The 1,047,770-nt window shown below is 38.9% G+C and overlaps 12 protein-coding genes, 2 non-coding genes and 6 pseudogenes across 27 annotated transcripts; 14 read left to right on the top strand and 6 right to left on the bottom strand.

The window, feature by feature from the left end:
• Positions 1 to 29,431: 29,431 nt before the first annotated feature.
• DENND5A (DENN domain containing 5A) lies at positions 29,432 to 138,664 on the bottom strand. Of its 3 annotated transcripts, none has more exons than XM_041730086.1 (23): positions 138,539 to 138,664; positions 97,167 to 97,238; positions 95,597 to 95,706; positions 92,454 to 93,111; positions 81,560 to 81,747; positions 73,349 to 73,666; positions 71,921 to 72,136; positions 71,159 to 71,393; positions 61,881 to 62,031; positions 61,125 to 61,218; positions 58,564 to 58,695; positions 50,496 to 50,648; positions 44,028 to 44,112; positions 42,613 to 42,697; positions 41,995 to 42,123; positions 38,145 to 38,266; positions 36,831 to 36,976; positions 36,152 to 36,270; positions 35,573 to 35,754; positions 34,913 to 34,995; positions 34,305 to 34,428; positions 31,957 to 32,125; positions 29,432 to 30,472 (listed from the first exon to the last, which is right to left on the bottom strand). In XM_041730086.1, exons 1-23 carry the CDS (start codon positions 138,648 to 138,650, stop codon positions 30,289 to 30,291), a joined length of 3,867 nt encoding a protein of 1,288 aa, XP_041586020.1. In that variant the 5' UTR covers positions 138,651 to 138,664; the 3' UTR covers positions 29,432 to 30,288. The 3 variants fall into 3 exon arrangements, with proteins under 3 accessions (XP_041586020.1, XP_041586022.1, XP_041586021.1); XM_041730088.1 differs by having other exon boundaries at positions 31,991 to 32,125; XM_041730087.1 differs by lacking the exon at positions 97,167 to 97,238 and having other exon boundaries at positions 138,539 to 138,662.
• Positions 138,665 to 166,390: 27,726 nt separating this feature from the next.
• Positions 166,391 to 190,074, bottom strand: TMEM41B (transmembrane protein 41B). Of its 4 annotated transcripts, none has more exons than XM_041730284.1 (8): positions 189,917 to 190,074; positions 189,667 to 189,792; positions 179,673 to 179,790; positions 178,107 to 178,235; positions 172,462 to 172,555; positions 171,746 to 171,850; positions 170,839 to 170,977; positions 166,391 to 168,797 (listed from the first exon to the last, which is right to left on the bottom strand). In XM_041730284.1, exons 2-8 carry the CDS (start codon positions 189,785 to 189,787, stop codon positions 168,628 to 168,630), a joined length of 876 nt encoding a protein of 291 aa, XP_041586218.1. In that variant the 5' UTR covers positions 189,788 to 189,792; positions 189,917 to 190,074; the 3' UTR covers positions 166,391 to 168,627. The 4 variants fall into 4 exon arrangements, with proteins under 4 accessions (XP_041586218.1, XP_041586222.1, XP_041586223.1 ...); XM_041730288.1 differs by having other exon boundaries at positions 189,667 to 189,789; positions 189,917 to 190,018; XM_041730289.1 differs by lacking the exon at positions 189,917 to 190,074 and adding an exon at positions 187,177 to 187,238 and having other exon boundaries at positions 189,667 to 189,805.
• A 37,281-nt stretch (positions 190,075 to 227,355) lies between these two features.
• Positions 227,356 to 316,333, top strand: IPO7 (importin 7). 3 transcript variants are annotated; one of them, XM_041729775.1, is made up of 26 exons: positions 227,356 to 227,651; positions 231,108 to 231,187; positions 277,192 to 277,273; positions 280,928 to 281,081; positions 281,848 to 282,006; positions 286,602 to 286,758; positions 288,260 to 288,349; positions 292,835 to 292,929; positions 293,042 to 293,126; positions 295,532 to 295,666; positions 296,267 to 296,366; positions 297,250 to 297,326; positions 297,474 to 297,590; positions 300,224 to 300,313; positions 300,731 to 300,896; positions 301,076 to 301,236; positions 303,227 to 303,355; positions 305,079 to 305,145; positions 305,229 to 305,354; positions 305,768 to 305,865; positions 308,065 to 308,160; positions 308,865 to 309,085; positions 309,172 to 309,377; positions 310,777 to 310,983; positions 313,450 to 313,566; positions 314,195 to 316,333. In XM_041729775.1, exons 3-26 carry the CDS (start codon positions 277,237 to 277,239, stop codon positions 314,290 to 314,292), a joined length of 2,988 nt encoding a protein of 995 aa, XP_041585709.1. In that variant the 5' UTR covers positions 227,356 to 227,651; positions 231,108 to 231,187; positions 277,192 to 277,236; the 3' UTR covers positions 314,293 to 316,333. The 3 variants fall into 3 exon arrangements, with proteins under 3 accessions (XP_041585709.1, XP_041585710.1, XP_041585708.1); XM_041729776.1 differs by lacking the exon at positions 231,108 to 231,187; XM_041729774.1 differs by lacking the exons at positions 227,356 to 227,651; positions 231,108 to 231,187 and adding an exon at positions 260,039 to 260,330.
• Positions 300,463 to 300,647, top strand: LOC121476740. The gene has a single exon (XR_005984025.1). It is a non-coding gene; the product is annotated as a small nucleolar RNA SNORA23 (small nucleolar RNA).
• Positions 305,875 to 308,057, bottom strand: LOC121476051 (annotated as a pseudogene).
• Positions 316,334 to 325,498: 9,165 nt separating the features above from the next.
• Positions 325,499 to 382,160, top strand: ZNF143 (zinc finger protein 143). Of its 3 annotated transcripts, none has more exons than XM_041730685.1 (16): positions 325,499 to 325,600; positions 341,125 to 341,243; positions 341,454 to 341,546; positions 342,376 to 342,459; positions 343,028 to 343,108; positions 344,370 to 344,566; positions 345,325 to 345,396; positions 356,198 to 356,317; positions 357,098 to 357,173; positions 357,907 to 358,032; positions 361,440 to 361,619; positions 365,814 to 366,041; positions 369,492 to 369,640; positions 372,776 to 372,937; positions 380,056 to 380,202; positions 381,157 to 382,160. In XM_041730685.1, the coding sequence occupies exons 1-16, from the start codon at positions 325,509 to 325,511 to the stop codon at positions 381,238 to 381,240; spliced, it is 2,010 nt and encodes a 669-aa protein (XP_041586619.1). In that variant the 5' UTR covers positions 325,499 to 325,508; the 3' UTR covers positions 381,241 to 382,160. The 3 variants fall into 3 exon arrangements, with proteins under 3 accessions (XP_041586619.1, XP_041586618.1, XP_041586620.1); XM_041730684.1 differs by having other exon boundaries at positions 343,025 to 343,108; XM_041730686.1 differs by lacking the exon at positions 325,499 to 325,600 and adding an exon at positions 328,996 to 329,014 and having other exon boundaries at positions 343,025 to 343,108.
• A 15,912-nt stretch (positions 382,161 to 398,072) lies between these two features.
• LOC121476684 lies at positions 398,073 to 398,240 on the top strand. The gene has a single exon (XR_005983980.1). It is a non-coding gene; the product is annotated as a U1 spliceosomal RNA (small nuclear RNA).
• Positions 398,241 to 400,142: 1,902 nt separating this feature from the next.
• Positions 400,143 to 400,612, top strand: LOC121476000 (annotated as a pseudogene).
• Positions 400,613 to 406,181: 5,569 nt separating this feature from the next.
• WEE1 (WEE1 G2 checkpoint kinase) lies at positions 406,182 to 423,191 on the top strand. Of its 2 annotated transcripts, none has more exons than XM_041730416.1 (11): positions 406,182 to 408,041; positions 409,493 to 409,698; positions 410,199 to 410,262; positions 410,521 to 410,693; positions 411,175 to 411,296; positions 415,494 to 415,640; positions 418,804 to 418,899; positions 418,991 to 419,076; positions 420,137 to 420,307; positions 420,404 to 420,549; positions 421,856 to 423,191. In XM_041730416.1, exons 1-11 carry the CDS (start codon positions 407,463 to 407,465, stop codon positions 422,007 to 422,009), a joined length of 1,944 nt encoding a protein of 647 aa, XP_041586350.1. In that variant the 5' UTR covers positions 406,182 to 407,462; the 3' UTR covers positions 422,010 to 423,191. The 2 variants fall into 2 exon arrangements, with proteins under 2 accessions (XP_041586350.1, XP_041586351.1); XM_041730417.1 differs by lacking the exon at positions 406,182 to 408,041 and adding an exon at positions 409,159 to 409,311.
• A 50,380-nt stretch (positions 423,192 to 473,571) lies between these two features.
• On the top strand, positions 473,572 to 545,643 carry SWAP70 (switching B cell complex subunit SWAP70). The gene is made up of 12 exons (XM_041730565.1): positions 473,572 to 473,777; positions 497,902 to 498,042; positions 510,108 to 510,281; positions 521,832 to 522,059; positions 524,822 to 524,968; positions 526,120 to 526,228; positions 528,612 to 528,793; positions 539,112 to 539,219; positions 540,809 to 540,975; positions 542,891 to 543,089; positions 543,796 to 543,892; positions 544,418 to 545,643. The coding sequence occupies exons 1-12, from the start codon at positions 473,679 to 473,681 to the stop codon at positions 544,522 to 544,524; spliced, it is 1,758 nt and encodes a 585-aa protein (XP_041586499.1). The 5' UTR covers positions 473,572 to 473,678; the 3' UTR covers positions 544,525 to 545,643.
• Positions 545,644 to 565,555: 19,912 nt separating this feature from the next.
• On the bottom strand, positions 565,556 to 1,034,017 carry SBF2 (SET binding factor 2). 3 transcript variants are annotated; one of them, XM_041730425.1, is made up of 42 exons: positions 1,033,784 to 1,034,017; positions 938,878 to 938,963; positions 828,139 to 828,276; positions 807,346 to 807,468; positions 805,567 to 805,677; positions 803,807 to 803,912; positions 776,516 to 776,648; positions 775,076 to 775,184; positions 772,729 to 772,842; positions 769,589 to 769,666; positions 768,410 to 768,523; positions 767,359 to 767,487; positions 764,060 to 764,158; positions 752,158 to 752,362; positions 746,034 to 746,143; positions 744,039 to 744,188; positions 688,799 to 688,867; positions 648,928 to 649,098; positions 638,090 to 638,352; positions 635,500 to 635,672; positions 635,022 to 635,095; positions 633,086 to 633,281; positions 629,621 to 629,748; positions 628,234 to 628,409; positions 626,146 to 626,291; positions 623,362 to 623,560; positions 612,439 to 612,635; positions 609,592 to 609,732; positions 608,612 to 608,707; positions 600,967 to 601,041; positions 599,434 to 599,618; positions 595,817 to 595,993; positions 593,635 to 593,736; positions 592,757 to 592,942; positions 577,848 to 577,974; positions 575,524 to 575,651; positions 574,081 to 574,314; positions 572,933 to 573,037; positions 571,262 to 571,455; positions 570,304 to 570,391; positions 568,348 to 568,479; positions 565,556 to 567,298 (listed from the first exon to the last, which is right to left on the bottom strand). In XM_041730425.1, the coding sequence occupies exons 1-42, from the start codon at positions 1,033,836 to 1,033,838 to the stop codon at positions 567,200 to 567,202; spliced, it is 5,721 nt and encodes a 1,906-aa protein (XP_041586359.1). In that variant the 5' UTR covers positions 1,033,839 to 1,034,017; the 3' UTR covers positions 565,556 to 567,199. The 3 variants fall into 3 exon arrangements, with proteins under 3 accessions (XP_041586359.1, XP_041586357.1, XP_041586358.1); XM_041730423.1 differs by lacking the exon at positions 600,967 to 601,041 and having other exon boundaries at positions 1,033,784 to 1,034,015; XM_041730424.1 differs by lacking the exons at positions 600,967 to 601,041; positions 608,612 to 608,707 and having other exon boundaries at positions 1,033,784 to 1,034,013.
• LOC121476417 lies at positions 760,541 to 762,300 on the top strand (annotated as a pseudogene).
• On the top strand, positions 853,715 to 854,566 carry LOC121476416 (annotated as a pseudogene).
• Positions 891,828 to 892,278, bottom strand: LOC121476420 (short transmembrane mitochondrial protein 1). Its single transcript, XM_041730430.1, has one exon. It carries the CDS (start codon positions 892,239 to 892,241, stop codon positions 892,098 to 892,100), a length of 144 nt encoding a protein of 47 aa, XP_041586364.1. The 5' UTR covers positions 892,242 to 892,278; the 3' UTR covers positions 891,828 to 892,097.
• LOC121476421 (huntingtin-interacting protein K-like) lies at positions 911,391 to 911,852 on the top strand. The gene has a single exon (XM_041730432.1). It carries the CDS (start codon positions 911,428 to 911,430, stop codon positions 911,791 to 911,793), a length of 366 nt encoding a protein of 121 aa, XP_041586366.1. The 5' UTR covers positions 911,391 to 911,427; the 3' UTR covers positions 911,794 to 911,852.
• On the bottom strand, positions 913,063 to 915,115 carry LOC121476414 (keratin, type II cytoskeletal 8-like). The gene is given in 1 exon segment (XM_041730426.1): positions 913,063 to 915,115. A coding segment is annotated over 1 exon segment (1,476 nt). The 5' UTR covers positions 914,745 to 915,115; the 3' UTR covers positions 913,063 to 913,268.
• On the top strand, positions 925,355 to 926,354 carry LOC121476418 (glyceraldehyde-3-phosphate dehydrogenase-like). Of its 2 annotated transcripts, XM_041730429.1 has the most exons (2): positions 925,458 to 925,475; positions 925,530 to 926,354. In XM_041730429.1, exons 1-2 carry the CDS (start codon positions 925,473 to 925,475, stop codon positions 926,352 to 926,354), a joined length of 828 nt encoding a protein of 275 aa, XP_041586363.1. In that variant the 5' UTR covers positions 925,458 to 925,472. The 2 variants fall into 2 exon arrangements, with proteins under 2 accessions (XP_041586362.1, XP_041586363.1); XM_041730428.1 differs by having other exon boundaries at positions 925,355 to 926,354.
• Positions 992,839 to 995,085, top strand: LOC121476415 (annotated as a pseudogene).
• Positions 1,019,908 to 1,020,359, top strand: LOC121476419 (annotated as a pseudogene).
• Positions 1,034,018 to 1,045,005: 10,988 nt separating the features above from the next.
• Positions 1,045,006 to 1,047,297, top strand: ADM (adrenomedullin). Its single transcript, XM_041729624.1, has 4 exons — positions 1,045,006 to 1,045,152; positions 1,045,574 to 1,045,692; positions 1,045,845 to 1,045,994; positions 1,046,201 to 1,047,297. Exons 2-4 carry the CDS (start codon positions 1,045,595 to 1,045,597, stop codon positions 1,046,517 to 1,046,519), a joined length of 567 nt encoding a protein of 188 aa, XP_041585558.1. The 5' UTR covers positions 1,045,006 to 1,045,152; positions 1,045,574 to 1,045,594; the 3' UTR covers positions 1,046,520 to 1,047,297.
• The last annotated feature ends 473 nt before the right edge of the window (positions 1,047,298 to 1,047,770 follow it).

Below are 1,047,770 nucleotides of genomic sequence, written 5' to 3'. Positions count from 1 at the left end.
AGCCACCAGGGCTGCCCAAAAACAAAGTCTCTTAAAGTTCAACAACAAGAGACATCTCATGATCATTACACTGAGTAAAAGAAGCCAGATACAAAAGGTATAAATTGTATATGTCCACTTCTGTGAAGAACAGACAGAACTAATTAATAGCAATTGAGGCCAGAGCAGTAGTTCCCTCTAGGGAGGGGGACTGACTGGGAAAGGCATAAAGGAACCTTCTGGAATGCTAGAAATGTTTTAGATCTTGATCTGGGTGGTGATTATAAGGAGGTATATACACATTCACTGAGATGTTGGCTAAGCTTAATGCACTTTATTATCTGTGTTTTACCTCAATAGCTAAGCTGAAATAAGAACTGCCTAGCCAAGGATTTTTATCTCATCCCATTCTACTTTGCCAGCTTGTCTCCTATCACTCCCTCAAAGGCTATGCTCCAGAGACAAACTACTTATACCAGAACTTTATCATTTTTCCCTCATACATCTTTTCTTTTGCCCACACCCTTCCCCTGGCCTAAAAGACATGAAGTAGGTCTCAGTAAATATTTAAATGAATGAAATGATATATCTTGATTATAAATATTACTATACCTCAAAGAAAAGGGTGTTTGCTGAGATGTTCCCCCAAAAGGAATAAGGTATGGATGAAAGTCCTAGAGAATCAGGTTAGCAGGTCCTGAGAACTAATGCTGGAAGGAAAATTGATCTGTTCTTGCTCACACATTAATTTCTTCTCCAGGGATGGCTGTCACATCCCTTGAAAAACTTTTTCAATATGTCTGAGTTGGGGACACCTGGGTGGCTCAGTGGTTGAGCCTTTGGCTCAGGGCGTGATCCCAGAGTCCTGAGCCACATCAGGCTCCCTGTATGGAGCCTGCTTCTCCCTCTGCCTTTGTCTCTGCCTCTCTCTTTCTTCTCTGTGTCTCTCATGAATAAATAAATAAAATCTTTAAAAAATATATGTCTGAGTTGGATTTGAGGTAGTAAATTTTTCTAGTTGCTTTATTCAGCCCCATCTACTCCTTTTTTCTTCCTAAGATATATTTATCTCTTCCCAAGGCAGGCCATGTTCCTAGGAGGTTAAGCTACCCCAACTTCTACTTCAGGCTCTAAGAGCTGGCTTAAGACAATCAGTATCTTTCATGCTGGGGCACCTGACCAATTATTTTAAAATATAAACTTTATCATTATTTTACAGTTGTAGAATCTGAAGTAAAGAGAGGTTAAGTAACTTGCTAGGACTCAATGCCAAGATGTCTGGCATCAGATCACCTTCTTAACCACTGCTTTTTACAGCCCATGTGTGCCAAGCATTGTGTTAGGCATATGGAAGATACAAGATAAATTTAAAGGTAAATCCTGACCTCAAAGACCTAAAAGTCTATCTTCAAGATATCCTCCAAAATATAAATATTACAATTCCTGTCTAAAAGCCTTTGGTGGGGCATCTGGGTGGCTCAGTCAGTTAAGTGTCTGCCTTCAGCTCAGGTCAAGATCTCAGAGTCCTGGGGTTGAGTCCCATGTTGTGGGGGGAGGGTCCCTGCTCAGTGGGGAGTCTGTTTCTCCCTTTTCCTCTTCTCTCCCCCTACTTATGTGCCTGTGCATCCTCACTTTCTCTTTCTCTCTCTCCCTCAAATAAATAAATAAAATCCGTAAAAAAACAAAAACAAAAACAAAAAATCCTTTGGTGCTTTCCTGCCTGCATTTCCTGTGTCATATGAGCAGGACCAGCTACATAATTTGCAGGGCCTAATGCAAAATTAAAATGCAAGACCCCTTATTTAAAAAACAAAGGTTCCATTTAAAGTGCTAAAAATATTTTTTTTCGTTTAAAAATATGCTTTTTGGGGCAGCCCGAATGGCTTAGCGGTTTAGTGCTGCTTTGGACCAGGTTGTGATCCTGGAGACCCAGGATCGAGTCCCACATCGGGCTCCCTGCATGGAGCCTACTTCTCCTTCTGCCTGTGTCTCTGTCTCTGTCTCTGTCTCTGTCTCTCTCTCTCTCTCACTCTGTGTCTCTCATGAATAATTTTTTAAAAAAATAAAATCTTAAAAAAATAAAAATGTACTTTTTAAAGATTTTTAAAAAGATTTTATTTATTTATTCACGAGAGACAGAGAGACAGAGGCTGAGACACAGGCAGAGGGAGAAGCAGGCTCCATGCAGGGAGCCTGATGTGGGACTGGATCCTGGGACTCCAGGATCACGCCCTGGGCCAAAGGCAGGTGCTAAACTGCTGAGCCAACCAGGGATCCCCAAGATTTTATTTTTTAAAACAATCTCTGTACCCAGTGTAGGACTCAAACTCACAACCTGGAGATCAAGAGTGGCATGCTCCACCAACTGAGCCAGCCAGGTGTCCCCTTTTAAAAATAGTTTATTACTTGTGAAACATAGTAGGGGTAATAGCAATATATAAATAACAACATAAACTCACAGGGCACTGAAGGGAGCCTACTTCTCCCTCTGCCTATGTTTCTGCCTCTCTCTGTGTCTCTCATAAATAAATAAATATTTTTTAGAAAAAACCATAAACTCACAAACTGCAAAAAGAGAACGCTTTTTAGAGACATAATTTTATACAATGCAATAAATAATAACACTATTAATGTGCTACCTTGATTGATCATAAGATTTTTTCTGCCTTATTTTCCTGCAGATTCATGTATTAGGTCATCAAATTTATACTTTTAGGATCTTCATTTTCAATCAATATAATTAAAAGGACATCAGTCATTCTTGAGAAATCAAAAGTCACAAATTTCAATAATTTTTAATTTTGAGAAGGATCTTTCTGCTGATCCCACTGTTACTGGGTCTACTGAGAGTATTTTATAGGCTATTACATATTGGGATACACTTCTGACCAAACATTTTAAAATATAAACTTTAGTATATCTAGACCTTATGATTCTTGTGGAACAATTTTTCTAAAAAGATTTAACTCTTCATACAAACCACTTTGGGGTAAGTCTGACTTTAGTTATAGATATAAATTTATACAATGGTGTTTCAATATTTTCTTTGATATTTCCTATAATTTGTGAAGGTCATATGAGAAACCAAAAGAGGCTTCATGATTTGTATATAGTGCAAAACACCTGTTAATGTATTTGTCATATCTTTGATTAGAAGGGAAAAATTAATTTTAAGATTGTCCTCCTTGTTAATAATTGGTTAATCTGAAGCTTCATATGAAAATGGCATTCTTTTCCACCTAATGAAACAACCTTTGTATTTGGTTGCTATTTCTTTCTTTTTTTTTTTTTTTTTGGTTTCTATTTCTAAGCCTGTGGGTACTTGTTTCCCAATGTTGCAGGTGTTTAAAAAATCAAAGATTCTAAACTGTTCAAAAAAATTCTAATAACTCCCTGCTATACTTGATTATAGGGTGTATATGCTTGCTTTTATTTTGTAATAATTTACCAATAAAGTTTACTGCCTGAGGGTGGACAATTCCTGTCCCAGTGCTTGGGCCAGAGTTAATATTTGTGCAGACGCCACAGGAACAGGCTCTGGGGATGGACCAGTCACTGTGGGTCTTGACGTTGCCCCCATGTAGACAGCCCCCTTTCTTCTTGCTGCTGCCTTACCTAGCTGCCTGTCTGAGCTTTGTATAAGGATATGAGCTAGTTTCATTATTCTCATAGAAGGAAAGCCATAGATACTATCTAAAGAAATGCAGGAAAAAAAATAAAGAAATGCAGGGCGAAGGACATCATAGAAAATTATAATTATAAAGGCAACTGCAAGCAGAAAAATCCAGGATTTCTAAAGAGCAGAAGAGCCGTGTACATGAAACTGGCCTCAGAAGAGACATGATAGAAACCAATTTGTAATGGAAGAAATAGAGGTTGACAATGAGCTACTCTACCTCTTAAAAATGCAGCACCCACCGCCCAAATGCAGCAAGCCCAGATAATTTCACAGGAAAAATTCTAACAAACTTTTAAAAGAGTGGATTATCCCAATGTTTTTTTATTGTTCTAGAGTCATGAGGAAAAGTTCAAATTTTTTCTATGAAACAAGTATACCATTAATATCAAAACTTGCAGGGCGCCTACCTGGTTTAGTCAGTGGGGCATGCAACTCTTTATCTCAGGGCTGTAAGTTTGAGCCCCATATTGGGTTAGAGATTACTTAAAAATAAAATCTTTTAAAAAAGATCAGGGCAGCCCAGGTGGCTCAGCGGTTTAGTGCCATCTTCAGCCCAGGGCCTGATCCTAGAGACCTAGGATTGAGTTCCATGTCGGGCTCCCTGCATGGAGCCTGCTTCTCCCTCTGCCTGTGCCTGTGCCTGTGCCTCTCTCTCATTCTGTGTCTCTCATGAATAAATAAATAAATCTTTAAAAAAATAATAAAAGTAAAAAAAGATCAAACTTGATAATATTGTACACACACAAAAAAGCAAACTATAGATCACTATCACTTACGACCATCAATAAAAAATCCTAAACAAAAAATTAGCAATCAGAATTTAGCATCATAATTAAATAGTATACATTTCAGAAGGCAAAGATGGTTTAATATTATACCATTTATATAACTAATCATACATAATAAACAAATTTGAAGTAGAAAATCATATGATCATCTCTATAGATGCTAAAGGGCATTCTAAATATGCATTCATGAAATGCCTGGGTAGCTCAGTGGTTGAGGGTCTGCCTTTGGCTCAGGTTGTGATCCTGGGATCCCTCATTGAGCCCCCTGCAGGGAGCCTGCTTCTCCCTCTACCTATGTCTCTGCCTCTCTCTGTGTCTCTCATGAATAAATAAATAAAATCTTAAAAAAAAAAAAAACTTTGTGACATCTGTAAGATAGAATATTATGCAGCTGCAAAAAGGATTGAAGAAGCTCTAAATGTTTTAATACGGAAAGATCTCCAAGATACACTTTTTTTTTTTTTGAGAGAGAGAGAGAGCACACACAGTGGGGCAAGGGCAGGGGGTAGAGGGAGAGAGAGAGAGAGAGAATCTTCCATAGGCTCCATGCTCAATGTGAAGCCTAGTGCAAGGCTTGATCTCATGACCCTGAGATCATGACCTGAGCTGAAATCAAGAATTAGATGCTTAACTGAATGAGTCACCCAGGCACCCCTCCAAGATACTTTTAAATGAGAAAAACAAAGTAAACAAAGAAAAACCAAGTATAGAACAGGGGATATTCTGCTACCTTCTATGTAAAAAAAGAAGAAAAATAAGAATCTGTATTTGTATTTGTTTATATATAAAGAATCTAGGAAGAGGGGCACCTGGGTGGCTTAGTTGGTTAAGCATCTGCCTTTGGCTCAGGTCATGATCTCCAGGTCCTGGGATCAAGCCCTGTGTCAGGCTTTTCACTCCTCAGGCTTCCCGCTCAGCAGGAATCTGTGTTTTCTCTATCTCTCCCTCTGCCCCTCTCCACAGTTCATTTTATCTCTTACAAATAAATAAAATAAAATCTTAAAAAAAAAAAAGAATCCAGAAAGATATAAAAGAAACTAAGGAGGTGACTGGGTAGATTGAAGTGGAAAATGGGAGGGAGGTTTTCAGTGATTATCTCCTTATACATTTTAATTGTTGAGCCATGGGACTATATTACCATAGATGAAGAAGGAAGAGAACTAAAGTGGAAGTGGTTTTTGTTATCATGTTCACCAAAATAACTGAGAATTGAATGAAGTCTAGATCCCAATCATTTTTGAAAATCATGAGAATTTTCAGTGTTTTGTTCATGGTTCATTTTCAGCTGTAAAGTATAAGTGAATTGTCACATCCCTTGAAAAACTTTTTCAATATGTCTGAGTTGGGGACACCTGGGTGGCTCAGTGGTTGAGCCTTTGGCTCAGGGCGTGATCCAGAGTCCTGAGCCACATCAGGCTCCCTGTATGGAGCCTGCTTCTCCCTCTGCCTTTGTCCTCTGCCTCTCTCTTTCTTCTCTGTGTCTCTCATGAATAAATAAATAAAATCTTTAAAAAATATATGTCTGAGTTGGATTTGAGGTAGTAAATTTTTCTAGTTGCTTTATTCAGCCCCATCTACTCCTTTTTTCTTCCTAAGATATATTTATCTCTTCCCAAGGCAGGCCATGTTCCTAGGAGGTTAAGCTACCCCAACTTCTACTTCAGGCTCTAAGAGCTGGCTTAAGACAATCAGTATCTTTCATGCTGGGGCACCTGACCAATTATTTTAAAATATAAACTTTATCATTATTTTACAGTTGTAGAATCTGAAGTAAAGAGAGGTTAAGTAACTTGCTAGGACTCAATGCCAAGATGTCTGGCATCAGATCACCTTCTTAACCACTGCTTTTTACAGCCCATGTGTGCCAAGCATTGTGTTAGGCATATGGAAGATACAAGATAAATTTAAAGGTAAATCCTGACCTCAAAGACCTAAAAGTCTATCTTCAAGATATCCTCCAAAATATAAATATTACAATTCCTGTCTAAAAGCCTTTGGTGGGGCATCTGGGTGGCTCAGTCAGTTAAGTGTCTGCCTTCAGCTCAGGTCAAGATCTCAGAGTCCTGGGGTTGAGTCCCATGTTGTGGGGGGAGGGTCCCTGCTCAGTGGGGAGTCTGTTTCTCCCTTTTCCTCTTCTCTCCCCCTACTTATGTGCCTGTGCATCCTCACTTTCTCTTTCTCTCTCTCCCTCAAATAAATAAATAAAATCCGTAAAAAAACAAAAACAAAAACAAAAAATCCTTTGGTGCTTTCCTGCCTGCATTTCCTGTGTCATATGAGCAGGACCAGCTACATAATTTGCAGGGCCTAATGCAAAATTAAAATGCAAGACCCCTTATTTAAAAAACAAAGGTTCCATTTAAAGTGCTAAAAATATTTTTTTTCGTTTAAAAATATGCTTTTTGGGGCAGCCCGAATGGCTTAGCGGTTTAGTGCTGCTTTGGACCAGGTTGTGATCCTGGAGACCCAGGATCGAGTCCCACATCGGGCTCCCTGCATGGAGCCTACTTCTCCTTCTGCCTGTGTCTCTGTCTCTGTCTCTGTCTCTGTCTCTCTCTCTCTCTCACTCTGTGTCTCTCATGAATAATTTTTTAAAAAAATAAAATCTTAAAAAAATAAAAATGTACTTTTTAAAGATTTTTAAAAAGATTTTATTTATTTATTCACGAGAGACAGAGAGACAGAGGCTGAGACACAGGCAGAGGGAGAAGCAGGCTCCATGCAGGGAGCCTGATGTGGGACTGGATCCTGGGACTCCAGGATCACGCCCTGGGCCAAAGGCAGGTGCTAAACTGCTGAGCCAACCAGGGATCCCCAAGATTTTATTTTTTAAAACAATCTCTGTACCCAGTGTAGGACTCAAACTCACAACCTGGAGATCAAGAGTGGCATGCTCCACCAACTGAGCCAGCCAGGTGTCCCCTTTTAAAAATAGTTTATTACTTGTGAAACATAGTAGGGGTAATAGCAATATATAAATAACAACATAAACTCACAGGGCACTGAAGGGAGCCTACTTCTCCCTCTGCCTATGTTTCTGCCTCTCTCTGTGTCTCTCATAAATAAATAAATATTTTTTAGAAAAAACCATAAACTCACAAACTGCAAAAAGAGAACGCTTTTTAGAGACATAATTTTATACAATGCAATAAATAATAACACTATTAATGTGCTACCTTGATTGATCATAAGATTTTTTCTGCCTTATTTTCCTGCAGATTCATGTATTAGGTCATCAAATTTATACTTTTAGGATCTTCATTTTCAATCAATATAATTAAAAGGACATCAGTCATTCTTGAGAAATCAAAAGTCACAAATTTCAATAATTTTTAATTTTGAGAAGGATCTTTCTGCTGATCCCACTGTTACTGGGTCTACTGAGAGTATTTTATAGGCTATTACATATTGGGATACACTTCTGACCAAACATTTTAAAATATAAACTTTAGTATATCTAGACCTTATGATTCTTGTGGAACAATTTTTCTAAAAAGATTTAACTCTTCATACAAACCACTTTGGGGTAAGTCTGACTTTAGTTATAGATATAAATTTATACAATGGTGTTTCAATATTTTCTTTGATATTTCCTATAATTTGTGAAGGTCATATGAGAAACCAAAAGAGGCTTCATGATTTGTATATAGTGCAAAACACCTGTTAATGTATTTGTCATATCTTTGATTAGAAGGGAAAAATTAATTTTAAGATTGTCCTCCTTGTTAATAATTGGTTAATCTGAAGCTTCATATGAAAATGGCATTCTTTTCCACCTAATGAAACAACCTTTGTATTTGGTTGCTATTTCTTTCTTTTTTTTTTTTTTTTTTGGTTTCTATTTCTAAGCCTGTGGGTACTTGTTTCCCAATGTTGCAGGTGTTTAAAAAATCAAAGATTCTAAACTGTTCAAAAAAATTCTAATAACTCCCTGCTATACTTGATTATAGGGTGTATATGCTTGCTTTTATTTTGTAATAATTTACCAATAAAGTTTACTGCCTGAGGGTGGACAATTCCTGTCCCAGTGCTTGGGCCAGAGTTAATATTTGTGCAGACGCCACAGGAACAGGCTCTGGGGATGGACCAGTCACTGTGGGTCTTGACGTTGCCCCCATGTAGACAGCCCCCTTTCTTCTTGCTGCTGCCTTACCTAGCTGCCTGTCTGAGCTTTGTATAAGGATATGAGCTAGTTTCATTATTCTCATAGAAGGAAAGCCATAGATACTATCTAAAGAAATGCAGGAAAAAAAATAAAGAAATGCAGGGCGAAGGACATCATAGAAAATTATAATTATAAAGGCAACTGCAAGCAGAAAAATCCAGGATTTCTAAAGAGCAGAAGAGCCGTGTACATGAAACTGGCCTCAGAAGAGACATGATAGAAACCAATTTGTAATGGAAGAAATAGAGGTTGACAATGAGCTACTCTACCTCTTAAAAATGCAGCACCCACCGCCCAAATGCAGCAAGCCCAGATAATTTCACAGGAAAAATTCTAACAAACTTTTAAAAGAGTGGATTATCCCAATGTTTTTTTATTGTTCTAGAGTCATGAGGAAAAGTTCAAATTTTTTCTATGAAACAAGTATACCATTAATATCAAAACTTGCAGGGCGCCTACCTGGTTTAGTCAGTGGGGCATGCAACTCTTTATCTCAGGGCTGTAAGTTTGAGCCCCATATTGGGTTAGAGATTACTTAAAAATAAAATCTTTTAAAAAAGATCAGGGCAGCCCAGGTGGCTCAGCGGTTTAGTGCCATCTTCAGCCCAGGGCCTGATCCTAGAGACCTAGGATTGAGTTCCATGTCGGGCTCCCTGCATGGAGCCTGCTTCTCCCTCTGCCTGTGCCTGTGCCTGTGCCTCTCTCTCATTCTGTGTCTCTCATGAATAAATAAATAAATCTTTAAAAAAATAATAAAAGTAAAAAAAGATCAAACTTGATAATATTGTACACACACAAAAAAGCAAACTATAGATCACTATCACTTACGACCATCAATAAAAAATCCTAAACAAAAAATTAGCAATCAGAATTTAGCATCATAATTAAATAGTATACATTTCAGAAGGCAAAGATGGTTTAATATTATACCATTTATATAACTAATCATACATAATAAACAAATTTGAAGTAGAAAATCATATGATCATCTCTATAGATGCTAAAGGGCATTCTAAATATGCATTCATGAAATGCCTGGGTAGCTCAGTGGTTGAGGGTCTGCCTTTGGCTCAGGTTGTGATCCTGGGATCCCTCATTGAGCCCCCTGCAGGGAGCCTGCTTCTCCCTCTACCTATGTCTCTGCCTCTCTCTGTGTCTCTCATGAATAAATAAATAAAATCTTAAAAAAAAAAAAAACTTTGTGACATCTGTAAGATAGAATATTATGCAGCTGCAAAAAGGATTGAAGAAGCTCTAAATGTTTTAATACGGAAAGATCTCCAAGATACACTTTTTTTTTTTTTGAGAGAGAGAGAGAGCACACACAGTGGGGCAAGGGCAGGGGGTAGAGGGAGAGAGAGAGAGAGAGAATCTTCCATAGGCTCCATGCTCAATGTGAAGCCTAGTGCAAGGCTTGATCTCATGACCCTGAGATCATGACCTGAGCTGAAATCAAGAATTAGATGCTTAACTGAATGAGTCACCCAGGCACCCCTCCAAGATACTTTTAAATGAGAAAAACAAAGTAAACAAAGAAAAACCAAGTATAGAACAGGGGATATTCTGCTACCTTCTATGTAAAAAAAGAAGAAAAATAAGAATCTGTATTTGTATTTGTTTATATATAAAGAATCTAGGAAGAGGGGCACCTGGGTGGCTTAGTTGGTTAAGCATCTGCCTTTGGCTCAGGTCATGATCTCCAGGTCCTGGGATCAAGCCCTGTGTCAGGCTTTTCACTCCTCAGGCTTCCCGCTCAGCAGGAATCTGTGTTTTCTCTATCTCTCCCTCTGCCCCTCTCCACAGTTCATTTTATCTCTTACAAATAAATAAAATAAAATCTTAAAAAAAAAAAAGAATCCAGAAAGATATAAAAGAAACTAAGGAGGTGACTGGGTAGATTGAAGTGGAAAATGGGAGGGAGGTTTTCAGTGATTATCTCCTTATACATTTTAATTGTTGAGCCATGGGACTATATTACCATAGATGAAGAAGGAAGAGAACTAAAGTGGAAGTGGTTTTTGTTATCATGTTCACCAAAATAACTGAGAATTGAATGAAGTCTAGATCCCAATCATTTTTGAAAATCATGAGAATTTTCAGTGTTTTGTTCATGGTTCATTTTCAGCTGTAAAGTATAAGTGAATTTCTCCTGTTGCTGTAGAATTGTTGACACCTTGAGTAGCCTGGGTGGCTCAGCAGTTTAGCATCGCCTTTGGCCCAGGGTATGATCCTGGAGACCCAGGATCGAGCCCCACATCAGGCTCCCTGCATGGAACCTGCCTCTCCCTCTGCCTGTGTCTCTGCCCCCCTCTCTCTCTATTTCTCATGAATAAATAAGTAAAACCTTTAAAAGAAAAAAAAAAAAGAATTGTTGACACCTGATTATGGTGAATTACTGTCCTGCACCAATTTAGGCTAAAGAGGCAACAGATAATGTTTTTAAATTCTTGTGGCAAGGGATGCCTGGGTGGCTCAGTGGTTGAGCATCCGCCTTCAACTCAGGGTGTGATCCCGGGGTCCTGGGATCGAGTCCCACATTGTGCTCCCTGCAGTGAGCCTGCCTCCCCCTCTGCCTATGGCTCGCTCTCTCTCTTTCATGAATAAATAAATAAAATCTTTAAAAAATAAATAATAATTCTTGTGGCAACATTGCTAACTATTGTCTAAAGCCTATGGGAAGAAAATGGGCAATCAAAACACAAACACACAGGCAGTCTTTAAAATCACCATATAAGATTACTGATATTAGAGATGCCATTATCCTTTTAAATTAGCACAGAGCCTATTAATAAGATAACAAGTTAAGATGTGACCTGTGATTCCTTGCAAATATCTGTTTATCCATTCTGCAATTTTCTTGCAAATAACTAACACAAGCCAGTTTGTCAATTATTTATTTCTAAAATATAGCTCATGCCAATGTTCAAGAAAAAAGAAAAGAGAGCAAAGAAAAAATATAGCTCATTTACCTTATATCAAAAACTGCACAGCATATGTGATAGAAGAGGCAGGGACTTTAGAGTTATGTAAATACAGTTGTAGAAAAAGTAGCCCTTGCTTCCATCTCACTACCATGACACCAAAGGGATGATGACAAAGTTTCTACAATGAACATGTATTAGTTATATTTTTTTAAAAGATGTTATTTATTTACTTACTTACTTACTTACTTACTTATTTATTTATGGGGGGAGGGGGTAAAAGGAGAGAGAAAAATCTCAAGTAGACCCCTGCTGAGCATAGAGCTGCAGGCAGGGCTTGATCTCAAGACCCTGAGATCATGATCTGAGCGGAAACCAAGAGTTGGATGCTTAACCAACTGAGCCACCAGGCGCCCTGAACAGGTATTACTTTTATAATTAAGAAGAGATAAGATTTTTTAAAATGTGTATAAACTGAGTATGGAGATAGCCCTGAATGTTAATTCTGATCCTGTCATTTATTATCTGTGAGATCTTGGTCAGAGTCTCAGTTTTCCCTTATGTAAACTGAGGGCAATCATTCCTGCTTTGCAGAGTTAAAGTTAGCTATGGATGAGACTATACTTGTGAATGACTGCATACAGGCTCTGGCATAGAGTGGATCCATAGTGACAGAGATTCTCATCCTCCATTCACCTGGTAGAGGCAGGACCCTGGAAGCCAAAACTGGCTGGTGCCATATTTCCTAAATTCCTCTATTTGGGCTATTCTTTGGCTGTGCCAAAGCGCAGGTACTTGCCCCTGCCTGTTGGGAGAAACCTGGTTATTAATCCATACCCATAGCATGACTGTTATTAGGAAACCTGGAATTTCTGGAGATAAACTAGCTCTGTTCAGATTCCAGAAGGGTGTTTCCCTTTTTATGCTAATGAAGCTTCAATGTAGGAAATTGAAATGTCTCCCAAAGTATATAATATAGAGAACTGAGAACTTACAAAATGCTCAGAAGAGTAAGGGTAGGCTGTAGACTGGGCCTTCAGGAATTCCCAGAAAACACTAGCCCTAATCTGCCAGGGCAGCCACTACTTCTGCGTCACTGGGGCAAACCTCAAGAACTCTCCAAGCAGCTGTGAATTCAGACACCTGAGCTTGAACTCTGTCACTTGTTATCTATGTAACCTTGGGCAAGTTACTTAACCTCTCAAGAATCAAGATAAGGAAGTTGTCATCATAGTATCTGCTCAACACCTCTGGAATTACTTCTACAACTTTATGAGCAAAAACAAAGCGAAAAGCAAATGGAAAATAGCCTCCACCTCACTCCTACTTTTCAAATCTCACATGAGTACATTTCACTAGCAGGATGTGAGTCACATCCAGGACCCTAGCTGCAAGGGAGCCTAGAAGAGCTATTTATGCTTTTTTTTTTTTTTTTTTTTTAGCTTGTCAGACTATGCAGGGCTGAAAGGGATACCAAAAAGACTTGGAAGTTAGTGCTGACTACCAAATAAACAAATCTGTCATAGAGTTATTTAGTTTCTACTAAACTAAGGCAACTTTTGCCACACCTGTTTCTACTGCAGGGGCTCCAAATGTAGTCAAGGTTAAAGCTCATTGTGCTCACTGGAAAATGTAGTAAGACATTTTTTGGTTGCCTCTCAAGCATCCCTCACCCATTATCTGCTCCTAACAATGCACAGATTTTCATTCATTTAGATATCTATCCACCTCTCCACTAAGCAACCTATGTGCTTTGGAAAACTGACTCCAATTTCATCTCCAGGAGTAGACCCTAACTGGTTTATATAAATCAGCACATTCCGTCTTCTTGGCCATAGTCATTGGTATAAGGGCAAATCTCTCTCAAAAGAAATGACTTAAATTTCACACTTCCTCTCCACATAGGATCCGAATGGTGAGGGTAAAATTCATAATTCACCTTTTTCAGCTATAGGTTTCTTTGCTGCTTCTAGTTCCTTTTCATCCATTCCTAACTCAATTTCTCCATTTTCTTCTCTGTCTTCTCTTGTGTTTTCTGTATATAAATATAAAATGAAACATTACTCAGCCTTCAGAAACAAGGAGATCCTGCCATTTGTGATAACACTAATGAATCTGGAGGACATTGTGCTAAGTGAAATACGCCAGACACAGGAATAAAAATACTGTGTGATCTCACTTGTATGTAGAATCTAAAAAGTTGAATACAGAAAGAGTAAACTGGTGAGTTACCAGAGGCAGGGAGGTAGGAGAAATGGGAGGACGGTTAAAGAGTAAAAGGTTACAGTTAAGTAGGATGAATAATTCTAGAGGTCTAATGTACAGCATGATGGTTATAGTTAATAACACTGTATTTTATACTGGAAATTTGCTAAAACAGTAGAATTCAGTTATCCTCACCACACACATAAAACTCAAAAATTTCTACTTGTCAAAAATCACCATTAACAAAGGTAAACCACAGCAGAGAAGAAGATATTGCAGTATCTATTAACAACTAGTAGTTAGGGCAGCCCTGGTGGCCTAGCGGTTTAGCGTCGCCTTCAGCCCAAGGCGTGATCCTGGAGACACGGGATTGAGTCCCACATCAGGCTCCCTGCATGGAGCCTGCTTCTCCCTCTGCCTCTGTCTCTGCCTCTCTCTTTCTGTGTCTCTCATGAATAAGTAAATAAAAAATCTTAAAAAAAAAAACTAGTAGTTATATCCAGAATATATAAAGAATCATTAAAAGTCAGTAAGAAAAAGACAAATCAACTTTTAAAATGATCAAGGGGGTGGGATGCCTGGATGGCTCAGTAGTTGAGTGTCTCTCTGCCTTTGGCTCAGGTTGTAATTCCGGAGTCTTGGGATCAAGTGCCATATCAGTTCCTCGTAAGCCTGCTTCTCCCTCTGTCTGTGTCTCTGTATCTCTCATGAATAAAATAAAATCTTCAAAAATAAATTAATTAATTAATTAATTAACTAATTAATAAAACGATCAAGAAACTTGAATGAGCACTTCATCAGAAAGGATATCCAAGTAGCCAATATACATATGAAAATGTACTGAATTTCATCAGTCATCATAGGAATGCAAATTAAAACCACAATGAGATACCATTGCACTCCTACCAGAAAGGCTAAAAATAAAAAGACTTGACAACATCAAGTGTAGTGTAGGATGCAGAGAAAGGAGAATACTTGCATCCTGCTGGTGGGAGTGAAAACTGATACAACCACTTGGGAAAAGAGTTTGACACATGTAGTATAACAGCAATTCCCCATATATTTTTTTTTTCTGGAGATAGATATATAGATATATAGATATAACCAGAAGTACATGCACATTTTCACCAAAAGACTCTAAAGGAACTTTTTTAGCACTATTGTTCATAGTAACCAAATCCTGGGAACGGACCAAATGACCATCAGTAGCAGAATAGATAAATAACTTCATAGTACATGGTATATTCTTACTATCCAGCAGTTAAAATGAATGAACTTCAGCTAACATTTTTAAAAAATGGATGGCTCTCACAAAGTTAATGTCAAACAAAAGAAAACTTACACAAAAGAGGACACACTGTATGACTCCATTTACCATCAAGTAAAGAATAGGCCAGTAATTCTCAAAGAGCTGTTTCAGCCTAGCAGTGTCAGCATCTGGTAACTTGTTAGGAATGTAAATTCTCCACCTTAGACACACCGAATCAGAGATTCTGAGGGTGAGTCCCAGAAATCTGTTTTAATAAATCTTCCAGCTGATTCTCATGTGAACTGAAGTTTGAAAAAGCCACTGGAAAAAACAGAATTGATCTATGGTGTTAGAAGTTAGAAGTTAGAAGTTAAGGGCAGCCCCAGGGGCTCAGCGGTTTAGCGCTGCCTTCAGCCCAGGGCGTGATCCTGGAGTCCTGGGATCCAGTCCCACGTCAGGCTCCCTGCATGGAGCCTGCTTCTCCCTCTGCCTGTGCCTCTGCCTCTCTCTATCTCTTTTTCTGTGTCTTTCATGATTAAATAAATAAAATCTTAAAAAAAAAAAAGAAGAAGAAGAAGAAGTTAGGTAATGATTGTTTGAAGGTGTGGGGGTTGGGGCATGCAAGAGTTGTAGGGTGGTAGTTCTTATGTTCCATTCCTTGGCCTGGGTGGGAATCATGCAAGTGATTCCAGTTTCAGCAGTGATAATTTGCTGATCTGGATGCATGCTTGTGATTTCTGCATGCTGCTGTTTGTGTGTTAGATTTCATTTTAAAAACCTACTAGAAAAGAGCTACATGATAAAACTGAGGAAATCTTCCCAAAACAAAAAGATGGAAAAATGTGTGTGGTAAGATGAGGTACAGAACATACAGCATATCTCAACAACAGACATTCCAGAAAACAAAAAACAAAAAACAAAAACAAAAAAACAAACAGAAAAAGAAGGGAAGGAAAACATCCAAGAATAATTTAAGAAAATTCCCCAGAAATGAAGCCTATGAATTTCCAAATTAATTGAAAAGGCCTCCTAAGTGCCTAAAATGGATGAAAATAACACACACTAGGCAAATTTCATCATCGGAAACAACAAAAAGATCGCTCCACAAAAAAGCTTCCAGAAAGAAAACACAGGTCTCATACAAAGGGTCAGATATCAGAGTGGCTTTGGACTTCTCAGTAGTGACGCTGGAAACTAGAAGGCATGAGGCAATGCATTTAAAATTAAGAAAAATTATTTCTAAGTTAGAAATCTATATTTTCTTAAACTAGAACTCTATAAGAACAGAATAATTATATTTTCATATATGTAAGGTCTCAAAAAATGTACAGCCCATTGCTTCCTAAGGATGTTACTGAAAAATATTCCACTAAAATAAGAGAATAAAGAAAAAGGCATGGGATCCAGGAAAACAGAATATTCAATTCAGGAAAGTACAGTAACCACAGCCTCTACACAGTGGGATGTCCTGCAGCCAGGATGATGGTAAGGGGAGACCCCCGGATGACAGTGGGCCCCAGGCAGCCACCAGTCTAGCCAAAAGCAGGTCCAAGGATCCAGGAGAGACTTCCTTAAGAAGATAGGAATGCACCGAATGGTAAAAACTAATGCATGAAGAGGAGATGTTTTACAACCAGCCAAGGGTTCAAGGTTAAATTAGTGATAAACTCAAGGAAACTAAACAAAGAAATTCCAAGGGGACCATTCTGAAGGGCCACTCTAGCTCCAGAGCTCCCATGGCATCAGTCTAGGCTGTGCTTATGCCTATGTGGCAGCCTGGCTTCTCTCTTGTAAATCCCCAATCCTGCCTTCTTCACCTCTATGTATTCTAAGAGTACTCCCTAAAATATCCCATACACTAAGCTCTACCTCAGAGTTTGCTTTCTGGACATCCCAACCTGCAACACAAGACAACTCCAGAGAAGAGAAAATTTAGAGAGGGAAACACAATCCATCATATTTTACTACACCACCTAGCTATCAATAGCATTTACATTTACAAAGAACTCAAACTTTCACTCTTTGCAGACAACATGATACTCTATGTAGAACACCTGAAAGATTCCACCAAAAAACTGATACATGGATCAGAACTGATACATGGATTCAATAAAGTTGAAGAATATAAAACCAACATACACAAATCTGTTGCTTTTCTATACAGCAATAATGAAGCAACAGAAAGAAAAATCAAGGAATCAATCTCACAATTGCACCAAAAACCATAAGATACCTGGGAATAAACCTAACCAAAAAGGTAAAAGATCTGTATACTTAAAACTATAAAACGCTAACGAAAAAAATTGAAGACAAAAAGAAATGAAAAAACACCCTATGTTCATGGATTGGAAGAAAAAATATTGTTAAATGTCTATGCTACCCAAAGCAATCTAACATTCAAAGCAATCGCAATCAAAATATCACCACCATTTTTCACTGAACAAGAACAAACAATCCTAAAATTTGTATGGAACCAGAAAAGACCCTGAATAGCCAAAGTCATGCCGAAAAAGAAGAGCAAAGTGGGGAGGCATCATAATCCCAGACTTCAAGCTGTATTACAAAGCTGTAACCATCAAGATAGTATGGTACTGGCACGAAAAAAAAGATCAATAGAACAGAATACAAAACATAGAAATGGACCCATAGCTATATGGTCAACTCATCTTTGACAAAGCAGGAAAGAATATCCAATGGAAAAAGGACAGTCTCTTCAGCAAATAGTGTTGGGAAAACTGAACAGCAACATGCAGAAGAATGAAACTGGACCACTTTCTTACACCACAAAAAATAAACTCAAAATGATGAAAGACCTAAAAGTGAGACAGGAAACCATGAAAATCCTAGAGGAGAACACAGGCAGCAACCTCTTTGATCACAGCCACGGCAACTTCTTACCGAACATGTCAACACAGGCAAGGGAAATAAAAGCAAAAATGAAGTACTGGGACTTCATCAAGATAAAAAGCTCCTGCATAGCAAAGGAAACAATCAACAAAACTAAAAGGCAATGGATAGGAGATGATATTTGCAAATGACATATTAGATAAAGGGCTGGTATCCAAAATCTATAAAGAACGTTACACACACACACACACACACACACACACACAGAATATTACGTAGCCATCAAAAAGAATGAAATCTTGCCATTTGCAATGACATGGATGGAACTAGAGGGTATTATGCTAAGTGAAATAAGTCAGTCAGAGAAAGACAAATATATGATTTCACTCATGTGTGAAATTTAAGAAACAAAACAGATGAACATAAGGGAAGAGTAGGAAGAGTAAGATAAGATAAAAACAGAGTGAGGCAAACCATAAATGACCCTTGACTACAGAGAACAGAGTTGCTAGAAGTTAAGTGGAGGGATGGGCAAATGGGTGATGGGCATTAAAGAGGACACTTGTTATGATGAGCACTAGGTGTTATATGGAACACCCAGTTATATGTACTATATATGTTATATGTTATATATAACATGTGTTATATGTAAGTGATGAATCACTAAGTTCTATTCTTGAAACCAATAATACTACTAATACTATATATACTATGTTAACTTGAAATTTAAAAATAGCATTTACATAACCATAATAATGTAAATTCTATATACTGATCTAACCAATTGATCTAACCAAAACTACTATATCATTTTATCAAGAGGAAAAGAAAATAGAGAGATGTGTACGTCTTTCCTAGGAGGAAAGATAAATCCTCAATTTCTGTAGCAAGAAATCATAGCAACATATCAATAAATAATATCTAAGATGAGGGGTGCCTAGGTAGCTCAGTCGTTTAAATGTCCAACTCTTGATCTCAACTCAAGTCTTCATCTCAAGATCATGAGTTCAAGCCCATGCCCAACACAGAGCCCACTAAAAAAAAAAAAAAAAAAAACCTAAGATGTAAAATCAACAAGTAACAATTATAGGCAGTTATTTAGAGCCACAGGGATAAATACCAAAATAATTAGATAAAAGCGGTTACATTTGCTCTCAGGGAAAGAGGAAGAGTGGGTAAGGGATTGACTGCTATTTTTCATAGCAAATTTTATAGAATTAGTTGGCTCTTGGGGCACCGAAGTGGCTCAGTTGCTTAAGTGTCTGCCTGTGGCTCAGGTCAATTGATCAAGTTCCAAGTCGGGCCCTCTCTTCAGTGGGGAGTCTGCTTCTCCCTCTGCCTCTCCTTCTGTGGAACTTAAGAAAAAAAAGGGGAAAAACAAAAAAAACCCAGACTCTTAAATACAGAGCACTGGTGGATGCTAGAGGTAGGTGGGGGTGAAATAGGTGAAAGGGATTAATCATGCTTATCGTGATGGACACTGAGTAATGTACAGGAATGTTGAGTCATAATCTTGTACACCTGAAAATAATATAACACTGTATGTTAATTATTACTGCATTTAATTTTTTAAAATAAGATAAAATAGATGGAGAAAAAAACCCACATGTAGCTTAAATCAAAATATTAAGACTTGGCTGTGTGGTCAAGTGGATCAACTATGATTATCTCCACACAAGATACTACATAGCCCCTAGAAAATGATGCCAAGATGAATAGTTATTGAAATGGAAGGATGTTAAATGGTAAAAGCAGACTTCAAAATGACATCCATGGATATATGCCATCTTTGCATCCCTAACTCTTCTGGCCTCACAGAATCACCCTTTAACATTTAAATAAAAATGGCTAAAATCTTCACCCTATATACTGAGAAAAAGTATACAGCAAATATACTTATACGTAAGCAAATACATACAAGCAAATTCCAATGCCCTCCCCCAAGAATGGTGCAAATTTCCAGGTACCTAGTTCTCATATTTACTATGATTTCCTCTTCCTGCCACTCTAAGTTTCCTTGGCATCCCGCTTTCGGCAGCTGTTCCCTTCTTGTGTTCCTAGGAAACACAAAAAGGAACACTGTCCCTTTTCTTTTGATTTCCCCCAAAAACTCTCTTACATGAGGCACTGCTGAGGTGGCTACAGTTCTACATGGCACAGAAGACAACCTAAAATCAGCAAAAGGATCCCTGTTCCTGTATGTTCTAGCTGACCTTGCTTCTGAGGGATTCTCACTGACCGTTTTTCTCCCATCCCTGCCTTTCACTAAGTGGCTGGGCCTGTGTCTAGGTCCCCACCTACTACCAAACTACCACATCCTTCAAGTCCTTTGTTCTCTTATGCAGAGTATGATCTCTCCCTCAAGGAATCTGCTTTACCCAGCAGAAAAATCTTGACCTTTCATACCCAAAAGATGATCAAGAACCCTTTTAAGAGTCATTTCCTTCAAACTGAACAAGCAGCCATAGCCAGTTTTTACCTGTCTTCTCATTACATGTGTAATAGTGACTATGTATTGTTTTGTAATTAAGTTATGTTCAGTAAGAAAGACATCATGGAAGTCAGGAGTTTGGCCCATGAGTAAGTATAAACATCAAGTGCCATGACTGTAGCGACTACCCACAAGCTCCTGCTCCATGCCAGGCTGAGAAGATGCTCATTAGGGCAGTGTGAGCTGTAGAGGCCAAGGCAGGTCCAGAGTTCCACAAAACTACTGAGCCCAGTGTGGGCAGGCCAGCAACAGAACTCCAATGAGACATGTGGCCAGTGCAAACAAGCTGAGATCTTGCTCTAGCAGACCATAATGCCTTCCCCTTTCCTCTCGATTGGTATTGTCTGCCCAGGCCTGGCTCAGGTGTTGACTATCCCCTGGAAGCCTTCCCTGAAAGTCCTCTCACCAGCTCTGCTACTTATCAGCTATGTGGCAAGTTAGTTCACATCTCCCGTGACCCAGTTTCCTCATCTTTAAAATGGGGGATAACTATTTGTAAGAATCAAATGAATGACATTTATAAAGTAGTTAGAATGGTGCTTGTTCCAGAGTTAGTACTCTATAATGTTAGTGATCATCACATCATCATCATTACTATGTGCATAGATTCTATCCTTGACCAAGACATCATGTGATCATATAGGGAGTCTGCCCAGGGGTAGGCCTAGTATGATGTATCTCTGATTTCACCATAGACATCACCACAAGCATGAAACTTGTGCTCAATGCCTACTTGATTAAAACTTTGCGGAGGGGACACCTGGGTGACTCAGTCAGTTAAGCATCTGCCTTCAGCTCAGATCATGATCCCAGGGTCCTGGGATATAGCCTCACATTGAGCCCCACATCGGGCTCCCTGCTCAGCAAGGAGCCTGCTTCTCCCTCCCCCTTTACTCATGCTCTCTTGCTAAATCTCTCAAATAAATAACTAAAATCTTTAAGAATAAAAAATAAATTGAAAAATAAATTTTAAAAATTTACAGAGATGGGGCACCTGGGTGGTGCAGGTGGTTAAGTGTCCAACTCTTGAGTTTCTTCTCAGGTCACGATCTCAGGGTCCTGGGATCAAACCCCGTGTTGGGCTCCACACTCAGCATGGAGTCTGTTTGAAATTCTCTCTCCCTCTGCCCCTTGCACTTGTGTGCTCTCTTTAAAATAAAACTTTAAAAACTTGGCAGAGAAGAAACAGGCCAGCTAAGAAACTACACATTACCTGCCCTAAAACCCAATTTGAGTTTCGTATGTGATGCAACGTAGGCATCCAATTTTATTCCTTTGCATGTAAATACCAGTTGTTCCAACACCATTTGTTGAAAAAGATTATTCTTTCCCTGTTGATTTATCTTGGCTCACCAATCTTGTCAAGAATCGGTTGACTTGACTATAAATGTGAGGATTTATTTCTGGACTCAATTCTATTCTACTGATCTATGTCTGTCCTTATGCCAATACCACACTGTCTTGATTACTGCAGCTTTGAAGTCAGTTTTGAAATTAGGAAGTGTGAGTTCTCCAGCTTTGTTCTTTTTCAAACTCGTTTTGGCTATTCTGGATCCCTTGAATTTCCATATGAATTTTAGAATCCACTTATCATTTTCTGCAAAGTCAAATGGAATACTGATAGAAATTGCAGTGAACTATAGGTCAATTTAGGGGGTACTGCCATCTTACCAATATTGTCTTCTGACCCGTGAACATGGATGTCATTCTATTTATTTAGGTCTTCACTAATTTCCTTCAGTGATGTTTGGTATGTGTTTTACCCTTCTTTTTTTAAAGATTACTAAATATTTTATTCTTTTTGATATTACTATAAATAAAATTGTTTTAATTATCAGTTCATTGTTCCTTTATGAAAATAAAATTAGGGATCCCTGGGTGGTGCAGCGGTTCGGCGCCTGCCTTTGGCCCAGGGCGCGATCCTGGAGACCCGGAATCGAATCCCACATCAGGCTCTCGGCGCATGGAGCCTGCTTCTCCCTCTGCCTGTGTCTCTGCCTCTCTCTCTCTCTCTCTCTCTGTGACTATCATAAATAAGTAATAATAATAAAAAAAATAAACCAATGTGTTAAGCTGCTCTATATATATAAAAAAATATTCTGTGAAAAAAAAAAAGAATATGAGATTTAAAAAAAAAAAAAAAAAAAAAAAAAAAAAAGAAAATAAAATTAAATTTTATATATTAATCCTGTATACTGAAACCTTTCTAAGCTCATTTATTGGTTCTAATAGTTTTTAGTAGACTCCTTAGGATTTTCTAAATACAAGATCATGTCATCTGCAGTTGGTTTACTTTTTCCTTTTCGATTTGAATATATTTTAGTCTTCTTGCCTAATTGCTACTGACTTGTTTTTGAAAATCATTTATTTGCTAGGTCCTTTAATCTTCAGTATACACCAGTAACATGAAGCTAATGTGCTCAATTTGCATACGAGGAAACTGAGAAGAGGAAAGCACCCTACTTAAATTTGTGGGACCACAATATTCTAAGACTGAAACCTACCTAATTCAGCTTTCCAGACTGAAGCCTGCATTTGGGATTTAGCAACCTTATTCTAAATAAGTAACTACCCAAGAGAATCACCTTTGTGAATTCAATAAATTGAAATATGTTGCAAACAAAACCAAGCACCAATTTTAATTCAACTTTCCAATTGCTTTTCTCTACAAAGTTGTATAAATCCATGTTGTCTCATCATGCTAGAGTAAACTTAGAAAACTGCACAACCAGATGTGCTAGTGTGTGTGGTAGGCTGAGGTCACCCAATTCTAGCTCTCACCAGAGTTTCCTTCAATCCCCAAAACTGAAATAAAGAGGCACATACATAAGACCAAGAAGTTTTTTCAAAGGCCAACAGTATCTTGTTTAAAGGTTTATTAGAAGACCTGTCCCTAATGTATTCAATGTTTTTGGTTCTTAGTTGTAACACCAATGAAAACAACAACATTTTGTAAAGCGGAACATAAAGATTCAAAGAGTTGTCTGTCCATGACAGCCCACAGAGGTGGGGAGGTATTGTCTGCCTCCAGAGCCAGAACTTACTAAAGATGGAGTAAGAGATCAGGAACCAAGAGTTGAACCAAGATGAAAAAGTAACAACCAATTTGGTCCACGGTTGTTCTTGGCTCAGGTCTGGGGTCAGCAATCAAAACCAGGCTCTCAGCAATTAATCCTGCAGTTCCGAGGTGGCTGCAACTGTCCAGCCTGTACAGCTTGAGTTAAAGGTCAGACCCCTATAATAAGCCTCTTTCGGAAGTTGAGATCACTGCAACCCCAGCCTACGAGACAAAGCAGAAATGTTCAGGGCCTGCCTCACTCCACAGGAAACAGCAGGATGAGGAGGAGGAACCTCAAGTTTCAAGAAACCTCATGTGCTCAGGCAGCCTCGCCTCCCTCGGAATTAGTATGAGTAAAGGAAGTTCAAAAGAGCTTGAGGATGTCCCACAGGTAAGTGAGCCAGTAAGCATGGATATACACACCATCCCACACCTTTTAACTTGGCTACAAGCACAGGTCTGCAATATTGAACTTTAGTGTAGACTATGCACCCCTGAGGCCTAAGAGATATCCTTGACAACTCTGCTTCCTCACTCCATACCCAATCCATCACCACGTCCTATCAGTCTTGCCTCTAAAGCAACTCTAGAACCCCTTTCCCTTCAACTCCACCACCCCTAGTCCAAGCTGCTCGCATCTCCCATTTGGCCACTAACTGGGAGGTGCATATTCTTTCCTCAAAATGAAAATCTGAACCTGTCACCCACCTTCAGGAAACCTTTGCATGACTTCTCAGGGCTCTAACAGTAAACTCCCTCCAGTGGTCTCTATGGCCCTACACAGCTGGGCTCCACCTCTTGCTCAGCCTCATCCCCACCACACTCCCCACCATCTTCTGCTCCAGCTGTTCTCTACTCCTTTCCAGACACTTGGTATAAGGTTGCTCCCTCTACCTAGACAGTCTTCCCTTCCTCCTCATTTGCTAGTCAGTTTCAACCTTCAACCTCAGGAAGTCCTTCTGACTTCACTGACCAGGCCAAATCCCCCTTGGTTCTCATAGCCTTGGGTATCTTTATAGAACTTATCACAGTTGCAACTTAACATTTGAATGATTTTTTAAAAATATCTCTCTCTTCATTAGACTGCAAACTCCACAAAGCCAAGAACCATATATATTGCTAAATCTTTTTAGAAAATATTTTATTTGAGAGAGGGAGAAAGAGAGAGGGAGAGAGAGAGAGAGCACGCATGTGCTGGGATATATAGGGAGAGAGAAAATCTCAACCCAGATTCCACTGTGAGATCATGACCTGAGCCAAAATCAAGAGCTGGATGTTCAACTGACTGAGCCACCCAGGCGCCCCTAAATCTTTTTAGTATGAAAAATTAATGAACTTCCATATACTTCATCCAGCTCCAATAATTAGAAAGGATCACAAAGCGACACCTAGGATTCTGGAGGAAAACCATGCCATTTGCAACAGAGAATTCTATACCTTTTGAGAAACAGTTCCTGGCACATGACTGGGCCCAGGTTTATATGAAATGCTTGAGAGCATTTAAAAGTGACAATACATCAAGAACTTACTGTCATGAACTGGGCTCTGCTAAACCATAAGTCAGGCACAGGCATTAGTAGTTCACTGTAAAATGGAAATGGTGACCAAGCTTGGTTTGCTGAGGGGTCAGCTTGGTGTGTGGCTGGAAGACAGAAATGGACAGTGGTTGCATGACAGTCACATTCAAAGATTGCCTTGAAAGACAGTGGGAAGCAAGGGAAAATCTTCCCAATGAGCAGAGCTACAAATGGTTATGGAAGGAGACTATATATGAGAGACCACATATACATTCCTGAACAGTGGCCAATGGTCTAGCTGGCTAGTCAGGGGACTGGAAGAAAAAGGTCTGGGAAAAAAAAAAAAAGGAAGAAAGAAAGAAAAAGGTGTGGAATATTGGAGACAAGAAGGTCTGGGGTATAGCATGTGGCTGGACATTTGGAAGTAGGCACAAAGTATGAAGATTTTTCTATCACACATTAGTACACACCAGAGAGCACTCACCACTGAAAAGAACTGAACTAAGTAGATTAAATGACTCAGCCACTTTGTCATTCATTGGCCATCCTGGAACTAGCACAATAGGCATATGAATGGAGTGGGTCACAGAGGCAGAAGTGGAAGCTACACATAGGCCTAAGAGCACAGACTCCCACATACCAAAACTAATCTAGCTACTGCTGCCTCTGAATGGCCAATCTGCCAGCAAGAGACTAATGCTCAGCCCAGATACAACACTATTCCTTGAGGAACCTAACAAGCCACTCGCTCGCAAATCAACTACATCAGGCCTTTTCCATCCTGGCAGGGCCAGAAGTTCATCCTCACAGAGATAGAGATATATTCTGGAAATAGGTTTGCTTTCTTTTCCCATAGAACCTCAGCCAGCACCAATATCCAGAAGCTTAGAGACTACCTAATCCTTAGGTATAGGATTCCATCCAGCATAGCATCCAACCAGCACACTCATTTAACAATAAAGGAAATTAGGGAGTGGGTCCATAACATTAAGTCATATATGCTTATACTGGTCTTATATGTACTATACCATCCAGAAGTGACCAACCTCAAAGAGCACTGGATTGACCCTTTAAGGGCACTACTAAAGCACTAGCTTCAATAATCTGAGGCAGTAATCTGTAAGAATTGGGTGCCATCCTTCAGGATCTAGTATTTGCGTTACATCAGAGACTTTTATGTGGGGCTATGTCCCTAAGGAAGAATACATGGGTCTAGGAACTAAGAGGCAGAAGAAGGAGTGGCCATACTTACCATCACTTCCAAGGACCTACTAAGGGATACTGTGCCTTATATACCTGCAACTCTAAGTTCTGCAGAGTTGGAATACTGGCACCAGAGGAGTCACTTGCCAGAGCTACATTCTGCAGGAGCCAGTGCGCTGAACCACAAGCATCACCTGCCACCAGGGTACTTTGGACTTCTTATGTCTGAGGTCCAGCAGAGGAGAGTCACCATCTTGGCAGAGATAAATAAGCCTGAACAACAAGAGATGGCAGGAATGGGTAAAACCCAGAGCTTCTTAGACAAATAGCTGATTCCAAGCCTGAGACAGAAAATGTACAAGATGAGCCTAGGACATCCTGAAATTCCACAAAGCAGTCACCAGAGTCATGTGAAACAACTCAGCAGGCAATCTGAAAAGGCTCCCAACTACCAGGATGGGACAATTGGTAATAACTTCAATGGAACAAAATCCATTAAATACACGTTAAGTCCGTGAGTTCATAACAATGTTTTTTAAAAAACAGCCACCTTCTGAGGATAACCGAGAACCAGTCCAGTACATTATCTTAAAAGTTAATAAAAGGAAAGAATTTAAACACTTACCCTGCCTTTCCTATATACTCTACTGACAAATACATGAAGGGCAGAAATCTCCTTATAAAATTATTCCACCTAATAAATGAAACAAAATGATTAAAATATCTCCATGTTACCACCTCCTCCCAGTGAATTACTTATAGGATGATAGCTGCTAACATAAAAAAAAAGTGAATACCAGACATGATGTGCCTTCTGATAAATGAGTACACCACCACCTAGAGTCTCATCAAAGGGATCAAACCTCAGGCAAATCAGGTCTCTGGATCTAGCTGATTTATAGGGAAGGAGCACACTGAATTGCACCAACATAAAATTAGCAAAATCTAGGCTGTGGGAAACTATAGGATCCAGGCAAACTATAAGGAAAGGAAAGGAGTAGAGGGAATCCTTCAGATTAAAAAAAAAAGACTTAAAAGATACATCAAGTTAAAAAGAAAATCAATATGGTACTATAGTGTGTAGGGATGTACACTTGGGTGATCAAACAATAAAGAAACTCAAGGAAGTAGTTAATATAAAGGTCACAAAGTTGGAAGGAAGGAGGCAGCTGAGACTGGGCTGAGGAACAATGAGGACTCTGGGAAGGCTGACAGAACTCTATTCTAGACCTGGTGGTGGTTACAGGGTACTCACTCTGTAATAATTCACTGAGTTCATCTGCATGCTTGTTTGTCAGTCCCTGAAATCTCAGATTGGAGAAGCACTGAATTAGAGCAGGTGCAAAAGCCAAAGCAGGCAGCACTTGAACTGAATACATTTCATCTACCCAAGGCTACTGGAGAGGCAGTTGACTCAAGTGTCCCTGAAATACTGAACTACTAAACACATCTGTTCTCTTAAATCACACATCATTCCAAAAAAGATTTGCAGATTATAAAACAAAACATGGTAGAAAGTGAGACATTCACAGCAGAATCAGCTGTTAGAAGGAACAGAGATAGAGGGTCCCAGGAGAACCTTGATTTCTTTTTTTTTTTTTTTTTTTTTTGAGAACCTTGATTTCTAAAACATGATTCACACTCACCTTCTCAGCAAAGTCTGCTAAAAAGAGAGAGTGTTGCTCCTTCACTGTACAATAATTAGTACAATGATGGTGTTAGGAAGGAAGATAAGTAGAATAAGGGGATAAAAGTGACTGATGGGGGGATCCCTGGGTGGCGCAGCGGTTTGGCGCCTGCCTTTGGCCCAGGGCGCGATCCTGGAGACCCGGGATCGAATCCCACATCGGGCTCCCGGTGCATGGAGCCTGCTTCTTCCTCCGCCTGTGTCTCTGCCTCTCTCTCTCTCTCTCTCTGTGACTATCATAAATAAATAAATTAAAAAAAAAAAAAAGTGACTGATGGGACTTGGTATTTTAGAATGGTCAGGGTAAATCTCTCAGAGGACATCTGAGCAGAAACCTGAATCAAAGTAGTAGTTGTCAGTTGAAAAGCCACAAGTTTGGAGACAGTTCTGGTAACTGCAAACTACTTATCGGATGTGTGGCCTTGGGCAAGTGACTAAATTTCTCTGACATTCAATTTTCCCACCTCTAAACCAGTGATAATCTACACTTGCCTTGCAGAGGTATAAGGAAAAGGGAGAAGTATGTGTGTAAAGCACCTGGCTTAAGGTCATCTCTGGCATAGACCCACAATATACATGCAGTGGGTTCTATGCTGCCCTTCCTGCCCAGCCAGGAATCTCCCTTCCTGCTCCCAAATCACTGCCTACCTACTCAACTTCCAAAAAAATTAAGACTCCCACGTCCCACTCACATCCCCTGCTGGCAGGATATTGCACTGCAGCCATCCTCAAAGCTGCCAGTCCCTTTCCTCACCTCTTCAAAAAGCCTTACCTAGGCACTTACCACCAGCCAGTCACCAGAGATGGAAATGAATTAAGAGACCCTCTCTGGACTCTCCAGAGCTCATAACTTAGGGAGTGGGCCCAACACGAAAGCAGCAACAATCCAGAGAGGAGGTACCAGCATCTAAGTGACTACAGGAGCACAATGACAGAATGATTACCTGTGCTCAGGGAGGATGAGGGAAGGCTTCATAGTAGGTAACTCCTAAAGTAACCTTGAACAATAAACAGGAAGTAGGCACCAAGGGAAGCATTCCATCCAGGCAGACAGAACATAAAGGCAAAACCAGGAAATCATAAGAAACATTAATTGGTTTGAGGCCCTCTACCTGACCAAGCCACGAAGAATAAAACTGAAGGAAGCTGGTTTCCAGGACCCTCATAAAGCTCTACTACCTACCATCCTGGGAAAAACAAATCCTTCTCTCAAGAAAAAGCTTTTTTTCCTTGAGGGCAAACAGGGTCTCATGTGCCCTATGTTCCCATACCTGGTCTTCTTACCCTTCAAGAAACATCCATCTTGTCTCAGTCAAGTGACCTTTGCAACCCCAGCCAGGTCTCTTCCCCTCTGTGCTTCAGCCTCTTCTTCTGTGGATCGGGTAAATAACCCTTATCTACATCCTTCTCAAATAACCAGTTGAGTTAAGAACTATGAAAGCTCCTGATGCTGCAGCAGGGAGGACTCAGGAGACCCTGAGGGGGCACCCTGGGCAGCTGAGGGAGGAGCCAAGGCAATGCCAATGTTTAGCTAATCTAAACATTTAGATCAGCTCTCACACTGATCTTCTCACGTGGACCAAACCATACCTTCCGCCACCCACTGCTCACAAACCCCCATAAACGTCAGGGATCCATGCAGTTTTGTTTCAGGTGTTTTATTAAGTGGGCCATACTGTAGCTGGTTTCTAGGTTGCAAAACAACATAAATTTAACAATAATAACATAGCCAGTTAGACTGTGACAAGCTTTTTCCTTCCTTAAAAACAAAGAAAAAAGAAAAGAGAAAAAGATTTAAAACACACAATGGAGGGTTAAATAAATAATAGGAAAAAAAAAGAAACAGAAAACCTGTTAAAACATGCTTATGTTTACTTCTGTGCAGCTGTGTGCCAAGAGGAAATGTGATCTTCTGCACGACGGTGCATCCCGGCATGTCTCCGTTCCAAATAATACTGACAGAAAAAGCAAAGATGTGGGACTGACTCATCAGTGCTTGCAGAGGCACTACTAAAAATCCCTTTGATTGGAGCTTAGGGCTTCCTGCTCAGCACACCTGTGTGTGGCCCGTGAAAGCCAAATATCCATAACAATGTTAATATAGAAAACATTAGTTTAAAAACAACGTGGAATGGCCTCATGACCAGGCGCAGGTGAGGAAGCAGAACTGCCCCATCTGTGCACCGCAGGCTCAGTCCGAGGAGGCCGCAGCTCCCAGCAAGCGGCCACGGCGAGGGAGGGCACCAGCTTCAAAATAAGCGGCACCAACCTCGTCTCCCTCTCCCTATCACTCTTTCACATGAAAGTGTGTAAAAAGCAAATCAGCAAATAAACTCTAAAATAGATTATTTATTCCAAAAATCCTCTACTTTTCTTTTTTACAGTGAGTGTACATTTCCTCTCTGTCTCCTGCACAACTTGCTTAAATCCCCTTTGGAAGAAGGGTCAGAGCCGCAGGGTGAGTCTCTCTTGGTCCTGCTGCTAGCTGGTGCTGGGAGGTCAGATGTCGATGCCCTTGACAAGGGATGTCTCCAGTGTGATGTTGAACTCCTGCAATGTCTGCAGCACGCGGATCAAGGAATTGACAAGTGTATGGTCTTTGATTAGCGCCACATCCTCATACATGTGTGCGGTGATGGGGCAGTCGGCCAGCAAGGCAATCCAATGGTGTAGGAGGTGATCTCTGGCAGGGAAGGGTCAGTCCAGATGGATCAAAAGAGAAGGGGAAGGGAGACAGTTAGTACAAGGCCAAAGGGGAAACTTTCTCCATCACTCCTTGAACAAAGTCTGAAGCTGGAGAAGTAGACAGCTCCCCCAAACCCCTCTCCATCTCTTAAAAATGCTTGACAAAAGGCCTTACATGGCTTTAAAAGGCTCCTACTAGGGACTACTCAACCCCAGGGACACCAACACAAATTGACCCACTTACCTGCCACCAGGTCCATACGTCCTCCCCCGCCTTCTTCTGCTCCCCTAGACAAGCCCACCACCAGCCAGACACCAGGTCCAGTCAGCACCACCTCTTCCATCTCAAAAGCCAATCTGTCTCTGACCATTATTCCTTACCAGAGCTATCACCACCTGTAATAATCCTAAGAGCTCACATCCACATAGCACTTGGCATGTGCCAGACACTGTTTTAAGAGCTTTAACCTTCATAACAACTCTATGATATGAGGTAGGTGCTATCAGTGTTATTATTAGCCCTTCTTTATAGATGAAGAAATTGAGGTAGCCATAAGTTAGGGAGCTTATCCAAGTTCGTATGGCTAGTAAGGGGCTGATCTGAGAATATGAACCTAGTGTATCTGGTTCCAGAGTCTGTTTTTAACAACTATGCCAACTTCTTCCCTTCTTTGCCCCAAATGAAGTACTGCCTTAAGTTTATTTAGCATTCATGTTCTTACCTGACCCCCTGGAATAGCCCCTAACAAACTGTCCACTCAGACGCATACCATCCATGGTTATCACATTACTATCATTTCAGTCCCATGATGGAACAACTCTGTCCTCATATGGACGGATCCTCTGTCCCAACTTCCCAAAGCCCCCAGCCTCCTTTCAGCTGTCTCCTACAACTGCCCTTCCCATGTTTACCTGTTATTTCCTAACCCCAAATCCTCTGCTAGTTCTGTCTGCTTCAAACTCCTCCACTTCTACCCTTCCATTATGACTCACCTCAGATAGCACCTCCTCACTTCTCTGATCTTTCTCCTCTACAGCTTCAGAATAACTTATGAATGCATGTTTCCTTTTGGGTCTCTCACAACCTTCTGCCTTATACTGTATTTAATTAGGTCAAGCAACCTTCTAAATGGTAGGAACCACGCTTTCTTTATTCAGCTCATTCCCACTGTCTTCCATAAGGCCTAGTGCATTCGAATCTTTGTTGAAGGAATGACTAGACAGAACTCTGCTTCAAATTTCACCAGTGGGATGTTTTTATTTCTTTCCACCAAAATGTCCCCATCCAGTCACACACACTCTCATCCCCAGCCCTCCACATCTCTCTACACATAGACTTTGTACATGGAAATGAAGGACCCCCAAAGCCTCACTTGCCCAATGACCTCTGGTCATTAGCCACTCCCACCCCCTACACTATGCTAGGCTCCACCTCCAAGGCTGGGTGCTGTGCATTCTGGGCCACAAGGCTGCATGCAGTACCTGGCTCCCAAGCACACCAGCATCTGAAATTTGCCGTCCTTGCCTATGTTCCGGGGAGTATTATTGATTGCAGTGACAAATCGGCAGAAGTTCCGGGCCCTTGTATGCCAGTTTTCCTCAGGGACAAGTTCGTTCTGCTCCAAAGTCTCGTAATAGGTTTGTGCTTTTTCTGTGAATAGTAGAAAAGCTTGCCAATGACAAAGGCTTTCAAAACCAACCCATCCCTGAGTGTCCTGCAGGCCATTAGCCATGAGGCTCTCCATGTTGATGCAGGTTAACTCAATGTGAGTAACATGAATGTTCTGACATCACTGGTCCCATTTCAAAATAGAAGGTCCCTATTCTTCTGTTTTAAATTTCTTTATGTGGTCCTTGATTTAAAGATGGTCCTTTCCCGGGATCCCTGGGTGGCGCAGAGGTTTGGCGCCTGCCTTTGGCCCAGGGCGCGATCCTGGAGACCCGGGATCGAATCCCACATCAGGCTCCCGGTGCATGGAGCCTGCTTCTCCCTCTGCCTGTGTCTCTGCCCCTCTCTCTCTCTCTCTCTCTCTCTCTCTCTCTCTCTGTATGGCTATCATAAATAAAATAAAAATTTAAAAAAAAAAAAAAAAAGATGGTCCTTTCCCTAGTCTGAAGATTAAAAAAAGAAGAATTAGAAAGAAAGAAAAACACTCTTGAGGGAAAATATTCTTTTTTTTTTTTTTTAAGATTTTATTTATTCAGAGAGAGAGAGAGAGAGGCAGAGTCACAGGCAGAGGGAGAAGCAGGCTCCATGCAGAGAGCCCGACATGGGACTCGATCCCGGGTCTCCAAGATCACACCCCAGGCTGCAGGCGGCGCTAAACCGCTGCACAACCGGGGTTGCCCAAGGGAAAATATTCTTGCATGAAAATTTTCCAAGTGGGTGCACCCAGGGCTGGGGCTCCAAATACTATCAACTGGCCTTTTGGATCAACAAGGAGAAAGCGTGAGGACTCATGACTAAGCTTCCAAGAAAAGCCAGAGCAGGGCAGCCCGGGTGGCTCAGCAGTTTAGCACCGTCTTCAGCCCAAGGCCTGATTCTGGAAACCCGGGATCGAGTCCCATGTCAGTCTCCCTGCATGAAGCCTGTTTCTCCCTCTGCCTGTGTCTCTGCCTCTCTTTCTCTGTGTCTTAATGAATAAATATATAAAATCTTAAATGAAAAAAAAAAAAAAAAAAAGCCAGAGCAGGGCACCTGGGAGGCTTAGTCAGTTAAGTGTCTGCCTTTGGCTCAGGTCATGATCCTAGGACGGAGAACTTGCTTCTCCCTCTGCCTCTACCCACCCCCAGCTTGTGCTCTCGCTCTCAAATAAAAAAATGAATGGGGCCCTACGACCCAGCAATTGCACTTTTGGAGATTTACCCCAAAGATACAGATGCAATGAAACACCGGGACACCTGCACCCCGATGTTTCTAGCAGCAATGTCCACAATAGCCAAAATGTGGAAGGAGCCTCGGTGTCCACCGAAAGATGAATGGATAAAGAAGATGTGGTTTATGTATACAATGGAATATTACTCAGCCATTAGAAATGACAAATACCCACCATTTGCTTCGACGTGGATGGAACTGGAGGGTATTATGCTGAGTGAAATGAGTCAATCAGAGAAGGACAAACATTATATGTTCTCATTCATTTGGGGAATATAAATAATAGTAAAAGGGAATATAAGGGAAGGGAGAAGAAATGTGTGGGAAATATCAGAAAGGGAGACAGAACATAAAGACTCCTAACTCTGGGGAACGAACTAGGGGTGGTGGAAGGGGAGGAGGGCGGGGGGTGGGGGTGAATGGGTGATGGGCACTGAGAGGGGCACTTGACGGGATGAGCACTGGGTGTAATTCTGTATGTTGGCAAATTGAACACCAATAAAAAATAAATTTATTATAAAAAAAAAAATGAATGGGGCAGCCCAGGTGGCTCAGCGGTTTAGTACTGTCTTCAGCTGAGGGCCTGATCCTGGAGACCCAGGATCGAGTCCCACATCAGGCTCCCTGCATGGAGCCTGCTCCTCCTCCTTCTGCCTCTCTCTCTCTCTCTCTCTCTCTCTCTCTCTCTCTCTCTCTCTGTCTCTCATGAATAAATAAAATCTTTAAAAATAAAAATAAATTTAAAAATGAATGAATGAAAGAAAGAAAAAAGAAAAAAAGAAAGAAAGAAAGAAAAGAAAGGCAGGCAGGCCAGAGCAAACACAACAGATCTAATTTGAGAGTCACCTGGCTTGGCTTCTGCACCTCAGACTCCAGTGGTCAGCACTCACATTATCTTGGTAAGTCCCCATGTTTCTGCATGCTTTTCCCAACCTCACACCGTGGCTCAACTCACCCAGGAAATCCCAAATGAAGACATTTTTGAAGAGCCGGGGAGATTTAAATCCATGTTGGAAAGCCTGTTCCAGGGCCGAGACAAGGCCACATTCTCCACAAAGCAACAGCGTCAGACTGCCTCGCTATATAAGGAAACAGGAGAGAATGCCAGGCTTGCCTTAGCCAAGCTACCTTCCCACCACTGCTTCCCCAAACCCACAGTCCACACCTGGAGGGCAGCAAAACACTGGCTAGCACATCCTATCTCCCCTAGCACCTGGCACAGTGAGTGGCACAGAGCAGCTATCAGTGAATAGCTCCCAGACAATGGATCTTGGTCCCCACTAGAGGGACAAAGCCAGAGTGACCACTACTCAGGGAGGCCCAGGCAAATCCAGAAGAGGACAGAAATATACACTGTTCATTAGGGGCCCAGGGACTCACTGGGTCATTAGTGTGTAAGGAAAACAGGGTAACCCAAGGCAGCAGCCCCTAAGGAAAGGTGCTCCATGTCAAACTAAGGCACACACTCTAGAGCTCTGGGTTATCCACACTACATGGGCCTGGAAAAAGATAATTCTCTCTTATTCAATGTAAAGTCTTGGGTTGGAAGGCAGGAAGCCTTACCTCTTTCTCAGGCTTATGGAAGTGCTTCACAATGCCATTGACTGCCTCCCCGATGGACTCCTGGATCTGCCCAGTGTTCAGCTCTGATAAAAATCAAGCAGACATCCCTAATCAATCTCAGAGGCTAGTCATGCTTAGCTGACTGAGCATAATGACTGAGGACATAGAAGCGCTCAAAGGAGAGGCAGGAGAGCCTGGACCCTAGGAAGCTAATACCTTAAGAGATGCTGGTAAAGTTTATTTTCCATTTTACCCTGGAACTTCTGGCAACCAAAAGAAGGCCAAGACTTGATTGTAAGCCCCAGGAATAAGGAAGGAGAAGGCCAGAAGGTAGATCCCTTTCCTCTCTGGAACCATATATAAGTTAGTACAGAGGACCTAGGCCGGGATGCATGAGCTCTCCTCTCTCCTTCTAGGCCTCTAAGGAGTGTGACACCCCACCCCTGACACACATACACATACATACACACACACACACACACACACACACACACACACGGATTCATGAGAGGAGGGCGACAAATGCCTGAGGCTGCTTTGTAGGCAAAAGTAGTTTCTGAGGTAGATGCACAGGCTGGAGTCTGGACTCCCACATCAGGGTTCCCAGACACCTCACATTCCCCACCTGGGTGGCATGAGGGCCCAGCCCCTCCTACTTACTGGGCTTGTTGTTGGGTGAGATGGTAACGAGCCTCCGGATGACACTGGGAGACTGCTGCAAGGGTGGGGTCCGGCACGGCCTCTCATCCACCTCAGGCTGGGATGTGAGCAGCTCCCCAACCAGGACCCGCTCCAGGCTCCCATCATCTATGCCCTTCCCCAACCACCGACCACATGGGAACCTAAAGATCAAGCAATGGCTTGTCAGAGCTGCTAACTCCTCCAGTATCCTTCCCCTTGCTGCTCAGCAGAAGCCATCAAAATGCTAATCTTTGGAGACAGGCTCTGAAACCAGGCTGGGGATGCCTCAAGGCCCTGTTCATCCATTCCACTGTGCATCACTGAGAAAACCACCAGAATGATGGGTGGCCTGGAAACTGTGTATAGTAACATCATACATCTTAGCTTGGAAAACCCTCCTATTTCTTTTCAGATGCATGAGACAAAGCCAAATAGGAAGCACCTCAGTCCACCACAACTTAAAGGGTCTCCTTGAGAATTCCATATACCAGGCATAAAAACCAGCCCCTGTAGTATACCTTGCCCACTATCTTAGGGCACAGCTGAGGGAACACTTACTTGTACGTATGTCCTGTGATCTCATTCCTGACCATCACATACTCCACCAGCCACTTGGCATACAGCCCAGAGTTATCATGGCCTATCTGTACCGTAGTGAGCTTTCCCAGATTCTGGCACTGTGAAAGAACAACCAAATAAAGGCAGGTAGGTCAAGAAAATAAGAGAAAAGAGAGGCACTACTCAAAGGCACAGATCTGACTGACTGTTTGCAACCTGGCCCCATAATATTTATAGGGTCAGGCTGGTGGTAGAGCACTCTCATGACAGGGAAATGATTGAGAAAGAAGATGCTACTATCTGAAAGAAGAACAGGCCCTAGGAGCAGAAGGGTCTGAAGTGGGACAGTGGTCTGAGATTCAGAGGTCTCTGTGAACACTTGTGCTCAGCAACTGAAGGAACTCTTGGGAATTTCTCATCATGCCATAGGCAGGGAGTTACGCAAGTCCAGATGGATAAGTGCCTTCCAGCCAGATTGCTTAGACAGGGGAAGCTCCCTCATTCTTGGGTCAACCCTTGGCTCCAGTCTCTGATCATCTCAGAACAGGTCAACTGTGCTAATGCATTAACACTATAAGAGCAAGACCATCATAAAACCCTGCAGAAAACTCCCATAAGCAGCCTTTGCAAACTCAGATCCCCAAAGAGCCTAGGGTTGTGGTCCCTGGGCAACACATACCTCGAAGGTCATCTCTAACACGTTCCTGGGAATCTGCAGGATCTGTGTCTCACCCAGTTCTCCCGAAATGCAGATCCATGGGTTGGCGGTGAACATGGAGCCCCCCAGCTTCTTGCTCGGTACAATCAGGATATGGTACGGGATCACTGTTTTGAGGAAGCCACAAAGGCATTGAGGGGGATCAGAAATCCCTCCCATACCTGAAAGGGCCCTGACCTGCCTGCCCAGGTGTACTGGCCTCAGCAGAGGCAGGAACAGCAGGTCCCAGGACCTAGTCTCTGGCTGGCTTAGCCAATCCTACCCTCACTCTCACTCCTCTCAGGGTTATCACCCAACCATCAAAGATCCAAGCACATCTGCAGGCTCGGAGCTAAATGAATTTGTTCCTTAAATAATAGCACCAACTCCATATTGTACTAAATTGCTTTTTAGAGCACTTTTCAATCTGTCATCTCATGAACTCTAATAATCTCCAGAGAGGTCTTACAATGCCTTTCTGAAGCACTGAAACAGAAATAGTTTCCCCTGAGTCTCCTAAGTTCCAGTCCAGGGCTGCCTCTCCTGCAGCCTACAAAACTCATCTCTGAGAGGGAGGATGGGTGTCATACAGAATCAAGAGTCCATGCTGCTGAGGTTGCTGAGTCACCGGCCAAACAACTAGCCATGGGGCAAATTCAGATGCTAACTCTTATTGAAAAGAGCATCCTGGCACCAAAGAAAGATGAAGCTCCAAGGATCTTCCTTAGACCATACTGAACCCTCCTTCCTCACTTTGCAAATAGGGAGACAGGCCCACAGCAGGGGTCAACTCTGCTCACAGAAACCTAATGAGTTAGGGCAGAGTAGGGCCTGGACCCATATCTCCCACCACAACTTGGAGTTACTTCAGGAAGAATTATTTTTCCCTGGGGGTTGGTCTGAAACCTTCTAGGATGTTGAATGACTCTCTCAGCCCAAAACAAAAAGGAGATTTCTTTATAAGTGTGCAAAGAAGGCAGTGAACTTCACCATACCACCCGACTCCACTCCACTTTCATTGCCTAGGCCCCCAGAGCAGTGCTGAGGACAATAGTGACAACATCATGGCCAAAAAGACTGAGCTCCCCAGTTCAGAATAAGAAAAAGAAGCTTCAGAGAAAAAACAACCTCCACTGAGGGCAAGTGCACGTCTCTCCTACAGAAGAAAAAGGTAAATAGAAAGAACAAGTGACAATCTTTCTTTTAAAAAAAAAGGGAAGGGACAGTGAGTTAGCCTTAGGGAGGCTCATGAAGAGTGGCACTGAGAAGGCTAGTGGGGAGCACAGGGCTACTCACGGATAGTTGTGAAGACATTGGTGAAGCAAAAGTAATCGACGGCATTGAAAGAGAGGAGGTGATAGAGGAACTGCTCCTTCTCGTCGTCACAGCGCAGGAAGGCATAGCGCTTGTACAACTTTCTGTCGGAGAGGAGGCAATATATCAGTCCCCCAGCCAAAAGGAGGGGAAAGAGGCTAGAATTACTCAGTTCTGGAAGGAGACAGCTAAGGGAAGAATAAGATGCCAAGCTTCAAGTTCATTAGAACCATCTAAAAAAGGAACAAAGCCAGCTATTCCATCTAAATGAGGGCTAGAGGGAAAGTGGCTGAAACTATAGCACGAACAACAAAACCAAACTCTACCTGTGTCTAAGGATTCATGTTACTATAATGCAGTGTCAGAGGTCATGGGATCTCCTTTCCTAAACAGGGGGCTGGAATTGTCACCCCTCAAGGATGGCACAGGCCTTCTCACGCTTCTAACTAAGGGCATCACTCCAGTGTGTGGTATGAGAATAGCAATGGCAGGAGGTCTTTGATCATCATTCATTTGCAGGGCCAGTCTCAGACCCTCAGCAGACATAAGAATCATGAGTCAAAACACTACTGCGAATGTGAATGTAAGCCCAGGACAGCTTCAGAGTCAATAAAGGGAATTAGGTCACAGACTAGGAAGAGCTGCATACATGATGTTCTTCCTTCTTTTTAAACTTTCTCCAGTCCCCATTCCCATTCCCACTTACTCATCAAAGGCCAACTCCCTTTGCCTGACATTGTAGACCATCTACAACAACAATACCTTCCCCAAATAGAGGGGACATGAAGAGCCAAGTGCACAGGCCTTTGGCAGAGAGAAACACTTATGGCTTAAAGAGCCATAAGCTTCAATGGTCCCAGGTGACCACAGAGACCTAAAGGACAGCACGAATTTAGATGTTGCAGAAGAAAGAGAAGGACAGGGTGTGGAAACCAGTTTGGTTGGAACTGAGGGCTCAGAGAGATGATCATTTAGCAATGAGGCTGAAAGGTTGGGCTACGATCAAATGAAGGAAGGCCCTAAATAGTTAGGCTGAAGAATCTGCAACTTGCCCTACAAGTAATAGGTTTCTGCAATCTACCCTAGAAGTAAAGGGAAAGCCACAGCTGATTCCAGAAAATTTAAATTTAGTGCAGCTGAGGGGTGAACAGGGCCTAAAACTGAAAGTAAGGCAGCAGCACTAGATAAGAAGATAGGTGGAGGCAGAGGCAAAGGACCTGAAATGTGCATGTGGAAGGTAAAGCAAAGCAAGGAGTCAAACTGGACTCCAAATTTCAGACTAGGTAGGGAGGAACGAGGGTGTTCAGGGAGAAGAGTCGTGACATTAACAAAATATTTCAAAGAAAAGTAGTTATGGTAAAGACTCTATGAAGCTTGCTTCTGTTCTCTCTGAGATAAAGGTAAGATACCTGAATGGAAATAAATGTAGGGCTGGAGCTCAGAAGAAAAGTCAAAGCCACAGCGTCAGATGTGGAAGTCACACAATAAGTAGCAAAAGTCATGAGAATGGGTGAGATCACTAAGTGAGAGAGAAAGCGTGAAAAGAACATATGTACATGCAGAGAACTGAGGACTATGGTAGCCAACATCCTGGAAAAGGTAGGGGGAGAAAAAGAACAGGATGGTATGAGGTCACAGCGGCCATGCAAAGTGAGTTTCAAGGTAAGAGGGGCTACTACACTGTATTAGTCACTGCAGGCAGGTTAAGGAAAAACAATGTGAGCTCACTATATAGGAGCTAACTTTCTCCCCTATACCCTACAAGCCCCCTTACCCTGCCTTGACCTTACACCCTTCTCCATGCTACAGTTTTGGAGGCCACCTGGAAATCCCAAAGACTTAGGAACATTCTATCTAGATATCCTCTCTAAGGCTGTCCACCTCCTCCTGTCTATGTAGCTATGCACACATTTTGTGTGCCCAACTGAATATCTACAAGGTGCTGGGCAACATGTATATTCATGCCCTCAAAAGCATATTGTAGTAAGCAGCAAGCAACTAGATAATGACAATATAGCCCAACAGGGGTGAAGCAAGTTTGAATATATACTATGACAAATGCTATGGGAGCCTGGAGGAAGAATGGACCAAAGTCTCTGGGATGTCTAGACAAACACTAGCAAAGAAAACTTCTGACTAGGTCCTGAAAGGACTAAAGACATTCTGAGAAGGGTGAGTGGTATGATGTAGCTGGAGCTTCAAGCAGACTGAAGAGAAAGATAACAGAGAACAGAATGAAGGAGTAAAGGGCCCCTTTTTTCTCCCCTATGCCCCATTCAAAATGCAATCTGTGGCAGTAAAACTTATTTTCCACTCACTGGAGCCAGAATATAAGGTGGAAAGTTTCTATTACTGAGTAAATTCTGAGCTTATCTCCTTTTAACAGGGCTATAGCTTAAAGGAACCAAAATTAGCCTGACCAGTCTGTGCCCCGTTTGCACTTAACTGGGCCTTTATGCTCATACACACCCTAGACCTTTCCACTGTCCCAGACTTCACAAAGTTCTTGTGCTTGACCCCCTTTCAGATGCTTCTCTGTCCTCCTACTGGTGCCACCCACACTGGCCAGCAGGAAACACTCCTGCCCTATCCTGCTACAGGGGCAAATTTTTTTATTTTAAACCACACACAACCGCCCCTAAAATCTGGTGTGCAAACACCTCCCTTCCAAACTCCAGGCTTACATATTCACGTGTTCCCTCTTAGTTGTTCTCCTAATCTCCAAATTTTTATCCCTAAGCCTTTTTGTCCCTATAGGGAATCAAATTTAAGTGTTTTAAGAATTGCTGTTTCATAACCTCTCAAAGTGAGCTCTCTAACCTATCAAGGTTTTAAACCTAGTTCTTGCTGTGGTTTACATACACAATAAATCTAAACCATTATATTTTAACTTTGAATAAAATGAGATTCTGCAGTTTTAATCCACCTGCTACACAAAAGGCCCACTCCTCTGCTTTATCATCCTTGGGAAAGTCAAATAATAAAGGATACCATGAAAAGATGCCTAAGTAAATTAAATGCTAAACAAAAATGCCCAACAGGCTTGCCAAAGAAGAAAGAGCCAAACATAGATAGGAAAAGTAGATAAGTGGAGGCCTAAGTGGCACAGAAGGGGGACAGTCCTCCTTCCCACTCCTCCTCTGGTAGCTAAGGTACAAAAAGAATACAAAGAGTATCAAATCCAGAGAAGGGAACTATAGGTTTAATGGCCCCTGGGAGCATGAGAACCATGGAATCTCTCCTCTTACTCCTTCTAGGTAGAAAGTGTGGAGAAAAAAAAAAAAAGTGTGGAGAAAGGGGGTCTCGGAGGGCCATTGGAAAGCCCTTTTAAGCTCCAGGGAGACTCAGGCAGGGCCCAGAAAGGAAGAGCAAGAACTGGGTTATTTTGGGCTGGCCCTAGCCTCAAAAGAGATCAAAAGAGATTAGGGGATATTAGAAACTCCCTTTTCATTCCCTAATCCTTTCTTCCCCAGGACAGGAAAGAGGCCAAGAAACTGCCCTGTGCCTGAGAGGAATACAAGTTACCTGAGTGCAGTAAGGAGAGGAGAGCCCCAAAACTCTAAGGTTCCCAATAAGGACCCCATCTGTCTCACTACCTCTTTAAGAAAGCTATTTAGGGACATGCATTTGAGAAGGTAGGAAGAACAAACATAGCAGAATTTTTCTTCTATAGTTAAAGAGGGGAAAATCTTCCCTTTTCATATGCAATTTGAGGTTAGCTGAATGAATACAGCAGAAATGAGACAGTGAATACTCTCCCTCCTCATACAAGGGTTCCCAAACCCTCCCCACGTTCCTAGGAACTGGTCTACTCCAGGTAGAATCGCCTTACTTGGTGAGCTCATGGTCTGAGAGAAGCTGCTTCAGGTGTCTGGAAAGTAATTTTTTTTCCATGGACAGTCGCACCCATGCTCTGGCCTTTCCCACATCAGTCTTGATTTCTCCAATGTTCTGGATGTGCCTGAAGGGAGAACAGGAAAAAAGAGGTGGGGAGTGGGGCAGAAGAGGAACTCACTACCAATACGTCCCCCTGCAAAGCCAAGGAAGCCTGGTAAGACAATCCTATCCCATTCTGGTGAAAGTCTATCTCTCTCGTTCTCTAAATCCTGGACTTCCATGTGGCTTTGCAGATAGGCGCACCACAATCTGCAAGGGCAGGAGGCGGAGGGAGGAAGATGTGTGGGGGGTGGTGACAATACAGCTCTCAAAAAACCAGGCTAACCCTGGAGCCTTGGGATACTCTGCTATAATTCTCCAAAAATGTCAGGAAACCCAAATGCTCATACAGCTCTACAACTGCATCATGAAGGACAAGACCAATGATAAGGGCTTCCGGGTTAATGGAGATGGTGTAGAAGCCCAAGTCACTGAGACCCTATTTAAAGCAGACACCTAAGGAGCAACTGAAAACAGGCTTTTAGTGGCTTATTATATATGAACCTAGACAAACCTCATATCTTGAATGAGGGAGATTCTCAGGGGAGACATGACCGAGCTGGCATCAGATTTCCTCCGTTCTGAATCAAGAAGTATTCCTAGAACAAAAAAGTTGGTCATGTCCCAAGAGATCTGACTATCCAAAGAGCTGACTACCCAAATTTGTACAGGAAATAGTTGGTTACTTTGGTAGCACTTAGTGTTTCATGAATATTTATTAAGTACTTACTAGGTATCAGATGTTATAGTTTTATACATATGATCTCATTTAATCCTCTAACAGCTAGATATATCTTTACTTCCATTTGAACCAATCTTGACCATTAGGATAAGAACATCCAAGAAAAGTAAACAAACTTCCTGGCAGAGAGAGGAAAACGAAAGATGGTACAAAGAGGAGATGCTGCCAAGAAGTACAGGAAGGAGGGGAACTGTCCTTGAAGACAATAGCCTTGGCTCCTAATCTGGCCTATTCCATGAAGGTACTGTGTGATCTTGAGTAAATTCAATTTCTCTCTGGATCCTAGGTTCCTCTTCTTGTAAGGGGCTAGATTAGATAATCTCTGGGATCCCTTTCAACTTTGATATTTTTATTAAATTAGAAACGGAAAAGAAGTGCTAAGGGATCATTCATACCAGGGCTTGACTCTGAGGAGTTCCAAGGTAGGACATATTGACAAATAGGCTCTGTTAACTGATAGGTCATCTCAATGCCCATCTTGGAGATATGAAACAAACAATTTAAAAAAAAAAAAAAGAAAAGAAACCATTCTGAAGACAAACTGCTCCAAACATAGGATACCAGTACCACACAAATTCATTAAAAACCTAATGTCATTCTAAGACTGTCCTCTTGCTGATAAAAATCTTCTATATCACTGATCAAAGGGTATAGAAACAAGGACGTCTGGCTGGCTCAGTCAATGGAACATGTAATTCTCAATCTTGGGGTCATGAATTTGAGCCCCATGCTGGGCACAGAATTTACTTTAAAAAAGCGGAGTGGGTGGTATAGAAACACATAATGAAAGCAAACCCCATGGCTTTGGCACACTGTGGTTAGACAGCAGAGTAGCTTAGTATTTAAAAACGGAAACATTGGGATCCCTGGGTGGCGCAGCGGTTTGGCGCCTGCCTTTGGCCCAGGGCACGATCCTGGAGACCCGGGATCGAATCCCACGTCAGGCTCCCGGTGCATGGAGCCTGCTTCTCCCTCTGCCTGTGTCTCTGCCTCTCTCTCTCTCTCTCTCTCTCTCTCTCTGTATGACTATCATAAATAAATAATAAAATAAAAAAACAAAATTAAAAAAAAAAAAAAACGGAAACATTATACAGCAAAGGTTTCACTGACTTAGAAGAATCTACTCCAGTGGGGGATGGGAAAGTGGGTGGAGGGGGTTTTCCCCAGTGGTGCAGAGACCATCTTACCTGATGTACTGAGGCTTCCTGATGTGAGTTTTCTCTGACGGTTTTCCTGGTAATGTAACAGGTGGGACCACAAGGCTGATTTCCCCTAGAATCAACACAATGGAGAAACATCTATCAATTTAGATTTCAGAGGCCAAGGCATCCAGTGAACAGAGTCATGGATAATTTTAACATATAGACACAGGATTTTACTAAAAAGTATCTGTACTTATCTCAATGTACACCCAGATGCAATATATACAGATATATCCTCCTACTAAAATGCAGGAGAAATGTAAAGAAGAATGGAAAGGAACAGAAAAGAGAAATGGTCTACCACTTCAAACAGGAAAGACATGGCCAAAAAGAGTCTGTGAATGGACCAGTGGATAAGAAAGAAAAAAGTAAATAACCTATTAACTTCTAAGTTGGCTAAAGGCCAGTTTGAGTAGAGCATGATAGCTTCTGTACAGAGGAGCTAATATCCAATCTACAAGATTCTATGATAGCTCCTGAATTTCCTAAAATATTTAAAGACACTACTGTCCTTAGTGCAGGCTGAGAAGAATAAGCTGTCACCTTACTACTGAAGGTAAAACTGAAGAAGCCCGCAGGAAGGTAGACTGGTACTAACTGTAGTCAATATAACAGAACCTTATTAGCATTTGGAAATCTAAGAGTTGCAGTTTAAACTATTTGAGACATGTAGTAATTTGTCATTTTACCAAGGGACAAATCTGATAAGCATCTGCAAGCCTGAGGTAAGGGAGCAATTTGCTTCGGTGGTGAGTGAGCCCACCTGGCCACCCAGGCACTGCTTTGTCTCTTTCTAGTCATCCTGCAGTACACAGTATCCCTTGTTATATAATTAAAACTTTTAGATTCATGGTAAATGTTTCTATATAGCTGATATTATGTAAATGTGGTATTATGCTTGTTTTAGTAATAGGATTTATTATAATAATTTTATCAGTGACTTTAGTTCTGTGTTTTACAGAAGTGACAGTAGTAATAGAAGCTACCATGTCCCGAGACTTGTTACAAACTAACCACTATGTTAAATGTTCAAAATATAACATTTTATCTAATGCTCTCAACAATCCTACAAGATAGGTACTTCTATCCTCATTCTCTTTAGAAAAGAGCAAATTGAGCATCAGAAGATTAAGTAACTTGTAAAAGATTACTCAGATAGTAGTAAGCAGAGTGTTGAGATTCAAGCTTCAATCTAGTGTCAGAACAATTATTCTTTTTTTTCTTTTAGAACTATTATTCTTTATAATGATGTCATATAGACTGCCTGGAAGAGATCATTTAACTTGTGAAGTTATACATTCTGAAGAAAATTTTATGTTCTTAGATGAATGAGGATTTAAGGTCTCAAGATTTGTCCCCTAAGAATACTGAGGATCTATATTGTTTCTATTTGATAGATTTTAGGAGAAAAAAATCAAGCATTTGAATGAAAGAAAACCCTCATCTGTAGATCAGCAAGGTGTTAACATAAATTTGCCGTTTGGATATCCTGCAAGAATTAACCAACTTAAAAGAAAAAAAGATTTAACCAGCTTAAAACAAAGTCCAATAACCATAAGGGTAATTTTTTTAAAAAAACACACAAGTTAAAACTAGAAAAGGCTTTTTTATTTTTCATTAAAAAACGTTTGAAAAAAATCAATGTTCAACAACATCAATGAGACAACTTCTATACACTAACTGGTATATTGACACAATATATGTGAAAGACAAAAAAAAAAAAAAAAAGAAAAGAAAAGAAAGAAAGACAATACAAGAGCTTAAAATACTCACACTCTGACTTAGTAATTCAATCTCCAGAAATTCATCCACCTATCTACCAAAACCATTAGGTACACTCCTAAAAGGGCAGGGACTTCAGCTTATTCATCACTGTATCCCCAGAGTAGGCTCCTAAAAGGGCAGGGACTTTGGCTTATTCATCACTGTATCCTCAGAATCTAGGAAGACTAGGAAGGCAGCCTCTCTTAACAGACCTGTGCAGACATGACATACACTAAATACAGCCAGTCACCAGAGAGCCCTCACATGCAACGATGCCGAAGAGCCAAAGGCTAGAGCAACACCATCCTGCCACACCAGAAGAACACCCTGGCTCATGGTAATCCTACAGGAGGGAGAGCACAGGCAGGAGTAAGAGACTAGCAGCTGGGCTGAAGCTTAGTGACAGGGCACTAGGGTCTTTGTAGTTCAGGAGACATGGGTTATTCTTTTCTCCCTGTTTTGCACAGAGGTTAATTGAGACTGCAAGGTTCAGTTTAACCTAACTACCCATTTGGGGTAGTTTTATAAGGATAGCAAGATATAGATAGCACCAGATTCTCCAAGAATGTCATACACAGAAGGTGAGAAAAACCCCATTTTCATTTACCCAAAGGGCTGCAGTTACAAAACCAGTATGAAAAACCAAACCTCACCCCTTATTGTTAGAAAAATATACTAGAGAAGGATGCCCATCTCCTTGAAAAATGTCACTGAAAGCCAAAGAGAGTTGTGAAGATAACAGAACTTCTTATGAGGACCTGCTGAAGGCAGCCCTGGATGCAGGCAGTCATGGCTAATAACAAAATTTAAGAAGCTAGCAGCAAAAACTGCTGCTTGGGTTCTAATTGCTAGGTAGATAAAACAGGTAGGACATCAGTAGGGTATCCTCAGAAGGGGAAATAAGATCACTCTCTGAGAGTGAATTTGGTCACAATGTGGGTGATTGCAAGATCACGTATAATCTGCATGATAGAGACCAGGTAACCAGGTTATAACCCTTGGACTGGAATATAACCAAAGAATGTCTCAGCAGGAGACAGGAGCTCTATACAGATACTAGCAAAGTGAAAGCCTAGGAGAACATGTTGCAGAAACCCAACATACATAGTCACAGTCAATCCTCAGCTGAATATGTATGTGTCCCTGAGGGTATAAATGCCCTGCCAAAAAGCACATACACTTGCTCCCTCTGGTGACACCGTCAGTGTTTCACTTTTAGTGCTCCAAATGCAGTATTGAGACCTCAATTTAAAAGTCCTTGTTATTTTGTATTAGTATTTCACTACACAAGTAGCCTCTATCCTAAGAAAGGAATTAAATGGGCTCCAAAAAATATTCCTCACATATGGGAATTTGTGCAGAATATGGTTGCAAAGCCTCAGAGGACAGGTTTAGAACATGTTTATCATATGGTATTATTTCTTAAAATGCAGGAGAAGGCTCACTAATTCTCTAGAAATTTTTATGGCAAACATTTTAAAGTTTTGGGGGGCATATATTTTACCAAAAAGATGAAGAGCTCAACTATAAGTGCCAGGTCTGTTCAATTTAAAGGAAAAAGTTAAAATGATTATATATATTATACTCATTTGTTATACAGAAAAGGAAAGAAACAGGAATTCTTCATGTAGAGCATAGCATAATTAGCCATCATAGGTTATATATTTACAGCATGCTAGGTATTTGTTTTTATTACATCTAATTATCATAACTCTCAAAGATAGATTTGATTAATTCCACAGTATGGATTAAAAGTTACTGGAAGTCATCCAGTGGAGCTAGGATTCAAATCCCAGTCTGACTGATTAGACTCCAAAGCCCATAGTATTGCTATTTATACTACAGGATTCTCAAAATTTTAGGAACATGATACACAATTTTTAGCACTATAAAAAATTTATAACCACATTGTTGCTTACAATATTGAAAAATCAGAAACAACCTGACTAGTAATAAAGGACTGATTCAAAATATGGAACACTAAATAAATAAAAATTAAAAAAAAAATTAAAAAAAAAAAGGGATCCCTGGGTGGCGCAGCGGTTTGGCGCCTGCCTTTGGCCCAGGGCGCGATCCTGGAGACCCGGGATCGAATCCCACATCGGGCTCCCGGTGCATGGAGCCTGCTTCTCCCTCTGCCTGTGTCTCTCTGCCTCTCTCTCTCTCTGTGACTATCATAAATAAATAAAAATAAAAAAAAAATTTCAAAATATGGAACACATATACAATGGATACAGTAACTAAAACTGAAATCTGAGAAGAGTAATAACCTAATAACCACAAATATTTATATAGCACCTCCCAAATTCCAGGCTCTAAGTGTAGCACTTCACCTAAACTATTTTACCAAATCTTCGTAAGAATCCTACAGAGGTGGGTACTTTAAAGAGTCCATCATATATAGGTTGAAACAGAAGCTTAGAAAAAACTAGGTATCTTGATCAGTTTCATAAAGTTATTAAGTAGGAATCAAACCCACATCTAAAAAAAAAAACTAAAAAAAAAAACAAAAAAAACCCCACATCTATCTGATTCATAGTTTGAGCTCTTAAACACTATAGAATCACCTAGAAATTAGTTAAGGACATGGGGAAAAAATGAGGTTAAAAAAAAGCAAGTTACAAATCATTATGTATAGTATATTCCCATCTAAATTTTTAAAAACAGTTTTACTGAGATATAATTCACATTACCATAAAATTCACACTTACAAAGTATATAATTTTGTTACAAATAAAGCCCCGGTTTTTAGTATGTTCACAGAATTGTACAACAATCATCATCTTAATTTGAGAACACTGTCATCACCCAAAAAAGAAACCCCATGCCCATTATCAGTCACTACCTATTCCTCCTTCCCTTCAATCTCTGACATCTCCTAATCTATCTTCTGTCTATGGATTTGCCTATTCTGGACGTTTTCTATAAATGGGATCATACAATATGTGGTCTTTTGTGAACGGTTCCTTTCACGTAGTATGTTGAACATGTATCATCCTTCATTCTTTCTACCACTAAATTATATTCCATTGTATAGATATACCACACTTAGTGTATCTACTCATCAACTGATGGACTTTTGGGTTGTTCTACTTCTGGCCTATTTGGAATAATGCTGCTATGAACATCTGTGTAAATGTTTTTATACAGACATATGTTTCCATTTATCTTGAGTACATAGCTAAAAGTAGGCTCATTGTGTCATATAACACCATGTTTAACATTTTGAGGAACTGCCAGCTATGCTCCAAAGTGGCTACACCATTTTACATTCCCATCAGCAATATATAAAGGTTCTAATTTCTCCAGATCCTTACTAACCTTGTTATTGTCTGTCTTTTTTTATTTCAGTTATCCTTGCGGATGTGAAAAGGTATCTCATTGTGGTTGGATTTTTAAATATCCACAGTATATGGGTATATGTGCACAGAAAACTGTTTTGAAAGACAGATATGGTAGACTGTCTCTATACCCATGACAGTGGCACTCCAGAAGGACAGAGATCTTGGTCTGTTTTGTTCACTAAGGTATCTCAAGTGCCTTCAACAATAATGCCTGGCACAGTGTCAACCCTCAATAAACACTGGCTGGATACTTGTATGTATTTTCTAATTTATCCATATTAAAACTGCTTTTTTAAAAAAAAAAGAAGATTTTACTATAAAGAGAGAGAGAATGAGTGGGGAGAGGGACAGTGGGAGAGAATCTCAAGCAGACTCCCTGCTAAGCACAGAGCATGTTGCATGGCTCAATCTCTATGAGATCTCATGGGGCATAACCCATGAGATCATGACCTGAGCTGAAATCACAAGTCAGACACTTAAAAATCAACTGAGCTACCCAGGCGGCCCTAAGACTGCTTTTTTAAAAGATTTCAAGTTGTTTTCAAATTTAAACATACATAAAAGTTGTCCATCTTGACTAGCTATTCAAAGCAGAGTATTTTGAAATAAGGAAATTCTCTGGTATGCAGTAAAAATCAAACTTACTCCATCTCCTGCAATCCTTTCTCAAATCTTTAGACAGTTAAGCTATCTGTATATAAAAGAAATGTTAATGACAGACCTTTTTCCACTGGGAATGTACAACTAGCGAAGGACCCTTAGAGTACATTTGGTACTTAGGATCTCTAAGTTCTCTCTTACTTTTGTGTCCCATCTCTAGACCAGGGCCAGCTGCCAAAAAGGATCTATAAATTTGGCCTCCAGTTCTATTTACAATAAGGAAGATACCACTCTAAAAATGTCTAACAAACAGAAAGATTCAGGAACCATATTTTTTAAAGAAAATAGTTTGAATAAATAAATAAATAAAAATCTTTAAAAAGGGGTGGGGCCAAGCCTGGGTGGCTCAGTGGTTTGACGCTACCTTTGGCCCAGGGCGTGATCTTGGAGACCTGAGATTGAGTCCCACATTGGGCTCCCAGTGTGGAGCCTGCTTCTCTCTGCCTGTGTCTCTGCCTCTCTCTCTCTCATGAATAAACAAATTTTTAAAAATCTTAAAAAAAGAAAAAGAAAATAGTTTGAATCACATTTATTTACTTATTTGTTTGTTTAGCTATTTTAAGTCTTATCCCAGAAATGGTAAGTACCATTTTTCAAATCTAGTCAACTGGAAGAGTATGGGAAAGCTAGCAAGTGAAAAGAAAAAGACAATTTGCTCAGCAGGGAGAGTCTAGACATTCCTTACCTGCTTTACTTGTAGCCCATGACTCCAGATCCTCTCTAGAAGGTCACAAAGGCTGGCAATCAAGGTGTTCTCCTCCACCCCTGTGATGTTCACCTCCCCATGCCCTAGTTCCACAGCCTCTCGGCCCATCTTCTCCACCAGCATTCTCTTGGTCTACAAGGAATCAGTCAGTAGGATTAGATAACCACAGTGAGCAGGATCATATGCAACTGGAGAGGGCTATGGTGACCCACAGAGCACAACTGCTGGGCTGGGAAGGACAAGATGAGTAAGACCAAGAAACACAGAGTATATTTACTCTCCATCATACAGGTCAGGTTATGGTGGAGTGCATTCAGTTAGATAAGATGAGAACACAACAATCACCGTATGACCCTGGACAAGTGATGCCATCACTCTGGATTAATTTTTTGCATTTATGAGATGAAGAGTTGAATAAAACCCTTTGGTCAAAGTCACTTCGACATTCTTGTTTAACTGATCTTACCAAACAAACCTTCCAACATTTAAGGCTAGAAATACATCTGAAGTACCTGTCAAAGGATAAAACACTAAGGGCAAATAATTTACCTTTATTTTTTCTTTCAAAAAATTTTTTTAATTTTTTTTTAATTTATTTATGATAGGTACACAGTGAGAGAGAGAGGCAGAGACACAGGCAGAGGAGAAGCAGGCTCCATGCACCGGGAGCCCGACGTGGGATTCGATCCCGGGTCTCCAGGATCGCACCCTGGGCCAAAGGCAGGCGCTAAACCGCTGCGCCACCCAGGGATCCCCTTTCAAATTTTTATTTAAATTCAAGTTAGTTCACATATGGTGTAGTATTAGTTTCAGGGGCAGAATTTAGTGATTCATCAGTTGCATATAACACCCGGTACACATCACAAGTGCCCTCCTTAACACCCACCACCCACTTATACATCCTCCCACCCACTTCCCCTCTACCAACCCTCAATTTGTTTGTTCCCTATGGTTAAGACTCTCTTAAGGTTTGCCTCTCCCTCTGTCTTTATCTTATTTTTCCTTCCCTTCTCCTATGTTCATCTGTTTTGTTTCTTAAATTCCACACAGGAATAGGAAATCATATGGTATTTGTCTTTCTGACTTATTCCACTAGCATAATATACTCTAGTTCCATCTGTGTTGTTGCAAATGGCAAGATTTCATTCTTTTTGATGATTAATATCCCATTTGTGTGTATGTGTGTGTGTGTATACACACACACACACACACACACACACACACATATATATACACCACATCTTCTTTGGGATGATTAATATCCCATTTGTATGTGTGTGTGTGTGTGTGTATATATATATGTGTGTGTGTGTGTATGACATACATAGCATACACACACACACACACACACACACACACCACATCTTCTTTATCCATTCGTCTAGATGGACACTTGGGCTCTTTCCATAATTTGGTTACTGTTGATAGTGCTGTTATAAACAATGGGGTGGGCAGCCTGGGTGGCTCAGCAGTTTAAGCGCCTGCCTTATGCCCAGGGCGTGATCCTGGAGTCCCAGGATCGAGCCCCACGTCAGACTCCCTGCATGGAGCCTGCTCCTCCCTCTGCCTGTGTCTCTGCCTCTATCATGAATAAATAAATAAAATCTTTAAAAAATAAATAAAAATAAATAATGGGGTGCATGTACCCCTTCAAATCAGTATTTTGTATTCTTTGGATAAATATCCAGTAGTACTATTGCTGGGCCATAGGATAGTTCTATTTTTAACTTGTTGAGGAACCTCCATACTGTTTTCCAAAATGGCTGCACCAGTTTGCATTCCCACCAATTTCTAAGAGGGTTCTCCTTTCTCCACATCCTCACCACCATCTGTTATTTCCTGAGTTGTTCATTTTAGCCATTCTGACTGGTGGGAGGTGGCATCTCACTGTGGTTTTGATTTGTATTTCCCTGATGCTGAGTGATGTTGAGCATCTTTTCACATGTCTGTTAGCCATTTGTATATCTTCTTTGGAGAAATGTCTGTTCATGTCTTCTGCCCATTTCTTGATTGAATTATTTGTTTTGGGGCATTGAGTTTGAGATGTTCTTTATAGATTTTTGGATACCAGCCCTTTATCTGGCATTTGCAAATATCTTCTCTATTCTGTGGGTTGTCCTTTAGCTTTGTTGGTTGTTTCCTTTGCTGTGCATAAGGTTTTTATCTTGAAGTCCCAAGGAGTTTCCAGTTACCAGAACTGTCTCACTCCAAGCCTATGGCTTTTCCACTGAAAATACTACAACGCTTGACTCAGGTACTCTGTTCAGATGTCCTCAGACTGACTCACCCTGACCACTCTAAAATGTCTGTGTTCTTCTCTAGGATTTTGATAGTTTCCTATCCCAGTTAGGTCTTTCATCCATTTATTTTTGTGTATAAGAAAGTGGTCCAGTTTCATTCTTCAAATTGCATGTGGCTATCCAATTTCCCAACACCATTTGTTGAAGAAACTGTCTTTTTTTCATTGGATATTCTTTCTTGCTTTGTTGGAGATTACTTGGCCATAGAGTTGAGGGTCCATTTCTGGTTTCTCTATTCTGTTCCATTGATCTATGTGTCTGTTTTTGTACCACTACCATACTGTCTTGATGAGTACAACTTTGTAATATAGCTTGAGGCCTGGGATTACTATGCTTCCCGCTTTGCTCTCCTTTTGACATGACTTTGGCTATTCAGGGTCTTTTCTGGTCCCATACAAATTTTAGAATTGTTTGTCCTGGCTCTATGAAAAATGCTGCTGTTATTTTGATACGGATTACAATGAATGTGTAGATTGCTATGGGAATATAGAAAGTTTAACAATACTTGTTCTTCCAATCCATAAGCGTGGAAGATTTTTCCATTTCTTTGTGTCTTCTTTAATTTCTTTCATAAGTGTTCTATAGTTTCCAGAATAATTTCTTTTAAGTAAAAATGTTCAAATTCTTGTTATAAACCAAAAACACACACTGTATAATAATTGCAACTTTTATTACTATGTGCCAGGCACTGTATTAAACATTATAACTCTATAAGTATTATTATTGTTTCCAACTTACTAATAAGGAAAGAGGTCAGAGGATTTAAAGAACTTGCCAAAATTACTCAGCAAAAAAGTAGCAGATCTGGCCTCTGAATCTAACTCTGCTTGAGTTAGTTCCTTGAGTCCTTAACCAAGATTTACTTAGGTTATAAATTTCTGACACACAAAAATCTAAAGAGCAAGAAGAAAAATCACCCCTAATTCTGCCTTTCAGAAGCAACAATTCTTAATATTCTGGCACATTTTTTCCAGTGTTGTTATTTTTAATGCTTTTATTGTAAAATAGACCTCATATACATGTATTATGGTCTATGTATATATCATATCTATACATCTATATATTACACACACTATTACAACCATCACCCAAGCTAAGAAATAAATCATTGTCCATCCATACCTTTGAAGCACCCTATGTGTCCTCTCTAATAACCTTTCCACTCTGGAAGTGAGCGCTATCTTGACCTACACACAATAGAACTACAGAAAAGCAAAAAAATGCTTACCACCTAGATTTGCCTTGCTAATAAACAAGGTAGTTTACTTTTGCCTACATGTTTTCTTTTGTGATTTGCTTTTTCACTAAACTTTGTTTGTGAAATTCACACACATTGATAGGTATAACTGTTGTCCATGTCCATCACTGTACAGCATTCCATCATATAAATATAAAATTTATTTATTAACTCTCTTACTGATTGGTATTTGAGTTGTTTCCTGTTTGGGCATACTACAAAGAATGCTGCTATAAAACTACTTGTATGTATCTCTGGGATCACACTGCAAGGGGTTCTCTAGGGAATCTATCTAGAAAAAGCATTGCATCGATAATGCTACACTGGTTTCCAAAGTGGTCACACTAACTTATATGTCTGAGAGTTCTTGTTGCTCCACATGCTAACCAACATTTAGCAATGCTAGATTGATTATTGTTATTTCTTCAATTCTAATATGTACATTTCTCTGCATATTAACATCTCTGAAATTGGGATGTATTTCATAGTCTTTGTTGACCAGATAGTAGACACAAGAAGTTGTCCCTGCCAGGCATACATCTCAAGACTGAAGAATAAATGTCAGCAGCTTGGAAACCAAATCTCAGAAACAACAGAGAAGGTTTCTTTTAAGAAAGGCACAACCACAATGTTCTTGATGGCAGAAAAGAAAAACATTGTGTGGAAAATAACAGGGACACCTGGGTGGCTCAGCAGTTGAGCATCTGCCTTCGGCTCAGGGCGTGGCCAGGATCTGGATCGAGTCCCACATAGGGCTCTCCTTGCAGGGAGCCTACTTCTCCCTCTACCTACGTCTCTGCCTCTATCTGTCATAAATAAATAAATAAAATCTTAAAAAAATAATAAATACTAATGACTCAGAGTAAGCTGACAGAAGTTGTTTTTTAAACAACTGAATTCAAAATATCAGTACTGATATATCCATCTAATTTATAACTGTAATAATTTCTTCTGTAAAAGAAAGTATATTTGATTTCATCCTCTAAATGACAACTTACAAATTGAAAATGCAGGAGAATCTTTTTTTTTTTTTCCATTGGTGAATAAATAGGATGTAGTAGAAATCAAGTTAATTGAATTGTCCTAAAAGGTATGGTATACTAATTTGGTTGAAAGGCTATAATTTTTCTTAGAAATTACATTCATAACTAAAACATTAAAAATTAAGAATGGCTATATTTTGGAGGTATGTGGGTGGCTCAGTTGGTTAAGTGCCTAACTCTTGGTTTTGGCTCAGGTATGATCTCCCAGTTAAAGCCCAACATAGAGCTCCCCTCAACAGGGAGTCTGCTTCCCCCTGCTCTTCCCCCTGCTGGTGTGTGCAGGGCACACATGCGCGCGCGCGTGCGCGCGCGCACACACACACACACACACACTCTCTCTCTCTCACTCTCATAAATAAATAAATCTTTAAAAAAATATATAATGGCTATATTTTGATCCAACAATCGTACTTCTGAGTATATATCTAAAAGAACTGAAATCAACATGAACCAGCAAGAACATTATACTAAGTGAAATAAGCCAGTCACAAAAGGACAAATACTACACGATTCCACTTATATGAAGTATCTAAAATAGTCAAACTCACAGAAGCAAACAGAATGGTAACTGTCAGGGGAAGGGAAAAGTAGGAAAGGGAATTGTTGCTCTGTAGGTGTGAAGTTTCAGTACGTAAGATGAGTAGTTTTAGAGGACCGCTGATCAACATAGCACCTATTATTTTTATTTTAATTCCAATATAGTTAACATACAGTTATATTAGTATCAGGTGTACAATACAGTGATTCAACAATTGTATACATTACTCAGTGCTCATCACAATAAGTGTGTTCTTTTTAATTTTCCTTCAACTACTTCACCCATCCCTCTACTCTCTTCCCGTTAACCACCATTTTGTTCACTATAGTTAATACATAAATTTTATCTAATATGCTCACTATAACTAATATATATAATATATAATAATAATATATATAGTTAAGAGCCTATTTTTTGGTTTGTCTTTTTTTCTTTGTTCGTTTCTTTCTTAAGTTCAACATATGATTGAAATCACGGTATCTGGGGCGCCTGAGTGGCTCAGTGGTTTAGCACCACCTTCAGCTCAGGTTGTGATCCTGGAGTCCCGGGATCCAGTCCCACATCGGGCTCCCTCCAGGGAGCCTGCTTCTACCTCTGCCTGTGTCCCTGCCTCTCTCTCTCTGTGTCTCTCATGAATAAATAAATAAAATATATTAAAAAAAAAAAAAAAGAAATCATGGTATCTTTCTCTAACTTATTTCACTTAGCATTATACCCTCTAGATCTATTCATGTTGTCACAAATAATAAGATTTCATTCTTTCTTCTAATATTCCTATACATATACACCACTTCTTTATTCAACAATCAGTAGACACTTAGGCTGCTTCCATAATTTGGCTATCATAAATAATGCTACTATATAAACACAGGGGTGCATATATCTTTTGGAACTGTATTTTTGTATTCTTTGAGTAAATACCAAGTAGTACAATTGCTAGAACATAGGGTTGTTTTAGTTTTAATTTTTTGAGGAATCTGCATACAATTTTACACGATGGCTGTACCAGTTTGCATTCTCACCAACAGTGCACAAGGATTCCTTTTCTTCCTTGTTAACATCTGTTTCTTGTGTTTTTTATTTTAGCCATTCTGACAGGTTTGAGGTGATATATCATTATGATTTTGATTTGCATTTCACTGATGATGACTGGTATTGAGCATTTTTTTATGTATGTGTTGGCCAGCTCCATGTCTCCTTTGGAGAAATGTCTGTTCATGTCTTCCGCCCATTTTTAATTGGATTATTTGTTTTACTGGTTTTAAGTTGTATAAATTCTTCACATATTTTGGATACTAGCCCTCTATTAGATATGTCATTTGCAAATACCTTCTCCCATTCAGTAGGTTGCCTGTTAGTTTTGTTAATTATTTCCTTTGCTGTGCAGAAGTTTTCGTTTTGATGTAGTCCCAAAGTTTTTTTTGCTTTTGTTCACCTTGCTCAAGAGACATATCTAGAGAGATGTTGCTGTGGCTGAGGTCAGAGAAATTATGGCCTGTAATCTCTTATGGAATTTTTATGGATCTCAGGGGTGCCTGGGTGGCTCAGTCGGTTAAGCACTATCTTCAGCTCAGTTCATGATCCCAAGGTCCTGGGATGGAACCCCAAAAGAGGGTGGGGGAGTGGAGGGGGTCCCTGCTCAGCAGGGAATCTGCCTTTCCCTCAGCTCATGCTCATTCTCGCTCTAAGAAATAAATAAAATTTTTGTGAGAGAGAGAGAGAGAGAGAGAGAGAGAGAATAGGTCTCATGTTAAGTGTACTTACTATAAAAACAAACCAAGCCCACAGAGTAACACAGGGAAATTTTTGAAAATGATAGATATGTTTAGCACCTTGATTGTGGTGATAGTATCATGGGTGTATGCATATGTCCAAACTTGTCAAAATGTGTACATTAAAATATGTGCATAGGGGCACATGGGTAGCTCAGTTGCCTAAGCTACCGACTCTTGATCTCAGCTCAGATCTTGATCTCAAGGTCATGCGTTGGTATGGAACCTACTTAAAAAATATATATGTATGCATTTTTTGTATATCAAGTATACCTCAATAAAGCTTAAAAACAGGGACAACTGGGTAGCTCAGCAGTTGAGTGTCTGCCTTTGGCTCAGATCCGAGATCCTAGGATCTGGGATCGAGTCCCACATCGGGCTCCCCACAGGGAGCCTGCTTCTCCCTCTGCCTGTGTCTCTGTCTCGCTCTGTGTGTCTTGCATGAATAAATACATAACAATAAAAAAAAATAAAGCTTAAAAGCATTACTGTCTGTAGAATTGAGAAAAACATCCCAACAATAAGCTTAAACTATGGGGCAGCCCGGGTGGCTCAGTGGTTTAGTGCTGCCTTCAGCCCAGGGCCTGATCCTGAAGACCTGGGATCGAGTCCCACGTTGGGCTCCCTGCAAGGAGCCTGTTTCTCCCTCTGCCTATGTCTCTGCCTCTCTCTGTGTGTGTGTGTGTGTGTCTCATGAATAAATAAGTAAAATCTTAAAAAAAAAAAAAAAAAAAGCTTAAACTAAACAATACACTTTGGCCTGGGACATAGTAGGCACTCAGTAAATTCTGTGTCTAGATAATGAGATCACTGCTATCAGATTAAAATAGAAGCAAAAACATTTTCATGTGTGTAAGACTAATCTGTTGAAGACAAATGAACTATCAGGATTTCATATAAGTAATGTAAGATGTTTAAAGCTGAAAACCACATCCACCTCTCAGTTTTAAAGAATACATATTATGTTAATATCAAGCAAAGTATGCTTGCTCTCTGGCAATGGTATATTTATTCAAAACAACAAGATCTTAAAATCAATACTATCCCATTATATTAACAGTATTTTTAAAACCAAGAAAGAGTGGTCATAGCCTGGATATGGTCTCCCCGTGACTGCCAAGGGAAAGAACATACATACATAAGCAACCATGGCTCACCTTGTTGCGGCATTCCTTCAGCAGGCCCTCTACAAACTTCCAGTTGGTTTGAGCAATCACTGATGGGGAGAGGTTGGAGAGTTTGGGTTGGCGGATGGTACTGCCCATATTCCTGGCTTCCTGGATGTACTTCTACATCAGAGAAAAATCAAAGGTTTTTTGGGTCCATGCACACAAACTGCAGGTGTCCAGTACTAATGAGAGCCTGAAGAGGTCACTACTATCATCCCACATTTTCTTATGCCTCTTTCCTATGCTCACAGTTGGAGTGGGGAGGGTTTTAAATTCTTGCAGCAAAGACAAAAAACAAAGAAAATATGATGATTTTTCTCTGATGTAAGTAAGGCATACTATGAGTACTATGATTACCTTTGCTTTAATAATACAAGAGGTAAAGAACATATAGCTAACGCAAAGCTAATAACACATGGCTGCAGCATGTATACAGCTCAATGTATAAACCCACTCAAATTTCAGAATACTACTGAGAAACTAATTTTCTACCACAAGCTGCGAGGAGTTTAACTCCTCTGCCCATATCAAAGATAGATACCTACCCTTTCTATCATAAAGTATAGCCTTGCTAAATTAGGGTCTGGAAAATAATAGTGCACATTCAAAACAACTGCATTTTCTGTTTTTCTACAATGTGCTGTTAAATATACTATTTAACACAGAGCTCACATCAATTCAGTGAACTACACACTGACATCCTCTCAGAATCAGAAGTTCGCAACCAGTATTTTTACCCTAGACTTTATTCCAGTAATACAATTCTGTCCTTTATATCTTCTGGTCCCTCGATCTGCCCCCACTACCAACTCCCAAGTTTAGGCTTCAATTCCTTCACCTGGATTACTGCTACCTGACTCCTAGTTTGTTACCTACCTCCTATACCTCCTTACTACAAAGTATTCTGTCAGCAGCCTCCACTACACAACAACTACCAAGCATTTGATCCTTCATTTCTTCTACTTGAATGCTCTTCTTTGTCTCTCATCATCCCATCATCCTCCAAGGCTTAAAGAGATGATGGTTCCATCACCCTTGTTTAAATACTACTCCAGGTAGAACTGACTTCTGATTTCTCTAATCAGAGATCAAACACTGGCTTGCTTTTCATATGGCCCTTTCAAAACACTATCCTACTGAAATTATTTGTGTATCTGACTTTATTTCCTTAATAAACTGATATCCCTTGAGGACAAGCCTACCTCCTTGTCATCTTTATATTTCGAAGTATTTACTACAGTGATCTGACCAAGAAAACATGCTCAATAAACACTGTTGAAAGAAGTAATATGGAGGTGAGGTGGACGACCCAGGGGAGACTTATAAAATAATACCAAAATCCCAAATCCCTTTTGCTCACCTTCACAAAAACTCTAAGCCCAATCATATCCTATCCTATGAAGTTAAAAATTCATAACCAGGGCACCTGGGTGGCTCAGTGGTTGAGCGTCTGCCTTTGGATTAGGTTGTGATCCTGGGGTCCTAGGATTGAGTCCTGCATCAGGCTCCCTATAGGGAGCCTGCTTCTCCCTCTGCCTATGTCTCTGCCTCTCTGTCTTTCTCATGAATGAATAAAATCTTTAAAAAAAATTCATAACCATACCTTGCAACTCTAATTTATTTCTTTAAAAACAGCAAAGACAAAATGGCATTTATTTTCCCGTTCACTGAGATGTCAGATACATACGAAAATAATATGCTTTAACAGGTTTTTAAATGTACCAAATGTAAACTGCAGGTCTTTTCTCAAAGAGAAGTTCTTGAAATGGGTTTCTGAAGGTGAAGCTCCATTTTCACAACTTCTCTGGAATTAAATAAGGTAAGGTCTCCATCCAGAGGTTTAGAACTAGAAACTTTACTGGGAACAAGTTATAGTAGAGCTAAGAAACTCAGCTGGTAAACTCAGGGGGTCAATTCAGGAGTCCCTAACCCCTAGGCACCTGATTATAACATTCCTCTCTTTTGCTCTTCTAAGCAAAAAAGTCAAGATTATGTTTTAAATTAAAATACATAAAAAACAGAAGAAAAGTCCTCCACCATCTAGTTTCAGAGATTCACAGTATTAACCCAGGTTCATCTTTTCTTCCTTCTCCCTCTAACAGAATTAACTTCTTTATTACAATACTATACCAAAAATAAGCCTCACAAATTATAAAGTGATTCTCCCAAATTTCAGAATCTTATTTTCTGAGGTTCCTGTCATACTCCCCAGAAAGTATCGTGCAAGACTGAGTACTAAAAGGACAGTGAAAAGCTCTCCTTAAGCACAGAGATTATTCCTGAAGGGGCTGCAAACAGAGTGTGGCTCAGGGAGAGGACCTACCTGGTTAGTAGCCAGCTGTCACTTGCAGAACATCATACATCCTGGATTTGTCATAACCAAGGCCCAGGATCAGGTATGAGGAACTAATCCTAGTATTAACCCTTCTTTATGGGGAAAGGTTATTGCTAAGACATTTGAATTAGACCAGAGGCCAAGGGAATGGGAAAGAGAAAGACCGTGTAGAATAGTCATAGTGTCACTGTTTGTCACCCTTAAGGTTTCTTACCTCTCTCTGGTCATTATCTAAACGCAGGTGTTCTGTGTGCTGCTTCTGCCGATCTTTCCGCCTCCACTGGGCAGGAGCATTCCTTTTTGTCCACCTGGCAGAATCCAAGCAGGCAAATTATGAACATCATGCTAAGAAAGTAAGGTCAAGTTACTGACAGGAGAGAACTTGAAAATCTAGGGAACAACATTGGGCATGGGAAAATCACCAAAAAGTCACCAGAGATAGTTCAGAGACCTTGAGGAAAAGGAGCTTAAGAGCTCAGTGACCGGGCAAGAAAAACTCCCCAGGGAACATAGATCTATCTCTCTTAAGGCACGTACAAAAACCTCACATGCAGATCCAAAACTATACTCGTTCAACACCGTCTGGGCTTTGATATACTCATCTTCAAAATAACTACAAAAGAGCAACCCTGCTAAAGTATCTACTTTTAGTTCAGTCTCCAATTATTTCAATTACCACTTACTGAAGACACGATGCCAGGTATGGTATGGGATTTAGTCGAGAGATGATTGTAACCTATCTACAGTCTCGCTTTTCACAGTTTCTGGGCATGTGGAGCTATCCCAATTTGCAGAGTAGAGACAGGCACTAGTCATCTTTGTCACCTGTTTTCCTGTTCAAACAAGCGAACAACCTGGACATTCTGGGTCTTTTCCATATTTGCTTTACAAATCATCTATCAGCTCAGACCCAGATACTGGATAACTCTCATCACCTGGTTAAGGAGCTGGATCCTTGGGGTTGACTCACTTGTTGCTGGCTGGCCCAGTGGAAAGTACATCAGACTGCAACTTAGGGAAAAAGCCCGGCTCATACTTCCCTTGTCCAATCTTCATATCAAGTAAATGGGGATGAATCGCAGTATGGTCGATTTTTGCCAGACGCAGTTCAATTGCTTTCTCTGGATGAGAACAACAACAAAAATAAGTCAAGTATTTTTTTAAATTTTAAAAAATATACCATATTCTAAGCTGTAAAGTAAGTCTCAATACATTTAAGATCATGTGAATCATAAAAAGTACATCCTCTGACCACAATAATCAATAATAACATCTTAAAACTAAATAATACACTTCTATGTAAAACTCATGGCTAAAAAAAATAAATCAGAAAGTATTTTTAAACTGAATAAAGATGAAACACAAAATATCAGCATGTCATTAAAATATTACTCGAAAGGATATTTATAGCACTAAATGCCTATTTTTGACAAAGGTCTCAAACCAATGACCTCAGCTTCCACCTAAAGAAACCAGAAAAAGACAAAGAAATTAAATCCAGAGTAAATACAAGAAAGGAAATAATAAAGGCCAGAGTAAAATCAATGAAATCAGAGAAAATTAATAAATCCAAACACTGGTTCTTTCAGAAAATCAGTAACACTAATTTTAAAAAAGTCTGGTCAGGATAAAAAGGCAGACAAGTTAACAGTATCAGGGATGATAGAGGTGACATTGCTACAGATTCTTCAGATATTAATAATGGAATATTATAAATAATTTAATGCCAATAAATTTAAAAGTAGGTTAAGGGGCAGCCCGGATGGCTCAGCGGCTTAGCGCTGCCTTCAGCCCAGGCTGTGATCCTAGAGACCCAGGATCGAGTCCCACATCGGGCTCCCTGCATGGAGCCTGCTTCTCCCTCTGCCTGTATCTCTGCCTCTGTCTCTCTCTGTGTGTCTCATGAATAAATAAGTAAAATCTTTAAAAAAATAAAAATATGGGGATCCCTGGGTGGCTCTGGGGTTTAGCTGCTGACTTCGGACCAGGGTATGATTCTGGAGTCCTGGGATTGAGTCCCACATCGGGCTCCCAGCATGGAGCCTGCTTTTCCCTCTGCCTGTGTCTCTGCCTCTCTCCCTCTCTCTCTCTGTCTCCCATGAACAAATAAATAAAATCTTTTAAAAAAATAAATGAATAAAAATAAAAAATAAAATAAAAATAGGTTAAATGCAGAAACTCCTTGAAAAACACAAATTGTGAAAGCTCATTCAAGAAATAGATAATAGGGATCCCTGGGTGGCGCAGCGGTTTAGCGCCTGTCTTTGGCCCAGGGCGCGATCCTGGAGACCCGGGATCGAATCCCATGTCGGGCTCCCGGTGCATGGAGCCTGCTTCTCCCTCTGCCTGTGTCTCTGCCTCTTTCTCTCTCTCTCTCTCTCTGTGACTATCATAAATAATAAAAAAAAAAAGAAAAGAAATAGATAATATAAATAGATATTTTTAAAAATATCTATTTTTAAAATTGAATCTGTAGCTTATTTTTTAATTTTTTCAGGTAGGCTCCATATCCAATGTGGGGCTTGAATTCACAACCTTAAGAGTAAGAGTTGCTTGCTCTACCAACAGAGCCAGCCAGGTGCCCCTGAATCTGTAGTTTAAAACCTTCCCATAGGGCAGCCCGGGTGGCTCAACAGTTTAGCGTGGCCTTCAGCCCAGGGCCTGATCCTGGAGACCCGGGATCAAGTCCCATGTCCGGCTCCCTGCATGGAGCCTGCTTGTCCCTCTGCCTGTGTCTCTGCCTCTCTCTCTTTCTCTGTGTCTCTCATGAATAAATAAATAAAATCTTTAAAAAATAAAAAAATAAAAAATAAAAATAAAACCTTCCCATAAAAAACTCCAGGCCCAGTGATGCCTGGGTGGTTCAGTGGTTAGGTGTCTGCCTTGAGCTCAGGGAGTGATCACAGTCTGGGGATTGAGTCCTGCATCAGGCTGCCTGCAGGGAGCCTGTTTCTCCCTCTGCCTGTGTCTCTGCCTCCCTCTCTATGTCTCTGATGAAAAAATAAAATCTTAAAAAATAAACAAACAAAAAACTCTAGGCCCAGATGGCTTCACTGATGAATTTGCCAAACACGTAGAGGTCTCCCAGGAAACTGAAGAGGAGAGAATTTTTGCCAACTTATTGGCTTTATTTATTCTTATATATTCTAATATATTAATTAATTAATTATTTATTTATTCATTCATTCATTCATTCTTATCCTGATACCAAATTAGACCAACGGAAAAAAAAATGAGACCAAGATATTACCAAAAACAACTATGAACCAATATCCCTCATGAACATACATGTAAAAATTCTAAACAAAATTTTAGTAAACCCAACCCAACAATATGTAAAAAGGATAATACATCATGACCAAGTACAGTTTATTTCAGGAATGCAAGTTGATTTACACATTCAAAAATCAATGAATGTCATTCACCAAATTAAAAAACTATATTTAATAACCATATAATTACTTCAATAGATGCAGAAGAAGCATCTGACAAAACACAACATTCACTTCTGATAAAAACTCTCAGTAAACTAGTAACAGAAACAAACATTCATCTATTAAAAGATATCCACTGAGGGGCACCTGGGTGGCTCAGTCGGTTGAACATCCAACTGCTGATTTCAGTGCAGGTCATGATCTCAAGGTAGTGAGATTGAGCCCCATGTCAAGCTTTGAGCTCAGTGGGGAGTTGGCTTGAGATTCTCTCTCTCCCTGCTAAGTGCTTATGCACTCTCTAAATAAATAAATAAATAAATCTTTAAAAAAAAAATTATATCCAATGAAAAACCCATCATACTTAATGGTGAATGTTTTCCCCTAAAATCAGGACTAAGACAACAATGTCCACTATCACCATGTCTATTTGACACTATAGTAAAGATTCTAGCCAGTGCAACACGGCAAGATAAAGAAATAAAAGGCATCTGGATTAGAAAGGAAAAAGTAAAGCTATAATTATTTACAAGTAATATGATTACCTATGTAGAAAAATCTGCTAGAATGTACAAAAAACTACTAGAAATAATAATATGGTTGCAGGGCACATATCAATATACAGAACTCTACTGTATTTCTATATCTTAGCAAAGAACAATCAGAAATTAAAATTTCTGACAAATAAATAAATCTGACAAAAGACATGTAAAACTTGCACACTGAAAACTACATAACACTGAGAGAAATTAAAGAAGACCTAAATAAATGGAGAAATATGCCACCCCATGGAAGAGAGAACTCAGTAATGTTAAGGTGTCAAATCTCTCTAAATTGATCTATAGATTCAAGGCAATTTCAATCAAAATCTCTAAAGTTTATTTGTGAAAACTGATAAGCTGATCATATATATATAACAAAGAACCCAGAATAGTCAAAGCAACTTTGAAAAAGAATAAAGTTGGAGGACTAACATTACCTAACTTCAAGATTTCATACAAAACTACAGTAATCCAGACAGTGTGGTACTGATATAAATATAAACTAAAAGATTAATGAAACAGAACACAGAATCTAGAAATAGACTCACACGTATATAGAGCAATATTTTAACAAAGGTTAGAAGACAATTCACTGGAGAAAGGGCTAGTTATTACAACATATGACACTGGAACAAGTAGATATCCACATGGAAAAAACGAACTTAGATTCTTAGCTTATGCATCTATAAAAATTGAAATGGATCATAGACTTAAATATAAAGCCTGACAATATAAAACTTTTAGAAAGAATTATAGAGAAAAAAAAATCTATGACCTTGGATAGGGCAAAAATTTCTTACGTATAATACCAAAAGTATAACCTGTTTTTTTCCTAGAGATTTTATTTTTTAAGTAATCTCTACACCCAACATGGGGCTCAAACTCACAAACCTGAGACCAAGAGTCTCCTGCTCTACCAACAAAGCCAGGCAAACATCCCAATTTTTTAAAAATATTTTATTTATTTATTCATGAAAGACCAAGAGAGTGAGGCAGAGACACAGGCAGAGGGAGAAGCCAGTCCCCTGCAGGGAGCCCAATGCAGGACTGGATCCCAGCATCCCAGGATCATGACCTGAGCCAAAGGCAGACAGACGCTCAACCACTGAGCCACCCAGGCGTCCCGTCCCACCCCATTTTTTTTTTAAAGATTTGATCCATTTTTTGAAAACTGATAAATTAGGCCTCATCAAAAATTTTTTTAAGATTTTATTTATTTATTAATGAGAGACCCAGAGAGAGAGAGAGAGAGAGAGAGAAGCAGAGACACAGGCAGAGGGGGAAGCAGGCTCCATGCAGGGAGCCCAAAGTGGGACTCGATCCCGGGTCTCCAGGATCAGGCCCTGGGCTGAAGGTGGCGCTAATACGCTGAGCCACCCGGGCTGTCCTCATCAAAATTTAAATGTTTATTTTTTTTTTTTTTCTTATGATAGTCACAGAGAGAGAGAGAGAGAGAGAGGCGCAGAGACACAGGCAGAGGGAGAAGCAGGCTCCATGCACCGGGAGCCCGATGTGGGATTCGATCCCGGGTCTCCAGGATCGCGCCCTGGGCCAAAGGCAGGCGCCAAACCGCTGCGCCACCCAGGGATCCTGTCCTCATCAAAATTTAAAACATTGTTCTTTAAAAACCACTGTTAAGAAAACAAAAAGACAAGCCACAGAGTAAGGCAATATATGCAAATCATCTGTCTGATAAAGGACTTGTAACCAGAATATATAAACAACTTTTAAAACTCAATAAAAAGAAAACAAACAAGCCCAAAAGAGGGGAGAGGGAAGACACTTCACCAGAAAAGATGAAATGATGAATGGCAAATGAGCGATGGAAAAATGTTCAACACCATTAGTCATCAGGAACACCCAAATCAAAAATACAATGAGATATTACTACAAACCTATTAGAATAGCTAAAATTGAAGACTAACCATACCAAATGTTGGCAACAAGGTAGAGGAACTGTAACTCCCATACTCTGCTAATGGGAATATAAAATTACAACCAAACACTTTGAAAGACAATTTGTGAGTTTCTTTAAAAAAAGTCAACATACAAATATCACATGATCCAGTCCTTCCATTCCTAGGTATTTATACAAGGGAAAGGAAAACATGTAAACAAATGTTCATAGCCCAAATGCCCACCATCAGGTAAATAAAACAAACTGCAGCAATATCTATACAATGGAATACTACTCAGCAATAAAGGGAACATGAATGAACCTCAAAATAATGATGCGGAGTAAAAGAAGCCAGACTAAAAGAAAAAGAAAGAGAAAAAGAAAAAGAAAAAGAAAAAGAAAAAGAAAAAGAAAAGAAAAGAAAAGAAAAGAAAAGAAAAGAAAATACAGTGTGATTCCATTTATATAAAATTCTAGAAAATAACACATATCATAGCACTGGTTGCCTCAGCATTTGGGGGGAGGATGGGGACGGGACAGGATGGAGGTATTACAAAAGGCCATGAGGAAACTTCTGAAAATAATGAATGTATTTGCTTGTTCTTGATGTAAATGTATACATATACCAAAACTTTAAGTATGTGCAGTTTTCTTATATCAATTATACTTCAAAAAATATTTTTAAAGATTTTGAGAGAGACAGATGGACAGAGCACAAGCCAGAGGAGGGGCAAGCTGACTTCTCTGCTGAGCAGGGAGCCCAACATTGGGCTCAATCCCAAGACCACGAGATCACAACCTGAGCCAAAGTTTTCAAAAATTTTAAAGAATAAGGCAGGTCCCCACCTGTGACTACAGTGAGCCCTGAAGGGTTCTTATCTTAGACCAATCTGTGGGAGCCTGCCTGCAAGTTGAGAGGAGAAACAGGCTCACGTGCACTTTGCTTCTCAGAGCACCTCCTGCCCTCATGTTTGCAGTACCTCTAGGTTGGTGTGGATCATGAGTCAAGCCAGCCAATTAAAAAAAAAAAAAAAAAGGAGTAAGAACCAAAAAAGCTGGTAACTCTCCTGGTATTTCCTAGTCATATAAAAATATCTCAGCCTTTGGGACTTGATGTTATCCTAGGTCAAGTCACCTTCTCTCTTTGGGCCTCCCTCACTTCCTCCCAATCTTACTCTCATTCAGAGAATTTATTCAGTGTCTAAAATGTGCCAGAGGGCAGCCCCAGTGCCTCAGCAGTTTAGCACCGCCTTCAGCCCAGGGCATGATCCTGGAGCTCCGTCCCACGTTGGGCTCTCTGCATGGAGCCTGCTTCTCCCTCTGCCTGTGTCTCTGCCTCTCTCTCTGTGTGTGCCTCTCATGAATAAATAAATAAAATCTTTAAAAATATAAAAATAAAAAAATAAAATATGCCAGGTGCTATTCCAGGCCTTGCAGATAGAATGGTGAATCAAAAAAACACCTTTATCTATAAAATTAGTCAGTGAGAACTGATTGCCATCAAGATCCCCTTTAAATGCAGCATTTTAAAGGATCTCCAAAAAGATCCTTTTAGTTCTGTTTTTTTTTTTTTTAATTTATTCATGATAGTCACAGAGAGAGAGAGAGAGAGAGAGAGAGAGAGAGAGAGGCAGAGACACAAGCAGAGGGAGAAGCAGGCTCCATGCACCGGGAGCCCGATGCGGGATTCGATCCCGGGTCTCCAGGATCACGCCCTGGGCCAAAGGCAGGCGCTAAACCGCTGCGCCACCCAGGGATCCCCTTAGTTCTGTTTTTACCATTTTCCAAACAGGTTGCTTCAAGAAGCTGAGGTGTGAGATGGGATGAGGTGACTAAACTAGCCAGGGATCTGAGGCCAGTGGCAAAAACCCTACTCTAGCATATTTGGAGTACATCTCTCAGGAGCATACCTAAAATATTGCCATTATTCCTAGGAGCAAAGCACAGAGTTGCCAAGGGGTCTGTGACCCATTTTCCTAAAAATGAGTCGTACAAAGGAGGACCCATTAGAACACGTGCCCTGGCCACAATTGAGACCAGAGTAATTCAAATCAGCATGCTGCAGTGTTTGGCTTTCAACAAATGGATTATAGATGGGCTGCGAATTGATTGCCTAGACCCTTGTGGCTGATGCGCAAGGCCTCAAGTGACTAGAGCTTCTTGCTTTATAGCCTCTAGCTATAAGCAAATCCCTCCCTTTATTCCAGTGAATCATATACATCATTTTCAAATGCAGCACAACATGAAAAGATTGGGAAGTCCTGATTTAAACTGATGGCTTGGGAGATGTTTCTGTAAACTGACCCTCTTTAAAAAAAAAAATCTCTGTCAAACTTCCTAGAACCAAAATATTAGGCAGGGTTAAGCAATACGAAGCCTGATGTGTTCCAGGAGCCAATAATAACTATGTTAGAGTAATCCACTTACATAAGCAACATGTCCTAAAGCCTTAACCAAGAGGACTGTCATCTTAATAAAGGCCTGGAATAAGAGCTAAAAGGTAAAGACAGACAGCTAGAGAATATGATTTTGATGAAGACTGGACTTTGTCCAAATTGTCACCAATTTTGGGGTGCCTGGGTGGCTAAGTAAGGTAACTTCGACTCTTCATTTCGGCTCAGGTCATGATCTCAGGGTCATGAGACTGGGCTCCCCACTGGGCTCCATGCTCAGTGCAGAGTCAGCTTGCAATTCTTTTTCTCTCCCACTCCCTCTCCTTCTGCTCTTCCCCACGCTCTTGTGCACACACACACACACACACTCACCCTCTCTCTTTAAGATAAATAAAATCTTAAAAAAAAAAAATGTCACCAGTTTCATCTTCAAAACCTAGAAAAATACCTGGTACATTCATTCACCCAGTAAATATTTGTTGATACACTTACCAATTGAGCATATAACAGATATTATACTATTTAGTAAATGAATGAACAAAATATACAAACAGGCTAAAGGAGGACACTAAACAACCCACAAGGAAGTAATCACGCTACTTAATCTGACACCTTAAATGAGACTATTCTCTAGCTAAACTGACCTAGATAGGGCCTCTGCAAACAAAAAGGTGTTTTCAATCATGCATGTAGGAAACAACTTTTAACATCTATGCACTGGGCCAATGCTAGCAGACTGAGGGCAAGAAACTGAATAGTCTCTGCTCTTAAACTGTTCTCTAATAATGACAGTGCAAACAAATAGAGATTAGAGAGAAGACACAAGGACAAAGCACCACAGGAGCAGAGGGGGAATCCACTGACTCAGCCTGAGGTCATCAGAAAAGGCTCCAAAGAGGAAGAGACATTTCAGTTAAGTTTTTGCAGCAAACACTGTCAAGTGCCTAATCATAACTCATTTATCCTTTCTTTCTTGCTGGTAGAGCCTCAGTACTGTTCTGGGTAACATTACACCCAGTTCAATATTCACTTTCATAGCTTCCTTTGCACTTATGGATGGTCATATAACATGGTTGTGGCCTATGAGACAACGGAAATTGTTGGGAATTTCTGGGATAGCTTTTGTTTTCTGATACAAGAGGGAAAATATCACTGGCAACAATCTTCCCCTCTTCTTGCCTTGAATGTAAACATAAAAAGCCTCTTATAACCACGAGACAACAAGTATGAATATAAAAGTCAATATACTAAGGATAACCGAATGAAAAGATAGAGTCTCAGTTCTTGATTACACTGTTAAACAACTGAGCCAACACCAAAAACCACAATTCTGCACTTGTTAGTAATTTGAGAAAAATAACCCCATCTGTCTAACCAAAAGCTGATTAGATTTTCTATTACTTATAGCAGGACTCATTCCTAACGACACAGTGTTTTGTTTTGTTTTTTAAAGATTTATTTATTCATTCATGATAGACACTGGGGGGGTGGGGGGGGCAGAGACACAAGCAGAGGAAGAAGCAGGCTCCATGTCGGGAGCCTGATGCGGGACTCGATCCCGGGACTACAGCATTGCACCCTGGGCCAAAGGCAGGTGCTAATCTGCTGAGCCACCCAGGGATCCCCTCCTGTTATTTTTTTTTTTTAAGATTTTATTTATTTATTCATGAGAGACACAGAGAGAGAGCCAGAGACATAGGCAGAGGGAGAAGAAACAGGCTCCACGTAGGAAACTCAATGTAGGACTCGACCCCAGGACTCTAGGATCACATCCTGAGCCGAAGGCAGATATGAACAACCACTGAGCTACTCAGGCATCCCAGATACAGTGTTAAAGTAGAAGTAGTCTGCCAGGCAAAAAAGAGGAAGGCAATGGGAATAATTTATGCAGAAACAGAAAGAGGGAAAGAAGCTGGCATGTTTAGGAACAGGGACACTCTAGTGACATAATCCAAAAGGCAAGTACAGCACCAAAAAAGTCTCACCTGCTTCATCCACAGTGGTACACTTCTGGTACATGGATGTGCGGAGAGTAGGTGTCCGAACATTCAACAGCCTGATCTTATCTACTCGAGAATCAAATACCCGGAGCACTGGGTCTTTATCATCATCGTCATGACACATGATTTTGTTGTCAATGAAAGAAGCAAACATCTGGGTCTCTAGGAATCTTGAGAGGAAGGGCAGATATGGCTCAGGCTGGTCTGATAGAAAAGATGCCTGGTGAGACCGAAAGGGAACAAAGTCATGGAAAAGGAGAGAAAAGCAGGTAAATCAGCCTTGACCAGCAAAGGTAACACACCCAAGGGATCCAGTAGGTTAATTTTTTCCTAGGTTTCCTGAGGTTTCCTAGGTCTTTATGAAAAGCAAACAGCAAAATCTCTTCATTGTTTTTTTTACCACATATAATATCAGATACTCTGAAACTCTGACACACTAGCTCAAACTTACTCAGGTAACCTACTATGGCAACCAATCTTCCCAGAATCTTTTTTTCTTCTTCCCAGAATCTTGATGTTCAACCTGCATATGCACCTTAGCCCAAAGGAGCTCTCTGACTAAAGGTAAGTAACCTGTTAGTAACAACAAGCACTCTGTTCTAAAACAAGATTTCATATTTCATCAGAAGGACCATGAACTTGTTTCGGTACATAATACAATGAAAGAAAACGCATCTTCAGATAAATCCAACCCAGAAGCTCTGGCAGGTTCTCATTCCTCACCACCTACCGAACACGATTACTCACTTTATCAAAGTTTTGCATCTGCTCCCTGTTGGTAAACCAGGACTCCTTATCCTGGCTGGGCTGAATGACAAACACCTCATAGTCTGCAAACATCTGAGTGAAACGATTTGCAAAAACTTCACGGATCTGAATGTTTAGCTGGTAAATTCTGAGTTCTTCCTCATCACACTGAACCTTCAGATCCTTATTGCTGCTGGGGTCTTCACGTACTTCCAGCTACAAAAAAAGAAACAACAGCTGAAAACATAAGCTTTCTCTTTATCCCCCCAAAATGCAAGTCATCTGTCCCGCCCCCCCCAACACTCCCGGGGTAGCCCTGCAGTGATCACTTACTTCACAGCAAATGCAGAAAAGAAACAAAAGAGAAAAAAAGAGAAGAAGAGAAAAGGAAAGGAATTCTGATACAGGAAAACGAGGGTATTGGCATCTGTAGGTACCCAGGAACTCAATGATAGTAGAAAGATCATTATGGGCAAAAAAAGTGACTCAACAATAGAGGAAAAGCTGCTACTTATCTCAAGGGTCAGGGAAAGGAAGAAATATGGTAAGTCAATGAGAAAATGATAAGGCAAAGAAAGCAACAAAATCAAACTCTGGTTCTCCTTTCATTTCTTTGATTTTCTCCCCCACATCACTGTCCTTATCTTTCTCCCTAAGATTTTTTCCTTACTGTGTCTGTTTTAACCTCTCTAAATCTCTCTCTGTTCCCCTTTAGCCATGATTTTTTTAAAATATCTCCTTTACTAACTAAATAGAACAGGAAAATGAGATGTTTCATACTTAACTAAAAAAATAGCCCAACAACTGATTATATCAGCCCATTCTGCTTATAATTTATAAAAGTAACAGTGAGAATGGGGGAGGGTGAACAGATGGGTAAAAAAACTACACAAAGTTAACAGTCTCATCAAAGTCAGGAGATAGAAAGCTAATTTCATCCCAGAAAAAGCACAGGACTAGCATTCAGAAGGACTAGGATCCAGCCTCCACTCAGCCACTACCTAGGCATTTAATCTTGGGCTAAACACTCAAGCTCTCCAAGCCTTAGTTTCTTGAGTGATAAAACAGCGTTTAACAATACCTGCTCTGCATGCTGTAGGTTGCTGTGAAACTCAAAGGGCATTGGATGTGAAAGAGGTCTGAATACAAAGGTTACCACCGTCATCCCTTCAAGTCACTCTACTGTAGTGTTCACAAAGAATGACAGCAGGTCCTCCTGACGCCCTGGTAAGAAGCTATCCAAACTTAGATTTAAGTAACATTTACTAAGATAATGTTTGCCAGAATCTTCCATCCAAAAGCATTCTTCCACTGCTCACAAATAAGTCTTGCCCTGAACTAGGTGCTTTCTCATTTCACACTGTATTGCACCAGGATAGCCCCCTCATACAGACCAAATCTGTCACAAACTCATATATAACATCTTACCTTTTCCAGGCTCACCCCAGTCCTCTTGACCAAGGCCTGCAGCCGGGCAATAGTTTCATTCTCCTTCAGGAGCTCATAGGAATGCAAAGGGGAGCCTGCGATGTTCCCATTCCTCTTGTCAGAGACAAGCTCAGAGGCCCGGAGCCTCTTCAGCTTGGAGGCACTCTCGCTGCAATGAAGGTTCCCTTCAGGGGGAATGCCAAATGCCATGAGGATCTCAGAGACTTCCTGGACAAACTCCAACTTGTTGGGAAACTGAGGCAGGTCCTCTGGCAGCTCAATGAAGTGGTTGTCAATATCCACAAAGCAGAGGTTAGCCTGGCAGTCAAAACAAGATGAGGGTGAACAACTCCAGAGCATTAAGAGCATTAAAGCTTTAGAAAGGATAATGAACAAGAAAAAGAAGAGGAAATATCTGAAATTGGCATGTATGAGATACCGTATAAAGAAGGTGGGGCTCAGGAAGGAAATAGACCTGAGTTCTAATCTTCCCCTGCCACTTTCTAGGAAAACTTACTTAACCTTTCTGATTCTGTCTCCTCAGTTATAAAATGGAAACAAAGAGAGAAAAACAGGGGATCCCTAGGTGGCTCAGAGGTTTAGTGCCTGCCTTCAGCCCAGGGCATGATCCTGGAGTCCCTGGACCGAGGCCTGCATCAGGCTCCCTGCATGGAGCCTGCTTCTCCTTCTGCCTGTGTCTCTGCCTCTCTCTCTGTCTCTCATGAATAAATAAATAAAATCTAAAAAAAAAAAAAAGTGAGAGAGATAAAAACTTATCTTAGAGAGCAGTGGATTCTGTGATGACATAAATATTCAGCACCTATTTATTAAAATTAAAACTTTATTTGTAAATTTAATATAAATTTTTTTCAAAATTCCAGAAAGACTTTTTTTTTTTCTAACAGTGCCTGATGAATTAATTCTGAATCTTGCCTGAAAGAATAAAATAGCCAAGAAAATTTTGAGAAAACAACTGCCTTACTAGATTCTAATACAAACAAAATAATCTGCTGGAAAAGAAAAGTCTTGAACAGACTCATCATGGATGGATCATTCAATAAATGTTTTCAGGTCAGATGACTGTACATTTAGAAATATTAAAATAGAATACCATACTCAAAAATAAACTTGAGATAGACTAAAGATTTAAATATAAAAAATAAAACCACTTTATTTTCCTAAAAAGAGTATCTTTTAGAGGTAGATACTGAATATATTTGAAAAACATAATAATGCTGTGTGAGACTTATTTCAAAATAATCCAGTAGGGTGAGTGGGGAGAGGGAAGATGATACAGAAAGAAGAGCAGCCATGAGTTGATGATTATCATAGAATGATGAATGCTAGCTTCTATACTCTTACCTGTATTCATGTTCCCCATAACAAAAAGTTTAGTAAGTTAAATAAACCCACAAAAGCATTAACAAAACTATAAAAGATTACTGCTCTATCTTAAGGTAGAGTTGGGCTTTCTAAACTTTATACAAGACTAAAAGCCAAAAAAGGTAAATACTGCCATAAAAAAATTAAAAGATAAACAATATAGGAAACAGTAATTGTCATAAATAACTCAAGGCTAATAACCAAAGAAATAATCATTGAAACAAACATAATTCACCCAATTGAAAAGTGGGAACTCGTTATGGAAGGAAAACACAGAACTTTCAGTTAATTAATTTTTCCAATATATGAAAAGATGGGGGTGCCTAGGTGGCTCAGTCAGTTAAGCAACGGACTCTTGATTTTGGCTCAGGTCATGATCGCAGGGTCCTGGGATACAGCCCCGCATCAGGCTCCACATTCAGCAGGGAATCGGCTTGAGGATTCTTCCTCTCCCTCTGCCTCTCCCCCCTGCTTACACACTGTCTCTCTCAAATAAATAAAGGTTTAAATATATGTGTGTGTGTGTGTGTGTGTGTGTGTATGAAAAGATGTTCAATTTTGCTAATAATCCAAGAAATTCAGACAAAATATTTTTCAGCTACTGGGTTGGCAAAGATACAAGATCTCTAAAGTCCAATGCTGGCCAAATTACTATAAAACAAACATCTCATACACTGATATTAGGAATATAAACTGAAGACTTTCTGGGGACAATCTAAAAACCTTTTTGAAAAAAATAAAATAATAAAATAAAATAAAATAAAAACCTTTTTGCCCTGCGCAATCCAGAACTAGAACATTACCAATACTTTATCTACCTATATACTCTTCCCCAATCCCACCCTCCAACCTACATCTTCCCATCCCCAGGCAACTATGATTCAGAAAACTCTATTTATTATCTTTTTGCCTTTCATTTTATAATTTATCACATATATATGCCATTAAGTGTTTCCTTGTTTTTTAAATTTATGAAAGGATTGCCATTCCTTAAGCAGTTTTATACTACTTATCTTCACTCAACATTGGGTTACTAAGAGTCAGCCATTTTCTTATACGTAGTTATATGATATTCATTTTCATTCCTATATAATATTCCACTGTGTGGATGTAACACAGCTTATTTATCAATTTTCCCATTAAAGGGCATTTAAGTTCTTTCCTATTTATTGCTTTTACATTTTTACACGTTTCTTGGACATGCAAGATCTTCTATTGGGTGTATCCTAGGAGTGGAATTACTGTGTTGTAAGCTATGCAAATGTGCAACTTCATAAAGATAATGCCTAGCTGTGTCCAAAGTGGTTATAACAATTTACATTTTTACCAACAATCTAGTGATCCTACTGATCAAAATCCTACCAAAACTTGGTACTATCAGATTTCTTAATTTGCCACTGAAATTGGAGCATTTAATTTATACTCCTCTGGTTGCTAGTGAAAAATATGTGCATTTTTATGCAATCCTTATTCATGTCTTTAGCTCATTTTTCTACTGGGTTGCTTTCATCATCCTACTAGTCTGTACAAGTTCTTTACAATCTTCTGATGCTAATTCTTTGTAGGTTATATGTGTTACATATCTTCTAGTTTTTATCATATCTTTTCATTTAAGATGCCTTTCTCTTAATTTAAAAAATCAAATTTATACCCTAGTTTCTCTTTAGACCACATAAATCTTTTGCCTCTTACTAAAAATGTATCAATCTTTTATTTTATGGATAGTGCTTTCTGTATCTTGTTTACAAAGTCTTTACCCAAGGTCAGAAATGTACTTATTATCTTTAGAAGATTTAAACTTTTGCTCGTAATATTTATAACTTCTTAATCCATCTCAAGTTGATTTTGTTATGATACTTTTACTTTTATCCCTTTTGGACAAATAATTTTTCCAGCTCCATTATTTAACAGTCCCTCCTTTAGGATGGTACCTCTATTGTATATCAAAGGGCTGATCCACTGATCCTCCTAGTTTTCCCTGTACCAATGACATAAGTCTAGTTGAATATAACTATTCCACAAACTCTCAAAACTTCACGTATTTAACTTGTCCAAGCATGCATTCATTCAACAAACATTTGCCGGGTGCATAAACTATTCCATCTACCAATCTACAAGTAAAAAAAAGAGAAATTTTCTATATCTGAGATATAAAAATTAGAAGAATCCCTTTAAAATTCACTTTCTGGAGTTCCTCCACTGGGTAACAAGTTTAAGCCTTGACTAGAAAAAGAGCCAATAAATGTTTAACGCCTAAAAACAGGCTTGTTTGTTCCCCTAAGATTCTAAAATTATAAATTCTTTCATATCAAGCCATTTAAAAAGACAGCAAAGACAATTAACTTTAGTCATGAAGATCACCTGCCTCATAAGCCTTGTCCATACAGCTAACAGAACAAAGTTCTATGACCCACCAGAGGCACACAATGCAATCATTTACCCCACTGGTTCTCCTCTCTGTAGAAAAAAAAAGCAGTTTATCCAATTGGAAATACAGAGGCATCTAAAAATAACTGCATCCACTCAACAATCCTTAGTTGGCTTTTCTCCCACTGATGTGAGCCAAATACAGAATGTCTGTAAAGAATTTTATGAACTCCAAATGCTATGTCCACATATTGTAGATATACTCCTGGTAGGAGGTAGCTAGAAGAGAGTGTGCAACTTAGGCACCTAGGAGATGGGCTAGATTAAGACAGGAGCCTCCGAGTAGATACCACTAGCCATTCTTTGCAGAGTTGGGCTAAAGGAGGTAAGGATGAGAAGGCAAAGTGAAATACGAGGTCATTCAAATACTAACCTCATACAATAGCCTCACACTATTTTCTCCCACACACCAAAAGTTCTGGCAAACAGAAGCAACTTGCAAGCCCACCTCAAACTCCTCATACACCCCTTTCCTCAGGTAAGAAGCCAACTCCTGCAAAATAACTTGGGAGACAAAAAGTAACCTAGAAGAGACACTAAACCCACATGATCAGTGGGTTCCTGAGTCTGTGTAGACTCATTTAAATCCTACCTTGTTGGGAGAGGCAATGGGAAGACTTAGATGCTCTGAAGTAATAATAACCACATGGATCCCCAAAATACCAAAAAGTCTCCCAAATCTTTTCCTGCAGGAAGTCACAGTGCCCCTTCCCAGCCATGAGTGTTTCTAATACCAAATCATAATCAGTTTCATCTCTAGTCTATCTCTATGTTATTCACTGAAGGGAAGCTCCACATAAACATTACTGGGAAAAAGCTACTGAAGGAGTATCCTGAAGAAAAAAAAAAGAAAAAACAGTAGGAAAAAAAGAAGGACCCAAGATAGAAAGAAGTAACACCATCTTCTAATATCCTCTGCCTGCTTTCCCTGACATAGCTGTGGACAAAATGCCTCCTTCCTGGACTCACACAATGAAACCCAAAAGAGAAGCACAGGACAAAGAATGCCTCACAAAGGCAGCTCAGCACTTTCCCTTGCTCAGGGACAGCTGAGCTCATGCGTTGGTATAAAAAGGAACAAAGGGCTTTTTCACAGACTTCTGATACCCCAAGATGGGGCGGCAACTAATGAATTCTGATTTAGGGATCTAGGAAATGTACAATCTCCATCCCTCTGGAGAAAGTCCCTTTTATAAATCAAGCTTGCCACACTACCCTGATGATGCACCCTTGCAGGCCCAAGTAAATTTCCCCAGTTCTGCCTCAAATGGCCTCCGAGCAGTGTAAAGATACCACAGGATGTCTACCAAAATGTTAAAAGGAGTTATCTCTTGGTGGTAAAATCTAAAGTCATTTTTACTTTATTCTTTATACTTCCGTGCATTGTTAGAATTTTTTTTTAAGATTTTATTTATTTATTCATGAGAGACAGAGACAGAGACAGAGGAAGAGAGAGAGCGAGAGAGAGGCAGAGACATAGGCAAAGGGAGAAGCAGGCTCCATCCAGGGAGCCTGATGCAGGACTTGATCCCAGGTCTCCAGGATCACGCCCTGGGCCGAAGGCAGGCGCTAAACCGCTGAGCCACCCAGGGATCCCCGTTAGAACTTTTTTTACTAGAAACATATATCATCTATGGGGCTCCTGGCTGGCTCAGTCAGTAGAGCATGTGACTCTTGATCTCTGCATTATAAGTTTGAGTCCTACACTGGGTGTAGAGATTACTTACAAATCTTTAAAAAAAAATTATATACACATATATATAACTTGTGAGACATCCCAAAGTTGTCTTTCAGAGATATTATTAGTTTTCATTCATTATGCATATCTTTCATGGTGCTTTAGTCCTTGAGAAAGTTCTCCCCAGTCTAAAGTTCCTGATAGGGACTACACAGACTCAAATATTCTTTTTTTTTTTTTTAAAGATTTTATTTATTCATTCATGAGAGACACAGAGGCAGAGACATAGGTCGAGGGAGAAGTAGGCTCCCCACAAGGAGCCCAATGTGGGACTTGATCCTAGATCCTGGGATCATGCCCTAGGCCAAAGGCAGATGCCCAACTGCTGAGCCACCCAAGCATCCCAAGGCTCGGATATTCTATAGGTTATCTGCCAAAAATCAAGGTAAATATCCAGCAACAATCCACACAAATATGTGACCTTCAAAAGGACAGTCTGAATAAAGTAGGACTCTGAAACCCTAGAATTGTTTAAGTAAGCACAGGTATTCCACAGTTCCATTGTCACTGGTCTTCCCAAGCAGATCATAGGGAAAAGCAAAGGATATAGCAACAATGGGGAATACTGCAAAAGTGGAGGCCTCAATACCCAGAACAGAGTGAACTTTTGGGTTTCTCAAACAGTCCCATTGAGTCCCCTATTAAGAAAACTGCTGGTCTCCTATCAGCCTCTTCATACACCCACACACATGAGGCACACTAAGAATGATGTTGAAGGATCCTACATGGAACAGAACTTGCCCCAAATATACGAAAAGCTGATGCCAAAGATGAAAATAAAGCTGAGAAAACTGGCTTCTTGCCTAGTGACCTACTTTTTAGACTGGTATGTAGCATGCCTCTTAAGCTCTCTACCTTCAACCACTTTTTGTTGTTATTCTGACTTTACAAAATGATCATTAGGTTTATTATAAAGAGGTTTCAATTTAAATATGCATTTGTTTCCATTCTCCAAACTCTGATATGTATCTTTTATGAATATTTATCAGTAAAGCAAATATATATAAAACCTAATACCCCAACTCAATGATTTTCTCCATCAATTAGATCTTTTCTTCTTTAATTAATCTTGTCCCATTCCAAGCAACACAAAGCTCTATAGAAGCAAAGCAGCAAAGGGGGTAGAAAGGGAAAAAGCTACAAGAAAGACATTTTCCTCCTAAAACCAAAAGAGAAAAAGTAAAGAAGCATCTGACTATAATGTAAATATTAGAGGTGTGATCTAATTATCAGGATTTCACCAAGGATGCTGCCCAGATATGCCCAATGACATGAGTGAGGCTCAGATCCAATTCCATGAGACTGTGCTCTTCTTTGGAAGGAAGTCTCCTTACTAATATTACTCACTTAGGCAAAAATCTCCCTCCATAAACATTTTGATGGAGGGAGAAAACAACCATGTAGCACCAGTGTATGTATATTCCAAAATCTTGTTCCCAGGCCTTTCTAATAACTAAAAAATTCAGAATATAAAAACCCTTCTCCCAAGTAGTTTCATACCAGCCACAAAATGACATAAAAAGGTAGAACAGTTCTTTGGGTAATTCTAGAGAAGTAAAAAATAAAACAATCTTATTTTAATCATGCTTTAAATCTGTTTTAGAATAAAGTAGGAAATAAACAACTAAATACATGTTTTTAATCAATTCTTTTGGTATCTGAAACAACAGGAAAGAGGAGCAGGCCCTAATTACAGCAAGAGGAAAAGTACTTTCTCATGGCCTTCTTTATCTTGAACAAGGAAAATTTTCAAAGCTAGCTCAGCACCACAAGAACCACTATGATCAGGTCAACTTTCACAAATAAACTTGGCCTGCAAAAGAAATCCACTTACTTATTAATACTTGGTCTGGCTAATGAAGTAATTATGAAATTATATTATGGGGGGTTTCCTTAAAATAATAGGGGTAAGAGGTATGAAAGTAAAATACACTTTAATGTGTATGATAACTGTTGAAGCTGGGTGTTAAGAACACAGGAATTCATTATGCTACTCTTGTGTATATTTAAAGTTACAGAATGGAAAGATTTCTTTTTTCTTTCTTTTTTTTTTTTTTTTTTTTTAAGTAGACTCCATGCCTAGTGCAGAGCCCGAGTCAGGGGCTTGAATTCACACCCCTGAGTTTAAGACCTGAGCTAAGATCAAGAGTTGGAGGCCTAGGGCAGCCCAGGTGGCTCAGTGGTTTAGCACAGTCTTCAGCCCAGGGCATGATCTTGGAGACTGTGGATCGAATCCCACGTCGGGCTCCCTGCATGGAGTCTGCTTCTCCCTCTGCCTGTGTCTCTGCCTCTCTCTCTCTCTCTGTGTAACTATCATGAATAAATAAATAAAATCTTTAAAAAAAAAAAAAAGAAATGTCTTGAAAAGTACATAAAATACTGTGCTTGAAAAAGTACATATGGAAAAGGCAATTCGTGATAGTATAAACACAGAGCTTACAATGTATGTAATGTTATATAATAATAAAGATGACAAATATTTCTGCAATGACATAAACTAAGCTAAATGTTGGGTTTTTTTTTTCCCCTGAAAAGGTATTTATGTTCCTCAAAATTAAAGAAAATAAACTCAATACCACCCTGGGCTCATCCCAAAGCCATTCTCTCTCCAATCCTAGACTGGGGCCAGAGGCACCAGGATCCAAGTTCCACATTCCTCTCACCTCTTGAGGCAGCTCCAGCTTTGACCGGTCATCCAGGCCATTGGAATGCAAGCCCATCAGGTATGGAACAGGAGCATCTAAGAAATGTAGGAGAGAAGCCGGGAGAATAGGGACATAGACATGCTGCCACTGGAAAGGAAACATGAGAGCTGTAATTGTCTCCGCCACAGTCATCAGTCTCTGGTAATCTAGGTTAAAAAACAAAACACATAAAAACCAGTCAAAAACAAAGCACTTGCCTGCCAAATAGTAAGTTAAAATCTTCAATACAATTTCATATTTAGAAAGGATCAGGATAAAAAAAAAAAAAAAAAGAAAGAAAGGATCAGGATAAATTTCAGCAAGGGTATACTCAGAGTGTGATTCCCTTATGGGTATCAGAAAGATGACTGAGAGGGATCCCTGGGTGGCGCAGCGGTTTAGCGCCTGCCTTTGGCCCAGGGCGCGATCCTGGAGACCCGGGATCGAATCCCACATCGGGCTCCCAGTGCATGGAGCCTGCTTCTCCCTCTGCCTATGTCTCTGCCTCTCTCTCTCTCTCTCTGTGACTATCATAAATAAATAAAAGTTAACAAAAAAATTTTTAAAAAAAAGTTTAAAAAAAAAAAAATGACTGAGAGACCTCAATGGGCCATAAGCTGAAATATACCCACACATACAGTTTCCTGCTAATAATAAAATTTAATTAAATTTAAATTTAATAAAAGCAATTAAATTTCAATTTATTAATTTAATAAAATTTATATGGAAATAGAAGAGAAATCCTAAACGGCACCTTGCTCCAAACCAGTATGTTAAGTAGATTCTCTTAAGTTACAAAGGGGTTGGGGAACTGCAACAACAACAAAAGGAACAGTGGCCTGGGTCTTTATCCAGCATGGAAGCTAAAACAGGCTCTTGTACCACTCAGTTATGTCTGCATTCTATAAGGGACTAATATGAACTCTACCTTCAAGATCAAGACCAAAGAACCACAAAACATGCAGAAGCTGGTTTTCCACACTAGCCAAGTCTGTCCTCTACCTGGAACTTTTCCTGAGTGGGAATAGCACAAATGTATTATTTTAACACTTCAATAAAAGCTTCCTGAGAATTTGAAAGACTTAGAAGATTGACTTTCATGCCTCAAAACTCTTATTCTAGGTCAGAGATCTTGGTTTGTTTATTTATTTATTTATTTGACAGAGTGAGCACAAGCAGGAAGAGTGAACAGGCAAAGGGAGAGGGAGAAGCAGGCTCTGAACAGGGAGCCCAATGTAGGGCTCGATCTCAGGACCCCAGGATCATGACCTGAGCCAAAGGCAGACACTCAACCAACCAAGCCACCTAGATGCCCCAGAGATACTGGTTTGGAAGGGAAAGTTTGTGTTCAAAGTTTAGCTTTCCTTTAGAACACAATTTCTAGACCCATTTTATTAAAAAAATAAGTAATAAATACATTGGCAAAGCTGATAAAATGGACTGGCTAAAAGTAAAATTTTTAAAATTACTATTCACAAATTGTATAATGGTTTCGGGTATTTAAGGACAAAACAGGAACATAAATTTTAAAATCATATGAGTAATATCCTCTGGAATGGCTGATTTCAAAAGAGCTTTTATTAAGGGTTAAAGTGGTTTCATGTACTAAAAACTCACCCCATCACTTAAATCAATAATATCTTCACTCATAAAGGAGTTGTAAGTAACAAAAAGCTTCCCCAAAAAATGAGGAAGACTGAGTAAAAATTGAGCAGAAGCTGATATGTATCAACTAGGTAGAAGTTTAGCCAAGTATCCCATATTTGTTCACTAATAATACTTTGAAAATTGCCTTATCACCTTACTCCTGGCTAAGCAAAGAAGAACATAACTCGGAAATAGTTTACCTAGTAATACAAATATATAGAAATTAATGACTAAAGCTTCATCATCTCAAACATTTAAGAGCTGTACAGGAAAATGCCTCATATGCTTCTTTGGTCAAACTAAGGTACAGACAGATCAGTGCCTAAAAGTGAACTCAGAGATTTGATCAATTAAAACAAAACAAACAAAACTGGCTTAGCAGAAGGACAAAAGGACATAAGCTACTCATGTTCACTAAAGATCAAGACAAACTAAGACAAGTTCAAGGAGAGAGTCTATCTCATTTTTCATTGTGCCCACACATCATTCCTATATTAAAAGGATTAAAATGTGCATCATCATTCCTATATTAAAAGTATTTAATGGGAATGCCTGGGTGGCTCAGTGGTTGAGCGTCTGCCTTCAGCTCAGGGCATGATCCAGCTGTTCTAGGACAGGCTGCAAGGAGCCTGCTTCTCCCTCTGCCTGTGTCTCTGCCTCTCTCTCAGTGTCTCTCATAAATAAATAAAATAAAATCTTAAAAAAATAAAATAAAAACCATTTAGTGAAAATTCCCACCCATCATTCAAGGAACAAAAACATTTCCCAAATTACAAAAAAAGCAATCTTTGAAGAGTTAATCTCTGATTTCAGAAAAAGTATTTAGTCCCACATGACGGTAAAATAACAAAATTTAGACCACTGCAAACTCTGCCTTCAGCCTCTTCTGTGATACCTCAATTCCACAGGATGCCCATACAACTTGGCTTTTTAATCTTCTGCTCAATGACATTCCAACAATCATTAAGAAGAATCTAATGAGGAACGCTTGGGTGGCTGAGTTGGTTAAGTGGCTGGCTCTTGGTTTCAGCTAAGGTCGTGATCTCAGAGTCACGAGATCAAGCCCTCCATGGAGCCCTGCATCAGGGTCCGCTTAGCAGGCAATCTGCCTGAGATTCTCTCCCTCCCCATACTCACACACACATGCTCCAAAATAAATAAAACCTTTAAAAAAAACTTCTAATGATTCTCTAGATGAAACCCCAATTATATTTTTCTACATATGCCTGTAAATAATCTACTCAAGAGCAATAATCCTGAGAATCTCAGACACCTTAAGAATTTATTGTAAAGAAAAAAAAAAGAATTTATTGTAAAGTTCAAAATTAAGATGAATCAAAAGAATGCAAAAGCATGAGAGAAAACCGTCAAGTGATATTTAAAGCTTAGTCTTACTATGTCCTAAGACTGGCTCTTAAACATATTTTAAATAAATATTACACTGAAATATCCCACCCCCATCGTTAGTGTGTATACATACACATTCACACACTACTGCAGGATTTTAAGGGGAGAATGGGGAAAGGCAGGAGTACCAGAGGCCTTTTCAATCATAAGAAAACAAAAAAAAAAGTCCTTTACCCAAGGTCAATAAAGCAGGTGCTTTATAAGGCTGGCATTCCTGGCATGTCTGCTTAGGGACAGTAACATCTCACAAGGCCAACAGACAATCTGAGTAAATGGGTTCCCAAAATGCCTTTGTTATGAGACTTACTGGCACTGTACTACTACTAACAGTACTTAGCTGCAGTGTGTGGGAACATCTATTCTATAACCATAAAACAGGGCATGCTAGAGTCTGAAGGAAGAGGCTTTCTGTGCTCCATTAAAGCAGGTTTTCCAATAGCACAGAAATCTAGTTCCAGTTTTTCCCTACTCTTCAGGATAAATCTAACCTAGTATCTAAAACTCAGCCCACTTATTTCTTGAGTAGATAACTTTATTTGCCTCAGATTGAAATCTCTGAAGAATTCCTTGCGATACACTTGAAATTGTGGGATTCTTAGAAACAAAACACTTTTGCAGGTCACAGATAATCTCTCTCAAGGTTAACCCACTTTCCATTTAGTTTATGCCTGGTTTAGTTTCACAGGCACTACAAATTTGGGATTGTGTGGCCTTTCTGGTTTGAGTTGTCAGGAGTTTTTTTTCTCTACAGTTTTATATTTAAAAAAAAAAAAAAAAAATCCCACTTTGAAGGGTGGCCTAACAAACAATATTTCAAGGATCCAGTAATCTGTGGTACCCACGCTAGGATGCTGACCTCCAAGAGCTGTAAGCAACAGCACAAAAATCCCTTTCTGTACACCAGTACAAATGATAAAATCAGTACCTCTTTGCCATCGCCTGTGTCTGTGCTCACCATTCCAAGAAGGTGAAACCAGTAAATAGGAAATAGCTAAAGGTCATATACATCCAAAGCATTTCAAACAATCAAAATCAACTGGAGACACTATGGCTCTAGGCAACTATTCTCTTCAAGTTCCCATACTGATTAATGAGCAATTACTTTTAACAAAAGGAGATAATGCAAAACATAGTGGGATTACAACCACCACTACTGAGTGGGTGAAGGGGGCAGGGAGGAAACAGCATGTTTTTATGGCTTGTCTCTGTGCAGAGAAAGACAATAGCCTTGGGATCACTCTACACATAAGTCCAAACTACAGGACCAGTTCTACACATTGGAAACTGAATCACAAACTGTCCTTGCATACTCACACTTCTGTGAAAACTGGAAAAGAATGTTTATAATGCACTCTTTGTTCTTAGGAAAAAACTTAATCTCTATGTCCCAATTATCTCCAAGATACATTTTTTTTAAGATTTTATTTATTTATTCATGAGAGACACAGAGAGAGAGAGGCAGAGACACAGAGGGAGAAGCAGGATTCTCAAGGGGAGCCTCATGTGGGACTCAATCCCCAGACCCGGGATCATGCCCTGAGCCAAAGGCAAGACACCCAACCTCTAAGCCACCAAGGTGTCCCTCCAAGATACATTATTAAATGAAAGAAAGTGCAAAACAATTAGCATGCTTCCATTTGTATTGTTTCTAAACAGTATTTATGTTGTATGTACAGGATTATGTCTGGAAAGAAACATGAAATAGTGATAATCTGTCTGAAGGAAAACCAGGGGCCAGAGGTGGAAGTCTTATGCTTCACTATACACTCTTTTGTAATGTGCTAAAATTCCTACCATATGACTGTAAGGTTTTCCTAAGTTTTAATATGCCATATTTAAAACATATACGTACAGTATGTTAAATTTCAACATTAATTTTAACATACATGTATCATAATATACATGTATAAAGAATATTACAATACCTATTTATACAACACTTCACATAAAAACAGTTCAATGTTTAAAAATATTTGAAAGGGAGCACTAAAAAAAATTAAGAGATTACTCCTTAAGAGGAGGAGTTTAGGTGAAAAAGGGAAACTTTCAACCTTCTCTGCTTTGTTTGTCCACACATTATTTATGTTTTTTTAAAAAATATTATTTGGGGGGCACCTGGGTGGCTCAGTTGGTTAAGTGTCTGCTTTCTACTCAGGTCATGATCCCGGGGTTGTAGGACTGGGCCCTCATTGGGCTCCCCTCCCCTCACTCATATGCATGCTCTCTCCTCTCCTCTCCTCTCTCAAATAAATAAAATCTTTTTTTTTTTTTTAATTTTTTTTTAATTTTTTTTTTTATTTATTTATGATAGTCACAGAGAGAGAGAGAGAGGCAGAGACACAGGCGGAGGGAGAAGCAGGCTCCATGCACCGGGAGCCTGATGTGGGATTCGATCCCGGGTCTCCAGGATCGCGCCCTGGGCCAAAGGCAGGCGCCAAACCTCTGCGCCACCCAGGGATCCCAAATAAAATCTTTTTAAAAATAAATTATTATTAATTTTCATTAGGGACACACAAGAAACTTGATCTCTGGCTACTAAGGAGGCAGTAAGGGAAGATTTCATTGTATTCCATTTGGAATTGTGTGTGTGTGTGTGTGTGTGTGTGTGTTTTTAAGATTTTATTTCAGGGGGATCCCTGGGTGGCGCAGCGGTTTGGCGCCTGCCTTTGGCCCAGGGCGCGATCCTGGAAACCCGGGATCGAATCCCACGTCAGGCTCCCGGTGCATGGAGCCTGCTTCTCCCTCTGCCTGTGTCTCTGCCTCTCTCTCTCTCTCTGTGACTATCATAAATAAATAAAAATTAAAAAAAAAAAAAAAAAGATTTTATTTCAAAGGGAGAGTGAGCAAGAAAGAGAAAAAAAGAGAATGAGTAGGGGGAGGAGCAGAGGGAGAGGGAGCAGTCTCCCTGATGTTCAGGGAGCTTGATACAGGGCTCAATCCCAGGACTTGGGGATCCTGACCTGAACTGAGGGGAGATCCTCAACTAACTGAGCCCTAAGACACACCAGAATTGTTATGAGTGTACGCCTTAAGCATGCATTACTTTTGCAAAAAAATACTAATGTATGCTTAACAAGAATCAGGGGCATTTATTCCCAGACTTGTCTGTGCTAGCTGAATTTACTACTGGATTATATAATGTAACCAAATATTAAATAAATAAATGGTAAAATGAGGACAAAAAAAAAAAAGAATCGTTTCTTGGAAAACAAAGTTAGATGTTTTATTTTTTTTTTTTAAAGATTTTATTTATTTATTCTTGAGAGATAGAAGGAGAGACAGAGCCAGAGACACAGGCAGAGACAGAGCCAGAGACACAGGCAGAGGGAGAAGCAGGCCCCATGCACTGGGAGCCCGACGTGGGATTCGATCCTGGGTCTCCAGGATCGCGCCCCGGGCCAAAGGCAGGCGCCAAACTGCTGCGCCACCCAGGGATCCCAAGTTAGATGTTTTAAAAAGACTGAGGGATACCTGGGTAGCTCAGCCAGTTAAGCATCCAACTCATGATTTTGGCTCATGTCATGATATCAGGGTCCTGGCATTAAGCCCCAAGTTGGGCTCCATGCTTAGTGGGCAGTCTGCTTGAGGTTTCTCTCACTCTCCCTCTGGCCCTCTCCCTGACAAAAATAAATAAATAAATCTTAAAAAAAAAAAAAAAAAAAAAAAAGACAAGACAAGACTGAGTAAGGATGCCTGGGTGGCTCAGTTGGAATAGCCTCTGATTCTTGATTTTGGCTCACGTCATGTCAGGTTCCTGAGACTGAGCCCATGTCAGGCTCCCCGCTGGGCATGGAGGCTGTTTAGGATTTTCTCTCTCTTTCAACTTCTGCCTCTCCCCACCCAAGCATGTGTTCTTTCTCTCCCTCTCCCTCTCAAAATAATTGATTGATTAATAAAGAAAGAAAGAAGGAAAGAACTGAATAATGCACAGAGGCTAAAAAATACTCCAAATGAATTAGGCATATTATAATGCAGTTAAATGCAAAATAACAGGGAAAAATGTAAAAACCTATAATTCTGGTTCTTTTGCAAGGTTCATTATGTTCTCACTCTCCTTTAAAAAAAATGTAGCTGGAAACCCTGGTGAATGCATTATGGGTATGGCTTATACAAGACAAAGTAGACATCTGATTAGTGGACCCATAATCAAAGGAAATACCTAGACCTTTCATCAAAAGACTAATGTCTATACTGTCATGTTTCAAGCTAAAATACAATGTTTAATGGATATATAAATCATTTTTATGATTCTCAGACTTGAATAACTTTTTCAATTATCCAACCTACTACCCTACTAACTCATATCAGGTAAAGAACTTCTCTTTAGGTAAAAAATATCCTATTAAGAAATCTTTATATAGACAAAAGAACAAATACTATCCAGAAGGAGGTAAAATGATTTATACAGGTTAAAAAAAAAAATTCTTAAAACTGTCAGTTCAGTCACCCAATGGGTTATACTTTGAGAATCTTACAATTACCCCTGCATTCTTTTTCCCTAAATTACACTTCTTTTCCATTCATTAGTCACGATACATAGTAGGCAATACTGTGAATGCTCATAACATTCACATGTCTTTGGAAGGCAAGAAAGATTTTCATCTCCCTAAAGCCTTTGAATCATAAATAAAAACTATTTCAAGAAAAGCAAACTGAATTGTTTAAACTACTCTATTAATAGAGAGCATAACTACATCCAATAAAAGGCCACTCCATTTTACTGTCAGCCATGCTCAACAGTGTCCGGGAATTTTTTTGGAAAAAGCTTTTTCCTGTCCATCCTATAAACATGGGTTTAGGTCCTCAGTTCCACTTGATTCTATACACAAATCTTCTCAATCAAACCTCTTAAAATTCTTATTATTGTTACAATAACTCATATTCTGGGAAATTTAAGAAGGAGAAATGTATGGAAAAATGTCATCTATCATATTTCTGGTTTTAATCCTCCTTTTCCCACTTTTAAAACAACCCCACTGGATTACAGATACCTAATCTATTTAATAAAAGTCTATGAGTCCATTTAATAATAAATAAGGAAAAATGAATGTTATTCCTTATAGTACAATGACATATTATAAACATAGATGGAGGGACGCCTTGGTGGCTCAGTGGTTGAGGATCTGCCTTAGGCTTGGTTAGTGATCCCGTGGTCCTAGGATCGAGTTCCATATCAGGCTCCCTGCATGGAGTCTGCTTCTCCCTCTGCCTCTGCCTCTCTCTCTCTGTGTCTCTCATGAATGAATAAATAAAATCTTTTTTTTAAGATTTATTTATTTATTTATTCATGATAGACATGAGAGAGAGAGAGAGAGAGAGAGAGAGGCAGAGACACAGGAGGAGGGAGAAGCAGGCTCCATGCTGTGAGCCCGACGTAGGACTTGATCCCAGGACTCCAGGATCGCGCCCTGGGCCAAAGGCAGGCGCTAAACCGCTGAGTCACCCAGGGATCCCCAAATAAAATCTTTTTTAAAAATTAAAAAATAAATAAAGATGGAGGGGTGCCCCAGTCACACAGTCGTTTAAGCGTCTAACTCTTGGTTTTAGCTCAGGTCATAATCTCCGGGTCATGAGAGTGAGCCCCATGACAGGCTCTCACTCAGCATAAAGTTTGCTTCAGATTCTCTCTCCCTCTCCCTCTGCTCCTCCTGCTTGTATGTGCAACTCCCTCAAACAAATAAATGAATCTATTAAAAAATAAATAAAATATAAATAAATAAATATAGGTGGAGCTAGAAAATCACCATTTTGTAACCATCATGGTAATAACTAATTCAGACTAGAATCACTAATGGATGGTAAATCTATTGGCAAAACTTCAAAGAGGAATAGTATATCTACAGAGTTAACTCCTCACAAATTACTAATTACAAAGGGAAAAAGGATAACTTTCCAGTGAAGAAATTTTGCAGACATAATCTTAACTAAGTGATCAAATGAACATTACCAAAGATGGGCAAACTGACATCAAGTGCCTCCTGTCATGATAAAAATACACATTATGTGCTTCCTGATACAATGCACTGAAAGAATCACAAGATCACTTCTGTATATTATAGCCAAAGTTTACAACCTGAATCTAAATCATGAGGAAACATCAGACAAAATCAAACTGACGGACATTCTACAAAATGCCTTGCCTGCACTCTTCAAAAATGTTCATATCATGAAAGATCTGAAGAAGTAACAAGTAAAAGCAATGCATGTTATTAGACGAGATCCTGGGTCAGGAATTTTTTTTAAAAAAATTATTAAAGCCGACATTTTTTGAGACAATGGTGAAACCTGAATACAGTATTATAACAATGTTACATTTCCTAAAAATCTAATAATCATACTATGGTTATGTAAGAAATGTCCTAGCTCTTATGAAATAAAAGCTGACACATTTAGGGACATAGCTATGCGGGACACATATGTCAAGGGACATAGCTTCTGCAATGATTCTCAGTGGTTCAATTACATTTACATATAAACAGAGAGAGAGAGAGAGAATGGTAAGACAAATGTGGCCCAATGTTAATAACTGGTGAACTGTGGGAGAATATACAAAAGTTCTTTCAACATTTCTTGCAACTCCTCCATAAAACTGGAAGCTACTTCCAAATAAAAAGTCAACCAACTTAAATCCTACAATGACTAGGCATCTCAGAATAACAAAGTCCTTGCAATGGCCTACAGGATGGTAAAATCTAGGGTCCTGTTAAGTCTAACAACATCTGCTTCTATATTCCTGCTCTCTCACTCCATACCATCCACCTAGTTTTCTCAGTTCTTGAACATAACAAACACATTCTTGTCTCTAAATCTTTGTATGTGCGAGAGGGCTTAAATCAATCACTCTATTAAAAACTGGAGGGGTGCCTGGGTGGCTCAGTTGGTTAAGCATCTGCCTTTGCCTCAGGGCATGATCCCAGGGTCCTGGGATCCCATGCTGGGCTCCGCACTCAGCTGGGAGCCTGTTTCTCCCTCTCCCTCTAATAAATACATCTTTAAAAAAAAAAAGAAAAAACTGAACTTCGCTTCCTCAAATACCATCCACCCTCTTTCCTGTTTTATTTTTCTCCACAGATGTTATTACCACCTTACACACTATAAACTCTATTTATTTATTTAATCATCCCTCCTTCCCCACTAAAATATCAGTTCTATAATAGGAAGGATTTTTATCTGTTTTGTCTACCATCATATATCTAGCCTCTGAAACAATGCCTAGCACATGGCAGGCTCTCAATAAATATGTACTGAATGAATAAATTTTATGTTATTTTCCTGGTTCATTTAATAAACATCTGTTTCCTTCTGATCTACTTTACTATTTTGTCCAAATTGCTGCTCACATTCAGTTCACCTCTAATTTATAAAAACCAATTCAGTTATAACAACAGAAAGAAGCAATACATCTTCATTTTCTCAAATACATTCTTCCAAATATATGAAGGATCATCACTTGTGAATCCTCAGTTTTACTGTCAGCCTGCAGAAGGGGCAGAAATAACTGCAGAATGATGGAAAGTCAGCTTTCCAGAACCATCATTTCCTGCCCCTCTTTTCAGCATCAACTAGAGAGGATGTCAGGAAGCAAGGATTCCCTCCCAGGCTGAAGTGCCCAGCCCAAGGCCCTGATGATAACCAATAAGAAACTGTGGCCCACTAGTGTTGCATCAGTTTGCCATCTACAACCTACCTGCAAAAGAAAAGACCTGAGTTTTGCTCAAATTATAACAGCCCTTGACCTTTACAGTTAGTTCCACTGCATTTAATATGGAAAGATGGGAAGCCCTACACAGGGAGAAAGCTCTAGTAAACACTGACTTACGCTGTGAATAGAGCAGGATTTGAAATTCCAGAAGGGCACAAGTAAAAAGTTGAAACACATTTTCTACCCCGAGCAGTTCAAAGACCTCTTTGACAGGAAAATCAAATAAGGGAAGCTCGTTGGTACTTGGTCTCTGGCAGATTATTGGCCCATAGACCCCAGAAAACTTCAAGGACCGGCCAGGAGGTGGGAGTGGCACCTCATAGAGTACATTGTATATGTAGCTCTCAAGGGGCAGTGGAGGGGGCTGAGGTGAAGTGACTGCCTGGTGAAGCTGTTCCAGCACACTCCGACATGCTTTCATGAAGGACATGGGTGTGATGAGGCAGATGCATTTAGAGACGTAGAGCGTGTCCCGGCTAATGTCATAGGAGTTGAAGCGCTGAAGCTTGGTCCCAGGAGTGCCTTCACCATCCTCCATGCCACTGTGATCTCGGCCATCAGCAGAGGGAGAATGTAGGACATCATACTCAGCATTATGCATGTGGTAGAGGGTCTGCATCGCACTGCAGATCTGCTTGCTAGTCACCTCCTCATAAAATGTGAGGGCAAACCCAAATGTCCGAGAGCCATCCTCCCTTGTGATAATAAAAGCATGGAACTGGGGCTCCCTGGGATCAGCCTGGGTCTTGAATGCTAGCCCTTTGGGCATGCATAGCTGCAAAAGACAACAAGGAAACAAGTGGTGAGAACATCACTGCTGGTCCTATTTTCAGAATACCATCATTATTTATTTACTCACAGGGTACTACTCTGCTAGGTGTTTTGGATACCAAGATCAACACAGCAAAATACCTGCCCTAAAAATCTTCCATTCTAAGAGACAAACGAGTAAATAAAATTGTAATGCAGTAATCAGGACTACCCAAAAACAAAGCGTTAGGGCAACACAGAATAGACAATCCTGCCCAGGAATGTCAGAAAAGGCTTCATAGATAAGGTTACATTAGAATTAGAATTAGAATTAGAATTAGAATTAGAATTAGAATTAGAATCAGGTAGACAAGGGAAAGAGGGCATTTCAGGGACAGGAAGAAAATGCAAAAAGATAAGGAAGTAAGACAAAGCTGAGAGAATTTAGGTAGATGGTTAAACATGACAGCATTTAGTGGGAAATGATGCTAGAAATATACCTAAAAACTAGACAGATACAACTCTGTACCTAAACATAAACATAAAGTTTTAGACTCTATCTACTCACAAAATTCTGTCATCAAGAGAACCTTGCCATTTCATAGAAAAAAGGGAGCATTTCGTATAAAGCAAGGAAATGACATAATCAGGATACAGGTGTACTTTTTTTTCACTTTAACTCAGGTGGGTTATATAAAGAAACTTGGATAGCTAATCAAACTGACCTAAATCAATCAGTCCCTATTTTCCAGTTTTACATAAACCTGAGTATATAAATGATCTACTAGCAGCCTGAGTTAACAAATAAAAGGATCTACGCTATGTCATATCCATTACTTTTAGACTTGACTTCTCAAAATCTAGATGTTTCTAGAATACAGCACATTAAAATAAAATAAGCACTGGACTAGGCATCAAAAAAACTTGAGGCTAAGACTCAGTTCCCTCATCTGTGAAATGAAGATAATACAGTTTACTTTGCCTATTTCACAGGGTTATTATATGCATCAAACATCATCATCCTCTAAAAAGCATAAGAAGCCTTAAAAATTAATACAGGCAGTACAAATATGTGATTAAGAACATAGCACTGGGGGATGCCTGGGTGGCTCAGTGGTAGAGGTCTGCCTTTGGTTCAGGGCGTGATCCTGGAGCCCCTGGATCGAGTCCCACATCGGGGTCCCTGCATGGAGCCTGCTTCTCCCTCTGCCTATGTCTCTGCCTCTCTCTCTCTCTCTCTCTGTTTCTCATGAATAAATAAATAAAATCTTTAAAAAAACAAAACAAAACAAAACAAACATAGCACTGGGGACGCCTGGGTGGCTCAGTGGCTGAGTATCTGCCTTTGGCTCAGGGCACGATCCCAGGGTGCCAGGATGGAGTCCTGCATCAGGCTTCCTGCAGGGAGCCTGCTTTTCCCTCTGCCTATGTCTCTTCCTCTTTCTGTCTCTCATGAATGAATAAATAGATCTAAAGGGAAGGAAAAAAAAAAAAAAGAGCATAGCACTGGAACCAGACTATGGTATAGTGTTCAAATTGCAGCTCAATTGCTTCTTAGCTATATGACCTTGAACACATTACCTAACCTCTTTGGATCTTAGTTTCCTCATGTGTAAAATATATGTGTATCTATGTGTGTGTGTTTATTTAATATCATCTACATAAGGGATATTGTGAAGATTAAACGAATTCATGTTAAATACTTAATAAAGGTTATATCACTCATAGTAGTATTCTTCTACATAAGATTTAAAATGCTGGGCAGCCCGGTTTAGCGCCACCTTCGGTCCAGGGCCTGATCCTAGAGACCTGGGATCGAGTCCCACGTCGGGCTCCCTACATGGATGGAGCCTGCTTCTCCCTCTGCCTGTGTCTCTGCCATTCTCTCTCTCTCTCTCTCTCTGTGTCTCTCATAAATAAATAAAATATTTAAACAAACACAAAAAGATTTAAAATGCTGTCCTGGGGTACCTGCATGGCTCAGTCAGTTAAGTGTCTGACTCTGGCTCAGCTGATGATCTCAGGGACCAGGACTGAGCCCCAAGTTGGGCTCTGTGCTCAGTGGGGAGTCTGCTTCTCTCTTTCCCTCTATCCCTCCCCCCAGTTCATGCTCGCTGACTCTCAAATTTAAAAAAAAAAAAAATGTTGTTCTATCTAAAATTAGGGTAAAACAAAATACTCATTTCTGCCATATCACCCAGATTGAGAGAAAACTGATTTAAATTACACTCATCATGTAATCTCAATACTACAAATAACCAATAGCTGAGTACCACAAAGTTCAACAAGCCATTACTATGCATTTGTCTGACAAAACAGAAAAACATTGTGACTTCCAGTATATCTGATATGTTGATCAAAATGCAGAATCATGAATAATATGCACACAATCCCTTCTTCAAGTTATTGGTAGTTGGTGGAACTGCAGCTACCACACAGTCTCTGGACTCAAAAATCTACTATAAATTAGTTTGCAAATTATTTCATACTTGTAGCTAATAAATACTAACCATTCCCACTGCATCTTGGTCAAAGGGATTCCATTCTACGTTCTCAGGGTATCGGGCAAGGACCTTAGACTTGAATGTTCGTCTCAGTGGTGTCTGCTCAAAATTCTCTCCTGCAAGAAAAGAATGAAGTAAATCATCTCTACAAAGTCCCTTGCCATCAAGGATTATGACTGTCTGAGTTTGGTAGTCCAGCAAGGTACAGAAGTAAAGGCAAAGGGGTTAGTATGCCAACCATCTAAGAACAGGAAAAGTATTAAAGTTATTAGGTAAGAAAAGAAGCTGAAAAGGTTTAGCATGGTTAATATTGGACACCACTAGCTATCTTTTCTTATCTTGAAAAAGAAATGAATTGTTACTACAAATCCAATGGTTAATCTTCTTGGAAGAGTAGAGAAAGCACAAGGAACAGCAAAGGACTATATCCGTCTTTTTTTCCCCTGTAAACCACAATTAGTTCGCTTAAAGTCAACTGGTATTGGGCAGCCCGGGTGGCTCAGCGGTTTAGTGCCACCTTCGGCCTAGGATGTGATCCTGGAGACCTGGGATCAGGTCCCACGTCAGGTTCCCTGCATGGAGCCTGCTTCTCCCTCTGCCTGTGTCTCTGCCTCACTCTGTGTCTTTCATGAATAAATAAAAATAGGGATCCCTGGGTGGCGCAGCGGTTTAGCGCTTGCCTTTGGCCCAGGGCGCGATCCTAGAGACCCAGGATCGAATCCCACGTCGGGCTCCCGGTACATGGAGCCTGCTTCTCCCTCTGCCTATGTCTCTGCCTCTCTCTCTCTCTCTCTGTGTGACTATCATAAATAAATAATTTTTTTTTTAATTTTTTTTTAAATAAATAATTTTTAAAAAAAATTTAGATAGATAGATAGATAGATAGATAAATAAATAAATAAATAAATAAAAATAAAATCTTAAAAAAAGTCAACTGGTATCATAGCAGCATAAATGATTTTAAATTCAGAATAAAAAAATTCAGAATAAAACATTTTTAATAAAAATAAATAAAATAAATTCAGAATAAAGTATGCATTTCTATGATCTCTGAAAAAACACAAAGGGATTAAAAGATTTAAAAACATTAATAAAGTGGATTTTAGAGTATCATTTAAAATTTCTGAAACTCGGGACCCCTGGGTGGCACAGCGGTTTGGCGCCTGCCTTTGGCCCAGGGCACGATCCTGGAGACCCGGGATCGAATCCCATGTCGGGCTCCCAGTGCATGAAGCCTGCTTCTCCCTCTGCCTGTGTCTCTGCCTCTCTCTCTCTATCATGAATAAATAAATAAAATCTTTAAAAAAGAAAAAAATAAAATAAAATAAAATTTCTGAAACTCTACCTTTTCCCTCTTCCTCTAAAAACGTTAGAATATACTGGAATAAAGAACATTAAAGTGTAAAGAGGAAGAACCAAAGAACCCACCACCTAGAGGAACACAAATATGAAAAACCTACCGGTCAAAAAAAGTCACAAGAAAGTTAGAAGATCAAAGATACAAAATACCACTGTAGAGACACATGTAAAAGCCACCAGAAAGCTTTGGGTGTTCTCAATTTTGTTTTCTTTTTACCTTCAGTCGTACTGGAAATGAAAGGGCTGGCACCATCCCTGGCTTTAGAAGCCTGTATGTACTGGCATAATGCTATATGATAAATGAAATAACAGAGTATTACAATAAAGCAATATTATTCAAACTTTTTTGACCATGACTCCAGTATGAAACAAGTATTACATCATGAAGCAATAAATACACACATGATGTATACATATAAATTTGCCTAAAACAAATTTCACAAAATACTTACCCTTACTCTGTGTGATGCCCTTTTATAATTTCTACTCTATATCATTAAAACCTAATATGCTAATTGCAGACCTACTAACACATTTCATAGTTTGAAAAAACATTACAATACAGCATAATTAGATGAAGAGCTCAACAGAGATCAAATTACTATAAAGTCACTGGTACTTTATCCACAAGTATCCTGCTCCAAATTCTGCTTTTCCTAAGAGGTTAGGGACAAATTAAATGCACCTAAATATTTTGAACAAATAAATTTAGTAGGAGTCACGGAAAAATATGTGGGATCAAAAACAATTCGATTGAATTTGATACCTATTTATAGAGTAATCATATCATACAAGGACCTTAGGTATTAGGTACTGAGAGGATAGAGATGAACCCAAATGAAGCACCTATCCTCAGGACCTTACTCTCAAATGTAAAAAGAACATACACAAATAACCACTTGACAGGGAAGTTACTATCTGGGAGGCTCCAGATCTTTAATCTTTGCATCCAACCATTCAGAGCACGTTTACACAGGATCCTGTTCACATGTTCTAGCTGATAATATAAATTCTGTTCAAACTATAGTTTTTCTAAGTTGGTTTGGAACCCAAAGGAGCTGGTAATTAAGGAAGATGCATTCTTCCAACACAGGACTGAGATAAACCTAAAGTTGCATAGTTCTTCACTCTAAATTATCCCAGAGGTATCTTAGGTTCCTAAAGAGTTTATAGTAATTCTAAAGTACCTGTTCCAGAAATTAATGATTCCAATTAGAAAGTTATCATTTAAAAAAAAAAAAGAAAAAAAAATAAAATAAAAAATAAAAAAATTAAAAAAAAAGAAAGTTATCATTTTATAACTAAAACATTCACTTCCACTTTCTCTTTTGTCCATCATCATCAATCACCATCAGAAGTCCACTTATTCATAATTTTCAACTTCTGACAAGACTCACCTTTCCTTCTATTAGTAAAGCTAGGAACACAATTTCAATTCCTCTTATTCCCTGATCCTTAATCCAAACTGAGTTTTCTGAAACTCTTTTCCAGCAAATTTCATCTCTCAAAAATATATTTGGTAATCTTCACTAAAGAAGACTGGCAAAATCAGCAGGCAGCTGGTAACGGAGCAATAAAGCCCCTAAAGGCTATGTACAGCTAGTCTTAAGCTTTCAGTAACACCTGTAAAGAGACCACCCATGGCAAGTCTGCATTTACTATACAAAAAAAATTAAACAGCAAGCAGCTGACATAATGATCTTGCCTACAGTCTGAGATTCCCAGAATATATATTTAAACTGCATTCAGTTCTGAGAAGATAACTGTCTTCCTCAAAGCTTCTTCACTTTTAGTTGTCAGTTTGCTCATTTCTTCCTTACTAGGCCAGAAAATCCCCTCACTAAAAATCACAAAATATTTAACGGAAACAGGAATCAGGGCAGTTTCCACTGTCCTTAATGAAAGCCATTAGAGAAGGATATTTTTTTTTAATGGTTATGAGGTGCCCCCTAAGACATGATGAGCATTCAAAGGATGAAACACGAGACTATTTTAAACAACCAGTGAGATGAAGCGAGAGGTGAAAATGATGAGCTGACCTGGAGTATAGACAAAGAGGAGGTGGAGGCTATGAATCACAAGAAGTAGTCTTTAGATCCTCCATACCACCCCTCCAACTCCTGCCCCTTTTTCAAATAAGCTAAGTAATGGTTTCTTGTTAAAGAGTCAGGTTCTTGTTAAAGAGTCAGTAAAGGCACCAAAGAGAGTGCCAATCTTAGACATAAGTCCTTCTGTGTATTAGACCGAACCAGTATTAGAAACATGGTATTTTCACCACAAGGGGAAAGGGGTTGTACAAAGAGGTATGAGAGCCCTGAGATCAAATCATGTTCATTACAGCACCCTATAAAGAGGGTCAGAAAAGTCACAGAAGGGATTCACAAATCTAAGATATTTTTATTCAAACAATTCAGTCTTTCATCATTTACTGAGGCCTAAGTTTTGAGAAGAAGCAGTAGAGACTTAATGCCTCAGGAACACCTACATAGCTCCACTTCATGAAACCTGTACATATGTCACAGATTCCTTAAATCCCCAATTATTTAGACCTTTGGAAATTCAAATAATATTAGAATAAGACATTGCAACCACAACTGTCCTACTGTCCTAGAAACAAGAACTACTTATTTGCCTAACACATACAGAGTCTACAAATGTCAGAAGGTCTGGATACCAGAACTAAGGCCCATTTCTAACAGCAACTTAAAAATTAATCACCTAGGTGTCAGTCTATCTTTGTGAATCTGTCCCTGGGGAAGTACAATTCAGATAAATCATAATAGAATTTTTTTTTAAAGCTTGCACACGGGACATCTAGGTGGCTCAGTGGTTGAGCGTCTGTCTTCGGCTCAGGGTATGATCCTGGAATCCCAGGATCAAATCCCGCATCGGGCTCCTTGCATGGAGCCTGCTTCTCCTGTTGCTGCCTCTCTGCCTCTCTCTGTGTCTCTCATGAATAAATAAATAAAAATCTTTTAAAAATAAAAAATAAAAGCTTGCACGCCTTACAAGGACTTCTAATAGGTTCTTTGTTTACTTTTCTGCTTTGACCAAACCAGAAACAAACTGACATTTGTACTATTAGCCTGTTGGTACTAGCTTAATTTGAATAATCCTAAATAAGGGATGCTTACAACTGAGAAGCTTCAAAGGAGCCCTCTGAAATGATTTACAAAATTTTGTATGAAAATATGTACATTTTTCTTAAAAAACCCACAATTTTCATCATATTCTCAAAGGGTTCCATGACCCAAATAAATCAGAAACCACAGCTCCAAATGTTTCTCCTATTTGGGGCAGGAAACAACTGACCACTTACAGATTAACCTAAGTGGGTAGGTTTACACACAGTTAAAATATATGCACTATTAAATAACTGCTCTCTGGGTTGATGATGACATTATTTTCTCCTTTTTTATCATGAGAAGCCTATGGATGCAAACTTCTCTCTCTTTAAATACACATATATATGTGACTGAGTTAAAAAAAATCTTAGCCTCAAAACTATCTGAAGCCATCTGAAAGGTCATCAGAAAATGTTCACCAAGACTTGGGTGGCTCAGTTAGGCAACCAACTGCTGATTTTGGCTTGGGTCACAATCTAAGGGTTGTGAGATCAAGTCCCACACTGGGTGAGAGTCTGCTTAAGATTCTCCCTCCCTTGGGACACCTGGGTGGCTCAGCAGTTGAACGTCTGTCTTCAGCTCAGGGCATGATCCCAGGGTCCGGGATTGAGTCCCACATCAGGCTCCCTGCAAGGAGCCTGCTTCTCCCTCTACCTGTGTCTCTCATGAATAAATAAATTTAAACTCTTTAAAAAAAAAAAAAGAGAGAGAGAGAGAGAGAAAAGATTCTCCCTCCCTCTCCCTCTGCCCCTTCCCCACCTCACACTTGCTTTCTCTCTCTAAAATAAGTAAAATCTTTTTATAAAAAATTCACCAAAATCTCAGTTACACATTTATAATAAATGTATTACATCTGTGGGAAACAGTGATAGTTTTGAAATGGTAGAACAGATATGAAAAGGTATGTCACAATCAGCTATGTGAGAAAGACCCAATAAGGTCAAATTCCCACCTGGTTGATGTTAAATTACACAAAGCTTCTCCAGAACATGTTAGCTTAGATTCAAGCAAAATAAAATAAAAATAACCATCACTTCCCAGGAAAGTGTTTACAGGACACATCTGTTATACCTACATCTTGGATTAAGATATACCATATAAAAGTATTTCAATTTCTAAACCAATCAGTAATCAGAGTTGACATACACTTAAGAAGCTTTAAATAAAATTTGAAGTTTGAAAAAATAAAGAGAAAAAAGAGCAAGAACTAAGGGCATTTTTATATCTGGTTCCTTAGAAGAAATAGGAAGGATAATACAAATATCTATGAAACCACAAATGAAAAAGAACTGACTTTGTCAACAGAATAGGGCACTTGGGTGACCAGTTGGTTAAGCCTCTGCCTTCAGCTCAGGTCATGATCTCAGGGTCCTGGGATCATGCACAGTTGGAGTCTGCTTATTCCTCTCCCTCGGCCCCACCCCAGCTCATTCTCTCTCTAATAAATAAAAATCTTAAAAAAAAAAAAAAAAAAAGAAGAAGAAGAAGAAGAAAAAGAATTGATATCCAGCATGATAAAGGTTCTGCTTCCAGTCATGGAAGAATAGCTCCTACAAGATCAACTCTCTTACAGATTACTATGAACACTGGACAGAATATAAAAAACGACTACCTAAAGGCACTAGGTAACAAAATGCAAGTAGATTATGATGGAAGAGAGAGGGTCAAAACTTGGAAAAATGTAATGACATCAATTAAGGGTCTCTTGTTACAGCTTTTGCCCAAGAAGTCTCAGTCTGTGCCATGAAAGATGACTAAAATTCAGATAAAAACCCGTAGTCTTACTAGCTTCACAAACCAGAGGACAGATTTAAGGCAACCACAACAGAGAAGTGAGAGAGGGAAATTCCAAAGAGAACCAGAAAGAAGGTGCCTCAAACTGTATAAATCCTGCCAAAATCACTGGCTAATCCCTAAATCATGTGTGCATAGAACAGACGTCAAGCAACCAAATTAGGGCTAAAGGAACTGAACTGAGATTTAAATTGGCATTCACTGCAGCAGAGTATCAAGGACACAACCCAATAAAATTATTTAGCATATAAAGAAACAGGAAAACATGACCTATTCTCAAGAGAAGAGTCAATCAACAGAAACTGACCCTGATGTGATCCAAATATTGGGATTCGCAAAGATTTCAAAACAGCTATGACTGGGGTCCCTGGCTGGCTCATTTGTAGAGTATGTGACTCTTGTGCTCACTTCAGCAGCACATACACTAAAACTGTAGAGTATATGACTCTTGATCTTGGGGCTGTGAATTCAAGCCCCACATCGGGTGTGGAGATTACTAATAAAAAATAAATAAATAAATAAATAAATAAATCGAAAAAAGGGAAAAAATCAGCTGTGATCATAATGAATGAAAAAATAGTAGATCTCAACAGCAAAATAGACTCTATTATTCAGAAGTTGGACTTAACAGTAGATTGGAGATGCAGAAGAGTTAATGAACTTAAAAAGAGATCAACAGGGGTGCCTGGCTGGCTCAGCTGGCACAGCATGTGACTCTTCATCTCAGGGTGGTAAGTTCAAGCCTCACACTGGGTGTAGAGCCTACTTAAAAAAAAAAAATTCATAAAAATAAAGAGATCAACAAAATGTATCCGATCTGAAGAACAGAGAGAAAAAAGGATTAGGGAGAAAAACGAGAGTGTGGGAGAGGATCCCAGAGATCTGTGGGGCAACAAGTCTAATATACATGTAATTGAAGCCCCAGAAGAAAAGGACAGCAAATGATGCTGAAAATGTTTTTTTTTTTAATTGAAGAAATAATTATCAAAAATTTCCCGAATTTGCTAAAAGACATAAATTTACAGATTCAAAATTCAGTGGATTCTAAGAAGGATACATACCAAGAAAATAAATAATTATACATCACAGTCAAACTCTTAAAGAAAGGAAAAAAAGAGTATTAAAGAGAAAATCTTGAAAGGAGACAGAGAAACATGATACATTAAGGAAAAAAATTACTGAAATTACCATTGCTTTCTTACCAGAAACAAGAGATTAAAAGACATGGAACAACATATAAGTACTGAAAGAGACAAAACCCTGTCAACCCAGAATTGTATTAGCAGGAAAAAAAAAAAAAAATCCTTCAAAAATGAAGGCAAAAGGGATCCCTGAGTGGCTCAGCAGTTTGGTGCCTGCCTTCAGCCCAGGGTGTGATCCTGGAGACCCAGATCGAGTCCCACATCGGGCTTCCTGCATGGGGCCTGCTTCTCTCACTGCCTGTGTCTCTGCCTCTCTCTCTCTTTCTCTCTCTCTCTCTCTGTGTGTGTGTGTGTGTGTCTCCCATGAATAGATAAATAAAATCTTAAAAAAAAAGAAGGCAAAATAAAAGCATTTTCAAGCAAAACAAAACTAAGATAATTCATTACTTGCAGACCTGTACTTGTGTACAAGTGAGAAAAGCCTACCCCAGTAAGTTACACACTATATGATCCCGATTTATATAACATTCTTGAAATTACTAAATTTTAGAAACAAAGAACACATTGGTGGTTGCCAGAGGTCAGAGATGGGAAGGGGGAGGGTTCTATTAAAAGAGTAACACCCAAGAATCCTTGTGGTGATATAACTGTTCTGTTTCTTGAGTATATTAATGTCTATATCCTGGTTGTAAGAGCACCAATAGCTTTGTAAGATGTTACCACTGGGTAAAAGGTAGAGAGTCATTTTTGTATTATTTCCTACAACTGCATATGAATCTGAAATTACCTCAAATAAAAAGTTTAATTTTTAAAAGTATATTTTTAATTTAAAAAAATTTAATGTTTTTAACAAAATGACAAGGGCTTAAAGCAGAGGCTTCAAGCAATGCAATTCAAGCATCCAGAGCTATACCTTAGACCAAACTCTTCAAAGGCAGCTGAGCTATCCCTGGCTCCAGGGCCAAAACATTAGGGTCACACAGGCTGCCTCTCACCTCACCACATCTACACCAATCCTGTAAGGTCTAACTCACATTATCTATAGCAAAAATGTTAAAATTTTTTTTCCTCTGGGAATGGATATAATCAGATTATTATGCCATCATTTGTATACTGGCATTCTGGGATGTCCTAAAACTTATCCTGTTGGTGACACTGGTGACCAATTCAGGGCCACTCATGCCATGATCAGTTTTACTTCTTGCACTAAAAGATGTCACTGCATTTTTCCTGTTAATAGCATTCCGAAACAGGCTGCCCATCAAAATACTATTACTAACTCACACTTCTGTTTCTGGGGTCTATTGAAAAACCAGCTTGTGTTTCACCTTCAATTCACTTGCTACCTCAGCATTTCAATTCTCCTTGTCTTTCAGATCATTTTCTGAAGTCTTATATAAATCAGAGATCATTTCCTGCCATCTCTGATTAATGGAGCACAGTGCAATAAAAGAAAGGAATGCAAATTTCTAACTAAACAAAAATTAACCTTGCTACTCCTTTTAGATGACTATTTCATTACCATTGGCACTTAAAAAAAAAAAAGATATTATTTATTTATTTGACAGAAAGAGAGAGCGCGCACGCACACAAAGGCAGAGGGAGAGAAAGAAGAAGACTCCCCACTGAGCAGGGAGGCCAATGAGGGGCTCAATCCCAGGACCTTGGGATCATGACTTGAGCTGAAAGCAGATGCTTAACTGACTAAGCCAGAGAGGCTCCCCAACTATCAGCACTTTTTAAATGGGGCAGCCTAAAAAATACATTAAGACTAGCTGAGGGATCCCTGGGTGGCGCAGCAGTTTGGCGCCTGCCTTTGGCCCAGGGCGTGATCCTGGAGACCTCGGGATCGAATCCCACATCGGGCTCTCAGTGCATGGAGCCTGCTTCTCTCTCTGCCTGTGTCTCTGCCTCTCTCTATCTCTCTCTGACTATCATAAACAAATAAAAAAAAAAAAATTAAAAAAAAAAAAAAGACTAGCTGAGTCTGGTAGCTAAAGAAAACCATGCTGAGTTTTGGTAGCTAAAGAAAACCATCTAACACTATACTCATTGCTCTCCCTCATCTTTCTACATATGAAATTGAGGTTAATTTATAGCTGCTGCAGCACAGAGAGGGTACCTGCTCCTTGAAGAGACAGGCTGTACCTTGGCCCACATCATCAGCTGTGCTCAGGATTCAGACATTCATAAATACCAGAATGCAGGGAGTGAGCTGCCCCACACACACACACACTTTGGACACACCACAGGCCTCTTCTATCTAAGGCACTAACCCAGAAAAGCTGCTCACCAGGCTCTTCAATGAAAACAACAGAAACCATCTGTTACCTCTTTGTTTTTCCCCTTGAGGTAGATCTGTTCACTTTCTTTCTCAACATATTTTCTTTGTCAGATAACTTTAGCTTTAGGTATACCGCCATTACTTTTATTGATGCTTTGCCTCCTGCTTGATGTCTTCCAGGCTGCTTCATACCTAGTCCAACTCCTACAACTAGTATTTTTTAAATGGCTAAGCTTTTTATATACCCAGGTTTAATAAGAGTCTAGGGTTTGAGAACCTATCCAGACAGGACTGCTCCAACAACAGCTAGGACAAAACTTTGGTAGCTAAATATAAGTGTAGACGCTACTTCACTTTTAGCCCAGCCAAAAACCCTGACAGGACATACATCTGTTAAGCTGACTTCTTGAACTTAGATAATTTGCTTTGTTTAGTATGGGAAGCAACAAGCTGTCAAATTCATGGTGTTTCAGACCAGTCCAGTGAATGCTATCATGTGAGTTGGATATACATATACTGTACTGAATTACGTGTACTACATACATACTGCATTACTAATAGAGTAAGGACTCCCAGAGGCTATACATGTACATAGACACTGTTCTCTAAAAGCTAGCTCCTCCAGAAAAATGGCCTTAGGCAAACCCAGTCAACTGGGATCACTAAGTAAGAAACAGGACAAATATAAGAGACCCTCATGCTCTACTCAATATCAAATTTTAAAATAATCACCCTAAATTAACAGTATACAACGAACCTAGACGGCAGGAGACAGAGTTAAAGTCCTACCTTGGCTACTCACTAGTTGTGTGACCTAAACAATTTATGAGTTATAAATGAGTCTTGTGGGTCTCACTTTCCTCACATGAAAAATTAAGAAGTAGAGGTCTAGTTGCTAATTTATAAAGGTTTTCCCAGCTCGATCATTTCATGACTTAATAACTGCTGGGCCGCGAGTCTGACCCAGCATGGAAATTGTACCTTTTAGGGCAGCCCAGGTGACTCGGCGGTTTGGCGCTGCCTTCGGCCCAGGGTGTGATCCTGGAGACCCGGGATCGAGTCCCACGTTGGGCTCCCTGCATGGCGCCTGCTTCTCCCTCTGCCTGTGTCTCTCCCCCTCTCTCTATGTCTCTCATAAATAAATGAACAAAATCTTTAAAAAAAATTTTTTTTTTTAAAGAAATTGTACCTTTTACATTGTGAGCAAAAGGGGCACCTGGGTGACTCAGATGGTTAACAAATCTGCCTTTGGCTCAGGTCATGATCCCAGCATCCTGGGATTAAACCCTGCGTGAAGGTCCCTGCTTAATGGGGAGCCTGCTTCTCCCTCTCTCCTCTGCTGCTCCTTCTGCCTGTGCTCTCACTCTCTCTCATAAATAAATAAAATCTTAAAAAATAAACTGTGAGCAAAAGGCATGTATTAGTTCCCCCTCTGCTGCCTCTCTCCCCCAAGCCCCACAAAAACAGCAGTAGGGGATGGTGGTCAGGGGAGCACAGCCACAGAATAAAAGTGGAGGTGAAAGTAACAAAATTTTAGAAAATGGAAAGCAGATGGATGAGTGGTTCCTGACAGCAGACTAAAGAAACCTAAGCTATAATATAACCTCCAAAAAGCTCAGGAACTTATATAGTATCAAGCACTTAAGGAAATGGGGATAAACAGGGGACTAAAAACAGAAGGAATAATTAAAAGTCTACTGGAAGAACCAGTTGGCATCAGCTCATAAAGAGATAAACAAATTGTTGTAGAACTATACAATGGAACATTATTCAGCCATAAAAAGGAACAGAGTACTGTTACATGCTACAACACAAATGAACCTTGAAAACATTATGCTAAGTGAGAGAAGCCAGACACAAAAAGCTACATACTGTATTACCCCCATTCATATGTAATATCCAGAATAGGCATATTCACAGAAACAGAAAGTGGTTACCAGGGAACTAACTGCTAATAGGTATGCAGTTTCTGTTTGGGATGATGGAAATGTTCCAGAACTAGATCATGGAGATGGCTGCACAACATAGTAAATAAACTAAAAACCACTTAAGTGTACACTTTAAAATGGTTAATTTATAAAATCTTAAAAAAATAAATTTAAAAAATAAAATAGTGGGATCCCTGGGTGGCGCAGCGGTTTGGCGCCTGCCTTTGGCCCAGGGCGCGATCCTGAAGACCCGGGATCGAATCCCACATCGGGCTCCCGGTGCATGGAGCCTGCTTCTCCCTCTGCCTGTGTCTCTGCCCCTCTCTCTCTCTCTGTGTGACTGTCATAAATTTAAAAAAAAAAAAAAAAAAATTAAAATATAAAAAAAAAAAAATACTAGTTTAAAAAAAAAAAAAAAAAGGGGATCCCTGGGTGGCGCAGAGGTTTGGCGCCTGCCTTTGACCCAGGGCGCGATCCTGGAGACCCGGGATCGAATCCCACGTCGGGCTCCCGGCGCATGGAGCCTGCTTCTCCCTCTGCCTGTGTCTCTGCCTCTCTCTCTCTCTCTCTCTCTGTGTGTGACTATCATAAATAAATAAAAATTAAAAAAAATAAAAAAATAAAAAATAAAATAGTTATGTTACATGAATTATATCTCAATTTTTAAAAATAAAAGAACCAGGGATCCCTGGGTGGCACAGCGGTTTAGCGCCTGCCTTTGGCCCAGGGCGCGATCCTGGAGACCCGGGATCAAATCCCACGTCGGGCTTCCGGTGCATGGAGCCTGCTTCTCCCTCTGCCTATGTCTCTGCCCCACTCTCTCTCTGTGTGACTATCATAAATAAATAAAAATTTAAAAAATAAATAAATAAATAAATAAAAGAACCAGGGACACCTGGGTGGCTTGGCAGTTAAGCATCTGCCTTAAGCTTAGGACATGGTCCCAGATTCCTGGGTTCGAAACCCACATTGGGCTCCTTGCATGGAGCCTGCTTCTCCCCGCTCTGCCTGCGTCTCTGCCTCTCTCTCTCTCTCTCTCTCTCTCTGTGTGTCTCTCATGAATAAATCTTTTTTTTTAATAAAATCTTTTAAAAAAGAAAAAGAAAATAAAAAAGAACCAGCTACCCACCCCCTCCACCCCTATACTCTTCCCACTCTGTGCAGCCTCCAACATACCAGGAGAAAACTAATCCTTTACAAGGAATAAATAAAAGAATGAGTGAGATGGGTGAAATGTATGACAATGGTCAAAAAGTACCAACTTCCAGTTATAAAATAAGTCAGTCCTGGGGATGTCATATACAGCATGGTGACTACAGTTTAAGAATACTCAACTGTATATTTGAAAGTTGCTAAGACAGTAGATCTTAAAAGTTCTCATACAAGGGGAAAAAAATGTAACTGTGGTAACAGATGTTAACCAAACTTACTGTGATAATCATCTGCAATATATGTGTGTGTGTATAAAATCATTATGTTGTACACCTAAAACTAATAGAATATTATGTCATTATACCTCAATTGAAAACTTTTTAAAAAATTTTAAAAGAGAATGGGTATATCTATACTTGGGATTATTGTTGAGGTATCAAGCATCCACAGCTGAGAAACCACAGGCACAGCTGAGAGCAAGGGTATCATTCTAAAAACAGAAAAATAAGAAAAATTTTACATACTGAATGTTAGATTCCCCAAGGCTCTTCCATTACTTGGCTCTCACAAAGTTGGCAGTTAGGATTATGCCCTTGAAGCAGAGATTTAGAGGAACATTTTCTATGAATCTGACCAGACCAAGAAAAAAAAAACCTAGATACTCATACTACAGGGAAGAGACTATACAGCCAATGAAACTCTCAGAAACCACCCCCACCCACCCCCCATGAACATCAAGCTTCCAATCAGCTTCTTGATGCATTTATTCTTAAGTGTAAATGGACAGCCAGAGATCATGAGACACTTGGGAAAAGGCTCTATCAAAGATTAATGAAAGACATCTCTTGCCAATCAACGCAACTTTGAGGAAAGGAAAACTATGCAGAAAAAAGAAAGCTTCGAAAAGTACTATCCCAGGGCCTAGAAGCAACAACACCCCAGTGACAAGCATAGTTAGCACCCAGATCTTCGTTTCTAATACCATTCACCAAAAAAAATAATCAGGACTGCTTAGAGAAATAGTTGGTTCTCTAACTGGAACAGGACCCACACAGAAGAAGCCTGGAGCATTCTGCAGTGTCAAAAAGTAGAGGGTACTCAAAAACCCATGATGGGGCAGCCTGGGTGGCTCAGTGGTTTAGCGCTGCCTTCAGCCCAGGGCGTAATCCTGGAGACCCAGGACTTGGTCCCATGTCAGGCTCCCTGCATGGAGCCTGCTTCTCCCTCTGCCTGTGTCTCTGCCTCTCTCTCTCTCCTCTCTGTGTTTCTCATGAATAAATAAATAAAATCTTTAAAAAAAAGAAAAAGGGGGCAGCCCGGGTGGCTCAGCGGTTTGGCGCCGCCTGCAGCCCGAGGTGTGATCCTGGAGACCCGGGATAAAGTCCAAAGTCGGGCTCCCTGCATGCATGGAGCCTGCTTCTCCCTCTGCCTGTGTCTCTGCCTCTCTCTCTCTCTCTCTCTCTCTCTCTCTCTCTCTCTCCCCCTCTGTCTCTATGAATGGATAAATAAAATCTTTAAAAAAAAAATCATGATGACAAGGGCACATCAAAGAGGCAAACTAAAAGATCTCCCAATGGCCAAAGCTAGAATAATTTGAACAAAATAAATACATTGAATTATAATCCAAAGTATAAAATATATGAGTCCATACTAATATAAATAAATGATCAAATAAATAAGTAAATAGGAGAATAGACAAATCTCCTGTGCAGAAAAATGCCAAATAACTTATATAGATACTAGGCTCTCCCTCTATAAGTATGGGCTGCTCATAGGAAAAAAGAGTAACTTTATAATGGAGAAACCTGACACAAACACTAACAGGTGATCAAGATGAACATCAACAGTGATATCATGTTGATAATATGCATGTATTCTTAATATAATATGATGAGAATGGTACTTTACCTCTGTAGTCTTCCCTTCAAAAAACCATAACCTCAATCAAATCATGAGAAAAAACATCATATACAACCTAATTGAAATTCTAGAGGACAGCTAACCAATATTCTTCAAAATTGCCAAAATCATCAGAAGAACGAAAGTCTGAGAAACAGTGCTAAAGGAATAAAAGGAGACATAACAACTCACTGCAATGTGGTATCTTGAATAGAATCCTGGGACAGAAAGAGTATTAGGCAAAAACTAAGAAAATCTGAATAAAGTGTGGAGTCAGTCCAGGAAGTCTACTATCCAAATAGTAGTATTCCATAAAGAGAAAAGAGAGAAAATAAAAGGGAAGATATTAGCAATAATTCAAAAAATTTCCCAGAAATGAAGGGCATGAATTCCCAAAATGAAAATGGTCTCCAAAGATCTAGCACAGTGAATGAAAATAGACTCACACTTTAGTTTGTAATAATAATAATGTATAATAATAACGTATCAATATTGGTTCATTATTTGTGACAAATGTACCCTATATTGTAAGATGTTACTATTAGGGGAAACTGGGTCTGGGGGTATATGGGAACTCCCTAGACTATCTTCACAACTTTTCTGTAAAACTAAAACCATTCTATAATAAAAAGTGTACTAAAAAAAAAAGTGTACTGAGAAGGTTTTAAAAATTATATCCCATTTAAATAAAAAGTCCAGAATAAGCAAATCCATAGAGTCAGGAAGTACATTTTGAAGCTGCCTACAGTGAAGTGATATGGAGTAACTTTACAGTATGTAAACTGTATCTCAATAAAATTGTTTAAAATTAAACAAGGGGATCCCTGGGTGGCGCAGTGGTTTGGCGCCTGCCTTTGGCCCAGGGTGCGATCCTGGAGACCCGGGATCGAATCCCACGTCGGGCTCCCGGTGCATGGAGCCTGCTTCTCCCTCTGCCTATATCTCTGCCTCTCTCTCTCTCTCTCTCTCTCTCTGTGTGACTATCATAAATAATATAAATAAAAAATTTTTAAAAATTAAACAAGAAGCTTATGGAAATTAAAAAGGTGGGGGCAGCCCGGGTGCCCAGCGGTTTAGCACCTGCCTTCAGCCCAGGGCGCAATCCTGGAGTCCCAATACTGAGTCCCACATCAGACTCCCTGCATGAAGCCTGCTTCTCCCTCTGCCTGTGTCTCTGCCTCTCTCTCTCTCTCTCTGTGTCTCTCATGAATAAAGAAATAAAATCTTTAAAAATGAATAAATAAATAAATAGACACACACATGAATGCACACACACAAATCTTTTGGATGTTGTAAATCTCAAAGAGAAGAAATGTAGAGAGTAACGAAGCAGATTAATACAGTTTTCCTGATTGGATATCATCAGGTAGGAATTTAAAAAAAGAATGGAAATAGAGGCACAGAGCACTTTTTAAAAGCCTAGTGAATTTGACTCCAGATGCAACTTGATACCTTATTCTACAGAGCTTACAAAATACTGAAGAGAAGGTGTTTTTTTTTAACTTATAATTTATATACTACTTACCCTCAAAAAAATAAAATGACATTTAAAATATTGCACAAAAAATATTTAAATAAGAACATTAAAGGAAGCAAAGAAATAGATGTTCCTGGGGTGTCTGGCTGGCTCAGTTGGTAAAGCATGCGACTCCTGGTCTTGGGGTTGTGAGTTCAAGCCCCACATTGGGCATGGAGCCTACTTAAAAATAAAATAAAAAAAATTTTTTAAGAAAGAAAAAAGTAAATGTTCTTAAGCACCTGTGGCATAACTTTCTTATAAATTACAAAGAATAACAGCTAGCTTGAAATATATTTTTTAAATAATTTAACAGAAAAAATTATAGAAAAAAATACACAAAATATCAAATGTGGTTATACAGACTTCTGGAAAATGGAAGTATGGGTGATTGCTATTTTTTTCTTTATACTTTCTGTATCTTCTGCTTCCTATTATGACTGTATATAATCTCTATGACAAAGTAATTACACTAAAGAATATAAATAATTTAATACTCCATTTCTCCCTGCTGACAAAGACACTTTTTTTTTTTTTTTAAGATTTTATTTATTTATTCATGAGAGACACAGAGAGAGAGAGGCAGAGACACAGGCAGAGAGAGAAGCAGCCTCCATGCAGGGAACTCGATGTGGGAGTCGATCCTGGGGCCTCCAGGATCACGCCCTGGGTTGAAGGGAGGCGCTAAACCATTGAGCCACCCAGGCGTCCCAGAAGATACTTTTAAACTAAGATTTAGAATACTAACTTAATTTCTAATTTCTATACTGCAACTACTCCACACATTTCCACCTCTCTACATTAAATGGAATGAAAACCCTTTAATACAAAAAGAAAAATATCTGTAACACTTGGGATCTACTGAAACCACTTTCACATATGTTATTTCATTAAGCTTCATCACAACCCTAAGAGAGATTTTACAGATAAGGAAACTGGCTCACAGATAATAAATCATCCAACGAGTAGGGCACAAAATGGGATTAGAAATGCGTTCAGAGGGCAGCCCGGGGGGGGGGCTCAGCGGTTTAGCGCCGCCTTCGGCCCAGGGTGTGATCCTGGAGACCCTGGATCAAGACCCACGTCAGGCTCCCTGCATGGAGCCTGCTTCTCCCTCTGCTTCTGTCTCTCTCTCTCATAGATAAATAAATAAATAAAATGAAAGAAAAGGGGATCCCTGGGTGGCGCAGCGGTTTGGCGCCTGCCTTTGGCCCAGGGCGCGGTCCTGGAGACCCGGGATCGAATCCCACGTCAGGCTCTCGGTGCATGGAGCCTGCTTCTCCCTCTGCCTGTGTCTCTGGCTCTGTCTCTGGCTCTGTCTCTCCTTCTATCTCTCAAGAATAAATAAATAAAATCTTTAAATAAAATAAAATGAAAGAAAAGAAAAGAAAAAGAAAAGGAAAGAAAAGAAAGAAATGCGTTCAGATACCCCCATCTCATATTGTTTTCACCTACTATACTAGAGTGAATGTCTCTTAGAACATTAGAATTTAGAGCAGTCAAGTAATACAGTTTTGGTGTAAGGAAAGGAACATCATATGGGTAAGTAATCTTCATCAAAAAGCCTAAAAAGCCATAAAACCACAAATTCTCTACCGTAATACATAGTATCCTCAACCCACAGGTTATGACAGGGTTCTTCCCAATCTAAAGGCAACTCAAAATCTCCTGTATCTTTATACTGCACCAAGCAATACTGATCTCCAAGCTGCCCTACCCTCTAGCAGTCAGGACCCTCTAACAGATGGCCCCTCAGAGTCTCTTCTTGCAGCTGGAACGGAAGAGATACAGGAAGAGTAACAAATGAGGCTAAACTGGTGAGTGGTGAAAGATGGAGAAGTGGGGAGGAGACAACCTGTCAGTAACTGAGCTTAGTAAGGGTAGACATGAGCTTCTATCAGTCCTTAGAAGAAAACTAAGACTAAAAGCCACCAATGCTGCCAAAGCTTTTGGTGAAAACCCACAGCTTCTTAGAAAGAGTCTGAGAGGCAAAGGCTATGTCAATTCTTTCTCTCCACCTTCTCAATTCCAGAATCTTTTATCTTTCATGTCCCCTTGTCTGGACACATTCTGAAAATGAATCAGTTCCATTTAGATCAACAACCCTACAAACACTGATCCTCCTTTTCCTGACAAATCACTAGGTCTGCTAAACGTTCAACAGAAGACCCTAGCAGAATGACTAACAGGTATCAACTTTCCTGCAACTCAGTTATTTACGAGGCAATAGAGGCAGCTAACAGTCTTCAAGCTATTACAGTCAAATACCATCATTGCTCCATTCCCCTACTATTCTTTTGTCATACAATCTGACACAGCCTTGTTTTATTTGTTCCCCCAGCCTCCATTACTATCTTCTGAATGGTATATTAGCATATTTCTAGCCAAATAGGATGACTCAACAGTGCCTAAACATGCCCAACACTATTCCTTGTTGATCCATCTTTTACCCACCCTCATTCACCTCCTCTAGACCTAAGGCCTTCCTGTCCTTCAAGACTTTGTCAAAAGTCACCTTTATTATGCAGCTTTTCCTAATCACTGCCAACATATATGACTGTTCTCCCTATCTAGTATCATGTACTCTGACAGAACTAAATGGCAGTACTGTACTAAACTGGACTTCACTAAAAGCAAAAAAATTTTTTTTAAGATTTTATTTATTCATTCATGAGAGACACACACACAGAGATAGGCAGAGACACAGACAGAAGGAGAAACAGGCTCCACGCAGGGAGCCCGACATGGGACTCGATCCCGGGTCTCCAAGATCAGGCCCTGGGCTGAAGGCGGCGCTCAACCGCTGAGCCACCAGGGTTGCCCACTAAAGGCAAATTTTACACTTAATTGATTTCCATCCTTTCACCTGTTTCCAATAAAAGCTCAATACTTTTCAATAAAACAAAGTATTCTTTTTTTCCAGACTGTTAATATGCCTTCAAACTTTGGTATGGAAGACAGAGAATTAAACATTGAAAAGGTTCCAACCCATAAAGTGACACCTTTGACACAACCTCAACCAATCTAGCATGACATCATAAAAGCTGTAAAAAAACAAAACAAAACCCAAAAAGCACTAGGAAAAAAAAAGTAACCACTAAAATAGCACCTCAATAGCATTTATTTAAAAAAAAAAAGCAATTTTCATATAGAGCTATTCACAACTACAAGAAAATGAAAAGCAAATACATAACAAGATGATAGTTTGGTACATCACCACAATGGAATCTAACCATCAAAGCAACACATATTGGAAAAAAAGAAAATGAAAAACATTTATTAATTACAGTTGAATTAAGAAATCTAGATATGGGGGCACCTGTGTGGCTCAGTCAGTTAAGCTCCTGACTCCTAATTTCGGCCGGGGTCATGATCTCAGGGTCCTGGGATGGAGCCCAGGGGGGTCAGAGCTCCCCACTCAGCAGGGAGCCTGCATGAAGATTCTCTTTTCCCCGTCCCACCCCCTCCTTCATGCACACACAGTCTCTCTCTCTCTCTCTCTCTCTCTCTAATAAATTTTTTTAAGGTATTATTCATTTATTCATGACAGACACAGAGAACGAGAGAAAGAGACACAGGCAGAGGAGAGAAGCAAAGGCTCCATGCAGGGAGCCCAATGTGGGACTCGATCCTGGGACTCTGGGATCACGCCCTGAGCCCAAGGCAGAAGCTCAACCACTGAGCCACCCCAGGCACCACTGGCCAAGGCTTCCTAAGTAAATCTCTTCTCAGGTTGCAGCTTTGCTGTCAGCCAGAACTGCCTGTGTCTCTGCCTCTCTCTGTGTCTCTTATGAATAAATAAATAAAATAGTTAAAAAAGTATAATGAATACCATGTATCCATCACCCAGTTTCAATAATTATCAATGCATGTCCAATCTTACTTTATACCTGTACTCCCCCATACCAATTATTTGAAAGCAAATCTAGACATATCATTTTTTCAGCATGTATCTCTAAAAGACCTTTATTCCTTTTTAAAAATCCATAATAGGATGAATACATCTAGAAATTTTTTTAAGGAAGAGTGAGTGAGGGACACATGAGTGGCTCAGTCGGTTGGGCATCTGCCTTCAACTCAGGTCATGATGCCAGGCACCTGGGATTGAGCCCTGAGTCAGGTTCCCTGCTCAGCAGGGAGTCGGCCTCTCCCTCTGACACTCCCCCTGCTTGCACTCATGTGTGCTTTCTTTGTCTCTCTCTCAAATAAATAAATAAAAATCCTAAAAAAGAGAGAGAGAAAGTGAGTGCAAGTGGGAGGAGCGGTGCAGAGGGACAGAATCCTAGGCAGACTCCACGCTGTGTGCAGAGCCCTATAGGTGGCTCGCTCTCACAACCCTGAGATCACAACCTGTGCCAAAATCAGAAGTTTAACCAACTAAACCACCCAGGTGCCCACACCTAGAAAATTTTGACCAAAACTATCTTTTTAATGCCAAATACCTGGCCAATGTTCAAAATCCCTGGTTGTCTCATAGATGTTTGAAACCAGTTTGTTGTTGTTTTTTTTTAAGTAGGCTCCATGCTGTGCATGCAGCCCAACACAGAACTTAAAACTCACAACCCTATCATTTGAACTAGACAAAGAAAAAAAAATCCTCTTTTAAGCAAATAGCATGGTAAAGTGGGAAAAATTATTGATTCTAACATAACCTAGACTATAGCCTGCCTGTCTCTAAGTTACAACGATAATAGCTGGAATTGTTAATCCCCTTCAACCTACTGCTTGTAGGTAGGTCACAGATTTTCTGGTAAGTTTCTTTAGCTTGCTAAAGAATGTAAAACACAGTCCCCTGTGATTATTTAGAATCTCTGATCATTTTAAAGTAAACCTAAAGAACATACCTGAAGGAAGGGAATGAGAGAGCTCTTGAAGGGGAGAAAGCCTGGAATTCCTCCAGGTTCAATACAATCAAACCTTATGCAAATCACTCCTAACTTCCTGGGCTCCACTTCCTCCACCTTCAATAAGGCACCTGCCAACTTCCCAGTTTTATCTTCTTCCCAACTCCTCTCCCCTTCTTTAGACATTATCCACAGCAACTCACTCGTAGTTCCTAAAATATGGCATGCTTTATCATGCCTTCATCCTTTTGTAGATGCCTTCTCTGCCTAGAATGACCTTCATAGGCTTCTTTGCTTGATTAGCCAATCTACATTTATTCCAGTGATTGCTATCAAAATCTATGGTATTCCAACAATGTTGCCAATTCTGCAACTCCAAGTTCTTCTGAAACTAGTCTGTGGGAGCTATTGTCAGAGCCATTTACTGGTCATAAAACAAGTCTGCTCCTTTAAATGTAGTTCCTATGACATGGTTTTCAGTTCTCTCACCACCCTAGCTCCTAGAACTAGAACCAGTACTCTACCTAGGTATGGTTATCATTTATATCATTTAAAACTGGACTATGGGGATGCCTGGGTGGCTCAGCGGTTGAGCATTTGCCTTTGGCTCGGGGCATGATCCTGGAGTCCCAGGATGGAGTCCCACATCAGGCTCCCTGCATGGAGCCTGCTTCTCCCTCTGCCTGTGTCTCTGCCTCTCTGTTTCTCTCTGTGTCTCTCATGAATAAATAAAAATCTTTAAAAAATAAAAATAAATAAAACTGGACTATCCACTTTTCTGACAAAATCTATTAATTAATGCAAGCTAAAAATCACAACTTTTGCCGTAAGTCAAAGTTTTTTTTTTAATTTTTTAATTTTTATTTATGATAGTCACAGAGAGAGAGAGAGAGAGAGAGAGAGAGAGAGGCAGAGACACAGGCAGAGGGAGAAGCAGGCTCCATGCATCGGGAGCCTGATGTGGGATTCGATCCCAGGTCTCCAGGATCGCACCCTGGGCCAAAGGCAAGCGCCAAACCGCTGCGCCACCCAGGGATCCCCCGTAAGTCAAAGTTGCAGCCAACTAAAAGCCTTACATTTTAGTGTTGCTATCAAGTCACATTTTTTTTTTTTTTGGAACATCTCCTTTCTATACCGCTTTGCATCACCTGCTTCATCATACAGCTCAAATATGTCTCCTATCCCCATGCATATCCTAGTCATTCCCATCAATACATTCAGCAATCCAAAAATGGTGGTGACAGTTATTCCCCTCTTCTACCAGTCTACTCCCTTAATAAAGAAAATATGGTTAGTCTGACCAAACATGTTCCTAGTGAGCTTGTATTGGCTCTTAATAATCAGCTTCCTTTTCTAAATCCTCGTGTCATATTCTTAATAAACCATTCTAGAAAGGTCAAACTCTTACCTTCTCAGTCTTAAAAATAGGTCTTTTTGTGGCAATTCCATATTCTTTACATGTGACTGACAGCAACTAAAAGATCTCATCTCAAAACTCTTACAAAACTCTGGGGTATAATTTGTTTGGGTCAAGAGACCTGAATTCATTCATTGGAATTAAATGCTCCTATACAAAAGCTTAATGGCCTCAGGTTTAGGTCTTCCCCCCTCATTCAGTTCTACCCTTTCCAATCTATAGATAATTTACCATGACAATATGGGGAGGAGCTTCTGGAGCCATTTCAGTCTTGGGAGTTGCTTTTTTTTTTCCAAAGTAGTTATTTAGGATTTCACATTTAGAGCACTACCTAGCATAAAATGCCTTTCCTGAAGAAATATGTAGCACAATGAACATTTCTTTTAGTTTGTTTCTTTTTAGGTTCTTCAAAACAAATCCATAAAACTGTTAGAGGAAGCAGAGATGCTAATTATAACAGTTCTTTTTACCACAGCAGCAAAAACCGAACTAGCTAATCTATTACAAAATAAGACTAAAGAAGAATTCTAAAAATGAATACACCTCTGTTACCACAGAGAGAAAGAAAATTTAAGCAAGCCAAAAAATTTAAATTCTTCCTCGAGGTGAAAATATCCCCATAATTCATCAACATATCAACTCACAAATATTTACTGAATGTGCAAGACACTTAAAACAATTCACCCAAAACTTCATATCTTACTCCCACCAAATCCAAGTTATAAGCATAAGCACAATGTTTTTTCTCCACTCAGCCACCATAGAATAGAGAATGTGTCTGCCACACCTTCAGCCATTCTACATTACTACATTATTCCATGCTCAATGTATCAATCTTGACTAAGTTCCTACTATTTACACAGCTCTGTACTAAGTGGTATAGAGACATGAAAATTTACCATTAAAAACCAACCCACCCTAGAATTCATAACACATATGAATAAATCTCTATCTCCTTCTTTGGGCAGATGGGCCTCACAAATCTGCAGAGCCCTCTCTTCCAGATAAAGTTAGGAAGGTGCTGCAGTATATCCTGTGATATATACATTACTGTAGTAGAAGAAACTGAACTGTAAAGACAGGCAAATCTAGATTCAAATACTAGTTGCATGTCTTGCTAAATTTTAAGTAACCTGCCCAAGGTCTCCAATAAATCTCAGTTTCCTCATCTTTAACATAGGGATAATATGCTTATTTCACAGGCCTATTTAGGGACTGAGTTAATATATGTAAAGGAACATACTTGTTCAGAGCACAAGGTCTACTCGACAAATATTAGATCCTTTCCTCCCAAAAGGACAGTCATACATGCAAGAGTCATCTCTTAATCTTTAACCATGAAAATGGCACAGAAATGCCCTGGAAATTGCCAAATCCTTTCCAAGAAGGAAGCCTCCACTGCATTAAAGTGACAACATTTACCTGTCCAAAGCAGAGCCCAAGGCAGCAAACATGGCTGTACCAAGAACACTAACATATTCCCAGTTTATAATAAAGGGCCATTCTTCAACCTCCCCTAGAGTATACAAGGAGATTTAAGAATTTGGGAACCTCCTGTCAGGTTACTCTCAATAAAACAGATGAATTCTCTTTACCCTTACTACATCTCATAGTAGTATTTTTTTCCTTTTTTAGTTTCCTAACCACTAAAATTTTACCAGTTGGTACTAAATCAAAGCACAAAGGCAAACATTTGTTTTACTAAACGTCTATTAAAAGCACTGTATTTGGTCATATCAAAGCGTTGTTGTACTACAGGCCCAGCTGTGACAGCAATGGAAATGTTTCTCTTCCACCCTTAGAATGTTGAAAAGTGGCACCCATGCGCATGCCCACATGCACAGAAGAATTTTTTTCAGGCAGTACAGTTGTGTCATAGTAAAGTGATTAAGAGGGTTAGCTCTAAGATTGCAAATCTAAATGTGAAAGACAGAACAATAAAGTCTTTAGTAGGAAACAGAACATCTTTGTGACTCTGCAACAGCAAACATATCTTAAACACAACATAAAATGCATTAAACATAGAGAAAACTGATAAATTGGATTATATTGTAGCTAAAGAATTTGTTCTTCAAAAGTCACCATTAAGAGAATGAAAAGGAAACAAATTAGAAGGAGAGATTTTCAGTACATATAACTGACAAGACTCCTATCTAGAACAGATAAAGAATTCCATTAAATCAATAAGGAAAAAAAAAAAGACCACCTGAAAGAAAAATGGCAAAAGATTTGGATACTTCTAAAAAGAGGGTATACAAACATCTGATAAACTTCTGAGAAGTGCTCAACTCCATTTGTCATCCAGAAAATGAAAATTTATGTAATGCGATACCAGTACACAACCATTAGAATGGCTAAAATAAAAAGCAAGGAAAATGCCAAGTACTGAGGAGGCTAGGGAGCAACCAATGCTCTTACACACTATAGGTGAGGATATAGAGTGGTACAACCACAGTGGAAAGAAAACAGCATGGCAGTATTTACTAAATTTGAATATATACCTATGACCAAGTCATTCCAATTCCAGGTAAACCTCCACCCAACAGACCAAAGGGCATGTTCACAAAAAAGGCACATACAGTAATATTCATAATATACCACTACTTAATACTTAAAATCTAGGGAACCTTGGGTGGCACAGTGGTTTAGCAGCTGCCTTTGGCCCAGGGCGTGATCCTGGAGACCCAGGATCGAATCCCACATCGGGCTCCCGGTGCATGGAGCCTGCTTCTCCTTCTGCCTATGTCTCTGCTTCTCTCTCTCTGTGTGTGACTATCATAAATAAATAAAAATTTTTTAAAAAATAAAATAAAAATAAAAATACTTAAAATCTAGAAACTACCCAGTGTCATCAACAGTAGAACTGAGACATAAATTGTGGTATAAGTACACAATGGAAAACTATACAGCAGTGAGAATGAACAATCTAAAACTACCCATAACAATACGAATCTCTGAAACATGATGTTGTGCAAAAAAGTCCAGACAAAAAGAGCACTGCATTTTATTACATTTACTTAAATAGATAAAACTAATCAATGCTCTTAGAAGTCAGACCAGTGGTTACCTTTGGTAAACAAGAGAGCAAATATTCACTAGAAGGAGCACAAGGAAGAATTCTAGGGTGCTGGCAACATGGGTACGATTGGTTTGTGAAAATACATCACCGTGTGTGCTTTGATATGTGCACTTTACTGTATTATATATATATTGGTATCAATAATGTTTAATTCTTAAAAAACAGTAAACTCTAGATTCTGACAGATCTGAGTTTGAGGGATCCCTGGGTGGCGCAGCGGTTTAGCGCCTGCCTTTGGCCCAGGGCGCGATCCTGGAGACCCGGGATCGAATCCCACGTCAGGCTCCCGGTGCATGGAGCTTGCTTCTCCCTCTGCCTGTGTCTCTGCCTCTCTCTGTGTCTCTCATGAATAAATAAAATCTTAAAAAAAAAAAAATGAAGAAACAAACAGAGAAGTAAATTGGCCACCATCATACAAATAGTAAATGGAGGATCTGGGTTTCAAATACACCTAACAGGGCCCCTTGGGTGGCGCAGCGGTTTAGCGCCTGCCTTTGGCCCAGGGCGCGATCCTGGAGACCCGGGATCAAGTCCCACGTCCGGCTCCCGGTGCATGGAGCCTGCTTCTCCCTCTGCCTGTGTCTCTGCATCTCTCTCTGTGTGACTATAATAAATAAAAATTAATTTAAAAAAAAAATACACCTAACAGATACAGCCTTTAGGCTACACTATCTCCTTACTACTCCAGTCAGAAACTCCAGCTTTAAAGGAGAAAAATAATCACAAATCTTTCCTTCTTTATCAGTTTCCACTACTTGTATACTGTATGTATCATGGAAAAAACACTCAACCAAGAGTTAAGGAACCACAACTTCAAATCTCAGCTCTGAAACTAACCAGCTGTGAGAATTTAGACAAGTTACTCAAAACCCTTCCAAGCACACTTTCTTCCTCCATAAAATGAAAGGTTTGGAAATTCTAACCAGTTCTTCTTCTCTTCTAAGAGACTTATGTTGCCTAGTTTAAAAAAATACTGTTCCTCTATGTTTACTGCAGCATTATTTACAATAACCAAGATACAGAAGCAACCTAAGCAACCTGTCCACCAATAGACAAATGGTAAGGAAGATGTGGTGTGTTATGTATATGTGTGTACACACACAAGCTAAAATATTACACAACCATAAGAAAGGATGAGATTGTGCCATCTGAGACAACATGGATAGGCCTAGAGGACATCATGCTAAGTGAATTAAGTCAGACTAAGAAAGACAAATATCATTTTACTGATATGTGGATTCTTAAAAAAAAAAAAAAAAAGACTAAACAAACAAAAAGCAGAATCAGACCTATAAATACAGACAACTGATAGTAGCCAGAGGGGAGGAGGATGAGGGGATGGGCAAAATGGGTGAAAGGGAATGGGAGATACAGCCTTCCACAATGGAATATTATTCGGCCATAAAAAGGAATGAAATTACTAGATTTAATGAATGATTAAGTCATGTGAATAAAAGGCACAACACAAGGAATATAGTCAATGATATGGTAATAGTGATGTATGATAACAGATGGAAGATAACACTTGTGAGCACAGCATAATATATAACTTGTCAAATCAGTGTGTTGTACACCTGAAACAATACTAATGCAATACTGTATGTCAACTATACTCAAATTTTAAAAATACACATAATGCCAACTATACTTAAATCTTTAATAATAATAAAAAATAAATACAGCATAAATAAAAGGACTAGAGATGATAATGACAATGAATCTGACTGGTTCAGTAGATAGTGGTTACAGTATGACCATGCTAATAAAGAAATATTTTAATTATAGATAAGAATGTTCTACCACAGCAGAAGCTTGATTTTTGTGAGCTACATGGCTTCTGTCAAAAAATAAGACTTTTAGCCATTTTTATCCTAAAATCCTATGGTATCTCTGAATACCAAGTATAGTAACAGTACAGAGCACTGGTAATATCAGTCTCTTTTCCCCTTAACCATTCTTCTTGGGCTCTCCCTTCTACTCCTATCTGTTCCTTACTCACACCTGAGGAAATTCAAGACCTACTTACAGAACCTCTGTAGTAGGTTTACATCCTCATCCTCAGAATCTGTGAATGTTATCTTATTTGAAAAGGGTCTTTACAGGGATCCCTGGGTGGCGCAGCGGTTTGGCGCCTGCCTTTGGCCCGGGGCGCGATCCTGGAGACCCGGGATCGAATCCCACGTTGGGCTCCCGGTGCATGGAGCCTGCTTCTCCCTCTGCCTGTGTCTCTGCCTCTCTCTCTCTCTCTCTCTGTGACTATCATAAATAAATAAAAATTAAAAAAAAAAAAAAAAAAAAAAGAAAAGGGTCTTTACAGATCTTACTATGGGAAAATCATCCTGGATAAGCTGAGTGCTAAATACTAAGAAACCTTGTAAAGACAGACACATAAAGAAGAAACCAAGAAGGGACGTGGGAATGTGAAGATGTGAGGGATGTGGCCAAAAGCCAAGGAATGCCAACAGCCATCAGGAGCTGGAAGAGGCAATGTATTATTCTCTCCTAGGGCAGCCTGATAATACCTTGATTTTGGACCTCTGGCTTCCAGAACAGTGAGAAAATAAATTATTGTTATTTAAGCCACCCAGTCTGTGGTAATTTGTTGCAGCAGCCACAAGAAACAAATACATGCTGCAAATCACATTTCTTTAGCCACCCGATTTTTGTAACAAACTTACCGGCATTCCCTAAGCAAATGAGACCCATAATTACACTTCCAAAGCACTCCAACTTCAATCCTTCCCTCCCACCCCCCACAAAATAAAAGAAATGAGCAAGAAGAGAAATTATAAAGATAATTCACAATATAAATACAAAGTATTATCAAATAGCTCTTTTTCTAAATCTTAGTAGTAAAGAAATACAGACTAAAACATAACGACATCAAAAAATGAAAAATTACTAATATTAGCAGAGATAGGGAAAGCATAACCCTCATGTGTTGATCCTGAGAATGTAAAAAGGTGTAGCCATTGTGAAAAACAGTTTAGCAGTTCTTCAAAAGGTTAAACATAAAGTTACCAAAAGACCCAGCAATTCTACTCCTGGGTAGATACCCAAACAGGTATTCAAACTAAACCTTGTACATGAATGTTCATAGCAGTATTATTCACAGTAGCCAAAAAGTAGAAACAACCCAAATGCTTATCAATAGATGAATAGATAAGCAAAATGTAGTATATCCAAACAATGGAATATTATTCGGCCATAAAAAGGAATGAAATTACTAGATTTCATTGTATTATGAGTTTATGGTGACAGTAGCTACACTTGCACTTGTGAACATCACATACTGTATAGAGCTGTCACTGTTTTACACCCAAAACTAATGTAACAACGTAATCTGTACTATATACTTCAGTAAAGAATAAATCAAAGAATGAAGTATTAATATATCCAACAACTAGAATGAACCCTGAAAACATTAAGTGAAAGTGGGCAGCCCGGGTGTCTCAGTGGTTTAGCGCCGCCTTCAGCCCAAGGTGTGATCCTGGAGACCGGGGATCAAGTCCCACATCAGGCTCCCTGCATGGAGCTTGTTTCTCCCTCTGCCTGTGTCTCTGCCTCTCTCTCTCTCTCTGTCTCTCATGAATAAATGAAATCTTTAAAAAAAAAAAAAAGAAAACATTAAATGAAAGAATCCAGACATAAAAGGTCACATATTGCATGATCCCGTTTACATGAAATATCCAGCATAAGCAAATCCATAAAGACAGAAAGCAGATTAGTGGTTGCCTGGACTGGTGGAGGGAGGGAGGCAAAGGAACTGCAATAAGGGGTGACTGTTAATAGGTACGGGGCTTCCCCTCAGAGTGATGAAAATGTTATCAAACTACACAATGGTGATGGCTGCAAAACACTGAAAAGTACTAAATGCCACCGAACTATATACATTTTTAAATGGCCAAAGGGTAAATTTTATGTTATGTGTAATTTACCCTCCCCACCAAACAATACATATATATGTAAATAACTAAATGATGGCAAACTAGGGGTGAGCATAAATTGGCATAGGACTTTTGTTTTTTTGTTTTGTTTTGTTTTAAAGATTTTATTTATTTATTCATGAGAGACACAAAGAGAAAGGCAGAGACACAGGCAGAGGGAGAAACAGGCTCCATGCAGGGAGCCTGATGTGGGACTCGATCCCGGGAACCCAGGATCACACCCTGGGCCAAAGGCAGGTGCTAAACCACTGAGCCACCCAGGGATCCCCTGGCATAGGACTTTTGAGAAGAAATTTATCACTACATGTGAAATGTGTTTAAAGATTCATCTAATTTGGCTTAATAATGTCTTATTGGTATTTACATTAAAGCAACAATAAGATACTCAAGATTGTATAAAGTACCACAGTGTAAATTATAAAAAATATATAAACCACCCAAGTGCCAAAAAATCATTAAAAATTTTACAGTTCAGGGTGGCTCAGTTGGTTAAGCATCTGCCTTCAGCTGGGGTCATGATCCCAGGGTCCTGGGATGGAGTCTCATATCCAGCTTCCTGCCCTGTGGGGAGCCTGCCTCTCCCTCTGCCTCCTTCTCTCTCGGTCTCTCATGAATAAATAAATAAAATCTTAAAAAAAAAAAGAAAACTCTACCATTCAAAACAAAAATTCTTACAGTTCACTCATACTTTAGAATTAAATAGTTAAAATCAGGGTCCCTGGGTGGCTCAGTCGGTTAAGCATCTGCCTTCAGCTCAGGTCATGATCCCAGAGTCCTGGGATCAAGTCCTTCATTGGGCTCTCTGCTCTGCAGGGATCCTGCTTTTCCCTCTCCCTCTCCCTCTCCCTGCTTGTGTGCTCTTTCTGTCTCTCTCTCTCTCTCTCTGTAGAATATATAAATAAATAAATAATAATTAAAATCATATATATGAAGAATGTTTAATGGCATGAGACTATTCAAGACATTTTTAATGCCATGGGAAAATTACTGACATATAATAATATATTTAAAAGGCAGTATATACACAATATACTTATCTTATGATCCCTGTATACACTAGTGTGTATATATATTTTTCATTGCAAGTATTTTTGAAGTTTTGATATATTTCCTGACAACCAAAATATTCCTAATACACAGTTTCCATAAATCAATAAAGAAAAGATAATCTGGACACCCCGGGGGCTCAGCGGTTGCCTTCAGCCCAGGGCCTGATCCTGGAGACCTGGGATCGAGTCCCATGTCGGGCCCCCTGCATGGAGCCTGCTTCTCCCTCTGCCTGTGTCTCTGCCTCTCTCTCTGTCTGTCATGAATAAATAAATAGAATCTTTTAAAAAAAGTGAAAATTTTTTTAAAAAAAGATAATCAACCCAATGGAAATATGAAGAAAAGATGTAAACATGGGCAGCCTTGGGGGCGCAGCGGTTTAGTGCCGCCTGCAGCCTGGGTTGTGATCCTGGAGACCTGGGATCGAGTCCCACATCGGGCTTCCTGTATGAAGCCTGCTTCTCCCTCTGCCTGTGTCTCTGCCTCTCTCTCTCTCTCTCTCTCTCTCTATGTGTGTGTCTCTATGAATAAATAAATACAATCTTAAAAAAAAAAAAAGATGTGAACAGGTAAAATGTACATGAAATAGAAGAAAAGATGCTAAGCTTCACAAATAATTAAATTCAGATTAAAACAAGATATTTTCTTCCTACCAGATTGGAAATATTTTAGGAAAGCCCTAATATTTTATTACAGATGTAGAAAAAGGACCCCTGGGTGGCTCAGTGGTTGAGCATCTCTGCCTTTGGCTCAGGTCATGATCCCAGAGTCCTGGGTTTGAGTCCCACAGCACACTCCCCATAGGGAGCCTGCTTCTCCTCTGCCTATGTCTCTGCCTCTCTCACTGTGTCTCTCATGAATAAGTAAATAAAAATCTTTAAAAATAAAAAAATTTAAATAATTGAAAAAGGAAAATCTGAAATATTCCATAGACCTTTATATTTATGTTTGATATTCTTTTAATGGTATTTATAAATATGTTACAATTTGAAATAAATCCCTTTTATTTTAGCTTGTCTGAATGAGTTTCTGCTCCCTGTAATTAACTAACTCTTCATAAGATCAACAAAACTTCAGAATATTTCATAATATTGAGAAATATTCATAATAGAACATTAAGTGAAAAAAATCAAATCACAAAATTTTACATTTCATTTTATCACAATATGTAAAAGTATACACACATACACCCACACACAGTAAAAACTGGAAAGAATTGATCTGGATGATGGTTACACACATGCATACATATATAAAAATACATCAAGCTATATACTTAGGATCTGTGTTTAAGTTATACTGCAATAAAAATGTTTAAAAACTAGAAGGAACTATGTAAATACAGCTCAATTCTGGATAGAAGAATTATGAGTCACTTATTTCTGCACCTTTCTATAATTTCTAAATTCTCTATAAGAAATGTGTAGTTTATAACTCAAAGTTTTATTTCTAAAGAGAGAAAAAATATACCATGATCTTCAAACACTTTTTTTCTACCCCTCAGATTCTATCAATTACATACAGGTCCACAGGTGTTTTTGCACATATTAATGAGACTGAATTAATCAATGAATAAATCAGAGACTGTTTTTGTTCAGGGTCACACCCATAACTAAGCCCTCTGTAGTAATTTGCAAGACATAAACTACCGAGCTAGAGAACAAAACTCTTTCCCTCACCTGAACCCCAACAACACACCATAAGGAACTGACCTTTTCTGCAGTTAGTTGATTTATATGCATGCCTCCTCAGAAGACTATGAGCTCAAGGAGAGCAATTGCATCTCACACATCTGTGCAAACAAGTGTCTCATCACCAAGTTGGTCTTCCAGTAAGAGAAAAGTTTATGGTAGAGGACTTCGGAGACAGGGAAAACAGGCTTCCAATTCTCAATGTGATCTTGGGCACATTATTTTTCTTTAAGATTTTATTTATTTGACAGAGAAGAGAGAGAGAGGGTGCTTAAGCAGGGGAAGCAGCGGCAGGCAGAGGAAGAGAAAAAAGCGGGCTCCCTGCTCAGCGGAGGAGGGAGCCCAAGGTGGGGCTCCATCCCAGGACCCCAGGATCATGACCTGAGCTGAAGGCGGATGCTTTTTTTTTTTTTTTTAATTTTTTTTTTAATTTTTATTTATTTATGATAGTCACAGAGAGATAGAGAGAGAGGCAGAGACACAGGCAGAGGGAGAAGCAGGCTCCATGCACCGGGAGCCCGACGTGGGATTCGATCCCGGGTCTCCAGGATCGCGCCCTGGGCCAAAGGCAGGCGCCAAACCGCTGCGCCACCCAGGGATCCCAAGGCGGATGCTTAATCAACTGAGCGACTCAGGTGCCCCTTGGACACATTAAATTCTCTTCATTTTAGGTCCCTAATCTGTAAAATGAGGATGATGCCATCTCATACCTGGCATTAAAGTGTATTCAATAAATAATAAACACCTATTAATTATCATCTATTATAACAAGGATGAAATGCTACTCTAACCTCACTTTCTGGCCTGTCTTCCCTTTGACCTACAGTGTCCTTGTCAGCAAGATGGTAAGCTGAGACTACTACAAAAGTAGATAAAACAAACCCAACTGGTCCTTACAGAGACTGACTCAATGTTGGCTTCATTAAATGCACCACGCTCATAACCAACTGAGCTAAGCAGCCAACAAAGCAAGATCAGCAGACCAACAATCTTCCACAAAACACTAAACATTCTTCTAGAAGATAAAACCACAAATGCTTAAATACCACTTTCCACACAATGGAAATGCAAGGGAAAAAATGTGTTTCATACAGATGTTGTGAAAAAAAATGGGGCTAGGAGAATATTAAATAACTATTTAGCAAAGAAAGGGATTAAATTCTATTTGGACATACAGAACATCAGAGTTAACAAACTGAATGGATGTCAGTTCAGCAGGTGATACTTCTAGATATTTGTTTTAGTTTTTGCCAATAAGAGATCATGATCCTAAGTCAATAGAACTGGTTAAACAGGAACGCCTGGGTGGCTCAGGGGTTGAGCGCCTCCCTTCTCCCCAGAGTGTGATCCTGGGGTCCTGGGATGGAGTCCCATATCAGGCTCCCTGCATGGAGGCTGCTTCTCTCTCTGCCTGTGTCTCTGCCTCTCTCTCTCTCTGTGTCTCTCATGAATAAATAAATAAAATCTTAAAAAAAAAAAAAAAAAAAAAGAACTGGTTAAACAAATTAAACTATTATAAAATTTAGTTTTACAGAGGTGCCTAGGTGGTCCAGTGAGTTGAGTGCCCAACTCTTGGTTTCAGCTCAGGTCTTGGGGTCATGGGATAGAGCCCCACTTTGGGCTTTGTGCTCAACATGGAGTCTGCTAGAGGTTATCTCCCTCTCCCTCTGCTCCTCCCCTGTGCTCTCTCTCTAAAATAAATCTTTTAAAAAAAAATAAATAAATAAAATAAAATAAAATAAAATAAAATAAAATAAAATAAATCTTTTTTAAAAAATTTAGCTTCATAAATTAAAAATTACAAAACAATTGGAATGTGGTACAAAACACCTCTTTCATCCCCATCTTACCTTTAAATCTGACTTTGACTCAACTTTTTGAGTATAGGAAAACCATGCTATTCCTCTCTTCTACACACCTCCATATTTCATCACTTAGCACTTAGAACAGTTGTGGAAGTTTGGCTTAAATTCTAAAAGTTATATCCTATGCTTTATATCAGAAAAAAAAACATGATTACATACAATTCCTTGAAAATTTGAATAAGCAGCCCCTATCATTTCATAATTAACAGAACAAATCTTTATCAGCAACTACTATGTAAAGCACTGTCTTCAGGGCCCCTGGGTGACTCAGTTGGTTAAGGGTCTTCTTTCAGCTCGGGTCATGATCCTGGGGTCCTGAGACTGAGCCCCAAGTTGGGCTTGCTTCTCCTCCCTCAGCCCCTCCTGCTCAGGCTCTCTCTATCTCAAATGAATAAATAACATCTTAAAAAAAAAAAAAGTAAATAAAGAACTGTCTATGGTAAAGCTAAGAAATTTGTCTAGCTAACCCTGGGACAAAAGGAATTTATAACATAACTCTGTAATATTTTAATTTTTATAATGAACCTATGATTTTTATTACCAGTAAAAAAAATTAAGAAAACATTTAATGGTCATTGACAAATAAAGACTCTGGGAAAAACAAGAAAAGGAATACCTAACTTACCTAAGTAAAATCTCAAGTTTTCTTCGACAGTATAACAATAATCAATACCTATCTTCACAACTAGGCTAAGACAGTGTCCAAGGGCTATTATTCTAAAACTAGAAAAAAAGAAAAGGACATCAGCAATAACACAACTGAGAAAAGAACCAAGTCCTCTGACATTCTTGTGTAAAGTAATTCTAATGTATGTTAACAAAAATGCATGCAATTTGTTATAAATTGGTATTATCCACTTATAAATTGAGGCTTATGATTACCATTTCTAAATCATTTCCTCCTCTGTCTACCTGCCTTTAAAAATCTTGAAAGTTTCTTTGCTGCTTTTCTCATAATATTCTTTAGTTATACAGAGTATGTTAAACCAGAAGTCCCTGCCAGCCCCCAAACTAAGACCACAAAATATGCAAACTGCAGCCTAAGCTAAGGGATTTCTGAGGTTAACAGATGCAAACTTTTTTTTTTTTTCAAAGAAAACAAACCTCAGAAAAAAAAAAAAAAAAAGAAAACAAACCTCAGACAAAAAAGTATCAAACATCCTGAATTAGCCACACAAAAGGGAGCTTCCTAGAAACAAAGCCCCAGTAACTATTTGATCTAAGAAAAACATTTCCAGAACTGATAAGAGTGGGGTAGACAGGAAAATACATATATAAAACAACAACCGGCCTTAACTACCATTCAGACCATGAGTGACCCGGTTCCTCTCCTGACAGAGTTCCTCTACTACAATGTGGGTTGGGACGGAATTAAAGAGGCCACACCATAGCTCTGCTAATTCAACGATTAAGCCATTGCTTCAATTTTCCCACATCTATAATTAAAAACAATAATCTCATCAATGGTTTGACAGCAGACAGAAGATATGAATTCTAACGGTTCTTTCCAACTTGCCAGATGATAATGGATAAAAAATTACTTTTCAAGTGGAGTTGAAAAAAATTTTAAACTCTTTAAAAGTACACTGTAGGGATCCCTGGGTGGTGCAGTGGTTTGGCGCCTGCCTTTGGCCCAGGGCGCGATCGTGGAGACCCGGAATCGAGTCCCACATCGGGCTCCCGGTGCATGGAGCCTGCTTCTCCCTCTCTCTCTCTCTGTGTGTGTGACTATCATAAACAAATAAAAATTGAAAAAAAAAAAAAAAGTACACTGTAAAACTATAGTCACTTACAAATACTAATCATTATCATCTGTCAAAAGTGATAGACTATCTGATTTCTAGTCTGACTTTTTAAATTCTGTGACCAATACTAATGAATGCACACTCATGTTCTGCCAACTAGGAATAGTTTAGAAGTTAGGAATCCCACACTCAGAGGAATGAAGCTTAACAAGAGCAACCTCCATAAACCTTTTCTCTGCTTAGGCCTCTCAGCACTCCATGAAAAGTCCATTTAAGACTAACCTGGCTAGTTCTGCTTATACTAGTAGATCACAGATGGCCTAGCAAAATTCTAACTTGACTTACCCATCATACTAATGAACAAAAAAAAAAAAAAAATTACTAACCTGGCTACCTTCAACAGGAAACTATGACAGATCCCATGGATGATAATCAAGCATATATCCTTAAGTATGAGTATCTGAGAAATCTGATGGTCTAAGCTATACCTGTTCCCATCTTACTTCCTGGAGTCATATCTGATCATCTAGGAGCATAGTGGAAACAGCTTGAGAGCTGACACATGCTCTCATTTTCCACCATGATAGGACCCTGTCACTCATAAACCTAGTCCATATACTCTAAATTAAAATTAAAACCAGGGATTCCCTGGGTGGCGCAGCGGTTTGGCGCCTGCCTTTGGCCCAGGGCGCGATCCTGGAGACCCGGAATCGAATCCCACGTCAGGCTCCCGGTGCATGGAGCCTGCTTCTCCCTCTGCCTGTGTCTCTGCCTCTCTCTCTCTCTCTGTATGACTATCATAAATAAATAATAAAAAAAAAAAAATTTAAAACCAGCCACCACTGGACATCAGGAACACAGACATCTGTCCATTATCTGCCTCACTTAATAACTTTTGAGAACTAAATCTAAAAATCTGGCAATGATAGCCTATGTGAAATCACTGAATTCTAAGAAGTCATCAGCTTCTAAAAGGTCAAGTCTTTCTCTCTTTCACTGGATCCTATGCCATATCCAACAGGTTTCCTCACGTGTGCCTAAGTTCCTCAGAGACCTCTAAGACTCCTTAACAGCAATTCATACCTAGAGATGACAACAGAAACTGAGGAACCAAGGCAAGTCCAAAAACGCCGTCCACCAGAGTTAGCCAGAAAACAAGCTTATAAAAGGAAATAGAACTGGAAATGCGTGTTGCCAAAGGACGCCTTAGGCAAAGAAAACTGTTTCTAATCTAGGAGGGAAGGAAGGGCCGAGCAGAGTCTAAGAGCTTTTGATTTAAGCAACAAACACTGTGACTCAGGATTTCCTCCTAAAAAAAAGTGGAGCAAGGCTCCAGTGCCATTCAAGTAAAAACCCACTTACCTTCAATGTGATCCTCCCTACCTCAGGGAGTACAAAGTAGGGTTCTTTCATGTTTAAGAATATACAGTCTCTCCAACTAAATTTAGCATGTAATTTAATGTTTTTTTTTTTAATTTTTAAGTAAGCTCCACACCTACTTAGTGCTTGAACTCAGGATCCCAAGATGAAGAGCTGCATGCTCTATCACCAAGCCAGTCAGGTGCCCCAGCATGTACTTTTAAACTGCTTTGTACTGCTCTGTTTTTTGTATGTTGATCTCCTCTTGACTTCTCCTTTGCTCAACTTTAAAAAAAGAAATATGTGATCTAACTTAGGAAATCTCCCCCTGCTATACAGCAACCTTGACCTCTGGAAGTTATCACAGACACTTGAGGTAAGCTCTCAGGATTCTAGTTTTGCTTCAGCTAGGAGTCTGAGATTCAAAGCAGAAATGCCTTTATAGTATGATCCTGGAGTCCCGGGATCAAGTCCCACATCGGGCTTCCTGCATGGAGCCTGCTTCTCCCTCTGCCTGTGTCTCTGCCTCTCCCTCTCTCTCTGTCTCTCTCTCTGTCTCTCTCTCTCTCCCCCCTCTCTCTCATGAATAAATAAAATCTTTAAAAAATAAAATAAAAAGAAATGTCTTTATATAATAACCATGAGAAAAAAAAAAAAATAACCATGAGAAAATCTGCATAAAATTGAAAGACTAGCAGAGGAAAATAAAAATAAAATAAAAATTAGCTCATATTGACTCCCTGTTTTAAACTGGCTCATCAAGCTTTTTATAGCCACTTCATCTCAGGAAAGAGATAGCCTTTTTTTTTTTTCTTTTATATAAGATATCTGTCTTAGCCATGCAAATCAAAATCACAATGAGATATCTTAACACCCACTAGGATGTCTGTAATCAAAAATAAAGATAAAAAGTGTTGGTGGGGGGAGGCCTGGGTGGCTCAGCAGTTAAGCATCTGCTTTCGGATCAGGCGGTAATCCTGAAGTCCCGGAATCAGGTCCCATCTCAGGCTCCCTGCATTGGCCTGCCTATGTCTCTGCTTTTCTCTCTCTCTCTCTCTTTCTCTCATGAATAAATAAATAAAATCTTTAAAAAAAGTGTTGGTGAGGACATGGAGAAAGTGGAACCTTCATACACTGCTAGTGGGAATGTATACTGATGTAGTTGTACTGGAAAATAGTCTGGAAATTTCTCAAAAAGTTAAACAGAGTTGCCATATGATCCAGCAATTCCACTCCTATGTATATACCCAAGAGAAATACAAAGATATGTCCACACAAAAATGTACACAAATTCACAGCAACATTATTCATAGTAATCAAAAAGTATAAACAACCCAATGTCCATCAATTGATGGATAAATAAAATGTGGTTTATTCATACAACAGAATATTATTCAACTATAAAAAGAAGTAACATATTGATAAATGCTATAACATGGATGAACCCCGAAAACGTGCTAAACGAAAAAAGCCAGTCACAAAAGACCACACAGGACTCCACTTACGTGAAATGTCCAGAATAGGCAAATCTATAAAGATCAAAAGTAGATTAGTGGTTGCTTAGGGCTAAGGAGGAATACAGAGTTGGAAGGAAATAGGGAGTGACTGTTAATGGGTATGAAGGGGGACACGATGAATATATTCTAAAACTGACTATAGGGCAGCCCCGGGGGCTCAGCAGTTTAGCACCGCTTTCAGCCCAGGGCGTGATCCTGGAGACCCAGGATCCAGTCCCACTTGGGGCTTCCTGCATGGAGCCTGCCTCTCCCTCTCTCTGTCTCAAATGAATGAATGAATGAATGAATAAATAAAATCTTAGATAAATAAATAAATAGATAAATAGATAAAGCTGACTATACTGATTGCCCAACTCTGTGAATATACTAAAAACCACTAAACTGCACACTTTAAATATGTGAATTATATAGTATATGAATTATATCTCAGTGAAGTTGTTTATATATATGTATATATAGGAGAGAGAACATATACAAATCATAAAACAAATGGAGCAGAACGTTAATCAGTCAATCTGGAAAAAGGATGTACTGAAGTTCTCCGTACTATTCATGTCAATGTCCAGTGTGAAATTCTATGAAAAAGCTTAAAAAAAAAAAAGACATCCCTCATGAGAATCACACATACTATTCTTCCTTAACATGAAACTGAAACCTGTACTAGAAAAATTGCCGTAATTTCTGCTCCTGTCCCTGCCCAACAAATACTTTACTTGTCCCCTCTCCTCAACGGATTACTGCAAAGCATCACTCAAATAGTGGAAAAGAAGAATGAAAGGTGGCAAAGGAGAAAAATATTCTCCACCTTTCTCATGGCCTCAGTTTTTTCATCTGTAAAGTCATCAGAAAGTTATATAATCTCTTGAGGAGTGCTTCCACATTTGACATGCCATGATTTTTATGTTCTATATTCACTGCTCAATATGGTTAAGGAGGAAGATGATCTCACCGGTCCTCTGGCTTTCCTAGTCAGTAAGCATTTTTTCTCTCTTCTAACGGTGACATTAAAAGATGATTTCAGTGTATTCTCAGTGTTCTAAACAGGCTCATACAAAATACTGACCAGTCTCCTATCTATATCCCCAAGTCCTTCTCTTCAATTCTTGGCAGAGCCTGAGAAAACTGGAGTAGTGGATGCATGAACCAAGAATACTTACTTACATTTCAATGCTGGGTGCAGATCAGTTCAGAGGAACTTAAAAAGATTCCAGAGTTAGAAACAGGCCACATGTATTCTGGAACCTTAACTTTCAGACAGAGACAGGGGAAGTTAAACTCAGGAATCCCATCTCATGGTAGTAGGCCTTCTCCTGCAGTCACTGGTGGTGACTACAAGAAGAAAAAAGGGGGGAAAAAAGATGCCCAAGCCATCCATCCATCAAAGGGCTAAGAAAGGGACTGGACTCTACTACCATCTGTCTCCCCATTTTGATCCCATAAATCAAAGGCAATTCTTACATATTTGCTTTCTCTGACAAGCTCAAAAAGCTAGCAAGCAGACACTATTTCCTCAAGTTAGCTAGACTTATGATCCACTCATTGATTACCTTCCCCTCCTCCAACCCAAAATACTTCAACCTACCAGAAAACAATTATCATACCTTCCTCAGTTCCTTGCACAACAAATAAGTACATGACTTGCCTAAATACTTAAGTCTGCAAGAAAGGGGAAGTGACAGGGAGAGACTCCTATAAAATCTAGTGATTTGAGTTTACGTTCAACACAGCAAGCTCTATGCTGATTGTTGCAACAAGAATGAATTTTAATCCTTCTCCACAAAACTAGAGGAACAAGTAAGTGTCTTTGATTTGCCTGTTTTGGATTCACTTTGCAAGAGTATAGAAGCTACCTGAAGTATAGAACTTAATTTTCATAGGGAGAACATAGACTCCTCAGTACTTCCCTAAAGACCTGAGTGCAATTCACAATTTCCTATAGTTTCACTTACTATGACATCATCAGTTTGAGAGCTGTAAGAGAAAATCCACCCTGTAGAGTCTCAAGACTGACCTCCATAGAGCTATTTGTATTGTTTTTATTTTATTCAGATTCCCTCTGGGTAGTCCAGATTCCCCTACCAACTCACCAGAAATGAAATGAAGGAAAAAAAGAAATCCTTCAATCAGTGCCCATTCGAACAAAGGCCACCTACTGAATAAATGGTCTTGGCATTCCACTACTGCAACCACATTTAAAAAGACAGAAAAAAAATACCCTTTCTTCACACATTTTATACAACTGGTCCCCTTTCTTTATTCTCCCAATAAGCTGCCACAGGGATATAATTTTAGCTTGCTAAAAAAACATATAATTAGCAGATATTCACTAAAAGAAAAGTAACATTTCTGAGTGCCTACTTGATGAGATGCTTTTTACTTACATTTCTTTTTTTTTTTTTTTTTTTTTTAATAGATGAAGATCCCAGCAGAGTTATCTAATTTGCCCCACAGTCACAGAGATAGCCAATATACTGAAGAGGAGTAATATTTAACAGCAAAATCCATGCTCTCACTAACACATCACTTCCCAGCTTCATTCTTATGCTTTATCATTTGCAAGCCATCTTTATTTTCTAAAATCAAATTTCTAGAAAATTTAATAAACACGCAAAAGCACAGCATAAAGAAAACACTTGTATATTCCACCACTTTAAAGTTTCTATTACTGAGGAGAACTGTATTCTTTTTAGTCTTTCTCAATATGTTAGTGTTTTCTAAAGACCCAGCCAAGCAATGAGATGCAGTTTACTCTGAGAGGAACGCTGAACCAAAAGTCAAGCAATTAACTAACAGGATGTAGGTCCATACAGTCCTTCCTGGGACTCATTTTCCTCTCTAGGTCCCTCCCAGCTCCAACATCATGAACTGAATTCCAACAACTACATCAAAAAGTCACAAATTTAGTAACTATGAAACAGATGAAAAACTAACATCTGTATTATAAGAATTTGAAGTGAACTTGAAACAGTAAAATTGCTCCCAACAAAAGACCTAGTATCAATAGCATTGTTGCTTCATGATTTTTTTCTCCATGTGGTATTAATTTGAGAAAATAATGTATTTGTTCTGACCTTGTTAAAGGTCATCAATTGATCATGTTTTATAAAAGATGGTCTATTTTTATCATTTAAAGTATGCACCTAATTTTTTTCATAAGAAACACTGGGATTTTTCTGGTGACAAAAAAAGAAAAACAAAAAAACCCTGCCCTATTATCTCTGAAGCAAGGTAAAATTAGTCAATAGCATAATCGCTTCCAGGAAACTTGAGTGAACACATCATGACAGAACACTGGAAAGGAGTATCCCTCATCAAACCAGGATGACACAACAAACCTCCATTCGCATGAAACCTGCAAACTGGACACTCCAGACAAAACTTTTTCAAAACTGTTGCAATTCAAAGGCTCCAATGACAGTGCAGCGGTATTGGTGGGGATTTTACAGTTATGACATCCTTCTGCAATTCTTGTCAAATTTGATCTGGGCCCCATCTTCACTTTCCTATCGCTTCCTCTTTGAAAGATGACTTAGGAAGCATCAGTACCCAACCGAGACTCCCTCATTAGGTTGCTGCCCTTTTTTACTCACAAATGAGGCTGGTCTCCTAAACGGCCACTCGTTACTTTTCATAAACAGAGGAATGGCCCCGGGGTACTGGTCCTTTCTAGAACTAAGAGAGTTCTCATCCTTGGTGTGGCTCAAGTTCACGTTATTACTTCATGTCCTATCAAACCAGGGGGCCCGGCCCAGGGCTGAGTTAGAACGGTTTTGAGGAACTGCCTTCTTGGGAAGAGGCCAGAAAAACTCACAAGTTTGTTTTGCTCTCCTTGGTTTGTTTTTTTTCTCTTTTTTTTTTTTTTTTTTTTTAAGTCTGGGTGGAACTTACTTTCGCTGTGATTCTTCCCTCCCTAACGGGTGTTCGGCAACAAGCTTACCTTCATCTTGCACAAAGTCGTTTTACCTTCACGAGACAGAACACACAGCGCTTCCCCCCCCTCGTCGTCCCCTACTACAGGGGCACAGCGCAGGGGGCGCAGGGGCCGTTCACGCCCCTCCCGACCAGAGCCCCTCAGCCCGCTTGCCCACCTCTAGCCCGACACCCCCTTCCCCCGCGCCAGCCGTGGGTCCCGCGGACCGGCCCTCGCCCAGCTCGCGGGACAAAGCAGGGAGGTTTCCTCGAGGGTCCCCGGACGCAGCGGGCGCGGGGAAGCAGCCCGGGACTCCGCGCGCACTCACCCGACAGCTCGTCCGGCTCCAGCCCGGTCTCGGTGTCCAGCCCGCAGATGACAAAGTAGTCGGCGAAACGACTGGGCGCCGAGCCCCCTCCGCCGCCGCCGCCGCCGCTCATGGCGCCGGGGCCGAGCCGGGCCGGGCCGTGCGGAGCGCGGAGCCCCCGCACCAGGGCGCCCGCCCGCCCTCAGGCCGCCCCTCCCGCCGCCGCCGCCGCTACCGCGGCTCGGGCCGCCGCCCCCGGCCCTGGCCCGGTCCCCGCGGCCGCCGCGGCTGCCGTGACGGGGCAGGGGGGCACCGGGCCGCCCCGCGCCGCATCCTGGACGCCTTCCTCTCCCCGCCGCCGCCGCCGTCAGCCGAGAGCGCCGCGACCGGAGCGAGCCTGAAGAAGGGCGGAAAGCGCTGAGGAGAGCCCACACCGCGACCCCCTCCCGCCGCGCCTGCGCAGGCGCCGTCGGGGAGGGGGCGGGCGCCTGGCGGAAAGGATGACGTGATGCTCTTCGGGCCCCGCGGGCCGCAGCTTCCCAGGCGGCCGCCGCAGCGCCGCCGGCCACTGCCCGCTCGCCCGCAACCACCACCCCCTCGAGGCTGCGACTCCCTTTGAGAGGATGAGGAGGTGAGGGATGAGTGGGCGCACCCCGCAGAGCCGATTCCCTGGCCCGTGTTCTGTTCCCCCATCCAGAAGTCCCGACGTCTCCTCGTTAGCCGGGCCCTGTCACGGGGATGGGGTCGCAGGGCTGACCTGGGCAGCCCACTCCCCCCAGCTCCAGGCGACACCTAGACCCCAGAGGGCTCCTTCCCGCCGCGCCTGCCCCGTGGCTTCCGTGGGCAGGAGAGCTGAAGAGGACTTCTCTTTTGGAGGAGGTGGATCAGCCAGCCCCATATTTACCTTTGTTTTACAAATGGGGAAACTAAGGCTCAGAAAGAAACAAGACTGCCCCCAAGGTTATATAGAGTCTAAGAGACAAAACCCAGGCTAGACTCCTGGGCTTGTGGTCAGCTCCCAGCTCCCTAACCCACCACCCCAGGCAGGCCTTTTCCCAAGCATCAGACTGTCCTGTTCTCTCTCCTGGAGTTCCCAGAGGCCCAGGCCACTTAGGAGCTCCCCTTCTTCCACTTAGGAGAATTCTCAGGTCCATCTCTGAGCCAGTCCTTCTGAGAGCAAGTGGGGAATGAGGAGTAGAGAAATTTGCCTCCTGGTTCTTGTCTTGGGACCCTCTGATTTGGTTTCCCACAGAGGATAGACAGGAAGCTGGGGATCGGAAGCCAGAAAGGTAATACAGTATGGTGGTTACTGCGATGGGCTCTAGAAACAGAATGCTTAGATTTGAATCCTGACTTTGTCATTTACTGTGTGACCTTGGGCATTTTCCAGGGGCCGGCAGTCATGTTTTTGTGAAGATTACATAAGATAAATGTGCAAACTGGTAAAATGGTCATAACAGTGACACGGCATTCCATAATTATTATAAATTATCATTATTATTGGAACATACATGGCATTCCATAATTATTATAAATTATTATTATTATTCCAGCAAGAGGCTTGCTTTGGCAGGCTGCTACTAAGGACTCGGAAAGCAGCTGGTTTCCCCAAAGGCCAACCCTGGTTCTCTTCTGGGTTATCTCCTGGGTTCTCCCCTGGGTGCTTCTCTCAAACATTGGTACCCTTAGGGAGGGTGGCCTGGAGGTCACAGCCAACATCACAGGGAACCATAGTACCTGCCCCTCCCTGTATGTAACCTGCCTGAACTGATGGGACAAAAAGAGGAGGAGAAGGGAAGCCTGGATGGCTCAGTCAGTTAAGTGTCTGACTCTTGATCTCAGGGTTGTGAGTTTAAGCCCTGTGTTGGGCTCAAAAAATATAAACAAACAGGGATGCCTGGGTGGCTCAGCGGTTTGGTGCCTGCCTTTGGCCGAGGGTGTGATCCTGGAGACCCGGGATCGAGTCCCACATCAGGCTCCCTGCATGGAGCCTGCTTCTCCCTCTGCTTGTGTCTCTGCCTCTCTCTCTCTGTGTGTCTCTCATGAATATATATTTTATATATATATATATACATATATATATATTCAATATATATATATACACAAACAAAAATTAAAAAGTAGGAAGGAGAAGGTATCTTTACAAAGCCTATTCAGGGTGATGCCCCACCCTATCCTTCCTATATGTTGGGGACAGAGATAATAGAGGGGGCTCAGAGAACTAAATAATTACACAGCACCTGAGGCACCACCTCAGGTTGGCAGATGGTCAGGGAATGCTTCCAGAAGGCAGTATAATATGACCTGAGTTCCAGAGAATCAAAAGGAATTTCTCAGGTAAAAGGGGAGAGAAAAAGATGTTTCAGGATGCAAGGGCAATGACAGAGAGTGACATATTAAATTGGTACATTTAGGCAACAGCAAGTAATTCAATTCAATGTGAAATGGAAAATTAAAAGGGGATGAAACCAAGGAAAGAGAGGGACAGAGCAGGAAAAGCTTCAAATGCCAGGCCAGAGAATTTATCCTGTAGAGTGTGTATCAGGGGTGGTAAGTTAGAGGAATTTGAGCTGAGGAATAACAAGATCTGACCGACATCTTAAAAAGATCACTTGGGGGTGATATGGGAGAAGAGACTTGAAAAAGACTTAAATGTCCTCAGTCTGAAAGCCCAGAGACTTTTTATCTAATGCATCCAGGGCAATCAAATTCTGGGAGATCTCTCACACTAACTCAACTCATAAAACACAAGTTTGAAACAAAAGCCCAACTGTATTAATTTTCCCTGGGAAATGTAACTGCTCAGAGGCCCAGAATACTCAACTGTCAAGTGATCTCCTTCCCAGTAGAAAATGTGTTTGGCAGAGTGATTGCTTCTTTCGAGAGAGAGAAAAGAGAACTGGATGCTCCTTAGATTTAGTGTTTAAATCCCCAATCCTGGGGATCCCTGGGTGGCACAGCGGTTTGGCGCCTGCCTTTGGCCCAGGGCGCGATCCTGGAGACCTGGGATCGAGTCCCACGTCGGGCTCCCGGTGCATGGAGCCTGCTTCTCCCTCTGCCTGTGTCTCTGCCTCTCTCTCTCTCTCTGTGTGTGACTATCATAAAAAAAAAAAAAAAAAAAAAAAAAAAAAATCCCCAATCCTGCTTTTACTAGCTGTGTGAGCTGAGGCACATCAGTTAACCTCTCTGGAATAAGAATAATCATTCTTACCTTTCAGAAGATTGCTTTGAAGATTGTTAAATTAATTTTTTTTAATCAATGAAAAAAAGACTTTCTAATATCTGGGACATAATACACTCTTAATAAGTGGCATTCTGGGGCACCCATTTCACAATTAAGCACATGAGAATAAACAAATGGACATCTGAGGGAAGGTAAGTCCAGGGAAGAGCATGAGGCTGAAATGTGCCTAGAGTGTTCAAGGAGTTCTAAAAAGTCTGGGGTGGCTAGAAAGAGTTGGGGTGGGAAGAGTGGTAGAAGATTGTAGAAGGTGTGGTGGAATTGGCTAGTAGTTCACAAAAAAATCATGAAACCTTTACACAGTGTGTAGAGTTGTCCCTAGGAAGCAGCTGTCTAGTCATGGCAACATTTCCCAGTCCCACTTGCATCTAGATGTGGCCGTGTGACTAGTTCTCACCAGTGGAATGTTTGTAGGAATTTGTGTGTCACTGCTAATCAGGGTATTTAAGAAGCAAATGAGGCTTCTCTCTTTTATGCCTCCCACCAGCTAGAAGTAGAGATTCTAAGATTCTGAGATTTTAGATTCTAAGTAGAGATTCTAAGATTCTGAGAGTCTAAGGAATGGTAAAAAAGAAGACAGAGCCTGGATCTCTGAATCAAGCACATAGAGGAAAGGTTCCAACTGACCAAGAGCACCCACACTGGACAGTTTTGTGAACAAGAAATAAACTTCAGGGGCACCTGGGTGGCTTAGTTAAGCATCTGCCTTTGGCTCAGGCCATGATCCCAGGGTCCTGGGATGGAGCCCCACACCAGGCTCCCTGCTCAGTGGGGAGTCTGCTTCTCCCTCTGCCACTCCCATGCTCATGCGCTCTCTCTCTCTCAAGGAAGTAAAATCTTTAAAAAGAAAGAAAGGAAGGAAGAAAAAGAAACAAACAAGCAAATAAATTTCAATTATGTTAAGCCCCTGGTACTATAGGGTTTATTTGTTACAGCATCTAGCATTACCATCACCAAAGCAGATGTTGGAGGCGGGACAAAGCAAATTACAGAGAGCTTTGTAGGCACACTGTAAAGATTTTGCCTTTGTCTCTGAATAAATTGAAGAGTCACTGGAGAGTTTTGAAAAAGAGAGTCATGGTATGATTTAGTTTAAAAGGATATCCAAGGTACTATTTTAAGCACTTTACAAATATTAACTCTACCTAGAACTTGCCCCTGAACTCAAGATTTTTGAGTGATTTTTGAGTTTAACTGACTTATCATCTTAGTTTGGAGGTCTAAAAGGCATCTCCAAGTTAACATATTCCAAATTAGATTTCTGATTTTCCCCCATAATACTGTCCCTTCCACATTCTTTCCCCATCTTAGTAAATGGCAACCCTATTCTTTCAGCTCATGCAAAAACCTTATTCATTCTTGATTTCTCTCCACTCTGTCTGTCTGTCTCTCTTTATTCAAACACATACACACATTAGAAAATTCTATTAGTGTTGAAAAACAATGAATAAAGCATAGCACTATACTGTCCAACTTTTAATCCCTTTAAAATTATCTGGCCCAAAATTACAAGGAAACAAAAAAGAACAAGCTACTAAATGTTCATTTTAGTTGTATGAAATCCAGAAAAATCTCATCCTGAGATTTTTCAAGCATATTTTGAAAAATACTTTGGAACTTTATAAGTGAGTAACCTCTACTTTTAGTGAGTGTTGCTAGATAATGATATCAATAATGGAAAGGCTAGGAAATAAAAACAATTTCAGGGGCAGCCCCGGTGGCTCAGCGGTTTAGTGCTGCCTACAGCCCACGGCGTGATCCTGGAGACCCAGAATCAAGTCCCACATCAAGCTCTCTGCATGGAGCCTGCTTCTCCCTCTGCCTTTGTCTCTGCCTCTCTCTCTCTCTCTGTATTCTCATGAATAAATAAAATCTTTAAAAAAAAAACAATTTCATAGAGTATAAAACAGTAATATATACCATGCATGTAATAAATCTCATTTTTAGTATAAAAAGTATACATATTTTATTAATAAATCATTTCCTTTTGCTTGATACATATTCAATAAGTTGGGCTTTTTTTTAAAAAGTAAGCTCTACTCCTAGTGTAGGGCTTGAACCCACAACCCCAAGATCAAGAGTCACATGCTGTACCAAAGGAGCCAGCCAGGCACCCTCCAACAATTAATTTTTTTTTAAGATTTTATTTATTTATTCATGAGAGAGAGACAGAGACAGAGAATGACAGAAAGAGAAGCAGGCTCCATGCAGGGAGCCCGACATGGGGCTTGATCCCAGGTCCCCAGGATCACGCCCTGGGCTAAAGGCAGCGCTAAACCACTGAGCCACCCAAGATGCCCTCAACAAGCAATTTTTTTAAAAAAATTTAAAAAAAAAACTAAGTAATTTTAAAATACCAGTTTTTTTTTTATAACTCATTTTTATTTTTTCATTGGCTTAGTAGGATGACCAAAGGCAGATGAGTAGCTTATGGAAAATCTAGATAAATAGCCTGACACAGACATCTGTGCAAATCAGTGGGCATTCTTTCTTTTTTTTTTAATTTTTATTTATTTATGACAGTCACAGAGAGAGAGAGAGAGAGGCAGAGACACAGGCAGAGGGAGAAGCAGGCTCCATGCACCAGGAGCCCAACGTGGGATTCAATCCCGGGTCTCCAGGATCATGCCCTGGGCCAAAGACAGGCGCTAAACCACTGCACCACCCAGGGATTCCTAAAATACCAGTTTGAAGGGACACCGGATTATTTGCCCTTTTATTACTCCCATGAGTGTTGCCTCTGCCCTGGAGGAAATAGGAAGAGCAGGGATAGCTATACCTTGCAAGTCTGTACCCTAAAAAAGCAACACCAAAGAGGAGAGGGGCAGCTGGGTGGCTCAGGGGTTTAGTGCCACCTTCAGCCCAGGATGTGATCCTGGAGACCCGGGATCGAGTCCCATATCGGGCTCCCTGCATGGAGTGGAGCCTGCTTCTCCCTCTGCCTGTGTCTCTGCCTCTCTCTGTCTCTGATGAATAAATAAATAAAACCTTTAAATAAAAAGTTTAAATTTTTTATATAATTTTAAATAAAAATTTTAAAAAAAAAGTAAAGAGGAGGGAGGATATGATCAGCCCAAAAACAGAGTCAAACCCTGCCTTGAAAGATGGAATGAAATCGTTGGTGTATCTTGGATCAAAACTAACTGGAAAAGTATATATATATGTGTGTGTGTGCATTGTAGTATATAACAGCAAGACCAAACAGAAAAACTAAGTGGTAACAATCCAAATATCCAGCTATAGGGGACAAGTCAAATAAACTACAGTCTGTGCAAAACTTGAAATATTATGCATTTGTAAAACAAAACAAGCAAGAGAAAGAAGGAAAAACAAAAAGAAGACTCATTGTGAACTGCATGAAAAAATATCCAAGATATATTGTTAATGGAAAAAGCAACGTATGAAACAGTGTGTGTTAATAGCTAAAAGGTGGAAGCATGGGGATCCCTGGGTGGCTCAGCAGTTTAGCGCCTGCCTTTGGCCCGGGGCGCGATCCTGGAGTCCAGGGTTCGAGTCCCACATCGGGCTCCCGGCATGGAGCCTGCTTCTCCCTCCTCCTGTGTCTCTGCCTCCCCCCACCCCATGTCTATCATAAATAAATAAATAAATAAATAAATAAATAAATAAATCTTTTTTGAAAAAATAAATAAATAAAATGTGGAAGCAACCCGAGTGTCCATCCATGAATGACTGAATAAGCAAAATGCAGTGTATACCCATACACACACACACAGACGCAGTCAAATATTATTCAGCCTTTAAAAGGAAGGAAAATCAGACATATGCTACAATATGGATGAACCTTGAAGACATTTAATTACATTTAATTTAGGACAAATAATTACACTAAATGAAATAAGCCAGTCACAGAAAGACAAGTACAATACGATTCCACTTACATGAGTTACCTAGACTAGTCAAAATCCTAGAGACTAAAAGTAGAATGGTGGTTTCCAGGGGTTGGTGAGGAGAGAAGAATGAGGCCTCTTTATTTAGTGGGATATAGAGTATACAATTTGCAAGATAAAGAGTTCTAGAGATGGATGGTGATAGTTGTTCAGCATTATGGATGTACTTACTACCACTGAACTGTATGCTTAAACATGATTAATATGGTAAATTTTATGTTATGCACGTTTATTTTACCACAAATTTTTAAATTGAGAAAAAATCCACAGAAAAATAATGGAATTTCAAGGTAACTCATCATTCTTTAGTTGTTCTGAACTTTCTGGACACTAGCTTTTTCCTTTCTTATTCTACTTCTTCTTTTTCCTTTAATTAGAGAGAAAGAGGGAAGAGCAGAAGAAGAGGAAGAGAAAGAATCTTAAGCAGGTTCCAAGCCCAGCACACAGCCCCACTCAGTTCAGAGCCTCTGGCTCGGCACATTGCAAGTCTTGATCTCACAACCCTGAGATCATGACCTGAGCCAAAAATAAGAGTCAGACACTTAACAAACTGAGACACTTAGGTGCCTCTGCACACTAGCTTTTAAAAACGAAAGGGTAGGGGATCCCTGGGTGGCTCAGCGGTTTAGTGCCTGCCTTTGGCCCAGGGCCTGATCCTGGAGACCTGGGATCGAGTCCCACGTCGAGCTCCCTGCATGGAGCCTGCTTCTCCCTCTGCCTGTGTCTCTACCTCTCTCTCTCTCTCTCTCTCTCTCTCATGAATAAATAAATAAAATCTTTAAAAAAACAAAAAATGAAAGGGTAGATCTGAGCTAAGGATACAAATCAGAAGCAATTTTAAATAAGATTTTATTTATTTATCTGACAGAGAGCATAAGCAGGGAGAGTGGCAGAGAGAGAGAGGGAGAAGTAGGCTCCCTGCTCTGCAGTATGGGACTCCATCCCAGGACCCCAGGATCAGGACCTGAGCTAAAGGCAGACACTTAACAAACTGAGCCACCCAGGTACCCAGAAGCAATTTTTTTTAATGTAGAAAAAATGAACTCACGTATTGAAAGGCAGCTTTTTCTTTTTTCACAGCTGAGAAATATATGTTTATTCTGATACTTCTGATCAGTTGTACAACTAATCTAGGACAAATTGGCAAATATATTTTACCTTATTTCTTCAGGACTGGGGTTTTTCGATGGCTTCCAATTTGAAGTTAGGGTACATATTCACAACTGCCTTTTTTTTTAAGATTTTATTTATTTATTTATTTATTTATTTATTTATTTATTTATGACACAGAAAGAGAGACGCAGAGATATAGGCAGAGGGAGAAGCAGGCTCCCTGCAGGGAGTCCATGTGGGACTCGATCCCAGAACTCCAGGTTCACGCTCTGCCACCCAGGCGTCCCTCACATCTGCTTTACCGTACATTTGCTTAAGCTTAAAAACCTCCCTCTCCACTCTTGCTGGTACTCTGGGTCAGTATCAACAGGTCCTCCAGATGCCTGTCTCTAAGTTCTGTATTCTCTAATCTTGTCCATGAAGAGTTTCTGTACAGGATCAAGTTCCTTATTAAATGCCACTGCTGGCAGCCGGGTGGCCCAGCGGTTTATCGCCACCTTCAGCCCAGGGCGTGATCCTGGGGACCGGGGATGGAGTCCCACATCAGGCTCCATGCATGGAGCCTGATTCTCCCTCTCTCTCTCTCTCTCTCATATGAATAAATAAAAATCTTTAAAATAAATAAATAAAAAATAAAAAAAATAAATGCCACTGCTGTAATACCAATGGTCCTCCTCAAATGGGCTGAGACTTGCAGACCTGATGACAGAGGAGAACCTGAAAAGCCTCTGAAGAACCATGGTGATTCTGTTGTGGACAGGAAATATCTTGGACGCAGTAGGCAACTGGCTGCCTCTAGGTAGATAAAAGACAGCTCTTAATGGAACTGAGAACTCGATAAATCACTGAAAATTACCTTACAGAAATGTATGTCAACATAGCATTCTTAGTTAATGTGAAATGAACCAATTTCTCGATTTATAAATTTATAAATTTTACCATTGGGACTTTTAGTACAATAAATATTGGGGGATGCCTGGGTGGCTCAGTGGTTGAGCATCTGCCTTTGGTTCAGGGTGTGATCCTGGAGTTCCAGGATTGAGTCCCACATCCGGCTCCTGCAAGGAGTCTGCTTCTCCCTCTGCCTATGTCTCTGCCTTCTCTCTGTGTCTCTCATGAATAAATAAATAAAATCTTTAAAAACTATATTGATGTTATAACATATTCCTCAGAGACCCTTATATGGATCTCTGAGATCAGATTCCCTGGGTTCAAATCTCAACTTTACCATTTACAGAATCTATAGTTTTGGGTAAATTACTTCACTTCTCTATGCCTCCATTACCTCATCAGTAAGAGAGAGATAATATTACCTGTCTCACTACGTTTGCTGTATGAGTTAAATGAGATGATAACATATAAGAAAAACAAGGGTATGCAATATGCTATTATCTATGTAAAAAAAAAGAGAAAATAAAAGAACTATGTACTTTCTTGTATACACATATACTATTTTTGGGAAAATAAGACATTGTTAAAATTGATTGCTTCTAGGGAAGGAAACTGAATGGCTAGGATAAGAAATAGAAGGGAAATGTTTCACTGTATATGTTCTTTTGTATTTTTTGAGTTTTGAACCATAATGACGTATTATCTCTTCAAAAATAGATAATATTCAGACTTTTTAAATGTCATCTTCTTTCTCCAGTCTCCCCTACTCACACAAGATTAATCTGCCAGCCATCCAGCTCTGGTCATGCTAAACCCTTAGTAGGATACCAACTCTGGGACTGCCAAGATTCTCTATGATCCGGGCTCAACCTATCCATCCTATTATTCTTCCTTTCACACCATCTATATCTCCGGCCAAGCCTTACTGCTTACTGTCTTCCAAGCAGCCACCCTCTTGGACCAAAGTGTCCATTACCCATCCCCACCTCAGAATTTGGAAAGCCCAAAGTGAATCACATATGTATGGCTCTTGCTCTGCACCTCCTTTCCCACCTCGTTTTCTCTGGTTTGCGTCAGTAAACATATACAAAACCTCTTCCCTGACCCTACCTGAGCCTGATAACAGCTCTAGCAGTTCAGGCCTTAGAATGAGGGCTTGCTGCCCCAACTAAGTCTTGTAATTCCAAAAGGAAGAGCTATGTAGGTCAAAAACTCCCTGGGCCAATAGCCTTTGTCTACTAAAAAACTCAGAAAGCAGGAGGATCCCCGCCTTCCCCTTCCAAGCTGGGTCTGCCCTATGCCCAAAGGGAAAAGCAAATGGTGGGACACTGTGTTGGGCAGATGAGGACCCTCACTTGGCCTGACATACTATGTAGACAAGGAGGCTGGGACAACCCTCCCCCTAAACTCATCTGTATATTCTTACTTGGCTTCATATAGGGCCTCTGAAGTGAGGATAGGGCCAAGGCTGGATTTCAAGCTAATACCAGATTAATTTTCCTCCTTCACCTGTTGACCCCATTCAGGACTGAGCTCATGCCTCATCTCTTCTAAGGGTCCTCCACTGAGAACTCCTACAGCTCTCTTCATCTCATCACACAGGGCTTTGATGTCTACTACTCAGTTTCCTTCCCCCAAAGCAATCAATGTTAGCAATGCCTTGCATATCCTTCCAGAAATAGTCTACGCCTATACTAGCAGAGGCACTTCCTCCAGCAAGACCGGAATCAACTTTACTCCACCCAGGCAAAACCTGCCCCCTTCCAGCTCACAGCACAGCATTCAAGAAAGATCAGCTGATGAACCCACAGGTGCTTAAAACCCTTATTCTCCAATGCTCAGTGAAGAGTTCACCATGTGCAAAATAAAATGAATCTTGCTGATGATACAGAGAAATGGATGGTTTATAGTATGGGCTTAAAACTGGAAACACAAATTCAGCTAGATATAGACTGATACAACCACAGCTCTCTAGCAGCCAGCTCTTTTTGCACAGTGATCCATCTCTACAGAAGTCACACAGCCTTCACTTTCCATGCCCTATTCTCCCACCAGCCCCCAATACCTCATTCATAACAAGCATCAGGTCCTCATGGCTCTCCATGACACAAGCTCCCTGAATTGACTGAAAATTAGACATCACCCTTCAGCTACCATAACCCACAGTAACAAAGAAGCTTCAAAGAAGAGTCAGCAACAAGCAGCATCTGATGCCCCATGGCATGGGGAAATATGAAGTTGAGCAACAAGAGAAGCAAATTGCAGATAACGTCGACAAGTGATGCAATTTTCCCAGAAGTAGTTCATGAGCACATGCATTTGCATATCTATGTATATATCTGTTTGAGTTTATATGTGAGTGAGGATTTGTGTGTAGGGTTGATCATGTGTGTGTGTGTATATATATATATATATATACACATTTATGTATATTAGATGTATATTTGTTCATCTGCATGTGTAAATAATTGTGTGTTGTGTGCACGTGTGTTGTGTGTACTGGAGGAGGCTGAGACAGGGCAGAGTGGCAAGACCAGATAAGCAGAGGGGTACCTTTGCCTCTTGACAAACTCAAGAATGACTCACTGGTGGTCCACTCTTTCCCTCTATCCTTCTAGTTTGAGGAATCTTTTGAGAGTCTGGGCCGATGGCCTTATATGAGCTGCTGCCAACCCTCTCCCTTAGACTGTGAACATAGTGGCCTCGCTATTCCCATCAACTTGAGAGCCAAGAACTTCCTGGGAAAGGCCAGATGGTCTAGTGAGGGAAGTGAAAGGGCCTTGGACAAGATCCCAAAAGGAAGATATATTTATCTTCGTCCGTGGCCGAACGCTCAAAAATTTCTTTGGGGTGATGGAATTATAATGTATTTTGAGAGACGCCTCGGTGGCTCAGTGGTTGAGCATCTGCCTTTGGCTTAGGTCATGATCCCAGGGTCCCCCTGGATTGAATCCCGCATCGGGCTCACTGCAGAGAGCTGCTTCTCCCTCTGCCTAGGTCTCTGCCTCTCTCTGTGTCTCTCATGAATAAATAAATATAAGTAAAATATTAAAAATAATAATAATGTATTTTGATTGTGGCGGTGGTTAAATAATTGTTTGTATTTGTCATATCTCATAGAACCATATACTAAAAAGAGTGAATTTTATGGTAAATGATATCTTAATAAAAAATGGGAAAACATCTATAAAATTGATAATTGAATATTTTATCATTTTTTTCCAGTGGACTGTAAACAAAAACATACAGAGTCATTCTATCAATTTTCCAAGTTATATCAATCTGCCTTTAATGTGACAGACAGAAAAATCATACCAGAATTACATAGAGAAAACTAATGATATTTAATTATTGAGATGATTAAATTTATAATAATGATATTGACAGAATTCAAACAGCACATCAAGAATTAACTATAATCAAAATAAACTGAATTTCTAAAGTTCAGAGCATTATGTCCTAGAACATATTTGGAGAACAATTTGTCTATTTATGCATAAGGAGATGCTCCACTTTTAAGAGTACAGTTTAATGTATTCTGTGGACAAAGAAGAGATGTAACAGGGTCACTAGTAAGTGTGGCGCTTACAAAAGAATTATTAGTCATTGTTATTAAATGCAATGCATTGGCAATATCCAATAATCTTCTGGTAAATGTTAATAAAATGGTTTGGGCTCTTTCTGGGTCTGACTAAAGGTTCACAAAATTTCAGGAAAAAGAAGAGAAGAAGGATGAAGAAAGAAGCAGATGTTCATCCATGGGGACTGAGAAGGCACCTGGCTTGGGAGTCAGGGAACCCAAACTAGAATCCTAACTCTGCAATTTACTCAGATGATATGACCTCAGGAAGACCCCTTGCTCTCTTAAGTCTTTGGCTTACCCGCTTCTGTGAAGAAGGGTCCGGCCATGAGTAGGGTTTCCAATACCTGCATCTTTCAGAGTCCTTTTATTGTTTTCCCACCCCAGGGACCCTCTAATTAGAAAGATGTCTCTGAAACAAATTACATTTGTAGTCAGTTTTCCCATTTTTTACAAATAAACGTTACATTCATCTGATGTTAAGATTTTTTTTTTAAGATTTATTTATTTTTGAGAGAGAGAGAGAGAGAGGGCAAGTGAGGGTAGGAGTAGAGGGAGAGAATCTTCAAGCAGAATCCCTGCTGAGTGGGAGCTGGTTGCTAGGCTCAGTCCCACCACCCATGAGATCATGACCTGAGCCAAAACCAAGAGCTGGACCCTCTGGACCCTCGAATGACTGGGCCACCCAGGTGCCCCTGATGTTAAGATTTTTTTTAATTTTTTATTGGGACACCTGGGTGGCTCAGCAGTTGGCATCTGCCTTCAGCTCAGAGTGTGATCCCAGGATCCGGGATCAAGTCCCACATTAGGTTCCCTGCGAGGAGCTTGCTTCTCCCTCTCCCTATGTCTCTGCTTCTCTCTCTCTCTCTCTCTCTCATGAATAAATAAATAAATCTTTTTTAAAAAAGAATTTTTATTTATTCATTTGAGAGAGTGCAAGCAAGAGCACGAGCAAGGGGAGAGGATCAGAAGGAGAGGGAGAAGACTCCCCACTGAGCAGGGTGCCTGACTTGGGGCTCAATCCCAGGACCCCAGGATCATGACTCGAGCTGAAGACAGATGCCCAACTGACTGAGCCACCCAGGCTCCCCAAGATTTTCTTTTGTATATATATATATATATTTTTTTTTTAAGATTTTATTTATTTATCCATAGTGATGCAGAGAGAGAGAGAGAGAGGCAGAGACACAGGCAGAGGGAGAAGCAGGCTCCATGCAGGGAGCCCGAAGCGGGACTCAATCCCAGGTCTCCAGGATCATGCCCTGGGCTGCAGGCAGCGCTAAACCACTGCGCCACCGGGGCTGCACTTGTATATATATATTTTTTATTGGAGTTCGATATGCCAACATATGGCATAACACCCAATGCTCAACCAAGATTTTTTTTTAAGATTTTATTTCTTTATTCATGGGAGACACACACACACACACACACACACACAGAGAAGAGAGAGAGAGAGAGAGAGAGAGAGAGAGAGAGGAACAGACACAGGCAGAGGGAGACTCAGGCTCCATGTAGGGAGCCTGATGTGGGACTCAATCCTGGGTCTCCAGGATCATGCACATGGGCTGAAGGCGGCGCTAAACCACTGAGCCACCCGGGCTGCCCTCAACCAAGATTTTTTTAATTTGCACAAAATATGATTATCACAAAGAGCTAATGGAATTCCAGCCAAAAACAAGCGAACGGAAGGGGTGGATTTTGTATTTTATTTTTGCCTTTAGATGCTTCCTCTAGATAAAAATACTGTTTCCATCCACTAGGCTTTGTCAGATGTTGGAAGTGGCCAAAAATCCCCACCATGACAATCTTCATAGGCTGCCAAGAGGCAAGGCAATGCAAAAAGAGGAACAACCGGTTTCGATTCTCTCTCTCTCTCTCTCTCTCTTTTTTGCCTCCCTCCCCATCCTCCAGTTAGAACTCCTCTGAGGCTAGGATTCAGAGGTATGCCTGGGCCACCTGTAGGCCTGCCACTGCAACCCCTGCCACCTGCCCACCAAGTTTGTCAAACTTAGGTTGTAAGTTCTCAGCATGTGTGCCTCTGGTCCCCAGGGGCCCAGGAAGGGCTGCCACTCATGTTATACAGATTGAGGAGTACTGCCCAAGAGACACCATTCATTGTAGTCTCCATTAATTTATAAAGTTATTATGACAATTTTCCAACAGATGGCAGTAAAGTATCTTAAGAAAGGGGCATCTTTTTCTAGTTCACTCAAAATTACAGTATGAGCTAACAACAGGGCTGCATTTTCTCTACATTGACCAAAGTGATGCCAGTAAACAGCAAGACACAGGAAGTATTACTGGGTCTCCCAGAATTAAAGAGTAAATGACATTCAACACCCATTCCCACCTCCTCCTGTTATGGCCAGGGCCAGCTTCCTGGTATTTCACCTATACATGGGGCTCTGTATTGAGAAGGGCCATGGATTCAGTTTTATGCTCCAGCGTTGCTGTTTTAAAATTCCTCATAATTTTATCTCAGAAATTGTATTTTGTAAGTGAAGGCATATGGGACAAAGGAGCGTGCACAGGAGCAGATGCTGTATGAGCAATATGCACTTCGGTTATTCCTCACTGCCTCATTCCCATACAGCATTTGCAATACTCCATGAGCAGGCAATTCTGGTGAGCCCGTGATACCTGGGAGTTCAGTGAAATTAGCATGTTATGTCTACAACTGCATAAGCCAGGGTGCTGACTCTCCCTATAGGACATGCTTTCCATTTAAACCAAGCTTGCAAAAAATAAAAAATAAAAATAAAGATAAATTAAAAAATAAACCAAGCTTGCAGGGAATCCCTGGGTGGCTTAGTGGTTTAGCGCCTGCCTTCGGCCTGGGGCATCATCCTGGAGTCCGGGAATCGAGTCCCACATCGGGCTCCCTGCATGGAGCCTGCTTCTCCCTCTGCCTGTGTCTCTGCCTCTCTCTCTCTCTGTGTCTTTCATGAATAAATAAATGAAATCTTAAAATTAATTAATTAATTAATAGATAAATAAATAAATAGACCAGAGCTTGCTTCTATCACAGAAAGAAGGCAATGGCATTCTAAGAAACACAATCTTATCACATTCTTATGTATGTGACTTCCTCATAGCAATCACTTGCTAAAAATGATGACATTGAAGGAAAGGAGAAAATAGGCAACCCATAGTCCCTTCTCCTTTCAGTCCTTCCTTAATCATCAATAAATAGCAGGCAGACACTGCTGCTAGAATGTGCACACATCAAGAAGTGAAATAAAAACAGTTGAGTTCACCCAAAGAACAAATAATCCAATCAATAAATGGGCAGAAGACATGAACAGACATTTCTCTAAAGAAGACATACAAATGGCCAACAGACACGTAAAAAATATTCAGCATCACTCAGCATCAGGGAAATACATACCAAACCACAATGAGATACCATCTCACACCAGTCAGAATGAATAAAATTAACAAAACAGGAAATGACAGATATTGGTGAGGATGCAAAGAAAGGGGAACCCTCTTACTCTGTTGATGGGAATGCAAGCTGGTGAAGCCACTCTGAAAAACAGTATGGAGTTTCCTCAAAAAGTTGGAAATAGAGCTACCCTACAACCCAGCAATTGCATTACTGGGTATTTACCCCAAAGATACAAATGTAATGATCCAAAGGGGCACCTGCAGCCCAATGATTATTAATTTTTTATTTTTTAAAGATTTTATTTATTTAATTATGAGAGGGGCAGAGAAAGAAAGGCAGAGACAGAGGCAGAGGGAGAAGCAAGCTCCATGCAGGGAGCCTGATGTGGGACTCAATCCTGGGACCCCAGGATCATGCCCTGAGTCGAAGGCAAACACTCAACTGTTGAGCCACTCAGGTGTCCCCACCCCAATGTTTATAGCAACAATGTCCACAATAGCTAAACTATGGAAAAAGCCCAGATGTCCACTGACAGATGAATGCATAAAGAAGATGTGGTATATATATATATATATATATATATATATATATATATAATATATACATGTGTGTATCTATATATGTATACATATATACATGTATGCGGGGAACACATATATATAAATGTATATACATATACATGTATATATATATAATAGACTACTACTCAGCCGTTAAAAAATGAAATCTCACCATTTGCAATGACATGGATAGAACTAGAGGATATTATGTTAAGTGAATTAAATCAATCAGAGAAAGAATTAGCATATGATCTCATTCATAAATAGAATTTTTTTTTTTTTTTTTTTTTATGATAGTCACAGAGAGAGAGAGAGAGGCAGAGACACAGGCGGAGGGAGAAGCAGGCTCCATGCACCGGGAGCCTGATGTGGGATTCGATCCCGGGTCTCCAGGATCGCGCCCTGGGCCAAAGGCAGGCGCCAAACCGCTGCGCCACCCAGGGATCCCCCATAAATAGAATTTAAGAGACAAAACAGAGGAAGGGAGGGAAAAATAAAACAAGACAAAATCAGAGAGGGAGACAAACCATAAGAGACTCTTAAATCATAGGAAACAGGCTAAGGGTTGCTGGAGAGGAGAGGGTGAGGGGGCAGGGCAACTGGGTGATGAACGTTAAAGAGGACATGTGATGTAATGAGCACTGGGTGTTATATAAGACGGATGAATCACTGACCTCTACCTCTGCAACCAATAATACATTGTATGTTAATTAACTGAATTTAAATAAAATATAAATCTGTATTTATCTTTTTTTTTAAGATGTTATTTATTTATTCATAGAGACACACACAGAGAGAGAAGCAGAGACACAGGCAGAGGGAGAAGCAGGCTCCATGCAGAGAGCCTGACGTGGGACTCATCCATGGTCTCCAGGATCATGCCCCGGGCTGCAGGCGGCGCAAAACCGCTGCGCCACCGGGACTGCCCCTAAGCCTGTATTTAATTTAATCAAAAGTCACTTTCTGCAGCATTTCTACCATTCATGTAAGAATTGAATATATATGCACATATGAGTTTCACAGTAGAACCATATCATTTCAGATTGCACACGCAGTTAAATACTTTTATATTTGCCTTAAAACTGGCATAGCATGGGATGCCTGGGTGGCTCAGCAGTTAAGTGTCTGCTTTCAGTCCAGGATGTGATCCTGGAGACCTGGGATGGAGTCCCACATCGGGCTCCCTGCATGGAGCCTGCTTCTCCCTCTGCCTGTGTCTCTGTCTCTCCTGAATAAATAAACAAGATCTTTAAAACAACAAAAACTGGCACAGCACAACATAAAGACAAACATAAATTTAAAGCTAATAAATTACCATTTTAATTTTTTCTTTACTTAGAACAACATTAAATAGAAAATAAAAACACCATAATAAGTCAAGAAGGAGACCCTGGAAGAAAGGGAAAATCTTTTTATTTTACTACCTTTAACGGCACCTCTTTTTCCCCTGCCTTTTGAATACAGGGCTCTGCATTTTCATTTCACACTGAACCCTGCAGATTAGAGTTGGCCCTGATTATTCTTTTCTGTATTGCAGAGTCTGGAAAGCTACAAACTCTAAACACTAGAAACCTGCATACAAAATAGTTTCCACAAATTAGAAGCCCTGCAAGAAATTTGAATGGAAAAGAGAAACAGATGCTATTTTCCTGCTACTTTTGGCAGGGTTCCATGGGGAGGGAGGATTCTAGAGATGCCAGTGGTCTATCTCCAGCCTTGTGCATGGTGTGACAGAGTTTCAGTGGCAAAACTAGCAGGCTTTCTCTTCCAGGATCTAAGAAGCAGCAATGGTTATGTGGTAGCTTAGGCCCTGTCCTCCTAAATTCTGAATCAGAGCTATGGTGGTGGGGTCTTGAACAGGAGTCATGTTTTCTACAAGTCATTCTTGGATCTTCAGTCTACAACCTGCTCCTCCAAACTTTCCAATAATTTTGTAAAACCTACAATTCCATATATATATTTTTTTTAGATTTTATTTTTTTTAAAGATATTATTTATTTATCCATGAGAGACACAGAGAGATGCAGAGAAAGAGGCAGAGACACAAGCAGAGGGAGAAGCAGGCCCCATGCAGGGAGCCCGACATGGGACTCAATCCCAGGTCTCCAGGATCACCACCCGGGCCGAAGGCAGGTGCTAAGCCGCTGAGCCACCCAGGCTGCCCAGATTTTATTTATTTATCCATGAGAGGCACAGAGAGAGAGAGAGAGAGGCAGAGACACAGCCAGAGGGAAAAGCAGGCTCCATACAGGGAGCCCTACGTGGAACTCGATCCCGGGCCTCCAGGATCATCCCCTGAGCCAAAGGCAGGCACCAAACCATGGAACCACCCAGGGATCACCTACAATTCCCTATATTAAATCATTTTTTCTGTAAAATATCTAGAATACAATTGCTTGAAATCAACTCCCAAACATCACACATTCTAGTGGAATGTCCCACTACTATACCATCATTAGTAATGATGAAACTAAGCTAAAACATCTGGTCAATTTAAAAAATACAATGTGAGACCCCCGGATGGCTCAGCGGTTGAGCATCTGCCTTCAGCCCAGGGCATGATCCTGGAGACCCAGGATCGAGTGCCGCATCGGGCTCCCTGTGTGGAGCCTGCCTCTCCCTCTGCCTATGTCTCTGCCTCTCTGTGTGTGTGTCTCATGAATAAGTAAATAAAATATTTTTTTAAATAATAAATAAATAATACAATGCACAGCTTGTAAGTATGTATTTATTCATTAAATTCTTTCCTTTTTAAAAGATTGTTTATTTATTTGAGAGAGAGAGAGTGAGTAAGAGGGAGAAAAGGAGAGAATCTGAAGCAGACTTTGTATGAGCACCAAGTGTGATGCAGGCTCAGTCCTGTGATGCAGGGCTGAGTCCCACAACCGTGAGATCATAACCTGAGCCAAAATCAAGAGTCAGACACTTAACTGACTGAGCCACCAGGCGCCCCTCAACCCTTTCTTAAAACTAACAAACCTGGGGTAGTTTGACTACACTGATCCCTGTCATGATGGTCCCAACTCCCAAACTTCAGGTTCAGAACCTTTTCAACAGTACTTCTCTTTTTTCAAAGTAGGATTTGCAAAGTCCATTCTGCTCAAGACCTTCTTATGAAGCCTCAGATCCAGACTTTGACCATAAATAGAAAAGCTCCAGGCCCAACTTCTACTCCCTGAAGTTGCACAGCCCTGACCACCCACTTGTGCCTCTGACTGTACCTCATCCACACTTGCACTACTTGCCCTCCCACCTCCTGAGAACTTATAGTTCCTTTACCCCTCCATTTCTTCAACCAATACAAGTTGGTTGGAAACTCATCAATCTTCCCTCCCATCAGCAAAGGTCCTGTGTCCAAGGAGCTCCCTAGTTAAGAGAAGCCTGAGAGTAAATAAACCTAATGAGGAGGGTGAGCTTTGCAAAATGAGTCTCACCCAGCCAAGCCTGGGGGCCAGCCTGCAGAGGTTAGTCAGGTGGTAGCCACCTTCTTGATGAATTTTATCTCCTCTTCCAGGAAGTAACTCTTTGGGAAGTCAGCAATGGAGGTTTATGCAGAATCCAGGGCATGCAGATCAAAAAGGGCCTGCAACAGGTTTTTCTCCAGGGCCATGGTGACTTCCCTGTCTCCAGGGTTCTGCCCCACTCATCTTGGGAGAGCTTCTGCACATCCTGGGTTTGAATCTTCATAAGATGCTGGGAGCCCTTGCCCTTCTCTTGGGCCAACTGATGAAAGTGGCCCCTGCTCTCCAGAGCCACATCCTCAAGTTGGAAGTAGAAGCCCAGAGAGAAGCAGGTATAAGATCCCCCAGATACATGTTGAAAAGGTGGTTGATGGCCGTCTTCACCCCAGGGGAATAATTCTGATGAATCTGGGAGCTCATGGTTAATCAGCAATAGGGAACTCAACTCAAAATATGGTGTTGGCTGGTCCTGGAAGCAGAGAATAGATGAAAAGATGGTTCCAAAAGTTGCAACTGGAAGGTAGGTTGGAGGGTAGTAAGAGGCTGGAAAGAGAGACATGCCCAGGTCTGTTCTGTCCAACACTGTTGAAACAAAAGATAGATCTGCAGATCATCAGGTACCCTGCTCCAAAGATTACCTTTTAAAATGGTAGATCCTATTGACCAGTGTGCTATTTATGTCCAGCAACTTTGCTAAAGCCTCATTTTAGTTGTGCTTTTTAAAAAAGATTTTTATTTATTTGAGAGTGAGAGCGAGAGAGATTACAGAGAGAGAGGGAGAAGCAGAGAAGCCCCGATGTGGGGCTCAATCCCAGGACCCTGAGATCATGACCTGAGCTGAAGGCATATCCGACTGAGCCACTCAGGCACCCCATGCCTCATTTTAGTTTTAATTTTTTTCATTTGTTGTTTTTTTTTAAGTAGATGATTTTTTTAAAGATTTTTATTTATTTATCCATGAGAGGCACAGAGAGAGAGAGAGAGAGAGAGGCAGAGACACAGCCAGAGGGAGAAGCAGGCTCCATCCAGGGAACCCGATGTGGGACTTGATCCTGGAACTCTGGGATCACACTCTGACTTTGGGTCTGACAGAAGCTCAACTCCTGAGCCACCCAGGTATCCCTAAGTAGATGATTATTTGAATAAGTTTTTCCTTCCCTTCCTATCTTAAGACCTAATAACTCTTTTTCTTTTCTAATAGCATTTGGCCAAAATATTCAGTACTATGTCAAGTTGTGACAATGGTAGCAGGAATCCTTATTTAGTTCCCAATCCTAAAGAAAATGTGTCTAAAGTTTCCCATTAAGAAGAACATTTACAAAAAAAAAAAGAAGAAGAAGAAGAAGAAAAACATTTAATTTGGTAATATAAAAAATGTTTCATTGTGCATATACATCCATTTTTCCTTCTTCAGTGTGCATTTTATGTATTTGCACATTTTCTCTTTTGTCTTGTCAAATGTATATGACTTAGTCTTGTTTTTTAATATTTTATTTATTTATTCATGACAAACACAGAGAAACAGGCAGAGACATAGACAGAGGGAGAAGTAGGCTCCCCATGGGGAGCCTGATGAGGGACTTGATCCCAGGACCCCAAAATCACAACCTGAGCTAAAAGCAGACACTCAACTACTGAGCCACCCAGGTGTCCCTGACTTAGTCTTTTCAAAGTACCAACTTCTGTTTTGTTCATTCTTTCTATTGCCTTTTTGTTCATTTCATTAATTTCTACTGTTTTGTATTTTCTTTTTTTTGTTTGTTTTTGTTTTTGTTTTGGGGTTTGATCAGTTCTACTTCCAACATATTTATGTGATTTTTCATTTTGTTTTTTATTTATTTTTTTAAAAATTTTTAAAGATTTTATTTATTTATTCATGAGAGACACCGAGTGAGAGAGAGAGAGGCAGAGACACAGGCAGAGGGAGAAGCAGGCTCCATGCAGGGAGCCCGACATAGGATTCAATCCTGGGTCTCCAGGATTATGCCCTGGGCCAAAGGTAGGCACTAAATTGCTGAACCACCCAGACTGCCCCTCGTTTTGTCTTTTTTTTTTTTTTCTCGTTTTGTCTTTTAATTGAACTTTTTTACTTTGAGATAATTGTAGATTTTTGTGTAGTTATGAAATAATACAGAGAGATTTCATTTACCTTTTATCCAGTTTCCTCCAAAAGCAATATCTTGCAAAGCTATGGTAGAAGATCACAACCAGGCTATTGACATTGTCAAGAAACAGAGCACTTTCCATCCCCACAAGGATCCCTTATGTGGCCCTTTAGTCACACCCATTTTGTCCTATCCTCAACCCTTCCTCAGCCCCTGGGCAACCACTAATCTCTATCCTATGTCTATGATTGTCATATGGTGTGTAACATATTGTGATTTGCTTTTCTTTTTTTTTTTTAAGATTTTATTTATTCATTTGAGGGAGAGAGAGCATGAGCCGGGGCAAAGGGACGCGGGGGACAAGCAGACTCCCTGCTGTGTGTGGAGCCCAACATTGGACTTTGCCCAAGGTGGAGGTTTAACCAACTGAGTCACCCAGATGTGCCTTTTCACCTAGTTCTTTATGATTTCTTGTTCTTGTCTCATATTAATATCTTTATCATCTTGAATATATTATTTTTTATTTATTTAGTTTTATTTATTCATTCATGAGAGACAGAGAGAGAGAGAGAAGCAGAGACACAGGCAGAGGGAGAAGCAGGCTCCATGCAGGAAGCCCGACATGGGACTTGATCCTGGGTCTCCAGGATCACGCCCTGGGCTGAAGGCAGCGCTAAACCACTGAGCCACCCGGGCTGCCCTTGAATATATTATTTTTAAATCTATCTGATCCAATAATTCTGCTTTAAGTATTATATGCTGTTCAATTTATTGTCTTTCTTTCATAGCAATTGTTCTTCTTAGGTGTCTAGTTATCTTGGTTTATGACTTTATGTTCTTCAAGTACTAGTTGTTCCGTTTGTGCATGTTGAGGAGGGGCTGAAGGACAAGCCATAGTGCCTCTCATTTTTTTTTTTAAGATTTTATTCATTTATTCATGAGACACACACAGAGAGAGGCAGAGACACAGGCAGTGGGAGAAGCAGGCTGCCTGTGGGACTCGATCCCAGATCCCAGGATCATGCCCTGAACCAAAGGCAGACACTCAACCACTGAGCCACCCAGGCATCCCTCTCTCTGTGAATTTAAAGACAGAGGATGGAACAAGCTCCAGGGTGGAAAGCCTTAGACAAGGTTCCTTTCACTGCCACTCTATTAGGCCACTTCTTTGGCCAGGGATTTACCTACAAACTCTTGAAAAGAAACCCCTAGTGCAAGAGGTAGTCTCCCTAGTTTATAAGATTGCCCAGTGCTGGATGCAGGAGCAGGGAGAAGTGATATTCACCAATCCTTCACTCCCACAGGGCTTCTACACTATTCTGTTGTTATTTTGGTGACACAGTGAGTCTGGGCTATCATTTAATGTAGGAAGGGGAAAAAATATAACTTCAAGGCCCCATTGTCTTATTGCCCTTTAGTCCTCCCCCCATGACCATAGCTGCTAATACCAATGAACATGCACATGCACAAACGCGTACACACACACACACACACACACACACACACACACTTTCAGAGCTAACTAAAGCTTTCAACCTCCCCAGGGGTTTCTTGTTGACGTCTCTGATCTGTGCTTCTCTCTTGCTTCCATTGTTTCTCTAGGGTTGATTTTGGGGGAGGAAGCCAGCAGGCTATGCTGGTTCACCATTTTGATGTGAGTTTTTAAGAGATGTACTGGCTGCTACGTAGAAAATGGAATTTAGGAGGGCAATCTTGGGACAAGGCAGACAAATTAGGAGATTATTGAGGTACTTCTGGTCAAAGAACAAACTAGGATGCTAATGGTAAAGATGGAAGAAATTAGATTCAAGAGTTCTGGACGTAAAATTAATAAATCTTGCTGATGAACTAACTTTTCAGGCGAAGAAAGAATAATGGCTACCATTCAGCATAAAAAAACCTGGATGTATGGATGAAGCTATTTTTAGGATAGACTGACACAGAGGCAAAATTGGGGGACTTCCAACTTTAGAGTTCTGTATTGCATATTCTTATTGGCTAAAACAGCAAAACCCCTAAATTGGGGGAGTTCCCAGGCAGGGCCTTCTGCCATTCTCCCCATCCTCAAAACCACGTCTCTCTTTTGACTCTGTCCCATGCCAAGAAGGCGTATCATAGATGGGCTTCTTGACAGTCTCGGGGTCTCGTTTCAGAGTCTCTGTTACTGTTATGGGAAAGGACACAGTATGTATGACCTCCAAGTTTCTGCTCACTGGGATCAATTACTGCAGCTAGCTCTTCGTTTCCAATTTCCCATTTGTTGCTTTTTAGTTTCCTTGAATCCATGTCTCCTTTCCTGTCAGCATCCCTTTTTTTTCTTTTTCCTTTTTTTTTGCCTTAGTCTGGTGGAATTCCTATAATCAGGTGCTCTGCTCTCCCTGAGTGGGGGGCATGTGAACCCTGGAATGTGAATGCTGAGCAAGTGATGACAAAGTGATGACGACTGTACTTTTTTAAAAAATTTTTTATTTATTCATGAGAGACACAGGGAGGGAGAGAGAGGCAGAGACACAGGCAGAGGAAGAAGCAGGCTCCATGCAGGGAGCCTGTCGTGGGGCTCGATCCCGGGTCTCCACGATCAGGCCCTGGGCTGAAGGCGGCGCTAAACCTCTGAGCCACCCAGGCTGCCCCAAGATGACTGTACTTTATTCATTCCATTGGCAATAGCCTGACTTCAACCTGCTAGGGCCATTCCATTGTTTCTGGGTCCCAACCTCTAGAGGTGCTAATAAATATCCTTTTGCTCAAGCCAGTGTCAGTTCTTACTGCTTGCAATCAGAGTACCTTAATAATAACCACACTTTATGGAGTACCAGGACATGAGTGCAGCCTGCCCCCAAACGCCCAGCTTCATTGTGACAAATGGGTTAGTATTGATCCTAATCCACCCCCACCCTCCCACTCCCAAGCAGCCCTTTGTTTTTTCAGAATTGTCCCATATAATAAGGCCTGCGAGGCTTGTTTTGTTTGTAACCAAGACTTCGCACATTTACAGCTGAAGTAAATTGATGTCCAGGGTAGCATTCAGGGAGCATTTTAACCAAAAGGGAATTTATTTCCATTGCCCAGACTCTTACTCTTTGGGCCTCTGAACTCAGTTCCAGCTACTCTGAGCTGAGACCTCTCGTCCCAACAAGGCTGGTTAGAATTGTTCTCTGAAGATGACCAGTATCTCATCCTTCTCCTCCACCCAAGTTAGATCCCTAAGAAAGATGATTAGAGGGCCTCTCAGGTCTTTCGTGGTCTTAGTTTTTACACTTCACTAAAAATCACTCCTATAGGGTTTGAATCCAGCTAGGAACTGCTGTTCCAAAATACATCCTATAGCTCCCTATCACATAACTTGATGCAATTCTCTTAAGCCTTATATTTTTTCCTTCCTACTTTTGTGTAGCCAGTAGCTGTATATATAAATTCTGACAATTACCCATGTTACCAAATACATTTTGAGTCACACACACTGACATGAACATTTGCACATGTGAGACCACATGTAGTTCTTAATGACAAATTCTAGTGTTTTGTATCCATCACTATTTCTCCAACATTTCCAAAGCCTTTACTTCTGTAATATTTTGGCATGTTCTAACCAGAAGTTCCAATTTTCCTTTCAATATCTATAGTCATTTCCTGTCTCCAGCTAACAGTCGCCTATAACCTTGGAATTAGGGTTCTCCAGAGAAATGGAACCGAGATACATGTGCGTGTGCTTGAACGTCTGGAAAGAGATTTGTTAGAAGGTAGTGGTTTGGGACGCCTGGGTGGCTCAGTGGTTAAGCATCTGCCTTCGGCTCAGGGCATGATCCTGGAGTCCTGGGATCGAGTTCCGCCCGCATTGGGCTCCCTGCATGGAGCCTGCTTCTTTCTCTGCCTGTGTCTTTGCCTCTATCTCTCTGTCTCTCATAAATAAAATCTAAAAAAAAAAAAAGAAGGTAGTGGTTCATGATTATGGAGGCTGAGAGGGCCCATCTGCTGTCTCCTCGCTCAGTGAGGAGTCAGCCTTTCCCTCTCCCTCTTTACCCCTCCCCCCACTCATTCTCTCTCTCTCTCAAATAATCTTTAAAAGATTATTATTATTTTTTTTAAAGATTTACTTTTATTTTATGATAGACAGAGAGAGAGAGACAGACAGGCAGAGGGAGAAGCAGGCTCCATGCCAGGAGCCCGACGCGGGACTCGATCCCTGCTCTCCAGGATCGCGCCCTGGGCCAAAGGCAGGCACGAAACCGCTGAGCTACCCAGGGATCCCTCTTTAAAAGATTATTAAAAAAAGATTATTTATTCATGAGAGATCAGAGAGAGAGAGATAGGAAAGGCAGAGACACAGGCAGAGGGAGAAGCAGGCTCCATGCAGGGAGCTCGACATGGGACTCAATCCCGGGTCTCCAGGATCAGGCCCTGGGCTGAAGGCGGCACTAAGCCACTGAGCCACCCAGGCTGCCCTCAAATAATCTTAAAAAAAAAAGGTTTATTAATCTTTTTTTAAAAGGATTTTATTTATTAGAGAGAGAGAGAGAGAGAGAGAGAGAGAAAGTAGAAACACAGGCAGAGGGAGAAGCAGGCTCCATGAAGGGAGCCTGACATGGGACTCAATCCTGGGTCTCCAGGACCACACCCTGGGCTGAAGGCAGGCACTAAACCACTGAGCCACCGGGGCTGCCCTATTAATCTTTTTTTTATTAATTTCAGAGAATTCAATCATGTCTGAGCTATAAGGAACCCGGACCTTAGAACTCATTTGTTCCAGATGAGAAAAATGAGGCCTAGAGCTTCAACAGTATTCTTCCAGTTACTCAGCCTAGAAAGTTTTTCCCAGGTAATTAAGGAAAAAAAGAAAGAAAATGAACTTGTACTAAGATCCACTTTCTAAACATCTAAACTACAAATGGTGAATGATCATTTACACACCAGGAAAACTTCAGCCCTTTTGATTTATCCTACATTTTCAAAAAAACCAAAAAGGGGCGCCTGAGTGATTCAGTTGGTTAAGCATCTGCCTTAGGCTCAGGTCATGATCCCAGGGTCCTGGGAACGAGCCTGCATCCCAAGCCCTTGTCCCATGTTGTGCTTCCTGGTCAGCGGGGAGTCTGCTTCTCCCTTTCCCTCTGCCCCTACCCCCTGCTCTCTCAAATAAATAAAATCTTAAAAAACAGAACAAAACCCAAGGAGAATTTTTATAGAGAAATCAGCATATGAACTATAAATTTAAACATTTATCTGTATTTACTTACTACAATTTATTTTTTTAAAGATTTATTTATTTATTTATTTATTCATGAGAGAGAGAGAGAGAGAGAGAGAGAGAGGCAGAGACACAGGAGGAAGGAGAAGCAGGCTCCATGCCGGGAGCCCGATGTGGGACTTGATCCCAGGACTCCAGGATCACACCTTGGGCCAAAGGCAGGCGCCAAACCACTGAGCCACCCAGGGATCTCTACTTACTACAATTTAAAAATTGATTTAAGATTCTCAAAAGCCAAGTATAAAAATTAGGTATTTAGAAAATTTCTATTCTTAGAGGTGAAAATGTGCACCAGAATTTTAGGAGAATATAGTTTTATTCAATGAAAGGCTGTTTTATTTTAGCATAAATACTTCCATGAAATAAATCCCAAGTACTACATTTAAGTTTTTTCAGTACAATTTATTCTTATTACACTTTAATTTGCATTCATTAAGTATCTTAGAAATATTATACTCAAAGTAACAGAACTCCAGAGAAAGGTCATTAACTAAGAGGTGAATAGTCTCTGTGTGTCAGCTTCCTAGTTATAGTTAGCCTGCTTGCCTCTCCCTATAAGTACTTGCTCTCCGGTGAGGATTACTGTGTAATTGTCTTCAAGATGCAGCTGAAGCTTGAATTTACATCTGGTTATCAAGCCAAGTCTGTAAATCCATGAATACAGGCCACTGACTGCATTTGGGGTACATTCAATGATGATGAATCTGAAAAAAGACTGATTATTCTCTTAAGAGAAGAAACTATACCCCATCTAAGTGGCAGCTCAGTCTTTATAAGAAACTCAGAAAAAATAATCAGCAAAGGGAAACAATCAATGATAAGGATAGGGATAATACTCTGAGAATAGAGTAAATACAATATATACACACCGGAGTAAATAGGCTTCTCCTGAGTCCAAGCTCTTACTTTTATTTTTAAAAGTCTGATAAAAATGTACTCAATTACATTTTATACAGTAATATTTAGTGAACCTTATCCAAAAAGACTTATGTTTTAAGTTCATTTGTAAAAATAACAAAAACCTTTATCATTCAATCTCTGGTCAATAAGGAAGAAAAACCTTGCTAGAAATGACAATAAATAATTTCACACAAAAGGCCAGGTGACATAAGAATAGTATATTAATATCTTCTTTGTATTTACAATAAATCCATTTGTTAATACTGTGATAGAAAAAATAATTAGTCCACATTATGTAGTAGAAACAGGCTTTGAGGATGACCATTCCTCTCACAATAAAAACAGACAAGGATTTCTCCCACAGCTAAAGTATTTTAAACATGACAGTCTTGGGTGAAGGTAAAATTGACAGAGTACTTTACCTAATAAATCAGCTATGTCCTAGAATCAAGAAATCAAAGGTATTACCATTAAGCAAGCAGCAGAAAGCTGTTTAATGTTTCCAGGACCATTTAAAGAGTAGTTACCATGTGAGAATTTCTTTTTACTTTGAGTTATAAAAAGTAAAAACACTTAAATTGGATAACTGCATTAATCAAAAGCAGTCCCAAACAAAAAAGCCATCAATAAAAATGAAACAAGGCATTCTTCTAAGTATATCATGCATAAAAAGGATAATTACATAATACATACTTTAATGACCAGACCAATAAATAAATGAGGTAAATTTTACAGTTATTGAAACAAAAAAACTATATTTAGCCACTTAAGTGTTGCGCTGCCACTGCTTCAGTTTCAAAATATAAAGTAATATAATTAATCATCTAAAAATTGCATACTTGAATGTTTGCTTTTTCTGATCCCCTTTTGAGATAGTAAAGGGAACTGTGTAACAAAATATTATCTGAATATAAATTATCAACACCAATATAATACAATTATCATGTAATCGCCATTTTTATATGCACAGTGGAAATACTGTGAAAGCTAGAAAAAAGATGAAAATATACTGGCCAGAATTTTAAATTTCAGACTAACTCATGATAATCTAGAACAGAGAAAAACAAAAATAAAATTTACAAAATAGATATAGCTTGATATCCTTTCTAAATTCAATAACCCACCAACATGCAGCTTCTAAACAAATCCATTACATCAAAGTTAAAAAAAGAAAATGTAAATCTCTTTTTGAGCTTTAGTTTTCAAGTTTATGCTCTTAAGGAAGACTAACATTAGCAAGAACTGCAATACTATTTTTAAAAATCTAGAATCTTTGCTTTTGAATTTTGTATTTGCTTTCCCTATTTTAGTTATTATTAAGGGATAAGAAAAAAAAACATTAAATTATCAAGTCAAGGATAAGTATGTATAGCCCACTCATGAAATATATTAAATTGAATTACTTGGGTCAAGAATTTCCTACTACACTGCTGCTAATTATCTAAAGCTACCCTTGGAGTAGTAATTTAGAAGATGTCTATCATAACTACTGACAGTACTTTTCAAAGTATATCAATTTCCATTTTTACTTTCTTTTCTCCCTTGCCACTTACATGCATTATTTTAACTATGTGATAGGAAATTTTATTTTAGAAACTCGTTTCAAAAAAAAAAAAAGAAACTCGTTTCAACTACCGAAGAGGTGATTTTAACACATAAACCTGCCAATCCTGAGATGATGATGATGATGATAGGAAGACTAAAACCCAGATGATTTCTCACTCAAATTTCTGCTTTAGTTTCTTTTGGAAGATGGCTGGCAGGATAGAAAGAAAAGCCAAAACCATTAGAACAAATACTGAGTTCCAGGAAACAGCTTCCCCTGCTGTTGTAAGCTGGTACAGTGTTGTTCCTGCTTTAATTGCTACAAAAGAGGGAGGTGCAACACCTAAAACAAAAACATAAACAATCATTTTTTAAAATAAGATTTTGTAATATACTTTATATTCACAAAATTATTCAGAACTCATAACAGCACTGACATTATTCTAACACTTCATTATCTAATACTTTGACCTGATTCAAGTAAATTTGTATTTAAATTTTTTAAAAATTACAATTGTCGGGATCCCTGAGTGGCGCAGCGGTTTGGCGCCTGTCTTTGGCCCAGGGCGCGATCCTGGAGACCCGGGATCAAATCCCACGTCGGGCTCCTGGTGCATGGAGCCTGCTTCTCCCTCTGCCTGTGTCTCTGCCTCTCTCTCTCTCTCTGTGACTATCATAAATAAATAAAATTTAAAAAAAATAAAATTACAATTGTCTCTGTGCATAAAATTTCTTGTAAGAATAATATACTGGTCTCCATTTTGTGTTTTTTTTTTTTCTGGTCTCCATTTTGGAAAAATGTAATCTAGTTTAAAGTTCCTCACATTTATTTCCACATAAAGAAATCAATCTTTCATAACTACTTCTGAAGAATGAATCTGGAAACTCAAGAAAAATTTCCCGAAAATAATTTACATTTACCAATAGCTTTTAAAAAAAAGGAATGTGCTTTGATCCAGCAATTTCAATTTTTTTTTTAATTTTTTTTTTTATGATAGTCACAGAGAGAGAGAGAGAGAGGCAGAGACACAGGCAGAGGGAGAAGCAGGCTCCATGCACCAGGAGCCCGACGTGGGATTTGATCCCGGGTCTCCAGGATCGCGCCCTGGGCCAAAGACAGGCGCCAAACCGCTGCGCCACCCAGGGATCCCGATCCAGCAATTTCAACTCTAGGAAATGCTAATGTATATGAGCAAAGATCTAGTGTCAAGATTATTCATTAAACCATTATAAGTAACAAAAATCTGGAAACAATCTAAATGTTCAAAAATAAGACTGAGTAGATTGTTATTCATCCTGGAGACAGAATATACTTTTAAAAAAATGAAGTGGTAGGAGATACTCAGAAAAAAACTCAAAATATGAGTAAGAGCAGTTTATAAACAGCATAGGTAGAACAACTACATTTTCTTAAAAACTAGAACAAACTGAAAAATTACTTCAGCCCAAGTTGAAGTTAACTAAATCTCTAGGTTTCCACCTGTAAAATAAGGAGATAGGAACAAAAATTCTTCTGATTCCATGAATGCAATGTTATTTTACAAAATCCAAAATTATCCCTAAGATTTTTAAGTTGGTCAATGAGTTTTTTAAGGTAGCAACAAAAAAATTTATTTTGATTATTCTTTTCAAGTAGACCTATAAATACGAACTTAAACTTTAACACATACTCAGTACGAGAAGAATCTGTTCATTTTATTGGTATCTAAACAATTCAAATTAAATTTGAAAGAAATGCATAATACTAAAGAACTATAGTTCTAGAACTATATGCATAATTGCTAAAGAACTATCGGAATTCACAAAATGTATAAATGAATCTTTATGTCTACTAATTAATTTCAAAATTAAGTGCCAATTCCTTGAAAGCAAGAACATTTTATTAATCCTTGCTTCCCTCATACTTTTGGTAATGCCCATAGTAAATACTGATGTCAATAAAAAGAAAAACAAGATCAACTCTCTCCTGAAAATTAAAGTTCAATATTTCAATACATGATTAAAAAATAAGGGAGTAAATTACTCAAAAAGGGCACCTTGATTTTTTTTTTCTCCAACCAGGAAGAGAAACGAATTAATAAAAATCCTGCTTAAATCTGTATGATCAAAAAAATATCTTTTTTTTAATCAAAAAATATCTTTTTTTTAATCAAAAAAATACCTAATAGAAAGTGCTCATCTTTAAAAGAAGCAACACAAAAATAATTAAATCAACACAATCCAACAGATATTTCTGAGTATCTACTTATGTATGCCAGACCCTCTGCCCAAGAGTTATATATATGGTGCTAGAGTGTGTACAAAGAACACGAAATCTAGCCCATCTGGACACTGTTAGGTATGTATACAATGAGTTCTAACCCAGAGTGAATCAGAGGCCTTACCTAGAAAAGTGCCAATAAAAAAAACTTTCAATGGCACGTTTATCACAGGGGATGTAATATTAATAAACCAATTAGGCAGAAATGGTGTTATTCTCAAAAATATGATGTAGTTAATGAGATGTTCTCTATGACGCTCAACCTGTCATAAGAAAGAAACCAGTTAGGATCAAGATAAGGCCAACACTGAAAATAAATTGCTTAATATAAAAATACTTATTTCAAATTCCCATTCCTGGATAGTTCAGAATCTATCCAACAGAAATGATCATGGAGATATTCATCCAGTTAATTAAATAAAAGCACTGAATATAGTTTATATTTCTAGATCTTGCTTTACAAATAATGATGGTGATTTATAACAAAATGCTTAATTTCTCATGTACTAGTCTATAAAGCAAAAGGGTAAGGCAGAAGGATTTCTACAATTCCTCTGAGCTTTAACAGGCTGTTTCTTTTAATTCTTTATAAAACTAGATTTTCTTAGCAACACTGTATTAGACCTTTCTTTGTAGACCTTTCTCTGGTCTTTGTAGAGATCCTGAATGAAGAGAACAGCCATTTCTACTGATGAAATGTCTTTAAGGAGTTGGTTGATAGTTTTTCAGTGACCCACTACAGTGGGCTACATCAACACAAAACAGGTGTCCAAATATGTGAATGTCTTCACAGACATGTTTTCTGCTCTGATTGAATTTATTAGTAATGAAGAAGTAAAACTACTGTATAGTACAGAAACTTCATATTTGAAATGATTAACATTCATTATTTGCCCACTACTTTAATTTACTTAGGTCAAAAGACCATTTTTATTAAAACCCTGAGTCTGGGTTAATTCACATAGGGACTATACACTGACCTCCCAATTAGCCAAAGAATTACATTAAATAATTTAAAAATACATGTTTACCTGTTGTGACCATTTTACTGCTTTCTCTGTTAGGTATTTGTATACAACTGGCCTCCCAACTAAATAGGAGAGCATATAGCAGAATGAGGCACCAAGTCCAGAACACTAGGAAATAACAAGAAACCATAAGCATTGTATACTTTTCCACCTTAGTCACATGGATATACTACTCACTTAACGAAAAGCTCAACTAGTATACTTTTGGGGTTAGGAGAAGATATTCTGCATGACATCTTTTGTGCAGAGAGTAAGAACCCATTTGATCTAAATCTTTCTCAGATCAAATTATGATTGAAATGAGACCAGCTAAAACTAACTGGCACTTGTGATTAAACTCAGATAAGGATAGCACCTAACCTAAGAATAAAATTTAAAGAGTCAATTCTTTTTTCAATTGCTGTGTTTGAAAATACTACCCCCAGCCCTGGACTTAATGCGTGCCCATCAACACTCTCAGACTATCTGAATTACAAAATACAATAGGAAGGAAAGGCTAAAACAGAGTATATAAATGCAATTAAGTCTGCAATGCCCCTGCTCTAGGAAAAAACCCAAACTATAACATCTGCTTATGGGAGAACTTAAAAGATATTACTTTAACATTAATCACCTCTTAAAACTAATAAGTTTATGCTTACATAGACTGGTAGGACTAGATGCCATCCTTCTATCAAAAGCTTTTTCCCTAGTCTCCCAAATTTGTTTTATATACTTACCAAACAAACAAGAAATAAGGCTAGCGGAAAGGGATAAAGAAACCCTGAAAGTATACTGAGAAATATAGAGCCTGGAATAGCAAATGTTTGCAAGCTGTTAACTTCTAAGTTAAGGATTAAAACATAATAAAATGGAAATTCTAAAAGACAAATCAAACATTTCAGAAAAAAAAGTATCAACATAGAAGTTATATTACTAAGATTACATCCATTTCTCAGTATTAATAAAAGTAAAATATCTAAAAGTTTAAAAACCTACAACTCAGTTTAACTCTACACTGACCAGTTGCCAGCATTACCATAAATACAATGCTAGTAAGAATGTGTTACTAAAAGAAAAAACAAGACAAATACCCAACATGTACCAGATAAAGAACTGGGCACTTTGGCAAAAGAAATGAACAAAACAAAAACAAAAACGAAGATCTTCAGTAATCTTGTAAATATGCATCTCTAATGTATTGCATTTACTCCTTTTTTTTTTTTTTTTTTTTTTGCATTTACTCCTTAATGTGTTCAGGAAATGTGATTTCTGCAAATATTTAGGTACATATAGGATATGATAATTACTGGTTTCTAATTTAACATAAACATTTACCTCAATTCACTCAAAAACGGATAGGGGTTATAAAATACAGTGAAAATTTTGGGACACCTGGGTGGCTCAGCAGTTGAGCATCTGCCTTCAGCTCCTGGGATCAAGTCCCACATTGGGCTCCCTGCATGAAGCCTGCTTCTCCCTGTCTCTTATGAATAAATAAGTAAAATATTTTTAAAAAATAGTAAAAAATCTCAAACCTTATGATTTTTAAAAAGATTTTTAAAATTTATTTATTCATGAGAGACACAGAGAGAGGCAGAGACATAGGCAAGAGGGAGAAGCAGGTTCCACACAGGAAGCCTGATGCGGAACTCAATCAGGGGACTCTGGGATCACGCCCTGAGCCAAAGGCAGATGCTCAACCACTGAGCCACCCAGGTGTCTCTCAAACCTTATTTTTAAAACAGAATTATGCTTACTACTTGCCTCTTGTTCCCCATTTTGGTGTGGAGCCCTGACCCCGTTATAGAACCTCTAACATGATTTGCTTACAAGTTAGAGTGAGTGAAATTCCCCCTACATCTACCCTTCCTCTAAAATTTCTATCTTCACTCACTCATTCTCCCACTCTTTTTTTCCTCTAGTGCCCATTTTATTCATGTTTTCATCTCAGACTCCTTTCTTCTTCCTGGCTTGTTTTGTCTTCAGCTTCTTGCTCTGCCACAGGCTCCCTTCTGTAGAAAATTGCTCAGATGCCTACGAACTAAAGAAAATTTAGGCTTTTCTTGACCAAGGTATTCTATCCAGCTATTGTCTCATCTTCATTTCCTCACAGAAGATTCTCTCCTTGTCCCCCATACAACCTGACTTACCCACCTGCCACTCTACTGATGGCTCCTCCTGGCCAAAAGTAATGATTTTTTCCATTCTGACTTAATGGTTTTAAAATTATGTAAAATATTCACCCGGTTCTGAAGTCAAATCTACACGATAAAGTACATCTAGAGAAGATTCACCTCCATCCCTGTATCATCTCTCTCCCCATAGGTAAGCACTGTTACTGGCTTTTAAAGACATCCTTTCTTTTCAAGAAAAATGTAACAAAATATTGGCATGTGTATGTGTTTACTCATATCCTCCCCTTCTTAGATAAAACATGGCATACTGACTTACTATTCTGCACCTTGCTCTTTTAACAACATATCCTGGAGGGAACAATGCCTTAACAGCATAGAGAGACATTTTTCATTCTTCTAATAGCTACAGAATCCACTCCAGAGTTTAGATTTACCATGGATTATTCTTTTTATTCTTTTACAGATTTTATTTATTTATTCATGAGACACACACAGAGAGAGAGGCAGAGACATAGGCTGAGGGAGAAACAGGCTCCTCACAGGGAGCCTGATGCAGGACTTGAGCCCCAGACCTGGGATCACGCCCTGAGCCAAAGGCAGACGTTCAACCACTGAGCCACCCAGGTGTCCCTAAAAAACTTTTTAAGTTACCCAAAGATTTTAGCCTTAAGGAAACAAAAAAGAGATGATGGTGAGACTTTTAGTGACATCCACAGCTCAGAAGTTCTCAATGACTACTAAATACCAACTGAATATTCTAAATTCCTTAGCCTGGTACTCAAAATCCTCTACAGACTGAGCACAGGGACTAGCCTATCTTCCTAAACTTATTTCTCTATCCTCCTTCTTATATCCTAAACTCCAAGTAAACTGGATGCCTCATCACTTAACCATGCATGCCCTGTGCTTGCAAGGTCTGCTCTAGACATGCTCCGACTAGAATGAGACAGTGCCCCATCTCTATCCCTAATTCCCCATTGCTCTAGTAGTTGTTCCACTTCTGAATGCTCAAAATACTAGATTTGTACTTAACATATAATAATTATGTAATTATAAACATAAAATATATAATCATATAAAATACGTTCATTATATAAGAATATAATAAAAACTGGTTAAATAAATGAATAAAATAATTATGATGAGAAAGTCATTTATAGTCACAAGTTTGAAGTTAGATAATACCAAAGAATTAATACTAGTGCTGTACTGCTGAATATGGTGGCCACTATCTACATGTAGCTATAAAGACACTGAAATGTGCTTATTAGTCTGAATTAAGATGTGCTCGGGGTAGAAAATACATACATTTCAAAGACTTGGTATAAAAAAAAAGGATGTAAAATATCTCAATTTTTGTGTTGATTACATGTTGAAATGGTAATATTTTGATATATTGGTTCAAGTAAAATGTATTATTTAAATTGATTTCAGATGGAGTGCCTGGGTGACTTAGTCAGCTAAGTGTCCAACTCAGGTCATGATCTCAGGGCCCTGCATGGGCATGGAGCCTGCTTAAGATTCTTTCTCTCTCTCTCCATCTGTCCCTCCCATAAATAAATAAATTGATTCAGGTGTTTTTCTTACTTTTTCTAATGCACCAACTTGAAAATTTTTAAATTACATGTAACTCACATTATATTTCTATTAATTAGCTCTATATAGTTAAATGCCCTAAGATAATGTCCTTCTCTTTGGATCACCGAGTTTAAAAAAGTACCTTTTAAATATAGAGCTAAAGATTCAAAAGTGAAAAGAGAAAATTATAAGACAACATGGATTTGACAAAATATATTATGAAATCTAAAATGAAATGCAAAATCATTATAATTACTTACCAAGGTAACAGTAACAATATGCAATAAAACATGAATTAACAATATTAACCAATATTTAAAATTTAAAACCAAATGTATTTTATAATAATAAAGCCTTTTTAAAAAAGATTTTATTTATTTATTCATGTGAGAGAGAGAGAGAGAGGCAGAGACATAGGCAGAGGGAGAAGCAGGCTCCATGCAGGGAGCCCGATGCAGGACTCAATCCTGGGACTCCAGGATCACGCCCTGAGGTGAAGGCAGGAACCCAACCGCTGAGCCACCCAGGCATCCCTAATAAAGCCATTCTTATCCTTTCAATTTACTTTCTACAGGGTAGTTTATTCATTTCTACTAATTTTCATATGGATATTAAGATAACTAGGCTATAAGATTATTACCCCATAGATGGTCAAGATCCATTTATGCTGATTGGCCTTATGGGTAGGCATCCCCTGGAGTCTCACCCAGTATCCCTCCCAAAATTGAGAGGCAAAATAGGGCAAAACAAGATGACTTTCCAAAGTAACAGAAACTATATGTCTTGTTCACAAAAACCTTATAAAAGCCAAATGAAAAAAATGAACCAAGTTTTTATCTTCCTTAGGAAAAATATTTTAATTTGTGGTTACACTGCATAAAGGCAAAATAACCTGTAAGTCTAATACTATGGTTTTCCCTCATAGATTCTAAAATAGAATTAGTAGGAAAGATAACAATTATGAATTTCTTAAAGAAGTTGATATACTACTAAATTACTAGTTGTCAAATAACTTGTTGAAAAATAAGTGCATAATAATTCTCTAAATTTTCTCTAAATTTTAATTTTTCTCATAATAAATAATGACAAAGTGCCTATATACACCACACTACCTAAATAAAAATGTATTCCCAGTAGGTGGATAAAGGAGTAATGTTTGTATCATCAGCAAAAGTTTCTGTAAATGTACTTTTAACAAACTGCTTATGCAAGGAATAATTGGTCCAGGGTGCTTACTCAAAACATTTGTATAAGGAGACAAGTAGAGAAATATATACGTGTTAAGTATATAACATCTAATCTAATCTAAATCCAAGAAAAGAAAATGCTATGGAATTTTAGGAGAAAACGTAATTGAGAAGTCCAATAACCAAAAGCAATTCAAGAAACAAAAGAGGAAGCCAGAATAGAAATAGTTTGAGAGAAAAAAGAAAAAAAATTGTTTGAGAGAATTAACAAAGTAAATTAATTTTTAAATATAAATGCTGGCTGGCAGGGTGCCTGGGAGGATTAGTCAGTTAAGCCTCCAACTCTTGATTTCAGCTCAGGTCATGATCTCAGGGTCATGAGATCAAGCCCTGTGCCTGGCTTTGTGCTCAGCAGGGAATTGCTTAAGATTCTCTACCTCTGCCTCTCTGCTTGTGGTTCCCTTGCTCATGAGCCCACTCTCTCTCTCAAATAAATAAATAAATCTTTAATAAAAATGGTGGTTTAGAAAGGTTAACGATTACCTTTACAAAATCAAGAGATAATGTCTTTCATTAACTGAGAATATTTGAAAATAAGTTGAATTAAAAAAAAAAGTTACAAAAAAAATCAGATTAAAGTCAAAGTCCATAAATTCAAAGATTAATCACCAGTAGCTAAAGCCATTTGAAAATACATAGGAAAAATAAAGCTATTTTCCTGACTGGTTAACACAACATACATTTCTCTTTTTTTTTTTAAGATTTTATTTATTTATTCATTAGAGACACAAAGAAAGGCAGAGACACAAAGGGAGAAGTAAGCTCCTTGAGGGGACCTGGATATGGGACCAGATCCGGGGACTGAGGGACCACATCCTGAGCCAAAGGCAGACGCTCAACCACTGAACCACCCAGGTATCCCATTTCTATAAAATGAAGAAATACATACCAATAATTATTTCAAAAATTCATATCCTTTGAATTGACCAATTATCCTCTCAAGATCTTTTTACAAAGAAACCATTAAATGGAAGAAAAAGTCACGAACAAAAAGATTCATAACATGACATGTAGAAAAGCAAAAAAGTAAATAAAAATTATATCTTCAAACCTAAGGGAATATTTTTTTGAATTATACTGTGGTGACAATATTAACTCAAAATAAACTAAATCAAAATAATCAATTAACTAATACAATCATAAATAATTATCTTGAATAATACAGAGGAAAGGAAAATGTTTATGATAAGTGAAATAAGCAGAATACAAAAGAATTGGTAATAAATATTCAGAAATAATAACCAAGTTGAAGAGATAGATTTAAAGTGAGAATTTTTTCCATTTTAATTTTTTGATATTTTATTTAATATCACACTGCATAAACGATTTTTAAAAGAAAAAATAGCTATGCATAACTAAACAGAACTTTTAAAACTTCTTGAATAAAACTAGAAAATGTTTTCTTTTCAGTTAAAAGGATACAAAATATATGTAGCAAAATAAGCTACAAGTACTTGTACATAAAAGGTGTCCTTATATTTGGATAAAACTTTTCCTAGAGCCTTGGCATCATCCATATCTCTGGGAACCTTCATATTCACTCTTTCTTCTCTAAAGAAATAAAATTAAAGTGAAAAATTTTAAAGCAGAAATTTGCCAAGATAATTAATATCAAAATCAAAGTTCAAAACATGAAGTTTTATCCAAAATGATTTGATGCCTTGATCTGTAATATATTATTAACCATAAATTCTTAACTTTTAAGAGTCTATAAATTATTTCTTTAGAATGGTTTAATATAATTTCATAAGACTTGTAATCAATATATGAAAGTTCAGTATGATCCAAACTAAATTAGGTTAAAAGCATTTGCTCCACCCTGGTATAAATTTTGAATTAAGAAGTGTACTACTAATATTAGCATATTTAAAACATTTAACATCATTTTGGGTAATCCTCATGATAACCTAGAGTCAATAATTAATTACAACTAAAATTAAGTAAAATTTTTGGTGGATTTACAGTTCATATCTTTCTGTAATATCCCAGCTCAAAGCTCAGATATAAACTTAAAACATTTTTCTTTTTCTATTAATTTTACTTTATATTTGGTGCCTTATTTAGAACTGAATGATTTCTTGTTTATAAAAGCTTCAAATAATTACCTTTGTGTTTAATACACATCGTGCCCATTTGTTTACATGATAAAATTTAACTGATCTTGCAGAATGGCTGCTGCCTAAATTCTATAAAAACAGCAGGTAAACTAAAATGTGCTTTCTCATTTACAAACTAAAAACTATAGAGGTGTGCACACTTGTATGCATGCACACACACACACACACACAGAAATAAGCAGAAATAACAGGTCCATAAGAACATACTTATATGCAAGTCATATTGTTATTCTCAGAGCAAACCGGGAGCAAGGACAACCTTAACCTACATCTTCTGGCCCTATCTCAGCTCCTTATGTCCACCTCCTCGATCAAAACCAGAAAAGATCTAAAATTCAATCATACTAATATTAACCTATCAAGCAAGGGAAGGCAGAGAAGAAGAGCTCAGTGTTTTTCAAACCACAAGTCACTATCTTTCATGAATTTTAAAGTAAGTTTGCTTCATCACTACTGGCCTTAAAAAATACATAGAAAATATCAGAGACCACAATCTGTTTCATGAAGCTTTAACCTAATTTTATATGTAGAGATGTATGTAAGTGAGCAGAGGAAAGGCAACAGGCACGCACATGCTGGATTATGATATAAAAACTATTTCTTAGTGTGGTTATATATATTTTTAAATTTGGAAAGCCTTTAGAAAGATGAGGCTTTAACTAGAGGAGCAGTGCTAGGAAAATACTGCAAAGAAAATCAAGAGGCATATTTGGAAAGGAGTGTTTAAATAACAGCGTCAATATGGACTTGCTATAAACCATGAAACCTGATATACAATCACCATGACAGTTCCATTGCTTAAAATTAGTTTTACTTTTAATCCATTTTTATCTATAAATATCTAGGCATTTTTTACTTTCTGTATACTTACTCACTAAGTTGAGGAAAATTTTTATAGACCAAAAACATAACAAAAGCTGCAGATAAGAAAATGGACACCAATATAAGAAGTGACATTCTTGCTGACCCAGCTTCTGCACAGGCTTTTTCTGAAAGGGAGAAAAAAAAGGCTATTATTAAGATAAATATTTTAAAAAGACCGTATTCTGAGTCAGCAAGTAATTTACTTAAAGGCTTTCCTCCTCAAAAAATTGTTTATACTTTTGCCCAAAACACTGTTGTAACATAAAAATTTTAACTATTATAGTTGACATTTATTAACCAGGCATTTTACTTTTGGGGGATACATCTGTTTCAGAAGCATGAAAAAATAGAACAACAGAATTTGTAGCATTGCTTTGTTGTTAAGCCAAAGAGGAAAAGTAGCACTGCTCTATAAATACTATCACTAACTTTGCAATTTGTTTATCTATATTGGATGTTGACAGCATAGACAGAATGGCCTCTTAGGAAAAATGAGGTAACTTCGCAATTACTTCAACTGTCATAAAAACCCAAAGATCAACTAATAACTAAAGTATAACTAATGTTATGCTTTCTTTTTACACTGAGGGCTTCAGAATATAGTTGAGTCTTAAGTGTTTTGGGTGGCTCTCTGAGACTCCAAAAATGGCAGAATTTGTTTACATTCCCTCACAAAGTAATCTTAATGTTATCTAAAAAATTATATGCAAAATAAACGTAAGGAATGAGATCTAGGAGACAGCAAGCAGAATAATGAGCACGGGTATTTTCACCAGGAACAGGTCAAAAGTGGGGAGGTTAAGATATCTTAGTTGTGCTCACTGGGGGAAAGGTAGAAATGAGTGGCTCAACTTTTATTGCCTACATTTGCCATTATCCCCTGTATATACTGATAACACTCAGAGGATTAAAATATGTGTATGCTATAATAAGGACTATTTTTAGTTCTCTGAGAAATAAACTGATGGATCTAACTAAACTGATGGATCTACCACTATGCTTGTCCCCTAACTACTGTCTATGTAACTACTATACACACTTTTATGGAGTATCCTAATCAGATGCCCGTACTCCATTAATTTGGCAAATCCTTCTCCACAATCATTTATAAAGGTGTTATTAGACAGGTGTCATTGCCTATTCTACTAATACCTTCCTTCTCTGGGAAACTTTCCCATGGTCCCCCCTTCCCTGCAAGGGGCTAATCTCACTGGCCCTATTACAGTGTGACTCCAACACTCTACTCTCCCAAACATAGAAGACTAACTTGCTCAAGGTTGGGACACTTGAGTCAAGTAGAAACAATTCATCATTGGCTGACCAAATTTTCTCTTGAAAAGAAAATTTGAACTAGGAATCCCTGGGTGGCTCAGCGGTTTAGCACCTGCCTTTGGCCCACGGCGTGATCCTGGAGTCCTGGGATCGAGTCCCACATCAGGCTCCCTGCATGGAGCCTGCTTCTCCCTCTGCCTGTGTCTCTGTCTCTCTCCCTCTCTATGTGTGTGTCTCTCATGAATAAATAAATAAAAGCTTAAAAAAAAGGAAAGAAAGAAAATTTGAACTAAAACAAAGAGATGTTGTCAAGAGATGGTATGTCTTGAGGCTGAAAGGTCAAGCAGTGAAGGCCACAGATAACAACACGGCAAAGCCAAAGACATGCACCAGATACTGTAAGAGAGGAAGTTGAAACAAAAATCCAGAGAGCCAAAATGGGACGTATAGCTAACTTTACAAGTTGATTTCTAACTTTCGCACTTCACTTCCCTTGAAGCCTGACTATATTTCATTTCTTGCTCATAAATGCCAGTGAGATTGTCTCAGACTCTTTTTTCTATATTCTCTTTTTTTATTGGTGCTGGTTTAAACTTATTTCCGCTTTCAACCAAAATGCCTAAACTAATTAAAAGATAAATTTCATTTTATCCCTTGTCTCATTGTGGTAGTTTTATAGATTTTACAACTGAATTAGTAAGATTTTGCTTAATTCAATTTGAATATGAAGCAAGAGAAACCATCTAGCTCTGCGCTACTTAAGGTATATTTTATGAACTACACGAATCAGCATCACCAGGGAGCTTGTTAGAAGTGCAGATTCTGGGCAGCCCGAGTGGCTCAGCGGTTTAGCGTCTGCCTTCGGCCCAGGGCGTGATCCTGGAGACCCGGGATCGAGTCCCACATCAGGCTCCCTGTGTGGAGCCTGCTTCTCCCTCTACCTGTGTCTCTGCCTCTCTCTGTCTCTCATGAATAAAAAAAAAAAATTAAAAAAAAAAAAAGGGTGCCTTCAATGGAGTAACAAACTAGGCATGCCTACCACTGAATACTCTAGTTCATTAACCCACTGATGTATAATTTATATATATACACACTAATGTGTAATTTATATATATGCCTTTTTGCAGCACAGAAAGTTAAATAAAGACCTTAAACATCTGAGGTGGGTCAAATATGAAAAGGTCTCTGCAGAATCTCATGACAACAAATGCCTAATTGTCTATATCTTTGCCCTAGTTATGATATCTATTCACCCTAAAAAGTAATCAGCCAAAAGTTACAAAAATATCAGTGTGCACTAAAACTAAAGCTCTCAATAGAAAATCTACTGAAATAGGGAATCCCTGGTGTCTCAGCAGTTTAGCGCCTGCCTTCGGCCCAGGGCGTGATCCTGGAGTCCCAGGATCGAGTCCAACGTCGGGCTCCCTGCATGGACCCTGCTTCTCCCTCTGCCTGTGTCTTTGACTCACTCTCTCTCTATGTGTGTCTCTCATGAATAAATAAAATCTTAAAAAAAAAAAAAAGAAAATCTATTGAATACAAACTTCTCACAAAGCTAAAATGTCTCTTCCTACTTTATTAAGTAAAGAAGTTATCTACTAGAAAAGGAATAAGAGTAGAATATACACATTGAAGTTTTGGGCATAGTTTTCTATGGGCTGCCATTAAAGCAAAGACATGATAACACAACTATATAGTCTGTACTATTTCTCCAGAGGCTGTGACTTCTTAAAGGCATGCTCCTTTTAAATCTACCAGGAATTAACTTGCCCAGCTTTCACTTTTCCCTTACTTCCCTGCTTGAATCAAGTCCAGAGTACAAAAAGGACGGGTACAAATAATTTAATAATATGAGCATCTTTTAAACTCTTCAAAACCGCTGCTTTTTTTTCATTGGTACATGTTTGTGGACACAAGAATTACTGATAAGAACGTATTTTTTTTAAAGATTCCATTTATTGATGAGAGACACAGAGAGAGAGAGAAAGAGGCAGAGGGAGAAGCAGGCTCCCCGCAGGAAGCCCCATGTGGGACTTGATCCCAGGTCTCCAGGATCAAGCACTGGGCCGAAGGCAGGGGCTAAACCGCTGAGCCATTCAGGGATCCCCTACTGCTAAGAATAAATGGCTGATTTTCCCCCATCACCACTCTACCCCTTTCTTGGTACTTTTCTTTAGGATTTTTACTCTACAAAGTATGCATTCAAATAAAGAGTTGTTTAGGACTATCTGCTGTATATCATAAGGTACAAAATGTTTTGCTCAATCTCTGCTTTTAAAAAGCTGATACCATCATTAGCTAGATTCCCAAAGAATGGCACAAAGGGGTTTTGAGTATATAGAAAAACAAGATTATTGGACTAGAGTAATGGAGTCCCGATTCACTGAGCAGGTAGAAATTTGGTTGAATACTGAAAGACAAGAAGAGTTTACAGTCTTCTTAACTCAAACTGCAGCTAAATATATTTTTATTTTTACTTATTTACTTTTTTAAGATTTTATTTATTTATTCATGAGAGACACACAGAGAGAGAGAGGCAGAGACACAGACAGAGGGAGAAGCAGGCTCCATGCAGGGAGCCTGACGTGGGACTCGATCCCAAGACTCCAGGATCATGCCCTGGGCTGAAGGCGGCGCTAAACCACTGAGCCACCCAGGCTGCCCCTACATATATTTCAACAGGTTATATGTTCTCTTAAACTAGAAATTAGGGGCACCTGACTGGCTCAGTTGGTAGAACATGCAACTCTTGATTGGGTTGTATGAGCCCTTTCTAAATAAAAACTTTAAAAAAAATTAAATAAGACATTTAGCATGCTAGCTCTAAAATTAAACTATAATATTTTTCTTCCCATTATTAATTTACCAGCCCTAAGTGGTCACAGGGAAGAAAGGTGTTAGGCAACATTTAACTAGACTACAGAACACCACCCTGAGTGTTCCTTGAGTACACATTTCTGTGACTGCCACTTGCTGTCTTACAATTGGATGATGAAATATGTAGACATTTGAATAAAGTTAACCACCAGGTGTAATTTGCTACCTATTTTCTGTACTCTTTAAAATTAGGCAAACTTTGGGCAGCCCCAGTGGCTCAGCGGTTTAGCACCGCCTTCAGTCCAGGGCCTGATCCCGGGGACCTGGGGTCGAGTCCCATGTCAGGCTCCCTCCATGGAGCCTGCTTCTCCCTCTGCCTGCGTCTCTGCCTCTCTGTGTCTCTCATGAATAAATAAATAAAATCTTAAAAAAAAAAAAAATTAGGCAAACTTTTTCAAGCATTGTGTTCAAGAGTAATACAGAAAACAACTGATAAGAATGCAATAAACAAAGTGACATTAAATACTGAAGCTCTCCTTTCTTTCACACTTACTGGTAACTAGGGGTTGTTAGCTTCATGAGTCAACAATTTTTTAGTATAATTCTATTAAGGTAAGAGACCAGCATGTAATTGAATTAGAGTTCTAAACAGATGAAAGTTGAAAACCTTGTTTCAATGATAATTCTACATCTAAATGTATAGCATACATATTTCTAACGTGCCTCCTCCTGGTTGCATAGACATATGTCACTTAGCATTTAGAGCTACCCACTACAGTACTTTATACATTCATTAACCTTCACATCTTCCATCATAGTAATTCCCAACCTGAATTATCCCATTTCTGCTCTCCAACTCCTCCCAGGCCAAAGGTACTGTTAGAGAAAGTCAAGATTATGTTCTTAGCTTACAAGTTCACATGCTTTTCTATCTTCATTACAGTTATCACTGGCAAACAATAATCCTTTCATAGCACTCTCCCAAAGGGCTATTTCAAGTCTCTTCAAGCCTTTAACTCTGTCTTCAGCTATTCTCAAACAATGACACTGCCTCCTCACTTTAGTGAGCTCCCAAATCTCTATCAAGATCTATTCCCAGGGATCCCTGGGTGGCACAGCGGTTTAGCACCTGCCTTTGGCCCAGGGCGCGATCCTGGAGATCCGGGATCAAATCCCGCGTCGGGCTCCCAGTGCATGGAGCCTGCTTCTCCCTCTGCCTGTGTCTCTGCCTCTCTCTCTCTCTCTCTCTCTGTGTGACTATCATAAATAAAAAATAATAATAATAAAATAAATAAAATAATTAAAAAAAGATCTATTCCCCAAATTATCTTCTCTTGCCCTTTAACTTTACATTAAATGCCAACCCACTTCCTTTCAGATTTTGCTACAAGAATTGTCTCTTCTCCGTTTACCCTGTGTCTTCAATTCTTCCTCTAAAGACCACCTTTTCTCTAACTCCTAATAGGCACATATCCTTTCTAAAAAATCGTAACCTTAAAAAAAAAAAAAATAAATAAAAAAAAAATAAAAAAAAAAAATAAAAAAAAAAAAATAAAAAATCGTAACCTTAATGGCCCTAGAGCAGCTCTCTATTTCTCTTAATATTCTTATTATCAAAACCTTTTTTAAAATTAATTAATTTGGGGATCCCTGGGTGGCACAGTGGTTTGGCGCCTGCCTTTGGCCCAGGGCGCGATCCTGGAGACCCGGGATCGAATCCCACATCAGGCTCCCGGTGCATGGAGCCTGCTTCTCCCTCCGCCTGTATCTCTGCCTCTCTCTCTCTCTGTGACTATCATAAATAAATAAAAAAATTAAAAAAAAATTAAAAAAAAAAAATTAATTAATTTGGGGATCCCTGGGTGGCGCAGTGGTTTGGCGCCTGCCTTTGGCCCAGGGCGCGATCCTGGAGACCTGGTCCCACGTCGGGCTCCCAGTGCATGGAGCCTGCTTCTCCCTCTACCTGTGTCTCTGCCTCTCTCTCTGTGTGTGACTATCATAAATAAATAAAAAAAAAATTAAAATTAATTTATTTATTTATGATAGACATAGAGAGAGAGGCAGAGACACAGGAGGAGGGAGAAGCAGGTTCCATGCCAGGAGCCCGACGTGGGACTTGATCCTGGGACTCCAGGATTGCGCCCTGGACCAAAGGCAGGCGCCAAACCACTGAGCCAACCAGGGATCCCATCAAAACCTTTGGAAAAGCAAAATCTTCCTAAATCTGCAAGATCTTAGGAATGACTCTTACTGGTCATCAGGTCTACTAGTTCTCAACATTAAGTGTTTTCTTTTTTTTTCTTTTTCTTTTTTAGGGATTTTATTTATTTATTCATGAGAGACAACAGAGAGAGAGAGAGAGTCAGAGACACAGGCAGAGGGAGAAGCAGGCTCCATTCAGGGAGGCTGACATGGGCTTTAGAATTATTTTTTTATTATTAAAAATAAAGAATGGTAGCAGTATCAAGTATAAATTCAAACAGCTAAGATAACTATAAAAATACAACTAATTAACTATTAAGAACCCACACAGAGAAAGCATGTTTGTAGGTAGAAGAAACACCACCGCCAATTTTGTATAAAGGCTCATTCTTTAAGACTATGCCCTAGAACTGTGCTGCCATTCAATTAATACACCCTCACTCTCATCTAACCACTTTCACATGCTTCCCCCCTCCAACCACTGAAGACTCAAGCTTATAGTGAACGTCTTCATAATCCTAAAAGATTCATCATCCATTTAAATGATCCACCCAGCCTCAAAATTCTTACACCTTCATTCTTATTCAACTTTAGACACCTACTTTTAAAAAAATATTTTATTTAGGCATAGGCAGAGGCAGAAGCGGGCTCCCTGCAGGGAACCTGATATGAGACTTGATCCCAGAATCCCGAGATCATACCCTGAGCCAAAGGCAGACGCTCAACTGCTGAGCCACCCAGGTGTCCCAAGAGTTAACTAAATTTTTATCTCTCCTCCAAAACCTGTAATTTTTTTTGAATGCCAACTTAAATACCGCTTGCAATTAACAAAAATTGTTTATCATAATCTGGAAAATTGGTTGCTAAGTAGTCACTAATGACATCACATCACTACCTGATTACTGCAAGTAACCAAACCCTATCATGTAAGGGATCTACAAAATCTTTTGCCCAGAAAAAGAATCCTAATACTAATTAAAGAGAGACAGATAGGCAGTTTCTTTTTGTTAAAAGAAAACACTGGAATCACTAATTAACAGGATGGATAAAAAAAAGTTCTCTATATAGCACATAAATCCCTCTGTACCAACACCATTTTGATCATGGCCAAACCTCATCTACAGAAACAGAAATCCTCCTGACAAATTAACCTCTTTACTGACATAAAGATTCGCACTAAACTTTCAGCTTAATGTTTCACCCAGCCAAAATCCCCTTACCTTCTCTCTAGCAATCCAAATCCTACTGCTCCAGGAAGGCATGCCTTTACATCTCTATCTTGCTTTTTTTTTTTTAAAAAAAAAAAAAAGATTTTACTTATTTATTCATGAGAGACACACAGAGAGAGGCAGAGACACAGGCAGAGGGAGAAGCAGGCTCCATGCAGGGAGCCCGACATGGGACTCGATCTCAGGTCTCCAGGATCACGCCCTGGGCTGAAGGCGGCACTAAACCTCTGAACCACCCAGGCATCCCACAGATAATTTTCTTCAAAAAAAGGTCATTTGACAGCATCATAAAAATAATTGTGTTTAGGGATACTTGGGTGGCACAGTCAGCTGAGCATCAGACTCTTGGTTTTGGCTCAGGTTGTGATCTCAGGTCTTGAGATCGAGCCCCAGGTCAGGCTCTCCGTGGAGTCTGCTTGAGACTTTCTCCCTCTCCCTCTGCCCCTTCCAGCTACATTCTCTCAGATAAAAGCACTTTGGGGGTTTCATGGTTTTATTTTTATAGGTTAAAACAATAACAAAAATCAGTAATGAACAAGTGACTGCTACCAGAACCAAATGACAATCTTTAGGGAAATTGTTTGGAAAATAGTTTATCTGGAAACCCTTGGATTATTGTCACTCTCCATAGCAGCATCTTCAAACAATGTTCCTTTAATTTAGAGTGGATTTATACTTTGACAATTAATTTTTGGATTTTTGAAGTTACTTGGCCCTACTGTCTATAAGATGGAGAAATACTCAAATACATAAAGCTTAAAAAGACTGGAAGCATTCGAAATTATTTGAAAATAAAATACCATTTTCTACAGGATACTCTTTAAAAAATTTAATATACTTTAAGTTTCAGCTGAATGTTAAACATATCATCTTCATATATAATAGATATTTTTAAGTGTGTAGTACTTTGTTGACTATACAGAGGATCTTTTAAGATTGTCTAACAACATTAGACAATCTTAAAAGATCCTCTGCTTACCCATTACTGGTGGTAGAACACATTAGTATAAGCTGCAGACAACTTAATGGCCATTCGTTAGGATCTCTTCAAGTTTATGGGCTTTGTAAAAAGCATTTAAGGGCACCTAGGTGGCTCAGTGGTTACGCATCTACCTTTGGCTCAAGGCGTGGTCCCCCCCCCTCCGGGTCCTGGGATCGAGTCCTGCATCAGGCTCCCCCATGGGGAACCTGCTTCTCTCTCTGCCTATGTCTCTCTCATTAATAAATACACAAAATGTTTAAAAAGATTTAAAAAGTTCAATCAGTTTCAACAATCAATCAACAGTTTCAACTGTTGAAAAGCAACTAAAAACTCTATCACAAGATGGAATAAAAGTATTTAGTTTCTAGGTATGCTTTCTTTATTATTTTTTTAAAAGGTTTTATTTATTTATTCATGAGAGACACACACAGAGAGAGAGAGAGAGAGGCAGAGACACAGGCAGAGGGAAAAGCAGGCTCCAAGCTGGGAACCCGACGTGGGACTCGATCCTGGGACTCCAGGATCGCGCCCTGGGTGGAAGGCAGGCGCTCAACCGCTGAGCCACCCAGGGATCCCCTCTTCTTTTTTTTAATACATTTATTTTATCCCTTGCACACTTTTATTTCATTTTGAACTTTAAGTAGGCTTCACACCCAATGTGGGGCTTGAACTCACAACCCTGAGATTAAGAGTTGCATGCTCTACGGACTGAGCCAGCCAGGTGCCCCTAGGTATGCTTTCTTCTTAAAATAGTATTTTAAAGTCCTGAGAAATGGCAGAATGGTGTAACATAAAAAGCTTGAGAATGAGCGATCTCAGTTAAATAGTAATTGCTAATATTTATTTAGCCTCTTCACAAAAGCCATTACAATAAGTGCTTTACATCAATTATTTTATGTAATCTTATGGCAAACTAAGCAAATACTATTATTACTATCATCTCTGTCATCCCCCCTGTACAGTTTAGCCACTGTGTTTTGAAAGATAACAAGTCCAAAGTCATAAGTGGTAGAGCAGGAACTCACACACAAGTGTTCCTGCCACTTGTAAGTGGCACCTGTATATAGTTAAATCCCTGCTCTTAACTACTTGACTAATCAATCTGGCTTTGTGACTTTATGCAATTTCATAGCCACTCTGGGCCTCAGTTTCCTCATCGATAAAAAGAGAGCATAAGTGCTGAAGTTTCAGTTGTGTCCAGCTTCAATACTGTCAACCTTACATCCTCCTTGAACTTCAAAACAAGCCAGCGTCATTAGTTGTCTTATCGAATTCAACTACAACAGCATTTACGACGCACCTCCTCGGTGTCCGGCCTTGTGGTGGGCGGCAGCCCAAGCCCAGGTCCCCCACCCTCCCTGCTCCCGCGCCCCTGGGCGCCAGCAGGGCCCTTTTCCCTCGCAAATCCCCGGGACCAACTGAGGTCCTTTCCACCCCGAAGCCACGACGGCACACTCCTGCGTCTGGGCCAGCCCAGCTCTGGTTCCGGTTCTACTCACCCTTCAGGTGGCCTCCGTTGCCCGGCGTCGTGAGACCTGGCGTCGCCGCTGCCCTGTCCCCCACAGCGGTCGTGTGGAGTGCCCCGGTCTGCGATCGTTCAGCGACTCTGCCTTTCGCCATGGCTGCTGCAGGGAAGGTGGAGGAAGAGGAGTGATGCCGCCCCCCACCCCCTTCACAACTGCTCTGCCGCAGGATCCTTACAACACCCAAGGGCCACAGCCACAGCCACTTCCGGGGCGACCACCTCACCTGAGACGACCTCTGCCCCGCGAGCGCCGCGGCACTACTGAAAGCTACGGCGCCCACTCGGACTAAGCTCCGCCCCGCACCACCCCCGAGGCTCGCGCGCTCACGCTCGCCCAATAACCGCGAGACAAGTCAGGGTCCCGGCCCTCCCCATTCACCGCCCCGCCCCTCCTCGCGACTTCAGGGAGCAGGCGCAGTCGCGGCGCCGGAATCCCTTGGTGTGGCTCGAGGACGCAGGCATCTAATGCGCAGCTTTAATTACCCGGAAGTGCGGTCCCTGAGACTTCAAACCCTTTGTCCCGGCCGCCGGAAGTGCCCGCGAGTGATTAGTTGGCGTTTCGCAGCGAATGCTGATTCAGCCTTGCTGACTTCAACGATTCCCCGAGGTGCTGTCTTCACCCTGGAGAGTCTAGGTGATGTTTGGTGTGAAAACGTTAAAAATAAAGCCTGAGCCAAGCCTATCGAAATTGAGGAAAGTTACGGCTCAGAGAGGAGCTATAACCTGTGAAGGTCACAGGGTGGCAGAAATAGGTTTAGAAGCTTTCCCTCTTCCTTACCCTACCGCCCCTCACTTTAGTGAACCCGGGTCAGCTCATTTAGCTTTTCCTTCTGCTGAGCCCAGAAGTGCGTTTTGGACTATTAACTTTTCCACTCTTAAATCTCAGAGCAGTATTTAGCTTACTCATTGATGAGTGTATTGGAATTCCCTCTTGAAAGCATCTTGGCAGTCTGCATAAAAATACTCTGTTCCTATCCAGTAATCACATTTCTAGGAAACTATTCCATGGAAATAATACAGAGGAAGTTATTCTTAACACCATTATTTATTAGTATAACGGTAAATGTGGAAGAAATCTAAAGCCCAACACTAGAGAATGGTTGAGTAAATTATGGGAGATTATTCAAGGGAACTGTTTAACGTACACAACTTCTGCCTACTTATGTTAAGATCTTCAGTGACCTCTCCAAGAGGTAGCCCCCCACACCCCAATGTTTTTCCTTCATGGTCATTAAAAGTAGTTATTTGGATTCTTTGTTTACTTGTTCATTGCCTGCCACCTCTACAATGGGAGCTCTATTAAGGTAGGATCTTTTTGTTCACCACTGTGTATCCCCCTGGAGCTGACAGAGTGCCAGCACCTTCAGTGGGAGTTCAATAAATTTATTCACTAAATTTTCAACTATAGAAAATCATATTTATGAAGAGACTAATCATATGAGCAATGCTTATTCAAAAGTAAATTCAAAGAAGTATAAAAAACAAAAATATTAAATACATTAGCAAGTAAAGTTGTATTTTTAGGATAAAGTCTTTGTTTTGTTTTAAAATGTAATCTCTGTGCCCAACTTGGGGCTCAAACTCACTACCCCAAGATAAAAAGTCACATGCTCCCACCAACTGAGCCAGCCAGGCACCCCAGGATAGAGAGGCTTAAGTAATGAGAGAGTCTAGGTGATGACTTAAAAACAAAACAATTTTTGGGATCCCTGGGTGGCTCAGCGGTTTAGCGCCTGCCTTCAGCCCAGGGTGTGATCCCGGAGTCCCGGGATCGAGTCCCACGTCGGGCTCCTTGCATGGAGCCTGCTTCTCCCTCTGCCTCTCTGTGTCTCTCATGAATAAATAAATAAATTCTTTAAAAAATAAAAATAAAAAAATAAAAACAAAACAATTTTTAAGCATTTGATATATTTTATTACATACAAAAATTAAAAGTAAGTATAACAAAAACAAAAAAACCCACAAAAACCTCCAAAACCTAGGAATAGACAGATAAGATACTGCTGCATGAATAGAATTACTACAAATCGGGGCCAGCCTGCCTTCAAGACCTATGACTTGTCTTTTTTTTTTTTTTTTTTTTTTTGACATTTTAAGAATAGTTTAATTAACTTTTGCCTTATTCTTAAAGAGTGCTTTCGATGGGAACAAAGAAAGAATTATATATCAGAAGGAAAGAAAAACACTTATGAACATGTATAATGTCTTCTCAACCTGAAAAGCAGGAAAGGATAATAAATAGCAAAAAAACAGATAAAAATACTTCTATTACACCATATTGCAAGTGCATTTATAATTAGCAATGTATAACATTTATTTCCTTGACATTTCTCTTCCAAAGAGTTCACAGTGCTTCAGGGTCAGTTGAAACAGGGGAAGAATCTCAGGGAAGAATCCTTCACATAATAATAGGACCATTGGTGATAATGTCTCTCAGTTCTCTCCAAATCCATAAGGATGTATTTCCTGATGAGTGACTGAGCTTGGGGTCCAAGTCCCTGCTCCTCTGTGTCCGGTGTACTCGGACGCAAGCTTGAGCTTGTAAATCACCCTCATGCATTATGAGGTTGGTGGAGTATGTGACTCTTGATCTTGGGGTCATGAGTTTGAGTTCCATGTTGGGTACAGAGATTAATTTTAAAAAAATTTTTAAAGAATTACTACAAGTCAGTAAGAAAAGTACAATTCAACAGAAAAATGAACAAGGGATATGAATAATTCACAGAAGAAAAAATTAAATAGCCAACAAATTAGGAAAAGATGAACCTCATTAATACAGTGTGATAACACTGAGAGGTATAGAGGATGCAATAGCAATAGAGAGGGGTATCTAAATTGGAGTGGGTTGCAATGAAGATCTCCTAGATAGAATGATTCTTAAACTGATTTAAAGGATGAGTAGGAATTAACAAAAGAAAGGGGAAGGAAACCTTTGCAAAGTCTAGAAGCTACTGTTAACTTTGAAAAATAAATGCAGGGGATCCCTGGGTGGCGCAGCGGTTTAGCACCTGCCTTTGGCCCAGGGCGCGATCCTGGAGACCCGGGATCGAATCCCACGTCGGGCTCCCAGTGCATGGAGCCTGCTTCTCCCTCTGCCTATGTCTCTGCCTCTCTCTCTCTCTGTGACTATCATAAATAAATAGTTAAAAAATTAAAAAAAAAGAAAAATAAATGCAAGCAAAGAGTGGGAAAATGGAAAATGAGATGAGAGAGATAAGACGAAGGACTTGTCACAAAATGCTAGAAGTTTGAACTTAATCCTCAAAGATATCTGAAGTCATTGACTAGAGGGGGACATACAAGGATTTGTATATACAAAACTTATTGTGACTTCTCAGTGATAGAATTGAGGAGTGCCCACGTAGCAGAAAGAAGGTAAGAAATTATTATAAACCTGGCCTGACCCAGGGAAATGGACTAGAAACAAATATCTGACATCAAAGATGCTGTATGAGAAAAACTGCTTTTAAACTTTTAATTACATGAGTAAATACATAGTCATTCCAGAAAAATCGAAAAAGCAAACTATCAATCAGAAAAACAAAAATCATCCATATACTGTCATCCATAGATAATCGTGATATTTGGGATTTATCCTTCTGGAATACTAGAAATGTTAAGGAAGTAGAACATAGGGGACTAATGTCTAATTAGGCAAGGTTATTAAGTAAGAGGGAAGGGACTAGTGTTTAGAGAGTTTCTGATTTAGGAGGCCGAGGGGAATATTTGTGCCTAAGAAATTAGAGGAAGAGGAGTCAGACTGGAAGGAAAGCTGTTGAATTTTGTTTTGGATACCCTATCTAAACTTCCTCACTTTGTGATTTCTTCCACCTTTTCTCAGCTAAAACTGCTCTCATTAATGGTCACCAATGGGCTTCGTCTCATTGGATTCTATGGTCAGTTTTTAGTCATTTGCCACCTCTCTGCATTGTGTAATACAGTAACTGCTCCCTCCTTCATGGTTTCCATGACAACTCTCTGACCACTTAGTAGACTCTTGAAGGTAATTCTTCTTTTCTCTACCTTACATCTTAAATGCTGGTTATTTCCCCCAAGATAGTTCCTCTCTCCTTAGTCTACAAACTTTTTCTAGGCAATCTTAGCCATGACTTCAGCAGCCACTACTAATACATACATAGATGATAAATAAATGTTTATCTCAAACACCAGAATGATACACATAAAGCTTATTTGTACCTGGGGGTACCACACATAAACACTTCAAACTCAGAACATCCAAATCTTTTTTTTTTTTTTAAGATTTTATTTATTTAGGATAGAAAGGGGGGGGGGCAGAGACACAGGCAGAGAGAGAAGCAGGCTCCATGCAGGGAGCCTGACTCGGGACTCGATCCCAGGACTCCAGGATCCCAGAACTCCAGGATCATGCCCTGGGCCAAAGGCAGGCGCTAAACCATTGAGCCACCCAGGGATCCCCAGATCTGAAATCAGTATCTTACCTCTCAAACTTTATCCACTCTCTATGTTCACAGTCTTGGGAGATGGGTACCATCAGCTCCTCTTTTGCTCAAGCCAGAAACCCAAGAATTCTTATTTTACATTCATTAAGCTCAACTTGTTTTGTTTTGTGAGAGAGGAAGAGAGAGAATTTTTTTTTTTTTAAGATTTTATTTACTTATGAGAGACACAGAGAGAGGCAGAGACGCAGGAAGAAGGAGAAGCAGGTTCCTTCAAGGAGCCTGATGTGGGACTTGATTGTGGACCCCAGGATCACGCCCTGAACCAAAGGCAAATGCTCAATCACTGAGCCACCCAGGAGCGGTTGAGCCACCCAGGTGTCCTGAAGAGAAAGAATCTTAAGCAGCCTCCACACCCACAGGATGCAGTCTCATAACCCTGAGATCATGACCTGAATCAGGTGCTTAACAAGCCACCCAGGTGTCCCTCAATTTGTTGAATGTATGAAAGAACAATGAATGAATGAATGAATTCTTCATCATTCACGCTCCCATCCAAATTCTGGGTCTAATCAGATCATCTCCTTACCCACCTCATTCAGATCTCATGATCTCTCTTCTCTTTCACCCCCTTGCCATTTTCTGTATTACCATTAAAGTGGCCTCTGAGATAATCTTTTTTTTTAAAGATTTATTTATTCATGAGAGACACAGAGACACAGGCAGAGGGAGAAGCAGTCTCCATGCAGGAAGCCTGATGCAGGTCTTGATCCCCAGACTCCAGGATCACACCCTGGGCCGAAGGCAGGCACTCAACCTCTGAGCTACTCAGGGATCCCCTGGCCTCTGAGATCATCTTGAAGCCATTCATGATCTGAAACAAGCTCAAAAGATCTAGCTGACTCTGAATCCAATATGAACAATCAGTGAATAAAAGAAACCATTCTGAACCACCATGTAGTATCCTGAAACTATCACACTCATTTGTGCTACTGTGTCCTTGCAAAAGTTATTCCTCTACCTTAAATTACTGGGTATTTTTTAAGATCTCCTCTCCTGGATTTATTCTATTTTAGTAATTATTATTTTCTGATTGTTTACTTTTCTGCCACCATACTATGAGCACCCTTTGGTGATCCAGCACAGTGCTTTTTTCAATGTTTTTACACAATGAGTGCTTTTGAGATACATGAAAACTCTCCAAATACATATGATCACAAGATAATTACAAGTCTGTTGCTCAGCAGAAATTAAAACAAAGTTTGATGTTGAAAATATTGATACTTTTTTTTTAAAAGATTTTTATTTATTTATTGATGAGACACACACAGAGGCAGAGACAGGCAGAGAGAGAAGCAGGCTCCATGCAGGGAGACTGATGTGGGACTCGACCCCAGGTCTCCAGGATCATGCTCTGGGCCAAAGGCAGGCGCTCAACCGCTGAGCCACCCAGGCATCCCAAAATATTGATACTTTTTTAAAAAAAGATTTTATATATTTATTCATGAGACACACACACACACAGAGGCAGAGACACAGGCAGCCGGAGAAGCAGGCTTCCCACAAGGAGCCGGATGTGGGACTTGATCCTGGATCCTGGGATCATGAGCCAAAGGCAGACACTAAACCGCTGAGCCACCCAGGTGTCCCAAAATATTGATACTTTTTGAAAAAAGAAAGACTGAGGATGGTAGACCTGCACCAGCAGATATAAAAATATTATAAAGCTATGGTAATTAAAACATGGGTATACTGGAGCAGGAAAAAAGTAAGTAAATAAGATCAAATAAACCTATGTAATTATGAGGATTAATATATGATAAAGGAAGCATTTTAAATCAGAAAAAAACGATTAGTCAGTGGAGCATGAGACTCTTGATCTTGGGATTCTGAGTTTGAGCTCTGCATTGAGTATGGAGGTTATTTAAAAATAAAATCTTAGGGATCCCTGGGTGGCGCAGCGGTTTGGCGCCTGCCTTTGGCCCAGGGCACGATCCTGGAGACCCGGGATCGAATCCCACGTCGGGCTCCCGGTGCATGGAGCCTGCTTCTCCCTCTGCCTGTGTCTCTGCCTCTCTCTCTCTCTCTCTCTGTGTGACTATCATAAATAAATAAAAAAAATTAAAAAAAATAAATAAAATAAAATCTTAAAAAAAGATTATTCAATAAATGGTACTGTGATATTTAACCACTTTTTAAGAAGTCAGATACCTGCCATACTATATACAAAATTATCAAATGATTTTATTTTTCTAAAGATTTATTTATTTATTTTTATTATTTTTTATTATTTTTTATTATTATTATTTTATTATTATTTTTTTAGATTTATTTATTTTAGAGAGAGACTGCATGTGAATGAGTAGGGGGGAAGGACAGAAGGAGAGAATCCCAAATAGGGGCAGCCCAGGTGGCTCAGCGGTTTAGCGCCCACCTTCATCCCAGGGTGTGACCCTGGAAACCCAGGACCGAGTCGAGTCCCGAGTCAGGCTCCCTGCATGGAGCCTGCTTCTCCCTCTGCCTGTGCCTCTGCCTCTCTCTCTGTCTCCTCTCTGTGTATTCTCATGAACAAATAATAAAATCTTAAAAAAAAAAAAAAGAAGAAGAAGAATCCCAAATAGGCTCCCCACTGAGCAGAGAGCCTGATGCAAACTCAATCCTATGATCTGAACCAAAATCAAGAGTTGGACGCTCAACCGACTGAGCCACTGAGGCACCTCATCAAAAGATTTTAAAGCTTTTAATTTAATAAAACTATGAAAGTACTAGAAGACAAAATAGAAAAAGTGTTTTTGTTACTTTGAGCAAAAGACCTTGCTTAGTATAACCACTAGGGAAGCTTCTGGTTTTACCCTCATGCAACCCTTAAAACAGGATATAACACTTTGTCACACACCCAAAAGAAAATCTCCATAAAACAATAATAAACAAATATACTATTTTCTTTTTTTTTTCTTTAATAGGCTCCATACGCAATGTGGGGCTTGAACTCATGACCCTGAGGTCAAGGGTTGCATGCTCTACCAAGTGAGCCAGCCAAGTACCCCTAGAGTTTATAAAATTGTTTGAAGAAAGACAGAGAAACAGTCAATAAATTCCTTTAGACATTTATTTTATTCCCTCTTATTGTCAGCTCCTCTCTTTTTCTCTTCCCTCCTTTTATTTTAAAAAAGATTTTATTAATTTATTCATGAAAGGCACAGAGAGAGAGGCAGAGGAAGATGCAGGTTCCATGCAGCAGGCCAATGTGGGACTCGATCTTGGGTCCCCAGGAACACACGCTGGACCAAAGACAGGTGCCAAACCACTGAGCCACCCAGGGATCCCCTTTCTCCTCTCTCCTAATCTCTAGAATAAACAGTCCTTTTCAGATTAAAACAGTTTTTAATCTTGATTCACAGACCCTGGAAGCCAGCTTTGGGGCAAGCTTAGAAAAGTCTTTATCTGATAAAGTTGAAAAAGTTTTTTTTGTTTTGTTTTTTTTAATTTATTTTTATTTATTTATGATAGACATAGAGCGAGAGCAGAGACACAGGCAGAGGGAGAAGCAGGCTCCATGCCAGGAGCCCAACACGGAACTTGATCCCGGGACCCCAGGATCGCGCCCTGGGCCAAAGGCAGGCACAAAACCGCTGAGCCACCCAGGGATCCCCTGAGAATCTAAAATTAATATTAGAATAGGGAAAAAAATATTTTAAGTATATTATACATGAAGGAAAAATTGCGCTAACTTTAATTTGCAGCTTGCTGAATATTCACTAACTCAACATGGGTCCCCAAATCAATAAATAGAACGTTACCAATACCCAGAAGACCCCATACTTCCTTCCAAGTCACTATGGAGCCTCCCTATGAGAAAACATTGGAAAAGCCTCTTAAAATATAATGTAAAACCCAAAAGCCAATTTGAGATTTCCAGGTCTAACCATGACAAAGTAATTGGTACCAGACCAGTCTTCCCACTGCAAACAACTAGAAAACTGGACAAAAAATCTGAAACACTGCTTTTACTTTTTTTATATTTTTATATATTTTTTAAAGATTTTATTTATTTATTTATTCATGAGAGACAGAGAAAGGCAGAGACACAGGCAGAGGGAGAAGCAGGCTCCATGCATGGAGCCTGACATGGGACTCAATTGCGGGTCTCCAGGGATCAGGCCCTGGGCTGAAGGCAGCGCCAAGCCACTGAGCCACCTGGGCTGCCCAGAAACTCTGTTTTAGACATTGAACAATAGTCAGAGACTGTAATCCTTAAGAGAAGGGAAACAAATAAGACAAGTCTCATGATCACCATGGCTTTCTGCCTAGAGGCACTTTCTGGACTGTCACGTGGAGAGATAGTCCAAAGAGAACACAGTGGTGTTACTGGACCAACAAGAAAAGGATTGGAGCTTGAGGCTATCAATATGGCTGGAATTTGCAAGGCAGGATACCAGAGAGGAGCACAGAAGCTCAAGATAGCTGTCTGTTTGGGTCTTTTGTGAAAAATCTACATAAACCAGGGTAAGACTGTGTGAGGTAGAGCAAAACACAAATGCTATGCTGGGAAAATTACAAGTAATGGAAAGCTATGAGCTAAAATGGAGATTCCAAAGTTTACCTGGGGCTGGAGGACATTAAAGTTCCAATCAACCAAAGGAAAAGACACCAGAAAGGCAAAGTCTAGGCATTGGGGATATTCTAACCCTAGAGAAAAAGCTGTTTTGTTTTTTTTAAAGATTTCATTTATTAATTTGAGAGAAGGATTAAATGAAAGAGAATACAAGCCAAGCAGGGGACAGGGAGGAGAAGCAGACTTCCCACTGAGCAGGGAGCCTAAAGCAGGGCTCAATCCCAGGACTCTGGAATCATGACCTGACCTGAAGGCAAACACCCAATGAACAGAGACAGCCAGGTGCCCTGAGAAAAGGCTGTTTCAGACACACACTAATAAAGATTAAAAACAAGATTCAAAGGATTAATTTGATGCACAAATAAAATGCCTACCAGAACAAACCTCAACATTGCTCAAAGTACAATTTAAAAAAAAAAAAATAGGGGCACATGGCTGGCTTACTCCATTAAGCAACTGACCCTCAATTTTGGCTCAGGTCCTGGGATAGAGCCCCGAGTCTGGCTTGCACTGGGAAGGAAGTCTGCTTGAGGATTCTCTCTCCCTCTCCTTTTGCCCCTCCCCCCGAGTCTCTCCTTCTCTCTAAATAAATAAATCTTAAAATATACTAAATAAATTATAAATAAAAATAAAATCATATCCTATAGCATGGTATCTATCATGTTCAGCCTGTAACCTAAAATTGCTAGACATTTTAGGTGCCTGGGTGGCTCAGTTGGTTAAGCTTCTGACTGTTGATTTCAGCTCAGGTCATGATCTTATGGTCATGAGATGGAGCCCCAGATCAGGTTCTACACTCTGGAGCATCTGCTTGAGAATCTCTTCTATCTCTGCCTCTTTCCCTCCTCAAACATACTCTCTCTCTCTCTTTCAAATAAGTAAATAAATAAATCTTTTTAAAATTTTACATAAGTAAATAAAAGCAGAAAAAGCAGGAAAAGGTGATCCATAATCAGAATAAAAATCAATCAAAAGAAAAGACCCAGAAATGTCTTTTTTTAAAAGCTATTATGAATATGTTCAAGAACTTAAAGGAAACCATGAGAATAACAAAGGAACAAATGAGAAATATCAATTAATAAATGTAACCCATAAAACAGAAGAAAATAAAAATTTTGGAACTAAAAAATGAAATATCTGATATGAAAAATTCATCAGATGGGTTTATAATATCAGAGACCATACAAGAAAAAAATAGTGACCTTGAAGACAAGGCAAAAGAATCTTTTCAAACTGTAGCACAGGAAGGAAATGGCTGAGTCTAACATAAGCTTAATTAGAACTTTGGAAAGAAAGAAGGAAAAAAAATAAGCTATCTGAAGTATTTTCAGAAATAATGGCCAGGGACACCTGGGTGGCTCAGCGGTTTAGCGCCTGCGGTCGGCCCAGGGCGTGATCCTGGAGACCAGGGATTGAGTCCAACATCGGGATCCCTGCATGGATCCTGCTTCTCCCTCTGCCTGTGTCTCTGCCTCTCTCTCTCTCTCTCTGGGTCACTCATGAATAAATTAAATCTTTAAAAAATATGTTTAAAAAAATAATAGCCAAAGTTTATATAGATTTGTTTAAAAAAAAAAATAAGCCCAAAGATCAAAAAGTTCATTGAGCTCCAAACACAAAGAAAAACACAGGTACATCATTTGATACAACCAAAGAATAAACAGAAGATCTTTGGAACAGCCAGAGGGCGTTGGGGGGCGGGAGAGACATTTCATTCAGGGAAACAGCATAAAAATTAATGTGGACTTCTTATAAAACATAATGCAAATAAGAAGAAAATGGAACAATTTCTTTAATACTTAAAATCAAAACTGTGAACTGAGAATTTAATTTAATTTAACTTAATTTTTTTTTTGAACTGAGAATTTTAAATCCAGTAGAAATACCTTAAAACATAAAGGTAAAATAAATATTTCAGATAAATCAAAGCAGAAAGATTTGTCATCAGCAGACTTGGAACACAAGAAATGTTAAAGGAAAATGATGGCAGCAGGAAATGCAGATCTACAGAGCAATGAAGAGTGCCCCTAAGGGTAAACACAGATAACTCTACAAGAAGTTTTTCCTCATTATATAGTTTTAGAAGATAATTGGCAATCATACATTACTGGTGGGAGTGTTAAATGGTACAATCACTTTGGAAAAAGTTTAGGCAACTTCTTATAAAACTAAATAAACACCTACTTATAACCCCTCAGTGTCACTCTTAAGTATTCACCCATTAGGACTGAAAATAAATGTCCACAAGAAAACTCATACACAAATATTCATAGCAGCTATAATCACAATAGCTAAAATCACTGGAAACAAGTGATGTGAGGACAGTGTCCTTGAAGTGAGGTGGAATGGCATAGGGGTGTCAGTGTCCAGATAGAATGAGGAGGCTCATTTGGCACAGAAGTTTAAAACCCAGGCAAATGAAGAGAATGTCCTTATAGAAAGGCAGCCCATTGTAGGGTTTCAGAGCCCAAGCCAAGTGTGCCAGAGGTCCCCAACATCACCTGCAGATTCAATAGTTAACAAGCAGGACTCAGCAGAGTCATACTCACAGCTAGGATTTATTACAGCAAAATAATACAAACCAAAATCAGCAAAGGGAAAGGCACATGGGGCCAAGTCCAAAGGAAACTAGGCACAGGCTTCTGAGAGCTCTCTCTCCCAATGGAATCATACAGAACATACTTAATTCCTCCTGCAACAAATTGTGATGTCATGTATGAAAGGTCTACTATGGAAGCTTATTAGAGACTCAAAGTATTAGAGTGCCCAAAGTTTTTGTTGGAAGTTGGTCACATAGGCACTCTATGCCTAGTCAGAATTCCAGATAAGCACAAGGAAAGCAGTTGGTCGGAATAAACCACGTTATTTATACAAACAGTTTGAACATATTGAGCCCCCCTTGTCAGTATGGGAATGGTGAAACCCTCCTGAAATCCCATTTACCAGGCGCTAGCCAAGGGCCAACCTTGCAAGCAGACTCTTCTAAGATTAGCAGTCTCAAGCCTGCTATTTTAACTCTTCTCTCCTCACCAGGTGACAAGGGTATCCCCCAGAAGGGCCAGCTCAAAGCTTGTTTTCAAAGACAAAGGATGAGGAGAGTGTCCTCAAAGGACTCAATGCTGGCACTAGCCTGGTACCAGGAGTCAGAGCCAAAACTGGGTAAAAGTGCATCCATGTAGAACAACCTCGTGCAAGGTGTTGGTTGGAGTTCAAGTAAAATGAGGTGGGCGTTGCACAGGAGAGAGAAGGGATTGGTTACAAGCTAGTAGACTGATAAAAAAATAAGTGACAATATTAGGAATAATAGAAGCCTGGATTTTCTTACCACCGTTAGAAACATGGAAATGAAGAAAAGTGGAATGAAACACGTAATGTTGGATTGAAGTTGAAGTAATCAGTGTGAAATCATGGTTTTCAACACAAAGATAGATTATAGATAGATAGATGAATAGATGATAGATTGATATAGGAATGAATATAAATGTAAATGAGTGCGACCACTAAAAGGACATGGTGGTTAGGAGTGCCTGATTGGCTCAGTCGGTAGAGCATACGATTTTTGATCCTGGGTTGTGAGTTTGGGCCCCGTGTTGGGCATAGAATTTACTTTTAAAAAGATAATAATAGATCCCTGGGGGGGCTCAGCGGTTTAGCTCCTGCCTTAGGCCCAGGGCGTGATCCTGGAGTCCTGTGGAGTCCCCACATCAGGCTCCCTGCATGGAGCCTGCTTCTCCATCTGCCTGTGTCTCTGCGCCCCGCCCCCCATGTCTCTCATGAATAAATAAATAAAATCTTAAAAAAATAAAAAGATAAGGGATCCCTGGGCGGTGCAGCGGTTTGGCGCCTGCCTTTGGCCCAGGGCGCCATCCTGGAGACCCGGGATCGAGTCCCACGTCGGGCTCCCGGTGCATGGAGCCTGCTTCTCCCTCTGCCTGTGTCTCTGTCTCTGTCTCTCTCTCTGTGACTATCATAAATAAATAAAAATTAAAAAATAAATAAATAAATAAAAAATAAAAAGATAATAATGAAAAAAATACAAGAGTCTGGGGGCAATCATGCCCCCAAAACAATGAATAATACTTAGTGTCAAAATCTTGGTTCCAAATAATATTCTCCACTTCTAGGAGAAATGGTTGATTAGAAGGTTGGGGCATGGAAAAATACAAGATGAGACCAGAACATCTTGTGCAAGAAGCAAGGAAGTGATCAAAGAATGGCAGGGACATATTAGAAAGATTTAAGAACAAGCTTGAAGAGACTCCAATGATGCAATCAGGTGAACTGCAAAATAAATAATGATATTAACAGACATTAACAAATATTAACATAATATTAACAGATATTAATAGTCCATTGGATGAAATATAAAATTATACATTTATATCAATAAAAATCAATGAATAATTAAGATTTTGATGAAAATAAAGTAGTTTCAAAATATAATAAAATATGATTAACCACAAAAAAAAAGAAGCTTTACATATCATTATCAACAACTGCTGGTAACAATTCTTAAAGATAAATACACAAATCACAATTACAGTTGAAGATTTCACCCCTCATTTTTCAATAATTAACCAAACAAGTAGACCTTTTATATCCTGATTGTGATGTTGGATTTGTGAGTAAATCTATATATTTGCTAAAAGTCAGAACAGCATTGCAAAAACTCGTTATACTGTAGGATAATATTTTTTTAAAGATTTTATTCATTTATTCATGAGAGACAGAGAGAGAGAGGCAGAGACACAGGCAGAGGGAAAAGCAGGCTCCTGCATGGAGCCTGACGCAGGACTTGATCCCGAGTCTCCAGGATTAGGCCCTGGGCTTAAGGCGGCACTAAGCCACCGAGCCACCCAGCTGCCCAGATAGTTTTGTTTTTTTTTTTTAAGTAGGTTCCATGCCCAATGTGGGGTTCAAACTCACCACCCAGAGATCAAGAGTTGCATGTTCTACCGACTGAGCCAGCCAGGTGCCTGGCTGTAGGATAACTTTTTAAATACAATAAAAATAATATATACATATATATATATTAGAAAGAATGGCAGGGTAAGTTAATAACTAATTTTACACCTTTTGAACTAGAAAAAGAAGAGCAAACTGAACCCACAGCTACCAGTAGGAAGAGAATAATGGAGTGGGGAGAGAAATAATAACAGAAAAACAGTATAAAGAAAATCGGCAAAAACAAAAGCTGGTTCTTTAAGAAGAGCAACAAAATTGACAAACTTTACCTAGATCAACTAAAGTATAAAGTGAGAAAAGCCAAATTACTAAAATCAAGAAAGAAAGTAGAACATTTCTATAGATATTACAGAAATCACAAGGATTATGAAAGAATATTATGAATAGTTCCCTTCAGGGGGAAGAACCGGATAGCAGGGGAACAGAGAAATTTTACTATTTAAGGGACGCCTGGGTGGCTCAGCGGTTGAGCGTCTGCCTTCAACTCTGGGCATGATCCTGGAGTCCTGGGATTGAGTCCAAATCAGGCTCCCTGCATGGAGCCTGCTCCTCCCTCTGCCTATGTCTCTGCCTCTCTCTCTCTCTCTCTTTCTCTGTCTCTCATGAGTAAATGAAATCTTAAAAAAAAAAAAGAAATTTTACTATTTGAATTTTGTCCTGTGTGCATGAGTAATATATTTAACTAATAACAATAAACTTCTGAGCTCGAGAACAGATTAAAAAGAAAATAATATGCTAAAATACAAATTATTTGTACTGTATTTTTCAAAAGTTTTTGCAATAAGCTTATGTTACGTTCATAATTGGAATAAGAATGATTTTTAAATTTTTGTAATGTCAGTGTGCATATAACTTTGGCTGTGTTTCTTTAACTTACTATCATATCAAGTCTTACCTCTTCTTTGACAGAGGAATTTAGTGAAAACAGCATCTTCTCCGTGGCTGTGAATGGGAACTGGAACCCCTAAGCTTTGCATTCCTAGGTAAGGAGACCTCAGTCTGAACTGGGAATGGAAGCAGTTTAGAAACAGAAAAAGAAGAGTGGTTTCTCAGGGAGCCAAAGAAGGAGGATTTGTCCTAAAAATAGATTGGAATGTGGTGACTGGACTCAGGCATTTAGAACTAATTTTTAAGTCCCAGTGTTCAGGCAGCTGTCAGACAGGGCAGGCCAGAAGCCAGTGGGATCAGGTCCCTGGAAACCAGCTGGTGATGCTGGAAGGAAGAAGCAGGCAATGAATGTGGGGTAGGCAGGGTCAGCATCTTCAATTACTGGCACAGCAGTGAGTTCTGTCTCCAGAACGGGTGGGGAAAGGCCCGGGCTCTGGTCAAGAGCAACCAACCAGGTCAAACTCTTTGGATTGACATCACTCCTCTGCCCAAAAAACGTAGGCAGCTCACACTGCCTTTCATTTATGCTGGGTGGAGAGAGTGCGGAATAAGTCCAAATGGTTCAAAGCTTTGAGCTTTGGCCTTCTGGCCCATTTCTCTCAATGCCATTTGTCCAGGCCAGTAAAGAATCCAGGTCTCTAAAGAGTCAGGAGTATCTGAACAAATCAGAATAACTTTTTTTTTTTAAAAAAGTATTTTTTCCATAAGACATCAATCATCATTATAATGTATGGCATGCTTGTATGGATTTTGTTTTATTTTGTTTTGTGTTGCTTCCTTAAGGAATGGAAGTTTCATGAGGACAGGGGACTTTCCCTGCTTCATTCATTACTGTGTTCTCAAAGCTCAGAAGAGTGGCAACAGTTGCTCAGAAGATTTTTGTTGAGATACAAAAAAGTATGGCCAAATACTTATCACAAAAAGTTCAAATAATACAGTTCAAAAGGAAAAATTAAGGGTCCTTGTCCATATCTCAATCTAATTCTACCCCCAAAAGATAATCCTTATTTTTAAAAAATTTTTAAAGATTTTATTTATTTATTCATGAGAGACACGGAGAGAGAGTCAGAGACAGAGGCAGAGGCAGAAGCAGGCTCCCTGTTATGAGCCTGATGTGGGACCGGATCCCAGGACCCTGGGTTCATGCCCTGAGCCAAAGGCAGATGGCTCAACCGCTGAGCCACCCAGGCATCCCAGAAAATAACCTTTATAAAATTTTTGTGTGTACGATACTAATCCTAGAAAAACCTGTCTTGTTCATTTCTGCACATCTTAGGCAGACCACAGTGCCTGGCAGAGAAGTACTTGATAAAAACTAGTTGAAAATTAATTGAATGAGTTATAAGCAGTCTTAGAGTTGGGGTGGGAGACCAGAAAAGGATTGGCAGCTACAGGCTATTTCCCCAAACAAGTTAGGGTGAGTTCCTTGAATTAGGTATTCATCAATTTTGCAAGCATCAAAGAAAGTGCCTGAACACCCTCTACCAATTATTAATTGAGCACTCACTCAATGACCCATCCGTATACTAAGAGAGAAATTTGATTGTCTAGCCTGCAACACTACTTCAGGCTTCCTTGAATAAGACTCTTTGCCCTATTAAACTGGTCCAGTGCCTTTGTACCAGAGCATGTTGGCCCCAGGGCAGAACTCCCATCCCAAGGAGCTCTCCATGTCTCTTGATTGTTGGCAAGACAAAATGAGAAGCCCCTCCCAGAGGCCAGCAGACACAGACACCCACGCTCATGCCCAGCCTGTCTGGATGGAACGCTGCCCAGTTAGATCCTCTGAGACAGAGATCTGTCAGCCGCTCTTTGTGAGTATGTCTCAGGGGATTTGTCTGAGTGCCAGCTTCTCTGTGGAAAATGCAGTCAAAGCCAGAAAAAACCAGCAACTCAGCCACACTGAAAATACAATATTGAAGCATTATGCTGGAATGTGGCCATTTACAGCTGTCACACCACACTCACAGAGTGAAATCACATTTTTATGCCAGCTTTCCAAAGATATAATCACATGAAAACTATTTTTATTGCCTTGATGCCTGATTAAAAGTAGTTTACCACAAGTAAGAAAGTCTACTATAGGATCTCTGTTGAGGAGCATAAATACAGAGAGCAAAGTGGCTGTTTTCTACTTTAGGAAACATTTAGTTATAAATAAAGTGATGCACTAAGCACAGAAAAGTGGATTCTTTGCTAGTTAATAATGCCATTGAATCAGCAAAATGACATCAAATCCTAGAATTCACCTTCATCATAGAAAAGCTTCTCAGTAGGCTTGGGCTACAATTTGGGCTTCAGTTCACCTTTACTTTCTTCCTGGCTTCTGCTTCTTTCCCTACCAGGTCTTTTCACTTCCAGAAGTTAAACAAAATCTTTCCATCTTATGCTGTACTTGCTGATGGGTTCTCATCAGTAAGCTGGGTGGGAGGGGGATGGAATGGAGAGAGGACTCATATTCTCAGTATCCAAAACATAAAAATTGCCAAATAATTCTCAGACCCTGGCACCTACTAGTTCCTTGGTTTGAGAGGCTCTTTTCCCAAATCTTTGAGTGGCTGCCTCCTCATCTTAAGGTTCAGTCAAATGTCGGTCCTCTCTGCCTATTCTATTTAATATTGCCCTCTTCCCATCACTCTGTTTCATGGCACTTAGTCTTATTGTCCTCACACCACATCACCTGAAATTATATTATTGATCTGATTATTGTGTGTTTCCCTAGGTAAGACCTAAGCACCATGAAAGCAAACACCTTGTCTGCCTTGGTGACTGCAGTATTCCAGCATTACTTGATACACAGCAGGCTTTTTATACATATTTATTTGTAATTGAATACATGACGGCTGATAGATGGTAAGCAGGTGACTAAGTGCAAGAGATTTAAGGGTGATTTATTTAAGGATTTAAAAAGAAAAATTTTAATTTTCAGTGAATCATCTTGCCAAAAAGAAAAAGGAAAAGGAATTGTGATTATTGTGTCCTTTGTAAACTTCTAATTGTGCCCTTGGCCCCATTTTGTATACATGGTGTAAGTGTAGAAAACACACAATGCTGGGGCACTTGGGTGGCCCAGTCAGTTAAGCCTCTGCCTTTGGCTCAGGTCATGATCCCAGGGTCCTGGTGTGGGGCCCTGCATCCAGCTCCCTGCCGAGCAGGGAGCCTCCTTCTCCCTCTGCCTCTGCCCCTCACTCATGCTTGCTCTTAATCTCTCTCTCTCAAATAAATAAACAAAATCTTTTAAAAAACACACACACTGGGATCCCCAGGTGGCTCAGCAGTTTGGCATCTGCCTTCGGCCCACAGCGTGATCCTAGAGTCCCGGGATTGAGTCCCACGTCGGGCTCCTTGTGTGGAGCCTACTTCTCCCTCTGCCTGTGTGTGTTTCTCTCTCATTAATAAATAAATAAAATCTTAAAAAACATGCACACACACACACAATGTTAGTTTCATCACTTGGATCTGAGATCAAAGGACATAAAAAACCATTAGCAAATCTTAGAGAAACCTTTGACACATGCTTCCCTCAATAGCACTTGCAAGAGTTGCCCTAAAGCATACTGTTATTCAATGGAACATGCAAATTAGTAACAAAAGTTTGCTCAATTAATCTCAATTAATGCATGTCTATAGAGAAAACACATTTTAAAAGTATAGAAAAAGTGCCCACTGAACTTAGTATCAATAAGATCATTCTCTTTAGTTCTCTGTAGTGAAAAGACTATACAGATGGATTAGTAACAACATATGTTGGTGAGAATGTGGAGGAAAAGGAACCCTTGTGCCTTGTTGGTGGGAATGCAAACTGGTGCAGCCACTGTGGAAAACAATATGAAGACTCCTCAAAAAATTGAAAATAGAATTACCATATGATCCAGCAATTCCACTAATGAATATATGAAATATATTCCACCAAAGAATATGAAAACACTAATTCAAAAAGATATATGCACCTCTTTGTTTATAGCAGCATTATATAATAGTCAAGATATGGAAGTAACTCAAGCTTCCAACATAGATAAAAGGTAAGCAAGAAGCAATACATATGTATATAATAGAATATTAGCTGTTAAAAGGAATGAAATCGGGGCACCCAGGTGGCTCAGTGGTTGAGCATCTGCCTTTGGCTCAGGGCATGATCCTGGGGTCTGGGATCATGTCCCACATCTGGCTCCCTGCATGGAGCCTGCTTCTCCCTTTGCCTATGTCTCTGCCTCTCTCTGTGTGTCTCTCATGAAGAAATAAAAAGAAAATATTTAAAATACATACATACATACATAAAAGGAATAAAATCTTGCCATTTGCAACAACAGATGGATCTAGAGGGCATAATGCTAAGTGAAATAAGTCAGAGAAAGACAAATACCATTAGATTTCACTCATATGTGGAATTTAAGAAACAAAAGAAATGAACAAAGAAAAGAAGAGACAAGTGAAAAAAACAGGCTCTTAAATTTAGAGAAAAAACTGGTGCTTCCCAGAGAGGAGGTGGGAGAGGATGGGTAATGTAGGCAAAGGGGATTAAGAGTACACTTATTGTGATGAGTACTGAGTAATGTATAGAATTCTTGGATCACTATCTTGTACACCTGAAATTAATCATAAGCACTATATGTTTATTATACTGGAATTTCAAAAATAAATAAATAAATGCCGGGAAGGTAAAAATTTACCATATAAGGATGGTAAAAATTAAGATATTTTATTGCCTTGGGGCATTTGGTGGCTCAGTCAGTTGAGCATCTGACTTTTGGTTTCCACTCAGGTCCTGATCTCAGGGTCATGAGATTTAGCTCCATGTCGGGCTCTGCGCTCAGAGAGGAATCTGCTTGAGATTCTCTCCCCCCGCCCCCCAGTCATTTTTTCTCTGAAATAAATTTTAAAAAAGATATTTGGGACACCTGGGTAGTTCAGTGGTTGAGTGTCTGTCTTTGGCTCAGGTTGTGATCCTGGGGTCCTAGGATCGAGTTCTGTATCAGGCTCCCCACAGGGAACCTGCTTCTCCCTCTGCCTCTGTCTCTGCCTCTCTCTCTGTGTCTCTCATGAATAAATAAATAAAATCTTAAAATAAAAATAAAAATAAATTTAAAAAGACATTTTATGGCCTTCATATTTGTAATGGTTGATACCAAGTAAAGATGTATATTTGCATCATAAATAATTCATGTTATCAATCACAGCTTTATCCTAAATGTCTGAAATATAATTTTGGTAATATTGCTTGTATGAAATCTTAACTAGATTTCTGGGTCAGTGTGGGAATTTGTATGTAAGAAGCAGGGCCCTCAGAGAAAATGGCAATTGATTTCATTCCTTTCACCTTCATTTTCCTCATCTGTTAAATGGAACTAATAATCCTTATCATAAAGAATAGATAATGTATACCTAGCTTTAGATGTAAGTACCTTGCTAAAGCAAGATATTCTATAAATGTTATTTTGGGTTGTCTCTCTCTTTAAAGTACTTGAGATCCAGAAGTCCTTTGAGTAGCATCTGGCCTTCTGGTCTGTGATCTGCTTCAGCCGTACTGAGCTCTATTACTCATCCTCCCTGAAAGTTTATTATTCAGCAAGTGCTGTGGGAATAAAGAGTATTCTGATTGTAAGCTGCTTCTCAGAACAATAACAACAACAACAACAACAACAACAAAATCAAGTATCATTTCCAGTCTCCTCTCCAGCATCAGCTGTAGGAACCTAACACTAAAGAGGTATCTGGGATACAACTGAACAATGTGCATTAAGAGCCTGTGCACCCATCTGGTGGAGGTTACACTTCGTCAGAGCCCACAGAAGGAGCAGTACAAAGTTGAAACACAGCAGTGAATGTCAGGGATGCCTCCCTAACAAGTGGCGGCTAGCTATGTGAGTAGAGCTCTGTCTCATCCCTCTTCCTACCCCTTCCCAAGAACTGGGAAAGGGATGAGGTGCCCAAGCACATGATCCAGATCCATCTGCCCTTCTGGGCACTAGAGTGGGAACATGATTGAAAAAGTCAACCAGGGCAGCCCCAGTGGCGCAGCAGCTTAGCGCCGCCTGCAGCCCAGGGCATGATCCTGGAGACCCTGGATTGACTCCCACGTCCGGCTCTCTGCATGGAGCCTGCTTCTCCCTCTGCCTGTGTCTCTGCCTCTCTCTCTCTCTCCCTCTCTCTCTCTCCCTCTGTCTCTATGAATAAATAAATAAAATCTTAAAAAAAAAAAAAGAAAAAAAAAGAAAAAGTCAACCAAAAAAAAAAAAAAAGAAGAAGAAGAAGAAGAAGAAAGGAAAAGAAAGAAAAATTCAACCAGTCTTCTCCTGGGTAAGTCTAGCTTGTATTGGGTGAGGTAGAGAGTTTTGAACCAAACATGAGTTGATGTTTTATTTATTTTTTTTTTATTTTTTATTTTTTGAGTTGATGTTTTAAATGAGATTGAATTGCATTGTAGTATTCAAGTCATAGAATCTGCCAGGGGTGTAATTAAGGTACAGGAGAGGGGGATTTGCCAGCCCAGTTGAAAGTGGTGACTGAAAATAATAATAACACCTAATAATTACTGAATGCTTACCAGGTGCCTAGCCTGTTCAAGAAATTTACATATATTAATCCATTTAATCTTCATAATAACCTTATAAGGTAGGTCCACGATAATCTCCACTGGACATAAGAAGGAATTGAAGCTCAGAGAAGTTAATTTACCTAATCCAGGCCCCTGCAGTCCTGCTCCAGAGCCACATTTCCACCTAATATGCTCTACTGCTTCTTATGTCCTGATAGGTTTAGATTTCCTTGTAAGTCAATTACTCATATATGTGGGGCCCACCCCATATCAAAACCGTATGTGTGAGTTCGGAGTATTCTCTTCAGCTTCCTTAATGAATAAAATCTCTCAAGATAGGAATTTCAAGAAATCTCATCTTATTCGAAGCAGAAATTTTAAAGGTAAGGCCCTCCTGGTTTGCAAGATAAAGACCAAATGCAGTCCCTTATCAAGAAAAGTTAAGAGAGCATCTTCCCTGTCTGCTATTGTCTGTCTCTCACTCCATTTTTTTTCCCATTTTTTTAAAGTAAGCTCTACACCTAATGTGGGGCTTGAACTCATCGCCCCGAGATCAAGAGTTGCATGCTTGACCTACTGATTGAGCCAGCCATATGACCCTCTCAGTCCATTTTTTAATAGCGAAGAATTTATATGAGAACAGCCTCCCAAAGTATTCATGTCTTCCTTAAGCTACATTGCTCCTTGTCAAAGAGCTCTTCAGTTTTTTCAGTTAGTTTCTTCTATGAATCAATTTGACAAATGCTATTGAGCGTCTGAATTGTGTTCATCTGACTGTTTCATCCCAGGGTTATTATGAAGAGTCACTGTTGTTTTTTGTTTTTTAGAGAGGGAGAGAGAAAATCTCAAGCAGGTACTATGCCCCCATCATTGAGCCTGACACAGAGCTGATCTCACAACCCTGAGATCATGACCTGAGACAAAATCAAGAGTCTGGTGTTAAACCAACTGAGTACACCCAGGTGCCCCATGCAGTGCACTGTTATGATAGGTTCTTCCCTCAGGAAAGTAAAATCATATCTACCAGGAGAGAAAGGAAAATATGTAACTAGCGATAACTGCAATTGGATTATGGTACTTGTTCTGGTGGTTTTGTGGGAACCCAAAGAAGTGAATACTGGGTCCTGGTGTGTCAGGAAGCTCCATGGAAGAATTAGCATTTGAGTTGGATTTTTTTTTTTTTTTGAGTTGGATTTTGAAAGATGAGTGGGATTTATGTAGAAAAGGTGGGGAAACAGCATTCCAGAGAGAAGGAAACCATAAGCAAATCATAAAAATGCATGACATGTTCTGGGAAAGTAGTGCTCAACAAGGCAAAAGAAGGAGGATGAATGTTGGGACAAGGTGATATTTAGATAAGAACGTGAGAATGGAAATTGGGTACTAAGAAAGGGAGCCTAGGAGAGAGAGAAGAGGACTGGGCAGGGACCTGGAAGAGAGTGTGGCTTGCCAGAGAGGTTCCATATGAGAGGTAGTGGTAGCTATAAAAATAATTTGGGACTAGACTAGGGAAAGAAAAAATTCAGTTTGGGACATGTTTACAGTGTTTGCTTATTGTGTAGGTGAAGATACTCACCAGAAAAGTAAAATTTAGGACCTAAAGCTCAGCAAACTTTAAGGCGTTGAATAACAAATGAAATGATTCAGAGGAATTAGCCTATGAGTGAGACAGAAAATTGTGGGAGTGAATAAAATTATTCAGCAAAGAGGGTAGAGCAAGAGGATAAGATGTCTAGGAATGGAATCTCAGAGATCTCCTTAGGGCAAGTAGAGAAAAGAAAACAGTGAAGGTACAAAGAAAGAGCCGTTGGAAAAATAAAAGGAGAATCCATGCAAGGGGGAAATCACACACACCAAGGGAGAAGAGATTCAAGAAGTCAAGGGCAGTCAACATGGCAGAGAAAGGAAATTGAGGGACACCTATGACTCTTGATCTCAGAACATGTGATTCTTGATCTCAGAAACATTGGGTGTGGAGCCTACTAAAAAATAAATTAATTAAAAAATAAAATTTAAAAAGAAGAAGAAAGGAAATGGAGTGAGAGTCACTGGGTTTGGCAACTAGAGATTGATGACCTTAGAGAGGGAAGTTTCAGTATAAGAGAGATACTTTCTCAAAAAAAAAAAAAAGAGAGAGATACTTTCTCTACATCAGAGGGTATACAGCAAATGCTATCACTAATTTCCTTTAGTAGTTGCCTTTTTTTAATAAAGATTTTATTTTACTTATTCATGAGAGACACACACACAGAGAGAGAGGCAGAGACACAGGCAGAGGGAGAAGCAGGCTCCATACAAGGAGCCTGGTGTGGGACTCAATCCTGGGTCTCCAGGATCACACCCCGGGAATGAAGGTGGCACTAAACCGCTGAGCCACTGGGGCTGCCCTAGTAGTTGTCTTAATCATTGTCCTAGGCAGCTCAAGTTACCTTAAAGGAATACCATAGACTAGGCGGCTTAAACAACAGACATTTATTTCTCATAGTTTCGGAAGCTGGGAAGCCTAAGATCAAGGTGTCTCCTGAATTGGCACCTATTAAGGACTTTCTTCCTGGCTTGCAGATGTTGCTTCCTCCTGTGGCAGAGAAAGACAGCTCTAGTGTCTCTACAGCTGCTTGGAAAGGCACTATCCCATCATGGGGGCTCCAGCCTCGTCACCTCATTTAAATCTAATTACCTCTTGGGTCGCCTGGGTGGTTCAGTGGTTTGAGCATCCGCTTTTGGCTCAGGGCATGATCCTGGGGTCCCGGAGTCCCGGGATCAGGTCCTTCATCAGGCTCCCTTGCATGGAGCCTGTTTCTCCCTCTGCCTGTGTCTCTGCCTTTCTCTCTCTCTCTCTCTCTGTGTGTGTCTCAAGAGTAAATAAATAAAATCTTTAAAAAAAATCTAATTACTTCTCAAAGCTCCACTTCCAAATACCATCATATTGGGGGATAAATTCTCCAACATATGAAATTTGGGGAGACACGAAAGTTCAATCCACAGCAGTCACAATTCTTTGGGTCACAAGTAATAAGAGAAATTCACTTCAAACTAGGCAAGAAGGAGGTATTTCAGGAATGCTCCAAAGTAACCAGGATACAAACGCAAAGGAAACAACATCCAGAAAACTATCAGGAACCATGATCCTGATAGTCCTCTTCATCTCTATTTCTCTCTGCACAGCTGTTTTTAGGTATCCTTTGTCATGGAAAACTATCTCTCAATGTTTTTTACATGCATATGACCAAATATGACTATTCCATAACTTCTGAGAATGCACTTCCTCTCCTCAAGTATCATGCCGATACTGAAGTAGAATTTCTCAAAGCTATTATAATTATTGATGTGGGTTGTATACTTGAAGCCAACTCCACCTTTGGCATGCTTTAGAGGAACGAAACAATAACCTCCCTTTTTTCACAGGTTAGGGTTTGTTTTGTTTTGATTGGTTGGCTTTGTTGTTGTGTTTTCTTTTAAGTAGGCTCCCAATGCAGGGCTTGAACTCACCATCCTGAGGTCAAGACCTGAGCTGAGATCAAAAGTTGGACACTGGCTCAGCTCCTCCCAGCTCAGCTGCTGTCTGCACTGCCTGAGGCCCGCCGCTTTCTGAAATGGCTGAGCAGAAGAGATCCAGAAGCACAACCACAGCAAGAGCACCTGGTTGATCCTACACCACAAGGTGTACGATTTGACCAAGTTTTTGGAGGAGCATCCTAGTGGGGAAGAAGTATTAAGGGAACAAGCTGGAGGGGATGCTACTGAAAATTTTGAGGACGTGGGGCACTAGAGAATTGTCCAAAACATACATCATTGGGGAACTTCATCCGGATGACAGAGCAAAGATAAACAGCCTTCGGAAACTCTCATTACTACTGTTGATTCTAATTCCAGCTAGTGGACCAACTGGGTGATCCCAGCCATCTCAGCACTGGTGGTAGCCCTGATGTATCACTTCTACACAGCGGAAGATTAAACACGTTCTCAGAAGCCAATGAAAGAAAAGACTGCTTTGGACCAGGGAGAAAGAAGCCAATGTTAACTGCTTTAACTGATAGAAACTTTCACCTAAAAAATAATTTTAATGCACCAGTTTCCCTTTTCTACTACTTTGAATCAAACCAAAAGAGAACTCTTCTGTTCTTTCTACTCCTGAACTCTTAGAATGTGCCTTTTGTTCATCAACTTTTTTTGATGTTCCATCATTACATAATTTACTTATTATAGGCGTGATCTTTTAAAAATATATCTGGCTTAAAAAAAAAAAGTTGGACACTTAACCTACTGAGCCACCCAAGTGCCCCTCACCAAAGATTTTTTTTTTAAGATTTTATTTATTTATTCATAGACACACAGAGAGAGAGGCAGAGACGCAGGGAGAGGGAGTAGCAGGCTCCATGCAGGGAGCCCAACGTGGGACTCGATCCTGGGTCTCCATGATCACACCTCAGGCTGCAGGCAGCGCCAAACCACTGCGCCACCAGGGCTGCCCCACCAGGGCTGCCCCGAAGATTTTTTAAATTGGGTTTCTGTTATATGCAATTGAAAGAGTTCAGAATTTCTTTTCTTTTAAGATTGTATTTATTTATTTGAGAGAGAGAGCATGAGCAGAGGGGCAGGGCAGAGGGAGCGACCTGATTCCAGGACCCAGAGATCATGACCTGAGCCGAAGGCAGATGCTTCACTGACACCCGGGTGCTCCAAGTTCAGAATTTCTGATGGTAAAAGTTGTTGAACCCCAGGATGGTTTCCAAGAAAGGCTTTCTTTCTAAAGAAACTCTCCAAGAATTGCCTAAAATGAACAATTGTTTTCTTAAAAAGGCCTGAAATCCAAATTTCTTCCTATCATTTCAAAAGCAAGTGACCAAGAAGAAATCACTCAATTGCATCATCTCCCTGGGGAGGCAGGAGTATTAATATCCCAATCTGACGTATACAAATGGGTACAAAGATACTGAATTATTTGCTGTTGTTATCCATCATGTCAACAGACCTGCTAGAAATGGAAAAGTCTTTTTACCCTCAGGATTTTTTTTTTTTCAAAAGTAAACTGCAGCACATCAGCAGTTAATAAGAAGGAAGGTAAACTTCTAGAGCTCATTTACTCCATCCAAGTAAACACTAGCCACTGTCTTAGCCAAGTACACTAGGTAGCTTTAGGCAAATGAACCCTTGAGCAGAAGATATGATTGGGAATGAGCTCCTTTAGCATCTAATCTTTTTCACCCAGTTATTTCGGTACAGCTTGCCTCCTCTAAATAATCTTTCATCATTTATTCTTTAGGGAATCTGAGCATTGCATTGCCTTTTGAGATCTGGTTGTGAGGCATTTCAAGTCCTTTGGTAAGAGCGGGATTTCCCACTGTGAGAAAGGTATTTTAACTAGTTACTTTGAAGGGGGGGTGGGGATTGTGCAGGACTTTTACTTCCTAAATTAAATATTTCTGAATTGTTTGAAATGTTTACAATGAGTATGAATTGCTTTTATCATCAGAAAATAATGTGAACATATACTCCTTTAACATGTTCAATGCCAAAAAATATATATAATAACATTTCAATGCCAAATAAAAAAGCAACACACAGAAAAGATACTTTAGTGTGGAGCTCTCCGAGGGGAACAGTGTTTTCTCTAGCATCTTGCATATTTCGTGCTTTTTCTCTTCTAATGATGAAATCCTGTGCTTTTCTAGAAATGCTAATGTCTTAGCAGAATCACAATAACCTCAGGTCTCTGCCTCCAGCCTTGCCCTTTTCATTCCCCACACTGTTACCAGCGTGATCTTTTTAAAACAGATCTGAGTATGTCTCATCCCTACTTCAAGTTATCTGAGACTTCGCTTCCTCTGCAAGCCTCAGGGACTCCATAAACCAGTCCTTACCCACCTGCTTCTCCAGCCTCATTGCTCTTTACCTCTCACCTTGCTCTTTAAGTTTCCACAATACCAGACTAAGCTATAAGACACAGCATCTCAAGGTCCAAACTGAGTGATCTCCTTATCTGCATAGATAAGGAAGTACAAAGACTTCTCAAAAGACTTGACTTTGCTGGGGCTGGACTCAGGTGTGCTCCTGTGAGTAGAACCAAAGTCATAGGGACGGAGACACAAGAGTTGGCACTTAAGTGTGTGGAGTGTCATCACCTTGGTGATCATCTGCAGACATCTCCTCATTCCTACCCTAACTACAGCAGAATCACCAGCACATTTCTACATCCCCTTAATAATGTTTTTTTCTGTGATCTTAGGGGCTTGACCTAATTCTCTGGTGGCTGTTGCAATGTCTGCAAAATGGATCACCTGATATTTCTAACACAGAAACAACCTCAAAGTGAATGTCATGTAGATCACAGGCTGCTGTGGCTTAGTGTTACTGGGCCTCTAGAGTTCCTGTTGTTGCTAAAGGATCAGGAAGTGGGGGGTGGGGAAGGGCCTTAAGTAGGAAGAGAGCCCACACCAGAGTAGTCCTGTGCCCCAAAAGACTGTATTATCAAAGGCCAGCTTCTTCCTTGTCTGCTCTTAATTGTGCAACAATTGGAAGCACCCCAAGCTTTCCTCTTAGACATGCACAATTTATTATTGAACTGATGTGCTATAAGAACACAAAAAGTTATGTGCTAATGATTGCACCCAGGGCAAACACACTTATAAGTGGTTAAGATCTACAAAGGAATGTGCCAAGATATAATTAGTAATGTGTCAGGTTAGTGATACAATAGGTAGCTTTTTCTTTTAAAATGTTTTAAATAAGGGTCGCCTGGGTGGCTCAGCGGTTGAGCATCTGCCTTTGGCTCAGATAATGATCCCCCGGGTAGTGATCCCAGGATCCTGGGAATGGGGAGCCTACTTCTTCTGCCTATGTCTCTGTCTCTCTCTGTGTCTCTCATGAATAAATAAATAAAATCTTTTTAAAAATTGTTTTTAAATTAGTTCATCTTTTAACTACTTGCTAAGAGAAGAGGGGGTGGGAAGGGAATAATGCTGCCTCCTTGAGACCTGAATTTCTAGCATCTAGTGTAATGGAATGTATGTATACCATATAACCTGTTCTACTCCAGGAGTCACCACAGAGCTCAGCCAAATACAGCCATGGAATCAGAAAGTCATAGAAGTTACCTTAAAGACAGTCTAGCCCAGTTCTTCCTTTTATAGAAAAGAAAGCTGAGACCCAGAAAGAGCAAGTGGTTTTCCACACTAGCCCAGCTAATTAGTGGAAGAGATGAAAAGAAAAGTGAGACTTCTTACCTTGGATACAAAGAAAAGAACAATTTTATTTTTTCTTACTAGTGTCATAAATAAATAAATAAATAAATAAATAAATAAATAAATAAATAAAATTAACACAGCTCATAACCTTGACTGACAAGCCTGACTTTTTTCCTTCTGCTTTACCAAATTCACTCTGTTAACTCTCCCTTCTTATCTCCTTAACTTACCACGTCTGGTCCTCCAGCCTTTGCTTACCCCTCAAGTGGGATAAGACATCAGTCTTTACACCCCACAATGCTGCAGACTCAGATCAGATTGTCCCAAGTACTCTCTCCCCACACTCTGCTCTAGTCCCCAGCGACCTCAGGACATTTCTTCCCTTCAGCACATGTGGCCATTAGAAGTCGGTCAGTCTCCCCTCATGTCAGATCCATATTCTTTACCCCCCCACCCCTTGACTGGAGAGAGAAAAACACAGCACTCTGAGAGTTCTCTTCAAATAAATCCTCACGTTTGAAGCCTCTTCTCTTGGACTGTCTTTTCTCAGGCCCCAAGTGGGTGACAGGTGATAGGTTTCAGGACCCTGAATTAGGGGTCTACCCTCTGAGCAAGTCATGCATAAATGATCCAACTCATCTCCTTATAATATGGGGGCACTTGCCACCTATTATTCTAAGTTCTGAAACTAAGGAAATAGGGAAATCTCAGTTAACATCCTGTTACAAGCCCATCTGTTTCTTTCCCAGTTCTCTTTGTTTCTTAATACATTCCAGCTGAAATTTTTCAATTTAATTTTTTATTATGTAATGCATTCCAATGAGAGCATAACATGCCTCTTACATTTTGTAATTCGTTAAACCCTGTGGTGGGACCAACCTCTCCCTTCTTCCCCTTAGCTGAGGCCATCAATAGCACCTGCAGGCTCAGTCTTGCTCAGGCATGGGGTCCTACACTAAAGAAGGAGGAATTTATGGTACTTATTCTAGGGTTTCCTACTAAGGCTGTTGTTAGTCTGAACTTATTATGTACAAGTTCTATTAGATAGCTGAACTTTAGGGGATATGCCTGGGTGGCTCAGTGGTTGGGCATCTGCCTTCAAACCAGGGCATGATACTGGAGACTCAGGATCGAGTCCTGCATTGGGCTCCCTGCTTGGAGCCTGCTTCTCTCTCTGCCTATGTCTCTGCCTCTCTCAGTGTCTCTCATGAATAAACAAATAAAATCTTAAAAAAAAAAAAAAGCTGACCTTCAGTCTCATACTTAAGACTCAGCCCTCCCTGCCTTGGACTCCAGACCCAGTCTATGAATTCTAGCCTAGCACCTCACATCCTTTCATGATAGCCCTACAACTGGGCCATCTCCATTCAATGGTCTACTCCTTGGGATTGGAGTGTCCCTGAACTTTAGCTCAGTGACTGGGGTCCAACTACCTGCTGACCAGACTTATCTGTTTGTCTAAAATCCTGAGTATTATCTATTATCTCAGAATTCTCTCTCAGTAAGACAACATGTCATTTTCTTTCTGGCTTCATATAGCAACTGCTTGCCTATGATACTGTTTGCTATTTGTCAGTGTGCCCTCTCAGTGGCAGATTTGGCCTGCCTGGTGCATCTGCAGCTGACATTGTGTCCCCTCTCAGCTGGCCCTAGGCCACCACAGAACTCAAGCCAGGCATGAACCATTTCCCTTGAACAGAATGTTTTATTTCTGAAGAGCCATGCAATCCTTGGGACCAAACCAGGAAAAGCACAGCCCTGTGTAGTGAGCCCTTTGAGGACAGATCATAGAATTGCCTGTAGTCTCTATTCAGGCAGAGCCAACCATGATCAGAAACCATTGAGTCCTAGTCCTAGTGAATGTGTGTGTGATGGTTTTTCCTTCCCCATTCTCAATCCATAAAGTTCTGTCTGATAGGGTTGATCCAAAATCCAGCATTAGCCCTGGCCAACCAGAGCAACACAATATACCTTGGACATAATGATTGTTTTGGGGATGTGCATGTGACCCAAGCTGGGCCAATCAATGACAGTCTTACCTGAGGATGATAGAGATGCTGTCTGCTAGAGATAGTAAATTGGTAGAATGTAACCTGGAGCTGCTGGTGGCCATCACTGGGAATGACGTCAACTCAAAGAAAAGCAAAATTGAAAAAAAGAAGCAAATTTCTTACATGGATCCAATCCTAAGGCCAGCCATCCAACAATGGACCCCTTGGTTTATTAACCAACGTATTTACTTTTATTGTGTAAGACAGTAGAAGTTGTATTTCTCTTACTTTAAAATTAATACACCTGGGGCACCTGGCTGGCTCAGTTGGTAGAGCATGCAACTCTCAATCTCAGATCATGAGTTCAAGCCCCACGTTGGGTGTGGAGCCTATTTTAAATAAATAAATAAATACAATTAATATAACTCATAAGCCTGACTGAAAAGACTGACTTATTTCCTTATGCTTTACCAACTGGTTAAACCTCCAGGGTGGAAATACAGCAAAGAAAAGCAAGTTGAAGAAAAACATACTCAAAAATGTATTCTTTCATTCATTCAACTATTACATAAGAACAACAGCATAATGCAATGAAAACAACACAAGGTTCAGTGCCTATCAGAGCTCTGTTCAAATCTTAAATCTCCTATTTTCTAGCTGTATATAGTGGGCATGTTAATACCTCTGAGGCTTTGTTTCTTCTTTTGTAAAATGGGAATGGTATCACCTACATCCTAGGGTTATTAGGAGGAATAGATATAATGTGTATGGTGCCTGGCACTAAAAGGTTTTCAATAATGGTGCTTATTTTAATTATCAAACATCTTGAGCAGCAAGGTCTTGGGGCTAGGGGATTTTTTCTTTTTTTAGATTTTATTTATTTATTCATGACACAGAGAGAGGCAGAGACACAGGCAGAAGGAGAAGCAGGCTCCCTGCGGAGAGCCCGATGCAGGACTTGATTCCAGGATCCAGGGATCTCAACCCAAGCCAAAGGCAGCAGCTCAACCACTGAGCCACCCAGGTGCCCCATGGGGCTAAGGGATTTAAAAAATGAAAGCAAGGGGTACCTAGCTGGCATAGTCAGTAGAGCAAGCAACTCTTGATCTCAGGGTCAAGTAGGATCCACATCTAATGTGGAGCCTACTTTAAAAAAAAATTGTAAAAAAAAAACAACAAACCAACAAAAACAGCAATAAGACTTGGCCACCACCAGAGATTTAAAATCTAAGGAAGAAGCAATGTTAAATAGAGAGAGTCAATGTAAGCTGTCTTGTGACTGGCAGAAGCCTTGATAACTGGAAGGAAGGAAGATAATTCCCTCTGAAGTGATCAAAAAAGGCTTCATGGAAGAAGTCAAATCTGGACCCTAGAATAAACAGAATTTTTTAAAAGATTTTTATTTATTTATTTATTTATTTATTTTAGAGAGAGAGAGCAAGAGAGTGCAGGGGGAGTGGGAGGAGGAAGTGAGGGGAAAAGGAGGGAAAGAGCAGGGGGTTAAGCAGACTCCCTACTGAGCACAGAGCCAGACTAGGGGCTTGATCCTAGGACCCTTGTTGGACCCTGGCTCACGGGTGCCAACGCGTCCCGGTGGACGCCCCAGAGACTCAGACCCCAGACAGGCAGATGCAACAAGCAAGAGGGTTTATTGGACGTTTGCGCAAACGGGCTCTCCGAGGTGGCAGAGCCCCGATTAGCAATTACAGGCATCTTTTAAAGGCAAAAAACCGCGGGAGTAGCATAGCATTGATTTCTTTGAAGGTCAGCACGACCATGTTCAGGGACTTTCCCAGTCAGGGCGAGGGGAGATAGTTTCTTTTTTTTATCTCGCAAAAAACAGAATGTTTTTGTTACTTGAATTCATGGGAGGCGCCTGGATGAGCTGCCTCAGGGTTAGGCCTTGTCCCACTTGCGGGCTGGGGGGGGGGGGGGGGGGGGGGGGGAGGGGTGTTCTTCACGCTGAGATCATGACCTGAGCTAAAGTCAGACACTTAACTGACTGACCACCCAGGTGCCCCTAGAATGAACAGAATTTTTTTTTTTAAGATTTTTATCTATTTATTCATGAGAGACAGAGAGAGACAGAGAGAGGTAGAGACACAGGCAGAGGGAGAAGCAGGCTCCATACAGGGAGCCCGAAGCAGGACTCGATCCCGGGACTCCAGGATCACGCCCTGGGCCAAAGGCAGGCGCTAAACCGCTGAGCCACCCAGGGATCCCAAGCAGAATTTTTAGTAAGTGGAGATTGTGAAAAAGAGAAGTCCAGTTAAAAAAAAAAAAAAAAAAAGGCAGGAGTGAGAAAATTGCCCTATGTGTGGGATTACAGGACATAGCAACATGGTTGGAGTGCAGAATCCATATAGGAGAGGGAGCTAAAACCGGAGAAGTTAGCTGCTGCCAGTCCAGGGGGTGGGTGTGCTGAGGAATGCAGCTTCTGCCCTGTTCTCAGGGACTAGAATCTTTGAATAGAATCAGGTGATGGGAACCTTTGAACATTTTTGGATAGTGTTTGTACAGGATGAAAGTTCTGATTGATCAGAAAATCACTTAGATCCTCTTTCATACTGCACATTTCTACCAGTTGTCCCTAGAAACCCTGCCTCGTGAACCACTGTAACTAAGGACAGCATGTTATAACTCTCAGCCACATGTGCACGAAAAATGGTTGGGAAACATCCATTCAGAGGCAGACAAACTATTTCAGAGACTATTGTATGTGCTCAAAAAGCTTCAGTAAAGCTGTGGGAAAAAAGAGCAGGTGGATAGGAGAGGACCTGTATTTATCTTCCCTTGGACTCCTACAAGTATTTCCTCCTAGCTCCTCTTTCTGCCTTTGATCCTTCTCTATTTCTGACTATTTCATATTTCACAATCAGATTAATCTTCCTGTTCTGATCCTATCATTCCAACTCCAAAACTCTTAATGATAAGCCACAAGACACTATCTACAGAACAGACTGCAATTCTTTGGTTTCCCATGGAAGTGTCCTTTTGGATGAGGTGAAAACCACCTTTTAGACCTCACTTCCTACTATTTTTTTGTTTTAAAGATTTATTTATTTATCTGATGGAGAGAGAGCACAAACAGGGAGAGGGGCTGAGGGAGTAAGAGAGAAGCAGACTCTCTGCTGAATGCAGAGCCCACCCCAAGAGGCTCCATGAGGGGCTCCGTGTGGGGCTCCATCTCATGACCCTGAGACTATGACCTGAGCCTAAGTCAAGAGTGGATGCTTAACCGACTGAGTCAACCAGGCACCTCAAATTTCTGCTATTTGTTGTCAGGTATCTCTGGTCCAGCCAACCTGACTACTCAAGATTTACTTACTATCCTGTCTCCATGCCTCTTCATGCCACTCCTCCTGCCTAGAATACCACTCCACAGCCTCCTTCTCAACTACCTCCTTTTTTTTCCATTCCTGAAGGCTCAGTTCTCATGCCTTTTCTGACCTCTTCTCTCTGCCACCCTGCTTTGATAGTATTTCTCCATTTTAAACTCCCTTAAAACTTTACCCATCTCTCTGTTTATGTGTGACTCATTTGCTTTAAAACAAAACAAAACAAAACAAAAAACCCACTAGTAGTTATTTTTTAAAAAATCAAAATTTAAAATACAAAACAGTATAAGAAAATAAAAATTGTACATACTCTCACCACCCAAAATCTCACTCCAATTTTTAAAGTTTCATATTTGCTTCCATATTTCTTTTTTTTTAAGATTTTATTTTTTTTATTCATCAGAGACACAGAGACACAGAGAGAGAGGCAGAGACATAGGCAGAAGGAGAAACAGGTAGGAGAAACTCCCTGCAGGCCCAATGTGGGACTTGATCCCAGTACCCTGGGATCACAATCCGAGCCAAAAGCAGACACTCAACACAGTAACCCAGCCATCCCAGATTATGATATTGTATCCTCAAATTAATATTAACGGTATCATGATATATATATCGTTTTGTATATTGCTTTTATCACCCAAAGCTATTTTTTGAGACTAAATCAGGTTGATAAATGGATATACTTTTATTTACCCATTACTCTGATAATAATTTAGGCTGCTTCCATCTTTTTCCTTTTATAAACAATAGGGAAGAGAACATCCTCATACTCATTTCTTTGTACACATGGGTGAGAGTTTCTTTGGGATACATATCCAGAAGTATAATTGTTAGGTGATAGGGTATGTACATTAAAGAAAATTGTTAAGGGGTACCTGGGTGGCTCAGTCAGCTGAGCATCCAACTGTTGATTCCAGCTCAGGTTATGATCTCAGGGTTGTGGGATTAAGCCCTGAGTCCAGCTCAAGTGCTGGGCATGGAGCATGCTTGAGATTTTCTCTCTGCTAAAATAATAATAATAATAATAATAATAATAATAATAATAATAATTGTGGTTAAATAGACATAAAATTTACCATCTTAGCCATTTTTAGGTATACAGTTCAGCAGTGTTAAGTACATTCACATTGTCGTGCAACTAATCTCCAGAACTCTTTTCATCTTGCAAAACTGAAACTCTAAGGTCGTGTACATTGTTAACACATTAAGTCCATAATTTATTATCTACTAAACGGCAAGCTTGATAAATGTGTGATCAACATCTTATTAATTTAACATTTAAAAAAAAGAGCCTAATGCAGTAGTTTAACAGGTAGACACAACAAATATTTGTTAAATGAATGAAGAAACTAATCAATCAAGAGGAATGATATTATTTTCACAATTTTAGCGAGATAAAAATTCCTCATTACACAGATGAGATGCTGGAACTCACCTCTGGCAACCTTACCTACTTGGAGCATATCCTGTGAGCCAGAAAGGGACAGCAATGACCTCTGACAAAAAGAAAAACAAACAAACAAAAAAAACGAATGCTCTAAAAATATACGTATTTTACCATAGGAGATCCCTTTTGAACATTTATATTTTTTTGGAATCTACTTACTAATTTAACATTTCTATTATAAAAATATGGCATATTTGGTGCCAAAATTAGGAGACCACAAAAAAATGTATAAAAATGGGTTTTAAAAAAATCACACTTTGCGATGCCTGGGTGTCTTAGCAGTTTAGCACCTGCCTTTGGCCCAGGGCTGAAGGGGTGGTGGGATCAAGTCCCACATCAAGCTCCCTGCATGGACCCTGCTTTTCCCTTTGCCTATGTCTCTGCCTCTCCACCTCTGTGTCTCTTATGAATGAATATATATATATATATTTTAAACATGCTTTGATGCAGATAGGCAGACTGGTCAGAGTTCCCCTCAAGAAAGGACTTACTGCCCAGCTACAGGGAGTGACAACATTCAGCTGTTAAACCTCTTGGTCATCCTCAGCTGTCCAGCCACTCATTCTCTCAGAGTGGCCCCAGCCAATGACTGTGGAAGGTGGTGGTACAAAGGCCTGTTTATTTCCATCCTCCAATAGGCAATCTCTCCTCCAAAGTTCCGTGCTGTGTGCTGGGAAAGATTTTGTCTTGGGACAAATCTTGGGAATGTGATTTTGTCATCACATGTGCTCAATTCCACTTCTTTCTTTTCATTGGTTTAACTCCCTGACAAACTTTTTCACTAACTTCAACTCAGCATTTGCTTCCTATAGAACCCAACTGACACAATCTTAATTCTTTAATCCTAATTCCCAAAGATACACACCATATAAGCATTCTAAAGGACTTCTAAGTAATCTGTTTACTAAGAATATATGTGCTTTTGCATTCCTTTTTTCCCACTCATTGAAATTAGCATTTTAGTATGAAATTAAATAATTCTCAAAAATGTGATTTAAAAATCATCATATGAAGGCATCATGATTTTTTAGATTATTGCACTCTGTTAGATATTTACGTTGCTGCTTGTTTTTTTTTCTGGCTTCTAACTAAATTATCCTACAATGACTATTGTATACAAATCTTTGCCATTATCTGTAATTATCACCTTGGGATCCCTGGGTGGCTCAGCGGTTTAGCACCTGTCTTTGGCCCAGGGCGTGATCCTGGAGTCCTGGAATCGAGTCCCGCATGGGGCTCCCGGCATGGAGTCTGCTTCTCCCTCTGCCTGTGCCTCTGCCTCTTTCTCTCTCTCTGTCTATCATGAATAAATAAAATCTTAAAAAAAAAAAAAAAAGTGAACACCATCCAGCCTAAAAAAAAAAAAAAAGCTTTAAAAAAAAAAAGAAATGAAATTATGGGAGGGCACCTGGGTGTCCCTGTGGTTTGAGCGTCTGACTTGGTTTTCGGCTCAGGTCATAATCTTGGGCTGGTGGGCTCAAGCCCTTAGTTGGACTCTGTGCTCAGTGTGGAGCCTGCTTGAGGATCCTCTCTCTCCTTCTGCCCCTCCCCTGCTCTCTCTTTCTCCCTCTCTAAATAAATATATTTTTTAAAAAAAGAAATGAAATTATGCAAGGGTGAGCTTGTATGCTTTTATTTTTATCCATATAAAAATGAATTTAAATTTTTTCATTGAAAATGTTCATTGAAATATCGAAAAATATGTCAATGCTTTAATACCACTAAAAAATGTATAGCGAAAAACAGTTGTCTTCTGCCTTGATCCTCTTTATAGCTCAAGGACAACCGTTTTCCACCTTTGCTGTCGCTTTAAGTATTTACCTCCAGATTTAAAATAATGTGTTTTTGTTATTTCCTGACGTATCTGCGTTAAACATGCTTTATGGCCCTGCTGTTGTGGTAGATAAGGATGAAGCACCCTTCCAGATACAACAAATAGACAACCACACAACCTCACTTGTTTCCCATCCTCTCAAAGTAGTTAAATCATCATTTTGGCTTTTTTTTTTTTTAAGATTTATTTGAGAGAGCACGTGCGAGAAAGAGCATGCCTTTCCAACCTTTTTCCTTTCCCCTCTATTCACTTCTTTGCTCTCTGTCCTGCTCATACTCAGAGCACTTACTACACAGTATTGTAAGTACTGCTTTTGTGTTTATCTGCCCAACCCCCAGCTCCTGCAGAGGTGCCACAAAGTAAGATGAAGAGTAAGCAAAATTTATGGGAGGGGTGGGGGTGTGGGCGAGCCAGGCTTTGGTGCCTTAAATCCTAGGAGAAGGACTTTGTACTTAAACCGAAAGAAAACAGGAAAGTGTTCCATTATCTGGAGCAGGTCACTGTCTTGATGAACATAGTGTGCCTTAAGAATGTAGCAGGTCGTTGCCGACCGGATGGGAATGCGGCAGAACCAGTTAGGAAGTCCTCGCAGTGACCCTGCGCTGGAGGGAAGACGAGCGAGATGGTTGCGGCAGCATGGAGAGAGGAAGAACTACATCTACTAGCTATGGCAAAGGAAATGATAATGAGAACTGAGATTTGCCGAGTTTCCACGATTGGCTAGGCTGTGCCAACACCACCAAGGTGGGTACGGACGCACCCCCATGTTGCCCATGTGCCAAGTGACATCTGGCTAGATTAAGTAACTCTCTGGGGGTCCCACGCCTGCAAGGGGCTGGGCTGAGCTGCCAGTGCAGGTCGTCCGGCCCTTAAGACCCAGGGCTGCCCTAGACCAAAAACGCCCGGGTCAAGGGGTCAAGATTATCAGCTGTCGGGCGGCCCGGGTGGATCCGCGGTTTAGCGCCGGCTTCAGCCCAGGGCCGGATCCTGGAGACCCGGGATCGAGTCCCACATCGGGCTCCCTGCGTGGAGCCTGCTTCTCCCTCTGCCTGTGTCTCTGCCTCTCTCTGTGTGTGTGTCTCTCATGAATAAATAAATAAAATCTTTAAAGAAAAGGAAAAAAAATATTATCCGCTGTCTGCACTGCGGGCCCAGGAATATTTTCGCTGAGCCCTGCAGTCCTCCACCGCGAAGGGCCCTGCAGGCCCAAGCACGGCAGGGCCGGGACGCCTTAACGAGCGTCAGGCCCTTTCGGGACCCTCGAGGCCCGCGTCGCGGCGGCGGAAGCGGCTGAGTCACGGCGGGGCAGGACCGCGGCGCGCGAGGCGAGGGCCTGGCGCCCGGCGGCCCCTGCCGGGGGAGCGGTGACGCCCGGCGGCAGCGCACTCGGGGGGCGGCGGGCCGCTGACGGCGACCGGAAGAGCTGAGTCAGCGCCGGCGCGCGGGCGGGGGCCGCGCCAGCTCCCGGCCCGCCGGCTGCACCGCCCCGGGAGGACGCGGGTCTGCGCGGGCTGCGCGCGGGGGCGCCCGGGGGTGGCCGCGGAGCCTGAAATGTGAGATGTTGAGGGGCCGCGAAGCCCGCAGCGGGCACGCAGGTTCCAGTGGGAGCTACTGACCTTGGGGAAAGAGACCAGCTTTGTCGCAAAGACCGGATAGATCTTTGACGATCAGAGCGACTTGCTCAGGTCCGAAAATGACTCGTCCATCTCAGTTCCAAAATGCAATAAGTAATAATTAAAATAAAACACACAATTTTGTTCTTTTTTAAAGATTTTATTTATTTATTCATGAGAGACACAGAGAAGCAGAGACACAGGCAGAGGGAGAAGCAGGCTCCATGCAGGGAGCCCGACGCGGGACTCGATTCCGGGTCTCCAGGATCACACCCTGGGCCAAAGGCAGGCGCTAAACCGCTGAGCCACCAGGGATCCCCCTTTATTATTTTTTTTTAATGCAAGAGCAAAGCTTCCAGAATTCCGAAAGAAAATAAACCTTGGAATAAAGATGTACCTCAAATAAAGTTCTACCTGCACAGGGAGCTTTCTAGAGGTCGCTGGTTAACTTGATCCATAGATCTTTCTCCACTTTCTCCCCACTACTATACTGGGACCAGAAACCCATTTTTGTATATTTTACTGTTTTTACTCAAGCTGGGTTTTTTTAAGTCAAAACGATACTATAGAAATTTCTGGGGGAAAAATGATACCTAATTACAGTCCCTAAAACTGGAAACCACAATTACTTTTGCTTCTCCCCTTACATTTTTGTTCACAGTAAGAGGTTTTTACATAGCTGCATCAGAGCTCTCATTTTCTATTTTACTGTCTTCACGTAATGTTTTATAAACATTTGCCCATGTCTCACAGATCCTCAAGATCCTTACTTTAAATAACTGCAGTATGCTCATCACGTAAACTACTAAATTATCCTCCTGCAATGTGCTTGTAGATTATTGACTAGAATTACTGTTGTTTTTTATTGTCCAGGTTTGTCTTCCATCAGGAAACCTCACTGGGCAGAAGGGTGGAACCTGATGTGGAAAAGTGGCTGCCAACCATTGCACTTTAGGAAAGCTTATTTTCATTTTAAGAGCAGGCATAACTTCTCCAATTATTCTTTTGATATTTTATCCCACTTGGATAATCATAGCCTTTCTTTAATGCCATAAGGTATACATTTATCTATTTATTTTTAAATATTTTGTTTATGCCTGGATGGCTCAATCGGTTAAGCATCTGCCTTCTGTCCTCAGCTTGGGTCAGGATCTCCAGGGTCCTGGGGTGGAGCCCAGCAACAGGCTCCCAGTTCACCGGGGACCCTGCTTCTCCTCCTCCTTGCTCATTCTCTCTATGTCTCTCTTTCTCAATAAATAGAGACAGAGAGAGCAGGAGCACAGGCAAGGGCCGAGAGAGAGGGAGAAGCAGACTCCCTGCTGAGTATAGGGTGAGGGGTGTCAGTAGAAGTTGGATGCAGGTCCATTGCAAGGTGTGTCCCAGGACCCTGAGAATATGAACTGAGCCAAAGTGCAAGCTTAACCAATTAAACCACCCAGGTGCCCCATCAGGTATATATTTTTAAAAATTAGACCTTTCCAGGAGTCTGACAGAAGTGGGATTCAGAGTAGTGTCAGATATTTTTGGATTTTCATCAGGCAGTTTATGTTTAGGTGTTAGGTTTACAGCCTTCTGTGTGACTTGGAACAAATTATTTAACCCATGTCAGTCTCGGTTTCCTCATCCAAAAAATGGAGTTAATAATAGTACATTCCTCATGAACTGTTGTGAGAACTTGAGATCACAGTGCTTAGAATGATGAGTGCACATAATACTCCATAAATGTTTTCTTATAAATACTGTCTTTTTGCTACTAAAGACAACAGTAGCCTTGTATAGAGCAGTGACAGGCACATCTACCATGGTTACCAAGGCTGAAATTGTAGGAGTTCCTTGCAAACTTTCCCCACCATTTGAAAATCAACTCAATGTATAAGCCTTCTTGATCAGATCAGTAATTTCATAGAGAAAATGGAGAAAGCTAAAAAGAGATCTGTCACCAGATCTTTGGAACAAAGTTTATATTTAGGAACTTGTACCTATTTGGACCCAGTGGGACTGAAGGTGTGGGGGGGGGGAGAGAAGGAGATCAAGAAGCCGTTATTTTTCATCTTAAACTCTCTAGTACTACATTGTAACTATGCAAATATATTATTTATTTCTTGTCCTTTTTTTTGTTTTGTTTTTTATTTTTGTTTTTGTTTTTTTTTGTCCTTTTGTTTTGAACTTTTGGCCTGATTTCTTGCTTTTGAATCAGAAAGCTGGATAGTTCTTCAAATAAAACCAATCTGAGTCCTACATCTGGTTCTGGTGTAACACACACTAGAATTTTCCTTTTTCATTTTTCTATCTTAAGCACTTTTTGAACTGTTATCATTCATTCATTCATTCATTCACTCAACACAAACTTGTTCAGTGGCTATTATGGGCCAGGCACTATGCTATATGCTGAATATGTTTCTTTAAATAATCAACCAAAATTTGGAACATGTGTGTCAGCTACCTATAATAGATTTTTGTTCAAGACTTTTATTGCGGTTCCTTGGGTTTGTTGCTAGAAAATCTGGAGATGATCTAATAGAATGTAGCTTTTTCATTTTCTTTTCTTTTCCTTTCCTTTCCTTTTTTTTTTTTTTTCTCCCAACAGAGCTGGACCTAGAAATTCTGCTTCGGACTCCAGGGTCCTGCACATAAGAAATGTAGATACAACTGACTTTGGGTCCTGTGGTAAGGGAATCACTTCCACTAATGCTGCCTTTCTGGAGCTCTGCCCTAAGATATGTTATACCAAAGGGCCCTGAGGGTACTTTGCTGGAGATGTTATTTGATTCAAATCAATTCAATTCAAAATCATATACTGAGTGCCTACTACTTATCAGCACTGGGGTAGGAGTGGGAGATCAGCCAAAGATGAAAACAATCCAGACCTTGAAGCTGATTATCATTTAGGAGTCTTAAATCTTCCTGAAGTTTGTTCTGATCCAGACTCTTGTCTTTTTAAAATCTTTAATGGGTATCTTTTGCTTTCAGATTTTTTTTTTTCATCTCAAAAAATACTAAATTTAACTGGACACTATGCTAAGAATTGATGATACCATTTCAAAAAGTTACATTGCTGATTGCAGCGTTGTTGATAGCATCTGAGTCACCAACACAACAAGCTTGTATCAGTCCAAATTGCAACTGTAACATTTATAGTTTTGCTATGTATAGTTTCAAGCATCTGACTACTGCTTCATAACTTCTGGTATAGCTATGCATGAGCAATTACATACTGAAATACATATTATTTTATTATTAATAACTTTCCTTTGTGTTTTTGTGGGACTTTTTTTTGTAATACAGTTGAGCACTTTGTTGATTTTTTAAAAAAATACATGTCTGTGTCGTTAGACTATAGTATCTTTGTACCCCATTTAAGAATACTAGAGAGTTTGAAAAAAAAAAAACAAGAGAAAAAAAAGAATTATATAAAGAATATTACAAAAAGGGGTTGGATAGGGAACTCTGAGAACTCTGGCCTAGTCAATTAAATCTGTAGTCACAGATTTTAATTATCCTGGCACACTTATCACACTTATCCTGTCATCACTATCTTGTCCCAGGTTTATTCCTCTTTGTTACACCTAAGATCAGGCCAAGTTGCTTTACTTAATATGCCTAGTATGGGAGCAGTGCCTTCCACCCCCACAGCTGTGAGGTCACCTTGTTCTATACCACAGGACTCTGTTACCTTTGACACATCTAATTGACCATTCTATTCATAGCCTGTCCAATTGCCCAAGGGAGTTGCTCAATGGGGATGATAATAATTAACCAGATCAATCAAATTTTCTCTTGCAAAGATTGAATTTGAGGCCCAGACAATAAAGTGGTTAATAGCAGAGTCAGAAGATGAAAGACATACAAAGAAAAAAAAATGTAACTGGAAGTTATGACATAGCAGAAGCCAGGAGTAGACAGGATCTTGAGTGTGCAGAAGTAAAATAAGTTATAAATGGTAGTAGATGCAAGGAACAGCATCCCTATGTAGTGAGAGGCCATAGAGAGGGATCCAGACAAAATATCTGATCCCTTGAGCTGCCTTGGGTCTGGGATAACCTCCCAGTCCCCAAATGGAATTTAATCCCCATGAAGCCTCGGCCCTGAGTGATTGAGATTCCTGTCTTCTTTATTTTCCCACATAGCCTTGGAAGTAATTCTTTTTTAAAGATTTTATTTATTTATTCATGAGAGACAGAGAGAAGCAGGCTCCATGCAGGAAGCCCAATTGGGACTCGAACTCGGGACTCCAGGATCATGCCCTGAGCCAAAGGCAGATGCTCAACCACTGAGCCACCCACACGTCCCGGAAGTAATCTTTATCACTTAAAGTAATGTTGTCTTTGCAACCAAAGATCCTAACTACCATATTCTCACAAACCATGCTCTCCCTTTTCTGTGCCTTTGTCATCTCCACTTGCATTGTTCTGCCCTCAGTCTTGTTATTGCACAATTCAGTGCTATGTATCCAGAGTCCAGCTCAGATGCCACCCTCTCCAGCTACCCATCCCTACCTAATATCTCAGCTGTAATGACTCCTTCTCTCCTCAGAGCTCCCATTTCTAGGGCTTTTAAGAATATTTTTCACTCTCAACACTGTATTATATAAAACATCATCTCATGGGGCACCTGGGTGGCTCAGTGGTTGAGTGTCTGCCTTTGGCTCAGGTCCTGATCCCGGGTCCTGGGATGGAATCCTGCTCGGGCTCCCTGCAGGGAGCCTGCTTCTCCCTCTGCCTATGTCTCTGCCTCCCTCTCTGTGTCTCTCATGAATAAATAAAATCTTAAAACAAAACAAAACTCATCTCTATTAGATTATGAGCATCAAGGGACACCCGAGTGGCTCAGTCGGTTAAGCATCTGCCTTTGCCTCAGGTCATGTATCCAGGGTCCTGGGATGGAGCCCAGTACCATCTGGCTCCCTGCTCAGTGGGGAGCCTGCTTCTCCCTCTCCCTCTGCCCTACCCCCTGCTCCTACTCTCTCTCTCTCTCTCAAATAAATAAATAAATAAATAAATAAATCATTTTAAAAAATAGATTATGAGCACCTTGAAGTAAATAGAAAGACTATTATATTTTTCCCTCTTAGCAGAGCTAACCATGCCATAATGGTGGTTAATTATTTACTGCTCCTTCTACTGATATGTTGTCTTCTCCCCATTTCTCAGATCTTAATCCTTGCATGGTATCTACTATCCTTAAGAACATGGCTTTGAACCACTAGATTTTTCAATATGTGTTAGCTGAATGGAAGATCTTTTACTTGAGAGTAGGTCAGCATCATATCCCATGAACTAGGCATCAAAAGGATACACCCAATATTTCAAATTAATGTTTTCAGAAACAAACATGTTCCTCTTTTGCATTGCACGTTTATTCTAATAGTGTTACTACTCTGCAAGTCACTCAGGCTTAAAAACTTGCCACTACATCTAAAGTTCCATTGCCATAGTTTGGGTTTCCCCCAAAGTAGAACCAGGGATATAATGCCAGTAGTTTATTTGGAAGTACAATTGCAGAGGGCAGGAGTGAGGAGTAAAACTGGGAAGGAGAAAGAGCCAACATGAGCGAAGGTTCTAGGTGTCTGCTACCAAGGGATCCTGGCCTGTGACTCTGTGAGATTTATGAAATGTATCTTGGGACCATCTGACCAAGAGAAAAAAAGAGAATCATCAGTTCTTATTCCTAATTGGTCAAGGATTTGCCTCACAAATTGTTAACCTTCCTGCACTTCTAGGTTGCACATACATAAAAGCCAAACAGTTTCTGTGGGTATATTGTAAGATGGCATCCCAAAAGCCCTGGTGTAGGAAGTGAGAGGCCTGCGGTTCAGGCATGAGGTGAGGCCCAGTCACACAGACAGGGATGCTGAGAGAAGATATGAGATTCCTAGGTCAGAGGCAAAGGGCTTTATTACTTACTACACAGCAGGCAGCATAAATTTTACATTCATATTATTACTCTGTTTCTGGAGTAAGTGTCAGTCTCAGTAGGAACCAATTGTTGTCCCTCCAGGGAGGAAGGGATCTGATGTAATTAATCTGTTACCAAGTGTCCAACTGGTTTCCTCAAAAAATGGAGTAATAATGAGTACTCAGCATTTATCTCTTCTGCTGGCAAGTTGGACACACATTAGGTAACAACAATCAGATCATCTTTGATGAGAAAGAACCCATAATGTTGGACCCATGTATAGCTCCCATCCCTGCTATGATGGCCACTCCATTAATAGGGCCATTATTAAAAAAAAAAAATAAGGCCATTATTTAAGCATTGGAATTGCCAAGGAGAGAGTCTGACTGGCATCCATAAGACAAGTCATCCTCCCCGCTTGGTTTCTGAGTGCCTTTCTTGTGATGTTTAGTCTCTGGTGGACATCATAACGAGGCACAAAGAGCTACATACTTTGTGCCTATTTCTTTAAATCACCTGTTTACCTTCCCCAGTTCTCTTTGTCCTCATCTTCCAATTTTTCTTTTTCCAACACCCTGATTAACCAGATAAAACATTCACCATTGTATTCCATCTATATCCATATCTCAGGCCACTTATGCTGCCATATAAAGTGACGAGCAAATGTACTGTTATCATCTCTACCTGCTGGGAGAATTTTCCTTTACCACCAATGAGTTCTTTAGGGCCACCCTGAGTAGAGCTGTGGTTCATCCTAGTCCATTTTTTATTAGGATCAACATATTAGCTGATCTTTCTGTGAACCAGACCTACCTTTCCGGCCCCCATCATTGAAGTGAATTGAAAGGAGAAGCTTCAGTGCTACAGACACAGTGACACATAAGTTTGGGTCACTTGTTATTGTAATTTATTTATGCCTTCTCATCCTTAGATCCAATCCCAAATCTAGGATTTCTATCATACAATGGAATGCTTGACTTTTTTTTTTAAAGATTTTATTTTGAGTGATATCCATACCCAAACAGGGCTCAGACTCATTCCTGAGTTTAAGAGTTGCACATTCTACCAACTGAGTTAGCCAGGCACCCTGGAAATGCTTGACCTTATGGCACAGTAGATCTTGCAACACCAGCACATCATTGGGACCTCTGACTGCATTGTCACTAGTGTCCCATGGAAAAGCACTTGGGCTCCACAAGGTCCCAGCTACACACTAGAAACTGTTTCTCAAACAATTATTTAAAGGATCAGGTAGCAAATATTTTATACTTTGTAGACAATATATAATTTCTTTGCATATTCTTTTTTTATAATATCCCTTTAAAAAATGTAAAAACCACTTTTAGCTCGTGAGTGGTTCAAAAACAAAACCCAGGGATGCCTGGGTGGCTCAGCAGTTGAGCATCTGCCTTCGGCTGGCTCAGGGCATGATCCTGGAGTCCCAGGATCAGAGTCCCATATCGGGCTCCCAGCAGGGAGCTTGCTTCTCCTTCTGCCTATGTCTCTGCCCTCTCTTTATGTCTCTCATGAATAAATCAATAAAATCTTAAAACAAACAAAACCCAAACAAACCAAAATCGAAACCAACAACACAAGTTGATTTGATCCACAAGCCATAGTTTTCCAACCTCTGGTCTAAAACCTTAGAAACACATGGCAACTCTCTTTTAGAGCATGCAAGATTGGTTTTACCTACCATGGATATCTCTGACATATCACATCTACTGAGCCATATAACCTAGGTGACAGGACAGCTTTCTCTGTTGCTTGGACCTTCTGTGCAGCAGGTCTCTCGCTCTTGGTCTGACTCAAAATTGGGAGCTTTCCTACATATCTGATAAACGGTTAAAGTAATATGTGGGATGTGCTGTTTTCATAATTGAAAGAAGTCTATCAAGCATAAAAGAATACTGTCTTTCTTGGTGCAAAGTGAATCAACTTGTGCTTTAAATTTTAAGGCTGCCACAAACCATTGGATCCCTAAACACTTCACCAATGTGGTAGTCCCTTAAATCTTCATGAGTTTTTTTCTCTCACAGTCTGGTCTGCATATGTAATACTAGGATATTTAGGGGTATTTCTCACTTCTGCTCACCATGTCCAATTAGTATGATGTATATTGGACCAGTATGGTGTTCTGTAGAAATTCTTTTTTTTAATTTAAATTCAATTACTTAATATATAATGTACTATTGGTTACAGAGGTAGAGGTCAGTGATTCATCATTATATAACACCTAGTGCTCATTACATTGTGTGCCCTCCTTAATGCTAATCACCCAGTTAGTTACCTTATCCCTTCATCCACTCCCCTCCAGCAACCCTCAGTTTGTTTCATATGATTAAGAGTATCTTATGGTTTGTCTCCCATTCTGTAGAATATTCTTAAGAGCTCAAGGTCACTGTAGACTATACAGTGGCAGAGCAGGAGACTTAAATAAAACGGTCATGGGGCAAGGCAGCAAATGGGTATTAATGTCTTTTCCATTAAAGGCAAACTGTTTTTGGTCCTTACTTTCTAGAGCCACAACCACTTACTAATTACTAGAAGCTGTGTTCATGTGTTGATATACATTCCTTATGTTCAAGCTTCAAAAGAGCCATCCCTAGCAGGGTATTAGGACCAGCTCCAGGTGTTCTTGCCAGAACATTGAATTTGATTTTTGGGCGAGTGCCTCCATGCTAATAAATTCTCACCTACTTAGCTTTATATCTTGCTCTGCTGTTTTAATACGCTTGAGATATACTCTGTTGGTTTCTTTTGGGACATATTAGCTAATTTCTATCATTCTTTTGGTGCATAATTTATTTTCTCTTGGAGCAGGAATGGTATTTCCTTTCTGGGGCTGTACCGAGACCTAACCCTAGTTACTAGGATTAGCCTGGAGCAAAGAAGGGTGGCAGGGGTAGATCTTTAAAAAGACAAAAATCATCTTACACAACATCTGCCTCAGATTAGATCCTACAGGACCCTCAAGTGAAGGGAGGGACCTCTTCTAGCTGGACTTCTGCCTTCCAGCTTCTGCTAGCTTGGAGGATTTAAGAGAATCCAGGGATTCAAAATTCTCATGCTTATCCATCTAATTATCTTTATTCTAGCCCTCAGAGTTCCACTTTTTATCAGGGACTGACTTTGACATAGATCTGTTGAGGCTCTAAAGCAATATTATCCTTATGATTAGGACCTTGGCTTCATTTTCAACACAGGCTGCAATTTTTTACAGATGTTGGGGGCTGTCCTGAAATGCTGTTGTAGAGGCCCCTACTTTCATAGTTTAGAGTAGTTAATACACTTACGGGAGCTTGTCTTTTTCCTTTTTAATTCCCATCTTCCAACACTAACAAAAGTGAACTCCATCCATAATCTCATAGTTATCATTGCCCTATGCTGTTCAAGTGCCACAGCCACTGTATACATAGCTAATATTTCCCTTTCACCTACACCTCATCCCAATCAACCACAGGTGAGATTCTTAGTAAATGGAATTCCAGGGCAGGCCAGAGGTCATCTAACCCATCTAACTAAACCTGCTACCAACAGCGATGAAGTCCTTGTTAGGTGATACAATTCCTTCCTGAAGGCTTGCTTTCTAAGACCATTTTATGTATCATGCTCTTAGCCTGGATTGCCCTGATAGCAGGCCCTGAGACAAAGGCTTACATGTTTTTTTAGAGTGTGATTCCAGAGGCAGAAGTAAGGGCAACATGAATTATATAACAAGGAAAGAGGCAGAATCAAGACAGAGATAGACTATGGAGTTAGCTGCTGTACTGGACAACTGGATGCTAGATCCTGGGAGGCCATCTGAGGAATTATTTGAAATGTATCTCAGGACTGTCCACCAAAGGGAAGAGAGGGGGAAACGTTTGTCCAATCCTATTTTCATTGGTTAAGTGTTGCCCCACAAGGCTTAAACCTGCCTGGGCACTTCAGGGTTACACAGGTGCAAGTACCCAAGCAGGTGCCCTCAGATCCCAAGAAGGGATTTAGAGAAGTCCTAAGGCAGGAAGTGAGAGGTAAATTGCAGGCTTGAAGTGAAGTGCTAACAGGGAGCCTGGGTGGCTCCGTTGGTTAAGGGGCTGACTCTTGGTTTCAGCTCAGGTCATGATATCAGGGCCCTGGGATCAAGCCCCAAGTGAGGCTCTGCACTCAGCGAGGAGTCTGCTTAAGACTTTCCCTCACCATCCCTACTTGCTCTCTCTCTAAAATAAATAAATCTTACTGGAGGTGGGGGAAGAAGTGCTGTCAAGTTGCAGCTTGATGTGAAGGTGAATGAAAACTGCACAGAATTGGTCACTACTGCTGTGGCTGTGAGGATTTGAAGTGGTCCATAAGGGGTATATGAAAGACCCATAAACTTTATTTCCTGAAATATTGCTCTCTAGCAACACTTAGATCCTCTTACTCTTACCTAGGCTATTGTAGCTTGTTTTTATCTGTTATCTGCTCTTAGTCTCAGCTGTTCCAAGTCAGCCTTCATATTATCACCAGAGTGATCTTTCCAGAATACAGGTAATTCTCTGGTTCAAATAATAAGCATGATGATGGCAATGATGAGGAAAATGACAATAATAATAATAGTAATAACAATAATTCAAGTCCTGAATATTTACTGTGTGCTGGGTACACTGTTTGGAGATTTACTCATTTCTCATAACTTACCAAGATAAATATCATTATTACTTGGAACACCTGGGTGGCTCAGTGGTTGAGTATCTGCCTTTGGCTCAGGGCGAGATCCTAGGATCCAGGATCAAGTCCTGCATTGGGCTCCCTGCAGGAAGCCTGATTCTCCCTCTGCCTATGTCTCTGCCTCTCTCTCTGTATCTCTCATGAATAAATAAATAAATCTTAAAAAAAATCATTATTACTTAAGTGTTCATGAGAAACTGAGTCTTACTGAGATTAAATAACTTGCTCAAGGTCATATACCTGCTATGTAAGACAGTTCAAATTCAAACCCAAGTCTTTTTTTAATTCAAGTCTGAGATTTTATTTTATTTTATTTAAGTCTGAGCTTTTAAACCACTCCACAGTAGTGTCATAACAAATACTTTTACTATTAGCACAAAGTTTAACATAATACTTTGTTTTGGCACTAACTGACCTTTCTGGACTCATGTTTCATTATCATCCTCCTCTTTCCTCTCCAACAGGCTCTGTGCTCTCATTACTTAATGTCTGTACACCTATTATGCCTTCTTCCTGAAGTGCTCTTCATCGTCTTTTTAAACAATTTTATTTATTTGAAAGTGAGAGTGAGAGAGAGAGAGAGAGAGAGAGAGAGATCATGAGTGAGGAGAGGAGCAAAGGGAGAGGGAGAAGCAGAGAGAGAAGCAGAGGAAGAAGCCAAGGGAGAAGCAGTCTCCCTGCTGAGCAGCGGCTCAATCCCAGGACTCTGGGATCGTTACCTGCGCCAAAGGCAGATGCTTAACCAACTGAGCCACCCAGGCACCCCAATGTTCTTCATCTTAACTCCATCTGCAGAAGCATCTCTCATCCTCAAGTTAAAAAACCATGATATATAGTCATCTGAAAAGTCCCCCTGGATACCTTAAATATTCATAATTTTGAACTATAGTTTGTTCTTTCATATTTCTAGCCTTACATTTTTCCTTCTTCCTACCTCACTTTCTTTCTTTCTATCATTCTTTACTTTTTGGATGTCAGATGTGAAAAAGTTGAGTTGATTATATATAGTCTTCAGTTTTTAGCACATTATCATCATTAGCCTGTGTGAGACTCCTCTACTTTTCCTCCTTGTGTCTGTGACTCTCATTAGTATCTCCTTCCCTTCCAAGGGGAGCCACTTTAATATGTTTCATATGTATCCCTAAAGAAGTATAATCTTTGTAAAATTTATAATATTATCTTGTGTGAGGATGCATTTTTATTTTTTTTTATTTATTTACGATAGTCACACACACACACACACACACACACACACACACACAGAGAGGCAGAGACATAGGCAGAGGGAGAAGCAGGCTCCATGCACCGGTAGCCTGACGTGGGATTCGATTCCGGGTCTCCAGGATCGCGCCCTGAGCCAAAGGCAGGCGCTAAACCGCTGCGCCACCCAGGGATCCCCGAGGATGCATTTTTAAATGTTAAGTAAAATAGGCTTTAATGAAAAAACTTACTGAGATAAACAGAATTATTTCATAATGATAAAAGTTTCAGTTCACCAAGAAATAACAAAGCCCCCAATATGGAATGTAAAAAACTTATTGGCAGAATTTTAAGAATAAATTTAGAAATGTATAAGCATAGCTGATTTTTATTTTTAAAATTTTTTCAAGAAACAAACAGGACTTAGAAAAAGGAGGAGGACTAGGAATGTTACATTGTGTGCCCTCAATATTCCTATGTTGAAGTTCTATTGGTACCTCAGAATGTGACTATATTGGGAGATAGGACCTTAGAAGAGGCAAATTTAAAATGAAACCATTAGGGTGGGACCTCACCCAATCTGACTGATGTCCTTATAAGAGGAGATTAGGACTACAAAAAGAGACGTCAGAGAAAAACATACACAGAGGAAACACTATGTGGGGATACAGTGAGAAGGCAGCCGTCTGCAAGCCACGGAGAGAAGACTTGGGACAAACTAACCTGCTGACTTCTTTTTTGTTTTTATTTAAATAATCTCTACATTCAACCAGAGATCAAGAGTTGCATCCTCCTCCTGACTGAGCCAGCCAGGAGCCCCATCCTGCTGACATCTTGATCTTGGACTTCTAGTCTCCAAGACTACAAGAGAATAAATTTATATTATTAAAAAAAAAAAAAAAGTGACAGTGTGGTATATTTTTTCATTATTTTTTAAGTTTAAAATTTTTTTTTTTAAATTTTAAGTAGGCTCCACTGGTGTGGAATCCAATGTGAGGTTTGTGCCCATGACCAGAGATCAAGAACTGAACTGAGATCAGGAGTCAGATGTTCAATTGACAGCCACCCACGTGCCCCTCATTATTTTTTACTTTTTTTCTTAACTTTTAACTTTGGAAGAATTGCAAACTTTATGGGAAGAGTCCAAGAATTCTCATATATCCTTTACCCTGATTTTCCAAATGTTAACATTTTACTACATTTGCTTTACCATTCTCTTTGCATATATTTTTCAAAAAGTTTGAGATTAAGTTGCAGACATGATACCCCTTTACTGCTAATTTCTTTCATGTACATTTCCTTTTTTTTTTTTTAAGGTTTTATTAATTTATTCATGAAAGATACAGAGAGACAAAGGCAGAGACATAGGCAGAGGGAAAAGCACTCTCCATGCAGGGAGCCTGTTGTGGGACTCGATCCTGGGACTCCAGGATCACGCCCTGGGCTGAAGGCAGACACTCAACCACTGAGCCACCCAGGTATCCCCCATGTACATTTCCTAAAAGCACAGTGGACAACTTTGAGGGTTTGTTTTTAGATTTTAAGGTGAATCTACTGTTGGTTTTTCATTAAGACATGGTCCTTGGGCAGCCTGGGTGGCTCAGTGGTTTAGTGCCACCTTCAGCCCAGGGCGTTATCCTGGAGACCCAGGATTGAGTCCCATGTCAGGCTCCCTGCATGGAGCCTGCTTCTCCCTCTGTCTCTGCCTGTCTCTGTGTCTCTCATGAATAAATAAATAAAATCTTAAAAAAAAAAAAAAGACATGGTCCTTTTACCTAAGGCACAGCCTTTCTAGTGTTTCAGCTGAGGTCCAAAGGGTGTTAGTGAGATTCCTTAGCTTTGTCAAAGCTAAAGCTCCAGTAACCCCCAGACTGCTTGATCTCTAGTATCTCTATTCCATTCTTAAGCTCCTAGAAGTTTCCATCCAGCAAGACTTCAATGGTTTCATATAGTAAGACCAGTTTACTTATAATGGGAGATCACTATACAGACTTCCAGGGGTCATCTCTATGAAGCTCCCTCCTCCATGAAATTTTATCCCAAAGATTCTAGTAATTTCATCTGTCTTGAACTCTTGTTTCTGCCTCCTCATTTCAGCAGGACCCTGGGGTTCTGCCCGAACTTAGTTCTGTGAACTCTAGGTGAGAATTATTCTCAGACAGGTAAGTGACAAGCATGGGGCTCACTTTGTAAGGTCCCTTTCTCTTAGGGATCATAGTCTTACATTGTCTTTTTCTTTTCCTTTACCCTTTATATTCTGTCCAATTTTATAGTTGTTTACAGTGAGAGGTCTATTCCTGTCGTTACCATGTTATGGTCAGAAGTGGCATGTGTATGGGCTTGTCATTTAAAAAAATTTTTTTCAAGATTTTATTTATTCATGAGACACACACACACACACACACACACACACACAGAGGCAGAGATGTAGGCAGAGAGAGAAGCGGGCTCCATGCAGGGAGCCTGATGTGGGACCCCAGGACCCCAGGATCATGCCCGGAGCCGAAGGCAGACGCTCAACCACTGAGCCACCCAGGTGTCCCTGGGCGTGTTATTTACATCAATGTCATTATGCTATAAATTTCATTGAGTTGCTTCCTTTTTCACACAGCAGTGTGTTTTCAAAGATCTGTCCATATTGCTATGGATAGGTACATAGAGATTGTTGCTTTTAACTGCAGCTTGATGTTCCATGGTGTGAATTTACTACTTTTATCTTTTCTGGTGCTCTAGTGATAGATATCTGGGTTACCTCCTACTTCCCCCTACAACAACAAAAAGCCATGAAGAATAAACTCTGAAATATAAACCTTAGGACCAGGAGTATAGGCTTATAGTGTGTAGGTATTATTTAATTTTGTGAAATACTAACAGATTATTTTCCAGTTTATACTCTCACCAGTTTATACTCTCATGAGCCATGCACAAGAGTGCCAATTTTCTAGCATACTTGTAAATACTTGGTATTATACAGTTTTATCTATTTGGTCATTCTAATAGAATAAAAATAGTATTTCATTTTATGATTCACCAATTAATAGTGACCTTGATCATTTCTTTATGTCTCATTTTGTAACTCAATCTTCCTATGAATTGCCTTATAATAATAACATTTTCCCATTTTACTTTTGGGTCTTTTTTCTACAGATTTTTAGAAATTCCACACATAGGGATGCCTGGGTGGCTCAGCAGTTAAGCGTCTCTTTGGCTCAGGGTGTGATCCTGGAGTTCTGGGATCAAGTCTCACATCGGGTTTCTGCAAGAACCTACTTCTCCCTCTGCCTATGTCTCTGCCTGTCTCTCTCTGTCTTTCATGAATAAATAAATAAATCTTAAAAGAAAAAGAAATTCCACACATATAATCAATAATAATCCTCCGTGAGTTTTAGATGTGATAAATATCTTTACAGAGTCTGCTACTTATCGATTGACCTTGTTTATATTACTTTTTATTGGACATAAATCCTTACTTTCATCTAGACATATTTTTGGTTTTCAGTTTCAAAAACTTTTCCCTTTCTCTAAGTAAAAAAAAAAAATTCTCTTACATTTTTTCTATTAGTTAGAATTTTGCTTTTCAAGTTGATGTCTTTGATCTTTCTGGGAGCCACTTACATATATGGTGTGAGGTAGGGAGCCAGTTTTATTTCTTTCTTTATAAAGAGCCTGTTTTTCCAAAACTACCCACTACACAGCTTATACTCTCCCCATTACTTTGGGGTGTCCACTTTGTTATATATGAAATCCTCATTCATATAAGGATCCAGTTTATAGCTTTTGGTTCTGTTCCATTTTCCTATTTGCCTGTTTCTGAGCCAATGACATTGATGCATGTTTTTAATTATTATGATTTTATGGTGTTATAGTGAATCATATCTGATTTCCTGTTATATTTTCTAGTTGGTTATGTTTGAGGTTGGCAAATGCTATTGTTTTTTTTTTAAATTAAAAAAAATTTTTTTAAAGATTTATTTACTTATTCATGAGAGACACACAGAAAGAGATAAGAGACATAGGCAGAAGGATAAGCAGGCTCTCTGCAGGGAGCCCGATGTGGAACTCAATCCCGGAACTCTGGGATCATGCCCTGAGCTGAAAGCAGACACTCAACCACTGAGCCACCCAGGCATCCCTCTTTTAAAAATTTTTACTGAGGGATCCCTGTGTGGCGCAGCGGTTTGGCGCCTGCCTTTGGCCCAGGGCGCGATCCTGGAGACCTGGGATCGAATCACACGTCGGGCTCCCGGTGCATGGTGCCTGCTTCTCTCTCTGCCTATGTCTCTGCCTCTCTTTCTCTCTCTCTCTGTGACTATCATAAATAAATTTAAAAAAATAAACAAAAATTTTTATTGAGGTATTATAAAGATTTTATTTATTTATTTAAGGGAGAGAGAGAGAGGAGAGAAGCAGAGAACACAAGCAGGGGGAGAAGCAGGCTCCTGCTGAGCAGGGAGGCTGATGGAGACTTGATTCCAGAACCCTGGGATCATGACCTGGGCCAGAGGCAGAGGAGCAACAGACTGAGCCACCCAGGCACCCTGAAGTATAACATATATAATGGAATACACAAATCTTAAGTGAAGAAATTAGGTAATTTTTGCATGTGTGTTAATAATTGTTGTAACCACTATCTAGACAAATAGAAAACATTTCCATTATTCCAGAAGGTTCCTTGTGGCCTCTCTCTGTTAGTATCTCCTCCAGGGGTAGATGCTATTCTGACTTCTACAACCATTGATTAGCTTTGCATGCTTTTTAATTTAATATAAGTGGAGTCATATATATGGTTTTGTGTGTGATTTCTTTTATTCAGCATTATCAGGGAGATTTATCCATATTGTGTGCGTATCAATGGTCTGTCTTTTGTTGCAGTGTAGCATTCCATTGTATGAAATTTTTTTATTCTTTCTATTAATGGGTATTTGGATCATTTCCAGTTTTGAGCAATTAAAAAGAAAACTACATAAATATCATCATGCCTGTCTTTTGATGGACATAAGCATTAATTTCTTTATGGTATTTATCCAGGGTCATATGTATGCTTAGTTTTAGTAGGCACTGCCAAACATTTTTCCTAAATGATTGTACCAAATTACACCCTACCTGCAAAGCATGAGAGTTCTAGTTGTTCCACATCATAACCAACCCTTTGTGTTGTCAATCATTAAATTTTAGATGTTCCTTGGTGAGTAATGCTACCTAATGGTAGTTTTAATTTGCATTTCTTTGATGGCTAATGATGTTGAACATCTTTTTATAAGTTTATTGTCCATTTTGTTTTTCTCTTAAGTAAGATGTCTATTTAAGTCTTTTGCACGTATTTTAACATATTTTATTTTATTTATTTATTTTTAAATATTTTATTTATTTATTCATGAGATACACAGAGAGAGGGAGAGAGAGGCAGAGACACAGGCAGAGGGAAAAGCAGGCTCCACGCAGGGAGCCCGACGTGGGACTCGATCCTGGGACTCCAGGATCATGCCCTGAGCTGAAGGCAGGCACCAAACCGCTGGGCCACCTAGGGATCCCCTAACATATTTTATTTTTAAGCAATCTTTATACCGAGTGTGGGGCTTGAACTCGCAGGCTCGCGATTAAGAGTCAAACACTCCACCAACTGAGCCACCCAGGCACCTCAGTCTTAAAATTTTTAAATTGAAAAAATAAAAAATAAAAAAATAAAAATTTTAAATTTGAGTTGTCTGTCTTTAAAAAAAAAAACAAAAACAAACTGATTTATAGGAATTCTTTATATATTCTGGATATAAGTCCTTACTTAGATTTATGAAATTTATTAGCTTGCCACTATTTTTATTTATGTTTTTAAAAATATTTTTTATTTTATTATTACTATTTTTAAAATATTTTATTTATTTATTCATGAGAAAGAGAGAGAGAGGCAGAGACGCAGGAAGAGGGAGAAGCAGGCTCCATGCAGGGAGCCTGACGCGGAACTCGATCCCAGGACTCCAGGATCATGCCCTGGCCCAAGGGAGGCGTTAAACCACTGAGCCACCCAGGGATCCCTTATATTTTATTTTTAAGTAATCTTTACACCTAACATCAGGCTGCAACTCACAACTTGGATATTAAGAGTTGCATGTTCCACCAAATGAGCCAGCTTGGTGCCCCAATTTATCAGGTATTTTTTTTTTTGATTTATTTATTTTAAAGATTCTATTTATTTATTTGACAGAGAGAGAGCATAAGCAGGGGGAGCGGCAGGCAGCGAGAGAGAGGAGAAGCAAATACCAAATTCTTTGGTATTTACTTAAAGAATATGAGAACACTAATTTTAAAAGATATATGCACCCCATGTTTATTGCAGCATTATATACAATAACCATGATATGGAAGCAACCTAAGGGCCCACTTATAGATGAATGGATAAATATTTCTCTCTTTTTTTTTAAACTTTATTCATTTATTCCTGAGAGACACAGAAAGAGAGGCAGAGTTGTAGGCAGAGGGAGAAGCAAGCTCCATGCAGGGAGTCCAATGTGGGACTCCATCCCGGACCGTAGGATTACACCTTGAGCCAAAGGCAGACGCTCAGCTGCTGAGCTACTCAGGTGTCCCCCCAACTTTTTTTAAGATTTATTTAATTATTCATGAGAGACACACAGAGAGAGGCAGAGACATAGGCAGAGGGAGAAATAGGCTCCTTACAAGGAGCCCAATATGGGACTCGATCCTGGACTCCAGGATCACGCCCCAAACCAAAGGCACATGCTCAACCACTAAGCCACCCAGGCATCTCTCTCTCTCTCTCTCTCTCTCTCTCAAAGGAATAGTACTCAGCCATGAAAAAGAGGTAAAATCTTGCCATTTGCAACAACATGGGTGCATCTAGAAGACATAAGGCAAAGTGAAATAAGTCAGTCAGAGAAAGAGAAATAGCAGCATTTCACTCACGTGGAATTTAAGAAACAAAACAAATGAACAAAGGAAAAAAAGCGACAAAACAAACAGACTCTTAAATTGACAGAACAAGCTGGTGGTGGTTACCAGACAGGAAGTGGGCAGGGGGAATGGGTGGGTTAGGTGAAGGGGATTAAGAATACACTTATTGTGGGGTTTTTTGTATATATATTTTTACTGGTGTTCGATTTGCCAACATATAGCATAACACCCACTGCTCATCCCATCAAGTGCCCCCCTCAGTGCCCATCAGCCAGTCACCCCAACCCCCTGCCCACTCCCTTTCCACCATCCCTTGTTTGTTTCCCAGAGTTGGGTGTCTCTCATGTTCTGTCACCCTAGAATACGCTTATTATGTTGAGCACCTAATAATGTACAGAACTGTTGAATCACTGTATTATATACCTAAAGCTAATATAACCCTGTACCTTAATTTAAAAAAATAGTACAGAGAAATCCTGTGTACTCTTCACCCAGTTTCCCTATTACATCTTAAGCAGCACAATATTAAAACCAGGAAATTGACATTGGTGCAATGTTTGTGCATAGCTCTATGTAATATTATCATATGCATAGATTTGTGTAACTACCACTGCAATCAAGATATTTTATCAGCACATCCCCATTGTGCCACCCCCTTTATAGTCACACAGCTTCTTTTCCTCCTTCTTCGTTACCATCTCTAACCCTTGATAACCACCAATTTGTTCTCCACTTACATAATTTTACCACTATTTATTTTTGAATTCACTTTATTTTCTTTGGAGCAGTTTTAGAAAAAGTGAACAGAAAGTACAAAGTGTTCCACTTGTCTCTTCACCCCTCCCTATACAGTTTTCTCTATCATTAGTATCTTTCATTAATGTAGTATTTCTTTTGTAATTGATGAGCTGATATTGATATATTATCAACAAAAGTCTATGGTCTACATTAGGATTCACTTCTTGTGTTGTACATTCTATGGGTTTTGACAAATATATAAGGCCATGTACCTTATATTATTATATAAGTAGTATCATGTGGAGTAGTTTTACTACCTAAAAATCTCCCTATTCATCTCTCTCTCCATCCCTCGAGCCCTGCCAACCACTAATATTTTCACATTTTCCATGGTTTTGCCTTTTCCAGAATGTCATATAAATATAGTATATAATCTTTTCTTTTTTTTTTTTTTAATTTTTATTTATTTATGATAGTCACAGAGAGATAGAGAGAGAGGCAGAGACACAGGCAGAGGGAGAAGCAGGCTCCATGCACCGGAAGCCCGACGTGGGATTCGATCCCGGGTCTCCAGGATCGCGCCCTGGGCCAAAGGCAGGCGCCAAACCGCTGCGCCACCCAGGGATCCCGTATATAATCTTTTCATGTTGGATTCTTTTCTTTTTTTTTAAGATTTTATTTATTTATTCATAGAGATGCAGAGAGAGACAGAGGCAGAGACACAGGCAGAAGGAGAAGCAGGTTCCATGCAGAGTGCCCGACATGGGATTCGATCCCTAGGCTGCAGGCGGCGCTAAACCGCTGCGCCACCAGGGCTGCCCTCATGTTGGCTTCTTTAACTTAGCAACATATACTTGTTTCCTCTGTCTTTATGTGGTTTGATAACTCATTTCTTTTCACTGCTGAGTAATATACCATTGCACGAACATATGTGGCTTAATTATCCATTCACCTATTGAACAATATCTTGGTTGCTTCCTAGTTTGACAATTATATAATAAAGCTACCATAAACATTCATGTATAGATTTTTGTTTGGAAATATGTCTTCAACTCATTTGGGCAACTACCAAGGAATGCAATTGCTGGATTGTATGGATTGTATGGTAAGAATGTGTTTATTTTATTTTTTTTTCAAAGATTTTATTTATTTATTCATAGAGACACAGAGAGAGAGGCAGAGACACAGGCAGAGGGAGAAGCAGGCTCCATGCAAGGAGCCCAATTTGGGACTCGATCCCGGGACTTCAGGATCACGCCCTGGGCTGAAGCCAGGCGCTAAACCGCTAAGCCACCCAGGGATCCCAAAAACTCTCTTTCATTGCTGGTGGAAATGCAGAATGGTACAACCACATTGGAAGACAGTTTGGCAGTTACTTACACAACTAAACACATTCTTACCGGGCAGCCCCGGTGGCACAGTGGTTTAGCGCTGCCTGCAGCCCGGGGTCTGATCCTGGAGACCTGGGATCGAGTCCCGCGTCAGGCTCCCTGCATGGAGCCTGCTTCTCCCTCTGCCTGTGTCTCTGCCTCTCTCTCTCTCTCTCTCTGTGTGTGTCTCTCATGAATAAATAAATAAAGTTTAAAAAAAAGAAAGAATTTCTGTTGTTTCACAATCTCACCATTATTTGGTGTTGTCAGTGTTTTTTACCTTAGCCATTCTGATAGGTGTACAGTGGTATCTTATTGTTTTCATTTGCAATTCTCTAATGACCTGTGATGTTGAGAATCTTTTTATATACTTATTTGCCATCTGTATGTCTTCTTTGGTGAGGTGTCAGTTCAAATTACCACTTGTTGAGTTTCCCATACTCTGTGTGCATGGTTTGTGCCAACTGCTTGATATATATGATCTTACCACAATCTAATGATAAAATTACTATTGTTATATTTTACAGGATAGAAAATTGAGGACTTCAGTCATGTCAAAGCTAGGAATTGTAGAGTCTCTCTATTTCTGTTAGTATGTATAATGTAATATTACTCAGCCATGAAAAAGAATGAGCTCTTGCCATTTGTGATAACATGGATGGACCTAGGGGGTACTAGGCTAAGTAAAATAAGTCAGAAAGAAAAGACAAATACCACATGATTTCACCTATATATGGAATTTAAAAACAAAGCAAAGAGACAAACAAAACAGAAACAGTCTCATAAATACTGAGAACAAGCTAGTAGTTACCAGAGGGGTAGGGATGGGAGAATAAGTTAAATAGATGAAGAAGATTATGAGATACAAACTTTCAGTTGTAAAATAAGTAAGTCATGAGGATAAAAAGTACAGCATGGGGCAGCCCGGGTGGCTCAGAGGTTTAGCATCGCCTTCAGCCCAGGGCGTGATCCTGGAGACCTGGGATCAAGTCCCACATCAGGCTCCCTGGATGGAGCCTGCTTCTCCCTCTGCCTGTGTCTCTGCCTCTTTCCCTCTCTCTCTCTTTCTCATGAATAAATAAATAAAACCTTAAAAAAATAAAATAAAAAGTACAGCATGGGGAAATAGTTGATAATATTGTAATAACCTTTTTTTTTTTTAAAGATTTCATTTATCTATTCATGAAAGACACAGAGAAAGAAGCAGAGACACACGCAGAGCATGCAGGGAGCCCGATGTGGGACTTGATCCTAGGGCCCTGGGATCACACTCTGAGCCCAAGGCAGATGCTCAACCACTGAGCCACCCAGGCATCCCTGTAATAACTTTGATAACAGATGGTAGCCACACTTTATCATGGTAAGCATTTTGTAATGTAAATATTTATCAAATCATTGTGTTGTACAATTGAAACCAACACAATATCGCATGTCAAATGTACTTTAGTTTAAAAAAAATCTATCAGGGATCCCTGGGTGGCGCAGCGGTTTGGCGCCTGCCTTTGGCCCAGGGCGCAATCCTGGAGACCCGGGATCGAATCCCACGTCGGGCTCCCGGTACATGGGGCCTGCTTCTCTCTCTGCCTGTGTCTCTGCCTCTCTCTCTATCTCTCTGTGACTATCATAAATAAATAAAAATTTAAAAAAAATCTATCAAAAAAGCAAAAATTTGGTGTACTTCGCCCCCAAATCTACATAGTCCTATATCTACTAAAACTTACTTCATTATTTAAAATTTTTCCAGAAAGAAATCTTCAGGGCTCAGATAGTTTCACTGCTGATTTCTACCAAATATTTAAAGAAGAAATAATGCCAGTTCTACCCAAAATCTTTCAGAAAACAAAGGAGGAAGAAGTATATTTTATGAGACTAGCTTTACCCTATTATTAAAACTAGGTAAAGCCATTTAAGAAAACTACTGACCAATATCCCTCATGAAGATAGATGCAAATGTCCTCCAAAAAATTAGCTAATTGAATCCAGCAATATATAAAAATGTTTTTTTTAATGTTAATACATTAAGACTAACTGAGGTTTATTCTACGAAAACAACATGTGAAAATCAATTAATATAATTCACCACCTTAACAGAATAAAGAAGAAAATCCGTATGATGGTATCAATAGCTTTAGGAAAATATTTGACAGAATTCAACATCCTATTTATGTTAAAAACTCTATGAAAACTAGAAATGTTAGGGAACCTTTTCAATCTAATAGAGAGAATCTATGAAAACTCTATGGCTAAAGTATGGGAAGAAAGTAAAACCATTTTAATATGCAGAAGATCTGGTTATATGCACAGGAAATTCTAAGGAATTTAGAAAAGAAACTACTAAAATTAGTAAGTTTGCTTAGCAAGACTGTAGGATAGAAGGTCAAAACATAAAAATCAATTGTCTTTCTAGATATAAGCAAAAACAGTTGGAAATGATATATATATGTTATATATAACATGAAATACTTAGGGATACATTTAAGAAAATATGTGTGAAATATGTACACTGAAAACTAAAAATATTGTTAGAGAAATTCTTTAAATATCCAAAAAATTGAGAGATATACCATATTAAAAGATCAAAACACTCAATATTTTTAAGATGTTAATTTTACCCAGGTTTATGTGTAAATTTTTTAAAAGATTTTATTTTTAAGTAATCTACACACCCAACATGGGGCCTGAATCCACAACCCAAAGATCAAGAGTTGCATGCTGCACCGACTGAGCTAGCCACATCTTGTGATGTGCAAATTAAATGCATTATCTATCAAAATCTCGAAAGACTTTTTATTTTATTTTCAGACTTTATTTATTTATTCATGAGAGACACACAGAGAGAGGGCAGAGACAAAGGCAGAGGAAGAAGCAGCATCCTCGAGGAGAATCTGATGCAGGACTCTGCTGGGGCTAAGGATCACACCCTGAGCTGAAGGCAGATGCTCAACTGCTGAGCGACCCAGGTGCCCCTTCAAAAGCTATTTTATTGTTATTTTTATTTTTTATTTTTAAAATTTTATTTATTCATGAGAGACACAGAGAGAGGAAGAGACGAAGGCAGAGGGAGAAGCAGGCTCCATGCAGGGAGCCTGATGTGGGACTCAATCCTGGGTTTCCAGGATCACGCCCTGGGCTGAAGGTGGTGCTAAACCACTGAGCCACCCGGGCTGCCCCAAAAGCCTTTTTAAAAAAGATTTTATTTATTTATTTGAAAGAGATCATGTGTGTGCACACAAGGTGGGGGTAAGTCAGTGTATTTAAAAGCAAGCAGAGGGAGAGGGAGAAACAGACATCCTGCTAAGTAGAGAGCCGGATGGGGGCTCTGTCCCAGGACCCTGGGATCATGACCTGAACCAAAGGCAGACTAACTGAGCCACCTAGGTGCCCCTCAACGGGCTTTTTTAAAACTAGAAATTAACAAGCTGAATTTCCCAAATGTATTTTGAAATGCAAATAACCTAGAATAATCTAAACAAATTTGAAAAACAGTAACAAAGTTGAAAGATTTACACTATTTGACTTTAAGACTTACTAGAAAGGTACATTAATCAAGGTGTTGTGATACTGGCATAGACACAGATAAGATGACATCGGGCACGTTCAGGGTGGTATGGCCATAGTCCACACAGACACATAAATAGATCAATGGAACAGAGTAGAGAATTCAAACACAGATCTACACATATTTGGTCAATTGATTTTCAACAAAGAGGCCAAGGTAATTCAATGGTCAAGGATAAACTTAAAAAAAAAATTGTACTGTACTAATTAGCTGGATATCCATATGCAGAATGAAATGACTTTAGTCACTACCTCACATCACCTGCCCCCCAAAATTGGACCATAGATGAAAACATAAATGCTAAAACTACAAATTTCTAGGAAAAAACAGGAGAAAATCTTTACAATTTGAAGTGGGAAAGATTTTTTATATAGAACACAAGAGGTGAAAAAAAAAGAACACAAGAGGTGCAATCACCTCGTGAAACAATAGATAAATTGAACTTTATCAAAATAGGACACTGCTTTTTGAAAGATAAATTAAGAAAATGAAAAGATGCAGACTAAAAGAAAATATTCACATTACAGAAATCTGACCAAAAAAATTGTCCCCAGAATATCTTACAACCCAAGAGCAGTAAGGCAACAACCCAATTTTAAAAATGGATGAAAGAGACACTTTTCAAAAGATGATACAAATGGCTAATAGCACGTGAAAAGATGCTCAATATTATTCATCATTGGAGAAATGCATCAGTGCGTAATGACATACATAATCACATAACCACTACACATCCACTCTACACTTTAAAAGACAGAGAATTCAAACTGTTGGTGAAGATATGAACAGTGGAATGCCCATAAATAGCTCATGGGAATATAAAATTGTGCAACCAATTTGAGAAATGATTTGGCAGTTTCTTATAGAGTTACATATACATTTACAATATAAATCAACCATTCCATTCTTAGCTATTTATTTATTTATCTATTTATTTAAAGATATTTGGTTGCTTGTTTGTTTATTCATGAGAGACACACAGGAAAGAGACAGAGACATAGGCAGAGGGAGAAGCAGGCTCTATGCAGGAAGACCAATGCGGGACTCAATCCCCGGTCTCTGGGATCACACCCTGAGCCAAAGGCTCAACTGCTGAGCCACTCAGGCGTCCCCATTCTTGGCTACTTACCAGAGAAATGAAAACATACATTCACATTCAAACTTGTACAGGAATGTACGTATCAGTTTAATTCACAATAGCGAAAACTATAAATGACCCAAATGTTCACCAACAGATGAATGAATAATTTGTATATCAGGTAACAGACTGCCATTTAGCAACAAAGAGGGAACTACCTATACGCTCAGCATCATGGAAATAATCTCAGAAACACTACAGTGAGTGAAAAAAGCCAGACACAAAAAGTACTTACTGAATGATTCCATGTATATGAAACAGTAGGAAAGGCAAATCTAATTGATAACGATAGAGAGCACATCAGTGAGCATATGTGGCACAGAGCTGAACATGTAAAGATTACCTGGAAAGGGCTGATGGAGATAATCTATATGTTGATTGAGGTAGTGTGACATGACTGTATAACTTCGTGAACACTCATTGAATTTCCTGTAAATTAAACTTTGATGAAGTTGATCTTTAAAATTGTTTATATGGGGATCCCTGGGTGGCTCAGCGGTTTGGTGCCTGCCTTTGGCCCAGGGCACGATCCTGGAGTCCCCGGATAGAGTCCCGCGTCCGGCTCCTGGCATGGAGCCTGCTTCTCCCTCTGCCTGTGTCTCTGCCTCTCTCTCTCTGTGTCTATCATAAAATAAATAAATCTTTAAAAAAATAATAAAATTGTTTATATGGTTTAGAGCATGAACTCCAATTTTTGTAAGTCAGTGTATTTAAAAGAAATGTAATAGGGGTGCCTGGGTGGCTCAGTGGGTTAAGTGTCTGCCTTCAGTTCTGGTCATGATCCTAGGGTCCTGGGATAGAGCCCTGTTATCCAGCCCATATAGAGGTTCCTACTCAGCGGGGAGTCTGCTTTTCCCTCTCCCTCTGCTGCTCCTCCTGCTTGTGTTCTCTCTCACTCTCTCTCTGTCAAATGAATAAATAAAATCTTTAAAAATAAGAAAAAAATAAAAGAAATGCAATGAGGAATGGTCTTCATTTGACAATTTCAGTCCAAGACTGTCTTTTACCTTTTCTTGCATACTAAGCTTTAGATGCATACTTACAAAGATGCTGAACATGCAGAATTCTAGCTGCTAGGAAGGATGCTCTGCAAAAACTCATTTTGTCACTTTCTTTAACTCTCCTTCCTTGCCCTCTTACTTTCCTTTCTCCTCAGTTCTCCCCTTAAAATACCAATAACGACTTATTTTTGTTCTGATCTTTCTAATTACAAAGCACTTCCCAATCTCATTTGATTCTCAGAATAATTTTGGAAGCCCAGATAGGATTATTTACTCATTTCACAGGTAGAAACTAAAAAATGAGGGCCAGTGAGATAAAAGGTTTCCTGAGGCAGCACAGTTTGTACATGCCTCAGAACATAATCACTCTTTTCTTAGCTTCCATGTCTTTTATTTTTAAAACCCCCCCCCCCACTTTAAAATATTTTTCTGTTGTGGTCCTAGGAGTGAGCAGATACCTGGGAAAGGATAATGCTCAAGAAAACTTATTTATTTTTAAAGTAAACTCTACCCCCAATGTCGAGCTTGAACTCATGACTCCAAGATCAAGAGTCTCATACTGGGCAGCCCGGGTGGTTCAGCGGTTTAGTGCTGCCTTCAGCCCAGGGTGTGATCCTGGAGACCCGGGATTGAGTCCATCAGGCTCCCTGCATGGAGCCTGCTTCTCCTTCTGCCTGTGTCTTTGCCTCTCTCTGTGTGTGTCTCTCATGAATAAATAAATAAAATCTTTAAAACAAACCAAAAAAAAGAGTCTCATACTTTATTGACTGAGCCAGCCAGGCATCCTAACCCCCTATGTTTTGAATTGTTTAAAGATCTTACCAAAGTGTAAAAATGAATTTCACTTAGTTATGAGTAGTGATTATCATTATTTAAAAAACTAAATTTCATGAAAAATGTTGTCTAAAATGTTTTGGATATCTAAAATAGTCCTAGCATAGGATGTATAGGATGTGGGCTTTCAGTAATTATGGAATGTCTTGACAAAAATCCAGTCACCTCAGACAGATCAGTCTAGGTCTTTTTTTTTTTTTTAAACATTTTTTCTAATCTTTATTTATGATAGTCACAGAGAGAGAGAGAGAGAGGCAGAGACACAGGCAGAGGGAGAAGCAGGCTCCATGCACTGGGAGCCCGATGTGGGATTCTATCCTGGGTCTCCAGGATCGCGCCCTGGGCCAAAGGCAGGTGCCAAACCGCTGCGCCACCCAGGGATCCCAGTCTAGGTCTTAAGATACCTTTGGGTGCTAGATATTTGTCATCAAGGCCTTATCTCTGGTGTTTAGCCCACAAAAGCTTCCAATGGAGGTTTGTAAAGGGAAAATTGATTCTTTTTATTCCCTTTTCTTATAGTTGTATGGTCACTCCCTGGACCGTCCTTTCCTTTCATACCTGTAGGAAGACATGTTTTTTCTGTTTGAACAACAGAGCCATCATTTATAGGATCAGTTAACCAAGTGACCCTTGCATTGTTCCTTACTTCTATTTTTGTCCAATTCCATTCCAGCTCAAAATCAGCTCTGGGGATCCCTGGGTGGCTCAGTGTTTGGCGCCTGCCTTTGGCCCAGGGCACGGTCCTGGAGTCCCTGGATTGAGTCCCGTGTCAGGCTCCTGGCATGGAGCCTGCTTCTCCCTCTGCCTGTGTCTCTGCCTCTCTCTCTCTCTCTCTCTCTCTATCATGAATAAATAAGTAAAATCTTAAAAAAAAAAAAAAAGAAATCAGCTCTGAAACCTTGTAATTTATGCTTTTCTGAATTCCTCAGACTAATCTTACCCAAGAAGACATTATATATTGGTTATAGTGGTATTGGGACTTGAGACTGAGCATTGAGGTAAGTTTATCTATTTATGTTTATACTGGCATAATGTAGTACTCTTTTCTTTAATCCCTACACATTTATTGATTGAGCACATGCTCATTTCTGTGTTTACCACAAAGAGAGACATTGTTCCTGCCCTGGAGGAGCTCACATCTAAATATCCAGTCATATAAGTCACGTTCTCCGTGTCACTAGCTTGACAAAAAATAATAAACCTACGGATAAGTTGGGTGTGCTAATCACACAGCAGCTAAGTTTTTGAAGAGTCTTTTTTTTTTTTTTAAAGTTCAAGCTTTTTCTTTTTAATTTTTTTTTAATTTTTTTATGATAGGTACACAGTGAGAGAGAGAGGCAGAGACACAGGCAGAGGAGAAGCAGGCTCCATGCAGGGAGCGCGACGTGGGATTCAATCCTGGGTTTCCAGGATCGCGCCCTGGGCCAAAGGCAGGCGCTAAACCGCTGCGCCACCCAGGGATCCCTTTTGAAGAGTCTTGGAGCCAAACTCCTTGTATGGATAAAGGAACTCTGGTTGCCCAGACAGTTATCTAGCATCCTATGAGCTCTATTCTCTCTGAAGCACAATACACAGGCCCCACTGCAGCTTTAGATCTGAAAAACTTCCTGGGTCCCAGTTCCCAATACTACAGCTTAAACACACACACACACACACACACACACACACACACACACACACAGAGGCAGAAACACACAGGCAGAGGGAGAAGCAGACTCCATGCAGGGAGACGTGGGACTTGATCCCTGGTCTCCAGGATGGGGCCCTGGGCTGAAGGCGGCACTAAACCGCTGAGCCACCAGCGTTGTCCAAAACCATATTTTCCATTACCACCTCTCCCTTTCAGTTTCAGGGAAAGGGAATTAATATTTTTGGAGCACTTTTTATGCGTCAGGTCTTTTTTTTTTTTTTAAGATTTTATTTATTTAATCATGAAAGACACACAGAGAGAGAGAGAGGCAGAGACATAGGCAGAGGGAGAAGCAGGCTCCATGCAGGGACCCCGATGTGGGACTCAATCCTGGGTCTCTAGGACCATGTTCTGGGCTGAAGGCGGCGCTAAACTGCTGGGCTACTGGGGCTGCTCTGTGTGTCAGGTCTTTTACATACATTGTGCTATGCTGTAATTGTCACAATTTCATAATGTACAAGTCAATCCTGGAATCTAAAATTGATATGTAGTAGTGCAAAGAGGATTGGATTTGGAATCATTAAAATTGAAGTATCAATTCTGGCTCAGCCACCAACAACTCATTACTAGCTCATTCATTCCTTTCTTCTTCTATTCACTAAAACATTTATTGAACTCTTAGCAGATATTTAAGCTTCATGATATGTGATAGGGATACAAAAGTGAATAAAACATAAGCCTTATTTTTAAGGCTATCACAATTGAGGGATAGGTAGAGAGAGGAGATTTTTTTAAAGTTTATTTATTTTTAAGTAATCCCTAGGTATAGACTCAATATGAGATTCAAACTCAGAACTCCAAGATCAAGAGTTAATGACCCCAAGATCAGGAGTCACATGCTCTTCCTACTGAGCCATCCAGATACCCCAGGAAGAGGAAATTCTTTTTTTTTTTTTTTTAAGATTTTATTTATTCATTCATGACAGAGAGAGAGAGAGAATGAGAGGGAGGCAGAGACACAGGCAGAGGGAGAAGCAGGCTCCATGAAGGGAGCCGGATGTGGGACTCGATCCCGGGACTCCAAGATCACTCCCTGGGTGGAAGGCAGGCACTGAACCGCTGAGCCACCTAGGCATCCCAGGAAATTCTTAAATAGACTATCAGTACACTGATAGAGTTAACAATAGGTTATATTGGGATGCCTGGGTGGCTCGGTGGTTGAGTGTCTGCCTTTGGTTCAGGGCATGGTCCTGGAGTCCTGGGATTGAGTCCCACATCAGGCTCCCTGCATGGAGCCTGCTTCTACCCCTGCCTGTGTCTCTGCCTCTCTCTCTGTCTGTGTCTCTCATGAAAAGATAAATAAAATATATTTTTTAAAAAAGTTATATTAAGGAAATTTTATGATCTTTCACAATTTAAGTAGCTTGTGAACCTTGGATTCTTTATTTGTAAGTTAGGAATAATTATATAAACCTTCCTTCCAGGCACAGAAGTTGGCATGTAAGAGATATTAATATTGCAAAGTCCACTGTTTCAGGGAAAGATTTTTGTGCCCCCATTTCTCTTTTTTTGCAAACTAAAAACAATAAGTGATCTTTTAACAAGTTGCATTTGAAGGTTTATGATTCATTATAAGTAAATATGTTTATGTAATTTTATTATAGCGATGACAAATATGAAAGCAAATTTCTCAAAATCTCAACACCCTAGAAAATCAATTTATTTCATTTGCCAGCTTTGTTTTCCAGTCTTTGCCCATGTTTCAAAGCCATAGCCTCATATAACTGTTTTTGTGTTGTTACTATATGTAATATTTGTCATTTTAATGGGTGTGAAATATTTAATTGAATTATTTTAATTTGCTTAACAGTTCTCATATTGACATTTCTCTTAAAAAGCAGAGTGTTTTAGTGAAGAGAATGAAAACTTTCAAAGCAGAAATATCCTGTTTGAAATCCTAGGTGAACTTCTTACTAAGTGAACTTGGGCAAGTTATTTAACCTTTCTGAAACTGTTTAACTTTTTTAAAAGGTGAGTGTAAATAAATAAATAAATAAATAAATAAGAATCTAATAGAGATTATGTTCTTATTCTGTGTTTACAGGTGATTTATATAAAGTTCCTACCAAAATTTGGAGACTCAATAAAAATCCTATTTTTAGTAATTGGTAATCATAGATATGTAACGTATAATACCTTTCACACATAAAGTTTATTTAATCTTTTGTGTCATTTTCTTAGTATAAAGTCTCATGAATGGGAATTCTTGGGGTAAAGATTATGAACATTTTTATGGCATTTAGAAACACATCTGAAATTACATTTCAAAAAATTATTTTCAATTACTAGCAATGGATGGCACCACATCTCGCATCACATCCGCCTCACGGTCACACAGGTATATTATTATGGGAAATCTTTGCGTGTGGTTGTTTTAATTTTTTTTATGTGCTGTCTGAACATTTTTCCTTTTTGAAAAGCAAGACCTGCCTGTAGCAGCTACAGTTCAAGGCCACGTGGGCTGCGTAAAGCTCACGCGGACTACATCTCCCAAGGTGCCCCGCGCGCGCGCCGACAGGAAGTGGCTGGAGCATCTCCCGCCTCCACGCCGAGGCGAAGAGGTTCTATCCGGGGCCTTGGCGCTTCTCTTTCCTTTCGCGCCGGTTGCCGCTGCGGAGCGCGGCGGGTCCATGTGCGCTGTGAGCGGCGCTATTCCTGGCCCAGTAGCACCCGAACCCCGGGTTTGACCGAGTCCGCGCTGCGATGGACCCCAACACCATTATCGAGGCCCTGCGGGGCACCATGGACCCAGCGCTGCGTGAGGCCGCGGAGCGCCAGCTCAATGAAGTAAGGACGCCGGGCGGGCGGCTGACTGTGGCAGGCCGAACCCTCTGGGCCTGGCCAGAGGCGCGGACGGCGTCTCTGAGGGGCCCAACAGGAGAGGTGGGGCGGGGACCTGACTGCGAGTGCCACGCCAGGGCGCCACGGGCTGCTGCGGTGGTGGCGGCGGCCAAGGCAGCCTTTGCGTCGGATCCTGAGCTGGGCCTCTGGCTGCGGTCAAGGCATGAGGAGCCGGCTGAGGCGAGGCGGGCGTGACGGGCTGGACACATGGCAGGCTCGGGTGGCCAGCCGCCCTCTGGCTCATTTCCAGCTCGTTCCTCGCGCCCAGGAGGGGGCGAAACTCACTGGGAGGTTTTTCAGACGTTTCCGGGAGCCGTCTCGCTGGCGCCGGGTTCGGAGGGGCTCCAGGGAATGTAGAGCTGGTCCTTTGGGGGCTGCTGCGCCTGTCAGCTTGTCATTTCACGGGGCTGATCGGTGATCTGCACAACTTTCCTGCCTGCGACTGAGCGGCTAGGGAAAGCTTTCAGAGGCAAGCCCCCCGCCTCTCGGGAAGGGCGAGGGTAGTGCGGGCTACCTATATCTGTATTAGTCTGATTCACTGTTCTACACTGCTAATGCCACAGTGGGAGGCAGGGCTCTGTAGTAGAAAGTGTCGGGTGAAGTGCACCCTTCTAGGTAGAGCTGAACCACTGATTTTCTTGACTGACCTTGGGCAAGTCGCTTAACCTTTTGCTGCTGAGTTTCTCCCATTCATAAAATTAGGCTACAGGGTTGCTGTGACGGTCAAGTGAGAACAGTGTGAGGCAGGGTGCCTTGAAACGTGCCAAGCTTGTTATCAACTCGCTGAGGATTGGTTCCTTTTTTTCCCCCTTTATTTTCGGGGGAACCACACTTTGGTAAAACAGCCTTAATATGTGGGCAGCTTACTATCCTCAGTTTTATTATTTGTTTCTAAATTTCTGCAACTTTCTATATTTTAGTATTTTAAAGGCTTCTTAAAAGGACACCTGTAATTTCCTGTGCCAGTTAATAATTGGTCTTTTGGTATCCTACTGAGTCTGCAAGCTTTAGTCAAGTTCAGTGTACATTTATTTTTAAACGGAAAAAGAAGTCCCTCTTTAAAGTAGAAATTCAGTTATTTTATGCTCCTCTTAGCTGGTAGGAAACTCAAGTAAAAAACATTTATGTTGACTTTTCAGAAGCCACAGGAGTATTCCTAATTGGACATCTTCAGTGTATAAGGCTGTTTTTAGAGATCTCTGCCCTCAAGAAACTTATATTTTTATAAGAAGCCTACCCAGAAAGTTTACGCAAATTAAGTGTAAAATTATTTTAAAATAAAAAAGTTAGGGACGCCTGGGTGGCTCAGTCGTTAAGAATCTGCCTTTGGCTCAGGGCATGATCCTGGGGTCCCGGGATCCAGTTCTGCATCTGGCTCCCTGCATGGAGCTTGCTTCTCCCTCTGCCTGTGTCTCTGTCTCTCATGAATAAATAAATAAAATCTTTTAAAAATAAAATAAAATAAAATAAAAAAGTTAAATCTTACATATGTAAGTGCAACTGTCATTAGATCATACCAAGAGTGATGCTCAATTTTTTAAAAAAGATTTTGTGATTAATCCCTGCACCCAATCCACAACCTCAAGATCCAGAGTCCCCTACTTTACCCAATGAACCAGCCCCCCCCCCCCCCCCCAAATTGTTAGGCTCAAAGTCACCTTGGGAGGAGCTTAGATTTCTTTTGGGTATAAAATAATTCACTGAAATACATTCCCATTTTGAACCATTATGAAACTATGGAGGGAGTTATAGATCACTTTGTTTTGTTTTGTGAGAGATACATACAGGTTAAGATGAACGTTATTTTGTCTATGAAGTATTAATGCATAGGTAAGTTTAGGTGCCCCAAAAATTTAGTCAATGATTTCTACCATGATTTTATTATTCTGACTAAACATGCTGTATGTAATTGTTAATTTTAAAAATTATTTGAAAAAAAGAGTTGGTTCCCTTATAGAAAAATTTGAAATTCATTCATTCCTCAAGCAGATATTGAATGTCTAGTAATATACACTGACATCTTATACTTGAGACCTGGGATAAATATTTCATAGGCTGATTTTTAGAAGATGAATAATCAAAATAGTGTAGCATTTTTAACTTAACTGTTAAGCTTCTGTTAAGATTTTGGAGTACTCTGGAATATTGAACAGTGCTCTTCTGACAAAATTTGTAGTCTAGCCTTTATTTCTGTGATTCTTAGCTGTTTACATTTTGAAATTTCTTTCCATTATTTCATCTTGATTTTTTTAGTAATTTTTCCTAAGATAACTTTTCTTTTAATTAGAAAATTCTTATCTTTAGTCTTCATTCAATTTTAATCAAGTGCTTCCATTTGAATGCTTACTTGCTTTGACTTTTTTTTTTGTGTGGCAGAACCTTGATTTAGGAAACAGATCCCAGATAAGTCTTGAAGAAGGTTAACTGTAGTAAGAATGAGGAAGTAACAGTTTATTTCTGTCAGGCTCTTCTTGCTTTGGATAAGACAGGAAGCAATCATTCCATACTGCTTTTATTCAATTGGAATTATATTTTGGTTCATTTAGTTAAAAGAAAAAGATGATTGACATTTGAGTGAATCGCTTAAGCTAATTGAAGTGATCACTAAGTATAAAAATTGTAAATGTTATCAAGTATAAAAATATCAAATGTTATTATAATGCAGATAGTTAAAAACAAAGTTTTCTTGCCTTACAGTGATTGCACTTGACTGTTCCATCTTCTTGGAACTGTTTTATTTCAGTAATCTCCTAGACTTGATCTCTTCTATCATTGTTCAGCTGTCTCCGTTATCACCGAGGAATTACCCTGAATACAACATTCCAGACACTCTACATCTCCATTTATTTTTCTCCATAGCACTGGTTTATCATACATATTTTATTTAGTTTCACTAGTATAATTTTAAGTTTTACAAGGTGTGGATTTGTCTTTTGTTACAGCAGTTCTTTGATTTGTCAGTGTTAGGCTTTACTTCATTAGGGTAGATAATAATATGGGCTTTAGCTCTGTTAAACCACCCTCAAATTACACCCTCAAATTAAGGGTATTTAAACCATTTATATATTTTTATGTTACATATAGATAAAATTAAGAAAGTTCCGTTAAACTACTAGAGACCACAGTAAAGACTCCTTTCGGCAGAAATTTCAAGATATATTTAATACTCCTTACTGACTTAACTCTATGGCATGAATTTTGATTTTTTTTTTCCCTCCCAATTGCTGTTACAGTGTTGGACCACGTTGTCATGTCCCAATTTGAAATATCATCATGTAACAAGCTTTTGGCTCAAAAACCGATAAAAAGTACAAGAATTCTTGGAAATATGATTGAGAACCCACTTAGTTACTGGATTTTTTTTTTTTTTTTTTTAAACTATGAAGTGTTCTGTACTAGCTGAGGGATGTTAGGAAAGTTATTTAACTTCTAAGCACCATTTTCCTTATGCGTAAGATAAAAGTAGTAATAGTATGTATGTCATAATGTCATGTGGGTTGAGTGAGATGAGGCATGTAAAAACTTCAGGAAAGTATTTGGCACCTAATAAGTTCTTTCCAGGTTATTTGAACTACTGCATAAGTGCCAACTGATTAACCCATCTACTGTGCCATGCATTTTATTTCCTGTCTCAGTCTAACTGTAGTAGTTGTATATTTCAGTGGAAAATGATCAGCACTAATGGAGAAGGAACACAGGTGTCTGAATAGTAAGATCATTAGTAGCATTACTGTAACACAAAAATTAGCACAATTATAAACACAGTGCCTGGCACACTATGAACTCTCAGCAATTACTTGTATGCAAAGAGAAATAAGAACTTGAGTAATAGAAATGTCTTTCAGTCTTTAAAGTAGATTTGTGGGATGCCTGGGTGGCTCAATGGTTGAACGTCTGCCTTCAGCTCAGGGCATGATCCCTTAGTCTCAGAATGGAGTCCCCACATCAGGCTTCCTGTAGGAAGCCTGCTTCTCTCTCTGCCTATATCTCTGCCTCTCTCTCTGTGTCTCTCATGAATAACAAATAAAATCTTTAGAAAAGTAGGTTTGTGTACAGGAATCCGTCATTTATCATTTAAATTATATACCTTGAGATTGACTTCTGTATATCTATAGGTAGAGTTTAAAAAAATTTTTTTAAAATACACGCGACATTTGGTATTCATTCAACATTCATTGTATATTATGTTTCCAGAGACTGTTTGCTACTTCCTACTCTCCCTCTCATTCACTTACTCAGAAATACTTGTTTCTTCATTTATAAGATAAAGTTAAGATATCTCTGAAGGTTTTGGCAGATTATTATAGTAGACAATAGTCTTTCTGCATTCTTCCTGCTTTAGCTGTCAGTGTTCTTCAGTGGAAACCTTTATATACAAACCTTTGCTTGTGTGCCAACCCCTCCTGTTAAGCTCTTACCACCTAAAAATAAGTTTTCTTGTTCACAAATCTTATTAATCCCATCTTAAATGCCATCTTTTCCTACTCAGACCTTCTTTGGGACTTTGTAAATTGAAAACTCTCCTTTTTAACACCTAGTTATATATATTTGTCCTTAAATTTTAACTATTTTATTTTTATTTTTTAAATTTTTTTATTTTTTAAATTTTTTTTAATTTATTTATTCATGATAGTCACAGAGAGAGAGAGAGAGAGGCAGAGACATAGGCAGAGGGAGAAGCAGGCTCCATGCAGAGAGCCCGACGTGGGATTCGATCCCAGGTCTCCAGGATCGCGCCCCGGGCCAAAGGCAGGCGCCAAACCGCTGCACCACCCAGGGATCCCCTATTTTAATTTTATTTGAACTAGATGATTGTTGTCACTTCTCTCTCTCTCTTTTTTTTTTTTTTTTTAAATTTTATTTATTCATGACAAACAGAGAGAGAGAGAGGGAGGCAGAGACACAGGCAGAGGGAGAAGCAGGCTTCATGCAGGGAGCCCAATGTGGGACTCGATCCCCGGTCTCCAGGATCATGCCCTGGGCTGAAGGCAGCGCTAAACCACTGAGCCACCCGGGCTGCCCTGTCTCTTCTACTCTAAAAGTTCACTGACTTTGAACTTCTCTCCAGTGGCAATAAAATCTGTAGATGGTGTTTTTTTTAATCTTGGGAGATTAGCTGAGAATGGACTATTCAACAACTCATTATTTCTGATTGTTTTCAAATATTTTAAAAATACTTGAAAAATTATTTGAGTGCTTATCATGTGGCAAATTCTGTCTTCATGCTGGGGATACAATACTGTACACAAGACAGAGTCCTACACAAGTTCTCAAATGAAGCTTCAATTTGAACTGAAATTATAAGTGTAATGTCAGGAAAAATTTTTTTTTAATGTTTATTCCGAATAACAGTTCCCAATCTGGTTCTTTTTTTTTTTTTTTTTAAATTTGAGAGAGAGAGCAGGGGAGGGGCAGAGGGAGAGGGAGAGAGAATCTTAAGCCAACCGAGCTCAGTGCAGAGCCCTACACGGGTTTGATCTTAATGACCCTGAGATAACCTCAGCTGAAACCGAGTCAGGCACTTCACTGACTGCACTACCCAGACTCAGGCTCCTCTGGTTCATTTAATAGCAAATGTCTTTTGATAGGCCGTGAGCTAAGTGGTTGATAAAGAAATTCGTGATTCCTGCCTTTCTGGAGTTTCATAGTCAACACGGCCCTCACAATGCATGTGGTTGAGACTTATAATAGAGCTATGTGTAAGTTTTGGATAAGAAAACTATTAAATCTGACTTTGCTTAAGGCAGATATGATCTTAGCATGAGTATTCTTTCTCTCTTATACTTGCAGCAAGAAAAATGCCTTAAGTAGAATTAAAAGGCTTACCTAGGAGCCTTTTAAACTTTCAGTTCCTAAACTTAATGTGCTATAACATGTTTATGTAGATAGAAATGTGCTTTCTCACATACTTTATGTGAAAAAGTAAGTGAACATGGCTTTGATAAGTTTCTTGATACTTCTTTGTGTTTACCCTTTAAATTCATAGACCACCCGAGTCACTTCTAGGATTTTCACAAATGATTACAGTTACTACTATAAGTGATATATTTTATTCATAAGTGGTGAGTTTGATTTTGTTTTATTAAAGGACTTATGAAATGTTCAAGTAATGAAAATATTAGGTCTGGAAAAGTTCGAAATGATGGCATGTTTGTAGTACAATTTGGCATGTCTAGAAATTCAGCAAAATATTTATGGGAATATAATGTATATTTTTGGAAGACAGAATAGTCTGTAGTCTGAACAGGTAACATTCCTTTTTTTTTTTTTTTTAAGATTTTATTTATTTATCCACAAGAGACACAGAGAGAGAGAGGCAGAGATACAGGCAGAGGGAGAAGCAGGCTGCATGCAGGGAGCCCGACACGGGACCCCATCCCGGGTCTCCAGAATCATGCTCCGGGTTGAAGGCAGCCCTAAACCGCTGAGCCACCCGGGCTGCCCAGTAACATTCCTTAATTAGGAATATCTCTAAGTAGATGCTGTTTTGAATTTAGGAGAGGGAAAGTCCCTGTATACTTTGGCTGTTACACAGGAAATTATTCAGTGACAGCATGTTAAAGATCTGAAAGAAAGATATCACTGGCATTAATATTCATAAGTAAGTTTCTCTTTTAGATATAGATGCACATAGTATTTAATTTATTATTTGCTTCTATCAGTGGCACATTAATGATGAGTTTGATTTAAAGTGGGTTTTCTTTTGGTTAATTTGGTTAAGGTAATTTGTAATTAAGTTTTTTTTAAACTCCTTGGTTGAAAAGCATTTTTAAATTTTCATTTACTTATTTTTTTGAAAAGCATTTAAGTATTACCACTATTTAATGAAAAACTGAAAGACATAATGAAGAGTCTCAACTTGGTCCTAATTCTACCACTATGATGACTTAACCTCTCTCTGCCTAATATTTCGTGTAAATAGAGTATTTGTCTTTGTCAAATTCTTCTTTTAAGATTGATTGATTTGAGAGAGAGCGTGGGAGGTTGGGGGAGACAGGGAGGAGAGAGTCTTAAGCAGACTGTAGCAGCCCCATATCACGACCCTGAGATCATGACCTGAGCAGAAACCAAGAGTCAGATGCTTAATGGACTGTGCCACTGAGGCGCCCCGTCTGTCAAATTTTTTAGTAAAGCAGAAAAGTTAGAAATCCCTTTGCTCTTGGGACGCCTGGGTGGCTCAGTGGTTGAGCATCTGCCTTGACTCAGGGCCTGATCCCAGGGTCCAGGATCCTGGCTCCTGCAGAGAGAGCCTGCTTTTTCCTCTGCTTATGTCTCTGCCTCCCTCTCTCTGTCTCTCATGAATAAATAAATACAATCTTTTAAAAAAAAAAATCCCTTTGCTGAATAAATAAATACAATCTTTTTTTTAAAAAAAAAGAAAAATCCCTTTGCTCTTAAAATTATCTGGTTGTTTTCATGCATATATTTTGATGTCATAGTGCCCTCATGCTTGTCTTTTTCCTTAAAAATAGTGTAAAGTACAGTAGCTAATTGAAGCTCTCTTTGGTTGCATTCCAAAGAAGGGAAATAAAAAATTACCTCTTAAAGGGTTACTATAAAAGATACTGACATCAGGTAATTCTCTTGGAAAATGTAGGTCTAGAAGGGGCAATTGATACTGAAGAAAACAACTTAAGTTTTAAGTCACGTTTGAGGATGTGGTAAACATCAGATAGAAAATGTATAGCAGGGGGATCCTGGGTGGCTCAGAGGTTTAGTGCCTGCCTTCAGCCCAGGGCGTGATCCTGGAGTCCCGGGATTGAGTCCCATGTTGGGCTCCCTGCATGGAGCCTGCTTCTCCCTCTGCCTGTCTCTCTCTCTCTCTCTATCTCTCTCTCTCTCTTTCTCTCATAAATGAATAAATAAAATCTTTAAAAAAATGTATAGCAGGCAATCGGGAATGTGGAATTGAAGGTTATGAGAGAAAGCAACAGTAGAAAACTTATTTTTCTGGGTAAATTGTGAGGAAAGGAGTATGAACTAGAGGTGTGGGGTGAACTGGATGGCTTCATTGTTGGCCATGCCCGTTTTTTGGAACTTTAAGAAACAGGAAAAAGGAGACTGGAGAATTGTGCATAAAAGTAGGAGGAAGCCAGGAAAAGGAATTTTAAGTAAGAAAGGTTCGTTGTAGGAACTTAGTTTCCTTTTTACTTAAATGAATTTCATAGATTTTCTACCAGTGAACATGAATTACTTATGTAATAAGTAAAAAGCTATTAGGAAACAAAAGGTTGACATTTCTAAATGAGAGAAATTAAAGCAGAATGAAGACTTTGGAGGGAAAAGCTTTTAAAATATTGGTAACCTCGGAGAAAGCAATTTTCTGATACAGTTAGAATGCTAGTAAGGGGATGGGGAAAAGACTGTAGGTTAAAGGGTTAGTAGGGTCTGGGGAAATTTGTTTATGTGAGTATGTGTATTTTTTTTCTTTGGTAAAGTTTTACTTACTTTGGAGAATAGGGGAAGCTGCCCATGGAGTAGAAGTTTTTTAGGCCTATTAATACCTAGTAATAATAGCTTTCCACTTATGATGTTTTATAGTCATCTATTCTAGAATTACATCCTTGGTACTGCTTTAAGACTGTGTCATCCAGGACGCCTGGGTGACTTAGTAGTTGAACATCTGCCTTCCACTCGGCATGATTCTGGGGTCATGGAATTGAGTCCTGAATGGGGCTCCCTATAGGGAGCCTGCTTCTCTCTCTGCTTCTCTGTCTCTCATGAATAAATAAATAAAATCTTAAAAAAAAAAAAGACCCTATCTTTTTTTTTTTTTTTTTAATTTTTTTTATTTATTTAGGATAGTCACACAGAGAGAGAGAGAGACAGAGACATAGGCAGAGGGAGAAGCAGGCTCCATGCACCGGGAGCCCGACGTGGGATTCGATCCCGGGTCTCCAGGATCGCGCCCTGGGCCAAAGGCAGGCGCTAAACCGCTGCGCCACCCAGGGATCCCAAGACCCTATCTTTATCTGATTGTGTAAACATTTCAAAAAAAAAAAAGTTCACACTTAATATAGGTCTCGATTTGGTCACAATTTACCTATTCTTTTTTTTTTTTAAGATTTTATTTATTTATTCATGAGAGATACAGAGGGAGAAGCAGGCTCCCCATAGGGATCCCAATGTGGGACTTGATCCTGGGACTAGAATCACCCTGAGCTGGAGGCATACTCTCAACGGCAGAGCTACCCAGGCATCCCTTACCTATTCATTTTTGTCTTTCATTGTTGTTTTTCATTCTCTTAATATAAATCTCTTTTTTAAAAATTTTATTTATTCATGAGAGACAGCGAGAGAGAGAGGCAGAGACACAGGCAGAGGGAGAAGCAGGCTCCATGCAGGGAGCCTGATGTGGGACTCAATCCGTGGACCCCAGGATCCAGTCCTGAGCCAAAGGCAGACGCTTAACCACTGAGCCACCCAGGCATCCCTTAATATAAATCTCTTTAACCTTAAACTTTTCCTTTTAAAAATCTTGTCTCCCCATCTCTATGGGTTTAAATCCTTTTATTTATTTTTTTTTATTTTTTATTTTTTTTTTGGTTTAAATCCTTTTAATGCAAAATTTTACCAGGTTAGTCCAGGTAGAATTATTAATACCCCAACCTATCTTATAGTGATCTTTCATCTCTGTAGTGTCTGACACATTGGAAGTACCAATAGATAGAATGGAGGTAAAGGAAAAGGAGATGGAGTTGTGGCTGTTGAGGAATTTTGATGAAATGAATTAAAGGTGAATGTCAAATTATCTGGGTTAATGACAAATAATGAGAAGGTAAGAAGTTGTATAGAAAGGTAGCTTTGTGTTACCTTTTAAACTTGAGTATTGGCAGTTTTAGTTCTACCTAATGATGTATAAATGACCCATTTGTTGCTTCAGTTTTCCTGGTTCTCTGATTGCTGGAAACCAGGAGCTTGAAGAAGGGCCTTATTTTTTAATAGCCCCCCCCCCTTTTTTTTTTTAAAGATTTTATTTATTTATTCATGAGAGACCCAGAGAGAGAGAGGCAGAGACATAGGCAGAGGGAGAAGCAGATTCCATGCAGGGAGCTCTATGTGGAACTCAATCCTGGGACTCCAGGATCAGGCCCTGGGCTGAAGGCAGGTGCTCAACCACTGAGCCACCCAGGCGTCCCAAAGAATGGCCTCTATTAACTAATGCCAACAGTTTACATTTATACCCTAACTCGTACTCTAAAACATTTATTGTAGCATCTTGAGGCCTGTATCAATGTTTACTTGTTGAGAATACCATAATTACTCAGATTTTCTTGAGAATTTCATGTCTGATAGTATTACTTTATGTCTATTTGTTAACTTTCTTTGGGAGACTATAAGGCATTAGAGATTTCAGCTGGATGGAAATTTGTATGGGGCAGGTAGGTAGATATCCATCCAGGTTGAATTTGCTTGTTACTTCTTCTGCCAGAAACGTCTTTCTTACCCTTTGGTCTAGCTCAGCTGTCTGAAAGTAACACATTTCCTGTTGTACCTTTTAGACTTGTACTTGTGTGTTTTTGAAGGCAAAGTGACTTAAAAGAGTAATAAAATAAGTACTTATTTTAATAGTTCAGTTTTGTTGATTTTTTTATTATAACTTTATTGAAGTCAACTACTTAAAGTTTCCACTGTGTTGTTAAGATTTTATTTATTTATTAGAAAATGAGTGTATGAGATAGGGGCTGGGGGCAGGGGGGCAGGGGCAGACAGAGAGGTAGAAGCAGACTCCACCCTGAACAGGGAGCCTGATGCTTTTCTCCATCCTAGGACCCTGAGATCATTACCTGAGCCTAAGTGGGATGCTTAAAAGACTGAGCCACCCCGGTGCCCCCCCAGTTCAGTGGCTTTTAGTATATTCAGTTATGCAACCATCACCACAAACTTTCTTTTTTAAGATTTTATTTATTTATGCACGAAAGACACATACAAAGAGAGGCGGAGAAGCAGGCTCCATGCAGGGAGCCCGATGTGGGACTCCATCCCAGGACTCCAGGATCACGCCCTGACCCGGAGGCAGATGCTTAACTGCTCAGCCATCCAGGCGTCCCATCCACAAACTTTAGAACATTTTCATCACCCCAAAAAGAAACTCCAAACTGTTAGTGGTCCCCCTCTCTACCCCCTGCAAACCCCCCTTCCTAAGGTACTGGTGCCTTTTCACAAAATGTATTTTTAACCTTTGAAAAGGTTCACATATGTTGTAGTATATATCAGTGCTTCATTCTTTTCACTACGAAATAATATTTTATCACATGTATGGATATGCCTTATTTTGCTTATCCCTTCATCAGTTGGTGTACTTGTGGGTTGTTTCTACTTTTGGGCTATTATTAATAATGCTGCTGTAAATGTTCAGATAAAAGTCTAGTTAATTTTTTAAAATTGAGGCATAATTCACATGTAACATTAAGCTCAAATATGTATAGCCCATTCCATTTTTACCTAGGTACCACTATTCAGATCCAAATTTATATAACATCTCTGTTGGCTTAGAACTTTCCCTTGAGACTTTCCCAGTTGATACCTTTCCTCCTTCAGGTTACCATTATTCTGACTTCTGTTAGCTATAAATTAGACTTGCCTATCTTTGAACTTCATATAAATAAAATCACGTGGTATGTACCTAAGTAGTTTAGCTTCTTAACATGTTTTTTTGAGGTCCATATTATTGCTTGATTGCATAGTTAGGCTTTTTTTTTTAAAGTTACTGTGTAGTTTTTCTTTTTTTTTTTTTTTTTTTTAAAGATTTATTTATTTATGAGAGAGAGAGAGAGAGAGGCGCAGAGACACAGGCAGAGGGAGAAACAGGCTCCATGCAGGGAGCCCGACGTGGGACTCGATCCCGGGTCTTCAGGACCACAATCTGGGCCAAAGCCGGTGCTAAACCGCTGAGCCACCCGGGCTGCCCTACTGTGTAGTTTTTCATTGTATGAATTGTACCATAGTTTGTTTATACATTCACTTATCAGTGCACAGGTATTGTGGACATAAGCACTTATTTTCTTGGGTATATATTTATTTATTTATTTATTTTAAATTTTTATTTATTTATGATAGTCACAGAGAGAGAGAGAGAGAGAGAGAGAGAGAGAGAGAGAGGCAGAGACACAGGCAGAGGGAGAAGCAGGCTCCATGCACTGGGAGCCTGATGTGGGATTCGATCCCGGGTCTCCAGGATCGCGCCCTGGGCCAAAGGCAGGTGCCAAACCGCTACGCCACCCAGGGATCCCATTTTCTTGGGTATATAAAACTAAAATTGCTAGGTTGTAAAGTAGGTGCATGTGTGAAACTGCCAGTTTTCCAGTATGATTGTACCATTTTATGCACAATCTACCAGCATTGTGTATGAGTTCCATTTTTTTTTTCACATTCTCACTAGCACTTTGATGCTTTGCATACATTGTTTTCAGGTAGGAGTGTCCACTTGTACAGATTTTTTTGTAAATTGCCTGCATATATTTGCTAATTTTTGTTTTGGAGTGATTTTAACTCTTCCTCAGATGTTGCAGATATCTCCCCACCCCCTCCGCTTTTTTAAACACTGTTTATACTGATGAGAGAGTGGAACATATAAAAATCTTACTTTTTTATTTACTTGATATGAAAACTATTTTTATGGCTTTCAGTCTTTTGGTGTCATGATTAGCTTTTTTTCCACCAAGATGATAAAAATATTTACCTTGGGGTTTTATTTTATTTCTTAAAGATTTTATTTGAGAGAGAGAGATGAGAGACGAGAGAGAAGTAGACTCTCACTGAGCAGGGCTCACTCCCAGGATCTGGAAATCATGACCTGAACCAAAGGCAGATGTTTAACCAACTGGTTCAAAAGGTTCCCCTGGGATTTTATTTTTTATATTTAAACCTTAAGTTAGAAGTTGATAAAATTCTTTTGTTAGTGTAACATTTGTGGAGTACCTATTGTGCTTGTAGGAAGATATAGTTAGTGGCACATGGCTCACTTTTAACTCACAGGTGGATGTATATGTGGGGAGCCAACAAAAACAGTGGTAGTTGTGGTGGTTTTTGTTATTTTAACATGACCCCTGAACATAATCCAACAACTTTATTTGGGGTTCCAATCATAGAAAGCAGTCATTTTCAACTCACAAGGAAAAAATGTGGTATTGGGACCTCAAGAGAACTTATTTACAAAACCCCATATATTGTATTTTATAGGCGATTTATTTATTTACTCATTCATTTATTTATTTTTTAAAGATTTTATTTATTTATTCATAGAGACAGAGAGAGAGAGAGGCAGAGAGAGAAGCAGGCATAATACAGAGAGCCTGACGTGGGACTCGATCCAGGGTCTCCAGGATCACACCCTGGGCTGCAGGCGGTGCTAAACCGCTGCGCTACCGGGGCTGCCCTATAGGTGATTTAAAGAACTAGAGGACCATTTGGCAATTTTCAGTTTATGCCCTACTGACTTTAGAATATACTCTGAGGTAGATGAGATTCTATTGTCAATGGAGATAAAAACAACAGAAATTTGTTACATCTTGACATTTACTATAATACTTTCACATATTTTACTTATTCCTTATAATCATCTTGTGAAGCATCTTTTGTTACACTAATTTTGTAATTAAGTCTTAGATTTACTGAATCAACTTGCTCAAGAGTTAAAAATGTTGGAAGTAGCATCACCTGTATTTGTAATCAGACTGTCTGATTCTAGCTGTCCATTCCAGGAATTCATAATTTGATGCAGGAGATAAGATATATACTATAAGTAACCTAAAAAGTTCCCTACTAGTAGTGTGGATAGTAGTGTCCTTTGTGGGCCCATTTATCTCTTTAATATAAACACTTTTTTATACTGCACTGCCCCTAGGTGATCACAGCTGCTTCCAAGGCATTTTTATAGTTGTTTCATTTTAGTTCTTCATATAATAAATTTGTTAAATACCTTAAATGCCAAGAGTCATGAGGACCTGGGTTTACAAATAGTATAGTTCCTATCAGTGAAGCTTAAAATCTAATTAACAGCAGAGGCAGACATAAACCAGTCTATATATATAATAATTACAAATATGTAATAAATGGTATGGAGGGAAAAAACCCCCGAGATTATGAGACTAATAATAGGGAGCCCTACTTTAGCTTGAATGATCAATCAAAGCCTTCTCTAAATGTTTAGGAGGAGACTCAAAGAATGAAGCTGTGAACCAGTTAACCCTGCTGGAACACTGGAGAGAAGAGTGTTATAGGTAGAAAGCCATAGAATGTACAAGACTGGGATCCCTGGATGGCGCAGCGGTTTGGCGCCTGCCTTTGGCCCAGGGCGCGATCCTGGAGACCCGGGATCGAGTCCCACATCGGGCTCCCGGTGCGTGGAGCCTGCTTCTCCCTCCGCCTGTGTCTCTGCCTCTCTCTCTCTCTCTCTCTGTGACTATCATAAATAAATAAAAAATTAAAAAAAAAAAAAAAAAGAATGTACAAGACTCAGAAATGTAGTAATTATGTTTGTTAAAAGAACCTAAAGAAGGCTGCTAAAGTGGGAAGTAAGAAAGTTTCTCTAAATGAGACTGAAGAAATAGACAGGGGCAAGATAATGCAGGCCCTTAAATATTAAATAGGCTTTGGGAAGTCGAGTAGAAAGCTATTTTTAAAAAAAAAAATTTTTTTTAAGGGGATTAGTTTACAATTTTAAAGACCTTTGCTGACAAATGGAGAATGAGCAGGAGAGTGGGGAATAGTTAAGAAAGATGATAGTCATTTGGACTAGGTTGATATTAGTGGGAATGGAGAAAGTGGGTATATTATATGAGTATTTTGTATAAAGAATTGACGGGTCCTGATGCATTTAATTGGGGTAAAAAAGAGGGAAGTATTAAAGAGGTCATTCAGGTATTTGACCTAAGTGACTGAGGATAGTGATGAAAAAGATGGGGAGAAGTAGTACAAGAAAGTAGAAACACAGCTTTTAGGGGAGAAGATGCTTTGAACAGTATAAATTTGAGAGGCCTGTGCAGGTAGGGATATTAAATAGATCTCTTAAGAGTGACCTGGACTGGAAATCATGTATTTGACAAGTAGATAGTATTTAAAGACCGTGGTTGGATGAAATCAGCTGGGGAGTGTAAAAGATGGCCCATGACTTGAGCAGTTATAGTTTAAATAGCATAAGAAACCAAAGTAATTTGAGAAGGAAAAGACCAGGAAAAGTGGTCTATGAATTGCTTAGGTGGAAGGATGTTTCAAGGAAGTTATAGTGGTTAATGGTGGTTGGAGTACTGGAAAGGGCAGATAACTGCCCTTCATCCATTTAACTACTCCCATTCATGTCTTAAATTTAAGCGTTTTTTCTGAGGTTAGAAGATTCTCCTTTTGATTCTTTAATAGTGTCTCTACCCCTTCTACTGTACTTTATTATAATTACTTGTTTTTACTATCCTTCACATTAAACTCTTAAGTTTCAATGGGGTCACAGAGCCTTATTGTTTTGTTTCAACCCTTGTATACTTAGCTCCTGGCGTGGTGTCATACACCAGGAACGTCTGAAGAAACAATTTTTGGAGTGACAGAATTCCAGGTTCTAATGTAGAATAAATTTTTTATATCCAGAGGGAAATTTTTCTGTTTCTAAGAATGTTTTTGTGGAATATTGGGGGGAGGAGTCTATAAAGAAGAAACTAAAATAAAAGTTACAGTTGTTCATGTGTATATGTTAAGAAAACATGCTAAAACTTGGGCTGAAATGAAGAGATGACATAGGTGGTAGTTATATTTGGGGAGAAGGAATGCTACTCTGAAAACATTTAAGAAGGGATATAGCTTGAATGTTCAGTTCTTTTTCTAAAAACCAGAAGCAAATATGACAATTTAGGAATCATTAAGTAACTTTTTTATACTGTTAATGAACATTACCAGGGTCTGTAGTATAAACTGCAAAATAGAAAACATGTAAAGAATAGCTCCTTTATAATCCCACCACACGAGAGATAACTATATTAACATTCTGGGTATATTTCATTATTATCTGTATATGTTGTATTGGAATTTCATATAAATGTATTTATTATTATCATATAGTTTGTATCCTACTTTTATTGTATATTCAAAACTTTGATTTTAGAACGCCTGAGTGGCTCAGTTGGTTAAGCATCTGCCTTCTGCTCAGGTCATGATCTCAAGATCCTGGGATTGAGCCCCATGTTGGGCTCCCTCCTCTGTGGGGAACCTTCTTCTTTCTCTCCCGTTCCTCCTCCTTGTGCTTGTTCACTCTCACTCTGTGTCAAATAAATAAAATCTTAAAAAAATTTTTTTTGATTTTTAAATTTTCTGTTTAAATATAGCATACATACAGAATAGTCATTGTAAGGGTACAGTTGATTAATTTTCACAAACTGAACACACTGAGGTAAAATAGCCATATTCAAAAATAAAACATTATTAGCACCTTGGAAACCACTTCCCAGGCTATTAATTTTTACTGATTTAGTCTGGTCACTCAAAACATCTCTTTGGAGAAATTATTACTGAATTGGGGAAATAGGTATTGCAGAGGATATTGTTTTTGAGCTGTTGCTGTTCAGTGTAAGTTAAGAATGCTAGTTAGGATAAGTGGGAAGTGGAGCAGTATGCAGGCAAATGTAAACATCTAAAATATTTTAGGAGTTAGGTTATTAATTTTTTTTTTTATTCATTGTTGGTGAGTGATGGGGGAAGTAAAGCTGGGACCAACTTGCAGGTGGGTAGCCTTTTGTGTCAGTCAAACAGTGGAATAGAGTACTGAGAATATTTGCAGAAATTTAAAACTTTTTTATTATTTTTATTATTTTTTGTTTTGTAGGCACACAAGTCTCTGAATTTTGTTTCAACACTGCTTCAGATTACTATGTCGGAACAACTGGATTTACCTGTGAGACAGGCAGGCAAGTTGCTGAATTATTTTCTTGGTTTTATGTAAATCAGTTCTTTAAAAGGTTCATAATTGAATAGCAGAGGTGTGTTGGGTTGGCCCTTCAGTGATTTTCTTCCCTGAAAATCAGTTTTCCCTCATGTGTTTACTACAAACAGCTAGTGCCTTGGTATTGGTGGCAGAGTTAAAGGAATGTGTTATTTCGTTGAATTAAAAGAGAAGCTGAAAAGAGAAATTGATAGGGTTTATTAAAAGATTCTGTGTATTCTCTGTTTCCCTACCCAGTGGATGATTCTAAGATAACAAACCTCTTTGTTTATGCAGTTGCTCTTTACAGCTTTTGCATTTACTATTTTAATCATTTAAAAAGTACTAAAGTAGTCCCCCCACCCCAATCCATGACTGATTACATTTTAAAACCCTCAGTGGATGCCTGAAACTGCATGGTACCAATGCTATATATACTACATTCTTGCCTACACATACATACTTTTGGTAAAATTTAATTTGTTATTAGGCAAGAGATTAGCCACAACTAATAATAAATTATAACAATTATAACAATATACTATAATAAGAGGTATGTGAATGTGGTCTCTTAAAATATCTTATTTTACTGTTCTCACCCTTGTGATGATGTGAAAAGATCAAATGCCTGTGTAATGAAATAAGGGAAGGTAAATGATGTAGGCATTTTGACATGGTGCTAGGCTACTGTTGACCTTCTGATAATATGTCAGAAAAGATCATCTGCTTCTTGATTATGGGTGATGAAGGATAACTGAAACCACAGAAAGTGAAACTGTGCATAAGGGAAGATGACTATTTCTTAGTTCCAGTGTCAACAAGATATTGAGCAATTCTCTCAGTACCAAATCTGTGAAAATGTGATGTGCTACTTCTCATATTATCCATTGGTCTGCAAAATAATGGAATTCACATCTTTAGTATCCTGTTCTTTATTTGCTGGTGTATTAATTTTGTCGTAGGAAATACAAAGTACTAATAATTTCTCTATTCTAGAAAAACCAGTTATGTTCTAGTATTATTTTTTGGTGTTCTTTTTCCCTACATCAATGTTGTTAAAATTTTTTTTTGCTTCACTTAAGGTATAATAAGCACTTCCCTTTTCTTTACATAATATTAGTCTTAAAATTTATTTCAGTGACTAATTTACCATAATGTGCCATATGCAGTGAACCATTTCTCAGTTGTTAGCATTTAATCTTAGATTTATTAACAGTTGTATTCACAGTACCTAAAATATTGCCTGACACACCAAATGTACCCAGTAAATAAATAATGCATCTAAATTTATTTATTTTTTAAATATTGGTATATAAGTAGCAGCACAATAATGGAACATTTTGGGGGCCTGTAAAATAATTTCACTGGACCCTGGTGAGCAGTAAATCTTTTTTTTTTTTTAATTTCTAATTAAATAGAAAAACTTTGCTTTGATTATTTTAACTGTCATTTCTCTTTTACTAAAGAAGTTGGCATTTTACCCATTTGGTTATTTTGTAGGTAAGCATCTTTGCCTTAGAGAGACAAATACCATACGATTTCACTCGTATGTGGAATTTGAAAAATAAAACAGATGAACATTGGGGAAAGGAAGGAAAAATTCGATGAAAATTGAGAGGGAGGCAAACCATAAGAGATGGTCAACTCTAGAAACAAACGGGGTTGTTGGAGGTGGGTGGGGGGAAGGGATAATTGGGTGATGGGCATTAAGGAGGGCACTTGATGTAATGCACACTGGGTGTTATATGCAACTGATGAGTCACTAAATTCTGCCTCTGAAACTACTTTAAAAAAAAGAATCTTGCCTTTAAATCTCAAATTTTTACTAAGATGTTGAAAGTGGACCATTTAGGAGGGACCGTAACATTTTGAGATTTGATTATGTACATTGGCAAAATTAAATTGTACCAGAAAGTTGTATAGTTAGTATGTGTGCAACCAGAAGCAGCCAAATTGTGGAATTAGTCAAAAAAATTTAAATATAATCATTACTTTAAAAATTGCATTCTTGTAATAATGATATTGAATGATATTCTAGTGTAAATGGTGATTTCATCTGCTAGGCCTGAGAGATACACATTCATTCTGTCTTTGTAGCAGAGTCCAAGCATCCTGGATGAAATAGACTGAATCTTGGTATTCTTACAGTGCAATTCTCACTTGTTTATGTGTTTCGTAAACCAAACAACTTAAAATATGAAATCATAATTATACAAATAAACATATATGCCCCATTCTTTTTTGTATTATGAAAGAAGTACTCAGGGGCTCTATAGAAGACCTGGGGCTATATCAAGTCTTAATTTTAATCTTTGTTATGTTTTGTAGCTAAAGAATCAAAACTCTGGAAATATTACTAATCTAAAATATGTTACATATACTGAGTCAGTGTTCTTTACTATAAGTGTAGTTTGTCTTAAAACTTGTTGAAAGGTAATTTAATGTGTAACCAATCTTTTTGAAATACTGTATGTGGAGTATTATTTTAATTCCCAAGATAGAGCAAAGTAGAATATAAAAATCATAGGTATATCAGTTATTCTTACTCAGATAGGTGTAATACTCCAGGTAAGAGTTAATTACTAATCAGAGAAGAGCTGATGTAGAGTTTACTGATTGATTAATTTTGAATGATTTCTGTTTCCTGTACATTATGTACATTCGTGATTGAGGGTTCTCTCTCTCATTTGCAGGGAGAGGACTGGATAAAAAGCATGGTTAACAATTTAGCTCAAAAAAAAAATCTAGTTCATATTGTATTAACTAGTAGAGTTCAAGATAGCAGTGTGATAGCTAACGGAAAATAGTAATATGTACTTTTTGAACACAGCACATTCTCCCATAAAGTAACATGAATTTGAGGTGGTATATTAATGAAATGCTTAAATTTATAGACTAAAAATTTTTATGCTGTAATTTTTCTCTGATTAAAAATAACAGCCTTGTATGTCTTAGTCATTTTGGGCTCCTGTAACAATTACTATAGACTGAATGATAGAAGTGTATTCCTCAACAGTTCTGGAGGCTAAGTCCAGAATCAAGATGCCAAGCAGATTTGGTGTCTGATGAGGACCCACTTTCTGGCTCTTAGAACCCAACATGTTGGAAGGGGAGGAACCTCTCTAGGGTCACTACTATAAAGACATTAATCACTAAGAAAGGCCTCACCCCTAATACCATCAAACTGGGGTTTAGGATTTAAATACAAATTTGAAGGGGCCACAAATATTCGGTCTATAGTAGTGTTATTAATTGTGGAAACAGTATTGGTGTGTGTATGTGATTTTGTCTTTAGAGATATCACTTAGAAAATTTAAAATTAAGCCAAATAGCTTTCCTATAGAAAGGAGGATAAAAGTATAAATGTGATGTAAAAAGTCTTAATAGTTTTGTTTGTATAGTGCATTTGTAGAGTTTCTTAGGCTCTATGTTTAATAATAACTTCAGGGGTGATTGATTACTTAGGAATTAAACTTGTATTTTAATTATCAACTTAAATAGAATGCAGTATTTTATTTTTAAAAAGGGTATCTTCACTAACGATTGGTCTGAAAGAAATAAATGATAGTGTGAACACTTAAAAAGGGGCTATTCACAGTGCTTTCACAGTAAATACTCTTGTATTTTGACTACATTTTAGGTGTTATCTATTTGAAAAATATGATAACACAGTATTGGCCTGATCGGGAAACAGCACCAGGGGATATATCCCCTTACACAATTCCAGAAGAAGATCGACATTGTATTCGAGAAAATATAGTAGAAGCTATTATCCACTCTCCTGAGCTCATCAGGTATATGTATATTTTAAAACTTATCCATTGTAGCAGATACATAATTTGTAGTTTGTGAGGGAACAGTGAAGTGGGTCTTTTCAGAACACTTAAACCTGTCAGTAAATTTAACAAATACTGTTTACAAATTCCTTTTTGTTTTTTTACTGCAGTTTTCACATTTATAAAAATCAGAAACTTTTAAAATTATGTAAAATTTGTGAAACATAGTGTGATCAGGTGAAATGGGATAAAGAAAACTGTAGAATGCTGTCATAATACTTTATATTATATGGTCTTGCTATTTAAAAGCTCTTATTTTTATATGATTTTGCAGGATTTCTTTTGAGGAGATTGTATTTATTTTTAGATAAGAGAGCGGAGAGGCAGAGGGGGAAGAAGAGGGACAAGCAGACTCCTATCTACGCTCAATGTGAGCCTGCTGAACATGAGCCCTGATGCAGGACTCAGTATCACCACCCCAAGATCACAGCATGACCCAAAATTGAGTTGGATGTTCAACTGACTGAGCCACCTACACATCCCTGAATTTGCAGTATTTTTAATGAAAATAGCTATACTCTAAATGAAACTCATCAGTTGATGATAGGGATGAAAGATAAGAAAAAATAAAATCACTTGTAACATTTGTCGGTTTTCTTTTAAATCAGTAGGAACAGGTAGTTTTTTCTCAGTGACTTTTTGTGTAAGCAGCCATTTTCTTGTATGAGTAGAACTTTATCTAGGTAGCATTTCTTCCTCCTTATTGTTTATTTTTGACTTTCAGGGTACAGCTTACTACATGCATTCACCATATCATCAAACATGATTATCCAAGCCGCTGGACTGCCATTGTGGACAAAATTGGCTTTTATCTTCAGTCTGATAACAGTGCTTGTTGGCTAGGAATTCTTCTTTGCCTTTATCAGCTTGTGAAAAATTATGAGTAAGTGTCAATTCCTACAGAGATTGGAGAAGTAGGAAAAGTTTGGAAATTTTAAGGTGTTTTAACATTTGGCATATGGAAATAAGTGAATTATATGTTGATTTTAATTAAGTATTTTCTTTTTGAAATAGCATTCTTATTTTCTACAGTCGCTTCTGTTGATTCAACTAAGAAACTCCTTGTGCCCTTTCTTATTATTATGTTTCCCTATTATCCAATTCCTGACTATGGTCTTCTTAAATTTTGCTGATAAAGGCCTAAACATAAGCTTCTTTAAAATGTGAAGAGTATCAGAGTACTTTGAGCCTTAGAGCTCTTTATTTAACTTCTGACTTTCTGTGAATTTTTTATCTTAGTTTGGGGTCTTGATAAGTTTCAAGAACCTACTTGTAATTCTTTAAGAAGGGTATGTTGGAATTTCATATGATCATTTTTAATCAGTGTTTTGAGGTATTCACAGTCACCTGTTTCAGTGTTTGCATATTTGAGCAAATTATAGTTCATATAAGTAATTAGTATCAGTAAGAAAGATTTTAGGCCAAGGGATCATTTTAGATCTGGGTTAGGGATGAGAAAAAAAAAATCTAACCTTGGAAGTTGAGGTATAGCACTGAAAGTGGTAAGCCATATGTTGAAGGGATTATCTCAAGTGTGTAGTGAAAGTAATGAAATTTGTAGGCACTTGAAAGTTTTGATATCTGAAAATTATTAGGAAGGCATGAGGAACACACCATGATGGTGGCTTTGTTTCCAGTCCTGACAGCTGCACAGATGCCATTGTGAGCCCTCTAATTCTGGGGCTTGTAGTTAGCCTCCGATACCCTTTTTGGGTCCCAACTCAAAGTAGCTGATGAACTGCTGCTTTTCTTCTGAGCAGGAGAGAAATATACCATTTACAGCATTGGTACTGGTGTTTTCTTGTGTTCCCACCAGCTACCCATCTTCCTGCTAAGGAATGTTCCAGCTGTTGCTCCAACCTCTGTCAGAGTGCCAGTTGTTGTAGTTCTGGTAAGTGAGTGACTGAAATGAGAGAGAATAACAATAATAAGCTGTTACTGTTGTTGAGGAGGTTAAGTCTCTCCTGTCCTATAATCTTAGCAGGAGAGAGTGTGACAGAGATTTTTTTAAATGGGAGACATAGGAGGCTGCTACAATATTGGAATTACAGTTCATTTTCAGCCAGTGTTCGATTGTGGAGCACAAGGCATTCACAAGGGATCTGTGTGGACTGAAGCAGTTCTAAGAAAATTCATGGAGAAATTGGAAGTTATGGTGGTCTTCAGGAGCATAGATCCTCAGGAAATGCTTGTCAGTTGAAGGAGCACAGAAGGAGCATTTGAAGAGGAAGGAATGTCACATCATACGGAGTAGTATGAACAAAGAAGGAAAGGTACAGAGGTGGAAATGAGATACTGTCTTTAGTGGGTAGTGAGGAGACCACTAAATGGTATGGATAATTTCTGTTTAGAGGTGGGGGATAAATTTAGGCTGGTAAATTGGGACTATGGTAAAGAGGGTTTTGAATGCTGTGATGGAGAATTTGGATTTAACCGTTTAGACACTAATATATCATTGAAGATTTTTTTGGTTTTTTAACAGAAAAGTGATGGGCTAGTACTTAGGATTTCCTATGTGCATGGCTCACCAGATTGGCACATTGTAGCCTTGTGGTGGTCTGCTTTTATTAGTGTCACATTTTCATGCTTTCAGGAACTTTCAGGTCTTGTGGGGTAGTAATTTGTTTCCTACTATAATTACTTTTATTTACCAATTAGCTTAGATAAGCAGCTAGTACCACCTAATTTCTAGTCCTCTCCTCAATGTAGAGAAGGAGGTAGGAAAGAAGAGTGTATAAAATGGAATGGGTACTCAAACCCTCTTAATGTTGATGATCATCTGGGTTTGATAAATGGAGAGAAGCACATAAATAGTTCTTTATTGTTAAAGTGAAACATTGTCTATAATTACTATAGTTTGTATAATCAGATTGGAGGCTCAAAATGATTTTCTTTTGTAAATTGTTATTGTTTTTATTGACTCAGAACTGTACAGGTGTCCTAAAATATATGCTAGGTGTGATTTCTCAGCACATTAAAACAATTTAAAATAATGTCAGGTAATTGTTTGTCTTACTCATTATTAGTGAAAACATTTATCTTGGTGTTTTTTATTCTTGGCAATTTACTTTGGTTCTGATTTCATCTAGTAAGGAAAAAGAATCTAGCTTTTCTACCTTTACCCTTTAAAAAAAAGATTTTATTTATTTGAGAGAGAGAGAGAGAGTGTGTGTGTGTGTGTGTGTGTGTGTGAGAGAGAGAGAGAGAGAGAGAGAACAGGAGGGGCAGAGGGGGAGAGAGACAATCTCAGACTCCTTGCTGAATGTGGAGCCAGACTTGGGGCTCCATATATTAGGACCCTGATAACATGAGTGAGCTGAAATCAAGAGTCAGATGCTTAACCAATTAAGCCAGCCAGGCACCTCTTATCTTTACCTTTTATTTTTATTTATTTTTTTAAATAAATTTTTATTTATTTATGATAGTCACACAGAGAGAGAGAGAGAGGCAGAGACACAGGCAGAGGGAGAAGCAGGCTCCATGCAGGGAGCCCGACGTGGGACTCGATCCCGGGTCTTCATGATCGCACCCTGGGCCAAAGGCAGGCGCCAAACCGCTGCGCCACCCAGGGATCCCTATCTTTACCTTTTAAAAATGCGTTCAGATAATTTTTTTTTTTTTGTGGGCAGCAAAGCAGTTTATTGAGCAATAATAAAATGTATTGAATGATACAGAGTACAAAGCTCCTGAAGAAGGAGGGGACCCAGGAGGATTGTCCCAGATACTCCATTCTTAAACACATTTTCCTCCTTCAGGAAGGTTACCAGTAGATAAAACTGGAGTCTGGTAGGAAAAACCAATTAAAAAGCAGTTTAGATTAATATCTAAAAAGATAAATTGTGTTTTTTAGAATAATGTTTTAACCATTACTCTGTATTTTGCAAAGCTATTCTGCTTATTGACTCCTTAATAACGGAAGCTGTGGTATCTTTCCTATAGTTCTAATCTGTTAACTCAGTTGTTTAAAATTTTTTTGACTTAAGCATAGTTGAAGCAGTGTTTTTTATTTATTTATTTGTTTATTTGTTTGTTTGTTTTTTATTTATGATAGTCACACAGAGAGAGAGGGAGAGAGAGGCAGAGACATAGGCAGAGGGAGAAGCAGGCTCCATGCACCGGGAGCCCAACGTGGGATTCGATCCCAGGTCTCCAGGATTGCGCCCTGGGCCAAAGGCAGGCGCTAAACCGTTGCGCCACCCAGGGATCCCGTGTTTTTTATTTTTTAAAAATATTTTATTTTTTATTTGAGAGAGCATAAGCGGGGGTTGGGAGGGGGGTAGAGAAGCAGACTCCCCACTGAGCAGGGAGACCAAGACCCCAGCCAAAGGCAGATGCTCAACTGACTGAGCCACCCAGTCACCGGACACAGTGTTTTTTTAATTGAAGTACAGTTGTTGTTTTTTTTTAAGATTTTATTTATTTATTCATGAGAGACACAGGCAGAGGGAGAGGCAGGCTCCTCCCAGGGAGCCTGATATGGGACTCGATCCTTGGACTGGGATCATGCCCTGAGCCAAAGGTAGACACTCAACCGCTGAAGTATCCTTGAAATACAGTTTAATTTTAAAAATAAATAAATAAGCCAATAGACTGTTAAAATAAACAATACTGTTAAAATGCTAAGAAATCTATAAGCAGAAATTTCTTACTTAGGTCAGCAGTTCTTTACCAACATCCTTGAAGTAAATGTGATTTCAGAATTCAGGATTTTTTGTTTTTTGTTTTTTGTTTTTTTGTTTTTTTTTTTTGGATTTTTTGGATTTTAGACAACAAGGTTCATATAAGTGAACCAGCACCCAGTAGTCAGACACATATCTGCTACAAAATATGTGAATATCCATTCTATATGGTATAAATGAAGACCATAAATAGCTTGTTAAAGTCAGGTTTTGTTGCCATATAGGTTACAAAAGAGCTTCCTGTCTATAGTGCTTTTAGAAGTAGAATATTTTCTGCTTTATAGGTGCAACTTCTGCCTTAATGCTTTTGGTATGTAAATAACTTAAGGATGGTAATATATAATCGATTTTATATCCATCAACTACTAATATTTAAAAGCCAAGTCACTGTAGCTCCTCAGTTGTATCAGTATTTACAATTAGTGACTGTATAGTGAAGTGGTTAAAGAGAGCAGACCTTGGATCTAGACTGAGATTCATACCTAGATGAGTATGCTGGGAAAGATATTCCTCTGTGTTTCAGTTTCCTCAAACTGTGGAAGTAAGGATACTAATGGAGCCTTCAAGGTGCTCAGAAAATTTCAAGTATTTTACTATTAGTTGAGGTTTTTCTTAATTTGCTTTTGCTTGTGATTTGGTTTCATATAATTTTTTTCTTTTTCTGTTCTAAGACTCTAAAGTTGCTTAGGAAGTATTTGCTTATATTTGTGTGAACAAACAGTTTAATTTTGTATCTCACACATACAAATAAAATTGTGAAATAAATTCTCACAGAATTAGTTTGTATTCCTACCCAAAGGTACAAGAAACCAGAGGAACGGAGTCCATTGGTAGCAGCCATGCAGCATTTCCTGCCAGTTCTAAAGGACCGTTTTATCCAGCTTCTTTCTGATCAATCTGATCAGTCTGTCCTCATTCAGAAACAGATTTTCAAGATCTTCTATGCTCTTGTTCAGGTAATTTTTATAAAGTAGTTTTTAAATATAAGTCTATCACAAAGGAGTCCTGTGTCATAATAATAATTTCATTTGAAAATCTAGATTAAATGGATGATTTGCTAGTCAAATATAAATTGCCAAAATTATAAGTACATTAAAGGTCTAACCAAGCACACTTCCCTAAACACAAACAATTCCAGTAAATCTTAAATTATAATTGGCCAGTTCTCTTAAACCATCCGACACTATTTACAAAATTACTAAAAAATTTTTGTCTTTCACCTTAAGGATTCACAAGTTTGAAAACCAGTTACTGAAATTATAGTTTATATCTAGCATGAACCTGATGTGTTAAATATATATAGATTGTCCCGATAATTACAAAACCTGTTTCTAAGTTTAGCACAAAAATACTAATTCTATGGGCTTGATTGGCACATTTGACTGGGTTCTTCATTTTTACATATTGTAAATCTTTCTGGGATAAAAGATATCCACTAAGGAAATGGTTGTGTATATATTCTCAGTGGGATGTAATTACTTATATGAAACAGTTTTTGATCAGGTTTAAAATTCTAGTTCTTTTTGTGCCAGTAGCCACAGAAGGATTAATCTCATCTACTGGAACCTTTGGTTCAGTTCAAACCCTTTCTCATTTAAATAGACCTGTAGGCCCACCCCCCAAAATAATAATAAATAAATAAATAAACAAACAAACAACCTACCTGTGCCTTTACTTCTATTAAGATTGTAACTGACTCACTCTGTTGTTTGGTTGGATTTTGCATGTCTTTGCTGGATCAGGAAGGACAATTCTCTCCCAGTGTTAACCAAAGGGCATTTTAATGCCATTCCAATGGCTTCTTACAGAATTTTTAAGACTGATTTGGATATACAAGATCTATATTGTTCTCATTTGTTTTCGAATTGGTAAGATAACTTTTAGGTTAATAAGATATTTGACACTAGCGTTCCCTGATATCAAATACAGTCACTTGTAAAAATAGATATCCTGAAATCCTAAATAGAATATTGATTTTATGAGCCTATTAAGAGAGGATTTATCCAAAGAATGTAAGAGTGAATCAATGGTAAGAGATCAGGTCCTGTGATTTAACTCTTATATGAAAAAAAACCAAACCTGTAATCATTTTTAAGGATGCCAGATAAAGCATTTGATAAAATTTAGTAACCATTCCCATTTAAAAACAAAGAGTCTTGAACTAGAGATTTACTTCATTTGATAAGACATTCACTAGAAATCTACAATATCACTTGTAGGGTAAATATAAGACATATTCCTGATAATTCAGGAATAAGACAAGGAAGTCCACTGTCAGTGCTACAGTTCTCCATTGTAGATAACTGACAAATCAGCCAGATAAGAAATTTGCTTATGTACCAAAAATAGGAAATGTGGATTGAATGAAATACTTATTGTAGGTTTTCTGAAGAATTAAAGGAAATGGGATTTTCATTTGTAAGGATTTTAAAGTATCAATTTTTGATTTTCATTTAGTATACACTACCACTGGAGCTGATAAACCAACAGAACCTGACAGAATGGATAGAAATTTTAAAGACTGTTGTGAACAGAGATGTGCCTAATGTAAGTCTCTGTGTGTTCTTATATTACTAGAATATCTAATTATCTTTTGAGAATTTTAACTGATTAATGAGTTTCTGTAATTTATGATGCAAATTATTCTAGATAAAACATTTGTTTACATATATGCAATACTAAGTAAAAAATTGTGAAGGCTTATTTCATATACTATTGTTTAGGTACTTTTATCTATCTTTATCTTAATGCTTCTGTTTCTTAACTTCTCAATTAGTAATTTATAAAGATTTTATTTATTTGAGAGAGAGAGCACATGAGCAGGAGGGAGTGGGAGAAGCAGACTCCCCACTGAGCAGAGAGCCAGAAGCTGGTCCTGAGATCATGAATTGAGCGAAGGCAGTTGCTCAACTGACTGAGCCACACAGTATAATGAACATATATTATTTAAAATTTTCTTTTAGGGGATCCCTGGGTGGCTCAGCGGTTTGGCGCCTGCCTTTGGCCCAGGGCGCGATCCTAGAGTCCCAGGATCGAGTCCCACGTCGGGAGTCCCATGTCGGGCTTCCGGCATGGAGCCTGCTTCTCCCTCCTCCTGTGTCTCTGCCTCTCTCTCTCTCTCTCTCTCTCTGTGTCTATCATGAATAAATAAATAAATCTTTGAAAAGAAGGAAAAAATTTAATAAAAAAAATAAAAATTTCTTTTAAGTTTTATTTATTTAAGTAATCTCTACCCCCAACATGGGGCTCAAACTCATGACCCTAAGATCAGGAGTCGCATACTTTTCCACCTGAGCCAGCCAGGCACCACATCTTCTCAGTTTTTAATTTTTTGTTTTTAAACTTTTTACATTTATGTTTCAGTTTGTTAGGGTAGGAATTTGTTATTTTGTTGTTGTTGTTTTTTTTTTTAAGATTTTATTTATTTATTCATGAGAGACACACACAGAGAGAGAGAGAGGCACAGACACAGGCAGAGGGAGAAGCAGGCTCCATGCAGGGAGCCTGACGTGGGACTCGATCCCGGGTCTCCAGGATCACACCCTGGGCTAAAGGTGGCGCTAAACCGCTGAGCCACCCGGGCTGCCCCTCAGTTTTTTATTTATTTTTTTTATTTTATCATTATTTTTTATAAACTTATTATTTATTTTTATTATTTTTAAGGATTTTATTTATTTATTCATGAGAGAGACACAGAGAGAGGCAGAGACAGGCAGAGGGAGAAGCAGTCTCTCTGCTGGGAACCTGATACGGGACTCAATCCCAAGACCCCAGGATCACTACCTGAGCTAAGGGCAGATGCTCAACCCCTGAGCCACCCAGGCGTTCCTACCCCTCAGTTCTTAATTAAGAGTTGGTAACATATATCACCTCAAAATTCTTTTCTTCTTCTTATGAGGATTTTTTTTTTTAAGCTTTATTTAGTTTAGAGAAAGACTGTGGGTGTGTGAGCAGGGGAAGGGGTAGAGGGAGAGGAAGAGAGAATCTTCAAACAGACTGTCCACTCAGTGTTGATGCCCATGTGAGGCTCAATCCCAAGGACCCTGATGATCATGACCTGAGTCAAAATGAATAGTCGGAGGCTTAACGACCGAATCATCTAGGTGCTCCATGATGAGAATTTTTAAGATCTACTCTGTTAGCAGCCTTCAAGTATATGGTACAGTATTGTTAACTACAGTCACTATGCTGAACATTTTATCTCCAGAACTGATTTATAACTGAAGTTTTGACTGCCTTCTTAAATTTACTGTGGTAATTATTTCACATTGTATATGTATATCAAATCATTATGTTATACATCTGAAATGGATACAATGTTATATATTATTTATGTATTTTTTAAAAAGGACTCAAAGGGCATCCAGGGTGGCTTGGGTTTAGCGCTGCCTTCAGCCCAGGGTGTGATCTTGGAGACTGGGGATCGAGTCCTGGGTTGGGTTCCCTGCATGGAGCCTGCTTCTCCCTCTGCCAGTGTCTCTGCCTCTGTGTGTGTGTGTGTGTGTGTCTAAAAAGTAAATAATCTTAAAAATAAAAATAATAATAATAAAAAATAAAAAGCACTCGGAGCTAGATTTTAGCCTAATAATTTGTCAGAAGACTTTGTGGTTAGTTGCATTACTTGTTTTTTTAAATAACACTTAAAAAAAAAGATTTTATTTATTTATTCATGAGAGACAGAGAGAGAGAAGCAGAGACACAAGCAGAGGGAGAAGCAGGCTACATGCAGGGAGCCTGACGTGGGACTCAATCCTGGGTCTCCAGGATCATGCCCTGGGCTGAAGGTGGCACTAAACCGCTGAACCACCCGGGCTGCCTTTAAGTAACACTTTTATTAGAGAGATAACCCATATGCCCTAAAAATTCACCTTTTCAAAGTGGGTTTTAGTACATGCAGAATCTGTGTTTTTTTAGTCTCAATTTTTAAAGTAACTGCAATTTTTCTTGATAATCTAGTTTTCTAGAAGGCACTGAATTCATTTTTTAATTTTTTTCATTTTTCCCCCGTCCCCTCTGAATTTATTTTAAATACAGATATAGAAGGGTTATATAATTTATCCAAAATAATTTTGTTGCATAAGTGAGACCAACCTCCTGTTTTGCGATTTGCTGCCCATTTATTTATTTATTTATTTATTTATTTATTTATTTATTTATTTAATTAAAAAAATTTATTCATGAGAGACACGGAGAGCGAGAGGCAGAGACACAGGCAGAGGGAGAAACAGGCTCCATTCCATGCAGGGAGGCTGATGTGGGACTCCATCCCGGGACCCCGGGACCACACCCTGGGCTGAAGGCAGCACTAAACCGCTGAGCCACCCACCCTGCCCTTAAATTTTATTTAAAACGAAAAACAATGTATGGGCACCTGGGTGGCTCAGTTGGTTGATTGTGTCTGATCAAGTGAGACTCCTGATCATGGCTCTCAATTTTTATCTTGAGGTTGTGAATTCGGGCTCTGTACTGGTTGTGGAGCCTACTTTTAAAAAACAAAACAAAAACAGCGCAGAATAAATGAATAGAACATTTCCACTCCGTAGGAAATTAGCTTGGTGTATATTTTTCTGGACACATTTAATAGGTACAAAATAAAATTCACAAATTTTCATTCATATACTGTAGTTTTGGCATATAATTTATAAACATGCACGTGCTATAAATAGTCCAATGAATTTTCAATTATATGTATCCATGTAATCATCACCTAGAATATTTGCTGGTGGCTAGTTTTAGTCATTCCTACTTCACCATTCTCATTTCTAGCACCACAGATTAGTTTTGCCTGTTCTAGATCTTTTTTTTTTTTTTTTAATATATATATATTTTTTATTATTTATTTATGATAGTCACAGAGAGAGAGAGAGAGAGAGAGGCAGAGACACAGGCAGAGGGAGAAGCAGGCTCCATGCACTGGGAGCCCGATGTGGGATTCGATCCCGGGTCCCCAGGATCGCGCCCTGGGCCAAAGGCAGGCGCCAAACCGCTGCGCCACCCAGGGATCCCTGTTCTAGATCTTAATATAAAAGTAATTTTTTGTATTTACCTTCTTTTGCGTGATATATTTGTGAGATATATTATTCATGTTTTGATATACTAGTCTGTTCCTTATGTACCAGTGCTCTCCTCATGTTGTGTTGTAGTTTTTATTACCAAGTAGTATTATTACCAAGTAGTATTTTCTTATGCGGATATCCTACAATTTATTTATCCATTCATAAGCTGATGGAAATCTGGGTAGTTCCAGGCTTTTAGTAGTACAAATCAAGCTGCTATGAATGTTCTTTCACAAATCTTTTTGTGATCACATATTTTCATTTTTCTTGAGTAAACACCAAAGAGCAGGAGTGGGTCAAAGTATATGTATATGTTTAACTTTATAAATAACTTCTAAAGTGATTTCCAAAGTGGTTGTACCATTGCTCTCACATTTAGTTTTAGTCTGTGGTTGCTCCACAGTCTAAGTTTCTTGTTGTAAATTAAAAATATGTTGGGATATCATAGGTGAGTATGTAAGGGTCCAATCCATTCTTTTAGTGATCTGTAGTAGTCTTTTATAGATGTTGCATAATTAAGCATCTCCTTATTAGTGAACATTTAGGTTCTTGGTAGTTTTTTACTATGGTTTTTAAATAAATGTTCTCATCTGTCTATTATTGTGTGTTTATACTAATATTTCTAAAACTAGATTTCTGAAATGGTGTTTCTCATGCCCTTTTGATTTGAACTATGCTCATTTTGATTCATCTACTTTCCATGACCTTGACTTTTCATTATTTGGATTTTTGAATAAAATGTTTGAGCTTGCTCTATAAGAGCAAGCAATTTTAAAAGCATATCCTTTGTAACCAAGTAGTGAAGCAGGTGAAAGTGCCTCCTACGTTTAAATAAGAGTTAGTATTTTTCCAAATCTAGCCTTTAATTACAAAAGGCCAACATTGGGGGAACACTTTTTGTGAGACTTCTCACCTCCTGCTGTTCCTCTTAGATTATATAATCTCTTCCTATCATTAAATAAATATCTCTTTAAAGGAAACACTTCAGGTTGAAGAAGATGACAGACCAGAGTTACCATGGTGGAAATGTAAAAAGTGGGCTTTACATATCTTAGCAAGGCTTTTTGAAAGGTAAGCTTCTCCCAGTATAAGATGATTTAAATTTATTTTTTTCAAACTGTTTTGTAAGTGTCGATATATAAAGCATTATAAAGAAACAGTGGGCTTTTTAATGTTCTTTTAGATATGGAAGCCCTGGCAATGTTTCCAAGGAGTATAATGAATTTGCTGAAGTATTTCTGAAGGCATTTGCTGTTGGTGTCCAGCAAGTAAGTCTAAGAATTATTCTAAATTGAAAAATGGCATTATTAGGTTAATTTCTCTTTTTTTTTTTTCTGGTTCATTGGTACCCAACGATTGCATGTATCATTCTTTAACATTTTGAACCTTGTAGCATTTCCATTTTTGGTCTTACGTCTTCCTTATTCTCTTAAATTTTTGAGAACCTCAGCAAGCTTCCAACCTATTATATATTAACACAAAAACACATTTTTTAAAAATAACTGCTTCTCAAAATGAAAAGTTTTTAACAAAAGGGAGTGGCATTGTTAAAACTTTCTTATTAATATTTTGTATGGCTTAATAAAGGCAGTTATATTCATCTACTTATGTATTCAGTAGGTTTTAATTTATTTTGGTCAATATAAATCCACACCATGTAGCCTCAGAGAAGTTGGAAAATCAGAGGCTGTTTTTTTTTTTTTTTTCCAGAGGCTGTTTTAATATATTTTTCACATAATTGTGGAAATTCTTTGATATCATCTCAAATGTGATGATAGTTTCTTTTCTTTTCTTTTCTTTTTTCCTTTTTTTTTAAGTAAATTCTCTACCCAACCGTGGAGCTTGAACTCATGACCCCAAGAGTCAAATTGCATGTTGTACTATCTGAGCCATTCAGTAGTGGTAGTTTCTTAAAGGTTAATTGCAGTGTAGAGTTTGTAACAAGCATTTTTTTTATTGTTAAAACTGTTGATCTGTATTGCACTTTTTAAAAAAAAGGATTTTATTTATTTATGAGAGACAGAGACATTGGCAGAGGGAGAAGCAGGCTCCATGCAGGGAGCCCCATGCGGGACTTGATCCCAGATCCCTGGGATCATGCCCTGAGCCAGAGGCAGATGCTCAACCACTGAGCCACTCAGGTATCCCTGTATTGCACTTTGAATGGATCTTTTATCCATTGATGATTTTGTAATAGCTAGTCATTTGGAAATTAAGTTAATGAAGATTTTCCAAATGTTAATGCATTTAATTGTGCAATTTTATTTTATTTTTAAAAAGGTGTATTTGTTTATTTGAGAGAGAGAGAGAGAGAGCACAAGCAGAGGGAGAGGGAGGAGGGAAGCAGATTCCTTACTGGGTGTGGAACCCACCTTGGGGCTCATTCTCATAATCCTGAGATCATGACCTGAGCAGAAATCAAGAGTTGAAGGCTTTAACTGACTGAGCCACCCAGGTGTCCCTCATTATGCAATTTAAAAAGGAAATCACATTTACTAATATACCACTGATGTCATTAGAAATATATTTAAATATTGGAAAGTTAATTAAGTGGAACTAAGTCTTTACATCTAAGATTTTGAGCATTCTAATTTTTGTTTAAAATCTCAAATTTTGGGCAGCCCCAGTGGCACAGCGGTTTAGCGCCGCCTGCAGCCTGGGGTGTGATCCTGGAGACCCGGGATCGAGTCCCACATCGGGCTTCCTGTATGGAGCCTGCTTCTCCCTCTGCCTATGTCTCTGCTTCTCTCTCTCTCTCTCTCTCTCTCTCTCTCTCTCTGTCTTTCATGAATAAATAATAAAATCTTTAAAAAAAAATGAAATCTCAAATTTTAATACCAGTAACAAACTGTTGATTATTTTCCATGAAGTGATAGGCTCATTTTATTCAATTTTGAGGAAAAATATGTTATATACACAAGTCTATATAACCATAATTTGTCAGTTACTCTTTCCAAGTATATGGTAGCGTTTGATGGGAAAAGCTACTATTTCAGCTTTTCCTCCAACCATTGTACTTTGGTATGTAGCAGAAGTGCTACATGTATACTCCGCATTTAATAATACTTATATTTCTGATTTGTTAAGGGTGTTTCTTAAGGAAGGGTTGTTTTGCAGTTAATATGGCTGTAAAGAATATAACTGCGGGTATACTTTGGTGCCACTCCTTGATTCAGGTTAGGCACGAGAAGTTTCACCACCATTGATGCAGACGTCAAAATAGTAAAAAGGGCAAGTAACATCTTAGCCTTATGAAAATAGTTTTGACCTCACAGACCCTCCAGGAGGTCTGTGGGCCAGATCTTGACAACTGCTCTTCTGAAATACCATGTAGAATTAGATCTCTCGGCAGACATTAAATAGGTAAGTGGTTTGGGTAAAGTTTTTCTGGAAGGTAAATTTTGGTATGTTCAGTAAGTAACCTATGGTTTTCTTTTTTTATACTTAATCAGAAACTAGTCCTTTGACATATATATTAATTCAGCTTGTTTTTTTTTAATACCTGGGAATAAATATGGTTGTCTAATACATAATTTAAAAAATTACTTTCTTTTTAATAGAATATGGTTATTTTAGGATGATGATCTCGGTATTAATGTGTCAGGTGTTTTTGCTGGCTTATAAAGTTAAATTTCTGTTTAACTTGGTTTTTGATCAAGTATTTTTTTCAAAGGTTTTATTGAAGGTATTATATCAGTACAAGGAGAAACAATATATGGCTCCTCGAGTTTTACAACAGACGTTAAATTATATTAATCAAGGAGTTTCTCATGCCCTCACCTGGAAGAATCTGAAGCCTCATATACAAGTAATACTTTTCTATCTGAAATATTTTTTCTGGAAAATGAAATGGAAATAACATTAATGATCATAAAGGTTGAAAAATGCATATTTCGTTGACTTCTATTACTTAGTCTAATAGCTTTGAGAGTATAATAGGAAAATGAGAAAATACCTTGGCATAAACTTAAAAAAGCTATTTTGTGAATATTCAAATTACCTTTTAATCTAAAACTTAAAATTTGCTTTTAAATTCTTAGTGCTGGTTTATGATTGTAACATTTTATTCCATGTAATTTGGAAGAAACAGATTAGTTTTGAGGACAATTCATATATGTACTATTTCTATGATTAGTTTATTTGCTTTATTTAGAACTATAGGATTGATGGACTAAAATTTCATAATATATTTCTCAGAATACTTAATTGTTACCTACATACACTTATATCTTATTTTATAATTACTTGTTTCACCAAGAGTAATAGTATGTACCTTGATAGTTGATCTGAGAATCATTACTAAAGTTTGATATATTAAGCTTTAAAATACGTATTCTAGGGTTGCTTTTGTTTTAGCACTTAACCAAAATTGAAGGCTGACTTAAGGTTACTTTCTTCTAAATTGCAGGGCATTATCCAAGATGTTATTTTTCCACTGATGTGCTATACAGATGCTGATGAAGAACTTTGGCAAGAAGATCCTTATGAATATATACGCATGAAGTTTGGTAAATTTTCAGTTTCTTAGAAACAAAATGTATCAGTAGCTAAGTTTATATATAGTATACATAGGGAAGTATTAAGGCTTCACCTTTGGTACTGAAAAATCTTTGTTGTTTTAATGCAATTTATCCATTTTGTAGACTTCTTCGGTCTGTTCATTAGTTATGGCATTTGATAGTGATAATCATTTTTAGCAGCCACAAATAGTAGCTATTACTAAGTTATAATTATTGGATGTGCTTCTGGCACATGCCAAAATTGTTAGAAATTTAAGATTACACCTTACACTAAGTGTTGATAGTTTTGGATCCCATGTGAGTCATCAAATGTGTGGGAATTGAGAAGACACATATTAGAAGCTGGAGTCACAGGAGTCTTACATAAAACTAAAGAATTGTAATTTGGCTAACATTGAGTATTAGTCCTTCTTCCTACCACAATCTGTTGTATTTGTAGTAGATGTAACTTTTGTATCCATGTTGTGAAAATTCTCACATTATGAAAGAAAAGTAATTGTTATGAAAAATTAATGGTCTAAAATTTGTACTGAAAAGACATGAAATTAGGCTATTGCAAAATTATATAGGAACCTGGGTTGATTTTTTTTTTCATGTTTATTTTTATTTTTTTATTTTTTATTTTTTATTGGAGTTCAGTTTGCCAACATATAGCATAACACCCAGTGCTCATCCCATCAAGTGCCCTCCTCAGTCCCATCACCCAGTCACCCCCAACCCCCACCCACCTGGGTTGATTTTTATACCTTGCATTGAACGTTTAGCAAAATTTTAAGGTTTTGCTTTTTTACAGAGCACCATTTGTAAATTATGTGAAAATATTTGTTGAAGAAATTGAAATACTGGTTTTCATGTTAATTTTATTCTCTAGATGTGTTTGAAGATTTCATCTCTCCTACCACTGCTGCCCAGACACTTTTGTTTACAGCTTGTAGCAAAAGGAAAGAGGTAGGGAACTTTAGCTTTAGTATTTAAAATTTGTTCAGATACACACTCAGCTTTTAATGTTAGCCAAGTGAGTCATTTTGTCTTTTTGTTGTTAAGGATTATTGGTAAATCCAATAAAGTTTAACTTTTCTTTTTAAAAAAATCTAGGTACTGCAAAAGACAATGGGATTTTGCTACCAGATTCTTACAGAACCAAATGCTGATCCTCGGAAAAAAGATGGAGCCCTGCATATGATTGGTTCTTTAGCTGAAATACTTTTGAAGGTAATTCTTCTTTTGTATGCAAGTAGTTTAATAACAGTTTATTAAGATACCGTTCATATACCAGACTATTTGCCCTTCAAAGTGAGTAATTCGGTGGGTTTTTTTTGTTTTTGTTTTTGGGTTTTTTTTGGTGGTTTTTATTATAGTCAGAGTTGTTCAATCATCAATCCCAAAAGAAACTCTTATTTAGTGGTCACTTTGCATTTCCTTCCAAATTCTTGGGCCTAGGCTACCCCTAATATACTTCTTTGTCTTCTCTGTGGATATATCCATTTTGGACATTTCATGTAAAGGGAATGCTATATAACATAAAGCTTCTTGAAGATTCGCCTTTTTCACTTTGCACAATATTTTCAAAGTTCATCCATGTTGTGGCATGTGTCAGTACTTCATTCCTTTTTGTTGCCAAATAATGTTGTTGTATTCATATACTACTTTTTATGCATTCATCAATTGGTGTACATTTGCGTTGTTTCCATTTTTTGGCTATTAGGAACACTGATCATTTATGTACACATCTTTGTGTGGACATTTTCACTTCTCTTGGGTAATAAACATGTAGGAGTCAAGTTGCTGTTATGTTTTGAGCAACTGCCAGACTTTTCCAGAGTGACTGTACCATTTTATATTTTTACCGGCAATGTATGAGGGTTCTAGTTTCTATGGCCTCACCAACAATCATTACCTTTTTATTATAGCCATCTTAGTTGGTGTCAAACAATACTTTATTGTGGTTTTGACTTAACATTTCCCTGATGACTAATGATACAGAATCCTTTTTCATGTGTATGTTAGCTGTTGTAGATCTTTTGAGAAATGTATTATTCAAATCCTGTCTGTTGTTTAACTGGGTTATTTGTCCTTTCATTGTTGAATTGTTAAGAGTTCTTTGTATATTCTAAATATTAGACCTTTTTGATGTATATGATTTGCAAGTATTTTGTAAGATTATTGTTTTACTTTCTTGATGTTGTCCTTTGAAGTATGATTTTTGATACAATTCTGAAATTTTGTCCAGTTTATATTTTCTTTAGCTGCTTGTGCTGAAGGTACTTTTTGCATGTGTCATTTTTATTTTCATGTTGTAAGACAACTGTAAAATAGTGGGCTTTTTCCTGCAAAAAATTAATCTTTAAGGAAATTTATAAACATGACTGTATCCATTCACAGCCTAGGAACATCGTGCTTTTATGACAAATTTCTAATTAAGAATGACCCTGGATTAGATTAATTTTTAAGAACCTCAACTTAATTGTACACATTGTATCTGACTTCATAAATAAGATCTGAAATTTGCTTTTGCTTAAAAGTTAATAAATGGCAACCAAAGTGTTAATAAATGGCAACCAAAGTGTTAATAAATGGCAACCAAAGTGTAAGTGAGTATTTAATCATAGAATTATCTAACTTTCAGAAACCTTGTTCCATATCACTATTAACTTATAGGTATATTTTGTTATAGGTATATTTTTGTTAATACTTTAGGTTTTTTTTTTTTTTTATACTTGTCCACCCATCATCCTTCTGTTAGTTTATAAATTAAAGATAGTGGTTATTTATTGTATGGCAGGCTAGGAATCTTGAGTGAGTTGTCTTGACAGGTTCAGGTTTTTCTGTTTTAACTTTTTATTTTTAAGTAATTTTAGACTTACAGAAAAATGGCAAAAACAGTTCTCTTCACCCATCTTCCCTTCATGTTAGCAGCTTAGATAGTCATACTGCAATTCTCAAAACAAGGAAATTAATATAGATCGCAAAATCTTCAGTAATCCTACAGACCCTTTCACATTGTGTAAGATTTCCCACTGATGCCCTTTTTTCTGGTCTGTGATCCAGTTGAGAATCCCACACTGCATTTAGTTCCCATGTCTGCAGTTTTTCAAGCATTTATTAGTTTTTAAATGTTGATGTAATATGCAATTCCAGAAACTGCTTAAAAGCTTGTTAACACTTAGAAAAGACCCTATTTTAAGATTCATGAGAATATCTTTTTTTAAACCGTGGCATATACATTTTTTTAAAGATTTTATTTATTTATTAGAGATAAATAGCTCTCTCTAATAGTGGGGAGGAAGAACAGAGGGAAAGGAAGAAGCAGACTCCCTGCTGAGGAGGGAGCCCTTCATGGGTCCCCTCTAGGACCCAGAAATCATGACCTAAGCCAAAAGCAGATACTCAATTGACTGAGCCATCCAGGCACCCTGGGAATATCTTTTTAGATACCTAGATTATTACCTTATAAGCAGGGTCTTTTCTCAATCTGTGTTGTATGCATTTAAAACCTTTCCAGAGAGGCTTTTTTCATTATAATAGTTTTTTTTTTCTCATTAAAATAGTTTCATAAGGTAAGGAATATAATTAACCACACTTCCATTACTCAGTCATGATCACTGTTAAGATTTGGTATAAATGCTTTCTAAGAAAATGAGGTAAAATTAAAGAAAAGGTATTCAGTGTTTTTTGATAGTGAAATTTGAGAATGAGAAAGTTTCATATGGATCTTGAAGTACAAAGAATCAGAATAAATGTGTGTTTTGACATAAATAGTCATTTTTAACATTAGTGCATTTATTTGGCATTGAGGTGATTATATTTGGAAATCTTTCAAAAATAATTGTTCTTTATATTTACAGAAAAAGATCTACAAAGATCAGATGGAATACATGTTGCAGAATCATGTATTCCCTCTCTTCAGCAGTGAACTCGGCTATATGAGAGCGAGGGTATGTTTTAAATCTATTAATTTAAACGTTTATGTTTTGTAATGAATGACTGCTTATGTGGACTATTACGTGGAACCTTTTTAATGCTCACCTTAATATTTGCCTTAATTGATTTTAGACTTCTGTTTCATGTAAATATTTATATGGCTGCTGTAATGTGTGCATGGTTTTCGTCTGTGTCTGATAGCAGTGTCTGCCTGTGTTTTGCATTCAGATCTTGCTATCCACACAAATGTCATGCAGCCAAAGAGTAAGTTGGGATCATAGTACTGGTCTAGTGTTGTCTCTCTGGACATAACCTGCCACTGACCAGCCTCCAAATTCCCAAACACAGAACTTGTGAAATAGAGATACTGTAGCTTGCTGCAATTTAATTTAGGATACCTATAGTAACTCACTGCATTTTTTTTTAAAAAGGCTTGCTGGGTCCTTCACTATTTTTGTGAAGTAAAGTTCAAAAGTGACCAGAACCTGCAAACGGCCTTAGAACTGACACGACGATGTCTGATTGATGATAGGGAAATGCCTGTGAAAGTGGAAGCTGCCATTGCACTTCAAGTATTGATCAGCAATCAAGAAAAAGGTAAAGGATTTATATCTCAAAAATAGTGATTTTACACACAACTGTATGAGGCATTATCCTAGAAACTTGACACATTGTCTTCCCCTTTATGTGAAAGTATCTATTTTTTATTGTTTGATATATAACAAGTTTTAAAGAGTTTTAGTTGTTTTGGCCAGATTTTTTTTTTTCTCTTATAGCTAAAGAATATATTACACCATTCATCAGACCTGTAATGCAGGCTCTTCTTCATATTATAAGAGAAACAGAAAATGATGATCTTACCAATGTAATTCAGAAAATGATCTGCGAGTATAGTGAAGAAGTTACTCCTATTGCAGTAGAAATGACACAGCATTTGGTATGTTATTTGAACCAATCATTTATTCATTATCTTATAACAATTATTTTCACAGAGCTTACTGTATGTCAGGTACTGTTCAAAGCCTTTGATGGGTATTTAGTTCATATATTTAGCTCATGTAGTTCTCACACAATCCTATATGAAGAATAGTCATGTACTGAGAGAGAATGTGAACTATGGAGCTGGTATTCACACCTGAAGTATATGCCTCCACCACACACATTCTTAACTACTATCAGTGTTGATCATGACTGCTTTGTGTGGTTTCCATGAATACTTTGGACCAGATATAAAATAGAAAAGTAGAAAAATAAAAGATGAAGTAGAAATAATATTTGCGAATAGAGAGGTTTTTAAATTTAAAAAATTTTTATTTAAAAAAAATTTTTTTTAAGATTTCTTTTTTTAAAGGTTTTCTTTATTTATTCACAAGAGACACACAGAGAGAGAGAGGCAGAGACATAGAAAGAGAAGCAGGCTCCATGCGGGAAGCCCAGTGTGGAACTCAGTCCCGGAACTCTGGGATCATGTCCTGAACCAAAGGCAGATGCTAAACCACTGAGCCACCCAGGTGTCCAAGACTTTAAGTAATGTCTGTACCCAGCATGAGACTTGAACCTAGAACCCTGAGATCAAGAATCACATGCTCTGCTAACTGAGTCAGCCAGGTGCCCTAAATAGTTTTGACAGATTTGACATTTGTTTGTTTGTTTTTTTAAAGAGAGAGAGACCATAAGCAGGGCAGAGGGAGAGGGAGAGAGGATCTTAAGCAAGCTCCACACCCAGCATGCATGACCCTGAGCTCATGACCTGAGCTGAAATTAAGAGTTATTATGCTTAACTGAACCATTTCGGTGCCCCTAAATAATTGTGTGTGTGTGTGTTTTTTTTTTTTAAGATTTGTTTATTTATTTATTTATTTATGAGAGAGAGAGAGAGAGAGAGAGAGAGGCAGAGATACAGGAGGAGAGAGAAGCAGGCTCCATGCCAGGAGCCCGACGCGGAACTCGATCCTGGGGCTCTAGGATCGCACCCTGGATCAAAGGCAGGCGCCAAACCGCTGAGCCACCCAGGGATCCCCGTGGTTTTTTTTTGTTTGTTTGTTTTAAGTAATTTATTTATTCATAAGAGACACAGGTAGAAGGAGAAGCCTCCCTGTGGGGACCCCGATGCAGGACTTGATCCCAGGACCCAGGGATCATACCCTGAGCCACAGGCAGATGCTCATCCACTATCCCCCGAGCCACTCAGACATCCCTAGTTAATTTTTTTTCTTTTTTTAATGCAATTTGTAAATAGTAGTTACTCAGTAGTTGTCCTTTGTTTATGGTACATTGCCCCATGTCCCCAACAGTTACCTCTCATAGTCCCTATGTAGTGATTTGTGTGATGCAGTTTACATTCTTGCTGAATATTGAGGTTTCAAGAATCTAGCTCTTGGTATTTGTTGTGGATTTAAGCAAAAAGCAAAGAGTTTTGTGAAAAACTGATTTTGAAGTAGGTAAGGATATTTGAATAACTGTAACAGCATTCATTAAATATGTATATTGCATTTATAATAAGCTTATTATTATTCTATTCTCAGATATTTGAAAACAATGAATTTTATAACACAAATCCTTGATTAATATACCTGTATTTGGGCATTTTTAAATATTACTAAACATATTCATAATATTAAGCACTTTCTATGCCTTGCCTCATTTAATCCTCACAGCATCTCTGTGATAAAGTTCTCAAATGATATGTCAGGAAACAGGTCGAGTAATTTAAGGTCACCTAGTAAGTGGTAGTACCACTTGCTTATAGAGCCCAGATTCTTAATTACTATTAATCAGTTTGGTAACATTGATTGGTTTTGCTGTCCCTGTGAGAACATTTCAAAAATAAAGTTTTATTTATTTATTTATTTTTCCAAAAATAAAGTTTTAGACCAAAATGTGTTTTTACTGTTTTAACAGCAAGCCTTATATTCTCTTGAATCTAGGCTATGACATTTAATCAGGTAATCCAGACTGGACCAGATGAAGAAGGAAGTGATGACAAAGCAGTTACTGCTATGGGAATCCTGAATACCATTGACACACTACTAAGTGTAGTTGAAGATCATAAAGAGGTAAAGTGATCCAATGTTCTAAGGTTTTGATCCAGGTAATGATCCAGGTCTTAGGGAATTTAAAGCCATTCTTCAACAACTGTTCTAATGCTTTTTTTGGAAGGCTCTGGCTTATCTAATCCTTATTTTTAACATGTACCTTGATTTTGCTATCTTTTAACTAGTTCCCTTTTATAAGGAGACTGTTGGGATCTTATAAATATTTTAGGTTGTTTAATATTAGAAGGAAAAGGAAGGAAGGATTTGTATTACCATATCCTTACCTCAGGTCTCAGGATTTTGGCTCCTTAGATTATCTATCCAGATCCAGTAGTGTGGTGATTCCTAGGAAAACCTTCCTGGCTTTCCTTTTTTTGTTTTTAAATAGGGAGAGGGCAGAAGGAGAGAGAGAATCTTATGCAGATTCCACGCCTAGCACAGAGCCTGATGCAGGGTGCGATCTCTTAATTATGGTAAACTACACATAACAAAAAATTTACCGCCTTAACCATTTTCAAGTGTACGGTTCAGTAGTGTTGAGTATACGTTGTTATGCTTCCATTACTATTGTATTTCTAGTTTTCTTTTATAGTTGTCTTTCATAAACAAAATTGTAATTGTTAATTTTTAAAAATGAAATATAAGACATTCAGAAAAGGATAAATGATAAAGAACAGAAAACTATAACCAGTACCCTTTAACTACCACCTGAATTTATTGGATTTTAACATTTTATAGTATATCCTTTTGGCTTTATTTCCAGTAAGAAAACCAATTCAGATAGATGTAATTGAAGCCTTTGGGGTACCACTTCCTAATCCAATTTTCTTTATTTCTTTCCGTTAGAAGTAACTAGTGTCCTGAATTTGGTGTTAATAATTCCAGTGCAGATTTTTATGTTCATAAATCACGTTTTCAGATTATTTGCAAATTGCCTTTTGTTACTGGAGATTTTCAGTAAACTATATTCTGCAGTGTAATTGGAGATAGAAGCCATGAGGAATTCTCTAGCTGCCTATGGTTAATAAATTAGTTGTTGCTATATTTGAAGAGTTAAAAATGTTTTAAATATATGTAATTGAAATGGATGTCCTGGTTCTATATCCATTTAGTAAATTTTATCTCCTCTCCCCTCCCCACATTAAACATTCTAATGGCTTCCAGGGATTTGGGGTCTATTGAGGATCATACTGGCAATTCAAGAGGAATTTGTATTTTTGGTCTTGGGTGTTGTGGTTCACTATATCTTAACAGTTATATAAATAGAGGTGATTAAGAATTAGTGGGAGTGGTAAGAATAATGCCTTCTTTCAAATAATTTTTCTGTAAGCCACTGACAGTGACTTTTCAATTACACTTGAGTTGAATTGATTTATATTTAAATATTTAAACACAAAAAGGTCTGTAATCTCTGGAAAATGATGTGGCTCCTTTATTTTCATAATTATATTCTCTGGATGCTATTTCCTCTACTTTTCTTAGGTAAATTGTGCATGTGATTCCCTGTGTTTGTTTCATTGTAATGATATCTCATTAAGTTGTAATGGTATTACATTAAGTTTCAATTCCACATTAACCCACAATTTGGGTTACTTTCAAACAAAGACTTAAAAAACAACAAAGACTTAAAATGATTTATGATGCTGACTTTATATTTCAATAAGCAGTGAGTTGGATTATGCATTATTTATTAATTCATTCACTAGTGTGCAGCAGTTACATACAGTTTTCTCTTCTCTTTTAGATAACCCAGCAACTTGAAGGAATCTGCTTACAGGTCATTGGAACTGTTTTACAACAACATGTCTTAGGTATATACCCCTGATTGTGCTTAAAATTTCCTACTTTTCTGTATCAGCAAACATTGTCCTAACAACTCCATACTGTCTTTTAGAATTCTATGAAGAGATCTTCTCTTTAGCACATAGTTTGACATGTCAACAAGTGTCTCCGCAAATGTGGCAGTTGCTACCTCTGGTATTTGAGGTTTTTCAACAAGATGGATTTGATTACTTTACAGGTAAGTAAAGTCAGCATATTAATACTGAGAATTTCTCCCTGTTTTGATTCATTTTTAGTATATCACTTGAACATATACTTTAGAACATTGTAAATGCTTCTTAGATATTTTCATTTGCAGTTAATACTCCAGGATAACATTGATTTCCATTATATATTTTGATTTAGTTACGCTTTAACACATATTCTTACCCTTCTGTCCCTGTCAGTCTTTTTTGTACAATATAATAATACTCTTTGTATAATGTACATATATATACTGCTAGGGACCAAACAAATTCATATTTGCTTTCTTTTTCTAAGGAGGTATTTCAGAAACAGCATTTACATTAGTAAAAGTTTTAACTTTTAGTAATTTTTTGTTTTAATTAGTTTAATTCATTGTTAATATTTTTATGCTTTTCTTTAATGCAGATATGATGCCTCTGCTTCATAATTACGTAACAGTTGATACAGATACACTTCTGTCTGATACCAAGTATCTTGAAATGATATATAGTATGTGTAAGAAGGTAGGTCATTTTTAGTTAATATAATGATATGTCATGAGGCTGATGCTGTAAAAAGTAAGTTGTGATGAGTGAAGATACATGATACATTATGGTGAACATATTATATGGGTCTGACAGAACAAGGGCTTTTTTAAAGGATTTTATTTACTTTAGATAGCATAAACAGGGAAGGGGCAGAGGGAGAAGCAGACTCCCCATTGAGCAGGGAGCCCAACTCAGGGCTCGATCCCAGGACCCTGAGATCATGACTTGAGCTGAAGGTTAACCACTGAGCCATCCAGGCACCTCTGTGTGCCCTGACGTTAGCTGGAGTTATGTTTTTAATTTTTTTTAGAGTGCCTGGAGCTTACCTTACCATAGTTCTTTGCTAGGCTTTGAATCTAAAGAAGGAAGAATCGGGCAGCCTGGGTGGCTCAGCAGTTTAGCGCCACCTTCAGTCCGGGGCGTGATCCTGGAGACTCCCATGTCGGGCTCCCTGCATGGAGCCAGCTCCTCCCTCTGCCTGTGTCTCTGCCTTTCTCTCTCTCTGTGTGTCTCATGAGTGAATAAATAAAAATCTTAAAAAAAAAAAAAATCAACTTATTTGAGTGATATTGAAAGGATCAGGAACAAAGATTTTTATAAAGAAAATTCTTGGAGGATACAGATTATGGAGGCTCTACAGAAATTATGTAGTAAATAGCAAGATTGTAAAAACCAGGAGTTTATTTAAAATGAAAGTCAAAAGTACTGTGCCGTTTCTTGGAAAATCAGAAGTAAATGTATGCAGAATGTTACTTTTTTAAATAATGCTTTTCTTACACAAGAGATATGGGATATAATCATTGAATTCATTATTTATTGTCAATTATATAGTTTATGTTATTACTCTGGGAACAGTGATAATCTATACCATCTACTTTCCTTTTCCAGAAGTTACCCTTAACACTTAGAATTCTTTAGTCTAATTAGGTCAGTTCCATGTTTTTTATTTCTTGTTTAGGAATAGCATTTGCCATCAACAAGCTGCCTCTTCTAACTCCTCTCCCAATTCAGTGAGACTTTCTTAATTTATGAGACTTGTGTGGAGAAAGGTCTTTCCTAGAAATGTCAGCTTTTTTTTTTTTTTTTTTTTGGTACTTCTTTACATACGAGCTAGATACCTTCCTAAGAAAAGTAGAGTGCTTTAGCTACCATGGTTGTATGAGAAGACAGTGGTTTTCAACATGTTGTAGTCCTGAATGGCCCTACAGCAGAGGTGATTTGATTACGTAGACCAAGATGTGTGATTGCTGAGATATAACCAACCAGTAACTCCAAATTCTGACAGTTGCTTTGGATTATAGTCTGTACAATGAATATTGTAATCATTTATATTAATTAGAATATCTTCAAAACTCAAGGGACTATAGGCAGGGTACAGATATTCTGTGATTTAAAGGTTTGGTTGTTTTTGTTTTTGCTAACCAAAACTTTTATTGAGAGCAAAAATACCAGTAGACTGTCTACTGGAGGTTCTTGGGCCTCAGACCTTAGGAAGTAGGGCCCCTAAACCTGTGATCTGTTAGAAAAGGACTAGAACAAAGTTCCACAGCCAGGCCACTTTCTTTTTCTCAGATGCCATGCTGAGTTGCAGGTCCTGTGCCCAGGTTTCTAGGTTGAGGCCTGGCCTGTGGACTCACAGTCTCAAGGTTTGCAGGCCCCACAGCTTGGTCTTCAGAGGTGGCCCCACGGGGAAGTCTATATTTGAGGGGAGAGCCACGGGACAGATATGCTGGGTAGCACCAGCAGTTGAGGTCCATCTTGGAGAGCACCGTTTGGGGCGGGTCCACATGGCAGCGGGCTGCTAATGCTACCAGGTAGATGAGGACATCACTAAGCTTCTCTTGAAGGGCTGCCCGTTCCCTGGGGGACTGGGCTTGGCTAGGCTCCTCATCAGGCTTCCACTGAAAGAGCTCCGCCACTTCCCCCACCAAGGCCAGTAGGAGGTTCCAAGGCTAGTGCAATTGGCCCCAGTCATGTTCAGCAGCAAACTCAGCATGCAGACGGCGGATGTCCTCGAGTGTGGACTCTGGGCTGAAGCTGAAGTGGCTGGCAGCAGCAGTACTGTCTCCCCACGTGTCCCCACACGCGCCCCCATTCGCCCAAGACATGCCACCCACCATGCACCAGCCGGGATGCATAGGACCCTCACTGCAGTTTTATATTTGTGTTGATCAGGTTCTTACAGGAGTTGCAGGAGAAGATGCAGAGTGTCATGCAGCAAAACTGTTAGAAGTCATCATTCTACAATGCAAAGGGCGTGGCATTGACCAGGTCAGTGGGGTTAACTATTAATGATTCCTATTTGAGGCTTCGTAGAGAGAATCTTTACCTCCAGTTTACTTCTTTTGGGGCAGTTGCTGTGTATTTTGTGTTTTGTTGTTTATTATGACACTAGATAACATTTCTTAAATGTTTGTTTAAAATTTAACCAATATATAATGATCATATCTTTAATATGTATGAAAATATAACTGGCAAGTTTTATGGCTGTTTGTTATCATGCAAGGTAAGTTTTTTTATAGTAGGCTCTGAGAGTATTGTTTGCTACATTTATCACATTGCAGTAAGGTGGATTTGGTTCAATTTCCGTGGTTTCTCCCCCCCCCCCCCCCCCCCCGTGGTCAGTTTCAATAGGATTTTTTTCTTAGCTTTATTGACGTAAATAAAATAAAATGTCATATAAGCATAAGGTGTACAACAGATGAATTGATACAGATGTATGTGTGTTGTGAAGTGATTATTACAGTAAGATTAGCCAATAAGAATATTGTGAATCCAGTTGGCTATCCTGGTGAGGATCTGATAGCTTAGTGAATACTTGTTTTCTCTAACGTTAGGTTTTTCAGTGAGTGCCTAGGCCAACGCTAAAAACTATTGGTCATCTAATAGAAAAAGAGATTAGTTGAGGCAATAGGTTACTATGGTTAGACTGCTATTACTTAAGGTTTTGGAATATTTTGCTGTCTTCTTTATAGTGCATTCCCTTATTTGTGGAAGCAGCTTTAGAGAGACTGACAAGAGAGGTGAAGACAAGTGAACTTCGGACGATGTGCCTGCAAGTTGCCATTGCAGCTTTGTACTATAATCCACACCTACTTCTCAACACCTTAGAAAATCTTCGCTTCCCTAATAATGTTGAACCAGTTACAAATCATTTTATTACACAATGGCTTAATGATGTTGATTGTTTCTTGGGGTAAGTGACATATTGGATCTTTTTTTATTTAACTTTGTGAGATACTCTACTTATTAAAAATATATATACTTGATTTTATTTTTTAGACTTCACGACAGAAAGATGTGTGTTCTGGGCCTTTGTGCTCTTATTGATATGGAACAAATACCACAAGTTTTAAATCAAGTTTCTGGACAGATTTTGCCAGCTTTTATCCTTTTATTTAATGGATTAAAAAGAGCATATGCCTGCCATGCAGAACACGAGAATGACAGCGATGATGATGATGAAGCTGAAGATGATGATGAAACTGGTAAGGGATTTGTGGTGGAGGAAGCCACACTTATTACCTGGTTAGAAACATCAGTAGACTTATTTTTTTTTAACCCTTCTCCTGAAGAAATGAGGGATCATGGCCAAATGCATTCATTATTTATTCATAAAAAGACTGCCTTATTGGGCAACCCAGGTGGCTCAGCGGTTTACCGCTGCCTTTCGCCCAGGGTGTGATCCTGGAGACTCAGGATCGAGTCCCACATCAGGCTTCCTGCGTGGAGCCTGCTTCTCCCTCTGCCTGTGTCTCTGCCTCTTTCTCTCTGTGTCTCTCATGAATAAATAAAATCTTTTAAAAAAGAAAGGAAGGAAGACTACCTTATCTTCCTGTTGGAATGTAAGGTCTGCGAAGGCAAGAACTTTGGCTAGATCTCCTGACATGTAAAGCAATTCTAGGTATTTATGGTTTCTGCTGTTGGCAAACACCTATTATCTATTAGTGCTAAAACCAAGTATACCTGCACTATAAAATTTTGATTAGGTTGGGCAGCCCCTGTGGTGCAGTGGTTTAGCGCCGCCTGCAGCCCCAGGAGTGATCCTGGAGACCCTGGATCCAGTCCCACGTCGGGCTCTCTGCATGGTGCCTGCTTCTCCCTCTACCTGTGTCTCTGCCTCTCTCTGTGTGTTTCTCTATGAATAAATAAATAAATAATCTTTAAAAAAAATAAATTGGTTGTTTTATTAAAAAAAATAAAATTTGATTAGGTGGCTAATACAAATGGACACTACAGACTACAAGAGTATAAATTGATAGAAATTATTATAATAGTTTCAGAATAAGATAGTTATTGCTGTTTTTGTCTTTTATCATTCACTGACCTAGCTGGCCTTTAAAAAAATAACAACTCAGAAAGGTGTTCTAAGGACGTAACATAAACTATATTATTTTACTGTTGGTGTTTGGTTCGGTATATACCGTAAGGCCCAGAGCCCAAGTGCTGAATTTCATCTCATGTAATCCTTTTTCAAACCTCTGGTATTAAGAATTGTGGTTGAGTTTCTTGAATTTTTATGAGAATGTTTTATTCTGATTATTGCTAAATATTTATTTAAATTATTTATTTATTTGTTTGTTTGTTTGAGAGGAGAGAGAGAGAGAGAGAGAAGGGCAGAGGGAGAGGCAGAGAGAATTTCAAGCAGCCTGGGTGCTGAGCACAGAGCCTGACATGGCGTTTGATCTCATGACCCCAGAACAGGACTGGAGTCAGATGCTTAACCAGCTGTCCCAACCAGGTGCCCCATTGAATATTTAAACACCAATTCTTAGAATTTGAATTTATTCATTTGTGATTTGTAATTTACTAACTGTGATCATTGTCAGTTTGTTCAGTAACAGAATACCTCAGTGTTAACAAATGCACCTATTTATGACTTGGCAGAGGAACTGGGGAGTGATGAAGATGATATTGATGAAGATGGGCAAGAATATTTGGAGATTTTGGCTAAACAAGCAGGTGAGGATGGAGATGATGAAGATTGGGAAGAAGATGATGCTGAGGAGACTGCTCTAGAAGGCTATTCCACAATCATTGATGATGAAGATAACCCTGTTGATGAGTATCAGATATTTAAAGCTATATTTCAAAGTAAGTCAACTTGTTATATGTAATTCAGACAGCTCTATATGATCCATTTCCCTGAACCTATCTGTTCTTATTTGTGTCTGTCACTTAAGGGATTTTAGGTATATCAAACCCAAACTAGACTATGGTTTAAGGAGGACTAGTAGCTAGTATCTGAAGTTACTGCGATTGCCATAGGGTTTCAGAGTGTTTCCTCATTTTATTATTTTACTGTTATTTAGATGTGCATGTAATAGGAAGATACTATATTTCAAAATTTATGCAATGACAGTTCCTCTTTCCCACTTCTGATTTCTGCCCTTTCAGCTTTCTCTAGAAATACCCACTTTTATTATCTGTTACTTGTTTTTGTATCTTTTTTCCCTCTGGCCAAAACTGTAGTTAACTTTCTGAGAATTTGACCATTTTTAACATCAGTTATCTTGGAATCCCTTTTCTTTTTTCCTGTAACACGTTGTATGTGGCTATACCATCCATTGCTTGGACTTCACCAAATAAAACATCTGTGTTCTAGGGGCGCCTGTGTGGCTCAGTGGTTGGACATCTGCCTTTGGCTAGGGCATGCTCCCGGGATCTGGTATTGAATCCCACATTGGGCTCCTTGCATGGGGCTTGCTTCTCCTTCTGCCTGTGTCTCTACCTCTCTCTCTCTGTCATGAATAAATAAATAAAATCTATAAAAAATCTGTGTTCTATCCAGCTTAAGAAATTAAAATTGGCACTATATTTGAAATACCCTTTCCCCCACAAAGTGCTATCATTCCTGTATATCATAAGAACTTTGATGTTGAATGAGTTCTCTGATAACCAGGCATTAGTCTTCCAAACCTATGACAAAGCAGTTATGATGCAGGGTTACAGAAATACAACAGATTGGTTTCTGAGCTACATGTCGGGCAGCAAGAATTGAATGAGGTGCCAAGAATTATAGACTTGTTTTTGTCCATGATTTTGTATTTTATAGACTTAAATAGGGCAGCCCAGGTAGCTCAGTGGTTTAGCACCATCTTCAGCCCAGGGTGTGATCCTGGAGACCCGGGATCGAGTCCCACAACAGGCTCCCTGAATGAGCCTGCTGCTCTCTCTGCTTGTGTCTGCCTCTCTCTGTGTGTGTGTGTGTGTCTCTCATGAATAAATAAATAAAATCTTAAAAAAAGAATTATAGACTTAAATATATGTTAATCCCAAAGGATGGTTTATAGTAGAGGACTGGTGCATAGTAAATGCAATAAAGTAGAAATAGAAAATCATGTGATTAGTTGTCTGATTTTCCCCCACCCCCAAAATATCTGGCATCTGATACATGAAGAAATTGGTTTTCATTCTTGTAATTACTATGTTAAAAACTTCTTTTGTGGGAATCTTTTTTTTTTTTTAATTTTTTTTTTTTTTTTAATTTATGATAGTCACAGAGAGAGAGAGAGAGGCAGAGACACAGGCAGAGGGAGAAGCAGGCTCCATGCACCGGGAGCCCGATGTGGGATTCGATCCTGGGTCTCCAGGATCGCGCCCTGTGCCAAAGGCAGGCACCAAACCGCTGCGCCACCCAGGGATCCCTGTGGGAATCTTTATAGAGAATTTTTTTCTCCCTCTCAAACTCACTCTATACACCTACCCCTTTGAATAGCTACTTAATTAAAACAGCGAAATACGTAGTCAGACTTGGTACCCTTAACTGTCTTTTTATCTAGTGCATGTTTTTATAAAACATTAAGATTTTAATTTTTTTTTAAGATTTTACTTATTCATGACACACAGAGAGAGGCAGAGACATGAAAGGGAGAAGCAGGCTCCCCATAGGGAGCCCGATGCAGGGCTTGATCCTGATCCCAGGACTCTGGGATCACGCCCTGAGCGGAAGGCAGATGCTCAACCGCTGAGCCACCCAGGCATCCCAAAACACTGAAATAATACCTGGTCTTGTCACGTACTGGTAAAATTTGTTCTCCATTTATCACAGATTGGATTTGACCATTAATTTAGGCTATAACATAAAACATGAGCATTTTAAAGTTTTCCTACTTTATTACTTAAGTATATAAGAACTGTTTTCAGCTCTGATTTTTAAGTATTTATTTGTTTGAGAGAGAGTGATGGAGAGATATCATGAGTGGGAGGAGGGGCAGAGGGAGAAGCAGATTCCCCAGTGAGCAGGAAGCCAGATGCAGGGCTCCAGGATCATGACCTGAGGTGAAGGCAGACACTTAACCGAAAGAGCCATCTTGGCACCCCTCAGCTCTGATTTATTTGCTAGAGATATGAAGTATGAGAGTGATTAGAGTTTTTGCAGCATAAAGCTAATAAGCGAGAATTTTTTCTCCCTATATCTTTCACAAATAAGTTAATCTAAATTATTATTGGGAAAATATAAAATAGATCAGAATTTAAGTACTAGAGGTGAAGTAGAAGGAACACAATAGAAAGGCCTCTCGTATTATTACTCTTTTTTCCCTTGTTTTCTTTTGATAGCTATACAAAATCGTAATCCTGTGTGGTATCAGGCTTTGACTCATGGTCTTAATGAAGAACAAAGAAAACAGTTACAGGATATAGCAACTCTGGCTGATCAAAGAAGAGCAGCTCATGGTATGTCAGTGGACCACAACCTCTCTTGAATGCAATTTATGAGTTGATGCAGCTTTAAAATTTTATATTAATGTTTTAAAATTATATAAAAGCTACAGTTGTTACAGGTGATAGGAATTCAGAAGGAATGAAATGAAGAAATGAATTGTTTTTTGCCAAGTTGACTGATTTTAAGTGTAGTCCTAATAATTTTCTATAGGTCTTATTAGACTAATTTAATTTTCAAAGAAGTATCCTCCTTACAAAAAGCACAGCTCTCTAAGGTGTGGATTTGCCTGCACTAGATTTATTAGCTGTTACTCCCTTTGAAGACTGACTCCTGATTCAGTATTTGACTTAGGTGTATTTAAAGATTTTTTTTTTTTTTATTTAAAGATTTTTTATTTTAACATCAGAAAGTGAAAGTTGGCCAAAAGTCTCCAGCATACAACATGAGAGTTTATCTTCTCTCTGTAATGTACCTCTCCTCTCTTACTCCTATACAAGAGAAGGAAGGAGAGGACAACTTTGGAACTTTAGCTAATACCAGTGGGTTAAGCTTTTGTAAATGTCTGTCAATTCCTTCTCTTCTTCAAAGTAGTAAGATGATTAAATACCCTATTAAACTTTCACTTACTTGTTTTTTTAGAATCCAAAATGATTGAGAAGCATGGAGGATACAAATTCAGTGCTCCGGTTGTGCCAAGTTCTTTCAATTTTGGAGGCCCGGCACCAGGGATGAATTGAGTTATCACTTTCTTTCCTGCTGTGTGATTGTAGTGAAGAGCTTGTGTTCCTCCTAGTAGCGGTTCCAGAACTGGTTCATGTTATCTACTCTAAACTAATTGATCAATAGATGGACAGAAAAACCCAGGCGGTGGGACCTGATCATGCAACTTGGCACTGAAAAAGAAACCAGAGGGATTTCGGGGGGGAGGGCGGTAATTTGGGGGTGGTATTTTCTTTATTTTTTGAAGAAAGTAAGATTCTGACTGAAAGTTCAAGTGACACTGTGGAAATCTGAAACGAGGGGATGTCATGAAGGCAGCTTTTCTTTTTCTGAGGAAAAAATAGGCATGGGCTACAGGACTATTTAAAATGTCTCATTTACAGTATAAGCTCAAAGGTAGATGTAATTTTTACACCTATGAGTATTTGTCCGATTTCTGTCTCTTCTTCACCATTGGGTATCTATTCTTTATATGTAAATAAGATAAGGTAATCAATAGCCTTATTCAATCTTCATCATTTTCATTCATCAAAGATTGTTCCTATGTAGATTATTGGACATTTATTGTAGCACTACATAACTGATTAAAAAAAAATCTGTAAATGAATTAGCACTTTCATATTGAAACAAGCCTGCTAGCCTATGTATAAAATAGCAAAATGTTTGCTGTTTATAAAAAGAAGGGATGTAATGGGGTGGGGGGCAGGGGTAATTTCAAGTTATTAATTTAAAAATGAACTAGCAATTTTGTACCTGGTGACTTTGTGGTGCACTCACCTCTGATAGTGACTTGAATTCGGTATGTTAAAAGGGGTTAGTGATATTTCATTGCTGCTAAAAAATGACAACTCCCTCTGTGTCCTGTTTTCTTAAAGCTCTCAGTGTACAAGTGGAGACTTGGATACAAGACCTTACTGTATCAAATAAGAAAGGTGATATTTGAAGCATGTAAATTGGATATAAAGTTCTACTCTTAAAGAGTTGATCAAAGAGTATGGCTAAACAACTATATATGCAATCTATTAAAAGAACTTAATTCGGCTATTATGTCTTGATTTGATTGCAGTTTTTTCCTAATTATAAAACTTTTTCTTCATTGGCCTGTTTTTATCCTGTACCTAGAAAGAGTGCAGAATGCACACTTTTAAAATTTAACACCTGCCCATATCCCCGTCTTCCTATCCCCTCTTGTTGATTGTGGTATCTGATCTTAAATAGCTAGGCTGAAGGCACACGGTTCCCTCCAAAAACCACTATTGATACCACTGCAAAAACAAGCCAGCAACAAAGACAATGTGGAGAGGTTGGCTTGCTTCCTTCTCTCCTAACTGCATGTTGAAAAATAAGCCTTTATTGATCTTAAACATCTGTCAGATGAGTCATACATTGGGTTATTTTTTTATATACATGTATACACACAATATTTCAAATTGAAAGCAACATCTCAATGGATTCAAAGCTATTAAATGCTGTTGTCTATAACAGACTAGGAAATTTATAACTGTAAAAATGAAACAAATGCACATATTGATATTTAAAATGCATAATGAAGAAAACCCATTGGTGTTGTGTTTTTCTTGTATGCCAATAATTAAGCCACTACTGTTGGCACTGTTTGGTTTTCTATTTTAACACTGAAGGAGTGAAAGTATTTCCTATATTTATGAATTTACTATGAAAATCTTGGCAAAAAAACAAAAAACAAAAAAAAAATTGTCTGTCTAAAATGTGTGGGTGAAAACTGTTAATCAAGTGTGTTTCTACTTTTTTTCCCCCCAAGTTGGACACCATCTGTATACCCTAGGTTGCTTAAGGGGATTTCACTATTATATAAAATCAATAAAATTAAAACGGAGTAGTTGTATATATGCAACATTGTGTACAGAGGGGATATATTGAATAGTATTAAACATTTTTGTCTTCCTTTACCTTTTATCCCTTAATATCTAGTCTACTTTTTTAAATTTCAGACTTCAGTACTCTTTGAATTGATAATTCCAATTTTCACATTGTTATTGGAAAACCATATCTAATAAAGGTTTTAGTTATTCCCATGAACAGTATGAAAATTCTCATTTCCTGAGCTTTTATTCCAAGAAAATGTATTGGTATGTCTCAGAATAAGTTTTTTTGTCTCCTCTGTCATACAATCCAAACTAATCTCCATTTATAGATTTTAATTGAAAAAAAAAAAGATTTTAATTGAAATTAAAGACCTTAAAATTAAATTATATTTACTATTAAATAGTATTCATGTTAGTTTCTAAAGTATCAAATATATATCATTTATTTACAGTATTTCCTTAAATTTAACATCAAATTATAGTTTTTATAGATTATGCACCTTGATATTTGTCAGTGCTTCTGGATAAGGTTATAGGACTTTGGATAAGAGTGTTTACAGACTTGTAATTGGTTGTGTGTAGATATTATTTAACATAAAGTCTTTCCCACAGTTTCACTAACCTGTAACTTATTTTTTAATTTATAGAAGTTAATTCTGATTTTGTTTGGGTTTCAATTTTTGTTTTGTCTAATGGCTGACAGTGTAGAATCTTCACTTTTTGGTAAACTTAAGCCACCTATTTTTTTTTAATGTATTCATTTATCATTATTAAAGGAAGTTAATCTGTTTCTCTCCAGGTAATAAAATAATTACTAAGCTACATACCTTATCAAGATAGTGACTGCTGTGCTCACCCCTGGAAGAGACCAGAGTGTAGAGCAGGGGTGGCCAAACCACAGCCATGATTGTATGCTTCTTTTCAGCCCTAGATGTAGGCCCTGAAGCAAGCATGAAGAAAAAGTCATTAGGAACTGTGTTAATATGACTAAACCATGTCTTTGGGAAGATCTAACACAATGCCTTAATCATAGTAGGCATTCCATAAGTGTTTGTAAAATGAATGACCTAAAATTACATTAAAACATCCATTACAAAAATGTCAGTTCTGTTTTATATAATTTAAATTTTGGTGAAGATTATCTGTGACTTTTTTTTTTCTTTTTCTTTTTAGCATTCCAGAATTCTGTTTTACCCTTGATGAGACTGGCCACTCTTGCTATAGTACTTTAGTGAATGTGGTTCTTACAAAGGGAAACTAGATGGCCAGCTAGAAATCTAGGATTTTATTAATATGCAAGGAGAAAGTATCTTTTTTATAACTTTTTTTGTGAGGCAACACCCTCCCCTTCTAGGTTTTTAAGAGCATAAGTGATATGTCGTATGTGTCTGGATTCTGCTTTCATGTATAGGTTGAAGTTTGTCCGTTATACTCAATATTTGGATCCTATATTTAAATGCTTCCTGTCTGAGTCTTAAGATTTCTTTTAAAATCCTTTAATAAACTCAAAGTAGAAATACAAGGAACTAAAAAAAAAAAAAGAAAGAAAGAAATACAAGGAACTCCTCAACCTGAAAAAAGGCATGAACAAAAACCTAAAGCTAGTTAACGGACATAATGATGAGAAATTAAAATCTTACCCCTACAATCAAGAACCAGACAAGCAAGTTCCTTGTTGTCAGTTTTATTCAGCATTGTACATAAGGCTGTAGCCAGGGCAATTAGGCAGGAAGAAGAAATAAAAGGCTTCCAGATTAGAAAGGAAGAGGGGAAACTATTTGCAGATGACATGATCTTGTATAAAGCTTATAGGAATCCCTACACAAAAAGACCTACTGACTTCATTATGGTTGCAAAACAAAAGATTAATATAAAAAAAATCAGTTGTATTTCTATACAACAGCAGTGAAATTAAACCCCATTTATATCCCCATAAAAAAAATTAGCAAAACTGAAAAACCCACTGTTGAAAACTGGAAACATTGAGAGAAGACTTAAATAAATGGGAAGGTGTCCTACATTCGTGAATTAGAAGATAGTATCCTAAAGATGGCAGACCTCTCCAAATTGATCTATAGATTCTGTGTAATCCCTATAAAAACAACTTTTTTTTTTTTTTGAGGAAATGAGAAACAATTTGGATATGCAAGGGACTCAAACTAGCCAAAACAAGCTTGAAAGCAAACATGATTTTGTAATCATGACAGTGGTACTGTGTAAGGATAGACATTTTATGCTGACTGATGGAATAAAATTGAGAGTCCAGAAATCCATAAGTTTATGGTCAATTGATTTTTGACAATGATGTCAAGACCATTCAGTATTAGAATAATCTTTTCAACCAGTGGTTCGGAGACAGCTGGGTATCTATACTCAAACTACACAAAAAATTAACTCAAAGTGGTTCAAAGATTTAAATAGAAGATCTCAAACTCCAGGGCAGCAGCCTGGGTGGTTCAGCAGTTTAGTACCGCCTTCAGCCCAGGGCCTAATCCTGGAAACCTGGGATGGAGTCCCACGTCAGGCTCCCCATGTGGAGCCTGCTTCTCCCTCTGCCTGTGTCTCTACCTCTCTGTGTCTCTCATGAATTAAAAAAAATAAAAGTCTCAAACTCCAAAAAAAAATTTTTTTTAAGGATTTTATTCTTGAGAGGCAGAGACCTAGGCAGAGGGAGACGCAGGTTCCCTGCAATGAGCCCAATGTGGGACTTGATCCTGGACTTGAGAATCACACCCTGAGCCAAAGGCAAATGCTCAACCGCTGAGCCACCCAGGCGTCCCTTAAACTCCAGAACTCTTAAAAAATATTGACATAAAAAATTGGCATAAATCTTACACTATAAATTAGGCAACAGTTTGTTGGATCTAACGCCAAAACACAAGCAACAAAAGATTAAACAGGTGATTTGAACATCAAAATTTTAAATTGCTTCATTTTTCTTTTTTAAGAATTTTTTATTCATGAGAGACACAGAGGAGGCAGAGACATAGGCAGAGGTAGAAACAGGCTCCCCTCAGGAGCCTCAACCCCAGGATCACACCCTGAGCCAAAAAAGCTTAACCACTGAGCCATCCAGGTGTCCCTTTAAACTGCTTCAAAGGACACTTTACCAGCAAGTGAAAAGACAACCCAGAGATTATGAGAAAATATCTGCAAATCCTGAGTATATAGAGGACTCTTAGAACAAAGACACCAATTTAAAAAGGAATCGGGGTGCCTGGCTGGCTCAGTAGAGCAGGTGACAATTTGGGGGTCATGAGTTCAAGCCCCATGTTGGGTGTAGAGCCTACTGGAAAATTTCTCCAAAGATAGATGGCCAATATCAGGAAAAGATGTTGAACATCACTAGTCAGTAGGGAAATCACAAGGAAATATTTCACACCTACTAACATGTCTTAAGATGAACATTACAAGTTTGGTGAGGATGTTGGAAATTGAAACCCTCATAAACTGCTGATAAAATGAAAATGCTTGGGATCCCTGGGTGGCGCAGCGGTTTGGCGCCTGCCTTTGGCCCAGGGCACGATCCTGGAGACCCGGGATCGAATCCCACATCGGGCTCCCGGTGCATGGAGCCTGCTTCTCCCTCTGCCTATGTCTCTGCGCCTCTCTCTCTCTCTCTCTCTCTGTTACTATCATAAAAAAAAAAAAATTTAAAAAATGAAAATGCTTATAGAAAAGTTTGGCAGTTCCTAGAAGACTGAAAATAGTGTAATCCAGAAATTCTACTACTAGATACACATAACCAAAAGAAATGAAACGTCTGCACAGAAACATGCACAATTGTTCACAGTAGCATTATAGCCAAAAGGTAGAAGAAACAACCCAAATAACCATTAATTGGTGGGTGGATAAAATGTATAGCCATACAGTCTATTGGATATTAGGCAATAAAAAGTAATAAAGTACTGTTAAGTGTTACAATGTGGATGAGCCTTGTGGCACCTGGGTGGCTCAGTGGTTGAGCGTCTGCTTTTGCCTTTGGTCATGATCCTGGAGTCCTGGGATCAAGTCCTACATTGTGCTTCCCATGTGGAGCCTCCTTCTTCCTCTGCCTATGTCTTTGTCTCTCATGAACAAATAAAATCTTAAAAGTGAATGAGCCTTGAAATTGTGAAAGAAGTCAGACAAAACTTTCCATTCGTATGTAATGTCTAGAATTAAGTTCAGAGACAAAGTGGTGGTGGTGGGTGGAGAAGGAATGAAGAATTCCTGCTAATGGGTGGTACAGGATTTCTTCTGGGGATGATGTTTTAGGTTAGATAGTGGTGATGGTTTGTACAGCCATTTGAAAATTCTAAAAGCTACTAAAGTAAACACAAGAATGGTGAATTTTATATGAATCTCAATTTTCAGTTTTGTTAAGTCTCAAATTTGGTTAAAGTTCTCTAAAGATAACATGAAATGTTTCTAAATTTAATAGTTTTATTCATAAAAAAAAGTTTTATTCATGATTATTTAGTTGTAAGTAGTCTAGAGATTGGGAGTAAATAGTTTGAGATTGTATCTCCCCATATTTCGTTTTGCTACTAGTTCATTTGTTTATTGTTAAGTAACTCTAGGCCCAACATGGGTTTTGAACACATTACCCCAAGATCAAGACTCACATACTCCACCAACTGAGCCAGCCAGATGCCCTGTTCATATTTTAAATCCATCACCCTATCAAACAGCCCAATTAGCTGTAGTTGGTGCCAAAGTTTTGGGGGATGGTCCTTAAAATTGTTTTCCTGTAAATGTCGCTCCTCTGTTGTATCTTTTAATAGAACACATAGTATTAGGAATTTAAGACAGCCAAACTTTTTTTTTTTTTTTTTTTCAGAATTACAGCACTGGGTGTTTTTCTATAGAATAGTACCAATCTGAGCAGCCTGGGTGGCTCACCAGTTTAGCGCCACCTTCAGCCCAGGGCCTGATCCTGGAGACTGGGGATCAAGTCCCACGTCAGGCTCCCTGCATGGAGCCTGTTTCTCTCTCCTCTCTGCCTCTGTCTCTCACGAATAAATAAAATCTTTAACAACAAAAAAATAATACAATAAATCTTACAAAAAATTGCCATTTTGTCTCAAGATTGTTTACCAGGGGTGCCAGGTGGCTCAGTCAGTTGAGCATCTGACTCTTGGTTTTGACTCCGGTCATGATTTCAGGCCCGAATATCAAGCCCTGAATCAGGTTCAAACCAGGTTCTGCATGGAATTCTGCTTATTCCTCTCCCTCCCATCCCCCTGCTTGTGTGTGCACTCACTCTCCACTACTTACTCTGCTGAAATGCTGCAGATTTACTATGCATATTAATGAAACTGGTTTTCCTTCTATAATGCTCTAGTGTTAATTAGAAACCAAAATGATAGCTAGAATGTTGTCAAGGTAGCCAGTGTCAGAGGCACTTGGAATTTTAAGGGGCTTTATTTTTTTTTAATTCAAGGCTTTATTATTTATAAATTTATTTTTTATTGGTATTCAATTTACCAACATACAGAATAACACCCAGTGCTCATCCCGTCAAGTGCCCCCCCTCAGTGCCCATCACCCATTCACCCCCACCCCCACCCCTCCTCCCCTTCCACCACCCCTAGTTCGTTTCCCAGAGTTAGGAGTGTTTATGTTCTGTCTCCCTTTCTGATATTTCCCACACATCTCTTCTCCCTTCTCTTAAGGGGCTTTGGAAGATTTATAATATTTTATACATTGAGAGTATATTTTCCTTTTAGTTTGCAACTAAAATAAACATACATTAACCACAAGAGGTAAACTTTGAAGCTATTTGAGTGATTTTATTCAAATGGAGTTAACAAATTGGTCGAAGGATAGAGTTAGTAAAAAAAAAAAAAAAAGAAAGAAAGAAAACTGCATTCATATTGGCATTATTATAAGTTTAGTTTTTGAAGTACAGGAACTCATACAATTAGCCACGAACAATATTACCAGTTGTAGGATACCTAGGCTGTCATCAGCATATATACCAAGAACTGATATTGGGATTTTTAAATAGCCTAGTCATATACTGCCTAAAGTATGTTCTAATTGAACCTTGATTAGTGTGGAAGCTGAATGAAGTTAACCTAATGAGTTTATTACAAACAAGGACTTAACTCTGGGTCCCTGAGCTCTATGGAACTTCAAGCTTTTTCTTTTTTAAAATATTTATTAGGGATCCCTGGGTGGCTCAGAAATTTAGTGCCTGCCTTCAGCCCAGGGTGTAATCCTGGAGTCTGGAATAGAGTCCTGTGTCGGGCTCCCTGCAGCCTGCTTATCCCTCGGCTTGTCTCTGCCTCTCTGTCTCTCATGAATAAATAAAATCTTTAAAAATAATAATAAAATGTTTATTAGGGTGTAAGCATGAGAGGAGAGAGCAGAGGGAGAAATTTTTTTTTTTAAGATTTTATTTATTTATTCATGAGAGACACAGAGAGAAAGAGAGGCAGAGACACAGGCAGAGGGAGAATCAGGCTCCATGCAGGGAGCTCAACGTGGGACTTGATCCTGGGTCTCCAGGATCACACCTCAGGCTGCAGGCGGCGGCTAAGCCGCTGCGCCACCGGGCCGCCTGGGAGAGAGAATCTTGAGCAGACTCCCTGCTGAACAGAGCCCAAGGTGGGACTGGATCTCAGGGCCCTGAGATCATGACCAAAACTGAAACCAAGTTTGGAAGCTTAACCAACAAAGCCACCCAGGTGCTCTAGAACTTCAAACCTGTACTACATCTCTCATAGCTTTCATCTGAATCTCAAAGGAATTATCAAGGTGCTTAAGAACCACTGCTGTATACCATTAAAGTGAGAATTAAGAGACAGGCTAACATTTAACTTAATGGAGAACAAGCTACTAGTTTGGTTTTCAATTGTTTAGTTTGGTTGAGCATCTGCCTTCAGCTCAGGGCATGATCCCGGGTCCGGAGATTGGGTCCCACATTGGGTTCCCCATAGGAAACCTGGTTCTCCCTTTGCCTGTGTCTCTGCCTCTCTCTGTGTCTCTGGTAAATAAGTAAACTCTAAAAAAAAAAAAAAATTAATTCTTTAGTGTTAAAAAATATTTACAAATTCACGATGAAAACATTCAAATTACCGAACTAAGTGACCTAAAACATCTCCCAGAAACAATTTTGTCTTTTTCCTGAGCATATAGTGGTCGTGTCATTGTACGAATATGCCAAAATGATCCATTCTCTACAAAGTGTTGTTACTGAAAGAATGTTAAAAAACATATGATGGGAGCAGTTTTTAAAGCATTTGTTTAGAAATGTTAGCCTATTTAGAAAATTGAGGAAATGGGCCAGCTTTATTTAAGAGCCTGGACTAGCACTGATTGAAAGAATTTTCAACAAGCCATTTGTTTGACAAAATGTACTAAGATATGAGACAGGGAGTGATTTGGGGAAAATCTGAAGATTATGAATGGCCCTGAAGAACTATGTACACTTGAACTCCGTTCTACAGTCTGGTAAATACTGTTAACACGAAGTTTCACTACCTGTGACAAAATCAGAATTAAGGTTTCTCTCTGAATCATTAGACTTATAGCACCCTATCCACTACCACTCAGTTTTACAACCACTCAGAAGATTCTAGGAATACAAAGATATCTTGTAATTGCATCCTATAACTACAAGGAGATTTTAAAATTGAGATTTTTGTACTCAACCCTTAATGAATAAAGATCTGGGACTCATTATAACTGGCTGAGGTACGTAAAAGTATTTTTTTTTTTTTTAAGATTTTATCTATTTATTCATGAGAGACAGAGAGAGGCAGAGACACAGGCAGAGGGAGAAGCAGGCTCTATGCAGGGAGCTTGATGTGGGACTCGATTCCAGGTCTCCAGGATCATGCTCTGGGCCAAAGGCAAGCACCAAACCGCTGATCCACCCAGGCACCCCACCTAAAACTATTTTGATTAATGACATCTGTTTATAAAATGCAAAAGAACATCTGGAAGGTACTGAAAATATAAAACACCTTGTTCTTCATCTGAGCAATACCCTGTGACAAAGAGAATGTATCCATTGGGTACATATCTGTTTTGTAAGCCAATTCCTCAAGCTTTAAGTCACCTAATCCAGCTTTGTGTCACATTTCTTTTCATCTTTATAAGGGCCTAAGAAATAGTAACTACTTTCATCTCAAACTAGACTCTCAGTAGGCTGGCTATCTTTAACATCCTTTTGCTTTCATCTTCCGGCAATCCCATAATCACCTGAAATGCAAAAGTCACCAAGTCAAATGTCCAGCTCTCCAGTTACCGTGAGCAGGTCACCAACGTGTTGAAGCGACCAGCCACCTCATTCTCTTCTAACTCCTTGATTCTACACCCGGAATACCCGACCGAACAAATCCTGTCTCCACACTATCTCACCTTTCCTCAGCCTTGTTGTCAAAGCAAATGAACACTTAACATTCTTGAAAAAACTCGTTATTTCCAGTAGTTTGGAAAAAGTCTGAGAGCTACGAGAAACTATTACCTGAACTTCACCACTGAATCGTAGCCATTCTTAATAGTTCTGGGGAGCCCAAGTCAATCCTCTTCCTGCCCTCCTAACCTTCAATTCGCAACACAAAGAAAAGGGAAAGTAAAAACGAAGGTAGCGACACCCTTACAGCCGACTTCAAACTTAGAGCCTAAGCAACATGAAAGCGCAGAGGCATCCGCAGCGTCTCCCAGCAAAGTCGAGGACGACCACCCAGTCGCCACGCTCCGTCGGGAGTTTCGGCAGGAGCAGGAAGCCCACTCCCCCCAGCAAATGATGCCCCGGCGACTTGAAAAGCGCGAGCAGGCTTGGTAGCCAGGGACCAGCATACAGCAGCTCTTGGGAGGGCAGAGCCCTCTCCCCAAATCAAAGGCCTCAGCCGGAACCGAGAGCCCCCAGGGAGCGGTCAGGCGTCTTTTTCTGTCCTAGCGCCCCCTACCACCTTCCTCCCAACGGGGCGACACTCCTCAATCGCTAGGCAAAGCTCAACCAGTCTCCCGACCGCGCTCCGGGAAGCCCACCGGGAGAGCCAAGGCCACCTCCTAGCCCCTGTGGGGAAAATGGCGCCTGTCACCCCTTCTCCCTCCCGGCTAGTCACAAGGACCAGCCTCCCTCCCTCGCTACAAAATGGCGTCTCCCGCTGGGGCCCCAGAATCGGCATAAATCACTTGTCAGCGAGGCGGTAACAGTCTAGGACGAGCGGTCCTGCCAACCAGTCAGACACAGACGCTTTGATTCCGCACCTTGCACAAGCCATTCAGGCGCTGGATGCAAGGCCGGACGAGGCCAACGTCACGAAAAGGGGGCGTGAACGGGGCGGTCTCCTTTCGCGTCGCCTAAATTTGAGCCAATGGCAAGCAAGGAGCGTCTCGTGAGTGGCGTAAGGACCGCCCAATGGAGGCTGGGGGCGGACCTCAGACTCGCTATGCGGGTTGCGGGGCCTGGGGGCCGGGCGGCTGTTTCCTGTCCTGGTGCATGGTGGTCGGACGAAGGAATTGTTGGAAAATTTTCTCGGAGGTTCGTATATAAATGTGTTTTTACCCAGTGTGCATTATTCTCCGCCCGGCCGCCGCCCTCAGCGCGGCGGCGCGGGCCCGCTCGGGCCCGGGCTCTGACTCCGGCTGCTCAGCCTTCGCCGCAGGCCCTGCCGATCCCACGGCCGGCCTCGGTAGCGGCGCCTGGGCAGAAGCGGAGTTTATTAATAACCCGCGGCCGCCACTCTGGGGCGGCGGAGCTTTTCTCGCTGAGGACGCACCCCCCCCTTGTCTCTGCGCTTTGCGCCCCGCCTGTTCCCCTCAGGGGACCGCCGTGGGGAGGGAGTGAAGGAGGGGAGGGTGGAGCCCTCGGGAGCCTGGCGGCGCTTCTCGGCTTGACCTCCGCGCGGGGCGAGTCCCCTGACGCCGCCGAGGCAAAGCTCCTCCGGCTGGGACGCCGGGCCACGGTGCGCACCAGGCCCCAGCCCGACGGCGGCGGCAGGACTGGCCCGGGGCCCGCTGGGCATCCCGTCTGCAGATCGCACCCAGAATTTCCTCCCACCTATTATCATGCACGAATTCCTTGTTTCACTTTTTTTAGTTATTATTATTTATAGGTTGCTGAGGCCTAACATCAAATATTAGAAATTGTCAGTTTTATCATTGCCCATTTCCCTCGGTTTTGGCCAAAGCTAACGAATCTTTCACTTGCTTTGTGCTGTATTCTTGTGGAACGTGAACCAAATTTTATTCCCTCTCCTGTTGATTTTTAAAACATTTTATGCCCCCCCCCCCGCATTAACGAAGTTAAGCAAAAAATAAGAAGTGTATCATTGCTAAACCCATTATTTGTTTAAAATCAACTTCAGCCATTGCTTTGGAAGTGTCTAATCAGCTGGTATAATCAAGTAGGGGGTGTGATGAAAAATTGTAGGTTCAGTCAAGGTTGCCTTTTTCCTGAGTTACTAGAAAATACGTGTCTTGCTGAGTAAAAAAATCTGTGTGGTATTTAATATTTGGTCTTACTGAATGCCTAGTTTCATTGTTAAAGTGTTTAGTAAGAAAACAAGTGAGGAGATCACTAAATAATACAATGCCGAATTTTATCCAGGTGTGTTTTGACTACAGAAAATAATTATTTGGCATTTTACAAATACTTGAGTGGCTGTTTTTTCCATAACATCCTTTTATTTTTTTTAAAGTAATACCTTTATTGATATAATTTACATACCTTACAATTCAGCCATTTGAAGTGTGTAATTAGGTAGTTGGATAAATTCAATTGTGCCTCCATCACCACAATCCATTTTAAAACATGTTTACCGCAAAAAGAAAATGTACCAGTTGTTACTCTCCGTTTAGTCTTAAACCTGCCCCCTTCCCCAACCACTATGCGGATTTGCCTATTCTGAACATTTCACGTAAACAGAATCACACAGTATGTGAGGTTTTGTGACTGGCTTTTTTAACAGCATAATATTTGAAAGTTCATTAATATTATAGCTGGTGTCAGTACCTCATTTCTTTTTATTGCCAGATAATATTTCATTGTATGGACCTAAGTTTTATTTAAACATTCATCTGTTGATGGACATTTGGTGTTTCACTTTTTGTCTATTTTACATAATGCTGTGAACATTTGTGTGCAAGTTTTTGTGTGGGAGTATATTTTCTTTTCTCTGAGATATATACATATATACCTAGGAGTAGAATTTCTTGGTTATTATGATAATTCTATGCTCAACCTTTTGAAGAACTGTAGAACTTTTCCAAAGTGGCTGCACCATTTTGCATTCCTCTCAGCAGTGTGTGAGAGTTCTCATATCCTTGGCAACACTTGTTATTATCAGTCTTTCTGATGGTTACCATCCTAGTTGGTATGAAGTGATATCTCTTGTGATTTCGATTTGCATTTCCCAATGGCTAATGGTGTTAATTAAGCATGTTTTTCGTGTATTTACTGGCCATGTGTATACCTTCTTTGGAGAAATGTCTATTTGGATCTTTTCCCCATTTTGAAATTGGATTGTTTGTCTATTATTGAGTTGTAAGACTTCTGTATGCAAAAGTCTTTATCAAATAGATGATTTGTAAAATGTCTATAACCCTTTGCTGCAAGTTGGGTATTGCAGTAGAATAAGCATTCATCATGTTCTTTAGGGAATGATGATGACCTACCTGGATTAGGGAATTATGCCTCCACCATTACTTTAGTTATTATTTATGATGCATATGCCATTTATTATCATGTAGGGAACTTTCTGAGTCCTGAGGTTTTTGTGATTACTTTATTTTCAAGTTTTTATCCAGATTTCTTTTTCTTTTAAATCTGAGGTTTTACCTAGTTCTGAGTCTTTTTGCTCCTGGCTTGATTTCAGGACATAAATTTCTTAACGAGTTGTATTGTGTCATTACTTCATTCTGTGCTTAGTTTGCATTCATTTTAAGGGATGACCTTTATAGGAGAGTGTTTTAAACTTTATTTATTTATTTTTATTTATTTATTTAACAGAGGGATGGGGGGGTGGTATAAGCAGAGAGAGTGGCAGGCAGAGGGAGAGGGAGAAGCCGGCTCCCCACTGAGCAGAGAGCTGGATGTGTGGCTGGATCCCAGGACCCTGGGATCATGACCTGAGCAGAAGGTAAATGCTCAGCTGAGCCACCCAGGCACCCCCCCAAACTTTATTGTATGTCAATCAAAATGATTTTGTTTTTAAGATGGATTTAGACTGAATCCTTATAGAAAAAAAAATTGAAAACAATGATATACTTTTGTCCACACTTTCCCATAAATCTAATCCAAATTTAGAACTGCTGCAGGGATGCCTGGGTCGTTCAGCGATTGAGCATCTGCCTTCCTCTCAGGGCATGATCCCTGGGCCTGGGGATGGGGCCTGGGGTTTGAGTTCTGCATCCGGCTCTCTGCAGGGAGCCTGCTTCTGCCTCTGCCTATGTCTCTGCCTCTCATGAACAAATAAATTAAATCTTTTTAAAAAATTAAAGAGTAATAAATACATAAATAAAACTATGCTGCAGGGATGCCTGGCTGGCTCAGTCAGTAGAGCATGTGACTTTTGACCTTGGGGTGGTGAGTTTGAGCCCCACATTGGATGCAGAGATTATAAATAAACTTTCAAAACCCCATCATCAACTATCATCTCATGAAATATATTAAAACTATGCTGCAGTGGGAACTCTGCACCCTGTGGAAATAACTTTTCCATTAATGTGTAGACATAGGCATTTAACCACAAACTACATTTTTTTTTGTACTTAAAATGCCCTTTAGTACTTAATTTCAGCTGGGCACTGAGTTAAATGACTTGTTGAGTGATTTACATATATACATAAAATTATTATATTTGATGTGAACCTAAGTAAGTACTAGAGTTACCCCTATTTTACAGGTGAGTCAACTGAAGTTTGGAGTAACTTATCCACTTATTTTACAGCAAAGGTAGGACTTGACCCAGTGTTTGGCTCAAGCCTAGTCTCTTGCTTCGGTTATTCAGTAACATACCACATTCCTACTTCTTTACCTTCTAAAATATAATATGTCTGTAGTTCCTAGAAAGATAAAATATTTTGAGTACTGTACCTAATACAGCATAGCAGGGATGTTATTGTGTTATTTATGTGTATTGTTAAATAATGACGAATGCCTTTGGCCTTGTGTTGAAAAATAGAGATTTTTTTTTTTGTAGTGCAGATGTAATGGTCACAAGAAGTTGGAATCATTTAAATGAATGACACTTTATGTATGCTATATACACACAGTACAAGGAACATATAAAAGGTGAGGCATGATGAAAAGAGCATTAGAATAAAAGAAGACATAGTCATTAGTCCTCTCTTAGGCAGTTAATTATCCATGTCTTTATATGAACTATATTCATTTTTCAGCAAATATTTAGTGTATACATGTGGCAGACATTCTTGTAGGCACTGAGAATTCAGGGGTGAACAACACAGATGGGGGGGCCCAGCCATGATGGAACTTAGAGTTCACTTAGAAATTCTGATAAGTACTTTGAAGGAGATAAAGTTCTGTGGTAAAGAATAGGGGATGGTGGTGGAATGGATATTTTAGGTAAGTGACATGGAATAGTATGTGCTAAAGCAGGAAGGACAACATGCCTGGATGTATACAATGGAGGACATTTGTAAAGCATGCAACATGAGTTATATCAAACTCATTAGATACTTACTGAGTATATAATCTTAGGTGTCAAAATTTTAAAGACCCATAGAACACAGTACCTACCTTTGAAGGTTTATAGTCTAATTGGGCAGACTGGACTTGGGATTTAAAGAGGTAAGAGGAGAGAAGAGCAGTAGATATCAGTAATCAAGCCTTTCAGCCACAAACAAGGTTCCTGAATCTCCCTTTCCACACCTATAGAAAGAAAACTGGCAGGTTTTTGAGGACATCTTGAGTGGCAAGGGCTTTATTGCATAATTTCACTTCTTACAATGGCCCTATCAGGTAGGTATTCTCCCTTTTTTTTTTTTCCAAAAGAGAAAACAGAAGCTCAGCAGCAGGTTAATTGCTCAGGAACTGAACAGCATTTAAATGCAGACCATACCAGCAAATTATTAAGCCATATACAGATGAAACCTATGATAAAAATCTGATTAGTAATTCATGGTGACCTAAGCTACAAGCCAAATAGCAAATACTGTAAGATTCAAATGATGACAGATCTGGCTACTAAGGGACAGAGTCACCACAGAAGAGCCAGTGACAATTAAAAGCTGTTCCTTATGGCTGGACTGCCCATTCTACTACTCCTACCCCTGGGAAATATTTACTTATCATTTTATGCCCAAATTTACATATCATCATCTTTGCATCCCTGAGGCAACGTTAGGTGCTCCTTACTATGTTAATGCTTCTGTTTATAGTTTTTTTTTTTTTTTTTTTTAAGATTTTATTTATTTGAGAGAAAGAGTGACAGAGAACACGAGCTGGGAGGAGGGAGATCCAGGCTTGCAGGGAGCCTGACCTGGGTCTCAATCCCAGGACCTCAGAATCACAACCTGAGCTGAAGGCAGATCCAACCAACCGAGCCACCCAGGCGCCCCAGTAGTTTTATTTTTTTAAATCATGAAAGTCATACATGGTAAAAAACAAAACAAAACAAAAACAAAAACCAAAAAAACTTTAATTTATAGAATGTATACAGTAAACATTAAAAGTCCTTTCTCCACTCCACCCCCATCTCCTAATCCTTTGTGGGAGGTAACCATTTGAGGTTTTTTTTTTTCCATTTGAGTTTTTAAATGTAAATACTGGCATATGCAGGTACTTAAATCCTTTTTTTTTTTTTTTTTTTTGAGATTTTATTTATTTATTCATGAGAGACACAGAAAGAGAGAGGCAGGCTCCATGCAGGGAGCCCAATGTGGGACTCAAGGTTCACACCTTGAGCCTACTGCAGACATTTAACCCGCTGAGCCACCCAGGCATCCCCTTAAATACATTTATAAAAACATGAATACAGTTATAAATACTCTTCTGCAATTTGCTTTTTCTCCCACTTGCAATATATCTTGGATATATTTCCTACCATTTCATATCTATCCCATTCTTTTTCATGTCTGCGTGTTTCATATATGGATGTCCTGTTTGTTCTTTTGACTATTTTTTTTTAAATTTTTATTTATTTATGATAGTCATACAGAGAGAGAGAGAGAGAGGCAGAGACACAGGCAGAGGGAGAAGCAGGCTCCATGCACCAGGAGCCTGACGTGGGATTCGATCCCGGGTCTCCAGGATCGCGCCCTGGGCCAAAGGCAGGCGCCAAACCGCTGCGCCACCCAGGGATCCCCTGTTTGTTCTTTTGGGTGTACTTTTAGATTGTTGATTATTTTTTGCTGTTATAAATAATACTACAATGAACTTTGCACACTTAAGAGAGTGTCTAATAAGTCCCAAGAAGAATTACTTCGTTGAAGATTTGTGTTTAAAATATTGATAGCGGGCAGCCCCGGTGGCCCAGCGGTTTAGCACCGCCTTCAGCCCAGGGCCTGATCCTGGAGTCCCGGGATCAAGTCCCATGTCGGGCTCCCTGCATGGAGCCTGCTTCTCCCTCTGCCTATGTCTCTGCCTCTCTCTCTCTCTCTCTCTCTCTGTGTGACTATCATAAATAAATAAAAATTTTTTAAAAATGCATTTTTAATAAAATACCACTTTTAGCTATTATATTTGGATTCAAGGTATATTTAGTTTGATAAAGGGACACTAATTACTAATAAAGATTTAAAAGCTTCCATAATATGCATTGAATTTAAAATAGAGTTTGTTTTCCAGATTGAAAAAGTGGTTTGAAAATGAAGTATACCAAGAGTAGGGGTATCCCTCAAAACTAAAAATCCGGGGCAGCCTGAGTGGCTCAGCGGTTTAGTCCTGCCTTCGGCCCAGGGTGTGGTTCTGGAGACCCGGGATTGAGTCCCACATCAGGCTCCCTGCATGGAATGGGGCCTGTTTCTCCCTCTGCTTGTGCCTGTGCCTGTGCCTCTCCCCACTCTCTCTCTCTCTCTCTCTATCTCTCATGAATAAATAAATAAAATCTTTAAAGAAAAAAAAACCCTGAAAATCTGAAGATTCAAGGTGGGCACCTCTTATTTTATAACCTTGTTGAAACTATATTCCTTGAGGCTAAATAGGAGGACAACCCATAGAATGGGAGAAAATATTTGCAAATCTTTTATCTTTTTTTTTTTTTTTTTGGCAAATCCTGTATCTGATAAAGGATTAATATCTGGAATATATAGAGAACTCTTACAATTCAACAATAAAAAGACAACCCATTTTATTTTATTTTATTTTTTTAAAAAGAGATTTTATTTATTTATTTGACAGAGAATGAGAGCACAAGAAGGGGCAGAGGCAGAGGGAGAAGCAGACTCTCTGTGAGCAGGGAGCCTGATGTGGGACTTGATCCCAGGACCCTGGGATCATGGCCTGAGCAGAAGGCAGATGCTTAACAGACTGAGCCACACAGGCGCCCCAAAAGACAACCCATTTTAAAAAATAGACAAAGGAGGGGCACCTGCTGGCTCAATTGGTAGAGCATGCAACTCTTCATCTTGAGATCTTGAGTTCAAGCTCCACATTGGGCATGGAGCCTATTTAAAATTTTTTAAAAATTAAAAAAAATTTTAACAACGACAAAAATAGACAAAGGATCTGAGTAGATATTTCTCCAGAGAGGATATAACAAAGGTCAGTAAGCACATGAAAATATGGTCAATATTATTAGCCATCAGGGAAATACAAATCAAAACCACAATGAGATATTGCTTCATACCCAGAAGAACGGCTATTATCAAAGACTGATAAACTGTTAGCTAAGACTAGAAATTGAGAAGTTGGAACCTCATACATTGCTACTGGGAATGTAAGATGGTGCAGTTGCTTTGGAAAAATTTAACAGTTCCTCAAAATTTAAGCACAGAGTTACTATATGACCCAGGAATTACAGGTGTAAATACATATCCCCAAGAGAACTGAAACACATGTCCACACAAAAACTTGAACACTTGTTTGTGATGGCCAAAAAGTGGAAAATGGCTCAAATATCTAGATACAGACAACTCAGACGATTGGATAAATAATGTGGTACATTCATATAATGGACTGTTATTCAGCAATAAAAAGGAGTGAGATACTGATAAATACTACAACATGGATTAAGCTTGAAAATACTTTACGTGAATAAAGCTAGTCACAAAAGACCACATACTGTATAATTCCATTTATATGAAATGCAGAAAAAGATCTGTAGAGATAGAAGGTTGCTTAGTGGTTGCTTAGGACTTTGGGAGGGGATAGAGAAAATTTTCTTTCAGAAGATGATAAAAATATTCTGAATGAAGGTGGTGGTGATGTTTGTACAACTTTGAATATACTAGAGCCATTGAATTGTAGACCTTAAATGGGTAAATATTGTGGTTTGTGGACTATGTGTCAGTAAAGACATTTTTAAAGATTTATTTATTTATTTGTTTGTTTGTTTGTCTATTTATTTATTTATTTTAGAGAAGAGAGAGTACAGAGGGCAGGGGCAGAGGGAGCAGGAGAGAGAAGCCCAAGCAAACCCTGCACTGAGCATAGAGCCTGACAGGGGAGGACTCTATCTCACAACACTGAGATCATGACGTGAGGCGGACACCCAACCAACTGCACTAGCCAGGCCCCCCTCAGTAAAGATTTAACGTAAAGAAATAATTATCTCCAAAGCCTATTTTTACTTGTGCTTTCTTCCCTGCAGTACCCTTTTTACAGCAACAGGAGGAAACAGTCAATAGATAGAGATATAGAGCTATAAATCTATTTTCATTTAGCTTAAAACTACTAATTAGGGGATCCCTGGGTGGCGCAGCGGTTTGGCGCCTGCCTTTGGCCCAGGGCGCGATCCTGGAGACCCGGGATCGAATCCCACATCGGGCTCCCGGTGCATGCCTCTTTCTCTCTCTCTGTGACTATCATAAATAAATAAAGATTAAAAAAAATGTTTAAAAAAAAACAAACTACTAATTAGTAGTAATGCCAGGTGTTGTTCTAAGCAATTTATTGTTCTAAGCAATCTAACAGGTCTGTTAAGTACCCTCCATTTACAGATAGGGAAACTGTGGCACAGAGCTGTTAAGTAACTTGCCTCTGGTCACATAGATAATATGTGGTACAGTGAGATTTTGAAGCGGTTGTCTGGATCCAGAGTCCTCATTCTTTTTTTTTTTTTTTTTTTTTTAAGAGTCCTCATTCTTAAGTATGTTATATTACCTCTTATATGCATTCCTTCCTAGGTATGACCCACACTTTCTCATCTTACTTTCAGGGGCATCCTCCTTAGAGATTTTGTTCTAGTAGTTTGTTACTGTAGATAACACTACTTCCACTCTAGAGAAGAACAGGTAATTAAAGTATACTGTAATAAGTGTTATATATAGACAGTATTGTGGGAAATACATCTAAGGCGTTCTGACCCAATTTAGGAAGTTCAGATAAAATTTTCTGGTAGAATCTGACTGGAAGAATTTAGCTAAGACAGGAGGAAGAGTTCTAGATGGTGTGAATAATAATGTATAGAGGCCTAGATGCAAGAGACATGTTGGGCTTTTCAGGGAGTGGCAAATAATCCAGTAGCTCATGTAGGAGCTGTTGAGCCAGAAGTGCCTGGGTGGCTCGGTCGGTTAAGCGTCTGCCTTTGGCTCAGGTGGTGATCCCAGGATTCTGGGATCGAGCCCCTCATTGGGCAATTTGCTCAGTGGGGAGCCTGCTTCTCCCTCTCTCCCTCTGCCTGCAGCTCTGCCTACATGTGTTCTCTGTCAAATAAATAAAGCCTTTGAAAAAAAAAAAGTTGTTGAGCCAAATGGTTAGAAGTTAGACTTTGCCACTTTGTGAAGTTAAGGATACAATTTAACCTTTCTTAGCTTAATTTTCTTCATCTGCAAAATTGGGATAAAATGGTATTTTATTTATAGGACTGCTAGAAGGCTTAAATGAATTAGTAGTACTTCCTGGCATATAGTAAGTATTATGAAAGGGTTGCTTATTATCTTTATCATTTGCTGTTTAAATGATACAGCATTTTTTATCATTTAAAAATGATTTAAATGATTTAAATTTTAAAGAGCAAATGATAAAGATATAAACAGCAAATGATTTAAAAATAAATAAATAAATAAACAGCAAATGATTTGCTGCACAAGCAGAGGGGAGGGGCATAGGGAAAAGCAGATTCCCCACTGAGCAGGGAACACAATGCAGGGCTCCATCCCCAGTACCCTAAGATCGTGACCTGAGCCAAAGGCAGACACCTATCTGAACCACCCAGACGCCCCTGTATTATTAACATTTTTATTAGTACTATTAAATGATAGTATCATTAACTACTAGAATTCTAATCAATACTGGGTGGCTGTAGAATGTAAGGAGGTTGTGACTAGAACAAGACTGGAGGATAGAGTGACTGACTTGTCTTCGTTAGCCAAAGACTATCCCAGTTTTAAAACCAGGTCTTCCCCCCCCCTTAAAACAAAATAGAAAGCCTCATATTCCAGGAACCTCCTTAGTCTTGGGCAAATTAGAATGGTTGTCCAACCTACTAGAGAAGTTATTAGAATCCAGATCATGATATTTGGACTGGGGAAATGGGAGAGTACTAAAGGTTTTGCGACCAAGAACTGCTATGATTGGATTTGAAAGCACTTGGACTGTGCTAAGGAGATTATATTGGAGGAAGATAGGAATGGACTTTAGGAGGCTGATAGAATAAGTGGATGATGGTAGCCTCAATTAAGGCAGTCTAATAGAAGTGAATGAATTTGACAGGTATTTAGGAAGTAGAGTGGTAGTTATTAGGGACTGGCTGGAGAATAAGGGAGATTTCAGTTACTGGGTTGGTAATTGCCTTTGCATTTGTCACAGGTAGAAAATGCAACAGAATTTCACGGGAATCTGTTGAGTTGGGGTGACTGTGGGCCATGGAAGTCATTGAGATCAGGAAGTAACTAGATCAGTAACTCTTAAGAGGAAGGACTAGATAGATTTTACAGAACTTATAAATTCCAGAGATCTTTGAAGCCGTAGTAATGGATGTGATTGCTGAAGAAGAAAAGTATATAAAATGAAAGAACAAACTAGGACAGAAACTTGAGGATCCTCAGTATTTAGGAACCCACAGGAGAAACTGATTAGCTAGGAAGTTGGAAATAAACAGGAGTATGTGGATACCACAGAGCCAAGGCAAGAGAGTGTTCCAAGTAGATAAAAGGTCAGTGGTATTAAATTAAAAATAATAGAACTAAATAATCTCCAGTACAGTTTTTTTTAATGTTTAATTACTGTCACATAGGTCCTTTTTAAAACTTCTAAAAATCTAAGGTATAGTCTTTAGTGTTCCGTTTGATGAGTTTTGGCAGTTGTATCCACCCAGATGATCATCACTCAAAAATCCCCCAACTTTTAACCATAGTTTGATTTTTACCACTGTAGATTAATTTTGCCTGTTTTTGGAAGTTATATTATGGAATTATACAGTATTTTTTTAAGATTTTATTTATTTATTCATGAGAATACACAGAGAGGAGAGAGAGAAGCAGAGACACAGGCAGAGGGAGAAGTAAGTTCCATGCAGGGAGCCTGATGTGGGACTCGATCCTGGGTCTCCAGGATCACACCCAGGGCTGAAGGCGGCGCTAAACCACTGAGCCACCAGGGCTGCCCCAGTATGTATTGTTTTGTACATGGTTTGTTTCCCCCAACATAATTTTGAACTCCATCACTGTTATCATGTGTATAGTTCTTGTTCCTTTCTATTAAGTAATATTGCATTGTATAAATTTATCACATCTTTATCCATTCTTTTTTAAGATTTTTTAAAAATTTATTCATGAGAGACAGAGAGAGAGAGAGAGAAAGAGAGAGGCAGAGACAAAGGCAGAGGGAGAAGCAGGCTCCATGCATGGAGCCCCATGTGGAACTCCATCTGGGGTCTCCAGGATCATGCTCTGGGCTGAAGGCAGTGCTAAACCGCTGAGCCACCCGGGTTGCCCATATCTATTCTTTAATTAGTGGATGCTTAAGTTCTTTTCAGTTTGGAATACTATGACTAAAACTACTATGGACAATTCTTGTACAAGTCTTTTTGCGGATATATATTTTCATTGGGTAAATAAATACCTAGGTATGGCCATTGAACTTTATGTTAAATTGGAGATTAATAATGACCAGCCAGTGCAGCTTCCATAGAGTTAGGGGCAGAAACCAGATAGATGGGAGTGGGAAATCAGGAAGTATTATTAGTAACAACTGTTAAGGAAGTCTAGCTAAAATAATCTAGTCTAAATAAGTAGCTAAGTCAAAGGTGAGATTTTGTTTATTTGATTTTATTTTTGTGTTTTTAAAATTCTTGATGGGAAGAAACTAGTGGAAGGGGGGGTTATTTGCAGAAGAGGTCCCTGAGGTCCCCAAGGAGGAAAGACAAATGAAATGCAGGTTGGAGGGATTAGTCTTTCTATGTAGGAAGGTTAATCTGGTAGGAGAGAAGGAAGAAATGTGTGGAAATGCAGTCAAGTGATAGGTTTATTGGCAAAGAATTCCTCTCTGATGACTTCTGTATTTTCTGTGAAGTTGGTAGATGATCAGTTTGGTGAAAATGAGGTGGTGGAGTTAAGGAGTAGGGAGAGCAGGAAAGGAAGTGGGGGTCGATGGGTTTGAGGCAAATGGAAAATATTTTAGGAGGGCCTGGCCAGCTCAGTTGGTAGAGCATGTGACTCTTTTTTTTTTTTTTTTTTTTTTTTTTGAGCATGTGACTCTTGATCTTGGGGCTATGAGTTCAAGCCTCACGTTGAGGTAAGAGATTTCTTAAAAATGAAAAATATTAAGAAAAAATATTTTAAGCAGTTATGAAGAAACAAACATAAGTGTGCTGGACAGCTTTGAGGGTTCAGAGGAGAGTGGAAGAGCTCAGGAGCTTTTCTGGTCCTGAAGAACTGTTCCATTTATTTTTCTTTCCGTTTTCATTTTTTTGTTGTTGTTTGTTTGTTTGTTTGGGTTTTTTTTTTTTTTTAGATTTTAGGGCTTGAACTCACAACCTTGAGATCAAGACCAGAGCTGAAATAAAAAATCGGACACTTAACTGACTGAGCCACTCCGGCACCCCGACTTTATGTTTTTGTTTTCTTTTTTCTTTTTAAACATTTTATTTATTTATTCATGAGAGACACAGGGAGAGAGAGGCAGAGGCACAGGCAGAGGGAGAAACAGATTCCGTGCAGGGAGCCCGATGTGGGACTCAATCCCAGGACTCCAGGATCACACCCTGGGCCGAAGGCAGACACTAAACCAATGAGCCACCCAGGGATCCCCTGTTTTTTTTTTTTTTTTTTTTTTTTAAGAGATGGGGAAAAAGAGAGAAGAGGGGCAGAGGGAGAGGGAGAAGAAGAGAGAGAATCTTAAGCAGGCTCTACACCTAACATGGAGCCCAGCATAAATAAAGCTTGATCTCACAATCCTGAGATCATGACCTGAGCCAAAATCAAGAATTGGATGCTTAACTGCCACCCAGGTGTCCCCGACTTTATGCCTTTTTAATGGAACAGTGTGAAAAGTGGCTTTTGAATGTGCCAGAGTTTTTCTTTCTCCTGCTGCTTCTATTCCTGAAACTCCCTGGTCTCAGTGAAAGCAAACCAGGGCATCCTTAGCAACCTGCTGTCTGCAGGTAGGCCGTTATAAAGGCATGTTGTTAGTGGCTACTCTATTGAGGTTTGAGAGAAGATTTTTTTAAGTTCTTTTTTTTTTTTTAATTTTTTTTTTTTTATGATAGTCACAGAGAGAGAGAGAGAAAGGCAGAGACACAGGCAGAGGGAGAAGCAGGCTCCATGCACCGGGAGCCCGACGTGGGATTCAATCCCGGGTCTCCAGGATCGCGCCCTGGGCCAAAGGCAGGCGCTAAACCGCTGCGCCACCCAGGGATCCCTTTTTTTTTTTTTTTAAGGATTTTATTCATGAGAGACACAGAGAGAGAGAGGCAGAGACACAGGTAGAGGGAGAGGCAGGCTCCATGCAGGGTGCCCGATACAGAACTTGATCCCGGGTCTCCAGGATCAGGCCCTGGGCTGAAGGCAGCACTAAACTGCTGAGCCACTTGGGCTGCCCTAAAGTTCTTTTTTATATCAATGGCTCACTTAATATTAAACCATCACCAAAATTCCTGATGACTAGACCTAGATGTTCATTTCTAAATTCTTGTCTCTGCTCTCATTTCTTTTTCTCACAAGTATTTTATTCCCTGCGGGGAGCCTGATCTGGGACTTAATCCCAGGACCCCGGAATCACGCCCTGAGCCAAAGGCAGATGCTCAACTGCTGAGCCACCCAGGCATCCCTCTTCGGAGGTCTTAATAGCAGAATACTAATGTTACTTTGAGCCTTCTCTATTATCCCTTAGGGACAGCAAGAAGTGTTGAAGGTTCAGTCTGCTCTTTGAGCAGTTGTAGATCAAGGGTTGAATCTTTCAGGACTCCCTGAAAAGTCAGCCCTTAATTGACTTGTATCACTGATACTTTGCTATGAGCCTAAACTACAGTTCCTGGCTTTATTCCAAAGAGGATACAGTTTATAGTGTTTCTAAAACAAAAATCAAGTAGTCATAAATATCATTGCAAATTACTACTATCTGTACATGGTTCTTTTAAATATTGACACTAAAATCAGATCTTTAGACATGAAAAGTCCTCAAGAGATCCTCTGGTCCAATTCCTTGGCTCAAGGTAGCTAAGCTATCCCAGCTCCTGTTTGAGGCACCTCAAGGTGGTGATTGGTAAAAGAGCCATTCATTCAACCATTTATTCAGCTCCTATGGTGTGTCTACTAGGGTAAAGTACCTTTTAGACATGTGAGTCAGCAGTGAGCAAGCAGATGAAGATCCCAGTGCATTCTAGTGGAGGGGAAAATAGAGAAGAAACAAACTAAATAAGGGCACCTGTGTGACTCAGTTAAGCATCAGCTCTTGATTTTGGCTCAGGTCATGATCTCAGGGTTGTTAGATCAAGCCCTATATTGGCCTCCTCGCCGGGTGTGGAACCTGTTTAAGATCCTCTCTCTTCTCCCTCTGCCCTTCCCTGCCCCTCCTCCCCTCCCTCTAAAACAAAAACTAAGCAAATACATACAATATATTAAATAATAAGTGCTATGCATAAATGTAATAAAGGAGGGAAGAGGGATAGGGTATATCACGGTTGAGAGGTAGGAGGTGCAGTTTGAAATGAGGTGAACAAGGAAGGTCTCATTGGGGTACCATTAAACAACAACTTGAAGAAAATGGGAATAACAATGAAGATACTGCAAAGCATGTTTCAGGCAGAAGGAACATTAGATGTAAAGGTCCTGCGGCAACATTACCCAGTGTGTTTGAGCAAAAGGAGAGACACCAATATGGCTGAAATGAAATGAGTGAGATGGAGAATAGTAGGAAGTGAGGGTCAAGATCATCAGCCTCATAGGTCAGGGTAAGGACTTTTGGCTTTACGCTGATAAGTTATCAGAAGGTTTTGAGCAGAAAAGGGACACGATCTAACTTTCCTTTCTAGAGGGAACTCTACTGTGTTGAGAGGAGACTGTGGAGAGGTCCCAGTGGAAGCAAGGAGACCAGTTAGGATACTGTTGCGGTCATGTGGGCAAGAGGTGGTAGTGGCTTGAGTCAGGGCAGTAATGGCGAAGTGAGAAGCAGCCTGATTCAGGATAGCTATCTGAAGATTGAATCAACAGGATTGTGGAATCTTTGTTAATCCCAGAGAACTCTAATTATGGAAACTTTAGACGTGGGACAAAACCAATAGGCGAGAGTTGTCAGTGTGCTTAAGAGTTTACTGGTGAATTATGAAAAGCGTGCTTTGGACTTTGGGTTAATACTCTTACCCTGCGTATTAAATGAACTTTCAGCTTATTTCATACACTGTTTATTTCTGTAGCAAATTTATGTGGTTCATAAATTTTCTTTTTAGCTTTTATTTTATATGCATTGTCCTTTGTTCTCAAGTGCCTATACTTTTCTTTAAGGTTGAAAATGTTGTTAGCCCAAATAAATCGAGATTCTCAGGGAATGACAGAGTTTCCTGGAGGAGGAATGGAGGCTCAACATGTTACCCTGTGCCTGACAGAGGCAGTAACAGTGGCAGGTGAGTGGTTTTGTTTGAAGGGACCATGTGGGTTACCTTGCTGTGGACACTGGGTGCAGTAGGGCAGGAAAATATGTTTTGTAAATGCCAGAAATCCCATTTGAGTCTTAAGCAATCTGCCTTATGCCTAATTTTCATTTAAAAATTTTAATTTAAACAGCACATACATATGATAGTTACCTAAAGAAAATAACTATTTTTTTATAATAGATGGTGACAATTTAGAAAATATGGAAGGTGTAAGCTTGCAAGCAGTAACACTTGCAGATGGTTCTACCGCTTATATACAACACAATTCTAAAGGTATGTGCCACATATACAGCCCTTTGGTTAACACCAGAAATTCATAACCTCAGAGTTGGAGCACCTAGCAACTACATCCCTTCCCAACCCATCCTAAAGATGCTGTATTGCATATGGTAATTTTAAATAGTTTCAGGTTAACTTAAATTTGTTTCAATATTTGGAGACACCCTTTGGGATATTTGGAATATGCTCTGGGGTATCAAAAATTAGGGGGAAAGGGGGACTGTCCCCAACCTCTTTCTAGGAAGACCCTTCTTGCTTTTTTTACTTCCAAGCTATGATTTAATGTTTTTGCAAGACATGCATCAAAGTACAGATGTTTGGTGTTGCTTATATAACATTGTGAATCAGTGTTTACTTTGCTCAGTTCTCAAACTCCTTGTTTTTATGGGAACCTACTGAGCACATGTATATATAGTCAAGGGACTTCTAGCACCTAGGAATGACAATGACAACTGGCCTCATATACACTGCCATATCTGTCACTCTTCTCAGTTTCAGCTTCCCTATAGTCAGGGTCACCATTCCTAAGAGGCTCTGACAGATGAATAGATTCAGCTCACATAGCTTGCTGTGATGAGCCACTCTTCCTCTTGAACTTATTTAATTAAAAATTGGAGGGGAGGAAGAATGGCTGAGGGAGGATTTTCTGCTTTCTATAGGATCACTGGATGTGTTTTTGAATTGGCTCAGAACATTGAGGGAAGAATCAAGATGAACATGATCTTAAGTAGTGTATGTTTTTATAGTTGATACCATTTTGAAATTGTATAAAGTTTAAAATTTTTGCTTGTGCTAATTTTTTGGCTTAAATCTTTTGTTCCAGATGGAAAACTCATAGACGGCCAGGTCATTCAGTTGGAGGATGGTTCTGCTGCCTATGTTCAGCATGTACCTATACCTAAAAGTAGTAAGTATTTTATACTAACTGACCCTGCTGATTCTCCAACTTCAGTATTTGCTGCCTCCAGCTACCTCTTACTGTGTAGAGTTAGTTCAGGTCTCTAGACCTCCTTTTGAAAGGGAAGATCAGTAGGTGTCAGAGAATCTAAATAGACTGTTTAGACTTCATTGAGACTTTGTCTCAAAGATAATGGAAAAGAAGTTACTGGACTACACTCTAGCGATAAATGGACAACAGTTTTACATGAATATTTCTATCACTTGAGCTAACTCCTGCATGTCTCTCATTTTCTTCCTTTTTTTCCCATTCTTTCAGCTCTCCTTATTTCCACGTATGCATTCCTTTTTTTTTTTTTTTTAATTTTTTCCACGTATGCATTCCTAAAACAAGTATTCTAATATGTTTTTACTCAGCACTTACTTAGAGCAGCTTTACTAAAAATACTTTAATGTTCAAGGGCTCAAAAGCACGTGTAGGTTTTTAAAATGTGCTTAGTGGTTTATTGACTCTTATTGCTGAGTTATCAGAACATTAGAAAACATGAGATCTAAATGTAAGCATTGCTCTTGAGCAGGGGACAGTTTGCGTTTAGAGGATGGCCAAGCAGTGCAGCTAGAAGATGGAACTACGGCATTTATTCATCATACCTCTAAAGGTAAAATAACTTTGGAAATAGGAATAAGGGAGAAGTGGGGTGTAGGGAAAATGAGACCTGCCTATATTTGCTGAAATGTTGTCATGTAAAAGGGGATTTGTGCTTGTTCTCTGAAATATAAATTGGCACATTTGGGTAGAGGCTAAAGATAAACTTTCTGTTAATTTAAGCTGTCCGGTAACAGGTTGGAATAGCAAACACCTGGTCCCTGGTAGACTTCAAATAGAGGCTACTTTTCGAACATGAAATTAAACATTTAAAAGTCAAATTGTTGATTTCTTTTCCTCTTACATATACATATGTATATGTAATTTTTTAAGCTAGAACCTTTGCCTATTGTGTTATCCTTTAATATGAAATAAAAATTTTAAATTTATTTGAAGCAAATATGCCAAAAATGTTAATGCTTTTTAACTTCGAGTAAGGAGGACCATGGGTTTGAGGTGGAATGCATAGGAATAATGAGCATGCATATCTCTGCAGCCAGGCTATCTGGGTTCAAATCTAGGTCTGCTATCTTTTAGCTATGTGATCTCGTTCAAATTATTTAACCTCCCCGTGCTTCAGTTTCATCCTCTGTAAAACGAGTATCATAATAAATATCTACCTCATTGGGTAGTTGTGAGGACAAAATGTGCAAACATATGTATATAAAGCACAATATTTGTCACAGAGTAAAGGCTCAATAAATGTTAGCTACTATACCTTATAGAATATTTTATAGAATGACATAACATGTTTTAGAAAGATGTAAGTTGTGCAACCAAAGGGGGAAATTTTTTAAAATTTAGAATATGTAAATTTGTAAGTAAAGTTGGGAAAAAGTAAACTCTAAATTTGTCTCTTTAACAGTGGGACTTAATCACAGGTTCATTGTAATTGTCTAGATTTATTATTTCACAATGCTGTACATATAGAAGGGAAAAAAGCCCATGAATTTGGGAGTCATACTGACATGAGTGTAGATCCTGGTTCCTCTACATACTGATTTTGACTGTTAATTGTTAGTTTTCTAAATTTCCTGGTTCCTAAGGAAAGTGAGTTTATTTCCCCAAACCTTAATTTCTGTTTTGTAGGAGGAGGGTGGTAAATACACCCACCTCACAGAATCGTTGTGAGGATTCAATGAAATCACACAGTGTAAGGCACATAGACCAGTGCTCACAGAACTATTCAGTAAAAGTTCATTCCCTTCTTCCTTTAAATAAGTAACTCTATCAGACTACCTTTAATTTAATGCCATTCTCTTCCACTCCCCCAGATAGTTATGACCAGAGCGCATTACAGGCAGTTCAGCTGGAAGACGGCACCACAGCATACATCCACCATGCAGTACAAGTCCCGCAGTCTGATACCATCTTGGCAATTCAGGCTGATGGGACAGTGGCAGGTCTGCACACTGGGGATGCCACGATTGACCCTGACACCATCAGTGCTTTGGAACAGTATGCAGCAAAGGTACAGCATTTTACAATTTCAAGAATGTCCCCAATACAGCTTATTTTTCATTAAAGTAAAACAAGAAAGTATACTTTATCCAATAAGAAACTAGCAATTTAAAGTCAAAATCAGACAGCCTTAAGGAGATCAGTATTTATCTTAAAAGGAGTGAAGTATAGAAAGAACCATTTGAATAAAGATAACAGGAATGGAAAAGAGCTCATAGAAGAGAAATGATGGCAGATAAGTCATAAGAAGATATATCCAAGGATGAGTGCCCTCAAAGAAATAATAAAGTATAGATGGATCAGTTTACAAATTAAGAAGCAGAAATTAGAGATTAGAGAAAAAGTGAAGGAAAGTCTCAATTAAGTTTTATATCAAAAGGGCTGGGTTTTTCCCCTGTACTGAACATATATCTTTCATATAATTTTTTTTAAAAGATTTTATTTGTTTATTCATAGAGACACACAGAGAGAGAGAGAGAGAGACAGAGACACAGACAGAGAGAGACATAAGCAGGCTCCATGCAGGGAACCTGATGCGGGACTCGATCCCAGGTCTCCAGGACCATGCCCCAGGCTGCAGGCGGCGCTAAACCGCTGCCATGGGGGCTGCCCTCTTTCATATAATTTTTAAAAATTTCTGTTCCTCACTTTTTATAGTAGAAAATTTCAAACAAACACAAAAATAAATGATAATGAATCCCTGTGTACTTAACACCTAAACAAATGTCAAAATGTAAAACTTTTTTAAGCTTTATTTTATTCCTCTAGGTATCCATTGATGGAAGTGAAAGTGTAACAGGTACTGGAATGATAGAAAATGAGCAAGAGAAAAAAATGCAGGTATGTAAAGCTACTTTTTTACATAAGAATCCCTTTCTCTTAACATTTCAAGGCCCTTCAATGAATGAAAGCAGCAATACTACCTCTGTAGGAAAATCTCTTCAGAGAAAGAGTATACATATTAGGCAGTAGCTTTCTCGAACTACCTCTGGCCTCAGGATTCATTATAGATGCAAAGTGGCATTAGAGAAATAAAAATATCCAAGAAATCCAAATGAAGTTTGTGTTCTGGAATCCTAGGCATTTTTGGAGACTAGATGATCTTCTGACTGCCTCCACCCATGGCAGTCTGTGGATCCTTTCTCAGGGGCCCCACTATTACTTATACTATTATTATAAACTCACCCTCGCTACTTTCCTCTTTATGTCTATTTGTTTCTTCTGTTTCCATGTGATTCCCTACATACTTTCCTTTTCAACTTCTGTAGAGAAGGTCCAGCCGGCTAATCATCATTGTTCCTACTGGGCAAAGTTGTCTATGCTTTTTGTACCACAGTGCTTCCTGGGCTGCACATGGCCACAGGCTGGCTGTCCTTGATCCAGATGCTCACTCTGGGTCTGGTCATTGGCCAAACAACAACCCAAACAACAACCCAAAGCAGCAGTGCCTCTAAAAAGTTTTATAGTAAGTGCAAAGTAGTCGCAGATGCTTTCTGGGAGATATACAAATCAAAAATCCGAAACTTGCATAATTTAAGATTCTGTTTTGAATTACGTGTTTTTATAGAGGGTGTGTGTTTAGGAGTTATATAATCATTGTAACATATTCTTGCTTTAATGCTGCTCTTTATTTTCTCAGCAGTTATCTCTAATAGTTTGCTGATTGCTCCCTCGTAGCAGTTGTTCTCATTCTTTGAGAGTTTTTATCATATCTCACTCCTATTCTAAAATTATTGCTTCAGGGCCACAATTTTAACTTGAGCATTAGCATCACCACTTAATAAAACGGAGTAATAGTATTAGGGGTTATCAAGATTTTACATTTGTAATAATAGTAAATGAGAAAATAACAGGAATCACTGAAATCATTGGTAGAAATTTGATACTTCTGAATATTGCTGAATAGCTGGTATTTCTGTTTACTCTCTGAAGTAGTATCACGAAGTGGCAGTAGTATAAACACAGTTTGCAATTCACCAAGCCCATCACCTTTGAAACTATGTGATTCTTGGCAAAATTTTCAAGTCTGTGAATTCATAAAATGAGAAATATTTCTTTGTACCGCAGTATGTCAAATCCACCTAGTCAAGCTCTACTAAAATGCAAATGTAGTATAAATGTATTCAAGAGATGTAGGTCAGTGCCTTGGAGTCTGTCTCTTATTAGTGACTAACAATTAAGTTTTTAAATAACGGAATATTTTTAAAAAGAAACAGTTGTGGCTACACTTGTAATAAACTAATATGGAATGGATCTTAACAAAAAATGAGTGAATTTAGCACTGGGCTGTATAATGTTATAATATACTATTATCATACAAGTCTGTATAATAAAATCAATAATTAATTTCTAAACCCAGAAACATAACTAGGAATTTAGTACTGCTAAAGCAAAATGTCATAAAAAGCCCTATTACTGCAGATGTATAACCATTTGATGTTGGTGCCAATAGACAAAGAAACAGAAGGAAGTTGAATAGGATTTTTATTGTAACTGTAGCTTTTTTCTCCTTTGCCTTTTGTACCTCTCTTTTATAGGCTAGATCTCCACTATCCTATATGGTAGCCACATGTGGCTATTGAGCATTTGAAATGTGGCCACTCAGAATTGGGATGTGCAGTGAGCATAAAATACATATAGGTTTTTGAAGACTTAGTATGAAAAAAAGAATGTAAGATATCTCAATAATTTCTCCTATTGATTACATGTTGAAATGATAATATTTTGAATATATTGGGATGCCTGGGGGCTCAGCAGTTGAGCCTCTGCCTCTGGCTCAGGGCATGATCCCAGAGTCGCAGGATCGAGTCCCGCCTTGGGGTCCCTGTGGGGAGCCTGCTTTTCCTTCTGCCTATGTGTCTTGCCTCTCTCTCTGTCTCTCGTGAATAAAATAAATCTTAAAAAATATTTGGGGGGGGGAACCCTGGGTGGCGCAGCGGTTTGGCGCCTGCCTTTGGCCCAGGGCGCGATCCTGGAGACCCGGGATCGAATCCCACATCAGGCTCCCGGTGCATGGAGCCTGCTTCTCCCTCTGCCTGTGTCTCTGCCTCTCTCTCTCTCTCTCTATCATAAATTAAAAAAAAAAAAAAAAATATTTGGGGGGGATATATGAGGTTAAATAAAAGAATTACTAAAATTAATTTCACCTGTTTCTTTTTACTTTATAATGTGGCTACTAGAACATTTTTTTCAAGTACACTCCAGGCCCAGTGTGGAGCCCAGTGCGGGGCTTGAACTCACAATTCTGAGATCAAGACCTGAGCTGAGATTGAGAGTAGGATGCTTAACCAACTGAGCCATGCAAGTGACCCTAGAACATTTTTTTTTTAAGATTTTATTTATTTATTCATGAGAGACACACACAGAGAGAAAGAGAGAGAGAGAGAGAGAGAAGGAGGCAGAGACACAGGCAGAGAGAGAAGCAGTCTCCATGCAGGGAGCCTGATGTGGGACTTGATCCTGGGTCTCCAGGATCACGCCCTGGGCCAAAGGTGGCGCTAAACTGGTAAGCCACCAGGGTTGCCCGACCCTAGAACATTCTTTTTTTTTTTTTTTTTTTTTTACATTCTTAATTATATACATGGCTTGCCCCTGTGACTCTTATTTCTCTTCATTAGTGCTGGACCAGAAGTTCATGAATCCTCCATCCTTTCATACAATTTAGTACCATAGTTGAGGTTGAGAGCCTAGTAGTACATAATACTAAAGGCCAAAATATCCCAAAGGAACCACTGTAAATAAGCAGCACCTGTATCCAGTTGGCTTGTCTCTTGATACTCCTCTTCTGCCAGAATGCTTAAGAAGTTGTAACTCTGTGCCTGGCTGAACTTTAAAATAGATCTTTAGCTAATGTATTAATTTTTTGTTAATGGTCTTGTTTCAAACCTCTAGATTTTTTTTTTTCATTTGATGCGTATAGTTTGGAACTTTTCTTTCATCTACAACATGAACATACTAATTGTGCTGTGTTGAGTTGATCTCTTATAAGAAACTAAATTTAAAAAAATAATAAAATAAATTAAAAAAATAAACTAAACAAACAAACAAACAAAAAGAAACTAAATTTCATAACACAAGAAAGACCTAGGGTATCTAAAGCAGCTGTGCTCATGGGGAGACAGTTTTGGTTGTCACAATTGGGAGACTATTACTGGCATGTAGTGGGTAGATATCCTGCAAGGCACAGAGCAGCCCCCACAACAAAGAATTATCCTGTTCAAAATATCAGTAGTGCCGAATTTGAAAACCCTGATCTTGCCTCTGTGTTCATTTGTGAGAACTGTAAGGTGGATGGAGTGTGTATTTGCAGGAGACTCTGACTGCTGTCGTTGCTCTCATGCTATACTATCCTTATTTAAGCAGAAAACAGCATGGTGTTGAAGTAGCACAAATGCATAATAAAAAATCCATGTATAGAATCTCTACTCTGCCATGTAGTAGCTGTGTGACTGAGCAAATTACTTGATGTCTCTGGATCTGAGATTTCTTATCTGCTCAATGAGAATAACAGTAATCTTGCCTTACCCATATCGTGAGGTTATGAAAACCAAATTAGATTTTCACTTGATTTATATTTTAGGTAATACAAAGAACATAATTTGTAACTATGTAAGTATTATACAACATTATTCATGCTGTAAATGTTCTCTTAGAATACTTTTTTCCATGGTTGCCATTAGTTCGTTTTAACTTCATTTGAAACTAATTTTGTTTACATTGGAGATCAGAGTTCTTTGCTTGGTACTTTTATTCAGAACTCTTAATAGGCGGGGGCCCCTGGGTGGCTCAGTGATGGAGTGTCTGCCTTTGGCTCAGATTGTGTTCCAGAGTCCTGGGATCAAGTCCCCCATCAGGCTCCCAGCAAGGAGCCTACTTCTCCCTCTATCTATGTCTCTGCCTCTCTCTGTGTCTCTCATAAATAAATACATAAAATCTTAAAAAAAAAAAAAACAAAACTCTAATAGTTGGAAAACACAGAAAGCCAGTCAAACCAGCTTAGGAAAAAAGAGATATATTGTAAGGATGCAGCAGAGTTTATAAGAAGCCAAGAACAGAAACTGCTGGACAGCCAGGCCTCACAGGAACCAGAATTGCAAGAAATCAGGACTGGAGGTTAATCTCTCACTCCTTTTTCTTCCTCCTCCCCTCTTTTGTGCTTCTCCGCTCTCCTCTCTGCAGACAGCTTCCTCTTTGTCTTCATTGAATTTGCATATAGCTCATCACAGCTTTCTAAAGGCTTACCACCCACAGCCAACTCAAGATTTTCCTTTATTTCTTGGGTCAAATTCCAGAGAAGGAAAGTTTGTGGACTTTGCTTGATTTTTAAACTCAGCCACGTAAGGCATAGATTACTGGCCAGCCTTATATATGCCATCTTATCAGGGTCTATGGTTGGTGAGGCAGATTCTTCCAGAACATGAGTTGGATGATTACCCTCAAACTTGTCTGTATATATAGGCAGTTTGAATGTGGATCGTATTTCGTGTGTATTTTCTTTTTCTTTTTTTTTTAAGATTTTATTTATTTATTTATTTATGACAGACACAGAGAGAGAGAGAGGCAGAGACACAGGCAGAGGGAGAAGCAGGCTCCATGCAGGGAGTCCCATGTGGGACTTGATCCTGGGTCTCCAGGATCACACCCCGGGCTGAAGGCAGCACTAAACCACTGGACCACTGGGGATGCCCTCATGTGTATTTTCTATATTTTTATCTAGCTATGTGGTCTTGAGCAAACAAACCTTGCTTTTCTAAGCCTCTTCATCTTTAAAACAAAGGTATTAAAAAAAAAAGGTATTTGATCAGTGGTTATTAATCAGGGACAAACATGAGATTGAGCTACAGAGCTTTTTGAAAAATAACCCATGACTAGGGCACCTGCGTGTCTCAGTCAATTAAGCTTCCAAGTCTTGGTTTTGGCTCAGCTCATGATCTCAGGGTCATGGGATCTAGCCCTTCATTGGGCTCTACACTCAGTGGGGAGTCTGTTTCACTATTCTCTCTCCCTCTGTCCCTCCCCTGTTCACACTTTCTCTCTTTCTCTCAAATAAATGAGTAAATCTTAAAACAAAAACCCATAACTAAGGTCAGTTTCCAGGGATTTGATCAGTAAGTCTGAGATCAAACCCATGATTTTTTCAAAAAATATTTTTAGTTTTTTTTTTTAATTCAAAGAAACAATGAAAAGGCCCCAAATGACCAATTATCTTACTATATAGATAGCTACTGCATACTTTTTTTAAAAAGATAATCATGTTTACTTTTAGAAAATCCATTTGCCTTCTCTTCAGTTTCTTTCATCAGTGTTTTGTAATTTTCAGAGCACAGGTCTTTCACCTCCTTGGTAAAGTTTATTCCTCGGTATTTTATTCTTTTTGGTACAATTATAATGTACCTGTTTTCTTATTTCTCTTTCTGCTATTCCATTATTAGTGTACAGAAACACAATAAATTTCTGCGTATTAATTTTGTGCCCTGCTACTTTATTGAATTCACTTACTCTGGTAGTTTTTTGGTGGAATATTTAGGGTTTTTTATGTATAGTATCATGTCATCTGCAAGTAGTAATAGTTTAACTTCTTCTAATAATTTTTTTGTAAAGATTTTATTTATTTATTCATGAGCGACACAGAGAGAGATAGGCAGAGGGAGAAGCAGGCTCCATGCAGGGAGTGTGACGTGGGACTCGATCCCAGGTCTCCAGGATCAGGCCCCGGGCCGAAGGCGGTGCTAAACCACTGAGCCACCTGGGCTGCCCAACTTCTAATATGGATGCCTTTTATTTCTTTGCTCATTTGACTGCTGTGGTTGTACCACTTTCTTACACTGTATACAGAAATAAACTCAAAATGGATTAAAGAGCTAAATGTGAGACCTGAAGCCATAAAACTCATAGAGGAACAAAGGCAGTAATTTCTCTGACATTGCTACAATAACATTTTTTGTAGACATGTCTCCTAAGGCAAGGGAAACAAAAGCAAAAATAAATTGTTGGAACTACATTAATATAAAAAGCTTTTGCACAGCAAAGAAAACCATCAATGAAGCAAAACAACATACTGAATGGGAGAAGATATTTGCAAATGATATATCTAATAAGGGGTTAATATCCAAAATACTTAAAAAGCTTACACAACTCAACACCAGAAAAACAAATATTTGGATTAAAATAAGAAGGCCTGAAAGTACTAATTCGAAAAGATAGATGCACTCCTATTTTTATTACACCATTATATACAATAACCAAGATATGAAAGCAGCCCAAGTGTCTATTGATAGATGAATAAATAAATTGTGGTATATATGTGTGTGTGTGTGTGTGTGTGTGTGTGTGTGTGTGTATATATATATATATATATATATATATATATATATATATATATATTGGAATATTTTGTAGCCATAAGAAAATGAGATCTTGCCATTTGTGACAACTTGAATAGACCTGACGTGGGGGGGTTATGACAAGTCAAATAAGTCAGAGAAAGACACCATATGGTTTCACTTATATGTGGAATCTAAAAAACAAAACAAATAAATTAATAAAAAAACAGAATCAGATTTATAAATGCAGAGAACAAACTGATGATTGTCAGAGGAGAAAGGGTGTAGGGGATGGATAAGATAGGTGAAGGGGAGGGGGAGATATAAGCTTCCAATTATGAAATAAATTCATTGAGGGAATAAAAGGCACACAGCACAGGGAATATAGTCAGTGGTATTGTAATAGTATCACAGAGTGACAGGTGGAGGCTACACTATGGTGAGGGTAGCATAACACAGAGATGTTGACTCACCATGCTATATACCTAAAACTAATATAACATTGTGCATCAGTTATACTCATGTAAAAAATTAGATTAAAAAAACTTATCTAATTGTACACTTTAAAAAAATCCAAATGGTATAGACAGGTAAAAATAAAAAGTGAAGGACCACTACCCAGTAATAATTATTGTTAGAATATCTGTGGAGGTTTTTTGTTCATTTGGTTTTTTTTGTTTGTTTGTTTGTTTGTTTAAGTAGGCCCCTGCCCAATGTGAGACTCAAACTCATGATCCTGAGAGATCAAGAGTCGCATGCTCTATGACTGAGCCAGCCAGGTGCCCCTTTGTTTGTTTTTTAAATATCCTGGCAATTCTGATGTGTCCCATGGTTCCTTAAAGGTCACTCTGTTGCCAGACTTCTTTGATTAATTCCTTTCTTGAAAGAGAACATACTTTTGGGGCACCTGGGTGGCTCAGTTGGTTAAGCATCTGCCTTCAGCTCAGGTCATGATCCCAAGGCCCTGGGAGGGTTCCCTGCTTAGTGGGGAGTCTGCGTCTCTCTCTCTCTCTCTCAAATAAAATATTTTATTTTATTTTATTTTATTTATTTATTTATTTAGTTATTTATTCATGAAAGACACAGAGGAGAGAGAGAGACAGAGACACAGGCAGGGGAGAAGCAGGCTCCATGCAGGGAGCCCGATGTGAGACTTGATTCTGGGACTCCAGGATCACACCCTGGGCCAAAGGCAGGCGCCAAACCACTGAGCCACCCAGGAATTCTCAAATCTTTTTAAAAAAGGAAAGAAAGAGAACATACTTTTAAGAATTCCTCAAAAAAATAAAAAAATAAAAATGCCTAAAGTTGCTTTCATTTTATCTGTCCCCAAGAGTATAAATTATTTACATCCTAATGTACAAGTTTACACACGTCAGATAACAAAAGTTCTATCTGTCGTGTGCATCAGACTTTTACAGCAAACGGAATTTTAAGTACTGCACTAGGCAGTAAAATCTCCAGTTTCCCTCAACCCTGCCAGGTCTTTCGCTCTGCAACTACAGAAGCTTTGCCAGTTAGTTACTGCTGAGCTGCTGCACCCTGAAGTCTGGTGGGTTAATAGCATGAGCTATAGAGCTCATCTGCTTCAAGTCCTACTTCCCAGCCTTTGACCTTGGGCAAACTATATTACTTAACTACCCTGAGCCTTATTTTTCTTATTTACAAATCATAGGAAATGTTCAATTCATTGGATAGTCATGGAGAACCAATAACAGCACTTGCAAAGCACCTACCACAAAGCATCGTATAAATGCACCTCCTCAGTAAATGGTGTTAACCTCTTTATTATTGAAGTAACTTTGGGATTCAATCTTAGGCTTAGCCCTTATTTACCAGTGGGATTTGCACCTCCTCAGAACCCTAGAATGTTTTAATTTTTTATTTTTTATTTTTTTTTTAATTTATGATAGTCACAGAGAGAAAGAGAGAGAGAGGCAGAGACACAGGCAGAGGGAGAAGCAGGCTCCATGCACCGGGAGCCCAACGTGGGATTTGATCTCAGGATTGCGCCCTGGGCCAAAGGCAGGCGCCAAACCGCTGCGCCACCCAGGGATCCCCCCCCCCTTTTTTTTTTTTTTTAAATTTATGAACCCTAGAATGTTAAAGCTAGAAGGGATTTAGCATTATCATCTTGTATGATGGTTTTCAAACGCTGGTTTTTTGGGGCAGGTGGTCCTAGGGTTTCTTTGAGTTCCCTTGGGGACTAGCAGAGCTCTGAGCCACCCACACCTGCCTGAGCCAGCAGAAGCAGGAATGCTTTTATCTGTTTTGCACAGTAGAATGCTGTGTAAGATTTCATCTGGGAAAAGAATTTAACTCCTTAAAAAAAGCTGTAAGAAGAAAAAATCATCACTGATTTAATATAATATGTTCTTTATACCGACAAGCAAACAAGCCCACTGACTTGCACAAGGTCACGCAGTGAATTTATGGCAGAGCTAAGGTTCTCCCTTAATTCCCAGAACATACATTAAGCAAAATAGTAATGAAGTCATTTTCTGTAGATGGTTTTAGAAGCTGATTGGTATTTCACTGATTAGCGTCTCTTTTGCCCTTGAGACATTTCCTTTGTGATAGTATATCAGGTTTTTCTTTTGACAAAGACTAGTATGTCCTATACTGAAATAACTGATACAGCCCTGAGATACCTGTTATAGCTTTAGCCTGTTCATTTAGCTTTTAAAATTTGGATTCTGTCCATCCTCATCCTTAAAATATCTGCAGAATAATCTACTGCTTTTTATTCCATGGTCATTGGCCCAGGCTAGGTTTTACCACTTCTTCCCTCCATATTCATTATTACACAGACTTCTTTTAGTGTCCTTGCCTCTTTTTTCTTTCACTGTTTCACACCATTACCAGAGTTCTCCTTCTCTCTCTCTCTCTTTTTTTTTTTTTAAGATTTTATTTATTCATGACAGACACACAGAGAGAGGCAGAGACATACGCAGAGGGAGAAGTAGGCTCCCTATGGGGAGCCTGATTGTGGGACTCAATCCCAGGACCAGGACCTGAGTTGAAGACAGACGCTCAACCGCTGAGCCACCAGGTGCTCCCAGAGTTCTCTTTCTAAAATAAAGAGCTCTGGATGCCTGGTTGGCTCAGCGGTTGAGCATCTGCCTTCTGCTTAGAATGTGATCCTAGAGTCCTAGGATCGAGTCCCACATCAGGCTCCCTGCATGGAGCCTGCTTTTCCTTTTGCCTGTGTCTCTGCCTCTCTCTTTCTGTGTTTCTCATGAATAAAAAAATAAAATCTTTTAAAAAAATAAAATACAGAGCTGATCTTGGTCAGTCCCTTTAAAAATGTTGGGGTGCTTGGAAGATCATGTGACTCTTGATCTCTGAGTTGTGAGTTCAAGACCCACATTGGGTGTAGAAATTATTTAAATAAATAAATAAACTTAAAGAAAAAGGTTAATGCCTCGCTTTGCTTTCGTTGTCTAGGTTTACTCTTCAGAATGGCATCTAAAGCTCTTCCCAAATGTGGTCCTCAGCTTCTCTTTCTTCTTAATGTTATTCACTCTTGTCGTATTGACATAATACTCTTACATTAAGTTTCCAGTTCTTCCAGGCACACTCCCATACTTTTCATCATACTCTTCCTTCTGTCTGGACTGCTCACCTCACTCCTCATTTTCAGCCTCAAATTTCACTTCCAAACAAGTCACCCTAACCTGCAGCTCTGTTCATCCCAGGGCCTGCAGAGTAGAGAGTCATTTTTCTATTTTTATGGTATCTTAATTTCTAAAATAGGTGATCATCTTTAAAAGCTTCCAAAATCAGGACAGTTGTTTGAAGTCTTATGGTGTTGAGTCCCAGAAAAATGATTCTACTGAATATGAGTACAGACTAGGATCATATGGGTCATACTGTCTCCCACAGGTGACCCCAAGGACATAAACCTTTCTTTTTCATTGCTTTGAAATGCTTTTGACAAAGAAAATGTTCTTTACATTGTTTTTAGAACAGATGTCATGGATATATATATATATATCCATATCCATCCCTTAAGCATGTCATGAAATACTTGCATATAATGGCGATGCTACTGCTACTTGGGTTGATTTTTCTAGAATGAGAATAGATATCTGGGAGCTCTAGCTATGCCCCCTTGTGGATCTCCTTTTGACTTCAGCTATGGAACAGAAATAACCTAATTGGCTCAACATGACAGAATCTTTGTAAAATGATAACCTGAGTCTGGAAACCCATATTATGGTTTTATCTTTTTTATGATAACGGTGATTTCTGAAAACAGTAATTTCATCTACTTGATTTCTGTATGAATAATTTAAATAACTTTTTGTTTCATCTAGATTGTCTTACAAGGACATGCAACAAGAGTAACTGCTAAGTCCCAGCAGAGTGGAGAAAAGGCATTTCGATGTGAATATGATGGATGTGGAAAATTATATACAACAGCTCATCATCTTAAGGTATATATATATATATATATAGGAAATGCTGTATTTAGTTATGACAATACCTAGGACATTAAATGCCAAAATAATGCCAGTGCCATTATTTTTCCTCACTTATCAAGATATAGACACACACACTTATACATGGGCCACGCAAAACCCTATGCAGATTTTAGAAACTGTCAATTCTTTGAGAGCTTGGACTATGTGTTCTTTATCTCTGTCTTCCTAATGTCTGCCATACTTCCTGGCAGATGGTAGGTACTCTATATATTTGAATATATTTTTTTGTCAGATGTGAAATTTATAAAGTTTTATGAGAGATGTGTGTGTAATCATTCTGTTAATAGTGATCTGGTGAAATCTAGCAGAAGTTGGTGTTAATTTGCCCTTTCTTTCAAATATACAGGCCAAGTATTTTGATTGCAGCTAAACACAACATTCCACGGCACAGTAGCTAACACTTATACTGAATAACTTACAGAGGGTCAGGAGGTGGGCATTTAGCATATTTGGAGTAGCAGCCCTAGAGCCCACCCCCATTACTTACTGGTATGTAACCTTGACATGTTACTTGGTGTCTTAGTGTCTCATTTTCCTTATGATAAAAGCACCTCCCTCACAGAGTGGTTGTGAGAAATAATTAAGGAAGTTATACGCTGGTTTTTGACTGCATGAGAGGTTGTTCAGAGGTCAACTGTAATTCAGCAGAGGGAGAAAAATAGGTCTCTCTTGAGACCATCTACATGAGGAATGCCTACAGGAAATAGAATCATGCCTGCATTTTAATGACAGGTCCATGAGAGATCACACACGGGAGACCGGCCCTATCAGTGTGAGCATCTAGGCTGTGGGAAAGCATTTGCAACAGGTAAAGATATGACTTTTCTTTATTTCATGGTTCCATTTAGGGAGCAAGCAGAGACTGGCCAGGGGCAGAAACTGACCCCTTGCCTTGGTCTGAATTAGTGGATGCACAATGACCAGTTTTTCAGTCTCTCCCTTAACTTTCTCTTGTCCTGCTTGCTCTATTCTCTCTCTCTGTTCTCGCTCTCTCTCTTTCCATTTTTCTCCTCAGGCCTATTTCTGCCTACTATGTTTGGTGTTTCACTCCACATTCTACTTTCTTTTAGCAGAAAAGTAAAAGCTAAGCATTAGAAGCTGACACAGAATTTAATGTTAGGATAGACCTGGGGGAACCATGAGCAACTGGCACTTTGCAGGGCTTGGGGCTTTCCTGGGTTATATCCAGCAGGGCCAGGACTGGTACCAGGCCTCCTGACTTCCACCCTATTCCTCATTTAATGTCTCAATTCTACTTCAGGCTTTTGGAGTATGAGTTGTGAACATCTAGTAAGATTGGGGCACTTTAAAAAAGGAAACACATATAACCTCTTCTAGACAGAGATGAACTATTGAATTTCCAACATGGCAGTCCTTAGCTGTCATACTCTTGTACAGTATTAATAGTTGTTTTGTTGCGTTTGCCTAGTATTATATCCGTGGTGTTTACTGTATTTTTCAGTAGTTTAATCTAAACTACTAAACAGTGCATGCTTAGAGGGGTCTCATGTCATTAAATTCCTTTTAAATTTTTCTTAAAGGTTATGGACTAAAAAGTCATGTCAGAACTCATACAGGAGAAAAGCCATACCGATGTTCAGAAGATAATTGTACTAAGTCTTTCAAAACTTCAGGAGATCTACAGAAACATATCAGAACTCATACAGGTACTAGTGTGAACAAATACCATATCTAGGTCAGGATTGATTGAAAGCCAGGAATTTTGTTTTGTTTTGTTTTTTAATTTTATTTATCAGCATGCGTGTGTGCTCATGAGGGGGGAGGTGGGGAAGTGGCAGAGGGAGAGGGCAAGGGACAGACTCCTCGATAAGCCATGAGTGCAGGGCCCCATGTGGAGCTTGATCCCAGGACCCTGAGATCATGACCGAAACCGAAGTCAGCAACTTAACTGTGAGTCACCCAGGCACCCTGAATTTAGGAATTCTTAATCTGCAGGGAAAGGACTTGGGGAAGGAGTCTCTGGAATTTTCAGAGTTAGATTCAAGGGTTTCTCTTAAACTCTTAAAATTCTGTGCACCTTACCATTTGTGCATGTGTATACTCCTTTCCAGAATGAGGGCCCATAATCTGGTTAGATTCTCCAAGGAGTGGTGGAGCACCTGGGTGGCTTAGTTGGTTAAGTATCTGACTCTTTTTTTTTTTTTTTAAAGATTTTATTTATTTATTCATGATAGACATAGAGAGAGAGAGCGAGATAGAGACACAGGCAGAGGGAGAAGCAGGCTCCATGCCGGGAGCCCGACGCAGGACTCCATCCTGAGACTCCAGGATCGCACCCTGTGCCGAAGGCAGGCGCTAAACCGCTGAGCCACCCAGGGATCCCCCAGAAATGTTTTATTTTTATTTTTATTTTTTTTTAATTTTTTTAATTTTTTAATTTATGATAGTCACAGAGAGAGAGAGAGAGAGAGAGAGAGAGAGAGAGAGGCAGAGACACAGGCAGAGGGAGAAGCAGGCTCCATGCACCGGGAGCCCGACGTGAGATTCGATCCCGGGTCTCCAGGATCGCTCCCTGGGCCAAAGGCAGGCGCCAAACCGCTGCGCCACCCAGGGATCCCTATTTTTATTTTTTTTTAAAGATTTTATTTATTTTTTTCATGAGAGACGGGGGGGGGCGTGGGGTGGGCAAAGACACAGGCAGAGGGAGAAGCAGGCTTCATGTAGGGAGCCTGATGTGGGACTCCCATCCTGGGTCTGCACGATCAGGCCCTACTGAAGGTGGCGCTAAACCGCTGAGCCACCTGGGCTGCCCCCCTACTAATGTTTTAAACATAGTATAACTTTATCCCCAGATACTTTTTTTTTTTTAAGATTTTATTTATTTGAGAGAGAGAGGAGCATGAGAAGGGAGAGATTCAGAGGGAGAAGCAGACTCCCCACTGAGCGGGGAGTCCGATGTGGAGGTCCATGCAGAGCTCCATCCTGGGACTCCAGGATAATGACCTGATCTGAAGGCCGACACTTAACTGACTAAACTACCCACCCAAGTGCCCCAATCCCCAGATACTTCTAAGTATTCTGAAATAGTTTAGCAAATTTCTACTGAGGACTTGTCTATCAAAGTTTAGCTTTTAGTTCAAATATGATCCCACATAGGCTTTGCTTTACAATGTTTAGGAACAAAGCCTTAATCTCTGCTTCTATTTCATCCATGTACTTATTTTTATCCATTGTTCTCAGGGGCAAATGTTTCCAAATTCCTGCAAATTCTATTTGGATTTGCTATATAATGTCAATCTGTTACATAAAAGTTACATAAAAACATAATCTAGTTCCATTAATATTTGGTCAAAACATTGGAATTGGAATTTCTTTGTTGTATTCATTTAGCAAACCACATATTCATGCATCAATTATTAAATCATGAATATTTTCATTGGTAAAAATGTTGGATTGAGTAAGGGGGCTTCAGGAGTGTTTATTACAAACACAAGTGATTTCAGAGCTAGGGTAGTCTGTATGACACCATGGGGATTGTTAGAATGCTGGATTCCTTATCACAGCATGTTAGAGCTGGGAAAACGTTAAGGGCATCAGGATTCAGAGAAGAGAAGGGACTTAGCTAAAACAAACTGTTTTCCTTAGGTTAACACATTGGAAAAAAGAAAAAACTTTCTCTAAAGAAAGGATCAGAGGTTCCTGCCTTTTTTTTTTTTAATTTATTCATTTTTTTATAATAAATTTATTTTTTATTGGTGTTCAGTTTGCCAACATACAGAATAACATACAGAATAACCCCTAGTTCGTTTCCCAGAGTTAGGAGTCTTTTTAATTTATTCATGAGAGACACAGCGGGAGACAGAGGCAGAGACACAAAGGCAGAGGGTGAAGCAGGCTCCCCAATGGGGAGGGCAATGCAGGAATCCATCCCAGGACCTGGGTTCATACCCTGAGCTGAAGGCATACGCTGGACTACTGAGCCACCCAGGCATCCTGGTTCCTGCTTCTTTATAAATGATTTCATACTTGAGGGAAGAAATATTTTGGAATGGTTTTTACCAGCAAGCAGAGTATAATTTTACTTAACCAAAAGAAAAATAACAAACTTTTATATCTATTTATTTACACACGTATTTTTTTTTTTTTTAACCACAAAAGTTGCTTGCTTAATTTGAGCTCAGCCTGAAAAGTACATATGGGAATCAAAACCAAAGGCTACATTTTCTGCCTGACAGTTAAAAGCTAAAGGCCCTTTGGGTTCTGAGTTTGTGTAAAGCAAGTATGAAGAAAAAAATATAACTGGCAGAACAGACTTTTTCCTAAGCTTAGATTATGAGAATAGTAATATATTCAGCAAGTATATGTAATATGTGTTATGTGCTAGACGCCAGATTTTTTAAAAAACAAAAGTTTTTTCAAGGTATTACAGAATAAATAAAGTTAGGAGATAAGCTTTTGTGGGGATTCTAGGGTTGTGCAAATATAATTTTTTTCCAGTTTATCAAATTTTTTATTTTTATTTTTTGTTCAAATCTAATTCTTGACTTTTTCTTTTATATTTCTTTATGATTTTCTTTCTCTGCTTTTCTCAGATCATTTTTTCATATGCCCACCTGAATGACTCCATCTTGGAAAGTCATGCAGTCAGTGATGAGTTTTTTTTTTTTTTTTTTTTTTTTCAGTGATGAGTTTTGAACAATATTCAACTTTCCCTACAGAAATTTATTTCTTCATTCATTCATTCATTCATTCATTCATTCATGAGAGACACACAGAGAGAGAGAGGCAGAGACACAGGCAGAGGGAGAAGAAGCAGGCTCCATGCAGGGAGCCTGACGTGGGACTCGATCCCGGAACTCCAGGATCACGTCCCAGGCTGCAGCAGGTGCTAATCCGCTGAGCCACCCTGGCTGCCCTCCCTACAGAAATTTAAATTTGGAGTAGAAGATGCTACTTACAGGGGGGGAAAAAGAAAAAAAAAAACCCTGAAAGGGAAGCCCAGTACAGGAAACCTAGAGTCTTAAGCATGCTTGTAGGCAGAATTGAAGGATAAGACATTTCGCTTTTCTGTGTATTTTTATACCATTTAACTTACTTCTTTTTGTAATTGCAGGAGAAAGGCCCTTTAAATGTCCCTTTGAAGGCTGTGGTCGGTCTTTTACAACATCAAATATCAGAAAAGTGCATATTAGGACACACACAGGAGAAAGACCTTATTACTGCACAGAACCAGGATGTGGGCGGGCATTTGCCAGTGCAACCAATTATAAAAATCACGTGAGAATACACACAGGTAACAGTCTCTGATTTCTTTGTCTTCTGTCTTTCTTCTATAAACCATTTTTCAGTAACTCCTTCCCTCCTCCTTCTACCACCTGGCATAGTGGAGGGGTAATCACACAACTTAAAAAAAATACAACTTCACATTAGCATTTATGCATTCATTTATTCAGCAGACAGTTAACTGAACACCTGTTGTGTGTTTCCCTGCCAGGCATCCAAGACACAGAGAGAGAGAAGACATTGTCAAGGGCAGTTGAATTGGGGAGAGATGAACTATACTTCAGTAAAAATGAATAAATAAATTCATTAATCAAAGTATGTGATTTACTGTTATTTAGTATATTCACAGGGTTGTACAACCGTGACCACAGTCCAATTTTAGAACATTCTCATTCCATCTAAAAGAAACTTCATACTTATTAGCAGTCTTCTTTCACCTGCATCCCCCAGCCATAAGCAGTCATCATTCTGTACTTATGGTTTTGCCCATTTCTGGACATTTGCTACAGATAGAATCGCGTAACGTGGTGTTTTTCATAGGTCATCTTTCACTTAGCATAATGTTTTGAGGTTCAGCCATGTCACAGCTTATATCAGTAGTTTTTTCCTTTTAATTATTGAATAGTAATAATAGTAATATATAATATAATATATATTATATATAATAATAGTAATTATATGAATGTATCACATTTTATTTATTCATTCAACAGTGGCTTTCACTTTGGCTGTTAGGAATAAGGCTGCTATGAGTATTCACTACTAGTTTTTGTGTGAATTATGTTTTCATTTCTCTTGGGTATATACTTAAGAGTGGAATTGCTGGCTCATATGGTAACTGTGTTTAACATTTTGAGGAACTTCCAAACTGTTTTTCACAGTGGCTGCATCATTTTACAGTCTCTCCAGCAAAGTGTGAGTGCTCCAGTTTCTCCACAGCACAGCTAACATTATCTGTCGTTTTGATTATAGCCATCCTAACAAGTGTGAAATGGGATCTATCTCACTGTCCTTTTGATTTGCATTTTCCTGACGTGCTAAAGATGTTGAGCTTCTTTTTCAGTGCTTCCTGACCATTTGTAGGTCTTCGGAGAAATGTCTACTCAGATCCTTTGCCCATTTTTCATATTTCGTTCTTTTTAGAGTTGTAAGAATACTTTATTATATTCTGGATACAAATCCCTTATCAGATATTTGATTTACAGATATTTTTTCCTTTTTTGTGGGTTGTCTTTTCACATCCTTGATGGTATCATTTTCAGTACAAAGGTTTTTAATTTCAGTGCTGCACTCTGAGAATCTGTTTTTAATGGTTGGGAAGGGAAAGGCCAATGGGAGGCTAAGGCAGGATGTGCATTCGTTTTTCAAGAAGTTGTTTAATGCATTGTCTTGATTACTAGTATTAAGAGTAAGTTTGCAATCATTTAAAATTAAAAGACATTTTTACAGAATGGAACTTTAGTTGCAGTGTTTCCCTGGCTGCATTCCCTGGATCCCTGGGTATCTCTGGAAATCTTTTCAGGGATCTACAATAATCCCTTCCCTTTGGAGAGAGTACATTAACAAATTTTAATATGTCTATGGGCAGAGAAGAAGCTTTAAGAGGATTTAAAGACCATTTGAGTTTTTTTTGTTTTGTTTTGTTTTAAGATTTATTTATTTATTTATTCAGAGAGAGCGAGAGAGAGGCAGAGACACAGGCAGAGGGAGAAGCAGGCTCCATGCAGGAAGCCTGACGTGGGACTCCATCCATGGTCTCCAGGATCACACCCCGGGCTTCAGGTGGCGCTAAACCACTGCGCCACCCGGGCTGCCCCCCATTTGTTTTTTTTAGAAAAAAAAATCACTCAGTCCATGTTATAGAAAGAAGTTAAAGGGAAATGAGACCAATAGCAAAGAAAATGAGGGCTGTTAGAATATTCAAAGTAAGTGGGCTAGAGAAATGAAAGACATTGAAGAGGTATCAGCAAGGGACTTGGTGACTCAGTTACTCAAACGAGGCATAAGAAGAACCTATCAATCTAGCTTATGTAATAGGTTAGATGCTATTGGTGAGACGGGGAGAGCAACTGTCAAAGGGAAGAGAATGCTGTCGGTTTGGAATCTATAGATCTCTGGATATCCCTCCCCCTAGAACTTTTACCAGCTGTATAACTGCCTTCATGCTTTGCAAAGTTTTTACGCAAAATTTATTATCCAAACTTAAAACCCACTATAACGAGTCTATGTGTGCATCCATTTTTATATGAAAGGAAAAAATTTTAAGTCGCACGTGAGTCTAAGTAAGAGAACATAGTCCTGAAGTCCTCTTTCCGATATAGTGTCCTATTTTATGCTTACGTTGTGTAATATGCATTATTGCCATCATGTTCCCTACATTATTAGTCTTCTCTAAGAAACTGGAGAAGCCTGTGAAAATCTAAGAGGCCTGGAAGATTAGAAGAAAAGTTATATTTTGTTACTATAATTTGCATTCCTTTTATATCTTTAAGATATTTGATTTTTAGATTATAGTACATATTTGTGGTGAAGGAAAACAAAATTCCTATCTGGTACTATATGGTATCATTGTGTTTACAAAAGTATACCTACTGCTGACTTTACTGAATGTTAAGTAATTAGATAATTGGTGTTTGAAGTGCTTCATGTTATATAGACATTCTTGGTGGATTATAACACAGGTTCTTAAGAACCTTTGTATAATATTTGGGGAGATTGGCTGGGATTTTTAGATGGGCTGGGAAAACATTTCTCCCACTTAATGCAAATGGAATATAGACTCATTACCTGAAAGTTTACTGTTCCACATGTCTAACGGACAAATTACATTCCAGTAAAAGGGATGTCTACATTAAGTTTACCATACTGATCTTTGGAACATTTATATAGAGCAGTGTTCTTAAATGTGACTGCACATTGGATTCACTTTTTAAAAATAGACTTGTTCCCCATATTTTGTCTGCACAATTCTGACATCATTTTATGGGATGAGACCCAGGCATTAGTATATATTTAAAAAAAAAAAACCCAAGTCCAAATCAAATAACCCACCAACCAACCCAGGTCTTTTATATGTGTACATGATTGAGAATCATTGAAGTAGAGAGATGCAGTACTTAGTTATAATTTTTGGTCTGACCCAAGAGGTTGGTCTGGACTGGAAGAAAAGATTGGCTAATGATCATCAGGTAGATACAGTAAATGCCCACATTATGCTATAAATGAAGTGCAAAGATTCGGCCATGTAAAATGCAATCCATTCCTGCAGAGTTGGTTAGATAGATGCCCTAGTTGAGGCTATGGAAGGCTAGCAGACAGCTCCAAAACTTGTCAAATCCACTTCTATCCTGACTGTGGTTTGGTGCCACCTAGTGGTGGTTTCTATTCCAGCCTAAATATCAACGGGGCAGGTTTTCTGTTGGAATTGCCTACCATTTCCCTGCCTGGCCTTGGCCTCAACACATCTCTCCCATAATCATTCACCAAGATAAGAACTTTAACCTGCCCTGTTTTGAGAGTGTAGACTGGGCAGAGGAAGGAAGCAATTTCCAAATACTTTATGCTGAAGACTTATGTTACAGATTACATTAGTGTGAGGTTTTACTATTTATGGATGGTTTTACTGTATTTAGAGCCATGCAAGAAAATACAGTTACCCAAGGAAGGTACAAGATGAGAATAAAGACATGCACGTGTATGCACACATGCATATGCACATTTTAGAAATGGAATGTCCTTTTAGGTTTACCAAAGTGTCCAAACTCTTTCTAGTAGACAATCTTTTTTTTTATTGTCCTTATAAAAACCCTTAGGGAAAGCTGCATTTGTTATAGTAATAATTTTACTTATTGTTATTTTTAATATAGGATTATTAACATCGAGCTGTCTAGTTATAGTTAATAATAAATTAGTTTTATCAAAGCTTACAGTAAACTGGGCAACATTTCCTTTCTCATCCCTTAAAATTAAGGGAAAAGTGGTATTCAGGCATGAGTTAAGACTCAGAATGTGGACTACCTTTTGAGCTAAGATGAAACCATAGTTAGGGAGTGTTTTCTTGTGTTCTGCCTCATGGCAGTATAGGATGAGATCTGACAACTACCAATTTTGCCATTAGAGGCTATTTTCCCCCATGGAAGGAATGCAGTGATATGCCTTCATATGTAAAAGTTGTTTTTTGTGTATGTGTGTGTTCTTTCCTTAGGTGAAAAGCCATATGTTTGTACAGTCCCTGGGTGTGACAAAAGGTTTACAGAATATTCCAGTTTGTACAAACATCATGTTGTTCACACTCATTCCAAACCATACAACTGTAACCACTGTGGGAAGACCTACAAGCAGATCTCCACGCTGGCCATGCACAAGCGGACGGCCCACAATGACACTGAGCCCATTGAGGAAGAGCAGGAGGCCTTCTTTGAGCCTCCTCCAGGTGAGCATTCTTTCCAGTAGATCTGTCTCTGTGTTGGGGACTCAACATCCATCATAATTTATGATTCATAGCATTTTCTCAGATGACAGTTTCATTCACAAAATCACACAGACCTATAATTTATAACTGTAAAAAGTGCTATCAAAGAAAGGGACTTCGTGCTCTGGGATGTTTAAAAAGGGAAGTTGGTCTAGTCTGGGAGGTGTTTTTATTGTGGTTTTGGTTTTTTTATTTTGTTTTTTTCCCTGTTTAGTTCTCTAATTGAACAGAAGGATTGGGGGGAGTGCCTGGGTGGTTTAGTGGTAGAGCATCTGCCTTTGGCTCAGGTCGTGATCTGGGGTCCTGGGATCGAATCCTACATCAGGCTCCCAGTAGAGAGCCTGCTTCTCCCTCTGCCTGTGTCTCTGCCTCTCTCTTTCTCTGTGTCTCTCATGAATAATAAGTAAAATCTTTAAAAAAAAAAAAAAAAAGAAGTCTTGGGAAAAAATATGTTAGAGGGTTACATTCTGTGATTTCAGTTAGATAGCATAGGTAAGTAGGTAAAGGTTTTCTAAAAAACAAAACATAGGCTGTCCTACTGTTTCGCTGATTACCTTCTAAATGAAGTAGATTTGAAAATTAAATCATATTTTCCCACTCTTATATTAAAGTGTTGAAAAACACTTTAGTGAAAGAAGTTGGCTGGAGAATAAGGGAAAGAACAGATCACTCACTACCTGCTGAAGTCATTCCCTGTAGTCCTAATTTGTCTTTTTAGACATTTGCCACATGATAGAAGGTAACAACTCTTTCAGTCCTGGATGCTGTATTTCTAGCACTGTAAGTGTGCATGATTAGATATTCCTGCAACTGCTGGATCCTTGCAGTTAGGAGGCAGGCTTTGTTGTTTTTTTTTTTTAAACCTTTATTTATTTATTCATAGAGACACACAGAGAGAGAGAGGCAGAGATACAGGCAGAGGGAGAAGCAGGCTCCACGCAGAGAGCCTGACGTGGGACTTGATCCAGGGTCTCCAGGATCACGCCCTGGGCTGCAGGCGGCGCTAAACCGCTACGCCACCGGGGCTACCCCAAGGCTTTGTTTTTTTAAACCAGTTTTAATGATGACAAGCTCAGGTTTTAAAATTCTTTTTTAAGCAGCTTCAGTCTCTTCCTGAAAAGTTACTCTTTCAGATAGTCTGAATTTCTTGTATTCTAGAAAATAGTGTAATATAATAACAATACACATTTTGTTAAAGGAATAATAAATTAAGATTGTTTTTCCAAGAATAGGGATGGGTTTGTGTTCCTTTCCTCTCCTATGATTCTCGAGGTTTTGTAGCCCATTGGGATAATAGTATATAAATAGCTGTGACACAGAACAGACAGACGTGAAGTAATGACTGCCATGGAGATTACACCACCATGACCAGAGCCATATGAGTGCAGTGGCAGCCACTAACTTTGAGAAGTACTCTTAAATTAGCATAAGTCCTTCCTTGAAGGGGGGAAAAAAAAAAACACCATATTTACCCTCTTTCTGGCTTCATGGGAGGTGGAAAGCAATAGAAGAGAGGGATCAGCAGGCCTCCTGGTTGCCAAGTATAGCAGTAATGGACTGTTGAAATTGCTGTTTACTTGCTGGTTCTTTATGAAATAAAGAAGTGGATGGGGGTTCCTGTTCTGTCCCTTATTAAATGATTAACCTTACTGCAAATAATATGCTATTACATTGTCTTTACACAATGTGCACATTGTGTACTGATGACTTGCAATCAATCATTTGTGTTAAAGAGTAAGTAATTTAGTATTAGTAGGTTCTGTTTACACACCATTCCGGTTTTGTGGTTAATGTTTATGAAGATTGTCTTATCATTTTTAACAGCTTCTTAAGTGACCACAAGTACTTAGTGCATTCTTGCCATGTTGAAAGGGTTACTTGCCAGGCAGCCTTTCTGTACAGTACCCACCCCTGCCTCCCATATCCCCCCCACCCCACACTACCCCAGCATACATGCACAGTATCACATAACTACTCCAATTAAGAATAAAAGAGGTCTCCCCAAATTAGAACTTCTTTTTAAAGATTTTATTTATTTATTTGAGAAAGAGAGCGAGCACAAGCAGAGGGAGGGGCAGAGAGAGAGGGAGAAACAGGCTCCCCACTGAGCATGGAGCCCAACCTCAGGCCCATCCCAGGACTGATCATGACTCATGTAGAAGTCAGACACTTAAACGACTGAGCCATCCAGGTGCCCTCAAAATTAGTACATTTAAATTTGATGTGGAAAGATATAGTTTGGTCAGCTTTGATTTGGTCTGGCTTTTTACTACAGTGGAGGTAGAAGAACTGGAAGGAGGTGCTGGAAGCCATTTTTATGATTTGGAATATAATATGTATACACTTTAATTTGTACAAGTATTTCTGACATATTTAAAATATGCTCTGTTTTCGAAATGCAAATCAAAACTACACTGTGGTATCACCTCACACCCGGCAGAATGGCTAAAATCAACAACACAAGGAACAATAGGTGTTGGCCAGGACATGGAAAAAAAACAACCTTCATCCACTGTTGGGAATGCAAACTGGTATAGCTACTGTGAAAAACAGTATGGAGGTTCCTCAGAAAGTTAAAAATAGAATTATCCTATGATCCAATTATCATATTACAGGGTATTTACCTAAAGAATACAAAAACAAGAGGGGCGCCTGGGTGACTCAGTTCATTGAGAATCCAACTCTTGATTTTGGCTCAGGTCATGATCTCAGGGTTGTGAGATTGAGCCCCATGCCAAGCTCCATGTTCATCACAGAGTCTACTTGAGATTCTCTCCCTCTGCCCCTCCTCCCACTCCAGCTTCCTTTCTCTCTCTCAAATGAAATCTTTAAAAAAAGAATAATTCAAAAGGATACATGCACTCTTATGTTTACAGCAGCATTATTTACAATAGCCAAGATAGGGAAGCAGCCTGTGTCCGTGAGTATTAGTCAGCTATAAAAAGGAATGAAATCTTGCCATTTACAATGACATGGATGGAGGTAGAGAGTATTATGCTAAGTGAAATAAGTGAGAGAAAGACAAATACCATGTGATTTCACTCATATGTGGAATTTAAGAAACAAAACAAATGAGCAAAGGGAAAAAAAGAGGGATAAACCAAGAAACATTCTTAACTATGCTGAGCAAACTGATGGTTACTGGTGGGGGGCAAGGTGGTGGTGGATGTGTTAAATAGGTGATGAGGATTAAGGAGGGCATTTGTGATGAGCACTGGGTGCTGTATGAAAGCATTGAATCACTATATCATACACTTGTAACTAGTATGACACTATATGTTAACTAACTGGAATTACAATTAAAAATTGGGAAAAAATATTCAAAGTGATTTTTTTAAAAAGGGAAAAATATCCTGTTTTCTAAACAACTTGGTTGGTTGGTCAAATAAATGATTCATTTGTTTTAAATAGGTCAAAATGAAGATGTTCTTAAAGGGTCCCAGATCACGTATGTTACAGGTGTGGAAGGGGATGATGTTGTGTCTACACAAGTAGCCACAGTAACCCAGTCGGGATTGAGTCAGCAAGTTACACTCATATCCCAGGACGGGACTCAGCATGTGAGTATCCACCAAAAGCCAAATAAATAATATTTCTCTGAACATAGGCATGGAAGGCAGGTTGGGCCCCAACTGAGGAAAGCCTTGAATATCAGCTTATAGACAGTGCTAAAGCTGAAGGTTTTCCAGTAGTCTGCTGTAAGAGACTACATACAGGTACATTAGGGGAGAGAGGATCCTAGTGACTCCAGTGTTCACATGGTGTTATTGGTAGAGTTCAGAGGTGATGTAATAAAAGGTCAGAGCCACAGAGAAATTGAGGGATTGAAAAGTAAAGGATCCATGAGAAAACATAATTCAGAGAAGGGCTAGGATTTAGTAGCTGATTAGATCCAGGAGGTGAGATTGAGAAACCGGCAGAGCCTTGGCTGAAGGAATGAGGATGTGATGGCATCATTAAAAGATCCTGGGAGGGGGATGCCTGGGTGGCTCTGCAGTTTGGTGCCTGCCTTCGGCCCAGGGTGTGATCCTAGGGACCCAGGATCAAGTCCCACATCAGGCTGCCTGCATGGAGCCTGCTTCTCTCTCATCCTGTGTCTATGCCTCTCTCTCTCTGTATCTCTCATGAATAAATAAATAAAATCTTAAAAAAAAAAGAGAGAGAGAGATCCTGGGAGGGGGGCTGCCTGGCTGGCTCAGTCAGTAGAGCATACAACTCTTGATCTTGTGGTTGTGAGTTCAGGCCCCACATTGAATATAGAGATGACTTAAAAAAAAAAAAAAAGATCCTGGGAAGTCAGCAATGGGCACAACTGTAAAATTTCCAGGGTATGGTTCTGTCCCTACCTGGAGTTAAGGAAGTTCACACAACTTACCTCCCAGAATCAATAGACCAAGTATCTTGATTTCCCCAGGGAAAGCAGTATAATGGTTTTTCTCTGAACCATTGTTTTCTAGATGCCACTAGCTTAAAATAATTCAGACTTGATTTCATTTTTAAGCTCCAACTGAGATTGTCTTAGTATCTGGTAGAAATAGGCATATGGAGCTCTTTATCCTCTTGTAACTGCCTCTTCCACAGGGAGCTCTCTCCTTCCCTGCTTCTCTCAGAGCTCACCTCCCATGATGAACCTGCCCTCTGTGTTGATAACTATTACTATGCTGATGTTAACTAGGAGGCAGAACATATTTAGGTTTGGAAAGTTCAGGGTACTTATGCCATCTCATTCATGCCCGTCCTCCTCACTTTTGACAGCACTAATTATGCTCACAGTAGTCTTTGTCCACTGATTGCCATGCAAGATTAAACATATTTACTAACCCAGTTTTAGTTTAGCATCAAGCCTAAGACTTTTTCTTGAATTAGATCAACACGACAGAGGCCCTCTTGAAGTCACCTCCCTCCCTCCTGACACAGGATAATTTCTCACTACAGCCTCCCCCGTCCCGCCCCCCCCCCCCCCCACGCCCCAAACAGATAAGGCAGTTTCTTTCATAAGAGGCAGCCTGTTCTGTTGCTGGATAATTCTATTGTTTATCAGACTGGAACCTACTGCTATGTCAGCCACTCCTGGCTCCTCTCTGACCAGATAAAATGAGCTTTATCCCCCTTCATGTTCCAAAAGAGCTGTTTTCCTTATCCCGATGTATTTTCTCCAGATGTAACCTTCCCATTTCCTTCAAGGATTAAATTTCTCTTCCATTCCTTTATAAAATTAAATAGCAGCTATTGAATTCTACCCAATGCCAGATATTTTTGTAGGCTGAGTGTGGGGAGTACAGAAAGTGGGGGTGGGTATCATAGTCTACTAGGAGAGAGATATTCCTAAGTGAACAATAACTTCTTATAATGATGGGTATATAATTGAGGGATGTGTAAAGTACAGCAGCAGTCTGGAGGAAGTAGTAAATGATTCTTCCTGAAGGAATCTTGGAAGCCATTATGGAGAGTGGCCATTTAGTTGGATCTTGAAGAATTTTCATGAGTCTGGCAGGCAGAGTGAAGGAAAGGGAGAAGTCACAAAGATATAACAATACGATACTCTGGGACAGCGAACAATTAGTTGTGGCTGGGAGTACCAGATGCTGGTTTGGATGTAGTGGAAGATGAGTCTGGAGAAGCCACATTGTGAAAGGTCATGAATGCCATGTAAGAAGTCTGAACTCTAGTGATGGGGGGAGGGGGGTCACTGGTGATTTAAGCAGGGAGCATAATAAAATTTATTTTCTTAGAAAGGTGTCTAAGGGGATCCCTGGGTGGCGCAGCGGTTTGGCGCCTGCCTTTGGCCCAGGGCACGATCCTGGAGACCCAGGATCGAATCCCACGTCGGGCTCCCGGTGCATGGAGCCTGCTTCTCCCTCTGCTTATGTCTCTGCCTCTCTCTCTCTGTGTGTGACTATCATAAATAATAAATAAAAGAAAAAATTAAAAAAAAAAAGGTGTCTAAGTAGAGGATGGTTTAGGTAAGGGTTAGACTAGATACGTAGAAAGAAGTTGTATTGTTATCAGAAGTCAGATGAGAGGAAAATAAGGACCTAAATTGGCTGTAGAGATGGAGAGGAGAAAATGTATCTAAGAAATAGTCAGTTTTGGGGGGCAGCCCCAGTGGCTCAGCAGTTTAGCACCGCCTTCAGCCCAGGGCCTGATCCTGGAGACCCAGGATCGAGTCCCACATCGGGCTCCCTGCATGGAGCCTGCTTCTCCCTCTGCCTGTGTCTCTGCCTCTCTCTGTATCTCTCATGAATAAATAAATAAAATCTTAAAAAAAAAAAAAAAAAGAAAGAAGGAAAGAGTCGGTTTTGGAATGCGTAGCAGGCTCAGTATGTGGAACACATGACCCTTGAGCTCGGGGTTGACTTCAAACTATACGTTTAGTGTGGAGATTACTTGAAAATAAAATCCTCAAAAAAGAAAATAGTTTTTCTGATTTTTTTCTTAAAGAGTTTATTCCATTATAGAATTCTTATTTGCTCCCCTAGAGTAGACTTAGGCAAGGATTAGGCCTAGTCCTTAATAAAGATTATCAAATATTGGGTGTGCCTGGGTGACTCAGTCAGTAGAACATCAACTCTTGATCTCAGGGTCATGAGTTCGAGCCCCCCATTGGGTGTAGAACTTACTTAAAAGTTGTTGTTTTTTTTTTTTTTTGCCAAATATGACAAGACACTGACTTGTAAAACACATTTTTATTGCAGGTCAACATATCTCAAGCTGACATGCAAGCCATTGGCAATACTATCACAATGGTAACGCAGGATGGCACACCCATCACAGTCCCGGCTCATGATGCGGTCATCTCCTCAGCAGGAACACACTCTGTTGCTATGGTTACTGCGGAGGGCACAGAAGGGCAGCAGGTAATGGCGATTTTCTTTTATATGAATCAATATAGTACATAGATCAATATCATAACTGTTACATAGATATGCAGTGCGATATGGTGGTTAAGCACACAAACTTTGGATTAAATCCCAGCTTTACAGCTTATTAGCCATATAAGCCTCTGAGTCTCAGTTTTTCCTCCTGTGTAAAATAGGAGTGATTGTTGCATCCACACCAGACAGTTGCCATAAGGATTGAATGAGATAATGTGTATAAAATACTTCAATAAATAAATAATAAATAAATAAATAAAATGCTTCATATAAAGCCCAGGTGTATCTTAAGTGTTCATTAGTGGTAGCTCCTCCTATCATCATCCTCAGATATTTAGGAAAAATTCATTTGCAAAATTTATTTTATTTAATATTTTGAATATGTAATATATTCACATAGTTCAGAAATAAAAGAGTATATAAAAATCTTCCTTCTATCCCTACTTCCATCAACCCAGTCCTTGCCCTTGCAGAGATAATCCACTGTTAGTAGTTTTTTGTGTAGTCTTCCAACAATTCATGAAGCACATTCAAACAAATAGAAAGTCATCGCCCCACCTTCCTTTTTTTTCTTATGGTAGTAAACTATACTGTTCTTCACCTTATTTTGTTTTTTTTTTAAATTTAACTATACATCTAGAAAATATTTCTATTTCATTATACAGAGAGCTTCCTTATTTTTTAAAACTATATCATATTTCACTGTATGAACACCATAATTAAAGTCTTGTGCTGTTTCAAACAACATGTAACTTTGTGCTCATGTGATTTTACATGTGTGTGAGTATGTCTCCTAGGTAAATCCTAGAGTGGAATTGCTGGGTGAAAAGATAATGTGCATTTGTTTTTTGTTTTTTGTTTTGTTCTTTAAGGTTTTATTTATTTATTTAAGAGAGACACAGAAATAAATAGGCAGAGACATAGGCAGAGGGAGAAGCAGGCTCCATGCAGGGAGCCCGATGTAGGACTTGATCCTGGGACTGCAGGATCACACCCCGAGCCTAAGGCAGATGCCCAACCGCTGAGCCACCCAGGCGTCCCGATAATGTGCATTTGTAATTGTGATAAGTGGTGCCAAACTTCCCTTCTTGTGAAGGGGTTGTACTAATCCACATTACCACCATCAGCATTTGAGACTGCCTCTTTCTTTTCTGTATAATCAACACAATGGTATCAAACTTTTGAATTTTTGCCAATCTAATATATTTCTTTGTAGTTTTAATTTTTCAGTTTCCATAAAGACATGATATTAATACATTTTACAGCGGTTCTTGTACTATGCTGAAAGCAATGTTGAGATTCACTGCAGCTGCCTTTACCATGTTCAATGAAAAAGTGTCAAAATTAGTAACTCTCATTCTTCATAAATTAATTTATAAGTCCAATACCATCACAATCAAAATTCCAGCAGACTTTTTTGAAGATATTAAATAATTTCATTTTAAAATTTACATGAAATGGGAATGATCTATGATAAAACACTCTTGAAAAAACGAACAAAATTGAAAGTCTTCTATACCTTGAAATACAAAACTCAGAATTTTAAAGCTTCTGGAAGAAAAGTGAATATTTTTGTAACCTTAGGGTAAAGATTTCATAGGATGAAAAAATGCATATCAGTTTAAAAAAGCCAATATATTGGACTTCATCAAAATTAATTCTGCTCACCAAAAGACAACATTAAGAAAAAGATTAGATGAGCCTCAGACTGGGAAAAATATCTTCACACACACACTATATATATATATATATATATATATATATATCTGACACTGGATTTGTATGGAGAATATATAACAAATTTCTACAACTCAACAATAAAAATGAGCAAAATAGATAAAATTTTTTAAAAAGATTTTGTTTATTTATTCATGAGAGAAACAGAGAGAGAGAGGCGGAGCGAGAAGCGGGCTCCTCGGTCCCAGATTTTGGGATCACACCAGGAGCTGAAGGCAGACGCTCAACTGCTGAGCCACCTAGGCATCCCAATAAAAATTTTTTTTTAAATGAGCAAATCATTTGCTCATTTGAACAGACCTCTTACAAAAGAAGGTACAAGAATGACCAATAACATAAAAAAATGCTCAAGTCTTTAGTTATCAAAGAAATGCAAATTAAAATCACAATAAGAGGGGCAGGGCCCCCGTGGCTCAGCGGTTTAGCACTGCCTTCAGCCCTGGGCCTGATCCTGGAGACCCGGGATCCAGTCCCATGTTGGGCTCCCTGCATGGGGCCTTCTTCTCCCTCTGCCTGTGTCTCTGCACCTCTCTTTCTGTCTCTCATGAATAAATAAATAAAACCTTTAAAAAATAAATAAATAAAAATAAAATCACAATAATATATCACCATTTCAGACACAGGAAAATGACTACACAGAAAAGACTAACATTTGGTAAAGATGTGAAGCAACTAGGACATTCGTACATGCTCGGGGGAGTGTAAAATACAACCGGTTTGAAGAACTGTTTGGTGGTTTCTTAGACCCATGAGTCAGCAATTCCACTAGAATACATATTGTATGATGTCACTTATATGGAATCCAAGAACAGACAAAACAAATCTATGGTGATAGAAATCAGAAAATGCTGCTTGACTGGGGGAAAGAAATTGATGGGATAGAATATGAAAGGAACTGTTCTCTATTTTGTTTTAGGTGGTGGTTCCACAGATGTATCTAACTGTCAAAACTCAACAGAACACCTAACGATTTATGCATTTTTATTGTTTGCTAATTATGCCCTATGCAAAAAACAGAAACAAAAGTGAAATCCAGGGCAGCCTGGGTGGCTCAGCGGTTTAGTGCCGCCTTCAGCCCAGAGTGTGATCCTGGAGACCTGGGATCGAGTCCCACATCAGGCTCCCTGCAGGATCCTGCTTCTCCCTCTGCCTGTATCTCTGCATCTCTCTCTCTGTGTCTCTCATGAATAAATGGATAAATTTTTTTTAAAAAGTGAAACCCAACCACTAGCTTCCAGGCTGTCTTTCAGAATGGTCCCAGTCCTTTCCATGTATGTAGGATTCCTATTTGGATGTATAGCACAGCTTGGGTAAATACAGTTGTACCAGTTACAGTTGCAGGTCTAGAAGGATAGTGACCCTAAAGCAAACATTCTTTTGTAGTTTATCTGTGGCCTGGAGACTAAGAAGATTTTCAGGAGAGGCAGCTTTGAGGGCTGGAATGAAGCCAGGCAGCTTCCAGCAACCAGGGATATCACAATAGGAGTCGGGGTTTTATTTGAGGACCAGATGCTGCCACTGCTCCTTCTGTTGCAACTGTAGGCCATTGGGCAAATGTTGATTATCCACTTGGTGTGTTCCAGACACCACCTATGAATTATCTGTAATGCTTAAATTGCCTAACTTCTGTACATGCATCAGAAGAAAGCAATTGGTCCTTCACTGGCCTTTTTTTTTTTTTTTTCAATTAAGGTAATTGCATTTCTTAGACTCAGTTTTCCAGTGCCTCTAGAAGCCTACCTAGCAAGTATAGACAGAAGAGTCTATGCTCTCCATCTATTTTAATTTGAGATGATAAAAGTAATACATATTCCCAATGTATTAGAATAGAAAGCCTAGAAATAAACCCTCACATATATAGTCAATTAAATTTCAACAATTAAAATTTGACCATTCAATGGAAAGGATAGTCTTTTAAACAAATGGTGATAGATGGGGCTCCTGGGTGGCTCAGTGGTTGAGCGTCTATGCCTTTGGCTCAGGGCATGATCCCGGAGTCCCAGGATCGAGTCCCACATCAGGCTCCTTGCATGGAGCCTGCTTCTCCTTCCTCTACCTATGTCTCTGCCTCTCTTTGTCTATGTCTCCATGAATAAATAAATAAATAAATTAAAACAAATGGTGATAGAAAAACTATATCCACATGAGAATGAAGTTGGACCAGTACCTTATACCACATATAAAAATTAACTCAAAATGTATTAAAGACCTAATTTAAGAGCTAAAACTGTATAATGCTTAGAAGAAAACATAGATGAAAATCTTCATGACGTTAGATTAGGGAATCATTTCTTATGTATGATACCAAAAGCAGAGGCAATGAAAGAAATAGATAAATTTACCATGTTCAGGGATCCCTGGGTGGCGCAGCGGTTTGGCGCCTGCCTTTGGCCCAGGGCGTGATCCTGGAGACCCGGGATCGAATCCCACATCAGGCTCCTGTGCATGGAGCCTGCTTCTCCCTCTGCCTGTGTCTCTGCCTCTCTCTCGTATGACTATCATTAAAAAAAAAAAAAAAAAAAAAAAAAAATTAAAAAAAAAATTTACCATGTTCAAAATTTAAAACTTTAACTAACTAGAATTTAAATAAAAATTTGAAAACGGAAAAAAAAAAAAAAAAACTTCATGCATGAGAGGCCAGGAACAGGAGAGTGAAAAGACAATCTATATAATGAGAGGACATATTTGCAAATTATATATCTGATAGGGATGAATATTTGGAATAGATAAAGACTTCCTATAACTCAACAATAACAAAACCTGCAAGCAAACCCAATTTAAACAAGAGCAAACTCAAAATCTGCTATCATTGGGGAATGGACATTTCTCTAAGAAGATTTAGAAATGGCCAATTACCACATGAAAAAATGCTCAACATCATTAGTTATCAGGGAAATAAAAATCAAAACCACACTGATGTACCACTCCCCCCATTAGGTTAGGCTATCATCCAAAAGACAGTAACAAGTGTTGCCGAGGATACAGAAAAATTGGAACTCTGGTGCATTGGTCATAGGAATATTAAATGGTGCGAGTACTGTGGAAAAGTTGAACATAAGGGCATCTAAGTGGCTCAGTTGGTAAAGCGTCTGACTCTTGGTTTTAGGTCAGGTCATAATCTCAGGGTTGTGAGATTGAGCTCTATGGGGGGCTCTGCACTGAGCGTGGAACCTGTTTAGGATTCTGTCTCTGTCTTCCTCTCCCTCTGCCCCTCCCCTCTGCTCGCACTTTCTATCGTCTCTCTAAAATAAATAAGTAAAATATTTTACAAAAATACTGAACATAAAAAAAAAAATACTGAACATAGTTGGGCACTGGCTGGCTCAGTTCATAGAATGTGCGACTCTTGATCTTGGGGTCATGAGTTCAAGACCCACGTTAGGCAGAGCTTACTTTAAAAACATTAAACATAGAATTACATATGATCTTATAATTCCACTTATAGATATATATCCAAAAGAATTAAAAATAGAGACAAACTCAAAATCTGCTATCAGTGGGGCACTTGGCAGGTTCAGTCAATGGAGCATGTGACTCCTGATCTCAGGGTTGTGAGTTCAAGCTCCACATTGGGTGTAGAGATTACTTAAAAATAACATCTAAAAAAAACCTATACCCTTTTGATGTTAAAATAACTAGTCTCAGCATTTAGGACTACTTAGCTTTGTGTGTATACAGAGTTAGGATTATAATTTTGTGCTTGTCATCCACCTAACACTGCATTCTGAGTACTTTCTCATACCAATTAAATATTTTGTTTTGTTTTTTTAAAGATTTTATTTATTTATTCATGAGAGAGTCAGAGAGAGAGAGAGGCAGAGACACAGGCAGAGGGAGAAGCAGGGAGCCAGATGTGAGACTCGATCCTGGGTCTCCAGGATCATGCCCTGGGCTGCAGGCGGCTAAACCACTGAGCCACCCGGGCTGCCCTTAAACGTTTTTACAAAAGGATTTTTATCATTTGTAAGGTAATGCCATTAAATGGGATTTATTCATTCCACATACAGAAATTGATTATATTCATAGGAACAAATTCTAGACATGGAATTATTGAATTAATGGTATATTTTAAGCTGTTTGCTACATACTGCGAAATTGTTTTCCAAAAAGTTTAACAATTATGCCATGGACCTAAAAGCTTCCTTGTTTCCCTGTACTCTTTCTGCTAGTATGGAGTATTTTTTTTTATACTTGCATAATTCACAAGCAAAAGTTGAATTCTGTTTTTATTGTCATTTGTCTGAGCACTAATGAGGTTTTTCATATCAGCCCACAATCTGTTTTTTCTTAATTGAGGTAAAATTTACACATCATAAAACTTACAGATCTTAAACTTACATTTCAATGAGTTGTTAAACATGTGCTCTCATATAACCACCATCCCAAACAAGATAGAGAACATTTCCATCACCCCAGAAAGTTCCCTTGTGACCCCTTCCTTTCAATCTCCACCCCTTTCAGTTTTCCTTCTTAAATGGAAATCTAATTTTAAATGAAACAAGTAAACAGGAGAAAATAGTGTATTACCTACCACTTACCCCAACTCAAGAATAAATCGACCTTTGAGATCTGAATTCGTCCACATGTATAACTTCCCAAGCAGCCACTTAAGGTAGTAGAGCCTAGGCATAGTCTCATCTGCCCTGGTTAATGAGCCTGGTGTAGCAGATCCACTGTCCAGTGTCCTCTACCCTGTTGTGACACTGGTTTACTAAGCTTAGATAAGGTCTTTCTGAGCCTCAACTTCAAGTAACAAAGAGTCCGGGAGCACGTGGGTGGCTCAGTCGGCTCAGTGTCTGACTCTTGATTTCAGCTCAGGTCACAATCCTTGGGGTCATGGGATTGAGCCCTGTGTGGGGCTCCCCGCTCAGCAGGGAATCTGCTGGAGATTCTTTCCCTCTGCCCCTCCCCCTACTCTCTATAAAATAAATAAATCTTTAAAAAAAAAGAAGCAGCACTATCTAGAATAGACATTATATAAATACTCTTCCAGCTCTAGGCTTCTACAAGCCGGTGGTCAAAAGGGAATTTTTCCTTTCAAATCCAAAGACAGTCCCACGCATTAAATGAAGTTTAATTAGGGCAGCCTGGGTGGCTCAGCGGTTTAGCACCGCCTTCGGCCCAGTGCCTGATCCTGGAGTCCCAGGATCGAATCCCATGTCGGGCTCCCTGTGTGGAGCCTGCTTCTCCCTCTGCCTCTGCCTCTGCCTCTGTCTCTGCCTCTCTCTCTCTCTCTCTCTCTCTCTCTCTCTCTCTGTGTGTGTGTCATGAATAAATAAATAAATAAATAAAATCTTTTAAAAAAACCAAATAAATGAAGTTTAATTAATCATAGCTTTACTCCCATGTACTTTTTGTTTAAGGTTGCGATTGTGGCTCAGGACTTGGCAGCATTCCACACTGCCTCATCGGAAATGGGGCACCAACAGCACAGCCATCACCTAGTAACCACGGAAACCAGACCCCTGACCTTAGTGGCAACATCCAATGGCACCCAGATTGCAGTTCAGGTGAGTGCAGTGACCACCATCCTCAGTGACAGCAGGACTACTTCATATCTCTCAGCCTTGTGTGCTGTGCTTTATTCATAACCTTTTCAGGAGGCAGGCACAGAATAATCTATGGCACTGAGCTACTTGAAGAAAACTGCTGTGTTTGAGGAGGACTCAAAGATACCAGCACTTTGTTCTCTATTATCTTTGTATATTTTAGAGTAATTTACAGGAGGAAAAATAAAGCTTCTGGTATACATTCCAGCGTGCCCCTAGCCAGCCATCTTTACTTTCAAAATAAGTCTAATTAGGCAGGCTTCTATAAAGCACTTGAAGAGCTACTTCTTGGAGACAAACTGAGTGTAAACACAGACCCTAAGTTAGTCCCCTGGTGAGAATCAGTCACTGCTCAGCTGTAGTTTATGTTGGGGGGACATCAGAAGGCAGAAAAAACTATTGTCAGGTCCCTGGACTGAAGCAGAGAGTCTAGAATGCTAGGTGCAGATTATCGTTCCTTGGAAAGAGTTGTTTTTCATTTATTTAGCTGGAGAAGAGTTAGCACATGCTCAGGAAAACGCCAACCATTGGTTTTAATTTAGTTTATGGGCATAGAAGCAAAAGGCTCCGGAAGCTCTCTAAATGCCTCCATTGGAAGAGATGAGCATCTTTTGTCTGTTGCAGGAGTGAAGGTTTATCAAAATCCTAAGAAATCTACTACATTATTCTCCTGCAAGAATTCTGTGTGTGTGTGCTCTTTTTTTGTTTTGTTTTGTTTCGGGTTTTTTGTTTGTTTGTTTCTTTTGTGTGTGTGTGTGTGTGTGTGTGTGTGTGTGTGTGTGTGCTCTTAATGATGGGATCAGCCATAGTATCTTAAATAGGTCCAGGTGTCAGAACTACAGAGAGAACTCTTCCTTCATATACTGTTTCTTTGGTATTATCTTGACTATGGCTTTGTGGTTGTTCCTGTTTCAGCTTGGAGAACAGCCATCTCTGGAAGAAGCCATTAGAATAGCATCTAGGATCCAACAAGGAGAAACGCCAGGGTTGGATGATTAATCCTCAGAACAGTGGAACATTACTACAGCAGGAGGAGCCTTTCATCTTCAGGCAGCAGACATCCATGAACCCGGGTCCAGGAAAATTAGAGCTTTTCCATTCCTGAAATACTGTACACAATTTTATGCAAGAGTGGAGAACATTTTATTCTTGACACTTTTGTGTATATAATTCTTGGAATAGATTCCCAAACTGATTCATTGTGTACAAGGGTGTATGAAATTAGGGCAATACAGTAAATTTTCATATTACTCTTTTATCAGTTGGCAAACTCCTAGAGTCTACATGCAAGATTGGTGGAGTCTAATGGAGCCTTACAATGGATTTTTAACTTACTGTGAAAAAAAAATAAAGGCTGTATCTAAAACGTTAAAGGTTCTATACTTCAAACAATCAATTCCAAAAGCCATCATAGATAATAACGGATATAAAGCCTTTGAATATTTCCCCAAGTTAAGAGGGTGTCTGCAGTTTTTGTTCTACTGTATTCTTGTATGTTTTTATTTGTACCTCACGGTTTGAAGACCATTCATTACAGTTTTCCATCCCTGTTAAAATATCAACTCTTCAAGTGGAAATGCTAATTAAATTGAATTGGATCCATCACATTGGATTATGTATAAAATGACAAAGTTTGGTTATTTAAAATTAAAAAGTTAAATCCAGTGCTTTGGTTTTGTTAAAGATTTTACTTAGCGTTCAGTTTTTTGTTACTGTTTTTAAAAAATAATGAACTATCAAAGTTTGACCACAGGCTGGAGCCCGGGATAACAGTGCTGTAATTGAAAATGGCTTTACTCTGAAAATTAGGTTAGTGGGTTGGTGTAAATTATTTATTTTTGCTTATGTACTTTTGTTTTAAAGCTTATTTACCCTAAAGTTTATTATTAATTTTGAATACAGCAATTTTTTAAATGTTACCTTTACCTTTGTTTTATTAAATTGGGGTGGGGTGGGGGAGATTGTGGCAGAAAATACCCCAAATGGCATCGATTATAACGCTGCACACACAGATTGAGAGTACATCGCATTTATCAAGCACAGAAAAAGTTATGTTTTCATACATTTTTACGTATTTAAAACAACTTTGTGAAGTATATGAGATTTATTATCCCCATTTGTACAAGGGAAACAGTTTCCAGAGAAGTTAGAAGTCTCACCCAGGGCCTCCGGCTGTGAAGAGGCAGGACAAAGACGGGGCAAGACCCAGACTTTCCAACCGCATGCCCGTGTGCCTTCCCCACACCTCCCCACACCGCAGAGATTATCAGGAGGCACTCTGGGGTTTTCCGATTGCCTCATAAACTGAGCACTTGAAAAACCATGTCTAATGTCAGAAATTCAGCTTAGTCCACCAAGGTCCCCAAAAAGGGGGGCAGGGGAGGGAAGGTTCGTCCTGCAGTAATCACTCCTTTCCGTGGTTCACTGTGCTTTGTTTGCCAGAGAGCTGAAATTGAAATGCGCCTTGTGTTTCATTTCAAGCTTTACAGTAAAAAGGGGGGAAATGTTGCACTGTTTTATTTAATATAGATGTTATCTTTGATGAGGTTCTTTGAAGTCTTGGCTAAAAAGGGTCATGACTTAGTCATCTGAAATGGGAAACCCTTCAGGGTTGGGCAGGGGACGAGTTGCTTTCCCTTCAAAGCTTCTCATAGATATTCAACATAAGAAAAGGCCTTAGTCGTACACACAGGTCCAGTCTTCACTCTTGACGGAGACGTTTCAGCACACACAGAACTCCCAGCTAAGGCCTGCTAAGGCTCACAAAGGGGCTGGGAGATAAAGATGAGGACCTGCAAAATCACAGAGTGGTGCTCTGGCCTTCCAGTCCTGGTCCGGCCACTGACAGGGAGCTCCTCTGCTGGGCTCACCCAGGCCTGCTGTGCTTCCCAGAACCAAACCCAAGCTATCAGGCTCCCTGCACTCCTTACAGCTGCCTTTGCTCAGCTTCCAGGCTTTCTCCCTCTCTCCAGGTCCTTTGCCAGCTAGACTGGACAGGGCTGAGCTGGACTCTGCTGGCCTGATTCTCTTTCAGCTCAAAAGAAAATGCTTTCCTACTGGCACCAGGGAAAAGGGCAGAGGAATGCTCTGGTTTGTCCCCTGCCTGCCTTCCTGGGAATGGACCTCGGAGGCCTAAGGAGGTGGCACATTCCCCCAAGGGAAGACTCCAGCTGTAACAAGAGTACGCCTGACAAATAGGGCCGGTTGGAGCACAAGTCTGCAATGTGATCCAGACTGTGCTCAAGGCAAAACCTAGTCCAAGAAAAACCCCCACTCTCCCAGACACAGCTTGAGGCCACTACAAAGAAAAAGGATATTGCCTACAGTCTGTAGTCATAAGAATTTAGGAAATAGAGTAAGAGAAGGACTTGGCTTCCTCAATCCTCCAAAGGTGGCAGCTGCCCCGAGGGCCAGATGGCTCCCTCTGTCCCCTCCCTCCCGACACCTCCAAGCCTGCAGGGGCAAAGCAGCTTTGGAGGGTCTCGTGCTGCCTTTCACGCACAGTAACCCTGGGACTTCATAAGTAACAGGAAACCATGCACTCAGCCCTGAAACGGACTGGATTCCAGGACTTCACAGTCCAGTAGTTCCTAGCTCGGATGAGACTGTAAACCAGTCAACAGTTGGCAGATCCCAATAGTGAGCAGCGAGTGAGGGGACTGAAAGGACAGGGACAGAGCTGAAGTCTGTTGCCAAGCTGGGGAAGGGAGCATAGGGAAGTGGAGAAAGGCTGGCTCAGCCCCCTCTGCTGGAAGTACTCTATGCTTAGGTTTCCACAAGGATGAGATCTTCCAAAGAATACGCCAGCCAAATCCCTCTTCTTTTTCACCCAAGGAACACAGCTGAGTCACAGACGTGTGACCAGTGCAGTCGAACAAGACCCTGCACTTGGGATTTAATGCCTTGTGGTTGCAGTCTTGGAATTCTTAATAGTTTTATGTTTGAGTTTGTGTTCTCTAAGTGAGGTCTCCTGGAGCAGTGGGACCCAGTGCCACCCCCCACCCCCTGCCAGCCTCCCTGGAGGGGGTTCTCTGTCACCCCCCTACCTAACTTCCTGTTCTCTCCCTCACCCTGCTACTGCTGCCATGCCCTCTGCTTTTGGCAGGAGGGTGTGGGGCACAGGCACCCTGTGGAGTCTGCACAGAGGGGGCCAGCCTCCCCCCCGCCCATGGCGGCACTCCAGGGCTCCAGGTGAACAGCTAACATTAGCCAAGTCTTGAGAGGGGCGAGCCTCTTGCTCACCCCTGTACTGAGCGCTTCCCAGTTTTGAACTGTGAAGATACCTGGGAGTAGCCTGTTTGTTGCGGGCTGGAGGGCAGGCCCGTGGGAAGGGGGGCCTGGCAGCTGTGAGACCAAGATGTACCCGCCTCAGGAACCTGTGAAGTCCTGTGCCCGGGTGGACGCTGTCTACAAGCTCTGTGCCTGGGCGATCCTGACTTTCTCCTTCCCCCTTTCCTGAGCCCGGCTTCTGTTTGTTCTTTTTTTTTTTTTTTTTTTTTTTTTTTAATTTTTTATTTATTTATGATAGTCACAGGGAGAGAGAGGCAGAGACACAGGCAGAGGGAGAAGCAGGCTCCATGCACCGGGAGCCTGATGTGGGATTCGATCCCGGGTCTCCAGGATCGCGCCCTGGGCCAAAGGCAGGCGCCAAACCGCTGCGCCACCCAGGGATCCCCTTGTTTGTTCTTCTAGCCAGCTCCAAGGACCCTCTGGGATAAGTCATGGAATTCGAATTGCATGATTCCAGTGATTTCATTTTTTTAAAGATTTTATTTAGTTAGTTGAGAGAAAGAGAGCATGAGGGGGGTGAGGGACAGAGGAAGAAGCCAACTCTTCACTGAGCAGAGAGTCCCATATCGGGGCTCAATCCCAGGACCCTGAGATTATGACCTGAGCTGAAGGCAGATGCTTAACCCATTGAGCCACGCAGGGGCCCTCCAGTGATTTCAAACACGAGTTAAATACTATGATATTTAAAACTAGCATTGTTGGGGCACGTGGGTGGCTCAGTGGTTGAGCCTCTGCCTTTGGCTCAGGTCATGATCCTGGGATTCTGGGATCGAGTCCCACATCAGGCTCCCTGCAGGGAGCCTGCTTCTCCCTCTGCCTATGTCTCTGCTTCTCTGTGTCTCTAAGGAATAAATAAATAAAATATTTCAAATAAAATAAAACAAGCATTGAATAATATAAAAATGAAGGGTAAAATTCATGCTAAAAATTTGAGATTTTTCTTATAATGATATTAGATAGCAAATAAAAAAACACCACGACAAGTCAAGAGAGAGGCTTCAAAAGAAGGAAAAACTCATGTATTCCTGTGTGTGTATGGGGGAGTGTAAAATATATATAACATAAAATTTACCACTTTAGTAATTTTTTAGTGTATAGTTCAGTGTCATTAAGCACACTCACAGCAATGTGCAAACATTCCCAACCATCCACCTCCAGAACTTTCCAACTCCTCAAACTGAAACTCTATCCATGATATGCTGGTTCCCATCCCCCATCCTCCCAGCCCCTGGCAACCACTCTTCTACTTTCACTTTCTATAAATTTGACTCCTCTCAGGATGGACGTCATATAAGTGAAATCACTATTTGTCCTTTTGTGTCTGGCTTTATATGTACCGTTAACAAAACTTTTTTCTGCTTTTTGACCAAGAGGCTCACATTTTCTTTTTGCACTGAGTCCCAAATATCATGTAGCCTGCCCGGCTGAAGAAAGCTCTTCCGTCAGCCCTTCAGTGAAAAGATTCAGTGTCCTACAAGAGGTATCACTTGTGTCTTGGAAATATATCACCTGCCTCTCCTTGTAGAGTATGGGCTCCCTTAATATAATTGGTAACTTCAGCTTCCCCATAACTCCTGGAGGCCTTGCAGAGCAACGGGTCACCTCGAGCTGCTCTGTCCAGCTCTAAACTCACCTAGCTTGAGAGGTACAGAGAATGCTCCAGTCCTGATGCAGGGGTTTCATTTTGCTTCCCAAGCACGTCTAAAACTGAAGGGCAGAAAGTCACACTGAAAGCAAAAATTGCATAAATAGTTAAAATGAAAACTATCCAGCAAAAGCTTTTTCTTTTTACTTTTCTGCATTCAGGTGAAGGAAAATGGGATTCCTGCTCTAACGTCAATCCCAAACGTCTCCCTGGTTTGTCTCAACTCCACAGGGTTTCCTGGGCCCACTGGAGGCATCCAAGAGCTCTCCACAAGGCTGGCCACCCTCACTAATCTGCCCGGCCTCCCAAGAAAAAGTTGTGGAAAACAGTTCTAATCTGAGTTACAGACTCAGTCCCAGTGGCCTCCAGACAAATTCTGCAATTTCTATGGAAAAAGCAGAGGTAAAATCTGCCTCAAGGGGGTTGTCTTATCTTTTAAAGTGGGAACGTTTTTCTCCAAGCCAATGACAGGGCTTTTGAGCCGAAGAGGGCCCTGGGAGCAGCTCTTAACACTCACCAGATCTTTTATCCAGATAAAATCCATCAGGCAAGCAGCTTCTCCACAGTCTTGGGGAATTCCTAATATCCTGAAATTGCTTGATGTTCTTTTCAACAGAAAATTAGGAACAGTAGAAAACTGGACCATTTTTTCTGCAAAAGTGAACTTAACTATAGAGAAGTTTCTGAAACTTCAAAGTCAAAAAGAAAGGAACTAGTGGGTGGTTGGGGGAGGTAGACATTAAGGAGGGCATGTGATGTAATGAGCACTGGGTGTAATTTAAGATTGATGCATCACTGACCTCTGCCTCTGAAACCAATAATACGTTACATGTTAATTAATTGAATTTAAATAAAATAAAAAATGGGGGGGAAAAAAGGAACTAGTTAAAGAATGAAAGGCACTACAGTAAGCCTTGGGATCAGTCCCCAGCAGGAGGTGCTATTATGTAGGTTCAGGAATCAATCCACAACCATATGCATTTTGCTGCACCACCTCCTTCTAGAACAAATCCACCAGCCGAGCCTGGGCCAGAGAAGGGTGAGAGGACGTAGTCTTTTCTCTACCTGAAAGGAAGTTACTTCATGCTGGTTGAGTGATGGGAAGAGAAGGACCCTGCCTCTTCAGGTTGCTGGGATCATACCAAGGAGGACATGCCCACATCAGACCTGGAAGACTAGTTTTGTCTCCCTGCCCAATCTGTCAGCCACTTTTGGCTTTATAATCATATTGACCAAAGAGATATTTCTTTTTTTAAAAAATATTTTATTTATTCATAGAGACAGAGAGAGAGAGAGAGAGAGGCAGAGACACAGGCAGAGGGAGAAGCAGGCATCATACAGAGAGCCTGACGTGGGATAGGATCCAGGGTCTCCAGGATCACGCCCCGGGCTGCAGGCGGCGCTAAACCGCTGCGCCACCGGGGCTGCTCCAAAGAGATATTTCTGAGGGCATCTCAGACTTAGTCCTGAGATGCCAGTGGCAATTTTTGTGATTTGGACGTGCCGAGGACTGAATATGTCTCTCACACATGCACTGACAGGGCAAATATCTGCCAGGTCTGAGGAGTCCCAAGCCCTAGTCACTTATTCCTAGCAACATTCAGCAGTACTAAGCCCTGTCCTAATGGATGGCCAGGTTGCTGGCAGTATTTGGCATTTAGCATCACATTACAGTCTCAGGGGAAGGTCGATAGGGCTGTCCGCCCATCTCCACAGGGAGTCACTTGCTCACCAAAGACAGGCCTCAGCCCAACGTCCCAGTGTCTACCATGACTGGAGGGCGTCTACCATGACTGGAGGCAACAGGATGCCTGTAGCTCCTATTCCATGTTTTTAGGCAGCAACTATGAGGATAAATGTCCTTTGCTGCCCTGCACTTGGGTCTGAGTCCAGTAAGTGGGCTCTGATCTTGTTCCTGAGGATTGACTCTGCTTTAGTCACTTCTCCTGGTCCCCTGAATTGCTAAACCGTGGCTATGGTTATCCTAGCAGAACTCCAAGGGACCCTTCCTGCTATTGAATGAAACCACCTCCTTCTAGAACAAATCAACCAGCCGAGCCTGGGCCAGAGAAGGGTGAGAGGACGTAGTCTTTTCTCTACCTGAAAGGAAGTTACTTCATGCTGGTTGAGTGATGGGAAGAGAAGGACCCTGCCTCTTCAGGTTGCTGGGATCATACCAAGGAGGACATGCCCACATCAGACCTGGAAGACTAGTTTTGTCTCCCTGTCCAATCTGTCAGCCACTTTTGGCTTTATAATCATATTGACCAAAGAGATATTTCTTTTTTAAAAAAATATTTTATTTATTCATAGAGACAGAGAGAGAGAGAGAGAGAGGCAGAGACACAGGCAGAGGGAGAAGCAGGCATCATACAGAGAGCCTGACGTGGGATAGGATCCAGGGTCCTATCCTGAATGAAACTATGCCCAAATTATTTCAAAAGTTAAAAAGAAAAAGCTAAACTGAGACCCCATTTTTCACCTATCAAATTGGTAAATATGGGAAGGCCTGGTGGCTCAGCGGTTTAGCGCCGCCTTCAGCCCAGGGTGTGATCCCCGGGACCCAGGGTCAAGTCCCGCATCGGGCTCCCTGCATGGAGCCTGCTTCTCCCTCTGCCTGTGTCTCTGCCTCTCTCTCTCTGTGTCTCTCATGAATAAATAAATAAAATCTTTTAAAAAAAATTGGTAAATATATATATTAAAAAGTTGATCTGTTGTCAGCCAGGATATAGGGAAATACATTTTAAGCGCCCGTATCCTTGGGATGCCTGAGTGGCTCAGTGGTTGAACGTCTGCCTTCAGTTCAGGGCATGGTCCTGGAGTCCCGGGACTGAGTCCCACATCAAGCTCCCCTCAAGAAGCCTGCTTCTCCCTCTGCCTATGTCTCTGCCTCTCTCTGTGTGTCTCTCATGAATAAATACATAAAATATTTAAAATAAAATAAAGTGCCCATATCCTTTGACCAGCAACTCTACTCCTAATAATGTTTCCTAAGGATACATTCACACTTGGAGAAGTGATGTCAAGAATACTCAAAGCAACATTGCTCATAATAGGAGAAGTTTGAAAACATCTTACTGGAGGACTACTTAAATAAGTCATGGGAGAGTCTTGCTCTATCAGGTCCTCCAAGCCTCAGCATTGAGTGAGATGCTTCTGAGCAAGAGGTTCTGGGGTGGACTGGTCACAGGTATCAGTAGGCTAAATAACATCCCCCAAATATATCCATGTCTTTATTCTCAGAATCTGTGTTATTCTTTTATGACTAAAGGGAATTTGCAGATGTAATTAAATTAAGAATATTTAGATGGAGAGGCAATCTTGGATTATCTGGATGAACCTGATGTGGTCCTTATAAGAGGGACGTAGAAAGTGATAGTCAAAGGAGAAGGTCCTGTGGTGACAGAAGCAGAGACTGGAGTGACAAGCCTCAAAGATGGATAAAGGGGCCATAAACCAAGGAATGTAGGTGGCTACTAGGAGCTCAGAAAGGCAAGGAAATGGATTTTTCTAGCAGAGCTTCCAAAATGAACCAGCATTAATGGACCTTGACTTTAACCCAGGAAACTAATTTTTTTTACTTCTGACCTCCAGAAATGTAATAGAATTAATTTGTGTCTTTTTTTTTATCTGTGTCATTTTAAATCAGAAGTTTGTGGTGATTTGTTACAACAGCAACAAAGCAACAAGATACTAATACATAGGGTATTTTAGCTTTGATAGCTCAGAGCTGCTGGTCTAGCCCATCTAGCCCAAGGATCAGAAGAGTTTCTAAGGTAAGTGCCCACTGAAGGTGAAACCCCATCCCTGGGCTGGTTCTCTGTGCCTCCATCCATTCATTGGCATTGGAGTTGGAGCTCCTTCAGGACCAAGGGAGTTAAGAGAGAAGTCAAACCACAGGTGTCCAGGCCATGAGGAAACAGCAACAAGGACCTTCTACTCAGGGATTAGTTCATGAAAAAGCATGGAAAGGCCTCCACCCACACTGGCAGCTCTCACAAGAGCAACTGTATCAAGTGGCCCATTGGCATTTGCACCTTCTACAAAGATTTCCTAAGACTCCTATTCTTTCTGGCCCCTGAGTTTGGATTTCTGAAGCACACAGATGCTCTGGCTTGGTGGTCTTCCTCTACTTGCAAGTTGAGTCACAAGAGTCCTTTCTGGCAGGAGGGAGAGCACCCTCTCAGGGGGACTCTGAGGATGGCCAACTGCTGACTTCCTCCTGCAGATGCACTTTTCCCCTTGACAGTCCAGAAGTGCTGATGCCCTGGTAGGAGCCAGCACAGTGGGAAAAGCACAAAGCCTTCCTCAGTCCTCCACTAGGGCTCTATTTTGATCATGTTGCATATCTGCTCTGCTCTCTTCCCCTGTTAGAGATTAAGAGAATGGGATCCATCTACTTAGTTTCTGACTGAAGAATTATTGATTTTGAAAATAAATATATAAATGAGGCTGTATATTAATAGGAACAGAAAGGTACATAACTCTAATTTTAAAACCAAGGAGGAAAAAATGGACAGAGAAAAACAAAAATGCTCTAATTTTGGAAGAGCCAGATTAGAAAATAAAAGTTTTATTTGTGGGATCCCTGGGTGGCGCAGCGGTTTGGCGCCTGCCTTTGGCCCAGGGCGCGATCCTGGAGACCTGGGATCGAATCCCACGTCGGGCTCCCGGTGCATGGAGCCTGCTTCTCCCTCTGCCTGTGTCTCTGCCTCTCTCTCTATCTCTCTGTGACTATCATAAATAAATAAAAATTTAAAAAAAAAAGTTTTATTTGTGCTGCATATTTCAGTGTGATAGTTCCCATTGTAGAGTGTGAGCTACAAATAGCCTTACATCCAAGGCAAGAGGGTACTGAGCAGAATGGAGGAAAGAGGCAAAACCACAGCCATGGACTGTCTGATATTTCCATACCCTGGACCACGTGATGACAGTGCTACCATCTCTTCTCTTACAGGGATGTATCCTCCTGCTGCCATCGTCCATTACAGGTATGTATGCTCACCATGGCCTATGAGTAGAACAAGACACACACACTCTCTGATCAGCCCAGCTGGCAACCAGCTAAATGAAGGGTAACTGTCCAAGATCGTGTGTTAGTAAATATGGAGAGGCCACCTCCCTTCTACCGTGCACTTCTCTCAGGGCGGTCTGCAGCACTGTAACTTAGCTACTGGTATTCATGACCAACCACCTTCTGGAGGGAGTGGTGCATGCCTGTTGTCTCCGACTCATCTATTGTTCTTGTGACTAGTCATTTTGGGGCACCTGGCTGGTTCAGTTGGAAGACCTTACAACTCTTGATCTCAAGGTTATGAATTCGAGCCCCATGTTAGGTGTAGAGGTGACTTAAAAGTAAATTAAGGGGCGCCTGGGTGGCTCAGTGGTTGAGCATCTGCCTTTAGCTCAGGGCATGATCCTAGGGTCCCCGGATCGAGTCCTGCATCGGGCTCCCTGGATGGAGCCTGCTTCTCTCTCTGCCTATGTCTCTGCCTCTCTCGGTGTCTCTTGCGAATAAATAAATAAAATATTTTTTAAAAAAGTAAATTAATTTAGAAACTACTCATTTTGGTGAAGAGAGAAAGAAAGAGGGAAAGCAAGCAGCTCAGTGGCAAAATTTTCAGGATCTCCTACGTCTCACTCTCTAAATTCACAGTAGCCTTGAAAGAAAAGGAGAATAGCTACTCTTTTATTTTATTTTATTTTTATTTATTTTTTTTAGCTACTCTTTTAAAGAGAGGAGTAATACTATATGAGGTTTGAAATGCTCTCCTAACACATCTTCACCATTCCAAATCCTCCTCAGTCTTGTAAAACAAAAGATCATGACCTCAGTAAATGTTAAAATGAATTACTGGAAAGGAAAAACACAGTTTAATTAAATGACTAAAAGATAAATTATAGGCATAAGGAAACTTTCTGGGGATAACAGAAATGTTCTAAAACTGGATTGTCCTGAGGGTTACATAACTCTGTAATAATTCACTAAAAAAATCATTGAATTATATACTTTCAATAGGTGAATGTTATGGTATGTAAATTACTTCAATAAAGCTGTTAAAAAAAGCCTTTTCAAAAAAATTATGGTTCATCTAGATGATAGAATACTATGCAGCCATTAAAAAGAATGAAAAGGGAGCACCTGGCTGGCTCAGTTTGTGGAACATGTGACTCTTGATCTCAGAGTCATGAGTTCGAGCCCCATGTGGGGTATAGAGGTTACTAAAAATAATAATAATAAACTTTAAAAAAAATAAAAAGAATGAGTGGACTAGTCCTATATGCATTAACATGAAGCAACATCCAAGAAACAGTAAGTGAAAAAGCAAGGCACAGAACAGTATGAATAACATACTACAAGCACTTATACAAATATTTAAAAGATTACATATATTTGCATAGACCATTTCTGAAAGGATGTACAAGAAAACAATAATGATGGTTGGCTCTGAAGAACAGGGTAGAAGCTTGGGGTGAAACATAGGCTCACCTTTGACCATAAAAGACCTTTTTGTGCCTTTTTAATTATGTATTTTGACCTTTTTATTATCTAAAAATAAATAAAATTATTTTAGAAAAAAAATCTCAATGATAGTCCTTTCACCTCTACCTGTAGCACTTTATTGAAAAGATTTGTCTATGTTTGGTCACCAAATTTGAGCTATAGGCCTTCAGTAAGAATAAGGTTGTCTGGTGCAAACTGATTATAGTAAAACAGTTTGAATTTAGGCTTCAACATTAGGTTTGAAATGTAAAAGTGTGACTGGCTTTTAGCAATACACCTTTTTTTTTTTTTTAAGATTTATTTACTTATTTCAGAGAGAGCACTCGGGGGCGGGGAGGGGCTTTAGCAGACTCCCCACTCAGCACACAGCCCAACTCAGGGCACCACCTCACAACCTTGAGATCATGACCTGAGCTGAAACTAAGAGTCAGATGCTCAACTGTGCCACCCATATGTCCCTAATGATACATCTTTTAAGGACCAGTGGGCTGCTTATCTAGTCTCAGCCAGTCTCAATGTCAGGTCAAGACTGGAGCCAGTTGCCCCCATAACCTCACTGATCACTTCTCTAGGGCAACCTGAGGCAATGGACATACAGAGGACATTGCTCTGTTTGGATCCATGATAGAAGGGCTGTGCTTTCCCTGACCTGACAGAGAAAGACCCAGTTTCTTTCCAGTTTCCTTGGCAACTCACAGGCTGACAACAGAACCTCAGCCTCTTTGTCTACATACCGTATGCACTACTACTCTGGAGAAATTAAGAAAAAAAAAAAACACCAAAAAAACCTCCTAGAGAGGTTAAAAAGCGGTTGCCTTTAACTTTGGCTAACTTCTTCTTTCTTCCATTGTGTATCAGAAGAACATGAGGAAGGTATAAAACTGTTTCTTACTCATACTATATATTTTTTAATTAGTGTATTTATTTTTAGAGAGAGAGGGAGAGAGTTCATGCATGTGGGGACAGGGACACAGGGAGAGGGAGAGAATGTCCAGTAGACTCCAAGCTGAGCCTAATGTGGGGCTAAATCTCACAACTCTTGATCACGAAATCAAGAGTCAGATGCTCAACCGACTGAGCCACCCAGGTGCCCACTCCCTCTTACTCATACAGTGTGTTCTATGAGTAAGGACCTACTCATTCAGATTAAAGAGCCTAAAACTGAGCAGTTGGTCCTTAGCCTAATGTACTCAAACTAGGAAAAGTTTTCAAGTTCTCTTTAAAAAGTCTTAAATCGGGATCCCTGGGTGGCGCAGCAGTTTGGCTCCTGCCTTTGGCCCAGGGCGCGATCCTGGAGACCCGGGATCGAATCCCACGTCGGGTTCCCGATGCATGGAGCCCGCTTCTCCCTCTGCCTGTGACTCTGTTTCTCTCTCTCTCTCTCTCTCTCTCTCTCTGTGACTATCATAAATAAATAAAAAAAATAAAAATAAAAAATAAAAAGTCTTAAATCAGTGACAAACCAAAACTGAATTACAGACTAGTTTTAACCATATGGCAATGAGAATGTATGAACTTCAATTATATGTAAAAGTATGGACGATCCTCACAAATATAATGCTGAGTAATAGGAGCTAGACACAAGAGTACGGGCAAAACTATTCTTGCTCTTTGAAGTCAGGACAGTGCGCACCCTTGGTGGGGAGGTAGGTTAAGGACTGGAAGAGAGCCCAAAGGCAAGCCGCCAGGCCAGCTTCATGATGGTGTACACTTAAAAAGGTCCCACAGTGGGTTTAATGTTCTGCTGTCACACATCTTACAGTTCTTAATAAATTTGAACATTACATTTCCATTTCTCACCGGGCCCTATAAATTATGGAGCAGTCCTGGGTATTGGTAATATTATGTTTCTTAATCTGGGTGTTGAATTAACTGTACATATGTTGGTATGTTTACCTTTCTTTATGTGTATTATACTTCAATACAAAATTTTAAAAACTGAGTTACAGACTATTTTATTTATTTATTTTTTAAAGATTTTGTTTATTTAGTCATGAGAGACACGGGGCGGGGGAGGGGAGAGAGAGAGAGAGAGAGAGAGAGAGAGAGGCAGAGACACAGGCACAGAGAGAAGCAGGCATGGGACTCGATTCCGGAACTCCAGGATCACGCCCTGGGCTGAAGGCAGGCGCTTAACTGCTGAACCACCCAGGGATCCCCTGAGACTATTTTAAATATAACTCAATGAAACACTATTTATGGAATGCAGCCAAAGTTATATTCACAAGAAAATGTATGGCCTTAAACACTTTTATTGCTGAATAAGAAAAAAGAAAAGTTCAGTAAGAGAGCAGACAACACAGGAAATTAGAAGGGGAAAAAAAAGCCACAGCACAAAGCAAAATACAAAGAAAGTGAAAGGAGTTAGCAAAGACATGAGTGAACGATTTCAAAACCAGAAAAACAATATAACTGATGAATAAATCGAAAATCTAGTTCTTTGGGTTGGGAAGAAGCAAAAAAAACAAAACTGATAAGCCACCAGCTAACATAATAAAAATGAAAGACAAAGCATAAATGTATAAATTAGGAATGAGAAAAGGTTTACAGATGGGTACAGAAGAAACAATGCGAAATACAAGGGAAAGGATTCAGTCAGCATTTGTCCAGTCCTATGCTAATGAAATTTAAAATCTGAATGAAATGAGTAATACTCAAGAAATATAAATTATCTACCAATAGGGACTCAAAGATAGGAGAAAATCTAAACACAAATAATCATGATCTGTCAAAAGCCATACACCGCAAAAAAAAAAAAAAGTCTGAATACGTTTGCAAGCAACTTCTTTCAAAACTTTCAAGAAATCAATCCTTCTATTAAAGCTGTTCCAAAACATAAAGAAGTAGACAGCCCAGTATTTCATGAAGCCAAAATCTTAGATAGATTGTACAACAGAAAAACTAGGGACCAGTCTTATTTATAAATACAGAGGCAAAATGCCTAAATGAAATATATGAACATAATTTTGTAAACATATTTATTTCAGGAAGCATAGATTGGTATAAGGAAATCCATAAATCCAATTCACCATTTAGATAAATCAAAAGAGGAAAAAGCAGAATAATTAAGAGAAATGCTAAAAATTTGATATCATTTAATATTCACTCCTTACAAATATCCTGATTAAAGGAAAATAATACTTTTTTTAAAATTTTTATTTATTTATGATAGTCACAGAGAGAGAGAGAGAGAGAGAGAGAGGCAGAGACATAGGCAGAGGGAGAAGCAGGCTCCATGCACCGGGAGCCCGATGTGGGATTCGATCCCGGTTCTCCAGGATCGCGCCCTGGGCCAAAGGCAGGCACCAAACCGCTGCGCCACCCAGGGATCCCAAAATAATACTTTTTTAACATAACACAGGTAGAAACCCTGTGCATATGTACCCACACAGGTGTATACATTAATCAACCAGTATTACTTTTTTTGGTATTTATTTTAAGTAAGCTCTATGCCTACCATGGGATTTGAACTCACAGCTCTGTGATTAAGGGTTGCATGCTCTACCAACTGAGTCAGCCAAGCACCCCCAGCAGTATTATTCTTAATAGTCCCAGTAAAGTCAAGAGCAAGGGATGCCTGGGTAGCTCAGTGGTTGAGCGTCTGCCTTTGGCTCAGGTCATGATCCCGGGGTTCTGGGATCAAGTTCCACATCAGGCTCCCCAAGGGAGCCTGCTTCTCCCTCTGCCTATGTATCTGCTTCTCTCTGTGTGTCTCTCATGAATAAACAAATAAAATATTTAAAAGATAAAAAAATAAAGTCAAGAGCAAGACAGCGTTCCTCACCACCTCTCCTATTATTAGCACCATGCTCTAACCAACTGAGCTAACTGGCTATTGAACACTTCTCCTATTATTTAATGCCTTCCTTCGAAGTCAGCCTTTCTAATTCCTTCTGATAGCTATGCTGGTATTCCAGATATTTTATGTTCCTCTTCTGCTTACCCACGAACCTTTTCAGGAATTCTAAGAGATCAATCAGTTTCATTCTTCTGAGAAGCCAAGTTCTGCAGGTCTTTGCAGGAGCTTGTGTAATGCGTTTTCCAACTCCAGAGCCATCACTATAGCTTGCACGTTCGTTCCCCAGTAATCTCTGTCAAGTCTCTTAACCACTGGAAGGCAAACTTGGCGCTATTAACACCATGTTCTAACCAACTGAGCTAACTGGCTATTGAACACTTCTCCTATTATTTAATGTTGTTCTGGAAGTGCTAGTTAATACAATCAGACAATAAAACAAAGTAAGTCATAAATACTAGAAGAGAATTATCAATTATATGATTGTCTATCTAGAAATCCAAAATAGGGATCCCTGGGTGGCACAGCGGTTTGGCGCCTGCCTTTGGCCCAGGGCGCGATCCTGGAGACCCGGGATCGAATCCCACGTCGGGCTCCCGGTGCATGGAGCCTGCTTCTCCCTCTGCCTATGTCTCTGCCTCTCTCTCTCTCTCTCTCTCTCTGTGTGTGTGTGTGACTATCATAAATAAATAAAAATTAAAAAAAAAAGAAATCCAAAATAACCAACTGAAAAAAATTGTTAGAAACTGTATAAAGACCATTTGAGGGATCCCTGGGTGGCGCAGCGGTTTGGCGCCTGCCTTTGGCCCAGGGCGCGATCCTGGAGACCCGGGATCGAATCCCACATCAGGCTCCCGGTGCATGGAGCCTGCTTCTCCCTCCGCCTGTGTCTCTGCCTCTCTCTCTCTCTCTGTGACTATCATAAATAAATAAAAAATTAAAAAAAATAAAAAATTAAAAAAAAATTAAAAAAAGACCATTTGAATATTTATTGTATACTGGCCATTATTCTGTGCTCTTGTGTTCTTTCTTTCTTTCTTTCTTTTTTTTTTGTGTGTGTGTTGTTTCTAACAATTAGTTGACAAACATACGGATACTCAGGGCCCAGGAAGTCAGCGGAGTTTGGTAGTAGTAGATGGGAGTGGGGTGGACATCAAATGCTTAAGGCTTAACCACTTCAAAAATCTTGATGGCAATGCAGGTGGTTTGGTCAATGCTGGCAGGAGTGTGTGTGAGCAACCCAATCCCCCAAACCGAGCTCCTGGCTCAGTTAGGAGCTGGTAACCATGGATAAAGCCTTTTAATTCTGCACTTAGAAGTGAGCCTGTAATAAATCAGGGGGGTCCTGGAAGCCCTCTTCCTTATCAGCACCTCAGCACACACTGCGGCCAGAGCACAGAGTTGCCTGTATGAGAGGGGAAGGAAGGCTAGTCCAGATGGAGTAAGTAGGCTAAGAAAACAGAAGCACAGGCTCCTTTTTCAAGAGCAAAAGTAGAAGAGGGGGATAGGGATGAGGGGAAGTGAGGAAAGGGAAGGAGCGCTCAGACATCAATGACCTGAGAGGAAAGCTCCAATATATCAGAAAAGGTAAGGATATACTTACCTGACAGGGGAAATACCATGATCATGAAGGTGGTATTCTCAGGGTAATAGAGGCTTATCAATTACACTCTGTTTGTGCAGACCCCTGTGATTTCCCCAAATGGGGGAAACTGGACTGCATAATTTGTGATAGTGGGGGACTGCATTCATGGTCTCCCCTGATTTAAAGAAAAAAAGAGGGGAGCCCAGGTGGCTCAGCAGTTTAGCGCTGCTTTCAGCCTGGGGTGTGATCCTGGAGTCCCAGGGATGGTCCCACGTCGGGCTCCCTGCATGGAGCCTGCTTCTGCCTCTGCCTCTGTCTCTGCCTCTCTCTCTCTCTCTCTCTGTCTCTCATGAATAATCTTAAAAATAAATAAATAAATAAATAAATAAATAAATAAATAAATAAATAATAAATTTTTAAAAGGCAAATGTATAAGCCTTTAGGACTTGTGTCAAAGTTCTGTCTGCCTCATCCTGTTTTAGAGACAACAGTAAGGCTTTCCTTACTCTTTAGTTAGGCTCTCTTCCTTAGTTAGCATCTAGGCACTTTGACTTGTTCTCTCATTCAGTCCATAACAACTCTTAACAGGTTTTTTTTTTTTTTTTAATTTATTTATTCATGAGACACACATCGAGAGAGAGAGAGAGAGAGAGAGAGAGAGAGAGAGAGCCAGAGACACAGACAGAGGGAGAAGCAGGCTCCATGCAGGGAGTCCAATGTGGGACTTGATCCTGGGGCCTCCGGATCACACCCTGGGCCAAAAGCAGGCACTAAACCGCTGGGCCACAGGGGCTGCCCCCCTCCCTCTTCTTAATCCCTTACTCCTCTTTTTTTTTTTTAATTTTTATTTATTTATGATAGTCACAGAGAGAGAGAGAGAGAGGCAGAGACACAGGCAGAGGGAGAAGCAGGCTCCATGCACCGGGAGCCCGATGTGGGGATTCGATCCCGGGTCTCCAGGATCGCGCCCTGGGCCAAAGGCAGGCGCCAAACCGCTGTGCCACCCAGGGATCCCCCTTACTCCTCTTTTTGATAGCACTTGTCACTACTTGATATTTTTTATACATTTGTTTACTTATGCCTTGATTATCTTCAGCACAGGCCTCAAAAGTTTCATGAAAGTGAGGGTTTTGTTTTGTTTCATGGCTCCCAGTGACCACGGGTGTACCAAACTCTTAGGAGAATCCTATGAGATTCCACTGAATGAACTAACATAGTAATAAACATTCTTTGACATATTTTTTGCAAATCTATATAAACATTTCAGTAGAGCTGCTACGTCAAAGAATATAAATACTTAAATTATAACAGAAATCACCAAAAAAATCTTTTTAAAAAGATTGATTATTTGAGGAAAAAGTGTGAGGAGGGGCAGATGAAGAGGGAGAGAGAGAGAAAATCTTAGTCTCTCTGCAGAGTGTGGAACCCAAGGCGGGGCTCCATCTCATGACCCTGAGGCCATGACCTGAGCTGAAATCAAGAGTAGGTGTGCTTAACTAACTGAGCTACCCAGGTACCCCCAAAACAGTCTTTTAAAAATGGTGCCAATTTATACCCACCTCCCACAGTAGACAAGAATGCATTTCCCTATACCCTCCACAACATAAGATAATATCAATCTTTGTAATATTTCCTCCTGATTTTAGAATTTGAAATACATGTGGGTTTTACGGTAAAACAAAACAAAACAAAAAAGTAAAGGTGCAAGTCTAACTTTCTCTGGATCCCACTTCCCTCATTCACACCAGACAAGATGTGTGCTCTCCTGTTCAGACTCTAGCATCACATTGAATAACTGGCACACTGGCTGGGTCCAGCGACCCTGACTTCACCAAGTCTTCCAATTAGTTCTCACCCTCACCTTACCCGACTCTTGCTGGGATAGAAAGAGCTAGTCCTTAAACCAGGAGTAATAATCTCAATAGTATTAGCCCTATGACTGTATATATAGGCATTGAACCTGTCTGGGTTTCATTTTTTTCTGTAAAATGTGAATAAAATACCTCTCTCAGAGGGTTCCTTCAAAGATTAACCAAGTCTTTTTTTTTCCCCCCCTGGCTGGCAGCACGGAGGCCACATGATGCCTGGAGTTACTATAAAAGATGTGAACCAGCAGGAGTTAGTCATAGCTCTGGCAGCCTTCCTCAAAGAGCCTGGAGGGCTGAAAGTCCCTGAATGGGTAGACACTGTCAAGTTAGCCAAGCTTAAAGAGCTTGCTCCCTATGATAAGAACTGGTTCTATACCCGAGCTGCTTCCACAGTACGGCATCTGTACCCCCCTGGGCAGTACTGGGGTGGGCTCCATGACCAAAATCTATGAGGGATGTCAGAAAAACCAGGTAATGCCCAGCCCTTCAGTAGAAGCTTCAAGAGCATGGCTTGCAGGATCTTCCAAGCCCTTGAGGTGCTGAAAATAGTGGTGAAGGACTGAGATGGGGGCCACAAACTGACACCTCAGGGAAAGAGAGATCTGGACTGAATCACAGGACAGGTGGCAGCTGCCAACAAGAAGCATTAGAACAAATGCTGGGTTAATAAATTGCCTCATTCATAAAACAAATTTTAAATAAATAAAAATAAAGATGAAATAAGATAAACATGTAAAGCTCAGTGCCTACCATATAGCTGGCAGTACACCGCCCTTTCCCAGCTCCTTCAAGACCCCAGATCTTTGTAGCACTTAACACATTTCTCATATTCTGACCTCTTTAAAGGTAATGAGACATGGGTAGGACATGGATGGTGCTTGAACAGAGTAGGCACTCAGTCGATGACTGCCAAGGACAGTTGATTTCTGCACTTAGGAACCAGTTTCATCCTTGCCGATATGTTTTTTCCACGTACATATTTACACCACCAATCAGCTGATCGAATCACACACCACCCAGTCCTCTCTACCCAATGAGCTACCAAATGAGCTCATTTTAATCCTGTCTGAGCTGAACAAGGCCTTTTACAGAACTTTAAAACTGACTCACTACTGAGTCATCAAAACAGCAATACCCAAACACACTCCTGTTGCTACACAAAAGAGCAGGGATGTCTATCTTATCTCCTTTCTCTCTCCCAATGGGACTGAACCCCTTGACTCACTGAAGAATAGTCATCACATCTTTTGTGCTGCAGTAATAAGAACAAAGCTGGCTTAAATAATCACAGTGTGGTCAGCAAACAACAGCAGTCCTTGTGATCATCCAGGTCACTTCCTGAGTATGTCACTAACCCGAGAGGAGTGGCAATTAATCAATTACTCAAATGTGTATTGAGCACCAGCATTCTGTTGTGCACTCATGATTCCTCCTGTTTATAACATTTTTGTGAAGTGACCTTTTCAGTTATTGAAATGCACTGAGAATATAGAGAAAAGCCACTCTTTGTGTCTCTGCAAAGAAAAAAAAAGTGTTATTGGAGAAAATAGGGCTACTCAGTTCCACCTTAGTAGAAAGGATTTTTAAAATATCAAAGAGGAAGTGTGATGTTTTGGCTAACTGCTTTACAGAGCTATAGTTTTAAATATGTTAACTGAGAACTCCTTTCTTATCTAGGAATGATAGGGCAGTGGTCAGTATTTTCTCTTGGGAAAAGTCTTGAAGTTAGTATCATTGCCACAGGCCTGACTGATTGCCATGGACTATCAAGTCTTTCAAGATTCAGAGGCCTGTGTAAGGGCTAAGATAACTGGGAGCAGGCCTGAAGGCTTCTTTAACAAATAAGCCTGGTTATAGCCAAGGTTTTGTGTAAGTGCAGATACAACTTTTGAGTACCCCCAGAATGGTCTCTCATAGCTGAAGCCCTAAAGTAAAAACTCAGTGAGAATCTTAGGTCCTCAAACTTTTTGTATGCAGTCCACATTATTGATATAATCCATATCTAAAGGATGTAATGAAATGTGCCCTGGGTGGCTCAGTCGATTAAGCATTTGCTTTCAGCTCAGGTCATGATCCCAAGGTCCTGGGATTGAGTCCTGCATAGGGCTCCCTCCTCAGCGGGGCGTCTGCTTCTCCCTCTACCTCTGTGCTCTCTCTCTCAAGTAAATAAATAACATTAAAAAAAAAAATAAATGTGCTCTTGATCTATCGGATATAAACATTAAACGGATAAATAGAAATAGTATGTTAGTAGTCTTTAAAGACTAAGTGGGCATAAGAAATAATGTTTAGGGGATCCCTGGGTGGCGCAGCGGTTTGGCGCCTGCCTTTGGCCCAGGGCGCGATCCTGGAGACCCGGGATCGAATCCCACATCGGGCTCCCGGTGCATGGAGCCTGCTTCTCCCTCTGCCTGTGTCTCTGCCTCTCTCTCTCTCTGTGTGTGTGACTATCATAAATAAAAAAAAAAAAAAAAAAGAAATAATGTTTATTTCATTAAAAGACAAGCTTTCAATTGGCCACTTTTCCTGAACTATACTTCTCAAGTTCTTGTTATATCAATACAGTTGACCCTTGAACCACATTGAATTGTGCAGATCCACTAATATTTGTTTTTTTTTTCTATTAATACAGTACAGTACTGGAAATATATTTTCCCTTTCAATTAAAAATATTTTATTTATTTATTTTGGAGATTAATAGTGAGCATTAGTTGGGGGAGGAGCAGATGTAGAGGGACAAGTAGACTCCATGCCCAGCACAGAGCCCAAAGCCGGGCTTGATCCCAGGACCCTGAAATCATGTCCTGAGCTGAAATCAGGAGTTGGACACTCAACCTACTGAGACATCCAGACGCCCCTCCCTTACAATTTTCTTAACACTTTCTTTATTCTAGCTTACTTTATTGTAAGAATATGATATATAATACAGATAGCATGCAAAATATGTTAATTGACTATGTTATCAGTAAGGCTTCTAGTAAACAGTAGACTATTATATTAAGCTTTGGGGAGTCAAAAGTTATATGATGATTTGCAACTGTGAGAGGTCAGCACCCCTAACTCCCATGTTGTTCAAGGGTCAACTGTACTATTTCTGTCCTGATTTGATTATCCTCACTGGTTATACACAATCTCAACTGTCTATCCATATTAAGCAAACTTATTTTGTAGAGATCAGGAGTTACATGTTACTGACTATAAAGCCATTGACAAGTATAAGTATGGCTTATTCTCAAACAACATTGCTATAATTAATAGCAACACACAACATTTATTGAACACTATTTGTAAGGGACAACATTAGTCTCATATTTAAGGTTTAAAAATTTTTTAAATTTATTTGAGACAGAGAGAGTGCGTGCACAAGCTTGGGGGTTGGGTGGGTGGTAGGGGCAGAGGAGGAGGGAGAAGCAGAAACAGACTCCCTGCTGAGCAGGGAATCTGACACAGGGCTCAGTACCAGGACCCCAAGATCATGATCTGAGCAGAAGGCATATGCTTAACCAACTAAGCCACCCAGGCGTCCCTGACTTCATTTTTTAAAAAAATTAGAAATCTAGGGGCACCTGAGTGGCTCAGTTAGTTAAGCATCTCTCAGTTTTGGTTCAGGTCATGATCTCATAGTTGTGAAATTGAGTCCCAGGTTCATCCTCACCTCCTCACCCCCAGTACTTGGAGTCTGCTTGAGATTTTCTCTCTCCTCCAACTCCTGCATGCTTTCACTCTCTCTAAAATAAATAAATAAAATCTTAAAAAAAATTAGGAATCTATCAAAGAAGCCTCTTGTTTAGAGAGAGTTATTATTTTTCCAGAATCAAAAGCATAAACTAGAAAAGATTCAGCTTTGGGTAAACCCTAGCTATTCTTATGAAACACTCCTACAGACTGAAAAATTACTCATTCTAAAGGATCTTTCAAAAGTACAAGGCGTATGTTAATAAGAATATGTGTATGTATTTGTGTGCTTTTATGTATTAAAAGTATTTGAGAACGTGATTTAAGAATCTTAATTATAAATCTTCAGGGCAGGAATCTTGCTTATTTTGCTGCTAAGGAAGGTGAATGCACCAACAATAGTGGTATTATTATACCTTATACTTGCTAAGTCATCTGTCTAAAGGAATAAACTGGGTAAGTTTGTTCTCCCAACACCCAGAGGCAAGATTTTTACTCAGTTATTACAACATTACCACAAACTTGTGGATTCTGCAAAAGTTGCCTAGCAACATTACAGTTAAGAACAACACTGGGTGGAGAATGAACAGGAAATTTGAATTAGATATGCCCTGGGGCAGGTGGGCGTAGACCCATTCCTCCAGTACAGTGAGTCCTGTATTTGGAGGAGCATGAAATTTAAAAAATCAGAACAATCATTTAGAATTTCAGTTAGGACACTGCTGTAGTTAAACCATAACACCGTGCCATGTTCTCACTGGAGGAGGTAGGGCCCGGGTTTCTTACTCATTTTTATACTTTTGCTTTAAATAAACTAGATTTTTATTCCAGAAACATTAAGTACCTTCTCAGGGGCCAAGGCACATTGCTGGTTGCTGGAGCTCTAAAGACAAATAAAACTTGATCTCAGCCCTGGGTGAAAGGGAAGCCAGACAAGTAAATAAAGACTGTTTATATAGTCCATTACAGGTGTGGTGGAAAACCTGGTGCACAGAGTGTCTCTTTTACCTAGAAGTGGAGAAAGTTAAGGAAAGGCTTATAGAAGAAATGGTTCTCCCACTGAGTCTTGTTTCCAACTCTTAAAAGAAATTCCTTCTTTCCTCCAGTCATACTATACATTCAACAGTAATTTACTTCTCTCATTCTGTGGGCAGACATGGGTGCCAAAGAATTCAAAGTACTGGGGCTGTGTACCGAGAACTCTTCCATTCCCTTTCAGAAGCCAGGCCCTTTTGCTCCAGCCTACTTCAAGAACCTCCCAGTTTAGGGAAGCAGACAGGTGGCAGAGTTGGGAAAAAAAAAAAGTCAAAAGAGTGTTTACATCCAAGAAGAGGATATACAAGGGGTAACCAGAAGATCTCTGTACCATTTGAATTTATATTGAGAGAGAAAAATAAACCAGTCAACAAATATTTAAATAAGGGCTCTATTATTACACAGGAGATACTGAGGGCCTAAGCCACGTTAGAACACTGCAATAAATAGAAAAGTTCCCTACACTCAGGGAACTCATTTTCTAGAAGGGGATCGTAGTAAACAATCAACCCACTTTGAGATAGATATAAGCCTGTTAGGGAAATAAAGCAGGGTGTTGTGAAAGAGTGAAGGGGGAGGAGATGTGAGCTTGCAAGGACAGCAAGAGGGATATAGAATTCCTATATAAGGAGAGGCTTACGACAACAGTCTAGTTGGCGAGAGGTTATCTACAGGGCTTTAAAGTTTACTTAGGAAACACTATTTTTACATATGACTCATGTTGAAGATCAATAGAGAGTTTTCTAAAGTTATCTTTACTTACACGCACATGAAATTGAGAAACTCAACTCAATATGGTCAACTATTCATATCAAAGAATTATATTCGCCATCAGGAGTGAAGGTGAGGAAGTAGGTGTTGGAGGGAGAGTGCTAAAAACCATTCCTTGGCTTTGACCACCGGGGAACAGTGAACGCCTCTCCTTGAAAACACAAAAAGGTAGAGTTCCTTCTTGCAAGAGCTTAACGTTGAATTTGGATTAACACGCAGAAAAGACACATAGATCAGTTAGCAAATGTCTGAAGAATACAGTTGTTTACCCTTCACTGCATCTTTAGTTCCGTGATCTCAGGGAATTTCCCATGCGATAAGTATTAAAATGTGTTTCCATTATTAAAAATCCAGCTTGAGGTTTGCCTTTGAAAAGTGTTTGAACAACGATACACGGCAAAGTGTTAATACTCATAAAGTGCTACAATAAGAAAAACAATTAGAAAAATAAGTGGCCACTGGCACATGAAAACTGCATATATCAAAACAACAAAATTACATTAACCAACATTAAATATTCACTTATGTCCCGAATTCATGAGCAGTGTACTCCAAACCACTGCTAATGAGAGTTTAAATTGTTTTTCTCTGGAGGTCGGCTTGGCAGTTCCTATCCTTTGACCCAGTAATTCTCACTTCTATGAGTCTATCTTTAAAAAAAAAAAAAAAATCAACCCCCTCAAGTTCTCAAACAACACAGACCGCCCCCCCCCAAAAAAAAAAACCCCAACCACACGAGAAGTTAGAATTTTTGCGATGGGGTTATTTACAACTGAAAAATTCCAAGAAACTTGTCTGTGCGACGATAAAGGGCAGACGAAATCACAATTTGACGAAGTACTGGAGGTATTTTTTCTCAACTTGCGTTTAAGTTTGCCGTGAGGTGGGCCAATCTCCTTTGCCAACACTTGCCCACGTGCTGGCAAACAAATATAAACACCGCGGCGGCGTGGAGGGCCCGGGCTTCGGGCTTCGCGCTGGGGCCGCTGCTGTTTACTCGGGTGGACGAGTCTCGGGTGGGCTGCCGAGGGGCCACGGCCTGGGGGACGGAAGCTCGCCTCGCTGGGGGCATACCCGACCCTAACAGCTACCCTGGGGGGAAACTGAGGCTCCGGAGGCCTTCCCCACGGCCGCCGTCCCCGCCTCGAGCCCTCCTGTGCTGGCCTCCGTGCTGCTTCGGCGTCCCCTCTCAGCCCCGGGCTCAGCTCGCAAAGTTCCTGAGGCCCGAGTCACCATTTCCGGCTCCAACCTCCACCGGGGAACGTGACTGCCCACAGCCACGCCCACAACGCCCCGGCCGCCCGCACCACGGGGACGCGGCGGCCGCGGGCCGCACTCCCGGGGCAGAGCGCGAGAGCCACGGGAGTTCCCAGGTCCCACCTCAGGCCCCGGAGCGCCTGAGGGACCGCGAGCGGGCCACCTCCAGGCGGGCGTGCGGCTGGGCCTAGCCGAGCCCGGGACCCTTCGCCCCTCCCAGAGGGCCGCCTCGGCTCCCCCGCCCGGCCCCGACCGGGCGGCGCCGGGCTAGGCTCCCAGAAGTCCGGCTCCCTCATAGGCCCGCGGCGCCGCGCCGCGCCCGCCCTGGCGGCCGAGAGGGGGGCGGAGCCAGCGGGTTCGCGCCAAAATCGCGTAGTTGATCCCTCCCCCGCGGCCTACGTCGCGCCCTCCTTTTTTTTCAAACCCGAGGCTGGGCGTGGATTGGTGGGCCAGGCCCTCACGTGGTTAACGGTCGCGGGAAGCCGCGGAGCCCGAACCTGCGGAGCCCGGACCTGCGGCTGGACCTGCGGAGACCCCAGCCTCGGTGCCCAGGCCGCCCCGCCTCTGCTGGACAGGCCGCGCCGCTGCTGCCGCCGCCGCCGCCGCCGCCGCCGCCGCCGCCGCCACCCGCAGCCCCGAGCGCTCCGGAGCCGCACCCCGTCACCGCGCAGGTCCGCCGCCGCGGCGACCCGGCGCGCCCAGTCGCACGTGGCGGACCCGCCCCCTGGGCCGTCCGCGTCCTGGACTCCGCGGGCTCCGGCTCTCCGGTCCTCGGCCCCGGCCCCAGGGGCGCGATGAGTTTCCTGAGCCGGCAACAGCCGCCGCCGCCCCGCCGCCGTCCCGGGGCTTCCTGCACTTTGAGGCAGAAGCTGATCTTCTCGCCCTGCAGCGACTGTGAGGAGGAGGAGGAGGAGGAAGAGGAGGAGGGCAGCGGCCACAGCACGGGGGAGGACTCGGCCTTTCAGGAGCCCGACTCGCCGCTGCCGCCCGCGCGTAGCCCCACAGAGCCCGGGCCCGAGCGCCGCCGCTCGCCGGGCCCGGCCCCCGGCAGCCCCGGGGAGCTGGAGGAGGACATGTTGCTGCGGGGCGCCTGTCCCGGCGCCGACGCGCCGGGCGGCGGGGCCGAGGGCGACTCGTGGGAGGAGGAGGGTTTCGGCTCCTCGTCGCCGGTCAAGTCGCCGGCAGCCGCCTACTTTCTGGGCAGCTCGTTCTCGCCGGTGCGCTGCGGCGGCGCGGGGGACGCGTCCCCGCGCGGCTGCGGGGCGCGCAGGGCCAGCGAGGGCCCCTGCTCGCCGCTGCCGGACCACCCCGGCACCCCGCCGCACAAGACCTTCCGCAAGCTGCGGCTCTTCGACACGCCGCACACGCCCAAGGTGAGAGGACGCGGGGCCGGGGCACCCCGAGCCCGCGCCCGCCCAGCCATTTAAAAAGGCCGCGGCGCCAGGCGCCGAGCGCGCCGCTGCTCGGGTTCGGTTACATAACCGCCCTGCCGCACCCCCACTCGCTCCCCTGAGCCGCAACAAAAAGTTGGCAGCCCCTCTTTTTGGCCCTGCCCAGAAGTTGTCCGTTAAGATTATGTAACTGAACAATGGGCCTCTTCTGGAACTTCTTCATCTTTCAAAGGGGCTGATCGGCGCCGTCCAGGTGGCTGATGATTTCACGCCCCTCGAGTCGGGGCCTTCCCGACCGTGTCAGCCCGGAGTGTGGCCCTGATAACGTGGTTTGGAAGGATGTCGGAGTGGTGCTGGCCCGGCCACCTGACACTCCCGAGCGCCGCAGCCATATGGTGCCTTTTAAACGCCGTGATGGGCCCTGTAATTTGGGCGGCGCAAGCAGGAGTTGGGTTAAAAGAAATTTCATGCGCTTATCGCTTCGTGTCATGTGGCCTTAAGGGGTTAAGTTTGAGGTATGGAGGGAGAGTGCGCTTCGACTTGGGAGAAAAGGCTGGCTTTCCAAGCATTTCCAGTCTTAAAGACTCCTTAATGCAGGGTAGCGTTTGAGCTTCTATCCGCACATGCTATTTATTATTGGGTAAGCGTTTGTTTACACCGGTTTGCAGTGCCTGTGTGTGGCCAGCCTAAGTGTAGCGATTAGGGACATCCGTTAAAAGCCAGCATTGGTGGGGTTGCTTGGACCCTGGTGGTTTCATATCGCTGATAACCTATCTTGATGCTGAAGGTGTTCAGCACTTGTTTGTTGAGTAGCGAGTGAATATGCAGATTACAGCCTCTGGAACATTGGAAGTAACAGCAGATTTTAAAACGGACCCTTCAACGACACTGAGACAAGTATCGCGTTTATAAGACTAATATGGAAAATGTACTTTTCTGAGTCCCTTGCAGTGCCTTTGTCATAAACCCCAGGAAGAAGTATTTTTTGAGCGTTACTGTTTATTAGGGACTGCCCAAGGCATGATCCCTCTGAAAGTGAGGGGAGGAGTCCGGCGGAGGTGGTTTTCAAAGCCCTATTTGGAAGGGGGGAAGGGAGCTTTTATTGGGATCCCTGACTGCTTTCTATTTTTAGATGGAATGAGAGGTTTTGTTAACTTTTAGACTCCAGAATAAACCTAATTTTAGTCTGCATTCCTACTCTTTTTTAGGGTCGGAGACTTATTTTATGTGGCAGTCTTTTTCAGGAAAAGTGGTTAGTAATCCACCTTTCAGACTGCTAAAGTTAACCAGTGTTTATTTTGCTTCAGATGTGACAGAGGCTTGTGTGTTGCTTTAATCCACACTATCAGACATGTGAAAGGCTTGTTGAAGGTTGGGTTGAGAAGGCTGTCTACAGGATTTAGAGACTGAAAATTTTATTTTTCCTGACCTAGAGTTTACTCTCCAAAGCTCGAGGAATCGATTCCAGCTCTGTTAAACTCCGAGGTGGTTCTCTATTCATGGATACAGAAAAATCAGGAAAAAGGGAATTTGACATGCGACAGACGCCTCAAGTGAATATTAATCCTTTTACCCCAGATTCTGTGTTACTTCATTCCTCAGGACAGTGTCGTAGAAGAAAACGAACACACTGGAATGAGTAAGTTATTTAGTATTCCACAGTTTGGTCCCCAGTCACCCAAGATTGGTTTGTGGTACTTATCAAACTTTAATTTTATCTGAATGACTTGGAAGTTTATGCTTTGAAATTTTTTTGTGTTAACTAGCACCCTCTTCCCAGGAAAGGTGGGTGGAAAGTAATCAGCTATGGAAAAGTAACGGTATGAAAAAGGAAGGAATAAAAAGCCTAAGTAGTTTGTAGAAAATCTGCTGGTGTCAAAAACAAGGCAGGCATAGTTGATTTAGAAAAACTTGAATTTTGATACGTGTGATTGCGTTGGCTTGTTAATGAGCATATTTCAGCAGGGACAGCATTTCCATCAGCTGAGCTATATCTTATGATTATAAAATTATGTGCTTGCTTGTCTGTTTTTATTCATTAAAATACAATTTCACTGTATACCTATCAGATAAAGTTTTGGATTGCTAGTTGATGTGTCTATCAGATCTGTTAATAGAAACATACATAATATTTTTCAGTTCTTGTGGTGAAGACATGGAAGCCAGTGATTATGAGTTAGAAGATGAAACAAGACCTGCTAAAGTAACTAGCTTTTTATTTTCTTTTTATTGTTTCTGAATTTCATTTTCTGTTTCTTAACAAGTTACCACATATACATGTTAAATATGCATTAAGATATAAGATTTTTAAATTTCACACATAGTGCTATCATCTTGTTTCTTAACAAGTTACCACATATACATGTTAAATATGCATTAAGATATAAGATTTTTAAATTTCACACATAGTGCTATCATCTTCATGTCTTTGTATTATGTATATGGATACACTTTATTGCAGAGAATTACAATTACTGAAAGCAATATGAAGTCACGGTATACAACAGAATTTCATGAGCTAGAGAAAATTGGCTCTGGAGAATTTGGTTCTGTGTTTAAGTGTGTGAAGAGGCTGGATGGATGCATTTATGCCATTAAGCGATCAAAAAAGCCATTGGCCGGCTCTGTCGATGAGTATGTATTAAAAATTTTATCTTTTGCTCTTTTATTCCATATGGTGTTGCAAACAATGTTTCACGTAATCAAGCACTGAAATTTCTCACTTTTGAGAAACTATAATAATTTAATCAGATCCTTTTCATTTTGTGCCATTAATTCTTACTGAACTTGGTAAAATTATATGAATAGTCTGATTTTGGAGCCTAACTTAAATTTCTTTTTTCTGGTAGCAAGAATTCATAGTAAAATGGAGTTTCCTGAGTCCTAGGACTAGCAAAGTTCCTTCTTTGTAATTAATAATTAACATTGTTCTTTAATGGAAGCCTTTAGAAAAATCTAGTAGAGTCTTAATCCCCTCTCTCTTAAGCAAGTTATCCTTCAGCATAATAATAAATAACAGAAGACAAGTTTCTCTTATGAAGTTTCAGATAAATTAGTTCAGTTTAGGATTGAATAAAAATGGTTTACCATTCTATCAATGTCAAATTTCTCCTAGGCAGAACGCTTTGAGGGAAGTATATGCCCATGCAGTGCTCGGACAGCATTCTCACGTAGTTCGATATTTCTCTGCATGGGCAGAAGATGATCATATGCTTATACAGAATGAATATTGTAATGGTGAGTAATATGTTGGTTCACCAACATAAACTTGTGAAATTAAAAAAATGAACACTGAGGAAATAGTTTTTATCTGAAATCCTGCTGTAATTCTATGTCTCTTTTATCTTTTTTTTTTAATTTATTTTTTTTCTTTTATCTCTTAAAAATTCAAAGATCAAGAAGCCTAACATGAGTTTCAAGTTCATTGCCTACCTGTATGTTTGTTTGTTTGTTTGGTTGGTTGGTTTTTTAAGATTTTATGTATTTATTTATTTGTTTATTTATTTATTTAGATTTTATTTATTTTTTAAGATTTAATTTACTTATTTATGACAGAGAGAGAGAGACAGGCAGAGGGAGAAGCAGGCTCCGTGCAGGGAGCCCAATGTGGGACAATCCCGGGTCTCCAGGATCACACCCTGGGCTGAAGGCGGCGCTAAACTGCTGGGCCACCGGGGCTGCCCAGATTATATTTATTTATTCATAAGAGACAGGCAGAGACGGAGGCAGAGGGAGAAGCAGGCTCCCTGTGGGGAGCCTGATGTTGGACTCAATCCCAGGACCTGGGATCACAACCTGAGCCAAAGGCAGATGCTCAACCACTGAGCCACTCAGGCAGGCATCCCCTACTTGGATACTAAGTAAAGATTGAAAACCTAGTCCCTTGTGCATAGTAGTTGTGTACCTGTTAGTCAAACTGATCTTGAAAGGATCATGGCCTTGCCTTGTATATTTTGATATCCCTAGCATGTAGCATACTGTATTGGGGTATAGCAGTTAATAAGGTAGGTTCAGTGCATCTAGCCTTCCTTTCCATTTCATTTTATGTGCTGTTAAAACTGATACTGGTTACTCATAGTGACAGTGGCTCTCCATTGTTCTAACTTCAGCCTTTTGTTTACAAAGTATTCTATAATCTTGCTTTCATTCCCATTTTTCCAACCTTGTTTACCACCAGAATCTACTCTGACTTGTCTACTAAGTTATGCTTTTAGTTTTCTAGCTGTGCCTCTCTCCCGCACTTCCCCCCACAAAACCAACAAAACAAGCATCCATGAAGGTTCTTTGGACCTTTGTAGAGCTTTACCTTTCAACAAGTCCTTCAAGGACGAGCTTGGTTCCCCCTCTTTTTCATTAAACCTTATCAAAACCCTAGTCTCAATTCTGATTCTTGTAAATACCCATTCTTAAATAGGTAAATCTTTATATATGCTGGATTTCCATTTCTGTATATCTTCTACGAATATTAGAGAATTTGGAATTTAGTGGGCAGTTGAGAAGTGATAGCAAAGATTTGTGTTACTGTTTTTTTTTTATTTTTTTTTTCTCATTATTTTTTCCTTCAACAAGACTAGCCTTCTCATAGCTTGTGAATTAATAAGTAGTGTAGGTAGTGGATTCAGGTTTTCAGCATTTAAAAACATTGAACAAAACAAGTAAAAGATCCATTTCTCACCTTTTTGTTGAGTTGTCATTGTATGCTCTATATTTGAAAGATGCTCAGCATATATAGCATTGCTGCTAATTTGTTTCACTCGTCTCTCGAAATGTTTCTATTCATATCATCAGAATACTTATGTAGTTGTCTCTCATGACCCTGTGGACTAATCTGTTTCTTAACCTTCATTTTTCAGTTACTACTCTTAATATAGGAGAGTTTGACCATGTCTTTTCTACTCCATATGTGCTAGATGCCATCTTTCAGTTTCTTTCTCCCTCTCACCTAGGGAGAGGTTGATGTAGCTGGTCTTAAGTATTTCAGTAGCACTCCAGGGATCACACATTTCTAACAGTCCACCAAATAAATATGTGGTTGTGTAATTTAGATGATTTTAAGAAAATTCTTGGGCCTGGAGGGATAAGGAAGAGTGAGTTGACTTGCTGCCCTCTCAGATTATAAAGACCTTGTCCTAACAAAACTTTGTTTTGTCATAAAGCTAGATTATAAAATTATATTTTTAAACAGTTCATTATTTTGGAATGGTATAGAACATTTAAAGAATCTACAGATCTTTAAAAAAAATCTGTGTGAACCTCTTTGTTGTCTATTCTGTTTGGATGAAAGGAAATGAGTCTATCTAGATAGATTTGTGAACTCTTCTATTTCTTTTTGCTACCATTCTTCTCTCCACATAAATTTTTGAATGTCCTAGCAATAGGCCAGATCTTCAGATTCTTTTCCACAGTTTCACAGGGAAATGATTCAGTTAACATTTCATTTGTACATGTGATTAACTGATATCCTTTATTGTGATTAAGTTTCCTTATTATTATCTTAAACAGTCATTTGCATTTTAAGCCTTTTGTCTTGGTTTGGTGATAGACCTGAAATTTTTACCCCTGGTAAACAAGTGTGTGAAAATCTTGATGGATAATGGAAGAGAACCTGAAATATCAGATCTTGCTCTTCTCACCTCTCTTTTCCTTTCAGCAGTGAAATAGAAGGAATTGGCCTAGCTATAGTTGGTAGACCCGCTAAAATGCAGCCGAATTCTATCTTATTAAACTTGGTCTAGGACTTGAAGCCCATTTATTGACCTCCCTTCTAGAGCCCTCTCTTTTCCTGCAGTTCAAGATTTGTACAAGTTAAGTGTGGAGAACATATTTAAGCCTGAAATATCAAGGTGTGTGATTTATTTTTATTTTTAAAACACGTTGGACATTTTGCTACCTTAGTCTTGTTCAAATTGTAGTACCTCCTTTCCTGATATGTATGTATCAGTACACCTTCCTGATTTTATTACTCTGGCTCTGATTTCATTATCCCTAATTAAGCTTTAAACACAAGTGGTTTATTTTGGTTTTTGAATTTTGTTTTGTTTTGTTTTACATAACTCCTCTTTTCCTCTGAGATAAGTTATAAATTTATAATGTTTTTAATAAAACTTATAAAGTATAAACTCATTTTTTAAAGTATAAACAAAAGAGTTTGTTGGTTTGATCCTATAAAAGCAGGTTTTATTCTCATACTAAAAGTAGTGTAAGTTAAAACTATACTAAGATACTGGCTTTTATCTGTAAAATTCATAGACTGTTGCCAAGGATGTGAGAAAACAGTTACTCTCATACATTAATGATGGGAGTATAAATTGGTACAGCCTTATCTCAGGGTGTGTGTGTGTGTGTGTGTGTGTGTGTAAATGTAAGTAAAATTGCCCCAGATTTGTCTTCCAAAGCTTCATATTCACATAAGGCGCGTGCTACAGAGTTTAAGTACCAGCCATTTTGAAATCAGAAACTGGATACACTGTTACTTCTTTTATGTGAATTTTCACAGGTAATGAAGTTTTAGCACTGATGGTGTGAATACCAATCCTAAGTTATTTTGTAGGATAGAGAAATCCCCCTCTCAGCTATAAAAATATATTCTATATATGAGATAGTATTTCACACATATATTTGAGCCACATATTAGTATTGTTTTATATCTGTACATATCCTTTATTTTTTAAAAAAAAGATTTTATTTATTTCCGTGCATGAACATGAGAGAGGAGGGGTTGTGGAGAGGAACCAGAGGGAGAGGGACAAGCAGACTGTGCACTGAGCATGGCCTGAGGAAGAAGGGCTAGATCATCCCACGACCCCAAGATCATGACCTGAGTGAAACCAAGAGTCAGACACTCAACCAAGTACCACCCAGGCACACCTGTATATGCCCTTTAAACCAGCAATTGTTTCTATGAGATACATGTTAAATATGTGTGAAATGACCAGTGTACAGTTATTCCTTGTATTATAGTATGTTGTAGCAAAGGCTTAGAAATTATTTTAAAATGCTCATCAATTAAGAGATTGGTTAATGTATCACCATTCAATTATAAGTGGAATTCTGTAGAGACACAAGAGAACAAGGTAGTCTTTGTATATTAGTAAAGAATGATCTTCGAGATAATGAAAATATGCTATCATTTGTATAAAAAGGAGTTGAAAAGAATATATAAGAAACCAATAAGGTTGGATTATTCTGGGAAAAAGAACCAGGTAGTGTGCTGCGGTGTGTGGATGAAGCAGAGACTTTACACTATATTTTGTATCCATGTGAGTATATTACCTATTGAAAGAATAAATAAAATTTTGATTTCATAAGCAGGAAGAACAGAGTAGGTCGTATAAAATGTTACTTTCTTTGTTGAGTTTGTGGCCATTGAGTAAAGATGGAAGAGAAATAAGATCTTAGGAAGAAGAAATTGCTAATTTTTCCCATGTTTGTTAGGTGGAAGTTTAGCGGATGCCATAAGTGAAAACTATAGAAGCATGAGTTACTTTACAGAAGCAGAGTTGAAGGATCTCCTTTTGCAAGTTGGCCGGGGCTTGAGGTATATCCATTCAATGTCTTTGGTTCATATGGATATAAAGCCTAGTAAGTATTAAAAATTCTCCGATCTGTGTTCTTTAGTGTTATAGAGAATAAATGATTTTATTAAAACAATAGGAAAACATACATCCTACTTTTTTCATTGTTAGTTTTAAAAGACCTTTGAGCCAGATATTGATATTGGTTTATTATTTCTGTTTATTTCTTCTCTCCAAAATAGTTGAGACAACCAACTCATTTTTTTTTTTTTAATTTTTATTTATTTATGATAGTCAGAGAGAGAGAGAGTGAGAGACGCAGAGACACACACAGGCAGAGGGAGAAGCAGGCTCCATGCACCGGGAGCCCGACGTGGGATTCGATCCCGGGTCTCCAGGATTGCGCCCTGGGCCAAAGGCGGGCGCCAAACTGCTGCTCCACCCAGGGATCCCAACCAACTCATTTTTATTAAAAGTTGGAAAAATCTGCTGCATCTTATGGGAACCACATAGTCACAAAGCGAGACTCTGATGGAGAGACTAAGAACCTGTTGTTTAAAGCCCTTCTCTTTCGCTAGGCTATAGAACCATAACAACAAAATATTGCTGGTGCTGCTAACAGGGTTGTTAGAATAAAATGAGATATGTGAAAACATTTTTGGAAGTTTAAGTGCTATACAGACATGGAATTTCTAGCTTATATACCATGAAAGTGTTAACTGTATTATTCAGAAAACAGCACATGCAGTGTATTATCTTGCATTTAAAAAAAGGGTGCAAGTAAATGCTGCAGTAACATCTTCATGTAAATTCCTTTCATCTTATTAAAATAACTTCATCAGGGCAGCCCCGGTGGCACAGTGGTTTGGCGCCGCCTGCAGCCTGGGGTGTGATCCTGGAGACCCGGGATCAAGTCCCACATCGGGCTTCCTGTAGGGAACCTGCTTCTCCCTCTGCCTGTGTCTCTGCCTCTCTCTCTCTCTCTGTGTATGTCTCTATGAATAAATAAACAAAATCTTTAAAAAAAAAAAATAACCTCATATACACATTCATTCATTCATTCATTCATAAAGATTTTATTTATTTATTCATGAGAGGCAGAGACCTAGACAGAAGGAGAGGTAGGCTCCCTGCAGGGAACCTGATGTGGGACTCGATCCCAGGACCCCAGGATCACAAACTGAGCCAAAGGCAGAGGCTCAACTACTGAGTCACCCAGGTGCCCCTATGTACACTATTTTAAAACTTGTGGGATGCCTGGGTGGCTCAGTGGTTGAGAGTCTGCCTTCAGCCCAGGGCACGATCCTGGAGACCCGGGATCGAGTCCCACATCGGGCTCCCTGCATGGAGCCTGCTTCTCTCTGTGCCTGTGTCTCTGCCTCTCTCTCTGTGTCTCTCATGAATAAATAAATAAAATCTTTTTAAAAATTAAAAAAAAAAACTTGTTATAAGTCAACTTTACCTTTTTATTTTAGTAAATTTTCATCTCTTCTAATAGCCAAATCATACTAAAATTTTTCCCAGGTGACCCAAGTCCTTAATGGTTGACTTGTCCAAACTAGTTCCATTTCAGAACCATGCATCCCATCTCCCTCTATCCTTTTTTTTCTTTTTTAAGATTCTACCCTTCCCCTACTTTAAAAATATATACTAGTATAGACTTTGTTGTTTTTGTTGTTGTTTAAAGATTTCATTCATTTATTCATAAGAGACAGAGAGAGAGGCAGAGACACAGGCAGAGGGGGAAGCAGGCTCCATGCAGGGAGTCCGGCATGGGACTTGATCCCGGGGTCTCCAGGATCATATCCTGGGCTGAAGGCGGTTCTAAACCACTGAGCCCCCCCCCAGACTGCCCTAAATTTTGTTTTTTGTTTTTTGGTTTTTTTTCCTAAACTTTGTTTTATAAGATGTCCTTTCTTCTGGATTTGACTGATTGCTCCCTTGCATCATCTATCTTATTCCTTTTCCTCCCCCTAGGTTTCCTATAGACTGGAAGTTAAGACTAATAGGTTGATGAATTCAAGTATGAATTTTAGGCTAGGTGTTTTAAGTTGAATTTAATGAAGGGTTTTTGTGTTTCTTTTTGTGTGTGTGTGTGTGTGTGTGTGTGTGTGTTTGTCTATGAAAATGTGATTCATGAGAATTTTAATTCATATTCATTTCATACAACTTATTTTAATCTTGTAAGTTATATGAAGAATTTCTTCTCTGTATGTCAATAACGCACTGAAATTTTTATAGTCGAAGGGAAAAAATAGTATTTGGACTGATGGCAATAAATAGGAATTAGTAAAGTTTGCCTATACTCCCTCATATCTTGTATTAAGTATAAGACAAACAATAGTAGACCCTTAGAAGTACAAAAGTTGAAAATATTAAGGCATGTGACGTTTTAAAATTTCAAATTTACAAACCATCCTAAAATAAAGTGTCCTTACTAATAAAATTTTTTTTAAAGATTTATTTATTCATGAGATACACAGAGAGAGAGAAAAAGAGAGAGGCAGAGACATAGGCAGAGGGAGAAGCAGGCTCCACGCAGGGAAACTGATGTGGGACTCGATCTCAGGACTCCAGGATCACTCCCAGGGCCAAAGGCAGGCGCCAAACTGCTGAGCCACCCAGGGATCCCCAATAAAGTGTTACTGGAAAGATGAATAATTAATGTAACATTTATAAACTCAGTATTACATTGGTTAAACTATTAAAATGAAATCAGTTGCTGAGACTCACATTAATCATGAACTTACCTGAATTTGAAGAAGAAAAGTGTGTGTACAGCAGAGATGTGAACCACAAAGCGACATTGGGATGTAAATTCTGTATGGTCAGCCAAACTCAAAAGTTAAATTACTTGTATTTTTCATACCATCCTGTAGCATTAAGTTAAAATTCATGGTTTGGAAGCATCACAGACTAATTACTATGTTACTACCTTTTGTATTATTTCTATGTAGTTAAAACCAAAGATCAATGTGTGGATGACAAGGGTCTAATGAAGTAGTTTCCAAGTGTTCAAAGATCAGCACTAGGCCAGAACATATGTTCCTTAGAAAATACAATACCATTTCCTATCCCCTGAGATACTTATTCTCATTGGGTTTTAAAGTAGAATATAGGAGAATCTATGTTTGACAGCTTTTGGGATGATTCTGATGTACGGCCTTGTTTATGAATTTTGGTTACACTATTAATTGTTAGTGCAGCTTACATAAATAACTGTTTGACAGGTAATATTTTCATATCTCGAACCTCAATCCCAAATGCTGCCTCTGAAGAAGGAGATGAAGATGACTGGGCATCCAACAAAGTTATGTTTAAAATAGGTAAGAAAGAAAGATAACCAGATTATTGCCTTAAACTAAAGTATAAGAGGCTGTTTAACTCTTGACTCTATTTTTTTTTCAATATTTGTAGGTGATCTTGGACATGTAACAAGAATCTCTAGTCCACAAGTTGAAGAGGGTGATAGCCGTTTTCTTGCAAATGAAGTTTTACAGGAGGTAGTTTTTTCCTTTAATAATGCTGTTTGCTTTATTTTTTTTGTTAATAAGGTAACAATGCAGACATATTAAAATTTTAAGCTAATAACTAGTAAACTGGTAAAGAAAGCCTAACCCATGAGCTGGGGATATTTAATCTAGCAAAATTCAGTCAAGGCAAGGAAGGATTTACAGTATTCAATAGTGGAGTTATAAAAGAAGTTCTTATACACTACTGGTGGAACTGTAAATTGGCATAGCCTCTTAGGAGATCAAAGTATTTGTATCAGCATTTTAAAATCCTATACCTTTGACCCAGAATTTCCATTTATGTAGGAGTTTCTCCCACAGAAATGTTCATATGCAAATATAGAGAACGATGTACATAAGTGTCCAGCAATAAAGGAACGATTAAATAAATTACAGCGTATAGTTAATAGTACTATCAAAAAAATGTGACAGAATAATATCTCTTGATAAAAGTTTTTTTTTATTTTTTTTAATTTTATTTATTTATGATAGTCAGAGAGAGAGAGAGGCAGAGACACAGGCAGAGGGAGAAGCAGGCTCCACCCTGGGAGCCCGACGTGGGATTCGATCCCGGGTCTCCAGGATCGCGCCCTGGGCCAAAGGCAGGCGCTAAACCGCTGCGCCACCCAGGGATCCCTTGATAAAAGTTTTGAATGGAAGTAGAATAAGTAGAACAAATAAATTGCATGATCCCATTGTTTTTTTTATATATGTGTACATGTATTTGTAACTTGTCAATGTATGTTTCCTGTATTCATATGAATACTCCCAAAAGAATAGGAGTTTTTTCTAAGAGTTGAATTGGACTAGTGAAAAGGAGAAGGTATTTATTTTTAGAAATGTATTTACCACTCCCAGAGTATGTATGTATTTGTGGTTTTAAAAAGCTCCTCAAATTTAACTTACTATCTGAATAGGTCTTAAGAGTTAAATGTGGCATTGGATATTTTAATTTAGTCTTATTTCTCACCAGTCATCACTAAAGTGTAATTTTATTTTATTTTGGCCATTTTTATATTTCCTTAAATTTTTTTTTTTTTTAATTTTACAGAACTATACTCATCTGCCAAAAGCGGATATTTTTGCCCTTGCCCTCACAGTGGTGTGTGCTGCTGGTGCTGAACCTCTTCCCAGAAATGGAGACCAATGGCATGAAATCAGACAGGGTAGATTACCTCGGATTCCCCAAGTGCTTTCCCAAGAGTTTACAGAGTTGTTAAAAGTGAGCATTGTTTGTATATGAAGCACTTTTTATTCACATGGTTTTATGTGTTATTAAATTACATGTCTTTACCTTAATTTTACTTCTCTTTCTAAGATTATGATTCATCCAGATCCAGAGAGAAGACCATCAGCAATGGCACTGGTAAAGCATTCGGTATTGCTGTCTGCTTCTAGAAAAAGTGCAGAACAATTACGAATAGAATTGAACGCTGAAAAATTCAAAAATTCACTTTTGCAGAAGTAAGTGAGGGTTTTTTGGAATGTTTTTTAACTTTCTCATTTTCATTCTCAAATTTTAGTGAGAGATTTAGGTTTTCTGTCAATGAAGGCTGTAGTGGTTTGCTATATTGTACAGTTAAAATTTGGGGATTTCTGCCTTAAGTTAGTATTTGTGACCTATTAATTTGTGTTGCTCCTAAACTTCGAAATTATGGACTTAAAATTTTTTAAGACTAGCATGTATTTGGGCAGCCCCGGTGGCGCAGCGGTTTGGCGCCGCCTGCAGCCCAGGGCGTGATCCTGGAGACCCTGGATTGAGTCCCACATTAGGCTCTCTGTATGATGCCTGCTTCTCCCTGTGTCTGTGTCTCTGCCTCTCTCTCTGTCTCTATGAATAAATAAATGAAATCTTTAAGAAGAAAAAAAAAAAGACTAGCATGTATTTGCAAGTGGTATCAATCCTCAATCCCTAAATTGTAGCAAAAGCAGAGCGAGCCTGTATAAGGTTCCCCCCCCCCACAAACTCTCACCATAAATTTTACATTTTCCTTCATTCTTTCTATTTATTTTTATGGAAGGATGAAAAAAACTTTTTTTAAGATTTTTATTTATTTAATCATGAAAGACACAGAGAGAGAGATGGAGAGACACAGGCAGAGGGAGAAGCAGGCTCCATTGCAAGGGAGCCTGATGTGGGACTTGATCCTGGGGCCCCAGGATCACGCCCTGGGCCAAAGGCAGTGCTAAACCACTGAGCCACCAGTACTGCCTGGAAGGATGAAAATTAACATCAATTAACTTAGTAGATGAGTCTCCTATTGTATCTGAATGACCTTTGATATTTTCAGAAAAATGTTTGGAATAATTCTAATTCATTTGCTTTATTGCTGATTGTAACCTAATCAGAACTGACTTGCGATATAAGATTTATTTGCCATGAGTTTGCTAGCCACCAGTGTTCATAGAAATAGAAAGTAGAACTTTCCTTTCATCTCTGTCATGTAAATATTTTCACAATACGAATTAGAGTTCTGTTTGAAATTATTATAATTCAAAGGCATTACTAGCATCCTTATTACTTATATCCAAGTGTATATGATATTTTAATTCTGAGATCACAAAATAAAATCATTTTATAAATTTAAGTTGTTTGAGCACAAGCTAAAGTTTCATACTGTAATTTTTTTCCTCGATTGTGTCTTTGAATAACGATGGCCTGCTAAGATCTCCCAAGTTGACAATACAGTTTGTGTTTGGCCTCTTAGGATCCCTTCCTAGGATTAATACAATAGGTGAAAAGTCTTGTTTCCTATTTTTATGTTCTTAGAGAACTCAAGAAAGCCCAGATGGCAAAAGCTGCAGCTGAGGAAAGAGCACTCTTCACTGATCGGATGACCACTAGGTCCACCACCCAGAGTAATAGAACATCTCGACTTATTGGAAAGAAAATGAACCGTTCTGTCAGCCTTACCATATACTGAACTACTCATTTCCCACCTCCCCCCAAAAACTGTGACAAGAGGAAGCTAGGTTGAAATCACTGCTAGAATCCAGTTTGCAATTACTTTCTCAATCGGTGTCAGTAGTTTAACTGAATACCTTTTAGGACTTTATTTGTGAATTACAGTTGAAAGCTGTATTTTGACCAGTGCTATATCAGGCTTTCATCTAGTCTTAACAGTCTGTCTTTTGTAGGATGTCAGTCACTGTTTGGATGTTACACCAGCCTTTCCAGGGTTAACCACTGTGGTGGTGTGCTGCTTATAGTTTGCTGTTGCATTGTAATAAAGGGTGTCTTTCCCTGTAGTGACCTGTAAAGGGACTCAAGGGCTTTATTACAAACATATTCTCCCTTTGAAAAGGGAAATGCTAAGAGACTCTACTACTCAGCCTTCAATGTACCTGTGTGTCAATCTTATATTTCTTTTTTTTTAATTGTGAATTATACTTGTATATCCAACTGGGAGCACTTTGTAGGCATTGCATGAACCATGGAATAATAATTCTGTGGAAGTATTGCCTTGTGAATTTGCTGCTATTTTAGTTTTGTCTTTGCTGTAAAATTGTAGCATTAAAAACAATCATTGTTGTTAATAGGCTTTTTGGAAAACAATTATGTGAAATATATAGCTGCTCTTGATGACAAGCAGCTATTTGCCTTTTTTTTTTCCTTTGAACTTTGAAGCTAGTGCATTGGAGTAATGCACCTTTTTTTTCCCTTTTGGATTGCTGTATTAATGTAGTATAATTATTACTGGTTTTGTAATTTCTCCTGATAATGCCCTTCCCTGACTCTTTTTTTAAAAATGTTCTCTCCTCCTACCCAAGTTTTGTACTTGATTGTATTGTTAGTCTGTTTTTAAATGTTTTGCCCGGATTCTCTTCAATATTTGTGTATATAAACTAATCTTGGTGATAGTGTACATAGCTGTTTGAAATGCCAGAATGACTTCTGACTATTCCAAGCTTTTCACAAAATATGTTTTATCAGTGATAAGCCATTTGATTAATAATACTGGCTAACCAGACATTGCAAAAAACAACATAGAATTTGTCTATTGTTTGTTTTCTTATTAATTTTGGTTTAAAACACGTTTGCACTTGTCTGTTTGACTTGTGTTTTATTAACATTGATTGGCATATTAAAAGTCACTCTGAGCTTACCTTAATTGTCTAAATCTTTGTAATGCCGGTATTCTACTATTTTATCTCTAGTATCACTACACTTTAACACTTAGAGTATAATATATATAAAGTACTGAAAGAGGGCACATTTTTCCACAGAATATGAAACATTATTTAATGATAAGTTTTAGTCTACATCAGTTATATTTTGTTATTGGAGAAAAATTTGTCCATCAAATGTTTTTTGACTATAAGTATTTAATATTTGTACATTACATTGCATATTATGCATTTGACCTGCTAGAAAAGTAGTGTAATGCAGTTTAAAATAGCTTTAGATTATGAAGTGGTATAATGACTCAACTTTCTAATTTGAGCTGAGTCACACAAAAGCTTTAAAGTTGTAACTCAACTAGGCTTGATTTTTTTAAGAATTGAGAGTGCAAATTTAAGTGATGAACAGTGCTAATTCTATGTGACATCTTTTCCTGATGTAGATTAGATCCAGAATAAGCTGCAAAGGCCGTAGAACTTTAAAAATGGATGTTCCCCTCCTCCCCCACAAAAAGAAAAAGGATTTCGCAAGATTCTTGTGCTTTTTGATCATAGGACTTAATTTCTGTTGATTAGGGTCTATTTCTTCCAACTATAAACATTCCTAATAGGCTTAATTACTTTAGCTTTTAAGCCTATGGCATGTTAAAAAGCACATTTTAGAGGTGTAAGAGGAATTAGTGCAGACAGGTAAATTAGATAAAAAAGGTGATAGAAAAAGAAAAAGGTGATAGGTATGGGTGAGAGAGAAAAAGCTGCAGAGGCTGGAGTAGGTAACACATTTCAATAGTCACTAGACAAAACTATAAAAAGTATAATTGGTATACATTAGGGTCATTCAAAGTCATTAAGGTGCATTTTTCTAGTGCTCTAGCTTCAAAGAAAAACAGGTGTTTTTCAAGTTGATACTTGGCAGTAGATTTTTCACATATTTAAGAATATTAGATTTTAAAATAAAAAAAAAGATTAGGAAAAAAATCTGGTCTTCTAAGAAGGAATTTTTAAGCCATCGAAAAGCTGATAGGAGGGTTGGGCTCATATTCACAGGATACTTAGGTTGAGTGACTTCTATGTGCTAACTGGTAGAACCAAGATATGTAAGAAATAGTCTTTGCCCCTTAGTTTCAGGATAAAATAGATGAGACCCATGTAAACCTAAAAATGACAATAAAATCTGATAAGTGCTATGTTGAAGGGATTCTACAAGAAGAGTGATAGCTCAAAGGACAGTTACATAGCTTGGGGAGATGCTGGTGGTAGAGCAGGAAGTAGATCCAGGGAATTACATTTAGACTGGTTTCAAAGCCATTGTACTGACAGGGTAAGAGGAAAGAAGGCTTGAGCCAGGACCCCTGTGCATGGACACTAGAGGGATTTCATTAGATAGGAGCACTGCACACTGAACAGTTTTTGTTTTTATATGATAGAATGAAAACTTGTTAGCATAACATCAGGAGGAAGCTACAAGTGCTAATATGGAAGCATTGAAGAATTTTCCAGGAAAGTTAACTAAGATCCAGGGGGCTGTTATGTTTGAGACATCTAACACTGCTACAACTAAAGTTTTGGAAAGCAGACTTTAGTAAGGGAGAAAAATTTTAAATACGGACTACGCAGGCAGGTAGGAGGAATCACATTGCATGTGACCGCAAATGAAATTGCTGCCTTATCTTTAACTTGGCAGGAATCCAAAACAGTCTCCTGTAGCTAGGAGCTAATGTCTTTTGAAGAGCCACTTCTGAAGCTTTCGTTTTCACTCTGTTCCAGAGGTCAAGAAATAATGGCATTTAAAATATTGCTAACAGCTGGATTTGGGTAATGCTTTCAGCTGTCTCCCAATTCTTAAAGTAGCAGCATCCTGATTAGTTTTCTTCCTCCCAAATTCATCACAAAGCATCTCCCTGACTTTAGCCAACAGATCAAATAAATGGTTGCATCCCTAAAGTATTTTTATACTTTTTTATAAAAAAAAGTATAAAAAGCATTTTTATACTTTTTTAATTTTTATAAAAATTTTAAAGGCAAAAATTAAAAGCAATCGGGCAGCCCGGGTGGCTCAGCAGTTTAGCGCCACTGCCTTCAGCCCAGGGTGTTATCCTGGAGACCGGGGATCAAGTCCCATGTCAGACTCCCTGCATGGAGCCTGCTTCTCTCTCTTCTCCCTCTGCCTCTCTGTGTGTGTCTCTCATGAATAAATACATAAAATCTTAAAAAAAAAAACAAAAAAAACAAAAAAAAAAAACAAGGAGGATGGATCAATAAGGAATTTTGGATGTGTTTTGGATATTGAAAAATCTTAAGCCTGAAACTAGGAATTTTTTTTTTTTAAGATTTTTATTTATTCATGAGAGACACAGAGAGGCAGAGACATAGACAGAGGGAGGAGAAGCAGACTTCACACAGGGAGCCCAATGCGAGACTCATCCAATGAGCTGAAGGCAGACGCTCAACTGCCGAGCCACCCAGGCATCCTAGGAACTGGGAATTTGGAAGAAACTTCCTCATTCAGTATTTTGAGGCATTTGTATAACTGTAAAAAGCATTACTGCAACTGATTTGACATTGCGGAGTGAGTGGATCTAGAAGTTTTTCCTACAAACTTGGTTGTTTTGTTAGAAATTTCTCAGAAGCTCAGCCAGGTAGATTTTTGTAAGAAAGAAGGAGTAAGACATCATTGAAACTGCCCCTTTCCCAACACTTAGCTTTTAAAACCTTTGAGAAGCATTCATCTGAACATCATTGAACTTTTTTTTTCTTTGTGGCAGATGACCCTAATTTTCAATGCAGTTCAAAGGTCTCTGGAATAAGGAAAAATATCTATGTATGCTCTAGGAAGATTTACCAGGAAAAGATGGTATGTTCTGTCCAAACTTCATTAAACTAAGAGTCTAAGAAACCTCGGCCAGTCCAGCCCATGAAGAAAAATACCTCAAGGAACATTTATATGATAGTTCATATTGTATAGTTTTATATGGTTAATAAATATTTTAAAGAACATCTTACTTGTTTTGAGTTTTGACATTCTTATGATTTGAAATGGGTACCAGGCCTGGAATTCCAATTTATGCCTACCGATCCATTATGCCAATGGGAAGTGCAGGTTCAGTGTATAACGACTCCATTTAGAATGATTATCGAGAGAGGGGTCACCTTTTCGCAGATGAGACTATAGAGGTTGAGGTATGTTATATACCTTAGGAACTCAGTTTGGTAAGTAGGAAAGCCAAAATTCCAATTCAGATGTTATGGGAAAGAATCCTTTTTGCAGACATGTGAAAGTTGTGGACAAATAGTAATTAAGGGAAAGAGTGCAAGCAATAAAGTAGAGTAAGAAGGGACAGTCTGAATATTAGGAAGATTGGGAAGACTACTGTCATGGAAACTGAGAAGTTTGAAGGAGAAATTAAGAATGACTATACAGAAAAGATTAAGTTACTCAAAGCTCTGTGAAGACATCTGGAGTGGAGATCTTTGGTGAGCGGTTCTGGTGGGAAGAGTGGGGGTGCGGGGAATAAAAGCCAGAATACAAAAAAAAAAAAAAAAAAAAAAAAGCCAGATTACAGTGAGTTGGAGTATAAATGGTAGATGAGTGAAGAGCATGTATAAATCATTTTCAAGAAACGTGGCTGAAAGAGAAGGGCAAGGGAGAAGAGGGCTATAGCTAGAGGGGTATCTGGGTTTTGCTGTTTTCACTACCCCTTATTGATCACCTATTATGTGCTAAGTGTTTTAGATACATAATATAATTTAACCCTTGTAAGAGCTCTCTGACAAAATCCACATTATACATATGATCTCTCCAGAGGTTAAAAGGAATTTACCTGATTATATCACTACAAAGTATCAGGATTTAAACCTAAAGTGTTAACACCACTAGCCAGATTCATAGCAAATCCTCTAAGCCTGGAAGCAGAGGAAGGAAGAGTGTGGATTAGACAAGTTTGAAAGTGTTTAAAAGAATGCAGGAAGTGGGGGAGGGGAATGCCAGTAGGATGGCCCCTTTTTTGAGGCTGGAATTGAGTCCCATGAACTAAAATGCCTGAGGACTGAGCACATGTATGGGAGGAATGCTGACTCATCCCACTGCCTTTCCTTCTGAACGAGGTGATTAAATTTTCAGAGTATACTATATAGCTACTTAAAGCAATGTTTTAAGGAGTTTTTATGACATGGGGAAATGCATGTGTTATGTTAAAAATCAGGAAGCAAAATTACTATATAAGGGATTCTTTTTTAAAGCATTAAACAAAACAACAGAAGGCTAACAATGGCTGCCATTTGAGTGATGGAATTATGGGATATTTCCCACTCCTTTTTCCAAACTTTCTGTATTTTATTTCATTTTTTATTATTTTTTAAGATTTGATTTATTTTTAATCTCTACACCCAACATGAGGCTTGATTGAACTCACAATCCTGAGATCAAGAGTCATGTGCTCTTCCTACTGAGCCAGCCAGGTATTCCCTGAACTTTCTATATTTTAAACAACAAGGGGCACCTGAGTGGCTCAGTCTGTTAAGCATCTGACTCTTGGTTTCAGCTCAGGTCATGATTTCAGGGTCCTAGGATGGAGCCCCATGTGGGCTCTGGGCTAGGGACAGAGTTGCTTCCCTCTCCATTCCTCTCCTTCCCCCTTCCCCCACCAGCATACCCATACGCCCCATGCCTGCTTTCTCTCTCTCTCTCTCTCTCTCTCTCTCTCTCAAATAAAGTAAATAAAATCTTAAAATATATATATGTATATATATGACATTATTAACATGCAGTCAATACAGATTGTCAAGTCACCTAGCTAGCAAAGATTTGTCCAGTGATCATGCCTGTACTCCCCCAAATTTCTGGTAATGGAGATGGCTTCCTTACATACAGGGGCACATATGTGATCTGGCCTGGGCCAATGTAGTTTTTTCCAGAACCTTGTAGATGCTCCAATTGCTATGTTGGCCCAGCTTTCCACTACTTGGAAGAGGCTTATCTGTAGGAGAAGAGAGTGAGCCAACACAGAAGGACAATTGAGAAAAGAGGAAAGCAAGATCTGAGAGTATATCAGTATCTGAAGCTAACCTTGGTGTGGTTCCATAACATTCTATATTCCTCTTTTTGGCCTAAGCTATTTTGAGGTGAGTTTGCAATTTTGTAAAATAGTAAGATATTTTGAGGCTAGTTTGAGGTGTTGCTTGCAATTAACAGTTTGACTGGTGCAACATATTTCTCTAAACTGGCAGCCATAAATATTCTAGATGTTGCATGACTGAGAAATGTCTGCCAACAATCCTAGGGTTCCTGGATTAATCCCTTTGTTGAGGCTCCTGCTGTGTCAAGACTGGCATGTGGTGGTGACGGACTCCCCAGCATCTCCTCCTGGCTTGCCTCATTTTCCTGGCTACATACGGTGAGAATATACATTTTCTAATGACTACTTTGTACAAAACACCATTACCGCAGTTCCAGAAAGAATTCTGCGGGTAGAATTTGACCTCTGCTGAACAGGATAAGACATCACATGATTCATCAACAGCTAAAGGGACTTATTCAGCCAGGTGGTTTGGACAATAATTATAATGTGCAGTTTGTCTGCCTGTCTGCCACGTACTACTGCTCTGTCAAAGATGCTATTCTTAAAGAAGGAAGCTGGAGATAAAAGCCGGTAGAATCTTGAGTCTTAAATTTGAAAAAGATAGTATTCTAAGCCTCTTCATTCCGAGGAGCAGAGGGAGTAGTGGAAAGGTGGAGGACTTAGTTCTACCATGAGCTTCCCAAGCAGATTCTTGGCTCCAGTATTGAATGGTTTGAAATGTAGAGTGGAGCTGCACCCACATTTGCTTTGTTGATTGCATTCTTTGGCTCATTTTTCAATCCAATAAAAATATTTTAAAAACCCGTACTATATTAGGGATTAGCAGCTCCTGCCAGGCACTAAGATACAAATGCCACAAGATAATCCCCACCCTCTCCATTACATGGAGGTATTAGGCAGACACAACCAATTATATACAGTAAAATAGGTGCTCTTTTAGGGTTCACCTAGGTCACTTTGGGGACCAAATGAAAAGCAATTAATCCAGTGGATAAAGGGGTGGGTACTGCTGTTCCCAGGAGAGGTAACCGTTCCTCTAGGTCTTAAAAGACAAGTAAGAATTTGTAAAGTGGAAAAAGTAGAAGGATTCCCTTGGTAGAGGAACTAGCATGAACAAGGCACAGAGAGTGAAAATGGGTTATGAGGATGGTGAGGGCACATCAGGTATGTTGGAGAAGTAAGCTAGTTTTGCATAGTGATACTGGGAACCCAACTTCATTTTGCCAGGTTCATACTTTCCACTTCTAGGTGTCAGTTCTGTGATAAACTGCTAAGAAATATGGATTTCTGTCTCTTGTTCAGAGAAGAGTCGAAAATAATGATGCATGGAGCAAATGAAAGAAAAGTATGTAAGAGGTCCTAGGCTTTGCATTCAAGGAATATGAGTCATTACAGTTCTAAGAAGAAGAGGAGAGAAGAGCTTCTATCACCATGGCAACTTTGGCCTCTTCCAAACCCTGGGCTGGGCCCAGAGACTCTGGTCCCTTCACAACCTCAGCCCCACCGTCTGCTTCTTCAGCAGGCCAACTCTGGGCCCTGTCGCCCCTACCCCCAGTATCCTGGTGCTGTCTTCCCGGTTTCTCGGGCCCCTTGTGCTTGATTGAGGCTTGGCTGTTGCCACCGCCATGCCCCTTCCCATTCCTGATCTCTGATTGCCCAGCAGCCCCAGCAGAGGTAGGACTGGCTGGTGGTAGAGGGCAGGGCTGGACTTTGGAGCTGAGTCTCTTCCCTTTCCCTTTGGTTGGGGCAGCTGCCTCTCCTTTCTTATCCCTCAGTGCCCAGAAAGAACCAAGAATCCAGCTGCCTCCTCCATCTCAGGACAGTGTACCTGCTGGTGCTTTTGTGAGCTTCGAAGGAGTGCTTGCCAAGGCGGCTGGGCTGAGGGTTTCTGTGTAAAGGCTGAAATGAGAGAGACAGATCCAAACCAAAGTGGCCTGGAGGTGAATAAGAGCTAAAATCTCTGGGGGCAACGAGAGCCCGTGCAAAAAACCAAATTCAATTGCTAGCCGCAGGCAGAAGGCTCAGGTCCTGGCACGGATCCAGAGTAAGTGAGAGGAGGTTGGCACAGTCCCCATCTGCTCTTTCTTAGGTTGTCAGCCATGTACAGTTAATATATCATACTGGTTCACACACTTGCTCACACACATTGGTTCACATGGGGGGAAGAGGGGGCCGGCAATACCGTGGTTTCACGCAGGGTGAGACCCAGACCCATCTGGGGGGATCTGCAACATTGGTGCTCCATTCTTTTCTCTTCTGTGCCTGGCCTTGGAAGGAAATCCTTCCTCAACCACCAGGCCACTTATGTGAAACAGGAGCACGCGCAGATTTATATCTATATGCATTTTTCCTTCTCAGGAAGATTTCAAGGTTCTCCCTTTGGGCATAATAAAGAGAGCAACTCAGAGGCCGCTGGTGAGCAGAGAGGGAAAGACAAGGCAGCAAGGGCGTCGATGATTGGGCAGTTTGGGAGACAGACCATGGGCTGATGCCTTAGAGGCACAGTGGAGGGAGGGTGGCCAGGCGCCTAAGAGGGAGATCAGAGCAAGGAGAGGGCTCAGCCCTGTCCCCCTGTGCTTTGGAGCCTGAACTTAGAATGGGCAACACCCTTAAGGCTATTTGACTGTGGAAGGATTAAGAAACACTTATTTAGCAACGATGTAGTAATCCCTCCTAGGGGTGGCTGCCTGCATTCCATTTCCAATATTCTAATTCTAATATTCTTATACTTCCTTCTACTCTAGAAAGTGTCCTTGTTACCTCAGGTAGGTGCCTAACAGCCAGGTCTGTATCACGTGACTCTATCCCTATGGTGCAGCTGATTGGCCCAGTGGCAGACACTGGCATCCTGAGGGCTAGGAAGATCTCTTCACAGCCCAATCATTGATGGTATGGGAGTCAGCCTCTAACCCAGGCCAGGCCAGAAACCCTCCTCAGAGCCAAGAGGGAAAAGGCTCATCCCTCTCCGGTGTGGACAGGTAGGATGTGAGAGAAGCCAGGGTGCTATAGGCCCTCAGCCACACCAAGAAGTCCAGTCTGTAGCAAAGAAAGTTGATGCCAGCATGTGAAGAGAAGCAGACGTTGAATCTTCAGGTCTAGCTATATCTGACTAAGGTCAAACTCAGGGTTTCCTCCCCATCCTCTAGTTTTGTTTATACTTGAAATACTCAATTTTCCTTCCAATAAGCCCCATTCCCTATTTTTCTTCTTAAAGCAATTGGTTCCCTCTTAGTTTCTTGCATCACGCACCAAGAGTTCTCAGACAGATGACAAACTAAATAGATTAAATTAATGTTACCTAAAACTTTGCCTGGGTGGCTCAGTCAGTTAAGTGTCTCTCTGCCTTTGGCTCTCATGACCTCAGGGTTTTGGGATTGAGCCCCATGTATGTCGGGTTCTGTGCTCAGTGAAGAGTCTGCTTCTCCCTCTCTCCCTGCTGCCCCCTGCCCCAGCTAGTGCACACACTCTCTCTCCTCTTGAATAAATAAATAAAAATCTTAAAAAAAGATAAAATTTTGCTCATCCTCAGACCTTAGATTACTCTGCATCCATCAGAGAAACTGTACCAACAGAGATTGTTTTGCCCCCAACCATTTTTGGAATGCTCCATTACCAGAGTGGGCATTTGCCTTTCTAGGTAACTTATTGTAAGAGCTGGTCCCTGACACTGACAGCCCCACAGTTCAGGAGAGGTTATGAAACCCAAAAACGTAGGCACTTTCCTGGAGTAACCATATTTTTTTACTTTACATATGACCCAGTCTCTTATAGAAAGCTTAGTATCGGGGATCCCTGGGTGGCTCAGCGGTTTAGCGCCTGCCTTTGGCCCAGGGCGCGATCCTAGAGTCCCGGGATCGAGTCCCGTGTCAGGCTCCTGGCATGGAGCCTGCTTCTCCCTCTTCCTGTGTCTCTGCCTCTCTCTCTCTCTCTCTCATAAATAAATAAATAATATTAAAAAAAAAGAAAGCTTAGTATCTGCTATAAAGCAAAACTCATTTTTGGACATGCAGACCAATGCACTACACATGCTTACCTAGACTTTGTTGCATACTCCATGACTTGAGTCAACTGCTACATTTGGAGGATGGGATTTTGTCAGAGGGTAGCATTTCTAAATGATGACAAGGCTCCGAGTGTGGCCAAGGGGATAGGTGGCCCAAGTGGAAAGAAGGGTGATTGAAGATGAGGGAGTCAGAGACTTTAAAATTAAGATGTAGGGCAGCCCGGGTGGCTCAGCGGTTTAGTGCTGCCTTCAGCCCAGGGCCTGATCCTGGAGACCTGGGATCGAGTCCCACGTCAGGCTCCCTGCGTGGAGACTGCTTCTCCCTCTGCCTGTGTCTCTGCCTCTCTCTGTGTGTTTGTCTCTCATGAATAAGTAAATAAAATCTTTTTAAAAATCTGTTTAGGGGATCCCTGGGTGGCACAGCGGTTTGGCGCCTGCCTTTTTGGCCCAGGGTGCCATCCTGGAGACCCGGGATCGAATCCCACATCGGGCTCCCAGTGCATGGAGCCTGCTTCTCCCTCTGCCTATGTCTCTGCCTCTCTCCCTCTCTCTCTCTCTGTGACTGTCATAAATAAAAAAAAAAAAACTCTGTTTAAAAAATAAAATTAAGATGTAGAATGTGGGGCAGCCCTGGTGGCTCAGCGGTTTAGCATCACCTTCAGCCCAGGGTGTGATCCTGGAGACCTGGGATCTAGTCCCACGTCAGGCTCCCTGCATGGAGCCTGCTTCTCCCTCTGCCTGTGTCTCTGCTTCTCTCTCTCTCTCTGTGTGTGTCTCTCATGAATAAATAAATAAAAATCTTAAAAAAAAAAAAAAGATGTAGAATGTGTCATCCACAGAAACAGTAAATCATCTAAGATGATGGCAATCTTTCCCCCGAGTACCCTGAGAACCAGGGGCCCAAGTCCTGGTGAATGTTGGCAGGTAGGTAGATAGAGTGCCAAGGAAGGAATTCTCAAAGGAAAGGTGATGGTCCAAGAGAAGAAGTGAGGGATGGAAGGATGTTGACCACCCTCCTCCTTGTCCCCTGGTAACTGGGCTATGAGAATGAGTTAGCATCACTCAAGGGGCAGCAAGGGAAGCCTTGTCCTCAGCAAAATTTTAGTTAAACAGAAAATGGAGAGAGCTTCTCTTTACGGTGAACAAAGTTTCCAGGTGATAAGCTCAGGAGTCTGGGTATAGTGGCAGGCAGGGCAGAGAGCAGCATCAGCCCAAGAGTGCAGGAGAAGTCGTCAGGTTCCTGGACTCACTTGCATTTGGAGAGTTAGCCTGGGATGACAGGGAGGGAAGGAGCACCATGGGACTGATTGACCAGGAGCCAAAGGAGACCATGATTGAAATGGCCTCTATCCTGTGCTGTTTAGGGATCTGTACCAGGTTCCAAACAGGAATTTGGTGACATTATTTGGGAACCTCTGCAGGGCCTGGGCCTGATGAAGGGATGGGTCATTAGACCTGAATAAGGAATAGACAGTGGTCTTCAGCGTCTTTGACCCTGAGTGGATATGCCTTTGTTGTGGATCCAGGATCCACAGGGCAGATCTCTCATCCATGCCACCCTTTCCTCTCTACAGAAGGGCCATGGTAGGAGTGACTTTACCTCCAGCCCCAGTGGGGTGTCCTCAACCCTATCCTCCTGGCCCAGTGGCTGGTTCAGAGAGGGACCTAAGCCAGGTCTGCCCTCCTCTGCATGTCGCCTTTTCTCTGCCCATAGGGTTTGCTTGGGGGTGGTCACATGACAGACATTGGCCCAAACCGATCAAAGCCCAATAATCTGTATGGATGATGCGGTGTAAGGATACACAATCTGAAAATACTGCAGCCATTTCTGCACCCATAAGGAGAAACAAAGTAAGGACAAGGCTAACACACAGAGGAGGGCAGAGTTGAAGGAGTCTTGAAAGAGTCCAAGACGCTGATGATGTTGGGAACTTCTGAACCAAACCATTAGTCAAGCTCTCATTGTTTTTGAGACAATAAAGGCCTTTTAGTATTTAAACTGCTTTGAGTTGAGTTTTCTCTTACATATCTTAGGCATCCGTTTGTCCCATCATCCTGCCGCTTCACATTTTAAGGCCAACATGTGTCTGTGGGGTTGGGCATGGTGTGGATTCTGGTGTTCTTACCCCTCAGAGGATGTGATTCTGAAGATGGAGCTGGATGTAAATAAACTATGAGCCAGGGAGGGAGCCAGTCTTTGTCAGAGAGTATCTGGCCTCCAGCCTCTATCTTGGTGACCCGACACTTACTTATATTTTGCAGAATCTTCTGCACTATTAACCTGTATTCTTAGCAATCTCCCAAAGTCACTCTTCTGTTAATGTTTCTCCTTGTCTCTTATCTTTACCATATTATCTGCTTTTCCTTCCCTCTCTCATTCATTCAGTGAATACTTATGAGTGCCTACCATGTGGCAGGCACTGTTCGGGGCACTGGGGGGGTACTTCAGTGAACAAAATAGATAGATATAGATAGATAGATGATAGGTAGATAGATAGATAGATAAATAGATAGATAAATAGATAGATATCTAGGTTCAGATAAAGTAGAAAACCCAGAGCAGGGGGCTTTTTCTTTTAAAGATTTTATTTATTTGTTTGTTTGTTTGTTTGTTTGTTTATTTGAGAGAGAGAGAGAGAGAGAGAGAGAGCAAGTCAGGGGAGAAACAGAGGGGAGGGAGAAAGGGAGAAGGAAAGAACCTCAAGCAGACTCCATACACTGAACACGGAGTCCAACTTGAGGCTCAATCTCACAACCCTGAGATCATGACCTGAGCTGAAACCAAGAGTCCACCACTTAAGCGATTAAGCCCCGTAAGTGCCCCAAAGCAGGGAGTTTTTTGTATGCTTGCCTCACTGAAAAAGTGGCTTTGGCTTTTGAATAAAGATCTGAAGGAAGTGAGGCATTGATCACATGAGACTCTGGAAGGAAAAAGCATTCCTGGTAGAAGGAACAAGTCCAAGGGCCTTGAAGTAGGCATGTGTTTGGTGTGTTTGAGGAATATCGAGGGGGCTGGTCTGACAGGAGTGGTGGAAAGGCCAGAGTAGTAAGTGAAAAGGTCAAAAAGGCTGGGCCTCTAGGCCATAGTGAGCACTTCAGCTTTTACATCTGATGGGTGGGGAGACAACAACAGGTTTCAATAGAAGAGTGACATGACCTGACTTAATTTTTTTTTTTTTTTTTTTTTTTGGCCTGACTTAATTTTAAAGGAAAGAGAGTCAAGGATAACTGCATGCTTTTGGTTTGAGCAAATGAAGGAGCTGACTTGCTATTGATTGAGATGAAGACTGGGACGCCTGGGTGGCTCAGCGGTTGAGTGTCTGCCTTTGGCTCAGGGTGTGATCCCAGGTCTGGGGATCGAGTCCCACATCACGAGGAGCCTGCTTCTCCCTTTGACTATGTCTCTGCTTCTCTCTCTGTGTCTATAATAATAAATAAAGAAAATCTTTAAAGTATATATATATATATGTACACTCTGAGATGAAGACTGTTAGAGTCTTTGTGGCATGCGTTAGGAGGGTATGTGTGATGGGGGATGGAGAACAGGTGGTCACTTTTGGACATTTAAGTCTGACATCCATTTGGAGAGGTCAAGTGGATAGATGGATGTTTGAGTGTAGATGGAGTCCAGGACTGAGGATCAGGTTAGGGATCTGTTTGAGAATCATTAGGATAGTTTTATCCACAAAACTGGATACACTTACCACTTGTTTTGCTTTTAAGACCTTTTCTCAAAAATTTAAAAAAAAAGGGGAGGGGGGATCGCTGGGTGGCGCAGCAGTTTGGCGCCTGCCTTTGGCCCAGGGTGCCATCCTGGAGACCTGGGATCAAATCCCATGTAGGGCTCCCGGTGCATGGAGCCTGCTTCTCCCTCTGCCTGTGTCTCTGCCTCTCTCTCTCTCTCCCTGTGTGACTATCTTAAATAAATAAAAATTAAAAAAAAAAAAGACCCTTTCTCTGAACTGTGGCCATACTTTAACTCTTATCTTTTGATACTTCATTTAGAGAAAGGCCGAGTGTACTGGAAATGATTAAGTAGCATTTTATAGAAGAGGATGGGAGTGAAGCAATCTTTTTGTAATGTCACCTTCCCTGGAGACTAAGGTTTTGCTAGTTTAGTGAAGATAAAATAACAAATATTTGACAATACTATATTATTTCAGCTCAATTAATTCATCATTGTCATAATAGGTATATAAAGTAAACCAATTTGTAAAATATTCCAATTTGTTGTTGTTTAGTTTCAGAGGTAGAGTTTAGAGTTTAGTGATTCATCAGTTGTATATAATATCCAGCACTCAATACATCAAGTGCTCTTCTTAATGCTCATCCCCCAAATACCCATCCCCCCTCCTAAAATATTCCAAGGATTACTACATGATTAAAAAAGAATCAAATGGTGCTCTATTAGTCACATGCTCTTGCCTCAGGGTCATTGTACTTTCTGTTCACTCTAACCTGGAGCATTCTTCCCATAAATATGAACAATATTTGTTCCCTTGCTTTGTTCATGTCTCTCTGTTCAGATGTTATCAGAGAAGCCTACCCTAGCCAGATTCAAATAGCACATCCCATCATTAGCTGTTCTATTTCTCTCCTTAAAGTGATCACTAGCTCCTGAGGTGTACATCTATTTCTGTCTGTTCTCTTCCATTACAATGAACTCCTCAACAGCTATTTGTTGAATGAATGTAGATTATCATATTGCTGGTCAAAAGAACTCTATGAAGCTATGGTGACTTCATTATTTATTTTTTTTTAATATTTTATTTATTTATTCATGAGAGACCCAGAGGGAGAGGCAGAGACGGGGTAGAGGGAGAAGCAGGCTCCATGCAGGGAGCCTGATATGGGATTCAATCCCAGGACCCCAGGATCATGCACTGAGCCAAAGGTAGACACTTAACTGCTGAGTCACCCAGGTGTCCCTGACTTCATTATTTTACCACTTTGCTAACATTATGCATTACAATCTTACAGCATTTTTGCTACTTTAGTAGATGTAAGGTACTACATCAAGGTTAAGTTAAAAAAAATTTTTTTTAAGATTTTATTTATTTATTCATGACAGACACACAGAGAGAGAGGCAGAAATATAGGAAGAGGGAGAAGCAGTCTCCATGCAGGAAGCCCATTGCAGGACTTGATCCTGGGACTCTGGGATCACACCCTGAGCCAAAGGCAAACAACAAACAATTCCCCATGCATTTGTATACTAATTTTATTTTTCTTCGTGAATTACATTGTTTACTACCTTCTTTGTCAATTGGTTGTTTATCTTGATTGTTTTTACATATTTAAATAAGCTTTTATACATTTTTGGCATTTTCTGATTCTTATTTGGTGCAAACATTTTTTTTCTCAAGCTTTTGTCTTTTTAAGATCCAGTTTAAGGGCGCCTGGGTGGCTCAGGCCATGATCTTGAGGTCATGGGATCAAGCCTCACGTCAGGCTTCCTGCTCAGCGGGGAATCTGCTTCTCTCCTGACTCATACATACTCTTCCCCTAGTCGGGCTCTCCCCTGCTAGTGCTCTCTCTCTCACTCAAATAAGTAAATTTTTAAAATGTGTTCTTTTTAAATCCAGGTTTTTGTTTGTTTGTGGGTTTTTTTTTTTTGTTGTTGTTGTTTGTTTTTGTTTTTGAGAGAGAGAGAGGGAAGCAGGGAAGGAGCAAAGGGAGAGAGAATTTTAAGCAGGCTCCAACCCCAGCTCAGAGCCCCTGCTCCATCTCAGGATCCTGAGATTATGACCTGAGGGGAAATTAAGAGTTCCACGCTTATCTGAGTCACCCAAGTACCCCTAAATTTTTAAATTTTAGCCTTCTTTTCCACTTTCTTCTATTGTTTCAAAGCCACTAGAATGCTGACATTCAGCCACAAACAGAACTGTTTCATCCTACTTAATATAATGTCTCTAAATATATATCATTTTGATCCTCTCAGAGTTTATTTTGATGTATAATGTGGAACTTAGATTTTTTTTTTCCCTCCAAATTCTCATTCCTTTCTAAGTAACCCTTCCTTACTGCCGTGTTTGGGAATGGTACTTTGCTCCGTGTCCCCTCAGGATTATGCATATACACATTATGTTTATTCAGTCTCATTCCTTTCCGTTGATCTCAGCTTCTATATTTAGCTCAGATCTCAGCCCAGGAGGAGAAGAATCAGAAGAGCATTTTCGCCCCCTGCAGGCGGCGGTTGTTCCCCAGGACCAGGGAAGCCTGAGACAAGGCCGCAAGGGCGCTCAGCAAATCTGGTATCTGCCCTCCGAGCCCGGGAGAGGTGTCGCTCTGCCCCCTGCAGGAGGACTTGGGGCCCCCTCTGTCCACGACGCCCGAGGCCTTGAGCTTCCCCGACCCTAGTGCCCAGTAGAGCCGGATCTGTACCCTGACGTCCAGTGGGGACTGTCGCCTCGGGGCTCTCTTCTTTCCCCCCATCTGGCCGCGGGGCGCAGCGCTCCGACACGTGCTGGACACTGACTTTCCTGCGCACAGAGAAGCTGCTCTCTGGGCCCGCTCGTTTCCTTCCACTTCCCCAGTGGACCCCATTTTTCTCATATTACTGATTGTACCCACTCTTTTTTTTTTTTTTAAGATTTTATTTATTCATGAGACACACACACACACACACACACACACAGAGGCAGAGACACAGGCAGAGGGAGAAGCAGGCTCCATGCAGGGAGCCCGACGTGGGACTCGATCCCGGGTCTCCAGGATCACGCCCTGGGCTGAAGGCGGCGCTAAACCGCTGAGCCACCCGGGCTGCCCTGTACCCACTCTTTAACAGGGGCTTCGCTGTTGGAAGTGTTCAAGCAGACACGTTTGAACCCAAACATGAAAAATAAAATACTCGATTTATTCACCAATGCTCACATGCCTAGCGTGTGCCAGGTACTGTTGTCAGCGGAGTCCCGCCCGAGCCCGCCCCGGGAGCCTGGAACCAATCGGGTTTGGGGCCAAAGCTGAAATCGGGACTTTGGGCATCTGCGGAAATGAGAGCAGAGCCGGGAGGGGCGATGTCCCGGAGCTGGCAGCCATGGGGAAGGGACTGCGCTCCGCACCCTCCTCCTCGCCCTCTTCCCATTAATCCGCCCGCCGCGGAGATGCGGGAGACCCGGGGGCGCAGGGCTCGGCCGCGCGCCGTCCAGCGCAAGGTCGCGGCGGGTCGGGGTCGGGGGCCGGAGTCCCGGGCGCGCCTCGGGCGGGAAGGCGGAGCGCTCCGCGGGTCGGGGCCCGGCGCCCTGCGCGCCCGGGGGAGGGAGCTCGCGGGCCCGACGCGCCGCCCACGCCCGGGCCCCCGGCGGCTCCCCGGGGCGCTCCCCCGCGGCCACCCCAGCCGCTGCCCCCAGCGTTCGGGCCCGCGCCGGTGACTCTTTGGACGCGGCCGACGATCCGCGTCCGGAAAACCCGGCCATCATTGGAGAATATAACTTAAATACATGTGAACCAACCAGCGGCTGCAATATTTCCGTGAAAAATAACCCCGAAAAGCCGGGGTCCGCTTTAGCAGATTCTCCAAGGTCGCGATCGGGAGCCCTGCGCCCCCCAGCGCCTGCGTCCTGGGACGCGGGACCGACCAGCCCGAGACGGCCTGGCTGCGGGGATGGGGGACGCCTGGGACCGGAGGCCGAGGCCGACGTCCTCATGCTCCTGGACCTGCTCAGGGATTTAACTGTCTCCCTGGAAAACATACACAACAAGAAGTCTCCGAGTCTAGTATTTCTTTTTATTTATTCATTCATTTTATTTATTCTAGCATTTCTTTGTATTTATTCATCAATCACAGTCCTATCAACAAGCTTGGAAAATAGCCTTCATGTTGCATACTTGTCTGCAAAATATTGTATGTATGCTGGCCCAACAGGGGTTCTTAATCTGGGGGACAAGTAGGATTGTCCAGGATTTGGGAGGGGGTCCATGAAGACCCTGAAATTGTTTCAGATTTGGGGGCTGATGTGCATTTTTCTGGAAGACGTTCTTTGGCTTTTATGATTACCAGAGTTCACAATCTTCCTGTGGGTAAGCAGGGCTGGTCTAAAGTCAAGGTTCAGTGGGTTTAGGGACTCAGAACCCTTTGCACTAACCCCAGGGGCCTGAGGGCCACGAATCTGGACTCCGGTGGAAGGAGGAAGAGTTTGGTTCTCTGGAGAGGGTCTTTGGAGCCTGGAACTTACTCTCCCTCCTGGCAGAAGGTTCTCCCACCCCCCACCTCACAAAAACTTGAGTGGCAAGTTTGGTTTCCTTTTAAAGTCAAGTTAGGTTCAAGCAGATTTACTTCTGCATTTCTCTGAGCTTAAATAGAAATAACTCTCTGGTGGGTTTTTTTCCCTGGGTTAGTCATGCAAATGCCTGATGCCTCATTTACACTTGGTCTCAGCCTCAGGGGCAGCCCTCTGCATAAGCCTGGCCAGGACCCCTCCCTGCATGCAGGGGAGTCTCTGGGGGAACTTAGGTGCTGACTTCACTGGGCTGGGATTTTCCTCAGCCAATGTGACCACGGAGTTAAAACATGTTCCTTTTAAGGAAAAAAGAATGCAAGATTTGTGTGTGTGTGTGTGTGAAGAAAAAAAAAAAGACAAAACCATCCATAATTCTACTAATAGGCCTAACAACAATAACTAATTTTGTTTTTTTATATCAGCTCTCCCATGTGTACACATACAATTATGTGATTATAGCAGTACTGTAATTATATATTAAGAACTGTTCTTGGGGCATCTGGCTGGCTCAGTGGCGGAAGGGTGTGGCCAGCCAGATGCCCCATATCTAGCTTTCAGGGTTGTGAGTTCGAGTCCCCCGTTGGATATAGAGGTTACTTAAAAAGAGAAACTTTAGGGGCACCTGGGTGGCTCAGTCAGTAAAGCATCTGCCTTGGGCTCAGGTCATGATCCCAGAGTCCTGGGATTGAGCCCTACATCGAGCTCCCTGCTCAGCTCGGAGCCTGCTTCTCCCTCTCCCTCTGCTGCTCCCCCATCTCGTGCTCCGTCTCTGTCAAGTTAAGTAAATAAATAAAAAAAAAACACTATTCTTATAGTTTACTACTTTTCCTTAGCATGCCATAAACAATTTACTGTCTTCATAATTAGTGTTTATACTGCCTGCACACGTTTCCACTCTACGGGTACACTTCATCATCTCCTTTTGTTGCATGAGCTGCCAAACATCTCAGAAGTAAGGAAGGTAAGAGAAGAGTGAAGTGAATTGACTGGTGCTCCTCTGACCAAAACGGCTTGCTCTTTGCTGCCCAGGAGGGCAGCAAATATGGGATCAGAGAGCTTCAAAGCTTCCCAAACAGCTATGTAGGGCAGCAGTGTAGGCTGAGAGCCTTCCCTTCCCTCCCTCACCTCCTGTGAACTGTCTGAAGCCAGTCAAGTCCTGGCACAGGACGTGTTGGCCTGTGGACAGGCTGCTGGGAAGACCTACCAATTAGACCAATTAGAGATTCATCTGGGTTAACCAGCAGGGTTCTTGAACGTGCAGGTTTCTGAAAGGAGACAGATTAATTGGAACAAGGGTTAGCAGTACCCCAGGAAAAGAACCTGCTGCAGGGGTTATGCACAAAGTTCCCTGGACACACAAAGGGTGTGGCCATTTTATCCTTACCTACCCTGAGTGTGTGAATGTGTGCATCATTTAATCCACATCCTTTCCCACTCGGGGGGATGGTATAAAAATCATCCCATTTTGTACCTGTGGTTGCAGAAATAAGATGGTATGGGACACAGCAAGCCCTTCACTTCTTATACTTTGGTGCTATTTGAATTCTTGAGATGAGCAGGAGTTATTTATTTATTTTTTAGGAGTTATTTTTGTTATTTAAAAAACTGATGATAGGGGCACCTGAATGGCTCAGTAGTTAAGCGGCTGCCTTTGGCTCAGGTTGTGATCCTGGGGTCCTGGGATCAAGTCCCACTTCAGGTTCCCCAAGGGAGCCTGCTTCTCCCTATTCCTATGTCTCTGCCTCTCTCTGGGTATCTCTCATGAGTAAATAAATAACATCTTTTTTAAAAAACCCAAAAATTGATGGTAGATGAGGCCTGTGTAACAAGATCACTTGATTTCAAGGAGGCCCTGCCTTGGAGTCCTCAGTAGTAAAACTGCACTTTCTGCAAATTAGTTTTCTTTTCTAAAAAGGAAAATAAGGATAAAAACACAGATGTGCAGATAAGCCTGGGAGTGTCAGTATTGCTGACCTCTGTCCCCTCACCTCTACCCTCGCTGGTCCTGCCTTGATTTAGCCCTTAGTCTTTTTCTCCAGGCCTGTGAACTCCATGCGGGCAAGGCCGTGGTTCTTATGGGATCTCCAGAGCACAGTAGCTCCCAGCAGATGGTGGCCAGTCCATCAATAAATATTAAGAGTGAATGGACTGTGGCAACAATCTCTACTGACTTCCCTGCTCCTGTCTTAATGTTAGCTGCTAATTGAATTCAGCAGACACACAGCAGAGACACAGACCACCTGTTCCCGGCTATTGTCCTTAGCCAGCAGTCATTGAACTTTCTGTGTTCTCTGAAACGTTTCAGAGTTTGTATTATAAGCTTCATAATTTCAAAGGACATAATATTTCTGGCTCACTATATACATTGGCGTTTATTTATTTATTTATTTATTATTTATTTATTTATTTAAAAGATTTTATTTATTCATGAGAGACACAGAGAGAGAGGCAGAGACATAGGGAGAAGCAGGCTCCTCACAGGGAGCCTAATGTGGGATGGCCCAGGATCCCGGATCACACCCTGAACAGAAGGCAGACACTCCACTGCTGAGTCACCCAGGCTCCCTATATTGGCATTTAAAACCATTAGAACGGGGATCCCTGGGTGGCTTAGTGGTTTAGTGCCTGCCTTTGGCTCAGGGCACGATCCTGGAGTCCCAGGATCCCATGTCAGGCTCCTGGCATGGAGCCTGCTTCTCCCTCCTCCTGTGTCTCTGCCTCTCTCTCTCTCTCATAAATAAATATAATAAATAAATATTTAAAAACAAAACAAAACGAGACAAAACCGTTAGAACACCTTTTAGAAATATGTATCTAAGAGATTCTAGATGCCAGAGTAGAGATGCCTTGCTGGCTTAGTTGGTAGAACATGTGACTCTTGATCTCAGGGTCATGAATTGGACCCCATGTTGGGTGTGGAGCCTACTTAGAGAGAGAGAGAAAGAGAGAGAAGAAAAAAAAAAGGATCTAAATATCATGGCAGCTCAATGCTCACCATTATGCATTTTTTTTTAAATAGAAAAAATCTTCCTTAAAGTTGGAATTTTATCATGTGCCATTTCTTCTCGAACTTGTAAAATCCATTGTCCTTTTCTCCACAATATTTTATGCTGATATAACATATTCTTATCCTTGAAAGTCTTTTATTGATTACGTGATTATTCTTTTCTGTAATAACAAAATATATAAGGATTGAAATTTTAAAAATTTCCTATGATGGGGATGCCTGGGTGGTTCAGCAGTTGAGCATCTGATCTGCCTTTGGCTCAGGGCGTGATCCCAGAGTCCTGGGATCAAGTCCCACATCGGGTTCCCAGCATGGGGCCTGCTACTCCCTCTGCCTATGTCTCTGCCTCTCTCTCTTTCTCTGTGTGTTTCTCATGAATAAATAAATAAAATCTTAAAAAAAAATTTCCTATGATCATTAAGGTTTATAGGTGCTCAATTTCTTCTGGACTGAATAGCATTACAATGATTATTAGTATGCAATTGGTCAAAACAATACAGATATATTATAAACTATAAATAATTTTTTAAACTATAAATAATTTTTAAACATCAAAACAAAATTTTAGTGAAAATGTCTCTTTTGGGCCTGTGTTTTTATTAGTCCATGTATTCATGGTTAAATATTACCTTGTTTACATAAATAAGTAAATGATAATGGAAGTTTTGTTATTGCAATCTTTTTCAATTATTTGAGTCCCTTCTGAGTTATGTGCCAAAAATCACATAGCAATCATTATCGAGGATTACTCTTAATAATCAATTGGCTGGTAACTCAATATTCAGTTTTGTTGAAAGCAAAGGAATTGGAAACCACCTGACTTTTTTTTTTTTAAGATTTTATTTATTTATTCATGAGAGACACAGAGAGAGGCAGAGACACAAGGCAGAGGGAGAAGCAGGCTCCCCGCAGGGAGCCCGATGTGGGACTCGATCCTGGGACCTGGGATCACGCCCTGAGCCAAAGGCAGACACTGAACCACTGAGCCACCCAGGCAGCCCCACCACCTGACTTTCAAAAGAATCTGTGACTCAATTAGACTCCTTCACTTTTCAATTTCTGGGAAACATACCAAGAAAGGCTTCACTAAGACTTAACAAGTTAATATTACTTGTATCTTTTATTGTTTCATATAGAGGCACTTTATTTAACCCAATATACTCTGAAGGAATTGGGAACATACAAATATTAATTTTAATATGCTTTGACAATATAATTTTTAAAAATAAAATGCTTTTATCTTATTATAGGCTTTACATATAATTTATCAAAACCTTGGAGCTGCATATGTGACTCATTCAATTTTAGAAAAATGTCTGCCATTGAGAAAAATTGGCAAAACTAGTGTATTATCAATTCAATCAGCCAATCAGGCTTTATTTTTTTATTTCAATAAAGATGTTGTGTTTCTGTCAAACACATTTCACCTGGATTCCAGTTCTAAATTGACTGGCTAGAGACAGCAAGAGAGTCTTGCCCAGAGTTTGTGCCCAGATGATATAAGATGCTGCCATTTTTAGTTTTTCCTATCGAACTTCCCTGTGCTTTGCCCTCACAGGATTTTGTCTCTGAAGCAATACTTTCTTTCACAGCTGTCTGGGGAGGAAAGAAGTAATAATAATAATAATAATATTATTATTATTATTATTATATAATATTATATTATTATTCCTTGGACCCATCAACCATATATCTAAATTGGAACACTTCAACATGTGCCAAGTTACCTCGTTTCCTTTTTTTTTTTAAGTTACCCCGTTTCCAATGTGGTGCTTCAAACTTCACAGAAATATGTATAGGACCAGGGAAGACACAAAGCCTGTTATAGGTTTCCTGTTTAAAGAGATGAATTTTCTATATCCTGGGTCAATTTACAATATAAGATTTAGGATGGGTGAGAGACAAATCTTTCATAAATAGAAGAGTGATGCAAACAGCATGGTGGGAAAGGACAAGAAGCATAATACCGTGGTCATTACCGTGAAGGTCATTTTTCAGCCAATGTACATATGGAAGTCAAAGATCTCCCTGAACAGGTGCTCTCAAATATTCCATGCCTGCATACCCCTTAAAACCCCAGTTTAAAGACCACTGTCTTTTTTTTTTTTAATTTTTTTTTAAATTATTTATTTATGATAGTCAGAGAGAGAGAGAGAGGCAGAGACACAGGCAGAGGGAGAAGCAGGCTCCATGCACCGGGAGCCCGACGTGGGACTCGATCCTGGGTCTCCAGGATCGCGCCCTGGGTCTCCAGGATCGCGCCCTGGGCCAAAGGCAGGCGCCAAACCACTGCGCCACCCAGGGATCCCCTAAAGACCACTGTCTTAAAGTGCTGTTCTGATCACCAACTTGCTGGCTGGAAAATAGAGGGGGCAATGTGACAGAGAATGCAGGCAGTTTTAAGAAGCTGACGAAGGCTCCTAGCTCACAGCCAACCAGGAAATGGGCACCTGAGCCCTACAACTATAAGGAACTGAATCCCGTCAACAACCTGAATGAACTTGGAAGAAGTTTTATCCTCAGAACCTCCAGAGAAGAGTGCAACCCCACATTTTATTTCATAGCCTTTCTGAGACTCTGAACAGAGGACCCATGAGCCATGCTGAACCTGAATCATCTGAAGAGCTTGTTACAGCACAGATTGCTGGGCCCTCTTACAGAGTTTCTGATTCAAGAATCTGGAATGAGGCCTGAAAATTAGCATTTTTTACCAGCTTTCAACGAGTCTGATGTTGCTGGTCCGGAGACCATGCACTGAGAATCCCGGTTTTGCTACAACCACCCCGACTAAACTCAACTCTGTGTTCTCTGTACCTGCAACCCAGGAGCTGGATGCTGCTCAAGAGAAATTACTAAATGGGGTGATTGCTTTCATTGAAATTCGTGACCATTGACCCCAAATGAGCCCTTGGTAACCACCTGGCTGTCCCTTCACATTTCCCTAGGACAGTCTCTATCTCCACACTCTTTTGTCCCCTCTTCTCAAATCTCCAATCTCTCACCCACCCCCTAATTTCAGCAGGTAATCTCACCTTCCACACTTTAGTGAGGAACTAGAAGCCAGAAGGGAACTTCCTCATCTTGCCATTAATGAGGCTTTAACTGCTGGAGGTTGTTCTTTCCTCCTCTTCAAGGAAGGACTAGAACTGTGTCCATCACAGTCAACCTTTCCTCCTGGGCTCTGCACCCTATTGTTTTCACCTCTCCAAGAACTCTGCTTCTTTAATTTCTCCTTTTTCCTATGCTATTAACATACGTGTCAATCTGGATTATTCCTTGTATCACCATTTGTAACCCTCCCTTGACCATATATCCTTTTCTGGCCACCATTCCATTTATCTGCTCCTGTCCACGGCAAAATTCTTGAAAAAGTGTCGACTTACTGTGCTTCTACTGCCTCACTTCCCATTCATTCTTTTAAAAGACATGTGGGATGTGTATTTATTTATGGAATAAATATTACATTGGATACTTGATATTTGTCGAGCACAGCTCTGCAGTTCCCGCTTTAGTGGCGTTTGTGGACAGACCACTAAATATGGCATTTGCAGCTGGTGACAAGTGCTATGCGGCAAACAGAGAGATGTAATGGTTCTCATGACCCATAAAAACATTCAGGAAATGCACACGGAGTGCCCACCATGCAGCAGGAGCCCTAGACACTGAGACTGCATCAGTGAAGAAAGCAGACAAAGATTCCTGTCCACACATTTACATTCTAGTAGGAGAATATAGAAGATAAGCAATGACAACAAAAGGCAAAAAATATGTGTTAGTGACATGTGATATGGAGAAAAATAAGGCAGAGAGAGTTAGAGATGCAGGGACATGTAATTTTCAATAAGGTGGACAGATAAAGCCTCATTGAGAAAGTGCATCTGGGTAAAGACCTGAGAGAAAAGGACTTTGGATAACAAACTGGGGAAGAATGTTCCATGAAGAGAAGATAGCAGGAGTCAAGACCTCAGGGCTTGGGCATACCTGGCTAGTTGGAGCAACTGTAAGAAAATGCAAGGAATGACCAGGCGGCCAGTTTGCTTGGGGCTGGATGAGCAGAGGGCTTGGTGAGCAAGAGGAGAAGATGCACGCAGAGTCACCAAAGGGCCAGCTGTGCAAGGGAGAGATTGGCAAAAGTTTTCTGTAAAATGCCAGATAGTAAATGTTTTAAGCTGTACAGGCCACATATGATCTCTGTCACGTATTCTTTTTCTCATTTTTAATTTTTTAACAGCCCCTTAAAAACAAAACAAAACAAAACAAAATCCCACTAGTACAAAGATTCGGCAAACTGGCCATAGTTGGCCACCCCTTGGGATCTTGTAGGCTGCTTTAAAGATTTTGGTTTTACTCTGAGATGAGAAGCATTGGAGTACTCTGAGCAGGGAAGTCATATGATATGACCCCTTATCTTTTTTTTTAAGATTTTATTTATTTTTTCATGATAGAGAGAGAGAGAGAGAGGCAGAGACACAGGCAGAGGGGGAAGCAGGCTCCATGCAGGGAGCCCGATGTGGGACTCGATCCCGGGACTTCCTTTTTTTGCTCCCAAGCTGCCTTGGTGATATTGTCCTGTCGATTGCTTTAAATACTATCTACAATGACAACTTGTAGATTATATATCCACACCTGACCTCTCTGAACCTGCGTAGTCAGCTGTTCCTTGATATCTCCATGTATATGTCCAATAGAAACTTCACACTTAAAGTTTCAAATCCAAACTCCTGATATTCCCCCAAACCTGCCTCTCACTCAGTCTTCTGCTTCTCAGTAAATGGCATTCTTCCATGTGCTCAATCTGAAAACCTCAGAGTTACCCTTGACCCTTCCCTGTGTCAGTGCTGTCAGGAAATCCCCTCAACCCTGCCTTCAAAACATACCCAGAAACTAGTGAGTTCTCACCATCTCCATTGCTACCACCTTGGTCCACACTAGAATCAAGTTTTTTTTGTTTTTTTTTTGTTTGTTTTTTTTTTTAAAGATTCTTTTTTTTTTTTTTTTTTTTTTTAATTTTTACTTATTTATGATAGTCACACAGAGAGAGAGAGAGGCAGAGACACAGGCAGAGGGAGGAGCAGGCTCCATGCACCGGGAACCCGACGTGGGATTCGATCCCGGGTCTCCAGGATCGCGCCCTGGGCCAAAGGCAGGCGCCAATCCGCTGCGCCACCCAGGGATCCCTAGAATCAAGTTTTGCCTTAATTATTAGCTTTCAACGTAGTGGGGTTGAACTGTCGCTGTTGTGCCATGTCATTGGTTGCCCACCCAATAAACTAACGCTCCTATATTTATATTCTTTTTTCTTTTTCTTCTTCTTCTTTTTTTAACTAGGTTCTACCCCAATGTGGGAATTGAACTCATGATCTTGAGATCAAGAGTTGCATGCTTTACTGACTGAGCCAGCCAGGGCCCCTTTTTTCATTTTCTTTTTTTTAAGTTGTTCCTGTATTCATGTTTTGTTTTGTTTTGTTTTTTTAAGATTTTATTTATTTATTCATGAGAGACAGAGAGAGGCAGAGACACAGGCAGAGGGAGAAGCAGGCTCCCCGCAGGGAGCCTGATGTGGGACTGGATCCCAGACCCTGGGATCATGCCCTGAGCCAAAGGCAGACGCTCAACCACTGAGCCACCCAGGTATCCCTGTATTCATGTTCTTGAGGGGCCCGTTTCCTCAAATTCAGGCTGGCCCTGTGTTCTGCTTTAAATAAGAGAATGTGGAGAATTGATACTTGCTGGTGATGAGCCAAAGCCTTAAGAAGGCCCCATAGCCCTGGGGCTCCTGGGTGACTCAGTCAGTGAAGCGCCCAACTCTTAATTTCAACTCAGATCATGATCTTGGGGTCGTGACCTCATGCTCCACGTCAGGCTCCACACTCAGCAGAGTCTGCTTCAGATTCTCTCTTCCTCTCCTTCTGCCCCTTCCCCTTACTCATGCTCTCTCTCAAATAAATAAAATCTTTAAAAAATAAAACAAAAACCCAGGAAGACCCCACAGCTCGGAGCTGCCATGTAAGAAGTCTGGCTACTGTGCTAGAGATGCCACATGAAGAGGGGGAGGCTATGAGACAACCTAGAGGTGAACCATTGAAGTCTAATCAACAGCAACAGCCAGACATTTATCCCACGCTCCTGTTGCAGCTGGCCCTCAGCTATTTGTGAACAAACGTGAATAAAGAAGCCATAGTGGATATCCCAGGCACAGCGGAAATTGTTAGCCAGGCTGTGCTTGGTCCAAATTCCTAACCCATAGACCCATGAGTAATATTAAGAGTTTGTTTTTTAAGCCTCTAAGTTATGGGGGGGTTTCTTTTGCCACAAAATATAACATAAACTCTAGTGTCCCTGCTTCTTCCCTCACCCGCCTACTTTCAGTCTATTCTCCATACAACAGCTGGATCAATTCTTTTTCTTTCTTTCTTTCTTTTCTTTTTTTTTTTTTTTTTTTGGATCAATTCTTTTTTTTTTTTTTAAATTTTTTTATTTATTTTACGATAGGCACACAGTGAGAGAGAGAGAAGCAGAGACATAGGCAGAGGGAGAAGCAGGCTCCATGCACCGGGAGCCTGATGTGGGATTCGATCCCGGGTCTCCAGGATCGCGCCCCGGGCCAAAGGCAGGCGCCAAACCGCTGCGCCACCCAGGGATCCCTGGATCAATTCTTTTAAAAGATAAGGGGTCATGGGACATCTGGGTGGCTCAGGGGTTAAGTGTCTGCCTTTGGCTCAGAGCGTGATCCTGGAGTAGCAGGATTGAATCCCATATCGAGCTTCCTGCATGGGGCCAGCTTCTCGCTCTGCCTGTCTCTGCCTCTGTGTGTGTGTGTGTGTGTGTGTGTGTGTGTGTCATGGATAAATAGATAAATAATCTTAAAAAAAAACCCCACAAGATGCTGAGGAAAAAAATAATTTCCAACTTAGAATTCTAACCCTACCAAGCTATTGAGTGAGGGTAGGAAAAAAAATACTTTCAGACATGCAAAGTCTGAAATGTTCCTTCCAGTGCACTGTTGGGACACAATAGGAGAATTTGCTCCACTAAAACAAGGGGACAAACCAAGGAGGAGGAATAAGAGGAACCAGGAGACCAGCTCCTCATCACAGACAGACGTGAAGGAAATCACCAACATGATGCTGAATCGAAAATCTAAGGTAATAGGGAATCCTGGGTGGCTCAGTGGTTGAGCATCTGCCTTTGACTCAGGGCGTGATCCTGGGGTCCTGGGATCAAGTCTCACATCAGGATCCCTGCGGGGAACCTGCTTCTCCCTCTGCCAATATCTCTGCCTCTCTCTCTATGTCTCTCATGAATAAATAAATAAAATCTTTAAAAAAGAAAAGCTAAGGTAACAATGATGCCACAGGCTTCGAGAACAGCTCTTTCTGGAGCAAGTCAGAGGGCTCCAGGGACACCTCCTCAAGTAGATGGCACAGAGTGCCTAATGGGAGCAGATTTGCGCAGCTGATGGAACGTTTGATGGCACATTAGGTTAAGTACAAAGAAAACTAAGCAAATAAAACATTTTTTAAAGATTTTATTTATTCATAAGAGACATGGAGGGCTAGAGAGGCAGAGACACAGGCAGAGGGAGAAGCAGGCTCCACACAGGGAGCCCGACGTGGGACTCAATCCCGGGGCTCCAGGATCACGCCCCGAGCCAAAGGCAGACACTTAACCGCTGAGCCACCCAGAAGTCCCTAGAATTTTTTTTAAGAGAAAATAAAATTAAGAATAAAAGTTGCTGATTGATTGTAATACACATTATGATTTTGGAGATGCTAACATATGAACAGATGCATGTGTTAGAATCAAAATCCAGTAGTACATTTAGTAAGAGCCTGTGAGTAGCAAACATTTCTTAGTTTTTGTACACTGAGATCCCCTCTCCCCCAACACTCATGAATAATAATTTGGCTGATTATAAATTTCTTTCATTCCTAGGGCTTTTTCTTCAATTCTGGAAAAAAATTCAGTAATTTTCTCTTCAAATATTGCCTTTTCTGTCATTCCTCTCAATTCTCTTTCTCTGGAACTCTTACTATATACATATTTACCTTCTATTCTGCATATGTTTTAAAGTTTTAAATATTTATTTACTTATTTGAGAGGAGAAAGGGCACAAGCTGGTGGGGAGAGGCAGAGGGAGAAGCAGACTCCCCACTGAGCAGGGAGCCCAATGAGATGCAGGGCTGGATCCACACCACCCTGGGATCATGACTTGAGCAGAAGTCAGACACTTAGTAGGCTGAGCCACCCAGGCGCCCCTATTCTGCATATTTTTTAAAGAGTTTTTGGTTTTTTTTTTTGTGTGTGTGTTTTTTAAGACTTTATTTATTCATGAGAGACAGAGAGAGAGAGAGGCAGAGACACAGGCAGAGGGAGAAGCAGGCTCTATTCAGGGAGCCTGATGTGGGACTCGATCCGGGTCTCCAGGGTCACACCCTGGGCCGAAGGCAGGTGGTAAACCGCTGAGCCACCCAGGGATCCCTGTTCTGCATATTTTTAATTGCTCTCTCTTTTCTTTCTTTCTTTCTTTCTTTCTTTCTTTCTTTCTTTCTTTCTTTCTTTCTTTCTTTCTTTCTTTCTCTCTCTCTCTCTCTCTCTTCTTTCTTTCTTTCTTTCTTTTTCCTTCTTTCTTTCTTTTTCTTTCTTTCTTTCTTTTTCTTTCTTTCTTTCTCTGTGTTTTTTGTTTTTATTCATGCTATGTTCTGAGTGAATTCCTCTGTCCCTCTTCCAGTTTTCTAATATACTATTTGAGAGTAGCTTACTCTAGAATTCCTCCTATTTATAGCCCCTTCGATTTCAGTTAGGGTATTTTTCTTTTCTTTTTTTAAATAACCTCTACCCTCAACATGAGGCTTGAACTTAAGACCCTGAGATCAAGAGTTGCACGCTCTACTGACTGAGCCTGCCAGGTGTCCCTAGGGTATTTTTCATTTCAAGGATTTCTAATTGGTTCTCGTTCATGTTGTTTCATTTCAGCTTATTTTTGCTTCACACTTTCCTTTTGAAATGAAAGGTGTACATTCATCTCTGAACATGTTCAATGTACTCTTTTAAGGTCTTTTTATACTGTTTTACAAATTCCCAGAGGAAATTTGAGAAATTTTCTGATCTGATTGTTCATATCAAAGCCTAGCTTTCCCACCAGTAGGTCCTTTCATATATTTTGGAATTATGGTTCATAAGCTTTTGAGTGAGAAAGTATTTGTTTTTGTTTTTTTGTTTGATTTCTCTCTCTCTCTCTCTCTCTCTCTCTCTCTCACTTTCCCCTCATCCCTGCCCAGGATGCCAGGATGCTTCCATCTGGCTCTCTGGGTGTCAGCCTAAAGCCAGGGCCTCTGCTCATGCTTCTGCATCCCTGGATATTAGGGATATGATGGGTCTAGTCATGGGGCCAGCAGGTGACTTGATACTTTCTCTTCATTTCTCACCACCCTGGGCTCTAATAAAGATACAACCCCACAGACTAACAGATATTTTCTTCAGGGTTTTTTTTTTAAAGATTTTATTTATTTATCTGAGAGAGTGAGAGCACAAGTAGGGGGGAGCTGCAGGCAGAGGGAGAGGGAGAAGCAGGCTACCTGCAGAGCAGGAGGCCGGATGTAGGGTTCAATCCCAGGACCCTGGGATCTGGACCTGAGCCAAAGGCAGATGCTCTACCAACCGAGCCACCCAGGCACCCTCAGTTTTTGTTTTGTTTTGTTTTTTAAATAAGTCATGGAGCCCCCATCAGCCTCTGATATGAGCTGCAAGCATCAGTCTCCCACACTGAGGGAGAACTTTGTCCCCACAGGAGCTGACCTTTTGTCCAGCTTCCCCTGTCCAGCTTCTAGACTCAGAGCTCCTAAGCCTGACACTTCGCCTTACTCATTGCACTGTGTTTCTATTCCATTTTTGGTTCATAGGGATATGTAAGAGTTCGGCTATGTCTTTTTTAAAAATCATTTTTCTTTTTAATTTTTTTCCCATTTTTCCATTTTAAATGTCAAGGCCATGTGTTTGAAGCAAAGGGGTTTTTGGAGATATAAATTTACTTCCTTGTGTTGCTTTCAACCTCCTCACACCTGGTTTCTGTTCTCCACTCCTCTACTGAAACTATGAAGTCAAATTCACTCATAATTTCTAGCTTGCTAAATCCAATGGACATTTCTCTGTCCTAATTGTTCTTGACTATTTGGCAGCTTTTGATGTAACTAACAACCTGTGATTTTTTTTTGTTTTTATTTATTTATTTTTAAAGATTTTATTTATTTGTTTGACAGAAAGAGGGAGGCCTCTCAAGGAGGCAAGTCCTGCTTGAGCTCCATCATATTGTCCTGGTTTCAAGATACCATTTTGGAACTCAAAGCCAAGAATTTGACTCTTTCTCCTCACTGGGTTCTTTTGAATCTTCTTTCCTGGACCTCATCCCCAAGATCTTGTACAACTAAGCTAGCCAAAATTGAGTTCTGGTCACTTGAAGCCAAGCTTTAATAAAGTGTGGTTTGGAAATTTCTGACCTTCAGGATAAATTTCAAGTTCCCCAAACATTCTGATCATAAATCAGCTGTTATCTTCTCTTATACACCCAATGTGTTTGACAAACTGAAGTATTTGCTATTGTCCAGCTACCCCTGAGTTTCTCATCTCCATGAGCTTGCAAATGACACTCCCTTTACCCATAGTACTTTTGCCATCAGCTTGGGTGGAATTTGACCTGTCTTTCAAAGTCCAGCTCAATTGGTGCTCCTATGAAGCCAAACTAATCTTTCCCACCTACTTATCTGTTCTTCCACAGGATTTCTGTGACTGAGGGAAGCAGCTGTGGTATGAAGGACTGAATCTAGAAATTTATATCAGGATTTGTGTGTTTGAGATGGGGTTCTACTACTTCTTAGCTTGTTCCTTTTTCACTTATGTGACCTTCTATTTTTCTTTCATAACATAGAGATGGAAATATTTATCTCATAGAGTTAGAGCTTTTTCACGACTCTTTTTGTTTCAACTGACAGAAAACCCAACCTATATCGGCTTCTGACAAAAGGGCCCTTATTGGTTTACATAGGTGAAAAGTCTAGGGGCAGAGATGGTTTCAGGCATTGGTGAATTCAGAGCTCAAATGATATCATCTGGACTCTTATACTCCTTTCAGCTCTGCGTTTTACTGCCGCCTTCAGGCTCAGGTTTAAAGAGTGACAAGATGTCTGTCAGCTGTCCCAGAACCGAGTCTTTCTGCTTTGACTCCAGCAGACAAGCTTGAGGACTTCTGCAGAAATCCTAACTAATTCTCATTGCTCTTAATGGGTCATGTTCCCATCCTTGAGATGGTCATGATGGCTAGGAGAATTGGGTGCTTGAATCGGCTGGAGCCAGGAGGAGACTTGTCCTACCTCAGATGCTAGGGTATAGTTAGTCCGGCAACAGCACATGGGACATGAATGGGTAGGTGGAAATTCTCCAGTGAGAAGTTAGGGTACTTATCAGAATGGTGAGAGGATGCTGGACAAGAATCACTGCCGAGGTCTACCACAGGTGTGCTGAGGAGCAAATGAGATAATGCAAGGAAACTGACTTCAGAAAGTCCCATTCAAATATAAGTGATGATTATTATGTGGTTCTCTCTCTCATGGCACTTAGTATTTTCTTTTTTCTGTCTATAGTCATCTAATTCATGCTTTGTCTCTCTTCTACACCCTGAGCAGCTAGAGAGCAGAATCTATGCTTTTGTCATCTCTGGAGCACTCCACCACTCCGAACTCAGCACCTAGAAAATAGGTGGTACCCAATAAATGATTGTGGGATAACTGAATGAACCTAAAATCCAAAGAATTCCCCAGAATTCTGTTAATCCCTAGGCCAAATTCTCAGCAGGCTTTGGAGAGCTTTAACTTCCATTGGAGTCACGGATAAGTCAGCTCTGGCTTTTTTCATAGTGAGTGGAGGATGGGGTGAGATAAGTAATTTCAGGCAAATGTGTCCTTGCATTGATTTATTGACCTGGCCAAGCTAAGACTAGTCAGGAAAAAAAAAAAAAAGAAAGAAAGAAAAAGGTCCTGATTTATGTATTTAATTTCTGCTTTATTTTTCTCTCTCCACCCTTATTATAGAGGAATGTGCTTCAGGAAAACACAGATAGAATGAAAAAATTTGCCAAAGGCACAGACTGGCAGGACAGATTTGGGCCTGCCTTCTGATCCTCGAGGCTTGAGCTTCCAGGAAATTTGGAGTTTAAGGAAAGGAACTGGATATCAGTTCCAGCCAAACAGCCAGAAACTCAGCCCAATGAGTCTGTTCTCCTGTGTCTCCTTGGTTGTGCTCATTTCCTTAGATTTCCTATTTGAGCAGAGTCTGGAGCTTCTAAGGCCAACTGGAGTCTGGGAAAACAAGCTCTTAGAAGCTACAAACTCCCAGTTCTAAAATAAATAAGTCATGGAAAATTAAAAGTACAGCATAGGGAAATATAGCCACTTAAGATTGTAATAGCATTGCTTGGTAACTGATGGTGACTACACTTGTGGGGAGCACTAAGTAATGTATAGAGTTGTCAGATCATTATGTTGTATACCCGAAACTACTATAATACTGTATGTTAATTATACCTCAATAAAACAAAAGGGTGACCCAGATGACCTCTTGAAATAAGGTATGGGTGGCCACCCTCTCCAGAGTTGTCTTGGAGCTGCTCCTTTGCTGAGTTCACATTATAGGCTCTAACTCTTCTCAGCAGCAAGTGTTAAGTAGGAAAGTCAGTGTAGCTTAACGTATAATATATTGGGGCTGTAGGGACTAACTAGTTGCAACCTGCCCTCTCTTATGTTGTAGCAATGATGCTATTCCAGGAACCCTAGCAGGGCAGAAACAAAAGGAACCATATTTCAGAGAAGGGAAGTTACACTGTTACAGGTATTCTGAACATAAGCAACAACACTGGACCACATTGCAGAATTATTGTTGGAAAGAGTTTCAGCTCCTGTACATCAAAGACAATGGCTGGTGGGTGGGACAGGGGGAACGGGAATTGTCCAAGGGCACCGTTAGCAAGTCAGGAGTCACCAAAGGAAAATCTGAGCTGGGCGGGTCAGCAACATCCAGCCTGGTGCTTGGCAGGCTCAGCAGCACAAGCTGAGTGTTGCTTAAAAGAAACTCCCTGTTCACTATCTTCAACTTCCTGGACTGTCTAAGTCAGCACAAACTCTTTCTAGAAGGATATCCCTTGGCTTCCGGGTTCTGACCTTGCCTCTCCTTTGTGTCTCTGTATCCTCCCTGGTTGGCATCTTATCTCTCTTCCTGACACTAATTTCCTTTTTGGGTCTCAGCAGGGCTCTCCCAACTGTTTTGGATAATATTTTCCTTGTCTGAACCTGCCCTTTGGTCTCTCTTCCCCCAGGTAGTCACGGATGCTCTGCCAAGGGAATTGCAGCCACAAGGCCTTATAGAAAGGGTCTGGACTTGGAAGCCACACAGAGATGGGTTCTAATCTTAGCCTGCTGGGGTGACCTTCGGCAATTTATTTAATCTCCCTGAGGTTCAGCTTCCTTGTCCGCAAAAATGGGGATAATTTGTCTGACTGGGTTTCTATGAGGACTTGATAAGGACCTACAAAAGTGAGCATGTTGACCCTTTATAAATGGCAGCTCTTATTAAGAGTGAAGAGCAGGCTGGAGGAGATGTCTCATACAAACACCACGGACTTCAGTGATAGCATCTGACCAACAGAATCAGGCGTTTACCCTAGCGGAAAAGTCCTGCATAGATGAAGCCTCTACTTCCTCATTCATAACCTGCTCTAATGTTTCACAATCTTTTAGTCAGGAAATTGTCCTCAATATCTAAGCTAAGTTCCTCCTGTTACAATGTGTCATATCACACATATTTTAAAATAACACACTAGACCATGAAAATGAGCAGATTTTTCTATGAGTCAGAGGCATTCACAGGCCTTGGGTCTACTCTTATCTTCGAGAAACCAGGGAATATTTGTCGTGTGACCCCTGCAGACTGCAGACTGTGCTGGGCTATGCTGGGAAGCTCCAGAGATGTGTGATGAGACTCCGGTGATGAGCAGTCTCTCTCTCTCTCTCTCTCTCTCTCTGTTTCTAATTTTTTTCATCTGTGAGTGAATGGTTGATCCTAATTTAGAAAGCCTAGGAACACAGCAAAGGAGTTCAGCAGGACTGATCACATTGGTGGCTAATCACTGTTATGCAACTGGGGTCTGGCAAGGATTGAAATGCAACCTGTGTGTCAGTCTTCAGCATAGAAGCAGAGGAAAACATTTAAACAGCCCTATGTGACAGATCATTCACTCAGCTTTGCAGGTGCATTTTGCAGCTAATCCTTCTGGCTGGACTATTGATATGAATCATATCTTTCCAGCTAGGTAGCCCTGAATCTAAGTGTCGAAGAAGCACCTGTGGGATAGAAATGTTGGCCCTGGATCCCTGGGTGGCGCAGCGGTATAGCGCCTGCCTTTGGCCCAGGGCGCGATCCTGGAGACCTGGGATCGAATCCCACATCGGGCTCCCAGGGCATGGAGCCTGCTTCTCCCTCTGCCTGTGTCTCTGCCTCTCTCTCTCTCTCTCTGTGTGTGTGACTATCATAAATAAATAAATAAATAAAAATTAAAAAAAAAATGTTGGCCCTGGTTTGCAGCACAGGGCAGATGTCTCAATTTTTACATTCTACTCTATGGGCATGCTGTAAACCTCTGCGGCAACATTACAAACTGGCAGCCTGTGGACAGGCTATAGATGTGTTTTGTTTGGCCACACAATTTATTGTTTTTTTTAAAGATTTATTTATTCATTTATTCATGATAGACATAGAGAGAGAGAGGCAGAGACACAGGCGGAGGGAGAAGCAGGCTCCATGCCGGGAGCCTGATGCGGGACTCGATCCCAGGTCTCCAGGACTGCTCCCTGGGCCAAAGGCGGGCGCTAAATGGCTGAGCCACCCAGGGATCCCCTTGTTTTTGTTTTTGAAGTTGAATTGGTTGGGCAGCCCAGGTGGCTCAGCTGTTTAGCGCCGCCTTCAGCCCAGGGTGTGATCCTGGAGACCCGGGATCAAGTCCCGCATGAGGCTCCCTGCATGGAGCCTGCTTCTCCCTCTGCCTGTGTCTCTGCCTCTCTCTATGTGTGTGTCTCTCATGAATAAATAAATAAAACCTTCAAAAAAATGAAGTTGAATTGGTTGCCTTTATCTAAAAGTTCACATGATCCGGGTTTCCGGCTTTTCCTGAAAAATGGAAGATCTGGCAACATCGAATCTGTAGCTTTTCCTTGTTGTAACATCATCTGCATCTGGGTGGAGGTGCTCCCTCTAGGTGGGACCACCATTTCCTCCTGCCTCACTTCCACTCAACGTCAGTCACAGAAATCGCCTGAACCCTAAAGGCATTTGGGTTGGTGACTCTTGGTCTGTGTAGTCTCCTTTGGTCATTGATGGAGAGCATGACTACTTGTATTTTGTTCCTTTGGGTTCTCTAACTTCTCTTTCTCCACCAGAAATGATACCAGAAGTCAGTATTTGTGATCCCTGCAGATATGTCTTAAGTCTCTATTTAAAAAAAATATATATATATATTTAAAATATTTTATATATTTATTCATGAGACACACAGAGAGGCAGAAACCTAAGCAGAGGGAGAAGCAGGCTCCCCACGGGAAGCCTGGTATGGGACTCCATCCCAAGACCCCAGGATCATGACCTGAGCTAAAGGCAGATGTTCAACCACCAAGCCACCCTCTGAGTCTCTATTTAATGCCACAGTTGAAGACATGTGTCATGCTACAGTAAGTTTCCGTAGGAGGATCAAGGGAATGAATCCCTCTTTGAAATTTGTCTGTTGGCACTTTAAAGTCCAAGGGGCTTCTGTGTGTGCAGAGTAATACTCTCTGCAACTTCCAGTATCAAGACAACTGATGCTCGATTTATCAAATTTACATGCCTAATAAAACTTAGAAGACAAAAATTTCTTCAACTATGTTTTTACATTTAAATCCTGATTACAGGGGATCCCTGGGTGGTGCAGCGGTTTAGCGCCTGCCTTTGGCCCAGGGCGCGATCCTGGAGACATGGGATTGAGTCCCTAGTCGGGCTCCCGGTGCATGCAGCCTGCTTCTCCCTCTTCCTGTGTCTCTGCCTCTCTCTCTCTCTGTGTGTGACTATCATAAATAAATTTTAAAAAATAGAGAAAAAAATAATAAATCCTGATTACAGGGCAGCCCGGGTGGCTCAGGGGTTTAGCACTGCCTTCAGCCCAGGGCATGATCCTGGTCGAGTCCCACGTCCCGCTCCCTGCATGGAGCCTGCTTCTCCCTCTGCCTGTCTCTGTCTCTCTCTATGTCTCTCATGAATAAATGAATAAAATCTTTAAAAAAAATAAATCCTGATTACAACTTTTATTTCTTTGGGGTGACAATAACAGAAAACCCTAACTTGGAGTGGCTTAAAAAACAAGGAAATGTATTATCTCACAAAAGATGAAGCCTGAAGTGGGTTGTGGATGCAGTATATCTGGGCTCGAGCTCCGCTTTGTTGGGATTCCCTTGGTTCTGCCCTTGTCCATGTATTGGCAGCACTCCTAGGCTTGTCACAACATGGCTACTGCAATGACATTATCATATCCAGACACAACATTTCAGAGAAGGAAGTGGGACTTTTATTTCCTTTTTGGGGAGGTGGGGAGACAAGACCATGGAAACCTCTCCCAGAAGTCCCACGGTGGACTTTTACTTACATCTTGGTCAGAGTTGTGCCACCTACCTATTCCTAGACCAATCACTGGCAAGGAGAATGGGACTGCCATTTGGCTTTTACTAATTATCCCAGAGTGAATGAGTGTTGGGGAGTCCATCTTAATGATCACTACATAAACTTAATTAAACTCCCTTAAACAACCCAAATTATATTCATAACCTAGTAAGATCAATTCTTTGAACGTTTCAAACATCCTAACACACCAAATGGCAGACAGAAACACAAAAGTAGGGATGCCTGGGTGGCTTAGTGATTGAGCGCCTACCTTGGGCTCAGGGCATGATCCCGGGATCCGGGATGTAGTCCCACATCAGGCTCCTTGCAGGGAGCCTGCTTATCCCTCTGCCTTGTGTCTCTGCCTCTCTCTGTGTCTCTCATGAATAAATAAATAAAATCTTGAAAAAAAAAAAGAAACACAAAGTAAAATAATCACAAAGGCTAGAACTACGTTTAAATCTAATTTTAAAATATACATATTTTAATTTTATTTGTTTATTCATGAGAGACAGAGAGAGAGAGAGAGAGAGGCAGAGACACAGGCAGAGAGAGAAACAGGCTCCATGCAGGGAGCCTGATGTGGGACTCAGTCCTGGACCCTGGGATTCCACCCTGAGCCAAAGGCAGACGCTCAACCGCTGAGCCACCCAGGTGTCCCTAATTTTAAAATATTGAAATCATAGGGACACCTAGGTGGCTCAGTCAGTTAAGCGTCTGCCTTTGGCTCAGGTTATGATCCTGGAGTCCCAGGATTGAGCTTGGCATTGGGCTCTCTGCTCAGCGGGGAGTCTACTTCTCCCTCTGCCCCTCACCCTACTCATACTCTCTGTCTCTCAAATAAATAAATAAATAAATAAATAAATAAATAAATAAAATCTTAAAAAATATATTAAAACCATAGATTTAATCTTTTCATTACTCTATTTATTTTGATACTTTTCTAGGGTTACAGTAATTTTATTAGTAGACCCCAAATTAAAACAATACCACTCCATATTGGCCAGGGTTGTAAGTTACTTATGTTTGGCTATTTACATAGGTTGGAGTTATTTATAATTGATTCTTGGCTGGGGCTGGGGCCTTGTGGCCCCTTCAAAACCTGAGCTGCCAGACATCAGGCTGCCCCTACTTTCTTTACAGCTTTACTAAGATAAAAATCACATACTATTACAGCTGACTGTTTAAAATATACAATTCAATGGTTTTTAGTATCTTCAGAATTGTGCCACCATTACTACAATCAATGTTAAAACATTTTCATCAAGGGGCACCTGATTGGTTCAGTCAATAGAACATGTGACTCTTTATCTCAGGATCATGAGTTCAAGCCCCAAATCATACATGGAGCCTGCTTAAAAAAAAGAAAAGAAAGAAAAGAAAAGAAAAGAAAAGAAAAGAAAAGAAAAGAAAAGAAAAGACCATTTTCATCGCTACAATAATAAACTGGTTAGCATTCGCCCTGCATTATCCCCCTCCTCTAAGCCCTAGGCAACCACTAATCTACTTTTTGTCTGCATGGCTTTGCCTATTCCAGGCATTTCATACGAGTGGAATCACACACGACATAGAAGTTTGACCCCTTTAATTAAAAAAAATTTTTTTGACCCCTTTAAATCATTAAACCTTACTTGCTCCATCAGTGTTACTTGTCTGTCATGCCTATACCTTTCATAGGGGATTTCCTGAAATCACATATTTTTAGATTTACATAGTATTGTATAATTGGTTGTATTGCCTTTTGTTATGCATTTTTTAAAATGATTTTTTTAAAGTATTTATTCATGAGAGACACACAGAGAGAGAGAGGCAGAGACAGGCAGAGGAAGAAGTCAGCTCCTCTCAGAGAGCCTGATGTGGGACTACATTCCTAGACCCCAGGATCATGCCCTGAGCTGAAAGCAGACGCTCAACTGCTCAACAGCTGAGCCATCCAGGAATCCCGCCTTTTGTTATGCATTGATGAAATTGTTTGGGATAACTGGAAATATAAACATGTCATATATTAGTTACTCCTTTCTTTCCTTTCTGCATGCTGTCCTTCCTTCCCTCCTTCCACAAATACATATTGAGCATTTTCTCTGTATCAGATATTGTGCCACACACAGGGGATCTAACAATGAGCATGCAGGAGGCCCTTCTCTCCTGGACTTACAGTTGGGAAGAGGCCCCTGGCCCTTGTGCTGATAACATGAAGGGTATTATGTTGGTGTTGCTGAGTTACCATTCTAGAACTGTTCAATGGGCCCTTCAAGTAACTTCTTGCTCCTACCCATATTTTTCTCCATCTCTCCTACCATCTAACCCTTAAACATACCATCTTCATATGTAATTATCACCATTTATACAAACTTTTCCATACGTGTTGAATTATTCCCACAATAATAAATCATGAAATATGTAGGAGTTGCTTTGTTACCAAGTTTAACTTGATTACAACACTAAACTATTCATTTATTTTATATTTATACCAAGATTCTTACAAAAAAGGATTGGAATTGAAGAAGAACACAGGCATTTATAAATAACCACGGTATAGATAATAACAGTTAACTGGAAAATCTTACAGTTGAATACTGAATTTATTTTGGACCAAAAAAAAAAGAATTCAAACAAATTCGCATCAATCAAGAGACATCTGAATGGTGATAGGTGATTCAAATAAAGATTATAAAAGAGAAGAGGTTATAATTATAGATTTGGTGAAAGGTTAAAAAAGGAAGTATATGGTATATTAAGGAAGTATATTTTTATGTTAGAACCAAAGTAATTTCCAGTTGGATAAAAATTGAAAGGTTTTTTTTTCTTTAAAGATTTATTTATTCATTTGAGAAAGAGAATGTCTCCTGGTGCAAGAGCACGCACATATGAGTGGGGGGAGGGGCAGTGGGCGAGGGAGAGAATCCCCACTGAGCAGGTGAACTCCATCCTCCTGGGATCATCACCTGAACCAAAGGCAGTTGCTTAACCAACTGAGCCACCCAGGCACCCCAAACTGATGGATTTAAAAGGAACAATCTTCAGATCTGTCACCTGGAAATAACTTTATTCACTACCAAATACAACATCCAGATTTTGGATTCTGTTATGTTCCTTAAACAGAAACCAAGGCTTTTTGAAGCACAGTCAATTCCATGTCTTAGAATGGGGGAAAATCAGGAGGGGCTTGTCACGTCCAAGAAAAGGATGCTTCCAAAAATATTTGAAATCGTGCTAATTGCACAATGAAGCCAATATAAGAGGGATCCCACTGGCCATGTCATGATTCTTTTGAGCATCAAAGAGAACAATAATTACAGTTAATTATTAAATATACATTTTAAATATTTTATTTATTTATTCATGAGAGACACAGAGAGAGGGAGAGACACAGGCAGAGGGAGAAGCAGGCTCCCAAGAGGGAGCCCAATGCGCGACTCGATCCTGCGACTCTGGGATCACGCCATGAGCCGAAGACAGAGGCTCAATTGCTGAGCAACCTGGGCATTCCTAATGATTACATCTGTAAAACTCCATGAATCAAAGTGAGAAGTTAAAAAGAAGTATTTAAAAAGTAACTCGAGAGCAGTCCGGGTTGCCCAGTGGTTTAGCGCCGCCTTCAGCCCAGAGCGTGATCCTGGAGACCCGGGATCCAGTCCTGCATCCGGCTCCCTGCATGGAGCCTGCTTCTCCCTCTGCTCATGTCTCTGCCTCTCGGCCTCTCTCTGTGTCTGTCATGGATAAATAAAAAAATAAAAATAAAAAGTAACTCTAATATAAAAGGAGGAGATATATACATAATAAAATGTATTGGCATCCCTGGGTGGCGCGGCGGTTTAGCGCCTGCCTTTGGCCCAGGGTGTGATCCTGGAGTCCTGGGATCGAATCCCACATCGGGCTACCTGCAGGGAGCCTGCTTCTCTCTCTGCCTGTGTCTCTGCCTCTCTCTCTCTCTGTGTGTCTCTCATGAATAAATAAAATAAAATCTTAAAAAAAGTATTAAAATTTTTATCAATTTTTAAAGTAGATGTTAATATTTTTGGCTGTTTTGTCTCTTCTGTTATGTATATTCTGTATATAAAATATAAATAGGTATTTCTGTGTAATGAGGGAAGAGTGTATGCAGTGAACTGTGAGGAGGCCAAAAGTTATGAAAAAAAGCAGAAATTGTACTAAGAACAGGAAAAAAAAAGATTAACTTCATGGTCACATAATTACCAAGTTAAAAAAAAAAGGGGGGGGGGTCCAAGATGGTGCTTTAATCAAATATCAGAAAGAAAGAAAGCTGATTCCATAAACTCAGTCCTTTGCTTCCCAGGAGGTAAAACCTTTGGATGACTCTACTAACATACTGAAAGTTAGATCCCGGAAAAATGGGGAAAGATTGGAAATACAGGAAGGAGCAAGAAGAATGAGCAGGTCTGGAATGGTAACTAAGTAACATCCACATGGTTCCCTTCAAGTCACCAGCAGAAGGGGCAGAGCTTCCTCCTAACCATGAGTCTATGTGGCGAAGGCTTACCTGCAAGCTCACTGTTGGATTCCCAGCACCTGGCACAATCCCTGGTACAGAGAAGGTACTCAATGCTTATTTGTGGAGGAAAAAAATATGAAGGAAAGGAAGGCACAGAGGAAGAAAGGAAAGGAGTGAAAAATAAAAGATGTGGTTTGTTTTCTTTTTCTTTCTTTCTTTCTTTCTTTCTTTCTTTCTTTCTTTCTTTCTTTCTTTCTTCTTTCTTTCTTTCTTTCTTTCTTTCTTTCTTTCTTTCTTTCTTTCTTTCTTCTTTCTTTCTTCTTTCTCTTTTTCTTGGATATTGCTGGTTTTCTCCCTATCTTTACCAAGGTATAATTGACAAATAAAAATTGTATATATTTAAGGTATATGACTCAATGTTCTGATATACACATGATTTATTTACTTATTTTTAAGATTTTTTTAAAAGATTTTATTTATTTATTCATGACAGACACAGACACACACACACACACACAGAGAGAGAGGCAGAGACACAGGCAGAGGGAGAAGCAGGCTCCATGCAGGGAGCCCAACGTGGGACTCGATCCCGGGTCTCCAGAATCAGGTCCTGGGCTGAAGGCGGCGTTAAACCACTGAGCCACCCGGGGCCACCCATACACATAATTTCAAAAATAATTGCCAGGGGCATCTGGCTGGCTCAGTCAGAAGAGCATGTGATGGTTGATCTTGGGGTCATGGATTTGAGTCCCATGTTAGTTGTAGAGATTACTTAAATAAATAAATTTTAAAAATACACTAAAAAAATAATTGCCACGATCAAGCTAATAAACATGCACGTCATCTCACCTTGCTACCTTTTTCTTTTCTTTTTTTTTTTTTTGGTGTTGAGAACATTTAAGATCTACCCTTTTATCAAATTTCAAGTGTACAATACAGTATTATAAACTATATTCACATTGCTATACAGTTGATCTCCAGAACTTATTTACCTTGTAAAACTTGGTACCCTTTGACCAACGTCTCCCTATCTCCCCCTTCCCCCAATCCCTGGTAACCACCATTCTACTCTCCACTTCTATGAGTTTGACTTATATCAGATTCACATATAAGTGAGATCATGTAGTATTTGTCCTTTTGTGTCTGGCTTAGTTCAGTTAGTATAATGTCTTCCAGTTTCACCCATGTTGTCACAAATGTCAAGATTTCCTTCTTTGCAAAGGCTGAATAATATTCCATTATTTATATATATATATTTTCCCCATTAAATATAGTCTTATATATACACACATATATATAGTTATAGATACATATAATATATAATACACACGCACATTTTCTTTATCCATTCACCTGTCAATGGACTTAGGGAGTTTTAGGTTGTTTCCCTAGTGTGTCTGCTGTCAACAATGCTGCAATGAACATGGAAATACAGATATCTCTCCAAGATACTGATTTCATTTCCTTTGGATGTATACTCAGAGTGAGATTGCTGGATTATAAGATGATTCTATTTTTAATTTTTTGAAGAAATTCCAAACTTTTTCATAATGGTTATACCAGAAAAAAGATTTTTGATGTCTCTCCCAGAAGGAGAAGATGGATGGAAAGTGATGTCCTCTTCTCTACTACTCTCTTCATCAGTTTCCTGTGTGCAGTCTGAGGGCCTAAATTGTTCTGTCCTTGCTGAGAGTCAGTAAAGGGGAAGAAGAAAGAAGGATATTCAACCTGAAACTGAACTACAACTAGGACATCATAGTTTGGCTTGTCCTAGTTCCCAGAATTTCTAGGTATGCACGGCTTTTGAGTTAGAAGTTTCCAGCAGATTCAAACCTGGATGCCCCCTATTAAAAATGAGGGGTAGAGGCTCCTGGGTGGCTCAGTCAGTTAAGTGTCCGACTCTTGATCTCAGCTCAGGTATTGATCTCAGGGTCATGAGTTCAAGCCTTGTGTTGGGCTCCATGACCAATGTGGAGCCTACTTAAAGGACAAATAGAGTAAAATAAAAAATAAAAATAGGGGGTGGGAAGGAGGGAACCACAGTTCACTGAAATAGGAATTCAGAGGGGCTTTATAGCTGCTTTCAACACTCTCCTCTCCTTCTCTTCCTCAAGCTGAAGTAATTAGCCAGGGTGGTTACATACAACTGAAGTTTTCTTTACCATTCCCAAGTAGACTGAAAGTTTATCCATTGTAGATTAATTTACACTTAGAGATTAACACTCAATAACTGGCTAAAGGTAGAGACGTATTGGTCATTCAAACCCAAATGTGGATCGATTTAACTTATATTGCTTTCCTACTCTCAGAAGAAGAGGAGTTTTGATGGAGAGGGTGGAAGGAAAGGATCAAGAATTAACTCAAGGATGAGGGACACTCTGAAGGGAGAGTGGAGCTGGTTAGGGAGGCTTTGGACCTCTCTAGCTGCATTTTCTTAGCCCTTTTAAAGGATTCCTCTTCAAACCACTCCTTAAATTTTGGTGTTCCCTGGGCTCTAGACCCTTGTCTGATCTTCTACTTCTTTTGTCTGTTCTCTTCCACTCATCTACTTGTATCGTATATCTGGGCTGGATATCACCCATAAGCCCTCAGATCACACCCTTGCTATTGACCATAGGAACTGTGTACAAATCAAGCACTGCTTCAGGCTCTGCCTCCTACCTTTGTGTTTGGAGCTTTGGTTTGGCTGCTCTCCCTGATTTCTGCCCCACTGCTTTTATACCAAATTCCCCTACTCCCTGTTGAGTCATTTTACCAGAAGTGAAATCTAGTAGATTTTTACTACTCATTTACTCATTTGGAGGCTTTTGTATTCAGTATCATGTAAAAAAAAAAAAAATCTCTTGGGTCATTTTTCTGACTGCAAAGACCAAGGTGTCTTAGCCTATGTTTCTGAAACCAATTCTGATGTGTAGTTGTTTTCCCCCTACACCAAGCAATTCTCCAACACCAGCTGGTGTCAGTTCTACATGGTCTTCTGGGAGACAGCATCAGATGCCACAGGTTAAGGGTTCAGTCCCACAAGTCAGATGCTAATCACCAGTCCAAGCACAAGTTATTACCAGTGCTTCTGACAGACTAGCTGGAAATCAGAGGTTCCTACACGCCTCTTCCTTGGGTCCAATTGCTTTGCTAGAGTGGCTCACATAACTCATGAAACCAGTTTATTTACTAGATTACTGGCATATTACAAAAGATTTTAAGGAATGTGAATGAACAGCCGTATGAAGAGATACATAGGGAGAAGTCTTATACACAGAAGCTTCTGTTTCTCTGGAGTTTGGAGCCTTGCATGTGGGCGTGTTCTGGTTCACCAACCCAAAAACTCTTCAAACCTTGTCTTTTGGGCTCTTATGGAGGATTCATTACATAGACATGAATTATTAAATCATTGGCCATTGGAGATAGATTAAATCTCCAGCACTTCTCCTCTCCCTAGGAGGTTCCAACCTTCTAATGATACAGTTGGCTCCCTAGCAAGCAGCCCTCATCTTTAGGTGCTCTCCAAAAGTTCATTAACATAACAAAAAACAATTTAATCACACTCATCACTTAGGAAATTCATGGGTTTTAGGAGTTCTGTGTCAGGGATTGGATGAAGACCAAATACAGTTGACCCTTGTACAACACAGCTCTGAACGGCACGGGTCCACTTACACGTGGATACTTTTTTTTTTTAAACATTTTTTTTAGAATTTTTATTTATTTATGATAGTCACAGAGAGAGAGAGACAGAGACATAGGCAGAGGGAGAAGCAGGCTCCATGCACCGGGAGCCCGATGTGGGATCCGATCCCGGGTCTCCAGGAACCCGCCCTGGGCCAAAGGCAGGCGCTAAACCGCTGCGCCACCCAGGGATCCCGTGGGTACTTTTTTGATACTGTAGGTACTAGAAATGTATTTTCTCTTCCTTATGACTTTCTTAATAACATTTTCTTTTCTTTAGCTTACTTTATTGTGAGAATTCAGTATATAATATGTATACAAAATATATGTCCACTGTTTACGTTATTGGTAAGGCTTCCAGTCAACAGTAGGCTATTGGCAGTCATATTTTGAGAAGGTCAAACACGGGATCCCTGGGTGGCTCAGCAGTTTAGCGCCTGCCTTTGGCTCAGGGCGTGATCCTGCGGCCCTGGGGTTGAGTCCCACATCAGGCTCCCTGCGGGAAGCCTGCTTCTTCCTCTGCCTGTGTCTCTGCCTCTCTCTCTCTCTCTCTCTCTCATGAATAAATAAATAAAACCTTAAAAAAAAAAAAAAAAAGAAAGTCAAACTCTATGTGGGTTTTCAGCTGTGAGGTGGTCGAGGCCCCTACTCCCCCACATTGTTCAAGGATCAGCTATGTACATATTTCTTTTTATTTTTTAAGATTTTACTTATTTATTTGAGAGAGAGTGAGAGAGGGAGAAAGAAGACAGAAGGAGAGGGAGAGGGAGAAGTAGACTCCCCGCTGAGCAAAGACTACCCCCCCCCCCAACTCAGGGCTATATCCCAGGACTTTCTGAGATCATGACCTGAGATAAAGGCAGATGCTTAACCCATTGAGCCACCTAGGCACCCTTAGCCAAAATACCATTCTATATTCCTCCTTCTCCTTCATCTCCCACAGGCTTATTTATTTATTTATTTAGGCTTTTATACTTCTGCACATTCAGCTACCTCTTTCTGGAATGCCCTTCCTTCTCCTCTCCAGCTGTCTATCAATTTTTATTAATTTTCAAGACTCAATCTCCACCTTTGAGAAGCCTACCCTTATCCCTATCCTCAGTGGGTAATGTTGACATTGATATTCATGCAGTCAGTGGGTCAGTAGAGCTGGTTTTGGTCTCAGTAGAAGATCATGAAATCAGGATATTCTATAGAACACTGGGCTCAGCCTAAACTCCGGCTACTGTTGTCTGAGATGCTTTAAGAATTAGCTCTGTCACATAGGTCTTATCATTAAAAGATCAAATTTTGCTGCTTTTGCACCCTGAGCGAAAGGCCCAACCCTAAAGCCTTAGAGGTTTCAGTCCTTATTGGCATCAGAACTCTATTATTATAATCTCCTTCTTGTTCGTCATTACTGCCCCTCCCATTTGGATAGGCTTTCGTGATTATGGGTGCTTTCACAGATGGTATCTTATTTGTTCCTTACAATAACCCGCTCCTGTGAGGCAGAGAGAGCTGTTGTTTTTCCTAGTTGACTGCAATTTCCTCTAGCTCTTCGGATGTGGAGTGGGCCTGACTCCCTGGGGTGCTACTTAAATTCTGGGACCAGTTTATGAAATTTCCCATGGAACCAGAAGCTTCCCCTCGTCCCCAAGAGAGCTGCGGGTGTAATGGCAGTAATGAAGATGCTATCAGCAGCTGAGTGGGCAGGGGCTGGACACCACTCCCACATCTGCAGCTTCAGGCACAGTCGTTCAGCATTTCTGCTTCTTGCTGCTAGATTGTGCCACTGATTATAGAGCAGTTTCAGAGCCTGAGAAAGATAAGAGCTCTACAGACTTGACAGGCCTAGGTCTCCTGCCTGTATAGCTTCAGATGCTAACCTGTCCAATTTCTTCTCATATCTCTGCTCTTGTCATTGTTCTCTACATTCCACACTGGTGGAGTTGGGGTTGCTTGGGGTTCTTGACTAAACCATGCTTTGTCTAGACTGTTTTCTGTGTGGAAGTTTCTTCTCTCACTTTTGCTCAGTTAGCTGCGACTCAGCCTCATCGTCACTCCTCTTTTGCAGCCTTCCCTGTTCTCAAGAGAGCAGCATATTCACCTGTACACATACTTTCCCTTTGTAGCCCTTAGCAGAAAAAACACAGGATGGTCTGGAATGCAGTCCAAGGGGAGGGAGTGCCATTTGTTTGTAACACTTAGAAGCCACAAGTATTAGCCATAATTAAGCTAGTCCTGAATAAAAGAACAAAGTCTCTCTAGCCAAAAGTATTTGAAAAGCTTTCAAGTCCTTTATCTACACCTTTCAAATGTTATGGAGCTATAAAGTCTTCCATGAGATTTGTTAGAATGCCCCCTTTCTCACCCATTGCCTTCACATACTAGAGCAGCTTTTTCTTTCTTCTCAACAACTATGGTTGAGTTGTGGCTCCCTCCACTCCTGCCCTCGCCCCCACCACCGATTTTGCACTGTGATCTTCTTTTCCTCTTTTTTTTCTTCCTAATTCTCCATGACAAAAAGAGTTTAAGAACTAGTCTGGGAAGGTAGGACTCTCCTGGAAGGCAGGGGAGGGGAAGAATGTGTAGGCCAGACCAGAATCTTCTCTGGTGGGCAGGGGAAGGAAACATTATGTTGGGAACATTATCTTTTCACTGTTGTTCAGTTATCCAATGCTACATAACAAACCACTCAAAATTTAGTGGCATGAAACAACTATCATTTCATTTTGGTCACGATTCAGTGGATCAGAAGTTTGGGCAGGGCAAAGAAAGGACGGTTTGTCTTTGCTTTCCAATGTCTGGGGCCTCAGCTGTGTTGACCCCAAAATGGCTGGAGATGGCAGGGACAGGTTGACTGGGGTCGTATGTCTGGGTTCTTTTCCATGTAGTATCTGCTGGGACTAGAATGTCTATGATGGTTCCTTCTTTCATATAGCTATGTCTAGGCTGGTATGGTTGAAACAGCTGGGATTTTGCCAGCATTATTTTCTCTTTTAAGCGACTCTTCCATGTGGCCTTAGCTTCTCACAGCATGGCAGCAAGGTTCCAAGAGGCAACATTCCAAGAGTAAGAATTCCAAGAAATCCAGGTGAAAGCCAGGTTTTTTGTGACCTGGTTCAGAAGTCCCAGGCTTTTACTTCTGCCACATTCTGTTGATCAAACAAGCCACTCAGTCCAGCTCATATCCGAGGGGAGGGGAATTAGATTTACCTCTTGATATTTAGAACACTGTGGACCCATAGAGAAACAGAGTTAATTGGTGCCATCTTGGAGACCATCCACCATAGTCCTCGCTTCATCCCAGCCACTACGATTCATGTCCCTTTCGTGGAATTGCCTTGAAGTCCAAGATTGCCTCAAAGTCAGGTCTAGGTGTATGAGGTTCCTTGACTGGAGCTCTTCTTCATCTGAAGAACTGTGAATTAAAGAGACAAGTGTGTCCCACACCTGCTACTGAAAAATATGAGATAATGCTTCTTTTTTCTTTTTTTTTTTTTGAGCTAATGTTTATTATTGTTTGAAGCTAAATTTAGGGTTAACTGGTAATAGATAACTAATATAATCTGTCAAGTTCCAAAACACTCTTTTCATGACATCATTCTGCTTTAAAATTTGTTTGGATTATGAGAATTGAGATTGAGGAAGAAATGGGAATTTGGGTCCTAGTCATGTGATTATATATATATATATATATATATATATATATATATATAGCTTTGAAATACCTGTTTGGTGCTAACAGATACTGAGAGAACCATCTAGTGGTTAAGCTGAATCCTGAGAATTAGGAGGGTTTCATTTTTTTGTCACTGCCCGGGGAAAGCTGAGTTGGCATTCAGAAATTAAAGTTTGAATCATGTTTTTCCTTACTGGCAGATTTGGACTGGAGTTGGGGAGGGTAAATGATAAAAGTGATACTAGCATGTCAAGAAAAGTGGTAAAGTGGGGTAGGGCCTCAAGGTTCCTCACAGCGAGGCACCAGCAGTCTCTCGGCTTCCACCCCTACCCTTCCACCCCTACCCTTCCTCTAGGCTATCTTTTCCTCTGGCCCACTAAATTCCCTTTAGTCTCTAGCTCATTGAGCAATTCTTTCCTTTTCTGCTTTTTCCCACCTCCCCTTCCTAATGATGATCTTTCCCTTCTTTATAAGGTGCATATGTGTGCATTCAGGAACATAATAGAGGAAAACAAAACCAAACTCGGAATGAGAATGATCTTTTGAAAAGTCTTGGTATTTGTTCTTCTGTCCATGTTGTCCAGATTTAGTCTTGGATTGGAGAGGCAAGGCACTGTGCCTGGTGACTTCATCAGGTTGGATGGAGTCAGCCAGCAATCCTTATTTTCCTAGGATGTGAACACTGAGAAGAACCCCTGCAGAACATCTGGTGCAACGTGTCCATCTATATGTGAAGAATCTGAAGCCCCCAAAGCTCAGGTGACCACAGTTAACAGATACTAATTAAACACCTACGATGAAGAGGACGCCTTCATAGGCTTGGATGTGTTCTTTTAAATGGTCCACCCATTCTGACCAGAAAAATAGGTGGAGTGATTTGCTGGGACTCTCTCATTAACTATTGTGCAAGCGCAGAAACACCAGGAACAGCAATGACCAGCGGCAAACCCTTAAGTTGTGTACTGACCCTCGACGGCTGAGGGTTAGGAAGCAAAGCGTGCCTGACTCTGTGGCTTCTAAACCAACCTTAACCCTCGGCTCCAGGCCCCCCACAGCCCAAAGAAACGTGTGAAAAATGAATAAAACCCTTCCCTCCGAAGTCCATCCTGCCTCCCCTCCCCCTCCCCCTGCCCCGGCTGGGATCAGCGCTGGCCTTGGAGCCCCTGCTCGGGGACTTTTCAGTTCTCCTCAGACACTGGCGCGGCCGCGGGACACACGCGGGGCTTTTTTTTTTTTTTTCTTACTGCGAGGCGCGGGCTGCGGGCTGCTCACCCCGACTCTCGTATTTTAACTCGGAATGAGGGTCTTGCTCGGTGGGCACGCAAGCCCCAAAGCAGGCCCGAGGCGGCCTGGGGAACCCGAGCGACCTGCGGGGTGGTGCTCCGCGGGCCAGAGCGCAGGGCAGGTCCGCACTCCTCCCCGCGGGGTGGGAAGCTCCGTCCGCCCGGTGCGCCCGCTCCGCCCGCTCGGCGCCTGGCTCCCGGCGGACGCCGAGGGGGCGGGGCCTGGCGGGGGCGGGGCCTGTCGGGGGCGGGGCCTGCCGCGGTCAGGTGACTGAAGAGCGGGCGGCCGTGGCTGCGGCGGCGGAGGGGCGTCAGACTCGCCTGAGGGTCGGCGAGGCGGGCTGGCAGTCGGGGTAGCCACGCGGCGGCCATGGGGGGCTTGAAGGACGAGCTGCTCAAGGGCATCTGGCACGCCTTCACCGCGCTCGACCTGGACCACAGCGGCAAGGTCTCTAAGTCCCAGCTCAAGGTGGGCACCCCGCCCGGGTCCGGTCCCCCTCCGACCCTCCCGCGTGCGCTTCCCCCCCCCGCCCCCCGCGTGGTGGAAGCCGGCCCCGGCGGGCGGGCACCCCAGGAAGGGGCGGGCAGGAATGCGGCCGGGCGGCCTGCTCCACGCTGAGGGGCCAGAGACCGGGATTCGGTGGTTCAGCCTCCCTGCTGCCTTCGGGCGGTGCCCTCGGGCGGGCGGGTAGTCCCTTCGGGGCCCCTCGTGAGCGGTGGGGGGCGGGGCGGGAGGGGGTGTGTTAGGCGGGGATGGGGTCTGAGGAGCCGGGCTCCTGTTGGCGAAGGGAGGGGGGCGGGAAGTCTCAGAGTCGGAGCGGCGGTGGGAAGCTGGCTGAGGCAGCACGCCCGGGGTACCGTCGCCCTCTGGAAGAGGAAGGGACTTGCCCAAGATCACTGGGGCAGAGCCTTGTGCAGAGCGCGCGCTCCACACCCGGGCGGCCCCGAAACGGCCAGCTGCGGCTGAGGAGGAGGGAGAAGTGCCCAGAGCCTGGCCTCCAGCCGCTTCCTCCTTTGGGGGCTTTGGTGGTGGGAGACGCTCTCTGACTTGTGAGAAAGACCTCCCGGCCCAGGGGCTTCAGGTCAGTCTCGCGTGTGCTGTGTCCCGCAGGGACCTTCGTTCCCGGTGAGGAGCCCCGATCTTTCTGCCAGAGGCTTTATTGTGACTGCCAAAGACCCCATCATTGAGAGTATAGGGTATAAATAAAGGAATGCTTGTAAATTGAGTAACCCCAAGCCGGGAAAGTGGCACTTAGCCAGGAGAAATTGGCAGCTTCTTGAAAGTATAAAATATAGAAACAGACAAGAAGAGCCATTCACAGGCATTTTCTAATATCCACATTTTGGATCTGAATGTCTGGTTTTCTTAGCCTCTTCTGAGAATGAGTTTCTGAAGATTGGGTTTGCTTTGTTTATTTTGTGCAGTAATCAGGAGGTTTTTATGAGTAGTGGCTTTTATGCCAGTAGGATTTAGCATTTGCTTTTCTCCTTCCCCATCTTCCTTTCACACTCCTCCCTTCTCATTCATAAAATTATAGTTTGGAAGGGTTCAGAGGGATCATTCTCTTAATGCTTATTTTACTTTTAAATTAACTACAGTAAAATTGACTTTTTCGGTGTACAGTTTTATGAATTTTAACACACGTATAAATTTCTGTAACTGCTACCAAAATCGGGTTTCCATCAGTTCTGTCATCCCAGAAAGCTTCATGTTGCCCTCTCACCTCCAGCTGGGGTGAACCAATGGTCTGGTTTGTTCTTAATTGCTAGAGTTTTGTCTTTTTCCCTAGTGTCATGTAAATGAAGTAATTTGGTATGTTACCTTTTGATACTGGCTTTTTTTTACTCAGGGTAATGCCTTAGAGATTCACCCATGTTATAGTGTGTATGTGTTAATCATTCCTTTTTTATTAAGTAATCCATTGTATGGATGTACCCAAGTTAATCCATTCACCTTTGAACATATGTGTTGTTTCCCCTTTTTGGTGATTATGAATAGAGCTGTGTTTTACTTTTTACTGTTTTTACTTTTAATTTACCTATACCACCATATTTAAGGGAATTTATTATAGATCACTTGTAATTGGGTCTTGTTTTTCTTGCAATCTCTTGTTTTTTCATTGTTGTGTTTAGACCATTTACATTTAATGTAATTATTGATATGGTTAGATTTAAGGCTACTAATTTTACCATTTGGTTTCTGTTTTCCAATTTTTGTTCCACTGTTTCTTCTTTCTTTCCTTCTTTCAGATCATTTGAATATATTTTAGTATTTCATTTTAATACTGTGCCCAATGCTAGGGGTGGTAGTAGAGATGGGGGGACAAATCTTTGCCTTCGAGGAGTTTAAATTTTGGTAGGCAAATTAAGAAAATAATCAAGTATTAGAGATGGTTGGTTCTTTCTCTCAATTATATTACTAGGTTACCTTATCCTTAAGAAATGTAAAATCTGATGGTTGAGATAAATAAATATAATTGGATAGAGGATGTTGAGTGGATTAGAAGATAAGGGGCCATGAGATTTTAAAGGAAAAGGTGATTAGTTTTTTACTGGTGAGATTATTTCATGAAAAAAACTTCTTTGAAATAAACTTGAAAACAATCAGGATGTGATCATATAGAAAAGCAGGAGGGAAAGCTAAGCCATTCTATTCATTCATTCATTGGATATTTGTTGACTGCTGGTAGTTCCAAGGCATCCCTGTCATCTATTGCAGCAGTCTGGAATTAATCAGACATTTATGGGGACTTCTCTGTAATTTATTTTGATTGCAGTGTAATGTATGAGTGACTGTATGTCTGTATATTTAAGAGTTGGGGATCCCTGGGTGGCTCAGCGGTTTAGCGCCTGCCTTTGGCCCAGGGCATGATCCTGGAGTCCCGGGATTGAGTCCCGCGTCGGGCTCCCGGCATGGAGCCTGCTTCTCCCTCTGCCTGTGTCTCTGCCCCTCTCTCTCTCTCTCTCTCTCTCTCTCTGTGTCTATCATGAATAAATAAATAAATCTTTAAAAAAAATAAGAGAGAGTTATTGCTGGTGATAAAGCAATAGAAATAGATTGTGGTTAATGCGCAGAGAGGACTTTGAGTACCAGGCTAGTGAGGTAGGTGCCATAGAGCCTCCAAGTTTTCGGAGAGGTGATGGACCATGATAAGAAGTGCACTTTAGGAAATCACTTGGGCTGTAGCATGTGACCTGGGTTAGAGTGGATTGGACATGTTGGAATTAGGAAACTATTGCAGTAGTCTTGATGAGAGGTAATAGGGGGTGGAGGTGGTGAAGATGGACGAATGGGAGATGGTGAGCGAAGGAATTTTGCTGTCTACTAGCCTGGACTCGTGATTGGGTGTGAGGAGAAATCAAAAGGACAGAGTCAGAAATGTTTCAAATTTCAACTGTGGATGACCAATGGATACTCGTGGTTTTTAATAGAAACAGGAAAGTTATCAAAAGGAACTGTTTAGAGAAGAAACGAAAGTTAACTTTGAACATGTAGGGTTTTATTTATATTGTTTTATTTTTGAGGCCCTTGTTGGAGATGATGTCCTTGGCAAGGGTGGGGCTGTCAGTACAGGATCTAGTAGTTTGAAACTTGGACAAAAAGAGAGGAAAGATTAATTGATGGCCTTGGGGAATGGCTAGAGTATGTGGTGAGAGGAAGAATAGAAGTCAAGGGAATGGAAACAAGAGTAAGAACCACTTCAGAGCAGCACTGGAACTGAGGGAGAAGAGTTTTCAAGGAAGACATGGTCTCTTATTTTTGAGAGGTAAGCTGTTATTTTTATTGTTCTATACACATATTTTGGAGATTGTAATGAGAGTGACTCATTTCTTTTTTTTTTTTTTTAAAGATTTTATTTTTTATTTATTTTTGAGAGACAAGCCAGAGGGGCAGAGACATAGGCAGAAGGAGAAGCAGGCTCCTTGTGGGGAGCCTGATGCGGGACTCAATTCCAGGATCCCGGGATCATGACCTATGCCGAAGGCAGATGCTCAACCACTGAGCCACTGAAGTACCTCTACATATTTCTTCTTTAAAGAGAAGTTGTGAAAAGTTTAGAATATTGGCATCATCTTGGGAATAAATTCATTTTTTACTTTTAGGAGATTATTTTGCAGTATAGTACTCATTTATTTTTTGTATTTTTTAAAGATTTTATATATTTATTCATGAAGAGACCCAGAAAGAGAGATCGCGCGAGAAGCAGAGACACAGGCAGAGACAGAAGCGGGCTCCATGCAGGGAGCCTGACGTGGGATTCGATCCCCGGTCTCCAGGATCAGGCCCTGGGTTGAAGGTGGCGCTAAACCACTGAGCCACCCAGGCTGCCCAATATAGTACTCAGATAGATGTGTTTGAGTCACTGCTATAATTAGTAAATTTTGGGGTGCTTGGGTGTCTATCCTCTGCTCAGGTCATGGTCTCTGGCTCCTAGGATGGAGCCCTGCCTCATATCTGTCCCTGCTCAGTGGGGAGTCTGCTTCTCTCTATCCTTCTACCCTGTTCCCTACTCACGTGCACATGCGTGTGCATGGTCTCTCTCAAATGAATTAATAAAATCTTTAAAAAAATTAGCAAATATTTTCCTTCAGTTTCTCCAGTTTAGTACAAAAAAACTTATGTTTTATACCTAATTGTTATTAATAGCATATTTAACATATTTAGCATAAATTAACAACGTAAGCTATTATTTTGTTCTTGCAAACATAGACTTTCATTGAATTTATCAATAAGATAAAAATATGGAAACCAGAATTTGAAAACCATTTGTGACTTGTATAAGGTACTATAGAGGCAAGATGTTGAGGTTGTTTAGTCACAGTTAGCGTAGGTCAGTGTCTTCCTGATCTTCATTAATGTACCCTTCCCCTCCCCCCAAGCCCCTTCTCCCAGTACCCTCCAACAAAAGGGGAACCACCTCTGCCTCACTTTTCTTAACTTTGATTCTTTCTCTTCCTTTCTCATTCCCTGTGATCTCCCAGGGTTCTTTCTTGAAGTCTGCACCCTCTGTAGGAAACCTCTGTCTCTTGGGCTCCAGTTGTGCCAGTTTTGGCTCCCCACCTGAGTTGCAGCCATATGAGTCTTTACCCCTCACCACACTCAGCCTGTGTACCCCTATAGGAGTCATCAGCTGTATTAGTTTAATATGCAATGGGATTGTTAGAAGGCAACTCATTTTTAAAATTTTCGTATTGATTTGGTATTACTCTGTTTTTCAGGCTGGATACAGAGGGACATTAAACTGAATTATTTTGAGTTAAGCTTTTCCTTTTTTTTTTTTTTTTTAAGATTTTATTTATTTACTCATGAGAGACAGAGAGAGAGAGATGCATAGACACAGGCAGAGGGAGAAGCAGGCTCCATGCAGGGAGCCCGACGCGGGACTCGATCCTAGGTCTCCAGGATCACACTCTGGGCTGCAGGCGGCGCTAAACCGCTGGGCCGCTGGGGCTGCCCGAGTTAAGCTTTTCCTAATTGTGTACTGATCTATTTGTTGGCTGAAGTAGATATGGTGAGGGAAAAAGCCTTCACAAACATTCTCTGCTTGCTTTTAAACTTGTATTTATGGACACTTGGGTGGCTCAGTCAGTTAAGTGTCTGCCTTTGGCCCAGGTCATGATCCCAGGGTCCTGGGGTCTGGCTGCAAAGCAGCTTCCTGCTCAGCAGGGAATCTGCTCCTCCCTCTTCCTCTGCTCCTGCCCTCTTTCTCTTTCTCTCTCTCTCTCTTGCATATGCATGCTCATTCTCTCTAATAAATAAATAAAATCTTTAAAAAACCCTTGTATTTATGAATAGTTTTTTTTCCTTCGAATAAACTATAAGACTATTACTGTTTTGAATTCAATTTTAATATACCCTGTAACTGATGTGTGAGAATAAAAAACTACTGAGTGATTGATGGACACATACCTATATGAAGGTGCTAGGTACATTTACGTAGCTGAATAAATATAATTGAATTGAATGTTACGGTTTTTTTTCACCCATTTTTTTCTCTTGGTTTGGTTTTGGTCTTTATGTCCTGCTTTTGTCTGTGTGTGTGTATTTTTAAAAAATTTTATTTTTAATTAATCTCTACACCCAATGTGGGGCTTGAGCTTACAACTTCAAGATCAAGAGTCACAGACTCCACTGACTCAGCCAGCCAGGCCCCCCTGTGTGTGTGTGTGTGTGTGTGTGTGTGTGTGTGTATATATATTAATGAGGGATATTTGTGTATAGATTATGTTAGGAAACCGTATTAATATGCTATCTGAAGCAGACTTTCTTGCTTTTAGGTTTTGTTTTTTTTTTATTTTTATTTTTTATTTATTTTTATTTTTATTTTTTTAATTTACTTATGATAGTCACAGAGAGAGGGAGAGAGAGAGAGAGGCAGAGACACAGGCAGAGGGAGAAGCAGGCTTCATGCACCGGGAGCCCAACGTGGGATTCGATCCCGGGTCTCCAGGATCGCGCCCTGGGCCAAAGGCAGGCGCTAAACTGCTGCGCCACCCAGGGATCCCTTGCTTTTAGGTTTTGATATCAATTTGCAGAAGTCCATGGAAATAGGTATAGGGCATATTAGTTGAATTAGAGGCAATAATTATTCTCTACTTTTTTTTTTTTTTTTTTAAGATTTTATTTGACACAGAGAGAAAGGGAGGCAGAGACACAGGCAGAGGGAGAAGCAGGCTCCTCACAGGGAGCCTAATGTGGGACTCGGTCCTGGCTCCCCAGGGTCACGCCCTGGGCTGAAGGTGGCGCTTAGCCGCTGAGCCACCAGGCTGCCCTCTACTTTTGTTTTATTTTTTATTTTATTTTTTTTATTTTTTTATTTTTTTATTTTTTTAAAGGTCTTATTTTCTTTCAATTTTTATCTATGATAGTCACACACACACACAGAGGCAGGGACACAGGCAGAGGGAGAAGCAGGCTCCATGCACCGGGAGCCCGACGTGGGATTCGATCCCGGGTCTCCAGGATCGCGCCCTGGGCCAAAGGCAGGCGCCAAACCGCTGCGCCACCCAGGGATCCCTCTACTTTTGTTTTAAAATGATCCTCAGATGATTAGAATTTCAGTGATCTTGCTGAAAGATGATAAATCTCCAGTTACTTAGAAATACATGCAACTCCAACCTGAAACCATAGAAGTCCTAGAAGAGAGCACCGGCAGTAATTTCTTTGGCATAGGCCTTAGCTGTGTTTTTCTAAATATGTCTCCTAAGGCAAGGGACAAAAGCAAAAATAAACAGTTGGGACATCGAAATAAAAAGCTTCTGCACAGCAAGGGAAACAGTCAACAAAGCTAAAAGACACTAACTGAGTCACTCAGGTGCCCCTGCAGCATTTGTAATAACCAAGTGCCCCTGCATTATTTGTAACCAAGATATGGAGGCAACCCAAGTGTCCATTGATAGATGAATGGATAAAGAAGATGTGGTGTATAATACAATGGAATATTACTCAGCCATGAAAAAGAGTGAAATCATGCCATTTGCAACATTTGTGACAACATGATGGGTCTAGATGGCACAATGCTAAGTGAAATAAGTCAGAGAAAGACAAATACCATATGATTTCACTCATGTGGAATATAAGAAACAAAACAAATGAACAAAGGAAGACAAGCAAAAAAAACCAGACTCGTAAATATAGAGAACAAACTGGTAGTTAACCAAAGGGAAGTTGGTTGCGGGGGATGGGTGAAATAGGTAAGGGGATTAAGAGTACATGCATTGTGATGAGTACTGAGTAATGTGTTCTTCAATGACTATATTGTATGCCTGAAACTAATATATCACTATATTAATTGTGCTAGAATTAAAATAACATAAAAGTTAAAAAAAGAAAAAAAAAACACATCCAAGAAGATAAGGTGATGAAGGCTATTATTTAAGCATTTGTATATCAAAGAGAAACTTTGGAATAGTTCATATATACACATGATATAGAATTCATGAAGTTCGGGCAGCCTGGTGGCTCAGTGGTTTAGCGCCGCCTTCAGACCAGGGCGTGATCCGGGAGACCCGGAATCGAGTCCCGCGTCAGACTCCCTGCATGGAGCCTGCTTCTCCCTCTGCCTCTCTCTCTCTCATGAATAAATAAATAAAATAAAGCCGTAAAAAAATTTAAAAAAATTTCATAAAAAAAGAACTCATAAGAGTTCAAAAGGGCATTTATAAAAGTGAAAAGTTTTCTCCAACCCCTGGCCCACACTATTTTCCTGCCCTGGAGGCAACCATTATTATGTTCCTTCTAGAGATCAAAATGTACCTTAAAATTAATACTCTTATTGTTTTAGTAAATGTTGTCCTTTTAAATATAGCAAAGTCTAGTGATATTTTTTGCAACCTTTATTATAACTTTACTTTGCAATTATGGTTGCAGTGCAAATTACATGTCAGTCCTGGAAATGTCTTGAAATAAGCTTTTTGGCTGTGTACTTTTATCATGTTGTTTTTAGAAACACAGTGGTTTTTTGTTTTTTTAAATTGTGCCCTTTTGAAGTCAAAGAGGATCTAAGTGTAGAATTTGAGGAACAACATGGGTAGTTGATTTTTTTTTTTTTTTTTTAGATTTTATTTATTTATTCATGAGAGGCACAGAGAGAGAGAGAGCCAAAGACCTAGGCAGAGGGAGAAGCAGGCTGCATGCAGGGAGCCCTATGTGGGATTTGATCCTGGGACTCCAGGATCACACGTTGAGCTGAAGGCAGATGCTTAACTGCTGAGCTTCCCAGGCGTCCCAACATGGGTAGTTTGACTTTATTCATTTCTTCAGTGATAGATTTTTCAGCTAAATATCTTTTATTTTTTGCTTTGCAGCTGGTTTATATATCTTATGAATATCATATGTTCTGTTTCCATGTAGGCATTTAGTCTAAAAAAAATTTTTTTTAAAGATTTTATTTATTTATTCATGAGACAGAGAGAGAGAGAGAGAGAGAGAGGCAGAGACACAACACAGGCAGAGGGAGTGCAAGCTCCATGCAGGGAGCCCGACATGGGACTCAATCCTGGGTCTCCAGGATCAGGCCCTGGGCTAAAGGCGGCGCTAAACCACTGAGCCACTGGGGCTGCCCTAGTCTAAAAAATTTTTTAACCTTACTACTTACAAAAGTAATTGAGCCTGGCCAAAGTCTCAGTTGAAAATACAGTAGTCTTCACTTATCCATATTTTCAAATTTCACGGTTTCAGTCCTGTAGTCATCCGTGGTCTGGAAGTAGATGATCCTCTTTCTGACATAGCCTCAGAAGTTCAGTAGTAGCATAACAATATGTGCCTACATCATTCACCTCACTTCATCTCATCATGTAGGCCTTTTATCATCTCTTATAATTACAGGAAGGGTGAGTATAGTACAATATTTTGAGGGAGATACCACTTTCACATAACTTTTATTATAGTATGTTATAATTATCCTATTTTATTATTATTGTTGTTATTCTACTGTGCCCGATTTATAAATTAAACTTGATCATAGATATGTATGTATCGGAAAAGAGATGTATCTAGGGTTTGGTACTATCCACTTGGGTTTCAGGCATCCACTTGGAATATGTCCTCTATGTAAGCAGAACAAATGTATAATGGAAGCAAGGTGCAGTAAAGGGCTTTTATCGTGTGAAGCACAATGTAAAAATATGGTTAATTTTTGTGACCTTGGCATGTATAGTATTTTCTCCTAATCTTTAGTATTATATTTCTATTAACCTCTGTGGTAAAAGTTGTTTCTATTGAGGAACTAAAAAAATCTAATTTAAAAAAAAAGGGTGAGACAATTGGAATCATGAAAGAGCCTACAAAAGTCTTAGTAAATATTTCTCATATTTCACTAAAACAAAATAGTAAAGATAGCTCTCCAAATAACATGTAAGAGACACTTAAAAATCTTAAAATGATAATGGCTTCTGGGTTATTTCCTTTCTTTGCTCATAACCTCAGTGAGATAAGTTGGAAGTTGGGGTTTTCTTTGAAATAACATGTAAACTTCTGCTTTTTGAAAGGTAATATACAAAGTGTGAGGCACTGTGTATGTGTGTGTGTGGCCCTCCATCTTAAGAGCCAATATGCATTTCTAATCTTATGACTCAGAGTTCTTAACCTTTTTGATCTCCATTTCATATTTCCTTTCAGGTCTCACTATAGTCCTGAGGTACATCATACCTGAAGCTAGAGACAGAAGAGGCTTTGCGTGACTTTTTCCCACTTATCCCATTTGCCATCACAGAGTAGCTATGTTCTCATTCCATCCGAACAGAAGGGTTATTATGTAATCCCCTCAATGGATAATTAGCACATTAGAACTTGAGTTTGAGGTATTCCAGCTTGCCTCTGCAGTCTCTCTTATGTGTGTCCCTGTTCCCGTCCTACAACATAAGTCTAAGGTAGCTCTTTGTCTCAGCTTCCTCCATCTCCCCCTGGGATTCATTTCATGAATCTCTTTTTCTGCTCTGCTTACTGGTTTATTTCCTTCTCATTATACCTTCAGGTTGCTTTTTTTTTAATTGAAAATCTGTGCTTTCTTGAAACTGCAATTCTCAGCGATTAATTAACTGTGGAAAGGTATTTAGGAGTAAATCTGCATATAGTTGAATTTCATAAATGAAGAGATCTTGTTGTCATTAGGGAGAGATTTTTGCATTATTGGAAAAACAAATTTTTTCAGCTTAAGATTCTTCTGTGCCTCCTATACCTTTTGCTTTAAGAAAATGAGCTTTGTTTTGTTTTGGGTCTTTTCTTTTCTTTTCTTTTCTTTTCTTTTCTTTTCTTTTCTTTTCTTTTCTTTTCTTTTCTTTTTTCTTTTCTTTCTTTCTTTCTTTCTTTCTTTCTTTCTTCCTTTCTTTCTTTCTTTCTTTCTTTCTTTCTTTCTTTCTTTCTTTCTTTCTTTCTTTCTTTCTTTCTTTCTTTCTTTCTTTCTTTTCTTTTTTACTGGAGTTCGATTTGCCAACATAGAGCATAACACCCAGTGAGAAAATGAGCTTTGTTTGGTAATCAAGTATGTTTGATTTGGACTGTGCAAGTGGTGTATGTGAGCATGGTGTACCAACCATGCTCCAACACATGCTGGATGGTGTCAAAGGTATTATATTTCATTGCATAAGCAGCTCTGGGAGAATGGAGCATTATCGACCTTACCAGGCAGGACAGCCCCATCAGTTCTTTCAGTTCATAGGGTGATGGATGTGGGGTTACATTTTACGTGTTTTTGTTCTTGCACGGAATAGATGGTTAACTTATATTTGTTGATTGACTATATTAGAACCAGTAGTCCAGAACTGATCCTACGAAGAGGGGAGGTTACTAAAACTTGGGTATTTATGACAAAGGTAGAGTTTTGAGATTATTCTGATGATGGAGGTGAGAGGCTGGAGATCAGGAGACCAACTGGGGAGCTTCTGTGAAAGTTGATGAGTCCTTTGATGAGTGCAAGGCTGGGATGGTGGCAGTGGGAATCAAAACAGATAATGTTCCTTACCCCATAGTGCTTTAGTCTTGTGAATGTTACAGACCCAGCAAACTGGCAATTCAAATATAGTGAGATAAAGGAAGTACACATTTCACCTAAGTCTTGTGGGATTTATTCATGACACTTGCCTGTAATGGATTATTTCATTGTTGGCTGCAACATAGAGATTTTTAAGACCAGTTCTACCATTTTTGTCCCTTTATTGTTATTCTCGTGGAAGGATGAATGTTAATTTTCCAAATGTTTTTGGAATAGCTGGAGGCGCTTAGCTAACTTTTAAATTTTTTTTAAAGATTTTATTTATTTATTCATGAGAGACACAGAAAGACGGAGGCAGAGACACAGGCAAGAGGGAGAAGGAGGCTCCATGCAGGGAGCCCAATGTGGGACTCGATCCTGAGACTCCAGGATCATGCTCTGAGCCGAAGGCAGATGCTCAACCACTGAGCCACCCAGGCGTCCCTTCAGCTCTTTTTATTTATTTTTATTTTTATTTTTTTTAAAGATTTTTATTATTCATTCATGAGAGAGAGAGAGAGAGAGAGAGAGGCTGAGACACAGGCAGAGGGAGAAGCAGGCTCCATGCAGGGAGCCCAATGGGGGACTTGATCCCAGGGCTCCAGGATCAGACCCTGGGCTGAAGGTGGCAGTAAAACCGCTGAGCCTGAGCCATCCGGGGTACCCGCTTCATCTTTATTTATTTATTTATTTATTTATTTATTTATTTATTCGTTCATTCATTCATTCATTCATTCATTTTTTTAATTTTAATTTTTTTTGCTTCAGCTTTTTAATTTTTTTCAAAGATTTTATTTATTTATTCATGAGCAACAGAGAGAGAGAGAGACCAAGACACAGGCAGAGGGAGAAGTAGGCTCCATGTAGGGAAGTCAATGTGGGACTCGATCCCAGGTCTCCAGGATCACGCCCCGGGCTGCAGGCGGCGCCAAACCGCTGCGCCACCAGAGCTGCCCCCCTTCAGCTCTTTTTAAATGAAACTTTCACACACTCACAAAAAGGTGCTTGGGCACACAGAGGAGGGGAACCTATCTAGCCTATGGGGAAGATCGGAGGATTTAGGTCAAAGAATGCTTCTAGAGGAAGAGACATTTGTCACTGACCTTAAGGGATGTGTCAGATTCATCTATAAGAACATCTATGATGAAAAATACGGAAGATCAATCCCCTGGGAAAGCAAGAAAACATGTGAGGAAAGAGCACTAGTTGGGGAGTCTGGAGACCTGTCTGTGCTCTGATACTTGTGAGCCATGGGAAGTCACTTCTTACCGGGCTTCAGTTTGCTCATTTGTAAAATGTGAAGTACCACATGAGGTCTTTGAGGGTTAGCCTTCTAATTTAACTATGTTAGCTTGATGCGTTTACCACAGTCATATCCTGTTGAGTGTTTGCTCTGCAGCAGCTCTTTGTTGGAGCCTCAGAAGGGAGAATGGGACCTGTTACTGAGGGCAAGGAGCCCCTGTTTCCCCAGCATTACATTCTCTGGTTAGCCATAAGCTGATAGAGCAGCTCATTCAGTAGAGAGAGGAGTTGGCACTGGGGATCCTGAATTAGACTCAGCAATACAAACTCAAAGTACAAGAGGTACATGAAGAGGAGAGTCTGTAATTTTGTTAAAGAAATGGTGGTACCAAAGTCAGCATCAGGATGGAAAGCCTGTTTTGGGGAGAAAGGAGATGAATTCTTCTTTGGGGTTTTTGGATGTGAGGCAAATTTAGTGTAGAAATCTCTAGTATTAGTTAGGGTTGTAAATCAGAGTTCAGTTGAGAGGGAAAGACCAGAAGGAGATCTGAGAGTTATTAGAATAAAGGTGACTTAACATTGTCAGAATAAAAGCATTTTTGAAAAAGAGAATAAGGAGAAAGAACTCAGGGCTGAAAATTGAGCTTTGGGAAATGTCCAGTTTGGGAGAATGAGGGATGAGGTAGCGGGTCCTACAAAGGCACCTTTGTAGAAGAAGAAGAACCAAAATAGTTTGAGAGGAGGGGGGATGATTTAGACTGCCAAGTGCCAGCAACTTCGGAGAATGCCTGGTTCAGAAAGTGTCTGTCTCATATGTTCTTCAGGAAGCAGATGCTAAGACAGAGTTGGGAGTGCAAAAGGGCTATTGAGAAGAAACACCTATGGGGGAAAAGAGAGTAGAAGCAGGACTGGGAAAAGGAGCTATCAAACTGTGGTATGGACCTGACAAAATTGGGAGCAAATGATACGACCATCTTGCTCAGTCGTTGGCTGAGGAAGACCCTGAGGAAGCTGGAGGCTCTCAGCTAACTACAGTCCTTGTAGCTAAGCAGCATTTCCATTCTTGAGGGATTTGAGTGGTACATCTCTATGTCTGCAACAGAATCCTTTTGAAAAAGCAATTTCATGAGATTGATGGGGATGGAAGCCATATTATGGAGATCGTAAGGAGACAGTGGTCAGACGAGGGGACAGAAAACATAAACTTCAGATTTGTGATCATCACTTGCGTGTATACTGTGGCTTCAGATTTTCTTTTGGATGGAGTGTACTACCTACCTAATTTATCTCTTTTCTGTTATAGAGTTCTCATTCACACTTGTTAATTCTTATTGAGTCCTTTTCTCAAAAATCTCTACTTGAGGGGCACCTGGGTGGCTTAGTGGATGAGCATCTGCCTTTGGCTCAGGTGGTGATCCCAGAGCCCTGGGATCGAGTCTCACTTGGGGCTCCCCACACAGAGCCTGCTTCTTCTTCTGTCTGTGTCTCTGCCTTTCTCTGGGAGTCTCTCATGAATAAATAAATAAAATCTTAAAAAAAAAATTTCTACTTGAATTTTGTTTTTTTTTGTTTTTTTAAAAAATTTTTTTTTTTTTAATTTTTTTATTTATTTATGATAGTCACAGAGAGAGAGAGGCAGAGACACAGGCGGAGGGAGAAGCAGGCTCCATGCACCGGGAGCCTGATGTGGGATTCGATCCCGGGTCTCCAGGATCGCGCCCTGGGCCAAAGGCAGACGCCAAACCGCTGCGCCACCCAGGGATCCCTCTACTTGAATTTTGAGGAACTAGATTGCTCTACTAGACCTCAGGCCAGACGAGTTACGCCTGCTAATTCTGGTGGTATGAATAACTAACGGAGACATTGGTTTTTACTCTAAAAGTGATCTGAATTAGAGATTCCAATTAAACAAAAATTCTCCCCAGTGGAATATAGTGGTAGTACAGGGAAATAAATTCAAAGACCTATCTAGATAAAGATGGAGAAGCAAACTAAATTTAAAAAAGAGAGAAAGAGAGAAAAGAAAATTCTTTTTTTTTTTTTTAAATAATTTTTATTTATTTATGATAGTCACACAGAGAGAGAGAGAGAGGCAGAGACATAGGCAGAGGGAGAAGCAGGCTCCATGCACCGGGAGCCCGACGTGGGATTCGATCCCGAGTCTCCAGGATCGTGCCCTGGGCCAAAGGCAGGCGCCAAACCGCTGCGCCACCCAGGGCGCCCAAAAGAAAATTCTTAAATAGGGCTCATTTAGCAAACATTTGTTGAACATCAGGAACTTTTTTAGGTTTTGGCATTGCACAGATGGATAAAATACAAACCTTCTCTCTCTTTTTAAAATATTTTATTTATTCATGACAGAGAGAGAGAGAGAGGCAGAGACACAGGCAGAGGGAGAAGCAGGTTCCATGCAAGGAGCCTGATGTGGGATTCGATCCTGGGACTCCATGATCACACCCTGCGTGAAGGCAGATGAGACGCTCAACCGCTGAGCCACCCAGGTGTCCCCAGACACCTCTTTTGGAACTTACAGAGTAGTGGGAGGGTAGATGTAGACACTTATTGGAGTTAAATCTTTAAAAAAAAATTTTTTTTTTTTTAAGATTTTATTTATTTATTCATGAGAGAGACAGAGAGAGAAGCAGAGACATAGGCAGAGGGAGAAGCAGGCTCCATGCAAGGAGCCCGACGTGGGACTCGATCCCGGGTCTCCAGGATCACACCCTGGGCTGAAGGCAGTGTTAAACCGCTGAGCCACCAGGCTGCCTGTTAAATCTTTTTATAAATGATTTATCTTAAAGATACTTGTTTCTGCATAGTCCAGTGGGACACTGGAATCTAAGGAAGCTGTCCCAGATTGGGACTTTGTTGCCTATCATGTGGCTTCTTCAAGAGGTATGGCAAAGCATAGTTCTTTGTGAATGACTGAACTGAATTAATTTCATCAACTCTATAGTCTTACAATGATCTCTTGTAATTTTGTAATTTTATTGGTGTTCTCTAGCTGGAACCCCCCAGACATATTTAATTTTAAAATTTTCCATAAATATAAAAGCTTCACTTTTTCTGATTATAAAGATAATACATAGAATATTCAAACAACACATTGAAGTATAGAGACAAAGGTAAAAGTACCCAAAATTCTACCACCAGAGGCAGGTGCAATGAACTTTTCTTTTTTTTTTTTTATTTATTTATGATAGTCACACAGAGAGAGAGAGGCAGAGACACAGGCAGAGGGAGAAGCAGGCTCCATGCACTGGGAGCCTGATGTGGGATTCGATCCCGGGTCTCCAGGATCGCGCCCTGGGCCAAAGGCAGGCGCCAAACCGCTGCGCCACCCAGGGATCCCCGCAATGAACTTTTCAGTGAATATTTTTCTAAAATCTTCTCTCTCTTCTCCATACCTTTTTCCTCTCCTTCCTTGCTCTGTACACATATACACATGCATATGTACATGTGTTATACACAGACATATCCTTTTATATAAATGGGACTATATTTCATATGCTTTTGTAACCTATTTTCTTTTTAAAATTTTTTATTTTATTATTATTATTTTTTAAATTTACTTATTTATGAGAGATAGGGAGGCAGAGACATAGGCAGAAGGAGAAGGAGGCTTCCTGTGGGGAGCTTGATATAAGACTGTAACACCAGGACCCTGGGATCACTCAGCCAAAGGCAGATGCTCAACCACTGAGCCACGCAAGTGTCCCTGTAATCTATTTCTTAAAGAGGTGATAGAGTCCTCTTTCCATATCACTGTTGTCCATTGCTTTCCATATCACTTTCCATAGCACTGTTGTCTGATAGATACAGACAACATCCTTAATAATGACTATGAACTATTTGACTGTGTTGATGCACCATGTTTTATTTAACCACTTTCCTATTCATAGATACTTGAGATGTTTAGGTATTTCCAGCTGGGGATGCTGCTAAGCATCCTACAATGCATAGGACACACCTCCCCCTGCTCCCTAAACAAAGAATTATCTGGTCTAGGGCCACCAGGGTGACTCAGTCAGTTAAGTGTTTGACTCTTGGTCTCAGCTCAGATCTTGATCTGGTGAATTGAAGCCTGCCTTTGGCTCCATGCTGGGCATGGGACTTACTTAAAGGAAAAAAAAAAATTATCTGGTCCAAAATGTCATTAGTGATGGAGAAAACCTGCTCTGTTCCTTCTCCAGTGTTGGGTAGTGGTGATCTTCACTCCCCTGTATCTGTTCAAAAACCAGGTATTGTTACTCATTCAAGAAGTGATAGCTCTTTTAATTTACATTATTTTGATTACTAGTGAGGTTAAGCATCTTTCCTGTATTTATTAGCCATTTGTTTCTTTTATGAATTTCCCATTCATGTCCATTGTCCATTTTTTTCATTAGGTGTTCATCTTTGATTTCTAAGAGTAATTTGAATATTGGAGCTGTCAGCCTTTTTTCTTTGTTTCTTTGTGGTGTCGCTCTCTCTCTCTCTTTTTTAAAGATTTTATTTATTCATGAGAGAGACAGAGAGAGAAGCAGAGACATAGGCAGAGAGAGAAACAGGCTCTAATGTGGGACTCAGATCCAGAACCCCAGGATCACGACCTAAGCCAGAGGCAGATAGATGCTCAACCTCTGAGCCATGGAGGTGCCCCTGTGGTGTCTCTTTTTAAAGGGAAATTAAAAATCTTTTTATGTGGTTAAATATACTGATATTTTGTTTGGTTTCTGAAGAGGGCTAAGTTAATTATCTGAAATAACTTATTAAAGGTGCTTAATTTAGGTAGTTTCATGGCATACAGTCTGTAGACAACATCACAACAGGTGGTTTTGTTACATATCCTGCCTTAATCTTTCCATAAGTGTGATGCTTCTATTGGTAGTCTCTGTGAAGAATATGGAATACAACTATTAGGTACGGTTTCCTCCCTTAACTGAGCTGCAGCTAGGTATTTGAGATACTGCTAGCATGTGAGATAATTCGCTTAAATGATGCATAGGAGTTCAGCAGACAGGAAGGCCAGTAAAGGTTTCCAGAGTTTATGGAGAATGATCCAGTCTTGAAGGATGTAATGAAGCAAATGGAATGTTTCTAGCACTCCATTGTTGGGGGACAGGCTGGTGGAGACCTGGAGTCTCATCCCTGTTTTGTTACTAATCACATTGTGACTTAGGCCAAGTCTCAGGCCCCGCTCTTTTTATCCATGAAGCTAAGAGGCAGGAGTAGAATATTTCCTAAGGTTGTCATTATTAAAATACTATAGTTTTACTGTTAAAAGAGGATTTTTAGAAAGGATTCATTTAGCATTTATTGAAAGCTTTCTGCCCTCTGGATAGCATGTGAGGTGCTGTGGGAATGCAAGGATAGGTAAGACATGGGCCTTTCTTTCAGAAATTTACAATCTTGGGAGAGAAAAACCATGTGTGGTGGTGTAAAATAAGAAATACAGAGTGCTTGGGAAATGCAGAATGAGGAAAGACCATCTTGATTTTGGGTGGTGGGGGCTTCTGAAAGGGATGACATTTATGTTAGATGGGAATGGAGGTATAGGGGTGGTTGGAGCAAAGGCCTGGAGGGAAGGGGAGTGGTACAGGATTTGTGTGTGTTTCAGTGAGTAAACTTGTTTGGTGGGATTTGTATGGTTCATACAGATGGGTAAGAAGAAATGCTAGAAAGGTAAAGAGGGCTTGACTTGTTGAGTGACTTAAATACAGGGCTGAGATACTTATTTGGGTTTTCCTTCTGTAGGCTTTTGATGAATTTTAGATGAGGGGATAATGTGATAAGCAGCACTTTAATAAGATTAATTTGGTAAAAGTGTCAGGATGGTGATTGCTTTTAGGAACTGAGTCAACACTGACCTGGAGATTTCTGAGGCTGATTACAATGAAGGTAATTTAAGAGAAAGCAAGCAAGACTTAAACAGTGATAAGCAGGATGAAAGAATATTGTCAGGAAAGGGAAAATGACTCTATGTGGTAAAGGGGCAGGACTTCTATTAAGACAATGCTCTTTAAGGCAGGGCATAATACTGGTAGGAAATTGGTCATTCTGGGTCATTGTTAGGAAGAGTTTTCTGGTAATTTGCCATTAGCTTGAAATTTTATAAATCAGACAGGAATTTTCATTTTTTTAAAGATTGCTTATTATAAATTATAATTCTGTAATTGTGTTGGTTCAGATAAGCATGTTGGAATAGAGATCCCCACCTCCCTTTTTCTTCAGTGTTGAAGTTTGCCCATTACGCACATCCTGTAAAGGGAAATTGTGTGACTTGTTGGGGGGGGGGGGGCATGCTTCAGAGGACATTTATAATCTCTACATCTTTGGGAGGGTGGAGGGTAAACATTATGCACTCGTGTGTTAAAACACTGTTTAGTAGTTCATCATCTTTGATTTTGTTTTCATGATAGTTGGAGTAAAGTGCTTAAAGAGGATAAATGGCAAACCACTGAACAGGAACAGACCAACGAACAGGGCTCATACAGTTAATCAGTCATCTCTTGTCAGCAAAGGCCCTTGCAGAGGCAATAGTAGATAGTTATGAAAGAACTGGAGAGAGGGATTATTGGCATAGATATGGATCTTTTATTGTAGTAACAATAGTTTATTCTTCATATCAGGAATGAGAGCAAAGTTGCTTAGCAATCATGTGGGTGCTAAAAGAATGGCCTTTGGAGGAGAAGGCATTTGAAGTGGGATAAATTCAGCTTTTTCAAGAAACTTGCAGACATTCTGATTAGAGTGATTCAGGGGCAGTCCTTAAACAAATCAAGAACTTGCAGCCCTCTTTCTTCCTGATTGCTTTCATCCTGGTCTGCTTTCCAGCTTCCTCATCTGGAGATGCTAGTGCCTCTTGGAACTGGTTCCCCCAAAGGTTGGTGCTAGGAGATAGGGGCTCCCTGAGAGAGAAGGGTCCCAGAGTTCTAGGCATATGTAGTTCTTCACCACTGGATTTAACTCTGCTCCACAAAATTGTGCCAGCCACCTCACTGAGTCCTAGAATTGACTAGGTAGGACTAGGTGAATATCAGTCCATCACTGCACCTGAGCCTTACAACAGGGGTACATGGCCACAGGGTCTTAGGGCTTTCTGTTCTTCCAGAAAGAGGGAAAGTGGCAAGTGTGGAAAAGGCATCAGAGCAGGAAGCTTGGGTTCTAGTCCTAGTTTTACTACACATAAAACTGTGATTTGAGGCACAACTCCTAATCTCTGACTCCGCCTCTTCATCTGTAAAATAGCAGTAATACGTACTTTTCCCAAGGACAAGACTGAAACCAATTAATGGATGATGTGAGTCTACCCTAAAAAGCATAAGCTATTATACAAACTTATGAAGTCTGTCTTTTTTTCTTTCTTTCTTTCTCTCTCTCTCTTTCTTTCTTTCTTTCCTTCTTTCTTTCTTTTCCTTCCTTCCTTCCTTCCTTCCTTCCTTCCGTCTGTCTTTCTTTTTTTTCTTCTTTTCTTTTCTTTTCTTTTCTTTTCTTTTCTTTCTTTTCTTTCTTTTCTTTCTTCATGAGAGACAGAGAGAGAGAGAGGCAGAGGCAGAGGCAGAGGGAGAAGCAGGCTCCATGCAGGGAGCCTGATGCATGACTTGATCCTGGGACTCCAGGATCACTCCCTGGGCCGAAGGCAGGTGCTAAACCGCTGAGCCACCCAGGTGTCCCTGGAGTGTTTACTTCTTGTTAGTAGTTTATATTCTGGCTTTTGAGATTTTGGTTTCTTTATATATTATATTTTTTAATTAAAAAAAAAACCCTTGAGATACTGTTCAGGCATTTATTTATTTATTTATTTATTTATTTATTTTTAATTTTTATTTATTTATGATAGTCACACACACACACAGAGAGAGAGAGAGAGAGAGAGAGGCAGAGACATAGGCAGAAGGAGAAGCAGGCTCCATGCACCGGGAGCCCGACGTGGGATTCAATCCCGGGTCTCCAGGGTCGCGCCCTGGGCCAAAGGCAGGCGCTAAACTGCTGCGCCACCCAGGGATCCCCTGTTTAGGCTTTTAAAAGATTGCTAATAGAAGTTTTGGAAAGTTTTGGGGCTTCCTGGACGGTTCGGTTGGTTAATCATCTGCCTTCAGCACAGATCATGATCCCAGGGTCCTAGGAATCAAGCCACCTCAACCGGGCTCCCTGATCAGCGGGGAACCTACTTTTCCCTCTCCCTCTGCTGCTCCCCCTGGTCTTTCTGTCACATAAATAAATAAAATCTTTGAAAAAAATTTTTTTTGGAAAAGGTTTAAAGATAGCACACTTTTCGTCGGGCTCCCTGCATGGGGCCTGCTTCTCCCTCTGCCTGTGTCTCTGCCTCTCTCTCTCTTTGTCTGTCATGAATAAATAAATAAAAGCTTAAAAAAAAAAAAAAGATAGCACACTTTTTTTTCTTTTTTAGGGACAAAACATTTTCAGTTATCCGTTATTCAGTTTATTTTGTTTGATGAAAACTTACCTATTCTGGGCCATATTAACAATGAAAAAAGCTGTATTTCTTATCAGATTGTAGCTCTTTTGCTGAATTCATAAAACAAGTTTGGGGTTGACAATTAAGGATTGGCTTTAAAAAAATTTTTTTAGAAACAGGGTTAACACCTTATTCTGCAGTGAGGATACTGAGGCTGAGCATATAAGTAGCAAAACATTAAACCATTATAAAACAGTAAGTGGCAAACCACTAAACAGAAACAGACTGTGTGAGAGCAGGGCTGGTGCTCAGATCTCCTCTAGGGTCCTTGCTACTATTAAGTGTTGTTTCCCTCACAATTTGTCTAACTAAATGAAGATAAAGTTAAGAAAATTGTCACTGAATTCAGCTATCCCTCTTATCAAAAGTACTGTTTAATTGCCCAAGGTTGAAGTCTAGAGTTCAAATGTAAATCTTCTTTAGTGGGATCACTGAATTGAACTAAGCACCTACATATACAAAGAACATTGTTGACTTTAGAGAACTAAAACCATGATGTTCCTTATTACTAGAGAGTATTGGACCAGGGATTACAAAACTTGAATTCTAGTCTCAGTTCTGCCAAGTAACCTTGGTTAAAAACAAAACAAAGCAAAACAAAACAAATTTTATCCCTTTGAGCGAGTACTCACCATCTATAAAATGAAGATGATGACAATATGGCATCCAAAGCCCCTGCCAGGACTTGACTTGGAAAGATCTATGAAACCCGAAGGTAGAGAAAGGGGAGTACAGGAGAGATTGAGGAGTTTGCATTAATCAACTACTTTTCTCATATTATTCCTCTACCTGAAAGCTTTCCAGTTGCCCTTTCCTATCCAAAAAGCTCTCCTTATTTCAAGGCCTACATTACGTTCACTTCTTCTTTGAAGTCACTTTAGCACACATTCTCTTTTCTGAACTCATTGGTTGCCCTTCCGTCTCACTCGTGTTAATCATGATACATTGCTGTGGATTGTGCCTTTCTTATATGCCTAATTTCTAGTAGGTTAATATAAAAGAAAAATAGAGACTTCAAGAATAAATAGATCTAAGATGTGTGATCTTAGGCTAGTCAGCTTTTTAAAAATACATGTTTAAGTTCTTAAATAGTTGGAACATTGTTGAATAGGTAAAATTTTTTTCAAACTTGGGTAAAAGGAGAGATAAACAATGAAAGGTCTTCTACCTCAGGTCTACCACCAAGCTAGTCTTTCCTCTACTGTTATTAGTTTCTTACATATTCTGTTAGAGTTTCTTATTTTTTCTTTCTTTTTCTTCTACATAAAAGATGGCATACTAAACATAATCTTAAGCATATTGCTTTTTTCATTTAACTTATCTTGGAGATCTTTTCATATCACCACACAGTGAGCTTCCTTATTGTTCTTAACATTGTATGAATGCACTGTAACTTAATCAGTGGTTGGGAATTTTTACTTCATTAAATCTCAAATGATTTCAAATTTGAATGACCTTTGAGCCTTCTCAGAGAAAATTGCTCTTTATTTCTCTAAACTCGTATTTTTATAGGACTTTGCAGGTTTTAAGTATTTTATGTTCTTGAAGTTGATCCTCACAAAACCTCTTTGGGAGTAGATAATTACTCCATAAGTTTTACTAGGTAAATAGAGAAAGGAAATACTGATTTAGGTTTTTGCTGGCTGTGGGGCAAGATTTTTCAGCAAAAGCTCTACCGTGCTCTTTTCATGTGCTCTAGTGTTGGCAAATAGAGGTTTTGCTTGAGAAACACAGCCTGCTTTGTAGGGCTGATAAAAGTCTTCATTACTTCATTTATAACCATTTGTGAATTTACTTCCTTTACTAACTTCCTTAAAACCAGTAAAGCGTGTGGAAAAGGATCTCCACATAAATGAAGCCTTGAGAAACAAAACAAATATAGAGAGAAGATATGCAAATATTCTTTTTATAGGTTACTTTTTTTAACCTTAAAAAATCCTAACTGAAATGTGTATGCAGAAAAAAGTGACTTGCTTGATGGCATTGAAAGTCTTCATTGAGATGAATGTAGATCTTCACGTGATTAAATGTGTAGGGCTGAGAGAAGGGAAGATTTAAACCTGGGATTTAACATCTGATAAGATTCTTTGTTGAAGTAAGTACATTGTTAACTATGTAATTGTCCTGTTTAGAATACCAAAATGAAATGGGAGGGATTTAAGTTTCACTGTAAAATTTTCATGTAATACAAAATGAGATTAGTACTCAGATAGCCCAAACTGCTAATTGAACTTCCTGAGTGTTAAAGTATGCACTCACATTATGCCAATATCAGTAATGCTTTATACACATAGTGCGAGTTTTCTACAAAAGATTTTCAACCATTTTGGTGACTTCTGAGATATTTTTGCAATTAATTTTTCTCCTATTTCTAAACTAGGCCCTTGATTTCTTTTCTTTTTATAGTAATGCTCTTTTAGACTCATGCTGAAAATGTAGCCTAGTATCACAGAATTTTAGAGATATTGGGACACTTAGAGATTGCCACTTAATATTTGGTAACATTTATATATTAACTTGGCCCTTCGTGTTGAACAAGTAAGAACATCGGAGCCTAGAGAGGTGTCATTGGCCCCGCTCAGTCACTTGGTCCAGAAGCCTTGGCTGCAGCTGCCCAGGTCCGTGCTCTTTTTCCTACAGCTCTCACTGACTGATGCTGCTCTCCCTGGGGAGAAGTTTAATTTTGAAAACATCCTCTTGGTCCTTCCCCTCTTTTTCTTTCTAATGTAGGCCAAGTGCTAAAAGACTACAAGGAATATTATAGTCATGGATATCTAAAAATTTCTTTTGAGGGATCCCTGGGTGGCGCAGCGGTTTGGCGCCTGCCTTTGGCCCAGGGCGCGATCCTGGAGACCGGAATCGAATCCCACGTCGGGCTCCCGGTGCACGGAGCCTGCTCTCCCTCTGCCTGTGTCTCTGCCTCTCTCTCTCTCTGTGTGTGACTATCATAAATAAATACCAAAAAAATTTAAAAAAAAAATTTCTTTTGAGTATAATTGATACACAGTGTACATTAGTTTCAGGCATACAACATAATGATTCAACTTCTCTATATGTTATGCTTTGCTCACTAGAGGCTCAGCTACCGTTTGTCACCACACAGTGCTGTGACAGTGTCATTGACTGCGTTCCTGATGCTCTTCCTTTTATTCCTGTGTATAGTCACAGATTCTTACATGGAGCTAGCTCATTGTAGGCATGTTAAAGAGACTTGTTTAAAGTGAACCAGAACCAGGGAGGGAATGAAGTAATAACTACGAGGGGAGCTGGCAGCCTAGTAGAACTCACCCCATGTTTGTTAGCTTATTCTTCATCTTTGTCTCCCTAGGGCAAGGAGCGGTGAGTTCAGACAGTGAGGCTGCCATATGGAAACTGCTTAGTGTAGTGGATGCCTTTAAACTACTTTCTTTTCCCCTTAGGTCCTGTCCCATAATCTGTGCACGGTGCTGAAGGTTCCACATGACCCTGTTGCCCTTGAAGAGCACTTCAGGGATGATGATGAGGGGCCTGTCTCCAATCAGGGCTACATGCCATACTTAAACAAGTTCATTTTGGAAAAGGTATGCTTCTAATGTCTTCCTGCTTACAACGTTGTTTGATTTGCACATTTCAAGTGGGCCTCAGAGCCCCTTGCTGGTGAATTCACTAAGGAGTTCAAGTATGAGACATCAGGAGATAAATCAGAAAGAAAAGAGAGAATGGGAGACAGACATTTCCTATTTCTTCCTCTTCTCCACTGTCTTCTAAAACTTGGTGTGATATTTTATAAGTTGGGTCATTTTGTTTGAAATTAAGAGCTGTATTTTGTATTAGTTTGTAATGTCTTTTTAGAGTGCTTTTATTTTTTCCTTTTAAAATTTTGGTTCCACATGTACTGGCAATGATTGTTAAAGCATGAGTATGTTAGGGTAAAAGGTGATGTTAGTTATCTTTACTAAATAGCTATTGTACAGCAAAGTTTTCATCATTTTTCAGGGTACCACTCAGATGCTTCCTATGGGGTATGAGAAAAGATGCTGCAAAAACCTATTTTGTGTTTAGTAGCCAAATATAACCTATTGGCATTGCTGCTGTGTTCAGTTTCTCTTATAGTTTGGATAATTAAAAATTGACAAGAAGGTATTGAATTTCATGTATTTCTTTTTTTTTTTTTTTAGAAGAAACTAATCTAAACTCATGGCACCTTCAAATAATTTTTAAAAATTGGTCATTAAGGGGATCCCTGGGTGGCGCAGCGGTTTAGCGCCTGCCTTTGGCCGGGGGCGTGATCCTGGAGACCCGGGATCGGGCTCCCTGCATGGAGCCTGCTTCTCCCTCCGTCTATGTCTCTGCCTCTCTCTCTCTCTCTCTCTGTGACTATCATAAATAAATAAAATTAAAAAAAAATTGGTCATTAAAAATTATAAAAGGTAGCATATGCTTATTATTAAATTGGCAATTAATACAAAAATATATGAAATAAAAAGTGAATGTCACTTTACTCTTTCTAATCTCACCATCCAGGAGTAACCACTGTTAACAGCTTGGTGAATATCTTTGCAGATCTTTTTAAATATATTACATGCAAATATACTCCTACATAATGCATAGTGTTTGTTTCTTTATGGCTAAGATCTTGCTATACATAAAGTTCTTCAAATTGTTTTTTTTAAATGAATGATATGTTAGTATCATTTTTCCATATTGTGTATATTTATTTAGTTATTTGTGTACACTTAGTTTAGATGTGAAAGTAATCACATATTCACATGAATGGCTAGAAAATTCTTGCTTTTGCCTGTTTATAACACTAAGCATAAAATTTTTGTATATATTTAAAAAATGCCTTTCAAAAAGTGATAATGATAATACTTCAAAGTTAAAAATAAAATACATTGGGGCACCTGGCTAAGTCCGAGGAGCATGTGACTCTTGATCTTGGGGTCATGGGTTTGAGCCCCATGTTGGGTGTAGAAATGACTTAAATAAATAAATAAACTTTTTTGCATAAAGATTTTATTTTGGGCAGCCCGGGTGGCTCAGCGGTTTAGCACCGCCTTCAGCCAAGGGCGTGATCCTGGAGACTCAGGATCGAGTCCCACATCAGGTTCCCTGCATGGAGCCTGCTTCTCTCTCTTCTCTCTCTGCCTCTCTCTCTCTCTCTCTCTCTCTCTCTCTCTCTGTGTCTCTAATGAATAAATAAAATCTTAAACATTTTTTTTTAATTTTTAAGTACTGCCTACACCTGACGTGGGGTTTCAGCTCACAACCTCGAGATTAAGAGTTGCATGTTCTACTGACTGAGCTAGCCAGATGCTCCAATAAATAAGTAAACTTAAAAAAAACCCCACAACTATTTACATATTTTTTTCTAAGGCTTCTTTAGATTTTTATTGCTGTATATGTATACATTTTTTAAAAAGATTTATTTATTTATTTACTCATGATAGACATAAGAGAGAGAGAGGCAGAGACACAGGCAGAGGGAGAAGCAGGCTCCATGCCAGGAGCCCGACATGGGACTCGATCCCAGTTTTGTAATTGGGGGAGAAAATATAGCAGTATTTAAAAAGTTCAAAAATGGGATCCCTGGGTGACGCAGCGGTTTGGCGCCTGCCTTTGGCCCAGGGCGCGATCCTGGAGACCCGGGATCGAATCCCACGTCGGGCTCCCGGTGCATGGAGCCTGCTTCTCCCTCTGCCTGCCTCTCTCTCTCTCTCTCTCTGTGACTATCATAAATAAGTGAAAATTAAAAAAAAAAAAAAGTTCAAAAATAGCCACTAAACTTGGAGAAAAATTTTATTCATAATATGAGTGAGGATGTGATGAAACAGAAAGTTCTTGTTTATTATTGCTTAGCCACCTGGAGTGGAATTTTGCCAGTCCTTCAGTCCAAATAAAGTAGCCAAGGTTTCCATGGTGTAGGTTTAAATTGAGCAAAAATTAGTCCTTGTTTTGAAACTTGGTTGAAAAAATGCCAGTGGTAACTGGAGAATGTTAACATAGTTTAGAGATTGTAGTCAGTTACACAAAAGAAATAAAAAATAATGATTAAAAATTTGCAAGATGTGATATACATATCTGTGTGTCATATACATCCCCCCCCCCCACACAGACACACACACACACAAATCTCATTTGATCCTCATGTTAATCCTGCAGTGCATAACTGGAATTCTTATTCCCATTTAACTCAGGAGGAAACAGCATAAGGTTGCCTAACTAATAAGGGTTAGATAGATTTTAAACCTAAGCCATTTAATATCTAGATCCGTGTTCTTTTAACTACTGTTGAGGGATTAATTACTTCCTTCTAGAATCATTGTTTGTTCCAGTTATTGGCTATAAAGGGGAAAGGGTGGAGTGACTATTCTGACAAATCTCAAACTGTCAGCCTCTAGTTTTCTTAGGTTTTTCTCTCAAAAGTTTTAAGATGATTCTTGTCTCTTAATTAGTATCTGGTGTTCTTTAGTGTTCATTCTTATTACTTTTCCTCTGGGTGGCTTTAGAGGTTTTCTGTCTTTGCCTAGGAGAATTATTCTAAAGGAGTTGAAACTAAGAGATAAATTATGTTAAAATTTACTTTCTACAAAGTAATTTTCCTGTATTTGCTTCTTCAGAGATAATCATATTCCTATCGTTCTTTATCTTGATAGAGTTTCAGTTTTCCTGAAACATCAAATGATTAATATGCTTGTGTTCTTGTATCAGATATTTTGTCTTTCCCAGGTATTTTTTATTAGTTTTTTGCTTGTTAAATGCTTTAGTAAAGAATGGAATTCTGTAAACATTTAGGAAGAATTTTTTTTTGTGAGCTTTCCCCCTCCATGTCTTTGCAGAGAGATTATACCTGGATTATCTGGCAGTGAATATTTGAAAAAAGCAGTATATTGTTACATTTTTACTACAGAGCCCTAATAGACTACATCAAAAGCTAGTTCTGCTTCAGCATATTTATGTGGCAATCTAATTCTTTCATGAGAGCCTATTAGGCCTATTAGGCCTTTGGGTCTGAATCATTGTCAGTTCTTTTTCCTGATTCCACATGTTAAGGGTTGGTGTGAGGTAGTATGACTAAAGCCAGTAATCCATTGGCAACATGCCAAGTCCTCATTGAGGAATCTGCTGCTTTTCTAGTATAAATAATCCTTTTCTTTTTGGCTTTTGGCTTTTTTTGAAACATATATACATATAGAAGAAAAACAAAAAGAAACGTTTCAGTTCAATATAATGTCCTTTCTCTAGAGGTTAGTTGCCTCTGCATGGTTTTCCTAGGCTGACGTACCAGATGCTTGCTGTTCATGTCGGTTGTAGTTCTTCCAATAAAATGAGATTTCAAATTTCTGTTATTCCAATCCGTATACCACCAGCAATCAAAATGTCTTCAAATGGGTGCCTAACAACTGTCATTTAGTAGGAAGTCATACTGCTCTTATTATGTTAAGTATAATATATACTGTATATAGTATGTATATTATGTATAGTATAATACATAGTATTATAGTATGTGACATATATATAGTATATATTTATTGCTATATGTAGTAGTATATAATATATAGTATATATAACAGTATATATAGTATATATGTATATAGTAATATTTTGGCACAATGGCTGAGTTGGACTCTATATTTTCATCATATTTGTGAAGTTCTACAGCACTAAAAACTTTTTAAAAAATTTGTTTATTCATGAAAGATACACAGAGAGAGGCAGAGACATAGGCAGAGGGATAAGCAGGCTCCCCACGAGGAGCCTAATGTGGGACTTGATCCCAGGACCCCAGGATCATGCCCTGAGCCAAAGGCAGACGCTCAATCACTGAACCACCCAAGCATCCCAACACTTTTTTTTTTTAATTTTATTTTTTTGAGAGAGAAAGATCATGTGCATGTGAGTGGAGATTGCGGGGAGAGGGGTAGAGAGAGAGGGCGGGAGAGGATCTTAAGCAGTCTCCACACCAGCGAGAAGCTCTATATGAAGCTCAGTGTGAGGCTCGATCTCATGACTCTGAGATCATGACCTGAGCGGAAATCAAGAGTTGGACATCCAACTGAGCCACCCAGGCACCCCTATATAGTCACTTTTTTGTGCAACCATCACCAGTCAATTTTAGAATATTTTCCTCCAAAAAAACTGTATCCATGAATGCTCACTGTCTCCTTCCCCATATTCCTAGGACTAGGAGACACTAATCTACTTTCAGTCTCTATGGATTTGCCTGTTCTGGACTGGTAATATGAGGCCTTTTGTGTCTGTCTTCTTTCATTGAGCGTGTCTCCAAAATTCAGGTACATTGTAGCGTGTAATGGTACCTCATTCCTTTTGATGGCAGGATATTTATTTTATTATGGTTATACTACATTTTGTTTGCACACTTATCAGATTATGAACATTGGCGTTGTTTTCATCTTTTGGTTATTTTAAATTTGCTCTGAGCATTCATGTGCAGGTTTTTGTGTGGATAAACATTTCCAATTCTCTTTAAAACGGTTAATGATGGTACTTAACCTACAGGTATACTGCCTGAATGAAATTGTTGGGTCATATGGCAACTCTACGTTTATTTTCTTTTTTGGAAAAGATTTATTTATTTTAGAGAGAAAAAGAGAGAGTATGTGTGGGTTGGGGAGGGGCAGAAGGAGAGGTAGAGAGTCCTGAGCAGACACCCTGCATATGGAGCTCAGTTTCACAACCCTGAGATCATGACCTGACCTGAAATCAAGAGTCAAATGCTTAACTGACTGAGCCACCCAAGCTCCCCTAGGTTTATTTTATTTTATTTATTTTAATTTTTATCTTAGTATTTTTTTAAAGTAAGCTCAGTGCCCAGTGTGGGGTTTGAACTCATGACCTTGAGATCAAGAGTCCCATGCTCTACTGACTGAGCCAGTCAGGTGTCCCAGCAACTCTGTGGTTTAACCTTTTGGGGAACTGTCAGACTGTTTTCCAAAGCAGCCGCACATTTTACTTTCCTACCAGCAATGTGTGAGGGTTCCAGTTTCTTCATATCCCCTCAATACCTGTTATTTTCTATCATTTCATTATAAAGCCACATTTTATGAAGTGTGGTGTCTTATTGTGTTTTGATTTGCATCTCCCCCTGATGATTAATGTGAAGTATTGTAACAAGCATAGTTTCTTTAATTGTAAAGGTAATACAGGCTATTGTTGGAAATTAAGAATAAAGAGGAACTTATTTAGAAAATATATATCACCCATAACCTTACCATCTAAAGGAAGTCACTGTTTATATTTTGATCTGTTTGTTATTATTATTTTTAAAAAGATTTTATTTATTTATGATAAACATAGAGAGGCAGAGACACAGGCAGATGGAGAGGCAGGCTCCACGCTGGGAGTCTGACTCGGGACTCGATCCTGGGACTCCAGGACCATGCCCCGGGCCAAAGGCAGGCGCTAAACCGCTGAGCCACCTAGGGATCCCCCTCTTGTATGAATTTAAGTGAAAAAGAAATACATGTTGAAAATGAGAACAGCTCTATACATTTCTTTCTAGGATATTATCTTCCATTTGGATACCTTGAAGCCCCTGGCAGCCATTATTAGTTTTCCAAAAGTGTGAGCCTATTGATTAATTATATGGGATATAAACTGGTATTCTGGAGCACAGTTTGTAATCTTAGATGAGATGGAGTATGGAATCACAGATTTCTAGATCTTTTTAGTTAGAACAGACCTTGAGATCTTCTCAATGTATAGATTTATTTTAATCTGTAAAGGCTTCTGTCACCCTCTCCAGCCTCCTTTTCTTCCTCTCCCCTTCTTGTTCACTTTAGTGCACTTATGTTGGTCTTCTCTCTGTTCCTCATATTACCAAGACCCTTCCTGCCACAGAGCCTTCAGTCATGTCGCTTCCTCTGCTGTACAGCTTGCTCCACCCATAACATGCATCTAATTCCTGTTCATTCTGTAGGTCTCAGCTTGATTGTCACTTCCTCAGGGAGGGTTCTCCAGGTAACACCTCCCTATCCTTCCTAGAGCTAACCTGCTGTGCTATAAAGTGTTCTTACAGTATCCTGTGTTTTCCCTTTGTAGCATTACCACAGCTTTCATCACGTAGATGATTATGTCATTGCTGTATTGTTTGATACCTGATACCCCTCCTGGAGTGTAACTTCTGTGATGGCAAGGACTAGTTCACCATTGTTCAACTCTATTGATTGATTTCATTTTGTGCAGGAGTTTTAAGGTTTGATGTAGTCTCAGTTGTCCATTTTTGCTTTTGTTGCCTGTGCTATAAGTGACATATCCAAGAAATCCTTGACCTTTCCAGTGTCATGAAGCTTTTCCACTATGTTTTCTTGTTGGAGTTTTATAGTTTCAGGTCTTACTTTTAGATTTGTATTCATTCCATTTTGCATTAGTTTTTGTGTGTGGTATAAGGGCCCATTTTATTCTGCTGCATATGAATATTCAGTTTTCCTAGCACCAATTTTTGAAGAGACTATCTTTTCCTCATTGTATAGTCTTGGAACCTTTGTTAAAGATCATTTAATCAGGGCACCTGGCTGGTTCAGTTGGTTAAGGATATGCCTTGGGCTCAGGTCAGGTCCTGGGATCAAGTCCTCTGTTGGGCTCCCTGCTGTGGGGAGCCTGCTTCTCCCCCTGCCTCCGCCTCCCTTTCTCTCTCTCTCTCTGTCTCTCTCTCTGGGTCTCTCATGAATAAGTAAATAAAATCTTTTAAAAGAAAAGATCATTTGACCACATACATAAGGGTTTATTTCTAGGCTCTATTTTACTGGTCTATGTGTCTCTCTTTACTCTAGTACTATACTGTTTTGATTACTGTAGCTTTGTTATATGTTTTGAAATTAGGAAGTATAAGGCCTCCAGTTTTGTTCTTCTTAAGATTATTTTGGCTATTCATGGTCCTTTGAGATTTTTTTTTTTTTAAAGATTTTATTTATTTATTCATGAGAGACACAGGCAGAGGGAGAAGCAGGTTCCATGCAGGGAGCCCGATGTGGGACTTGATCCTGGATCTCCAGGATCACGCCCTGGGCTGAAGGCAGCACTAAACCGCTGAGCCACCTGGGCTGCCCTCCTTTGAGATTCTATATGAATTTCAGGATGATGTTTTCTGTTTCTGGAAAAAAAAAAAAGAGCATTGGGATTTTGATAGGGATTACATTGAATCTGTAAAAATTGCTTTGGGTAGTGTGGAAATTTTAGCAATAGTAAGTCTTCCAATCCATGAACATGGAAGGTCTTTCCGTTTATTTATATCATTCTTTTGGTAACATTTTGTAGTTTTGTTATTTTTTTTAAAGATTTTATTTATTCATGAAAGATGCAGGGAGAGAGGCAGAGACATAGGCAGAGGGAGAAGCAGGTTCGCTGCAGGACTCCGGGATCATGTCCTGAGCCAAAGGCAGACACTCAACCAGTGAGCCACCCAGATGCCTCCACAACTGATTTTTTTTTTTTTAAAGATTTTTTATTTATTCATGAGACACACACACACACACACAGAGGCAGAGACACAGGCAGTGAGAGGAGCAGGCTCCATGCAGGGAGCCTGACATGGGACTTGATCCCGGGTCTCCAGGATCACACCCTGGGGCCGACAGCAGGCACTAAACCGCTGAGCCACCCAGGGATCCCCCACAACTGATTTTTTTTTTAAGATTTTATTTATTTATTCATGATAGAGAGAGAGAGAGAATGAGAATGGGGCAGAGGGAGAAGCAGGCTCCATGCTGGGAGCCTGACGTGGGACTGTATCCTGGGACTCCAGGGATCCTTGGACCAAAGGCAGGCACTGAACCACTGAACCACCCAAGGATCCCCCTCCACAACTGATTTTTAAGTGTTGATTTGTATCCTGCAACTTTGCCAGATTTATTAGTTTTAACAGGTTTTCTTTGTGGAGTCTTTAGTGTTTTCTATATATAAGAAAGAGTATGTTATCATCAAACAGGTAATTTTACTTCTTCCTTTCTAATTTAGATGCCTTTCCTTTTTCCTTCCTTCCTTCCTTCCTTCCTTCCTTCCTTCCTTCCTTCCTTCCTTCCCTAATTACTCTGGCTAGGACTTTCAGTGTTGTGTTGAATCAGAGTGGTGAGAGTAGGCATCCTTGTCTTGTTACTGATCCTAGAGGGAAAACTCCGTTTTCCACTATTGTGTATGGTGTTAGCTGGGGGCTTTCCACACATGATCTCATTTGCACTTTTTAAAAACATGTAAATGCCATCATTTAGTATATTTTTATCCCTGAGCATGATTAAACTAGAGAATAGTGTGTTAAATTTTAGAGAAATAATGAGCCAAATAGACAATTCATTAAAATTAAGTTATACAGTGCACTTGGATCAAAAAGCCACTATTTATTTCCTGGGAAAATTTATGGAGAGTTTGCTCGGTTTCTAATGCACTGCAGTCTGATTTTTACCCAAACTTCTTGGGTTTTTTTTTTTCTTTTTTTTTTCTTCTTGGCTTTCTTGAAGATAACTAGTAACCACCAAATTGCAAAACCAGTGATCTTTTCTTAACTCATTTTTAATGTAGCATTTGGCACTACTGGTCAAACTTTGTGTCCTCACTCATTTTCTTATCTTTGTGGTTCTCCTACCACTTTGACTGTTCTTTTGGTCATCATAATTCCTCTTCCTCCTCTTTTGTAAATGTCTGTATCCCCTGAGATTCTGTTTTTTGATCTCCTCTCTTTTCTCAGTTTATATTTTCTGTCAGTGATCTCATTGACCATCATGGCTTCAGTCATCATCACCATACAGTTGACTCACAAATCTGCCTCTCCTCTTAGATTACGGTCCCACTTCTTTGTTTGTCTTTGGACACCTCCACCTAAATATCTTACCAACCTTGAGGTTGAAGATGCTCCTAATTGAAGACTTTATCTTTTCTTCTCCCTTGTTTTTGTCTCCGTCCTATGACTATTCCCTAAACTTGATTGGTGTGATGTTTTGCCATTCCTTTGCTCATGCCATTTCCTTTCCTGTCTTTTGTAATATTTTTCTTTGCACTCTTCAATATACTTCAAGGTCTGTCTTGAATATCATCTTTCTGCAAAATACTCATCTGGGCAGCAGATGATCTGCTCTCATTTTCTTCTATAAAACCCTTCAATTAGGGGTTTCTTATATAGTCTGTTTCTTAAAATTACAAAAGCTATTTGTAATTTGATCTATGTTTGCTTTTCTAGCCATCAGTCTAGCCACTCTGCCTCAGGAACCCTATAATTCATCATATAACCTATATAGTATCACTTCTTGTTCCTCAGGGTAAGGCTATATGCTTCTGTGTACATGTCATTTCCCCAAAGTGCTTTTTAGGGGGCAGGTGGATAGAGTTGATGGCCTGTGAAACTAGTGAAGATGTCCATCACGTAGATATCCTCCATCTACTGAGTTCTGTAAGCAGTTTAGCATAGTGGAAAGAGACAGCATTTGAACTTTGATTTAAACTCTAGTTTTGGTATTTACCAGCCACATGAACTTGGTATTCAGTTTTTCTGAACTTCTGTTTCCTGATATTTACAAGCCATGTGAAGTTTAAGTTTTCAATTTTTCTGAACTTCTATTTCCTTATCTGTAAAATAGGGGCAATATTTGGCCTTACAAGGCTAATATGAAGTTTAAGTAAGAAACTGCATATAAAATGCCAAGCATATGCTAAAAGTCCTCACAAATGATGTTAAAGAAAAAAAGAAAAGAAAAAAGAAACTGCAGCAGCACTCACTGTTTTCCCTTCGTGGGATCAATTGTGTATGATTGGAGTGTGGGAAGGTGTGCCAGACTGAAACAGCGTACTGAAGGCAGAGCACAGAGGTTATCTACATACTCGTGGGGAACTGGTGTGCCAACCACAAATTCTAGTTAGAGATCAAGAGATATTTCTCCCTGCTGCCAGGACACACAACACTTGATATCTTCAAAAAGGAAGGCTTTGTTCATGTTGTCCTGCCACCCACTCTGCATTCTCCATTACATCTTCCTTATTGTCCCAGAATATGGCTTTTATAATGCAGGTTATGAAGGGTGCCTGGGTGGCCTAGTTGGTTAAGTATCTGATTTTTGATTTCAGTTCTGGTCATGATTAGGTCCTGGCATTAAGATAGTACAACTTCTTTATCCATTCGTCTATCAGTGGACACTTAGGTTGTTTTCATGTCTTAGCTATTATAAATAATACTGCTAGGAACATGAGGGTGCAGATATTTTCTTGAGTTAGTGTTTTTGTTACCTTTGGTATATTCCCAAAAGTGGAATTGCTGGGTCATATGGCAGTTTTTATTTTAGTTTTTTGAGGATCCTCCATATTGTTTTCCATAGGGACTATAGACCATTTGACTTTTAATGATCCTTTAGGATTCTACTCTGTCATATCCCTTTTTCTGCAAATCTTCCTCCAGTTTTTTTTTAACAGATTTTTTATTTTATTTATTCGTGAGAGACCCTCCCCCCCCCCCCCACACACAGAGAGAGAGAGAGAGAGAGAGAGAGAGAGAGAGAGAGAGGCAGAGACACAGGCAGAGGGAGAAGCAGGCTCCATGCAGAGAGCCCGACATGGGACTGGATCCCAGGTCTCCAGGATCACGCCCTGGGCTGAAGGCAGCGCTAAACCGCTGAGGCACCCGGGCTGCCCCCTCCAGTTCTTAAGATTAGATTAACTCCTCAGTATTCCCACAGAACCCTCTGCTTATCTCTATTATAATGCTTATCACACTATATTGTAATTGTCTTGGCATTCCTTGGAGACATAGGTTAGTATTATATTAAGAATCTTTGTATTATCCCTGGCAGATAATACTTACTATCTAAATTTTATCTGTTGAGTGAAAAACTGTTGAATTATACATGGTATTATATTAGAACTTGTCTACTGAATATCTTTTTTCCCTCATAAACTGAGTATTTATTCTATGAGCAGAGACCAACTTCTTCATTGTTATATCCTTAATTTGTAGCATAGTACTTGGCTCATAGTAGAGGCTGAGGGAATGTTGAATGTATGATTGAATGACCGTATGGCAGGGCTGTCTTTTTAGAATTTCAGTTAAGGTTTTTTTCCAAAAGAAATATCATCTTTGACTATATAAGTAAAGATGAAATATCTGCATGTGGTTCATACTCAGTAATTGACATTCTCCACTCATCTGTACCAGGATCTGTAGGGTTATTTAGAAGAGAATGTGTGCACGTGAAAAAATAACTACCCAGTATTTTATGTGCCAAGTGAGTGATTGGGACAGATAGATACTGCTTTAGTGTCAGGCTAAATATAACATTCTTGGGGACACCTGGGTGGCTCAGTGGTTGAGTGTCTGCCTTCTGCTCAGGGTGTGATCCTGGAATCCTGGGATTGAGTCTCACATTGAGCTTCCTGCGTGGAGCCTGCTTCTCCCTCTGCCTGTGTCTCTGCCTCTCTCTCTCTCTCTCTCTCATGAAAAAATAAATAAAATCTTAAAAAAAAAAAATTCTTAATTGGGCTTTCAAAGTGTGGTATACAACCAAATACTTAGAAAATGGTTATTAGTTAATTGGATTGGTTATGATGGAAAGCTGTATCTGTTTTACTTGGCTTATAACCTGCTTATTTTGGAATATTTCCTTGTTCATTGGGATTTTTTCACTGAAATTTTAACTCATTATTTTTTTAGGTCCAAGACAACTTTGACAAGATTGAATTCAATAGGATGTGTTGGACCCTCTGTGTCAAAAAAAACCTCACCAAGAGTCCCCTGCTCATTACAGAAGACGATGCATTTAAAGTATGGGTTATTTTCAACTTTTTGTCTGAGGACAAGTATCCATTAATTATTGTGCCAGAAGAGGTAAGGTGTGGCTTTGGGAAGTTCTTACATGGCCATCATAGCATTAATAGATCTAGCTTTAGAGTATTATGTTAATTCAGTATAGATATAGAGGGAGATCTGGGACTAGTGTTTTTGGATCAGAGGCAAAATAGCCTGAATCCAGAAGTCCAAAACTCAGTATATTGGGGTCATGTACTATCCCTGGAGATTTGCAGACAGGGTGGGACTTTTCCTCTCTAAAGTACTATAATTATAGATGAATCTGTCCTCATATCTAGAGTCTTTATTCCATACAAGTCACAACATAATTTCTGTCTACTTACATAGTAGGAAAACCAGTGTGGCATTTTAGGAAAACAGGGCAAAATTGGCTGAATGATGCTGTATGGGAAACATAGGATCCACAGTGTTCTCAAGGCTGTTTCATGTGAGGAAATACTATCCTTGTTTCAAAGTCCAGGATCATGACTTTTTATTGTATTTTCCAAAGTAAATGAAAACAGGACATTTTCTTATTCTGTTCTGACTTATTTTCCTTGAGTTTCCACAGGAAAAAAAAAGACAAGAGTAAGGTTTCTTTCTTTTCTTTTCTTTTTTCTTTTTTTTTTTTTTAAGATTTTATTTATTTATTCACGAGAGACACAGAGAAAAAGAAAGAGAGGCGCTGAGGCAGAGGGAGAAGCAGACTCCATGCAGGGAGCCCAATGCGGGACTCGATCCTGGGACTCCAGGATCATGCCCTGGGCCGAAACCAGGCTCTAAACCACTGAGCCACCCAGGGATCCCAAGAGTAAGGTTTCTATGCTTACTGCCTTAAAAAATTATATATGTATAAAATTAATCATGCTTATTATAATAGTAAATATAGAAAAGACTAATTCTCAGAATTGCAATTAGGTATAGAGTTCCCCTTAAAAAAAGTCTGTTCTTACTTTTAACAAATTATTTCACCTCTTGAGTTTTAATTTACTTGTCTATAAAATAGGGCTTATAACAGTGCTTAAGGGTTAGGAGGTTCTGCATTTAAAGGACCTAGCTTGGGGATCCCTGGGTGGCTCAGCAGTTTAGCACTGCCTTCAGCCCAGGGCGTGATCCTGGAGTCCCGGGATCGAGTCCCACATTGGGCTCTCTGCATGGAGCCTGCTTCTCCCTCTGCCTGTGTCTCTGCCTCTCTCTCTCTCTCTCTCTCTGTGTGTGTGTGTGTGTTCTCATGAATAAATAAATAAGATCTTTAAAAAAAAAAAAAAGACATAGCTCAGTACCTGGTATGTAATATATACTCAGTAAATGTGTCAACTCCTGTGACTACTGTTACTGCATTTTTGCACACTGGTCTGCTTATTTCCTTAGGGCAGATTTCCAACAGTGGAATTCGGAGTCCTAAAAAACACATTTTCAAAGCATTGGAGGACAAGACAGACTTGCCTGTCACAAAGGCTGTACCAGTTTATACACCTACCAGTAATGATTGAAGAGAGTCCATTATTATCTATCCTGCCAATACAGAGTCTAATCTGTGATTTCTGTGATCCATACTTATGTTAGGAAAATCTGTTTGTGCACACTGCAATATTTTATTTAAAGTCAGCAAGCATTTATTGACTGCCAACAATAAGCAAGGCACCAAGAGGAATGCAGAGCGAAAAAGATTATTTCCTGCCTTCAAGGAATTTGAAGTCTGCTCAAGTAAAGAAATTTAAGTGTGATTCAAAGCAAAATAGATTACCTGTTATTAGAGAGGTGCAAAGGCCATGCAAATACAGAGAAGGGGGAGATTTATTCCAGCTTGGGGGAAGTAAGGAAGGAAGGTTTTGTAAGAGGCAATGTAATGTAATGGGTAAAAGAGTCTTTAACTTTTTCCATAAAGGGCCAGACAATAAATATTTAAGGTTTTGTGGCCCTTATGGGCCATACTGTCTCTATTGTAGCTACTTAAATCTGCTGTTATAGTATGAAAGCATTAGAAGTATGTTGCTGTGCTTCAATAACATGGATTTTGAAATGTTAATTTTATATAATATTCATGGTCATGAAATATTCTTTTTTTTTAAAAGATTTTATTTATTTATTCATGAGAGACACACACAGAGAGAGGCAGAGACACAGGCAGAGGGAGAAGCAGGCTCCATGCAGGGAGCCTGACGTGGGACTCGATCCCAGGTCTCCAGATCAGGCCCTGGACTGAAAGCGGCACTAAACCGCTGAGCCACCCAGGCTGCCCTGAAATATTCTTTATTTCCCCTTCCTACCACTTAAAAATACAGAAACTGATCTTAGGTCATGGATAGATAGATAGATAGGCAGACAGACAGACATGCCATGAGCCAGATTTGGCTGATAGACTAGAATTGACTCGTGACAGTCATTTACTGTTCCCTGGTTAAGAGCAGGAGTCTGCAGTCATATTTCCTGGATTTGAATACTAGCTGTGTGACTTTGGATGATATATGTCATTTGTTTTTGCTGCAGTTTCTTTAACTATAAAATAGGGCTAATGCTAGTATCTGCCTCCTGCTGTCCTTGTGAAGATCAGACAAGGAGAATGCCTGGCCCCTGGAAAGTGCTCATTAAATGTTAGCTTTTATGTTTATGGGGAAAGTAGCACTTGTTCTGGGCCTTAAAAAGATAGGAAGAATTTTGACTAATGGAGAATTCTGGATGGAAGAAACAGTGGGAAAGGTTCTATGGATCAGGAAAGCAAAGGGCATGTTCTAAGGTGAGTGAGGTATTCCGCTTGTCTAAATAATTAGTCAGGATGCTTACTTAGATACAGCTGGATGATGGGGTGCCTTGGTGGCTCAATTAAGCATCTGCCTTTGGCTTGGGGTCCTGGATTGAGCCCCAGGTCAGGCTTCTTGCTCAGCGGGGAGTCTGCTTCTCCCTCTCCCTCTTCCTGCTACTCCCCCTGCTTGTGCTTTCTCCCTCCCTCTCTCTCTCTGTCAAATAAATAAAATAAAATCTTAAAGAAAAGAAACAGCTGGATGGGCTAATTTAAGCCAAAAAGGATATGGGGGAGCTCACAGAATTGCCATGATGACTGAGAAACCAGGTTTGAAAGCTATCAGTCTGGAACTATCACAAGGAAAATGCTGCTGCCACCAGAGAGTAGGGATTATACTTGTGCTGTGGAACACCTCTTGCCCTGCACGCTTGGTACAGCCCAGGACTCCAGTATTCCTGCAGCTATTCTTGCTACTAGAGAGAATTCTTTGTGCCTGCTTTCCAATTCACAGTGAAAGGATAACACATCTAATTGGTATGGCCTATGTCAGGTGCCATGAGGTAGCTGCAAAGGAGGCCTGTAAAGGATCTATTTGCATTTTTAACTTCTTTATTGGGAGGTAGGGAATTGCCTAGACATGAGAAGGGGATTAGATGGTAGGCAGTCAAAAAAAATAACACATGCCCTTTCTAACTGGAACATGATGGCTGCGAAGAAGAGTAGTAGTAGATGAGGCTAGAGTTTTGACTTTATCTTGTAGGCAGTAGGGAGCTATGAATTACTGATGATTTTTAAGCAAGAGACTGACAAGTATAAATAGATGAAATATGGAGAGATGGGAGATGGAAAGTTGAGAGAAGGTAAGTGGCATTTGAGGACTGAAGTATAGTAATGTCAGTGAGAATGGAAAAGAAGATCAGATGTGGGCAGCTCGGGTGGCTCAGTGGTATAGTGCCGCCTTCAGCCCACGGCGTGATCCTGGAGACCTGGGATCGAGTCCCACATTGGGCTCCCTGCATGGAGCCTGCTTCTCCCTCTGCCCGTGTCTCTGCCTCTTTCTTTCTCTCTCTCTCTCTCTATATGTCTCTCATGAATAAATAAAATCTTAAAAAAAAAATTAAAAAAAGAAAGGGTGGTCAGATGTGACCAATCCAGAGGTGACAGGACTAAGTTCATAGTGCCTGGCTGGGTAGGACTATGGACACTTTTCAGGCTTGGGCAATCAGGAGGTAATATAGTGGAGTTGTCTAAAGCATGATTAAAATCATGCTACTTGGTTCTGACTCTTTTTTAAACGATGTGACCTTGAAGAGATTGCTTAATCTCTTTGGGTTCCCCTATCTGTAAAGTGGGGATAACTGCTTCATTCATTGGACTCTTGTGAGGACTTAGTTGATGATGTGAAGCATTTAAATGTAACATCTGGCCCTATGTTAAGTGCTCACTAAATGTGTCTGTGTGTGTTTGTGTGTGTGTGTGTGTGTGTGTGTGTGTGTGTGTGAATGAATGACTAGATGATGAATAAGTTGGGGATATGGTGTCTGATGATGGATTGGGTATATTGCTATTTGAGGTGGAACATACTTGTGGAGCAGTCCTGTTTTCAACTGGAAGTGCATAGCTAGAGCTAGTGAGAGGCCAAGACTGGAGACAGATATGAGGAAGCCATGGAAGTAGATTAGATCGAGAGGAAGAAACTGTTGTGGGAGAAGTGAGGGCTGAGGATGGAACCTTGGGACTGTTTCTGTAGCAGGAAGAGGAAGTAGATTTGGTACAGGAAGCTGAATTGAATAGTCTATAAGGTAGGAGGAGAACTGAGGAGTGTTGAGTCATGGGGAAAGAAAAAGTTCTAAGAAATGGGAAAGTAGTTACTTGGATTAGATGATGTTACAGGGTGATGAGGGAGATGCCCTTGGATTTACCAGTTAGGTGGTCATTGGTAATCACATGGAATGCAATTTTACTCTAGTGATGGGAACAGTTTCTTAGTGCTTAGTAACAATAATGATGAGATAATGTGTGTATGTTAAAGGGGAAATAAAGAATAAAATGTGCTATAGGAAAAAAAAGTGATACAGAGTTGTTCACCAAAATTGTCTAGCTCAATACAGAGACACATTGAAGGGAATGGAATATTGATAGTGTTGAAAAAGATGTACTGATGGGACTTAAAAACCTAGCTGTTGCTTGGAAGAATTATGCTAATAAAACTTTCAGTATTGTCTCTTAAGACATATGATTATGCTGTGTTCTAAATTTATTTGTGTTTTCTTTGGAACTAGAGGTGCGGTGGGTCTCTTACCTGTGAACCTGTGATGTTTGGGTTCTTTCCATCACTAAAATATTCACAGTGGAGGACTTGAAAGTGATCTTGCCCTGGTTTCAGTATTAGAAATTAATAAGGGAACTTACCTTATACCTCAAGGTAGCACTTGCTTGCTATGGAGGACTTGTTATTGGTTTTAAATCATTGTTGAGCCACAGGCTGTGAAGGGAGCTGGCCAGCACCGGCTTCCTTGACTGCTTTGCTAAGAGACTCAAAAATTTATGTACCAGGTGGCCTGAAGAAGTGGGACCCATGTGAGCCTTGTGGTGTGCCATGATTCTGTCCTTTTCTGTACTGTAGAGCCCCAGCAAGACTCCACAGCATGCTTAGTTTCATCTTTGAGAGCTAAGAGTAATGTCTTTGGTCCTCTTTCTAGACAAATTAATCTTATTTGAGAACGTGACAGCTTTTCTTTGACTTGTATGGAAAGCCAGACAGCATACCTTGTCATGTTATTGTTTGGACTTACTCTGTTTTGACATCCTTAACTCCCTCAGCATTTCTTCTGCTTAGATGTAGAATTTCTCTGTGGCCTGGAGTACTTGTGTGGGGAAAGAAGGAACCATTGGGACAGATTTATGTGGAATTGCTTTGTCTGGTTGCTGAACCAGCCTCCTGAGGTTAAAATGCAGCTCTGTATTTATTAAGTTCTTAGCATATCTTTCCTTGGGTCAAGCACTGTAAACTCAAGGTCACACTATTTTATGGAAAATACCAGAGTCATATTTCTTAAGATGCCCATTGTCTGTTATGTTTTGCTTCCTTTCTGAATACTTTAATAACATTTAAAAAACATATTTTGAGCTAGTTTCAGACTAGAGATTTAATAAAATTTAATGTAAAGACAGATACATGTTAAAAATAAATTTTGAAATATAATGTCTTAATTTGTCAATAGTGTATATATGAATTTAATTTGTAATCTTACCAACTTTTTAAAGCTTTCTACATTTAAGGTAATTTTTATGTTTCCTAATAAACATTTATCTACCATAATGACTATTTGTATCTTAAGTCCAGAATGCTTTTAACTAAGATTTTATTCTCTAGTTTTGATTAATGCTATAAAAGATATACATAACAGTGGTAGTTACATGAATGACATAAATTATATAAATGTTTGCTTTTGACTCAGTTTCCCATTATCCGGAAAATAACATCAAAAATATAAATAGATATTTAAGTGACTTAACCGCACAGAAGTCAAGATATAGTAGTTCCTGTTTAAGATAGTTCTGTAATTTTTGCCAAATGATATTCCTGGAAATGTGTATCTGTATAGTTTTTTTCATTAGTATTTATTTTCCACAGAGCCAAGAACAAAACAGGATGTGTCTGTTGTGGGCTTATTTGGAGGAATTGCCTTGATACAATTAAATATCAAGCCTGAAAAAGTTTTAAGAGGCCCTTCGTGAAGTAAAACCTGAATTGTTAAGCCAATAAAGGCCCTTTTTATGATAACAGGGAAAGAACTTTTAACAAAATAATTTTTGGAGTCAAAGGCCTCGAAAATCACATGCAGCCTGAAAGTTTATTCTTTGTTATTTTTGGTGAAACTTGCTTGGAAGGAGGAAGTAAGCTGCTTCCTGAAACTGAATGAGCTCTTAGAATTGATGCAGGCCACTTGAGACTAACACGGCAGCACGTGATTTATTATTTAGTATAATTGAATAGTTGAGAATGGGAATGTTTGTCTCCCCCTGGCCCAATATAATGAATTAAGAGGCCCTTCAATTATTTGGTAATTGTAAGTGTATGATTGTGTTGAAAGGCAGCAGGAAATGAATCTAGATAATTTGGGGCATTCACTGGGAATCCTGAGCAGATGCTCTGTGCTGCTGACAAACTCAGAGGGTTTGGGAATGCATCTTCAGAAAGGTTCAGGATGATCCTGGGAAACTGCCTGTAGAGCTGAGTTTGCTACTCAGGCACTCCGAGTTACTCACATTATAAAAGACGATTTGATACACAAGAGGAACTGAAGCTTGGAGTGGGAGGGGCTTGGGTGTATTCATAGTGGTAGGTGAGAAAAAGCTAAGGCTGTTTCCTGACTGGTAGTATGAATGGTCATTCGGATGCACCAGTTTTTGTCACGCCTGTACATGTGACCATATGCATATGTGAGTGTTCTATCAGCTTTTATGCTTGCACTGCCTTTATCTTTATCCCAAGTTGTGATCAGATGGCATAGGCCCCCCTTTTTGCTGCATTAGGGAGACTGAACATGTTAATGCCTCTAAGATATTTTACTTTGGGCAATTATTTATCTTAATGTCCTTTTTGACTTTCTTTTTCTCTCTTGTCTCTCTTTAATCTCTTCTTGTCAGTAGTCTTTCTTTTCTGCCCCATTCTCGCCTTTTTTCTTTCTTTCTCTCTCAACCATTTTCTTTCTCTCTCCTCCACTGACTATTCCTGTTACTTTTTTTTCTTCCTTTGAGGATTTTATTTTATTTTTTATGTTTTTAAAAAGATTTTATTTATTTATTCATTCATGAGAGACACACAGAGAGAGAGGCAGAGACAGAGGCAGAAGGAGAGAGAAGTAGGCTCGCCGAGGGGAGCCTGATGCGGGACTTGATCCCAGGACCCTGATCATGACCTGAGCCAAAGGCAGACCCTCAACCATGAGCCACCCAGGTGCCCCTTAAAGATTTTATTTTTAGGTAATCTTTACAAATAATGTGGGGCTTGAATTCAACAACCCCAAGGTCAAGAGTTGCATGCTCCATTGACTGCGCCTGCCAGGTGCAAATGAAATTTTTTTTTTTTTCTTAAGTAAGCTCTACCTAATGTGGGGCTTGAACTCACCACCTGAGATCAGGAGTCATATCCTCTCCCGACTGAGCCAGCCAGGCACCCCCCATCCCGGTTACTTCTATTTAAAAGCCAAGATAATAATAACATCTGATAAGCTTAACGGTAGATGATCTGCCTCCTGCAAGAGAAAGGCAAGACCTAAGTTGTTTTTCTACAACAATAAAACATTTGTTGACTACCTACTATATTCTAGATTGAGAGTAGATAATTTCCATCCTAGAGGACTTTATAGTATCCCATCAAATTAAGTCTATAGCACTCTTGTTATTTTATGACTTTGTGATATTTTGTGGATGTACATTTCTTTGCAAGCATGTTTTTCCAATTGTTGACATTCTTTTTCTGCTAAAATATGTTATTTCAGAGACATGATTTTAACCAAATTAGTGGAAGTACAAAGGAGAATAAGAAAAAGTAACTTACAAAAAAAAAAAAAGAAAAGTAATTTACAATCTTGTCTGTAACAAATTAGACTATTTCTATGTTTTCCTCTAGTATTTGTCGAAATATTTTTTTTTTTAAAGATTTTATTTATTTATTCTTGAGAGATAGAAGGAGAGACAGAGCCAAAGACACAGGCAGAGACAGAGCCAGAGACACAGGCAGAGGGAGAAGCAGGCTCCATGCACCGGGAGCCCGACGTGGGATTCGATCCCGGGTCTCCAGGATCGCGCCCTGGGCCAAAGGCAGGCGCCAAACCGCTGCGCCACCCAGGGATCCCTTTGTCGAAATATTTATGTAATTTTTATGCAGTGGAAATTATAGATAAATTTAATTTTGCATTCTTCTTTAATTTATATTATTTCATAAATGCTTTCTAAAATATAATTTTAAATGTTTGAATAATACACCACTCAGTGCAAAAGTAAGTAACATTGATGGAGTGTCTGCTGTGTCAGACACTATGCAAAATAATCGGTACCCGTCTCATTTAATTCCCATAGTATCCCCAAATGATAAGTGTTACTATGTCCATTTCATAGATGAACACATTGAGGCTTAGCTTAATTTATTTCAGTTTGGTAAACATTAATTGAGCTCTACCACATTCTAGGTATGATGTTGAGTTCTGGACATTCAAAGATGAGTGGGACGTGGTCCCTTCTATAAGGAATTCAGAAAATGGTGGGGAAGCAAATGAGTAAAGATAATTTCAGCATGCTAAGTGCAGTGACATAGATGATCATAGAAGGGACGCCTGGGTGGCTCAATGGTTGAGCATCTGCCTTTGGCTCAGGGCGGCGTGATCCTGGGTCAAGGATTGAGTCCTGCCGTCGGGTTCCTTCATGGAGCCTGCTTCTCCCTCTGCCTGTGTCTCTGCCTTTCTGTCTCTCATGAATAAATACATAAAATCTTAAAAAAAAAAAAAAAAGATCATAGAAGAACCCTCATCCTGGATTAGGGTTGGTCCGAGCAGTTTTGCTAGAAGCAGTGCTTCTCAAACTTTAATGAGCATATGGAAGTACCTAGGGTTCTTGTTGTAATGCAGATTTTGAGTTTTGGTGAGGTCCAAGATTCTTCATTTCTAACAGACTTCTAGGTGATGCTGCTGCTGCTGTTCCACATACAGGAATAGGAATATCCTAGATGATACAGGATTTGAATGAATACCAGTTAGTCAGATATAGAAATGAGGAGAGTATTCAAAACAGAAAGGATAGCATGGGGGAAAGGCACAGAAGCATAAAAAAATGTGTTAGTGGATTAGCTCCTTATAATCTATGGCAGGTCTTGGCAACTATGGCTCACTGCAGAATCTAGCCCATAGCCTATTTTTGTGTAGCCCACATGCTAAGAATAGTATTTAAATTTTTAAAGCATTGTAAACAACAACAACAACGAAGCAAAACAGCAACAACCCAAAGAGTAACATAATAGAGATGCATAAAGCCTAAAATATTTACTCCCTAATCCTTTACAGAATTAGTTTTAGACTTCTGATCTGTGGTATAGTGAAGTGTAAAATCCGAAGCAGGCATAGTGGAGGACATGTTAGAGATAGTAAGCCTGATTGGAGGGATGGTGGTCACCAAGGGACACAGAAGAGCTTGGCCTATATCTCTGAGGTGATAGCCAGGACAGGATTTAAAGAGCGAGGTGACAGGCTTAGCTTATGTTTTAGAAAAATTTCTCTAGCAGAATATAGATACAAGGGAGCAATGCTGGAGGCAAGGATACCAATTGAGAGGCCTGAACAAAGTAGGAGGGGATGCATTTGAGAACCACTGGGACAAAGTTTTTAATTCTCTTTTGACTATAACCCATAGAAAGATAAATATTTTATTTCATGATCCAGCACACATAGATGCATCCATAACCAAACTTATCACAAAACATTTGTCTTTAGATGAAAAATATTTCCATTCCATTAAAGAAGATTTTGGTTACTACCTAGTATGTTGATTTCATATTGGGTTATAACGTACAGTTTGAGAAACACTGATCTAGGGAAGTAAAAACAGTAGGTTTTTATCACTGATTTGATATAAGGGAGTGGGCAAACAAGGATTGGTATGGATATATGGTGTCATTCCAGATGAACTCAATAATAGAAGGGGAAGCTATCGGGACGCCTGGGTGGCTCAGTGGTTGAATATCTGCCTTCAGCTCAGGGCGTGATCCCATGATTCAGGATCGAGTCCTGCATCAGGCTTTCTGCAAGGTGCCTGCTTCTCCCTCTGCCTATGTCTCTGTCTCTTTCTCTCTTGTGTCTCTCATGAATAAATAAATCTTAAAAAAAAAAAAAAAGAAGGGGAAGCTATTTGGAAGGTAGAAGTGACTCACTCATTTTTGTATGTGTTGAATTTGAGAGCACTATGGGAAACTCAGGCTTTCCAGAAGATCAGATACTGATTTTTCATTCAGTGAGTAGTTTTGTTCACCTGCTGTTATTTCAATAGCAACATTTTCACCTGTTCACCTGCTGTTATTTCAATAGCAACATTTTCCACTGTTTTTCTACACAAAGGTGTGTGTGTGTTTCAGGATTTAATAAGCTTTCCATCCCAGGCTAGGAATTCAGCCATTGTTGCCAATATTGTCAATGCTATAATGGGAGGAATCCGTTTCAAATAGTTGGCTTACATGGAAACTTTGTAAATCGAAGTCTAATTTGTACATACTATTTTGAGATGCTTATTTAATTTAGTACTTGCATATTCAGTAAGAGCAATATTTTGATATATTGAAATATCCAACAGAATAATCAAATCACATCAGTTTGTGGTACTATATGTGTGCACTTTGCTTTAGTTCTATAGTTTTTTTTTTTTTAAGATTTTATTTATTTATGATAGACACAGAGAGAGAGAGGCAGAGACACAGGCAGAGGGAGAGGCAGGCTTCATGCCGGGAGCCCGACGTGGGACTCGATCCCAGGGGCTCCAGGATCGTGCCCTGGGCCAAACCACTAAACCACCCAGGGATCCCTTAGTTCTATAGTTTTATCATACAGATATTATATGCTATTAGAGGGTTATCAGTTTTATATTTCTTTACTTATTTTATAAGGTTAATATAGGACCAGTGGCATTTTATCTATACCTTTCCCCCTGATAATTTCATGAGTCTTTAAAGATTTACTTTTGTAACTAAAAAAAAAATTTCCTAAGTTGACTTTATGAGTGTAAATAACATATACATACCTAAGTTTAAGTTTTATTTTTTCCTAGGAATTAATAATTTTACATTTTTGTTTGTGCAGATTGAATACCTGCTTAAGAAACTTACAGAAGCTATGGGAGGAGGTTGGCAGCAAGAACAATTTGAACATTATAAAATCAACTTTGATGACAGTAAAGATGGCCTTTCTGTGTGGGAACTGATTGAGCTTATTGGAAATGGACAGTTCAGCAAAGGCATGGATCGGCAGACAGTGTCCATGGCAATTAATGAAGTCTTTAATGAGCTTATATTAGATGTGTTGAAACAGGTAAGAGTCCTGTAACACTGTATTTCTCCTCACCTTTAGAATTTGACATATTTGAAATAAGACATTTTCCTTATTAGTCATTTATACTTTTACACTGATTTAGAACAGGAATAAAGTTTCTTAATTTCCCAGGCTTGTATTAGGCTTTCATTTAAAAAAGTTACTGGTGCAATTTTGAAGTACACTTACGCATTGAGAAGTTACTATTTTGAAAGAACTGTTTAAATGACATTTCTAACTGTTTTTAAAGTATTTTCATGTCATGTGTACATCCATTTGTTGATCTGAAAGATCCTCATGGCGTATTATTCAGAGAAAAAAAACACAGGTTGTTCAATAGGAAGTATCTTGTAACCCTGCTCATGAAATGTGATATATGCGTGTAGGGCTATCTGGAAGAATGGTCACCAAAATGTTAAAAGTGATTGTCTCTGGATTGTGGGATCTCTGTAAATTTTATTTTCTTCTTTATTCCTTTTTAATTACTGGACTTACTACTTTATATATGATTCTATACATGAATGTATGTATATGTTTATATATTTTTATGAAATCAGAAAAATACCCTTACTTTTGGGAGAAAATACCTTTATATACCAAAATTATACTTATTAGATTATGACCCACATAGTATCTGATATACATATGGGAAGCTTAATGCTTGTTAAATAGAATTTATATATTTTTTTAGTGGATCTTACAAATTTCTTAATTATTATACTGAATAATAACTCCAAATTGAGATTTCCTTACTTTGGCCTTTTATTTACTCAGCAGATGTTGTCTTTACTCTTTTTTCCTAATTGAGCCCATCAATAAACATTAATTGAGGTTTCATTTGTGTAGGTTTTAAGTGCTAAAAAAAGGCATGAGACATGGTCTCTGTTCAAAGACTTGTAAGCCCACCAGGATAGCAGGATAATCTGACTTCAGATGAATTTTAGTATGAGATAGCTTTTACTTAAATGTCCAAGGAATAGGGAACTGAACAAGTAATATGATTACAACTTGGTATAATAATTAAGTAATATGGCAAGCTAATATATATTTAATGGTAATGTATGATCTACTACTGGTTATTAGCACTTACACATTTGATGATTAAAATGTCAGCTATTCTTGGAGTGCCTGGGTGGCTCAGTCAGTTAAGCATCTGGTTTTTGTTTTCAGCTGGGGCCATGATCTTAGGGTTGTGAGATTGAGCCCTGCTTTGGGCTCCATGCCCAGTGGGAAGTCTGCTTCGGATTATCTCTCCCTGTGCCCACCCCCTTGTGTACGTGCACACTCTTTCTCTCAAATAAGTGTGGAAAAAAAAATCAGCTATTTTCCAACAACCCTGAAGGGCTTTGGCTGATAACGTGTTATTTTGCTTAAGTAAAAATACGAATTTTTACTTTATCAGTCATATCATCTTTGTGACTAATATGGGGGAAGGAAGTATAGGCCTCGAAGTGTGAGTGTAGGAGCTACATTTAGAAGCCAGAATCCTGAGACACCTGGGTGGCTCGGCAGTTTAGCGCTTGCCTTCAGCTCAGGGCGTGATCCTGGAGTTCTGGGAATCGAGTCCCGCATCGGGCTCCCTGCATGGAGTCTGCTTCTCCCTCTGCCTGTGCCTTTCATGAATAAATAAATAAAATCTTAAAAAAAAAAAAAAATGGAGCCAGAATCCTGTTAGTTCTTTTCTGTTCTTCTGAAGCAGAGTTCTTTTTTCCAGAATAGCGAGAGGTCAGGTAGAAGAGGAGGTTGGTGCCAGAAGGGGATTGGTTGGTTGAAAGATATATTTGTGTTTCATTGAGGTTTTAATTTACTGACAATCACTTAGAGTTTTGTGTGTGTACGTGTTTTAATCAGAATAGAATACTGTAGTGAACTCCCATATACCATTCATCCAGCCTCAGTAACCACTGACACATGGTTAATCCTACTCTTCCTACTTGCTTAATACCTTCAAGATACCTTGAAACAATCCCAGATAGGCATTTTATATATAAATAATTCAATAGACATCCCTAAAAGACAAGGAATTTTAGGGGTACCTGGGTGGCTCAGTTAAGTGTCTGACTCTTGGTTTCAGCTCGTCATGATCTCAGGGTCATGAGATTGAGCCCTGTGTCAGGCTCCATGCTGGGTGTGGAGCCTGCTTAAGATTCTCTCTCCTTTAAAAAAAAAAAGAATTTTAAAAGAAATTTTAAATTTAAAAAAAATTTTAAAAGAATAAAAAAATATAGGGATCCCTGGGTGGCGCAGCGGTTTGGCGCCTGCCTTTGGCCCAGGGCGCGATCCTGGAGACCCGGGATCGAATCCCACATCAGGCTCCCGGTGCATGGAGCCTGCTTCTCCCTCCACCTGTGTCTCTGCCTCTCTCTCTCTCTCTGTGACTATCATAAATAAATAAATTTAAAAAAAAAAAAAAAAAAGAATAAAAAATATATAAAAAAATAAAAAAAAATTTTTGGCACCAGGAGTTCTTTTTTTTTTTTTTTTTGGCACCAGGAGTTCTAAGGCTACTTATCTATCTATATAGCACTAGGGGATGGCGAGTGCAGTGAACAGTTGTCTCTGCATATCCAGAATTCTGTGTAAACTTTTGTGTGCACGTATTTGTGTGAATTTGACTGGGTTTAGCGCCCTTGGCCTTTATATCCTCAATAGGTTCATGATCCATAAAGGTCAAGAACCACGGATACTCGTGTATTCAAGGAAGAGATATTAGCTCTTAAAGTAAAAGGCCAGGCATTTATATCAGATTTAATCTTTCATAGGGTTACATGATGAAAAAAGGCCACAGACGGAAAAACTGGACTGAACGTTGGTTTGTACTAAAACCCAACATAATTTCTTATTATGTGAGTGAGGATCTGAAAGATAAGAAAGGAGACATTCTCTTGGATGAAAACTGCTGTGTGGAGGTAAGAATCTACTGTTACCACTTTCTGATGCTGCCCCCTGCTGCTCAAGTATTTTATCTTGCTTCTGGTCTTTAGAACCTTAAAATACTCTTAAAATTTACATTTCTAAAATAGTATAGGTGTACAGTTGCCAAACTTCCTGAACCAAAAACCAAAGATCCCTGACAAGTTTTTTTATAATGTGAATTTGTTTTCTGTCTCATGAACAAAGTATAGGGATTAAGTCAGATTTATTTGTACATTTAAGGAAACACTTCAATAAAATGGAGTTCTAAAAAAAGCCAAAAAAAAAAAAAAATCAGTAAGACAGGGTTTGAAATCATGAATATATGAGGAACTCTGGGACATTTTGAATACAGTAAATAAAACTAAAGAAACTATGAGTATTACCTTTGAATATTTTAGGTGACCTTCAGGACACCTTACTTAACAGCTGTTAATTCTATAAAGTGAAGTCTTCAAGAAACATACATTTTGAGTTTTTGATTTATATCGGAACTATCATAACTGTATTTGTTGAAGAACATTTAAAATACCTAAAATCTCGCTTATAAGTGAGTGTGTTTTGATGGATGAAATAGTATAGATATATTAATGTCTCAGGGTGTGCACTGCCACTAAGGGGTCTTCTTAGATTCAGCTAAACGTGGAGATTCACGAGATTAACATAGGCCATACCAGTCTACTTATAAGGATATAGGACAGGAGCTATAGCTTGTTAGCAGTAATATCTCAGGTGCAAAGAAAGTGTATCTGCATCAGGCAGGTATGGAAATCACCCTGGCTCAGAAGCCTCATGGCACGCTGGAGTCAATACCTGTTAAAAACAACGTGGATATACCTTCCAGGGTTCCTGTAAGGGGTGTGGTGTGCTCATGTATTAGTCACTGTGCTCAGGAAAGCCAAAGCATGGTGTTTCCATCAGGTGTTGATGGTTCTCACAGTCCAGATGGAGTTTACTGATCAGGGTTCACTGTTACCATAAGTATTGTTGCCTAGAGGATAGCATTCAGTAAACCAGAAATATACCCTTATAGACATTTTTCACTGACATTGAATTTCGGCCAGATTTGTATAAATGATTAAGGTTGGATTTAATTTAAATGCTTAAAAATAAAATTTTAAAAAGCTGTTTTCGCTTTCTGTGTTAGTCCTTGCCTGACAAAGATGGAAAGAAGTGCCTTTTTCTCATAAAATGTTTTGATAAGACTTTTGAAATCAGTGCCTCAGATAAGAAGAAGAAACAGGAGTGGATTCAGGGTAAGGCAATTTTTATTATTTGTCATGACATAACTTGAGTTCTGACTTTGTATTTTTAACCTTATTAAAGATACTAAAAGCATTGTTCCCTCATTGTAGTTATTTCTGCATGCAGCATAGTAGCTGAAAGAAAAATAAAGTGAGAGGAGTTCCCAAATTTTTCATCAATTTCATTTGTATAATGAATTTGTGGGAAAATTATAAACTGGACATTTCAGATTTTATTTACTTTTACTATTTAAAGAGAATGGAATTTCCCCTTTTAAAGACTGAAGAATTTTAAAGTGACCATCTTTAATTTTTAATAATACAGACAACAAAAGATGAATAATGCAGTCACTTTTGAATATTTCCAGTAATTTTCAAGATCTGTTATTTTCACAAGAAATCACTAGTTTCAAATAATTGTCTTAACACAAACTTTTTTTTAGAGATTTTTATTTATTTATTTGACAGAAAAAGAGTATGAGATAGCGCAAGCAGAGGAAGGAGCAAAGAGAGAGGGAGAAGCAAGCTCCCCACTGAGCAGTAAGCCTGATGGGGGCTCCATCCCAGGACCCTGGGATCATGACCTGAGTCTACAGCAGATGCTCAGTCGCTCAATCAACTGAGGCACCAATGCCCAAGAGTACAAACTTTTGATTTAATAACTTTTAAACTAAAGTATTATTCTAAAATTAGTAAAGCATGAAATACCGTATATGAGGTTTTTTTTTTTTAATCATGAAAGAGGCTCCTGCATATATTCTTGAACATAAGTAAAATTATGTTCTACTGAAAATTGTGGTCATTTTGATGTGACTTAAGATTTTGAGGCAAGTGTATCTAGGTTTGAATCCTCTTCCCTGGGTCACTTGAGTTATGAATTTTGTAACTGTTTTTCCTCTTCTGTAGAATGGGGATAATAACAGTACGTACCTCTCAAGGTTTTTGTGAGGTTTAATAATTCGATAATGAAGATAGACTTGCACATTTTAAAAATGGCATGTCATTGCAGAAATGTGATAGATTGCAAACAACCTAAATGTCCATTAATTGCAAAATGGTTGAATAAATAAAGGAAGAAACATAATGGGGTTCTTTTTAAGATTTTTTAAAAGATTTTATTTATTTATTAAAAAAAGATTTTATTTATTTATTCATGAGAGACACAGAGAGAGAGGAAGAGACATAGGCAGGGGGAGAACAGGCTCCCTGGAAGGAGCCTGATGTGGGACTAGATCCCAGATCCTGGGATCATACCCTGAGCCGAAGGCAGATGCTCAACCACTGAGCCAACCAGGCGTCCCCACAGTGGGGTATAATGCTTTGTTTATTTTTTTAAAGATTTTATTTATTTATTTGAGAGACAGCATGAGAGAGAGAGCATGAGCAGAGGGGACGGGGAAAGGGAGAGGGAGAAGCAGACTCTCTGCTGAACAGGGAGCCTGATGTGGACCTTGATCCCAGGACCCTGGGACCATGGCCTGAGCCAAAGGCAGACACTTAACTGACTGAGCCACCCAGGTAGCCTGTTTAATGCTTTATATACTGATATGGAAAGCTCTAAAGAGATATTATTGCTAGCTCTCGAGATAAATTGAGTGAAAAAAAACCCTCAAGGCTCAGGAGAGTGTATTAGGTGAAAAGAAGATGGAGGATCTATTTGTTTGCTTGTTTGTATATGCTTAAAATATCTCTGGAAAGATGCACAGGAAACTGTTGGCATTAGTTGGTAGTGGAGAGGGAGATGCCACTACTTGGGGAGCAGGGGGGAGACTTCCCATATGTCTTTTCATGCTTTTGAATTTGAACAATGTGAAAGTGTTAGCTATTGAAAAAATTAAATTTAATTCAAATAGTAAGGAAAATACATAAAAATTAGATAATGCATGTAAAGGGTATCCTTATAGTAAGTATTCAGTAAATGATAGCTACTCTTACCATCTCAGGAAGGGAGTGTATAAGGATATGGTTTCATAAGGCATAGATAAGGGGCAGACTAAACCCAGCAGGTAGCAAATCAGAGATCAGGAACTTTGAACCTCAACTCTTACTATGTCTTGTTCTTACTTGGTCCTTTGAGAAACATAGAAAAGGGCACTAAAAGTGTTGTTAAATTCTTCAAATGTGTGCGATATTCCTGAATCAAATGCCTATTTAAGCAGAGATAAGCAGTTAATGGAATTTTGGAGCTGGTAGGGACTCTAAAGATGACATCTTTCATGTTAGAGATGAGGAGACTGATGCTGCAGGTTTTGACCTGCTCAAGGTCACACCACTACTCAGTGGCAGGATCAGAATCTACACTGGGTCTCTGGTTTTCTTTCCAGTATGCCATCTGCATTTTAGGCTTATGAAGAATAAACAGTCTGTCCCTGTTTCCGCCCTACACCTTTTATAGCCATTCATTCTACTATCCATCTGCTGAAGTTGGGCAGTCCCCCACCACATAAAGAAGCCCGTCAGCGACGGAAAGAACTCCGGAAGAAGCTGCTGGCTGAACAGGAGGAGCTGGAGCGACAGATGAAGGAGCTTCAGGCTGCCAATGAAAACAAGCAGCAGGAGCTGGAGACCGTGAGGAAGGTGAGAATGGCCACTGGGCCCGAGGAGGGCTCTCTGTTTCACTGTGGGGGCCACAGCTACTTTCCTTATAAGCTTTGATTCTATCAAGACCAGGTGCACACAGTTTTAGCGAGATGTTTTGGTAAATTGTTTTCTCAGGAAGTATGTCTAGATTGCTGAGTGAGAGAGATATCCTGGTTTTCCCAGCCCAAGGCATTTCATTGACCGAAAAAGAATAAGAATAGTGAGCACAGTTGAATTTTGTCAGAGAAGTATGAGGAATTTTATTCCCCTAAGGATGTCAAGGTCACTTTTGGTGATCTGGGCAGGATGTATTGCCTTTTTAGTTTTTCTCCCCTTAGCTCCCATCCTTACTTGTGAATACCCTTAGTATAGAACTGTGGGTCTCACTTGCCATTTGGAGTCAAAGATAGAGTCTGGGTTAGTTTCTCTTTTCATCTCAGGGCTAGGAAGTCAAGTACTGTAGATTATATAGTTGACATTCATTGGAAAAACTGGTTGCTCAGTTGTATCATGATTCTGGGGGTGTTAGTGGGTCCTCAGTGTATAAGCACCGTCCTTATTTGGGATGGGTTGAGCCTGTCTGCCTTAAATGAGTGAGCACCTCCTAACTATAAGATCAAAGACCCTTTTGTAAAAAAAAACAAAAAAAACAAAACCCAAAGACCCTTTTGTGTCTCCTATATAGCACCTTTTTCCTGGAGTATGAGAGATGCTCACAGTATAAGCCTCCACATTCCTGATGGGGTTCTCTCTTTGCAGTCCATGAAAATGCCACACTTTGTGCTGACATCCTCTGAGTAGACTCACAAATAATTTTCTAATACTTTTATAACCTTACAAATTATGTGAGCATCCGATGTTAGAAATAGTTGTTCCTATCCATCATCCCTCCTTTTTTTTCTAATTTAAATTCAATTTAGTTAACATACAGTATATTATTAGTTTCAGAGGTAGAATTTAGTGATTTGTCAGTTGCATATAACACTCAGTGCTCATTACATTAAGTGCTTTCCTTAATGCCCATCACCCAATAACTGCATCCCCCCTACCTCCCTTCCAGCAACCCTCAGTTTGTTTACTATAGTTGAGAGTCCCTTATGATTTGCCTCCTTATTTTCATCTTATTTTATTTTTCCTTTCCTTCCCCTATGTTCATCTGTTTTGTTTCTTAAGTTCTATATATGAATGAAATCCTACAGTATTTGTCTTTCTCTGACTTATTTCACTTAGCATGATGCCCTCTAGTTCCATCCACAGCATTGCAAATGGCAAGATTTCATTCTTTTTGATGGCTGAGGAATATTCCATTATATATATATATATATATATATATATATATATATATATATATATCAATCATATATATAGTGTATATACAAAGAATCATAAAGTGAATACCCCTGAAATTACTACCCAAGTTATATTTATACATATATATATATATAGTATATTTATTTATTTATATTACAAAATTCTGGTGTCCCTTTTAATTTTTTACTAGTTTACAAACAGTAAGATTCATGGTTTATATATCGTTTCATGAGTTTTTATATGTGTCTAGATTCTTGTAACCAGCACAGACAGAATGAAGAAAAATTTTCATGCCCCAACGAATTTCCTCACACTGTCCCCTATACTCAGATTGTCCACTAATCCCTAACCTCTAGAAATCACTGATCTATTCTCTGTTTCTATGTTTTTGCCTTTTCCTTTTTTTTTTTTTTTTAATTTTTATTTATTTATGATAGTCACACAGAGAGAGAGAGAGGCAGAGACACAGGCAGAGGGAGAAGCAGGCTCCATGCACCAGGAGCCTGACGTGGGACTCGATCCCGGGTCTCCAGGATCGCGCCCTGGGCCAAAGGCAGGCGCCAAACCGCTGTGCCACCCAGGGATCCCTGTTTTTGCCTTTTCCAAATTGTCATTTAAATGGAATTGCATGGTATGTAAGTTTTCAAGGCTGGGTTCGTTGACTTAGCATCATGCATTTGAGACTTAGGCATCTGGCATCCTTTTAAACCATATATGGACTCTTTTAAACTCTGCCTCCCATGAGCATGTACGTGTTCTGTTCTGCTTTATGTGAATGTATGCCCAGTGTTGGCAAGGACCTAGGCCAAAGTAGACAGTTTTCCTACTACCTAGTTTTACAAGAATTACTTAAGCAACTAACTTGATAGTAAATGTTGAGAATTATAATAGATCCCTTAATAATCTTTAATTTTATTTTTCTTGTTAAAAAATAAAATTCATCAATTTTCATTGAAACATATTTAGAAAAAACCTGCTTGGATGAATATTTTAATCACCTGGAATTTGATAACATTTGTGAGGTTTGTAAGACTTGATTGGCCTCACTTGGAAGAAGGAACAAGAAATTATGGTAGTTTCTGTAAATTAATAGATTTCTTTAAAGAGATTGCCCAAGTATTCTTTTTTGAAAAAAGACTATTTTTGTAGAGTACTTTTAGATTCATGACAAAATTAAAAGGAAGATAATGGAGATTTCCCATATACCTCCAGTGTCAACAGATGCATGGTCTCTCTTGGTATAAACATCCCCTTCCAGAGTGATACATTTGTTAAAGTTGATGAAGCTACACTGACGCCTATAGCACCCAAAGTCCATAGATTACTTTAAGGTTCATTTTTGGTGTTCTGCATTCTGTAGGTTTGGACAAATGTATAATGACATGTATTACCATTACAGTATCATTCAGGCTTATTTTCTTTTTTTTTTTTTTTTAATTAACTTTTATTGGTGTTCAATTTACCAACATACAGAAAAACACCCAGTGCTCATCCCGTCAAGTGTCCACCTCAGTGCCCGTCACCCATTCCCCTCCAACACCCGCCCTCCTCCCCTTCCACCACCCCTAGTTCGTTTCCCCGAGTTAGGAGTCTTTATGTTCTGTCTCCCTTCCTGATATTTCCCAACATTTCTTTTCCCTTCCTTTATATTCCCTTTCACTATTATTCAGGCTTATTTTCACTTCCCTAAATCCTCTGTGCTCTACTTATTCATCCCCCTCTGTTCCCAAATAACTTTTGTTTATACTTTGGTTTCTTTTAAAAAATACAATCTTTTGTATAGATAATATAATCATATGGTTCAAATTTTAAATGATACAAAAGAATAAATCCCACTTGATCATGGTATATGGTTCTTTTAACTTGGTTTGCTAATACTGCATGATTTCTTTAGTATGGAGAGAATGTATGTTGCCATAATAAATACCGCGCAAAGCCTATAGCTAACATTGTACTCAGTGGTGGAAAGCTGAAAGCTTTTTCTCTAAGATCAGGAAAAAGATGCCTACTCTCAGCACCTTTATTCAACATAGTATTTGAAGTCCTAGCCAGAGCAATTAGGTAAGAAAAAGACATCCAAATTGAAAAGTAAGAAATAAAATTGTCACTATTTGCAGATGACGATATTTTATGTAGAAAAAACTGTCAACTCTGTCAAAAAAACTGTTAGAACTAATACAAACAAATTCAGTAAAGTTATAAAAAATCAATAGCAAAAATCTGTTGTTTCTAGGGGTGTCTAGGTGGTTCAGTCAGTCAAGCATCTGCCTTCAGCTCAGGTCATGATCCTCAGGTCATAATCCCACATCGGGCTCCCTGCTCAGTGAGGAGTCTGCTTAAACTTCTCCCTCTGTCCCCTTTTTCTGCTTGTGCTCTCTTGTGTGTGCTCTCTCTCTCTCTCAAATTAATTAATTAAATTAAATTAAAAATATTTTTAAAAATCTGTTGTTTCTATACACTACTAATGGACTATCAGAAAGAGAAATTAAGAAAACAATGCCAGTTCCCTCTCAATGGACATTTGGGTTGTTTTAATCTTTGATTAAATAGGCAGTGCTGCAGGGAATTACTTTGTACCTGTGTCATTTTATACACATTTCAATGTATCTGGAATAAATTTTTAGAAGTGGGATTGCTGGAGCAGAGTATATACATCTATAATTATGAAATCCAAGCTGGTGCAATAGTTACAATTTCAAATCTTGCTATTCACTGTACCAGAGGAAAAAGTGTTCAGTGGAGTGCCTGGATGGCTCAGTTGGTTGGCTGTCTACCTTTGGCCTGGGTCATGATCCTGGGGTCAGACTGAGTCCCACATTGGGCTCTTTGCTCAGTGGGGTGTCTGCTTCTCCTTTTCCTCTGCCTTGCCACTCCCCCTGCTTGTGCTCTCTCTCTCTCTCTGTGTCAAATAAATAAATAAAATCTTTAATAAAAAAAGTGTTCAATGATTTGCTGATTAAGTACTCCAGCCCAGAAGTATCACATTTCACTTCTATTTACAGTACTTTGCTCAGTACTAGTCACATGTTTCTGTTGAAAAGTCAGCTCTCAATTTTATTGGTGTTTTCTTTTTCTTTTCCTTTTTTTTTTTTTTAAGATTTTATTTATTTATTCATGAGAGACAGAGAGAGAGAGAGAGAGAGAGAGGGGGCAGAGGGAGAAGCAGGCTCCATGCAGGGAGCCCAACGTGGGACTTGATCCCAGGTCTCCAGGATCAGGCCCTGAGCTGAAAGCGGCACCAAACCGCTGAGCCACCTGGGCTGCCCCTTATTGGTGTTTTCTTGTGTGTGATGAATCATTCTTCTCCTGTTGCTTTCAGGAGTTTCTTTTTATCTTTCAGGAGTTTAATTATTATGTGTGTGGGTATGTGTCTCTTTGTGTTTATCCTGGAGTTTGTTGAACTCTTGGATGTGTATATTAATGTTTTCCATCAAATTGGGAAAGTTTTCAGCCATTTAAACATTTTTCTATTCCTTTCTCTCTTTCCTCTTCTTGTGAAATTCTCATTATGTGGATGTTGGTACACTTAACAGTGTCCCACATTTCTCTGAGGCTCTGTTCATTTTCTTCATTCCTTTTTCTCTTTGTTCTTCAAATTGCATTTCTCCCTGTTGATCTTTGATTCTTCTTGCAGCCCAAACACATAGGTGAGAACCTCTAGTGAATTTTTTATTTTAGTTATTTTGCTTTTCAACTCCAGAGTTTCCATTTGGTTCTTTTTATATTTTATAATTTATATAATTTATATATTTTTATTCATAATCTCTATTTATACTTTGTTACTTCCTTAAGCATGGTTTCCTTTGGTTCTTTGAACATATAACTTCTATGAAATCTTTGCTAAATCCACCATCAGGGCCCCTTCAAAGGCAATCAGTTGTCTGCTTTTTTTCCCTATATATGTGTCACATATTTCTTTTGTACATCTCATATAATTTTTTTTTGTTGAAAACTGGACATTTTATTTATTTTTAAAATTTATTTTTTTGGGATCCCTCGTGGCTTGGCGGGTTAACACCTGCCTTCAGCCCAGTGCGTGATCCTGGAGTCCTGGGATTGAGTCCCACATCAGGCTCCCTGCATGGAGTCTGCTTCTCTCTCTGCCTGTGTCTCTGCGTCTCTCTCATGAATAAATAAATAAAATCTTAAAAAAAAATATTTTTAATTCCAGTATAATTAGTATACAGTGTCACATTAGTTTCAAGTATACGTTATAGTGACTCAGCAATTCCATACAATACTCAGTGCTCATCACAGTAAGTGTATTGTTAATCTCCTTTACTTGTTTCACCCATTCCCCCCACCCAGCTCTCCCCTCTAGTAACCAACAGTTTGTTCTCGTATTTAAGGGTCTGGTTTTTTTCCTTTCTTTTTTTCTTTGTTTTGTTTCTTTCAATTCCACATATGAGTGAAATCATATGATATTTGTCTTTCTCTGAATTTTACCATTGTAGTAGATCCTTTAGATCTATCCATGTTGTAAATGGTAAGATTTCATTCGTTTTTGTGGCTGAGTTCTATTCTAATTGCGTGTGTGTGTATGTGTGTATGTGTGTGTGTGTGTGTGTATACACACACCACATTTTCTTTATCCATTCATCTTTTGAAGGACATTTGGTTGTTTCCATATCTTAGTATTGTAAATAATGCTGCAATAAAAATAGGGATGCATATATCTTTTTGAATTAATGTTTTTGTATTCTTTCGGGGAATACCCCATAGTGCGATTGCTGGATCATATGGTAATTCTATGCTTATTTTTTTTAAGAATCTCCACACTTTTTCCAGAGTGGCTGCACCAGTTTGCATTCTCACCAACAGTGAATGAGGCTTTCTTTTTCTCCGCATCCTTGCTGACACCTCTTGTTTCTTGTGTTTTTGATTTTAGCAATTCTGACAGGTGTGAGGTGACATCTTATTGTGGTTTTGATTTGCATTCCCTGATTGATGAGTGATGTTCAGCATCTTTTCGTGTGTCTTGCTCAACTGCAGGTCTTCTTTGGAGAAATGTCTGTCCATGTTTTCTGCCCTTTTTTTTCTTTTTTTAAAGTAGGCTCCAGCACGGGTCTTGAACTCATGATTCTGAGATCAAGACACAGGCTGAGATCAAGAGTTGGACACTTTACTGACAGAGCCACCCAGGCACCCCTTTCTGCCCATTTTAAACTGATCATCATTATTATTTTTTTTAGTATTGAGTTTATCAGTTCTTTTTTTTGTTTTGTTTTATCAGTTCTTAATGTGTTTTGGATACTAACCTCTTATCAAATAGATCATTTGCAAATATTTTATCCCATTCAGTAGGTTGCCTTTTAGTTTTATGGATTGTTTCCTTTGCTGTACAGAAACTTATTTTGATATAGTCCCAATAGTTTATTTTTGCTTTTGTTTTCTTTGCCTCAGGAGACCTATCTAAAAGAATGATGCTCTGAAGCGATGTCAGAGAAATTACTGCCTGTGCTCTCTTCTAGGACTTTTATGGTTTCAAGTCTCACATTTAGGGCTTTCATCCATTTTGAATTTATTTTTGTGTATGGTGTAAGAAAGTGATCTAGTTTCATTCTTTTGCATGTAGCTTTCCAGTTTTCCCAGCACCACTTGTTGAAGAGACTTTTTCCCATTCCTGCTTCCTTTGTTGTACATTAATTGAACATATAATTGTGGGTTTATTTCTGGGTTTTCTGTTCTTTTCCATTGATCTATGTGTCTGTGCCAGTACCATACTGTTTGATTATTACTGCTTTATATAGTCTATCTTGAAATCTGGGATTGTGATACCTCCAGTCTTGTTCTTCCTTTTCAAGATTGCTTTTGCTATTTAGGGTCTTCTGTGGTTCCATACAAATTTTAGGATTATTTGTTCTAGTTATATGAAAAATGCTGTTGGTTTTTTATAGGGATTACATTACATTAGATTGCCTTGGGTGGAACATTGTAACAGTGTTTATTCTTCTAATCCATGATCATGAAATATCTTTCCATTTGGAAAACTGGACTTTTTAGACAATATATTGTAGCAACTCTGGGTATGGATTTCCTCCCTCCCCTCAGGGCATGCTGTTTGCTTGTTCATTTGTTTAGTGACGTGGCTGGGCTATTACAGTGAGGTCTGTTTTCTTCACACTGTGAAGCCTCTTGACTGTCTTTTTCAGGCACAGCCTTGGGCACGCACAAAGCACCCTGGGATGACCAGGACGTTAGCACGGTTCTCTTTGTGTGTCTCTGTCTCTGATATCTTTGTTAAGCTGTCTGCCTCTTTTGGTATCCTATCCAGCTGTTAGAGCTGTATTGTTTTCAACAGTGGCACGGGACCTAAATTGCTCCGGAGTCTGATATTACTTAAATTCAAGCCCACTTGTGGTCTTTGAGACTTGTTCCTATTACATGAGGGCTCTTTTCTGTCTCAGTTTCTAACTTCTAGCTGATCTGTGGTTTAGTTTGTTGGTCTTGTGGAGCAATGAGCCACCTCTTAATTCCTTAAAATTTCTGTTGCTTTCAAGAGTATCATTAAGTTTGAACTTCTTCACCCTGTGTTTTAAATAACCTTTTAAATAACATTTCTGGGGCGCCTGGGTGGCTCAGTCAGTTAAGCATCTGATTTTGGCTTAGGTCATGATCCCAAGGTCCTAGGATTGAGCCCTGCAGGGAGCTTGCTTCTCCCTCTTCCTCTGCCTGCCCACGCCCCCTCCTGCTTGTATGCTCTCTCTTTCTCTCTCTCTCTCTAATAAATAAATAAATAATATATTTTTAAAGATTTTATTTATTTATTCATGAAAGATACACAGAGGCAGAGACATAGGCAGAGGGAGAAGCAGGTTCCCCGCAGGAAGCCCTATGTGGGACTCGATCCCAGGACTTGGGGATCACGCCCTGAGGCAAAGGCAGACCCTCAACCACTGAGCCACCCAGGCATCCCATAAATAAAATCTTTTTTTTTTTTTTTTTTTTTTATTTATTTATGATAGTCACAGAGAGAGAGAGAGAGAGGCAGAGACACAGGCAGAGGGAGAAGCAGGCTCCATGCGCCGGGAGCCCGACGTGGGATTCGATCCCGGGTCTCCAGGATCGCGCCCTGGGCCAAAGGCAGGCGCCAAACCGCTGCGCCACCCAGGGATCCCAAATAAAATCTTTTTAAAAAGTTATGTCATGTCTTTTGGGGAGAACTTCTGATCTTGCCTATCTGTCTGGCCAAACCGATGTACCAGTGCTCTGGAGCTCGTGGCAGAAACATATAGTCTCTTTCTATTGGCATGGTATTCCTGCTTTATGAGCCTGTCACCAGATGGAGGTGGTAGCCTCTGGTCTTCTAGGCTTGCCTCTTTTGGTGTGGGATTTCTTCTGTACAGGTAATTGGGACAAGGGGCTGCTTGTGCCTAGTAATTTCTGCCTGTCATCCCTGAGTTCAATGGGGCTGGGTGGAAGAAAGAATCTCAGACCTCTTAGTCACTTTTGCTTGGAATAGAGGTTCTGCAACATGGGGCTGGAAAGAATGAGAATACTAGTGGCTGCTCTTTCTGGGGTGGAGTACTGTAGCTAGACTATGAGCTGAGGAAAGAGCTCCCTCTTTACCAGGAGTAGAACTTTGTTCTCACTGACATTGTAGGGAGGAAAGGAAGGCACACTATGGCTCAAATGCCACAGACTCACTGTTCTTAGTAAGATTTAGTAGATTTTCTTGGATAAATGGTCTCCATTTGCTGTATGCTCTTAAGATAATTTCCAGAGACTTTAAATCATTGTTTTGGTGTTTTTTTTTTTTTTTTTTAATTATTTTCACCAGTTATGGATGTTGCACTAGGGGAATGGGTCCATGGAGCTCCTCATTGCCACCCTTGTTAAGTCAAGCTCTGTTAAGTTTTAAGGAATAATGTGTGAGATGATAAAACCGTACAGAAAGAACTCAAGAAATAGATGTTGAGGGCAGCCTGGGTGGCTCAGCGGTTTAGTGCCGCCTTCAGCCCAGGCTGTGATCCTGGAGACACGGGATCAAGTCCCACGTCGGGCTCCCTGCATGGACCCTGCTTCTCCCTCTGCCTGTGTCTCTGCCTGTTTCTCTCTGTATCTCTCATGAATAAAGAAATAAAATCTGGGGATCCCTGGGTGGCGCAGCGGTTTGGCGCCTTCCTTTGGCCCAGGGCGCAATCCTGGAGACCCGGGATCGAATCCCACGTCGGGCTCCCGGTGCATGGAGCCTGTTTCTCCTCCCTCTGCCTGTGTCTCTGCCTCTCTCTCTCTCTCTCTGTGTGACTATCATAAATAAAATAAAATAAAATTCTTTAAAAAAAAAAAAAAAGAAATAAAATCTTAAAAAAAAAAAAAGAAATAGATGTTGAACCTCATGAGTACATTTGCAAGTTAAATTTAACTCAATGACTATACAAAATTTTCTTTTCATGATGTTCTTCAGTCATTCATTTACCTAATTTATTTTGTATATTTAATGGAAAATTGTTGGAATGGAATTCCAGTGGATCTAAAAGCTTTTTTTCCATCTTGATTGAACATTAAGAATTTGGCTTTTCCCATGTGCTTAAGTGTGGCCATTTTTCTCCTTTTTTTCATATATAGATTTTTTTTTAAAAGATTTTATTTATTTATTTTTAAGATTTTATTTATTTATTCATGAGAGACAGACAGAGAGAGACAGGCAGAGGGAGAAGCAGGCTCTCTGCAGGGAACCCGATGTGGGACTTGATCCTGGGACTCCAGGATCATGCCCTGGGCCGAAGGCAGGTGCCAAACCGCTGAGCCACCCAGGGATCCCCCATGATTTTATTTATTAAAGAGAGAGAGAGAGCAGCGGGAGGGGCAGAGGGAGAAGCAGACTCCCCACTAAGTGGGGAGCCCAGATGCAGGGCTCCATCCCAGGACTCTGGAATCATGACCTGAGCCAAAATCAGATGCTTAACTGACTAAGCCACCTTGGGTGCCCCCATTTCACTTTCTAACACACCTCCACTCTAATATTTACTGCTTTTCTGTGGGTGGGTTTTTGATTGGGTAGAAACTGGAAGAAGCAGCATCTCGTGCAGCAGAAGAAGAAAAGAAACGCCTTCAGACTCAAGTGGAACTACAGGCCAGGTTCAGCACAGAGTTGGAGCGAGAGAAGCTTGTGAGTACCACACAGCTGGGAACTTGGAATGCTGCTGCATTGGCTCACAGAGCCAGTCTGGGTGAAGCAGGAGGGGCCAAGGCCCGGGAAGCCAGAGTGAGGCCTTCGTGTCAGCTAGGCTATGCTTCTGACATGCAGTGAGCTATGGGGAAGTTCTGTGTTTCTTTATTCATTATGGGTTTATTGAGCACCTTCTGTGTGCCCGGCACCATGCCAAGGATATAAAGATAAAAAGATATAAACCTTGCTTTCAGGACTCCAGAAGAGAAATTCATGGAATGGGGTGGGGGCTAAATACTGTGGTTAGGGTGACTATATATCTTGGTTTGCCTAGGATAGTCCTTGCTATCCTGATATAGTTATTAGTTATCTTGATATATAGTTATTAACAGCATCCCTTTTCCTTCTCAAAGAGTCCTGGCTCTTTGAGAGGAAAATAAATAGCTATGGAAAAAGTAAGCATGGTATTTCTCTTCTGTAATGAGCAAAGTTCGCGGGGAGGTTCTGAGATCATGAGAACATATGAATTCTGATCTGCTGCTCTTAGCAGCTCTGATTCATCTTAGAGGTTCCCATCCCCCAAGAGACCCAAGAGCCAGGTTGCTTTAGGTGGTTAGCTAGTTCATTGGAACACAGGTCTGTGTACAGAGTTGTAATGTGTGGAAGAGAACTGAGCCCACTCTCCATTAAGTAGATGCTCTTGACATTTTTTAAGTAACTTTTTGTTGCTTCGCATTGAGACAGACGTGTTCCTGTTATGAGAGAAAATTACACAGGCAGGCAGATGTGGGGTGAAGGAGCACCACTTTCACAGCCAGAAGATCTGGGTTTCTTTCCTCTCTGTACCTGCTTTTGAGCATTAGTTTTTTTCTTCTTTAAGTTGGAGGCCTTGTCATATGATCTCTCATGACTCTTCTGAGGATGAAGTGAGCAGTGAGAATTTTATAAACTGCAGACACATACTAGTGTGTGTGCTGTTACATTTAGATGTCCTTGTCTTTCAATTTTTAAGGCAGAGATTTAAAACTGTTTAATTCAGAAAGGAGAACACATATACTTGTTAGGGTGCTAACTTAGGTACTTGAGTCCCCCCAGGGCTGAATGTGCCCCAGGGACGGAGCAAAGGGGCCTCGAGCAGCCAGAGGTGAGAGGACCCTGGCTGTTCCTCAGTCTTCCCTTTCCCCTTTATTTTAATCCTTTGACTGTTCTAAGGCAGAGATTCATTCCTTTTGGAGAAGATTGTGGGTAAAGAGGTTGTGGCATTATAATAGAAAAGAATTTAAAAAGAAATTATTCAGGGAAATAGTTTTTATTTTTTCTTGACTTGACCTTAAAGTGTGGCGTGGAAGGGATGGAACCCTACTGGGGAGGAATCATAGTTTGTGTCCCCAGACTCTGGGTGTGGTGTTGGTATTGGTGTTGGGTTGATGCTTTCCTTCCTCTACCTGCCATTCTGGGAGGGAAGGACTGGGCCCTGCCCACCCCAATGCACTGTGGGCAGTGGCATCGTTCATGATGGTGGAGCAGTGGGAGACTTGCCCTGAGGGTAAAAGCAACCTGAGTTTAACGTGACCCTTTTATGCCATCAGATCAGACAGCAGATGGAAGAACAGGTTGCCCAGAAGTCCTCTGAACTGGAACAGTATTTGCAGCGAGTACGGGAGCTGGAAGACATGTACCTAAAGCTGCAGGAGGCTCTCGAGGATGAAAGACAGGCCCGGCAAGATGAGGAGACTGTGAGGAAGCTTCAGGCCAGGTGCCACATCAGTTTGTATCCTGTGCCTTTAAGTATTTTGCTTGGGCTAACGTCATTTCTAGGAATGACTAAGGTCCTGGTGAAGAGGGGGGAACTGTCTGCCAGATTGGAAAGACCCTGGAGGCTTGGCTGGCCAACTTGTTTGTTCTCATTCTCGGGCCCTGATAGAGCCTTGCTTCTGGGGCTCTGGACAGGCCTTCTATCTATTTTAGAGCAGACAGGTGGCCAGACCTGAATACTGGCTTAACCAAAGGAGGCTGAGCAGCCCAACCACAGCACAAACCCATCCATGGGGGAGAGATCATTGAGGATGCTGCTGATGTCACCATTGCCTCTGCTGTCACTCAACACTGGATGTTGCCACCAGCAGCAAGATAAAGTCTCCATTGTCTCTGCTCCTGTGTGTCAGTTGCTTCAGTGTCAAGAGTGCCAGGAAGGGCATCTGCTTAGCCAAGCCCAGCTCAGGCTTCCACTGAGCCCTGGCTGCCAAAGGGCAAGAGGGTGGGGGTCTGTGGCTTATGTAGTGGGAATGGGCCCTGCTTCCCACCAAGACCCCTACTGTGGTAGAGTCCTTGGACACATGAAGGGGATTCACACTGGGTAGCCTGAATACCTCCAAATGTCCATTTCCCCTCCATACTCTTACCACTAGGATGAAGAAACAACAGGCCTTTCTAGTCTCATTCAGTCCCTAGAAAAGCACACAGAAGGTGTATAATACATGTACACTGAGTAGGTAAACATTGGTCACACCACATTTGCAGTCTTGTGTTCAGTTGTGGATCTCACACTCCAGGAGACATTGGGGGAGGGAGTGAATGGTCTTGTGTAGAACTAGGGGTAGTGGGTGGGAGAGCTCCTTCTAGTTGAGGAAGAACTTCCTAGGGATGAGGCTGCCTGTAAATAAACTCACCTAATTTGTGAAGCAGTGGGTGGCCCATCCCTCAGGATAACCAGCCCGCAGGGTATCATAGAGGGCCTGCTGGGAGTGGTGACAGGAGGCTATCTGGACTATTACTTTGTTCCTTCAGTCACTGGCTTTGAAAGAGCATGCTGATGGTCAGGCCACTGGAGGTATGCCCCGTGCTGGGCTGGCATCTAACTACACTGTCTGTACTTTGGGTACAGGTTTGGATTGTACGTTAGTATATTTAAATGTCTCCGTACTTGGATATTCTTAGATAGCCAGTTATTCAAAGATAACATTTTGGAGTCACACAGACCTTGGTTAAAATCCACTACTACCTGTGCAACATACTTTTAAACACCCTGATTTTTTATTGCTTCATCTGGAGGGATGATAATACCTTGCAGAATTGATGGGGGGTTAGCAATCATGAAGTTATGGTTCTGACATGTAGTGATTGTTCAGTAAGTGGTATCTGTTTTATTCTGCCTTTTGTTGGCTCCTTCTTCCTTCACCTTCTATTAGTTTGTTAGCTTTGTCCTTGATAATAGGTTTGTATTAGATGAGAAGTGTTTTAATGCTCTAGCAACCAGGCAAATTTCAAAACTTGGCCCTCTCACCTGCCAGGTGAATGACTTGATACAGGTCACTTCACTTTTGTGCTTCACTTTCTTCATCGTTGACCTGTGCATATTGATAGCACTTAAATTTATTGTGAGGATTGGGAAAATACACTTAGCTCTTGGCCCAGTTTGTGGCACATTTAAACCTTTCATAAATGTTACTTTTGTTTTCAAAAAAAGGGTGAAACAGGAGCAGGGCAGGATATATCGGTTACCTTACCAGCTTTGTGAATATGGGCCTCTGTGGCTCCTAGTTTCTTCCTTGTAAAATGAGGGAGGTGGATTAGATGACCTGAGGTCTGTGTGCTCCTCTCAGTGGCTCTATCATCTGCTAGGGTGGGTGTGGGAGCCCAGGCAGGTTTGATCCTGACTCTCTGTGTTACAGGTTGCTAGAGGAAGAATCTTCCAAGAGGGCTGAACTAGAAAAGTGGCACTTGGAGCAGCAGCAGGCCATTCAGACAACCGAGGCAGAGAAGCAGGAGTTGGAGAATCAGCGTGTCATGAAAGAACAGGCTCTTCAGGAAGCCATGGAACAGCTGGAGCAGCTCGAGCTCGAGCGGAAACAGGCGCTTGAGCAGTATGAGGTAATTCACCTCATCCCTGCAAATGTGCATGTAAAGTGGTAAAACCAAACATTTAGACCTCTAAATATAACACTCTATGTTAACTAACTGGAATTAAAGTAAAAACTGAAACCTTGAGAAATAATATTTGCTTATTTGAGGGCCTGGCCTTGGCCCCCTGGACAGCAGAACAGCTGTGACTGGGAGGCTGTCCTCTGAGCACTGGGGGAAGCAGCCCACAGGGTGGTGTCCCTAAGGCCCACTGGGGTGAGACCTGGGTGCCCCACATGCTAGGCCGCTGAGAAGAGTGGCAGGTTCTTAGCAACTGAGAAGGGTCCAGTGGAACCTGGAAGCAAACCTCCTTCCTCAGCGTCCCTTCAGGGCCATTTACTGATGAAACTGAAGTGGTGTCAGCTGTCAGGGACAGTTACCGTAAAGTCACACGCAGGAGGGGAAGACAGGATGTGGAGCCTAGGGGCGGTGAGCCTGATGTGCACGCAGGAGACATTCATGTGCAGCATTGCAACTAGGTGCGTGGGGCGCCCTTGGGCAGGTTAGTCAGATTCTGCATTCCGGTTTCTGTGTCTGTCAGATGCGGGTAGTAAGAGTTCCTGCCTCTTTAGAGTGGCTGGAGGATTCCGTGGGATAACCCAAAAGGATGTAGTAAGTGCCCAGACATTACTACTCCCACTGTGTCTGCATGATCCGAAATCTACTTCTGTTCCAGGGAGTTAAGAAGAAGCTGGAGATGGCAACTAGTAAGACCAAGAGCTGGAAGGACAAAGTGGCACAGCATGAAGGGTTAATCCGATTGATAGAGCCAGGTAACATGCTCCTTGAATTGCTCAGATATATTTCCAGTTTATTTTTGTTTTCTTTTTGTATTTGAGTTGTGCTGAAAATCTTAGTTAGCCCAAATATATAGAAACCAAGCTAGTGGGGCAGCCCAGGTGGCTCAGCGGCTTAGTGCTGCCTTCAGCCCAGGGTGTGATCCCGGAGACCCTGGATCGAGTCCCACGTCAGGCACCCTGCATGGAGCCTGCTTCTCCCTCTGTGTTTCTGCCTCTCTCTCCTTCTCTCTGTGTCTCTCATAAATAAATAAAATCTTAAAAAAAAAAAAAAAAAAGAAACCAAGCTAGTTAGGGTCAATTTCTCTTAAATAATTTGCTGTGTAAAGGATCAGAAGGCCCAGGTTATTCCCCTTGTGTCTTCTGGTTGTTTTGGCCAGTATGACATTTGTGGATATTTCTCAGAAATAAAAGAGAAAATTACTGTTTTATCTGTGGGAAAATGGTTGTGTTAACAGAAGGGTATGGGACTTCCTGTATGTAATGTGTGTTTGTCCCTAGGTTCCAAAAACCCCCACCTGATCACTAACTGGGGCCCTGCAGCGTTCACCCAGGCGGAACTTGAAGAGAGAGAGAAGAGCTGGAAAGGGAAGAAGAGCACTGAGTGACCAGTGACGCAGTGACGAGCGGGCAGGGGCCCTGTCGACTGTGCACCCTCCGGCTGTAGCTGGGATGCTGATGCTGGACACACAGGAACTGGCTTGGCTGCTTCCAACCCTTCTTCCTTCCCTGCCTCCTGTCAGCTCAATATACGAAGGAAGCCTTCTTGTTTATCTTCCTGAAAATAAGGGCCTACCTGAAAAGAAACAAAAAGTTGACACTATCATGCTCTTTATTTACTTTCTTGGGAAACTTCAGCTTCTGAAAACTCCCTTTAGCTTCCTCAGGTGCTTGCTGGAATCAGGCAGAGCACAGAGCCGGGGGGGGTGGGGGGGTGCCACCAGCTGCCATGGGTACGGGGGTAGGGGTAAGGGTGGGGGCACCACTGGGGCCCCCGCTCAGCCTTTCCCCAGCACATGCCCTTCCAGCTAGATTGACTGCTCTGCCTGCCTCGTGGAGCCAATTGCCATGGCTACTTGCAAGTGGCCCCCACTCAGGGGTCCCCATGGCCCGGGGGGTCCTGGCCTGCGCTGGGAGGTCGCTGTCCCCTGTGTATCGGTTTCTGCTGATGCTGATTGACATCCCGGCCCCGTGGCATCAGCTCCAGGAAGGAAACGCCTTCACGCAGTGCTTTGGCGGAGATAGAAATTTAGGAATCAAAGACAGCGCAGAGATGAACTCGGTAAATCCCATTTGGAATGATAATTTGATACTAACTGAAGCCTTTCTAATATTTACGATGGTTTCAGTGTGCTGCCAGACCCCTTGCTTTTACTTTTGTAGTTACTGTACAGAACATTTCAGGAATGTGTGAATGCTTGTCATAATCAGGCCTTTCCTTAATAAATAGGGACATGATCATTTATAGGAATTATACATGAAGAAAGTTTTAAAAATGTATTTTTATGATGTCCTATGTTGAGAGGGAACAAATATTTATAATTTTCAAATATTCTTACCTATATATTGTACAATGTAATATGCTGAACTTTCTTAATTTTTTGCTAATTTTCTAAGATGTATTAAAAATGTTTTGTATGTTTGGGTTTTTTTGTTTTTTTTTTGTTTTTTTTAGTAAAATGGACTCAGTAAGAAAATAAAAGTACCAGAACAGCATGCATTTTAAATTGTCTGATTTAACAGAAGGTAAGGTTGTGTGTATGTGTGTATTTTCATAGAATGAGATGAACTTGAGTTTAGGGATACTTCCTGAAAACACTGAGTTTGGAGCTTGGACCCCCCAAACCAGAGCTGTCATGAGGTTAGCTATGGCTTCATGTTTGGTGTTTGAGTCACTCATGTGGGAAACCATGGCCGACTTGTGCGCTCATAAACGGGAACTTACAAAGATGGTTTCTCCCTCATTGTTGCCCTTACCTCCGAATCCTCTTAACCTCTGCTTTCCCGAATTTTCCTTTTATGCCTGTTAGTTTTTCTTTCGGTTTTTACCAGAGTAAACAGTGTGGTTTTTTGTTTTAGTCTCACACGGTTGCCAGGATTAAAATGCCTACTGTGGACTAAGCTGGCCCACTCACTCGGTCTAGCTTGCTTGTGTCTTGGAAAGCTGATCTTTCCCTTCTAGAAGGAGAGAGCACACACTCACTGGTATTTTTTTAAACATCTTTCTTTACTGTAGTGGTTCCCAACAGGGGACAATTTTGCCCTCTTGGGGGACATTTGGCAACATATGGAGACATTTTTGGTTGTCACAACTGTGTGTGTTACTGGCATCTGGTGCAGAGAGGCCAGAGATGCTGCCAAACATTCTATAATTCAGGGACATTCGGTCCCCTGTAATCAAGAGTCTTTTGGCCTGAGGTGTCAGTAGTGCCAAGGCTGAGAAAACCTGCTCTACAGAGAGGCAAGTTCTAGTGTCCAGAACACGAGTCAGGGTTTTCCCTCAAGGAGTCCCAGGAGTTGATCTCTTCGGTAGAAATGGGAGGGAGGGAGGCCACTTGCTCTGTGAGCTGGCAGAGAGCAGATGGCAGGAGCCTTGGCACAAGCCAGTGTGGGGCATTGTGCTTCAGAAACTCTGTAAAATTGCCCTTTTAACACAGATCCAAACAGAATTGCCTTGGCTATGTTCTAAAGTCTTTCTGCGATGCAGGTTGCTGAGGTGTGAAATACAAAAGTTGCCATGACCTTGATTTTCTTTCCAGAAGAGGGAGGGAGGGTCTACCAGAACCACTGAGTGGGTGGTAAGGAGTGAGTGTCAGATTTACTGTCCAGCTGGTGGTGTGCCTTGCCTCAGTGCCCGTTCCGCTTGACAGAGCCTCTTGTGCCCTCAGAGGAGTGCCAGCAAGGCACAGCAGCCCGCAGAGCGAGGAGCAGTTAGCCTGAGGCCACGTGGGGTGGGAAGAGGCACTGCCCAGCCTTCACCAGTTCACAGCTGGAGCTCAAAATGTATTGAAAGGACCAGTTTTGGGAGTCATTTAAGGAATAGGTTTCTTTCTCTTCCTCTTTCTTTGCTTATTTACTTAGCGCGCCAGCAGTGGGAGAGGGGCAGAGGGAAAAGAAGACTTCCCGCTGAGCAGGGAGCCAGACTGGGGACTTGGTCCAGGGAATCCAGGATCATGACCTCAGCCGAAGGCAGATTCTTAACTGAGTGAGCCACCCAGGTGCCCCAGGATACTGCATTTTTTATTAGATCTAACACATCACTGAGAGATGCAACATGAATGAATCTCACATCACGTTGAGCAAAGAAACCAGAGAACATTCTGCATGATTATATTGATTTCCAGAACCACCAAAGCTAATTGGTGGATTTCCAAGTCAGAATTCTAGTGACCCTGGGGTATGAAGGGTGGTTGTTGATTGCAAAAGAGCATAAGTGAACCTTCTGGGATGCTGGAAATGCATAGTTGTTCTATAAAATGTATCAGCTTCACACACAAGGTTTGTTCTGGTCCCTATTTGTAACTCTAGTGCCTCGAGAATGCCAGGCTGGTCCCTAGAGGTCAGTCTGTCCAAACCCCTCACTTTGCAGAGAAGTACCTGGAAGGGGATGAGCCAGATCCACACTGGAATATGTCTTCTAGGATGCAGTTCATTATACCCCCTGCCTCCTCTTTACATTTGGACATCAAACATGTTTACCTCAGTGTCTTTCTGTCCCCCATCACCCAGCCAGTTGCATGTCCATGCTTCACCTTTCTATGGAGGGAGGGCCCTGACCGCTCCAGTCCTATGCTCAGCTTCTGTAGGCCTGAGGTTGCTGAGTCCTCGGCCCTGCGCAGTGGCCAAGTTGTGGTGGACACTAACTTCCAACCAGAGCTAGCCTCAGGTTCCTCTTCTGTCCTCTTCTGTCTTAGGGTTGCGTACCCACAGGACTGCGGACCTTCCCCCGTTAATGTCCACCTCCTCAGCAGCAATCTACAGGGCTTAGCTGAGAGCCAGCAAGGCGTGGAGTGGAGAGAGGCAAGCAGCCCCCATTCCATTCAGTCCCTGAGGCTAGCAGCTGACTCTTCCTCCCCATCTGAACCCCTCACTTCCTGTCCCTTGCTACCCTGCCTCTTCCCCTCAGCTGATACTCTGCTTTGACCCCTGCCGCCCACACTGGGTCTCAGAGCAGGCCTCCGTGGGCCCCACTTTGTGCATTTCCTCCCTCTGATCTCAGATGTTCTGCCCTTCTGATGGGCCATCCTGGGCCAGCTTCCCAGGGATGTACTGTGAGCACACAGGTTGGTTTTCGGGGTGCCGGGATCGCGGCCACCTCCACACTCCTCTGTCCCTCTGCTCCCCTCAGAAGCCCAGGCCCAGCCCCCTCCTCCCACGTGAGAAGAAGCAGCACCACTGCCTAGGGCTGCCAAACTGGGCTCTCTGTTCCCATTTGAAGGCCATTCGCATCTGAAATATGTTTCCCCAGAACACACAAGGAATCCTAAAAGGAGTGTAGAAAACTTCACCCCTGAGTCCCAAGGCCCTGTACTTCCCACAGCACAATAAGCTGTAAGATGGCTAAAGGGACAGGGTGAATGGCTTCTTTCTAGTGTGGCTGTCCTCACAGCCTGAGATTACAAGTAGTCAGTGGCCTTCATTTTTTTTTTTAAAGATTTAATTTATTTATTTATTCATGAGAGCCACAGAGAGGCAGAGACACAGGAAGAGAGAGAAGCAGGCTCCATGCAGGCAGCCCGATGTGGGACTCGATCCCAGGACTCCAGGATCACGCCCCGGGCTGAAGGCAGATGCTCAACCGCTGAGCCACCCAAGGATCCCTTTTTTTTTTTAAATATTTTTTTTTAAAGATTTTATTTATTTATTCATAGACACAGAGAGAGAGGCAGAGACACAGGCAGAAGGAAAGGGTGAGGGAGAAGCAGGCTCCATGCAGGGAGCCCGATGTGGGACTCTATCCCAGGTCTCCAGGATCACACCCCAGGCTGCAGGCGGCGCCAAACTGCTGCGCCACCAGGGCTGCCCTTTTTTAAAGATTTTATTTATTTAAGTCAGTGGCCTTCAAAAGTACTGAGTGGGGGGACGCCTGGGTGGCTCAGCGGTTGAGTGTCTGCCTTTGACTCAGGGTGTGGTCCTGGAGACCCGGGATCGACGCCCACGTTGGGCTCCCTATGTAGAGTCTGCTTCTCCTTCTGCCTGTGTCTCTCATGAATAAATAAATAAAATCTTAAAAAAAAAAAAAAAAAAGTACTGAGTGGGAACGGAGGCTGGATTTCCGAGTAACCCAGATCTGGGTTCTACTCCTGGTTCTACGTTCCTGTGTCACCCTGAGTGAGACTCTCTCTTCTCAGCAGGGGTCCTGCACAGGTCAAGAATCCTTCCAGGGGGGTCCAGGGGTCTCACATACTGTTCAGGTGTCCATCACTGGTGAGGGAATATCAACAAGTTCAGGTTTCTCCACATTGCAGAGACATATCTCCCCCCCAGCCCCCATGTGCCTTGTTTCAACCTGGTGCATTTTCTTTCAAAAGTCATGTGATGAGGGGCTTTCCATCTTGGCTGGGCCGGGACACAAAATGGGGATTTGGCTGTTGAACTGGCAAAAGACTTGCAGACCGGAGAAAAGTCTGCAGGTGACTGAGATAGGTGATCATGCAAAGCTACTGGAGAATGTGCTCTTTGCATTTCCATATGCAGGTGTCACTTCTGAGGTGTCCTGCAAAGACAGGTACTTGGCAAATGTTTGAAGTCCAGGATGAGGGCTCCTGTTCAGCAAGACTCCCACTTTCCAGTCACACCAGCCCTTCGGAAGGCCACAGCGAGGCTCTGAAGTGGGTCTCAAAAGCCTGGGACTGCCACTCCCAGGAGCCCCAGGAACCCCGGCCTCTGCTTTCCCCTCTGGGATCCTGCGGTAGCCACTCCCCTCTCAGGGCCTCACCCAGCAGCTGCTCCCACTGCCACTTCTGATGTTCTTGCTGATTCTGTCTCAACACCTGTGGGGTTAGGTTCCCTACTGCACTCAGCTCTGATGAACTTTCTCAGAGGTGAGCCCAAAGCTCCGTAAGGGCAGGACAGACTCTTCATGGCTATATTGACACCTAGTAGGTCCTTAGCAAAGGCTGGCTTTTTAATGGCCCCCTCTTTTTTTTTTTTTTTTTTTAAAGATTTTATTTATTTACTCATGAGAGACAGAGAAAGAGGCAGAGACACAGGTAGAGGGAGAAGCAAGCTCCTTACAGGGAGCTTGAGGCAGGACTTGATCCTAAAACCTCAGGATCACACCCTGAGCCAAAGACAGATGCTCAACTGCTAAGCCACCCAGGTGTCCCTAATGGCCCCTTTTGGCAAGACAACCTTGTCCTCAAATATGTCCCTGATATAGTCCCCTGAGCCTGATCAGAGCTCACAGGAGACAACAGTGACCTGCAAGCAACTCTGTTCTACAGAATTTCTGGTCTGTTTATTTACCCCACCCTGTCCTGAGGCTGGGGATACTTTCTCCTGCCTTTCTTCTTAAGAGCATTAATGGCAGCCACGTGAAGATGGACCAACAATCCTAGGCCCTCAAGTCCTAGTCTCCATTCCTCCCAGCGAACCATGGGAGACTTCATGCAAACAGAGATACTAAAAAGTCAAAACTTCCAGGATTCCCTGATGGATAAGCCAGTTAGGCCCCCTCTCTCCTTGATTAAAAACAAAAAACAAAAAACAAAAAACAAAAAACGTTTGAGGGCACCTGAGGCAGGGGAGCTCAGTCAGTTAAGCAACAGAGTCTTGATTTTGGCTCAGGTCATGATCTCAGGATGGAAGGATCCAGCCCAGCAACCAGCTCAGCGCTGGGTGCAGTGTCTGCTTGGGATTCTCTCCTACACCCCCACCCCCTCTCTCAAATAAATAAAATCTGACAAAAGAAATAACGTTTGTAGTTTTCTTTTGTTACCACAAAGTAATACTCAATGTGGAAAATGGAGACAAAAGAGGTATGGAGAGAGAATAAAATATTGCCAGAATCCACCCCCATTCCCACCCCTCCCTGGACAGTGGACCGGGGTTGCCAGCGGTCTCAGGCCTATTTTGGGCTTGAAAGAGGGACACCCCTACGAAGCCCTCCCCGCCGAGCCTGCCCGGCAGGTCCTGAAGTGGCCCAGGCCAGGGGCTGTAAGCTGTGGGCACTTTTGAAGGAATGACCCTGTGCCCCTGTGCGTGGGCAGACTGAGCTGGGGAAGTGGGATGCTGGCCTGAGTGACGCTGCTGGGGGCCGCCAGGTGGCAGGCGTGCGCCACGGCCTGGCCGCCCCGCCATCCCTTGTCTCACCCGTAGCAGGATCGGTCCCTTGCGGGTGGGTAAGGGCCCGTCCCGCCAAGGGCTGAAGAAAACCACGGACGCTGAGCCCACCAGACCCAGCCGGGGGCGGGCCCATTTTGTCTTCAAAAGCCCCAAAAGGTGCTATTTCCCCCTACTTTACAGATGAGGAAAACGAGGCTCAGAGGGTTAAGTAATTGCTCAAGGGCAGGCAGTGACGGATGGGGGACAAAGCCTAGGTGTCCTGACTCCAGAGCCTCTCCCAGCCCTTCCGCATGTACCACACGTCTGCAGTGCAGGCCTGCCTGGAAGCCCATGAGAAGAGACGGTGGGGGAGCCCCCTTCCTCCAAAGGCCCCAAGGTTTCCTTCTGGAGGCCTGGGGAGTGCCCTGCTGGTAGCCTGTAGCATTTTGGTCATGACTCATCCCTCTCCGCTGCCCCCAGCACGCACACAGCTCGGGCCCTGTTCCGGTAAGAGCCGAGGAAGGGGCAGCCCTCTCTCCTCTGTGTCCTCTGCGGACAGGCTTGGCTGGGGGCCACCTGGTGCGATGAGAGTGGGTGAGGAGGGAGGGGGAGCCGCCAACAAGCAAGGGCCTGTTTTCTGACTGGTCTGACCCTGGCTGTCCCTGGGGAGGCCCCAGCAAACAGAACAAGGTCATCTAGGGCGAAATTCCAGCCTGAGCCCTAAACAGTAACTTCAGTTTTCCTGATAAGGCTCAAGTAGGGACACAGAGTGGCCTCCTCACACCCCCACCCTGTCAGCACCTCCACTTCTGCGAAGCCTCCACTGCAGACAGTCTGCCTCGGAAAGAGACAAAGATAGACCCTTGGACAGATAAGGAGAGAGACAGTCGGGGATAGATGGGCAAGCAACACAGAGGAAGAAGGTGGGGAGGGACCAGGCAGTGCCATAGCCGAGGCAGTGGGTCTGGAGCCCCAGGGATTGGAAATGCTCCTAGGGTTGTGCTTGCTAAGCTTGCGACTGGGCTCAGATGGAGAAAGACACAATCTGGGCTGAAACAGGAGGCGTTTGGGGAGTGGGCGAAAAATGGATTGGGCTGGCAGCTCTGTACCTCTTGGCCTGATTCCTAACGTGTGCAGACTCGGACTGGTGGGTGAGGGTGATGGAGGAGTCCATGTGCGGCACAGTCTCCCAGCCTCCAGGAGGCCAGGCCAGAGAGGCTGAGATGGGGGCCCTATGCCAGTGGAGGGACAGAATCAGCTGGACCCACACTGCTTATTGGAGGCCCCTGGCTTGGAACTTTGTCCCTGCACACTCTATGCAGAATATTTGCACCCAACACTGGTTGTTTGGTTTGGCAAGTGAGCAAGGTGTAAAGTCACAGCTGGTTTGTGGGCACCCAATCACCACATGCCGCTGAGTCAGTTGCAACCACTTCCCCCACCCTGTGGGGGCAAGAGCTCGCGCCTGTACACATAGCCCTAGCCGCACAGGTATACACAGACACCGTGTGCAGCTGAGTCATAGCTGCCTCCTGAGAGAGCACGTGCCTGCATGCACATACTCACAGGTGTCCACAGATGCCACTTAGACCTGATCCTGAGTCACCGACACTGTTGAACCCTGAGGAGAGCACTGGGAGTATGTTCTGCTACCCCTATTTCAACCCAGATACCCATATATACTGACACACCGATACATGCCTGCCACACATCCTACAGTCCCTGCCACATCATACTAGGGGGATGGAATGAATATGAGTGACCGAATGAATAAGCATATAAATGAAAATGCAAGTGACTGCTTGGATAGGTAAAATCAGTTGGGGCAGTGCTGCAGGGTGGGTCTTAGTCTATGTCTGTAGGGAGTTGTCTTGCTCCAAATATAGACTCCGTGGGCGGCAGGGAGCCAGGGCTGCCTCCCAAACTGTGACTTCACTGGGCCTGAGGCCCAGCCTCTGAGGAGTTGGAGAAAATTAACAGAAAAGAGGCCCCAGCTTTCTGCAGCCAGGGCTGAGTTGTGATGCTGGAGTTGGTGGTGGCAGTGTATTCTGGAAATACTACTTGTTCAGGGGTTTGAGCTATAGGACAGAGGGCTCTAGATGGGCCCAGAAAGTACTGGTTCTGGACTGGGCCCCTGGGAACTACCATCCTGAACTTCTGGGGCCCAATGGACAGGAGGCGCAGCCTTACCTGAGAGCTGTGGCAAGCACAGTGCCTGGGCCCACCTGAGGGTTGCTAAGCCAAGGCCCATTAGATGGTCCCCCATCTGGGCAGGCCTGCTCCCATGGCTGTTTCCCTGTCTTTTCCTCAAAGCTTCCTTTCCCTAGCCACTCTGCTTCTGCCCCATTTCATCATCTGGAATATTGGATTATTAACCCAACTGGTCCTCCTGCTTTTAGATTCTACCCCTCTAATCCATTTTGTTCACAACTGCCAGTGTTCTATTTCTACAATACAGAACTGATTATGTAACTTTTCTGCTCCAAATTCTTCCATAGGTCCCTACCGTTTAGCTGGTGTCAAACCTCTTCATGATCTGGCCCTACGCTACCACGTGTGTTTTGAGGGGTTGACATGTGGAGGGGTAGTTATTGGTTGTGATAGGTGGATGGGTGGATTCTGGGCAGGTAGGCACTCTTGGGGATGAAGAGTCCAGTAGGCTGTTTGATTTGCAGACAGATGTTAAGACAGATGACCAGATGTCTAGCTGGTTGGGAGGCTAACTGTAGGGTGGAGATGTGGAGGGTGGATGGAAGGATAGTGCCTGAGTCAAGACTACTTTGGTTGCAAGGACCAGAAACCTGTATCATCAGGAAAGAGGTGGGAGATGGCTGAAGATAAAAACTCACCAGAGAACTGGTGTGCAGAACTCACCAATATTCAAGCTTCACGCAGATTAGAACCGCCAGGTCAGGAAGGACAGCTCTTCTCTTCATCTTTTGTGGATCTCTCAGTCTGTCCTTCCTGGTTCCCCCTCAGCTGCGTGGGCACCCAAGCCTTTTTCCAGTGGCCATCCTCAGCTACTCTTGCTCCTTTCTCCAAGTTTTTTATCAAGTGCTTATTTATGTGCATGTTTGTGCCTCAACCATGCTTCCATGTGTTGAGAGAGGTAGATTGTGAACAGGAAGTTACTGTCTTCACGAAGCCTGCTTTCTGAGGGGAGGGACAGACAGGCAGCTGTTTGTGAGGGGCAATGCTGTGGGCAATGGAGAGCAGGCGGAGTGTGGGGGCAAGGCCAGGGCTGAGTGCTGTCACGCACAGGACATGTCAGGGAGCTTCTCTGGGCAGAGAGCAGAGGAAAGTGAGAAGTGAACTCATGGAAGTCTGGGGGAGGAGTGTCCTAACAGGAGGGCAGGACAGGTGTGGTGGTGGCTGATGCAGGTGAGCAAAGGGCCCATGGCAGGAGGCGAGGTCCAACAGGCACTGAAGGGGGAGAGATCACCACAGGTTTTGGAAGCTGTTGTAAGGTCTTAGAGACTTCCAGTCCAAGGAAGAGGGAATGGCACTGGAGGATGCTGGGCGGAGGATGCCATGAACTTGTATCTATAGAACCTTCCCTGGCCACTGGTGGGTGGAAGCAGGGAGGCTGCGTAGGACGCTCCGGCACAAGCCCCGGCGGGAGATGGGCCAGGCTGGCAGTGGGCGAAGGTGACAAGTGGTCAGGTGTAGGGTGTGTTTTGAAGGTAGGGTCAGCTGTGGGTGCGAGAGCAGGGAACCTTCCGTGGAGGACGACTCAGCCCGTGGCCGGGGCAAGTGTAAGGACGGAGTTCCCGTTTCAGAGGAAGAGAAGCAAGGTTTCTTTTTCGGCGGGCGGGCGGGCGGGCCCGGAGTGCAGGGGGAGGAGATGCGCCCGTCCCAGGTCAGGGAGCCAGCGGCTGCCTGCGGGTGCTCGCGTGGAGGCGTCAGGAGGCAGCGGGCGCCCGAGGCGGCTCGGCAAGAGCTTTAGGCCCGAGTGACGACGACGACGACGACGAGGACGACGACGACTCCAACGCGGGACTCGGCGCCAGCCCCGGGGGTGCGGGGGGCGGCGGCGCAGAGGGGACGAGGTCCGAGGTCGGGGCGCCCTGGGCGGAGGGGCGGGGGAGAGGATGTCTCAGCGTGAGGCGGACCGCCAGGCACCGCCGACACCTCGAACCCCGTTCCCGCGCCCCCGGGGGAGGTGGCCCGCCCGGCTGCGCGGCGCACAGGGAGGGCCGGGCCGCGACGTGGTCCCCGGAGGGCGCCCTTCGGTACAGGCGCGGGCTCCGGGCTCCTCCCGGGCGGAGGCGAACCGCAGGCTTCGTGGAAAACCCGTGAGCGGAAGACTCCGTGCGACAGTAACCTGCCGTCGTTCCGGAAGGAGCCTGTCGCGGGAGCCACCTGACGTCTCGGGGACGCCTCCCGCCGTCACCTCCAGGACAGACGACCTGAGGCGGGGTTTTACGTCAGGGTTTTACGTCAGGATTCCCGAGCTTTAAGGCGTGCAGGCGTGCGTGCGTGCGTGCGTGTGCGTGCGCGGGGCGGGGCGGGAGCGCTCGCACGTGCGTCTCGCTGGCCGCGCAGGCGCGGAGCGGCCCGCACAAGGCGCCCGCGGGCGCGATGCCTGCCTCCTGGGGTTGGGCCCTGCCTCCCGGTCGGCCCTGCCTCCGCGGCTGCTGTCGACCTCTCGGTGACGCGGCCTCATCGGCTGCGTGGAAACACTTGCTTCTCGCTCGCCCTTGACGCCACGGCCTCCCGCCGCTGCCCCAGCGCCCCGCCGCCCGCCGCCCGCTCTCGCCTCCCGCGGCCTCGGCCCGCTGCAGGCCTGTCCCCTGGGCCGCCCACTCCGTAGATCGGGCTCCCGGAGGTGCCCTGCGACCCCAGGACACTCTCCAGGCTTCCTCTTCCGAGGCTTCCGGCAGCTGCCAGCCCTGGCCGCGTGCACCGCCCTCCTCCGTCCCTGGTGGGCACAGCGTTCTCGGGTGGTTCCCGCGTCTCGCCGCTCCTCGCCCGCGCCCTCCGCGTCCACCCCGCGCAGGTCGCCCGCTTGGGTGTCCCTGGGCGCCGGCTGGCATCTCTCTTCCCTGTGGCACCCCTGGCCGCCTCTCAGAGTGGGTTACCATCTACTCTCCTGCCTCCCCAGTGCGCATTTCCAGCGCATTCCTCTTGGTATCCGCATGTTCACTAGGACATCGGAAAGCCTGTACGGCCCAAGGCAAACTTGGGGTCCTTTCTCTTCCTCTCACAGCCCTGCTCAGCCCCTGGTGCTCACTGTCTCCCCAAGAGGCACCTCCAGGCATCCAGTTTTGCAACTCAGGAAACTAGGGGGCCTCAGACACCTCTCCCTGCAGCCTCCATGGCCAGACTGCCACCCATTTCATCATGTTGCCTCAGCAGCTCTGGACTCTGTCCAGTTCCTCACATCTTCCCAGTTCCTTCCTGATCCTAACCACCAGCACCCTTTCCCTGGACCACAACAGCCTCTTCCGTGGTCTCTCCACAGCCCTTCTCACTTGCCTCCCTCCAAGCAGTTTTCCATGTTGTAGCCACTCCGCACAGGAGTTCCGCCTCAAGCCTCAGACATGGGGACACCGCTCTCCTAGAGAGAGTAGGGCCTGCTTAGGGTCACAGCAGGGCTGGGGTTCCCAGGGCAGGAAGGCTAACCAGCATGCAGGCTGGAGGTTAGACACAGAGCTCACCCTGGCCTCCTTGGGAATGGAGAGGAGGCTCTGAAATTTGCAGTATCAGGTTTCAGAAAACACGGGGTCAGGGTCAGCAGAGCAGCTGGTAGTGGGGAAGGCCAGGCCCAGCTAATTTCCTGTCAGAATGGCCCAGAGGCCCCAGCTCCTCTCTGGGCTGGCCACAGGGGAGGAGATGCCGGGAATGGCTCACATTCCTCTGGCTGGGGCTGCAGTGAACCTCGGGGGACCTGCGGGGAGTGAGGAGGTGGATCTCTGAGGCCAGAGTTGGGGGTTCTCTGCAGGGACCAGGCATCTGGTGTCTAACCCCTCGACTGGAATGGGGCCAGAGTCTGTAGAGCAGGCACAAAAAGAGCATCCCAGCTGCTGAAGCTTTAGGATAAACGAGCCGAAACTCATATTTCAGATGAGGAAACAGGCTCAGACAGGACCAGACCTCACCGGGATCACATGAGCATCCCTGTTCTAAGCCCTGGACTGTTTCTCCTGACCGGGCATGCATTTCTGACCTGGAAGGCCCAGGTTCGCTGAGCTGTGTGATGGGGGGCAGGGGGGGGGCTGGGCTAGGCCGAGCCGGGCCAGGCTCTTCTTGGCAGGGAGGCCAGAACCCTTGCTTCCAGACAGGGATATATACTTCTCAGGTGGTGTGTGGGATGGGCAGCCGGTGTGGAGAGAGTGTAAGGGTGCTGAGTCAGCTATGGGCCCTTCTGTCCTCTCCCTGGAGGCCCTAGCTCATTCCACCAGCAGAGGAAACTTTATGTCCTGGTCCAGTCCCCAGGAGGGTGAGGTCATGGAAGTGTGCTCCTGGCCCTGAATGGCCCTCTAAGTGGCCTGGCCTGGCTGAGTGGGAGGTAGAGGTCACAGGTCCCCTGTAATCTCCGTCCTCTGGTGCCAAGACTGGCCTGGTTGAAGTATGATGGCTGGGGGGGTGGGGGTGAGAGCAGGACTCAGTCACCCAAGCCTGGGCTCAAACCTGTGTGCATCAGACACTACTGGGCACTGGGCAGGTCATCTAACTTCTCCAAAGCATGGAGCCCTCAGCTGCAGAGCAGAGAGTGGCTACTTGATTTCTCTCCTTCAGGTTGTGTGGTGTGTCTGGGTCGGGGCCAGGGGGGTCGCCTGTCTGACGCTGTGGGACATAACCCCTCCCAGACCCTGGAAATGCTGCCCCCCCCCCTCTCCACCAGGGTCCCTGAGGAAGTGTGCGGCAGCTTGTGGCGCCAGGGCCATCTTTTGTCCACTGGACTCTGAGGCTGTGGCCATGTCCAGGTCTCTCAGGCACCATCCTGACAGTCCTGTCCGTCCCCTCCTTCTCCCCACTGCCCCCTCTACAGATGCCACCTCAGGTATGTTTCTCCAGCCCTGCTGCCTGCATTCTCAGATCTGAACAGCCACAGCAGCGGCCTCCCCTAGCTATCCTCCCTGCTTCCCTGGCTCCCTGTGCATCTTCACCAGGGAGATCTTTCTAAACACATGTCACGTCCTGCCTTAATTAATGTCCTTTCCTTGCCCTCCTCTCCTTCCCCTTTGCCCAGCTAGCTCCTTCTTGTCTTTGTCTTGTCTAAGGCTTAGTGTAAATGTCATTTCTTCAGATGTCCACCTGAAAATAAAGAGCCACAATGAGAGGCAAATGGGTGTGTATTTGAGATCGGAGATTTGCAGCTTGGGGAGCATAGATTCTGGCAGTAACCAGAAAAGTGTCCTGCCTTTGGGCGAAGGCAAGAGGTTTTGTGAGAGAGAGAGGAAGTGGGGGTGGCAAGTCCAAGACTTGGTATTGACAGGCTGCACTGCTTTTGGCTACACACCGATTGACTATTCTGTTGCTGTTCATAAACAGAACCATTCCTGGTGTGCTTTAGTTAACTACTCTGTTTTCAGAAAGTCCCCAACAGTTTTATGGCCAGGGTGCCCGCTGTCCTGTTGACTCTGTGGACGATTTCCTAAAACAACTGCCATTTGGCCCAGTTCAAACAAGGCCAGGTAAGGCGGTTTCTCTGTCGTGGCCTCCCTGACTGTTTTAAAATGACTCCAGTCACATCAGTTTTTCATGCTGGGAAGTCTTCTCTTGCCCCAGGTTGCTCCCATTTCTCTGCAGGCCCCTAGCTGTCCCCACCCGGTCACAGTTCAGATTATGCTCAATATCCTACCTTGCGGGTATGGATGACAGCTTATTTTACTTGGGGTCCAAAGAACTCAGAACAGGCACCGGCACACAGCAAATACCAATAAACATATGTTGACTGCGTAACAGGCAGACAAATGCACAGAAAGACGGGCACTCTGTGATTTCGGGGGACTAGCCCATTCCCAGTCGGCTCCATCCTACAGCGGGGGGCTTGAAGGGAACACGTGTGTGGTCAGACTTGCCCTGGCACCTCACGTACTGAAGCCCCTGCAGAGAAATGACTCGAGGCCACCTCCCACTGGTGAGGCCTCCAGTGATGGGGTCACAGCAGGGACCCCCAGCCCCACCTGCTAAACTCAGCTGACTCTTGGAAATGTGGATGTTGAGAGAGGTCACCATAAACAGGTGGACCCTAGGTGATGGGCAGGCCTGTGTCTGATGGTGTCGGCATGCAAAGTGCCTGTGTCATGAGGGTGGACACGTGTGCAAGTGTACGTGTGTGAACATGCATGCCCTTGTCTGTTGGGCTCAGTCGTAGTCTGTGGTGACATGGCCTAACACACCAGGAAGGGCAGAAATGTGCTAAATGTGGAATCTGTTATAGTGCCTCTCTCAGGAAAGTGGTGGAGAAAGTGGAAATCTAAGCCAGCAAGCCAAGTACACTTACTCCTTCTGAGGCAAAACCAAGATGGAGAGGAGTTGTGGGCATCCGGCGTTGGGGTTCCTGCCTGAAAACTAGTGGTGTCTGGACCCACGGCACCACTTCTGCCGTCACAGTCAAGTCTGCCATCAGACGGGAGGAGCTGAGGCCAGTAGAAGCTCCACCATTTGAAACATTGCTAGCCTATAATGGGTTCATTTATGTAACAAAACTTTTTTAAAAACCTCCCAGATTTATTATCTTAACAGTTCTGAAGGTCCGAAGTCCAAATGGGTCTCACTGGGCTAACCTCAAGGTGTTGGCAGGGCTGCATTCCTTCTGAGGCTTGAGGGGAGGATGTTTTCTTGCCTTTTCCAGCTCCCAGAGGCTGCGCACATTCCTTGGCCTCTGCCCCTTCCATCTTTAAAGCTGCAATGACTGGCCGTGTCTCTCATGTTGCGTTTCTCTGCCACTCACTTCCGCCTCCTTCCTCCACTTATAAGGACCCTCGTGATGACACTGGGCCCCTCAGGATGATCTCTTGAGGTCAACTCATCTGCAGCCTTAATTTCGCCTACAACCTTAATTCTCCTTTGCCACGTCAGGTAGCATGTTCACAGAATCTGGGGATTTGGACGTGGATGCCTTCGGCGGTGGTGGGCATTATTCTGCACATCACAGATGGTCTCTCTCTCTCTCTTTTTTTTTTTAAGATTTTATTTATTTACTCATGAGAGACACACAGAGAAAGAGGCAGAGACGCAGGCAGAGGGAGAAGCAGGCTCCATGCAGGGAGCCCGACGTGGGACTCGATCCCGGGTCCCCAGGATCATGCCCCGGGCTGAAGGCGGTGCTAAACCGCTGAGCCACCCGGGCTGCCCAGATGGTCTCTTTCTGAGCTTCTCTGGGCCTGTGCTGTATCTTATCTGGAGATTCCTCGGGAGTGAGAGTGCCCGGCTTGTATTAGGTGTTTATTATGTATTTGAATACATCGGATTCAACCGAATGATATATTGAGAATCCATTTGTGCTGGGCACTTTCATACATATCACAACTTTTATTCCCATTTTATAGGTGAGGAAAATAAGGCTCAGAGAAGTTAGGCCAAAAAAGCTCGTATGTGACAAAGCCAGGAGCTTCAGTACGTACCGCCTTCAGGTAGAAAATGCAGACACCTTTGTTCCTTTGGGTCTAGAGCACCAATGGAGAGAAATCCCTAGACCATGTGTGGTGGCTATGAAAATGCACCTCTCAGATTTCAGACTGGCCTCTGTGGCTGCGCTCTGATATCCTCACAGTTTGTGCTGAGGCTCATAGGCTGCCCTCAGCCAACGATTAAGGTGGGTTCCTTTTTGGGAGCTACAAGACTTCCCCGGCAGGCAGTTTTGGCACAAGGGCTCTCCAGTGGTGTTGCTCCTTTTAGATCTGGACTGCAGCCAAAGACTCCACACCACCTTCCATCCCTCTGTCTCTTGTTCACAGGGGTCACACCTACATCACTGCCTGATGTCCCTCCCAACTTTCCCTTGACCTGTGCCCTGCTCATCTTCCCTCACACGTGTTCTCCCTGTTAAGTCTCTTGCACATAGAGTCCTGTTGTTGTGGAAGGACCAGAAATAACATAAATGGTCTGAGGAAACAGTGGCGAGCTGGGGATTTGGGACTGTCTCCGAGGGGATGGGGAAGAGGATGATCATCCTGGTTGATGGAAGCCCAATTAGTCCCTAGAGCAAGGTAGCAGCTCAAATGCTAAATATTTCACTGGTGAAGACCTGGGAAAATTTCCTAAAGGAGGGGAATGTTGTAGTAGGTGTGACAGTCCAGGCATCTGAAAAATAAGTTGGCTGGTTACCGTGAACTCATGGTGATGTCCTGCAGGATAGAAAGGGACTGCGGGCCACTGACAAACAGTGGGTAAATGTGAGAGCCAGCAAGCCTCCATGGTAGCTTACAAAGAAGCCCTTATCTCTGGCAGGGGAGAACAGATATAGCTGAGTGGCAGGCTGAAGATAAGAGTTGCACCGTTAAGTCTGAATGCTCAGCCAAGGTAGTTTTGTGAAGGTCAGGTCATTTTCCCTGGTGGGGAAAATCTGGAACCCTGCAACATGAGAGAAAGACATCAGGATGGATGCCCCCGAGGATGCTGGTGCTGCAGCCTTCCTGACGCTCCAGGCTTACAGAGACGGCCATCCCTCTTCTGAAGAGCTACTGCCTCTGCTGTGCTGAAGCATGCCACAGAGGCCTCACCCCTGCCGGGCAACAGGTACTCTCTCGGGAGTTGCCCCTACTTCCTCTACTGGTAGCCAAGGACTGTAATTAGGGTTGAATTCCAGAGTAATCCAGCTGGGGACATACTGGGCCTGATAGTGAAGTAAAGAAGAGTCCACATGAAAAAACAGTAACCCTTACAGACACTGGCAGGAGCCAGAGGAATGCTCCTGGGATTGGACTTTGGGAATGTTTGATTAAGGGGGCTGAAATGTTAAGACCCGATAAGCAAGAATTCATGGATTTTGGGGGCACTTTCTTGAGACACAGATTTAATACCCTAGATGGGACAAGAGGCGACAGGGCAGATTCTGCTTGGGGTGGCTCTCAGAAGTCTGGAAAAAGCAGTGGCTAACACTCAGTGAAGTGGAAATACCCAAGTTTTCCTGGCAGATGGTTAAAGAAGAAATAAAAGAAGCTGGCACAAGTGGGTGTGCTGGAATGGATATATTATGTAAGGCCAGTAATGACAGAGGGGTAGGCAAGGGGGCTCAACCCACAGAAAGTTGTGGAGAAGGCACACAGAGCATGGTGTCCCTAGGGGCAAAACAGGCAGCCGGTAAGGCACTGCTAAATAACTACAGTTAAAAAAGCAGAAATGGAGATGCAAGAGGCAGGCACAATGGAAAAGTCTTGGTCCCTTGCTCAGTTCCCAGACCTGAGACAATCTGTAAATCCAGAACCCATAGTCTGAAGAGGGGCCAGGCGTCTAGGAGGAAGGACCCTGCAAAACTGCAACAAGTATGTATGGTGATTCCTGAGGTCTCACCCCAAAGGTCTCTGGCCATTAATTTGGGTGACAGTGTTGTGGTTGACAGGAACATCTGGAAGCTCAAAGCATCATCATGGGCCCTTTTTTCAGATGGGGTTTCTGGAGGTCAGGTAAAAGGGGAGTCCTGGCTAAAGTCAGGCTCATAGCAGGCTCGCTGAGTCCATGATGCTGCCCAGCAGTCCCTTGTACCTGCGTGCTTACTTAGAACGCCCGTGATCGGACAGCTGGAGTGACCCCCCCATATCAGGGCACCGGCTTACTGGGTGGGAGCGATCATAGCAGAGATTGCCAAGTGCAAACCTCTGAGACTGCTTTCTCCCTACTCCCTTGCCTTGCCCAAAATAGTAAATAAAAAGATCTCATCTCCTACCAGGGGATGTGGCCAAAAATAATGCCACCATTAGCAATTTAAAGGATGAAGGGGTGGTGGTCCCTACTGTTTCTCCATTTAATTGACCCATCTGACCTCTGCATGAATCAGACGGATCCTGGGCAAAGATTAGATAGACTGCCTCAGGCTTAACCAAGGAGGAGCCCTGCTTGCAGCTGCCGTGCCAGACATGGGATCATTGCTAGAGCAGATTAATAAGGCCATAGGTATGTGGTTTGCAGTCACTTGGTCAACATGTTCTTTTCCATTCCAATTAGAAAGGAGGATCAGAAACAGTTCATATTCACATGGGATGGACAACAATATTCATTTACAGTTTTGCCTCAGGGTTGTGTAAACTGCCTTGCCTTCTGTGTTAACGTAATTCCAAGAGATCAGGACCATGTGGATATCCCACAGAACATCACACTGATCCATTACATCAATGACCCCATGGTGATTAGGCAAGATGAATAAGAGCTGTCCCTATGCTGGAGGCCATGGCCAAGTCACATGCACTTAAATCCTATGAAGATTTAAGGACCTGCCACTTTAATGAAGTTTTTAAGGGGGTTCAGTGGTCAGTAAAAGAAAGTAAAAGTAAAGAGTAAGAGAAATAGTTGTATCTTCTATCTCTTAACACTGTGAAGAAAGCACAGTGCCTGGCAGCTGCCTTTGGGGTTAGAGACAACACATTATTCTGGGTGACATGTGAAGATGCCAGCTGTAGGTGGGTCCTATAATCCACAGAAGGCTCTGAAAAAGGGCCAAGTTACCATGCCTGGAACTTAGAGGTGCTGCAAGTGTCAGCAATGGGAAAGGGGGAAGATGTCATATGGAGCTTATGGCAAGTCCTAGAGGGAGAATCCCAAAGTAGACCCTTGGGATGCCACAGCAGGGCCATGTTATCAGCAGCAGCAAATTACATATCTTTTGAGAAACAGTTTCTAGCATGTTACTAGGCTTTGGTACAGATAGAACACTTGACCAAGGTACACCAAGAGGGACATCTGAAACTGTCCATTATGACTTGGGTTCTGTTGGATGCATCAAGTCATAAAAACGGATGGGCCTGGCAGCAGTCCATAAAATGGGAATAGTACCTCTGGATTGAGCCTGAGTGGGGCCAAGGGTATTGAGATAAGATACATTAAAAATAAGATGAAATGTTATTAAAATCACTACCATCTACTTCTTATTTTAAAAAAGATACATTATATGGCTTGCATTATGTATCTCTTTGACAGTGCTGCTCAAAGCCATCTCTCTTCATCAGTACTGCTTTGTTCTTTGCTTAATTCATAGCTCCAGTTGCTGCTGATGAAGGTGTATCCTGGTTATCAGTTTAAGATCGTTCAGAAATTCTTTATGGAATGATGGGGTGACTTAATAACTCTTAAAAGAACTCCCAATGAAACATCTAGAAATGTCAATTTCTGTTGCGAAGCAAACGTGCCATGCCATGAACAGTTTAAGCTCTAGCTCTGGAATAGAGGCCACTGGGCAGAGGGGTTTGGGAGGTGAGAATAAGGAACTGAGGCCAAAGGGTCTGGGGATGGGACCTGAACAACACGCTCTTTTCAAGATGTGTATCTTTCAAGAAATTGGCTGTAGAAAGGCTTTGTCTCAAGTGCCACAGGTAAGGAGTGGTGGTGGTTAAGCTTTGTACAAGATGCTAGGCCCTAGTCTCTCTTCCTTGGAATCCAGTGCTCTTCTCTCCCTCACAGCTAAGACCTGAGGAATGAAGGACATCTGGATATTCTTGTGCTCAACCTCCAAGTGGTTTCCCTTGTGACTGAATCTCAGGGACACAACAGGGGCAGAATGGCAGGTCCCAAGACCAGAGAGGCCTGGGACCAATGAAGCTTGAGGGCCCAGCCTGGATCATGAGCCCTCTAGACTGAGGGAATCTGAAAGCGCCAGGGGCCCATTCTGCCTGGCTCAGAGAGGGCTCCTGGATATCAAAAGACTTAAGAGGTTCAGCCCTGAGATGAGAACCTACATTCTGTTGGATACATGTTGAGATGTGGCTAAGGTCCCCAAGGTAAACTCAAGGGTTTAACTAGAAGAAGTATAGTCCAGAACTGAAATCACTGATCCTTCATTTGTGCTGTTTAACAATTTCCTGAAGCAGAAAAACCAGCAGAAAAACACCCGACTAGAATTGTTTATCCTGCCTAAAATTCTCACAAATTGCCATATACCATGGGTGGTAAAACCGTGACCCAGAAGACATAAAGGACTTCACCAATTTCACACAGCTTATTACAGGCACAGAGTGGGAAGAGTAGCTTCAGGTCTCTTACTTAAACTCTTAAAGCCAGTGTGTCCAGAACCCAGAAGCTCATGCCAGCATGCCCAGTGTGTCTGGTTACTTCCTATACAAAGGGCGGTGATGGCATTAATAGAACTAAGACACAGGATGGGCCATTTTACCCTTGAACTTTTAGTCTCCTGTATGAATCTTGAATGTTGCCTTCTGAGTACTATGCACTACACAGTGAGTTTTATTTCACAGCAAAAGATGATGCTTTTTCTTAAGAAATAAATTTAATTCAAGGTGGTTAGTGAATGTAAGGCATGTAACACCTTTATGAAAGTTAAAAGAATCCAGTTATAAAAGAAGCACTGTGTACAGTCTCAAATAGCTGAAGGTACAATGGGCTCCATATTTTACAAAGTACAAAAAATTATTTCATATACAAAGAAAAAATACAAATAATGTGCAAAAATCATTTTCACAGGTGGCAATTTATAAAATGAAAATGATAGAAAAGTCCTTCATTCTTATTATTCCTCAATTTCTTATATATTAACACAGTTCTATTTCCTAGTGTGTAATTTTAAATTTGAAAATCTGATTTATTTGTAATCTACAAAGACAAAGTGGTTTTTTATTTTTTAAAAAGGGAACTATTTTCATTACTGAAATCTTATGCATGAAACAGTTAATTTTATATTAAATTATAAGTAGGCTATCTGAAAAACAAGGATATAGAAATCATATATACATACTTTTGAAATATTAGTTTGATATTTAACATATTAACATTTCAAAACAATGATCTAGCTACCTCTGACTCTAGTTGGCTGCGGTGCCTGTAGCAGAGATGCGGCTGCTGTTCACCATGAACAAACAGCATTCCACAGATCTTAGGCTGAACAAACACAATGTTATCAATAGCAAAGAAAATCTATAAACAGTTCTTACTGTTCATGTGCAGAAGTGCTGTTTAAGTATCTGATCATGCCACAGCGTCACTGCTGTCTACAAAACCCGTCACAGGTGTGGTGTGCTCATGAACAGCTGGCTTCTGTCTTTCCAACATCTTCACTTCATTAAGAGTTCAGTGCAAGTGTTTATTTTGTGAGTTAGTGCATTCGGCTCTGTGCATGCTATTTTGTGTAAGAAGCTGTCAGGGAGCAGAAGAATACATAGAAACACAAAGTCCTAGATCCTCAGGGCACCTTTGGCCTAGAAAATTCAGTGTTTTGGAAGCAGTACTTTCCTGCATTGGCCTGGTCATTGTTGCAACATTCCCTGGACCATCTTTGTCCTTCAGGAGAATGCTGTGTGCTCCCCCTTTGCCTGCCACTGAGCACTGAGGTTCTTGTTGTGATCCCCAGTGGCCAAGCAGGGGTCATGGAAGCACCTTTTGGCAGCACCAGAGAACTGAGTATCTCTAAGGTCAGGCAGTAAGAATAGGAGCTATTCTGCAGGGAACCTGTTCTGGACAGCATGTAAGATCATCTTGGAGGGTTTTGATTTTTGCTTGTCAGAGAGCTCTCTAAGGAAATTATGACCTTAGGGAACAAAAAGGACCTAGTTTCATCAAGAAGGAGTCAAGTAAGTGGTAGTCATTTTGCCTAGGGGATGGATACAGTTGGCTCAGTAAGCATTCTTCTGATCCCTAATCACTAAGACCCTGTTAGAACAACCTAGTGCAAGATACAGGGAATGCTTGGGGCTTTTGACCAGACCTCTGTGACACATTCACTCAAGCTAAGCAGACATAGCAACTGCTCAAAGAGGGCACTGGGTAAGACTGGGCAGGAGAATCTTAGGCCTGGGATGACTCATTAGAACCAAACAGGAAGCTGTCAGCTCCTCAAGGATTCATGCACTTTGTTCTATCTGACAGCATGAGTTCTTCTTCTTCTGCTTGGGCTGAACATGGGCATCAGGCATCAGAGATACAGCTCTGGATCCTGTCCATCCACTGCTGGGCACTCTGTCCATCCTGGGCACAGAAGTTATACACACGTTTGCTGGTCTTGAGCTACAAAACCAAATGAAGAGAACTATGGATGAAGGGCAAGCCTGTTTTATGTTCTATACACATTTGCACACTGTTCTTTGGATAAGTGTGCAAATCAATCCCAGTGAACCCCCCCTTTCCATACTGCCCCAGAACTCTGTTTTTCCTCCCTTCCACTACCATACTGTCATTGTCTTTACAGTCACTTTGTTTTTTTGGGTCCCCAAAGTTATTGCAGATGTTACTAGAAGGGTACTACCAGAAAAAGAAGACATGCTAGGAGAGCCTCATTTTGCATTTTCTTGGGGGACTTCCTTGACTAAGGAGGAGGGTCAGGAATGGATGGGGTCTCGGGCCTCTCCCATGCACCGTACCAATGCAGGAAAGGTGCCATGGAAGCTCCCTGTGCTCTTCGGGGAAGCCTGAGATTCATCCATACCATGATGAAGTTGGCTTTCCTGTCCATTCTCCATTCCCTCTCTAAAGGCTTCAGTTGGGGGCACACTGGAAGCCCAAACTCAGGGAAATGGCTTCATAGCCAGAACAGAGCCCTACAGTATGACCGTGCTCTTTATGAAGCTCTGCTTGGCTATGGGAACTAGATAAGAACTCTATCATGTGGCCCATAAAATGCCCCAAGGCCCACCTAAGATCTGCTGAAGATGTTAGGGCAAATAGGCATCACGTATGACTAAGGACAATTTTTGTGGATTGTCAAGCATGACTGGATCTAAAAGGAAGTAGCATCTGTTCTTGACATTAGGTGGAGAGTAAAATAAACATTTAACAGGGAATTCATCTGCCTCCATATGTGGCTGGACACTCGTTGAAGAAGTCCTTTGTGCAAAGCAACATGCAGTCTTTCTGAGACATCTGAACAGCTGGAAGAGGTTAGGTTTGAGGATGGAGCGCTGAGTTCAAGTTCTGTAGCAGTTCCCATGGCCAGGGGGTCTGCAACCGATCTGCTGTCATCATTAATTGCTTTGAGGTTCCATAATTCTTAGAGGTGGATGGATTATAAGGAATCATATCCAGACAGAGCCAGGAAAAGACAAGTAAGATCAACTTACATCAAAGAAAGCCTTGTCACTTGTGTGCTTTGGGGCTCCCATGCTGGGGCCAGCAGGGATGACCATTTCTACTTCAGCCAGATCAATGTGGCCTTTACAGCTTGTGTCCTCACCTGAGTCATAATATCGCAGCTGGAACCAAAAGGATACAGATGGGATGTAAGAGAAAAACAGAAAGGGGAAATGGCATGGCTTTTCAAAATGTATTTGGATACTAACCCCTGCCTGAAAGAAAAAGAAAGAAAATAAAAACACTGCTTGCTTCTAGGAAGGAGGACTAGTTGGCTGACAGAAAGAGGAAAAAGACAGGTTTTTTTGAAATTTGAATGCATGAAGTATTACATATTAAAAAATCAATTTAAATGTTAACTAACAATTATAAAAAAAGTAACATATAAAAAAGAGGTTGTTTAGAATATAAACAGAATTCCTATAAAGCTATAGGAAAAGATAAACAATCTAGTAGAAAAGTAAAAAAATCTCAACAAGCAAGTCTCAGAAAAAATGCAAATGACCTATAAACATCTGAAAAGGTGAGCAACCTCACTGATGAAAGAAAGGTGATGAAATCAGTAAGATTTCACTTTTCACTTAGATTGAGATATATTAAAAATGGTCGATAATACTCAGGCTGAATGTAAGGCACTAGGTATTCTCATTGTTAGTGGGGCATATAATTTGTTAGAAACCTTCTGGACTACAATCTGGCAATTGCAACCAAAATTTAAAATGTTTTTGCCTATTGATACATCTCATCTCTACAGAAGCATTCCCACAAGCATGCAGAGACATACATAAAGAAGTTTCCTCCAGCACTATTTTTATTGGCTAAAAACTGAAAAGATGTATCTTCTTTCAATGGGGCATTCATTAATTATATGATGGTTGGTTAATTATATCAATAATATGGAATACTATGTAAACTTTTCAAAAATGACAAGGAAGATCTTTATAAACTGGTAGGAAAATATGTTCAAGATATATATAAAAATACAAGTTGTCAAACAGCATGTAAATATAAAGTGATTTTTGAAAACTACAATAAATAGCTCAACATTTGACTGAGTGGTTATTATGTGCCAGGACTGGATATCATTCTCTAACTAAATAAGCCTGGATTTTACTCTCTAACTTACACAGTAGGAAAGTGTCTGGTGCCTCTGTCACTGTGGTTCTGGCCTCAGACTTTTCTGTCTCTCCAGTCATGCATGGTGTAAACAGGTCTAAATGGAAGAACTGTATACCTTTCATGTTAAAGATATCCAAAAGATTGGTAAGAATCCAAGTATAATTTGGTGTAATTATAAATTACAGAAAAATTATGACATTGTCCTATGTTATATTTAGTGGTTTAATGGAACTTGTCTCCACAGCGTATTCTCTATGATTTCAGAGACATTGTTATGTTGAAGTACAATCCCCCAAAGGGTTTCCATTGCATATTTGTAAACAAATTCTCTATACTCTTCCACAAGGACTCTCTAAATTTTATGAAATGCCCTGAGGAGAAAGAAATGTGGTCCCCATCTAAAATCTTTATCTGGAAATGGTCTTCTAGGTGCAGGTCCTACCAGAACACTGTATAGAGGTACTAGTTTGTATCTTTCTCAACAGATTCCTATACACACACACACACACATACACATACACACACCCCCATATACATATATATTAGTTTTTTTTTTTTTTTAATAGGCCCCATGTCCAGTGTGGAACTCAGTGTGGGGCTTGAACTCACAACTCTGAGACCAAGACTTGAGCTAAGATCAAGAGTTGGATCCTTAACTGACTGAGCCACCCAAGTGCTTCTCAGTAGACTCCATTTTAGAGATGAATGCTTTTAGAATCCAAATGTGTATTCCTCTGGTTCCAGGGTGACTGGTCAGTTCCAAGGTAGAGTGAGGCTGCAGTCTAGCCTAGAGAGAAGATGATTTCTGAAGGCCTTGACAGTATTACCTGATGCTTTGTTACATCCAACACAAACCAACGGGGCTTCCAACCTTTCAGCAGAGCCCCTCTTTTGTAAAGCGTTCCCTCGAAGGACCTAGAAGAAATGATGACAGGGCAGTTAATTTGGGTTTTTCATTTAAAAAGTGCTGTGAATGGGGATGTCTGTTGTTTTTGTTTGTCAAGGCTCTCTTTCCCTCAGATGGTCCAAAAAAAGCCAGAATTCTCTCCAGAATCTTTCTATTAGACCTTTAGGGGAAACTGCCTTTTTCTGCTAGAATTACTAAACTTGTGAGGTTTGGAGCTCACCGTAGCCATCTTTTGTGCCATGTTGGGAATGCAACCCCTACAGGAAAGCAGAGCCAGCAAATGAACAGAAGCCTGAAGATAACTATGTGAGAAACTGGTACATCCTTGGCCTTCCCTGTCTATGTGAGTGAATTCCCTTTTGCTTAAGCTAATATGAACTGAACTTCTTCTTCTTCTTTTTTTTTTAAAGATTTTATTTCTTTATTCATGAGAGACACAGAGAGAGAGAGAGAGGCAGAGACACAGGCAGAGGGAGAAGCAGGCTCCATGCAGGGAGCCAGATGTGGGACTTGATCCCCGGTCTCCAGGATCACACCCTGGGCTGCAGGCGGCACTAAACCACTACACCACCGGGGCTGCCCTGAACTGAACTTCTGATGTCCACCACTGAGAAAGTGCTGGCTAACACTCCCTCAAATTATCTGACAGAAATGAAATAATAATAACCAGGACTTAACCAAAAATTGTTATAACCTCTTGACATTATTTTAGTTGTAATTTTGATTTTTTCTCTTCAAAGAGCCATCTGACACATTTACAATAGAAACAAAGAAAGAATGAAGGCAAATCAATTTTAATTTCACAGAAGGCTGTCTTACACTGGCCAGCTTATTGCAGGGCAGGTGGTTCAGCCTTGGGCAGGGCTTGGCACACCCACCTGTTCTCATCATTCTTGGACGCATATTGGCTGTACAGCGTGGCTGCTCTTCGGTCCACACCATTGGACGGGGAGACGCTAGTACTGTGCTCCTGCCCTGCACTGCTGTCTGGGAGGTGCAGCAGAGACCTCTTCTGACAGGAGGGGAGGTTGGTAGACACAATTCCTGGGGAGCCTGAAGGGTGTCTCTGTGGCTGAAAAAGAACTATACTTTGATAAAAAAAAATAAAACCCTCCTAAACTGTAAGATAATAAATTTGTATTTTAAGTTAAAAAAAGTTAGGAAAGCTTTATAAAGATTTTATTGAGCAACTCATGCAAGAATTTCATTTCTAAAAAATTATCTCAAGAAGAAAACTGGAGCAATAAATAAAATATATGTACAAAGATGTGTATTCTCAAGTTCTTTATAATAGTAAAAAACCACAAACAACCTAAATGTCTATCATTAGGGGACTGGTTAAAAAAATGGGATTTCCATATAATGGAACTCTAGACAGCCATTAAAACTGCTGTGCTGACTATAGTGAGTGATAAATGCAAGCTCATGTATACCTCATATTAAATAAAAAAGAAAGAAGGTTTTAAAATAGTATGTATAGTAAATCCATTTTATATGTCTGTTTAGAATGATACAAGTTTGACAGCTTGTGGTTTGTTCCTAGGCTATCAATTTTTTTAAAAAAGATTTTTATTTATTCATGAGAGACACAGGAAGAGAGGCAGAGATATAGGCAGAGGGAGAAGCAGGTACCCTGCAGGGAACCTGATGCAGGACTCGATCCCAGGACCCCAGGATCATGACCCAAGCCAAAGGCTCAACCACTGAGCCACCCACGTGTCCCTAGGCTATCAATTATAGGTGATTTTTATCCAATTATCTGTGTACTGTATTCTTTAAAAGAATAAATACTCTCCTTGTCTCTCTGTGACATCGGACCTTGGTGACCTCCCCTTTCTGAAATCTTATTCAGAACACTTACATCTGTCCTGACTTCCCTTCTGTTGCATCTGGAGCCAGTATGATCTGGATTTGATGGTGGCTGTACCAAGTACTAGGTGTGTGATCTCTGTGTCTGAGCCCTCACTCGTGGGAAGGGACACCACCCCCTCACTATAGGTTACATAAGATGTTAAAGTGTGGGTGGTGCTCAGCATGGCCTCTTGCACATATTACATGCCTGATAAAAGTTTAAGATAAAAACATAAGAGAGGGTATGAAAAACAGAAAACAGAGTGTGTGTTTTTAAAATATTGTTATGATAAATGTTTCTTAGTTCAGAAACAGAAAAGGGGGATGTGAGCAACAGAAAGTTGCATAATTTGTCTTTTAAATGTATTTTCTTTTCTCTGGTTATTTCTCTGAAGGAAAGATGGTCCTAGTGTTCCCTTCCCCGTTCATGTGGCAGAAAATCAGCTGAAACCACAGAGGCACAGATAGAAAAGAACCCAGTAATCTTCCCTGGATGCGGGGCTCTGAAACACAAGTATTATGTCACTGCGGTAAAGTGAGACACTCAGAAAGTATTCAGTCATTTGGAACTTTTTGCCCTGGACCTCCAGGGTATGGCCTTTCCACCCCTCCCTTTGGCCAAAAACCCACCTGGGTTACCTGACCCAGCACTCTCAAAAAGCTCAGAAGTAGCTCCTCAAAGGATTTTACCAACTCACACGGTCTGCTCTGGACTCCTCCTTAAGGTCCATGGTTACTCTTTCCCATAGCTGCTGCCACTTCTCAGGGGTTTGGTTCAATTTATGCTCCAATCTTTCAATTTCCTGTGAAGTAATTAAAAGGAGTTTTCTGACATTAAGTATTTCACAGAAATCAGAATGTGTCCCAGAGCCTGTACTGGGCCTGGTGAACAACATGGCCAGAAGGCAGCTAAAGTCGGTGGCCTCAGAGGTCTCCTAAGCCAAGAACAGTGGTGGCAGCCTCTAGCTGGTGTGGTGCACTGTGGCAAAGGTGATTTATTAGGCTCTGTAATCAGGCCCTTTTGTATACAATAGCTCAAATAAAGAGATCAAATATGTATCCCAAACACCTTCACCTTTGGCCAGCCCACAGGAAATCTAATGGCCACAGCAAAAGGTCAAGCACTGGGCTGGTGTCCAAACCCTAATAGCTGAGGTAAGGTCTGTCCTTGACAGAGGAACCCCCAACTCTGATGATTTAAAACCAGATGTGGAAAGGATGAACCAAGAAATGCCCAAGGAATGGAATTTCCTTCAGAGAGGGAAGCTGGAGATCAGAGCAGCTGCCTCTGTGACAGTGCCTTCACTGCAGCATACACACTCCTCTCAGTCAGAAGGCTGGACAAAGACTCTTCAGGAACTATTTGGCCCCTTTCAGGGCTCAAACCCTTTCCCTGGGCTGCTGCTCTCATCAGGGTGACTACTGCTGGGATAGTTTCACTCCAGAATATTCCCTGTAGAAGATGGTTGGCAGTATTCCCATCAGACCATCAACTCCCCACACTTCTGACCAGAGGAAGTAAAGCACCCACAAAAGCCATAACCCAGGCCTGACTCAGGCTGCTGGGCAGCTAAAACAGCTGGGAAGCTGCAAATTGCTCCATTTGTTTGATTGCTTCCTCATAATGCCGGAAAACTTACTTTTTTTGACTCTTTTCTAGTAGTTGAGCCTGGTCCCCTGCTGCTGCTGGGGAGCAAATTTGGTTTCCTCAACCTCCTGAAGTGCCACTTAAAACACTAGCCCAGAGTGAAGAGAGCCATCCATGTCTGGAAGTTTACAAACCAGTTTTAACTTAGCCTGGTTCCTGAGGCCTCAGGCACCCTATGTCTCCATAGGTCTGACTTACACTGAAAAGGTTGGTGAGTGCATCGGGCTGAGCACAGCTGATGTCATCATAGCATGGCCACACTGTTCTCCTTTGGCTCTGGGGCCCAGCTCCTCCAGCCACTTCAGAGTCCTCAGAAGGGAACTGCTTGGGGGTCAGCATCATCCAGTCATATGAAGGCCCTGTGGAAAGGGTCTCCTCTATGTAGTAATCCCACTTCTTGAGGCTGGAGACATTTACGTTGGGCTTCAGGGCCTGTTCAAAGAGAATTCTGAAATATCATCTTGACCTCAAAGTAGCTCAGGTTTACTGGCAGCCCCTAATATTTGCAGGGTCTAAGGCAAGAGCATGAATGGATGTTCAAATACCAGATGTCTAAATATTTAAATATTTTACATCAAGATAAACTATTAAATAAAAGATGTCTCTCCTCTTACCTTGATAAATAGAACTTCCTAATGGCCTAGAAGACCAGGCTCAATATGAGGTATCTCGGACTCCTTGGAATTCTACACCAGAAAGTGGTGGCGCTGGGGAAGCTGGTCCCAGGTCCCAGTCCTCAGCCTAAGTCCCTGCTCCTCTCATCTTGGTTCTGTCCTATATTCTGAGGGTCTTTTATGAATGTGTATATATACCCCAGCTCACAGAGCTAAACTCTTTCTCCTCCCGGCCCAACAGCTACTTCTTAGGCACCCCTGAGGCTGAGGGGCACATGCATTGGTTTGGGAGACAGACTGGGAGAAGTACTCTCATGAGTAACTTATATTTGGGCAAGAAATTTTGGGGCATGGTTTAGATATAGAAAGGGTATCGAAGCACATACACTTGGTTTCTTGTGCTCCGTACTTTAGGAGGAGACAGCTGGAAAAAGGACAGAGTGGAGTCCTAATGTATGGGGCTAAGTGCAGGGACATTCTTGCCCTGAGTAGGGTGGTACTGCTCATCAACCAGTCTGCTCCATCCCAGAGCTCACTTCATATAGACGTGCATCACAGAGCATGGTTGCCCCTGAGATGTCATCCTTCTTGGGCTGGGCTCGAAACAACCCTGCTTCCTGTAGGGGTTCTTCCATGGCTTTGGTACAAATGGACTTAAGGAAATCTTTTCTAAAGTATTTTAGATTTTTTTCAGCTTAGATAACTAGTTGAGGTTTCAAGTTTTGTTTGGTCTTTCTTCCCATGGAAAGTTGCCTTGCTTTGACTTTCTTTAACTTATCCTTTCTAGATTTTTTTTTTTGGGGGGGGGGATAGCTCCTAATCTTTGTGGTCAATATGATGGACATTCTCCATTCCAGCATAACTCAAACCCATGGTGTACCAAACTTTTAAATAGCTTCTAGCATTTTAAATAGCTTCCTAGTCCAATGTTTATAAAAAGTTTAAACAGCTTATATATCCTTAAAAGTAAGGAAAACTTTAACACTAAATATTCAGGAAATGAAATACAAATGCTTTCTTACTGTACCTCTAGTTCCACTGGTGAATATAAATAATTAAAGAAAATGGGACTCCTCTTGTGCATTCTATCAATACACTCCCAAATACAAATTCCTTTTTTGGCATGCTTGTCTCCTTTATCGTCAAACAAAGTTCCTATTAAAAAAAAAAAATCACTAAAACAAAAGTCAAATCAACAGTTTGCCTAAAACTATGATGCATGTAGCAGATGAAAAGTGAAATGTATCTTAGGGCTCTCAAAACTGCAATGTACATACAGAAACCTTAGGAGGTAACTGCAAAGCTAAGGAGAAGAATGAACTTCATAGCTATAGGAAAATAAATCCAAATGGAAAGAAAGCATCTGATAACGCTTTCCCAAGTATTTAGTAGTACATCATGACCTTCTTCTAATCTACATCCTACACCTCTACCTAGATTCATAGAGCTCCATGCCACGAATCATTCTACACATTTCTCAGGACAAAAGGAAATGACTTTGAGTTGATATGATGAAGCTCAGTTAAAAACATAATTTTATGTTTCTTTTTCCAGTTGTCAGCTGTTCATTACGAAGCCATTTAAAGTTTCATCTTGTTTAGTGGTTTATATATACTGCAAATCATGGTCATGGAGACTTTGGATGATAGAAGGGTATGGTTTGTATCTTTGGGTGACTTAACAAAAGCCAAATGTAGAGGGGGTGCTTCAGGGCTTTTTAGATGCTACCCTTGTACCTATCAAACAGTCAATCTGCCACTCACATGAGCTCACTTTGGTTTTAATACAGGATGTGTAAGGGTGAGGAAGGAGGATATTTCTTTAAAGGGCCAGAAAGGGTGCCTCTCTTAACAGTGCTGTCTTGCTTTGAATGAAAGGACTCAGTCAAAAGTCAATAAGCATTTTACTAGTTTATCAGAAAAGAATGTTTCAAGCCCAAGGCTGCACAAAATCCTGTAAAAGGCCCCCAAGACTAAATAGTATTCCTGTCTACCTTTTAACTGCCGAGTCCAGTGTAGTAGTTCTCAACCCTGGCCACACATCAGAAAAATCAAGGGCTTTAAGAAACCCCAGTGTTTAAGTTTTGCCTCCGAACAATTAAATCAGAATCTCTGAGGATGGGTCCCAGATATGAGTCATTTTGAAAGTTCTCCAAGTGACTCCAATGTCCAATATAATCAATCAGCTCTCCTTAATGTCTTCCCAACACAGAGTGCTTAAGAAATTAAAGTTTCTTTCTTTTTTTTTTTTTTGAAATTAAAGTTTCTGATTATGATGTGTGGAAAAACAATTCTATGAGTTGACAAAGGTCTGGAAGTATAAATAAGAACCAGTGCTGTCTCCTTTACCAAAAGTATGAAATATCATACTAGACAATTTAATAGTATGCACTGGAAAGCAACATTTCCTGATTTCATATTTTAAACTGAGAACATCAGTAAATATCATCAGTAAATATTTTCTCACTAGAAGAGTCCTCTTTATGAATATCCAGATACATATATTGAAAATAGCTGATTTTTTTTTCTTTACTGTCTTAATAAGATCCTGTGTATCCTCCCTTCCCTTTTCCCTATAACAACAACAAAATAAAAAAATGTAAAATCCCTGTGGGGAAAGTTTTCACAGGGGCTGAAAGGGGCTTTGAAAGTCTACTTTTTACAAGTATTATAGTATCTACTCTTTACAAGTATTACTGCTGTTAAAAATCATAATAATGATGGAGATGTCTAAAATTCAATGACTGATTATTATAAGCTAGACACTGTGCTAAGAAATTTACAAGTATTTCCTAATGTGATCATCATGGCCCACAGGGATAGGTGCTATTATTGTCCTTATTTTAAAGATGAGGACACTTAAGAAAGTCAGAGATGCACCTAACTTGTCCAAAGTACTCAGCTGGTACTGGGAATGCTGGAATTGAACTCTAGGCTACTTGATCCAGAGCCCATGGCCTTTCCTGCTACTCGAACTGCCTCCAAGGGCAGGCACCTTTCCTACCAGAGTGTATCAGAGATGGAAAAACTAAGTCAAATGTTTCTCTTCTAACAGCGATACCACTGTTATGGTGGTATGAGATGTATGGTGGTATGGTGGTTAGAGATGTTAACGTAGTAAGCAGATTTTACCTTTCAAAGGTGCTACAGGGATGACCATTTGTAGTCCCTAAGAGTTAGCACAGCACATAATCTGAAAATCTGGGCACACATTTATATCTGTTCTACTTTTATATTTCAGGGTAAAACCCTAAATTGGCTTTGCCACACTTGGGGGTAGTATATTAGAGTTTTTAATTGAAAACACACAAGACTAATAAAAAAGATGGAACAAGGGAATGCAAACACATACCATGCTCTAATCTTTCATAGTCTGAATCCAGAAGAAATGTTTTAAAGCGATTAGACACATAATGGAAAGCCAAAAACTTTAAGTAATACAGATTGAATTCAAACTCAGTTGGATATTGGTTGTGAACCTGAAACAGACAAGGCAAAGAAAAGAGCAAGAATCAAACTTAACAAAAATTGGATACCATGCCACTGAATGGTGACCTGAAATATGCAGGAGACCATCTGGTCACTCAATCAACTGAATCCCTACCATGAGTGGACGTGGGAAGGGAACCAGCCTTTTTGAGTACCTACTATAAGCCAGACACCATGCTAGGAGTTTTTTATAAAATAATTTCATTTAATCTTTATAACAATATTGCAAGATATACTTTTCTGGCTTTATTGAGATACGACTGACATGTAACACGGTAAATTTAAGGTATACAATGTGATGATTTGATACACTTACTATTATAAAATTATGACTATAACAGGATGAGTTAATACCTCTGTCACCTCACATAATTAGTTTCTTTCTTAGTGAGAACATTTAAGATCTAGTCTCTTAGCAACTTTCAAGTATATAATACAGTATTGTTAAGTACAGTCATCATGTTGTACATTGGATTCCCAGAACTTATTTCTCTTATAACTGGAAGTTTGTACTTGTTGACCAGTATCTCTACATCCAACCTCCAGCCTCTGGCAACCACCATTCTACTCTTTCTATGAGTTTGGCTTTTTTAGATTTCACATATAAATGAGATCATACTGAATTTATTCTTCTCTGAATTATTTCACTTAGCATAATACCCTCAAGTCCCAGCTACATTGTTGCAAATGGCAAGATTTCCTTTTTTTTTACCTCATGGCTCAATTATATTCTATTGTTTACATATATAACATTTTCTTTGTCCATTCATCTGTAGATGGACGCTTAGATTGTTTCCATATGTTGGCTAGTGTGAATAATGCTGCAGTGAATATAGGAGTACAGCTATCTCTGTGAGATACCAAATTCACTTCCTTGTATAAACACCCAGAAGTGTGTTTGCTGGATTATAAGGTCACTTCATTTTCAATTTTTTGAGGAACTACTTTTCCACAGTGGCTTCATCAATCTACAGTTCCACCAACTATGCACAAGGGCTCCTTTTTCTCTACATCTTACCAACACTTGTTACTTCTTACCTTCATGATACTAGCCATCCTAATAGATGTGTGGTGATACCTCATTGTGGTTTTGATTTTACATTTCCCTGATATTAGTGATATTGATCACCTTTTCATAATAATTATTGGCTGGCTGTATGTCTTCTTTGGAAAAATGCCTATTTAGATCCTCTGAAGATTAGCACTATTATTCCCATGCCCCCTTCCTTTAGAAACAAAGAAGCTAAGGATGAGTAAGATTAAGTAATTTCCCAAGGTTATTTGACAGTAACCAGTGAGACCAAATTTGAACTCAAGGTCTGTGACTCATTCACTGCTTTATATTGTGCTAGGTACTTGACAGACATAAATTACCATAAGTCATAACTTGCTTTTCAGGCACTTGTGGGATAATAGTGTGTAGTAAAGCAAGAAAAGTTGTACAGAGAAGTTTGGCAGTGAAAGGAATGAGAAGAGGAGTTGGTGGTTTAGGGGATAGCAAGAGATCTTTTCTTTTCTTTTTTTTTTTAAGATAGATAGATAGATTGATTGATTGATTTATGATACAGAGAGAGAGAGAGGCAGAGACACAGGCAGAGGGAGAAGCAGGCTCCATGCCGGGCGCCCGATGCGGGACTCGATCCCTGGACTCCAGGATCGCGCCCTGGGCCAAAGGCAGGCGCTAAACCACTAAGCCACCCAGGGATCCCCCAAGAGATCTTTTCTGGACAAGAAATATGTGCCTGTCTGAAGACAATGCAGGAGAAGTCAACAGAGAGAGAATAAATTGTGCAAAAGAGCTGATAACTAAGATAAGCAAGGCCCCAGGAAAGCAAGAGGCTAAGGGTCCAGATACAGGGCGCAGCTTTGGAAATGAGGAGGGATAAAAGAGTAGATTAGAAGAAAGATATGTTCAAGAGCCAAGGGAAGGGGGAGGAGCTTATGCCTTTCAACCTAATTTATCATCATTAAGTTAGGCAGTGAGGTCAATGGACATAGGAATAAGGATGAAGGCATGATATGGGAGGGATGGAAAGGCAAAGTTTGAAATGGTTACTGCTATAGCATACCTTAGACAAACTGTATGCAGACTCCATGGAACCACCTAATGTTGGCAAAAGGTAGGCCGATAACCTTGGGAGACTCCAATCTACCTAACAATGTCACCTCTATATTGCCCAATCTTTCATGACTATTAGAGAATTTTATTTGGTTGAGAGGAGTTCCAATCATAATTATACTTGCTTAAAAGCTATTTCAAATGAACACGTTAGGCAGGCTGTCTAGAAGCCAGTTTTTCTTTCCATGTTTAAGGTGGCAATGTAGATCCACATTTGGTCAGCCAAAGTGAGCAGGTATGGGTGTAATATGTTGATGTTACAGCCTAACAAATCAGTGAGAATTTAAAGTCATGATTTGGATATCACTGGTTTATCAAAGTTTATCATCTGGTTAGAAACTTAGTTTTCTGAGATTAAAGTTTTCCCCCCCATAACATTTTCTTATTGGCTTTTTAAATGAACTAAAGTAATATAAAGTGGATTTTAGGAAAAGATATTGAAATGACTCCCATTCAATGGGCTTGTATATTGTAGAGCTGCTTCCCTGATCTTAGCCACTTCCTGTTGCATCAAGTCTCCATAAGACAGGAGAGCTTTCTATGGGACAACTGTGACATGGCTCTGAATAGCTAGGTAGTGTGCCCTCTTCCAAGGTTTTAAAACTGCAAGCTCTCTAGTCTGAGCTCCTGGTTCAAAATCAATAGCATCACCCCAATAGCCAGTGTGCACATGATAGAGAGGGGGTGACTCAGATTGTGGGTGGTAGGGCAGAAGAAGGAGACAGGCCCAGGATGGAACTTGGTTCCCTTCCATCGGAGAGTCTCAGGAAGGAGGAATCTGCAATGTACTCAAGGAGAGTGAGCTCCAAGAACAACTTTGCCCCAACAGATGCTGGAATAAACCTTGCTAGTCACAGGGGAAGAAGAGTTCAGGGTTATTTCTACAGACTTAGTCCATAATAGGTTCTAAAAACTTAAAAAAAAACTTTTATTAAACAAAGCTCTAAATGACAAAACAGTTCTCCCAATGACTATTCTCCATAGAAACTACTGCTCCATACATGTCTGTATCTTTCCTTGATTATTCTGATACTTAATATGCTTAAGAATGTAATTTTGAAGACCCACTTATGAGGTAAAGTAGAATGAAAATGATAATGGAAATGACCTTAAATTGAACTTACAAGCATTTCAGGGAGATCATATGCTAGGACTAGAAGCAAAACTCCTTTCCAAGTGGAAAAATACTTCCACAGCCCACTGTATTGAGTGACTAGCCTCACCACAAATCCTGGACCCTACAATTATGTTAGAAAGGTTAGACACTTCTCAAGGCCCCTGGCACTCACCCTGCTTGAACTGGAATTGGTACTTAGATAGCATCACAGTGTCAATGCTTGGGACACTGGGGGTGTGTCTGTGTGCCACAGGGCACGTGTAGTCACTAACTGCTTGAGGTTAAAGACCAATATACCCCCAAACTAGGGTTAATTATTAGGTCTATTCGAAGCAGAAAAGAAGATATTGAACAATTAAAAAAAAAACTTTTTAGTGGGGCATCTGGGTGGCTCAGTGGTTGAGTGTCTGCCTTCAGCTCGGGTCGTGATCCTGGGGTCCTGGGTTCAAGTCCCACATTGGGCTCCCTGCAGGGAACCTGCTCTTCCCTCTGCCTGTGTCTTTGCCTCTCTCTCTCATGAATAAATAATTAAATAAATCTTAAAAAATAAAACCAAACTCCTTAGCCACAGTTTAAGAAACAAGCATGTAAAGATTTCTTCCATGGGAAAAAAAAAAATCACACTGACCGGAATGCTGGATTGATTAATAATATCTGGATAACCACATCTGGAATCTGATATTAAGAAACAGGGGGAAGTATCTATTTAGATCCTCTGCCATTTTTAATTTTTTTTTTAAATCACTGAGTTGTAGGAGTTCTTTATATATTGTGGATATGAACCCCTTATCAGATAGATGATTAACAAATACCTCCCATTCAGTAGGTTGCTCTTTCACTTTGAGGTTTCCTTCACTGTGCAGAAGCTTTTTGGTTTGATGTAGTCCCATTTATTTTTGTTTTTGCTTCCCTTGTCTTTGGAGTCTTCTAGGAATTTTATAGTCTCAGGTCTTACATTCTAGTCTTTAATCCATTTTGATTTAATTTTTGTGTATGGTATATGACAGAAGTCTAGTTTCATTCTTTGCATATAATTGTCCAGTTTTCCCATTTGTTGAAGACTATCCTTTCTCCATTTTATGTTCTTGGCTCCTTTGTTGTAAATTAATTGTCCATTTATGTGTGGGTTTATTTCTGGGCTCTCAATTCTGTTTTTTGAAATGTCTTTTTGTCATAATGAGAAATGAAGACCGGATTGTATTTGCCCAACAAAATCTGGTGCTTAGATTTCCAGTAAAAAAGAAAAATTATACTTTCTCCATTTAGTCCTATCTCCCAGGGACTCAGTTTGTCTAGTTCACTGGCTTTTTTCCTCCTTGTTAATGGGACACCTAGATTCTTCTGTTGTAAAGTACCACAGTGGTTTCCAAAAAGCACAATCTACATGCTTCCTTCTTCTTCTGTTAAGTATTGTTTCATCCTTTATTTAATTTCTATTTTAAAAATTTTTTAAGTTTTAATTTTTAAAAAGATTTATTTTAGAGAGAGAGAGTGCGTGTTGGCGCGTGTGAGTGGCAGTGAGTAGAGGAAATGGGAGAGAGAGGCAGAGAAGTGGACTCTGCATGAACTCAAAGCCCAATGTGGCCTGATGTGGGCCTGATGTGGGGCTTGATCCCAGGATGCTGAGATCATGACCTGAGCTGAAACCAAGAGTAGGAGGCTTAACTGACTGAGCTACCCAAATGCCCTATTGTTTTAACAGAAAGCCAAGAGACTTTCTCCAAGATAATGAACATATTTATAACTCCTAAATGTTTCATTGTGCACCCTTTGCTTGCCTCTTTCTGTACCCTTCTCTTAAGCAAACACTGATTTGCTTTTTGTCACTATAGATTAATTTGCATTTACTAGAACTTTATATAAATGGAATCATAAGTATATATTCTTTTTTTTTGTATGCCTTCTTTCATCAAGCATAACTCTTTGAGATGCAAGCATGTTGTTGGGTTATCAGTAATTTCTTTCTACAGCTAGGTAGTATTTCATTGTATGGATATACCACAATTTGTTTATTTATAGCTGTGAATGGGACATTGAGTTGCTTCTGGGTTTCTGGTTATTACATGTAAAACTGCTATGAAGAATTATGTACAAGTCTTTGTATGGGCAAAAGCTTTCATTTCTCTTGCATAATGGCCTAGAAATGGAATGAGGAATGGTATGGTAGGTAGGTATATTTAACTTTTAAAAAAATGGCCAAACCATTTCCCCAAATAGTGGTACAATCTTGTATTCCTACCAGCAGTGTTAGATAGTTCTGGTTCTTCCACGTCTCATCTATCCTTGGGATCATCAGTTGAAAATATTTTGCTCATTAAAATAGGCATGTAGTGGTCTCTTACTGTGATTTCAATGTGCATTTCCTAATGACAAATGATGTCAAGTATCCTTTCATGTGCTTATTTGCCATCTGTACATCTTTGGTAAAGTCAGTACAAATATTTTGCCCATAAAAAAACAGGTTCAGGCACCTGGGTGGCTCAGTGGTTGAGTGTTTGCCTTTGGCTCAGGTCATGATCCGGGGGTTCTGGGATCAAGTCCCGCATTGGGCTCCACGCTGGGAGCCTGCTTCTCCGTCTGCCTATCTCTGACTCTATGTGTCTCTTATGAATAAATAAATAAAATCTTAAAAAAATAGGTTGGTTGTTTTATTACTGAGTTTTATGAATTTTTAAAACAATTTAATTTATTTATTTAGAAGGAAGAGTGTGAGGACGGAGGTGATGGGAGTGATGGGGGAGGGGCAGAGGGAGAGAGTGGGAAGCAGACTCCTTGCTGAGTAGGGAGCCTGACACTAGGCTTGCTCCTAGGACCCTGAGATCATGATCTGAGCCAAAGGCAGATGCTTAACCAACTGAGCCATCCAGGTGCCCCAAGAATCTTGAGTTATTCTGAATACAAGTCCTTTAAGTAGACACATGATTTGTCTTTTCATTTTATTAACAGTGATTTTTGAAGAACAAAAGTTTTAAATTTTGACAAGGTCTAATTTATGAATTTGTTCTTTTATAAATAATGCTTTTGGTATTGAATGTAAGATACCCTTGCCTAACCCAAGGTCACAAAAATTTCTTCCTATGTTTTCTTCCAGATGTTGTATAATATTAGGTCTTAGATTTAGGTCTATGATCCCTTCTGTATTAAATTTTATATTGGTGCTAGGTTTGGATCAAAGTTTTTTGTTTTTTTGTTTTTTTTAAATTTGTTTTTGGACCTAAAAATCCAATTGTCTGGCACTATTTGTTGAAAAGACTATCCTTTCTCTACCAATGTCTTTTGTACCTTCATTGAAAAGTCAGTTTTCTATATATCACATATAGTATGGGACTATTTCTGGACTGTATTCTGTTTCACTGACCTATCTACCAATTATCACACAATCTGGATTACTGTAGTTTTATAATAAAATTAGATAGTGCTAGTTCTTTTTCAAGGTTGTTTTGGCTATTCTAAATTCTTTGCATTTCCATATGGATTTTATTTACTTATTTATTTATTTATTCATGAGAGACACACAGAAAAAAGGCAGAAACATAGGCAGATGGAGAAGCAGACTCCTTGCAGGGAGCCCGATGTGGGACTTAATCCTGGGACCCTGGGATTATGCCCTGAGCTGAAGGCAGATGCTCAACCACTGAGCCACCAGGCATCCCTACATATGGATTTTAGAATGAGCTTGCCAATTTCTACAAAACAGCCACCTGGGCATTTGATTGTGGCTGTACTGACTCTTTAGATCAATTTGTGGATACTGATATGTCAACAATATTGAGCCTTCTTCTCATAAACAAGAGGTATTTCTTGATTTATTTAGGCCTTTAATTTCTCTCAGTAATGTTTTGTACTTTTCAATGTTTAGGCCTTTAACATATTTTGTTAGATTCCACCCATGTTTTTTGATACTACTGTAAAGATAATAATCTTTACATTTTAATTTTCAAATATTTCATTGCCAGTATGTGGAAGTACTAGTAATTTTTGTATATTGATCATGTATTCTGTAGCTTTGCTAAATCCACTTATTCAAGTAGTTTTTTGTAGAGTCCACAACCATGTTGTGTGTGAATAAACAAAATTTCACTTCCTATGTGGATGTCTATATTATTATTTTCTTGCCTTGCTGCATGGGTAAGATCTTTATTTAGTACAATGTTGAATAGAAGTGGTAAAGCAAACATCCACATCTTGTTTCTGATCTTAGGGGAAAAGTATTTTGTCTTTCACTATTATGATGATGTCAGCTGTAGGTTTTTTTTTTTTTTTTAAGATTTTTATTTATTTATTCATGAAAGACAGAGAGAAAGAGAGAGACAGAGAGGCGGAGACACAGGCAGAGGGAGAAGCAAGCTCCATCAGGGAGCCCAATGTGGGACTTGATCCTGGGACTCCAGGATCATGCCCTGGGCTGAAGGCAGGTGCTAAACTGCTGAGCCACTGAGGGATCCCTCTCAGCTGTAGGTTCTTAAAAAATAGATACTATCTAGAGTTTGAGCCAGTTCCCTTCTATTCCTAGTTTCCTGAATGTTTTTACAAGGAATGGATATTATATTTCCTCAAATGCTTTTTTGCATCTATTGGGATGACCTTATGGTTTTTCTTTTTTAGTTTCTTAATATGGTGAATTATTTTGATTGATTTTGAATGTGAAACCAACTGTGCATTCCTGCACAGGATAAGTGGATAAATGCCACTTGACCATGGTATATTATCTCTTAAATATATTGTTGGACTTGATTTGCTAAAATTTTGTTTAGAAAATTTGAATATGGGATCCCTGGGTAGCACAGCAGTTTAGCGCCTGCCTTTGGCCCAGGGCGCGATCCTGGAGACCCGGGATCGAATCTCACGTCGGGCTCCCGGTGCATGGAGCCTGCTTCTCCCTCTGCCTGTGTCTCTGCCTCTCGCTCTCTCTGTGTGACTATCATAAATAAATAATAAAAAATTAAAAAATTAAAAAAAAATTGAATATTGATCAGAATAGATACTGGTCTATAGTGTTCTTTTGTTGTCTTTGTCAGGCCAAGGTAACGCTGGTCTCATAGCCTGAGGTGAGAAGTATTCCCCTTTTTTTTTTGAGAAGTATTCCCTTTGCTTCAATTTGCTGGAAGACTTTATATAGAACTGCTATTCTTTCTTCCTTAAATACTTAGTAGAATTAACCAGTGGAACCACCTGGGTCTGAAGTTTTCAGTGTGGAAAGATTTTAACTACAATATCAATTTCCTTAATAGACATGGGCTTATTCAAATTATGTATTTCTTCCTGAGTGAGTGTGGTAGGTTGTGTCTTCCAAGGAATTTGTCCATGTCATCTAAATTGTTGATTTTATTGGTGCAAAACTTCATAATATTCCCTTACGGTCCTTTTAATATCTGTAGAATCTGTAGTGATGTCATCTTTCTCATTTCTAATAGTGGTATTCTGTGTCTTTCTTTGACTAGTCTGGCTAGAAGTTTAACAATCTATTGATCTTTTCAAAGATTAACAATCTATTGATCTTTTCAAAGAACAGCATTTGGTTTCATTATTTTTCTGTGCTGTTGGCCATAAGATTTTTGGAACCTAAAGGCAAACCTGTTTCAAATAAACTTAGTCTTATTTTATTATGTAGAATTGGAAATGATAGGCATCTCAGTCTATAAATTAATTCTATAGGAGCATTTCCCCAAATATGCTCATGAATAGAATTTAGGCCTTTCTCAGGCATCATCTGGATTCTGTTGTCCAAAATAACTTTTTATTTATCTTGATGGAAGATAAAAATATACAGATTTAAAAGATGAAGCTATGTGAGGTATTTTAGTTTTGTTTTCCATTATGGATTGAAACCTGCCAATTTCCCTTATTTATAAGAAGAGAATCTGAAAAGGAATTTGGAGACACAGGAATTTATAGGGGTCTTATTTTTTGCCCATATGTCATTAAGTACTTTATAAAATTTAAAGGCCCATAAAATAAGCTATGACTCAAATCCCAGGAAAGATCAACATTTTGGGAATAAAATATAGTAAGTTAACATTGGATTTTGCTTTGGAGAATTAGAAATGTTAAGCTATAAGAAATCTTATATAGAATGGCATCAATATTGGAAAAACTGTGGGTATGGTAGACACATCCTAGAAAAATAAGTAATTAATGTTAGTTTTTGTTATTTCAAGATAAAGATTTAACAAACATTAACTGTGCAGTTTCTACTGTGCCACTTTACATAAGATTTGTAATCCTTCTGATAGCTATCTATGTATTCATGTATCTATCTAGAAACCAAAGCACCTGAGAGGTTAAATAATTTGTTAAGGATCAAAAATTAGTAAGTTAAGACTGATATGTAAATTCAGATTTATTTTATGGGCTCAAAATATTTAAACTCAGACTTATTTTATGGGTTCAAAATATTAAAACCCTAATGCAAAATTGCTTTGTTATAAAACAGCTTGGATTACATCAATTTTTGCCAGTTTTCAAATGGATGGGAAGCAGGAAGACCAGAAACTTTGAATATACCATTAATCCATTAACTGCAGTTATTTTGCCAATATTAATGGATATATTTTAGAGTAACCAAACTGTGTGAGGGCGGTGTGGCTCCTCACACATGTGCGCACAAGGAAAGTTCATATCTTCAAGAGACAAATAGCTTTTCTTATTGGAATAGGACCTAGCATAGTGCTGGCATATGTATGGTAACCGTGAGACCATATCACACCAGACCAGAGTGAGTCAATTTACAACTTGAATAAACTTCAAAAGCAAAGTTATAATTCTTACTTGTTTTCCTCAAAGTAGGAAATAATGAAAAAGTCCTAAGATACACTCAAAGATTTACTCTAATGTTGAAATAGAGGAGATGCTTTCCTATACTTCATGTTTTCATTCATATTATACATGTCTGTTCCCTTGGTATTATATTTTAAAAATAAATTTTAGGTAAAAATTGTATTTTTGTATTTTGGATATATTTCTATTTGAATTTGGTTCAACTATTTTAAGAAAAGGAAGCATCCTGTAATGATATCACTTGAATTAAGCCAATTTCTTTTAGAAGCAACAAAAATTTGCCAGATGTTGCTATTATGAAACAGTGATCTAGCATTTATAATTCATCTGACACCTGGATATACTGGCGTAAACAATGGCTTTTTATATGATGAGGCAGTTCTAATTTAAGATCAGTACTTCATCTGTTTTCTTTGTAACTCTATTAGTACTAATGGACAAGTCTAGGCAAATTTCCATAGACTGCCTTTTGGCATTCAGCGTGTTAGAAATGGTTAACAAGCAGTGAACACATTCCACCTGGGAGTTTTGCTTGTTGCTGTGTAATTTTGCACATTAAAAAAAATTTTTTTTAATGTTGGGCCTGGCTCTGTTTTGTGCCCCTGAGAAATTAAGGACAGTGGTAGTTTGAATTGTCTGGCAAAAGCTGGAGTCATGTAAAGCACTGGTGTTCACTTGAAAGGTATTCAAAGAAGGCGTTCTCTAATGCCTAAAACTAGTATGTAGGAGATGATGAAATACTACCTTATAATTAAGTCAGCAAGAGTCAGAAGCACTATTTGTTAACTAGTCTTCTATAGTCTTCTGTTTTTGAATGAATAAACAATCCCTTTTCAGCACGAAGTAATTTGCTTCACCAAAGCTGATACCTATCATAGCCAAGCATTCTTTAAATACTGCAATTAAGGTCATATGCTACTTTGCCATGACTTGCCTGCACTCAGGTTGTTATGTGAAAGGGTACTAAGGCAAAAGAGGTTCAGAAAACTTTTGAAAATTCATATTTTAGTTTGAAAAATTTTAACATTGGGGCACCTGAGTGGCTCTGTCAGTTCGGTGTCCAACTCTTGATTTCAGGGTCATGATCTTGGGGTTATGAGATTTGAGTCCTGTGTCAGGCTCCGTGCTCAATGGTTAGTCTACCTCTCTCTCTCCTGCTGCCCCTCTTCCCATTCACACACACACTCTCTCTCTGAAATAAATAAATCTTAAAAAAAAAATCTATAAAAAAATTTTAATGTGATATAATCAGATCTGAATTAATGCTAAAGGAGTCTTTAGGCTCCAAACAATATTATTTTCTACAGTTTCTGAGACATTCACCTACAAATAACTGAGCTGTCACTAAAGCTCAACTTATATAGGACATTTGAATTTTAAATCATTATTTGTTTATTTATTTTAACTTAAAATTTTTTAGATTTTATTTATTTATTCATAGAGACACACACACAGAGGCAGGGACACAGGCAGAGGGAGAAGCAGGCTCCATGCAGGGAGCCTGACTTGGGACTCAATCCCGGGTCTCCGGGATCCCGCCCTGGACTGAAGGCAGCACTAAACTGCTGAGCCACACCAGTGGCCCTTAACTCATTATTCAAAATAAAAAGTTACTAGAAATTAAACATACACCCTAAGATGTTTTAGATAACACTACATTGTTTTAGCATCTATTGTAATGTATTCTAAAGACAATAGGAATTTATACTTTCATTTGTATTAAGATTTATTTATATCATTTAAGGGGTACTCACAAAATACAGGTTACTTTCCAATTCTAGACTACTTACACTTCTACCCACCCCTAATAATAAAATATAAGTATTATATTTCAAGTAATTATTATTACGCTTGGGGTGGAATGATGTCATTTTCGAGGACAGTATGTCTTCTGTGAGACCCTCCCATCTCTTACTGATTGTGAGTGGACTCTTTTGCTGACTCTCATGTTTAGGTATGCAGAATTTTGCAAGATGAGCATGGATATTTAACATATTTAATAATGCATTTAACTTAAACCAAATCCAGCCATACAAACTTAGCTGCCCTCCAACTCTCCCTTAATTAAAGGAAAGGATTTTTTATAAGGTAGAATAACCTAAAATGACGTGGGGAGAATGGAAAGGGAAACAGTAGCAGGTCAAGAAAATTCAGTACATTTATGAACAATGGAAAATAGAATATAAGAATAGCAATAAATGATAGAAGATGAGAAGCTACATTGGAATGCTTGTAGGATGAAAATGATTTGAGAAGGTGACAGCTTGCCCTGTCTCAGAAAGGCTCAGAACTCAGAGGCCCAAGAACTCAGTAACATATACAGAGGTGAAATGGGAGCCAAAAATGAGGACTAGATTAAGTCTATAGAGGAAGTGGTGAGATCTCCAGGGTCCTCTCCTACCCCATGCAGTCATGTGATTACCTTCTTGAAAGCAAGGGATTAGAAGTTTGTCCTCTGGAAAAACCAAACTAGATGAGCTCTGAACTTGGGAACAGTAGGCACAACTGGGTTCATGATGAGGCTTGAAACTGAAAATAGCATAGAAAAAGAGGGATCTCCCTGGACCTATTTCCTGCCCTATTTCTAAAAAGCAGGCAGCCAGGCTTATAAGTATTCTCTGGGCACCAGACTAACAAATTTTTCTCTGGAAAAACTAGAGAGCTGTTTTCTCTTTTCTCTGGAACTCCAGTTAACTGAGATGTTGGACTTACTAATTAAAATTTTGTTTTTCTGGGGGAATCCCTGGGTGGCTCAGCAGTTTAACGCCTGCCTTTGGCCCAGGGCACAATCCTGGAGTCCTGGGATCAAGTCCCACATCAGGCTCCTGGCATGGAGCCTGCTTCTCCCTCCTCCTGTGTCTCTGCCTCTCTCTCTCTCTCTATGTATATCATAAATAAATAATCTTTAAAAAAATTTTTTTCAGGTTCATTGATATATAATTTACATATAATAAAATCCTCCTATTTACACCATACAGGTTGATTGATTAGTTTTGGTCATTGTATACATTGTGTGATCACCAGCACAATTAGCATAGTTCCCTTATCCTAAAAAGTTTGCTCACGCCTCTTCATGGTCCCTGACCACTGGTCCCAAATAACCACTGATCTGTTTCTGTCACAATAGTTTTGCCTTTTGTAGAATTTTCTATAAATGAAATCATATATAGTATGTAGTTGCTTACACCTGCCTCCCCATACCTCTGCCAGTTTTACCAAGAAATACTTGACATATGTCACTGTATAAGTTTAAGGTAGACAGCTTAGTGCATTTGGTAAGCAATATAAGGCAATAAGCAAGATAATAAGAAGTGCTTTCATGAAGAATTCGTATGGTTCATCTATCTAGATGTGAGAAAAAGATCCTTGTGCCTCTCCTTTGGTATCAGTTAAGCTTTCTGTTTCAGAGACAATGGGCTCCAAATGCCTCCCTCATCTATCTGCCAAAAGAAGTACAAAATAAAAAGGCTCATATTCAAATAGTAAACAAATATACCTTTTGCTGCAAAGATTTAAAACGTAAGCTCAATCCTACAGCCAGCTTCTCTGGATGATGTTCGGACAGAATTAACTGAAATTATTCAATAGATCTTTTCTTTAAGAAGCTGATTAGAGCAGTCAAAAACAACCACCAGAATGTGTGTATATGGGGGATGGGGTCGGGGGTCGGAGATGGAAAGTCACTGCTAATGGGTATAGAGTTTCTTTTTGGAGTGGTAAAATGTTCTAAAATTGATTGTGGCAATTATACAACTTTGTGAATATATTAAAAACTATTGAATTATATACACTTTAAATAAATGAAAAATTATGTAGTGAATTAATAAAGTTGATCAAATGATAAATAGAATTAAAAAAAACCAAACCAAAACAAAACCTCTTTAGGAGACCTAGTTTTAGTACTGGTTCCTGAAAACATTTCCATCTTTCCTTCCAATAGATACCCGAGGCCAATCCATTTCCAAGAGGCTCATGGTTCTGACAAATATGTCTGACATGCCAAAACACATTCATTGTTATGGTGCAGATGAAGTAAAGTTGGAAATGTCAACACTGCTTTTCCTAGGCCAATTTAGCAAACCCAGTGCCATGTAATTCTCAAGCCCAATTCTGATTCAGGCCCCATTAGGAAGTTTGTAACTGATGAGGCTTGGAGGGAGCCTATAGACCATTCACATCTTCCCCATTCCCCTGCTCCCACTGGGTATGACTGGATTATATACCTGGGTTTCTGTCTGGTCTCTGATTAGCCCTGATTAAGTCACTGAGTAGAATCGAGCCAGTTTTCTCAACCTCACAGGCTTGACTGATTGGGCCCTGATTCCTTCTCAGGGGTTAAGCTCCACCTTCCATATTCCTAGGCACAAGCTAACATCCTCCAGAATGGGGATGAGCACCTGCTGGATTTCAGGCCCTTTCATCACCTAGAGATTTTTGCTGTTTTATCATAGATCAAACCTTCCTGAACGACAAACCCAAGTTTGCTCCTCTTCTTGGGAGATGATAAGTTAGAGTGCTGGCTACTTCACATGGGGGCCAGCCAGTAGCTAACTCAGCTATCCTAGATTCAGAAACCAACTAGTTTTTTTTTTTTTCTTCTCTATTCCCAGTAATCCACTGCTAAGATTTCAGCAAGCCTTATGGCTGAGTCCATCAGAATCATGACATGAAGATACCTGGCACAGCACTGCTATGCTCAATAAATGTTAATTCTTTTCTTTCTTTCATATCAAGTCAATTTAAAGTCTGCTCTACTTACCTGGTGTACACAGTCTAAGAACTGCAGGAAGACTGGAGTAAAACCACTACCCTGACAATTGAGGGTCAAGCTGCTCCGCTGATTGAATTTATGACCAAAAGAGAGCCATTCTTTTTCCACCAACATCCGAAAGCCTTCAAGTGTCCTATAAAAGGGATCACTGAGTAACTGAACCAGGGATATCACCTAGGACACAAGCAGGATGGATACATTACTTTCGGTCCTGAAAAAATTGTGTTACTAAGACAGGCAAAGTTACCATAACAGCAAATTTGTTCACTAGCTGCTCCAGGACAGCCAATCAAATTAATTCTGCAAACTTCCAGTAAAAACTAAAACTCAAACTCATTTTGGCTACATGTTTTCTTTCAGGGAATTATGATTTTAATCTTTCTTTACCTAACCAGTTTGCTGACTATAGTCCCCTCCTGCAGGTTAATTAATAAGGCTAGAGGATCAGTTCCAACCTATTATCTACTTTTTGGCAGATACAGATTAATGTCTTACATAGTTTATATTTATACCCTTTTTTTACTCTACAGTGGATAAAGGAGGAGCTTATTGAAAGCCAGGGAAAGGACTGACAAAACCCAGGAAGGACGGTCCATGTCCTACCCTCTGATCAACGGCTCCATTTGTATGCTCGCATGGTGTATCTGTCATGAGGGAGCCAGATGCCCTGGACCAGAGCTCCAGGGTATGTAGTGCCTGGAAGCTCAGGGCACAAAACTTTCTGATGGATATGGTGGTTTTTAACATAGGACTTTGTCCATAAACACATTAGTCATTATACAAAAGATTCATCTGCAGGATTTAAAAACAACTGAATTTAAATATAAATCTAAAACTAAGTATCTGAAACTGTTTTAATCATTTACTTGTGCAGTGATGTCCCAGCCTTCCTCCAAACAGACCAAAACTGAGGAACCATTCTCAAGTACTTCTGATACAACCACAGCCAGCTGCATTATCCTGTGAAGCTAAGAAATAGGAAAGGAGGCCACAATTAGACCAGGCACTTTCTGAACACCAAGAACAGACAGACTCATTATCAACCTTAGATAATGAAACAAGTTAGGGATGAAGTATTTGGACAAAAGAATCACATTAGTTTTAAATGCTTAAGGTTCTTTGTCAAAATCAAGATGAAACAATGACATAATTTAGAAGTAGATACATTTTAAAACAACGTGTTCAAATGATAGACAATGAAATAAACTGACCCTACATGATCTCCCCAAAGTAGAAGAGCTATGTAACCCCATAGAGTGGAAAAGTCAGATTCTAAGTGGCCCTACCAACACAGTTATTGGATTTAAAATTTGTTTTTCTATGATATAATCGGTTCTATTTCAGATACTTTTAATTTTTCTGTAATTAGATAGGAGGATGGAGGCAGAACTCTGTGAATATACTAAAAAGCACTGAATTGTACACTTTAAAGGGCTGAATTTTTGACAAATTAATTTTATATTTTAAAAAAGACATTCTTATTTGCACTATATATTAAATGGAAAGAAAATTTATATTTGTGCTCAGCTTTTGAAGCCAACCCAAAAGACTCAAAGTCCCTAATGAACAACTAGGTGGTGAGCAGACCATATAGATTCAAAACCAATTGTATATTATAGTTTAAAACTATTATAAGCATCTTTTGATATAAATTGTAGAATGGATCTGTCAACTAACATAAAACAAAATAAAATCCCCCATACTTTAAAGAGATCTGGGCTATTTTATACCTAGGAACAAGGCACATGTCCTCTCCAGCAATGGGAAACTCCTTACTCCCTGTTCCTATAACATAGATATTACCAGGCCTGTATTCTCTTGGGCTTGGCATTTGCTCTGAGTTAACTTTTAAAATGCCAATATTCCAAGTGGGGCAATATTTTCCACTGACTTTAGTTACCAACTTCTGGTAAGGATCTATTTTGGAGTAAGAAGTAGGACACAGAATGTATCAGAAACACAGATAGATTGGGTAGTGAGAATAGTTTGGGGTTGGGGCTCATAGCTTTGGGATAGAAGGGAGTCTTGATCAGCTTCTTCCATGGGTATTCAAAAGTATCCTGAACTGCTATAATAGTCATCAACATACCCTGATCCAGATTTATAGCTAATTTTTTTTTAAAAAAGAGTTTAAGTATCTTGAGAATAGTCACTGCCTTAGGTACTCCCAATCATTTCCTGGTTTATGGAAAACAACTCTTTTTCCTCCTTAAGAGAGGCAGGAGGCTTGGAGACAGATAGGAACAGGAGATTAGAGGGTTTGGGAACTCCTACAGGGGGCAAAGGAATAATGGGCATAGCATCAGTGGCCTGAAGACAAGGCTGAAGGGTATACCGCAGAGATGCTCTTGGTTAAATGTCTGCATCAGTGTCTAAAACATGCATGTCATAAATACCTTTCTTCTGTGGTCTGGAAGAAATGTGGGTTATGTGTGCTGGCATACCTATTTCTCCTTAATTTCTTAATAAGAGTTTAATTAAAAACATCCCAAGCTTGACTGAGCTGACGAAAGGATATGCAGTTTTTCCTAAACCTTAGGTAGGTTTTAGGGTATCCAAAATGATTTTGGTGGCTGGTCTGAGGGTGATTCTAAAATCTAGACACATGGAAAAGGCAGAGACACATGGAAGGTAAGAAAGTAACAGGGAAAGGCTCTTGGAGTCATCAGATGTCACATTCTGTCCTGGATCCTCACTCTGCTGATAACAGAGCAGGAGTCCTATAAATATTTTTCGATGATTAAATTTACTGCATATCAGAAAGTTTCCATCGAACAATAAAGATGTCCTCCTCCTCAGCAACCCATGAAGACCAAATTTTCAATTATAGAGAGATGAAAGCCCAGGGATGAAGAATTCTACCCCCTGCCATCTTCTATATCATACGGTTCCCTGAAACTGGAAAGTCTTTATGGAGGGCATACAGGAAGGGGAGAATGTCAGGTAGTGAGGGCACACAATATTTTTTCCCCCTTAAGTATCCCATTCTGTTTATCTACTTGGACTTTTCTTTCTCTGAGTTATAAGACAAGCTGCTCCAGACATTACCTGTGGGAACCACTCAGAGTCTCCCAGGGCTTTCAGGAAGGTCACTTCTGAGTCAGTAGGAATGGTGCTTGGAACACAAGCCCTCATCAGTTTTTTGAAACTGGCTTTAACTTGTCGGATGTCATAAAATTCAACAGGAACAAACTCACAATTTAAAGCAAATTCTAACTTGAAGTTCTGTGGGTGAAGATGCAGAGAATTAGGCAGATGCAGTGCTATAGGTAAAAGAGCACTGTTTTTAACAGGGCAATACTTAATGATGCACAGTTAGTTGAGGCCAAGTAGCTACAGAGGTTGCAGAGGTCAGGAAAGTCAATCTTGTGTGGCTAATGTGTCAGTATTACTGGAAAGAGCCATTCGGTAAGGTCTTGTGGTTTGACTTGGCTTGCTGTCATTCTGAGAATTTGGAGAGGCTACTGGTAGGCTGGAACCTGATGGAATTCATAATACCATATATAAGCCAGTTATAAGGCCATGACCCTCGAAGCCTAAAGAGGAACCAATGACACGTGGACAGCATAATTAATCCAAAACTGTAAATTAAGTTTCCCCAAGATATACCCTGTAATGAAAAGGTAATATACTGTTGAGGTTCCAGAACTCTACAAATTAAAGTTTGTAGATATACACATATCTGTTTCTTATTATGCAAGTAAAACACAGTCATTGTAAAATGAAAAAAAAGTAGAGATAAACATTGAGAAGGAAATAAAAATCACTACCTCACTGCCCTAAGATTACTAATGTTACTGTTACTCTTTTAAAGCTAATAATACAAAATTTTATATATAGTAAATTCTGAAAGATTTTGTGATTTCTAGCACTGGGATAGTATTTTTTCCATTCAGTATGACACATGTATCAGTCTCTATTTATTTGGATACTTTTATAATTTACATCTTTAATCCATATGAAATTTATTCCACATGAGGTTGTATTTATAATTTAAAAATACTAAACTGATGGCCCTTTGGTCTATTTTGTTTTGATAATCTAGTTGCCTAGTTCTCAAGATTGATTGATTGATGATTTTATTTATTCATGTGAGAGAGAGAGAGAGAGGAGAGAGAGAGAGAGAGAGAGAGACAGGCAGAGACACAGGCAGAGGGAGAAGCAGGCTCCATGCAGGGAGCCCGATGCGGGACTCGATCCGGGTCTCCAGGATCATGCCATGGGCTGAAGGCAGTGCTAAACCGCTGAGCCACCCAGGCTGCCCTAGTTCTCAAGATTTAAAAGTTCTCAACCTTTTCATGTCAAAGAATGAATTGGTTTTCTCATATTCTCTGTGCTTTCTTCACATTCTGTTAAAATTACTGTACTAGACTATTTGCTTTTCTAAGAGTAAAATTGCTTTCTGGAGATTGGGTGTATAACAGTATAAATATACATAACACTACTGAACTGTACGCATGAAGATGGTAATTTTATGTTATTTGTATTTTATCACAATTAAAAAAAAACTGCTGCCAAGAACTTATACATAGAGTCTGCTAATGTTTTATATTGGTTATTTCAGAGTATTTTTAAAAAGGTATATTATAGTTTTAAAATAAAAAGCAAAAAATCCTAATTCTCTTTTTTAAAATAGCATTTCTAACATGTACCAAGAAAAAAAGTTTGTCTTAATGATCCCTCTTTTAAAAAGGAAGATACCCTAAAGAAAAAATATAAAATATAAAATAAAACCCTACTGAATTGTGTCTCAATAAAAAAAACTATATGCTTGTAAATGTGATTGCAATTTTACATACAGAAGATAAATATAAAAATTCAACAACATGGAATGCCATGTAGTGATGAAAGTAATTATGAAGACTATTACACGACATGGAACCATGTTCTTTAGATAAGAACTTAGTAGTATACACAAGTTCTTATCTGCTAGTTTTTTTTTTAAACTTATAATAGATAAAAGATAGTTTACTTTCCAGGAAAACCAGGTTTCTTTCCATTTCTCAAATGTACATGAACTAGGTATGCACATCTTATGAACCAGGAACTATTAACCATAGTGTAGACCAACACTAGGTCAAAAGGAATTGGTTTCTAAGTCTAAGGTATTGTAAATTGAAAACGGTTAGCAAGGGCAATTCAAGATTATTTAGAATAGGTCATTCCCTACTTACTTGCTTTCCTATATGTCTCCTTTGTGGGGAGAAGAAAGTGTTGGGTTACAACTAGACAGCACTGTGTTAGCCAGAATGTGGCACACACCAGACAGATAAGGACCTACACTCTACAGATACAATTGAATAAATAAAAGGAAAACTTGAATGGAATATACAGAAACCCTAATAACCACTGTGCCAGGATAGTGGTATTATGTTTTTAAAAATATAATACTTTATGGATAAAAGAAAGAAGGAAGGAGAAAGGGAGGGAGAAAGAGGAGGAAGAGTTGCAAGGAGTCAGTCTTTCTTACTCATATATGCCTGATCACACAGCTCATCTGAAGACTGATGTGCAAAAGCAATGGCAGAGGTGAGAATTTAGGAGACAAAGCCTGGAGAGTGAATCAGGTTATGAATAAGTGGTGTGCTGAAGTGTGGAAAGTCTGTGCTCTGGGAAAGACACTGGTGCCAAAGAGGCTGTACAGGCAACCCTGGATTACTGTTGACAAGTGTTCCAACTATTTTCTGGATATAAAGTTATCTGCTGTATCAGAAGACACGTGTGCATACTTAAAAACTGAGTATTACCCAGCAGTTTCATGCCCTCTACCCTAAAGGTTGTGACTAAGTGATTGCAGCAGTCCTGGCAGTGGGAGAAGAGCTAGCAAAGACAGCTTGCCAGAGAAGAGATGACTCAATCACTGGCATCTTGAGAACCAAGCATGTGGGATCCTGCTCACAGCCCCTGCTCCATGGTTCAACAGAAGGTCTGTCTAGATTGTCCAGTGCTGACTAGAGTCAGCTAAACTTTGAGGGGATTTCTGACTTAACAAATACTTTTATTTCCCACAAACCTATCAGTGGCAATGTATTTTGTAATGTGTGCATTGCTAAAACAATCCCAAGGAATAGTTGCTTTTGGAGGCAGAGACTATCTTTCCAATTTATAGGATCTGAGCATAATGAAGTTCTTTAGCATAATCATTTAAAAAAGACTAAAGTTGATTAGTATCTAATATCTTGAACTTTCTCACTTGTCTTAAGACATGTATTTCTATATATACAGCCTTGCAAAGTTTTTTAAAAATTTAACTTAGAAAACAGTCTTGGCCTTTCCTTGTCTCCATATGTAGTGTCATGGTCTTCTTTTCACTCCTCTACCTTCCTGTAGCTTTCATTATCTATAGGGATCTATTTTGCCAGGGGTACAGATTCCTATGGAACTAAGACAATGGAAAAACATACCCTGAATGAGCCTTATTTCTTTTTTGTACATACACTTCCTAATATTCCTGATATTCGATTTTATAATGATTATGAGTAAGTATATTTAGACATATATACATACATATATATCAACTAAAATTTTTTTTGAGACTGATTATTAACTCCAGGTTAAGAATTTATGCTGTAAAACAAAATTTCTAGGAAAGCTGTTTTGAAATAGGTTTTATAAAGTTCCTTCATGTATCTGCAAAGCTTCTAAGTGAGGAAAAGAAATCTTACCCTTAGTTGAGACTTTTCACCAAATATATAAAGGGCTGCTTGGCGTTTCGAGAGCTGGTTTTGCAGGTAGGTGCTGTTACTAAAGGAGGCGGAGTGGTCCCTGCCTGCCAGTCGGGCACCAACATCAATGAAAGATGTTGGAGAGCTGATCAGGCGAGTGCTAGAGCGAAGACTTGCCCATACACCTTCACAAAAGCCAAAACGATTGAGTGAGATAATCTGATGTGGGAATGCCACTGAATAGGGAAAAGATGCATGCTCTCTGTAGGTTCAGTTTTAGAAGTAATAGCAAGTTAATTCACCTAAGTTATATATCATGGATCATATTGGTAATTTGTCGTTTACTTTTACAACATATAAGCACTATTCAATACAACATTTCCAAATCACACAATCTTTGGGTTGGAGGGACCTAAGAAATCACCCAAGTCAATCCTATTTTTGCATTTTTATGTAAAGTCAGTATTTATAAATGAATGCTGAGATCATAAATAGAAAGAGTGCACAGACACTAAGGAAACAAAAAATGTGGGCAGAAGGCAACAAAGAGATAACACATAGTGACTCAGTTTCACAGGGTTTTGTGAAAGAAGTAAGGAACACTCCTCTGCTTTAGCCAGTCAACACAACAAGAAATGGAGATTAAGTAATAAATTAGAACTTTACTATACCTATTAAAATCTAAGGTTGGATTTAGAATTAATATATATGTGTCATGCCAAAATGATAGAAATTTAACCCAGCAAAGATTATATTCTCACCTTTTTGTTCTAGTATTCATGAAAAATAGTAAGAAGTTATAAATTTAGTAATGTGCATTTCACTGATCCTTAGCTTTATTTAAAATTTCAGTCAAAAGCAGATGTCTCATATGTCTCCTAAGGGAAAGGCCAAAGCTAAGCTGCTAGAAGAATCTCATGTTATAAATTGACCTTAATTATATTAATTAGAAAAGTCAAGGATTTCTACATGCAAGTGAATACTCAATATTCAATATCCAAACACAAAGGCAAATACTAAGCCTCAAATTTTGAAAAACATTGTAGTACCTTAAAAATAACAGGGCCCCTCATAAATGTTCACATGGTGTTCATGCTCGTGATGGGGTCACTGGGGTACAGGCCACTGCCACTGCTTCCCTAAAGTTGGGTTTCTTCCCTAGATTTAGAAGGCTTTAATATTTGCCAAATGTTAAATTAATCCATGTTTCTAGGTGACTGCAAGTCACCACAATAATGTTTGTCTCATCTGCTTCTCTCTTTATAAGCATATCAGGAGACCAGTTCCCAGGAAAAGGTGTTTTAGGTGATTTCTGCTTAAAAACATGGATGAATCTTTCTACATGACCTATGAGTTTGTCTTAGATATTATGGCAAGTGTTTATAAATGGAATCACAGAACAAATTCAGAATATGGGTGAAAATGAAGGACATAATTTGACAAACGAATGTGAAAAAAGTCACTTGTAACAAAAATGCTTTCGTATGAAGATGGTTAAAAAAGAGTGACACATCAGGACAGATAATACAGTACCTTGATTATGGACTCTTCCCTTAGTTGAAGATTTGGGATTTGACTGAGTAAAACACTTATCTCTGTACCCATGCACTGGTAAGTGAGATTAAAGACAGAAGGAGGAATGAAATGTAGATAGCAGCAAACATCAGAGCAAATTGAGTAAGAGAAGAATAGGTTATTTAATTTTTGAGATTAAGTTAACACAGGGGGAAATGTAAATATAATAAAAGTATAAATAGAAAATATGACTAACAAAAATCTGCACAGTCACACAAAAAAGATGAACTGAGTGCCTGTTAAATGAAATTTCAGCTCCTGATTATAAATATTATAAGCACAATGAAATGGACAGCACAGCAGAGTGCCACTAACAAATTATACCAAATGGAATAAGCTTTTGAAGATTGTCATTTGGTGAGAAATAAATTTATATAAAATTAAAGAATTGAGGGTGGGGGGTAAACGTTAAGAATGCATTGGCCCTAGGATTTAAGGAAGCTGATTGGTTGGCAAATGCTACGTGTTATATAACACGTTTGTTCTTTGAGTAAAGTCATCACATCAGGAATGAAGCTCTAGTAACCATTTGGAATAACTAAGTGCATATTTCTGCAGTAAAGCATCAAGCAATGCCACACTATGCTTTTTTCTTTTCATTTTGAAATTACATTTATTTTTAATAGATAGTATGAGCAGCAAAAATTCATGATCCTGTGACAATCCCCAATGCCACTAAAAAATATAGCTTGTGATGATTGAGGTAATGACTTCTCCTAAAACCCCTACTTGCACCAAAATGATAGGCAGTATTAGAGATAATACTTTTGTAATTTGAGTAATATTGTTTTTTCCTGGCAGAAAAAAAGTGCCCTGTGACTATGGCAAACTTTACCTGGTAGTAACAAAGGTGGTGAGCAGTAGGTTACAGTTATATTATTTCTTGAGCAAAGAACTGCTCAAGTCAATTAAAGAAAATGATTCTGTATTTATTCAGGATTGAAAATGTTAACAGCAGTATTATTAAGCTATATACTGCAAAACTGCATATCGCATAATTTGATAAAAAGAAAATCATTAGCAGTTTTTTTCATTTCTGCCTTACTCTGTCAGAAGCAGAAAATAAAGGGTATTAATGGCTTTAGTGGCCAAAGGAATTCAGAAAGCTAAGGGTTGGGTGCCTAGGTAGCTCAGTGGTTGAGCATCTGCCTTTGGCTCAGATCCTGGTCCTGGGGTCCTGGGATTGAGTCCCACATCAGGCTCCGGGCATAGGGCCTGCTTTTCTCTCTGCCTATGTCTCTACCTCTCTCTCGCTTTCTCTCATGAATAAATAAATAAAATCTTTAAAAAAAAAAAAAAAAGCTAAGGATTGCAGAGGCACTGGCTGATTGCACACAAGGAATTCTTTTGCAAGACAGAACAAGGACCATGGGACAACATGGTAAAGGCACAAGGCCTCCTGTGCTGGTCAGCTATTTTTTTCTAAGGTTTTGAGCTTTCCTAAAGGAATATGGGATTCCTAAATGCTTGTAGTGAAGTCTGACTGGTTGGTTCCTGATTCTGAGATGCTATTCCCTGAACACACACCAGTTTTGTATGTGGGGCCCTTTGCCTAGAACAGATTCTCACACTCCTTTACCTGATAAACTCCCTAACCCTTAAGATCCAGGAAAAATGTGAACTCCTTTGAAAAGCATTCTTCACTGTCTCCAGAGTTGTAGAGAGCTCTATTTAAACTGTGATCACACTGCATAGTTTTATTCTACTAGATTTTGTGTTCCAAAGGGTAGGGACCTAATCCTATCTATTCTTGTATCCTTGCTGAGAGCCTAATATACAGGTACTAAAAACAGTTGCGGATTATTTTCTTTTTGAAAATTGATACATTTGGAGCTGTTATGACCATTCTAATGTATCTTCAATTCTGATTATTTGCCCTGAGAGAATGAAAAGAAGGGTATTAAATAATAAAAAAAATTAATCACTTCCCCAAATAGAGGCTCACTAATGAAAAACTGCCAAACGTTCATTACATAGCAGAAAATCAACAATGAGCAAATGGCCTTTAATGACATGGGGCCAGCAGAGGGCTTTGAGAACTGTAAGCCCATCTGGCAGTCATGTTATCCAAAGGCATTAGACCTCCCCCGCCTTGGTGGTTTTTGCTTTAGTATATATACATTTTGCATCGTGACTTAGTGTTACCTGATATAATACATACTGTAATATAATATAAAATGTATTTTTAACTATGAATCATGATCAAAACAGTTTGTAAATTATTGGCCTAGACTTAGAGCAGATGTCTTCAATTTTCTTGCCTTGGGCCTGTGAGGAGCAACCTGGTTTAAGATAATTTAAATGCAAATGTAGACTTTCTTCCCATCTCAGTGGAGTATTAGGCAACTATAACTAATAATCACAACAGCAATCATGGAACTAACATTTATTGAGTTCTTATTATGAACCAGTTACTAAGCTAAGTGCTTTACATACATTATTTCACTTATTCCTCATAACTACTCTAAAACTAGATACTATTTACTATCTGCACTTTATAGATGAGGACACTGAGCATTAAAAGGTTTCCTAAATTGTTTAATAATCACACATTAAGTGGTGGCACTGTGGTTTGAACCTGAATGTAACTGAATCAAACTCTTAGTGTCCTGCTGTGTAAGCAACCATGTGGTCCTGGAACTGTCCAGCAGGGTCTGGCTAAGGGGATTGCTTCAGGGAAGAAATGTGCAGTTCATCCCACCCAGAGGAATGCACTGGTGTTCAAAACATGAGTGTTTCCTAAGCACTGGTATTGTTCCCTCTACTCTGTTCAGGCCAAAGGAGAAGAGGAAAAAGATACTTGGGTTGGATGCGGTGATGGATACTGAATTTATCAAGGTGGCCTTATGACTAGCATGGTGCATGAGGTACAAGCTATATTCAGTGAATGCTGCATTGAAATGGACTGAACAATCCCAGTACCAGTTATGCAATTTGCTATGTGATCTTGGCCAAATCACTTCATTTCTCAGAGACTCTTAAAATACATATCCTAGAGATTATTATAAGGATAAAATATCACATGTAGAGAAACATAAAGGGCCATGGAAGTGTATAGGAGGAAAAATTAAAAGCCAGCCTCCATGTGGTTACTTCTCAAATATACTGAGCTGTTATATTTTTTATTTAGGAGGCAGTACCCATTTTCTTTTTAAAAGTTAATTAATTAATTAAAAGTAGGCTCCACGACCAGCACAGAACTCACAACCCTGAGATTAAGACCTGAGCTGAAATCAAGAGTTGCACTTGACTAAGTAACCCAGGTGCCCCTTTCATGACATTTTTTGAGTCAACAAAATAATTTATCCAAGTTAGAAGTACATGCTTTCTCCATAGAGCTTGGAAGTGATTTTAATTTATAAATGAAAAGTAATGTGCTTTATTCACATCTTTACTTCTTAATTGGTTCTTGTGTAAAAGAAGTTGCTTTCCCTGCCTTAGGAATTCATCAACACAGAATGCAAAGTGATTGCCCTGACTGAAAAAAGAGTGATGGAGAAGGTGGAGGTCAATCTAAACTCTGGCTCATCATCACAGTGAGAAAGGCACATAGTGTAGATAACCTAAGAAGAAAATCAGAACCTAGGACTATGACAATGAAAGGAATGAAAAGACAGTAAAAATACAGAGAAGAGACAAAAAGAGGAAGGTTAGATGGAAGATTTAGAGCTGGGAGGCTCTTCCCACACAGGGTAGATGAGGAACTTCTGAAGAAATGGTGCCTAGCTATCTGGAAAAATGAAGAACCTCTCATTGAGGGGACGTACAAGGAAATGAACTATTTGTAAGGTGTGTAAGTGTCTATACTTGGCCCATACGAGTGTGTGTCTGCCTGTCATAGTCAATGTTAATAGGGAATCTTCTAAGATTTCCCAAACTTGCTTGCTCCAGTCCATTCCTGTTATTCTAAGTGAGGAGGAATGACACTGTTGGAAGAGACAAAGGAAGCAGCTTTAGGGATCAAAGAAGAAGTCCAACACGCCAGGAAACAGCAGTATCTCATCTTCCAGTTAACCACTGGGACCCTGGGAGATTTAGGAAGCTTTGGGAGAAAAGAATTAAGAGATGGAATAAAAAGGTAAGATTTATGTTTCTGGATCCTAGTTTAAGATACTAGAACGATGGGCATCTGGTTAGGAACAAAAAAGTGTCGTAAGGAAACACAATGTTCACAGTAATTTTCAGAAGAAAATATTTGGGAAGGGTGTCAGAAATAATAATTATGGCCTCATTATGTATAGAATGGGTCAGAAACAAATCAAATAGATTTTTGACAGTAAGAGGTAAATATAGCCTTTTAGGTACCTTTGAGAATAGCAAAGAATGAACTCATGACTAGAATGTGACCATAAGTTGGGATCCTTTTGCATAAAAAAGGCTGAGTTCTGAGGCCAATATTGAAAAAAGAGAAGATAATGTAGGTCAAACATATTGGTGACTATCCATGAGCCCTAGGCAGTAACCTAGAAGAGGTAATTTTGTACCTGAAATTTATATTACAAGTCATCTGGCCAAATGGAGGAATAAATAATGTGTTCTTAAAGTTTACAAAGTCAAAACTTATGAGCAGAATGGGGAAAAATTGTTGACATGCCTTACTGACAATATAAACTTTCAATGGTAAACAAAGCAATAAGTCGAACTGCAACCTTGAGCCAAATTCTGATAGGAGCTCTTGGCAACAGAAAGAGCAGGCAGGAACCTTAGGAGACAGTCATTGTACTATTTTATGTTCAAATTCATCAAGAAAGAAATAAGAATGACGTATGTATCTTAAACTTTAAAACAATGGTATTTTAAAAATTCAAAGGAGAGCTATATATAAATGTTATGGGTTAAACTGTATGCCTCCACCCCCAACTCATACATTGAAGTCCTAACCCCTCACTGAATACCTCAGTGACCCTACTGGGAAACAGAATTATTGCAAACGTAATTAGTTAAGACGAGGTCACACTGGAGGGGGATGGACCCCTAATTTTATATGATTAATGTCTTTATAAAAAGGGAAAATTTGGAGACAGACACATAGGGAGAACATCAGATAAAAATGAAGGCACCTGAGTGATGCTTCTACAAGCTAAGGAATGCCAAAGATGGCTAGTAAGCCATCAGCAGCTAGGGGAGAGGCATGGAACAGATTCTGCCTCATGGCCCTCAGAAGGAATCAATCCTGACAACATCTTGATTTTGAACTTCTAGCCTCCAGAGAACTGTGAGACAATCATTGTTTAAGACAACCAGTTTGTGGCACTTTGTTATAGTAGCCCTAGCAAACTAATACAATGACCTTCAGGCCTGAAACACTAATTCAGAAGATGAGTGAAGAAGGTTGAAAGCTAGTAGGAAATCCTGCAATTGCAGAATGTTCTAATGAGGCAGAAAAAAAGTATCTCAAGAACCAGGGGATCCCTGGGTGGCTCAGCGGTTTAGAGCCTGCCTTCAGCCCAGGATGTGATTCTGGGGTCTCAAGATTGAGTCCTACATCGAGCTCCCTGCATGGAGCCTGCTTCTCTCTCTGCCTAGGTCTCTGCCTCTCTCGCTCTCTCTGTCTCTCATGAATAAATAAATAAAATCTAAAAAAAAAAAAAGAACCAGGATGACAGCCAGGAGATGGGCATAGTAATCTTGGTTTCTAAAAGGGGAAAAGGTGAATTTTGTAAAACAGAGCCTTCTTTTATGTTGATTCTGAACCAAATTCTATAATGGATTACTAATGGATAATTTATGATTACTTAGGAAAAAGCTCTAATTCCTATAATGAGTATGAGTCGTGGTAAAATAACCATATAATCTTTTGTGATATAGTTAACAGCTGGAAAGAATGGAAAAAAATCGAATTAAAAAGATTGGCAGAGGGCAGCCCGGGTGACTCAGTGGTTTAGTGTTACCTTCAGCCCAGGGAGTGATCCTGGAGCCCCAGAATTGAGTCCCGTGTCAGGCTCCCTACGTGGAGCCTGCTTCTCCCTCTGCCTGTGTCTCTGCCTCTCTGTGTCTCTTATGAATAAATAAAATATAAATAAATAAATAAATAAATAAATAAATAAATAAAATAAAATCTTAAAAAAAAATGATTGGCAGAGATTTAGAAATATGGGCCAGGTGGGTTTTAGTAGGAGTTTTAACTACTATATATTAACAGACAATTTCTTTCTTTAAGGAGGCTTCTATATTATTTTGATGAAGACTTCTGCTCTTAGTTCTGGTTTGCTCAATTTTTTAAACAACAAATTACATGATGGCAGAGATCTAATTGATGCATGACAAGAGGCTAAGACACAGGAAGACAGTATCAGGATTCAAAGTCTAAAACAATAGTCCATATAAAAAAAGATGGAATTTTGTAGATACAGCACATGGTATATTTAGGTTCAAAAACCAATCCTCAAGGCTAGTCCTGTATATTATTAAGAACAAGAGCACATAGGAAGATATTTCAGGTGTGGGTCAACCTAGTGATGTAGCTATCCTCATATCTAATGTAATCTTAGGCTGCATGAGTTCAACTCTATGGAGAGTTCACTAAGTGACAAAGATGGTGAGTAGAAGGCAACCATTTGAATTGGGGTATTTGGAAAGTTCTAAGAGCGAAAAGATGGTATCAGCTTTAAATTCAAAGGACTATGGTATAGGAGATCAAGATTTAGAATTTTCTAACTTGAGAAGGCTGAGCTAGGGCCCATATGTAAAAGCCACAAAATGGCAGATTTTTAGATCAATATGAGAAAGAATTTTCTAACAAATGAAGAGCTCCTTACAAACGCAAGAGACTACTTTTAGGAAGAAATGAATTTCTCATTACTGGTGATGTTCAAGTAGAACTGGGATCATTCACTTGGTACATTTCCAAGGGGATTCAGCATTGCATAGGAGTGAGAAGCCCAAGATTCTATGAATCCAGTATGAAGTAGGAGATTTTATAATCAAGATACTTGCTTTGGAATTTTCTCTGAAAAGTAAAAGAATCCCACATTATTTCCAGAGACCAATGTGGATCACCTCTGGAGCTAAAAGAGCAAATACAGAATTTCCTCTGAAAAGTAAAAGAATCTCACATAATCTCCAGAGACCACAGTGGATCACCTCTGGAGCTAAATGAGCAATACAGGCCTTTTTCTACTTCCTTATGCCAGGAGCTAGAGCCCAGAGGAAAAAGAGTAACCTGGATATCATTCTCTTTTGTTCCCTAACCCAGTATTTCAGAGAACAGGAGTAAAAATTACAGGCACAACTCTTTGAGGCTCAGATTACTTACTTCCCTCTAGCTGCTTAATGCGTCTGTGGTCAGCTTTTCTACCCTGCAAACCTGAAGCACTGTAGAGTTTTGCAGGGCTGGCCACTGATTGAGATATGTTTCCCTTACCTCCTGCTGCCGCTTCCAAACTCATCAATAGCTAAGATTTCAGCATTATTATATCTCTTGTTCCAGGAGGCTAAACTCATCTGTCACGATACCAGTAACAAATTAGATCATGTATTTAGAGAAGAGTGATTAAGAACAATTTGAACCATAATTAGTTGATTTAAAATAGCACTATCTAGAGTAAAGTTTTCTGATTTCAAGGTTGTATCAGTGCTCAGTTATAAAATCAATCTTACTAACCTCCTCGAGCAAAGCTATTGGATGGGTTTACATCCAAATGTCCTGGCACTACCTGCTTAAGCACAGTGGACATTCTTGAAGTCCTCCTTTCAGTCCCTGAAAGTCAGCCAAAAAGAAGAACAAAAACCAGGTCGTTCAGGTTAACATTACTCAAATGACAAAAAGTAATCTTCATGTGTAGCATGTCTAATTGCTGCCAAACATTGTACTTTTTAAGTACCCACAGCTTTAATAGAGATAACAAGGCACTGTTACTATTTCCTCAGAGATACACACATTTGCAAGATTATAGAGAGTTAGGTTTGGCAAGTGCAATCAGAGAATTTAATGATAAATGAAGCAAGGCATGCATGGTGTTACTTTACAAGAAAAGCCACTTTCTGCTTATGTTGAGCTAATTCAAATAGCTGATTAAGCCAAGGAGACCAACTTTTCAAGTCACATGCTCCTGTGTCTAACACATTAGGGTTACCTCTACATGAACCCTTTGGGGTTCCATCACATGATAACTGAAACAGAATATTAGTACAAGTCTTAATGGCTTCATCCAAATCTAGTGAAAACAAACTGTACTACAAATCATAAAAGGCTGCAGAAATTTCAGGCATTTCAAACTTATACATGATGATTTACTACATATGCATTTAATAGTTTGGTATTCAACTTATACATTCAACTTGTAATAATATGTTAAAGTCTATGTAACACAGATTCTAAGAAAAAGAGAGATGACTTTATGTTCTCCACTCCTATTACTCTTTTAAAAAGTAAATAACTGAATCCCCGCATTTGGTTACTGTTACTAGACATTAACAGTAATATGCTGATTTTTAAGTAAAAGGAGCTAAAGTTATAGCCCCACAGCATAAAGCTTTAAGGGGTCGTACTAAACGAACAGTATAAATAATTAAAGAGACCAATCCTGGAAATGAATCTGACCTTTCATAGCTGTCAAGAAGAAAAGTGTGATTAGTACTTACCTGGAGACAGAGCAAGTGCTGGCCTGACGGTAAGGGTATTACTGCCACTAAGTTTCTGGTGCACAGAAACTGCGTTCAGTAAGGCTTGCATGTATTTTTCTTGTTCTATGCTACTGGAGGATTCTAAAGAGGAGGTAGGAGCTATAAAAGAAAAAGTGAATAAAACAAACTGTCTCTGTTAATAAGAGTTATCTATCTACCTACCTATCTTATTCTTTCTGTATATAATCTTCAAGTTACCACACCCAAATATAGAAACTTGCCCCACTCAAAGCTGTAAATTATTAGATGGCTATCGTCTTATGATATTGGTTTCACCATACCTATTCTTGGTTGCCTCGTCATCCTCCTAGAAAGAGCCCAGGACTGGAAAATCAGCACAGGGCTGTCGTTTGAAGCATAGGTGTAGCTTCTCATTATGTAAGCAATTCATAAATGAAGAGTCACAAAAGGCAACATCTCCCTGATGATTTCCCTTAATTATCCTGTCCATGCTACTATCTGGGAGCAGAGGATGGAGTGGGTTCCCTTGGCATCCCTGAATGGGCAGAGGTGAGAATTCCCCATGTCAGTAGCTTTCTTCTAGTTCTGCCATACAGGTCTAACAGGGCACACAAACTTGTAGGGGTTTGTTGCAGAAGAGTAAAGGAAAATGAGGAGAAGGTAGCAATAGCTACTGCCAGATTCCCTGGTCCTTCTAAGAAAGGGACAGAGGGATGCACAGAGGGAAATAAATGTGAGAGCAATTCTAGGTTTGAGGTAGTCTGGAACTGGTTTGTACGGAGCAAAGAATCACTGAAATTGGCCCAGGCACTTTAAAGAGGCATCATTAGGGACTCGTTAGAAGGACAATAGGTGTCAACAAATTTTCTTATATCTTGAATATAAAAAATTAGCATAATTATACTTTACAAACATTAAGATGCCATTGTATTTTATAAATATACTAAAATTCTAAATTTTATTATAAATTCTAAAATGTCATCAATTATAAGATGCACCATTCTTTTATGTACTAAGAATTAAAAATTCTTCCTTTTAAAATGTGACAATTCTTTCAGATCACATCAATTTTAAGATCACATTCCAATTTCAAAGATATTAAAATATAAGCATATGTGTGAGCTCAAAAAATATGAAATATTTTATATTAGATTTAAAATATCAGAAACCAGTGGAATAAAATAATTTCAATTTTTTCCAATGAAAAGCTCAGTGATATGCTTATCAGTGTTCCTGAAATGATTTCCTCACTTTACCTAACTTACATATGCTCCATTCTATTATATTTACTATATGGCTTGGGAGGATTCCTCAGTATCAAAAATAGTTCAAAGCCAATTGCCTTTAATTATACCAATGCTGAGACTCCAAGACAGGTGGGATAATAGTGATGATGATGATGATGATGATGTGTGTGCAGCTTTTAGTCAAGTGAATGGTTAAAGATGCACTGGCCAATTTTTAACTTTCAGGAGAGAAATATATGAGAATAAAAAAGAGATATCAAAAGCACATTGTTTTTAAAAGATTCAGATGCAATGAAACGTCGGGACACCTGCACCCCGATGTTTCTATCAGCAATGGCCACAATAGCCAAACTGTGGAAGGAGCCTCGGTGTCCATCGAAAGATGAATGGATAAAGAAGATGTGGTTTATGTATACAATGGAATATTACTCAGCAATTAGAAACGACAAATACCCACCATTTGCTTCAACATGGATGGAACTGGAGGGTATTATGCTGAGTGAAATAAGTCAATCGGAGAAGGACAAACAGTGTATGTTCTCATTCATTTGGGGAATATGAATAATAGTGAAAGGGAATATAAAGGAAGGGAAAAGAAATGTTGGGAAATATCAGGAAGGGAGACAGAACATAAAGACTCCTAACTCGGGGAAACGAACTAGGGGTGGTGGAAGGGGAGGAGGGCGGGTGTTGGAGGGGAATGGGTGACGGGCACTGAGGTGGACACTTGATGGGATGAGCACTGGGTGTTGTTCTGTATGTTGGTAAATTGAACACCAATAAAAATTAATTAAAAACAAAAAACAAAAAACAAAAGCACATTGTTTTACCTCTGAACCATAGAACTTATCTCGTTTCTAAACAGTTAAGAACATAGTCGTCCCTAAATTGGATCTGATATCTTGATGGTCTATTGTTTAATTTTACTGAGCATCTACTATAAGCTAGAAGTTATGGGAAAGGTCAGCAAAATATAGCTCCTGATTTTAAGACCTCAGAGATAGTGCTTAAAAATATCCTCAGGAAAAAAAAAAAAAATCCTCAGAAAACAGGGCAGCAGCACTATCTGCTTTCTTAAGTTGGCCTTCCTCTAGCTTCCTAAAATATCCTTTCCTTGAGAGTCTTTAAGGCAGCTTTTTGGTCATTAGTTTGCTGACTTGTATGTGCGTGTGTGTGACTTGTAGGAATGAGATAAAATATCTCATGTTACATGGTACAGAGAATCCCTACTTGCCTCTGAAGCTGTTAAATATATTTGGATGTTTCCCAGAAGGAAAGAGAAAGGTTAGCATAATCTAGCTTCCATCTGTGGATACCTTGGCTTGCTGAAATAAAAATAGCCTAGAACCAAAAATTTTATTATGATAATTTCTATTAAAACCCATATATAGATAGGCATATTAAGCAAGATGTCAAATTCAAGGTGTAAGCCCACACTGTCAAGTAGTACATGTTTTATTTTGCACAGTGGAAAGCCTGCATGTGAGAGAAGGCTCAATATAAGGGCATAAATGATATTGCCAGATATTACTTCCTTTATTTTTAGGAATTCTCTGAAGTGAAAGGATCATTAACTGTGCTGTAGAGAGATGCTTACCTGCCTGAGGGGAGTTCTGAGATTTGAAAAGACCAACCACTCCCTTGCCATGGAATCCTCCAGATCGGAGAAGCAGGGTACCGCTTCTTGAGTTCTTCCAACATACAACAGGCAGGCGATTGTGTCGATAGCAGCGTGCAACTCTTGGTAAACTACTGTCTTGTACAGCCTGAGGTACAACTAAAAGGCCAGGATAGCTTCAAGGATGTGGAAAGGAGAGAGAGAGAATGATTTGGGTGGCAGGGGGTGGGGGGAATAGGAGAACAGGGAAGAAATGGGGAGGGGGGACAGAGAATATGAGAACATGAATATCATCATACTCCGTAATTTTCTAAGACTCAGAAACATACTGGTTGAGGGGTAAGACATATTTTTTAAACATGGAACTTACTTTCAACTCATTTCTTCAGGGATTGAGAAGAAATAACTGAGGTGGTGAGAGGAGCTAAATAAATTCATTAATCTACAGCCTTTTTTGAAATAAGACCACTTTAGCAATACTGTAGACTCCTACGGAATAACCTAAACTTAGAAAATAAAACTATATGGAATTACTAAAAAGCCCTCTGTTAAACTGACGATTCCTTTGCCTTATATACTACTTTTTGTCAACTTGAATTAAACTCAAAATGGATGAAAGATCTAAATGTGAGACAAGATTCCATCAAAATCCTAGAGGAGAACACAGGCAACACCCTTTTTGAACTTGGCCACAGTAACTTCTTGCAAGATACATCCACAAAGGCAAAAGAAACAAAAGCAAAAATGAACTATTGGGACTTCATCAAGATAAGAAGCTTTTGCACAGCAAAGGATACAGTCAACAAAACTAAAAGACAACCTACAGAATGGGAGAAGATATTTGCAAATGACGTATCAGATAAAGGGCTAGTTTCCAAGATCTATAAAGAACTTATTAAACTCAACAGCAAAGAAACAAACAATCCAATCATGAAATGGGCAAAAGACATGAAGAGAAATCTCACAGAGGAAGACATAGACATGGTCAACACGCACATGAGAAAATGCTCCGCATCACTTGCCACCAGGGAAATACAGATCAAAACCACAATGAGATACCACCTCACACCAGTGAGAATGGGGAAAATTAACAAGGCAGGAAACCACAAATGTTGGAGAGGATGCGGAGAAAAGGGAACCCTCTTACACTGTTGGTGGGAATGTGAACTGGTGCAGCCACTCTGGAAAACTGTGTGGAGGTTCCTCAAAGAGTTAAAAATAAACCTGCCCTACGACCCAGTAATTGCACTGCTAGGGATTTACCCCAAAGATACAGATGCAATGAAATGCCGGGACACCTGCACCCTGATGTTTCTAGCAGCAATGTCCACAATAGCCAAACTGCGGAAGGAGCCTCAGTGTCCATCGAAAGATGAACGGATACAGAAGATGTGGTTTATGTATACAATGGAATATTACTCAGCCATTAGAAATGACAAATACCCATCATTTGCTTCAATGTGGATGGAACTGGAGGAGGGTATTATGCTGAGTGAAATAAGTCAATTGGAGAAGGACAAACATTATATGTTCTCATTCATTTGGGGAATATAAATAATAGTGAAAGGGAATAGAGGGGAAGGGAGAAGCAATGGGTATGAAATATTAGAAAGGGAGACAGAACATAAAGACTCTTAACTCTGGGAAACGAACTAGGGGTGGTGGAAGGGGAGGAGGGCGGGGGGTGGGGGTGAATGGGTGACGGGCACTGAGGGGGGCACTTGATGGGATGAGGACTGGGTGTTATTCTGTATGTTGGTAAATTGAACACCAATAAAAATAAATTTATTATTAAAAAATAAAAAATAAATAAAAATTAATTAATTAATTAATTAATTAAAGATTGTAGGATTACTGGATTAAAATAAACTTTATAAGGATGACAAGCCAAATTGTCAACTCATTAGTCTGCATTTTGAAATGACAACTGAGCACAGAATACACTCATAGCAGCCTGTCTGAGAGAGTGAAAGAACTAAAAATCAAAACCAAATGATTTCTGGTATAAAACAGTATCTTCAAATGTCAAAATAAGTCTAAATATCTTATTAACACTACATGTTGATAATTTTTAAAACAAGATTAGCTCATAAAGTTACAGGATATGACGCTGGGAAAATACAAAATAGACAGGAATACTTTTTTTTTTAATACTTTGTTTTTATAGATTAGGAAACACAAGAAGATAGGCAGGTTTCAGAGTCATTTCCTTTAGTTTATTTAGCAATATTATACTAAAGACATTTCATATTAGTAACCCCCCAACCTCTAGTTTTATATATTTGCATCTATGTTTGATCTTCTTTCTGATGAAGGCTCAATGCCTGGCATGGAACCCAAAGTAGGGCTTTAACTCATGACCCTGAGATCAAGACCTAAACTAGATCGAGTTGGATGCTCAACTGACTGAGCCACCCAGGTGCACCTGATCATCTTTTTTGTGGTAAAATATACCTAATATAACATTTAATTTGTTAACAATATTTAATTATATAAATCAGTGACATTAAGTACATTCACTATATTGTGCAACCATCACAACTACCCATTTCTAGAATTTCTAATCCCTTATCTTAATATAAGCCAATGCTGAGAGAAGGGGGAGAAAATGCAGTTTATACTGCATTTTTCTATACTACAAATTGATGAAAAGAAGCAATTCCATTATTATGGCCCTCTATTTTTTTTAAGTTTTTAAATTCCAGTTACGTAAAATACAGTGAAATGTTAGTGTCAGGTGTACAAGATAGTGATTCAGTGCTTCCATACAGCACCTTGAGCTCATCACAACAAGTGCACTCCTTAATCCCCATCACCTACCTATTTGAACCATGACTCCACCCACCTGTCTTCTGGTAACCATCAGTTTGTTCTCTGGAGTTAACAGTCTGTTTCTTGGTTTGTCTATTTTTTCCCTTTGCTCATTTGTTTTGTTTTTTAAATCTCACATATGAGTGAGATCATCTGGTATTTGTTTTTCTCTGAGTGATTTACTTCGCTTAGTAAAATACTCTCCAGCTCCAACCATGTCATTGCAAATGGCAAGATTGCACTCTTTTTTATGGCTGAGTAATATTCCATCATATATATATATATATATATATATATATATATATATATATATATATATCTTCTTTATCTATTCATCAGTTGATGGACACCTGACCTATTTCTATGATTTGGCTATTGTGGATATAACTGTTATAAACATTGGGATACGTGTATCTCTTTGAATTAGTATTTTTGTATTCTTTGGCTAAGTACCTAATACTGGCTAAGTACCAAATACTGGATTGTCGAATAGCTCTATTTTTAACTTTCTGAGGTATCTCTATAGAGATTCCACTCTGTTTTCCAGAGTGGTTGCACAAGTTTGCATTCCCACCAACAGGGTAAGAGAGTTCTCCTTTCTCCATATCCTTGGCAACATCTGTTATTTCTTGTTTTTGATTTTAGCCATTCTGACTGGTGTGAGGTGGTAACTCATTGTAGTTCTGATTTGCATTTCTTTGATGATAACTGATTGAGCACCTTTCACATGTCTGTTGTACATCTGTATGTTTTTGGAAAAATGTCTATTCATGTCTTCTATAGGGCCCTCTATTTCTTAAAAAAATTTTTTTAAATGATTTTATTTAGTTATTCATGAAAGACACAGAGAGAGAGAGAGGCAGAGACACAGGCAGAGTGAGGAGGAGCCGGCTCCCTGTGGGGAGCCTGATGCAGAATTCGATCCTGGGACCCTGGGATCACACCCTAAGCCAAAGGCAGACACTCAACCCCTATTTTTGGATTAAAAAAACATGGAACAAATAGAACTTATTCTTTTGCATATTTTACTCAACATTACATTTGTGAGATCCATCCATGCTATTGCATATAGCTATAGTTTGTTTTTACTGCTGTACAGTATCCCACTATGTGGTTACACTATTTATCTATTGTTGATTTTGAATAGTTTCTAGTTTTTGACTATGTAAGAAAAATGTTGCCATGAACATTCCCATAGGTGTCTTTTGGGAATTCTGGCAGATAACAGGTTATATGTATGTTCAATAGATGTTTAGATGTTTAGTAGATACTGCTAGACAGCTTTCCAAAGTTGTTTAATCAATTTGCAGTCCCACCAGCAATAAATGAGAGTTCCATTTGCTTGACATTTTTACTAGCACTTTTGTTGTTAGTCTTTTAAATTTTAGCGATTTTTGCAGGTATAAAGTAGTCTCATTGGGACTTTAATTTCTAAAAAAAAAAAAAATTTCCATTCATCTAAAGATTAATAGTTTGAGTATCTTTTCAGATATTTATTGGCACCAGGATATCTTTTTTTGGTGAAGTGACTGTTTAAGATTCCTGTCATTTTTTTATTGCCTTTTAATTATTTTAACGATGTTTTCTGATGTTCTGTTATCTACAGAAGGTCTTAATTTATTAATCCCCTCCTTTTGGATAGTGCTTTTCCTGCCTCCAGAATTCTTTTCTTACTTCAAGGTTATGAAGATATTCTCCTATCTTCTAGAAGCTTTATTTTTTTTTTAAATTTTATTTATTTATTTATGATAGTCACACACAGAGAGAGAGGCAGAGACACAGGCAGAGGGAGAAGCAGGCTCCATGCACCAGGAGCCCGACGTGGGATTCGATCCCGGGTCTCCAGGATCGCGCCCTGGGCCAAAGGCAGGAGCCAAACCGCTGCGCCACCCAGGGATCCCAAATTTTTTTTTTTAATTTTTACTTATTTATGATAGTCACAGAGACAGAGAGAGGCAGAGACACAGGCGGAGGGAGAAGCAGGCTCCATGCACCAGGAGCCTGATATGGGATTCGATCCCAGGTCTCCAGGATCGCGCCCCGGGGCCAAAGGCAGGCGCCAAATCGCTGCGCAACCCAGGGATCCCTAGAGGCTTTATTGTCTTAACCTTTTACATGTAGATCTACAGACTAACGTGAATTGATTTTTTTTGTGTGGTATAATGTACGTATAAAAATCAACTTTTTTCTTGTATAGATATCCAGTACCATTTATTGATAAAACATCTTTTATTGACTACTCTTAAGGGCTATCTTTACCCAAAATAAAGTGTCCATATATGTTAAGCTGTTTTATATTCCCAATGGTCTGTTTGACTATCCTTGTGTGAATCCCATACTATTTTAATTCTGTAGGTTTATAAAAAGTCTAGGTATCCTATAGTATTATTCTATAAGACTATACTGATTATTCCCGACCTTTTGTATTTTTATGTAACTCTTAGAATCATCTTTTTATTTTCCATAAACATTTTGCTGAGATTTTGACTGGGACTACACCCAATCTACAGACCACTTTCTGGAAAAATTATTGTTTTCAAATATTGAGTAATTCTAATTCAAGAACATGAAATATCTATTTATTTATATATTTAATGATCCTCAGTATTATTTTGACTGTTCCATGTAGAAGTCTTGCACATTTTTCATTAGATTTATTCCTCAGAAATGCTTTTTAGGGTTACTCTAAATAGTATCAGTAGTACCAAAATAAAATCACTTAAAATTGCATTTTTAAATTATTTGCTTTTGGTACATATAATGGTAATTTTTGTATAATAATCTTGTTCCAGTGGCCTAACTAAATTCATGTATTAACTTTAATGGTATATTTGTAGATTCCTTCAGATTTTCTGTGTATATAATCAAGTCATCTGTGAGTAACGATAGTTTTCTTTCTCTTCATCTTCATGCCTTTGTTTATTTTTCTAGTCTTTTGGCACTTTGTAGTATCTCTAGTATAACACTAAGTAAAAGTGGTCATCCTTAATTTGTTCTTCTTAGAGTAAAAGTTTTCAGTATTTTCTCATAAAATAATTATTGCTGTAGGATTTTTTTAGACACTAAAGAGCTTATTTTGGGGCACCTGGGTGGCTCAGTGGTTGAGTCTACCTTTGGCTCAGGTGTGATCCTGGAGTCCTGGGATTGAGTCCTGCAATGGGCTCCCTGCAAGAAGCCTGCTTCTCTCTCTGCCTGTGTCTCTGCCTCTCTCTGTGTATCTCTCATGAATAAATAAAATTTTTTAAAAAGAGCTTATTTCTAATTTGCTATGAGTTGTATTAAAAATCATAAATGTACATTTGATAAAATACTTTTCTGTGTATAATTAATTTATGTTTTTCTTTTTTTCTTGGAGTTAAAAAATATTATTAATTTGGAAATATTAAAAAAAAAGGAAATATTTTAGCTCCATTTTCACAGTTTACTTGTTCTGGAAGTTCTAAGCTTGAGTTTGAGATCCTCCAGCGGCAAACATTCAAAGTTTGTGCACTAATTTCCATAGGAGGAGGGGGGAACAGTGGGCCTGAGGATCACATGCCCCTAAGGCTCCCTTGCCTTTCTGGCCTAGAGGAATCTCCTGTCTGGTTGTTCTGCTATGTACTGTCTCCAGGACCTTCCATCACTGCATGCCTTGGACCGGTTCACAACAGCCGTTTCTGCTTTGATTCACCTTCTGGAATGCAACATATTTTTCTTTCTAATTCTTTTAAGATGGTGAATTATGCTGACTGATTTTCAATTTTTCAAGCCAGTTTTGTATTCCTGCAATAAATTCCACTTGGTCATAATGAACTGTCATTGTAATATTTTTAATTTTAATTTTTATAAGATTTTATTTATTTATTCACAAGAGACACAGAGGTAGAGACATAGAAAGAGGGAGAATCAGGTTCCCCACCGGCAGCCAGATATGGGACTCGATCCCAGGACCCTATGATCACGCCCTGAGTCGAAGGCAAAGACCCTTGACCACTGAGCCACCCAGGCTTCCCCACTGTGATTTTTTTTCTTTAAAGGCAGTTTTGCAATGTTCTATCCTATTACTTTCAACCTTTTTGTGTTCTTGATATATGATATCTCCTTTAAAAGCAGCATAAAGCTCTTAGAAAATTCTGGTAATATTTTTCTTTTAATTGGAACATTTAGTCAATTTATAACAATTTTTACAATTACTGATATATTTGAATTTAAATTTATCATCTTACCATTTGCTTTCTATTTTCTCTGTTCCCTTTTCTCTCCTTCCTGCCTTCTTTTGGATTATTTTATTATTCCATTACTTTCCTACTGATATATTCTTTGAAGGATATATATCACTATAAACATTTTATAAGTGTTCTAATAAGTGATCTATTTTATTTTCTTTCTGACAGATTGAAATAATAAATGAGGCCTATTTTTGCACTAGCAGGCACGATTTTTTATAGCAAGCTTCTTACACAGCAGGACAATACACCCTGATACCACTATTTACACTACCTACAAAGAGAATTTAGTTAGAAGGACAGAGTATCCAGGAAAATTATTGAATACTGAACATAATCACAATCTTTCAGTACTTAATGCAAAATTTTTATTTGGCCCAAATCTCAAAATTGTATTTCCAACTTGTTTCTTAAGTTTCACATTTGTGTTTATTTATTATACATTTTTTTTCCTAAAAATACTTTTAATTGTCTTTTTTTGGAAAATATTTTTGTTGTGTGTACAACCTATATTGATGATTATTTTTTCTCAGCCTATCGAAGATATGATTCCATTGCCTTCTCACTTATATTGTTGCTGTTGAAATGACATTCATCATTGATATTCCTGTTTTGGTGATTTGTCTCTTTTCTTTGCCTGCTTCTAAGATGTCCTCTTTTTCCTTAGATGGTCTGTGGGTTCACTTCAATAGCTCTAATGAGGATTTTTTTCCCTTTGGATTCATTTTGGCTTCCTGGACCTGAGGATTTCCTCCCAGCAGTAAGTTCCTTAACATTGCCTTTTCCTCTATTATCTCCAATAGAAGCACCAATTACTTTATTTTTTTAAAAGATTTTACTTATTTATTTGACAGAGAGAGGGAGAGAGAGCATAAGCAGGGGGATAACAGGCAGAGGGACAGGGAGAAGCAGACTCCCTATTGAGCAAGGACCCTGATGCAGGGCCTGATCTTAAGACCCCAGGATCATGACCTCAGCCTAACGCAGATGCTCAACTGACTGAGCCACCCAGGTGCCTCAGCACCAATTACCTTAAACTTCTCACTCAATCCATGTCTTTGGCTTTTTTCTTTCTTTAATTTTAATTGTAACATAGTTAAAATACAGTGTTAAGTTAGTTTCAGGTTACAATATAATGATTCAACAATTCTGTACATCGCACAGTGCTCATCAGGATAACTGTACTCTTTTTTTTTTTTTTAAGAAAAGATTTTATTTATTTATTCATGAGAGAGCGAGCGAGCGAGCGAGCGAAAGAGAGAGAGAGGTAGAAACACAGGCAGAAGGAAGAGCAGGCTCCAAGCAGGGAGCCTGATGTGGGACTTGATCCCGGGTCTCCAGGATCAGGCCCTGGGCTGAAGGCGGCACTAAACCGCTGAACCACCCGGGCAGCCCTGTACTCTTTTTTTTAAAAAAGCTTTTATTTAGGGATGCCTGCATGGCTCAATTGGTTGAGCATCTGCCTTTGGCTCAGGTCATGATCTCAGGGTCCTTGATCAAGCCCCGCATTGGGCTTCCTACTCAGTGGAGAGTCTGCTTCTCCCTTCCTTCTGCTGCTCCCCCTGCTTGTGTTTTCTCTCTCTGTCAAATAAATAATAAAATCTAGGGATCTCTGGGTGGCTCAGCAGTTGTGTCTGCCTTCTGCCCAGGGCGTGATCCTGGAGTCCTGGGATTGACCCACATCAGGCTCCCTGCATGGAGCCTGCTTCTATCTATGCTTATGTCTCTGCTTCTCGCTCTCTGTGTCTCTCTTGAATAAATAAATAAAATCTTAAAAAAAATAAAAAAAATTAAAAAATCTAAAAAACAAAACAAATATTTTATTTATTTCAGGGGGGTGGGGAGAGAGAGAGAGAGTGTGTGTGTGTGAGTGAGCAGGGGGAGGAAAAGTGGGAGAGGGAGAGGGAGAATCCCAAGTAGACTCTGAGCACAGAGTCCAACTCGGGGCTCAATCCCATGACCCTGAGATCATGAGCTGGAATCAAGAGTTGGGACACTCAACTGACTGAACTACCCAGGCGCCCCAAAATAACTGTATTCTTAATCCCCACCGCCTATATCATTCATCCCTCTATCTATCTCCCCTCTGGTAATAATCTGTCCTTTATAGTTGAGAAACTGTTTTTTTGGTTTGTCTCTTTTTTTTCCCTTTTGTTCATTTGTTGTGTTTCTTAAATTCCACATATGAGTGAAATCATATGGTATTTGTCTTTCTCTGACTGACTTCTTTTGCTTAGCACTATACTCTCTAGATCCATCCATGTTATACTCTAGATCCATCTATGTTGTTGCAAGTGGCAAGATTTCATTCATTTTATGGCTGAGTAATATTCCATTGTGTGTATCTTCTTTATTCATTCATCAATTAGACTGCTTTCATAATTTGGTTAATGTAAATAATACTGCTATAAACATAGGGATGCATATATTCTTTTGAATTAGTGTTTTCATATTCTTTGGGTAAATACCCAGTTGTGTGACTAATGGATTTATAGGGTAGCTCTATTTTTAACTTTTTTTTTTTTTTTAAGATTTTATTTATTTATTCATGAGAGACAGAGAGAGAGAGAGTCAGAGACACAGGCAGAGGGAGAAGCAGGCTCCATGCAGGGAGCCTGATGTGGGACTCAATCCCGGGACTCCAGGATCACGCCGTGGGCCGAAGGCAGGTGCTAAACTGCTGAGCCATCCAGGGATCCCCTATTTTTAACTTTTTGAGGAACCCCTCCATACTGTTTTCCAGAGTAGCTGCATCAGTTTGTATTCCCACCAACACTGCATGACAGTTCCTTTTTCTCCACAATCTCATCAACACCTATTGTTTCTTGTGTTTTTGACTTTAGCCATTCTGACAGGGGTGAGGTGATATCTCATTGTGGTTTTGATTTGCATTTTCCTGATGATGAGTGATGTTGAGCATCTTTTCATGTGTCTGATGGACAAGTATTTGTAAATTTAAACTGTCATTTAAAATAAGATATCCAAAAAAAAAAAAAAGATATCCATAGTTCTTCAGGATCGGAGAGGTTGAAACTAATAATAACATTAAGATAACTTTCTAAAATATATACAAGGCTTGCAATATACAAAGTACTTTCACAGCATTATTCTTCTCAGTCAAACTGGGATTGACGAATGCAAAGGAAACAACTTACCTGGAGATCAAAATGATTAAACTTGTGGATGGCAGAAATGTAGTTAAAAAAAAAAAAAAGCATGGAATAGGACTTAACTGACATAGGAAACAGTGAGAGATGACAATAGAAGAAAATACATTCATTTACGTTCTCTAAGAAATATCTCTTGAAAATATTCTAATTAGCATAAGAAAATCCTGCCAACACTTAGGGCAACAAATTACAGCATGCAGCCCAAACAGGCCCCACCCATTCACTTATTTACTGTCTATGACTGCTTCTGTGGCAAAGTAGTGCAATGAGACCATATGGTCTGCAAAACTGAAAATGTGTACCATATGGCCCTTTAAAGAGAAAGTTTGTGGACCCCTAGCCTACAAGCAGACTTTCATCTCTACTATTTGTCTGGGAAAATCCTATTTTTATTTCAAGTTATCTTCAGGCATGGTAGAAAAGATGCAAATGGGGGTAGAAAAACAAGAAAAAAATCACAAAGGGGACAAAAACTTTGACCTTTATCCTTTCGCTCTAACCTAGGCACTGTTCACTGATACAATTATACTTCTGAGAATGCCAAGGAGATGCTTGCTCATGCTGCTAAAAAGTGTCCCTTAAACACACATATCCCTGGAGATCTTACTCCTAATTTTTTGATATTTTTCTCTCTCTGGGCTATGGGGACAAACAGCCTATTCAGACAAAATGGGAGAAAAGAAAGGTGTCTTTTTGGGGCCCACTAAGAGACTTACCTCCGGCAGAGTGAATACATCCTATTGGAGGCAGTGATTCGAAAATACTCTGGTTTTGAGCGAGAAGAGCTGCCACTTATGGTTCCCAGACCTAAACGCTGATAGTCTCTGAAACAAGCTTTTTCCACTAACTGTTCCATTGTAGACTTCTCTGAGGCCTTCAGAGTGGTACTTGTAGGGAGTTCACTATCATCTGAAACTGTGAAGGCAGAAACAGATTTTGAAAAAATGATATAGCTCAAAGTAGATTAGAAGCTTCCTTTTGTAGAGGATTCTTAAACCAAGAGAGGTTTATATTAGGGCTCTAGGCACTATGTATATCACAAATTAAGTCCTGCTAATTCTTTGAAGAATCATTATGTTCAAACATATATTAAAACAGTAATGGACAGTCAGGAAAGAAAATTCAGGAGCTCAAAATGTCAGGGAAATTAACTCAAAATGCCAGAGAAGGGGTATGTCTGTCTGGCTGGTGCAGTGGGAAGAGCATGTGACTCCTGATCTCGGGGTTGTGAGTTTGAGTCCCACATTGGATGTAGACACTACTTAAATAAAAAAATTAACAAAGTTAAAAAAAAAATGCCAGGGAAATTAACTCAAAATTTCTAAAAATAGTAAAATTTTGAATTCATTAGCCACATTTTTCTGTTTTAATCAGGCTTGCTTTTTTTTTAAAAAAAGATTTTATTTATTCAGAGAGAGAGAGAGAGAGAGAGAGAGAGAGAGGCAGAGCCACAGGCAGAGGGAGAAGCAGGCTCCATGCAGGGAGCCCGATGTGGGACTCAATCCCGTGTCTCCAGGATCACACCCCGGGCTGCAGGCGGCGCTAAACCACTTGCACTACTGGGGCTGCCCTCAGGCTTGCTTATTAATGCCAAAGTATAGTGATTTCTATTTAGAACTCTATAAAATAAACATTAAATCTTATCAGAGGCTAACCCATCAGTAAAATTTATCTTTAGTATGATCACTACACAAATTTCATTACCCAAGTTTCATTTAACTTTTCAGAACATATTCATTCATTCATTCATTCATTCATTCATTCATTCAAGACACAAAGAGAGAAGCAGAGACATAGGCAGAGGGACAGGCAGGCTCCCTCCAGTGAGCCTGATGCAGGACTCGATCCCAGAACACTGGGATCATACCCTGAGCCAAAGGCTGATACTCAACCACTGAGCCACCCAGATGTCCCAGAATACAGACTTTTATTAGAAATTTCTAGATTAAGGAGAAGTCCACTTGTGGGAATAGACCTTTCTTAGAGAGGTATCAAGAGGTTATACTTTTTTTTGGAAAATATTTTTGTCAGAGGATGTGGTATACATGGGAAACTCCCTCATAATTTTGCAATCACAGGTTGCAGAATCCCTTAAGATTTTAGATGTGGAGGGATTTACCCAATAATCAAGCATTTTAGGGAGGATTTAAGAAAAACCCCCAACATTCCTAATTGGTACTGCATGTTCTAACAACAAAAAAATTTCCATGCTAAAAACTGTCCTAATTTACTTTCTTACTTATTTCTACAGTGAGAGAAGTCACATTATGGTTTCAGAATTTTTGGATATATATTCAAAGTTCTAATGTCAAAGGGAATGATATGGCTCTCTTGCATTTAAAGAAAAAAAAATCCTAACAGCGTATCCCTACAAATACAAGACTTTGTGTTTTAATTTATTTTTTAAAATTTTAATTCAATTTGCCAACTTAAGACTTTGTGTTTTAGTTTGTGAACTTCACAATGCAAATATATTATCAGGTATCAGTTTTGTGTTGGCTTTTTATTTTCAGAGGAGCAAAAAGCATCATATAATTGGTCTTTGTGGAATAAATATCATAGAATAATAGTTTTTCTTCTGTGTAATCATAAAAACTTCAAATTAGAAGAATCAATACTGATGGCTAATTTTTTTACGGCTTTCCATGTGACTGTAGGGAGGCCAGGGTTCCAACAAATGGTCACTCCAGTAATGCAATGGTGGGTCTTTTCATCGCTCTCAGAGTATGTAGATACACACACTGAAATGGGGACTTTTGACCAGTGATCTCTCTAAACATGAAGTTTCTTTCTTCAAAATGTCTTTATTGTTATTAGTAGAAGTAATAGCGGTATAGTCACAGGTGATTGGCTCTAAGATCCTGAAAAGAAAAAGGATGGAAAGACATCCTGCCTCCTATTAGAGATCAGATTCTCCCTAGTGTTATTTTTATAAACATATTCCACAGTGGGTTAAGGAACAGAAAACAGCCAATAAGACGTTTTGCAATTGGTTTCCTACCTCTGTTTTCCCAACTGAGAGGTACCTCAGCTTCTCAGATTCTGTCCTTTTAAATATTTACAAGGCTTTTTTTTTTCTTACCATCGAAGAATCTCTTCATCTTTGGTCCCTCATTTTGATTAAGTGTACCCACAGTGTTCTTACCTCAAACCCAAATCTTTAATTTTGAATATCCAATGTCTTTGTTTTCTTATTCTTATTGCATAATAATAAGGTACAGGGGATTACTTTATATCTAAATTTCCCCTGCACTGGGGTTTCTTTCTTTCTCCCTTTGATGAGACCCATGTAACAATGGCCAACCAGGTCTGTGGATTTAGTAAAAGAGAAGTATAATTTAGCAAAATCTTATCTGAACAATGGAATATTGAGAAAATAACTGAGAGATCTAGGTTCTTGTAAGTCAAAGTTTAAGGGCAACTACATCTGAGTCTCTTATTCTTACTCACATAAGAAAGAATAAAACTGATTCATAAAGGAGAAAGGAGTTCTCACATACCTGATATGTCATCTTCTTCATTCCATCCAGGACGATTCACTCTCTCTTCCACAATTGTCCCTGTCCTCCTCTTCAATAAATATTGCCGCCCAATTGTCATTTTCCCTGCCCTTTTGGCACCTTTCACAATTGTTTTTGAGAAGGTGCTATAAGTCATAAAATCAAAGAGACCTTCAATTTAATATGAGGACACCATTTACATTTTTTGATACCTACATAGCTCAACTTATTTCTTCTCCATACCTACAGCTACTACTAGGATTGTCCAGACCTTTAGTAAGCCTTTCTTTCTTTAGATAATTTTTTATATGGCAATAGACTAATTTCCTATAAAATGTTGTTGTCATCATTACAGTTGTAGGCAAAATTGCAAGAACATAGAGTGGCACACAAGCCACTTAGCTCAAATCTAAACTCAGTTTGGCTTTTTGGTCAAACACGCACCTAACACACTCCGGTCATCTATGCCACTGCTTCCACCAGTTCCCACAAACTATGCTGGCAGAAGACTTACCGCATGGAAGCCAATCTGCCCCCTTCTCTATTAATTCAAACTCTTTTTACTAACTCATAGGCTTTCCATTGAGATCATAGGACAGTTATAGTTAGGCACCATGTTTAAGTGTGTATGTGTGGTGTCCTGTCTTCTGACACTGTAAACCTTTACATAGTCAAGACAATTCTAAGGTGTTTTAAATTTTAAAATTGTTATATCTCTTTTGCAGCTGGATAGATTAAGCTTGATACAAAAAGGTTGATTTTATATGTGTGTGTGTGTATGTATGTTGGTATTTCTTCCTATAGTCCATAGATTCTAAACATAAAACACCATACAAAGCTTTGTATCTTCCACAGAGAGTTGCAATAATAGATGTAACAGGCTCCTCTGTGACTCCACAGAGCTAAGACAAGATACTTAGCTCACTGCTGTAAATACCTAGGAAGCTGCTCATGTCTTAGTGTATCATTTCTGGATCTGCATGGTCCCTTTCTCTTACCAGGTAACAGTGATACAGGTGGTCAGCTCTGTAATTTAGTAATCACACACTGTCTGGAACCTCAACTCTTATATAATCTCCAGCCTACCCCACTTTTAGGCAAAGGAAAGGGCTTTTCTCCAACATCTGCAGAGTACTCCCTAATAGGTAATTTGTACTGGCAGATGCCCAAATTCTAAGTGATTAATGATGAGTGAACTGAACTTTTGGCCCCTATATTTTATCACTAATTGAAGATAAATTTTAAGCAATTGTTATTTTGTAATAACCAAGATATAAAAGTTTCAACATAAATTACTAAAAATTTTCATCAGAAAATAAGGGGTCCTACAAAGAAATATAACAACTAAATGCAATGCCTTATCCTGGACTGGATCCTGTACTAGGCAGAAAAAAAAAGTACCTATAAATGATCATCAGCAAAATTTGAATAAGGACTCTGAGTTAGATAAAAATTTTATACCAATTAAATTTCCTGGTTATAAACCATGGTTTCTTCTTAGAAAATATATATTGATACATCTAAGGATAAAGGTGCACTATCTATATAACTCAAATGGTTTAGAAAAAATATATATGAGAGAATGATAAAGAAAATGGAGCAAAACATAAATAATTGGTGAATCTGGGTAAATGGTATACAGGAATTCTTTGTGTTATGTTGTAACTTTTCTGTAAATTTGAAATTGTACCAAAACAAAAAGTTACAGAAAAAGAAAAAATAAAGGGTACCATCTCTAGGTCAAGGCAAAACTGTCTGCTAAGCCTAGATATCAAAGAAAACTTAGAAGGGCTTGCTCAAAGGCAGTTAGCAAGGGATCAATATGGGACAAAGGGGGAAAAGAATTTCACATCTAAGAACAGATCATGAGCAATGGACATATTGGTTAAAACCTCTTGTAGCATTTAGTTTTTGAAGCCTGTGCCATATATCAGTGCTGCTGTTCCATAACTTTCTGAGCTTGGTCCAACAGGCTTGACAGAATGGCAGACAAAAAGAACATTCATGTATGCAATGACACAAAGGATGGGTCACTTCCCTTGACCAGGAGCTATGAAAAGGCTGACATGAAGAAATCTATCTTCTTACCGGAAGGAGGTGTTCTTTTCCTTCTGTTTGGGTAAAATTATTTGTGGGGTAGTCTGTCCAGCAGCAAAAGCAAAGGTGGTGAAAATGGACTGAGGATAACGGAACTTCATTAGCTGCTTCTTAAAGATCTCTACTACTTCTGGACTCACTTCTTCATCAAATGCTACTTTAATCAACTAGAAACAAAAGAGAAAAATACATCAGAAGGATTAAGGATTTCCAGATAACTTATCCCCAAGTGACTGAAGGAACAGAAAATAATATTAAATGGCAGAAGTCCAGAGGTTGAGGGGACCTTAGATATCGTGTAATATAATTTTTTTATTTAAAACAAAAAGGCTCAGAAAGGCTCATTTGTTATAAATGGTTTCCTGGCAAGGAAAATCATGTATCTTAAAGCTGAGTTTCTTTAAGACTTTCTTTAAGACTATCTGTTCTATGATGGGATTGAGAAATTAACTTACAGTGGCTGAAGTAGGAAACATGTCCTTCTTTTTTTCAACTATTGGTTCTAGGTGAGGATTTGGCCTAAGGAAGCCTTTTCTTACCCAGAGATACGATATACCTAGTAAGAAAAAGTGTTTGACTAGAATCCTAACCAATATAGTCAGGTCATATTCCAGTTTAGAGTCCTTTGGCAGGTGGAACAGAAATCCCAAGGATGTGCCTGCTCCCAGGTGATGGGAGAATGTCTGGAGCTTAGAGATCATAATTCACACAATGAGTACAGGGAGGTCCTAGCTTCCTGGCTGGAAGGAATGTGGTTAAGAACTGGCACCCTCAGAAATCTGCAAAGTCAGAGACAAGGCATAAAAATAGGAAGAGCAAAGTATCACCTACTGAGAACTGTAAAAAGGAAAAACTAAGAAAAGATCACTCTTCCAGTATCTTTTGTACCAGTGTTTTGTATCAGTAATTCCACAAGTTCTGATACATTCAAAGCCCCCTAGAAAAACCTCTGCCTAATTAGAGGTTTATTTAGTTAGTACCAATAGTACTTTAGCCCTGACTATAATTCTAAGACTTTTATCTCTTCCACAAGAAGGGCGATTGGGCATTTCCTTTTGAAACAGGTGTCAAGAGAATTGCTTTCTATTTAAAGCCTTTATTAAACACAAAGGTAAGACTTGGCACAGAAAACAAGTCAACTGTATGTGTCTGAATTTCTAGGATCACTTAATATTGACAGATAATCTGTTGGTACTCAGTTGGCCAAAGGGTTCAGGAAGTGAGGGATTAAATAAAATGATTCAGGGGCTTACTCAGTTGAAGATTACCCTCTCAGACCCTCTGATCCTCCTCATCCTCGAACTTCTGACCCCATTACCACAGAGAGTGGCCACATCATTTGTAGAAAACTTTTAAATAGTAGAGGAATGGTTAATACCTGAAAAGATGCTGATGTAATCTGCAATCCTTCTTGCATGTTCTGCTGAAGCTGGTTCTGCATTGTAATCTTTTTCTCCTTGGTGATAGAGGCAATAGGAAAACTCCGCACAACTGTCTGCTCACCAACTACAGGAAAGCAGGACACAGACTCAGCAACAGTACTTTACAGCTTTATTTATAGAGTTTTTGCTTCTCATTTTATCAGCCTCTGCTAAAGAAATGTATCTGGAGAGGACAATGCCCAGGAATGCAGTGAGAGAAAATGCCTGGTTCTAGAATCATAATCACTGATTCATGTGATTCATTCACAATCATGACAATTCACTCCTGAGATACAATCCTTTCTAGGAGTGAATGAACAGTCTGCCTGCTTTCATTGTTTCTATTTCCCCAACCTGCTCTGTGCCACATAAGATCACCTGGTTTAAGGCAATCTTTAAAATACTTAATCTTGGGGATCCCTGGGTGGCTCAGTGGTTTAGTGCCTGCCTTTGGGCTCAGGGCATGATCCTGGGGCCCCAGGATCGAGTTCCACATCAAGCTCCCTGCATGGAGCCTGCTTCTCCCTCTGCCTGTGTCTCTGCCTCTCTCTCTCTGTGTCTCTCATGAATAGATAAATAAAATCTTTAATAAAAAAATAAGATTCTTAATCTTAAGGGCATCCATGATATTTAATGTAAATATAAAGCAAAAGAGAAAAGATTTTAAAAATGTGTTTCCATACATGGTAAAAGGTGCTGTACACCATGTATTTGTGCCTTCGGAAGACACAGGACTAAACTTAGGCTGAAGAGTTTTAGGAATTTAAATATTAAAGCAAGGAAGGGAAAATACAAATAATTATCAACTACTAGAGGTTGTGAAGATGCAAGTTTAGAAAATAAGTAGCACACATAAAGCCTCTCTTTGACAGTTCAAAGTTCTCCCTAGGAGAGGAGAGTCACGTGCAGAATATAACGTAATTAGCTCCTAGGTTTGAGGGAACAGGGCTTTAAATATTTAAGAAAGAGAGAAGATTTCTGCATGCTAGATGGCTAGAGAATGATTCCTGGAAGATGTGAGAAATGGTTAAGTGAGCTTTGAAGAGAGCATAGGTAAAGAGGGGGGAATTTCAGGAAGTGGTACAAGTAAAAGAACAGGAGCAGCAATGGGCTAGGTGCCTTGGCTGGTAAGCCAGAGGGGTGAGAACCTGAACTAGATTTATCTGAGTTCATACATATATCCACATACCATCAGCAGAATTTCTCATTCTCTGGATCTGTCAATTCCTAACCTGGAGAATTCTGTTTATCCTCTTATGTTGAGGATATCCAGAGGCTAAACAAAATTAGGATGTATAGAGAATTTAAGTCCTAGTATTTATTAAACAACCTATACTTATATAACACATGTAAATTTATCAGATTTCTTTGTGTTTTTAAAAGAGATTTTTAATTTAAAATTTTAAAGGATTTTATTTATTTGAGAGAGAGAGAGAGAGAGAAGAGAGAGCACAAACAGGGAGAGCAGCAGAATGAGAAGTAGACTCTCCGCTGAGCAGGCAGTCCAATGTAGGGCTTGATTCCACAACCTGGGATCATGACCTGAGCTGAAGGCAGACACTTAACCGACTGAGCTACCCAGGTGCCCCAAAGGAGATATTTTAAATTAGATATTTAAAAAGAAATAAAATAAAAGAAGCAAATAAGAAGGCTTTTTCTGATAAAAAGAAATTCCCTAACATACAAAATTAACCCAAAAATTGACAGGAAAAACCGAGAACAATATAAGCCTTCACATTAAGTATGGTTTTGATTTTTTTTTGGGAAATAAATTAGAACAACATAAGTGACAAAGTATCTCATATATTTATATCCTCAGAATGTATGTTGTGGCCATTGAATCACTTACAAAAGAAATTGTAAGTACTGGATATTTAGTTTCTTTTAAAATTACATTTGCCTTCAAATACAAATATAATTTATGTATAAGGATATGACAGGAGAGGGCTAAAAAACTTTGCTCCATTTTAACTCTTTTTCAAATGAATACAACTATTCCTTTAGATTCATTTTGTTTATTGAATTTTATGAGCTTTTTGTTATTATATGGTAAGTACTCTTTTATGAACAAGACAATAAGCCATCTTGATTCTATCTAACCAAGGAATCACACAACTGTGAGATTTTAAAGATACTGCATTTTATACATCTGAAGTCCACTAACAAAATATGGTATATAGTTTATCTCATCAAATGTAAATGAACTGCAGACGAGGAAGGAACTTTAGTGATCATTTAGCCCAATGGTTTTCAATCCTTCCTATGGATCATAATCACTTCTGGGGCTTAAAAATGCAGATACCTGGGTCTTTCCCATATCTAGAATCCTATTCTAGGTATTAATTCAACTGTGTGAGGGTTGGGCCCAGGTTGGCATTTTTTTTAAAGCTTTCCAGATAATTCAAATATGCAGTCAAGGTTGAGAACCACTGAATTATTGCCAATCAAGCCCAATTCCTGGGGCACTGGGATGGCTTAATTGGTTGAGCATCTGACTTCAGCTCAGATCATGATCTCAGGGTTCTGGGATCAAGCCCCACGTTGGGCTCTCTGTTCAGCTGGGAGCCTGCTTCTCTCTCCCCCTCTGCCTACAACTCTCCCTGCTTGTGCTCTCTCTCTGTCAAAGAAGTAAATAAAATCTTAAAAAAAAAAAATCCCAATTCCCTAACTTTATGAAAGGGGAAACTGAAACCCAGCAAGAGGTCAGGGATTTTACTTAGGTTATCAAGATTGGTCAATAGAAATCTATATCTGAGCTCCTTATTTGGAGCCCAAAAGTTTTAGCCCAAATCTTCTATGCTTTTCCCAACAACCAGGATAGTTTAGATAGAGATTACAGTAATTTTAAAAAGATAATTTGGATTTGAGAGGGCATGCTATTTATTTCTAATATGGAAGACTGCACAGAGTAGTAGAAAATAGAAATAGAAGTTGAGGGTGGTTAGGGAATGGAACTTGTCTGCCAAGAGGGAAATGGGGTTAGCTGAAATATGATGAGAGGAAGTGAGGTTAGTTAGTACTGTACAACCCTGCAATGGTTTGCATATCCTTCCACAAAAGGGATCATGTGTCTGGAAGACCGGAGCCTTACATTTAAATGTAGGACTTAGAAAGGTGGAACAAATCAGCAGGAGACATTGTTAGTAGCTATATACTATGAGTATCTCTAAATCACAATATACTGCCTCATAAAATTATGTGAACCCTTGACTTATTGTTTAGAATATATCCTTGATTCCTTAAATAAGACTCTATAATCCAAATTATCATTAGCTTTGAAAGACAAAGGATTCTAAAAAATACCTGGTGATAAAAGGCTTACTTTGAATCTGAAATGATCTACAAGTTACTGCACACAAATAGAATCAAAGCCTCAAGTAGCACATGGATATCCATATTCTGGTGGCATAATATGATCATACCTAGCTGATCATGGGGAGTCCCCCTGAATAGAATTCTATATGTGGTGAGGAACAAGGCTCCTTCTGCTGGCAGGAGCTGAGGGCCTCCAAGAAGGCCTCCAGTAGCTTCTTCTCTTCCATCAGGGTCTAGCAGGACTCGAAGACCTTCACAGATGATTTCTTCTCCTGGCAGTAGAGAAGGTCTAAGAATCTTGGGCTGACAACAGAGAAAGTATTTTAAACACAAATCTTGGGTATCCAACACTTAGACCAAAGTTATCTTTTCAGTTGCAGATCTAAAAAACCTGAGTCAGACTGCTTAGGTAGCCAAAATGAGAAAACAGATCTGGGAAGAGGCAGAAATGATGTTTTTACATCCAAATGTAAAAAGATTTTTTGCTTATTAACAGCAAAATCATTAGAAATTACTAAGATGTTTAAAATATCTTCAATGGAACATTTTGCAACCATGAAAAAAAGATCTAGATCTATACCTATTAACATAGAAAGATATCAAGAATACATTGTTAAGTGAAAGAAGCAAGCTGTAAACCAGGATGTATATTATAATTCCTTCTTTTTGGAAAAAAGAAAGTTGTGAGAATATGGACCAAACTATTAAAGGTGGTACTATCATGGTTAAGGGTAGAGATGAGGTGGAGTTGGAAAGACCATAGAGGACTCTCACTTTGTATAATGTGTATTTCTTTAATGGTTTGATTTTATATAAAGAACACTGTTGGGCAGCCTGGGTGGCTCAGCGGTTTAGCGCCACCTTCAGCCCAGGGCGTGATCCTGGAGACCCGAGATCGAGTCCCATGTCGGGCTCCCTGCATGGAGCCTGCTTCTCCCTCTGCCTGTGTCTCTGCCTCTCTCTCTCTCTCTCTCTCTCTCTCTCTCTCTGTTTCTCATGAATGAATAAATAAATAAAACTTAAAAAAAAAAAAAGAACACTGTTACTTCTGTTAACTTAAAAAACAAATCCTTAGAAAAATAGATGTATCTTTAAAAGGATCTGTCCTTCCTGGCCTTTACTGAAGATTAACACAATGAATAGCCAAATAATGAACATTTACACACCTTGGGAAATATATAACCACATGACACACTCCTCTGAAGATATCCGTGCCAGAAAAAAAAATTTCTCCTGAAGATCTGATATGCTTATTTTTTACTAAGTAATAAAAACTATATAAATCAGCACTATTCTTTTTGTTGGCTCAAGGAGGCTCAGAGCTAAATGTAAAGCCAAAGTTATAATGATCATCCTGTTTCAGATTTCTCATATAAATATCTTTTCTATCCATCTGGCTTCTGATTTTTCCTTTGAATTTATTTTTAATAGTTTTGTGATATAGGTAAGAGGGACCTGACACAAGTCCATAGACTGGTGCCAGACTAGCTGCAAAATAATCATCTGGGAGGCTTGTACTTGAAAGTATGGATTCCCAAGCCAAGTCTCAGGGAACTCCAATTCAGGAGGCTGAGGTGGGGTTCAGAATTCTCAAATTTTAATAGATTTCCCAGATGCTTGTGATGTATGTCTATAACGTAAACAGATTCAGGAACCTGGTATTTTTATAGTAATTGACTTAAGTCCTTTTTTTCTGGAAGTAGGCAGGGCATAAAATCTTGGCTTGGGTTTAGAAGTTAGAATGTTCATAATTTATGCCCTGCCTATAAAAACAGACTCAACAAGAGGCCATTATTGCTCCTTTGTTGAATCTACTATTCTCCTTCAGTATCTGTTTTATGAGGATCTACGTGATAAACTCCTCTGAAAGTTAAATGTATCATTAAAACTGAAGTCTAAAAACAAAACAAAACAAAACAAAAAAACCCTGAAGTCTCTGTAAATGATTTGCAGAAGGTACTTTCTGGGGGCCCAACAGTCTATTGTTGCTGTTTTTAAGTAAGAGATGCTATACCCTGAAAACATGTAGTCTGAAATAATTACCTTTTGTATAGGTGGGAGTCTTCTACTCTCTCGATGTACTGCTTCTAGGGTCTCAATATGCATAGCTACAATTCCTAGGATAAGTCAGGTATTCAAAATAAAAGAGCCAACATGTAGCATATCACTCAGTGCTCATCCCATCAAGTGCCCCCCTCAGTGCCCATCACCAGTCACCCCAACCCCCCACCCACCTCCCTTTCCACTATTCCTTGTTCGTTTCCCAGAGTTAGGAGTCTCTCATGTTCTGTCTCTCTCACTGATATTTTCACTCAGTTTAAAGTGGCAAATTTTATGTTACATGTATTTTATCATAACTTAGAAATATTAAAAAATTAATCAGAACATAAATAAATAGCATGGCTAAGCTACATGGAAGACAAGTATTATTGGTGTTATGTTGAAAAAAATAGATCCCTAAAACAGTTCTTACTCATTAATCTCCAATATTCTTGTTCTCCAATATCTGCAAATTGATTACCTGGTATCATGCAATGAAGGCTCTTGATATGATCCTGAGTAACTCCACTTTCTGTGCAAACCTTGTCAATAAATCGGGTAATGAATCGCACAACAGAATTGGCAATGTCATTATTTTCTGAATCTTCAAACCCACTTTCTGTGTCATAGCTCTCAGCTACACTTCCTGCAATACTGAGAAAATCAAGGAAAGGAATCATGATCAGTACGCAAATAACAAATGTCTACTCTATCACAGTCAATTGTGATAAAAATTTAAATTTGTTCATATTTTGATTTTCTACTTGCCTATATTTGAAAGCTACTATCGGGCATTGTCCTTTGGACCCAGATTTGTTTTTGTAAGAAATACCTCTGTCATTCTCCTAAAAAGGAACTGAGGAACCACAGAAACTAAAGCAAAAATAGACTCTTTCATTTATTATCTGATACTTGAACCTTCTAAGAAAAACCTGTTCTCTCAAGTTAATTACCACATAGAGCCAGACAAAGTAATACAGCTATCTTTGGCCTTTGACAACAGGGAGACATGTTCTCTGGTGGGCAAAGTAAAAGAACTTTTCCCTGAAAATAGCATATTTCTCCAAACGAAAGAATCAAACTGTCCTGTGAACCCTTCTCTTGCCAATATTTGTCTCTTTTGGGTGAACCACAATACTTTTAGTCACTCTGAAGCCATCAATCTTCTGTAGGTGATAAAAATCATGCAATAGAAGGGAATGAATTTGAAACAGGATGTGAAAGTGCAATCCCTGTCCTTGCTGCTTTTCAATTCCCACTGTTCAACAAATACTCCTGCCTCCTCTGCCTTCTTTTAGACTGTTAATCATGGAAAAGACTCATTTGTCTGTTCTAACTTAGTTCTCTTTCCTCCAAATCCAACCACATTAGCTGAATCAGTTCTAAGGTAGAGCTAAACAGTGACTATGGCCTCATATCATTCTAAAGCATTAAAGAACTTGAGTGCGTTAGCCACTCACTAGACTTTCTTTTTTTCTTTTCTTTTTTACTTACTAGACTTTCAATGAGCACGGTCATCTATAGTTTGAAGTGATGAAGGCTTAGGCTGTATTGTTCACATAAAATAACTCCCTGAAGGAAGAAATAAGAGACCAGTGCAGCTGACTGCATGGTGTAAAAGGCTGACTTCAAAACAACAAAAAGTTGTCTAGTGTGGAAGACTAGAAGCTCTCAGGTGTTCTTGACAAAAATGAAGTAACTGGGATAGGGAGATTGAGAGGTTGGGGTCAGAGATGTGGGCTTCTGGATGAGTTTCTAAGAGAGTATGAGGAGCATGGAAGAGGAATTGAGAATGACAGCAAAGAGAAGCTGTCTGAAAGAGCCTGAGAGGGATTTATAAAAGTTAGAAGAACTACCAGCATGTTAGAGCATCACTGAAGACCTAAAATGTTAGAATGTCATTACTGTTGGGTAAGCAGTTCATTTATACATTCATTTAATCATGTTCAACCAAATATTTATTGGGCATGTACTACATGCAAAGGGCTGGGGGTTCAGCAATGAATGAGGTTTATAATAAGCAAATATATGAAGACAAATCAGGTTGTAGAAGGTAGCATGAAAGAAAAAAATGCAAGGTAGGAGAAAGAGTGATGGATCTACTACTTAAGACAGGGAAGTCAGGAAACCTCTCCAGGTAGATGACATTTGGGCAGAGTTTTATGAAGTGAGGGAATGGTTCATGTGACTATTTCGGGAAGAGTATTCCAGATTGTGGGAACAAGTACAAAGACCCTGAGGCAGTATTATGCTCAGAGTGTCTGAGGATTAGCATTAGCAGGGAGACCAGTTTTCTCAACAGAAGAATGACAGGAAATAAGGTCAGAGCAGAAGTCATCAGGAGCCAAATCCTGTTAGGCCTCATAGCTATCGGTTTATTCTCAGTAGTATCAGAACAAGGTACCACTGGTTGGGAGCAAGGCATAGTTGAGGACATGATTATAGACAAATGTAATGAGTAAGTTGAAAAAAAGGAGGGCTGAGAAACAATAACTTTGGTAAGAAGTTCATTAGTTATTTTCCAGAGTGCTTTCTGTAAATTGCTATGGCAGAAAGTAACTGAAGGGCTTATTCAGTAGTGGGTGAGACATTTGAAAAATTAGGTCATGAAAGAAATGAGACTGTGGGAGATGGTTATGAATAGTTAGATGGGGATCCCTGGGTGGCGCAGCGGTTTGGTGCCTGCCTTTGGCCCAGGGAGGGATCCTGGAGACTCGGGATGGAGTCCCACGTCGGGTTCCCGGTGCATGGAGCCTGCTTCTCCCTCTGCCTGTGACTCTGTCTCTCTCTCTGTGTGTGACTATCATAAATAAATAAAAAATTAAAAAAAAAAAAGAATAGTCAGATGAAGTGAATGTCTTTTAACATAGGAGAGTTGGAAGGCAGCTATGCTCACCACTATACCACCAACGCAACATAGGAGAGTTGGAAAAAAAAAGGAGTTAAGCAAGTCTGAAGGTAAGGAAAATGCTTAAATTTTTGAAATATGTACAGCAGTATTTGCCTAAAATACTTTCTTTTGTTTGCTAAGCCAAGAACAGGAGTGTCTCTGTATGTGCACATTTTGGTACCTGTTTGTGACAATGCTGTTGCTTCCACTCTCCCAGTCACCTGGTGCTGATGTTCTTAGGAGCTTGTTTTTACTTGTATCCAATGGAACTAGCAGGTTGACCATGAGGTTTGCAAAATGAATGGCCTGACTGAAGACAGTGCTTTCCTCACGTTGCACCAGCTCCTGTTGCGTTGATTTGCTCAGAGAAGGCCAAAGGCGTAGTTGTTCAGCTGCCAGGTCCATTGCAGTCTTCTCCTGATACTGGTCATCTGGAAGCTTATCCTAAAAAAATGAAGCAGAACAATGCAAATCTATGACACAAGCTTCAAAAAACATGGAATGTTTCAATTATCCATCTATTAAATACCTGTCACCAAAAAAAGAAAATATATAAATAAAACATAACAACAATAACAAGACAAAATCAAGTCTTTTTTTCCCTGCTACCTCCAGCCAGCCTTGAGTAGAACAATGTGATAAATCCAAGAAAGCAGTACCAAAGCACAGATGGATACACTTTTCACTGCTAACATTTCATTGCATTTATTTATCTCTATAGCTCCATCCTTTCAAACTGCCAGTTATAAAAAAAGGGTTGACGTGAAATACCTATAAATAAATGAATGTCCAGTAGCATATACTAATATTCTGGTATGTTTCTTCTCTTCTGCTCTTTGGGAGGAGACAGAATGACCAAAGTTAGAAAAAACAGAGCTAGATTTTCTTGTAAATGTGGGAGTCAAATATTATCAGGACATAGGTACTGATAATACACACTGTTACATAACAATGGGATTTCATTTTATCTTATTTTTTTGGGCGCCTGGGTAGCTCAGTGGTTGAGCATCTGTCTTTGGCTCAGGTTGTGATCCTGGGGTCCTGGGATTGAGTCCCACATCAGGCCTCCATAGGGAGCCTGCTTCTTCCTCTATGTCTCTGCCCCTCTCTATCTCTCATGAATAAATAAGTAAATTTTTATTTCATGTTTTTAATTTTGATTTCAGTGTAGTCAGCATACAGTGTTATATTAGTTCCAGGTATACAATATAGTGATTCAACAATTCCATGCATTACTCAGTATGCATCATGATAACTGTACATTTTTTTAAAGACTTTATTTATTTATTCATGAGAGACACAGAGAGAGAGACAGAGAGAGGCAGAGACACAGGCAGAGGGAGAAGCAGGTTCCATGCAGGGAGCCCGATGTGGGACTCGATCCTGAGACTCCAGGATCACGCCCTGGGCCAAAGGCAGGTGCTCAACCGCTGAGCCATCCAGGGATCCCCTGATAACTGTACTTTTAATCCTCATTACCTATTTTACTTATTCCCCTACTCACCTCCCCTCTGGTAAGCACTATGTTGTTCTTTATAATTAAGAGCACATTTCTCAGGGATTTTTTTTTTTCTTATGCTTGTTTGTTTCTTAAATTCCACCAGGGCTGCCCGATTTCATTATTTTTTTTTTTTATGGCTGAGTAATATTCCAGTGTGTGCTTTTGTGTGTGTGTGTGTGTGTGTATGCCCCACCCCTTCAATCAATGGATACTTGGGCTGCAGTCATAATTTGGCTATTGTAAATAATGCTGCTATAAACATAGGGTGCATGTATCCCCTTGACTTAGTCTTTTTGTATTCTTTGGGTAAATACCCACTAGTGTGACTGCTAGGTCCTAGGATAGTTCTGCTTTCAACTTTTTGAGGAACCTCCATACTGTCTTCCGTAGTGGCTGCACCAGTTTGCATTCTCACCAACAGTGCACAGGGTTCCCTTTTTTCCATATCCTTGCTAATACGTGTTGTTTCTTGTGTTGTTGATTTAGGCATTCTGACAGGTTTGAGGTGATATCTCACTGTAGTCCTGATTTACATTTCCCTGATGGTAAGTGATGATGAACATCTTTTCATGTGTCTCTTGGCATCTGTAGGTCTTCTTTGGAGAAATGTCTGTTCTATATCCTGCTCATTTACTAATGGGACTATTTGTTTTTTGAGTGTTGAGTTTTATAAGTTTGTTATATATTTTGGATAGTAACCCTTTATCAGATCTGTCATTTGCAAATATCTTCTCCCATTCAGTACGTTGTCTTTTAGTTTTGTTGATTATTTCCTTTGTGGTGTGTAAGCTTTTTATTTTGATGAAGTCCTGATAGTTTAACTTTGCTTTTGTCTACCTTGCCTCAGGGAACGTTTCTTGAAAGAAGTTGCTATGGCTGATGTCAAAAAAATTACTACCTGTGCTTTCTTCTAGGATTTTTGTAGTTTCAGGTCTCACATTTAGGTCTTTATCCCATTTGGAGTTTACTTTGTGTATGGTAAAAGACAGTGGTCCAGTTTCATTCTTTTGGATGTTGCTGTCCAGTTTCCCCAATGCCATTCATTGAAGGTTACTTTTTTCCCATTGGATATTCTTTCTTCTTTTGTTGAAGATTCATATATAGTTGTGGGTGCATTTTTGGATTTTCTATTCTGTCTACTGATCTAAGTGTCTATTTTTGAGCCAGTATCATATGTTTTGATTACTATAGTTTTGTAATATTACTTGAAATCTGGAATTGCGACACCTCTAGCTTTGCTTTGCTTTTTCAAAATTGGTTTGGCTGTTCAGGGTCTTTTGTGGTTTCATATACATTATAGGATTGTTTATTCTGGTTCTGTGAAAAATGCTATTGGTATTTTGACAGGAATTACATTTAATGTGTAGATTGCTTTGGGTAGTATAGACATTTTAATAATATTTGTTCTTCCAATCCATGAGCATACAATGTTTTCTCATTTCTTTTTGTTTTTAAGATTTATTTATTTATTTGAGAGAGAGAGAGAGAGAGAGAGAGAGAGGCAGAGACACAGGCAGAGGGAGAAGCAGGCTCCATGCCAGGAGCTTGCCACGGGACTCGATCCCGGGACTCCAGGATCACGCCCTGGGCCAAAGGCAGGCACTAAACCGCTGAGCCACCCAGGGATCCCCTGTTTTCTCATTTCTTTTCATTATCTTCAAGTTCTTTCATCAGTGTTTTATAGTTTTCAGAGTACAGCTTAGGTTTATTCCTAGGTATCTTATTATTTTTGGTGCAACTATAAACGGGATTGTTTTCTTAATTTTTTCTTTCTGTTGCTTCATTATCAGTGTGTAGGAATATGACCGATTTCTGAACGATGATTTTTTTTTTAGCCTGTGACTTTACTGAATCTGTGTATCAGTTCTAGCAGTTTTTTGATGGAGTCTTTTGGGTTTTCTATATAGAGTATCATGTTATCTGCAAATAGTTTTACTTCCTTATCAGTTTGGATGCCTTTTCTTTTTGTTGTCTGATTACTGTGGCTAGGACTTCCAGTACTATGTTAAGTAAAAGTGTTGAGAATGGACATCCTGTCTTGTTCTTGACCTTACAGGAAAAGCTCTCAGTTTTTTTCACCATTGAATATGATGCTTGCCATTGTTTTTCATATATGGCCTTTATAATGTTGAGGTATGTTCCCTCTAAACCTGGGGCTTTTATCATGAATGGACGTTGTTGTACTTTGTGCAAATGCTTTTTTTCCATCTATTGAAATAATCTATGGTTTCTTAACCTTTTGGTTAGTGATGTGATACATCATGATAATTGATTTGCAAATACTGAATTACCCTTACAACTCAGGAATAAACTTTACTTGATCCTGGTAAATGACTTTTTTAATGTATTGTTGGATTTGGTTTGCTACATTTTTGTTGAGGATTTCTGCATCTACATTCATGAGACATACTGGCCTCTAGTTCTCTTTTTTAGTGACATATTTATTTGGTTTTGGTATCAGGGCAATGCTGGCCTCATAGAATGAACTTGGAAGTTATATTCCTTTTCTGTTTTTGAGAATAGTTTGAGAAGAATAGATTTTATTTTATTTATTTTTTATTTTTAAAGATTTTATTTATTTATTCATGAGAGAGACAGAGAGAGAGGCAGAGACATAGGCAGAGGGAGGAGCAGGCTCCATGCAGAGAGCCCGATGTGGGACTTGATCCCAGGATTCCAGGATCACTCTTTGGGCCAAAGGCTTAACGCTTAACCGCTGAGCCACCCAGGATTCCCGAAAAGAATAGATTTTACCTCTTCTTTAAATGTTTGACAGAATTTTCCTGTGAAGCCATCTGGTCCTGAACTTTTATTTGTTTGCTGATTACTGATTTAATTTTATTGCTGGTAATCAGTCTGTTCAAATTTTCTATTTCTTCCTGTTTCAGTTTCAGTGAGTAATATGTTTCTAAGAATTTATCCATTTCTTCTAGGTTGTCCAATTTTTTGGCAGAGTTTTTCATAACAATCTCTTATAACTGTTTGTAATTCTGTGTTGTTATTTCTCCTGTCTCATTTGTAATTTTATCTATCTGGGTTCTATTTCTTTTTTTCTTGATAAGTTTGGCTGGAAGTTTATCGATTTTACTGATTTTTTTTTTCAGAGAAGCAGCTCCTGGTTTCATTGATCTGCTCTATTGTTTTCTTAGTTTCTATGTTATTTATGTCTGCTCTAATCTTTATTGTTCCCTTCCTTCTGTTGGTTTTAGGTTTTGTTTGTTGTTCTTTTTTAAGCTTCTTTAGGTGTAAGGTTAGGTTTTTATTTGAGATTTTTCTTGCTTCTTGAAGTAGGCCTGTATTGCTGTAAACTTCCCTCTTAGAACTGCTTTTGCTGTGTCTCAAAAATTTTGAACTATTGTGTTTTCATTTTCATTTGTTTCCAAGTACTTTTTAATTTGTTTTATTTCCTGGTTGACCCATTCATTGTTTAGTAGCATGTTATTTTACTTCCGTGTATTTGTGGTCTTTCTAGATTTTTTAATTTGACTTCTAGTTTCATAGTGCTGTGGTCAGAAAAGATGGACACTATGATTTCCTTGTTTTTGAATTTGAGGCTTGTTTTGTGGCCTAATATGTGATCTATTCTGGAGAATGTTTCATGTACACTTGAAAAGAATATGTAGTCTGCTGTTTTAAAATGAAACATTCTGAATATGTGTTAAATCCATTTGGTTCAGTGTATCATTCAAAGCCATTGTTTCCTTGTTAATTTTCTGTTTGGGTGACCTGTCCATTGATGTAAGTGGGGTGTTAAAGTCCTCTACTATTATTGAATTATTATCAATTAGTTCCTTCATGTTTGTTATGAACTATTTTATGTATTTGGGTGCTCCCATGTTGGGTGCATAAATATCTTCTTTGTGGATTTTCCCCTTTATATAGTGTCCTTCTTTGGCTCTTGTTATAGTCTTTGTTTTAAAGTCCAGTTTGTCTGAAATAAGTACTGCTACTCTTTTGATTCCATCTACATGATAAATGTTTCTCCATCCTCTCACATTCAATCTGCAGGTGTCTTTAGATCCAAGATGAGTCTCTTGTCAGCAGCATATATATGGGTCTTGTTTTTTTAAATCTATTCTGTCATCCTCTGTCTTTTGATTAGAGCATTTAGTCCATTTACATTCAAAAATATTATTAATAGATAGCTCTTTATTGCCATCTTATTATTGGTTTTATTTTTTCTCTGATCTTTCTTGTCTTTCTTCTGTGTTTGCTGATTTTCCTTAGTGATATATTTGGATTTCTTTCCCTTTATCCTTTGCATATTTATTAGTGGTTTTTGATTTGTAGTTACCATTAGGTTTGTACATACCCTCTTGATGGCCATTCAAGTTTGAACCCATTCTTTGCTCCTGTCATCTTCTCCATGTTTTAGGTATATGGTGTCATATTTTACATCCTTTTATTTTGTGAGCTCCTTGAACTTTTTTAATAGAAATATTCATTTTAACTGCTTTTTGATACCTACTTTCATACTGTAATTTTTATCTTTCTCCTCCACTCACAGAGTTCCCTTTAGTATTTCTTGTAGGGCTGATTTAGTGGTCATGTACTCCTTTAATTATTGTTTGTATGTGAATCTCTTGATTTCTCCTTCTATTTTGAATGTTAGCCTTGCTGGATAGAGTATTTTTGGCTGCAGATTTTTTTTATTTTTTATTTTTACCACTCAGCACCTTAAATATATCATGCCACTTGTATCTAGCTTGGAAAGTTTCTGCTGAAAAATCAGCTGATGAAACCTCCTTATAAGGTTTCCTTTGTATGTAACTGTCCTTAATATTTTTTCTTTATCTTTATATTTTGCCATTTTAATGATGAGATGTCTTGGTGTGGATCTGCTTATGTGAATTTTTTTCGGGATCCCCTTGCCTTCTGGATCTGGACATCTGTTTGCCCAGATTAGGGAAGTTTCCAGCCATTGTTTCTTCAAGTAAATTTTCTGCCCCCTTTTCTCTCTTTCTGGGACTTCTATAATATATATGTTACAATGTTTGATAGAGTCACAGAGTTCCTTAAGTCTATTGTTAATTTGCATGATTCTTTTTTCTCTCTTTTGTTGATCCTGATTACTTTCCTGATCCTAGTCTCCTAGGTCTTTAATTCATTCCTCTGTTTTTTCCATTCTGCTATTCATCCCATCAAGTGCATTTTTCATTGTATTTACTGAGCCCTTTGTCTATGCCATGTTATTGCCTTTAGAGCTCTGTGTTAATGGTCTGTCTCATGGATGTTTTCCACTCTTTCCTCAAGTCTAGGAAGTCTAGTGATCCTTATGATCACTGATTAAATTCTGCACCAGGCACGTTACTTATATCTGTTTCATTTAGATCTCTGGCTGTGGCCTTGTTCTATTCTTTCATTAGGGACAAATTCCTCTGTTTTCTCATTTTATTTAAGTCTCTGTTGCCTATTTGTGTGTTAGGAAGTCAACTATTTCTCCTGTTCTTGAGGATAATGGCTTCATGAAGAAGTCCTATTGTATAGTGTCTATTTCCCAGGGCCTGGTGCTTCTATATGTGTCTCCAATATGTGCTGGTGTGGCCTGCTGTTGTGTCCTGGCTGCTTTATCCTTCAGGTCAGTCATCTGCAGAGGCTCTCTTTGCCTCTTGTAGGCAGTGTTTGGTTCCTGGCCCAAATGTGGCATGCTGTAATTAGGTATGCTCTGGTCTGCTTGTGAAATGAGACCTACTGCCACTGCCATTTGAACTGAGGCCTTACAAAACTCCTGGGTGTGGAGAGGTGCCTGGGTTAAGCACCTGCCTCTTGGTTTCAGCTTAGGTCATGATCTTGTGGCTTGTAGGATCAAGCCCTACATATGGCTCTGTGCTCAGTGGGGAGTCTTCTTGGGATTCTCTCCCTCTGCCCTTCTCCCCACTTATGCCCATGCTCTATCTCAAATAAATAAATAAAGCTTAAAAAAACAAACAAACACGGGGTGCCTGGGTGGCTCAGACGGTTAAGTGTCTCCTTCAGTTCAGGTTGTGATCTCAGGGTCCTAGGATCAAGCCCCGCATCAGGCTCCCCATTCAGTGGGGAGGCCTGCTTCTCTTCCTCTCTTCCCTCCTGCTTTCTCTTGCTATCTCTCTTTCTCAAATAAATAAAATCTTTTAAACAAATTATTAAAAACAAAAAACCAACAAAACTCCCAGGTGGGGAGATGTAGTATTAGCAGGGATTTGGTCCAGTCTTCTAGGGGAGGGGATCTGCTATGTTGGGACTGAGAAGGGTGGTTCCACTTAGTGCAGGGGGCTTGGCATAAGCAAATTATGAAGTGAGTGTTGGTGCTGTGCTAGTTCCTGCAATTCCATGTTTATGCTGAGGGCCAGGAGAGATAAATGGCACCTGATAGCTCCTTTGTTACTGGAGGGGTCTCTCTGAATGTTGCCTTTCTGGAACATGCTCTGAGATGAACAACTAACCTCCCCACTGTCTCAGGTATTCTTCAGCCTACTGTTTCCATGCTGTTATGTCCTTGGGTTGTTTGATCTGCTTTTTCTCCAAGAGCAGCCTGAATGTCCTCTGGGAATTCCTTGAGCCAAGTCTTCTGACCCTCAAAACTTCAGGTTTTAAGCTCCACTGGTTTCGAGAACTCATGAAATTTGAGCCCTCTTATTTTTTCTAAGTCAATTGCTATGGGGATTTCTTTTCCCCACGTGCTCCCCTGTGTGCTACTTTGTCTCTCACTCTTCTATGCATCCATGGTTCTCTCCCTACTGTAGTGGCCATGATACATTTCCCTCCCAAGCTGCGTCTCTACATGTTCTTTGATGTGGCTTCTTCTCTACCTTTAGTTGTGGAGTTTGTTTTGCCAGTCTTCAGATTGATTTCTGGGGTATTTAGGACAACTGGATGTATTTGTGGGATGAAACAAGCCTATGATCCTCCTACTTTGCAGCCATTTTCTCAAAATTCTTTTTTTTCCATGAATTTGACAATGGGATTTTAAAGAATTTCCTAGTAGGCTAAAAAGTTGAGAAGAGCTAGTATGTATATAGTCTCACTTGTATCTAATCTAGGCATCACAGAGAGACTTCTCAGAAGAAAGGACAGAGTAGCAGTGACATATGTTTGCTCTACAAAGGCTTTTGAGTTATACCAATGTAAGCATTACAACTGCTTAAAAAACCTATCAAAAGCACCATACCACTCCAGAGATTTCAGGAACATGACCTCAAACTAACTTGCATCAGTTATAGTTACCACTTACTCAAATGCATTTGGTGTTTGAAAGAAAAATCTGAGTTTTATATTAAATTAAACAATTCACACTAATGGTATATAATAAAAATTTGGAATATGAGATAAATGTCAGTGCTATTTTTTTTTATTAAAGTTTCTGTTTTATCATACTCAAGAACAGACAAACAATATGTTTAAAATTATATGAGACATAGAAATATCTGAACACTACTATGTAGTTCCTGTTAGAAATCTAAATTAATGGGGGCACCTGGGTGGCTCAGTTGGTTAAGCCTCTGCCTTTGGCTCAGGTCATGATCCCAGAATCCTGGGATCAAGCCCCATATCAGGCTCCATGCTCAGTGGGGAGTCTGTTTCTCCCTCTTTCCCGGCTAATTGCCTCTCTCTCTCAAATAAATAAAAAAAAAAAGAAAAAAAAAAGAAATCTAAATTCATTTACCTCACATAAAATAAGATCAACTTAAAATGGAGGTTGATGCAAGATGCTTAACCAACTGAGCTACCCAGGCACCCTGCAATTTTCTTATTTTAAAATATTTTCTTGATATTTTTCTTAAGTATAATTTATGCTGAATAAACTATATGGAAACATATAGAATATTCCTAAAAGGAAAACTAGATTTATCACTGACATACTTCTAAGAACTATTGAATTTTATATTTTTTAGAGCCATTTAACTTTTTGTTTTTTATATTTTATTTATATTCAATTAATTAACAGAGTGTATTATTAGTTTTAGAGGTAGAGTTTAATGATTCACCAGTTGCATATAATACCCAGAGCAAAAAAAAAAAAAAAAAAAATACCCAGAGCACATTACATCAAGTGCCCTCCTTAATGCCTATCACCCAGTTACCCCATCTCCCCACCCATCTCCCCTCTAGCAACTCTCAGTTTGTTTCCTATACTTAAGAGTCTCTTATGGTTTGTCTCCTCTGCTTTCATCTTATTTTTCCCTTCCTTCCCTTATGATCTTCTGTTTTGTTTCTTAAATTCCATGTATCAGTGAAATCATATAATTGTCTGTGATTGCTTATTTTGCTTAGCATAATACCCATAGTTCCATCCATATAATTGCAAATGGTAAGTTTTCATTTTTTTTGATGGCTGAGTAATAATATTCCATTGTATATCTACCACATCTTCTTTATCCATTCAATCTTTGATAGACATCTGGGCTTTTTCCATATTTGTGGACATTGTGGACATTGATGCTATAAACATTGGGATGCAGGTGCCTTTTCAGGTCACTATGTTTACATCTTTTGGGTGAATACCTAGTAGTACAGTTGCTGGGTCATAAGGCAGCTCTATTTTCAGCTTTTTGAAGAACTTCAAAAAAGTTTTCCAGAGTGGCTGTACCAGCTTGCATTGGTTCCCCTTTCTCTATAACCTTGCCAACATCTGTTGTTTCCTGACTTGTTAGTTTAGCTATTCTGACTGGTATGAGGTGGTATCTCATTGTGGTTTTGATTTGTATTTCCTTGATGCCAAGTGATGTTGAGCATTTTCTCATGCGTCTGTTGGCCATTTGTATGTCTTTGGAGAAATGTCTGTTCATGTCTTCTGCTCATTTCCTTTTTTAAAAGATGATTTGTACATTTATTTGAAAGAGAAAAAGAGCAAGAGCATAAGGAGGAGCACAGAGGGAGAAGGAGAAGCAGATTCCCTGCTGAGCAGGGAGATTGATGAGGGGGCTTGATCCCAGGACCCTGGGATCATGACTTTAGTTGAAGGCAGATACTTAACCAGCTGAGCCACCCAGGTGTCCCTTTTCTGCCCATTTCTTGCTTCTGGTGTCAAGTTTGATAAATTCTTTATAGACTTTGGATACTAGCCCTTTATCTGAAAAGACATTTATAAGTTGTTTTCTCCCATTCAGGAGATTGTTTTCTAGTTTTGTCAACTGTGTCCTTTGCTGGGCAAAAGCTTTTTATAAGAATCATTTAACTTTAATTTGACATTTCTTCAAAAAGTTAATTGCACAAAGACATCTGCCCAGGTATTTTCTTTCTTTCTTTTTTTTTTTTTTTCTGTTCAACTTCCTATAATTGTTTCAAAAGAACACTTAAACACTACTTATTAAAATGTAATAAAACAATTCTACCACTAAAGAACGATATTAAGAAGTTATTATGGAAAAACATAATATCAGAAATCAACAGAAGAAAGATGCTCACCACAGGACTCCCTAAAATGAACCTCAAATATACTGGTAGAAAGTGATTGGATATTCTTTTGCCCTAGGAATATCTGAATAAGCTTTCTTTGAAGACAGGATGCCAGTCCCACACTAATATCTTTCTTCTCTTACCTTTTGTTTCAGATATGGGGCATGATTGTCTTCCTTGGCTGAGAGATACAGGGAGCGCACCTGTTCCTGCACTGCATTGTAGAAAGTTGTCTCCCAAAACTGCTGATTCGTCCAAATGGGGTGGTCCTGAACACAGGTGTAAGCAAACTGGCTGACTCCAGGGGCCAGTTTCTGTGAGAACATACAATATGCATCACCACAGGGCTGACAGTCATGACAATTCAGAAAATTACAGGACTCATGGTTAACCACAGATATCATCAAAGGGTTTATCTAAACAGTATTTTATGGCAGTACAAGCTTAGCAATCAGCAACATATTCATTTTTAACTGACAACTTTGGGCTTGCTATGAAGCCCTTTACGGTTTCAGTCACTTTACGGACATTTTAGCAACAGCTAGAAATCAAAGTTATTATCTGATTTAGAGAATATTTGAAAAGTACTTGGCACTGTACTATGCACATAACAGACACTGTAGAGTTGGTAGCTCTTATAACAATTAGGATATGTAAATGAAATCCATCATAACCTAAACATAAAACTTCAGATAATTCAAATTTTTTTCTACAGTACATTTTTTTGAGGGCACAAAATGAAATGTGAGTGCGCCTGCAGCTTGGCCTTACACACAGAATGAGGGCAGATCATGCATTTGGGACTCAAGAAGAATCGTACCCTCCCTACTGATTACTCTAGCCCTTTTCCTCCCCACCAAGGCTGCTTCCTGTCTCACATACCCCTTAGCAGACTGTCCTGGGCTTTGAGGGCCTTTTCTGGTAACCAAGTCTGGTCATAGGAGGTAATCTCAAACCAGACCTTCTTTTCCAGGACTTCTTGCTGGGCTTCAATGCACGAGTAAACCTTACTCTGTGATTTACAATAGAGAGAAGGAAAACTAACTCTGCAGGTACTTGTGTCACTTCATAAATACTGACATATCTTATTTAATACCGAATATAAGTTGCACATTATTATTGCCAATTAAAAAAGAGGAAATAAAAGTTCAGGGAGGTTTAATGATTGCCTAAAGTCAGATAACAAAATACAGAAGTAGTGCAGCTAGTTTTTAAGCCCAAAGTTTGTTTGGTTCCAAAGCCCCTGCTTTTTTTCTATACCAAATTGTCTTGCAAAAGAACATCATAAAATAAGTACTAATTAGCACTGCTGTTTTTTTCTGCACTTTAGGATTTTCTTTCCAAAGTAATATTCTTCCTTGAAGATCTGATATGATTTTGATTAACATTGTATTTTGACTTTTACATATGATATATATACTGTCAAGTTTCAGTTAATGATTTAAACCATCTTTCCACGGCTCTTGCTTTCATTTCCACATATTAAAGCTATTTCAAAAAAATTTTAATCCATCAGTTCTCAGCAAACAGAAGGTAACATTCTCAATAGACAATTTTCTTTGTCCATTTTATTTTTTGGAATTAAGTTTGTTTTCTGTGAGTAGAACTAAATATTGGACACTGAAGATTACCATTAAGGTTAGATATATAGTTGGTTCATTTCTTAGGAATGCCTAACAGATGAATAAGATACCTGGTAAAAATGATATCCTCAATACATCCTAATTTCCTTTTTGGTCTAGAGCAGACTAAAACCTAGAACTGGAAATAGGCACCACACATTCCGTGAAACGTAGTATTTATGTAGTTGGAAGTCGGATGGCTGTGATTTTGCTTTTGAGAGTCTTTGTATTTCTGCATCCCAAGATAGGATTATGTACTGCTGCTGAGGTGACTGAATGTAACTCCTATCAGGTGACTATAAGTTGGGCTTGACTGTGAAACAAAAATCAAGAGTTCCCCAAGGGGAAGCTGCATTAGGATCACAGTTGATCTTCATAATGCCTGTATACTTGTTTAAAATACAGTTACGATCTACCAATGGGAAATAATGGGCAAAATGTGTGTGGTTTGTGCATACGTAAGCAGAAGCCACAATATGAATCACATATTCCTCCTATAGTCTGCTTGTAGATACTTGGGGTGTAGGTTGCACTTTTGTTGTTGTTGTTGCCCTGCAGCACTCTCAGGACTAACAATGATCTCAGTAGCAGTGCACAGACCTATTTTGAAAGGGATTTTAAAGGCATGGAATTCAAACAAGACAAAAGCATAATTTTCAGTTGCCTTTCCTGTAAGTACGGTCAAAGGCAGCACTATTTCTTACAAGCGCATAATAATAAATAGCAGCTCTTGAAATTTCAGAGTTCTGAAATTAATACAGATGAGTTCAGAAAACCACAGCTTTTTAATAAATTCTTATCAGTTTCTCAGATAAGGTACTTTTAGGATCATTGACACACCAAAAAAGCTATTATCAATTATAGATCTCTTATTACAACTTGACAGAGCTCCATAGGGATCTGAGAGTATAATGAAGCCCAGCCTTTCTTTTTCAGCACTTTTCTTCCTGATGTTGCATATTCCCTTTCCTTGGCACATATCAATTATCATCTTCCTATTTATTTTATTTATTTTTTTAAAAGATTTATTTATTTATTTATGATAGATATATATATAGAGAGAGGCAGAGACACAGGAGGAGGGAGAAGCAGGTTCCATGCAGGAGACGTGGGACTCGATCCCAGGTCTCCAGGATCACGCCCTGGGCTGCAGGCAGCGCTAAACCGCTGCGCCACCGGGGCTGCCCATCTTCCTATTTATTGACAAACAAAACGAATAAGCAAAAACTCCCCTAAATCTTCCAAACAAAAGTGGACTGTTTATGTTTCAAGGCAGAAAGATGTTATAAAACAGTGACAGTGGCTCAAAAGGTCAGAACTCACAACTTGTTTACCAGGTGAGAAACTGTAGCAGAGGGAAGTAACTATAGAATAAATACTTTTTGGTGACAAGGCAGTCACACAATAGTTATTGCATCTGGTATATGCATAAGAAATCATTAATTCCCAAATACTTCAAATGTGATTATTTTTCCAAACATGAAATTCGCCTCCTTTTTTTTTTGTGGCTTCCTGCTGTTTTGCCAGCCACAAGCAAGGCCCACTGTTGTTTCTCACTGTTAGGATGGGCAGGGCGGGTATGTTCTTAGGACCAGCAGAGGGCAGTAGCATCTTATTCTGCCTACATCACATCAGGGTTTTAGATAGGAATTAGAAAAATGGAGCATTGTAGTCTAGCTGGTCTTGAAGAGGTAGGTGGTAAGGTGAATAGTGCCTATCTTCACTGTATATTTGAGAGACTGGCTCTATGAAGAAAATGGATTTATCCAAGGTCATACAGCAAGATGGGTAGAGGAGAAAGGAATAGAAATAAGGTTTTCTATTATTCAACATCACTTCTGTAAGATACAAAAATTAAGATATTCCACAAAACAAAAACTATGTTATAATTATCTAGAGAAAGATGTGATAAGATTGTTCAGAGTTTCCAACTCGCTATGTCCTATGATAGTAATATTAGTTGTAAACAAAGAAAATAGGCATCTATCTATAAAACTATCTCCTGATTCTAATCTTTGGTTTGAAGAAAACATTTTCTTTTATTTGAAGAAAAAACTTTCCTAAAATGGTTTCTCAAATTGGCCTATATGCCAACTTTATGACCTTTTATTTTGCACAAAGATGAGACACAATGCTGTTGTCAAATGACATCTCTTCTTCTTTCCCTCCAATTTTGGCAATACTATTTAATTTACACTTCCTAATAATTCTTGATTCTTCTCTAAACAAACAAATGATATTTTGCCATACAATTTTATGAGATGTTAAAAAATATGTTGACTACCTTCCTTATCTAGAAAAAAAATAACCCAAATGGTACTAGATTAAGCGATGCCATTCATTTTCCACAAAGCGTTCAAAGGAAACCTCAGCAAGGGATAGGATATGGAGAAAAAACTCACAAGGATCACCAATCAAGAGGCCAGATTCAAATCCAAATAAATGGACACTTATCATCTCAGAGACGAGTTGGTCAAGGGAAAGGTTAAGATATCAGTATGAGGGGCCTGTCTAAGGTCTGGCTAGACATGTTTGTTCTCTAGGCCCAAGGCCCCAATTAGGGAGCTCAGATGGAAACCAGATTTCAGGAAAAAAAGCTAGCTAGTAGGACTAATTCCATAAATATGTAATGGTCTTAAAGAATAACACAGAATACAAAGATTCACTGTTTAAGTTGCTGGGTATTTCCTATCTAGCTCTGGATACTGGAATAAAAGTATACCTCTTTGCACAGTCTGGGGACAGTGCCAGCCAGTCATTTTATGATTCTACACTGGCCAGACCAATTCCAGATATTCAGTCGCTTTAAGAATTTGAATCTTTTTTTGTTTCAAATTTTATTTAAGTTCCAGTTAGTTAACAGTGTCATATTAGTTTCAGAAGTAGAATTTAGTGATTTATCACTTACATATAACATCCAGTGCTCATCACAAATGCCCTTTTAATACCCAACACCCATTTAACCCCCCGCCCCCGCCTGCCTCCCTCCAGCAACCCTCTTTGTTTTCTGTAGTTAAGGGTCTATTTTATGGTTTGCCTTTCTTTTTTCCCCTCTAAACGCTTAGTCTGAGAGACAAACAAAAGGAAGATAGGAATAGGAAAAATGTGAATCAAAAACTAGTATTTATTAAATTTTTTTAAAGATTTTATTTATTTATTCATGAGAGACAGAGACAGAGACAGAGAGAGAGAGAGAGAGAGAGAGAGGCAGAGACACACGCAGAGGGAGAAGCGGACTCTACTCAAGGAGCTCGTTGTGGGATTTGATCCCAGAACCCTGGGATCACGCCCTTAGCCAAAAGCAGATGCTCAACCGCTGAGCCACCCAGGTGTCCCTGTATTTATCAAATCTTAAACAAACCTTAAATGTCTTTGCTTGGTGCATTTTTTTTTTTTAATGGGACATTTTACATTATAGATTTGGTTGAAGCCCATTCTGTACCTCTCTTGATCCCATTTCCCTCTGAATCCAGAGGTAACAATGATCCTGAATTAGGTATTTTTCACTCCCATTTATATGATTTTTATACTGTATATGATTCACAAATCATATACAGGATTATATTGTAGGTTTCATTTTATCCCTATTGATGATGCTTCTCAAAGTATACAACTTATATTTCATTGACTTATATAACATTTAAACTATATAATTGAGACAAAACACAACGAACTCTGTAAACATACAACTCAGAAGGAGCAGAAAGAGTAGCCTATAAGCAAGGAGTATATTGGATATTGTGTGCACTAGTCAGTGGAATTTATAGAATGGTAAATAATCCAAGTAGTTAAAAAAAGGTAACTGTTATAGTTTTTTCTGTTCTGCTACCTGACACTCCAAGATTGAACAATGAACATAACCTCAAATTCCTAATGGTCTAAACCTCTCTCAGGTTACTTAGAAAATCCAGGCACACAATTCCTATACAAGAAGTATATTCACTCACCAGCATTGCCCAGTATTCATTTGATATGCCAATTTCAGTAGCTGGAATGACAGGGATGAAGTCCTTAAACCACTTATCCTTCTAATGATTCTCTGTATTAAGTTGTTTAGTAAATATTAAGAGATCAGATGACATTTCAATTTTTTTTCCTTTGTGGTCTAAAAACTAGTAGGTATCAAATATATGCTTGTTGTCAAGTCCTCTGCCTGGTTTGGTAGTCTTTTTTTTTTTTTTAAGGTTTTATTTATTTTAGAAAGAGAAGTAGAGTTGAGTGAGTAGGGCGAGGGGCAAAAGAAGAGGGGAAGCAGACTCCTCGCTAAATGTGGAACCCAATGTGACCAGCAGCACTATCTCACAACCTTGAGACAATGACCTGGGCCAAAACCAAGAGTCAGTTGCCCAACTGACTGAGTCACCTGGGAGACCCCCTGGGTTTGGCTTTTTTTTTTTTTTTTAAGGACGCGTTTTATTTTATTGCAGTACTTCTTGTAGGGACAAAATGTGGAAACAGAGTGTATTACCATCCTAAGGAAATAATTGACTAAATGGTGGTATAGTCACATCACAGAAGATAAAGCAACACAGACTATTGTATGGCTAAGAGTGAGTAAGCTCTCTATCAATTGACCTGGAAAGATTTCCACCATGTATTTTTACTAAGAAAGGAAATGCAAAGAATTTTATAACCTCTTTATTTTGTAAAATGGTGAGGAGGAAATCCCCATGTATAGAGTTTGTCTAATTAAAAGAATAGGTAGAAGGTGTGCAAGGGCACACAGAAGTTGTTAACTTGCTCAGAGCAAGGGGGATGGAGTTATTGGGGAGAAGGGGAGAGAGAGGAGGTAAGCAGGTGGGTTTGGTATTCTTAAAAATACAAGATAGGATCCAATATTCCTCCTTCTCCCTTTTTGCAGGTTTTTTTAAACTTTATATAAATGGTACCATATTGTGCTTTCTCTTGCAACTTGGTTTTTCACATATTATGGTGCAAGGCTTATTCAGGTAATAACAATAAATAATAATAATTACTAAAAGTAATTTAATAACTTTAACTGAGCTTTTATTATATTTATTAATGTACTTAGTACTTATGCAACCTTATGATCCAGTGACATAAGTACTATTATTTACTCCTGTTTTATCGGTAAAGGAACTGAGGTACAGAGCGGTTAAGTAACTTGTCCTAGAGAAGACTGCCCAGAAGTGGTGGAACTAGAATTGGATTCAAACTCTGGTAGTTTAGCTACAGAATTTAGTTTCTGAATTACTGCATAATTTAACTACTGTATGGAATTCCAATACATGAGTACATATTTCCTTGGTCTTGTTAGTGAACACTTGTATTATTTCCAACTTTTTGTTATAAATAATGGTGTATGAACATTATCAACGCATATCAACTCTCAACTCTGATTATTGGTTTCAGTACCATTTAATAGTGCCTGGAAATACTTTAGAGGGGCCTAAGAAAAAGATAATTCCCATTGTTATCTGTACCAATAAACATTTTTGGGTTATTGATACATTGGCTATTTTTCCAATATGAAATTATTTCATGCAGATTTTTTTACAAATCTATTTTTTAAAGTTAATAATTCTTTAATGTCAAATATCCAGTGAATGAGTTTTTTTTTTTAAATTTTATTTATTTATGATAGGCACACAGTGAGAGAGAGAGAGAGGCAGAGACATAGGCAGAGGGAGAAGCAGGCTCCATGCACCGGGAGCCCGACGTGGGATTCGATCCCGGGTCTCCAGGATCGTGCCCTGGGCCAAAGGCAGGCGCCAAACCGCTGCGCCACCCAGGGATCCCTGAGTTTTTAATTATCTTATAAATGTTAAATGTTTTTCTTTTTTTCTCTGTTTTGTTTTGTTACACAGTTTGTTTGATTCAGGAAGGACCTAAATATGGTCCATATATTACCATTAGTTTATATATCTCTGAGGTCAGTTTTAGTTTATAGGTTCCTCTACCATCTGTCTGTCTCTTTCTCTCTCTTACTTTCACTCCCATTTGCAATCTATTTATTGACGAAACTGGATCATTTATCCAATAGTTTCCATTAGTGTGGTGGTTGCTGACTGTATCCCAGTGGTACCATGTGACATTCTTTTGCCCTCTGTATTTCCGGCAAATAGGCAGTTGTATCCAGAAGCTTGTTTATTTTCAGGCTTATTTGGCAAGAATACTTCATGGATGGCACCACTATTTACAGCTGTCTCTTTCTTTGTGATGTTAAAGGTTATTGACAGTCAATGCTTAGATTTATTAATTATTAGGAAAAATAAAATAGTGATATTCTCATTCTAGCATTATTTCCTCACTTATTAGTTAGAACATTTCTATAAAGAGAAACTTCTCATCAACTGGTGACACAAACATGTACCTATACTGGAAAGATACATGATATTATCCCTTCATTTATCAATTTTAAAAACAATGTATTGTTTTCTAGCATCTATCAGAGATGACCGGTTTTTTCTTTTTTTATTCATATTTTTACGAACTCATGGATTTAAAAACCTATTTAAGTATTCTTAAACCTGTTTAGGATGAAACTAAGAAAATCTATCCATAAATGTTTACTGTAAACCTGTGCTTTTCATTAACTCAATACCAAGCACTATGGGACTTCTGTCTACAAAGTGCTTATAATCCCTTTGGAGAGACAAGAATTCCACATGTGAAATTTATGAGCCTAATAATATTGTATATAGAACCACTATAAACCAGTAAGATTAAGGAGTTGGTTGGGAGAATACCATCAGTAAAGAGGCTAGAAGATACATAACAAGGTGTTTTCTCCAAGGTGTAACTACAAAAGGAACCAAAGAAGAAAGGCATCAGTTGGTCCTGGCATAGGAAACGGAAGAATTTGGTGAGTCATAGCTCTCACTATATGTACTTGCAAATAGCCCAAAAGCTCAACAAAAATGTTTATTATGGCATTATCTCTAATAGCTATACTCCCTCCAAAGTTAGCAATTTTAATGTCTAATTATAGAGAGAAAGGTTAGGCAAAAAACAGAACATTATCAACACAAAAGAATATTATGCTGCCATTAAAGTAGTTAATGTGATGAAGTATTTATGTGACACTTGAGAAAATCAGCCAAATATGCTATGATGATGTCCATAAGTATACAAAAACTAGTAGAAAAAGGCAAAATTAAAATGAAGTAAAAGTAACAGAATTTTGACAATTTATATTCCTTCTTCAAAAAGAATTTTAAGGGTTATTTTTATTAAATGTGGCAGATTGAATATTCTTTTGCTCCTTAAAGGCCATTGAAATGACAGCAAAAGAGAAAAATGGTAAAACAAGAGTAAAGAGAATGAGAAAGACAACACCATCAGTGATGTTAATACAATTTTAGAAGTCATAAAGCAGACTTATAAGCAGCAGCAAATTTTGAAGATCAGATAAAGCTGAAACTCTATACTACTTAGAGAAGGAAAAGCCCTTTTCACACTTTAAAAAAGTATATTTTATTGTATATGACTGATATCTCATACAAAAATGGAAACAACTCAAATGTTCATCAGCTGATGAATAAAATGTGGCACATACATGCAATGTAATATGTGGCAATAGCAAGATATGAAGTACTGATACATGCTATCCCATGGATAAACCTTGAAGATTTTTTGCTATGTGAAAGAAGTCATTAGGAAGGATCACATGTTGTAAAATTTCATTCATGTTAATGAAATGTCCAGAACAGGCAAATCCAGAGGTAGAAAGTATCCTCCTTGACTTTAATAGTACAATAGCAAAATATCCTTGCTTTTCAAGGGCATATGAAACATTTACCAAAACCTGACTGCAGGTGATAAAATAAGCCTTCATATATTTTAAAGGGATTCAAACCATACAAATATATTCTCTAACCAAAATGGAATTAAATTAGCAATTAATAACAGAAAGTTATCTGGAAAATCTCCAAATTTGGAAACTAACTCATGGATCAAAGAAGAAATAAAAGGGGAAATTAGAAAGTACTTTGCATTAAATGAAAGTGAAAACATATTAGAATTTACGAGATGCCACTAACCCATTTCTTTTGGGAAGATTTACAGCACTAAATGCCTGTGTTAGCAAAGAAGAATGGTCTCAAATCAATAACCACAGCTTACACTTAGAAAAAATAGGAAAAAAAAAAGCAAATTAAAGACAAAGCAAACAAAAGAAGGGAATCAAGATCAAAGCAATCATCAATGAAACAGAAAACAGAAAAATAAAAAAAAAAATCAATAAAACCAAAAGCAGATTCTTTGAGATTACTAAAATAAATCTTTAGCCAGACTGATCAGAATAATAAGACAAAATTACAAATGTCAGAAATGAGAGGTAACATCATCAAACATTCTACAGACATTTTAAAAAATCATAAAGAAATATGAACAACTTTATAGTCCACATATTGACTATTTAGATGAAAGAGACAAAGTCCTTAAAAGATACAAACTACAAACCTCACTCAGGAGGAAATATAACTTGAATATGCCCATAACTATAAGAGAAATTGAAACTGTAGTAAAAAGACTTCTCAAAGAAAGCCCCAACATGAATGGCTCCACTAAAAACTCTCAAACATTTAAGAAATAACTTATACTGGGATCCCTGGGTGGCGCAGCGGTTTGGTGCCTGCCTTTGGCCCGGGGTGCGATCTTGGAGACCCGGATCGACCCACATCGTCTCCCAGTGCATGGAGCCTGCTTCTCCCTCTACCTATGTCTCTGCCTCTCTCTCTCTCTCTGTGACTATCATAAATAAATAAATGAAAATTAAAAAAAAAAGAAATAACTTATACCAATCTACCAAACTCTTCCAAATAATTAATGACAGAAGACCTCTAAACTCATTCTATGAGCGTGTTATCTCTGATTACAAAACCAGAAGATAATACAAAATTAGACCAATATGCTTCACGAATATAGATGCAAAAATTCTAAACACAATTTTAGCAAATCAAATGTAGCATATATATATAAAAGGATAATACATTTTTACCAAGCAAATTGCAAATTCAAAATAAGGCAATGGCATAAAGAGTGAGGGTGGATGAGGTACTGACGAATCAATGGTTCCAATGCCCAGGGATTTTTGGTTTGGCAGATTCCAGAGATGAAATGACAAATACAAAGAGGCTATATATTTACCCCAAATAGCACATGTTCTAGAGTAACCTTTATTCATCCACTGATGAAAATGAATACTGTTCCTAGATAAAAATAATAGGTTAGCCACTCTAAAAACAGCCGATACTTCTTGGATTCCACTTTATCAGAGATTAAGGGGAAACTGCCTTTTAGGACTTAGGGAATGTTTTAGATGACCTGAAGCGATCACTATAAAACAATTTTTACAGTGCGTCACAAAGGTCTAAAAGAGGTGGGAATTCATGGTATAAAAATATTATGACATTGGACTTGGCAATGATTTATTTCTCAGATTATTAAAGGCATAATAACAAAAGAAAAAAAGGGAAATTGTACTTCACGAAATTTAAAAATTTTGTACATCAAAAGATACTATCTGCAGAGTAAAAAGGCAACTCACAGAACGAGAGAAAATATCTGCACATCATACATAAGATAACCATACTCTGAAAAATATTACAAATCATGTATCTGATTAATATTTAGAATATATAGAGAACTTCTAAAACTCAAAAATAACAACAAGAAAAACAGCCTGATTAAAAAATGGTTAAAGGACTTGAGTGGACATTTCTCCACAAAAGATAGATGGCCAATAAACACACGAAAAGATGCTCATATCACTAATGGTTAGAGAAATGCAAATCAAAACTATAGTAAAATACTACCTCACACCCATTAGGATTGGTACTATCAAAAAAGAAAAAAGCTAACTCAGAAAACAGGATGAAGGGGATTGGGAGATATAGGCTTCCAGTTACGAAATGAGTAAGTCACGGGGATAAAAGGTAGAGAACAAGGAATACAGTCATTGGTATTGCAATAGCATTGTCTCGTGACAGATGGTAACTACACTTGTGAGCATAGCATAATGTATAGACTTGCTGAATCACTATGCTGCACATCTGAAACTAATGTAACATTTTGTGTCGGCTATATTTCAATTAAAAAATAATATAAAAAATGAATAAATTGAAAAATCATACTGTATTCCTTAAACTTACATAGTGAAGTATGCTAATTATTTTTCAATAAACCTGGGTAAAAAAAAAACAGAAAAAAAAACAAAAACAAGGGCTGGAGATGATATGAAGAGGGAAGACTTGTACACTGCTGTTAGGAATGTAAAATGGTGCAGCTGCTATGGAAAACAGTTGTGTGGTTCCTCAAAAAAAAAAAAGTCAGAAAAAGAATTACCATATGATCTAGCACCTCCACTTCAAAAGAACATATGGTGGCAGTGGTTGCACAGTGATGTGAATGTATTTAATATCACTGAACTGTACACTTAAAAACGGTCAAGGGGAGCCTGGGTGGCTTAGCTGGTTAAGCGTCTGACTCTGATTTCAGCTCAGGTCATGAAATCAAGTCCTGCGTCAGGCTCTGCACTCAGTGGGGCATCTACTTGAGATTCTCCCTTTCCCTTTCCTTTTGCCGCTCTCCCTGCTCACACGCTTGTACATTTTCTCTCTAAAGTGAATTAATAAAAATCTTTTTAAAAAAATGGTCAAGAAGGTAAATTTTACGTTATATGTATTTAACAACAATAAAAAAGAAAAAACTAGCCCACAGTCATGAATAGTAGTTGTAGTCATTCACCACAGTCTGGTAATTCAGAAGATACACTATGGAAGTAAATCTAAGAAGATTATACTATACGCTCACTTCATTTCAGGGTAGCTCTGCCCCATGGCAGTGGGAAGATCCAATAAACAAAACACTCAACATAGTATCTGGCACTTAATACGTATTTAGTAAACAGCAGCAGTAGCCAGGGGCTCATGGAGATAGAGCAGGCAGTGGCATAGTTATACAGGTCATTGTATAACAGGTGAAAGCCTATGTGGGAAGTCATGGATATCTTAGAAAAATATGAGCACCTGCCTGGGTAGACAATAAACAGTTTTAGGGGTCTGCAGAGGTAGCAAGGCAGACCAGGCTCAGAAAGCTGCCTATGGCCATTCACCTCTAGATAACCTGCATATAATACGTCCCTTTTTTTTGTTACATCAGGATAAAAAGACAAAGATGTAACCTCTGGAAGTGTACATTTCATTACTTGTATGATTAAACTTTACAGTTAAACCTTCTGATTAAATTTGGATATTATCACTACTTGAGAGACTATTCTGATAATGAATAGAACCTAGAGGAAAAACACAATTAGCAAGCTCTAATTTTTAACTTGAATTTTATTACCAATAACGTAAGAAAAATGAACTTCCTTATACTATATTGTTTTGTATTAGATGAAAGCAGAAACCAGTGCTATTGAATTACAATTTTGTAGTACATCTTTTCCTTTCATAGTTTCCATCTATTCAACTTTTCCAAAGACAAAAAAAAAAAAAAACATAAAAAACCCCAAAATATTATTTTGTTAGAACTAAAGCTAAGTAAGTTTTGAAAGCATTTCCTATGAACAAAAGAATCAACATCTTAGGGACTATATTTCTGAATTTCACTAAAGCTTTGACTCAAAAATTTAAGGCCATTGTCAATGACCAAATAAAGACTCAAATTGTAGGTTACATTCATGGTACAGTGAACCGTGGGTGAAGTAACTGCAACTGTTACTTCAGTGCCTACATTTTCTAAGGGTTTTATTTTGAAACTGTGGTCTTCAAAGAATGAGTGACGGATAGCCAGTGTGATTCACTAAGGTGGTGCCTACGCAAAGTGGAGGCCACAGAGCAGTAAATACTGGGGTTGGACCTTGAACAGTTTCTGACTGATAGAATATTCTGAGATGAGTCACCCAAGCTGTAGCTTAAGTTCATTATGAAGATAACACCTTCTTGACGTGGATGTGTATCTGAAAAAGGCAGACACTAACCTATTTTTGAGAAGTAAAACTTAGTATTATATGCTGACTATATATAGTAGGGAAAGAAAATGTATTTCTTAAAAAGAAATATGCCCCTGTTTTTGAGGAAAACAATTCTTCTTCAACTTTAGTTCTACTGCTTCTTTTTCAAGTTGGAAAGATTCATTACAACTAAGCCTCTATAATAAGGAACAAGCTGTTAACCCAGTAGCCATTTTGCAGGAAGAATTATCTACTGAATCATATAGATTGGGTCAAAGTTATCAAAGTGTTTGCACAGGTAAGCCCACAACTATATCTAGAATTCTAGAAAATAAGTAAATAGTAGTAATTATTTTGCTAAAAATAACCAAGACAGGTCCAGGGTGAAGAATAAATAGTTGTAAAGTATATTAGACTGTTCTAGGACTGAAGATGGTCCTCAAGCTCCAGGGGATTATTTCCTACCTCTAAGGCTTTTAGGAACACCACAACATTCACCTCCTCACCTCTATTCCCAAGCTCTATGTCCATTTATTGTCTAGAATTTTACTGTTCTTGTTACATTCTTATAGCTTAAGGCCTACTTCCTAGTAAAAAGAAAATATCCCTTCGAGTCTATGGATTCCTTACCCAGGTGCCTACAACTGACTATGAAAGAAGGCTTTGAGATTAAGTTTCCTTAACAGGACAAAAGAAACTGTCATTAAAGAATCAGGAATCTACAGCAGGAGAAAATAAAAGAGCCAATGAAGTTGGAACAAGGTTGGGGAAATCACATATTTTCCCCAGTGTGCCTGGTCACCTCTCCCTAAGGGGTCTGGTCTGGGTCACTGGAATATGCAGAAAAAGGTTCCCAATTTATGTAGAGGTGGGAGGAATACAAGTCAATGTTGATAAGTGGCAGTAGATTTTTCTGCCTATCATCAAACATTTGTATGAGTGTGCACATCTACTGGTGTGAGAGCACAAATGTGGAAGTATATGGGCACACACAAACACATACACATAATACTTGTGAACTTTAAATCACTTACTTGTTTTGAAGTACAGACTCATTAAATTAAATGAAACCCCAGAGATAATTTTTTCATTGACATATGGGGTGCTGAGACACACAGAAGTAGAGGGGCATAACCAAGGTCACACAGCTAGTTATAGAAGTGCTGAAACCAGAAAATGGTGTTTTATAAGGTATAAAATAATTTGGCCACATCCTTTCCAATCCTCTTGACTTCCTAAGTACTATCCACTCATGTAGATATCATCCTGCAGGTGAAAGAACTGATTCCCTCTGTGCTAAATATACCCCTTCCTTCTTCCCTTCCCTCCTTCCTTCTTTCTTAAAGAAATTATTTGAGAGAGAGAATGACAGAGATAGTGAGAGACAGTATGAATGGGAAGGAGAGGGAGAAGCAGGCTCCCCAGTAAGCAGGAAGCCCAACATGGGGCTTGATCCCAGGACCCCGGGATTAGGACCTGAGCTGAAGGCTGACGCTCAACTGACTTGAGCCACCCAGGTACTTCTACTCTGCTTTCTGGTTAAGCTATTTCTTCCACTTGGAATCTCTCCTTCCAACTTCTACTGGTTAAAATCCTACTCAATCACCAGGATTCTGTTCAAATGCTACCTTTTCCAAAATGCCTTCCTGGTTGCTTCCGCTCTGTTTCCAATTTGTTATAAATTGACTGATTATGTCCACCTAAAATTCATATGTTGAAACCCTAGCCCCCACTATCGTGTATTTGAAAGAAGTAATTAAGATTAAATGCGGGGTCCTGAGAGTGGGGTCCTGATCTGATAGGATTAGTGTCCTTCCAAGAAGAGATACCAGAGAGTGCTCTCTCTCAACCCCTTTCCCTTCCTCCTTCCCTTTCTACTGCATATGCACTGAGGAAAGGTCATGTAAAGACAGCAAGGAGGCAGCTCCAAGTCAGACAGAGTCCTTAACAAGAAATTGAATTGGCCAGAACCTTGATCTTGGATATCTAGCCTCCAGAAGCATGAGGAAATAAATGTTTATTCTTTAAGGCATGATCTATGCTATTTTGTTATGGCAGCCCAAGCAGATCAAGACACTGTCTTATGCAGAACTTTGTTTATACTTCCCTAATAATTATTTTATTCTGTTTTTACATTTAGGACATTTTTACTCAAGCATGTGCTGAAATGACATGTTAGAATCTCTCAGAATTATCCAAGATGGAAGAGCTTTTGACAGATTTTAGTGGCCATTATGCTCTATTTAGTAGCAATAAGGAGAATTAGTATTTTTATTGCAGAAAATAATCAAGATATAGAGGGCTTTTCAAAATAATTTTCTACTGTTTTCTAAGAAGATGTATCATTGAAATCAGTTCCTACATTGTTCTGTTTTTGCATGCTCATTAAGAGATAATAAATATTAAAAGACCAACAATTTATATACTAGGTTTTATATACTAGGTTTTATAAATAAAGTATTGAACTATGAATCAATTAAACATAAATAATTTTAAAATTTTGTGTACATATAGTCTCTCTCCTAATGGCCTTTGAGGGAGAAACCATTTCTGGCACATATCGGCATCAATTCAAATGTCCAGTTAAAGTACCTTAAATATGAACATTAGAGATACATAGAATTCTTGTTGAACTCTAAAGAAGTTAATTATATATTTTCCAGGGGTTTGCTTCTAACATTACAATTTTTATTCTAACTTTATTGGTTGGAAATGTCACCCAAGAGCATAATAAAACTATCTAATTTCTCACAGCCATTCTAGATGGTTCTCTGACTTTTTCCTGGTAATCCCCTGCCATCAACACAAAAGCAGTCCAATGACTGAGGGTTCCCGCACTGCTTTCATTTCCCAATACTTAAATCTCCTGCTGAACATGGTCTCTCTTTATCTTTATGTCTCTCACATTATGTAAAAATCTATCAGTGACAAACAGGAACCACTGCAAAGCTGAAGAAATTAAAAACAGACCTCATAAGTTAGGTACAACATGTTTCTCTTTGTACATAAAGGGAATTTGCTGAGTCACTGAGTCAAGTATTTATAGCACCACATAATTTATTTTCTGCTGTAATAACTTCTGTAATTCAGCAGCTCCTCCACAAGTCTCTGTTAAATCTATGATTTCTCAAAAATGCTAACAATGCTGACTAATAAGAAGGAAACAATACTACCTAAGCAAAATTAAGCTAAAGGAGCAATCTATTTATAAATTGCTCTTTAGGGACAAGTTATTAATAAAATCTTGGCTTTTGCTACCCATAAAAAGAGTCATGAGTTTTGAATTTTCCATTCTTTTCTCTATTATGTTATCAGGCTGTACTTAACCAGAAGTTTTCTAATTCTTGCCCTTAGGTCTTTTCCCTACTATACTACACAATAAGAATTCATAGCCAGAGAAGCTAAAAGCTATAGGTTGTAAAAGCTAGCATCCTACCAGCTGCAGATACAGGGTTTTTGTTTTGTTTTATTTTTTGTTTTAGCGGTCTAGAGTTTTTTTTTTTTTTTTAATTAAGCCAACATTTACAAATGAGATTTTATTTAAAGGCTAAATTTTCAGCTTCTCTTGAAAAACTGAAAAATGTGGTAACAATGTTTCTGCATTCCTATAGGGTGACAACTGATGGAGCTGAGTGGTAGCTGCCCTCGTTAGATATGTTCTTCCTTTGACCTGCTTAACTCATTTGCATCATTCATTGGCCTCTTTGGTTTATAATCCCTGCTAAAAGCAAACCATGCTATAGATAACTTTCCATGTAGATTTCTAGTAACTGTAATCAACATTTGTCTGTCATATTAGCCTGCTACGTGGCCTCTGTTCCTCCAACCTCTAAATCCTCCTGAACATCTTCCACTCTGTTGTAAGATTCTGAAACAGAGGATCCCTGGTGGCTCAGCGGTTTAGCACCTGCCTTTGGCCCAGGGCGCGATCCTGGAGTCCCAGAATTGAGTCCCGGGATCGAGTCCTGGGATTGAGTCCCACGTTGGGCTCCCAGCATGGAGCCTGTTTCTCCCTCTGCCTGTGTCTCTGCCTTTCTCTCTCTCTCTCTCTCTCTTTCATGAATAAATAAATAAAATCTTAAAAAAAAAAAAGATTCTGAAACACAATTTTGTCATTGCCTTGTTCAAGAGTATGCTACTAGATTCTTCTTGGTGACTAGAGAATAATATTAGTCTAAACTCCTTAATATGACATCCTGACACTGCTATGGAAAAGTAAAGATGGATGGAAATTAAAATGGATACACTAATCCTTTAGCTAGGCTTGACTTTAAACTGAACAAAACTTTCTCTTCCTCTTCTTGAAGCCTCCCAATCCTCTTCACTTGTTTTTGTATAGAATTTTTTGTTCCTGGAACTCATATTGATATTGACATCTCACTGATTTCAACACATACTTAGTTACGAGATTTGAGAGAGATTTGGATGGTCGGAGCCAATGCTACTCATGTGACCACCATGAATACATAATGAATGCAGGTAGCAGCATGTACCAGATTCCTATGGAAAACACTCAGATTCTGTATTTTCCTCTAATATCCGCTTTTTAAAGATTTTATTTATTTTTTCATGAAAGACACACAGAGAAAGGCAGAGACATAGGCAGAGAAAGATGTAGGCTCCTCACAGGGATCCCAACAAGGAACTCAATCTCGGGTCCCAGGATCATGCCCTGAGCCAAAGGCAGATGCTCAACCCCTGAGCCACCCAGGTGTCCCCCCTCAGTCTTTTATACTGGGCAGTTTTGAAGGCAGCCTGCTAAAACCTCCTTTGCCTGACAAAATAATAAAATTACTGTTCCTCTTTATCCCAAAACTCTCTTTGTGTTATATTTCGGCTCCAGAGAAGAAAGTTTGTTTTTTGACAATTCTAGGCATTCTGTGATTTGATTCCAAATTATTTTACTCATCACATTTTCTACATCTAATGACTAAGTAGAGTGACACTATCCTAAAAGAAAGTGTCAAGTAGCCTAATATAAAGTTCTGCCCTTTCCAACATTTTTATCAATAACTGAGATAATAAGAAGTATGATTTTCAAATTTAAGTAGGAGAAAGAACAGGAAATATTTATAATTATTTATATCAATCCTATAGGATGCATACCTTAATCCTGTTTACTGACTTTGAACAAATGCTCATCGTGGAAAACAAAAAGATCTGGAGTCTGTGGTATTTTAAGATTACATACATGTCAACCATAAATGTAAAGATACTAAACTTCTTTGCCTTTTGTAGCACCAGAAAGCATTCCTAAAGCATTTTTGGATTAGAAGCTCATTTTTTTCAAGACCCAAAAGAAACACGTGATGACAGATAAAATAATTAAGCAATGATTAAAAAAAATAAGATTGCATTTGGAAAGAGGGCTCTCTGCACAGCATAGGTACCTAAGGATAAATTATACTCTAACTATGAACATTTTTCAGAGCACCAAATATGTGGTTAGCACTATGCTGGGGGCCATGATGGTATTCTAAAATGTACTGTCATGTACAAGGTTTAGAACATTGGGATGAAGCCACTGGGATAGTATATAGTTACATTAGGAAGAACAAATAACTGACATTTGTGACACAACATCCCACTAACAGAATTGTGCTGTAAAAACGTCAAGTTTATTAATTCAAAAAAGGTGATATAGTCCAGATAATTTTTTTATTCAATTCTTTGAAAGGATTCAAATTCCATTCCTGTTGGACCAATCTCTCATGATAACATTTTGGTATGAGGCACACCCAGATGTCAGCTACAATGCACTTCTCAAAGTCATGTCAGCTTCAGTTAACTTTCTTGGATGGAGAAGATAACAGATTTTAGTGTTGGCCAAGTATAGTCTCTGCAATCCCCTCCACCTCCAATTAAATAAATGAATTTATTTGGTAAGAAAAACAGTAAAGCAAAATGTGTTGTTTTTCCACAGCTTTCCTTGTAATACCATAGATCTTTATAACATAATGAGTCAAGCCATCAAACATGCAATTGGGAAATCAATTATTTAGTAAATAGATAAAAATTCTGGTCTAATACAAATGCCTTTTTAACTTAAGACATAGCAAAAATGTAAATGGCAGCCAGAGAGCCTTTCTGGGCTTGCATTGCAGGGTCTGCTTAAGAAGAAAACAAATCTCTTTATTATTTGTTAAACTCTGAAAATTATGAATTAGTACTTTCATTGTTATTCTATAGAAAATCTGCTATCAAATTTCACCGGTATTAGGATGAAGCCAGTAAAATTTTGACTTAACCACAAGAAATACCAAGAATTATTAATGGTGATATATTTTCTTGAATCACAGAAAGTATACAACTGTTTACTTCAGCAGATATTTGTAATAATGAAGTGAAGTAATTTAGCATGATGAGACCACAGATTAACACTTCAATATATGATATTCTACTTTTGTGAATCTTCCAAAAACAGTTCTTAAAAATATTTTCTCTTGGGGCTCTGAGTGGTGCAGCTGGTCAAGCATCTGACTCTTGGTTTTGACTCATCTAGTAATCTCAGGGTCATTAAGATTGAGTCCTGTGTTCACACTCAGTGTAGAGTCTGTTTAAGATTCTCTCTTCTCCCTCTGCCCCTCTTGCTCCTGCTCTTTCTCCCAAATAAATAAATCTTTAAAAAAAATCTTCTCTTAACTAATCAAGATTTCTTTTAAGCCATATTCCACTACAAAGTTAAGAAAATATTGTGTAATTAATGTTGTTCCCCTCACCCAAGCACCTATAACCGCCCCTTCATTGATGATATCTGGATGTCAGAACTTGGCATCAAAGATCTACATAATAATAATATCAATATTAGCTAAGTGTTACATAGCACTTGTTATGTACCAGTATCTCTGTTATCTATTGCTCTGAAAAATAACAGCCCAAAAGTTAGTGGCTTAAAAAGAACGATTTCATTATCTCTTACTACTTAATAGGTTGACTGATGGTGAAGGGGAATGGGTCCTGGACTCAGACTACCTATGTTTAAATAACTTTGGGTAAATTACTTAGTTTTTCTGTGTCTTATTATCCTCATCTGTTAAATAAGGAAAAAAGTAGGGTTTTTAATCTCATACTTCTCAAGGTTATGGCTGTGAGGATTAAACAGCATGGTACATGTAAGGTGGTTCATACAGTGTCTCTGGTACTTAGGAAATGTACAATCAATGCTAAGTATATTATTATTATTGCATTTCATAAGTTCTTTTTTCCAAATAAATTATAATAAATCACAAGTTCCTCAAAGACAGAGTCTATATCTTCTATGTTAAGGTTCCTCATTTAGCTTACCAAAGGGTTGTGAACATAAAGAGCTGAATACATACTTTTTAACAGAAATCAATAGGTACAATGAATTAAGACAGGTATCTTATTTTTCATTAACCTTTCAGAATTTTAAACTTATAGATCTGAAAAAAGGCAGGGAGTTATTTTTTAGGTCCTAAAAGCACCATTCTCTCTCTCCATCAACTCTGGAGAGTACTGTCTTTAAAACAATGTCTACTGGTAAAGTATGTTATTAAGCTATATGAGACAGCACCAGCATTTTCACAAATGGTAACAGATTCTCTGGGTTTTAGGACCTTTAAAGACTTCTGAGTCTAAATATGAAACTTTTTTAAAAAAGATTTTATTTATTTATCCATGAGAGATACAGAGAGAGAGGCAGAGACACAGGCAGGGGAAGAAGCAGGCTCCCTGTGGGGAACCTGATGTGGGACTCAATCCCAGGACCCTGGGATCACGCCCCTAGTCAAAGGCAGATGCTCAACCACTGAACCACCCAGTGCCCTTTTATGTGCAACTAAAATGTGCAACTTTTAAGGCACTGATGTCCAGACCTTACCCCCAAAGATTCTGGTTTCAACTGGCTTTGATGGGAAGCCAGAGTTTTGTATTTGCTGTCTTTAAAATCACTCAGGTGACTAATGTGCAACAAGGTTGAGAGTCATGGATCCAGGCCAAAGGATTACAGCTCATATAGTACAAAGAGCTGATCTGGAATTAGAGGACTTGGGCTCTTGTACTGAACACTGGATAATCAACTCAATTCAACAAAATTTTTGGTGACACTCTCTGGACCACTTAAAGATGGGAGTGGGGTTCAGACTTTTTTTTGAAAGTGGAGTTTAAGTTTCAAATCAAATCTTATTTGTAAGTTCACTGTGTATAAAGATATGTTAGGTTAGGGTTAGGAATCTCTGCTATATTGCTTCCCACTGCTCTTCTATGTAGGAAGCTGACTCTCTAAACCTGCATTTTCCTCTTATAGTTTTGGTAGCACACTTGCTCCTTACATCAACGTTGCAGATTTTACTCTTCTTGAGGCACAAATGAAATGAGGACAAACAACTGTTACAGAGCTGTGGATGGAAAAACTACTTGTGCTCACAAGAATATTGGCCCAGGAGGGTCCCTATCTGTTCAAGCCCTGTTGGAGGCACCATACTATGTATCTAGCTTCTGACTTCTCACTTAAGATGGTCACCAGTATCTTCTGAGCTAAATTAAGAATTATTCACTTTTCTCTAATTGTTCCCTGTAATGTTAAAACCAAAAGGGCACCTGGGTGGCTCAGTGGTTGAATGTCTGCCTTTGGCTCAGGTCGTGATCCCAGGGTCTTGGGATCAAGTGCTGCATCGGGCTCACCATAGGGAGCCTGCTTCTCTCGCTGCCTATGTCTTTGCCTCTCATGAATAAATAAAATCTTAAAAAAAAAAAAAAAGGAAACCTAAAAAAATAAGTTATGTATTCAATCATATAAACTCATTCCCAAGATTTCATGGAAACACCCCGAGGAAGTAAATATAAAAACCAAAGCTTTTTGGGACCTAGATATTCAAATAGTATAAATTTACCCATTACTACACATCATGTCAACTCTCCCAAGTGGCTTGGGTACTTTTAATTGCATTATCTTGAAAATTTGAAATATTCTCTAAATAATTTAAATCTATAATCTAATAGTTTCTTCCAACCCTCATGTTGCCCATGAATAAAATTCTATCTAGTCTATGGCTGTAAAATTCACAATCATCTCCCCTACCACAGCTCTCCTGCCTCCCCGCCAAAGTTTTACAATAGGTGGGACAGTGGGTAGAAATAGCAGAGATCTCACTGTTTCTAAGCAAAACCAGAGTGGACATTAAAGTTGTTTGGTTCCTTTCTCAATTTGGGGGACATAAATATTTTTTTTTAATTTTTATTTATTTTTGATAGTCACAGAGAGAGAGAGAGGCAGAGACATAGGCAGAGGGAGAAGCAGGCTCCATGCACCGGGAGCCCGACGTGGGATTCGATCCCGGGTCTCCAGGATCGCGCCCTGGGCCAAAGGCAGGTGCTAAACCGCTGCGCCACCCAGGGATCCCGGGGGACATAAATATTTTATACTAGATTCTATACATGATTATAGCAAAGTAAGAAGAAATACACTTTTGAGAGAAGTCAATTTTCTCTAGAAGATGGAAATATTCAAACAAATTTTCATGTTTTGATTAAGTTATTCTGCTGTGAAATTTTATTTTTAAATCAAAGGAATTATTTGACTGCCCTGGAATCCTTAATAGGATCCAGGATACTAGATATACTAAGTCTGAGGCAGAATCAGAAACACAGAAGACCCACCTCTGCAGCCTTGCCCCCATCTTCCTGTGTGACTTTTCAGCAGATGGGATGGTGCCTCCTTTCAGTGCATTCTTTTTAGAGAAAATATACTTGGAGGGGACAAGAGAATATATCAAATTCTAATGCCACTGTGGAATAAATTAGAGCCTAGCTTCCACTCATATTTCCTTTCTCATTGTTTTCTCTCAAAATAAATGATTAGTTGATTTTAATGGCACTATATAATCTACTAAAAGACTGCTCAAGTTAGCAACTTTATTTTAATTTCTATTCCAAAGTAGGAATTTAGCAACTTCTTTTGATCTCCTACATGTGAGCATCTTATGCTGTCTTATTCTTTGGCTTTTCCTCCTTATCTCATTCCACAGGTTTTTTTCCCCAAATTTCTGACCTCGATTATTTTTTCTTCTCTCTCCTCCCAACTGGGCTTGGTGGTCTTTTCTCTTTACAAGACTCTCAAATTCATATTTTTCACCAGAACTATCTTTCAAGTTAAAATTCTGCAATTCTCATTATTTCCTACACAGCTCCACATAGAAGTTCTGTAGCAGAGGCTACAGACTGGCAGCTTGTACTTCTTTTGTTCTGAATCTTGTTATTAATAATTAGGAAAATTGTAAAAGTGGATGTCTTCTTTGAAAACTGTGACCACGTTTTTGCCTGACAAGAAATGACTGGAACTAAATAAATAAATGTTCCTTTAACATGAAACAAGCATTCTCCAGTTCTATACGATTTCCTCTTCAATCAGTTACAACATTTGTCTGGTTTCTTTAAGCATTTGAGTTTGTCATCTTGTAAAAGAGGATAGGAAGAATAGATAGCAGGCTTGAATAGAACTTTTAAATTCCTTCTACCCCAAAGTGACGAATGTTTAGTGACAGATTGCTTCTAAACATATATTTGACATGATACCACTAGGGAGTTAGTCAGATATCTTGTTTGTTTTCAGTTAGAGTAATCAGCATATGGCCTTTTAAGTAGGAAGTATATAGGCTAAGTAGAGTAGGGTGTTTGTGTATGAGGGGAGGAGATTTGTTGTTATGTAGCTTTTGGAGGGTTATCCCAAAGTTCTCCTGATCCAAAAGCAATACACAAACCATGTTCTCCATTCTTCAACTCCACCCTTCCCCACATTATTGATCTGTTATCGCCATCAAAACTTAGCACAGAGCCAATAACAATTAATGACACAGTTGGTTTGAGTATTGAATCTTGTGCTAGACATCCAGTGTGTCCACCTATAGGACTTTTGATTGGCTTTTACCACATTCATAAGACCTCCTGGAAGAACTGAGTTAATTCGACAAGAAAATGGGGGGTGGTTAATGACAGCAGCAGTCATTTACATTTATTGAAGGCTTATCACGTGCTGGGCAGGAAGCACTTTACATGTTATACTGCATCTAGTTCTCATAATAACCCTACAAGGTAGGTACCATTATCATCTTTATTTGTAGCTAATGACACTTTAGCACAGAGAAGTAAAATAACACATCGAAGGCCACAGAGCCATTAAGGCCTTGTCAGTGTGACAAGGCCTGATATCCAATTACTAGATGGCAAATTTTGTGAAAGTGGAAGGAAGTTGTATTTTGGAAGCTGTATACTGTGTAGCGGTTAAATGGATGGGTTCTGGAGTTAGACAAAATGGAGTATGAAGTCTAGTTTTAGTTTTCAAAAAACAACTTTGGGCTTTATTGGTCTTCTTTATTGTATTTTTGCTTTTACATTTCATTAATTTCCTTCAATCATTATTAAGGACCAATTATGTACCAGATACAATCCAGGAGATGAGGATGTATTAGTGAAGAAATGAAACTTCCTTCTTTCCTGGAGCCTACATTCATGTGGCAAGACACAGAAAATAAATATAGTAAGTATATGTGATGTACACACACACACACAAGAACAGAGAATGGAGAATAACAGTGTTGGAGAGGGATGGGTAGAATTTTAAATAGGGTTATCAGGATAGACCTCACTGAGAAACTGACATTTAGGCAAAGACATGAGGAAACTAAGGGACAAAATTATGAAGTTAAATTTGGAAAGGTGCTTCTGAGTAGGATGAGAAGTCACTGTAGGGTTTTGAGCAGAATGACATGATTTGACTTATGCTTTAAAAGGGTAACTATGAAAAAAATAAAAAAATAAATAAAAGGGTAACTATGGCAGTCATGTTGATGATGGAATGTAAGGGGCAAAGGTGAAAGCAAGGGAAACCAGTAAGAGGATAATAATTCAGTTGAGAGCTATTACCATGGATTAGAAATTGTTTCCTTAAATTATAAATATTTACAAATTTCAGTCTCCCCACCCAATACTGAAGGCTCTAGGTTCCAAGTATTACTAGATGTCTTCAGGTTAGCTGCAGCTTAAGCTGCAGTGGAAGCAGATCACCTCAGATTTCTGCCTCCTTTTCATCTTTCATTCTTGAAGATTTCTCTTACTTTCTTGTGCTTAGTTATGTACTTAATAACATACCTGTATTTTATATTACATTTTTGGTGGTTTTTTTTGCTGCTGCTGGTGGTGTTGTAGGTGTAGGGGTGTTTCAGAATATTTAGTGTGCTATATTGCTAGACTAGAAGTCCCTAGGTTCAAATTCCACCTTTTCCTATTTGCTTGTTGAATGACCATGACAAGGTCTTTACATTTATCTAGACCCAGTTTCCTCAAAGATGAAATGGAGACAATAATACTTAGTCCATGGGATTGTTGTCAAGATTATGATCTAATTAATGCACATGAAGAAGTACTTAGCCACAGTGCATGACACATAAGGAAATGCTTAATACACCTTAACTATCCTATCATCATTATCATCATCACCATTCTTGCAGCATCTTATATATAATACAATTATATACTCAATAATCAATTTCTAAGAGATCTACTGAAAATGAATTACAAATGGCAGTGTGCTTGGTGGGAAAGAGGTTCATCTTTCCCATTGGTTTGTCTCTAAGTGTATATCATAACCAGAGCCAAATGCATAAAAATGTTACAAGAACTCTTGCCACCCCCTCCTTTAAGAAAATTGATAGGGGCTGTACTAATACAGCTGCGATTCATTAAATGGCTTCAGTTAAACACCCAATGCTATGTTTATTGCCACCTCCCACTACTCCAGGACCAGAAGTGAAAGGGGAGGTAACCAGCCAAATATCAGACCTAACAATCTCATGCCTCTAAGAATAGTCAGTTTATGCAAACAGAGGGAAAGAATGTAGGATCTCTCCTCTGTAACCTGTGGGTCCTGCTGAGATACTAATTCTTTTTTTTTTTCTTCTAGGCAGTGTTTCCTCTGGTCTGCAGTTGACTGGGGGCAGTAGGTAAGCTGTTCATTAGGTTGTCTGGAGGAGGCTCAGGGCTTCCTCCTCCCATGAGATTACACTCATTAGCTATTTAAATAAGATATTATCAGACAAAAGTTTAATTGAGCTCTCCCTTAAAGTGTAATTTTTCCATAAAATACATGTTTCTTAAGTATAAATCAATGTTATTTGAATTGTAATCACATACAATCTGGGTCCGTCAATGCAAGTAATTCTAGAGAAGTGGGTGAAAATTTGACCTAAGAGCACTTCTCTTTCCATTAAAAGGAAAATTTTATTTTATAACCTGAACTAATCATGAAGGGAAGCCAGCATAAAATAACAGATGATTCAGGGTTAACTCAATTTTTCTCCTGAAATCAGCTCTCAGTCCTTGGTTTATGGTGGCTGGGTATTACCCATTGCCCCACTATTCCCTACAAAGCCCAGTGCCTGTTAATAATATAACATGTGACTAAGTGTTATATATCATATATATTACATATAATATATATTAATATATTATGAAAATAATAAAAATGTTTTTCTGATGTTTAAGAAGTTAAAATGGCTTTGAATATGGCTTATTTTTGACTGATAATATCTTTGTGGGTAAATATTTTTTATTTCATAGTGAATTCTATATACAAATCGAACTATCAAGTATAGAAAATCCATGAGGGAAAAATTATTTCATGGGTTGTTTTAGATAAGCTCAGACTTTAGATGACAGGAAGTCAGACCACATCTTAAGGAAGAATTTAAAAGCAACACAATTAAGGGCACCTCACTGGCTCAGTCGGTTAAGTGTTAGACTCTTGATTTCAGCTCAGGTCTTCGATCTCAGCATCATGAGGGTAAGCCCTGTGTTGGGCTCCAGGCTGGGTGTGGAGCCTACTTAAAAGAAACAAAAAAGTAACACAATTATACCTAAAATATGGAATACTGGGGGTTTGGAGAGCTTCTGAGTTGGTGAACACAGGGAGACTTTGGGAGAGAGGCACACCTGGAGAGGGCACAGAAACTATGCACCCTTTCCCCACACCTGGTCCTTTGCGTCTTTTTCCATATGGCTGTTCCTGAGTTATATCTCTTTTTTTTTTTTGAGTTATTTCTTTTCATAATAAGCTGGTGATCTAGCAAGTAACATGTTTCTCTGAGTTCTTTCAGCTGCTCAAGCACCAATGGAACCCAAGGAAGTGGTCAAAAGCACAGATTCCTACTAGATTCTTGGGGGAAGATGGTGGTAGAATAAGAGGACCCTAGGCTCACCTTGTCCTATGCATACAACTAGATAACTATCAAATCATTCTAAATACCACAGAAACTGACCTGAAGACTGGCAGAACAAACTCCACAACTAAAGATACAGAAGAGGCCACATCAAAGAAGGTAGGTAGTGCAGAGAAATGGCTTAGGGGAGAAACAGATCTTGGCTGCTACAGAGGGGAGGGAGGGAGCTGTAGTCATGGAGAAGGGTGAGAGAGAGGGGCACACAGGAATGCATGAGGAGAGTATTTCCCCATGGCCATTGGCTTGGAAAGTGAGAAGGGCTGAATTTTGTGAATTCTTGCAAGCAGAGGGGCTTAATGCCTAAAGTTTTAAGTGTCAGTGGGCTGCGCTGTGGGAGAGTCCAGAGGCATCAGGGCTGCTCCTGGAGAGAAGGTGGACAAACAACCATGGCAGAGACAGTGTGGAAATAGTGAGCTAAAGAGCGCATGGGACACAATGGGGAGATTATTTGCTCTTCACGGAGCATGTCCTTGAGAGGCAGCATTCACTGAGACACTGCTCCAGGAACAAAGGAGCTGGCCAGCAACATTTCTCATCCCTATCCCTCAGCACAATCATAGGCCACATGCAGGAACCAGCAGAATGCACGCATTGGCTGCCTAACTTGCTTTTACACTAAGCTCCTGGTTGGGACTGTCCTTCTTGGTCACACTTCCCTCAGTCCCTGTGTGCAGAGTCCTCCCCCAGAAGACTAACACAAACTCTGCCCACACCATGTCTCTGACCAGAGAATTCTGCAGGGACTCATTATCTTATGGAAGTGGTGTCAGGTCTTATTTTATAAGCAGACCAAAGTATACCTAATTAAAACTTGCCACATTCAGGCCAAGGACCAAATACTGCCGACAACAGGCAAAGAGAGCCTCCATGATGATTGGCTTGAAGGACTGAACACCCAGAACACAACAGCAGTTGTGTTATGTCAGGTCATGTAGTTCCTTAAAGCTTCAGGCCTCAGAACTACATGACATCTTCTTCATATGGCTATTTTTTTCTCTTTATTTTAAAGATTTTTGTTTATTAATTTGAGAGAGTAAGTGTGAAAGACACACAGAGAGAGAAGGAGAGAGAGAGCACAAGCAAGGGGGAGGAACAGAGGGAGAGGGACAAGCAGACTCCCTACTGAGCAGGAAGCCCAACTCAGGGCCCCATCCCAGGAGCCTGCGATCATGACCTGAGCCAAAGGCAGATGCTTAACTGACTAAGCCACTCAGATGCTCCCACAAGGCCATTATTTTCAAGAGCAGGCTTTTCTAAGAGAAGCAGGCAGAGACTTAGACAAAATGTAAAGGCAGGAATTTATCCCAAATGAAAGAACAAAATAAGGCCACAGCCATAGATCTAAGTGAAACATGCCTGATTTAAATCAATGACTAAGGTTACTCTCTAGATTTGAGAAAACAGTGGGGAACATTAATGAATCCTTTAACACAGGGATAAGGAATAATATAGCAGAGATTAAAGGGCTCAACAAATGAAATGAGAAACACACTTGATGGAATAAACAGCAGGACAGAAGAAGCAGAGAAATGAACAAGTGACATAGAAGACAAAGAAATGGAAAGCAATGAAGCTGAAAAAAAGTGAAAGAAGAACCATGCAAACAAGAATAGACTCAGAGAACTCAGTGACTCCATCAAATATAATAACATTTGTATTATAGGAGTTCCAGAAGAAAAAGGGAGAAAGGGGGGCAGGAAATGTACTTGAAGATACAATGGCTGGAAACTTCCCTAATCTGGGGAAGGAAACATATCCAGATCCAGAAGGCAAGATCTGGTGTTTCCGAAAAAATTCACAAAAAGCAGATCTACACCAAGACATCTAATCATTAAAATGGCAAAATACAGAGATAAAGAAAAAACATCAAAAGATACAAGACAACAGAGGACAGTCACATACAAAGGAAACCCCATAAGGGTTTCATCAGCAGATTTTTCAGCAGAAACTTTCCAAGCCAGAACCGAGTGGCATGATAAATTTAAAGTGCTGAGTGGTAAAAAATCTGTAGCCAAGAATACTCTATCAGCAAGGCTAACATTCAAAATAGAAGTAGAAAGCAAGAGATCATAGACAAGCAGTAATTAAAGGAGTACATAACCACTAAAATCAGCCCTACAAGAAATATTAAAGGGAACTCTTTGAGTGGAGGAAAAAGACCAAAAACGATAGTATGAAAGTAGGAATCACAGAAGTAATTAAAATGAATATTTCTATTAAAAAAAGTTCAAGGAACTCACAAAATAAAAGGATGTAAAATATGACACTATATATCTAAAACGTGGGGAGGACAGGAGTAAAGAATGGGTTCAAACTTGAATGGCCATCAATTTAATATAGACTGCTATGTGCAGAAGAGGTTATATACAAACCTAATGACAACCACAAATCAAAAACCACTAATAAATATGCAAAGAATAAAGAGAAAGAAATCCAAATATATCACTAAAGAAAATCAGCAAACATGGAAGGCAAGAAAGATCACAGAAAACCTTAAGAAACAATAAAACCAGTAATAAAATGGCAATAAAGAGCTATCTATCAGTAACTTTTTTGAATGTAAATGTACTAAATGCTCTAATCAAAAGACAGATGACAGAATGGATAAAAAAAAAACAAGATCCATCTCTATGCTGCCTACAGAGACATACTTTATTTATTTTAAAATATCTATTTATTTGAGAGAGAGAGAGAGAGAATACAGGACGAAAGGGGCTGAAAGGGAGGAAAAGAATCTCAAGCAGACTCCCCATAGAGTCTGAAGCCTGAAGTGGGGCTTGATCTCCCAACTCTGAGACTATGACCTGAGCCAAAATCAAGAGATGGATGCTTAACCAACTGAGCCACCCAGGCACCCCTACAGAGACTCATTTTAGATCTAAAGACACCTGCATGAGCACTGGGTGTTATACAACATGTTGGCAATTTTAATTTATTTATTTTTTATTTTTTATTTTTAAATGTTTATTTATTTATGATAGTCACACACACAGAGAGAAAGAGAGAGAGAGAGAGAGAGGCAGAGACACAAGCAGAGGGAGAAGCAGGCTCCATGCACCGGGAACCTGACGTGGGATTCGATCCCGGGTGTCCAGGATCACGCCCTGGGCCAAAGGCAGGCGCCAAACCGCTGCGCCACCCAGGGATCCCGGCAATTTTAATTTAAATAAAATATTTTAGTAAATAAATAAAATAAAGACAATTTGCAATTTGAAAGTGAGGGGGTAGAGAAACATTTATCATGCAAATGGATATCAAAAGAAAGCCAGAGTGGCAGTAGTTATATCAGAAAAACTAGACTTTAAAAAAAGACTGTAACAAGATACAAAGAAGGGCCCTATATAATAATAAAAGGGATAATCCAACAAAAAGATGTAACAATTCTTAAAAAAAAAAAAAAAAAGATGTAACAATTCTTTTTTTTTTTTTTTAAATTTTTATTTATTTATGATAGTCACAGAGAGAGAGAGGCAGAGACACAGGCAGAGGGAGAAGCAGGCTCCATGCACCGGGAGCCCGACATGGGATCCGATCCCGGATCTCCAGGACCGCGCCCTGGGCCAAAGGCAGGCGCCAAACCGCTGCGCCACCCAGGGATCCCAGATGTAACAATTCTTGAGGTTGAAATTGGTAACAGATTATCCTTTGTGAATAAATTTCCCTATAATATTAATAAAAATGTCTTGATTGGTATGGCTTTCGTGTGTGTGTGTGTGTTTTTTTTTTTTAGATTTTATTCAATTGATATATATATATATATATACACACATATATATACATACATACATATATATATACATATGAGAGGAAAGAGCACATGAGCTGGGGAGAGGGGGAGAGGGAGAGGGAAAAGCAGACTCCCCACTGAACAGGGATCCTGACCCTGGGATCCTGACCTGGGCTGAAGGCAGATGCTTTTTTTTTTTTTTTTTAAGATTTTACTTATTTATTCAAGATAGACATAGAAAGAGAGAGGGGCAGAGACAAGGCAGAAGGAGAAGCAGGCTCCATGCCAGGAGTCCGACGTTGAGACTCGATCCCGGGACTCCAGGGTTACACCCTGGGCCAAAGGCAGGCGCTGAATCGCTGAGCCACCCAGGGATCCCCTGAAGGCAGATGCTTAACTGACTGAGCCACCCAGGTGCCCCAGCTTTCATGTATATTAATGTTGAAGGTTGCTCTAAGACTGCTTGCAGCAGAAGCAGTAATAGAAAAAGGGTTCTGAAAAGGAAAAGAGGGGAGAATGAGGAATAAGCCCAGGAAAGTATGGAGAGTGGATTAGAAAGCTGAGAAAAAAGGCCCTCATATGAGGGAGGGGACAAAAATCACAGGTATCAAGGCCTGAACCCAGAGGGAAAGGGAAGAAGGGGAAATAGTTACCATAAATCACAGTGTCATTATGTAAGGAAGCCTGTAAGAGTATGAGGGATTCAAATAAAAAAGGTTTGTGTTCTTCAACATGGGCACATGCAGTTCACTTTGTTTCCTCCTATTCTGCTTACTAGTAGTGATTTTCATTCCTCTCTACCCTATAAGATAATCAGCTACAGGGGAGCATGGGGGGCAGAAATCATGTCTTAGGTATCACTGCAACTCACCCAATGCCTAATACAGATTTTTACACAAAGGAGACACTCAGCAAATTAGTTTAAATACAATTTTTTACCAGGCAGTTAATGTAACTTTATATCTATAAGTAACTATGTTCCTTTAAATTTCCAAACTGCCTTATATTACTAAACAGTGAAGATAAGTTAATAAAGAACAGTAATTCTAAAGTAATTCAGTTTCTCAGAAGGAGAGGTTTTACAGGACTAGGAGAAGAGGAGCAGCCACCCAAAACTGGAAAGAAACAGTAGGAGGAGCAAGAAGAGGTTGTGCTTAGAGGGGAGGAGGGAGGAATGCTAAGTTGTCTGAAAGAACAAGAAGAAAATGAAGGGAGGAAATAAAAGCAAGACACTGTCTCTGGCCATTCTAAAATTCTGCTGTGCTGGAGGTATCTGCTGTAATAAGCACATTCATATCTTTGCCAGGCCAAATTTGGATTCAGCCCACTGTTGATGTCTGTCTTCATTCTCAAATGTTTTTCTGCTAATTTATTTTTAAGCTTAGTATTTTATTTTACAGAAGAAAAGAGATGAAAAAAGACCCTTCATCACCACCCTCTGCTGATTTTTGCCAAAAATGTCATCCTTTGAGACCTATTGTAGGAAATGCAATGTATCCAGATCATGAAGTTTAGGGAAAACAAAATTCTTTTCCCATTTTGTAGATTTTTAAGAATCTCTCTTGTCATTTACCATTAGAGGGGAAAGAAGAACTGATGAAATATCTATTTTTTTTATGTTATTGTAAGAGTTTTCTTCCAGCAACAATCTTAATACCATGAATTAGGTTCATCTGGATTCCATTGGTTAAAATTATCTATATGTTGTCATATCAAAAGTAGGACAAGTAGGGTCTATATTACTAACTTAAGGGCAAAACCAGTTAGTTATTCAAGTAACTTCTAAATTATCAGAGAATTACAAAAGTGCATCTGGTGTGATTCTGAGTACTTAGTATGTTTTCTATTAGAAATACGTGGAAATTAGAGATTTACATATAATAATATGTGACAATTATTTATTAATCATAACATCCAATTAACCAGTATTTCCTGACTTTGCCCACTCTAAGCCAAAGCTTAATGAAGTATCCTTGCTGAATATAAGGATAATATTGGTTAGAGAAATGAGGGGACAGGAGTGATGTCAATTCAGTACCTCTAAGCAAAAAGATGAAAAGCTCCCAGAACTCTGCTATATAAATTGAGACTCACTTGGGGAATCTTATTATAAAGAATACAAACTTTGGAGTCAGACACTGAGTTTGAGTCATGGCTCTGCGACTTACTAGCTAAATGGTAGAGATTCCTTCATCTAAAATGGGAATAATATCCATTCATTTGGATTAGGCCCTGCAAGTCAAATGTAGCACCTTGTACTAGGTAGTAAGAATAAGCTGTCTTTATTATTGCTATCACTTTTCTTTGGACTTCTGTTCTTTACCATGTTCTATTTGATACATAGGCTTACACAAGAAATATCAGGTTTTGACATGAAAGATGCAGAAAACAGATTTTAGTTTGCTCATTTTGGGGGTCAAGGTTTGGGAGGAGAAATACTTCTAGTATGGTGGCAGAAAGGTCATTACTTAGGAGGTGGCTCAGGAAATTTTGGTTCTCCATGCTTTAATGCTCACTTTTCCTTCTCTGACTGATTAGGTAAAAGCTAGGTTTACACAAAGGACTTTTTTCGGGTAGTAATGAACAGATTTTCCTATCACACTATCCTGAATATATCTACTTGCCTTTGGCTTTTATATTTTGAAGTGGATAAATACCTAGATCTCAAATTTATTTACAATTAGGTAAGTCGATGTTCATTTAGACAGTATAATCAAAATTCACAATTTAGCAACAGAAAAATTAAAGGACTATAAAATTAGGTACTACATCTCACATTTTTTTCTTGGTATATTTACTAAAAGAGAATTCGTTTAATTATACTTTACATCTTGAATTAGATACAATTTAAAGCTATACAGAAGGTGACCTAAGCACTCTGGGTATGAAGAATTCTTAATTAATAACAGTCCTAAAGAAATCTTCTAACAAAATGGGCAAACTTCAAATATACTTTATTCACTAAGAGAAGCCAGACATAAAGGAACATATATGATTACATTTATATGAAATGTCTAGAAAAGGCAAATTTATAGGGACAGAAGGTCTATTAGTAGTTGCCTGGGAATGAGAAGTGACTGCAAATGGATAGGAGATTTGTTTTGGAGTGATGGAAATGTTCTAAGATTAGATAGTGTGAGAGTTATACAAATCTATAAATATACTAAGAATTGCTAAAATATACCCTTAAAATGAGTGAATTTTATAGTATACAAATTATACTTCAACAAACTTGTTAATAAAAATGAGTCCTCTGGGAGTATCCTTTTGGATATTAGAGAAGATAAGTGTTTTTTTTTTTTAACATGTTGGAATGAAATGAGAATTTTTAAGAAGAAATAAGTCCACTTCTATTGAGAATGAGAGCCCGAATAATGCTGTTATGAAGCAAGACCTATCTTGATCAATAAATAACCTACAAAGTGCCACCTGTGTATGGGGGGATCTTTGCAATCTGGCAATGTGTCTCTTCAGGGTGCTTGAATTTAAGTCAAATAGGGTATTTCTATTTCTTCCCAACGTAAACATGAATTACAATGAGTACCAGGGGAGAAAGCATCAATTCTTCTGGGCATACATTTTGAGCATCAGTAACCAACCAATGCACCTCAAAGAAGTAAAAGAAGGGATCTCTCATATTTTGATAGATTCTAGGATACTCTCTAGATTATCTGGGTGATTAAGAACTACAACAGGATGACTCTAAGATTTATGGATCATGGAGAGGGCACTACACAGTAGCTCATGATGAAGGGGCCCCATGGCCTTTACTTTTGTCCAAGGCTATCATGGGAAAAGATTAAGAGAAGGGTATCTTATTTTGGTTTTATTTCTGCTCTAACTATTGGGTTTTAGCTTACTCTTTAATTCTTTTTATTCCAAAAAGTGACATTTACACAAGAATCCCTGCTTTAAACTTTGAGTATATATTTCAATTAATTTAAACAAACATGATTTTTTTTTTAATAAAAAGGATGTAAGTAAACAAAAGGTAACCCAATGTTATTCAGTAACTGAAATGTTCCTCCGTTAAAAGCTGATTGATGAATATGAAAGGCCATTAGACAGTATGTTTCTTCAGGGTAAGGACCATGTGCTATTCACTTGCAATTAGGCAACAAACATAAGCATAGGGCTTGCCATACCTAATAACTGTTTGCTGACCTGAGGATGAAAGCATCATATAAATGATAAGCTAATATAAATGTAAATGATTACATTGTTTCTCACGATTAAAGTAATCCTTAACAATTTTTAAAAAGATTTTATTTGAGAGAGAGAGAGAGAGAGCATAAATTGGGGGGGAAAGGGCAAGCAGACTCCCCGCTGAGCAGTGAACAGGGAGTGGGGCACAATCCCAGGACCTAAGCCAAAGGAAGATGCTTAACCAGCTGAGCCACTCAGGTATCCCCAGTAATCCTTAATAATTTAAACCTGGCTCTTAAAATATCACCTTCAAGAAAGGCTTCATAAGTTAAAGAAGTATGAGTTACATAGAACTCATTAAAAGTAGAGAAAAGTGAGAAAACTGAAAGGGAAAAAATGCCTCAAATTTGTGGTGTTGTGGCATAAAAAATTCCCAAGGATCTAAGATATATAATGTTACAAGTGAAACATCTTAGATATTTTTACACAAAGGAAAATGCTAAAAGACAAACATCACATTTCACCTGGATCAATGAAATAATCTGCTCTTATACTTATGGTAAATAAACACACATACACACAGACGCTATCTTTTCATTAAGAAAAAAATATATTTGCATACTAATACCTAATATAATTAGGTATTAGTGTTATATACTAATTAGGTATATAAAAAGATCTTCAAGATGACTAAATGAAAAAAACAAGGTGAGAAAACAATGTAAATGATTTGATTAGTTTTTAAAAAAAGAGTAATTTTATCTGTATTTATCTACTGGCAATGAGTGACTTTTTTTCCCCTAAGAATAAGCCAACTGTCAGAGGATATGGGGTAGAAGTGGGAAAACAAGCTTTTGTTTTGCATTTTTATATGTTTCTGTAGTATCTGAATTTTCTAATCTCATATATATATTTTATTTAAGGAAATACCCATCCAGTTGATGCACTGTGGAACAGTTTTATCTGTTTATTATTTGGTATTAGAAAGACTAATATAAGTTCCTACTGGCCATGTCAATGTTTCACTCATGTGGCTGCCCATATATTACCTGGCATAGTAACTTTGTATATTGAGATGTTCAATAAAGTTTTGTTGCATTGAAAAAAAAGTCCAATAAATATTATTAAAAATATTTTCACATAAGTTCAAATATGACAAACTGCTGAGTCAATTCTGTGAAGCATGCTGAGCAAGACCCAGGAGTTTATATTGGCTGAACACCAAACATGGCTCATTTGCAATCTGTGACAGGATAGTGCAATTTACATCTACAAAATTTTCCTCAATTATACACCAGAAATAATTCCCTATAAGTTAGAAATTTAGAAAGTATCTGAGAATTGGTATGATCCACCCTCACCCTCTCTAACCCACTGTGTCAGTTACTGATGCAATGTCTTTCCTCCAAATTGACCTTTCTTTGCCCTGCTTTGTGGTACTGGAACTGGACATATAAACATTTCTCCTTTACCAGCTGGCACAATTCTAACTTTTGTCAGTATAAAGTGCTGAAGGGCCAATGCAGTAGGAAGTGGTTTCTTTTCCTGGTTCTGGTGTGCTTTTTCCTTCTAGTTCCTATGGCATGCACCTGCTAGTGGTGTACAGGACACCCCCAAATGCTCACCATTTTTGGAATTTCAGTGGTGGTCCAGACAGTGGCTTCTTATGAAGTTTCACTGGCTTTCTACTAAGGGGGATTACCAGCAAGTTTTGCCAGAACTTCAGGAGGTAGTTTCCCACTTAACAGCTCTGGTCTGTGGCATCTCAATGAATTTCTATGCCATCCAGTGGCCAAAACATTGCTCTAGCAAGGTTTGAATCACAAGTCTTATTGGGATGAAGCCTTCTTCCAAGTTTGCTCCTTTCTTGGGTACTCTGCCTACACCCAAGAAGTAGTAGCTGCTCCCTATTTCTGATATGCCTGTATTCTTTGGAATTCTATTTACTTCTTGGGAGTTAATCCCCTGCTACTTACTACTTAATAACTTAAGTTTTTCCTGCACATATTACTGGTATGGTTTCTGACTCCTAATTCATGGCCAAACCAAGCCAACAACAAAGAATTAAATCCATAAACCCACTCCTAAAACATAAGTTTGAATTATTGTTTGATAACACAGAGAAACAATAGGGCATTTAACCCAACTTATTAACTACTTAAAAACTCCCACAAAACTAAAAATCAGTATGATGGTTTTGTACTGTGTAAACTAAGCTAAGTGAGGACATTTCCCAGATTTTCTTTTCTCTATGATTCCAGGGTTTGGGTTGGCCACAAGAGAAATCTCTTTAAGATTTGAACAAAAGTGAATCAGCAGTCATTACACTTTGAAGGTAATATAGGATGTGCTGCTACAGCTCACACACTCTGTCACTGCTATGCCAGCTCACACTGATAGGGCGACGAGACTAAGCTCACAGTTTTCCAGTTCCTGCCACATCTCCTTCAGCTTCTCCTAGCCCAGGGCCAGATGTTTGTGTAGCTCTATGGCTAATAGTGCTGCTTTTTTTGCAGCTCATTTGCACTGTTTGGGTTAGAAGAAGTAAGAGATAAACACAGATTCCACTTTGTCCTTGTTCTTCCCTGTGTCATGACCTATAGAGACTTCAGGCCCACAGGTAGAGCCTAATTCAAAGCCTTCCAAAAACTCCCCCCCCCCCCCCCGTTTTTATAATAAGTAAGGGCTGGTCCCTTATAATAAATTCCTTAATTATATTGCTCATGGTACTTCTGCTATCCTGATCAAACCCTCATTAATATACACTATAAAATGGTTAAATGATTCTCCTTAAAAAAAAAAAAATCATAAGCAATGGGTTACTTAAGCAATTGAGTTTCTATTGCAATTCTTATTTTCCCTATGTTTCTTATTTATTTCTACATAATATTTTTTAAATCTTGGAAGTGGGATAGATTTAAAATGTCATTTTCTTTAGCAAATGCCAGGTGAGGGCCTAATATGAAGGCTTGTTAGGCAGAGGACTAAGTTTTCTGGCTGCTCTGAGATACGGAGATAAATTTCCCACATGGTTTGGGATCCAGGATAGCCTGGCCTATTTCTGGAGACCACCTATAGTGGTCTCCATGCTAGCAGGGGAATGAGATGAAGGATCAGGGAGTTCAGAGAAGGCTAGTATGTATGCATTAAAGGAAATATGAAGTGGGCCTGGAGCCAGGCTTAAGTTGGGGAGGGAAGACCAAAAGATGATGGTGAGGCTTGTTAGTTGTCATTAGCCTCTAAACCTTGAATTCATTTGTTTGACATTTTTGAGATTTGTCCTTGTTTCCTGAGCATGTTCAGTATGACTTGCCAGTTCTCAGAAGTGTGAACATCATAAATTCCACTTTCTGTTTTCAAAGAGGAAGGGAGGGGTAAGTAGGAAGAAAGAGGGATATGCAGTGACTTAGCAGAGAAAGAGCTCCAAATAATGGAGAACATTTGGCTTAAGATCTCTAACTGTGGACAGACTTAAAAACAAACAAACAAATAAACCTGGCCTTATCAATAAATATTTATGAAATAATATCCTAGCCTCATGGAATTTATTTTCTGTGGTAGAGGAAAATACTCAAATGTAAACAAATGAATATATAATTTCAGGTGTTACAAAATGTTTTAAAGAAAAATAAAGCCCCCCCCCCCCAAAAAAAGGAGGTATGAAATGGGTGGGGTTCCATCTTAGGAGATGATTTAATATTATATATTAAATTTTCTACACACAGTATCTTTAGCCCTTGAACTATGTGGGGATTAGGACACTGACTCTCTGTGGAGTGAATAATCTGTGTATAACTGTTACGCCCCCAAAACCTAGCTTTTCATTGCTTAGAGATGACTGGAAACCTTACTGATAACATGAATAGCTGATTAACACATGTTAGGTGCATGTATTATATACTGTATTCTTGCAATAAACTAGAGAAATGCTATTAAGAAAATCATAAGGAGGGACGCCTGGGTGGCTCAGCAGTTGGGCACCTGCCTTCGGCTCAGGTCGTGGTCCTGGGATCCAGGATCGTGTCCCGCATCAGGCTCTCTACGAGTAGCCTGCTTCTCCCTCTGCCTATGTCTCTGCCACTCTCTCTGTGTCTCTCATGAATAAATAAATAAACCTTAAAAAAAAATCACAAGGAAGAGAAAATACATCTGTAGTACTCTACTAGAAAAAACACAGATAAGTGGACCCATGCAGTTCAAATCTGTGTTGTTCAAGGTCAACTGTATGCAATAAGTGTTACAATAAATATAACCATAGATGTATCTAAGATATACAAAAGGAAAAGATTCATGTAGTTCCATGATAGATCAGACTACTTATATTTATATAAATCATAATGAGCTTATGTATAGACCAATGAAACTTACCCTGTAGAAAGCACTGGTCAAAGGGAGCAATGCTGCAGCAATGTTATATTCTTCTAAACTTGAACAATCCTTAAACAAAGAGAAACAAGCATAATTAGGACATTTATACTAGAAATCACAAATACATGGAAAAAAAATCTAGGATACACTGTTTACTGTCTTACGGGGTTTTTACTTTTTTTTTTTTTAATTTTTATTTATTTATGATAGTCACAGAGAGAGAGAGAGAGAGAGAGAGAGGCAGAGACATAGGCAGAGGGAGAAGCAGGCTCCATGCACCGGGAGCCTGATGTGGGATTCGATCCCGGGTCTCCAGGATCGCGCCCTGGGCCAAAGGCAAGCGCCAAACCACTGCGCCACCCAGGGATCCCGGGGTTTTTACTTTTATTCCAAATTGTCACTAAGTCTTACTTAGGTAAAATTGAAAAACAAAACTGTCCTTGAAGCACATTATTTTAGAAGTGAGATAAAAATACGTTTGAGAAAGACTTTTTAAAAGTTTTTATTTAAATTCCCATTAGGTAACATATAGTGTAATATTAGGTTCAAGTGTACAAAATAGTGATTCAACACTTCCATACAACACCTGGTGCTCATTACAGCAAGTACTTCCTCAATCCACATCACCTATTTAACTCTATTCCCCATCCAACCATCCCTCTGGTAACCATTCTTTTCTTTTCTAAAGTTACATAAGTTTCTTGGTTTTCCCTCCTTCCTTTCCCTTTGTTTTGTTTCTTCAATTCCATGTGAGTGAAATCACATGGTATTTGTCTTTCTCTGACTGACTTACTTCATCAGCATAATACTATCTAGCTCCATCCAGGTCATTGCAAATGGCAAGATTTCATTCTTTTTTATGGCTTAGTAATATTCCAATGTGTTTGTGTTTGTTGTTATGTGTACACACACCCCACTACTTCTTTATCTTTTCATTCAGCCAATGGACATGGGTTTTTTTTTTTAATTTTTTTTTTTAATTTTTATTTATTTATGATAGTCACAGAGAGAGAGAGAGAGAGGCAGAGACATAGGCAGAGGGAGAAGCAGGCTCCATGCACCGGGAGCCTGATGTGGGATTCGATCCCAGGTCTCCAGGATCGCACCCTGGGCCAAAGGCAAGCGCCAAACCACTGCGCCACCCAGGGATCCCTGGACATGGGTTTTTTTCCATAATATGGGTATTATAAGAAATGCTGCTATAAACATTGGGGTGCATGTATTCCCTTTGAATTAGTATTTTTGCATCCTTTGGATAAATACCTAGTAGTGCAATTGCTGCACCATAGGGTAGTTGTATTTTTAACTTTTTGAGGAACCTCCATGCTGTTTTCCAGAGTGGCTACACCAGTTTGCATTCCTACCAACATTGCAATATTGGTCTATACATAAGCTTATTATGATTTATATAAATATAAGTAGTTTGATCTATCATGGAACATGAATCTTTTCCTCTTGTATGTCTGAGATACATCTATAGTTATATTTATTATAACACGTATTGCACTTATTTCCCTTTCTCCACATCCTTGCCAGCACCTGTTATTTTGGGGTTTTTTATTTTAGCTCTTCTGGATTTGTGTGAGATGATATCTCATTGTAGTTTTGATTTGCATTTCACTGATGTTGAGTGATGTTGAATATCTTTTCATGTGTCTGTTAGCCATCTGTGTTGTGTCTTCTCTGGAGAAATGTCTGTTTGTGTCTTTTGACTAATTTGTAATTGGATTATTCATTTTTCTAGGTGTTGAGTTTGATAAGTTCTTTATATATTCTGGACACTTACTCTTTATCAGATATGTCATTTGCAAATATCTTCTTCCATTCTGAAGGTTGCCTTTTAGTTTTGTTGTTTCCTTTGTTGTGCAGAAAGCGTTTTATTTTGGTGAAGTCCCAGTCATTTACTTTTGCTTTTGTTTCCCTTGCCTAGTAAGAAATTGCTACAGTTGACATCAAAAAGGTTACTGCTTTTGTTGTCTCTAGGATTTTTATGGTTTCAAGTCTCACATTTAGTCTTTATATATATATATATATATATATATATATATATATATATATATATATATTTTAAGATTTTATTTATTTACTTATTGAGAGACACACAGAGAGAGGCAGAAACATAGGCAGAGGGAGAAGCAGGCTCCTTGTGAGGAGCCTGATGCGGGACTGTAATCTATTTTGAATTTATTTTTGTGTGTGGTGTAAGAAAGTGGTCTAGTTTCATTCTTCTGCATGTAGCTGTCCAGTTTTCCAACACCATTTGTTGATGAGACAGTTCTTTTTCCTATTGGATATTCTTTCCTGCTTTGTGGAAGATTAACTGCCCATATATAGTTGTGGATTCATTTCTGGATTTTCTATTCTGTTCTATTGATCTATGTGTCTATTTTTGTGCCAGTACCATACTGTCTTGACTACAGTCTTGTTATACAGCTTGAAGTCTAGAATTGTGATGCCTCCAGCTTTTTCTTCTTCAAGTTTGCTTTGGCTATTTGGGGTCTTTTGTGGTTCCATGCAAATTTTAGGATTGGTTCTTCTAGCTCTTGAAAAATGTTGTTGGTATTTTGATAAAGATTCCAATTAAATGTGTAGATTGGTTTTGTTCTTCCAATCCATGGACATAGAATGTCCTTCCGTTTCTTTGTGTTCTCTTCAATTTCTTTCATCAGTGTTCTGTAGTTTTCAGAGTACAGATCTTTCATCTCTCTAGTAAGGTTTATTCCTAGGTATCTTATTGTTTTTGGTGTATTTGTAAATGGGAATGATTCCTTAATTTCTCTTTCTGCTGCTTCATTATTGGTTATTAGAAATGCAACAGATTTCTGCAGGTTGATTTTTTTATCCTGCGACTTACTGAATTTTGTGTATCAGTTCTAGTAGTTCTCTGGTGGAGTCTTTTGGGTTTTCTATATAGAGTATCATGTCACCTGCAAATAGAGTCTTACTTCTTCCTGATTGGCTTAGATGCCGTTTATTTCTTTTTGTTGTCTGATTGCTGTGGTTAGGACTTCCAGTACTATGGTAAATAACAGTGGTGAGAGTGGACATCCCTGTCCTGTTCCTGACTACAGAGGAAAAGGTCTCAATTTTCCCCATTGAGGATGATATGCGCTGTGGGTTTTCATACATGTCCTTCATTACACTGAGGTATGTTCTCTCTAAACCTACTTTGTTCAGGGTTTTTATCACGAATGGATGTTGTACTTTGTCAAATGCCTTTTTTCCATCTATTGAAATGATTATATAGCTCTTATCCTTTCTTTTACCAACATGGCTTATCATGTTGATTTGTGAATATTGAATTTCCCTTGCAACTCAGGAATAAATCCCACTTGATTGTGGTGAATGAGTTTTTTAAATGAATTGTTGGATTCGGTTTGCTAGTATTTTATTGAGAATTTATGCATCCAAGTTCATCAGGGATTGGCCTGTTATTCTCCTTTTTAGTGAAGTATTTATCTGGTTTTGGTATCAGGATAATGCTGGAATAATAGTGAAAGGGAATATAAAGGAAGGGAAAAGAAATGTTGGGAAATATCAGGAAGGGAGACAGAACATAAAGACTCCTAACTCGGGGAAACGAACTAGGGGTGGTGGAAGGGGAGGAGGGCGGGTGTTGGAGGGGAATGGGTGACGGGCACTGAGGTGGACACTTGACGGGATGAGCACTGGGTGTTTTTCATAGAATGACTTTGGAAGTTTTCCTTCCTTTTCTATTTTTTGGAATAGTTTGAGAAGAATAGTTATTAACTCTTCTTTAAATGTTTGGTGGAATTCACCTGTGAAGCCTCTGGCCTTGGTCTTTGATTTGCTGGGAGTTTTTTTGATTATTGATTCAACTTCTATTTACATTTTCTATTTTTTCTTGTTTCAGTTTTGATAGTTTATATGTTTTTAGGAATTATTTTCATACACTACTGGTAACCAGCTACCTTTACTTTCTTATTTTATAAAGACTGTTAAAAGCTGTGTAATTTATACAAAAAAAAAATTTGAGGGGCTCTTAGTGTATTTACTGTATTTCATGGACTCTAATGACATGACACTTTTTTCCCCCACACTTTAACTTCTCCAAGACTGGAATTCATCATATAACTGATTGGAACTGTTGTATGACATTAGTCATTTCATTAAATGAAATTAGTATTGAGCACAAAAGGTATTTTGTTATTAATCGGGCAAGAAATGTTGCCAATGCCAAAACTCATTGGGTTTGAAATGCTGGGGAATGGGATAGTCAGATAATCTCAGTGGGAATGTAAAATGGTATAGGTGCTAGGAAAACAGTATGGCAGTTCCTCAAAAATTTAAAAACAGAATTACCATATGATCCAACAATTCTACTACTAGTTATATATCAAAACAAATGACTTGAATAGATTATTTGTACATTCATGTTCACAATAGCACAAAGTTAAAGCATCTCAATCCTTAGTTCCTCAAGGAAACATACCTAAAAGGTTTCCACAGGAATGATAAGGGGAATATACTTGAACTTGCACAAACATTAATTTTATAGAGTATCGATAGCTGTTCCTTGTGGGGAAATTTGGCTAAACAAAATTAAATGAGGTGGTTTTTTTTTTTTTTTTTTTTAACTGTAGGGCTTTTCAAAGTTTTTACATTGTGACTGTTATGGAGAAAATTTGGTTGGCAGCATTTCCAAACCTAATTTGACTAAGAACAGTTTTTTTAAAAAGCAGTTGAAAATATATTTTGGAAAAATTATGATTCAAGATTATCAAAAATCTGAGAGGGGATCCCTGGGTGGCGCAGCGGTTTGGCGCCTGCCTTTGGCCCAGGGCGCGATCCTGGAGACCCGGGATCGAATCCCACGTCGGGCTCCCGGTGCATGGAGCCTGCTTCTCCCTCTGCCTGTGTCTCTGCCTCTCTCTCTCTCTCTCTGTGACTATCGTAAATAAAAAAAAAAAAAAAAAAAAAAAAATTAAAAAAAACAAAAAAAAAATGCTTTATTTGTTTTAAAAAAAAAAAAAAATCTGAGAGAATTCCTACCAAAAGATCACTTTAAAACCTGTAGGGACTTTTATTTGTTTAATATCCTACCACTTTCAGGGGTACGTCATAGTGACTCAGTATTTTTCTACATTACCCAATGATTCCCATGATGAGGCTAGTTAGTCTCATCAAAGAAGTGACTACAATATTGACTAAATTTCCCATGCTGTATATTACATCCCCATGATTTATTTTATAACTGGATCTTGATATCTCTTAATCCCCTTCACCTATTTTGCCTATACCCCAACCACTCTCTCCTCTGGTAACCAAGTTTGCTTCCTGTATCTGAGTCTGTTTCTGTTTTGTTTTGTTTGCTCATTCATATTGTTTTTTAGGTTTACATAAGTGAAATCATACAGTATTTATCTTTCTCTGATTTATTTCACTTAACATAATATGCCTACTCTAGGTTCATCTTTGTCCCAAATGGCAAGGTTTCATTCTTTCCTCTCTCACACACACACACACACACCACATCTTTATCTGTTTATCTACTGAGGAACACTTAGGCTGCTTCCATATCCTAGCTATTATAAATAATGCTGCTATGAACAGGGGAGTGCATATATCTTTTTGGATTGGTGTTTTTGCTTTCTTTGGATAAACACCCAGCAGTAGAATTGCTGGCTCATATTGTAGTTCTATTTTTTATTTTTTTCAGGAACCTCTATGCTCTTTTCCTTTTCTTTCTTTCTTTCTTTCTTTCTTTTCTTTCTTTCTTTCTCTTTCCTTATTCTTTCTAAGATTTTATTTATTTATTTATGAGCGATACAGAGAGAGAGGCAGAGATACAGGCAGAGAGAGAGGCAGAGAGAAGCAGGCTCCATGCAAGAAGCCCGACACAAGACTTGATCCTGGGTCTCCAGGATCACGCCCTGGGCTGAAGGCAGGCGCCAAACCACTGAACCACCCAGGTGTCCCGTCTATGCTGTTTTACATATGGTTGCATTTCCCACTAACAGCATAAGAGGGTTCCTTTTCTCTACATCGCTGGCAACACTTGTTATTCTTGGACTTTTTTCTTGACTTACGGTTAATTTCATTCTTTCATACTTTTGTTGAATGATTAAAAGATGCTAGATAAAATATTAAAAAAATTTTTAATGCAAAGCAATGAACTGGCAAGAAAGTAATGAATATTCAGGCCAAAATGTAAATTAAATGGAATTGGAGTGATATATAGAGCACTGAAGTAAAATTTTACCTCAGAAGCAGCTTGTGAGCAAAGTAAATTTGAATATTAGTTTTGAACAACTAAAGGAGTCATGGGTGAGGAAACAAAGCCTAGTGCTTGCTAAACTTGGAAGTTCATTAGGAGAGCTATACCATAAGGCTGGGATCTCTAGGACCACCTAGGACACCAGTTAAAAAGTCTGAGATATAAAAAAGATAATTCTTCAAGGAAATTGACAAGTATGTGGGTAAATCTAAACATACAGTGACCTAAAACAATGACAATTATATCTTTGGGTATCAAAGAAAATTACAATACAAGTAACATATATAACCACAATAGGACAGAAATTGTGAGGTGGCAGACTGGAATTGGATTTTGATAAATTGAGTATTTAAAATTTTCTACATTATTGCCAAAGAAATATAGGATGGGTTATAACTTCCAGTCTAACAGAGAAAAAAATGGAGAGGAAAACTTATAACTCAAAGGAAAGCCCGAAAGAGGAAAAGAAACCCCCAAGGAGAAACAATCAGAAAAGAACAAAATAAGATGGTAGAAATAAATAAAATTATAATAGCCAAAATAAACCAAATATTCTGGCTAAAAGATTGCCACTGAATAAAAAGCTAGAGTCTATGGGAGCCTGGGTGGCTCAGTCAGTCAAGCATCTGCCTTTGGCTCAGGTCAAGATCCCAGGGTCCTGGGATGGAGGCCCCCTCCCCTGCTCAGCGGGGAGCCTGCTTCTCCCTCTGCCCTTCCCCCTGCTGTGCTTTCTCTCTCTCTTTCAAATAAATAAATAAAATCCAAAAAAAAAAAAAAGCTAGCATTCAAATATTTGTTCTTTAAAAGGACATTATCTGTAACTTAAGAATACACAAAAGTTAAAAGGATGGAAAAAGATGGACCAAGCAAATATTAAAAGAAGTTGAGATAGCAATATTAACAATCATACAAAGTAATCTTAAGGAAAAAGGTATTATAAGAAATAAAAAGAAGCATTACATAAAATAGCTCAATTATTCAGGAAGATATAACAATTTTAAATGTGTATATACTTAACTCAGCCTTCATTTGAAAATATATAAAGCAAAAATTGACATTAAAGAATATAAATCCACAATCACATTGAAAGATTTTAATATACCACTTTCAGTATTTCATTCCTCAAGCAGGTAGAAAAATCAGTACAGAATATTTTTTTAAAAGTCAGAGCTAATGGACATATAGAGAACACTATATACAAAAACCTACTTGGATCTATTTATACTCTAGCCCTATATAACTGTTCAGATGGATTTAGAAAACCTGACTTCATACAAGGTCATCAAATAAATTTCAGTAAATTTCAAAAGATTAGTAACATAGAGGTATGGTTGTCAGATCACATTATAATTAAGTTAAAAATCAGTAATACAAGTAAAATACTTAAAATTGTACCTGGCACATAACAAATATTCAATATATGTTTTTTTCATTATCACCAAGGTTAGGAAATACTTAGCATAGCACACTACATTGTAATTATCTATTTACTTTTCAATCTCCTTACTAAACTATTAGCTCTTTGATGGTATTTTTACAGCAGTGAATAAGAAGCAGTATCAGTGTTTATGGAAAACTGATGAATGATTTATACCTTTTCCAGAGTTTCACAAAGCATAAAGATCAGTAGAAACAAATTATCTTGGTAAGTTTTACATTTCCAGAATGAATGTTGAGAGTAGTTAGCACAATATTCCTTTCAATAACAATTTTCATTCATTCAACAAATATTATCTAAATGAACTCAGGAAGCTATCCCAAGAGGGAAAACATATTACAAGTAAGAACACATTTTATAGGGCTGAGATAAATCCATGGCTTAATGGAACCCATCCTTAAAATATGAGGGACAACCATATTCATTCATGATGTGTCTTTGGAAATGGTTGCTGGAGTCAGGTAATAGATTGGATAGATCTAAACTTAGATCAAGTGATCTTTGGTTTTATTTTTTTTAATTTTTAAATTTTTAAAAAAGATTTTATTTATTTATTCATGAGAGACAGGGAGAGGCAGAGACACAGGCAGAGGGAGAAGCAGGCTCCCTGGAGCCTGATGCAGGACTTGATCCCAGGACCCCGGGATCATGACTTGAACCAAAGGCAGATGCTCAACCACTGAGCCACTCAGGTGCCCCTGATCTTTGTTTTTATATTCAGGAACATAAATTTTAGATATAAAAAGAATGACTAATAGTACTGAGTAATGTCTCTCAGCCATACTAGTAGAAAAGAGTGTGTGTTAGAAAGTGAGGAAGAAAAAGAGGGAGGGAGGGGTAGTAAGACAGAGACAGAGAAAGAGCTAAGGGAGGGAGGCAAAGGGGAAGGAGGAAAAAGAGGAATCAGAACTCATTTCAAAGAAAATGATATAATCAACTGAGAGATGATTTTGAAGGCAGTCATTACCTTGGAGTCACATTTTTATTTTAAGATATCAGGCTGGGAAAACTAGGTATCTATATGCAGAAGAATGAAACTGGGCTCTTTTCTTATACTACACAGAAAAATCAACTCAAAATAGATTAAAAACTTGAATGCAAGACCTGAAACTGTAAAAAACTTCTAAGAGAGAACTTAAGTGGTAAGCTTCTTGATATTGATCTTGGCAATAAAAAAACACAAAAAACTGCAAATTCAAAAATTAAGATTTATTTATTTATTTATTTATTTATTTATTTATTTATTTATTCATGAGAGACAGAGAGAGAGAGAGAGACACAAAGACACAGGCAGAGGGAGAAGCAGGCTCCACGCAGGGAGCCCGATGAGGAACTCGATCCCGGGACTCCAGGATCACGCCCTGGGCCGAAGGCAGGCGCTAAACCACTGAGCCACCCAGGGATCCCCTAATTTTTGAATTTGATACCAAAAAGCAAAGGCAATAAAAGTAAAAATAAACAAGTAGCATTACATAAAATGCTCTGCACAGCAAAGGAAACCCTCAACAAAGTGAAAAGACAATCTATGCAATGGGAGAAAATATATGCAGATTACATATCCAGTAAGGGATTATTTTCCAAGATATTCAAGGAACTTACACAATGTAATAGTAAAACAAACAAAAACCAATTTTGAAAAACCCCAAATAACCCGATTAAAAATGCGTGAAGGAACAGACCTTTTTCTAAAGAAGACATACAAATGGCTAATGGGTATATGAAAAGGTACTCAACATCATTAGTCATCAGGGAGATGCATATCAAAGCCATCATGAAATATCACTTCATACCTGTTAGAATAACTTATCAAAAAGACAAATAATTACAGGTGCGGTGAGTATGTGTCATATACTGTTGGTCAGAATGTAAACTGGTATAGCTACTAAGGAAAACAATAGAGAGGTTCCTCAAGAAATAAAAAAATATAAGTACCATATGATCCAGGAATCCCACTTCTGCACATATATTCAAAGGGAAGGAAATCCTTATCTTGAAGAGACACCTATAATCCCATTTTCACTGCAGCATTATTAACAATAACCAAGGTATGGAAACAACCTGTGTCCATCAATGGAGGATAAGATAAAGAAAATGTGGTATATATTTACAGTGGAATATTGTTTAGCCTTAAAAGGAAATCCTGCCATTTGCAGCAACATGGATAAAAGAGCGCATTATGGTAAGTGAAATAAGCTGGATAGAGAAAGACAAATACTGCATGATACTACTTGTAAGTGGAATTTTAAAAGAAAAATGTTGAACTCAGTAACAGAGTAGAATGGGGTCATTGCCAGAGGCTGGAGCATGTGGGAAATGGGTTAAGATGGTCAAAAGGGTATAAACTTAGTAAGATTAGGTCTGAGGATCTAATGTATAATATGGTGATTAGAGTTGATAATACTGTATTGTATAAAAAAAACTTAAGAAAATAGAACTTAAGTGTTCTTACTTCCAAAAAAGGCAAATACTTGAATTTGTAAAATGACGGATATATTCACTCAATTGTGGCAATCCTTTCACAATATATAAATTGTCACGTTGTACTTTTTTTTTTTTTGAAGATTTTATTTATTTATATATGAAAGACACACAGAGAGAGGCAAAGACATAGGCAGAGGGGGAAGCAGGCTCCCTGCAAGGAGCCCAATGCCAGACTCAATTACAGGACTGAGGATCATGACCTGAACCAAAGGCAGACGCTCAACCACTGAGCCACCTCGGTGCCCCATGTTGTACGTTGTAAATATATTACAATTTTGTTAATTATACCTCAATAAAGCTGGAAAAAATATACAGTCAGGTCATGCAGGAAAATATCACACCTTCTTCGTAAATGGTATCACCCACTGTAAAGTCTCTATCACTTCTGTGGATTTTATAAAATGATCCCAGAACACGGCACGGCAAAAAGTGTGAATCATCTTTTCCTCCCTTATTCCTCATTCCCTTGCTTAAGATACTGCTATGCACAAGAATGTCATCCCCTGTGTCCTAGCACATCTGAGTTTCTTTAACAGAAATGCCTAGCATGTTTCTGAAGACTGTCATGAGGCCCAAGGCAATAAAATTCAACAGACTTGAGCCGTAATCTTCTCCTAAGGAAATGGTTGGGATGCCAAGATGCCTTTTGACTTTGATTTCACAGCAGGGCTTCATTTGTAATGATGCTGTCCAAACTTTAAATGACAACAGCTGTGATATGAAGCCCCACACGCTCATTTATAAAAATTTCCCACAAATTAAAAAAAATTAAACAATGGGGATTTTCAGTCCATGACCAATTAGCAGGGACCAGGCAATCATAAAACATTTAGGAGCTATTTATTATTGTACAAAATGTTTACACATTGTAGTGCATGTCTCAAACCTGAGCGCCGTCAAATGCTGATTGCAAAATATAAATATAAAATTCTTTGTAAATCACGTTAGAGACATTCTAAGTTAATTAGGTTGAAAAATGGAAAAATTTTAAAACAATAGGCCTAAAACTATTGACATAGCAATAGCATTCCGGAATAGTGCAGTTATCTGTTGGGCAATCAGTCCATAAATACACATCCTGAAGTCCCCTGTGCTTTGGCCACATAATAGCAATGTAGCTGCAGACATAACAGGCAATTTATAAACTTGCAAGGACTTGAATACTTATACATGTTTTATTCTGAACTTTGTTATGTAGTTTACCTTTAATTTTCCTGCTACAACTGAAAAGTGAGCTCTGCAATCTTAATTTCCCATTATCCTCAATTACTTCAAACTTTTAATCTGCATACCTTTGAATTGTCATGGCCCACCATTCCTATTTCACAAAACTTTGGAATCTCACAAAAATGAAATATTTAAATATTAAAGAAAAATGAGTCAGAAAGGCATAATGTCTTATAGAACTAACTTTTCTTTAGATTAGACATAACCCAGAAAGAAGTTTCTCTGAATTGTCCACAACACTGAGAAATTTACTTATATCTTCCACATAGGGATGGAAATTTAAACTACAATAGCCAAAAAGACCTCTTTATATCATACTCTTCTGTTCAAAAATCCCTGACCATTACAGGATAATAACCCAACTCTTGTGCCAGCAACCCTCCATGGTTTGTGGACCTAACTCCAAAACCCAACTGCCCAAATTGGCCCCCAACAAAAAGCTGCAGCTCTAGCCAGTCTGCTTTATTTATCACATATTCCACATCATAGTAATTCCTACCACATCTAATATCCATGCCTCGCTTTGTCATTTATACTCTTGCCCCCTGGCACTTCCATATGATGTCCCCATATGTTCCTACCCTTTCCAAGTACAGTGCTAAGCACAAAATAAGCAAAAGGACTCTTACTATAGTTTCAGCATCAGGTTTATTTTAATACTAAATTAATTTACACAACCATAAAGAATGTATCATAATTTTGAACACTATGGCTACTTAATATGTAACATAACTTCTAATGGGATAGATGGTGAATGCTAGGCTAGACAAATAATATCAATCTTTGTTATAAGTTTTTGAGTGAATGTCCCAAGTCTGCTTCTATTTTATATGCCTGGAAACCAGAATACTGCACCTGGTTCTAGAAATAATAGCTAACATTGAGTGTTTATGAAGTATCAGACAAGTTTTAATTATGAATTTATAGAAATTATTTTATTTAATTTTCATGTCTCTAGATGGTAGATACTATAATTATGTGCATTTTGTGGAGGAAGGAACTGAGGCTTTCAGAAGTTAGAAGGCATTTTACAAATGGCAGAGCCAGAATTTCAAACCAGGTAGAAATCCTCACTCCAAGATTTGTGCTTTATTTTTTTATAGTTTTAAAGATTTTATTTATTCAGGAGAGGCACAGAGAGGCGGAGACAGGCAAAGGGAGAAGCAGGCTCCCTACAGGAAGCCTGATGTGGGACTTGCAGGAACCCAGAATCACAACCTGAACCAAAGGCAGAGACGCTTAACTACTGAGCCACCCAGGTGTCCCCAGGATTTGTGCTTTAAACCTCTGTCCTCATGTCTCTCAAATGCAATAAGGTAGGACATGGAATCTAAAACTGGTATCTCCTTTAAAAAAAGGGGGGGGGGGCATCCCGGGTGGCTCAGCGGTTTAGTGCTACCTTCAGCCCAGGGCGTGACCCTGGAGACCAGGGATCGAGTCCCATGTAGGCTCCCTACATGGAGCCTGCTTCTCCCTCTGCCTGTGTTTCTGCCTCTCTCTCTTTCTCTGTGTCTCTCATGAATAAATAAATAAAATCTTAAAAAAAAATAAAACTGGCATCTGTGGAAACATATAATTTAGACCAAAGAAGAAATCTTCCAGTAATTATAAATAATATCCTCAAGAGAGTTTGAAATTATATTTCATCTATGAAAAGTAATTGAAAATTTAAAAATGTGCTTACTAAAATTAAAATACAAGGAAGGGCAGCAAGATAATTTTTCTCATGGTATCCTTTTATGCCATCAGGAATTTGAAATATTTAAGAAACGGGATCAAGTCAAAGTTTCTCAAATAAACCTAATAGGGGTGCTACAGATAAAAAATGGAGAAAGTAGGTAGGAGAAAGTAAAACAAATAATGAAAAGAAGTTAGTCTTCATATGTAAAGAGTCTGGTGTCCATTATAACGAAAAAAAGGTATTCGGCAAAATGAGTAAAATGTGGTATAATGATACAAAGGAATACTATGTCCAAGTGAAAATGAATGAATTATAGGTATATCCAACATCACAGATGAATCTACCAAACACAGTTTTGATCTAGAGAATCAACACAAAAAGAATACCTTACCAGGATCATCATTACCATCATCAAAATGAGTCTCTCCTGAACCATACTTTCTTGATTAACATTGGGCTCTTTCATCAAATCACATCAAGATATACATGTGCGAATACAATATAGGATGCCATGAAATTTACCACAGTGATGTAAAAGAATTGCTTAAATCAAATCATACCGACAAAGGAGAATTTAACAAAGTCAGATCAAGTAAAAAAAAGATAATGAGTTAGGATGATTTTATATGTGCATTAAAAGAAACAATTTGATGTCAAAGTGATTAATGGAGTTGCTTGGGAAAAATAATGAAGACTTTAAATATTTTTGCAAAAATGATCTGTAGGATAGTGCTTTATAGCCAAACACAAAGGAAGCCATCATATGATTTTGTTAGAAAGAATATTTTAAAACCTTTCCCTCACCCAAATGAAAGTCAGATTCATACTTTAGTTCTAAAATAGTCAGCATAAAAAATAATAAAATAAAATAAAACAGCATATGGTGAAAATCATAACCTAAATATTTTAAAATAATATTTTATATATATATATATTTTAAAAACAAGCCCTTTCCCCCACTATTTGGGATGAAACTTTAGTCTCTATTTTAAATGGATCTGGTGAAATGGATTTACTGGTGGTGATAAAGAAAATTAGCTCCACTCATGGACCTAAAGGATTCAGGAGTAATGGTCTCTGTCTTATCTCTGTTTAATTCTCCAGTCTGGTGACTGCAGAAACCAGATGCAGTTATATGTCAAAGATGTGTTGTCTTTGCTAAAGCAGATTATCATGATCTCAGGTATGTTGCATACAACCATTGATTTGGCAAACATGTTCTTTTCTATCCCTATGAGAGAGGACAATATGAAATAGTCTGCATTTATATGAAGTGGACAATGGTAAACAGGATTATGCTAACTAAAACCCCTTCCATCCAAAATCACTGTGAAGAAATTTGGACCATCTGAACATCACATAGAATATTGCGTTTGACGTACTACATTGATGATGACATGCTAATCAGGCTGCATGAAAAAGAAGTGGCTACCATATCGGAAACCTTGGTAAGGCATATGTACCCAGAGGATGAGAGATACGCCTTATGAAGGTTCTGGCATTTGGGGACATCTCATTTAAAGTAAAAGATAATTTGTTGCATCTTATATCTCCCAGTTGTGAAGGCAGCACAACTTCTGGTAGGCTCCTTTGGGTTATGGAGGCAGCATATTCTATCTATATCTGGGCCTAGTATTCTAGCTCTACTAGGTGACACAAAAAGCTGCAACTTTGAGTGGGGTTCAGAGCAATAAAGGGCTCTGTAGGAGATCCAGGAAACATAATCCCTGACTACTTATCACAAATAGTGACCCACTTGGAGAATCTGCACTTTCCATTGATATAACTCTGAGCCCTGCAAGGTTAGAGGTTCTAGTCCTCAAAGAAAGAACACTTCTACCAGGAAACAAAACAAGAACCTCATTAATCTATAAACTATAGCTGTCACCAAGGCACTTTGTCTGTTAAATGCCCTGGGATCAGAAGATAAGAAAAGACCCATCATTTTGGCAGAGAGAACTGGATTGAGTTAAAATGCTTTCATTTCATGAAGTAAAAATCAATGTGACTTGATGTTGGGGATGATGCAAAAGGTGTCAAAGATGACACAGGTTTTGGTTTGTGTAACTGGATCAATCGTGGTACATCTGCCAAGACTGGGAGTAATAAAAAGGGATCAGGTTTGAGGCTTGAGGGGTAGAGAAAAAGGATATCATAAGTTCAGTTTGTAACTGAAGTTAAAGTGTCTTTGAGACATAAAAATGAGATATCAGGTAGCCAGATGGATATCTGGGATACCTGGGTGTAGAGCTCAGAGGCAAGGTTTGGGGGAGAGAAACAAATTTGCAAGTTAAGTTGTGGATATGGAAGATATCCTCCTTTAAGAAGATACAGAATGAGACAAAAAAGGAATATGAGGCTTTACAAATTAAAAGCCAAGTGGAGAAGGATAAGCTTTCCAAAATGGAAAAGGAATGGCCAGAGAAGTAGGAGGATATGTAGGAAATGTTTCATCATGGAAGCCAAGGAAACAGAATGTTTCAAAAAGAAATTCTAATTGATAAACGGCTTCCTCTATCTTCAAAGCAAGGAAAAGCTGGTGGACTTAACAATGAAGAGACAACATTAATAATTTATATAGTTTACATAGTTTCAAGGTAGCTTTTACGCTGTATTTTTTGTTTGCTTTCCTTTGCTCCACCTCCCCCCAAAAGAGCATATTTTAAGTAAGTTCCTATGGGGAAAAAATTAAGTAAATTATAAATCTGCCACAATTAGAGTGGCTAATCTGTCATATTTAGAATGGCTAATAAATAAATAAAACCTATAGAAAAAAAAAGCCTTCTAGATTAGAAAAGCCTTCAAGTATGTGAGGTTATAAGGAAAAACCAAGAGTTCTTTTTAGTATTTTAAATCCATAAATTACCATTATGCTGGCTTTGTAATATTAACAAGAGAGAAAACACTTACATAACCAATTATCATAAATAACTAGAGATAATTTTCTACATGATCTACATTGTAAAAATAATAATAACATAAAATCAGAAAAACCTTACTTAGCTCTTATTTTCAAGAAGAATATTCTGGAATGTGTAAGACTTTAACTACTCAGCAGCAGTATTTATGAAAATCTTTTTGAAAGTCAAAAGCAGATTTCATACAATGAATTTAATATATGAAAGTGAGACTCAACCACATCTAACTATCCTTAAAGATAAATAAGCAAGGAATTATCAACTCTGTGGTTAAATTTTTTTTCTACAGCACTGTTAAGACAGTAAAACGTGAAATGTTACATAAGGTTAGGATAGGAACATGAAAGCAGCCCTGGGAATCCTAAGAAAACAATGTATGAGTTCCGTACTTATTTCTTAATGAAAACATACAACTAGACCCTGGCCATAAGATCAATCCCCTCTAGATTGGCTTTGGCCTTTGGAACCCCTGCCCCCACTTTCACTGCCAAAGTTCACCAAGAATAACCTCTTTTACTTGCTAACCAAATGGATTATGTTTAGACATTTAATTTAACCTCTATACTATTCGTTAAGATTAAATACATGCTTCTTTTAAAAAAAAAAAAAAAACTACTTTTCTTAAAAAGAAAAAAAATGCCAAAACATACAAACTTCCATTTCATTATAAAAGACATAGGAAATACAGGTAAGTAAAAAAGAAAGAAAAACATCTTGTGATAAATTCCACAACCCTATAAACAACCAATGTTAACACTTGATACTTTGTATCAAATATTTTGTATTTTTCCTAATCACAAATCATGTTTATTCATACAATTTAACTTTTTAAAAAGTAGTCATTTTATTATTAACTAATTTTCTTCCTTGACCTCTATGACCCTACTTTTTCTTTTCACATCTTTTCTCCTCTTACATCTATGATCCTTTCGTCTCAACATCCTTTATTGGTTTTTAGTATTTATGCCAACCCTCTAAATATCAGTATTTCTCAGGTCCTTTTTCATCCTTAGATCTCTCTTACAGTTGCTATTTTCATAGGCTGGTTTGACCATTTCTATGGTATAAGGTACCACTGAAATTTGTATTTTCAGCCTAGACAACCCTCCTTAGCTCCAGCTGACAAGATACCTCCAGACTGATGCCATGCAAATACCTCAAATTCAATATATCTTAAACTGAAATTATCTTCTACCCTTCACCCTTACCTTCAAATTTGATATTCTTCTATACTGTCTTAGTTAAAAAGGACCAGCATCTATTCAGCACCTAGCCAGAAATCTATCACATCATATTCTCACATTCAATCAGATACCAAGATGATGCTTCCAATGCTAACTTCCTTCCATCTATCTACCCAACAAATATCTTTAGTTGAACTAGGTGCATTGTGCTGGAGTGTGAATTAAACAATTTTATAATCATCGCCTTCTTGAAGCTTAATCAAATGCTGTTGATTCTGTTTTCACCACGTTTGTCATGTGTTCCCTCATCTTCATACTCACTACCTTTATTTGGACTTTCACCATGGCCATTAACTTTTTTACTCCTATTGATTCCTGAGTTTTGGGGGTTGTTCTACTATATAAATCAGAATGCTTTTCTGCTTTCTTCTCATGCTCCTAATTTAGCTTTCTCATGTCTGTGAAGTCACTTAACCACTTGCCCATTTGCTTTCTGTCTTCCAAAAATTTTTTGCTAACATTTCTTTATCTGTTTTATTTGTTTTTGTGGGTTTATGTTTATCTTAAAAAAACAATCCCTTTACTATCACTTTTAGTTGTGTTTTAGGAGCGGAGTGGAACTAAATGTGTGAAAATAATTGACCAGGAGCCCAAACCAGCAGGACATTCTAGAGTTTACAATTTCTAGAAGTTTCTCCAGGCCATCACTGTTTGAATATTTTTCCTTCACATTTCCTAGCTACATGGTTTTCCAGCAAGATTTGAAACAGCTTCTACTTCATTCCTTTTTAAAAACTAATTAGTGGGGATCCCTGGGTGGCGCAGCGGTTTAGCGCCTGCCTTTGACCCAGGGCGCGATCCTGGAGACCCGGGATCGAATCCCACATCGGGCTCCCGGGCATGGAGCCTGCTTCTCCCTCTGCCTGTGTCTCTGCCTCTCTCTCTCTCTCTCTCTCTCTCTCTATCATGAATAAATAAATAAAACCTTTAAAAAAAAAACTAATTAGTGTGTTCTAAGTCCAATAGTGAGGAAATAGGAAATAAAATTCAGTAAGTAGGCAGGTGTATTAGGGGAGTGTAACAACCATGGATAACTCTTAATATTGTGTAAATATTAAGTGACATACACATTGGGCCTTAAATCTCAGGTGGAAACTGTTTAAGTTTTTTATTTTGGAACACAAAAGTTTGTCAAATGACTGGCATGACAACGTATTAAATTCTCTTTCTGGTTTTAATTAAACATTTTGAAAACATCCTCAACATCACTAATCATCAGGGAAATGCAAATCCAAACTACAATGAGATATTATCTTACACTTGTTAGAATACCTATTACCAAAAGACAAGAAATAACAGGTATTGGCAAGGATGTGGAGAAAGGGGAACCCTTAGGTAGGAATGTAAATCAGTGTAGCTACTATGGAAAACAGTATGGAGGTTCCTAAAAAAGTTAAAAACAGCAGTATCATATGATTCAGCAATTCACTTCTGGGTACTTATCCAAAGGAAATGAAAACACTAACTTGAAAAGATATATGCACCCCCATGTTCAATACAGCATTATTTACAATAGCTAAAATAGGAAAGCAACCCAAGTATCCATCAATGGATGAATGGATAAAAAAAGCATGGTATATAAACATGATGGGATATTACTTAGCCACACAAAAAAGAAGAAAGTCTTGCCATTTATAACAATATGGATGGAAGTAAAAGATATTATGCTAAGTGAAGTAAGTCAGACAGAGGAAAGTAAATCCTGTATATTCTCATTTATATGCACAATTAAAAAAATATCAAAACATGAAAGTCATAGACACAGCAGATCAGTAGTTGCCAGAGCTGGGTACAGGAGAGTGGGTGAAGGAGGTCAAAAGGTATACACTTCTAGTTATAAAATAAATAAGTCATGGGATCTAATAAAGTATAATTTAAAGCTGTTAAAAGAATAGATGTTAGAAGTTCTTATCACAATAAATAAAATTTGTAACAATGTGTGGAGATGGATGTTAACTAGACTTACTGGGGTGATTATTTTGCAATATATACAAATATTAAATTGTTATACTGTACATCTGAAACTAATATTGTACATCAATTACATCTCAATAAAAGAATAAAAACAAATAAAAAAGCCCTCCCTGGTCTGTCTTTCACAGCATAAAGGGATTCTGTAAAAAAAAAAATGAAGATGATTATGTTCTCTTCTTTTTGAGTAATAAAATTATTTTTTCCCCAAGAAAGAAAGAGACATTATCTAAGATTTTTTTTTTTTCTCTTTAAGATTTTAGTGCTGGGCAGAAAAGTCATCCCTCAAAGTACTGGTTTAAAAAGACTAAATGCAGAAAGAGGCTAATTTTGTGAAACAAAACTGATTGGTTAGTAAAGAGTACTTTTGAGAATGTCCAGTTGTCAGGACAGTGGCATCCTAATAGGGAAGTAAGAAGTGGGAAGAGGACGTGTTTTCTTAATGCTTGGGGCTCTGCAACTGCTCCTATCACTAATCTTCTCAGTGTGTACATTGTTCCATTGCTCCCACTTCCCTCTTTCTCTGCTTCAGTTTGCTTCTCTTCTTTTCTTAGTCTATTTGCCTATAATAGTGGTTCACAAGATGTGACCACAGACCAGCAGTGCAGGTATGACCTTAGAACCTGTTAAGTATGACAATTTTCAGGGTCCATTCCAGATTTACTGAATCAGAAGTCTAGGAGTAGAGACCAGCAATATGTTTTAACAAGCTCTCCAGTTATTCTAACACATGCTAAACTTTGAGAAACACTGGCCAAGAGTGTACCAATATTGTCCTTCTGATATGACCTTGAACATCTAAAAAAATAGGGCTATATCTGACTTGATTTTATTTTATTTTTTTCTGACTTGATTTTAGAGTCATGTGAATGTGTGATATAAAGTTATTCATATTACTCTACATTTGCTTAAAGTAACTGGCACTAAATTCATTAGACTAAAATCTAAGTGTTTAGGGACACCAAGCGGCTGACTGGATTTCAGCTCAGGCCATTTCAGCTCCTGAGATGGAGCCCTGCATCAGGATTCACGCTCAGCACGGAGTCTGCTTGAGATTCTCTCTCTCCCTCTCCCTCTGCCCCTTCCCCACTCTCTCTAAAATGAATTAATTAAAAATAATAAAATCTGTTTTATAAAAGTTTATCTTAGTTTATACCTATGTGTTCATTTTTCAATATGGGCCTACAAAGTGAAAACTCAGATATGGTAACTGTCATTAGAGTTAGTCTGTCTTCAAGGGGCTTACAAACTAGTGGAATAGACAGGTAGGCCGAACACGAGCTAATGCAAATCAATGTGTTTAGCATGCCACACTAGAAGTAGAAAAAGGTGCTATGGGGGCACAGAATAGGGAGTGATACTGCCGTAGCTATCAGAAAAGGCTTTATAAATTTAGGCATTTAAGCTGAACGGGAAAATGAACAGGCTCTTGGGATTCACTTCTCTCCTTTCACATCTCTAATTGTTTCCTTCTATATGCTGTTAGTTAATGGCTGTTAGTTTGCATATGGTTTTCATTGCAGTATTTTAAATATAAAGCTGAATGCAACAACCAATATATATATATTCTGCATTAGAAATCAGGCCCACTGATTTTGATTTTTATGAAAAGCATTATGTTTTGCCTCAAGAGAAGTTTCCAACATTGAGCTAGTTTATGTTTATTTAAATGAATTAAAAAACTTCCTTAAATAAATATGAAGAAATGTTATGGTTATAGACCAAACATTATTTTATGGTTTAAAGGTCATGAGTAGTACACTGGAAAAAGAACAGGGATGAACATCATTATACCATATCATTTTTCCCCCCCAGAAGACCAGTTTGTTATCTACACAGAGACATGATTAAAGATATCATTAGACCATATTCTTATTTATAGTATGCCACTATCTTTGCTGTGATCTTATCTAGGCAAATCACATTACCTCTCTGGAACTTAGTTTCTCACCTAGAAAAGAGCTTGGACTCAGCAATTTGTGATGATTTTTATTTTATTTTATTTTTTGTCTAAACTGTTTTAAGTGCCATTTATGATTTCAACTGGTTCAATTATTAAAATATTCATCAAGAAAGGGAATGTCTCTTTTTGTGGCTATCTAGACAAATATTCTCTGCAAATACTTTGGCTACAAGAGTAGATTCCAGAAGCTAGTCGCATGAAGTTTACAGAACACAATGTTAGGCTCAAAACCTGCTCATGACAGACCACATTAGGAAAGAGTGTCCTTAAAATTACATTACTTCATCTCTAACGAGAAGTGCCTCATGAGGCCACGATAGTGGTCAAAACCTTGGCTGAACAACTTTCTGATGCATTACTGATAGAAAAGTCATTCCTCAAACTGCAGAACTTGTTCTGAAACATACCCTAATTGAAAACAACAACAACAACAACAGTACCACAGATAAGGCCAAAGTTGCATTCCACAAAGGAGAGCCTGAGAAATTTAAATCAAGTGGAAGAAATTTTGCAACTGTGAGATAGACTCTGGGGGGAGATGATACGCTGAAAATGTGGCTAGGATATTTCAGTCCAAATATAATTCTTAATGCACAGGAATATAATGGCAACTGTATACTATGGTTGTAAAATTCTGAACCTGTCAAAGGCTCAGTAACCTTGAAGAATGAAAAGTTACTATAAAAAGGGACACAGGAAAAAAAATTAAAAAAAAAACAAAAAAAAAAAAAACAAAAAAAAAAAAAAAAAAAAAAAAAAAAAAAAGGGACACAGGGATCCCTGGGTGGCACAGCGGTTTAGCGCCTGCCTTTGGCCCAGGGTGCGATCCTGAAGCCCCGGGATTGAATCCCACGTCGGGCTCCCGGTGCATGGAGCCTGCTTCTCCCTCTGCCTGTGTCTCTGCCTCTCTCTCTCTCTCTTTGTGTGACTATCATAAATAAATAAAAATTAAAAAAAAAAAAAAGGGACACATCTTCCTGACAACAAAACAGGTTGTAAATCTTTACCAATTTTTAGTCTGGCTCCTGGCACATGGAGGTCATGCTGTGAACTGCAGAAGGAAGGACGTAGCAGTGACCTTTTGGAATGTACCAACTTACTGGACAAGTGTCTATACCTAATTGGTTTTCCTAACTGATGGACTTTCAAGAGTGCATCTCTAACTCCTGGCCCCAAATGCCTATCTAAAGTTCAGCCAAATATTGCAGTTAAGACCCAAGCTATGTGGATTTCACTAAAGTGTAAAGTGTGAGGCAACACACAGTTACAGACCAGAAAGTTTGGTAGCTTGGGATGAGTTTTGTGCTAAGTCCACTATTAAAAAGCATCACTGAGAAATCTCGGGAAGACTTTTGTTATTCTCAATGATTCTTTTTTAAAACCAATTTTCTATCATCAGGGTCAAAGGAAAATGAATATAGGGTAGAGTGAAGCAGGATCAATGTCTTGGGCTGAGGCTTGAGTGTGGGATTCTTTTTTTTATTTTTATTTTTTATTTATTTATGATAGTCACACAGAGAGAGAGAGAGAGGCAGAGACACAGGCAGAGGGAGAAGCAGGCTCCATGCACCGGGAGCCCGACGTGGGATTCGATCCCGGGGCTCCAGGATCGCGCCCTGGGCCAAAGGCAGGCGCCAAACCACTGCGCCACCCAGGGATCCCTTGAGTGTGGGATTCTATAGCAATGTCCAACAGAAATATAATGTGAACTATACAAATAATTTAAAACCGCCTAGTAGTCTGATTTTTAAAAGTAAAAAAGAAACAGATAAAATTAAATATAATATTTTATCTAACCCAATATATCTAAAGTACAATCATTTCAATTTGTAATCAATATAAAAAGTATTGAGGCATTTTATACTTTTTCAAATGAAGTATTCAAAATCCAGGGTATATTTCATGCTCACAGCCATCTCAATTTGGACTAGCTACATTTCACATAATTGGTATCTAGTTCTATGCACCATCTTAAGTAATGCTGCATTAGACTGTAATACTTTTAATATCTGAGTCTTGTAGACCCAAAGCTATGGAAACCAATTTTTCCCCCACCTTTCTCTTTCACAACTATGCTATTCCTGAGTTTTGATTGCAATTTTTGAAATAAAATTTAGAAAATTTATGGCAGGGGCTATTAAGCCAGTGCATTTAATTCCTTCAAGAATAATAAAAAAATGTCCATCTCTGCGGGCTAAAAAAACAGGAGACTTTGAACTAGGTAATAAAAGTGTTTTTCAAAAAATAAGTCATAGATAAAAGAGACAAGAGATCAGTCTGAAACTCAGAAAAGGTCCCTTTTCCTCTATATCCTGGCCAATACTTGTTCCTTGTGTGTTAGTTTCGGCCATTCTGACAGGTGTGAAGTGATACAGTAGTTTTGATTTGCATTTCCTAGTACTGGAAGTCCTAGCCTCAGCAAGAAGACAACAAAAAGACATTAAAGGCATTCAAATTGGCAAAGAAGAAGTCAAACTCTCCCTCTTCACCCATGACATGATACTCTACATAGAAAACCCAAAAGCCTCCACCCCAAGATTGCTAGAACTCATACAGCAATTTGGTAGCGTGGCAGGATAGAAAGTCAATGCCCAGAAATCAATGGCATTTCTATACACTAACAATGAGACTGAAGAAAGAGAAATTAAGGAGTCAATCCCATTTACAATTGCACCCAAAAGCATAAGATACCTAGGAATAAACCTAACCAAAGAGGTAAAGGATCTATACTCTAAAAAGTATAGAACACTTCTGAAAGAAATTGAGGAAGACACAAAGAGATGGAAAAATATTCCATGCTCATGGATTGGCAGAATTAATACTGTGAAAATGTCAATGTTACCCAGGGCAATTTACACGTTTAATGTATTCCCTATCAAAATACCATGGACTTTCTTCAGAGAGTTAGAACAAATTATTTTAAGATTTGTGTGGAATCAGAAAAGACCCCGAATAGCCAGGGGAATTTTAAAAAAGAAAAACATATCTGGGGGCATCACAATGCCAGATTTCAGATTGTACTACAAAGCTGTGGTCATCAAGACAGTGTGGTACTGGCATAAAAACAGACACATAGATCAATGGAACAGAATAGAGAACCCAGAAGTAGACCCTCAACTTTATGGTCAACTAATATTCGATAAAGGAGGAAAGACTATCCACTGGAAGAAAGACAGTCTCTTCAATAAATGGTGCTGGGAAAATTGGACATCCACATGCAGAAGAATGAAACTAGACCACTCTCTTGCACCATACACAAAGATAAACTCAAAATGGATGAAAGATCTAAATGTGAGACAAGAGTCCATCAAAATCCTAGAGGAGAACACAGGCAACACCCTTTTTGAACTTGGCCACAGTAACTTCTTGCAACATACATCCACGAAGGCAAAAGAAACAAAAGCAAAAATGAACTACTGGGGCTTCATCAAGATAAGAAGCTTTTGCACAGCAAAGGATACAGTCAACAAAACTAAAAGACAACCTACAGAATGGGAGAAGATATTTCCAAATGATGTATCAGATAAAGGGCTAGTTTCCAAGATCTATAAAGAACTTATTGAACTCAACAGCAAAGAAACAAACAATCCAATCATGAAATGGGCAAAAGACATGAAGAGAAATCTCACAGAGGAAGACATAGACATGGCCAACAAGCACATGAGAAAATGCTCTGCATCACTTGCCATCAGGGAAATACAAATCAAAACCACAATGAGATACCACCTCACACCAGTGAGAATGGGGAACATTAACAAGGCAGGAAACCACAAATGTTGGAGAGGATGTGGAGAAAAGGGAACCCTCTTACACTGTTGGTGGGAATGTGAACTGGTGCAGCCACTCTGGAAAACTGTGTGGAGGCTCCTCAAAGAGTTAAAAATAGACCTGCCCTACGACCCAGCAATTGCACTGTTGGGGATTTACCCCAAAGATACAGATGCAATGAAACGCCGGGACACCTGCACCCTGATGTTTCTAGCAGCAATGTCCACAATAGCCAAACTGTGGAAGGAGCCTCGGTGTCCATCGAAAGATGAATGGATAAAGAAGATGTGGTTTATGTATACAATGGAATATTACTCAGCCATTAGAAACGACAAATACCCACCATTTGCTTCGACGTGGATGGAACTGGAGGATATTATGCTGAGTGAAGTAAGTCAATTGGAGAAGGACAAACATTATAAGTTCTCATTCATTTGGGGAATATAGATAATAGTGAAAGGGAATATAAGGGAAGGGAGAAGAAATGTGTGGGAAATGTCAGAAAGGGAGACAGAACATAAAGACTCCTAACTCTGGGAAATGAACTAGGTAGGGGTGGTGGAAGGGGAGGAGGGCGGAGGGTGGGGGTGAATGGGTGACAGGCACTGAGGGGGGCACTTGACGGGATGAACACTGGTTGTTATTCTGTATGTTGGTAAATTGAACACCAATAAAAAATAAATTTATTATAAAAAAAAGATTTGCATTTCCCTAATGATGAGTGATGTTGAGCACCTTTTCATGTGTCTGTTGGCCATCTGTATGTCTTCTGTGGGAAATGTCTATCATGATTGATTGATTGACTGATTGATGACAGAGAAAGAAAGAGGCAGAGACACAGGCAGAGGGAGAGGAAGAGAAGCAGGCTCCATGCAGGGAGCCTGACAGGGTACTCAATCCCAGGTCTCCATGGTTAACATCCTGGGCTGAAGGCGGCACTAAACCACTGGGCCACCAGGGCTGCCCTTATTTTTTAATTGGATTATTTGGCTTTTGGTGTTGAGTTGTGTTCTTTATATATTGGGTACTAACCCTTTATCAGACATATCATTTGCAAACATCTTCTCCCATTCAGTAGGCTGTCTTTTAGTTTTGTGGATTGTTTCCTTTGCTGTGCAAAAGATTTTTATTATGACAAGAGTCCCAACAGTTTATTTTTGCTTTAATGCTTCTCTTGTCTCAGGAGGCAGACAGGTCAAGAAAAATGTTATATAGTCAATGGTAGAGAAATTACTGCCTATACTCTCTTTTAGGATTTTTATGTTTTCAGGTCTCACATTTAGGTCCTTAATCCACCTTTTAAAAATATTTTATTTGAGAGAGATAGAACACGAGCAGGGGGGAGGGGCAGAAGGGAAGAGAGAGCATGGGTGGGGGGAGGTGGGGCAGAGAGAGAGAGAAGCAGATTCCTCCCTGAGCAGGTAGCCCAACATGGAGCTCGATCTCAGGACCTCGGGATCACGACCTGAGCTGAAGGCAGATGCTTAACTGACTGCGCCACCCAGATGCCTCTAGGTCCTTAGTCCATTTTCCATTATGTATGGTATAAGACAATGGTCCAGTTTCATGCTTTTGCATGTAGCTGTCCAGTTTTCCCAAAACTATTTGTTGGAGAGACTGTTGTTTTATTTATTTTTTCCCATTGCACATTCTTGCCTCCATTGTTGTATTTGTTGTACATTAATTGATCATATGGACTTATTTTTGGCTCTATTCTGTTCCATTGATCTATATGTCTACTTTTGTGCCAGTACCATATTGTTTTGATTACCACACCTTTGTAGTATAACTTGAAGTCTGGAATTATGATACTTCTGGCTTTTTCTATTTTAAGACTGCTTTAGTTATTTGAGATCTTTTTAGTTCCATATAAATTTAAAATTTTTTTTTGTATTTATGAAAAATGCTGTTGGTGTTTTAATAGAAGAGTTACAAAGAGGTTATCAGCAAAGTTGGGGATGAAGTTCATTATATTTAGTTTGGTAATAGTTTCATAGGTGTTTATACTTATTAAAAATGTTATCAAGTTGGACAGTTGAAATATGTTACGTTTATTATGTATCAAGAGTTCAGTTTATCATATGTTTAAAATGTTACAAAGACTATTATCAGTGCTATGGTAAGAGTATAATGGAGATGAGGCCATTTCTATCTGAGCATGGCATGAAAGATAAAAGTTGAGCTGAAGCTTAAATGCTATGTTCACCAGAACTAGGGGAAATTAGAAGGTAATGGACATTCCAGAACAAGAATCCTGGATGAACAAAGGTACAAAGGCAAAGAGTAGTTTTTGGTTACTATACTGTACAAAAGGTGGCTGTACTGTTACCATACTATATAAAAGGTGGCTGAGTGGAATTTAAACTAGTAAGATGAGAGGTAGTGATCAATATAAGGCTAGAACACTTTAACACTTCCAAATTTGCTTCCTCCTAAAGCCCCACTTATTATTTCCTTAAGAAAGGTATGCAATATAACTATACACTTATAAGAACGTATAGAAATGGAAAGCTGAAAAGCAGATGAACAAATGGTAGAAATGGGAACACTAAACCCTCAACTGACAATGGGGAAAAACCAAGAACAATCCAATTTATACCTGAAAATCATCAAAGGCTCATGAACTGGCCATAAATAGCTGCTTCCAAAATTGAGTGAAGGAACCCCAGCAGACACCTGGGAAAGGTACAATAGAGGATGACTAAACTGAAAAACAGTGGACCCAGCTGAAGGTTGGTGTACCAAATTGAAAATTAGCAAAATTAAGTAAAATATTATATAATGAATGTTAAAAACACCTAGCCCTCTTACTCTACTGGGCTCCTAGGACTCTGACAGCCAGATCTTCACATTCCAGGTAGGACAAGAAGATTATTTTCTGGGAAATCTGAACAGCTCCCTAACTCCATCCTTAACGCCTCCCCCCCAGAAAAGGGGAAAAAAGGAGTTATTATATTAAGAGTTCTCAAATAAGTATACAACTAAAGATTACCAGACATGTAACCAAAGCTTCAAATATAAAAGACAAAGACCAAAAGAAAAAAATTGGTCAAAGGAATTATAGAAAGAGAACCATGCAAGGATAAGAAAATTTCTCTCTCTCTCTCTCTCACTCTCTCTCACACACACACACACACACACACACACACAATCAATATCCTCAGAAAGATGTGTGAAATTATTACATTCATGAAACAAAATCAGAATACTAAAAAAAGGAATATTCAGAGACTAAGAAGTGTTCTTGGATATTAGAAAACATGAGCTGTAATGAAAATTCAATTGGAGGATTGGAAGATAATGTTGAGATAATCTCCCAAAAGGTAAAGCAATCAGAGACTGAAAAAGGTAGTGAAAAGAAAAGAAAATTAGAAGATTGTTCCAGGGAGGTCAACATCTTTAGTATATCATAAAAGAGTAAATTGATAAAATGAAGGAACAGAAATCCAAAAAAACAATTTAAGAAAATTACCCAGAATTAAAGACAGACTGAAAGGACGTATCAAGTACCCAGCAAAACACATGCAAATAGCCCAATGACATAGGGGAACATTGTGAAATTTTAAAAGACTGAGTCAAAGAGAAGACCCAAGTTTCCACAGAGAAAACACAAGTTTCATGTGTAGAGTAAAAAAGTCCAAGTGTAATTCAATGAGGGAAATTTATCAACTTAATCCATCTTATCAAGGCACTAAGGGAGAGAAAAACAGTACTTTATTAGGTGCTAAAAAGCCATCAAAGTATTTATCAGGCAATACACATAATAATTAACTAAAATTGGAATAGAAAAAAGTTCATTATATAATAAGAATATTTACTAAAGCCAAATAAGTATTATCATAAATGATAAAACACTATTTCAATTAGGAATAAGAGATGACTTCTATGAATTTTTTTAATACTATCTTAGGGATTCTGGCAAATACAGATATGAGAATGAAATAAATGGTATAAACACTGGCAAAGAAGGAATAAAACATCTTTTGGGGGGATTGGTACCACCCTATGCCTAGAACACCCAAGATTTTAATAGAACACTAAAATTAATAAGAGAACTTGGTAAAATAGATAAATATGAAATAAATATAAAGAGAACTTGGTAAAATGGATAAATATGAAATAAATATATGAAATCAATAACTGATTTAATTTTTAAAATTTTAATTTATTCATTTATTTATTTCTAAGAGAAAGAGAGAGGAGGGTAGAGAGAGAAAGAATCTTAAGTAGGCTCCACATTCAGTGAAGAGCCTGACCCTGTGCTCGATCTTAGGAGCTTGAAATCATGACCTCTGAAATTAGAGGCTTAACCACTCAGTCACCCAGGCATCCCAATATCTTTTATTTATGTTAGCAAAAAGCAACTAGAAATGGAAATGGGAAAAGTGCTCTATTCACAAGAGCAATACAAACTATAAATACTATGGAATACATTTAACAAAGCAAAATATTTACAAGAAGAAAACTTTAAGAATTTATAAAAAGGAAAAAAATTGAAACAAATGTACTGGTTATTGGGGGCAAAAAGACTTAGAATATTAAGATATTAATTCTCCCCAAATTAACATATACGTTACATGCAATTTTAACGGATTTGCATTCTCTATTCTAATAGATTCTTATTGGAAATTCAATATTATCATATTGATATTTGTACAAAAGAATCAGAGGCCAGGAATGGTTTAAAGAGAACCAAAAAGAGTATCAGTGTAGGATAATTTGCCTTATCAGGTATCAGAACATAAAAATACCACTTACTAAAATCAATTATTAGTTTAGATATACATAAATATCCATGGAGTAGAGAAAGAAATGCAGAAATAAATCATAATATGTACAAAAACTCTATATGTGACAATTGTGGTTGTTCAGTTCAGTGGGAAATCTATAAATTTTTTAACATGTGCTAGCATTAACTGGCTATCCTTTCAGAAGAAAATAAATTGGATACTTATAATAAACTGTGCAATTATAAAAATAGGTTTCAGGGCAGCCCCGGTGGCGCTGCCGTTTGGTGCCGCCTGCAGCCCGGGGTGTGATCCTGGAGCCCCAGGATCAAGTCCCACGTCGGGCTCCCTGTGTGGAGCCTGCTTCTCCCTCTGCCTCTCTCTCTCTCTCTATGAATAAATAAATAAAATCTTTAAAAAAAAAAAAAAAGGTTCCAGAAGGACTAAGAATCTTACAAGAACATTTAGACAACACATATATCTTGGAAATGAAGAAATCACTTAATTAAAGTGAAAATACAGGAGGCACCTAGGTGGCTCAGTTAAGCATCTGCCTTTGATTCAGGTCATGATCCCAGGATCCTGGGATAGAGCCCCACGTAGGCTCTCAGCTCAGCAGGGAGCCTGTTTCACCCTCACCCTCTGATGCTGCTCCCCTTGCTGTTCTCTCTCTCTGCAAAATAAATAGAATCTTTAAAAAAAAAATAGGGATCCCTGGGTGGCGCAGTGGTTTGGCGCCCGCCTTTGGCCCAGGGCATGATCCTGGAGACCCAGGATCGAATCACACGTCGGGCTTCCGGTGCATGGAGCCTGCTTCTCTCTCTGCCTATGTCTCTGCCTCTCTCTCTCTCTCTCTCTCTCTCTGTGTGACTATCATAAATAAATAAAAAATTTTTTAAAAATAAAAAAATTAAAATATATAGAAGCTATTAAAAAACAGCTAAAATCTGAGCAAAAAATTAAAAGTTTTGCTATGGCAAAAGATAAAATATAAAGCTAATAAATGATGTGTTTGGGGTAAAAACTATAAATGCTTTTACAAAATGATCCAAAGGAGAAATAGGCAAGAGGTATCCATAAGCGAGCCACAAAAGAACAAATCTGGAAAGGTTAAACAAACATCTAAATTGATGATAAAATTCACTTATAGTCAAAGAATTACAAATCAAAGAAACAATGAGATTAATTGTTTGACTGGACGACTGGTTTGATTCATTTATTCCTGATTCATATACTTCATAAATAGTCATTGAAACTTTCTATGGTTCAGGCACTGCGTTAGGTGCTATGTATCAGAAGTGAACTAAAACAAGACTTTTGTATGTACTTTCCATCATATAATCTTTGCCCATCTGGAAAACAGCAAACATTGTAAAGAGCTACTGAAACTTGAACCTATTTTTGGCAGAGACGTGGAGAAGAAGATACTTTCAATAACTGCTGGCAGAAACATGAATCATAACAGCTTTTTTGAAAAGCAAACTGGTAATTCCTGTTAAAACTAAATATACATAAGCAATTTAATCTAGCAATTCTCTTCTAGGAATCTAACCTACAGCAATATAAAACTACCAGTGCATAAAGACATATGCACAAGGCTGTTTACTGAAGTTTTATTTAACATGGGGGGAAAAAAAACTGTACAGAAGGTGAATTCACATCAACAGATTAATGTTTCAAAAAAACTGAGTTGCAGTCACATTATGAAATATTACGCAGTTATTACAAAGAATGCCTTAAAGTCCTGGTTCCTAAACTGTGAGATGAGTCACCCTGGGGTGCTACATACAAATCGCAGGAGTGACATGGTATAATTTAATTTAATTTAATTTTTATTAAAGATTTTTTTATTTATTCATGAGAGAGAGAGAGAGAGGCAGAGACACAGGCAGAGGGAGAAGCAGGCTCCATGCAGGGAGCCCAAGGTGGAACTCGATCCTGAGTCTCTAGGATCATGCCCTGGACTGAAGGCGGCACTAAACCACTGAGCCACCCGGGCTGCCCCTATAATTTTAATTTTTAGGGGACACAACATGTTACAACATCTCTTAACATTTCATGAACAACTAGCTTGAGGTAACTCATGGTTTCAACATTTGATAGTGGTACAACATCACACCTTTATGAAGCTAGGTTATTCAATGATGGTTATAATGTAAAAGCAAGTACTATGCTAAAAGCAAGGTGGAACAGGAAATGCAGGGGGTGCAAACCATGGTTTGAACAACTGTGTAGTACTTAACAGCAGTATACATACCATTAGCAAGCAGTTACAGTTATTTAAAAATGAAATAAAACTATTGATTTTTAGAATTTATGTGTATTTTTTTCAAATATACATATATATTTTCAGTTTTTTTAAATTTTATTTATTTATTCGTGAGAGACAGAGTGAGAGAGAGAGAGGCCAAGACACAGGCAGAAGGAGAAGCAGGCTCCATGCAGGGAGCCCGACGCAGAACTCGATCCCAGGTCTCCAGGATCCTGCCCTGGGCCAAAGGCAGCAATAAACCGCTCAGCACTCGGGCTGCCCTATATATTCAGTTGTGAGGACAAAAATACATATTAAGTTGGTCCTAACTACTTAATAAGTGAAACTGTTAGGCATTTCTTTTTGCCCAGCAGGCACCAAGGAAAAAAACTGCTGAGATAGAAGAACTCTGTAAACTCAGGAAGTTTGGGAACATTTTAAATCTGTAGCTTAAAGGAGTTAAAAAAAAAAAAAAGGAAGAATAAAACTTAAAAGTAGATGAAAGAAAATAATAAAAATAGAGCCAAAAATAAATAAACAAAGATACAAAAACAAAGGGTTTGGATAACACATGTAGGACAATCAAAGATGGCATCCAAGGAGCTGGACTCTGGGCTATTCTCGTGCCACAAACCCAACTAGGTAACCACCAAATCATCCTAAATACTCCAGAAATCAGCCATAAGACTGACAGAACAAATTCCACAACTAAAGAGAGAAGAAGCCACATGGATGAAAATAGGAAGTGAGGAGATGTGGTTTAAGGGAGAAAGAGATTAAGGGTGCTGTGGAGGGGAGGGAGCTATGGTTACAGAGAAGGCTAAGTGAGAGAGAGAGGGAGAGTGGAGAGGGAGGGAGAGGGAAGTAGGTAGAGGGAGAGTGGGAAGGAGGGAGAGTGGTAGAGAGAGTGGGAGGGAGGCATGGAGGGAGGGAGAGTGGGAGAGTTGTGGGATGAAGAGGGAGGGAGAGTGGGAGAGTGTGGGAAGGAAAGGGACGGAGAGTGGGAGAGTGTGGGAGGGAGAGTGGAGGGGAGGGAGAGGGAGGAGCACACAAAAGAACACAAAAAAATGTGCTCTTAATGAACACTGAGTAGAGACTGATGAATCACTCAATTCTACCTCTGAAACTAATAATACACTATATGTTAATTAATTGAACTCAAATTAAAAAATAATAATTATACAGTGAAGAGAAAAAATAAAATAAAGGTTAGCAGGCTTAGCTGGAATACAGCCTTGAGAGCAGTGTCCTGGTCTGAGAGAGAACCCTGAATAAATGTATAGAATTGCTGAATCACTATATTGCACACCTGAAACTAATATAACAATGTATGTTAAATATACTGGAATGAAAATTAAAAACTGAAAAAAAAAGCAAAGGGTTTATAGAGTAATAAAACTGACAAAACTAATTTTAAAAAAGAAGAAATCCATAACAGACAAGTTTCTAGGAAAAAATTACCAAATAAACTCAAGGAAAAATTACTAATCTGAATAGTCTATAATTGGATATTTAAAATATTCCTACAAAGAGAACACTAGGTTCAGATGGCTTTACTTGTGAATTCTAACAAACTTTTAAGGAACATGCTATTTCAGTCTAACCTTCACTCTTTCAGATAGGAGATACAGAGGAACAATCTCTACTTCATTTCATTCATAAATAAAGATTTATTTATTTATTCACGAGAGACATACAGAGAGAGGCAGAGACATAGTCAGAGGGAGAAGCAGGCTCCCTCTGCAGGGCGCCCGATGTGGGACTCAATCCTGGAACCCTGGGATCACGACCTGAGCCAAAGGCAGAGGTTCAACCACTGAGCCACCAGGCGCCATTTTCTTTTTTTAAAAGAAGATTTTATTTATTTATATGAGTGTGTGAGTAGGGGGAGAGACAGAGGAATAGAGAAGTGGACTCCCCGCTCAGTGGGGAGGTGAGGTAGAGCTCGATCCCAGGACCCTAAGATCATAACCTGAGCTGAAGTCAGATGCCTAACAGACTGAGCCACCCTGGTGCTCCTTAACTTCATTTTCTGACACTAAGTATATATAAGCTTGCTCCAATACCAGTCAAAAACAGTAAGAGATTTTATAGGCTAATCTCAAATGATGGAAACAATCATGAGAAAATTTCTAACATACCAAGTTCAATAATTCGTGAAAATTGGTATCTGCAGAGAAAGCATTTCATGAAACAACACATATTAATGATAAAAACTCTGAACAAACTAAGAATGGAAGACTTTTGCCCCATACTATATGATCTTTAATTAAGTCTGTTTTACATTGTTTTGAAATAGAACTTTTTAATCTGATATAGGACATCTAACCAAACTTGATGAGCACCAGGTGTTGAATAGAAGTGTTGAATCACTATATTGTATACCTGAAACTAATTTAACGGTGTTAAAAATAATAATAAAACTAAATTAAAAATAAAATGTTAAACGCTGTTAAAAAAAAACCTTTAACAAATAGAAAGCTTAATGATTAAACTTTAAAAGGTGTCACTTCTATTTAATGTTATATTACAAATCTTTGCTAGACAATAAGAAAAAGAAATAAAATGAATAAAGTTTGGAAAATAAGGTAAAACTTATTACTAGGTGATATGGATGACACTGGATGAAATGACCACCAACATAAAGAACTAAAAAGAATATGCAGACAAATTATTACATACAATGAAGTTTGCAAATATATTAAGAAAATTAATATATTTCTATACATCAGAGAAAAGCAACTAGAATATGTAATTTTTAAAGATACCATCTACAATAGCAACAACAGTTAAAAGCAAAATGATAGAATAACCAGGGATAGATGCAACAAAGATATGTAAAGACTGTCATGGAGAAAAATCATAGAATGTTATTAAATCAAAACTAAAAAGCAACCTATAGAATGGGAGAAGATATTTGGAAATAATATAGTTGATAAAGGGTTACCATGTAAAATATATAAATAACTAATAAAACTCAATACCCCCAAAAAAATTTCATTTAAAAATGGGCAGAAGACATGAACAGACATTTCTCCAAAGAAGACATAAGATGGCCAACAGACATGAAAAAGATGTTCATCATCATTTTCTTTCAGGGAAATTCAAACTAAAACCACAATAAGATATCACCTCACACCTGTAAGAATGGCTAAAATCAAATACACCGAAACAACAGGTCTTGGCCAGGATATGGAGAAAAGAAACCCCTGTGCACTGCTGGTGGGAATGTTGCCACTCTGGAAAACAGTATGGAGGTTACTCAAAAAGTTAAAAATAGAATTACCCTAAAATCCAGCAATTGTATTACTGGGTATTTGCCCAAAGAACACAAAAACACTAATTCAAAGGGATACGTGCACTTCTATGTTTATAGCAGCATTATTTACAACAGCCAAGATATGGAAACAGCCTAAGTGTTCATCCACAAATTAATGGATAAAGATGTCATACACACACACACACACACACACACACACCTACACACACTGGAATATTATTCAGCCATTAAAAAAAGAATGATATCTTGTCATTTACAACTACATGGATGGAGGGGGATCCTTGGGTGGCTCAGTGGTTTGGCGCCTGCCTTTGGCCCAGGGCACGGTCCTGGGGTCCCGGGATCGAGTCCTGAATCGGGCTCCTGGCATGGAGCCTGCTTCTCCCTTCTCCCTCCTCCTGTGTCTCTGCTTCTCTCTCTCTCTCTCTCTCTCTATGTCTATCATAAATAAATACATAAATAAATCTTTAAAAAAAACCAACCACATGGATGGAGCTAGAGAATATTACGCTAAGTGAAATAAGTCATTCGGAGAAAGACAAACACCATATGATTTCACTCATATGTGGAATTTAAGAAACAAAACAAATGAGCACAGGGGAAAAAAGAGAGAGACAAATGAAGAAACAGACTCTTAATTATGGAGAATAAACTGATGGTCATCAGAAGGAAGTTGAGTGAGGGGACAGGTTAAATAGGTTACAGAGATTAAGAAGTAAACTTGTGATTAACACTGGGTGACATATAGAATTGCTGAATCACTGTACACCTGAAACTAATATTACACTGTATGTTAACTAACGAGCTAAAATTGAAACTTATAAAAAGCATTTAACAAAAAAATAAAATGCAAAAAAATTATTAAAACACATTAAAGGCTTATATACATTAAGAAATGTATACTATGCTTATGGATAGAAAGACTAGTGAATAGATCAGTTCTTACCTAAATTAGCCTACAGATTCAACACAATTTTAATCAGAGTCCCACAAGAGTTCTCATGAATTCAGTAAGGTGATTCTTAAAAGTATATAGAAAAGCAAAGGGCAAAAAACAGGGAAGATATTCCTTAGGATTTCATTGGGGTCAGTACAGGGACTTGTCTCACAGATGTTAAAATTATAAAACTTTAATTAAGTGGGGCACCTGAGTGGCTCACTTGGTTAAGCATCTGCCTTTGGCTCAAGTCATGATCCCAGGGTCCTGGGATGGAGCCTCACATCAGGTTCCCTGCTTCTCCCTCTGCGCCCCCCCCCCCCCCGGCTGCTCCCCCTGTTTGTGTGTGCGCTCTCTCTCTATCTCTCTCTCTCTAAGAAATAAAATCTTTAAAAAAAACCACACAAAACTTTAATTAAGACTATATGATGCTTTTGGGAAAATAGGTAAATAGATTTACAAAGCAGAAATCCTGAAAAGACCCAATATATATAGAAATGTGATGCATGAAAAGGGGATCATAGCAAATCATTGGAGAAAGGATATACTATTATACAACTAGTTCTACAGGCAATTGATTATACATTTGGGGAAAAAATAAACTGGATCTGTACTTCATACAGTTCACAAAAAATTAATTTTAGATAAATGACTTAAATATGAAAGGTAAAATTATTAAATATTTAATGAGGATATGAGAATATCTTTATGACCTCACAGTAGAGAAGGTTTTCTTACATGAGACATAAAAAAGTACAAACCATAAAGGAAACAATTAATGAAACTGACTAGATTAAAATAATAAACTTATATTTACCAAAAATTATCAGAAAGAAAAGCAACAAAACAAAACAAAAAAAGCAAAAAACCCCCAAAAACAACAAAAAACAACAACAAAAACAAAACAAAACAAAAAAAAAGAAAAGCAAAAGAAAACCACAGACTAGAAACTAATATCTGCCACATGAAAGGCTTGGAATTCAGAACACATTAAGAACTCCTATAAATCAATGAGAAAAAGATAATGCAAAAGAAAAAAAAGGGCAAAAAAGGCAAATAGTCCTTTCCTTACATAGAAAATATGCAAAGCTAATAAACATGAAAAACTGTTTTATTTTATTAGTTATTAAGGAATGCAAATTATAACTACAATGATATATAACCTTTAACAATCACCAGACTAGTAGAATTTAAAATTAATAATGTCATAGTAACTCTCACACACTGTTGTTAGAGTATAAGTTTATAAAGATATTTTAGAAAACAATTTGTCATAATCTGGTAGAGTTGAAGTTGCACATACTCTTGACTCAGCATTCCATTCCTATGTGTTTATTCAAGAGAAATTCCTGCATAAGTGCATCAGTGTATAAGAATGGTTACTGCAACGATGTTTTCAGTTACAACACTGTTTTCATTACCAAATAGCCTTCAACAGTAGCATGGACTCATACAGCAATGAATGTAAACAAACCATAATTTTATACACCAAAATGGATTAAGTATTTTAGGCAGTTGCTCAACAAATACTGATTGTATCAATGAAAAAAAACAGAATGACTCCAATTATATGAAGGTCAAAACAGACAAAACTCAACTGCATTATATTTAAGAGTACAACTATGACGTAAAAACATGAAGAAAAGCAAAGGAATGAGTAATATCAAATTTAAGAGAGTGGCATTAAGGGAGAGGAAGAGCAGGAAGAGTTGTGGTGGGGCTCCCAAGGACTTCAGTGTTAATCTTTCATTTCTTGAACTGGGTGTTGTGTACATGTGTATCTATTTTACTACTATTCTTTAAACAATACATATGTCATAAATATTATATATTTCACAAATATAATTTCATGAGTCACACAATAACTACTTGAAAACAAGGTCAAGTTGAGATGCAGAATGAATCATGATTAGCAAAGTTTCCATACTAGCTAAGTGTTTGACCAGCATATAATAGCATTACATGCACAGCTCAAATTTCTGCTTCAGCAAAAATACAAATTACTATTTATCATAAATTGTTTTCAATTGGTCAACACAAAGAATATCAAATCCATGACTGTCAGTAGTCTGTTAAATCTCTATTAAATATCCCTTAGATATTATAGTAAATGCTCAATGAAATCTGATATAACTAGCTAAGACAGTATTTTAAATTTCATTTGTAAAAACAATTATTTTATTGTCCAGAATATTTGGAAATTATTGTTGGTCTTTTCTACACATTTAGACAGATGTAACTGAGAGAACTATAATACAACAAACTTGCAGAAAATGAAGAGTGCTACTTAAGGAACTTCCCGATCTGTACCAATAATTGTTTCAGAAGAAAAGCAACTTAACGGTGGAAATCTGAAATTGGATTTTAGATCTGATTCAAAAGCAGTAGTAATTGGAAGGTAGGATAAATAAGTAGAGCACAGAGGATTTTTAGTGCAATAAAAATACTTGCATGGATCCATTTCAATATATATTCATCTAAAACCAAAGAATTTATAATACCAAGAGTGAAACAATGTAAACTATGGACTTTAGATGATTATGATGTGTTAACATAGGTTCATTAATAGTAACAAATGTACCACTCAGGTGGTAATTGCTCATAAAGGGGGAAGCTACGTATGTGTGGGACAAAGGGTATATGTGAAATATCTATACTTATATGTGAAATCTCTATACTTTCTCAATTCTGCTGTGAAACTAAAAATGTTTTAAAAACAAAAGATTGGGACGCCTGGGTGGCTCAGCGGTTGAGTGTCTGCCTTCAGCTCATGGTGTGATCCCAGGATCCAGGATCAAGTCCCACATCGGGTTCCCTGAGAGGGGTCTCCTTCTCCCTCTGCCTATGTCTCTGCCTCTCTCTGTGTGTCTCTCATGAATAAATAAATAAATCTGAAAAAAAAAAAGAATTAATAAAAATAGTTAACTGGTAGTCCATGGCACTCAATTGAAAACAAATTACCAATAGATAGCTATAATTGAGTGCCTATAGATAATCAAGTAATTGTTGCCATAAATATTTTAATTCATATAAGAGGAACAATGAGGCTAGTCCATTGTTTCAAAATGTATTAGAGAATTTGAAGAAAAGATCATAATAAACTCAGGGTGTTAAATTTCTATCACAAGGATATAAGGACCAGACAGTTTCTCTGATCGCTCTTAAAAATAAATAAGATCCTATAACTGCAGGGTTGAGAAACCTAAATATCATAACAAAGTCTAATCCTGTAGGTGACTGAATTACAACACAACTGCAGTTCACAGCCTCAGAGGGTCTCATGTTAAATTAGGGTACTGACTGGGAAGAAGAGAGTAGTGATTTGTACCATGTCAATTTAACTAAACTGGAACTATGTTCTCTAGAATTCCCTTCTCTAGATGGTTCTGAGTTAGAGTTGCCAGAGACTTGAAAGGTGGAAGTGGAACAGCACCCATGTTTATGTTTAGAGGTCATGGTAGTGTCAACAACCTTCTGGCTTATTTTGTCAGTCAAGTCTGTAGCTCCTCCAAGCTCTTATTGGATTTCCTTTCAGCTTCTTTGCATTCTGAGCTAGTGTACGTGCAACTCTGTAGTAAATGGAATTAACTTTTTCTGCAAGTCAACTGCATCAACAAAGTTGAAGGTTTAAAGGCAGTGAGAAATTAGCAAGGGCTCCAATTTGTCCTTACTCTCTCCCTCTTCAAAACAGGTAAATATGTGGACTAAATAATCTACAAACATCAATTAATTACAGATGTATGATAAATCCTGTATTTTAATTCATGTTAGGCAGGGGAAAGTCTAAACATTGTACTTTATAACAAGGGATGACTGATAATTCCTTTAATATCCCTCTCCTTTCCCCTCTCTCCATCAATCATTTATCCAGAACTATTGCTGCATTAAAGGATACTATATACATAGTCTCTTTCTAAGTACCACCTAATTGTTCCCCAAAATAATGATTCCTATCTATGTTCTTCATCAGCAATGCATGAGGATTCCTATATTGCTACAGCCTTACCAATACTTTACTGTTCTACTTTCTAGTTTTTTCCAGCCTTAGGAATATAAAGTTACTATTTTAATTTACGTATCCTTGTAGCTTTTTGAGTTCTCTCTTTTATAAAGAGCCTCTTCATATATTTTTTCAATTTTTTTTTTTAAGATTTTATTTCTTTCAGAAAGACAGAAAGCACACTGAGAAAGCATGAGCAGGGGAGGGAAGTGAAGGGACAGAGGGAGAGGGAGAAGGAAGCTCCCCACTGAGTGGGGAACCCGAAGTGGGGCTCAATTTCAGGACCCTGGGATCATGATCTGAGTTGAAGGCAGATGCTCAACCAATTGAGCCACTCAGGTGCTCCACTTTTTTCAATTTTCATTGGGGTTGCTATTTAACTCTTGGTGATTTAGAGAATTTTTTTGTATATCCCAGATATTTTCTTGTTGATTTTAGAGAGTAAAATAAGATTTCTGGTCTATTAATTAGCATCTGTATATTAACTTCATTCATGCTGTCCTTCTTTGATTAAAGAATTTTAGAGGTACCTGGGTGGCTCAGTTGGTTATTGTCTATTGTGATTTTGGCTCTGGTTATGATCTCATGGGGTGAAACTGAGCTCCAAGCTCAGCAGGGAGTCTGCCTGAGATCCTCTCTCTGCCCCTCCCCCAACTCGTGTATGTGTACTCTCATAAATAAATAAATAAATAAATAAATAAATAAATATTTTTTAAGAGACTTTTAATAACTTACAAAATCCATCTGGTTTTCTATTGCTTGTATTTATGTTTACTTTGTATTATTGCATTTATGTTTTAAATTTTAAATATTTTTTCCCTGGCCCTAGGACACAAAGATATTCATCTTCATTTCTTCTATTAACTTTGTAGTTCTAGCATTACATATAGATGTTTAATCTACCTGAAGAACATCTTTATAAGTGTTACTATCGAGGAATACTTTCTCTCCATACAGTGATCCACTTCTCCCAACAGCATTTATTAAATAAGTTCTCCTTTCTTCACTGATTTGTGATACCTATTAAGTTCCCATAAACACTAGTACGTCTCCACATACTCTATTTTATTGGTTTATTAGTCTCTTGTTTTCTAATACAACACTAATTTTAAGATGATGATTTCAAAGTAGTATTGATATCTGATAGGGAAATTCCTGTTCTTTGCTCTTCATGTTCTTTCAAATAAATTTTAGAGTATTATCAAGTTCCTCAAAAATTCCAACTACAGTGATTTAAAAATGGCCAAAGGACTTAAAAAGACATTTCTTCCTTCTTTTTTTATTAAAGATTTTATTTATTTATTCATGAAAGACAAAGAGAGAGACAGACACACAGGCAGTGGGAGAAGCAGGCTCCTCACTGGGAGCCCGATCCTGGAACCCCGGGATCACGCCCTGAGCCAAACACAGACACTCAACTGCTGAGCCACCCAGGCATCCCTTAAAGAGACATTTCTTCAAAGAAGATATACAAACAGCCAATAAACACATGAAAAAATGCTCAATACCACCATCATCATTAGGCAAATGCAAATCAAAATCATAGTGTGATACCACCTCTCACTCTTAAAGAACAAAAAATAGCAAGCACTGGTGAGGATGTGGAGAGATTAGAATCCTTGTGTGTTACTGGTGGGAATATAAAATGGTACAGCTGCTATGGAAAACAATATAGTGATTCCCCACAAATTAATAGAATTACCATTTGATCCAGCAGTTCCACTTCTGGGTACAAACTCAAAAGAACTGAAAGCAGAGACTTGAAGAGATATTTGTATACCTATGTTCATTGTAGCATTATTTATAATACTAAAACGTAGAAGCAACCTAAAGTTTCCACTGATAGATGAGTAAATAAGAAAAATATGGTGTAGACATACAGTAGGATATTATTCAGCCTTAGAAAGGAAGAAAATTCTAATACCTGCTACTACAACATGAATAAATGAAATAAGCCAGTCAGAGAAAGACAAATACTACATAATTCCACCTACAGTAGTCAAACTCATAAAGATAAAAAACAGAATGGAGGTCACTTGGGGCTAGAGTGGGGTAAGGAGAAATGGGAGTGACTATTTTTTTTAAAGGTTTTATTTATTTATGAGAGAGAGAGAGAGAGAGAGATGGAGGGGCAGAGACAGAGGCAGAGGCAGAGGGAGAAGCAGGCTCCATGCAGGAAGCCCGACGTGGGACTCGATCCCAGGACCCCAGGATCACTCCCTGGGTCAAAGGCAGATGCTAAACCGCTGAGCCACCCAGGGATCCCGGGAGTTACTATTTAATTGGTATACAGTTTTAGTCTGGGAGGTGAAAAACGTTCTGGAGATGAATGGCAGAAATGTCTGCCTAACAATGTGAATGTTATTTAATGCTGCTGAACTGTACATTTAAAAATGCTTAAAATGATAAATATTATGTTATATACGTTTTACAATAATCAAAAATCCAACTAGAGTCCATTCATTCTTTGAGCAGTCTGTATCTTTTGGAATGTGAAAATACTCCAAGTCTTTCTTATGTTTTCTTTGCTGTATTCCTGGCTGTAGCCATTTTTTCAAGGAGTCATTTCTTCCCTTCAGTGGAGATTGGTATTTAGAAACAAAGATCTCCATACCAGGCATACATACTGTAATAACAATTATGTTGATGTTGTCTATTTTATAAAATATATTTAATTTATTTATTCATGTGAGACAGAGCGAGAGAGGTAGAGACAAAAGCAGGCAGAAGCAGAGAGAAGAGGGAGAAGCAGGCTCCAAGCAGGGAGCCCAATGTGGGACTCGATCCCGGGACCCTGGGATCACGTCCTGAGCCAAAGGCAGACGCCCAACAACTAAGCCACCCTGGCGTCCCTCTCTTTCTCTCTTAAATATCATACTATACTCACTCTTTCTTGGTAATGATGTGAGATGATAAAATGCCTATGTGATGTGATGAATTGAGGTGAATGACATAGGTATTGCGACACAGTGTTAGGCTACTATTGACCTACTGACTTACTGATGAATAGCCAAAAGGAGGATCATGGGCTTCTGACTGTGGCTTACCACAGATAACTGAAACTGGGGAAAAGTGAAACTATGCATAAGGGGAAACGTACTGTGTAACAAAGAAAGGATAAATGCTACAAACCTGTGTAGGGATGGAAAATGTGTAAAACTGAAACTTAAACTAGCTGAGGTAATAGCTACTTATATTACATTCACTTATTTACTCATTCATCAAATTTTTATTGAGAAACTACTTCATACCAGATATAATGGAAAAAACAGAGAAGTCAAAACAAGCAATTTCATTATTTGTAATAAGCACAATTGCAGGGTCATGACGGATAGGATAGGAGAAATATGAGATACAGCAGAAGCACAATGAAGAGGCTACCAATCCATAATTAATGGGCAAAGGAAGGCTTCCAGGAGGAAGTGACATCTGAACTGAAATGAAAGCATGAGTAAGAGTCAGCTAGGTGAAAGGGATAAATGAGGGAATGGGGATTAAAAAGAAACAGTGTTCCAAACTAAGGCAGTAAGATGTGCAAAGGTCAGAAGACTGAGAGCAGTGAAAGATGATGCTACAGAGGTAGATATGAGCCAAGATATGATTAGAATTTATTCTGAAGGCAAAAGGGGAGAATTTTAAGCTGGGAAGTGACAAGATCCAAGTTAAATTATAGAAATATCACTTTGGTAAAGAAAGGAAATAGATATGATAGGGGGATGGGTCAGGATGGATGTAGGGAGACCAGTTAAGTTAGTGCAGGAGTAAGTAGGAAATGTTGATGACTAAATCAGAATACTGGAATTTAAGGGCAGAGAAAAGTAGATGGAATTGAGATATATTTAGGAAGTAGAATATATAGGCTTCAGTGGCTGATTACATAGGAGGATAAAGCTAAGAGAGGGTCTAATTCCATGTTTTTGGGTGATAGGTGCCATTTGTTGAAGTAGGAAACAAGAGAAGAGTTTGTGGGTAGTAGCTGGAAATGGGAGTAAAAGATTATTATTTCAGTTTGGAACATAACAGCTAAATAGCTTTGGGACATTCAAGCACACATGGACAATAACCAGCAGGATATTTTGTCTGAAACAAGAGGTAGATCTGGGCTTGAGGTACAAATTTGGAAGGCATAAGTAAAAGATGGTAATGGAGATCAGTAAGATCGCCTATGAGAATCTTAGACTGGCAGAAAATCTAAAGATGGGTCTAAAGATACAAATGAACATCACCATTTGCAAGGGTGATGGAAGAGGAGCCATATCAAAATGACTGAAAAAGAAATTCAAAAGAAGTGGAAAACCAGGGGAAATATTACCATCAAAGATAAGAGAGGAAGGTTTTGTAAAGAGCATCATGAAATGTTACCAAATGTCAAATAAGGATTGAAAAGTTTCCACTATATTTATCAATAAGTTCTCACCAATGATCTTAGTTGAGTAGTGGTAGCTGAAGATTTGGCTTAAACTTTATAGCTGTTAGAATAATGAACTTCTTTTCATTTCTTTAAGATTTTATTTATTTATTAAGGAGAGACGCAGAGAGAGGCAGAGACATAGGCAGAAGGAGAAGCAGGCTCCCTGTAGGGAGCCTGATGTGGTACTCGATCCCAGGACTCCAGGATCACGACCTGAGCCAAAGGCAGAGGCTCAACCACTGAGCCACGCAGGTGCCCCAGAATAATGAACTTCTTAATGAATTTTCTCCTAAATCTGAAACTCAAAACTATTAACAACCAAGTTAGTGCCTTAATAAGCAACTTAAAAAAGTTACTTATTTTTTTTAAAAGATTTTATTTATTTGACAGAGAGAGGGAGAAGCACTTGCATACACACAAGCAGGCGGAGAGGCAGGCAGATGAAGAGGGAGAAGCAGGCTCCCCGTTAAGCAGGGAGCCCCATGTGGGGTTTGATTTCAGGACTCTGGAATCATGACCTGAGCAAAGGCAGGTGCTTAACCAACTGAACCCCCCAGGTGCCCTCAAAGCTACTTATTTTAATTATTACTGCTTCCAAATTCAAGAACGGCAGTGGTGAAAAACAGATACCAAAGGTGCTAAATCAGAAGAGTTCAGTAACCCTTGAATCTCAAGCCTTGAACCCTTCACCAATCTCAAAAACCATAAAAGAGTGAGAAAATATTGGGAAGAAAAAAAAATTTTTAAAGACTTCTGGCTTCCTTTTATACTACTTTGACATGAACTGTATTTATTTTCAAAACGGCTGTTTTTGTTTTTCTTGGTCTGTTTTGTGAATTTTCTAATTATAAAGTAAAATTAATTTTCTTCATTATGCTTTATGTGATAGTATTTAAAACTGATATGAATTATTATGTCAAAAACTCACCTGCTGGGATCCCTGGGTGGCGCAGCGGTTTGGCGCCTGCCTTTGGCCCAGGGCGCGATCCTGGAGACCCGGGATCGAATCCCACATCAGGCTCCCGGTGCATGGAGCCTGCTTCTCCCCCTGCCTGTGTCTCTGCCTCTCTCTCTCTCTCTCTCTCTCTCTCTCTCTCTCTCTGTGTGACTATCATAAATAAATAAAAATTTAAAAAAAAGAAAAAAAACCTCACCTGCTAAAGAAGTAATTGGCCTTTCTGGGCTAATTTTTCCATCTTTTATAATTATCTTTATTAAAAATTATACTTGAAAAAATAATTATATAATCATTTATATATTCAAACATATCTGAATACTTTCTATGTATCAGGTGCTGCTTTGGATGTTGGATGTATGATAATGAACAATACAAAATCTGTTTTTATTCAGTTAGGGTTGAGTTTTTCAAGAGCAACTGTTATTCTAAAAACTTGAAAAAGAAATATCCACAAGTTTCCAGAATACAGTCTTCTGATCTACACTTAAATTTAGCTATAGAGCATCTAACTGCCACCTATCGTGTTTTGAAGGACACAGTATCAGTGAGCTAAAGGCACAGAGTAAATAAAAACAAAAACTAGATTCAGAATTCACCTCTTCAATTTATAAACTCTGTGATTTGGAAAAATTATTTAATTTCGTTGGGCTTATTTCCAGAAGGTAGTAATGACTGTGGCTAACCCAGTTTCTGAGCAAAAGAATGCTGAGGTTGTCTGAGGCCATCACAGTGATACACATATCCAAGAAGGAGAAGCACAGACAATTATGAATAATGATTAGATGGTTCTCTCAGAAGGGAGAGTAGGGAACGAAAGCAGAGTTGAGGAACAATGGTAGGAGCTGACTTTACTTTAGTGGCCTCTTCTGCTTCGGTCATACTTTACACAAAGTAAAGTAAAGAATGACAAAATAAAAAGAATGTGTACATGGTGAAGCTTGTTGACTGCAAACTTCATTTTAGCATGATCCAGTTGAGCTACTTTGTTGAGAAACTCCTAATCTCAGTATCTTTGGTAAGATCTTTTTCTCTCTGGCTGGCCACAATTCTCAAAGAGCTATTGTCCAATTTCCTGACTTGAGGACAAGTTGCCAGAGTTCTGGGAGCAGAAGGGAGAAAGTCTACTGGTGTTCTCAGTATTTGTCATTCACTTAACTCCCCTGTTTGCAGAAAATCAAAATTTCCTCAGCCAGGCCTAGGGTCTCCCAGTCTAGTGATGTCCTCTCTCTTAAAAATAAATACACAGGGCAGCCTGAGTGGCTCAGTGATTTAGCACTGCCTTCAGTCCAGGGCCTGATCCTGGGGACCCAGGATTGAGTCCCACATCGGGCTCCCTGCCCAGGGCCTACTTTCCCCTCTGCCTATGTCTCTGCCTCTCTCTCTCTGTCTCTCATGAATAAATAAATTAAAAAACTTAAAAATACATACATACATACATACACAAACAAACCTCTAATATTCTACCAGGGTAAAGAAGGGGTAGCTGGCTGTTTATACAGAACTGAAAAATGATCTAGAAGGGCAACCCAACTGCATCTTAAGGGGACTTTCAACCAATCCTTTTTTTAAATTTTAGCCCCAACTAAACCTCCTGTTTTCAGAGATAACTTTATGTCCCCAATCCCTGAGCCTTTTGCAGTTCTGCAATTTGGGTTCGTCAAGGCTTTTGCAACCATCAATTAGGAAAAAGCTGTCTTGAATAGGCTAACTAAAATCATTCACCATTAGCTTTCCAGTATCTAAAATGTCATTGCTCTTGTCTCCTTTCCTGTTTTGCCTGTGGGTTTCTACATTTTAAAAAATCATTTACTTTTGTTTTACTAAGGTTTGAGGTCATAGCTGAAACCAAATGTCCATATTTAATCTGTTCACTTTAACCAGAAATTATTCTATCGACTTCTTTCATCTCCCAACATCTTTCTACCATACATTTGGTATCACATTAATATTTTTCAAATTTTAAAAACACAGGCCCTTTTCTATACTTTTTTTTCTACTAACAACTTCCTCTATCTGGAATACTCTTTCAACCTCTGTCTGACAAATGCTTTCTGTGACCATGTCCTTCCCGCTCAAAATCTAGTAATCCTGTAATAGCGTTACGTGTTTTTACACAGTACATCTCCTACTATATTATATGTTTACCTGTGAGATTTTCCTTTTGGATTGCAAACTCCTTAAGAACTAGGATATCTTTCTTAATCATTTCAGTATGAAGTGTACCTCCATATCTCGTATAGAGACTAGTATACAGTAGAAATTAGTAAATGAAGGAAGAGAAGAGATGAAAGAAGTAAAAAACTTATCCTGATTAAGTAAGATGTATTCTACTGATTAATAAACTCTTAATGTGTTAGTCTGTTCTGGGCTGCCATAACAAACTACCACAGACTGAGTGGTTTATAAACGATAGACATTTAGTTCTCACGGTTCAGGAGATTGGAAGTTCAAGATCAGACTGCCAGCATGGTCAGCTGAGGGCCCTCTTCCGGGTTGTAGACTTCTCATATCTTTACATCGTGGAAGGGACTAAGGGAGCTCTGTTGATTCTCTTTTATAAATATTAATCTCATTCATGAGAGGTCCATCTTCATGACCTAATCACCTCCCCAAAGCCTCACCTCCTAAAACCATCCCCTTGGGGGTTAAGTTTCCAACATATGAATCTGGGAGGATACATTCAGATGACAGCACTGAACAAAATCCCCAAATTTGCTACCTCATATATACGAACAGTGCATGAGTGTCCTTAAAATCTCTCCATCTCCAGCCATGCTAGTGAGAGTAGATGCCACCATGTCTGCCCACCCACAATGTATGGTCATAGGGAACTGTTCCAGCTTCCCGATAAATAGGAATAAGCAGACATACAGCACAGAGCCAATAACCTGAAGGCTTGCAACTCCTTCTGCCAAAACAGGCTGATTCATCACAAGGCTGTGGGCCCATGGCCAAGGGCAAAGTGTAGTGGTGGTCATGAAGTAGAAATCTCAGTGAAAATCCACCACTTATATGTGCAGACCACCAGTAATAAGAATGACTGGGTCATTAATATGAATGCCTCAGCAGCATCATACATGTGATATTTAACCTATCCATTTTTTGTAATTATGTATTTTTTTACTTATAGCAATAAATTCAAACATACATCAAGGTTGAGTTTTATACTGAACACCTGTACATTTCCTCTTAGATTATATCATGAACAGTTAACTAGACTTGCTTTATTATTTATTTATCCATCTATCTATCCATTAATCCATATTATTTTTAGTGCCATTTCAAAATAAACAGCAGACATCTATAAATTGTCAGATCACAGAATAGGTATATGCTTAGTTGTTTTTTTTTTTTTTTAAAGATTTATTTATTTATTTATTTATGATAGACAGAGATACAGGAGGAGGGAGAAGCAGGCTCCATGACGGGAGCCCGACGCGGGACTCGATCCCGGGACTCCAGGATCGCGCCCTGGGCCAAAGGCAGGCGCCAAGCCGCTGAGCCACCCAGAGATCCCCATATGCTTAGTTTTATAAGAATCTCTCAGACTTATTTTCTTTAGTGCCTGTACCAGTTTATGTTCTCAACAATAAAGTATGAGACTTCCAGTTACTTTACAACATCACCAACATTTGGTTTTGTCAGTCTAATCTTAGCCTAAGGGTGGGTTATACAGTACTATCTCACAGTGATTTTCAATTGTATTTCTCTGATGACTAAAGATATTGAGACCTTTTTCATGTGGTTATTGACTATTCACACATTACTTTGTGAAAATCTGTTTAAATTTTCCATTTTTAAGAATTGTTTTGCTTGGTTTCTTAAGTTGTAGAAGTTCTTTATATAAACATGATACCAGTTCTTTGCCACATATATATGTCAGGAATATTTTCCCCCAGTTTTGCCTATTCATTTTCATAATACAGTCTTTTGAGGGGCATAAGTATTAATTTTGATGAAATATAATGATAATTTTTTTTCCTTTTTTGCTTATCACTTTCTGTGATCTAAGAAATTGTTGCTCATTGCGAAGTCATGAGATTGTTCCATGCTTTCCCCTAAAAGCTTTATGGTTTCATATTTTATGTTTAGGTCTATACTCTACCTCAAAGTTATCCTTGTGTTTGATGTGACACAGAGGTTGAGATTCTTTTTTTCATGTGGATATTCAGTTATTCCAATACTATTTATGGAAAAAGTTTTCCTATCCCTATCAGGTTGTTTTGGTGCTTCTGTTAAAAATTCCATAAATGTGTGTCTATTTCTGGGCACTCTTTTCCACTGATTTACTTGTTGATGTTTATGTCAGTGTCACACTGTCTTGATTACTGTGGGTTGTTAAGTCTTAAAATCAGGTACTGCAAGTCATCCAATTTTGTTCTTTTTCAAGATTTTTTGGCCATTCTAAGTCCTCTGCATTTCCATATAAATTACAGTGTCAACTTGTCAATCTCTAGAAAGATTTGTTGCAATTTTGATTGGAATTGCATTTAACCTATAGATTGATTTGCTGAGAACAGACATCTTAACAATACTGAGTTTTCCACATCCTCTAAATTTTTACTTTCGGTGATTATATAAATTCACATGGCCATTTTTATTAGTTTCTGGTTATTAGCTTATTTTGTACTCATTTATTTATTTAAATATTTTAATTATATATTCAATTATATACTTATTTAAATATTTTAATTTTATGTTCAAGTTGGATAATTCCAAAATAGGGTCTTTTAGTATATAAATCTGTTGTTGGTTGTTTCTGTTGACACTAATTCATACTGGCTCACTTCCCTGGTATTTGGTCATTTTAAAATAGTGAGTTCATATTTTATTGAATTTAATCTGTGGGAGTCCTGAATCTTAAATTGGGGATACATTCTTCCAGGAAAGATTTACAACTGATTCTTCTAGAGACAAAGGGAGACGCATGCTATTGAATAGGAATTATTTTATTCCCCTTTTAATGTCTTAGCCTATTTCAAAACTCTCAGGGTCAAACAGCTCTCCTTGTAGAGGCCAATGCTTAATTGTGCTCACAAATTTGGTTTTCCTAATTGCTAATTGCTGAGAATTTGGTTTTCCATATTTGTCCCTTTCCTGAGAGTAGAAAAAGAGCCTATTAGAAATTTGCTTTTCTTCTTAGAAAAAACAATGTACCAAATCACATGGCTGTTTTTCTTTTTTTTTATACAATTTTTCTAAGATCTATTTCTACTATACTAGTCAGAGGGTTCCTCTAGCATGCAGTTGTTTATGATGCTGAAAATGGAGGACATCACAGGTTTTTAAATTATAATTTATTGTTAAAAAACTTTAGCTAAGATCTTGACACATGAAGTTTTAATCATGTATTTGCTAAAAATGAAAGAGTTAAGGCCATGATATTTTTGGAGAGATTTATAGTAATCTCAGTTATAAAAGCACCCAAAAGATGATTAGTTATTTGAAATGAGATGATATATAGGAATAATCTATATAGCCTTTGTAAACCAGTCCTTTAAAAAATTTCCTTGGCATTGAAAGAACCTAATAAATAAAATAATCCCTTGCAGTACTCAAATTCCACTTAATTTCCCCTTGAGGACAGGGAAGGACAGAATAACTTCAAAATCACGAAAAGCAAAATTACTAAAGTTTTCAAATTGCTAGCTAAAAATTAGTTCATTTAGTTAAGGTTTCTTTCTTAAAATACCAACACAGATGTTTGGCCTCTCTGCCTTGAAACTCTACGCTTTTTGTAAAAAATGTTCAGAATGTCACGTTAAATCCCCACAAGTAACATTGTTGCAACAAGAATATAAATACTAACAAATCCCAAGTTAGTAATAAATAACCTATCAAAATAAGAATGTCACATGTGAACCCATTTATATCTGAGAAGCCTCTATACAACGTTAAACAACAGCATGTGCTGGAATAAAGGCAGTATCTGTTTTTATGTATTTATGAAATATTGAATTAAAAAAATATTGAGTGCCCCAGTCCAGGTGTATTTGAAAGCTGAAAAAAAATCCATGCCTTTTTCTCCTCAGAAATATGATTATTAAAGTGAAAAAGGAAAATATTCATAGCCTGAGGGTACCTCACTATTCTATAAATGACTAATAGGTATATGCTAAAATTAAGTTTAAAGAAACCTTAAAACTTAATTCCTCAGTTAATAAATAGCACAAAAAGTTCTAATGAAAAAAAAGCTCTCTAAAACAGTTTTTGTAGTTTTATCAGCAATCACAGGGTATCAAGAAATTACCGAACTTTAGGGCTTCTAGAGACCTCCATTTGTTAATCAAATTCCTTTGTTCTCTATAATTATAATACCAAAGAAACTGCAGCAAAGTAACAAAACGCATAGCTTTATTTAGGTCAAATTTATTATGTTTTATTCTTCTCATAAAGGTACTTCCATGATTTCCTTCCTAAAAAATGAGAATCATTGGGTCACAGAATAGTTCATATTCAGCTTCATAGGAAAATAACAAATTATCTTATTTCTTACTGTCTTATATCTTACTAAATTTTCTAAAGGAATTATATACCATTTTACTCTCTAACTAGCAAAGTTTACACATTCCATTTGTTCCATAACTTTACCAATACTTGGTATTCTGATTTTTAAATTATTATAAAATAGTGAATGTAAAAGGCTAGCATCATGATTTAAATTTACACTTCGGGGGATCCCTGGGTGGCTCAGTGGTTTAGCGCATGCCTTTGGCCCAGGGTGTGATCCTGGAGTCCCAGGATCAAGTCCCACATTGGGCTCCCTGCGTGGGGCCTGCTTCTCCCTCTGCCTGTGTCTCTGCCTCTCTCTCTCTGTGTGTGTCTCTCATGAATAAATAAACAAGATATTTTTAATTAATTAATTAATTTACACTTCATCAATTATCGACATAGATCTTTTTTCTAGATAATTTAACCTCAATATCTTAGTGGCTTATAAGAAAAAAATGTTTATTTCTTGTTCACATTTCAGGGGTTACAGCTCCACTGCAACTCTGATGGGTTCACCTGGGCTCTGATCAACTTAGCTGCACATATCTTCTCTTTCCAGAACTGTGATGAAGGAGTAGCCTCTCTTACTGACCAAGTGGGTTTCCTTTATTCTGAGATACTTTTATACTTTTTAAAGTCTCTAGCTCATTAAAAATTTGTTGCCTTTTTCTTATTGATTTGTAAGAGTTTTTATAATCTGAGCTCTAATCTGTCAGCAATTATATGCTTTGCAAACATCTCTCACTCTGAGGCTTGCATTTTCACTATCTTTATGTTTTTTTTTTGATGAAGAGAAGTTCTTAATTTTAATGTGGCCAAATTTATCAATCTTTTCTTTTAAGATCAGCGCTATTTGTGACTTGCGTAACAAATCTATTCCTATCCCAATGTCAAGGATATCTCCTTTAAAGCTTGTTTGAAAAATTGTACAGGTTGTCTTTTCATATTTAAATCTTTAATCCTCATGAAACTGTTTTTAGTATATAGTGTGATATACAAACACCAGTAAGGTATCTGTACATTTTTTTTGTACACATGGCCACCTAATTTTCTCAGCTATTTATTAAATTTTTCATTCTTCTGTCACTGATCTGAAATGTCAGTTTTGTCATAAATCACATTCCCATATATGTGTACCTCTGTTTATTATCTATCAACATCCGTTTAGGAACTCTGTTCTATATTCTGTTCTTTTGGTCAATCTGTTTATGATTGTGCCGATACCATACTGTCTTTGATTTCTACAGTCTTAATTAAAAATTGTTTTAAGTTTTATTGAGGTATAATTGATAAATAAAATGGTAAAATATTTCAAGTGTACATCGTGGTGACTTGACATATGCATACATTGTAAAAGGAGTCCCATATTTATATTTTGTTATTGTTTGATGCAAATATTTAAGTTGTACTCTCTTAGCAAATTTCAAGTATGTAATACAGTTTTATCAACTATAGTCACCACATTTTATGTTAGGTCCCTAGGCCTTGGTCAACAAATAGGTAAAAATTTGCATCTCTTACCAACTTCTTTTTTTTTTCCTTACCAACTTCTATTTCCTCCATTCCTCATGCCCTGGCAACCACTTTTCTATTCTCTGTTTCTAAAAGTTTGACCTTTTTTTTTTTTTTTTTTTAAAGATTCTACATATCAGTTATGCCATGCAGTATTTATTTTTCTCTGTCTGACTTATTTCACTTATCATGATGCTTTCAACAGCTATCCATGTTATTGTAAATGGCAGGACTCCCTTCTTTCTCATGGCTAAATAATTTCCTTGCTTTTATATACCACATCTTCTTTTTCTATCCATCTGTTGATAGACACGCTGTTTTCCCATCTTGGCTATTGTTAAAAATGCTGCAGTAAACATGGGGGGTGCAGATACCTTTCAATACCTGTTTTCCTCTGACATACTCAGAAGTGGGATTGTTGGAATGCTCTGATTTTACTTTTGTGTTTTTCATGGTGTCTGTATCAATTTACATTCCTACCAACAGTGCACAAGGGTTCCCTTTTTTCCACATCCTTCTTATCTTCTATCTTTTTGATAATAGCCATTCTAACAAATGTGAAGTGATACGGTGATTTTGATTTGCATTTCTCTAATGATTAGTGATGTTGAATACATTTTCCTGTACCTTTTGGCCATTTGTAGGTTTTCTTTTATTTTTATTTTTTATTTATTTTTTTGATATGTCTTCTTTTAAACTAATTTTTGGTATCTAACAGGACCAATTCCCAAAGTTTGTTGTTGCTGTTTTAGGACTGTGTTGGTAATTCTTAGGCTTTTGCTCTTCTAGTTAGAATTCTGATGGAAATTGCATTGCCTCTATTGATTATTTTGGGAAGAAATGATATTTTTACAATATCGAGTCTTCCAATCCATGGACATGGTGTATCTTTCCATTTATCTAGGCCTTCTTTCATCCAGAAATTTCATTATTAATTATACCTAGTAATTCTCATTTTCCAATCTAACAGAATTAAACATGCACTTTGTTTACTTCAGAGTCCCACAGATAGTCTTTGAATTCTTAATTATTTAATTACATTTTTTTCTTCTGTGCAAAATGTTTGAGAAATAATTTCTGTATCACCTATAAACAATATGATGCCAATGTCAGTATCTAACATGTGAGAGAGGATGGGGAAATCTTATTATTAGCTTCTCCTAAACTCTCTTCATTATTCTATGGGAAGTTTATTTCTGTAAGATAACATATATATTTTGTCGCCAACTAGAAGTATTTTTTGACCTTATTTATATGTATGGTGCTTAGCAATTATCTAATTGAGTAATTCATTTATAATTTGGATTATCCATCATTCATTATCATCTCCCTTAATAGTACTACTAAAAACTGAATGAAATAAAAAATTAAGTAATTAAATAATCTTTTTGTTTTTTTAATTATTTTTTTTAATTATTAAATAATCTAACATTATGTAATATAAAACAGTTTTAAAAACAATTTTTCATTTTCAGAAGGCTTGCTTCAAGAACAAAATAACCTATTTTTACCTATTTGTTGGCTTAAAGTATTCTTCAAGAGCATACAAAGATAGTATGAAAACTCATTATTTATGACAAGTAATAAATGTTTCTGACAGAAATGTTATGGATATCGATTCTTTATTCTATTCACTATGTATGGAAGGCTTAAGAACTTGACATATCAGTAATTACAGAATCTCCTGGGAAAATAAAAAGCATTCTCAAATATTAGAAATAATCTGAAAGAACTAAAAATTACCTGTAGAGTACAGTTCATCATCCTTATTATATAGTCAAACTGTTGATGGTCTAATATAGCCCGGTTTTGCTGGACATGTAATCCCAGCTCATCAGTGAGACACTGTCTTGCTGCCTTTCCTTTAAGGGCTCTCAGTGCAGCTGGAAGGGTCTGAGGACAAGAGAGTAGAAGTGAACAAAAGGTCTCAATGGAAAATAACTTTCAATCACACTAAAAATTCAAGTGTACACAATAAACCTTAACAAAGATATTAGAATTAAACTTACAGAAAAGTGTTGATTTGCTATTAAGAATAATTATAAAATAGATAGGTTTATAGTTATTTTTATTTGTAAGCCAGCGTGAAAAATAAGACTGATTTATACTATAAGTTAACAAAAAACATTAACTTCACTTTAAAGAAAAAAACTCAACAAAACTTTGGTCACCAAAACATTCATGACACTTAAACGCCTTCTTTCAATAACTGGCCACATCTCTGTGGCAAGAACAGAAAGAAAAATTAAAATGACAAGAAACACAGGTAATTTTATACTTTTAAATTGGTCAGTTATTTAATCACTAGTCAATTTTAATTTATGACTAGAGAATTCTACATCTCCTCATCTCACTTCATTATCATATTAAAGAAAGAAAAAAGACTCAGATCAACAAACACAAATGTCCAGATTTATGCATTAAAATTCTTTCACTTCATCACCCAGAAGAATGTCTCTTCCAGTTCACCATTTAGAGCTTAGTTAATGTACTTTATATAAAATAATAACAAGCTTATTTAACCTTGTAAACCTAAAAAATACAGATTGGAGGAGCAAATAAGAAGGAAAGGAAGAAGTCTGAGTGTAGGAGAGCATAATAATATTGTTATAGGCAAGTACAAGAAACAGGATGTAAAACCTGAAAGCAAGAAAACAAAAAGAAGTCTTAACACTTTAAGCCTAAGACAAAATGGAAACCAAAAAAGTCAAAACCTAAAAAGGCTTGGGGTCATTTACCCTAAGTGTAAGGGGGATGTTACTCTTTTCATGGTTTAGTCCCTCGTAATAGATATTCAGAGCTATAATGAGTCACTAATATAAAAAGGTTACATTATATTTAACATGTTTTCTTAAAGAAGGCAAGAAAATATGCTTTAATGAGGCACATTTAGTTGAATACCACTTTTTTTATAATTCATTTCTTATTCTGACTAGATTCTTTGCAATAAATAAAATTATATTTAAAATGTTAAATTTCGGGATCCCTGGGTGGCGCAGCGGTTTGGCGCCTGCCTTTGGCCCAGGGCGCGATCCTGGAGACCCGGGATCGAATCCCACGTCGGGCTCCCGGTGCATGGAGCCTGCTTCTCCCTCTGCCTGTGTCTCTGCCTCTCTCTCTCTGTGACTATCATAAATAAATAAAAATTAAAAAAAAAATTTAAAAAAAATAAAATAAAAAAAATAAAATAAAATAAAATAAAATGTTAAATTTCTAAGTAATATGTCAAAGTAGGATTTAAAGAACAATGTTTAAATGTTTAAGGAAAAAATCACTATATTTTTCTGGTAGCCATGTATCTATCTATGCTTGGCTAAGATTTTATTTTATTTTATTTTATTTTTTTGGAGTGGCTAAGATTTTAAATCTTAGACACAATTCATTTAAAATGATCAAATCAGGGGAAGCTGGTGTCTCAGTCAGTTAAGCGTCTGCCTTCAGCTCAGGTCATGATCCCAGAACTCTGGGATGAGGCTTCCTGCTCAGTGGGGAGTCTGCTTTTCCCTTTCCCTCCATCCCTCCCCTCAACTTGTACTCTCTCCCTCACTCTGCTCTTTCCTTCTGAAATAAAATAAAAAAAAAATCTTTAAAAAACTAAAATAAAATGATCAAAACAATGAAAGGACACTTGATAAGGAATAGAGATGTAATTAGAGAAGAGATCATTCTGCACGCTAAACATGTAAATCTGAAAAGGAAATGATGAATGCTTACTTGGGAAAGAAGGCATTTTATTACCTTTTCAGTCTCCAATGTTTTATTCTCAAATATGAATGAGATGCAGTTTCTAACAACTTCCAATCTCTGTGCACTGTTGAAAACTGTTGTCACTTTATCCATTATTGAAACTAGGAGAAGAATATAAAGACAACACACATAAATTAAACTTCTTCAGCAATTACAAAAGCAAAGGAAATATTACTGTTTACAGTTTATATGGTTGTACCTATTTACATGACCAACATTTAGAATTTATGGTTGCATGGCATCAAAGGTATTCCATTTCATGGCTTTGATTACATATTTAGGTTTTGAAGTGTCAGGTTAGTCAACAGCTTTTAAGGATAATTTCACAAGATAGATTCCAATGACAAACTAAACTCTTATGCAAATTAATTCATAATGCACAGTAAGATTGTGAAAAAGTAAACATCTACTTTTAACTTCAATTGTAAACAAAATGATAAGTGTTTGGGGTACAGTATCATGACAAAAGTGGCTAATACTTACACGTGAGAGGGCTACTAACAAAAAAAGAAGCTGATATTTCTAAGACATTACCAAAGAAAAACTACATACCACAAAAAAATCAGATTCTACAAATATGAGTAATGGGGGCTTGAGAAAGCACTATACAAAAAGAGAAATGGTTATGGCCTATGAATTACTATATAAACTTGGGAGTAGTTTTTTAGTCCTATGAACTACGTACCAGTCACCTTTACCATAAGATTGAATAATTCTAGACTAATATATAGCCTAAAATTAGAATAAATTTCTTATTAAAAGAGTATTAGAAGGATATAAATAAAAGTAGTGTCAGTTAAATAAAAGTATAATTTCACCAAGAACTTTACCAAATCATTGGTACAAAACATGTAGTATCAATAATTCTAAGCTAAAAAAGAAAGACTCTTTATATATTTTTTTCTTTTTATTTGAGTGTAGTTAATACACAATGCTACATTAGTTTCAGGTGTACAACTTAGTGATTTGACAAGTTAATACATTATGCTTTGTTTACCACAAGTGTAGCTACCATCTGTCTAGCTATTATAATATCATTGAATTCTTTATTATATCTTCTTCTTCTTTTTTTTTTTTTTAGATTTTATTTATAAGAGAGAGAGCGAGAGAGCGAGAGAGAGCACCTGAGAGCATGAGTGAGCACAAGGCGGGGTGGACAGAGGGAGAGGGCGAAGCAAGATCCTCCCTGAGCAGGGAGCCTGATAGGGGGCTCCATCCCAGGACCCTGGGATTATGATCTGAGCCAAAGGCAGACACTCACCCAACTAAGCCACTGAGATGCCCCTATGCTATGTCTTTTATTCTTGTAATTTATTCATTTCATAACTGGAAGTCTCTATCTCCCACTCCCCTTCACCCATTTTACCCAAACCCCTCCTTGTTCTCTACATTTATAGGTCTGATTCTGCTTTTTCTTTAAGATCTCTTATTTTATGGCTGCTCTTGGAATCTAAAGGTATAATCCCTTCACTTCCTTCATATCTAAGAAGAAAGACTATCATCTCTTATTTATTAGCATCCTTTTCATTTCATTACTATAAAATCTTATATCCTTTAAATCATTTTTAAAAGTTTATTTTGAATAATTTTAAGCTCACAAAAAGCTACAAAATAGCACAGAGAAGATTCATGTACTCATCACTCAGCTTACCCTCAATGGTGACATCTTACCTAACTATAATGCTTTATCAGAATCAGGAAATCAACTGGCACTATATAATTAACTAGACAACAGAACTCAAATTTTACCAGTTTTCTTCATATTGTTTTTAATCATGCAACACTGATATATTCTGCATTATCATGATAGTTAAATATATTATCTCACATGACTTCTGTATGAAATGTTCATTCTTAATTGTGTGCTCTGGTGCTTCCCACACATGTTAAGTCAGTGGAATAGGCTGAACTAGAAATCTATCTATATTTAGAGTAAGAAACTTCTTAGAGTATCCAAATAATACCACACACTTTATTGAGCAACATCTTTAACCTGTGTTTATAAACTTTTAATTCTAAAATCTCTTCAGTATTTTAAATTTTCTTTAGGGCAAGCTATTTAAAAAAAAAAACAACAACAACAGATTTTCTGGTAGCAAGTCTTTTACCATCTGGGAATTATTTGAGACTATGACTTAGTTCACTCCCAGAAGAAAGTTCTTCACTTGGAGTTACTGATATTCAGATTAGCCAAATCCCCAGCTGTGGCATTCTAGTACTCACTTTCTAACATCTGATGACAACTCTGGTTTATGGGTACTTGACTTACCAGGGTTTCCTTTCTAAAGCTTTGGCTTTCCAATGCTAGTTCTAGCCAATCATCATTAGTCTGGCTCCTCTAAAGAATGGGTAGAAACTAATTAACCTCTCAAAATGTGAATGCCTCATACAGAGCAATTTTACAGTCATATTAAATGAGTGTCATGTAAAATGAAACATTCATATTTTTTAATTTTAGTACAAAGGAAATCCTGATTCTGATCAACCCAAATGAACCAGAAAGTTGGACATAGGCTCATTCATCCATTCATTCATTCAGATTTTATACACAGGGCTAAATACTAAGTTATGTGTACCTCTCTCACTGATTGCAATGAGATACTCCACATATATCTAAAGAAAGAATTTGACATGGGTTGAAAATGAGGAAAGTAAAGAGACTATACAAAGATAATATTGAGACAAGGCTACAATTCAAGTAAATTAAATTTTAAACAATTTCTCATCTCTTCACGTAGGTATTTAAAGAAAGTACTCAGCTAGCTTATGAATATTAAAGTTACCTAACTCCTTCAAAAGATAACTATTTACCCTAACTTGTCTACCTTCTCTATCCCCTCTCTATGTTAAAGTCCAATCAACACTTAAGTAAAAGCTATTAATTCTTAAGAAAATAATGGCAAAAACTTTGAAAACAAACAAAGGGTTGCAGAAGGGGAGGTGGATAGGTGGATAGGGTAACTGGGTGACAGGCATTAAGGAGGGCACATGATGAGATGAACACTGGGTGTTATACTCTATGTTGGCAAATTGAATTTAAATTTAAGAAAAGGAAAAGAATGGCAAATTAACATTCCTACATAAATATACAATGACTATACTGTTATCCATTGATAATAAAATTATCCTCACTTCTAAGGTATGATGGAATAGTTTGTAGCAAACCAAAATTCCTACCAAGAAAAATTACAAAAGTCAGAGAAAATGCAAAATGATCTTCTTAAATATATCAAATTCCTATAGAAGCAGAAGGACTGGAGAACCTAAAATTCCAGACAAGGGAAAAGAAGCTATAGAGGTGAGTTAACACACACATCTACTTTTTCCCCAGAAGATTTGCCAATACTGGGTATACACAGGAGGCTGAGAACTCAGGGTTGACTCTGGCAGATGGCTAAGCTGACCAGCAAAGTTTCTGGTGAAAGCCGAACTGACAAAAGTAGATGTGTGCTATGGCCTCTAGGTAAACCTCTAAAACAACAATAAACATACATATAAACAACAAGTTAACAGAGATAAATTATGGAATAAGAAAAATAGTTTATTAGGTGGGGGGATGGGGTAACTGGGCGACAGGCATTAAGGAGGGCACGTGATGAGATGAGCACTAGGGTTTTGTTTTTTGTTTTTTTAAGATTTATTTATTTATTTTTGATAGACATAGAGAGAGAGAGAGAGAGAGGCAGAGACACAGGAGGAGGGAGAAGCAGGCTCCATGCCGGGAGCCTGACGTGGGACTCGATCCCAGGTCTCCAGGATCGCGCCCTGGGCCAAAGGCAGGCGCTAAACTGCTGAGCCACCCAGGGATTCCCTGAGCACTAGGTTTTATACTCTATGTTGGCGAACTGAATTCAAATAAAATTTTTTTAAATTAAAAAAATAGTTTATTAATCCAAAAGAAAGGAAGAAAGCAGGAGGAAACATGAAGCAGGAAGATTAAATAGAAAAAAACCAACCCAGGAAACTACATTAAAGCCATTAGTATATCAGTAATTACATTTATATAAATAAAAGTAATATTATTCAATAATAGAAGTAGTATACTAAGATAGACTGGTTTTTAAAAAAAACCCAACCACATGCTGTTTATAAGAGGCATTCATAAAATATAAGGCCCAAAAATAAAATAAAATAAAATGCCCTAGAAAGTTTGAAAATAAAAGAATAAAAGAAGATAAACCATACAAACATTAAGAAAGGAAATCTTGGTAGAGCTATATAAACATCAAAGTATACTTTAAGGCAAGAGCATTACTAGAGACAAGAACGAGACAAGAACATTTCATAATGATAAAAGGATAAATCACCAGGACGCTATAATATTTCTAAATATATCTGCATCCAATAAATCATCTTCAAAATATATGAAGAAAAATATGGATAGAATTAAAATGAGATATAGGCAATTTTACTATTATAACCAGAGACCTGAACACAACTCTCTCAATAGCTAAAAAAGAAGATGAAAATCAATAAAGAAAGACAACCCATAGGATGGGAAAAAATATTTGCAAATTATATTATCTGATAAGGGACTTGTATACAAAATATATATAGGACTCTTATGAATTAATAATAAAAGGCAAGTAGCCCAATTAAGAATGAATAAAGGATCTAAATACATATTTCTCCAAAGAAGATATAAAAATGGTAAGTGAGTACATAAAAGGATGCTCTACAACATTAGTGCATATGGAGAAATCAGAATGCCCATACATTACTGGTTGGAATGTAAAATGATGCAGCTGTTTTGGAAAACTCTCTGGCAGTTCCTCAAAACATTAAACATAGGTTTACCATATGACCCAGCAATTCCACACCCATGTATATACCTGAGAGAATTGAAAACATATATACATACAAAAACTTACACATGAATGCTCACAGCAGCATTCTTAAAATGGTGGCCAAAAAGGAGAAACAACCCAACTATCCACCAATTGGTGAACAGGTAACAAAATGTAAAAAATAATTTAAAAAAAATTATATATATTATATATTCTAAGTAATATATCAAAGTAGGATTTAAAGAACAATGTTTAAATGTTTAAGGAAAAAATCACTATATTTTTCTGGTAGCCATGTATCTATCTATGCTTGGCTAAGATTTTAAATCCTAGACACAATTCATTTAAAATGATCAAATCAGGGGAAGCTGGTGTCTCAGTCAGTTAAGCGTCTGCCTTCAGCTCAGGTCATGATCCCAGACCTCTGGGATGGAGCCCCACATGAGGCTTCCTGCTCAGTGGGGAGTCTGCTTCTCCCCTTCCCTCCATCCCTCCCCTCAACTTGTATTCTCTCCCTCACTCTGCTCTTTCCTTCTGAAATAAAATAAAAAAATCTTTAAAAAACTAAAATAAAATGATCAAAACAATGAAAGGACACTTGATAAGGAATAGAGATGTAATTAGAGAAGAGATCATTCTGCACGCTAAACATGTAAATCTGAAAAGGAATATATATATATATAAAAACATATGTATACATATACATACACACACACATATCTATACAATAGAATATTATTCAGCCATAAAAAGCAATGGAGTACTAATGCATGCCAGAAAGATGAACCTTGAAAATATGCTAAGTGAAAGAAGCCAGTTACAAAAGATCACATACTGTATAACTCCATGTATATAAAATGTTAGAATAGGTAAATCTATAAAGATAGAAAGATTATTGCCTAATGCTAGGGAAGGGCTGGTTTTGGGGATAATGGGGAGCGACTGCTAATGGGTATGGGGTATGTCTATTTGGCATAATGAAAGCATTCTGAAATTAGTGAAAATGAGTGCACAACTTTGGGATATGCTAAAAATCAGGGAATTGTGAGTACTAAAGAGCGAGTTTTGTGGTGTGTGACTTCTATCTCAATATGGCTGTTTTTTTAAAAAGAAACAATTTTTCTTTTCTGGGTTAATGGTTACTGTTTGTGAGAGACAGTGAATGGAACGATATTTCTGAATGTTGACAATGCTCCAATTCTGGTCACACAAGTTTGTTTACTTTGTAAAGATTTGTTAAGTGGTACACTTTCAATTTTGTGTCTTATATCTTGATAAAAGGTTTATTTCTAAAACAAAACAAAAAAAAATCCCAGATAAATACATACCAACAGGTGGACCTGCTGGCACAACACATTTCTTTTCCACTCGTGAAGCAGGAGGTGCATTCTGGTTCTTAGCAAGATTTTCCTGTATTAATTCCTGTACCCGAGTTTCATTAATCTTTGGGAAAGGAAGAATATGAACTCGCAAGTGGGATCCTTCTGTTGGACGTGGAACTTTCTGGAATGCCATATGAGGGTTGGGATTCTCCTGCAACATCAAACAGGTATAATTAACCAGAAGTTAAAATAACAATGGTAGACTGCCAGCTAGAGAGTGGGAGCTCAGAGGGCCACAAACTGAAATCAGACAGATGAGTGATTATACATAATTCAGATACATGCCATAAAGAGAACCAGAGTCTTACTTCTTATATGACCTATCAGTAGCATCTGATACAGCTGATCATTGTTATTCCTTTTCCATGAACACTTTCACACTTGGTTTCTAGGTCTTCTTGCTATATCTTTGTCTACTTTTCACCTGTCTACTCAGAATTATTATCTGAGCCCAGGGTTCAGTCTTTGGGCCTCTTTTCTATTTCTACTTACTTCCTTGGTGACAGCTTCCATTCTCAGTATTTAAACCATAAAAATGCCAATGATCATAAATTTTTATCCCCCACTGAGTTTTCTCTTGAATGCCATACCCAAATATTCACCTATCCACACATAGTATTTCCATTTGGATTTAAAATAACATCTTAAATATACGTCCAAAATGGAGCACTTACTCTTCCAAATCTGCTTTCTATAGTCTTCCCCACTTCAGTAAAAGGCATATTTATTTTTCTACTCAGGTGAAAAGCTTAGAGACATCTTTAATGCCCTTCTCTAATACCTAATTATCCATTCTTCTATAAATCTTTCAGACTTTGCCTTTCAAATATGTCCATAACTTGACCACTTTTCAACAACACTGTGGTTCATGTCAACATCTCTATATTACCACAGAACAGTCTCTCTGCTTCCACCCTTGCTCCTTCCCTTACTCTATCCTTAACACTGCAGAATGATCTTAAAAATATGTCAAACCATCACCTACTCTACTCATTCATCACATACTCTATTCAAACTAGCTCTTCATCTGACTGAGAGTAAAATCCAAAGTTCCTAAAATAATTTATAAAATAATTTACATGAAGACTCTATTCTTCATTTTGCTCTAGCCATGGAGACCTTCTTGTTCTCCCCTCAAGGCCTTTGCACTTAACCATTCCTTCTGCCCATCTCCCTACAATTTGAACAGTAACCTCTATTCCTTCCTGTATTTCTTTGCTCAAATGCCACCTTTCTTGGCCACCCTACCTAAACTATACCCCCTAACACACTCCTTTTTCCTCTTATATTTTTTTCCTTAGTACTTACCACTTTTTCATATACTACAAATTTTACTTGTTTATTGTCTACCCTTCTCTTACTAAAATGAAGCTCTGCGAGGGCCAACATTTCAGCCAATCAAAAAATATTTTTTGTCTTCTGCTGTATACCTGTTGTATCCAGAAACTGCCTGGCACATAGCAGGCACCGTAAACTACTTTCTATTGTTTTCCAAAGAGTGGGACACAATGTTGAACACTTACTAGGCTTGCAATAATTGAATTAAATGTGTCAGTTAATATTTACATAGACCCTTAAGGCTGGTGTCAATTTTTATCCAGCCACTCAGTTAAGTAGGATTATATTTCAAATACTATAGGCAGAATGGAATCCATCCTTTAATAACATTGTCTATCTAGGGAAGCTGCTTTACCACCATTATTCTTTGCAACCAGGAAATTCTCTTTCCCCCTGAACCTGTTATTCATATTGTAGATTAAGCTCAACACTACTGTATATGTTCTCCATACAGTTAAAATGGACATCTGTCATCACCTACTAGAGCAGTTCCCCACAATTCTTTATGATTATTTGGCCTAGACCCAGATAAAGAAACGGTTGGGTCAAGGTAGATGATACAGGTAGCATATCTCAGCAACACAATGGAATTAATACTCTTTTAAGTGTAAAAAAAAGCCTGGGTTCTAGTTTTTGTTCTACTTATTATGTAATGCTTGGTATGTAACTTTGCCTAAGTAATATACTTAGGCTTCTCTTACAAGGTTCCCAAGAAGGTGAAGTCAGATATAAAACTTGTTCTTGCCAAAGTAACTTTCATTACTTTGTATTTTCCCTTTGTATTTTTAGTAAAGGCAGGGGAAAATAAGTAAATAAATAGATAGATAGATAGATAGATAGATAAATAAATAAATAAATAAATAAATAAATAAATAAATAAATATCTCTCCAAGTCTTCATGATCACTACTTTCTACACTATATGCTGAAAAAACTGTTCTAAAATTATGCCTAGATTAACACCAAACTCACTGGTCTGTAGTTTCTGAAACTGTCCTTTTCAAAAGTAGTATATTTGTTTTTCTCTGTTCTTCAGACACAATGGCTAAGATATTTTCTTAAAGTTACAAATACCAGTTTTCTAAAACTTGGTAGTTTTTTTCAGGCTAGAAAGGTAATTCATGTGGATTTTGAGGGTCTGAATCAAAATCATTTAAAGTACATTATTCAGCGGCACCTGGGTAGCTCAGTTGGTTAAGCGTCTGCCTTTGGATTAGGTCATGATCCCAGAGTCCAGGGACTGAGCCCCATATTGGGCTCCAGCTCAGCGGGAAGCCTACTTCTTCCTCTGCCTCTGCCTGCTGCTCCCCCTGCTTGTGTTCTCTCTCTCTGTTATATAAATAATAAAATCTTTTTTAAAAAACAAAATATATTCTTCATTACTTCTGATTCTATTTACATTTATTTTCTTTATAATAAAATTTAAAACTTTATTTTCCATGATGTAAATAATATTCATTGTAACAAATTTTAAAACATGGAAAATAAAGGTAGAAAATAAAACTTAGTGATGCTAGTATCTTTTCTAACTATATTTTATCCATCTCTCTTAATGTATATATTCTTCAATCTTGTTCTAAGACTTAAGGTTATTTAGAAAATTAAGGATACATATATTATTTCTAGTAAAAATCCTGCAATGTGATAGGTTCATCTTAAATTTTGTAAGGAAGAGACAGAACATAAAGACTCCTAACTCGGGGAAACGAACTAGGGGTGGTGGAAGGGGAGGAGGGCGGGAGTTGGAGGGGAATGGGTGACGGGCACTGAGGTGGACACTTGACGGGATGAGCACTGGGTGTTTTTCTGTATGTTGGTAAATTGAACACCAATAAAAATTAATTAAAGAAAATTTTGTAAGGAAGAATAGAGATCCCAAAATAGTCCAGATAATTCTGAAGAAGAGTAAATGGAAAAGTCAAACTTCCTAGATATTAAAATTTATGTAGGGATCCCTGAGTGGCGCAGCGGTTTGGCGCCTGCCTTTGGCCCAGGGCGCGATCCTGGAGACCCGGGATCGAATCCCACGTCAGGCTCCCGGTGCATGGAGCCTGCTTCTCCCTCTGCCTGTGTCTCTGCCTCTCTCTCTCCTTCTCTCTGTGTGTGTGACTATCATAAATAAATAAAAATTAAAAAAAAAATAAAATAAAATTTATGTAAACCTGTAATGATTAATATAGTATGGCAACTGGTATGAGTAAGGATTAAAAAGGCTAATGGAATAAAGAGCCCAAAACAGGACTATGTGTAAAAATGTAACACAGGTGGCACTACAATTCAGAGGAAAGGTCAGACAATTCAATGAAAGAGTAGTACAACAAGGTATTTTTAGTGCATGGTCTTTTGATGTCAGATCTCTGGGTCAAATTCCAGCTTAGCCACTTACCAGTCATGTGACAGTGTCACATGCAGTGTCAATTGCAGTGTCAATTCACTCACCACTTGTGTTTTAGTTTCCTCATCTGTAATCTAGATAATTCTACAGAATCTACTTCATAAGGTTCTTGTGAGGACAAAATGAGTTGTTATAGGAAGCCTTTTATAACAAACACACACGCACGCACACACAGAATAAATATGAAAGCTTTTTTCAAACATTTAGAGTACATTCATTTGAAAAATACTTATTCATTACATATTCTTTGGTATGACACCATGCCTCTAAAACTGAAATCATGTTGTTTTCCCAAGACTCTTATCATATCACCAGCTACTTGTATTTTAACAACAACAATAACTGTAGTCAGTAAGGGTTAAAACAGGAATTACTTATTAAAGAAAAGACATTGCCATTAGTTGCTAATAGTGTTTTTCTTCTCATAAGTGATTTGAAATATTATAAACCAAATCTATACACAATTAAGACTAAAAAGCATTTTTTAATCATTTTAAAACAAAGTTCAAAGAGGAGGCTTATTGTAGTTGTATGGATAGTCTACATAAAAATTCAGATTATGGGATAAAGTTACTAAATTATATTCAATTTGTGTTTAAAAGATGCAAAAGCAAAAATGGCTCATGCTCCTGAAACACTAATACTTGGTTTTCTGGTCACTGTGTCTGTATACTGCTGCCCTCTAACGGACAGTGTGGTAAATATAAATAAACATTTGCTACCTTATAGCCAACTTGGTCACATAATGACTTTTTAGAAGACAAAAAATGAGAAGTTTAAGGCTCACACTGAACTCTGCATATTCTTAGAAACAAACATCTGTTCTTACTTGGAGTTTCAACTGCATTTGGGCAAGTCCCTTGAAGATTACTGAGCTCATTAAAAACCACAGCCCGATTTTGTTGTTGAATATCTTTGTGGAAACAAGGAAATTCATTATTTTCAATAAAATAAAGCAGCTGCCAAATTTTCATCTTTGTACAGAAATGAAATTATAAATTACTAGCCAAGAATTCGGGCAACTAAACACTTATGGTGAACACGGTAACAATTCTGTCCAAGGCAACCAAGATAAACTGCCCCAAAAAGCCAGCAAAATGCACTATTGTTTAGAGGGAATTTTAAAATTAGTAATGATTTTCAAGAAATAGGCTCTGTAATCCTGCTTTGAGAATATATGATAGTAATGGGAAGTACAGTGATTTTTCTCAGACTTGAAAGAATGACACACATACCATCTGGTTTGGAAACATGGGTTTTTCTTTTATTTCTTTTTTTTTGGAGGGGGGGCAAGCCAAATGAGAATATGCCTAGGGCTTAAGGAAAACTCGGCTGAGAATGCACTTCAAATAAAAGCAAAGCAAGCAAAATAAAACAAAAGCCCCAAACTCTACTGGAAATCCCAAGTAGGCAACATTGGGGAAAATATTTCTTTCCACATGTTGGTCTTAGCAGTGCATGACAAATGAATGTGACCTTGTTTGCAGCTACCAAGTTCCCCGTATTAATTTAGGTATTTAATAATTATTTAATGTGCACTGGGACGCCTGGGTGGCTCAGTGGTTGAGCATCTGTCTTTGGCTCAGGGCGTGATCCTGGGGTTCTGGGATCAAGTTCTACATCGGGCTCCCTGTGAGGAGGCTGCTTCTCCTTCTGCCTGTGTCTCTGCCTCTCTTTGTGTCTCTCATGAATAAATAAAATCTTTTAAAAAATTATTTAATGTGCACCAATTATTCATAGAGTTGTATGAAATATCATGTTATACAAATTTTTTCAGACATAGCTGAAATCAATACTATTACTGGACAAAGTCATTGAACACTGACAAAATGTAACTGGGCTTTGCCTAGCTATGAATACAATACTGATGCAAGGAAACATTTTCAATTTTCTATCCTCACAAGACCTTTAATGATCATCCTACTGAATTAACGTGGCATCCTTAATACAACTAAATTTGGTATATGACTTTAATATCTAATGTGATGGTTGCCCTAATCTAGGGTTTCTGTACCATGGCATTATTAACATTTCGACCTAGATAATTCTTTTTTGGGGTGAGAGGGATAGTGAATGTCTTGTATATTTTAAGATATTGAGAAGCATTCCTGGCTTCCGTGTACTAGACGCTAGTAGCACATCCTCTCCAGCTGTGACAAAGAGGAATGTCTCCAGACATACACCAAATTTCTAGAGGAGAGGGGTTGCCCCTGTTGAGAACCAATGCTCTAATTCATGATTCGAGATGGAGTATTTTAAGACAAATACTCTTCGCAAGTGCTGAAGGATCATGTAATGACTAGGTAAGGGACCTATACTTTCACTCACCTGCTGACATGCAAATTAAAACTCTAAGATACTACACACTTATAAGAATGGCTAAAAACAAAATAAAACAAAAAAACAATGATACCAAATGTTAGTAAAGATGTGGAACAAATTGAACTCATATATGGCTGGTGGGAATGCAAAATGGTATAGATGTTTGGGAAAACGGTCTGGCAGTTATGAGTTTTCTTATAAAATTAATATTTTGTTAACCATATATCCCAGCATCCTACTTCTAAATATTTACCCAAGAGAAATGAAAATTTATGTTCATTTATGTTCTGCATATGTTCATAATTGCCAAAATTGCCCTACAGTTAGCTAATGGATAAACACAAATTTGATACATCCATACAATGGAATAACACTCAACAATGAAAAGAAATAAACAACTGATACATGCAGCAACAAAGAGGAATCTGAAAGGCATATGCTAAGTGAAAGAAACCAAACTCAAAAGCTACATACTGACATTACAGAAAAGGCAAAAACGTCAGAGACAGAAAACAGATCAGTTACTAAGAGCTTGAGGTGGTAGGAGGAAGTGATTATAACAAATTAAGGAATTCTGAAGGGTGACAAAAATGTTCTGTCCTTGTTGTAATGGTGATGGTTGTATAGTTTCATTTCATTTCTTTGAATACTTTCATTTCAAGATCATTTGTCAAAATCTACAGTACGTTAAAAAAGTAAATCTTACTATATGTAAATTGTATCACAGCAAATGTGACTTAAACAAATAAATAAGGGGAAAAGTGTGATTTTTATGTTTGGGTTAGGGACTTCATCACAAAAATCTAAGTAAGTGGTTTATGTTTTGACTTAAGACTAAAGATAATCACAGTATTTTACTTCCTTCCTATAACAATAACAAAATCCTTTTATTTACAGTTAGCAAAGGGTACTAATATCATCAGTGTAGATTAAATTTGCCTGTAGTGAGTTTAACTTTATGTGGCAATGTAAAGGGTATAGATCTTATGGAACTTACAAAGGCTATTCTTGTACGTGGGCTTTGTTCTCCCATTAGGATTTCAAAATCTATTCATTGCAATCCTGGGCAAAAAAAAAAATATTCTTACAGCACAAATAGAAATCTCATATTATTCTGCAAGAAACCCCAAGTCTTCTCATTTTTCCTTTAAATTTTAAGAAAACTGTCAAATTACAGTCTAGCAAATACGTACTATTACAGATACAAAGCAAGTTAGAAAAACTGTACTTTGTAAAACTGTAAAATACATGTCCAACTGATTTCTTGATGCCTTGGAATGGAGGTTTTATAAAGTTCTTATCTTGGCCTATCTTAACATTCTCATTTTGTGCATAGCTACTGGTCCTTTATAAGTGTGTATGAAAATCACAGAGACAAAGCCAGTAAGTACATAAATGTGCTATCATATAGACAAGAGGAGTCTGAAAGCCAACTCAAGCAGACCCAGACCCAGTACTATCAATTGAGAATGGAAAGAAAAGCTGTATAATAAATGACAGATAATCTTCATGGTATAAAACTTGCCAATGCTTAACACAACTTGTCTCAAATGGAGTTATTTCCTTCCTTCTCCTTCATGTCCACTTACCATTCCCCTCCTCTACTTAAGTCACCAAATTCTTTCCTTAGTTATTAGGAAGCTCCAGAAAGTTAAAAGAGCACCCAAAATGAGTTACAATTCATCCAACTCATATCTTTCACATTCTGACTCACTAAAAAGCAATATAAAGGAGTGGTGAGAAGAAACTGAGAAATTAAGGTTCCTTTTGAGTACTTCAAAGATAAGCAAAGCACAGAGACTAGGTACACATACCAGACTTCACTGCAACAAAGTATTTACAAACATCTAAGTGGAATCACCAGGTCTCAATTCTAACCCAATAATAAGGAAACAGTCAAATTATATGGTTGATTCTTGCTTACCAAAAGGGAATTTTAGAATGTGATAAAAAAAAAAATCCCTGACTAGTTAAAAATAGAAACATCTGGATTATTTTCCTTGCTTTGAGATCATCCTCCCTCCTTCCCCTAGACTTCCTGCATGACCCAAAAAAGTAACTTTACCATCATGCTCTGCTTTTTAACTTTGTAATGTATTGACTTCTGGAATGTTGGAAACTTGCAGAATTTAGAATCTTACAACCAGAAGGAATCTCAGAAAGTCTGATGACAATCCAGGGGATATTCTGAAACTCTTACTGATTAGGTACATGTATTTCTTTTGAAGGATATTAGAGATATTGTATACCTAGAAAATGCCTCACACTAGCAGATGCCTATAAATACATACTGAAAAAATGGAAGTGATTAAACTAAATGGAATAGAATAAGACTGATGGGGAGGAATGCCCAATAAGGGTTAATAAATGAAGGGCAATATACTTCTCTTACCTAGTAATACAGTCCCTCATGGTGATCACTTTAAAAGTGTTGTTTTTAAAGGATAGGTGTTGTTTATGTTTTACATTTATCTTTAAGAAGGTATAATTTTTAACTGCTCTGCCTTTCCTGGGCCAGCCTCCTGTCCACCAGGAGTGCTGGTGCCCGGGAACCTCCATCCCTTCCCCTGCATCCAGGCAGGGCCCCTTGAGGGACATCAGGATCCTCTGTCTGTGCCACAGCTGAGTGTCTTCCTCCAAGAGAGATCTGGAGCACAAAATGAGAGATTTCACCTCCTTTGGGAACAAGAAGCTCTACTTTTGATACCCATGCCTTAGTGTGTTTACTTGAAGAAAATGGGTTCACAACCCAGCAAGCAAAAATCACTGGCTGCGTTGGTCAAGATCATAGACACCAGGGAATCCCCAGGTGGCTCAGCAGTTTAGCGCCTGCCTTCGGCGCAGGGCATGATCCTGGAGTCCCGGGATCAAGTCCCACATCAGGCTCCCTGCATGGAGCCTGCTTCTCCCTCTGCTTGTGTCTCTGCCTCTCTCTCAGTCTCTCTGTGTGTCTCTCATGAATAAATAAATAAAATCTTAAAAAAAAAAAAAAGATCACAGACACCAACGTAGATATCATCTACAAGGATATATGGTCACCAAGATGCAGCAGGAGATTGCCGCTCAGCAAATAATGTCTTAGGCTACTAATGTGAAAAAAAGATATTATTTTGGAGAAGAGTGATTTTCAGCCCTCGGAGCAGAAAATCAGAAAACAAACCTTGAACTACATCAGTTAGAACAAGTAATGGAAGAAGTAATCAAAGTCCAAACAGATACCAAATTAGACTTCAATCTAGAAAAGAACATGGTGAAATAACTGCATTAGTTGAATGAAAGGAAGATGCTAGAAGCAAGGACAGAAAATCATGCCCAGCAAGATTGGGTTTCATCCAGACAGGAAGACAGAAAGAGGTCACTGGCCTCAAAACCATGCTGGGGGGGCAGCCCCAGTGGCGCAGCGGTTTAGCGCCGCCTGCAGTGCAGGGCGTGATCCTGGAGACCCTGGATCGAGTCCCACATCAGGCTCTGTCTCTATGAATAAATAAAATCTTAAAAAAAAAAAAACATGCTGGGGTTGCACAAGCTCAATAACATTAAATATTCAGCAGGGTTTCCATTTATGTGCCTAACAGTAGTTCTGGGATTTTTATCACCTATGGATATAATAACGTGTCTATTTAAAGAGAAAAAAAAGAATATATAACTATTATTTATTTCAGTTTTCAGTTTTGTGTCAGTTTAGTGTAAGCTATGTAATATGTAGTATTACATATTAGTAGGATGTAGTATAAGCTATCACAAAACTTAAGTTCCAAGATAGCAAGAAAGGAAATTACTTTGTTTTTGCATCAGAGTGGCTTGGCACAGTACCTTACATATGCGATGTACTTAGTCATATAACAGGCACAAATCTGTGTCAAAACCCCAGCTCTGGTCACTTAAAGGCTATAAAATTTTACAGCTCAGAATAATCTTATAAAGATCTAAGAAATAAACATTCAAGGGATCAGTCCCAAAATCTCAAACACTGATTCCCATTGGATGTTTTGCTATTTTTTGAAATCTATCAGTAAATCACTCCTACTGCGCAAGACAAAAACTTTCTACCTCTGGTTTCCTCACCTATCAACATCTGCCCTATTTATCTCACAGGGTTATTTACAAGATCAAATGCAAAAGTATGATAAAGTGCTTTATAAAGAATGAAGTATAAAATCTGTCATTGGAAGTATCACTATTTTTCCAGTTGGAGATGAGCCAGCCTAATGGAGAGAAAGAAAATAGGCTTAGGAATTGGACAGATGAAAGTTTCTGAATTTAAAATCTGGATTCAATCACTTCATAGCCATACAATCCTGAGTCAATTATCCTCAGTAAAATGGGGATAATGACACCTATCTTAACCTGTGGTTATGAGGATTACAGATGATGCATATAAAAGTGCTTACTCCCATGTTTGGTACACTGTGCTAAACACTCAATATTCATCACTATTACAATAAGTCAACAGAAATTTCTCACATGGTCATGCAATACATTAGTTCTACACAGCCATCATAAATGGCAAAGACCAGTACAGAACGCACATTTTCCTTCTCACAGAACTTTTTTTTTTAAGCTTCAGCATATTAATCAAGAAATAGATTTATACTGGACATAGTTATATGTGGAGTGTAGAGTATTAGTTAAAGGGATAGATTTTAAAATAACTTCAGAAATAAAATATACAAATAATTGAATAATATGAAACAAACACAATTTAGAATTCCTGTTTTTATCCAATTATGTCTCAGATTTCACATGAACGTGACAAAGCACTGACTGATGACCCCATGTCCAAAAGGTCCATCTATTCAATTAATTAATTTAAACAATACGAGGATAACCAACCCCAAATCCTTCTTAAATATATTTCCTGAAAAATGCATCTTCCCTTAACTTTCCCCTGGAATACCATACTTTCCATTCTCTTAGTAAAAGTTTCAACTCTGGGTGGCTTCACACATAGGAAGTATGACTAGTAATCATTAGCCAAAATCCATTTTTTTTGCATGTACATAATCTCCCTATCACCTTAGGTTCTTTTCTGTCTTGGCATCCAAACGATTACTTCACACTTTATCACATCCCAATCTTTATAACTTACTGCATTTCTTCTATACAAGGAATATTTCCATCCTTGAGTTTCTGTGGTCACTTAATAATTGGTTTTCTTTCTTTCAGCTTTTTACTCTCTATCTGCTCAAAACAATACAACTCAAACAATTTTCCTGATCCAGATGACAATCACTGCACCACACTAAAGCAGAGCATATCGGTCAATTCTAGTTCTGGTCTCCAATGAGTCTAATCTTTACATCTTAAAAATGAGCAGTATGCTCTTAAGAACACAGAGACCTAAATGAAAATCACAATAAGGGCACATAGAGACTGCAAAACCATGATTAAGCTATCTTTATAGCATACCTGATTGACAGGAAAATCACTTTGAACTGTAATATCTTGTAACTTATAATCCGAAAAGTTTTAAGTCAGAACAAAAAGATTATTACTAGAAAGATGAAGCTTCTTAGTTTTTTAAATAAGATAATTACATACTTTTAAAATTAACTATCTGGGATGCCTGAGTGGCTCAGCTGGCTAAGCACCTCACTTGATTTTTGACTCAGGTCATAATTTCATGGGTCCTAGGATCAGGCCCCCAGTTGGCCTCCATGCTTAGTGGGGAAGCTGCTTGAAAGATTCTCTCCCTCTGCCCCACTCCCAATTTGTGCACACACATGTGCTCTCTCAAATAAATCTTTAAAAAAATTAAATTAAATTAATGACTATCTAAAATATATTTACTTACATTTTTGAATAGTTGCTCAGCCAGTTCTCTGACATGCTTTATTATCTTCAATGGGTTATTTTCTTCAACTTTAATTCGCTCTACTTCAAAAGCTACCAACTTGGAAAAAGAATCAAATGGCAAAACATCAACTCCAAAATATGCTAAATTAGAAAACTGTGACAATTTCATACAATTTTCAAACCAAAAAGCATCTAAAATACATGCTATTATTAAAACAAAATCTTTTACATTTTTGCTGGGTTTCACCTCTATTCTAGAATTACAGAATCAGTCAAGTCTTTTGATGGTTTGGTGGTCTCTCCCTGATGATTTGGGGCCTGATTTCTTCATGGGAAAAGTCATTTCTGCAATTGGGAGAGACCTTCTCATTTTCCAGGCCTCATACGGAGAATTCTTGCACTCAGAGAATTTCAGATGATCAGAAAGTCTACAAACACTTCCCTAACTCACAAAACATGAACCAAATGTTCAAGTCAGGTCACTCAGACTTTAATCCTAGCTCTGCTGACAGTGTGATTTGGAACAAGTCAGTAAAACTCCTGAGCTTCAGTCTTTTCATCTCTACTATCAGATGGAAAAACAAAATGACCTTTGGCCTCCTTCTAGTTCTCAAATTATATAACTCTAATCCATTTCCCCCAGTAAATTAATTTAGTGTACCATAGAGAGAACTGTGTGGGTGTATCCATTTGAAGTAGAGAGAAGAATATTAACAGGAAAAATATGTATATGGGAAAGAAGGGTAAATAGATGGATGATTTTTTTAAAAAAGGGTAAAATATAGGATTTTTTCCTTCTGGAAACTAACAGATTCACTAAAGAAGACAAACATACAAAACTATGACTTCACCTATTTTAGTCCAAGATTCAGAAAGATTGTCAAACAAAGGTAAATATACCTTTCCTTCTAACAGGCCTATTTGACGGGAGTGGGGACAAGACAATACACAATGTAAGTAGCCTCTCAAAGCCTCTTAAATCTTCAGACTGGTAGACTGCCCTAGGTTAAATGAAAACAAGGATCCCTTTCCCAGGAGCAAATGCTATTTTTCTTTAAAAGCACATTCAAGGGCAGCCTGGGTGGCTCAGCGGTTTAGTGCCACCTTTGACCCGGGGCGTGATCCTGGAGATCCAGAATCGAGTCCCACGTTAGGCTCCCTGCATGGAGTCTGCTCCTCCCTCTGCCTGTGTCTCTACCTCTGTCTCTCTCTTTCTCATGAATAAATAAATAAAATCTTAAAAAAAAAAAAGCACACTCAAGCAAATTAAATGGCCTAACAGGGGTGGAAGGAGAAATTACTTAGGTCAGTATTTCATTCCGTTGAGGTCTTTGACTGAAATATACATTTACACAACTGGCTTTTAAGTAACAACATAAATTAGACACCAAAAATCCTAATTGTAGGCAGAACACAGAACTGGATGAACGCTAAGGGGAGACTCAATAGCATCATTTGCCTTAGCATCATTTCCAATCAAGAGGCTATATGTATATCTTATGTATATAAGTGCAAATTATAAAAGGTAAGTTGCCACATAAAGTTAGAGACCTAACATAAAACTTAATACAGACTAAGTGGCTCTCAAGAGTCATTTACTCTGGGAAAGTTTGGAGGAAGTGGTGAGACAAGAGCAGACCATGAAAACTAGGAAGCCATGGTTACAATGAAAGGTAGACAGAGGATACTCCAGGCAAGGGAAAGATGTACAACAATAGTCAGAGATCATGGCAAGCAAGCGTTCTGCAGGCAATCAATCTGACTTAGTAGTTGTGATGAAGCTGCCAGAATGAGTTACTAAGAGAATTTAGATAGACAAAAAAGTAAGGTATATAAACCAATGTTACTATTCAGAATGCTTTAGAGACTAATAAAATTCGAGAACTAGAAAGGACTCTGGAGAGCATCTAATATAACTCCATAAAACATTATATATCAATTACTTAGTTCAGGATATAAAAGCTGATATATACATATATTAGTATTAGTTAGTGATCAATCATATTAAATGTTGGTATTAGGGGATCAGTGATTATTAATTGATCAGAAAGAACTACACACCACCGAGCATCTCTCCTAAGTCTTTAAACGCTTTTGTTACTAACTAAGGTATTTGGTGCAGATCTCCATACTCAGAACCACAGCATGTGCCCCTTCATTCATTATCTGTGATTACTTATCTTTGCAGAAAATAAAAGATCTTTCTCGGAACCGAGGATAGAACTTGGCTCCTATATTCTTTATATAAAATAAAACCACTTGCAGCAAAACATGATCACTGTTACTATTCTCCAATATCTTAGGTGCTAAGAGTGTTTTCCTTTCATATACTTCACAGAACTTTTAGATTTATTGGTTCCAATATAGTGCTCTTTCAGAAATTGAAATGGGAATAATATTCATTGTTCTATCCACCAGAATGAGCTGCTGTAAATGCAGTTAAATGATAAATGGAAAGATGTGTTAAAGTAAATCATGATTAACACAAAAGAGCATCCTTATTTGGAGTCACATTTGTCCTAATTTTCCCGTTATATGGCCAATTCCTTGAAGATACGGATGAAATCTGCCTTCCATACATTTAAGATCTCCTATGGGAGACAGATCAATGTTGAATGCCACTAAGCAAAGATCATAGGGGAAGAGAGGGAAAAATAAAATAAGACAAAATCAGAGAGGGAAATAAATGATAAAAGACTCCAACCATAGAAAAACACTGAGGATTGCTGGAGGGGAGGCGGATGGGGAATAGGGTAACTGAGTGATGGGCATAAAGGAGGTGTAATGAGCACTGGTGTTATAGGCAACCGATGAGTCACTGACCTCTGCCTCTGAAACTAATACGTTATATGTTAATTAAATGAATTTAAATCCTAAAAAAAAGAATGCCACTGAGCCAAACTATGGCTTTATGATGCTAATAGACTAAATGTAACTATAGTTTGAAATCACATACCTATATATTAAACCTAGACCTTTCTCTCGATGAAACTGATAAAAAGAATCATTGTACTTATTGCCTTAAAAAATAAGCTTGTCAATTTTTCAAAAAGATTTTAATGAACTATTTAAATTCAGTTGTTCAAGATACTTAATGTATTTCTGTGACATCTTATATTTTCTAATTTTTCAAATCCACATTATAAATATCAAGATCTAATAAGCATAATAACATTTGTATTATTTGATATTTAATTTATAATATATTTAGGATTTTGATTAAAATACTATTTCTTTACTTTTAACCACTAGTCCAATTTTGTCTGTAAATATGCATTCATTTGATAAGAACTATACCTCATCAAAGAGATCACAGGATCTATAGGGAGGACCTCTTTCTGAAACAAAACCTGCAAATGCCATTCCATTAAGAACTTTAGTGAGGAAATCGTTCTCAACCAAACCACGCTGCCCCAAGAAAGCTGTCTGTAAAGAAAGAAAAAAGTAAAATGAATAATTTATCACCTAAAAATGGATGAATGGTCAAAACAAAAAGAGATCAAAGACTGAATAAATATCTTCATGCATAAATGTGGGGTTATAAAATATATTCTCTCAAAAAGGACTTTTGATACCTGAAATATTATATTAGAATAAAAATGAGTTTGTCGATAAAGCAGGAGAAGAAACAAAAAATTAACACTCAATTTTAAAAGAAAAACCAGGGGATCCCTGGGTGGCGCAGTGGTTTGGCGCCTGCCTTTGGCCCAGGGCGCGATCCTGGAGACCCGGGATCGAGTCCCACATCGGGCTCCGGGTGCATGGAGCCTGCATCTCCCTCTGCCTGTGTCTCTGCCTCTCTCTCTCTCTCTCTCTCTCTCTATCATAAATAAATAAAAAAATTTAAAAAAATATTTAAAAAATAAAAAATAAAAGAAAAACCAATTTAGGGGTGTCAGGGAGGCCCAGCTGGTTAAGCAGCCAACTTTTGATTTCAGCTCAGGTCATTTCCTCAGGGTGGTAAGCTGGAGGAGCCCCGTGTAGTTGGGCTCTGCATTCAGTAGGGAGTCTGCTTGAGATTATCTCTCTCCCTCTCCCACTACCCCTCTTCCAACTCTCTTTCTCTCCAAAATAACTAAATAAATCCTTAAAAAAAAAAAAAAGAGGAAAACCAATTTAAAATTAAGTGAACTCTAAAGAAAACATGTCAGTTTCATAGTGTTATTAAAAATTATCATCTAATCATACAAAGCAGAGACTTAAAAAATAACCACATTAAAAAAAAAACACATTTGATAAACTAAGGTCAAAATGCATGGCTAGAAGAAGACAACTAAGTTGCTAAGTTGTTTTATTAAATTAGAGGCCACGTTTTGGACACATACAACACAGTACTCTATCATCTTACTTTGTGAAAATGTATTACTGGTTCTGCATGAATTCTTATAAGTTGTAGGCATGATCTATACCCTTGGAAGAGTTGTGCAAATAATCTAAGAAAAACTGCACGTACTTCTTTATCCTAAAAAATATAAGACAAAACAAGTTAGGTAACTGAATTTCTTTAAAAAAACAAATGAAATATCACAAAGACAAAAGTTGAAAAGAACCTGAGAGATTATTTAATTAATCTTTCTGCACTTCCTACACATAAGTCTTACTCCTGGCAGCCCTGGGTGTTAGGCATCTAGCCTATAACATTGTTGAACATAGTAGGCTGTTAAATAGTTGTTTTTTTCAAGTGAGCCAAACAAAGCTTGCCTTTAGTAGATCGAATTTTCCTCTCAGAAAAAGCCAGTCTCCCTCTTCACCAAGTTAGAGAAGGACATCTTTCCCAAGTTAATTGATTTTTATATCCATCAAAAGAATTATAGTCACAAATATAAAAGAAAAAAATCTCAAAAGACTGTATTTTAAAAGCTTATGAAATTCTTTCAAAGTTTATCCAACTTATAAAAATCTATTCCTATATTAATAAGGTATGACTTTGGTTTTGATAATTCAGGTTTTAATAAAATCATAGTTTTAGAACTGAACGGAAACTTACAGATTTATTTGGTCAACTCCTGGATGAAGAAATGCTCAAGAATGTTTAAATAACTAATCAAAGGTATCCAGTTCTATAAGGCTTCTGATGGCCACGAAGCTCAAGTCTAAGGAATGCACTGAGCAAAATTTTAAAGGGGTCTTTATTATATATACTAACCCTTACTTACATGGCTTCCAGTTAGAACTTATTTTCATCTACCCATCAAACTTGACTCTCTTATATGTGTTTCCATTTTTTGCAAGCTTCCCTTTTAATCTTTGCTGGTCCTTTCCATTTAATACTTCGCATAGTTTTCCAGGCTATAGCCCAACTTACTCTTGCCTCCTTGGGGCAACAGCAGCCCAGTCAATGTGCTGCCCTATGGATCCTCTGGGAGCAGATAGCAAGATCAGTCAGTGACAGTTCTAATTTCTAATTCGGTACACTTATTATTAAGCAGTACATCTGACTGTCACCACACTCAGCTTCTTTAACAACCATACAAATAAAAGTACAGCTCTATTTAAAAACATCAAATTTAAGTATTAAACTTCTTACCAGCATTTTTGAGTGGGATAAAGCTGTTCGTGGAGGGGGAAAAGCATGATCTGCTACTTCCAAATCTGGGTGTAGAATCTAAAGTAAAGAAATTTGGTTATGTACAAAATCTAAATTTCAATAAAACCTATTATTTAACTAACTTACTTGGAGTACTGAGAGGAAAAAGTGTCAGTACATAAATAACAATATATTCCCTCCAGGAAACAATGCAGTTAGCTGAGGTGCTCTGTGTGTACTATTGTGAAAAGGTCTATCTATCTATCTACACATACTGATAAACATAGAAATGTAAAGTCCTGAAAGAATATACACTGAACTATGAAATATTAGTTACCTGTGGGAAGGGAACAGGCTCGGGCAGAGTGATTTGTCTATATAGCTGAAAATGTTAAACAAGCATTTGCTTTTATGTTTATTAGTGTAGTTAAAAATTAATTAACTGAAATACTGAGGATCAAATGAATAAGCTTATGGACTTCACAGTCTAGAAGGGTAAAAGGACAAAACAACATGCAAGTACTATAACCATATAAATAATAATATATATGAAACCTCAAGTATAATTCAACCTAGGGAAAGCTTAAAAAAAAAATGGTAACATTTGAGTTAGGCTTTGAAGAAGATCGGGCTGGGGAGCAGGTAGGTAAAGTAAAGATCTATGCAAGACTTAATGAGAAAAAGATGAAACTTCACAAGTAGCAAATTTTTGTCTTCGCAAAATCATTTTCAAATACTCAGGTTTTGGTAGCATACTTATACTAGATGAAAAGACATAACAATACTTAAAACTGACAGTAAGGTATTGACAATATTTGTAATCCAGCTACCTAATCATCACTATAATAATATAGTATAATTCATGTCTAGAAAATCATCCATGGTTATTATACAGTTCAAGTACTGTGTTCCCATTTGATCACAATTATTTACTAACCAAATGAAGCTCCTATAATTGTGTGTCAAACCTCCCACCCAGTTCAGCAAATGTGATTTCTTTTTGGTTCTAGTTTGATAATACACTATGTTCTTATGTCTTATTTACAGTACCACACTGTACTACACAATTCACCATTGTGCTTGACAACTACAAAAACAAGTATACTCAGTTTTACCAAACTCACTGATCAATTTTGATGCCACAGGTATTGCAGGTTAAGGTATATCAGTGTGCAGCAAAATCTATACCAGGAGACACTGACTTAAGAACTAAAATTTTTAAATTTGTTAATTTTTTAACTTAATCCCCAAATAACTATAAATATCATCATTAAGTAATCATATATAATATTTAGAAACTTATTTATGGTTTATAGAAATATTAAACATTTTTAATCACTCAAATATACCTTCTCAACTTCTGCTATATTCATATACTATCCATGCTGTTATTTAGTTAATATTTTTCTTTAAATTGTCTTTAAATCAACTTACCTATTTATATCTAGTATTTTCTTAGGTGATATTACCTATGAAAGCATAGGTTTTATATGCTATTTTTATTATGACAAATACATAATTATTAAAATAAAAAAGGTTTCCACATGTGACCCAAAATCATCTCCATACTTTACTCTGGTAAACAGTCCTTTAGTCATCCTATGCATACAACATTCATCCTATAGATAAGGTCCAGGAAACAGAGACCTAGAGATATAATGTGATTTGCTCAATAGTACCAAGTGGCTAGATGTACAGTGGAATTTAGGTCTCCTGAGTCATGCCCTTATATTCTTTCCACTCTACCACACCTTGTATCTATATTATGTTAGGAAAAGTCAGTCTTCTCTAAATGTTCACATCTTATAGATACCACTATTAACAATATACAGACTAATATAAATTTGAAAATATTCTAAAAATAAAATCCTTTCTAATAATCCTAGACTTCTGAGTTCCTATTTAAGTTACTACTTAAGGGGGAAATTTTAATTAATTTTTTTAGATTTATTTATTAATCTCTACCCCAATGCAGGGCTTGAACACATGATCAAGAGTTGGTATTCTTCCAACTGAGCCAGCCAGACACCCCATCAGGGGAAAAGTTTTTAAAACAGCTCATATTGGAATATTATTCAAGCATATAAGGACTAAGGTGTCTGGGTAGCTCAGTCAGTTAAACATCCAACTCCTGATTTCAACTCAGGTCATGATCTCAGGGTTGTGAGATTGAGTCCTGTGTTGGGCTCCATGCTGGGCATAGAGGTTGACCTCTCCCTTTGCCCTTCCCCTCCTTACAAAAAAGAAAAGAATATGAAAGCTTTAGTTCTAGCTTGAAAAGAAATGCAGAATTTCTAAGATTCAATTTTCTGATGATGAATTAATTGGCACCTAAAATTGTGTCAGTAAAATAAAATGCTCTGATTTAAAAAATCAACTGAGGTAAGGGGTGCCTGGCTGGCCCAGTTGGTAGGACATGTGACTCTAGAGCTCAGGATCATGAGTTCAAGCCCCAAGTTGGACATGGAGCTACTTAAAAAAAATGTAAAAAAGAAGTAAATCAACTAAGGTAAAATAACTATAAAAACATTAAATGTGCCAGTGAGAAACACTCAAGAAACAAGATGTATTAAAATTTTACTTCGAAAAAATAAAAAAATAAATAAAATTTAAAAAAAAAAACTTTACTTTGAAGAATGCTAGATATTTAATCTATCAGTAAGTTACAGGGTTCTTTTTTTTTTAGTAACTTGAAAACATTGGCAAGACAGTATCACACTGTTTTGCAAGTAGCACAACTACTAAAAAGGAATGAGATGTCAATAAGGAGCTTGAAGGATAAGGAGCAATATCCCTTCCAATAAGGGATATTAGGGAAACCAGGGATTTTGAGGCAGAGCCTGGTCTTATTTTCACAGGTGTGTTCGTATGTTTCCAATACCTAACACAGTATTTGGTATATGTTAACTACTAAATAACTATGCTGAGTGAAAGAGTGAATATAGAACAAACAGAATTTAAAGTGTATTCTTCAGGTAATATCTAGTGAAGAATTCTATTCTAAATATTCTGTGATAATATATCCATGTTTTAAGAACATATAACTCTTTTTAAAGTAAGCATACTGCCAATGATATCTAATTCCAGTTACCTAAGTTTACATTTAAATCAAAAGAAAATTACTATTAAAAATGTCATACCAAAGAAAGAGCTGCTTGAGTCTGATGTAGAAGTGGTTCCGGGAGGGAAGAGAGGTGAATGCATTCAGGAATTTTAATAGTGCCTCCATCCAAATCTGCTATGATTACATCTAGCTAAAGGAGATAAAAAATTAATAAATAATTAATAAAATGTATTTATTGTTAAGCAAATTAACCTGGTCTTCATTAATTCAAAATGAGAAAAACCAGGTGTGGAAGACTCTTGGCTGTCCATAGCAATAGAATGTTGGGTTCATGACTTCCCAGTTACCATGTATTTCTTAGCTTCCATTGAAATTAGGTGTGGCATGTGATTTTCTGCTAATGCAATGTGAGAAGTGATGTGTACACTTTCAGGTATTCAGAACAGACAGGACGTAAGGATTTCCTATGCTTTCTCCTTCCAAAAACTCAATCTATGAACTGGCAACAACCTAACCTTGAACATTCAGATGATAACAATGCCTGAGGGGATTCTGGTGGAGAAACAAGAAGGAAAGAAGTTGGACCATGAATGAGTTCATGGAGTAAGTCGGTCTGGTATAATGGAACACCACTATGGACTGCTGCATTCATGTTAAATAAAATTCCATTTTGTTTGAACCATTGTATTTTGGATGCTTTGGTATAGTTTAGTCATATCCTAAATAATATATACTCATTACAAGAGTTAAAGAACTAGTGTACATCAAAATGGTACTGTTTGAGTGTTTAAGAAACTGATTTTTAGCATTTTACAAAAGTCTTTAAAAATAACTTACACAAAAATGGAATAGAGAAAATAGCCAAGACTGCTGAAGCTATTATGCTGATAATAGGCTTAAAATTCATTCTAATTTATTCATTAAAAATTAAGAAATTTGGGCAGCCCAGGTGGCTCAGCAGTTTAGCGCTGCCTTCAGCCCAGGGTGTGATCCTGAAGACCCAGGATCGAGTCCCGCGTCGGCTCCCTGCATGGAGCCTGCTTTTCCCTCTGCCTGTGTTTCTACCTCTCTCTCTCCTCTCTGTGTTCCTCATGAATAAATAATATCTTTTTTAAAAAATTAAGAAATTTATTTTTGGAAACATTTGGCTTGTCCTACCTCTAGAAACTTTGTGGTTAGTGGAAAAAATTACCTCTTAACCAGACAGGGATGCTTCTATTAATACTAACTAGGTTTTACTAAGTATGTTTATTGATTTACACATATTTTTACACGGTAATATCAAAGTTAAATAGGAACTAGATATCAACATATAAAGGAAGAAAAATAATTAATATATGCATGAGGGTCCTGTTTATAATTACAATGTTGAATTGTCTTTCGTTAGTTTTAATGACACCTATGATTTGATTACAATTATAATCATGTGTAAGTACCAACAGAGCTTATGTCTTTGCTGGCATTTAAAACTAAAACAAAAGGAGGATTACAAAATTTGAAGAATCTGTCGATCACAGATGTCATATAGACCAATCTTTCAAAAAAGAATTTTTCTTAAAATCCCTGAAAAGTAACATGGAATTTTCTCTTTGCACTCGACTTACAGTAGTTGAGAGTACATTCCTCACATAAAGTAACCCATTCTTCATCATTGGGCAGCTCTAATAGTTGAAAGCCCTTATACTGAGAAGAAATTTGTTTCTATACCCACTACATCCACTGATTCTCTTTCAGCCTTTCAGAGCTACAAAAAAATACTTATCTTTAGCTATCAAACAATATCAGGTTATTATCTGAGAAAATTTCCTTAAGGGTCTCACAGGATATAGTTTCTAGTCTTGATAGTCCTTGATGTCCTTCTCGAAGCACATTACTTTGTGACAGTTCCTCTTAAATAAGTTCAGTACAGAGAGCTAAACACGTTATTCCAGAACTGACTTAAATACAGAGTATTCCTTTTTTCCCTTTGGTATTTCTATTCATATGGCATTAAGAACAGAATAATTTATATTCCACTAAAATCCTTCATTCTTTTGAAAAGCTTTTGCTTTTTAGCTACCAGACATTCAGCATTAACACAGACCTCATTTCAAAATAGAAATATCTTAAAGCACTCATAACACAAGAATAAACAGAATACTATTTTAACTTCCTTTCTCATATATAGGATGGAGAATACAGAAAGATAAAATTAATATGCCAAAGAGGGGCATTTTAAAATATTAATACATTCATGTTATATTCTATATTTGCTATAAGTAATTAATATATTTCTATTTTTGTGATGCTTTTCTTCCAGCTAATCTTTCTTACTGGGAATGCAACAGAACTGAAAATAGTAATTAGTTGAAACCTTAGTGGACTCAAAGAACTATGATAAGGTTTTGGCTTCAATAACTGGCAATTTAAAGATGAATACTTACAAGTTCATGGATATCAGTTTTAAAGATAGAATGCACTCCAATAATAAAAGGCGTTGGGGAACTTAAAACTTCCAGTAGCTGAGCCGGGAGAATGGGAATATAAGGATAACTGGAAATAATAAAAGCATATGTGAGATATATTTGTTTTCCCATAATATGAACATATTTTCTTTCATTATTATGTGGTCTGAATTTTAGAATCCTGCATTTAGAAATTATCAATAATATTCTCATGATTGTTAAGATTAAATTTTTAAAAGAAATATTTAAAAAAATCTTTATGTGAAAGAGATGATTAGATGTAATAAGATGTAAAGTAAATGGAACCCACAGCAGCTCCCTTATCCCTAATCCCTCTAAGGCAAGCAGTCTCTTTATTGTTAATCTTGCTTGAAAGCATTTTTCCTTACATAAAAATCTGACATCAGCAGGCAACAACGACTCCTTAATAGGCCTTCTCCCTCAATACTGATAATGATTCATCTAAATAAAACAATCATTCAAATTTTATTTTCTGTATTTGATATTTGAATTCAATCAGAATAGCAAAGTACAAAATTAAGGCCTAGAATGCTCTCTTACCTAGGGGTTACAAAAGGTACAAAGGGAAAAAAAAAAAAAAAAAAAAGGTACAAAGGTTTTTTTTTAAAAAAAAAAAAGAAAGAAATTTTTTAAAATTAAAAATTTTTAAATTTTAAATAAAATCTGGAAACAATCTAAATTTTTTCTAGTTTGTATGAACTTAAGTTTCCAAAATGTTATTATTATCAAATCGATGAAACAATATATTAGAATAAAATATTCTATTCATAATACTATCAGGGCATCATTGTTTAGATGTTTTGTCTTTTTACTTTTTACTATGGAAAATTTTAACATGCCCCCTCCACCCAGAAAGTCCAGAGGAAAAAAGGAAAATGAAGCCTCATGCATCCAAGGCAGATTTGACAATTACCAATGCAAGGTCTCATATATGTTTCTACCCATTTTTGTCTTTTTCCCTACTGTATTATTTGAAGTAAATCCCAGACATCATATCATTTATATATAAATACCTTAGTAGGTATCTAAAAAAAAGGTAAGGAATAGTTTTTAATAAATCATAATACCATTATAACTCCTAAAAATTAGTAACTCTTTAATATCAAATAATGAGGTAAAACTAACTTAAGACTTTTACCACCAATTATATTCAAAGAGAATTAAATGTTGCTGACAATACAATTCAAATTATTTTTCACTAAATTAATCAACAATCAGTAATGAACTTGGAAAATTTCCAAATTCTAGGTTAGATTTTCATCAAAATCATGTGTACAGCATAACTTTGTAAAACATGCCCTTGAGGTTCAAAACTGTTGTGCTAGGACATTTCAACTAACCATCAGTAAGTAATGCAGAATTTGGGAATAGATTAAAGTACCAAGTTAAAAATCTCACCTATATTTAAGAGGAAACATTAAAGATTCCAGAGCTCGGCAAGCATCACTCAGTCTCTGGAAACTTGCAGAATGGAAGAGAACCTTATTTTCTGTGAGAACTGCACAAAAGAGGCTGAGGACATTTTGAATTCCTGAAAACACAAGAGCAAATGCTTACCAAATGCACTTCATTTTTTTTTAAGATTTATTTATTTATTTATTTATTTTATGATAGACACACAGAGAGAGAGAAAGAGGTGGAGACACAGGAGGAGGGAAAAGCAGGCTCCATGCCGGGAGCCCGACATGCAGGACTCAATCCTGAGACTCCAGGATTACGCCCTGGGCCAAAGGCAGGCGCCAAACCGCTGAGCCACCCAGGGATCCCCTGCACTTCATTTTATAAGTGCACTTCATTTTATAAGCCAGCAAACAGACAAAAAATGACATGGAATGAAAAAGCCAATTATTTTTTAAATCTCTAAGGAAAACTATTTAGTTAAACTACAAATTCCATATAACCTATGAGTATTTGTTTTCCCAAACTTACATTTTGTTTGTCATTACTCTTCAAATCAATGTAACACTCATTAAATATATTAGCTGTTTGGAAATGTACTATTACCTTCTTTATAACTTCATCTCCAAGGACTATACTTAAATTCCTGTTTTAGATGCTGGCATTGTTCAAATAACTTCTTCCTCAAAGTCCATTTGTCTGATGTTAATATAACTATGCCAACTTTGTTGCTGAAATTTTCCTGATATGTCTTGTTCCACCTTTTCACTTCAGCCTTTCTCCACTTCTTAGAAACATAGTTGACCTTTAAAAAAATCCAGTCTGACAACCTTTGTCTTTTAAGTAAGTCATTTAATTGACTTATACTTACGGTGATTATTTCTATATATACATACATATAATAACTTATTCAATATTTTTACTTGTTCTACCTTTTCCCCCCTTTTTCTTTTTCTTTTTTTTTTTAATATTTTATTTATTTATTCATGAAAGACAGAGAGAGTTTTCCCCCCTTTCTAAATGATTCATAACTATTCAGGACCTTCTTTTATTCCTTTTTCTAGTGCTGAGTTTATAAATCCTGTTTCTATTTTTCTAGTGGCACTGCTAGAAAATACAGCATTCATACTTAATAAAGTTAAATAAATATATTGTTTCTTATTTTATTCTTTTTACTACTGAATCATCTTTTCTTAAAAAATATCAGTGAACCTTAATGACATGGACACACTAAATCAAGAGTGACTATTAGTTTTCTGAGTTAAAATACCTTCTATAACTCCCTTTACCATGGTTTGTCCCTTCATATGAAGCATGCAAATTTCTTCTTGAGGCATTATAACTGCTATCCTTTTTTTTTTTATCATTCCCAACTTATCCCATATGATATACCTGAACTTACAATTTACAATTCAAGTTTTTAATTTTACCTCACTTGGACTAACATAGAGTTTCATAACTGGTGTCTCTAATCCAGTCCTTATTCAGTTCAGATCTATTCTCCACAGTCTAGCATGATAGACATGAAATGCAAATCTGATTATGTTACTTTCATGCTTCAAACCCTTCAGTATCTTCCCATCCTTCTGGGTAACTATTTTCAAATGTATTCTTTTCCAAAGAAGCAATTTATAAAGAGAAGCTTTGCTTCAACCTATTTTATATATTAATCTTGTTTCAGCTGGTAAAATGAGGATAATTTAAAAACCTATCTTATAGGATTGCTATAAAGAAGAAATAACACATGATAACCATGTCAGCATGGTACTATGATAATTAATCAAGACATATTAGCTGATATTAAGATTATTGTTGTAAGTATTGTAGTTGCTACCATTAATTTCCTTTGAAGTCAGGGTTCTAATGCTAAAAATGTTTGAAGACATCTGACCTACTAGATTAAGTATGAACTCCACGACCAAATATATTTATGGTTTTACATCTGTATTCCAAACCCAGTTGCCACTTGTATGATCAATATGAAACTAACCTAGCTCTTAGAGCACCTTTTTTAGTTTGATATCTCTGCTTCTTTTGTTCATCAATGAAGACGAAGTGCATGATATCCCCTTATACACTGCTATAACCCCCTTGCCAAGTACTGACTATATATAAGGCACTCAAAACTGTTTCACTGAACTGACAAGCTCTCTGAATGGTGACATGAGTCACTATAAAAAGATATTAAAACTTTCATTAAAAGATGTCAAAAATATCTTTGAAAATTCAGATAAGGAAAGTACAAAATATACATATCATAAATTATAAAATTAATAAATTAAAATTATTTTAAATTAAAAATGTCTTTAAAAAAATAAAAATGTCTTTAAAAAAACAACATAAAAAAATAAGGACAAGTCTCAGACCAAGAGAGATTACATAGAAAGTATATAAATGTAAAAGGATAATAATTCAAAATATATTACCCCTGGCGAGGTTAACGTATCCAAAAAAATACAGTTAAGACCAAAGTGAAAGAGCTTATTACTACCTAATTTTTCTTCTAGGAATTTTATGGTTTCCAGTTTTACATTTAAATCTTTAATCCAGGCAGCCCGGGTGGCTCAGCGGTTTAGCGCCGCCTGCAGCCAAGGGCGTGATCCTGGAGACCCGGGATCGAGTACCACATTGGGCTCTCCACATGGTGCCTGCTTTTCCCTCCACCTGTGTCTCTGCCTCTATCTCTCTCTGAATAAATAAAAAAAAAATTAAACAAAAAATAAATCTTTAATCCACCTGAGTTAATTTTTGTACATAGATTAAGAAAGTGATCCAGTTTCATTCCTTTGCATGAAGTTGTCCACTTTTCCCATCATCATTTATTGAAAAGACTGTCTTTTCCCCATTGTATATTCTTGTCTCCTTTTTTGGAGATTAACTGACCATATAAGCATAAGTATATTTCTGGATTCTAGTCTATTCCATTGACCTATATGTTTTTGTGCTAGTACCATACTGTTTTGATTACTATAGCTCTGTAGTACAGTTTGAAAATAGAAAGTGTGATAATTTCATCTTTGTTCTTTCTCAAGACTGCTTTTGGTCCCATTAATGTTCTTTAGAAATTTTTCCCTACATTCAAGATTTGTTCTAGAATCAGATACTCTATTTAGCTGTTGCATTTCTTTAGTCTTATTCAATATGAAACATTATCACAATCTTTTTTTTTTTTTTTAACTGAGGTAAAATTCACATACCACATTAACCAATTTGAAGAGAACGACATGTTGATTTGCTTATGCTGAACCATCATTGCATCCCAGGAATAAATATTACTTTATCATAGTGTATAAACCATTTAACATGTTGCTAAATTTTTTTTTAAGATTTTATTTATTTATTAGAGAAAGAGAGAGAGTATAAGCATGCACATTCAAGAGCAGGGAGAGAGGCAGAGAAGGAGAGGGACAAGCAGACCTGCATGGAGCCTGATGGGGTACCTGTGATCCTGAGAACAAGACTTGAGCTGAAATCAAGAGTCAGATGCTGAACCAACTCAGCCACCCAGATGTCCCCTGAAATTGATTTTAGTGGAGCATTTTTACCTCTATTGTTAATTGAGGTTCTGGATTGTGGTTTCCTTTTTCAAGCTCAATGTCTGTGATTTTGCTATCAGGGTAGTACTACCCTTATCACATGAGTTTGAAAATGTTACCTCTGCTTCTATTTTTTAGAAGACTTTGAAATGGATAGGTATTTTCAGACAATAATGCTATGAAACTTGAAGTCTACCACAAGAAAAAACTTGGAGAGATCACAAACACATGGAGGTTAAAAAACATCATACTAAAGAATGAAGGGGTTAAAGAGAAGATAAAGGAAGAAATAAAGGGATGCCACCCAGGTGTCAGCGGTTGAGCATCTGCCTTTGACCCAGGGCGTGATCCCGGAGTTCCGGGATCGAGTCCCACATCAGGCTCCCTGCGAGAAGCCTGCTTTTCCCTCTGCCTATGTCTCTGCCTTCTCTCTGTGTCTCTCATGAATAAATAATAAAATCTAAAAAAGAAAAGAAAAAAAAAAGAAATAAGATACATGTAAACTAATGAAGATGAAAACACAACAGTCCAAAACTTCTGGATACACCAAAAGTGGTCATAAGGGGGAAGTGTACAGAAGTATAGTCCTACCTCAAGAAGAAAGAAAAGTCTCAAATACACAACCTAAACTTACACATAAAGGAGCTACAAAAGGAATAGCAAATAAAGCTCAAAGCCAGCAGAAGAAGGGAAATAACAAAGGTTTTAGCAAAAAAGAAGATATAGAAACAAACAAACAAAAAAAAACCAATAGAACAGATCAATGAAACCAGGAGTTCTGTCTTTGAAAACATTAATAAAACTGATAAACTCCAACTCAGACTTAACAGAAAGAAAAGAGAAAGGATCCAAATAAATAAAATTGTGAATGAAAAAGGAGAGATTACAACCAACACCACAGAAAAACAATTATAAAAGAATATTATGAAAACTTAAATGCCAACAAACTGGACAATCTGGAGGAATGCATAAATTCCTAGAAACATATAAACTACCAAAATTGAAATAGTAAGAAACAAAATTTAAATAGACCCATAACCAGCAAAGAAATTGAGTCAGTGATCAAAAAAGTCCCAACAAACAAAAGTCCAGGGACAGATGGCTTTCCAGAGGAATTTTACAAAACATTTACAGAAGAGTTAATACCTACCTTGCTCAAAGTGTTAAAAAAAGAAAAATAGAAATGCAAGGAAAACTCCCAAACTATTGTATGAGGCCAGTATTACCTTAATTCCAAAATCAGACAAAGACTCCACTAAAAAGAAGAATTACAGCCCAATATGCCTGACGAACATGGATGCAAACATTCTCAACAAGATACAAGCAAATCAAATTCAACAGTACATTAAAACAATTCTTCACCACAATCAAGCAGAATTTATTCCTGGGCTGCAAGGGTAGTTCAATATTTACAAATCAATCAATGTGATACACAACATTAATAAAAGAAAGAATAAGTGGGATGCCTGGTTGGCTCGGGGGTTGAGCACCTGCCTTTGGCTCAGGTCGTGATCCCAGGGGCCTGGGATCGAGTCCCACATCAGGCTCACTGCAGGGAGCCTATGTCTCTGCCTCTCTCTCTGTCTCCCATGAATAAATAAACAAAATCTTTAAAAAAAAATAAAAGGATAAGAACCATATGATTCTCTCAATAAATGCAGAAAAAGCATTTGACAAAATACAGCATCCATTTTTTATTTTAAAAATCTCAACAAAATAGGGATAGAAGGAACATACCTCAACATCCTACAGGCCATATACCAAAGACCCACAGCTAATACCCCATCCTCGATGGTGAAAGACTGAGAGCTTTTCCTCTATGGTCAGAAACAAGACAGGGATGTCCACTCTCACCATTGTTATTTAACATAGTGCTGGAAGTCCTAGCCACAACAATTAGACAACAAAAAGAAATAAAAGGCATCCAAATAGTCACGGAAGAAGTCAAACTTTATTTATAGATGACATGATACTCACAAAAAGACTTAACCAAAAAATTTCTAGAACTGATACACAAATTAAGCAGTCACAGGATACAAAATCAATGTACAGAAATCTACTGCATTTCTATACACCAATAATGAAGCAGCAGAAAGAGAAATTAAGGAATCAATCCCATTTACAATTACACCAAAAACACTAAGATAGGAATAAGCCTAACTAGAGAGATGAAAGATCTGTACTCTGAAAACTATAGAACACGGATGAAAGAAATTGAAGAGGACATAAAGAAATGGAAAGACATTCCGTGCCCATAGATTAGAAGAACAAATATTGTTAAATATTTTAAATATCTATACTACTCAAAGCAATCTACACATTTAATTGCAATCCCTATCAAAATACCAAGAGCACTTTTGGACGCCTGGATGTCTCAGTGGTTGAGCATCTACCTTCGGCTCAGGGCATGATCCCATGGTCCTGGGATTGAGTCACGCACTGGGCTCCCTGGGAGGAGCCTGCTTCTCCCTCTGCCTGTGTCTCTGCCTCTCTCTGTGTCTCTCATGAATAAATAAAAAAATATATTTTTTAAAAAGATATTTACAAATGACATATCTGATAAAGGGGTAGTATCCAAAATCTACAAGTAAAATCTTTTTAAAAATTAATAAAATTCAAAACACATGAAATAACAGGTGTTGGTGAAGATATAAAGAAAGGGGTAACATCTTGCACTGTTGGTAGAAATGCAAACTGGTGCAGTCATTCTGGAACAGAGTTTGGAGGTCCCTCAAAAAGTTAAAAATAGAACTACCTTATGATCCAGCACTTGCACTACTTGGAATTTATAGAAAGGATACAAAAATACTGATTTGAAGACATACATGTACCCTGATATTTATAGCAGCATTATCAACAAAGAGCCTGAAATGTCCATCAATTGATGAATGGATAAAGAAGAGATGGTGTGTGTATGTACACACACACACACACACACACACACACACACACACACACAGATGATAGATAGATAGATAGATAGATAGATAGATAGATAGATAGATATGAAATCCTGGGTTCATAACATAACTTTCCTATTTTCCTATTTTCTTTAGAGAGAGAGTGTGCATGGGGGGGTGGTTTGAGTTGAGGGGCAAGAGGAGAGAGAGAGAGAGAGAGAGAGAGAGAATTTTAAGCAGGCTCCATGCTCAGTGCAGAGCCTCTATCTTGCAACCCTGAGATCATGACCTAAGCTGAAATCAAGAGTCAGCCGCTTAACCAACTGAGCCACCCAGGTGCTCATCCAAACCACTACTTTTTATTTCAATCCACTCCTCCAAGGTCTCCCCATTGACTCCAATAGATATTTTGTCTGTCTCTTCTTCCACTGAGAACTCTGGATACTAATAACATACACATATTTATTCATTTGTTACATCTTCTATTACACATAAAATAGTTTAAAAATTTCTTCAGTCATTCTAACTCAAAACACCACACCAACTAAATAGGAATTCACAATTTGTTTGAAATTCTCTCCTTAAACCTGTCCAAAATTGAGGTTAGTCAAATACTATGTACATAAGTTATTTTGAGTAGTTTTTCCTCTTCAGTGTGGTTAGGTTTTTCACCTGAAAGACAGTAGAGTTTGTTTTTGTATGCTTTCAGTTTTAATTTTTTTTCTTCCCATCATGACTCACCTAGTATATTTTCTGAGCATGTAAGACCTACATATACTTTCAGAAGTCAAATCTATATAAAAAGGTCTACTCAGAGAAGTGTTACTTTTTTCTTGAATTAACAGTATTGTGCCCTGGTTCAACGAGGCTGAATCAATTTCCTGGTTTTGTTACAATGTACTATAATTATATAAAATATTACTGTTGGGAGGATGTGAATGATGCATACTGCAGGAGTTTCTATGCCAATTTAGCTACTTCTGAATCAAAATATTTAATATAAAAAATTGGGGGCACTGGGTGGCTCAGTGGTTGAGCATCTGCCTTTGGCTTAGGTCATGATTGTAGAGTTCTGGGATTGAGTCCCACATCAGGCTCCCCACCGGGAGCCTGCTTCTCTCTCTGCCTATGTCTCTGCCTCTCTCTGTGACTTTCATGAATAAATTAATAAAAAATTTATGTAAAAGAACTCTGTAGTTGATATTAGTTTCCAATGGTCGCTATAACAAGTTACATAAACTTGGTGGCTTAAAACAACACAAATATATTACCTTTTATATTCTTTTGTTTTAATGTATAGGTCATTGTCATTAAGTAGTTGTCACTTTGACATGAAGGAAGTCCACATTACATACTGTTTTTTTCTAGTAACAAGATATTCCTTACTAGCTTTGTCTAGATTATGGCACCTTAACTGTTCAGAATTTATCTGGTGAAAGGAAACATTCCCATTTTACCCAGTACACATTTCTGAAATCTGACTTAAGCTACATTGTCAGTTTTACTGCAAAGATGTTTCATATTTTAGCCAAATATTTTTACAGTAAGAATTCAGAATTATTTTACACATTAAAATGTTTGTTATAATGTGGCATATATCTCCTACTTAGCAGATGTTTACTGCATAGCAAATAGAATTTCATGATATTTTATAAAGTTCTCATTGTCAAAACCTTTGATAAAAGTTAAAAGGTTTTGATATGCTCTTTTCCTTAAAATACTGCATCTACCTGTCTCTATTTCATGATTAAATGAATACTTAGGGATCCCTGGGTGGCGCAGCGGTTTAGCGCCTGCCTTTGGCCCAGGGCGCGATCCTGGAGACCCGGGATCGAATCCCACATCGGGCTCCCGGTGCATGGAGCCTGCTTCTCCCTCTGCCTGTGTCTCTGCCTCTCTCTCTGTGGCTATCATAAAATAATAAAATAAAAATTAAAAAAAGAAACTTCCTTTAAAAAAAAATGAATACTTAGCAAAAATATTAGTGTCTGTTGTAATTATAATAGGGAGAGAAGGTGGGGCAGGGGGAGGCTGTTTCTTAAAATAATCACTTTATGTTAAGCCAGTGCTTAAGAGGGAAGATGTTAAGTACTTAGTCCTCCCTATTATGTTATTAGGCAATACAGCTTTTGTAGAAGCTTAGATCTGAATTTGTTATGAATAAAAACAGTAATAGATACTTTATATTTATGGGAAAAAGTTCAACCAGGTCCTGATAACTTTTTAATAAAAACTCTTCAAAACATGTTAACCATTTAACAAATGTACATAATAGTTCAGTTTTTCTTGGTTTATGGAAACATGTATATAAATGTGAATATAAGTTAATTTAAAATTATAATTAAAAGTATTTTTTTAAAAAAACATAAACATTTATCTTAAAGTTCAACAGGACAGAAGCCCTATTTTAGGGTTTTCCAAATTCTAGCTACTGCCCACATTCCTTGGCTCATGGCCCCCTTCCATCTACAAAGCTGACAAAAATCATAGAGATTTTTGACATAGAGATTTTTGACATAGAGATTTCTCATCTATGTGATGTCAGAATGTATCACTCTGAAACTGACTCCTCTGTCTCTGTCTTTCATCTTTTAAAGGCTCTTGTGAAAAATAAAATATAATAAAATAAAATAAATAAAATAAAATAAAGGCTCTTGTGATTTACAAAGGAACTGACCCTCAAGTTAGATTGTTTTTTTCAAGTTAGATTTTAAAGGATAAGCAGAAGTTAGTGAGGGAGACAAGAGCAGAAAGGCTTTCAAAGCTGACAGAAAGCCACATGCAAAGAAACAAAGGACAGAGGAGGAAAAGACACTAAGAAATCTGTAAGTGGTTTTATCAAGGGCATGTTCAAGAAGAATTCAAATACCATGAAAAAGAATCCAGGCTTTCTTTCCTACAGACTCTGGGGAAGAACTTTTTCCTCTCCACTCCTATCTGAACCCTGTGCGATCCCCCACAAAAAAAGAATCCATACTGATAATCCATGAGAAGATAAAATTCATAGTCAGCATCATTTAGTATTAGATAAATGTGAAGAAGGCAGACATGAAGTTTTAAAGGACTCTAACCACTGACATCAGTAAAAACAATCAGTTTATGATACCAAGAGGAAATATTACACTATACTTACTAAGACATGACTTACGTTAGGATTTATATTAGATATGAGTTAGGGACAATATTCTAGAGCTTAAAGGAGAAGTTCTCTATTACCCAGAAAATAAGATAGTGTATATATACAAATAATTTACCCATGCATAACTGAAGATTAAATTTTGTATTCTTAAATATTACATGCTTTCTTGAGTTTCAGATAATTAAAAGTCTCAAATATTTTAAGAAATTAATGTTTTTATTCCTAACTAGCAATGTTCGTTGCTGTGTTTACAGCTATGTTGTTATTTAGAAATTAAAATTTTTTGAATTGCAAGTCATAATCCGTTTTCTACATAATCTTCAATTATTTCCTAGTCTTTGGTAGTCAATGTCCATCTAAAGCTGCACAATAACAGTAAAGAAGACAAACAAACATTCCAGTGATAATTACTACTGATTTCACTACAATGGTTCACACACATCCTGTTGATTATTCAAATAGTAAAACATTCTGAAAAATTACTTCCTGATCTTAACTTTTCTTTTGGGGTTAAAGTTCTAGAATTCATAGCATCACATATTAACAAATGTATTTATTTCCTGTTTTGAAACACCACCAAAAACTTTTCTCCAGAATTGTCCCCTTCTCTGAATAATAATGATATGTTGCACAGATTTACAACACTATGTCTTCAGCATTTAAATAGGCAAATTGAGGAACTGAATGCCATCCTTTCAAGACAGGATATATTTTAGGAAAGCTTAAATAATTTATTATAGTTCTTTTACATAAATCCACAGCAGAGAAAACAATTAATAATGGACATGACTTGACACAAGTCAAGGAAAAGGAGATATCACATTTTTTCAATCAATGTATCTACCATATTTCAAGTATGGGAACTTAGCAATAAAGAAAAACAAGATCTCTACTTTTGCAAATTAACTAAAGCTTTATATAAGTTTATATACTTTAGTTTTATAACTATCACTGAGAGGCAACATTTAATATGCTACAAATTCAGTTTATCATTTCTAAATATGGTAGAAAAGGAAATCTTCTAAGTAAAAATAGTTTAAAAAGGTAACTGAATTGGGTAACCATGTATATTTTAGTGGTTATGAACAAGGACTATTCCCTTCAGTATGACATGAATTAAATATACTTTATGAGCCTATAAATAGAGCTGAGAAATGTGGTAATCTTTAAATATAAGAAGTCAATTAACAAATACATATGACCACAAATAATTCAAATCTAAAATTGAGATACTCCCAAATACAATCCATAAATGGCCCAACTCAACCAAAACTGTGTAAAAAGGTACAATGCATTCCTTTTCTTGTTTAACTCTACAATTGATTCTGACTCTGAGGTAATTACATCAGATTATTCGAATCCCAAATGGCCCAGATTCCTAGCCTGTGCCTGTTCTGACTGACCAGTTTTTAAATATCTTTAACATCTAAATTTAAGAGGGAAGCAAATGGGGTCTTGGGAATAGAATAGCAAACAAAAGGGAAGGATAATATATTGAGTAACTGAAGAATTAAAGCAAGGATCAAACAGAAAGGAATTACCTTGGCAGAAATAATTCTTTTACTTATATATATTTTTTAAAGATTTATTTTTTCATGATAGACATAGAGAGAGAAGCAGAGACACAGACAGAGGGAGAAGCAGGCTCCGTGCAGGGAGCCTGATGTGGGACTCGATCCTCGGACTCCAGGATCGCACCCTACAATTGGGCCAAAGGCAGGCGCTCAACTGCTGAGCCACCCAGGGATCCCCCAAAATAATTCTTTTAATTAAAACTTCTTCGTTTCTTCTCCTCTTTCCTTTTTACCTCCACTGTTAAGCCTTTACCAAGCTGCTGAGATATATAAGAAATTGCTGAACTCTAAAGAGGGACAAAAAGAAATGTGAGGCAGGCTCATAGGAGATCACAGTTCAGTGAAGATGGCAGGTTGGTAAGTAAATAATTAAACACGATAAAAAAAAATAAAAAAATAATAATTAAACACGATAGAATAGAGACATACACAAACTGCTACAGGGCACAGAAAAAGAGGGTAATTTACCCTGCCATCATTTGTTAATTGCATACTTCAATACTAGAGTAGCCATATTAATTTTTTTAAATTTTTTTATTTATGATAGTCACACAAAGAGAGAGAGAGAGAGAGAGAGAGAGAGAGAGAGAGAGGCAGAGACACAGGCAGAGGGAGAAGCAGGCTCCATGCACCGGGAGCCCGACGTGGGATTCGATCCCGGGTCTCCAGGATCGCGCCCTGGGCCAAAGGCAGGCGCTAAACCACTGCGCCACCCAGGGATCCCTAGAGTCGCCATATTTTGTAAGAATATTAATCTTTAAGCGCTAAAAACAAAATGAAATTTTAGACAAGAGAATTTTGTGAGAATGAAGGACAACTCTTTTTCCTTTTTTTAAAAAAGACTTTATTTATTCATTTGAGGAAGACAGAGCACACATGAGCGGTAGGAAGGGACAGAAGGAGAAGAAGCAGAAGAAGCAGACTCCGCGCTGAGCAGGGAGCTTTAAGTGGGGCTCTAATCCCAGGATCCCAAGATTATGTCCTGAGCCAAAAACAGCCACTTAACCCCAACTAAGCCACCCAGGTGCTCCACGAAGGACAACTTCCTGGGGGATGTCTTGCCTCAAAGCATTGGTATTCATTAAAAGATAACAGTACAAAGAGAGAGATAACTATTTAATAGTAGCATTTAAGCACCATAAAAGGAAAAGGGAGAAGATAGTTTTGAATAAGGATTATTCTGAACTGTCCTCAAATTATATCATGTAACAACCACATGCTCTCTTATGTTTAATCCAGCAAGAGTAGTATATTAGTTAACAAGCTCTCAATTGGTCACTGTCAGTCAGTCTCTGGCAGTTTAAAAATGTTCTTTTACAAAACTAGCATAAACTTTTAATCTTTAATTTACAAAAGAAAAGTGATGATTTTACTGATCTGACTACTTCCTACAGCCCTATATTCAAGCTTTATCAAGCCTCTTACAATTTTATGAAGACCTTTTATGTGCTCTATACCATTACTTACGTTTTTCCTTCTGCCTGTAATCCCTTTGTCCTCTTTTCTAGCAAGTAAGGTATCTCTTGGTATCTTAGCTCTTGGTATCTCTAGTATTGCATTAATTATACTGTAATATAATCTTTAAAATATGTTATGTTTCTCTACTAGGTTAAAAGTATATCTAGAAGGGGCTGTGATAGTTTCATCTTTATATCACTAGTGACTAGCACACACCTGGCATATGATATTGGTTTTATAAACCATTGAATAAAAAAAAAAAAATACTCCTGCAGGTAGACATTAGAGGAAGTTTATTTTTTGTGCTATTTATTACAAAAAAATTAAATTGAAACAGTTGTCCCAAGAGATCCTTTGGTCTCCAGAGTACAAATGGTAAGCAGTTCCTTCAGAAAAGTATTCCAGAACAGATTAGTGAGAAGATTTAATTTGTTTCAAATCCCCACAGAAAATAGTTGATATTCAAACTGTCAAAAAATGATTAATCATAGATATATAAAACATTAAATTTCCCATTTCCACTTAGAGCACAATATGCCATTCACAGTAATGGTCTAAACACTTATATGTTCAAATTCTACAACTATTTCTTTAACTACATATATTTAGAATGAAAATTACTACTTAATTTTTTCCCATTTTAATTAAGAATAAGACTAAAACAAAAAATAATGTCATATGAATGAGCTGGAAAAAATTAGTTAAAACATAAACATGGGGATCCCTGGGTGGCGCAGCGGTTTGGCGCCTGCCTTTGGCCCAGGGCACGATCCTGGAGACCCGGGATCGAATCCCACATCAGGCTCCCGGTGCATGGAGCCTGCTTCTCCCTCCGCCTGTGTCTCTGCCTCTCTCTCTCTCTCTCTCTGTGACTATCATAAATAAATAAATAAAAAATTAAAAAAAAAAAAAACATAAACATGATCCAAGGCACTAGATTTCAAACTCTTAACATAAAAAAACAAAAATTATTCTACAATTGATGCATTAATCATATGGTTCATAAATTAACCAATCAACATCTTCATAAAGGTGTTCATGTAAAAATAATATTTTCTACCACCTAAGCCTTCATTATTTCCTCTGGCATCTTTTCATCTTTCTATTTGAAGACTATAAATTATTTTTTATATTCTTGTAAAAGTTAATGTCATTTCAGGAATAATTATATAGTGTTATAGACAGAAGCTTTTCCAGGGAAAGACAAAAGAGAATACCAAAATGTTTCCATTAAAATATTTAAAATATTTTTCTGAAATATTTTTCGATTTCTGAATCGAAAGTTACAGCTACATTCAACATTTTAAGGATGTTTATGTACAAAGTAAAAATGTTTGTAAGGTAAACTTAGGAAAAAGCTCTAGTTATTTTAATCATTTTTTTTTATTTTAATCATTTTATTAAAAGTATCGATATTTAGTATTAGAGACAATCAATCAACACAGAAATACTGACCTAATAATAGTTATTGAAAAACTGGCTAATGTTAATTTGAGTAAGCAAAAAGAAAGTACGCATATAAAAAGTTTACACCAAGACTGAATCATGAGGAAATAGAAATTTTGAACAGACTAATAATGAGTAAGGAGATTGAAATAGTAATCAAAACTTCCCAACAAAGAACAGTCGAGGACTAGACTATTTCACTGGTAAATTCTACCAAACATTTAAAGAATTAATACTAATGCTTCTCAAACTTTCAAAAAAATTGAAGAGGAGGGAACACTCTCAAACTAATTTTACAAGGCCGACCTTACCTTGATAACAGAGCTAGGTGAGGACACTGTAAGAAAAGAAAACTATAGGCTACTATCCCTGATGAATAGATGTAAAAATTCTCAATAAAATACCTGCAAACTGAATTCAGCATCACATTAAACGATCATACACAATCATCAAATCGGATTTATTCCTAGGATCAATCAATGTGATATACCACATTAATAGAATGAAAGATTTAAAAATCACATGATCATCTCAATAGGAGCAGAAAAAGCATTTGACAAAATTCAACATCCTTTCATGATAAAAATTCTCAACAAATTGGGTATAGAAGGAATGTACATCAACATAATAAATGCTATATACAACAAGTCCACAGTTAACATCTTAATTCATGGTAAAACGTTGAAGTTTTCCTAGTAAGATCAGGAATAAGACAAGAGTGCCCACTCTTACCATTCAATTCAACATATTCCTGGAAATCCTAATCAGAGCAATTAGGCAAGAAGAAAAAATAAAAAGCATCCACATAAGAAAAGAAGAAATAAAACTGTCACTATTTGCAGATGATATAATCTTATATAGAGAAAATTTTATTTTTTTAAAACATTTATTTATTTATTTATTTATTCAGAGCGAGAGAGAGAGAGAGAGAGAGAGAGAGACAGGCAGAGAGAGAAGCAGGCTCCACGCAGGGAGCCCGACGTGGGACTCGATCCCGGGGATCACACCCCGGGCTGCAGGCAGCACTAAACCGCTAAGCCACCGGGGCTGCCCCTAGAGAAAATTTTAAAGACTCTACCAAAGAGCTATTAGAACTAATAAACTAATTCAGATAAGTTGCAGGATACAAAGTCAACATACAAAAATCAGTTGCCTTTTTATTCACTAACAAAAAACTATCTGAAAAATAAATAGAGAAAACAATCTCACAATAGCATAAAAAATTATTAAAAACTTGTGGACAAGTGGCTAAGAGACACATGAAAAAATGTTCAACATTGTTCAGCATCAGGGAAATACAACTCAAAACCACAATGTGATACCACCTCACACCAGTCAGAATGACTAAAATTAGCAACTCAGGAAACAACAGAATTTGTCAAGGATGTGGAAAAAGGGGAAACCTCTTACACTGTTGATGGGAATATGAACTGGTACAGCCACTCTGGAAAACAATACAGAGGTTCCTCAAAAAAGTTAAAAATAAAACTACCCTATGACCCAGCAATTGCATTGCTAGGTATTTACCCAAAGGATAAAAAAATATAGCGGTTCAAAGGGGCACAGGCACCCAATGTTTACAGCATAAATGTCCACAATAGCCAAAATATGGAAAAGCGCCCAGATGTCCATTGACAGGTGAATGAACAAAGATGCTGTATGTACGTAGGTACGTATGTATGTACACACACACACACACACACACACACCACACACACGCTGGAATATTACTCAGCCATCAAAAAGAATGAAATCTCGCCATTTGCAATGATGTGGATAGAACTATAGGGTATTATGCTAAGCAAAATACCTCAGAGAAGGATAAATACCATATGATTTCACTCACATGTGGAACTTAAGAAACAAAACAGATGAATGCAGGGCAAGGGACAGAAAAAAAATTAGATAAAAACAGAGAGGGAGGCAAACCATGAAAGATGAGTCTTAACTATAGGAAACAAACTGAGGGTTGCTGGAGGAAAGTTCATGGGGTAATTGGCTGATGTGCATTAAGGAGGGCACTTGATGTAATGAGCACTGAGTATTATATGTAACTGATGAATCACTAAATTCTACTCCTGAAATTAGTAATACACTATATATTAACTAAATTGAATTTAAATTAAAAAAATGTTTTAAAACTTAACTACAGAGATGAAAGATCTTTATGTTAAACCCACAAGACTTTGATGAAAGAAACTAAAGGGGTAGCCCCGGTGGCCCAGCGGTTTAGCGCCACCTTCAGCCCAGGGCATGATCCTGGAGACCCAGGATCGAGTTCTGTGTTGGGCTCCCTGCGTGGAGTCTGCTTCTCCCTCTGCCTGTGTCTCTGACTCTCTCTCTTTCTCTCATGAATAAATAAAGTTAAAAAAAAAAAAAGAAAAAAGAAACTTAAAAAGACACAAATAAATGGAACAATATCCTGTGTTTATGAATCAGAAGAATTAATATTGTTAAGATGTTCACACTACCCAAAACCAGCTTATGAATTCAATACAATCTCTATCAAAATTCTAATGATATTTTTCACAGAAACAGAAAAAAAAATCCTAAAATTTATATGGAACCATAAAAGACCCCAAATAGCTAAAGAAATTCTGAGAAACAACAAAGCTGTAAGCATCACAATTCTTGATTTAAAACTGTATTACAAAGCTATAGTAATAGAAATAGTATAATACTGGCATATAAACAAACACACAGATCAATGCAAGAGAAATGAGATCATAGAAATAGACTCACACATATAAGGTCAACAAATATTTGATAAAGAAGCCAGGAATATTCAATGAGGAAAAGATAATTTCTTCAATAAATGGTGCTGGGAAAACTGGATACTCTCATGCAAAACAATGAAATTGGGCCCCTATCTCACATCACGCACACAAAAAAATAAGTCTAAATGGATTAAATACGTAAACTGAGAACCCAAACTATAAAACTACTAGAGGAAAAGCTCCTTTACATTGGTCTTGGCAAAGATTTTTTGAATGTGACACCAAAAGAAAAATTAACAAGTGGGACAATATCAAATTAAAAAGTTTCTACACAGCAAAAGAAATAAATCAGCAAAATGAAATAGCAACTTATAGAATAGATGAAAATATATGCAAATCATCTGATAAGAGATTAGATTAATATCTAAAATCTATAAGGAACATATACAACTTAATAGCAAAACAAACAAAAAACCACCCATCTCATTAAAAACTGGGCAGGGTAGCCCGGGTGGCTCAGCAGTCACCTTTGGCCCAGGGCCTCATCCTAGAGCCTCGGGATGGAGTCCCACGTTGGGCTCCCTGCGTGGAGCCTGCTTCTCCCTCTGCCTGTGCCTCTGCCTTTCTCTCTCTGTGTGTCTCTCATGAATAAATAAATAAAATCTTAAAAATAATAAAATAAAATAAAATAAAATAAAATAAAATAAAATAAAATAAAATAAAATAAAAACTGGGCAAAGGACTTGAATAGACATTTTTCCAAAGACATGTGAATGTCATGAAAAGATGCTTAGCATCGCTAATTATCAGGGAAATGCAAAACAAAATCACAGTGAGTTATCACCTTACATTTGTTAGAACGATTACTAAAAAGACAAGGATAACAAGTATTGGCAAGGTGGTGGGAAAAAGGCATCCTGTGAGCACTCTTGGTGCAAATACAAATTGGTGCAGGTTTTAGGGAAAACAATATGGAGTATCTGAGGAAATAGACAGATAAACAGGTAGATAGATAAAGCTACCATATGATCCATCAATCATACTTCTTATTGTACATCCGAAAGAAATGAAATTCCAATCTCCAAGAGGTATCTACATTCCCATATTCATTACAGCATTATTCATAACAGCCAAGACATGGAAACAACCTAAGAGTCCATCAAGGGATGAATGAATAAAGAAAACATGTATAATACAATGGAATGTTATTAAGCCATAAAAAAGAAGAAAATCATTTTTTGTGACAACACGGATAGACATTACAGGCATTAAGTTAAACGAAACAAGTCAGACAGAGAAAGACAAATGCTCTATGTTCTCATTTATATGTGGAATCCAAAAAAAGCTGAATTCACAGAAACAGAGAATAGAATGGTGATTGCCAAGGGCTAAGAGGTGTGGGAAATGGGATATGCTGGCCAAAGGGTACAAATTCTAGGTATAAGATGAATAAATTTGGGGGATCTAATGTACAACACAGTGATTAACAATACTGAATTATATACTTGAAAGTTGTTAAGAGAGTAGATCTTAAATAGTATCAGCAAACACATATAAAATCATAATTACGTGAGTGGACAGAGGTGTTAACTAACCTTACTGTAGTAAACATTTCACAATATATATTTGTATCAAGTCATCACATTTGTAAACCTTAAACTTAAGTAAGGAATGTGTCAATAATACCTCAACAAAGCTGGGGAAAAACATATATGTACAGATGATATAAGACTATTGTTTATGGAAATAGAGTAATGATAGCTGAAGGCCCAAGATCATTTTAGTTCATGACTTTAAAAATGTCTAATAAATAATATACTGTAAAAACTGGGGAATAAGTTTTCTAAAACTAGTGCATTTGCTGTTAAAATACAAATTATAGCTAAACATATACAGCAAAACATGTCATGAGAATTTCACAAAATTATTTGAGTTAACGAGGGACATCTGAGTTAAACAGCCATGGATTCGACAAAAAAAAAAAACAAAAAAACAGTCCTGTGAAGGCAATCTTACTAACATTAAAAAAAAAAACAAAAACAAAAACAAAAACAAAAAACCCTACAGTTTTCCACACCTAAAACACAAATCTTCAGGTAAACAAAAATAGGTCACATAGCTACAACAGGGAACAAGTAAATAAGATGGCAAGTAAGAGATGAAGGTGATTGACAGGAAATTATGGGGTGATGGTAGAAGTCCACATAACTATTTCAGGAAACCGAGACATCTCAGGCTATGAAAAACAAATTCATTATCTAACAATCCTTGGAGAGAAGAACCAAGGAAATGTTATCATTACATTTAGACCTTCCACAGGAAAACTGGTCAAGGCTACAAAGAATCTTAGGTTTATCTGCTTCCTGTCTGCGCTTTATAAAATCCACCACCACCATCTCACCCCCAACCCAGGTAGTGAACTCTGATAATGGTCTAATAATGGCCTTCAACAACAGTCCAACCAAAATGACTGGTGATAAGAACATGCTTTTAGTCAGAATTATCAGTACCACATGTTTTGGAAACTACAACTCTGCGCTGTTTTAGAGGCATCCTTCTTTCTCCTTCCCTTTCTTATCTTTTCCTTATTTTTTCCCTAAAAAAGTTAAATTTTGAATATGTAAGCAAAAGATATTTCAGCTTAAACATACTAGATACTAAATAATGAAATTTGATCTTCAAATGACTAATAATCATATGTTCCGGCATACTTCATCCATATGTAGAACATCTTCTAATGAAATAATGATTGTCATTTTCTTCATAGCTAATATATTCACTCAATTATTCTGAAAATATTAATGTCTTCTGAGTCCAAGATATTATACCAAATATAGAGGACACACAGAATAATAAGATAAGGAAGTTCTTAAAGCTCACAGTCTTATAAGGGAAAACTTATTAATAAATAGGAAAAAAGCATGGAGTAGAATTTCCATACTATCCCTGAAGACATATGGGAATCAAACATATCAGCCCTGTCCTGCCTACCTCTAGACCTTCTGTTACCTGAGGATAAAATCTCTAATTTGTTTAAGCACTATATTTAAAAAAAAAAAAATTATATACACAGAAAGAATTAAAATAGCTTTGTCAGGTTTTTTGTTAAAAGACTTTCTTTCTTTCTTTGAGAGAGAGAGAGAGAGAGAGAGAGAGAGAGAGAATGCATGATTGGAGAGGAAGAGCAGAGGGAGAGGAATAAGCAGACTCTGTGCTGAGTGCAGAGCCCAAGGCCAGGCTGGATCCCAGCACCCTGAGATAATGACCTGAGTCAAAATTAAGTCAGACACTTAAGTGACTAAGCTACCCAGGGGACTCTAGTTTTATCAATTTCAAAAAATATATTTTTATTGAAAGATTAAACACAAATATACAAAACCATACAAATAAAATGGATGGCTTAATGAATTAACTTTCACACACTACTTAAGTCGAGAAAGAGAACTTTGCCAGCAACCCTAAAGGCCCCTTCCATGAGCCCCCAATCAGAACTACCTTTCTATTCTCGTAAGTAACCCTTATCTTGACTTTATTCTATTAACCATTTTCCTGATTTTTTCTATAGTTTTATCATGTGCATTCCTAGATATTATAGTTCAATCTCAGTCTATAAAAATTGGGATGTTTTAAATCACTATTAATCTAGAGGCTACTCCTCCATCCCTTTCTTTATAATTTATTTGTTAAAGAATCTGGGACCTTTGACCAATAGAGTTTCTGCAAATACAGATTTTTTAAAATTTTAATTCCAGTACAGTTAACATACAGTGTAACATTAGTTTCAGGTGTATAATACAGTCATTCAACAATTCTATATATTACTCAGTGCTCATCATGATCAGAGTACTCTTAATCCCCTTCAACTATTTCCCCCACTCCCTCTACCCTCCTCCCCTCTGGTAACAACAGTTTGTTCTCTATAGTTAAGAATCTGTATTTCTCTTCTGCTTGTTTTGTTTCTTAAATTCCACATAGAAGTGAAATCATATGGTATTTGGCTTCTCTGACTTATTTTGCTTAGCAGTATATACTCTATCTAGCTCCATTTATGTTGTTGCAAATGGCAAGATTTCATTCTTTCTTATGGTTGAATAATATTTCAGTATACACATATATACTATATTTTCTACGAATCCAGATTTTGACAATTGCAATCTTGTGTAGTTCAATATGTTACCCTATCTTCTGTGTTTTCTGCAATCAGATTTAATCCCTCTAACAAAACTACAGGTAGTGCTTGGCAATGCTAGATATGTATCTGTTTATTTTTCTTCCTGTGATAATCTTGTTGATGCTCAGATCTTCATTTACTAAAGACTGTAAAATGATGATGTTCTAGTACTATAATTTTTTTTCAATTACTGATAGAATACTTTTTTTTTTAAGATTGATTGATTGATTGATTTGAGACACAGGGTGGGGGGGGGGGGCAAAAACACAGGCAGAGGGAGAAGCAGACTCCTTGCAAGGAGCCTGATGTGGAACTCGATCCTGGGTCTCCAGGATCACGCCCCAGGCAGAAGGTGGTGCCAAATGACTGAGCCACCTGGGCTGCCCTTGATAGGATACTTCAAAAAAAAGATAATTTTCTAAATCTACTATTGAGTTACCCTGTGCTACAGTTCATAAAGAATGTTTCATTCTTTTATGATAACTTTTCATGATAACAAATCATTTCCCTGTCATAGCCTAAGGCAATAATTTTTTATTTAATATTATTATGAATTCATAGATTTAAAAATATTTGCCAGGGGTGCCTAGGTGGGTCAGTCAGTTAGGTGTCAACTCTTGGTTTTAGTTCAGTCATGATCTCAGGTAGGGTTGTGAAATTGAGCCCCATGTTGGGCTCTGCACTTAGCAGGGAAGTCTACTTAAGATTCTCTTCCTCTTCTTCTGCCCCTGTCCATACATGCTCTCTCTCTCTCAAATAAATAAATAAATCTTTTTAAAAAGCTTTTTGATTTAAAAATTTTAAAAATAAAAATATTTGCTGGGTTTCAACTAATTGCAATTATCACCATTTACGGGTGGCTCAGCAGTTTAGCACTGCCTTCAGGCCAGGGCCTGATCCTGGAGACCCAGGATTGAGTCCCATGTCGGGCTCCCTGCATGGAGCCAGTTTCTCCCTCTGCCTGTGTCCCTGCATCTCTCTCTCTCTCTCTCTCTCTCTCTCTCATGAATGAATTTTTTAAAAATTTCTTTTTAAATTATCACCATTTATGAAGCTCAAATTATACCACCATAGATCAATCACAAATCTCTTCAATGTGGCTCCTGAATTGCTTTGACAAGGCCCTAATAGGTTTTTTTTCTTTATTGAGATATAACTCATATACCATAAAACTCACCCTTATAAAGTATACAGTTCAGGGGCACCTGGGTGGCTCAGTGGTTGAAAATTTGCCCTTGGCTCAGGTTGTGATCCCAGGGTTGTGGGTTCAAGTCCTGTATCAGGCTCCCTACAGGGAGCCTGCTTTTCCCTCTGCCTATGTCACTGCCTCTGTCTCTCATGAGTAAATAAATGAAATCTTAAAAAAAAAAAAAAAGTGACAGTTCAGTGGTGTGTAATACAGCTACAAGCTGTAAAACCATCACCAGTCTCTAACTCTGAAACAATTTCATGACCCGAAGAGAAACTTCATTCTCATCAGTCAGTCCATTGTCCCTTCCCCCTAGCTCCTGGCAATCACTAATCTGCTTCCTATCCCCATGGATTTGCCTATTGTAGACATTTCATATAAATGGAATCATAAAATATATGTCCTTTTAGGTATTACTTCTTTCACTTCACATGTTTTCAAGATTTTCCATTTGTAGCATATATCAACAATTCATTCCTTTTTATAACTGAATATTATTCCATTATGCAGATATATCACCATTTGTTTATTCATTTATGCATTGATGGGCATTTGGTTTGTTTCCAGTTTTTTGCTATTATGAATAATACTGCTATGAATATTCATGTACAAGTTTTTGTATGAATAAACATTTTTATACATTTCCCCTTTTTAAATATTTTATTTATTTGAGAAAAAGAGCAAGAGAGTACAAGCAGGAGGATGGACAGAGGGAGAGGGAGACGCAGGCTCCTCACTGAGTAGGAAGCCTGACTTAGGGCCCAATTCCAGGACTCTGGGATCATGATCTGAGCCGAAGGCAGATGCTTAACCAACTGAGCCACCTAGGCACTGAATATATGTTTTCAATTCACTTGTATAATTTGATGTATTTTAACATATATATGTGTGTGTATGTGTATATATATGTGTGTGTGTGTATACACATATGTGTCTACCTATATATATATATATATATACACACACACACTGTACACCATCACCACAATCAAGATAACGAACACAAACATCCCAAAGTTCCCTCATATCTCTTTGTAATCCCTCTCTTCACACCCCCAGGGTAGCAAGGGACCTATTTCTAATACTAGAGATTTGACTGAATTGTCTAACCTTTATAGAAACCAAATCATACAATATGCATTCTTTTGTGTAATGGCTTTTTTAAATTTAGCATAATTATTTTCAAATTAATCCATGCTGTAGCATGTATCAATAATTCATTACTTTGTATTGCTAACTAGTATTCTTAATAGTAGTATTAATATATGAGAGATTATTTATCCATTACCATCACCATTATCCACTGCCATTGATGGACACTGATCTTGCCCAGCTTTTACTATTATAAAAAAGTGTATATGAACATTCATATACAAGTGTTTTATGGACAATGCTATCATTTTCCTTAGGTAAATGGAGTGAAAGGCTTAGGAATGGGATGGCTGGATTATTCGGTTTATTTAACTTTCATAGAAAGTTAAACTGGGCTCTAATTCCCATTCTCATCAGCAGTGAATTAAATTTACAATTCCTCTACAACTTTGCCAATATTCAGGCAGCTCTCTGAAAAGCTGGAATGCTATTTTTCCTCTCCCTCCGTCCCAAGGGATATGCCCCAAGTTTTGCCCCTTCTCTCAGCTGCAACAGGCAGTGATGGTACAGCAAGCTACCCTTCATTCTTCTTTGTTCTCAGTGGCATCCAAACTATGCCAATCCTGTCAGTACTCCGAATGAGGTGAGACAGTCTGACCCTCAGGCAGCCCTCCATAGAGCTGGAAAATTGAATGCATACTCCATTCCCCTCCCCCAAGGAGAAGCTGCAAGCTGAGGTATCCCCTCTCAGCGCTGAGTTCTGCAGGCATGTGGGAGAGGCTCTCTGAGTGAAGCGAAATTGCTCTTCTTACCCATTTTAATGTGTCTGTTCTCAGCTTTGTGATCATCTGGGGTATTGCAAATTTTTAGCTGGATTCTGGAATTCTCATAAAGGTATTTTGGTCAGTATACTATTGTTAAAGCAATGTTTCTGTGGAAGCAAAAGGAGTAGGACTTATTCTGCCATCTTGTGGATGTCCCCCCCCCCCCCCAATTCTCACTCTTGACTGTTTATCTCCTTCAGTATTTTAAGCACGATTGTCTTTTTAAAAAATTTTATTTATTTATTTGAGAGATACAGAGAGAGAGCAAGGGCAGGGGGAGAGAGAGTGGTCAAGGGAGAAGGAGAAGCAGACTCCCTGCTGAGCAGGGAGCTGGACATGGGACTTGATCCCAGGACCCTGAGATCATGATCTGAGCCAAAGGTAGATAAAACAAACGGAGCCACCCAGGTGCCCTTAAGTACAATTATTTAAATATGTGAATCTGGTAACTATCTTCTGGTGACCCTGTGGGTTTTTCCATTATCTATGGTTTCTTCTGTATTTCTTTCATACAGGATTAGTCCTCATATTTCTGGTTATTTTTGATTGAGTGATTATTTATTGATTTGATCTTGTAGACATTCTTTAGAGAAGTGAAGGCCTAGAATATGGTTGTCTTGTTCCAGAGAGGAAATTTTTTTTTAAGATTTTATTTATTTACTCATGAGAGATGGGGGGGGGGGGGGGGGCAGAGACGCAGGCAGAGGGAGAAGCAGGCTCCATGCAGGGAGCCCAATGCGAGACTCGATCCAGGGACTCCAGGATCACACCTTGTGCGAAAGGCAGGGGCTAAACCGCTGAGACACCCAGGGATCCCCTCCAGAGAGGAATTTACTTTTGCTTGTACTATATGGCTAGAGACAGTAACATCAAAGATCATGATAATCCATTTCTAGGAACTGAAATGATTTTAAGTTCTTCAGTTCCTCAAGGGACTTTGTGTGGACCTCGTCTACTTGTGATTCACTCATTCCTAGGCTGTCATCCTTTGTAATCCCAAATCAAAGCATGAGAGCCTTATAGAGACATTTCCCTTGGTAAAACCTGAACTCAGTTTTCTCTCTCCCTATGGGATACCAACAGTGCTGTGATCAGCTTTTCACTTGTTTCTTCCAAAATCAACAGATGCTCTGGGAAAAACTGGTTCCAAATGTCTGGCTCACTTCTCTAGGTTTCCTTCTTTTCTTGGACCATCGTTTAGGCATCTTTACTGCCTCTGATGTTTTCAAGAAGATGATGTTTATATTTATGTAGCTTTTCTAGTAGTCATTGTTAAGGTTAGTCTAAATTATATAGACCACCCTTATAAAGAGAGGTTTGGTTTTACAAATTTGTATTTTATCTACAGTAATTTTTCTCAGTGGGAGTGGTACCAATGTTACTGAGGTAAAAACCCTTCTGTTGCATATACATCATGCACAAGAGATATTTAATTTCCCTAGTCCTGGGCACTAAATGCCAGTAATATCCCTTCCCTTCCCCCTTGTCAAATTGTTGTAAAAACACAAAAATATAAGAGGTTTATAAAACACCCATTAAGTTAAAAGGTAGATTATTTTATTTGTGGAGGGGTATACAGTCTCTTCTAAAAGTAAAAAAAAGTCATGTGAATAGTGCTTGGCTAAAATCAACTAAGTCAATGGTTAGTATGGACCACGGAGAGGCTGCAAAAAGTCCATGAACCCCCTAAAATTTTTCTAAAAGTTATGGAAAGAGTATTTAATCAACAAAATAGTCTTTAGATAATTAAGTGCCACCAGGGAGAGATTATCTATTTCACACATTAAGAAAAAAATAGTTTTAAATTAGGACTTAACTGAAATGACGCAGTGAGTAGTAGAAGATTTCAGAGGGGAGAGAAGAAGGAATAAGTTACATTTTAGTGTTTGAACTCCTGAAGGGAAGCAGACGTAATGGGGGAAAAACTACTACTTTGGGAATAGTATCACCATTAATCTTTATTAGGATACGCTAAAACTCTGTATATTTACATTAATTTCTATTGAGGCTTTCTAAATTTGACAACTGAAGTCATAACAGAAAAATAAGGATGAGGCCATTAATGAGAAAGGAGTGACAAATTACAGAGCTAAGCAAGAAGCAAAATTCAACATGAGACAGAAGGGAAACAAGAGGGTAGAAGTTTTGTGTAAGGAGCTAATAATTTCATGGAAAAGAATGTGAGCCCTAGGTAAAGGAAGGTTTCAACAAAACTTAAAAAAAGACAAAGACAGATGAAGAACATTGACAAACATGAGACTCAAAGAGAACAGGACATTCCTATTCCAGCACATACAAAGCACAAGTAAAAGGGAAAGTAAATGGGATTCTCTGGCAGCCCTGATTAGAAACGTCTTCACTTTAAAGTTATACTATTCCTTAAATGAAGTACAAGCTGTCCAATGGACAGAGTGCACTTTCTGGTGTCCTCCCTGCAATTCTTCAGCCTTGCCATCGCTATAAAATCAGAGATAAAGTCCTGATCCAGATGATGGATTAGAAAGACAGACTTTTTTTTCCATCTGATGAGGTTTCTACAAAAGTAATTCATCTAAGGAAAAGTAAAATAGACATCTATTCATCTTCAAAGCATAAAGAAAATCTGCCTATTTTCTATAGTCTAATTGATAACAGAGTAAAAGAGGCCAGAGTTAAAACAAAATTTTTTTTATTTTTTATTTTATTTATTTATTTATTTTTTATTTTTTATTTTTTTATTTTTTTTTGATAGTCACAGAGAGAGAGAGAGGCAGAGACACAGGCAGAGGGAGAAGCTGGCTCCATGCACCGGGAGCCCGATGTGGGATTCGATCCCGGGTCTCCAGGATCGCGCCCTGGGCCAAAGGCAGGCGCCAAACCGCTGCGCCACCCAGGGATCCCCAAAATTTTTTTTAAAGATTTTTATTTATTTATTCATAGAGACACAGAGAGAGAGAGAGGCAGAGACACAGGCAGAGGGAGAAGCAGACTCCATGCAGGGAGCCCGACGTGGGACTCGATCCCGGGCCTCCAGGATCACACCCCAGGTTGCAGGCGGTGCTAAACCGCTGTGCCACAGGGGCTGCCCTAGAGTTAAAAATTTTGAAAAAAGAATAAATGCCATTTAAGATTAGAACCCACAAAATTATATATTTTATATATTAGGTATTTAATCATTAGCTTTTAATTCTCCTGATTCATGTTAGGCAATGTGAGCTTAAAAAAAAATCCACAAGAGGACACTGCCAATGGGAGAAAAGACATACCCAACTGCTGAAACAGGAGAGCCACGCTAGTGCCTGTGACAGGAAGACTATCATGCAAAGGAGTCTGGATCAGTTGTCTATCTCCTGCACCCAAGGAAAACAGCTTCTGCAGAATGGGGCAAACACACACACACAAACAAATTATTTCTTTTCAGACATTTTCTTAAGACAAAAAAAAATTCCTCTGAAATTAAATTCCTTTTTTAAAGTTCAAATTTAGAGTTAGTGATAATCCTGTAAGATCCAATTAGGAGATGTCAAGAGTAATAATGTAACCGAAAATATTCAACTTACACTGTGCCCAAATGAACATCGTATAAGAAAATTCAATAATTAGCTGAAATTTAATAATGATGATATAAAAATCAGTGACAATCATAATTATCTAAAAAATGTTAGTCAACATTTTTATGCCAATTATATGTCAATAAAACCTGAAGAAACAAAAACTATATAATATGAACCACATATGTAATATTTTAAAATTTCTAGTAGCCACAATAAAAAGTTTTTTCAACTAAAAAATAAATTAACAAAATAAAGTCAGTATAAATCCCATCATGATAAAGGTCCACAAAACAATTCCACTTTAAAGTTTAGGTCCATTTGTGACCAAACTCACATTTTATATTCTGCCCATGGAGTAGAGGGAGAAGACTGAAAGAGGAGGGAACAGGAAGAAAAAAAAAAAGATAAAAACTAAAGAGTAACAGAAGATTCCAGGTAAGACAAAGACAATTAAAAGTCAAAGGGTAAGGGAAAAGGGTGGCAGTTTCACTGGAAGTCTCATCTCTGTCAGACTGAGAATAAACAATGGAGTTTTTAGAGGGCTGTCCTCTTCTATAGTATTACACAAGAATAAGCAGAATAAGTGAACAATGAATCAGTTTTAGGAATTAAGAAAAAGAGACTTTTTTAAAAAAAGTTTGGTTCCCTAGAAACACTGAGACATAGAAACTGAGGTTCTTATTTTTCCACGTCAGAGATGAAAATGAAAATCTTAAGACAAACGAGATGAAAAACCCATGATCACTTTGAGAAAGTTTTTTGTAAGTAAAAAAATTTAATGTCTTCCCTTAAGGCTAAATATATGACAAAATCTTGGGGAAATTTTAAGGGATAGATTATACTTTTTGTGAAAGATCTGTGATTCTGTATGGTTGTCAACATCATTATTGCTAAAGGTAGCAAACTGAAATAAGAAAAATATGCCCCCTTCTTACAAAGCTTACATGCAAGCTATTCTACACATAACACACAAAATGGTTTTAGGATCATGTATAATTGCTGTTACCCAGGGAAATGAATAAACAAATAAATCTACTCAGAAGTAGCTATAAATGTAATAAAGAATTGTTTTGAGGGTTTTCTTAATGTTATCTCCTAATCTTTATCACTGAAAAAATATTTGATATGTTAATACATAAAGCAGTAAGAAAGGTAGAAAGAATGCATATTAAATGTTCACCTTAAAAAAAAGTATATTTCCAAGAAAATGTAAACTAGAGTTCAAGTTACACAAAATATGACTTCTAATTATGCTATGTGAAAGGTGAACCCTGAGTTAAAATTAACCTCATGACCTAAGAAAAGAATGGAATCTTGGGTCTCCAGAAGGCAGACCATAGGGACAATGCTTAACTAAGATCCTCTTTAAATGAAATTATTTAAGGAATTTTTTTTCTTTTCTTCATAAATTAAATTAACTGGAGGAGAGAGGAGGAACAGTCCTGCTTCATCTCCCTTTTCATTCTATTTACCTGAGACCCTCCAGCCGCTGGGACAAGGCATGCACACAGGTTTGCAATGAGACTTTCCAAGGAGACATTCAGACTGTCTACATACACAGTGTAGATCAAACCTAGACAAGCCTGCAAAGAGAAGATGCATGTAGTTTTGTCATGGAAAAAGTATGCATTGAAAACAAATTGCTGTGACATCTGCTCCTAGGGAAATTTCTCTTTGAAGCCAGTAAAAAACCGCCATGGAATAAATTTTAAGCAGCAAATATTATTAAGTTTATTAAATTTTCTTCCTTGACCAGAAGCTCTAAATGAGCTTTTGAGAGGAGTTTATAAAAAGCAGAAATCCATAATTTGTAAAACAGGTGCTTGCACTCAGATAACCACTTCAGCAAATTTGTAGGGGTTTAAAAACTGTTTTTGTCTCAATTTACTTTGCAAAACTCCAAATTACAAGATAAAAATTTAGAAAGTTTGTATTTTTGTGAGTCTTATAAATTTGGAACACCTGCTCTACAGAAAAATTTTTGTTAATTATTACAAAGGTTAGCAAAATAGAGATATGATAAATGTTTTAAACTCAGAGAAAGGTAAATGACAACATGGAAGACAAAATGCAATCTTTATGAATGTTTCAGTTTATTAAAATTTGTGACTGTAAAAAACTAGTATTTGTTAGGTGCTACCCATTATCATTGAAATCTTGACATTAAGTTAATTTTTCTAGAATATATATAGTCTCAACAATATGGAAAAGTTTTCCAGAAATTAGGTATTAAATTCCCAAGTCCTTGGGAAATGTTAAGATATATTTTATACTTTCCAAAGAGATCTGTGATTTTGGACAATAATCAACATTACTATTACTAAAGGTAGCAACTGAAATAAGAAAAACAAGCCCTCTTCTTTCAAAGCTTAAATGTATTTATAACTAAATAATATTTTTTCCTTGCATTTGAAAATTCTACATGTCTCAAAAAGGAAAATATCTAGATGTAAACAATATATTTTTTAAGATTTTATTTATTTATTCATGAGAGACAAAGACAGAGGCATAGACATAGGCAGAGAGAGAAGCAGACTCCATGCAGGGAGCCCAATGTGGGACTTGATCCCAGGACTCTGGGATAACGCCCTGGGCCGAAGGCAGCCGCTCAACCACTGAGCCACCCAGGCATCCCAGGAAGTAAGCTATTTTAAAGGTATGTTGACAGTTAGAACTATCTGAAATTGCAAATATCCGTTCTGTTTACTTAGCCTGGATTTCTCAAAAGAGAATTAATAAAAACACACAATGTTGGGGTGCCTGGGTGGCTCAATCAGTTTAGCATCTGCCTTCAGCTTGGGTCATGATCCCACGGTCCTGGGAAAAAGCAGGGAGCCTGCTTCTCCCTCTCCCTCTGCTGTTCTCCCTGCTTATGTTCGTTCTCTCTCTGTCAAATCAATAAATAAAATCTTAAAAAAAATACAAAGTTGTTATGTTACTGAGGCATTTTAAATCTGCTACAGGCAATCATATAATTTCTTATAGATTCATAAATTTGGGGGTCAGTAGCCATGGGATCTATTTTAAAGCAAACACTACATCCTTTAAGTTTAAATATTCACAAATTAACTTACAGATTTATTTCATCCAACATGAACACATTTTTTTTCAGTTCACACTAAATTTATTTTATTGATGAATCCCTAAATCAATTAAAAGACATTTTAAATACAAAATCTTGTTACCATGGTTCACTCAAAATAGATTCACACAATAATACAAATCAATAATGACAACTATGAGTTCTTTACCCTAAAAATTTCTGGATAATCTAATCTGGATACCAACACCAGGCTTTTGGGAGCAAACACTTCTGCAGGCTGAATTAAACCAGACACTTCCACTTCACCTTCAATCTCTTCCTTCTTTGTTCCCTAGAAAAAGATGCACTGTAATCAACAGACAGAATTTTCAAGGCTTATAACTTACACAAAATAGACATACACATTTTCATATAATTTACAAAATACAAAAATAATTATATAATATACTTTATAATTTACAAAACTCAAACTAAAATACATACTTTGACAGGAATCTAAAAAGCAAGTAAGTAGGCAAAGAAATTACAAATGAAGTCATGCTTATTTCACTTTTGAAAAGTTGGTTATACTGCAGATATATACCACAACTTTCTGGGAGCATTTGATTTCTGAGAAAGTACTAGTAATCAAAGGTAAAGAAGATACATTCAAATTATTTTAAATATGATCTGAACAACTAAAAATGACACTCACTTAAAGGAAAGTCAGTTTTTAAGAAAAGAAAAGATCTGTTTTAGAAGTAATTAGGCAGTAATTTTCATTCTTGTTTTTCTAGTGGTCCCAATATTTCAAACAAAAATGACAATCATTTAGGATTCTAAGGCTTGTGCAATGCCCAATCTTAGAAATAAAGCCCAATCAGCTTGAAATTCCTTTTGCTCATAAGCAACAATGTTGATTTTTTGAGAGAGAAAATATCTTTATACACAAAAACTAACTTTCAGAATATACTTAGTTCCATTCAACTCTACACTTAATAATTGTTAAAATGGTAAATCTTATGTATTTTTTAGCACGGTAAAAACATCTACAATAAAAGACACCTTACATTTCAATTACTAAAAATACTGGTTAATTAAATAAACTCTGAAAACTATTATTCCCATTTATATGTCAACAAATATTCCCTGTGCATCTGTTGTTCCGTAATATTTTATGATACTCTATAAAACTTTTAAGGTGAGGAAAAAAAAAAAGACAAAACAGTAAAGCATTCAGATTTATTCCTAGACAATCTTCCAAGATGCTGGACATTTTCCCTAACTAGAATCCTCTCCTCTTTCTTTTCCATTAATAAAAGTTCCAGCTCAAAAGTCTATCTTGTTTCCTGAAGCCTTTCCTTTACTGATTTTTCTCCTAGTCTTACTTCTCAGCACGGTTCACCAACATATCATATGTCCTCAAACTCATTTCTCCCATCAAATCTCTCCCCAAAATGCCACAAAATGCTATATCCAATTACGTGCTTGACATCTCCACCTAGATGACTAACAGTTATCTTAAACATGTCCAAAACATAGCTCCAGTCTTTATCCTTGAACTCCATTCCTCCTACAGTATTTTCAATCTCAATTAATGGAAATCCTATGTTTCCATTTGGCAAATCAAACACCCTGATGCCTCTCTTTCATATCCCCTATCCAAATTGTCAGCAAATTCTGATTACTTACCATGACCACTCTTACCACAATACTATGGGCCACTATCATTGCTTGTCTGGATTATTTTAACAGCCTCCTGCAGTCTCTTACATTCCTCTTTAGCCCCACTTTACTTGCTTGTTGCTCTCAAATGTGTGGGGCAAGCTCCCAGCTAAGGGTCTTTAAGCACTGTTTGTTATTCCTATCCCTAGAATATTCTTTTCACAGATATTCTAATGATAAATTCCCTCATCTCTGTTAGGTCTTCATTCAAGTGACTTCTGCTGTTAAGCCTTCACTGGCACCCTAATCAAAACTACAATTCCTAACATTCTCTATCCTCTTTCCTTGCTTCATTTTTCTCCATGGCACTAGTTCCATCCACCATACTACTCATTTCACTTATCTTGTTTTTTGTTTGTCTGTCTCTTCCGTTAGAATACGCTCATAAAGACCAGGATTTCTGTCTTGTTCATTGGTAATTTCCCAGTTAATAATACAAGAGCTGGGCACATAGTTGATACTTTCTGAATATTTGTTTACTACATACATGCAGGAATGAACTTTCTTGGAATTGTTTCCTGGGTATTTTACTAAGGATGTCTTTTTTTCCCCCACTAATAGATGCCAAAAACTGTATTTTCTATCTCCTTTGGCGCTCACATATTTTCTAGTACAGTGAAATATAACCAAGTATTAGATGTCTATGGAATGCACATATCCGAAGGGAACTATCTGTTTACTTTTATATGTGTCATAAGGTCCCTATGCTCTTGAAAGATTTTCATTTGTTACAAAGCAAAAGCTAAAATGTTGGTTTTTGAAATCCTTAGAAATAATAAAAATGTGATGAATATGAATTTGCCAAAGATTTCCACACATAATGAATCATATTCTTCATAGATTACTAACAAATCTGAAATGACAAAAGAATGACTAAAATTCCTCAAAGAGATAAAGCTATCCATTTTATGAGACTGTGAAAAATGCCCTAGAGTACCATTAGAAGCCAACTTGACTAAGTAGATAACCATTTCAAATAAATGACTATTAACCTACTTTGACCAAAACACAAAATACAATGCATTGGTCATTTCTTAAAGCTATTCTTTAAACATTCACTAAATGAAACAGTAATTAACAACAACAAAAAGGGCCAAATATAATGTAAATCAGTATTAAGTAAAAACAATTCCGTGCATCTTTACATGACTTCTTATTACAGAGGCTTTTACTTCATAAATGTACTATAAATCATAAGACATTATTCTTAATTCCAATAGCTCTCCTACAAGAATAAAATGTCACAAACTTAAAGAAAATTCATACTCCTCTATTCGAAGCAGAATGTAGTTTTATGATAAAATTTTTTTATAATCCAAAAACTGTTGTTTAAAATAAGGTTTGGGTCCAAGTCCCTGCTCCACTGTGTCAGGTATACATGGACCCAAGCTCGAGCTTGCTAATAAACCCTCGTGTGCTTGAAAAAAAATTAAAATATAAAATAAAATAAAATAAAATAAAATAAAATAAAATAAAATAAGGTTTGTTCCAGGACACAGTAATGTGGTATTTTTGAATAAAATTTTTCTATAAATAATTTATCCTTTAAGGGAATACTGCCTCTTCTCTCTACCTACTAAAATAGCTTTTGTGTAACAATTACATGATGATACTGGTCGTATTTGGTTCGTATTTTATAATATAGATTCTCACATATTGAAAAGATATGAGAAGCTTAAAAATAAGCAGGAAATTCAAAACGGACTATGAATGTAATAGGTGTTATAATAATGCTTTGAAATTTAATATTTTATATCAGAAAAATTTCACATATTTATCTCACCAAACAATATCTGCAACCTTTTTATTAACCTAAGATTATTCCTAATTCTAGAAGGTCCCATTAAAGATACAAATCTATCTTTTATAAAGATATAAATTTATCTTAAACACTCTATTGAATTGTCTTACAAGGTCACCTTATCTCTTGCACCTATCACAAGCATGTGCCACAACTTGCCCATTTATAGATTTTTTTTTCCTACCTGTTATTATTATGGACTACATGTGCTAGTGGGATTCTCGGCTTCCATGTAGTTTACCTTCTATGTAGGTCACAGTCTCTGTGCTTCCATGATATGGGATAAATTAGTACTCACTATATCAATCTGCCCCAAAAACTCTATTGCACTTTAAACATATCCTGAGACAAAAATGCTAAGAATTCTTAGATTACTGATTTTTATGGGCTGACTCCATAGGCATAATATTCATGAAGTCCATCCTGTTACACAGGTTGAATATGTCAACTTCATCTTTGTTGCATACTTGATGCTGGATTCCTATCTCTTACCTTGAAAAAAACTGTTGAATCCAATATCATCTCTGTGTCAGCTCATTTTTCAACAACACTCTTTCACACTAAAACTCTTCTTTCAGTATTTCTTTAAACATCCCAGTTAAAAAGGAAGATAAGGGGAGGAATTTCAGTAGGAATTGCAAAAAGGTATTTCCTCATTCTGTTCCTTATGTATTTATAAACTGAATGAAATTCATCTATAAAATAGAGCTTTTACAACTACACTTAGATAGAAAAGAATAATTATTCCTTTTTTTAAAAATGTTCAGAATAGTAGATTAGAACCCAAACCCAGGGTGGCCTGAGTGGCTCAGTCGGTTAAGCCTCTGCCTTCGGCTCAGGTCACAATCCCAGGATCCTGGGATGGAGTCTGCTTCTCCCTCTTCCTCTGCCCCTCCCCTCCACTCATGCTCTCTCTTCCTTTCTCAAATAAAAAAATAAATAAAATCTTTAAAAAAAAAAAAGAGGATAAAAGTAATCACAGAAGTAAAAAATTACCAGTTCTACTACATTCCCTTTTTGAAATATAAGCAATTTATTACAGTGTATCACTATATAAAATTGCCTCAGTTATGCAATTTAAGGACTTTAAAACTTTCCAAAATTGCAAATAAAGGAGTCTAAGTAGTTGCAAAATTCTGTAAGGTCTATAAATCCCCCTGAAAAGCTACTTCATTTCTTTTTTTTTTTTTTTAGATTTTTTATTTATTTATTCAGAGAGAGAGAGGCAGAGACACAGGCAGAGGGAGAAACAGGCTCCATGCAGGAAGCCCAATGTGGGACTTGATCCCCAGTCTCTAGGATCACACCCCGGGCTGCAGGCAGCGCTAAACCGCTGTGCCACCGGGGCTGCCCACTACTTCATTTCTTGCCAAATAATCTGTTAATGATGTTGACATGTCCACATGATAAAACCTGGTTTTGCCTTGCATTGGTCTGGAAAATAATGACCACATGAGAAATACACATATTAGGATAACAAGTCTTCAGACAAATCAGGGCCAACAGTCTTCAGTTAAGAACTGAATTTACCTTTAGGAAAGAGAATATCCAGATATTTTCCCTCTTCAATAGCTTCTGGGTTCTATAGTATTCTGAAGGTAGAACAAATTCATTTGTAGAGCTACTATATTTTCACCCAGTAAGCTTCCTATGTTTAAGTGGTACATAGTCTGTAAGTTCTTATTCTGTTAAGATATACTAAGGCAGCATTTCCCAAAGAGTTTTCTGCTGAAAGCTAATAAACACTACTTAGCAAAAAGGTCTTCTAATCAAAGAATTTTGGAAACATTAAGGTAAAGTCAAGTTAAATAGTCTTCTTTATTGCAGGGTTTCTCAGACTTGATATGCAAATATTATTTGTGCAATGCCAAGTAAAGGAGATATAAAATATTTCTCAAACTTACTGGACCAATGAAATCTCTTTATTATAGAACATTTAGAGGATCTAGTGCCCTATGGGACAAACACTGGGAAAGGGTTATCATCTATCTCAAAACACAAAATGTGTGAAATTGAAGTGCATTTATGTTCATAGGTTTTATATCCTTTGGTAAACAGAATACTTATTTCATAAATATTCTAGTTGATATCTTTCATCAATTCTCATATTTCATAAAGTAAGATAAGATTTGAAGATTAGAAAACAGACAAGGCTGCTGGGAGCTAGGTTTCCACATAGCTACTCCAGGAAAATATTTAGCATACTTGTGGTCCTTTCTCACTAAATTTGTTAGGGACTGCTACTCTTGATCAATGGTTTTCAAACTTCAGTGTTCATCAAACCATACAAGGCTTTTATATCAGATTTCTGAGTCCAATTCCTAATGTTTCTGATTCAGTAGGTCTGAGGTGGGAATTTACTTTTCTAACAAGTTCCCCAATGATGTTGATACTGCTGGTTCAGGGATCACACTTTGAGAATCACTGCTCAGGACAAATTAAGATGAAAATATAAAAGAAAATAACAATAACTAACATATACTCTATACTATACTATTGGTATTAATTCATTTATACAAAAAAATGCTATTAAATACTATTTCCCAGTAAAGAAAACCAGAACTCCTTGGAAAAATGACATTCTATATCTGGGTCAGAAAAGTGTACAAAATGAGCCTATTCATCTTACTGTGTCGAAGAACAACAGGATCAAAATGAATAAAAATTAGTTGATTCAAACTCCTCAAACACAAAAATCCATTCATTCATAATGACAATTTTTTTTAAGTTGTCACTAGTGACAATGGTTTGGGTTCTAATCTACTATTCTGAACATTTTTTAAAAAAGGAATAATTATTCTTTTCTATCTAAGTGTAGTTGTAAAAGCTCTATTTTATAGATGAATTTCATTCAGTTTATAAATACATAAGGAACAGAATGAGGAAATACCTTTTTGCAATTCCTACTGAAATAATGTATTTAGGCAATGATCATCAACAGATACAAAAACAATTAAGTGAAGAATGGCGTTACCCCAAACCCACAAATCGATCTTAACATTATTAAAAATAGAGCAACCAGAGCAGCCCAGGTGGCTCAGCGGTTTAGCGCCACCTTCAGCCCAGGGCGTGATCCTGGAAACCTGGGATGGAGTCCCACATCGGGCTTCCTGCATGGAGCCTGCTTCTCCCTCTGCCTGTGTCTCTGCCTCTCTCTCTCTCTCTCATGAATAAATAAATAAAATCTTAAAAAAAAAAAAAAAGAGCAACCAAAAACTAAGCTCCTCTTGATATGATAAAATAGGAAGTACTGCACAATCTTTGAAGTAGTCTTACTTTAAAACCTGAATATGAATCTAATCAAGCCTCTAGTTCTAATTATCACTTTATGGAAAATAAACCAAACACAGGTACAAATTAAATAAAAATATAAGGAATTAATAGCCAAATCTAGAATGTAGGACATTCCATAAGACAAATGACTCGGTTTCTCCACCACTCCTGAAAGTGGGGCTGTAACAGAAGAAATTTAAGAAATATCAACATTACAATGTGTATAACTTATTTGGATTCTGATGTAAATAAACTCAGACATTTTTGATACACTAAATTGGATACCAGATGATATTAAGGCACTATTCAAAATCATAATTAATTTTGTTAAATATTATAATTCTAGATTGATAAGTAAAAACGTCCTTATCAGTTAGAGACACATACTAAAATATCTATAGGTAAAATATGGTGTCTGGGGTTTACTTTTTTTTTTTTTTAAGATTTTATTTATTTATTCATGAGAGACACAGAGAGAGAAAGGCAGAGACACAGGCAGAGGGAGAAGCAGTATCCATGCAGGGAGCCCGATGTGGGACTCACTCCCGGGACTCCAGGATCATGCCCTGGGCCGAAGGCAGGCACTACCGCTGAGCCACCCAGGGATCCCCTGAGGTTTACTTTTAATTTTTTTTTTTGAGGTTTACTTTTAAATGCCTCTTCCTAAAAAATGTACACATAGGTTGCTTCCAAATCTTGGCAGCAAAAATAAAGATGGATATATCTTTTCAAATTAGTGTTTTCAATTTCTTTGGGTAAATACCAGTAATGGAATTTTTGAAGCATATGGTATTTTTATTTTTAATTTTTTGAGAGATCTCCATACTATTTTTCATAGTGGCTGTACCAGTTTACATTCCTACTAATTGTGCACAAAGATTCCCTTTTGTCTATATCCTCACCAACATGTGTTATTTCTTGTCTTTTTTATTTTAACCTTCTGAGAAGTATAAGGTGATATTTCTCATTATGGTCTTGATTTGCATTTCCCTGGTGATGAGCAATGTTGAGCATCTTTTCATGTGTCTGTTAGCCAACTATATGTCTTCTTTGGGAAAAGGCCTATTTAGGTCCTCTGGGCATTTTTTTCTTTTTGAAGATTTATTTATTTGGAGACAGAGAACGAGCGGGGGAGGTTGGGGTACAGAGGGAGAGAGAGAATCCTGAACCAGACTCCCTGCTAAGCATAGAGCCAGTGCAGGGCTCAATCCCAGGACCCTGAGTTCATGACCTGAGCAGAAACCAAGAGTCAGAGCAACTTAACCGAACTGAGCTACCCAGGAGCCCCACTCTGTGCATTTTTTATTAAATTGTTTGTTGAAGAGTTTTAAGCAAGGAGGGTAATCTCAATTCTGCTTTGAAAAAAATCACTCTTGGGACACCTGGGTGGCTCAGTGGTTGAGAATCTGCCTTTGGCTCAGAGCATGATCCGGGAGTTCCAGGATCAAGTCCCACATCGGGATCCCTGCATAGAGCCTGCTTCTCCCTCTGCCTGTGTCTCTGCCTCTCTCTCTCTCTCTGTGTGTGACTATCATGAATTAAAAAAAAAAAAAGAAAAGAAAAGAAAAAAATCACTCTAATGTTGAATGTAGAATAGTTTGCAAAAGTAGAAATAGGAAGTCATTTTTAGAAGTCTGGTGATTTAGGCAAGATATATAGTAGAGTAGAATGGGAGACAGAAGAAAAGTAGTGATTAAGGATTCAATCTGGAAGTAGAATTGACAGGATTTGATGATGGCTAGAATGTGAAGGATGAAAAAAGGGGAGATAAGTGGTAACTCTAGGTTTTTTGTTTGAAAACATGGATGGACAGTAATGGTATTTACTGAGGTTAGAAAACTAAAAAGGATACAATTTGGGGCTGGAGATGGAAGAAAGGAATGGGGAATAATCAGGAAGCAATATGTCTTGCATATTTTAAAAGCTCAATAAGTACAAGTTCCATTCCTCTTTCAATCACTGTTTTTCCATTATTAGAACAGGAAAGCAAGAAGCTAAAGCTCTGTTTATACTTAATCGCTATAAAGTCAATTATGTCTCAATTTTTTAAAAATGGCTATAAAAACAATTTAAAACTTATCACAAATATGACACAGGAATATACTAAATACAACAAGTTTAAAAACTAGTAAACAGTAGAAATGTTAAATATGTATACATTTTTAATATGGAGGAGAAAAGGCCTGGGAAATTATATTCCAAAAAATTTGTATTTTTCTTAGCATTTGTCTTTGGGTCATGGGATTATGGTTGACATTTATGACATAAAAGCACACACATATCTAGTGAAAAATAATTTGCTAAAATGTTTACTCTTGTACTATCTTTATAACAAAAAGTTTAAAGTTTTAAAAGGTAAATAATAATGTATCAATATGTGTTTATTTATTAAACACTTACTAAATGGCTGGCCACATAGCAGGTGTCACAGAAGGATAAAGTGCAATTCTTTGTGTCAGGAAATTTATAATCTAGCTTACGAGCTAAAACCAACACAGGTGAAATAACAGCAATAAATGCAGAACAATATTGCAACATTTTGAAGTTCATATTTAAAGTGCTTGAGAAACTCTGAGAAGGGAATTCAGGGAGGCCCACAGCAGTGAGCTGGAACTTAAAGGAAAATAGAACAGTCAGAAGGAAAGGGAATAGGAAAAGAAGAAATCCAACAAATCAAAGCATCTAAAGAGGTCAAGTTTAGAAAAAGGTGGTATGCTATGTACTTGACCAGTTTGAATTTTACTATATATCTATCCTGCTTATTTCCATTTTCCTAATTTTAACCCTTATATACCTTTTAAAAATATGAGCTAAACACTAAATTTTTATGGTAGGCGTACTTAACTAAACTTTGTTGCCTATGTTCACATTATTAGTAGATAATTTGTAACATTCTTTTTAATATAAAAAGCATAACAATGATAATTTGTAGAAGCTTTAATTTTTGGCATCTTTTATTTCAGTAATTCTTATTGCATATCTTTTTTTAAACACCTTTTACCCTCCAGTTAATATGCAGTGAATAAATCACGGTTAATAAATTAATCATCATAAACTGAAGAATATGGTCACTGGCACTATGTTTCTCATCCTTTATCTCCAAAACATAATTAATTCAAATCAATTGTTAGTACTCAGGAATTCTTTGGTGTATCTTTTTTTTTTTAAGATTTTTTTATTTATTTATTCATGAGAGACACAGAGAGAGAGGTAGAGACATAGGCAGAGGGAGAAGCAGGCTCCATGCAAGGAGACCGACGTGGGACTCGATCCCGGGTCTCCAGGATCAGGTCTGGGCTGAAGGCGGCGCTAAACCACTGAGCCACCCGGGCTGCCCTCTTTGGTGTATCTTATAAAATTATTAAGAAAATCTAAAGCTGACTTCAAATGTTAACATTATGAGAAATACTATTAAGCTAATTCCTTTCTCTAAAGAAAAAGAAATGAGTACAAACTTTTTTATGAGATAGGGAAACTGCAGGTAAACTTATTTCTTTCTAACAAGGTTAACCAACTCAAAATTAGATTCTCATAAATTCAATAATATTATTTTGTGAACGACCAAAGTCAACGGACTCTTTTGAAAGTTCTTTTCTGCTATGTGTTGAAATTGGTGAAAAAGATTAGAAATAATAAAATATTAATTTTTAGATGAAGAAACCAAAATATTAAATTAGTTTTTAGATAAAAAATTATATTTGGTGAGTTACAAGATCACAGAACTTAAGTTTTTAAGTTCATAGTCAAAAAAAATTCATAGTTTAAGTGTAATGTAAATAAAATGTACTTCCTTGGAATCCCTAATTTAGAAGTTTATATGCTGGGCTTGGACTAAGATTCAAGATTTCGGCTTTATTTTCTTAAAGAATAGATGTTGATACTTGAGTGACCATGTAACATGGCATACTGAAACATTCCATAAAGACATAGGACATTTGGTCATATTAGACCTATTGGTCTAAAAAGTTGGCCTTATTCAGATGAGTAAGAATAGTATTCTGTGGATCACAGTTTGGATAGAAAGCTTGTATCTACTATGAGCAAAATTAAAATCTATCTTTAAAATCAGATGTAGGGATCCCTGGGTGGCGCAGCGGTTTGGCGCCTGCCTTTGGCCCGGGGCGCGATCCTGGAGACCCGGGATCGAGTCCCACGTCGGGCTCCCGGTGCATGGAGCCTGCTTCTCCCTCTGCCTGTGTCTCTGCCTCTCTCTCTCTCTCTCTCTGTGACTATAATAAATAAATAAAAATTTAAAAAAAACAAAAACAAAAAAATAATAAAATCAGATGTAGTTAGGGGTGCCAGGCTGGCTCAGTCAGAAGACTCTTGATCTCTGACTCTTTATCTCAGGGTAGTTAAGTTTGAGTCCCACATTGGGCGTAGAGATTACTTAAAAAATAAAACTTTTTAAAAAAAAGTGTTGGTGTGCTGGGTGGCTCAGTCAGTTAAGCACTGGACTTTTGATTTCAGCTCAGGTCATGATCTCAGAGTCATGAGACTGAGCCTGCATTGGGGTCCCTGCTCAGTGGGAAGTCTACCTGAGATTCTTTTCCTCTGCCCCTCATTCTACTCATAGTCACGTGCTCCCTCTCTCTCTCTAAGGTGAATAAATCTTTTTTTTTCACGTGCTCCCTCTCTCTCTCTAAGGTGAATAAATCTTTTTTTTTTAAGTATAAAATCAGATGTAGTTAACATGATAGAATAATAAAAGTAATATAGTACAAGAAGTCTCTACTTCATTTTACATACAAAGAGTCTCATGCCCGGAGATATGAAATTACTTGCTATGATATACTGTTCATTCAACATAAAATGAGGATTAATAAGTCAAATCTTCTAACTCTTGGTCTAGTTCTCTTTCCACTGTCTTGAACTCATATACAGACTTTATAAAACATAGGTATTAGTTCAAAGAAACTGTTTAGAAGAGACAACATATGAAAAGCCGAACTATAAATCTAGAAAGATGTTTATACTTTTTTCCATTAAGTATAGCTGCATGTAATAATTCTTGCATTTAAATGAAATAGTAATAACAACATACAGTTCTTGCTGCAGCACTTCTTAGTATAAAACTGTTGAAATTTAAGAAAAGACATTTGATATTGAAGGACTTTGGGAGCCTGTTCTCAAATTTTCTCCTGTTGTTTTAATGTCTCAGCATTTTAAGAATATAATACTAACTGGTCATCACTAATTCTTTTTTGTTTTTTTTTTAGATTTTATTTATTTATTCATGAGAGACACAGAGAGAGCAAGAGGCAGAGACACAGGCAGAGGGAGAAGCAGGCTCCATGCTGGGAGCCCGATGTGGATTCAATCCCGGGACCCCAGGATCATGCCCTGGGCTGAAGGCAGGCGCTAAACTACTGAGCCACCCAGGGATCCCTGGTCATCACTAATTCAATGAAATGTTTTCCCTACAGCGGACTGTTAAGATACAGCATTCTGCCCATTAAACAGGAAAGGGAAGACAATGGAGAAAAGACATTTGACAAAAAGCATAATCTTCACCATTTCTACTATAAAGAGAGCCCTATATGGATATTTACATATGCTGAAAATTATCAAACTTTAGAATAAACTCAGGATATATGTCCCCCAATTTTTATCTCTGTCTGAATTATGTTACCCTATGCTAGTTTTCATTAGACTCATTTGTTGATTAAGGTCTGAGGATTAGTCTCTAGGATACCATCATGTATAATGTTGATTGTGGAGTACCTGGCTGGCTCAGTAGGTGGAGTGTGTGCTTCTTGATCTTGGGGTTGTCAGTTGGAGCTCCATACTGGGTGTGGTGATTACTTAAAAAACAAAGTATTTAAAAACAAAGTATAATGTTGACTGTATTACCAGGAAGCCCAATTCTCACTCTTCTCTATTTATGATTTCTAGTTCAGTGAGGTAATTACTGATAAAACCTTCCTTGATGGAATCAAAATTATTCCAAAGAGATATTCAACACTTAATATCCTAATATTCGTAATATTGATAAGAAGGGAATTAAACGTCCTTTAGGAGATGGCTTAAATATATTATATCCATATGGTCAATTAGTATGTAGACATTAGAGTTTTAGTTTTTAAAAAAACCCTTATTATTGAAACAAAATACATCCATTTTTTTTCTATTCTTTTACTTTTTTCCCAATACATTCTAAATCTTCTATAATGAGCACAACTTAGTGTTTGATAATCAAGGAGGGAAAAAGAGAAACAAAGAAAAAATGACTAGGCTATTCTACAGATAATTCTACCAAATGTTTTGTGATTCCCTACACTGCTCCAAGTTTCCCCAACAAGAGATCAGTTTAGAAATTCATTTTTATTACTTCATTTTTTCCAGATAAATTGCTCAATCATTTGGAATTGTATTTTACTATGAGCATTTAAATTTATTTTTTCTCACAAAGTGCAATAACTATTTAAATATACTTGTTAAGATGCACAGATTCCATTGATGTGTAATGTTTCCATTGTCAAATATTGATAAGTAAGACCAATTACAGTCTTACTTTTGACAATTTTTCTTGAACCAGTAACACATTGATATAATTTCTGTAGCCTTGTAATGTATATTTTAGTATTTGATATTGATATTTGGTCTTTGGAGACAGACAAATTCAAGCTTTTTGACTTAGTACCTGAATGTCCCTGGGTTAGTCTTTTAGCCTCATCCATAAAATAGGAATGTTAAAACTTACCAAGGGCTGTTATTGAGAGAATAAAGTAAAATAAGCTACCTGTGAATTAAATAAAAGTGCTATAAAACTTTTAGCACAGTGCCTGGAACACTGATCAGCCTTCAATGTATCATGAACACAGTAATCTTTTTTTCTATCCATAAGCTTTTTGCAGTCCTGGTAAAAAGCTATTTCCTTTCTATTTCTATTTCTTTTACTCTAAGCTTTCTTTAGCTCTTGTTTTTTTAAATGGCCACTGAGTCCTTTAAACTCTGTTAAGACTTAATCTCACTGCCCTGTCTTTAGTTATTAACTTAATCACTGAACTGGTACTTAGCATATATACTTATGAGTATCTTTATACTTAAATTTTGGTTTTGCCTCTCACACTAGATTTTTTTTAAAGATTTTATTTATTTACTCATGAGAGACAGAGAGAGAGAGGCAGAGACACAGGCAGAGGGAGAAGCAGGCTCCAATGCAGGGAGCCGGGTGTGGGACTTGATCCCAGATCCCAGGATCACACCCTGAGCCAAAGACAGATGCTCAACCACTGAGCCACTCAGGCGTCCCTCTCACACCAGAGTTTAAGCCATTTGAGATGAAGAAACATATCTTATTCCTTCTATGTACCTGTTTCTTTATTCCTCATCTTACTTTGAATCATTTCCCCCTCCCATCCTTTGACCATTTATTTGCTGACATACCAAAGTCTTTACTGTGAATTGCATCATTATTATTGGTTCAAAAACACACTTAAAAACACATTAAAAAGACATTAAAAAGATACAACTAAATACAAATTTAGACAGGTCTATCATTTTTTAGATAGGCCATAAAAAGCAACCTTACATCAATCATGTTTTACTCATTACATACAAAGAAATTTACAATCATTTTGTCTAGTTGAATAATTTTGGGAACATGCTTTCAGAAGTTTAATGCAAAGATTTTGCTTGTGATTACTGACAGTGTTACTGTATCCTGGAAAGGTAAGAGCCAACATTTTTATAGTTGCACAATCATACTTTGGATGGTTTGTGTCCCTAAGTTCCTCCTCTTCAGGCTTCCAAATAATGTGTCATAGTATATTTGGTATGAAGTAATTCACACCAAATGAGAAATAAGAAGATCTATTTTTGAACTGATGATATGATCCAGAAATAAAAGAAAAACACATTTTTAAAAAAAGAATAACTTCACACCAAAAATGGGAAAAACACTGATGATGACCTAGAAAGGAATATCATCTAAGTTTTAATATTATTTTCTCAAATTCTACCTCATTGTGCCATTTTGGAGGGCCAATTCCAAAAAATATTAACTTTCTGTTATGAGCACAGAAAAGCTATCATATAATTCTGGTGAGTACCTAACTACCTCAGTGCAATTCTATAGGAGCCAGAACTCTTACAGCTTATTTTCATTTTCAAAATCTTGGAAAAACTTTTAGAAGCAGAATCTAACCTTCTGTAAGTTGATTATAAGAACTAAGTAAATCATAATTTTGGTCCACTTAAAATGGAAAATGGGCAAATATCTGAGCTTAAAAGAAAAAAAAAGTTTTTAAACATTGATTCCACATACACAAGAACCTACATCTTGGTTTCTAATATTATTCTCCACTCAAATAAGCCAAGGATGCTTGGAAAAATGGTTGATTTCAAGGCCAAGGGTAAGGAAGGAATAAGATGATCCTGGATCACGTATTATGACAAAAAGTTTCAAAAATGCTTTTAAAAATGGTAGGGCCTTAACAAAAGAATACATGAACCAACCTAAAGGGCACAAACCTAGGACTATTTATGCATGAAAACCATTAATTACATAGTACTAAAGAAAAAAGAAAGTGAAATAAATAAGTATATAGCTCAGATAGACAAGACACAGGAAAGCTCTTTCTTGCTTATAGTAAAATGTCAACTACTGACTTGTAAAGGTAGGGAGGTGGGAAATAATCATTTTGCAACCATCATAATAAAAATTGGCACAGGCAAGAATCATCACTAACTGGTAAATCTAGGGAGGCATGATTAATGAGTAATAAATATTTGCATTGTTTTAAAGTGTCTTCCCACAGATTGCTTATTAGTTCCAAGCCAAAATACAGCAATATAGAATGGAAATATCTGGCAATCACCCAATCAAGTTACCACAATTAACATAATAGATGGATACCATTATAAGAAATACACTTAGTATTTCAAATGTTGATAGCATTCCAACTCTTGATGTATAACCTGAATCTAAAGATGAGAGACATCAGAAAAAAACACGTAATAATGAATATCCTATTAAAAGGGGACAAGAGGGGGATCCCTGGGTGGCTCAGCGGTTTGGCGCCTGCCTTCGGCCCAGGGCGCGATCCTGGAGACCCAGGATCGAGTCCCATGTCGGGCTCCGGTGCATGGAGCCTGCTTCTCCCTCTGCCTATGTCTCTGCCTCTCTCTCTCTCTCTCCATGTGACTATGATAAATAAATAAAAATTTTTTAAAAAATAAAAAATAATAAAGTCTATTTTGTCTGACTTATAGCTACAGTATATATAAGTATAGCTACAGTAGCTTAGTTAGTTAGTTAGTTTCCATTTGCAGGGCCTATTTTTTCTACCCCTTCACTTTCAGTCTGCCTATCCAGAAAGCTAAAGTGAATCTCTGGTAGGTACCATTTAGTTGGATCTTATTCTTTTTAATCCTTTCAGCCACTGTTAGTCTTCAGATTAGAGAATTTAATCTATCTACATTTTTAAAGTAATTATTGATCAGTTTGTACTTACTAATGCCATTTTGTTCCTTGTTTTCTGGATATTTTGTAATTGTTGTTACTTCCTCTCTTGCTCTCTTCTTTTGTGACTTGATATTTTTCTTTACTGGCATGCTTGGATTCCATTCTCTTTATATTTTCTATATCTACTATAGGTTTTTCCTTATGGTTACCATGAAGTTTGCATAAAACAATTTATATTTATAACAGTCTATTTTAAGTTAATAACAACTTAGTATTCTAAGCTCTACATTTTTAATCCTTCCTTACCTAATTTATGTTTTTTTGCTGTCATAATTTACACCTTTTTTATCTTGTAATCTTGTATACCCATTAACAAGTTTTTGTAGTTATATTTTTACTACTTCTGTCCTTTTTTTTTCTTACTTCTGTCTTTTTAAAGATTTGCTTACTTACTGCCCTTTTTTTTTTAAAGATTTGCTTACTTACTTGACAGAGAAAGAGGAGAAATAGAGGGAGACAAAGAGAAGGAGCTGAGCATGGAGCCCAATGTGGGGCTTGGTCTCACAACCCTGTGTTCATGACCTGAGCCAAAATCAAGAGTTAGATACTCAACAGAGCCACCCAGGCACCCCACTACTTTTGTCTTTAAATCCCTTCATACTAGGCTTTGTAACTGATTAACTCAATATCTTCACAACATTAGATATTTTTTACAAGTAAGACTTATACTTTAGTATGTTTTCCTGTTACTAAGTAGTGTCCTTTCATTTCAGCTTAAAGAACTCTCTTTATCCTTATAAGGTCAATCTAGTGGTGATTAACTCCTTTAGCTTTTGTTTATCTGGAAAACTGTTTATGTCTCCTTCAATTCTGAAGGACAACTTTGCCAAGTCGAGTATTCTTAATTGAATCTATCTTACTACTCCCTACTGGCCCACCAAGTTTCTGCTGAGAAATGTGCTCATAGGCATGGGAGATGTATGAACAAGTTGTTTTTCTCTTCTACTTTTAAGATTCTCTGCTTGTTCTTAACTCTTGCCACTTCAATTATAATGTGTCTTGGTGGTGTTCTCTTTGGGTTCATCTTTATTGGAACTCCATGGACTTCGTGGATCTCAATGTCTTGTTTCCTTCCCCATGTTAGGAAAGGTTTCAGTCATTACTTTTTCAAATAAATTTTCTGACCCTTTCTCTTTCTTTTCTCCTTCTGGAATACCTAAATTATGAACGTTGGTCTACTTGATGTTGTCATATAAGTCCTTAAAGCTATCTTCACTCTATTTCATTCTTTCTTCTTTTTGCGCTTTTGATTGGGTGATTTCCACTGCCCTGTCCTCAAGTTCACTAATCCTTTCTTCTCCTTCATCTAGTCTGCTGTTAAATCCCTTTTGGTATTTTTCAGTGCAGTTATTCTATGCTTCATCTCTATGATTTTTATTTGGTACTTTCTTAAGTTGTTTTTGTTAAAATTCTGACCTTGTTCATTCATTCTTCTCCTATGCTAAATGAGCATCTTTATAACCATTATTTTGAACTTTTCATCAGGTAAATCTCTTAACTCCATTTCTCCTTTTTCTGAGGTTTAATTTTAGTCTTTCATTTGTAACATATTCCTGTTTCTTCATTTTCCTTGATTCTCTTTGTTAGTCTTTATGCATTGAATAAAACATAAAAAGGACTCTTGAAGAAGAGGCCTCTTGGAGGAGGATGAACCTTATCATTCATTCTTGCCATAGTTCTTGGCTATCTTACAAATGTTTGTGATTGTCAGACTGCCTTATTCTTAGTGATTCCGGTATTTAAGGGTGTGCCAAGACTTGTCAGTGTCCTAAAGAGAAGGATCTTAACAACTAGATTCAGAGTGATTAAAAGCCAGATCCTCAGAAAGCAGCTTTTAATGTACACAAATACACATCTTAAAAAAAAAAAAAAAAAAGACTTGAAGATGGCTGTTTCTGTCTGCTCCTGGGTGAGGATGCCCAGTTAAGAACTTTCTTTCTTTTCTAAAGTCCTGTGGGAGATGACAGCTTAAGCCTTCCTGGCCACGAGAGCCAGGGGATTAAAAAGGGTACATTCTTTGGGCAGCAACTGCAAATCTAAAGTGCCAGACATGGGATCCCTGGGTGGCGCAGCGGTTTGGCGCTTGCCTTTGGCCCAGGGCGCGATCCTGGAGACCCGGGATAGAATCCCACATCAGGCTCCCGCTGCTTGGAGCCTGTTTCTCCCTCTGCCTGTGTCTCTGCCTCTCTCTCTGTCTCTGTGACTATCATAAATAAATAAAAATTAAAAAAAATAATAAAGTGCCAGACATGTGCACAAGTTCTTTCCAAGGGAAAACTGGTGAAGTGAGCCAGAGAGACAACACAGAGATGGCACCTGCTAGCCTTCCTGGTCTCCAGTAACAGCCCCAGAGATGTGCTGAATTAGACACCTGACCTTAAGGCAGGAGCTTTTAAAGCATGCACATAGGACTCTTTCAGAAAAGATTGGAAGATGGGCATTTCTGTTTCCTCCATTCTGAGCTGTGGGAGGAGAGCCACAGTGAATTCTGGTGAACCTGTTAAGAACTCTCATTGTTTGCTATAGTCTGGTGTGTCTCATGGGCATAACCCCACTGGTTTTCAAAGTTAGGTGTTTTGGATGCCCATCCTTCACGTGCAAGTGTTAAAAGCTGGGCCTAGATGTTGGGTCTAAACACTGTACACCTAAAATAAATAAATAAATAAAACACTTTACACCTCAGGGAAAAGCTAGAAGTTGTAAATTCCTTCCCAACGTCACTGCGCAAGGGGTAGAGCTTATGGTATGAGTTTGCCTTTCCTACTCGTTTCAGTGTAGGTATTTTCTTGTTTGCACAATGTGAGTTGCTCAGCTAGTTTCTAGATTTCTTTCAGAGGGAATCACTCCATGGTAGCTGTAGATCTGGTGTCTGTAGAAGGAATTTAGTTCAAGAGTTTCCTAGGTCACCATCAATAATGTAGGAACTCCCTACATTATCTTAATGTTATTACTTTTATGTCAGTTATTTTGGGGCAAGAGGGGTTGGTAATGAAGGAGAACCCGAATAGTCAGTTAGTTTCATCAGGCAATTCTAGGGAGTTTTGAAGAGGTACTGTCAAGGATAGAGAAATAAAATACTGCACTCTCAGAACTATCTTAATTTCTCAAAATCAACATAGAAATAAAAGGTCATCTAATAGAGATAGAGAGGATCTTGGCTGTAGAACACTTTTGCTTGAATTGATAAAAAATGAGAATTTGATTAGTTCTTTCTTGGCAACTCCACTCAAACATTATCCAGGATAGAAATGGCTATTGTCATCTACTTCTAAGTTTTTGTCCCCATTAAGAATATAATCCCCAATTTCAAAAAGAAACAATGTGCTACGTTAGTCTATTAGGCGTTTAATATTTGACATAAAATATTTTTAGTTCAATTCCACAAATAAAATGCTTCAGGTTTTTTTTTTTTCCTTCAGGTTTTAATATGGCTTCCCACAAAGATCTGACAACAAAGAATGTATTGGTAATACAGATGATGAGTATTTTGTTCTATGTAGCCTTTTAATTTATCACTGTAAATTAATAAACTAGCATGCTGGTTTTAATACATCAGTCTGGTGAATCTGGATAATGTAAATCTGTGTCAAGAAACGTGATTTATCTCCTCTTGTACTGCAAATTGAGATTTCTGCATCCAGAAAATTCAGATATTGGAGTTTAATTAAAGTAACCCAAACAACAAATGCTTCTTTGTGAGGCCATTTTGGAAAGCAAGCCAATCTTTCACTCTGGCAGTGATACTTCTCATCTGCATGTAGCAGAAAGTACTGCAGATAATGCAGATTGGCTTACTCAACCTCCTCCAAAGTCTTTTATAGTTTCCTTCTTGTACTATAGAGTTTTCAAAGCAAAACAAACAAATGTATAACAACAACAACAAAGTTTTTCTGATTCCTTTCCAGGGGGGTGTGACCTATATGCAATCTGACTTCCCCAAGGAAACAACCCATATGAGATATAAAGCCGAAGTCACCAATGTTAGATAGTGAGACAGGTTGCACATGAGAAGTTAGATTTTTGGGGGCAACATGTAAAGGTTATATTGTCTAGTACTCCAAGTGTACTCAAACTGTACTCAAACTCAAACTGCCAAGTGGTCAAAGGCAGAAAAAGTATGGTTTCTCCTAAAACAGACCCAAGTTAGGCAGTTCCTAGTACCCAAAATTAGTTCCCTGCTCACCCCTCACCCATGAAATTACATAAACTGTCCAATACATTATCATAAATCCTTTTATGCATAAATTAAAGAAAGTAGATTCAGTTGTCTGAAACTAAGAACCCCAACAAATACTTTTTGCAACCTAGTATTTTTCATTTCTATGGTTCTATGAATTTCAGTCCTGCCATGTTGATATTCCCACCAGAGTTGGCATTTAGTTGAGTACTTAAAGAATATTATCAAGCACTGTGATAGGTGATTTATAAGCATCCTGATTAAATGCTCTCTATTCCGTGAAAGACTTCTCAGGAAAAGGACTGACAGAAAATTAAATTTTCCATGAGAGTATACAAATCTTCCTAATAATCGAATTCATCAATATTTCTTAGAAATATTCAGATTATGATCAATATTAAAATAAAACAATTAAAGTTTACTTTCTTCCTGACTTCTCCAACAGTATAGTACCTCAGCCTTTTTAAAGTAGTCCAAAGAACTTAAACTCACAGTTCTAACAAAAACAAATATGGCATTTTAAAAAAAGATTCCTAAATGTTGTTCTTTTGTACTTTGGCTAGAAAAGTTACTATACCTGAAGATTGATTTCTGCTTCATAGAAGGTTAGGCACGAGCAGTAATGTCGATCTGAGTCAATATCTGTCAGGACCACCACAAAAAATGTTGGCTGCTTTCTCTCTCTGGACAGCTGCCACCCTCCAGGCTGACAAAACTAAATGGGATAGAAAAAAATTATCACATTTTAAAAGTATAATGAAAATTTATTATTTATAAATTTTTGTGAAATGTTAAATATCCCTCCATTGTAAAAAAAATTTCCACCTAATGTGATATATTACCTAACCCATTACATAAATATATATTTTGTATATATATAAGTACAGATTTCTAATGTAGAATACTTTTTTAAATGTACATATACATTTTATAAAGACAGTCTAAGATTATCCACAGGTGCCACTCATTCTGAGATACAAATTGGCATACATAGAAACAAATCATCATAAATGAAAATCTTCCCCCTTTAGAACAAATCATGAAATGAGTTGAAGATAAAGTGCTAAGTATCTATCATTGACAGAAAATAGAATTATTTTACAATTCCTTCGTTAATCTAAGTGTTCAATACAATGAAAAAGGTATCTTGTTCATCAAGATAGACCACATTATAGGCTATATCACACACTTTAATGTGTTTTAAAGACTAGAAATCATACAACATATGCCCTTAGACTACAACAGACCTGAATTAGTAACAGAATGATAGCTGAAAAAGTCCCCATATACTTGGAGATTAAACAATACACTGCTAAATAATACATGGGTCAAAGATAAAATCTCAAAAGAAATGTGAAAAATATTTTGAACTAAATAGAAATGAAAATACACCTTATTAACACTTTTGGGATTCAGCAAAAACAGTGCTTAAAGGAAAATTTATAATATTGAATGCATATATTAGAAAAGAAGGAAGATCTAAAATCAATAATCTAAGCTTCTATCCCAAGAAACTAGAAAAAGAAAAGCAAATTAAATACCAAGTAAGCAGATAAAAAGAAATAATAAAAATTAGAGCAGAAATCAATGAAATAGATAATGAAAAATCAACAGAGAAAATTTTCTTAAAAACCATAGCTAGTTCTTTGAAAAGATCAGTAAAATCAACAAGCCTCTAACCAGTTAACTAAGGGGAAAAAAAGATACAAATTACTAATATCAGAAATGAAAGAGGGGACATCACTACAGATCCCAAGGACATTAAAAGATAATAAAGGAATACTCTAAACAACTCTATGCCTACAAATCTGGCAGGCTAGATGAAATGGATCGATTTCTTGAAAGACACAATCTGATAAAACTGATACAAGAATGGGGCAGCCCGGGTGGCTCAGTGGTTTATCACCACCTTCTGCCCAGGACCTGATCCTGGAGACCCGGGATCAAGTCCCACATCAGGCTCCCTGCATGAAGCCTGCTTCTCCCTCTGCTTCTCTCTCTCTCATGAATAAATGAAATATTTTTAAAAACTGATACAAGAACAAACACACCATCTGAACAGGTCTATATCTACTAAATAAATTGAATCAATAATTAATAGACTTCCAAAACAGAAAGTTCTCTGGTAAATTTACTAAACATTTAATGAAGAAATTATATGATTCTCTAAGATCTCTTCCAGAAGACAGAAGACAAGGAAATACTTCCTGATTCATTCTATGAAGCCAGCATTACTCTAACAGCAAAAGTAGGTAAAAAATCATAAGAAAACCACAGACCAATTTCCCTCCTGAGAGGATGCATAAACCCTCAACAAAATATTTACAAGTTGAATCCAACAATGTATGAAAAGAATTATAAACTACAACCAAGTAGGATTTATTGCAGGTACACAAGGCTGGTTCAACACCTGAAAGTACATTAAACAAATCAAGAAGACAGATTTAAAAAATCACAGGACCATATCAATGCATGCAGAGAAAGTATCTGAGAAAATCCAACACCCATTCATGATAAAAACTCTCAGAAAACTAAGAATAGAGTGGAAGTTCCTTAACTTGATAGAGAACATTTACTAAAATCCTACACCTAATGAGATACTTAATGATTAAGAAGCTACAAGTTTTCTCACTAAGGTAATAACAAAGCAACGATGTCCCCTTATCACCACAACTCTTCAAAATTGCAATTAGACAACCCCCCCAAAAGGAAATAAAAGGTAAATGGATTGCAAAGAAAAAAATATAACTGTTCACAAATGACATGATTGTCTATGTAGAAAATCTGAAGGGATCAACAAAAAAGACTCTTGAAAGTAATAAAGAATTATAGCAAGGTTCGAGGATACAAGGTTCATATTTAAAACTCAGCTGCTTTCCTACATACCAACAAGAACTGTTGTTTAAAATTAAAAATATATTTTACTATTTACATTAGAACCTTCCCCAAGTATTTAACTTTAAATACTTAGTTTAAATTTAATAAAATTTCTATAAAATCTACACGAGGAAAACTATAAAACTTTAATGAAAGTACTCAAAGAAGAAGTAAATATAGAGAGAAATATTCTATATTCATGAACAGAAAGATTAAATATTGTCAAGTATCAGTTCTTCCAAATGTGATCTATATAGTTCAGTGCAATCCCAATCAACATCTCAGCAACTTATTTTGTGGATAATGATAAACTAATTTTATAGTTTAGATGGAGGGGTAAAAGATCAAGAAGAGCCAACATAACACTGAAGAAAACAGGCAAAAGATCTTAACAGATACCTCACTAAAGAGGATACACAGAAAAAAAATAAGCATATGATAAGACGTTCAACATCTTATGTCATTACAGAATTGCAAATTAAAACAAGATATTGTCACATTGTCTATTAGAATGGCCAAAATCCAAAATACTGGCAATGCCAAATGCTAACAAAGATGGTGAATAACAGGAATTCTCATTCATTACTGTAGGAATGCAAAATAGACAACCATGCTGGAAGATAGTATGATAGTTTCTTACAAAACTAAGCATATTCTTAGTATACAATCCAGCAATTCTGTTCCTTGGTATTTACCCAAAGGAGTTAAAAACATATGTTCACACAAAACTTGTACATGGATGTTTATAGCAGCTTTATTCATAATTGTCAAAACTTGGAAGCAACCAAGATGTTCTTCAGTAGGTGAATGGATAAACTGTGGCACATTTAAGATAATGGAATATTATTTAGTGCTAAAAAGAAACAAACTATCAAGCTATGAAAAGGCATGGAAGAACCTTATATGCATATTACTAAATGAAAGACTTCAATCCAAAAGGGTTTCACGTGGTGTAGTTCCAACTACATGACATTCTGAGAAATGAGAAACTATGGAAACAGCAAAAAGATTAATGGTTATCTGAAACTGAGGGCATTGCAGAGACATGAACAGGCAAAATACAGAGGATTTTCAGGGCATGGAACCTATATAATAAATACTATATGCACAATATGGTATAATTCTATAATACTATATACATATAATACTATATAATGCTATAATGGTCGATACATGCCAATCTACATTTGTCAAAACCTACAGAATGTATAACACCAAGAGTGAATGTTAATGTACATTATGGACTTTGGGTAATAATGATATGTCAACCAAGGGAGGTTCATCAATTGTTAACAAATGTACCACTGTGGCTGGGATATTGATAGTGTGGGAGGACATGTGTTTTGGGAACTGGGAGTATATAGGAACTCTTAGTTTCTGCTCACTTTTGCTGTGAATCTAAAACTGCTCTTCCTAGTGTCTGTGTGTGTATGTGTGTGTGTGTGTATGCTGTAAAAAGTGAAGTCCATTTTCAAAAATCTGAAGAAAATAAGATATCTTGATTAGTAGTATTGTTCAAGAGATGGAACAAAAATAGAAATGAGTTCACCAATACAGCAGCTCTCTGTACCAGATTATCTGTTATTCTGCTCAATAACTGTGTAACCTTGAGCAATTTATTTAATCCTTCAGTACCTCAGTTTCCTTGTCTATAAAAGATAGACCATTAACCACCTGCTAGTGTGCTTGGGAAGTCTACATAAATTAACACATGCAAAGTGCTGAGAATAGCCCCTGGCATATAATCCAGTGAAGTAAACATTACCCCATCCGATCCAACTTTAGCTACTGTCATCATATCTATAACATTTTCTTTCTCCTTCTGTTTCTTCCAAAACCTGCTCTTGCCCCTCCTTTCATTGTCTCACTGTCTCCTTGACTGAGTCTAATGAGACATCAGAAAGGGAGATCTGGATAATTTCTTACATTTGGAGAGAGACAGTAATCATGTTCAAAGCTTCTCTACCAAAATAGAAATTCTACCAGACTCTTTTTCATAAGTAGATTTCACCAGAATTTTTTTAAATGGCATAAAAAGCTTAAAATACACTAATTAGCAAGTAAGTGAAAACATGTTTCTTTACATTTTATTTTGAAATAGCTATTCAACAAATATTTATTGAGTACTTGAGTATCACTTATTCTTTGAATACTTCTCTGTAACTTCCTAGTATCTCCAGCACCTTCTACACTCAACAATCAAGAAGTTCCTTTCCTGTGTTCCAAAACCATTTTATACATATTTATTATAATAACAACAACTTTTTCTTATATATTTCCCTTGAACTTATTAGCTATTCTACTAATCTGGTACAGAAAAGTTGACTTGTCATTTTCTTTATGTGTACCTTTCTCCTCAACAATTATCTATCCAAGTGCTTGTGGCCATGATAAGGATTTTTAATTTCAGAATAGCAAGCCTCAAAGAGCGGTGCATAAGAGTCACAGAAGTCCCAGTGGTAAAAATTATTTTCATAATAATACTAAGAATTAATGGTTTCTTTCACCTTGTTGACATTTACATTGACAGTGCTAAAGTCATGGCAGTTAAAACTGCTGGCACCTTAACAGAAATGAATGCAGCAAGCCCCAAATTATACTTGTAGTCATTGTATTCTTCACACAGTTGCATGTTTGCAATTAAAAACGAAAATCAGTTTCAGTTTAAAATGTCTTTAAAGGAATCCCTGGGTGGTGCAGCGGTTTGGCACCTGCCTTTGGCCGAGGGCGTGATCCTGGAGACCCGGGATCGAATCCCACGTCGGGCTCCCGGTGCATGGAGCCTGCTTCTCCCTCTGCCTATGTCTCTGCCTCTCTCTCTCTCTCTCTCTCTCTCTCTCTCTCTGTGACTATCATAAATAAATAAAAATTAAAAAAAATAAAAAATAAAAAATAAAATGTCTTTAAAAAAGCAATACATAGTTTAATTTCATTATAACTTGACCCTTGAGTATATAACTTTTTAAATATTGTTGCAAATAATACATATAAAGCACTCTTGCTGCATATTAGAAGCATTACAGTTGTTCAGAGAAAAGCTGCTTGTGTAATTATTTAAGTTATGAGTTAAACTAGCTGCCCTTTTTTTTTCAAGAACACCATTTTTACTAGAAAGAATAAATGATAGACAAATATACAGACTTATGTATTAAGCAGACATTTTCTCAAAACAAAGTGAGCCTATCATTTTAAGATAAGGATCTGAGAGACTATGTGTTACCAATGATAAATGAGCATTCAAGCACAATCATGAGACTCCTAGCTTTTGTATTTCTGATAAATGTGACAGTAACATTAACTAATATAATATTTAAAATATTATATATTAATATGTATCAATATTTGAAGATCTGCATAACTCATTGATTCCATATTTACAAAATGACCAATGTATGTTATAAAATCATGCATAGATTAAAAACCCATTCAAATGTTAAGTATACCAACAGACTTTAATGTAACAGTACAAAAAAAAAAGTAACAGTACGAAAAGTTCATTGATATGCTCACAGATTTCATATTACAACTAATTTTTAAGAAATTACCACTTGAGTTTTGATACAGTGATATTCAAATAAAAATTTCCATACTAGGGATCCCTGGGTGGCGCAGCGGTTTGGCGCCTGCCTTTGGCCCAGGGTGCGATCCTGGAGACCCGGGATCGAATCCCACGTCGGGCTCCCGGTGCATGGAGCCTGCTTCTCCCTCTGCCTGTGTCTCTGCCCCCTCTCTCTCTCTCTCTCTCTCTCTCTCTCTCTCTCTCTCTGAGACTATCATAAATAAATAAATAAATAAATAAATAAATAAATAAATAAATAAATAGAATTTCCATACTTATCTGAAAAAGTTATTAAAATATTCCTCTTTTCGCCAAATATATATTTGTGAGACCTGATTTTCTTACTATACTTTAATCAAAACAACATATTGCAAGAGCTTGATGTAAAGGTGGGTATGAGGGGATCCCTGGGTGGCTCAGTGGTTTGGTGCCGGCCTTTGGCCCAGGGCCCAATCCTGAAGTCCCAGGATCGAGTCCCATGTCGGGCTCCTGGCATGAAGCCTACTTCTCCCTCTGCCTGTGTCTCTGCCTCTCTCTCTCTCTCTATCATGAATAAATAAATAAAATCTTAAAAAAAAAAGGTGGGTATGAGAATCCAGTTGTCTTTTAGTAAGCTAATATCAATGATATTTCCAAAAATATAAAATAATACCACTGTTTTCCCTATTTTTTGTTTTGGAAACTACAGTTCTTTCTTCATAAAAAAAATATACTATTTAATATGTGAAGGCTTATTCTTCTTTTAAATGAATCATTTTAAATTTCCTAGTTATAATTTCTAATGCATAAATGAATAAACTACATAAACAAAACTCTTTGGGGATACTCAATAATTTGTAACAGTATAAAGTGTGAGACCCAAAAGTGTGAGACCTGCTATTTTAGTGAAATAAGTATTAACATTTAACTAACATTGGCTTAAACTACTTGAATAGCAGAAAGAGATAATTCTTGGTAGAACTAGGGAGTTTTAATCAGGTTACATCAAAACTAAGAGGTGTCTTTCAAAACCTTCCTAACTTGGGCAGCCCAGGTGGCTCAGTGGTTTAGTGCCACCTTCAGCCCAGGGCGTGATCCTGGAGACCGTGAATCTAGTCCCATGTCAGGCTCCCTGCATGGAGCCTGCTTCTCCCTCTGCCTGTGTCTCTGCCTCTCTGTGTATTCTCATGAATAAATAAATAAAATCTTTAAAAAAAAAAAAAAACCTTCTTATTCTTTCTCAACAAACTTCTGTCCAGAATTATGTACATCTTTTTTTTTTTTTAAAGATTTTATTTATTTGAGAGAGAGAGTGAACAGGAGAGCACAGCTAGGGGAGGAGTGGAGGGAGAGGAAGGGGCAAACTCCCCCACTGAAAAGGGAGCCTGATGTGGGGCTCCAATCCTAAAACCTTGGGATCAGGATCTGAGCTGAAAGCAGATGGTTAACTGATTGAACCACCCAGGTGCTCAGGTACATCATTTTCTAAAATGAGTTCACAATTAAGAAAGAGACATCTGAGCCTGAATCATGGATGGATTCCATTTGCTCAACAAACAACTCTTCTGACCAAACAATATGTTCTATGAATTAATAACAAATAATACCATTCTCTTGGAGTTCTGTAATTCATTATTAGCCGTTCATTAGGCTTGGCAAATAGCATTAAAACCTACTCACTACAGAATAACTACATATTTTTGCAAAACTTAAATGAAACTATAGGTTTTCAATGAGGATTAAGCTAAATCTCTTTATGTTATTTCTAATTCTATCAAATATAATGACTTCTCAATTCAAAGATACCAGTCATAGAACAGACTTCACAAATAACTTTCATAAGCAAGTAGGTCTATCACTTAAATGAACAAATATTTTGCAGCTTAAAACTAGAAAAAGCAACTTTTACTGTGTCCACTTTTTCCAAATACTATATATATATATATATACATACATAAATATACTGAATATAATAAAAATATTATAGAATAACCAAAAACGTCCATAGTATTGTTGTGATTAATTTGAATAATCTCTCAAAAGTGAAATATTATAGAAAGTTCTCTGAAAAAGACCTTCATCCACATCTGAATATTTCCAAGACCTTCATCCACAGCTAAAACTTTACAACTTACTGGGAACTGTAATTTAAAAAATTAACCAATGTCTCTTTTAAAAAGTAAAGCTTATAAGAAAATTTCTTCCGGGATCCCTGGGTGGCGCAGCGGTTTGGCGCCTGCCTTTGGCCCAGGGCGCGATCCTGGAGACCCGGGATCGGATCCCACGTCGGGCTCCCGGTGCATGGAGCCTGCTTCTCCCTCTGCCTGTGTCTCTGCCTCTCTCTCTCTCTCTCTCTCTCTCTGTGACTATCGTAAAATAAAAAAAAAAAAAGAAAAGAAAAGAAAAGAAAATTTCTTCCTTTAACAGATAATAATAAATACAAAACATCCAGAAGGAGAATATTAAAGTTTGGGTAGTTAAGTAAAGTTTAGTTACTTAAAATGGGTTCACTGCTTACATTATAAAGGGAATTCCATTAAATTCTGAAAAGACAAAAAGTATTAACAATAAAACTTCTGAGAAATTCCAAGGATCGCGTTTCAGATCAATAAGTACTTAATATGAACACAATTAAGATAGTAGTGGTGAGTTATGGCAGGCCTGGTCAGATTTTTTACTAAATTTTACACAAGGAAGCTGTCAAGATAGTCCACTAGACACTGGTTATACATGAGATCTCTTATTTCACACATGAAATTACAGCAATAGAGGAATTTATTTTATATTATGCATTTAAATAGGGGCATGTGGGCGACTTAGTTAAGTGTCAGACTCTTGATTTCAGCTCAGGTCATGATCTCAGGGCTGTGAGATCAAGCCCCGTCTTGGGCTCTGCGCTGGGAATGGGCCTGCTTAAGATTCTCTCTCTCCTTCTCTCTCTCTGAACCTCTTCCCCTAAAAATAAAAAAAACCATACATTTCATAGGAGATTTCAAATGAATGAAAATGAAATATTCAAATGAGTATGCAAATATTCAGAAAATAAAAAATAGCTCACACAATTGAGTTTACAAAAATCTCAAAAAAAAAAGTTTACAAAAATCTCAAAGGATTTTAAATTTCAAGGATTTTAAAGGGTTTTCAAGGTTTCAATTTTCAAACGCTTTAAATTAAAAGAAATTTAATCTCCAGTTAAAATGTCTACTTTCCAAATTTACTTTATCATAAGATTAAGTAATAATAGAATTTGGAGTATGAAGAGATGATCCCACTGTTTAATGAGAAGTATTTCTCATAGGATTTGGATTAAAATACAATATTCAAATCTTAAATGAGTGTACTGAGGAAGTAATAAACAATGAGGGAATGGACACTACAATTCTTGAACCTGAGCTCCAGTAACATTTCTGACAGGAATGTGAGAAAATGTTTAGACAGCTGGAAACAGACTAGTAAAAGATAGTACTCACTAAAGATAGTAAGCAAAATGATAAGCACTAAACAAACAGGATAAAATCAGGATTTTGTTCTCCCCAGTGTCTTTACTGGCAAACAGGAAAAAAAATGCTATCACAGGTGCAAAATCTAAACTGTTTAGAACTGACTGCCATAACGGACTGGCCATCATTTTGTCCTCCTTTTTTTAAGTCACTGGGGAAACCCAACGATATTATAAAAGTGATATTAGATCACTTTTGCAGCTTAAAACTAGAAAAAGCAATAGAGTGATATTATAAAAGAAAATACTATATAAATTGACAATTAATATTGTTTTCATACATGGGGATTCCTTTTCAGGATGTTATCGGTCTTTGTTTCCCTCCAGTTTTCTTTCAGACCTTAGCATAACCTGGAAACAAATGATACTTCAAGGTTGTAAGGTTAGAACTGACAGACATTGCTAGTGGTTGAATATCTGCCTTCAGCTCAGGGTATGATCCTGGGATCCTGGGATAGAGTTCTGCCTCTCCCTCTGCCTATGTCTCTGCCTCTCTCTCTCTGTGTCTCTCATGAATAAATAAATAAATAAAACCTTTAAAATAGGGCAGCCCGGGTGGCTCAGCGGTTTAGAGCCGCTTTGGGCCCAGGGCGTGACCCTGGAGACCCGGGATCGAGTCCCACGTCAGGCTCCCTGCATGGAGCCTGCTTCTCCCTCTACCTCTCTCTTGCTCTATGTCTCTCATGAATAAATAAATAAAATATTAAAAAAAAAAAACCTTTAAATAAATACATAAAATAAAATAAAATTGTAATAAAAAATACAAACAGCGAAGTAATGGAGATAAACGGTTTAAAATGTTAACAAGAATTTGGAAGCTGAAAAAAGCTGAAAAAAAAAGAATTTGGAAGCTGGAAAACTGGTTTTCACTACAAATTGCTGGAAAAGATAATGAATGGGAGGTACCAGGTATGTATGCATGTCACCAAATAGGCAACACCAAAACAAAAAAAGAGCCCCTATTTAAATGCATAAAGAGACCATAAAGAATGTAATGAGACACAGAAAATTTCAAACATTGGAGAATAAAGAAGGGATCAAAACATTAAGCAGAGGAGCTTATATATCAGAAAACATTTACAAAGCAAGAGAAATATAATAAAATTTTAAAATAAAGAAACCATAACACTAGTCGGTGTTCAAAAGGGACAAACAAATGGAAAATGAGAGAGAAGGAAATTGGATCACTGCAGGAGTTCTAATTCCTGGGTAACAGGAAATTTAAAAAGAATACATCCAAAGGAAAAATTTATAAAAAATACCCCCAAAACAAAACATAACAAAAAACAATACAACCCTCTTCTTTACAAAAAAGCCAGAACCTGGGGCTCTTGGGTGGCTCAGTGGTTAAGGGTCTGCCTTCGGCTCAGGTCATGATCCCAGGGTCCTGGGATGGAGTCCTGCATCAGGGTTGCCACAGGGAGGCTGCTTCTCCCTCTGCCTATGTCTCTTCCTTTCTCTGTATCTTTCATGAATAGATAAATAAAATCTTAAAAAAAAAAAAAAAAAAGGCCAGAACCTTAGGACAAGACTACATTTTTCAATGCCTATCATAATTAATTAATGCTTTTTATTTTTTTTTAAAGATTTTATTAATCAGAGAGGAGAGAGAGAGAGGCAGAGACACAGGCAGAGGGAGACACAGGCAGAGGGAGAAGCAGACTCCATGCAGGGAGCCCGACATGGGACTCAATCTGGGGTCTCCAGGATCACACTCTGGGCCGAAGGCGGCGCTATAACTCTGAGCCACCTCGGCTGCCCTAATTAATGCTTTTTAAAACTCATTAATTTTAGCAAATCATCACAAAGTTTCAATGTATAAAAGAGAAAGAAAAGATCCTAAAGAGGGATGCCTGGGTTGCTCAGCAGTTGAGTGCCTGCCTTCAGTCCAGGGTGTGATCCCAGGGCCCGGGTTCAAGTCCCGCACCAGGCTCCCCCGTGAGGAGCCTGCTTCTTCCTCTTCATAGGCCTTTGCCTCTCTCTGTGTGTCTCCCATGAATAAATAAATAAAATCTTAAAAAATAAAAAAATCCTAAAGGGAAAACAATAAGGAGAAAGAGAAAAAAACAGGTTTATATATTTTAAAACAGATCAAAGATCAAAATAGTAACAGAAACCTATTAATTAATCACATTAATAATCAGAAATGCAATAAAATTAACTCCATAATTTAAAATATAGGACATAATTCAACACCCATTCTTAAATAAATTATATAATGAGTCCCATTACCATTGATATCATTTATTAGACACTAATTAGCAGAAGCAATCACAAAGAAAGAAATTAAAGATAAAAACAGGCAGCCCTGGTGGCTCTGCGGTTTAGCGCTGCCTTCAGCCCAGGACCTGATTCTGGAGACACCAGATCGAGTCCCATGTCAGGCTCTCTGCATGGGACCTGCTTCTCCTTCAGCCTGTGTCTCTGACCCTCTATCTCTGTGTGTCTCTTATAAATAAATAAATAAAATCTTAAATAAATAAATAAATAAACAAACAAACAATGGAAGGTAAAATTATTATTTCCCAATACATGATCATATAACCTGGAAAACTGAAGAGTGTCAACTAAAAAACTACTATGAAAATGATGGAATACAATAAAATAAATGAATATAAAATTAATAAAGAAAGAGGACTCTCATTTTTTGGCCGAGACTACCCTGCAGACTGAAATACTTTAAAAAGCTGGACAAAATATATGAAATAATAGTTTGCAAGACACTGAATATAAGGTAATAAAGGACAAAAATCCCTGAAAGGAGGAAACAATGTGAGCTCAAATATTGGCCCTGCATTCTGTCTTGAGAGAATTTATAGGCCATGGTATTGGAAGAAGGATACAAAGGTAGAGCTGAGAGGACTCCCTATATGAGACAGAGCAGAGACTCTCTGGAGACAGAACACCAAAGAGAAGGGAGCTGCACAGAGAAAGAATGGGGGAAGTCTGTAGAGCTCCTCTTAAGAAGTCAGCAGGGTAGTGATCAGTGCATGTGTCTAAAAAAATTACCTAAGGATGGCAGGACAGCCATCTGCAAAGTTTAGAAAAAAACAGTGCCCGCTGCTTAAGCATGACTGGGAGAAGTGCCCATTCCCATTATCCAGACTGGAAAAATTCATAATTCTCAAGAGCTTGGATAGAGTACACAGAAAAGTCTTGCCACTGTAGTGGAAATAATTAGTCCTGAGCTAGATCTGCTCAGAATTCACATAACAAATCATAAAAGCGATACCTAAAAAGATCAAATTATTTACAAGAAACTTAACTGTATCTCAGGAGCTCAAGAGGATTTAAAATATCTACCACCCAATAAGACAAAATTCATTATGTCAGGCATCCTATTAAACATTAACAGGTATGCAAAGAGGGAAACAAAACCCTTAACAAGGAGAATAATCAAACAAAACTGACCTAGGACTGACAGAGATATTAGAATGAGCAGAAAAGACAGAAAGTTGTAACAGTCACATGTTGAAAAAGTTAAATGGAAACATGAAAAATATAAAAGACTCAAACTTCTAAAAAGGAAAATTACAATGTATGAGTTAAAAAAATATACTGGATAGGATTCAAAACATAATAAATGTTACAGAGGAAAGATTAATAAACTTGATTTGACAGGAATAAAAATAATCTAAAGTGAAATACAGAGAAACTCCCAACTGGCTCAGTCGGAAGAGTATATAACTCTTGGTCTCAAGGTGGGAGTTTAAGCCCTGTGTTGGGTATAGAGGAAAGAAAGGAAAAAGAAAAAGAAAAAAAGAAAAAAAAAAGAAAAAGAAAAAGAAAAGAAAAAGAGAAGAGAGAGAAGAGAAGAGAAGAGAGAAAAGAAAAAAGAAAGAAAAGAAAGAAAAGAAGAAAAAAAGAAAAGAAAAAAAAAAAAGAAAAGAAAAGAAAAAAAAAGAGAAAAGAAAAGAAAATCCTCCAAAATAAAATGAACATCAGTGAGTTCTGGGACAACTTCAAACAGCCTATCATATAAGTAATCAGAATCAAGGCAGTGTAGAGGACGAACAGAAAAAACTACTTGAAAAAATAATGGACAAAAAATAATACCAGGTGAAACTATGGATCTATACAAAACAATGAAGACCACTATCAGTGGTAACTACATAGGTAAATACAAAAGATTTTTTTGTATTATTTAAATCTCTTATTAGCAAAATAACACTGTAGTATGGGGTTTAAAGTATATAGAAAATTAAAATGGGGGCACCTAGCTGCTCAGTCAGTGGAGCATGTGACTCTTGATCTTGGGACTGTGAGTTTGAGCCCCACTTGGATGTAGAAGTTACTTAAAATGAAAACTTAAAAAAAAAAAAGTAAAATGGATGTCAACAACTGTACAAGTCAGAGGGGGAGAATGGAAGAGTACAGTGGTATTATATGGTTCACATATCACAGGAAAAGTGATATAGTAGAGTATGTTAAGCTAAATGTGCCATTAAGATAAAGATGTATAAGCCCCAAAAATGAAAAAATAAAAGAAATAATAATCCAACAAAATAAATAAAATGAAATACCCAAGAAAAATAATCTAAAAGAAAGCAGAAAATAAAGGACAAGAAAAAACCAATGAAATGAATGTAACACAAAGAACAAAATAATATTCAATCCTAAATATATTAATAATCACATTAAATGGCAGAGGCATTGTGCCTGGATAAAAAAGCAAGACTTGGGGCACCTTGGTGGTTCAGTCAGTTGAGAGTCCAACTCTTGGTTTCAGCTCAGGTCATGATCTCAGGGTCGTGGGATCAAGCCCTACATTAGGCTCTGCACTCAGCATAAAGTCTGCTAGAAAGTCTTTCCCTCTTCTCTTTCCTACTCTGCTCCTCCCTACTTTCTCTACCTCTCATTCATAAATAAATACATACATATATGATTGAATGACTGACTGAATGAATAAATAAATATAAGACTCAATTACATGCTACCTACAAGAAACCCTTTAATTACAAAGTTTCAAAGATGTTAAAAGGAAAAGGACTAGGAAACTATATCTTATGTTAACATTAATCAAAACAAGGCCGGCATAGTTACATTAATATCATGTAGATCGCAGAACAAAGAATATTAACAAAAATGACATTTTATGATATATGGGCCAATTCATCAAGGGGACATAAAATCCTAAATATTTGTGTCCTAAGTAAAGATCTTCAAAATACATAAAGCAAATCTAACAGAATTGCAATAAATGAATAAATAAATAAATAAATGAAACAAATTTCCTCTACTCAAAAATTTCAAAATCTTTCTCCATAATTGATAGAATAGACAAAAAAAAAAGTAAAGATGTAGATTTGAAAAATACTATCAACCAACTTGACCTAACTGATGTTTATATAACACTCTATACAATAGCAGCAATACACATTCTTTTCAAGCATACTTGGAACATTTGCCAAGACAGAGTATATCCTGGGCCATAAAATAAGTTGCAATAAATTTAAGAGGCTTCAAATCATAAGAAGCACATTCCCATATCACAAGAGAATTAAATTAGAAATCAAAAACAGATCTCTGGAAAATCTACAACACTTGGAAACTAACACATTTCAAAACAAATCATGGGTCGAAGAAGAAATCAAAAGGAAATTATAAGGTATGTGGAACTAAATGAGAATGAAAAGACCACCTTTCAGAATTTGTAGGTTGCTACTAAATCAGGACTTCAGGAGAAAGTTATATATGGCACTTAAAGTAGAAAATAAGAAAGGTCTCAATGATCGTCACATCTACTTAAGAATTAGATAAAAAAGAAAACTAAATTCAAAGTAATTTAAAAAAGGAAATAATAGGAATCAGATTAAAACAAAAATTAACAAAACAGAACACACACAATAGAAAAAGATAATGATCAAAAAACTTGATTAACTTTCAGCCAGATTTATCACAAAAAAGAGAAGACACAAATTGCCAGTATCAGGAATAAGATATGACATCATTAGAGATTATAAATATTAAAAGGATTATGAAGGAATATTATGAATAACTTTGTGCAAATAAACTTGACAATGAGATGAAATAGACAAATTCTCTAAATAATGCAAATGACCTGAGCTCACTCATGAAAAAACAAAAAACCCAAATAACTCATATTTATTAGAGAAATTGGAATTATAGTTAAAAACCTTTCCATGAAGAAAACTACAGTCTCAGATGACTTTACTGGTGAATTCTACTAAACATTTAAGGAATCAATAATAGTAATAATAATTCTACACAAAATCTTCCAAAAATTGAAACGGACAAAGTACTTCCCAACTTCATCCTATGAGGCTGGTATATCCCTGATACCAAAACCTGGCAAAGATACAGAACACATGAACACAGTTGCCAAAAAAAAAAATTTTTAATATATTTTATTGTTTATTTATCTTTGAGAGAGAGAGCGCACGTAGGAGTGAGGGGCAGAGGGAGAGGAACAAGCAGACCTCCTGCCAAACAAGAGCCCTGAAGTCATAACCCAAGCCAAAGGCAGATGCTTAACTGACTGAGCCACCCAGGTGCCCGCAAAAATTATTTTAAAATGTTTTTCAGCAAACTGAATTCAACAGTATAGTAAAAGGCTAATAATATAAAATGGCCAAGAGGAATTTATCCCAGGAACACAGGGTTTGTTTACATTTGAAAAGCAACAACAAATATGATGTAACTCATCATATAAAAACCTTTACATAAGAAAATATAACTAAAAAAGAAAAATGATATAATCATTTTAATAGAAGCAGAAAAAGCATTTGACAAAATTCAGCATCATTTCTGTTAAAAACTGTAAGTACACAAGGGACACTTGGGTAGCTCACTGGTTGGCTGAGCTTCTGCCTTTGGCTCAGGTTGTGATCCTGGGATCCTAGGATCAAGCTCCACATTAGGCTCCCCATAGGGAGCCTGCTTTTCCCTCTGCCTATGTTTCTGCCTCTCTCTGTGTATCTCTCATGAATAAATAAATCTTTTTTTTTTTTAAAAAAGGAAGTATGCTTGAAGTAAAAGTGAATTTTCTTAACATGATAAAAGTATCTACACAAAACCTATATTATACTTCATGCTGAAAAATTGAATGCTTTACTGCTAATATCAAGAACAAGACAGATAGGTCTACTATCACCACTTCTATTCTACTGTATTACAGCTTCTAGCCTGAGCAATCAGGTAGAGGGAGGGAGGAAGGAATGGTAAATGTATCAACTGTAAGGGATAAAACTAACCCTATCCACTAATATGACTGTCAATGTAAAAAAAATCTAATGGAAACTTAAAAAAAAGTGTTTAGAACTAATATGTGAGCTTACTAAGGTTGTAGAAAATATATGATCAACATACAAAAATCAACTGTATTTTGGGGCACCTGCGTGGTTCAATTGGTTAAACATTGCCTTTGGCTCAGGTCATGATCCCAGAGTCCTGGGGTCAAGCCCTGCATTGGGCTCTCTGCTCAGCGAGGAATCTAATTCTCCCTCTGTCTGCTGCTTCCCCTGCTTATGTGTGTGTTCCTTCTCTCTCTCTCTCTCTCTCTCTCTCTCTCTCTCATAAATAAATAAAATCTCTTTAAAAATCAACTGCATTTCTACATAGTAGTAGTGAACAATCAGAAATAAAATAACATTTACAATAGCATCAAGAATAATAAGGAAGGATAATATGTCAAACAATATGAAAGACATATACTTAACTACAAAATATTGCTGAAAAAAATAAAGAAGACCTAAATTAACAGAAAGGCACACATTATGTCAGTTCTCCAAATTAACTTTCTGTGAAAAAATATATAGATTCATTGCAATTCCAACCCAAATGCCAGTTTTAGTTTTGCTTTGTTTTTGGTAGAAATTGTAGATCTGAATTTAAAATTTCAATTAGAATCTCTATTCTGTTCCGTTGATCTATATGTCTGATTTTGTGCCAATACCAGACTGTCTTGATGACTACAGCTTTGTAATATAGCTTGACACCCAGAATTGTGATGCTACCAGCTCTGGTTTTCTTTTTCATATTCCTCTAGCTATTCAGGGTCTTTCCTGATTCCATGCAAATTTTATGATTATCTGTTCCAGCTCTGTGAAAAATGGTGATGGTATTTTGATAAGGACTGCACTGAATGTACAGACTGCTCTAGGTAGCAGAAACATTTTAACAGTATTTGTTCTTCCAATCCATGAGCATGGAACATTTTCCCATTTCTTTTTGTCTTCCTCAATTTCTTTCATCAGTGTTCTACAATTTTCTTTCTTTTTTTGAAAAAATATTTTATTTATTTATTTATTCATGAAAGATACAGAGAGGCAGAGACCGTGACAGAGGGAGAAGCAGGCTCCTTGCAGGGAGCCCAATGCAGGACTCAATCCGGGCCCCATACGATCACACCTGAGCTGAAGGCAGATGCTCAACTGCTGAGCCACCAAGGCATTCCAGTGTTCTACAGTTTTCTGAATACAGATCCTTTGCTCTTTGGTTAGATTTATTCCCAGGTATCTTATGGCACTAAAATAGACACAGAGATCAATGTAATAGAATGGAGAACCCAGAAATGGACCCCCAACTCTATGTCAACTAATCTTCAACAAAGTAGGAAAGAAAATCCAACGGAAAAAAGTCAGTCTCTTCATGAATCAATCTTTTCAAATGGTGTTGAGAAAATTGGACAGCCACATGCAGAATGAAACTGGACCATTTTCTTGCACCATACACAAAAATAGACTCCAAATGGATGAAAGACCTAAAAGTAAGACAGGAATCCATCAAAATCCTAGAGGAAAACACAGACAGCAACCTCTGTAACCTTGGCCACAACAACTTCTTGTTAGACACATCTCCAAAGGCAGGGGAAACAGAGGCAAAAATGAACTACTCAGACTTGATCAAGATAAAAAGCTTTTGCACAGTAAAGGAAACAGTTGACAAAACTAAAGACAACCAACAAAATGGGAGAAAGTTATCTGCAAATGTCTTATCAGATAAAGGGCTTAGTATCCAAAATCTACAAAGAACTTACCAAACTCAAAACCCAAGGACAAATAATCCAATCAAGAAATGGGCAGAAGACATGAACAGACATTTCTCCAAAGAAAACATATAAATGGCACAGACACATGAAAAAATACTCAATATCATTCAGCATCAACAAAATACAAATCAAAACCACAATGAGATACACACTAATCAGAATGGCTAAAATGAACAAGTCAGGAAATGACAGATGTTGGCAAGGATGCAGAGAAAGGGAGCCTTCTTACACTCTTGATGGGAATGTAAGCTAGGGCAGACACTCTGGAAAACAATATGGAGGTTCCTCAAAAAGTTGAAAACAGAGCTACCCTATGACCCAGGAATTGCACTACTAAGTACTTACCCCAAAGATACAAATGTAGTTATCTTAAGGGGAACTTGTACCCCAAGGTTAATAGTAGCAGCAATGTCTACAATAGCCAAACTATGGAAAGGGCCCAGATGTCCATCAACAGAGGAATAAACAAAGAAGATGTGATACACAGACACACACATACACATACATACACACACACATAGACACAGAGACATGCACACACTCAAGAATACTACTCAGCCATCAAAAAAAGAAGTCTTGCTGGGCAGTCCCGGTGGCTCAGCAGTTTAGCGCTGCCTACAGCCCGGGGCGTGATCTTGGAGACCTGGGATCCAGTCCCATGTCAGGCTCCCTGCATGGAGCCTGCTTCTCCCTCTCCCTGTGTCTCTGCCTCTCTCTCTCTCTCCTCTCTGTGTATTCTCATGAATAAATAAATAAAATCTTAAAAAAAAAAAAAAGAAGAAGAAGAAGAAGTCTTGCCATTTTCAACAACATGGGTGGAGAGGGTATTATGCTAAATGAAATAAGTCAATCAGAGAAAGATAATTACCATATGATCTCACTCATATGTAGAATTTAAGAAACAAAACAGAATCATGGGGGAAGGGAGGGAAAAATAAAACAAGATGAAATCAGAAAGGAGACAAACCATAAGAGACTCTTAATATTAAGCAACAAATTGAGGGTTGTTAGAGGGGAGTGGGGGGAGGATGGATTACTGGGTGATGGAGGTTATGGAGGGCACATGATGTAATAAGCACTGGGTATTATATAAGATTGATGAATCACTGAACTCTACCTCAGAAACTAATAATATACTGTATGTTAATTAACTGAATTTAAGTTTATAAAATAATTAATTAATTAAATAAGACACCTAAAAAAAATTTTCCAATGGAAATGTAAAGGACCTAGAATAGCCAAAACAACTTTGGAAAAGACAGAATTAGATAACTAATGCTACCTGATGTCAAGAACTGTGATAAAGCCAAAAAAAAGGGCGGTCCGAGTGGCTCAGTGGTTTAGTGCCACCTTCAGCCCAGGGCCTGACCCTGGAAACCTGGGATTGAGTCCCATGTCAGGTTCCCTGCATGGAGCCTGTGTCTCCCTCTGCCTGTGTCTCTGCCTCTCTCTCTCTCTCTCTCTCTCTCTCTCTCTCGAATAAATAATCTTTTTTTTAATGTGGATCTAGAGATTGAATAAAATATAAATAAATAAATAAATAAATAAATAAATAAATAAATAAATAAATGCAAAACGTAATAAAATGAAGCAAAATCTTAATGGAGAAGGTCCCTAAGCATAAGTTCTCCCTGCATATTGGGTTTCCTGATCTACTGCTGCTTGCAAGTCATCTCCAATTGCCACCTCAGCACAACACCCACAGAGGTAAGTTTTACTTTGCATAAATTCATATAGGATTAAATGCTTCCTTAAGTGATTTAAAGGCTAAATCATAGTCAATTGAGTTATCTGCTTACAATTCACCTTCTCTAATCCTGAGATACCTATCTTAGGGAATGAACACTATGGTCATGTAACTTCTAGATAGCTCATCTTATTTGGACCCTTCCATTCAATGGAGAAAAGAGTCCTTTCTCATTTGAATCCAAGGTCCAGCCATCTGACCAGTGGTCCTACATACTACTGATCCATTGCAACCAATTCCAGAGCTATGTCTCTAGAAATACTATTTTCTTACTTCCTCTCCATTTTTTATTATTATGGCTCAAGAGTCTAGAATAAAACAGACCTGTATTCAAATCTCAGCACTGCCATTTATTTAGCTGTGTAGGTTCCCAAAAACCATTTTCAAGTCTGTAAAATGGAAATACATTCATTTACTTATGTGACTTTTGTAAAAACTATTTTATGCACCTAAAATGTTTAAAACTGTACCCAGCAAAGAGTAAACATTCAATAAATAATTGTTACTACTATTATTACCTACCTACCTACCACCAGGTTCTCCCTTCAAAATATTTTCTACTTGATTCTTTTTTTTTTTTTTTTGGCAGAGCTTTTTTTTTTTTTTTTTTTTTTTTTTTATTCATTATTTATGATAGTCACAGAGAGAGAGAGAGAGAGGCAGAGACACAGGCAAAGGGAGAAGCAGGCTCCATGCACCGGGAGCCCGACGTGGGACTCGATCCCGGGTCTCCAGGATCGCACCCTGGGCCAAAGGCAGGCGCCAAACCGCTACGCCACCCAGGGATCCCTACTTGATTCTTATCTACCTCTAGGTTCTAAGGAATTCACAGCATTGTTCCTTTGAGATCCAGTGGACAAAAATTCTTATTTTAAAATTTTTAAAATAAATACTTAATGAATTTGTTTTTGTCGTTAAAAATCCAAACAATACAGGGACACCTGGGTGGCTCATTTGGTTAAACGTCTGATTATGGTTCAGATGTCATCCCAGGGTCCTGGGATAGAGCCTTGTGTCAGGCTTCCTGATCTGCGCTTAGCAGGGAATCTACTTGTCCCTCTGCCTTTCCCCTCCCCTCTATGCTTGCTGGTCTTGCTCTTTCTCTCTCTCTGCTAAATAAATAAAATACTTTTTAAAAAATCCAAGCAATACAAATGTTTGTAGAGAAGAAGTTCAAATTCTTGCTGACCAGTGATATGGACAGTCTACCCTTCACCTCCAGCCATACTATTCATTATTAATACAGAAGTCCCCCCTTATCCTCAGGGAACATGTTGCAGGACTCTTAGTTGATGACTGAAACCACAGATAGTACCAAACCCTAGATACACTAGTTTTTTGCTACAGTACATGCCTATGATAAAGTGTAATTTATAAATTAGACACAGTAAGAGATTAACAACTAATAATAAAATTAAACAATTATAACAGTATACTGTAATAAAAGTTGTGTGGATGTGGTTTCTCTCAAAACATCTTATTATACAGTAGTTACTCTTCTTGCAATGATGTGAAATGATAAAATGCCTATGTGATAAAGTGAAGTGAGATGAAAGACAAAAAAACTGTGACATAGCCCTAAGCTACTACTGACCTAATGATCTGTCAGAAGGTAGATTACCTGCTTCCAGGCACAATGGACCACAGGTAACTGATATTGTGAACACAATTCCACAGAAAGGGGGAGGGGAGCAGACCACTATTATAGTTCTAAATGCTTCCTTCCTAATATTGTTGCACCACTTATATACACAGGTATGTGTATATACAAATATTCAGGTTTAATTCAAATAGTGCAATCAAACCCACCCATCCCTATCTAGATTCACTGTTAACATTTCACCACATACAAATATTTACTTTTGCTTTTTAACATAGGTATTTATCCTTAAACTCTAAGGTAGAACTTATTGAGACTATAGTTGTTAAAGTTGAAATTTCATCAAAAGCTTCTAAGAAAAGATGAATCATATCAAAACTTTGTATTTAAAGGAAATAAGATTCTAGTCAGTATTGAAAGTTGATATTTCAAACTCTTCAGGCCAAACAAATCTGCTTACTTATAGAAACTCATTGCCCTTTAAGAGTCAGAAATACTCAGGTATAAAGGCCCAGGGAAACAATAATAGATATATTTTTCATTGAAAAAGAAAAATAATGGGGTGCCTGGGTGGTTCAGTCATTTAAGTGTCTGCCTTTGGCTCAGGCCCTATCTCCAGGTCCTGGGATCAAGCCCAATTTGGACTCCATGCTCAGTGAGAAGTCTGCTTCTCCCTTTCCCTCCACCCCTCCCTTCTGTTCATGCTTTCTCTCAAATAAATAAATAAAATATTTTTAAAAAGAAAGAAAAAGAAAACCTACAAATAAGAATTCCTTGGTTTTTTTTTAGAATAAATTCAAAACTACAGTGCAGGAAATAAGGTGAGTTATGTATCAATTCTTCTTCCTTTCTGGTTTATAAACATTGTTTATAAACATTGGAATTTTACTAATTTCCTGGATAACAAATGGAAGGAATGCTCTCATTTGGGGCTTTTCCACTTATAATTCCATTATCATGATCTCAAAAAACAAATACCCAGTGGAATCTTGATTTCAACTGACTCCTTCAAAAGATTTATACATAATGTGGCTGATATTACATGAAATTTAAACCTAGAGAAATTACACCATGTGTGAAATATTCATTTGCATTCTGGTCTTTTCAAGTTCTTCGTAACAGCCCAAGGAAGATAAACTTGAGAATTACTAATTTTCTTCTTAAAGAAAACATTTCAAGGGCCTACTATCCCCTAACACAGCCTCCTTTAAACAACAAAAAGAAAAGCAAGGTGCCAGGCGCATTATTTTTAAGGGAGAAGTTTAACAAAACAAAAGGAAAAGGCAGACACTACCCATCCAAGGAAAAAGGATTTACTTATCAGCAGGTCTGAACAGGGAAAGATTGTCCAAGGTGAAATCTTTTATAAAATAAAATTACATACTATATATTAAGCTCAGTATACTAAAAACTGGCTTTAAAATAAAGTACATGCGGGATGCCTGGATGGCTCAACGGTTGAGCCTCTGCTTTCCACTCAGGGCTCAGGGAGCGATCTCAGGATCCTGGGATTGGTCCTGCATTGGGCTCCCTGCAGGGAGCCTTCTTCTCCCCCTGCCTATGTCTTTGTCTCTCTCTCTCTGGGTCTCTCATGAATAAATTAAAAAAAAAAAAAAAAAAGTACATACAAAAAAGTCTCAACAAAAAATTAACAAATGGAATCATCCAGTATATTAGAATAATAAACCCAAATAGGTGGAGTTTATCCTGGCAACTTAAGGCTGGTTCAATATAAAAAAATAAATCAATATTATCTATCATATAAGAAAACTCACAATATACCATCAATAGAACAGAAAAGGCATTTACCAAAATTTCAACACCCAACAGGATAAAAATTTTCAGCAACCTAATAATAGGAGGGTACTTCTTCAACCTGATGGATATGTGTAATAAACCTATAGCTATCATAATAATGGTGAAAAATGAGATACTTTCCACTTATGAACAGGAACAACACAAGGATATCTATATTTACCATTCTGGCAAGAAAAGATATATAGAGAGAAGGAATAAAATTGTCTCGATTTGCAAATGACAAGAATATCTATATAAAAAAATCCTAGGGAGGGGAGCCTGGGTGGTTCAAATGGTTGAGTGTTGCCTTTGGCTCAGATCATGCTCTCCAGGTCCTGGGATTGAGCCCTACATAGGACTCCCAACTCAGTGGGGAGGGAGTCTACTTCTCCCTCCCCCTCTGCCTCTCACCCTGCTTGTGCGCTCTCTCTCTCTCTCAAATGAATAAATAAAAAAATCCTTTTTAAAACAATCTCAGGGAATCTACAAAAAGTACTTTTAGAACTAATATGAATAAAATTACAGGTTACAAGGTGAACACACAAAAATCACTTACATTTCAAATATACTAGCAAAAAACAATATGAAACAAAAAGAAATTTAAGTACCATTTATGGTAGCTCCAATAAAATGGAAATACTTAGGTTTAAATCTAACATATTATGGCACAGATGAAAGAAATCAAAGAACATCTAAATATATGGAGAGACACACAGTGTCTTTAGACTCAACATATTAGAGGTGTTAGTTTTCACCAAAATGATCTTTAGATCTAATGCAATATCAATCAAAATCCAAGCAAAGCTTTTTAAAATGTTTTTGAGTAAGTTCACTCTTAAACAATATATGGTAGGACAAAAGTACCAGAATAGCTAAAAGAATTTTTGCAAAAGAAAATTAAGTTAGAGATATCACACTACTAAATTTTATGACTTACTATAAAGCTACAGTAATAAAGACAGTATCATACCAGCTAAGAAATATAAATAAAAATACTAGTGAGAGCAATGGAACAGAATAGACAGTCCAGAAATAGACTCGTATAAATATGGCCATCCATATTTGACAAAAGTGCAAAAACAATTCAAATAAGTAGCTTTTTCAACAAGTAATGTTGGAACAAGAAGTCACCTATGTGCATGGAAAAAGAAAAACTAACCTCAAACTAAACCTCTTATCTCTACAAAGATTAACTCCAAATGGATCATAGATCTAAATATAAAACAAAACCATAAACCTTTTAGAAGAAAACTAAGAGAAAATCCTTTTTTTTTTAAAATTTTTATTTATTTATGATAGTCACAGAGAGAGAGAGAGAGAGAGAGAGAGAGAGGCAGAGACACAGGCAGAGGGAGAAGCAGGCTCCATGCACCGGGAGCCCGACGTGGGATTCGATCCCGGGGCTCCATGATCGCGCCCTGGGCCAAAAGCAGGCTCTAAACCACTGCGCCACCCAGGGACCCAAGGGTAGGTGAAAAGTTCTTAACACCAAAAGATCCATATAAAAAAAAAAGAAAAACAATAAATCAAACTACACCAAACTTTAAAGCTTTGTGTGTCTAAGAAGAATACTGTTAAGAAAACAGAAAGTCAAGTTTCAAGAATATATAAAGACCTCTGAAAACTCAACAGTAATAAACAACTCCATTTGAAAATGGGCAAAGATTTTAGTAGATATTTCTCCAAAGAAGAATGGCCAGAACACATGAGAAGATGCTCAACATCATTAGTCATTAGGAAAATGCAAATAAAATAGAGGAGATAGCACTTCACACACATAAGGATGGGTATAATCAAAAAGACTGATAAAAGTATTGACATAGATGTGGAGAAATTGGAACCCTCATACACTTGCTAGTGGGAATGTAAAATCATTTGGCCTCTTTTGAAAAACAGTTTGGCAGTTCAGTACCAGGCTAAACATAAAGCTACCACATAATCCAGTTGTTTCAGTACTAGGTATATACTGAAAAGAAATGGAAACCTGTGTCCACACAAAAACTTGTACATGAATGTTCACAGCACATTATTCATAACAGCTCCAAAATGGAAACAACTCAAATGCCCTTCAGTAAGTGAATGGATTAAAAAAAAAAACTGTAGTATATCCATATAATGGAATACTAAGTAAAAAAAAAAAGGAACGAACTGGTCCAGCATCCCGCGCTGAGGTCCAGGATGTTGGAGGGGGAAGCCAGGCAGAGCGAAGGCTCCCCGCAGGCAGGTGCGGTGACTGTCAAAGACATCCAGGAGCTCATATAGTGCAAGGAGGAGATCGAGGCGCAGATCAAAGCCAATTATGACATACTGGAGAGTCAAAAGGGCGTAGGGATGAACGAGCTGCTGGTGGACTGTGAGGGCTACCCCGGTCAGACGTGGACCTGTACCAAGTCCACACCACCAGGCACATCATCATCTGCTTGCAGAATGATCACAAGGCAGTCATGAAGCAGGTGGAGGCCCTATACCAGCTGCATGCTCGAGACAAGGAGAAGCTGGCCCGGGACATGGCTGAGGCCCATGAAGAGCCCGTGAGCCACAACTTGGGCCAGTGAGGGCCTCAGCCCCCCTCAGGCCTTCGCCAAAGTGAACAGCATCAGTCCTGGCTCCCCTGCCAGTAATGCGGGTCTGCAAGTGGATGATGAGATTGTGGAGTTTGGCTCTGTGAACACCCAAAACTTCCAGTCTCTGCATAACATCAGCACAGTGAAGGGAAACCCCTGAATGTGACAGTGATCCCCAGAGGGGAGAAACATCAGCTTAGACTTGTCTCAACCCGTTGGGCAGGAAAAGGACTGCTGGGCTGCAACATTATTCCTTTGCAAAGATGATTGTTCCCAGGGAACAGTAATAGGAAACCAACTTCCCTTGCCCTGGATGTGGGTCTGGTGGGAATTTCTTCCTTCTCTTCTTTCCTGGAAGCTTAAGGATTTGGAGAAGGCTAGAAGCTTGAACTTCTGGGTGATGGAAATGCTGTAGCCTCCCAGTGTAACCTCTTGGGATTAAGGCATTGTTAACTTGATTTGTGCTTGGCATCTTTTGCAAATTAGGCGATGGCGGTAAATGAGAGTTCTCTGGATTGTGGGCAAGTGTGCGGGAGTTATTCTGGCAGGTATTGATAGGACTTGGTTCTTTTAGGATTTTTCTCTCTGAATAAACACAGGTTTCAGTGCTGATATGAACATCACCCCAACCGAATTCCCTTTTTTAAAAAAATTTTTGTTTAAATTAAATTTAATTAACTAAGGTGCCAACTGAATTTCTTGTGAACCTCCAAACCAAAGCTCTGACAGAAGTTAGAACATTCTTATAGAGAGTTGGACAGGGACACCTAGCTGGCTCAGTCAGTAGAGCATGTGACTTTTGATTTCGGAGTTGTAGGTTCAAGCCCCACGTTGGGTGTAGAGATTACTTAAATAAAATAAAATCTTGAAAAAAAAGAAAAAGTTATACAGAACAGGGGCACCTGGCTGGCTCAGTAGATAGAACATGCAACTCTTGATCTTGGGGTTCTGAGTTCAATCTCCATCCAGGGTGTAGAGCTTACTTAAAAAAAAGAAAATTTGGACAGAACAAACCAACAGTGGTCAAGATTTGACTAACACTTCAAGAACATCACTCTTTAGTGAGTGGGGTTTGCAGTATCTGCATTTGCATTATGGCACTGCTGCTCTGGATACAGAAATTACATCCTCAGCAGCTCTACCTCCTGGGCACATCATTCCCTTGAAGAATAGGGAAAGCCAGGAGGTTCCACAGGTAGTCCCCTGAGGTGTCAGCTTCCTCCTCTGTAACCCACAGGAGGGCAGCAAGCTCCCTTTGTTTCTGGAATAAAAAACATTGTAAATTATCTTCTAATTTGACCTTTTATAGTTGAACCTCCTGGTCATCCCCTCAAATCAACAGTAGTTTGTAAACTGCCATGGTGTGCTTGATTGCTGATGGGAACCAGCAGTGTGTGCATACCTGACTCCTTGAAAATGCTGATTCCTTCTTCCTTCCTTTTATTTTCTCTCCTTCACATGGCCACATGGGTTTCAGTGATTCTTAATGACCCTGTGTTTTACTTTCTCCCTTCACCTTATCACTTTTTTCCCACATTTCTTGCACATCACTTTCTGTTTCAGAGGAAGGATGGCCCATTCTGCTGAGGCATGCCAGTGTTCCTTGGGAATGGATTTGCTTAGGTTGAATACAGCAACTAGGTTTCCCTGACAGGAATCAATACTCGGGGTGTGCTTCCAGCCGTGGATTCTCATGCTCAACTGGAAAGCTTTCCTGTTGAGTGTCTTCCCCAAAACTATATCCTAGTGGTGCATCCACATGCATTCCCCCCTTATAAAAAAAAGGGGGGGGGGATGGAAAAAGAAGAGGAGGCAGTGAGACCCAGGCTTAAAGAGCAGAATCCTGTGAAAAAGGCCAAACCCACACTCAAACCTAAAAAACCAGGATTCAAGAAATGAGGAGCCAGGAGTGGCCTGGCTGCAGCGATGGGGGGAGAGCTGGCTAGCTGTGACCCCAGGTCTCCCCCACCCAGCCTCCCTCCACCTGAGTCTGAATGGGATGGAGCTGCTGAGGCCAACACAAGAGGCCCTCGCCATAACTCTCAAGTGTTCAGCGGGACCTGGAGTTCCAACCTCAGGGCCATTAATAAAGTTTGCTTTGCCAGGAAAAAAAAAAAAAAAAGACATGCCATGCGTACCACTGCTTACTGTTTAAATTGTGTGTGTGTGTGTTCTGATTCCAAGTGTTTTCAAGTCTCTTTTTATAAGCCCCAGATCATAATAAACACAGCTTGTATCATCTAAAATAAATAAATAAATAAATAAATAAATAAATAAATAAATAAATAAACAAACAAACAAAAAAGGAACAAACTACTGATAATGTCAACAACTTGGATGAATCTCAAATATTTTATGCTAATTGAAAGAACCCAGGACCTAAAAGTTATATACTGTATGATTCCACTTATAAGGCATTCTTGAAAAGATAAAGCCACAATAATGGAAAACATATCAGTGGTTGTCAAGGGTTACAAGACGTAAGAATGTGACAATAAAGGGACAACATGAGGAAGTTTGTTGGAATGATGGAACTGTCCTGTATCCTGATAGTGGTTACTCAGATCTAAACATGTGTTAAAATACGTAGGGCTCTACACTAAACAAATAAAAAGGTGAATTTAAAAAATACAGTAATTTAATAGATAAAAATTTTTCAAAGAATAATAGACAAAATTCTATTTATTCTAGCAGCTTCCTCTGAGAAGTAAAAATAAATAAATAAACAAACTTGACCAAATTGGAGTGCTTAGAGCCAAATAAACAGGATTCTTGGGATCCCTGGGTGGCGCAGCAGTTTGGCGCCTGCCTTTGGCCCAGGGCGCGATCCTGGAGACTCGGGATCGAATCCCACATCGGGCTCCCAGTGCATGGAGCCTGCTTCTCCCTCTGCCTGTGTCTCTGCCTCTCTCTCTCTCTCACTGTGTGCCTATCATAAATAAATAAAAATTAAAAAAAAAAAAAAACAGGATTCTTTCTCAGGTGGGTCTCTGATTACTTAGAAAAAAGAGCGGGTGTTAAGGGTACCACCATTTATATAATGGATTCCCTAAAAGCAGATCCTGAAGTAAGAATTTCAGTGCAAGTAGTTTATTTGGGAGATAATCCAGGAAATTGTGGTAGAGCAATAGAGAAGAGAAGGCAGTCATGGTGTACATTAATAAGCAGACTACAGCTGTAGGCAAGTGGTGCTCAATCATGCTGTGGAATTCTGAGAGACAGTATAGGACATGCATTGGAGTTATCTCACTCAAAGAGCAAGGGAGCTAGAGGCTTTTCTCTCAATTACTGTAAGTCATTAGTTGAAGGCTGCTCCTGAGATGGCAGGATTGAATATTCCAGTACTTCTGGCTCATCCATGTGCTAAAGAAAGCCCTCAAACTAAAAATCATAGGTGCTGGCAATCAGGCATTGAGACAATGTATACAGAAATGCAAGGTGCTTAGGAACAATGGGCAAGATATTGACAGCATTTGCTCCAGATGGATAAACGTGTAGCTGGATATTAATAAAACTATCTCTGAAATAAAACAAGAAACTACCTCTAGAAGGTCAAAACAGAAAAGACATTTCACTTTGTATTCTTTTTTTTTTTTTTTAAGATTTATTTATTCATGATAGACACAGAGAGAGAGGCAGAGACACAGGAGGAGGGAGAAGCAGGCTCCATGCCGGGAGCCCGACGCGGGACTCGATCCCGGGACTCCAGGATCACGCCCTGGGCCAAAGGCAGGCGCGAAACCACTGAGCCACCCAGGGATCCCACTTTGTATTCTTTTTTAATTTTTCACCATGAAAAAAAAAATTTTTTTCACCATGAACATAAATATTGCCTGTTCACACACATAAACAAGTGAAGACACATGAAGATTATTGGATATTTGGTGATATTAAGGAATTACTGTTAAATTTCTTAGGTATGATAATGACATTGAGGTTATGTTAATAAAAAAAGGGGTCTTCTCTTTTAGAAATGCATACTGAAATATTTATGAATGAAATGATACTAAGTTGAAAACATGCAATTGTTTTATAGGTCAAAAATGGATGGGTATATACAATTTTATATGGTCCAATTAATATTTGTGTTTTTTTCAAAATACTACATCTGGAAAAATGTGAGGCTGGTATGTGGATAGGGCTTACAGGTGAATAAAGAATGACCATTGTTAATGGTTTTCTAGCTGAATGACAAGCATAAGGGAGTTCACTATTCTCTATTTTGATAAAAAAAAACTGAGGACAAAAACCCTACCTGATACAACTGCACCTTGCCCAATGCTTATTAGCACTGCATATGACACAGAGTAAATATAAAAAGTGTAGATGTTGAAATGATGTCTAAATTAATACTCTTCTTAGAAAAGGTGTATCTATAAGAAACTAAAAACAAAATAAACTTAGATTAACCAAGGACAATAAAACAGAAACAAATTAGAAGGAAAATGTTCTTTAAATTTTATCCAACTTTCACAAGTGACTTATTATGACAGATTCATTATGCAAATTCTACTACCTCTTAAAGTTTGTAAGAGTTAGATACTCCTCACATTACAATCCCTTTTATGATTTCATTTAGGCTAATTAAAATCCATTTGCTCTGAATTCCATTACTTATCACTATTTATTAGATATGGATGTAGGAATAAACAAGATAAAGGTTACAGAAAATTTTAAATATATTCATAAGTTCTCTAGTCTTTTTTTATGTCACACATACATGATTATAAACCCATCTGAAAGAGATTTCCTGCTTACATATATGTATACATATATTCTTTAAGTTTTTATTTATTTAGGTAATCTCTACACCCAATGTGGGGCTCCAACTTATGACCCTGAGTTCAAGAGTTTCATGCTCTACCAACTGAGCCAGTCAGGTGCCCCTGTGCATATGCTTTAAGTATAATTTGCTAAATATAACTAATGTAAGAACAGACTCATTCTACCTTAGATATCTCTGGAAAAGTTTAATGACATAATAAGTTTAAAAGTTACAAAAACATGTATTAATGCTTCTTTAATATTATGAAAAACCTTTTAATAATTATAGCTGTCAAACAATGAAATTATCTCCTAGAGAATAAGAGCCCCTACTAAACATGTTAAACCAGAAGCTGGATGATACTTTATCAGATATATTGAAAAACAGATTCATAAAGAAGGCTGAACTTAATAATCTCATTGCCTTTGGCACCAGCTAGAAAGGAAACTGAATCCTGAGTCTGGCCTTAATTTAGGGTATGATTTTGGTAAATTACCCTGAGCTTCAGTTTTTCTTAGTCATAAAATACCTCACATTTTCCTGATAAGATTAAGTAATATAATGCATTGTGAATTATTTAGCATAGTATCTGCAACATAGCAAATGATTAATAAGCCCTATTATACGGACTGATACTCAGATATATTAGCAATCAGTATTATTTTCACTACTGCTACTATGGCTATTATTATAAAAGGGAAAGGAGGTGATTGATGACTAAACCTTTCACCTGAGACCTAAAGGGTAGGATAAAAGAGAGAAGACTAATGTTGGGGGACAGGATCTAGATCCTATATGCCAGTAATTTCTATAAGCAATAGGAGCAGTGATGGTAACTCTGAGGCTGATGACAATTAATTCAATTAGTCTACTGATCAACTACTTTGTGTCAAGCACTGAAACTATGATAAGAAAAATAAAATCCACGTGGGAGTTCACTTTCCAGTGTCTCTGGATTCTGATGATGTGCTATTACTCAAACATAGAGTAATCCAAGAAAACATCTGAACTTAAATATGTATATAGTAGCTATCTCCTTTGTGGACCCAGTCAAGAGGGCTAGAAATAGTTAAATCCCTTAGACTGGTACTATAAAGTACACAAAGGATGACATTTCAAATTATAGTAGTATCTGATACAAAAGCCACCAAATACTAGGTATATAAGCCTCACAAAACACCTGTAATAAAATCCTTTAGCAGCCAAGGATCAAATAAAAGTATGTTCCTAAGTATCAATTCAATCCATGGCTGAGATTTCTATGACAAAAACAAACCAAATTTTACTGTAAATGGTGACTGGAACACTGCACAAAAGCTATCATACTTCAAAACACAGGATACAGTATAACTTGTGATTTGGAAATAAACCAAAACATACATCTAAAGAAACTGATGAAATAGGATTCAAGCAATTCAAAATTTGTTAGTTTTAGTTCTCATGAGCTTTATAAAAATATGTTTGGTATGAAATGCTAACACTATTTTTGATAAGACCTGTATAAACAAGATGAGTATTATTTACCAAAACAGAAAAACAATGTTTTAGCCTGATATGGGCAGTTGGCTAGCCTAAATTCTATCATCTATCAGTCACCAATAATATTTACTGCTTGTTTACTTAATGTAGCCTTTCTGAGAAAGGCACTTGCAGAGTATTCACTGGCTGCTAAATATTATTGTTAGGAGCAGCAACCAGAGATGGTTATCTGTTTAAGCTGTTTATCTTTGTCCCTTAAAAAAATTACAGCAAATAGAACAAAATGTTCTACTGCAAAAGCTCTGTCTAAATGTATCTGGATAATACCAAATAGTGTTTCTTCGGAACTGCAGAGGTAACAATCTCTGAAAAGCAGCCTGGAGGGAAAATCTTTTCAATTACTACATTATCAAAAAAATAAAACATATAAGGAAAAAATTTTTCTCTTGAAAAAGCAACATCTAAATTAGTATTCACAGAAGAAAGAAAGACTACAACACCACAGGAATATGCCTAGTCCCAAACATCACAACCAATAAGAATGAAGATTTAATAGCAAGGGCAGACCTATAAAACAAACAAAAAAGGTGAAGAAGAAATGGGTAGGGGCGCCAGCCTCGGTGGCTCAGTCAGTTAAGTGACTACCTTCAGTTCAGGTCATGATCTCAGGGTCCTGAGATAAGGGGCCCACATTAGGCTCCCTGCTCAGAGAGGAGTCTGCATCTCCCTCTCCCTCTGTCCTTCACCCCACCTCTGCTCATATGCTCCTTTCTCTCCCTCAAATAAAATCTTTAAAAAGAAGAAGCAGAAGGAAAAGGAGAAGGAGGAGGAGGAGGAGGAGGAGGAGGAGAAATGGCTAAATTGTCTGCAATCAGATTAGCTCATGGGGGGACAACTGGGTGCCTCACTGGTTGAGTGTCTGCCTTGGGCTCGGGGTGTGATCCCATGTCTAGGATTGAGTCCCATATCGGGCTCCTTGTGGGGAACCTGTTTCTCCCTCTGCCTATGTCTCTGCCTCTGTGTGTGTGTGTCTCTCTCAGGAATAAATAAATAAAATCTTAAAAAAAAAAGATTAGCTCATGGGAAAATATTTGGCATATAAAATAATAGCACACCATATGTTTACATAGCACCTTGGCTTTTTTAAAGCCCTGGGGCTTTAAATCGAAGATCAGCTCCTAAGTGAAGTTTTTGCTCATTCCTGAAGCCTAAATTGGTTCTTTTTTAGGTCTTCTTAATTTGATGCTTAATATCTGTATTTAAGCATTCATTACAGATTATTCTCTATTAACTGATTATAAAACAGGCTGTATAGAGATACCTAGGTGGCTCAGTTAAGGGTCCAACTCTTGATTTCTGCTCACATCATGGTCTCAAGGTCATGAGATCAAGTCCTGAGTTGACTCCCCATTCAGTGGGGAGTCTGCTTGAGATTCTCTCCCTCCTCTCCTTAAAATAAATAAATCTTTAAAAAAAACACACACACACGCTGAATGTCCCACTGTACTATAAATAACCATAGAACTGTTTCATTCAATTTCCTTAGAACCTAGGAATACGTCCCTCTCCAAACAGATGGTAAGTAAAACTTTGTTGAATTGAACTCTATTACCTTCTACAATGTTCACAAATGTCCCATGAGATAGTGAAAGCAGATATTACACATGTTTTATAAAGGACTTAACAAATACAGAAAGATTAAATAATGTCCCCAGATTAATGCAGATAGGCTCTAGGACCTCACACTTCTAGGCTAACAATGTCTCTTTGTATGACAGTGTTCAGAAGACTTGGTAGCAGAAATTCTGGAGAAATAACTCAAAGAATTTAGAATGAAACTAAGTAATCACAAGTGAGCAAGACTCAATAAAGAAGCCACTTATGTATTATCTATTTCAGAGGACCAATAAAAGAGTAACATTTGATTTATAAGTTTCCTCTGCTTTTTCTTATCCATTGAGAATCAGGAGGAATGAATCCAGGTATATTTATTCTGAAATCGACTAACCTGGAAATGAGACTTCAAATCATAAACATAACATAATGGTAAACTTCTGATCACTAACTGCATACCAAAAACATGGCCAAGACATAGAAAATACATGAAAAGATAACACAAATGACATAGTCAGGTTCAAAGACATAATACAAACTAGCAGCCAGTAATAAAACAGAAGTCATTAATAAAAAAGTAAAGTTGGCTAAAAGCAAAGGCCTGTTGATTACAGACATTAAAAAGGAGTAAGGGATCAGTACCATACTAGTCTTTGCCTCCAAAAAATGAGCTAGTTCAAGAAAAAAGGCTAGAAAACACACACACACACACACACACACACACACACACACATCAATCTTTACCTAGAGCTTTTAGAAAAATGCCTGCATAAGGGAGAAGGTGTTGGCATAACCTATTAACCTTTTATCAGAAACTCAAGCAAAGTACCAAATGTTTCTACGATATCTCCAATGTAACATGACAGAATCACTGAAATTCTGGAATAAGACTTCATTCTAGATTGGGAAAAAGAAAGGTTAAGGTGAAAGTTAACTGAATACCTAGAAACAGATAGGTATGCACAGACAGGAAGGAAGGACAGAAAAAAACACCACCAAAAGAAAAAAAAAAAAAACCACACTCAAAATGAGACAGTATACCAATTATTCAGAGTCATAGGAAGAAATCTAATGTTAAAAATTACAGCCAGAAAAATCAATAATCAGAATATGAATTTATTCAATATAAAAATAATTTTATGGAAATAAAATTTTAAGACCTTAAAAATAAGTTCAAACAATGTTCACAGAGATATATGAGGGCAAAACTTCAAGTGAAAATGAATAAGAAATAATGAAAACAAAGGAAAGGGGGAAATGTAGGTATGAAAAGAACTCTATAAGAAAATTTAAAGATAAAAAATACAGTCTTTGATATAAAAAATTAATAGACGAGGGATCCCTGGGTGGCGCAGCGGTTTAGCGCCTGCCTTTGGCCCAGGGCGCGATCAGGATCGAATCCCATGTCGGACTCCCGGTGCATGGAGCCTGCTTCTCCCTCTGCCTATGTCTCTGCCTCTCTCTCTCTCTCTCTCTATCATAAGTAAATAAATAAAAAATTTAAAAAAAATTAATAGACGAAATAGACTTTTCTCTAGATAGACTGAAGGTGGAATTCTTGGAATAGAAGATAGTCCTGATGCATTCACCAAGAGCTCAGCATAGACAGGGGAAAAAAATTTAATTGAAACCACAGCTAAGGGCAGCCTGGGTGGCTCAGCGGTTTAGCGCTGCCTTTAGCCCAGGGCGTGATCCTGGGGTCCCAGGATGGAGTCCCACGTCGGGCTCCCTGCATGGAGCCTGCTTCTCCCTCTGCCTCTGTCTCTGTGTCTCTCATAGATAAATAAATAAAATCTTAAAAAAAAAAAAAAAGAAAGAAACCATAGCTAAAAGATATATAAGGTAGATTGAAAGGCCTGAATATTCATGTAATGAATTTAAGAAAAAGGGACTGAAAAAACTTCTGAAGAAACAGTAACTGCTGATAATTCTTGAGAACAAAAGAAAAACTAATCTTCATAATAATAATGAAACTGGACATTTGGAGTCAGCATCCAGAAAAGACTCCTTGACATTATTTCTTAATCTATGATATTCCCATAGATTTCTTCCCCTCTCAACATCCTACCAGTATGGAAACTAAGACTAAGTGGACCAGTTGGCCCAATGATGTCTGGTGGGTTTTCACGGTAGTTCCAGTAACCCAGCTATAAGGGCTAGAATTGTCAGATGGGAGTGGAATATAGAATGTTATCAGGGCTCCAGGGGGTTCATTTGACAAGCAGGGGAAATGCAGTCACATAGTGGCTTTACTCTTCTGCTTTTTATCTCCCTCTTCACCCAGCTCAAGTAAACTCAAGTAATTAGCCAAATTCACAATAAGCACTAGTTCAGTACAAGGCCCTGTACTACATACTATGAAGGGTACAAAAGCTGTCTTTCCTTCAAGAGTTTGCCATTTTGATAAGATAAAAATTGAAAAGTAAATGATGGGCCAAGATGGAATAACAGGGAACTATTCTCCTGTGGAAATGATTTTTTTTAAAAAACTGGATAAAATATATATGCATAACAGTTTTCAAAACACTAGACATCAGTTAATAAAGTGCAATGATCTACGACAGATGAGAGGACTGCTATGATTACCTCAGCTTCCCACATTGAGCTTCCAGATTACAGCACAGAGAGACACAGAATCCAATAGACTCCCTAAGTTGAGAAGACATGGCAGATATCCAGAAAGACCATGAAGCTAAAGCTTGCACAGCAGAGCACCAAAGAAGAGAGAAATGCTCAAAGAGAAAACTCCAGAAATTTGCAAAGAATTCTCCTCAAATATCCAAGTGTATGGACCAAAAGGAAAAGAAATAATAAAGATCAGAGAGATTTTTTTTAAAAAGGAAACAGAAAATAGAGAATATCAATGAAATCAAAAGCTAGTTCTCTGAAAAGTTCAAAAATATTTATAAAACTTTAGTCAGACTGACTAAAGAATAAGAGGAGACACAAATTTTTTTAAATGACCACAGATCCAACAAACATTAGTATTATGATTCATGCACATAAATTCAGTAACTCATATGAAATGGGTGAATTCTTAAAAAGATACAAAAGAAATAGATGTACTGAATAGTCCTATGTCTTTGAAATTCTAGTTTAAAACCTTCCAACAGAAAAAATCCTATGCCTTACAGGTTCATGAGCAAATTCAATTAAACATTTCAGTAAGATATAACATTAATTTTCCATAAAAACCTATTGAAAATAGAAAAATAAATATTTCCAAATCTTTTTTTTTTTTTAGATTTTATTTATTTATTCATGAGAGACACACACACACACAGAGAGAGAGAGAGAGAGAGACAGAGAGACAGGCGGAGGGAGAAGCAGGCTCCTTGCAGGGAGCCCGATGTTGGATTCGATCCCAGGTCTCCAGGATCACATCCTGGGCTGAAGGTGGCACTAAACTGCTGAGCCACCCGGGCTGCCCCCAAATCTATTTTTTGAGGCAAGCATTACACTGAGACCAAAACCAGAGAACACAGAAACTACAGGCCAATATCCCATGTGCATACAAATAAAAAATCCCCAACAAAATATTAGCAAGTCATAACTCGTCATGTGTAAAGAGAATACATCTGACTATGTGAAGTTGACTCCGGGAACTCAAGGCTAATTCAATTATTTGCAAATTGATCAGTATAATGCACCATATCAAGAAACTGAAGAAAATTTCCATATGATCAATCTAACAGAGAACAAACTCTTGACAGAAATATGACATCCACTTATGATTTAAAATTCTCAGCAAGCTAGGAATAGAAGAAAATTTCCCAACCTGAAAAAGGTTATCAACCTGAAACTCAAAGCTAGTATCACATATAATAGTGCAACAATGCATGTTTTTGCCTGCATATATGTAACAGGTAAGGATAGCTGTCATTGCCACCACTACTTAACACTGTGGTGGGTGTACAATAACCGCAACGAGACAAAAAAAGGAAAGAGGCATACAGATTAGAAGAGAAAAAACAAAAGTCTCTTCAATTTTTAAGTGACATAACTATCAACATAAAAAATTTGAAAGAATCTACAAAAGCTACTAGAACTAGTAAGTGAGATTAGCAAGGAACAAAATACAAGGACAGGGGATCCATGTGTGGCTCAGCGGTTTAGTGCCTGCCTTTGGCCCAGGGTGGGATCCTGGAGTCCCAGGATCAAGTCCCACTTCGGGCTCCCAGCATGGAGCCTGCTTCTCCCTCCTCCTGTGTCTCTGCCTCTCTCTCTCTCTCTCTCTCTCTATCATAAATAAATAAATAAATAAATAAATAAATAATAAATAAATAAATAAATAAATAAATAAATCTTAAAAAAAACCACAGGACAATATTTTTAAAGTATCATTTACGGGCAGCCCCGGTGGCGCAGCGGTTTAGCGCTGCCTGCAGCCAAGGGCGTGATCCTGGAGACCCAGGATCGAGTCCCACATCAGGCTCCCTGCATGGTGCCTGCTTCTCCCTCTGCCTGTGTCTCTGCCTCTCTCTCTAGCTGTGTCTCTGCCTCTCTCTCTAGCTGTGTCTCTATGAATAAATAAATTTAAAAAAAAAAACCTTTAAAAAAATAAAAATAAAGTATCATTACAAGTGCATCAGAAAACATGAATTATTTAGAAATAAATTTAACAAAATATGTATAGGATCTACATACAAAAAAATTAAAAAAATGAAAGAAATAAAAATCTCTCAACAAATACTAATTTAAAGATATATATGCACTCCTATGTTTACTGCAGCATTATTTATAATAGCCAAATTATGAAAGCAGCCCAAGTGTCTGTCAATAGATGAATGGATAAAGAAGACATGGTATATATACACCACAGCATATTATTCAGCAATAAGAAGGAATGAAATCTTGCCGTTTGCAACAACATGGATGGTTCTAGAGACTATAATGCTAAGTAAAGTAAGCCAGTAAGGGAAAGACAAATATCATATGATTTTACTCATCTGTGGAATTTAAGAAACAAAAAAAATGAAAAAGGGGGAAAAAAAAACCAAAAACACAATAAACTCAACTACAGAAAACAGATGGTTACCTGAGGGAGGATGGATAGTGGGGGTGGGTAAAAAAGTTTAAGGAGATAAAAAGTACATTTTTATAAAGACTTTTAATTTATTATTTATTTGAGCGAGAGAGAGAGAGCAGTGAGAGAGAGCATGAGTGAGAGGTGGGGTAGAGGAAGAGGGAGAAGAAGACTCCTGACTGAGCAGGAAGCTCAATGTGGGGTTCCGATCCTAGGACTCCAGGATCATGACCTGAGCTGAAGGCAGATGCTTAACCAACTGAGCCACCTAGGCACCCCACAAAGTACATTATCTTGATGAACACTGAGTAATAAATTGAAATTGCTGAATCATACTATATTGTACACCTGAAATTAATATAACAATGTATATTAACTACACTGGAAATTAAAATAGAATAGAATAGAACAGAATAGAATAGAATAGAATAGAATAGAATAGAATAGAATAGAATAAAAATAAAAAGATACCATGCTAATGGATTGGAAAATTTAATTTAGTTAATATGTTCATTCTCTCCACACAGAGTTATACATTGAACACAAGTCAATATCACAGTGGGTTTCCGTACAAATCTACAAGCTGTTTCTAAAGTTGATATGGAAATGCAAAGGACCTAGTATAGCCAAAATAATTTTGATAAGAAGAAAACTGAAAACCTCATAGTATTAGATTTCATGACCTAATATAAAGCTACAGTAATGAAGAGGATGTTATTAGCAAAGACAAATAAATATCCAATGGAACAGAATAGTGTCCAGAAATAGGTGCATACATATATTAACACACTTGATTTTTACAAAGGCAATTCAATAGAAAAGAATAATTTCTCCAAAAAAAAAAAAGAGAGAGAGAATAATTTCTCCAAAAATGGCACTAGGAACTACTGGACATCCCTATCCACAAAAGTAACTATTGAGCCACAAGTTGCACAGTACACAAAAAATAATTTAAAATAGGTCACAGAGGGGGGCACCTGGTGGCTCAGTGGTTGAGTGTCTGCCTTTGGCTCAGGTCCATTATCCCAGGGCCCTGGGGTCAAATCCCACATCAGGCTCCCTGTGGGGAGCCGTGCCTCTCCCCCTGTCTATGTTTCTGCCTCTCTTTCTGTGCCTCTCATGAATAAATAAATAAAATCTTTTTTTAAAAAAATGGATCATAGAGCGCGCCCAGGTGGCTCAGTTGGTTGGGTATCTGCCTTTGGCACAGGTCATGATCTCAGGGGCCTGAAATCTAGCCTTGCATCGGGATCTCTGCTCAACAGGAAGTCTGCTTCTCCCTCTCCTTCTGCCCGTCTCTCCCTGCTTGTGCTCTCTCACTCTCTCAAATAAATAATTTTTTTAATCTTTTTTAAAAATGGGTCATAGAACTAAATGGAAAGGATACTATAAAACTACTAGAAAATAAAATAAAATAAAATCTTTGTTACAAAAAAAAAAAATCTTTGTTACATTAGGTTAGGCAAAGCTTAGATATGATGCAATAAACACTAAAGGAAAAATTTATAGACTTCACCAAAACAAAAAATTTCTGCACTGCAAAAGATGTTTTGAAAATGAAAACATTAACTACAGAATGGAAAAAACATATACCCAAAACAGTGGCACTTGGGTGGCTAAGCAGGTTAAACGTCTGTCTTTGGCTGAGGTCATGATACCAGGGTCCTGGGATGGAGGCCCACATCAGGCTCTCTGCTCAGTGGGAAGTTTGTCCCTCTCCTTCTCCCCCTAGCCTTGCTGGTGCTCTCTCAATCTCTCTCAAATAAATAAAATCTTTAAAAAATATATACACAAAATATAGTTGCAAAACATATACATGTGTAGAGAATATATGAAGGACTTCTATTATAATTCAATTAATAAGGAAATAATTTTAAAAATGGGTAAATATTTTAATAGATATTTTACCAAAGAACATATTTCAGATGACAACCACAATTAGATACCAATATACACTTATAGAATGCTAAAACTAAAATGACTGAAGCTACCAAGTGTTGTCTAGGATAAAGAAGAACACGAAGTCTTATCCACTGCTTGTAAGAATGTAAATTGGTAAAATGTGTTTGGAAAATAGTCTATTAGTTTTCTTAAAAAGTTAAACATACATCTAACATATGATCCACTCATTTAACTTTTAGGAATGTACCCAAGAGAAAAGAAATTATGTATAAACATATAGAGTTTACATGAATGTTCTTAGCAGTTTTATTCATAACAGCCAACAAATTGAAACAACCAAAGGTCCATTAACAGGTGAACGGGTAAAACTGTGGTACATACATACAATGAAATACTACAACCCAGCAATAAAAAGACAAAATTTATTGATACATGCAACAATAAATATGAATCTCAAAAAAGAGGAAAAAAGGAAACTTGGTGAATGATACATACACATTCATTTTCCTGATGTTAAGAATCATTATAATATATAATTATTCCATTGCTAAAACATCAAACTCGGACATTTTCCTTTTCCCAGTCCCCACATTCTCATCTTCTCACAATCTATAACATTCCCAAAAACTGTAAAAGCCACTTCATATAGTATCTTTTTGTCTCACCAGACCTACTACTCATTCTAGATCCCAAATTAACAAGAGATATCTAGAAAATGGCTGCGCACAGCAATGCAAATATATTTAAAGGCCACTGAACTGTACACTAACAAATGGATAAAATGCTAAATTTTATGTTATATGTATTTTGCCACAATTACATGTATATAAACTTGGTGAAAGAACTGACATGTCTTATTCAAACACTGACTCAAGGGGCAGCCCTGGTGGCGCAGTGGTTTAGTGCCGCCTGCAGCCCGGGGCGTGATCCTGGAGACCCTGGATCGAGTCCCACATCGGGCTCTCTGGATGGAGCCTGCTTCTCCCTCTGCCTGTGTCTCTGCCTCTCATTCTCTCTCTGTGTCTCTATGAATAAATAAATAAAATCTTAAAAAAAAAAAAAAAACACTGACTCAAGTAGAAGAGACCATGTTCAACTAATAGACACAAATTTACCATGAAAAATAAACTATCAGAACCTGATATAATTAAATAATCCAAAAATAATTTCCTCCTTCCTAAATCCCAAGTGTTAGGTAGTTATGCTAAATCATTCACCTCCTTTTTTCTCCCACTTCTTGAATTTCCAGCTCTGGAAGCTATGAAAAAGGAGCTTCAATAAAGAAACTTAACTTTTATGGTATTGCAGTTCTCCTGCAGGAAAATACAAGAAAGTGGTATCTGAGAAATAATTACTGGAAACTCATCAACATACCTTCCAGAGATGATATAACTATAAAACATCACTGAGTACCTACTATATGCAAGATATTATGCTACAACTGAGTATAATGTAGTATAGCACTATCTTTACTTTTCAGGAATATAATCTAATTTGGGAGTGGATAGGTAAGTGTTAAAAGATAAACACAATTAAAAAGTAGCATACACTTGGTGGCAAACAAATGGCACAAACAATAGATCCTAAAGGAAGAAATCTCCAGATCAAACGTCACATTTTCCTATAAACTTGTCCATGGTTTTCAAGAAGTACTACTTCTGTACGTGGTTACTATCCTCCTCTAGACGAAGTCTTCCCTAATTACTTTAGCCTCTCTATATCATTTACTATACTATATGCCATATTCTGTATTTAATTTCAATTAAATAATTCTGTATTTAATTTATTCTGTGTTAATTATAAGCAAGTTTGCTACCCCAAGTTATGTGTCAGTGGAAAGTATCCATATTGCTTAGCATAATTCTATACATAAAGAAAATGCTCCACAAAGACTTGAACTAAAATGAATGTTAAGCACTTAAGAATACTGCCCAGTATACAAGATAAATGCAAAAAATTAATTATTATTTAATGTTTGCAACACAGGTAACTTTGGTGATGGGCAAGACAGATATATCCATTAACTTCAAAAAGTATTAGCACTGTAGATATGGGAAAGGTTCAACAGTTGCTTTTATTTCAGGATAATTTTATACTTTATAGGGGATCCAGCGCATATTTTTGTGGTTTGTTGCAGGAGATATTTTAAATGAAGCATGAAATGACCTAAAACCAAGAAAACTGTCAATTATGATAAAGGTTCAGTTACAAATTTCTAGGGAGTTTTTGAGATTTGCTTCCATGTTTCTCTTGGAAGACATCCAAAGGTATTAGCCCAATTTGAAATACTAAAGTAAAAGTTTAATTCAATGTATTTGTACTGTAAAGCTTAATCACCCTAAACTAATTTAAAAGAAATTAAACATTAAAAATTTCAAGAATACTCAACAATACTGAAAACCTACATCAAACATGATCTGAAGAAAATATCTAAAGAAAATGTTTCAAATGATATAGAAGAAGAGAGCAAAAACAAAGTTATTAATTTTAAGAATCAAAAATTAAAATAACAAATCCCAGGACACCAGGATGACTCAGTTGGTTAAGTGCCAAGACTCTTGACTTAGGCTCAGATCATGATCTCAGGATTGTGTAGGCCTCCATGCTGGGGGTGTGGAGCCTGCTTAAGATTCTCCTTCTGCCCCTAGCCCCCTTCTCCCTCTCTAAAAAATAAACAAATCAATAAATAAAAATAATAAATCCCAAGAGAACAGGAAGGGTTTAGGGCCCTAGAGCCATCCAAAGTTTTTTAGACCAAAAGTATAGCTAATACCTTACTTTTATTCTGAGATAATGTATTCTAAGCAATTTTATTTCTTCCTAGAAAATGGGTAATTTTTATTGCAATATTTAGTTTTAAAATATCTTACTCTAAAAAGTAGAAATCCATGAGTACAGGGCCAAAGTTGCCATTTTTGCAACCTATATACAGTTGTGATTAGCTGAAGTATGAAGCTGTAAGTGAAACCTTTGGCTTGCCCTAAAATAGGACCCTTCTCATACAAACACGAGAAAGATGTATGTCATAAATCATCAGCAGTGCTACCATGTAATCATATAACTCTATAAATCATATAAGTGAAAAAGTATGGCCTGCCCTAAAATAGGACCTTTCTTATACAAACATGAAAAAGAGGTATATTGTAAGTCATATGCAGTGCTACCCTGTAATCATATGATTTATTTATCACAGACTGTGTTCTCTAATGTTCTAGAACTAGAAAATTAATTCTGCAATTTAGGTCAACTTTCTATGTGTACTAAAGTTATAATTTCTGTAACAGGAACAAAAAAGGGTACGAATTAGAAGCAAAGAACAACGATTTAAGATCAGAATAAGCGGATAGCACATACACGTGCATTTAAATTTAGGAATTAAACTAAATTAGCTTAGCCAACACCAAAGCATGTGGGTGTGTTATGTGTGTGTGAGAGAGAGAGACAAGAGACAGAGAGAAAATATACTATGAATGCAGTGTGCACAATTCTACCTACTATTCCATTCTGTGAAATTATACTCTAAAGTAATGCATAAAATGAGAAACTAAAACCTGTTTTTCACATAGCTAAATTAAATCCAGGAAGGCCTTTTAGGGGAAAAAATTTTTTTGTACAGTGTATGATTCAAGTATTAAGCCACATTTTACAATTTTCAATCAACACAAACTCAAAATATACTAACAACTTCATTCAGTGGTTAGCTGGAAAAAATAAAATCAGTTTCTTACATTGCAAGAACCAGCTGCTTTATTTCTTTTGCTGCTTAAGATTAAGATTTAGTTGTGTGTTTTTTTTTAAGATTTTGTTTATTTATTCATAGAGACACAGAGAGAGAGAGAGGCAGAGACACAGACAGAGGGAGAAATGGGCCCCATACAGGAAGCTGGACGTGGGACTCGATCCTGGGTCTCCAGGATCACACCCCAGGCTACAGGCGGCACTAAACCACTGCGCCACCGGGGCTGCCCAAGATTTAGTTTTATATTATCTATGAACTATACAGATTTATCAAATCTCATAAGATCACTTTGGCAATGCAAGATATCTGTCCTATTCAAACTTTAGAATCTAATTCTCACATATGTAGTAGTACTACATATAAATAACATACTCCTCTAGAGTCATTTTTAAAGCCAATTAATAATGAATACATAACTTCTATTACCTTAATAAACCATAAGTGCTTAACCATTTGGAAAATAATTTTTGAGCATTTTATTTTTTTCTAAACAAAAAATTACCCCAAACAAATAGAGCCAGGTAAAGTCTGAGAAAGGGGGAAAACAGTAGACGCTAGGATGAGAAGCACATACCTGAATAAATGTTATTCTGTGTCAATCTGCCATTCCTTAAATTACTTTAAATACTTCAAAATATTTTTTAAATTTCTCTTGAGATTTCTTTAACTCATGTGTTACTTAGAAATGTGTTATTTAATCTCCAAGTATAGGAATTTTTCTGTTATTAATTTCTAGTTTAACTCCACTGTGGTTTGAGAACAGATATTGTACAATTTCCATTCTTCTAAGTTTGTTAGGGTATGCTTAATGGCCCAGAATGTGGTCTATCTTAGAGAGTGTCCCATGTAATTTTAAGAACATGTATTCTGCTGTTGCTGGACGAAGTAGTGCATAGATGTCCATTATATCCAGTTGACTGATGGTGTTAAATTCAATTATGTCCTTGGTCATATATAGGTTTTGTAACTGTTTTGGCCTAGAATCATATAACACCTAATTCTCATCACCTGTGCCTTCCTTAATAACCCATTAACTACTTAACCCATTCTTCATCCCCCACCCAACTCCCTTCCAGGAACCCTTAGTTTCTTCTCTATAGTCCAGAGTCTTGTTTCTTCTTTTTCCTCTCTTCCTTCTCCCCCCACATTTGTTTGGTTTCTTTATTTACACATATGAGTGAAATCATATGGTATTTGTTTTTCTCTGACTTATTTCACTTAACACAATACCTCCATCCACTTTGTTGAAAATGGCAAAATTTCATTCTTTTTGATGGTTGAGTAATATTCCATTTTATAGATGGATACTTTTTTTTTTAAAAGACTTTTATTTATTCATGAGAGACAGAGAGAGAGAGAGAGAGAGGCAGAGACATAGGCAGAGAGAAGAGAAGCAGGCTCCATGCAGGGAGCCTGATGCGGGACTCGATCCCAGGACCCCAGGATCACGCCCTGGGCCAAAGGCAGTTGCTCAACCGCTGAACCACCCAAGCATCCCGATACCACTTCTTCTTTATCCATTATCAGCAGATGGACATTTGGATTCTTTCCATAATTTGGCTATTGTTGATAATGCTGCTATAAACATCAGGATGCATGTATCCTTTCATATTAGTACTTTTTTGTATCCTTTGGGTAAATACTTTGTACTGCAATTGCTAGATTGTAGGGTAGTTCTATTTTTAACTTTTTGAGAAATCTCCATTCTATTTTCCATAGTGGCTGCACCACTCTGCTTTCCCACCAACAGTGTAAGCAGTTCCCCTTCTCTGCATCCTTGCCAACATTTGTTGTTTCCTGAGTTTTTAATTTTAGCTATTCTGAATGGTGTGAGGTGATATTTCATTGTGGTTTTGACTTATATATCCCTGATGATGAGTGATATTGAACATCTTTTCATTCTGTTTGTCATATGAATGTCTTCTTGGAAAAATGTCTATTCATATCATCTGCCCATTTTTTAACTAGATTATTTTTTTTTTATGTGTGGTGCGTTTTATAAGTTCTTTATACAGTTTGGATACTAACCCTTTATTGGATATGTCATTTGCATTTTGCCAGACCAAAAACTGGAAGTCCAAACTACATTAATAGTGAACTATTTCAAAAGTCAACTGAACAGGAGCCATAGAATGTCTTAACATGAAACAATTACGAATAAACCATGTTTAGTTTGAATAGTCTTAAAGGTCAAGGTTCTGTTAAGAAAGGAATGGAATTAGCACAAAGTCTTGGTCCTTTACTTTATCAAGAGGATAATCTTATCTATATCCTTTACTTTATCAAGAGGGAAATGTATCAGAAATCAGTTATTCATATCTAAATTACTTGCCCTCTTCTCCACAAGGGACTTCAAAATAATAATAAAGTAGTATTTCTCATGAGCTTTATGATATTTAAATGAAAGTCATCATCCAAGTACAAATAATGGAACTGCTGTTGGCCTGGGACATAAGTCCTTTAAAGGACTTACGTCATACCGAACTGAACTACTTCATCACCTGTCAATGTGGGTCAATGCTTTAGAGAAAAAGAGAATTATTTTATAAAGTATAAAACAACTTGCTTCTTAAAATGTAGATTTTATGATTATATTTTCTGGACTATTATAGGAAGCATCCATAGAAACTGGGACATAACTGGACATCTAAATAAAAGAAGCCTATTGAACAAAGAAACAGGAAACAAGCCAATACATTTATAGCATTCAGTCACCATGGCTCCCCCTAGAAGTCACTACTCTAATCCAATTTAATTTTATTTATTTATTTATTTATTTTTTAATTTTCATTTATTTATGATAGTCACACAGAGAGAGAGAGAGAGAGAGAGAGGCAGAGACACAGGCAGAGGGAGAAGCAGGCTCCATGCACCGGGAGCCCGATGTGGGATTCGATCCCAGGTCTCCAGGATCGCACCCTGGGCCAAAGGCAGGCGCCAAACCGCTGCGCCACCCAGGGATCCCCTCCAATTTAATTTTAAATAAATAAACACTAGGCTATGAAATAGTATTAGTTTCCAAGCAAGTACCTGGTCATTAAGTCAGAGACCACAAAAGAAAATAAACATACATAAAGATCTCTTAGATCCATGGAAGAAAAAATTAGTGAAAAAGAAATCGCCATAGGGGCATCTGCCTGGCTCATTTGAAAGAGAACGCAACTCTTGATTTGGGGTTGTGAGTCCAAGTTCTACTTGTGCTGTAGAGATTACTTTAATAAGTAAAAAAACTTTAAAAAAAGAAAAAAAGAGAAATCTTCACAAACTTTTTGGTGAAGAAATTAAGAATTAAGTAAACTGCCCAAATACAAATAGCATGCAAAATCCAATATATTTGACTCTCCTATCCTGAATTACTCTCTCAGCAACATTTAATAGGATTTACCACCTATTCCTTCCTCAACAGGATTTACCACTTCTCCAGTTTTGCTTGACACTATACTATCTGGGCTTCTGCATATCTCACTGGCAGTTCTTTCTTGGTCTCTAACAAAACTCTAAATATTGGCGTTCACTAGAAGTAGATGAGTTCAAAGACCTTCACTCTTCTCCAGAATTCTTACTCCCTAGAAGAAATCATCCACCTATGAAGCTTGATGATGGTATTTCTATATAAAGAATCTGAAATACATATATCCACTACCATATACTCATAAATCCAACGATCTACTTAACATCTGCAGCATTTCAATTCAATTTCATTGTGACCCAAACAAAATGATTGATTTTTTTCCCCTTCAACCATGTACCCAGGTCCAGAAATCTAGGAGTCACCAAAGAGTCAAGTGACATCAACTACACCAGTCAAGTGTTATTGTTTCCATTTTCATAAAAAAAAAGTCTACGCTCATCTCAGCACCTCTAACTTCTGGCTTTATACTATTTTTATAGTATATGACCTTTGATGTAAAGTGTCCACATTTCTGTTGGGTATATATGAAGCAGCAAAATCACTGGGTCATAGAGCATGCATACATTTATCCTTAGGAATTATTGCTAGTTTTTAAAATTGTTTATGGGTTCTGAATGGTGTGAGGTGATATTTCATTGTGGTTTTGACTTATATGTCCCTGATGATGAGTGATGTTGAACATCTTTTCATTCTGTTTGTCATATGAATGTCTTCTTAGAAAAATGCCTGTTCTTATCATCTGCCCATTTTTTAACTAGATTATTTGTTTTTTTGTGTGTGGTGCTTTTTATAAGTTCGTTATATAGTTTATGGTTTTTAAAATGGTTTATGGGTTGCTCTCATTAGCACCACACAACTATTCCCTTTGCTTCATATATGCCAAATGTATTATTTGTGTATCTTTTTACTCCAAAGTGCATCTTCAAACACTTACTACATCACAGTTTCTGAGGGTCAGAAATTCAAGGGCTTAGTAGCTGGGTAGCTCTAGCTCAGTTTCTCTCCACACTCTGCATATAATCTGTCAGCCAGGTTGATCTGCTTTCTAGTTACTCATACGGCTTATGGCAGGCCTGTTTCTTCCCACAAGGACCTTCCATAGGATTCCTGATGGTCCTCATGACATAGAAGCTGGCTTCCCCCAGATCAAGTTACTTAAAAGAGGTAGGATATAAGAGCACACCAAAGGTGGAAAGTGCAGTCTTTTTAAAACTTAAACTCAGAAGTGACTTTCTTTTTATAATAAACTTGAAAACCATCATTTTGACATTTTAGGTACATATCCTTGGTCAGATATATGTTTTGTAAATATAAGCTGTCATTCGCCTTGTCATTTTCTTAACAGTGGCTGTTGCTGAGGAAAATCTTTTAACTTCAAAGAAGTCTATTTTATCAATTTTCTCTTCTATGATCATTCCTCTCTTATTTACTTGCATACTCCAAGGTAATGAAGATATTCTTCTAAACATATTATAAAATCTTTATAATTCTAATTTCCAAATTTAAATCTATAATCCATATAAAATTGATATTTGTTTCTGGAATTCTAGTTTCATTTGTTAAAAAGATATTCCTTTCACTATCTACACTGCTTGCCACCTCAAAATCAACTCATCTTCCAAGTGTAAGTCTTTTACTGGATTCTCTACTCTGTACCATTGATCTATATAGTATTTGTATATTTTATACTAATACAGTGCCGTCCTGAGTACCACAACTTTATAGAAAATCTTGAAACTGCAGAATATAAGTATTTCAACTCTTTCACCTTCAAGACATTCTGTAGTTCTAAGTTCTTTGAACTTCTATATAAATTTTAGAATCAGCTTGATAATTTTTGCAAAAAAAAATTCCTTGGGGATTAGGATGTTTAGAATCACATTCAAACAATAGGTTAATACAGAAAAAAATGGTGACAATTCTATGAAATCTAATCCATGAATATGACTTACCTATTCCTTTATTTTATCTTCTTTATCTCAGCAATTTTTGGAGTTTCCACTTAGAGGCTTTGTGGGGTTTTTTCTTAAATTAATCCAAAGTATTTCACATGTTTTCAAACTATTAAAATTAAAATTCACTTAATGCCATCTCCACTATGGCCACCAATCTACAGAAAGAAATTTATAATACTAATTGTATATCCTAAGACTTTACTAATTCACCTAGTTAGTACTAGTAACTTTTTATAGATTACCTATAATTTTCTAAATAAACACATGATTTGCAAATAATGATGGTTTTACTTCTCCCTTTCTAATCATTGTATCTTTTCTTTGTACCACCTTATTAAATAACAGAGCAATGCTTAAATGTAAGTGGTGAGAGTGGTGAGAGTGGTTCTTTGTTATGTTCCCAATCTTAGGGGGAATTGTTTCAATATCATTCCATTAAATGGGATATTAGTGCTAGGTTTTTTGGAGACCATCTTTTTCAGACCAGGGAAGTTATTTACAGTCCTACTGTAAGGGAAAAACTTTTTTATTATAAATGGTATAAATGGGTGTTCAATAATTTTTAACATTTATTTTAAGATTCTATTTATTTATTTGAGAGAGAAAGCCCGAGGTGGGGGGTGACCCAGAGGGAGAGAGACAAACAGACACCCTCCGAGAGGGAAGCCTCACACTGGGTCTGATCCCAAGATCCCGAGATCATGACCTGAGCCAAAGGCAGACACTTATCTGACTGAGCCACCCAGGTACCCCAAGTGTTCAAATATTTCAATGTTTTTCCTGCTTTTATTGAAACACCCATATATGTGGTTACTTTGTCTTTTATTGTGTTTATATGAATTATATTGATTGATATTCAAATATTAAATGAACCTTCCATTCATGGGTACATCTCCACTTGATTATGATGAATCATAATGTACTATCCTTTTTACATATTGCTGGATATTTCATGTGCAAATATTTGTATGGATTTGTATGTCTATATTTATAGCAGATAACAGTCCTCAGTTTTCTTTTATCAACCTCATCTAGTTTAGATGTGGGAATTATGCTGACCTAAAAGAGTAAGTTGAGAACAATTTCTTTAATTTTTGAAATTTTTTCCTTGAAAAAAATTTTAAAGGAATCAATTTTGTATGCTTTCTTTCTTGCCTTTGTCAATTTTCTATTTTTATTTCTACTCTTACCTTTATTAATTAATTCCTTCTATATTCCTTGGATTTAATTTGATTATCATTTTAGTTTTAAGGTAAAAACTTGAATCACTAATTTTAAGTCTTTTGTCTTACGATATAATCATTTATAGAGGTAAAACTATTTCTCTAAGCACAACTTTCACTGTATCCCAACATTTTTTTAAGATTTTATTTATTTATTCATAGAGACAGAGAGAGAGAGAGAGAGAGGCAGAGACACAGGGAGAGGGAGAAGCAGGCTCCATGCAGGGAGCCTGATGTGGGACTCAATCCCAGGTCTCCAGGGTCACGCCCTGGGCCGAAGACAGGCACTAAACTGCTGAGCCACCCGGGCTGCCCCCAACATTTTTAAAAGTCAGTTTTAATGAAATATAATTCCATAGGGGCATCTAGGTGGCTCAGTTAAGTGTCTGCCTTTGGCTCAGATCATGATCTCGGGGTCCCAAGATCGAGCCCCAAGTCCAGCTCAGCGGGGAGTCGGCTTCTCCCTCTGCTCCTCCCCCTGGCTTGGGTTCTCAATCTCTCTCTCAAAGAAATAAAATCTTAAAAAAAAGAAATAGAATTCCATAAACAAAATGTACTCATTTCATGTATACATATTGATGAGTTTTGAAAGTTTTATATACCCATGAAGAAATCTCCACAATTAAAATCAGACATGCCAATCACTTCAAAAAAATCACTCTTGCCTTGTTTCAGTCAATTCCTTCTATCTATCCCTGGCCCCAGACAACCACTGATTTACTTAATGTCACTGTAGTTTCTGCTTCATCGAGAATTTCATAATAAAAAATTATATAAAATCAAATTTAAAAAATCATATAAAATCATACAGAATATAGTCTTTTATATCTCATTACTATCATTCTGAATAATGACCTTGAGATTCATTCATTTTGTTTTGAGTATCGAATATACTTCTCTTTTAAAAATAGCTTTGGGGGATGCCTGGGTGGCTCAGCAGTTAAAGCGCATCTGCCTTTGGCTCAGGGCATGATCCTGGGATCCCAGGATCAAGTTCCACATTGAACTCCCTGCAAGGAGCCTGCTTCTCCCTCTGCCTGTGTCTGCCTCTCTCTCTATGTCTCTCATGAATAAATAAATAAAATCTTTAAAAATAAATAAAGTAAAATAAAATAAAATAAAAATAGTTTTGGGGTGCCTGGGTAGCTCAGTTGGTTAAGCATCAGACTCTTGATTTGAGTGATTTCAGCCTAAGATCATGATAGCTAAAGTCATGATCTCAGGGTCATGAGATCATGCCCTGCGAGAGGCTCTGTGCTAGGTGGGGATCTTGCTTGGGACTCTCTCTCTCCCTCTACCTCCTGCCTCTCCCGTGAGCACACACTCTGTCTCTTAAAAAAAAAAAAAAAAAAAAAAAAACCTATACTGATGAGCACTCAGTAATCTATAGATTATATTGCATATTCAAAAATTTAAAAAAATAAATAATATAACATTATGTTAATTATACTTCAATTTAAATATTTTTCAAAATAATCCCAGCAGACTTTTTTTTTTTAAAGCTGATTACAAAATTTATATGGAAAAGCAAAAGACTTAAAATAGCCAAAAAACCTCTGGAAAAAAATGGGTGGGGGACAAAGTCCAAATTTCAAGACCCATTATAAAGACACAGCATTCAAAATAGTGTACTACTAACATCAAGACAAATAGATCTGGAACAGAAAAGAGAGTGTACACACAGATGCACTCATATAGAAATCACAGACAAGTGATTTCTAACAAAAGTGCAAAGGTAAATTCACTAGAACAAAAGCAGTCTTTTCAACAGTCTGGAATAACTGGATTTCCATAGACAAAAATTGAACTTTGATCTACAGCTTGCACTATATGCAAAAAACAACTAAAAATGGGTCATAAATCTCATTAAAAAAATCTAAAAATAAAAAGTCTTGGAAGAAAACAAGAGAAAAATCTTAATCACTACTTTGAATTAGGCAATGATTATGAGATGTAACAAAAAATATAATCCATAAAAGAAAAAAGTTTCATGAAATGGCCATTATTAAAACTTAAAAATTCTACTTGTCAAAAAACCTACCATTAAGAAAATGAAAATATAAGCCATACCCTTAAAATTTCTTTTGCAAAGCATATTATAAAGGACTTGCATCTACTATATAAAAGGCCACTCAAAATTCAAAAAGAGAAAAACAACTCAATTAGAAAACTGCAAAATATGGGAACAGACACTTCACCTCACCAAAGAAGCTATTCACATGGTAAACAGCATGAAAATATGTTCTACATCATTGGTCATTAGAGAAATGCATATTAAAATCATTTGATACTACTACATCTCTCTTAGGATGGCTAAAATTAAAAGACTGACCACGCTAAGTGTTGATGAGAATGAGAAAGCTCTAACAGAGTTCACATACACTAATGGGGAAAATGTAAAATGATATAACCACTTTGGAAAAAAGGTTTAAACACTTCTTCAGAAAGTTGAACATGTATCTACTATCTAATCCAGCCATTCCATTACTGAATTTTTATCCAAGAGTAGATAGTATATGTCCAAAGAATGCATAACATAAATGTCCATAGTAGCTTTATTTGTAATAGCCAAAAACTGGAAAGATTCCTAAGATCACCAACGGGGAAATAGCTAAACAAACTGTAGTATAACTATACAATGGAATATTACTCAGAAGAAAAAAGGGGAATAGACTACAGATACATGATAAAACATGGATGAAGGTTAAAATATTATGCTGACTGAAATAAGCCAGATAAAAAAACAGTACATAATAGGATTCCAATTTATATAAAACTCTAGAATTACAATTTAATCCACAGTGACAAAAAGCGAAGTGAGTACCTGGCAGAGGGAAGTGGATGGGAAAAAATTCAAGGGAGGGCAGCCCCGGTGGCGCCGCGGTTTAGCACCGCCTGCAGCCCAGGGCATGATCCTGGAGACCCTGGATCGAGTCCCACGTCAGGCTCTTTGCATGGAGCCTGCTTCTCCCTCTGCCTGTGTCTCTGCCTCTCTCTCTCTCTCTCTCTCTCTGTCTCTATGAATAAATAAATAAAATCTTTAAAAAAAAAAAAAAGAAAAAAGAAAAAATTCAAAGGAGAGAATTCAAAGAGGCAATAAGAAGTTACTAAAATGATGAATACATTCATTATCTTCACTGTGATGGTTTCGAGTGTTCATACATATCAAAATTTTCAATATGTTTTAATATGTGTACTTTATGTAAACAACACCTAAGTAAACTTGTTGAAATAAAAAAAATTGAGAAAACAAAACATCTTTTACATTGATTAGACAATAATCATTGAGATATAATATGCAAAACAAGTTATATTAAAAAATTGAGGGATCCCTGGGTGGCGCAGCGGTTTGGCGCCTGCCTTTGGCCCAGGGCACGACCCTGGAGACCCGGGATCGAATCCCACGTTGGGCTCCTGGTGCATGGAGCCTGCTTCTCCCTCTGCCTCTCTCTCTCTCTGTGTGTGACTATCATAAATAAATAAAATAAAATTTTTTTTAAAGTTGATAAAATTGGCCCATTTAAAAATTTCTGCTCTTTGAGGTGCGTGGGTGGTGCAGTGGGTTGAACATCTGATCTTAATTTCCACTCAGGTCATGATCTCAGGGTTATGAGATCAAGCCCCACACCCAGCTCCTTACCCAGCGTGGAGTCGGCTTGGGATACTCTCTGCCCCTCCCACACCTACTCGCCACATGTGCACGAACTCATGCTTGTTCACTCTCTCTCTCTCTGTGTCTCAGATAAATAAATATTTGTAAAAAATTTCTGCTCTCTGAAATATATTTATAAAGAATTAAAAGACATGATGCAGGAAGAGAAAATACTTGTAAATCACATACTTGGTGAAGGACTTGTATCCTTCTTTTCTTTTAAAGATTTTATTTACTTATTCTTTTAAAGATTTTATTTATTTATTCATGAGAGACACACGCAGAGAGAGAGGCAGAGACATACGCAGAGGGAGAGGCAGGCTCCATGCAGGAAGCCCGATGTGGCACTCGATCCTAGGACCCTGCGATCACATGCTGAGACAAAAGCAGATGCTCAACCACTGAGTCACCCAGGTGTCCCCAGATAGAATTTTTTAATCTCTAAGTTGAATAAGAAAAAAAATCCATTTTAATGGGATGAGGATTTGGGCACATACTTCACAAATAAGATGTGCAAATGGCAAATGAGCACATGAAAAATTGTTCAAGATTATAGTTCATTCAGGAAATGACAATTAAAACCAAAATGAGATGGCACCGTATACCAGTTCAATAGCTAAAATTAAAAAGACTGACTACAGGAAGAGTTGGCCAACATATGAGGAAACTGAAACCCTCATACACTACTCAAAGGAATGTAAAATGGTACAATGCTTTCAAAAAGCCATTGGCAGTTTCTTAAAAAAGTTAAATATACTCATTCAACTTCTAGGAATTTATCCAAGAAAAATGAAATCATATATCCACACAACAACTTAACATAAATGTTCATAGCAATTTTATCTATAAAAGTAGAAAACTGGAAATAACCAAATGTTCATCAAGTGAATAGATAAACAAACTGTGATATAGATAGATAGATAAACATATACCACATAGAGAATATTACTCAGCAATAAAAAGTAAATTTTCAATACGTGCAATAACAAAGATGGCTCTCAAAATAAATATACTGAGTAGAAGAACCAAGATAAGAAAGAATATATGCTGTTATAATTCTATTTATAGAAAATAAAAACAAATTATCATAAACTTGGAGGCTTAAGACAACAGAACTTTATTCTGTCACAATTCTAAAGACCAGAAATCCACAATCAAGGTGTTCTTAAGGTTGGTTTCTTCAGTAAGTTCTGAGAAAGAATGTATTCTATGCCTCTTCCCTAGCTTATGGTGACTGCCAGCAACACTTGGCAGTCCTTGGCCTGTAGATGCATCACTGCAATTTCTACCTCCGTTACATCACCTTCTCCTGTCTCCTTCTTCTTTCTCTTATAAGGACACTTGTCATTGGATTTAGGGCCCACCCTAATCCAGGATGAGGTCATCTCCAGATCCTCAATCACATCTTCCAAATAAGGTCACATTCTCAGGTTCCAAGTAGACATATCTTTTGGGAGGCCACCATTCAACCCACTACAAATGCACACTGACTGAAAGCAAATTAGTGGTTGTCTGGAGATGAGAAGGAAGGATTACAAAGGGCATGAAAAAGCTTTTAAGGTGATGGATATGTTCATTATCTAGATCGTTGTAGTGGCTTCCTGGATATATGCATATGTTAAAAGTTATTAAAGTAAACCCTTTACAATAATACCATTATTTCTCATGTCTGAGCCTAACATACAACCCTCAATGGTATAAAATAAAACCATCAAATTCAAAGTATGATAAAGAGGGATCCCTGGGTGGCGCAGAGGTTTGGCGCCTGCCTTTGGCCCAGGGCGTGATCCTGGAGACCTGGGATCAAATCCCACGTCAGGCTCCCGGTGCATGGAGCCTGCTTCTCCCTCTGCCTCTGTCTCTGCCTCTCTCTCTCTCTCTCCCTGTGTGACTATCATAAATAAATAAAAATTAAAAAAAAAAACCAAAGTACGATAAAGAGAAGATGATTAGGAAAGGATATGTAATTGAGAAAGAATAGTAGAATAAACTGAATTAATTACAAATCATGAATGACAGGCTAAGGAAGGAGTTCCATTTCCTGAAAGGGAAGAAAGGCGAATCAGCTTAAAATTAGTACCCTGAACACTATCTGCTATATAGACCCTCAAAAAATACTTCTAAAATATATATATATAAATGTATAAAATGCCTGGGGGGCTCAGTTGGTTAAGCATCTGCCTTCAACTCAGGTCAAGATCCCGGGGTCCTGGGATCAAGCCCTACATCAGACTCTTTGCATGGTGAGGAGCCTGCCTCTCCCTCTCTCTCTCTAGCCCCAACTGTTTGTACACACTCTTTCTCTCCCTGTTAAAAAATACATTACACACACACACACACACACACACACACACACACACACAGAAAGAGTAATGTACCAATGAAGCATTCATTCAGAGTGCTCTGTGGTAATCTTAAGATAATATTCATAGAACTACAGAACAAAAAGTAGGGAGAACAAAACATCGAAGAAGGCTGCAAAAGAAAATGGTAAGAGACAAATTTTTAAAGTGGTTGCATGCACCAATACAGCAAATCAGATTTCTAACAGTAACAACAGTATAAATATGATTTAAAAAATTAATGTTTTGTCTTACTTTCATTTGCCAAGAACAAATTTTATGTGCCAAAGACGAAAGTGGGATGAAAGGTTAAAAGGAGGAATAAAAGAAGAAAGAAGGAGAAGCCCTCAAGGACTGGCTCCTTAAAAGACTTATAATACCTACAATTTGATGATGCACTGGAAAATCTGCTGAAACACAAAAATTCTTGCCATATTGTTTAGAAACCACTAAATTAGACACATATGCAAAATGAATTTTTCTATTCCACAGAAAGTTCAAGGTTAAAAAACATATAGAAAAGCAAATAGTTATAGATTTATCTACAAATAAATCTTTATTACGTTATTATATAGAAAATATATCACATGTTAAAGGGTGAAAAAAGAATCCTTCAAAAAAATCAAACATCCTCTTTAGTGAACAATATCCATTTGCTCTACTGTTATCAAGTTTAATTCACATGACTAGCAGCCAGGTTTGGCAGCCTCAATGCTTAAGACAAATAATTCATAAATGTTTGACAATATTATTTTTAGTTCACATGCTTCTTGGATTGAGCCCACAAATGCTTCTACTTTATGCTACTCCAGGGACACCATTCAGACACAAATACATTCATTAACCATTGTGAGACTAAGGGAAGAACTGAGTACATACACCATTATATTTCAAACTTATAGACTGTATTTAGGCAGACATTTAGAATAATTTAAAAAGGATTCCTGTTGCTTCTATTTTAAATGGAGTCAGTGAAGTGTGACAGCACAACTGAGGCTACACTACACTATTACAAGAAGTACATTTCCACTAATGGTAAAGGTCGCCAATGATCATAACGTGATACGTTTATCAATATAATTGATCTTTCTTTCATAGAACAATGTTTGAGAGTAGTCCCACAAAACACCTTGTTAAATGTAAAGTGTTTACAAGTACCTTGATATTATGAAGCACAAAACATTTTTATTTTTATTTTTTTAACATTTTTATTTTTAATAAGGGAGACATCTACCTAAAATTAGAACTCAACACAAACATCTGAATCAATTGTTTCCCCAACTACATCCAAACAAAATATTTCAAATTCCACATCAGATTCTGCAAACCCATGAGTACAAACTCTAATCTTGACACTGAATTTGGATTATCTCCATGGAGGAAATCCACGAACCAGATGTGAATTTATTCTTCCAGATGTATTTTATATGTTTGAGGAAAAATAAAACATTTCTTCATTGCCTTTTCTGAGGCCATAAAAATACACCACGGTAGAGACAGCAAAAGAGAAAATCCTACAACTCCTGAGTCTTCCCGTAATCTAAAGCAGTCATTGACTTGATTATCACAAAATACCAAATTATAGATACAATTACTATATATCATCAACCAACATGAACTAGTAACATAGAATCAATTTAACATTTATAGTCCTCTATTTTTATGTGTTTAGTAGCTATACTAATTATAACAAACTGTTTTAAGCAATTTTTCTTTTGACATTTTGACATATAGGTCTTTTGACCTATAGCTTTAACTAAAATGTCATGATTTCAACATCTAAGATAAATTTCTACATGCAATAAAATGAATCACAGTTAAATTAGTAAAACTAGTAATACACTTGAATCTAACTGCATGATCTTAAAGTTTTAAACCATCTTATTGGATTGATTTTGGATACAAGTCTAAAAATCAAGAAATTTAATATCACAAAACCCAACCTCTATCATATTAAGATCTTGCTAACTAGAACAAAGGTCTTGGCTAACTAGAATAAAGAAAAATGGATCTTCTTTTTTTTTTTTAATTAATTTTTATTGGTGTTCAATTTACCAACATACAGAAAAACACCCAGTGCTCATCCCGTCAAGTGTCCGCCTCAGTGCCCATCACCCATTCCCCTCCAACACCCGCCCTCCTCCCCTTCCACCACCCCTAGTTCGTTTCCCAGAGGTAGGAGTCTTTATGTTCTGCCTCCCTTCCTGATATTTCCCAACATTTCTTTTCCCTTCCTTTATATTCCCTTTCACTATTATTTATATTCCCCAAATGAATGAGAACATACACTGTCCTTCTCCGATTGACTTATTTCACTCAGCATAATACCCTCCAGTTCCATCCACGTTGAAGCAAATGGTGGGTATTTGTCGTTTCTAATTGCTGAGTAATATTCCATTGTATACATAAACCACATCTTCTTTATCCATTCATCTTTCGATGGACACTGAGGCTCCTTCCACAGTTTGGCTATTGTGGACAAAAATGGATCTTCTAACATATACACTTACTTTGTCCTCTACCAGACATCCTTTAAATATTTAATAGCTTCTATTTAAATACTCACCAAAAAAATGTCTCATCAGGAAAATAGGTAATCTTGTTGATATGTTTAATTTTATCCAGGAAAGGACATGTACACATACATGTACACATTAGTACACATACTAATTTAACAATAGTTGTAAGTATAACTTTAATACTTATTAAATGCATGTTACAGAAATATAAATACATAAACACACAAGCACATTAAAATTACTTAATTTCTGTCCACTCTATGTTTTCAAAGATTTAATAGGAAAGTTTAAGTTATGGGACGCCTGGGTGGCTCAGCGGTTGGGTGTCTGCCTTTAACTCAGGGTATGACCCCAGGTCCAGGGATGGGGTCCCACATCGGGCTCTGTGCAGGGAACCTGCTTCGCCCTCTGCCTATGTCTCTGCCTCTCTTTGTGTCTCTCATGAATAAATAAATAAATCTTTAAAACTTTAAAAAAGGGGGGGAGGGGGAGAAAGTTTAAAGTTATGTTATCCTAGCATAAAATGACTATTTTAAATCCGGTAATCCATTTTAACCTACTGTAATATAATTTTACATGATTTCACAGAAACCTTTTATGGTTATTCTAAGAATTTAAATTCTCATCCAAAAGAAGAATCTTTAAAAGGTACGAAGTATCATATAAATAATTAGTTTTTAACCTACGGGATGGGAATGATTTCCTATATGGGTCTGAAATATCTGCGAAGTGAGATCCGTAGGTGGCTCAGTCAGCTAAGCTTCTGCCTTCAGCTCAGGTCATGATGCCAAGGTCCTGGGATTGAACCCCAAATCTCTTGAGCTCCCCACTTAGTGAGGAGTCTGCTTTGCTCATGGGCACATTCTCATAAATAAATAAATAAATAAATAAATAAATAAGATCCTTTTTTTAAAAAGTGTGAAGTAATAGACAAGAAAAGAATAGGCACTGTAGTAAGGTATAGAGAAACTTAATTACTATGTTGAATACCTGAAACTAATTTAACATTGTATGTCAATAATATTCACATTTAAAAATTCAAAACAAAGGAAAAACTCAATCACATTTTTCAGAATAAGCCACCATCCAGTGAATTTATATAAAGAGAAAATAAAGATTTTAAATTTATTTAATAAAAAACCAAAAGAATATATGCTATTGGTGTCAGTAAAGCTGTGCAATAATTCAATCTGAGAAAGTGTTTCTTTTCCAAAACTATAAAGTACCAGAAATGAAACTTACATCCACACATATTTATTTAATACAAAATTTTGGTGATGTGCCAATACCTCTTAGCTACACTAAGATTTCCTCTTTGGAAGTAAGTAATTGTGGTTGGATTTAAATACAAATAAATTAAGAACAAAAATTTAACTTAAGTGCTCTGTTACAGATGTTTTCTTTTCACTATTAAAAAAAATCTGGGCAGCCCAGGTGGCTCAGCGGTTTAGCGCCGCCTTCAGCCCAGGGTGTGATCCTGGAGACCTGGAATCGAGTCCAGTCCCTGCAGGGAGCCTGCTTCTCCCTCTGCCTGTGTCTCTGTCTCTCTCTCTCCCTCTGTGTCTCTCATGAATAAATAAATAAAATCTTTTTTAAAAAGATTTTTTTAAATCTATCAAGCACAAAAACTCCTATTCCTTAATGAAGAAACTGGTTACAAGTTTTATTTAATTTTCACATTCGAATTTGAATGACATCAAAAGTTACTCTGATTACAGAAAGATGAAAAATCTGATTTCAAAGAACAAAATAAGAACAACACTAACCATAAACTAAAATACCACATCCCATACATGGTAAGAATGAACCTATTTCTAAAACATACCTGGCTTTTCCTTTATTTAAACTCATGAAAGAAAAAAAAAAAACCTGAGAGTAAATCTGGCATTTATTATCAGGTATATCTTTAATAAATCAGTCAGCAAACACATCTTTAGAGAAAATAAAATTTATGATGTGCAAGAAGCAGAATATACAAGCAAAAGGAATAAAGAAAAGAGGTAAGAGGAGGGAAAGCAAAATAATTTAAATCTGACATACCTCTTTAAATAATAAAGTGAATGAAAGAAAAGAATATAAGAAAAGGTTCCTGTTAAGATAAAATCTTACTAAGTATGTTGAAAACAGGATGAAGAATAAATTGGGAAAAAATGCATTGAAGTTGTGTACTTATGATAAAGAACAGGAAAGAATATTTGTTATTTCCTCCACTAAATTATTCTTCAAAGTGTTGAAGAATTGTTATATCTCACAGACATCATTCTCTAGTAATAGGTATCTTTAAAATGATATCCTTTTTTTTGGTGGTGGTATTTCCCCCCAGCTTTACTGAGATATAATTGACAAAATTGTAAGGTACTTAGTGTATAACATAATGATTTGATATATGCATACATCACGAAAATATTCCCCCATTTAATTATATAATGCATCATTAACGGCGTACTTTAAAACTTACATATTAAAACCTCATAAAATACATTTTATAAGAATAAATATTAAAATATCAAAACATAAACAAACTTGCTTTATATACTATTTCTCTGTAGGAGTTTGATAGTTCAAACGAGAACACAAAGATTTCTATTTTTAAAATAATAATTACTACATTACTAAACTTTTCAGTCAGGTATTTATGAGAACCTACCAAATGACAGGTAGTTTACTAAATGCTAAAGATGCAGTAGGCAAATAAGCAAGGCATGATCCTTGCCCACATAAGGGTTACTCTCTAATGGAGCAGTAAGACATAAGTTAGAGAAGTGATAAGTGCTAATCAGGAAAATCATTAAATTTTTTCATTTCATTTAAGAGAGAGGTAGGCTACTAATTCAAATTTTGGTAAAAGTTACAAGTTAAATAACTGAGACTGGTATTTCTCATACATGCAGTTTTTAAAAACTGAATCCATTTATTTAAGGGTTAAAGTTCTTTTTAGGTTTTCCATTTCCTTTAGCCAACTTTGGTAATTTACATTTTTCTCAAAAACTACAAATCCTAAATTTTATTCAAAATTTTCACATTTTTAGAATAAACCTGCTTAAAATTGCTATTTTAATTTTTAAAGATCTCAACATGTACCCTTTATATTATTAACATAGTGTCCACTTCTATTTTTTCTTCGTCATTGTTGTCAAGGGATTTAAGATGTTCAAACACTATCCATCATTTATAAGTTATGTGAGTTTTAACTTCCTTGGGTTCAGTTTCCTCAAATTTCATTTTGTTTTATTTTAGAGAGAGAGAGTGCAAGTATGCCTGAGTGGGGCGGCAGGCAGAGGGAGAGGGAGAGGGAGGATCTTAAGCAGGCTCCATATTCAGTGCTGAGCCCCACACAGCGTTTGATCTTACAACCCGAGATTATGACCTGAGCCAAAATCAAGAGTTGGACACTGAATCAACTGTGCCACCCAGGTGCCCCAGTTTCGTCAGATTTTAAAAAGGAACAAAAATAGTAATTTTCCCAAAGGATTATTGAAGAAATTAAGTGAAATAATACATATAAATTAGAACATGCTTGGCAAATAATAAATGTTCAATAAATACTAAGTGTGGATTTATTTTTTATGCATCTTGTTCAGAATATAATATGCTTCTTCAATCTAAAATCTCATGATTCTCTTTAATTTTAGGAAACTTACAGCTATTATCTTCCTTTCAGATATTATCTCTTATTCATTCTATTTTCGGTTCTGAAATTCCTATTAGACATAAGTTAGACACACTCAATTGGTCTTCAATGTTCTTACCATTTCTTTTTTTTTTTTTTTTTTTTTTTTTTTTTTTTCTGGGTGTTATACTGTATGTTGGCAAACTGAATTCAAATACAATTTTAAAAAGTTAACTCCCCCCCCCCCAAAAACAACATAATTTAGTACCAAATGTTTAAACAGCCATTATAATTGCTAAACTGTGAAATTAGCATTATTTATGTCTGATCGGCTATACAAAACTCATCAATTTTTCTTTAGAAAAGAGTAGAAATTCCAAAGAATAAAGAAGAGACTACTAATTAAAGGTCACGTTTACTAATCTAGCACCATAATTCCAGTCAGGCCTTCTCAAGTGGCTGGGAGGAAGAAGGGATGAGGTGAGGAAGATGGAAAGGGTGGTTCTTAACTTCTGGCCCCATCTGTGCTCTCAGGCAAGGCAGGATCTAGCAAAGAGGAAAATGGTTGAGGCTGGAATTTAAAACAAAAGCTTCTGGTTCAGATGATAAGGAGGCCCTCAAGAACAGCAGAATCAATGTATCCAAAAGGCAGTGCTGGAATTCGCCTCATGAACTAGGGGGTTTCTTCTTGGCATCCAAGTCCTTTTTAATTTCTTCTAGTTTTTTAGCCATGTTTGGTATGTCATAGTTCTGAGCCAGATACATTCCAACCACGTTGCCAAAAGTAAATCCAAGCAGGAACTGGAGCATGGTGTCGGCGCGGAGGGCGGCCCCATTTCTAATATATATTTTTTCTCTTTATATGTATATGCCATTTTCTGGGTGATATCCTCAAATCCCTCTTCAAATTAACTAATTCCTTTAAAATTATTATATTATACTATAGTAAGAAATACATTATGGCACACAGAACACAAAAGTTTGTTCAATGAAAATCACTGACACTTTAATTTCAAGTACTGGGTTTTTTTCATTTCTAAGTATTATTTGGTCTCTTTCAAATCTTCCTGTTTCTCTTTCATATCGTACAAGTTTAACATTATGGTTCCTGTTCCTTCTTTTAATCTCTAAACATTTAAAACAAACTGTTTCATGATGTCTTTAAGGTTTTTCTATTATCTCCAGTTCTTGAATTCATTCTGTTGTTCATTGTGTCTACTTACTCTCTACATGGTAGTTTGTTTCCTCCATGGAAACAATATCTACAACCTTCAACAGAGGTTGCATTATTCTGTGGGACCCTGCTTTGCCCTGAACTATGAAAACACACCAAAAGGACAGATACATTGGTTCATTTATTTTTGCCAGGACCCAAGGAATTTCCCTGGTCCCTGACCAGAAAGATGGAAAAGAAGTTCATCTGTACACTTGAATTTGTATTATTTACATAGCCATGCCTTTTTGTGTGTTTTCTATTATTCTTTTAATTATGATATGGATGACTTCATCATTCTTACAGAAATACCTGGCTTCAATGAGCAAATAAATATAACATTCCTTTAGATTCTTTTTCCTGAAATAATAATACATTCAAATCATACCAGAAATGTATATTCCTATCCCAAGTACTGGAATTTCTAATCTTTTCTATAAACCATGGTTTTAATAAAGAACTATAATATACTGCTGTGTATTTTTAGAAGTAATAGTGATAATAATGATAATAAATACATTTGAGCAGTATGTTAAAAGTTTACATAATCTTTTAAGCAAATTTAAAACACAGTGTCTTTCATTTGTTCCTCACAACCAATCCTGCAAGATAGGGCAGGATTTACTACCTTCCATTTTATAAATTAAAATCTGAAGTCCAAAACTGTTGGTTCATGTGTACACACAGAAATAATACTGTACTCTTACTTACTATTCATTCATAGTATACATATCTAATTTTCTATTATTGGTAACTATTCTTTTTGTTTCCTGCTAATTCAGAATATTAAATCCTACAATACTCCCAATCTATTTTATTGTTTCAATTATTAGTGTATAATATTGAGACTCCAAATCTACTAGAGACATAAATCTGCTATGAGCATTATGAAAACACCATATAATCTCAATTCTAAGACACATCTTTCACACTTAAATGTTTCTACAGTTAAGATAGAACTTCCAATTAATGTCAAAAGAAACCTCTTAGTGATTATGCAGCAAAGCAATTACGACACCATTACAAATACAACTGTGCATATAAAATATCTGCTCATCTGAACATCATTTTGGTTGAGATATTTGGATTCATAGCACCAAAGGTAACTGAATTTTAATTCAAATCTGAATCCCTAGGCATGTTTTTTAATCTCATACTCAACGTGGGACTTGAACTTACAACCCTGAGATCAAGAGTCACATGCTCTACTAACTGATCCAGCCAGGTACCCCTCTGTTAAGATTTTTTTTTTCCAAGATTATACTGAGATGCTGCTCTGAAACAGAAAAGTAAAAATACATACATACAAAGTTGATATTCATATACCAGGTAAGATAACTGAATACAGTAGAAAAATGTTAACTGTTTAAGAACTGACTGCCAAATTCCAATGCCAGGACAGAACTCATACATTAGGGAAAACTGAACTATTCTCTTCCAAACATTCCAAAGTAGCACTGCTGATAGAGTCATTTTTTTTAAATGCTTTTATCATGTTGCTTTCCTGTTCAAGAAATTGCAATGGCTTCTTACTGTCTCTTCTAATTCAAATATACATTTCTACACAGCTTTCATCCATTATTTGGCTTCACACATTTATACAATTTTAATTTCCATTTTTCCCCCACTTCTACCTCCCTCAGTCTCTGCTTTGAGTCAGGTCAGTCTGTTTAAGGAAATCTTCACCTTTCTTAAAACTCTGCCTAGATCTGTTCACTACCTTCCCCCTCTCATCCTTTTCTTCGTAGTGAATAAAACCCTACTTATTACCCTTTCATTACATTTCAAGTCTTAATATACTTAATTCTGAATTTCTGTTGTAGCTAGAGGCAGAAAGTTACTAATGGCACTTATCTATTTACTTGTTTCTTTTGTATCTTTAAGATTTTACTTATTTATTCATGAGACACACAGAGAGAAGCAGATACAGAGAGGGAGAAGCAGGCTCCCCGTGGGGAGCCTGATGTGGGACTCGACTTAGGACCCCATGATCACAACCAGAGCTAAAAGCAGATGTTCAACTACTAAGCCACCCAGGTGCCCCTACTTATTTGTTTAACTATTCCTTTTTCCTAATTTAGATCTTAAAGAGGTTTGGGAATATGGAAAATATCATCTATCCCTTCTCTTCATTAGAAGAGAGAAAGAAAATTAAGAGATAAGAAACTAAATCTTAAAGAAATTAAATAAAGTATGCAAAACAAAGAGCTAAATATATTTCAACCTCGTCAAAAATCCGGTTTGGCGATCTTATCCTGCAACACAGTATTGACACACATGAAGTAAGTAGCTAAACAAAATATGTATGAAACCCAGGTCCTAGGGCGCCTGAGTGGCTCAGTCAGTTAAGCATCTGACTCTTGATTTTTCGGCTCTGGTCATGATCTCAAGGTTGTGAGACTGAGCCCCATATTGAGCTCCACATTGGGCATGGAGCCTGCTTAAGATTCTCTCTCTCCCTCTGCCCCCTCCCTTAAATTAAATAAATTAAATTAACCCAGGACCTGTTCTGCTTTTCAGCTTAATATAAAAAGTTAAAATCATAAGCAAGGCCCCTTATATACTTTGGTTTCTTGCATGCTAACACACTGACATTCCTCTTTCCCAATTAGACTGAAAGTTTATGAACTTTCATTAAAGTTCTAATACAAATTAAGTGTGATTATTGGGAGGGGAGGAGAGAGAGAAAGGATTATAGACACAAGTTGTATTTAAATTTGGTAAAGCAGACTTAAGAGTCTCTCTTGGGTGCTATTTACAATTTTTTTTTTCTGATTACAATCATGCAATACGATTCCATTTGGGATTTCGAGTAAAGCTGGAATGCTTTATTCCCTAAAGAACGAAAAGTGTTTAGTTTAAAAAAAAAAAAGGAATGTGATACTTCTGGTCAAAAGTTCTGTTTCTGGAATTCATGATAAATGAAAAGAATTTTGGCAGTTCCTATGTCATTCTACATCTCACAGGCAACGTGCAATTCCTCATGTCACTACAACTAGGTTATTCACTGAAACAAGTGATCCTATTACAAAACAAGTTAAAGAAACAAACAAAGCCTCCTTCAGTTCCTGCCTTGATTCATTATTAGAATTCACCTTTCCTTTCACCTCACCCACAATCCTAGATATTGAATGCCAAATGTTCGTCTCACTGAAAGACAGGACATTAGACACTTTAAACATCAGCGAAATTGAATTCAGCTATCCTTAGTCACTGACTAATGACTCTATTCCTATTTGTACATTTTTTAAGTAATACTATGTCCTTCCCGGAAGTTCTTTTTGCATTCCAGATTACGACAGGGACTAAAGTACAACAAAGGAAAAATGCAAAAAGTCAAGTGTCAAGACCAGAGAGTTAGAAGCATATACACATATGTAGGTAAGTCTGGGTCAAATTCCTGTTCAGTAGGATATTAATCTTTATAAAAAATTTTAAAGAAATACCACCTAATTTATCCAAAAGAAAATTCTGCCTTAGTATCAAATTTAAAATGTGACCAGAGAATGTGTATTCTAATATAGGTAAGGGGAAAGTATTTACAAAGCATTTTTTAAAATTTTATAATAGTATTTGCACCATACATCCTGTTTTTCTAATGTCATGTGATAACGGAATATAAGAAATGTTCCCACCAATTTTTCATTCTCCCATTTTAGAATAGAAACGAAATACATCTGCTCTTCCTCTACCTCCATATCATAGATAGCAGTATTAAAATAGTTAAAATTTATTTCTAAAATTTACATAGAGGAGTCTCAAAAAACAATTTTATAAGAATAGTAGAAATCACCAACATTCAAACAGCTCTACACACAATATACCTAAATTGACTGGAGTTCATTTAACAAATGACTACTGTCTTTACTTCTACTGATTACCTGATGGAGCACAAAAAATAAAAAAATAAAAAAATAAAAAAATAAAAAAAACAAAAACAGAAAAACAAAAACCAAACACCAAAAAAAAACAAAAACCAAAAACAACACATCTTCCTCTGTTAAAGTCACATCTGCAGGAAAAAGGCTACTAAAAAAAGAACAGTCTGCTGTTCCAAGTTAATATCCTGCCAGTAGATATTTTGCAATGCTCAGGGCTGGAAAATGTTTTCAAAGAAAAAATTTCATATTCTTATATACTTAAGGCAGAAATTCTAGACTTAGAAAATTAAAATGGTAGTACTATTCATTATTATATTTTACTGATAAATATAATGTCCTACTGCCACCTTTGTCTCAATCTCTAATTTTCTAAAACTCTAGAGAACAAAAATTATCTCAGTATTCCCTGTTCTCCTTTGCCTTCCACATCAGATGTATTTACCACTTACGATTCATGTGTAAATACTAGTATCAACAAAGTGGAGACAAATTTCCTTTTAAAAATCCAGAAAGAGGGGCACCTGGGTGGCTCAATAGGATGAACGTCTGACTCTTCACTTTGGTATCACGCCTCACATGGGGCTCTGGGATGGGCATGGAACCTGTTTAAGATTGTTTTTTTAAGATTTTATTTATTTATGAGAGACACACAGAGAGAGAGAGAGATGCAGAGACACAGGCAGAGGGAGAAGCAGGCTCCACACAGGGAGCCCGACGTAGGACTCCCAGGTCTCCAGGATCGAGCTGGGCTGAAGGTGGCGCTAAACTACTGAGCCAAGCCAGGCTGCCCCAGAACCTGTGTAAGATTCTCTCTCCCTCATCTCTCTCTCTCTCTATATATATATATATCTATCTCTCCCCGCCCCCCCCCCATCTCTCTCAGAAAGAAAAGGAAAAGGAAATTTAAAAAAAAAAAAGAAAGTGAGAATATGGATTAGGTAAAAAAAAAATATTGAAGCACAATTCCAGTTGAACTGCACTTAATCTTTCAAATAAAGCAAAAGTTTAAGTTAAATGTTATTTAACTGTGTGTTTATCACTGCAAGGTTAAAAGGAGATTTAAAAATTCCTAACCTGGGCAGCCCCAGTGGCTCAGTGGTTTAGCGCCGCCTTGAGGCCAGAGTGTGATCCTGGAGACTCGGAATCGAGTCCCACATCAGGCTCCCTGCATGGAGCCTGCTTCTCCCTCTGCCTGTGTCTCTGCCTCCCTCTCTCTCTCTCTCTCTCTCTCTCTCTCTCTCTCTCTGTCTCTCATGAATGAATGAATGAATGAATGAATGAATGAATGAATAAATAAATAAATAAAATCTTTAAAAAAAAGTTATTAAAAAAAAATTTCTTGGGATCCCTGGGTGGCGCAGCGGTTTAGCACCTGCTTTTGGCCCACGGCGTGATCCTGGAGACCGGGATCGAATCCCACGTCGGGCTCCCAGTGCATGGAGCCTGCTTCTCCCTCTGCCTGTGTCTCTGCCCACCCCCTCCCCCGTGACTACCATAAATAAATAAAAAAATTTTTTAAATTAAAATAAATTAAATTAAATTAAATAAATAAATTCTTAACCAACTGATGTGTTATTATCTTATAGGCATGGTGAAAATCATTCATGAGAGAATCAAGATTCATTTGTTTCACAAATCTATTCAATTTACTATTAAAAGGGTTCTCTGATTCCAACTCCAATGGCTAATAAAAGATTGCTTAGTAAATCAGAATTGAACAGCATGTGAACCAAAGAATATTTAATTTCTTGGAATGAAATTATTTATGACACATGATATCATCTACCTAGTAGCTTGTCTTACGATTCCTTATGGGTTTTGAGGGGGTCTTTTTAAAGATTTTATTTACTTATTTGGGGAGGGACACAAACTGGGGAGGGGACACAGGGAGAGGGAGAGGCAGATTCTGCATTAATGGAGCAGAGAACCTGATACAGAGCTCAATCCCAGGACCTGAGATCATGACCTGAGCCGAAGGCACCCACTTAACCAATTGAGCCACCCAAGCACCCCTAATTCCTTATGTTTTTATGCTTATTTCAGTGATTCACAAATCTGAGCATGCTGCAGAATCACCTAGGAGGCTTTTACAATTTTTCAGCGCCAGGACCCCATTCCAAACCATATAAATTAAGAGCATCTTGGCAGTTAGACCTTGGTATCAATATTTTGTTTAGTTCTGATCATGGTAAAAACACAAATTTATCATCATAGCCATTTTTAAGTGTGCAGTTCAACAGCATTACCTATATTCACATTGATGTGCAATAGATCTCTAGAACTTTATCATCCTGCAGGGCCAAAACTCTAGATTCACAACATCTCACAATTTACCTTACCCTATAGTTCCTGGCAAATGCCATTCCACTCTTTGTTTCTAAGAGTTTGACTATTTTAAAGACTTCATATAAGTGAACCTCAAGGTTCATCCATGTTGTATCATAGGACAGGATTTCCTTCTCTTTTAAGGCCAATGTTCTATTGTATAAATATGCCACATTTTCTTTATCCATTCATTAGTCAATGAACACTTGGGTTGCTTCCACATTTGAGCTATTATAAATAATGCTGCTTTGAATTTGAACATGGATATACAAATATCTCTTTGAGACTCTGCTTTCAATTCTTCTGAATACATATCCAGAAGTGGATCTGCTGGATCATATGATAATTCTATTTTTAATTTTTTGAAGAAACACTATACAGCAGCTGTACCATTTTACATTCCCATCAACAGTGCACAAGGGTTCCAAAGTCTCCACATCCTTGCTAACACTTGTTATTTCAGGAGTTTTTTCAACAGTACTCATCCTAGTCAGTATGAGGTGGTATCTCACTGTGGTTTCAATTTCATTTCCCTATTAGAGAAATGATGACTGCCAACATTCAATAAATGGAGGTTATTCTCCAAAGAAATGGAATTGACATCCAGAAGAGAAAATAATCATGCAGAGAGATAATTATTGAAATATACTTAGATAACAGACAAAATTTTCAGGTAAGACTGGTTTGCATCTTCCAACCCACTCAGCCTGCTTACTTCCTTGAACATTTCCTGTAGAATATTCATTCTTTCAATCGAATTCTGTTCCTAAGAAAGAATTTAATATAAATTTGGGGAGGTTTCTCATTTCCCCCCAGAACATTTACATATAAAGCCTTAACACTGTTTAGATAGGGAAAGATTCTTTTTTTTTTCACATGGTAAAAAGAAGAAACTTTAAGCCACAACTTCAAAACAGAGATACTCAGGGCTGGTTTTCTCACAAGCCAGTTTTAAAAATGACTCTTCAGTAGTTGGTCACCTATTTCTCCTAAGGCTAATTATTTTTTAATGTAAACTCTACATTCGCATGACCCCAAGATCAAGAATCATATGCTTCACCAGCTGAGCTAACCAGATGCCCCAACAGTACCTTTTTTTTTTTAGTAATTTCTATGTCTAACATGGGGCTCCAACTCACGACCCTGAGATCAAGAGTTACATACTCTACTGACTGAACCAGCCAGGCACCCCAAATGATTTTTAAAAACAAAACAACCAACATCAATAAAAGAATATATGCGGGCAGCCCCGGTGGCCCAGCGTTTTGGCGCCACTTTCAGCCTGGGGTGTGGTCCTGGAGACCCGGGATCAAGTCCCATGTCAAGCTCCCTGCACGGAGCCTGCTTCTCCCTCTGCCTGCCTGTCTCTCTGTCTGCCTGTCTCTCTCACTGTCTCTCTCTCTCTCTCTCTCTCTCATGAATAAAATATTTTTAAAAATAAAAATAAAAATAAAAATAAATAAATAAATAAATAAATAAATAAATAAATAAATGCTGATACACACCAAGCACTTACTTGAACACTGCAGAATAAACTGTATATTTCTTACGTATTTTAGAATGTGGAGCAAGAACTCAAAACAGGTACAGGAAATTTGCTTAAAATTTGAATCATGAAAATTTTCCTACATCTCATTTGTTCAACATCCTCAATCACGCAGAATATGACCAACATCCTAAAAATAGGCTAAACAACCAAACAGTTAAGGAGTAAAATTAGACATCAAAAATCTTTGTTAAAATGCACGTGGTGTGGCACCTTGGTGGCTCAGTGGTTGAGCGTCTGCCTTTGGCTCAGGTTGTGATCCCAGGGTCCTGGAATAGAGTCCCACATTAGACTCTCCTGCAGGGAGCCTGCTTCTCCCTCTGCCTATGTCTCTGCCTCTCTCTGTGCATCTCTCATGAATAAATAAAATGAAAGAAGAAAGAGAGAAAAAGAGAGAGAGAAAGAAAGAAAGAAAGAAAGAAAGAAAGAAAGAAAGAAAGAGGAAGAAAGGAAAGAAAAGAAAGAAAGAAAGAAAGAAAGAAAGAAAGAAAGAAGGAAGAGAAAGAAAGAAAGAAAGAAAGAAAGAAAGAAAGAAAGAAAGAAAGAAAGAAGAAAGAAAGAAGAAAGAAAGGAAGAAAGAAAGAAAGAAAGAAAGAAAGAAAGAAAGAAAGAAAGAAAGAAAACACAGATGCTTAGTTTTTCTCATAAGAATCCTTTGACTCTCAATGAGTTACTGGATACTATCAGTTTATACATAATTTTAGTAAATTTAATTATATTATTTTCCAATCAGAAACAAATGCATTGACATTGGGTGTGAAGATGGAGATGTGGAAATCTGAACACACACTCATTTAGGTTGGCCCTTCTACCTACATATTTATTGCATACTACTTGGAAGCATCACTTATTACCGCACATTATGAAAATTTATATTAAGTAGCCTTACACATCACAGATTTAACTATATTAATATGTAATCTTAGGGGCATACCTAAGGTATGGTATATACTTTACCAGGTCACACATGTGCAGGCATACACACACACACACACACACACACACACCTTGTCTACACCTTTCTTCTCTTTTGGCATGCAGCTACTCAAAACTTGATTCCTTCATGAGTCACCACATAAGTAACTCATAACTTTGGTTTATCCCTCCCTGCCTAGTCTCACCATTCCAACCACCTGACTCAACTAGAGGAAACCTCCCTCCAGTTTCCCTACTGAAAGTGAAGAATTAATTGGGATTAAAGTGTCTCAAAATACTATAAAACTGAATCAAAAATGTTCACCTTTGAAAGAGAAAGGCAGGGAGGAAGAGTACTGAGGAAAAGAAAGAGAAATAAGAAGTAAGACATGAGGCCCAGGTCACAAATACCTATAATTTATTTGTGTAAAATATTCATTCCTCCACTCTTAGCTTATTTATGACACTTTGGAGTATTATATGCTATTAATACTTGTTCTGCTTTCTCCCTCTTAAATATCAATAGGAAACACTGGAGGCTTCTCCTATTAAATTGGGTAATTTCATAAAATGCCACAACAGGAAATCTCCCAGAGAATGTTACTATTTCAGTTTTCATACTTATATGAAGAAAATTATTTTAAAAATACAATTAAAATCACCTACCTCTACTTGAAAAAAAGTAAAATCTTATGTCACAAAAGGAAACAAATATTCTTTCATTGCTTCAGATCTAGCTATAAACATACACATATAATAGTTTTTTAAATATAAATTTGTTATCTATCCACATCATCTTTTTCTCACTTAATGGTATCATAAAGAACTTTCCAGACAATCTATCTAATTCTTTTCCATAAATCTGAAACTTGGTCTATTTACCTAACCAGAAACCTAGTAGAAGAAATACCAAAGAATATGCTTGTTGTAACAAATTAAAACCTCATCATTAATGTGTGAATATGCCTACCCAGTTACCAACACTTACTTATAGACCTTTATAATTTGGCCAATTTGACTGCTGAACTCTTCATTCACTGTTATTTTAATTTGCCTTTTAAAATTATGCCTGAAAAAAAAATAAAATAATAAAATAAAATTATGCCTGAGATTAGAGGTAGGTTCTCATAGTTACAGGCAAAGTGAATTTCTCCTTCATTGAAAAGACAGTTTATATTCTATTTTTTTCTATTGGGTTTTATTCATTTCTAGGTGCTCATTAATTAAGGATATCAACCTTTTTGTGTTTTAACTTAGGTTACAATGTCTACAACCGTATATAGTGCTAAGAAACTTATCCAAAACTGGGAAATGAAAAGAAAATATACAGTACATCCTTTCAATGTCATGCTGGAGCACAGCTTTAATAAGCCCGCCAAAGGATTATTTAATTTTTGAGACTATACCTGTAATGGACTTTTTAAGTTATTACTTGATTGAAGCATCTATGAGAATACAGAAGACGCATACTGCACTCAAATAACTGTTGAATAAATTAACAAAATGGCTAATATTTTATTAGGTCCAAAGACTTCACACAGATACTTACGCCATTAACAACAACCTTTCTCCCCTACAAAAAAAAAAAAAGATTCTTACTTCTGAAAACTAAAAGCAAAGATTATTTTTTGAAAGGGTCACCACGAAATAATCAGCCTGAGTCCCTACCTATCTTACAACATGTTCTAATACCAAAAACCAATAGCCAGATAAAGAATCTATAGTGGTAAATCACACATTGGTAAAAGACTTTGATGACTGTGAAATTGATTAGAGTATATAGTTACTGAGCTTCAAATTCTTAAAAAAAAAAAAAACTATTGTTGTTCAGACAGAAAATGAGAAATATATTTTGTCAGTTTTATTAAATTTATATATCAATTTATAGGAAAAAATGTTCAACAAAAATAAAAGTGAATTTATAAAAGTGTAAATCTTTCATCAGTTTAAAACAAGTAGGGGAAATAGCTGTGTTTTCTTTCAAACTTTACTTCCTAATTATTTTATATGAATAAGTATTTATTTTTCTGTTTGTTTTCTTATCTAGTTTAATTCAGCTATCAACACAGGAATTTCTCTCCACCTGGACCAATGCAGATAATATCCAAACAAACTGACCACAAGCTCAGAGTCATGTTTCCCATGGAATACTATTTCTTGCTACTTTGCTATTATTTCCTTGGTGGTAATAAGCCTTGAGAAAAATGGTTCTGTGTTACCTACATGCAATTTTTCTCTTCTCCTCAAAGCAATCAATAGCTATTTATTAAACATAAGAGCCATGCATTATGCTTAAGCATTGAGAAAACTAAGAAGTTAAATTACAGTTAACCCTTGAACAACAGGAGTTTGAACTGCAGAAGTATGCTTATATGTGGATTTTTTTTATTCAATAAATACAGCACAGCACAATAAGTGTATTTTCTCATCCTTACGATTTTTTTTAAGATTTTCTTATTTATTGGGATGCCTGGGTGGCTCAGTGGCTGAGGGTCTGCCTCAGGCTCAGGGCATGATCCAGGAGGCCTGGGATCGAGTCCCACATCGGGCTCCCTTCATGGAGCCTGCTTCTCCCTCTGCCTGTGTCTTTCTCTGTCTCTCTCTTTGTGTCTCTCATGAATAAAATAAATAAAACCACACAGAGAGAGGCAGAGACCAACACAGGCAGAGGGAGAAGTAGGCTCCCTTGGGAAGCCTGACGCAGGGCTCGATCCTAGGACCCCTGAGCCAAAGACACTCAACCACTAAGCCACCCAGGTAAGGTGTCCTCACAATTTTCTTACTAACACTTTTTCTCTGGCTTATTTTATTGTAAGAATATAGTATATAATACATAAAACATACAAAATATGTGTTAATTGGTTATTTATATTAGTGGTAAGGCTTCAGGTCAACAGTAAGCTATTAGTTGTTAAGTTTCTGGAAAATCAAGTTTATCATACACAGACTTTTGACTGCACAGGAAAGGGGAAATGTGGGCACCCTAAACCGATGTTGTTAAACAGTCAAGTGTATATGAATTTTTGCCTGTAAAAAGAGACCAAAGAAAGGCATAACAAGTAGAAATTTGCTGAATCCTATGACAGAATCCCATGTGAAACAATATGCAATGAAAGATACTGACAAAATGTTCTGGAACCCCAACTGGTAGAAAATAATAATAAATATAAGCTAGATAAAAACAAAGACTTAAAAACATTTTCTTACTTTGTGCATAAAATATTACAATAAAAAGAATTTTACAAAGTCATAGTGACTGAGATAGTACCATCACAAATGTGTTATCATGATGTAAAAGCTCAAGAATTAAAAAAAAAAAAAAAAAAAAAAAAAATATTTCCTAGAGGAAGCTGAGTGGCTCAGCAGGTTAAGCATCTGCCTTCGGCTCAGGTCATGATTCCAGATTCCTGGAATCAAGCCCCACATCGGGCTCCCTGCTGAGAACTCCTCCCTCCTGAGGACTCCTCCCTCCTGCTTGTGCTCTCTCTGTCTCAAAAATAAATGAAATCTTTTTCAAACAAAAAAAAATTTTTTTCTAAAAAATAATCGAAAATAAAAGCACTAAGAAAACTGAACATAACCTCATAGAATAAATGATTTTAGCAAGGCTGCAAGATAACTACAAATCACCGATGAAAGAAATTACAGAAGACCTAAATAAATGGAGAGAAATTCTGGATTCATGAATTAGTAGAATGATACTGTTAAGATGTCAATTCTCCCCCAAGACTGAACTACAGATTCAATGCAATCCCCATCAAATTCCCAGAGGCTTTTTCATAAATATCCATAAGTGAGAGTTAACAAATTCACAGAGATTTGTATCGCCACTAAATATTTTCTGAACTTGATTTAATCTTCAAATCTTTTCTACCATAATCAGACTCTGCATTATCATTATAACTACTTAATACATACACATAGCCAGGATAATTTTTAGTGTCCTACTTAGAACCATAAAAAAAAGTCATGACTAGCTTTCTTACCAGACCCTTATTCTGACTGTATATGTCATAAAAATAGTAAATAAGCCTTTGTAGTTAAAAAAAAAAATCAAAACTATGCTTCTGGCCAAAAGTTTAAGTATGACAAATGTTTGCTGAATAAACATATAAGAAAAAATGAACCTGAGACACATTCTAAGATGTTGGAACTATGTAAGAGTTCCATTGTCATTTTCTATGATCTTTTATACTCAAAAAACTTCATGTTCCCATTATTCCCATTACTCCCATTACTCATTACACAGAAAAAAGTTTAAATCCATTAATGAAGTGTTAAAAGCCACAAACTGGCCCCTACTATCTTTTGCAGCTTTCTCTTCTGTTATGAACTAATATCCCTTCAAATCCAAAATAAATACTAAGCTTCAGGCAATTTAACATCCTATCTCAGAACTTTTGCTAGAGCAGTAAAGAGCCTTTTCTCTTTAGCATAATCAAATTTCACTTATCTTTCAATCACTCTTGCTGCATAATAAACTATCCCAAAACACAGTAGCTGAAATTAAGCATTTTATTATGGTCATAGAGTCTATAGATCAGGAATTCTGATAGTGCAGGGGCAAAACACTATTCTCATTCTCTAAACAACTATCAGCATAGAGGAATAAGGAAACAGGTTAGGGGAACCTGGGTGGCTGAGTGGCTGAGCGTCTTCTGCCTTCAGCTCAGGTCATGATCCCCGAGTCCTGGGATCGAGTTCTGCATCAAGATCCCTACAGGGAGCCTGCTTCTCCCTCTGCCTATGTCTCTGCCTCTCTCTGTGTGTCTATCTCTCATGAATAAAATTAAATAAATTTTTTTTAAAAAGACCAACAGATGGGCAGCCCGGGTGGCTCGGCAGTTTAGCGCCACCTTCAGCCCAGGGTGTGATTCTGGAGACCCGGGATCGAGTCCCACGTCGGGCTCCCTGCATGGAGCCTGCTTCTCCCTCTGCCTGTGTCTCTGCCTCTCTCTCTGTGTGTGTCTCTCGTGAATGAATAAATAAAATCTTTAAAAAAAAAAAAAAAGACCAACAGATTATGATTAGTTATTTCAGGAAGAGAGTATTTAACTGTAAATTCAATAATTCAACATTTAAATTTATTTTAATTTGACTGAAATGGCTTAAAATGTTTCAAAAAATAAATTTAAGTATCAGCTACATTTACCTGTTTTGTTTAAACAATTGAATATATTTTCCTGAACAAAACTATCCAGACTATTTTTTAGCAGTGTAATTGGAAATGCTTCACCTTGAAAAAAATTGATCATCTATTTTAATTCTACTGTAAAGCAATGTTCCACATTTTGCAACTAGATAAAACAGATCAGGCTTAACAAACACTTCAAAGAAAAAAATTTATAAATATGGCGGGTATGAAATGGAGGCATTTAGTTCTTGCTGGTTTTTTTTTACCCCAAGTCAGTGTAAAAACGTCAACTGCTAAGTAAAAACAAGAACAGGCATGAATGGGGAGGATAAATAACCAAAAAAGGATAAAGGCAGAACTGGGGCAATTACCTAATGTGTTAAATTCATAATCACACATGACTTATACCTTCTGGAATTGGGGTGAAATCATTATAGAAACATCAGTCAGCATTTCTTGTAAGACTCTTAGATAACTAAAGGGTTCCTCCCAATTTTCTATGCTAAAGGTTGCCATACATCTCCCTTGGAGGAGAATGCATTTATATATATTACCGCCAAATCTTAGATTCTGATATACATGATCTCACCTTCAAAAGATTCAATAATATTTGAAAATGTCTATTTTCAGCTATGCTACACACACCATACTTAATAACTCTAAAAATGTCTATAGTCCAAGTAATCCAGTTCTAAAGAGCTTCTGTAATGGTAACAAAAAAAGACTTAGCACATGTTTATTCACCTAGCTCCCTTTCCTTCCACTGACCAAAAAAAAAAAAGACCACAGATTTCATATACCAATGATACCTTTCACTAGGATTCCTTTCCTCCCAAGAAACAGCACACCTGAAAGTGTTTTGAAAACTGTAAAATGATACTCAAATGTTACTATTGCACAGAGCTTCTTTTCTTAGCTATAAGAACAACTCTTACACAATTTTTTATAGATCATGAAGTATACAGCAGGTAATTAGCAGATAAATTAGTGAATGAAAGGAATAAAAAAAAATGATGAACACTTCTGAATTTTCATTTTAACCTGAAATATAAATGTAGATCATTTTATTATAATGTGAAATTTTTAGGTTGTTTAGAAAAATATTATTCTTTCTATTGCTTTATCATAACTTAAACTAAATTTTGAACATAATATGAAATTATTGACTGAATAGCTTTGGCTACCATGAGGAATTTCTAGCTTTGGAGGTCATTTCAACTTCTTTTTTTTTTTTTTTTTTTTAATTTATGATAGTCACAGAGAGATAGAGAGAGAGGCAGAGACACAGGCAGAGGGAGAAGCAGGCTCCATGCACCGGGAGCCCGACGTGGGATTCGATCCCGGGTCTCCAGGATCGCGCCCTGGGCCAAAGGCAGGCGCCAAACCGCTGCGCCACCCAGGGATCCCTCATTTCAACTTCTCCTCCTGTTCATATTTTGATCCATCTATCTCTGTCATAAATGTATACAATACCAACATCATTCATAATTTTATTTTCCAACTAATCACCAACATTACTACATATCACCTTCACTAAGTATAGGAACACATAATTTTATAGATGGCAGTTGATAAAGTATTTTCAGTTTCTTTTTGCAATTCATTAATTTCTGTAGTACTGTCAAACTCCCTGATTGGTCATGTCTAAGATTTAGTGAAAACTGAGCTGGGATTTTGTTCCATTTGTAGAACTTAAATTTTTTACCTTTACTGAATCTCTTGGTCCATGTGCAGAATTAAAGATATTAATTCTATTAATTTTGAAAAAACCCTTATAATTATCTTAATTTCCTCACTATTGAGATCTGAAGAAACACTGAGTGCCTACATAAATATGGCATCTCAAGTCAAAGCATACTCTAAGATATGTATAAACAATGAACCAAAGACACAGTAGATTCTGGCTGAAAAAAGGAAAGAAAATTCCATAGGTGAACAGAATTGGCATGAATGTTATATATAAAGTAAGAAGGGAAGAGATAGGGATTCCAAAAGAAATGAATAACTTGATCAAAGGTACAGATGTAGGAAATGCACTCCATAATGAATTTTTGGAAAAGAAAATCAGTTTAACATGGTTGGAATACAGAATATATGAAAAGAGGCTGAAAAGGATAGTAATACTAGATGAGGCTTTCTTAGAATAACTTGATGATGATTGAAGATAATCCCCCCAATAAGGAGAATGATTCTTTAAAAAAAAAAAAAAAGATTTACTTATTCATGAGAGACACAAAGATAGAGAGAGAGAGGCAGCGACATAGGCAAAGGGAGAAGCAGGCTCTTTGCAGGAGCCCAATGTGGAACTCGATTCCGCATCCCGGGATCATGACCTGAGCTAAAGGCAGCAACCCAACCGCTAAGCCACCCGGGGGGTCTCTAAAGAGAATGATCCTGTAGATAATGGGACATCACCAGAACTTTTGGAAAAAGAATGTCAGAATCAGATTAGTATTCAGGAATAAAAGAATAATAACTCTAGAAACAGTGAAGTATAAGCAGTGATAAAGAAGTAAGACTATATGGGAAATTGTTGCAATTACCAAGAAGAAAGATTTAAGAACTTCAAATATTAAATAGTAAAAGCCAAGACAGACCATATTCTGGGCCATGAAAAAGTCATTCACTAAATTGGAAATTATTTGGATCACATAAACCACATTCTCTAACCACAATGGAATTAAATTAAAAACTAATAAAAGAGAGATTATCTACAAAATCCTCAAACAGTAAGAAACACAATTCTAAATAACCTGTGGGTCAAAGAATAATTTAAAAGGGAAGTTAAAAAATAGTTTAAACTAAATTAAAATGAAAACATAATTTATTAAAGTTTGTGAGACGCAGTTAAGGCAATGCTTTGGGATTAATTTATAGTACTAAATATTTTTTATTAGAAGAAAATTAAAGTCTCAGATCAATGACTTCAACCTCCACCATAAGAAATTAAGAGGGAAGTCTGGAATTTGGAGAAAAAAAATCGAAACACAAGAGCATATCAAGCCCAAAGTAAGCAAAAGAAGGAAAATAATAAGGATGAGAAAGCAATCAATGAAATTAATAACAGAAAAGCAAAAAAGAAAATCAAGGAAACCAGAGGCTGGCTCACTGAAAAAATCAACAGAATTAATAAAATTGATGGACTATCAAGGAAAAAGTTTTAGTTTCAGATTTTACATTTACATCAGTATCTATTTGGATATCTTAAGTTGTGAATGGAGGTTCATTTGTTAATGAATTACACAACTGTTTTGGCATCATTTATTGAAAATGTTATTCTTTTTTTCCACTGAACTATCTTTCTAACCTTGCTAAAAAATCAGTTTTGTGTCTGTGTGTGTGTGTGTATTTATATTTAGATGCTCTTTTCTGTTCTATTGATGGAATTAATATTATTTTATTAACTATATTGACTCCAGTATTAATGGAGTCAATTAATGTACTTTAATAATATGCCTTCAAGTCAATTAGTTTAAGTGTTTCAACTTTGCTCTTATTGTCATAGTTATTTTTCCTATTCTAGTTCTTTCACATTTCCATATGAATTTGAATTCCAATAGTTCATTGCAAATAAATATTCAAAAGTAATTTTTACACATTGAGCTTAAATTTTACAAACTCCCTGAATTCATTTATTGGTTCTGCTATTGTTTGGAGATTCCTTAGGATATTTTACACATTGGTTCATTTTATCTTCTCATTTCTGTAATTTTTATCTTTTTTTTTTTTTTGCCTTCATCATGATAAAGCTTGAAAGACAGTTTCTGACCTATCTTCCAGTTTACTAATTCTAGCTCAAGCAAATCCTAGTATGCTATCAAGTCAATCTTCTGGATACTTATTTCAGTTACTGTATTTTTTCAGTTCTTGAATTTAGTTTAGCTCTTTTCTTAGTTACCAATACTCTGGCAAAATGTTAATCTTCTATTTTCCTTAAACATATCAAAAACAGTCTTGTCTGAATGCCACTATCCCTTGTAAGTCTGTTTCTGTTGTCTATTGTATCTTAGGTTTTTTTTTGTGTGTTTTTTTTTTTTTTTAAGATTTTACTATTTATTCATGAGAGACACAGGCAGAGGGAGAAGCAAGCTCCATGCAGGGAGCCCACATGGAACTAGATCCCGGGTCTCCACGATCAGGCCCTGGGCTGAAGGCGGTGCTAAACCACTGAGCCACCAGGGCTGCCCTTGCATCTTAGTTTTTTTATCACATTGTCTTGTCTCCTTGATGTCTGATTACTTTCAACTGAATGCTGAATATTGTATGTTTTTTAAAAAAAAGTTTAAATAATTTTATCTTCCTCCAAAGTGAATTTATGTTTTCTTTTAGCAGGCAGCTAGCCTATAGGCTCTAGAAAGAACAGATAACCTTAATCCAATCAGGAGTTAAAATAATTCAAAGCTTGGTGAGGGCTGATCTATTTCTACTACACCCATGCATCTACAATGTAGCCTTTTATAACAGGTGGTAATAAACCCAGAAACTGATTTAAGTTAAAAATGGAAGTTACCCACCTTCTGACTCCAAAAAAAAACTGCAAAATTCTGACTTCCTATTTTATTATTGAAAGCTCTTTGAATAACTATTTTTTCTCTATATATCCAGATTTGGTGTTTAACTAACCAGACTTACTTTTTAATTGTAATAAACAGCAGTGAGCTACAATGTTGTTCACATGGAAAATAAATGGCTACTCAACTTTATTTTTGCTAATAGTTATAATTCAGTAAATGTTTCACTATCACTCAGAAGAAATTTGTTTTATACTTTGGTCCCACTTAATCCATAATTTATTTTCCCTCAAAATAGAATATTCAACTGTTAGAACACAGAAGTCGTTTCTAGAGACATTAAATTTTGTAACACCATTGCCATGTTCTGCTAATAGATAACATTTCAAAAAGGAAAAATAAAACTTAGAGTCTAAAAATGTATAAAGTGTTCTTGGTTCAAGAAAAGCTGCAATAGACGGTGGGATCGATATGGCTACCGAGGGGGATGTGGAGCTGGAGTTGGAGACTGAGACCAGCGGCCCGGAGCCGCCTCCCGAGAAGCCACGGAAGCAGGACAGCGGTGCGGCGGACCTGGAGCGAGTCACCGACTACGCGGAGGAGAAGGAGATCCAGAGTTCCAATTTGGAGACGGCCATGTCCGTCATTGGAGACAGACGGTCCCGGGAACAGAAAGCCAAACAGGAGCGGGAGAAGGAACTGGCCAAAGTCACCATTAAGAAGGAAGATCTGGAGCTGATAATGACAGAGATGGAGATCTCACGAGCAGCAGCAGAACTGAGCTTGAGGGAACACATGGGCAACGTGGTAGAGGTTCTTATTGCCCTAACCAACTGATACGTGCTTTCTCAGACCCATTGACTGGATTATTTTATTCAATAAAGATTTAGCCTTTTTTTAAAAAAAAAAAAAAGAAAAAGAAAAAAAAAGAAAAGCTGCAATAGGGACACCTGTGTGGCTCAGTGGTTGAGCATCTGCCTTTGGCTCAGGTTGTGATCTTGGGGCTGTGGGATCAAGTACTGCATCGGGTTCCCCACAGGAAGCCTGCTTCTCCCTCTGCCTATGTCTCTGCCTTTCTGTGCCTCTCATGAATAAATAAATAAAATCTTAAAGGAAAAAAAGAAAGAAAAGTTGCAATACCATGCTAAAATATATCCTGTCCCCATATATTTGAATTTTTCAAGGTGAGATATAAAATGAGACTTTGGGGCAATGCCAAAAAAATTAAATATATCTTTATAGTCTAGAAATTCTATGTGTTCTTTTGTTAAAATTTCATTTTATTTCTACTTCAGAAGAATAAAATTTCATTTTATTTCTACTTCTATATATCTTAAAGTGTGTGTGTGTGTATATAAAACCACATATATAATGTTAAATAGCTAAATATCTTGTGCATTTCTGATAATTTTCAATTTCATCTTATTTTAAAATAGAGAATCTTTTCAAATGTCTTCTTAATTTTATTTTCTACTTCTACCAGTGTTTTCATATTACAGCAACAGTTAGAAATAGGGAAAACTGCCAAGCAATTAAACTGTTTATATCTCTAAAAAGATCCAAACTGTCATGCTAACAGATCGTTTACTTTATGGAAAGTAACTGAGTATCACAGGTTGCTAGATAAAACCTATTTCTATATAGAGTTGACCTTTCGATTCACCAAAGCTTGAAAAATAAAAATAAAAATAAAAATAAAGCCAAACCTAAATGATTGGAAAGTAGGCTTTTTAATGTTAAAAAAACTGATTCCCACAATCCCAGTATTCCCTTATACTCATCTAAATAGTTTCAGCTTCAATTTGAGAGTATAGTGTAAAGAGCATGAACACTGGAGCCAAACTGCCATGACTGAAAATCCAGAACCGGGATTCCAGGGTCTACCACAGTTACAGCTAACATAGACCTTGAACAAACTGTGTGACCTCTTCATGCCTCAACTTCCTCATCTATAAAATGGAAATAATTAATACTTTGTAAGGTCATGAGATTTAAATATGTAATTTTGTAAAGCTCTTAAAATAGAACTAGAGACATACTAAGCGCTATAGGTGTTTATGAAGATTTTTTTTGGGGGGGGGAGGGACTGGCAGCAGCTTTATTTGGGAAAAGACACTTGAATTGGCTTTCGGTTGGGGGCATGGACAAGAAGGGGTATCCCGAGCACTAGACTCCCCCTAAGGGTAGGCTGGGGACCAGGGCTGAGCCTTACGTGGGTCTCTTATACGCAAGGCTCCCCTGCACAGCTCCTTCCCTCAAAGGCTTCATGGGGCCACAAGAGCAAGGAGGCTGGGAGGGCCCACAGTGGCTCTTCACTTGGGCAGGACGTCAGACAACTCAGACACCAGCTTCCCATCACGAGTCTCGATCTTCTTCACAACCACAGCCTTGGAGGAGCTGCTGCGGCTAAAGGAACCGCCAGGGCCAAAGCTGGACTGGAAGGAGCTCTGGCCGTAGTTGAGGCCAGGGCTTGTGAGGCCCCCATAGGCCAAATTCAGGCCACCGGAGTAGCCGCTGGTTGTCTTCGTATGGATGCTCATGTTCTGCATCCCAGACTCCAGCCAGCTCTCCTCGCCCTCCAGCAGCTTGCGGTAGGTGGCGATCTCGATGTCCAGGGCCAGCTTGACGTTCATGAGCTCCTGGTATTCGCGCAGCTGCTAGGCCATGTCCTGCTTGGCTCGCTGCAGGGCGGCCTCCAGCTTGGCCACCTTGGCATTGGCGTCCTTGATGGCCAGCTCCCCGCGCTGCTCGGCGTCGGCAATGGCAGCCTCCAGTGCAGCCCTCTGGTTTTTGAGAGTCTCGATCTCAGCCTGGAGGCGGCTGATGCTCCGGTTCATCTCAGAAATCTCAGTCTTCATGCAACGGAGGTCATCCCTGTGCTTCCCAGCCAATGTCGGCAGCTCCTCGTACTTGATCTGGTACATGGTCTCGGCCTCCACCCGGCTGCGGTTGGCAATGTCTTCGCACTGGGCCTTGACCTTGGCAAAGATGCCGTCCAGGTCCAGGGAGCGGCTGTTGTCCATGGACAGCACCACGGACGTGTCCGAGATCTGGGACTGCAGCTCATGGATCTCCTCTTCATACAGCTGCCGTAAGAAGTTGATCTCGTCGGTCAGCCCTTCCAGGTGGGACTCCAGTTCTATCTTGTTCACGTAAGCTTCATCCACATCCTTCTTGATGAGGACAAATTCATTCTCCATGTCTCCACACAATTTGATCTCATCCTCGTATTTATTCTTGAAGTCCTCCACGAGCCCCTGCATATTGCCAAGCTCCACTTCCAGCTTCAGCTTCTCCTGCCCCGGGGTGTCCAGCTGCCTCGGGAGGTTGTTGATGTAGTTCTCAAACGTGTTGTCTATGTTGCTCCGAGCGGTTTTCTGCTGCTGCAGGAGGCCCCACTTGGTCTCCAGGATTTTGTTCTGCTGCTCCAGGTGCCTGAACTTGTTGATGAAGGAGGCAAACTTGTTGTTGAGGCTGTTGATCTGCTCCTTCTCCTGGGTGCACACCGCCTGCATGTTGGGGTCCACCTCCAGCTTAAGGGGGCTCAGCAGGCTCTGGTTCACTGAGACGGCCGTGATGCCCCCCACAGCCCCGGGCCCGCCGTAGCCCCCAACCACACTCATGCTGCTGTTCAGGCCACCCCAGAAGCTGCCACTGCTGCTGCCCACCCAGGAGAAGGCAGAGGGGCTGATGTGGGAGTCGGGCCCGCTCATGTAGGAGTGGCTGCTGAAGGCCCGGGGGCTGGAGGTGGACACCTTGTAGGACTTCTGGGTCACCCTGATGGACATGGTGGAGGCTGGAGTGGAGGCAAGGAGGCTGAACCTGACAGAGTTTCCAAAAGGAGAGCGAGAAGCCGCTTCTAGGTGGGCTGAATATATTTTTTAAACATATCTAATAACCAAATTCAAACTCTCCATCCCCCCAAACAATGCCTCTTTCATCATATTTCAGAAAATGACTTCAAGACAAAACCTTGCCTCTTTCTTTACCTTAACCTCTCTTTTCAGTGAGTCCTTCATTTAGTTGCCATATAGGCCAACAAGATCTGGCCAGAGAAGGGTAAAAGAACAAAGGAGAAAAGGGAGAAGAAGGAAAAGGGAAGAGGAAGGAAGACAGAGGGAGAAAAACTGAGGAATTACAGAAGTATATGTACCAAAATGTTAAGACTGGTTATATATCTAGTTGAAGAGAATAAAAGTGATTGTATTCTTTTTTTTTTTCTTTTTAAAGATTTATTTATTTATGAGAGAGAGAGAGAGAGAGAGAGAGAGAGAGAGAGAGGCAGAGACGCAGGCAGAGGGAGAAGCAGGCTCCATGCCGGGAGCCCGATGCGGGACTCAATCTGGAGACTCCAGGATCGGACCCTGGGCCAAAGGCAGGCGTCAAACTGCTGAGCCACCCAGGGTTCCCTATTGTATTCTTTATACACTTTGATGTCTTTCTGAGATCTTCTACAAGATTAAAAAAATATGCTTCCCTTTTCATCAGAGAGCAAAAAGCTGTTTTGAAAATGTCTTTAATGGTATTCTGGATAAAAATCTAAGTTCTCCATTAGTTGGCTCCTACACCTTCTGCCACTCTTTGTATGTCTTGTATCTGTACCCCACAGAAGCAGCTACTCTCTATCCAGAACATGATCCCCATTTACCTCATCTGGCCAACTATCACCCACATAGCTACTTCCATCTTCTCAACAGTCTTCTTAGACCATACCTCTGTGCTCTTCAAATGCACTGTTCCAACCTAGGTTAACCCACTTAATATCTACCTTTAGAACCTAGTGTATACATATAGCACATATCCCAGTAAGTTTAATAAGTACTATTTATAAGTTTGTCTCCCTTTTTCCTGGAGATAAGGGTACATATTTAACTTTTTTTCCTACTCCAGCATCGAAAGTAGTACCTGGTGCACAGTAGTGGACCAAAAAGTTTGTTGTGCTAAGGACTCCAAAGTCATATTATTTCTATTCTATTATGTTGCCTCTCTAGAGCTGTATAAAACTTGAAAAGGTGAATTTTTAAAACAGTATATTCTCAGTCTGGGATTATTCAAAGTCAAACAGAAGGCTACCATTCTGTTCCTTTAGTCAATTATTTATTCACCAAATATTTATTTACTACCTCATATATACCTGACATTGGGGATGTGAAGATAAGCAAAACCGATGGGCTTTTCCCATAATACTTTGAGGCGAGGAGAGAAGGGCAAATAATGGCTAAATACTCAAAGCTACTAAATAAACACTAGTGAACTGTCCCTGAAATTAAGAAGTACATTTTTAATAGAACATATAATGAAAGATATCACCATATTTGGAAAGATCAAAAATTGTGAATTTTTTTTTTTGAAAATTGTGAATTAGAAATGAGGTTCGGTTCCTTGAAGACAACAATTTTCAATCTTTTTTGGTATTTTGGCTGCCACATAAATGGATATGTCCAGAGTTATGCATTATTTCTACAACAAACTAAATAACTCTACTAATAAACAAGGCATGCTGCCTCATAGTGCTTATCAGTTATACTACCTCTTCTTTATTTTTTAAAATTTTTATTTATTTATTTATTTATTTATTTATTTATTTATTTGAGATAGAACAAGTGGAAGGGAGGGGCAAAGAGAGAGGGAAAGAGAGAGAAGCAGAATCCCTGATGAGCAGAGAGCCGAATGTGGGGCTCCATCCCAGGACCCCAAGACCATGACCCAAGTCAAAGGCAGATACTTAACCAATTGAGCCACCCAAGGGCCTCTTCCTTAAAAAGCAAACCAGGGGCATCTGGCTGGCTCAGTTGGTAGAGCATGTGATTCCTGATCTTGAAGTTATGAGTTGAGCCCCAGTTTGAGGGTAGAGTTTACTTACAACAACAAGAACAACAACAACAAAACCCAAAGCAGTTCTTTATGACTTGCAAAGCCAAGAACTTCAAGAGAAACCAATCTTAATTTCCTAACCACAAATAATTAATCCAGGAGTGTGTGGATGAAGGATGCCCTATAAGAACTCTATACTGGAGGATATGATAGAGACAACTAGCTGCCCATCCAGTATCTATTATTCCCTTCTCCCCTTAGTAGGAGATTTTATTGGGAGTGGCAATACACCCAACTTTAAAACAAACATAAAGGCCACTAATTTTTTTTTTTTTTTTTTGCCTTTCTTGTAATTAGGTATTGTTACATACTAGTTCTAGGCAAGGCGATGTAAGTAGAAGTCACTGGGTACACTTCTTGGAAAGCTCTTCTTAGAAGGAAGAAGACTCAGTCACATTTTTAATCTTCTCCCCCCCTTTCCCTTCTTTCTGCCTAGAATAAGAACATGAAGGTAAGGATAACATCCCATAAAGGGAGGAAAAGAAAGTTAGAGCCTGAGCCTTTAATGAAATCACAAAATTGCTATACCAGCACCAAACCATCTACTACTTCCTGACTGCCTTATTTTACGAGGAAGAAAAACACATCCTAACCTCACTGATAGCACTCTTGTGGGTTTTCTGTTATTTGCAGTTGAATCTAAGCCTAACGAATGCTGATGATCATTAATGGAACTAAATTAAACCTCTGAAAAAAAAATTAAACTCTGTCCTTGGGAGCAATGGAAGAATATAATTCACAAAGACATACATAGCCAAGAATGAAAAGACCCACCCTAATGCTGAACACTCAAAGCAGAGTTGCCCGAAATAAGAACTCAGGGTATAAAGCTATCTGAGCAAGATTCTTCCTTGCAACTAGACAGAGCATTAACTACAATGGCATTGCATTCTCTTCTGGTCAGGATATTAGAATGCAGCTGAGAACAGCATTATTTTTTAAATGATGTTAAATATTTTTTAAAAATTAAATAAAACAGTCACAAATTTTGAGAGATGAATTATCAGTATCCAATTGCTAGGCACATTCCATATTCAAACACATTCATCTGGCATGCAGTTAAACAGACAGGCTCATTAAACATTTATAAGAAATGGACAGGGATCCCTGGGTGGCGCAGCAGTTTGGCGCCTGCCTTTGGCCCAGGGCGCGATCCTGGAGACCCGGGATCGAATCCCACATTGGGCTCCTGGTGCATGGAGCCTGCTTCTCCCTCTGCCTATGTCTCTGCCTCTCTCTCTCTCTCTCTCTCTCTCTCTCTATATATATATATATATATATATATATATATATATATATATCATAAATAAATAAAATTTTTTTAAAAAAATTTTTTAAAAAAGAAATGGACAGAAAAGGGTATACATAGCATAGCTTATTTAAAAGTGATGGGTAGAGGGAAATCAGGGAGAAGCAAACCAAAACTATATGAATTCCACAGATTTAAGAATAACTATGGATAGTCCTTTTATTTGTGGGGCTTCTTCCAGTCTGGTAGTTTTCCTTAGACTGTCCCTTTCATCTGTAATTTCTGAAAAACAGCTTTTCCAGTTAAGTCTTTAGGTTAAAGTTCCTCTGAGAAAGCAAACTGCTTCCTGCAGATGCCACGATAACACTAGGAAGTATATGAAGGTAGAGGTCAGCAAAAACTGTGCAGGGTAATAAAAAATAACAGACAAATTCATTGAAATTAATGTCATGGAATGAAGTCTAGCAGAAAAAAATGAAATCTGACATCTGAGCTTTGGATTTAATTGAGCTAAGACAGTGTCCAGATAAGGATAACAAAAGTAGGAAATAAACATCTTTAATACGGCATTAAAGGATTAAAAAATTATAATTACAGTAATAAAACATATTCAAACACCTTTTCTCCATCTCCCACTTCCACTACCTTTCCCTTCACAGTAAAACTAACATGATTTAATAATTAAACCTGCGCAATTAACTTTCTATACTTTGATTCTATAAATTTGAGAGGGTATAGAGAGCAGGAAAGAAAAGTCTCCTGGAATTGCTCTAAGTGAAATAAATTCTTTTTATATCACTAAATTTTATCCCCAAATCACAATATTATTTTGGAAAACATAACCTAATAATGACAACAGTAACAACAGCTAACACATAATGATTACTATGTACCACACACTGTTCTAAGAACTTTATGTATATATTAATTCATTTGCTCCTCATAATGATTCCATAAGGTTAATATTATTTTTATTCTCATTAGAGTGATGAAAAAAAAGGCATAGTCTTTAAATAATTTGCCTAAGGTCACAGAGTTACCATGTGAAGCCAGAATTAAAACTCAAACACTGAAGTTCTAGAGTCCATGCTCTTAATCATTCTATCAAATTGTCTTTTTAGGTGTTACAACACCTAAATTAATTTATAGTCAAACTGGACAGGTCTGAAATTATTTCTACTTTTGCACCAACTTGTCAAGGTACTGCTATCCTCCCAGTCACCCAAATTTGAACCTGTATGATAACTTTTAGTCTCTTAGTGCATTCCATATTCAGTCATTCAACCAAACCCTGTCAATTAAATACCACTCTATTTCCACTCTTACTGCCATCATCCTAGCGATTCCATAGCAAAAAACTGCATCAGCTTTTAAAGAAGCCAATAGTTCATGCCAACCTTATAGATAAAACATCTTTTTCAAATGAACTGCTGTCTCTTATGCCAGCTTTATGGGGTATAATAACAATATTTTACATTTCCCCATAAAAGTTCTAATTATTAATATCAGTCCATCATTCTAGCCTATATATTAACTTTCCCTTCCAGATATATACCAAACATTGGATAAGCAAAACTTTAAAATAAAACTTTATCAATCTTATTTCCTATTCCATTAAAACAGAAACTTTACGTCTTTAGAAATAAAATCTACAGGAAAGGACAGTCACTGGATCAAGTGACCTTTTAACTCCTGGTGGTCTCACTTCAATTACCATAATCATAATTTATACAACACTCAAGAAAGCACAGGGCTTCCTTTAAATCTTTTGTTTTTTTTAAAGATTTTATTTACTTATTAAAAAAAAAAAAAAGATTTTATTTACTTATTAAAAAAAAAAAAAAGATTTTATTTACTTATTCATTCATTCATTCATTCGAGACACATAGCGGGAGGCAGAGACATAGGCAGGCTCCCTGCAGGAAGCCGGATGTGGGACTCGATCCCAGGGCCTGGGGATCAGGCCCGGAGCCGAGCGGAGCCGAAGGTAGATGCTCAACCGCTGAGCCACCCAGGCGTCCCTCCTTTAAACCTTTTTGATTTCAATGGGTATCAATGAGGCAGTTTGGAGATGTTAAAAGACATTACCAAATAGAAACTAATAGAAATAGAGGCTTACAAGCTTAAAAACAGTCCACAGTATATGATACATCATAATGCTTCCAACCGTTTTACACTTCCTTTAATACAAGGCTGCTCACAGTCCCTGATCTCAAAATCACAACACAAAGATGGCCCAGCCAAGTGGTGCAGGGCATCACTTGGCAATTTCCACACCCAGCTCACAGCTTGCTTGCTCTTAGCATTCATAAATCCTAATCTATCCCAAACCAGAAGGTCATCCAAAACCAAAAAACAACTTTGAAGGTCCCTTATATGGATTCTTTGCTTCCCAGCTACCCACCCCCCACCCACCCACCAACACACACACTTTTTTAAATAATTTATTTATTGGGATGCCTGAGTGGCTCAGTGGTTAAGCATCCGCCTTTGGCTCAGGTTGTGATCCTGGGGTCCTGGGATTGAATCCCACATCCAGCTCCCTGCAGGGAGCCTGCTTCTCCCTCTGCCTGTGTCTCCATCACTCTGTGTCTCTCATAAATAAATAAATCTTAAAAAAAAAAAAGAGAGAGAGAGAGAGAAAACTGGGACCCCTGGGTGACTCAGCGGTTGAGTCCCTGCTTAGCCTGGGGCGTGATCCTGGAGTCTCAGGATCAAGTCCCCACATCAGGCTCCCTGCATGGAGCCTGCTTCTCTCTCTGCCTGTGTTTCTGCCTCTCTCTTTCTCTGTGTCTCTCATGAATAAATAAGTAAAAATCTTAAAAAAAAAAAAAAAAAAGAGAGAGAGAGAGAGAGAGAGAATTTATTTTTTAATGTATTTGAGAAAGAAGAGTGAGCAAGACAGAGCACAAGCAGGGGGAGAGGCAAAGAGAGAGGGGAAAAGTAGGCTCCTACACTGAGCAGGAAGCAAGACTTGATCCCAGGACCAAGGGATGAGCTGAAGGCAGATGCTTAACTAACTGAGCCACCCAGGCGCCCCCCAGCTCCCTTTATGCCAGTATGTGGGAAGTGCTTTCTTCTGCTCTTCCTCTTGCAAGGCAGAGAGAAATAATAGTTAATGCTGACCTATACCTTGGATCCTCCTATTTCATTTCTGTTTTAAATATGGAAGAAATGCCTCATTTAGCTGCTTGGAACCAACACATTAAATGACTTCAGTAAAATGGTTAATCTTTTACTTTCATATACAAAGAGTAGCTGACCTGAACCAAAAAGCTGAGGTGATCTGAGATTATAAAATACATCATTATTGGCATTTGTAACTTGTCACAGATATTAATCCAATGTGATATGGAGAAAATTAACTTCACATTATCTGTGGTCTTGTAAGGTCTTTATATCCTTATAGCACTACAGCTAACACCTCTAAAATGATACCAGAGCATCAGCAAGAGCTCACAATTTCACTAGCAATAGCAGGCACTAGTCTGCGGTCTCAATATGATCTACTGCAAAAGCTAGCTAAAACAAATATCCAAAGATATGTCAGAGTTGGAATTTCTTTTTGAAAAACGGAAGGCAACTTAAGATCCTAAGCATACAAAAAAAAAAAAAAAAAAAAGATCCTAAGCATACACTGATACAGTATAACATCCAGCATTACATGGAACAAGATCCCCATTTTAGTCATTTCAAGGAGATTATTTGTCTGAAATCCCACTCTCAATGTAATATTATTAAATAGGATGATAAGGGGATGCCTGGCTGGCTCAGTGATTGAGTGTCTGCCTTTGGCTCAGGGTGTGATCCTAGGTCTGGGGATCAAGTCCTGCATCAGACTCCCTGCGAGGAGCCTGCTTCTTCCTCTATGTCCCTGCATCTCTCATGAATAAAAAATAAAATATTTAAATAAATAAATAGGCTGATAAGTTTCAACATTCTGCCCTGCATATGTACTAGAAAATCTAATTTTATTAAATTAATAAGAGTCCTATAGTATTTGTTCTTTTCTTGTTTTGTTTGTTTTTAAATAATCTCTACACTCAATGTGGGGCTTGAACCTACAACTCCAAGCCCAAGAGTCACACATTCTACCAACTGAGCCAGCCAGGTTGCCCCAAGTCCTGTAGTGTTTGTAATATAGTGATACATCCAAACATTTTAGAACCTCCAACTTTCAAAAGAGGAATTTGAATATATAAATATTTTATTTTTTTAATATTTTATTTATTTATTCATGAGAGACACAGACTTGAGAGAGAGAGAGAGAGAGAGAGGCAGAGACACAGGCAGAGGGAGAAGCAGGCTCCATGCAAGGAGCCTGATGTGGGACTTGATCCCGGGACTCCAGGATCACACCCTGGACTGAAGGCAGGCGCCAAACCGCTGAGCCACCCAGGGATCCCCGAATATATAAATTTTTTTTTTAATTTTTATTTATTTATGATAGTCACAGAGAGAGAGAGAGAGGCAGAGACACAGGAGGAGGGAGAAGCAGGCTCCATGCACCGGGAGCCTGACGCGGGATTCGATCCTGGGTCTCCAGGATCACGCCCTGGGCCAAAGGCAGGCGCCAAACCGCTGCGCCACCCAGGGATCCCTAAATATTTTAATACAAATTTAGTAAACAGGCTTTATTTTATTTTATTTATTTATTCATGAGAGACACAGAAAGAGAGAGGCAGAGACATAGGCATAGGGAGAAATAAGCTCCCTGCAGGGAGCCAGATGTGTGACAGGATCCTAGAGCCCTGGGATCATGCCCTGAGCCTAAGGTCTGACGGTTGAGCCACCCAGGTGTCCCAAACAGGCTTTTAATATGGAAAACCCGTATTATTTCCAAGTACAGGAACAAAAACTAGAATATTAACCCAAACAGGTCAGGTTAGTGCTATAAATTTATGGAAAAGAGCAAGACCTTTGAAGATGATATGTATAGAACTATGAAGGTGAATTTATATAAAAGAGAATGTTTGCCGTCATTATAAATATGCTACAAGCCTGAATATGAAGGCATAGGTCATACCTGTCTTATTTACCATTGAACTCTCAGCACCAAACAAACTGCACATAATAGGCACTAAGAAATCACTTAAAGATAAATCACCGGAAGTATTTAATATAGGCTAAAGACACTTGACCACCTGGCAAGAGTATTCGATACAAACTGACTTAACCATCAAAACAAAGGTTAGAATTTGACCAGGAGACTCTGAGGATTTCATAACATTTTCATCATCATACCAAATTTTTAAATTATTAGTTTCTGGACTCTACTCTTAATCTTTTTTCATGTTTAGAAAGTGATTCTTCACTATTAGTACTAGCAGCATCACATCATTCTACTTATAGCTGTCACTGTCACCAAGAGACAACAGGTTGTTCTGTGAAATAAAATTACACATGCTACCTAGGTAGAACAATATCATTAAAATGCATCTTCCAGAATTTAAAGAGGCCACGTTTACTTTAAAAGAATCTCTGGCTGATAGAATGAGTGGAAGTATCACTCATGAACAGGGAACTTCTTGTGCCTCTTTTTTAACTCTGAGCATGTCTCTTCCTCTACTTCTCTGGGCTATCAGAAAGTAAAACATTTAAAACCAGAATCCAGGATTCTACTTCATCTTATTTATTAATACTCAGGCAAAACTGTCTCTGCCTGGGAAAAGAACCCACTGTGCCTCAAACAATGGAAATCATAATTAATTCACAAATTGATAGCACATCTAAGTTTTATATCAGTTTATTTCTAAGTACATACTACTGAATTTGAGAAAAATACTTAACATCTTACCATATTCTTAGTGAAATCTTTCAATCAGTTATAAACCCAATAGTAGAATATAACTTTTTCATTAGAATACTATGGCTGTCATAATCAAAGTTATTCCCAAATCCACATGTTCTATAGTCAATTCTTGTAAAAAGAGTCTATCTTGGGAGGAAATAAAAATCACCAACTCCTTAGTTAACAAAGATTTGTATCACTGGATTTTTCTGAATTTGATGTCGAAATACTTTTCATGTCTTTCTAATGCCAGTTAAGCCTAATTAGAGTAAGGCTATTCCTGTTAACCATTTTTTTTAAATAGCAGGGGAAAAAAACTTTTTAAAGAATGAGTTTCCCTCAACAAACACAAAGAGTATTTTAATTTTTAATAACCTTTAGTAAAGAGTCAAAGGACCAGAGTTTTATTATTAACTCTGCCAATATTTAGGAGCTTTATGATTTGGGGCAAGTTATTAAAATATCTCTAGACTTTGTATCCTATTTTTAGCATGAATGAAGTTTTCAGCACTTAAAATAAATTTAACTGGACAGCCCCGGTGGCTCAGCAGTTTAGCGCCGCCTTCAGCCCAGTGCATGATCCTGGAGTCCTGGGATCGAGTCCCACATAGGGCTCCCTGCATGGAGTCGGCTTCTCCCTCTGCCTGTGTCTCTACCTCTCTCTCTCTGTGTCTCTCATGAATAAATAAATAAAATCTAAAAAAATAAAATAAATAAAATAAATTTAACTTACTTAAAGCTGTGTTTTCTCTTTAGCTTTCCAAATCTTGAGTTTAAATAAATTTTCCCAACTTCTGAAGTGATCTTTCTAAATTTCTACATACATTTCAGATTCTAGACAATTCTGCTAAATGTGAAGTATTTTTAAGTTAACCAGAATTTGCTGTTTAAAGAAATAAACTTTAAGGACTAATTATCTTTATGATTAATTTATGCAATACTCATACCTATTTTTATCTTTTATTATATTTAAGGAGATGTCAGAAATCAATCTTAGCACTCCCCTTCATGGACACATCTCAGAACAATGCAGTAGTACACTATTGCTGGCCAAGTATAAGCTACATGGAAATACTTCCAATTAAGATACATGTATATCATTTCAAGGCATTTCTGAAAAGTAAAGGAAGTCTATTGATGATAAGGGATGCTATAGGGATGCCTGAGTGGCTCGGCAGTTGAGTTTGAGCATCTACCTTTGGCTCAGGGCATGATCCTGGAGTCCCAGGATCAAGTCCCGCATCAGGCTCCCTGCATGGAGTCTGCTTCTCCCTCTGCCTGTGTCTCTGCCTTTCTCTCTTTGTCTCTCATGAATAAATAAATAAAATCTTTTAAAAAAAAATGTTGCTATAAATTAGTAGAGACAGCCACACCACTAATAGATTTATAATTGATAGATTTATAATTGATGGCTCTCTGCTCCTCCCCGTTCGACAGACAGCGCATCTTCTGGTGCAGTGCCAGCTGAGTCCCCGAGACACGATTGTGAAGGTCGGAGTGAATGGATTTGGCCGTATTGGGCGCCTGGTCACCAAGGCTGCTTTTAACTCTGGCAAAGTGGATACTGTCGCCATCAATGACCCCTTCATTGATCTCAACTACATGGTGTACATGTTCCAGTATGATTCTACCCATGGCAAATTCCACGGCACAGTCAAGGCTGAGAACGGGAAACTTGTCATCAACAGGAAGTCCATCTCCATCTTCCAGGAGCGAGATCCCGCCAACATCAAATGGGGTGATGCTGGTGCTGAGTATGTTGTGGAGTCAACTGGGGTCTTCACCACCATGGAGAAGGCTGGGGCTCACTTGAAGGGCGGGGCCAAGAGGGAAGGAGTCTCTGCTCCTTCTGCTGATGCCCCCATGTTTGTGATGGGCGTGAACCACGAGAAGTATGACAACTCCCTCAAGATTGTCAGCAATGCCTCCGGCACCACCAACTGCTTGGCTCCTCTAGCCAAAGTCATCCATGACCACTCTGGCATCGTGGAGGGCCTCATGACCACCGTCCATGCCATCACTACCACCCAGAAGACCGTGGATGGCCCCTCTGGGAAGCTGTGGCGTGACAGCCGAGGGGCTGCCCAGAACATCATCCCTGCTTCCACTGGCGCCGCCAAGGCTGTGGGCAAGGTCATCCCTGAGCTGAACGGGAAGCTCACTGGCATGGCCTTCCGTGTCCCCACCCTCAATGTGTCAGTTGTGGATCTGACCTGCCGCCTGGAGAAAGCTGCCAAATATGACGACATCAAGAAGGTAGTGAAGCAGGCATCGGAGGGCCCCCTCAAGGGCATCCTGGGCTACACTGAGGACCAGGTTGTCTCCTGTGACTTCAACAGTGACACCCACTCTTCCACCTTCGACGCCAGGGCTGGCATTGCCCTCAATGACCACTTTGTCAAGCTCATTTCCTGGTATGACAATGAATTCGGCTACAACAACCGGGTGGTGGACCTCATGGTCCACATGGCCTCCAAGGAGTAAGAGCCTCCTGGACCACTAGCCCCAGCAAGAACAAGAGGAAGAGAGAGGCCCTCAGCTGCTGGGGAGTCCCTGCCCCAACTTAAACCCCCAACACACTGAGAATCTCCTGACCTCCAATTTACATCCTAGACCCCGAGGAAGGGGAGGGGCTTGGGGAGCCCTACCTTGTCATGTACCATCAATAAAGTATACTGTACCCAGCCAAAAAAAAAAAAAAAAAAAGATTTATAATTGATTAATAAAATTTTAGTTTTCAAAGATCAAAAACTTTTCCTTGATAAATCTACATATATGTGTTTGTCACCTTACTAACTCCTTCCCCCTAAATTTTGTATGTTGGCAATATTAATGACTTTTTATAGACACATGAGTACCACTAGAGGCCACCAAATACTTCACTTTTTAAAACTGACACGTTTGTAACTTATAGGGAGATGACCATGCACAGTGATTTCCATAACTGGGAAAGTTCCACATGAATACTCAAAGCACAATACAAACTCAAGCAAAAACATCTGAACATATTCCATATAATAAATAAGATTTCTAGATCATGGAAGTACTTGATCAGACCAAAACTGAGAGTTAGGGAGATGGATAATATCAAAATATCATTCCTTATATACCTTTGAAAATAGATTATATGACCTAGGAAATGGATGCTCTTTCTAAATAGCTGTTGTCATTTATAATTAAATTATTTATCTAGGAAAAAAATTATTTATCTAGGGATGCCTGGTGGCTCAGCGGTTGGGCGCCTGCCTTTGGCTCAGGTCGTGATCCTGGGATCCAGGATCGAGTCCCGCATCAGGCTCCCTGTGAGGAGCCCGCTTCTCCCTCTGCCTAAGTCTCTGCCTCTCTCTCTCAGTCTGTGTCTCTCATGAATAAACAAATAAATCTTTAAAAAAATTATTTATCTATACATGGGTATATACACTGATATAGATAAAACCCCAAAGTTCACTATTCTTTCTTCCATACCACATATCAAAAGTTGGCTATTATCTACAGCAATTAAAATTTTAATTAAAAAGTTCTACTGTCAAAGTCACCCCATATATTTATAATATATCCAAAATTCTGACTTGAAGAAGAAAACCTGGCTCAAAAGCACAGATAACACCCAAGAAAACTTTGCCCTGAGCTTCTAGGTGAACTGCTGCATGTCCCCTCATTTTTTCCAATGTCCTTCTCCTCACTAAAAGAGTAAATAGAGAAGGCTCAAGTAGCATCCAAATTCTGTAGATTCTAAATGAAATCTATGAAACAAAATGAGAATTCTTGCTGAGTATCTACCTTTATTGTATAATGATACATTCTTTTTCAAAGGTTTTCAGGTACTCCAGAAAAATTTTTTTCAGTCATGCTTTTGGTGTTCCATCTAAAGTCTTTCATTAACTAAACGTTGCAAAGACGTTCTCTTTTTAAATCTTTTAGTTTCGGGGCACCTGGGTGGCTCAGTGGTTGAACATCTACCTCCAGCGCAGGGCATGATCCTGGGGTCCTGCGATCCAGTCCTACAACGGGCTCCCTGTGGGGAGCCTGTGTCTCTGCCTCTTTCTCTCTGTCGCTCATGAATGAATAAATAAAATCTTAGATAGATAGATAGATAGATAGATAGATAGATAGATAGATAGATATTAGATTAAGATAGATCTTTTAGTTTCAATTTTACAATTAGTCTACAACCCATTTCAAGTTAATTTTTCTGTGTGGTGTGGGGTATGACTAGGATTCAAGTATAGAAAGACTGACAAAATAGTGATACCACCACTTGCTAGAGAAACTAAAACACACACACACACACACACACACACGAAGAAACATGAAACAATAATGAAAACAGTGTGTTACTAGCAAGAAAATGGACACATATATCAGTGGAACAAAACAGCCCAGAAGAAACCCGTGTTTACATGGTCAATTAATCTATAAAAAAGGAGGCAAAAATATCCAGTGGGGAAAAGACATTTTCTCTAACAAATGGAGCTGATAAAACTAGACAGCCACATGCACAAGAATATAATTGGACCACTTTCCTACACCATGTACAAAAAGAAATTCAAAACGAATTAGACTTGTATGTAGGACCTGAAGCCATAAAACTCCTAGAAGAAAATACAGGTAATAAGCTCTGTGACACTGGTCTCAGCAATATTTTGGGGAGACCAGTATCCTCAAGCAAGGGCAACAAAGCTAAAACAAACAACTGGGATTACCCCATCAAACTAAAAAACTTTTGCAGGTAAGAAATCAAAACTAAGAGGCAATCTACTGAATGGGAGACGATATTTGCAAATCATACATCCAATAAGAAGTTAGGGCAGCCCATGTGGCTCAGTAGTTTAACGCCGCCTTCAGCCCAGGGTGTGATCCTGGAAACCCACGTCAGGGTCCCTGCATGGAGCCTGCTTCTTCCTCTGCCTGTGTCTGTTTCTCTCTCTCTCTTTCTCTCTCTCTCTCATGAATAAATAAAATCTTTCTTTCTTAAGATTTTATTTATTTATTCATGAGAGACACAGAGAGAGAGAGAGAGAGAGAGAGGCAGAGACACAGGCAGAGAGAGAAGCAAGCTCCATGCAGGGAGTCTGACATGGGACGACTGATCCCGGGTCTCCAGGACCACACCCTAGGCCGAAGGCGGCGCTAAACCGCTGAGCCACCTGGGCTGCCCAAATAAAATCTTTAAAAAAAAAATTTTTTTTTTGTTTAAGAAATTAATATCCGGGATCCCTGGGTGGCGCAGCGGTTTGGCGCCTGCCTTTGGCCCAGGGCACAATCCTGAAGACCCAGGATCGAACCCCAGGTCGGGCTCCCGGTGCATGGAGCCTGCTTCTCCCTCTGCCTGTGTCTCTGCCTCTCTCTCTCTCTCTGTGTGACTATCATAAATAAATAAAAATTAAAAAAAATTAATATCCAAAATACATAAAGAACTTATACAAGTTAATACCAAAAAACAAACAACTGATTTTTTTTTTAAGATTTTATTCATTTATTCACAAGAGACATACACACACAGAGAAAGAGAGAGAAGCAGAGACACAGACAGAGGGAGAAGCAGGCTCCATGCAGGGAGCCCGATGTGGGACTCGATCCCGGGACTCTAGGATCACTCCCTGGGCCAAGGCAGGCTCTAAACTGCTGAGCCACCCAGGGATCCCAAACAACTGATTTTTTAAATGGCAGAACACTTGAACAAACATTTTTTCAAAGAAGACATACAAATTTCCAACAGGCATATGAAAAAATGGTCAACATCACAGATCATCAGGGAAATGCAAAGCCACAAGGAAATATCACTTCATGCCTATCAGATTAGCTACTATGAAAAAGAAAAAAATAACAAGTGTTGGTGAGGCTGTGGAGAAGTGGGAACCCTTGGGAACTGTTGGTGGGAATGTAAACTAGTGTAACCACTCAAAAAACAGTATGGAGGTTCCCCAAAATTTTAAAACTAGAACTACCATATGATCCAGTAATTCCACTTCCAGGCTTTATCCAAAGAAAACAAAGACACCAATTTGAAGAGTTATATGTACCCCTGTATTCACTGCAGCATTATTTACAATAGGCAAAATATGAAAGCAACCTATGTATCAATGGATGAATAAAGGAAATGTGCCATATGCAACCAACCTATGGAGTTTGCTCATCAAATTAGCATGATGAAAACTGTCTTGTATCTTGTCTGACACCAAATGCATGAAGTTTTTTCCCAATACCAACTAGGTGTCCAACAATTCAATTCAATTCTGACACTAACTACCCAGCATTAGCACAGACTCCAGAGGTCATGGGCTCAGGGCTCAGCTCCACAAGACTGCTCTCACTTTAGATGTGTGCTGCAAACTGGGTACCTAAGTTTATCCACACTTTTGTGTGCAGAATAAAAATTCAGGGGCTTACCCAATCACCCCCCTCAGGTTCAATAATTTACTAGAAAAACAGAATTCAAGAAAAATACCTTACTTATATTTATCAGTTTATTATAAAGAATACAACTAAGGAATAACCAAAAAGAAGAGAGGTATTAGGAAAAGTATAAGAAGAGGGACCTACAGAGCCTCCATACCTTCTGGAAGGACACTACCATCCCATCACATCAATGTGTTCACCAATTCAGAAGGTCTCTGAACCTTTTCATTTAGTGTTTTTATGGTATGTTTTTCATTAGGTAAGCATGACTGATTAAACCATTGGCTGCTAGTGGCTGAACTCGGTCTCCAGCTTCTCTCCTCTCCCCAGTGGGGCTGAAATTTCCAGACCTCTAATCAGAGTTGGTTCCTGAAGCAATCTAGGGCCCACTAAACCAATCAGCTATTCATTAGCATACGAAAGACAGTAAATTCCAAGGGTTTCAGGAGTTCAGTGCCAGGAACCCAGACAAAGACTAAATAACAGCAATGTCCAAAAATAAAATGGTCAAGGAGAATTACAATAAGGAAAAAGATGTTTGAATTCAACAAGAACATTGTTGCAGAGAAAAAGCTAGTTGTTCACTAAATCTGTTTTGCTTTTCTCCTAGGCACACATCTAGGCTTTATTTGCCAAACTCCCATTATAGTTAACTGGAGCTATATAACTTTCTATTGTTGTTGTTTTTTATGATTTTTTTTTATTATTTATTCATGAGTGACACAGAGAGAGAGAGAGACAGAGATACAGGCAGAGGAAGAAGCAGGCTCCTCACAGGGAGGTCGATGCTGGACTCGATCCTGGAACTCGGGGATAACCCCTGAGCTGAAGGCAGACGCTCAGCCCCTAAGCCACTTAGGTGTCCCTAACTTTCTGATAAATAGAATGAAGTGATGCATACAGCCTCCCAGGCCCATCCCATAAAACTCAGCCCTACTATCCTCCATGCTTTCTCTTCCCAATCTGTCAATGGTAATACCCAAGATGACCCTGACAACACCACTCTGAAGACAGCAAACCCCACTCCCATTTACTTGCCACTAATTAGACTTCATGCAAGTAATAAAAGAAGAACTTCTATCATGCTAGCCACTAAAATCTCAAGGTTTATCTATTATAACAGCTATTATTACCTTCATGAATTAAGAAAATACTAGAAACTTCAACTTTGTAATTTCGGAATGGAAAAGACATTAAACTAAACTTCAGAATAAACCCTTGAGATGTGGATAAGATGGGTGTATGAGCAGATGGCAGGAAATCATAACATTATAGCTTATTAAATATTAACAACCACCTGATAACAGCCCTATAAGAAAAGCAATATTTTCAGAAAGGGTAAATGAACTTTGCTCATAGTTTTAGAATTCCTGATGCCATATTCTTTGCACTGTACCACACTTGTCTCTTAGAAAAATGGGGACAGGGGATCCCTGGGTGGCTCGGCGGTTTGGCGCCTGCCTTTGGTCCAGGGCGCGATCCTGGAGTCCCGGGATCGAGTCCTGCGTCGGACTTCCTGCATGGAGCCTGCTTCTCTCTCTGCCTGTGTCTCTGCCTCTCTCTCTGTGTGTCTATCATGAATAAATAAATAAAATATTAAAAAAGAAAAATGGAGACAGCAAATGAAGGAGAATCATTCGAAACATTTTATTTATTTTTTTTATGTCTTTTTTTTTTAATTTTATTTATTTATAATAGTCACAGAGAGAGAGAGAGAGAGAGAGAGAGAGAGAGAGGCAGAGACATAGGCAGAGGGAGAAGCAGGCTCCATGCACCGGGAGCCCGACGTGGGATTCGATCCCGGGTCTCCAGGATCGCGCCCTGGGCCAAAGGCAGGCGCTAAACCACTGCGCCACCCAGGGATCCCTCGAAACATTTTATAATGAAGAAATAGTATAATAGCTAAAAGAGATAAAGTAAAGAAAAGATGTTTTTAGCTAGTCTTAATGATACTTAAAATCAATGGAAACAGAAAACTTGTAAAAGGAACCAGAAGTTAAGAAGAGTAGAATAACCCATAGTGGTGATACAACAATTATACAACAGAAAAGCTGCAGTACTCCCTGTGATAACGAGAGCCAGGCTATTTGCAAACAGTGTGAATTTGTAGTAGGTTAGGTCTGTGTAGATCTACACTTTCCTCAGGATTCAAAGCATTAAGAATAAGAGAACCTTAACATGGAGAGAAAACCTTGTCCTACAATGGTTTTGAGAGCCGTACTGAAGTAGCAGACCCCAGAGACTGGCCAGGTGAAAATTCTTTAGCATAACTGAGACTATCAATCCAACAGTAAAATAAAAAGGTTTGTAAGTAACTGAAAATCTAGTATAGGAAACAAGCCACTTTGATGAGCATAGAGCAATATGAAAATAACATTAAGACTGAGTATCCTCCACTTCAGAGATGTCGAGAGAATCTACTATATTTCAGATGCATGCTCTAGACTACATCAGGTTCCAACCTGCCATGTGGTTTTATTACTTCAAAGACACAATTGTCTGGGAGTAGGAAACAAAAATGTGAGTTCAAACCACCACTTACCAGCTTAACCTCCGTTTATATCTACTTGCTTTGTCATGAACATAACTTTAAATGTCTTTTTTGTAGTCTTTAGAATGTTTTAAAAGCCATGTCTTCATACTTCAGAGCAGGATCCTTATGTTTTCAGCCTCAACTCTACATAAAACTGAAAGTACTTCCAAACATTCTTTATACCGGGATCCCTGGGTGGCGCAGCGGTTTAGCGCCTGCCTTTGGCCCAGGGCGCGATCCTGGAGACCCGAGATCGAATCCCACATCAGGCTCCCGGTGCATGGAGCCTGCTTCTCCCTCTGCCTGTGTCTCTGCCTCTCTCTCTCTCTGTGACTATCATAAATAAATAAAAAATTTAAAAAAATTTAAAAAAAAAAAAACATTCTTTATACCATCTTTAAAACTGAGTTCATCAGGGGTGCCTGGGTGGCTCAGTCAGCTAAGCAACCAACTCTGTTTCAGATCAAGTCATGATCTCATGGGTCTGGGGATCAAGTCCCCAGATGGCCTCCCTGTCAGCAGGGAGTCGGCTTAAAGATACTCTCTCCCTCTGCCCTTTCCTCCGACTGATACACACTTGCTAAGATAAATAAATAAATCTAAAAAAAAAAAATGAATTCATCACCAAGTGCCCTATGTCAGCACAGAGGCTTTGGACACTACCTATAATATCTTCATAGGTATTTTTTATAATTATATATTTTTAGGTGTCTTCATGTATTTCTCAAATCTCTTTGGCTGGCAAATTATCCTGTCCATCTTTATTCTAAATAATTAGTTATACAAGTGGCTTTTTATACTCACATGCAGAAACCTACATTTTTACTTACTGCCCTATATCTCATCTTCTTAGCTAATAACTATAACTTCCTTTTAAAATCTTTATGAACTCTGATTCTGTCATCCAATATGTTCACTACCATCCTCATTCTCCTTTCATACATACTCCTCTACAAAGAAGGGAGAGAATATTCTCTTCCATCCTTTCTACACTCAGTTCCCTGACCACACAGTATTTATATCCAGGTCAGCTGGACAACTGCTATCCTATGTTGTGTTCAATGCATTCTAAATGGCTTAAAGAATTAAAGCATTACATGGTACTTATACTTACTTCTCTGCACAAATAGCATCCCATACTAAGACTATTTCTATGTTAAAACTTCAGAATGTTGCATACACTGTTTTATTCCTCTTCTCTCCAATCTATACTTACAGAAAACTGGATTCATACTGCAGGTAGTCAAATCACTACTATGTAAGTAACTGAACTCATGTTTTACAAAGGTGAAACTTAGAGATTCTAACTAAACATTTATTACTCTTTTACTCAAGCCACAGCATTTTTTTATCATAGTAATTTAGTCTTCTAAAAAAATTACACAGCTTTACAAATGCCTCAGAGAAGCAGTGAAGAATATGGCACAAAATTTTCTGAATAATACAAAGGATTCACTTCTGAGACAGGGTATCTTTTAAAAAGAGCTACTGTCAGAACAATACTATTTTGCTGATGCCCAAACCCTAGCCAATAAAAATATTTGTTCCTATAATCAGAAATAGATTGTTAGCCATAGAATGCCTCTGCAAAACAATTCTTAAATTTTCTTTGAAATATTGTTACTAAAATTAACTGTAACTTTATTTATATGACTGTCTGTGGTTTCTATGTGTGCCTAAAAAGCACAAGAAAAAGATAAAAATATCCCAGAACTGGAAAAGTAGTCATTATGTTTGGTTTAGCTTATTTTCATATTTTTATTTTTAAAATCCATCCAAATTAAAGTTCAGTATTTCTCAACAGAAGAAAAGAAAAAAAGGGCAAATTCTTTACATAAAAACAAAAGAGAGAGAGAGAGAGAGAGAGAGAGAGAGAGAGAGAGAGAGAGAGAGAGAGAGAGAGAGAGAGAGAGAGAGAGAGAGAGAGAGAGAGAGAGAGAGAGAGAGAGAGAGAGAGAGAGAGAGAGAGAGAGAGAGAGAGAGAGAGAGAGAGAGAGAGAGAGAGAGAGAGAGAGAGAGAGAGAGAGAGAGAGAGAGAGAGAGAGAGAGAGAGAGAGAGAGAGAGAGAGAGAGAGAGAGAGAGAGAGAGAGAGAGAGAGAGAGAGAGAGAGAGAGAGAGAGAGAGAGAGAGAGAGAGAGAGAGAGAGAGAGAGAGAGAGAGAGAGAGAGAGAGAGAGAGAGAGAGAGAGAGAGAGAGAGAGAGAGAGAGAGAGAGAGAGAGAGAGAGAGAGAGAGAGAGAGAGAGAGAGAGAGAGAGAGAGAGAGAGAGAGAGAGAGAGAGAGAGAGAGAGAGAGAGAGAGAGAGAGAGAGAGAGAGAGAGAGAGAGAGAGAGAGAGAGAGAGAGAGAGAGAGAGAGAGAGAGAGAGAGAGAGAGAGAGAGAGAGAGAGAGAGAGAGAGAGAGAGAGAGAGAGAGAGAGAGAGAGAGAGAGAGAGAGAGAGAGAGAGAGAGAGAGAGAGAGAGAGAGAGAGAGAGAGAGAGAGAGAGAGAGAGAGAGAGAGAGAGAGAGAGAGAGAGAGAGAGAGAGAGAGAGAGAGAGAGAGAGAGAGAGAGAGAGAGAGAGAGAGAGAGAGAGAGAGAGAGAGAGAGAGAGAGAGAGAGAGAGAGAGAGAGAGAGAGAGAGAGAGAGAGAGAGAGAGAGAGAGAGAGAGAGAGAGAGAGAGAGAGAGAGAGAGAGAGAGAGAGAGAGAGAGAGAGAGAGAGAGAGAGAGAGAGAGAGAGAGAGAGAGAGAGAGAGAGAGAGAGAGAGAGAGAGAGAGAGAGAGAGAGAGAGAGAGAGAGAGAGAGAGAGAGAGAGAGAGAGAGAGAGAGAGAGAGAGAGAGAGAGAGAGAGAGAGAGAGAGAGAGAGAGAGAGAGAGAGAGAGAGAGAGAGAGAGAGAGAGAGAGAGAGAGAGAGAGAGAGAGAGAGAGAGAGAGAGAGAGAGAGAGAGAGAGAGAGAGAGAGAGAGAGAGAGAGAGAGAGAGAGAGAGAGAGAGAGAGAGAGAGAGAGAGAGAGAGAGAGAGAGAGAGAGAGAGAGAGAGAGAGAGAGAGAGAGAGAGAGAGAGAGAGAGAGAGAGAGAGAGAGAGAGAGAGAGAGAGAGAGAGAGAGAGAGAGAGAGAGAGAGAGAGAGAGAGAGAGAGAGAGAGAGAGAGAGAGAGAGAGAGAGAGAGAGAGAGAGAGAGAGAGAGAGAGAGAGAGAGAGAGAGAGAGAGAGAGAGAGAGAGAGAGAGAGAGAGAGAGAGAGAGAGAGAGAGAGAGAGAGAGAGAGAGAGAGAGAGAGAGAGAGAGAGAGAGAGAGAGAGAGAGAGAGAGAGAGAGAGAGAGAGAGAGAGAGAGAGAGAGAGAGAGAGAGAGAGAGAGAGAGACTGGGATTGAATCCCACATCCAGTACAACTGTTAGATATTACCATTAATGGTATATGCTAAAAGTTGTTCTACTATTTTGGAAGGGCTTAGTTTTTTTTTTTCCCTGTAAAACACTGTAATTTTTTTTCCATGTAAAACACGACCACCTTGGAACCAACAAACCACTTAGGACTGAGCCAGATCACCTTCAATTAGACTAAAATTTGGTTAGGCCTATACCTGGCCTTGATGCTTATAGGAGTTAATTTTTACAGTATTTCACAGTTATTCAAGTTATTGCTATTCAAATGTAGAATGGTTGCATGCTTCTAATACATCAAGCATAACACAAAGCAATAAATAATAAAAAAGACCAAAATTTAAAAGTTAAATTATTCTATTACGTTTTAAGATTGGGCTTTAATAGATATTAGATCAACAGATTTATTTTGTACTTGACAAAGCACAACAAAGTATCAAAGTTACTATCCAATGATGGAAAAATTAAAAAGGAAAACAATTTCCAGTATAATCCAGATTAAAAACTCTTTAAATATTAATCCAGCACACAAAAATCTTGAAATGCTTTGCTAAGATCAGCCAAGAGGTCATCTAAGAAAATCTTAGGTGAGGAAAAGTTCTGTCTACCTCTTAGCACCTCACTTCACCAGTCAGCCACAAAAGACTCTACTTGTTATTGGAGATACACTGATAGCACTTGAAAAAGGGAGTGTTTGTAAAATACCATTTACTTGGTAGTGAAATCAATATGTCTCTCTCCCTCATGACTGGAAAAACAGAGACATCACAGTATTCATTCTCTTGGCATCCAAAACACAAAAATAATCCCTTCCCAGTCACAACTAAATAGCCCCAATAATGTCTGTTGTTCTTAAAGCTTATAATGGTGATTCACTACTCACACTATCAAAATGATATAGTTTATATCCCTCCACACTTTGATGTGAGAGACAGTAAGAACTCACAAGAGTTCTCAGTGGTCCTCAGCACCAAAATTTCCCCCTTTCAGTCATCACTAAAAAGGATACTGAAGCAGGGTTTAAAAGCTTTAACAGTATTAATACCTGGTTACTCACACCATAAGGCCAATTACAAGTATTTGTATACATGTCGTGGAGAACAGATAGGACTACAAGGGCTCTCCAAAAAGTTATTTTCCTTAGATCCTCACATTCTTTCCCCATTTTTAATACCCAGCTTCAAGATTTGCCCTCTCGATGAGTCTACAGAACCCACAGCCGTCTTTATATAGCTGGTTATAACAATCAAAATTAAGCATTCAGCAACGTATCTTTTATCCTCCATAAGCAGAAATGGACAGTCATTAGCTAGAATGAGAAAATATACAATTTTCAACATCAGTTTTATTCCTAATGGTATTTCTGATGAAAAATAACAAGAGAACGAACAATTCTGCTGGGGGCTTGGGGGGAAAAGGGGAGATGCTGCAAGATATCAAACAAATGGCAATGACAATAATTATCATAATTATCAACAAGCTACCTCATTTACTGAGCACTTACTTTTTGGAAGCCATCGTTCTTAGCGTTTTGTATTTTTTTTCCCATTTTATCTATACAACACCATATGAGATTGGTATTGTCATTATCCTCATTTTATAGATAAGGACATTGCTGCTCAAAGAAGTTAAGTGATTCGTCTAAAGTCATACCATACAGCTGGGATTTCAACCCAGGTAGTCTCCTCCGGAGCCTGCACTCTATTATCAAATCATTCCAAATGTTCTCTCAAGAACCGCTTTACAGAACAGTTCTCATATGGGTGTATGTATGTAATGCATACACCCACACAATATAAGTACATAGAAACACACACACATCCATACTCTACTGTTTGAAAACAAAACCTTATAGTCATATTATAAAATACTTTAGGGACGCCTGGGTGGCTCTGCAGTTAAGTGTCCACCTTCGGCTCAGGTCATGATCCTGGAGTCCCGGGATTGAATCCCACATTGGGCTCCCCGCATGGAGCCTGCTTCTCCCTCTGCCTGTGTCTCTGCCTCTCTCTGTCTCTCATGAATAAATAAATAAAATCTTTTTTAAAAAAATGCTTTAGTACTCCTCTTCCCAGTCCCTCATTTTACCACCATGGATCTGTCAACAGAATGTCCTGACCATCCAAATTATGTGTTCAACTGTTAAATTCCTTTAAAAATGATAAAAAATAAAGCAGTTTAACTGCACTATTATAAAGCAATCTGCAGATCATGTAGCTAAAAAGAATTCAAATTTGTGATTTCAAGACCAAACTGAACATGACTGGTGATCATTAAACCAACCTTCGAGAGGTGAAGGGGAGAGGTGTCTGTTTTTGTTTAGTTTTCACCAAAACAATAACCTGAAAATTTTCAAACAAAAATATAATAATTATTTGTTTTGTGACACAATATCACTGAAGCTACTAGGCTAAGACTTTCACTAGCGAATCAGAGGAATTTGACAGTTTCCATGTACATAAAGATCATCGATTTCATCTTTAATATTAGAAAGAAGCTTAAATGAGAAAAGAATAGCAAAACAAGCATTCCAGAATCAATATATTCAAAGGTTACTATACTTGGAAGCAGAGGTATTATTTCTAGTAACATGTTACAGTTAAATTACCAAATCATTTAACAGTAACTATAAAATAAATAAAACTATAAATGTAACATAAAAAGGAAAGTGTCATTATAAAAGCACAATAAAGCAATACTAACTTACCAATTCAATTCCCTGTGGAAAAGGTGTATCATCCCAGTCCTTTTGTGGAAATCTCTGGATTATTTTCCCGAGACCTGCTCCTGACCCTATTAAAATCAAAGTGAATTAGTTATACACTACAAAAAAATCTTAATACTTGTTATATCAATATTTATTTATAAATGAGTATTTATTGAATAAATCAATATATTAAATATTCTCAAGTTTTAAAGGACACAAGAGTATTTACCTTCTAAACATAATATTGAAACAACAAGCAATCCCTATCCTATAGATTCTCAAAAGAGTGACACATATGAAAAGCTAAGAAAAATAAACAAAGGCATTAAAATCTAGAGCCCCTACCATACCATGGAAGAATTGCTCCTGTTCCCAATAAAGAAAGCAATCTTCTCAGTATCTCAGGTTGAAATTTTTAAAACTCTTCTAGGGAAACAAAGTAAACTTTTTTTTTTAAAGATTTTATTTAATTATTCATAAGAGACACAGAGAGAGAGACAGAGACAAAGACAGAGGGAGAAGCAGGCTCCCTGCAGGGAGCCCGAGGTGGGACTCGATCCCAGGACCCCAGGATCACTCTCAGAGCCGAAGGCAGATGCTCAACGACTGAGCCACCTGGATGTCCCGAGACAAAGTAATCTTGAGTGACAACTGAAATGGGACTATTAGCACTAAGCTTCAGTTATGGGGTACATAAGCACTATTACAGGCAAAATAAGGATTTTTAGAGTGGTATGAGAGCTTGACAATTGCCTAAGCAGGGTTTCTCAACATCAGCACTATTGACATTTTGGGCCAGATAATCCTTTGTTGTGTGTTGGGGGTGGAAGAGGGCCTGTTCTTTCTAGGATTTTAGTTTAGCAGCATCTTTGCCTCAACCCACCATCACTGCCAAGTCATTACAACCAAAAACATCTCCAAATATTGCCAAATGTCCTGGGAAGAGAGGGCTAAACTGCCCCTGGTTGAAAACCACCAGTCTATAATACCACTGTTTTAAAATTATCCTGTGATTCTAAAGAATAGATCAACTTGGGACGCCTGGGTGGCTGAGAAGTTGAATGTCTGCCTTTGGCTCAGGGCAGGATCCCGGGGTCCTGGGATCGAGTCCCACATCAGGCTCCTTGTAGAGAGCCTGCTTCTCCCTCTGCCTATGTCTCTGCCTCTCTCTCTCTCTCTCTCTCTCTCTCTCTCTCTCTCTGTCTCTCTCATAAATAAATAAAATGTTAAAAAAAAAATAGTTCAACACTGGAGATATAATCTCTGAGTAATTTAGGGATGAAAAGTACATGGTAGATCTAAATTACTTTTTGCTATACTTTTAAAAGAGCATCAGGTGCTTACATATTTTATATTTTGTCCTTGTTGACTTTGTAGTGAAAGCAACAATACTGATTATTTGTCTACCTAACTTAAGTGAGACTTAAACACCTTATTCAATTTGTTAATTTAAAAAATTATCTGCCTTCATCTATCACCCTCTCTCTGTAAATTGAACTTCCCCTTTGCCCCTCATCTAGAGTTCAATCACTTTATGGCCAAATTTTTAACTTTAAAAGATAAATAAAAAGTTAAATTCATTTAACTGAACAACTCACTACTGTGTTCTAAAAATGAGATCACATTTGAAAAAGGCAAAATAAAAACATTCTTAATTAAACGAACAACTGCCTTCTTATATCCATCATTGTAAGGGAATGAAGGATATAATTCAAGGTAAACTAAATTAAAAGTGATCTATCATAGGCACTCATTTTTTCAAAATCTACATCAAACAAACACTTCTGACATGGCAAACAGTTAATTCAACAAACTGCTAAGTAGTGGAGATAAACAAATGAAGACATGGCTCCTATCCTCAAGAAACTCATAATTATTAAGAGAAACAAACAAATAAGCTGATAATTTCATTATACCATGCTAAGTACAAGGATAGAAGGAAACCTAACACAGCATGGCAGAGAACACTACAGAAAACTTTCTAAAAGAAATGAGAGCAAGCTTTTTCTTTCTTTCAGTATCATCTTTGTATCCCCAAGCACAGAGCAACCTGAATGTCTGGCATTTAGTTCATGCCAAGTTAAATGTTAATTTTAATGAATTTGTTAATATTGACAGAAATTATTTTAAACTCATATCTCCCTGTATTTTCAAAAAGAGATAAATGCATGTTATTTATCTTATAATTAACAAAGTATCCATATACCGTTTATTCAGCTTTGAGAGTGATATGCAATGTATTTTAAGCTCAAGAAATATTTTATCATATTAATTTTTACTAATTATAAAAATAAGTGTTAACTGCAGAAAAATTTTTAAATACATAAAAATATAAAGAGGAAATCACCCATAATTCCACAGCTGGAGAAAATTACTGTTAATATTTTAGACAATTATCTCTCAAGCGTTTTTGTACACATGTATTATTTTCTACAGAATTGAGATCATACTAAATCCTAGCTTTTTCTATTCATTTATTACTTAATATTTCACAATAAGTCTTTGATATTAAACATACATTTTTTTAGTTTCTCACTACTATAAATAATGCTACAGAAGCATCTTTCTATATAAATCTTTATCCTCACCTCCCTTTCTCCCCCTCAAATTATTTTTTTTTAAAGATTTTATTTATTTGACAGAGAGAGAGAAAAAGAGCACATAAAAGCAGAGGGAGCTACTCAGGGAGGAGGAGAAGCAGGCTCTGCCTGAGCAGGGAGCCTCATTCAGGGCTCGACCTGGGATCATGACATGAGCCAAAGGCAGATGCTTAACCAACTGAGCCACCCAGGCACCCCGCCCCAGAAAAATTCTTAGATATACAACTACTGGGTCAAAGAGAATGAAAAATTTTACAACTAGCACAAAGCCATGGGGGCCACAAAAAGACATCCACAGTCTTTTTACATTCTGTAAATTCTTTAAGACTAGCATTTTCACCACATTCTTACCAACTATTGTTACTCTAAACATCTGTTTGTTTTAATTACTGTCAATTTGAGAGATTAAAAGTCCTTCTTTGGCAGCAGCATAACATTCAAAAGTTCTCCAGAAGCAACATATTTACTGATTTTAAAATGATATGCAGGGCAGCCCGGGTGGCTCAGCGGTTTAGTACCGCCTTCAGCCCAGGCAGGGCCTGATCCTGAAGACCCAGGATGGAGTCCCATATCGGGCTCCCTGCATGGAGCCTTCTTCTCCCTCTGCCTGTGTCTCTGCCTATCTCTCTCGCTCTGTGTCTCTCATGAATGAATGAATAAATAAAATCTTAAAAAAAAAATGGTATGCAGTGTTTCAATAACATGAAAGCTCAGTTTGAAATACTGACATAACATTTCTAAATACAGAAATACGATTCATGAGTGATATGACTTTCAGTTATATGAATGTTATCTGTAAATAGAAATTAGGTTAGAAAATGACAAATAAAAATGGTAAATAATATTTCACTACAAATAAAATGTGCAAAGAGCTACAATAACTTAGTTTTCAAATATATACACTGCTGTAGCTACCAGGTTTCGAGGAACTTATGAAGGTGCTCTAAAAAAGTAAACAAGCATTGTTTGATTCTTGTTTCTTGATTTTTAAGCATTTAGTCTGAATATTTAAACTCATTTTCTTTTCCTAGTTTATATATTTTACCCAGCACTTATTCTAAAGGCAATACTATTGTACATAAGAATGCTAAGAAGATGGCATTTTACATTGAGAAGCAAGCCACAGTGAGGGAAAAGTGTCCTGGAGTCAGATGTCCACTGTGGACTAATCCCTACGTCCAGAAATAAAGTATGCCATGTCAATCAGAGTGGCTGTGGAAGCAGCTCTTATTTGCACCGTATATTAAATGGGGCTCAGTTACTGGGTAGGAGATGAAGAAATTGCTTAAAAGAAAGACTACTTCCTACAAAGGAGAGACATTAGGCAGACAAAATTGATTGTCCACTGCATTGTATGCAACTACACTGGAAAAGGAAGGGGTAGTTATTTTTTTTTTATTTTTATTTATTTATGATAGTCACAGAGAGACAGAGAGACAGAGAGAGAGAGAGAGAGAGAGGCAGAGACACAGGCAGAGGGAGAAGCAGGCTCCATGCACCGGGAGCCCGATGTGGGATTCGATCCCGGGTCTCCAGGATCACGCCCTGGGCCAAAGGCAGGCACCAAACCGCTGTGCCACCCAGGGATCCCGGAAGGGGCAGTTATTAATCGGTGCCTTCATATTTTCTTTCCAGTCCCTCCTCTCCTATCCCATAAAATCATAAAATTAAGAAATGATTCAATGATAATTGAATGTAGTTAATATATTAAAAGGGGGATGTTCAGCAGAACACCAGCACATTTGGAAATGCTTTCTTTGAAAAAAATATATATGTTAGACAAACTGTCCAAAACAAATTTAGGAAGGGTGAGGAAATACTGGTGTAGTCAGGCACACTTTTCCCTCCTTTATGTTTGGTAACCCACTTTCCCCTGGGTCCTGGTGTGGCTGCGGGCCACCCAGCTCAGCCACAAGGATTAGCAAGTGACCCAGAATGATCCAACCATCTATCAGTCCCCTTACAAAGTGACTCTTCTAGTGGTAGCCAATGACTCCAGAAGAGCCCAACAGTATTCTCTGGGATTGCTAACTAATATACTATACGTATGGCATTGCCAGTAGCTATAAGGAAGAAGTATATCTGCAGAAGAACTATTGACTGAGTAGTGATCAATTTGGCAGAGAAATATAAAACTTTGCTCTACACAAAACAGGATGTTTGGTATTTGTTGTTTGTACCAACTGACAAAAATTAGTTGAGTGCCTTCTGTGTGTGCTTAGACTACAGATATATAAAATATACACTGCCTAGTTTAATATAGACTCTGAACTTTGAGAGATGCTACTCTAATATATAATTCACTAAGTCTTTTTCTATGATATGCCTATCTAAATTAGATCAGATGTTATCTACAATAGCCATTCTGTGTGATATGCATCTGTTCACATCCTTTTCTATCAAAAATGGCATCACTCACAGTTCAAGGAAGGGCAGCAGTCACATTCAAGAGCATACAATCCTACTACTCTTCTCACCAGCCAGAAAGAAATTACTAAATCCTTTATTTGGTTATTATATTTACTGTTACTTGTCTATCTCATCTCACTAGAATGAAAACAATGATTTTTGTTCTGCTTTGTTTACCTGTGTATCCTAGGCACTTAGAATAATTCCTGGTATTTATTAGATACTTAACAAAATAATTGTTGAATAAATAAATGGGACTGTTAAGTGGGCAAGGGCATCTATAAACTGGCAAGCAACTTATGACCAGAATGACCTAGCTATAAGAAGTATGCTAGATAAATCAAATCCTTCTGGTAGGGAATTTTGGACAGGAAAAATGGGAGACTAAAGCAGTCAAAAAAATGTATCAAGACTTGCCATGATGTAGAGAAAGGTCAGGCAACCACGGTCATGTGTAAAACCAAAGTTACAGAACAAGAGAAACTCTAGGCAGACTTGCCAACAAAAACAAGTTAAGAGTATACATACATAAAAGGAAGCAGAGATGCGACAAGAGAAAGCTAAGTTCTACCTCCAGTAAACTCTGGCAGCACTATAATGCCTGTTACCAAACTTCTGAGGTATTTTTATGATAGCTTTCCCTCACTAGAATGAACAGGTCCATATTAATCCTCACTAAAGAATCCAAACTAGCATACATTATAACAAGCACCCTGATAAATCATCTTTCAAACTGGTAAAAGATCTGGAAACAAAAGATTTAGTCAGAAAACTTAAAAAGAAGCATGCCTGGGTGGCTCAGCGGTTGAGCATCTCTGCCTGTGGCTCAGATTGTCATCTCAGGGTCCTAAGATTGAGTCCACCATCAGGCTCCCCACGGAGAGTCTGCTTCTCCCTCTGCCTATGTCTCTGTCTCTCATGAATAAATAAATAAAATTGTTTTTTTAAAAAAAATTTTTTAAACTTGAAAAGCAGGAAAAGCAAAAAAATATATATTGTGCTCCAAATACCCGAAGAGCTATATATAACATGAAAGAAGATGAAGTGAAGCAGACTAGAGTCAAAGATATAATGCAGAGAAGTTATTTTTGAGTCAATATAAAGGGAGAACCTTCTAAGAATGACAATTATCAAAAAACAGAGTGATTTGCCACAGAAAGCAATGATCATACCTGAGATTTTAGAACAAACTACCAAATTTTCTAGTCTAGGAAACCACACAGAATGGTTAAGAGAACAAATGCAGAAAAACTGGCAAACAAACTATTATAAAAATTCATTTATTCAACAATAACTTGTGTTAGGTGCTAAGAAGAGAAGGATAAAACTTGCTGTGAGAATATTTAGAACCTGAATTGAGGTTTTTGAAATACAAATAAAAGGGCAGATGCAGGCGCAGTATAACGACAGTAAAGATTAGGAAAGAAAACCATATTGTTTAGAAATCAGGTCATGAGTCTAATGAAATCAGAGACAGACTAAAAAATTCCAAACTAAAAAATTCCACATTTTGGAACAGAGCTATTTCTTACTTCTATTTTGACATACTAGCAGCATCATTTAAGCCCAAGGATAAGAAATATAAACTTACGAGAATCCAAATTTAAAAATAAGGGAGTATCCAAAAGAAAAAGCTTAAAAGCTGACATTCTTTCATGGCTTAAAAAGCAATTTTTAAAAAGGCAATTTAAAATTGTCTATAAGGGGGATCCCTGGGTGGCTCAGCAGTTTAGCGCCTGCCTTTGGCCCAGGGGCACGATCCTGGAGACCTGGGATCGAGTCCCACGTCAGGCTCCCGGCATGGAGCCTGCTTCTCCCTCCTCCTGTGTCTCTGCCTCTCTCTCTCTCTTTCTCTCTCTCTCTCTCTCTCTCTCTCTCTCTCTCCCTCTCTCTATCATAAATAAATAAATCTTTAAAAAATAAAAAAATAAAAAAATTGTCTATAAGTGCAGGATGCACACATGAAGACTTCTCACAATGACTTTGTTTTTTAGATTATTTATACACCTAGCAAACTTTATATTCAGTCCTGTATTATATTTCAATATTGCAAAGATATTCATGAAAAACTGCGGGAATTTTTTTTTAAGATTTTGTTTATTTATTCATGAGAGACACAGAGATAGGCAGAGACAAAGGCAGAGGAAGAAGCAAGTGCCCTGCAGGGAGCCTGATGCAGGACTCGATCCCAGAACCCTGGGATCATGACCCAAGCCAAAGGCAGATGTTCAACCACTGAGCCACCCAGGTACCCCAAATTGTAGGAATTTAAGTATAGACTTTCTGACTAGCTAACACATTTCAAACTAAATTTATTATTATTTATATGTAAAAACAAAAGCTTCTTTAGCTCTATTAATAATGAAGGGTATTTGTCTTTCTCTGTCTAGATTTTTCACTTAGCATTAAACTGAGGGGTAATGGAAAATAGGGAAAGTTATACTAACTTTCAAGTATAAGTTGAATAAGGTCTTTTCAACCCCTATTTATGATAAAAATTATCAACAGGTGGGTAAAGAAGGAATGTCCCTCAATATAATAAAGGGCATATATGATAATCCCACAGCTAACACCATACTCAACAGTAAAAAGCTGAACGCTTTTCCTCCAAGATCACAAACGAGATAAAGATGCCTGCTCTTGCCACTTTTATTCAACATCATATTAGAAATCCCAGTCAGAACAACTAGGCAACAAAAAAAGAAATAAAAGACATCTAAATTGGTAAAGAAGAGGTAAAACTGTCACTATTTGCAAATTATATAATATTATGTCACTTATATAATATTATATAATATATAATATTATATATAAGAAAACCCTAAAGGCTCCATCAAAAAAAAAAAAAAGTTAGAACTAATCAACAAATTCAGTAATGTTGAGGATAGAAAATACAAGAAAATCTAATGTATTTCTCTACACTAATTTTAAAAACTACTAGAAAGAGAAATTAGGAAAATAACCCATTTACAATTATAGCAAAGAGAATAAAATACCTAGGAATAAATTTAATCAGGGGGGGAAAAGACCTGTATACTAAAAACTACAAGACACTGATAGAAGGGGCAGCCCCCATGGCCCGGCCGTTTGGCTCCACCTTCAGCCCAGGGTGTGATCCTGGAGATCTGGGATGGAGTCCCACGTCAGGCTCCCTGCACGGAGCCTGCTTCTCCCCCTATTTGTGTCTCTGCCTCTCTGTGTGTCTGTCATGAATAAATAAAATCTTAATAAAAAAAGACTGATAAATAAAAATTAAAAAAAAAAATTTAAGGGATCCCTGGGTGGCGCAGCGGTTTGGCGCCTGCCTTTGGCCCAGGGCGCGATCCTGGAGACCCGGGATCGAATCCCACATCTGGCTCCTGGTGCATGGAGCCTGCTTCTCCCTCTGCCTGTGTCTCTGCCTCTCTCTCTCTCTCTGTGACTATCATAAATAAATAAAAATTTTAAAAAAATTAAAAAAAAAAAGACTGATAGAAGAAATAAAAGAAGACACAAATAAATAGAAAGGTTTTCCATGCTCATTAATGGAAGAATATTGTTAAAATTCCCATACTACCCAAAGCAATCCACAAATTCAATGCAACCCCTATCAAAATTCCAATGACATATTTTACAGAAATAGAACAAACAATCCTAAAATTTGTGTGAAACCACAAAAGACCCTGAATAGCCAAAGCAATGATTGGAAAGAACAAAGCTGGAGGCATCACACTCCTTGATTTCAAACTATATTACAAAGCTATAGTAATCAAGATAGTATGGTATTAGCATTAAAATAGATACATAGATCAATGAAAGAGAATAGAGAACCCAAAAATAAACCTATACATATATGGTCAATTGATTTACAACAAAGGAACCAAGAATATGAGGTGGGAAAAGGACATTCTCTTCAATAAATGGTGCTGGGAAAACTAGACAGTTATATGCAAAAGAAATTAAACTGAACCACCATCTTAGACTATACATAAAAATCAAGTCAAAATGGATTAAAGACTTAAACATAAAATCTAAAACATAAAACTCCTAGAAGAAAATATAGGCAGTAAGCATATGATCAAAAAGACAAAACAAAAAACAAAAAGGCGAAAACAAGTGTTGGCAAGTATGTAGAGAAAAGGGAACTCTTGTACACTACTAGTGGAAAGCTAAATTGGTGCAGTCACTATGGAAAACAATATAGAGTTTCCTCAAAAAATTAAAACTGGAACTACCATATATGATCCAGTAATTCCACTTCAGGGTATTTATCTGAAAAAAAAAAAAAAAAAGAAAACACTAGCTCAAAAAGGTATATGCATCCCATGTTCACTGCAACATTATTTATAATAGCCAAAATCAAAAACCTCAGTGTCCACCTGCAGATGAATGGATAAAGTGGTGTGTGTGTGTGTGAGTGCGCAACCACATGATGGAATATTATTCAACCACAGAAAGAAATCTTGCCATTTGCAAAAAAATGAATGGACTTTGAGGGTATTACGCTAAGTAAAATAAGTTCAAAGAAAAAAAAATACCATATGACCTTAAGTAAATGGGAAATTTTAAAAAATAAAGCAAGCTCATAGACACAGGAACAGATTATTTGCCAGAGGTTGGGTGGGAGGGAGGTGGAAGGGAAGAACAGATAAAGAGAGTCAAAAATTACGAATTTCCAGTTATAAAATGAGTAAGTCATGAGGGTAAAATGTGGAGCACGGTGACTATCTTTAATAATATTATACTACATATTTGAAAGTTGCTAAGACAATAAATATTAAGTGACCCCCCCAGAAATAGACTTATCGTGATCACATCACAATATAAATATTGAGTCATTATGTTGTACATCCAAAACTAATATAAGGTAATAATATCGCTTATTCCTCAATTAATTAAAACAAGCAGCATCAAAATAGCACAACTGAACTGTCATGAAAACAAGACATAAAGACCAATGAAACAGATAGAGAGCCCAAAAATAAACCCTCATGTATACGATCAAGTGATCTTTAACAAAGGTGCCATGGCTATACGATATGGAAAGAATAGTCTTTTGACAAGTGGTACTGGGAAAACCAAACATCCACATGTGACAGAAGGAAGATGGACTCTTATCTTATGCAATATACAAAAATTAACCCAAAATGGCTTAAAGACCTCCACTTAAGATCTGAAACTATAAATAATCGACGCCAGCGCAGGGGACTTAGCTTGAGGCTGAGCTGGGGGGCGGGGGCTGCCTCCCCTTCAGCTCCTGGCCTCCCTTGGGCTGCTGGATGCTGAGTGATGTCAGTCCAGGAACAAAGTGAATGACACAAAGTGGAATAACCAGAGGGGAGGAGGTGCTGGGTCCCTTGTGCCCTCGGGGGGCCGGCTCAGACCAGCCAGGGGCCTGAATATTGGCAGGGGGCCCATGACCTGCCGATGATCGCTGCCTTCTTGGGTCTTTGAGGAGTGATGCTTTCTTTTCTTTCTTTCTTTCTTTTTTTTTTTTTTTTAAGATTTTATTTATTCACGAGAGACAGAGGGAGGTAGAAAAAAAAAAAAAAAGAAAGAAAACCTAAGAAGGTTTCTTCTTTCCTAAGAAGAAAACCTAGTAGAAAAGCTTCATAACACTGAATTTGGCAATGATATCTCAGATAAAACATCAAACAAAAGCAAAAATAGACATCTAAACTAAAAACACCCGTGCAGCAGAGGACACACTCAACACCATGAATTATATCCTGCAAAAAGGGAGAAAATATTTGCAAACCATATACTTGTTGAGGGGTTAATACCTGGAATAGATAAAGAACTCCTACAACTGAGTGGCCTGGGTAACTCAGTCGATTGAGCATCGAACTCTTGATTTCCAGTCAGGTAAAATGATCTCAGGGTTGTGAGATGGAGCCCTGCACTGGGCTCTGCACTCAGCAGGGAGTCTGCTCAAGGTTCTCTTTCCCCCTCTCTCCCTGCCCTCCCCTGCTCGTGCTCTCTCCCTCTCTCTCTTTCTCTCGCTCCCTCCCTCTAAAATAAATAAACATTTTTTAAAAAGGAACTCCTACAACTTAACAAAAACCAAGTAATCCAATAAAAAAAAAAATAGGCAAGGGCTTAAATAGACCTTTCTGCAAAGAAGAAATATAAACAGCTAATACTATATACAAAAGATGTTCAACACCACAAATTATTAGAAAAATGCAAATCAAAACCACAATGAGGTATCAGTTCACATAGGTTAGGATGGCCTCTATCAAAAATCCAGAAAATATAAACTATTAGTGAGAATGCAGAGAAACTGGAACCCTTTTGCACTATTGTCTAGAAGGTAAAATGACTGCAGCCATTATGAAAAACAGTATGGAAGTGCCTCAAAACAAACAAACAAAACAAAACAAAACAAAAAACCCAAATCACCATATGATCTAGCAATCCTATGCCCAGCTATGCATCCAAATGAATTTATCTCAAAAAGATATTTGCACATCCGTGTTCACTGTTCCGTGTTCACCGAGTTGAAGGTAACCAAAACATCCATTAGCAGATGAATGGAGAGGGGCACCCGGGTGTTCAGTCAGCTAAGCGTCAGACTTGATTTTGGCTGAAGTCATAATCTCAGGGTTATGAGATCAAGCCCCACATCAGCTCCACGCTGGGTGTGGAGTCTGCACTCTCCCTCTTCTTTCTCCTCCCCCTCTTCTCCCACTCTCTAAAACAAAACAAAGCAAAAAAAGATGAATAAAGAAAATGTGGTATATACATGCAATGGAATATTATTCAGCCTTAAGAAAGGAGATCTTGTCATATGCTACAATATGGATGAGCTTTGAGGACATTAGGCTAAATAACAGAAGTCAATTACAAAAAAAAAAAAAAAAAATACTGCATGATTCCAATTCCACTAAAGAAGTCAAGCTCTGAGGAACAGAAAGTAAAATAGTAATTGCCAAGGGGCCATGGGCAGAGTGGAAAGGGGAGTTGTAGTTCAGTTAGTAAAGAAATTCAGTTTTGCAAGATGAAAAAGTTCTAGGGCTATGTCATAAAACAATCTGCTATAGTATACATACATATATTAACACTACTATACCATATACTTAATGTTTAAGATGGTTTACGTTATGTGCTATGTGTTTTTTACAATTTGAAAAAGAAGATGGCGGGATCCCTGGGTGGCGCAGCGGTTTGGCGCCTGCCTTTGGCCCAGGGCGCGATCCTGGAGACCCGGGATCAAATCCCACGTCAGGCTCCCGGTGCATGGAGCCTGCTTCTCCCTCTGCCTGTGTCTCTGCCTCTCTCTCTCTCTCTCTGTATGACTATCATAAATAAATAATAAAAAAAAAAAAAAAAGAAGAAGATGGCACAACCAAAACCTCATGGACATTTACATTTCCTCCAGTATTGCAACTGGAGGAAAACTACTAACATCCACAAAGCCTGCAAAGTATCAGCATCTGTGCAAGAATAAGAAGGAAGCAATAATAATGGCTTGAGAACAGCTGACATGAAAACAAAAGAACCCTAAAAGTTTATTTGAATGACAAGGGTGCAAGAGACCTTTTTAGAGTGATAAAAATCTTATTTTCATTGCAATGGTATTTATACACTTCTGCTACCAGAGTTAAGATAATCTGAGAGAAATAGATCTTCTTTAAATTTCGCCTACATTGAAAATGGAATCTATCAGAATCTATGGAAGGATGAAAAAGAGTCTGGAAAGAACCTTGACACAATTCATCTATAATATATACATTCCTCCTATATTTCACCATGCTCTTTTAGTCTGTGTTTGGACAGGTATTGCAACACAAATGTTCAATATCTCAGGGCAGCCTATCTTATCTTTGGATGATCATAATAGCAGAAAATCTTTCCGAGAAATTGATATATGAAATATTTAATTATGTGTGTGTATGCTATAATTTATCATATTCTTTTATTTTAAAAATGACACTAAATATAATAAGTGAATTAAAACTGAGAAGATAATTGTGACTGTTAAAATTTAAGATTAGTTTTCTCTCTCTTTTCTGGTTCTCTCTATATATATCTTTCAGTTTTTCATCACAAAATAGATAGGTATCTTTAGATGAATCTGAAAAATTTAAAATCCCAAAAGACAGTAAATGTGTTTAGTTTTTAGGTACACCAGGTTGAATAGTGTACCCCAAAGAGTCATGTCCACCTAATACCTCAAAATGAAACCTTATTTGGAAATACAGTCTTAGAAGATATGATCAGTTAAGATAAGGTGACAGTTGATTAGGGTATGCCCTAATCCAATGACAAGTACCCTGGTAATAAAAAACAGAGACATAAGGTATCTGGGTGGCTCAGTCAGTTAAGTGTCTACTTTTGGCTCAGGGCATGATCCCAGGGTCCTGGGATCCAGTCTTGCATTGGGCTCCCTGCTCAGTGGAGAGTCTCCTTCTCCTGCTCCCTCTTCCCCTCCCCCCTGCTCCTGTTCTCATGCTCTTGCTCTAATAAATAAATAAATAATCTTTTTTAAAAAGACACAAACACATAAAGAAAATACCACTGGACGACAAAAGCAGAGACTGTACAGTTGCAGCCATAAGTCACATATTTGAATACAGCTAACAAATATCTTGTCCCCCTGTCTCCTCTTCTATGCCCCTCCTCAATGCCCCAATCTTCTTTTTTTTTTTAAATTAATTTATCTGTGATAGTCACAGAGAGAGAGAGGGAGAGAGAGAGGCAGAGACACAGGCAGAGGGAGAAGCAGGCTCCATGTACCGGGAGCCCGACGTGGGATTCGATCCCGGGTCTCCAGGATCGCGCCCTGGGTCAAAGGCAGGCGCCAAACCGCTGCGCCACCCAGGGATCCCCCAATCTTCTTTTTCAACTCTAAATATTTTCCATTTGTCCTGTGGATCCCGTATATATTTTTTTTACATCTTTAAGAATATGGACTCAGGATCTACACTACCTGCATCCTAATCTAGTTTCATATTTATTTGCTATGTGACTCTGGGAAAATTACATTACCTCTCTGTGCTTCATTTTTTCCATATCATTAAAAAGGGATACTATTAGCTACGTATTGCCATTCTTATGAAAAAAATATAAGTTAACATACATGTAAGGCATTTCAACAAGTGTTTGGCATATGGTAAACACTATATAAATGTTGTTAATGATGACAATGATGACTATTAACATCATGATTATAACAAAATGAGTTTGTGTCAGTTTGTCTGAGTGGTACTCAGAGCTGAATACTGGAGATTACTAAACTAATCTAACTGATACAATGTAGAGAACGGCTGCTCTCGCTAACAGTGAAGCTTGGTGTCTGTCATATTCGGTCTTCTGGTGACCAAAGGACTCTTGATTTATTGAAGTTACTTTTGAATGAAAGATGTAAATCTTTTTTTAAACATATTTTGATGCTATCATATATCTATACAAAGGTGTTTCAAACTAAACTTATATCTCTGTGAAATTTCTTTAGTCAGCCCAGCACACTCAGTTTTTACATCCTATGTCTGTTACCCACCATATTTATATCACTCATTTTTTTTGTTTTGGTTTTTAGTTAGGACATACATATCATAAAATGTAACCATTTTAAGTTAACAGTTTGATGTGTATTGATAAACTTCTAATAAAAACAATTTCAGTAAGGAAAACAAAAACTGAAAAAAATGGAAAGTATTTGTGTTACATTAAAAAATTGCTCAAGGGATCCCTGGGTGGCGCAGCGGTTTGGCGCCTGCCTTTGGCCCGGGGCGCGATCCTGGAGACCCGGGATCGAATCCCACGTCGGGCTCCCGGTGCATGGAGCCTGCTTCTCCCTCTGCCTGTGTCTCTGCCTCTCTCTCTCCCTCTCTCTCTCTGTGACTATCACAGATAAATTAATTTAAAAAAAAATTGCTCAAGAAGTTCCTCCAGAGAATATTTTCTCAAAAAACTTCATTCATACTGGTATAGGCCTGATTAAATTTTTAATTTACCACAACAAAAAAAATTTTTTTTAATTTACCAACTGGAGGGATCCCTGGGTGGTGCAGGGGTTTGGCGCCTGCCTTTGGCCCAGGGCACGATCCTGGAGACCCGGGATCGAATCCCATGTCGGGCTCCCGGTGCATGGAGCCTGCTTCTCCCTCTGCCTGTGTCTCTGCCTCTCTCTCTCTCTCTCTATCATAAATAAATAAAAATTAAAAAAAAAAAATTTACCAACTGGAGTCAGAATTTCTACTTAGAAAAAGTCTTGGCCAAAACATGCTATATACACATTACTGACATTGGTACCAACCCTATTATTGCATTCTATACCAATACAATCTGCTTGGAACTTCAGGCTTATGCCTAACACCTGTTCTCTATTTCATTGAGAATGCTATCTCAGGGGAAATGACTAAAGCAAAAGCACAATTCTAGAAAATCAGAAATTCTGACCTTTCAGGTACATATAATTGACTTATTCTTCTTCGTAGGATAGAATCTGACCAACAGAAACTTAATTTACCTGTTTATAGGTAAAATTAAGATGAGGGTGCAGCCCCGGTGGCGCAACGGTTTAGCGCCGCCTGCAGCCCAGGGTGTGATCCTGGAGACCCGGGATCGAGTCCCACGTCAGGCTCCCTGAATGGAGCCTGCTTCTCCCTCTGCCTGTGTCTCTGCCTCTGTGTGTGTGTGTGTGTGTGTGTGTGTCTATGAATAAATAAATAAATTATAAAAAAAAATTAAGATGAGGATCATATTCAACCGGCAAGTCCCAAACTTCCCATTCTTGATTTACAAAATCTGCTTTTTAGCAAATGATAATTGTTTAAATGTTGTTTACCTGGTTACCATAAGACTTATGCTATAATGCTAAAAAAATCAACTAGAAAATTGAAGCTCATCAAAATAAGTAGATCTGGGGGATCCCTGGGTGGCGCAGCGGTTTGGCGCCTGCCTTTGGCCCAGGGCACGATCCTGGAGACCCGGGATCGAATCCCACGTCGGGCTCCCGGTGCATGGAGCCTGCTTCTCCCTCTGCCTGTGTCTCTGCCTCTCTCTCTCTCTCTGTGTGTGTGTGTGACTATCATAAATAAATAAAATAAATAAATAAAAATAAATAAATAATAAATAAAAATTAAAAAAAAAAGTAGATCTGATTGTGTCAGTATAGACCAATTTTCAAAGGATAAAGAAAATAAAAACTGGTCATTCACTGAAATGAAAGCATGCAGGAAATCACTTCACAAAAGGCTTTCATATTTGATCCATTTAGCATTTAATCAAAGAAGTCTGTTTATTTCAACTGAAATAAGCCTTTTGTGGTTATTCAAAAATTTAGGTAGGAATGTAATGTGATTTTCTGATTTTCCAGTATAATCTCCTATTATTCAATAGGTTTATTTAGAACACACAAACTATTTTTTTCCAGAGTTATATTTAGCAAAGAACCCATGGGCTTTTACAGAAGTGAAAAAGAATGCATTTAAAATTGAACAGAATAGAGAATAAAGTATACCATTAAAAATATTAAGTCAACAATAGCTACACAACTTTAGTCTCTATTAAACTGAAAATTCACTGATAATGTATAAATTCAATGATTTAGAGAATAAATGTCAGGATTAAGAAAAATAGAAGAGTACAAACTGAAATTAAAACTATGATTTTGCATTTTGTGAAGCTCTTCAGACTGCATCTTCTTGCTTAATAAAATGTCTTTAGTAACAGTAAAGAAAGAACAAAAGGCAATCTGAAATGCTATAAAATCTACATATACTTGCATACCAACATTTCTAATAAGAAAACCTTCTCAAGTCTGCATCTCCAAATACCTCTCAAATGTGCTCTCACCCCAGCACATTCCCAATCACTCCAGGAGTTCACTCTCATCATCTTTCACCTGGATGACAGCAGCAGCCTTACCACCTCACCTCCCTGCTTCCTGTTTCTCTTCACTCCAGCATGTTCAAGCATCTGGCAGTATGGAAATAAGCTCTGCAAAGTCAAAGTTCATCATGCTAACTTTCTTGATCAAAATCATTAAATTATTCCCCCAGTGGCAACATAGTAATATTGTCTCAAGTCTTTACTTTAGGGACTTCCACATCACCAAAGACGTTTGAAATAATGACTGAATTTACCCACCGACCTACAACAACTAAAAAACCAGACAAAAATATATGAACAATGGTTTTCAAACTCTGAAATCTGGCAGTAGAGGACAGTGAACCCTGAGAGAACAAGTAAGTGGGCCCTACAATTGCCCCAACTTAACTCCCTCGTGAGCATTTCCAGACTACAGAAGGGGTAAGGGGAAATCCAAGTGGAGTCCAGCAGTGTCCCTGAGCTGAAGCAATAGAATTAGGAATCCAGGAAAGCCAAGAAGGTTGAAGTTCACAGCACAGAATATCAAAGAGAAGAGAGAAGACCAGAGATCCACAGAGGGTCTCCTGAGTCTTCACCTAAATACAAATTAGTACTTGAGTATGAGAAAACCACCTGAGGCCAGGTAATAAACTACATGAAAGGAACAGAGAAAATGATTCTCTAGAGCTCACAAAAGGCAAGAATAGTTTGTGTAACCAACAAGCAAGGTGGGGGCAGGGGATGGGAAGTGTTTTAATTCCTTCAGCTTCAGGCAAAAATTTCAGTTGAGTATTGCCTCAATAATGTAGAAAAATTAGTCCTAGACTAAATGCTGCTGTGGGCCCACCTAACAAAAATGAAAAAGAAGGCTCAAAAATATCAAGCCATTTCCAAGTGATTTAATTACATTTGAGGACAAAGTTCAAAAATGTTTATAAGAACACAAATACATTCAGCACTCAACAGAGTAAAATATACAATGTCTAACAGCTAGCCAAAGATCACCAGGCAAGAAAAGCAGCAGAAAAATAGGAGCCATGATGAAAAGAAAAATCAACCAACTGAAACAAACTTCAACTCGACACAAATGATAAAATTCGTAGATAAGAACATTCAAAGTTATTATGAGTATGATGTATATTTTCAGAAATAGTGACATGAAAAATACACTGGATAGAATTAATGAATTAGACACTACAGAAAAAATGATTAATGAACTTTAAGTTATAACAATAGAAACTCTCCAATATTAAGCACAGAAACAGACTGACAAAAAATATGAAGAGCATCAATGAGCTGTGGAATAACTTCCAATCACCTACCTAATATGCATGACCAAAGCAGCTCAACAAACTCCAAATACAATAATAATAATAAACAAAACTACATCAAGGCATATCATAAATTACTTTAAAAAGATATAAAGTAAAAATGTTAAAAAGACACATTGTACATAGAGTAATGAAAAATAAGAATGATAGACTTCTCACAAACAATGCAAGGCAGAACACGGTAGAATTACATCTTTAAAATACTGAAAGGAAAAAAAATCAACTAAACATGGGGCAACTGCGTGGCTCAATGGTTGAGCACCTGCTGTTGGCTCAGGTCATGATCCTGGGGTCCTGGGATGGGGTCCCGGATCAGACTCCCTATGGGGAGCCTGCTTCTCCTTCTGCCTATGTCTCTGCCTCTCTCTCTCTCTCTGTCTCTCACAAATAAATAAATAAAACCTTAACAAAAAAAAAAATTTTTAACTCAACATTTTGGGCCCTCTGGCCTGAGATTAATCTCCCCAACCAAGAAACATCAGACATCCTAGTCTGGTGGACACTTGCCACATCAGGAAGCACCAACATGAACCAGTAGGAGAACCACATAAACTCCAAAGACCAAAATAACACTGCATGCAAAAGCTCTGAAAATTAAACTTCCACTAGAACAATAAGCCACAAAATTAAACCATATTCCATGTGCTAAATCTAAACAGAATGACTAATTTAATGGCCAAAATGTCTAGGATATAAAAAATAAAAAAATAAAAAAAAATCACCCATCATACCAGGAACCAGGAAAATCAAAACCTGAATGCAAGACAGTCAACTGATGGCAACACAGGTATGAAAAAGATATTAGAATATCTGACAAGGATTTTAAAGCAGCTGTCAGGAGTGCCTGGGTGGCTAAGTCAGCTGGGCGCCTGACTCTTGATTTCAGCTAAGCCATGATCTCAGAGTCATGAAACTGATCCCCACACCAGGCTTTGTGCTAAGCATGGAATCTGCTTGTTCCTCTCCCTATTCTCCTCCCCCTGCTCATATGCTTAGACTATCTCTAAAATAAATAAACAAATAAACAGATAAATAAATAAAATCTTTTTAAAAAGCAGCTGTCATAAAAATTCATCAATAATCACAAATTCTGGGGCGCCTGGGTGGCTCAGCGGTTGAGCATCTGTCTTCTGGCTCAGGGCATGATACTGGAGTCCCGGGATCAAGTCCCACATCGGGCTCCCTACATGGAGCCTGCTTCTCCCTCTGCCTGTGTCTCTGCCTCTCTCTGTGTCTCTCTCTCTGTGTCACTCATGAATAAAGTCTTAAAAAAAATTTTTTTAAATATATCTAGTGTTCATAACCCTGGAATATTAGAAGAAGAAAGGGTGGAACTGAAAGAGTATTCAGAGATAATAATGCTAAAACACTCCCAAATTTGGCAAAGCAACATAAAAAATTCAAGAAGTTGAGTGAATCTCAAAATTCAAAAGAAATTTACACCAAGATGCCTCATCATTAAACTTCTGGACACTAAAAAGAAAAGGCTCTTGAAAGAAGCCAGAGAGAAAGAACACATTGCCAACAAAATAATACCAACTCAAATGACAGAAAACTTCTCATCAGAAATCACGGAGGTCAAAAGAAAGTGGCACAACACTTTTCAAGTGCTAAAAGAAAAAAATGTCAACTATGAATTCTATTTCCAGCAAAACTATTCTTCAGGAATGAAGGGAAAATACACACATTTTCAGATTAAAAAAACAAAAGAATTTGTCACTAGTAGACCTACCTACACTTAAAGATCAGCTAAAGGAAACTGTTCAAACAGAAAGGAAATGCTACAAAAAGTAATACTGAAGCATCAGGCTAAAAGAAAAATGAAAAAAGTAAAAAACAGAAGTACATACAGTAAACTGTCATCCCCCTTATGAGTTTCATAAATCATATTTGATTATTAAAATAAAAACTATAATAATTTAATTCAATGTTTGAATACCTTCTATAACATTCCCAAAAACAGATGTTCATCCTCTGCCTTATCATCTGAAGTGAAAATGAGATCACTACTTCCAAAATTATTAGAAAGTTCTTTCTTATGTTGAAATTGCTGTTCAGAATCCAAGTCTCCCTATGACTAGGGTTTTATCTTTGCTTAGGTCAGTCACCCTCAGATCCAAATCCAACCAACATGCAGTTACTATACATGAGGCATCCTAACAACCTATGAAATAAAAATACTAATCTCCATTTTATACATAAAGAAATGAACTTACATATTAGATAATGTTCCTAAAGTCACACTGTATAAATATGTGGCAGACCACAAATGTGAATCCAAGTCATCCTAAATCTACTACTCAAATGCTTCTCAACCAGTGGCTAGTATCTGGCTGTCAAGTGGCTCCATACCTCTTTCCAAGGTAATATCATCCATTCTCTATCCTCATTCCAACAGGCTTCAGGATCACTTAAAATTTCTCTGTCCTGGGGATCCCTGGGTGGCCCAATGGTTGGTTTAGCGCCTGCCTTTGGCCCAGGGTGTGGTACTGGAGTCCTGGGATAGGTCCCGCATTGGGCTCCCTGCGTGGAGCCTGCTTCTCCCTCTGCCTGTGTCTCTGCCCCCCGCCCCCCGTCTCTAATGAATAAATAAATAAAATCTTTAAAAAAAAAAATTTCTCTGTCCTTGAAGCTTATTGCTTGCCTGACTTGCAACCTTTATTTTGTTGCTGTACTGACAAGATGGAAGAACAGGAACTACCAGAATCAACTGTTCTTTCAACATAGAACTTAATCTGTATATGACCCTAGTAAATATTTCTAGTTCTTGGGCACTGGCTCTCTTCTATTCCTTCTATTCTACTGAAAGAAACTAGACCATTCCAATACCATTACATTTGTACTCAATGTAAACAAGCTAAAAATAAGCTCAACCATCTCCCACAAGTAATCAACTACTTCAAGAAAACTACTGTGTCTTCTCAATTTGCTTTCCATTTCCCTTCTCATGTCAGTCACTCTTCTAAGTCCAAACACTTTCTTTTCTCAAACACTACTATCTTAAAGACATCAAAAGTAATTATGAATAGAAAAAACACAAAATAGGGGATCCCTGGGTGGCTCAGTGGTTTAGCGCCACCTTCAGCCCAGGGTGTGATCCTGGGGTCCCAGGATCAAGTCCCATGTTGGGCTCCCTCCATGGAGCCTGCATCTTTCTCCCTCTGCCTGTGTCTCTGCCTGTCTGTGTGTGTGTGTGTGTGTGTAATGGATAAATAAATAAAATCTTAAAAAAATTTTTTAAAGAAAAAACACAAAATATAAATATCTTCCTACAATAAATACCCTCAAATTAATCTAAGAAAGCCCTCACAAATATACATGTACATCATAAAGTCTTGTTTAAAAAAAAAGAACCACTACATTATGAGATCTAACACCCATCCTAGCTTTATCTCTAACTAGTAACCTTAAGCAAATCCACTAACTTCTCTGAACCTTGGTCTTACTGAAACATGATCTTAGGTCTCTTCTGGCTCTAAAATTCTACACATAACAAATACCAGAAAATGTGAAATATATACATGTTACCACTAGAGGGCATAAAACTATGATTGTTTTTTTTTTCTTTTTTTTTAATTTTTATTTATTTATGATAGTCACACACAGAGAGAGAGAGAGAGGCAGAGACACAGGCAGAGGGAGAAGCAGGCTCCATGCACCGGGAGCCCGACGTGGGATTCGATCCCGGGTCTCCAGGATCGCGCCCTGGGCCTACTGGCCTACCTGGCACCTCCAGCAGGCGCCAAACCGCTGCGCCACCCAGGGATCCCCAAAACTATGATTGTTGACCAAAAAACTCCTCAAGTTAGAGTATCTTGATAGGAAAACGATACTTACTTAAAAATTTATGGGGCTCCTGAGTAGCTCAGTAGGTTTAGCATCTGCCTTCAGGTCATGATCCTGGGGTACTGGAAACGAGCCCTGCATCAGGCTCCTTGTTCAGCAAGGAGTCTGTTTCTCCCTCTGCCCCTCCCCCAGCTCATGCTCACACTCTCTCAAATAAATAAATGAAATCTTTTAAAAAATTTAAAATAACGTCTATGAATCTAAGCCTCAATAATTTGTCTGCTGGCAAAGAACCCTACGGCTACTGCCTAAACATTGTTATTTTGTATAATGTAGAATAAAAGACCTCTTTTGCACTGAAGTAATCTTAAATCAAATTGAAGATCACAAAGACATGCTTATTTTGTAATACTGAGAAAATATGAAACTTGCAAATGAAAGAGAGGTGGACAAAGAGGAAAAGAAAGAATACAGGTATAAAGAAAAGGGAAGGGATCCCTGGGTGGCGCAGCGGTTTGGCGCCTGCCTTTGGCCCAGGGCGCGATCCTGGAGACCCGGGATCGAATCCCACATCAGGCTCCCGGTGCATGGAGCCTGCTTCTCCCTCCGCCTGTGTCTCTGCCTCTCTCTCTCTCTCTCTGTGACTATCATAAATAAATAAAAAAAATTAAAAAATTAAAAAAAAAAAAAAGAAAAGGGAAGAGGTGGGGGATGGGGGGATGGGGTAGATGAGTGACAGGCATTATGGAAGGCAATTGTTTTTTTTTTTTTTTTAAATTTTATTTATTCATGAGAGACAGAGACAGAGAGAGAGAGAGAGAGGCAGAGACACAGGCAGAGGGAGAAGCAGGCTCCATGCAGGGAGCCCGATGTGGGACTCATCCGGGTCTCCAGGATCACGCCCTGGGCCCAAGGCAGGCGCTAAACCGCTGAGCCACCCAAAAATCCCCCGAAGGCAATTGTTATGAGCATTGGGTGTCATATGCAAGTGATAAATCACTAAATTCTACCCTGAGGGCAGCCCCCGTGGCGCAGAGGTTTAGCAGCCCCTGAACTGAATAAATATGGCGTATGTTAACTAACTTGAATTTAAATAACCCAAGGGGGAAGGGTTATTTAAATTGGGACGGCTGGTGACTCAGCCATTGAGCGTCTGCTTTCTTCTCAGGACCTGATCCTGGGATCCCGGGATTAAGTCCCACATCCAGCTCCCTGCAAGGAGCCTGCTTCTCCTCTGCCTAAGTCTGCCTCTCTTTCTCTCTCTCTCTCTCTCTGGGTCTCTTATGAATAAAGACATAAAATCTTCTTAAAAAAAAAAAAAAAAAAGAATTTTAAAATAGAACAATTTTAAACTGGGGAGAAAAGTTTTTGATTGAAAATCAGCAAAGTTCACCATGTTCATTCTTCTCAAACAAGAGATTCCTTTTTGTTGCACAATGCAACCAGGCATTATACAGAAAAATTTTTGATTCAAACTCATTCAATAGGTCCCTATCAATGGATTCCCTAACCATAAGCCAGTAAAGGAGAAGGCAGAAAAATCTCCATGTTTTAAAGAATCTCTAGTACTCTGTGCCTTGCAAATCAATCAGGCTTTTAAAGAAATATAGATACCAAATTTCTTCTTCTCAAATATTTTTAACATGTCCTCCACCTACAATATTCCCCTTTCACAAATCCATGTTCTTTTACATCTCTTAACTTCCAACTCAAAGTTCATCTTTGAGCAGAACTACAGCACAGATAATCTAAGCCTTAAATTTTTCTGCTCAACCCTTCTCAAAAATCAAACTTCTTACCCTGCAAAACAAAAACCAAATTCTAAACTGGTTATAAGATACTTTATAACAGGTTGTCTTCCTTGAAACTCACCTGAAAACATACATTGCCTTCTTCTACCAGATAAAACAGCACCTTTCTCAAGCTCCTAGTGTCATCCATCTATATTCTTTATTGAGCATTTCTGCAGGTACAGCAAATTAAGACCAAAATGGGATTTTCCATCTGTTTTGTAAAACCTCTATCTTCTGCTCCATTCCCTGTATCAGATAGTGGCATCATATCCATCAAGACATTCAGCATCTCGGGATTAGGTTTAGCAGCACATGACAGAAAACATAAAATATTAGCAGTTTAAACAAGATAGGGGCTTATCTCATTTCATCTAAAAGAACTCCAGAAGTAGGAATCCAGAACTGACAGATCTATGGTCTCAGGAATCCAGCTTCTTTGAGTTCACCACTCCACTATCTACAAAGTTTCACCTTCATTGTCATGGTGTAATATGTCTGTTAGGGCTCCAAATAACATATCCACGTAGAAATTGAGAAGAAAAAAAAGACAGATTATGTAAAGAGAATTTCTGGAAGAACAGTATCACTTATATACCATTGGCTACACCCTAGTCACAGAGCCATACTCAACCAAATGAGAGCCTTAGTTAAGTGACAACTATACTGCTAAAAAAAAAAAAAAGAAAGAAAAAAGAAAAAGACATCACAGTTTTGTTTCTAAAGAAAGAGGAAAAAATTGATACTAGAAAGGAACTGGTAGTTTCTAAGAGCCTGTCCACTAGCCTGACAAAGTGCCAGCACATTGTATAGAACCATCTGTTAACCAGGTACATGGGTAACTCCCCAAGAATGAAACCATGGGTGTGGGGTTATGAGAGGTAGCAGTATAGGAAGAGCCTTTTGCTTGTACAATGTACATGTGCTTTTGGTACCTGTATCTTGCGCCCCAATCCTAAATATCATCTTTGGATGATAGAATGCTGTTTGCTAGCCATTCTCTGCATATGTTGCTCATGTCACTGGTCTCCAGTACTTGGACATTCATTCTCTGTCAGATTTAACAGCAAGCCTAAGGGCTTTTTCCAAAATAGAATATCTGCTTACCAAAGAGGATATAGTTAAGCTCCAAAATCAAAGGCCCCTCACAGTGATTCTTCTTTCAGAGCCTGCAACAAGCTCCATATAGCAACCTAAGAACAGCTTTACAAATTAATCAATAAAGGGGTTGTAACAGTATACTTATATGTAATATATTCTGATTCCAAATCCAAAGAGACCCATCAGTTATTATATGTCCTTTTAGTAACAGGGGATATAACAGTTTATCTTCTACTTCAGAAAGGATATCTCAACACATTCCAAAACAATCTCAGAAACTTCATGAAGGTGTCAGATCCTAAAAATTTCTGTTTCATATCCCATTATCTGGTCTTTACAAAGGATCTAGGGTGCCTGCTGGTTTTCTGTGACAAAGTACTATCAATCAGCATGATGTCATCACTGCACGGGACCAGTGGAATGTACTTTTGAGATTGTAAGATGAACAAAATCCCTATAGACTAAACTATGGCATAGGGCAGCCCCGGTGGCGCAGCAGTTTAGCACCGCCTGCAGCCTAGGGCGTGATCCTGAAGACCCTGGATCGAGTCCCACATCAGGCTCTCTGCATGGAGCCTGCTTCTCCCTCTGCCTATGTCTCTGCCTCTCTTTCTCTGTGTCCCTTTGAATAAATAAATAAATAATCTTTTAAAAAAATAAATCAGAGAAAATTTTTAAAAAATAAACTATGGCATAGAGCTAAAAACTGATGTAACTATGGAGGCAATATGATGACACTATACTACACTGTTAGCCACTTCTAATGTTTTCTGTTAAGAGAGAAAGAGTGTGTAATGAGAGCCATTTAGGAGGCATGGTTAGTCATGCCTACCATGACTGCTGTGGCTTATTATCTTGGTAGAAAGAGAGAGCTCCAGGGGGTTACACTTGGCTCTTCATACCATAATGGCTCTTAATCCATGGATACAGAGCCAATTTGGGGATTCTCCCAACTGTCAAACACATTTATTCCAAATATGCACTAAGAAACAAGATATAACCACAGGATGAATTCATAAACTCCCCAGGCCCACTATGAAATAGTTTCAAGTCAAAGCTTCATTCTATACCTGATTTCTATACAGCTCCCATTCTGCCTGGTGAGACAAGATGGTATCCTGAATCACTAGAAATTAGTTTTAGCTCAGGTCCCAGTAACCCCTGCAAGGTTTGAATATTTCCCTTCCCTGATGCACAGTTATAGTCATAAATGGCCAAAGATCCCTTTCTTTAGGAAAGGCTATGAAAAAAATTAAATATACCTACCTGTGAAATCACCAAAAAAGAAAAAAAAAAGTTCTGCCTCAAAGGAAGGTACTTACATACAGGTACCCCTACATAACAGTCTTAGGGACACCTTAATCAATTTGCCTACAATGATAACCATGCCTACCTTGCCTCTGATAGTTATTACTTCCCTCTGCCATTCCATAATCCCACTGAATTCAGGGGGCCCATCTTATAATAACATCTCTCATATTCATACCAAGGCTAGACAAGAAAGCTACTGCAACACCTTTTAAGGATACCGAAATACCGCTCATCACTGTATTTTCTTAAAGATAGTATAAACATCCATCTTGGGGAACATAATTAGAGATCAAGGAAGCCAGCTGAACATAAATTCATCCCAACATTCCTCACTTCCCAACTCTCACATCTCAACTTTATTCAGTGTAGATGACTACTGAATCAAGGTTTTGGTCAACTGAACAGGCAATTAGAACCAGTCCTTGCTGCTTCAGCAATTACCAAATCTGAAATCTCCCATTAAGTGAACCTACATTAATAAATTCAGCCCAAACTAAAAATAGATTCTCCTTTCCTAGTCTAGCACCCTCAAAATCCAATTTTATATCTATTTCCTAGGTTTTTGCTAATATAAATGAGTAAAATATTGGCAATTCTTTTAATCCTTGAACCTGTCTTTCGGGCAGCCCGGGTGGCTCGGTTTAGGGCCGCCTTTGGCCCAGGGCGGGATCCTGGAGACCAGAGATTGAGTCCCTGCATGGAGCCTGCTTTTCCTTCTGCCTGTGTCCCGGCCTCTCTCTCTCTTTCTCTGTCTCTCACGAATAAATAAATAAAATCTTTTAAAAATACAATAAATAGGGGATCCCTGGGTGGCTCAGCGGTTTAGCGCCTGCCTTTGGCCCAGGGCGCGATCCTGGAGTCCCGGGATCGAGTCCCACGTCAGGGTCCTGGCATGGAGCCTGCTTCTCCCTCCTCCTGTGTCTCTGCCTCTCTCTCTCTCCCTCTCTCTGTGTCTATCACAAATAAATAAATAAATCTTTTTTAAAAAAGTACAATAAATAAACAAACAAACTCATTTTTCAGTTTGAAACTGACCCCTTGGACTTGCTGGGATCTGACTTTAGAGACCATGAGATGGTACAGATGGGAATGAGAACAACCTTGGCTCTACAAGGTAAGGTCAAGGAAAGAAGGATTGTTTCCACTGACAAGGGAGGCTCAGTAAAAATTACAGAGTAACAATACCTGAAGAAAAAAAAAAAAAAAAGAATACCTGGAATCAATCCAAATACTCTAAGTGTCACCATTCCAATTCTTAGACTCTCACTGTTTCCCTGTCAATGCTCTACCTAACACCTAAGAAACCGGATTAAGCTGTGAATTCAACCTACATTGCAGGTAAAACAACTTGTTGGATCAGACTCAGCACCTGATTTTGGTTCTGACAGCCCTGGAGTTATAAGATGTAAAAAAATTATTTTAAGCCAATCATAAAACTCTTTAGTTCTCCAACTGTAACTGCAGCCAAGATCTTTAAACTCTGATGCCCCTGCCATTTGCTTTAAATCAGTTTCTCAAGCTCATCAGCACTATTGACATTGTGGGCCAGATAATATGTTGTTTCTATAATGGAGAGGAGATAGTCCTGTACAGCAGCATCTCTGTTTTCCACCCACTAAAAACCAGTAACACCCTTTTCCCCCAGTTATGACAACCAAAAATATCTCTACCCATTGTCATATAACCCCTACAGGGCAAAATCACCCCAGCTTGAAAACCACTGCTTTAGACTTTGTAGTAGAGTTAAAAATAGCTAATCCTCCCCATAATCTTTATATTCCTTTGTCTTCTAAAATAATCACCCCTCAGTTCACCTAAGCTTTGCCTTCAACAGGTACTCCATTCCAGGTGACTGCTCTGAAAACAAGTAACTTTTACCACTAGGCACCTTGGATTGATTACAAATGACCCCTACTTCTTGAGGATCTGTTGCCTGTAACACTTTTGGTACCAATTACTGTACTGATCCAGGATCAGAATCCATTCTAGGTAGTTTAAACAAAAAGGGATTTAATATAAGAATCAGATGCTCATAAAATCACTGGAAAAATGGAGAGGGAGGCTGTATCGACAAGAGTGAATGAGCTCCCAGAACCAACTCCTAGCCCATAGAACTATCCTTCACTTCCTCAGCCACAATCAGGAAAGCTGTCACTGCAGGAAGCTGGAAAAAAGGAAGCTGCTGCAGAAATAGAAAGCCACCCACTTAATTAGGAAGCTACTGCACAAATTGCTAGCTCAGAACCATTCTCTCTCTCTCTCTCTCTCTCAATCCATGCCAACAAAATTCAAGCCCACCCTCACCTCTATCTCTGTGTGATTTTGTTCCAAATGAAAGTACATTTGAAAGGTGGAACCTAAATCATATCCAGAAACAAAGTAGCTGAAAGGAAAAGTACTCTCACTCTGAAAGTTACATTTCTCATTATCAATTTAAAAATGTACTTCCAAGGGATGCCTGGGTGGCTCAGCAGTTGAGCATCTGCCTTTGGGCCAGGGCGTGATCCTGGAGACCTGATCCTGGAGACCCAGGAGTCCCACATCGGGCTCCCTGCATGGAGCCTGCTTCTCCCTCTGCCTGTGTTTCTCCCTCTCTCTGTGTGTCTCTCATGAATAAATAAATAAATAAATAAAATCTAAAAAATAAAATAAAAATGTATTTCCAAGAGACATAATGAAAATATTGAGTTTGACCTATAAATAATGCAATTTCCTAAGCCTGCATAACTGAAAACTAGATTTCAAAGTAAGGTAAACATCATCTTATAGGAACCTCTTTGTGATCATCTGGCATTCCATAAATAAGAATCCTCTGCATCAATAACAACCATGTACCTCTTATGATTTTGAAATTCAATATTCTCCCACACCTACTACAGTGGTTTTGTTTTGCATCCTTCTCATTTCTCACACGGACTACTGCAAATACTTAATGTTCTCCCTGATTTCACTCCAAATCATTTTCCTCAATGCTGCCAGAATTTGTTCAGTGAACTCACTTCTCAATACATTCAGGATGATTAAATTCCTAATAATCTGAATCTTACCTCTCAGCCATACCCTTATGCACACTCTATTTTCCACAACCTATGAACAGCATCCCAAATACGTTCATTCAAAGTAATCTATCTGCCTTTGAATGTATTGTCCCTTCAAACTCACCTCATCAATCTCATCTCCTTTTTGCCCATCAACAGGTTAACTCTTACACATTTTACATGATTAAACTCAAGGGTCATCTCTTTTTAGAAATGTTTTCTGACATCTGTGTCCCATGACCAACTGTTCCTTTTCCATACTTCCATAATATCTTATTCCAAATCTTTAAGGGGGAAAAGTCCAACAACTATGTAATCTCCAGAAGGACTTAGTTGCTTTAAAACATAAGATAAATAAAAGAATTGTTAGGCTCATTCAATGCTGTGAGTATTAGATTGAAACAATCAGGAGAACAAGGAAGGTGAAGGTAGATCAGAGCAAAGTTAAAGAGTTATGGAATTCTAACTAGAAAAGGGAAAAAAGATGCTAGAAAGTGGCTGAGAGATTATTTCACTCTATTGTTGAAAATATCCAAATTATCCTAAAACTTTATTTTTCTTAACATTCAGTCAAAATCTTTTCCAAGTATTCTTACCAATTGACATCTCCTATAATTAGAAAGAACATGTCTATTTCTTCCTTAACATACAAAAAGCTGTATAAAGACCATAATCATGATTCTCCCATCCTGCCTTCCTCTTTCTTCTAATGGAACTGAAAAATCTTCCCATTATAGATTGTTCTAATCCTTATTACATATGTCTAATTAGAGTTACACAAGGAATGTGAAAAAATAGGCTCAAAATAAGAACTTTTAAAAGAATCAAAAAGATAATAGATAAGAAAATTCATCTTAGGGGCACCTGGATGCCCAGTGATTGAGCATCTGCCTTTTAGCTCAGGTCGTGGTTCTGGGGTCCTGGGGAATCTTGCAGGGAGCCTGCTTCTCCTCTGCCTATCTCTCTGCCTCTCTGTTTGTGTTTCTCAGGAATAAATAAATAAAATCTTTGGGGAAAAAAAATTTATCTTAGGAAAAAGCAAATATTTAATATATAAACAATGTCTAAATGAGCAGTCTAAAAAGTCACAACACATAATTCAGGAATTAAAGGTAAGTATGAGGTACTCTAATTTCTTTACCTTCCACAGGAAGTAATCAGCAGACACTATACATTTGATAATTCAAGAAGCTGAAGTTTTATAACACTATCCTTCAGACTAACAATATTAACATAGCAAACAAACTATGAGGAAGTAGAGGGACAAGTTATTTATTAGGTTTACTAAATTGTTCATTTTCCATATTGATGAATCAACTGATGCTATTGTCTAAAGTTATTCAATATATTAATTTCTCTATTATGTGTCCACCAAAAAAATAAAACAAACAAGAGGTCTTACTTTAAGAAAACAGGAATGAGGATGGGCAAAGTAATGGAGACTTTTCATACTCTTCTAGTTACTAAGTGTTTTGTTAAAAAAAAAAAAACAACTAAAAATAAAAGTTATTAGTACATACACTATGGAAAAAATAAGTAAATTTGTGATTACATACTCAAGAAAATAAAAAGCAAATGGAACAACCACTGACAAGTTTAGATAGTTTCTTCTATTTATTACTCTGAAAGTATCATCACTGTAAAACCACAAAATACACACTGCTACAAGTCAGAGACATGATACCTCTACCAGAAGTCAAAATATGCTGCTGATTCCTGATAATATTTATGAAGGTAAAAAACTCTAAGCCCTAGAGAGATGTTACCATATTTTATAATAATCTCTGAGAGGAAAGATAACTACCAATTACCAGACGACTTTTTGTCCTTTAATACAACACATACAACAAATCTATTACCAAGACCCATGGCTTCTCCTAAGGTCTCACTTGAATTCATTCCCTTCTCTCTATCACTACTCTCTTAGGCTTTTATAATTTCTTGCCTTAATTTGTATCTCTATCCCCCATATCCCTTTTCTGTGTACGATTATCAAAATAATCGTAAAACATCTAAATTTGATTATATCACATTCACATTTAAAACATGTCAATGAAAAAAAAATAAAATAAAAAATAAAAAAAAATAAAACATGTCAATGGGGGCACCTGAGTGGCTCAGTTGGTTAAGCATCTACCTTTGGTTTAGGTCATGATTTCAGGGTCCTGAGATTGAGCCCCATGTCAGGCTCCCTGCTCAGCAGGGAGGCTGCTTCTCCCACTTCCTCCCTCCTTCTGCTGCATGTGCCCTCTCTCTCTGTCAAATAAATAAGTAAAATCTATTTAAAAAAATAAAACATGTCAATGGCTTCCTACTACCTATAATTTAAAGTCCAAAGTTATTGGACTTTAAGATCAAGTCCCTTGTCTGCCTGTGTCTCTGCCCCACCCCCTCCTCATAAATAAATGGATAAAATCTTAAAAAAAAAAAAAAAAAGTTCTGAACTCTGTTACATAATGTAACAGAAATAAAATCTTAAAGAAAAAAATATATATTATCTTTTAAGATCAGGAAGTGTGATTTTTCTTTTTAAGATGTTTTTTATTTATTTATTCATGAGAGAGAGAGAGAGAGAGAGAGAGAAGGCAGGATCCATGCAGGAAGCCCAATGCGGGACTCCATCCCGGGTCCCCAGGATCAGGCCCTGGGCTGAAGGCAGCACTAAACCGCTGAGCCACCTGGGCTGCCCTGATTTTTCTCTTTGAGTCAGGCAATTTATAAATGCAATATTCAAAATGACAATGTCTTAACTAATTAAATTAGCACATGATATGTCTAAAAACTGGTATCTACAGTAGGAGACTTAATATTCAAAGGACTTTGCCCACACAAAAGGGAACATGGGAGAGTTCTGCTTCTATTACAGCTAAGTAAGCACCTACCAGATCAATCCTCACACAGATAAGTATAAACTATAAATAAAATACAAAAATCGGGGCACCTGAATGGCTCAGTGGTGAAGTATCTGTCTTTGGCTCAGGTCATGATCCCCGGAGTCCTAGGATGGAGCCCTACATCAGGCTGCCTGCTTCTTCCTCTGCTTGTATCTCTGCCTCTCTCTGTGTGTCTCTCATGAATAAGTAAATAAAATCTTTAAAAAAATAAATTAAATAAAATACAAAAATCAAGTAACTAAAGAGTGACTGAAAGAAGGCAAATATTATAAGAGAGTTAATACTTGGAAAAGAGTGGTACTGAGTGAATTTCTCATTTACAGTTTTTTCCTGAGGGCAGGTCCACTTAGCACTACAAGGGATACCTAAAACTCCACATAAACCTCACATACTTATCATCTTGAAGAACCAGAGGACAGAGTTCAAGGAGACCACAGATGCTGAAAAGAGGAATCTCAGAAAGAAGAGAGCCAGAGAAAGAGAAACATAAAATCTAGGTACAAACTCTATAATTTTCAGGACTCCTGTGGCTCAGCAGTTGACCGCCTGCCTTCGGCCCAGGGTGTGATCTTAAGTCCAGGGATCAAACCCCACATCAGGCCCCCTGCATGGAGCCTGCTTCTCTCTCTGTCTCCACCTCTGTCTCTCATGAAAAAATATATAAAATTTTTTTAAAACTCTGTAATTTTCTGGCTGACCTCTGAACCACATATGCAAGTAATAAACTGCAAGAAGCCTAGCTAAGGATAAAGAACTGAATTAGGACCACCACCCAAGAGGCAGAGCATAGAATTTGAATCCAATCATGTTAATTACTTGCCTGCTAAACATATGTATCAACACACTTTGAAGGAACTTAACAGAATTCAAAGACTCCACAACTTCACATTCACAATGTCCAAGATACAATTCAAGATTCTTTTACAGACAGAAAAAAAAAAAAAAAAAACAGAAAAGGTGACCCATTTTAAGAGAAAAGATAACAGAGACTAAGTACAGATTACTCAGATGTTAAAATTAATAGACAAAGATTTTCAAGTAAGTATTAGGTTTACCCTGAATGATATAGAAAAAAAGATGATCATAAGAAGAGTGCTTTGGTGGCACAGTTGGTAAAGCATCCAACCCTTGGTTTTGGCTCAGGTCATGAGATTAAGCCCTGAGTCAGGCTCTGCCCTCAGCACAGAGTCTGCTTTGGATTTTTTCTCCCTCTCCCTCTGTCCCTCCCAATCATGTTCCTCCCTCTCTCTCTAAAATAAATAAATAAATCTTAAAAATAAAATAAAAAATATGATCATAACAAATAAAAAGAAGTTTTAACAGAGTACTAGAAACTTTAAAAATAACCAATACAAATCCTAGACTAGGGGAACCTGGGTGGCTCAGTTGGTAAAACCACCTCCCCTCAGCTTAGGTTGTGATCTCATGGATTGTGGGATCAAGCCCGTCAGGTTCCTCAATCAGCAGGGAGTCTGGTTGAAATATTCTCTCCCTCTGCCCCACCTGCCACATGTACACACATTCTTTCTCTTTTAAAAATAAATAAATCTTAAAATTTAAAAAAAAAAAAACCTAGACTGAAAAAGACAGAATATGGATGTGCTTAACAGTGAATAAAGATAAATAAATAAAAATTCAGGGATCCCTGGGTTGCGCAGCGGTTTGGCGCCTGCCTTTGGCCCAGAGCGCGATCCTGGAGACCCAGGATCGAGTCCCGCGTCGGGCTCCCTGCGTGGAGCCTGCTTCTCCCTCTGCCTGTATCTCTGCCTATCTCTCTCTCTCTCTGTGTGACTGTCATGAATAAATAATAAAATCTTTTAAAAAAATAAAAAAATAAAAAAATAAAAAAATAAAAATAAAAATTCAGTGCACTTGAAAATAGATCAATAAAATTATGGAATTTGGACAGAAAGGAAAAAAAGATTTAGGGGGAAAAAGGGAACAACAACAAAAGAAATAAAGCTTTAGGGCCAGCAGAACTGCACACAAAATGCTAAAAGAATTTCTTTGGGCAGAAGAAAAATGACTAAAGGGAAACTTAGATCTTCAGAAAGAATAAAGAGCACTGGAAATCTCTAGAAATACATTCATTAATTCAACAAATACTTAGTACCTAGGATAAACAATGTCTTTTAGTTAGTAATGTGTTTCATTAACCTTGTAAACAAATCATTTTTATTAATTTATGCTATATTTTCAGGGATGTTTTATCAGTTATATATAATCCAGTTGAAAGTAACTTTACCTCCGCATATAAACTGAATGTTCATGTTTCACAAAATTCATAAACTCAAATCCTAACCTCCAATGTGGTGGTATTAGGAGGTGGGCCTTTGAGAGGTGATTAGGTCATGGGAATGCAGCCCTTATGAATTATAAATAGGATTATTGCCTTTATAAAAGAGACCACAGAGAGCTCCCTTGCCCTTTCTGTCATGTGAGCACATAGCAAGATGGCTGCCTATAAACAAGGGAATGCCCTCATTAGTCATTGAGTAGGCCAGCACCTTGATCTTGGAGCTTCCAGTCTTCAGAATGATAAGAAATAAATGCATGTTGTTTATAAGCGCCTTAGCCTATGGCATTTTTGTTACAGCAGATCAAATGGACTAAAACACCTGTACTAAATTGTATATATGAAATTCATTTATTTATTCATTTTATGAAACCAGAAATATAAAAAAAAACGTAACACAGTAGGTACACATCGTTGAATAAATACTTTTACTGACTATAAAACCTAACAAGCCATATTTCTATGGACGTTGTGTTTCCTCTTTGTCCCATGTTCAATACTTCAATATGTCCTGCCATCTCTGTCTCATAAATATATCTTGAATCCATTCACTTCTTTCAATCTTTATTGCCTCTACCCAAGCCATCATCATTTCTTACTTAGATTACTCAACCATCATCTCACCTAGTTTACTGTTTTCCCCCTGCCCATCTATTTATTATTCTCACAACAGAAAAAATTGGATCATGTCACTGTCTTTCATTGCCTCCCCACTGCACTTTGAATAAAAAAATCCCTGGGATGCCTGTGGCTGAGTGAGCATCTGCCTTCAGCTCAAGGCGTGATCCTGGAGACCCAGGATTGAGTCCCGAATCAGGCTCCCTGCATGGACCCTGCTTCTCCCTCTGCCTTTGTCTCTACCTCTCTCTCCTCTCTCTCTCTCCTCTCTCTCTCTCTCTCTCATGAATAAATAAATTCTTTAATTAAAAAAATCCCTTGTGGGATCTCTGGGTGGGTCAACGGTTTAGTGCCTGCCTTTGGCCCAGGGCGCGATCCTGGAGTCCCGGGATCGGTCCCGCGTCGGGCTCCCAGCATGGAGCCAGTTTCTCCCTCTGCCTGTGTCTCTGCCTCTCTCTCTCTATCACAAATAAATAAAAATAAATCTCTAAAAAAAAAAATCCCTTGCACTTTGAATAAAAAATAAATTCTTTACTAAGCTTACAAGATGTGTGTGATCAGGCTCCAACTTCTACAACCATATTCAACCCAGTCTAATCTTAACTTCACCCATTATACTTCAGCTATAGAGGCCCTCCTGAACAAGCCGCAATCTTTCATACTTAAAGTTCTTTTTATACACTGTTCCCTCAAATTGCCTTAATCCCCCTACCCTACCCATCCCCCTATGCAGCAGACTGAATCCCTCCATAAATTCTTTTTTTTTTAAGATTTTTAATTTATTCATGAGTGACACACACACACAGAGAGAGAGAGAGAGAGAGAGGCAGAGACACGGCAGAGGGAGAAGCAGGCTCCATTCAGGGAGCCTGACGTGGGACTCGATCCCGGGTCTCCAGGATCACACCCTGGGCTGCAGGCGGCGCTAAACTGCTGCGCCACCAGGGCTGCCCTCTCCATAAATTCTTGAAATTGAAATCCTAATCTGCAATGTGATAGCATGCAGGTAGGGACAGATAGGAAGTTGGGCTTTTTGGAAGATAATTAGATAATGAGAGTAGAGTACTCAAGCAGGGAATTAATGCCCTTATAAAGAAGTTACCAGAAAGCTCTCTTGCCCTGTTTCCACCATGCAAGGATACAATAAGAATATGGCAGGATCCCTGGGTGGCTCAGCGGTTTAGCACCTGCCTTTGGCTGAGGGCGTGATCCTGTGGTCCCGGGATTGAGTCCCACGTCAGGCTCCCTGTATGGAGCCTGCTTCTCCCTCTGCCTATGTCTCTGCCTCTGTGTGTGTGTGTGTGACTATCATAAGTAAATTAAAAAATTAAAAAAAAAAAAAAGAAAGAGAAAAGAATATGACAGTCTGAAACCTATAAGGCCCTCACATCAGAACTCAATAATGCTGGCTTCCTCATCGCAGACTTACTGCCCCCAGAACTGTGAGACATAAATTTCTGTTGTTTATAAGCCATTCAATCTATGGAACCTTGTTAAGTGGCCTAAACTAAGAAACGCAGCTATTTACACAGCTGTCTCCCTCCAAATCTTTACATGTTTATTTATCTGTTACCGTTTCAGAGTGCTTATCCTTGACCACCTTCTCAAAACTAGGACTCCTCATTGTTCTCTAATGTTGCATTATTTTCCCTTTATAACACTTGTCACAACTTCTAATTATGGTGTTTTTCTTTTCCTTCCCTTTCCTTTGCTTTTTATTGTCTGAGACCCCTATAAGACTAAAGCTCCGAGAAAATAGAGACCTCATCTGCCTGGTTTACCAGGATGCCCAATAGTCAATACAACAAGAATACTGAGAGTACTTAATAATTTTATTAACCCAAAGCCAAAAATAGGCTCAAATAATCACACATCTCAAATAGTATTCCATTTTAATGGTTTATTTAACATCTCAGTTTGCCATTCTGGGGAAGGAAGGTTTGAGGAGACTGACATGACAAACATTCACGCAAAATTTTTATTAAAAATAAGAGAACAGGGAGCTGGGTTGCTCAGCTGGTTAAACATCTGACTTCAAGTCACATCATGATGTCAGAGTAGTGGGATCAAGCCTTGCATTGGGCTTCACACTCCCAGGGAGTCTGCTTGAGATTCTCCCTCCCCCTGCTTGTTCTTTCTTTCTCTCAAATAAAGAAATTAAAAAAAAAAAAAAAAGATAAGCAGAACATAAAATATTTCCTTTATTGTCTCTGAGAATCTGTTTTGCTCAGAATTAGGACAAAAAAAAAATCCATGGGACAACGGGGGCTCAGCAGTTGAGCGTCTGCCTTCGGCTCAGGTTGTGATCCTAGGGTCTGGGATCAGGTCCAACATCAGGCTCCTTGAGGGGAGCCTGCTTCTCGCTCTGCCTGTGTCTCTGCCTGTGTCTCTCTCTGTCTCTCAATTATAAATAAATAAAATACTTTTTTCAAAATCTTTAAACTTATATGAATCAAAAAAACAAAAATCACTAGCAATCTTCTAAACTAATTCATATCAGAAGAATATCCTAGAAAACAACAACTTGAGAATATTGTAGATAATATTTAACTATTTCAATTAACAAGAGTGCTTGGGTAGCTCAAGTCATCCTGGGATCAAAACCCATGTGGGCTCTTTGCTCAGTGAGAAATCTGTTTCTCCCTCTCCCACTGTCTGCAGCTCTCCTTGCTGTGCTGTCTCTGTCAAATAAATAAAAATTTTTTTATTTCAATTAATAAAACAATTTCTACTTTCATAAAAAAAGACCTAAATGGAATACTAAATTCCACCAGAAAAATGAAAAGGATCTTTTAAACAGATGCAGCATTCTGAAAACTCAATTTCCTATCAAGGAAAGCAGCTAAGTGGTATAAAAATGTTCCCTACTCTCTCTCTCTCTCTCTCTCTCTCTCTCTCTCTCTGTGACTATCATAAATAAATAAAAAATTTAAAAAAAAATGTTCCCTAAAAAAATAGTAAACATCTAAATCCTAGATAAGGAGTACTCTCTGTCCCTAAAAACTAGTTGTAGAGGATGTATTTGTGCTACTATAAATAGAAATTTATTTCCTAATAATCGTTCTATATTTATTTCCTTTATTATCTCTACAGGAGAACCAGATGACAATGACTAGATCATCTTTAAAAAAGAGAGAGAAAGGGCTACTTTTTTGTTTTTATTTTTTAACTCTATTAAAAACAATCTTCAAATTCATCCTTCCTTCCATGGAAATTCTTAAAAATAACATTTTGTGCAGTTTACTTCTAACTATCCCAAGGGAAACTATTTTTACTAGTACCTAGGAACATTTCATCATTCTAGACTCAAACATTGGTAGCATTTGTAGTAAGATAAAATATAATACCATTTATTATCTATCAGATTGGCAAAAAAACTGACAAGACCCAGAGCTGATAAGGGGATTTAAACAAAAACAAATACAAAGAAGAGCATTCATATACCTTGCTGGTAGAAATGTAAATTGGTAAAATTTAGAGATCAATTAGAAATTTGTTTCAGAAGTTTTAAAAATGTGCAGGTTGGGATGATGCCTGGGTGGCTCAGTAGTTGAGTGCCTGTCTTTGGCTCAGGTTGTGATCCTGGGATCTTGGGATCAAGTCCCATAGCAGGCTCCAGGTAGGAGGCCTGCTTCTCCTTCTGCCTATGTCTCTACTTCTCCCTGTCTCTCATAAATAAATAAATGAAATCTTAAAAAAAATTAGAGCAGTAGCAGGCTTTTGCAGCATCTGGCTAGCTCAGTCAATGGAACATGTGACTTTTGACCTTGGATTGGAAATTCAAGCCCCACACTGGGAATAGAGATTACTTAAAAAATAAAATATTTTAAAATATAAAAATAAAAAATAAAATAAAGATGTACAGGTTTTTATTTTTTATTCTTTTTAAAACTTTTATTTATTTATCCATGAGAGACACAGAGAGAAAGGCAGAGACATAGGCAGAGGGAGAAGCAGGCTCCCCTATGGAGAGCCTGATGTTGGGACTCAAGCCCAGGACCCTGGGATCATGACCTGAGCCAAATGCAGACATTTAACCAACTGAACCATCCAGGTGCCCTTACATATTCTTTTCAAGTGCACATGTAGCATTCCCCAGGATAGACCACATGTTAGGCTACAAAACAAGTCTCAAAAAATTTAAAAAGACTGAAATCATGTTAAGAATCTTTTTGACCAGTATGAAACTAGAAATCAAGTACAAGAAAAAAACTGTAAAACCCAAAACATATGGAGGCCAAATGACAGACTACCAAACAGTGGATGGATCAACAAAGAAGTCAAAGAGGACAGGCACCTGGATGGCTCAGTCAGTTAAGTATCCAACTCTTGATTTCAGCTCAGGTCATGACCTCAGGGTCCTGGGATTGAGCCCCACATTAGGCTCTGCACTCATTGAGGGGTCTGCTCAAGATTCTCTCCCTCTCCCTCTGCCCATCCTCCTTGCTCTCTTTCTCAAATAAATAAATCTAAGAAAAAAAAGAAAAACTCAAGAAAGAAATTAAAAATAAATGGAGACAAATGAAAATGTAAACAAATGGTCCAAAATCTTTGGGATGCAGCAAAAACAGTTCTAAAAGGAAAGTTTATAGGGCAGCCCTGGTGGCACAGCGGTTTGGCGCCGCCTGCAGCCTGGGGTGTGATCCTGGGGTTCCAGGATCAAGTCCCACATCAGGCTCCCTGCATGGAGCCTGCTTCTCCCTCTGCCTGTGTTTCTGCCTCTTTCTATGTCTATGAATAAATAAATAAAATCTTTAAAAAAAATAAAAGGGAAGTTTATAGTGATAAAGGCCTTCCTCAAGAAAGAGAAAAATATCTCAACTTAACTTACCAAACTAGAAAAAAGAACAAAGCTCAAAACTAGTAGATGGAAGGAAATAATACACACTACAGTGAAAATAAATGAAATAGAGATTAAGAAGCAATAGAAAAGATCAATGAGACCAATCTTTGAGAAGATAAAGTTGATAAAATTTAGACTTAAAAAAAAAAAAAAGATTTTATTTATTTATTCATGAGAGACCCAGAGAGAGAGGCAGAGACACAGGCAGAAGGAGAAGCAGACTCCATGCAGGGAGCCCGATGTGGGACTCAATCCCGGGACTCCAGGATCACATCCTGAGCCGAAGGCAGACAATTGCTGAGGCACCCAGGCTTCCCTAGTCAGACTTGTGACTAAAAAAGATAATAAAATCAGAAATGAAAGAGGAGATGTGCTCGCCTCGGCAGCACATATACTAAAATTAGAAATGAAAGAGGAGGGATCCCTGGGTGGCTCAGTGGTTTAGCGCCTGCCTTCGGCCCGGGGTGTGATCCTGGAGACCCGGGATCCAGTCCTGCATCGGGCTCCCTGCATGGAGCCTGCTTCTCCCTCTGCCTGTGTCTCTGCCTCTCTCTCTCTCTATGTCTCTCATGAATAAATAAATAAATCTTGAAAAAAAAAATGAAATGAAAGAAGAAAAATAACTGACACCACAGAAATACACAGAATAATTTTAAAAGATTATAAAAAAGTATGTGCCTGTAAATTGGACAACCTAGTAGAAATGGATAAATTCCTAGCATACAGCCTTCCAAAACTGAATCAGGAAGAAAAAGAAAGGGCAGCGGTTTAGCACCACCTTTGGCCTGGGGGTGTGATCCTGGAGACCAGGGATCGAGTCCCGCATAGGGCTCCCTGCATGGAGCCTGCTTCTCCCTCTGCCTGTGTCTCTGCCTCTCTCTTTCTGTGTCTCTCATGAATGAATAAATAAAATATTTTTAAAAGGGGGGGGGAAGAAAATCTGAATAGATTTCTTACTTATTAATGAAATTGAATCAGTAGTAAAAGGTGGCATTTTTCTCCCCATAGGTTAGTTTATTTAATTCACAACAAAAATGACAATCTTACAAAATAAGCATACTTGATAAAAAGAGCACCAGCCTGGGGTGCCTGGGCAGCTCAGTGGTTGAGCGTCTGCCTTGGCTCAGGGCGAGATCCCAGAGTTCTGGAATCGAGTCCCACGTCGGGCTTCCTGCATGAAGCCTGCTTCTCCCTCTGCCTATGTCTCTTCCTCTCTTTCTCTGTGGCTCTCATGAATAAAGAAAGAAGAGGAGAGGAGAGGAGAGGAGAGGAGAGGAGAGGAGAGGAGAGGAGAGGAGAGGAGAGGAGAGGAGAGGAGAAGAGAAGAGAAGAGAAGAGAAGAGAAGAGAAGAGAAGAGAAGAGAAGAGAAGAGAAAAAAAAAGAGGAAGAAGGGAGGAAGGAAGGAGAGAAAAGAAAACAAAAGAAAAGAAAAAAAAGAAAAGAACACTAACGTTTATCCTCTTTATTCTGAAAATAATTCTCCTTCAAACTGATGGTTGCTATGGACAAAATGAGTGAAGGGGAGATGTAGAAGCTTCCAATTATGGAATTAATAAGTTATAGGAATAAAAGTCACAGATTAGGGACACCTGAGTGGCTCCACTGGTTAAGCATCTGCCTTCGGCTCAGGTCTTGAACCGGGGGCCCTGGGAGGGAGCTCTGCATTGGGCTTCCTGCTCAGTCAGGAGCCTGCTTCACCCTCTCCTTCTGCTCTTCCCCACCTCCCCCCACTTGTGCTTTCTCTATCTCTCTCTCTCTCTCTCTAATAAATAGATCTTTAAAATTAAAAAAAAATTTTAAGGTACAGCTTTGGGAATATACTCAATTGTAATAGTAGTATATGGTGACAGATGGTAGCTATACTTGTGGTGAGCATAGTATAACACATAAACTTGTTGAATCACTATGCTGTATACCTGAAACTAATGTAACATTGTATGTCAACTATACTCAAATACAAATAAAAAGAGATAATTCTCCTTGAAATAAAAGATCAAAGCCAAATGCAAATAGAAAAGCTCTGCTTTCACTCTGACAATTTACTAATATAACACCACAGTCCAAATAGCAAGACTATTCTTTCTTTCTTTGTTGTCATTGCTACTAAAACTACTTTAAAAGCTTTTTATGTACTTAAGCATTTGTCACAAGCTTCATTCCAAGCTCTGGCCTTCTCCACACTATTTTAACATCTAGTGTCTCTCTTTTATGGTCATCTCTGTTTATATGGCTGTCCTTCCTTTTCAATGTCCTTTCAATAGCTGCACTTATCAGGACTCCCATTTTATTTTACCTTCTTTTCTTCTCATAGGCAATACCCCATGATTTTTCTTCTTAAATGTCTTCTTTTCTTCAAAGAGCCAGACACTAGAAGATTAAAATTTCACCAATTCTACCATAGCAAAACATCACATTCAGATGTTTCTCAGCTTTCCTTGTCACTAAAAGTACAGAACACTTTTACAGCTAACTATAAAACACCACAAACCCTTTCAATGCAATTACCCAATATTCAACACTTTATGTGCTTCATTCTCAGGTTTTCCCAACACTGTTTTGACCAAACCTTTTTTTTTTCAATTTTTTTTAAGATTTTATTTATTTATTCATAGAGACACACAGAGAGAGAGAGAGACAGAGACAGAGACAGAGACAGAGACAGAGACAGAGACAGAGACAGAAGCAGGCTCCATGCAGAGAGCCCGACATGGGACTCGATCCAGGGTCTCCAGGATCATGCCCTGGGCTGCAGGCGGCGCCAAACCACTGCGCCACCAGGGCTGCCCTGACCAAACTTTTAAACAATAAAATAAAATGCACAAATATTTACTATAACAATTTATAATTATTTAGTTTTACATGTATTACATAAAATGTATAAGATGAGAGGACAAAAAACACATGTGATTCAACCACACTAACACAACTTATTTTGGTGTGTTAGTGTGGTTGTTTCAACCCATCTGTAATTTTTTTTCTTAGGGTCTCCCTTTATATAGATATATATAAGGCACCAGCCAAACTGAGCCATTTTGTACTTCCCACAGCACTCAGATTCCAGGCCTTGTTGTTCTGTCTTTTCTCCTCTCTACTCAAAATCTTGTATCTGATTAAAAAAAAAAAAAAAAAAAAGGAAGCCTCCTTTCATCTATTTTCTTTTGTATTTTGTTTCAGAACTGTAATTACTTTTTTTTTTAAGATTTTATTATTTATTCATGATAGACATAGAGAGAGAGAGAGAGAGAGGAGAGAGGCAGAAACACAGGCAGAAGGAGAAGCAGGCTCCATGCAGGGAGCCCGACATGGGACTCGATCCCGGGACTCCAGGATTGTGCCCTGGGCCAAAGGCAGGCGCCAAACCACTGAGCCACCCAGGGATCCCCTATGTACGATTTTGATACTTGGCTTTTTTCCCCAACTATACCATAATCATCTTTCCATGTTTCTATATGTCCCAACATCACTTTTCATTATAATCATTCATTCCATTGCTGCTAAAAATTATGGTTGTCTCCAATATTTAGCTACTATAAATAATGCTGCAACAAACATCGTCATTGGGCAGCCCAGGTGGCTCAGAGGTTGACCATCTGCCTTTGGCCCAGGTCATGATCCTGAAGTCCTGGGATCAAGTCCCACATCGGGCTCCCTGCATGGAGCCTGCTTCTCCCTCTCCCTGTGTCTCTACCTCTCTCTGTGTGTCCCTCATGAATAAATAAATAAATAAATAAAATCTTTTTTTTTTTTTAATTTTTTAATGGGATGCCTGGGTGGCTCAGCAGTTGAGCATCTGCCTTCAGCTCAGGGTGTGATCGTGGGGTCTGGGACTGAGTCCCCCATTGGGCTCCCTTCATGGAGCCTGCTTCTCCTTCAGAGAATCTGCTTCTCCCTCTGCTTATGCTTCTTCCTCTCTTTCTTTCTCTGTCTCTCATGAATAAATAAATAAAATCTTTTTTAAGAATTCTAAAAATAGGGCAGCCCCAGTGGTGCAGCGGTTTAGTGCCACCTGCAGCCCAGGGCGTGATCCTGGAGACTCTGGATCGAGTCCCACGTTGGGCTCTCTGCATGGAGCCTGCTTCTCCCTCTGCCTGTGTCTCTGCCTCTCTCTCTCTGTGTCTCTATGAATAAATACATAAAATCTTAAAAAATAAAAATAAAAATTATAAAAAACATCATATAGCAAGTTTTGCATATTTTTATTATATTCTTAGGTTAGACTCATAGTCTTCCCTAAAGTATCATGAAAAGGGTGGTACTTGAATTAAAGGATACAAGATTTTGAGTAGAGAGGAGAAAAGACAGAACACACAAGGCCCTGAATCTGAGTGCTGTGGGAAAATACAAAATGACTCAGTTTGGCTGGTGCCTTATATATATCTCTATAAAGGAAGACACTAAGAATAAAAATTGGAAATGGGTTGAAACAAAATAATTAAAGTATTTTATTACATACAAAACAAAGCAGGGGACACCTGGCTGGCTCAGTTGGTGAAGCACATGACTCTTGGTCTTAGGCAAGCCCCACATTGAGTGTAGAGAGTACTTAAAAGTAAAATCTTTGAGGGGCACCTGGGTGGCTCAGTCAGTTAAGCACACAACTCTTGATCTCAACTCAGGTCTTTATCTCAGAGCATGAGTTCAAGCCTCACAAAAAAAATAAATAAATAAACTCTTTTTGGGGGGGAAAAAAAGAGACACAGGCCAAGGGAGAAGGGGAAGCAGGCTCCATGCAGGGAGCCCGATGTGGGACTCAATCCCAGGTCTTGGATCATGCCCTGGGCCCAAGGCAGGTGCCAAACCACTGAGCAACCCCGGGATCCCCCTTTCTTTTCTGAATAAGGCACAGGTTAATATAATTGATACATATTTCACAAAATTAGTAAAATCTTAAATCACTCTGAATGTGTAAATAGTACTTGTAAAAATTTTTATCTGAAGACCTTCCTTATGTTATAAAATTATAAACCATTCTCTAATCAGAACTTTTGTTAACCTACAATCTTTTTCAGAATCTCCACCTAATAAGTGAGTCAATTCAAGAGAATGAGAAGATAAGCCACAGACTGGGAAAAAATATCTGTAAGCAAAATATCTGATAAAGGACTTTTCTCCAAAATATAGAGAAAACTCTTAAAACTCAACACTAAGAACACTAAGAAAATAGACAACCCAATAATTTTTAAATGGGCAAAAGATCTGAAGAGACACGTCACCAAAGATGATATGCAGAAGAGGCAAATAAGCATATAAAAAATGTTCAGGGATCCCTGGGTGGCGCAGTGGTTTGGCGCCTGTCTTTGGCCCAGGGCGCGATCCTGGAGACCCGGAATCGAATCCCACATCGGGCTCCCGGTGCATGGAGCCTGCTTCTCCCTCCGCCTGTGTCTCTGCCTCTCTCTCTCTCTCTCTCTGTGACTATCATAAAAAAATAAAAATAAAAATAAATATATATATATATAAAAAATCTTTAAAAAAAATGTTCAGCATCATGTTTCATTAAGGAACTGCAAATTAGAACAATGAGATAACACATCGATTAGAATGGCCAAAATCCAAACACTGACAACATCAAATACTGACATGAATATGAAGCAACAAGAACTCTCACTCACTGATGGTGGGAATGCAAAAGGATACAGCCACTTTAGCAGTTTCTCACAAAACTAAATGTACTCTTCTTATACAATCCAGCAACCATGCTCCTTGGTACTTACTCAAAGGAATTAAAAACATGTCCACACAAAACCTGCACATGGATATGCAGAGTAGCTTGATTTATAATTGCTAAAATTTGGAAGCAGCCAAGATGTCATTCAGTGGGTCAATGGATTAATAAACTATAGCACATACAGACAATGAAATATTATTCACAGCTGAAAAGAAATGAGCTATCAAGCCATGAAGAAACATACAAAGACCTTAAATACATATTACTAAGTCAAAGACACCAATCTGAGAAGGCTACATATGGCGTAATGTCAACTATAGGACAGTCTAGGAACGGCAGAACTATGGAAGCAAAGAAACAATAGTAGTTGCCAGGGGTTAAGAAGAGAGAGAGACGAACAAGCAGAATGTAGTGAAACTATCCTGTATTTTGTATGGACTTTGGATGATTAGGATGTGCCAAATTAGGTTCAGCAGCTGTAACAAAAACCTGCTCTGGAGACAAACCATGAGAGACTCCTAACTCTGGGAAATGAACAAAGGGTTGTGGAAGGGAAGGTGGGCAGGGTTTGGGATGACTGGGTGACGGGCACTGAGGGGGGCACTTGATGGGATGAGCACTGGGTGTTATATGTTGGCAAACTGAACTGCAATTAAAAACAAAAAAACAAAACAAAAGAAAAAAGTCTTGCTCTGGTGCAAGACGCTGATAATGGAGAAGGCTGTGCTTGTGGGAGTAGAGTATATATGGGAACTCTTCCCCTTCAATCTTGCTATGAAACTAAAACTGCTCTTAAAAAAGTCTATTTCTTTTTTTTTTTAATTAAAGATTTTATTTATTTATTCATGACAGACAGAGAGAGAGAGAGGCAGAGACACAGGCAGAGGGAGAAGCAGGCTCCATGCAAAGAGCCTGATGTGGGACTCGATCCCAGGACTAGGACTCCTGGATCACACCCTGAGCCAAAGGCAGATGCTCAACTGCTGAACCACCCAGGCTTCCCAAGTAGTTGATGAATAGTAGCTTTTTGAAGTAGTTGATGATATCTCAAAAGCACTTATTAGTCCTATATGCAATAAAACAGTGGTTCGTTAATGTTTTTCCATTTCCATTTTTTCCAAAAATGCTTTTTTAAAAGTATGATCATAGAATTAGAAACATCAAAATAAGCATGCCAGAAGCCTGTCCAAGTTAGGCATCAAAGTCCTGATTGAGATTACATTACAAGGGTATATTCGTTTGTTAAAACTCAAACTGTACACTTAAGATATGTGCGTTTTATTCTATATAAATTTTACTTCAATTTTTTAAAGTTACAAAACAAAAGATCAAAATCTGATTTTAAAAATAAAAAGCATCAAAGAAAAAGAACACTTGAACTGCAATCATGTGTGTAAAAAAGAGGGAGGTAAGCAGGTAATTAAAATGCATAATTACTTCTCTCTGTACAGAATATCTAAAGAAGGATATGCAATAAATGGCTCTGCAAAGGGAAACTGTGTAGCTAGAAGGCAAGAATAGGGCAGTTTTCATCACCTAACTTTGGTGTCTTTTTAATTTTCAAGGCTTTGTTTTCCGTTCAGAACATTTAAAAATGTACAAATATAGTCATGACCATTTTTTTTTCATGACCACTTTTAAAATAAAAATCAATCAACCAAAAAATCCTATTTCTATTGAGTTACCTCCGTTTGAGTGATTAAAGTCTCAACTGATGATTATAGACTCAACACTCAGAAGTGTGGTCCTCAAACCAAACTTCATTAGCATTAGCTGGAACTTGTTAAAAACGCTCTTTAGAGTGGTTGTAACAACTGTATAGATATAGATACATACATACATGTCAAAAGTTGTTGACTTATATACCTAAAATACATGAATTTTTTTTTAAGATTTTATTTATTTATTCATGAGAGACACACACACAGAGAGAGAGAGAGAGAGGCAGAGACACAGGCAGAGGGAGAAGCAGGCTCCATGCAGGGAGCCTGACCTGGGACTCGATCCCGGGTCTCCAGGATCAGGCCCCGGGCTGAAGGTGGTGCTTAAACCCCTAAGCCACCGGGGCTGCCCCCGTGAATTTTTTTTTTTTAATTTTATTTATTCATTCACGAGAGACACTGAAAGAGAGGCAGAGACATAGGGAGAGGGAGGAGAAGCAGGCCCATGCAAGTCGCCCAATGTGGGACTCAATACTGGGAATCCAGGATCACACCCTGAGCCAAAAGCAATCGCTCAACTGCTGAGCCATCCAGGCATCCCAAATATGTGAATTTTATCATATGTAAATCATAGCTAAAAAGGATAATTTTTTTAAAGAAAGAAATGTAGAACCTCAGGCCGCACCTCAGACTTACTGAATCACCATCTATATTTGTAACAAATCTCCAATAGATTCAAATGCACATTTAAATTTGAGATGCACACTGTTTTGGAGTACTTGTAAACATTAATATAGTATGACATTGTAGGCAACAGTCATTCAAACATTTTTTTAAATATTTTATTTATTTATTCATGAGAGATAGAGATAGAGAGAAAGAGAGAGAGAGAGAGGCAAAGACACAGGCAGAGGGAGAAGCAGACTCCATGCAGGGAGCCCGATGTGGGACTCGATCCCGGACCTCCAGGATCACGCCCTGGGCCAAAGGCAGATGCTAAACCACTGAGCCACCCAGGGATCCCCCCCAAACATTTTTTTTAAGAGAGAGGGAACATGAGGTGGGAAGGGGGGTTGGTTGCAGAGGGATAGGGGGAGAGAATTTAAGCAGGCTCCACCCCCAATGCCACGCTAGATCTCACAACCCTGAGATCATGACCTGAGCCAAAATCAAGAGCTGGACACTTAAATGACTGAGCCACCCAGGTACCCTAAAGGTTTTTTTCTAGAGGTCTTTCAAATTGACTATAAACTCCATAAGAGCAAAGACTATGTTCATTTTGTGCATTACTAGCACATAACAGGTACTCAACAAATATCTGCCAAATGACAGAAAAAATTCACATTTCTTTGTGCTTACTAAATTTTCTCTTTTTACTAGAACCTCTTTCTATTCTGAGTTGGGTTGTTTTTTTAAGATTTTATTTATTTATTTGACAGACAGAGAGCACAAGGAGGAGGAGCTGCAGGCAGAGGGAAAGGGAGAAGCAGACTCCCTGCTAAGCAGAGAGCCCAATGAGGGGCTCCATCCCAGGATCCTGGGATCATGACCTAAGCAGATGGCAGATGCTTAACCAACTGAGCGACCAAAGTACCCCTCTATTCTGGTTTAATATCCACCTGTCTTGGGACACCTGGGTGGCTCAGTGGTTGGGTGCCTGCCTTCGGCTCAGGTAGTGATCCTGGGATCCGGGTTCAAGTTCCACATCAGGCTCCCTGCATGGAGCCTACTTTTCCCTCTGCCTGTGTCTCTGCCTGTCTCTCTCTCTCTCTCTCTCTCTCTCTCTCAGTCTGTGTTTATCATGAATAAATAAATAAGTCTTTAAAAAAAAAAATCTACCTGTGTTAGCCAACAGGTAGAGATGAGAGCTTATAGAGAAAAGATTCATAACGTATCATTTTGTTATGGCTATAATGGAAAAGGAAGGAAAACGGTATCAGCCCTAGCCGATAAAGCAAAGTAGACACATGTACACATTTTTCATTTGTTTTCTTATTGTAAGAAATGTTATCTTAATCTTAAAAACACTGTTTTAAGGGGTGCCTGGATGGCTCAGTCAGTTGGGCAGGTCATGATCTCAGGTGGTGAGATCAGAGCTTGAAGTCAGGCCCTGTGCTGGATGTGGGGCCTGCTTCCAAATCTCTCCCTCTGCCCCTCCACCACCACCCTGGCTCATGGTCTCTCTAAAAAAAAAGAAAGAAAAAGAAAACACTTTTTTAAGAGTTGACATCTCATTTTATTTTTTTTTTTTAAGATTTTATTTATTTATTCATAGAGACACAGAGAGAGAATGAGAGGCAGAGACACAGGCAGAAGGAGAAGCAGGCTCCATGCAGAGAGCCCGATGTGGGACTCGATCCAGGGTCTCCAGGATTACGCCCTGGGCTGCAGGCGGTGCCAAACCGCTGCACCACCGGCGCTGCCCAACATCTCATTTTAATGAAGCAAACAAATCTTACAAAATAATTAACACCCAGGAAATTCTGAAATTCTAAAATACATTTGGAGTAACTTGACCAGGTATTACAGTCAATAAGCAAATCAACTTACTAGTTATAGGGCAGCCCGGGTGACTCAGCGGTTTAGCACCGCCTTCAGCCTAGAGTGTGGTCCTGGAGACCCGGAATCGAGTCCCATGTCAGGCTCCCTGCATGGAATGGAGCCTGCTTCTCCCTCTGCCTGTGTCTCTCAGGAGAAAAGTTTAAAAAAAAAAAAAAAGAAAAGTTTTAAAATATAAAATAAAGGAGTGGTGTTAGCAAAGAAACAAAGATTAGCAATGCAACCACAAAGAGAAAGGAAAAAACAGGATAGGATAAAATGCAAGTTTAAAAGTTGAAAAGCAACAAGATAAATTTAGCTCAATCAGCTCACCTCAGAACACTAAATCCTAAACTAATATAAGGGATGACAAGAAGCTACCTGATTTACACTTCAGAACCCTCAACAAGCTCTGCAGTTGGCAGTACCAGATACTTCTAGAAATGAAATGTGAGTAGAACTGTTTAAATGCTTAGTTAAGAAGCAGATCCCCAGATGCTCTCCCTTCTCTATATATCTGGGTGACTGTCTTGCTCTATCCCAGCAGAAGAGCTGAGATTTACTATTAGGAAAAAATTTAAAAGAGAATAATTGGCCTATGGGAATACTTAGCATTTGAGAACAGGCACATCAAACTGCAGAGAGGAAATTGTGTAAAAGTTTACACAATGGGGCAGCCCCAGTGGCTCAGCGGTTTAAGTGCCACCTTCAGCCCGGGGTATGATCCTGGAGACCCAGGATGGAGTCAGGCTCCCTATATGGAGCATGCTTCTCCCTCTGCCTGTGTCTCTGCCCCTCTCTCTCTCATGAATAAATAAATAAAATCTTTAAAAATAAAAAAAAGTTTACACAATGAATTCTGCAATCTCAAATCTTCCTCTACCCTGCTCCCCAAATTCTGGCAACGAAATTTATACCTCCCAGGCAGGAAATGGAAAGATCCTTATCTGGGAAATCTGACAAACCAAAGGTAAAAACAAACAAACAAACAAACAAACAAAAACTCAAGGGAAGTTATCAAACCCAATCCCAGTAGGATCACCCATTTTTAACCAATGGTGAAGCCAATAGTCCAAAATTTCACAATGACTACAAGATTTTTTTTTAATTTTTTTTTTTTTTTATGATAGTCACAGAGAGAGAGAGAGAGAGAGAGAGAGAGAGGCAGAGACACAGACAGAGGGAGAAGCAGGCTCCATGCACCGGGAGCCTGACGTGGGATTCGATCCCAGGTCTCCAGGATCGCGCCCTGGGCCAAAGGCAGGCGCCAAACTGCTGCGCCACCCAGGGATCCCCCAATGACTACAAGATTAAGAGAAAGCTAAAGAACGCCTCTAAAAGGGAAGAATAAAACTAAAAGATGACAGGAAGCTAATAAAAGAAAAAAAAAGTCTTATTCAAGGAAACAAAAACATTTTTTAAAATCAGTAATATCTTTAAAGACATAGAGAAAATATTCTAACCATAAAAACAAAAACCAAATGTTATGGAAAGGAATATTCAGAGACAAAAAAGGCTGTTGAAATATTTTTAGTGACAGCAAAAATGAAAAGGAGATAGAAGAAAAAGTGAAGAAACTAACAGAACAGCAAAAAAGAATAAGAACAAAAACCAGGGATGATTGGATGGCTCAGTTGGTTGGTTAAGTATCTGCCTTTAGCTCAGGTCATGATCCTGGCATCCTGGGACTGAGGCCCAGAATGCTGGGCTCCCTGCTCAGCAGGGACCCTGCTTTTCCCTCTCCTTCTTACCCTTACTCTGTTCCTGTTCTCTCGAGTGTGCGTGCTTCTCTCTCTCAAATAAAATCTTAAAAAACAAAAACCAAAGAAATGAAAACGGGGCTTCCAGAAAGAGAAGAGAAACAGTGGAGAATGGAAGGACTTAAGTTCATAAGCTACCAGTTTAGAAGAGCATACTGAAAGTATAGATAATGCATACAAAAAGACCCACTAAAGGGATCCCTGGGTGGCGCAGTGGTTCGGCGCTTGCCTTTGGTCCAGGGCGTGATCCTGGAGACCTGGGATCGAATCCCACATCAGGCTCCCGGTGCATGGAGCCTGCTTCTCCCTCTGCCTATGTCTCTGCCTCTCTCTCTCTCTCTCTCTCTGTGACTATCATAAATAAATAAAAATTAAAAAAAAAAAAGACCCACTAAAAAGCATGAAGTTTCAAAACCCAGAAATACATATAAGATCCCAAAAGTTCTGTAGGAGGGAAAACAGCATCACACAGAAGACTGGGAATCAGAGTACCACTAGACCCTTCACAATCTCGAAAACGAAAAAATAATGGATCAATAACTTTAAACTTCTGAGGGAAAATTATTTCTAGTTAATCCAAATTATCAATCAAGAATACAAATATTTCAGACATGCAAGGCCTCAGTAATATCACTTCCTTTGTACCCTCCCTCTCTCAAGACGCCACTGAAAGATACGCTTCAACAAAATTAAGGAAAAAAATAAGAAGTGAGATCCAAGAATAAAAAAATTCAACACAAGGAAGACAAAAAAAGGGAATCTTCATAATTATGGGGGAAGATAAATTCCAAGATATCAGTGGTGCATCATCAATCACCAAAACAATCAATATATATTAAAACATCTCAAAAGGCCCAGAGAGAGATCTTCAAGACAAAGCTAATAGATTTTAGATAACTTGGAGAATTAGCTGAGTTTGAATTAATGATAAGCAATAGAAAACTAAGCAAACAACAAAGATTATTAAGTTCATTTACACAGTCAAAATGAAAGCACTGAATACTGATTTAGCCAAAACTACATTGTAACAAGGTATTAGGAAGATGCCAGGTAAGTGAGAAGTGTGCCTGAGCAGGCAAATATAACAGGCTAGGTGAAAGTCAATCCCCATTTTCATGCAAGAAATCAAGAAATATAGTTACATATTTTAACAATCAAACAAACAAACAAAAATATATAATAATATAAGATTTATTTAGTAATATAAGATTTATTTACTGACATGGAGGTATACTAGTTAGGCTTAGGTTGGGCTGCAAGAGACCAGAAACCTCAAGAACTTAACAGGGAAATTTTTTTCTCTTCCACATAAATGAAATAATTCAGGACTGGTATGGAGAACCCATGACTGTCTTTTCATTGTACAATCTTTAAGATATAGTTTTTACTTCCCAGTCCAAGATGGCAGCTCAAGTACCAATTCTAACATCTACCTTCTAACCAGCAAGAAAGAAGGGTAATGAAGGCTCTGCTTCTTACTCTTAAAAACACCTCCCAGAAGTCACCTGTGACTTACTTGCTCAGTACTTAGTCATATCACCACAACTAGCTGCAAGGAGACTGCAGCATATCTATATTCCAGGTAGCAATGCACCCAGCTAAAAACCAGAGGTTCCAATTCTGAGGAAGGGGAACAATTAGCAACCTCTGACACAAGCAGTAAATACCAAAAGAATCAGCTTTAAAAGTTTCCAAGAGTTGCCTCTGGGGATGAAAAAAACAAAAGTGGGGGACAGAGTAGTGAAGAACAATACGGGGTGGTTTTGTAATATGCCTCATAGAAATTTGATGGTTTTGTAATATGCCTCATAGAAATTTGATTTTAAGCTACATGAATATATAACTTGATTTGTAAAAAAAAAAAAAAAAAAAATTTAATGATAGGAAAAAGTAAGTAGAGATAGGGACACCTGGGTGGCTCATTAACTGAGCGTCTGCCTTTGGCTCAAGTTTTGAACCCGGGGGAGCCTCCTTCCCCTTCTGCCTAGGTCTCTGTCTCTCTCATGAATAAATAAATTAAAAACAAACAAACAGAGAGAAACAGAGAAAGAAGAAAGAAAGAAAGAAAGAAAGAAAGAAAGAAAGAAAGAAAGAAAGAAAGAAAGAAAGAAAGAAAAGAAGAAAAAAAAGAAAAGAAAAGAAAAGAAAAGAAAAGAAAAGAAAAGAAAAGAAAAGAAAAAGCAAGCCAGCCAGTCACAACTTCTGTTTCTGAAAACCTTTTTATTTTTCTCTTTAGGGGGTGAAACAGATAGAGGTAAGAACTACATAAAATCAGAAGTAAACCCTGCCAGTACATTAATGCATAGTCTTTAAGACAGTGATTTTAACTCCTAAGAACTTTATTTTAGGCAACACAGGCGAGGGGGGGCGGTCAGTGGGAAGGAGGGTGACTGCTGAATCCGCTCAGCTGGACACCAAGGCTGCACAGCCATAAACATGCAGCAGCTGCGGAAGCACATCTAGCACATCTCACAGTAGCTGGACCAGCAACAGTATCAATGTGCTCTATTTTGTGCAGATAAGCTTCACTCTCTCATGAGGAATTCAGGGACTTCTATAGGTTGTGTCTTTACCTGACAGTGCTATATTTCAAAGCAGCTCATACACTTCAGTCACAAAAAAACTGAACAAAGGAAGCTGTCACTACCTTGTAGCTACAAGTCATTATGCTGCAAGAAAGCATCAGCAGGCTCTTGATATTCTTGATATGGAAGAAACAATCAACAAAACGTTATTTGAAAAATATTTGATAAAAGTAGCTTTGAATACCCCTCCAATGACTGGGAAATGTCATGGTTCTCAAAAAAAAAAAAAAGTTCCATTTATCTCTTAACAAGGGAAAATCTAAGATGACCTGGATAACCAAGCCCTAGCAACCTATAGCTACAAAGACTCCACTCCTGTTTTGAAGCGTTTAATCTTTTAATGTCACATCACATGTTGACAGCCCAAAAAGAAAAGAACTTGAGTCATTACCTTTTAGCATGCTCTGTACTGAAGAAAAGGAATTGCTACACTTTCTATTTGAGAACAAATTTTAAAAGTATAATAAACCAGTGAAACTGTCCTCCCTAATTATGTAGATAGTTTGCAAGAGATTCTGGATGTGACAGTGTCTTCAGCTAAATGACATCATCATAACTGTGATTTTAAAAATGTACACAAGCCAGCACTTGAGTGGCTCAGTAAGTTAAGCATCTGACTCTTGATTTCCACTCAGGTCATGATCAAGGATCATGAGACAGGATCAAGAGACAGAGACCTAAGCAGGGCTCCACCAAGGCATGAAACCTGCTTACCATTCTATCTCTCTAAATAAATAACATACATACATACATACATACGCATGTAAGTGTGCTACCATCTTACTTCTATAGTAATAGTGAAAGATCCCTTCCATGCAAAATGTTTACCTGTACATAGAGGGACATTTGTGGAGCTAAATAAAACAAATGACTTTTTCTCTCTTTCTCATATATTGGTGTGCAATCCTGTATCTTGGTTTGCAGACGCTATTATCTCATGGTTGGTCATAAAAATGAACATGTCAGAAAGTGTATCAGCAAAGCAACAATGCTCGAGAAGAGTACAGGCCCACATGGGTAGCATACCAGCAATTGTTTGCAGTTCAGAGTGAGCATGACCAGGCCATGGCTGCTTACTTCATAAGAATATAGGTGATGAAAGAGTGTCATTTGCCAATGCTCTACACTGTATTGTAATATGGAATGACCAATAACTTAAAATAGGCTGAAAGATTCTTTGGCCAAGCGCTAAGCTTTGCATAAGCTAAACACTGCACTGGAAGATCCTTTTGTTATGCACAAGATTGGTGTGCTTGCACTTCAGAATTGAGAATGGAAAACAGCAGAAAAACGGTTTCTTGATGCTTTCAGGAAAAAATTAAAGCAATTCGGCATGAAGTAACAGTTGACAAATGGGAACCTTTGTTGAACAACTTGGACATGTCCAAAGGAAGCTTAAAAAATATGCCAAAGGCACTGGATTATCACCATGTTAATTCCTTAGAACTCATCTCATCCACCTGTTCTGTCATAAGGTATATCCGCAACTTTGAAAATACTACTATTTCCTCACAGCCCTTCGTTTTAGGCAGTATTTTCTGTTACAATGCTTGGTCACTGCATTGAAATGTACATTGGTGATTCTGAAGCTGACACTGGAGCAGATATTAAAAACAAATTAAAATGTTATGACTTTTGGGACACCTGGGTGGCTCAATGGTTGAGCATCTGCCTTTGGCTCAGGTGGTGATCCCGGAGTCCTGGGATCGAGTACTGCATCAGGCTCCTGTGGGGAGTCTGCTTCTCCCTCTGCCTATGTCTCTTCCTCTCCCTCCCTCTGAGTCTTTCATGAATAAATAAAATCTTTAAAAAAAAAATGTCATGACTTTGATGTGCATACAATGAAGACACTAAAAAACATTATTTCACCTCCATAAGATTTCAGGGGACTTGATTTTGTTGTTTTTTATTGCAGGGAATTTTAAATAGAAAAACAGATTGCAGAAGACAGGGTTTGTACTACTGGAAACCTCAAGGAAAACTCCAGATTCTATACACTTTCCTTGGAAAAAACTTTTGAAACTGAAATGAATGAAAGTGACATGATGTTAGAGACATCTATGTCAGACCACCAAACAGGTCTTAATTCCATTTCGTCTTAGGGTAAGTCAATATTTCCTCACATCCTTGTCATATCTTAGAATTTCTCATTTCTTATACAAATCTAGACTACATATTTACATTTAGGAACAGAGACCTGTCATAAGAGACTGGATCACACACCTTTGCAACAGACGTTTTTCTGATCCTACAAAGTAATTATACATAATGGAATAAAGAAGGTAAACTGCCAAAACATTTTTTTTTCTTTTTTTAAAGCTTCTTTTTGCTCCTGGCTATGTTTATGATTCCATGGGAAAGCAGAAAGTTACAACCAAGATCTCTAAATCACAGAATCTACCAATGCTTAAATATTAATCTATCATATTAAGAGTACAATGACTACTTTGGGGGCAGTCTGCAATTATTTTTTCTAAAGGGAACTTTTTCTGTCAAGAAGTAAGAATTACTGTTGACCTAAGATATCACTATTAGTGAATCACAGTATAATTTAGTTTGTCCATACTTTAATCTAATTCATAGATCAAGATTCTCAACAACAACAAAAAAGCATTTGGTCTTTTGCCCCCTTATCAGGTTGACTCTGGATGAAAAACCTAGGAAAGCACTACATTAAAAAAACAAATCTACCTGTTTGTCAAATTCTCTAGAGGAAATGGTTATAAATATTTGAAATATAAATAAAAAAGAGAAAAAATAAACACTAGTGAAAGTAGACAAGTTAATGCCACATCTATGAAAATATACTATCCCCTCAACATTCCTTTTTCATAAACAAAATAATGGAATAAAAAAAAGAATAGAACAATGCTGAATACTATTAGACTTTCCTAGTTAAGCTACATCAATATTTCAATGTTTACTTAGATTGCTATTGTTTCCTCTCATTTTTCAGATTTATAGCTATCTCTTACCATTTCTAACTACTGTGAACAATGACCAATTTTACTAAAAAGCTTCTTTTCTGGTGAAAGAAAAATAGTTTGACTAATTCAAATTACAGAAAAAAAAAACTCTGGCCCATGAAATACATATGTATGAAATACATAGCTAATGGGTAGCAGAGCCATAAACCCAGGTCTCTTCACTCTAAGACTGGGGCAACCGGTCAAAAAAGGGATGCATAATCTTTATTACATTCCCTGGTCAATAGTGCCACAAGCAAAGTCCCTGTTGCTCCCATCCAGCTAATCAATTAATTAATTTACATCAACTAACTGAATTATCATGCTTTACTTAAAGGATGTAGGTGCTAATATTAAGATGGGCTCTTTCCAACTGCCAGAACTATATGCAGATTCATTTAAGTTACTTCACAATGAGAGTTTAGTCTAAGAACATGTGGGATAGTACAGAAGCACAAGAAAAGTCTCCACAATTAAGGCCTCATTGAAAACTGGAACACGGGTCAAAATAAAATAAAACTTGTATCCAGGGGTGCCTGGATGGCTCAATCAGTTAAGCGTCTACCTCCAGCTCAGGTCATGATCTCAGAGTCCTGGGTTAGGCTCCCTATTTAGAAAAGAGTCTGCTTCTTCTCCCTCTGTCACTCCCCCTGCTGTGCTTTGTCATTTGCTCGCTCGCTCTCTCAAATAAATAAAATTTTAAACAAACAAACAAAAAAATCCACTGGTATCCAGTAAGAACCCTAAATATTATAACTATTTCCTTATTCTGCCTCTCCTGTGACAGTGGTTGTTTAATTCTCCACTAGGACTATTCTCTCTACTACATGGTTTCTATTGCCCTGAGCTTCTGCTTACTGTTTTCTTTGCTAGTGCATATTCAAATTCCCTAATGAAGAGGATTACACTGAGTGAATTAACCATTCTGTAAGAGAGAACTACTGTACAGTTCTTAGGTCAGGTTAATTTATAAGCCAATAGGCCTAGGTTATATATCACTGATGCCAATCCATGGTCCAATGAACTGTGGCAAAGTGAGGGGACTCATAAGACAAAGTATAACAATTGATGCAAGCCCTTGCAGCTAACTGCTTTTTTCAGAAATGGACCGTAGCTGTCCCTCACTCTTGGAGCATTATGTTTATCGATACACATTTGGTTTATAAACCAAAACATCATTAGGTAAATGCAGACTCAAATATCTAGTTCACCCTCTCTAGAGCATGGTCTCTCACCAAAGTGTCACCCCCTACACACACAATCCTATACAGCAGGTCTTAAATGGTAACATCTCCTTACACCACCCCAATATTTTCTTCTCTTGGGTATGAAGATTTAATAGCCTCTCTGCCAACGATACCTTTTCTCTAAATTGAGATTCTCCTTTCAGCCCAGATTTATTCCATATTTATCTTAAAATGAAATGTAACACATGAATTATGCTAGATAAAACTATTCAGATGTAAGATAGTTTCCTATTATAGAAAAATGATTGTCGGGGATCCCTGGGTGGCGCAGCGGTTTAGTGCCTGCCTTTGGCCCAGGGCGCGAGCCTGGAGACCCGGGATCGAATCCCACGTCGGGCTCCAGGTGCATGGAGCCTGCTTCTCCCTCTGCCTGTGTCTCTGCTTCCTGCTTCTCTCTGTGTCTCTCATGAATAAATAAATAAAATCTTTAAAAAAAAAAAAAAAAAAGAAGAAGAATGATTGTCCTAACTGGTGCACCCAAACACTTTCTAATAGAAACACAGGTAGTTTTACAAGTCACAACTTATTAAGCCTTTAAAACTATGTCAGGGGACACCTGGATGGCTCAGCGGTTACTCAACTTCTGCCTTTAGCTCAGGGTCTGATCCCAGATTCTCAGGATCGAGTCCCACATCGGGTTCCTTGCATGGAGCCTGCTTCTCCTCCCTCTGCCTGTGTCTCTGACTCTCTCTGGGTCTCTCATGAATAAATAAATAAAACCTTTAAAAAAAAAAAAAAAACTATGTCAGATGTGGGCTTAGCATCCAACAGAAAATATCACAGATCAGCAAACTGAGACCCATAAAGATTAAGTTCTTTTCTTAAAAAAGATTTTATTGGGGTACCTGGGTGGCTCAGTTGGTTGGGCATCTGCCTTCCACTCCTGTCATGATCCTGGGGTCCTGGGATCAAACATCACATTGGGCCCCATGCTCGGCAGGGAGCCTGTTTCTCCCTCTCCCTTCTCTCTTTAATGGGGGGTGGGGGGGTAGAAGGAGAGGGGAAGCAGACTTCCTGCTGAGTGCAGAGCCCTATACAAGGCTCAATCCCAGAACCCTAAGACTATGACCTGATTCAGTCAGATGCTTAACTAAGACACCCAGATGCCCCAAGATTAAGTTCTTACATAAAATCACATATAATAAATAGTGCTGAAATTAAAATCCTATCTACGGATCCCTGGGTGGCGCAGCGGTTTGGCGCCTGCCTTTGGCCCAGGGCGCGATCCTGGAGACCCGGGATCGAATCCCACGTCGGGCTCCCGGTGCATGGAGCCTGCTTCTCCCTCTGCCTGTGTCTCTGCCTCTCTCTCTCTCTTCCTGTGTGACTATCATAAATAAATAAATAAATAAATAAATAAATAAATAAATTAAAAAATCCTATCTACGTAGGCCAAAGCCTATGTTTTTAACAACCATCCTCTACTGTCAATGACCACCAACTAAAATAACCAATTCCATAACAATAACTAATTCTAAAGAAAGACGACAGACTCCTACCTTACTCTAATGCAATGCTTCCACAAAATACTACTCAGTGAGATACAATGCTTCCACAAAATACTACTGAGATATCTATCATTCATTAGGAGCTCTGTGACCAAATAAGTGTGTGAAATGTTATACCAAAAAAGAGCTCATCTGGGACGCCTGGGTGGCTCAGTGGTTGAGTGTCTGCCTTTGGCTCAGGGCATGATCCCGGAGTTCAGGGATAGAGTCCCACATCGGCCTCCCTGCATGGAGCCTTCTCCCTCTGCCTCTGCGTGTGTGTGTGTGTGTGTGTGTGTGTGTGTGTGTGTGTGTGTGATGAATAAATAAATAAAATATTAAAAAAAAAAAAAAAAAAGAGGGTAGCCCGCGTGGCTCAGCGGTTTCGTGCCGCCTTTAGCCCAGGGCCTGATCCTGGAGACCCGGGATTGAGTCCCACATTGGGCTCCCTGCAGGGAGTCTGCTTCTCCCTCTGCCTGTATCTCTGCCCCTCTCTCTCTCTCTCTGTGTGTGTCTCTCATGCATAAATAAATAAAATCTTTTTTTAAATAATAAGTAAATAAATAAATAGCTCATCAAACTTTCACATTGCAGGGATTCTCATACTTACAATGTGAATCTCTAAGAAGTAAACACATGAGGCAGAATTTTCCTTATACATTTAGCCAAAGTTACTACTCTTCACAGCCAGTGCCTAGAACTGTTTTGTGGAACGTACCTTAGAAAATACTTATCTAGTAAAAATTCATATGACCACATTTTTTTCTTTGGTAACTCACCTAAACTAGGTCAATCAATAAATCTTACAATACATGCTGACTCATACCCCACTTCTAGGTGAAAATGTCATAACTACACTGAGAGCCAATGGCCATGTTTTGGATAACGTGACTTTACCTCTGTTTAAAAATGACTGGGTAGGATAGGTACCCAAAGGACAACCCATGCACTTATGCAGTCTGCCTCAAAACGTGAAAAAGGCCAAGATGATTTATCCCAAGAAATGGGAGACAAGAGAGCAGAGGGACCAGCAAAGCCATAGAGACGCAGGAGGACAGCTAGTGTAAGTCATAAAGAAACAGGAAGCCTGGGCAGCCTGGGTGGGTCAGCGGTTTAGCGCTGCCTTCAGCCTTGGGTGTGATCCTGGAGACCCAGAATCGAGTCTCACGTCGGGCTCCCTGCATGGAGCCTGCTTCTCCCTCTGCCTGTGTCTCTGCCTATCTCTCTCTCTCTGTGTCTCTCATGAATAAATAAATAAAATATTTTAAAAAATAAATAAATATAATAAAATTAAAAGAAAAAAAAGAAACAGGAAGCCCTGGGGAGCAAAAGAACTGGCCAACAGGGAAAAAGGGAGTCAAACAGAAGCCTAGGAGATAAACGACAGGCTGTGCCTGCATTTGGGACCTAGTACTAGCTCCTATGAACCAAGCCCTTGGATTTCTAGATCTTATCTGTACCCTTTATAATAATCTCCCTTTTAATTGAACTAACTTAAGTAACTCTCTTTTCCTTACGACCAATCTCATTTAAAGTGAAACAAGGAAAATTTAATTCATTTCACTGAAATGAAGCTACACAGCTCAGGTGTTAAAAGAATACAGACTGCAGAGAGAATGCTTGGGATTGAATCCCAGGTCCTTTACTCTAAGATACAAATCTCTAGACAAGTTATGTAAAGCCTCTAATTTCCATCTGTAAAATGGAAATAATTAGAGTATCTCCACATCAGTAAACTATGAGATTAAATGAGATGTTGGGGGATCCCTGGGTGGCGCAGCGGTTTGGCGCCTGCCTTTGGCCCAGGGCGCGATCCGGGAGACCCTGGATCGAATCCCACGTCGGGCTCCCGGTGCATGGAGCCTGCTTCTTCCTCTGCCTGTGTCTCTGCCTCTCTCTCTCTCTCTGTGACTATCATAAATAAATAAAAATTAAAAAAAAAATAAAATAAAATAAAATAAATGAGATGTTGGTAACATGCTTTCTGTATACAGCAAGTACTGAATAAATGTTAGCTATTACTATTAATTTGCATATACTTCTTTTCTCTCACTCAACATAAAAATCCTGCCCTCACAGGTACCTGACTGGCTCAGTCAGAAAATAGTGCAATTCTTGGGGCACCTGGGTGGCTCAGTGGTTGAGCGTCTGCCTTCAGCTCAGGTCCTGCGCTGTATCAGGTTCCTTGCCAGGAGCATGTTTCTCCCTCTGCCTATGTTTCTGCCTCTCTTTCTATATCTCTCATGAGTAAATACATAAAATCTTTAAAAGGGCAGCCCAGAAAAAAAAAAAAAAAAAAAAAAGGGCAGCCCAGGTGGCTCAGCGGTTTAGCGCTGGCTTCGGCCCAAGGCCTAATCCTGGAGACCCCAGATCGAGTCCCTCTTCAGGTTCCCTGCATGGAGCCTGCTTCTCCCTCTTCTGCCTGTCTGTCTCTCTCTCTCTCTCTCTCTCTCTTGAATAAATAAATAAAATCTTTAAAAAAAAAAAAAAAAAGATTCTCTCCCTTTCCTTGAAAAGAATAAAGAATAAATAAAATAAAATCTTAAAAAAAAAAAAGATGGTACAACTCTTGATCTCAGGGTTGTGAGTTCAAGCCCAACACTAGGTGTAGAGTTTTTTGTTTGTTTTTTTTCTTTTAGGTTTTATTTATTTTTTCATGAGAGAACAGAGAGAGAGAGAGGCAGAGACACAAGCAGAAGGAAAGCAGGCTCCATGTAAGGAGCCCGACGTGGGACTTGATCCCAGGACTTTAGGATCACGCCCTGGGCCAAAGGCAGGTGCTAAACCACTGAGCCACCCAGGAATCCCCAAGGTGTAGAGATTAACTTTTTTAAAAAAATCTTGTCTTTAGACCATAACTAAGAAAGAAAAAAAAATCTTATTTCTGGATGTAAAAATCTGGTAAATATTGTTTTTTTTTTAACTTTACTAGTACAAAAAAATAAAAATAAACTAAAATAAATAAAAAATAAAAAATCTATGAGTACACTGTAATCACAATGTCTGATCTCTAGGGAATCTCTCACCCTTTGTACAAGTTGCAGAACTAATAATATCAAATACTCTGAAAATATCTTTGATCCTAAGGAAATGATTTTTCAACAACAGGATAAAAATGTTATGTCAATACCAGATATGTCTTATCTAAAGCATCAACATTTTAAGAGTCCAAAACATAACAACTTTTAAAAGACAACAAAATAAACCCATTTTATAATAAATAAATTATATCTTTTATTCAAAGATTAATATAACTGGAATCAATTTGCAGACCTACTAAAATAACAAGAAATACAAAAAGAACAAATACATAGTAGTATCTATTGAGGCCTTTAATAACAATGTTAAAAAAAATTTTTTTAAATAACAATGTCAAATGCAAAACAAATGATCTCATTACCATTTACTGTGTTTTTAATCCTACTAATAACTGGATCACAACAGATAAACATTAGATGTTCAAATAATTATTTACTTCCTAAGAATAATTCATGATTTTCTTTAAAGATTTATCTATTTATTTGAGAGAGAAAGAATCTTAAGTAGACTCAGTACAGAGTGCAGGAGCCCAACACGGGGCTCAATCCCACAACTCTGAGATCACGACCTGAGCAGAAACCATGAGTCAGATGCTTAACCAACTGTGCCACCCAAGCATCCCAATTCATAGTTATTTTAAGAATTATTTATCTGCATCATTCTCCTCTGATTTGGATAGTTTGGGCTCTCGTATTCAGTAGCAAAGAATTTTGTTAGGATACTTTGAAAATCACATCAAAATTCTGAAAGTCCACATTTTTTTTCATAATTTGCCCACACTACCCACAATACGTTAATAAAAAGTCTACAGGGGATCCCTGGGTGGCGCAGTGGTTTGGCGCCTGCCTTTGGCCCAGGGCGCGATCCTGGAGACCTGGGATCGAATCCCACGTCGGGCTCCCGGTGCATGGAGCCTGCTTCTCCCTCTGCCTGTGTCTCCGCCTCTCTCTCTGAGTGTCTCTCATGAATAAATAAATAAAATCTTTAAAAAATAAAATTTTAGGGCAGCCCCGGTGGCGCAGCGGCTTAGCGCCGCCTTCAGCCGGGGGTGTGATCCTGGAGACCCGGGATCGAGTCCCGCGGGCTCCCTGCATGGAGCCTGCTTCTCTCTCTGCCTGTGTTTCTGCCTCTCTTTCGCTCTCTCTGAATAAATAAATAAATAAATATTTTTAAAAAAATAAAAAATAAAAAATAAAATTTTATATGAACTATCATCACATAACTCTGGGAAAAAGTACAATTTACTTCTATTTAGAGGGGATGCCATGTATGAATGAATAAAAGAATGATTCTTCTGAGGGCACCCAAGTGGTTCAGCGGTTTAGTGCCTCCTTCAGCCCAGGTCCTGATCCTGGGGTCCCGGAATCCAGTCCCACGGGGGGCTCTCTGCATGGAGCCTGCTTCTCCCTCTGCCTGTGTCTCTGCCTCTCTCTGTCTTTCTCTCTCATGAATAAATAAATAAATAAAATCTTAAATTTAAAAAAAATGATTCTTCTAAAAAAAAAAAGAATGATTCTTCTGCTCTTAAAACATTAATGGTAACTATGATTAATTCAAACTACTAAAATATCAACTACTATTATCAAGAGAAATGCAATGACTTCTAATGGAGTAAACTATGAACTTTATTTTTTTATATATGTCTCACAGACTCATACTTTAATAAGATACATATACACAGAGACGCATGGGTGGCAGTGTTTGAGCATCTGCCTTTGGCCCAGAGTGTGATCTCAGGATCCAGGATTGAGTCCCACACATCAGGCTCCTTGCAGGAAGCCTGCTTCTCCCTCAGCCTGTGTCCTACCTCTCTCTCTCTCTCTCTGTGTCTTTCATGAATAAATAAATAAAATCTTAAAAAGAAAAAAAAGATGGGACGCCTTGGTGGCTCAGTGGTAGAGCATCTGCCTTCAGCTCAGGGCGTGATCCCAGAGTTCTGGGATCAAGTCCCACACTGGACTCCCCCAGGGAGCTTCTCCCTCTGCCTATGTCTCTGCCTCTTGTCTCTCATGAATAAATAAATAAAATATTTTTTAAAAGATATATACACACACATGGAGGCATGTGTGCAAATTTTAGTATATACATGTAATTTTAGTATATACATGTCTGTCTCTCTGTGTCTATTGAGTTACATGCTCTATATAAATAACAATTTTCATTTTATCCATTCATTTAATTTCTATAGAGTTCAAGTTTTCTCAAATATGCAATTTAAAAATTAGCTTATCTTGGGCAGTCTGGGTGGCTCAGCAGTTTAAGAGCCTGCCTTCGGCCCAGGGTGTGGACCTGGAGTCCCAGGATCGAGTCCCGCGTCAGGCTCCCTGCATGGAGCCTGCTTCTCCCTCTGCCTGTGTCTCTGCCTTTTTTTCTGTGTGTGTGTGTGTGTCTATCATGAATAAATAAATAAAATATTTTTAAAATAAAAAATAAGGGATCCCTGGGTGGCGCAGCGGTTTGGCGCCTGCCTTTGGCCCAGGGCGCGATCCTGGAGACCCGGGATCGAATCCCACGTCAGGCTCCCGGTTCATGGAGCCTGCTTCTCCCTCTGCCTGTGTCTCTGCCTCTCTCTCTCTCTCTCTCTCTCTCTCTCTCTCTCTGTGTGACTATCATAAATAAATAAATAAAAATTTAAAAAAATAAAATAAAATAAAATAAAATAAAATAAAATAAAATAAAATAAAATAAAATAAAATAAAAAATAAAATAAGGGCAGCCCCGGTGGTGCAGTGGTTTGGCGCCGCCTGCAGCCCAGGATGTGATCCTGGAGACCCAGGATCGAGTCCCATATCGGGCTCCCTGCATGGAGCCTGCTTCTCCCTCTGCTTCTCTCTCTCTCTGTGTCTCTCATGAGTAAATAAATAAAATTTAAAAATAAAATAAAATAAAATAATAAAATAAAATAAAAATAAATATTAGCTTATCTCGGGATCCCTGGGTGAAGCAGCGGTTTGGCGCCTGCCTTTGGCCCAGGGCGCGATCCTGGAGACCCGGGATCAAATCCCACGTCGGGCTCCCGGTGCATGGAGCCTGCTTCTCCCTCTGCCTGTGTCTCTGCCTCTCTCTCTATCTCTCTGTGACTATCATAAATAAATAAAAATTAAAAAAAAAAATTAGCTTATCTCTAGAAATAACCAAGGCCAAAGACATTGCAAGTTCTTTCTGATAAAGTTTTTTTAATTGAAGTAACATTAGTATTTAACATTATATAAGTTTCAGGTGTACAAAATAACTATAATTTTTTTAATAGAGGGAGGGGGAGTGGGGAGGGGCAGAGGGAGAGAGAAGAATCCCAAGCAGGCTCCATATCCAGCATGAGCCTGACAAAGGGCTCAATCTCATGGCCTTGAGATTATGACCCAAGTTAAAATCAAGAGTTGGATGCCTTAACCAACTGAGCCACCCAGTCTAAGTTTACAATTTTACATCTACATAAACTGCAAAGTGATCACCACCAAAAATCTACTTACCAACCATCACCATATAATTGACCCTTTCACCTATTTTGCCCACCTCCTAATTCCCTTCCTCTCCAATAACCACCAATCTGTTCTCTGTATCTATGAGTTTCTTTTTTTTTTTTTTTAAGATTTTATTTATTTATTCATAGACACAGAGAGAGAGGCAGAGACACAGACAGAGGGAGAAGCAAGCTCCATGCAGGGAGCCAGATGTGGGACTCGATCCCAGGTCTCCAGGATCACACCCCAGGCAGCAGGCGGTGCCAAACCGCTGCGCCACTGGGGCTGCCTGTATCTATGAGTTTCTGTATTTTGTTTGTTCATTCTGTTTTCTAAGATTCTACATATTACTGAAATAATATGATATTTGTCTTTAACTTATTTCACTTAAGTCCATCCATGTTGTTGCAATGGCAAGATTTCCTTCTTTTTATGGCTGAATAATATTCCAGTCTATCTATACCACATTTTATCCATTCATCCACTAATGAACACTTAGGTTGTTTCCACATCTTAGCTTATCTTTCCAAATCACTGTTTTCATATTTCTTAAATATCCAGAAGTGAAGTGCAATAACTAAATCATATGGTAGATTTATTCTTAATTTTTTGAGGAATTTCCATACTGTTTCCCACCAACAGTGTACAACAGTCCCCTTTTATTCCATATCCGCTCCACTACTTTTCCACATCAACTCCAACATTTCTAATCATTTTAATGATAGTCATCCTTACAGGTGTGAGGTGATATCTCCCTGTAGTTTTGATTTGCATTCCCCTATTAATAGGCATCTTTTCATGTACCTATTGGCCATCTATATACTTTCTTTGGAAATACATCTATTCAAATCCTCTGCCCATTTTTTTAATTTTTTTATTGTTGTATGAGTTTTGTTTGTTTGTTTTTATAATCTCTACACTCAACATGGAGCTTGAAGTCATGAATTCATGACTCCAAGATCAAAAGTCACATCCTCCACCAACTTAGCCAGCCAGGTGCCCTGAGTTGTAGGAGTTCTCTATATATTTTCGATACTAAACTCTTCTCAGATATATGATTTGCAAATATCTTCTCCCATTCATTGGGATGCCCTCTCATTTTGATGGTTTCTTTCACTATATAGAAGCTTTTTGGTTTGGAGTCCCATTTGTTCACTTTTGCTTTTACTGCCCTTGCCATTGGCATCAGATCCACAAACACATTACTGCCCATGTTTTCTTCTAGGAATTGTATGATTTCAGGTCTTACTTTCAAGTTGTGAATCCATTCTGAGTTCATTTTAGTGTATGGTGTTACATAGTGACCTAGTTTCATTCTTTTGCATTTGGCTAATTTTCCAACACAATTTATGAAGAGACTGCCCTTCCTCCATTGTGTATGTTTTTGGCTCCCTCATCATAAATTAATTGTTCAAGATGCCTGGGTGGCTCAGCAGTTAAGCATCTGCCTTCAGCTCAGGGTATGATCCTTGAGTCCCAGGATCAAGTCCCACATTGGGCTCCTTGTATGGAGCCTGCTTCTCCCTCTGCCTAGGTCTCTGCCTCCCTCTCTTAATCTCTCTGTCTCTCATGAATAAATAAATAAAATCTTTTTTTAAAAATTTAATTAATTAATTAATTGTTCATATAAATGTGAATTTATTTCTAGGCTCTCAGTTCTGTTCCAATGATCTGTATGTCTATTTATAATGCCAATACCATACTATTTGATTACTATACCTTTGTAGTAGTCTGAAATCAAGGAGTGTGGTACTTCTAGTTTTGTTCTTCCTTCTCAAGACTGTGTTGGCTATTTAGACTCTTTTATGGTTCTGCAGAAATTTTAGAATTATTTGTTCTAGTTCTGTGAGAAATATCACTGAAACGTTGAAAAAAATTGCACTGAATCTATAGATTGCTTTGGATAATACACAGAGTTAGAACAATATTAACTCCTTCTTAAGTACAAAATATCTTTCCATTGAATCTATAGATTGCTTTGGATAATACAGAGTTAGAACAATATTAACTCCTTCATAAGCACAAAATATCTTTCCATTTATTGGTCTTTTTCATTCTTTCATCAACAGCTTACAATTTTCAGGGTACAGGTGTTTTATCTCCTTCATTAAATTTATTCTTAGGTGGGCAGCCCGGGTGGCTCAGCGGTTTAGCGCGGCCTTCAGTCCGGCACGTGATCCTGGAGACCCGGGTTCGAGTCCTGTGTCGGGCTCCCTGCGTGGAGCCTGCTTCTCCCTCTGCCTGTGTCTCTGCCTCTGTCTCCCATGAAGAAATAAATAAAAATCTTTTTAAAAAAATAAAATAAAATAAATTTATTCTTAGGTATTTTATTCTTTTTGATGCAATTGTAAATGAGATTGCTTTATTTTTTTCCTTCTGATAGTTTATTATTAGTGCATAGAAATGCAATATACTCTGTATATTGATTTTGTATCCTGCAACTTTACTAAATTCATTAATTAGTTCTAACAGATTTCTGGTAGAGACTTTAGGATTTTCTATGAATAGTATCATGTCACCTGTAAATGTTGAAAGTTTTACACCTTATTTCTACTTTCAATGCCTTTTTTTTTTTTTTTTGCCTTATTGCTATCGCTAGGACTTCTAAAAATATGTTGAATAAAAGTGGCATCCTTGTCTTATTCCTAATCTTAGAGGAAAAGCTTTCAGTTTTTTTATTCTTTCAGTTTTTTTGTTTTGTTTTGTTTGTTTTGTTTTTTTAATGTAAGCTCTACTCCCAACATGGTGCTTAAACTCACAACCCAGAGTTGCACACTCTACTAACTGAGCCAGCCAGGCACCCCAAGCTTTCAGCTTTTCACCACTGAGCACAACGTTAGCTCTGGGTTTGTCATATATGGCCTTTAGTATTTGAAATACATTTTCTCTATATCCACTTTGTTGAGAGTTTTTATCATAAATGGATGCTGAGTTTGGTCAAATGATTTTATTTTATTTTTTATTTTTTTGCATCTACTGAGATATCATTTTTAGCTTTCATTTTGTTAAACTACATTGACCACATTAAAAAGAAGAATGACATATCAAATGGAAAATTTATCCTGGCTGAAATTTAAATCTCTGGAATCTATTCAACATATTCAAATATCCTCATGGGAAAAGTGAGGGAATATCTGAACAGTCTATTATCCCTAGAAAGCAAAAAAGTATTTAACATTCAAAAATAATAGAATTCAAGCTCTACTTGAGAAAAGTTATCCAAATAAGTCTTAAAATAACCATCTGATAACTAGCAAGAAATTAAAGATTTATGAAGTTAATATAAAAAAATAACAACTACAAGATAATTCAAGCTGCAGGGTACCCCAGTGGCTCAGTCGGTTGAGCATCTGCCTTTGGCTCAGGTCATGATCCTGGGTCCTGGGATCGAGCTCCACACTGAGATCCCTGCTGAGGGCGTTGCCTGCTTCTCCTTCTCCCTCAGCTGTTCCCTGCTTTTGTTCTCTCTCTCTCAAATAAATAAAATCTTAAAAAAAAAAAAAAAAAAGATAATTCAAGGTGCTTATATGATTGTGCTTTCCATCTTAATTAAAGCCTACTAAGGGGGGGATCCCTAGGTGGCTCAGCGGTTTAGCGCCTGCGTTAAGCCTAGGGCATGATCCTGGAGTCCTGGGATACAGTCCCACATCGGGCTCCCTGCATGGAGCCTGCTTCTCCCTCTGCCTGTGTCTCTGCCCCCTCCCCCCATGTCTTTCATGAATAAATAAATAAGTCTTAAAAAATAAACAAAGCCTACTAAGGTACATTTGGAAATAGCATAGCTTAGAGATCTACACTTAACTTAGATTCCAAAACAGTTCTTTTGCCACATTCCCCTCTTCATAACTCCACAGTACTACTTATATAATGGAGGAGGAATGACCAGCAGCCAGTATCTTTCCCCCACTCCCATCAATAACTTATATAGTGACTCAGTCTCCCTCATCTCCAACTCTAATAATCAAAGTACTTCAGGAAAATTAAACTTAGCTTATCAGGAAAAAAAGCTCAGAATAAATTATTTAACAGTTATAATAAAGACCTGATCTATTTATTAAAAGTTCTCTTGGGGATCCCTGGGTGGCTCAGAGGTTTCGTGCCTGCCTTTGGCCCAGGACGTGATCCTGGAGTCCCAGGATTGAGTCCCACGTCGGGCTCCCAGCATGGAGCCTGCTTCTGCCTCTCTCTCTCTCTCTCTCTCTCTCTCTCATAAATAAATAAATAAATAAATAAATAAATAAATAAATAAATATTCTCTTTTTAAAAAATAAAATAAAATAAATAAAATAAAATAAAATAAAGTTCTCTTTTTAGGAAAAGTGCCTGTTAAAGAGAGGGAGGGAGCAGGAAATAGATGGCATCTAGGCTGCCATCTCACAGAAGTAAATTTTTCATTCAAAATTCATTCCACAGGGGTACCTGGGTGGCTCAGTGGTTGGGTGGCTGCCTTTGGCTCAGGTCATGATCCTAGGGTCCTGGGATCAAATTCTGCATCAGGGACCCAATAGGGAGCCTGCTTCGCCCCTTGCCGATGTCTCTGCCTCTCTCTCTCTGTGTCTCTCATAAATAAATAAAACCTTTTTTTTTAAGATTTTATTTATTTATTTATAGAGACACAGAGAGAGAGAGAGAGAATGGCAGAGACACAGGCAGAGGGAGAAGCAGGCTCCATGCACAGAGCCTGACGTGGGACTCGATCCAGGATCTCCAGGATCACGCCCTGGGCTGCAGGCGGCGCTAAACCGCTGCGCCACCGGGGCTGCCCAATAAATAAAATCTTTAAAAAAATCATTTCACACATATTTACTAGGGGTCATTTATGTGCCATGTATTTTACTAGGGACCAGGAATTAAAAAAAAAAAAAAATGAGTAGGATACAGTTCCTGCCTTAAAAGAGTATATAGTCAAGTACAAAAGTCAGCAAAATAATCAGCACAAAAAGAAACCTATATTTTAAATATGTTAAAATGTCTGTACCTCTGGCTAGTTAATGTGAAAACATCCAGGGAACTCAATAAAAAACCATATACAGCAGAAATTTTATGAAACATGCCCAAGTATTATGTATATACATAAAGAACACATACATATATAAAAGTAATAAATGCCATTTTTGAGTACTTTTCCAAAGACCCTACTTACGAGCTCATCTAACCCTCAACAATCTTAGAAAGCAGGGACTACTGTTACTATTATCTCAGTTCTACAGAGAATAAATTCAGCTTAATAAGTAAGTGAGTCACACTCTAGTAGGTGGTTAAGAAATTCAAACTCAGGGGGTCCCTGGGTTACTCAGCGGTTTAGTGCCTGCCTTCGGTCCAGGGTGTGATCCTGGAGTCCCAGGAGCGGGTCCCACATCCGGCTCCCTGCATGGAGCCTGCTTCTCCCTCTGCCTGTGTCTCTGCCTCTCTCTCTCTCTCAAGTCTGTGTCTCTCATGAATAAATAAATTAAATATTTTTTAAAAAAAAGAAAAGAAATTCAAACTCAGGTTGTCTGAGTCAAGAATTTATTCTCAGGGATCCCTGGGTGGCGCAGCGGTTTGGCGCCTGCCTTTGGCCCGGGGGCGCGATCCTGGAGACTCAGGATCGAATCCCGTGTTGGGCTCCCTGCATGGAGCCTGCTTCTCCCTCTGCCTGTGTCTCTGCCTCTCTGTCTCTCTGTGTGTGACTATCATGAATAAATAAATAAAATATTTTTTTTTTTAAATTTATTCTCAGTTATGACCAACCAACCAGTTATACTACCTCATGTATACCCTCACTGCAAAAGTACAAAACAGGAGAAACCACAATTTGGTCAACTAGAGATATCTCAGTCAAGGACATAGAACTGAGGCCTTAATAGACTAGGAGACACCAATCATTATTGATAGGGAAGGAGTATCCCTGTCATGCAGGACACCATGACTGCAGGATACAGGTAATGTAGATTTCAGATTTCCTCTGCCAATTACATTCTTCAAATACCATGAGGCATCCTCGGTATTTGAAGCCAAACTACTAAAAGATTAAACAGAGTGATATTACCATTTTATTGAAGAAAAAAAAATTACTCTGGTCATACTTCCAGGATCCTGTAAGTCTTCTTTAACATGAAAATCCCTTTTGAAACTTCCTTTATCTCTACCCCACCCCCAGCTTAAAAGTATATAATCAATAGTTCCTCATATTCACAATGCAGCAATTTTTGCCCATGAGTCCTATCCCCATGCTATAATAAAAGCACATTTTTGCACCAAAAAATAAATAAAATAAAATAAAATAAAAATATTACTCTGGTAACAGTATGGAATTAGCCAGAGAAGAATTTAACTGAAAAGAGAGGGATAAGGAGGTTCCTAAAGCAGATTGCTAGATGTCTCTTAATAGCTATAATGAGGGATCCCTGGGTGGCGCAGCGGTTTGGCGCCTGCCTTTGGCCCAGGGCGCGATCCTGGAGACCCGGGATCAAATCCCACGTCGGGCTCCCGGTGCATGGAGCCTGCTTCTCCCTCTGCCTGTGTCTCTGCCTCTCTCTCTCTCTCTGTGACTATCATAAATAAATAAAAAAAATTAAAAAAAAATAGCTATAATGATGATAATAGCGCTGGTGATAGAAGCCTGAATTTTAAGTAGGGATATGGATCAAATTTCTCAGTATCCCTTCTGGTAACTTTCAGCCAAAGGAGGTGATGTGGATCTAAAGGGAAGGAGTTATCCCCCTTCCCCACTTCCTCCATCCTCTTACTTGGCACACAGATGTGATAGGGTTAAGATGTTAAACATAAAGCTGGAAGTAGCCTATACAAACCCAAAACTGTCTATACTTAGACTTTTATGTGAAAGAGAAATAAATTTCTATACTGTTGTAGACCTTTATGTTAGATCTCTACACAGCCAAACCTCTATCCAAATAGAGTGCTCTCTATAATAATAGAAAAGGACCTGAACTATGGCAGTGACTGTAGGAACAGACAGAAAAAGAAAAATATGAGAAAAAATTAAGGAGAAAAATAAAATACTTTAAAGTGAAAATGAAGGGAAAAAGGAAAAGTGTGGCAAGTTTTTGATTTGGCTGAATGACCAAGAAGAAAAGGTTTGGAAGAGCCAGGGATGTTTACTTGCCGATGCTGAATTTCCAATTCCTGTAAGATATTTAGGTGGATTTATTTCTACAGGCAGTTCCACCTCCTAGACCCTACCCACATACTCTTGCTAGTATCCCCTTGACGTCTGTGGCTGTCCAAAACCTCTTGATGATTATAAGTTTAGTAGATTATAAGTTTAGTAGATGTGAGCCTTTTATTTTCTTTTAAAGATTTTATTTACTTGAGAGAGTGCGCATGCTCAAGAGAGAGAGAGAGAAAGAAAGAGAGGAGGAGCGGGGGAGGGACTGAGGAAGAGGGAGAAGCAGGCTCCTCTCTGAGCAGGGTGCCGGACATGGGGCTCAATGGGTGAGGGGGAACAATACTCTGGGATAATGACCTGAGAGCCTAAGGCAGATGTTTAACTGAGCCACACAGTACCCCAGATGTCAGCCTTTTAAATGAATTTTCCATTCCTCTGCTAGTGAAACTGATCATGCTTAACAAAATTATAAATTCCTTAAGAACAAAGCCAATATCTACTCCCTCAATCCGACCAACCACTCAATAGACACTTGACTGAATGGCTTAACAGAAGCCATTTGGCACTTCATTTATGAAAGGTTGCTAATCTTTCTCTAAAGGAGAAGAGTCTAGCTTTCCCTATTCCTATTAATAGAACCTGTAAAAGGGAACCTTCAGTATCTGGCTTGTTTTTTTTTGTAGAATGATGCCCAGCACATAATAGCCAATAAACGTTTCTTGAATAAACAAAGAATAGTATATTTACCTGAGGATTCCCCAATTTCAACAGAGGATTGTGCACAGTGTAAGAACATGAGCCTTGGACTTACAAAACAAAACTAAAAGCAGGATTCAGAGACTGATGCCACCGGTTCCAGCTATATAACCCTAAGCAAATTACTTAATGTCTCCAAGTCTCAGTAACTTCACCTACCTTATGTAGTTGTTGAGAGAAATTAATGATAAATAAAGTTTGGCATATGGTATTTGATAAATGGCAGCCATACTAATGGAAACTATGCATCCCATCTTCTAAACAATTACAAAAGGCCAAAGAATGTTATCATATAATATCCTGAAACGTACTGTGGTAACTTTATCAAATGCTATAGTGTTTTCAAATATCCTTCATGCTTCTACAACCATATTTCTCAAACACACAATCTGAACAATAGCAGTCAAAGAAAATTTGGGAGAGACAGAAGGGTAATACAGTTGTGTTTTTAAAAGCCTTTAGTTTTACACCATCTTAAATCAATCTTTATTGTTGTTCCCTCTCAATTCTTTCATCCTTTAAAAAAAATGAGTTTTATTAATCTAATCCTGTGTGAATCTTGGTTTACTCAGACTAAAATTATTTGGTAAAACATCTGTCTCAAAAGAAAAACAAAAAAAAAAGAAAAAGAAAAGAAAAACAAGTAACATTCTTTTTTTTTTTTTTTTTTTTAAACAAGTAACATTCTTTTCAAATTCCATACAACTGCGTGGGACAATTATATAAAGCATTTGTAAAATTCACTCCAGTCCCAACTGCTACTTTCCATTGCAAATTAATTTTCATACTATTATTTTCCAAGCTCGTTCTGACACTTGATTTCTTTCTCTAAATGTAGCTAGACTTAGTTTAAATTGGAAAAAACAAAGCACATATTTTTACCTACAAGCAAATGTCATTAAGTATAAACAGATTTTTTTCACTTAAAAACTGACCCAAAATGTTATTTTCTTTAAATAAGAATCTTCAAGTTTTTAAGTCTATATCTTTTTTTTTTAAGTCTATATCTTAAATAAAGTATAACAATAGAATATTGGGTTGAAGGAGAAAACATATTGAGATGTCAAGTTCCCAAACAAATTAACTGTTTTCTTCAAATCATGGTGCTGATTTTGTAAATTAATAAAATATACAAAAAACTACAGCGTATCAAAGAAAAAGAAGTCATGGGATCCCTGGGTGGCGCAGTGGTTTGGCGCCTGCCTTTGGCCCAGGGCGCGATCCTGGTAGACCCGGGATCGAATCCCACGTCAGGCTTCCGGTGCATGGAGCCTGCTTCTCCCTCTGCCTATGTCTCTGCCCCTCTCTCTCTCTCTGTGTGTGATTATCGTAGATAAATAAAAAGATTAAAAAAAAAAAAGAAAAAGAAAAAGAAGTCATCTACAGAATGGTCTCATCAATGGAAGATGGGCCTTTCCAAGGAAGATACAAATTCTTTCTCCTAACTCAATCTATTAGGGAAATCATTAAAAAGAAAGCTCTACAAATCTATCTACTTGATAAGTACCAAGTAAATAATTATTCACCTCTTTAGGTAAAGTTGTCTGCTAAAATAATAAAAGGATCTCTGCTGAAAGGATTTTTTTCCAGTTTCAAAGACCTGTCTATTCATAGACTATTGGGATTTATTTAGACCATGCCCTCAAAAACTCTTCAGTCTAAATAAATCAAATACAAAAGACAAGACCTGGTAATTTTCAGAATTCAAATTACTGATTTTATTTTTTTTATTTTATTTATTCATGAGACACAGAGAGAGAGAGAGAGGAGCAGAGACACAGGCAGAGGGAGAAGCAGGCTCCATGCAGGGAGCCTGATGTGGGACTCCATCCTGGGTCCCCCTTCCTGGGCTGAAAACGGCGCTAAACCGCTGAGCCACACAGGCTGCCCAAATTACTGATTTTAAATATGTTTACGATATGATAAAGGCCAAAGACAAGTTGCAATCTATAACATTCAGAGACAGAATCTGAATTAGGTATAATATTTAACATCCCTGCTCCAGGTCCTTAGCATTTTCACCTTCATGAAGTTATGCAGTTTACTATGTTGCTGCTTAAACCATAAATCTTATTAAGTGATTTTTTTCTAATTAAAATCCTCCTGAAGGAAATGGGAGTATAAATTAACACAATCTTTCTGGAAGAGAATTGAGCAATGCACCTCAAAACTGTTTTGGGGGGCAGCCCGGGTGGCTCAGTGGTTTAGTGCTGCCTTCAGCCCAGGGCCTGATGCTGGAGACCCAGGATCGAGTCCCAGATCGGGCTCCCTGCATGGAGCCTGCTTCTCCCTCTGCCTGTGTCTCTGCCTCTCTGTGTATGTGTCTCTCATGAATAAGTAAATAAAATCTTTTTTAAAAAAAACTGTTTTGAGGTTGTTGTTTTTTTAATGTTCTTTTGGCTTTCAAGAATGGCTGGAACCAAAAGTTTAAATGATGTTTACAAAGCTCTGTCTCTCTCTCTCTCTTCATGTTTTGGCTATCTTTGACCCCGTTCAATATTCAGCCAGACTCTCAACACAGTAGGAAAATGAACATTGGCAGTCCCAGCTAAGTCAAAGTATCCCACCTTAGTCATCCTTGTAGAAAGAGAGTATCTTGTTCCTTCCAGAAGAAAAGATTCAGGGATGGCTCTAATTAGCCCAGTTTAAGATAGAGAGTGGGAGTACTAGTACTAGCATTTTCCCTGGGACTACAGGAAAGAGAAGGCTGCTTCCCAAAGGAAAGAATGTTGAACAAAAAATTAACATATGTCCATACAAAAATACATATCCTTTGATCCAGCAATTCCACTTCTACAAATTAAAACTTACACTATTATTGTGTGCCAAATTTTTTAATTTTATTTAATATCAATTAACATATGGTACATTATTAGTTTCAAAGGTAGAATTTAATGATTCATCAGTTGCATATAATACCCAGTGCTAAAAAAAAAAAAAAATACCCAGTGCTCATCATCACATCAAGCGCCCTCCTTAATGCCCGTCATTCAGTTACCCCAACCCCCTACACTCCTCCCCTCCAGTGACCTTCAGTTTGTTTCCCATACTTAAGAGTCTCTTATGGGGACACCTGGGTGGCTCAGTGGCTAAGCATCTGCCTTTGGCTCAGGTAGTGATCCTGGGGTCTGGGGATGGAGTCCCACATCAGGGTCCCTGCAGGGAGCCTGCTTCTCCCTCTAGGTCTCTGCCTCTCTCTGTGTGTCTCTATGAATAAATAAAGTCTTTTTTTTTTAATTTTTTTTTATTTGTTTATGATAGTCAGAGAGAGAGAGAGGCAGAGACACAGGCAGAGGGAGAAGCAGGCTCCATGCACCGGGAGCCCGACGTGGGATTCGATCCCGGGTCTCCAGGATCACGCCCTGGGCCAAAGGCAGGCGCGAAACCGCTGCGCCACCCAGGGATCCCTAAATAAAGTCTTTTAAAAGAAATTTTTTAAAAAAGAATCTCTTATGTTTGTCTCTCTCTGATTTTATCTTATTTTATTTTTCCCTCCCTTCCCCTATGTTCATCTGTTCTTTTTTTTTTTTTTTAAGATTTATTTATTTATTTATGATAGACACAGAGGAGAGAGAGAGAGAGAGAGGCAGAGGGATAGCAGGCTCCATGCCAGGAGCCCGACGCGGGACTCGATCCCAGGACTCCAGGATCGCACCCTAGGCCAAAGGCAGGCGCCAAACCGCTGAGCCACCCAGGGATCCCCTGTTCATCTGTTCTGTTTCTTAAATTCCACATTTGAGTAAAACCATATTGTCTTTCTCTGGCTACCCTCTAGTACCATCCATCTATTAGGGTTTCTCTAATACCCTCTAGTTCCATCCATCTCATTGCAAATTATAAGATTTCATTTTTTTGATGGCTGAGCAATATTCCTCTGGTATATATACCACATCTTAATCCATTCATCTGTTGATGGACATCTAGGCTCTTTCCATAGTTTGGCTAATGCAGACATCGCTGCTATAAACAGGGGTGCAGGTGCTCACTTCAAATCCAAAGGATAAATACCTGGTAGTACAGTTGCTGGGCCCTAGGGTAGTTCTATTTTCAACTTTTTGAGGAACCTCCATATTTTCTTCTAGAGTGGTCGTACCAGTTTGCATTCCCACCAACAGTGTAAGAAGGTTCCCCTTCCTCCATATCTTTGCTAACATCTGTTGTTTCCTGACTTGTTAATTTTAGCCAATCTGACTGGTGTGAGGTGCTATCTCACTATGGTTTTGATCTGTATTTCCTTTTTTTTATTTTTTTAAGATTTTATTTATTTATTCATGAGAGACACAGAGAGAGAGGCAGAGACACAGGCAGAGGGAGAAACAGGCTCCATGCAGGGAGCCCGAGGTGGAACTCGATCCCGGGACTCCAGGATCATACCCTGGGCCAAAGGCAGGTGCTAACCCGCTAAGCCACCCAGGGATCCCCCTGATCTGTATTTCCATGATGCCAAGTGATACTGAGCATTTTTTCATGTGGTGTGCCAGACAATTTTTAAATAATTTACAAGAATTAGGGATCCCTGGGGTGGCGCAGTCCCGGTGCATGGAGCCTGCTTCTCCCTCTGCCTATGTCTCTGCCTCTCTCTCTCTCTCTCTCTCTCTCTGTGTGTGTGTGTGTGACTATCATAAATTAAAAAAATTAAAAAATTAAAAAATTAAAGAATTAATTCATTGGGCAGCCCCGGTGACTCAGCAATTTAATGTCGCCTTTAGCCTGGAGGGTGATCTTGGAGACCTGGGATCGCGTCCCACATCGGGCTCCCTGCATGCAGCCTGCTTCTCGCTCTGCCTGTGTCTCTGCCTCTCTCTCTCTTTCTCTCTCTCACTCTCTGTCTCATGAATAAATAAATAAAATCCTTAAAAAATAAAACAAAATAAAAACACAGCAGGGGCACCTGTCAGTTTGTCAAGTGTCAGACTCTTTATCTTAGCATCATGAGTTCAGGTCTCACATTGGGTTCCACACTGGGAGTGGAGCCTACTTACAAAAAACAAAAAACAAAAACAAACAAAAAACCCACACAGACTGCATAATTCATAAATGAATAGATTTATAATTTGTTTTATGATAAGTAAAATAAAACTTATAATATATGACATAGGGAAAAATATATTTATATTAATAGTAACATTTGTATGGTGACAGATGGTAACTAGACTTTCCGTGGGAATCACTTCATAGTATATGAAAACATCAAATCAGTATGATGTATCTGACACTAATGGGATATTGTATATCAATTATACTTCAATTTAAAAAAGAGAAAAAGGGGGGGGGCAGCCCTGGTGGCGCAGGGTTTAGCACCGCCTGCAGCCCAGGGTGTGATCCTGGGGACCCAGGATCAAGTCCCACATCAGGCTCCTTGCGTGAAGCCTGCTTCTCCCTCTGCCTGTGTCTCAACCTCTCTCTCTGTGTGTGTGTGTCTCTCATGAATAAATAAATAAAATCTTTAAAAAAAAAGGGCAGCCCGGGTGGCTCAGTGGTTTAGCACTGCCTTCGGCCCAGGGCGTGATCCTGGAGTCCAAGGATCGAGTCCCCACATCAGGCTCCCTGCATGGAGCCTGCTTCTCCCTCTACCTGTGTCTCTGCCTCTCTCTCTGTGTGTCTCTCATGAATAAATAAATAAGAATCTTTAAAAAAATGATAATAATAATGAAAAAAAGAAAGAAATCACGCTGGAAAAAATGATACTTATAAATGCACACAAAAATCTCAAGAAAACCATCTGTTCAAATGTCAGTAGTACACCACTTCACATTCTCTCTTACTCTATCTCTCAAATAAATAAATAAAATCTTTATTAAAAAAAAAAAAATAGGAGATCCCTGGGTGGCTCAGCGGTTTGGCACCCGCCTTTGGCCCAGGGCGCAATCCTGGAATCCCGGGATCGAGTCCCACGTCGGGCTCCTGGCATGGAGCCTGCTTCTCCCTCTGCCTGTGTCTCTGCCTCTCTCTCTCTCTCTCTCTCTCTCTAATGAATAAATAAATAAAATATAAAAAAAAAAAAAAAAACAGGGCTCCTGGGTGGCTCAGTCAGTTAGGCGACTGCCTTTGGATCAGGTCATGATCCGAGAGTCCTAGGATCCAGTTCCAAGTCAGGCTCCCTGCTCAGTGAGGAGTCTGCTTCTCTGCCCCTTCCCTGGCTCATGTGCTCTCTCTCACACGCTCTCTCTCTCAAATAAATATTTATTTTAAAAATATCAATAGTATACCACTTCACACCCAGTAGGATGGCTAAAATCAGACAGATAACAAGAGTAGCAATTGCAAAGTCAAAGAAACCATATTGATTCTTTAAAGAGAATACCAAGTAGTTCACCATAGCTGAGGGTTACTTATGTGCCATTAGCTACTCACAAAATTTCCTTAAATCTTCAAATAATTTCTTCAATAGCTTCAAACCTCATGATCGACAAACACAAATAACTCTTGGCAAAATGGTGATTTCATCACACCATTTCTCTAAAATTGCCCATTAAAAATAAACAATCCCAGGGTGCTTAGGTCAGTCGATTAAGCATTTGCATTCAGCTCAGGTCATGATCCCAGAGTCCTGGGATCAAGCCCCATGTCGGGCTCTCTGCTCAGTGGGAAATCTGCTTCTCCCTCTCCCTCTGCCTGCTGCTCCCCTTGTTTGTGTGCATTCTCTGTGTGTGTCAAATAAATAAATAAAATATTTTAAAAAATAAACAATCCCTAGTGAGCCTCACATAACATGTGACCAGGAGACAACTGGTCTACAGGAGAGACCAGTTTTGCTGTTTTGATTGGATTTTTTTTAACCAGATGCTTTGGTAACTAATTACTGTTTAATCATTAGTAAAAAAAAAAAAAAAAAAAAAGCAGACTCATCACACAAGGGAGTAAAAAGAAAGTGACAGGAGATCCTTAACACTCCCTTGACAACATTCTCATAGCTGCCTGTTGAGCCCAGCACCCAGCCATGGCTTGCCCCCTGGATCAGGCCACTGGCCTTCTTGTGGCCATCTTCCACCCACAAGAACTCAGGCAGGGAAGGTGACAAGAACATCCTGACCAAGAAGGAGCTGAAGGAGCTGACCCAGAAAGAATTCCCTACTGGCCTGACGCTGCAGGATGCTGACATTGCAAAGGTGATGGGGGACCTGGACCAGAACAAGGATCAAGCGGTGAAGTTTCAAGAATATATCACCTTCCTGGGGGCCATTATGTTAATCTACAATAACTTCAGGGGCTGAAATAAATCAGGAAGGCAGAGATACTCTCTGTCCCGCCTAAGTCAAATCCAGCAGTGGGTAATTGTACAAAATATCTTATTGTTAAAAAAAAAAAAAAGGGAGGGAGCCTGCTTCTCCCTCTGCCTATGTCTCTGACTCTCTCTCTCTCTCTCTCTCATTAATAAATAAATAAAATACCTTTAAAAAAGGATAGCCTTTAGAAAACATTATTTCAGTTTAACTGTACAAATTAAATCAGTCCAGCTTTAGATGTTTGGGGACTTAAACTACTGTTTTTTAAAAACTACTTCAACTAACATTCATGCTTACTGAGTAATAAAAATGGTATCATTATTTGTTCAGATTAAAATCAAACAGAAAAGATGACAAAGCATTAATTAAAAACAAATATGAGCACATTTTCTACCGAACTTATTTTTCTTTTAGAAATAATAGAAAATGTGACACTTGTTTTTAGCTACACTTTGAGTTGTACATGAATGTTATGACCATGTTTCTAGGTAACATCAAAGTTTTGTCAATGCTGAAATCGTGGGTGGAAAACAGGTATAAATAAAAGATGCTGGGATCCCTAGGTGGCTCAGTGGTTTAGCACCTGCCTTCAGTCCAGGGCATGATCCTGGAGTCCTGGGATTGAATCCTGCATCAGGCTCCCTGCATGGAGCCTGCTTCTCCCTCTGCCTGTGTCTCAGCCCCTCTGTGTGTCTGTGTGTGTCTCTCATGAATAAATAAAATATTTTTAAAAAAAGAAAGAAAATTGAAAGTGAGAGGAAAAAAAACAGGAAAGAAACAAAACTCGAAAATAGTCCCTCTTCTACATGGCCACATGACTAATGAAAAACCAGGGGTTCTATAACCCTCTAGGAGAATAGGTCCTGAGGAAAACTAAATATCTCTCCTAAACTCTCCAACCCTTCTTCTATGCCTTCTTTTATTTTCTACTCTTCTAGCAATAAATTTCCCAAAACTCAGTCCTTGGTCCTCTATTCTTCTACTCTATACCAACTTTCTGGTGGTATTCAGTGTGATAGCTCTATTCTAATGACTCTCAACTCTTAGTGCCCAGCCCCTATCTGTCCCTCTTTCTGAAGAGGGATGGCTATTAAAGTAAATAAAACCCCATCATCTTACAAGACCACAAAGACAAATAAATGTTAAGAGTAAAATATTTTCTATCACAAGTATCCCAGACTTTCATGTTTGGAATTTTTGACATCACTTCTGACTCCTCTTTCCACTTCCCACAAGCCAGGGGAGTCAGGTCATAGTGAGCTTCTAAAAAGAAATAAAATAAATAGGACTCTGTGGGGCATATACAGCATATGACCTAGGACATGCATTTATCAAACTGGCTTTGGCCTCCCACAACTCTATGATAATGTTCTAAAGTCACTATCCTTATTATCAAGTCCATGAGCCTATTTGCCATAGACTGTTTGTGTACCCCAAAATTCATATATTGAAATCTAATCCTCAATGTGCTAGCATTTGGAGGTAGAGCCAAAGTGAAGGTATTTGGAGGTGACTACGTCCTAAGGATTCTGAGTGAGATTAATGCCCTTATAAAACAGGCCCCAGAGACTTCCCTTGCCCCTTCCACCATGTGAGGACATGATGGAAAGACCATTCTCTATAAGCCAGGAAGCCAGCCCTCACAAAATCTGAATCAGCTAGGGCCTTGATCGTGGACTTCACAACCTCCAGAACTGAGAGAAATAAATGTTTGTTGTTTAAGCCACTCAGTTTATGGTAATTTGTTACAGCAACCCAAATGGACTAAGACACTATTGTTAGTCCTCATTATACATGACATCTTCAGAGTTTTTGACATTCATCATTTCCTCCTCCTCAAAATTCTCTACATGCAAGGTTTCCATGATATCACATTATCTTGGTTCTCTTGCAATACCTCTGACCACTCCTGGCTATTACTGCTCTATCTACCCCTTAAATATTGAATTTTCCCTGGGCTCAATTCTTAGGCCCCTCCTTTTCATTCTATACACACTTCCTCAACAATCTCATTTTTTCTTTATATCTAACAATCAGGGATCCCTGGGTGGCGCAGCGGTTTGGCGCCTGCCTTTGGCCCAGGGTGAGATCCTGGAGATCTGGGATCGAATCCCACGTCAGGCTCCCGGTGCATGGAGCCTGCTTCTCCCTCTGCCTGTGTCTCTGCCTCTCTCTCTCACTGTGTTCCTATCATAAATAAATAAAAATTAAAAAAATAATAATAATAATATATCTAACAATCAGTTGGATATTGGTAATTGTCAAATTAAATCTCTAATTTTCACTTCTCTTACCTCCTGACCCATACATCTAGACACCTAAATGACATCTCTACCTTGATTACAGGCAAGCACCTTTAATCTCCATATCCAAAACTAAGCTCAGCATTTCTTTCCTGCACCCAAACTTATTTGTTCTTCTGAATTCCCTATTTACATTCATAGAATCAATACTCACTCAATTAACTAGGGAAGAAACTTTGTTACCCTCAACAACTCTTCCTCCTTTATCCCTCCTTTATCCCATTTCATTATTAAATTTTGCTAATTTGGGGATCCCTGGGTGGCGCAGCAGTTTGGCACCTGCCTTTGGCCCAGGGCGCGATCTTGGAGACCCGGGATCGAGTCCCGCATCGGGCTCCCGGTGCATGGAGCCTGCTTCTCCCTCTGCCTGTGTCTCTGCCTCTCTCTCTCTCTGTGACTATCATAAATAAATAAATTTAAAAAAATAAATAAATAAATAAATTTTGCTAATTTGAGCTTTTAAATTTCTCTAGACTCCATACTTTCCATTCTCACTGTAAAAGCTCCTGAAGTTTGCTCACCTTGGTCTTTCTCCCTCCAATCCGTTGCCATTTAGGTCACACTTCTATGTTGTTTCTTGCTTTTCAAGAACCGCCCCCCATTTTTTTCTTTTCTTTTTCTTTTTTTAAGATTTTATGTATTTGACAGAGAATGTGTACACGCACAAGCAGGGGGAGGGGCAGAGGCAGAGGGAAAAGCAAGTTCCCCACTGAATAAGGGAGCCCAACACGGAACTCGATCCTAGGACCCCGAGATCACCATCCCAGAACCCCAAAATCACAACCTGAGCCAAAGGCAGACACTTCACCAAATGAGCCACCCAGGTGCCCGAAGACCCCCATTTTTTAATAGATCCCACTGTCTACAGAGTTAAGGCCAAATTCCATAGCCTGACATACATAACTTTTCATAATCTTATCTGATATACATAACTTTTCATAATCTTATCTGAACCCACTCTAGCAAAATTCACTTCAATTCTCATCTACAGTATATTTTTCGCCATTCCTGGAACCATTCACATATTTACATGTTCTTCTATCTGTCTTTAATCTCCTTTACCCTCTTTTCCACATGGCAGTGCTTATTCATCTTAAATAACTTGGCTTAAACATCACCTCTCATAAGAAGTTTTCACTTTCTTTTATAGTAAAGTGAATCCATCTTCTTCATTTATCATTATTTATTTCAAGATTGTCTCCAGTAATGGCTAAGGTAGGGACAGCATCTTACATTTATTCATTTGTTTTTGTTCTAGCACTTAGCATGATGCCTGAAAAGCAATAAATACTTGTCAAATCAACGAATCCCAAATGGTCTTGACAGCTAGCAATAAACAGCAACCAAAAAATCTCAACTACTGTACTTCAATACAGAATGGGAAAAGAGAAGGAACCCAGGCTGAGTATGAATTACAATGGTTCAATGATAATGAATTATCAGGGCACCTGAATGACTCAGTGGTTGAGAATCTGCTGTCAGCTCCAGGTATGATCCCGGGGTCCTGGGATCAAGTCCCGTAGCGGACTCCCCACAGGGAGCCTGCTTCTTTCTTCCTTTGCCTATGTCTCTGCCTCTGTCTCTCATGAATAAATAAATCTTTAAATAATAATAATAATGAGTTGTCAATTTTTTTAAGATTCTATTTATTTATTTATTCATAGAGACAGAGAGAGAGAGAGAGAGAGAGAGAGAGAAAGAAAGAAAGAAAGAAAGAAAGAAAGAAAGAAAGAAAGGCAGAGACACAGGTGGAGGGAGAAGCAGGCTCCACGCAGGGAGCCCAATGTGGGACTAGATCCAGGTCTCCAGGATCACACCCCCAGCAGCAGGCGGCACTAAACTGCTATACCACCAGGGCTGCCCATGAATTATCAATTTTTATAATGTCTCAAACTATATTTCAGGTATTGTCCATTAGGTTTACCTCTTAGCTTATTTCACTCACACTGCCTAAACAAATACCTAAGTACTGCAAATCTTTCTCTAATATACTTACACGGGTTCAAACGAAAGAATACAAGAATTTCAAATGATTAAGATACTTGACTAAAGGTTAAATACTATCTAGATAGATGGATTAAACTCTAAATGTATTAAAAGACAGCAAAAAAGGGATCCCTGGGTGGCGCAGCGGTTTAGCGCCTGCCTTTGGCCCAGGGCACGATCCTGGAGACCCGAGATCGAATCCCACGTCGGGCTCCCAGTACATGGAGCCTGCTTCTCCCTCTGCCTGTGTCTCTGCCTCTCTCTCTCTCTCTCTCTGTGTGTGACTATCATAAATAAATAAAAATTTTAAAAAACAGATTAAAAACATCATTAAAAAAAAATAGACAGCAAAAAAACAAAAAGAGGGCTACCTAGGATGGTTCAGTCAGTAGAGCATGTGACTCTTGACTTCAAGGTCATGAGTTCAAGCTCCACATTGGCTGTGGAGCCAACTTAAAAAAAATAAAAAAATAAAAAAAGATATTCAAGTAAAAAAAAAAAAAGTAAAAGGGATGCCTGGGTGGCTCAGCAACTGAGCATCTGCCTTTGGCTCAGGGCATGATTCCAGGGCCCTGGGATCGAGTCCCACATCAGGCTTCCTGCATGGAGCCTGCTTCTCCCTCTGCCTATGTCTCCTATGTCTCTGCCTCTCTCCCTGTGTCTCTCATGAATTAAAAAAAAATAATAATAATAAAGATAAAAGTAAAGTCATAGAAGGGATTTAACCCATGCAGTCACTATCAATTTTTCTTGGACAAATCTCAGTAAAAGTAGAAGAAAGTAAAAACAAAAAGAAAAATGAAGTTAGTTGGCAGGCTGGGTGGCTCAGTCAGTTAAGCGGTTAAGTATGCGCCTTCAACTCAGGTCATGATCCTAGAGTCCCAGGAAGGAGCCCTGATCAGCGGGGAACCTGCTTCTCCTTCTTCCTCTTCCCCTCCCTCTCTTCTGCTCATGCTCACTCTCACACGCTTGCTTGCTTGCTTGCTTGCTTGCTTGCTCTCTCTCTCTCTCACTCTCTCAAATAAATAAATAAAATCTTTAAAAAGGGACACCTGGGTGGCTCAGTGGCTGAGCGTCTGCCTTTGGCTCAGGGTGTGATCCTCTCTCTCACTCTCTCAAATAAATAAATAAAATCTTTAAAATATTTTAATATTAAAAAAAAGAATTCACTAAATAACTTCATCTCTTAAAAACAAATGATATTTCTAATTTCCTAAATAGTATGCAGTCATATGCAAACTTTCAAATTATCAAAATCAAACTGTCATAAAAATCAGTGGTTTTCCAGGTATGTTCTCCTCAGCATGACAGTGTATTATTATAAGAACACAAAACTGGAAACACATGGGATCCCTGGGTGGCACAGTGGTTTAGCGCCTGCCTTTGGCCCAGGGCGCGATCCTGGAAACCTGGGATCGAATCCCACGTCGGGCTTCCGGTGCATGGAGCCTGCTTCTCCCTCTGCCTATGTCTCTGCCTCTCTCTCTCTCTCTCTGACTATCATAAATAAATAAAAATTAAAAAAAAAAAAAACTGGAAACCCATTAAATATCCAAAAATAAAGTTAAATGATAAAGTTAAATTGATATACCTATAAAATGTAATAATTCACCCACTGAGGCTCATGATATTTTCCTGAAATTTTATACAATAATTTTTCCTATGTCATTAAGGAAACATTAAGGAAAAAGTAAGAATACCATGAATATCTTTTTATCTCATAGCTTATTTATTTATTATTTTAAGTAGGCTCCACATCCAATGCGGGGCTTGAACTCATGACCCTGATATCAAGAGTCACATATTCTTTTTAAATGTTTTTTTTTTTTTTAATGATAGTTAAAGAGAGAGAGAGAGGCAGAGACATAGGCAGAGGGAGAAGCAGGCTCCATGCACCGGGAGCCCGACGTGGGATTCGATTCCGGGTCTCCAGGATCGCGCCCTGGGCCAAAGGCAGGCGCCAAACCACTGCGCCACCCAGGGATCCCAAGAGTCACATATTCTATTGACAGAGCCAGTCAGGCACTCCTATCTTATAGCTTCTCTAAATTAAGTTTTTCATTTTGAGATCATTGTAAAAAATAATTCCATTTCTCTTTACCTAGTTTCTGCCAATGATAACATCTTGTAAAATCACAGTACAATATCAACACCAAGATTAATACAATATTAATACAATCTATTTTTTTTTTTTTAGATTTTATTTACTTATTCATGAGGGACACAGAGAGAGGCAGAGACATAGGCAGAGGGAGAAGCAGGCTCCTCACAGGGAGCCTGATGTGGGACTCGATCCCCGACCCAGGATCATGTCCTGAGACTAACGTAGACACTTACACTGAGCCACCCAGACGTCCTACAATCTAGTTTCTTATTCAGAATCCCCCAATTTTAACTCTATTTATTCAGATGTGTGTGTGTGTGTTTATTTACTTCTAGGCAATTTATCACAAATGTAGGTTCATGTATCCACCACCTAGTCAAGATACAAAATAGTTCTATCACCATAAAAATTTCTCGATATTCTTTTATAACCACACTTTCTTATTGCTTTTTATATTTTCAGCAATCGTGTATTCTTTCAACACATCTTTATTAAACATCTACGATATGCCCAGCACTCTTCTTTGTATACAATTCAAATAGTATGGATTATTTTCTCCAGTTTGTAAAGGCAATTTTTCAAAAGACAAGGATTTTTGTCTTTCAATCCAATTTTAACATAGATATATGAAAAAATTCAACTGAAAAGTATTACTAATTGAAAACATAGTTTAGGAACAAATATAAAGTACACTGATTAATTCCAGGAATACTGTGGTATTCAGCATCATATTATCATAATCTGATTAGCTTTTAGAGATTTAGGTAATAAAATCATACTAACTTTCAAAGAAAGCTTTATAATAAAAATTTACAGAATCAACTAGGTTTATTCTTCACTTACAATTCAAAGTACACAGATTCAGTGGATTTTCTTCCAATAAATTTTTACAGAGGGCTTTACATAAAAAGGACTACTCAAAGGCTACAACTGAAGATATAAAAGTATTCAAATATCTAAAAAATTATCCCAAAGTAAAATATCTGTTCTTCAAAAGATACTGTTAAGAAAATGAAAAGGAAAAATCACAGATTTAAAGGAATTATTTGCAAACCACCTAATAAAGACTTGCATTCGAAATGTATCACACTCAAGTGTGAAGCCCAAGATGGGGCTTGAACTCACAACCCTGACATCAAGATCTGAGCTGAGCCTGCCTTTGGCCCAGGGCATGGAGTCCTGGGTTCGAGTCCAGCATCAGGCTCCCTGAATGGGGCCTGCATCTCCGCCTCTCTGCTTCTCTCTCTCTCTCTCTCTCTGCTTCTCTCTCTCTCTTGCCTGTGCGTGCACGAATAAGAAATAAAATCTTAAAAAAAAAAAAGAAAAGACCTGAGCTGAGATCAAGAGTCCCATGCTTGGGGTACCTGGGTAGTTCTATCAGTTGAGTGACCAACTCTTAGTTTCCACTCAGGACATGATCTCAGGGTCATGGGATCAAGCCCACTCGGTGGGGTATCTGCTTCCCCTCTCCCTCTCCTTCTACCCCTTCCCCTGTGTGTGCTCTTTTTCTCTCTCTCTCAAATAAATAAATTGTACTTTTTTTTAAAGAGTGAGATGCTTAACTGATGGAGCCACCCCAGTAGCTCTGTATTTGAAATTTTTTTAAAAAACACCTTAATAATAATAAGCTAAACAATCTTATAGAAAAGAACAAAAATTTGATGAGACTTTATTAAAAATATTCAAATGCAGTTAAGTATATGAAAAGGTCACTAATATCATTAGTAACCAGGAAGATACAAATCAAAATCATAAGAGATACCACTACATATCCACTAGAATGGCTAAAAAAAATAAAATATTTTTAAAAGAAGGTAAATTTATTACATACAAATTATACTCCAATAAATGTGACTAAAGAAAATTATCCCAAGTAAAAAAGTTATAACAAAATCATACATTTTTACTATATAGATTGTATGATTTATAAAAGCTTTCGAATTTTGTTACTTAAAAAAATAATCTTCTGGGCACCCTGGGTGGCTCAGTGGTTTAGCACCACCTTCAGCCCAGAGTGTAATCTTGGGGACCAGGGATAGAGTCCCATGTCGGGCTCCCCACATGAATGAATGAATGAATGAATGAATGAATGAATGAATAAACAAATAAATAAATAAAGTCTTTTAAAGAAGAATAATAATAATAATCTTCCCTGGGATAGCTAACTAGCTTTAGTCAGTAAAGCATACAACTCTTGATCTTGGAGTTTTGAGTTCAAGCTTCATGTGTGGAGTAGAGTTATTAAAAGAATAAAAAGTCACCTGTGTGGCTTAGTCAATTAGGTATCTGATTCTTTTTTTTTTTTAAGATTTTATTCATTTATTCATGAGAGACACAGAGAGAGAGAGAGAGGCAGAGATACAGGCAGAGGGTGAAGCCCTTATTTCAGCTCAGATCATGATCTCAGCATTGTGAGATCGAGCCCTCCATCAGGCTCAAACACTGGGTATGGAATCTACTTAGGATTCGATCTCTTCCTCACCCCTTTGCTCCCCCCCCACAAATAATAAATAATAATAAAATAATCTTCCCTTCCCCTGCTGTGGGATGGTGCGTAGTCATGTCAGCCTTGGGTGGAGTGGGAGTTGTAAGAACCCAAGTGAACCAAGAAAGGAGTCCATGCGGGAAGGATCATTCAAACATGTTCAGCCCAAGCACTGAAAGGAAGGTGTCAACACAGAGGGGCAACCTGGCATGGCACACTGATGTGAACAGAATGAAGAGGATGTCTTCACATTAAAGCAGTACAGGGACGCCTGAGTGGCTCAGCAATTGAGCGTCTGCCTTTGGCTCAAGACATGATCCCGCAGTCCCAGAATCGAGTCCCACATCGGGCTCCCTGCATGGAACCTGCTTCTCCCTCTGCCTGTGTCTCTGCCTCTCTCTCTCTGTGTGTCTCTCATGAAAAAATAAATAAATAAAACCTCTGCCTCTGCCTGGCTCTCTCTCTTGTCTTTCATGAATAACTAAAATCGTAAATAAATAAATAAATAAATAAATAAATAAATAAAGCAGCCCAATGTGGAATATCAGAGCCTTAAGTGGGGTGAGAAGTATATCTACAAATAGTGAGAAAGCTAACATGGGGAGTCAGAGTCAGAGCAGTTGAAAAAAGTATCCTTTCTGTATTGGGACATCCTGGTATGTGCTGTTAGATTCTGAAAGGGGCAGGGGCGTGGGAGGGATAGAATGAAGAATTAACAGAAGGAAAAAGGGCATCAAGGAAAGGAGGGGGTGTAGCAAATATGAAAGTTTGGTTAAATACAGAAGATTGAACAAATACGTAAATATATTAAGGATAATGGAAGCCAGATTTCTATCAGAGGAGAGTATTACAAATATGAAAAGAACTGGAGTGTTGTACTGAAATTGGAGATACTAACACTAATATTCACACAAACTCATCCTTTTAAATATGTACAGATAAATAAATACAGATGTAAGTGTGTTTGTGTGCATGTGTGTGTGTACACATACATCTATGTATTCCCCCACTTCATCCATTAAAAGGGTCTGGGAAAATTAACAACCCAACAGCAACAAACATACTAGCACTGAGATTGTACCTTCAAAATGTCATTCTCGGGAAGCCTAGGTAGCTCAGCGGTTGAGCATCTGCCTCCAGCTCAGGTCATGATCCCGTGGTCCCAAGATTGAGTCCCACATCGGGCTCCCTGCGCAGAGGCTGCTTCTCCCTCTGCCTATGTCTCTGCCTCTCTCTGTGTCTCTCATGAATAAATAAATAAAATCTTTTAAAAAAAAAAAATGTCATTCTCCACTAAAAGGATCCAGGCCTCCCAAGGAAGCAGGGGTCCGGAGAAATAACCAACTGCAGGACTAAGGCAGGTAGAGTACAGAATAAATCTGCGCTAAAAAGTAAAGACATGCTCAAAGAATGATGGAGGCGCGTCAAAAAGACATAAAAGCCAGCCTATGGGGATCCCTGGGTGGCTCAGCGGTTTAGCGCCTGCCTTTGGCCCAGGGCGAGATGAGATCCTGGAGTCCTGGGATCGAGTCCCAGGTCCCGCGGCGGGCTCCCGGCGTGGAGCCTGCTTCTCCCTCCTCCTGTGTCTCTGTCTCTCTCTCTCTCTCTCTATGTCTATCATGAATAAGTAAATAAATAAATCTTTATTTTTTTAAATAAATCTTAAAAAAAAAAAAAGCCAGCCTAATGGGCTCTCATTAGCCAAACGAGGAACAATCTAAACATCAAAATAAATAGTAACAATATAATCCACTAAAAAAACATTCATACAAATAGAAATACAGGAATACATTAGTCAGATGAGGAACAAGATCTTATCATAGTTTCAAAGCACTCCACACAAAATTATTTATCTACAGATACATACTAACTTTATAGCAAGGAACACTAGCAGGCATTGCTTATATCAAGTAATCAAAATGAAAATCACTGATAGATAAATTGAAATTGTGTACCACCTGATAGGCTGTATCACTTTTGTGATATTTCACCCAAGTACATAACCTGTACAGATAATCCCAAATTGAGGGGCATTCTACAAAATAACTACCCTGTAATCTTCCCAAGTGTCAAGGTTATGAAAGTCAAAAGAAGATGGAGGAATTGTTCCAGAATGAAGAAGACTACAGAGAGAAGACAAGTAAAAGCAACAAAGCAACATGTAATTCTGAATAGGGTCCTTTTACCAGCAGTAAGATTAATGGTTAATGTTGATTAACAATCACAAAGCCTGAACCAGTCGAAAACTAGATGGAGTACTGTTATCAATACAAATTTCCTGATTTTGATAATTGTATTGTGATTAAGTAGGAGAATATCCTTGTTTGTAAAAAAATGCATACTAAAGTATTCTGAGGTAATAGGGCATCAGGTCAGCATCTTCCTCTCAAATGGTTCAGGAGAAAAAGTTCTTTGTACTTCATTTGCAAGTTTTCTGCAAGTTTGTGATTGTTTCAGTTTTAAGAAAAAAAAAAAAACAAGGGGCGCCTGGGTGGCTCAGTAGTTGAGCATCTGCGTTCAGCTCAGGCCCTGATCCCAGAGTCCTGGGATGGAGTACCGCATGGCAAGCCCCTCAGGGAGCCTATTTCTCTCTCTGCCTATGTCTCTGCCCCTCTCTGTGTCTCTCATGAATAGATAAATAAGATACATATTTTTTAAAGATGTTATTTAAAAAATAAAATAAAGATTTTATTTATTTATTCATGAGAGACACAGAGTGAGAGAGAGAGGCTGAGACACGGGCAGAGGGAGAAGCAGGCTCCATGCAGGGAGCTCATGTGGGACTCAATCCCAAGACCCCAGGATCACTCCCTGGGCCGAAGGCAGGCGCTAAACCGCTGAGCCACCCAGGGATCCCCCAGTAAAATCTTTTATAAAAAGAAAAGAAAAGAAAGTTGGTAAAAATGAAACAATATTAAAAATAAACTGTGTTTCTTCATATTGTTAATCTTGGTAAAAGACACCAGACTACGCAAAATTACTAGGAAAAAGGAAAATGTTGGAGCCAGAAGATACTTTAAATACAGCCCAAGCCCTTCTCTTAACAATCGACCTCAATCAGGTTGTGAGTAACGAAAGATTAAAATATATAAACGGTTCTCACTAAAGGAAGTTATTGAAAGAGTCATAGTGAAAGGGAAAGGGACAGTTGAGCACTACAAATGGCTGTAACCATCGGCAAAACAAAATCTCAGCATCTCCTCTGAAAGATGAAGGAACTATCTGCTGCTATCTAAAATTCCCTACAAATGTGCAACCGGGCACGGCAACCCGGGTGGCTCAGCGGTTTAGCGCCGCGTTTGGCCTGGGGCGTGATCCTGGAGTCCCGGAATCGAATCCCACGTCAGGCTCCCTGCATGGAGCCTGCTTCACCCTCTGCGTGTGTCTATGCCTCTCTGTCTCTGTGTGTGTGTGTCTCTCTCATGAATAAATAAACTCTTAAAAAAAAATGTGCAACCAGAATTACCCTGAAACATTTCTGCTTCTTCCCAGTTCAATTTATTACATTATGCTCGGCTTTATACAGTCATATAAAGGAATGCAAGTACAAAGTTAAACGTGCACGAACCCTGAATTTTCTCAATTTGCAGAAGTCCTTGACGAAACTGAAATACAATGTATTCGACAAACTGTTCCTTATGAATAAAGTTCTGTGATGAATTAAAATAATGAAAACACACGTTAAACACGGCGTGTCACCTATACCCAAAAGACCCTTTTTGGGCAGCCCGGGTGGCTCAGAGGTTTAGCGCCTGCCTTCAGCCCAGGGCGTGATCCTGGAGAACGGGAATCGAGTCCCGCATCGGGCTCCCTGCATGGAGCCTGCTTCTCCCTCTGCCTGTGTCTCTGCCTCTCTCTCATGAGTAAATAAAGAAGATCATAAATAAATAAATAAATAAATAAATAAATAAATAAATAAATAAATACTTTTTTAAAAAAACCTTTTTAATCCAAAAAAAAAATTTTTTAATCCACACTTTAACGTGAAACAAGACTTTCAGCGAGCGATCGGCTAACTGTCCTTACTTAAAAGATAGTGTTCAGACACTGAAACGACTGTCCTATCCGTCCTGAAAGAACAGGGAGCATTTCCTAGAAATGTTTAAGAGTGCAAGGATCCTGTCCCCCTCCCCGGTACCACGCGTTCACGGGGGGGGGGGGGGGGGGACGAGGCAGACTCCCCACAACGCAGGGGTGAGGTAGCGCCGGACGGTCGCCGCGTTTCCTTTAAGGAGAGGACAGGCGCCTGCGTCCCTCGTCGCTCACTCAGGATGCAGGGCACAAGTTCATCCCTGAGGAACTTAGCACAGTCGGCTCCCGCCCCCCCAGCCCTGCGGTCCCGGCCCAATCCCGCCGGCCTCCGGGCGCTGCCCCGGGTACCCGGCCTCCCCCAGCGCGAGGGTCCCGGCACCCAGACACGCCCCCAGCTGCGCCGGCCGGGCCGCCCCGGGTCCCCGCCGACGTTGATTCCTCCCCTCCCCCTCCCCTCGTGTCGCTCCCTCACGCCCACCGCGAGGCTCAGCCCAGCCGAGAAGGCCGGACCCCGACGGCCAGCTCCGCCGCCGCCCGGCCCGGCCCGGCCCTCCCCGCCTCCCGGCCGCGACGCCCAGCCCCGCAGAGCCCACTGGCCGGCGGCCGGGGAGGACGGGGGGGCAGTGGGGGGGAGGCGGGGGCGGGGAGGCCTGGGGGCGGCGCCCGCCCCACACCCTTACCTGGCTTCTCGTGGTCGTAGCCTACTACGATGAAGTAGTCGGCCAGCCGGGCCATGGCCGCCGCCGCCGCGCCCGGGAAGCAGGTGCCCGTAGCCGCCCTCGCCGCCGCCGCCCGCCGTGCCCGGGAGGGCTCAGCATTTTCCCTGCAGCAGCAGTAGCGGCAGCGGGGGCCCTTCAGCCATGTTTGACAACCGAGGCGCGCTGTGCGCCTGCGCCGCGCGGAGCGCCCGCTCCTCCCCCGCCCCCACCCGCGCGGACTGGCGAGCCCGAGGCGGGCGGCGAGCCCACCCCGCAGCCGCGAGGCGCGCCCGGGCTGCTGGATGCGGGGAGCGGGCGGCCGGGGCTGTTCCCGCCACCGCAGCCGCTGCGGGCGGGGCTCGCTAGGACGCGTGGCTGCCCCTTCGTGCCCCACCTCCCCCTCCCCTGTTTTTTCCGAAGCGGGGAGCCCTTCCTTCCGCTTTCTTTATTCTTTCTTTCTGGATCTGGGAAGAAAAGATGGGGATGGTTGAGGGGTCTCCTGGAAAGTTTGCTTCTTCCCCTCCCCTCCCCCCCTCCCGCCTCTACTCCCCTCTCAAAGACAAGATTCCCCCGCCCTCGACTGGAGCATGGAATTTGCACTGCCAGGGCTTTTGCTGCACGTTTCCTGTTTATGTTGTGCAGATGGGAATTTTAGGAACATGCCACCGAACACGCGGGGGAGGGAGAGGCTTTTGCGCAATCTTGAGGCGCCTTGGGCTTCAGTGCTGGGTGGCCGGGGGCGGTTGACCTGGGCTTCCCCCGGAGTGCCTGGGGAAGGGGGGCAGGATTCCACCAAAGAACGCGGCATCCCCGGGATCCTCCTAAACTGGCCGGAACCAACGGAGGGAGGAGACTTTGTCTCCCAGGGGAGCCCCTCCTGTCTACGTTTTCACTCCTTGCAGCGGTCCCGGGGCTCTTGTAGCCACAGCAGGTGATGACTTACAACTTCCCTACACAAGCACAAAAATAAAATGAATTAGTGGGTCTCATCATCCAATCTGGGAATTATCTAGGTCACTTTATCTTTTTCAGCTCGCATTGATCATTTGGAATTTGTCTGCTGAGACACCCCCCCCCCCCATGTTTTGTCATTTGTTAGTATTAGGGGAAGTTTTAGTAGTAGGATAGGTTACAGGTGGTAGCCTGAAGTTTTAGGGATCACCATCATTTGCCAATGTGATCATCTTCGTGGTTGCCATTGCTACTCATTAACTGAGGACTTGACCCTTACCATTTACATCTAAGAGCTCTAAACAGTGCCTGGTATAAAGATGCATAAATACTTTTGATGACTGGAATGTACAGTTTCTCCAACTACCAACAGGAAGTTGCAATAGCTTGAACTCTGAACAGGGAGTCCAGAGAGTTGGAGTTTCAACTTCTGAAAGTTTAATTGATCAGTTCCTCTTTCCGTGCCATACTTGCTTCATCTACAAATTGAGAGGGCTTGGCTACATTTGAAGAACTGAAATTCCCAGGAAGGAATACCTTAACTCTAGGAATTTGCTTGCAAATAGTTTGTGTGTGGTCAAACTGAATCAGCCTAGTTACAAGGGTGGAGGGAAGATAACAGATTGATCTTGAAAATAATTTAACCAAAAAAGCCTCGGTCACACCCCGCACAAGTATCTTCTCAAAAAAAAAAAAAAAAATTCTCTCTATAACTTCCCTGAAGAGCTCATTACCCAACTTGTTCACTTTCAGTAAGGAGTAGCCTTACTTCCTTGGGAGGCAGCCCATTCCACTGTTTAAAGCCCTATTGTTAGCAAGGTCTTCCTCCTTACATTAAAGTTGTCCTGTAACTTCCCCTAAGTTTGCTCTCTGGAACTACCCAGAAAAAAAAAATCTATCTTTCAGTGGTTGGACTTTCAGATTTTTAAGGCAGCTGTCATGTTCCTTCCCCATTTTACTTTTTTTTTCTTTTTTAACTTTTCTTTAAATTAAGGAAAGGAGTGCTTGGCTGGCTCAGTCAGAAAAGCATGTGACTCTTAATCTCAGGGTCTTGAGTTCAGCCTCATGTTGGATATAAAGATTATTTAAATAAATAAAACTTTCAAAAATAATTAACATGAAACTAACATATCATAAAATTAACCCCATTAAAGTGTACTGAAAATTCAGTGATATTTAGTAGATTCACAATGTTGTATAACTACCACTTCTATCTAGCTCCAAAATAATTTTTTAAAGATTTTATTTATTCATCTGAGAGAGAGAGAAAAAGCAGGGAGGAAAAGCAGAGGAAGAAGGAAAAGAAGAGCTGGGAGCCCTATGTGGGACTCATTCCCAAGTCTGTGGGATCATGACCTAAGCTGAAGGCAGACCCCTAACCATCTGAGCCACCCAGGCACCCTCAAAACAATTTTGATCATACCCAGTAAGCAGCCACTCCCATTTCTCCATTTGCTTTCTCCCTATGGACTTACCTACTATGGATATTTGATATAAAAGCATCATATGATATGTGACCTTTTATGGGTTCTTTTGCTTAGCATAATGTTTTCAAGTTTCATCCATGTTGCAGCATGTATCAGTACTTCATACTTTTTTTATGGCTATTCCATTGTTTGTATATACCATATGAAATACAATGTATCTATTTTTTTGTTTTCCATACTTTTGGTGTCATATGACTCCATTGTCAAATGCACGATCATAAAAATTTGCTCCTGTTTTCTTTTTTTTTTTAATAATTTTTTATTTATTTATGATAGTCACAGAGAGAGAGAGAGAGAGAGGCAGAGACACAGGCAGAGGGAGAAGCAGGCTCCATGCACTGGGAGCCCAACGTGGGATTCAATCCCAGGTCTCCAGGATCGTGCCCTGGGCCAAAGGCAGGCACTAAACCGCTGCACCACCCAGGGATCCTATCTTCAAAGAGTTTCATAGTTTTAGCTCTTGTATTTAGGCCACTTTGAGTTGATTTTTGTACATGACATAGGAGTCCCATTTCACTTTTTAAATGTGTTGAGTTTTATTTCATTAACAAGTGTTGGTTCAAATTATTTAAACTTTTCTTTTTTAACCAAAGTTTAGTTGTTGTTTAAGATTTTAATTCTTGGGATCCCTGGGTGGCGCATCGGTTTGGCGTGACTATCATAAATTAAAAAATTTAAAAAAAAAGATTTTAATTGTTTATTCATGAGAGACACAGATAGATAGAGGCAGAGACATAGGCAGAGGGAGAAGCAGGCTCCATGCAAGGAGCCCGATGTGGGACTCCATCCTGGGACCCCAGGATCACTCCCTGGACTGAAGGCAAATGCTCAACGGCTGAGCCACCCAGGCATCCCCAAAGCTTAGTTGTTTTCAAAGCCTAGAATTAAATGCTGTGTGCTGTTAGGCCTATGCTATCTGCTGGGTAATAGGTAGGCTGCCATTCCATTTGCAACTGGGTGTTTGTAACAAAGGGATTTTGACATTTCCCAGCTATTTGTATAAAGGCACCATATGTTTATAAATACATGTGAACATATGTAGCATATACTGGAGCTGTGCTTTTCTTCTCAGCCAACAGCTGCCAATCTGTTGAAACTGATAAGCCCTGACAAGGCAGCTGATTACTGAGGTTGGCTAAAGGCCAGACCGTCCCTTTCAGATAACTACCATCACCTTTCACCAGAGTGAGGGAGTAAAGCAATCCCAGATTTGTCATACTGATGGCTGGCAGGAGCAGGAAGGGAAGAAGAATATGTAACACAATGATGATGTGTTCACAGCAGATGCCTTTCATTCATGCTTTAGAAGAAAAAAAGGGCCAATTACTAGTGAGCAAGACTTATCAGCCCTCTCCTCCTACAGTTGGCTGTTGCGGAGTGAGTGGTTTGATCTGTACAGTCATTTCAAGTGCTTCCTGTGGTTAGCCACTATAGTTCAGAGAGGCAGTACCAGAGTTAGACTTAACCAAATGTCCACGAGCATGGTTAAGGCTTCTTCAAATAGTCTCTACAACCAACAATAAAGGAGACCATTTATAAAATTGCCTGATCCATTGCCATATCTCCATCCACTCATTTGCCTAAGTAATAAATTTCATGACCATTACCTTTGACACATGCCTCTCTCTCAGCCCCACATTCATCACTCAGCCCTATTGGTCCTACTTTCCAAGTATGTATACTTTTCTCCACCTCCATTGACACCCCACTATCTGAGCCACTATTACTTTCCACCTTAACTATCGCAATCACTTCCTAACTGATATCCTTGCTTCATGGGTGGTTCCAGACTTTCCATGTAGGTAAAACTTAAAGACAGTAAGTAGGCTATGAACCTTGTCTTCAAATTAAATTTATATAGCAAACACACTATTTCTACCTGGGGCTTGGGGTGCAGGAAGGAGGCTTCAGAGATGGTTGATAGAAATCCCCCTGCAGTTGCTTTCATACGTGTGATTATATGAATAGTTGAATCCTGACACACATATTAAAAACCCTTGAATTAGCAGTTATAGTATAAGTATATAAGTGCTGTGAGAGTTTGCAGGCTGCTTTTACTTAGCTTGTATGTTTGGTGAGCAGGACTGTCTACATAATTAGTAAAGCTCAATGCAAAATGAAAATATAGGGCCCTCTGTCCAAAAATTATTAAGAATTTCAAAACAGGGCAGCCCGGGTGGCTCAGCGGTTTGGCGCCACCTCCAGCCCAGGGTGTGACCCTGGAGACCCCAGATCAAGTCCCACATTGAGCTCCCTGCATGGAGCCTGCTTCTCCCCCCTGCCTGTGTGTCCCCTCCCCCCTTCTCTCTATCTCTGTGTGTCTCTCATGAATAAATAAAATCTTAAAAAAAAAAAAAAGAATTTCAAAACACGACAGAGCATTAAGCCAAGTGTGGGACCCTGTGTTACAGAACATGGTGAGTATTCATGAAGCTGACTCTGTTGGTGAAGCTTAGGGTGGAATGTGTGTGTGTATGCGTGTGGAGGGGTAAAGTAATAGAGATTATGGAGGGTACTAGGCCCTCACTGGTCTCTCCAGGGTGCCACCACTGTAACTGTTTCCCTTCTTTCTCTTCCTTAATCCATTCACCACATTAAATAGCCAAAATAGGGGCACCTGGGTGGCTCAGTAGGCAATGTGACTCCTGATCTCAAGGTCATGAGTTCAAGCCCCACCTTGGCAATAGAGATTACTTAAAAAGAAAAAAAAAAAATAGCCAAAATGATCCTTTAAATAAATATATATCAGATCATGTCTCTCCCAACTTTAAACCTGTCAGTAGAGTCCCATGTCATTATGAATAAAGTACAAAATTTTCATCATATCCCAAAGAGTCCTATTTACTCTAATCCTGGTGACCTCTTTAATCTCATTTGATGCCACTCTTCTTTCTCACTCAATGCATTTCAACCACACTGGCTTCTCCCTGATATACCAAGTGCTTTCTCACACCTAAGGCTTTGTACACACTGTTTCCTCCATTTGGAACATTAGGTCTCCCTAATTTTGCTTTTCCTTCACAACATTTACCATAGTTTATAATCATGTATTTATTATTTTGAAGATTTATTTATGTCAGGCTACCCCACCATTCTGTAAGCTAGTTGAGAGCAAGAATGATGTTTGCATTAATGATTTCTGTATGCCCAACATTGAGCACAGAGGTAGGCATGTAATGCGTGTTCACTAAGTATTTGTTAAAGGAATAAACACACTTTCAAATCATGCCAGCCCATACATAAAAATGGCCTCAATGGGCAGCCCCGGTGGCTCAATGGACGGTTTAGAACCACCTTCAGCCCAGGGCGTGATCCTGGAGACCTGGGATGGAGTCCATCAGGCTCCCTGCATGGAGCCTGCTTCTCCCTCTGCCTGTGTCTCTGCCTCTCTCTCTCACTCTGTGTCTCTCATGAATGAATAATTAAAATCTTAAAAAAATAAAATAAAATAAAATGTTAAAAAAAAAAAGGCCTCATTGCAGTGGTTCTAATCTGATAGTATAGGATCCCCACCTGGAGGCAGATAGCATAATGGTTGTTCTTGTTAACACCTTTGGCTACAGATGAAACCCAAATGGTCTAATCTTCTCTTTTATAATCCATTTATTAATGCCACTCATTGTGTCATCAGTAGTAAATTTCTCTCGAAGTAATTTCTTCTTGTTGTTATAGATGTTAGTATAATAAGTTTCAATATGTTTACCCTCTTCTCCATATACCCTCTTCTCTTTTCTTTGTCCTATAGCAAGTTACATTCTTTAACCTTTAGGGAGATTTGTCTTCTGGCTTTATCACATACAAGGACAGATTTAAAAGATATATATATATATATATATATATATATATATATATATAATATATATTTTTAAAAAATATATAATAATTTTAGTAAACTCTACATCCAATGTGGGGCTCAAACTGACCACCCAGAGATCAAGAGTTGCATGCCCTACCAACTAAGCCAGCCAGGTGCTCCAGAACTGATTGTTTCTGTCCATTCATTTTGTGTAAAAGCACAAAAATGAGGTAGCAAATTTGTTTTACCTTTTTTTAAACATTTTATTTATTTATTCATGAGAGATACAGAGAGAGAGAGAGAGGGAGGCAGAGACACAGGCAGAGGGAGAAGCAGGCTCCATGCAGGGAGCCTGATGTGGGACTGGATCCCGGGACTCCAGGATCATGCCCTGGGCAGGCGCTAAACCACTGAGCCACCCAGGGATCCCCAAAGTAGCAAATTTTATACTTAATTTGATTTATATATGTGTGCATTTTTCTAGAAAAGATCTATATTTTATTAGCTTCTTGGAGAAATCAGAGATTCCAAAAAAGTGCCAAGTTTTGAAGCCTGCCTTACTTCTCCCTGTGAATGACCAAATCTACAAAGCTGGTTGTGTCCTTTCCCTAAAATATTTTGTGTTAATGACTCCAGGAAGCTTCTTAAACCTTGTTTTCAAATGAACTTTGTAAACAAGCCCTCAGCTCAGCAACGCATTTTGAAACATATGAACATATGAACATTTATTAATGCATTATAAAATTTCCTGTTTGAAAAAAAGAGGAATCTGAGATAATTTGTGCAATGCACTTAGCTACTCACTTTTATGCTTATTAATATCATTGATATCTTATATTGCTTCCCATTATTTTTTTTTCATGGCCTAAGTGTGGTAACAATAGCTTTAGGGACTGTGTCCACATATTAGCTGAGAAACCAGCACCACAAATCTTTTTAAACTCTAAGGGATCCCTGGGTGGCGCAGTGGTTTAGCGCCTGCCTTTGGCCCAGGGCGCGATCCTGGAGACCTGGGATTGAATCCCACGTCGGGATCCCCGTGCATGGAGCCTGCTTCTCTCTCTGCCTCTCTCTCTGACTATCATTAAAAAAAAAAAAAAAGACTTTTGGGGATCCCTGGGTGGCGCAGCAGTTTGGCGCCTGCCTTTGGCCCAGGGCGCAATCCTGGAGATCCAGGATTGAATCCCACGTTGGGCTCCTGGTGCATGGAGCCTGCTGCTTCTCCCTCTGCCTATGTCTCTGCCTCTCTCTCTCTCTCTCTCTCTCTCTCTCTCTCTGTGTGTGTGTGTGTGACTATCATAAATAAATGAAAATTAAAAAAAAAATTAAAAAAAAAAAATAAATAAATAAACTCTAAACATTACTAAGAATAAGGCTTGGATGGAGGGCCTAAATATAATTCAGTTGGAATGTGAAGAAGAAATTGAGACACCAATACAACAAATATTTAGCATATTTGTATGTCTTTATATATGATTTCAGGATACATACATTTATTACCCTGGTTTGGGGTTTATTTACAATTTGACCCTTTAAGAATTCTTGGGCACAAAAAAAGTGGACCTTCATTAACTGGAATTTCTTTCTTTTTTTTTTGTCTTCTTGACAGTGAGATTTTAAAAGATGCTTCTTCCTTTCCTTCTTTCCTTCCTTCTAGTCAATGTGAATCTACAATCACTGCAACTTGGATGAAACTATAACAAATCACCAGAAGTAGAACTCCCGCTGTGGTGTTTCCTTCTAGATCCTACCCTTTAACTGAACCTGTAGTGTGTGTGTGTGTGTGTGTGTGTGTGTGTGTGTGTGTCTTTAGCGATGATTAAGCAAGCAAACTCCAGGTTGCACGGGGCGGGGGAGTGGGGAATAGCCCTCAGCTCAGCAACGCATTTTGAAACATATGAACATATGAACATTTATTAATGCATTATAAAATTTGCCAACATTTGGCAAATTTTTTATATATTCTTTCAACTTATACCCCCGACCACCTAAGGGAAACACTCTGGGTCCGGTCGGCCACCTACGCAAATACCAGTGCACACGCGTGTGAGCGCGAGCACATTCACACAGACACACACACACAGACACACACAGACACAGTCTTTCGGAGATACGGGTGTTCTAGCAAAATCCCGAGCTTCCATTCCAGTACTTTGCTTTAAAAAAAAAAAAAAAAAACTGGCGGAGTTTTGAAGCGTCAGATATCTAAGTGCTAGAGCGACAAGGCGCGCTGGGCTGGTAAGTGTGCCAAGGCTCTCAGGTTGGGAATTCCTGGCGTCGGTGCTACGTCGCTGGGGTAGTAGGCGCTGAAGCCAGGCGGGGCGCAGCCCAGTCCCCACTCCTGGGTTTGCTGGGCTTGCTGAAGCAGCCCGCAGCCCAAAGCGAGGTTTGCATCCAGAGCACCCTTCGCGAGCCCGCACAGGAGCTAGAGCGAATTCTCTCCGCTCCGCACTCGCTCCTACGGAATCGTGGGCTTTCCAGCAAGACGCAGAGAGGAGGTAACGAGGTACAGCCCCAGAGAGCTCTGCAGACCGAACCCCCGCCCCCCACCCAGGGCTGGTGGGAACCAGAAGGAACGAGTCCAGACCACGGGACCTTCCCTGGCTGCGGGCCGGCGCCCAGCTGTCCTTGACCTCTACGGCAGTTGCGGCGCGCGCGCCAGAGAAATGAAAGTAAAACCTGTCTTGGCGCGGACCCAGCTGGAAGTTGGCAGCAAGTCGCATCCTCAGAGAAGACTGACAGCCAGCCTGTCTTGGACAGGGTTGGGGAGAAGAGCCTGACTCTCTGGGAACAAACTGAAGTGAAGAGATGGGAAGTGGAAGAAAAGCAGAATAGTTTGCCTAGGGGCGGCCCCTGGAAACCGAGCAGGCGCACAGGGCACAGGAACACCTACTGTCTGAGGTGCCAGCAGACCAGCCGCCTGACCTGGTCGGCAGCAGTGACACCCCTGCGGCCCACCAGGCGGCCACCCAGCCCACTACCCTGCTTTGCCCCTATGGGCCCCGAGCTCTTAGCACAGTCAGACCCAGCACGGGAGCCAGAAATCTTTCCCTCATCCTCAGCTGGAGCTCAGATCTATTCAGGTGGCCCCCTGAGGACTCCCTGAAATAACTTCAGCTGCAGCCATTCCTTCCCCTGGGTGCAATGTCCACGGTTCAGTTCTGGGAATGAAAAGGGCGCTGAACCAGCAGTGTGTGGCTCAGATGAGGCAAGGTCCCTACCACCCAGCACCCAGCCAGCTTCCTTTGCCCTGGGTCTCAGAACCAGTGTGGCAGAGCAGGTAGGAAGCATAGAGATCAGCAGGGGGCATATCATAGATAGGAAAACTAGTGGGCAAACGTGATTTGCCCATTTTTAAAAAAGATTTTATTTATTCATGAGAGACACAGAGAGGCAGAGACACAGGCAGAGGGAGAAGCAGGCTCCACGCAGAAAGCCCAATGCGGGACTTGATCCCCGGTCTCCAGGATCACAGCCTGGGCTGAAGGCAGCGCTAAACCACTGAGCCACCCAGGCTTCCCAATTGCCCATCTTCACACAGATGTGGGGTGGGTACTAGAAGCGGTCTCCAGGGTCCCAGTGGTCCTGCACCCACAGCCTCTTAGTCTAGGCACCAGGCTTCAGGACTTGAGAGTAGGGTAGGGGGTGCTAGGATACCAGAGGCCCCAATGCCAGAACTAGGGAGCTCCGGAGGGGGCTGAGTTCCCTCTCAGTTCCCTCCGAAGGGAAGTAAGAAAGTGAAGTCAAGAAGCAGTGATGGAAGAACGTGAACCGGTGACAAACGTGCTTGGAGGTGATTCATCATGAACAGGCATAAATCCTTGGGCGGGGGCTAAGACTCTCCTCTCCCCCTTGACAGCATGATGACCCCAGCCTAGAAATATCCACACAGCCGAGTCTGCGCTGTTTGTCTGCCAGGCCGAGTTAGGACTTCCCTGCTTCCTACGTTTGGTGTGCCTTTGGTCAAATTCTTCTGCTCTCTCAACTTCAATATCTACTTGGTAGAATAAGAACAGGAATGTTAACCTTCCTCACCTAACTCAAGGTGTCAGGATCAAAGACCAGGATGTGGCCATGTTTTGCAAACTCTAAAACGATTAACATACATGAAGCATTAGTGTGCTCCGTGGCAGTAAATCCTCACGTTTACAATGGATGAATGAGGTCTCTGAGGGCAGCAGGGCATTCTCTCAGGTTGTAACCTTGTAAGGAATATATGGATTACATGGGCGTTACGAGAAACGAAACGGTATCGTCCGTCCAAATTATGGTTATTCTCATATTTCCAAATAGGCAGCTAAATTCTGAAACTTGGGATAATTCTCCCCCCCAAATCCCAATTCTCAAATCAGCCTTTCTGAGCCTTGCCCCTATTGCGAAATCTTACTAGCCCATCCCAGAACCATGGAGTCTCAGCCTCTCTGGGGGTGCTGGAGAGCCCCACTCCCTGGTCTCTGCTCCGTGTCCTGCCCCTGCGGCTCCGCGGGAGTCTGGGGTCGCGTTCAGGTCAGGCGCCGAGCCGGCAGGGGGCGCGGTCCACCCGAGGCCACCGCTCCGGAGGTCCCGAGGTCCCGAGGTCCCGAGGTCCCGAGGTCCGGCCATCCACATGGTACCTCGCGTTGGGTTTTGCAGTTGCGTGCGGGTAGGCCTCGCACTCTGGGTTGCATAGGTCCTGAGTAAGGACCCTAAGAGGTTGTACCGGCCCTCCTTAGTCCTGATTTATGTTCTGAACCCTGTGCCCACAGTCAGGGTTGTGGCAGTTCCTGCACCAATCTCCGGAGCTCATATCTGAGCCCTCTGGGCACGGGGGACCCCTCCACTCCCCCCACCCCCACCCTTCGGACCAGCAAAGCGCGCGCCCGAGTGCAGAAGCCCGCGCGAGCCCGAGGGAAGAATGGGAGGGTGCGAGGGCAGTTCAGGCCCCGCCCCCTGTGCTCTTATAAAGCCGAGGAACCAGACCCGGCCACTCAGTGGTTTCTTGGTGACACTAGGCGGAACAACTCGAGCCTCGCCACCCCTGGTTTCTCACCGCAGCTTGGACGTTGGGGTTTTGCCAGCAGCAGAGCGACGTCTCAGACCTTCTCCTCCCGGATCTTGGCAGATCACCCCCTCTGCAGGTAGGCGCCGCAGGCGGGGCGGATTAGCTGGGGGGGGGGGTCTTTAGAGTGTGCTGGGTGAGGGGTACAACCCATTCTGGAAGGTCCTCTGCGGGTTGCGTCCCATATACTGAACCCAGCGGTGCACACAACCGGAACCGCAGAGACCCAGTCCCCTCTACTCTACTACCCAAATTCCGAGAAGTTGAGCTGGAAAGCTCTGGGAGCCTGGCGCTGGGCAGAGGGCCTCCCCTGCGGGGCCTGTCACCCGCCTGGCGGGTGCAAACGCCGCTGGCGCCTCTCTGCGCCCGGGCGAGATAAGGGTCTGAGCCAGGCAGAGCGCGGGCTCAGCCGGCCCGCGCGGGCCCCCCCACACCCTGCCTGCCCCGCCCGGGGCGGTGCTGCTCACGTCGGCCCCCCTCCCTCTCTCTCTCCCTTCCAGGGTCTGCGCATCGCCGCCAGCATGAAGCTGGTTCCCGTCGCCCTCTTATACCTGGGCTCCCTCGCCTTCCTGGGCGCGGACACCGCACGGCTAGACGTGGCGTCAGAGTTCCGAAAGAAGTGAGTCGCAGGCAGCTCCTTCTCCGGTCCTTGCACCTGGGAGACCAGGGAAACCGGCCGCCGGCCCCGAGGGGTTAGAAGTGCACGGGAGCCGGACCGGACCAGGACTTGGCCTGGAGGTATGCGAGTGAGGTCTGTCTGGTGTTTTCTAGGTGGAACAAATGGGCTGTAAGTCGTGGAAAGAGGGAACTTCGAGTGTCCAGCAGCTATCCCACCGGGCTCGCTGAAGTGAAGGCCGGGCCGGCCCAGACTCTTATTCGGACCCAGGACGTGAAGGGCGCCGCTCGCAACCCCCAGACCAGGTAAGTGCCCTGCGCCAGAGCGGGGTGGGCAAAGGGAGCTCTCCTCCACCACCCTGGCCCGGGGGATCTTGAGGGCCGCCTGGCAGTTCAGACGGCGGCAGCCCATCCCAGCCCCTCTGGTCCTTGAAGGGCTCGGATTCCCAGTGGCTGGGGCCCAAGCTCTGCTTGATGGGGGCGTCTAATGTTACCTTCCTTCCCTTCCCCAGCGGTCCGGACGCCGCCCGCATCCGAGTCAAACGCTACCGCCAGAGTATGAACAATTTCCAGGGCCCGCGGAGCTTCGGCTGCCGCTTCGGAACGTGCACGGTGCAGAAACTGGCGCACCAGATCTACCAGTTCACAGACAAGGACAAGGACGGCGTCGCCCCCAGGAGCAAGATTAGCCCTCAGGGCTACGGCCGCCGGCGCCGGCGCTCCCTGCCCGAGCCCGGCCTTCGCCGGACTCTCCTGTTCCCGGAGCCACGGCCAGGCGGGGCTCCGGCCCCCCGGGTGCATCAGGTGCTCGCCAACCTCCTTAAGATGTAGGCGCCTGTGGCAGCAGCGAACTGGCGCGCGTGTGCATCCCGCTGGCTTCCCCCTGGGCGGAGGGCTTCCCCGAGCCGAGCCCCTCTGCCGATGGAAGTCGGGCAGAGACCGGGATTCCGGGAGGCACCGTCCAGCGGCCAGCCCTGGCTTTGCGCGAGCCCCTTCTCCTCGGAGGCACGGATCCCTCCGTCCCAAGCCGGCCCAGGTGTCCCGTGGGGGGGGCAGAGGAATGCAAGGGAGGCCTGCCAGGCTCACGGAGAGGATTAATTGAGAATTAAATGAGAATTAAATGCTTGAGACCCCCCCCCCCAAGGGACAGGGGTCTGAATCACTGCCGTGCCTGCCCACAAACTGATTTCTCACGGGGTGTCACCCCACCGGGGCGCAAGCCTCACTATTACTTGAACTATCCAAAACCTAGAGAGGAAAAGTGCAATGCGTGTTGTATATACAGAGGTAACTATCAATATTTAAGTTCGTTGCTGTCAGAAGATTTTTTTTTTTGTAACTTCAAATATAGAGATATTTTTGTACGTTATATATTGTATTAAGGGCATTTAAAAACCATTGCATTGTCCCCCTCCCCACTTATTTTAATACGTGAATGTCTCAGCGAGGTGTAACGTTGTTTTTGCTGCGTAGAGTGTGTGAGTGTGCGTGAGAGACTTATTACCTCTTGTGGAAGAAGGAACACCGTGTCTCTGCATTATCTATTTACATAAAATGGGTGATATGCGAAAATAGCAAATCAATAATAAACGGTCTCGATGCTGATTAATTCTGGACTCCCAAGTCTTGGGAGGGAGGGTGCCCCTTGTCCCTGTGCGTCCCGGGAGTCTCCGGCTCCCGCCGCCACCTGGCTTGGGAAGGTGGCTCGGCTGCTCGGGCGCGTGCCGGGCTGGCGGGAGCGCCGCTCTGCTGGAGGGGCGCGCGGGGCGCCCGTGCTGCGATCCGGTCCAGGCTCCGCAGAGGCGCCTAAGGTCGCAGCTTCGCGTGGCGGCGGGGCCGGGCGGGGGTAGGGTGAGCCCTAGCGGGGAAGCGAGCCTGGACTCGGGGTTGCGCAACAGAGCCCCAGATTTAATGGGGAAGCTCGCGGAGCCCTGCGCAAAAGCGCGCCTCGGAGAGCTGGGGCGGGGCGGGGGTCTCCGAGGCCTTCTAAGGGAGGAGCTGTTCCAGCTGCCGCGGTGTTAAAGTTAGAAGCTACTCCAGCAAAATGTTCGCACTGCTCGGGGAATCCGGCAGTCGCGCCAG

The sequence above is a fragment of the Vulpes lagopus genome, chromosome 15 (genome assembly GCF_018345385.1).
Source record: "Vulpes lagopus strain Blue_001 chromosome 15, ASM1834538v1, whole genome shotgun sequence".
NCBI classification, from domain to species: domain Eukaryota; kingdom Metazoa; phylum Chordata; class Mammalia; order Carnivora; family Canidae; genus Vulpes; species Vulpes lagopus.
Note: the sequence above shows the minus strand (reverse complement) of the source record. Positions and strands in the feature narration are given on the sequence as shown.

Excerpts from the sequence above, each read along its gene's own strand:
- SBF2 (XM_041730425.1), bottom strand. The coding sequence starts at position 1,033,838 with ATGGCCCGGCTGGCCGACTACTTCATCGTAGTAGGCTACGACCACGAG. Across the intron at positions 746,144-752,157 it reads GCCAGCAGGTCCACCTGTTG|TTTCAATAATGGATAAAGTG; the intron begins GTATGTATTTAT and ends TTCTTCTCCTAG. Across the intron at positions 688,868-744,038 it reads TGATGAACTGTACTCTACAG|GATTGTTCAAGTTTAGAAGA; the intron begins GTAATTTTTAGT and ends TCTTTGTTTAAG.
- LOC121476418 (XM_041730428.1), top strand. The coding sequence starts at position 925,473 with ATGGTGTACATGTTCCAGTATGATTCTACCCATGGCAAATTCCACGGC.
- ZNF143 (XM_041730684.1), top strand. The coding sequence starts at position 325,509 with ATGCGGGTTGCGGGGCCTGGGGGCCGGGCGGCTGTTTCCTGTCCTGGT. Across the intron at positions 357,174-357,906 it reads TGGGAAAGCATTTGCAACAG|GTTATGGACTAAAAAGTCAT; the intron begins GTAAAGATATGA and ends TTTTTCTTAAAG. Across the intron at positions 358,033-361,439 it reads ACATATCAGAACTCATACAG|GAGAAAGGCCCTTTAAATGT; the intron begins GTACTAGTGTGA and ends TTGTAATTGCAG.
- DENND5A (XM_041730086.1), bottom strand. The coding sequence starts at position 138,650 with ATGAGCGGCGGCGGCGGCGGCGGAGGGGGCTCGGCGCCCAGTCGTTTC. Across the intron at positions 81,748-92,453 it reads AATCCTGCTCTATTCACAGC|ATTACCAGAGACTGATGACT; the intron begins GTAAGTCAGTGT and ends TTTTTAACCTAG. Across the intron at positions 42,124-42,612 it reads TCCCTCATTCAAGATATGAG|GCACATCCAGAACATTGGAG; the intron begins GTTTGTCTAGGT and ends TTCTCCCTTCAG.
- SWAP70 (XM_041730565.1), top strand. The coding sequence starts at position 473,679 with ATGGGGGGCTTGAAGGACGAGCTGCTCAAGGGCATCTGGCACGCCTTC. Across the intron at positions 526,229-528,611 it reads GAAACAGGAGTGGATTCAGG|CCATTCATTCTACTATCCAT; the intron begins GTAAGGCAATTT and ends CACCTTTTATAG. Across the intron at positions 543,893-544,417 it reads AATCCGATTGATAGAGCCAG|GTTCCAAAAACCCCCACCTG; the intron begins GTAACATGCTCC and ends GTTTGTCCCTAG.
- TMEM41B (XM_041730284.1), bottom strand. The coding sequence starts at position 189,787 with ATGGCGAAAGGCAGAGTCGCTGAACGATCGCAGACCGGGGCACTCCAC. Across the intron at positions 172,556-178,106 it reads TATTTTGCTACATATATTTT|CTTGCAAACATTTGCTATTC; the intron begins GTATCCTTTTAA and ends AGAAGTTAACAG. Across the intron at positions 171,851-172,461 it reads CCTTATTTCTTGTTTGTTTG|TGTTCTGGACTTGGTGCCTC; the intron begins GTAAGTATATAA and ends GTTATTTCCTAG.
- LOC121476421 (XM_041730432.1), top strand. The coding sequence starts at position 911,428 with ATGGCTACCGAGGGGGATGTGGAGCTGGAGTTGGAGACTGAGACCAGC.
- IPO7 (XM_041729774.1), top strand. The coding sequence starts at position 260,247 with ATGGACCCCAACACCATTATCGAGGCCCTGCGGGGCACCATGGACCCA. Across the intron at positions 305,355-305,767 it reads TGGATTTGATTACTTTACAG|ATATGATGCCTCTGCTTCAT; the intron begins GTAAGTAAAGTC and ends TCTTTAATGCAG. Across the intron at positions 310,984-313,449 it reads ATTTAAAGCTATATTTCAAA|CTATACAAAATCGTAATCCT; the intron begins GTAAGTCAACTT and ends TTCTTTTGATAG.
- LOC121476420 (XM_041730430.1), bottom strand. The coding sequence starts at position 892,241 with ATGCTCCAGTTCCTGCTTGGATTTACTTTTGGCAACGTGGTTGGAATG.
- ADM (XM_041729624.1), top strand. The coding sequence starts at position 1,045,595 with ATGAAGCTGGTTCCCGTCGCCCTCTTATACCTGGGCTCCCTCGCCTTC. Across the intron at positions 1,045,693-1,045,844 it reads GCGTCAGAGTTCCGAAAGAA|GTGGAACAAATGGGCTGTAA; the intron begins GTGAGTCGCAGG and ends GGTGTTTTCTAG. Across the intron at positions 1,045,995-1,046,200 it reads GCTCGCAACCCCCAGACCAG|CGGTCCGGACGCCGCCCGCA; the intron begins GTAAGTGCCCTG and ends TCCCTTCCCCAG.
- WEE1 (XM_041730416.1), top strand. The coding sequence starts at position 407,463 with ATGAGTTTCCTGAGCCGGCAACAGCCGCCGCCGCCCCGCCGCCGTCCC. Across the intron at positions 408,042-409,492 it reads ACACGCCGCACACGCCCAAG|AGTTTACTCTCCAAAGCTCG; the intron begins GTGAGAGGACGC and ends TTCCTGACCTAG. Across the intron at positions 418,900-418,990 it reads CAAAGTTATGTTTAAAATAG|GTGATCTTGGACATGTAACA; the intron begins GTAAGAAAGAAA and ends CAATATTTGTAG.